Genomic DNA, 840,003 nt, shown 5'->3' with positions numbered 1-840,003 from the left:
ATTTATTTTAATCATTAATCATTAACACACAAGATGGGCAATGAAAATAGAACTCCTACTGAATGTTAATGTGTCAGTAATTCTATTGGATTTCATGTGTTTCCAAGTTTAAGTGTTATATGATTTCTGTTATAGGAGGTGCCTGCCTTTCAGTAATGAGAATATGATTATAAACCTGGGTGATGAGACTCAGCAAATGAGCAAGGAAAAAGAAAACATTCAGGCATTTCTCATATGAAACCCATCTGAATATATCTCTTTTTGCCTAGGACTAATTTGGACTGGCTGGGCTATTTCAGATTGGACAGAAAAACAATTTGCACTGAGAGAAATGCCACTTTATGTAAGTTGGTATGCTTATGGTTATAATCACTTTATTCATAAAATCAAAGAAAATATAAACTTTCTCTTCTCCCCTGACATCATATAGGAAAACCTCAATTAACTACAATTTGACTACCTGGCACTTTTAATTAAATGGACATTTTTTCTGCACTTCCTTTTTTAGGAATGGCAAAAGATAGAAACCAAATAATATAAGAGATCTTAGGCAAAAAGGCATGCTCTGGGGTCACTAAAGAGTCCACTAAAACTCATATTTTTTATGTATACAAAAATGTGGTGCACTGGACAGAGCATTGGTTCTAGTCAAAGGAACTGGGTTCAAATTTTGTCTAATATTTATAACATATGACCTTAGCAAGTCATTTAATATCCCTGCACCTCAATTTTCTTCATTTGTAAGGTGAAGGGCTTGAACTAAATGGCCACTGAGGTCTCTTTTAGCTCAAGACCTATCATTTAATCATTAATCATTAACACCAAGATGGGCAATGAAAATAGAACTCCTACTGAATGTTAATGTGATCCTAACCCTATAATGTATTTGTATATCAATGATAACCTTTAGGGACTGAGAAATCCCAAACCATAAAGTTTTAAGTGGCTGATAAATTTTAGAAAGCTCTTAAACAAGAGTTGAAATAACAAGAGGTTTTTGGCTTGACTCCTGATCCTAGTTGAATAGACCATTGCATTAACCTGACAACTACATTCCCCAAGTTTCATGGCTAAAACAAAGTTTAACTGTGGTTAAAAACATCTTTCAAAGGTTTTAAATCTATGGAAGCTATTGGGAGAAGTTTTCCTCCTTTGGGGGAAGAAGAATTGTCCTTTAATACTTTAAATTTTGTGTTTCTCCTTCTCCCCTTGTCCCATGTGTTTAAAGATACAATATAATAGGGTTCAACATGTATCTACTTTATGTGAAGATACAATGAGATTATTCGCACTGTGGATATTTAAAGGCAACTTCTGGAGAAGAATTGTCTTGGCTTTGCAAGAATATATCATATTTAAGGTAGTAGTAAATTGATAATAAGAATAGCTAGCAATTATTTGGTACTTTGAGTTTTTGTAAAAAAATACTTTACAAATATTGCCTCATTTGATTCTTGCAACAATTTTAGGAGAAGGGGCTATTGTCTCCACTTAACAGATAAGAAAATTGAAACAGATAACTTAAGTGACTTTCCCTGGGTCACATAGCTATTAAGTGGCTGAATGTAGATTTGAACTCAGGCCTTTCTGACTCTGGATCTAGCCCCCTGTCTACTCTGCCACCTAGAGAGAGAATAGCTAAAAGGTGGACTCAGAGTAATATTATATATTAGTAAGCTATACTCATGATGGAGAACCTTTGGGTCAATATTGACAGCAGGACATATAAGATCTAAGTGTCTTTGTGTGTGTGCATATAATGTAGACTACTTATACAAAAAGAGGAAACAGAAGTTCAGAAAGTAGATTTTAAATATGACAAAGAAACACGATGTAGTTGGGATGTGAATCTCTCTCTCTCTCTCTCTCTCTCTCTCTCTCTCTCTCTCTCTCTCTCTCTCAAGTACCTAATACATTTTTGGCTTGCCTTAATGATAAGCCACTTACAAAAGAAGGTGAAAGCAATGAAGGGCACCATCATTATGAACCCAATTCTGATCATCATGGAAGAATTGAAGAAGAAATTGAAGAAAAAATGCTGATGATGTTAGAGGAAAGTGACTAGTTTATTTTAGGGTTTGTGAATAGATGAGCAAAATTAAGCATAGTTTGAAGAAAATTCTAGATTCTGCAGGATGGGATTTCAAAGGATTAAAAAAAAAGTCTACACCCCAAACAGATAGATAGATAATAATCTACACCCAAAACTTCTGGTGGAGAAAGGAGACCAAGAGAAATGAAAAGCTTAAAAGGATGAAATTCTACAGATGCAATGATAAAAAATCTGAATGAATGAAAAAATTATCTAGGAGGTTAATGCAGATGTACAGGATACTCATCTGCCAATGAATGACCTTTTCTTCTTCTTTTTTAATGTGCTGAAGATTGAAGCAGGGAAGACAACAGGGAATAAAAGACAGGTAATAGAAGAATAGAATGGTCTTATAGGAATTATTTCAGGAGTCCTAAAACTCAGAAAGATCTCAGAAATTAATGATTTCTTAAAAAGGCATTCTTTAGGGACAGCTAGATTGCTCAGTGGATAGAGAACCAGGCCTAGAAATAGGAGGTCCTGAGTTCAAATTTGATTTTAAACACTTTCTAGTTGTGTGATTCTGGGCAAGTCATTTAATCTCCATTGCCTAGCCCTTAATACTCACTCTTTTGCCCTTAAACTACCCTTAACTGCCATCTTAGAATCAGTACTTACTGTGAGATTGGATCCAAACTCTGGGTGGCTTGCTTCATGTGCCCTGCTACCTTTTTCTCCCTTTAAACCCTAACCCTCTTAGAAGTGACTCAGTATGCTTCTATGGCAGAAGAGTAATAAGGGCTAGGCAACTGGGGTTAAGTGTCTTGCCCAGGGTCACACAACTAGGAAGTGTGAAGCCAAATTTGAACCCAGGATCTTCTGTCTCCAGGCCTGGCTCTCTGTTCACTGAGCCAATTCATTACTCCCCACACTGCTTTTTCATGTAAACCCAACAGAAAGGGAAGGTAGATTTCTTTAAAAACTTTACCCTTTTTTCCAGTTCATCAAATAAAATGATTTTTGGACTAAAAAAGACAGAATAAAAATGTTAATATTGGGAGGTGAACCACAATATAAGTAGGCAGGCAGTAAGAAAGCTCCTAGATGCTCTTGATAATCAGTCTGAATTGCCAGAGCAGACAAACTGTATCCGAAGCTAAAGAAATAGTGATTTGCTGTGATTGCTGGGCTGCTGACAGTGATTACTGAAAGACTATGGAGAACATGAAATATGGCAAAGAATTGATAATGGGGGAATATAGCCATTACATTCAAAACAGGGAGGAGAAGGGAATTCAAAAACTATAGTCCAGAGGAACCAAGGCTAGCAAAACCCTAGAACACAATTTAGAGATAATCTATGAGTATCTAAAAAGGGAAGCTGTGATCATGAAAAATAAGATGGCTTTGTCAAAAACAACTTATTCCATACGTGTACAAAAATATTCAAGGCTGCACTCTTTGTGGTGGCGAAAAATTGGGAAAATGAGGGGGTGTCCATCAATTGGGGAATGGCTGAACAAATTGTGGTATCCATGGTGATGGAATTGTGCAATAAGGGATGATGAACTGCTTAATTTCCATACAAGCTGGAAAGACCTCCACAAACTGATGCAGAGTGAAATGAGCAGAATCAGGAGAATATTGTACACCGAGATGAAACATTAGGGGATGATCAAATGTAATCGACTTTGCTACTAGCAGCAATATGATGATCTAGGACAATCCTGAGGGACTTATGAGAAAGAATGTTATCCACACTGAGAGAAAGAACTGTTGAGAGTTGAGATATAAAGGCAGAAGGAAAATGTTTGATTGATCGCTTGTTTATATGGGTATAGGATGGATGTGGGGTTGTGGTTTTTAAAAGATTACTTTATTACAAAAATGAATACTATGGAAGTAGGTTTACATGTATAACCACGACCCTCAGTGGAATTGCTTGTTGGCTCTGGGAGTGGGAAGGGGAAAAGAGAGGGGAGGAACATGAATCATGTAACCATAGAAAAATATTTAAATAAAAGTTCATTCCAGATTGACTGCATTTACATTTATAAGGATTATATTATTGATAGATCAAAGGAATAATGCAGATAGGGAATTTAGTAGAGATTTACTAACCTTTTATGCTATCCTTGGAACAAGATGAAGAAATGTGGGCCAGATGACAGGAAGGTGAGTGGAATCAGAACTGTTTGAAAAATAGGAGTTAAAGTGTAGCCACCTCGGAGAAAGGTGGAGCACTACATGGAGCTGTCCTTGGTCCTAGAATTTTAAGTGTTTTATTAATGATTCAGCAACAAACCCTCAAGGGGAAGCTAACACTTGCATAAGGAGTCATGGTCTAAGAAGATTTCACCAAGTCTATTTTTGTGATAGATCTAATCAGATTCGTTTGGATAGAGATGAAAAAAAGCTAGACTTGAATTTAAACACTCAACCTTATGGATACAAGATCAGTGAGGTATAGCCAAAACAATATTGGAAAAAATGATCTGGAGGATTTAGTTTCCTGCCACTCCATTGAGTCAACTATTCCATACAGCAGCCCCCCAACAATTATATCTGAGACTAATTTAGGAGATGTATAGCGTATAAAAATAAGCAAATGGAAGCCCTTCTGTACTACTGTCCCTGGTTAGACCACATTCCAAATATGGTGTTTAGTTCTTGGCATTTTTTAGGAAGGATTTCATTAAGCTAGGAATTATTCAAAGGAATGCATACAGAATGGTGAAGGGACTTAGTAGCATATCATATGCAGAATGGTTCAAAGGCCTGCAGATACTAAACCAAGTGAAGATTTAGGTGAGCAGGAGAGTCCTTTTCAAGTGTTTGAAGGGCTGCATATAGGAGGAGTAATTAGATGAGTTGTATTTGACCCCAGAGGGCAGAAATGAGGGCAAAGAGTGAAAGTCACAGAGGGAAAAAGGAAATGGGGCTAAGTGCTTCTGCAGATAATAAGATCCTTAATCACTAGAGTTCTGGATATCATTAGTGGCTGATAGAGAGGAAATTTTCAATCACATACAGTTTGAACTGGATAGTGTCTGAGATTCCTTCTAATTCTGAGATTTGGTATTTTTATAAAGAGTCAGGGTAGTTAATTGTCCTAGTTTGGAAGAAAGGAAGCCACTGGGTAAAGGCATACCTCTTCTATGTGGCAGCTAGAGCACACTAAAGGACAGCTTTTGTTTAATTTTATCTAGGCTAACAGTAGAGGCAGTGTGGCTCAATGACAAGAACACAACTTTGGAGTAGAAGACCTAATAGAATGTAAGTTCCTGAAGCACAGTGACTGTTTTATCCTCTTTGCATCTCAAGGTACTCTAGCACATTAAAAATGTTTCTTGTACTGAGTTGCCAAATTGACTGGGTTTTAAAAATCCTGTCTTTGTCACTAACGGTCTGATGTTGGGTAAATCTTTAGTCTTTTGCTTCTTCATTTATAAAATAAGCGAATTAGCCAAGATGTCCTCTAAGATCCCTTCCAACTCTAATGTGATGACTTTATGGAGTGACTAAACAACTAGCTGATTCAGTGGATTCAATGAATGATTAATATGGTAGAAAAGAAAAAAAACAAGCAGAATTGAGTGAATTCTTCTGGATGAATTAATCAGCTAATTCAATAGTCCCATTTAGTAAAAAATAAAGATTTATTTTAGACAAAGGGAAGGCAATATGATATAACTGAATGAATGTTGGATCTGGAATCAGAGAACCTAGGTGTGAATCTTGCCTCTGTGATCTTGGGTGCATCATTTCACTTTAATGGACCTAATTTTTCTTATTTATATTCAGTGCTTTGGATTAGATAACTTTTAAAGTCCCTCCCAGTTCTAAACCTATAATTTTTAAAAAAATTTTCTTTGGTCAATTTCAAACATTATTCCTTGGTTACAAAAATCATATTCTATTCCTCCCTCCCCCCAGAGTTGTTTTGATTTGTATCTCTCTAATTATAAGAAATTTAAAACACCTTTTCATGTGCTTATTAATGGTTTTGATTTCTTTAACTGAAAATTGCCCATTCATGTACCTTGCTCATTTATCAATTGGAGAATGGCTTGATTTTTTTGTACAATTGATTTAGCTCCTTGTAAATTTGAGTAATTAGACCTTTGTCAGAGGTTTTTCTTATGAAGATTTTTTCCCAATTTGTTGCTTCCCTTCTAATTTTGGTTACATTGGTTTTGTTTGTACAAAAACTTTTTAATTCGATGTAACCAAAATTATTTATTTTACTTTTTATGACTCTTTCTAGGTCTAGCTTGGTTTTAAAATCTTTCCCTTCTCAAAGGTCTGGCATGTATACTATTCTGTGTTTACATAATTTACTTACAGTTTCCTTCTTTATGTTCAAGTCATTCACTCATTCTGAGTTTATCTTGGTGTAGGGTGTGAGGTGTTGATCCAAGCCTAATCTCTCCCACATTGTCTTTCAATTTTCTCAGCAGTTTTTATCAAATAGTGGATTTTTGTCCCAAAAGTTGGGATCTTTGGGCTTATCATAAACTGACTTGCTGAGGTCACTTATCCCAAGTCTATTCCACTGATCCTCTTTTCTCTCTCTTAGCCAGTACCAAATTGTTTTGATGACCACTGCTTTATAGTATAGTTTGAGATCTGGTACTGCAAGGCCCCCTTCCTTTGCATATTTTTTTCATTATTTCCCTGGATATCCTTGATCTTTTATTCTTCCAAACGAACTTTGTTAAGGCTTTTTCTAATTCAGTAAAAAAGTTTTTTTGGAAGTTTGATGGGTATGGCACTAAATAAATAAATGTTTGGGTAGGATGGTCATTTTTATTATGTTAGCTCATCCTACCCATGAGCAGTTAATGTTTTTCCAATTGCTCAGATCCAGTTTTAGTTGTGTGGAAAGTGTTTTGTAGTTGTGTTCATATAGTTCCTGTGTTTGTCTTGGCAAATAGATTCCTAAGAATTTATATTGTGTAGGGTGATTTTAAATGGAATTTCTCTTTCTAATTCTTGCTGCTGAGATGTGTTGGAGATATATAGAAATGCTGATGACTTATGTGGGTTTATTTTGTATCCTGCAACTTTGCTAAAGTTGTTGATTATTTCCACTAGCTTTTTAGTTGATTCTCTAGGATTCTTTAAGTAGACCATCATATCATCTGCAAAGAGTGATAGCTTGGTCTCCTCATTGCCAATTTTAATAACTTCAATTACTTTTTCTTCTCTAATTGCTACTGCTAGTGTTTCTAGTACAATGTTAAATAATAAAGGTGATAATGGGCATCCTTGTTCCACTCCTGATCTTATTGGGAATGCATCTAGTTTATCCCCATTGCAGATGATGTTGGCTGATGGTTTTAGTTAGATACTGTTTATTATTTTAGGAAAGACCCTTCTATTCCTATACTTTCTAGTGTTTTTAATAGGAATGAGTGTTGTATTTTGTCAAAGGCTTTTTCTGCATCTATTGAGATAATTGTGTGATTTTTGTCAGTTTGCTTGTTAATATGGGGTGTTCAGGGAGGGGTAGTATCTCTGGTATGGAGGGCTTGTCATGTCCTCCTAGGGCAGCTCTCCAGCCTCTGACCCCCACCTGACACCCAGCTCTCACTTGTGGCTCCCAGTAGCTACTAGCATGCGGCAGTGGCCACATCCCGGGCAACAGCTTCGACAGGCCAGCTAAACCTTGTGAGGGTAGCCATCGGGTCATCGACCCCTGGTGAACCAGGGATTTGCTCACCCAGCATGTGAAGACTGTTTCGGCAGAACAGGCAGAAGAAACCAATAAGAAGGTTCAGCGGCTGAGATGGTGATGCAGCAAAGCATTGTGGAGTGCTTAGGGCGTGTTGCAGCACAAAAGACAACATGGCCATCCAATGCAACTGAGGAAGTCTCTAGGTGTAACAACTTTTCGTGCCACTGGACCCAGGCTTCCAACGCTGAGAGAGTGGGACTGTCTCTATGAATCGGCTTTTCCACTTAAATCTCCTTCACGCACAAGTATCATCTATCCTAATCCTGTCCACCCTCTTCAAGACCTGCGGCGATGGGGGAGTGGCGATGCAACAGGTGGAGGTGACCACTGGCAGTTGTAGTCACGATCCTGCACGTAGGCGGCCCACAGACCAGTGGTCACTCAGCCCTGTAGGGTAGCAGAGACGTTTGGCAGCATCCTGGGCGACTGAGAAGCCCTCTCTAGGACAGCACTGCTCACCCTAATCAAGGGAGGGGACTAGAAAAGGTGTCCCAAACATTGCCTGCCCTACAAACACCCGGTCAGCACACTGCAGCTGGCGGGTCATCCCTTTAAGCGGTCGAAATCAAAGAAAACAAAATACAAAGAAACTCCTACTAGGAGCATGGAACATCAAGGACATTACTTGGTAGAGAGAATACCCCAAGACCTGAGAGAACAGCTCTAATCGGTAAAGAACTGGTGCAATATAACATTGACATCGCAGCCTTAAGTGAAACACGCTTACCAGAAGAGGGATCACTCAGCGAACCCACTACTGGATACACCTTCTTCTGGAAAGGTAGAGCCACAAGTGAAGACAGAATCCACCGTGTTGGCCTGGCCATCAAGACCAGTTTTCTCAAACAGCTGCCAGACTTGCCTGTGGGCATCAGTGAGAGGCTCATGAAGATCCGTTTGCCTCTCAGCAAAGACCGGTATGCCACAATCATCAGCGCATATGCCCCTACACTGACCAGGAGAGAGGAGACCATTGAGCAGTTCTACTCTGACCTGAGTGCCGTCCTGCACTCAGTGCCCACAAATGACAAGCTGATACTACTGGGAGACTTCAACGCCCGCGTTGGCCAGGACCATGAAAGATGGAAAGGAGTGCTCGGCAAACACGGTGTGGGCAAAATGAACAACAACAGCCTACTGCTACTCAGCAAATGCTCAGAGTTCGACCTCACCATCACGAACACTGTGTTCAGAATGGCGAACAAACATAAAACAACGTAGATGCACCCATGATCAAAACAGTGGCATCTCATTGACTACATCATTGTACGCTGGCGAGATATTCAGGATGTACAGATTACCAGAGCATTGAGAGGAGCTGAATGCTGGACAGACCACTGATTGGTTAGAGTGACTCTTCAAATGAGCATTGCGCCTTGCCATCCAAAACGCACCTAGACAGTTTGTGCATTTTACAATGTGTCGTTGTAAAAGAGATCCATCTTATTTGCAAACATTCCAGTCCTGCCTGGATGACAAGCTGTCTGTCAAGTGACCACTCACTGGAAGCTCAACCAAGAAATGGAACCAGTTCAGAGATGCAGTGAAGGAAACATCAAAGGCAGTCCCAGGCCCCAAACAACGCAACCACCAGGACTGGTTCAATGAGAACAATACTGCTATTGAAGACCTATTGAGTAAAAAGAACAAAGCCTTTATGGAGTGGCTAAATAACTCAAACTCTGCTCCTAAAAAGAACAGATTCAAGTCTCTCCAAGCCACAGTGCAGTGTGAGATCAGGAAAATGAAAGACCGATGGTGGGAAAAAAAGGCAGAAGAAATCCAGCGCTTTGCTGATACGAAAAACTACAAACAATTTTTCAGTGCCCTCAAGACTGTCTATGGGCCATTAAAATCCACCACCACTCCCTTGCTCTCCTCTGATGGTGGCACTCTCATAAAAGATAAAAAAGGCATCAGCAACAGGTGGAAAGAACACTTCAGTCAGCTTCTCAACCGACCCTCTTCAGTCGACCAAAGCGCCCTTGACCAGATCCCCCAAAACCGCTCCATTGAACAACTTGATGTCCCTCCTTCAATAGAGGAAGTCCAAAAAGCCATTAAACAAATGAGTGCAGGCAAGGCACCCGGTAAAGACGGGATCCCAACCAAGGTGTACAAGGCCTTAAATGGAAAGATGCTCCAGGAATTCCACATAGTGCTGACAAGCATAGGGGAAGAGGAAGACATGCCCCCAGAACTCAGAGATGCCTCCATCGTAGCCCTATACAAGAACAAAGGTGCACGAGCAGCCTGTGACAACTACAGAGGAATCTCACTACTCTCCACTGCTGGAAAGATCCTCACCCGTGTTATACTCAACAGACTCCTGTCATCTGTTTCAGAGCAGAACCTGCCTGAATCACAATGTGGCTTCCAACCAGATCACAGCACCATCGACATGGTCTTCATGGTGAGGCAAATGCAGGAAAAATGCCTTGAGCAGAACCTGAGTCTCTACATTGTCTTCATAGACCTGACGAAGGCGTTCGACACAGTGAACAGGGACGCATTTTGGGTGATCTTCAGCAAGCTTGGTTGCCCAGCAAAATTCATCAAACTGATCCAGCTCTTTCATGTCGACATGACAGGGGAAGTCCTATCTGGTGGAGAGACTTCCGACCGCTTCAACATCTCCAATGGCGTGAAACAAGGCTGTGTCCTTGCTCCGGTACTATTCAACCTATACTTCACCCAAGTATTATGACATGCTGTGATGGATCTAGACCTGGGTGTCTACATCAAATACCAACTGGATGGCTCACTATTTGACCTTCACCGCCTGACTGCAAAAACAAAGACAACAGAGAGACTCATCCTGGAAGCTCTCTTTGCAGATGACTGTGCTCTCATGGCCCACCAAGAAAATCATCTTCAAACCATTGTGGACAGGTTCTCTACAGCAACAAAACTGTTTGGCCTGACTATCAGCCTCAGCAAAACAGAGGTGCTGTTCCAACCTGCACCAGGGAGGCCAACGAACCAGCCATGCATTATAATCGAAGGCATGCAGCTTTCTAACATCAACACTTTCAAGTACCTGGGCAGCACCATCGCCAATGACGGGTCCCTAGACCATGAGATCAATGCCAGGATCCAAAAGGCCAGCCAGGCACTCGGGCAGCTGCGCTGCAAAGTCCTCCAGCACAGAGGTGTAAGCACTGCAGCGAAGCTCAAAGTGTATAATGCAGTGGTCTTCAACTCGCTCCTATACTGTTGTGAGACATGGACACTGTACTGGAAGCACATGAAACAGCTGGAGCAATTCCACCAATGCTCTCTCCAGTCAATCATGAGGATCTGATGGCAGGACTGTATCACCAACCAGGAAGTCCTTGACAGAGTCAACTCCACCAGCATCGAAGTAATGGTCCTCAAAACCCAGCTACAATGATCTGGACACGTCATCCGCATGTACCCACAGCGAATACCAAGACAGGTATTCTATGGTGAACTGTCAGCTGGACTCAGAAAACAAGTCGACCAAAGAAAAGATTCAAGGATCAGCTAAAGTCAAACTTGAAGTGGGCTGGCATTACACCAAAGCAACTAGAACTTGCTGCCTTTGTCAGAAGCAGCTGGCAAACCCACATTCACCATGCCTCCACCACCTTTGAAGATGAATGATGTCGACGTCTTGCCACTGCGCATGAACGCCGACACCAGGCCACAACCGCACCTCCCGTAACAACTGGCGTCCCATGCCCCATGTGCCACAAACTTTGAGCCTCAGTCTTTGGACTTCAAAGCCATACATATGAGGGTACACTGTAGATGAAAACGCACAAAGACAATTGTCATTCTCGGTCACCGAGAGACTACTACTACTATCGTCAATTATGTGGATGGTTTTCCTAATATTGAACCATCCTTGCATTCCTGGTATATATACCATCTGATCATAATGAATAACCCTTGTGATGACTTGCTGGAGTCTTTTTGCTAGTATCCTATTTAAGATTTTTGCATCAATGTTCATTAAGGAGATTGGTATGTAGTTTTCTTTCTCCATTTTTGACTTGCCTGGCTTTAGAATCAGTACCATATTTGTTTCATAAAAGGAATTTGGTAGAACTCCCTCTTTGCTTACTATGTCAAATAGTTTGTATAGTATTGGGATTAGCTGTTCTTTGAATGTTTGATAGAATTCACTTGTGAACCCATCAGGCCCTGGGGAATTTTTCTTAGGGAGTTCTTTGATGGCCTATTCAATTTCTTTTTCTGATATGGGATTATTTAAGAATTCTATTTCTTCTTCTCTTAATCTAGGGAATTTATATTTTTGTAGATATTCATCCATATCACCCAGATTGGCATATTTATTGCCATATAACTGGGCAAAATAGTTTTTAATGATTGCCTTAATTTTCCTCTTTGTTGGAGGTGAGCTCTCCCTTTTCATCTATGATACTGTTAATTTGGTTTACTTCTTCCCTTTTTTTTATTAGATTGATCAGTACTTTGTCTATTTTGTTTGTTTTTTCAAAATACCATCTTCTGGTCTTATTGATTAGTGCAATAGCCCTTTCACTCTCGATTTTACTAATTTCTCCCTTAATATTTAGGATCTCTAATTTAGTTTTCTTCTGGGGGGTTTTAATTTGCTTGCTTTCAAGTTTTTTGATTTTCATGTTCAATTCATTGACCTCTGCCCTCCCTAATTTGTTAATATATGAAATCAAGGATATAAATTTTCCCCCTGAGTACTGCTTTGGCTGCATCCCATAGATTTTGAAAAGATGTCTCATCATTGTCATTTTCTTCAATGAAATTATTGTTTCTATGATTTGTTCTCTAACTAACCGAGTTTGGAGAATCATTTTATTTAATTCCCAATTAATTTTTGATTTGGCTCTCCATGTACCCTTACTGATCATTATTTTTATTGCATTGTGATCTGAAAAGGTTGCATTTATTATTTCTGCTTTTATGCACTTGTTTGCCATGTTTTTATGACCTAGTACATGGTCAATCTTTGTGAATGTACCATGTGCCACTGAAAAGAAGGTGCATTTATTTTTGTCCCTATTTATTTTTCTCCATATATCTATTAACTCTAATTTTTCTAAGATTTCATTTGCATCTTTTACCTCTTTCTTATTTATTTATTTATTTATTTATTTGGTTTATCTAAATTTGATAGTGGTATGTTCAGGTCTCTCACTAGTTTAGTTTTACTATCTATATCCTCCTTAAATTCCACTAGTTTCTCCTTTAGAAATTTGGATGCTATACCATTTGGTGCATACATATTGATTACTGGTATTTCTTCATTGTCTATACTCCCTTTTATCAGGATGTATTTACCTTCCCTATCCCTTTTGATCAGATCTATTTTTACTTTGGCTTTGTCAGATGTTAATTTGGAAATCTAGAAGTCCCCAGTTTATTTAGTAGGAAAGTAGAAACCCCAGGTTTTGACCTTGTCACAGGAGAGTTTTCCCCCTGAGGGAAGGTCCCACTTCACCAGTCAATGAAGTCAAGTGATTCTTTGGTGCAGTATGTAGCGCATCAGTCTTGCAAGCTGAAGGTCCCAAGTTCAATCCTCAGAAGGAGGGTGTGATATACTGGGAAAGGCTTCTGGAGACAAAGAGTCACTTGACTTCAGATTGGGTTTATCTCCCACCTCAAGTGGATTGTCTGTTGTCTGGTGAAGTGGGACCTTCCCTCGGAGAAAACTCTCCTGTGACAAGGTCAAAACCTGGGGTTTCTACATCCCTACTAAATAAACTGGGGACTTCTAGATTTCCATGTTGACATGGATATCATGATTGTGACTCCTGCCTTCTTTCTATCAGTTCAGGCCCAACAGATCTTGCTCCAAACTTTAATTCTAACCTTGTATCAACCTGCCTCAGGTGTGTTTCTTGTAGATAACATATGGTAATATTTTGGATTCTAATCCACTCTCCTATTTGTTCACATTTTGTGGGTGAGTTCATCCCATTCACGTTCAAAGTTATGATTGTCACTGGTGGACTTCCTGGCATTTTGATATCCTCTCCTTGTTCTGTCCTTTCTTATTTTTTTATATCCTTTTGAATCAGTGGTTTACTTTTAATCAATACTCCTAATCCCCTCCCTTAATATGCTTCCCTTCCTGGCCCCTCCCTTTTTGCTCCCTTCTTGTTTTTTTAGGATTAAGTTCCCTCCCCCCTCTCTTTCTCTCCCTTTTTGTACTCCCTCCCCCCTCCCCCTTAGTTTTCCCTTCTCACTTACCCTGTAGGATAAGATAGAATTCAAGACCCCAATGGATCTAGATGCTCTTCCCTCTAAGAACTGATTTCACTGAGAGGAAGGTTTAAGTATTACCTAGTAGCACTCTCTTCCTCTCCTTCTTATAAGAGTATTCTTCCCCTCCCCTTACATTGTATATCTTTGTGTGATAAAGATTATCCTATTTATTTTATTTCTTCAAGTATCTCTTGGTGCCATCTTTGATTATCCCCCACCCTTTTTCTTTTTTTGGCATATCGTCTTATAGCCTTTAATACCCCAATCTCTTCCTGTGAATGATTCTTCTAATTACTATAATAATGAATACAATTTTTGAGAGTTACAAATAACATTTCCCTCATATATATAATTTGATCTAATTGTAGCCCTTAAAGAAGAAAGTTTGAATAAAAAAGCATTCCCCCCCCCCTTTTCCCTCTCTTATTTACATTTTCACATTTCTCTTGATCTTTGTATTTGGTTATCAAACTTTCCACTTAGTTCTGGTCTTTTCTTTATCAATATTTGGAAATCTTCTATTTTGTTGAATGCCCATACTTTCGCCTAGAAGTATATAGTCAGTTTTGATGGATAGGTGATTCTTGGTTGAAGACCCAGTTCTCTTGCCTTTCTGAATATTATGTTCCAAGCCTTGCAGTACTTTAGTGTGGAAGCTGCCAGGTCTTGTGTGATCCTGATTGTCTGAATTGTCCCTTTTTGGCTTCTTGTAAAAATTTGTCCTTAGCTTGGAAGCTCTTGAATTTGGCAATTACATTCCTTGGAGTTGTCTTTTGAGGATTTAGTATAGAGGGTGCTCTATGAACTCTTTCAATGTCTATTTTGTCCCCTTGTTCAAAGAACATCAGGGCAGTTTTCTTGGATGATTTCTTGTAGTATAAGGTCAAGATTTATTTCTAGATTTTCAGGTAAACCAATGATTCTCAAATTGTCTCTCCTTCCTCTGTTTTCCTGATCTGTCATCTTGTCTGTGAGATATTTTACTTTTTCTTCTATTTTGTCAGTCTTTTGACTTTGCTTTATTAATTCTTGTTGTTTTGCAAGATCATTGGCTTCCAGTTGCCCAATTCTTCTCCTTAAAGCCTGGTTTTCTGCTTTAATTTTTTTTATTTTCTGGTATGGTATGGTATTTTCTGGTATTTAAAATTTTCTCTTTGAACTATTTCCCACTTTTCTTGCCAGAAGGTTTCCATCTTTTTTGATAAATTACAATTTAAATTCTTCCAGAGCTTGTGGACAATTTCCATTTTTGGGGGAAAGTTTTGGTTTTGTTTGAATTTCCTTCTCTACTTCCTCTCTGTAGCCTGGGTTTTTCCTCCATAAAAATTTTTTGGGGTCAATGCCTTTTTTTTTTGTTTTTCTTGGAGGATGTTTGTTGTTCCTGTGCACAATTTGCCATCACTGTGGAGGTTTTTCCTTCCTTTTTCAGTCAGAAATCTGAGTGATATGGGCAGGCTCTCTGTGTATGGCGTTAAGGAGCAAGGATTTTGCCTGGGGCAAGCTCTCAAATTTCCACATGTTCGCTGCCCTTCTCTGTGCTACCTTCTTGTGAGAGCCCACAGTCTGCATTCCCTAGCTTGCCGGCGTTTCAGGTGTAGCTGTTCTCAGGGGTAGGTCTTTGGTTGTCTTAGTCAACTCCCAAGGACCTAGAGGTACCCCTTGCTCATTTGCTCATTATGGCGTGCGCTGGCTCTGACTCTGGCTCCATAGGTGGGGTGAGGGAGGGTGGATCAGCTCATGTTTTGGTGGGAGCTTTTTCACCCCCTTATATTGTAGAAATGCCCAAATCCCACCTACCTTCAATGCTGTGCCCTACTCTAGAGTCCCTTTGTTCTTATGAATTTGGGTTTTTTTGGTCTTTTGAGGTAATCTGGTGGGTGCCGAGGAGAGGAAGCGTCCTGTGTCTAGAGTGCCACCATGCTTAACTGGAAGTTCCTATCTTAGTCTAAACCTATAATTTTGAAGGAATCAAAAATGCGGAACTAGTAAATTCAAAGCTAATTTCACTTTATAAGAGATTATGTTCCTGAAGTCTCTTAAAACTCATTAGCCTTTTCTACTTTGAATACAAATGCACACAATGTACTTATAGCTTACATTAAAAGTTTGAAAAAAATGCAAAGAATAAGTGTTCTAACTAATACAGTGAAATTTATTCATCTTTATGATTTACATGATAGAATTAAAGACATTAAGAACAAATACTGTCAGGATGGCCATACAAATTTTAGGAAAACACTTGGTCCCAATTCATTGCACAAATGCTCATTCTGCTTAGAAGTAATATTTTTGCTTGACTGTTTTAATATTTTTTTGCAGTCTTTGGGGTCTGCACAGTTGAGTATAAATTGTGTTTTTGTTCTGTTGTCATCAGGCACAGGATGCTTACCAAGTCCCCAGAAATGATGAATAACAACAACAAAATGTCCTTAGACAATGGACCATATTTTCACAATAAATGTCATGAGCTCACTGTAATGTGACATATTTCAGATTCCAAATATACAAATGGAACAATATTAACACAGTAAAGGTATGATTAGTTTTTCATTTTTAATATTTACTACATACTTATTTTTGTACAAGCTGTCCATTGATTTCTTTGGTTTTGAAATTCATGTCTTTTATAGCTTTACCTGACTCCAAAATATATGACTCTATTTGTACCAAATATCAAAATAAGTAAAAAATTCAAGCAAACATGAAAACTTAGTGACCACAAGGTAAAATGGGATTTTTCCATGTAAAAATAGAAGCTAGCCTAATTAGGCAGTCATAGCTTATGTATTAGAGCTATTACTGCTTCCTTAAAGCTCAAAAAGTCTTGGGAAACAAGAACTACTATGATTTTCAAGTGATTTGTACCACTTATCTCCCTGTTTAGTTATGGAGTAATTTAGTAGTAAATTATTAGCTGCTGATCATGCTCTACCCCCAACAAAAACATCCAATTTTCTCTTTGAAAACAAACAAAAGCAAAATGGCATAAATAAATAAGTTTACCTAAGGGGATATAATAAATAGGCTAGTAGATGGGAATAAGAAATATTGTAACATAAAGCTGGGCAACGTTGCACAAATGAACAATAGCTTTGGGTCTTTAAGTTCCCATGAGTATAATTTTAATTGTACAACAAAGATTTAGTACTGATATAACTGATGGGCTTTTAGAAAAATAATAATGAAAATTTCTGTTGCTTTCATTGTTCAAAAATAAAATTACTGTGCTTGCACTGGTAAATTTAAGCCCTCTATTGTAACTTCTGAATGGGGGCTCCTTCAGAATTTCAACATTGTTGGATTGTGAAGCACAAATCTCATGGATTAAAAATAACAGAAATAATCATAACACTATGATTCCTTCAACTGATAATGGTTTACTGGCATCTAAACTAACTACACATGCTGTCTGAGAAGATATTAAACTCAAAAGTTTTGTTGTCTTCGTTTTTTTGCATCCATTGCATCCAGGATTGGTTGTCTTTTTGCATTATAACTTTGACGAAGCTCTTCAATTTCTCTTTCCATCATTGGGTCCAGTGCCTTTAGACGCATTTGTAATTCTTCTAAACTTAGGTTTTTCAGCTGGCGGTAGAAAAAAATATTCAGAAATTAGTAAAAATACATGAAATCTTTAACACCACTATTTCAGTAAAAATGTTGATTTCAAAATATTTGAAATATTGTTTAAAGTCTAATCCAAAGGCATTTCATTAAAGGGATTTCATCACATAAAAAGGTCTTGAAAATATATTAAAACTCTATTAAAAATAAAGGAGTTCAGTCAAATGAAATTTGCTCTTTGCTGCTAGCCAATGCAAGAAATTAAGCTCATGTTGGGGATTTATTTTGAGGAAAAAAAAAACCCATCTTGGCTGTGTCTTGACTGAACAAATATTTAATTCAATATCTCTACAAGCTGAGTAGTTCCTTTCTTTCTTTTTTTCTCTTAAATTAAATTAATTTATTTTATAAATATTTTTCAATGGTTACATGATTCATGTTCTCTTCTTCCCCTTTACTCTCCCCAACTCCCAGAGCTGTCAAGCAATTCCACAGGGTTATACATGTGTTATCACTCAAAACCTTATTCCATATCATTCATATTTGTAATAGAGTGATCTTTAAAAACCTAAACCCCAAATCACATACCCATATAAACAAGTGATAACTCATATGTTTTCCCTCTGTTTCTACTCCCACAGTTCTTACTCTAGATGTGGAAAACATTCTTTCTCGTAAGTCCCTCAGGATTGTCCTGGATCACTACATTGCTGTTAGTAGCAAAGTCTGGTACATTACAATGATCATACCACAATGTTTCAGTTATTCTGTATAAGGTTCTCCCAGTTCTCATTTCACTCCGGATCAGTTCATGTGGTCTCTCCAGTACTTATAGAAATCGAGCAGTTCATCATTTCTTATAGCACAATAGTATTCTGTCACCCTCATATACCACAATTTTTTCAGTTCGTTTCTTTAAAAGGTAAAATTTCTCAACTCCTATTTTTTCCATCAATCACAATGTCTTTAAGAATGTAAAGAATAGAAGAAAAATAGTCAATTGGATTGGAATTGAATTGAAAACTAAGAAATAAAAATTGTCTCTGCCAGTTAACTGGCCTGGTTTAACTTCATCCCAATGAGTTGAAGAAACCTGTACATGTTGATTGCTATACTATGCCAGGGACACCTAAATACTGTTCCAGGAAAACTGAGGTGCTAGGGGTGAACTGAAGAGGGGCAATTTTGGTTCCAATCATCAGAGAGGGAAAGAATGTGCTTTTTTCAAATAATAGGTCAATGACCTGGATGATGAGTCTTGATAAGTTCTGTCATTGTCAGTACAAGAAATTAAACTGATAGAAGAGTCATCACTTCTAGACCACATAGTTTCATTAAGAAGAAATCATGTCAGACTAACCTCTTATTTTATGACAAGGACAATGTCTCAGGCCTCAGACCTCTTTCCATATATCATCTGAATAAGCTATAGTTCTCCAACTATACTAGGTTATGGTAGTTAGGTGACTTTCAAACTAGGAGACTGATTAGCTCCAAAGAGTGTTCATCCAGCAAAAGTGTTACAGAGCTCTGGTCATGGTGCTCTTACATTCTTTGTCAATTAACCGGCAAAGCAAATAAATTTTTAAATGAGAGAAAGCTAGGGAGTGAGGTATCCCAGTTTGGATCACAGAAATGGCATAATTTAAAAAAAAATTGATTCCAAGATGGAAGGTAAAGATTTTTTGGTTTGTTTTTTTTTTTTAATAAATAAATAAAATAAAATAATTTTTTTTAAATGTGGTATCCAGAACTGGACACATTATATAGCAAGTATGTTCTGACTAATCATTCTGGATATTGTTCTTTTATTAATGTATTTCAATATTTCATTCAACTTTGTTGGTATTCCTTATGAGCTTGCAGTCCACCAGAACCCCTAGATCTTTTTCCTAGGACTTGCCCTCTGGCCATATCTCACCTAACTTTTCTGTCTGTGGTTAATTTTTTTAAACCAAGTTTTTGTTTTTAATCTATCCTTAAATTTTATCTCATTCAGCCCCTTACCTTTGTAATGAAGGAAGAGAAGTGTCACAATGATAAAAGGGCCACTGACAACCCAAAGGGTAGATATAAGGTTGATACAGCATAAAAACAAACAATTATTAAAGATTTAACAACTCTGATAATCACATTTAACATCCACAATTCCAAAACATTTATGATGAAATGTGATATTTCCTGGCATTTCTGTTGATTGAGATGAGGACGTAGTCAAGATCAAAATTCACTTTGCTTGACTATAAATATTTGTTTTGAGATTTTGTTTTTTCAGTAGAGGGTGAGGTAGGTGGAAAGGAGAGAAGGTGAATTTGCATTATTTGAAAAAACAAAAATGAAATAAAAACACTGAAATTGCTTTTTTCAGAGTACTAGGTTAGGTGGTGGGCCTTTAAGTAGCTAATTTTGCAGACAATTATGCTAAGTTTAGGGCTTTAGGAGCTATAGGTGCTTAGGTATATTTAAATGGATTGGGTTACTGTTCATTCCTCTGAAGGCTCTACCAAGCCACAGAAGCCTCTTTACCCTGTAAATTCACTTTATCCCTGGACTTTATATAATGGAAGTACATTTTGTCCCCGAGGCCACTTCTTCTGATTATCTAGTTCCTTCCAGAACTTCCATTTTAAAAACAATGCCCAGGTCAACTATAACTTCATTCCTCTTCAGTCTTCTCTTGACTCTGGGATTTCTTTCCATGCCCTAAGATCAAGGCAGAATATATTCTCTCTGCTTCCTTTACAGTCTCTGTTCCTCCCACTCAGCTTCCTTTTATGTATCATCTCCCCTTAGAATGTAAGCTAATTGAAGACAGGAACTATATATCTGCTTATATTTTTATTCACAGCATTTATAACAATGCCTGGCACGCTTAACAAATGCTTGTTAAGAAGCACAAGCACCTAAAGGAGGCACCTTTACAGAGAGCTCTGGATCTAGAGTCAGGAAGATTCAAGTTCAAATCTAGCCACAGACAAGTACTAGCTATTTTAACCTAGAAAGGCACTTGACTCCATCCTTCTTAGTTTCCTCATCTGTAAAATGGGGATGGTAATAGCATTTACCTCCCATGTTCACTGGGAGGCTCAAATGAAATATTTGTGAAACTCTTTGCAAACCTAGAACCTTTAGAGAAATGCTGGCTATTGTTATTGTTGTATTGTATTATTGTGAGGCTCAAATAATGCAATGCAAAAAAATGCTTAATAAAATTCCAAGTGCTTCATAAATGCTCTATTAATATAATGCATTTAATTTAATGCATTATTAATAAAAATTTAGTTGAATATTCTACACTGACAGTAGTATACAGAGATAACTGATGTTCAGAATGTCTATCTTGAGGAGGCATAGTATTTTAACAAATGATATTATGGGTAATGGAAGCTAAGATTTTATTGCCATTAAAACAGAATTTTTATTCATAGGCTGTTGCTTTGATCAAAGAATTCACTACCTTGTTGCCAGTCTACTGGTAACAAGCCTTGCTGTGCTTAGCAAGGCTACCTTTTATTGCCAAATTCAATGGCCTTTTCCTAGTTCTCATTCTCTTAACCTCTCTTGGAGCATTGGACACTGTTGCAGGTTTTCCCTTCTTGGGCATTCTCTACTCACTAGCCTTTCATGGTATTTCTTGTTCCTGTTCTCTTTCAATTTGTCTGATTCCTCCTCCTGAGTCTCCTTCTCTGGATCTTCATTTATGTCACATCCACTAATTGTGGGTGTTCACAAACAACTTTCTTCTCTTCTCCCTCTATATAGGGATTCTTAAGACTTTTTTGTGTGCCCTACGTTCCCACTTAAAGTCTAATGAAATCAATGGACCCCCTTCTCAGTATATTCATTGGCTATATTCTTAACTGAAGGAAATGGTAATTTCAGTTAGAAGTTAATGAGGATAAAGGGGTCGATTTTTCCCATCTAAGTTCGCAGGCTCCCTGAAATCTCTCCAATGGTTCCTATAGCCCCTAGTAGGTTTGGGGATACTAGGTTAAAATCCCTTCCTCTATTCTTTCTCCTTTAATTTTTTTTGAAAATTTTATTTAATTAGATGATTTAGAATATTTTTCATAGCTGGCACACAATTCCACTGGGTTTAACTGTGTCATCAATGAAGATGTATTTCCATATTATTGATAATTGCACTAGGGTGATCTTTTAGAGTCTACATCCTCACTCATATCCTCAGCAACCTAAGTGATCAAGAAGTTGTTTTTCTTCTGTATTTCTACTCCCATAGGTCTTCCTCTGGAAATGGATAATGTTCTTTCTCATAAGTCCCTCAGAATTGTACTGGATCACTGCATTGCTACTAGTAGAGAAGTCCATTACATTCAATTTTAACACAGTGTATCCGTCTCTGCGTATAAGGTTCTCCTGGTTCTGCTCCTCTCATTCTGTATCAATTCCTAGAGGTCGTTCCAGTCTCCATGGAATTCCTCCACTTTATTATTCCTTTGAGCACAATAGTATTCCATCACCAACATGTACCACAATTTGTTCAAATATTCCCCAATTGGAGGGCATCCCCTCATTTTCTAATTTTTTGTCACCACAAACAGCGCAGCTATGAATATTCTTCTACAAGTCTTTTTTCTTATTATCTCTTTGAGGTACAAACCCAGGAGTGCTAAGGCTGGATCAAAGGGCAAACAGTCTTTTAGTGCCCTTTGGGCATAGTTTCAAATTGCCCTCCAGAATGGTTGGATCAATTCACAATCCACTAGCAATGCATTAATGTCCCAACTTTGCCACATCCCCTCCGGCATTCATTACTTTCCTTTACTGTCATGTTAGCCAATCTGCTGGGTGGGAAGTGATACCTTAAAGTTGTTTTGATTTGCATTTCTCTGATTATAAGAGATTTAGAACATTTTTTCATGTGCTTATTAATAGTTTTGATTTCTTTATGTGAAAACTGCCTATTCATGTCCCTTGTCCATTTATCAATTGGAGAATGGCTTGATTTTTTTTTGTACAATTGATTTAGCTCTTTGTAAATTTGAGTGATTAGACCTTTGTCAGAGGTTTTTGTTAAAAAGATTGTTTCCCAATTTGTTGCTTCCCTTCTAATTTAGATTGCATTGGTTTTGTACAAAAACTTTTAAATTTAATGTAATCAAAATTATTTATTTTGCATTTTGTAATTTTTTCTAACTCTTGCTTGGTCTTACAATCTTTCCCTTCCCAAAGATCTGACAAGTATACTATTTCTGTGTTTACCTAATTGACTTATAGTTTCCTTCTTTATGTTCAAGTCATTCACCCATTCTGAGTTTATCTTGATGTAGGGTGTGTGTGAGATGTTGATCTAAACCTAATCTCTCCCATACTGTTTTCCAATTTTCCCAGCAATTTTTGTCAAATGGTGGATTTCTGTCCCCAAAGCTGGGGTTTTTGGGGTTTATCATAGACTGTCTTGCTGAGGTCATTCTCCTTTAATGATGTCATAAGATTCCAAGGATTCAGTTATCATCTCTATACAGATGATTCCCAGATTTATGTATTCAGTACTGGTCTCTTTCCCAAGCTCCAGCTCCACAACATTAATTTCCTTCTGGACATTTTGAATCAGATGTACTGGGAGCATCTAGAACTCAAAATATCCCAAAATGAATTCATTGTCTCTTCACAAACCATCATTGCTTCCTGCCTTTTTATTATTGCTGAGGGCACCACCAGTCTCCAAGGCTCACAACCACAGTGTCATCCATTTTTGACTCTACTTATACTCACCTCACACATCCAAATCCATTGCCAAACCTTGCCATTTCTACCTTCGTATAATTTATTTTGTTTGTTTGAGAAAAACAAGGTTAACTTGTGTTCAGGGTCACATGGATAGTTAGGTGATTGAGGCTAGATTTGAACTGAGACTTCCTGACTCCTGAGATCTTCAGCATTTTATCCAGTGTGCTGCCAAGCTGCCTTCACCAATAACTTTTCTTTTAAGATCTTTTTCTCCATTTAAGAAGTGGCAATTTTAGTTCAGTCCCTCAACAACTCTCATCCAAACTATTTACATAAACAAAAGGCTTTGCAAACTCTAAGATTATATTTATGTGTACACATGTATATATATAAAATATGCATGCATATATATCTCTGTATCTCTATCTTGTATATACAGTTATTTCTCCCACTAGAATGTTGGCTACCTGAGAAGAGGGAAGTATTTTTGCCTTTTCTTGGTATCCCTAGCATTAAGCCCAGAGCTTGGTAGATAATAAGCACCTTGCTGATGGAATGACTGACTTTCTAATGATTGATAAATATTGCATTAAGCATTTAATAAGTATAAGTCACTACACTAAGAAGTGGTGGTATAAGGACAAAGATGAATAGGCCCCTGCCCTCAAGGACTTCACATTTTACTTGGGGAAACATGATGTTCATATCTGAATATATACAAAATATATACAATGTTACAGCATGAAGAACTGAACCCAGGTCCTCTGACCTCAGACTTCTGCTCTTTCCTACACACTAAGCTTCCTCTCTGACAAACTTATTCTTTACCTCTGTAATTTCAAATTTTTAATGGTCTAATGGGAAGTTTCTTTGGATACTTGACCTTGATGAAAATGTTAAAGTTCCCAAGTTAAGGAAATTCACATTCTTCATCTAACTCTGATGATTAAGAGTTCAAAATGTAGGTCATTCAAATAAGGTGACATGAGGTATTGCTTCTGAGAAATTCCCAGGCATCACCAATCTGAGGAGAGAAAAGTAGCTTTAAGCCTCTTGCCTAAGGCCACAGGAGACTGAACAACCTACAAATGACATTTTTATAGGGTTGGCTTTTTAAAATGGATAAACTGTGGAAACTCAAGAATCAAGACAGAAGACTGCAAGATCTCCCCTAAGCTTTAGGCCAGTAGATAGTCTAAGAAATGCCAGCTTTTTACATAGGGTTTAAATAAAAATTATTGGGAACAAGAAACAGACAAAAAAACCCTCAACCTCAAACTCCTTTTAATAGTAGATATATTATTCATGTGTTAGACATAAGGAAGTAAGGGCCAATTTCTAATAGGAGCCAAAATTTCTGATGAAAATTGGTGCAATGTGGTGTGTGAATGACAGCTGGAACAAGCACACTATTTTGTTAACGACAGCATTGATTTTCACATTAAACACAAGGGGTAAGGGAGTTCTATAACAAATTTCTCTAATATTGCTTATATATGCATCCTTTGTAAAAGTCATGCATGAATATAAGAGATATAAGAATTAATATTTTACCTTTCAAAAGTCTGAGCAACTGAGAGCATTCTATAAAATACTAAGCTCAAAGTGCTATTTTTCTGCTTTTTAAAAACCTCCTAAATGAGATTGAGCCATCTCTGATTATTTACCTTTTCAAACAGATTTTTAAAATGACTTTTACATCCATATTATTTCTGAATATGTATTCAAATGGAAATGAAAACCAATGTAATTTGAAGAACAAAGCAAAATTGTCAATTATATTCCAACTTTCCTTAAGATGATACATCAACATCTACAGTAATAACCTACACTATAATATTCAAATGACAAGAAGTAATTACTTGCATGACTTAGTTTTAAGGACATTCAGGGAAAAGAGGTATAGGGATGGATCTATGATTCCATTTGTATAGGGACTCCCAGGGGAAATTCCCTCTGCCAATAAAGGTTGACAGTTTCTCTACAATATGTGGTCTAGGGAGCTGACTACATACAGTACTAGGAGGTTAAATGACTTGTCTAGGGTCAAAAAGTCAAACTGTGCTAGAGATAGAACTTGAACACTAACATTCCTGAGTTTGAGATCAGAGGTCTAGCTACAACATTATGTTGTGGCATCGTAGAATGGATTTAATATTGGATTTGGTAGTCAAAAAGACATGGGTTCAAGGTGTTATAACCTCTCTCACCCTCGTTTCCTCATTTGTAAAATGGAGATAAAAGTAATAGTAAAATCAACCTTATAGGTTTGCTGTTAGGTGTAAATGAGATGATCTATGCAAAGGAAAAACAGATGTTATATATTTTCCCTTCATCAAAAGTAGTCTTGTTTTATTGGCAGGCCTTGAAAGACCTGAATTTTGCAAATTATAGAAAAAGATAAATAGAAGGTGTTAAAATGCCTAAATGTGGCATAATTTCAGGATTTAACAGGTCCCTAATAAATGCCAATATACTCATTTTTCCTATTAAAATAGATGGTGAGACATCAAGACAAGGAAAATTAATGGTTTTATATGTTAATGATAACATAACAATGTTATAGTAAAATATATTCAATCAAGAAAAGCTTGTACAGGATTTCTTTGTTTACTGGGAAAACAAATTCTTCCTAGCAACTGTTTAAATGAATCTTGCAGATGCTACAGACCTTATTAGTGGCCTGTGATTAAAAAAATATGGATTGCTAATACTGTATTCTGAGTCATCTATTTCCCCATCTGCTAGCAATTCTTACAATATGAACATTCTATCAACAGAATGGCTAACAACAATAATTTTCTCTTACATTTATGATGTTGAATTGCCTATAGCATTTCATAAGATTTTACTAGTGCACATCTCAGATTATTTGGTATTTTTTTTGTAGCCTCGAGTGACTCTCTTTCTCTCTCTCCTTAAACCCCAGTTTAGCTCAATCCTTCACTTTTGTTGAACAGGATGTAGTTTATTTAGGTTTACAAAATACTTTTTTCATGCTGTGTATCAAACTCGTTAATTAACAAGGAAAACAGGAAATGGAACAAAGTCCTAGAAGTACAAAATGAAACCCATTTATTTGTTCATAAAATAAGAATATAAAAGATTCTCTTCCTTCTTATACAAAAGCAAGAAAAAAAAAGAATACTGCCATTAGTGACCTCAGACTAGTTAAATATAACTAAGCAAGAATCCTTAAAGCATGTCTATGAAATGGCCATCCCATTTGAAGGGCTCTTAATGGGGAACTCACTCCCTACTGAGCTAATCTGTCCCACATTTGAAAGTTTATATGTGAACCTGCCTCACCTTCATGGATATATTCCTTGAGAAAGCCATTTATACTCAGCACCTCTTTGTCTCTTCCCTCTCTCTTCTAAATCCTTTGTAATCTTACTGGTAATCTCATCATTCAACTGAAATTGCCTTCCTTAAAGTTAACAATAATCTTTAAATTGCCAATCCAATGGCAATCTTACCAACCTGCATCCTTGACCTCTCTGTAATATTTAACACTGTTGATCACTATCTCCTGGATACCCTTTCCTCTTTAGGTTTTTGTGAATTGCTCTATTCTAGTTTTGCTCTTAACTCACTACTCTGTCTTAGTCTTCTTTGTTGGATCTTTATCTATGTCATGCCCACCAACTGTGAGTGTTTCCCACCCTGATGCCCCCAGGCTGTTCTGGGCTCCCTTCTCTTCTCACTATATATTACCTTGCTTGGTCATCTCATTCGTTTTTATGGGTTCAGTTATCATCTCTATGGAGATAATTTCTAGGTCTATATACCCAGTCCTAGTCTCTTGGGTTCTGGTCCCATATCATTAACTTCCTTTTAGACATTTCAAATTTGATATCCCATAGGATTTTCAAACTCATATCCAAAAGAGAACTCATTATCTTTTCCCCTGAACGATCTCATTTTCTGATTTTCCCAATGTATGTTAAATGCACTACTCTCCTTCCAGCCACCTCACTCATATTCATCTTACATATCCAAACTGTTATTAGGTCTTGGTGTTTCTACTTTTACAACATTTCTCACATACACCTTTCTCTCTACTCATACTGCCACATTTCTAATTTAGGACCTCATCATCTTATATCTGGTCTACTACAATGGCCCTTAATAGACCTCCATGCCTCAATTACCTTTCTTCTTTGACTCATCTTCCACTCAGTTGGCAAGATGATTTTTCTAAAATGTAGGCATGTCACACACCCCTCCTCAATGAGTTCCAGTGGCTCCATTACCATCAAGGCAAATGGATATTGACTTTAGCATTTAAAAGCCCCACCCCCTGGATTTTTCCATCCTTTCCAGGCTTCTTGTACTTTACTTTCTTTGCAACCTTTGTGAATGCAGCAGTATTAGCCTACTTACAGTTCCTCTATCACAATTTGCTCTGCTTATGAAAAATTAATCACTGTGTGGCGTATCTGGTAATGAGCCTCTTCAAGTCTGGCTGGATATACAATCCATCACCAGGTCTGTACACATACAAATGCAACTAGAGGCAAAAAATTGGAGTGAAAGAAATTTTACCATCTATACCCCTGAATTTCCCCCCATGGTTTGTTCTTATAAAAGTATACAAGGACAAGAGTCCATGTCCTCTCTCTTTGCACTGGTTATCACCTGAGCATAGAATGCTTGACCTTTCCTCATCACTTGATTGCCTAGGCTTCCTTCAAGACTCAACTGAGATCCCACCTTCTTCAGAAGGTCTTTCCTGGTCCCCAATCTGCTAATGCTTTTCCCTTTCAGATTACTTTCCATCTGCTCTGAATATATCCTCTATATAACTTAGTTATTTATAGGTTATTTCCCTCATTAGAATATAGATTTTTTTTGAAGGCAGAGATTATGCTTGCTTTTGTATTCATAGCACTCAGCACAATGTCTGACATTTAGTAATTCTTAATAAAGCTTTTTCACTAACTGGCTAACTTGACTTTCTTCACTGTTCTAGATCTGCTCAATAAGCAAGTATAATCTTTTCCTATATGAAAGGAACTTATGTTCCAGAAAATTATTGTGTTCTCATCAGATCTTCTCTTCTCCATGCTTAACATCCCCAGTTCCTTCAACCAGTTCTCATAAAGAAAATATAGTTTCAAGTTCATTAATCATCTTGGTCATCTTAGTCACCTTCTACACCTGAAACAACGTTCCTCCACACTGACTCCTTTCTTCCTTCACTGGGTTCCTCTTGAGGTCTCCATTCTGAGGAAGGGCCCAGGCTAGTCATCTTTTATTTCTCTCTTAGCTCTGCCTCTGATTTTTCAGAGTCTGATAGCATGCCTTAAAGAAATGTTGGCTCCTTTCCTCTTCTCACCCTGGAATATTCCTGTGCTCTACAGGCCCCCTTTTCCCATTGATGACTTCCTGGGCCCTCCATTTAAGAGCCACTCCTCATTCATCTCCCAGCTGTGCTTCTGATTTTCTGAACATGATTCTATCTGCTAAGTGCCTTCTTCCACCCTCCCTTGCACTCTCCACTTTTCACCTCCCTTTTGTTATGTTTTCCTTTTGCAATACAAGATTTGTGAGGGCAGGGGCCATTTCTTTTTTCTTGTATTTGAATCACTAATTCTTAGCACAATATACACCCTAAAGGGGTGTATGGGGTGTTCAGGGAGGGGTAGTATCTCTGGTATGGAGGGCTTGTCATGCCCTCTTAGGGCAGCTCTCCAGCCTCTGACCCCCACCTGACACCCAGCTCTCACTTGTGGCTCCTAGTAGCTGCTAGCATGCGGCAGCGGCCACACCCCGGGCAACGGCTTTGACAGGCTGGCTAAACCTTGTGAGGGTAGCCAGCGGGTCTTCGACCCCTGGTGAACCAGGGCTTTGCTCACCCAGCATGTGAAGATTGCTATGGCGGAACAGACGGAAGAAACCAATAAGAAGGTTCAACAGCTAAGAGGGCGACGCAGCAAAGCACTGTGGAGTGCTTAGGGCATGTTGGGGCACAAAAGACAACACGGCCATCCAATGCAGCTGAGGAAGTCTCCAGGTGTAACGACTTTTCGTGCCACTGGACCCAGGCTTCCAACGCCGAGAGAGTGGGACTGTCTCTGTGCATCGACTTTTCCACTTAAATCTCCTTCACACACACAAGTGTCTTTGTGCACACTCATCTATCATAGATGAAAATGCACAAAGACAATCGTCATTCTCGGTTACCGAGAGACTTACTACTATACACCCTAAATGCTTAATAAATGCTTGTGGCCTTGTCTTAGTTTCAAGTTCCCATATCATACAAGTCATCCTTCTCTCATACTACAGCTCATCAAATGTATCCTTTCAAAGGATATTTTTTGAAATATGCTTCTTTTTCAAAATAATTTTTGTTAAATCTTTTGCAAGAGTTGGAAGTTTTTGAACTTTCTACTGGCCTAAAGTTTGGGGAAGCTCTTGGAATCTTCTTTATTATTGTACTTACCACATAGTAACTCTAACTCTTAGGCTTATTGTGATGAACAAATGAGATAAACTTTTTTTTTTAAGTGATTAACACAGAGCCTGGCACATAGTAGGTGCTAAATAAATGCTTGTTACCTTCTGTAGCTTAATAAATTTTTCTTTTGTCTGAAAATCATAAGTGATATTTATGAATTTTAAAAGGTACTTTCCAGGTCTGAATAGTACTTTTACAGCAAATTATCATGACAACTGAAATCTTTCATCAAGAACAAGCAAGATCACATACCACTTTCTCTATTAATTTTTCTGATTTCTCCAGCTAAAAATGAGCTCTCCCTCTCTTCAGATTTCTCAGAGCAGCTTGTATAAAGTATTTTTCTTCACTTTTCAATTCTGCTTTATATAATACTTACTTGTCTACATGTTTTATTCCTTCTAGTAGAGTGTAAGCTTCCTGAATGGCAAGGACTGTGCTATTATTGGTACTTTCAAGTGCTTACTCCATTATTTTGCACATAGAAAGTGCTCATTAAATTTTTATTGAATTGAAATGCTGAATTGGCAATTGACATAAAAATTCAACTTCATAACTTCAACAACCTGTTTCTTCACTGTTGGTATATTCTCCACCAACATGGATAGTAACCCCTCTATGACTTAATATAAGGTCCCTGGAATCTTCTATATTTATGAAAATTAATCACTATGTGGCCAATCTGATGATGAACTCCTCCAAATTTGGCTGGATGTATAATCCTTCATCAATGGACAAATCCAACAAATATAAAACTGGAGCAAATGAAATTTTACTACCCTTGACTTTAAATTTCTTTCCCTTGTTTGTTCTTACAAACATATAGAGGACTACAAAATCCACTTAGAAACAAATTCTTTGGGCAAAATATCTTGACATTTTGATGTGCTATTCTTATTGTATGATTTACTTTGAGTGTGTTTTATCAAAAACTTATCATTTTCTCTTGTGATTTAAAAAAAATACCCTCACATTCTGTATTAGAATCAATACAAAATATTGGTTCTAAGGAGAAGAGTGGTAGGAGTAGGCAATGGGAATCAAATGATTTGCCCAGGGTCACACAGCTGGGATCTAGGACCTCCTGTCTATAGGCCTGGGTCTCTATCCACTGAACCACCTAAATACCCCATAATGTGTCATTTTTAATGGGTTTATTGTATTCTGAGGTTTTATTTTCACTAACTTAAGAGCAACCTTTTTTTCCTCTCCTCTTTCAATAGTCTAATGTTGCAATGTAAATCAATTAGAAAAACAAGATCCAATTTACAGGAATTTGCTTGACAGTCTATTTTTAGAAATATATCTAGTGTTCAGATGAAGTATACAACGTTAAAATTGCCTCATAATTCTGCTATTTATCTTCTAGCTTATTATTTCAAAACTCAAAAGAAAAAACTATGCAAAAAAGGTTATTTGAAGTCAGATGACAGAATATTTGAACATTTTCTTATTTGGTAGTCATATTTAACACTCAGTTGGTAAAATAAATATGACTAAGGGTATTGCTCTGGTTAATCTTCTCTCAAACAAAATAAACATTATATAACCCTTTGGAGATAAGGAAGTTACTTTTTCAATTAAAAAAAAAAAGGAATAATTGGATAGATATCAGAATGCTCTGAAGATGTGCCTTATAAAATAGAGGCCAGCGACCTTACTGGGACTGAATGTTCTTGCAAGCAATTCTTTGTCTCCTTGCTTTTGCCCAGACTCGTTCTGTGGCCTGTTTGGAGTTGTTGGTCATCCTGATTTAGCTCATAGTTGCAAGCTGATTCATCTTGTAATACAGACCACTATTTTGCCATGGAGAAACATGAGCTAAAAATTAGCCTCTTGGACATGTAGCTTGGGCAAGATCATAGAATTTTTGCCTCATGTTCCTTCACAATAGCTGGACACTTGTTTCTTTCATGCTTTTCAGATTCAATGAGAAAGCATTTTCATTATGCCTATAAGTTTTAAAACTGGGAGACCAAAATGGCTGCATTAACTGCAGGCTTCCCAGTTCATTCTGGGAAATCATTATAGCAAATAAAATAAAAGCACATCTATAGATATTTGTTAAGAAAAAAAGGAAGGGCTGTTCAAATATCTGCATGTATTTTTCCTCCTGGAATGTATCTCTTCCTCCTATCTCCAATGTCATAGGATTTTATTACTGAAGTTTTCAAGAAGGCAACAACTGCAACAAAAAATTGAATTTTTTTGATGGCAATTTGGTGCAGTTTTTAAAATGTAGATTTTGATTTGGAGCATTTGAGTTTCATATCCTATCTGTGCCATGCACACAGGGTTTTACCCTGTCTGACCTTTGGTACTTAAGCCTCCTACAGACCTCAGTTTCATTATCTGTAAAATAAGAAGCATGTTATATTACAGAGCTAAAACTGGTAGCAAAATCTTGGCCAACCTTTAAAATCTTGGCCCTTATCCTGTAGAACACAGCTCAGAATAATAATATGGCTTTAGACTACAATATAAGCAAATAATGTCAAAACATCAGTACTATCAGTGGGCTTGCTTCTTAGCAACTACTAGACAACTTTGCCTAGAGAATTAATTTGAACAATAATGCTATTCAACTGTGACTAGTCATGGCACTTTTGATGGTTGTTTATCTGACTCAATGCCCATCATCAACAATATGCTATATACTGGTATACCGAGTACATTGTGAGGGGCCTGAGAACTAGTGTCTTAAAATACTGCTTCTCCTTGTAGAATTTTTATGATTCAATAGTCTAGTGACAAAAATAACAAAAATTGTTTTTATAATAATGATCACAAAGCACGAGTACTTGAAGATACTGAGAAATTATAAGCTAATTGCCCAAATCAATGCAGTGCTATAATAGGGATGATGCTTGGGGAAGACAGAAGTGATGGACCAGCTTGGACTAGAGAAACTCTCTACAAAGCCAAAGATTTTTAATGGTAATACAGCTGTGAAAGCTTTTGCTAAATTCTGCTAATATGCTGACAAAATGATGTGCCAATGACTAAAAAAAATAAAATAGGGCAGCCAGCATGTTTCTTGGAAAACTTTTTGGAAGAATTTAACACCAACAAGGCATCAAGCTACAGACCAATTCTACACTGTGGCATTCTCATCAAATCTTTTATTTACTTGACAATAGCTGACAAAATTATAGATCTTACTATACTCAGTTTCTTTAGCAATTCCACTGGCTATATTATAGTTACAATATCTGAAGGATACCAATTTATTAATTAGTACATGACATTATTATCATTCATATTTATCGAGGAAAAAATATGTGGCTAGTTTTGCAGTACAAAGTGGTTCTTTGTGTATTTGATTAAATTATACAAAAATTTCCTTAAAATGAATTTAAAGACATGTAACATCTGTCCTTAATCACTGGTTAGGTAGTAAAAATACTTTCCACATGGTGTAGAATGTGCTACCAAGTGGCCCAGTTATTTATATTTAACTTATAAACAAATATTTATTAAGTGCTTACTCTGTGAAGACAATGTATTACTACATGAAAGAAAGCAATGACCAGGAGAGAACAGTGAAAAGCAGGGGATGTGTTGATAGTAGAGTTCTGGGATGATATTTGTAGGTCTGTACAATTCATGTTCTCATACTAAAATAAAAGCCATTTATGGGCTCACTGCTTAGTAGAGCTCCTGCAATTCTTCCTTGTGATGCACCTAATATTTGTGAGGTCTTTTGGCTACTCCCTTATAAATCTCCCCTAGGAAGGGGCAATGTGGTGTCATATTGGATCTAGAGACAGAGAATCTGGGTTTGACACTTGGTTCTGCTTACCAGTGTGATCTAATACAAGTCACTGGCTTTCACGGAGTCTCAATTTCTTCATCTATGAAATAATGGGGCTGAACTGATCATCTGATATAACAAACATTAAGCATCTACAATGTGCTAGGCACTGTTAAGCATTGAGGGATACAAATAAGAAACAACCTCTACCACCCTCAAGGTACTTAAAACCTAAGAGAGGATGACAATATACAAAAGAAGCTGAGAAGTAAAGTAAGAGGAAATATAAAGAAGTCACTTGATTTTATTGAGTGGGGAAGGGAGACATGATCAGACCAGAAAACTTTTAGGAAAATTACTGCAGTGAGTAAATGGAGGATGGACTGCAGTGGAGAGATACTTGAGTGACAAGAGAAAGGAGAGATATAGGACAAAAGGTAGTTGGATAAATGGATCACATGAGAAATTTTTGAGGATGGGGAAGACATGGGCATATTTATAAGCCACAGGGAAGCAGTCTGTACAGGGAGAGATTGCAGGAAAGTGAGGATGATGGAAAGGCCAACCTGTTGGAGAAGATGGAATGGAATGGGGTTACTTGTATATGTAAGGGGTTTCCATTGACAAGGAGAGAAGGGTCATCATTTCATTATATGGGACAGTGGTAAAGTAGGTGATAGTGGCAGATGGAATGCTGGAATAACTATAAATGTAAATGAAATATAAGATTTAGACTGGCAGACAGATAAACAATAATCACTAGCTTTTACATAGTGCTTTAACATTACAAGATGCTTTATATATACTATATCATTTGATCTGTACAACAACCCTGTAATCTAGGTGCTATTATTATCTGCATTTTACAGATGAGAAAAATGAGGGTTTTAAAGATTATGAAAATTTTAAATGGTGAAAAAACTTTTTTGTGGTTATTTAAAAAGGTATATCATTAGGGGAAAAGATTATTATATATTTTCAGATTTTTTTTGATGTATTGATTTGTTTTACTGATTAGTTTTTTTCTTTTTTTATTATTTAAAAATATTATTGTATGGGGGGCAGCTGGGTGGCTCACTGGATTGATGGCCAGGCCTAGAGACAAGAGTCCTAGGTTCAAATCTGGCCTCAGACACTTCCTAGGTGTGTGACCCTGGGCAAGTCACTTGACCTCCATTGCCTAGCCCTTACCACTCTTCTGCCTTAGAACCAAATACTCAGTATTGATTCTAAGATGGAAAGTAAAAGAGTTAAAAAAAAAAACAACAAACTATTATATGGAGTGGTTCTCTGGGAAGAGAGAAGAGGGGCTATAAGGAAAATTTTAAGTAATATACAAAGAAAAGGTAACAATACAAATACATTTTAAAAAATATGCTCCATTAACTTCTGGGGCAAAACACGAAACTGAATGTATTAAAGGGTACAGATCAGCATTTCACATGAAGCAAAGAGGGACATTTATAATTACATATTCTTTTTTATTTTTAAACTTAAATATTATCCATTGTTTCATTTTAAATTTGTTGTTCATGTCTATTGATACATTTATCTTGATTTCCTCTTATCCAGTTCTTAGAAAAAAACTATCTTTTGTCAGGGGCAGTCTTCAACTGATAATAAACATTACATTTTATCCTCATAATAGATACACATGCTGGGAATGAAATGTTGTGGGACAGCATTACCCTTAACAGAAAAACAGCACAACCATTCATATAATTTTCTACACCAGTGACATCTTAAGATATCTTCTGACACAGATTAAATTATGCCTGTCTTCACATCATTAAAATGTTATAATTTACTATGCCAAATCTATTCAAAAAATAGTTATAAAAGAAAACAATTAGTGGTCAGCTGAAAAACATAAATCATGAAAGTCCAGGCTGTAACAGTTAACTTTTTTTCTTTTTTAACTAGAATGTTTTTAAACAGTGAAGCAATACCTAGAAATAAACAGGATTACTATAAACTTGAGAGTGGGGGCACCCAATTTGTAATCTTTTTAAAACAACATGGAAATCCTAGGAAGAATCTCCATTTCTTGGATATTTTTAAACACACCCATTCAAAACATTATGGAAAACAACAAATACAAACTGTAACATCAAATCCAATATATTCTTAAAAGCAATCAATTCTCAAGAAAAGTTCTTCAGCCTGATTTACCAGATGAGCAATAGAAAATCAGTTTTATGAAAAAAAAAAGGAAACATTTTAACATACTTTTAAATGATATGATTTGGAGCTAAAATAGCTATTACTTTTAATTTTGTTCAGCTATTAATAGATAACAAATTTAACTTAAAATGCATGAAAAGTTTAAAAATTTGTTTTCACGAAAAGTTTTAAGTAAAAAGATGTCCTATGCAAATGATTAACCAAAAAGAATGGTACATCTCAAAAAAACCAATTTTGTATGCTGAGCAGAATGCCTTTTTTTTACCCCAAAGAAAACTGGGTATTACTGAGTTAACCAGATGCTGACATTGAAAAAAACATGCCTGGTTTTGAGGAAGACTGGTGTGAACTGATACAAAATGAAGAGAGCAAAACCAGGAGAACATTGTATATCATAAATAACAATATTGTAATGATGATCAATTGTCAAAGACAGATCTACTCTGATCAATATGGTGATCCAAGACAATTCCAAAGAGGCCATGATGAAAAATGTTATTCAACTCTAAAGAGAACTGATGAACCTGAGAGTAGATCAAAGCACACCTTTTCTACTTTATGTTTCTTGTTTATTATTATTTTCTTGCAAAATAGCTAGAATAAAAACATGTTTTGCATGACTTCACATGTGTAATACATATGTTGCTTACCTTCTCAATGGGTAGGTAAGGGGTGAAAGAGAATTTGTAACTCAAAATAAAAAAAAATGAATGTTAAGGAGTCTAGTTTTGAGTAAGGCCAATAATGCAGATTATACATTTTATTGTTGGCTATAATAAACAAATATTTCCTACTAAAAGACAATAATTTCAAATTTGATTCCAAAACACTATTTAAATAGTCACTAAGTTTATTAAGAATTAATGGCTTACATAAAAACATGGAAAGCAATCATTCATAGAATCATTGATTTTTTCTAGTATATATATATGTACTCCAACATACCCAAATATTCCTAATGTCATTTCTGCTTCAGTGCTAAATGCATATGCTAAGCTCTCCTCCTTATAAGCAGGATCTATTCCCTATTCAACTAGATTTCAACTTTTTGAGTAGGCCCGACCTATGTAGGCATAGCAGTGGAAGATGGAAATTTGCTGATGAACTTGTGGTTCTAGTTTGCTTCTGTTGGACAGCTAACAGAAGAGAGTTTCTGTTTTGGAGATTTTTTGTTTTTTTCAGTGGTAGAAACCTGGGGATCAGTTATTTGAGCTCTTGTTGAAATAATATACATGAATATGAAGTAGTTACTATGAAATCTTTACATATTTATTTTTCAGTATGAAATTTCATTTGCCTAAAATAGCCTATTTATATAAGGATCAAAGGAAAAATACATCTTTAATAACTGGCAAAATGAAAGACATATTGTTGGTTTATGTTTCATGGAACAAACAATGTGGCTGTCACATATAATATGCACTGCAGGCATTTTATGTAAGATACTGTTAGCAAGTGACTAAAATATGCCATGTATGTATAGTTTGGAAGCTGACATATTATTCTAAAAATACCTTAACCCCTAGAGAATCATTTTGGAATGGTCTAGTGTTAGCACTCCATATTACAATGAGATTCAAAATCCTGGACAAAAGATCTAAAACCCCCTAAAATTTTCTGAATAAAGCCAGATACCAGAATATCTCAAAAGAATAACTGAACCAGCAGGAAATTTCCATTTGCTTATTAGCTTTGGAGAAGAGGTGTATCACTAGAAAGGCCTATCCTCATGTTTGAAAAGTACTGCATCCAAAAGAATTATCTTCAAGCAGGTAACCTTGAAAACATTTCTGGATTCATTCATAAATCAAAAAAACATTTCTTTCAGCCTAATAAAAAAATTTTTTTGTCTACTTTCCTTTAATACCAATTTTAGCTTCTTCAGTCTCTAGGCTAATTACAACTCATACATGTAACCCTTGTTAAGTCAACTTTCTGCACTGCTCTTTAATCCCATTGACAGTGAAACAAGATAGAGCTTTAACTTCTTTTCTTGCTCTCATTCCCTCACTTTACAAGTTATCAAAATAAGTTCCTTTACCAATATGTCATATTTTCAGCAAAATCTTGCACTTTCTAAGTTAGAATAGCTGAAGGTACTTTTATAGAATCACTGGCCATCAGCATCTATAGTAAAAGAATGGTGTCAGAAGTCTTGACAGTTGCAGCAGCTGCAAGATTAATCACCTGACACTCAATTTTTCATTTTCAAAGTCTATTTTTTTCCCATTGGCCCCTGATGACTGTTAATCCATATTATATAGGTGCAAGAATCAAAACTGACTATAGAGCTAGAATATTTGCTACTAGGCAATGGTGTTAATCCTTTATTTATAAGTAAAAGTAGTGGTAGGTTCCTCTGTTCTCTATCAAATCTTTGTCAAGATGGAATTAAAAACATTCCTTATTTTAGCATCTGAATCTTAAAAGGCAGTGTTGACCCTGCTTGCAGAAAGTAAAACAATGCATAAACCTATAGAGAGGAATAAACGTCTCGAAGGAAGTATATCCTAGAATGGATAGGGATTGGTCAGATTGGGGAACTGAAATCTAAAACAGTCTCCAAAGATATCTAACACCTCCCTTGAAGGTTATTGTGAGGATCAAATGAAAAATTATTTATAAAGTACTTCGCAGTGTCTGGTACAAAGTAGGTGATTAAAGAATGCTTGTTTTCCCCCTTTGAAAGGAGGGACACTGACTTAAAAAAATTGGGCTGTGGTCTATGATATCTACCTGAACTACTGTATGGAAATTCCAGAGTTTCTGTTTCATCTGTTGGAGACCAATGGGTATAAATTAAAGTCTTATTGTTTTTAATCTACAACCAGTACCTTTCCATTATTCAACTATAAGATGTAGAGTTAGGTGATGAAATCCTTACCATGATTAAAAAAAAAAAAAGACAGCATAGTAGGGATATAGAAAGCTGGCAAGATAAATTGGGGTAGAAGTATCTTGTGCATTTTAAAGCTTAAAATGTAACTTAATTGAACTACTTTGAATTAAATGGTATCTCCATTATTCTGTATGTTCCCATTAATTTTATTTTTAGTACTAGTAAATCTTAGTTGGGGACTACTTAGTGAAATTTGTTGCATTGGAATAGAATAGGAATTTAACAAATTATCTTTGGGAAAATAGCAGCAGGAGCAAAACTGTGTGACAATGAAACTGAAGTAGGCTAGCTAATTAACAATCTAAATGAATGTGGATGTTTTTGCAGAAGGGGAAGAAAGTGGCAGGAAAGAAAGATGTAACCACTGTTGCCTAATCTTGGGGAACTCAAAGAGCAATTCACAGTTAGGGCGCTAGCTTCAATAAAGAGTAAGGTGGCCAACTCTTTCCCTACTCAAGACATTTTCCTTTGGGACTGTGGGAAAAAGATGCCAAAATCCAGTCACTTTTATAGTAGTTGAAGTTAACAAATAAAGTATGTTAGTTAGAGGTAGTTTCTTCATTCCTAACCAGGCCTCATTTGGACAAGGTCAAAAAAAGTGGTAAATCTAGCACCCCTTTTTTCATCTGAGGGGAAAAGCTTTTTCTTTAAGGAAGAGCTAGTTAACTATATAATGCCCTCTGGTGGTTTGAATTTGTCACTGCATTTTTTTTTTTTAAACAGCATTAGAGCAGAAAAACTTGCTCTTTCAGGACAAAAAAATAGTTGAAAAGTTTATGAGAAAACAGACAAGAATTGCACAGGGTCAGGGTCAGAAAAAATAGGACAGTTGTTATGTGTGTGTGGAAAGGGAAACTCAGACCAATGTCACCAATCCTCCTAAATTTAGTTCATAAGAAGGCCTTTCACAATCTCTCTTAATTCTATTGACAATGTCCTATTTATTCTGCATAAAGCATATTTGTACTAAGTTGTTTGCATGTTGTCTCCTCCTTCAGATTATGAGCCCCTTGAAGGCAGGGGCTGTATTTTGCCTTTCTTTCTATCTGCAACACTTAGTATAGCATAGTATAATACATAGTAAATTCTTAATAATTAATAATACTCAATATTAAGTAGGTACTTAATAAATATTTATTGACTGATTGAACTTACTTGTCAAAGCCCCAAACCTAGCAACCTGTACCACTGCACTGACTCAAAGTGGATAGGAAATTAATTCCTTGATTTAAATTGGGCACAACAGAGTACCTTAAAAAGTGGGGACATTTTTAATTCACTGACTAAATGAATTTCTTTTTATTGGAAAACATTGGCACATAGTTTCTTCTATTTTCTCCACACACCCTCATTCCTTATCCCTGTAATCAGACTTCCATCCCCATAACTCTATTGATGCTATTCTCTTTAAAGTCATCAGTGACCCTCTAATGACTCAATTCAATGCCTGCCTGGTTTTGGTTATCATTCTCCTTGTCAACTCTGTAGCCATTTGGCACCAGTGACCATTCCTTCCTTCTGATATTTTTCTTCTCTCTTAACTTCCATGAAAATGAGCAATTCATAGTTCTCTTCAATCTCTCTTACCTAGTTCCTGGCTATATTCTCTCTTCCTGCTTCCTGAAAGCAGGTATTCCCTAAGGTCCTATTTTTGGGCCTCTGAACTTTGCTTTCTCTCAGTGATCTTATTAACTACCAAAGCTATAACTATGATCCTTATGAAGACTATAGATTAATGGCACATTTTCCAAGGAATTTTCTCCAAATCCTTCTGGTCAGAATTGCTCTTTCCTTCCTGGAAAGGGCATTCTACTTTAAATGATGTGATTTCCTTTACATACATGATCTTATTGAAACTTTTTACAATAACAACAATTTTTTACAATAAAAATAATAATGAAGTAAGTGGTATGGGTACCATTATCTCCATTTTATAGCTGAGGAAACTAAAGCTCAGAAAATTTAAATGCCTTGCTTATACTTCCAAAGCTACAAAGTTTCAGAGGCAGTATTTTAGTCAGTAAAATCAGATCTTCCTGATTCCAAATCTTAGCATCTGATCCACTAATCTACTTTAACTACTTTCCGCTTGTTTGCATACAGTAATTTATTTGTACTTTTAATACCCTCAAACTAGAAATTTATCTTTCTTAGGTACTTTGAACACAGATTAGTGAATTGGAACAGAGGTTAGAGATCATCTAAGTTCATGTATCATGCTCTAGTTTGTATTTTTTGTACTTTTGATTATATCATTTGCCATATCAGAATGTAAGCCCTTTCATGACAGAAATAACATCTAATTTATCTTTCTCTCTCACTCTTGTCTACTCTAGTATTTTGTTAACTGGTAGGCACAAAGTTTGCTGAATTAAATCAGAAGAAAAAAGAAAGAAAAGCTATTTTCACCCATATGACCTGTCTTCTCTCCAGCTCCAGACTAGCATTCTGAATTGCCTACTTGAATACTGAATTTCTTGGTCATACCTAATATGTAATATGAATAAAACCTGAAAAGGTAGGGCAGAGCACTGGATTTGAAGTCAGAGGGCCTCTGTTCACTTAACCTGTCTGAGTCTCTGTTCACCTATAGAAGAGGACTTAGACTAGATGACTTTACTTATAGCACCAAATATTTGATTGTAAGATTCTATGGTCTCACTATTTTCTTCCCAGAATCTGCTCCTTCTTTCTGACTGCCTACTCTCTATAGCTATCACTATTCACTCAGTCATATAGATTCAAAAACTTGGTTATTTTGATACCTGTCTCTTTTTCTTTATCTTTCACACTGTATCAGACTGCTTCTCCACCATGTTTCTCAATTTTGGCCAAAATGGACCACTTGCCATTCTTCAAAAATACTTTATCCTTTTCCTGCCTCTGTGCTCATGATAATCACCCACTCTCTTGGCAGCTTTTTCTGATTCCTTCCTTTCCCTCTCCTCCCCTCTTGCCTTTGCCTTTAGGACTCACTTCTTCCTTTCAATTCCCAACCTTTCTTATGGCATTTGCCATTTTAGACCTTGTATTATTATTTTATTACTAACTTCTATGCCAGCTTCTCTCTGCTACTAGATTGTCTGCTCTTTATAACACTGTCTATGGGTAATGCACTTTTGTGTTTCCCAATAATATTTACCACTGGCTTTTCACATAGACACAGTTCAATAAAAGTTTACTGAATAAGTTCTAGAAAGCAAAAGAAGGGGCAGCTCCGTGGCTCAGTGGATGGAAAGCCAGTCCTAGAGACAGGAGGTCCTGGGTTCAAATGTGGCCTCAGGCACTTCTTATCTGTGTGATCCTGGCAAGTCACTTAACCCCCCCATTGCCTAACCCTTACCACTTTTCTGCCTTGAAACCAGTACATAGCACTGATTATAAGACAGAAGGTAAGGGTTTAAAAAAAAAAAGGCAAAGAGACTTTTTAGGTTATAATTACTAACTTATCTTTAGGAAGCTCTAGTTATTATTGCATTATATATTTGTAATATATAAAACAGAATCATGCCAATATATTTTTCTAGGGGCAGCTATATGGTGCTGTGGAAAGAGTGCTTGGGCCCTGAGTCAGGAAGACTTAAGTTCCAATTCAGCCTCAGACATTCACTAGTTGAATGATCCTAGAGAAGTCATTTAATTGTTTGCCTCAGTTTCCTCTTCTGTAGAATGAGCTGGAGAAGAAAATTGCAAACTACTTTAGTGTCCTTGCCAAGAAAACCCCAAATGGAATCATGAAGAATCAGGTACACCTGAAATGACTAAATGACAATATTATTTTTTCTAATTAAAGGAAACTGTGATCAGAACAAATCAGAAAATTAAAACTTTTCATGCCAGTTAAAATTTTACTTTCTAGACTTTTACTGCTGCATCATTCAGTTGGAGAAAAAATACTTAGCTATAACAAAACCTAACATTTATAGTACTTTGGAATTTTCAAAGCTCTTTATATAATACATTAACTCATTTGAGCCTTATAATGCCTCTGTTTGGTAGGTATTACAAATAATATTATTATCCTCATTTTATAGATGAGAAACTGAGGCTTAGAAAAGTTAGGTGACTTGTTCATGGTTCCAGAGCTGGCCATGATCAGATGAGGAATTTGAATTGAGATTCTAGTATACAATGCTGAACTGGAAATCCAAGGGAAATCTTCCATATTCAGACATAAAAACATCTGGATCAACATACACAACATTATAAGATCCCCTCAAATTCTAAAATGTTTTTAGGTGACAATAAAGATGACTGAAATAACTTGTATTTACATTAAGTTTCTTTTACTGTATAGATGATTAAATCATGAATTATCATGATAAATCAAAGAACAAGAGAATATCAGTTATATTTATACCAATTTCTTGTTTTTAACATTGTTTCTGTTTTAACCCCTTAAATAATTATTCCACATTTCTAGAATAAATAAAATAAAATTATTCCACAATTCTAGAATAATAACATAACCTGGAAATGTATATATTATAATGACTATGACTGCTATGGATATAAAAAAATCTACATAAATAGGAGTATAAAGTACTATTACTATTCTGTTTAAAAACAGAATCATGAGAGCAGATATAGCACTCTGAAGTATAAACCACTCTGAAAATTTAGGTCAAGCCAAATGATGGCATTGACAAACTTATTAGCATTTCCATAAAATTGTTAACATATAGAATACTTTTAATGATTAGTTATGTCATTACAAGTCCTAGGGGCTTTTTTATAAAATGTCATATAACTCCCTACTTTTTCAGAAGAGAAAGTAAGAAATCAAAAATTATTTTCATTTTGATCGTGAGCAAATACCAGAGGATGTTAAAATACAGGCTACATATTTTTGAAACATATTTTAAAAATATATACTAAAGCTAGTGTAATTAGTATTGGCAAAAAGTATGGTTACCAGTTTTTCACTACCTGTTGAAATTAAATAGTAAATACTTCAATCTAGCTATTGCATGGAAATATGGAAAAATTCAGCAGCATTTGATGATGCTTTAGGACAGTAATGTCCAACTCAAAAAGAAATGAGAGACACTAAATTGTACATTAGGATCCCTACATGTCAGAAAACTACATTTTAACTTATATATGATGTACTGCACTTTTATTTGTTTTGTTAAACATTTCCCAATTATATTTTAATCTTGTTCTGTCTACAGTTTTGTTGTCTGGAATTGGATACTTCTGCCTTAAAGAATCTAAGTTTGCATTAGCTAAAGCTGAAAACTTTCTCATTTTGTCATCCCTCCTAAAGAATTAACTGCAAAAATGTAAACAAATTCGTAATAGGTCTGCCTTTTACTACTAATAGGTTGAAAGTTAATGAATTTTTTAATAAAGGTTCTATATTATTTGAAACAAGAATTCTGAAGCTTCAGGCAAAAATATTGTCATTCATACTTATTCATTTATGGTAAAATTATAATTAGGGGACACATGCCAAGGAATAGATTTTTAGAATAATGTTTTTACTACTACTATTGCTAATATTAATTTCTCAAATTTATAAAACTATAGACCATAGTGTTATTTCCCCCTTAAATCATAAGAAAAAGGAAGTAGAGCCTCTTATTCAACTAAAGGTAACAAAGGGCACTTCAAAAACACAATTACTTAAGAATTAAAGGGGAGAAAAAACAAGTAAATATAACTCATTTTTTTCCCTATTAATAAACTGTAGAAATAGCACCAGCAGCAGCATGTGGTAAAAGGATAGCTAGAGAGCCAGTTTGGGGTCAGGAATAGGTGGATGTAGGTCCCACCTCTGACATACTTGCTTGGTTACCTCAGGTAAGTTACTTAACCTATCAGTGTCCCAGCCAATTCACCAAATTATAGAGGAATTGCTCTCATGCATAAATGGTTGATGGAGTATTCTTTCTCTTTTTAAAAACTATTATTTATTTTTAATATGATTTTTTTAAAAGTTTGAGTTCCAGATTCTCTCCTTCCCTCTTTGACCCCTTCTCTATCAAATGAGAAGACAGACAAAATATCAAATATACACATGAAATTATTCAAAACATTTCCATACTATCCATATCACAAAAAATAGAGAAAATTATACTCCAATTTGCACTCAAGAGTTCCTCATTTCTCGTATTTTTTTTTTAATCATGAGACCCTTGGAATTGTCTTGGATCATTGTATTAATTAACCAAACTTTTCACAGTTGATCATCATTAGAACATTGCTATTACTGTGCTTGGTGATCTTCCAGTTCTTCTTACTTCACTTTGCATCAGTTCATATAGTTCTTGCCATGTTTTTCTGAAACCACCTGCCTCTCCATCATTCCTCATAGTCCAGTAGTATTCTATCACATTCATATGCCACAACTTGTTCAGTCATTCCCCAGTTCCCTAAATGATGAGTATCCTCTGAATTTCCAATTCTTTGCACCACAAAATAAATATTTTTGCATAGAGATTCTTTTTCTTTCCTTTGATATCTTTATGGATTACAGACTTAGTAGTGGTATTGCCGGATCAAAGGGTATACACAATTTTAAAGGAATTTGGGAACAGTTTCAGATTGTATTATTTATGGAGTTTTCTCAATGGGAAATTAACACGTTTGATTTTTTTTTAAACTAGGTTGTAAACTTCTTTAGGATCATGACTATGTCACTTATCTTTATATCCTTCATAGCATACAGCATGGTGCATTACACATAATAGGTGCTGTCTCTCTCTCTGATATATATATATATATAGATAGATATAGATATATATAGATATATATATATAGATAGATAGATATAGATATATGTATATATAAAATAGAATTGTAGAATATTGAATCAGTAAAAAAGCATAGGTATACCTCTATTTTCTAAAAGTTGCTGCAGTTCCAGATATTTTTTAGAATGCTTTTTTCTGTCAACTAATGACACTTTGACTCATCTGGATTCAGTTTAAGCAAGCTAATTTTGAGCCAGGATTCTGTCTTGGCCAGACATTGGGACAGCACAAATTCTTAAAAATGAATGTTTGATTAAAAAGGGGTTTTCAGAGCAGGGAACAGGGGAGAAATGAGCATTTATATAGTTCTGATTATGTGCCAGGCACTGTGCTAAGTGTTTTACAAACATTATCTCATTTGATCCTCACTACAACCCTGGAGGTAGATTCTTTTATTATATCCAATCTTACTCATTTCCAGGCCCAGTATCCACTGTGCCACATTGTTGCCTCGATGGCAGAATAGTGACTACACACTATTAAGGAAAGATGGAAGTACCTAGGGTAAGTGAATTTATATTGCATAAGAAATCTTAAAATATTTCATCTTATGTGGTATAATTTGAATAAAAGGAACCTCACCCCCAAACAATTCTGTATTAAACATTCAAAGACTGAAATTATAGAAAAATCTCTTGGTTAAACTGGTTGAAATGAGTATTAAGCAATTTGTTTGCCAGTAGAGTACTTTTAGTGGTACAGTAATAAAACACCAGATCTAGAATCAGAAAAACCTGAACTGAAAAACAACTTAGACACTTAATAGCTGGGTGATCCTGGGAAAATCACTTAGCCTTTTTCTATCTGTTAACTATAAAATGGGGATAATAATAGCACTTACCTCACATTTATTGTGGAGATCAACTCAAAAATGTTTGTAAAGCACTGTACAAATGATACCTATTATTATTATTATAAATGAAGATCATTTGGTTGGGATTACACATTATGTGAATGACATAAGGTCCATGTTTCCCAGTTCCATGTAATTTTCCAGATTGTGAATAGATCTGGTAAACCAGTGGATTCCCCTTTTATTTCACTAGGAAATCTAGTTTTGACCATTTTCAATTAAGAATGGCTCTTTTTCTTATAAATTTGAATCTATTTATTCCCTATTCATCTTGAAATTAGACCTCTATTGGAGAAACTTGCTGCAAAGATTTTCGAATTGTTTGCCCATTGATCTTTGCTTTATTGTATTTGTGCAAGCACTTTTAGTGTTATATTACTAAAATTAATCATTTTATCTTCTATGATTCCTGCCATTCCTTGTTTGGTCATGAACTTTTCTTCTACCCATATAGCTGTAAAATAATTTTTTCCCATGTTTCTCTAATTTGTTTATGATGTAACCTTTCTTATCCAGGTCATGGTCCCATTTGGAGTTTATCTTTGTATAAGGTATGAGGTGCCAGTCTTAAGTCTAATTTCTTCCATACTGCTGCCCAATTTCCCCAGCAGTTTGTGTTTAATAGTGAGTCCTTATGCCAGGAGTTGAGTCCACTGTGTATCCTGAACACTAGGTTATTAGATATATTTGTTTCTGTATGAGATATAGAGGTCAACTGTCTGTTCCCATTATTAATTTAATTTTTTATCAGCAACAAATTGTTTTAATTATTACTGCTTTGTAATATAGTTTGAGATCTGACACTATCTGGCCCTTTCATTCTCATTTCTCTTCATTATTTCTTTCTGGATCTTTTACTTCCTCCATATAAAATGTATTATTTTTCTTTACCAGTTCTATAAAGTAATTCCTTGGTAGTTTGGTATATGAATAAGTAAACTAATCTGGATAGTACTATTATTTTTATTATATTGATTTATCTTCTCCATGAAGAATTAATATTATTCCAATTACTTAGGCTTCTTATCTCTTTCTACAAACAATTGCCTATCAGATTTTATTGATATTACATAGAAATGTGAATGACAAGTTATTTTATATCCTAAAAATTTGCTATAGTTATTTTTTAAATTAGTTTTTTAGTTTACTCTTTAGGTTTCTTTAAATTAACTCTGGCTTTAGATTTTTAGATCATTTCATCTCTGACTTTAGATTTTTAGCTGAGGCAAATTCAGATTGGTAATGCTTTGAGGCATGTTGGCACTTTTATAATCATTTGTATAACTCTTAAGATGCAGTGTGGGAGCCAAAGGATTGTAGAATACACTCACTCTCTCCGCTGCCTCTCTATTGATCAAATCTTCTTTAGGACTTCAAGTATGTTATATTCACTCCTCCATAGATTGTCTCAATAACCATGGGATTGCCAAAGTCCTATTTCCCTGGAAGAGAACTATCCTCATCTGTTCAGCCTCTGTAGGTTCCTTTCCTGAACTTTAGGCCAATGTGATAATTTAAATTAACAAGCATTTATTAAATATGTGCTAGGAAATTAAAACTGTTAGAAAATTCAAACACAAGAAAAAAGAAAGGTAATCAAGTCCTCAAGGAGATTACTTTCTAATGAGGGAAGATAACACATAAAAGGAAGCTGAAGGTGGGGAGGAGAAAAGAAGGTATCTGATACTGGGTCATGATGGAGAAGAATAGAGGAGTGTAGCCTGGTGGTAAATGAAGAGATGGTTGGCCTGGGGACCCTTAAATGTGGGTACTAGAGCAAACCTTGCAATCAGAGGGAGAGGATCCAGAAGCAGAAGGTACTGATGAGATGTGAATTCTAGGGCTGTGATGATTTCTGTCACTTAGTGGGAAAATGAAGAATAATCATGAAGAGGTAACTCTCAGGACTCTGACCTTAAAAGGTTTTCTTTTGCTCTTGACTAATTCTGTTTGTATTGATTAGTTGGCTGTAATCATATTTAAAAGCTAGTAGATACAGCTAGATTTGATATTTGTTGAAAAGTTGGTTTCAGTACTTCCTGTTATAACTAGCACCTGCACTCACTATTCTCTGAAGGTCCCAAGGCTTGGGATCATAAGACCAAGACAACAACGATATCCCTCCCAAAGGCATCCTCATGTTTTCAGCAACCCTCCTTTCAACATACCACTCCCTATCTCAGTTAAAATTGGCCTTCTCTTCAAAATCTATCCCCTTTAATGGGTCTATTAATTTCCTCTTTTTAGAATTCCCCTGGTTTTTAAAGTTTTCTTTCAGAACAAGGATCAGTTTTATTTTGCATATCTCTGGAGGAGAACTCAGACTTATAGATGGAAAGTAAAGGGAAACAGATTTCATTTCAACAGGGAGTAAAAAATTCCCAATAATTAGAGTGATCTAAAACTGGAATGGGCTAAATTGGGAAATAGTGAATTTCCATCATTGGTCATCAAGTAATGACAGAATAACTACTTACTGTGGAACACAATAAAGAGGATTCATTCTTCAAATAAGTGCTGGGCTTAGTAATACAGTATTTAATGCCAGGCAAGAACAATCTTTTCATTTTAAAGATAAGGGTCATGCATAGCTAGAATTGAACCCAGATCTTCTGATTCCAAATCTAGTGTTCTTTCCACTAAACCACAATAATAATAATACAGTGTACTTATATAGCAGTTTATAGTTTACAAAGTGTTTTATATATTTAATGATCTATGTAGTTAGGCAGTACAGTGGATGGAGCACTGGGCCTAAAGTTAGGCTAGAATTAAAATCCAGCCTCAGACACTGACTAGCTAGATGACCCTGGGCAAGTCACTTAACCCTGGTTTGTCTCAGTTTCCTCATCTGAAAAATGTGCTAGAGAAGGAAATGTCAAACCACTTCAGTATCTTTACCAAGAAAAACCCAAATGGATGGTCATACAAGTCAGACATGACTGAAATGACTGACAACAACAAAATGATCTTGAGAAGGAAATGGCAAACTATTCCCGAACCCTCAACAAGAAAACTCCAAATCTGGAGTTGGGAGACAGTAAGCAGTTGGAACAATGGAACAACATCAAATGTCCTTTCCAATTATAAGAGTCTATGATTTTATGATAACTGATACAATCCAAATTAAATGAACATTTTGTACATTTCCCCGATTTACCTACTTCCCTGAGTTTTTAGACAGTCAAAATTCAGCACCCTTTCTGCAACTTAAGTCTTAGTAACTTACTAGGATCTAACTGTGTCACCCTAGGCAAGTCAGTTAACCCTGTTTGCCTCAGTTTCTCTTTTGTAAAATGACCTACAGAAGGAAACAGCAGACCACTCCAGTATTTCTGCCAAGTAAATCTTAATTGGAGTCATGAAGAACTGGGCACTACTGAAATGACTGAACAACAAAAGTTTTACTACAAAGAAAAAAAATCTTGTACATATATAATAGGAGATAACTTCAACCAATAATAGTTATAACACTGTATCAGGTATCTAATATTAGCAATCAAAGGAACTATTAAAATGGGACAGGAAGATATAAAAGAATATTTATTAAACTTTTTAAACATTTGGAATTAAAAAATTTAAACATTTGGAATGTTCGATTAAAAAGTGGAACATTAGAAGCTGGGGATCTCTACTATAGACATCTTGCTTTTCTTTTTAATTTTTATGGCAAATTTAATATATCAATTTCCAGGCTATATTGCTTATCTGTGTTTCTTTCTAGTCATTCTTCTATTCTTATTTGTGCTTTTCAAAAAATGCTTAAGTGACACTTTCTTTTGGAGCAACTTTTATTAGAACATATCTTTTTTTTAATAGAGTCTAGGCAGAGGAGATGACCATGGCAGAGAAAAATTACTTCTCTCTGATGCAGGCACTCAAGAGGGTGCTTTCATCTTTTCAAGCTTGTTCTAAAATGTTTGAGACTTTTATACTGAAGTGTTTAATAGTCTTCTTGCCAGCTTGGTGTGGAAGACTGCTACATTTTAGAAAATAAAAAAAAAATTATGACAAAAGGCCTTAATTCAAGAGATTAAATTTAATTTGTAAAATAACATGCAAATATCATCTGAGAATACCAAAAAGTCTCAGATGAGATAGTTTGAATGACCACAAATCTTTCTAAACAGATTTCCATCTTTTAAGAAAGTGTTGGAAAGCATCATCTGAGATGTTACCATATGATAACTTAATTCAAAGATCTATATATGCACATACAGGATCTGGAAAACAGAATTAAGTGTTATTATTAAGTGTAAGGAAATCTATGTAAATAGGTTATTTAATAAAGACAACAATTATTGCTGAATTAAGAAAAATAAATATCCTACCACAGGAATTTATTTTAATATATTTTTGCTTGTGATGTACCTAGCTCAGTCTCAAGAGACACAATCTAAATGGCTGTGATTAATATACTGTATGTCAGTCCAGCTGCCTGAAATCAAACAATCTGTTTTGGTTAAAATATGGTAAACAGGTTTCACAATGTACTAGAGTACTGTCTAGTTCTATTTATTAGAAAAAGTTGTCTGGATTAAGCTTCACACTTAGACAGATGTTAGCCATGTTGTGTGGATAAAAATATCAGGATCTGATGATGTTTGAGGCAACCAAATCTTTAAAATGTTTATAGTTGTTATTCCAAATTTACTCATATAACAGTAGTTATTTTATTGCAAAAATTAGATCATGAGATCATAGATTAGGAGCTGGAAGAAATCTCAGACTCTATCTAGTACTTACCCCATATTTTTCAGATAAGGATATTGAAACCTAGGATGTGAGAGAATCTATTTTTAATACACTATATTGATTCTTATATCAGGACCCTGGAGTGGCAGGTCCCAATTTCTATATATAGTAGAGAGAATTACTGTGTATTCTTGTGTCTAGGATCTGGGTCAGGAATTCTACTGTTTTTTTCCCTTTTGTCCTTAGAAATCTATGTTCTTCTTTTTAAAAGAATTAGGTTAATGAAAAAGACAAGTATTCTTTTCCTTTACCTGTCCACCTGTCATTGTGGCTGAAGGCTGAGGGTTTGATAGACCATCACCTTATTAGATATTCACCAATTAGAAATGTCTTGGAATGTTCAAGGGAGGGACAGAATAATGAGCTCCTAAAAGTCTATTGAGCTATCTGAACAAGGTTCAAATTCTGGTCATTCAAGATGGCCAATGATCTATATGTCTATCAATTATGATGCTGGCCTAACCAATAAATGGATATAATTAATAAACTGATATTCTCCCCCCCCCCAAGATCAGTCTCTTAAGATAATTTTAACTGTAACAAGGGAAACTTGCCCAGTCATATTTAGGAGATTTAAGGTGTGAGGGGAAAATGAAGAATGGTATTACATCAACAGAAGTGAAATGACTATAATATGGTACCCAGAATAATGAAATAAATAAGGTTTTTTAGTATCCTAAACAAGACTAGAAGTCTGTTACACTTTTGTTAGGGAGCAAGCAGCAGTCTATATGGAATAAGTGAACGTTTTATAAGTTTAGATAATTGAACTTAAAATCCTGAGGGAAAGTTTAATTTTTTGTGTTTTTTCAAAATCAAAAAGGTTCTGTATACATACATGGTAGGGCTTTGCAAATACTCCTTAACTATGACCCTCTTAACTGTACAAGTATTACTTATGGGTCAAGTAATGTTAACCATATAAATGTAAAAGCAAAATTAAAAAAAAAAAAAACTTCCCTTGGAGATACATTGATATAAATATATCAGTACTGGTTAAAAAAAAAAAGGTAGCAGGTTAGTCATGGGGTGGAAGTGAGAGAAAACTGATGGGCAGTACTGCAATGACATTCAAAAAGCCATTGAAGGCTTCCAGTGAGCTGTGTAGATCTGCTAGGATGCAGTTAGGAAGAGTACAAACAGGACTGTGCAAGATGAGAAGATTTCTATGGGCTGCAATCTCCACTGATAGAAAGACCAACATTGAGGAAATAATGGACCCATTTGAAAAAGTGCAGTACTGAAGTTTTATTGCATACAATATAGCTAATTAAGGTGAGTCAATGGAAACTGTTAGAACTAATTAAAAAAAAAACAAGAACAAATGTAAGAATACCTTTTCTATTTTTCCAGTGTCACCTTAATCTTTTATATTCTACAGGTAAATTGCCTGTAGAGCTTTCTTATCTAACCAAGACTTGTATCAGACTGCAAAAAATTTTTTTAGATTTAATTTTCATTATTATAAGAAAAGGGAAAAATTATGCCAATTCTAAGAGGTAACAACCACTTTAAAATGCAATCTATAGGATGACTGAATATGGAATGTGATGGTAGATTTGTATAAAACTTACACCAAAATCAGTGACATAATATTGTACATATCAGCAATGAGGAGGTACAGTAGATAGAGCTGCAGGCTTAGAGTCAGGAAGCTCTGAATTTAAATCCAGTCTCAGATACTAGCTGTATGACCTTGGGCAAGTTTCCTTAGTGCAGTAACCAGCACATAACAAATGCTACATAAACGAGCATAAATAAGCAATATATTATTAGCTCTTAGCTAATTATTATTTTATGGGGGAGCGAACCAGGCCTTCTTAGTGAGGAACTTCTTCCAATTCTTAGTATCTTCTCTAAAACTTAAGAGTCTTAGCATTGTCTGAAGTCATTGAGAGGTTTTGTGACTTGCCCGGGGTATATGTTAGTCTTTCAGGAGCAGGACTTGAATTCAAATCTTTTTGATTCTGTAGTCTGCTGTCTATCCATTACATCACTATGCTCTTCCTGTAACAGCCAGAACAGAAAGACCTTAGATGCCTGTCATAATAACACTTACAGGTATGGGGGACCTTGAAGACAATTTAGTTTCTAATGCCCCTAACTCCATCCTTCTGCTTTCCAACTCCCTTTTACATGTTCTCTTTTCCCATTAGAGCATAAACTCCTTGAGAGACAGGATTGTTTTTTGGTTTGTACTTGTCTGCCAGTGCTTGACACAATGCCTTATACACTCAAATGGTATTGTTTATCTTTAATACAACTTGTAAATACATTGTTTTCCCTGGATTTACTGTTAAGAGTAAGACTGTAACAGTTTTTAAATGATGTAATAAAACTCTGATAAATAAGCTTCTCTCATAGCCTGTCACTTGGGAATAATCACACCACCAAAAGTTAAAAATGCTGGGGATGTGTTATTTATCTAATGCTAGTTCTACACATTTCTCTACAATTGTCTGAATGCAGAATTTAAAAAACTGCCTTAAAATGTTATGAAGAAATTCAGTTAAGGCTTTCTCCCCAGCTTGTTCATTACTGTACTGTATAATAAATGTAAACATGGAATACTATCACTTCATCTCTAACATTCACCTTTTCAAAGACCTTTAAGGAAAAACACTCTGCAGCTGGAATTTTGTTTGTAGGTTGATAAGCCAGCATTCTGACCTAGTAGCTAAATACCTTTAATATATTAATTTCTCCCTAAGTAAAAATAAATTCTGAATATTTAGATCTTAAAAGCTACTTAAGCTAAACTACATGTCTCCAGTAAAAGGTTAATACAGAATCCTTGTATCATTTTTTGTGACTTTTTCAAGACAGTATTGAATATTACCTAGGAATAAGACAAAGCTGAATATTTATCTAAGTCTTGTGAAAACAGAAGGATAAGGGCAAAGATACTAGGATAACCATGTGACAAGGAGTTCATGAATAAGAACAGGATTGGCATGAGTAGTACCCATGGCAAGAGGGATGGATTCCTATGCTAATCCTGGGCCCTAGCTCCCACAGAGGCATCTTTAATTAGAGCTCCCTCAAGGCCAGGCCCTGACTCAACACTCCCTCCGAGGGGTGTTCAAGAGTTTTAAAGTCTTTGTAGTTAACTCTTCCCATATGTTGAATAGAGAGGATGCAACAACCAGGACATAAGGAGCCAGAGTTCCTCAGTATGCAAATGATTACCAGTGTGGAAATCATGGACAGTAATTCTAACAATTAATGAAGGGCTAGGAAGACATTTCAGTGGTTATTTTCCATGATCAAAAAGACTGACTAGAATACCCTCAGGTATTTACACTATATTCTCAGAATAATTTACTCACTTGGTAATAGCTGATTTCATACTTTTAAGCTCTTTGAGATCAATTGGAAAGAAGGTGCTATGTAAATTTACACTTTTTCATTGTTTTTCTGCCTAATTCTAAGACTGAAAAACTGTGAGAAGAAAAGTAAATAAATATAAGATAATAGGATTCAGAGTTGGAAGTAAGATCATCTAGTCCAATCATCTCATTTTGCAGATGAGAAAATTAAGGCCTAAAAATTAAGGTGATTTGCTACAGGCTGCAAGAAGCAGATAAGGTATTTGAACCAAGCCCTTGTGATTCCAAACACAACACTCTTTCCATTAAGGGCATACAGGAAGACAATCTATTAAGTACCCATTGGGTAAGGGGGAAGGTAATTAACTAAATCCAGAACTGTTACAAATAGCATGGGTCATGACCTATATATTTTATGGAATTCAAGCCAGAGATTCTAACTTTATTCAGACTACCACAATTCTAGGTTCACCCAGGGCAAGGCCAGGATACTGCTTTATTAAGAAACAGATTTGCTGATGAAATAGGCTTTAGCTTGCATTAGAATGCAACCCATCATTCAGCTTATATAATTACAAAAAAAAAAGTACAATGACAAACATTTAAATTTAGATTATTAAAGTCAAAGACTCTTTAAATAGTCTACACAGGATGGTCATGCTCTCATAACATAAAATGGATAAAATTGATTTTTTACACTACATTAAGTGCACAGAATTAATCATATAAAATATTTCCCTTAAAGTCTTGGCACAAAAATAGACCAATGTGTTCTGGTGTGGATTTTTTTTCTTTGCCCAAAGTAAATTTGGAAGGGAAAAAAGAATAAACTTTAGAAAGTAATCAGAAATTTCTAAATCAATAAAATAGTTTTAGGACAGTAAATATGTAGACCTGCCAAAAGTGGCAGGAAATTTATTACTAATCTCTTTGGCATCTGTATAATTTGAAAAACCTTAAAAACTACTTTAAGTAATCCAGAACTGTTATAGCCTTACATTTTATTGCAACAAAATACAGTACCTCTGGTATACACTTACTTCAAGAATACAAGTCATTTCCTAGCTTACAAAAGCTAGGCAGAAAGTTGAGTTGAGAGAGGACATTTTAATGGTGTAGTTGATTCTCCAAGTTGTGTCAGTTTTTTTCTTTGAGCCTGGGTTCAGCAGAAGTGACTTATCTTTGCCATTAAGAATCTAAACTATATGCAAAAATAGGATTTAGAAAGCTTCATAGAAACCAACAAGGATACAGAGATGTCACTTCATGAGGTGAATGAGGAACCCACTTATTCAGGCCTGAATAAGTTAAAAAAACCCAACAACTCACATCCATTAATCAGGCATTAATGGAAGAAGTGGTAGAATGTATCTTCTTTGATGCTCAATTTAGGAGCTATCATTGGTTTATGAGACTTGTGAGCTTCAATTTGATTCTAGCTTTCATAATTTTCCATTATAGAGAAAGAAGTCATTTTAAAACATGGAAAAATCTTGCTCATATAAAAGACAAAAAAAAAGAAGAAAACTATTTACAATAGAACATATAGTTTCATGACTAAAATCTGGAACATAAATATTTTCAAGAAGTGAGTTAATACCACAAATTATGTTGGAATTTAATACATATATAGAACTTTTATAAAGGTAATCCATATAGTAGTCATATTCATTACAACTACATTACTTTGTTTTTGTTTTTATCAAAGTATATAGAAAATGGTACTTAAACTGCATCCAGATGAGGTAAGTTTGTCATAATGAGTAATGACTAAGTCCTAAAAAATGTTCTGGAAATGTTTTATCCTAATAACAAAACAATGAATCTACCAATGACTCAAGTATTTGAGGTCCTTTTCTGATGTGTATAAAACCAATTTTATGAACTTAATATAACTCTGGAAAGCATCCAGAAAAGGGCATCCATGTTGGTAAAGGGTCTCAAGTTCAAACCATATGAGAATCAGGATGTTTTGCCTAGAAAAGAGGAGACTTAGAGGAAATATGATAGATCTTCAAGTATTTGAAGGGCAGTCAAGTGGAAGAGTGATTAAACATGTTTACTGTTTGGCCCCAGGGCAGGACAAGGAGTAGAAGAAGATATAAAAAGGTAAATTTAGGTTTGATTTAAGGGTCAATTATGGCAGTGATTTCTTAATTTAGGGTTTGAGAGCTTGGCTTAAAATTTTTTTTTTAGTAACTTTATTTCAATATAATTGTTATCCTTTGCAATACTATGCATTTAGTTTTATGCATTTAAATACATTATTCTGAAAAGGGTTCATAGGCTTCACCAGACTGCCAAAGTGGTCTTCTAGGGAAAAAAAAAAGATTAAGAATCTTGAATGAGAGTTATCAAAAAATGTGGTGGATTGCTCTAGGAAAATGGGTTTATTTTCCTTCATTGGAATCATTCAAGCAAAGACTAGATATCCATTTATCTGGTCTGATGAAAAGAAATTCTTTTTAAGGCATAACCTGGATCAAAGGACCACTGAGGACCAAGTCCCAAATTCTGTTGACAAAGCATATATTTCAGGGTATAGAAGTCAATCTGGTTTCATAATAAATGAATGAATAAAGCATTTATTAAAGACTCTACTTTCAAAAAGCACACATTCTAATAAGGTAGACAGACCATACAGAAATTTTTAGCAATAGGTCAGACAGAAAGGTCCCATGTTCCTGAGGGTACGGTGGCAAAGCAGATGACAATACCAATTTTTTAACATCATTTCCACTGACAAAAATCACATCAGTTTCTTATACTGAACCATTTGATTTCTGTGATGAGAATTTTCTTTTCTGGTTTTTCAATAAATATAGCTTATAGCATTTATAGGAGCTACTGCTAGGCTGTACCACTTAGGGGATGAAAGGCTCTTGGGTTTAAGGTTCTGGGTTATCTCCATCAGAGTCTGAGGAAGATAATAGTCAGGGTGGTCACCCCAGGTTTCCCTGCCTGGTTCACTCTGCCTCCCATTTCTTTCTGATGATACCTTGCTGGCTCAGCCAGCTGGCTTGCCTGTTCTGTGGGTGACAGTTTTAGTTGGTGAGAGTGACTGGTCTTTTCTCCACAGTAGCTGCCTTCTCAGATGATGACAGTGAGGACTGGGTGGGGCTCGAAGCAGAACCATTGCTCTGGAGGTTGCTGCTACTCACAGGGCTCTTATGCCTACCAATTTGCTGGTAACAGTTGGTCAGCAATTATTGCTGGTAGTGATGAAGAAGCTAGGCTCCTTTTCTACAATAATTTATGATTGCTTCTAGGACTGAACTGGAAGCAAGTCTGGTGGCCTAAGGGTCACGAGTATTCTCTAGGCTATTGGGTTCAGGGTCCGGGGCTGTCTCCATTAAAGTCCAAATTGAGTTGATAATCATGGTAGTGGTGATAGTGATTTGACTTGCCTAGCAATATGTCAAAGGGGATTTTAGGGATTATCAAGTACCCAAACCCCCTTTTAATAAATTATGAAATAGGAGTCAGAAGAGATTAATTGACTTGTCCCAGGTCACATAGATAGCATGTACTAGAGCTGTAATCCTAAATCCAGTGCTATTTCAGCCAAATAAATTGGCTGTCTCTCTTAAATTTCTATATACAAATTCAGATTTTCACCTATATAAGGTAAATAAAGTGACCTTAATCTCTGAATATAACTCTTTAGCCTAAATTATTATCCTCTCCACATAATTCTATATTCTGGTGAAACAAGCCTATTCACCATTATTCTATGTATCTCCCACTTTGAATTTGTGTAGGTCCTTATGTACAATGGTCTTTATGCCTCATGCTCTCTTTTTCCTCTCATCTTCCTCCTGATGATGCCCATCTCTCTATCAGCATCTGTCTCTTCCAAGAAGTCTTCCTCAATCCCATTTGCCAGAAATAATCATCTATTCCTCAAAACTCACAAATTACTTTGTATTTCTATTTCTATTTATTTAGTTCTGTTTTGTACCTTATTTGTCTTTTTTATAGTATCTTCATATCTACTAGTAAATGGTAGGTACTTAATAAATGTTCATTAAAATTAACTGACTTGTCCTATCTTTGAAACAGGTGACTAACAGGCCTCTACATCAGAGATGTATTGAACACTTTTGAGACTAACTCAAACCAGGTTAAAATGTAATTGGGAAATATTTCATAAGATAAATAAAAATGCCATAGAATATAATGTCAATATGTGACTTTCTAAGTCAATATATGGCCTTCAGGTATCATCATGTATGATTTAGTGGCTGCTTTGGAAAGGCTTTAGAAGTCAGTATATCAGTGATATAACAAAACAAAATAAAAGCTTTAAGAAGATCTTCTAGAATACTAACATAAACTAATATTAAGAAAAAATTTCCCCACATTAAAAATGATTACTTAGAATCCTTAGGAAGATAGGCATGAAATCTACATTGCTAAGCCTAATGGCAATTGACTGTCTGTGAAATACAAGTTATAAAATTCGTAGAATAGCTGTTATATTTTGAAATTAATTTTACAAGACACTTTTTATGACATTTATGAAATTGGCCGGAACCTAACAAGCAAGAACCCAAGTATTTCTTGAAAAAACTGATTAAGATCTTACTACAACCATTTTCCTTAAAGGTAGAAATAGCTAAAATATAAGTAACCACTGAGATGACTTCTATCATTACCACATTGCAATGAGAGGAACAATTCCAGAGCTGACACTTCACTCCTAGAAGCCATAACTACTTTCCCAATGGTATCAACTGTCCAACTTATAATTGTATTAGATTGCTTTGAGGCCCAGTGTTCTGACAAGTGTTTCTGAAGAAAGCCTTCCCAACCGTCTCCTCAATTCTTCCTTTTGCCACAAGTAGACAAGTAAGGCAATCAATAATACATTAATAAACCTTTATTAAGTGCCCACAATGTTCCAGGTACAGTGCTAAGTGCTAGGTATGCAAAAAAGGCAAAAGACAGTACCTGCCCTGAAGGAGTTTCTACTACAAGGGGGAGAGATAACATGCAAACAAAGCAAGTTATATTATATACAGATTAAATAGGAAATAATTAACAGAGGGAAGGCACTAGAATTAGGAGTTCTCATTTGGACATACTGAATGTAGAACAGCTACAAGACATCCAGTTCAAGATATCTGCCTAAGAGGTAGTGGAAGATGAAAGATTAGAGGTCTTCAGAGAGGTTAGGCTACCATAGGTTTTTTTGAGAATCATCAGCAAAGAGATGGTAATTAAAACAGGAGCAGATAAAAATCACAAAGTGAGTAAGTATAGATGGGGAGAAAAGAGGGCCCAAGACAGAATGCTAAGGGCCACTTATGATTAGAGGTCATGGGAAGAAAGATATGGGTATGCATGGTTATATTTGGATATAATAGGGAGTCCATATTTATAAAATATAAAGTAACAAAGCCATTAATAACATTTCACATGATGTAATGAAGCTCTGATAAGCTTTTCCTAAAGTTTGATGCTCAGTAAAAATGCAAATCCATAAAATAGCTTAAACTACTTAAAGAGTATAAAAATTATTCAACACTAGTTCTACATATCTCTTTGTAGTTCCCTTGAGTTTGTGAATCTTAAAATTTCTTAGACTTGTGAATGTTAAAAATTCTCAGACTCTACCTTAGAACATTTGGTTAAGACCATTCCCCATTTTAAACAATGAAGGTACTTGATCAGGAATGTGAGAACTCTAACCTTACTCCACCCATATTTAGGCATACTTTAGGGGAAGATAAAGTTGTAAAACTCCTTACTGAACAATGAAAAGTACTTAACTCATACTTATAGTAAGGCAAAAGTCCTTAAGCTAGGTCTATTTTTAGATCTAATACAAAAGGGTGCTAAGTACCTATGAAGGTCAAATTAATCACTAAAAGGTCAAGCAACTTGTAAAATTGCAAGGGACAAGCTTAACAAAAGAGGTATGAAGTTTTAGTCTACTCAGGTGTGAACTTACTCAGAAGTTTTAGTCTACCCAGAGAAGTTGAGAACTAAAGGAGATGTGAATTAAGAATGGTCAGTCCTGTGAAAACGTCTACTGTGATTGGTAGATGTGAGAATTTAGGGGAGGTGACATAGGAGAAAATTCTCTTTAAAAGGAAGTCCGAAAGGCCTCTGAAGGAGTTCAGCTTGCCAAAGCTGAATTGAAGGGCTCGGTGGCTGAACTTAGTTGAGCTGAGGAGCTGAACTGATGGGTCTCTCTGAACACTAGAATCTTGCTTGGGACAAATCTTGTGGTGAGTGGATTAAAGACTGACTGATCTCTCTCTTAAGGCTTAAGCCTAGGCTGGCCTAGCCCTTTTCTCATTATTTCCTCTTACTCTCTCTCCCCCTTTCATTAATTCCTTAATTTGTATTAATTAAAATCTATAAAACCCAGCTGACTTGGGTATATTTAATATTTGGAAATTTTCCCATGGCGACCACTTTAATTTTTTATTTGAAACCAGATTTTCGCGGTCACAGTTTAAGGCAAACACTCTTTTGACTGTAACAAGTTAAAAATACCAATTGACTAGAAATATTCAGAAGGAATTAAAATAATACTTTTTTTCTTGCCTACTCCATTGATACATTATATAAGGAATGTAAAATCTTTTTATCTATCTATCTATCTATCTATCTATCTATCTATCTATCTATCTATCTATCTATCTATCTGTCACTCATGGTCATATACAGGCAGACAGCCAAGATTTTAATTCAGATGCCCTGATTCTAATCCAGTGCTTGTTTCAATGTACGACTCTTGCGAACCACCTTAACATATCATATAATCCTGAAAATACTAAACACAAAACACAAAAAAACTTTATTTTTCAAATGTAGTGCATTTAGACATTATGAATCAAAAAACTACTTAATAAATATGCCAATCAGCCATGTTTATATCATTATGGTGGTTACATAAAACATACTGGCAATTACTGAAATATTGGTTTAACTTAGAGCACTCAGACAATAGTTAACTTCCTTCAATTGCTGTACAATACACTAAGCAAAGCACAAACTGGCTTTTGTTCTCCCCCAGAGATCAGAACTACATGAACAGTTCACCTGAAACTATGCTGGAATTGTTATATTTTATAAGAACTAAAAAGATATTGCATAATTAAAAAACTGACAAGATGGTTCATAAAATAGTACAATTTATCCAATTTTAGAAAAAAGGAATGGAAAAATCAGAATGGTACAGGAAATAATACTCTTTAAAATTTTCCAACAGGTCAGAAGTCTTTGCTCAAGAATTTAAAATTTGTATAAAAGAAAAACATAGCCAGCCAAAATTTTTAAGGAAGATATTTGGGTGAAGAAAAGCAAGTTAAAGATAGGAAGTGGAGAAAAGTACAAAATCAAGAAGTAATAAAAGGGGAGAAAGCAACTTTTAATGATTAATAGAAAATCATAGACTTTGAGCCTTGAATCCTATTGGAATGATATACTAATTTAATAACTTTATGAGACAGAACAATGTGAGGCATTTTTATAAATTATTTTGGTTAAGAAAGAGTTTGAGTCTTAAAACATATTGACAGAACTCATAATAGGTAGACCGAACGATATAAGGGTATGGAATAATAACCTGAAAACAAAGAGGTAGTTTGAATAAAAATTTGAATGAAATTAAAATAAATTAAAATCATTTTAGTGATGAAAAATTAATATTATTTAGAAAGCATTTTCATGATCTTCTGGTGCTGCAGATTGGGTAATGGTTCAGGTCACACTACCCTTATGATAATTCTGAAAGGTGAGTGGATAGATCAGAATAGAAGGTAGTAAACATTGCTTAAGATTTTAATACCCTGAAAATTAGAATGGGCAAAACAAAAATAATTGACTCCACAAGAAAAGAAGTATTAAACAAAAAAATGGAAAAAGGAGAAAATATAAAGTATATATTATCAAAACAAGCAGCCAGAAAACTATATGAAGGAGAGTGAATCTAAGAATGATCAGACTATCTGAAAATAGTCTGAATCTTAAATGAAAACTACACAGCTCTGTAAGAACCATAGAAAAAGAAAAGAGAAATTATCTAACATTTACTTCGTTAAAGATAAAACAAAATGAAAGCTCTCAACAATATCATAGCCAAAATCCAGAATTTGGCGGCTAAAAGAAAAAAAAAGTCAGCAATGGAGAAGAACTGTGGTTCTAATTACATAGACCTTGGCAGCTACCACTTTAAAGAAAAGAAAATCTTATAATGCAATTTTCCAAGAGGCAAAAGATAAAGGCTTACAATAAAAAATAATTTACCCTGCAAAACTAAGTATGATCCTATGGGAAAAAATATACCTTTAATGGAACAGAGGATTTTCATTCCTGATTAAAATAGCAGAGTTAAGTAGAAGCTATGAAATGCAAACAGGAAATCTAGAGAAAACTAAAATATTTGAGCTTTTGAAAGGGGATCTACAATGAAGTACCTACATTCCAATGGAAGGGAATAAATGTCTTCAAGAGTTATAGATGGAGATAAAGAAGAACAAAATAGATCCTGAGGTAATTTTATTCTGTACTTAGGGTATTGAAAAGAAAGACAAGAAAAGGGAATATCTTAGGAAAGAAAGGGGGAAAAAGGGAAGAGAACTTATAGTCCCACATAAAAGGGAAATAAGAAATAAAGAATATGCAAATATGGGGAAAGGAGTAGGAGGAATAGTGGTAGTCTCTCCTGTGACGGAGAATAACAATTGTCTTTGTGCATTATCATCTATTGATGTACCCTCATGTGGCTTTGAAGTCCAAAGACTGAGGCGCAGAGTTTGTGGCACATGGGGCATGGGACACCAGTTGTTACGGGAGGTGCAGTTGTGGCCTGGTGTCGGCGTTCACGCGCAGTGGCAAGATATCGACGTCGCTCATCTTCCAAGGTGGTGGCAGCATGGTTAATGTGGGTTCGCCAGCTGCTTCTGACAGAGGCAGCAAGTTCTAGTTGCTTTGGTGTGATGCTAGCCCACTTCAAGTTTGACTTTAGCTGATCCTTGAATCTTTTCTTTGGTCGACTTGTTTCCTGAGTCCAGCTGACAGTTCACCATAGAATACCTGTCTTGGTCTTCGCTGTGGGTCCATGCGGATGACTTGTCCAGACCATCGTAGCTGGGTTTTGAGGACCATGACTTCGATGCTGGTGGAGTTGGCTCTGTCAAGGACTTCCTGGTTGGTGATTCGGTCCTGCCATCAAATCCTCATGATTGACCAGAGAGAGTGTAGGTGGAATTGCTCCAGCTGTTTCATGTGCTTCCAGTACAGTGTCCATGTCTCACAACCGTACAGGAGCGAGCTGAGGACCACTGCGTTGTATACTTTGAGCTTCGTCGCAGTGCTTACACCTCTGTGTTGGAGGACTTTTCAGCGCAGCTGCCCGAGTGCCTGGCTGGCCTTTTGGATCCTCCGTGGTCTAGGGACCCGTTGTTGGCGATGGTGCTGCCCAGGTACTTGAAAGTGTTGACGTTAGAAAGCTGTGTGCCATTGATTATAATGCATGGCTGGTTAGTTGGACTCCCTGGTGCAGGTTGGAACAGCACCTCTGTTTTGCTGAGGCTGATAGTCAGGCCAAACAGTTTTGTTGCTGTAGAGAACCTGTCCACAATGGTTTGGAGATGATTTTCTTGGTGGGCCATGAGAGCACAGTCATTTGCGAAGAGAGCTTCCAGGATGAGTCTCTCTGTTGTCTTTGTTTTTGCAGTCAGGCGGTGAAGGTCGAATAGTGAGCCATCCAGTTGGTATTTGATGTAGACGCCCAGGTCTAGATCCATCACCGCATGTCATAATACTTGGGTGAAGAATAGGTTGAAAGTACCAGAGTGAGGACACAGCCTTGTTTCACGCCATTATATAAACCTTACACTTTGCTTCCCACAGGTACTCTAAAGCTCACTTTCTACGAAAAGACTCAGTAACCTCTCCCCTTTGAGATTCACTCAATCTATATTCATTACCCAATTAAGATTTTGGTGACTTCTATCTTTCCAGACATTCTCTTTCCTTTCTCAATTTCAGTGTCTCCCTCACTGTCTTTCTTTCCTTCTCTCATTTCCTCATTCCTTCATATTAGGGGACTTCAGTAGATACATATAGATATATTTCAGAAAACACACACACACACACACACACACACACACATTGACTCTTTCAAACACCCTAACTTCCAGTTCCTTAGTAGGAGAAAGCATTTAAGTATTTGTGGAAAAGAAGAGAGAAGAGGGAGTTCTTTCTGAATGAGATCAATTTTTTTTTTCCAGTAAAATATGAGAAAAAGATTTTAGCTGAGAGGATGGGGAGAGGAGGAAGTGTGGAAGGTTTGAGAAGGGATAAAAAAGTTTATATAAAAACTTCTGAATTGGGTAGGATAGTGAAACATTGAAAGTGGAGTATAAAAGGATTGTCTTGTACAGTGAAGGCTCTGTCAAGATTATGTAACATTAATTTATAGTGAACAGGGTTAATGGATTTTATGATTTCTCCAGCTTTGTTCAGCAATACATAAATAGGGGCAAAGGAAGTAGTAGTAGGAGTAATTCAAAGGTATGGTTTTGCAGGGCAAAATCATTGGTAAGTAAGTAGGCAAGGGATTTGAGAGGGGCACAGTATAGAATAGTATTGGTTTACCAAGGAATCAAGCCTGAGAAGGACAGAGTAGCTAATGCCAGGGTAATGGCCTGAGGGTAAAGGACTAGATATTAGGATAAAGATGAAGACTGGTTGGAGATTGCAAGGCAGAGGGAGAGGTATGACATAACAACATATATGGAATTTCAGGATCTGTGAACATAGAAGTAGAACAATTGTGGGTGTCAAATCGAGGATATGAACATTTCTCTGTATAGATGAGATAGGCTAGAAATTCATTAGTTCTAATAACAGGGAAGTAGTTGTACTATTCGGGTTGGTGATCTTACCAGCTCCCACGAAATCAATTATTACCTCTATGTGAATGAATCTCTATTTATGAAGATTTAACTTCTCTCCTGACTTTCAGTTTTGCATCTGTCTATTGGACATTTTGAACTGGATTTCTTATATACATCTTGAACAAAATATGTCCAAAACTGAACTCATTATCTTTCCCTTCAAGTACTTCTTCCTTACCTTCTATTAAGGACATCATTATCTTTCCAATCAATACACTATGATCCAGTGACACTGGCATCTTTACACAAAATACTCCATCTCCTGCAGGTTTAACTTGGTTGTCACCTATACTTGGAATTTTTTCCCCTTGTATCTATCTCCTGGGTTTCCTACCTTCCTTTATATCCCAGCTAAAATCCTACCTTGATAAGAAGCCTAATTCTCCTTAATGCTAGTGCATATATATTTCTTCAGCTGATTATCTCCAACACACCCTATATATATATATATCTTGTTTATGCATAGTTATCTGCATGTTGTTTCACCCAGTAGACTGTAAGCTCTTTGAGAGCAAGGGCTATTTTTATGCCTTTTTTGAATGTCCAGTGCTTAGCACCCAGAAAGCAGTTAATGCTTGCTGATTTGACTCTCATTTGGAACAGGCAAATTAGGGTTGAATACACCTAAGATATACATTTAACATAGAAATATATATATATTTACATATACACACACAAAATGTAGTGTTAAAAATGCATTAAATTCAACAGGGAAATACATGGGGCAGGTAAAAGGAAGCAGAAGGGTAGGATCAATTAGGGATTAGGTATTAGTAAAACTTAACTCCAGTGGAGCATGAAGAAAGGATTAAAAGGAAAGAAACAAACAGTAAAAACATATTATTGCAAGAGGAAGAGAAGAAAGGCAAAAGAAGGTAAATAGAATGCTTCAATTATATATTACACATTCCTTTTATCTTCTTTGTAAAAAGGACAATGGGGTAAAGAGAATAAGGTATTAGGGAATAAGATGAACAAAAATCCACATTTACAAGCATAAATGATAGGTTAATGTGATCAATTCACACATAAAATGAGAAATGATAACAGAATTGGTTAGAAAGCAGAATCCAACAATATAAACAACAATTATAAAAAGGTTGAATCAAAATATATTAATCTTTCAGGTAAACTCAAAAATGCCAGGTTAGCAATCATTATCATAAAGCAACAATTAAAACATCCTTGATTAAAAGGAAAAACAGGGAAACTACATTACAGTTAAAATTACCACAGGTAATTAGTAACAAAATTTAATATATATGCATGGAATGGGAATATCTAAATTAAAGGAAAGTTAATTTATAGGAACAAGTAGACAATAAAATTACAATGAATGAGGATATCAATGCCTAATCAAAATATAAATGAAAAAGTTAAGGACCTGAAGAGAAACCAATAGCCAATGTTTTATGTAATGAAAAAATTTAGATTCTTTTCCAGTATGATCAGGGATAAAACAAGGATATCCACTATCATCACTATTATTTGGAATAATTCTAGAAATGCTAGAAAAATATTAGAAAAGAAAAAAGACAATGAGGTAATAAGTACAGATAAAGAAGAAACAAAACTATCACTTTTCACAGATAATATGATGGTCAATTTCTAAAACTAAAATATTAACCAATAATTAATTGAAATAATAATTTTAGCAAAGTTGAAAGACATAAAACTACCCACATTAGCTATATAAAAAAAAATCAAATCATTATTAATTTGAGGAAGCCAAATTAAAAATGGCTTAGATTTTACTTTACTCCCATCAGATTGGCAAAGCTGAAAAAAAGGGAACTGGGAACTGTTGGAGGGACAGTGGGAAAACAGGAATACTTCATTACTTCATTTCCTACATGTTTGAGATTTCTCCTGAATGTCATGATCTCTAGAAACTCATCATTCTGCAAGATAAAGTAAACTGGGCAAATTCATACTTCCTCAGCACCTTCTGTGCCTGGAGGGGGGGGGGGGTAATAGGGAGGAGTAGCAGAGTGAAAGGGAGGAGAGAGAGACACACACACACACACACAGAGACAGAGAGAGAGAGAGAGAGAGAGAGAGAGAGAGAGAGAGAGAGAGAGAGAGAGAGAGAGAGAGAGAGAGAGAGAGAGAAAGTGTGTTAACTCCTCCCAAATCCTCTACCATTTAAAGAGGGTGCTCAGGAAAAGAAATTCTCTCTTTTCCCAACTAGATAATCTCTTGGACTTGTGATTTCCAGAAACTCATCATTCTGCAAAATGAAATCAATTTAGGATTCATACCTCCACAGATTATTTCCCACCCTTGTTGCAGGGCTTTATCACACATACACACCCACTAGTTTGTGAGCTCTTTGGGGGAGAAATTTATGCCTTTCCTTGTATCCTCACTACAGTGCTGGCGCATGGTAAAGGATTAAAAATGCTTACTTACTCTGACTTTAACTATTGTACTAGAATAGAGCTGGGAATCAATCCAGTCATTTTGAAATTATGCCCTAAAAGTCATTAAACTATGCTTACTCTTTGACTAGAGTATCAGCCTCAAGCATTTTTTTAAGACAAAAAGGATTCATATGAACAAAAACACTTATAGATATTCCTTTGTAATAGCAAAGCATGGGAAAATAAGAGGATGCTCATCAATTTTGAAGTGACTGAACAAATTATGAATGCAATGGACTGTTATTACACTGCAAGAAATGACAAGAAGTCTAGTTTCTAAGAAACCTAAGAAGATTTGTATGAACTTATGCTGAGTAAAGGGAGTTAAAACAAGTAAATAATTTATGAAATAACAATAACACTGTAAAGAAAAAAAAAACCTTTGAAAGATTTAAGAACTCTAACAGTTACAAATAATAATTCCTAAAAAGGGATAATCCAAGGTACAATATATATGAACAAACATAATACAGAGTAAATAGGAAAAAAAGAGAAACAAATATTTTAATCCTAAAATCATACCAGATTGACATTTATTGTCAAAATGTTGTTTATAGCAAATTACTACTATTAAACAGAATGTATCATTCTTATGGAAAATAAAAGGGGGAAATAGTGACAATTACCCAGATAAACTACCTGACTGGTTCAAGAACAAGCATGTTTTGTGCCTGAATTAAGAGTTTGTGCTGGTGCCTTCCTTCTCTTAATTATCTCCAATTTATCTGTATAGATCTTATTTATACATAGTTGTTTTAATTTTGATTCCCTTACCAGATTGGAAACTCCTTAAGCAGACTTTTGCCTTTTTATGTAGTACTTAACACTTTCTATGGCACAGAGTAAGTATTTAATGTTTACTGATGGAATAATTTTTTTTAAACCTTGGCTATTTTATTATTACTTTTTTCTTTTTCTTTTCTTTTTTTTAACTTCTATTTTTTTATCTATCCCTTATTTAGTCAAAAATTATTAACATACATTAATGTGATGGAAAATTTCTTCCTTGTTCTCTTTTTTTAAAAACAATATTTTATTTGGTCATTTCAAAACATTATTCATTGGAGACAAAGATCATTTTCTTTTCCTCCGGGGTTTCACATGTGTTCTTGATCGAACCTATTTCCATGTTGTTGGTATTTGCATTAGAGTGTTTATTTAGAGTCTCTCCTCAGACATGTCCCCTTAACCCCTGTAGTCAAGCAGTTGCTTTTCCTTGGTGTTTTTACTCCCACAGTTTGTCGTCTGCTCATGGATAGTGTTTTTTCTCCTAGATCCCTACAGATTGTTCAGGGACATTGCATTGACACTAATGGAGAAGTCCATTATGTTCGGTTGTACCACAGTGTATCAGTCTCTGTGTACCATGTTTTCCTGGTTCTGCTCCTTTCGCTCTGCATCACTTCCTGGAGGTTGTTACTTTTTTCTTTTTAAAAGAATTATTTTTTACATTAAAGTTCCCAGGTATCTCCTTCCATACACTCCCCATACTAGAAAAGACATCATTCTCATTCTCTCTCTCTCTCTCTCTCTCTCTCTCTCTCTCTCTCTCTCTCTCTCTCTCTCTCTCTCTCTCTCTCTGTCTCTCTCTCTCTCTCTCCCTCCCTCCCTCCCCCCCTCCCTCTCTCACATACTCACACAATAAAACTATGTCATGGATACTTCTATTTATCAGTTCTTTTTCAAGAGGTGGACATTCACAGTTATTCTTCAAACAATATTTCTGTTGCTGTTTATAATGTTCTCATGGCTCTGCTCATTAAACTCTTCATGATTTTATTTAGGTCTTTCTATTTAAAAAAATTAACTTGCTGGTAATTTCTTATGGTATAGTTGTATTCCATCACAAACCTTTGCCACAACTTGTTCAGCCATTCCCTAACTGATGGGCATCTTCTCAGTTTACAGTTCTTTGCCACAAAAAGAGAGCTGCTAAAAATATTTTAGAATATAGAAGTTCTTTTCCTTTTTCCTGATCACCCTGGAAAATAGACTTAATAGTGATATTGCTGGGTAAAATTAATTATTATTAAATATTAATATATAATACCTAGATAATGTAGACATCCACTGAGGAGAAAGCCAATGAGACAGAGCCACAAGGAGAGTGGCACAGAGAAAATAGAACATAAGGAGATGAAAATAGAAACTGAGAGAAACAAAAAAAAAATTTTAGGTAATACCTTGGGAAACAATACTTGAAAGGCAGCCATATCAAATTTAGATTCTCAGTGTGACACAATGCAAAGGCAGCAATTCTAGATAAAAGGATATAATGAATTCCAAGCGGTTGCTTTATAAATTTCAGTAGGTGAAGCAGAATGGAGGTGGCCACTGTCAATGTCAATGCTGTCTGAACAATTTTTAATTTAACTTCAAGCATCAAGAGCAATGTTAAATATAAATACTTTTATTTAGACTGTTTAGATGTATTTTTCTACTACAGATAGGAGTCAAAGTTCTCTTTACAGGAATGAGATACAGGAGAGCACAATTTAATGCTCTTCCAACTTGCTCCTTCCTTTCCACAGATATCCTTGAAGTTTTCTCCAATGATTTATCCAATATTTATGTTCATTCACAAAGGAAGTTTGTTCCTTAAATGTGTTCAGTTCATTTACTGACCAAAGAGGAGAAATCAGCAGCTTATTTGTGATTCAATTTGATGTTATCTGGTCATTTTTCTGTTACCATCATTCAATCTCTCCTCTGATGAACTTCATGACATACATTGATATTATTTTCAAAATTGTTTAGTGACCCTCAGGACATTATCTATCACATTTTCTTCAATGACAAGCAATTGGCTTACAGTCTTCCTCTCCATATTACCTCTTGCCATTGACCTCAGCAACTTCAATATCCATGCTGATAAAATTTCCAGTACTCACTAATGCTTACCTTCCGTAACTCTAATGGTTTCCATCTCCATTCCAATTTAGCCACTTAGCCAAGAGATTATTACCTCATATGGAACTATTCTAAGTGAAAGATCTTGAGCTCTAAAATTCTCCGGTCCATTCCACAACCTTTTGCTCTTTGATAGACTATTTTTGCTAATACTTTAATTACATCACAAATCTTTCAAGGTGGAGATTCCCTCCAAAGAGGTAAGTCAAAATTCATCCATTGTAAGCCTTCAAGGTAAATGTGAATTATTTTTATTGAGAATGATCCTATAGTTTGGCATTAAAGCCTTTCATAAACCTCACACCCCCAAGCCCCTTCCATCTTTCTTATACCTTACTCTCCAACACTAACTCTTGGCCTCCTGGCTATGAGGATTTTCTCTTTGTTGTCTCCCAGGCCTAGAATGCTTTTCTTCCTCAATTCTGTCTACTAAAATACCTAGCTTCCTTTAAGTCCCAACTAAAATCCCATCTTTTACAGGAATCTTTTCCAAACCTCTCTTAATTCTAGTGCCTTCTTTCTCATAATTATTTCCTACTTATCCTGTATATTGTGAACTTTAGATTACTTCAATCTACTTAGTCTAACAAAAATCAGGAAATTGTGACTTTAGATTACTCCACCCTACTTAGTCTAACAAAATCAGGAATGTCTACACCCATACTTAAGGATTAAGTATCTAGGAGGATGGCCTATGAATAGACATGTGCTAGCAAATGACAAATCAGAAACAACTGACAGACCCCTGGGCTGTCCTAAGTCAAGCCTAAGATATCACTGGTACATGTGAGATGCAGGAAAGTGATGCAAAACTGTCTATATTTTTCCCATCAGTTTCTCTCTCGGGCTTTTGGACGGTGGAAAGGTGGCTGGCGGCAGCTTGCTAAGCATGTAGGCATCTTGGAGTGGCGGCTGCTATTGTCCGGGTTTAGCGGTGTGTTTTCCTTGATGCCATACTGGAGGAAGCCTAGTATCCTAGTTCGGGTGAGGTTCTTCTCTGAGATCTCTCGGTGTTTAGGCTGATTTTTCTCTCCTTTACCTTCCAAACACTATCCTCTTTGAGAAAGCCTCTAATCTTCAAAGACATCATGGTAGAGGACTTTGAACTCACTTGGCACAGACCGGGCAGGAGAAATCCTATACCTTTCCCTCTCTCTTCTCCTTGATTTCTTCCCTATAAATTGATTAAACCACCATATATTTCCAAACTGACTTGGGTATTTTATTTGGGATATCCCCTGGTGACCAAAAATCAAATTTAGATTAGGTCACAACCCTAAATTATCCTTACAATTTATCTTTTATTTCCATGTTAACTCTTCCATTAGATTGTAAGCTCCTTGAAATCAGGGTCTCTTTTGCTTCTTTTTTGTATACTCAGTTCTTAGGACAATGCCTAGTATATAGTGAGGGCTGAAAAAAAATTTAATGATTAATTATCTATAATCTTTTTATTCTTCTCTTGTAGATCCACTGCCATGATTTCCCAGGCAGCTATTCTAAACATTTTCCATTATTCTCAGGCCCTCTAGATCTGCCCCAGCCCCATACCTCATTTCTATCAGATGATAGAATAGAATAGAATAGAATAGTATAGAATAGAATAGAATAGAAGAGAACAGAAGAGAACAGAACAGAATAGAATAATAATGATCTAACATTTATATTGCACTTAAAGGTTTGTAAAGCACTTCAAATATATTCTCTCATTTGATTCTCAGAATCACCCTGAGAGACTGGTACTTTAATTAGTTCCATCTTACAGATGAGGAAACAGACTGAAAGATGTTAAGTGACTTGAATATGGGATATACACAGCTAATAAGCACATGAAGTAATATTTAAACTGAAGCCTTCTTGACATCATATCCAGCACTCTGTCCATTGCTCCTAGCTACCACATAGACAATCATTGTATATACATTTCTTCAGTTTATAATGAAAGTTTTATTGTCTATTTCTTCATGTAAATCTATCAATTCTTCCTTTATTTAGATGCTATAACATTCAGTACACATATAGTAAGTACTGAATTAAGTGCTGGGACACAAAGAGAGGCTAAACTAGTCCCTATCCTCAAGGAGCTTTGTCAAAATTGTACAAAAGAGAGCCAAATATATACATACAAGTACAAAAAGCATGGCATAGAAATACATTAAACTAAATAATAAAATATGTATAGAATAGAAGGAGGAGATTAAGAGGGAGGGTAAACTCGGAGAGAGATTAATCATAAGCAAAACAAATTCTATTTTGGGAGGGAAGAGCATGAAAAGTAGGAATAAAAGGAAAGAAAAAAAAGTAAGAATCTGTGATTGGGGAATGGGTGAGGGCAAGAAAGAAGGTTTATAATGTAGAACAGAAATAGACTGCAGAAAATATAGATCACTGGTACTAAGCACACTCTGTCATAAAGAAGGCTATATAGGACAAAGATTGGATAAAATTTAAAAGAATGGGTTGGAGAGAAATATACAATTGGCAATCATGTTTACCCTAGGAGATTACCTCCATTTATCATGTATATGTTTTTTTCCATTGTCTCTATTAGAATATAAGAGCCCTTGCCTTTCTTTTTACTGCCAACACTTAACACAGTACCTGGAAAACAGTAAATGCTTAATAATGCTTTTTTGGTAAGAGTCACAAAATAAAGGATAATAATTACAAAGTGGATATGAAAGAAGTATGCAACATTATACTGGTTACTAGAAACATACTTAAAGCAGAAAGATTCATACAGAGTTAAAAGAAAGGATTGGATCAAACTCTTATTACCTTACTGGTGAACTCAAAAAAGCAAGGGTAGCAAAGATGATCCCAGACAGAGCAAAAATAGAAATGGATGTAATTAAAAGAAATAAACATGGTAAATAAATCAATAATTTTACTTAATATTTTATATTTAGTAAACAAATCATATATATACACAAATATATACATATTAAGTAAAGTTATTGATTTGTTTACCATGTTTATCATGTTTAACATGTTTACCATGTTAGCTTTACTTTATATACATATATACATATATATATATATATACACTAAATGGCATATGATCACAATGCTTAATGAAAGAATTAATCAGTTTATAGGATGGAATTATTATTATTGTAAAACAAAAAGAGATGAGTATCTCAATGTACCCTTCTTAGACCTAGACAAAATTAAACAAAAAAACAACAAAGAAAACAGTTAAAGATGTGAACATAATTTTAGAAAAGTTATATTTTTGGTGATTACCAAATGGAAATAGAAGCTATATATGTTCCAGATCAATTTTGCACATTCAGAAAAAATATTCAGCAAAATTAACTATTAAGTCTTAAAGTTCAGAGCAAATGCAAAAGTAAAAAATGTTGAACACTTTTTTTTTTTAATCAACCATAACACGATAACATTATATTCAACATGGGGTCTTTGAAGGGGGGATTAAAACAAACTGGAGACTTAAGAAATTATTCCTGAAGAATTCACAGGTCATGATGCAATAGGAAATTGCATCAAAGGAAATGGCAACAATGTGATAATACACTAAAACTTTTGTAGTCAAAGCTGTCCTGAGGAAGAATTTTTGTATCTTTAAATATTTTCACCAATTAAAAAAAAATATTCCTTTTCTTTGATTATCTCCAGTATCTTCTCTCTTTTTCTTTCAGATGGGTTCTAACAGACTACTAAAATTAACTCTTCAAAGATCATCACATATTTATGGAACCTTTTTTTTTTAAGACTTTGTCTTCTTTAATCTATCTGCAGTATTTTGCAGTTTGATTAAAATTTGGAAACATTTATCAAGTAACTACTATATGCAAAGTACTGTGATTTTTTACTTCTTCATGTATTGAGTGATATTTATTTATTCATTAATGATATTACATTCAAATTAAAGGTATAAGGTGTATGTGGAAGGGGATGCTCTTAAAAGACTATGCTTATTTACTGAAAGGAGTTAGAATTTCAGAGGTACTTCTTCCCTGGAGCCTTCAGAATCAGGAGGCAGTGACTGTTTATAACTAAATTAGAAGAGATCTTCTGTACCCTCTTTTGGTCATGACCTAACAGATGAAGGCTCTGAAGGCACTCCATGGTTTGTTATCCATTTGACAGGGAAGCCAGTGGGAAAAAATCACTGGGATTTTAAAAATATTCTATGTGATATCCTTAGAACAAGAGTCTCTTATTAAATTTTATTCAGCCTTTGCCATGTTTTTCAAGAATTTGGCATTTCTCTACAAGGATTAAGCTGGCATACTGCTATTTGAGAAGAAATGTTATATAAGCTGAAAAAGGTGGCAAAAATATAAATTTCACTGGTACAAAACAATGAATATGATTGACACATCAAAAATGCTACAGAAAGCCAGGTAGCTGACATTTATTCAGCAGATAACCTACAGACAAGATCTTTGGCAGAATATAGCGGTAGTATTTTACAAGGATAAGGTGTTCTTGAAAAATTTCCAAACATATTAGGTACAAGTATGCTTTCATTTAAACATTAGAAGATTTTAATTCCCATCTCTAGTTTCTTAGGAAAATATTTACTTTTTCTGTTTTCCTTTAACTAACTAGAGTATAAGCTTCTCATGGGCAGAGACTATTTTATGCAACTCCATCTTGCAGTTTTTTGCACAAACTTACAAACAAGATTAAGACTACCTCTCTGTTCACATGTTCTTTCAAAAGCATGGAGTCAGACTGATTATATTTCATATTCTTTTTTGTATTTTGCTTTTGTATTTGGGGATGGCAAAGTTTATGTTGATGCTTTTCTTTTTTTTTAAACCCTTACCTTCCGTCTTGGAGTTCCAAGGCAGAAGAGTGGTAAGGGCTAGGCAATGGGGGTCAAGTGACTTGCCCAGGGTCACACAGCTGGGAAGTATCTGAGGCCAGATTTGAACCTAGGACCTCCTGTCTCTAGGCCTGGCTTTCAATCCACTGAGCTACCCAGCTGCCCCTTGATGCTTTTCTTGACTCAAAACTGTAACAGTATAAGTCAGTTGGTAATGTTTAGTAACCTAAACAACAGTTTGTCTATTGTAATATGGATTAAGATTTGTGTCAACTTTTTTGGCTGCTATATCATATTTGTAACTATTGAGTTTTGTAAACCTCAAAATTTCTCAGACTTATGAATGTTAGGGGTTTCCCCCTTTGGGGAATCTTCTACTTAAAAAAATTCCCTAGCAGATAGTGAGAATTCTACTTGAATGTGAGGGCTCCTTGCCTTGGGAATATCCCTACTCCACCCTACTTAGGACTGCTTAAGGACAGAGAGCTCCTTGAGAACAATGAAAAGTGCTTTGACCCATGCTTATGGAAAGGACAGGAAGTTCTTTGAGTCATGATTATTTTAGAATTGATACAATGGGATACTAAGTACCTATAAAGGTGGGGTAACTTGTAAACTACTTAAACCTAAAAGGGTGATAACTTATTCAGAGGTTTTTTCTTAATGAAATTTGTCGACACAGCAGCATTTTTTTCTTACTTACTAAAGAGATTAAAACTACTCAGCTGTGAATTAAAAATGGGCGGTCCTTTAGAAACATCTACAGTGATTGGTAGATGTAAGGACTTAGGGGAGGGAACATAGGCGATTTTGCCCTTAAAAATAAGAGCTCAGAGAAGAGCTGGAGCTGATTCTGAGGGAGTTCATTTTGAGAAGATTCATTCTGAGGATCTCGATTTCTGACTCTCATTCTGAAGGAGAGCTCCTTGAGGAGCTCCTCTGAGGGGCTCTGTCCCTCTGGGGTAGGAGCTCTGGAGGCTCTTGAGAGAGGCCCTTTGAAACAATCTCTGGCTAGAAGACTCTTGGAGGAAGGACGCTGGCCTGGTGTTACTAGAATGCTTGTTTAGTCAGACCTTGTGGTGAGTGTTAAAAAACTGACTGATTTCTCTTTTAAGACTCAGGTCTAGGCCATATTGGCTTGAGGCCCTTCATACTTATTCCTTTCTTACTCTCTCTCTCTTTCTTTGATTACTCATTGTATTGTTAATTAAAATCTCTATAAAACCCAATTGACTTGGGTATTTGAATAATTGGGAATATTTCCCTGGTGACCACCTTATATTTGATTTTAAAACCCAAGACACTGTAGTGAAACATATTTCTGCGGTCAAATTTACTCACCCTCCCTTATATCTATCACAATTTATATCTTCCACTATTTTAATCACTACAGTTTAAGACCACAACCATTTTAAATCTCACAGTTTGCAGTTCACTAAAGTCCACTAGATCATTTTTAGATGAAATTCTGTCCCTGATTCTATATTCAATTCAACAAACATATGTCAGTTGCTTATAAGACTTTAGATTTATTCTTATGAAATTTCATGTTATTAGATTTATCCCCTATCAAGATCTTTTTACATCCTGTCTTGGTTATCTAATATATATGTGCCCTTTTGTTTTGTATCATTTAAAAATACGATAAGCCATTTCTGCCTTTATTTAAACCATAGGTAAAAAAAAATTTAATCAGCACAGAAAAAAAGGACAAACCTTTGTGACAAGGAAATCACTTTAAAAGACTGATATATATTAATTTAAGGTCGCCAAGGAATTCAGCTATGTAATTCCTAAATGAAAACTCAAGTCAGCAGTCAACCTTTTATGGAGTTTTTAATTACAAACAGGAGGAAGAAAGGTATTAGAGAGAGAGAGACAGAGACAGAGAGAGAGAGAGACAGAGACAGAGAGAGACAGAGACAGAGACAAAGAGAGAGACAGAGAGAGAGAGAGAGAGAGAGATAGAGAGAGAGACAGAGAGAGAGAAAAGGGGAGAGAAGGGAATAGGGCTTAAATACACCCTCTGTTTTGGCTGGACCAAAAGGCCCAAGCCCTTAGATAGCTGAGGCAAAGAAAAGAGATCAGTCCCTATCACTCACGTGACCAAAATGGAGAAACAGTCTCAGCGGCCTCCACCTCCAGCCTCCTTCAGAGCAAAAACTTCTCAGAGCACAACCTCTCAGAGCAAAACCTCTTGAACTCCTCCTAGTCCTCAGACCCCCGCTATCTTTAAGGAAACCATCTAAGTTCCCTCCCCTCAGTTCTCACATCTACCAATCACTGTCGATGTCTCCCCTGTGCCAATGGTGGCTCTAGTTTAACCCAGGACCGCCCAGAGGTCTGCCCCTTTGCACATGTATGCTGAAGGTCATATTCTCAAATAATTAAATCTTGATCCTTGCTGCAGCCCTTCCTAAATCCTTTTACTCTGAGTAGGGTGGAGATTGTATTTCCCAAGACCTGGTTCTGTCATTCCAAATATCTCTATTGTATCAATTCTAAAATCAATCATGACTCAAAGAACTTCCTTAAGCATAGGTCAAAGCCCTTTGCATTGTTTAGCAAAAGGTTTCTGTCCTAAAGTAGTCTTAGGTAGGGAGGAGAAGGACCCTCCCATGCCAAGGGTTTTCACATTCCAATAGAGTTCTTACTATCAGTAGGAAATTTTTCAAGTATGAAATTTCCCAATGGGGAAATTTCCAACATTCATAAGTCTAAGAAATTTTAAGGTTTACACCTTTGAGGCACTTCATTAAAGTATTTCCACGTTGATAATGACCCATTAATGAAGATTCTTTGGGTCTCATCATTAAACTAGTTCCTAATTCAAGTAACTATATTATTGTCTATGCTACAGCTATCTCCAATTTAATTTAGCAATCAATTAGTCAATATGCATTAATTGAGTACTATATAACAAGTACTTTATTAGGCACCAATCCTTTCCCTACCCTGCTCCTCAAAAGCACCCAAACCATAGACCGTCCACACAAAGTTTATATATTCTTGAGAGTATACATGTACATGGATAAGTGAATGCTACTGATATGCCACTAACAACTGGGGGTGGGGCATAATTAGGAAAAGCCTTGTGAAGGAAGTGATACATGGGCAAGGCCTTTTTTTTTTTTAAATAAAACCCTTACCTTTCTTCTTAGAGTCAATACTGTGTACTGGCTCCAAGGCAGAAGAGTGGTAAGGGCTACACAATGAGGGTCAAGTGACTTTCCCAGGGTCACACAGCTGGGAAGTTTCTGAGGTCAAATTTGAACCTAGGACTCCCCCTCTTTAGACCTGATTCTCAATCCACTGAGCCACACAGCTGCCCCTATAAGGTCTTTTGAAGATAGATATGGATTAAAAAAGATGGTGGTAAGGAGAAGAGAATTCCAAGGAGAAGGTTAACTTGGATTACTATATACCAGGTATTAGGAATACAAAGATGAAAATTAAAACAGTTCCTGCTTTCCCAAACCTTATATTCTAAATGCTATTTTGCCCACAAGGACAGAATGAGAAACTTTGTCAAAGGCTCTGCTAAAATTTAAGTAAATATGCACATCATTATCTTGATATACCAGTTAAGGATCCCTATTAATAAGTAAATGAGATTAGTCTGACAATGTACAAATATTTTAGAGAAATTTAATAACTTTTAAAAACATGGGGGAGTTGTATGCTAAAGAATTCATATGTAAATTTTTAAAAAGCAAAGAAATATGATCATACCCTTCTACAGAAAGGTTGGTAATGATATACAAAGCTCTGTTTCCTAAAAAAATGATAAAAATTAGGTGCCATAAAAAGAAAACCTATTTTAGATGTTCTTTTACACATAGTTAGCTATTACTCATCTAGATCCATGCTATTTTTAATACTCAAGCAAAAGTAAAGGCTCGGCTAGACTTTATTTAGCTTACTTTAACATGATAAAAGTTGGAATTCATATGTATGCTTGGAATAAGTTTTCTAAAATAGAAATGTTAATAAAAGGAAAGAATGTGAATTATTTACTAAAACAAAATGACTGGGTAACAAAAAATTCTAATTCTATCCAAAGTTCTATAAATCATAAATTCAGTGAAATCACTTTGATTGATGATTTATTTATTAAATTTCAATAATGCTTTTACTTCAGAAAGAGAAAAATATTTGTACAAATAAAATATGATTAATTTTTTAAATCTAATGATGAAAATCACAAATAAAGACAAGTCTGATGACTAGGAGAATTGGATGAATGAGAACTAAAAAACAGAATCTAGAGCTGAAATACGATATAATTTTACTCATTAACAGGATGCAATACTTACAATAGGTAAATAAGAAGTTTTAAGAGAAGAAAGAAAGATGAATTAGTTGGTGAAAGAATTGCAGGTATATAAGATAATGGGAACAAAAATAAAGAGCTGGAGAGGAAAACAAACTTTATTTAAGAATGGGAGGAATTAGTGAAAAGCCTTGAAATTTGTTGTAAAGAAAGGAGCAATATGGAATAGTAGAAAGAATGCAGAATTTGGAGTACATACACTGGTATGTGTAACTGAATCCTGGTTTGGCCACTTATTCTGTGTGACCATAAGATACTAAGTGTCTCTGTGTCCAAATTTCCTTATCTCTAAAATGAAGGGAGGGGACTAAATGACCTCGAAGACTCATTTTTACCTCTAAATTTACTTTTAAATAAAGTGGACAGTTATCTTGTTTAGGGTTCTGAAAAAAGGAATGAATGTTTAGTCAATATCATAGTATGTAAGATGATTTTCACATCTACAAAAAGAAACTTTTATTGATTTGAAATAAAGATTACATTAGGTATAAATATTAGTGAGGTCTGAGATAATAGCTTTAAGGTAAAATTGCTAGGGACTTGGTCATGGAGAAAGATAAAGGAATATATATTTTAGATCATGCCATATTGGGATAGGACTGAAGTAATACAAAACACAATATTCCATGACAATTAACAGAGACGAAGCAGGAGACCTTAGAAATCAGAACTACGAATAGATTTAGCAAGTGAAGGTGAAAAAAGAGCTTTTTAACAATCAGAGGTGTCAAAAAAATGCAATAGGTTTTCCTGAAAGGCTAAAGCACAATCCTCTGTGAGGAAGTGAAAGAGACTTGGCTACTTATCAGGTGTGTTCTGGATAAGGCATAACCCTATTTTTATAACCAAGAATCAAAAGTAAAGATTTTCCAAAGGCAGTGAGACCAAGAGAAAGACAAAAGATGAGAGGTGATAATGGAAGAGAAAAGTGTACAGAAAGAGAGAAAAACAGTAATAAAGTGTAATGTGGTATTACCTTCTAGTCATTCATAAGCACTCTAGATACTTCAATGTAATCTATGTTAGTCTAGATGTAGTCTTCTAAAATAAGAATTTCCATGACACAAAAAACATAATTAGAGCGTATTTATCATTTGCATAAACAAATATACCATTTTCAAATAAAATTCAGAGTGATTAAGCTTCAACACATATTAATATATTTCAAAACTCTATATAGTGCTCTTAACTTATCAATACAAGTGAAACAATGACTGATAACAGTAATAAAAAATCATAAATTATAAACCACATTAAAAAACCTACAGTTATTGAACTATCACTTCATACATGAAAGTATCATTTAAAATGGACTTTCTGTAGTTATGAAATTTTCAAAATCTCAGGTAGTGATTACATAGTGGGAAAATTCAGTTCATCATAAATTGGAAAGATTTGTTTATGTAACAGCTATTTGTATAGCAACTTAGTTTGACGAGCTGAAATATCTGTCATTTTCTGGTTCATCCTTATAGGTAGGTGAGTGGTCAAGGCAGGCATTATCATCTTTATTTTACAGATGAAGGAATAGAAGCATACAGAGACTGTAATATGTGTCTAAGGCCATTTGATGAATCACTTGTGTAAAAAATTAAAGCCCATCTTCTTGCATATTCAAATTAGCTGGTGTCAATATGTCATACTATCTTCTCTGCTTAATAAGCCCAGCAAATGAACATGCATCCCACAAGAAAATTTTCAGTTCAATTTTAAGTTAGCTAAACATGAAAGGTCTGTAGTACAGAGACTCCCAAATCATTTTACCTACTTGAGAATCTCCATCTGTGAACTGTGTCAGAGAAACAGATTTCTTCTTTGGAGCAGCAAAAAGATTTTTAAAAAAATTCCTGAGGCCTCATACTATACTATAGATGAGTCCCTCAAAACAACAATAAAGTCTCTTTCCTTGGTTTCATAGAAGTAAAATCTATTAATTAACATATCTAGTGGGATCAAAAGGTAATATTCCAGTTGTCTACAAAGGTAAATTATTCAAAAATCTGACTCTAAACAAGGGTCATTTTAAGTCATTTAAAGAGATTACAGAAAAGACCTGGGTAGCTTCAGAAAAATTTGTGTTTCAGAAGGTTGTTATAGCTATCTATGTCAGTTTGAGCTGTAGATAACCTAGCTCCAACTTGGTATACCAAGAACACGCTATTTCAGCAAGGTGTGGTTTTCAACTCTGGAGCTAAGCAAAGAGTTAATGAGATAATAGGAATGCAGAAAGATCAAATGGAGCCTCCCAGATTCAAAATAAACAAGAAAATTCTTCCCATTAAATTACAGGGTGTGTAAAATTGAATGTGAACTGAAGTTTACAACTTATCAGTTTGAACTTAGCCTAGGTTAAGTAAGGACTTAACCATGAGAGAAAATGAGCCACATAAGGTATTAACTGGTCATATTTCAAAAAGGTGGGATATAGTCTTTTTCAATCCGGGATGTCAGATTAGATGCTAAATTCTTTTGGTTTTCTAATCAAACACAATACTAAGTTTAGAATCATACTTCTATGCTATAGGTACATTAAAAAAAAAGTCTGTGAATAGTTTAATTTAAAAGCCATGGATAGCAACCTAAAGGAGCTCTTGACCATGCAAAATATTTTATAAATAGTTCCATGTGCACTGTTCATCTGGAGTCTCACTAGTGATGGATAATGACCTTGTATTTTGTACTCATTTACTCTGACTTAGCCAAACCTTCTGTTTTTAATTATATACATAATTCACCTAGCATGGTCTAATTACTGAAAACAAAACATCATTTAAACAAAAGGTGACCTTGAACTTAATCTATCAAAACACCGGTTAGTTTTAAAGTTTTCAGTTCTTAACAAACTGCCAAAACATGCAATAGCAATTTTCCAAATGTGATCATATGCCTTTATAGAAACAGATTTACTACATTATCAAACATCTGTGTATACTTTTAAAAACTTTGTGGGATATCTTATTATTAATGAAAATCCTCTTCGATTTTAATTGAACTAAACATTTTAAAGGTAAAGTTCACCCTATACGAAAAATTACAGAATTCAAGAATACTTAAAAACTTTTTAAAAGGAGACAATTTATTCTAAATGTAGCTGATAATTAATAAATTGTTTCTAAGTTTGTATAAAAACAATGACCAGACTATTATATGACAGGTAATTCAATCCCAGGGAAACATGAAAACAATACAAAATAAGACTAAAAGGTAATATAATATTTTCACACACAGAAATTACCTTCTTGTTTCATGATAGCTAACAGCAGCATGACTAACCTGACTCCTTAGGTACCAAAGAATTCAATATCCCTAGGACGTAGGCTATTTTATTTTATCTGCTATAGGCCACAAGGGAGTTGGCAGGGTAGTTAAGAATGTGTCTGGGGTTATGGAAGCCTCATATGCCAAGTCCTGTCAATTATGACACAAGCAATAAAATTAGCAAATTGAAAAGCTTCCACACAAATAAAACCAAAATAGCTAGACAAGAAGAGAAAGCATCTACTGGGGAAAAGTTCTGCATTAAATATCTCTAAGAGTCTGATGTCCAAAGATAAATAGGGAAGTAAGAGAAATATAAAAAACCAAAAGTCATATTCCCAAGTGGATAAGGAAGTCAAAAGATATGAAACAAAAATTTTCTAAGAATTGCATACAATTAAAACCATATTAAATCTTGCTCCAAATCACTAAATAATAAGAGGAATTTAGATCAAAAGAATTCTGAAGTTTCAATTCACACACAGCAAACTGGCAAAATGACAAAAGATTAAAATACAACACACTGACATCACTCTTGGAAGAGCTATAAATTGGTTTAATTACTCTAGAAAGTAATTTGAAAATATAGTAATAATTTTAAAAATGACTATAAAACCCTTGACCAAGAAATCTTACTCTTAAAGCACATAATGCAAGGAATTTGAGAACTACTTTTGCTGATTCAAAAGACCCTGTACACATCAAAATAGGATTAGCCATTGAAGGTAGCAAAGAACTAGAAACAAATTGCATGCCTATCCAGTGGAGTACCTAAACAAACTATGGCACATAAAAGTAATTTAATATTATTATACTCTAAAAAATTATAATTACAAAAAATTCAGAGAATAATAGAAAGACATAGTACAAAATGGACAGAATACTGGCTTTGGAGTCAGCAGTCCTGGGTTCTAATCCTGCCTCTAATACAAGTCATATGACCATTAGCAAATCAAATAGCTTCCGTGAACTTCAGTTTCCTTATCTCTGAGATGAAAAGATTAGACTAGATGGTCTTCTAAACTTATTTTAATGATATTAAATACTTAAATGTACATTAATTAAAGCAAAACCAGTAAACACAATGAATATGATAATATGTTGTTTCAAAATCCTTGATCTTTCTGGACATCCCTTTAAAGAAAAAGAACAAAAGAATGTATTTGAATGCTGAAAAATTGCACTTATCAATCTTAGCTCTAGAGAAGGGTTAAGGAAATTTCCCCCATATTGTTTCTTCTGAGAGGTGAAAGATTATATGTGTGGAATATAACATACGCTTTATGATGGTATGCTGAACTGATTTATTTTCTTTTAAGAAAAACCTTTGTTACAAGATAGAGCTCACTGGATAGGAAAGGGAAAGATATATTTGGAAATTAAAGCAACAAACATAGAATATAGCAACAAAATAATATTGAACAGTTTAAAAACAGAAGTAGATAAAAAGAGCAGTAGCAAGTAGATAAAAAGGTGCAAAGAAAACCAAGACAATCAAATATTTAAAAACATCACATGGCAAAACGACAGATAGTATTTCAAAGAGGGAAGAATACTAAACTTCATATTAAAAGGACGTGAATTCAAGTCCCAGGTCTGCCACTTCCTAGCTTTGAGGTCTTAGGCTCTCTTAACCCCTCTCTGAACTTTAGCTTCCTTCTCTGTAAAATTGAAATACACGATTATTACGTATAAGGTTATAGGGAGGAGTCAATAAGATAATGCATTTAGATATACTTTGTAAACTAAAAAAATATCAAAAATGTAAATTAGCATAAGTACTTTGCCAATCAAACTTTGAATGGACACAACTGAAATGACTGAATGATAACATATAATATTTTAAAATGTGCAAATCATTTTGACCTCAGTAACTAGGCAATGTAGTTATTACTAAACGGATGAAAAAAATTGAGGCTATAAGAGGTTAGGGTACTTGCCCAAGGTCTATAATATCAGCTATACAACATGTTAATGTAAGAGCATATCAGTAATAAAAAGAAAAAAAAATGTGGTAAATCTACAGTAAAGATGAAAGTGTGACATTGTGGAAGCCTGAGATTTTCTGGGATATATATAGGTTATAAAGTGAAACACATGATTCAAGAGGAATTGGAAAATATTTACCTTGTAGAAAATCCATGAACCTGAAGGGTGAAATATAAATGGAGAATTTCTTTACCTGAGTAGTAGATCAAAAGAGAGGAGAAAAGCAATATAGAGGTGGAAGTAGATTATAGACTCCCTTATCAGAATGAAGAAATTGTTTTCTCTATGGGAACATTAAAAATCTCTCTCCTTGCTCTTCCTGTTCAATATTTTTTCCAATGACTTACCTGAAGGCATAAATAATAAGAGTGATAGAAACTCATATTTATATATGTGATTTTTAAATCTCCATCTTGCTTGGTCTAGCATCCAAAATTGTGCACACCCACACTACAAGGGCATGTGCTAGTCAATAGCAAATCAGAAATAACTAACTGCCCACCTGGGCTGTCCTAAGCCAAGCTTGAGCCACCATTGGCACATGTGAGGCGCAGGAAGTGAGGTAGAGAACAGCCTCTGGAGTTTGCTCACTTCCTGTGGACAGGGCTAGGCACAGGTTTGTTCTAGGAGCTCGAGCAGGCAGGCAGCTTTCCTTCAGATCAGTCACCAAAGGACACTTCTCTGCCTTGGCCTTCCAAGGCCTAAATTCCCTCTGGTTCTGCCAGAAGGTTGAGTTAACCTCTTTCCTTGTCCCCTTCTTTCCTTCTCTCTTCTTCTTTCTTACTCCCATTGTAATTAAACTGCCATAAAACTCCATTTTGACTTGAGTGTTTCATTTAGGAATTTCATAAGTGAATTCCTTGGCAACCTTAAATTAATATATATCAGTCTTTAAAAGTGATTTCACTATCACAGTTATGGTATCTAGTATAATAATATGCACATAAGTAGGCACCTTGTGTGTGTTTGTGTGTTTAAATAGGGTTATTTTATTATTGTTTCTACTGTGTAACATTTATAACCAAACATGCCTGAAGTTTGCACACTTTGAAACAAATATTTTTGAAACGAGATCAATATAAATAAGGCTATATATTTTGAAGAGGATTTCTAAAAAGTTTAACTTATGAAGAATACTAAAACCTCTTCCAAAAGTCAACTAAGTATAGAGTTGAAAACCCAAAGTCTTGAGTTTTAGACTCATTCTTGATAGAATATAAAAATAAAGGTGGTGAGGTAAAAAGACTATTGTTCCTTCAGACTATTTATTATTCTTGGAAGGGATAAAGAACAAAGCAAAAATGGGAATCTATTTTTCCTTCTTCTCTTCCCCATTTCAGCCCTTCCCTCTGCAACCCCCCAAATGCTACATCCTCTCCCCATCTCTTTCCTGAGCACATACACATACTCCCCTGAGGGGATCTCTAAGTTGAAGTCTCCACTTAGGAAACAGAACTGAAACATGTAGGAAGCAAAGAATTTCATTTTTTGTACTAGCACTGTCCATCTGGTCACTCCAAGAAAAAGCTAACATAGTTGCTAACTGGGAAGAGACACTAAGAAGTAGCTTCTTTTATTAATTCCATAGCAATATTATAATTTATCTGGGAAAGATATGTGGTCGAAGGTTCGAGAGGTGAAGCTCCACTGTACTTGAGGACATGGTCCTATGGTATAGGCTATTTAAAACAAAGTAAAAAAGAAATGCCTACTACTCCCCAGTACTTTATATTCAAAGATACTCAAAGATGGTCGAACATTTATTAAGGGTCCTCTCTTCAAGGAATCCTTGGCGGCATGGGATTTCCCTTGTTTTTTTTTTTAAACAGTCAAAAATTGTTTACTTGTTATTATCTGGAGCATTTGGTGAAGACCTGTTCTATTTAATAGTTTATGAATGGTGGTGATAGCTAATCCTCATGCAACACCATGGCTAAGTAGCTACATGTGTAAGAATGTGGCCTTCTCTGGAAATGTTCCATTTCTTAGATGCATTTACAACAATAATATATACCCAGCATTTTGAACTAATAAGTAATAAGATAAAGGTATTATTGATAGACAGCTGTCAGAGTAAACTCATTTACATATTTTATCTGCTTTATTTTAGATTCTGTCTGTCATTTGCTGACAATATAGGCTATATTTATGGGCATGCTCAAACAAATAATTCTTTTCACAGGACAATTCTACCCTTCAAATTGATGAGTACTGTTATCATATATAAATCTTTTCAAACTTTGAAAAATAAAATTAAGCACAAATTGAAGTACAGATTAAGGACTATAACTAACAGTAGAAATATCATAACTAATAATAACTTTATGATATAAACTCAAATTAATCTCCCTTGAGATTATAAAAGGAATATATATTCTTAAATAATTAGTGGCTTGTAATTAATTAAAATTAATATTTTTTCTATATATAATAACTATCTTAAATGAGAAGGTCAATAACAAAAATGGTATTCTCATAACTAGCACAACATATATCAGTATTCTAATATTTTATTTGTAAAATTAAATGACATGATATTTGTGAAGTGCTTAGTGCAATGCTTGGCACATAGTAGGCATTTAATAAATGTTTACTCCCTTTTCTTCCCCATCCCAAATAATTTCTTATATCTATTAAAATATGAGTCAAATCACTTAATCTTTAATGGCTTAAAATTTAAAATATAAAATCTGATGATAGTGTTGTAGCCTTTTACAAAGAATATGATATATGAATTCAAAGCAAAGATTGAAAATCGCCAAAAATTAGATGTTCTGGCCATATATAGTATTTTAAAATGGAGCAGAAACCAGCAAAATATAAAGCTTTTCTCAGAACTCATTATTCTATTACATGATGTATTTCTATTAAGAAAGACAGGCTTACCAGAGACATTAGAAGCTATTTTCTAGTGGTACTATTTATGCTTAGCAATTTAGTTTCAACTTAATGATACAAATTCGATTTCTAATTCAAGAGAGAACAATTTTCACTTTTCTTTCCCCCTTCTAATTTTTTAATGCACTTTTGTTCATAGTGGCAAAATTTCATCAGGTCAAAAATTTTTTCCCTCACAACCTCAATCTTTTAAATAGGTATTACAAAATCTATTATTTTCTATTGAAATCAATTATAATTATTTACAAGGCTGCTTTAATGACTGCTTTCAAAAATGCCTCATAATATGACAGAAATGCAGAAGCACAGAAACGGAAGGGACCTGAAGAATTATCTTGAATCCCTCTGAACAATAATCTCTTCTTTATTATTTGACAAGTAGTCAGTCAGTCATTCAACTCCTGCTTGAAGACCTTTGGTGAGGAAGAATCCACTACTTTCCAAAGCAATCATTTCCTCTAATGATTAGAGAAGTTTTCCCTTATAAATATAGTATGTCTCTTTGCCATACTCACCTATGGCTCCTAATTCTCTCCCCCCAAAAAACAAATCTGAACTCCCTTTCACATGATAGCTCTTCAAACATTTGAAGACAGTTGTTATATTACAACTAAATTTTTATATTTTCTTGGCTAAACATTCCTATTTCCTTCAAACAAAATCATAGAATTTCAGAAGTTTAGTGTCTATATGGTCCAATATACAATCCAAAGAAATCATCACTATAATATACCTGCCAATGGCCATGTGGCCTTTGATTGCAGGCCTTCAGCATCTCACAAGCTTCTGAGGCAGCTTCAGGATTTTTTTACTATCCTGGCTATTCTCTTTTGGGCACTCAAATTTAATAATACTCATCTTAAAATGTGGTTCCCACAATTAAACAAAATACTCTAGATGTGGCCTAAACACAGAATACAGTGGAGCTACTATTTTCTGGTCTTGACCCTATGTGCTTCTCTTAGAGCAGCTTAGTAATGTAGGAATGTAGTAGATCCCACATTATTTACATATTGAATTTGGAATCCATTAAAATCCCTGGATTTTTTTCAGGTACATTCTTAAGTCGTTATTCACATTTCTCTCATGTTGTAATTCTGAAGTTGACTTTTAAACTCCTGAGTCAGAATTTACATCCATTCCAGCTAGCTGGTACAGTAGATGGAACCCTGGGCCTAAAGTCAGAAAGATCTGAGTTCAAATCTGGGATTTAGATACTTGCTAGGTTGTGATTTTGAGCAAGTCACTTAATATTGTGTGCCTCAGTTTCCTCATTTTAAAAATAATCCAGAGACCAAAATGACAAATCACTCCATTATCTTGTGGAGAAAATCCCAAAAGAGGTTTGCAATGAGTGGGACATGACTGAAATGACTGAACAACAAAATGAACTACATCTCATTTTATTATATTCAACTTGAAGTTAAGAGTTCACATGACTCATCTATACCCTATTTTGATAGGGTAGCATTTAAACCTGAGACAACAAGTGGCCAAAAGATAACTGAAGGGGATTTACAGTTCTTTGTGGTTAAACTTTGCATGTCTAGTCATTTATAGACAAGTGAAAAAGAATACAGTAGGTGCTAAATATTTGTTAAATGAATGAGAACACAGAAGGTTTTGTTGGTTTATGTGTATTACAATGAGATAGAAAAAGTTAAGACTGGGATACTAAACACTAAAGTAAAAGACCAAGGAAATCTCACAAAGCAAATTGAACATATCTCTGGTCTTGATGTTAGTCTTATGAACATCTGCAATAAATAGAAGACTGAAATATTCTGGAAGCCTTAATCAAAACAAACAAAAAAAAACCATTCAGATTAAATAAATGGAATTTAGAGAGACAACTGATAATTTTTACTTGTTAAACAACTTCAAACTCAATATGCATTAATTCAACATTTACTTTTATTTGCATTAAACCTTTTTCTAAGTAAAAAGATTAAATCTCTATTGAAATGTAAGTTAACCAAGCAATAAATAACTATTGTCATGTAGTGCCAAAACTATCAGAGGACTATTGGTTAATAAAAATGACAACAGTATAATGGAAAGAGTACTGAATATGGGTTAGAGGATGTGAATTTGTTTTCATTTCTAACTCTTAGAATCTTTAGTTTCCTTCGGTTTTCAAAAAGTCTCATTCCAAAATAAGAGTTCACTGGGAAATTACTTTATTTGCTGCTCCAAAGAGACATTTTCTACCTTTTCCTTCTTTTTTCTGGCTGTGTTTACATAGCAACAGAGTCAAAACCGATAGGATTCAGTTACATCAGTTGTATTTCCAGTACATTTCCACTAGACAATTTCCTCATATTTTGTACAATATCAGCCAAATTAAAGTTTATATGCCATCTAGAAAACTGCGTGACTCCTAGCATTCTCTGAATCCATTTCTGTCATTTCCCCCTCTATCATTGCAGAAGCAGAAAAGAGTCAGGTGGCCAGAAATCCCTTTGAATTCTTCTTTGTTTCAAAGTTACTATGGCCAAAAGATCCATTACCAAGGGCCCAGCCTCCTGCTGGTGAACCTCTCTATATTTAGTGCCTGACTGGTCCTAAGAAAGTAGAATTGCTTTGATTATCCTAGAAACCAGCAGGGCATGTCTAAATTCTAGCAGTGTCTTCAGTGTTGGAATAGCCTTCAATAACCAAGGGTAATAACCAAGGGTCCCACATTGAGGTACCCGAAGAGAACTCTGGAAAAACTTAATCTCTATTGAGCTATTTTTGCCCACCAGATTTACATCTTTGTGCACGTTGCAGTTAGACTAAATTTCTCACAGGAAGGAACTCTCTTAAATTTAGAACCTTTGAGACAGAGCACTAACAACAGTCATTAGAATTTCAGTTGTATTTAAAAAGATCTTCCCTTCCTCCAAAATTACTTCCTTCTTTCCAGACACATCTTTTATAATCTCTACCTTCACTAGTGCTTCTAACATTGCTAGGAAAGTACTCTCTCTTCTCACTACTTCCTTATTAACTCCAACAATCACATTTTCCATATGAAATAGAGATATGGAGTCATAGTGTAAAGTCTCTGACTACTGGTATGCCCAATTGAAAGTGATAATTAAATTTTATATATTTAGTAGCCAACCTGGTTGCTGCCTAAGATTTATATAACTTTTTAATGCTCTGGAAAACAGCCATTTAGAAAGATATAGGCGGCATAAAGAATGAAAGTAAATTGCTTATGTCTTATTTTTCCTCATTTTCTGACATGAGCAATGCCAAATAATACCAGCTTGTTACAGGTCTGATCACTCCTTATCAATTTAATGATCAGAGCTCTTGAATTCCTTTATTATTCAAACTTTTCTAAAATATCATCTGCATGATTCTTTCTAATTCTAGATGAACTGAACAGGTTTCATATTTTTACTGAATTATCCATGCTCATTTTCTTATGGAACATACACTACAGAATGGTTACCACTAACCCATTTTTTCATCTTAATATAATAATGTTCAATGTTCTTCCCTTCTAAAGAAAAAAGCAATGGCTCTTCTTAATGCAAATTTATTTCAGAAGAGGGATGCATGTATGTGTTGAAAAAATATACAATTCAATGTAACTGCCAAAAAGTGCTCCTATTTGTTATATAATTACATATTCTGGGCTTTGCCATGAACAAAAATAATGGTCTTACAAATGATTCATGAGAGGCCAAAACACCAACACATAAAACCAAATTTCTTTAGAATAAAAACAACACAGGCATAGAAGGCAAAGATATCAGAAGAAAAAAACTATTTGAACACATTGGAAAAGTCAGGAATTCACTGAGTTATTTTCTTTGCCTTATAAGCACGTTTGTATGATTCCAGAATTATTTAAAACATTTTTCTGAAATACTTTTTTTTTTAAACCCTTCCCTTCCATCTTAGAATCAATACTATATATTGGTTACAAGGCAGAAGAGCAGTAAGGGCAAGGCATTGGGGGTTTAGTGACTTGTCCAGGGTCACATAGCTAGGAAGTATCTGAGGTCAGATTTGAAACTAGGACCTCCCATTTCTAGGCCTGGCTCTCAATCCACTGAGCCACCCAGTGCCCCCCCTAAAATACATTTTTAAGTAATTACAAAAATTTATGAATTAGGAGGAAGATTCACTCAAAATTTGAAATAACATGCATTAAATGGTTGATAATACCTACATGGAAATTTAAAGGTATTTTTCATATTTTGATTTTTCAAACTGACAAAATTAGAAAAAAATCATTCCTATTATCAAGGTTAGAAAAAAGTCTTCTTTAAAGCTTCAAAATAATACAGATTTTTCCCTTTTCAAAGTTCAGTAAATTCAAAATTGAGATGATGCAGTTTGATTTTAGGTTATAGGTCAAATATTTAGAGCTGGAAAAGATTTTCCAGATGATCCTGTCCTTACTTTCCCCCTACACTTTGCATAAGTAACAACCAAGGTGCCAGGAAACTATGTAATTTGTGTTTGCACAGATAGTAAATAGTAGCAAAGTCAAAATTTGAATCCAGGTCATCTGATTCACAATTTAGTGCTCTTCCTAATATGACATACTTTGGACTCAACATGTTTATTTCTTCATAGCCAAGCCTTTAGATGATTTTTTTTTTAAGTTGAGAGTAGGAAGAAGAATAACAGAAATGAGAAAGGACTGAAAAGAATAATTAAAAAAATAAACCTCAACATTCTGAGAAACATGGACTAGAGTTTAGCATTCAATAAATTAAAAAAAAAATCACAACAGAACCCATTTGGTTTGGTTGTACTAATTTAATAAAAGATAACACTACCACAAAAGCATCCAAAATAAACATTTATCAGTGAAATGTTGGAAAAGTATTTAAAATTTAAGTTAAATCTTCCTCCTGAAACACCTTATGACTGTATGACATACCTTATGAAGGGATAAATTTTGTTCATTCATACACTTACCACTTCATTTATTCATCAACCATTAAATGCTAACTATAAACTAAGCACTGAATAAGATGCTGAAAGAACTACAAAGATAGAAAGATATGATCGTTCTATTCATAGAACTCAAAATCTAGAAGCAATGATATGAAATAAATACAAATATTCAATATTATAATAACTATACAATAACTTAGAGGGCAGAATAAAACATAATGTAAACAATAAGACAGTGCTAGGGGAAACTGGGGGAAACAAAGAACATCTCCAACTTTGGGAGGGTCAGCAGAAGGACTTTTCAGACAGAAAAATGCATTATTAATTTTACTTTTAAATCTTGCATTTTTAAAAAGAGTAAAAAAGTTGTAGTAAACTATAAATGCTTGTAGTGTGAAAAAACCACATCAATAAAATTGAAATGAAAAACGAACTCAATGTTAAAGGATAAACATGGGACTTCAAAGGTAGAATTGGATAAAAGATTATTTTAGCAAAAGTGAGATCATTAGAACAACGGCATGGAAAGCAGGAAAACACTTCATAAATGACAAATAAATAGTGGCATTGTGGTAGTGGATCCAATGTCAGATATCTGCATTCAGATCTAGGTTCTGCCACCTGCCATCTGTATGACCTTGAAGATGTCACCCTAGGCCTTAATTTATAGTTCTCTAAAATGAGTGACTTGTACTACATGTTTTTCAAGGTTCCCTCCAGCTTTAAATCTCTGATCAAATGGCAACTGTGTAGCATACAAAGAGGGGGCCTGTGCAGGGCAAGACTGAAAGATTAGAGAAAGGCCAGATTATAAAGGGTCTTGAATGCCAGGCTAGGAAGTCTATTTTGACTTTACTCTGAGGACAATAGACATATATTATAAGGCTTTAAACAAATGGATGACATGATATCTGTGCACAAAGAAATTTATCTAATAGAGGTGTAAAGGATGAACCTGAGAGTGACAAATACTTGGGATACTAGTATATTACTGTAGTAGTAAAGGTAAGTCAATGCAGGTAGTGGATTCCAAGCCACATTTCAGAGATCGAATCAGTTTAATTTGGAAATCTAATTAGATGAAGGAACAAGAAGTCAAAGCTAACACCAAGGTAATAACCATAAATGACTGGGTGATAGTATTAATGGAAATAGGTACATACCTGCCCTTCCAAATTTGTTATATACTCTTCAATTCAGGCAAAATGGTCTTTTTACCATTTCTCATATAGAACATTCTCTCTCCTGTCGATGACTTTGCAAAGGCTATCCCTCACATCTGGAATGTACTTACTCAGAGTACCATTCACTTCTTAAAACTACATTTAGCTTTATTCAAAGCTCACATCAAGTGCTCAGATTACCACCTCCTACCTCCCATCCCCATCAGCTACAAATGCTATCCTCCAGGAATGGCTTTGTCTTTTGTATACATTTTGAATATACTTTAATGTACATGTTTTCCTTCATAAATGAAATCTCTAACCCTTTCTATGAATATCTGAAATATGTTAGGCCCTTTGTTGACTGATACATTCTTATGGAGTCTTTTTAATTTGAGGTGCTGAAGGCCATTCAGATTCAGAATTTTGGTAGCAAGTTTAAAATTTGTGTCTGAAATTTGGAAAAGAGGTCCAGTTGGGAGTATACAGAGTCATCTGGATAGGGAAGGTAGTTATAGTGGCAGTATTAGATGATATCACCAAGTGAGAAAGAGAAGAGAAGAGAAGAGGATCGAGTACAAAACCTTGGGTTACATTCAACTCAATTTAATAAACATTTATTCAATGTCTCTTGTGCTATTTTGAAAAACAAATAAGAAAAATTAAAGACATCAAAGACCTCAAATCTTAAGGGAAAGAATGGTGAAAAAGTAGGAATAAAAGAAGCATACCACTTCCAGATCATAACTTATGCTGTAAATATGTTATACCATATGTATATAAAATTGATTTGTGATTTTATTTTTAATTACCAAAATATGACTTATAGTATGAAATACTATAAAAGTAGGAATGAAAGGAGCATAGAGAGCTGTCAGATATCAAGTATACTATAATTTGTTATATAATATACAGAATACAATTTATATAATTTTTTATCAGTTCTCTAAAATTATTTTGTACTAGTTAAAAAAGTAGAATAGTGAATAAGAGGTATAAATTTGATATGAAAGAATTAGAAACAAATGACCTCAATAGAACTGTATTTATTAAACCTGAGAAGGTCAATTACTTGTTGAATAATTTTCAATTTGTAAAGCTACCTTAAAAATTTTAAAGCAAAATCAAGAAATCTAAGCTATCAATAGTCTGATGAAAAAATATCTAAATGATTAACAACTAGAGAAATGAAACTTAAAGAAACTCTGATGTTCCACTTCATTCCCATAAGATTGACAAAGTTGATAAAAATACCAAAATAATAAATGTTGGAAGGGTAGCAGGAAAACAGGCATATTAATGCACTACGGGTAAGCTGTGAATTAGTCTAGACATTTTGGGAAAAAATTTAAAACAATGTCCCAAAAGATACTAAATCAGGCATATCGTTTGATACAGAAATATTATTACTAGACTTATACTCCAAAGATAGTAAAAGAAAAAGGGAAAAATATAATGCCAAACATATTTATAACAGCTTTCTTTGTAGTGGCAAAAACTGAACAATAAAAGAGTGCTCATTGATTGAAGAATATTTTAACAAACTGTGGCATATGAATGTAATGAACACTGTTATGCCATATGAAATGATAAAAAGGATCATTTCAGAGAAACCTGGGAAGGCCTGTATGAATCAGTGCAGAGTGAAGCAAATAGAATTAAAAGAACAATTTATACAATAAAAACACTGAAAAGAAAAATAATTTGCAAGAGCTTAAAAACTTTGATAAATCCAATGACCAACCATGATGAAAAATGTCATATATTTGACAGAAAGGTGATGAACCCAAAGATTCAGAATGAGACATTTAGTTTTTGGACATAGCCAAAGAAGGAATTTGTTTTGCTTGAATGTATATTTATTATAAGAGTTTTGTTTTTTCTTTTTTTCACTGATGGAAAAGGGAGGAGAGAAAATGGATGCTTATTAATTTGGTAAAATAATCTAAAAAAAGAATTGAAAAGCATTTGGGTGAAATTGGGTTTAACCTACCAAGTCACAATCTCCATTTGCTTGAGTTTCCTTAACTGTAAAATGGAGATAATAATAGCACCTACTTCACAGGACTGTTGTGAGGAATCAAATGAGATAATATTTATAAAGTACTTAGTGCAAGGCTTAGCACACAGTAGAAATTTAATAATTGCTTGGTTTACCCTCATGTATACTGTATACTTCAAAACCCCATCAAAATAGATATATAACTTGATTATTAAAGATCATAATAAAAAAATTAGAAGAGAAACAGATTTGACACTACCTACAGTTCAAGGTCAGGTAGAGAGGAAGAATTCTTAATCAAAGGATAAAGTTTATCACAAAAGATAAAAGAAGTAATTTTTATTCCATGAATATAAAAAGCTATTGAATAGATCAAATTAATGCAACTAGGATATAATGATTGGGGGCAGGGAGCTTTGAACCAAATATCTTTGTTAAGTGTCTAAGAGCTTAGACATACCGAAAACTAATAGAAATAAATGAAAATTAGAACTTTACCCCAGCAAACAAATATTCCTTAGAAATGAACAAATAGTTCTCAAATAAAGAACAAAAAAGTATTATATTAGTAAGTTTTATTTCATCTTTACTTAATTTATTTTAACTTATATTTTGTGTAGAATTTATAATATATGTAATTGTTAACATAGTAGTGTTCATATATGTAACTAACTTGTAGGGATAGGGATGAGATAAGTCCTAGATCTGTGATTTCACAGGTATAGGAAATTATTTGATAAGAAAACTTTCTCTATTAATGTAAGTCAGCACCTTCTTGATCACATGGATTTTTTGTGTCCATTAGAACTTGAATCCATGTGTGCCTGTCTTAACAGCTATAGTTCTTTTCATTATATCATGTTACTTCTCTTACACCATGCAGTATACATTTATTAGGGGTACATGCTCAAAATTCTTCTTTACTGATTGGGAATGATCACAAATATTTGGAGATCAATGATCTAGGGACAACAGGATGCAATAAAATAGGGGGCTAGCTTTGAAATCAGGAAGTCCTGGTCAAACTCCTCTCTGACACTTCTTATTTGTATACTCCTGGGCAAGTCAAATATTCATTGAATCAGTAAATTCTCTAAGACTTGCAAAGTTAAGTTGCAAAGGACTTGGTTGTAATTGTTGTTTATCTTTCATTTTTTAAGCAGACCAATGACATCACAGAGTGATGCCTTGACTTGTGCATGAATTGGATTTAAGTGAAACAGAGTTGTGCAAAAGTCATCAATTCCACTGTCTCCTTCAGAGTTTGGTGGCAAGACAAAAGTCAGGATAACTAGTGGTGGCCTGGAATAGAGTGGATGAACTTGGCATTTTCAAGCTCCATGCACTCCACAGCACCTGTTTCAGTCACTTTCATGGCTATCAGAATAAATTGTTTTCATCCACTCATTCCACCAGTGAAGTCTTCATAGATTTGAGGTAGATTCTCCCTAACTCACAGATGGATTTGTAGTCCATCAGTTACCCGTAACCTGATTTAGTCTGTCTGCCAAAATGGTTTGCTAGACTATGGTCACTGCATATGCTATAGCATCTTGGAGTAATAGGTGAGGATACCAAAGGTGAATGGACAACCCTGAAAAAAGCTCAGCAAATCCTCACACCAGAAGTGCTAGCCTTCCTTGCAAACCCTTAAAAAGCAGTTGGTAGAGGCACTGGTAGTGGTCATTTCCTTGCATGAAGTTCTTTATAACAATTAAATCACAGGTCTAATTAAAAAAAGTGATTCCTGACATCATGGATCTTACAGTCTAATAAAAAAAAAAGATAGAAACAAGAGATAATTATAATATATAACTTTAAATGTTAGTTGCATTAGAAAGGAATAGAAAGAATGCTATGTGAATTTCAAGAGGTAGGGTTATTACCAACAAAGAAGATTAGAGAAGACTTTCTGTGGATAATGACATTTGAATTGCATTTTAAAGGATAAATAGAAGAGATCAGGAAGAATAAAGGCTAACAAAGGACTCAGGAGCACTCTGAGAAGTAGGAGAATGAGAAGAGGAAGGTCAAGTGAGAAAAGATTGCCAAGAAAGAGGGATGTTGAACAGTGTTATGTCCTGAAGAGAGTCAAGGAGAATGAAGACTTAAAACCCCACTGGATTTGGTGATAAGGTCATTAATGTTACTTGAGAGAATGGTTTTATAGATCAGTCAGAGCAGAAGTTAAATTTCAAGGAATTTAGATAAGTAGATGGTAAGAAAATGGAGGTGAGTAAAAGGTCAAAGGAAGGAAAGATTTGAACATATTGGAAGTCAGGTAGAAAGGAATCAGTGGAGACTGATGTATGCAAGGCAGGGGATGACTGATTAAAAGCAGTGTCTTAGAGGAAACAACAACTGTAGAGGAAATAAGAATTGAGGACATAAATATAGTGGTTAGTCATTCTATTAAAAAAGAAAATAAAGAAAATAAGTGAACAAAATGAGATATTTTGATGTGTGGAGGCAGGAAGTTAAGGGAGGTCACAATGAATAGTCTGGATTTTTTTAGGTGAGGCCATCTGCTGTGAAGAGTCAGAGAGAAGCTGGATACTTTTGGAGAGAGGAAAAATTTGGATGTCACAGTGGGAAATGAGATAGAGAATCTATCAATCATTGAAGAAAAAAGAAATGACAAGCATATGTGAGGTTTTAGTTGAGGCTATACAGAATACATTTATAGTCAATAAACTTAAGTTTGATTATGAGATTTTCTCCAGCAACATTCAATAACCATGAAGCAAAGTCTGAGAAATCAAATAGGTATTTACCAAAGTTGAGTGTTAGCAGAGCTGAAACAATGGACACCTAAGGAGAATGAGGGATTCTAGGTTAATGAATCACTTTAGTTTCTGGAATTTAGAATCAAGATTTGGTAGAGGCAAGATGTTGCCAGAATGAGTAAATGGAAGAACAGAGAAAGGAGAAAGTAATGGAAGACGAGAGGAGAGGGAAGAGAAGGTTTATTGTGAGTGAGGGAATGGAAAATATAGGATATTATAATGGCCTAAGCTAATATACATAAAGTTGCTAGTATTTTATAACATTTGATGGCACAGATTCTAAATACCCATTTTTAGATAAAAACTCATACTGAGGTTCATTATCTTTTTATATTACCATTCTGATGCTGTACAGTTCTGCTATTAACTGTGTGGAAAGGAAATAAGTTTGTGGGGAAAGGGGCCAGCTGGTAGTGGCAATTGGGTCTTGTGACTAGCACTTCCTTCCTGCTGTGTGGATCTTGCTGCCTAGTGTTGGAGGAGAGAGGAGCTTGGTCAGCCCAGTCTGGAGTGGCATGCTCTTCTTGGTTCAGCCGGAAGACACAGGCTTCTGAAGGTCAGATTTGTTCTTGTTTGCTTTCTGTGTACTGCTAAGATTCTGAATTAGAACAATGAGAGTAGACGGGAGTGGGACAAACTCTCCGCCAGCCTCTAGGGCCTGGACCTATACTCTGAAGCTAAGGAAAAACTCCAATTCCAACTGGATTATTAAACTTTATATTATTTGAATTCACAGTCAGATAAGTGGACTATCTTTTCTGATCACAGAGGGAGCTGAAAATCAGTTCAGTCATCAAGGTAATAAAAGACCTTGTCAGACCCCTGCTGTTTCCTCTCAGCAGGGGGCATCTCCCTCCCTTGCCTCACCTAGCACTATTCCCTCTCTCTCCTTACCCCTATACAAACCTCCCATTATCCCCTTGTTTTCCAAATCCAATTTCCTTTCCCAAATAAATGTTACAACTGAATCTTTAGGCTGTACTGTGAGGTATATATTTATAGAAATTTCTTAGGTATGTGTAGATACACACATGCACACACACACACACATATATTCATCAGCACACATATGTAATATTCCATTATATGCAATGTTTAATATAGTCCATTAGTTCTTTGATATAGGTTCATGTACACAACTGTGACATTCACCAAAATCAGTGATATATCATTTGAAAGATGAATTCTTTTTTCTCATGTTGAGAATAGGGGGATCTATTCCCCCAAAGGGAGTTATAAAATTTTGCTAGTGGCAAATTCTAAAACAACAACTGCAACTTTTCTAGCCCAACATTTTTTTTTTGGTTACTTGAATTTTCTGAATTTTTATACCTACTTGTAACTGACTTGGTTAAAAGTTTACCTCCATACTTCTAAACAAGTCTATGCAAGAAAGTTTCACAATTATTAGATAATAATCTGAGAAATGAATTCCCCAAAGGTATTTAATCAATTTCAATCTCCCTCCTGACTAGACCCTTAATCTTTACCCAAAATGTTTTCTGTACCTTTTATAAGTTAGCCAAGAATTTTTCCAGCATGCTGTCATTACTCAATGTTTTTTATCTTTCATCCAGTTATTGTTGATAATTTTATCTTTCAGAAGATAAAGGAAGCAATAAGGCAAAGAAAGCAAAAAGCTAATTCTAGATGTAATTATGATAAAAGAAGATGGTTAATTAGAGAAAATGATTACTAGAAGATTGGGAGGTCCTTATCATGCTATTTCAGAATCTATGATCATAAGTAAGTAAACCATTGTAGTGTTAAGATTATAAGCTTAAAGGCTGAGAGGCCTGGGTTTTGCTAATTGCTAACAGTGAGACCCTGGGAAAATAATTTAGCCTCAGTTTCCTCAAGCATTTTATAAATTTTAAATTTTATATAAATGTGAGCTGTTCTTATTCAAATCTTGGTGCTATCACTAACTAGCAGTGAGACCATGGGCAAAGTCCTTATTTTCTCTGACCCTTTGTTTCTTCTGCTACAAAGTGATGATAACAGTTGTATCAATTTTCCCACAATGCTGTTGCAAGGAACACATGGTATATTGTAAACCACAAATGATAATAGTATTTTTAATTATTATGACTAGATCTCATATACTTGATCTCTACTTGATCTCACATGTAGTCTATACTTGAGTAGACTGAGAATGACTTCAAGTCTTCAGAGATATTCTAGTAGGACATCCCAAGGGATACCAAAATTCAGGAAGGATTGGAGATGAGAGATTCTCAGGAATAAAATTCTGTTGCTTTAGTCACAATTAATTCTGAGGAAGTAAAGGAAATATCTAAAAAGATTAATGTAATTGCAAGAGGTTATGAAGCAACTTAAAAATGTTTAAATCTGTACCTTATATTTATTAATACCTTTTGTTTTTATATCACATTCACTTCTGAATAATTCTGTCTTCAGCCCTATACCAATGAACCAGCTTTACTTAAAAGGGAAAAAAAAAGTAGCTCAGCAAAATTTACCAACACATCAAACTAATCTGGTAGAACATACCATATTTCATGCCTATAATCCCTCACATTCATAACCTTTTCTCCATGGTATTATCTTGGGTTTCAGACAAATTGGACTCTTTATTACCTATGCTGAAATAGTTTTCTTCTTCCTATCTCTGGCATCTATTTTTTCAAGGCCCAGATCTCTATAAACTTTCCTAATTCCTTCAGATGAAAATTATTTACTCCTCTTTAAATTTCTGAAAACACTTTGGACATCTCCTTTGTTTGCAATTATGACATTTTGCCTTATTACATAAATTTTTGTATACATTTCTTATTTCTCAGATGCCCATCACCTGGGGAAACAATTCCTTTGGAGAAGGGATTAATCATCCCCACCAACTTCTTACCCATAGGGCAGGTAAGTCGGTCTTGTTTACCAGTGGTACATTCCTGAGACAGAGATGAGAGGTAGCAGAATGTACCAGACAAGTCAAGCCACCATTACCATACTGACCACTGTTTCCTCTTCAATCCCAATGGACCCTGAAACCAAGAGTTTTGGGAATAGCAATATCTCCATCCCAATACCCACAGACATCCTTCTTGGAAGCAACCCTGTGAAGACACAGCCAGACAACTGTTCCTGCAGGTGCTACAGTTACAACTACTGAAGAATCAGAATAGAAAATTCTTGCCACCACAGTCCTTGGCACTTTCAAATGCTTCAATATCAGAAACTGTTATCGTTTTATTAGTGGAAATGACATTAAAGAGGAGGCATTAACATCTGTTTTGCTGTTGTACCCTAATGACTACGGGACCTTTCTATCTGACTTGTAGCTAAAACTTTCCATATATGTCGTCTCCCTCATTAGAATGTGATATCATGATTCATTCATTCAGTTATAAGTTCATTGAGGGCAGTGTCTATTTCTATTTCAAGTATGTTGAACTCAGTCTGCCCACATTTTGATTTTCTGAGAAAAAATGTTTTTACTGTTGCTGGAATGAATAAAATAAGTAACATTGATTTGTTTTAAATTTAAAAAAAGCCATTATTTTTTAGAAAGAATATAGTCCTTCAAAGTTAAGAAATCTGAACTCAAGAAGAGTTTCTAAGTACTTTAAATGATTAGGAAGTTCTAGGGAACAAAAGCTGTTCAGAACAAGAGAAGATGCCAATATCACTTTTGTCTAGAACAGAGATTATTAAACTGGAGTTCATGAATTTGATTTTTAAAAAATACTTTAGAGGACAGTAGGTGGCTCATAGGACTGAGAGCAAGGCCTGGAGATGGGGATCCTGGGTTCAAATCTAGTTTGAAACATTGCCTACTGTGACAGAGACTGGCACTAGAGGAAAAGTGCCAAGCTGAAGAGTATGTGAAATTGATCACCTTGGAATCTGGAGAGGTGGAGAAGACTCTGGTGAGGAGAGCAGTGAGGGTCTCTCAGTCTTGAGAAGCCAAAGAAAGAAGTTGGGAAAAAGACTTTCTCCTGAGGGTTACCCACTTTTCCTAATGGTGACTGGAAATCTTTCCCCCCAACACTTTCCAATTGAAGGGACTTTCTGAAGAGAAACCTGAGCAGACTTTACCTCAGCTCCTGTTGCCCAGGGGTGAGTCAACCTGACTTTCTCTCAGGGCTCAGAATGCCAAGGCCTGAGTTCCCCCCAAACTAGAGAAGGGAGAGGAAAGGCTTTAGAGACAGGGACCCCTTCTCCCCACTTTCCTTTTCCCAGTCTTCCCTGCCTGATATTCCTTGTGTATTACCTGATTGAGTTAACATTAAAAGTTATCTGTTCCCCAAGCTGAGTGTGATTGAATGGATCAAGGGGAGAACTTTTGGTCTTGAGTAGTGGTGGGGGGACAAGAGGGACAAGAGCGAATTGAGGAGAGCAGCTTTAGCTAAGGAGGGAAGGTAGAAGGGGGAAAATCTTCAAACCCCCTTTCCTCTCTCTGCTTTTTCAAAACTTTGCATTTCTAGGACCCTCCAATAAGCAGTGTCTTTGAAATCAGAAAGGACACAAAGACCAAGAAAAGGTCCACACGGTGCTCTAATGTGCAAGAAAGCAGCAGTAGTGGCTGTTTTTCACCTTGGACTAAAAAAAAAAGGAAAAAAGGAAAATGAAAACCGTTCACTGGACAGCAGGTTAGCAGTGATGTTCCTCATGAATTGGTATGAGTGCCTGATGCGGAATATCTAATAGCAAATGCTGACTTGGGGCTGGATATTTCCGATTTTTGTTTAATGGAGATTAAGCTTCTTGCTGTGCTGGTCTTTTCAAATCCCTGATCTGTTTAACTAAATAGGTCTTCTCATCATTAAATTGTTCATCCTCTGTCCTGTCACTCTAAAACCTGCTGAGAAACTCAATCAGTTTTGTTTGGTTCTTGAGAAGGATGTCTAGGATTAGCTGTGTTTTGCTAGGATTGGCTACAAACACTTTAAAGACACAAAAGGCCTCAAACTGGATGTTGTGGCTCTTGTCTCTCAGAAGATTCATCATCAGCTTGAGGTTCTTGGGTTTGATGATCATGATCAAGCACTTAAACCCCTATTGCCTAGACCAGTAATGGCAGTATTGCCATTTTTGCCTAGACCAGTAATTAGAGATAGAGAGCTATGTTCTCCCTCACCTTACTCCACACAGGGGAGGGAGGAAGCACTCCCATGGGGCTGCTGGGCATGGGGGGGGGGGGAAGTGAGGAATGTCCTCAGGCACAGTGGAGAGGGGGAGGGGAGCAGCTCCACCCAGAGTCCCTCTGCCTTTCTAGTAAGGAACTCTGGGAGTGGGGTGGGTCTGGGAGGGAGGATGGCTGAGTGTCCACAAAGAGCTCTCTACATTTCATCTTTGGCACCCATGCTATAGATTCACCATCACTGGCCTAGACCATACCAATCTATGGTATTGATTCTAAGATGAAAGGAAAGGGTTTAAAAAATACTTTAACAATTTTATTATATATTTTATATGACATATATTTATTACGTATTATATATATCCTATAATTTTAATATAATTAGTATTTTTAATTTGACATATTTTATTTTATTCATTTTATTCTGAGACAGGTCCATAGGCTTCACCAGCTTGCCAAAGAAGTCTATAACACAAAAAAGTCCAAGAAACTATTCTTTAGACCAACAATTTAAAACTCTTCAAAACCATAAGTGAAAGACTTCAAAATATGTTAGTTGTACAAGGAGTTTAATAGAAACTATCACAATCTCAGGTAACACTGCTTCCAGACTAGTTCTCATGGACATCATTTTAGGAAGTAAATCCTGTTGAGTACCAGCCTGGCAAATGCTCCAGCTTCAGTTCCAGACAACCTAGAGTTGTCACCAAAGTTCTTGTCACAAAGTCTAAAAGGTTTTGGAAATGAAATATTAGTTTAATTTAAAAAATATGAAAATAATTTCAAGAAGTCATCTAAGTAAGTCTAACCTAAGTAAGTCTAACCTATAAACTAAGTGAATAATTATTTCATTAGCAAAATATGGGATATGCTATATAAAATGAAAATTTTTCATTTTAACAAATTTTTATTCATCTGAGAGCTGAGTATTCACCTAACAAATAAACTGCTTAACATACTAGCTCTAAAAGAAAAGAATTATAAAGCACATTATAAAATTATGCTTGTCTTTACTTTTTTATTCATAAGTCTTTTTGATTTCTTTTTTTAATCTTTTGATATAATCAGCTCCACAATGTTATTCTGAGCAATCACCTTTAATAAACTATAATATTTATTGACTAAAAATCAAAAATAATGTGAAGAAAAGGCCTACCAGGACCAACTATCTTATGCTTATAGTAGAATATCTTTGCTTTAAAATGTGGTGCTGTCAATTTTCAATAAGAATCATCATATTAAATGAAAATGTCTTATTGAGGGAAGTTTATGAATTTTGTCATAGATTTGGAAAGGACTTCAGTGGTCATTTAGTCCCACTATTCAATATAATAAGTCCTGCTACAACAAACCCTACAAGGTAATCATTCTGCTTTTAAGTTACAGCTTTGAGTATGGAAGAAACCATCTCCTCCAAAGGTAGCTCAAACAGATAAAGATTTTGGATAAAAAAACTACTTCTTATATCAATTTAAAACTATCTCTTAAAAACTTCTATCCAACAGCTTTGGCTTTTAGGTGAAGCAGGACAAGTCTCATTTCTTTTTCTACATGGTAGCCCTTCAAATCCTGAAGATAGCTATAATGTTCCCCCTATCTTCTATTATCCAGACCAAGGATCTCCAATTAATTTAACTTATCCTCATATGGCATGAGTTAAAGATTCCCTACCATCCTGATTAGTTTCTTTGTAAGGTCTCAAACTGATCAATGTCCTTCCTAAAATGTGGGTCCCAAAACTGAACCAGTTTTCTTCTTATTTGGTATTTAAATATTAGAAAATTACAACAAAATGACAAATAACTCTACTTTGTATCCTAATAAGCTTAATCATAGAAGGCTGCTAATTCTAAATTGCAAAAGAAATGGTAACATTGTAAGCCTAGCTATTAATTATGGGACCATAATTAGCAACATTAAATTTATTCATTCACTGAACCATCAACCATTTATTAAATATCAATTATAACATGTAATGATCTGAAATAGGTTTAAGTGCTGGATTGATAGTTGATGTGAATGCATCATCATTAAATAGTAAATATCCTTTCTAAGGTTTTATATGATCCTACTGCTTTCAAAAGAAGCAGCTAAGTGGATCAGCGGATAGAGCATTGGATCTGGAGTCAGAAAGATCTGAATTCAAATATGACCTTAGACACTTATTAACTGTGTGACCCCAGGCAAGTCACTTCATTTCTGTTTGCCTTAAATTTCTGGAGAAGGAAATGGCAAACTGGTCCAACAACTTTGCAAAGAAGATCTCACAGACAACATTAGTGTGCTACAGTTCATGAGTTCATGAATTGAACCCAACTGAATGATTAAACAATTGTTCCTAAAAAAACAGATGGATTGGAAATGTCTAAAATGGCTATATCTGTAACTCTTACAAGAAAAAAAAATTTTTTTAGTAGTTCCTGAAAATGAAATCAACCTACATCCGGGACAATAACACACGGACTCAACTATTATCCATAAAACAGTTTTTAGTTGTATAATATGATCACTTTGGGGGTTTTTTAAAAAAACTTTCATGACAATTCAAGGTGCAATTACCGATATTACATAATAAGAACTATAAGTTTTAATTCTCTTTGAGCAAGACGGGTAGTCTTCTCATAAAAATTCATTGTGGACAAAGACATACATATCACATAAATGTGTTCATGCCATACCATCTGGGGTCTTCAGTTGCCAATATGAATTTTGTGAGCTGCCTGAGGACTGAAATAGTCAAAAATCCTGCATGGGACTATTTCATAGGGCAGGGTCTTTGTTCATTTTAATTTACAACTAGATTATGAGGAAATGTACTTTATACAATCAAATTCATGCCATGCGCACACCTGTGATTACAACAAACTAAAATTCAGAGTTGCCTCACTGGTAGATTTGAAATATCTTCCTTTTACTGTTATCCAGAAGAAAGAAATCTGAAATATACAAACTTTAATATTCTTGCTGCAAGCATCTGGAAATACTTGATAATAATCATTCTACTGATGCAAAGTAAATCCACAGCAACATGCTCATATGCTTCCCTACAGTAAAATACTTCCTTCCAGGCCATACAGCTATGGACAGAAGAGAATGAAAAGTTCCTTGTTGTTGAACCTCTACAGTTCCAATGTGGAAAAATCTTCAACTACCTTTCTTTTTAGCAGCTAAGTGGAGTGCTTCTTTTGAAATGACAAAGAGAAATGTACTATAATGCAGTAGTAGCAGGTATACATCTGAAAAACTCTCTCAGTCTGTCTCTCTCTTCCCCCTCTTCCTCTAGTCAGTGCTATCTCAATTGTACCAGGTCACTCTGATGTTGGTCATTCTAATCCTTCTCTGATCACTACCTTCTGAAACTTTTGCTAAGCTTTTAAAGCTAACTTTTGTATAGTGCTTTATGGTTTACAAAGCATGGTAAAAATATTATGTCAGTTGATCTTCATAATAACCTTGAGATCAAGATGTTTCCCTATTTCACAGATGAGGAAATAAAGTAGGTCCCCTTCTTTCCAGATACTACCACCACTTTAGTGCAGGTCCTTATCATCTCAGGTCTTAACTGCTGATATATCCTGCTTGTGGGTCTGCCTTAAGTCTCCCCCAACTCCAATGCATTCTCCATTCAGCCACTAAAATGACTTTCCTAAAATGCAGGTCTGATCATGTCACCTCATTACTCAATAAACTCCAGTGGCTTCTTATTGCCTATAGGAACAAATAGAAAATTCTGTTGGCATTCAAAGCCCTTTATAACCTAGTCCCCTCCTACTTTTCCAGTTTTTTATATCTTACTCCCTAATACGTACTCTTTGATCCAGTGGCACTGGACTCTTAAATGCTCCATAAATAAGATATTCCATCTCTTGGCTCTGGGTATTTTCTCTTAATGCCTGTCCCCTATACCCAGAACACTCTTTCTCCTCTGCTCCAATTATTGACTTTCATTGTTTCCTTTAAGTCTGAATTTAAAACCCATCTTCTACAGGAAACCTTAACTAACCCCCATTTATTTTTGGTGATTCCCTTTTAAAAATTATTTCCTTTTTATACTGTACCTTGCTTGCTTTGCATAGTTGTTGGCATGTTATCTCATCTGTTAGAGTGTAAGCTCCTTGAGGGCAGGCCCTCTTTTGCCCCTTTTTGCATTACCAGGACTTACCATAGTGTCTGGCACATAGTAAATGTCTGGTGCTTAATAAATGTTTATTGAGTGATTAGAAGATATTAAGTGACTTAGCAAAAAAAAAAATCCCACTTCTGAATATCTTTAAATGCCAGAAATTTTCCTTTATATCTAATAAGTATATGAGGTAGGATTTGAATTCAGGCTTTTGTGACTCTAAGACCAGTGTTTTATCCTCAGGGTCACATGGCTGCCCACTCTCCTAAGGGGAACCTGGGGAAGATCATAATGACCTACAGTGGTAATGGTAGCTTTAGAAGGAAGAAACTTAAATCCTCCCATCTTACTGTTACTTACTATCTGAAAAATTACCTATTATGGGTAAAAGTGAACTCTTAAAAAACTCTAAAATTGTACTGATTCTCCAGTCCTACAACTAGATAGAAGTCTGATGCCCACTGAGGAAGCTTTATAGAAAATAAGGGACAAGAGTAGAAAAATCTTCCTCTTCTGCAGAGCTAAAGCAGGGAGAAGCCATTTTCCTTTACAGAACTATTTAGTTCTAGTACTTTTTAGAACTAGAAAGTGACAAAAGTACAGGTTGCATAAATAATTAGTAATCAGTTTTTAAAAATGATAATGGTAGAAATTTGGGCTTAAGAAAAAAAGGTAGATTTATCCATTCCTTTTGTCATTACCTCATAACAATCATGAATCAAAAAAAAATTATTTGACTTGGAACCAGCTGATGGTGGATTAACAGATGGTTCTTTAAAATTCTGTTCTTATTCCAAAACCTTTAAGTTGCTGAAAATGTATCTACTTAAATATAATACTACAGTGGCAGCAAAACATGATCTACATGTTCTTTATTTAACACTAAACAATCTGGATACCAGAGCTGTTTGGAAATAATTCTATCAAAGATTGAAACACTTCACTAGTGCTATAATAAACAAATTTGCCTTTTACATTTTTACTTTCAAAATGTATCTTCACAGATATTACTTACATAGACCTTTTAAAATGTAATCAAATAAAAGCAAATTGATTAAATCTGTCTACAACAAATTTTATCAACTGTCTTTATAATACCTAATAATTTTGTAGAATTAAAGATTAGATTAATTTATCAACTCATTATATCCAAGGTAGAGCCATTTGTCTTTTTGTAGAAGGAAAAATAAGTTTTTCCACAATCCTTTTAACATGAAACAGTTCACAGCAAAACCAAAAGGCAAATGTTAAAGATTGAGAAAATATACAAATTGTTAGGTAGAATATCATGATGATGAATGCCTCCTACCCTGGACATCTGTTCAACAGGTGCCAAAGAAATCTCTGGACATGTTTTGTGCTTGGGGATCTGCTTTGGCTGCTACAAAAGACAATGAAGTGTTCCCTTTCATTTTTCATTCTTGAAAGTTACCTTCCTCCAGGCAGGGGCTCATTCCTTTCATACTGAGAGAAGGCAGAGAAAACCCTAGGTTTCCTTTTTTAGCAAGTTTTGCTGGCAGACACAGGCCTACCACTGTCCATTTCTGAATCTTAACATCTCCAATTGTCCATAAAAATAGGCATATATGAATTTGGATTTCTTCAATATTTCTATGAAACAATTTTGGATAATTTATCTTCAATTTACATAGTATAAAATTAGCAACCTTGTTTTCGCTTATCATTGTCAGCTGTTGCCAAAAGCAGAAATTTTTACTTCTGCATTGGGTAGAAATGACTACAATTGTTACTTTCTTTGATTTCTCCCATTTTAATTAAATCATTTGAGGTATTAAGACCAAAGAGGACTCTGAATTATAATACTATAAAGAATAAGGTCTTACTTGTTAATCCAAATACTATAATCTATACTTGATTACTCTGGTTTAAAAAAATGGCAAGAAATCAGCATAATGAAAATACTGTTTCTCAGTTTTAGAAGCAATTAACTGTAGAAAAACATTAACCACTAGAAGGACATATTGCATTTTCAAACTAACTAAAAACATGAGCCCCTTTCTTTTTTTAAAAAATACATTTTTTTAAATTATGAAGAATAATGCTACAGACTTGGGTTCAAATGTGGCATCAGACACTCTTCAAAGCTTTGTAACCCTGGTCAAGTCACTTAACCTTGATTGCCTAGCTCTTGTAGCTCTTCTGTCTTAGAATGGATACTAAGTCAGAAGGTAAGGGTTTAAAGAAAACAATAATGATTTGGGTGTAAAATAAGATCAGTTTAAGAAAGGATATAATCAAAGAAAGTCAGTTTTTATGTTGGTATCTTTTATCTCACTTTCTAACTTGGGATAAGTGAAAGATTCTTTGCCATACCATCCATACCCCCTTTCTTGCTTAGTTACTTTACCACTTTCATTTGTTCCTCTTTCTTCTGTTTTCTTCCCACTTCTAAAATCTTCTAAAGCCCAAAAGAATGGCTTTAGAAGTTGAGGCTAAGTGAGGAGAAACCAGTTGAGTTATTTTCTCTCCCATTTCATATTCTGAATAAATTAGATCTTTATGTGATAAATACTTATTTCTGGGAACCAACCTGAATTGATAACATATACAGTGTATAATTAGATGGTGCTATGGATCCCCTAGTCTATTGTAAAAAGCAAAGAAAATTCTATCTCTTTGACAAATACTTTCTAGAGTTGATTAAAACCTGTCCTTTTAGATTCTATTCTTTCAATGAAACCCTCTGCAATAGAAGCAGTTGTTTCCTGGACTGTTTCTACTCATTCAATTCAGCAAATTTCTCATGTACCTAATCTGAGCAAAGTACTGCTTAAGTGCTTGGGGATATAAAAAGAACAAAAATACAGTCCCTGCTCCCGAGATTATAATCTACCAAATAATGACAAGCAAACAAATAATAGTGAGATGTAGAGGGAGAGAAATGTGGAAATGAGGCAACCAAGCAAAGTGCTATCAGAAACTGGAGAAAGGAAAGAGACAATTGCCACCTAAGGAGGCTGAATAAGAGCACATCATACTTCTTGTTCCCCACAAGCACAAAAATGATCTAGACATCAATCTTTCCTCCTCAGAAGATTATTTGCAACAAAGCCTTCCCATTCTAGGTGGCAAAGACTTTCTTTCTGAGTTTAAATCTGGCCTCAGATACTTACTAGTTGTGTTACTGTTTGCCTTAGTTTCCTCATCTATAAAATGAACTGGAGAAGGAAATGTCAAACCCCAAATGAGGTCATGAAGAGTCAGAATTGACTGAAAATTGACTAAACAACTTCCCATTCTAAGCACTATTTATTTACTGTCCTTCAGTATGACATTCATCTTTCTTGGTGACTTAGCACTAGGCTCACAATTTTTCCTGTTCCCTGTTATCTTTAGTGATGGTAACAGCAACACTGATTTCAACTTTCCAATACCCTGATGTCACAATTTCTTTGCACTCTCCATTCCACTGATCTTATTTCGGGTAACCTTCATGATTACTAGGTAAATACTTTTCTCCAAAATCTAAAACTGATATTCCCTATGATCCTTTCCTTTTAATATACGTCCACACTTCTTTATTCCTTTCAGTTCTAGTCAACTTTTCTTTAATCTTAAAGTGAACTCCAGTCCTTAAATGCTCCTCTCCTTCTATTCTCCATTCTCCCACTTCACAGTCTCCAGCTGCTTTCACTTGTTTTCCAAATGTATTTCAGTGATGTTTTTACTGGAGTCCTTCAATTTTTTAACTTTCTACCATACTAAGTAAGGCAATTCACAATCCTAATTGATGGTTTTTTTCCTATTCTTCCTTTAAGAAGATCAACCAGAACATACATTGATGGGATAATGTACTACAGGTATACAGATAAAAATCTCATAGTGAATAAATGTAGGAGTTAGATGCTAATAGGTTTAATGATTCTGATAGTGACAGAAAATGGACAATAATGGAATCTATGCATATTTGTTACAAAGGATGTGTTTTTCTTTTCTCGTTTTTTTCCCCAATGAGGTGGGCAGTGGGAAACAGAAGAAAAAAAGATTTCTGATAAACTTTTTTTTTTTAATGGCCAGGTACTATGGATATGGAATAATGCATGCACTTCCAGATGAGGTCAATATACAGTTAATTTTACTTATTTTTTTTTAAATACCTCTCTGAGTGTAGGGGAATTGTAAATGTTTGTAACATAGAAAAAAAAATCACATCAATAAAACAAAAAATTAATAGAAGAATTGGATATACTAATTTGAAATGATGACATACAGAAATCAATGATGATCCTAGGATTCGATGCCAGTAAGTTTTCCTGGAAGTTGGTGAGTTTAGTGTTCGATATATTGGGTTTGAAATGAAAATTTCCATAGGAAATGGAAAATGAATAGGCAAAGGATAAAGAAAAGGAGTAGTCATAGATAAAGTACAATCATAATAGTACTGTTTAAGAAAAACCACAAGTATTTTTTCTTACCATATAAAAACAATTCCAATCATATTTATTCATGAATTTAAGGTATTTAATAAATGCTTTTAAAAATTGATTTCTAGTTCTTCACAAGCTTTCAAAGACCACTGAAAATGGCTCAGCAACTACATCCCTTAAGGGAAAATATCCCAAATCTGTGTACCTTGGGCAAATACTTTGACAAAGAACAAATGGTGTTTTCAGATTCCTAGAGTCACCTATGGTATTTTTTTTTATAATAGGTAAGAAAAGAGCTATAAGTACAGGCTTTCTAAGATGTCAAGAAAATTACTAGCCTTTGTAAGGCAACCGTATGATTAGTAAACTCAGCAGCCTACTTTCCAAATTGGATTTCAGTTAAGCAAGGAAATAAACTTGAAAACAATACCGTGAAATATTAAAAAAAATTTTTTTTCTAATTACCAGTAAATATTCAGTAATGCATGTGCATCAAGCTTAAGTTAGATCTTGCCTACTCATTCAAAACTGTAAAGGAAATGTGCAATTCCAGGCTTAGAGGAACTACTTTTATTGAAGGAGCTAAACAATGTTTGAGCAGCCCAGAAGAGACGGATCTGAGTATAGTCACCATAAGTGAATGGGCTGTCAAACAAGAGAATAGAGATGCCCTGAAGAAGAGCCTCTCTTTACATAAGTCTCTTATGGTACACATTTTTCCTGATGGAACCAAGATCATCAATGAATGTTTATGATTCATAGTAATGTAATCAGCTGATACAGAATGAAATACACAGAACCAGAACAATATAGATGATATTATTAACAACACAAAATTTTAAAAATCACTATAGCAGCAGTATGGTGTAGACAGAGAAAGAACAACAGACCTGGGCTCAAATCTCACATCTTATGTATAATGGCTATGTGACTCAAAGCACATTTCTGGGCTCTCAGTTCCTTTCTATCAGTTCCACTTTCTAAGACTATAAATGTAAACAATCTGCACTGGAATAAAAATTTCTCTGTACTGACAAAAGCACAAATCTGATCCAGTTAAAAAAATAACTTCATGATGGAAGCCAAACTCTGAAAAACTGAAATATAATAGTCCCATTGAATAGAAAATGAAGTAAGGGAATAAGAAGGCAGAATCTTTTATATACTGTCAAAGTCACTGAATCATTTGTTTTCCTTGTTATAAAAGGAGGTTCAATCCTGGGGACAGAACAGAGTAGATATATCCAGAAATAAAATCTATTTAAAAAATAAAATAAAGTTATGATTTGACTAAATACTTTTAGCATTTGGATGTTTAACTCAAAGACTCAGGAGAACTCAAAGGTCATCTACACTAGGGATAGGCCATCTACTCTGCATCTTGTTGCTACTCCACCTACAGAGATGGGGAACCTGCTATATTTGGAGGTGGTCTATCTAAGTTTTGAACAGCTCTAATTACCAAGAAATTTTTCTTTATATTGATTTGTGTTTCCGCATAGACATTTGTGGATGACTATAAAAAGAGAAAGGAAATTTACTAATGAAAATTAAAATGTACTTACGAAATCAAAGTTTCCATCTTGAGGAACTTTCCAGTTGTCAGGAAAAATGTTTTTTGACACAGGAACCTGCTGTTCATGTATGTTTTTATCAGAGTTTTCTTGACTCTTATTTTTGAAATCTTGTTTGTCGAAATAATCCATAAAAGATGGTCTCTGTGCTTGTGATGAAGTTGTATTTCCTAAATTAAAAAGAACATAGAGAAGGTTTAACTATTGACTATTATTAAAATAATCTCTCATATTTGCATTATACTTTCTGCTTTATGAAACATTTTTCTTATATCATCATTGTGAAATAGGAATCTCAAGTATTATTATTTCTCTTCCACTGCTAAGAAAAGTGAAGAAGCTGAGACAATGATTATTGTGGGATCATGCAGTATTCTAGTTATCAAGTGGCATAGCCAACATTTGACCCTAAGGTATCTTGAATCCAAATCTTGTTGTTTTCTAACAACTCTATACAAAAATATGAATTCTTTAACTATGGAATAAATCTGAGTGGATCAGAAATAACAGTCAAAATATTCAATCTAACAGAGAGAAAAACCACCTAATTAAAATTCAGTTAATGTTACAGATAAGAGTTTTAAAACTACATAATGTTTTAAGCTGTGGAAATATTTCAGAGGTTAAGTGGTGCTCATTTCTACATTTTTTAATTGGAAAGTTGTTTTGAATACTTTGGAAATGAGTCAACATAAAACTGAAAGTATTAGAAACAAATGGCAAATTACCTGTAAATACTAGGCAATTACCCCAATATTAAATTTTTTTTTTTTGCCAAGCATATTAGTTTCAAAATGTCATATTGAATCAGATGTTCCTAAAAGTTCTTAAAAGTTCTGAATACCCTCAACAAAATTTAGTTGTAAGGACTAGATAATGATAAGCACAGAGGAAACAAAGATACTTTAATTTAACCAAACTCCTTGAGTAAAAAAAAAAATATTATAATAATAGCAGTAAAAGAATAATCTAATCTAAAAAAAAAACAGAGTACAACTTATTGTTTGTGAATGCCAAGAAAAAAGCCAGACAATCAATGTAACACACTGGATTATCAAAAATAGAAGAATCTGATATCTTAGGTAATAGGGAATCAATAATCCTCATGTCTGGGTAATGCACATTCACAAAGGGTATACTAGTAAAGATGAATGAGAAGTTGCATAGCAACTGAACAGTTGGAATAGTCTTCAAGGCACATTAATAACTTGCAGTGTTGATAATCTGTGTACAGCTAGTCAAAAAATAATATATGCTACTCTCTCTAACAAGCAAGCCAGGGATTGAGCTAAGAACTAGAAATGCAAAGAAAGGCAAAAACGGTCCCTAATCTCAAAGAGCCCACACTCTAATATAGAGAGGAAGGAGGGGAGCCAATATACAAACAACTATGTACAAATAAAATACATATGGAATAAAATGGAGGTAATCTCAGAGGGAAATCAATAGTATTAAGAAGGACTGGGGAAACTTCTTGAAGAAGATAGGATTTTAGCTAAGAGCTGAAGGAAGTCAGAGACGTTAAGTGGAGGAAATGAGGAGGGAGAGAATGTCAGGAATGGGATACAGACAATAAACATGCATATAGTCAGGAGATGAAGAGTTTTTGTCAAGAATAGGAAAGAAAGCCAATGCCACTGGCTTTTCTAGTACTTGGAAAAGAGTACGGTAAAAGTAGCCTGGAAAGGTAAGAAGAGGGTGGCTTATAAAGGATTTTAAATGTCAAAGAGTGGATTTTTCTATTTCATCCTGGAGACAACTGGGTACCACTATAGTTTCTGACATGGTCAGACCTGAATTTTAGGATGATCTCTGTGATAGCTGAGTGGAGGATGGAATGGAGTGGAGAGAAATTTGAAAAAGGGAGATCAACCTGAAAATCATTGCTGTGATTTAGATGTGATGTAACGAAGGGCTGCACCATGGTCACATCAGTGTCAGAGAAGAGAAAGAGACTTAAAAGAGTTGTTGTGAAAGTATAATTGAAAAAGAAATGGCAAGGCCAGATGGGTGGCTCAGTGGATAGAGAGCCAGGCCTGGAGATGAGAAGCGCTAAGTTCAAATCTGGTCATTCTAGCTGTATGACCCTGGGCAAGTCACAACCTCAACTGCCTAGTTGTTATTCTGCTCTTTTGCCTTGGAACTGATATCTAGTATTAATTCTAAGACAAAGGTAAGGGTTTAAAAAGAAAGATCAACAGATTGACTATCGAGGCAAGAAAGAGTCAGGAATTAGGAATGACACTTAGTTTTTGAGCCTAAGTGACTGGGAATATGGCAGAACCTTCAACTATAATAGGGAAGCCAGTAAGACGAGAAGAGTTGTTTGGGGGGGAGTAGTATAGGGGAAGATAAACAGTTCAAGTTTTGAACATTTTGAGTTTAAGAAGTCTATAGGACATCCAATTCAAGATACCTAAGGTAGTTAAAGATTGTTACTGGAGGTCAGAAAGAGGTTGAAGCTAGATAAAGTAGATCTGAGAATCACCTAATAGAAGTGATAAATTAACCCATGAGAGTTGATGATATAAAGGGGAGAAGATAAATTCCAGAATAGAGCTTTGGGGGATACCTATAGTTAGTGGGAGTGACCTGAACAAAGATTCAGCAAAGGAGACAGAGAAAGAGCAGTCAGACAAGTAGGAAAACCAGGAAAGAGAGCAATATCAAGACAATCTAAAGAGGAAAAAAGTATCAAGAAGAAGAGGATCATGGTGTCAAAAACTATAGAGGTTAAAAATAAGAGGATTAAGAAAAGAAATTTAGTAATTAAGAAATCCTTGATACATTAATGCACTGTTGGTGGAGTTGTGAATTGATCTAACCATTCTGGAAGGCAATTTTGAACTATGCCCAAAGGGTGCTAAAAGACTGTCTTCTCTTTGATCCAGTCATAGCACTGCTGGGTTTGTACCCCAAAGAGATCATAAGGAAAAATATATATACAAAAATATTCATAGCTGTGCTCTTTGTGGTGGCAAAAAATTGGCAAATGAGGGGATGCCCTTCAATTGGGGAATGACTGAACAAATTGTGGTATATGATGGTGATGGAATACTACTGTGCTCAAAGGAATAATAAAGTGAAGGAATTCTATGGGAACTGGAATGACCTCCAGGAATTGATGCAGAGTGAAAGAAGCAGAACCAGGAGAACATTATACACGGAGACTGATACACTGTGGTATAATCGAATGTAATGGACTTCTGGGGTGTATGGGATGCTCAGGGAGGAGTAATATCTCTGGTATGGAGGACTTGTTGTGCCCTTCTTGAGCATCTCTCCAGCCTCTGACCCCCACCTGACACCCAGCTCTCACTTGTGGCTCCCAGTAGCTGCTAGCATGCGGCAGCAGCCACACCCTGGGCAGGCTTCAACAGGCCGGCTAAACCTTGTGAGGGTAGCCATCGGGTTGTCGACCCCTGGTGAACCAGGGCTTTGCTCACCCAGCATGTGAAGACTGCTTCAGCTGAACAGACGGAAGAAACCAATAAGAAGGTTCAACGGCTGAGAGGGCGACGCAGCAAAGCACTGTGGAGTGCTTAGGGCGTGTTGGAGCACAAAGGACAACACGGCCACCCAATGCAGCTGAGGAAGTCTCCAGGTGTAACGACTTTTCGTGCCACTGGACCCAGGCCAACGTTGAGAGAGTGGGGCTATCTCTGTGCATCGACTTTTCCACTTAAATCTCCTTCACACACAAGTGTCTTTGTGCACACTCATCTATCATAGATGAAAACGCACAAAGACAATCGTCATCCTCAGTTACCGAGAGACTACTACTATTATTAATGGACTTCTCCATTAGTGGCAATGCAGTGATCCTGAACAACTTGGAAGGATCTACGAGGAAGAACACTATTCACATCCAGAGGAAAAACTGTGGGAGCAGAAACACTGAAGAAAAACAACTGCTTGATTACATGGGTTGAGAGGGATAAGATTGGGGATGTAGACTCTAAATGATCAATCCTAGTGCAAACATCAACAACATGGAAATAGGTTCTGATCAAGGACACATGCAAAACCCAGTGGAATTGCATGTTGACTACAGGAAGGGGGGGGGGGAAAGGAGGGAGGGAAAGAATATGATTCTTGTAACCAAAGAATAATGTTCTAAGTTGACTAAATAAAATTAAAAAAAAAAAAAGAAAACCCTGATAACTGGAAAGAACAGTGTGATTTGAATGATGAGTTCTGAAGCCAGGCTTCAGAGTTAAAAAGTCCTTAGTCTTACTGTGCCATCCCCCTACCCCAATCATTTCCCTTCGCCTGCATTGCTTTGTTTCTCTGGGATGGATGAATCAAGTAAGGTTTTTTTTGTTTTGTTTTAAGTAATGAGAAAGACATGGATATAGTTGTAGGGTGGTAGAGATTAAAGATAAGTGAGAGAATGGGGATGATAGAAGGAATAATTTGCCTGAGTACACAGGATGGAATGGCATCACTTGAGCTTATAGAGAGGTTTAATATAAATAGATTGCATTGCTACAGTTAGGGCCCTATTGAGATTTAGGTAAATATAAATAACTTATGGACCCAGTCAGATTTTGGTTTTCTTCAACTTCCTTCCATAGGACTCTTCTTTTTCTTAGTATCATGAGATACAAATGAGAAGGGTGTCAATGGCTAGGCAATTGGGGTTAAGGATTGAAAGGACAAGGGGAAGTTAGGCACTAATTTGTTAAGATCTCAAAATAACTATAAGAGCTGAATTCACCAGAACCAGTACTGAGATGTACTGTTTTAAAAAAAATATTTCATTGTTTTATTTTTTTACTGCTTTTGCTGAAATAAAGGTACTTTTAGTAACATAGTTTGAATCTAATAAAAAGGTTTAGATTTTGTTGTTGAATTTTATATAATAATTTCTTTTTATATACTCTGAACTATTTTTTTGTTCAAGAGCCATTTCATCATTTGGAATTTGCATTTTAACACAAGTTTCATCTTGATGTGGAGGTGACCTTGACTTTTCAAAAACTATCCCAGTGCAAAAAGATCTCATAGTTTCTAATAAGCATAGGCTGAAGAAATATATGGCCAACAATGCACAAACTGTATTTGTTGTCAGAAGATCAATTAAGCTATGAATGAAAAAGTTCATTACCAGAAGATTGGTCAGTAAGTGGTGAATTATTTTTTGAACCTATGAAATGGATGAAAATATCCCACCCAAAGGAGGCTTTAATGACTTAAAAAAAAAATCCTTACATTCCATCTTATCCATCAATACCATGCACTGGTTCTAATGCAGAAGAGCAGTAAGGGCTAGGTCTAAGTTGGTGAACCTATGGTACGCATGCTGGAGGGGGTTGCTCCTTTCCCCATCTCCACCTAAAGACATTTCTAAATGCCTAAAGACATTTCTCCCATCACCCATCCTTCTGCCCAGCAGCCCAATGGGAGTGCTTCTTCCCTCTCCTATCTGGGGAAGGGTGTGAATTTTAAAACTATTCCACTCTAATCAGACTGTACTTTAGAAGATCTGATTTAGCTATTTCCTGATCAGTAACAATGGAGATACTTGGAATAACAGAATCAGGTCTTGGAAACTCTACATTTCTCCACCTTTCTTAGTTTAACAAGATTAGGAAGGTCTGCTTCAAACTCAAGATTTAATTATCTGAAGAAATAGCCTTCAACAGACATGTGCAGAAAAACGGACAGACCCCTGGGCTGTCCTAAGTCAAGCTAAGCAATCACTGGTACAGATGAGATGCAGGAAAGTGATGTAAAACCGTCCACATAAGGCACGTCACTTCCTCTTTCCCTGGAGAGGCGACTCTGGATGAGAATGTGCTAGGTGTTTCGACATCTTGGAGTGCTGGTGGTGAGTTTGCCTTGAGCTGATTCAGGTTCGGGCATCAGAGTTTAGCCCTTCTTTTTCTGGAATTCCGGCTGACTCCTTCCTCCTTCATACTCCAAACCCTTACTTCCTTATCTCCTGATCTCCCCACCCCATACTAGTCAGGTGGGGGGAGAGGGAGAGAAAAAACCTACTCCTTCTCCTTCCTTCTTCTTAATCTCCTCCACTATCAATTAAATCACCATAAAAAATTCCAGCTGACTTGGGTATTTTATTATTTGGGATTTCCCCTGGTGACCACTTAAATTTAGACTTTTCAGTCTCAACCATAATTTTAACCTTTACAAGGGGGAGGGGCTCACATGTAGTATGAGGGTTGCAGTTTGGGCACTCAGTCTGTAACAGGTTCTCCAGCACTGGACTAGGCAACGAGGGTTAAGTGACTTGCCCAGAGTCACACAGCTAGGAAGTGTCCAAGGCCACATTTAAACTAAAGAACTTCTGTCTCCAGATTTGGCTCTCTTTCCACAAAGACAACTAATTGCCCCGCTTTGAGAGTTTTATTTTTTTTTATCTTACTTTCTGCCTTAGTATCAATTCTAAGAGAGAAGGGAGCCAAGGGCTAGGCAAATGGAATTAAGTGATGTGCCCAGGGTCACATAGCTAGGAATTATTTAAGGCGAGAATTGAATTCAGGTCTTCTTAATTCCAGACTTGGTGTTCTTTCCACTGTACTACCTAGCTGCCCTCTTTAGTGACTTAAAATTAACGACAGTGGCAAAATCAATCAACTGAACACATATATTAAATATTTATTATATGCCAAGTACTGTCAAGGAAAAAGTAAAGTACTCTCTACTGTTAAGAACCATACAAGGTGAAAGGAGGAAGGAAAAGGGGCAAAATAGAAAATGTTTATAATATGCAATGCAAACAGGCACTCACAAAAGATATATGGAAAGTTGGAGGTACTAACTGCTGGGATCAAGGAGGCCTGATTAAGTGATGCTTGATTGGAGCTTTGAAGGAAATGAAGTATTAATTCTAGAAGGCAGAGGTGAGAACAGAATGAATTATAGGCATGCCAGCAACCCATTCAAAACTAGAGAAACTGGAGGATACAGTGTTTTCCATATGTGAGAAACAGTAAGAAGGTAAGAACAATGGGGCAAGCAGAGAGAAAATGCTAATAATTAAACAATTATAAGAGGGTCAACAGACATTATTTAACATTAATAATTTTATATTAATTATCTATTAAACAATCAACTTATTTGCACACAATTGTTTGAATGTTATCTCCCTCTTTAGACTATGAGTTTCTTGAGCGATGGGAATGTCTTTTGCTTTTCTGTATAACTCCACTGCTCAGCACAGTACCTGGCACACAGTAGATACTTAACACATGTCTACTGATTAACTCATCAATGAGATGGATACTGGAATACTATAACATTACTAGAAATTAAACTATAAAATGCAGAGAAGTTGCAACTATACAAAAGGACAGTTCATAAATTTTTCTTGGAAATCTAAATGAGATATTTGTAGTGCTGAACTAATATCATCTCAGGCTATATTAATAATAGCATAATCACCATTGTAAGAACAAGATGAAAAAAACAGATGTCTAGCACAAAAGAAGTGAAGACTTCAGGTGGGGACAAGAAATCCATTTTCAAGTATTTAAAAGAAGCATTTACAGTTAGCCTTAGTTTTATCTCAGTGGACAGAATGAAATGCAATAGGTAGAAGCTGCAAAGGTAGATTTGGCTTGATATAAAGAAAAACTTTCAACAATAAGAGCTGTGCAAAAATAGAATGAGTGAATTAAGTTCCATTATTGGGAGACTTCCTACTCTCTTCCAGATTTTCAGGGATTCTTGCTTGTGTAGAAGTGGTATTAGATTTAGGTATCAGAAGACTAGATCTTTTGGATTCCTTCCTACTGTAAGATTCTGCGTAAACTATGCCATAAACTATGCCATTGGGCAACCTAAGGCACTATATGACACTTTATTATCTTGGCCTCATGCAAAGCAAGGGACCACAAGGAAGATAACTGCAGCTTCTGTGTTAATACACATTTATAAAGGATGAAGAAGTCGAGAAATGTCATGTGTTCCCTAGATGTGTACCTTTCATGTATGATTATTTATACATGGGATGTGTGAGTTTGTGAAAGTATGTGCTTTAGGTTTATAGGGATAGAGGGTAATAATCTTGTGAGACATTTTTCTATACTCTTATTAAATTCCTTTACTTGGAATTGTATTCTTTAGCTGACTAAAACAAAAACAAAAACTATCAGTGGGGGGCTATGAGCTATAGTTTTAAAAGGATGTGGACCCCGAGTGTCCTCCCAACGTGTTTAAATAGCTCTTTTGAGGGTCTTATTGGGGGAAAAATGGATGCCCCAGGTACTAGATGAGTAATGCCCTCAGTCTATTAAAAGTATTTTTTTAATCTACATTAAGTATTTTTAGAATTCTTTTGTTTTCTCTAATAGTTATTTTTTATTAGCAGCTTTAAACACATCTGATTGAGGTTTTAAACATGTTGTCCTATGCCTCTGAGTAAAGAATAATGCTATAGACTTATAGTCTAAGTTATTATAATATAGGAACAAACATTAGGGCAACTATAATACAACAAACAAAATTCAGTCTTTAGTCAAAGAATCATAAAATCTTAGACCTTTCTAGAGGTATTTCCTGTTTACTTGCATGTTGTGAATGGCTAAACTTACCAGAAGTTTGATCTCTAAAAAAGTATAGTATTGTGAGGAAATTTAAACCATTTGCAGTTCTTTTCATATTTATATTTTTATATTGGACTTGCTTCTGTCACCTGAATATGAATTTTTCTTCTTTTTTGAATTAAACTGAATATTCCTTAAAGGCAGGGTCAAGACTCATAGAATTTTAAGAGTTAGAATGAATCTTAAATAGACATCAAGTTCAAACTAAACTGAAAAAGGAATCTTTGGTACAACACAATTGATATATCATTACCCACATTCATCTTGAAGACTCTTAATGAGAAGGAATCTTATACTTCCTTAAGTATTCTATCATTCTTACATTTTGTACTTTTGCACATTTGGGTTTGTGTTCTGTGTATGTTAAAACAGCTTTACTCTTGAACTTCAAGGCTTCCTTTTACCATAAGAAATATTGTAGGTGGTCAATGTGCATTGTTCCAAAGTTAAGTGGCGGAGATGGGACAGGGAAATTGACTACTTAGGAAGTATAGCTTAGTAAAGGTATTTTTCAAAAGAAAAGGAGACATTTTCCCCTGCTTCCAACCCTGGCCAAAGTGTCAGACTTAAAATAGGAATGAAATAAATGCATTTTGTCTGAGACAAAGGAGTCTTAGGACTTAGTATTTATTTGCCCTGCCCTAATATCCTCTAGTTCCCCGACAATATCATTTTAATTATACTAATGACAAGGATCTGTGGGCCTTGCCTTCTAATCCCCACTGCAACACCTTTAGGACTTCCATGCCTTTCCATCTTCCCTGTGTCTGAACTTTCTTTAATGTGTTATCTCACCCAATGAGAATCAGAGATTCTTGAAAGCAGGGACTATTTTGCTTTTTCTATTTATATCCATGGGATTTGTCACAGTGGAAACAAAATAAAGGCTAAATAATTTTTTCCCTTTCATTTTTTTGCTCATTCATTCATAGTATAGGTCAAAGAACCTGTGATCAAATATTTCTCAGATCTCTAGTCTCCCATTAAAAGTTGCTCAAAATCAGGAAACAGTCCATATTATATTACACCTTCTTGCTAAGGTAAAGAAACCAGCAGTTTGTGAGCCTGCCTGACAAACTAAAATCTTCTTGTCTGGTTAGTGGATAATTTTATGCAAAAGCAAAACAACAAATGGGTTCCCATAGCAAGGGGTGTAAAAAGTGAATTACAGGGGCAGCTTGGTTCACAGTGGATAGAGAGCCATGCTTGGAGTAGGGAATTCCAGGGTTCAAATCTGAACTCAGATACTTTTAAATTATGTGACTAGGAAAGTCACTTAATGTCAGTTGCCTAGCCCTTACCATTTTTCTTCCTTGGTTCTAATACTTAGTATTGATTCTAGGTAGAAGGTAAGGTTTGTGGTTTTTTTTTTAAGTGAATTAAAAACCATCTGAAAGTGGTTGCCAAAATACCAAAATCAACTTTATTCTGTCAGCATGTAGCCAGTTGTTTTGGGATTTGTTTTGTTGGGGGAAGTATTAAGAAGTACAGTTTCAAACCAAGGAATAAAAGTTCCCAGTTCTACTGGGTGATATGTTTCCCCTCCTATTCTGAAAGAATAGCTGGTTTTGTGCCTTACTATTTTAGCTTGTCTGGCTTTATGATTGTCCCTGCCCCTGTTCTTTGCTCCAACTGTTTTGGGGTATTAAAAAGCTCCCTACAGGCTTCTTTTCTCAAGCTGCTCCAGTTTTTAAAGGAAATTTTGCTTGTTACCTTTGTCTATGAATTAACCTGGGAACTTCCTTGAGCATATTGGTTCTGCTTACTTTGCACAAATTTATAGAAGCCTTTTCATATTTTCTGAATTCTTCAAATTCCATGTATTGTATAATACAATAATACTTAGTTTGGTTCACATACTATAATTGGTTCAGTCATTCTTCAAACTATATATATTTAATTTATATAATAAATATATAATTAATTTTATATATATATATATAAATATAATTTAATAATATGGCCATATCAAAGGGCCATAAATTTAGGATAGGGGACCTTAAAGTTCAATCAGTCCAACTGAAAAATTTATAACTTTTAGGCCCTGCACAGTCCAGATTACACAGTGTTTCTTCCTTTACATTTAGCAGCAGAGCATATAAAATAGAAAATGTGCTAGATCTGGTCTATATAGCCTTTGTCATTAACTCTGCTTTGAGCTACCTATCCAATTCTAGATATTCCCAGTCATGAGTATACCACTTATACCTCTATACCACAGAGTAATACTATGAAAATATGTAACATGTGTGACAATTGATCTTTCATACACAATTTTAATTTTTATATAAGGGTAGTGGAATATTGAGAGAATTCCTGTGTCTCAGTCATGGATCAGAGACTCCAATCATTCTGTGGCTTTTTGTATTTTCTTTGTCCTTAGGAATTCCAATAAATGTTTTCCTTTTAACAAAATTTGGTTAGTAGATGAATGAGACAATGATTCTCTTCCTGCCTAAAGGATCTCCATTCCCAATGGTGTGGGGAAGGGTGAGAGTTTGATTGACTGTTCTTAATTAGCTATTTGCCAATTAAAGATATCTTGGGATGTTCAAAGGAGGGGCTGACTAATGAGCTTCTAAAACTATAGATCTTCCTGGAGGACTTTTGGGGTCATTGGTCAAGTGACGGGGGCAATGACCTATCAATCTATTGGTTATAATGCTAGCCTAATCAATAAATTGATATTCTTACCCAAAACCAGTCTCTTAAAAAATTTTAATTATAACAAGTATGTAAACAAATATACATATATAATATAACTATATCTGTATACACACATACAAAAGGGTATTGTTGTTCTGAGTCCTTTGGAAATACTTCTTTCAATAATTTTTCAAGTATCTTAAATTTGTTTCTACTGTCTCCCCAAAACCTCTTTTCTGTACTATTTTCTATATTACAATGTAATCCAAAAATACTAAAAAACACAATGCAACATGTCTTGGCTCTGGCCTGATGCTTTTCAGAAGGCCTAACTACAACGTGATATCATCATAAACAAAATGTCATTTTTGCAATGTACTGATTATTACTTTGTACTTGCTCTTGTACCTTTTCTAACCATAAAATGTGTTCATTTATAAATGTTCTTTCTTTAGTTCCCACTAAAATAAATTGCAATGGTCTCAGTTTTCTCATTTTTGTTTGAAAAGAATTCATTGTTTACCTTGAGAATTTTTCATGCTACAAAGAATTACACGGAAAGATAAAGTAGATAATTTTTAATGTCATAAATTAACTTTGGAATTCTCTTCTTAGCTTATGAGTACTGTACCTAAACCTATTATCATTTTTGGAGTAATATAGGAACATGTTAGAATTATCTAATATTTGTTAAAAAAATCTAGTAGTGTGTGGTGCTAGAATAATTTAGGGTCTTTTTTTTTTTTACATGTAATAGTTGATCCAATGCCTTTGACACAAAGGAAAGCCTTGCCTGAAGAATTTTAGAGCTCTAATTTTGTAGGAAGCTGAGGGAGAACAGAGAGAATGCAAATGCATAATAGGGAATTGATTGGAATGTAGCTTCCTCCCTTGAGGATTCCTTCCTGTAATGGTAAATAAAAACAGAATCTTTAGGGCAGTCACATAGTTGATAGAATGATGGGAGAATGATGGTAGTGGTAGGAGTTATAGTGGGGGAAAGAAAGTTCAGACTCATAATGACCCACAGAAAAGAAAAAGCACAAATAGCTCTCCATACTTTTTGCTGCTCTACTACTATTTTAAATACCATGGAAAATAGGAGAGATAACATGAGATTAGAGAAGAGCAAATATTCCTATTTTCATAAAAAGGGATGAGAACTATGTTTTAAAATTATAGGTTCATAAGCCAGACTTCAATTCCTGGGAAAATTATATAATGGATTATTAAAAAGAGTTGGCAACCATCTAGATAGGGAAACAGTGATTACAGAAAGCCAACATGACTTCATCAAGAACTGGTCGTGGTTTCCTAGCCACATTTCCTTTTTTACGGGATTATTAAATACTATGAATTTAGTTTGCCTACATTATAGCAAAGCTTTTGATTAAGTATATTATTTTGATAGAAACAATAATAAAAAGAAATAGATTGCATGATAATACAATAAGAAAAATTCAAAATGGATTGGTTTCGATGACAGCTCTCAAAGAGTAGTGTCAATTCTCTACTCTTTTATTCCAGGATTTGTACTTGGCCCTGTGTTGTTTAACATTTTGATAAATGATTTAGATTAAATCATAGATTATATACCCATCAAATCTGCAAATTACACAAATCTGGAAGATATGGCAAACATACTAGATGACACTCAATCTAAATGGTTTAGAATATTTGGTTCAATCTATCAAGATGAATTCAATTGGGATAAAATGTAAAGTCTTCTTTCTTCTAAGATACAAAAAAAAATCAACTTTATAAGGAAAACATTCAGGATAACAGTTATTCTAAAAAAAGAAGATAAAGGGATTCTGGTTGCTTGTGATGTTTCATTATAACTGAATTGCATATGATATTTCTTTGCAGCTAAGCTTTTGTCAATTGCAATAAATATCTTGCAAAATCCATGTCGATTTATTATTTTGCAAAAAAGATTTTTAATGAAAATATTTGCTTGGTTTTGGAATGGCAATTTGTTATATGTTAAAAAGAACAATTAAGAGAAATTCTAAGCCCCAAAAGTTAGTTTAATTGGACATTTAGCCATTTAAAAAAGAAGAAGTATATCACTGTTTAAGTTTATGCTAGTAAAAATGCCACAGGGATAATTTAGGAACAAGGGTCAAGAAGAAAAAATAGACTTTACTTTTGGTGTCACTTGACAGTGTGAACACGTGTGTATGTGTGTGTCTAAGTCTCCCCTTCCACTCTGTTGCTAGTATCTTTGTCTAGCTGCTTCTGTATTCTTTCCTTTTATTCCTCAGAATTTTGTGCAAGATTTTTTTTTTGAGAATTTTATTTAATTACTTTAGAATATTTTTCTATGGTTACAAGATTCATGTTTTTCCCCTCACCTTCCCCAACCCCCATCCCATAGCTGAAGTGTAATTCCACTGAATTTTACATGCATCACTGATCAAGACCTATTTCCATATGATTAATATTTGCACTAGGGTTATCTCTTGGAGTCTACGTCTCCAATCATATCCCCATCTACCCATGTGATCCAGCAGTTGTTTTTCTTCTGTGTTTCTATCCCCACAGTTCTTCCTCTGAATGTGGATAGCATCCCTTCTCATAAATTCCTCAGAATTTTCCTGGATTATTGCATTGCTGCTAGTAGAAAAGTCCATTACATTTGATTGTGCCACAACGTATCAGTCTCTGTGTACAATGTTCTCCTGGTTCTGCTCCTTTCACTCTGCATCAATTCCTGGAGGACTTTCCAGTACACATGGAATTATTCCAGTTCATTATTCCTTTGAGCACAATAGTATTTCATCATCATCAGATACCATAATTCATTCAGCCATTCCCCAATCAGAGAGCATCCCCTCATTTTCCAATTTTTTGCCACCACAAAGAGCTCAGCTATGAATATTCTTGTACAAGTCTTTTTTCCTTATTATCTCTTTGGAGTACAAACCCATCAGTGCTATGGCTGGATCAAAGGGCAGACAGTCTTTTAGTGCCCTTTTTGGGCACAGTTCCAAATTGCCATACAGAATGGCTGGATCAATTCACAACTCTATCAGTAATGTAGTAATGTCTCAATTTTGCCACATCCCCTTCAACAGTTATTATTTTCCTTTGCTGTCATGTTAGACAATCTGCTAGGTGTGAGGTGGTACCTCAGAGTTGTTTTGATTTGCATTTCTCTGATCATAAGAGATTTAGAACACTTTTTCATGTATTTATTAATAGTTTTGATTTCTTTATCTGAAAATTGCCTGTTCATGTCCCTTGCCCATTTATCAATTGGGGAATGGCTTAATTTTTGTAAAACTAATTTAGCTCTTTATAAATTTGAGTAATTAGACCTTTGTCAGAGTTTTTTGTTATAAAGATCCCCCCCCCCCAATTTGTTGCTTCCCTTCTAGTTTTGGTTGCATTGGTTTTGTTTGTGCAAAAACTTTAATTTTGTGCAAGATATTCTTAATTTTAAAAGGCAGGCAAATTTTATCTTTTAAATATTCTCCACATATAAACATTGTTTTCCCTCCCTTTAATCCTGCTACACTTAATAAGAAACATAGAGTAGGAAAGAAATTTCAAAAGCCACCTCCCCTTCCCCCCCTGATTTTTCACATGGTGCCACATTACGTTGTGGTAGCCTATTTAACTTTATATCTTGCTTGGTTGTTAAGTTTATTTTGGATTAAAAGGAATAACTTTTGGGGTTCATATTTTCCTAAAACTACATGACACTCAATTAAGATGATAATTTCTAGAAGAAAATGTTCTGCAGGATTAGAAAATAAGATTGAAAGAGGGGAAACAACATACTTTTCATGGTTCCATCGACTTCTTCTTCATCCTCACTATTTATGACCATGGTTCCCAAATCATTTTCTAATATGGTGGTATTATGTTCAATCATGGTCTGAGCTCCTTCACTCATCGTGCTGGCAGCTCTCATGGTGTTCACACTTTCCAAAGCATTCTTCACCATGGTATGGGAATCCAATTCATCTTCATCCTAGAAATAAACACTAAAAATTAAAACTCAAAATCTATATCCAGAACACCTTGAGAAGGATGCAGTTTCTAAGAGATGGGTTTTTTGTTAAGTGTTAGTGTGATATTATTAAAAAGATTTAAATGAATTGCATAATACAACACAAGTTTTATTAAGATTAGATTATCTTTACATGTGATATCTATAGTAATTCATATAGAAAATGGGGGTTACTTGAGGGCAAGGATTATCTCATTTTTATACCTTTGTGCCCAGGACTGACCATACTTCTTGACATAAAGAAAGTACTTACTTAATAAATGATTACTGACTGATTTTAGTATGTTCAACAGAAACACAAAAGAGTAAAAAGGGAAGAGAGTAGAGATTACAAAATATAGGCCTGTGATCTTGACTGGGACCCCTTTATCCTCAGAGGTTCTTTAAGAGGTCAATAAATTTATAGTGTAATCAAGGAATGTTATTTGGGGAACTCCTATTACCTACTCTTTCATCCCTATCTAACTCAAGGCTAGTTCCCTACCTCTATGTCCCATGCCATATCTGCCCACCACTTTCATTGTGATCTTTGAAGCTCTTGCTCTATAGTTAATGAGTTTTTCTTCATTCCCAATTTCTTCCTCCTGTGTTCTTTTCATCTTTTGGCTCTGATATTTGTTGATTTCAAGATGATACTCAATTTTAAACTCACCTTTCCAGCACTTGCTGTACCTTCTTCCAAAGCACCTCATTCACTATTACCAGTAAAAATACTTGTTCCTACTGAAATTCAAGACTTTCATTCTATTGCTATCACTATAATGAGGAAAAGGAAAGAAAAGCTTTGCAAATGGAGCACAGATGCAAGAGTTTGCAAAGAGGACTTGCAGCATGCCACGGAACTGTAAGGACCTTATTCTAGAGTGTGGGGAAGATTTAAGAGAGACCCACTGGGACAGTTGAGGGCTGTTGATTCCTGTCCTTGGAAGAGCTTGGAGAGGCAACTTTCTGTGGCTTGTTCCCGTCTGAGCCAAGTGAGGGTTTGCCTAACTGTTCCCAATAGAGCCTAAGCTACCATTCTTGCTATCCTAGTTTCCTGTGATTGAGATCCTAACAAATCAGTATCCTAATTTGTCATCCTCCTGTGGTCCTGAGTCCTGAGCATGTTTCCTGACATCTGTGAAGAGAACTTCCAGCAAGCCAGTCAACCTGTCTGTGAGAAAGGTCTGAAGCGATCTTGGGCCCGGGCCAAAGAGGATGAACTCACCAAGAGTTCAAAGCTGCTACTCTGACGAACTATAAACTTATCCAAACATTATTTGTGAGGACTAGGTAGATCAAGTGGGTTGTATAGACATATACATAGTTATATATACATAGATATAGTGGGTTGTATAGACAGAAAGTGTAAACAAAGGCATCCAGGAGACTTGGAAGATGGTTCTAAGTAGACCCTTTAGAAAAGGTGGAGGAGTACCCAGAATTCCTAGTTAGGGATTCCTTTGTTCCTAGTCCTCCAGTACATCGTCATTTGAATAATAATAAACCCTATCTTTGATGTTTTAAATCTTTGTCTAAGAGTCAGATAGTGTTCTGGGTACCTAGAGGGCCTGCTGGCCCTATTCCCTGGTTAGGTGTATCAGGTAACCATCTAACCTGGATATACTAAGTCTACAAACTTAACATCAATATTACCCACATATTTCATCACACAGCTACTACTTGAGGTTCACTTTATCCAAATTTAATACTTTATACAAATCTTAGTATCTATCATCCACCAGAACCTAAGACATTGACCTTCCTTTTTCTTTTAACATTAATTTTTAAATTCTGCACTTGACAAATCACAAGAGAAAAAAAATCCATAAACACAGTATAATGTTCCACTCCAAAAGAGAAGACTGCATATGGAACTGTAAGCCTCTATTATGTGGAGCTTGCATTAAAGAAGGTATATAATAAATTCAATATCTTATTTTCAAAGCTATCCTATTTGTCTGTTTCCTTCTGAACTTCCTTGGTTTTCTTGCATATATTTATCTTTTACATGCTTCAATGACCAGAACTCTGAAATTTCTTTATCTAGTTCAACGACTCTGTCTCTATGCTTTATTCCTCAAAAAATCTTTTAATTCTCACAGTGACCTTCAATCAATCTTGATTCCTTACTAAACTAATTTAATTCTATCCTCTACTTTCAAATCCTTGGCACACTGTTCTATCATTATTCATTTCTTGCCAATCCTCACCCTTATATTTCACTATCCATCTCCTACATGCTACTGAATGAAGCTGGAGGAAGTCACACAACTATGCCAACTGGATCTACTGAAAATTTATGCTATATACTATTGAATGAACTATTGACATGGCCACTGTACCCCCAGAAACCCAGGCAAACTATTATCAGGGAAACTTCCTTGCTCCCTTACATCCTCCTGACTCTGAGCCTAAAAACACCCAATGATTCCTGTAGGGTCCTGAGATGACTATCTTCCTTTGATCCTCCTCTAGATTTAAGATGGACAGAAAGATGCACCTCGAGGCCATACCTCGATCCAATCAGACATCTGATTTGTTCCCTAAAACTAAGGAGACTTTATGTCCCCAGGCAGATGATCACCTGATCACCGCACCTTGCCAAATGCCTAGGTGACTAACACTCTCTGTTGTAAAAAGTATAAAATCTCCAGAACTGGGGGAACAGCTTTTCCATTCATGCTGTCCTCCCAAGGAATTGATCCCCATCTTGCTGTTCCACCTTGCTATCCTCCTGGCCATTCTCAACATTACCTCCTAAATGAATAAATTTCTCTTTTTGTTTTTAAGCTAAGTTTTGGAATCTTGCATTCTTGCAAAAGGTATCCTTCCTGAACCCCAGGGGTACACATCTGTACCCCCATAACACTATAACTGTAGTAAAGCAATTCTTTTACTCCTCTCTAATTGATTTGCTATTTACTCTCTACAATGGCTCTAGGACATTTGCTTTTCTCCTCAAGCTTTCTACAGCACCAGCTCTCCCCATCCTCTCAGCAGTTAATCACTTCATACTTTACAGATCAACGAGAGGCTCATGAAGATCCGTTTGCCTCTCAGCAAAAACCGGTATGCCACAATCATCAGTGCATATGCCCCAACACTGACCAGCATAGAGGAGATCATCGAGCAGTTCTACTCTGACCTGAGTGCCGTCCTGCACTCAGTGCCCACAAATGACATGCTGATACTACTGGGAGACTTCAACGCCCGCACTGGCCAGGACCATGAAAGATGGGAAGGAGTGCTCGGCAAACATGGCGTGGGCAAAATGAACAACAACAGCCTACTGCTACTCAGCAAATGCTCAGAGTTCGAACTCACCATCATGAACACTGTGTTCAGAATGGTGAACAAATATAAAACAACGTGGATGGACCCACGATCAAAACAGTGGCATCTCATTGACTACATCATTGTACGCCAGCGAGACATCCAGGATGTAAAGATCACCAGAGCCATGAGAGGAGCTGAATGCTGAACAGACCACCGATTGGTTAGAGCGACTCTTCAAATGCGCATCGCGCCTCACCATCCAAAACGCACCTAGACAGTTCGTGCATTTTACAAAGTGAGTCGTCTTAGAGATCCATCTTATTTGCAAACATTCCAGTCCTGCCTGGACGACAAGCTGTCTGCCAAGGGACCACTCACTGGAAGCTCAACTGAGAAATGGAACCAGTTCAGAGATGCAGTGAAGGAAACATCAAAGGCAGTCCTAGGCCCCAAACAACGCAACCACCAGGACTGGTTCAATGAGAACAACACTGCTATTGAAGACCTATTGAGCAAAAAGAACAAAGCCTTTATGGAGTGGCAAAATAACCCAAACTCTGCTCCTAAAAAGAGACAGATTCAAGTCTCTCCAAGCCACGGCACAGTGTGAGATCAGGAAGATGCAAGACCGATGGTGGGAAAAAAAGGCAGAAGAAATCCAGTGCTTTGCTGATACAAAAAAAACTACAAACAATTTTTCAGTGCCCTCAAGACTGTCTATGGGCCATTAAAACCCACCACCACTCCCTTGCTATCCTCTGACGGTGACACTCTCATAAAAGATAAAAAAGGCATCAGCAACAGTTGGAAAGAACACTTCAGTCAGCTTCTCAACTGACCCTCTTCAGTCGACCAAAGTGCCCTTGACCAGATCCCCCAAAACTGCACCACTGAACAACTTGACGTCTCTCCTTCAATAGAGGAAGTCCAAAAAGCCATTAAACAAATGAGTGCAGGCAAGGGACCCGGTAAAGATGGGATCCCAACCGAGGTGTACAAGGCCTTAAATGGAAAGGCGCTCCAGGCATTCCACATAGTGCTGACCAGCATATGGGAAGAGGAAGACATGTCCCCAGAACTCAGAGATGCCTCCATCATAGCCCTGTACAAGAACAAAGGTGCACGAGCAGCCTGTGACAACTACAGAGGCATCTCACTACTCTCCACTGCTGGAAAGATCCTCGCCCGTGTTATACTCAACAGACTCCTGTCATCTGTTTCAGAGCAGAACCTGCCTGAATCACAATGTGGCTTCCGACCAGATCGTAGTACCATCGACATGGTCTTCACGGTGAGGCAAATGCAGGAAAAATGCCTTGAGCAGAACCTGAGTCTCTACATTGTCTTCATAGACCTGACAAAGGCATTCGACACAGTGAACAGGGACGCATTGTGGGTGATCCTTAGCAAGCTCGGTTGCCCAGCAAAATTCATCAAACTGATCCAGCTCTTCCATGTTGACATGACAGGGGAAGTCCTATCTGATGGAGAGACTTCTGATAGCTTCAACATCTCCAATGGCGTGAAACAAGGCTGTGTCCTCGCTCCGGTACTATTCAACCTATACTTCACCCAAGCATTATGACATGCTGTGATGGATCTAGACCTGGGCATCTACATCAAATACCGACTGGATGGCTCACTATTTGACCTTTGCCGCCTGACTGCAAAAACAAAGACAACAGAGAGACTCATCCTGGAAGCTCTCTTTGCAGATGACTGTGCTCTCATGGCCCACCAAGAAAATCATCTCCAAACCATTGTGGACAGGTTCTCCACCGCAACAAAACTGTTTGGCCTGACTATCAGCCTCAGCAAAACAGAGGTGCTGTTCCAACCTGCACCAGGGAGGCCAACTAACCAGCCATGCATTATAATCAATGGCACGCAGCTTTCTAACGTCAACACTTTCAAGTACCTGGGCAGCACCATCGCCAACGACGGGTCCCTAGACCACGAGATTAATGCCAGGATCCAAAAGGTCAGCCAGGCACTCGGGCGGCTGCGCTCTAAAGTCCTCCAACACAGAGGTGTAAGCACTGCGACGAAGCTCAAAGTGTACAACGCAGTGGTCCTCAGCTCGCTCCTGTACGGTTGTGAGACATGGACACTGTACCGGAAGCACATGAAACAGCTGGAGCAATTCCACCAACGCTCTCTCCGGTCAATCATGAGGATCTGATGGCAGGACTGAATCACCAACCAGGAAGTCCTCGACAGAGCCAACTCCACCAGCATCGAAGTCCTGGTCCTCCAAACCCAGCTACGATGGTCTGGACACGTCATTCACATGGACCCACAGTGAATACCAAGACAGGTATTCTATGGTGAACTGTCAGCTGGACTCAGGAAACAAGGCCAACCAAAGAAGAGATTCAAGGATCAGCTAAAGTCAAACCTGAAGTGGGCTGGCATTATACCAAAGCAACTAGAACTTGCTGCCTCTGTCAGAAGCAGCTGGTGAATCCACATTAACCATGCCGCCGCCACCTTTGAAGATGAGCGATGTCGATGTCTTGCCACTGCACGTAAACGCCGACACCAGGCCACAACCGCACCTCCCGTAACAACTGGCGTCCCATGCCCCATGTGCCACAAACTCTGTGCCTCAGCCTTTGGACTCCAAAGCCACATGAGGGTACATCAATAGATGAAAATGCACAAAGACAATTGTCATTCTCGGTCACCGAGAGACTACCACTACTTTACAGAAAAAAAGGACATTTACCAAAAGTTTTCTCTTCTATACATCTTTATCTCACAACTCCTTGCCATCATTCCCCAAACCATTTCCTCCTTTTTTCTAGTCTCTGAAAAAAATAAAGTTCTCTTCACTAAAACTTATCCCTTCTTTATGTATCTTGTCCCTTCTCAGCCTTCTCTAGTAGACTGCCCCGATTATTATGCTCTCTTTAATCTTTACTCTCTCCCTATCTTCTGCTACTTTCTTTGATACCCACAAACATCCCCAAGTTTCCCTAGTTCATTAAAAAAAACCTCTCACTAGATTCTATTATCCCTGTTAAGTACTGACCCATAGTCTTTCTTTCTTTCTCACTTAAATTTCCTTAAGAAGTTTATAGTCATTGATTATCTAAAATTGCATGCAACATTCCACATCAATAGCATCTTCTCTACCTCTTTATTTTTTTAAATTAACAAATCTTTTGTAATTTCTCTCCAACCCCAAGGGGTGAAAAAGAGGAAAAATTCATACTACCAAATATTTACAGTCAAACAAAACAAATTACTTCATTGGCTGTATGCAAAAAGATATAATTCATTCTGTACCCTAAATCTTTCAACTGTCTATTAGAAAGGAGGTGGTATATTTCATCATCTGTTCTCTGAAATCACATACGGTTATTATATAGATCATAGTTATTATAGATTTCAAAGCTATTTGTCCTCATAGTATTGTTATTGTATAAATTGTTCTCCTGGTCTTGCTCATTGTGGTCTTCATCAGTCTACAAATAAAAATTGTTCATTTATGTGATATTCACATTACAGTACAAATTATTCTGTTTCTGCTTACTTCACATCAGTTCTTATAAGTCTTTGAACTATTTCCTCATTTCTCACAGAATAAAAATATTATATCATATTTACATACCACGATTTCTTCAGTCTTTCCTCAAATGACAGGCATTCCTAGAGTTTCTAGTATTTTGTCACCACAATAAAGGCCTTTTACAAGGATTTTTGTAGATATTTAAAATTTTTCTTTGGACAACTCTGAGGTATCACCTCACACCTAGCAGATTGGCCAACATGACAGCAAAGGAAAGTAATAAATGTTCGAGGGGATGTGGCAAAATCGGTACATTATTGCACTGCTGGTGGAGATGAGAACTGATCCATTTGTACCCCAAAGAGATAATAAGGAAAAAGACTTGTATAAGAATATTTAAAGCTGTGCTCTTTGTGCTGGCAAAAAAAATGGAAGATAATGGGGTGACCATCACTTGGGGTATGGCTTAACAAATTGTGGTATGTGTTGGTGATGGAATACTATTGTGTTCAAAGGAATAATAAAGAGGAGGAATTCCATGTGAACTGTAACAACCTCCAGGAACTGATGCAGAGCGAAAGGAGCAGAACCAGGAGAACATTGTACACAGAGACTAAAACACTGTGGCACCATGGAATGTAATAGACTTCTCTACTAGTAGCAATGTAATGATCCAGAACAATTCTGAGGGACTTATGAGAAAGAATGCTATCCACATCCAGAGGAAGAATTGTGGGAATAGAAACACAGAAGAAAAACAACTGCTTGATCATATGGGTTGATGAAGATATATGATTGGGGATATCGAATATAAATGATCACCCTAGTGGAAATAGCAATAATATGGAAATAGGTCTTGATCAATGACACAAGTAAACCCAATGAAACTGCATGTCTAGGGGAGGGGGTGGGGCAAGGGAGGAAAAGAACGTGATTCTTGTAACCATGAGAACATATTCTAAATTAACTAATTAAATAAAAATTTCAAAAAATTTTTTTTCTTTGGGAACAGATCTAGTAGGGACATAACTGGATTACAGGGTGTCAACAGGGAATCTAGAAGACCCCAAATTTGTAGCCTAGAAAGATTTAATGAACCCTAGTTTACTTAGCTTAAAGGTGAAAGCCCCAGGTTAGACCTTGTCACATGAGAGTTCCTCCCTGAGGGAAAGTTCAACTTCACAGATCACAGACTAACAACAGACTTTAAGGTAGTTTAGGTGGGAATAGCTAATCCCATCAGATGTTAAGTATCTCTTTTGTCCCAATGGTTTTTCCCCTTAGGACAAAGTACTTTACCAAGGTGGCCCAGCCCTTGGTACATTGTAAAGCATCAGCCCCTCACTGTTATTCTTGTCTGGAAGTCCTCATTTTCCTTTGTTACCACTGTAAAGTCAATCAACTGTCCCTCTTATCTTCAGTCCCCATGTTTCCCTAGAAAGACATTTAAGTTTCTCAACTTTAAGGGCTCCTCAGAATTGTCCAATCTAGCATCACTGCCTTTCCCAGGGGGTCAGTGTCCAGAGTGACCAGAATTCAATCCTAGGACTCTGGGTAGGCATGTGGCCCACAGCTCTGTGTAGAGGCCTACTATCACACGGAACCCCTTTCCTCAATTAAAGAGTGGTTTTTCTGACTATTTAATAGTTCTGTGTTTTTTCTAAGTCAACAAATGTATGTTACAAAATGCTTCCCAGGATGCTAGTACCTGTTCTTCACCAAAATTGTACAAATATGCCTATTTTTCCACAACCCTTCCAAAATTTGTTATTTTCATTTCCTGTTATTTTTGTCATTCTAATGGATGTGAGATGGAATCTTAGAATTGCTTTAATTTACATTTCACTAAGTAGAAGTAATTTAGAACTTTTTTTTTCATATTGCTAGAGATAACTTGAGTGAATTCTCAGGCTATCTTGAGAATTTACAGTTTATATCCTTAGATTATTTAACAAATGGAGAATGGTTCTTTATCTTGTAAATTTAAATCAGTTCATTGTATGTCTTAGAAATGAGACTTTTATCAGAGAAATATACTACAAAGATTTTGCCAATTATTTCCCTTTTAATCAACTTTATTGGTTTTCTTAATGAAAACCTTTTTTATTTTATATAATTAAAATGATCCATTTTTATCTTCTATCCCTGTTTTATCAAACTTTTTCTACTATTCATAGATTGGATAGGTAATTTTTCCATGTTCCTCTAATTTGTTTATGGTGTTACCATTTATATATATGTCACATCTATTTGGAGCTTATCTTGGTATAATGTGTTGGATTAAGTTTAATTTCTCTATACTTACTGCTAACTAATTTTCCCAATAGTTTTTTTGTCAAAAAGTGGATCCTTATCAAAGTAGCTAGGGTCTTTGTGTTTACACGAATTTAGAGAATGAAATACTTTTGTTGCTTTAAAATATTGTGTGCCTAGCCTGTTCCAGTGACCATTTTTTAACCAGTACCAAAATTGTTTAGAAAACAGCTGCTTTGTAGTATATAGTTTTGATTTCCAGTATGGCTAAGTCTGCTATATTGCTACTTCCTTTCATTATTCTCCTTGAGATTCTTGACCTTTTTTTTTGCTGTAATATAAATTTCATTATTATTTTTTTCAGTTCTATCTTCTGGTATTTTGATTTATATTACAGTGAACAAGTCAATTAAATTATGTAGTATTGTCATTTTTATTATATTATATTAATATTATATTTATTATACTACAAAAATACATTATTATAGTATGATTTATCCTGCTCATAAGTAATTAATATGTTTCAAATTATTTAGGTTTGTACTTCTGTAAACCATGGCATATAGTCGTATTTATAAAATTTTTGTACAGCTCTTGGTAGGCAGACTCTCAAGTATTTTATATATTCTGCTGTAATTTTAAATAGAATTTCTCCATCTTTTCCTATTAGATTTTATAGTAGATTATAGCAATGCAGATGGTTTATGTGGATTTCATTTTTGTATGCTACAATTTGCTTAGGTTATCATTTCGATTAATGTTTCATTAACTCTTTAGGGTTTTTTTTAAAGTATACCATCTTATCATTTGCAAAAAAGTAATAGTTTTAATTCTTTATGTTTTTCCTTAAAGTTCTTTTTCTAATATTATTGCTATAGCCAGCATATTGTCTGATATCAAATAAAAATGGTGACAATAGATATCCTTGTTTCAACCCTGATTTTATGGAAAGGATTCTAGTTTATTTCCGGTACAAATAGAGATTGTTTTGCTCTCTTTAAAAAATTGTTGGGAAGAAAAATCTCAGAAATCCTAAAATGCTAAACCTGTAAATTATTATTAGTGAGTGAACTTAAAAATCATTTCCATCTCAAACTTTAGTAATATGTTAGTATTTATAAAATCTTTTCTTTAGTATACTTTATATTTCAGTTAGTAATTTTAAAATTATTTCAGAATTAAATTCTGATATTAATTTGATATGTTGATGCCTTTTTCAAACAAAGTGGAGCTTTTTGAAATATTTTATTTAAAGTCCTGCCTCACTTATATATAGACCATTGCTTTTTTTCTTCTCAAAAGAGGAAAACATGTTGATGCTTTATAGAATGAGATCTGCTAAGCAGATGCTTCACCACTGTAAAAGACAGCTAATTCCAGTAAGGGATACAATAGCATTTTCAATAAGTGGTAGTAATGTGCCAGGAATGCAAAACAGAGAACTGATGATAATCCAGCTTATGAATCATAAAATCCACATGGAATAAAAATATTTGAAAACATTATTAGGAAATCCTATCCCTTTCTTAAGTCACATTGTGACTAGCAATTTGAAGTATAATCAGGGTACACTTTGCATTAAGTTTCTTTATATTTTCAAAACTTATGATTTAAAGGATTTTAAACAGTAAAATAGCCTTTGGCTTGATTTTAAACAAATTCAAACCAACACATATCATAGCAGAGATAGAGCTAAATGGTATTTATGCTAAAACATTCATGTCATTTGTGAAATAAAAACATATGAAACTTAATAAAACCAAAATGAACACACTTTAATCATGATGACCAGATCTGCCCCTGCAGAAGAGCTGGGGAAATGTACCTACTTTCCTTCAACACTATGGAAAACTTATATTTTGTCAAGTGCAGCCATTGGGCTGGTTTTGCTTAAAAGATTTTTAAAAATCTATTTTTTTTAACTAGAGAAGGCTCACTAGTTAAGAGAAAGGCAAAGTGTGTGTGTGTGTTTAAAATCATATATATATATGTTAAAATTCAACATGATGGTAAAAAATCAACAATAAATTTTAAAAGATTTTTTTAAAGTAAAAAAATTAAAAGTAATGAAAAAAAGAATTTGCCTTAAGAAAGCTTTGATAAGATTCTTCTGTTCCAGCTCATTCCCCTTTCAAACCTATACTACTTATTTTTTAATCAGTCTCAATTTTTGACCAGCTTACTTAGTAAGCCATAAACACTTGTTTAATTCCCAAATGCCCTTTGTGGATGCCTTTATAAGTTAAAGAGACTGTTTATTCCTTTGTGCATAATGCTTTGCATACTGTTTATTTGTTGTACAATATATCCATCTGTGTATTTCTATGACCATGCATCTACATTTAAACATACATGTCAATGATGATCTTTTGTGAATGAGACATTGTACAGAGGTCAAGTGCTTTGACAACATGATGATGTGGGATGAGCACGAGATTCAGAGTTGTATCACCATATATTAGCTAAGTGGCACTGAGTATGCCATTTTGACCTTTATAAAATAGCTGTGAGAAATTATACTGCTGACCTCACAAGTGTGTTGTGAGGACTAAATTAAGTAGTATTCTTCACTGTGGCCATAAATTACTATATCAATGTATTCTATTATTATTATGATTAGGTCAACATAACATACATACCAGAGAGTTAAAGGTTCCATAGTGCTATGAGAGAAGCTGCAAGGGTTATAATAAAAAGTTGAAAACAGAGTCCCTTTCATAATTTAGTCAGTGAAACAAAACATACACTTCAGACAATTAACAAACATAAGCAAGTACATGGGAATGAAATTTAAGTTGTATATAAAGCAATTCAGATTAAGAAATTCAAATCAGTTGGGAAGGGTTTTTGGAAGAGGTTTTAGCTGAGAGGGGCAGGGCAAAGTAGATTGAGGGAAGCCTCAAAGTCATAATGACTTGGATTCACAACTGCAAAAATACTGGCTGACTGGGCAAATGGCATAACCTCTCAGTACCTTAATATTTTCTAATACTATAAATCACAGCGCAGTTACTCATTGCATTGGTAGAAAGAGTTTTCTCACCACATAATCCCTATACAGATGAAACCACAGGTTCAGACCCTATCCCTCAAATGTTTTAGCTGGTTCATGAAAGGCAGAAATTGTAAAAGAGAAGCAGGAGAACTCTCTGGAAAGAGAAAAATGTCTTACAGTTAAATATGTCCTATTTGGAGAAATGTAAGATAAGTTTGAATAAATATTTATAAAGTATTTGCATATAATATACATGTACAAAGTATTTGTAAAAGATATAAAACATAAATCAAGAATGTTTAGATGGAATCCACACAGCTATAGGAACTTGAGTTGGGGAAAGGACAGGGAGTGCTGATATAAAGAAAATAGTACTAGAAATAGCCCATCTTCACAGCTGTATGTAGTGTGAGCTAGAGTAGGAGGCTGGAATGAAGAGAGACTCAGGAACAGGAGACCAGCCAGGGAGTTGTTGCAGTAATCCAGATGTGAGGTGAGAACCTGGACAATATCAGTGAATATGGAAACAGAGAAGAGCATAATATAAAAAATATTGTGGAAGAAGAAGACATAGCAAGACTTGGTGACTGATTAAACTAGGTGAGGGGCTGGTGGGAGAGAAGGGAGGAAAAAGGGAAGACAAAGTCGAATATAAGTCCAAGGTTTCAAAAGGGGGAGAATACTAAACAAATGACAATGATGAGAAATTTGTAAAAGAATGTGATTTTGAGTGGAGTACTGTTTATATTTGTGTCTGCATTCTGTCACTAACTTGTGACTGATTATAGATTTTGTTCCTTTACCATTAAAGAAAACAAAAACCTTATTTATATCATATAATGGGGAGCAGAAGAATGAGAGAATGGCAATGAATGGCTTGTTCACAGGATATAGGCTTTGGAGAGTAAACATCTTATCATCACCTACCCCTCTGTAGGGTAATAAAGTTCTGATATTGGTGACTGCACCTCTCCTTGCCCTAGAGCCAAGGAAAAAGAAAGAAAACTTTGACATAATGCAATGAATATATATACATAAAATGTTAGTTATGAAATATTTATCAAGAAACTATTATATGTTTCTCTCCTGACTAGCAAGAAAACTGACTAATGGATATTTCAGATTAGGTACCCAAAGATACCTTAAATTCAACATGACCAAAAGTGAATTTATTATCTTTCTTATCAAACTCCTCCCTCTTCCACATTTCAAGGGTACAATTATATTTCCAAACAGATTTGTGATCTGTCATCCTAGATACCTCACTTACATTCACTCCACATATCCAAACAGTTGCCAAATCTCATTGCTTCTTCTTCCTCAACATTTCTCGGATCTGTCCCCTTCTCTTCATTCAAACAGTTCACCACTATAGTTTAGGCCCTGGACACCTCTCATTTGAAATACTGTGATAGCTTTTCAGTTGGTCTGCTTGCCCCAAGTTTCTCCTCACTTCAATCTAATCTCCTCATAGGTATCAAACTGATTTTCTTTTTTTTTTTTTTAAATATATTTTATTTGATCATTTCCAAGCATTATTCGTTAAAGACATAGATCATTTTCTTTTCCTCCCCCCCACCCCTGATTTTCTTAAAGGGCAAGTTAAGTCGCATTCTTTTCTTGCTCAACATATCTCACTGATTCCCTATTAATTTCAGAATCAAATACAAACTTCTCTGCTGTTTTAAGCTCTTCTCAACCTTGCCCTAATCATTCTTATTAGCCTTATTGAATGTTACTGCCCTTCTACATACTGCATTCCAACCAAACTGGTTTTCTTACCATTCTTCATATAAGACACTCCATTACCCACATCTGTTCTTGGTACTAGTCAGAATTCACAACCCTCATCAACTTCATCTCTCTCAAAATATCCAGTTTCCTTCATGGCTCAATTCAAAACACCACTTTCTTTGTAAAGTCTTTCCTAATCCACTCAGTGGCTAGTCCCTTCTCTCCCAAATCACCATATATATATATATATATTTTTTTTTTTTAAAGTATATTTATACATATACAGGTTGTCTCCCTCAGGTAGATGTACCCTCCTCAAAGACAGAAACTGTTTCAGTTTTTTTCTTTGATTCTACAACAATTAATATAGTAGCTATATATATCACAGAACAAGTGCTTACTAAATATTTGCTAAATGATAGATGTTTTGGAAGATATTGACAAGTTAGCTTGGTACAACTCTATGGCTTACTATAGTAGAATGGCACAGTGTTTTCTGTATAATAAATAACTATAGAAGAATTTGAATCTATTTTAATGGCTCTCAATGTTCCACAAGTTTTCATTTTATCTTCTCTCTTCTCAATGACTGAATATATATTCAAGAATGCTGGCCCTTGGGTTGCTTTGGTGGTTTTTCTTTTTTCTTTTTCTATTTAAGACTGAATGGGTCAGAGGGATCAAATGGGAATCCTGGCCTCCTAAGCACTATGTTCTATACAAATATTTTAACAAAGCAGATCAGATTCAGAGGATCAATTTGTTTGCTTTTGGGATTGACTGATAAAGGAACAAATATATATTACTAGATTTGAATGAAGTTTGAAGTATCTGGAAATTTGTACAAAGAATGAACTTTTGTGCTATTTCAGTAAGTAGGTGGTCCTTCCATTTTACTGCTGACTTTGTCATACCTGCCTTTAACAAACACAAACTTCAATCTTGGATTATAATTTTTACAAATTCAAAGGTATGTTTTAAAGATGAACCAAAGGTTTTAGAATCACAAAGTTAAAAAAAAAAGACTTGTTTATCAATGAATGAAAACTAAAATTGTAACAAGGGGCATGAGCAATACTTCAGGGAATCAGAGAGGCCATGATGCAAGCCTGAACAAGTTCTTGGCATTATATTAAAAGTTTTTCCAAACAACAGATTATTTTACATTCTCCTTGTATAGAATTGGTGCGCAATAGTGAGTTAAAAAGTAAAAACAACATTAACCACTAATTTTCTTTCTTTCTCTCACAACTAAAACTATGTTAAGGGATTAACAAAGATAAAAATGCTTACAAAGAATAAAATATTTTTGAAGCATCCTAACTTTCTGGCTACAGTAAGTTCATTAAAAAAGCCACAAGAGGGCACCAAAGACAGAAGACTAGAATAAATTACATTACACAACAGTGAATATAAATGTTTCATAACACTATGACATTTACTATTGGGCCATATACAACTTTCAGAAACATAACAGTGGTCATTACTAATTGAAAAAAAAGAACTAAACCATTTTAGATACAATAAGCCTTGACATATACTGTCAGCCAACTTTTTTATGACCCAAAGTAAACTGTCATGTGCTGGAAGTTAAGGACCATACTTTAAAGTCCTTTCTATGCCCTACAGTGCCTATTATAAAACTGTATAACAACAAATAAAAATACAATAAAAACACTTAAAAATTATAAATGTTTCATAATGAGTTGTTTGATCTTCTCAACAATAGTATGACGTGATACAAGTGTTGTTATCCTCATTTTCTGTTGAGAAAGTTGAGGCTGAGAAAAATACCAAGCATCAGTCATATTCTCACTGCTAACTAGAAGTGGATTCAGAATCCAAGGTAATGTGGCTCTAAACCTAGAGATATTGCAACACAGCTAACTCGGTTCTCCTCTTTTCTTTCATTCAAAGACCTTGCCAGCATACAGGGATTTAATGATATCTGTGCAGATGACTCTCACATCTGAACATTCAAAGCCCTCAGTCCATACCATCAACTACTATAAAACATTTCCAACTAGATGCACCCTACAATCTCAAACACAACATATCCAAAGCTGAACTTCTTATCATTTCCTCCCCAAACACTACTCTTTCAAACTTTCCTATTTCTGTTAAGGGCACCATCATCCTTCCCAGTCAGCCATGTTTAAAACTTCAGAGTCACCCTATACTTCTCATTTATACCTATTCCTTATATCATATCAGTTGTCAAATTTTGACCTCCCTTTCTCTCTTTCACTTTCATCCCTTTCCCTCATAGCCACATAACTGCAACTCTAGTTCAGAATGTCATCATTCTGAACTAGAGCACTTCAATAGATCTCTATGTCTTAAACTCTTTTCTCCAATCTATCTTCCACACAACCAATATAGAAATTTTCCTAATAAACAAGTCTGACCATGTCACTCCCCCCTTCAAATAAGAGGAAAGAGCAAGGGATGATAGTAGAGGGTAAGTTATTTACCACCCACTTGGCTACTATAAGAAATATGTACAATTTATATTTCTTCATTAATTTTTATTTCCATATTTGAAGTCTAGTGAAGAAAAATTAGAGGTACAACTAAAGGGCTCAGAGAGCCAGACCTGGAGATGGAGATCCTGCATTCAAATCTGCTCTCAGACAATTCCTAGTTGTGTGACCCCTTTTCATTAACTCATTACATTAATTATATACGTAACATATTATGTATGATATGTAATATAATATAAAAATATTGCCACTCTTCTGCCTTGGAATCTATACTTAGTATTGATTTTAAGACAGAAGGTATGGGTTTTAAGAAAGAAAAAGAAAACCTGGAGCATAAATAATCTAAATTGAACAGTTATGCATTCATTCTATAATAGTCATTCATAAAACTGTGCTCTTCATTCTATTGAAAATTAATTGTACATCCTTTAAATAAATTTTTGTAGCTATTTGTGAGTTAACTTTATATTCTGTAATTGGTATTTGATAAATTCTTTTAAAAATTACTTAGTGAATGCTATATAAAAAAACCTTTTAACTCTTCTAGCCAATGAATTACACTAGGGCAGTGACAGTGAACCAATGGCATAGGTTCCAAAGATGGCATGTAGAATGCATTCTTGAGCACTCAACCACCCATCCTCCCCATCTCCCACCCCCAGAGTTTGTTACTAGAAAAGGAGAGAAACTTGGGTGGTGCTGCTCCCCTCCCCTTTTCACCACACCTGACATTTTTTTCACATCACCCATCTCTCTGCCCAGCAGCCCAATGGGAGCACACAGCAGGGGTAAGGTGAGCATCTCACAGGTAGCAGAGCTGGAGGGGAGTGGAGTGTTCAGGCCACTCCTTTCTACCTCTCCACATGGGCTGAGGACATTCCTCACTTTACCCACCCATCTGCCTAGCAGCCCAATTGGAGCACTTTCTCCCTCTCCTGTGAAAGGTAAGAGGGGGCAGGGCAGGGCACACTCAACATGCAGTTGGAGGAAGGGCATGGCAGGTAGTCTCTGGGAGGGTGGACATGGTACTCAGTCCTAGGGGGTGAAACAAAAACATTGAGAACACTTATATGAACTAATGCAAAACCAAAAGAGCAACATATGTAATGACTAAAATAATGCTAGAGAAGTACAACCAAAATGAAAAAATCCTGAGTGCTATAAAATTATAATAACCAAATATAGGCCCAAAGGAGAGATGAGAAAATGTACTTCCCTTTCTTTTTTTTTTAGAAATGGAGGGCTACTGGCATAGAACACTACACATATTGTCAGATTCAGCTGATGTGTTGGATACTTTTGTTTAATACCTTTTCATTTTCTCTTTTTTCTCCTTTACTACAAGGGACAGTTCTCTGGATAAGGAAAGGGGGATAGATACATTTGGAAATAGGTGATACAAAATGAAAAAAAAATTAAAAACTAAAGAAAAAAAAAGCAAAAGACCTAGGGTAACTGACTTTGCAGCACAGATGGCACCCAACTTGGGGCTTTCCTGGAACAACATTGGGGAGTTGAAGGTAAGGCAAATCCCACCTCCTCAGATAGAGAAATCAGGTAGCATGCACAGGAAGGAAAACCATGTAAGAAGGACCCCCCCTCCCCCATGGCAGGAGAATTAAGTAGAGGACAGGGAGGATACATCAGATAAAAAAAAAAATCAGTTATTCTATGGCCCTCAGGTTTGCCTCCCACAATTATGAGGATAAAATAAGATAATATTTATAAAGAACAAACATAAATGGGCTACATATATATTAGTTATAATAATAGTAGTTATTATTATCATTGTTGCCTCTTCTCCCATCTGTTCTCCAAGTGGCAGTGACTACAGTGATAAAAAAGACAAAAGACTCCTGGAACTCTCAATATTTATGGGAACCTCCAGAAAAAGGCCCTTTACTAGACACTCTCACATCTGTTGCTAACCTTAAGTCCCAAACCCACTCATTCCAAAGTAATTCAACTAAATTTCCTAACTAAATTTCCTTAAGGGTTTATTCAGATGAGAGGAATGGAATGCTTATCTAAGTTAAGGGAAGGAAAGGTTTTTTTAAAGGGAGAGATGAGAGATTTGGGGAAGATGGCCAAGTAGGGCATGAGACTGTCTTGCTCTCCAAATTTCCCCACAATTAGAAATAACTCTATGGAATCAATGCTAAAAAGAAGAAAAATGGAAAAAGAATCTAGAGGAAGCAGAACCACCAAGGACGATTAGAAAGAGGGGTCTCTGACATCTCTGACCTTGGCATTGCCTGGTGGTATAAACACCAAGGAGCAAATACCAAGGAATTAATAAACCATAAACCCTGAGGGCAGGGTGGCCAGCTTTACTTTGTCTGCCTAATCAGGGAGTCTATATTCCACTGGTGGATACCAGTAGAATTGGCAGGTGGTGAGCACCTGTATGAACCAAAGCACAGCTAAATTGACTACTGAACCAGGAAGGACTTGAGGGGACAAGGCACACTGTCAGACACCAGGTCTATACTAGGCTGTAGCTTCAGGAGAGAATAAGTAAAGAGGGAGTTCATACTGGTGAATGAAGTGGGTAAGGGGCTGAGGACACAAGAGAGAGGAGTCTCTGGCTGCTATCCCAGGGGAGAGGTAAGCTGTATGCCTACAGTGGTGGAACTAGGGGTGGTATTCTAATTGGAACACCAGAAATCAATTACAGACTGAAGTTTATTGGGTAAGGGAATACACCTGCTCCTGGATTATAGGAATTAGAACAGCTGTTCTCAACCTCTCAATTTGTAGCAATGAGAATACATAATGCGTATTAGGTATTTACATTCAGAATCATAACTGTAGCAAAATTACAGTTTTGAAGTAGCCACCAAAATAATTTTTTGGTTTGGGGTCACTGCAACATGAAGAACCATATTGCCGGGTCACGGAATTAGAAAGATTGAGAACCACTGAATTAGAAGAACTAAGTAGGGTCCAGGAAATAGCAAACACAAAAAATACTGAAATCTGAGGCATCACCCCCTAGACCTGTGTTGGTGAACCTGTGGCACTCAAGCCTAAGGGGGCTGCTCCCCATCCTCTCTCCACATGTGTCTAAGGACATTTCTCACATCACCCACCCCTCTGCACAGCAGCCCAAAGAGAGTACTCCCTCCCACTCCTGTCTGGGGTGAGGCATGAGGGTTGCAGTTTGGGCACTCCATCTCTAAAAGGTTTGCCATCACTGCCCTAGACTGTGGGAACAGAGTTCAATTCAAATATAAAACTAATGGTTAAGCTTATTGGTTTGGCTGCTAAAAATTGGGGGGAGGAAAAAGCCAAAGAGAAAGAACTCAATTACAGAAAGCTATTAGAGGACAGAAAAGATCTGGGTTCAAATTAAAGGTAAGCAGAGTTAAAACATTCATTTCTAAAATAGTAAAGAAAAACCAAAAGGTCACAAGCCAAAAAGAAGTTTTTGGAAGATTTTTTAAAAAATTACAAATACCAAATGAAAGAGTTAAGGGAAAAATTAGTGAAAAAATAAGAACAATAAAGAAAATCCAGAAAATGATAAAAGAAAAGATCACCCAAATAGGCAAAAAGAGTTTCAAGAACTCATGGAAGAAAATCATTAAGAATTAGAATTGGATGAGGGGAAGCCAATGACTTCCTAAGGCAAAAAGAAATAATAAAATATCATCAACAGAATGAAAGAATAAAAGAAAATGTGAAACATCTAAATACAAACACAACTGACATGAAAAATTGATGGAGAAACAATATAAGAATTGTCAGACTGCCAGGAAGTTGTGATTAAAAAAAAATTTGATACCATACTCTAAGAAATCATTAAGCAAAATTGTCCAGAATTTCTAGAACTAGAGGATAAAAAGGAAACTAAAAGATATTGATAACCATCACAAAGAGACCCCAAGGTGAAAAGGAACATAATTGCTAAGTTCTGTAACTCCCATGTTAAGGAGAAAATACTAGAAGCATCAAGATAAAAACAATGTAAATACTGTGTGGCTTAAGTCAGAACAACACAAGACTTAGTAGCTATAATATTAAAAGAGTGAAGGGTATGCAACACAATATTTCAAAGAACAAAAGAGCTGAGTTTACAACCAAGAATAGCATACCTAGCAAAGCTGAGCATAATTACATAAGAGAAAAACAAACATTTAACAAACAAAAGGAATTTCAACTCTTCTTGGGGAAAAAAAACAAAACTCGGTAGAAAATCTATCTACAAGAATCATAAGAAGGTAAATATGAAAGACGAATTATAAGTTTTCTTCTTATATGAGGAAATGTTATATATAAAATTTAAGAATGACATTGTTACTTGGGCAATTTGAAAGAGCACATATAGAAAGAAGACTTGAGATCAAGTTGAATATAATGGAAGGAGGTAAAAATAACAATAAAATAGGGTAGGAAGAGGTAAAATGGAACATCTATCTCACAGAAAAGAGAAATAAGTGGAACTATCTCAGAGAAAAGGAGGAAGGTTGAATGTTGGTAGTAAGAAAACTTTATCCTCATCAGATTCAGGTTAAAAAAGGAACAACACATACAACTAGAAGGGCAAAAATTAACACAGAAAGTAACAGTTAGGTGAGGGAATTGGGTAAGGGAGAAACTGAGTCCTCCTAAGCACCTAAGAGAAGATTGTGTAGAATAAGAGAAAAGAAGGCAAGGGATAAGAAAAGGGAGGGATTCCTAGAAAAGTATTTATATTAGAGAAATAGGAGGGCAAGATGAGGGGAATAAAAGAGAGTCTCTCAAGGCAAGATGAGGGAAAGATTATTAAAAGGGAATTCACATCAAGAAGCAAAAGGGTAGGATATGGAAATAAGGGAGGAACTTATGGAAGGGGAGATAGAAGAAGAATCAGGAAATAAAGGAGAAGGGACAAAGGGTTGTCCTTTCTTAGGAGGGTTGGTTGATTTAGAACTAGGAGGGCAAGGGGAGAGGATAAGGGAGGGGGTTTAAGAAGGCTAAAAAATTTGAAATGTAGTAGACAGAAGAAACTAGCAGTCTGAGTAGGGAAATAACAAAAGGAGAGAAGAGGACAGTGAGAAAAAATAGAATAAAGGGAAATACACAAGTAGAAATTATAACGTTGAACATAAATAGGATGAATTCACCCTTAAAACAGAAACAGAAAGCAGAATGGATCAAAACCCCAAACCCAGTAACATTCTATTTACAAGAAACATTTAAAAATGAGCCACATAGACTAAAAATAAAGGGCTGGAGCAGAATATATTTTGTCTCAGCTGATACAAAAAAAGCAGGTATAGCAATAATGATCTCTAACAAAATTAAAATGAAAGAGATATTATCAAGAGATACTATATAATATTAAAACTATATTAATTTAATATATGCAAGGGAAACTATTGTTTAAAAGGTATAATAGATAATGAAACATAAATATTAAACCTATATGCAACAAAATTTTTAAAGGAAAAACTAAATAAGCTACATATAGAAGCAGATAAAATAATAATAGGGGGAACTTTAATATTCCCCTCTTAGAGCTAAATAAATCTAAATAAATAAGAAATCAAGGAGATGAATAGAATATCTCAGATAAGTTAAATATGATAGATATATGGAGAAAACTAAAGTGGAATAAAAAAGAAACCTTGTCAGTGGTAGATGGTACTTTTACAAAAACTGACCATATGTTAGAGCACAAAAACATTATACTTAAATATAGAAAAGCAGAACTATTAAATACATTTTTCTGTCCCTTAAGGCAACAAAAGTGCATATAATAGAGGATTATGGAAACACAAAGTAAAAATTAGATATTGAATTATAAGTTAGAGAAACAATAACTTCATTAAAGACCTGTGGGATACAAAAAAGCAGTAATTTGGATTTATGCCTCTAAATACTTATATTAATAAAACAGAAAGAACAGATCAATGAATTGGGAATGCAATTTTAAAAACTAACAAAAGAACAAATTAAAAATCCCCAACTAAGTATCGAATTAGAAATCCTAAAAAGTTAAAAATGAAATCAATAAAATTGCAAATGAGAAAACCACTCAATAACTAAAATAGGAGTTGGCTTTATGAAAAAAATCGACAAAATAGATAAACTGTTGGTTAATACAATTTTTAAAAGAGAAGAAAACAAAATTATTACCACTAAAGATAAAAAGGTGAATATGTCACTAATGAAGATTTTACTCAATTATATGCCAACAAATTTAACAGTGTAAATGAAATGGAAGAAACTTACAAAAATACAAACTGCTTGAACTATCAGAAGAGGAAATAGAATATCTAAATAAATAAATAAATAAAACTTTTAAAGGTCAACTAATTCTAATATTAAATAAATTATTTGAAATAACAGGTAAAGAAGGAGTTTACTGATTCTTAAATCAGGAAGACAAAAAAAAGAATGAAAATTATATACCAATTTCATTAATGAAAACAAATGTAAAGTTCCTAACTAAAACACTAGCTATGAAACTATAATAATATGTCCCAAAGATCATATGTTGTGACCAAACAAGACTTATTGCTAGAAATTCATGGATGGTTTAACATAAAGAAAACTATCAACATAATTGATAATATCAATAAAAAACATAATAAAACCCTATGATTTTATCAATTAATACATAAAAAGCCTTCGACAAAATATAACATTCATTCCTGTTAAAAACACCAGAAAGCATAGGTATAAATGGATGTTTTCTTAAAATGGCATGAACCATCTACCTAAATCCATCAGCAATTATTTGTAATGGGGAGACGCTAGAAATCTTTCCACTAAAATCAAGAGTGAAACAAGGATGACTATTATCACCACTATTATTTAGCACAGTATTAGAAATGCTATAAATAGCAATAAGAGAAGAAAAAGAAATTGAAGGAATCAAAATTAGCAAAAAGGTTATAAAACAGTCTCTTTTTGTTGGGAATTTTAAAATCTCCATTTTGCTTGGTCTAGCACCCAAAATTGTGCACACCCACACTACAAGGGCATGTGCTAGTCAATTACAAGGGCATGTGGTAGTCAATGACAAATCAGAAATAACTAACTGCCCACCTGGGTTGCCCTAAACCAAGCTTAAGCCACCATTGGCACTTATGAGGCACAGGAAGTGAGGTAGGGAACAGCCTCTGGAATTTGCTCACTTCCTGTAGACAGAGCGAGATGGGAGTTCGTGCTTGGAGCAGAGAGGAGGCCTGCAGTCAGCTTTCCTTCAGATCGGTCATGTGAGTCAAGGACTGATTTTCCTTTCTACCTTGGCCTTAAGGCCTAATCTCCCTCTGGCTCGGCTAGAAGGTTGAGTTAACCCTTTTCCCTTTCCTCCTCTCTCCTTTACTCCCTGTCCTGTTTTCTTACTCCCATTGTGATTAAACCACCATAAACTCCATTCTGACTTGAGTGTTTCATTTTAGGAATTTCATAAGTAAATTCCTTGGTGACCATAACTTAATATTACAACAATCTTTAAAAGTGATTTTTCACCACAACATTGTAGATGTTATGTTTCTAAAATCCTAGAGATTCTAATAAAAAGTTCACTGAAAGTATCAATAATTTTAGTAAAGAAGCAGGATATAAAATAAAGCTATATAAATCATTAGCCTTTTCTTATATTAGTAACAAAGTCTTGCAAGAAGAGATAGCAGGAAATAACCCATTTAAGGTAAGCATAGATAGAATAACATACTTGTGAATATACTTCCCAAAACAAACCCAGGAACTACACTAACATGATTATAAAACATTTTTTATGCAAATAAAGTCAAATTCAAACAAATGGAGAAATAGTAATTGTGTGAATGGGCAGAGCTAGTATAATTAAAATTAAAATTCTACCTAAATTAATTTACTTATTCAATGCCATTTCAATCAAATTACAAAAAAAAATATCTTATTGAGCTAGAAAAAATAATAACAAAATTCATTTGGAAGAATTCAAAATCCAAAAATAGCAAAATAATTAATTAAAAAAATGTAAAAAGTCTAGCAGTAACAGATTTTAAACTATGTAATAAAGCAGTAATTATCAAAACTCTTATAAAACTATTTATTGAAATTATGTGGTTCTGCCTAAGAAATAGAGAGTAGATCATTAGAATAGAACAGACATACAACAAACAGTAATAAAAGACTATAATAACCTTATATTTGACAAAAGTATTGCTCCAGTCTACTGGAATAAGAAATCACTATTGAGTAAAAATTGCTAGGATAATTAGAAAGTAGTTTGGCAGAAACTAGGAATAGACTAATATCTTACCCCATTCATGAAGATAAGATCAAAATGGATACATGATCTAGACATAAAAGGAGATATAAGCAAATTAGAAGAACAAGAAACATATATAACCTATCAGATTTATGGATAGGTGAAGAACTTATGAATAAATAAGAGCAGAGCATTTTGAAATATAAAATGGATAATTTTGAGCACATTAAATTAAAAAGGTTTTGTATAAATAACACAAATGTTGCCAAGAATAGAAGGAAAATGGAAAATTGAGGCAATATTTTTCAGTTTCTCAGATAGAGGTCTCATATTGAAAATATATAGTCAAATTGATAGGAATAAGATCAACTTGACAATTAATAAATTGGCAATAGACCAGAACAGGTAGTTTTGGGATGAAGAAATCAAAGCTATATATAAATATGGTGATCCCTCATGTATCACGGGAGTTACATTTCAGAGACCCCTGTGAGAGATGAAAATATGCAAAGTAGTGGTATAATATTTATTTTATTATTTATACATATTTTAAAGTTTTATAAACTGTTCCCACTCTCTTATAAACCTTTTCCACCCTCTTATTAACCTTTCCCACACTTTCATAAACACTTCAGATGCTCTTAAACACTTCCTGAATTATGGGCACAGTGTGGAAGAGAAAATAGATAGATGCTACAGTCACAGAGCCAATCTGAGCCCAGGATACAGAACACAGCGCTGTGACAGCCAACAGTGTGCAGTGTACAATCTCAAGTTGGCAAACCTGGGCAAGTGGTAGTGAGTGATGTACCTTATTTTACAAACTCACAATACAGTGAAGCTGCAATAAGTGAACGGTGATATAGTGAGGGATGACTGTACATGAAAAAAATACTCTAAATTACTCCTGATTAGGGAGATACAAATCAAAACAATTTTGAGGTATTCATCTCATAGTGGTCAGATTGGCTAAAATGATAAAAGGGCAAAATGACAAATATTGGAGGGGATGTGAAAAAATGGAAGCACCAATAATAAAACTGTGAAGTGAACCAACTATTTTGGAGTGTAATTTGGAATAATACCTAGAAAGCTATAAAACTGTGAATCCCCTTAGATCCAGCAGGTCTCTTTCCCAAGGAGATCAGGGAAAAGGAAAAGAACCTGTATCAGTGATGGTTAACATTTTAGAAATGGAGTACTGCCCCTAACCCTCCCCCCCCCCTCCGACTGAGTGCTGTGCACACCTCACCCCTGAGACCACTTGTTGTACCCCTCACAACCACTACAAGCTGGGTATGCCCCACCCCTTTACCCTACACAGGGAATGGAGAAAGTACTCTCATTGGACTGCTGGACAGAGGGTTGGGTGATATGAAAAAATGTCATCAGATATGGTAGAGAAGTTCCTTTCTAGTAACAAACACCATCACTGACCTATTTGTTCCAAAATACTTATAGCATTTCTCTTTGTGGTGGCAACTGAAAATAGAGGGGGATGTCCTAAATTGGGAATGGCTAAATAATTCACATACTATTGTACCAAAGAAATGATGAAATTATTTTTTTTAATTTCATAAGAACTACATAAGATAATGAAGAATGAAATAATTAGAGCCAAGAGAGCATTATATATAGCTACAGATTTAATATTTGAATAACTTGTGAATGTTTATTTCCAGAGAATGAACTGAGAAGCTAAAACATAAAAGACATTATCTATCTATCTATCTATCTATCTATCTATCTATCTATCTATCTATCTTCTATCTGTCTATCTATCTATCTGTCTGTCTATCTATCTATCTATCTATCTATCTATCTATCTATCTATCTATCTATCTGTCTGTCTGTCTGTATGTCTGTCTGTCTGTCTGTCTGTCTGTCTGTCTGTCTGTCTGTCTGTCTGTCTGTCTATCTATCTATCTATCTATCTATCTATCTATCTATCTATCTATCTATCGACATATAGAAATCTGTTTGCCAGACAATGTTTTCTTTGTTTTTTGGAGGAGAGGAAGGGGCTGAGATACTGTAAAATAAATTCTATTAATAAAAAGTTTAAAAAAAATTAAAGGAAGAGATTATAGTAGCAGAAGTGTATTAAAGTAAAAAGAGCAATAAAGTATCAGGGGTATGGATGCAATTATATAAAGTTAGGCTGAAAGGAAAAAAGAAGGAAGGAAGGAGATTAAGACTGAATGGTTCTAAGCAATATAAACTATAAGTACCTAGTTTGTCTTATTTCCTATTTTCAAAGATAATGGGAAATATAACAGGATCTGATAGAGAATAAAACAACCTTAACAAATATAATCCAGAATATTGATGAGACAAATTCATCAAAAAACTAGACCAGCATGGCAGAATAGTTTAGAGACAAAACTTCCTGAATACAAGAAATACAGAACACAAAGATTCATAAAGAACTAAAAAGAAAGAATTAGAATAGAATTCCTCAGCAATATCTAAAAAAGCAGGAGTGCTAAACTTCATCTTGGGTGAAGAAAGAATAAAAGATAAAGTTAAGAAAGACAAACGGAAACTATTTTTTGATGGTTCTTCAGTTGTTCAGTCATGTCTGATTCTATGTGACCTCATGGACATAATCAGCTGAGTTTCCTTGGCATCATGGTTTGCCATTTCCTTCTCCAGTGTGTACCCATTTTATAGATGAAGAACTGAGACAAATAAGGGTAAAGTGACTTGCTCGGGGTTACACAGCTAGTATTTGAAGCAGAATTTGAATTCAGATTTTCCCGACTTTAGGTCTAGCACTCTCAACTGTACCACTGTAGATGCCTAGGGAAATTATATCATGGTTTAGTCCACCAGAGATAATGGAAACAATATCAGAATTAAGTATACATGCATTGAATCGGATAGTATCTAAGTACTGAAAGGGAAATTATGAGAAGCTAGACAACAATAGAGAATTAATGTGCCTCCTTCAGATTTAAAGAAATAAAACAAAATTTTATTTTAAAAAATAAATTAAGATCCTAAGTAGATTATCATAAATCCTAGATATGAAATGTACAATATAAGCTCTGTGAGGGCAAGGACTCTTTTTTCACTGTCTTTATGTTCCCCAAGTTATTAGCAATTACTACCTAAGAGTCTATAATACTATTATTGAGTGGGGGCAGTGAAGTGGCTCAGCGGATTGAGAGCCAGGTCTAGAGATGGGAGATCTTGGGTTCAAATATGGCCTCAGATGCTTTCTAGATGTGTGGCTCTGAGCAAATCAATTAACCCTCCATTGCCTAGTCCTTGTTACTCTTCTACCTTAGAACCAGATTATTATCAAGCACTGCAGAGTAAATTAACAAATATTTCCAGCTAGAGTTTAAAGGAATATTAAAGAGATGGAAAGGTGGATCAATGGAATAGACTTGTGGTAAACAACCTCAGCAAAATAGTGTACAATAAACCCAAAGATCCCAGCTTTTGGTACAAGAACCCACTATTTGAAAAAAAAAGTGCTGGGAAAGTTAGAAAACAGTATGGGAGAGATTAGGTTTAGATCAACACCTCACACTCAATTCAGAATGAGTAAATGGCTTAAATATAAAGAGGGAAAATATACCTGTCAGATCTGTGGAAAAAATTTTAAGACCAAGCAAGAAATAAAGAATATTACAAAATGTAAAATGAATAATTTTGATTGCATTAAATTAAAAAGGTTTTGTACAAACAAAACAAATGCAACCAAAATTAGAAGGAAGCAACAAATTGGGAAAAAAATATTTATAACAAAAACCATTTTTTTGACAAAGGTCTAATTTCTCAAATTTATAAGGAGATAAGTCCATTGTACAAAAAAATCAAGCCATTCCCCAATTGATAAATGGTCAAGGGACATGAATAGGCAGTTTTCAGATAAAGAGAGCAAAACTATTAATAAACACATGAAAAATGTTCTAAATTTCTCATAATTAGAGAAGTGCAAATCAAAACACCTCTGAGGCACTACCTCACACCTAGCAGATTGGCCAATATGACAGTAAAGGAAAATAATAAATGTTGGAGGGGTTGTAACAAAATTGGGATACTAATACACAGCTGGTAGAGTTGTGAATTGATCCAACCATTCTGGAGGGCAATTTAGAACTATACCTAAAGGGCACTAAAAGACTGCCTGCCCTTTGATCCAGTCATAACACTGTTAGGTTTGTACCCAAAAGAGATAAGGAAAAATATATGTACAAAAATATTTATAGCTGCATTCTTTGTAGTGGCAAAAAATTGGAAAATGAGGGGGTGTTCATGGATTGGGGAATGCCTGAACAAATTATGATATCTGATATTGATGGAATAGTATTATGCTGAAAGGAATGATGAACTGGAGGAATTCCATGTGAACTGGAAAGACCTCCAGGAATTGACACAGAGCAAAAGGAAGAAAACCAGGAAAACACTGTACACAGAGATTGATGTATTATGGCATAATCAAATGTAAAAGACTTTTCTACTAGTAGCAATGCAATGATCCAGGACAATCCAGAGAGACTTATGAGAAAGAATGCTATCCACATTCAGAGAAAGAACTGTGGGAATAGAAATGCAGAAGAAAAAAATATGATTGATCACATGGTTCGATGGGGATACAATTGGGAATTTTGACTTTAATTAATAATATGGAAATATGTTTTGAACAATGGTACACGTATAACCCAGTGGAATTGCTCATCAGCTCAGGGAGGGAGGAAGAAATAGGGGAAGGAAAGCACATAAATCATGTAATCATGGAAAAGTATTCTAAATAACTTAATTTTAAAAATTAAATGAAAATTTATTTATTCATTACATTAAAAAATAAAGGAATATTAAACACTGCCTGACAGATCAAATGAAATGTTTCTAACCAGAAAGGGGAAAAAACAAAAATATAAACTGAATTATAAAAATACTTTCCATTTTTACGGCAATTGCATTTATCAAAAATATATTTCTAAATTCTGTAAGACAAAGGGCTATTTTCCATTGTGTCTTTGTATCCTTAGTTCCTCAATAATAAATTTTGTCTGGTAAACTGGATCAGAAGTCTCTTTCCTAGATATCCTTAAAATAGAACACTAGACTTCTAGGTCACAAGATGGAGGACTAGATATTTTCACTAACCCATTCAACATTTCAAATTTCTTTAAGACAGAAATTATATACCAAATAAAAAGAAACTTCTGGTATCACCATAGTTTAGAATCTAGGCTCAAAATAAGAATGTGAAAAAACAAACCAATGAACTAACTTCTTCACTGAGCTCATTAAGGACCTCTTCTTCACCCAACAAGGAACCACCTTTGAGACTACTAGTGGGCCCACACAGTGAGTGTTATAACAAAACCCAACTCCAGACTCTGATCTACTCTTTCACTTTCCAGTGCTATGGAAATCCTAGCTCCACACTACAGAACTGACTTGGGCTAGGACAGCAAGCCAACATTCTTTTGCAGTGTTCCAAACTATAGAGGTTCACTGGAGTCACAGAGCCAGTGTCTGGGCAGGCAAAATTCTGTGCTGCAAAAGGTCTTTGCAGAAGATATGAGAACAGAAGGAAAGGTAAAGAACATGGGTTTGAGCTTTAAACACAGTGGAGCATTGTATCCCATTTCAATCTTCAAAAAAGCCTAGAGACTTAAAACTACAAAAATCAGTGTTGTAGCTGTAGCATGGCAATTCTCTAAAATGTCAGTGTCAGTTTAGAGAAGAAACAAAAAGAATGGAGGGCACAGGACAGGAGGCAGGGAAAAGACACAGTGTGAGTGGGGGCTGTGAAGTACTTCACTAAGCCTAGGGATTAGTACTCTGTTTCTAGCTAGGAACCTTTCTGTCTACCCAAAAGTCACTTGGTGAAGAAACCTAGGCTGCTATACCATGAACTGAACTGAGTGGGCTGAAATGCTTTGAGGAAATCACCATGAGAGGGGAGGGAATCAGAGAATCAGAAAGTGAGCAATAGTAGAAAACAGGACAAATGACAGAAATCACCAAAGATTTCATTAAGAAAATTTAAAAAAATGTTTAAATAAGCAGATACTTTTTGTGGTGTAAAAGAATTGAAAATTGAAGGGAAATCGCATCAATTGGGGAATGGCTGTACAAGTTATGATTTTGATGGACTGTTGTTATTCAGCTGTTTCAATCATATCCAAGACTTCATTTACCCATTTCGAGTTTTCTTGTCAAAGATACTGTAGTGGTTTGGCAATTCCTTTTCCAGTTCACTTTTACAGATGAGGAAACTGAGGCAAAAAAGTTTAAGTGATTTGCCCAGGGTTACATAGTAAATGTCTGAGGTCAGATTTGAATTCAAGAAGATGAGTCTTTCTGACTCTAGGCACAGCACTCTATCCACAGAGCCAAACAGCTGCCCTCTCCAATGGCAAGGAGACTTGTTTCAGAAAAGCATGGCAAGAGCTATATGATCTGAAGCAAAGTGAAATGAGGAAAACAGGAAATCACTGTGCCCAGGAATAGCAATGCTATAATAATGATTAAGTATAAAAGACTTGGCTACTCTGATTAATACAATGATCCAAGATAATTTAAAAGGACAACTCATGATGAAAAAATGGCTATTCATTCCCAGAGAAAGAAATGATGAACTCTAACTGAATACTGAAATAGAATTTTCTTGCTTTTTGTAACAACGTTAATATGGAAATATATTTTGCATGGTTTCATATGTATAATTGATATTATATTGTTTGCCTTCTGAATGGGAATAGGAAAGGTAAGAAGGAGGGAGAGAATCTAGAATACAAAATTTTAAAAAGATACTATAGATAAATAATTTAAAAAAGAAAATAAGCAGATGAATGAATATGCAATACAACAGAAAAAAATGGCTTCCAGACATAGTAAACAAGTTTAACCATCTGAATAAATAATGAAAAACAAAGTGAAAGGATCCAGCACTTGATGAGACAGACAACTCTGTGGGATAAATGAACTTGAAACAACAACATATTGCTCCTTGTAGTTTACCTATTTTTTTTTTAACCCTTACCTTCTTTCTTGGAGCCAATACTGTGTATTGGCTCCAAGGCAGAAGAGTGGTAAGGGCTAGGCAATGGGGGTCATGTGACTTGCCCAGGGTCACACAGCTGGGATGTGTCTGAGGCCAGATTTGAACCTAGGACCTCCAGTCTCTAGGCCTGGCTCTCACTCCACTGAGCTATCTAGCTGCCCCCGTGGTTTACCTATTTTTATCAACTCAATCATTTTATTATTTTTTTCAATTACATGTATAAACAAACACTCACTTTCTGGCATTTTGAGATTCAAATTCTCTCTCTCCTTCCTTACCGTCTTCCATTCCCCCTCCCTTGACACATGGTAGCAGACAATGTGATATAGGTTATTCCAGTGTTGCCATGCAATATAAATGTCCAGATTCCTTATGATGTGAAAGACATAGATTGTACATATAAGAAAACATGCATGAAGGAAATAAGGCAAGAAATGGCATGGTTAGATCTGCATTCATAAACAGGTCCTTCTATAGCTGTAGATAGCACTTTTATCATGAATTTCTAGAGTTGTCTTGGTTCCTTGCCTAAGCATAATAGTTTTAGTCCTTCATCCCACAGTTGATCATCAAATAATATTTCTATCACTTTATTCACAATGCTCTGCTAGTTCTCCTCACTTCACTTTGCACCACTTGATATAAGTCTTTCCAAGTTTTTCTGAAATCATCCCATCCATCATTTCTTATGGCACAATAGTACTCCATTAGAACCAAATACTATAACTTGTTCATCCATTCCCCAATTGATGGATACCTCCTCAGTTTCTAGTTCTTTGCCACTAAAAACAGAGCTGCTAAAAATGTTCTGAATGTAGGTCCTTTTCCCTTACCTCTGATCTCTTTGTGATACAGACCCAATAGTATGCATAGTTTTTATGGACCTTTGGATGTGCCTCCAGGTTGCTCTCCAGAATGTTATATCAGTTCTATAAAAATGGAGATTTGAACCCCAGACTTCAATCCCCAGAAGTCCTTGGCACTTCCCAGAATGCCCTATAATCTCACCTGAGTCCTCACCTGAGTGCGAGATCAGCATTTTTATTTAAACTGACTGTAATGCCTACTTGGGTCTCTCTGCTTCCGCTTCTAAGCACACGCCTCTCTCAAGATGTAGTAAGTGAAATTGAATGGGCTTACCAGCCCTGGGTTTTTTTCTATTTTTGTATTTCTTTATCCTTGATTTCTAATAATATTTAATAAACCTCTAAAAATATAATACTTTTAGTAGAGAAACTAATTTAACTGTTACAATTCTTAGTACTACACTATATACACTGGTGTATTAGCGTACCAATTTTCTGATATCCCCCCTTCAATGTTTGCAATTTTCCTTTTTTGTCATATTAGTCAATATGACAGGTGTGAGGTAGTATCTCAGAGTTATTTTAAATTGCATTTCTCTGATCAATAGTGATTTAGAACACCTTTTTCATATATGCCTTCATCTGAGAGCTATCTATTCATATCTTTTGTCCATTTATCAATTGGGGAATGATTTATATTCTTATAAGTTTTTTGAGAATATTTTAAGAATATTTGAGAAATGAAGCCTTTGTCGGAGATATTTGGTATAAATTTTTATTTCCAGTTATTTGTTTCCCTTCTAATTCTGGTTGCATTGATACAGTTTGAACAAACTCTTTTTAATTTAATTTAATCAAAATTATCCATTTTACTTCTTGTAATGTTCTCTATGTCTTATTTGGTTATAAATTCTTTCCTTATCCAAAACTGTGACAGGTAAATTTCTGTGATCTCCTAATTTGTTTCTCATATCACCTTTTATTTCAAGATCATAAATTCATTTTCATTTTAACTTGGTATATGGTATGAAATGTTGGTCTATGCCTCATTTCTGTCATACTGTTTTCCAGATTTCCCAGCAATTTTTTTTCAAATAGTAAATTCTTTTCCCCAAAACTTGGATTTTTGGATATACTAAATTCTAGGTAATCATGGTCATTTTCTTTCTTTCTTTTTTAAATAATTACCTTCCATCTTGGAGTCAATACTGTGTATTGACAATACTGTGTGGGTCACACAGCTAGGAAGTGTCCGAGACCAGATTTGAACATAGGACCTCCTGTCTCTAAGCCTGGCTCTCAATTCACTAAGCCACCAAGCTGCCCCCTCATTTTCTGATAGATAATGGGACCAAAGCCCCTCTTTCCCCCAATTCCTACCAAGCCCAATAGCTGCTCCCTACTCCTTCCCCTTCTCCTGCTAGAACTCCATAACTTGCATTATGTTTGGCTATTTTAAGTATAATTTCTCTTTTTATCTCTAGCTGTCAGAGGTATATAGAAATGCTGATAATTAATGAGGGATTACTTTATATCTTGCAACTTTGCTAAAGTTGTTGTTATAATTAGTTTTTTAGTTGATTCTCTAAGTATACCATCATATCATCCGCATAGACCAATAACTTTGCTTCTTCACTATTTTAATACCCTCAATTTCTTTTTCTTCTCTCATTGGTATAGCAAGGATTTCTAGTATAATATTAAATAGTATTAGTGATAAAGGGCATCCTTGCTTCACTCTTGATCTTACTGGTTTCCAATTTATTTCCATAACAGATAATGCTTGCTGAGAGTTTAAGATAGTTGCTGTTTATCATTTTATGGAAAGCTCCGTTTAGTCCATTGTTCTCTAAGGTTTTTATTAGAATGGGTGCTATATTTTGTCAAAAGTTTTTTCATCTATAATATATAATCATATGGTTTCTGTTGTTGTTTTGATATGGTCAATTATGCTAATCATTTCCCTAATATTGAACCATCCTTGGATTCCTGGTATAAAACTCACCTGGTCACAGTGTATGATCTTTGGTAAATGCTGCTGTTATCTCCTTGCTAGTAGTTTATTTAAGATCTTTACATTAATATTCATTAGGGAGATTAATCTATAGTTTTTTTCCCTCTTTTTTTCCCCCTCTTCTTGTTTTAGGTATCAGCATCTGAGTTTGTATTTTGATTTTCTCTCTCACTAAATTAACTCTCTAAGGCCAGATTTTTCCTTTGTCTTTTGCTCATCTTGTCAGTTTTCCTTTTTCACTTTTTTTTGGTACCTTATCTATATGTTGAAATTCTGCTTTGTCCTGGGTAGAGAACAACTACTGTTCCAAGATAGCCTAGTAGCTTCCTCTAGGGTTCTGTAGCAAAGGATTGATTGACAGTCCTCAAGCCAAGGATTTTAGAAGAGCTAGCTGGGTCAGAATTTTAAGGGGTTAGAGAAAGCAGTTTTTCAAGTATGGAGTCTGGAGTTTAATCCTGAAGGTGTAGATCTGGACTCTCCCTGGACAAACTCATCTATCAAGCTGCCTGACTTATGAAGCAAAGGTGAAGAGGAAGTTCCCCATTTCATTCTGGTGGACAAAGGGATTTGGAAGAGGATTTCTTTCTCTCTGGAGCTTCCAAGGACTTTGCAACTGGATCTCTGCTGTGTGACCCACTAAGGACTCTTTGAAAATCTGGGCTTTTTGTGCAGACTTATCCTTAGCTAGTTTTAATTTAGTTTAGTTTAGATTACTTAAAAATAACTATAGTGGGTTAAATATCTGGGATTAATTAGTAAGCTAGCCTATTATCCTCTTTCATTCATCATTATTCCCTCTTTGTTATTTTTACTTGTGTGTTTTCCTTTTCCTACACCCTTTCCCCTTCTTCAAATTCCCCATAACAGTTCTCAATCCTACTGTATTCCTCTCCCCACTTGGCTATACTAGGTGGACCTGTCCCACTTGCATCCTATCCTGGACTGCACCTGGCGGGCTGATCACAATGGTACCCTTTTTTGGCTTTGCTAGGGAAGCTGGTTCCACTTCTACCTTTTCCTGGACACTAATGCTGGAATGGTACCTCCTCTGCCAGTTTCCCAGTGTTGCAAGGGCTAGTCGACTCTCTCTTCTCATTCTTGTTTTTCTTCATTTAGAGGTGTTACTCTGAGTGTGTGTGCGTGTGTGTGCGCGTGTGTGTGTGTGTGTGTGTGTGTGTGTGTATGTGTGTGTGTGTGTGTGTATAGATAGGTTTGGGTGGGTGGAGAGTATTCCTTACTCTACCATCTTAGTTCCCATAACTGTTCCTTATAGTTTAAAAGAGAAATAATAATTATCACAGCAGAATTTATGGCCTCGTACAGAAAAAATAATAGGTTGAAAAGAAAAACTGGAATTGCAATGACAAGTCACACTAAAGAAGCAAAATAGAGAACAAGAATTGGGAATTAAAAATACAAAGAAGTTAAAGGACCTAGACGTGGTGAAGCAAAGATAATAACATTAAGAGAACACATACTTACTAAATAAGCAAAACATACCGATCTTGAAGACAAGATGCAACAATCTAAGGACCATAGGTCTACCAGAATATGAAGGATTAAAAAAAAAACCTTAATATGGAAAATAATACAAGAAAACTATCTAGAACTTCTGAACATAATTGAAATACAAATTGAAAGAATTCAAAGTGCCTCCAAAAAAAATTGAATTAAGGTTGTAAAACTTCACAAAACATAGTACAGGTATCTCTACATCACTGGAGGTGGTGGAAAGGAAAACTGAAGCAAGTTTTGGACCTTCTGTCACTCAGGTGGAACAAACGGCAGTTGGAATATTAGAGAGAAGATATTGACAAGAATGACAGTTGGTGAGGGAGGGGAACTTAGTGACAGTTGGTTTCATGACTCTCTCTTGGCCCCTGGACTGGAAGGAGCCTCTCTCCCTGTCTTGGGATAGAAGTACCTCCATTCCTGGACTGCCCCAACTGTGTGCTCTACCTGGATTCCTGTGATCATTTCAGCAAACAAAATGATTGAAGGGGAGCGATTTGAACTTTAGGGGTACCAGCCCAAAGAGCTGGTACCAACCAGCTCTGAAGGTCAGAAACTTTTCTCCCTCTTGCTGTCTACTGCTAAAGACTTTGAACTTAAGAAAGCTAGCACAGATTAACATAGACAGGAATAAAAGAAACCCTCCACCAGCCTACAATGCCTGGCCTCAGCTCGAAAGCTGAGAGAGACTCAAACCCAATCTAGAGAAATCCTGATTCCCTCTTCCCTGATATCTCCCAATCCAAACTTGCTATTAAAATGCAGTCAGATAAGAGGACTATCATTTCAGGGCAACATAAAGGGAGCTGAACCCAAGGTCAGCCATTCAACCATAAACTGTCCTCATTGGATCCCTGCTGGGCGACCTTGATCTGGGGGGAGGCTTGTCCTTCAGGAAGGTCCGTGCTTACCTGCTATGGGGTATCTTCAACATCAATTAATAGAGAAGACACCCCCTCAGGCTATCATAGGTGGCCCATTTCTCAGGGAACCCCAATTTTCAAAGATAGCCTCTCAGAAGGGGGTATCTCCTTTTGCCTCACCAGCAGCTATATTCTCTCTCCCTTCAACCCCTCCATTCCCTGTTGGAAACCTTCCTAATTCTCTGTACCTTATTCAATCTCTTTAAATATTATAGGCAGGGTTAGGGGAATGGTGCTTCTGTAGTCCAAAAAATCCAAAAATATTTTTTGATCCTCCCTTCATACCAGAAAAGAAGACTAGAATTTGTTTATGTAGGTTAATGTTGAAAAAAACTATAGGGAAAAAATTTGAAATTTGAAATAAATATTAAAAAATTAAAATGAGGAGAGGAGAGGAGGGGAGGAGAGAGAAGAGAAGGAGAAGAAAGGAGAGGAAAAGAAAAGAAGACCGTAATAATTTGAAATATTTCAAGCATTCTTAGCGAAAACTAGAAAAGATAGTTACGTATTTGGGTGGACAGAGAGCTAGACCTGGAGGTGCCTGGTTCAAATCTGATCTCAGATATTTTCTAGCAATGTTACCCTAGTAATGTCATTAAACCCCAATTTCCTAACCCTTTCATCTCTTCTATCTTGGAACTGACTCTTAGCATTGATTTTAAGACAGAAGGTAAGGATTTAAAAACGAAAGAAAACTAGACCTGAAGTGTTTATTTGTTTCTCAATTGCCCAATGCAACAGAAATGTAAAAGGGATGGACAAATGCAGAAGCCAAGGACAGTAACAGCAACAGAGTAACAACAGAGAGACCAATTGGAGATTTCTTCCTAAGTGTACACAAATAAATAACAATGAGGGCAGAAGGCAGAAGAAGGTAAAGAGGCAGACCTAGGGCATTATGGGCATAACCTGGTGACTTTCTACCTAGACATGAATCAAGATTTTTGTGGGATTGCTTTATAAAATGGGAGGGCTAAGAAAAGGGGAACAAGAAAAAATAAGGAGAAAGAGCGGATGTATGCAAGTGAAATTAAGGGTTAGAAACGAGGGCAAAGATACCCTGGTGGTACCAGGAAGAGACAAACCTGCAATGGAGAGGATGAAAAGGTGGGAAGAGGATTGAAAGGGGGAAAAGAAAAGAGGGAGACCTTGTTATAGAAGTGGGATTGTAGGAGTCCACTAATGATGGGTCCTTTGGGTGAAGAGAAAGATATTCTGTGAAAGGAGATGGGAACTTCATGGTCTTGGGTATTTGCATCTTGAAAAGAACATTTGGTCTCCCTGAAGAGGAAGAGGATTTTATATTGTGAGGGCAACTACCACTTGAGAGAATGAGGGGGCATGTATCTAGGGAGGAAACTTTGAGGAAAAGGGAGGAAAAGTTGGTAATGGGGGGGAGGATATAGATATTGGCTGCATAATAAAAAATGCAGAAGGGATGGGAAAGTTCTAAAGTTCTAAAATGAGGCAGTGTTTTCTTGTCACCTGTAGAAATTATTCTGAAATGGAAAAAAAGGTTATCCTCAGGGCACAGTCTAAATGGCAATGGCAGAAAATTTCATGAGAGGGGAGTCTAAAATGTATGACTTTGAATTTATTATTCCTTGAGGAACAGAGAGGGGAGAATATATAAGAGACAGAAACTAGAGAATGAGGATATAGAGAAGATAGTTAATAGAATTAAACTCTATTTGGAAAGAAGCAAAAAAATGAAAATTTAAAAACTAATGAACAAGATTAATTAAAAAAGAGAAGAGAAAAAGTGAATCTATTTGACAGATAAAAAATGAAGGGAAGAATTAAATAATCAGATAAAAATAGGAAAGAATAAAGAACTAATAAGCAAAGCCACCAAAAGAAAGGTAATGGAGAGGAAAGAATTGGAGGGGAAAAGAGCAACTGGGTATAAAGTTTCCTTTAAAAAAGATGAAGCTAAAGTAATTGAAGGAAAATAGTATTGAGTTTTTTTAGGAACATTATTGATTAATAATTGATTCTGATAAGTTGAATGACAGAAGAGAGAAATTTCTGTCAAAAGGGCTCAAACCAGTTCCGAATGCAAAACAAGAGTTCTGTTGGAATTTCCATCTGTGGGTTTCCCTCTCCCTCTCCTGTCCCTTTCCCTCTTCCTCTCCCTTTCCCTCTGCTGTCCCTGTCCCTGTCCCTGTCCCTCTCCTCTCCTCAGAAACCAGAAGATCTTTCTTTTCTCTGGGCTCTGTGGGAAACCCAGAATCATGGCAGAGCTTCAGGTAGGCCTCAATCAAACTTGCTCTGACTGGTCTTTTTTATAATTTTGGAGGAAGAAATATAAGATAAATATATCATTTATAAGTTATTGGAAATAGGTTATCTAGATAGGAAATTCTGGGATTTATTTAGTAATAAGGAGAAATAGAGTACCCTGGTTTCCTGGAGAAGAAAACCCCATGAGGGGGAATCAGTTGGGAGCAGGTAAAAGCTTAGGATCCCCTTAGTTTTTTAGGGTTTCCTGTTTACCTATCACCTTCTTAAATCCTTATACCTTTTATTAAATTAAAATTAATGTTTTTTCTGACTGTTATCCCTTGCGCTAGCCTAGAAACAAGGCCTAATACTATTACCTTGGCCCTTTATCTAGAGTATCTGACCAACAACGATAAGAAGATATTAAGTCTAGAAATTATTTTAACAGTTTCCAATAGAAGAGAGGAAAAAAATCAAAACCTGAAAAATTCAGGAAGAGACCAATAAAAGAAAATATAAATATAACTTTAAATGTGAATAGATAAAGCAATCCAATAAAATGAAAAAGTGAGATTGGAGAAGAAAATAAAACCCTACAAATATTTTGCTTATAAGAAATATATATTTAAAACAAAGACATAAAATAGAAAGATGGGAAAAATTAATCATGTATCAAGTGAATCCAAAAAATATGAATTATAATCATACTCTCAGACAGAGCAAAAAAAATCCTCAAATTAAAAAAGGATAAACAAGGAAGCCACATTATTTTGAAAGGAATAATAAACAAACCACTATCAGTAATAAATTTACATGTTCCAAATGCCTTGTCATTGAAATTTATATGGGTAACACTAAGCTACAAGAAGACAGAAGGTAACACAACAGTGACAGGAGACTTTGGTATCTTAATTTTCGATAAGTCTAACACAGAAAAGATGAAAAAAGAGAAAATATGAAACTTGAACAAATTGCTAGAAAAACTAAAATTAAAAGAATAATGGTTTCTTCTAAATAAGCCTGCAAAAGTATTACATATTTATTATTATCCTATGGAATTTTTACAAAAATTAAAAACATCAGGGCATAGAGATATTGCAAACATTTAAAATGTTGACCACAGTGCAATAAAAAATAATCAATGGTTTGGGAACCACAACCAAAGATAAAGAGACAAATGGAGCCTTAATAATAAAATTCTAAATTATTGTTGTCCATTTTTGATTTTCAAAGAGAACCAATGACATCACAATGAAAACATGAATTGGACATAAATCACAATTAAATGAAGCAGAGTTGCACAAATTCATCAACCTCACTCTCTTTGTGTATTCCAAATCCAGTAGCAAGACAAAAGTCAGGATGACTGGCAATGGCCCAGGATGCTGTGGATGTCCTTGGCCTTTTCAATATCTGACCAAATTCTAGGTGCTCCATAGCACCTGCTTGAGGCACTTTCATGGTCATTGGAACAGATTGTTCTCACCTATTCATTTTACGAAGGAAATCTTCATGAAAATGCCTACATTAGACAACCTTCTAATTCACCTATGGGTTTGAGGCCCTGACCCTGGTTGAAGCTACCTGTCAAGGAAGTTTTGTTGGGGTGTTCATGCTATGGCTTCTTGAAGCCACAGGTGAGAATTGTGGAAAAGATAGATGACCCTAAAGGTGGATGAGCAGCTCTGAAAAGGGCTTGGCAACGAACATGCCAGAGGTGTTAATTTCTTTGAACATCCCATAAAACACGTACACCTTGCATCTAGTTAGTATGCTAACATGAACTTTCCTAATATTCAATCACTTCTATCAGTACAACTTGTTGAACATTGATGATTAAGTAACAAATAATTTTTTAAAAAGAAATGAAGAACAAGAAGAAAAAAATCATCAAATATGATCAATAGATTAGGAAAAAAATCCGTTAATGTTTCACAACTTCCATATCTTTTAATAAAAGAAATCATTTAAAAAAGTCAACACTAACAGTAGATAAGGAATTTGTCAGAATTCTCATATTTAAAAAAATTTTGCACTAATTCCCTAATATAATTATTGATCAGTATACTAAGCAAACTTTTGCTAACAAAATATATCACTACCAGGTATACCACAAAGTTTTGCATACCAAAAACAATCCTAAAAAATTATGTACAAATACAATTTTTAGAATTAAATAAAGATTGAAAAGCATTAAGGAATTTCAGTATTTAAGGCACTCTTATGAACTGAACAATCCTTTTGTCATATAAGCAATCACTTCTTATTTTCAAATTACTTATTTGCTTTCTAAATATTAATTTGAATAAGCTAGTTCTATTAAAGCAAGAGGCAACGATCTACTGGTCTCCCTTCAGTCTGTTATTTAATCTCATATATATGTGCAAATAATAACGAATATGGTATTTTGGAAAATAATAAACAGCAATCCTTTGAATATCCATGTATCCATCTTTTTTTCAATTTCCCCTTTAAAATACCGATCTTTAAAAAGAAAATTTATTTTTTCTGAAGCTAAAACTTAAATAGAATTGCAAGATGCATTTGCTTGTTTAATAGTACACAAAGGAAAAATATACTCTATTCACACTCAATAAAATAGATATAAAATAACTCTAGTTCCAAATTTAAATAAATAAGGACAAATAAATGGGGGAAATTTGTGACATTTCTTTTAAAGTTACAGAAGTAATTCATTGCATATTTTCTCCTCTCCAAAAGAAACAATACCTTATTTCTAAATAATGAGTAGACCAAAGAACAAATCATAGAAACAATAATTATGTGAATGAAATTACAATGTTGAAAAAACATACCAAAGTTTCTGGAATGCAGCTAAAGCAGTCCTCAGAGGAAAGATCATAGTTCTATAAATATATATTAACAAAATAGAAAAAAAAAGAGGATTAATGAAATGAAAATGCAATTAAAAAATTAGAAAAGCCAACAAAAGGTTTTTGAAAATTTGTGTTACATTAAAGTCATAGGAGATTTCTATTAAAAGTTTAAGAACAATTAGTACGAAATACTTTACAAATTATTCTCAGAAATTGAGTAAGATGGAATACTACTAGAATTCATTCATGAGACATAGTACTAATACCAAAACCATGGAAGGTTAGACCACAGAAGGAAAACTATAGGCCAATATCATTAATGTGCATTAACATTAATGACTCAAAAAATTTAAACAAAATCCTGTCAAACAGACTACAGTGATTTATTCAAGGAATCATTAATTATGATCAAATAGGATTTATACTATGGTTGTAAAGATGGTTCAGCATTAGGAAAATAATCAACATAAATCATATTAAAAGCCAAATCATCCAAATTCTCATGATCATATAAAAATGCAGGAAAAGTCTTTCAGCACTCTTTTATGCTAAAAACCCTACAAAATATAGGCATAGAGGAATTTTTTAACATCATAAAAATCATCTCTCTGAAGTCAAAAGTAAGGACCATATGCAAAAAGGCAATACACTAGAACCTTTCCCAACAAATTCAGGATTTATAGGACTAGGAAAAAAAAAAAGAAGCAAAAATTCATCTGGATGATCAAAAGGCTAAGAATAGCAAGAGAATTAATTTTAAAAATTAAGGAACGAGGTCTAGCTATACTGAATCTCAAATGACACTATAAAATGATAGTCAAAACAATCTGGTACTGACTAAGAAATGAGGGATTAATGGAAAAGATTAGGAAATCAACACACAACAGTTAATATCTATAGCAGTTTAGTATTTGATAAACCCCAAGACCCTTAAATTTAAGAGTGAAGTAAGGATACCCACTCTTCCCCTACTGAATATAGTTCTGGAAATGCCAAAAACAGGAAGAAGACAAGAAAGAAATTAAAGGAATAAAGACAGGTAAAGAGGAAATCAAATTATCCCTATTTGCCAATAATAATCTGATGATATACTTGAAAAATCCCAGGGAATCAGCAGACACCGAGACAATTAATAGCTTCAGCAAAACTGAAGGCTAAAAAAAACTGTTTTATTAAAGGTTTATAAAAACTAAAAAAACCCAAAAAACGTATATTTATATGATGATAACAAAACCAAAGAAGCAGTAATAGAAAGGGAAATCTCATTCTATATAAATAAAAAAATGCATAAAATATCTGGAGTTTAATCTATCAAAGTACACCAAAGACTTGTATAGATTCAATTTCAAAGTGTTCCTTAAAAAAAATTAAAGAACAATTTAAATAGCTGGAGGAATATTCAGTAATAGCTAGACCTTGCCAACATAATACAATGTTTCCAAGTTCATTTACATTTTAAGTCCCATAAAAATCAAATAAGCAAGGAGATACTTTGTAAAACTTGATAAAAGAAAAATATTTTACTCAGGAAAAACAAAATATCTAGAACATTAAAGAAAATTAAAAGAAATTGGAATAAAGAGAAAACAGCGCTCATATAATATTATAAAAGAATAGTTGTCAAAGGTTCTGGTATTCTTTAAAAAATAGAAATATAGATCAATGGAACAGACTAGATAAGGAAGAATTGAAAACAATAGAACACAATAGTCCAGTGTTTGAAAAAGTGCAAAAAATAAATTACCTAGGAAAAGTTTTTATAAAAACTTCTAGGAAAACTAGAAAGTTGCCTGGTAAAACTTATGTTTAGACCAATACTTTAAATTGTGTTCTACAATATTCTACTAAATTTATACACCACCTTAATCAGACTATTTTTAAAAATTAGCAGAGAAGCAGACCATATACTTCTTCCAGCTATGAGTAAGATATGTATTCTTAATCAGACAGGAAGAGAGATTGTATAATAATTTTGTAGTGATTGTAATAGATAAAATAGATGAACTTTAATTACAGAAAACTGAAACTGGTAACATTGATACAACTAGGTTGAGAAGGGAAATGATCGAATGGGAAATTTTTATATTAAATAACTTTGACAAGCGTTTCATATCCAATAAACAGTAAAAATATATAATGTGTGCATATATACATATATAGAAACATGTGTATATATGTGTATGCAGTATGTATATGTTACATATACATATGACTAAAACCTGTTCCCCAATAGGTAAGTGTTCAAAGAATATGAACAGTTTTCAAAAGAATTGCAAAGTATTTTATAACCATATAAAAGAATGCTTCATATCACTAATAATAAGAAAAGAAAATTAAAATAACTTGAAGTTTTTACTAACAAACTGCAAACTGGGAAAGAAGATAAAAGATAGTATAATATGATCTATTTCCCCCTGTCAAGAGCAAAAGGAAAATTATAGGAAGAAAGTAAGTATATGGGTTAACCAGCACAGAAAAAAGAGAATAAGAGTGATATCACAGTAGTAGTAAACAAAAGGAAAAGGAAGATTTTCTTGATAATTTACATCATTTATCAGATAAGTAGTTGGGCCAAAGCCTCATAGGCCAAAGCCTCAAAGCCCCATATAAAATGAGCTAGAAATGGCAAACTATGCCAGTATCTTTGCCAATAAAATCTCAAATGGAGCCAGGAAGAGTCAGACAAGACTGAAACAACTAAGTGATCCCTGGAAGGAACACATGAATGGGAAGGGGAAAGAGCCATGTAGAGGAATATTACAGCATACGCAGGTCACAAAGTTAAGGAGGCCTAGGCACTGAGGGAAGTTCTAAGATAAGTCCACAGTAAAGAAAGCATTATTTTAAAGTCTAGAAAAGTCAGAAACAGGGCTGGGAGAAAGAAGGTGGGTCAGCCCGAGCTCTTCTACAAAATGGAGAATCCAGGAAGAACTTGCCAATATGAAGAAAATGATATTATATTAATTATACATGTGAAATATGTAAAACATATTTCCATATTAGCCATGCCGAAAAATAATCCCCAAAATAATAAAAAGCAAAAAATGTATACTTCAATCTGTACTCAGAATTCATGAGTTCTCCTTTTGGAGACAGTATTTTTCATCATAATTCCTTTGGAATTGCCTTGGATCACTGTATTGATCAGAAGCTAAGTCATAATTGATTATGTACAATGCTCTACTGGTTTTGTTCATTTCATTTAGCATCAGTTCACGTAAGTCTTCCCAGGTTTTTCTGAAACCATCTTGTTTGTCATTTGTTATAAAACAACAGTATCCCATCAGTCATACACCAAAATTGTTTAGTCATTTCTCAATTGATAGGCAACTCCTCAATTTCTAATTCTTTGTCCCCACAAAAAGAGCCACTATAAATATTTTTGTGTATACATAGGCCCTTTTCCTTTTCTTTGATCTCTTTGGGATACAGACCAAATAGTGGTATTGCTAGGTCAAAGGATATGTATGTTATACAAAGGATATGTATGTTAAATTTTATAGACCTTTGGTCATAGTCCCAAATTGTTTTCTAGAATGATTGGATCAGTTCACAATTCCACCAATAGTACATTAGTGTGCCTATTTTTTTCTACAACCCCTTCAGCATTTATTGTTTTCCTTTTCTTTGATTTCAGTCAATCTAACAGGTGTGAAATGGTATCCCAGAGTTATTTTAATTTACACTTCTTTGATCAACAGTGATTTAGAATACATTTAATGTGACCATGGATAATTCTGATTTCTTTTGAAAACTTCCTGTTCATATCTTCTGACTATTTATTAACTGGAAAATGGATTTTTTTTTTATAAAATTGACTCAGTTCTCTATATATTTGAGAAATGAAGGCTTTGTGAGAGAAATTTACTGTAAAGAGTATTCCCTAGTTTCCTGTTTTCTTTCTAATTTTGGCTGTATTGCTTTTGTTTGGACAAAAATCTTAATTTCATGTAACCCAAATGATATATTTTACTTTGTGAGAGAAAGATTATGAAAGACTTTGAATGTCAAAGAGAAGATTTTAAATTTGATTATAGACATAATAGGGGTACACTGAAACTTAATGAATAGTAGGGCACCTGGTGACACAGTCAAGGCTTTAGGAAGATCACTAACAATTAAGTGAAAGATGGATTGAGAGGCAGGGAGATCAGTTTATGCCTTAAAGAGAAATGGGGGATGGAGGAGCAGCTAAGAGATCTTGTATTTGCCAAAATGTCTAGATATTACATTAAAAGCTTCACAAGTACTAAGCAAATACAAGTGAGGTATAACTTTACACATAGCAAATGATAAATCTCATAGTTCTAATATCTACTCCCAAAGCCTGCTTCTTCCTTATAAAAGAAAATATCTAGCACATGTTTAATATCCAAATATTATATTTCACGGTTTAGATAATTTTTAAAATTATAAAATCATAGAAGGGCATCTGGTAATTTTAAGCTCATGTAGAGTATGAATAACAATTTAACCTATTTTGAGTATTTCTTCAAACATATATGAGAACCTAGATTCTCTTTAATGATGAAAAGTAGCATTTTAAAAGTGTCAAAGAATTATAATTCCTATTTTCCTCCAAAAATGAATTAATTTTTCATAAATTATTTAGCCATTTAAAGTCAATGAAAACTAAAACATATTAATGCTATTTTATTAACTCATTCAACTGAATATTTGGGCATAATTTCCATAAACTGTAAATAAAATTAGTTCCATTTCATTTTAGAGCTGCCCATCTCAGAATCCAGTTTATATCTCATCAAAAAAATGTCAAAAAGAAGATCCTGGCTATACTTAGTAATTCTTAATCCTAAACTTTTATATAAAGATTAACCTTCTCTAGCATATTCTGTTTGAAATTCTTGGTTAATTTGAAAAATCTGTACAATTACCTCAGCACCTATCAAAACATGTCAGTTTGTCAAAATGCATTTTCATCAGATAAGCTATTCCCATAATATGTATAAAAATCAATTCAGAGTGTATTATTTCTAATAATATTCCATGCTTTTATCAAAAACAAATTTTAAATATTTGTTATAAATGACACAGGTGAAGAAGTTTTCAGAAAAATATTGAACATATCTTGAAATAATCAACATATATCAATTAATTTTAATTTTAAAGTCTTAGTTATAGCTGACTGAAAAATAAACTTATTTTAGGTTATTTACTGTACTTTACTTATAGTAAGCTAAACTCTAAAAATAAAGTAAATTTATGAATTTGGCTTTATGTAACACATGGGTCTATAATTTTTTTATTCAAAACAAGGGATGTTAAAAATTAAATTCACAGAATTTAGACAAACTATAACCAAATATTTTTTAAGTACAGTCGTCCCTTCAGAAACAATCACTCAATAAACAGAATTTCTGCTATGGAATTTTAAAATTAAAGAAAGAATGTGATATGTTATCTGACAATCTGAACTCTGGCTCAGGACCAGCAAAGGTCAAGCTAAAAATAGCCATCAAAAAGACAACCAAAGAACATTACTCCAGAGCACTGAAAATAAATATGGGCACATATATTAGGGCAAACAATTTCCCCTACAATTCTGATGAGACCTTTTATGTTTCTTTCAAAGATGATGAAAAAAGGAGTAAAGAAAGTATTTGCTTTGGGATGTTTAAGGTTAAAAAACACAAATTAAGGGCACTCAGCCCTAACTTTGAACATAGAAGACTATCACTAGAAACATTACCAGAAGGGAGGGAAATTAGATGGGAGTCCTACCCAGGTACAAATTTTCCCAAGTGAATTCAGAATTATATTACAGATGTAAATTGTTGGTTTTTAAAAAAAATTATTGAAGTATACCTACAACTCCAAGAAACCATGACAGTTCCTGCTAGCCAATCTTTGAGCAAGAATTACATATTTTAGTGCTCAGATTTACTATTTTCAATACCAAGATTCTACAATTTTGTCTACATGGATATTCTCCCTACCAAACCAGTTTTCAATACCTCTCTATATAATCTATGGGTTGTTGTTGATACAAAAGTCATAACTCTGCGGACAACTCATTAACAAGTCTCTCAAACTTATAGTCTTCAGATGAAAGACATACCCTTTAGTCTATTACCTGTTCTGTTCTTCAAATCCTTCAGGATTGGCAGAACCTGTCTGAAAATGTATCTTGCTGTGATATCCCTTGAAAAATCAGGGTTATCTCCATGCAAAAAGAAGGTCCAAGAAAATGTTTTTAGTGGAGGTTCCAAAATATCGTAACAAAAATTAATCACCAAGCATTTATGTACCTTCTATGTGCCCGAAGTACTTTGCCTGGCACATCCTCTCTTCACATTTTCACCTACTAAAATCCTTCTCTTCATTCAAGGCCTTGGTCAGCTGCTTTCTCCTCTATACACTTCCTGGTATCCCACAAGTGAAAGTGATATTTTCTTGCTCAAAATTTTTACAATTCTCTCTCTAGTCATATTCTTTGCCCTTGTCACATTTCTGTTGTTCCAACTCTTTGTGACCCTCCATGGACCATAATTATCCATAGGGTTTTTTTTAGCAAGGATACTGGAGTTGTTTGCCATTTCTTTCTCCAGTGTATCCTTTTGTCAGGTCCACACATTTAAGAAGCGTCTGGGGTTGGAAGACTCAGGTCTTCCTGATTCCAAGTTCAGAACTCTTTAACCAGTGAGCCACAGTTGCCTTGTGTCACATTTTACTAAGAGCATTACTTATTTGTTCATTGCATTACTAATTTGTCCACATAATGGATTTATGCAAGTAGATAAGCTCCAGGAGGGAAGGGACTGTGTTATTTTCATCTTTGTAAACCCATTGCTTTATAATTCTAATGACAAGAGAGTATTGAATAAATGTTGTCTAAAATCCAGTTAGCCACAAGGTGATGAACTGTTTAGCTACTATTTCTCAAAGGCTGTCTTCTACTAAATCAGAGTGTAGGGAGGGACCCTGTCAATGAAACCAAACACCTTTAACGTACTCAAATATCTCTAATGCTGAGCACCATGCCTTGTATACAACAGAAAATCAAATAAATATTGGGTAAATTGAATTGTAGTTGAGAGGTTTAATCTACTTAAAATATTGTTGCTTGGGTTTAAATGCTTAAAACAGTATTAAAAACAAACACTCGCCTTTATACATCAGCTCTGACATAAACACCCGCAATTGATAATGCTATTCTACCACCCATTTTCTCAAGTTGTTTTGTTGTTTCACTTGGAAATAAGGGCCAATTCTTTCCCTGTATAAGTATCCACTTATGAATTCAAGTGCTATATATTATTTTAATGTCTTATTTGCTGACTCAAACTATCCTACTAAAATTTGTTTAATCAATACCAGGAGTAATATATGTACACTACTTAAATTCTATAATGAATAAGTAAACAAAACAAATGTTAGAATCTTTGCTATTTATAAATCAATGTGATGTAACAAAATGAAAAGTTTTAAATGACTAACTCACAGCCTCAAGTTGTATAAGATCTCAATTTAAAGTATTTTGCTTGTATATGAATGTAAATTATATATAAGCATAGAAGTAGAATTTGATTAAAAAATCCTGTTATGAAAATCATTCATGAATCTAGTTTTAAGTTCATATTCTAGGCAATAAAATGGGATATTACAATGCAACATCACTGTGAGGTTTCATGTAAAATAAAATTCTTGAAGTTAAGTCTCTCTCAACACATCTTAGGTTCTAATAAAGAGGGGAATCAAAGTTCAGACTTAATAATATATGATAATTCATTCTTAGGCATACTGAAAATTCTGTGAAAATTTTGTGAACCCAAAATTCTAATCAGCAATAAAGAGGACACCGAGGCAGATCCTGAGCAGTTTTGATTTATTAGGGAAACTGATGATCCCTAAGAAATTAGATTCAAGACTCACATCTGCAGTCAAAGACCCCTTCTCATTGATGGTTACAAATATTTATACAGAATGAGAAAACACTAGAAATAGAATGAAGCAGTAGGATTCATGACTGGTTAATTCCAGAGTGGGAGAAGATCCTAAGATTGACTAAGGGACATGTACATTAATCACAAATGTTTAGTCAATGTTTAGGTACCAAGGCTTGAGCGATCATGAGACCTTCCAAAAGTCATGTGACCCTGTCAGCAAGGTCTTAGACCTTCTGCAAGGCCATCCAGCCATCTCAGGAGAGATTTGGTCAACATTTTGGGATTAAAGAGCACAATGGCAGGACCTTTAGAAAGTTGCAGCTTTAAAGCAGCAGTGATGCTTTTAAAGGAGTAGTGATAATAATACATAGGAATAAGAAGTATTTCTAAAGCACATGAGTTTTATTTCAAGGACTGCATAGTTATGGGTGTGTGTGTGTATGGGACAGGGGGAGAGGGGTTCAGTGCTAATATAGAACCAGAAGTCAAGATAAATTGCTATAACAGGACAAACTAATATAAATCTATCTAATAAGTCAAATATAATTAATATAGTCATTGATACATAAAAATTGACACCAACATATAGTGGGTTAATTAATTCTAACCTACATACCTCTTATTCCTATAGTATTAACTAGACATAATGAACTCAAGTAATTCTATTTTAGTATATTTACTAGTACAATCACTGATACGCATTAAATCACAATGACCTGGGTAAATAGTTACTAAATTGAATAGGTATATCAAAATTATCTTCAGAGTCCCCAACGTTAAATTAACAAATATTGATATACTTTAAAAAAAAGCTACCAAGGAGGTTTTTTTTAAAAACATTTATCCTTCGATCTGGATTTCTATAAGAATAAAACAGATCAAACAATAAGCTGAAAATAGTAATGAAAGGACATATACAAACTGTATTACAAAAGGATTGATTATATGATGAAAAATCAATTAGCAAGCATTTATTAAGTGCAATTATGTGCCAAGCACTGTCATAAGTAGTGGGCCTACAAAGAAGGAAAGACAACATATTTTAATTATATAACTGACTCTATCTCATTGAAATCTGGTTTTCCTTTGTATAAAAATGTGGTAGGATTGAATGAAGAAGGAAGTTTAGAGAAGCTGACTTCTACAGTCCCTTTCAGCTTAAATTCCTATGACTCTAACTGTTAACCTGTCCATCACTCTTACAAAGAGTGTATGCAGACTTTTTTATATTTGGACCAACAAAAGACAGAATTATCTTAAGATGGAAGCTACTGACTGAGAACACAAACTAAAGAAAAAAGAAAAGCATGTGTTGAGAGAGCTCTAGTGTGATTCTGCCAAAGACTTTTAATGCTTTTCTTATTGTTGCAGTTTACAAAACCAAAAACAAAACATATCTTAGTTCTCGTCAGCAGCAGCAGTTCCTCTCTGGAGACAAAAGGATTATATAAAAGAATCATGAAAACTTGAACATATTTCTGTTCCAGTTTTTTCCCCTGAAGCAATCTGGCTTCTGTGGAGTGCCTTAAGAGAAGCAGGAGATGGAAATGTGATTTAGTTCAATAAATATATATCAAGCACCTACTTTTGGCAAATCACTAGGGGAATAAAAATTAAAAACAAAATAGTTTCTAAGCTCAAGGTACTTCAATCCACTGGAAGAGTGGAGAGGGGTAGAAAAAAATACTTCAAGTACGCATATAAGTATATAAAGGTAAATATAAAGTAATTTCCAAGTGGAGAAAACAAAAACAACACTTCCCATAGGAAGTAGCACTCAAGTTAAGTCGTGAAGGAAGATATAGACTCTGCACAACAGTGCTATGTAATCCAGGCATTGACAATGGAGGAAGTGTGTGACAGCTATTTTGGGAATAGCTAACAAATCTAACTAGAACTTAGAATGAATTAGTGGAAGTAATATGAAATAATCCTGTAAAGATAGTTATGTGCCATGTTGTTAAGGGCTTTAAATGTTAAGCTGAAGAATTACTAGTTTATCTTAAAGGCTATGAATATCCACTAAAATTTTTTGAATAAAGGTGTTATGTGGTTAGATCTGTGTTTTTGGAATAATGACCTGATAGCTATGTGAAGAATGGGATAGAAAAAGGGATAAAGGAGGCTACTCAAATAGTCTAAAAGTGATGAGGGCCACAGCTAAGGTAATGGCTATGGAAAAGACCATATCATACAATGGAAAATCTACTGGATGTGGGGGTCAAAGCACCTGGGTTCAAATTCTGGTTCTTCCCATTAACACCTATGTGACTTTAAGCAAGTCGTTTAACCACTATAGACCTCATTTTTCTCAACTGCAAAATGGAAGAACTTTGTTAGATGACATTGAAGATCCCTTCCAGCTCCAAATCTATGATTTCATGATTCTGTAGGTAGATAGATGCGAAAGGACCTGGAGATAGATTCTGGAGGACTTGACAACTGATTAGATACAGAGAGTGATATTCAATGAATTGTCTCCAAGGTTGTGAACCTGAATGAATATCCACTATAAAAGAGGGAAATATATTAAGTTCAGTTTTTGATATGCTGACTTTGAGATGCCAATAGGTAAAACAGATTCTATGTGAAAAGATTTTCAGAAAATGGTTGATGATATGAGATGGGTTTGCAGGGGGGGAAAAGAAGTCGATTTACAGATATGAGTTATTTACATAGAGATGATGATAATAAGAGTCTTATGAAGTTGATGAGATCACCCAAGAGAGAAGAGAAAGAGAAAGAAGTGGACCTAGGATAGAGCCAAATGGATGTGAGATGGAAGGTGATCCAGCAAAGGAAACTGAGGAATTCTCAGCCAGGTGGAAAGAAGAAGGAAGAAAGTCAAAAAGAAAACAATGTCAGAGAAGTCTAGAGAAGAGAAGAGAGTACCTAGAAGGAAGAAGAGGATGACAGTATTAAATGTTTAAAAACGTCAAGTAAAACAAGATTAAGAAGAGGTCTTTGAGTTTAGCAGTTAAGAGATTGTTGAAAATATTTACCGAAAACTTTAAGGAAATATATAACAACCTTGCTTATTCCGAGTATAAGAATCTCTGGTATTCATGGGATAATTATGCTACATTAGCTATCTTTTTTAGTCTTTCTACCACCAATTAACATTTAGAATTAATGTTATCCTAAAAATTGTGTCAAGTGAATTGGGTTTTCATAAATGAAAAATTGTAGATATATATTTGCTTCTCCAACTAAATATTTTAACAATGCTACTCAACATTAAAATATTAATGTTTCAGTTTTTTTGAAGCATATTCAGGTAAGAATGCCAATAGGGAATGACTAAGACAAAGACATACTACAGAGACAAAACCACCAAAAATAACTGCAGTACCCCTAATTATATTATTAACAATTGGTTCTATGGATCTTTTAATTCTAATAACTAACTATAAAAGTAAGAGATCCAAAAATACTATGATAAATCATAGGATAAAATAATCTTGAAAACTGGAAAAGGCTTCTTAGGATATATAATCTAACCCATAATTGTCCAATAATCCCTTCTAACATTTTAGTGTTTTGGTGGGTTTTAAGACCATTTTCTAAAACAAGTAAATAAATTAATAATGTAACACCTTCCAGTGAATTTGAAAGATTAATCAATTGGCAATAAGAATATGGGCATTTACTAATACAATTTTGACAAAAATCTGTGCATAGTCAGTGGATAGGATTGAAAAATGGCATCAAGATATAATAAGTATAACTAATAATCCATTTCTCTAATTTGGATTTATCAATCTTTGGAAGATCTTTTTTTTCTTCATATCATTCTTTAAAAATTTATATTGTTTTATAAGGTTTATATAGTCCATGAATTAGTACCTTAGTACATTAATTTATAAATGTGCATTGACTTAGGGTCTATGCACACAATATTTTTTATTAATAGGGAGTGCAAGCAAAAAACTTTAGAGACCATTATTTTACCAAACTTAGCATAGTGTAATATTTCACAGAATCACAGACATTGAGCCAGTAAGTGCACTCAAAGGTCACTTAGTCCAATTTGTACTTAAACAGAAATGTCCTCTTCAACATCCCTGACAGTTATTTTTCCTAAGATAGCTCTTTTGACTTTTGCATTCCCCTAAATTCTTTTTGTTGTTGCAATTTTCACCACGTTGTTTCTAGATTAAAAATTTATAAGGAAAATAACAAGAAAAAGAAGAGAGGAAGTACGACATACCAGACAAGACAGCTGGCCTCAGAATCAAGAAGATTTGGACACAATCTTACTTGTGGAACCCTCAGGAAGTCATCTATACTCTGATTGTCTTAAAACTGTAAGTTATACTTGTAGTTGAGTTTTCTCATCCAAGAATTCCTTATAATAATAAAATACAGATCTAGTGTCCATCTCCCATCTTGAAAAAGAAAGTGTAAATTTTAATGATTAATTGGACAAGGTCCAGAAAGAAATGGGAGAAGAAAGAAAAGGTATAATGGTTAATCTTTTCAATGAAGGAATACCTCATCCTCAGAGACCAGCGGAAAAGAAAAGTACACACCTGAAAAAACAGAGGCATTGAGGTATTATGGAAATGAGATAATAGGGCTCATAATGGCTAGTCAGTATTTTCTCAGTAAAGCAAAATTCTTTTTGGAGTTGAGAGTGCCTGAGGAATAGGGTGAATAAAGTTAACAGTATCTAAGGAGAGTCAATAAGACATGAATAAAAGAACTTCCACATAGCAATGAAAGCCCAGTTATGCTTATGAAGTATATATCAGTTATACATCTAATAGTATAGTTCCTTGTCTATACGAGTCTATACCCCTCCTTGACAGTAAGCATAGAGATGGTAGAAATTTCCCAGTGATAGAGATTGGTAGTTTGGAAGAAGAATAAGAGGACAAGGGACCCAATTTTGAGAAGAGAAATTACCAACCATGGCATCAAGATGGAGTGGGAAGTAGGATCAGAAAACAGATAATGGGCTGGTAAAACAGAGAAGGATCAAGGAACCTTAGAACCTAACTTGTGCTAAAGAACAAGGTCAGGAGGAATGACTTTGTGGGCCAAATGAAGATAAAGAGGGTGATGACCAATGAGGAGAAATTAATAATCCAGAATACTAAAGGCTAGATAGTTCTGAGGGACAGGATAGTCCTTAAAGCAGGGGTCCCCAAACTGTGCCCCCCTGAGGCCATTTATCTGGCCCCCACCGCACTTCTGGAAGGGTTACCTCTTTCATTAGTGGTCAGTGAGAGGAGTATATGTATATTGTATATTGGGGCACCACAAAGCACAGCATCAGAAACGTACAGTACTACTTCTGGTAACATAATCCTTTGCATGGCTCCTTGTTCTGAGAGTAACTGAATGAGAATGAGGCGCCATGCAAAGAATTATGTGGCTGTACAATGCAGGATGTCAGCATGATGAGCGGCGATCTAGGTTGGAGATTCTGCACTCTGTATACTGCTGCCCAGCATAGTGGTGGCAGTGATGGGCCTGTGTAATGTGTGACAGGCCCATCCCAGCCAGTGCTGCTGTCTCCACTATCCCAGACAGTGGTATACAGATTTGTTCATAGTTTTTTTTATAGTCTGGCCTTTAATGGTCTGAGGGACAGTGAACTGGCCCCTTGTGTAAAAAGTTTGGGGACCCCTGCTAAAGAATAAGTCTTGTGGGAAATGGATGCAAAGTGAAAGGGAAGGTAACAGCAATAAAGGATATGAAGAATTGAGAGGTCAGGAATTTATATGGGTCACTGATCTAAATATTCAAACCACAAGGAAAGCTGCAAGAAACAAAGCTTCATATTTCTGCCACTTGAATAGGTTTTATTCAGGGTCTTAAATAAATTCTGCAAATAGAACATAAATAGAAAAGAAATGAAACTCACAATTGTTCTGTTTTCTTTCTAATAGGTTATCCTTTCACAAAGGTGCTGATGAGTAGCAAAATGGGCAATAATCAGTAGGAACCAAAAGGTTATAAAGAAATAAGACTATCAATCCTTGATTAAGATAGATATGACTATAAACTAGCAACCAATAAGTTTCTCTATGTGAGAGCAAATATTTCTGCATAAGCGTTGGGGGAGAGGGTGGACAAAAACAGTTAATATGATAATTCCCTGCTGATTTTCTCATGTCTAGCAGAACACTATCTAAAAATAAATGGATTTAATTATATACAGTCACCATAGTGCAATATCTCTAAAAAGCAAATGTCTTAATGCTAGATAACAATTATTTTCTTTGACTAAATGAGCCATTTAAAATAGAAAAAAAAATCTCGGTTCCAAAATATATAACAAGCCGTTTTTTTCTAAAGATTTGGCATTGCAAAATTACCCTAATCCTTGCCTTCATTCTCAAAGACTCCTATATATATATATATATATATATATATATATATATATATATGTAGATTTCATCAGTCTCAAATACTATAATATATCTCATTCTATCTCAAACTCCAAGAGGGAAGGTAAAAACTATAATTTCACCATCAACTATAACTGTGTTACCTCCATAATCCGGGACTATTGTTGGTCTTTTCCAGTTCATCCACCCTTCGTTTCTGGTCTCTAAGTCCATCATCTCTGCTTCCGCATCCTTTTCTACTCTTCACAGGCCTGACATTACAGTTGACAAGTTGAATATATGCTATTTTCTATCATTTTATAATTCACTCTACCCTATGTTACTAGCACCATGTACCTTTTCTGCTTCTGCTCATGTGTCATTGAACACTTTGAGGAAGTTACATAACTGAACAACTGTGTCCAATACAAATTTAGGTTATTTTGAAAATTATTATTTTTTAACATTCTTTTTAAAAATTTTGAGTACCAAATTCTGTCCCTCTCTCCTACCCTTCTCCAATATACTGAGAAAGTAAGCAAACAGTATATCAATTATACAAGTGAAATCATGCAAAACATATTTCATATTAGCCATGTTACAAAAAATAGCAAGAAAAATAAAGTAAAAAATAATACTTCAATTTTCACTGAGTTAATCAGTTCTCACTCTGTAGGTGGAGAGCATTTTTTATTATGAGTTCTTTGGAATTGTCTTGGATCATTATATTGATCAGAGTAGCTAATATTTTTTAGTTAATCACTACTAAAATCTGCTGTCAACTGTGTGTATAATGATCTCCTGGTTCTGTTTTCTACCTTCTGTAGCAAAAATCTGAGTTGTTTAATTTCAAGCAAATCTTAACTCCTGTATAGCAATCCTTTCAATCTTTACTAATGGATTTTATATAGTAATATCCAAAGTATCTTTTATAAATTTTATTTTTTTCCCCTCAAGCTACCTTAGCAGAAGATCTTGACTCCTACTTTACTATAGGTAGGCAGATATATAGATAGATCAATAGGGACCACTATTAGTTTTCTACTTTCTTCTACTAAGCACCTCAAACTCTTATCACACACGTTCCCCCATCTTGCTATCTGCTTTTTTTTTAAAGCCCTTACCTTCCATCTTGGAGTTATGTAGCATACCAGGTATGTTAGCATCTTAGAAGTATGACTGATGTATTGATATTGTATCCTATATATTCATTTACCAGACTCATGGTCAGTTCATTCAATGACCATTGTATGGAAAGCGACAGTCCAAAGGACAGGTGAATTCCTAAGCAAGGCATTGCCGGCCAGTGTCCTAGCTCGTGCCTTGTCTGACCACATTCCTTTACAAAGCGCATGTTGTATTAATCTCCTCTTTGATTTCGTGATTGTCAAATCAACCAATGTTAAAACCTATGTCATGTCACGTATTCATTAATCGCCTCCCACTTCACATTCCTAAAATCTCCAATAAAAGTTGGGGAACATGTGCGAGCCTCTCTCTTACGTCTCTTGTCTTGCCTCCCTTGCCCTTGCTCTTTCCCTCTTGCCTCTTACACTCTTGATCTTGGTCTTGCCTATATTGCTGCTCATGTCTGACTGATTTGTACAATGCAGTTGCCCTGCATATCTCCCATTAATCTTTTGGCCATCTGGTCCATGGGAGATATCCCAGAGTTCTCAGCTCCCCACATGTTCTCTTGTTTCTCATATTTATAATTTCTCCACTTGTTATCTTCTTCTAGAGAGGTATTAATGGAGCTCACAACTCCCCTTTAACTTGTTGTCTCTGAGTCTTTATTCCTGCACCTCTCCCTCTAACTGCATTATCTATTCATCCATATTCTTCTAGCCTCCAGTCTCCTTCTCAGGTCACCACCCACAGGTTCATTATATAGAAACTGCTGGTGGATCCTATAAGTCAATACTGTGTATTGGCTCCATGGCAGAAGAGTGGTAAGGGCTAGGCAATGGGGGTCAAGTGACTTTCCCAGGGTCACACAGCTGGGAAGTGTCTGAGGCCAGATTTGAACCTAGGACCTCCCATCTCTAGGCCTGACTCTCAATCCACTGAGCCACCTGGCTTCCCCCCATCTGCTTTTTTGCTAAGTAAAGTCTGAGGAAAAGGTGATTCATTTCATTACCAAGGCCAATTCTTTTCCTTATGCTTTCACTCCTTATCCATCACTTCACCTCTGCTCCAAAAGTTTGCCCCATCAATCATTCCCTACTTTCTCTCAGATTCAAACTCTTTGTACAGTGGCTCCCTATCTGATCCAAATAAATATACACATATCTTCTGTTAAAAAGCTTCACTTGACTTCTAACTATTACCCTATGTGACAGAGGCTGGCACTAAAGAAAAAGTGCCAGACTGAAGAGTATGTGAAATTGATCACCTCATTGGGGGAGGGGCCCCAGGAGTTTGGAATCTGGAAAGGTGGCGAAGACTCTGGCGAGGACAGCAGTGAGGGTCTCTCAGTCTTGAGAAGCCAAAGAAAGAAGTTGGGAAAAAGACTTTCTCCTGAGGGTTACCCACTTTTCCTAATGGTGACTGGAAATCTATCCCCCCCAACACTTCCCAATTGAAGGGACTTCTGAAGAGAAACCTGAGCAGACTTTACCTCAGCTCCTCTTGCCCAGGCATGAGTCAACCTGACTTTCTCTCAAGGGCCTCAGGCTGCCACGGTCTGAGTTCCCCCCAAACTCAAGGAGGGAGGGAAAAGGATTTAGATAGAGACAGGGACCCCCTTTTCCCCACTTTCCTTTTCTCATTCTTCCCTGCCTGTTATCCCTTTTGTATTACCTGATTGAGTTAACATTAAAAGTTATCTGTTCCCCAAGCTGAGTGTGAGTGAATGGATCAAGGGGCGACCTTTTGGTCTCAAGTAGTGGAGGGGGTACAAGAGGGATAAGAGCGAATTGGGGAGAGCAGCTTTAGGTAAGGAGGGAAGGCAGAAGGGGGAAAATCTTCAAACCCCCTCTCCTCTCTCTGAGCCAACCTCTTACATCTGTTGTCTCCCCTGAACCCCACTTTGTGGAAGGATGTTTTTTTTCTTTCCCCCCTCCATACTGAAAGTCCAAGCTTCCATTCGGGGCACAAAACTTCCTTTAAATTTTTTTTTAAACAGATGGCACCCCGGATTTGAAAGGACCCCATTAAAAAAAACCCTTTAGTGACTGTCACCAACTGTCAACTGTCAGTTGTGAAGTTTGTTAATTATAACTCCTGAGACTAGTAGCCTTTGTCACTGACTCTGTCTAGCAGTTTCCACACAGGATCAAAATATCTTGATTCCTGGGGGGGGGGGGGGGAAGGGGAACAAGTCAGTTACCAACTGCCACTCTGGTCAGTTATGATACTGAGGGAGAGAGTCTATTGTAAAAGGGAGGCTGTGGTAGGGCTGTCAGCAATAGGATCTAGCCATCTTGAATCCTATCTAGCAGGAAGCAAAGCTTGTTGGGACTACAACCATTTTCTAACTGTTAATTCCTAGAAGTTAGAGCCTAGAAAAGATCTAACGGGAAACATGTTACAACTAATACTGTGGTCGACTGTGCTAGGAATAATTGCTATTTATTATGTAGTTACTGTTGCTAACTGTTGTCCTATAGTCATCATAGTAAAGTGGAAACCAAATTAGCTTTAAAGGATTTGAAAATTCTGCCTCTGACAATTAATACCTGGTAAGATTTAGGATAAACCACTTAACTTCTCTGGGTCTTAGTATGCTTTTCTGGAAAATAGGGAATGTCCTTTAAAGTTCTTCCCAGCTCTAAATCTATTATATTGCTTCCTTTCACAGATAAAATACCTAGGAAAAGTTTTCTATATTCATTGCCTTCCTTTTCTAATGTCCCTCTCATTTTTTTTGCTCTTAAAAAAATTTTTTTTTAAACCCAATACTGGTTCTAAGACAGAAGAGTGGTAAAGGCTAGGCAATAGGGGTTAAGTGACTTCCCTGGGGTCACACAGCTAGGAAGTGTCTGAGGCCAGATTTGAACTCAGAACCTCCTATTTCTGAGTCTGGCTCTCAATTCACTGAGCTATCCAGGAGCCCCCTCTTTAATTTTTTTAAAAAAATTTTAATGTTAGTAATTTCCCAATATATCCCTAACACACACACTAACTACTCCCTCAAAACAATTAAGATAACCGAAAAGCAACCATACACAACAGTGTATTTAATAATCCACAGAGATCATCCCCACCAACAGAAAACAAGATGCTTTTTGAATTACTGACTGATTTAGTAATATACATTTCAGTCTTAGTTTTCCCTTGCAGTCTGGTTTCCAACTTATTATTCAATTGAAATTATTACCTAACAAGGTGGCCAAAATCTCCAAAATGCTAAAAGTGACAGCCTTTTCTTGATCCTCTGCAACTTCTGACACTGTTGTTGATGCTTTACTACTACTGTGTGACCTCTAGCAAATCACTTCCCTTCTCTGGGCCTGTTTCCTCATAAGTAAAATTAAAGGGTAGGATTAAATGAGCTCTGAGATCTCTTCCAATTCGATGTCAATGATTCTATGCTATCCTCCTATTCACTCTTTAGGTTAATGTGTTATTGGCTCTCCTATCTCCCTGACAGCTCCCCTTAAGTTTCCTCTAATAGTTCATCTCCCATCTCTCACCTACTAAGCATGGATGTTCACCTAAACTCAGTCCTAGGTTCTCTTCTCTCTCCTCTTTCACTTAGAGATTCCATAGCTCCCATTGGTTTATCATTTCTATGCAGATGACTTCCAGATCAATACATTCAGCCCTACACACTCTCCCAAATTCCAGCCAGTACTTCACTGCCACCTGTCTGCTGGATATTTCCACATGAATTTGAATTGACACTGATATCTCAAACTCAATGAGTTTAAAATGGAACTCATTTTCTTCCAAGTCGTCTTATTTATTTCTGGGGAGGACACAACTATCCTTCCAGTCATTCAGATTTGCAACTTTTTGCAGTCATCCTCAATTCTTTATTTTCTCCCACATTTTATATTTAATCATTACTAGGTCTTATTGATTCTAAAACTCTGTTTTGATTCACTTCTGTCTCCTCTCCTGATTCAAACAAGTTCTATATAAATTTAAATTCTTATCACCTCTCACCCAACCTGTTATAACCTCTTATCTGATCTCTCTCTTTCTGGAATCATTCCTTCTTCAATCCATCCTCCACTTAGGTGCTCTGTTGACATTATTAAAACACAGATATCTCCATTTCAATCTCCTACTTCAAATTCTCTGTTAGTTCCCTACTGACACTAGCAACTAAATACAACCTCTTCAGTCTGGCATTCAAAACCTTGTACTCTGGCTTCCACTTACCTTTCTTATTTCATTCTACCTATCTTTAGGCACTGTATTTTCTAGCCAAATTAGCAAACTAATTGTTGCTTGAATGGAATATGTCATTCCTCATCTTTTTGTGACTATATGAGACTGTTCTTCATGTGTGCAAAGAACTCCCTCTTCTCCTCCGCCCCTTAGAATCACCAGCCTTGCCAACCTCATCTTAGGTACCATCCCTCCCTGAGGTATTTCATGATCTTTACCTTGCCCTTCACCAAGTGGTTAGTATATTTTTCTCCTAAAATTCCTTGTGATTAATTTATCTTCAAATTTATCCTTGGAATTTACTTGATATGCTATATTCCCTTCCTTCTCACCACTCCCCTTGAAAATACATAGTATCTTATTTTTGTCCTTATATCCCTAATCTCTAGCACCATACATTACTAACATTAGATATTTAATATATGCTAAATTGAATTGAAAATTATTTTTTAAGCTAAGTTATTTAAAATTACTTTTTGCCCTATATTCATCCATAATAGTTGGCTGTTGTCCTTTGCATTTAAAGAGGCCCCAAAATGCCATCATTATTTGGGGCTCAATGTATAGTGTGTTGAACTGTGGCTCATCAGACCAATATAAGCTTGGAAGCTTCTACCACAGGTCAGGTACAAGGATCTTGAATGAACATTTGGAAGGGAGATGTCTAAAATTTTTCATCTCGTTTCTCTTGAGCTACTTCCATTCTGTTTTGCTCACAAAGAACAGCACCTTCTTTCATGTGGGCATGGTCCTGTGCCAGTCTCTCCCATGTCTCACAATTGATACCAAAATTCTTCAGAGTCCTTTGCATTAATTATTGCATCACTTCTCATGATGTTTTAGTGAGTGTTTGCCTTGTGTGGGTGCTCCATAAAAGTCTGTTAAGCATATGTGCCTTTGGTATTTGAACAACATGACCAATCCATTAGAGTTGCACTCTTCACAGAAGAGTTTGAATGCTTGGCAATTCTGATCAAGAAAGGACCTCAGTGTCTGGTACCTTATCTTGCCAAGTGATCTTCAGAATCTTCCTAAGACAACTCAAATAGAAGTGGTTCAGTTTCCTGGCATGGCACTAATAAGATTGTCCAGGTTTCCTATAGGCGTATTTTAGAAGGCAGCCCAATATCTCTTCCCTCCCAGTTTCCTCCAAAGTCTCCTAAATGCTAAGCTAGTTCTGGCAAAGCATGTATCAACCTCTTAAATCTCATCTATGTGTACATCCTTGCAAAGTATATTGCCAAGGTAAATGATCTTATTTACAGCATTCAAAATTTCTCTATTGATTTCAAGTACAGATGGTGGTGTGCTGGTTGCTGGAGAACATGTTTTCTTGGTGTTTTCTTTCACATTAAAATTAGCACAAGTAGCAGAGAATCAATCTGCATTCTGTCACATAGCCTCAGAGGTTGCATTAATAGCATAATCATGGGTGAACAAAAAGTTACTAAACAACTGTCCCTCCACTTTAGTCTTGGCCTTTTCAAGTTAAAATACTTTACCATCAGTGTGATAGCTGACCTTGATGTCATTTTTGTCCTCGTTGAAGGCATCAAACAGCATTACTGAGAGCATCGTGCTAAAAGCAAATAGCCCTACTTCACACTACAGGTAATTGGGAAAGCTCAAGAGCATCCTCCATTATCTATGCAAATATACCATCATGGAACTGGCTGATGAATTTCTCTGGGTAACCATATTTTGCCTGTTCTTCCACAAGCTCTCATGACTGACAGTATCAAAGATCTTAGTCAGATTGATGAACATTGTATAACTGTTCTACTCCTGGCATTTATCCTGGAGTTGTCAAGCAACAAACACCATATCATCTGTTCCTTAGCCCTTTCTGAAGTCTACTATCTCTCAAGTAGATGACCATATTTCAGGTGAAGGGGCAGCCATTTAAAAAAGTCTCTGGCAAGAAAATTGCTAGCAATGACTAAGAGATAGACCCTCGTGGTGATAATTCCTTAATTGCTATTTCCTGTAGTTTACTCCAATACTATTCTATCTTTCCCCCTATATAAGGTGGAAGTGGTTTATTATTTGTTTAAAATAAGATGTCTTTTTATTACTCTAATATTTTCCTACTTTAATCTCAGATACTCTCACTAAAGTAAAATATCTTGATAATTAAAGAATTGACTCTTTTTTTTTTAAAGCAACATGTGTTCCTTGTTATTTCAATAATTAACAAGAATTACTGGCTAGAAGTACAAGAGTAGTAGGCAAGCCAAAGATTATATTAACTTATTTCTCACATGTAAGTTAAGATTATAAAACTGTATTGAAATTTGTTTGGATTATATGCAAAAGCGAATGAAAGTTTTGTTTTTTTTAAAGTTCTGTAAGAAAGATTACCTCTTCTAATATACATATATTTTTAAGAAGCAAGAAAACATGTTTTTCCTCAGTGAATTTTGTACTTAAAAGAAAATAGAAATATGATACTATCAGGGAATTTAAAGGAATACATGTCTAACTGTTGTGTGATATAAAGGAATTTGGAGTCAGAGTCCCTAGTTTTGAATCCTGGCTCAGGTACTTCCTACTTGATGTGACCTTAGGCAATACAAAACACTTAACCTCTCTGGGTCTCAGTTTTCTCATGTGTAAAATGATGGAGGCTAAATTTGATTACCTCTAAGGTCTCTTCTAGTTATAAATTTATGAATCTAGTAAGAAATTTGTTTGTAATAATAGTTTCTGAGCCAAAAAATCATCATTAAATAAAGGTGAAATCCAGTCACAGAAAACCACAGAAATCCAGTCACAGAAAACAAATTGTTTTACTCTCATGGAATTTTGTTAAATTGTATACATTATTAAAATCTCATTCTCACTCTGTATGATTCAGAGATAAAAAAGGCTGATGCCAAGACTGTCTATAGTAAGTGTAATTCTCTATAGTAAATATGATGTCCTTTATATTACCAGATCTTTAGATGTGTGGTTTAGGTAGAAAATTTTAATAGTTTTTATTTGGGTTGTTAGACCATGAGAGGTGAAGAGGGATAGAGGAATTGTTATCCAATGAAGGACCAAAACAAATGTCAAGTGTTTATATTCAGTTCAGTTTTCCTCTCCTTGCTTACAATACAATTAGTTAATCAACACATTTCTTATATTACAAAGTCCTTTTTGAATATCTCACTGGAGTAAGAGGTGATGCTAGGTTCCTAAAGGCTAAGTACCAAAGGAATGTTATCTCTGGCAATTCAATACAATCCCACAATTATTATGTACCTTCTATGTACAAGGCATTGGGGGCACAAGGTCAAAACAAAAATCCTTTCCTTGAAGAATACTATATTTTACTGAACATATACACAAGTCACAGAGGCACAAAAAAAGGCAAATGGAAAATTTAGCAGAGATAAAGAACTAACAATTGGGGGGAGACTGCTTACAGAAGAAATTAAGCTGAGCCCTTCTTTAGAAGATTCTGAGAGGTAGAGATGAAAATGGAGTATACATTTTGGTCATTGGACAGGCTTAGTAAAAAACATGGAGGCAAAAAAGAGAGTATCATGCCTGGAGAAATGCTACTAGTCCAATTTGGCTGGAACACAGAATTTGTTAAGGAGTGTGGTATAAAATAAAGTTTAGTAGAGGCCAGACTGGAAAGGCTTGGAGTATATAGGCCTGGCAACAGACTGTATTTCCATCATTCAAAGTTCAGAAGTCTGGACATTAAATGATTAATATTTTTGGCCATAACAATTTATGAAGACTCTTTACTAGGGAATAAGGATTTATAATCTGCATCATCATAGGGAGTATATTGACAAGATATTATTCAGTACTTTGAAATAACTAGGGACTAATACATGGGATGAAACCAAAGATCTGCTGTAGTTAGGTCAAGAAAAACATTTTTTCCTGTAGCATATCTCCCAGAATATAGAATTAGTTTTATCTTAAAAACTTCTGTTTTTCAAAGGAATTTTATCTATTACCTGATTTTATCTGAAAGTATAATCTAATTCTATGTGCTATGAATGACTACTTTCAGAACCTCATTTCCCCACAGGTAAAAAACTGGAATTGGAATAGATGGTCTTTAAAGCTACTTCTATTTCTAAATGAAAATCTTAAAGTGTTATATAAATGTGAATTACTATTACTATCATTGCTATTATTGTATCTATGAGGTATAAAAGAAGCAACATGAGGATAGTGGAAACCTGGGTTCCGTCCTGCCTCTGGCACCAGCTAGGTGACTTTGCTTTGTGGTCATTCCAGCCTTTTGTGCCTTCTAACTTATCTACTGTCACAGAAGGGCTGAGTTTGTACTGGTGGAGGATGTTTTCCCCTTCTAATTCTGCACACTCATGAAATTACAGACACTTCACCTATGAGGCATGAAAGGAAACATTAAAAAGTTCCTTGAGGAAAAATAAATACAAAGCACATGAGGAAATGACATGTGGAAATGTGGACAGATACTAAGGAGATGATGCCGAGTGAAATCAGCTGACCTGAAGTGTATATACCCTGGCCAGGAAGAGAAAGAAAGCAAAGGTGGGAGAAGAATATCATGTAGAACTGCAAAAAAAAAAAACTGAACACTGTTTTTTCATTTGTTGTTTATTTTGTTTAGTTCGGCCTGTCAAGATACTGAAGGAAGATTTTGTCCCTTGTGTATATTTCTCTGACTTACTGTTTTAGTTGAACATTATAGAATTTATATATTTTTTAAAGTTTAAAGAAGCTCTATTAGCAGTGTGGTGTGATGGAAACAGCTGGCCTTGAACCAGGGTTCACATTTGCCACATTGATGGCTGTGTTCTCACTTGGCCTCTTTGTATCAGACAACTCTCTACAGCTGTTTAGGAGAAAATGCCAACCTGCATCAGTGGAGGGATTTCCTCATTCAGGAATTCTCCCTACTAGAGAAAGCAAGACCCATGTCCCAGCATTCTCCTCCTCCTCCAAGACTCTCAAGTATACTAGATCTTAACCAAGAGTTCTCAAACGTTTTTGGTTGTTGTTGCTCAAATACAGTATTTTTTTTGTTTGTTTTAAAAAACGTTATCTTTAGTGATGGTGTTGTTATTGCATGTTCAGTAGTTTTAGTCACAGCCAACTCTGTGACTGTATTTGGGGTTTTCTTGACACAAAGTTACTAAAGTGGTTTGCCATTTGCTTACCCAGCTCATTTTACAGATGAAGAAACTGAGGCAAATAGGGTGAAGTGACTTGTCCAAGGTCATATAATTAGTGTGTGAGATCAAATTTGAACTCAGATCTTTCTGACTCCAGGTTTAGCAATCTACTGTGCTACCAACTGCCCTTTAGTCTTTTATATCATCATAATTTCTGCCAGTGTCCTTCCTTCTTCCCAGAAAATCACTCCATATAACAATATTTTAAAATAGAAAATGCAGGGGGAAAAATCAGCAAAACTAATTAATACATCAAAAAGAATAAAACAAATGAAATGTTGCATATTCATGAATCTTCCACTCCTCTGCAAGGGAATAGATAGGGATGTCTCAACTCTTTCTTTGGGGTCATCATATTTGTTTTTTGTCATTTTGCAACATTTGTGTTTGTCTTGTGGTGGTTCTGTCTACATTAGTCATATCTATTATTATCTTGGTTCAGCTTACTTCATTCTGCATCAAATCATATAACTCTTCATTCTTCTCCATATTTATCATATTCATTGATTTTTTTACAACACAGTAATATTCCACTGTGTTCATATAGTACAATTTGGATAGTCATTCCTCAATAATGGGCATTTACTTTGTTTCTGATTCTCTGTTTCTACAAAAAAGTACTGTTATTCTATCTAGTACTCAAGATGGCTTTATTACCAATGCTGTTTTGTAGTCAAAGCGTAAGGACATTTTAGTTAGTTTATTTACATAGTTCCAAATTGCACTCCAAGATGGTCAGTCTAATTCACAGTTCCATCAACAATGCACTAATGTGCCTATCTTCCTTTAACTTCTCTAACAATGACTATCCTATTTTCTGCCATCTTTGCCAATAGCATTGCAATCTATACCAGAAGAAATGAGGCATATTGAATATTTATATTGATACAAAGAAGAGTTTACAGGTAGTCATTACTCCAGATTCATTATCTAGGCCTTGTGATTCCTCCCCTCTCTTTTGTTCTCCTATTTCTCACATTCTCCTTTCTTTACTTTCCTGGGACAGCTAGCTGAGTAGATAGCTTTGTGTCTCCTTAGCAAAAAGTAAATTTTGTCACTTTCCCCATGACAAACCTTCATTCCTTCCTTCCTTCCTCTGGCACTCCCTCCCTTTCTTTTTTCCTTATTACATAATAACTCCACCCAGTGGGGTAGTATATATATTTAACATGTCCTGACCAAGCACCAAGCATATAATCCTTCCCAACCTCCATCCCCATTCCACCTAAAATAACTCTGATTCTCTTTCTCTATTCACTATTTTTATCATTGACATCAACATTCACTCAGTCTTTCATGTCTCAGCTTTGGTGTTATCTTTGACTCACCTCTTCTTTACTTTATATTAGAATTACTTTATGATACATAACACTTTGGCATCTCTGTAAACAGCATCACTATTCCCCCAAGCACTTGGGCTTACAACCTTAACTATCTTCTTTATCCCCATATTGCATCAATTACCAAAAATTTTGCTGATTGTACCTCTTAAATATCTCCCAAGTTCAAATCCCTTTATTCACCATAGAAGCTAGAACCACCTTAGTTCAGAGCTTTTTATCTTCTTGTCTTGTCTACTGTAATAACTTAATGGGTCTTTCTGCTTCCAAACCCAATTGGATCGTTGATCCCATTATTATTCAATTTATTTCCATCTCAAATTCATTTTATACTTCTTTTCTACAATTTTAATTTAATTTCCCCCCAATTGCATATAAAAAGTTTCCAACATTTTTCAAAGAATATTTATTTTTGAATTCTCTTCTTCCCTCCAACCCCCCTTAAGATAGTAAGCAGTCTCATAGATTTTATATGTGCAATCGTGTAAAACATTTTCCTATATTAATCCTTTTGTGGAAAGAAACTCAAATAGAAAAAAAATCAAGAAAGTAAAAATAGCTTGCTTGGATTTAGACTCAATTCTTTTTCTCTGGAAGCAGATGGATTTTTTTTTTATCATGAGTTCTTTGGGATAGTTTTGGACCACTGTATTTCTGAGAAGGGCTGTTATGTACAGTTATTTATTGTAAAGTATTCCTGTCATTGTTGTACAATGTTCTAATTCTGATTATTTCACTCTGCTTCAGTTTGTGAGCTTCAGGTTTTCTGAGCTCTTCTTGCTTGTCATTTCTTATAGTATAATAGTATTCCATTGCATATCCTATAACTTATTCAGCCATTGACCAATTGATTAGTATCCCTTCGCTTTCTAAGTCTTTGCTCCTCTAAATATTTTGGTACATATAGGTCCTCCCCTTCCCCTGCCTTTTTTCTTTATCTCTTTGGGATAGTAATGGTATTGATGAGTCAAAGGATATGTACTCTTTGGAATGGTGGAATCAGTTCACAACACCACTAACAGTATATTAGTGTTCTAGCTTTCCCAAATCCCTACAAGTTTTGTAATTTTCCTTTTCTGTCATAATCTGCCAATCTTATAGGTGCAAGGTAGTATCTCAAAGTTGTTTTAATTCACTTTTCTCTAAACAATAGTGATTTAGAGCATTTTTTACATGAATACAGAGACTTTTAATTACTTTGAGAACTGTCTGTTCATATTCTTTTATTAATTGTGAAATGACTTGTATTCTAATATATTCAACTCATTTCTCTATGTATTTGAAAATTTGAAAAATGAAGCCTTTAAGAGAAACTTGTAATTTTCTTTGCACCATTATAATTACTGTGTATTACTTTCAATCCCATTTAGTTTTTGACCTCCACTTTCCCCAATTTGCCATCTTTTCCTTACCATACCCCTCCTTTTCTTATACCCATCTGCTCCTGTTTTACTGAAGGGTAAAATAGCTTTCCATACCCAAATGATTATGTGTGTTCTTCCACCACTGAGCCAATTCTGTTGATAGTAAATTCACATTTTCTCTTCCCCACCTCCACCATCTTCCTCTCCACTGTCAATGCTCTTTCTTGCTTCTCTTATGTAATAATTCACCTCATTCTATTTTTCCTTTCTCCTTTCTCCTAGAGCATTCCTCTTTCTCATGCCTTAATTTTAAAAACATTTTATATCATCCCATCATATTCAAGTCACACCCTTACCCACTATGTATATTCCTTCTAATTGGCCTAATAATGACAAAGTTATTTGATGTCACAAGAATCATTTCCCCATGTAGAGATATACACAGTTTAATTTCATTGAATGTCTTTTGATTTCTCTTTCCTGTTTACCTTTTTATGATTCTCCTGAGTCTTTTTTAAGAGTCAAATTTTCCATTCAGCTCTGATCTTTTTATCAGGAATGTTCGAAATTCCCTATTACATTGAATACCCATTTCTTCTAAAAGATTATGCTCAAGTAAATAAAAAGGATTTTTGGGTTGAAGTCCTAGCTCCTGTCCCTTGCAATAGTATACTCCAGGCACTCCTATCCTTTAATGTAGAATCTACAAAGTCTTGTTTTAGCCTGACTATGTCTTCTCATATCTGAATTATTTATTTTTGTCTACTTGCGATATTTTCCCCTTAACCTGGGAGTTTGGGAATTTGGCCATAATATTCCTGGAAGTTATCCTTTGGGGATTTTTTTTTCAGGAGGTGAATCAGTGGATTCTTTACCTGTGGTTCTAAGATGTCAGGGCAATTTTTCTTGACAGATAATGACTAAGCTATTTTTTTAATAATGGCTTCAGGCAGTCCAATAATTCCTAAATTATCTCTCCTGAATTTATTTTCTAGGTCAATTGTTTTTTCCATGAGATATTTCACATTTTCTTCTATTTTTTCATTCTTTTGGTTTTGTTTTGTCTTTGATGTCTTAGAGTCATTAGCTTCCTCTTGCCCAATTCTAATTTTTAATACATGATTTTCTTGAGCCAGCTTTTGTGTCTCCTTTTCCATTTGGTCAATTCTACTTTGTAAAAAGTTCTTTTGCTCGGTGAATTTTTGTACCTTTTTCCCCTCAGAGGCCAATTCTGTCTTTCAAGAAGTTTTTCCTCCTCGGTGCATTTTTATGTATTGTTTTCCATTTGGCCAATTCTGCTGTCTTTTTTTCGGATTTTTGAGCCTCTTTTACCAAGTGGACTATTTTGTTTTTCAAGATATTAATTTTTCCAGTATTTTTTTTTGTGCCTCATTTACCAAACTTTTGACTCTTTTTCCCATTATTTTCCTGGATCATTTTCATTTCTTTTCCCAATTTTTCTTCAACCTCTCTTATTTGATTTCCTTTTTGAGCTCTTCCATTTTTTGACTTGAGAGTAGTTCATATACTTCTAGGAGGCTATGGAGACAACAGCATTGACTTTGTTGTCTTCTTCTGAGTTTCAGTCTATGCTATAACCAAAATAACCTTCTTTATAGAGTTTCTTTCTTTCTTTCTTTCTTTCTTTCTTTCTTTCTTTCTTTCTTTCTTTCTTTCTTTCTTTCTTTCTTTCTTCTTTTTTGTTTGCTCATTTTCCTGCTTTTTCTTTTCCTTTCTTTTCATTTAACAAACTGTTAGAGTTAAGCTCTATAAGTATGGTGAAGGGAGCACTGTTTGAAATTTCAGGTTCATCTTGCAGTTGCCTTCAGAGTTGGTACTGAGAATCTATTTGCTTTCAGTTCTTCTAAGATAGTATGATATAGGGAGAGGTGTGTTTAATAATACTCTTCTTGCCTAGGCAGTTTGTGAGTAACTCCAACCACTCTTTTACCTCTTAGGACTGTGAGGAGCGTCCCCTGCTCTCCTGTAGCTGCATTTGTGCTGGTGTATGCTTCTGTTCCTCCTGTGACTGAGCCCCAGGGCTGCAACCTAGTTCTATATATATGGGCAATGAGACAACAGTCTTGCATCCAGAGCAGCAAAGGGAAAGGAGAAAAATTGCCTCCTGAGCAGTTGACTAATACCCCATAATATCTGTGGTTGAGTGTTCTGGAAGCCTCTGATACTGCTTCAGCTGTGCCCAAAACTTTGGTAGGGCCTGCCTGGTGTGCTACACTCCACCTCCACTCAGGGCATTAGATCCATTGTGCCTTCTAAATTGTTTTGAGCTGAAAAATTAGTTCACCATGTGCCTTTTTGTCGATTATACTGCTCCAGAATTCATTTTGAAGTATTATGTCACTGCTTTTTGGATGGCAATTTGGTGGAAATCAGATGGGTCCCTGTACTTTCTCTGCCATCTTGACTTCACCCCCACTCCCCATTTTATGCTTTGATGTCAAAGAAAACTGACTAATGCAATGCCATTATCAAGTTCCTCCATTATTCTAGGATCTTCACTGAGTCCAAATTTCTCAAGACATAAAGGTTAAATTCCTAGCTCTGATATTTAAGGCCTGCCACAATCTGGCTCCTGGGTAAACCTAGTTCCCTCCGTTTCTCCTCTGTCCCCAAAGGTAAAAGTAGCAGCAAACAATGGAAATTGCCAAAAAGCAAATTTGGGATGGATATAAGAAAAGCTTATTAATAATTAATAATGTCTATAAATGGAGTGTGTTGCCTCAAATTGCAAAGGCTTCCCCCAACAATAAAGGTCTTAAGGGAAAAACTGGATTGCCATGTGTTAAAAATAAATAAGACTCTATGACTGCTGTTCCATGGAAACTGAAGAGGAAGGGGTGAATAGAATGCATAGGGTGGTCAACCAAAATGAAATAGGCCAAAAATAGAACAAATCCTGTACAAAATAGTCTATTAGACAAAAAGAAGCTAGGTAGAACACTGGATAGAGTGCTAGGCCTGGAGTCAGGAAAGTTCATCTAAGTTCAACTCCAACCTCAGATATTGGAACTACTAGCTAAGTGATTCTGGGGAAGTCACTTAACCCTGACTCAGTTTCTTCATCTGTAAATTGAGCTGGAAAAGGAAATGCAAACTACTCTAAAATCTTTACCAAGAAAACCCCATGTTGGACACAACTGAAATGAGTGAACAGCAGTACAGCTGTTCTGTACTGTACAGCATCTGTACAGCAGTACAGATGGATGAGTGATTAATGAAATTTAAAAATGGTGAATACTAGAGGCACTCCAAATAAAAGTGACTGGCACTGATAACCCAGCTCATTAATGCAATCTGAATTGTTGACCATTATGTTATAAAGTCATACTTCTACTTCTGAAAACAGTGCTATCTTCATGCATTAGCACCATTAGCAACTAACATATGTGGTATAATTTATAATATTATGGTCATGGAACAATGCTAAATTTCAGTACTGAGAGTGATTATGATAGTGAATGAGATTTATTAATATTTCCAAATTTAATCATAGCAACATATATATACATTTATACATGTCTTTGTTAATTGACATTAACAAACCCTGTTAAGTAACTATTTGAAGACAGGTGGTAATTGTTTTAAGCAGTTCCCAAAAAATTGTGCTTAAATCCATTCTGGTAAACTGATTCATATTTTGAATAGTAAAGGGCACTGTTTGGTAAAATCAATATTTATAAGAAAAATAAAATAATGGATAATTACGAACCGAATTTTCTTCCACTTCTTCCAGTTCTCTCTGTTGTTCTTCATGTCTTTTAGCCTTTATTTCCATAGCATCTGTAATCAGGTCTCTTAAAATCGATACTGCTTTGGCATTCTTGATAAAAGGATGCTAGGAAGGTAAAATTGTATAGCGTAAATACAACAGATTTCTCTTAATTCTATCTTAAAGATGTTAAAAACAACATGCAAATGTCAATCAGGATCATATGCCTCAACTATAAACATTTGTTGGTATTTCTTGAGGAAAAATAATTAAAAGTGTAGGTTAACAGAACAGATAATTTTTCAGTTGCTCTAGAAGTAAAGATTTTGCTTTTGTTTGTATATATATACATATATATATTTTAAAATAACATCAAAATATAGGAAAATGCAACCATGTAACTAACAATTGCATTATACTTAAGGGTATAATTGTCCAAAGGAAGTGGGCATTAGGTAGTAAATAAAACAGACTAGTGATTGTATGACATATAAAAATAAACCTACTCTTATATTCAGTTACAGTATTTAATTAATCTTAACAAGCTGACAGTACAAATTAGTGGCCTAAAGAAGAGCAACCATTTTTGCTGCCTCTTTCAGCAGATTTGTGTTTTAATATGTCTTGAGTAATTTAATCATCTCCCACAGTGAAATGTGAAACAGTCAAAAAAGAAACAACTATTTCTTATAACAAACAAATACTGCCCTCATTTCTAAACTATGTAAAACAATTTTATTTCTTTTCATAGAACGCATAAACAGGATATCTGCTATATGTGTACCTTACCATGGTAAAACCCACTAAACTGGCAATATAGAAGTTAAGGCATATGTGTATTTCCTATGCTTCTAGGAAACAGTAAAAGTCTAGGAGAAGGAAACATATAGTTCTAGTGGTGGTATGGGAAAGTAATAGTGTTTTAAAAGAGAGGTGAATAATCTATCTTGAAATTTTATTTATATGCCTACATGTGAAGAAACATTTGCTAATAATATATGTCAGCAAAACTTTTAAGATAATGCTTAAAGAATCAGTTACTATATTAAAATCCTCTCAAAGATGAAAATATTTCCAAAGGGTATAAAAAGAATATAAATATTTGAATGAAGTCTTACAAAAAATTGCTTATCAAATAGGAAAATACTACATGTAAAAATATTCCTGTACTACAAATATATCAATGTTAATTATGAAATTCCAAAGGAATCCCTTACAACATATATCCAAATCTGTGACATCATGAATCAAAATAATTACACACACCTAAAAATCTTTAAAGGCTAACTTTCAAAGGAGAAAGTAGTGTTGGCAAAAGGGGCATTAAAAAAATCACAAGAAGCAGTGTAATAAGTGAACAAAAAGGAAATATTCATCACTGTACTGTCATGGCAGATGAAGCCTAAGAAAAGGACACCATTCCAATAAAATGGTAGACTAATGAGAGGGACTACATTTTGTGCATGGTAGAATTATTAGTCATAGGATTAAAAAATCATAGATCTAAAATTAAAAGACATTTAATCCCACTCTCTCATAACACAGATGAGGAAAATAAAGTCCAGAAAGGTAAAGTAATTTGCCCCAAACCACATAAGAAATGTGTCAGAATTGGTATTTGAATTCAGATCTCAGACTTCAAATCTAGTGTTCTTCTCATTGGACTAAAATACAAGTTTTTTGAGGGCATGAACTGGTCCAATTTTGTCCCTGTATCTCTAGTGCCTAGAATAATACCTGGTACAAAGTGAGTGCTTGACTATTGAATTGATTAGATGATACTATGCTTCCTCCCAAAAGAATCAATTCACTGGTTTTAAGAGAAAGGCTATACATTCAGGATATCAATCAGTTAAAATGATATTTGTACAATATGCACAATGATGAAAACAATGTAAAGAAAGTAATACAAACTAGTTAACACAAACTAGTTAAACAAATTAGTAAACACAGTAAAGAGGAAGCAAAACTCTGGTCAAATACAACAATGAATGTTAGTACAATATTGTCAAAGGACACATTCATCTGTTAACAATCAATAAACTCCTAGGAATGTCCTCTAAAAGTGGAGGTTTTTTCCAGTATCTGCTAGGTCAGAACAAAGTATATCTACCATAAATGAAACAAAATAAATGCTTGTATATGAACTTTTAAAAACTATGTGACTCAGTCATCTCTGCTCTGCCAATATCTTCATAGAAACAATCCATGGCCATTTTACATTTTTTAATGTTTCATTAGTCAAAATGATCACAAAGATTGTTGACCTGGTGATCAACATTCTGGTGATACGTCTTTCTGTACTTAAAGCAGCAGACACCGTCTTTGTCACTGGTTTGCACTTTAGGCTCTTCTAGATTTGTAAATCTATTAGAGCTTGATCTGCACTGTTGAAGTCCTCAAGAACCAAATTCATTCTCTGATAAAGTGGTTCCACTGGATACAGGATGATATAGAATGTAAAGAGCTCTTCTCTATAGTCAACAAATATCATTTAGTAAGCTGAGTTCATTGTCTAAAAGGTACCATATCTGATTCTTTGGAGGACACACACACACACACACATACATACATACATACATACATACATTACATACATACACACATGCAGCAAAACAGTATAAAACATTTCTTTTCCTTCAGAAATTTATAAATGAGCTGGAAAAACAAAATACAGATATAAAGGAAATATGACAAGTACAGAATTTTGAATTCAGGTGAGACTCTGAGATGTCTAGCTGGGTGACCATTAACTCTTTCTGAGCTACAATTCCTGAGCTTTTAAAACAAAGATAATAATAGTACTTAGGTCACAGGGTTGCAATAACAATTATATGAGATAACATATAAAGCACTTGACAGACGTTTAAAGCACTATCAGTATCAATTATTATCGTAGTCTATACAATCAAGAGATTCAGGAATGTAAAACGAAGAAGAAAATCTAGTGATTTTGGTCAGAAAGGCAAGTGTTGAACCATGCTGGTTCAACTGGTAGACTGGTGGACATAAATTTATGGAGAGGCAGAAGAAAGAAAGAAAATTCAGGAGAGCATGGGGAAAATCAGAAGCACAGAATACATGCCTGAGAATACTGTACAGACCAGCCTGGCAGGGGCAGAGGGACTATTGTTATCTTTATAATATTATGCACTTAAATGGAAATAAGTTTGTTACTACTAGAAAAAGTAGTAACAACGATAATAGTCCATATTTATATAGGTGGTTTACATTTTACATAAAATACTCAAAATAATGCTGTTAACTGGCTAACCCATTTTACAATTGAGAAAAATGAGGCTCAAAGAGGGGGAAGTTATCTGCTCATAATCATATGAACATATGTCAGGGATATAATTCAAACTATGGCTAAGCCCAGTACTTTTTCCATAGTAGCACACGAATAGCAAAGGAAGACCCCTGAATGCCAGGCTGAATTTCTTCAATTCATCTACAAAGGAATGACTGAAGTTCCTTCAACAAAGAAGTGATACAATGCAATTCAACTCCACAATTATTAAACGTCTTCTGTGTGCAAGTGTATAAATGGAGATTTTGAGCCTTTGGACTTCATCCCCCAGAAGTCCCTTAGTATTTCCCAAAATTCCCTTTTCCTGTGTCCCCACATTTTGTGTGATTGTATTTAAGTGGCTATAACTCCTCCCTCTTCCTCTCTTGGACCTGTGAGAGGGCTGAAGTCAGGCAGTTCTTTTGTTTTAGTTATTATTAATAAAACATTATAAAATATAATATTTAGTTATTGATTATTAATTTAAAAACCCACATTTTTGGCTTACCACAAAATGATTATGAATTCTCATAAATTTTTGAGCAGATAGCCTTACAGTAAAGATAGTATGCCCAGTTGCTGCCCACCATGAGGGTCCGGTGGCATGGTGTGCCTGTGCTCCTGCACTGCCCTGCTACCTACCGCTGCCTACAGTTTCTCTTGTCCATCTGCTTGGCCAGCATTCCTCACCACTCTCCACCCAGCTTGGAGCCTCCTCTTGCTGAGACCAGATCCACCACAAGACCCTGCTACTCCTAGACATTTTTTTCCCACAGAAGGTGACGTATAAAAATCTTTCCACCCCAATTCCTTTCCACATTCCACGTGTGTATTTCTAGCCTGCCATAGCCATCTTTCAGTGTGGAGAAAAGAACCCCACACCTTCTAATTTTCAAGTAGATTTTTTAAAAGTTAATACTGGACTCCTCGTTTATTTATTTATTTTTCCATTTGAATAAGTGTATTTAGTCAATTTAGAACATATTCCCTGGTTACAATAATCACATTATTTCCCTTCCTCCCCTCTATCCACTCTTCCTGCAGCCAACACACAATTTCATTGGGTATTACTTGTGTCCTTGATCAGAACCTATTTCCATGTTGTTGTTTACACTAGGATATTCATTTAGAGTCTACATCCCCAACCATATCCCTTGACCCATGTATTCAAGCAGTTGTTTTTCTTCATGTTTTTACTCCCACTGTGTTTCCTCTGGATGTGGATAGTGGTTTTTCTCGTAGGTTCCTCCGAGTTGTTCAGGGTCATTGCATAGCCACTAATGGAGAAGTCTGTTATATTTGATTGTACCACAGTGTATCAGTCTCTGTGTACAATGTTTTCCTGGTTCTGCTCCTTTTGCTCTGCATCAATTCCTGGAGGTTGTTCCAGTCCTCATGGATTTCTTCCACTTTATTATTCCTTTGAGCACAATAGTATTCCATCACCAACACATTGGACTCCTAGGTTAGAAGGCTATTGCTAAAGGTTTTTCACAGGGAGGGCAGTTAGTTTCAAATCAGTAGATTTAAAGTCGGTTTTGGGGAATAAGCCTGATTTTTTCCCCCTTCTTTCTCTTGACCCAAAACACCAGGGAGAAGTATTTTTTTCCTCTCATATACTGTTGTTTTCCCTCAAAAGTTTTGTTTTTACCTGTTTACTCTTTAAACAAACCTCATTCAACATCTTTCAGGAAAAATGCTATTGCAAAGCATGCTAGAAACTCTGAAACAACTGTTTGAGTTGGTAGAGCTAAAAAGTGCAGTTTGGAACTGCTTAATTCTTTTCCTGAGACTTTTTATTTTCACTGGAGATTTCCCACTTCATTTCCTTCTCCTCAAGAATATGCCACAAGTTAGGCTGCTTAAACTACAAACCAACTTGAAAAATTTTGACAAAGTTCTAAAAGTCCTAACTGCTCTCAACATGCAGAGTGGAGATTCTGCCCTGTGCTTCTATGAGGAAATTCAGACCTCTGACAAATGAAATCTAAATGGATAATAAATATGAGTGGAAGGGAAGGAAACTTTACAAGAGATCTGGGAGCTTATTGCTAACTATTTTGAGTTTATTCTCCTCCTATAATATAGAACAAGTCTATTGGGATTGGTGAAAAGGATTTTGACTGCACTGCCTGTTTGCACCCTCTCATTGGTTTATATTATTTTATTTACTGATTGCTTTAAGGTTTAATTTTTAAAAGTTTATCTGTTTTAATTTAATCGATATCTTTCTGTTATAATGAATCATTTTAAGCTACTATATTTTGCCTATATTGATCTTTAATTTGTACCTTTACCTCTGCTGAAGAAGAAAATGTCACTGTATAAGCCCATGAACATCTTGTCCAAAACCCTTGTCACTAGATCCACTGAAGATCACATGTTGCCTTTGTTAATTGTCACATAGATGATGATGGATGAATTTCAACAAAACTGGTTAAATTGTGTGCAACCTTTGGAGAACTAAATGATCTAAGATGTTAAATGGTAATTCTAAGGGGTCTTCAAAAAATAATTTTAGTAACTAGTAGTTTCTGAATGGATGATTAAAAAATATATATATATTATAAAGAATGTTGTATTAAAGGTAGAGAAACAAAGAAATGTTCCTACCAAGATGTTTCTTTGAATCAGGAAGCCAAAAAAAAAAAGAGCCCCTGCAAAACTCTTCATTTTAATTTGCTTCCAGCATAACAATCTAGATTTCTTGATGATGTTCTAGACCCAAATAAGTTTTACTTTGTTTAAATATGTTTGCCAAGGTTGGAAGATTTGCTACATCTGTAAAAATTGTGATAAATATCCATCAGTTCATAGGCTTTTTTATGTCATACAGCAACTTATATGAAATATGACAGTGGGTTTGTTTGCTATTGTAATTAACTGGGCTATTGTCAAATTTGGGGACATTGGTACTTTCTTGAATGTGCATTATCTACTGTATTACTGTTTTATTGAGAAAACCATTTTGTACTCACACATGGTTGACAGTGTGTCACTGATTTTAAACTATATTTTTTACTTTTCAAACTTTTTTTATTATTTTTTCTTGCATGTGCAATGTAGTATCTGACATGGGCACTGTACCCCAGAAACCCATTGTTTCTATTGTCAAGGGAACTCCCTTGTTGTTTTCTAACTATGAGCCTAAAAACACCCAATGACCCCACCTAGGGTCCTGAGATGACTATCTTCCTTTGATAACTCTAGATGGTCAGAAAGATGCACCTTCAGACCACACCTCAATCCTATCAGACATCTGCTTGTCCCCTAAAACTAAGGAATCTTTATGTCCCCAGGCAGATCCCAGTACGATCACCCCACCTCATGCCTGAGTGACTAACTGTTGTGAAGAATGTATAAAATCCCCAGAACTGATGTCGTCTGGGGGAACAGCCTCCATCCATGCTGTCCCCATAGGGGAACAGCCTTTCCTTTCATGCTGTCCTCCCAGGGAACTGCCCCCCATCTTGCTGTTCTACCTTGCTATCCTCCTGGCCACTCTCAACATTACTTTCTAAATTAATAAATCTCTTTTTGTTTTTAAGCTAAGTTTTGGAGTCATTGCATGCTTGCAAAAGGCATCCTTCCCAAACACCAGAGGGTATCCTTTCCATGCCCATAATAGTATCTGAGTTTTATTTTTTTCTCTCCTTTTTGTATTTGAAGCACATGGCAAAAGTATTGAGAAGATTTTTCTTTAAACTCTTTTATTTTGCAGTAATATAAATTTTAAATACATTTGTTCTAATATTAATGCATGCCCAAAAAGCTTTAGACTATAAAATGATGCCATTGATTGTTTAAAAAAAATTATGGGACTTTGCTAAATGATTCTGTCTGATTCCAGGACAAGAGAATATAAAAAGAGCCATTGCATAGTGCTAAAGAAGCACAGAGCATTTGCATAGTGCCTATGGAGCACAAGATGCAAGAGACCAGATCCCAGTGGGATTGATGTAATTTTGAGCCAAGACAAGAGAATTTGAATAGGTTTGGGGTTTGAGGTTGTCACTGTTTTAATATATGTCAGAGGTTGGACTTCCTCTGAGCCACATTCTATCAAGCACCTACTTTTCACTGCCATCCTGGCTCCCATTTTCTTCTGAAATCTAGTCCCTTTTCTTTCTTTCATGGTGTGGCAAACTTTCTATAGTCCTGGCTAATGATTGGGTAAATGCATAATTGCTTAAATCATTTTAATTGGGCCCTGATTCAAGGACCTGTTATGGATTTGTTTTTCCTTAAGATTTTTTTAGACATGAGACTTTTACATTTTGTATTTCATCCACAAGTTAATTTTTCTATTATTTGGATTTTTTTCATGTTTTTGGTTTTCTTTTGCAAATTGATTCATATACCTCATAACTCAGCCATGCATCCCTGAGTGATCCCTGTATTTGTTATTATTCACCTCAGGGGGGAGGGCAAGTTATTGTTGTGAACTTTGATTTAAATTTGAGCAATTTTAGGATAAGAAACTTGCTACCTCCCAGAATCGAGAATGTGCCATGAAGAGAGATGCCTGCAGAGACCACATGCTGTACCAGAAGATCCAGAGTGAACTTTGGGATGTGAATTGAATTATGGGGGGTTGAAATGCCTTTGTTTTCAATGTATATTCTTATGCCAAAGAAGACTGCCTCAAATTGGCTTTTTGTCAACCTAGTAATTATTGGTTTTGTCCTCTTTTCCCTTTTATCCACAAATTATTGCAATTTTTAAGTTGATTATGTTTCATGATCCTTTTGGGGAAACTGGTTTCCCAATAGGATCACAGGATATGTATAAATGGAGGTTTTTGAGCCTTTGGACTTCATTCCCCAAAAGTCCCTTAGTATTTCCCAAACTTCCCTTTTCTTGTGTCCCCACATTTTGTGTGATTATATTTAAGTGGCTGTAACTCCTCCCTCTTCCTCTCTTGGATCTGCGAGAGGGCTGAAGTCAGGCTTTGTTTTAGTTATTATTAGTAAAACTTTATAAAATATAATATTTAGTTATTGATTATTAATTTTAAAATCCACACAAGTGATGCAAGATCTCATGAGAGTTAATGAAATCCCTATGGGAAAGAGGTAAAGAGAAGTGGATTGAATTCAGATGCCCACAATTGTCATGGGGAAGAAGTCACTGGATGCAGCACTTAAGAGACCAGCAGTGATGCTGGAAAGAACAATTTCAGTAGAACAAAGATAGGACAAGAAACTAGGCAGCAGGAGTTTAATAAGTAAATAGGAAAAGTGAAAAACTGAAGCAGCAAGGATGCAATATCCTCTTAAGTTTCTTCATATTTCATTAAGATGGACCTCTGAAGATTCAGAGCTTGGTTCCATCATATCAGGCACAAACAGAAATATTTGGAGAACTTTTACATCTAGATAGTGCAAAACATTCTCTGTGACACTAATAAGTATCTGGGATGAATCAATAGCACAATGCCTGGCACATGGCAAGAACTTAATGTTTGTTGACTGACTGCTGCTGATCCTTGGTGGACTGTTGAGCAGTAATGGGGATGGTCATAGCTGTCAAAAATCTTGTATGATTTAACATATGTATTTCTGCTGATTTAAATACTCATTTGTATTCAAATAAACAGTGGGGTGTTATAGTCTCTATATCTCTCAGTTGTGTAATAGTGAAGATGTTACTTTCAGTAGGAAATTGCCTTCAAAAGCTTATCTGACCACTTTTCATATTTTTATCAAGGACACCTTATATCCATGCATGAGTATTTTATAATATTTGAACAAAAGAATATACTTTCCCTAATCACTACTCAACTCTTAAGCCCCCATTCAATGTCTTCTATCTAAACAACCAGTCATTCAGAATAATATGCTTTTTAACCTTAAACATAACCACTTATTTGATAAGGAAAAATAATATTTTACAAGAAAATGTATAATAAAATAAATCACAATTCATATATAAGCCCATATCACTCTTCCACCAAATGCACTCAACAATTATGGCAATAAATGGGCATACAATTATAGTAAGTTAGCAGGGAAACACAAGAAAGAGTTTGAAAACTCATGTGCTTAGGGTAACTTACAATTCTAGTTTGCAAATTTTAATGTTACTGATCCATTCAACTATATCTACTTTAGACAGAATTGCTCTTCTGCTCACTGCCTGATGATCCTTACAACTCTTCAGATCAGAAAATCCTCTCTTCTGCTTAGGCATAGCCTTTTAAAGGTCTTTCAATTAATCATCCTTCTCAGCATCCTAAAGAATTTCAAATTCTAGGCTCCCGAACTAATCAACCTTCAAGCCTTCCACCTTAAACCATTAGCAACATTATTCTATCACATTTATCTCAGTCCTAAAAATCTTCTCAGTACTGGATCCTGTGAAATGGAAGTACTTCTCTAGATTATTCTACTGACTAACCAGACTTTCTCTACAATGCCACAGAAACCTCTTCATCTTGAAAGCTTACTATATAAATATTGGGATAGGAGAAATTTGGGGAAATGTGACTTTTTAGGTAGAATATAAGTCATAGACGATCAAGTGGCCATTTAAGCCATTGAGAAGAAGGGAAAAAGGCATCATAGTAGCAGCATCAGCAGGCAGTGAAGACATACTAGAAGTCCTTTTTCAATCATATCTCAATCTCCAAATATTTATATGATTTCTCATTTTCTTATGTAATCCAGTTATAAAATCAGTTAGATACAAATTTGTTGACATACCATCAGACTGCAGCTCTTAAGTTCTCAACATGGTAGTCACTCTCTGGTATCCTAGAAATTGTGTTTCTTCACACTCATCTAAAATATTTTTAATAAGTAAAAAATTTCTCTTCTTCTTTACAATACTGAATTGTTCTCACAAAAATTGGGCATCCCTTTACATTGTTAATAAAGAATTCCAAGTCCCCATATCTATATCACAGTTAATTTTCTCTTCAAAACTGTCTAAAATCTCATCTGAAAGCAATTTCTTCATACAGACATGTTAGCAATATTATAATTGCAAAAAGTTTATGGTAGTACTTAATGAAACATTAAAAGCATTAGGCCCTAAAATCATAGCAAAGTTGGGAAGCAAGAAAAGCTAGGTCGGGAAGATGAACTGAGAGAATAAAGCAGTTAAGAAGTGTGAAGATTAAATTGTAATCCCCTGATTGTAAAAATGAAGGTATTTAGCTCTTCCTTTATTGGGAAGATTGAATTGTAATCCACAATCTATTTTTAGATTTTAATCTACAAAAGGTGGTAAAACTCAGTATTTGAAGTAGATCTACCTATGTGAACCACAAAAAAGGCACGAACTAACTACAAAAGGTGTGATCTAACCAAAAAATGTATAATTTAACCAAAGAAAGTGTGAACTAAAGAGTGGGCAGTCCTGGAGAGGAGCTTCTGATGTAATTTGTAGAGGTGAAATTTAGGGGAGGTGACACAAGAGAAAAAGATCTTTAAAAAGAGGACCACAGAGGCCAAAAGGATTCATTCAAAGAAATTTGAGATTCAAGAGATTAGAGCATTCAAGATTCATGATAGAGGGCAGTACAGTCATTCGGAGAAGAGACTGGAAGACAGACACTCAGATTTGGCCGTAGAACTGGACCCCTGGAGAAGCTCGTGCAGGAGACCTCAGACTGCTTTCCTTTTAGATGGTGTGAATTTTAAAAATCTCCATCTTGGTCTAGCACCCAAAAATTGTGCACACCCACACTACACAGGCATGTGCTAGTCAATGACAAATCAGAAATAACTAACTGCCCACTTGGGCTGTCCTAAGCCAAGCTTGAGCCACCATTAGCACTTGTGAGGCACAGGAAGTGACGGAGAAAGCAGCCTCTGGAATTCGCTCACTTCCTGTGGAGAGAGCTAGACGCCAGTTTGTGTGAGGAGCTTGGACAGGGAGGAAGCCTGCAGACAGCTTCCCTTCAGATCGGTCACGTGAGTCAAGGACTGATTCTTTCCACCTTGGCCTTTGGGCCTAAACTCCCTCTGCCTTGGTCAGAGGTTGAGTAACCCCCTTTCCCTTTTCTCTTCTCTCCTCTCCCTCTCCTTTCCCTACTCCCATTGTGATTAAACCTCCATAAACTCCATTCTGACTTGAGTGTTTCATTTTAGGAATTTCATAAGTAAATTCCTTGGCGGCCATTGTTCAATATTATAACAATCTTAAAAAGGTGAAATTTTCACTACAACAATGGTCACTGTTGGTGAGTGAAAGGCTGACTTAGTGACCCTGCCTTTCTGGAGCTATAAACCTCTGAGAAAGGCCCATCATCTTGAGACTCCTTTTCCCTGATTAGGGCCTTAGAATTTCTACCTGAATCTAAGGAAATCAGAGCTCTCTCTCCCTCTCTACCCTTTTCTCACTTCCTTAATATCTTAGACTCTATTGTAAACAAACTACCATAAATTACATTTACTTTGGTAATTCATTTTGGGATTTGGAAATTAAATCCCTGGTGACCACAAATTAAATATAGTTCAGTCCAAAACATAAAAAAAAAATTTAACAGAAGCAAATAATAGATGGTGTATGAAGGAAAGGTGGGGAGGCTTTAGCTAGAGAGTGGAATTTCAATGTTTTAGATCATATTGGTCAGGGATGGTGAAGCTTTTCCCAGTTCGAGTTCCCAGAGAGCAAATTCAAACAGTCTGCAAATTCCAGATTACTAGAGATAGTTGAGGAAGAGAGTGCTTACTTTGGGCCCTCAGACAGAGGGATGGGGCATACAAAAAAAGGTCCTCGGGCTCTGGGAAGAGGAGGAATAGAGCAGCTCCCCAAGTGTGAGCTGTGCACATGTACCACAACTTCAAAAATGAGGAGGTAGGCAGTTTAACTCAGAGAAGTATCAACATCTAAGTATGTACTGTATTGTACTGGCGAATACCTACAATGGAGTACTGACTAATGTCAATGGAATTTTAAGGAATTGTGTGGTTAAATGCTAAAAAAGATTTCTAACACTAAAGTCTCTGAGTATACATATAAGAGGTAGAATAAAAAAGCAAGACCATGAATCATTTTAATGTTAAGTGGCACTTTTTGTTGTTATATGATTGAAGATGAAAATTATTATTTTTATGTTTAGCTTACTTTCTGAAGAGCAAAGGCTAAAAAATATATTTTTAATCCATCTACAAACAATGAATATTTGCTAGATGATTGGGTAGATCAAGCCAATTTAATGAAAGATATATTCTAGTAGATATTTTACAAAATGGAAAAAAGTTGTGCATAAATTTAATTTTCATAAATCAATAAAATTTAAAAACATTTAATAAATCTGTGGTTTAAGAGGAACCTTATAGTGAATTTTTCTGTAAAAAGAAAACATTTTATGAAGAAAATAATTCTTAATTTAAACACTATATAAGTTATAAGTTATAAACAAGCATTTATTAAGTGCCTGTCATATTTTAACCACTGTATTAGAGCTAAGGACACAAAGAGAACAGAAAATGTCTGCCATCAAAAAGCTTACATTTTACAGTTACATTTACAAATAAGCAAATAAATGATATATACAAAATACACAATAATCAGAAGGAGGACATAGAAAGGAGGGATAAGACTTGGGGAATAAGAAAAGATCTATTGAAGGATGTGAAACTTGAAGGGAGCTTGAGGTTTAAAAAAATAGAAATAGCAATGGCTAGAATGAATGAGGAGGGCTAATGTGTAATAACCTTGGAAGATAGTCTGGGATCAGTTTATAAAGAACTTTAAATGTTAAAAAGAAAAGTTCTTATTTATACAGGTTACATACATCTTCTTAAAGCAAGAAATTTCTGTACTCTGGATATAAATGTTTCTGAATACTAAAGAAAAAAGTTTCTAACTAATTATCATGTAACAAACCAAAAACAAGAAACTGAAGGTCAATATATTATTCCAATAGTTAATGTTAAATAATAAAATTTTATCAAATGCAAATAGCAATATCAACATTGTGTCAAGGATGTTTATCCCCTCCCCCTCCTGAGCTTTACCTGTCTATCAAACATTCCTGACTTAGCATAGTTGCACCAGGTTGCATTGGTGTACACTCTGTACGTCAATAAAAGTTAAAAATCAAGGAGAACCGGGGGAGAATTGAAAGAGAGAACAGGGAAGAAAGTCAGGAGGCAAAGAAGGCAGGTGAGGAGGGAAGAAATGAGGAAGAGGCTGGCAGGCTAGGCACCATGCGGTCAGGTTACTTAGAAACAGTTGTCTACCGTTCCAATAAACTTTATAAAATATATATCTGGGTAGAAATATTTCAAGTCTTACAATATATCATCACAATAATCAAACATTTCATTATTTACTCATTTAATTAATTCACTAATTTTAAAGTATTTTCCCATGATTATGTGATTCATGTTTTTCCCTTCCCTTTTCTCTCCCCCATCCTGGAGCCAACTAGCAATTCCACTGGATTATACATGTATTATCACTCAATATGTATTTCCATGTTATTCATTTTTGTAATGAGAGTAATCTTTTCAAAACCAAAACCCCGGATCCTATATTCATTCCAATCATACTTTCTCTAGATGTGGAGAGCATTCTTTCTCATAAATCTCTAGGGATTATTCTGTATCATTGCATTGCTAATAGTAGCAAAGTCGATTACATTTGATCATTGCACAATGTTTCACTTTCTGTATATAATGTTCTTCTGGTTCTGTTCATTCCTCTCTGCAACAGTTCATGGAGGTCTTTCCAGTTCATACAGAAATCAAGCAGTTCATCACTCCTTACAGCACAATAGTATTCTATCACCATCAGATACCACAATTTGTCTAGCCATTCCCCAACTGAGGGACAACCCTTCATCTTCAAAATTTTTTGCCACTACAAAGAGTGTTCTATGAATATTATTATACAAGATTTTTCATTATTTTCTCTTTGGGGTACAAACCCAGTAGTGGTATTGCTGGATCAAAAGGTATGTATTCTTTTAACGTCTTTTGGGCATAATTCCAAATTGCCTTCCAAAATGGTTGGATCAATTCACAACTTCACCAGCAATGAACAAAACATTTTAAAAACAAAAAGGAGTATCATACTAATTTGGGGTTTAAGGAAAAAAATATCTTCAGACTTCTAACATATTTTTGCCAGGAAACACTTAAGTGGAGACACATACATTTATCAACACTCTCTCTCTACCACTAATACAGCGCACAAGCTGCAATCAATGAATCTGTCCACATTTTTGCCCTAATCCCAGTCAGATGCTTGTATGTAAATACAGTCTAAATCAAGTTAAATTTTATTAGCCTGAAAATGTCAATGTGTAAACTAAGTAGTTACTTATAGCCTTAGTTGATCCTCTGAGTTAGTGATATCTTTCCCTTCTCAAATTTTCCTAGAACATTTTGTCTACTTTCCTTTGACTCTTTTACTCCCTTTCTTGTATTATGCTTACATGCCTCCTTCTTATTGCACAAGTGGCCCAAGTGGCCCCTTGACTCCAGCATTCATCTTTTTAGTCCAAGTTCTTCTGACAATGTTCCTTAATTTGCATCCACCTAACACTACAAAGAAAGAATATTACAGATGCCCCACTGGGCAGTAAAAAGGTACATAGTAGAAATAACTAGGCTGAAATATATTATCAGCAGTGACATATGCAAGAAGTGTCATAAAAGATATCAATCAGGAAATGGATCATTAGGACAAAAAAAAAAGATGTTCTGGTCAAGTAACATTAGCAAAGGATAACAAAATGCCTGAGTAAAACACAGGTACCCCAAATAAGGCACCCTTGGTGATAATGACCATAACAGGATGGTCTATTTCTGATGTTTATTATTATTTCTGTTGGTACTTCCAAAGAAAATTCTTATTTTATGACCATAATACATTCATGGGAGACACTCTTGGAGAAGAGCATTAAAGGATATATCCTGTTCTACCAAACCAATTTTTAAAACATTATCAGCAAATAAATATAACAATCCTCTATTTTCCACATGCTTCAGTGAGCTTCATGACCATGAAAATGTGATCTGCAGAAAATCATTTGTGAAAACCTACAAATTCCTTCTTATGTTTTCAGCAATGCTTAACTTTGATATATATATATATATATATAGATAGATATAGATATAGATATAGATAGATATATTTCATTCATTCTCATAAAGATTTTATAGCTATCTTTCCACTGCTCTTTTTAGCCACTCTTAATTGCTTTGTCCAGAGGAGGAAAATCACAGTTCACTCACAGCATGGTTAGCATGAAGTGATATAGTAAGAGGGGAAAGTCATTCTTCCCTTGCTATTATTCTTTTTTAACATGGCTCTGAGAAATGGTCCTGGTGGTGTTTGTTTCTGTTCTGTGTGGTTTGTCCTCCACAGTTTCAGGTGGCAGACCTGATACCCAAAGTGTGAATCATGATGACCTTGGAGTAAGGAGGAAAAGCAAACCTAGTCAGTCTAGCATAGAAGCCTTAGGAAGCCAGGGTGCCTAGAATTTGAGGTCAAGAGAAGTTTTGGACTTAGAATTGTGACTGTACTTTATAATATGGTTATGGTATGACTTTGGCCTCTCCAGAGACTATGGTGGTACAGGGAGAAAGGAGGTTATGTCTTTCATGTGTTGGGAGGATAAATTTATACATTTGTGATTTGCATGAAAAAGTAAATATTTCTATGAAAAAGCAAAAAAAATACTTTATTGATATCAGTGTGTATGTATAATAATTTCTGACATCCATAATTACCTTCTTCAGTGTAATATCATCTGTGATTATTTCTAATTAAGTATCTTCACTTTTCAGACATCTTGAGAATTTATTATTAAATTAAATTAAATATTATTATATTTAAAGTTTTGAAACTTTTGAAACTGCGTGTCTCCAACTTAGCTTTCTTTTCGGTATCCATCAGTTTTTTCTTTTCCTTGTCATTTATACTTCCATATGTAAGGGAGAATGAATGCAAGATTATATCTATGGCTGGATAAAACACTGGAGTAAGACTGTAGATTTCACAAACTAATAAAAATTAAATTGTGAAATTGTGGGAGTACTTATATCAAATATTTGAATGAAGAGAAATGGGAATGATTTATAATCAGTTATCAATTGTTTTATGTTACTTGGTCTTTGAAGTTTGCTTTCAATTATTTCAAAATTAATGGCTGGAGTCTTTTTTTTGCATTATTAATTATTTTAAATATGAAATCCATAAAATTTAAGTTCTTTGTAAATTTATGATGTGCTTAAAAAAGTGCATTGATTGTAATAGCTGGCATTACTCAGTAAGCCTTAGAAATAGATCAAAGAAGTTGGAATATCACTTCTTTCTGGATAGGAGAAATAAGACATTAAAATTAAGTCTTTAAAAGAACTTTAATTAATTGGAAAGACAGCTAAAAAAAGATAATCAAGTCCATTAAATTCTTCCAATTATGATTCCTCATTGATTTTCTGAGGAATTGGCTAGTGGAAAAATAAAATTATACACAATGCCATATATATGGTTGCTTGATGAACTTCCCCCTTAGAGTGCTAGCTCTTTGAGAGCATGGACTCCCTTCTTCATATTCTAGCATTTAACATAGTACCTGGCATGTTGTAATCATTTAATAAAAGCTTATTGATTAATTTTTTTAAATGGACAATTCTAGAAGGCATTTGTTAAAATCCAAAGATACTCTGTGATTACAACATGACAATAAAACAGTCAATAGCATGCTGAGCTTAAAATCAGGAAAATCTAGGTTCAAATTCTCCCCTTGACACTTAATTTGCTCTGTCCATAAAAAAGTCACTCTCACCTTATTTCAGTCTACAAATAAGGATAAACACATCTGTACTCTGCTTCCTAAGGATGCTATGAAGAGCAAATAAAATAATGTATATAAAATGCTTTGAAAATAATAGATACATAGCATAAGCATTATAACTAGAAAAGACACTTCTTAACAGATCTAAATTCTTTCAAGAAAGTTCATAAGTACCATGACTGAGGCTCAGAAAAATGAAATAATGTATCTTACATTACATATCCAGTAAGTAATGGACCTAGGATATAAATTCAGGTCTTCTAACTCTTACTCTGCATATTACAGAACCTCTAACAACAAAACAAATTCTACCAACTCATTGATTTTCTGTGCAAGGAAGATGGCTGAGCTATCCTATTCAGTTGCAGCTCCTTTAAATCATATTATTTCTTGTAAAATGAAAATGTCAATATTGATGTAATTAACTTCTTCCAGGAGAATATGTCCAACACTGGAGAGATAGAGACCTCAAAGAGTTAATTTGATATTTCCTTCTGCCCCCTTTGCTGCACAGTCATTTGTTGACATGGAGGAGTGTGAATCTTAAAACTGCTCACTCTACCTTAGAACATTTGGTTAAGGCTATTCCCTTATTGTAACAAATGGAGGTATTTGATCAGGAATGTGTGTGCGAACTTTTAAAATTACTCCACCCTGCTCAGACAAGTGCCTTAGGGGAAGATAAAGTTGTAAACTCCTTAGTGAACAATGAAAAGTCCCCAACTCATACTTAGAGTGAAGCAAAAACCCTTAAGCTAGTTCTGTTTTTAGATCTAATACAAAAGGGTGCTAAGTACCTATAAAGGTTAAATTAATCACTAAAATGTCAAGCAACTTACAAAGGGCAAGCTCAGCAAGAGGTGTGAAGTTTTAGTTTACTCAGGGAAGGTGATAACAAAGGAAGATGTGAATTAAGAATGGACAGTCCTATGGAAAGTCTACTGTGATTGGTAGATGTGAAAATTTAGGGGAGGTGACATAAGAGAAATTTCTCTTTAAAAGTAGCTGGTCTCTCTGAACAGTTAGTTGAGTTTGGAAGCTGAATTGGAGAGTCTCTCTGAACACTTGAGTTTTGCTTTGAACAACCTTGTGGTGAGTGATTAAAGACTGACTAGTCTCTCTTAAAGCTCAGGCGTAGGCCCTTTCCTACTATTTCCTCATACTCTGTCTCTCTCCCTTTCCTTAATTCCTTCATTTGTATTAATTAAAATCTCCATAAAACCCAGCTGACTTGGGTATTTTCATATTTGGGAATTTTCCCATGGCGACCACTTATTTTTGATTTAAATCAAGACACTAAAAATTATCTTTACAGTTTTGGCAATTCACTGTCTTGAAAACCATATTTTTGCGGTCACAGGAGGGTTGTACAGGACTAAGAACAACTTTCTACCTTGGGCTGTTACATGGCCAAAGGATTAACTACCCTGTTCCTATTTTATGCATAATGAGCTTCTCTTCTGTCTTCCATTGGGCTGGTCCTAAAAGAGATTACACAGTCTGTCACCAAAGATGTGACAGATACCCTTTCAGCTTCAAACGTAATATATCAGATCTTGAACTATTCTGGAACAGCTTTCATAACTCAGGCACCTTTCTATAAGAGGCATCAGGACAGGACTTTGCAATGATTATACTTCCATGTCATAATGCTATTCAATTCAACTAGCATTTTTCTTTTAATCCTTGCCTTCCGCCTTGGAATCAATATTGTGTATTGGTTCTAAGGCAAAAGAGTGGTAAGGGCTAGGCAATGGGGGTCAAGTGACTTGCCCAAAGTCACACAGCTAGAAAGTGTCTGAGTCCAGATTTGAACCCAGGACCTGCTGTCTCTGGGCCTGGCTCTCAATCCAATGAGCTACCCAACTGCCCCCATTAACCAGCATTTATTAAGTATCTATTAAGTGCCAAATACTATATGAGGTAATGGGGGCATAAAGACAAAACCCTCAAAATATACTTGCCCTCAAAGAGTTTTTATTCTTTTGAAGGAAACAATATGTTTACCCACATATTGTATACATATACATGTGATATATGTATATAAATTAAGTAAAAGATATATGCAAAGTAATTTCCAGAAGGAAATCACATGTCTAATATGAAGAATGTTTCATTCTATTTGTCAACAATGGAATGTGAATTAAAGTGGACATAGTAGAAGGTAGAGTAGGAATGTAAGAGGAATGAGTATAAAGGAACAGAGAGTCTTATGCAGAAAAAGAAACTACCCTATGAACCAGAATTCCTAGGATACTGACTACAAATAAGTTGTAGGTTGTTATGTGCTTCACCATAGACCTTGAAAATACAGGACAATTACAAAAGACAAAATAGTCCAGCATGACTGGAACACAATGCAAGCAGAAGGAAGTAATTTGAAATAAGACTGAAATGTTGGGTCCCATTAGGCCATCTCAGTATCTGAATGCCAAGCAAAGAAGCATGAACTTTACTTGACATAAAATTGGAAGCCACTAAAGATTTCTGGGAAGTAGAATGACAGGATCATATCTGCATGTATAAAAATTTACTCAGACATCAAGGATAAAATGAACATAAAATATCAAGGAGAGAGTGAATTAAAAGAATGAATGAAAGATGGGAAGATTCATAAAGCAGCTAAAAAGTGACAAATAAGTTTTAAAATTGAATTTATTGACCTAGAGAAAAATAAAATCCTTGGTTTTTTTGTTTTTTAATTTTAATGGGACACATTTATCGTAAGCTCAATGGTTCTTGTCATGTCTGTTGGGAAAATAAAGTAGAAATAAAAAATATGTATGTCCATTGTGACTAAGATGGCCTGAAAGATTCAGGTGAAATTCAAGTACTTTTCAGCAAAAAAATCTTGTTACCCTAAATGCAAAGTTTCTTGCTATCTTCTTTAGGTAATCTTAAGACTACATTTTTGCATCACCTCACATTCTTTTCAAAGAGTTCAAAATATCTTCTCTACATATTATATATTCTAATAAAAAACTGAAGAGGAGAGGGTAACAGAGTATACTTGCAGAAAAATGTTAGGAACAGTAACAATGTGGGCAATATGTGGACAAAGCAAAAGGGCTCAGTTTCTGAATAGAAAATCCGTTGAAAAATTTGTTTCAAAAGAACATTGAAGTAGTTAACTGAATATTAAAGTAGGTAGCTAACTTTTTGTGATTGTAAAAGCTGGGATGGAAAAGAAAATTGGAATAAAAAGACAAAATACAGAAGAGCAGAAAATACTTAAGGATAAGCTGCTATAATCTATTCATTTTGGGTGATTTAACTCGTACTAATAATGTCTCTTGAATTGTGAAACTCACAGCAGCCTTGGCTAAAAGCCAAGAAACTGAAAGGCAAGAACAAAGTGACCTCCATGAGCAGTATAAGTACTGACCTGCAAAAGCTGTGTTGCTGTGGCTCTCTGCTCAGGATTCTTCACTAAGCACTTCTTGACAAAATCATTGAACTCATCAGTCCAAAATTCTGGCTTCCGGAATGTTGGTGGTGGATTTGTGGGAATCATAAAAATAGCCTAGTAAAAAAATAAAAAACCCAAATCAACAGGTGAAAAAAATCTGCCCCCAAATCAGAAGAGCACAGTCAAATAAACAAATCTTATCCACCTTAGTTATCAGACTCTCAATCTGAAGAACACATTTTAACTGGTCTAAGATTTCCAGTAAGATTTAGATACAGGAAACAAGTCCATCTGCTACCAATGTAGCCACTTCCCATTAAATTTCCTCTATTTAAACTGTACCTCATTGAGCACATCATTCTTTATTTTACCTATTACTATTGATCAGTTTCTAGAGAAGATTTTTCATTTCTGAGCCTCAATAAACTAAGAGTACTTCTTGGTTAAACATATGCTTTTTAAATTCTGCTGTCAAAATCCAGATCTACTTCCCACCTCTTAATTATATGTATATTCATCAGTTATGTAAATGCATAGCAGCCCAAAAGGCCAACAGCAATCTAATTTTCTTCAATGATCACAAACATTGTAGGAGATTAAGATTTATTTACCATTTTTTTTACCATTTTACCATATTTACCATTATGATTTAAAATAAAATTTGACCAGAAAGTCTTTTTAATATTCTAAAATATTTTCATTTTCCTCCATGTTTAGATTCTTCCCAATGCAGCAAGAAGAACCTCCCTTAAGCAGAACCTCTTGTATTAGGGGCTCCTTACTTAAATTCAAATTTTTCTGCCTGGCATCATACTCTTCCAACCATATTTTACTTTATTTTATTTTTTTAAATAAACCTTTACTGTCTTTCTTGGAACCAATACATAGTATTGTATTGTAAGTAAGTAAGTAAGGCAGAAGAGTGGTAAGGGCTAGGCAATAGGGGCTAAGTGACTTGCCCAGGGTCACACAGCTGGGAAGTGTCTGAAGCCAGATTTGAACCTAGGACCTCCCGTCTCTAGGTCTGGCTCTCAATCCACTGAGCTTTCCAGCTGCCCCCACCAACCATATTTTAGAATAGCTCCCTCCCCATCTTTTCTATTCTTGGCCAAATGGGGCTGCTCTCTGACATAAAACATCACCTATGCTTACCTTCCTATGTATCTTTTTTCTCTATTTCTGGAAACGTCTTTCTTTTCTTCCTCATTGAATTTCTACTGTTTAAAATACAACTTAAAGGTCGTTTTTTCTACAAATACTTTCTTGGATTGGCTCCCACCCCTGACTAATAATGTATCTCTTTGCATCTCATCTAGATCTTTCCTCTGTAGAATGTAATATATATGTATATATATACATATTTATATATACACATATATATATATATCAGATAATTTTGTATATTATGGTGATCTGTGTGACATTTCTCCTGTTAGTCTATAAGCTCCACAGTGGCTAATATTTAAATTTTTTTCTCTTCCCCTGGAGCCTAACATAGTTTTATATAGTAGGTACTTAACAAATATCTATTATTATTCTGTTAAAAATCATAATTAGCTAGGGGGCAGCTGGGTGGCTGAGTTGATTGAGAGCCAGCCTAGAGACAGGAGATCCTTGGTTCAAATCTGGCCTCAGACACTTCCGTGTGGCCCTGGACAAATCACTTAACCCCCATTGCTGAGTCTTTACCATTCTTCTGCCTTGGAACCAACATATAATATTGACTCCAAGACAGAAGGTAAGAGTTTAAAAAAATCACAATTAGCATTTTAACAAATTATAAAACTTCAATATTTTACTAAACACATCTTAGAATAATGGAAAAAATGGACAAAAAGATTAACTCAATGAAGCAAAAGGAAGAGGCAAAAGAAAGCACCTTGTAACCATTCTGGTTCATAGCTCAAATTCCAGCAATAATTTTTAACATAATTTTTCTAAGAATCAGGAGAAGTTGCCAGATCAATAATTTCACATAGAAATTTTCCATTTTTCAATTACTTTTTTCTAGAAGCAGCAGCATTAAATGTAAAAAGCCATTTCGTAGGGACCCATCTAGTCATACATAGAGCATTTGTGAGTCTCATTTTTCTTATCAGCAAATTAAAAGGTTATATTGGATTATTTCTTATATCCCTTTCTCCAGATTTCTAATATTTTATTCAACTTTCTGGGTTGATAGAGCCAGTTATTATTCTTATTAAAAATAATACCTCTTCTGAAGAAATGAGTATAAAAATACAGTACATGGATCTTTCTCATAACATAAAATCTGTGATTACAAGTTGAACCTTGAAGATAATTGTATAATTTGTTGCATATAATTGATGTATTATTGAAAAAATTTTGGCTAACAGTTTTTAAATACAAATAAGATTTTTAAAGGCATAAAAGATCATAAATGATTTGGTGGGGGATACTTTTGTAAAAAAAAATATATTTTGTAAGTCAAAATTTTCAATTAAAGTAAGGCTTACTGGTAATATAGTGACCTCAATCTTAATGGAAAGGAGGAGTTTATTTCAACACAAAGACTAATGAACATAGGCTGTTTCTCACAGGTCTAAAGATAATCTATTTTAACTAATGGGTAAGAATGATCAATAATCAATTTAATAAGTGACATTAATAGGGAATTTAAGAGTTTTTAAAGTCTGTTCTCTTGATAGTTTATATGCCATCTTGTAATTTTATTTATTCTAATGATTTACTTATCAAATCTTTTCTTTATACATAGTGTTTCTAAACATATAAGAGGTCAAATGCCTATGATACATAAGCTAGCCTTTGAAGTTTTATTTGATGACATGACATTTTTAACTCAGTGGTCATAATTAGGTCTGAATGGATGGAATGACAAGAGTTTTAGATTTATATGGATGTGTACATACAGATACCAGCTAACTGAGAATCAGGTGGAATGCAAACAAAGGCTTCTTGAAGACTGAGGTTGAGTAACAGAATTGTATGTTGCGTGACCTCTTCTACAGCAACTGTGGCTAGACTAGGAATTTCTAACAGCTCTCCAGCAGGGGGAGAAGCTGGCTGCTCCTTTTTCTACTTGGCCTTTCACCAAGTTCTTTGTGTCCTTTACTCCTTTAATATACAAACATATATGATACAGAAGATTCGATTTAATGACAGAAAGTAGATTCCAAGCAACAGAAATGGGGAAATCAGTAAATGATAAATTTAAGAAAGAGACTATTAAGGGAACTTGCCTGAGAACATACAACATAGTTTCATTAGGCATGGGTAGGTTACAGAAAAATTTAAGGTAAATGAATTTGTTTGCCTATTATCATATAGATGACAAAAATAATACCATAAAAATACTAGGTTACAAACTGTGCATTATATATCTGAAGAGCATGAATAGCCCAACAATTAAAGAAACTTTCAGTTTATGTATGGAAAAAATCCAAATGAGGTCAGAAAATAGTGAATTGTTATAGATATTATCTACCATATATCACATGATCATTCCTAAATAATGCTTGTGCACTATAAATCTAGAAATATTTTCTCTTACAATTCTGAAAAAAAATTGGAGATACATTCTATAAGAATAATAGTTCCCATTTTTCTTTACTGGTAATAAAATTTACTTTGTACCCCAACACTTGGCAAGTTCAATAAATGTTTGTTGACTCAACTTTCCCTTATTACCTTATAAGTCTTATCCACATTTACTAAATAAGGAAACCACAGCTCGGAAGGAAGAAATAATTTATCAATGGTCACACACATAATAAAGTAGCAGAGCCAGGATAAATATCTAGATCTTCCACCTCTTTCAACTCTTACCACATTGCCTTCCATTTGTTGAAATCAACAAATAAAACCTGATGACTGACTACCCTTCATAAGAAAAATAAAAACAGACACATTTAGCACTGTCACTTGAAATAGAGAATGACAACCCCTCCATCTGTTCAGTCATTTCACAAGTATCAGAAAACTATTTGAGCCTATGAATGTTAAATAAAACCTTAGAGATCAGAGAGGGTAGGAATGATGGTTCCTCCCTAGTTCCCTGTCTACTTTCAAGATAGAGGGTGAAGTGAAGTAAGGCAAAATTTAAACTCTTAAAGCAATTCCAATAATGGGAATGGTTGGTGAAAAAAAATCAAGATCATATCATTGGAGCATGGATGACAGCTTGAATCACAGAAATTAATAGGAAAGGAGTAAATTAACAAATTCAACTTAATACTGATTTGACTTAAGTGAGAAAGATGACAGTGAAATATGATTCTAAGTTAAAAGATATTAGATGAGATGAGAGACAATACTTATCTTCTAACTCATTATGAGCATTTTTGAATGGGCTCATAGATTACAATGACATCATTCTGTTAGCTATGAAAATAACAACTAAAGTTGTGTTTTTTTTCCTTTAAAGGAAAATGAATGCAAACATAACACAAGACTTGTAGAATAAAAAAACCTTCTCATGAATGAAACATCTTCTTTCAGCAAACAGCACTACTCCTTGAACACAAGGGAACTTTATCCAAATATAATAAAAAATAATAAGAGTATCCTAAAAAACACATCCTTCATGGAGCAGCTGGGTGGCTCAGAGCCAGGCCTAGAGATGCTAAGTTCAAATCTGGCCTCAGACACTTCCTGTGTGACCCTGGGCAAGTCACTTAACCTCTACAGCCTAGCCCTCACTACTCTTCTGCCTTGCAACCAATACACAGTATTGATTCTAAGATGGAAGGTAAGAGTTTTAGGGGGGGGGTGATCCTTCTAAATCAAACAGGCATATAAATCATTCCAATAATAATGAACATATATGTACTTTGTAGTATTCTATAAGAAGTGAAGAAATATAAAAGATACAGTTTCAAATATAGTTATAACTGTGGCTTAGGAAGTTTCCAGCCTAGATTAGAAATAAAAATTAAAGTTTCTAAAATATTTAGAGAATAATCAAGTGCCAATAATCATTAAAATCAAACTCTAAAACTTCACCAGAACATATAGAAAAACCTAGGTAGCTGTACAATCTCTAGTAAATTTAAATCTTCAGTATTGTCCATAACAAGTAGCTATATCATCAGGAGCACAAGCTCTAGTAAATTAAAAATCTTTTAAAATTATCCAATTAAATCCATGTTTTAATGACCAACCTAGTTAAATACAGGAAGACTCATGACCAGAAGGTTGTCTCATTATTACTATTATTATTATTATTTTACTACAGAAATTCTTAAGAACCTTCATAGAATCCACAGTTTGAATCATGGATTTTATGAAATATTGAAGGGACAAGTTACATGCATGGTATATTAGAAGTCTGTGTTATAGCATAAAGAATACCAGATTTGGAATAAAAAGGCCTGCATTTGTATCCCAGGTTTCACATCCAAATAGCTTGGTTAAGACACCTAAACTCCCTGAATGTGTTAGTTTCTTAATCTGTAATAAGGAAATACTTTTTGCATTATCTATTTCATTGGGTCATTCTAATGATCAAATGAAATAATAGACATAAAGCACTCAATATACCTTAAAATGTGCATAAACAAATATAATTATTATTACTGAACATAAGTAATTGAAAGTCAGAGAAGTGATAGATCAGTATACGGTGGAAGTCTAAAGAATTATCATGAAGCAGACTACAGCCAGAAGGCCTTGAAGAATATGTAGGACTAGCCTTTCTTCAGTCCTCATCATTCTTGATCTCTCTGCAGTAGCTAGCACTTGCCTAATCCTCTCTCAGACATTCTCTCCTTTCGTTGGGTTTCTGTAACAGTTCTCTCTCCTGGTTCTACTAGTTTGGGGCTCTTTTTAGGTCTCCTTTATTGAATCATCAACCATACCACTAACTTTTGTGCAAGTACATCTTAGAGCTCTGTCTTAGTTCCTCATTTCCTCTTTCTACACTTTTCCCCTAGGAATTTCATTAGCTCCCATCAGTTCAACTATCATCTCTATGCAGATAATACCCATATCTATATATCCAGCCCTAGTTTCTCTCCTGAACTCTAGGTTTATATTACCAGCTATTAATTGATCATCTCCAATTGGATGCTCTATAAGTATCTTAATATTTGAAATGGAACTCACATATACAAAATGGAATATTCCAAACTGGATCACATTCAAGATGAAACTCATCTTTGCCATCTCGATTATCCCCCAAACAAAATTTCTTTTCCTAACATCTCTATTCCTGTTGAAGTCACTTCCACCCTTCTAATCATCCAAGTTTTTAATCAAAGAATTATATTTAATTCATCATTTTCACATATCCTTCATGTCAAATCAGTTACCAAGTCTAATTGATTCACACTTAACAGTTAGAATATACGTTCACAACTTTATACCCCCTCACATAGATAATATATAGTTCAGGCTCTCCTCAGTTCTACCTGAACTACTGCAATAATTTCCTAATTGAAATCCTTTCCTTGTCTAGCCTTTCCAAAACATCTTCCACACAGGCATAAAAGTGACATTGCTAAAGTGTGAATTTGACCATGTCACTCCATTGCTTAAGGAGTTCTAGTGGCTTCGAATGCTTCTCATTCAAACTTCTCTGGTTAGCTTTTAAAGTTTTTACAACCTTGTTCCAGTGTACTATTTCTGGCTTATTGTATATTCCTTCTGCTTCATACATTTTATATTCTATTTGCTCTACTCAATACCTAGAATACACTGTCTTTGCCTCTATTTCAAAGAATTCCCTAGGTTCCTTCAAGCTCAGTTTAAATACAATCTCTGGCAGGAAGCCTAGCATGATTCACTCTGTAGTTAGTGTTTCTTATACCTTCCTCTGACAAATTATTTCATACATACTTCATATCTACTTTGCATCTTCTTTTTTATGTACTGTTGTTACCTCTCTCATTTGAATGTAAGCTCTTTGAAGGCTTTGTATCTGTAGCTTCAGTGCTTAGGATATAGTAAATACTTAATAAATGCTAATTGAATGAATGATAAAGAAGTCTAGCGAAAAGCCACCATGACAACATAAAACTATCATGTTTTAAAAGCAAAAACCTTTTGTCAGGTTACTACTAAGTGAAAGAGTGAATATTCTAAATTCTGCATTCTACAAAACACTATACTACTAGCTATAAGCTTCTAGAATTACTTCTAATTGCTGAAAAGTGATATATTACATTGTCTATATAAATACTGTTCATCTGAACTTCTGTTATATATTGATGGATAACAACTCAGTTATTTCTGTCCTTGAAACTAATGATCTCCTCTGAACTTTGAACTGCCTAGTCGCAAACTTATCTATAGATAATCTTAACATATCAGGCTTGCCTCTCCAGTAGCTATTAGAAACATAAGGATAAAAAGACTAACTCTAATGATTGTTGACATAGTGTTGCCATAAAGTGAGTCTAAAATGTCTATCCCCAATGCACTAACAAACACTGAACCTCCAAGTATGTGGTTCAAATAAGTCTTGATAAGAGTATCAAAATGACACATTAAAACACGTTCCCAGGAAACTTATTTGCCTTCCTATTACTTTCACCTAAAACTAATCACAAAAAATAATTTCAAATAATTTATCACAAAAATAAAGAAATAATGTCTAAGAGAAAAAAAGAGTTCAGGAATAAGAAGTAATATACTTATCAGAGAAAATGGATAAGAAATTTATTTTTATAAAGTATGTTCCTATATTATAAAAATTCCAATTTTATATTATTTTTATATTACTAGAGCATTCATTTGGCTCGTAGGAATCTAGTAAATGTTAATAAATTGGAGAAAATGTTAATTTAATACATTTTATTAACAAATGATATATGAACCTGGGATAATGAGGAGAGGATGTTTAAATTCTAACCAAAAGCAAAATTTTGCAAAAAGGTATCTCCACATCCATTACTAGCATACTCAGAAACACTCTCGCTTTTCAGGCAGAAGGGCCCTTTACTTTAATAGACCACGTACTGAAAGGCAGGTTAAATAGACAATATCTTGGCAAATAAAAGAATCAGAAGCTTAGACAAATCTTCTACCTCAACAAGGAAAAAAATAAAACCACATGAAAAAGCATTACTCATATAACTTTATCTTATCTCAAACACCATTTTGATTGAAGAATGTTATTACTTAGAAAGATAAGTTCCTCATTTTATTTGTTTTTCTACTTTGTGTTCCTTAACTACTTTAAACCTTTAAGTAGGTTTTAAAAATAGGAAAAAAGGAAAAAAAGGAACGTTATGGATACTCCCTAACCTCTCATTTAGACTACCTTTTAACTTACCTACAACTTCCAAGGCTAAGCAACCAGAGATACCTTTGAAATTAGGAAAGAGATCTACCAAAGAAGCTATCATGCTTATAGTAGTATACAACTACTACTGAGTGAGGCAATAACAGGGAAGGAGGAGGAGGGGAGAGATTCCTATGTGCCAGGCACTATGCCAAATACTTTACAAATATTATCTCATTTGATCCAATACAACATAAGAAGTCTGCCTTTAAGATATACAGAAGTTGTAGGAGTAAATGGACCACCATAAATTTTATTCCAGTATTTAGGCACATTAAGTTCAAAGACAATTGGTTATTTCCAGTTGTTTCCAATCATTAAAACAACGTTACCCTATATCTGGCATCACATAGGAAGTACCATTTTGCCAAAAGGTCATATTCCAAAAGTTTATTTCTATGGGTGATGCTGGGAACTAAAATCATATTTCTCCATAAAAATAACATTAGGTTTTCAAACCAAACCCAAAGGCCAATTTAGCCAACAATACAGGGCATCCCAAAGGCTTAATAATTTAAACTGTGCTAAGTTTTCTGGGACACATTGTACAGCTTAAGCATAGTTGTGTACATTACTACAGTGGTATGAGCTTTAGATTACTCCACCCTACTTAGTCTAACAAAAATCAGGAAATTGTGACTTTAGATTACTCCACCCTACTCATTGTAACTAAATCAGGAATGTCTACATCCATACTTAAGGATTGAGTATTTAGGAGGATGGCCTATGAAATTGACATAGCTAGGAAATGATAAATCAGAAACAACAGACAGACAGACGCCTGGGCTGTCCTAAGTCAAGTCTAAGATATCATTGGTACATGTGAGATGCAGGAAAGTGATGTAAAACCGTCTATGTATTTGGCATCACTTCCTCTATTGGGTCTCTTCCCCCAGAGAGGTGGCTCTGGCTGGCAGCATGCTAAGCATTCTGGCATTTTGGGTGGCAGCAGCTATTGTCCAATTTGGTGGTGAGTTTTCCTTGATTCTATACTGGGAGAAGCTGAGTAGCTAGTTCAGATTCAGGCATCTTAGCTGAGCTCTCTTGGAGTTTAGGCTGATTCTTTCTCCTTTACCTTCCAAACACTATCCTCTTAGAGAAAGCCTCTAATCTCCCCCCCTGGCACAGGCCAGGTGGGAGAAATCCTAAACCTTTTCCCTCTCCCTTCTCCTTGAATTCTTCCCTATATATTGATTAAACCACCATATAGTTCCAAATTGACTTGAGTATTTTTATTTGGGATATCCTTAGGTGACCAAAAATTAAATTTAGATTAGGTCACGACCCTAAATTATTCTTACAGTCATCACCCAGCATATTCAATAAAGGCCTAGACTTAAAGTCAAGATTTGTGTTCCAGACTCTCCTGTAACATTTACTAACTGTGTGACTCCTTCAGGATCTTTTTATTTGATCTTAACCAGGAGCTTGGCACATAAGAGGCACATAACAAATGTGGTTTTTGTTCATTCATAGAATCTAACAACTGTGAAGCTTAGATTTGGCTATCTCCTTATTATAACAATGAAGATATTTAGCTCTTCCTTTATTGTGAAGATTAAATTGTAATCCCCTGTCTATTTTTAGATTTTAATCCCCAAAGTTTTATTTAAAGATCTACCCATTTTAACTACAAAAAGGTGTTAACTAACTACAAACGGTGCTGACTAAACAAAAAGGTGTTAACTAACCACAAAAAGGTGTTAAAACTAACTACAAAAGGTATGAACATGCATTTCATAAATTGAGTGGGCAGTTCTGGAGAGGAGCATATGCTATGATTGGTAGACGTAAAAATTTAGGGGAGGTGACACAAGAGAAAAAGGTCTTTAAATAGAGGAAACAGAGGCACACAAGGATCAATTAAGAATTGAGTTACTCGGAGTTGGACTGGATAAAAGTCACTCGGGCTTAGAGTCACTTGGGATTGGTGTGAAGAAGAGTCACTCAGAGGAGAGACTGGAAGAAGAATCAGTCACTCAGAGGAGAGAATGGAAGACAGACACTCAGACTTGGAATTAAGACACCTGCCTGTGGAACTGGACCCCTGGAGGAGCTTGTGCAGGAGACCTCAGACTGCTTTCCTTTTAGACAGTCACCATGGTGAGTGAAAGGCTGACTTAGTTTCCTTGCCTTTCTGGAGGTGGGAACCTCCCAGAAAGGCCCATTGTCTTGAGACTCTTCTCCCCTGGCTAGGGCTTAGAATTTCTACCTGGTTCAGAGGAAGCCAGAGCACTCTCGCACTCTCGTACTCTCGCACTCTCTCTCTCTCTCTCTCTCTCTCTCTCTCTCTCTCTCTCTCTCTCTCTCTCTCTCTCTCTCTCTCTCTCTCTCCTTTCTCCTTCTCTCCTCCCTCTCTCTCTCTTCCTTAATATCTTCCCTTTATTGTAAATAAACTACTATAAATTGATTTTACTTGAGTAATTCATTTTGGGATTTAGAAATAAAATCCCTGGTGACCACCAATAATATATTAAGTCCAGAAATAAATTTAACACAACTAATACATGGATAATTATCACACCACAAGTTGATCCCCAATGACAAAATCATAGATCCTTCCATATTCATGTAATGTGACTATAGAAACTCACCAGTTATATAACCTGAGAGAGCTAAAAGGAAGCATTCTAGTACAATGAAAAAAGTTCTAGCTCTTAAATCAAAAGAAGCAGATTCAAATCCCACCTTGAAATCCCACACTATGACATGCAGCAAGTGTCTTAAAGTCTCTGGGCCTCAGTTTCCTCATTCATAAAATATGGAGTTTGGATTAATAGCCTTTGAGGTCTCTTCCAGGTCTAGATCTATAATCCTATAACTACCCTCTTATGCAAATCATCTAATCTCTACTATTGTTATATCAATCACTCCTCTAATCATCTCATTTTCAGTCTTTTCTTCTCCATTGGCTTCTTCCCTACTGCCTATAAACATGCTCAGATTTCCCTTAACATTTAAAAAAAAAGTTGTTTTGTCTTTTTTTTGGGGGGGGGGGGTTGGGTTGTTGAAGAACAACAATGAAAACCTTCCTTTGACCCTATGTGAATCTTAAAACTGCTCATACTCTACCTTAGACGCTTGATGCGTCATCAGGATGTGCCAGCTGGGGTCACAGTGTTGCGTTTAGGTCCTGGCTCGAGAAGATGGCTGCTCCCAGCCATGAGTGCTGGGCAGCACTGTGGTCTTTGGCTCGGGGTTCAGTATGGGATTTCATCTGCTCTTACTGCCAGCATCGGGATATTCCAGTGGATTACTTCTATGTGAAGTGTAATGGACAGCTAACTAATACTGAAGATATGGTTCAATATGGAGTGGTTTATAGTCTGGAGCTCAGACTTTGTGGAGGAAAAGGAGGTTTTAGATCTATGCTTTGAGCACTTGGTGCTCAGATAAAAAAAAAACAACTAATCAAGAAGCATGTTATGATCTCAGTGGAAGGAGACTTCGCGATGTCAACCATGAAAAGGCAATGGCTGAATGGGTAAAACAGCAAGCTGATTGAGAAGCAGAAAAAGAACAAAGACTCCTGGAGAGGCTGCAGTGGAAGCTGGTGGAACCAAAGCACCACTTTACCAGTCCTGACTATCAGCAGCAGTGTCATGAGATGGCTGAGCGCTTGGAGGACTCAGTCCTCAAAGGTATGCAGAATGCCTCCAGCAAGATGGTGTCACCTGAAATTAGTGATAATAGAAAGTAACCTAGTGAACCTGAGATAAGTGGTGGAAACAAATCAAGGAAAAGGAAATGCTTTTGGATGGGTATAGAAGAACTAGAGGACGCTGCTGGAAGTTCAGATGATGGGGACAGTGAAGAAGTCCCCAGCACTTCAGGAATGAGCTTCCACTCACCAAATGACTGTCACAGTAATGCTGACAAGTCAGCAGAATCCATGAGTTGTAAGAATTCTGTAGGAATGAGTCCTGGCATCAGTGTATCAGAAAAACTACAGGTGTCCACGGTTAATTCTGAGACCATTGCCACAACAGAAATGTGTGGTGAGCTGGGTGAGAAGCCCACACAGAAGCAGGAGAAATCAGAAGAGATGGATATAGAGAGAAAAATCAGCATGGAGCAGGAAGCATATATGACAGAAATTACAGCACAAACTACATGAACTTCATGAATCTGGATCTGCGTTACAAGCCGGACCACTAGATTTTCTCTTCATGACCTGAACCCAGGAGACAAAGTGTATATTAAGAATTTCAAGCATATTGGAGAAACTCAGCCTTCGTGGGAAGGACCATTCCAAATATTGTTATTAGAGAAAAGGACTCTTGGATTCATTGCTCACATGTGAAGAAAGCATCTTCTGTTGAGACTGATTGACTGTACCCTATCACATGCATTGTAAATAATAATACATTGACAAGTGGATGCTGTTTTTCGAGAACACATTGAATTCCTGATTTTTCCCCTTTTTTCTCATTTATTGTACTAAAGGTACATATAATTAATATTATTTTTTCTGTAGTAATATAAGTTTATATATATATATATATATATATATATATTTATATACTTGCTATAATATCAATGCATACCCAAAAACTTTAAACTATGGGAACCTGCCATTTATTGATAAAATATAATGGGACTGTGATTAATGTTTGTGTATGATTCTAGAAAATGGGATAAAAAACAAAGACCACAGATTTAACCTGAATAGTGCCAAAAGAGCAGGAAATACTAATGTGGACTCAAGATTGTGACGCTTGACATATGTTAAGTCGTAGGACTTCCTTGTATCAACACTTTTTGCAAAGTACTCATACAAGTACAAAATTTGACGATCATGATATCCCTGAAAATGTTAAAAATCAGACGAGGAAATGACACCTCCCAATCAAAAATAGAATTCTAGTTTGTTTTTTTTTCTTCTTATATTATGGCAACTTCCTGTAGTCTTGGCTGCAAATGGGTAAGTGAAATATTATTGCATTCTGTCCTACATCCTGAACTGAACTGGATGTTTTTTAACACCTACTTCAGGGGGGATTGTATTTTAATTTAAAATCCAAGATTTTTGATTTTTTGTTTGAGATTGTATTTTTATAAAAATCCAAGATTTTTATTTTGTTCGAGAAAAGATCTTCAAGGAAGATGCTTGCTAACTCCTAAATCCAGAGAATGAACTATTATAGAAAGAAACCAGAAAACCCACACTACATCAAGAAGATCAAGAATGAACTTTGAGTGTGGTTAATTGAACTGAAGTTTGATTGAACATTTATTGTAAATGTACACTTTTATGCGAATGGGACTGCCCCTAATTTGGCTTTTTTTCAATGCGCCTAGCAAAACATTGGTTTTGCTTTCTTTCTTTTCTATTCCTCCCTCACTACTGTAATTTCTTCTTAGAAAATTGAATATTATTTAAATCTGTAGTTAGAAGTGTGTTTAGGACTACAAGATGATTATGTTAAATGATCAATGGGGAGACTAGTCTCCCAATAATCATCAGAGAGGGTTGTGAATCTTAAAACTGCTCAGACTCTACCTTAGAACATTTGGTTAAGGCTATTTCCTTATTGTAACAAATGAAGGTACTTGATCAGGAATGTATTGGGAATTTTAAAATTACTACACCCTGCTCAGACAGTGCCTTAGGGGAAGATAAAGTTGTAAACTACTTACTGAACAATGAAAAGTCCCCAACTCATACTTATAGTGAATCAAAAACCCTAAGCTAGTTGGTCTATTTTTAGATCTAATACAAAAGGGTGCTAAGTACCTATAAAGGTTAAATTAATCACTAAAAGGTCAAGTAACTTACAAAAGGCAAGCTTAACAAAAGAGGTATGAAGTTTTAGTCTACCCAGAGAAGGTGAGAACTAAATAGTGGTGAGAACTAAGAATGGGCAGTCCTGGGAAAAAAACGTCTACTGTGATTGGTAGATGTGAAAATTTAGGGGAGGTGACATAAGAGAAAATTTCTTTAAAAGGAAGGGACTTATTGAATTTGAAGAGTTGGAGTTTGGACTAGTTGGAGTTCGGAGTTCAGTTTGAGAGTTCGCTGTGGAGGTTGTAGTTTGGAGTTAGTTGGAGGAGCTGGGTCTCTGAACTCAGTTCAGGAGTTGAGGATTTCAGTGAAGGACTGGAGTTTTGCTTTAGGACGATCTTGTGGTGAGTGATTAAAGACTGAATAGTCTCTCTTAAGGCTCAGGCCTAGGCCCTTCATACTATTTACTCTATTCTCTCTCCCTTTCCTTAATTCCTTCATTTGTATTAATTAAAATCTCCATAAAACCCAGTTGACTTGGGTATTTTCATATTTGGGAATTTTTCCCATGGTGACCACTTATTTTTGATTTTAAATCAAGACACTAAAAATTATCTTTACAGTTTGGCAATTCACAGTCTTGAAACCCACATTTTAGTGGTCACACCTACCACACTGTTCGAGGTCTTGGTCTCTACCCATTTACTGCTAAACTTTTACAAACAAGACTATATTTCATATACTCGGTCCTCAACTACCTATAAACTGAATTTTTTAAAAGTACTCTCTCCTCCTGGGTTCAAATCTGGCCTCAGATACTTTCTAGCTATATGACCCTAGGCAAATCACTTAACCATCATTGCCTAGTCCTTACCACTTTTCTGTCATGGATTCAAGACAGAAGGCAAGAATTGTTTGTTTTTGTTTTTTTTAATTACTCTCTCCAGTCTCTTGGCAGAAATGGGGGAAAGCCCAAGAACTCTTTACTAACAGATCCAGTGCCCTATTAATAAATGATATCTTGCTCAGAAAAAAAAAATACTCTCCTCAAGGTTAAAAAATTTAAATTAAAAATTTAAACTAAACTTCCCAATTAAAAGGCTTTTATTCTTCTTAATTTGTCTGTTGTATTTAATACTATTTGATTATGCCTTCTTAAACAGAGAATGAGAACACTTACAAGGTGCCAGGCACTATCATAAAGGCTCAGGATACAAACATTAGAGAGTTCCTGACCTTAAGAAGCTTATGTTCTATTGTGGAAACATAATACTTAAAGGATAGTTCATAAAGGGGTAACAAATATGGTGGTGGCATGTTTAGGTATATCAGGGAGTTCCTTGGAGGCCTGCAAACTGGGAAATCAGGTCCAAGGAAGACTCTCAAATACCAGAGAGGTTGAAGGGGTACAATCCAATTTCCTGGTATGGGAGTTGAGGTGACAGTCTCCTAAATGGATACAGAATGGCTAGAGATGACCTCAGAAATGCTTTGCAGTCCTAGAACTGAGGAAAATATGGATAAAGTTTTATTTCTCTCTTCCCTTGCTCTCCCAACTTAGTTCTCTTAATGGCTGATCCTTCTATGGCAGCATTCCTTAATAATCTATTCTGGACCCTATTCACTTCTTTCTTTATTTCCCCCCTCCTTGGACTCCAATTTCAATTTTGTGCAAAATAATTGCAAATTCTGGATTTTCTGATTTCTTCATGGGAAGAAAATCAAAGAATCAATCTAAGGCTTCCTTGTTATTGTTGTTCACTTGTCTCACTTGTGTCCCTTTCTTCCTAACCCCATTTAGGATTTCCTTGACAGAAATACTGGAGTAATTTGCCATTTTTTCTCCAGCTCATTTTACAAATGAAGAAACAGAAGCAGACCAGGTTAAGTGACTTTTCGAGGGTCACAGTAAATGTTTAAAGCCAAATTTGAACTTGGCTGTAACTCCAGGCCTGGCACTTTATTCATGGTATCACCTAGCGGCCCCAACTTAAAGCTAGAACTGAAATGAAACCTGAATATTGTGTAATTAGAATTTGGTACCCCAGGACTCTGTTTCTCAGCACCCCACTCTCCTCCTATCATTACGTGCTGATGTAAGCAGAATATAAATCCTGTGTAGTTCTCATACTCTTCTCTTTCTGATGTGTTTGGTGGGGCAGTTCTTTTAAACAAGCAAGGAGAGCTTGGGCACATGGCTTTATTTTGTTGTTAGACAATTACCTTTTTATTCCTTTACTTCAAGTGATTATTAATAAATCTTATAAAATATAATACTTAGAGTTATTGGATATTAAATTTAGTCTTACATTTCCAATTGAATATCAAAGATCACACCAAAAAATTAAGAGAATAAGATACAGATAATTTAGATATTTTTCACATCTATTGTTTAAGAGAAGAATTCTTAACCAAATAAAAATACTAGAGATGAGATAAATAGAAAATTTCAATTCCATGACCATGAAGAACCTTTGAATTAACAAAATCATAGCAGCTTAGATAAAAGGGCAAATGGCAAATTAGAAGAAAAAAATTTTACATTAAAGATGTCTCATCAAAATCAGATATCTAAGATATATAGTGAATTGGCCTAGACATGGGAAGTCTTGGGTTCAAGTGTGACCTCAGACACTTCCTACTTGTATGACCTTGGGCAAGTCACTTAACCCCCACTGCCTAGTCCTTACTGTTCTTCTGTCTTGGAAACAATTTTTGATTCTGTATGTGCTGATTCTAAGATGGAAGGTAAGGGTTTTAAAAATTAAAAAAAGAATAATTTGTGAAATGCGTATCTATAGAGAATGGAAATGGAAACATAAAAGATATAACCTACATATTTTGCCAGGTGCTATCTTCTATTATGTAGGGAGGGGAAAGAGGGGCTGAATTAAAAAAAATTCTAAAATAAAGTGGAAGAGTAAAACTGAACATTTCTGACATTATTTTCATAGGCACTTCATTATCATTGATCAGTATTACAGAGATGCAGCTAAAATTAATCTAGACCAGTTTTCTTTTTTCTTTTTTGTACACTCTCTATTAAAGCTATTATCCTACTAATGCTCATGACTAAGGCAATATTTTTAATACTTCCTTAAAATCTAGGTCTATATTTCGTGCTCTTAATAAACAGTTCCTACTCTGTACCTAATTTTCTTTTATCAAGATTCATTTCTTGGTTAATCAATCCAGATCACCTTTATAAATTGTGACACTTGGTACTATAGTATGATAACTCCACAAAACCATACAATCATCTAAAAAGAACAAATATATTCAACATTTACCCCAAAATGTTAAAAAAAAGTGATTTTTAAAAACTGGCAAATAAATTTTGGGAGATATGTTAGGCATTTTGAAAGGGAATAATGCAAACAAGATCAAACAATGAATATAAAGTTTTGAGTGAACAACTTAAAACAAAGAATCAATTTAGAACTCCCTAGAGCAGTGATGGTAAATCTTTTAGAGATGGAGTACCAGATCCTACCCACACCCACACCCTGACCAAGTGCCATGTCCCCTGCCCAGACCAAGTGCCATGCCACTCCCCACCCAGAGATTGAGTGTCATGCCATGCCCCCTACCTTGCCCCCTGCCTCACCGCTCCCCAAACTCCAGACAGGGGAGGGAAGAAGTTCTCCCATTGGGCTCCTGAGTAGAGGGTTGGATGATGAGAAGTGCATGAAAACTAATTGGACTCTGAGATATCATTTAAAAATCAACCATACATATAAAACATAGATCACTGCTCCTGCTTTATCTCTCATTTTGGATGTTGAGAAAATATCTGAGCATTCAACGGATGCACTATTCTAAGTGGGGAGAAAGGGAAAAAAGTAAGAAAAACAATAGCTTAGGACAAAGATTCTAAAACTGGTATCAAAGGGGATCATAGATAGATCTCAGAAGGGGTTGGGAAATCCGAATGGAAGATAGATAGATAGATAGATAGATAGATAGATAGATAGATAGATAGATAGATAGATATCCTTAATTTCACTAACCTCTAACTGAAATTTAGTGTTTCCTGCCATTATGAATTTTTTAGATTTATTTTTAATTTTTTCAATTATTTCAAAATTTTGAGTTTCAAATTCTCTCTTCTCACACTCCATAAGAAAACAAGCAATTTGATAAAGATTATATATTACAGTCATACAAAACATTTCCATATTAGCAATGATGCAAAAGAAAACAAAACCCCACACTGCAAAGATACACTTCAATCCACATTCAGACACCATCAGTTCTTTCTCTGGAGATAGATAGCATTTTCATCATAAGTCCTTTGGATCTGTTTTGCATAATTATATTGTTGGAAATAGCTAAGTCATTCATAAATTATAATCATACAATATTGCCGTTACTGTGTATAATATTCTTCTTGTTCTGATCATTTTACTTTGCATCAGTTCATGTAGTCTTCCCAGGTTTTTCTGGAAGTATTCTGCTCATCATTTCTCATACCATGATATTATTCCATCACAATCATACCACAACTTGTTGAGCCATTCCCCAACTGGTAAGTATCACCTCACTTTCCACTTCTTTGCCACCACAAAAGAAGCAGCTATAAATATATCTGTGCAGATAAGTCCTTTTCCTGTTTACTTGATCTCTTCAGTATAAAGACTTAAAGGTGGTATTGTTAGGTCAAAGGATATGAATAGTTTTATGGCTCTTTGGGCATAGTTTCAAATTGTTCTCCAGAATGGTTGGATCAGATTACATCTCTACCAATAGTAAATTAGTGTCCTAATTTTTCCCACATCCACTCCAACATTTGTCATTTTCCTTTTTTTATCATATTAGCCATTCTGATATATATGAGGTAAAATTATGAAAAAACATTATCAGAGGATGAGTTCCCAAGACACATCAGTGAGACCATATAGCCACTGGAATACGTAAATGCTCCAAACTTGAAATTTGAACAAAAATAAGAAGTCTCATCTCACATTTCCAACTAATTACTGGAAATAATATATTTCCCATAGACATCTTCAACATGGTAAAAACTAAATTTTTTATCTTTCCTCTTAACCTCTCCCATCTTCTTAACTTCTTTTGCAGCTAATGGAACCATAATCTTCCTAGGAATCCATGTTGAAAACCTAGGTTTCATTCTTAACTCCTCATTCTCTCTCATCACCCATATCCAATCAGTTGTCAAGTCCTGTCATTTTTACCTTTGTAGCAACTCTCACATACAGTGCCCCTTTCTCTTCTTTGGCATACCTACTACCTTCATACAGATTCTCCTTACCTTATATCTGGACTACTATAATACTCTGCTGGCTGTTCTCCCCACCTTAAGTGTCTTCCCACTCTAATCAATCCTGCATTCAAATGTCAAATTAATTTTCCTAAATCATAGGTATTGTTATAGGAAACATTAAGTAAGATGTGTGAGTTTGCAGATAGACAGTAGAGTGACAAATTCTGGAATTCTGGGGTAGAGCAGCTGCTGTTGGAGAGAGGCAGTTGAGCCATGGGGCTGTGGCTTTTCTCTCTCTGGGTGGACCTGAGGAGATTAGCTTTTTCCCTGTGCCATTTGACTGCTTCTTCTTCACATCCTACCTGCTGTTTGGATTATCCTGTACCCTGATGGCTATTTGACATCTGCTGAATTCCTGTACTGCTCTTGTGACAATTGACAGCTGATCTTGAGACCATCTTTGGATCCTGTAAGACTTGCACCCTGACCCTTTTCCTTAGATTATCAAAAAGGGATTTTAGTATTAGCTTAGCTGAGTATAACAATTTGGGGTTATATAGAGAATATAGGACTAGAGCAGGGAAACACTCAGAAGCAATCTCTATGAAGAGATTTGTAGATCTGGGGAGGTATAGTTATTATTAGAGAAAGTTATATTACATCCCTTCTAACCTATCCCTATTTTATTAAACAACTGTTATTTTATAACACAGGGTTCTCTACGTGTCTCATCTCAGGGTCTGGTTCTGTTTGTTCTCTGTTTGGGTGGCCTTCCCAAAACCAGGTAACTCTTCTGATACTGGCTTAAATTAACCCTCAAACCCCCTCTATTTATTTCAGTATATATGACCATGCCATTCCTCCTTTCTTATATTCAATTGCAACCAGTAGGTATTTATTACCTCAATGTTTAAATATAAAATCATCAGCTTCACTTTTAAAGTCTTTCATGTGGGGCAGCTAGATAGCACAGTGGATAGATAGTGTCAGTCCTAGAATTTGGAGGGCCCGGGTTCAAATATGGACTCAGAAACATCTTGAGTGTGTGACCCTATGAAAGTCACTTAACCCCAATTGCCAACCATTACTGCTCTCCTGCTCTAGAATTGATATTAAGACAGAAGGTAAGGGTTATTTAAAAATGAATAAAAATAAAGCTTTTCATAATATGCCCCCTTCCTACCTTTCCATTCTCCTTATACCTTATTCCTTTCTACACACAGCATGACTTGGTGACCCTGGCTTCTTCCCTGTTCCTCGAACAAGACATTCCATCTTCCTACTCTGGGCATTTTAACTGGCTATTCCCCATGTCTGAAATGTACTACATTCTCATCTACCTCTCCTGGATTAAAGTCCCAGGAAAAATCCCACCTTTTCCAAGAACTCTTTCTTGATCTTTACCCTCTTGATGCTAGTGCATTCCCTCTGTTGATTATCTCCAATTTATCACATATATGTGTGTGTGTGTGTGTGTGTGTGAGAGAGAGAGATATCTTATATGTAAATAGTTTTTGCATGTTGCCCACCTCCTTTTGACTGAGCTCCTTGAGAACAGTGAATGTTTCTCCTTCCCTCCTCCTTTTTATCACAGTGCTTGGTACGTAGTATGTGTTTGTTGTTGTTAACATCTATTACAAAACAGTTTTGTTAATCCCTTGCTAAAAATAAAATATGTATATTCTTAAAAAACAAACTATACAGAATAAAAGTCCATAGCTTCTTATAAAAGTATATTTCTTGTTCTTAACATGTTGAATGTTTGTGCTTGATAATTTCAAGTTCACAACCAAAATAAGAATCTTTATATTCTGTCTTATTAACAGTTCTAAAACAGAAGGACATGGCCTAGGCAAATGGGTTTAAGTGACTTCCCCAGGGTCACAAAGTTAGGAAGTGTCTGAGGTGACATTTGAATCCAGGTCCTCCCAACTGCAGGTCTGGCACTCTATGTACTATGCCATCTAGCTGCTCCAACTTTTTTTGTCTATAAGTCACAACATAACTTTTCTCTAAACTCTAAGCTAAGAAATTTGTTTTGAAGAGATGGGCGTTTGATCAGGAAAAGCAGATATTCATAGAATACAGGTGAACTCAAGGATAGGGGTGTTAAACTGGGAGTTTAGTTAAACCTAACCTCATAGGCCATCTAGGTATAAGAACAACATAATATTGGGGAAGGATGCAAAAGGGGAGATGGGAAATTGACAAACAGAAAATCGGGTACTTCAATTTTTTCATAGAACTGGTGTTAACCCAGCAAAAGCAAAGAAAACTTTCTACTTAGCTTTTCCTTTCTCCATTGCTTAGTTTTCTGGCTTTCAGACTCAGAACTCAGGTCTGTACTACTAACATTCATTAATATAGTTAAGCTATATTATAAACATGATTTCTGAATTAAGGAAATTAAATGGTCTAGGAAGCTAGGAATCTAATGAGTGCCACAATAGAAAGAATACTACCAATATATACTCTAAATTCTAGTCAAACAATCCTATTTTCACTTTTCTTTGTATCCTTAAAGCTTACCACAGTATCTGGGGCACATAGTAGACTTAACTACCAGACCTAGCTTTATGTTCCCTGTCTTCATACTATTGCACTTTCTTTTCTTGTTCACTAAAACAATGGATTAAGAATGTAATATACTTCATTCTCTTAGAATTTTTAACTTCCTTAAAGGCTGAGATCAGAAGCTATCTCTTATAGAAAGCTTTTTCTGATGTCTCTACTCTTCTTTCACGTTGCCTTTTAATTATGCTTTTACATGTTGTATCTATTCTGATTATAATACTATTTTTCTTTGTATTGAGAAGTCACTGTATCCCTGGATCTTTATAATATTGCTTTGTACATAGCCCTCATTGTAGCAGGTCTGAGTCAGAAAATATTTTCTCTTTAAATGTTTTTCTCTTGCCTTAGTTTCCTCATTTATAAAATGGGGATGATAATATGACCAACCTTGAGAACCAAATCAAGTAGGAATATTATTTGGTAAAGTATATAGTATCATATAAATGTCATCTATTATTAAAATACTGCTGATAAGGGAGAAGCTTTATAAGTTTCAGGCTAAATTTCAGCACATCCACAATCTTTTAGAACATAATTTATTCAGAAATTGGCTATTACCTATACTTCTCAGATATGATATGAAGAACAAGAAACTAGAAATCCTACCTGAATTCTAATCTTCAATATAGTACATACAAACTGTGAGATATAGTCTTAACCTCTCTGAACTTCAGTTTCCTTATACAATTAAAAGTGAAAATAAAATGACAATATATAAATAACTTTGCAAAGAGAAAATTATGTATAAATTCCATATATGGTTATGATTATCAAAGCCCCAACTTTTTAATTTATACAAATAAAGATCATAATAATAATTATTGCCTACTTCACAGGATTGTAGTGAGGATTAATTAAGGCACTGTATTGTAAAAGTCCTTTGTAAACTATAAAAGACTGACAATATAATTCTATATCCTTGCAGGGCAATAATACAAAGGGGAATATATTGTCAAAAGTTAAGCAAGTGCTTTATTGCTAAACAAAACTATCACTATAAAGTAAAATAACTGTCATTCAAATGTAAACACTGGTCCCTCATAACTTGAGTTGGTATAGGTCTTACTTTGGTACAACCTAGTCAGCCATATTACATTTAACCAGCTTCTAGCTAGAAACGTACACAAATAAATAATGACATAAGTTATATGTTTGTTTTTGTTTTTTTTTTTTTAGGCAATGGGGGTCAAGTGACTTGCCCAGGGTCACACAGCTAGGAAGTGGCTGAGGCCAGATTTGAACCTAGGACCTCCCATCTCTAGGACTGGCTCTCAATCCACTGAGCTACCCAGCTGCCCCCGACATAAGTTATATGTTAAGCAAATTCATTAAAGCCATTCTGGTTTTGCTTGAAATCTAATTCATTGAAACATAAATGTAAAGAGCATCTACCATAGCTTTAAATTAAAAACCTGAAGATGTGTATTATGTTATCTATTCATTCTACATGGACGATTTGAAGTCATTGATCAATTCTGAAACAACACTTCATTAACCTACTGAAAATTAATAGTAACATTAATGACATGAAACAAATGGGAGTTTGGTATGGCAAAAATAAAAGCAGGTCATTATGAATAGTGAAGAGACAAGAGTGCATAAAAAAAAGAATAAGGAATGCAAAGGTACTCAAAATTATACCTTCTAAGGATCACCTGAAAGAAGTGGGCAGGTTTAGCTTAGGAAAAATTAAACATAGAATGAACAAGATGACTGCCTTCAGAGGTTGAATGAATTTTCAGAAGAGGAAACAGAATTGTTCTGGTTGGCATTAGAGAACGCATAGTGGATTCAATAGGAAGAAATTAGAGACGTAGAGTTCAGCTAACCATAAGGAAAATCTTCCATAAATTGTTACCTGTCAAAAATATATAAAAGTAATATCTTAGGGAACAGGGCATTCCCTATCACTAATGAGCTTTAAGTAGAGGCTAGATAATTGTTGAACAAGACTCTGTAGGGAATATTAATGCTTTAGGTGGGACTTGGGTTAGCTGGACTAGATCTGTGCTGGCAAACCTATGGCACAAATGCTGGAGTGGGCTGTCCCTTTCCCCCCTCTCCACATGTGCCTGAGGACATTTCTCACATGACTGCCCCCCTTATGCCCAGCAGCCCAATAGCACCATTTCCTCCCTCCCCTGTCTGGGATAAGGCGAGGGGCTCACATGCAGTGAGGGTTGCAGTTTGGGCACCTTGTATCTAAAAGGTTCTCTCCATCACTGAACTAGATGACCACTAAAGTCATCTTCTGATGTCACTTAAACCTCTCAGTGCTCATAGGCAACTAAGAATACTATATAAAGAAGTGCCAAAATTGAATTTGTGAAGTTTCCTCATTTGGTAGTTACCTAATGTTTGTGAGATCACAGATCCAGTCCCTGCTAGAGAAAATCAGTAACTATCAACACATATGACTACTTTTTCATCTATATAAATTGTCAAAGAATAATTTACATATCCACTAAGAGCATCTTTGATGAAACCATTAGAAAAGAATAACAGGCAGAGTTTTGCAAGTGATCTTACAATAAACCACTATACTACCATCCAGAGGATAGGTACAGGTACTTAAAGTAATAGTATGTGTAAGTAAGTATGGGACACGTTTATTTCACTATATAGAAAATATAGAAGATTCAAAGAACTCACAGGAAATCATATACAATCACAGAAAACAACAAAAGTTCTCAAATAGTCCATCATCTCTTCTTTAAAAGGATTTTGGGGAGCTGGTACTAACATACCAAGGACTTTGTAATAACATTCCAATGAGTTCTTTACCACAGAATCTGGCATATCCTGGCTCCTTCCAACCCAATCCAAGTCTCATAGAAACACGATATAGTTTAGATTTCCTTTAAGGTAAATACAAACTGGGGCTAGTGATTTATAATAAGAATTATTATTATAAAATATTATAATAAAAATTATGATTATTATAACAACTAATTATTATAATTATAGATAACACATATATCACTTCAAAAATATTCATGTGATACTGACAACAACACTCAAAGAGGGGCTTTATTATCTCTGCTTTATATCTGAGCACACCAAGACAAATGGAGGTTAAGTGACTTGTCCAGGGACACATAGCTAGTAAGTGTCTGATCTCGAATTTGAGTTTAGGTTTTCTTGACTCTAAGTCCCAGCACTTTGAATCATCCACAGCTGTCTCTATTAAGCAAGTAGCAAATCTGCACTAGTTAGAGGAAATTCATGGTTAAGAGTATAGGTATTCTAAACCTCCTGAAAGGTATTCTAAACCTCCTGAACACCTGCCAATTGTAGAATACTACAGAATGGAAAATGTCAGAATCTTAGTATTATATATATAATAAATTAAGAGTTTGAATGATTCCACTAAATGATATCCAATGTGCATGAAATGTCCATTTTCCATGAAAAGGGTCTTTTTATTTTTTTAATGAGTATAAATACAAAAGGATAGTGAGGTGATACAAAGGATAGAGCACAAGGCCTGGAAACAGTAAGACCTAAGTTCAAATCCAATCTCAGATACTTCCTAGTTATATGACCATAGGCAAGTCACTTAACTTTGTTTGCCTCAGTTTCCTCATCTAGTAAAATGAGCTGGAGAAGGAAATGGCAAACTACTCTAGCAATTCTTAAAAAAAAAAAAAAACACTTTATCTTCTGTCTTGGAATCAATACTGTGTATTGGCTTCAAGGCAGAAGAGTGGTAAGGGCTAGGCAATGGGGGTCAAGTGACTTGCCCAGGGTCACTCAACTAGGAAGTACCTGAGGCCAGATTTGAACCTAGGACCTCTGGTTTCTAGGCCTGGCTCTCAATCCACTGAGCCACCCAAATGCCCCCCAGAAATTCTTGACAAGAAAACCTCAAATGGGATCAGGAATTGTCAACTACTAAATAACATGAATACAAAGGAAACTCTATTGTGATATAGTCACCTTCTGCAATAAGCAGTAGATAAAGTACAGGGCCTAGTGTCAAGAAGACTCATCTTCACAGGCCTCAGACCCTTACTAGCGATATGACTCTGGACAAGTCCCTTAATCCTATTTGCTTTGTTTTTTTCAACTAAAAATGAGCTGGGGAAGGAAAACACAAGTCACTTCATTATCTTTGCCAACAGAACCCCAAATGGGGTCACAGAGCTAGACACAATTGAAAATAATACCATCACTTTAAGGTTACTGAGTTAATCTGTTCAGAGTCCTAGCAAAAAGTAATTGAAAGACAACTGCTGGAGGTTGAGTAGGTATAATTAGAAATCTGTTACCCTAAAAACCACATTTCCCAGGAGCCCACTGACTTCCTGTCATCCCATATTTCCTGTAGACAGAGAGATAAATTCAGTGGGTGTTCCTGGTCTGGGACTCTTTGCCTTCTTGTCAGGGACAGTGGTGGTGGGCTGGGATTTTGAACAGGCTAATTAATTAGCCTTGGGCACATGGATTTTATTTTGTTACCTTTTTATTCCTTTACTTCTAATGATCATTAATCTCTTAAAAATAAGTATTTTAATTATTGAGAGTAATTTTTACAATTCTGACTTAGAGAAAGTACTCAGTTGAGTTTTGAATGTAAAAAACTATTATATACTGGAAAGAGGACACCAAAATTATAAGACAGAAGATTAGAATCTCATTGCTGATCACAAGCTAAGTTATTCACAAAGAGAATTCAAAATTTGAATACCGAAGATAAGAAAGATGAGACATCATTCAAAACTATAGCAGATAAGTTTAAAGTGAAAGTGATGACATACTACAGTTGTTGGTGATAAATTCATCTAGTTGAGCAGATAAATACTGTTGTAGCACAGAATTTAAGTCTTCAAACAATGGACACTGATTTATCCGAGTATCATAGTTGTCAAGTAGGGTGAACTCAGATTAACAGTAGAAGCATCTGATCAACATAGTAACTACATTCATTAAGGGATTTTTATAGACCATTTCTGAGAAAGAAAAAGGAAAACTAATATCTATAATTCCAATGTTGCAAGTTATGCTGAGTTTTTTTTTATGAGTTTTCCTCACTTCTGTGTCTGTCAGATTTTTCTGTGTGTGCCCACTCCCTCTCAAAAGGTAGAGATACTGACCAAGACTCATGCAAAGATCGTGATGTTTATTATCTATGCATTTCCTTTTGTATAAGTGCTTATAACAATATTTCTTCAACCTTGCTGCTACATAAATTGTTATTCTTAGCATCTAAAAGTGTCAACATTTGTGAATGGTTAATGGTGTAAATATAAACATATCTGTGGGGGGCTCTAAATTTGGAGTGGTAAGTAGGAGTAAATGTATTCCTTCACAATAGGATTAATCTTAGAACTCAGAAAGATTCTGAATAATATAACCACTAACTGTGAGATTAGTTTGAGTCAGTCAAGAAAGTAAATATCTACAAACATAGGAGAGAAATGTGAAGAGCTACACTATACATATGCCATACCTATGAATAATTATACATAATTTTTTTAAACCCTTAACTTCCATCTTGGAATCAATACTGTGTATTGGTTCCAAGGCTGAAGAGTGGTAAGGGCTAGGCAATAGGGGTCAAATGACTTGCCCAGGGTCACATACCTGGGAAGTGTCTGAGGTCACATTTGAACCCAGGACCTCCAGTCTCTAGGTCTGACTCTCAATCCACTGAGCTACCCAGGTGCTCCCTACATAAAATTTTAAAAGGGAAATTTTAAACTTTAATCTTGTAAGGCTGTTACTCACCTATTAAGATAATAATATAGTAGAAAAAGTGCTAGATTTGGAAGCTAAAGAAATGGGACTCATATCCCACTGAGTGAGATAAAAATGACAAGTTCCTCATTCAAATGTGTGAGATAAAAAGGAGAATACATGCTCACTCAAATAAACAAAATCTGGAATTAGAAGGCAGGAGTAAAAAGAGGCAATTGTTTATTCCCTTCATGAAAGAGTATACTTCAATGATGGACTAAGAAGTGCGGACTGACTAAGCAGAAAACAAGAAATGTACACAAGTTCCCAACATAAGGCTCCTCCCCTCCTGTCAGTTACCTGTAAGGGCCCTGACCCACAATCCAAAACATCTATGCCTCCAGTCCAGCTCAGGTGAGGTAAGGAGAGCAACTGAGTTGTTCATTGCCCTTTCTGTCTTTCACCACTCTCCCTCTCAAACTTGTCTAGGAGTCCTTAATCAACAAAAGGTAATAAACTAGCCTTTGTAAGCTGAATGTTCATTCTAAGAACAGCACACTCAATTATGTCTCACATGCCACCTAGAATATTTATTGTTTGTATGTAAGGAAAATTAATAGTGGATTATATTTTTTAATAACCAACATTGCTATGTGATCCTTTCTTTTCCTTCATTTTGATAGATGCTACTTCTGAAGGTCAGGCATTTTCTGAGGGGTATAATTGAGAACAGTGATTATTTCCAGCAACCAAGGCATCTGCCTAGGCCAGAACCCTAGCTTTTGTTTTGCCCCTAAACAGAAGCAAGCTAGAGCTAAATACCCCACCCCCAAATCCCCACCATGCCACTGGATCACTCTTATGTTGTTACCTCTCATAAACAAAATCTGGAATAAGTAATCTAAAAAAAAATTGGAGACCAAGCCACTAAACAACTGTTTTTCTAACATTGCTAGAGGTAACTAGGTCTTATGTCTCAGGTAGTATTCCTTGTGTATTAAAAAGGAGCATAATCAGCCACATCTAAAAGTCAGCCCATTTTCCCTAGCTACAGATTAATCCCTCTGATTAGTCTTGCTCCATAACTATGAAATAATATGGAGGAGCTCAGAGCTATTAGTGCAACTCCCCATCTCCATTAAAATGTCCATCAATCAGGATTTTCCATGTGAGGTTCAAAGGATATACTGTCAAGCCAATGAGGAGGAATATACACCTAGGTTTAAAAGGTACTACCAGGCTGAAGAATACAGAGTCTGGGCACAGAGACAATACAGAAGAGGGCTGTCTACAACAGACACAACAGAGACTGGGAAAATAGCCTCAGGGCAAAATGCTTTATAGCTCACTACACAAAGAGCTGCCTGCTCTCTACACTCAGACTTCTGGATGAGAAGGGAAGATAATACAGAGAAAAAACGAACAGAACAATGGCCACAAACATGTAAGAACCACAATCCACAAGTATCAAAAGAAATAAGCTGCAACAGAATAAGCCTTTGACCTTGAATAATTTCTATGGAGAAAAAGAGCAAAATACAGAAGCCACAGCAGAGAGTTACAAACAAATAAATACATCCAAACATTCCCCCCAAAATGGGAATTAGTTACAAGCTCTCAAGGAATTAAAAAAGGAGTTCAAGAACCAAGTAAGAAAGATAGAAGAAAAATGGGAAGAAAAGTGGGAAAAAGAAAGGAAAGTAATTCAAAAAGAAAATAACAGTTTAAAAGACAAAATTTCCCACTTGGAAAAAGAAGCACAGAAATGACCTGCTGGAAGCTATGAAAAGTAGGATAGACCAAACCTAAAAGGAAAATCAAAAGATCATAGCTGAAAACCAGTCTTTAAAGACTAGAATTAGGCAAGTAGAGGCTAATGATCTCACAAGACAGCATGAATAAAGCAGTCAAAAGATTGACAAAATAGAAGGAAACATGAAGTATCTCATTGAAAAGACAAATGACCTAGAAAACAGATCTAGGAGAGACAATTTAAGAATCATTGTTCTACCTAAAAGCCTGGAAAAAATAGAAGCCTTGACATCACATTACAAGAAATTATCCAAGAAAACTGCCCTGATATTCTTGAACAAGAGGGCAAAATTGACATTGAAAGAGTCTACAGATCACCCTCTACATTAAATCCTCAAAAGACAGTCCCCAGGAATGTAATCGCCAAATTCATGAGCTTCCAAGCAAAGGAGAAAATATTGCAAACAGTCAAAAAGAGACAATTCAGTTATCAAGGGAGCACCAATCAGGATTACACAGAATCTGGAAAGGACTGAAAGGCTTGGAATATGATATTCAGGAAGGCAAGAGAATTGGGTCTACAACTGAGAATCAGCTATCCATCAAAACTGACTATATACTTTCAGGGGAAAGTAAGGACATTTAACAAAAAATAGAAGATTTCCAAGCATTTCTAAAGAAAAGACCAGAAATAAATGGAAAATTTGATGTCAAAATATAAAATTCATGAGAAACATGAAAAGGTAAACAAGAAAGAAGGGGAAAAATCTTAAGGGCTTCAGTAAGGTCAAATTGTTTATATTCCCATATGGAAAAATGATATTTGTAACTCTCAAAAATTGTTTTCATTATCATAGTAAATAGAAGAATTACTCATAGGCAGAGATTGGGGTACTAAGTTACTTTCAGCTCTAGCTCCCAGTTTTTTGGCACAAATGAAGGCAAGCCATAACATCCACTTGATAACAGATTTGGTGCTCTATTAACAAATAATACCTTACTCCAGGGAATTGACTCAGCTGTCCCTTGGCTAAATTCTACTCACAATGCATAAATATTGGCAAATCACTTAATTCCAAGTCTCAGTTTACCCATGTATAAAGGAATGGGTTATAATATCTGATTTTACTTTCCTCATCAGATCATTGTAAGGATCAAATGAAATACAGAAGAGCTTTCATATCTGTATGGGATATGTTCTAAGATCTACCTTAGATGATGGAAACCTCAAAAGTACCAGTTGACCCCATATATTTATGCTTTCTCCCTGCTCCTACCCCTACCTAGGCTAAGCTCTCCTCTTTATCTTTCTTCCCAACAAAAATCTTTTTAAAAGAATGTAAAAGGGACAAAAATTGAAAGTGAAAGTAGAAGAAGCCCCACCTCCTTGCTGGAGTTCACCTCCAGGGCAAACTTCTTGTGCTACCTCTGTCTAGGTAACTGAAACCAAGGAGGTGGTGCTTCCCTTCAATCCTAAGATGTTAACCTTGAGGTGGGTCTTACCATAATATATGTAAAGTACTTTGAAAAGTACTTGTAAATGTCAGCTATTGTTATTGATAATCAGATATGCTTAGTCTATAATCTATGAAAACTAAACACAATTATTCATTCATTTAATAGGCATGATCTTAGATAAAGAGCTTCCTTCTCAGGGCCTCATCTAAAAAATGAATCAACTGTACTATACCATACTGAAGTTTCTTTCCATCTATAATTCTGGGATTCCAAATATTTGGTTGAAGTCAACTACAGAGATAAAACTAAGACAATTGCTTAAAGGGTTACAAAAATATAAAACCTGGCCTTAAGCAATACTGATAAAAATATTTGAGCATTTGATAAACTGTCAAACAAAAGAAAATTTCAGAGCAAGTCCAATAATGAAGGGTAAGTGAACACACTTTAAAAAGGGTAATGAGTACCTACATAGTGCACATAAAGTTTTATAATTAAGCGCAGGAAAGAAGGTTACTTTGCCAAGAACTGCTATCATTGGCCAACCTCCATATTAAATGCAATTTCCCAATTCCAGAATACAAAGAAAATTCTGAATTTGGCAAGTCTTTGGAGAAAAAGGATAAGGAACAATCTGGCTCCACATTAAAGTTACCTCATCTTCTTCAGCTGAGGTCTAACCCAAAGGAAAATTCTGAACAGATTCTATTGGACAAATGCCATGTTATATTCATCAGAATTCATTATTAAATTTTGGATGGTGCACTAAAGTATCTATATATGTTTTCTCTAAAACTAACCTTGACTAAGAATAAAAGACATTGTGTTAAGAATATAATATAGATAATAATATTGACCAGAAAAAGAAAATTATATAATCAATCATTTCCTTGAGGGAGAAGACCATCTCATACTTTTGTTCCTCATTTCACTTTGAATTTAAGCAGGATGACTAATAAATAGTGTTAAATTTGGATTCAGAAAAACCTAGAGTAAAACCCAATTTTTTGATACTTATTAACTGTGGTCTGAACAAGTCACTTCCTTGGCTTTAGAGCACAGATACCAACCTCCCCTCCCCCTTAGGATTTGCCTGCTAAGGTCTTTTTTATTTACAGAATGAAAAAGAGGCAAAAAAATAAAACCTCTCTTTAGATCTTTCCAAAGCAATACTCTTTTTAGCACTGCAGGTAATCATAAGAGGAATTTGAACTGAGAGGAATGTGTTGTTGTAGCTGAAATGACTGGTTTTTCTTAGCACATTTTTCTAAATGTTATTAATATTCTTAAAAATGCTGTGGCATTTAAAAGAGTAGGAGCCATAAACTGTAAGAGTTAAAATGGTTGCGGTTGTAAACTGTAGTGAGTAAAATAGTGGAAGATATAAATTGTGATAGATATAAGAGTGGGTGAGTAAATTGTGACCACAGAAAATATGTTTTCACTACACAGTGTCTTGTTTTAAATCAATATTTAAGGTGGTCGCCAGGGAAATATTCCCAATTATGAATATACCCAAGTCAGCTGGGTTTTATAGAGAATTTAATTAATAATACAATGAGGAATCAAAGAAAGAGAGAGAGAGAGAGAGAGAGAGAGAGAGAGAGAGAGAGAGAGAGAGAGAGAGAGAGAGAGAGAGAGAGAGAGAGAGAGAGAGAGGAAATAAATGAGAAAAGAATAGGCTGGCCCAGGCAGCCCTGGCCAACCCAGGCCTAAGCCCTAAAAGAAAAGATCAGTCAGTCAGTTATCACTCACCATAAAATCTGTTCAATCAAGGATTCTAGTGACAGAGTCTCCCCAGAGGGAGTTCCAGCCAGAGTCAGCCTCCCTTGAGAGACCTCCTTAGATATTGTCCTTTCTCTCAACAACCTTCTTAGAGGCTGTCTCTCAAGAGACTCTCTATATCTCAAGAGCTCTTTTCTCAACAGTCTGTCCTTTTTCTTATATAGCGGGTTTTCTCCTATGTTACCTCCCCTAAGTTCTTCCATCTACCAATCACAGTAGACGTTTTCCAAAGGACAGCCCATTCTGAATTCACACCTGAGTAAATTAATCCTTTTAGTAATCCACACCTGAGTAGGTTAGAATCTCTGTGTAAGTTTTTTCCTCTTTGCTTCTTTTAAGTTCACAAGTTGCCTGACCTTTATAGGTATTTAGCATCCCTTTGTAATTAATTCTAAAAATAGGCATGGCTTAAGTATGGGTTTAAGTATTTTTCATTGTTCAGCAAGGAGTTTTCTCCCCTAAAGAAGTCTTAAGTATGGGTGGAGTAGAGGTCTTCCCATTTCTGATCTAAGTAGAGTTCTCACTTTCCAAATGGGGAATGGTCCCAGTAGGGAATTGTTCCAATGGAGAATTCCCCAAAGGGGAATTTTTTAACATTCACAAGTCTGAGAAATTTCAAGATTCACAATGCCAGATATGATCTTGTTATTTTTCTGTTTTTAATCTTTTCTCTAATTTTTGAATTGTATTTATCTAAGTGTATTCACTATATTTATTAATAATTTAGTTTGGGAAATCCCTAGTTCTCTTGACCATTTAAAACAGCAAACTCTTATGAAACTTTCACCTAAAAACTGTTTTAAATATTTCCCTCTTGTAAAATATCATTTATGAACTAAAATATTATTAAGCATTAAAGCATTAAGAAATCTCTGAATCATTAAAAAAAACAACAGAATTTAACCTTACTTGATCTATTACAAACATAATCTCCAAAAACTGATAATGACACTTGTTCAAAACACTTTTACCAAAGTTACTTGAAAAACAGATCATATTTTCAATATCTAATAATGTTCCCAAATGAGGCTCTAACCAATTGCTTTCAAAACCAAAAGCCATATACCTTCCTCATCAAGGCAAGTTTTCTCCAGTTATCCATATTTTATATTAATTGTAAAAATGGCCTGTCAATTCTGACCACTTCCTTTAAGCCTTTCCTGACTGCTCCAGTCAGATAGTCAATAAGGATTTCTCATCCATTCTATTCTATTCCAGTTGCTAAGCACAGGGAACACAAAAGAGGCAAAAGATAGTCTTAGTCCTTGAGAAACTCATACTCTCAATAGGGGAGACAAGCAAACAACTGGTTACAAACAAGCTACATTTAAGGAAATAGGATGACCAACAGAATTCAGAGGGAAAGACTTCCTGTAGGTCAATCAGTCACTAAGTATTTTTATTAGGCATGTCAGAGCAGTGTGAAGCACTGGGAAGACAAAAGGAACAAGACAATCAGTACCTGCTCTCAAGGAGTTCATAATATTGGGGAAGAAAACAAGCAAACAAATTTGTAAAAAAAAAAACCAACTATTTATATGATAAATAGGAAATAACTGACAAAGGGAAGTCACTAGAATTGAGAAGTGTTGGGAGAAGTTTCCTATAAAAGGTAAAATTTTAACTGGGACTTGAAGGAAGCCAAGGAAGCAATTCAGAGAAAATGAGAAGGAAGAATATTTCACACATGGAGAATAGTCAAAGAAAATGCTTGGAGCTAAGATGAATTGTCTCATTCATATCTCACTGGATTAAATATTATATTGGGGCAGGGTTTATAAAAAGGCTGGAAAGGGGGAAGTCTAGGTGTGAAGAGCTTTGAAAACCAAATAGTACACACTGTATTTGATCCTGAAGGTGATAAGAAGCCACTTGTGTTTACTAAGTAGGAGAGTAACATGGTCAGACCTTTCTTTTAGTTAAATCACTTTGGTAACTGAATGGAGGATGGACCGGAACAGTGAAAGATTCGTAGCAGGTAGATCAATCAGCATTCTAATACAATAATCCAAGTGTAATGAGATGAAAATTTGCCATTAGTATACACCAGTGTGTATACTCCTCTGAAATTCAATAGTTTGTGGCATTATATATTACAGTTATCTGTATTGGTAGCATTCTTCACCACTTTTAAGGTTGCAGAAGGTAGGTAACACATATCATTTGTAAAGATAATTTAAGGGTTGTGATTTAAAATCTAAATTAATTGGTCACCAGGGAAAAAATTCCCAAAATAAAATACCCAAGTCAGTCTGGAAATTTATTGAAGTTTTTAATTAATATAGAGGGAAGGATTTAAGGAGAAAGGGGGAAGAGGGTATAGGATTTTTCCCTCCTGGCCTGTGACAGGGAGAGTTCAAGATCTCCACCGCTAGGTCTGTGGAGGAGATTAGAGGCTTCTAAGAGGATAAAGTTTGTAAAGTAAAGGAGGGAAAACTCGGCCAGAAACTCAACACTGAACCAGACAATAGCTGTAGCCACGCCAAGATGCCAGAAAGGTCCAGCACTCTGCCACCAACCACCTCTCTACCACCAAAGTTACTGGAGAGAGAAAGTGACGTAAAATATATAGACCTTTTATCCTTGTGTCCCCTCCTCTAAATTTTCACGTTTACCGATCATATCAGAGGCTTTTCTCCAGGACTGCCCATTCTTTAGTTCTCATCTTCTTTGATTAGATTATATCTTTTTAGTTACTTAACATTTCTTTGTTAATTTCACCTTTTGTTAGTTACTTAACCTTTTTGTGATTAATTTAACCTTTATAATTACTTAACCCCTTTTTGTATTAAGATCTAAAATAGACTTAGCTTAAAGTTCTAGCTTCACTATAAAGTAAGAACTAAGTACCTTTATTGTTCAATCAGGTGATTACAATTTCATCTTCTCCATAAAGTAAGATCTAAGTAGGGTGGGGTAATCTAAATTTCACACATTTTAGCTTTATATTTCCCCAATAGCAAGAACTCCCCAGGAGGGTTATTGTAAAAAATTAAAAGACCCAACATCAACAGTACAAAGGTTTGTTTTTTTCTAGACTCCTCTGCCATATTTGTGTAATGATGGCAGTAATAGAGGTTTTTAAATATCTTAGTCAAGGTTGTAAGATTGCTATACCTGAAAAACCTATGACAAGTATCCATTATCTTTAAATGTCATACAGCAGACTCATGTGAATCCTAATGATAATGGGTTTGCTTGCTATTGTGTGTTGGTTCCAAGGCAGAAGAGTGGTAAGGGCTAGGCAATGGGAGTCAAGTGACTTGCCCAGTGTCACTCAGCTAGGAAGTATCTGAGGGAAGATTTGAACCCAGGACCTCCCATCTCTAGATCTGACTCTCAATCCACTGAGCTGCCCAGCTGCCCCCATAAGCTATATATTTTTTATTTTTAAAACTTTTATTATTGTTTTTCCTTGCATGTGCAATATACTATTTCAGTTTTATTTTTCTCTCCCTTTTGTACATGTCAACAGTATTGAGAAAAATTTTCCTTAACTTTTTTAAATTTTTCAGTAATATAAGTTTAAAATACATCTGTTCTAATAGTAATGCATACCCAAAAGCTTTAGACTATGAAAATGATGCCATTGGTTGTTTAAAAAATTATGAAACTTTGCTTAATGATACTGTCTGATTCCAGGAAAAGGTAATACAAAAAAGAGCCATTGCATAGTGCCAAAGAAGCACAAAGCTAAACTGCATAGTGCCAAAAGAGCACAAGGTCAAAGAGACCAGCCAATCCCAATGGTATTGATAAGAGCCAAGACAAGAGAACTTGAACATGTTTGGGGTTCGAGGTAGCATCTGTTTTTTCATATGTCAAAGTCAGGTCTTCCTTGTCCCATATTCTACCAAGTATCTCAAATTTGACTCCTACCTGGCTAGGCCCTATTCTGTCTTTCATAGTGTGGCAATCTTTCTATAGTCCAGGCCACTGATTGGGCAAGTGCATAATTGCTTAAATCACTTTAATTGGGCCCTGATTCAAGGATCTGATATAGTTTTATTTTTCCTTTACTTAAAATTTTTATACATAAGACTTTGATAGTCCGTATTTTTTGATGGTTTTGATTTTTCTTGCCAGTTGATTGATATACCTCATAACTCAGCCATGTATCCCTCAGTGACCCCTGTATATTTCAACACCCGCTTCAGGGGGGGGAATGTATAATTATTCTAAAATGCAAAGTTTAAATTCTTTTGGGGAGTAATTTTAGGATAAGAAACATGCTATTCTCTGAATCCAGAAAGTGAACTGTTTGTAGAAGGCACCAAGAAGATGCCTCCATAGACCACACACTGCACCAGAAGATCCAGAGTGAACTTTGGGATGTGGCAGTCTGAACTGTGTGGGGTTGAATGCAGTTGTTTTGTATGTATACTCTTATGACAAAGGAGAATGCCCCCTTAACTGGCTTTTTGTCAATGTACCTAGAAATCATTGGTTTTGTGCTCTATTCCTCTTATCCTCAAATTATTGTAATTTAAAAAGTTGGTTATGTTTACAGGATCCATCGGAGTGACTAGTCTTCCATGGATCTCAGGGGGGGGGCATGTATAATTGAACATCTATTACCCTAAAAAAAGAACTATATTTCTCAGGAGCCAACTGACTTCCTGTTGTTACGTACTTCCTATTGACAGGGAATATTAGGCAAGGACATGAAGGGTCCTGCGTTTTTTTGGCCCTGTAGGTGAGCATGGTGGTGATGAGTGGGGATTTTGAAATGGCTAACCAGCCATGGGCTTGTGGTCTTTATTACTTGATTTCTAATGAACATTAATAAATCTAACATATCATTAATTATTGATCTAATTTTAATTTTTACATTATAAATGTAGACAGACATAGATTGAATTAAGTATGAATTAGTTTTGCCCTTTTCCCAGGATTGGGTTTACAGAAGTCAACCTAAAACTTAAATATCCTAGCCAGAATTTACCTAAAGATAACCAAAACCCTAAGTATTTTTTTAAGTACCCTAGCTTAACTCAAATAACCTGGATGTTGCCCTCTCCCCTTTTAAAAAAATCTATATAAGTCCCTCACCCTTTCTTTAGTTAAGGGGAAACCCCAATGCTTAGTACTGTGTCTCTCCACAAGTCTATAATCCAAGGGTGACAGCTCTGTGGGTTTTTCTCAATTATAATCTTCTTCCCTGATTAAAGACCCAAGGTTATAACTACTTTCATAGTTCTATATTTTTTCCAGGTTGACAATGGTGATAGGATCTGGCAAAAGAGAGTAACTTTTCAATAATTACCATTTCAGGAGCTATGTTGACAATGATGAATGATTACACTGTATGTGTGGATAAAATTGACATGGGCACTGTACCCCAGAAACCCAGGCGAACTATTGTCAGGGGAACTCCCTTGTTGTTGTTCCTGACTCTGAGACTAAAAACATCCAATGACCCCTCTAGGGTCCTGAGATGACTATCTTCCTTTGATCGTCCTCTAGTTGGACAGAAAGATACACCTTCAGACCACACCTCAATCCTATCAGCCATCTGTTTGTCCCCTAAAACTAAGGAATCTTTATGTCCCCAGGTAGACCCCAGTATGATCGCCCCACCTCATGCCTGAGTGACTGTTGTGAAGAATGTATAAAATCCCCAGAACTGATGTCGTCTGGGGGACAGCCTCCATCCATGCTGTCCCCATAGGGGAATAGCCTTTCCTTTCATGCTGTCCTCCCAGGGAACTGCTCCCCATCTTGCTGTTCTACCTTGCTATCCTCTGGCCACTCTCAACATTACTTTCTAAATTAATAAATCTCTTTTGTTTTTAAGCTAAGTTTTGGAGTCATTTGCATGCTTGCAAAAGGCATCCTTCCCGAACCCCAAAGGGTATCCTTCCATAACAAAATGACAGACTCTAAGGTTTCTAATAGGATCACAGATTGATAGACAGAAGAGATTTTAAAAGGCCCTCTAGTCCAACTCCTTTCATAGAGGAAGAAAAAGTAAGGAAATTAATTAGTGGCAAACCCAGACGAAATCAGTCTTATGACTTCTAAGATCTAAATAGTCATTACAACAAACTATGCTGCCCTCTAAGTTAGCTAAAGTAAAAAGGCAAATAAATCTTGGAATTATAAGGTCTCACAATACTGAGGGTAAAGGAGAATGCTTTGGTACACCACAACTTAGAAAAACCATTAGTTTTGTCAGAAATCTATGCACACTATGGGGGTATTCATCACTTAAAAAAATTCATTTAATTGAAATTCTAACTGAAGAAATGAAGAAATTTACTTACAAATTAACTGAAGTGAGCAATGTATTTGAATTTTGAGAATGTGGGAGCCCCTGGCCATCAGTGCCTTTCAGGATATCATAGACTTAGAAGTAAAAGAGATCTAGAAGTCTTGCAATTAAATCCTTTCACATTACAGAGGAAGAAGGAAGAGGTGTTAATCAACTTGTCCAGTCACTCAGGTCTTTGTCTTTAGGACCTCAATCAGCCAAGCAGTCCCAAGCAAATGTAACAAAACAATGATATGGATTTTTAAGGATTTTGTCCATTTCAACAAATGTTCCTTAGAAATACTAAGGGCCATTGGCAAAAAACACTGGACCAAAGTGAAGTTCACAATTTTGGAATTTTATGATTCTCAAATTGATTCTCAAAAGAAATGTTATTTGGAATTTCAGAGCCATTAAGTATTTTATTAATCACATAGCCCAACCTTCTCATTTTACAGAAGAAAAAAAAAGAAATTGAAGATTAGAGGGATTAGGGGTTTAACAAATGGTTATCAACAGAGCTAGGGTTAAAATTTGAGTCTCTTAACTTCAGTACAGCAAGTCAGTCAACAATATTTATTATATGTTACCTTAAAGGCACTGTGTTAAATGCTGAAAGTTTATTTAAAAATAGCTAAAATAGAATCCCTGCATTCAAAGAACTCATAGTCTAATAAGGGAGACAACAAGGAAACAAACCAGTTCAAGAAAACTATGTAAAGAATAAAAAGAAAACAATTAAGAAAGCGAAAGCATTAGAATTAGATAAGATCAGAAGAGGCTTGGGGTAGAAGGTAGGATTTTAGTTAGGACTTGAAGGAAGCCAGGAGACAGAAGTGAATAGGGGAAGAGCATTACAAGCCCTGGAGATAGTCAATGAAAACGCCTGGGGTTAAGAGGTGGAGTTTCTTGTTTAGAACAGCAAGAAGCCCACAAAATCAAATATAGGAGTGGGAATAAGACATAGGACAACTGGGGGATCAGGTGGAGATAACAGGAGACCAATGGAATTTATTGAATAGGGGAATTATATGATTGAACCTACAGTTTAGGATAATCCCTTTTGCAGCTGAATGGAGGATGCACTGGGAGGGGAGAGAGTTGAGGCAGGCAGAACCAACAGCAAGCTACTGAACTAGTCTAAGTATGTGTGATAAAGATTTGGCCAAGAGTGATGGTAGTATTAGAGGACAGAAGGGGCACATTTAATATATGTTCCAAAGATGAAATCAACAAACCCTGGCAACAGATTAGGTATAGAGAAGTATAGGATGGTGAGAAGTCAAAGATAATATCTCAGTTTCATGCTGGGTTGGAGAGAGAGGGCAGCAGAGTGGCTAGAAGCATGGTAGTAATCTCAATAATTAATACATAAGAAGTTTGGAAGGGAGGAGGATTTATGGGGAAAGAGAATGAGTTCAGTTTTGTACATGTTAAGTGATTAGCTTCAAGAAAATATCGAGAAGGACTACATATGTTATATAAACTGTGCTAAATAAAAACATAAAATAAAAAAGATAAGATATTATTCAGCACCAATAAAAGGCGCTGCAATAAACTTTCCTTTATGGGATTTCTTTATCTTCTATCAGGTATAATATGACTAGGTTCTATACAGAGCAATGGACTCTAATTATTACAGGTACAAGGAAGTATAAAATAGTTTGTTCAGGGCTTTCCTTTATACTTTGTGTGAAGACCTCCAAAAAAAGAGAAGTCCACTACATCTCTAGGCAAGCTATTCAACTTTTGGACAATGCAAATTACTGGGAAGGTTCTTCCTGAATCAAGCCTAAATTGGCTTCTTTGGGCTGTTTAGCCATAACTCATTCTTCCTTCTGGGCCAAATCAAACACATATAACCTCTCCTCAACATGACATGACAGTCCTCAGTTATATGAACACAGATATGGGGAAGGTGGCCACATTCTATCCCATAACTGGAAATTTCTCAAGGTTGTGCCCTGAGCTCTCCTCTATTCTGTCTCCACATCTTGAAGAGCTAACTAGCTCCCACAAATATCTTAACTTTGAGAGAGAAGGAGAAAGAGTCCTTAGAACAGTGTGGGGCTTTTTTCTTTGAATAAGCATATGCTCCAGGGCAGTAAGAAATTGCAAATGTTCCTTCAGACACTTGGAGCCTCTGATAGTATAAGCAACTTGCCTTGAAAATGATTCTAGTCTTATCTTTCACCCAGCTTGAGAAGTCAACTACTTATTTGGTGTTCAGAAATGGTAATCTATTGTAATTCTGGAGAAAGATCTAGCTATGTTGGATTTTGGGGAATCTATGTTTGTCTCAATTGTAGCATATAAAAAATACATTTCTGCATACATATCACTAACCTTTATCCCAAAGTTACAGATCAAACTTACCAATTAGCAAACCTTCCTTATTTACCTTGTTTCAATATGCCAGAGGCTATTCATTTTGGAGACCTGATCTGGATATGACTACAAATCACAGAAATTTACACCTTCTCCTTTGAAAATGAGCTCACAAGAAGTGGCTGTGGATACTTTCCAAGGAAGGATTCATTTTTTCAAGGCAAACCAATCCTAGGCAGGCCTTGCCAGTAAAGGAGAGAAGGGGAAGGAGATGAGGGGAAGGAAGGGAAAAGAGAAAGGATAAAGGAAAAGAAAAGAAATGAAAGGACCCTCCCCATTCCCAATAACTTCTCCAAAATCACTTGTTTCATACCATACATCAGAAGTCTCATGGTGCTCATCTCCAACACTCCTTTATTAAAGGATCTGAATCCCACACTCTTTGGATCAGACACTTTATGGGCAACTAAGGAACTGAAGAAAGAGAATTCTGACTTAAGTGCTGAATCTAATTCCTGTGTAAAATCTCCTGAATTGTGAAACTCAAAAGTCAATTAATTTATTCACTGAGTATTTGCTAAGTTTCCACTCCATGCAAATAAATCCATTTTCTTTATTTTTCTTTCTTTCTTTAATTATTAAGTGCATACTGTGTGCAGAAAGAGTCGAGGAAGGTGGGAATTAGGAGGTTATTGCAATAATCTAGAAAAGAAGTGATGAAAAGCCTGATCTAGGATTATGAGCAGAGAAAAGGGGATAGGTGAGTAGAGAAAAGATGTTTTAAAGGAAGAGATATTATGGAGGAGAAAAGGCAAGATCTGACCACCTACTGGATAATTGGGGTAATGAAGTAAGGAGTTAAGGATAATGTCAAAGATGTGAAACCAGGAGACTGGGGAAATGATAGTGTCTTTAAAAGAAACAAGGGAGTTTGGAGGGAAAGAAAATAAGTCTTATTCAGGATATTTTGAATTTAGGATGTCTCCTGGAGATCCAGTTTGAAATGTCCAAAAGACTCTGTGAATTGAAACTATAGAGATAGACCAGGGAGACATATATATATATGTGTGTGTGTGTGTGTGTGTGTGTGTGTGTGTGTGTGTGTGTGTGTGTGTGTATGAGAGTCATTAACATATAGATGATAATTAAAAACATGAGAACTAATGTGGCCACAGAGAGAATGTAGAGAAAGAAGGGCTAAGGTCCTAAGACATAATCTAGATGATGAATGAGCAAAAGAGGCTGAGAAGGAGCAATCAGGTAGGTGAGAGAAGCAAAGGAGAATAATGTCATGAAGGACCAGTTAAAAATGTGTATTCAAAAGAAGAGGATAATCAACCATGTCAAATTCTGAAGAAAGATCTAGAAGAAAGAAGCCTAAAGAAATACTATCAGATTTGGCAATTAATGAATTAGTGGTCATATTTGAAGACAATGGCTTTAATTGAGTAATGAAGTCAGCATAAAGCTCAATACAGGCATAATAACTTATATATGAAATAACATCATTATTACATAATAACTAATGTCCATCATAAAAACATAAATCTTCTCTGAGTCCTTACGCTCACTGCCTATTTGCTACATTTATTTCTAAAGGGGGAAAAACTAGGCCCTATAATATTGGTTATGGTATTTTGTATATTACATTGTACATTACATATGCATTTTGGGGGAATGTGTTAATAACTGGACTAACATAACACAAACATAACATAAACAGTTTTCGCCCATTAGTCAAATGGATAGGTCCAATGGTCCTAAGGGTATATAGTACCAGGGCAGATGATAATGCATTTTGTTTTATTTCATTTCTACTGATCATCATATCCATTTCTGATCTTGAATCATATAACACTGCCCAAAGACTGTGGGTGTTCAATTCCAGGCTAAGAAGTTAAGAGTTAGATGCACAAAGGAATAGTACAAAGCATGGTGACACAGGTATACTCGTAGAGGGTAAGGCTCCTTTGGGAGTTCAGAGCTGGGTGTCTGTAATAATTACCAATATCAATATAGTGTGCCCTGGGAGCAAAAGGGCCTCCAGACTGCCTAATGAGAGATGAAGAGGCCCAGGTCAGAAAAACAGATCAGGTTAAAGCTTCCGTGTTAATCAGTGCTGGGAATGGGGCCATAAGTGGTCTTGCAGTTTTAGCCTGGCAAGATAAGGAGGCCTAATTAAAAAAAAAAGTAATAGCAACCCACTTCAAATACTTGAGTAGGAACACCGCAGTAAAAAAATAATATTCAAGAAACTTTATCCTAGTAGTCATTTATAGGATTTAAAACTAGTACCAAGTTTAGTTACTAAGTTCAGTTAAGAGGTAGTTCAAATCATTTCCTGATAATAAAGACAGTTACTGCACTTTAAATGACCTAATAAGAAGGATATAAATTGAAGAAAGTATGACTTACATATACAATGGCAAATAAAATCTCCATTTTAAAACAACCCTCTTTAAAATCAAATCAGATGATCTAATTACAAGATCAAAGTCCTAGAGTTTGAATTCAAACATATTATTGGAACTGACACTTAAATTCTTCAAACTCTTTGTTCTTTTGGCAAACATAGTTATTACCTCTCTGCAACAGAATGTAATAAATATAAACCATCCAAAACTAATATAATGGCCTTTTAAAAAATGTCCTTGCAAAATTAGAGTCATGATAAAGGTAAAATAATATGCCAAGTTCCTGACAGCCTTAGTATTGCAGGAAAGTACTTCCGTTTTGGACAATGAAAACTTTCTTATGATTAAAGAGGAATTAGAACTATGATTTAGTATACCTCATTTGTTAGATAAAGAAGCTTCCTTCATAATATATTTCTAAGCAAAACCATTTTTTAGATGAAAATATCTAAATATCCAAGTGCTGATTTTTTTAAGACATAAAAGGTAAAATGAAGTATGAACCAGGTCTGGATCTCCAAATCTTCAGTTTCTATTTATCAAACAGAAAAATCTTTCCAACTTTCTCCTTTCCTGTATAAGACCAAAACTATGTGATGTTATGTTTGTATTACAATTATACTAATTCAATGCAGGTCACTTGCTTTTTACTGAGTCCAGATGACATTTAGTAAACTAAACATGGGCCAATTAGTTAAAAAAAAAAGGCAGGGGGACTGATTGCCTTTGGGTAGGTCATACAGTGGCTACAGGACATCATAGCCTGAACTTCATTTTGGTTAACACCAACCATAAGGCTGAAGGTAACAACTAGTACTGTTGCATTCCTTTTAGGTTTCTCACATTTGGAAATTGCAATTTCAATGCCTTTTTTTCTGATAGTAGGTGAGGATAGCACTTCTGTAAAGTACTATGCTATCCGTGGTTCAACTCAAACACATCATTTGAAGCTACCAAGATTGACTAAATCAATCTCTCTCTCTCTCTCTCTCTCTCTCTCTCTCTCTCTCTCTCTCTCTCTCTCTCTCTCTCTCTCTCTCTCTCCCCCTCTCTCCTCCCTCCCTCGTGGCTAACTAGCCTTCTAAAATCTGTTCATTTGAACTTGCTGCTGCACAAAAGAAAAACACAACACTGGTGATTTAGTGAACACTAAAAATAATAATGATCTAAACCTCTACAATTTCTACAATAACATTTGTATTCTTAAATCAACCTGAACTACCATGTAATTAAGCATACAATAAGCTTTACTGATAACATACAATTGACTGGATGCATAATGAAAAAATAAAGATAATTAAAGAAACAATGCTTTTATCAACTTCCAATCATCAAAAGAAGATATAGTCATTTCAAGTCACATAAGAATCAGTGTTTGGGTTATTGCTATTTTTAAAACACATTCAGCACATTTGTCTTTGGATAAAACTACAAAGCATAGCATCAAATTATAAAAGAACCATATATTAAAATGAATATATGTTATTTTAAAATTAACAGTTTGATTAGGAAACTACTACTTTTTAAAAACTAAGAAGGAGGATGTATGAAATCTAAGAAAAATCCAGAGTGATTTTTTTTTAAGTATGTAAAGACATATATATTCTTGGCCACTGCAAAAATAACAGTCACCAAATGTTTAGACTAGTTTGATAATTAAAACAACCACCAAAAAATCTTCCCATAATTTACCCACAGTAAAATTGCTAAGAGAAGTATTTATGAATAAAAAATACAGTAATGAAAATGGAAATAACTTATTCAGGGAATTATGATTGCATCATTGTTAAATCATTTGTATACTGTTCAATGATCTGTATACCAAGGAAGCAGGAAGGTTTTGAAATTATGTACTATTCACTTTAAATTACTACACAGGTGACATCAGATCACCACTCAGACAGTAGAACAAGAAAGCATTCAGTCAACAGAAGTGATTTCTTATCAAACAAAAAAGAGACTATCAACAACTTGTTATTAAAAATGATGTGATTAAAATGGAAAATGTATCCCTACCTTCTAATTTGCCATTCTTTAATGTTACTTTAATTTTATATCAGCATTCAATTCCTCATACACACAAACTTTGACACAGGTTACTGAAATATAGAGTATTATATTTAAAGAAATAAAATATTTTGAGTATAAAGTTTTTTTAAACAAAATTAATTTAGTCACAGAAGAAGAAGTAGAAAAGGAGTCAATAGGCACTGTCAAAGGTAGAGGCCTAGCATAGCTAGGCCAAGGTAGGCCAAGGTTCAAGTTTGACTAGGAGAAGGTTCTCATTCTGATGACTAGTAGTAGGTAGAGGAAATCAACTGAGTACGCCAGAAGATCAATTTGTCTCACAACCTCCCCATTACTAGGCAGTGATTTTCCTTATAAAGACCAGAAACCCATGAAGGAGAAAAGGGTCAAGAAAGTAAGGAAAGCAAGGAGGAATGGAGAAGGAAAAGGGAGGAAAGAAGAATTCTGAAGTAACATTATTTTTAACTCTAGTAACAAAGTTTCTGACAATAAGGTTGGTCATTGATACACATTCTCAGTAACATGGGTATTAATGTATTTTAAAGAAATACAATTTTAATACTCTGAAGTCCATATTAAAACTGAAAATATTCTATTCGAACTTCTGACTAATGAATGTATTTTAATGACGAGATAAGATTCTGCATGGCACCAAAGGGAAAAAACTAGGCTCAAAAGACAGAAGTTATGAACAGTCTGATTTCAATTCAGTATAAAGAATAAAATTTCTTAACAATAAAAAATTGAAGATTGCCTGATAAAACAGTGAGATTCATATCATTGCAAGTAATCAAAAAATGACTAAATGACTATATTTTAGTAATGTGGTAGAAGAATTTCACCAAGTCTTTTAGACATTAGAATTCTAGTAGTCTCTTGTTAGTAATATGAACATAAATCAATCAGTGCTTGCTGACTAATGCTTATAACAGACTCTAGAATGCTAAAATCAAAAAGATGCTAAAGTCTATCTTGTCTTATTGCTTATAGGCAAAGAGACACATCTAAAATGTTGACTTTTTGTTCAAACTTCTAGAGGACTATATTCTCTCATTAATCTGTAATGGGGGAAGTATGTGACAGTGACTTTATTTGACCTTTTAAATTTTGCAAAGTAATTTACTAATATTATTCCATTTGAGTCACTAAACAACTCTAGGAGGCAGGCATTATGATCCCTTAATAGACAAAGAAACAGAGCCAAAGGGAAAATTAAGTGATTTTTCCATAATCAAAGAACTAGCAATCTAGATTTCAATTCAGGTTTCTTTGACAGCATCCAGTATACTCTCTACTCTTCTATCAAGCTGCATTGAGTTTCTACTGCAGAGATTAAAGAATCTAGTTGAACCCCACTGTTTGAAAGAAGAGAAAACATAGATCTATAAAAAAAGAAAGTTGGCCAAGGTTGTATTAGGCATTCACAAAGGAAATTAGGGCTCTTTATAATATGAAAAGACAAAATATGAAAGTGTATATAATATAAAATATTTAGTCACAAAAGCAAAGACTAGACTGTAGAGATATATTGAACAGTTTTAGGAATATGATACACCGTTCTTAAACATGCAAAATTACTTCTAGAGCAGGGTTACCTAACCCTTTTTGTTTGTTGTCCAGTGAAGCCTATGGGCCTCTTCTGTCTTTCCCTGGAATATGCTTTGTACATTCCTATCTCCTTTACTGATAACAAGTCCTTCTCCCCATAACCTTAAAAGTTACCTTCATTTGACAGTCTTCTCTTTCCAACTCACCTACCCTAAAATGTCTAGCTCAAAGTCCATCTTTTCTTTAACAATTCCAGTTCATAGTAATCATATCTTACTCTGAACACTTAAAGCACTAATCATTTATTTTATATATTTTTACTCTCTCTCTCTCTCTCTCTCTCTCTCTCTCTAGGACTGAGACTCCTTCATCTTTGTATCCCCTATGATTACTAAACTGCCTTATACAAGCTCAATAAATGTTAACATGAAAAAAAGCTAGCCATGGTTTGAGGGTATATTTCTAAGCTTCTACAGTCACTGGAGACAAATATAGTATTCCTTTCATAAACAGTACAATAGTATCACTATCAAAGAGAGGGTGCTAAGCTGAATGGGGAAAGGGTCTGGCATTTCTTATATTATTATTGCTTTCAACTCTTCTCACCTTCACACTAATCTGAGTAGAGTATAAATTTATATCCTGAAACATAAGATTAACAACTACATGAAAAGAGGTTTTTCTCAAAGGCTCATATTTACACTAAAAATTATGAACCCAATATTATGCTAAAAGAATAAGAATTGTTGAGGGAAAAGTGAAATTTGAACTTGAAATTCAGCAAATATAGTTATGTATACTATATTTAATATATGCCATATAGTTCAAGAAGTATTTATTGAGTATGTACCATCTGTTTAATGTTCTGCTAGGTTTTGTGACAGAAACGGGAACTCTCTCCACAATATCTTCTGTAAGAACTGAATACCAGTTGCACCCCTTTTCTTGGTAGCCTAAAATCAGTCTCAGGTTTTTTCTCAAGTGAAATGGGTTTCCATTCAGCATTTTGATTGGGTTAAGAACAAGACCAGAGCATTATCTGTGTAAAGAGATGCCTTGTGACTCCTTCGCCACCTGGAAGATGTTAGCCCCTTGGTCCACATGACTCTAAGGAACCAGAAGACTGACCTTTGACTCAGATTGAGATCAAATCTGTCCAACCAAGGAGATACAGAAAAAGTGATGTCCCAGGAGTAGAAGTTATAGATCGAAGAAGAAGCACTCTCTTCTGACCAAGCATCTCTCTCTAACAAGAGGTATGAATGGGGACAGCTGGATAGCAGGGAGCTAGGGTTAACTAGGTAACCAGCCATATGAGTATGTGCTTTTCTTTCTCTGACCCACTTTTCACTATTTAATAAATAATTATAAATTAATATACAGCCTCCAGAGAATTTTAATCTTAACACTTCTCTGGGTGCGTTTATAATCCTACAAGAGGGACTAGATTTGTCAAGGAAAAATTAAGAGTTAAAATTTGAGCTTGTAGTGAAAAATTTAAATTATATGTTATAACAAACACAAATGCTATGAAAATTTAGAAATAGAAAAGATTAAAATGGAATGAATTAACTGGTGAAAGATTCAGAAAAAAAGGAAGGAATTGAGATATTTCTGAAAGGATAGGTAGCATTTGTCTAAGCAGAAATAAAGAGCAAAGCATACTAGACAGGTGAGGAAAGGATACTATCAAAAATAAAAGTATAGTAGGGACTGTGTACCATAAAGAGGCTTCAGAAAGGGATTCATTTCAGGAATAATAAGAAATAAAATTGGATGAATAAGGTGATACCAGATGTCAAAAAGCCTAGAAAGTTCAGTTAAAAAGTCTATAGGGAACAGCACTATGGAATGGGTTAAAAAACAGTTACACTAAAGTATCTGTGGTAGAAAGTTCTTGACTGAATAGATCAAAAACAGTGTAATGGGAGAGATCAGTAGAACCTGAAAACATTACTCTCAAGTTTATCATTAAAATACTATTTTTTTTTCTTATATAAAAAGATGATTTTGGTTTTGGAAAACAAATTTTAAAATATTTAGCATAAGGTGGGAAATGAATAAGAAAAAACAGGCTGCATCAAATTTGTTAATATACATTAGGAAAGTTATTGTTCACCACAATATTTATGCTTGTAACTTCAAAAATACAACGCAAAAATTATGTTCTATAAGAGCAAAATGATAAAACATACAGAGTGATCATTCTTCTCTATGAAAGCAAATTATCTTATTGTCAGAATGAGATATCTTTAGTGTCTCAAAAATAGTTTCTCATTGACCTTCTATACACTAAAATGAAGAGCACACATAAAATTATAAATATCTGTGGTTATAAACCACAGACAAAATACTGAAACTAGAATTTAAAAAAAATTCCAACCACAGCCACACTTTTTGGAGCATAGATTTTTAACTTGGGTAATACAAGGATAGATTTCAGGGGCTCTCTGCACATAGATGTGAAGGGGGAAAATTCATCTTTATTTTGATTTAATTGGTTTCCATTATAAATGTGAGCATTCTATTTTAATGCATTGAAACCATTATTCTGAAGAGTCCAATAGCTTCAACAGCCTGCCAAAGGCAAGCCCCTCTTTCTGAGGGTTTCTAACTTCAAGGAAAGAGACTTTGTTTTATCTTTTTATCACAAACACATAGCACACTAAATACATGTTTATTGAACTGAAATATGGTTTCTAAAAAAAAAGGTTAGGCATCTAATGCACTGGGCTATTGGGCTATTTGTATATTCAAAATCATAGGCAAGTGAATGTTTATCAGGCTTCTATGAGGAAATTTGTATTTGGGTTTAACCATAATTTTTGATGTTTTCCAGAGTTTTGGGGGTTTTTTTGAGACTAGAATATATAGATGAAGGACCCAAGTTGATTTGGCATAATTTAGTTTCTTAACTTTCAAGAAAGAATGTAAATTAATTTCCCCCAAGTAAATTGCATTTAAATGTACCATCTACCTGAATGCTTTTGAGTCACATAAAATCGAAGACAAAAATTTTCTTGTTTGCTTTTGGTTTCGGAATATCCATGTGGCCTTGATATTAGAAACTAGAACCGGTTATGAGACTCCATTACAAACATACACACCCAGAGAAAAAACACAAAGACTTAGTAGACTTGATAGAATTTCTAATGGGCATCAATTTAAAGGCTATCAAATTCATATTTCTAGTCTTTGTCACTTTTGTAAGGGTTAACTCTTTGACTAACTTAAAGAACCTCTTAAAAATGTGAAATTATAAACTTCATCACTTACATTAAGAAGTCTGTACCAGTCAAAGAACATTAATAAAGGAGACAAGATGTAAACAGCTACATAGGAAACAGGTCATATACAAAACAAATAAGAAATATCAAGAGAAGAAAAAGCATTAGAATTAGAATTAAAGAGATTGAGAAAGGTTTTGCTGATTGGCCACGGCATCAGAGTAGATATAGGAAGCAAGACATAGCAAGGAGTCAATCCTGACAACTAGGTTAATAATCTGGGGTATTAGGAAGAAGGTAGTACCCTAGACATTAATAAGGAGGCAGAGAATTCAAGAAAAGAGCTGGGCAGATTCAGTGTAGAGTAGAATAAGTCCACCAATGGTAAAGATAAGCAAAGGAAAAGAGTGTGGTTAGTGTAGGGATGCTAGTCTGGGAAAGAAATAAGGGGTGAAAGGATTAGAAGCCATGGTGTGGATAAAGAACAGGATTTGGTATTGGAAGGGAGAGGTAGAAATCCAAAAGATGTGATTAAGTAAGAAAAATTTAAAGTTCATGAAGATAAACAAAGGTCATTTATAGAAGATGGCAAGATCAAAACTATGACCATTTCTATCTGTGGATAAGATGGAGTGGAAGAGTTTGTCATAGGAACTAAGTCTGTTGAAGAAATAAGTTCGTGTGTTTGAGAAAGTATCAATATGTATGCAGAAGTTCCTTTATATGAGGGCAAGAGTTGAGGAGGAAAGAAAATTTAAGTTAGATAAATTAATCAAAGTATTTGCATTTAGGATCTGAGTTCTAAAATGAATTTATTAATTCACAGAAGATATACTAAGTCAAAACTTCAATGTTACATTATGTAAGTATTCATTTAATATAAGACTGATAGAATTTTATTCAAAGGTATAGATCTACATTAAGGAACTTACCCAAGGTAAAATAACGAATGATAGACTAACACTAATATCTAGATTCCTCATCCAGTGTTTTTTCTTTTACTCCATACCAGCTCTCCATTAAGAACCTGATTTTTTTTTTTCATAATTTACACTCATGGTACCTTGCACATGGATGCCACAGTAAACATTTGTTTCAATACAATCACCTCTTTGAAAGAGATATAATATCATTTTCACTATTTTAACCTATAACTCAGTTGTATTTCCCTCTCCATTAATATGAATATAGCAACTAAAATTCATCTACCAGTTCCAATTACTCTACATAGAATGAAAAAGTATTGTAGCACACAATGAAATGCCATCATAAAATTTATATTGTCAAAACTTCTTACAAATATAAAACACAAAATTACACCTTTCCAAAAAGACATTATTCTCTTCACTACTTAAGTGAGAAGTTTTCTCCACTTATTAAAGACTTTTCAAGGCTTTTATTATCTATTTCGGTACTTAAATCTTCAACCTAATTTTTTTCTCCAGACTGGACTTTTTGAAAACAAGTAATGATTCTTATTTGTAGTTACTCAAGTCTTTTATCTATTTTACATATATGTTAAACTTTTATTTTACCCTAATGCTATTTTAATTTGTTCATTTATAGGCAAATTAATTGAGTGTATCCACTTCCTCTCCTTTGACTCACTTTTCAACCTTTTGGAATCTGGCTTCCATTCTCATAATTCAGCTTAACTTGCTCTCCCTCAAAGTAACAAATGCTCTTTTAATTACTTAAGAACTGGTGTCCAGGCCTCAAGTATGTCCCTGCTCCAGTCTATTCTTCACAGACACTGCAAAAATTATCTCACTAAAAAGTAGGTTTTAATCATGTAACCCTCCTGCTCAGGCTCCAGGGGCTCCTTATTACCATTATGAATTTAAAACAAACTCCTCTATTTAATATTTCGATCGCCTTTACAACTTGGTCTCATCCTACTTTTCTGGTCACTGTTTCTTAGTATTGCATTCAAAAAATCAAATTGTCTCTGCTTTTTCTAACACAATGCTCATCTCTACAATCTCTGAGTTTTTAGACTAGTTATCCCCTCATCCCTGGAATGCCCTCCCTCTTCATGTCATCCTAAAATTCCCAGTTATCATCAAGGTACATATGAAGTGCAACCTTTAGCCAGATGTCTTTTCTTACCACTCCCCATGACCCTCAGATGTCTAAAGGCTATCATATTTGCTTGGGGCATATTTTATATTTATATATGGAAACATGTCCACACACATTTGTCAACTTTTGTCTTTGTATGCCCAGTGCCTAGCACAGTGACTTCAAGAAAGCAAGTGCTTAAAAAATGCCTACAGTTTGATGGAAAGTAGTTTAGTTGGCTCTGGAAAGAATTGCCACCAGGTTAATTTAAGCCTTGTTTTTTCCAACCTTCATATAACAGCCTTACCTGATATTGTACGTTATGCATTATCCTCTTCAACAAAGATGACCCACAGGGATCTTTGAGCAATGGCTCAAAGAAGCAAGGCCTAATACAAGTGACCGAAAGTTAAACTGTGATCTATAGTAGACACAAACACAGAAGCCACTTGTGAAATACTCTGTTTGATTTAAAGTCCCAAAGGTTTTTCATTTTTGTTGTTATGTTTCTAATACAGAGCACAGTGCCATCTAACACATATTCCATGTTTAATACATACTAAGTGAATGGATAAATGAATTTTTCAAAATCCTTAAAAATAACTTATCAAGAAACCATTGGGCAATCAATAAAACTAGGGACATTATATTAAACAGTCTGCATCTGGTTGTAATATATATTTTCTAAAACATTCACAACAGTGATAGTTATAACATTAAACATTAGCTTTAACATTAAATTAAAAATGTACATAATATTGGTTTCTTTTTTGTATTAATAAAATTAATATAATAACAAAAATAAAATTTTAACAATTAGAGACCCTCTTCTATAAAAGTCTGCCACTTAAGTTAGACAACAAAGGAAGGCACGTATTCCCTGATTATATGACTTATTATTTCAGTTAAACAATTAGCTGATACCGGTTTCTTTTAATAACATCTCCACACATTTAAAGTAAATAACCTAAAGATCAAAATATACAGTAATGCTAAAGGAACAGCAGTTTTTCATTGCCAGATTTCTATCTATAAACACTTGTAAGCAATTCTGTATAATATAGTTCAACACATTAAGATGAACAATATGTCTATTTATTTGTCTCTTTTCTATTCAATATTATTATGGAACCTCTTTGTATGTTTGTGGTTAAGACTGACTGCAGGTATACATAACTCCTATTTCAAAAAGTTAAATACACAACCACAGACATCAGTTTGAGTACACCATTATGAGCTTGGCCCTGGTACGTTAAAAGATTTATGGGTTCGTAAAATTTAAAGATAATTGTTTATGGACAATTAGAGTACTGAAATTACTGAAACATTTTGATTTCTTTTTTTTTTTGTCTTGTTAAGCTGAACAAAATATTTTTATGTAGGTACAAATGTTGAAGTCCATAAGAACTCTGCAAGCTATAAAAATATAATGGAAGTCACTGGTATTGAGTCATAGTACAGGTGCTGTACAATTACTCAATTTGTAATTTATTGTGTGTGTGGGTGGAAATCCACAAAGCAAAGATACTAAGCCCTGTAAATTTGTTTTCATCTGTACATCTATCTTCATCCTCTGTAGCACAGATAGAGCACTAAATTAAGTCTCGTATTTCTGACTTCTAGATAGCTCTACTTGAATGTCCTACTAAGCATCTTAAAGTAATAAATGTGTGTGTAGATGTAAATATATATACATGTTTATATGCACATCTGTATGTATACATTCATGTTTAAACATACACAAAACAGAATTCCTAATTTTTCCAAACTATCTGTTCTACTTCCATAATATCTCTCTAATTTAATCACTTTGAGGTCAAATTATTATCACTGATTCCTAACTGGTCTCCTCTTTCTCTCATTTAGCCTTCATATAAATTTAATTTTCCTAGTATCTTGCACAGAGCACAATGCTCTTCTATTTGAAAACATTCTGTGCCTACTCAATTACTAACAGATAAATTTATCCTGACTTCAGGGCCTGCTACAATTTGGAATTCCAATATTCCAAACTGGGAGAGAGTAAGAGAGGAAGAATGGAAGGAAAGAAATGAGAAAAGGAGGGTGGAAGAAAGTATAAGAATATATCCCAGCCTTAAAGGAGAGCCAATGTAAGGAATAAGGATTGGAGATTGGAGACGGAGAGTAGGATGCTCAGAATATCAAGTAGGCCAATAAAGCTAAATCACAGAATAAGGCAGTAAAGTGTAAAAATAGTGGAAAAGTTAAGAGAACAAGAAGTAAAAGACAATAAATGCCAAGTGAATTGATATTAAACCTTAGAAGTATTAGAAAACCACTATTTTGGATGAATACGGTTTTGGGGTAGGGGTAGAAGTATAGTAACAGATATGCTCTTTAGGAAAAGGACTTCAATAACTTCCTCCAGGTCAGATCAGTTAATAATGGGTATCTCGCAAAATGATCTGGAGTAGGAAAAGGATTGATGCGGGCAGATCAAATAAAAAATTATTGCAATACTCTCGGTAAGAAGTGATAAAAAGTATGAACTAGGATTGTAGTTTTTTGAAGGGAAAGAAATGGCAATTGAATACATGAGTGTTACAAGGTCACCAAGAGAGAAAAAGAAATTGAACAAACCATCAAAGAATTCCCTAAGAAAAAGGCTCCAGGGCCAGATGGATTCACAAGTGAATACTAGTAAACACTGAAAGAACAACTAATTCCAATACTACATAAACTATTTGGGAAAAGAGGTGAAAAAGAAATTCTTTCAAATTCCTTTTATGACACAAATATGATACTGATACCTAAACCAAGAAGAGCTAAAACAGAAAGAAAACTATAGAGCAATCTACCTAATGATTATTGATGGAAAATTTTTAAATAAAATATTACCAAGGAGATTAAAGCATTTCATCGCAAGGATTATATATATCATGATCAAAGGGTTTTATTACAGGAATACAGGGATGGTTCAATCAATATTAGCAAAACTATGCACATAATTGATTATAACATTAACAAAACCAACAAAAACCATATGAATTTATCAACAAGTGCAGAAAAAGCCTTTGACAAAATCCTTTTCCTTATAAAAAATTAGAAAATACTAGAATAAACAGAGTTTTAAATGAAAATGCATATCTAAACCCATCACCAAGCGTTATCTGTAATGGGACAAACTAGAATCCTCAATAAGATTAGAAGTGAAGAAAGGATGGCAATTATCATTATTACTCTTAATATTATACCAGAAATGCTAGTGATAGCAATAAGAGTAGAAAAAGAAATTGAAGGTATTAGAATAGGCAACGAGGAAACAAAACTATTATTCTCTATAGATGATATGATGGTATACCAAAGGAAACCCTGGAGAATTCATAAAAAAAAAAAACTAATAGAAATAACTAACAACTTCGGCAAAGTTGAAAGATACAAAATAAACCCAGATAAATCATCAGTATTTTAATTTACCATCAAAAAAGTTCTACAGCAAGAGATATTCCATTTAAAATAACTGAAGACAATATAAAATACTTAGAGGTACATTTACCAAAACAAACCCAGCACCTTTGTAAACACAATTACAAAACATTTTTCACACAAAAAAATGTCAGATCTGAACAACTGGAAAAATATTTATTGCTCATGGATAAACCAAGCCAATATAATAAAAATGATAATTCTACCCAGATTAAATGTCATGCCAATCAAAGTAACCAAAATTATTTCTAAGAACTAGAATAGGTTACAAAATCAACACAGAGCAGGTAATGACCACAGTAATCTAGTATTTAATAAACCCAAAGATGCACAGCTATAAGGAGGAAAACTTATTATAATAACAGCTGGGAAAATTGCAAAATAATATGACAGAAAGTAGGCATGGACCAACATCTCACACCATACACCACAATAGAATTAAAATAGATACTTGCTCTAAAAATAAAGGGTGATATCATAAACAAATATGAGGAATATAGAAAAGTTCCTGTCAGACTTATGGGTAAGAAAAGAATTTATGATCAAATAAAACATAGAGAATGTAACAAAAAATGAAATTAATAACCGTGATTACATGAAATGAAAACTGTTTTGCACAAATAAAATCCATGAAATCAAAATTAGATGGGAAATAACAAATTAGTTCTAATTTCTCAGACAAAGACCTCATTTCTCAAGGGCATAGAGAATGGAATCAAATATTTAAAAATTCAAAGCATTCTACAATTTAAAAATGGTCAAAGAATATGAACAGGAAATTCTCAAATGAAGAAATTAAAATTATCTATAGTCATATGAAAAGAATGCTCCAAATCGCTATAATTAGAACTGCAAATTAAAACAACTCTGAAATACTACCTCAGACCTATCAAATTGGCTAATATGACAAAAAAAGAAAATGATAAATGTTGGAGGGGATGTGAGCAAATAGGGCCTCAATTCATTGTTGCTGGAACTGTGAAATGAGGCAACCATTCTGAAGAGCAATCTGGAACAATGTTCAAAGGGTAATAAAACTATACATATCCTTTAATCCAGCAATATCACTACTAGGTCTATATCCCAAAGAGATCAGAGATAGTGGAAAAGAACCTACTTTCACAAAAATGTTTTTAGCACCTCTCTTTGTAGTGGCAAAGAACTGGAAACTATGGGAGTGTCCGTTAAATGGGGAATGGATAAAAAAGTTGTGGTACATAGTTGTAATGGAATAATACTTCATCATAAGAAATGGCAAAGAGGATGAGTTAAAAAAAAACTTGGAAAGACATATTGATCCAAAGTGAAGTAAACAGAAACAGAACAACAGTATATACAGTAACAGAAACATACGATTACTGGTGAAGGATTAAACTATTATCAGCAAAACAAGGTACCAAGATAATCCTAAGGGATTCATGATAAAAAATGTTATCCAGAGCCAAAAATGTTGGAATCTAACTGCAGATCAAAGCATTCCACCTTTCACTTTTTTCTTTGATGAGTTTTTTTTTTATTGTATGCATGATATGTGGCTTTTGTCATGGCATGAGGAATAAGGAAATATGTATTGCACAGAAGCACTGATATATACTATAACATACCATTTTACTGCTTTGTGAAGGAGTAGGGGAAGAGAGGGAAGAATCTGAATTTTAAAAAAATGCCAGAAAACAATTATAAAAATTGTTTTTACATGTAATTGAAAAAAATAAAGTTATAAAAATTAATAGTGAATTTCAGAAATGTAAAGTCTTTTTAGGATGCATTAATACAAGTATTATGGTTGATAAAGTAGGAGGCAATAATGCTGTCATAGTGTACATTGTTAATCAGTTCACAGAAATGAAATCAAAGTACTAAGTGCCTGAACCACACACATAAGAATAAGCTAAAGGAATAAATGCCTTAAACTATGAGAAGGAAGCCTTGGGAGGAAGGTGAAGGAGATATCAGGATCACTATTTCCAAATATATGGAGTGTTAATTATTTATGAAACATATTCAAACTTCTGGGGGGTGGAGCCAAGATAGAGGAGTAACTTAGAAGAGCAGCACTGTTTCACCATGAAAATCCTCTCTGACCAAGAGTAAAATATTACCACAAAACAAATAAACGGGTAAAAGAACCAACAAGGAGACATAGTGAAACAACCTACAAAAAAAGAAAAACCTAAAAGGTAGGCAGAACTGCCATGACATAGGGGTTGGTTTATTTTGTAGGTTCAGTAAGTATATACTTTCTTGGCACACAATCATTTTTCAACATACATATTTCCATAGAACCTAACAACAGACACAAAACCTAAGGAGATAGTCAATGAAACATTGTTGCTACAACAGAAATAGAAGAATGACATGAGCAGGGTGATCTGGAAGTTAGTTCTCCCTGACCTATGGGATGACCAGTTAGGAAAATCATTGTTACTTTTGGTCAGCTTTCACAATCAATCACAATTACTTAGGAGATGGGTAACAAAACATTTTGTAGCTAGGTACTAGATTAGAGGGTAATTTAATGACAGATCAGATTTGGGGTTTTCCTCAACTTACAAGTTCCATTTTTCTTGTGTTATTTTAAAGCACCTGGCAATGTTGCCTGGTTCCTGTCTACAAACAGATTCAGTGGAGTGTGTCTTATAGACCTGGGCTTGAAGGTGATTAATGTTCTTCGTTTACTTGGCTTGTAATGGGAGTGAATGTAACTCTGTGGAAAGGGAAAGGAGGGGGGTAATGGGTAATGATCTTTAGGTTTTAATTCTGTGAATATAATCTTTGAGGGCAATAATTTGGGGGGATCAAGGTGGGATATATGTTTGTTAACCTAAAGGTTCCTCAGAGGGGAGAGAAGCTTTAAGGTAGGAAGATAGAGACAGGATAGAAGTTTTAGATATCACGAGGGGGGATGACGGAGTCAAATTAGAGATATGAGGTGGCAGGAATGAGTCTTTATTAATTTTCCATAAGCCACAGCCAAGCTTTGATCAAAGGACCCTTCCGAAGGCTTTTACCAGTTCAGAGATCCACATTTAATACCACACAGGTCGGAGAGATAAAAGAGAGATAGAGAAGATTTAAAGATGGAGCTTGGCCAGAGGCCAAGCTCCTGCCAGGACAGCCATCAGCTAGCCTGAAAGAGAGAGAGAGAGAGCTAGAGGCGGAACTTGCTGGGCTAAATATAATCTTTGATATGCAAATATACACAGTACATAGGGATGATTCTCATTGGTTAATGACAAGGTATAGGTGTGGTTTCTCTCAACCAGGTGAGCACAAAGAAATCTGTGTTCCCGCCTAACCTGGGGGAAGCTGGGGTCAAGGTTCAGAGGCTTTCCCAGCCATGTGCAATACTGAGCATGCTCAAGACTAAGCATGCTCTCTTCTAAGGCAATCTGTACATACCAACCGTTCCCCTTGACCATAGCTAGGGGTGGACTGCTATAAACCCTATAAGTATTTGCTCTCATATTATTTCTCCAGTATTGGGGATAGAAAAATAACCATAACAATTCCATTACTAAGGGAAGTTAGAGAAAGAAGTCGGACAGAGGGGGTTCCATGGGTGTCTTATTTTTTCAGAAAGTCGCATTGCAACTCTAGAACTCATGCATGACACCATGTCAGACAGTGTGGGCTTGATGGCTTCCCACAGGGAACTAAGGTGTCAGGGAAGCAGAGCTATCAGGAAGCATAACAGCAAGTGAAAAGCAATCCAAGAGCAAACCACACCCCCCACATCTGTTCTCACAGATTTCAAACTTAAGCCCTACCTAACAGGCAGACCTTGAGATCCTGCAAGGGCAAATAGTAGTCCAAGCCAAGTCACACTCTTGAAATTTCAAATCTGTGGAAAAGTCTGGAGTCCCAGGCAGAGAAATATGGACTGAAGAGGGCTGATTTACTTGGGCCCAGAGTGAAGTCAGGAATCCCAGTCTGGGTTTGGGATGATAACATAATCCATGATTTGGGGTGAGGACACAGTTGTCAGGGGGAGCCTCCCAAGATCTTTTTGCCTAAAACTAAGGGTGAAGCTCCAAGACAGGGCAATCAAGGATGTGCCTGATTGAAATAAGAACACCTTGAGATCAAAAACTTGACCTAAGCCTACAGGTGGTATTTGATCAGCCCCTGACCTATCAAGTTCAGACTGAGATCTTATACCCAAGCTTGAGGAAAGTCTTTAAGCTATCTGCATTTCAAGGGTCAATTGAATCAGCACTGGGAGGGGGCTATCAAAGCTCTCAGCCCTCAGACCATCTGGTAAACTACTAACAACCCAGAAAATAAGTCAAAAATAGCATCAAGGAAGGAATGAAGTTTAAGAGGGTACCCCAACTTCACAGAAAACAGAGTCTACCTATAATTAGATAGGAAAAATAAGCAAACAACAAGAAGAGCTCCTAACTCTAAAGAATTTTGATGTAGACAAAGAGCAAGGTGCGGACATAGAAGGGGGCAGAGAAAGCAAAGGAAACACACGCAAAATTCAAAAGAAAAATATCGATTGGATACAGAGTCTGGAAGAGCTCAAAAAAGACTTCAAAAACCAATTAAGAGAAGTAGAGGAAAAGTGGGGAAGAAAAAAATGAAAGTGATGCAAAAAAAAGAAAGTAATGCAAGAAGAAACAAAAGTGATGCAAGAAGAAATGGACCAAATTGATAAAGGAGAACCAAAAACTGACAGAGGAAAACTAAGTCTTAAAAGTTAGAACTGAACATGTAAAAACTAATGATTTCATTAGAAATCAAGAAAAAATAAAGCAGAATCAAAGGAATGAAAAAAACATAAAAACATGAAATATCTTATTGAAAAATAACTGAATTAGAAAATAGATCTAGGAGACACAATCTGAGAATTATTGGACTCCCTGAAGAGATAGCATATTACAAGAAATTATCAAAGATAACTGCCCAAAGATCCTTGAACAAAAAAATAAAATTGAAATCGAAAGAATTCACAGATCACCCCCAGAAAGAAATCTTCAACTGACAACTTCCAGGAATGTAATAGCTAAATTCAAGAGGCACCAAGCCAAGGAAAAAATACTTCAAACAGCCAGAAAGAAACCATATAAATACCATGGAGCTACAATCAGGATCACTCAGGATGTAGCAGCTTCTACATTAAAGGATTGTAAGGCATGGAATATAATATTCAGGATGTCAAAAGATTTAGGTTTACAACCCAGAGTCAGGGGGGAAATGGTCATTCAATAAGATAGAAGACTTCCAAGCATTCCTGAGGAAAAAGCCAAACATAAACAAAAAATTTGAAGGTCAAATATAAGACATAAGAGAAGCCCAGAAAGGTAAATAAGAAAGAGAAAAAATTTAAAAACTCATTAAGGTCAAAATGTTTATATGTCAGATCTGTGGGAAAGAAAGGAATTTAAGGCCAAGCAAGAGATAAAGAATATTGTACAATATAAAATGTATGACTTTGATTATATCAAATTAAAAAGGTTTTGTACAAACAAAACCCATGTAACCAAAATTAGAAGGAAAGCAACAAACTGGGAGAATATTTTTATAACAAAACTCTCTGAAAAAGGTTTAATTTCCCAAATATGTAAGGAACTAACTCAAATTTGCAAAAAATCAAGCCATTCCCTAACCAACAAATGGTCAAGGGACATGAATAGGCAGTTTTCACACAATGAAATCAAAATTATCAATAAGCACATGAAAAAAGTGTTCTAAATCACTCCTGATTAGAGAAATGCAAGTTAAAACAACTCTGAGATACCACTTTACACCTAGCAGACTGGCCAATATGTCGCAAAAGAAAGTGATAAATGTTGGAGGGGATGTAGCAAAACTGGGACACTAATACACTGCTGGTGGAGTTGTGAATTGGTCCAACTATTCCAGAGGGGAACTTGGAACTATGCACAAAGGGATTTAAAAGAATGCCTACCCTTTGACCCAGCCATACCACTGTTCGGTTTGTATCCCAAAGTGATAATAAGGGAAAAAACTTGTACAAAAATATTTATAGCCTTGCTCTTTGTGGTAGCAAAAAACTGGAAAATGGGGAGGGGGGGGTTGTAAACTTTAGATTACTCCACCCTACTTAGTCTAACAAAATCAGGAATGTCTACACCCATACTTAAGGATTAAGTATTTAGGAGGATGGCCTATGACAGACATGTGCTAGCAAATGACAAATCAGAAACAACTGACAGACCCCTGGGGTGTCCTAAGTCAAGCCTAAGATATCATTGGCACATGTGAGACGCAGGAAAATTATGTAAAACTATCTATATTAAACGTCATTTCCTCTTTTTTTTTTTTTTTGGACAGTGGAGAGGTGGCTAGCAGAGCTTGCTGAGCATGTCGGCATCTTGGCTTGGTGGCTGCTATTGTCCGGGTTTAGTGGTGAGTTTTCCTTGATATCATACTGGAGGGAGCCTAGTAACCTAGTTCAGTGAGGCTCTTCTCTGAGATCTCTCAGGGTTTATACTGATTTTTCTCTCCTTTACCTTCCAAACACTATCCTCTTAGAGAAAGCCTCTAATCTTCAAGGACCTTATGGCTCACCTGGCACAGGCCAGGTGGAATAAATCCTATACCTTTTCCCTCTCTCTTCTCCTTGATTTCTTCCCTATATATTGATTAAAGCACCATATATTTTCAAACTGACTTGGGTATTTTATTTGGGATATCCCCTGGCAACCAAAAATTAAATTTAGATTAGGTCACAACCCTAAATTATCCTTACAGTCTCCATCAATTGGGGAATGGCTCAATAAATTATGGTATATATTGGTGATGGAATATTATTATGCTTAAGGAAATAAAGAACTGGAGGAATTCCATGTGAACTGGAACAACCTCCAGGAATTGATGCAGAGAGAAAGGAGCAGAACCAGAACATTGTATACAAAGACTGATACATTGTGGCACAATTGAATTTAATAGACTTTTCTACTAGCAACAATGCAATGATCCAAGACAATCCAAAGGAATTTAGGAGAAAGAATGCTATCCACAACCAGAGAAAGAACTGATGGAAATGGAAATGCATTAGAAAAATATGTGATCAATCACATAATATGATAGGGATATGATTACAGTTTTGATGTTAAAAGATCGTCCTACTACAGATAGCTTTAACATTAAATTTAAAATGTACATAAAGAGTTCAGATACAAACATACACACAAGCAGGTATACACCTCCTTAAATCCAAAATATTTTGATTTAGTGAAATAGGAAGTCTGCCTCTATTAGGTAAATTGGCTGTACCCTAATGAACTTGTATAAAACCAAGAAAGTTAGCTTTTAAGACTATCTTCTTAGTCTTAGGAGACATCAAGAGCTGAGCCAGAAAGAATTGAAAGAAAATAGGTAACATTAAAAAGAAGAAATAGGACTGAACTGATATAGAGAAGGGAGAGATAGAAGGGTGTTACTGATCCCACAAGCATTTCAGAGGGAAAGTCTTAGGCTGATGCCACCATTTGTAACCACATCTTCAAAGGCTGAGGAAAGTTCCATAAAAAGGACCGTGCTTTCGCCAACTGATCCTGTCAGTACCTATTAACAGAAACTGAAATGTATTCTGCTGCTTCATTACCCAAACATTCTGGTAACCTAAATTTTATCTCAGCCACAAAGAAAGCAGGGGTTCTTTAGCTAGTGATGAATAAAAGTATAAATCTCTGCCTAAAAGTTAGCAATTTTCCCAAATGGAGGTTAAGAGTGATTGTGATTGTATTTCTAAGTTTTTATTTAATGTAAACTATTAAAACAGCAGAGGAGATAATCAAATGAACATTAATTTTCCCTTAGCTAAAAATGAGATAATTATTATAACATGATGTTAGATATTTATTATTGTTGACTCTAACTCCTATTATGCTAATTTGTCTAATTTTATTTTTTGGACAATATGCTTCTTAAGGTTTGGTATCATATTACTGCTTTTTGTAACCACAAAAGTGTCTAGTATATTATCTTATCCCCTGAAGCTTCTCAAAAGTCCCAAGAGACCTATGCTACTTACAGCATTGGAAGCCTTTGGTAATAATCACTTAAAATACATGAAAACAAAAGATAACACCAAAAACAAGAGACAAGTAGAAATTACCAACATAACAGGGGCTTTTCTGACCTTAATATATGCAAATACATTAAGTAATAAGGAAAATATTATTTTCTTTCAATAGCTCATATTGTCTGTTAGGAATATTGAAAGGCTCTTAAATCTTGGAATGTTGTGGATCCTTACCTATCAAATGTCATTTCCTAGTAACTCTGGTGCTCTTTGCACATAAGAAGTATTCAAGGGGGCAGCTGGGTAGCTCAGTGGATTGAGAACCAGGCCTAGAGACGGGAGGTCCTAGGTTCAAATCTGGCCTCAGATACTTCCTAGCTGTGTGACCCTGGGCAAGTCACTTGACCCCCATTGCCTAGCCCTTAGCACTCTTCTGCCTTGGAGCCAATACACAGTATTGACTCCAAGATGGAAGGTAAGGGTTTTTTATTTAAAAAAAAAAAAGAAGTATTCAATCAATATTTGATAAATATGTGAATGTATTAAAAATCTGTCATTCCAGTTTAATATAAGTACATCCAATATCCAATAAGTTCTCTCAGGAAAGGAACTATGCCATATATTTCTACTGAGTACTGATCACACAATAAACAGTAAATAAATACACATTGGTTGAATACCTTCAGAGACGCCAAGCATAGCTGTTTTTTGCCTATAGCACAAGTGAGATTGTTATTGAATAATATGGTATGAGAGAGAAAAGAAGCAGCAAAAGAAGTACTGGTGAACTCTCACAGAAGTACATCCCAAAAGATTTAAAGAAGAAATGAACAAAAGATAATTTAATTGAATTTTTAAAGACCAACAATAAAACAATTGCAGAGCTCAAAGAACTCGCATTCTATTACAGAGAAATAACATGACCAAAAACAAGTACTTATATGAAAATTTAGAGGGAGAAAAAGTACTAAGGGAATCAGGAAAATTTTCAAAAAGGAAAAAATACAAGCAAAATAAAAAGCTCAGAAACAAAATTAATTTTTTAAAAAAACATAAAGCATTAAAAACAAAGAATTACAAAAGGAAACAAGTCAGAAAAAATGAAAAAATAAGAAAAAGTAGACAAGTGGGAAACATGACAGATAGAAAAAAATTTTTTGTAAAGCTGCAATTGTAGGCATAGGCTACAGCTGAACAGATTTAAAGGTTGGCACTTCAGAACAAATGGAGTTCACAACTATGTCAAGAAACTTCTTTGAAAAAAACTTAAAAATGATTCTGGAAAAATGAATAACTTTGTCTTAAAAACTTTTATTATACTCTTAAAAATCTTTGGGGAACTTGATGAATTTCCTTTGTGGTTAGATGAAGAGAGATAGAATCATTTTACAACAAGACCAACAAGTTGGTGAGTGCAAAACATGTCTTGGTTTTGACAATCATATTCCCAATGGAGTCTTAATCTACAAAATTTAATGTGTCAAAGAAAGGCTCTTTGTGAAGAAATTAAAACCTAAGTGAGATTTACTACTGTATCAAGGACCTGTCAACATACTTAGTAGCCATCAATAATAATTTATAATCCACTAAGGATTTCAGTAGCTAAAAAAGTCTATCTTTGGCAATCATTGATATAGTTTAAGATGCATATATCTGAGGGTTTCACAGTCTTCCAGTTTCTAGATGAAATTTGGAATGGCAATAAATTTGGAAATAAGACTATTTCTCCAATTAAATCCTTTTTATAACAGACAATATACATGACATCAGTGAATCTCAAGAATTATTTAAGAAACAGGAAAGGAGGTTAGAATACCAGCAATTTGAATTTATATCATAAAATAAAGAAAAACATCTTTATTACAGATCCTACCTCTACCTGATTTATTCATGCCATGTAAAAACATATTCATTCTACACTTGGACAAATGAAAACTGATGGATCCAAAGTCAAAGTAGAAGCTAAAATCCTTCACAAGAGCTCTAAAAGGTAAAAGCAGTTTTCCTTCACTCAAACATTACTGACTCAAAATGCAACAGAAGAATACAAGCTACATGGGAACATGGGGACAAAATTTAGCTAAAGTACTGATGAATGTTTAATACAACAGTAGCTTGTTAGAAAAAAAATAATTAATTTTCCAGATAGTAAAAAATAAATTCTTTCCATTTAAATTAAAATAAATTACCCAGTGTCTCCCAAAGTTGTATTAGGAATACAGGATTTCTACCAGTATTTTTAACTACCCCACAGCTTTTATTGACAGCACTATAATATTACAAAATACACATACACACACACAGCTCCCTTTGCAGAAAAACATAATTATATCACTTGCTTCCTGTGATGCTTTTCTTCACCTTGACCTAACTATAGACTGAGTTCTTAATTCCAAGAATACTGTCCCTCTCTACTATAATCCTCTTCAATAGGTGGCCCCAAATTGTCTTTCCTAGTGCATTATTCAGGGATTAACAAGATAAAAGGCTGGATTATTTTAAAATACTCTTGACTTTTTTCATGTACTACCTCTGTGTAGCTTTCCAACTTTATATTGGTTTAATATTTTTGCTATAACACCTCATTCATAATTATTATCTGATAAAGCTGGCTATTTAATAGTACCTTCTAGGTCCTAAAAACTATATTTATATGGTTCTCATACTTTTTAAGGTGCCCCACCCACATAGCAAAACATATACATAATCATTGCTTGGTGATTGATAATTGTGATTTCTAGTTTTGTGCCAATACAAGAATTTAATTTCATAAATGTTTATTAATATCGAAGACAATATTTACTAGCGTTATGACCTTTAGCAACTCATTTAACATGAAAAACACAATTTCCTCGGTTCTAAAATGAGGATGATAATAGTTTCAATACCTATCTAACATAATTGTTGTCAGGAAAGGTCTTTGTAAAGTCTGAAAATATAATATGAATGTGAGTTACAACTATTATTTACTGTGTGCAAAATACTGATAAATACTTAGGATGATGCAAAACTAAGGTTAGATGGACTTTCTAGCCTTATGGAACTCACACTCTATATAAGGGATATAGGACCTATGTAAATATTGATGATACAAAACAATTTTGTTAACTATATAAAAGATGCAAAAAAGATTTCTTTGGTCTGCAGGAAAATATTAAGCCTTGAGAGGTATGGGAAAGTTTCAAAAGAAGGCAACATTTTGAATGTTTTTAAAGGAGGAATATAAAGTAATTGGTGGGGTAGGAAGAAGGAGGATGTTCTTGGTACAGAAAAAAGTTCAAACAAGGGCCCTGGGACTAAGAAAGCAAATATGGAGAACAAAAAGTAGACTAGTTTTGCTGGAATATAGACTGTGGGAAGAGAGAAAAGGATGGAGAAAAAAACATTTATTGTCTACAATGTGCCAAGAACTATGTGAAGCACTTTTAAAATATCTTATTTGATCCTAACAATTCTATGAAATAGATGCTATTGTAACCTCCATTTTCCAAGAGAAAATTGAAGCAGACAGAGGTTAAGTGACTTATTCAGGATCACAAAGCTAGAAAATAAATGAGGCCATATTTTTTTAATATTTTATTTGATCATTTCCAAGCATTATTCATTAAAGACATAGATCATTTTCTTTTCCTCCCCTCCACCCCCCATAGCCGACACGTAAATGCACTGGGCATGACATGTTTTCTTGATTTGAACCCATTGCTATGTTGATAATATTTGCATTAGAGTGTTCATTTAGAGTTTCTCCTCTGTCATGTCCCCTCAACGCAGTTGCTTTTCCTTGGTGTTTCTACTCCCACAGTTTATCCTCTGCTTATGAATGGTGTTTTTTTCTCCTAGATCCCTGCAAATTGCTCAGGGAACATTACACCGCCACTAATGGAGAAGTCCATTACATTTGATTATACCACAGTGTATTAGTCTCTGTGTACAATGTTCTCCTGGTTCTGCTCCTCTCGCTCTGCATCACTTCCTGGAGGACGTTCCAGTCTCCATGAAATTCCTCCACTTTATTATTCTTTTTAGCACAATAGTATTCCATCACCAACATATACCACAATTTGCTCAGCCATTCCCCAATTGATGGGCATCCCCTCGTTTTCCAGTTTTTGGCCACCACAAAGAGCGCAGCTATGAATATTTTTGTACAAGTCTTTTTGTCCATTATCTCTTTGGGGTACAGACCCAGCAGTGCTATGGCTGGGTCAAAGGGTAGATATTCTTTTGTCGCCCTTTGGGCATAGTTCCAAATTGCCATCCAGAATGGTTGGATCAGTTCACAACTCCACCAGCAATGAATTAATGTCCCTACTTTGCCACATCCCCTCCAGCATTCATTATTTTCCTTTGCTGTTATGTTAGCCCATCTGCTAGGTGTGAGGTGATACCTCAGAGTTGTTTTTATTTGCATCTCTCTGATTATAAGATATTTAGAACACTTCTTCATGTGCTTATTAATAGTTTTGATTTATCTGAGAACTGCCTATCCATGTTCCTTGCCCATTTATCAATTGAAGAATGGCTTGATTTTTTGTACAGTTGATTTAGCTCTTTATAAATTTGAGTAATTAAACCTTTGTCAGAGGTTTCTATGAAGATTTTTTCCCAGTTTGTTGTTTCCCTTCTGATTTTAGTTACATTGGTTTTGTTTGTGCAAAAGCTTTTTAATTTGATGTAGTCAAAATTATTTATTTTACATTTTGTGATTCTTTCTATGTCTTCCTTGGTTTTAAAGTCTTTCCCCTCCCAAAGGTCTGACATGTATACTATTTTGCGTTTACCCAATTTACTTATGGTTTCCTTCTTTATGTTTAAGTCACTCACCCATTTTGAATTTATCTTGGTGTAGGGTGTGAGGTGTTGATCTATTCCTAGTCTCTCCCACACTGTCTTCCAATTTTCCCAGCAGTTTTTATCGAATAGTGGATTTTTGTCCCAAAAGCTGGGATCTTTGGGTTTATCGTATACTGTCTTGCTGAGGTCGCTTTCCCCCAGTCTATTCCACTGATCTTCCTTTCTGTTTCTTAGCCAGTACCAAATTGTTTTGATGACTGATGCTTTGTAATATACTTTAAGGTCAGGGACTGCAAGGCCCCCATCATATGTGTTTTTTTTTTCATTATTTCCCTGGATATCCTTGATCTTTTGTTGTTCCAAATGAATTTTGTTATGGTTTTTTCTAAATCAGTGAAGAAGTATTTTGGTAGTTCAATGGGTATGGCACTAAATAGATGAATAAGTTTGGGTAGGATGGTCATTTTTATTATATTGGCTCGTCCTATCCATGAGCAGTTAATGTTTTTCCAATTGCTCAAGTCTAGTTTTAGTTGTGTGGAGAGTGTTTTGTAGTTGTGTTCATATAGTTCCTGTGTTTGTCTCGGGAGGTAGATTCCTAGGTATTTTATTTTGTCTAAGATGATTTTGAATGGGATTTCTCTTTCTAGTTTTTGCTGCTTAGCTGTGTTGAAGATATATAGAAAAGCTGATGATTTATGTGGGTTTATTTTGTATCCTGCAACTTTGCTAAAGTTGTTGATTATTTCGATTAGCTTTTTGGTTGAATCTCTAGGATTCTTTAAGTAGACCATCATGTCATCTGCAGAGTGATAACTTGGTCTCCTCCTTGCCTATTTTAATGCCTTCAATTTCTTTCTCTTCTCTAATTGCTACTGCTAGTGTTTCTAGTACAATGTCAAATAGTAGAGGTGATAATGGGCATCCTTCTTTCACTCCTGATCTTATTGGGAATGTGTCTAGTTTATCCCCATTGCAGATGATATTAGCTGATGGTTTTAGATATATACTGTTTATTATTTTTAGGAATGACCCTTCTATTCCTATGCTTTCTAGTGTTTTTAATAGGAATGGGTGTTGTATTTTATCAAATGCTTTTTCTGCATCTATTGAGATAATCATGTGATTCTTGCTGGTTTGCTTGTTGATGTGGTCAATTATGTGGATGGTTTTCCTAATATCGAACCAGCCCTGCATCCCTGGTATAAATCCTACGTGATCATGGTGGATGATCCTTCTGATCACTTGCTGGAGTCTTTTTGCTAGTATCCTATTTAAGATTTTTGCATCTATATTCATTAGGGAGATTGGTCTATAGTTTTCTTTCTCTGTTTTTGACCTGCCTGGTTTTGGAATCAGTACCATGTTTGTGTCGTAAAAGGAGTTTGGTAGAACTCCCTCTTTGCTTATTATGTCAAATAGTTTGTATAGTATTGGGATTAACTGTTCTCTGAATGTTTGATAGAATTCACTGGTCAATTCATCAGGCCCTGGGGATTTTTTCTTAGGAAGTTCTTTGATGGCTTGTTGGATTTCATTTTCTGATATGGGATTATTTAAGAATTCTATTTCTTCTTCTGTTAGTCTAGGCAGTTTGTATTTTTGTATATATTCATCCATGTCACCTAAATTGGTGTATTTATTGCCATATAATTAGGCAAAGTAATTTTTAATAATTGCCTTAATTTCCTCTTCATCGGAGGTGTTGTCCCCCTTTTCATCTTTGATGCTGTTAATTTGCTTTTCTTCCTTCCTTTTTTTAATTAGATTGACCAGTACTTTGTCTATTTTGTTTGTTTTCTCAAAGTACCAGCTTCTTGTCTTATTTATTAAATCAATAGTTCTATCACTTTCGATTTTATTAATTTCTCCCTTAATGTTTAGGATTTCTAGTTTGGTTTTCTGCTGGGGGGGTTTTAATTTGATCGCTTTTGAGTTTTTTCATTTGCATTTCCAATTGATTGATCTCTGATCTCCCTAGTTTGTTAATATAAGCATTCAGATATATGAATTTACCTCTGATTACCGCTTTGGCTGCATCCCAAAAGGTTTGAAAGGATATCTCGCCATTGTCATTTTCCTCGATGAAATTATTGTTTCTATGATTTCTTCTTTAACTAAACAATTTTGGAGTATCATATTGTTTAATTTCCAATTAGTTTTTGATTTGGTTTTCCATGTATCATTACTAATCATTATTTTTGTTGCCTTGTGATCTGAGAAGGCTGCATTCATTATTTCTGCTTTTCTGCATTTGTATGCTATGTTTCTGTGACCTAATGTATGGTCAATTTTTGTGAATGTGCCATGTGGTGCTGAGAAGGTGTATTCCTTTTTATCCCTATTTATTTTTCTCCATATGTCTATTAATTCTAATTTTTCTAACATTTCATTCACTTCTTTTACCTCTTTCTTATTAATTTTTGATTTGATTTATCTAAATTTGATAATGGTTGGTTTAAGTCTCCCACTAATATGGTTTTACTGTCTATTTCTTCCTTCAATTCTCCTAGTTTCTCCATTAGAAATCTGGGTGCTACATTATTTGGTGCATACATGTTGATTAATGATATTTCCTCATTGTCTAAAGTCCCTTTTAACAAAATATAATTACCTTCCCTGTCCCTTTTGATCAGGTCTATTTTTGCTTTGGCTTTATCAGATATCATGATTACCATTCCTGCCTTCTTTCTGTCAGTTGAGGCCCAGAAGGTCTTACTCCATCCTTTAATTCTGACCTTGTGGGTGTCAACCCGCCTCATGTGTGTTTCTTGAAGACAACATATGGTAGGGTTTTGGATTCTAATCCATTCTGGTATTCGTCTACGTTTTATGGGTGAGTTCATCCCATTCACGCTCAAAGTTATGATTGTCATTTGTGGACTCCCTGGCATTTTGATATCCTTCCCTAATTCTAACCTTTTCTTCTTCGGCTCTACCTTTTAGTCCAGTGATTTACTTTGAATCAGTCCCCCTTGTCCCCTCCCCTTGATGTTTCCCTTTTTAGTCTCTCTCTTTTTGTTCCCTCCCCCCCCCTCTCTTTCCCTCCCTTTTTGTTTCCCCTCTCCCCCTCCCCCCCCCCTGGTTTTCCCTTCTCCCTACCCTTGTTGGGTAAGATAGAATTCAAGATCCTAATGGATCTGGATGTTTTTCCCTCTCAGAGTTGATTTCCCTGAGATTAAGGTTTAAGTAAAAAACCCCTCTCTTCCTATCCTTCTTATAGGAGTTTTCTTCCCCTCCCCTTCCCATGTGAATCTTTGTGTGAGAAAGATTATTCTATTTGGTCTTTCTTTACCCCCTATTTATACATTACATTTTCCCCACATGTTAGTATACATAGATTGATAGAAATGTAGTCCTTATAGAAGTGAGTTTGAATAAAAGAAGATAACATTTCTCTCCTTTCCCCTTTCCTTAATATTTACTTTTTCAGGTATTCCTTGCTCTTTGTTTTTCGGTATCAAACTTTCCACAGAGCTCTGGTCTTTTCTTTGCAAAAAGTTGGAAATCTTCTATTTTCTTGAATGCCCATACTTTCCCTTGGAAGTATATAGTCAGTTTTGCTGGGTAGCTGATTCTTGGTTGAAGACCCAGCTCTCTTGCCTTTCTGAAGACCATGTTCCATGCCTTACGATCATTCAGAGTAGAACTTGCAAGGTCTTGTGTGACCCTGATTGGCATTCCTTTATATCTAAATTGTCTTTTTCTGGCTTCCTGTAGGATTTTTTCTTTTGTTTGAGAGCTTTGGAATTTGGCAATTACATTCCTGGGAGTTGTCTTTTGGGAGTTTAGTGTAGAAGGTGTTCTGTGAGCTCTGTCAGTGGCTGTATTGCCCCCTTGTTCTAGAATCTCTGGGCAATTTTCTTTGATTATATCTTGTATCACGATGTCGAGTTTGGTGTTTATTTCTGGCTTTTCTGGAAGTCCAATTATTCTTAAATTATCTCTTCTCCTTCTATTTTCCAGATCTGTCACCTTGTCGGTGAGATATTTTATGTTCTCTTCTAATTTCTTGGTATTTTGGCTTTGCTTTATTAATTCTTGCTCTTTTACACGATCGTTGTCTTCCAGGTTGCCTGATTCTGACCTTTAAAGCCTGGTTTTCCTTTTCAGTTTGGTCACACCGGTTTTGTACATGCGTGAATTTCTTTTGCATTATTTCCCACTTTTCCTCCCAGAAGGCTTCCATCTTTTTGATCATTTCTGATTCAAATTCTTCATGGGTTTGTGGAGAGTTTCCATTTCCTTTGGAAGATTTCGGAGCATTTTCTTGTGTATCGTCTTCTATCTCCTTTGTATTTTGTATTTTGGCTCCATAGAATGTGTCCAAAGTCACCCCTTTCTTCTTATTTTTCTTGGGATTTTGGGGCTTCTGTGCTTCTGTGGAGTTTGCCATCTCTGAATGGGGAGGATTAGGTTTTCTTATCTCTATCTGGTGTTCAGAGGTTTTAGTCCTGGGCAGATTGTCCATTCTATGAGCTTTCCCTGAGTTGAACTGAGTATGCCTTAAGGCAGTGACTTTCACTGGAACTGGAATGGAAGGATCCGGCCAGGGAGTTACACTCGCCTCTGGCTCTCTGTTTCCCTGCTGTTTGGGTGCCCCCTCGACTGGGTCGGGTTGCTTTCCGGAAGTTGCCTTCAGGATAGCTGGCCGTGAGGCTGTCTTGTTGGCCCTGAGGGTTACTGTTGTTTCAGAGGACCCTGCTCTCTGAGGGGGGAGGGGCCGCGGCTTCCCAGAGCACCGAGGTCAGTGACTTTCACTGAGACTCGGATAGAAGGCCCTGAGGGTTACTGTTGTTTCAGACGACCAGGCTATCTAGGCCGGGTGGGGCCACGGCTTCCCGGAGCCTTGGAATCTGCGCTCCTACCCCTTAGGTCCGAGTGATCTCGGGTTCTGGCTTTTGAGGGGGGCCGTACCTTTTGATCCAAGTCCAGGTCCAGGAGGAGGATTCCCAGGGTCTATGCTGTTGATCGTTTTGAATTTCGGCGCCCTAGGAGCATATAGTTTGAGATCGGTAGGGAAGGGTTTCCTGAGATCTGAACTTTAGCTTTCTCTAAGCTGCCATCTTGACTGGAAGTCTGAGGCCATATTTTAACTAAAGTCTTTCCAGCTCAAGAACCAGCACTTGATCTTCTATACCACCTGGCTGCCTTTAAAAAAGTTGAGGAGAGCTGAATGTGTTTATAGACAAATAAGAATGAATCTATAAAGAACCAGAAACTAAAATTGCAAGAGAGAAGGAAACAAAAACACAAAAGAGTATAGGGGATATATAATCTTCCAACTCCAGTCAAGAAATAAGGGTATCTAATGGCAGAGAAAGAGTCAAAATTATTAGTCAAGTATTCTTCATACTATACCATAACTGTAAATTAATGTAAGTTTCCCCAAAGCCATTAAAAAAGTAGACGTAAGCCTTACCACTTGACAAGAACAAAACCAAACAAAAAACCTCGATGAATTTAATGACAATTAGAAGAAAGAATTTAACCAACTGATTTCATCTAATGTGGATGACTGTTGGTCTTATAGATTTCTTCTAATCCCCCATATTTCTTGGATATCAGACCATTAACAGAGATAATAAATCAATAGTTTCCCTCGTTATCCTAGTGGTGAACCTTTTAGAGACCAAGTCCCTAGACTGCAAACTGCATGGAGAAGGGGAGGGGAACAGCTCTTTCTAGTAACCAAGTCTGGTAAACTCTGTGTTGGGGCAACAGCACATATGCCCACAGAGAGGGCTCTGAGTGCCCCCTGTACCTAACACTTGCCACAGGTTCACCAACACGATCCTAGATAGTTAATTGTGTATGTACAAAAGCTTTTCCGTTTTATAGAATCAGAATTATTTATCTTTTTTTGCGACAGTCTCTCACCTTTTCACTGCTTAAGAATTCTCCCCTAACTGAAGCTGTAAAAGGTATCTGGATCATATTCTCTTCTAATTTTTTTATAATATGCCCCTTAATATTCAGATTGCACATCCATTTTGAGTTTATTCTGGCATATATTGTCAAATGTTGACCTAAATCAAATTTCTGACAAACTCCCTTCCAGTTTTCCTAACAATTCATGGATTTATGTTTTTCACTTTATTGAACAGGTTATTGAATTCAGGTATTTCTGATGCATTGCTATCGAGCTTCTCCACTGATCTACTTTTCTCCATTCTAACTAGATTTTTTTTAACAAGTACTACCTATAGATTTTGATGATTATTACTTTATGATATAAAACAAAGTGCTATTATCCCTTTGTTCCTACATGTTTTATCATCATTTCTTTTGAGAATATGGATCTTTTGTTCCTATAACTGAAGTTTGTTGTTTCTAGTTCTATAAAGAATACTTTGATAGTTCTATTGGTATAGTACTAATGTTCAAGTTAATTTAAGAAGTAGCAACTGAAAATCACTCCAATAATTTAATAAATTTTTAATTCAAAGATATTTTATTTTTCCTATTACATGTAATAATAATTTTCAACATGCATTTTTTTCTAAAATTCTAAGATCCAAAGTATCTCCCTTCCTCTCTTCCTCCCCCTCCCCCCAAGAGATGGTAAGCAATTTGATCTGGGTCATACAAGTGTTATCATGAAAAACATACTTTCATATTGGTCATTATTGTAAGAGTATATTCATAACAAAACCAAAACCCCAAAATAAAACTGTAAACATACTGAAATGAAAGACAGTATCCTTTGGTCTGCATCCAACTTCAGCAATTCCTTCTCTGGAGGTGGATGGCATTATTAGTAATGTCTTTCAGAATTGTCGAAGATCATTGCATTGCTGAGTAGTCAAGTTTTCACAGTTGATCACTGTATAATATTGCGGTTACTGTGTACAATGTTCTCCAAGTTCTGCTTATTTTGCTCTGCATCAGTTCATGTAGATCTTTCCAGCTTTTTCGGAAATTATCCTGCTTACCATTCTTATAGCACAATAGTATTCTATTACCAGCATATACCACAATTTGTTCAGCCATTTCCCAACTGATGGACATCCACATCCTCTCAATTCCAAATTCTTTGCCACCACAAAAATAGCTGCTATAAATATTTTTTTGTATAAGCAGGTCCTTTCCCCCTTTTTTATTATCTCTTTGAGAAATAGACACAGTAGTAGTATTACAAGATCAAAGGGTATAAACAGTTTTATAGCCCTTTGGGCACAGTTCCAAACTGCACCCAAGAATGATTGAATCAGTTCACAACTCTACCAACAATGTATCAGTGTTCCAGTTTTGCCACATAGCCTTCAACATTTATCACTTTCCTTTACTGTCATATTGGCCAATTTGACTGGGGTAAGTTGGTACAACAGAGTTGTTTAATTTGTATTTCTCTAATCAAAGAATAATACAGGACATGTTTTCATGATTATTTATAGCTTTGATTTCTTCATGTGAAAATGCTTGTGCAGATCCTTTGACCATTTATCAATTGTGGAATAGTTTATATTCTTGTAAATCCGACTTAGTTCTCTATAGCTTTAAGAAATTAGACTTCTATCACAAAAAATCTGGTATAAAAATTCCCCCAATTTGTTGTTTCCCTTCTAATCTTGTTGCATTGGTTTTGTTTGTATAAAAGCTTTTTAGTTTAATATAACCAAAATAATTCATTTTGTACCTTATAATGTTCTCTATCTCTTATTTTGTCATAAATTCTTCCCTTCTCCAAAGATCTGCTAATTTCTTTATGGGATTACTCTTTATATCTAAATCATATATCCATTTTGACCTTATGTTGGTATAGAGTATAAAGATGCTGGTCCATACCTATTTTCTATCATGCTGTTTTCCAATTTTTCCCAGCAGTTTTTGTTAAATTGTGAGTTCTTATTCCAAAAAGTGGGGTCTTTGGGTTTATTTAACACTAGGTTGTTAATGTCATATAACCCCATTCTTTATTTATATAAAGAGTATTTAGAAGTCATATTTATAAAGGCCTTGACAATGCCCTGATTAATATTTGATAGACTGTTTTATATTTTTTGTAGTTATTTGAAAGGAAGTTCTTTTTTTAGTTTCAGTTTAGATTGTCCTCTGAAACTTTATAATTACAATATATAAATGTTGATTTTTTGTGAGTTTATGATGCTTTCTGTTGATTTACAAGTTATTAATTATCATGATTTCTCTGCTGATACTCTAGGGTTTTCTGTATAAATCACATCACCAAGAAAGAGGGTTGTTTTTTTTTTTCTTATCTTTGCTTATGTTCATATTTTTAATTTAAAAAAAGCAATTCTAATACTAGGTCTATATTCCAAAAATATTTTAAAAGTAAGGGGAGTTGGAAGATAAGCCTATTTGTTAAAAAAAATATTTACAGCAGTGGGCAGCTGGGTGCCTCAATGGATTGAGAGCTAGGCCCCAGGCCCAGAGACAGGAGGTCCTGGGTTCAAATTCTGACCTCAGACACTTCCTAGCTGTGTGATCCTGGGCAAGTCACTTAATCCCCATTGTCTAGCCCTTACCACTCTTCTGGCTTGAAACCAATATACAGTACTGATTCTAAGATGGAAGGCAAGGGTTTTTTAAAAATATATTTATAGCAGCTCTTTTTGTGGTTCTGAAGACTTGGAAATTGAGTGTATGTCCATCAATTGGGGAATGGCTAAATAAATTGTGGAATATGATAGTAATGGAATTAATATTGTACAATAAGAAATGATGAGCAGGAAGATTCCAGAAAAACCTGGAAAGTCTAACATGAACTGATATACAGTGAAGTGACCAACTAGGAGAACTATTAATATGAGATAAATCATAAATCATAATTCTATGATTTAATGATTGATTGTTAATCCTATTTCTAATTCTGAACCATCTTTAAATTCAACCTGATTATAGTGAATAAATTGCTATAGTCCTTTTTTCCAGGAATTAAAAAAATTTAACCAATATTTAATAATGATATTAGTGTACTTTTTCCTTACTTTTACTTGCCTTTCCTTGGTTTGGGTATCAACTATATTTTATATTTCTCTGATTAAAAAAAGTGCTTTGTGTAATTTTCCCCCTTTTCAATTTTTGGGAACAATTTGAATGATTTATTTTTTGTTTGTTTGTTTATTCTTAGGAACTTGATAGGATTCACTTATCAATCCATTTGAAGCAGATTTTTAAAAAAATTCTAGATAAATTCCTTTGTCTGAAATTGAATGTAAGGTCCCTAAGCTAATGAATTCTTATTTTAGGTTTTGTTTACTGTTGTAGTGATAAATCCATTTCTTTTAAATACTCAATTTTCCTGGCATGTTCTTTTTATAAATTATAATATCTCTTATTTAACTGTTATGATTTAATCTTCTTTGATTTTAATTGTGGTAATTTGATTTTGCTCCTCTTTTTAATTGAGTTAGCTATGCATTTATTAGTTATTCTAGGCTTCTTAAAAAACAGGCTTTAAGTTTTGTTCCTTATTTCTATGGTCTTTTTGGTTGCCAGTGTATCTCTTTGCTTTTTTTCATAATTTCCTTTTCCTATGCTTATTTTGACTGTTTATTAATAGATTTTTCTAAATCTTCATTGACTATTAAAGTCAGTAATCACCACTCTTCCTATTTTGTTCAGGTATGTTCTCAGAGAAGAGTTTTCCTCTGAGAATGGCATCATTTGCATCCTAGAAATTTTGTTAAATAATCTCATTATTTTTCTCTTTCACAGTTATTAACTTTTATATGATTTGCTCTTTAATTCACTATTCCGGATATTATTATTTTCTTTAAACCCTTACCTTCCATCTTGGAGTCAATACTGTGTATTGGCTCCAAGGCAAGAGTGGTAAGGGCTAGGCAATGGGGGTCAAGTGACTTGCCCAAGGTCACACAGCGGGGGAAGTGTCGGAGGCCAGATTTGAACCTAGGACCTCCCATCTCTAGGCCTGGCTCTCAATCCACTGAGCCACCCAGCTTCCCCCTCCCAGATGTCATTATTAAATCTCTAAATCTGCATCATTTTTTATGTGTCCCATATAAATTACAAAGGCAATAAATAGAATACTGGGTTTAGAACATGGAAGATTTGAATTCAGCTCTTGTCTTAGACACCTAACAGATGTATAACTCTAGGCAAGTACATCATTATAAAAATGAATTAACTGAGGTTCATAGAAATTTTAGTGGTTTGCCTAAATTCAAACATTTAGTAAAGATTAGAGCCACAATTTGAAGTTAGATTTTCTTATTCCAAAGTAAGTACAATTTCCATTAAATCACACTGAAAAGAGGATATTATTTGAAAGTTCACCTGATCTTAATCATTCTCTTATTCATTTGCCGACTGAGTTAGACACTTTCAAAAGTGTGCAAAACATTTTTCAAATAGTTATTAATTTACATGTAATTAGATGCCTTTTTAAAAATTTCCTCAGCTTTTTTACACTTTTTCAAATTCTTATATTAGATTAATTACATATTTAGATACTTAAAATTTTCAAAACAACCTTGGCATTTATCTGTTGAGGTTAAAGGTGATCAAAAAAATTGAGAATAATGAATTAATATCTCAAAATATTTGATTTGTGCCCTTGATGGTTTAAATTATAACACCCTACAACTTTGCCTGAAGGCTTGTGACGTTATAACTTTTATCAGATGCATCAACTAAGCAATTCTTAATTTGTTATGAAAGTAAAAGAAAAGTTCAATAATTCTAAAAAAATTTTGCTGCTGACATCTGTTTCTCATGAAATTTTAGTAATATGATAAGAATTTGAAAGAACTGTGTGATTACAGGTTTCAAATAACCATTCCAATGATAGTTAACCATAGCTTTTTCTTCCTTTGAGTGATATTTATATATAGGGTGATATTAGGGCCAAGTGGTAAGGAAATATAATGCTAAAGGACACGCTAAAGTAGTAAATGAGTTTCTTTTAGACATTAATCTGATAAACTTGTAAAAATGAATTAGGTTTTATCAGCTCAGTTTATAATTTGCTTTATAGAAGAATTTTAAAATTTGCAATCGTGCTCAAAGATGCCTATCTTTTCTTGAGGTCAATTTAATTCAACAAATAATAAATTAAACACCTGATATGTATAAAATATGCACTATTCAAAGCCAAAACAATTGTGTAACCCTATATTAAAGGAACTCACAATATAGTAGCTGGGATAAGAAAAATATAATTAATCCATAAGCATATCTATAAGTAATAAGTGCTTGAGATACAAAAATGGTCCCTCTGTCAAGGAGCTCACATTCTTATGAAGGATACAGCATACAAATAACCATGTGCATAACAGGTATGTGTGTATGTATTATAAACAATATAATTTAGGGGAAAGCAACTAGCAGTGGTGACATGGGAAGACGTCCTGCATGCTCAAAATAATATGAGCTTACATTTACATAATGCTTCACATAATATTTTACTTGTGGGATAGATATTATAAGAACTTTTACTTCCATTATTAAATTGTAGAAACTGACACTCATCAAATTACTATGTAACAGAACCATGACTTATAGCAAGATCATCACACTCTGATTCCAACTGGTCCAAATGAATCCATCATCCTTTCAGTTCTAAAGGTCCCAAAATGACCATTAATTGCTTTGGTGCCTTGAAAATTTATTTGTACTCATATTTCTCTAGTTTATAACATTGCTTTTTTTCAGCAAGTTAGACTTTATTATTTATTATTCATCAAGAAACATAAAGATCTAAATCTTTATGTTTTACACAACTTTATCCCTCCAAAATTGTCCAAATCCCAGTTGAAAACTGTTTTTTTCATATATATCTATTAGTAGTATATATTTTTTACAAATTCTTTTCTTACTCCTTTTAGATATGAAAATGTTCATTCATAACAATGGTCATTTGACAAGTAACATAAACATCTTTTGACAATTAACAGAAATCTCCTTTTAAACAAAACCTTATTCTCTTCTTTGCATTCCTAGACATCACTCATCTTAAATGGTCAGAGCACTTCACATAAGCATATACACCAAAGGGTTCAATGAAAAAAAAGGGGATCCATATACACCAAAATATTTATAGTGGCACTTTTTGTGATAGCAAAAAAAAAATGGAAATGAAATACATATCCATGTACTGGGACATGAGATTGTGAACATAACTGGATAGTACTATGCTATTACAAAGAAACAACCATGAGAAAGCACACAGAGAAGCAAGGAAAGATTAATAGCAATCAATGCAAAATTGAAGCAAGGAAAATGACATGCAAATTGACTACAATTTACTTATCTTTATTTCCCCACTAACTAATAGCTCTATGAGGTAAGTCTATTGGTCTGTATGTAGTTGTGTGGGGAAAGGAAGGATTTGATTTTAGATCCAAAACAAGCTAAATCAATCAAGGGGTAATCAGTATGGGAAATTTCCACAGCCTAATCCAAGCACTAGTTCTAAGGTCCCATTCCCATCCAACAGGAGACTGAATTACCATGAAAGCAGTACTCTCACAGATAAAAAGATGTTTAAGATAGGCTCTCATCTCTATAATCTAGAAGAGGAGATAAAACAAGTCTGCAAATAGCAACTCAAGACACTGCAAGATAAAGTGCCATACCACATAAATTTCTTGGAAGAACAAAGCATGGTCACTTAGAACATGAAGAAGGAAGGATTCATGGAAGTGATAACATTTGATAGGGCCCTTGAATGATGTGTGTACATGAGGGAAAGGCATTTAAGTCAGAAGAAATTAGAAGAACAAAGGTGCAGTCAGGAAAGTGAGAAGTTCATACTCCAAGAGTTTGTGTTAAAGGAATAGAGAGAACAGAGCTAGAAAAGTATATAGTGGCAAAATTTCAGGATATTTGAATGCCAAGCTAAGATGTCTGAACCTTATTCCATAGGCAGGTGAGAGAAATTTAAAGGTTTTAAATAGGGCAGTAATATATCAAAATAAAGCAATAAGAAAATTAACGTAGTTAGAATGAATAGAATAGGCTGGCATTATCAGACTAATGCAATAAGTCCCTTTCAAATGTTACTTCAAATCCAAAATAAAGACATGAAATAAATGACAAGAAACTACTCAGTGAAATAAAACTCCTTAAAGAATAACAAAGTAGTACCATCCTAGCTGATGGAATTGTACTTGAAAAAGAATGATTCTTTTGGCCTTATGCATTTATCATAATACTGTATTCAATCATTATACCATCACAAATCAAGTAACCTTTTTCAGATTCAGATCTGAAATCTGAATTTTTCAGATTCAGATCATACACTTACTTTAAAATAACGTAAAATTTTCAGTTGTAAATAAATTATTTACAATAAGTTTGGTTTCTCAGCCAGGAAATTTAACATTAAATTATAACAAACAATTAACAAAAGGCACAAACATCACTACTAAATTGTGTTAAATATTATAAAAGGAGAAAAATGTTTTCAATCTTAAACAATTTTAAGTAAGGAGTATAAAATCTGATGAGAATCTATAAATCTGATGGGAATCTCAAAAAGTAACTTCCAAAAGAGAAGTAAAATTCAAAAATGGAATCCTGATGCTTATTAGACAAAATGGCAAATGCTTTCAAAACATCTCTATAGCTACTGATAAAAGAGAATATCAACACCAATGCACAAACATCAAAATACTTGGCACTTCTAATAGCTACAAGTGGAGTAAATCACTTCCAATACTTTACCATATGTATACATATATATTTTGCTTTTCAAGCATTTAACTGCTTAAGTATTTTCATAAGCAGCAAGTTGTTTATATGTTGGCTGGAAAAGATCATATAAGGTATTAAATTTTCAGATGTTCTACCATAAACATAAAGCTAAAGATAATAGCTATTTGACATAAGCAACCAGTAATATCAAGTAAAAAATTAAAATGAGTTAATGGATTAGAAAAAAGCTATTGTAGTGCCACAGAAAGAATACTGAATTTAGAGTGAAGGGGATCTGGGTTCATATTTTGCCACTACTTCTAGTGAGCAAATTATTTATGTCTTTGGAAATCTTTCCATATCTGTTAAATTGGGGTCTTGAATTAGATGGCTTTTAAAATCTATTTCAGTTAAAAATAATTAGATAGCTAATGTTAATATACAACTGTAGAATTTAATGAAAATCTCATTAAAATGCTCAAAAAGTTTTTACTATTTTTACATGGAAGAAAAGATATTAGGTTCAAAGTCAATTGCCAGCACACAATATTTCTCTCCTCCCTAACTCCTAGCCTCATTGTAGGGGGTTTCAACACATATATTGACTCTTAAATATCCTAAGCACTCAGATTCTCAACCTACTTATTTACCATGAGCTGGTCCTCCACTTCATATCAACTACACACAAAATTGGTCATACTTATGGATCCTATTACCCATAAATATACCCCCCCTCATATGTAAAAAAAAACAAGCTCCAAAATCTACTTATCTGACTATAATATATTGGTCTACTACCACTCCCTCTGTCTTTCCTTAATAAATCCTCTTTGCCTCTCCCACCCTAATCATACTGATTGAGCCGTGCCAAATATCAGCCATGGCTCACTCTCACCCACCACCTTTGCTCCTACACATATGCTCCCTTTCAGCCTCCTTTGCTGGATCTTCATCCAGTTCATGTCCTTTAAACATAGGTGTCTCTCAGGGCTTTGTCCTGCACCCTCTTTTCTTCTACTTTTATACTACTTCACTTGGTAACTCATTTGCTCCTATGGATTTTATTACTCTCTATATACTAATGATTCTTAATTCTACCCATCCTGCCCTAACTTTTCTGCTGTTATATTTAAAAATAGTGGGGGCCATAAACTGTGGCATTTAAAATAGTGGATGCCATAAACTGTAAGAGTTAAAATGGTGGAAGATATAAATTGTGATAGATATAAGAGTGGGTGAGTAAATTTGACTGCAGAAAATAAGCTCAATCCTCAATCTGAATGTTTCAGACTGTCTCTGAGAGAGACAGAGTCTCCTCAGAGGGAGTTCCAGCCAGAGACTCTCCTTCAAGAGACCGTTCTCAAGAGCCTGTTCTCCAGAGCCTCTTCTCAAGAGAGATTTTTTTCTCAAGAGAATCTCTTTCTTATATAGGGGTTTTTTTCCTATGTCACCTCCCATAAGTTCTTCCATCTACCAATCACTGTAGACGTTTTCCAAAGGACAGCCCATTCTGAATTCACAGCTGAGTAGATTAATCCTTTTAGTAATCCACCCTGAGTAGGTTAGAATCTCTGAGTAAGTTTCTCACCTTTTTGTCCTGGCAAGTTTACAAGTTGCCTGACCTTTAATAGGTACTTAGCACCCCTTTCTAAAAATAGGCATGGCTTAAGTATGGGTTTAAGTACTTTCCATTGTTCAGCAAGAAGTTTTCTCCCCTAAAGCAGTCTTAAGTACGGGTGGAGTAGAGGTCCTCCCATTTCTGATCCAAGTAGAGTTCTCACATTTTAGATGGGGAATGGTTCCTAATAGGGAAATGTCCCAATGAAAGATTTCCCAATGGGGAATTTTTTAACATTCACAAGTCTGAGAAATTTCAAGATTCACACTGCCAGTCTCTGATCTCACATCTGCAAATGCCTTTCAGACACTTCAAACCAATAAACATCTTAAACTCAGTATGTCCAAAACTGAACTCACCTTTTCTTCCAACATAACTCTTCCTTCCAAATTTCCCTATTTCTATCAAGGGCAATGCCACCTCTTTCATAGTTTCACAAACTAGGCATCATTCTCTATTCCTCACTATTTTCTTTCTCCTATAATCTGATCTGCTGCCACAGCCCCTTCAATTTCATCTTTGCAATATCTCTCAAATATGTTCTCTTCTCTCCACTGATGCTACCACCACTTTGGTGTAGGCCCTAATTACTTCATGATTAGAATATAAAAGATCCTGTTAATGGGTCTACTGCAACAAGACTCTTTCCATTCCAGTCCATCTTTCATTTAGGCATTAAAGGGATTTTCCTTTAAAGCATAGATCTGATCATGTCACTTCCTTACTCAATAAACTCCAGTGACTCCCTATAGCCTCTAAAATAATATATAAAATCCTCTGGAATTTAAAGCCTTTTATAACCTAGGCCCTAACTCCTACCTTTCCAGTCGTTTTATTTCTTATTCCTAATCTTGTACTCTTCGATCCAATGACATTGACCTCCTTGGGCTATTCCTCTAACAAGACGCTCCATGTCTCAGTTCCAGGCATTTCCACTGGTTGTCCCCCATGCCTGGAATGCTCTTCCTCCTCATTTCTCCCTCTTAACTTCCCTGACTTCATTCAAGTCCAAATTAAAAATCCTATCTTTTACAGAGAGTCTTTCCTTCTTAATACTTCCCTCACTTGATTACTTCCTATTTTACCTATACTCACTCAGCTTATTTGTGCATAGTTGTGGGGGTTTGGAGGGAGGGGGTTGCCCATTAAACTATTAGATTATTTTTCCCCATTAGATTGTGAGCTCCTGGATTACCTTTCTTTGTATCCCCAGTAATTAGCTCAGTGTCTGGTATATAGCAATAACTTATTAAATGTTTACTGACTAATTGGCAATCACATAGTAGGTGATTAATAAATGTTTTTTGAATGATTCACTAAGCAATGGGGCAGGAGCTTAGGTAGGAGGATGAGAGCAAAACAAAGGTGTCTTGAAGACATGAAGCCTATGTAACTAAGACAATGGTAATACCATGAAAAGAAATTAGAAATTTGGAAGAACAGATTCAAGGAAAAAGATATTACAACCATTTTTTACTGAAAATCCATATTCTATACACTTTACACATATTCTTTAAAATATTGTTTAACTCACTTACTTATGTTTATCTTAGAATCACAAAATTTTAGAACTAGAAGTATCTCCTCTTATAAATCATGTAATCTAGTCACATCATTTTGCAAATGAGATTCACTGGAACTAAGTAATATACTCAAGATGCCAAAGCTTGTAAAAGACAATCAGGATTAGAATCTAAATTTCCCAAATCCCAGACCAGTGCTCTTTCCATCATCCCACACTCCATCCATTCACTCCCCTATAAATTTGGAAACTCCATTCTTATCATTAAGGGACAGTGACCCTGAATAACAAGATTTCACCAATGTTTATCTATCATTGTTCTCTCTAACCAAAAGACCTTCTTTCACCAATAAAAGCCAGAAGATATATTTTTCTCATGCAGGCACATTCCAAAATAACATCATTCTAATTTCTATTTAAAACAATGATAAATATTAACTCAGCAAATTCTCTCACACCAATCTACTTCTCCAGATTTGAGTACTATTGAATGATTACCTTCCTTAAGAGTTGTCCATCTATGCCCATGATGGTGAACCTTTGGCACGTGTGCCAAAAAGGGCACACATAGTCCTTTCTGTGGGGACACTTGAAGTCACCTGCCAGAGTTCCTTACTAAAAAGCCAGATGGACTTGGGGTAGAGACATTCCCTTCCTGCCTACAAAAGCCTGAGGATATTCCTCACTTTCCCCGCCCCTCTGCCCAGCCAGCCCAATGGGAGCGCTTCCTCTCTCCCATGTCTGGGATAGGGCACTGTGTGGGGCAGGGTGTTGAAAGGAAAAGACTCATAGGCCCTGTGAAGGTATGGTGCAGATGGCAACCTATTGAATTTGTGGTGAAGGTGATTCCTGTGGTGGGGTTGAAGAAGAGCTAGTTTTGAGGGTAGCATACCTCACTGTGTGGCAGAAGAGAGAAGTAGAGTTGGAGGGGAGCTGAGTATTCAGGCCACTCTCCTACACCTCTCCACATGGGCCTCTCATCACCCGCTCCTCTGCCCAGTAGCCAAGTGGGAGCACTTCCTCCCTCTCCTATCTAGGGTAAGGTGGGGTGGGGTCTGGGGGTGAGGTGGAGCATGGCACTTGGTCTCTGGGGGGGGGGGCAGGCATGGCACCCAGTCTGGACAGTGGGGTGGGAACAGGACCTGACACTCCATCTCTAAAAAGTTCACCATCACTGATCTATGCTATCTCCTCTCAAAATCTAATTCTTATATTAATAGGTATTTCTATACTGACTCCTATAGTAACTATTCCACACCAAGCCCACTCTGTCCCAATTCACCTGTCTCCTAGGGAATTCTACTAAATCCATAAAGTTCCCACTCTATTTCAAGTAAACTTCCTGACATCTTCAAATTTGTCAAACAATATTGCTTCCAATTTAAATGAAATCTACTCTTCTCCTGAGGATACTATATCCTTTTCAAACCTCTTCATTAGACGACATTCCTCTTCAGACCACCCCTAACATAGCACTATGAAGGGCATTTAAAATACCTGTTTAACTATTATGCCCCCAGCCCCTTCTTTAAGTCTTCAATTTTTTTCAAAATTACAATTTTCAATAATAGTTTTTCTGACATTTTGTGTTCTCTCCTTTCCTCCCACTCTTTTGCCTTCCCCAAGACAGTAGGTAATATGATATAAGTTATACATGTGTTATTTATACAGCACATATTTTCATGTTCATTATATCATGAAAGAAGATATCACAATAGAGAAAAAACCACGGAGTAATTAAAGCAAAAAACAATATGCTTCAATCTATATTCAGACTTCATCAGTTCCTTTGATAGCAACACGTAGCCTTTTTTGTCATGTGTCCCTTGGAATTGCCCTGGATACTTGCAAAATAGTTAAGTCATTCACAGTTGATCACTGTACTTTACTTCTGTTACTATATACAATGTTCTCCTGTTCACTTTCCATTACTTCATATAAGTCTTTCAGGGTTGTTGGGTTTTTTTTGTGGGTGTGATCATCTTGTTTGTATCCCATTACAATCAGTCTGAGATCATAATTGCTACCCCTTTTTTAAAAATTTTTCTGACGCATAGTAGATTCTGTTCTAGTCCTTTACCTTTACTCTGTGGGTGTCTGCATGCTTTAAATGTGTTTCTTATAGACAGCAAGCATACAGTGGGAATCTGACTTTTAACTCATTCTGTGATTCTCTTCCATTTTACTGATGACTTTTGTGAATTTTAAAAGTCTCCATCTTGGTCTAGCACCCAAAAAATTGTGCACACCCACACTACAGGGGCATGTGCTAGTCAATGACAAATCAGAAATAACTAACTGCCCACCTGGGCTGTCCTAAGCCAAGCTAGAGCCACCATTGGCACTTGTGAGGCACAGGAAGTGAGGTAGGGAACAGCCTCTGGAATTTGTGCACTTCCTGTGGAGAGAGCTAGACGGCAGTTCGTGTTAGAAGCTTGAACAGAGAGTGTAAACCTTAAAATTTCTTAGACTTATAAATGTTGGAAATTTTAAATTTCCAACATTTATAAGTCTAAGAAATTTTAAGGTTTACAAGAGGAGGCCCGCAGACAGCTTCCCTTCAGATCGGTCACGTGAGTCAAGGACTGATTCCTTCCACCTTGGCCTTTGGGCCTAAACTCCCTCTGCCTTGGTCAGAGGTTGAGTAACCCCCTTTCCCTTTTCTCTTCTCTCCTTCTCTCCCTCTCCTTTCCCTACTCCCATTGTGATTAAACCTCCATAAACTCCATTCTGACTTGAGTGTTTCATTTTAGGAATTTCATAAGTAAATTCCTTGGCGGCCATTGTTCAATATTATAACAATCTTAAAAGGTGAAATTTTCACCACAACACTTTCAGCCCATTCCTTTGTCAATATCAAAATGATGCTTTCACAATTGAACTCTATAAATTTATCTATACCAAGGTCTCCCCATTTTTCTTAGTATCAAGTAATGACTTTCCTCAACTCTGAAAATGTTTAGTACATTATTATTTTTTTTAAACCTTTACCTTCCGTCTTGGAGTCAATACTGTGTATTGGCTCCAAGGGAAAAGAGTGGTAAGAGCTGGGCAATGGAGGTCAAGTGATTTTCCCAGGGTCACACAACTGGGAAGTGTGTGAGACCAGATTTGAACCTAGGATCTCCCGTCTCTAGGCCTGACTCTCTCAATCCACTGAGCTACCCAGCTGCCCCCTTAGCACATTATTAATATCATCCTTTCCCCCTAATAATCCTTAGAGACTTCACAATTCATGTAGGAAACCTTTCTAAAAAATTGATCACACAACTCTTCAATATCTTTAATGTTTTCCATCCTTCACTTCAGTATGAATTTATTATATCCTTCACTGTCCCTCAGAAGTATATGACTGGGAGCAGCTGGATGGCTCAGGGGATTGAAAGCCAGGCCCAGAGATAGGAGGTCCTGGGTTCAAATCTGGCCTCAGACACTTCCTAGCTGTGTGACACTGAGCAAGTCACTTAACCCCCATTGCCTATCCCTTACCGCTCTTCTGCCTTAGAACTAATACATAGTAGTGATTCTAAGATGGAAGGGAAGGGTTTAAAAAAAATGTATATGACTGCCAACATCTAGAACTCTTAAATTCCATTCTCCAATCACAACTTCCAGATTTTACATGAGTCTCACTCACATTTAACTACCAATCATCCATATCCTGATCTACCCGCCCAGGCCCTTAACTAGTCTTCCAAATATCTTCCTTGTATCTACAACCACACCTAGACCTGAACTAATGTTAAATATGAACTACCATGACAATCAGGTAAAGAAGTCCATCAGATAATTGAAGATTCTGGCCTAGAGTTAAAATCTATTCATCAATAAGGACTCATTTGATAAAAATAAAACTGTAGGCATGTCAGTTAATATAGTCTAAACTAATAAGTATTAATATAATATATGTTATATATATATTATATAATAATAATTAATATAAATATAATAATATAATAACTAATAACACAGTCCTACTACAAGAGCCTATTTATATTCAATTAACAAATTATACAATCTTTAGTAAGAAATATTTTAAGAAATACTGTGTTTTTTCTATGCCACTTCAAAAATATTGAAAAGTTTTTTCATTTGAAAGAATTTCTGCTTCATTTCTACAACAAAGTGATTTGTATATCTGTCATATTAAAAGTTTATTATAGTAATCCTGGATATTGCAGGGTCACATTAATTTTACAAAGCATGATGTACAACTCCCATCAAAGATTTCACACATGAATCACAATGTAAATTGTCATTGTTGAATCAACATTAAAGTTAGACATGCTAGGATTTTTAAAAAATCATTATATAAAATTAAAATGTCCCTTTCAACTATATTAACCCAAATGGCCTAGGAATCTGAGAGCACACAGGCAAAAAATGGCTACTGGTTTCTATATTTTGAGTCAAATTCAGGAAATATGATGTTGTCATTATTCACTTAAATATCAGAAGGCACATTACAAAGACAATCTCTGTTAGTAAATAAAAGTTACACATTCAATAGCTACTAGTAGTTTTATCAGTAAATACATGCTCCTCTCTGTTGCATAGGATTCCCATTCTCCTTCCAGCATGGATATATTTTAACAATAAAATAAATTCACATAAATATCTATATACATGAAATGACATATATGATTATAGTATTGGTCTGGAAATTAAAGGAACTGAGTTCTATACATCAAAGTGAGTTCTGGGGCTCTCTGAGCTTCTCTATTTCTTACTAGAGATTTTCTAAGATTCTTTCCATTTCTGAAATTCTCAGACTCTATTACTGATAGAGAAGATAATTGCTCAATTGAAGAAAATATTTTATTTCATATCACTAGGATTTCTCACAGCAGGGAAGAACAGGATTTAGAGTAGAAAGAAACCTTCAAAATTGACTCTACCACTCCATTACATAGGTAAGGAAACAAACTGAAAGAGGTGAGGTTACTATTCCCAGTTTACATAAAGGCTAAACAGTATATGAATTCATCTTTTGACTACAAATTCTTATCTAGTATCCTAAATTATATTCTAAAAGATTGAAAAAAATAGCATACCATATTGTTCCTCAGGTCTACTCATTTTTGAATAAATTTTTAAGAACAGAATTCTGATTTAATTACTGTTATTGAGAAACTTCTAACAAAGCTTATCAGCACTTTCTATGCACCTGAGAAATAAAGTAATTTCCCCAGAATCACTCTGGTAGTATGTATAAGAGAAGGATATTAAATCCCAAATTATCATCTATCTAGGCACCATACCATGCTGTCTTTCTAATTGTCTACTTTAAAATATGAGGACATAACATTAACTTTCCTTAAAATTATACATTAAAAAATATGATGAACTGGGTCTAAAAATACAGATCCTCAAAACTGGTAACATGTCTATCTTTTCTCTTTTAATTCTTTATGTTATCTTTTCTATTTAATCTTTTTTGATATTCAAAACTAAAAACCCTATCAACTGACTAAAAACATACACAGACAATCTTACTTTCACAAATCAAAACAATTTCTTTAATACAAAGATTAGCTGAGCAGTGGGATAAAAGACTACATCTATATGAATTACTTATGAAAAATGAGACTCAGAAGTCCTTTAAAAGGTCAAAAATTGGGGTGGGGGGAGAGAGAGAAAGCGACAGAGACAGAGATAGAGATAGAGACAGAGACAGAGATAGAGACAGAGATAGAGACAGACAGAGACAGAGATTTTGCCAACTGAACACTTTAATCCAAACGTCAAATAGAATTTAAAAGCATTTTCTAAAAGCAATGGAACAACTTGAAATTAACTGAAGTTGATTATATGTGGAATCAGAGATAAGAAAGAAATGTGAATATATATTAAAAATTTTAACTTAAATTTAACAGCAGTCAATGTTCTACCAATAAGATAAACCTCTTAAAGGGGCAGATGGGGCAAAGCAGATCAAGAGATGGTCTTGGAAGCTAAAAAAAACAAAACTCAGTTCAAGTTCTCCCTTTTGATACATACTTTACCATGTGATCCAGGGCAAGTCATTTAATCTCTCAGATCCTCAGGCAACAATAAGATTACAAATTTAAAAAAGGTACAGACTTTCATTGATTGATGGATTTTCCTCATCTGATAGTTTCTTTTATCAATGAAATCACAAATTAAATATCTATCCCCATTCCTGAACACCATCAGCTTTCATAATATTCTTTCTTAATTGTTGCCTTTCCAGATTCTTTTCTAGTGTTATATCTTTCATTTAATTAGAAATTGAGAGATATGTCTATTAAAATGAAAACTCTGCAACTCATACTTATGAAAACTTCTTAAATTATGTATAACTATTATTTTTCTTAGCTCTTGATTTCAAGGGAATGTGATCTAGTGAAAAATCAAAAGCCCTTAAGGTCTAGTAGTCAAAAGATGAGGTATCTTTACATTTCTGGTTCAGAATCCCTAAGTGAACTTAAGTAAAAATATTCTGTCTGTGCTTCATTTTCTTGAATGTATTGAATAAGAATAATAAAATTTACTTTACCTCTGGTATCAGTTATCATTTACCTACTTCACAAGCTAAGAGAGAAAATCTTAAATAAAATATAAAAGAGAAAAGTTAAAAGAACTGAGGTTACTTAGCCTGAAAAAGCAAAGGCTCAGACATCATTTAATCTTCAACAGACTGGCAAAGATGTTAAAAAATCATTTGGAACCACAAAATTTCCAATATACCTACAAAACTGATGCTGGCCCTATCCACTGGTTTTTTCCTCCCCTTAAGGAAAAATAGGATGGGGCAGCAGTTTGGTGGCTCAGTGGATTAGAGACAGTCCTAGAGATGGGAGGTCCTAGGTTCAAATCTGGCCTCAAACATTTCCTAGCTGTGTGACCCTGAGCAAGTCCCCACTGGCTAGCCCTTACCACTCTTCTGCTTTAGAACCAAAACACATTGATTCTAAAGAAAAAAAGTAAGTTTTTTTTTGTAACATGAGAGGAGAATTTTTTAGTACCCTTTTCCTTCTTTACCCCATCTACTGCCCCCTATTAGGACTTCAACTAGATTCTGAAAATGTCCAAGTCCAAAAAACTGCCAGTATCCTCTAAATAGCATTCATGAGAAGTCATCTAATCTACTAAATATATATAGCTACTTTTTTTCTGACTTTTCATATATATCACAAGGCCAAGATTATGCTCCTTATCTTTCCCCTATACACACACCTTAAATTTCCCTGAAAACTCTACAAAAATGATATTCCTTATCTCTTTTAGACAATGTCTGAATTTAAGGAGTTGGGCAAATACATTTGAACAGGTTTTATATGATATAATTATCCATTAAGAAGATTCATTCTTACTCCACTGAAAAAAAGAGGGAAATATGTATTTGAAATACAGGCATAAATTAATAAGGGAGAATAAACAAAAGTAATTTCCAAGTCAGGGAACTCCTAAGACTACTATCAGTGCAGTCCTAACACCAAGGACCAAAACTCCATCATTAAAATTTGTGGAGATCTAGAACAACTTACAATTACCTTTTAATCTGCTTCTCTTTACTACTCCCCCCTTTCTTAGTTTGAAATTACAGAGGCTAGAAAAAAGGATTCATGGAGTAAAGTCAATGTTGAATCCAAGAAGATAAAATAGCTAGAAAGGGAAAATAAAAAATCAGAACTACAAATCATAACTAACATTTTTAACACTAGTTTCACCATAAAGTCTGTCAGTTCACAAAAAATATCTACATCTGTGGGATAGCAAAATCAGTTCCAACCACAAGGAATTTTTTCCACTTCCATGAAAAAAGGAAGAGGACAAAGGAGAGAAGCAAACATCCTCTCATTCTTATGATTCATATAGTGCCTGAGAGAATAATAGCCTAAGAAGAAGGAATATGAAAAAATTACACCTTACTTTTTAAAAAATAGAAGTGGAGTCTACAATTTCCTTGTTTTAGGGGATTCCCTGTGTGAAGTTTAAATAACACTCTATTAAGAGTACTATACTCATTATTTACATAAGTATTTACCTGTCCTATCAAACAATTATAAATTCTAATTCAGTCTAGGATTTTATTTCTGTGATCTTGAAATATTAAAAAAATAAAGTTATAGGAAAGAAAAATTCATTTAGGAGAAAGTCAACCCATATGCTGCTCAAAAAGGAAATTATATAAATTATCAACTACCACAAAACTTCATGTTAGTAAAGAATAAATGATCAACAGATTTAAAATATGGCCAGTGTTTATTGCTATCTATAAAGTGTTTGCATGCATTCAAATCTAGTTAAGGATATCTCCTCTCTATCTTAGAAAAAGGATATAAACCTAAGTAATAGCACAAAGTATTAGATACAAATTAAAAAAAAAAAGATTTTCATGTCTACAACCCCAAATCTCCCAACATAAAACAAAATTCTATGATCTGAATTTTCTTTGGGAAAAGACTGGAATAAATCTCTCCTTATGAAAGTGATTACCCCCAAAATATTTGTTAATCTATCATGGCTGACTCAGCTTGCATATTGGGACATACTAAAAAGAAGAGTTATTTTGGTTTCTGGATATGAACAACTAATATTTTCCAGATATTTATCCTACACCTTCTAATCCTTAACTACCCACACTCCAAAAATACATAGAATCATGATGCTTTAGCATGTTTCAGGCTCCCAAACACAGCAACCAACATGCAGGCAGTGAAAACGTGCAGACCCTATTAGAAGGGCATACATCAGAAGGTAACATTTGTGTTGGCTTTACCCTTTTCCCACAGGAGCCCCGACAGTGTAAACTTTAATTCACATCTGGAACTAACCTTGCCTTCTCAGACCTTAAAAAATAGATCATGCTGTCTTTTTTAAAAAAGAAAGGGGAAAAAAAGTCACTTTCAACTGAACTTGTCAGTAAGTGAACTAAGAGAAACCAAAAGCTTTCCAAACCACAGTTTTCAAGGCCCAGATTTTTTTATTTCTTGTCACCATTGGTAATTTTTCTATTCTACTTTTAAATAAAATTTTAGCATAAGTAAACAAGACAAACTAAAATTAGTCAAGGATTTTTTTTATGCAAAACTTGAAATTGTATGTCCTAAACTCTTTTACTCTAGAGAGAGTTCACAAGCTCTGACAGATGTTTTATAACTCTGTTTAAATATTTAGTCAGTAAAAGGATGAAATGTAAAAGCCAGAATGATTTCATTCTTCTCAAAAATCAGGGTGGTCTATGGGCAATTTTGGTACCAGTGGTGTTGCCGGGGGAACAAAATGAAAACAGGTGCCATCAAATTCAAATTAAAGATTTAGTTCTATTTTAAACCACCTTAAACAATGTTTCCATAAACTTTCTAACTGATACTACTACAAATTTGACAATATTTTATAACAAGAAAAGGATTATAAATTGTCTGTAGACCATCAAATTTTAAGTGTAACAAATTTAGACTGATTGGCAATACTTCCTTTTAAAATAAATTTCTAGCATTATATATGCAGCATATCTTTAAAAATGGAATGAGAGTATATTAAAAGGTAATTGAAAGAAAACTAAGTACATACAGAAAGACTTTCTGTAAAGATTTTACCTTCCTTTTAAGCTTATGAAATTTTAAAATTACAAACCAAGAATATGAGTATGAACTAACAGATATAGTATAATAATGAAAGTTGAACTTTTCCTCATGAATCTCATTGTGGGTCTTTTATCACAAAAAAAAAATGAATAATGCTCCCTCTAAAATCTACCAAGTTTATCCAATTTTCTTAAGTTACCTTAGGAAAATTTGGCAAAAACAATTATGATTTTCCCAAGTCAATAATTTAAGTGGAAGAAAAATTATTAAAGAGTAATGATTTTTGTAAGAAGTATTGAAATATGTCACCATGTAAGAAACAAAGCTTCTTTTTCGGCATCCGTGACAAAAGATCACGAGACTTCTGCTTAAAGATCTCCAAAGATGAAAAACTTTATACTATACTACATATAAAATCATATTCTGCATAATATGAATAAAAGGAATCTCATGCATTCTCAATCTTTTTTGAAAGGTTATATAATTGATATCCATGGAGGATTTAATTATGCAGATTTAAAGGTGGACATTTTATAAGCATTTTGTTTACTTTCTTGTTTCTGGCACTTCGAAGATTTTTTAAATTGTAGAGGCACTCAGATTTGCACTTCCATTTAATCTATATTTCTTTTATTTTCATCATGAATAATCAAATTCTATTGCCATTTTGATTCTTTGAGGCAGTACAAAGTTGTATTTTTCACATTTCTCTTGTGAAAGGCAGTCTAGTTCATTAGTATGGAATCATAACTTGCAGAAAGTTACATTTATTGAATGCTTTCCAATTTTTAACAACGATGATGGTTTCATTAGCAAATGTTCAACAATGCTTAAAGATTTTAAATATATATGTGTATATGTGCATGTGTGTGTATATATACATATATATGAAGGGAGGGAGTGGGAGAAAAGGAAGGGGGAGAGAGAGAGAGAGAAATAGAGAGAGAGAGAGAGAGAGAGAGAGAGAGAGAAATAGAGAGAGAGAGAGAGAGAGAGAGAGAGAGAGAGAGAGAGAGAGAGAGAGAGAGAGAGAGAGAGAGAGAGAGAGAGAGAGAAGATTCCACCAAAAAAACCTAAGAGTGTCATGAAACAGGTAGGGTTTTTTTTTTCAGATTAGCACTTCTAAGTATTTGAATTGTACAAAAAAAAATATATATACAGCGTTATATGAAGCAGACCAATGTAAAACCTCCTTTACCTAAAATAACTGTAAAGTTTCAAGTTAACTCACTTGTGAGTAATTATGAAATTACTGTACTGATCCTCTGCTTACTTTGAAAGTGATTAATCAAAGTCAGAGAAAGCCAACCATCAACTAAAGTGTGTTTCAAATTTCCTACTCAGGGATAAGAAAAAAAAGATGAGCTAATTTTATTTTAATTAAAACCTCATTTATAAGTATGAAGTAAATGTTTTCTATTTAATTCCAATTACATTTCAATTGTGTCCAGCTTTCAAATTTCAAGTATCCACTGCTTCTGCTACTTGATTACACATACTACATGAAGCTTTCTTTCTGATTCACATAAATAGACCTAAAAGCAAATGCTTGCCTACTCTAGTATTCTAGTACAAATATTTTGCTTTGTACACTAATAATCTAATGAAACAGTGATCTTATCAATGTGGGTACTTCTTCCAACAATGCAGGTCACAACCCATGTACACCTATCTATTTTATATAAAAAGGAATAGAGGGAAATAAGGAAGAGAGAGAAGGGAGAAGAGGGGGGAAAGGAAAGCAGGAGGGGAAGAAGGGAAAGAGAGAATAAGCATTTATATAGTGTCTAATATATGCCAGGCCCTGTGCTAAGTATGTTTACAAAAATTATTTCATTTGATTTTCAAAACAACCTTGCAAGACAAGTGCTATTACCTCCATTTTATAGATGAGGAAACTGGAGTAAAAAGGAGAAGTGACTGGTTCAGGGTTATATACTCAGAAAGCATCTGAGACCAGATTTGAACTCAGGTCCTCCTGGTTGGCACTCTATTCACCATACTACCAGCTGCCTCATATGTAGGACTTTCATTCATGTTCTCCTTAAAATTCAACAGAGCGGTACATCCAGTGTGCTACATACAGCCTTCTTCACATCATGTGGACTATCCATTGGTAGTCCCTCACTTTAACTACATACCCAAACAGTCATTTTCCCCACTTATACATTTCTCTAGCTTCTCCCTTTACAACACTTTTCTTGAATAACTCACTGGTAGTGGCACAATCTGCTTGCAAGCATCTCTTCACTGTCCTTTGTGTATTACTCAACTTCAATTCTTCAAGAAAATTAAATATTTTGCATTTTGTCTAAATTATAAATCATTTATAGTTTATGAATTAAATTATAAAATTAATTGATTTCAATTCTTAGTAGCTTACTTTTTATGAGGATGGTGAGAAAAGTACAATTCCATCAGACAATTTAATTTTGGGGTATATTCTTTAAATCCTGAGGCCCTTCAGAAAACTTCTTATGATCTTCTTGCTTCACAAAATCTCATATTTGAAAAGGACCTTAGAGGTTATCTATCTAGATTTTTTTTAAAACTACCTGTATAGGAATCCCAACTAAAATATCTTCAGTAAATATTCATCCAGCCTAAACCACTATTTCTTATACCTGCCTATTCTGCTACCCTTACTCTCTGTCTTAGAACCAATACTGTGTTCTAAGGCAGAAGAGTGGTAAGAGTTAGACAATGAGAGTTAAGTGACTTGCTCAGGGTTACACTGCTAGGAATTATCTACGGCCATGTTTGAACCCAGGATCCTCCCTCTCTGGGCCTGGATCTCAATCCACTGAGCCACCCAGCTGCCCCTCTCCATTCTGCTTTTGAATAGGCCTTAACAATTAAAAGTTTTTTCTTACATTGGGCCTATATATGATTCCCTACAACTTCTACCCATTTCTTCCAGTTCTGCCCTTAAATATCAAATCTATTAAATGACAATCATTGAGATACTTGAAGATAGCTATCATATCCCTGAGTGTTCTCTTCTCCAGGATAAATTCTTCCATTTCCATCAGTCAGTCATCATTGAGCCCAATCCTGAGAATTCCAAACATTTTACTCACCTTCCTCCAGACATTCACCAACTTGTTATTATCCTCCCTAAAATGTTCAACCAGAACTGAATTCAAAATACCAGATCTAACAAGGATAGGGTACAATGCCCATTATGGGCTCATGCTCTGAATACCAAACCTCTTGTGGTAGCCTAAGTGGGCTCTCATATTTACATTGTTAATTGAGATATATTAAGTTTTCAGTCCACTAAAATTTACTAATTTTTTTCACATGAAATATTGCTTAATCATACCTTTCTCATTTTAGTAGTGAAGCTGCTTTTTAAAAACTGAAGTGTAGGGTTCAACATTAAGCACTCTTAAAATTTAGGGTAGTAGATATGGATCATCATTCTGGATGGCTATTTCTAAAAATCCTGATAATATGATCTGGTGTATTTAACTATTTCTTCAAATAATACCAAGTTAATTCCTAATACTGATGTTAAATGGTGATAAACCAGGGAACAGTATAATGTCCAAAGAGTCAACATTACTGAAGAAACAAAGAACAAGGAAAAACTCCATGACAGTGTAAGTATGCTTCAATATATTAACAATAATGACTTGAACATAAGAGGTAGTATGAGAGGTCATCAAAGAAATGTATGATCAGAAGAGGAGGTAGGGTTTATTTATTTCAACTAAAAGAGGTAGAACTACAAATTATCCGCCTTAGTAATTATCAGTGTGCTGGCCATCTGGTAAAGGCTATTCAAGAATAAGAAAGACCAAAATGGTAATGGCCAACCAAGATTTAAAAACTCAGAGAGATTAGGATTTATAATTAGAGATTTTAATTTTAATAATGTTTGTCATTTCTTTCCCCACCCAAAAAAAGTCTGTCAGAAAAAATGCAGATATAATTTTATACAAGGGCACTTCATTCAACTTCTCTATATAAACTATATAGTATACCTTTTGTTCATTGTATTTACATAATTGATATATTTATTTTAAAATAACTTTTTAGGAAACTGCCTATGTCTTTTCAGATTTCACATTTAGTTAACATTATAAATATTCTTCAAAACAGACACAGATCCTTAAACATCTTTATGTCCTAGTCACTTTTGTTGTCAGCTAAATCTTTGCTGGATTAAATTAAATTTATCATTATTATTAATCATTAAATCAAAGCAGTTATTGAAAGAAGGGTTAATTCATCTCACTGGCTGAAATCATGTCTCAAAAAGCATCAACATGTAACTCTTGAAGCAATTAAATTCTATTAAAATAACTGAAATGATGAGATAGTCAATATAACTCCTTAACCATCAAAATGTGATAAATCAAGTGAAGATTCCTTGTGAGATGAGAATCATAAGTATTACATGGTTACAATTTTCTGTTTTTTTTTTAATGAATGCACAAAATTCACAGGAACTGATTATCTAGCTGATTAGTTTCTTTCAGATCATACATAGCACAGAAAAATTAAATGCACATAACACATTGACAAAATCAAAGCAGTCCTAAAAGGTAATGTTGGAATTCTAAAACGTTATTTTTAAAAATAACTTTTGAGGACAATTTCATTTTTTCTATTAGAGCATATCAATGAAATTATAAATGAAATTAAAGGAATATATTCAAATATTTGCTTTATAGAAATTCAAGAACATATCTATAGTAAGATAAAGCTTTAGATGAGAGTAAAATATATTCTATTAAATGTTACTGAATATCAGCCTAGCCAGAGTTAGAAAGAAAAGAGTTTGAGGGTACCTCCCTACACTTATGCTTTGTTAATGGCCTTTTAAACTCTTAATTGGCTCCTGAAATGTTCTCAGTAATTTCAAAGTAAAATCAATATTTATGTTTTTTTTTTAAATAGGATGTTTTCTACATTAACTAAATCATATAATTTGAGATAAAAAAAACCTCTAAAAATATTTAACTCTTTTCTAAGAATGTGCCTTTGCATTTGCTGTCCTCCATGCCTAGAACAGACTGTCTCCCTCTTTACCCCCAATTCTTGGTATCCCTGGATTCTTTCAAAACTCTACAGGAAGTCCTACACATCCTCCTCCTCACCCATCTCATCCATTTAAGTCTGGCCCTCTAAGGTTACTTTCCTTCTATATTGTTTATATAAGGTAGGTTTCTATTTGTTTATATATTTTCTTTCCCTTTATGATGTAATCTCCTTGAACAAAGGAAGTATTTTTGTGTTTTTTTGGGTGTGTTTTTGCTTTGTTTTGTTTTTTTGTTGTATCCCCCAGGGATTAGCACAATGCCTGACAAGTAGTAATAAGCACTTAAATGTTTATTGATTGTCTTCACGGAAAGCAAAAGAAGAGGCTTCTCAGAACCTTGAGGGATTGCCAATTTTTTACATATCAGATTACCAAGATCTTGCCATATCTGTACTTAAGAGTCCTGTCCATTTCTCCATTTCATTCAGGATTCTCCTTTTATGAGCATCATATTTGGCAGACACTCATGCCTTCAATACACACCCCTTTTGATGTCCACCTATTAAAATTCTGCTCTTCTTTCAAAGCCCAGTGAAGGTACTTACTGCCTCTTCCATAAAGCTTCTCCTGATCTTCCTTAATTGAAAGTGAACTCTCCCTACTCAAATTTCCTTATAGCACTTTGTACTGAATCCTCCTTTGCTTACTGTCACATTCTACTCTTATGCCATACCATAAAAGCAGGAACTATTTTGTTTGTCTTTCCATGTGCCTACCACTGAGCTTTATGCATAGAATGTCCTTTTTAGGTATATGTTGAATTGTGTTATTAAGTCTCTTAACAAAGACTAACTTTGAAGATCATTACAGTATTTTTTTTAAAAAAACACCTTATTTTTCTTGTCTTAGAATTGATATTAAGCATCAGTTCCAAGGCAGAAGAACAGTACGGACTAAATAAATATGTGACTTGCCATGGGGGATGTATTAGGAAGTATTGCCACCTAACTACCTCACACTAGTATTTTACAATAAAATACAAAATTTTATATTATTAAAAAGTTTTAGAGAGCCAAAATGCCTACATCTGCAATTTATTGTGTTTCTAAAAAACCAACAAATTTCAAAACATGTTGCATTCTTACTACATATATCATCTCACACTCAATTGATCCTCTAATATTTGCTACAAGGGATTTGATCTTTATTACTTTAAGGAAGAAGAGGAACTCCACTCTTCTCATCCTGCTCCCTAAATATTTTGAACTGGAGAAATTAATAGAGAACAGAAAAGTGACTGAACCTGTGACTTCTTTAGAACAGGGAACTCTGTATGAAGAAATGTCCTCTACCATTGCATAGCTGAACTTTCTCTATAAACTATAGTCCAAACTTGCCTATAGCACCAAGAATTCAAGTGATTTGGCCAGGATTGCACAGCCAATATGTATCAGATGCAGGGTTTTAATCCAAGTCTTCCTGATTCTGAGACCAGTTCTCTATCCACTACTCCATTCTGACACATCTTCAATCTCTAAATATACTTAGATTATCAAGGAAGATCCTCTCCTCCCTCCCTCTCCTCAGTAGCTTGATCTGTCCATCAAACATTCCTGACATACTACAGTTGTGCCAGGTTGTGCGTTGGTCAATGTGCTGTGCGTCAATATAGGTCAAGGTTTTGGGCTTCTGAGGGGGAGAATCAAGAGAGAATTAGGGGAGAACCGAGAGGAGAACAGAGCAGGCAGGCTAGGGATCACACGGTCAGGTTACTTAGGAATGATTGTCTACCCTTCCTAATAAACTTTATAAAATATATATCTGGGTAGAAATATTATTCCAATTCTTATACTTACTAGAAAAATGAAATAAATATAAGCATCAATATTATGTTATGGCTTCATATAACATGTAGTTGGGTATAATTTAATACAAACCAGTGTAAGGCGGCAGCTGACTAGCTCAGTGGATTGACAGCCAGACCTAGAGATGAGAGGTCCCAGGTTCAAATATGGCCTCAGACACTTCCTAGCAAGTCACTTGACCCCCATTGCCTAGCCCTTACCACTCTTCTGCCTTGGAACCAACACACAGTATTGATTCCAAGATGGAAGGTAAGGGCTTATTTGAAAAAAAAAAACAGTATAAAATTGCAAAACTTTATATATAATTTATCCATGTGTGAGGAACTAAAGATAGCAAAATATTTACAAAAAATGAAGAATAACAATTTTGAGAATTTACCAACATAATGTGTACAATGGACCCAAGAAACTCAATAAATCGTAGGATCATAGACCTCAAATGAGAAGAAACGCCAAAAGTTTTTCAGTTCAAATCTCATTTGACCAATGAAGAAACTGAGATGTAGAGTGGTGAAGTAAGTGGCTTCAAGACCTACAACTACTAAGTATTTGGACTAGGATAAAAACACATGTACTCTAACTCTAATTATAGAACTTTTCTTACTAAAACACACTGTTATGCATCTTGAGGCAAGAGACTGACTGTCCCTTTCATTTTTCTAGCCTTAAAAACTAGCATGGCATATGTAGAAAGCTTAACTTCAACAAATAAAAAGGATACCAATAACCTTGATACAGGAAGACAGTTAAAAAAAAAAGAATGGGTAACAATCCTAAAAGAAATGTTAAGAGGAAGAAGAGAGCTGAAAGAGTTCTCATCGAATAGCCTTGATCAAGGGGTTATGGTTTTACAAAAAAAAATATGAGTTAAAAATATAATGAAGATCTGAGATGAGTTTAAAACTTTCAGTAGTCTCTCTGTGGATATTGAGAAAAGCAGTCAGTAAGAGCAGAACTAAAAGCAATATGGTTCCAGTTGAGGTTAAGCACAAAAAATTAATGGTGAATTAAATTACCTGAATGTTACAAATATCCCCAGACTGATTGATCAAACTCACAAGCAGAAATTCAGGAATAAAATGATGAAACTTACCCAAGATTGAAGATTGAAAGTTGAATGAATGGAAGACCACAAATTCAAGGCTGAGAACAGAAGTGAATGAAGCCAGAGAGGTAAATATAAACAAGAAAAAATATTGAGGGCTCAAAGTCACAATGAGAAAAAGTAGTCATTTTTTGGATAAGCAAGTAGAATAGGTAAAAGGATAGGTTTTGGTCAAAAAGTGAAACAATGACATTCAACAGCTTAGAGGTGGTATGTGAGGCACTGAGATCTAAGGTGGACAGAGGACAGGGTATAAGGAACAGGAGAACGAGATAGATAGCTAAAGTTAAAAAGCTTAAGAAATTGTGTGATCAAAAGTTAGAGGAATGAATGTCAATGTAAGTCCTTAAGAATACAGCTAGAATGGGGCAGCTGGGTAGCTCAGTGGATTGAGATCCAGGCCTAGAGAAGGGAGGTCCTAAGTTCAAATCTGGCCTCAGACACTTCCCAGCTGTGTGACTCTGGGTGAGTCACTTAACCTCCATTGTCTAGCCCTTACCACTCTTCTGCCTTGGAAACAATACACAGTATTGATTCCAAGATGGAAGGTAAGGGTTTAAAAAAAAAAAAGAATACAGCTAGATCCCAATGAATTCCAGGAAGTAGTCTCATTTTGAAAATTCAACTTATTTCAGGTTTTGTAACTGGTTCCAGAACAATAGAAATAGGTAAGACAGTTTTTCAAATAAGCTTTAATCCATTTAATAACAGTAAAGAATAAGAAGTATGTATTTCTGATTCAAATTTATTACAAAGTAATAGAATAGATTGCAAAATGTTTTAAATTAGAAAACTGACTGAATGCCAAAGCTAAGGATAAGCCTACACTGACTGACATGGCAAAAATGTCTTTATTGTATTTTGAAATATTGTAACAGTATAAATTGTCTTCTCTTTCATTAAATATCTACAGATACAATGAAGTGCAGTTTATCCATATCTCAGCAAATTTGCATGTTCACATTCTCACACAATAAACCAAGTATACTTGGATGACCTAGACATGATCTAAAATCAATAATGCTTTCAATGTCATAATGTTGTCTTTGTGATACTTTTCAATAGCTGGGCTAACATAACTTGAAAACTAGTGTTCGTGACTAATTTTAGTCACCTAGGCTTTCTTTTTTTACAAAAAAGTAGAAGGGATCAATGGTTGTAGTCTCTCAGAGCTTGAAGATTTCAAGACTAAGAAGTGACCACTGATTTTAATTTAAAATTCCTTTCTGTACTACTCACCAAGACACTTTAAATCCATGTCTAATTTTTCTTTCTTAAAAAAGTAATTCTTGAAAGGTAGCCTTTTGAGAATAAACCAGTTTCATTTACTTTAAAAAATGCTTAGTGGATATATATTGTTCAATTATTTTCTTCAACACATTATCATATTGCCTTCCATATCTTAATTTGCACTGGTCACCGCTATGGTGATTTTATAATTATGCAAATGAACTTGAAGATCAAACCAATCAAATGTTGAGAGTAAAAGTTTTTTCACTATCTATTTCCTTTTCATTTTTATTTTTGTCACCTTAAACTAGAGGTTTTTGTCTGGCTGCTCTTAGAAGATTATGTGTTGGGTTTTTTTATTGCAATCTTCAAACTATACAGCTAAAAAAATCCTCCATTTCTTTCACTATAAGATTTCTATTCTTAGAAGTTATTTGAAAACTATAAAAAGTTAACACAACTGTCTTTTTCCTTTCATCTGCATGTTTTATAATATTCTGCACCATAGATATAGGTAATCTGACATCTCAATCTGTTTTAGTTATTATGACCAAGTTTGTGCTATTCAATTTCATCAAATTTTCATTCTAATATAATAACAAGGCACTGGTAGTGTTTTCCTTTGAAGTATTCTTTCTTTTGCATACTTTTCTAATTCCTTTTTTTTATTTTACACAACTGTTGATAATATGGTATGTAGCAGCAAATGGCATCCACATATGACAAAAGGCAAGTACAGCCTCATGATACAGCAGCATGTTAAATCCCCTGACTAGCTCGTATACGCCACATTAATTTAACTTTCATTTGAGTTAAACGTGACCTGGTATCATTTATAATATACATGAAATTCAATTATAATTATTCATGCACATTAATTAATTTTGCATTAATCACGACCTATTTGTAAGTCTCTATTCTGAATGGACTCCTATTTCTTTGCAGGTCCCAGGGAATTTTTGTTCCTAACAAAAATGAGGAACTAGATGGAAGTGAAAATAACAAGCAAAGAGAAATTATACTTTTGAAGATTCTCACAATGGCTATCCTGGCAGTAAGCCAGAAAGTAAATGTAAAGAGCTGGGTGGCACAGTGGATAGCGAGCCAGGCCTAGAGTCAGGACAACTTAACTTCCTGCATTCAAATCTAGCCTCAGATATTTATTAGTTGTGTGACCCTGAGCAAGTCACCTTAACCCTGTTTGCCCAAGTTTTTTCATCTGTAAAATGAGCTGAAGAAGGAAATGGCAAATCACTCCAGTATCTTTGCCAAGAAAAGCTCAAATGGGGTCATAGTCTAAAACAAATGAACAACAAAAAATGGAGACAGGCTCAGATCTTTCTCTAGGTTCCACAGTCCTACTCTGCATCTAACTATTCATGAGCTTTCTTTCCACTTCCTTGCAAAAGCCTAGACTCAATTGCTTCCAAACAGTTCAGAATTTGAGAGACATTGGGCCCATCCTCTTTTAGTTTGTCCAGAGGTCCCCAGCTGACCAAAGAAAGCCTATAGAGTTAGTTTTTATTAAAGACTGATTCCCCTTCCAAGCTGTGCTTCTGACATTCCGACTTTCCAAATATCAATATAATATATATGCCCCAAATAATTTCATCCTCTCCTCATGTGTTGTCTTCCCTCATTTGAGGGATCATCATCTTTGCCAAAATGATGAATTTCAATTTCAGAATTGTTTTAATGTGCATTTCTCTCATTAGAAGTGATTTGGAACATTTTTTCATATGGTTATGGATAGCCCAAGTTTCTTGAGAACTGCCTATTTATATCCATAGACCATTTAAGAACTGGAGACATGGCTCAAAAAATTTGGCATAGAAAACCAATGTCTTGAAAGAAAGAAATAGATGATTTTAAAGAGATATGGAATGATTCATATGAACTTTTGCTGATTGAAGTAAAACCAGGAGAACAATTTATACTCTAGCACAATTATAAAAATGAACAATTCTAAAGACTAATAAATCAATGAATGAAAATGAGCAGAAACAACAGAACAATTTTTACAATAACAATGATGCTATAAAGACAAACAACTTTGAAAGCCATTAAAAATGGGATCAATAAAATGACCACCCATAATTCCAGAAGAATTATGAAATGTACTATCAACCTCCTGACAGAGGGAGAGTTAGATTTAGGGTACAGAATGAAACATATACTTTATATACAGACAAAGAGGAAATTTGTTTTGTGTAACTAAGCATGTTTGTTAAAAAGAATGTTTTTCTTTTATCATTTTTCCCCAAAGGCATTAAGGGTGAAAGGAAAAGAAAGTAGATTTCTATAAAATGCAGAGGCAGAGGATGCCACAGAATAATAGACATATAACCATATGTACTTTCAGATAAGGCCACTATTTTGGTAGTTTTGCTTAATTTGTTTATTTTGCTACAGGATATGTCTCATGAAGAAGTCATAAACTATAACTATTTGTAATCTAAAAACAAAACACATTAAGAAAACTTTTAACAAATAAAAACCTTTCTGAGAAAGCAGAGGCAATTAAGTGGTACAGTGGAGAGAAGGTGAGACCTAGAATCAGAAAGATATAAATTCAAATCCAACATAAGACTATCTCTGTGTGACCCTAGGCAAGGTAAAAAATTATATATTACATATATAATAATTGTAAACCTTTTAACACAGAGCCTCACACATAGTAGGTACCATATCAAAGTAAGCTATTATTATTATATTTTTATTATCATCATAATTTAGGTACAATTTCCTGCTGAGGTAAAAACTTAAACTTCAGGTCCCAATTGTCCCATGATTTTTATGATGCCATAAATGGTAATATTATGGTTCACACTTAAATAATTTGAATTTGAATTTCACAAAGTGATTTCCTCACAACTGTCCTGGGTGGTAAATAAAAGGATTATTTCCATTTGATGTAAAAACTGAGGTTCATAATCAAAAACTTTAGCAAAGTTGCAGGATACAAAATAAACCCACATTAAGTCATCAGCATTTCTACATATTTCTAACACAGCTCAGCAGCAAGAACTATAAAGAGAAATCCCATTCAAAATCACCTTAGACAAAATAAAATACTTAGGAATCTATCTTCCGAGACAAACACAGGAACTATATGAACACAACTACAAAACACTCTCCACACAATTAAAACTAGACTTGAACAATTGGAAGAACATTAACTGCTCATGGGTAGGACGAGCCAATATAATAAAAATGACCATCCTACCCAAACTCATCTATCTATTTAGTGCCATACCCATTGAATTTCCAAATTTTTTTTTTACTGATTTAGAAAAAACCATAACAAAGTTCATTTGGAAGAACAAAGATCAAGGATATCCAGGGAAACAATGGGAAAAAAAATACAAAGGAAGGGGGCCTTGCAGTCCCAGATCTCAGACTATATTATAAAGCAGAGGTCATCAAAACAATTTGGTACTGGCTAAGAGACAGAAAGGAGTATCAGTGGAATAGACTCAGGGTAAGTGACCTCACCAGGACAGTATACGACAAACCCAGAGAACCCAGCTTTTGGGATAAAAATACACTATTTCATAAAAATGGCTGGGAAAATTGGAGGACAGTGTGGGAAAGATTAGGTTTAGTTCAACACCTCACACCCTACACCATGATAAATTCAAAATGGGTGATTGGCTTGAACATAAAGAAGGAAACTATAAGAAAATTAGGCGAACACAGAATAGTATACATGTCAGACCTTTGGGAAGGGAAAGATTTTAAAACCAAGCAAGACTTAGAAAGAGTCACAAAATGCAAAATAAACAATTTGGAATACATTAAATTAAAAAGTTATTGTACAAACAAAACCAATGTAACTAAAATCAGAAGGAAAGCAACAAATTGGGAAGCAATCTTCATAAAAACCTCTGACAAAGGTTTAATTACTCAAATTTACAAAGAGCTAAATCAATTTTACAAAAAATCAAGCCATTCTCCAATTGATAAATGGGCAAGGGACATGAACAGGCAGTTCTCATCCAAAGAAATCAAAACTATTAATAAGCACATGAAAAAGTGCTCTACGTCTCTTATAATCAGAGAGATTCAAATCAAAGCAACTCTGAGGTATCACCTCACACCTAGCAGATTGGCTAACATGACAGCTATGGAAAGTAATGAATGCTGGAGGGGATGTGGCAAAGTAGGGACACTAATTCATTGCTGGTGGAGTTGTGAATTGATCCAACCATTCTGGAGGGCAATTTGGAACTATGCCCAAAGGGTGATAAAAGACTGTCTGCCCTTTGATCCAGCCATAGCACTGCTGGGTTTGTACCCCAAAGAGATAATAAGGAAAAAAACTTGTACAAGAATATTCATAGCTGCACTCTTTGTGGTGGCCAAAAATTGGAAAATGAGGGGATGCCCTTCAATTGGAGAATGGCTGAACAAATTGTAGTATATGTTGGTGATGGAATATTATTGTGCTAAAAGGAATAATAAAGTGGAGGAATTCCATGGAGTCTGGAACAACCTCCAGGAAGTGATGCAGAGCGAAAGGAGCAGAACCAGGAAATCATTATACACAGAGACAGACACTGTGGTACAATCGAAGGTAATGGACTTCTCCATTAGGGATAATGCAATGTCCCTGAACCATCTGCAGGGATCTAAAAAACACTATCCACAAGCAGAGGATAAACTGTGGGAGTAAAAACACCGATGAAAAGCAACTGCTTGAATACAGGGTTGGAGGGGATATGACTAAGGAGAGACTCTAAATGAACACTTTAGAGCAAATACCAACAACATGGAAATGGGTTTGAGTCAAGAACACATGTGATACCCAGTGGAATCATGTGCTGGCTATGGGAGGGGGAGGGGGGAGAAAATGATTTTTGTTTCCAATGAATAATGTTTGGAAATGACCAAATAAAATAATGTTTAAAAAAAACTGAGGTTCAAAAAGCATTAAGTAAATTGCTATTATCTTTTCTATATAATAATATTTCTGTCCTATGTCATTTCACTCATTTAATTCATTATTTTCCAGAAAAATTAAGTTATAATTCCCATTCATAAGATTGATCCAGTTTTCATATAAGCTGACCATCACTTCCTAACCAAGTACCAATCTGGCCAGATAAGAGTGTCATAGTTTCTCCATCTATTGATACTGTGAAAACACATCTAACTACCTTGATTTTACCATGTTGTTCCCATCCCTATGTTATTTAGACTCTTCATTATAATCCTTCACATTTAGTTTATGAACATATTAAGTAAGAACAGTATAGATTTTCAAGTCATGCTACAGTTAATTTCACACCACTGTCATAAAATCTGCCAAAGACCATAAACTGATTTTCCCCCGCAAGAAATTTAACTGACAACTACATCTGACTCTATATCATCTCCCAATTTATATAAAGAATTTGAAATAATATACTTTGTATTTAATTTGTAAAGTCATGTGTGCTGAAACCTTAACCCTCAATAAGACTGTAAACCCCAGAAGAATACTAACACTTTGCTCTTACTTCCTACAAGCACCTAGCACACACAAGAAGAGTTCAATAAATAGAGGCAACTGATTTACTCATTTACATATATCTTTATCTCACAGATCCTCCTAAACATACTTTGCATAAAAACTATTTAAGTGTTTGGGTATATGGCATTTCTAATATATTCATTTTGAAAGAAGATAAAAATGAGAAAGAAGATCCAATTATCACAAACATAAATTTCATCATTAAGAAAAGAGTCATAAATAGATCCCCAAGGATTACAACTGTGAACCAGCAGGCAAAACACCTTTTTTCTATTTTTGCTTCTATTATTAATGCTGTCATTTTACAAAGGCCTATTGTATGGATTTTCATTTTAGAAATATTTACTATGCATTTGTCTCATTAGTTGTAACAACTTTTAAAACACTACCATTCCCACTGGAAAACGTTCTATATTAATTTTATATTATTAAACAAGAAGGCCTTCTAAGCAACTTTTTTGAAGCTTTTATAAATGAGTAGTTATGAACACAAATAGCACAACTATGTATCATCTCACTTCTCTAAAGGCAATTCTACTTCTCTAAATAACTAAGTAGCATACAGTCAGCCAGAGAAGTCCTCTACTTGCAAATGCATAGATCAGTGCTCAAGGTTAAAAAAACCACATTTGTGTATTTTGGGAGGTGAAATGCATTTTAAGTGAAAAAACATTTGGAATGTTTTCTTTTTTAAATGATTGTACTGCTAGAAGGAAGTATCTAACAATCTGTTCATTATTAATTGTATGTTTTCTGATATGGCTAATTATTCAACTTTTGATACAATCTTTCGGCTGCTTAGGCTGCTTGCTGATACAAACTTATAGCTAAAGTATGTAAATTACAATATAAAGCCTCAGAAAAATTCCATCATTTCCTCAAAAAGAGAACTAAGCAACTACATGTGTAGAAAACTTTTGTACCAAATAACATTTAAAATTTTTACAGAGAATAAATACTACGTTAGTTTAAAATTTTACCAGAAATCCTTTTTAAAAAACTAATACAATATTTCTCCTCATAGTTATATGGATGATAACTAGCCAGTTTAAGAAAAATGGAAATTGCATTAACATTAAGTAGTAACTCTTTCCTCCTATTGTGTTCCTAGCTACAAACAAATAAGTTACTTTTATGTATGCATTTATCATTTTTAATGACTTTTTTGGTTAGGAAGCAGATTAGAATTATTGAAAGTGATATAGTTATCCAAATGTATTGTGTCAAAAGACTTTTAAGGTTTGAAAAATGCTTTCTCTCCAACAATTCTATAAGGCAGATAGTGAAAAATATTATCCCATTTTAGAGATTAAAAAAACCAAATCTCAGAAGAATGAGATCACTGATCTTTGGGTCACAAGACAAATAAATGCAGAGCAAGATCTCCTGAGTCTAAGTTCAACATGTTTCTACCACTACAAAAAATCTTTCATGTACAACTATATTTTTTATACAGTAGAAAGTATTACAGAAGTACTTCAGTACAATGACATTTTTCCACTTATAAATTTCACATTATAACATACAAGACTAAAATCCAAAATCTTCTTATACAAATTTTGGGCAAGTTACATTTTTAGCAATCTATTTGAAGAGCAAAAATGTGACAATGAACACATGTTTTTAGAAGTCTTTAGTTTTTAAAAAACGGTGTTAAAATCTACCTTTGTATTACATAATAGAAAATAAAAGGAATGTTTCCCCCCAAAATTATTTTTATATTTGGATATCTTAACTGATGATTGTGCATATGGAAAGAGAGCTTTATTTTACATCAAATAATGATACTTTTAGTTTCTCACATATTATTGGTAATTGGGGCTAGAAAGTGGGGTCAGAAGAAAGTATATATTTGAAACTAAAGTTAAAGTAATTTAAAGCTAAGATAGCAATATATATCAAAAATTTAAAACTTGAATAGGACCTAACATTCATTTTTAGCTAGATAATGAATGAAGCTTACTGATATGAAAAGAAACTATTCATAATTTCAAATATTCACTAGTTATTATAACTTGATTATAAAAGTATTCTCATTTTGTAGAGCTAGAAATATGTTTTAAAATAAATTAGATAAACAATAGGTCAAGAATCTTAAGGGAGATCATAAAAAATTAAGGAAACATAATAGTACAGGATCTCACATTATTCTTAAAAATTAATGATCATCAAAAAACATTTGAGACCACTTACAAAAAGAAAAATTAATTAGTGGAACAGAATGGATACACACTATACAGAAACAAATGAGCAAAACAATACAGTGTTTGATAAATCCTAAAATCAAAAAATGTGGTAAAACAGGAAAGCAATATGGCTAAAATTAAATTTAGACCATCATTTCATGGAATATATCGAGATAGGAACATAAATAATGGATACATAACTAAAATGTAAATGGTCATATCATAGACATTTGGGAAGCAAGTAAGGAAGGAAATACCCTTTATAGAGAGTCTGTAATCAAAAGGAATGGAGAAGATGACAGAACAAAAAATGGACAATTTTTGACTATATAAAATTTTAAATTTTTTCTCACCAATTAAAACAATGAAGTAAAAAGGGAGGGACAGTCTAATGAAAAATGTGGTAAATCTTTAAACAAATTATATAAGAGGCTGATTCAATATATAAAAGTAAGAGCCATTCCCCAATAGATAAATGGTCAAAGAATATGAATGGGCAGTTATCAAAGGGGAAAAAAACAAAGTATCAATAACTATATAGAAAAATTTACCAGCTAACTAAAAATTTAACAAAAGAGAAATGAAAATAACTACAAGGAGCCACCTTACACATATTTCATAGGGAGAGATGGCCAAAAAGAAAGCAAGTATTTAAGAAACAGCAGATAAAAAAGGCAACTTAATGCACTGTTGGTGGAGCTGTGATTGGATTAGTCCAACCATTCTGGAATGTAATTTGATACTATGTCCCCCCCAAATCACTAAATTAGGGGCAGCTAGGTGGCTTAGTGGTTTGAAAGGCCCTAGATTCAAATCTGAAATTAAATACATCCTAGCTGTGTAAACACTGGGTAAGTCACATAATCTCAATTGCCCAGTCCTTACCACTCCTCTGCTGTGGAACCAATGCTAAGCATTGATTATAAGGCATAAGGTAAGGTTTGTTTTTTTAATCACTAAATTATTTATACCCTTTAATTTAGCAATGCCACTAATATGCATATACTCCAAGAACAAGGAAAAGAAGGGGAAGGGACTCATGCACATAAGGATGCTTTTATAGTAGGTCTTTTTTATTACAACAAAGAATTGGAAACAAAAGGCATGTCCATCAGTTGGGGGATGGCTAATGTTGAATATAATGGAATATTATTGCATAATATGAAAAACAAAAAGGAGAGTTTCACTAATGACAAACTTGGAGAGATTTGTATGAATTGATACTGAGTTGAGAGCAAAAACCTAGGGGCAATTTATACAATAACAATGACTATTAAAAACTATTTTTAAAAGTTATTAACTTTGTTCAGCGCAATTAACTGCTAAGATTCTAGAATACTGATTATGAAGCACTCTACCCACCTCCTTACAAAGAAATGATGGCCTCAAGGTTGATAATGATACATACATTATGGGGATTTTGGGGGTTTGATTTTACAAATTCATTGCAATGCTTTGTTTTTCTATTTCCTTTTTTTCCAACTAGGATGTGGGAGTCATAAGGGAAGCAATCAGGAAGGGGAAGGGAGCAGAAGGAAAGGAAGGGAGGGAAGAAAGGGGACAGAAGAGGACAGAAGAGGAGAGATAATAGCAATTTAGCAACTGCTAATCAAAATTTTTTTCCTTTTTACCAGTTTCTTTTTTTTTTTAATTTAAATTTATTTGTAACATTAAAATACTCAGGTAATTCTCTCCCTCCCCTTCCCATATTAGAGAAAGCATCATTTGACAAAAAGCTAATTAAATATTTTCAAATTGAATCTATTTAACAAATATATAAATTAGCTATAACAAGTAAACCATTTCCATATAATTAATTTTGTTTGCACTATTCATGTTTCACAAATCCTTCATGATAGCATGAGCAAAAGCTAACTTCAGCCCAAGCTGGCTATGGTGCTAATATTTCCCAAATTGGTAATATGTAAATTAATGAGATTTCATTGTAATTATAAATACAACAAGGTTTATAATTTAGGGGTACAGCCCCTTCTTAACAGGAGAAACTTGAGTCCCCTCTGAAATTCTATATAACCAGAGGAAAAATAAAAAATTTTTGGAAAAAGAGATCTTAAAGTTTATATAATCCAAACTTCTCATTTTGCTGGTGAAGAAATGATGATCCAAAAATACTAAGTGACTTATTAAAGTCATACAGATAATTACTGATTAAAAAAAAAAAGGAATTTGAACCTTATCCTGAATCACAATCCAGTGTTCTAAGGCAGGTTCAAATTCTTGACAAAGACTTATCTTCCTTAAAAGACAAAGACACATATTGTACTGCCTTTTAGGTCCACTATTTACTTTGTGGTAGGAAAAGATTATCTCTTTAATCCATGTTCATTAATGATTCTTTGCACAGCTATTGTTTTCAGACATTTCCAGATTACCAAGTTGTCAGAAATAACAAGAGGCTAAAAAGTAACAAAAGATTCATATTCAATAAGCATATTTCAACATGTTGAGGTGACTAACCTCAGCTGTTTAAAAAAAAAAAAAAGCAAAGACATGGCTAGGACAATAGCTAATCAATTCTCTAGCACTCCTGCTAAAAGAATTTGAGCTTTAAGTGGAAGGTTTTTGTCTTGTTTTATTTTTTAATTTTTATATTTTATTTCTGCCAATTGCTTGTAAAAACAATTTTTAATATTTGTTTTTTTTAAGTTCCAAATTCTCTCCTTCCCTTTCCTTATCCCTCCTTGAGAAGGCAAGTAATTTGATATGGAGTATACATGTACAATCATGCATATTTCTATATTTGCCATGATGTGAAAGAAAACAGATTTAAAAAAGAAAAAGAAAGTTTTAAAAAATACACCTCAATCTGCATTCAGACGCCATCAGTTCTTTCTCTGGAGTCAGATAACATTTTTCATTATAAATCCTTCTGAATAATGCATTATTTCAGCTGAATATAGATAGCATTTTATTTCTTTATCTGAAAACTGTTCCCATCCTTTTATTTATCAATTGAGGATTAATTTATATTCTTGTAGATTTGACAGTTCTCTACATATTTGAGAAATGAGGCCTTCATCACAGAAACTTACTATAAAACTTTCCCCCCATTTTCTGCTTTCCTTCTAATCTTAGTTGCATTGGTTTTGTTTGTGAAAAACCTTTTTAATTTGACAATCAAAATTATCCTTTTTACTTCTTGTAATATGCTCCCTCTCTCTCATTTGGTGATAAATTCTCCCCTTATTTCATGATATTTCATGCTTCCCTAGTTTGCTTGTGATAGCATCAGTTTTTAATCCCCAAAGCATGAGTCTTTGCATTTATCAAATAGTAGATTACTATGGTCATTTAATTCTGTGTATTGCATTCCAATGGTTCACTATTCTCTTTCTTAGCCAGGACTAGATTATTTTGATGATTACTACTTTGCAATACAATGTGAAAGACTGCTTCGACGGAACAGGCGGAAGAAACCAACAAGAAGTTTCAACGGCTGAGATGGCGATGCAGCAAGGCACTGTGGAGTGCTTAGGGCATGATGGAGCACAAAAGACAACATGGCCATCCAATGCAGCTGAGGAAGTCTCCAGGTGTAACGACTTTTCGTGCCAATGGACCCAGGCTTCTAACGCCGAGAGAGTGGGACTGTCTCTGTGCATCAACTTTTCCACTTAAATCTTCATGCACAGGTGTCTGTGCACAAAAACGCACAAAGACAATTGTCATCCTCGGTTCAAGAGACAACCAACAATACAATTTGAGACCTAGTATTATTAAACTGTAAAGTAGTAGGTTTTAATTAAGGTTTGATTAATTTAAATGACTTAATCTAAAGCCTTTTAAATTAAGGTTTAATATTTTAATGACTATTTTGATATACTCCCTTCTTATCCAGTTAAGACTTCATACAGCATGAAAGGATCTAAGTGAATTTATCACTCTTGCATGTTCCTGCAATGATTGAAAGAGGCCACCAAGTTAAAAAAATTATCAAGAAATCCAAAGAAACACATTAGGAAATTCTTTCATCTAGCCAAGGCCAGTGCAAATGATAGCTTGAAGCCTCAACCCTAGAAAAGAGGTCCTGTTGGAAAAACCAAAATAAGCTCAGGTGAACCAGACTGCAGCAGTCTTCCAATCAAGAAAGTTCGTGGAGGAAGAAATAGGGATAAAAATAGAAAGACCACAAAAGCATCCAAGGAAGTTCTAAAAAGTAACTAACATAAGACCACAGCAGCACCCCAAATGGAGAGAGGCAACAGCAAAATTCTGATGACAGGCATCTGAAGCTTTCTAGTTCTCTGCTGAGACACAGTATAGAAAGAAAACAAAACCTTGTCAAGAATCCAGGAAGTCAAGATAAGGCCCAAGTAAGATCTAACTAGTCCATCAGTGTACAGAATGGAACCTAACCTTAGGACAAAAATTTTATATCAAGTACTGAAGCTAGAGTTCTGAGTAAATATAAGAAGATAATGAATGAAATGAAAAAAATATTAAAGATTAAGAAAAACCCAAAAGGAAAACCAAAACAAAAATGTAATTTAACAACTATACTTCCAGAGATTCCAAGGGGAAGGAGTGTTGAGTTTGGGAATCACTAAAACACAAAGACTATCAGAAAACCTGAACAAAATTAAGGAAATTAATTTACTTATTCAACATGATACCAATTAAACTACCAAAAATTATTTTAGAAAGCTAGAGAAAAAAAAACAATAAATTCATCAGGAAGAATAAAAGGTCAAGAATGTCAAGGGAATCAGTGGGGGAAAAAGTGAAGGAAGATGGTCAAAGAGTACCAGATTTAAAATTAAACCATGGAATGCTAATCACCAAAACAATCTGGTAATGGCTAAAGAAAAAAAGAAGTGGACCAGTGTAATATAATAGGTACATAATACACAGAAGTAAATGACCATTGTATTCTAGAATTTTATAAATGCAAGATTTTAGGACAAGAACTCATTATTCAAAAAAAATTGCTAGTATAAAGGAAGAGTTTATGACCAAACAAGAGAGAGAAAAAATCATGGCAGGTAAAATGAATAATTTTGATGACATTATAAGGCTTTTGCACAAACAAAACCAATATAGACAAAATTAGAGGGAAAGTAAGAAACTGGGGAGGAAATTAAAAGGTGTCATTTCTCTAAAATATAGAGAAATGAGTAAAAAATAAAAGTCATCCTCCAATTGATAAACAGTCAAAGGATATGAACAGGCAGTTTTCACAAGAAGAAATAAAAGCCATCAATAGTCTGTAAGAAAGAATGCTTTAACTCAATGATAATTAGATGAATGTACAATAAAACAACTCTGAGGTATCACCTCATACCTATCAAAATTGGCTAACATGATAGAAAAGGAAAATGGCAAATGCTGGAAGGAAGGTAGAAATAAAAGTACAATAGTACACTGTTGGTAGAGTAGTGAATTGGTCCAACCATTCTGTAGAGCAATTTTGAATGACTCACAAAAAGGTAGCTAGGTGGCACAGTGGATAGAGTTCTGGACCTAGAGTTAGGAAGACATCTTTCTGAGTTCAAATCTGGCCTTAGACACTTATTAGTTGTGTGTCCCTCATCAAGTCTCTTAACCCTATTTACCTCAGTTTCCTAATTTTTAAAAAGAGTGGAGGAAGGAAATGGCAAACTACAGTATCTTTGCCAAGAAAACTCCAAATGGGGTCATGAACAGTAGAACTATAACAACTCAACAACCACCACCACCACCAAGGATCTATAAAACTGTGATTCCTCTTCAACGTAGCAAGACCTCTAAGTTCATATCCCATAGAGATCAATTAAAAAGATAAAGGACCCACATGTACAAAAATGTTTATAACAGCTATTTTTGTGGAGGCAAAGAACTGGACATAAATAGGATGTCCATTATTGAGAGAATGACCAAAAAAGTTATAATATATGATTGGGATGGGATGCTATTTTGCTATAAGAAATAATGAAGGGAATGGTTTCAGGAAAACCTGGAAAGACATATATATATATATATATATATATATACACACACATACACACACACACACACACACACACACACACATGAACTGATGCAAAGTGAAGTGAGCAGAACCAAAAGTATATTGTACACAGTAATAGCAATTATCGTAGGAAGAACAACTTTGAATGATTCAGCTATTATGCTTAATTCAATGATCCACAGTTCCAAAAGACTCATAATTAAAATGCAATCAATATCCAGAGAGAGAATTGATAAACTTAGAATATAGAAAAATCTGTTAGATATATATGCTATACATAGTACTTCATGCTACATGCAAACGATAGCATATAGTCCTGTAAGATAAACATGAAATTGTTCCTATATCATATATATAGAGAGAAAATATATGGTATATATACCACATATATACCATAAGGAATATTATACATAAGAAGTAAAATAAAATGAAAAAAGAAACTAATTTTAGCCTTGCTTTTTTGGTTTCTAAAGAAAACTTTAACCAATCATACTAAAAAATTACCTCCCACAGGTAATTAAGTCCCAAACTACACTGTCACTTTTCTAACATTGACAAAAATAATTTCCACATGAATTCTCAATAACTTGCCTTACATACAAACAGTATATAAATATACTGTTTATGAGTACTTGCTATCTAAAGAACTCATGGCACTTTATAAATATTAATTTACATATGTAATTTATATTTTTATATATAACTAAGAGGGAAAGCAATTACCAAGATACTGTGAAAAAGAAAGGGCAATCAGAAGAAGTTCAGATGATGGTGGCAGTGACAAAAGTAGAGCAGGAGGTATGGATAATCTGGGTAAGTGCCATGGAAAAATAAATATCATGATTGGACTTGAGGCAAATGGAAACAGTTCAAATTGGCTTCATACAGTACTTTGTGGAGCATATGATGTCCATATGTCCATTACCAACAAACTACAACATGGAAAATAACAAAAGTCATTGCTGTGTTAGCTGCAAGAGCACACCCCATGCCAGTCTCTGCCACATCACAGGAGTACAACTCAGTATAGATTCCAGGTAAGTGAGTTAAGATGCCAGAGATAATAAGGGGAAAAGAAGTAAAGTCTAACTATAAAATATTTTATTTCCTTGGTAAAGAGTAAGTTTGGACACATACTGGTGAATATAACCTAGACAAAATACAGGGTAAAAAGTCCATTTAATGATAGGCCCATATTTTTCTATAGCTGATACTTAATATTCCCAAGTTTAGAAAAGATTGAAGAGGAACAACTAAGAAAGTTTTAGGACCACATGAGATTATTTAAATAAAAACTTATTTCAAAGAAGGTTGGATAAATACCCCAAAGTGAGTTGAGTGGTAGTTCAAATTTAGTATGTCATAACCTTTGTCTCAAGCAGTTTGACCATAACAATGTAATAGATGTCTTGAATGCTTTATGTTACTAATAAAAAACTTACCAAATTTCCTTTCCATGAATTCTTCAACCTGAATGTGGTTCATTTTGGAGGCACTATATCTTGGCTAAAAAAAAAGAGTGAACAGTTCTCTCTAAGGAAAAATGTTTTTGTACAAGTAAATTGTCTTCATCAAATGGAAGGAAACACAAAAAGGTATGATAACTCTGAATATCATATTCCTTTATAAAACAATACCATAAGTCTTCTTGAATTTACCTGGTGGGTATGGACATTTTCAGTCAAGGAGAGGCAAACATTACCAAATGGATGTATTAGTTGTATCAAATCAAGTCTATCCACTACAGAAGTAGGTGAAATGTCATTCACTACAGCTACATAGGACTAAAAATTAGTGGTTAAGAACTTCTAAGCATTGTATAAGAAATTTTGATGCCATTCATGTTTCAACCTGCCTTTCCCATTTCACCCTCTTAACCTCCTGAAACTGAAACTAAGCACAATCCTGAGAGTAGCTGGAGTGCGGTGAAGGACAGGAAGCTATGCTTGTTTGTATGGAATCTGCCATTTCCTCCCTGCCAAAACACTTGTTTAAAAAGTCATGTAATATTTCTATTAAATTGTAAATGCAGCCGACAAGGAAATGGCCTACTGGCAGCCTATTACCTTTGTGGCAGTGCCAACCGGCCTACAGCAAAACAGTGCACATGATAATTTCAACATGCATTCCCAAGTAACAAAATTGTGCTTTACATAAATACCACAGAACCTGAGCAAGATCCAGAAAAAGCAATGAAAATTTGCCCAAGCTTTCATGCTTGCCTATATCAATTGTATGTCATAACTAAAACAAAATAGAAAAGCATCTACATATGTCCAAGAACCTTGTGAAGTTAGATCATATAACGCTGGGAAAACGATTGCAACTTAAATCTGTGTATTTCTTGTTAACCACTGTAACAACTCACTAATAAAAATTAAGAAAAACTGTAGGTATCAAATGTACAAAAATTTACTAACTACATACAAGTCCTTAAAGACCATAATGCAACATAGTAACAAGAACATATGTTCAATGTAATCCAGAATTGTTATGTTAAATTACTTTTTCCTTTGATATCATTCATTTGATTACAAGAATTAAAAAGATTCACAAGCCTTCAAATTAAAACTGTGACCTTTGGTTTATAAGCAGTTACTGCAATGCTTATAAAGTCATTTCTGATCATTTATCCCTTACCTTTAATTACCTAGTACAACTATATATAATTATACTATTTAAATGATCCCAGATGTAATGAAGATGATTCCACTGATGTTGGAAAAAAATTATATAGAAAACTAAGTCAACACAATCAAATGTAATTAATCTCTAATCAATATGGTCTTTCAGAACAGCTGCACAAATTAAACTACTTTTCACAGGGGGATGGGGGATTTTGTCTTGTCTATTTTCATTTCTTTTAATATTTATGCTTCACATTAACTTTTAAAGTGCAAAGGTAGTATCTTTCTCAAAAAAAATTTAAATCTTTTAATGTTATAATACTTGAAATTACAGGTGCTATCTACAAAATAATGTTATCCTGAAATTAATTACATACTGTTTTTAGAGTTCTAATTTTGAAGCAATGGGTAATAAAAAAAATACTATAATCAATAGTTAATCCTTGTATTTGTTTTAAAGAAATAAATCTCGACAACAGTAATCTTAAAATATGTCTGATATCCACTAGCAAATAGTCTGAAGCTACTACTCAGAGGTCAAAACTAAGGATTCTTGACCACTAAATTAGAGAATAGATTCTGGGGGCAATACAGAAGAAATTATATGCCTCAATTTAAGTAAACATTATGCTAACTAGAAGACAGGGCTGTAAGCAATAATAGATGTTGTAAGTAATAATTATATTCATTATCTAAACACCATACACTATTAGCACTGAATTACTTTTAACTTTTTAGTCCATTTCATTGAATCCCACCGAAAATCATGATCCCCAACTTTCACCATTTATTTTATAAGGGAAAAATAAGCATTAGTAGCTGACCACCCATTGCTCCTCTTCTGCCACTTACTTTTTTCAATCAAGAAACCAAGAACTGCCAGGGTTTAGTATTGAGAACAAAAGAGTGTGTTTTTGGAAAAAGCAAGTATAAAAGATAAAGAATTTCCAAAAATAATGCAATTTACCAGTATCAAAATAAGGACTACATCAGAGATGTCAAGTACACATGTACAATGACTAGATACAGATTCAAGCAAGGGACAATTATGGATTCTGACAGTCAAAAACAGAAAATGTAATGAAGTGCAGAGCAAACCTACATCTATGAAAGCCAAAAGCAGCCCTAGAGAGAGAACAATTTTAATATTTTTTATCATGGTTTCTACTATGGCACTAAAGTAGATGCAAACATTGAAATTCCCTCCAATGATACAGATGAGGCAAAGGTTTAAAATTAACTATATATGAACAACAAACTATCCACTTTCCACTCTATCCATTTTGACTAAAATATTTGCTTTTCTCATATCAAAAGTAGAAAAAAAATTAAAAAGGAATGTTGTCTGAAGCTCATAAGCCATCCTTCTCCAAACAAATGGTTTCCCTATTATATACCTTTAAATAATTCATTCTACTCTAGCTTTTGTAGCCTTTAAAGTTCAATCTTTATATCAAACTACTCATAACATCAGATATTTTTATTGGCTTCTTCCTTTTAAATTTTCTTCTGAAAGTAGCTAAGCCTTTTTCAGAATCATCATTTGGAAAACAGTACAGAAACAGAAGAAATAAAAAAGATGTAAGCCAATTATCTTGTAAATGCCATCACAGATCCATCAGATTTCTCAGAAGTTGTGAGGTTCATACTAGCATTGCATCAAAAGCCCTTTGGAGGGAATAACTGCTACTATTTATGGGCTTCTTGGAAAAACTCTTAAAACCAAGGCTCTCTTCTACAAAGTTTCTAGGTACTCTCACAAACATATTTTGATCATTCATGAAACAAAGATTGTTTCAAAGATTGTCACTTGCCCTGCCAATCTGACAAGATAGTGGGAGGATCTGGCATACAAAAGCACTTTAGAAATTGTATACAGACCTTCACAAATATAAAGTATCTTTACTATCATTCATATTAAAATATTAGCTAGTTGTGTATTTATAAGAAATGTAATGAAGCACTTCTAAAACTTTACAGTCTACTTCTAGAAGAACTCTTTTCAGAATTAATTCCTATGAATTTTTTAAAAATTAAATATATGGTAATGATGGTGTATTTTGTTATAGAAATTTTTTATTTTAAAGATTTTAAAACAATTGTAAAGCTTTAAAACAGACCATCCCTATGAAACTTATCTCATATATTATTTTATTATTATTTTTATTTAAAACCCTTACCTTCCATCTTGGAGTCAATACTGTGTATTGGCTCCAAGGCAGAAGAGTGGTAAGGGCTAGGCAATGGGGGTCAAGTGACTTGCCCAGGGTCACACAGCTGGGAAGTGGCTAAGGCCAGATTTGAACCTAGGATCTCCTGTCTCTAGGCCTGGTTCTCAATCCACTGAGCTACCCAGCTGCCCCCTTATCTCATATATTATTGGTTACCATTCATTTTGGTAATCACGAAATGCCTTTACTTCCTTGTCACTTATCTTCTAATGTTATTTAAATTTTCTATTATTTACAATGATAAGATTGCATACATGGTTTTCCATCAAACATAAAAGTTTGAAATAGAGATAAATGTAAAAGCTCTTCTCATTTTTCAAAATCAACATCTTGTATAACTAGGTTTAAACATAAATTTTTCCTTCCCCAAATCCTACTCTGATGCTTTATCATGATATAAAGGCAACCCAGGGTTCTGAAAAGACTTTGCCAATAGGACACATCCCCTAGCAGTTCTAGTATGGAAAAAGCTGTGGTTGTGATGGTCCCAACAACAGACACGTATCTACCAGTCTCGAAAATCAGAGAGGTCACTTGATGAATTCTGGGTCGATAGAAACCCAAAGTCAGATTTCATCCACAGAAACAAAGAAATAAAATAACCAAAGAAAATTACAAAACAACCCATAACAATGTACAGCCTCCTCCTTTAGAGAAGTTTGTAGAGTGGGAGGATAGAGTATATAAAGACTGTTTCTAAATATTAATTTATTTGGTGGTATTCTACATGTGAGATACCTCTTTAGGAACCAATAAGATGTCATACTACCAAAGAAAACTGAATTATAGCAGTTTTGATATTTTTGTTATAAATGAAGCCATATGAGTTTCTACTTTGTGAAGATTACAGAAAAACAAGGTGGTAATTGTTGATAAGTGGGGTAAGTTCTGGGAAAATATATTCTCTTATATATACTTTTGCAGATGGTGTGAACAATTCCAAAAATTCTGGGAAGTAATGTTTAAGTCACTAAACTGGTTGGCCCAACAATACTACTCTTAAGGCACAATACTCAATGAGATCAAAGATAGAGGAAATGGATTCATAAGTACAAAAATATCTATACCAGCATTTTTTTTACTATGATGAAGAACTAGAAACAAAACAGATGCCCATAAATTGAAGAATGGCGAAACAAGTTATAATAATGAATGTAATGGGATATTATTATACCATAAGACAAAAGGAACAAATGTAGAGAAAGCTGGGAATATTTGTAAAAATTGAAGCAGCATGAAGAGAGTGAAACAAGGAGAATTTACCTAATGACTACAATAATGTAAAAAAAAAAATAACACAACTTTAAAGGACAAGAACTCTCATCAATGTAACCGCCAATCATGACTTCAAGAGACTGATGATGAAGCATGTTTGGTAGAGTGATTTATGGACTATAGACAGAGAAGATATGAATGTACTGATTTTCTTTTGCCTGGCTATACTTATTTATTTAAAAGGAAAGTTTCTATTTGGCCAGAGTAAGCTGTGATAAAGAAAAGTTGGTGGACAGTGAGTGGTACAATAACAAAGAAAGAGAATTAAAAACAATGTCAATGAAATATTTTTAAAATACATAAAAGAGAAGATAAGGAAATATTTTTAAAAGATACAGAAATGCAGATTGTTCAGGGACATTACACCACCACTAATGGAGAAGTCCATTACGTTCGATTATACCACAGTGTATTAGTCTCTGTGTATAATGTTTTCCTGGTTCTGCTCCTCTCGCTCTGCATCACTTCCTGGAGGTCGTTCCAGTCTCCATGGAATTCCTCCACTTTATTATTCCTTTTAGCACAATACTATTCCATCACCAACATATACCACAATTTGCTCAGCCATTCCCCAATTGATGAGCATCCCCTCATTTTCCAGTTTTTGGCCACCACAAAGAGCGCAGCTATGAATATTTTTGTACAAGTCTTTTTGTCCATTATCTCTTTGGGGTACAAACCCAGCAGTGCTATGGCTGGATCAAAGGGTAGATATTCTTTTGTCGCCCTTTGGGCATAGTTCCAAATTGCCCTCCAGAATGGTTGGATCAGTTCACAACTCCACCAGCAATGAATTAATGTCCCAACTTTGCCACATCCTCTCCAGCATTCATTACTTTCCTTTGCTGTTATGTTAGCCAATCTGCTAGGTGTGAGGTGATACCTCAGAGTTGTTTTTATTTGCATCTCTCTGATTATAAGAGATTTCGAACACTTCTTCATGTGCTTATTAATAGTTTGATTTCTTTATCTGAGAACTGCCTATCCATGTCCCTTGCCCATTTATCAATTGGAGAATGGCTTGATTTTTTGTACAGTTGATTTAGCTCTTTATAAATTTGAGTAATTAAACCTTTGTCAGAGGTTTCTATGAAGATTTTTTCCCAGTTTGTTGTTTCCCTTCTGATTTTAGTTACATTGGTTTTGTTTGTGCAAAAGCATTTTAATTTGATGTAGTCAAAATTATTTATTTTACATTTTGTGATTATTTCTATGTCTTGCTTGGTTTTAAAGTCTAAAAGGGAAGTTTCTAAGGATAATATTCTGAAAACAAAAATGTAAGTCATTCCAACGAGAAAGAAAAAGCAGTAGACAGATTGTGGTTCCATAAGAAATTGCCCAAAAAATGAACTTAAATTATAAAGTCAATTATGGAAAATAAAAGCAAAATAAGGCAAGTAAGTAAGGACAAATACAAAAGAATGGCATGATCTTATAAAATTAACCATACTGAAGCTTAGAACAAGCTGAGGCTGGCCAACGATGATTTTTTTAAAAAGGGAGGGGAAGAGGGTTGCAAAGAGAGGTGTTGGCAATTTAAAAAACAGTAAATTTTTTTTAAAGGTAGACTACTACTCATTGTGGATAATACAATAATAAGAACTGAATGAGAAAAGGCACAACTAATAATCAACTATTATACTTGTTTCTGGTTCTTTTAAAAAGAATAAACTGGAAATGATTTAACAAAATTACATAATGAATGAATCAGAAGAAAGCATTTGGTTGCCATTCGAAATACTATGACTTAGTAAACTACATACTGAGGTACTGGGGAAAAGCATATCAAAGTTGGTTGCAGAGCCCTTAGTATGCAAAATGATTGAGAAAAGAAGAGGTGCTATCAGACTAGAGAAGGGCAACTGCCTCTACTTTTTTAAAAGAGAAAAAGAGTATACTCAAAAAACGTTAAGCCAGGGAAACTAACTTTGCTTAGCAAAGTACATGGCAAATAGTAAGTACTCAATACATGTTTTCTGGCTGATTCCTATAAAAGTTCAAGAACATATAATTAAAGGAATGATGTATAAGCAATTTAAAAGGCAAGTGGCATTCACTAAAAGTCATAATGGCTAGTCTTGCCATAATAATTTCATTTTCTTTTTTTTGTTTGTTTGTTTTGATAAATAACAAAATGTCATTTAATTTTATTTAACCTGAACATAACACAATACACATTTAAAAAATCTATTGTATCACTCTACATCTAAAAACAATCTCTATCATTTTATTAGAATGAAGAGGAAAAATGGTCAATGCAATTATAAAGAGACCGTATCCATACTATGCTTGTGAATAAACTGCCCTTCCTAAATATTAAACCTATGAATTTTCATTTTTTGTTTTGCTCATCCTCGTGTATAATTTGGCTCGAAGTACTATGACCAAGGAGCAATTTTTTACTGAAGTGGAGACATTTTACAAGATGTCTTCCTCAACAACATTCTGGAGTGCTTCTAACACATGTAAACCTTTCAGAAACATCGGTGTTGCTTGACTGGTACCCTCTGATATGACTCAACTAGCCATTCTCATTTCATCCCAGCTAATTTCATTGTTCTATACTAATTTGTCATATCAATTTGATATAGGTAAGTATATAGAGAAAAATTGGGGAAGTCCTTTATTGGGATTGGCATGACCCAGAATAATTTCATTTTCTTTTTTGACAGAGTTAATAGGCAGGTAAAACAATAGAAATGCTGTACTACTGGCAAATATTCATTTGGCAAAGTATCTGATAAAGTACTTCATGCCATCCTTGTGTGTAAGAATAATATACGCTAAATGAGACCAGTTATGTGGATTCAGGATTTGTTAAAGACCAGCCCCATAGAGTAATAATTAGTAGATCGATGTCACCTTGGAAAGAAGTTTCTAGTAAACTGTCCCAGGGATCTGTCCTTGTGCATGTAGTGTTCAAAACTATTACTGAAATAAGGCGCCTATTTTTTAGGAAAAGAAAAACAAATTGGAGCACATCCAGAGGAAGAAAACTTGAAAAAGGAAGAGACTAAGATAATGTCATACAAAGATTTATAAAAGGAACTAAAGATGTTTATTTTAAAGATGGGAAGAATGTGTAACAGAGGCGCTTCTAAAATTACCTTACATTTATACATAGTTATTTGAATTTTTTCTCCTCTGTTAGAATGGAAATTCCTTCAGAGAAGAAACTGATTTTTGTCTTTCTTTTTGCCCAACTAACAGCACAAAGTAGGTGCTTAATAAATGCTTATTGACTGTAATCTGTTGGTTGATTTCAAGTAATTAAAGGGCTGCCATAGTGATCCTCCTTCAAGTAATCAACCTCTATCTCTCCTCTTCCTTTCACAGAAGTCAATCTCTTGGAAAGACTTATTTAAACTCATTGCCTCCATTTTTTCAACTCCCACTGAATTCTCAAACTCTTTAAAGCCTTCCTTCCCACTTCTTTCAACCAACATTACTCTTTCCAAGGCTACCATTGATCTCAAAAGTTAAAACTAAATGGCTTTTTTTCCCCAGCCTTTTCCCAATGTTCCTCTCTAAAGCTTCTGATACTAATGACCATCTTATCTCTAGGCTCCCATAGTAACCTCCTTTGTTGGACCCTTCATCTCCTGGTCACAAAGAACATTATCTAAAACTGTCCTGGGACCTTTTCTCTTCTCTCCTTTGGCTGTTCTTATCAATTCCCTTGGTTTCAATTATCATCTTCAGGCAATTTATCCAACAAGCATTTACTGATTATTTATTATGTATTACATAGCCATGCTAAATATTAGGGGTAAAAAGAAAAAGAAAAAAGTAATATCCTCTGCCTAAAGTGATTTAACATTCTATTTCAGAAGAAACAATGTGTATACAGAAATTAGTTAAAATATATAAGGTAAAAGTATGAAATTATACACAAAATTAAATACAAAATTATGTAATATTGAATATATATTGTATATAGTCAAAAGTTTGTTGAAATGCATTGAAAGATTCTTGGTACTTCCAAAATATCTTTAAGATAAAATAACAAAACCAAAAATATACCATTATTCACATTAGAGAAGACAGATTGGGGCAGACTCCAGTTCAATTCAATTTAATATAGATTTTTTAAGTATCTATTATGTGCCAGGTAATGGGGATATAAAGACATAAATGAAATAGTTCTCAACCTCAAAGGCTGTAACATTCTATTTGGGAGAAACAATATGGGTATATAAAATTAAATACAGAATATATACAAAATAATTTCTAGAGGGAGGGCATAGGTCCCATACAAAGGTAATTTGTTAAGAGAAGAATAGGGCTTAATGAGACAATAGTGAAAGGACAGATATGATATAGTGATAGAATAATAGGATAGAGCTGACATGCATAAGAAGGAATGAGGAATAGTAGCCAGGGTAAAGAGTTTTCTTCTTAGGCAGTCAGACTTAAAATAATGGTTCAATGGCTTCAACATGCCGGCTAAACCTTGTGAGGGTAGCCATCGGGTCGATGTCGACCCCTGGTGAACTAGGGCTTTGCTCACCCAGCATGTGAAGACTGCTTCAGCGGAACAGGCGGAAGAAACCAACAAGAAGTTTCAACGGCTGAGATGGCGATGCAGCAAGGCACTGTGGAGTGCTTAGGGTGTGATGGAGCACAAAAGACAACACGGCCATCCAATGCAGCTGAGGAAGTCTCCAGGTGTAACGACTTTTCATGCCAATGGACCCAGGCTTCCAACGCCGAGAGAGTGGGACTGTCTCTGTGCATCAACTTTTCCACTTAAATCTTCATGCACAGGTGTCTTTGTGCACAAAAACGCACAAAGACAATCGTCATCCTCGGTTCGAGAGACAACCAATAACAATGTTCAGGTACTCTGAGTAGAATTACTCAACAATAAGAAACATAACTTTTAGAGTGTCAATGATAATATTGATGTGATTATCAATTCCTAAAGGAAATATGAAAGAAAAGGTGGGACAGGAGGTAACACATACATGGCACCAGGCAGGATGAAGAATACCTGGTTATGTCTGATGGTCAAGACAGAGAGATTGGGGGACTAGATGCTTATAGGAGAGGAAAATGTGTTTAAGATTCTCACCCATCCAATCCCCATCTAAGTCAGTTCTATGCCAAGACTCATTCCAAAATGGAAAAGATGATCTCTCTTAGGGTCAAGGCCAGTGACCATCTTTCCAAAAGCCACTTTTTGACAATGTTATATTGTCTACATAGTTTTCTATGTTCCCATCTTTTAAACTATTCTATTCTCAAACTCATATCCAAAATGAGGTACAATCTGGCTCCAACCTCCAATTTCCAGCTTCATTTCACATTACTCCCCCAAACCCATTTTTCTTCCAAACTTAACTATTTGGAGGCATAAGCATCCTTTCATTTAACAGATTTGCATTCTTGGTTATCCCCACCTCTTCTTGTTTCCCCTACTACAACCTCACCTAACCAGTGTCCAAAGCTGATTGATCCTCCCTTCACAAAAATCCCCCACTTAAACAGTTTCTATTCACTCCAAAGCAACCACATAGTTCCACCTAGTTGAGGCTTTCATTACCTCTTATATGAACTATTACAAAAAAACTCCTAATAAGTCACCCTGTTCTTATTCTCTTATCTCCCATATTTCCTTCACATAGCTACCAAATTAATACCATTAAGGTATAAGTCAGATCTTGTTAGTACCCTGCTCAAAAATCTTTAGTGTCCCCAAACTTCTAGAATAAATAGGAATTCCTCAGGCAAGTATCTAAAGGTCTACAATCTACCATTCCAGATTTATTTCCATACCTATCTTTGTTTTAACCTTTCCTTCACTTATTCTACATTCTAGTCAAACTGATCTTTTACTCATTGATCACATTTGTCAGGATAGCTACCATATGAGGCAGCCTGGCCTAACGGATAGAGCACAGAAATGGTGCAGTGGCTAAAAGCCCTGGATTTGGGAGACAGGAAGGCCTGAGTTTAAATCCCACCTCAGACATTTCCTAGTTGTATAACCTAAGGTAAATCTCTTAACCTCTCAAAAAGTCAGTTCATCTCCTGCAAAATGGAGGTAATGTGAGCCTTTATCTCACAGCATTGCTGTGAAAATCAATGGGATAAAGCACTTTTCAAAACTGAAAATCACATTTAAATACTAGCTATAATTAATATATACAAAGGGCTTTGCAAACCTTCAAGTTTGGTAGATGATGATGATGATGATGATGATGATGATTAACAACACTCCCCCAACCCTGCCTTTCCATAGGCTATTCCCCTGGTCTGGAATATACATTCTCCTCACTTCCATCTCTTAGAAGTCCCCTAGCTTCAGGTGAGTTTAGGTACCACATACTAATCAAAGTCTTTCCAGATATTCCATTTTAAAAAAATTTTTTTGTTCAAAACCTTTTTCCATAGTATTACTATTTGCAATAGAGTGAACATTTAAAATTGATATTCCCAATCATATCCCTATCGAACCATGTGATCAATCATATGTTTTTCATCTGTGCTTCTACTCCCACAGTTCTTTCTCTGAATGTGGATAGTATTCTTTCTCATAAGCCCCACAGAATTGTCCTGGATCATTTCATTGCTGCTAGTAGAGAAGTCCATTACATTAAATTGTGCCATAATGTATCTATCTCTGTGTACAATGTTCTCCTGGTTCTGCTTCTTTCACTCTGCATCAGTTCCTGGAGGTCGTTCCAGTTCACAGGAATTCCTCCAGTTTATCATTCCTTTCAGCACAATAGTATTCCATCACTATTAGATACCATAATTTGTTCAGTTATTCCCCAATTGATGGATACACACCCCCATTTTCCATTTTTTTTTTTTGCTACTACAAAGACGGTAGCTATAAATGTTTTTGTAAAAGTATTTTCCCTATTATCTCTTTGGGGACCAAACCCAACAGTGGTATGGCTGGATATAAGGGATGTAAGAGCAGGCAGTCTTTTAAAGCCCTTTGCACATAAATCCAAATTGCCTTCCTGAAAGGTTGGATCAATTCACAAGTACACCAGCAATGCATTAGTGTCCCAATTTTGCCATATTCCTTCCAACATTTATTACTTTCTTTTGCTGTCATACTGGCTAATCTGCTAGGTGTGAGGTGATACCTCAGCATTGTTTTGATTTGCATTTCTCTAATTATGAGAGATTTAGAACACCTTTTCATGTATTTATTGATTATTTCTTTATCTGAAAACTGCCTATTCATGCCCTTTGCGCACTTATTAATTGGGGAATGGTTTGATTTTTTGTACAATTGATTTAGCTCCTTATAGATTTGAGATATTCAACCTCTGTCAGAGGTTTTTGTTATAAAGGTTTTTCCCCAATTTGTTGCTTCCCTTCTAATTTTGATTGCATTGGTTTTGTTTGTAAAAAAAAAAAAACTTTTTAATTTAATGTAATCAAAATTATTCATTTTCCATTTTGTAATATTCTCTATCTCTTGGTTGGTTTTGAATTCTTTCCTTTTCAATAGACCTGACAGGTATAGTATTATATGTTCACTTAATTTAATGATAGTTTCCTTTCATTCACCCATTCTGAATTTATCTTGGTGTAGGGTGTGAGATGTTGATCTAAACCTAATATCTCCCAAACTGTTTTCCAATTTTCCCAGCAGTTTTTGTTAAATAGTGGATTTTTCCCCCAAAGCTGAGATCTTTGGATTTATTGTACACTACCTTTCTGAGGACATTTGCATCAAGTCTATTCTATAGAGCCTCTCTTCTGTCTCTTAGCCAGTACCATATTGTTTTGATGACCACTACTTTAAAGTACAGTTTAAAATCCAGTACTGGTTGGCCCCTATCCTTCACTTTTCCCTTGATATTCTTGATCTTCTGTTCTTCCCAATGAACTTTGTTATAATTTTTTCTAATTCCGTAAAAATTTTTCTTGGTAGTTTGATAGGTATGGCTAGATATTCTATCATTAATGCTCTCTCTCCTTCAAATGGCCTTGTATTTATTTATCTGAGTACATATTGCACTACCCTTCCCCAAAAAAATACTCTGTCCTGGAGGACAAAAACTACTTTGTTATTACTTTTTTATCTCCAACATCTAGCAGAGTGCCCTTACATTTATGTTGAACTGAAGACTTCAGTTTGGTCTCAAAAGGCAGAACTAAAAGCAATGGATGAAGGCTGCAAAGAAGCAAATTTCTGCTTGGAAGAAACAATTTTCTAACAATTAGAACTACTCAAAAGCAGAATATGTTACCTTGAAGATTTTTAAATTGTCAAGTAGAGACTAAATGTCCACTTCTAGAAGGTTTTTAATTAAGATATTTGTTGGACCTTAAGTATTACAGCACAGCAGACAAAAAGGTGGTCTTAGAGTCAGGATGACCTGAATGCAAGTTTCACCTTTAATACATACTGGCTAAATGATCCTGGACAAATAGCTAAGTTTCTACTGCCCCAGGCAATTCCCAAAGACTATTAAATTATAGAGAGTGACAATCTACATTGATGAATGGAGTTTCCATACAAGTAATAACAGGGAATTTCCTACACTAATGAAATCACAGGTTTAGGCTCCTCTTCACTCCCGTCTCTTTCCCCCAACCCCCAGTTGGACTAGATAGCTTCTAAAGTTGTTTCCAATTCTAAGTTTCTAAAAATATCTTACAGTGATTGCCAAACAGGAAAGACCTCAAGTACAATTGAATTGGGAAGTAGGTAGAGAGAGGATACAATCTCTACCTTCCATCGTTATGTCACACATAAATACTCTATTTTCTGAAGGTTCTTCCCCCCCCCCCCAATCCCCCTTAAGTCTTATATGGTTGGGGGAAGAGGTGGAGGAAGCTTCTTAATTAGTCCTAGAAAATTTATAGAAATGAATTTCCTAATAAAATGATGAACCAAGCCATATATTATGAGGTTGGAAACATTCGCATTATATTGTTTTCTTGGCTATAGTCAATGAAATCTAACTTACAACAGAAATTTAACATCACATAAAATTATTTCTTGATTAGTCAGTCCTTGTCATATCTATTTTTCTACAATTCTGTCCTTCTCTATTCTTACAATCTGTTTTATGAATCCACATGGTTTCTTTCCAATCCATCCTGTCTACTATAACCCTCTTAACTAATGCCACCCTTGCAACCCCCACTGCCCACTGACAATATAGACTTTCTTTTTTCCTATTTACTCTTTTGGTAGTTTTTTTAATGCAACTAGAGCCACTAGAGGGCAACAAGCTCACAAGGATAAATATCCTCATTTAATAAAAATTAAGATATCCAGATACATGAAAAATATTTCAGCACTTATGCTTTATATTTTAGTAACACTCATCATACTTAAAAATACAAGATATACAAACAACAATTAATCTCAGAAAACAGATTACACAATTTTACTATGGATTAAAGAAAGTGATTCTTATTTTCTTGATAAGCAGTAGCCATAGAAATAAGCTTAATTATTATATGAAATAAATTTTATTATTTGCAGGGATGAAAAAGAAACTCTTAAGAATGTTTTTTTAATATCTTACATAATTTCTCCTCTTCTCACTTTAAATTGTCACCTTTCTTTGGAAGTATCTCTTAGAACACTGGGGAACTGGACCCACTCATAATAAACTTCTACCTATCTTTGAGAATCTCACCTCCTCCTCCTTTACTCTCTGGTCTCCCCCTCTCTGACTAAAGAACAGTCACCCAAATTTATATATATTAGAGGGTTTAATTAACAAGAATCTAGATTTCCTAAAAATTCTTCCACAAGAAGTACATGTTGTTAGATAGCGATGGTGTAAAAAATTTACACTAGTTTGTGCTCAAAAAAAAAAAAGGAAATCTATGTAACAATAAAACCTTGAATGAAATTATTTTACCTGAATTAGATTTTATCTGAAAGTAGATAGAATTAATTTTTGCTATGCTGTAACTTGTTGTATATTCTGGTATTTGAGGTGAGATGGCTGCTCTTTTATTCATGGGACATGGGTTATGTCTCAACAGAAACTAAATGAACATTTTAGAATAAATTATTACTATATGTAAAAAAAAAAAAAGAAGTACATGTTGTTCAAAAACTTTAAAGCAAGGAATTGTAATCTGGTGTTCATAAGTAAAAGGTAACTCCTGAATTGAGTGAAGAAATGAGGCCAGAAAAAGTTAAGAGACTTTCCCAAAATCTTATAGCAAAGTAAATAACTGTGTACACATATCTATGGGAGACATAGAGCAAGAAAAAAAGTTTTGCAAAGCACAAGATAAAGTATATTTACAGTAAGAATTTCCTTTCAATTTTCAGGGTTAAAAAAGGTAGTGGAAAGTGCTGCATTCCCAAAGTTTGGCTCTAAAATCTCCACAAAAGGCTTGGCAAAATACTACAGCCTGAAATAAATCTTAAAACATACAGCATTGTTTTATCCTCTATTCACTGACAGTTATGATAACGCCCTTTCAGAACTAAGAGGCCAGAGGAGACTAAAATAGGAAGCATACTGAAAGAAGTTGGAGCTACAAAAGTGAATGCTTGTGACTCTCTAATTTTTCCATCCTTATATTCATCTATAAAGGAATGAAATGCAACATGGCACAGTGGAAAGAATACTAGACTGAAAGGTCAGGAGAACTAGGTTTTTAGGTGCCAAACTTTCACTAAGTAGCTATTTCATGCTCAGTATATTACAATCTTAATTTCTTCATACATTAAAAAATATAAATTGGGCTTGCTAATCTTTTAAAGTCCTAAGATTTAACTCTATCTCTGTCATTCTTTGATAAGCCCTTCTTGCTTGATGTTTAAAAGTAAAGGGAATAAGTATTTCAGTTCCCATGGCTTGTTAAAGGACAGCTACAAGAAGGAAGTCATTAAACTATTAACCTTGACTGTTCTCCAAATTGGGAGCTGAGAGGGGAAGAAACATAGCCAGGGAAATATATTACTAATAGTTCATAAAAAGAATATTAAAGTATTCTCTATTTTTTCAAAAGATTTCTAATTGAGTAATTTATACCTTTTTAAAAATGTATTTATAGAGACATTACAATACTATAACACCAACATTTTACTAAATATGTAATTATCATACCCTCATTGGATGTATATCAGCATAAGGTGGCTTTCCTTCAGCCATTTCTATAGATGTGATACCAAGGGACCAGATGTCTGCCACACAGTTATAACCAATTTCTTGTATTACTTCAGGAGCCATCCAAAATGGAGTTCCAATAACCGTATTGCGTTTTGCCATTGTATCCTATAATAACATTACAATAAATTATTAGAATCTATACAGCATAGAAAAATAATATGTATCTAAATACATTCATATAAACGCTTTAACATGCCATTCATCATATTGATATTTACAACTACCTCATAGAATAAGATTTAAAGCTAAAAGGGACTTTTAAGGTAACCTACTACACATCCTTCATTTTACAGATGAAGAAACCAAGGCCCATGGAGGTAAAGTCACTTGCCCAAGGGCCTGCAAACAGTACAAATAGTCAAAATTCAAACCCTGACTCTAAAACCAACACTTTTTCCACATCTTCTTCTAAAATGATTAATCCTGAAATAAAGCCCTTCTCCACACATGTAATTATTGAAGAAGAAGCTAATCTACACTGTAAAAGGTTACAGTACAATAGTAACAAAGGCCAGGGAAATTACAGTAATATGTGCCTCTTTTCTAGAAAATTTAAGCATCCAAATGACAAAAATGTCATCATATCCCATCAGATGTAGATTTCCTAATCCAGGGGAAAAAAGAAAAAAAGCAAATAAGAGAGGTAGCAACATCAGAATTATAGCCTTTTCTCCTAAAAAAATTACTCTCTTCATTTGTTTCAGACAAGGTTGTGATATATATTGTTCAATATTTGTTTGCTTAAGGCTGATGGATACTTTTAGTTCCCAGGTCATATAAACATCATTTTAGAGATATTTAAAACAAAACACAATGTAAAAAATTCTAAAACCACATAACAATAGTAATAAAGAATAACAGACTTGTAAATAGACTTAGAAGTTATTTTACCTAATCCACAACCTTATTTATGAATCATGTCTTAAGTAGCCTCAAAAACCATTCAGGAAAGGCTGTCCATCACTTCTAATGACAGAAAATATAGATTTCACTATATACTTCACTATATAATTCAGATGGCAATATGTTCCATTTTGAAACAGTTCAAATTAAGTTTTATCAATTAAGATGAAAAATGTTTCTATATAATTTCTTCCTTAAAAGTAAAAATGCTTCATGATATCTCAAAAAATCAAGTCTAATTACTCTTTAACATGGTAGCCTTTAGAATACTTGAAAATAATTACCATGTCCTTCCAAAAACTTGCTTTCTTTTATCCTTCCAGAAGAAGCAAGGAGTAAATGATACAGTGAAAACAAACCAAAAAAAAAAATTTAAGGTCAACAAAGCTCGGTTTAAATATCAGCTCTGATACTTAATATTAGCTTGACCAGGATTTAGCCATTCCCTCCGAGCCTCAGTTTCTTTATTCATAAAATGGAGCTAAGAATATTTATACTTCCTACATCAAAAAGTTACTGTAAGGAGGCGACATTGAAAATTTGAAAACACTACAGAAATCTGAGTTACTGTCATATCAGTATGAAAGGTCTTACCCCAACCATTTACACAGATACCATGCTCATACAGAAAATAGTAGTTGTGTGGCAATCATCTATTTTACAAAGTCTCTATTATACTTACAGTTAATTGCCCAGCCACTCCAAAATCTGCTAATTTTGCATGTCCTTCTGTATTGAGGAGAATGTTTCCTGCCTTTATATCTCGATGTATTTTTCTCATGAAATGTAAATATTCAAGACCTTTCAAAGTAGATTTAAGAATAGTTGCAATTTCTTCTTCAGTTAACTGAAAACCAATAAAGAAAAATATTTTAACATCCCCCAAATTAGAAAAATTCTTATTAGAAAACTTCATTTATATTGACTTTTTTAAAAATTATAGGTCACAGGAAGAAGCAAATTATCCCCATGTCTTTCTTTTCTCCTCCCTATTATTTTATTCCTTACCATTCTCATTCCATATTAATTTGCTTTACTTTAAAAACCAGGTACAGAAAAAACACGTCTTATTAATTTTACTAATCAACCTATGAAATTACTCTCTAGTATACTGTTGATCCACCATTATCTAATACAAAAGGTGACCATAATGTAATTTTTCTCAGCTTATAATACAACTTTGAATGAACTTATATTTATTTATTTCATTTGATGCCTGTCATCTTCCTTATCTGTAAATAGAGGGCCATAATGGAATGGCAAGACAATAGGTTTTTATAAAAAGAAGCAAAACAGTATCATAAGTCTACTGAGGGCTTAAAAGAAGCATGAAGATTTTATCCAGAAGCTGTTGATCCTGCTTTGAGTAGGGATCATGGGAGAGAGAGAGAGAGAGAGATGCTTATAATACATTAATAAAAGAGCAACGCAATTATTGTATAACAATGTAAAGATTTGAGTTTTTTATGTTTTAGTTTGGGTGCTAAGTTTTTAACACATCTATTTTCAGTTCCACAACCTCAAATCATTTTTTTCCCCTCTTTATAACAGGAAAACTAGCTAATGAGAACCTAGTCCTTACAGGATGCTAGAATTTGATCTTTCATGTGCACATATTTCCCAACCTACTTCCCATTTAACACACAGAGGTTTGATGAAACTATGAGCAAGAGTGACTAGGAAGCTGATGTTTTGTGGTGTTAAAGAGTCATCTGGTAGGCTGTGGGCCCAGAGAAGTCCATGATTAAGAGATAAGCACTACTGAGTTTTCATACAAAGGCATCAATATGCTCCTCTTCTAATCCATTTATGTCCTAGCTTACTGTCAATTTTTATACAAGTATTGGGCTATCTTTTTTTGTGCAGTCTTAGACTGAATGATGGACTTTACTACTGATTGTCTCAGGATTTCTTGACTACTATTAAATTTGATGCCCTTTTTAGATTTTTCCTAGAGTACATGTGGGTGAAATGGCTCTTCCTCTCAACACTAGTACCTTAATTATTTCTTCTCTCTAGATTTCAATTCTAATTGCTTAAATCACTGTACTTGTCAATTATTCCCTGACTTTGCCTTTTACCTGCCTAAACTGAAGTCTCTTCAACTGTGGTAAAGTGAAAATATGGAGTCACTCTGGAGTCACAGGACTTGGTTCAAATCCTAACTCTGTTACTAGATAACTGTGTGACCTCGGGCAAATCACAGAATTCTTCTATGCTTTAGTTCTTCATGTGTAAAAAGAGAGGTGAGACTAGTTCATCTCTAAGATCTCTTTTAGCTGTAAATCTATGATTATATAATTCCTTTTCTTCTCTGGATTCTTGTACTTTCCCTGCCTTCTATTACAATCAAGTCAATATTCTCAATGCATAAAACATAGTCATTTTGCTCTTGGGGGATAAAACAGGGGGAAATCATGCAAATCTTTATGATAGAAGTAAAGGTATATTTTTTTTTATTTTAAGAAAATGATAAGCTAAACATTCAAAGAATTTTCTGAATTGAGATTTTAAGGAGACCTATTTCAATTCCCTTTCAGAGGATCACAGAAGTTAGGTAACATCATTGAAAGTCACCTTTCACTAGCAGCACTGTGACTAAAGAGATAAGGACTTAATTCTTCATACCGTGTTCTTTCTACTAATTACAAAATGTATATTAAAAAATTGTGGAAATATTACAGTACTACATAAACATCAGCTATTATTATATAACATTTTTATTCATTTGTAACTCTAAGTCTAAAACATGATATAGTAGAATAATCACAGATATTATATCTAAAATTAATATATCTCAGTTATTATTTTTTTTATTGTGGAAAGGAAATAAATAAAACAGGAAAAATGTTTGTATTAGTTTAACTTAGCAAGAGTAAGTAATGTTAGCACTAAGATTCAAATTTCTTTGGAATAGTTTTATTCAAACATTTATGTACTGAATTTATTGTAAAATCCTGAAACTACCCTTACCCAAAACTTTCCTGCAAAGAATTCCTTAGAGTAGATAAAGTTAGCATAGAATAGTGATAGAGTAATTGAGGGAAATTTATTATTTTGGGGAGAGTAGTAATTAGATTTAGTATATTGGTAACAATAATAAAAGTAACTGACCTTGGGAAGGTCACAACAAAAAAAGGGGATGATTGTGGAAAGGAAAACTGAAGCAAGTTCTGGGCTGTCTGCCACTGAGGCAAAACAAATAGAGGTTGGAATTTTAGAGAGAAGATATTGACAAGAATAATAGTTGGTAAGGGGAGGGGTACTTGGAGTGATAGTTGGTCTCCAGGCTCTCTCTTCCTGGCCCTTAGACTGGAAGGAGCCTCTATTTCTGTCTCTGGATAGAAGTTCCTCTGTTCCTGGATCTTTTCTAACTGTATGCTCTACCTGGATTCCTGTGATTGTGTCATCGCACAAAAGGATTTAAGGGGAGCAGTTTGAACTGTAAGGCCGGTCTTTAGGGCATCAGCCCGAAGAGACAGGCCCAACCAGCTCCAAAAGTCAGAACCTTTTCTTCCTCTTGCTGTCTACTGCTAAAGACTTTGAACTTAAGAAAGCTAGCATAGATTAGCTTAGACAGGAATAAAAGAAACCCTCCACCAGCCTTCGAGGCCTAGCCTCAGCTCAAAAGATGAGAGAGACTCAAATCCAATCTAGGGAAATCCTGATTCCCTCTTCCCTGATACCTCCCAAATCCAAACTTGTTATTAAATCCATCTTTATTTAAATAACCACAGTCTGATAAGAGGACTATCATTTCAAAGGGACATAGAGGGAGCTGAAACCAAGGACTGCCATTCAACCATAAATGGTCCTCACTGGCCCCCTGCTGGGCAACCTTGGTCTGGGAGGAGGCTTGTCCCTCAGGGGGGTCTGTGCTTACCTGCTCTGGGGTATTTTCAACATTCAATCAATAGAGAAGACATCCCCTCAGGCTATCATTGGTGGCCCATTTCTTGGTAACCTCAGTTTTCAAAGATAGCCTCTCAGCAGGGGTATCTCTCTCCTTTTACCTCATTGGCAGCCATATTCCCTCTCTCCCTTCAACTCCTCATTTCCCTGTCATAAAACCTTACCTCTTCAATCTTCAACATTCCCTATAATTGTTATATTATAAAGTTTATTAATAGAAAAGGTAGATAAGCATAAAGTTAAATCTCGCTGCCTTTCTCTAAGATCTCAAACCCCATGTGCCTAGCCTCTAAGTATCTTCTCCCATTACCTGTCTCTCTCCAGTCATTCATGCAAAAAGCCCCAGTCAGTTCCTGCCCCTTTTCTTTTATGGACTTACCAGAATGTAACTTTGGTATTTAGAGAATCTGGATCAACCAGCTGGCCCTCCAAGAGCGGGAGGAAATGTACTTCCCTTGACCCAATCCCCCTGTAATCCTTTAGGAGACCAGCTTCTAAATACCTTCTAGTCAAAAGTATACATAATATTGCATTTTCTAAGAGGACGTTACAATAGATTGAGATAAGAGGGAAATAAGAAAAAAATATAAAAAGTGATTGATAATCACACTGACAAAATGCCAATTGGGGGAAGTCTCCTTTGGCATAAGAGTTTACATTCAGAATCAGTATTTTCAACCCCCTTCAAGTCAGTTCATTATATCCCAAAGTTCATTCTGGATCTTTTGATGCAGTGTGTGGCTTCTACAGGCATCTTTTCAGCACCTTCTCCAAAAGGATCCACTTTCTTGATTCAGGAGGTTGGCAAGTTCCTTTTCCTGAAATTTCTCCAAAAATTTTTAAATCTTGTATTTTAGGATAATTACACAATCCTCCCTGTAGAGGGTGTTGACCAACACCAGAATAACCAGGGGATACATGGCTGAGTTATGAAGTGTATGAAACAATTGGCAAAAGAAAAACAACAAAAAACAAACCACCCCATAAAAATCCCAAATAAAAGAATAAAAATTAAATTCTATATAAAAATAATAAGTACAGAAATGATAAAAAAATTAAAATCCTATGTGTATATAATTCTGAGTAAAAAATAAACCTATAACAGGTTCTTAAATCACAGGCAAGGTCCAATTAAAGTGACTTATGACCCACAATCCTGTAGGACAATAACAGCAACACAACACTTTACCCAATTACAGTCAGGACAACAGAAAATTGCCACACTATAAGAGAGAAAGTACTATGTTTCAGCAGCAAATGGGAAAAATGATTCCCTGGTCTGATTTATTGTACATTCACTGTCAGGGATAGGGGGAGCCAGGATGATAGCCAAACTGAGGTAGCTGACTCAGAATATTGCACAAGGAGTGTGTTGGGTGGTACAAGGTGTCCTACATCTTAACATATGTCAAGCTTTGCAACCTCAAGTCTCACACGAGGTTCAAGTCCTTTTGTATTGTCTTAGAAGTTCAACAATCCTCCTGAGATTGGTTTGGTCCTTTTTGACCTCATGCTACTTGGCAATGTATACTGGTTCTGTTGTTCCCTTCTCCTGGAATCAGACACAATCATTAAACAAAGTCCAATAGCATTTATCAATAAATGGCAGGTTTCCATAGTCTAAAGCTTTTGGGGATGCATAGTTACTAGGGCTAATAGATATTGTAAACTTATACTGTAAAGTTTATCCTTCAAGTAAAAAACATTAATACTGATTTCATGTACTTCAAGTTTTACTAAGGATAGGAAAAAAAGAAGGAAAAAAATCAAATATTCCATTGTAAATATAAAGAAAAAAATAATAAAAAATCATTAATTCCATAGGGTACATTCAATGTGACAATGTGTTAGCCAAGGAGGGGCACAACACAAAGCTTGCTCACTAAAAAACAAGATTTATATCCCTCTTAACTTGGCCAGGATACACAGTGTGAGTGTACATAATTTTTTCACCAGGTAAAAAGCCTTTTAAAAACAGTAGTACAACAACTAATACAGATTCTAAGAAGTACCAAAATCCCCAAAATTATAAGAGCCCATTAATGACAATGGCAAACAAACCCACTATCATTAGGATTCACATGAGTTGCTGTGTGACATTCAAAAAACCTATGAACACATGAATACTAGTCACAAGTGCTACACAGGATTTAGAAGATTAGGGGTTCAAATCCTATTTCTAAAACTTTTTAGATACGTAACTATGGTGATTTTTAAATTTACTCCATCTTGCTTGGTCTAGCACCCAAGAATGTGCACACCCACACTACATGGGCACGTGCTAACTAATGACAAATCGGAAACAACTAACTGCCCCCCGGGCTGTCCTAGGCCAAGCTTGAGCCACCATTGGCACGTGTGAGATGCAGGAAGTGAGGTAGAGAACTGCCTCGGGAGTTCGCTCACTTCTTGTGGAGAGAGCTAGATGCCAGTTCAATCCTGGAGCTCGAGCGAGCTGAGAGGAGACCCGCAGACAGCTTTCCTTCAGATCGGTCACACGAGTGATAAGGACTGACTCCCTTCTCTGCCTTAGCTCTCCAAGGCCTCAATTCCCACTTTGGCTCAATCTGAGCCAGGGTGGTCCTGAGTTGAACTTTTTTCACTTTTTTCCTTCTCTCCTCTCTCTCTCTCTCTCTCTCTCTCTCTCTCTACCCCCCTAATATTCTCTCTCCTGTTGTAATTAAATTACCATAAAACTCCATAAATCATAATCATAGAACATCACTGAAAAAAAGTAATTTTTAAAAGATAGACCCTTGTTGCAGGAAACAATAGAAACATTTTATATAACTGAAAAAGCAATTCCATCTTCTTTCCTCCCCCAGATCAAGTCTAGGTCTAACAGCTCTGTCCCCATATAGATTGTCTGTCCAATAAGCATTCTTTGTGCACTTGATTTCCCTGTGAAGACAGGCAAAGCTTCTGATTGATAAAAGATCTAATTTAGGATATTCTGCAGTGTTACAAGACTTAACCAATCAGCACAATGTCATCCACAATCAGAGGTGTTTGGGGGAACTAACCACAATAGGGAATCCCCTTTTAATTTGGACTGCACTGGACATTCTCCATTACTATGGAGAATATGTTTGAAAATTAATGTCTGACTCATTAATGCTTTACTTAAGGTTCAAAGTTCTCTCTACTGTTCTATTTTTAAAGACTATTGCATGATTTTAACATATATATATATATATATTATATATATATATATATATATATATATATATATCTGAAAGGCAACTTTCTGAGTAAGAGTATTTTAAGGAAGTATTAACAAAAGGCTATCAATACATTCAGTGGAATCTAGTATGTTCTCTATCCTTCAGTTAATTGTATAACTAACTATACAAATGTTGTCTGAGGTAGAATATTAACTATTCCCTTTTCAAATTTTTATCAATACACTACAGAGACTTTGCAGAGCTAGGATAGTGAGAATATGGTTTCAGGAGTTACTTATATTTTCTTAGTTTTCTTTGGCAATGACATATCCCATGATTTTTTCCCAAGTATTCATTACCCTATTGTTTTTCATGTTTCAAAATTGATTTCTCAATGCCTTTAAGTTTCACTGACTCTAGAATGGACCTTCTCAGAGTATCCTTGATATGATGTAGCTGTTCTTCCCATCTTGATTTTTTAGTGCTATTTCTACTTTCTGTTGCAGCTAATCTAGGACTGTGATGCCAAGAGTCCAGCTATAGTGAGTGGCCCTGCTGCATCTTATAGAGAAATGAGTTTATTAGAGATCTTTATAATTCTTTCCCCTTTTTTTGGTCTGTTCAATGCCTTCTTAGTAAATCTGGCACAAAAATTCAGATATTATTTGAATTTACTTTACACTTACATTTGACCAATGCAATAAGAAAAGATTATTTTTTGGGGGGGGAAGGAAGACCAAAGAAGGGATAGGACCTGTTGGGTAGATAAGATAGCGACAACATAGAGAAGGCAGAGTCACTTATTTTTTATTTAACATCTACTTTTTTTGCCAGAGAATTTTCCCCTAGAAACTACAGAACCAAAATGATGGACAGGCAATAGATATCCAAGATAAATAAAGAACTAATAAGAAAGCACTTAACTGCCCTGGATGATCTCAAGACACCTAACCCAGATGAACTACACCTTCAGGTACTGATAGATGTTAATTGCCAAGCAATGACAATAATATTTGAAAGCCCATGGAAAATATGAACACAAGTCTGGAAAAAGGAAAATATACCAATTTTCCAAAAAGAGGAAAGAACAAAGTTTGTAACTCTAGGCCACTGAGTATGACTTAAGTAAGTAGGAAAATTGTGTAATAGATAAGATAAACATCTAAAAGAGGGAAGCAATGATTACAGATTCAGCATGGCTTCATCAAGAATAAACCAGAGTGGGAGTGGCTAGAAGTCTCAGTAGATTGAGAATCAGGTCTATAGACAGGAGGTCCTGGGGTCAATTCCGGCCTCAGACGGTTCCTAGCTATGTGACCCTGGACAAATCACTTAACCACCATTGCCTAGCCCTCACCACTCTTCTGCCTTGAAACCAATACACAATATTGATTCTAAGATAGAAGGCAAGGTTAAAAAAAATAGATTGGGTTGGTATATGAAAGTTATATAGTTTACCTAGGTTTTAACAAAGGTTTTGGAAAAGTATCTTGTAGATATAAATTTGAGGACGTGGTCAAAAAAGAAATTTGTTTTGCCTGACTACATGTTACGAGGACTTGGTTTTTCTTTTTTTCCAAGGGGGAGGGGAGAATTAGAAGGCTGAAAAAAATACTTATTTTTTTTAAGTTTAAATTAAGTTTTAAAAACACACAAGATCTCTGATTTGTCCTGTGCTATATAAAATTCTTAATAATGATTTCAACAGATGCAAGGGGTATGCTCACCAAATATGCAAATGACACAAAGCTGGGATGGACAACTCACCTGTTAGATGAAAGAGTTAAGGAATCAAAAAGGATTTTAGTAGGGGTCAGCAAACTAAAGCCTGTAGCCAATGTGGGAAAGCTGGCTTTCATACAGGATACTGGCAAAAAGCTAAGACCATTATTTGCATTTTTTTTTAATTTTCTAGTATTTTAAAATGTAAAAAACAATTTTATCTCTGGGCCAGCCCCCAGGCCAGTAGTTTGCTTAGGCTAGGGCATAATGCTTAATATCATAAGATGAAATTCAATCACAATAAATTTAAAGGATTCTACTTGGCTACAAAAAAAATCAACTACAAAAGCATGAGATATTCTCAGTACAATGGAGAGGTGCATAGATTGAATAGGCTGCAACCTATTACAAAGAGTAGCACAAGAGAAGTGACAAATATATGTAATTGGAGTGTTGTATGACCAGAGAAAGGAAATAGGTCTGTCCTATATGAAGGAAGAGTATTGGTCAGCCCATGTTCTTGATCAGTATTCATTTACGGTGAAAAGATCAAGGACAAAGCCTTGAGAAAGATTTACAGATCACAGACAAAAGTCCCACAGAGTGAGAAGGCAGTGTTCATATCAATAAGATCAATTGAAATAACAAAGTTGGTAACTTTGTTTTAGATTTGACTGTACTCCCAACCTCTGTTTTTTTTAGGGGTTTTGAGAGACATTATGCTTTTTGATCATCATTTGATAGCACTATATCATATCTTCTTAACTCTTTAACAACTGCTACATGTGGGTTATGACCTACCCCAGATTCTAGGGCAGAACTAGAATCTAAAACCTAAAGTTTAAGGCTTTTTCCTCTTCACTACGACTGAGAGGGCGACGCAGCAAAGCACTGTGGAGTGCTCAGGGCGTGTTGAAGCACAAAGGACAACACGGCCATCCAATGCAGCTGAAGAAGTCTCCAGGTGTGACGATTTTTCGTGCCACTGGACCCAGGCTTCCAACGCCGAGAGAGTGGGACTGTCTCTGTGCATCAGCTTTTCCACTTAAATCTCCTTCACGCACAAGTGTCTTTGTGCACATTCATCTAGCATAGATGAAAACGCACAAAGACAATCGTCATCCTTGGTTACCGAGAGACTACTACTATACTATACTATAAAACTCCATTCTGACTTGAGTGTTTCACTTAGGATTTAAGAAATTAAGTTGGCGACCAAATAATTAATTATAATCAGTCTTTAACCTTAAATTTGAATCTAACACTATGAATAGCTCATTTTGTCTGTATGAGCTTCAACTTCCTCATTTTTTTAATTGGAGAAATTGAAACAATATTTCAAATACCTAACCAATTGGGTTGTTCTGCGGAATATTTTTATAAACCTTAAAAGTATTTTATAATGTAAGGTATTACTAATGTTATTTGATATCTTCCTTTACTTTTCATTTCTGTGATTCAACCACATGAGTGCACTCTCAGTCAACAAAAAGAAGAGCCCTTTCACAACTAAGAAGATTTTTCTCTGAGAGATTTTGTAGCCCAACAATTAATCACTCTGAAGCCATCTTAATGATGAGCCTCTTTCATCTTGGATTAGTCTAATTCTCTTTAGATGACAAATAATGAATCTCCTGATAGCACCAAGGGTGGAAGGGAAGGAAGGGAGGGACAGGAGGTGGGAGTGATAAGTTCTATGATATAACTTAAGAAAACATTTGTGGGAATTTATTACAGGTAATTGGTAAAAAATAAAAATTTAGATGACAAATAATTTGCCATTGAATCTATACTGAAGTCTCTACAGATCTTTGGTAGGTCCTACAAGTCACCTGGGATCATCATGTTAATAATATAAATAATAATAACTGTATGATAACACTAATATATGTTGAAAAGACTTTTGACAAAATCCAACACATTTCTTAAAAATTTCAGAAATCATATGACTAAAGAGGCCTTTACTTATTATAGAAAATAGCATTTGTTCTAAATCCTAGAGCAAACATTATATATGATGGAGATGTGTTAGAGATCTTTCCAATAAGATCAGGGGTAAAGCAAGGATACCCACTATTACTACTATTATTTAACACAATGCTATAAATGCTAGGCATAACAATATAAGAAACAGAAACTGAAGAAATAAAGAAAGGGAAACAAAATTATCATTTTTACAGATTGGTACAGATAGAAAACTCTGGAAAATAAACTAAAAATTAACTGAAATCATTGATAACTTTTACAAAGTTGTAATATATGAGATAAATTTATGTAAACTCTCATTATTCACATATAACCAATGAAACCCAGCAAGAAGAGGTAAAAAGAGAAATTCCATTCCAAACTCTGTTGGAGCTATAAAATACTGGGGAATCTATCTACCAAAATTCAATTTATAAAAACATTCCTTGCAGAAATAAAAGAAAAATCTAAATAATGCAGAATATGAGGTAAGTTGAAACAAAATAACAAAAATAACAATATCACCTAAATAAATTTACTTATTAAATATTGTAGAGCCATATTTTATATAACTAGAAAATATAATAATAATACTCATAGAAAAGAACAAAAGCTCAAGAATCACAAGATAAAAATGAGGGGAAGGGGTATGGGAAATGTAGGAAGGAAAAGGATCTATTAACAACAGATTTCAAATAGTATTTCAAAGCAATCATTAAATTAAAATAAATTAAATTAAAAAATAAGTTTAAAATAAATTAAAAATTAAAATGAAATTTAAAAATAAATTAAAATGAAAGAGGAGACAGAGATTATTGAAACAAATTAAATACACCACATAGAGAAGTATACAAACACAGAGTTTAATGAGTCCAAAGACTGGAATAGGTCACCACAAGAAGATCCCAGTATATGACAAAAACTGCTAAAAAAAAAAAGAATAACAGTCTGGCAGAAATTAGATTTATACTACATGTCACAAACTACCAAGATAAGCCCCAACTGGATATATATACTAGATATAAAAAGTCACACCATAAACAAAATAGTGGCAGGTACCACTTCAGAGTACAAGTATCATCAGGAAAATGTCCCTCCCTGTGTCTGCCTTCTGTCCCCCACATTATCTTATGCCTACAGCAAGTTTCCCTCATAGGCTTAACTAACTCCAGGGCAGGAAGAAAGACATTTTATGGATAGGAGAAGAAATAATAATTATAGAAATGATAAAAAAGTATCAAGAGATAAAATGCAAAATTTTGATTTAAAAGCTTTTGTACAAACAAATCTAATGTAGTAAAAATTAGAAGAGAAATAGGTAAGGAAAAATCCTATTAAGTCATAAATTAATATTAAATCTTCTCAAAAGCCTTCAGCAACTCTCTATTGCCAATTTAGTAAAATTCAATCTCTTGGCTGGTATTCAAAGCCCTCCATATATAGTGCCATATAGAGCTGCTTTAATAGACCTATACTTTAGAAAATTCATTTTGGAAGCTGTGGGGAGAAAAGTCTAGAAGGGAAAGACTTGAGGCAAGAAGGACAATGAGGAGTTTATTTCAACAGTCCAGGCAAGAAATCATGAGGACCTGAAATGGTACTATAGCTATGCTAGTCGAAAGAAGGAGCCAGATTTAAGAATTATGGAGGCAAAAACATTACAATTGATCAGATATGTTTAGTAAAAGTGAGACAGAATGAGTACTTAAAAGATGCTAACAAGATTGCCCCAAAGGTAACAACCTGGGTGACTTGAAGGATAATGATACCCTTGACAAAAATGGAGTTCATAAAATAGATCATTTTGTAATGAAAGATAATGTAATGAGAACTATGATATATATTGTTGTCCATTCATTTCTGCTTATCCACCAAGACTCATTCAGTCCCACTCAGAAGGAAAAGGGATTAGAAAAGGGTTCTTATTCACAAACCAACCTGGTGGCATAGTATGGTTTAAGAGGGGCAACCAATGCAGCCATACAATGAGTTGGAGGATAGAAGATGAACATGCAGGAAAGACATTTTCCAAATGACATATGCACAGCTGTTGCTGTGGGTATTCAAATAGGAATTAAGTTATAAATGTCCTGAGGGAACAACTTGAGGCAAAAGTGGGTTAAGTGGGGAGTTGCACAGTAGAAGCAGAAAGGTTGAGGAGAATAATGATATCTGGGGTTGTGCTGGGGATTAAGTGCTATGCCTGGCAATCATAGGAATGGGCAGGATTTAAGGATTTATTTTATCTTCCCCTATTCTAACTAGTTGATCACACTTCCTTGGCATCAGGTCATGGCCTCATTCAAGGCATACCATATCATCCCCTTTGGAGAGCACTCTCCTAGAGCACTTATCTATATCATTTGTTATTTACATAATAGTAAATTATTTTTAATTATATTTTTCCCAATTACACACAGATATAATTTTTAACAATAGTTTTCTGACACTTTGCAATACATGTTCTCTCTCTCCCTCCCCTCACTACTGCTCCTCAAGATGGCAAGTAATGTGATTTAGGTTGTACCTGTGCTAGCTATCATGTAATACATATTTGCATGTTTGTCATGTTTTGAAAGATACATATCACTAACATAAGAAAAAAACTCACAAAGAAAATACAGTGAAAAACAGTTTGCTTCAATCTGCATTCAAAACTCCATAAATTTCCTTTATGGTGGTGGACAGCCTTCTTCATGAGTCTCTTGGAGTTGTCTTGGATCCTCACATTGTTGATAATAGTTAAGTCATTCATAGTTGATCATACACATTATTGCTATTACTGTGTGCAGTGTTCTCCTGGTTCTGCTCACTCTATGCATCACTTCATACAAGTCTTCCCAGATTTTTCTGAAATTGTCCTGTTTGTCGTTTCTTATGGCACAACAGTATTCTGTTACAATCACATACCATAACTTGTTCAGCCATTCCCCAATTGATGGGCATTAGTTTCTAGTTCTTTACCACCACAAAAAAGAGCTGCTAGAAATATTTTTATACTAGTAGGTCCTTTCCCCCATCTTTGATTTCTTTGGGATCCAAACCTGTAGTGATATTGTTGGGTCAGAAGATATGCACACGTTTATGGTCTTCTGGACATGATTCCAAATTGATCACCAGAATGGTTGTAACAGTTAAATCTCTCCTAGTGGATTTGGGTCCCAATTTTCCTACATTCCCTCCAAAATTTATCATGTTCCTTTTTTGCAACATTAGTCTGCTGATAAATTTTAGTGGTACCTCAGAATTGTTTTAATTTCAATTCCTTTAATTAATAGTGAAGTGGAGCCGTTTTTCATATAACTAAAGAAAGTTTTCAATTCTCCATCTGAAAAATGACTGTTTATATCCATTGGCAATTTATCAATTGGGGAATTACTTGTAATCTTATCAATTTGCCTCTGTTTTCCATATACTTGAGAAATGAGGCCTTTGTAATAGATACTTGCTCAACAAGGGATCAACTCCTTATAAATAACCTTGTTTCCATATGCTTATCAATTACAGTGGCATAACTAGACTTCCTAAATTCTGGATTTTACCCTGTTTTGACTACCCTTGAGAATTCATTATGCCTTTTACTTTGCTGACCCAGCCTCTTGGACTCCTGGTTTGTTCCTTTACCCAGTAAAATACTGACTCTCTGCCCTTAACATATTGGCTTTCACATCTGCCTTGTCCCTGTCCTGTGGACTCAATGTAACCATTATGCTCAGCTCACTGATCTTGGACACTGACCCCTGCCTGTCCATCTCTATTGGTCCTAGATCCTTGCTGCCAAGTTGCCCTTGTTCAATAGTTGCCAGTCCCTTATCATTATAATATCTTTCTGTGCCTCTGCACATTTTCCTCTCATCTTCATAGCTGAGTACATGATAATTAGGGAGAAAACAGGCAACCTCAAAACGATTAGACAGTGTAGAAGGTAGTCCAGAAGAAATTAGGCAGGAAATTGCAACTCCCAAGGAAACTGATAAAGGTTATCTGAGATTATAATAGGCAAGAAAAAGAAGTCTTCTTAGAGCCAGATAGCTGAAAAAAGGATGGAGACAAAATAACAAGAATAAAGGGAAACAAAGGTTACAGACACTTACAAGTTTGGCACTGATCTGATCAAAATAAGTGTACAATGCACAAAATCATCTTCCCTGAGAAAGCAATGCATAGAATGCTCTCTAACAAAAAATTCACATCAGCCCAGTCAAGAAGCATTTATTAAGGGCCAACTATGTTCCAGGCACTGTACTAAGTTCTACAAATACAAAGAAAAGTAAAAAGAGTCCATACCCACCATGAGCTCACATACTAATGCAAGAGACAACTATGTCCATATAAGATAATATAGAGTAGATGAAAGGTAATTTTTTGAGAGATGCACTTTTAAAAATTTAGAATATTTTTCCATGATTACATGATTTGTGATCCCCAACCCTCCCCAACACCCCCCCCCCAAGGATGCACTTCTAAAAGAAAGTCAAGAAGTAAATAGGCAGGGGCTGAGGAGGGAGAATATTCCAGGTGTAGAGACAACCATGGAAAAGTTAGGAAATATAGTATCATGTGCAAAGGTAACAAAAAGGGAGATGTTGCAAAATTATAAAGTATATGCAAGAGAATAAAGGATTAAAAGGCTGGAAATGTAGGAAAGGGTCATTTTGCAAACAGCCAGGTTGCAAAAGGCCAGGATGCCAAAAATTTAAGCTGAGAGCAAGGGTAACATTGGCAGACTTGTGGTTTAGGAAAATCACTTTGGTAATGGAATGTAAAATTAATTTGCATTTAGAGACAACTGAAGGAAGGAGATCAACCAGTAGGCTTTGCAAGTACAAATTTGAGGTTATGATGTCTTATACCAGATAAACAGTGGGCTTTCATCATCTTTAATACAGAACAATTTTATAAAAGTTATTTTAAAAGTCACAGGGATGTTTTTTTACTACATTTTCTCAAATAAATATGTTAATATTTTTTAGAAAATAAAATGCACAATGCATTCCTAAATCATGTTATTTCTTAGTTTAAAACTCAGTGGCCATCTAATTCATATCTTATCTCAAAGAATATCCTCTGTAAAGCCCTCAAGACATACAATCATCCAGCACTTTATTGAAGATCTCTAATAAATGGAACTCATTAACTCCAAAGAGACCTCATTTTACTTCTGGATAACTGTTAAGGAGATTTTATTTTAAAAAAAAATAGTTACAAGGCAGCTATGTGGCTCCACATATAGAAAACCAGGTATGGAGATGAGAAAAATAGTGCAACTACAGCATATGGATTAAAATATGACCTCAGATTCTTCTTAGCTATGTGATCCTGGACAAGTCACTTAATCATAATTGCCCATCTCTTACCACTCTTCTGCCTTGGAACTAATTATTTTTATTGATTCAAAGACAGAAGGTAAAAGTTAAAAAAAAAAAAAACTATTGAAGGGAAAGGGTCAACATGCAGAACAAGTCTAATCCTTTTTTTCACATGACAAGTCTTCCAAGTGGCAAGATGCCTATCATATTGCTCTCCTCCAGTACCACCACTATAAGAAGTCTTTTTTGCAGACTAAACTTCCTAGTTCTTTAAATCATTCAACATAAGGCATGGAGTAGACAAGACTCTATATGGCTAAATTACAATAGCAATAACAGCAACAAAATTGGACTTTAGCTGGCATTTGCCTTATGATATTTGATTATATGAAAATAGAATTTGATTAAAATAATACTTTAAAAGACTCCCTTCAGTAATATTTTACCTAAGAAAATGGAGAGACAAGCTAAAATGGCAGAGTAAGAAGATGCCTTGTAGCTCGGTTCCTCCAGCCTCACTTCACAATAGCTTCAAGGATGATATTACAAAAGTTTCCTACCAAAGAACAATTAGAAATCAAAGGAGAAACCACAGTAAATCATCTTTTAATCACAAGATTGCAAAAATTCAACCAAGTGACCAAGGTAGGAACCACAGAACAAGGGTAAATCATAATCTCTGAGCCAGTGCCTCAGGAGAGGAAAAGGTCCACAAGGTTTCTAAACAATGAAAGAGGATCTTGAAAATAACAGCAGTATGCAAGTAGAAGTGTACACAAACAAGGAAGGTGCTAAGGGAACAAAGGAAAGGGTTCACTTTTATCAGTATTGGTCAAAGGAGAATAGAACACTTACAGAGTTTGGTACAGAAACTCAACAGAGAAAGAGGAGTGAACAGTAAAAGGAAAAAAAAAAACATCAGCCTTGGAATCAAATGGATTTACAAGTGAATTGTATCAAGCAATCACAGAAAAATCAAGCACTTAGTAAAATAGCTTGCAAAAATAGAAAAGGCATCCTATTAAGTTCCTTCAATAACTGACGAATGTGATTTTTTTAAAAACACTTACCTTTTGTCTTAGAATCTACATCAGTTCCAAGGCAGAATTGCATTAGAGTTAGTCAACTGGGATTAAATGACTAGGCCAGGATCACAAAAGTAGGAAATATCTAGGCCACATTTCAACCCAAAACTTCCTGTCTCTAAACCTAGCTCCTCTGTCCACTGAGCCACCTAATTGTTCCCCAAATAATATGGATCCTTAAACCTAGAAGAGCCAAATTGGAGAAATAAAACTGCATATTAATATCCCCCCAAAAAAACAATGATATAAAGAATTTTAAGCAAAATATTAGTAAAGAGCAACATATTACAAAGATCATACGCAATGATCCACTTTCTGCCAGTGAGGTAGTTGACTAACAAGGACAATGAAACATCTATTTTTGGATATGGACAATGTGGGAATTTGACTGTTTACTTGTTGCAAGGGTTTTTTTTTTCTCCCCTTTCCCATCCAGTGGGGAGGGAGCAAGTAGGAAGGATAAAAATGTTTTAAAATTGAAGGTAAATAACTTTCAAAACCCAAATCATATGCAAAAGGGGAAAAAATCATTTTAAGCCCTTTTAAAACTATTTTAACATCACCCAATTGAATGGAATTACAGAAAACAAAGTGCTGTAGTTTGGGCTTTGAAAGTTAAGAAGACCCTAATTTGAATCCTGCCTCAGAAAATGAGTAGCCTCCTAACCCTGGGAAAGTCAGTCACTCTCTACTTCAGTTTCCTTAACTGTAAACTGGGGAAAATAACTGCATCTATTCAAGTTTGTTTTGAAGATCAAATGAATTAACACCAGACACCTAAAGTGTTTAGAGTTCTGTTTACTTTTGTTTTACTTCTATCATAGGGACTTTGCACTAATTCACATTGGCTTTCCCTCCCAAATCTTTTGAAACTGTTCTATCTTTACTACAATGATTTTAAGAAGGAAAATGTAGGAAAGAAGTTATTTGATTTACTCAGAATCAAGCAGAAATTCAAAAATGACTTGGGATCTAAAAAGCAGATTCTTGGTTCTTTTCTCAAACCACAACAACTTCACTTTTAGGGATATTAACAAAGAACTTAACAGTTCCTTCAAATGAAAATTGTAATTACTATGTTCATACTATTTTTACAGATTTAGTTCAGGCTCTTGTCATTGTAATAGGCTCAATTTTATTTCTATAATTATATATGGAGGGCAATGTCTTTTAAAAATCATTTGAATCACATTTAATAATCTGTAAAAAGGAGAATGAACTATGAATGAAATACTACAGCAATCAGGAACAGAAATAAGACTTTTATAGCTAAGCATGATACATTAAAAGACGGAAGTCTACATCTGGTTTCAATATTGGTATGAAGGCACTGGCAAATTTAAAAAGGATCTCATTGTTCAAAAACAAAAAGATGGTTTTGATAGGATTTGGTCTTTCGGTTACTTTTGTTTCTAGAGTCATATGATTACTGTAATAATATGATACATTTAATATGTGACTGCATGTATGGTTTTGATAAAAATGCACCCACCAACTTGTCTCAGGGGCACATGTATAAAATGTTTTTTTTTAATACATATACTTCTTTAAAGTTTTTGTTACTTAAATGTCAGAGTAAATGAGTTCAAATGCAGTTCTTCTCATTCATGCAATATTGAAAATTTTAATGTTCTATTAATGAATGTTTTATCAGTTTAAGTAAACCATACCAATTTGATATAATCAAAAATAGTTGATTAATATTTCAATTTATCAGACACGTTGCTTTATTTACCAAAATAATACATAGCTTCAAACTTCTAAATTACTCCTATTTGCTTCACTGATTTATATGAAAATGATTTTAAACTTTTTCATCTAAAGATCTATTTTTTAAAAATTAAACAAGAAAATCTCTAAGCATTTTAATTGTCAAATATAAATTTTTTTAAAAACACATCCTAATGCATAACAATGGAAAAAACCCAAAAAAGAGGGAGTAGATCTGAGTTCAACCCCTACTTCTGCCATAGTTTCATCCTATACAAAATGAAGGAATGGACTAGATTTTCTCTGTTGAATCACAAATACATGGAGATGGACCCAGGCACTGAGTGGCTTTAAAGGAATCAAAAAGGTCTAAAGAAAACTATATAGCTAACCTAACTAAAATAACCACTACTGGTAAGAATAGAACTGAACTGAACTGAACTGAACTAGAATAGAACTGAATAGAAATGAACAGAATTGACCCTTCAGAAGGCAGCTAGGTTATACAATAGATGGAATGCTGTGCCTGAAGTCAGGAAGACTCTTCTTCTCAAGTTCAAATCTGCCTCAGACACTTCCTAGCTATGTGACCCTCAGTAAGTCACTTTACCATGATTAATTACCTCAGTTTCCTCATATGTAAAAAGGAAATGGCAAACATTCACTTGGGATCATTATTTTCTAACTGTCAAAGGTTTTCAAATATTAATTATGTTTTTCATAAACCTTAACTGTTTATATCAATGGGTTTGTACATTCATATGGAAGTGTTTTTTTATTGTAAATGTCTGAATTATCCACACTGCCATCAAGCCAGAATTCATAACCACATACCCTGTGCAGTCTGGCAATAAACCAGCAAAGTTATCACAAAGCACATCAAATACTCTTGATTAAGGTAAGACATTTAACAGCATGATTCATATTCAACCTAAGTCATCTTAGATTAATTGTTTTTTTTCCTCCAAATATGTGGTTTATTATTCTGTACAACATTCTGAACTTAACAGATTGAGCAGCAGTGGGATTGTTGATCCGATTTGGGGGAAAACCAAAATATTCAAGAAAAAGAAAACTCAATTTTTCTTCTCTCCAGCTTCTTCTCCAGTTACATCTTTCTTTTCTTCCTCCTCTTCAGCTTCCTCTTCAGCTTCACCACATTCTTCTTCCTCACCTTCTTTGTCTTCAGGTGTCTCCTTGGCACATTCTTTCTCTTCACCTCCTTTTACTCTCTCCTCTTTTTCCCCTTTCCTCTGCCTCTCCTACTTCAGAGGGGGCTCATATTTGGCTTTTTCTACCTTGGTTGCCTCCACCTCAATCTGTTCCTCTTAAACCAGTGGTTCTCAACTTCTCAATTTGTAGCAATGAGAATACATAATGCATATCAGGTATTTACATTCTGAATCATAACTGTAGCAAAATTATAGTTTTGAAGTAGCCACCAAAATAATTTTTTGGTTTGGGGTCACTGCAACATGAGGAACTGCAGGGTCACAGCATTAGAAAGGTTGAGAACCACTGTCTTAGACACAACTGGTGTAAGTAAGAGGGGCAGATGAGACAGAAATGAAGTAGGAGCTGGTCTGGAGACCACTTAAGGCAAAGAGGCCAAAGACTTGGGAGCTCTGGGAGTAGCAGTTAGGCTCCAAGCCCATACAGGTCTCTTAACCTTCCAAGAATTTCCTGTAGGCTGCAATTTCAATATCCAAAGCCATCTTCACATGGAGCAAGCAGGTGTTCATATTCTTTCAAATATGTAGCCACCATTCTCTTGGTGGTTCTCAATTTATTTCTGAGTGTGTTAATTGTGCCCCGCAAGGTGCTGATATTGGTATTTTGCTAGTCCTCTAGCTCCAGCAGCTTCTTCTCCTGGGCCTATTTCATGCTTTGCATACCTCAAGCTCCAGTGTCTTGGCTTGAGCAAGTGGAAGTTCTCAGATACTTCGTTCTTGGTTTTGCCCTTGGTCTTGGTATTCTTGGCAAAGCTCTTGGTGAGCTCAGACTCTTGAACCACTTCTCTGTGTTCTGAATGTTCTTAGCCAACAGCTTCTCATATTGAGAAAGAGTGATTTGACAAACATGGCCTTCTCCATAGATATCTGTGTGTACTAAATCTGCTCCCACAGTTCAGTGATCTGCTTGCTTTTTTTAGATCTCTTCAAACAGAGAATGGATGCATTTCTCAAGTTCCTCATGGGCAGTCCAGGACTACTTCATCAGCACCCTTACATGCCTCCATCAGGAGACCTTCGGCATGACTCAGTATCTCCTCCTCATATCATGCCTACAGAGTGCAAAGGGTCTCCTCTAGTTCATCTTGCTCATCCCATAGTTCCTGTTTCTCAGTGTTCTTGTCCATGAGCTACAGGTTGCAGATATCCTGCTCAAAGAGGACTTGGAAGCAGGATAGCTTTTGCTCAGCATGATTTACCAGCAACTCAGCCTCAAGTAGCTTGTTCTGCAGTTCTGGCACATGGATGTACTCAATGAAGCTGTCTAAACAGACCTGTAGCTAAGCTTTTTCTGTAAGAGGATGAACTTGAAGTCTTTGCTGATGGTCAAATCTTGGCTCAGGTTTAGACCTTCCAGGCTGGGCAGAAGCTATGGGAAACTGGAAGAGTAGCTGCAGTGAATAGAGAGCAACATGGAGGAACCAGGCACAAAGTAGCTAGAGTATACCAAGCTCGGTCATGGAGGAGAGATGCACCCATTGACTCTCACTCTGGCAGCAGTGATATACCTCCACTTCTATGTCATGGCATAGTAGAAGTCACAGCTGAAAGATCTCATTTTCTTATTGCCTGGAGTCAGTGGGCCTGCAGCCCTGTTAACCACTTGCCTGCTGCCTGCCCAGCAAGACAGGAAAGAAAGAGATGAGGAAGACGAAAAAAGATGGAGGAGGATGAGTGGCTATGTGCTTACCATTCTTCTGCCTTGGAACAAATACTAAATATTGAATCTAAAACAGAAAGTAACAGTTTTTTAAAATATATTACTTTCCTGCACATATACCATAATCCAACCAAACTGGCTTTCTTGTTCCCTATACATAACCCTCCATCTCCTAACTCCAAGCCCCTGCATTGCTTGGAATGTCCTTTCTTGTCTTCTCCACCACTTGGAATCCCTGGTTCATTTAAGACTTAGTTTGAACATCATATTCTTCATGAAGTTTTTTTCTGACCCAACTGCTAGTATCTTCTCTCAAAACTACTTCATACAATTAGTATATGGCTATAAGTTTGAATATTATCCATATTTTGAGGGAACAACTACATCAATAAGATCATGGATCCATGGAAGAAAGTATACTGAATTGCAAGTAGCACACATAACCCTCCTTTGAGTATGCTCATCTACTTTTGGTATCTACCTTTCATTCAACTCTCATCTGTGGCTCCAAGAAGCTGAAATGTGTGCAATAGCCATATATTGGTAAAACTGTCTTGGCAGATGGGTTAAACCAGACTGAGGGTAACTGATAGCCCTCAAACCCACCAATTAGTTGGTGGTAACCTGTTGAAGGCAAAACCTTCCCGGTTTTTTCTGTCTATCTCTAATATGTGTGTATGAGTATCTGACAGAGATAAAGAAAAATGAATCATATGCAGATAGATGAGTTAAATCCATGGGAAATGATGAGACTACCAAGAGAGTATAATGTGAAAACAGAAGAGATCCTACGTAAAAGTTTTGGGTTGAAATGTGGCCTTAGATATTTCCTAGTTTTGTGATCCTAGCCTAGTCTTTAATTCCAGTTGACTAGCTCTAATGCATTTCTGCCTTGGAACTGATATGGATTCTAATACAAAAGGTAAGGGTTTTAAATTTTTTTTTATTTGTCAGTCATTGAAGGAACTTGATAGGAAGCCTTTTCTATTTTTACTTAGGTAAAGGGTATGAAGAGCCACATGGGTACAAGAAGCAGCAGGAGAGAGAAGTCACAAAAACATAACAGAGGAGAGAGGAGGAAAAGATAATTAACTTTCAAAAGTAGAAGATAGATTAAAAAGGGAAAAGACTAAGAAAAAACCATCACATTTTGCAATTAAGAAATCAGGAGACTGGGGTGTGAATTTCAAAACTACTCAACGCTGTTCAAACCATTCTTTAGAGGATGGGATTTGGCTATTTCCTGATCAATAACAATAGATACTTGGAATGACAGAATCAGGTCTTGAAAACTACAATCTCCACCCTACTCAGGGTAACAGGATTTAGGAAGGGCTGCAGCAAAGCTCAAGATTTAATTATTTGAGAATATGACATTCAACATACATGCAAAGGGGCAGACCTCTGGGCGGTCCTGAGTTAAGCTAGAGCCACCACTGGCACAGGGGATACACAGGAAGTGAGGTAGAGGACAGCTGAGGAGTCTGGGGACTTCCTGTGTGGAGGAAAGGAGGTTGTTGGAGCCTGGTGCTTGAGGTGGAGGCCCTGATACTGTTTCTCCATTTTGGTCACGTGAGTGATAGGGAATGATCTCTTTTCTTTGCCTCGGCTATCTAAGGCCTTGGACCTTTGGCCCAGCCTAAGCAGAGAGGGTATTTAAGCCCTATTCCCTTCTCTCCCCTTTCTCTTACTTACTCTCTCTCTCTCTTTCTCTCTCTCTTTCTCTCATACCTTTCTTCCTCCTGTTAGTAATTAAAAAACTCCATAAAAGGTTGACTGCTGACTTGAGTTTTCATTTAGGAATTACATAGCTGAATTCCATGGCGACCTTAAATTAATATATGTAAGTCTTTTAATGTGATTTCCAGATCACATTGTGGCGACCACAAAGGGATTCTAAAGAATTCTCTCAATAAACTTCTGAATCTTCTTGCCATTTTACTCTACCTTCTCACCACTTAGTCCCTTTTAACAGCTAACTTGGCTTAAAGACACAGCTGCTAGAATAAGTGAGCATAAAAAACTTCTCTCTTCTCTTTTCTCCTGAAGTTAAATTGGAATCAGCAGTTTTTCTTTTTCTTCCCTTTAATCTTAAGGGGCAGTAGGGTAGCTCAGTGGATTGAGAGCCAGGCCTAGAGACAGAAGGTCCTAGATTCAAATCAGACCTCAGATACTTCCCAGCTATGTGACTCTGATAGTTAGATAGAAAACAGCTGTTTTAAATCTCAGCATCAGGACCCTAAAGTCCTGGCTGGGAGAGCTGTTTCTAAATATCCTTTCCCTTAAGGAACAATTTCCTAGATTAGGAAAAAAAAAACCCTGTGGAAAGTTTTTTGCTTTGCCCTGCTTCCCTCATGTTTTGTGAAGACTGTTAGAGAAATAATTACAAAATATATATATATATGTACATATATATATATATATATATATAATTGAGTACTACATTCTTTGACAGTTATATGGCAGCTGAAGAATTAGGGGCATTGAGGAATGCAGGATACCTCCAATTTTCAGTCATTTTTGTACTCCTCAATACTGTATTTAGAGATGCTAAAATGAAAAAAATTGAGGATAAAATGCAAGCCCAATTAAAAGATCTAAAATGTTTCTTACAGGAGCAATTGGCAAACACCCACTCTACCAGAAACAGACCTCTTTCTGAACCTTTGAATGAGGAAATTTCCTTCCCTGAAATAGAGATGGAAAAAACCTTCCCTATAGCTCAGTTAACAGACTTCTTCTCTCGTATAGTCCAAATCTTGACTGAATTTAATCCCCAAAACCCTTCCCCTGCAATCCCAGTTTCTCATGTTCCCTCTCCTACAGAAAACCAAATTCCAACGCAAAGGAGATCTCATTCTCCTAGAGAAACCTGTCCTTGTCAAACTGACCCACAGGTACAAAATTCAACTAGAGACCTGTTTCCTCTAAGAGAAGTACCTGAAATAGGAAGGAATGGGGATGTGGTGACTTTAAGACATAGGATACCATTTACTCCCCAAGAAATAAATGAATTTACACAAAATATCCCCACATATGAACAAGATCCCTTTCTTGTAACAAAAAAAGATGAGAGACATATTTTTTTCAGTATAATCCGTCTTACAAGGACGTTGAGAACTTGCCAAAGGCTTGTTTAACTGAACATGAAAAAAAATAAAATAATTGCTCATATCAACAAAACCCAGGGGCATAATGCAGCACATTGGCCATCTCAGGATCCCGAATGGGACTATAACAATCCTGAGGATTATCTACAACTATACTGTTGTAGAGAGGCCATCCTTACAGCAATGAAGGAATGTGCAGACAATACAGATAAGTGGATGGAACTTGAAAAACATAAGCAAAAGGAGGAAGAAACACCCTCCAGATTCATGGATAGAATAATCGAGTTTGGGGACAGATACCTGGATTGAGACCTAACTAAAGAAACTAGCTTAAGAGAAGTTAGAAGGATCTTTGTCAATAACTCTTGCAAAGCAATTAAGAATTATTTTAGAACACAATGTCCAAAATGGTCAGAGATGGACCTTGAAGAATTGCGAAAAACAGCTATATATGTTTTAAAGGGAAACAAAGAAAAGGAAGAAGAAAATAATGATGACATGGAAGAAATGAAGAAAAAATGAGATCTGTAATAGATAGGATAACTAAATTAGAAAGTGGGCATGATAATGAACCAACAACAATTGCCCCTCTCCAGAAGTCTAATTATCAATCCATTACCTGCCACTTCTGTGGGAAGAAGGACCACAATATGGTACAGTGTAGAGCTTTTCTCAAGATTATAGGAAGGAATACTCAGTTTAGTAACAACTACAGAAGTGATAATTATAGAAATAAATATAATGACAATGAAAACCACAACTTTAGGAATGATGACTATAGGAATGGATATTAGGAAAATGATAACTCAAATGAAATAACTCCACAAAAAAATATAAAAAATGGTGCTCGTCCAAAAAATACTTGAGGCGCGAATGCCTCTCAGGGGAGTGCCCTTCAGGGGGACGCTTTTCAGGGGGGTGCCCAAGGAACCTCCCAAACACAATGAAGGTGTCTGGGGGGGGGGGGCTGGGGCACAGGAATCAGAGGATACAACCTTTGATTTTCTGGACCCTGATGTCCTACTACGTGTTGTCCCTATCCACTACCCCCCCATACTAATGAACCCCATGTTACATTAAAGATGGGTAACACCTATTATGATTGTCTATTAGACACCGGAGCTTCCTGGTCTGTATTAAAGAGAACACCTGATTTACAATGTTATTCTGTTGGCTCAGAGAATGTAATGGGAGTATCAGGAATAACCCAAAGAGTTAAAAGACTTCCTTCTAGAATGGTGTCTGTAGGACCCCTAGAGGTACAACATTCCTTCCTTTTGATGCCTGACTCCCCTTTAAATTTGCTGGGGAGGGACCTTCTATGCAAACTCAGAGCCACAATAATCTGCTCCCCAGATGGTTCCTTATCATTGGAAGTACCGGAAGAATCTTTAAATTTACTCCCTGTAATTCTCTCAGAGAGTCAGGAGAAAAAAGAGCATCCCACCTTTGCAATACCTGAAGATATACCGGAGTCTCTTTGGGCCACAACTTCTTCCAATGTAGGCTTACTTAAGTCTGCTGTTCCTGTGCAGATAAAAACTAAATCTAGCCCACCTCATTCCATTCCTCAGTATCCCCTCTCAAAAGAGGCAATTGAGGGAATTACTCCAGTAATTAACTCATTAATTGCACAGGGAATAATAATCCCTTGTAAATCTGAATACAACACACCCATCCTGCCTGTTAAAAAAACAAAAAGAGGGCCCGATGGCAAACACCTCTATAGATTCGTACAGGATTTGAGGGCTGTGAACAATCACGTTATAAAAAGACACTCCGTAGTTTCCAATATCAATACTATTATTTCTTCTATTCCTAGCACAGCTACATACTTTAAAGTAGTAGACTTGTGCTCAGCCTTCTTTTCTATACCCATACATGAGAACTCGAGGCATATCTTTGTTTTCACCTGGCAGGGCTGTCAATACTGCTGGAGTCATCTGCCACAAGGTTTCGTAGACAGCCCGAGCTTATTTGAGCAAATTTTGAGCCAAGATACAGATAATATAAAATTTAAAAATAGCAAATTAATCAAGTATGTAGATGACCTACTCTTGGCCTCAACAGATGCAGAAACATGTCAGGAAGATAGCAAGCACCTTCTTTTGGAATTGCACAAAAGAGGTCATAAGATCTTGAAGGATAAGGTTCAGTGGTGCCTCCCTAAAGTAGAATATTTGGGGTTCATCCTGTCTGCAGGTGCCCGCTTGATTTCTCCCAAACAAATTGAGAATATTCAAAATTTAAGTGTTCCTACCACTAAGAAACAGTTAAGAGCAATTTTGGGAGCAACAGGGTTTTGTAGACAATGGATTCCTTGCTATGGGGAAATTATTAAACCCTTTATAGCACTAACAAGGGATTCGGTCCCTGAACCCCTCAAATTAGAACCAGAACACCTGTCAGCTCTATGAGATCTAAAAAAGGCTATTCTGTCTGGCCCCGCTCTAGGCATCCCAGATTACAACAAGCCATTTACTTTGTATGTACATGAGCGAAGAGGGATAGCTTCAGGTGTTTTAACTCAGACTTTGGGACCTTCTCAGCGCCGAATTGCCTATTATTCTTCCCAACTGGACCCAGTAGCATCAGGAGCACCACCATGTCTTAGAGGAGTAGCTGCTACAGCCTTACTAGTGACAAAAACTGTTGATCTAGTATTGGGATGCCCATTGACAATTATGTGCCCACATGAGGTAGAAGTGTTGTTGTTAAGACATAGAACACAGGCATTTTCTGATCAGTGAATTACAAGGTATGAAATAACCTTGTCAAACAATGAAAACATTACCTTGAAGCGCTGTTCAACTCTTAACCCTGCCACCTTGCTTCCAGATTTACCAACATCAGTAGAACCATTACATAATTGTGAAACACTAGTGTCCATGACAGAAAAGCTTCGAGATGATCTCTTGGACACTCCCTTAAACAACTCAGATCTGGTCTTATTTACTGATGGTTCTTCTTTTATGAGAGATGGCATACGCTACACTGGAGCTGCTATAGTCACATAATTTGACACTGAGTGGTCAGCTTCACGGCCCTCTAATATTAGAGCTCAGGGGGCAGAACTCATAGCTCTGAAACATGCCTGTATAATTGCCAAAGGAAAAAAGGCAACAATTTATATGGATTCTAGATATGCTTTTGGCATTTGTCACTCAGTTGGGATGCTATGGCTCCAGAGAAGATTTTTAACCTTAGCTGGAAAATCCATAGCTAATGCAGAAATTATTAATGAAGTTCTTTCTGCTCTCAAACTGCCTGAAGCCCGAGCTGTAGTTCATTGCTCTGCTCATACAGGTGGCTCTGACCCTGTCTCTAGAGGAAATGACCGAGCAGATGCCGCTGCAAAGATAGCAGCCATAGAAGGACCTGGATTAATTTTAACATTAACAACCACTCATAATTTAAATTTATCACTTTCCTATAATGAAAAGGAAGTGGAAAAATGGAAACAAAAATTTAAAGCAAAACAGATTAATGGAGTGTGGGTATCGTCTGAAGGGAAACCCCTGCTCCCTAGCAGTTTCTATCACCAAATTTGCCAATCTGTTCATAAAAATGGTCACTTTGGTACCCAGGGCATCGTGGACTCGGTTAAGAGAGTATGGATAGCCCCCGGTATAACTACCATAGCCTCTAAAGTGTGTTCAGCCTGCTCTACCTGCCAAGCATATAACCAACACACCTTTCGTGGCAAAGCTTTCGGCGGGCGTCCTCTAGCTTACACACCTTTGAGCACCTACAAATAGATTTCATAACAATGCCAAAGGCCGGACATTATAAATATTGTCTAGTCATAGTAGATCAACTGACCAGATGGCCTGAAGCATTTCCTGCGACCCGAGCCATGGTGGCTTTTGTTGCTAAGGTGCTTTTAAAAGAAATTATTCCTCATTTTGGCCTGCCAGCACGTATTGATTCCAATAGAGGAAGTCATTTTACTGATTCTGTCTTAAACCAAATATATTCTTGCTTGGGGATAACTCCCAAATTCCATGTTCCATATTATCCCCAGAGCTGAGGCCAAGTTGAAAGGATGAATAAAGAACTTAAAACTATGATTGGCAAATTATGCACTGAGACCCATTTAAAATGGCCTGAAATTCTCCCTTTGGCCCTATTTTATCTTAGAAGCAGGCTTAGAGGAGACTTACATATTTCACCATTTGTGATACTTTTTGGACATCCGCCTATACAGGCTAAGCCTTTCTCCCCGGCATATACTTCACTATTAGGGGGAGATACTACTATTGCTTCCTATATACAGGAATTACAGCATAAACTGCGTGAACTTCATGAATCTGGAGCTACAGCACAAGCCGGACCACTAGACTTTTCACTTCACGACCTGAACCCAGGAGACAAGGTGTAGATAAAAAATTTTCAGCATACTGGAGCAACTCAGCCTTCATGGGAAGGACCATTCCAAATATTGTTAACTACTCCAACATCTATAAAGATTGGAGAAAAGGACTCTTGGATTCATTGCTCACATGTAAAGAGAGCATTTTCTGCTAAGACTGATTGACTGTATCCTATCACATGCATTGAAGATAATAACCCATTGACAAGTGGATGCTGTTTTTTTCAAAAACACATTGAATTCCTGATATTTTTCTTCTCTTTCCCTTATTTTTTTTATTATTGCTTTTCTTTTGAATATTTGAATTTTTTCCCTTTGCTCATTTCTTGTACAAAAGGTACACACAATTTCTCTCTCTCTCTCTCTCTCTCTCTCTCTCTCTCTCTCTCTCTCTCTCTCTCTCTCTCTCTCTCTCTCTCTCTCTCTCTCTCTGCAGTAATATAAGTTTAAATATACATACCCATAAAATGTTATGGGACTGTGATTAATGTTTGTGTCTGAATCCAGGAAATGGGATAAAAACAAGGAGCACAGACTTTACCTGAAGAGTGCCAAAAGAGCATACAGGAAATACTAATGTGGACTCGAGGTTGCAACGCTTGACATACTTTAAGTCGTAGGACTTCCTTGTATCTACACTCTTTATGAAGTACTCATACAAGTACAAAAATTTCACTATCATGCTGGCTCCCTATATCCTTGAGACTGAAAAAAGTCAGACCAGGGAATGACTCTTCCCTATCAAAATAAAATTCTAGTTCCTTTCCTTCTTATAATATGACAACTTCCTGTAGTCTTGGCTGCAAGTGGGTAAATGAAATATTACTGCATCCTGTCTTACAGACCTTGTGGGATAGAAATTACTGTAAATTGGACCTTTACAAGGGCCCATTATGAAGTTATTCTGGTTTATTCAACATTTTATACATAGATTTTGGTATTTTGATTCTGATTTTGAATTTTTTTTCTTCCCTTTCTCCCAAAAGGTTACCTTTCTTCCATATTTTTCCCTTTATATATTTTTGTTTTTTGTTTGTTTTGTTTTTATTGTTTTTGAATTCTTTTAATAACTGACTCATATACCCCCATAACTCAACTCATCCTGAGCTGAACTGGATTTTTTTAACACCCTATTCAGAGGGGATTGTATTTTAATAAAATTCCAAGATTTTGAAAAGTTATTTTTTTGTTTGAGAAACATCTTCAAGGAAGAAGCTTGCTAACTCCTAAATCCAGAGAATGAACTGTTGCAGAAAGATGCCAGAAAACCTACATTACATCAAGATCAAGAATGAACCTTGGCGTGTGGTTGCTTGAACTGAAGGTTGATTGAATTTATTTTGAATGTACTCTTCTGCCAAAGGGGACTGCCCCCTAATTGGTTTTTGTCAATGTGCACAGCAAAACACTGGTTTTGCTGTCTCTCTCTATCTCTCCTATTTTTCCTTTATCTCTAACTATTGTAATTTCATAACTAGTATGTTTACAAGACCCATTGGAGAGGTTAGCCTTCCTTGGGCCTCAGGGGGATTTGTGAATTTCAAAACTACTCAACCCTGTTCAAACCATTCTTTAGAGGATGGGATTTGGCTATTTCCTGATCAATAACAATAGATACTTGGAATGACAGAATCAGGTCTTGAAAACTACAATTTCCACCCTACTCAGGGTAACAGGATTTAGGAAGGGCTGCAGCAAAGCTCAAGATTTAATTATTTGAAAATATGACATTCAACATACATGTGCAAAGGGGACAGACCTCTGGGCGGTCCTGGGTTAAGCTAGAGCCACCATTGGCACAGGGGAGACACAGGAAGTGAGGTAGAGGACAGCTGAGGAGTCTGGGGACTTCCTGTGTAGAGGAAAGGAGGTTGTTGGAGCCTGGTGCTTGAGGTGGAGTCCCTGATACTGTTTCTCCATTTTGGTCACGTGAGTGATAGGGAATGATCTCTTTTCTTTGCCTCGGCTATCTAAGGCCTTGGGCCTTTGGCCCAGCCTAAGCAGAGGGGGTATTTAAGCCCTATTCCCTTCTCTCCCCTTTCTCTTACCCTCTCTCTCTCTCTCTCTCTCTCTCTAATACCTTTCTTCCTCCTGTTAGTAATTAAAAAACTCCATAAAAGGTTGACTGCTGACTTGAGTTTTCATTTAGGAATTACATAGCTGAATTCCTTGGCGACCTTAAATTAATATATATGTCTTTTAATGTGATTTCCATATCACAGGGGCAGAAGCAAAGGAAACAAGTCAGGAGAACACAGACAACCCAGCTGAACTCTTTCAATAACCCCTTACAAATTACATTAAAATAAAGCCTCAAATAAAATTTTAGAATAGAAGACCCAATAAAAAGTCATAGTGAAACATTTTTCTAGCCTAAAAAAACTTAGAAAGTTAAGTAAAAGAAGCTGTTGGGGTGGAGGCCTGTCTGACGTCCACACACATAGTGACACAACAGCAGAAACAACTTTGGAAACTCTCAGCCCAGGGACAGAAGGTGGTCAGACAACTAGTGAAAAAAAGATTACAAGGGAACCTAAGGTGGCATTGATTGACAATTCTATTGCCCATGTGCATTTCAGGGTCACAATTCCATAGTGGAGAGGAGCACTAAGGACTGGTCACAAAGGAGCACTAGTCCTTGGAGCTGCTAGGGTCCAAGAGTCCTTCCTGGGTACAGACCAGAGCACAGACAAGAAGAGCAAGTGACCATACCTCTCCCCACATTGCCATCTGCAAGGAAGCACAGAAAATTTTAAATCCTTTCAGAACTAACTCTGAAAACAGTAGCATAAAAAAAGCCTGAAGCTTGAGACAGTTCCATTCCAACCCAGATGGGCAGAGCGCAACTTTAACATTAAGTTCAAAGTCAAGAAATTGGTTGGAAAAAATGAAAAGCAATAATAATTTGATCATAAAATGCTAATATAGTAGCAGGGAAGACCAAGGCATGAAATAATAAGATAATAATGTGAAAACAGCTACAAACACTCAAAGAAAAAATGCTAATTGGTCAAAAGCCCAAAAAGAATTTCTAGAAAAATTAAAGACAGAGATAAGAGTGGTAGAGGAAAAATTAGGAAAAAATAAGAATGATGCAAGAAAAGTATGAAAAGAGAACTGACAATTTGGTAAAAGAGGCAAACAAAAAAATAATGAAGAAAATATTACACCTTAAAAAACAGAATTGGCTTAATGGTAAGAGACAAAAAAAAATTCACTGAATAAAAGAATGCCTTAAAACATAGAACAGAAAAATAAAAAGCAGGTACATGAATCCAATGAAGAAAAGCACTCAACATCTGGATAAACATGGTGGCAGTCTAGATACAGGACTCTTCTTCTCCTCACCACTTACTGATACAGACTACCTCAAAAAGTGGAAAAAAAAAACACAAATTCATATGAACAAAGAAACTCTACAGTAGGGCATAGCATTAAAGATACATGGGATTTGGGCATTTCCACACCATAAGGGGGTGAAAAAGCTTCCACCAAAACATGAGCTGATCCACCCTCCCCCATTCCACCTACGGAGCCAGAGCCAGAGCCAATGCATACTGGAATCAGTGAATGAGTTAGGGGCATCTCTGGAGTGAGGGGCACCTCTGGATCCTTGGCAGCTGACTGAGACCCCCAAGGACCTACCCCTGAGAGCAGCTAGACCTCAGGCCCCAGCAGGCTGAGGAGTGCAGACCGTGGACACCGGCAGGGAGATAGCACAAAGAGGGGCAGCAAACAGTGGAAGCTGCAGAGAATCAAGAACGGACCTCAGGCAAATCCTTGCTCCTTAGCTCCATACACAGAGAGCCTGCCAATCTCACTCAGATTTCTAACTGGAAAGGGAATGGAAGACTACCACAGTAATGGCAAACAGTGCCCAGGAACAACAACTTCCCAACACCAAGAAAAACAAGAAGGGGTTAACCCAGGATAATTTTTACAGAGGAAAAACCCAGGCTATAGAGGAAAAAGAGGAAATACAAATAAATGCACCAAAACCTTCCAAAAAACGGAAATTGTCCACAAGCTCTTAAAGAATATAAATTGGAGCTTATCAAAAAGATGGAAGCCTTCTGGCAAGAAAAGTGGGAAATAGTTCAAAAAGAAAATAACAGTTTAAAGGACAAGAACTCCCAATTGGAGAAACAGCTAGAAGCCACGAAAAGCAGGACAGACAAAACTGAAAAGAAAAACGAGTCCTTAAAGACCAGAATTAGGCAATTGGAATCCAATGATCTTGCAAGACAGCAAGAATTAATAAATCAAAGTCAAAAGAATGACAAAATAAAAGAAAACATAAAAAATCTCACTTAAAAGATTACTGATCATGAAAATTGGTCTAGAAGAGACAATTGGTCTCTGCGAATCATTGCTCTACCTGAAAACCCAGAGATAAACAGAAATCTTGACATCATACGGCACGAAATTATCCAAGATGTTCTTGAACAAGGGGGCAAAATAGACATTGAAAGAGGTCGTAGAACACCCTCTACACTAAATCCTCAAAAGACAACTCCAAGGAATATAATTTCCAAATTCAAGAGCTTCCAAGCTAAGGACAAACTTTTACAAGAAGCCAAAAAGAGACAATTCAGATATCAAGGAGCACCAATCAATATTACACAAGATCTGGCAGCTTCCACACTAAAGGACCACAAGACTTTGAATATGATATTCAGAAAGGCAAGAGAATTAGGTCTTTAACCAAGGATCACCTATCTATCAAAACTGAATATATACTTCCATGGGAAAGTATGGGCATTCAACAAAATAGAAGATTTCTAAGTATTTGTAAAGAAAAGACCAGAAACAAGTGGAAAGTTTGATATCCAGACACAAAGATCAAAAGAAATATGAAAAGGTAAATAAAGAGAGGGAAAAGGGGAAAATTTTTTTATTCAAACTTTCTTCTTTAGGGGCTTCAATGAGATCAAATTATTTATATTAGTACATAGGGAAAATATTTGTAACTCTCAAAAATTATATTCACTATTATAGTATATATAGAGGAATCATTCACAAGAAGAGATTGGGTAATAAGTGCTATAAGATGATATGCAAAAAAAAGAAAAAGGGAGGGGGGAATCGAAGATGGCACCAAGATATACTTAAAGAAATAAAATAAATAGGATAACATTTATCAAACAAAGATACACGTGGGAAGGGGAGGGGAAGAATACTCTTATAAGAAGGAAAGGAAGAGAGTGCTAATAGGTAATAATTAAACCTTACTCTCAGTGAAATCAATTCTGAGAGGGAAGAGCATCTAGATCCATTGGGGTACTGAATTCTATCTCACCCTACAAGGAAAGAAAGATGGGAAAACTAAGTGGGGTAGGGGGGTACATAGTACAAAAAGGGAGGGAAAGAGAGGGGGAAGGGAACTTAACAGACCCTAAAAAAAAGGGAACAAAAAGGGAGGAGGAAGAAAGGGAAGATTATTAAGGATGGGGATTAGGAGGACTGATTAAAAGCAAACCACTGGTTTAAAAGGACATAGCAAAAGAAGAAAGGACAGAACTAGGAGAGGATATCAAAATGCTGGGGAATAAACAAATGGCAATCATAACTTTGAACATGAATGGGATGAATTTGCCCATAAAACAAAAACAAATAAGAGAGTGGATTAGAAATAAAAATCCTACCATATGTTGTCTGCAAGAAAAACACATGAGGTGGGTAGACACTCACAAGGTTAAAATTAAAGGCTTGAGCAAAATCTATTGGTTCTCAGCTGATAGAAAGAAGGCAGGAGTTACAATCATGATATCTGACAAAGCCAAACTAAATATAGATCTAATTAAAAGGGATAGGGAAGGTAAATATATTCTGCTAAAAGGGAGTATAGACAATGAGGAAATGTTAGTAATCAACATGTATGCACCAAATGGTATAGCATCCAAATTTCTAAAGGAGAAACTAGTGGAGTTGAAGGAGGAAATAAATAGTAAAACTATACTAGTGGGAGACCTGAACTTACCACTATGAAATTTAGATAAATCAAATCAAAAAATAAATAAGAAAGAGGTAATAGATGTGAATCAAATCTTAGAAAAATTAGAGTTAATAGATATATGGAGAAAAATAAATAGTGACAAAAAGGAATACATCTTCTTTTCAGCAGCACATGGTACATTCACAAAGATTCACCATGTACTAGGCCATAAAAACATAGCAAACAAATGCAGAAAAGCAGAAATAATAAATGCAACCTTTTTCAGATCATTATGTAATAAAAATAATACTCAGTAAGGGTACATGGAGAGGAAAATAAAAAATTAATTGGAAATTAAATAACATGATTCTCCAAAATTGGTTAGAGAACAAATCATAGAAACAATAATTTCCTTGAAGAAAATGACAATGATGAGACATTCTTTCAAATTCTATGGGATGCAGCCAAAGCAGTACTCAGTAAGAAATTTATATCCTTGAGTTCATATATTAACAAATTAGGGAGGGCAGAGGTTAATGAATTGGACATGCAAATCAAAAAAATTGAAAGCAAACAAATCAAAAATTCCCAGATGGAAACTAAATTAGAGATCTTAAAAATTAAGAGAGAAATTAATAAAATCAAAAGTGAAAGAACTATTGAATTAATAAATAAGACTAGAAGCTGGTATTTTGAAAAAAAATAGACAAAGTACTGGTGAATCTAATTTAAAAAAGGAAAGAAGGAAACCAAATTAACAGTATCATAGATGAAAAGGGAGACCTCACCTCCAATGAAGAGGAAATTAAGGCAATCATTAAAAACTACTTTGCCCAAATATATGACAATAAATATACCAACCTAGGTGATATGGATGAATATTTACAAAAATATAAATTGCCTAGACTAACAGAATAAATAGACTACCTAAACAACCCCATATCAGAAAAAGAAATTGAACAAGCCATCAAAGAACTCCCTAAGAAAAAAATCACCAGAGCCTGATGGATTCACAAGTGAATTGTATCAAACATTCAAAGAACAACTAATCCCAATATTATACAAACTATTTGACAGAATAAGCAAAGAGGGATTTCTACCAAATTCCTTTTATGACACAAATATGGTACTGTTTCCAAAGCCAGGCAGGTCAAAACAGAGAAAAAAAAAACTATAGACCAATCTCCTTAATGAACATAGATGCAAAAATCTTAAATAGAATACTAGCAAAAAGACTCCAGAAAGTCATCACGAGGGTTATTCATTATGATCAGATGGAATTTATACCAGGAATGCAAGGAAGGTTCAATATTAGGAAAATCATCCACATAATTGACTGTACCAACAAGTAAACCAACAAAAATCACATGATTATCTCAATAGATGCAGAAAAAGCCTTTGACAAAATACAACACTCATTCCTATTGAAAACATTAGAAAGTTTAGGACTAGAAGGACCTTTCCTAAAAATAATAAACAGTATTTATCTAAAACCATCAGCAAAAATCATGTATAATGGGGATAAACTAGATGCATTCCCAATGAGATCAGGAGTGAAATAAGGATGCCCATTATCACCTCTATTATTTAACATTATACTAGAAACACTAGCAGTAGCAATTAGAGAAGAAAAAGAAATTGAAGGTATTAAAATTGGCAATGAGGAGACCAAACTATCACGCTTTGCAGACAATATGTCTGCTTATTTAAGTAGACAACAAGTCTACTTAAAAAATCCTAGAGAATCAACTAAAAAGGTAGTGGAAATAATCAACAACTTTAGCAAAGTTGCAGGATACAAAATAAACACGCATTAAGTCATCAGCATTTCTATATATCTCCAAAACATCTCAGCAGCAAGAATTAGAAAGAGAAATTTCATTTAAAATCACCCTAGATAATATAAAATACTTGGGAATCTATCTGCTGAGACAAACAGGAACTATGTGAACACAACCACAAAACACTTTCCACCACCATTAAAAATAGATCTAAACAATTTGAAAAACATTAACTGCTCATGGGTAGGACAAGCTAACAATAAAAATGACCATCCTACTTAAACTTATTTACTTATTTAGTGCCATACCCATCAAACTACCAAAAAACTTTTTTACTGAATTAGAAAAAATGATTAAAAAAAAGTTCTTTTGGAAGAATAAAAGATCAAGGATATCCAGGGAAATAATGAAAAAAATGTGAAGGGGGCCTAGCAGTCCCAGATTTCAATCTATACTATAGAGCAGTGGTCATCAAAACAATATGGTACTGGCTAAGAGACAGAAAGGAGGATCAGTGGAAGACTTGGAGTAAATGGCCTCAGCAAGACAGTCTATGATAAGCCCAAAGATCCCAGCTTTGGGGACCAAAATCCACTATTTGACAAAGACTGCTGGGAAAATTGGAAGATAGTATGGGAGAGATTAGGCTTGGATCAACATCTCACACCCTACACCAAGATAAACTCAGAATTGGTGAATGACTTGAACATAAAGAAGGAAACTATAATTAAATTAGGTGAGCACAGAATAGTATAGATGTCAGATCTTTGGGAAAGGAAAGATTTTAAAAACAAGCAAGAGTTAGAAAAAAAATCAGAAAATGTAAAATAAATCATTCTGATTACGTCAAATTAAAAAGGTTTTGTACAAACAAAATCAATGAAACCAAAATTAGAAGAGAGTAACAAATTGGGAAACAATCTTCATAACAAAAATGTCTGACAAAGGTCTAATTACTCAAATTTACAAAGAGCTAAATCAATCGTACAAAAAAATCAAGCCATTCTCCAATTGATAAATGGGCAAGGGACATGAATAGGCAGTTTTCAGTTAGAGAAATCAAAACTATTAATAAGCACATGAAAAAGTGTTCTAAATCTCTTATAATCAGAGAGATGCAAATAAAAACAATTCTGAAATACCACCTTACACCTAGCAGATTGGCTAACATGACAGCAATGGAAAGTAATGAATGCTGGAGGAGATGTGGCCAAGTTGGGACATTAATGCATTGCTGGTGGAGTTGGGAATTGATCCAATCATTCTGGAGGGCAATTTGGAACTATGCCCAAAGGGCACTAAAAGACTGTGTGCCATTTGACCCAGCCATAGCACTGCTGGGTTTGTACCCCAAAGATATAATAAGGAAAAAAACTTGTACAGGAATATTCATAGCTGCGCTCTCTGTGGTGGCAAAAAATTGAAAAATGAGGGAGTGCCCTTCAATTGTTGAATGGCTGAACAAATTGTGGTATCTGTTGGTGATGGAATACCACTGTGCTCAAAGGAATAATAGACTGGAAGAATTCCATGGGAACTGGAAGCAACTCCAGGAAGTGATGCAGAGTGAGAGGAGCAGAACCAGGAGAACATTGTACACAGAGAATGACACACTGTGGTACAATAGAATGTAATGGATTTCTCCATTAGTTGCGATGCAGTGATCCTGATTAACCCAGAGGGATCTATGAGAAAGAACACTATCCACATTCAGAGGAAAAACTGTGGGAGTAGAAACACCGAAGAAAAACTTGCTTTTTCTTTCAAGTCAACTGCTTGACTACATGGGTTGACGGGCATATGTTTGGGAATATAGACTCTAAATGAACATCCTAGTGCAAACATCAACAATATGGAAATAGGTTCTGATCAAGGACACATGTAATACCCAGTGGAATTGTGCGTGAGCTACGGGAGGGGTGGGGGTAGGGGAGGAAAGGATAGAATATGATTCTTGTAACCAAGGAATTATGTTCTAAATTGACTAAAAATTTTTTTAATAAACAGAAAGAAGTTTAGAAGACTTCCCCTCAGCCTCCCAATCCCCCCCCCCCCTGCAAAAAAAGAACTCCTTAAAAAACAGCTGGCAGGCCAACTAAGTGGCTCAATGGATTGAGATCCCGACCTAGAGACAGGAGGTATTAGATTTAAATCTGTCCTCAGACACTTCTGAGCTGTGTTGTGACCCCTGGCAAGTTACTTTATACTCATTGTCTAGCCCTCACCAGTCTTTGGCCTTGGAATCAATACAAAGTATTGGTTTGTAGAGTTTCAGGTATAACGAATCATGAATGTATTAAAAATGTATTCAAAAGCTGACTCTAATGAGCAAAGTGCTCTTGGACCAGACTTATGGATATATTTCTAATATTTCACATGATTGATTTCTGAATCCTTAAATTGAATTGGGGCTCAAATTTTATAGAACTCAATCCTCTCCCATTGTCTCCAGTCTGGAAGGTTGGCAAGCAATTTCAATAGCTTCTTTGTAATGTTAAAGACTACACTCAGCATCTGAATTAGATGGTAACAGTGTGCAAAAGGAAGAAGGACTTTCAAATGAGCTTCTGGTCTAGACAAATTCTGGTCTAGACAGCTATATGACTGTCTTGGGATCCATCTCTTTTATCTTGTTGGTAATTGTCAATATGATGCTAATATTTCTGCCAAGACACCTGTTGGATTGAAATCCTGCAACCCCCATTCCTATTTTCCTTAATAAAGACTGTTCAGTTCAGCCACACTCACCCTCCCTCTCTGACCAACTGAGAAGCTGACAGAGTGACCTGATGACACCATGCTCTGTCTTGTCTGTTTTTCTAATTTCTCTGATTTTTCTATGTCTTATTCTTTCTGGATAAGCTTAATCTTTTGCTTTCCAGCATCCAACTTCCCTCCACAGGTGCTTCAAACCCATGCAAGAAGTTTATGTATGAGCTGGACTCTACATGGTTCTAAAGGGTTAAAAAAAAAAAAGGCAGAATTGGCCAAATAGAAAAAGAGGACCAAAATTTCACTGAAAAAATAATTATTTAAAACTTAAAATTGGACAAGTGGAAGCAAATGACTTCATGAGACATCAAGAATATTAAAATAAAGAACAAAGAATGAAAAATAAAAAATATATTAAATAACTCAGCAGACAAATAACTGACCTGGAAAACTGATCATAAAAAATAATTTGAGAATTATTGGACTATCTTAAATCCACAATCAAAAAAAGTGTCTAGAAATTATATTTCAAGAAGTCATGAAGGAAAATAGTCTCAGTATTTTAGATCCAGAAAGTAGAATAGAAATGGAAAGTACCAATCACCATCTGAAAGAGATCCCAAAATGAAAACTCCCAAGGATATTATAGCCAAATTCCAGATCTCCCAAGACAAAGATAAAATATTTCAAACAGCCCAAAAGAAAATAACTCAAATATTGGAGAGCCACAAGTCACATAAGATTTAGCTCTTTCTTTCCAGTGAGGAAACCTTTTATGTAATATGTTATCCCCCCAAAAAAGCAAAGGAACTACAATTAAAGCCCAAAATAATCTGCCCATCAACAGTGAGCATAATCCACTTGAGGGAAAATGGATTTATATAGAAATAGAAGGCTTTTGAGCATTCCTAATGAAAATACCAAAGCTGAATAGAAAATAAGACATTTAAAAACAAGACTTAAGAAAAGCATAAAAAACTAAACAAGAAAAAGTAATGATAAAAATCTCAGTGAAGTTAAATTATTCACATTCCTGTATGAAAAAATGATACCTATTAAAGCCTAAGAACTTTAGTAGTACAGTTTATAAAGTGTTTACATAGACAGAGGACATAGGTGTGCATTGATTATTTTTGAATGAGCTCCCCTCCCAAAAATTAGAAGACAAGAAGGAAGAATGCTTGGGGAGAAAGGAGAAAGAATGGGGAAAATTTTCTCACATAAAAGAGGCCCATGAAGAAAAACTTTTATAGCAGAGGGGGAAATGGCGGGGTGGTCACAATGCTTGAACCTCATTCTCATCAGAATTGATTCAAAGAGGGAAGAATATACATACTCAGTTGAATATAGCAATATAAATTGAATGATATGAAAAAAGATAACAGAAAGGGTAGGAGGGTGATAAAAGGGAGGACAGACTTTTGAGAGACAGGATAAAAAGAAAGGAGAAGAAACAGAAGAAAGGGAGATGGAGGGGAAAACACAGTTGGTAGTCATAAGTGTGAATGTGAATGGGATCACCTCACCCATAAAACAGAAGCAGATAGCAAAATGGACTGGAAACCAATATCCAACAATATTTTGTTTACAAGAGGCACACTTAAAAGAAAAGACAGAGTTTTTAAAAAGGTCTGGAGCAGAATCTAGTATGCTTCTACTAAACTAAAAAAAAGCAGGCATAGCAATGAGATAGGTTTTGGACAAAGTAAAAGCAAAAACAGACTTAAATAAAAGAGATAATCAGGAATTATTATATTTTGCTAAAAGACACCATAAACAATGAAGTAATATCAAAAAGTTAACAGTCAATTTCTCTGATAAAGTCCTTATTTCTCAAATAAATGAGTATAGACCTGAATGAAATTTATTTAAAAAAAAAAACTAAGAGCCACTCCCAACTGAGAGATAAATGACCAAAGGACACAAAGAGTTTTTAGAAAAGAAATCAAAACCGTCCATAGTCATATGAAAAACTCACTAAATAACTCTTGATTAGAGAAAGGTAAATTAAAATAACTCTTAAGTACCACCTCACACCTATCAGAAATGACAAATGTTGTAGAGATGAAGGAAAAATGGGAACCCTAATTAACTACTAGTGGAGTAATGAAATGACCACCATTTTGTAGAACAATTCGGAACTAGGCATAAAGGGCTATAAAACTGTGCAAAACTTTTGATCCAGCAATACTGGTATTAGATCTATAATGCAAAATGATCAAAGGAAAAGGACTATATAAACAAAAATACTTATAGCAACTCTTTTTGTGGTGGCCAAGAATTGGAAATTGAGGAGATGCTCACCAATTGGGGAATGGCTGAACAAGCTGTAGCATGATTGTGATGAAATATTATTGTGCTGTGGAAAATGATGAGGGGCTTGGTTTCAGAAAAACCTGGCATGAACTGATGTAAAGTGAAGTGAGAAGAACCGGGAAATCACTGTGCATAGTAACACAGTAACAGCCATGTTGTCATGGTGATCAACTATAAAAGACTTGGCTACTCTGATCAATACAATGATCCAAGACAATTCCAAAGGACTCATGATGAAAAAATGCTATCCACCTCCAGAGAGAAAATTTATGAATTCTAAGTGCAATCTTAAGTATAATTTTCTCTCTTTATTTTTCTTGATTTTAAAAAATGGCTAATATGGAAATGTTTTGCATGATTTCACATGTATAACTGATATATTGCTTGCCTTCTCAGTCAGTGGGGAGAAGAGATGGGAGGGATAGAGAAAATTTGGAACTCAAAATTTTAAAAGAATGTTAAAAATAAATAATTTTTTTTAAAGAAGAAAAAACTCATGGGTAACTTGGCTCCTACAAAGCAGATTCAGTTGTGTGAAATATATTCCATGGTGACTGAAAGTCTCAGTTGTGAATCCCTGGCCTAGAGAACCTAACCCAAAGAGTAAGATTAAGAAATGCTAAATATGTGAAAGCTCTGCTTCCATTTATTGAATAAAAACATCAGTTAAATATCCAACAGCCATCTTTTTCCATTTTTCTAATGTTAAAGTACTGTAGGTTTTTTAGTTTCATTGCTTCTTTTTCTGTTTATTAACTGTCACTCCAGGAAAAGTAAATTCACATAATTAACTGGAGTATTGAGAAGTTAAATAGTTACATGTTCTCTAAAGGGAAAAAAATGATCACCTCTCCCTCATAAAACTAAAAGAATTAGAAAATATTCAAACTTCCAAACAATTTTTTAAAAATCACAATCTTAAGGGAGCCTTACATAAAAATGCAAATCCTATTTTCAACAGAAAGTACATACATTAGGAAACTTGACCAGAGTAGTCTAACCACCATAATATGAAAAAAGTCAGAAGAAGGTTTTGTTTCGTGAAATCTGGATTGCACATGTCTGACTAAAAAAAATAAGATTAATAATCTATCACACAAATCCTTCCACTCAGTGATTTAAAATGAAAGCTTCCACTGCTTAAACCATATGTAAATATACATATATAGGGATATATACACATGCTAACTATAATCCCTTGATCTGAAAAGAAGGGAACTGATACTATGCTATGAAAATGGTCAATGGATCGACATCTAAAATCTTTTCCCACATTAAAAGATTTCTAAGAAAGATCAGAAGGCAACACAAAAAAACACTCAATATATATATGGAGTCATAAAATCTGTATGAACCAGTATCCATTACACAAAGGAAAAACATGCAATGCAGTGATTGGAAAAGTCAAATGTGAATTAGTCCAAAAATGTAGAAGAATATTCAGACCCTGAAAATTCCTATATCCAAATAAGAGTTATGAATTTACTCATATCAAAAAAGTAGCATAATACCAAAGAAATAATAAATACATATTTAACTTAAAAACCCCACAGGACTTTTCAGATAAAGCACATTAAGAATGGTATACCTTTACAGTAAAGGATAATTACCATAAGGATATCAGGAGAAAGACCACTAGACTGGAGTCAAGAGACTTAGGTTATTTGTTTCTATTTTGCAAGCAACTTAACCTCGGTTGCAAAATGATGCTCAAATTATGCATGCCTCAGGTTCTATATTGTTTTTAAAGTACAATGCAATTTTTCAAAAGGAGACACCTTTCAGAAATTTAAAGCACATGTAACATAATTTATATGAGTTAAATTAAAATCTGGGTCAACAATTGCTTCTAGAATAGGATTACATAAATGCTTCTACAAATGCTTCTGTATCTGTTACACATAAATTACTAATAAATGGGTATTAATATGAACAAAATAAGCAGTGATTACCCATGAGTAAGTACCCAAAGGAAATAGCTTCTAGCAAACAATACACAGTGAAATTTCATTATGATATCTAAATTATTTTCTCATCTTAAAGAGGCAGAAGAGAATATAAAACTACATTAAAAAGCAAGTCATCAGCATATGTAAGAGCCCCGCATTTGGGACGTTGACAGAGCAATGAATCACATGATAATCTAAAAGTGAAAGGAACTTAAGATCATCTTTCCAATGTATGAATCATCTCAACAACATTCCCAACAAATGGCTTGAATGCCTCCAAGGGCAGGGAACTAACTACCTTACAAGACAAGCATTTTTGATAACTAATTGTTAGGAAGTTCTTCCTTATACTGAGTAAAAATCTGTTTCTCTATAACTTCAGTCCCATAGCTCTTGGCCTCAGGATTCACACAGAATAAATCTAATCTTTTTCTTTTTGGCATAACAGCCCTTCAAATATTCAAAGATAGCTCTCATGTCTTCATGTACTGACTAAATCTTATTATTTCTTGCCCTTGCTGGCTCTATATCAGCAAAGAGGTTTTTCTTCCATCATTTCTACAGATTTTTTTCATTGGTAACAAATCCAATATGAGCCCACACTGTGATGTGGCTGCCAAAAAGGTAATTGAATCTTAAACTGCATTTAGATAAGTATACTATCTAGAATAAGGAAGTAATAGTCCCAGGGTGCTATGGGCTGGTCAGACCACATCTGGAGTACTTTGTTCATGTCAAGACACCACATTTTAAAAGGGTTAATGGCAAGCTGGATCATATCCAGGGGAGTGACGAGGATAGAGAGAAGACTTGTAACCTTGTCAAATGAAGTAGGGCTATAGGAATTGGGTCATTTAACCTGATGAAGGAAAGACTGGGAAAGGGGGATGAAAGAGTAAAGGATGTTTTATAGGTTAAGCAGCAAAGTTCATCTTAACAGAAAGTTGTATTCCGGGCTCTCTCCTCAGTTATTTTCTATTATGAATTAATGTGCACCTCCTCTACTGTTTTCTTTTTAGTAAACTCCTTAATATCCAGATTTCAAATTCTAGATATAAATAGATATTTTTCTCCTCTGTTTTAAGTTAAAATCTCTCTTGATCAAACTGATACTTCTCTGGAGAAATGTTTGTCAGTATTCATGAGATCTACATCATTCTTGGGCAGAAGCTCATAGACTTGCCACAGACTAGAAAAACAAATCCCTTTTGTTGATACCATGAACATTTCAACAAATATCTATTTTGGAAACAAGCACTGCTCTAAAGCAAGGTTCTCAAACTTTTTAGTCTCAGGGTCTCCCTACACGTAAAAATTATTGAGGGACATATTAAGTCATGTGACCAAGAAGAAAGAGGACTAGACATTTTACTTGATCCTAATGACTTCTTAAACCCCATCAAAATAGGAACTGTGAACAAGAGATAAGGCCATTTATAACCTAGGGCTCCAAAACCCAAACAAGGCAAAAAACCAATGAACTAACAGTGAAGGTGGATCATCCCTAATCCTTAATGCATTCACTCAGTACTTTCTTTCTCCATTGCCCACAATGATCCTGCAGATCTTCACAAGCAAGCACACAAGACTGAAAAAGAATTTAACTCTACACATTCAATACAAATGCTATAGAAATTGAAATGGCTGGGAAAATTAGAAGACAGTGTGGGAGAGATTAGGTTTGGATCAATACCTCACACCCTACACCAAGATAAACTCAGAATGGATGAATGACTTGAATATAAAGAAGGAAACTATAAGAAAATTAGGTGAACACAGAATAGTATACATGTCAGAACTTTGGGAAGGGAAAGATTTTAAAACCAAGCAAGACTTAGAAAGAGTCACAGAATGCAAAATAAATAATTTTGACTACATCAAATTAAAAAGTTTTTGTACAAACAAAACCAATGTAACTAAAATTAGAAGGAAAGCAACAAATTGGGAAACAATCTTCATAACAAAAACCTCTGACAAAGGTCTAATTACTCAAATTTATAAAGAGCTAAACCAGTTGTACAGAAAATCAAGCCATTCTCCAATTGAAAAATGGGCAAGGGACATGAATAGGCAATTTTCAGTTAAAGAAATCAAGACTATTAATAAGCACATGAAAAAGTGTTCTAGATCTCTTATAATCAGAGAGATGCAAATCAAAACAACCTTGAGGTATCACCTCACACCTAGCAGACTGTTCAACATGACAGCAAAGGAAAGTAATGAATGCTGGAGGGGATTTGGCAAAGTAGGGACATTAATGCATTGCTGGTGGAGTTGTGAATTCATACAACCATTCTGGAGGGCAATTTGGAACTATGCCCAAAGGGCGATAAAAGACTGTCTGCCCTTTGATCCAGCCATAGCACTGCTGGGTTTGTACCCCAAAGAGATAATAAGGAAAAAGACTTGTGCAAGAATATTCATAGCTGCGCTCTTTGTGGTAGCCAAAAATTGGAAAATGAGGGGATGCCCTTCAATTGGAGAATGGCTGAACAAATTGTGGTATATGTTGGTGATGGAATACTATTGTGCTAAAAGGAATAATAAAGTGGAGGAATTCCATGGAGACTGGAACAATCTCCAGGAAGTGATGCAGAGTGAGAGGAGCAGAACCAGGAGAACATTGTACACAGAGACAGATACACTGTGGTACAAGAGAACGTAATGGACTTCTCCAGTAATGACTTTACAATGTACCTGAACAACCAAGAGAAAAAAAAAAAACTATCCTCAAGCAGAGGACAAACTGAGGGAGTAAAAACACCAAGTAAAAGCAACTGCTTGACTACAGAGGTTGAGGGGACATGATCGAGGAGAGACGCTAAATGAGCGCCCTAATGAAAATACCAACAACAAGGAAATGGGTTCAGAGCAAGGACACATGAGATACCCAGATGAATCCCATGTTGGCTAGGGAAGGGGGGGGGGGAGTTAGGGGGGTGAGGAAAAGAAAATTATCTGTTTCCAATGAACAATGTATGAAAATGACCAAATAAAATAATGTTTTAAAAAAAAGAAATAGAAATGGCAGAAACTTGCTTTAGCTCTGACAGTAATTTACCACAGCTCTTTGATACAAAAGAAAGCTTATCAGAGAACTGCAAAATAAAGGGAACTGGGGCAGTAACTCATGTGGTATTTAACTAAAATTGAGAGTCAAGCATCTAGCTAGAACCAATTCTGCCCCTACAAAAGTCACCTAGGGCACTAAGTCTAGTAAATCATTAATTGAGAAAGCTGAGAAGACTTTGAGATACAACTTTCAGAGAAACCACCACCAAAGGAGAGGGAGTAAGAAAGTGGAAAGAGAAAAATAAAGGAGGGGAAAAGACTGAACTTACCAAAGATATAAACAAGAAAAAGAAACTCAGTTAAAGACCATGACCACAGGCAGATAAACCATCATTTCTTATTAATAACAAAGGAAGAATATGGCTTCCAAATCAGTTAAAATAGTGTAGATCTCTATGAATAAATACTGAAAACAAATGAAAATAGGCCAACACCTAATGAGATAGTAAACCCTGCATATCCCCAGAAGAGTATGGAACCACAATAGGATGTTCCTAAATTCTTTAAAAGAGACGTAAGAACTCTAGTTAAGGGCTTGTATAGCAAAAATAACTGGCAAAATAAATTTAAAAAACATGAATCCATGCTGTCAACTCTCACCATCACCAAAGATACAAAAGAAAAATAACTGATTGGGTATGTTAATATATACAAGTAGAGGCCAGTTTGGAAGAAATGAAGCAATAAAGCAATAACATTATAAGACTATTGATCTTGAAGAAAGAAAAAAGAGGAATAATTTAAGGATTATAGATCTCCCAGAAAAACAAAACAAGACCAAAAATAAAAATGATCACTATATGAACACAGAAATCAAAATGCCAAAAGAATCCACAGATCACCTTCAGAGAAAAAAAATTCTATGCTTCAAATTCCAACACACATAGTATTTAAATTTAACAAATAGAAATTATTCAGGACCTTGAAAAGCTTTTGTTTATGTGAGATATAACTGTCTATATTTATAATATCAAAAGTAAAAACAAAATTTAAATAATTATTCCTTGAAAATAAATTCATTACATGTTAATGTGTTTTTGTTTTTAAAAAACTAGGTTTTCTTAGGGAAAAAGTTTACTGAGAAGTGGCACTCTTTTATATATTTATCCATATCTATTCAATAACTTATGCATATTTAAGTAAATATGACAATAGAAGGTAGCCAAATATTCATTTCTGCTTATTCAATGTATTGTGATATAGCGTTTAGTTGAATTTTACTATGAAAATCTGGCCTTATACAGATATGTAGTTAGAAAAGGGAGGAATATTTAATAGCAAATAACATTATGAAAAAATAGCTTTGACCTTGCAAATTCCCAGAACAGGTCTGAGAGATGCCCCCAGGAATCCAGAGACAATACTTTGAAAAGTGACCCTTTAGGGAAATCCAAGTGATAAAAATTTTTGATCAGACAATTTCCAGAACTTAAAGTCAAACACAAACACACATGAGACACCAGCATAAGTAGCTATAATATAGAAGTTCATTAATATTAATGAAAAAATATTATGGGGTCTAAGGGAGATCACAAATAATTAAAAGGTGCATTTGAGAAAGGCTTCCTAGAAGGAGTTGCATTAACAATTAAAAGACCAATAAGAGTTCATAGGCTAAACATGAAGGAAAGGGAGCATTTTAGGTGAGGAAACCACCAGATTACTGACACCGCCACATTACATTACAGTGCATGGTCACAGGACAAAGAGACATGGCTCAAGTATCAAGTACATGAAAGGAAATAATATTAGGCAGGTTTGGAGAAAGGAAATAATATTAGGCAGGTTTGGAAAAATAAGATGGTGTCAGAATGTGAAAATCTCTGCAATCTAGAAAAAGGAGCTTAATAAGCCTTACTAAAAGAACATAAGGAGGCTACAGAAAATTTTCACACATTAGACTAAGAAAACTAGTTCTGTATACACCCAAAAAAAAAGAGATTATTTTTCCTAGTGACATGAAAGGTGAAATGGAAGAAAGTGGGAAGAGTAGTAGGAAGCTCTATAAAAATACAATTATAGTAGTCTAGCAAAGTAGTAATTAAAGTATGAACTAGAGTGAGAGCAGTGTGAATAGAAAGAATACAAGAGATATTGCTGTGATAGAATTGACAAGATCTGGTAACTAGAAGGGAACAATAAAGAAAAAGGAAGGGCAAATGATCAATATCATCTAGAACCTCTGGTCTCTTCCAATCTCTTCCACTTACTTGTGGTATGGTCTTAGTTGGTCACTCTACACTTTGATCCTTAGATCTCATGTCTAAAATAAGAACTGGATTAGAGGACCTCTCAAGTTCCTTTCATCTAAAATGTTCTACTGTGACAGAGGCTGGCACTAAGGAAAAAGTGCCAGGCTGAAGAGTGTGTGAAATTGATCACCTTGATGGGGGAGGGGCCCCAAGGGATTGGAATCTGGAGGAGAAGACTCCGGCTTGTAGAGGAGTTGGTCGCTCAGTCTTAAGAAGCCAAAGAGAGAGGGTGAAAACAAAAGACTTACTCTTGAGGGTTACCCACTTTTCCTGCTGGTGACTGGAAATTCTTCCCCCCAACATTTCCCAAATGAAGGGACTTTCTGAAGAGAAACCTGAGCAGACTTTACCTCAGCTCCTGTTGCTCAGGGGTGAGTCAACCTGACTTTCTCTCAGAGGGCTCAAGCTGCCAAGGCCTGAGTTCCCCCCAAACTCGAGGAGGGAGGAAAAGGGTTTTAGATAGAGACAGGGACCCCCTTTTCCCCACTTCCCTTTCCCTTCCTTCCATGTTAATTATTCCTTTGTATTACCATGATTGAGTTGACATTAAAATAGTTATCTTTTCCCTAAGCTGAATGTGAGTGAACAGATCAAGGGGAGAGACCCTTTGAGACAGGAGGCCCTGGTTTCAAATCTGGCTTCAAACAATCTCTAACTGTGTTATCTTGAACAAGTCACTTAAACTTCATTGCATGGCCCTTACTGCTCTTTTTCCTTGGAACCAATAAACAGTATTGATTCTAAAATGGAAGACAAAAGGGTTTTTAAAAATATGTTCTAGTTTTTAATTAGAAGAAATAAACCCCCAAATCTTCGCTTCCTAACAGACTTAATCCCAAAGGATCACAACTGAGACTTTTTATACTTCTTCTGGAAATCAAGGAATTGAAGCAATAGCTGACATAGGAAAATAGAAAAAAAAAACAACTAATTCTAGATATTCCAGATCCAGTTTGCCTTAAGATACATTCAACATATATTTGATGAAAATAATAGGAAATGGCAGCTCTAAATCTATGATCCTATAATCCTGAATAGGCTTTAAGAGAGAATTTCATTCTACTGACAACTTTTTTATAACATCTATTTTCTATGTCAAGGAATTCTTTAATACCTACCTCAAGCACTGATGATATAAAGTACACTTCACCAATGAAGATAACTTCAGTTGATTGTTTCCATCAGTTGTGGTGGTCAAAAAAAAACGAAAAGAAAAGAATACCTGGTGGCTTATGTTTTACAGAGAGAAGCCACTCCAAAAATGGCTGGGATCATTCTCAACAATCCAGACAACACATTCCAGGGCAGGTAGATGACACAGTAGATAGGATAGAGTGACTGGGCCTGGAGTCATAAAGACCACGGCTCAAATATTGCTTCAGACACTTACTAGTTGTGTGACCCATAGCAAATCATTTCACCTCTCTGGGCTTCAATTTCTTCACCTGTAAAATGGGGGTAATAATAGCATCCACCACCAAGGATTGTTCTGAAGATCAAATGAGATATTAGTAAAGTATTTACTATAGTGCCTGGCACAAAATAGGTGCTCTATAAACCTTACTTATTGTAGCAGTCCAGCCCATAGGTATTGTGGAGAGACAAGGATTGAGTGAGCACATGGCCATTCTGCGCACGGCAATGAACTCTATTCCCAGCGTGGCTGAAGTTAGGGCGCAAAACCTTGCTTCCCTTTGTCTCACTCACCTGAGGATAATAACCCCACCTTCACCTTGTCATAATTTGCAATTATCCAATGGCAATACACTATGTAACTCATCTATATGTATTGAGGCTTCATGTAACTTATCAATATGTATTGAGTTAATTTGCATATCAAAGAGAATAAAAGGTAGGAACACAGCCAGCTCCGCCTACTTCGAGGACATCGACAGGTTTGCCCAACAAACTAACTTCTCCCCTTTCTCTCTCCTCTTTTCTTTCCTGAGGCCTGGCCCTTCGGTCAGGTCTCTCTCTCTGTCTCTCTCTTTTCCTATGCTAATACCTAGCATTGTCTAATTCTTTCAGTCTCTAATCTCTCTCCCTACTGAGCTAATATTATCCTCTGACCAGTGCAGTGTTGAATTGGGATCACTGGATGGGAATAGCCTTAAAAGTAACGTCCAGTGGTTGGAGCATGGCTGTGGCTCCCGAATATTAATAATAATTGATTACTGACTCATTACTCATATCTCAAAGGTCGGCTCTTTCACGCCCTTCGTGGGATTTAAAAACTTCTATCCCTTTTCTATTTTCCTACCATAAAGCTTCACGCTGGCTGGGAGGCTTTACTTATTATTAGTATTATAATTCTCTATTGCCAGACCCATACTTGAAACCTTTTTAGCTTGGTAGGAATTCACAGCCTTCAAGAATCCATACCATCTTCATCAATTGACCAGGTGAGAATGCCTGTAAATCATGTGTATATTTAAAGGATCTATTATTTCAATGGTGTGGGTCTTTCATCCACCTGCCATGGGTTTGGAGCCTGCCCTGTTCATGGCTTCAGCAATCCTCAACTAGGTGTGGTGGCAAAAACATGAATGAATAATGGGAAGATAATTGAGGGTGTCAACCTGTAGTCAGGCTTTGCACAGAACTGCTCCAGGAGGCCCAGGGTTGGCTTTATTTTTATACCCCAGTGATTACATATTTCCTTGGCACACAGCTTCACTACTCAACATACAAGTTCTCTTCTATGTTGATACATATGTTGATAAGTATGTTGATAAGTGGATAAGTGATATATTAACTTTTAACAAATTGTTTGATTAACATTCTGTGATCATTCTACATACTAAATTGTTACAGATTCTAACAACACACACAAAGATTTTGCAAATAATAAATGTTTTCTCATCACAGAGAGGATAGCTAGAGGTCAGTTCTCATTAACCTGTGAGGTGCTTGGACTTGCATACAATGTAAGAAAAATCATTTGTTACTTTTAATAAAAATAGATAATCAATCAGGAGTTCTTAGAAGGCAATCAACAAAACACTGTTGCCAAGTTAAGGGATCAAAGAGTAACAGAAACAATCCAGTTTTAGATATTCTATAATACCAGGCTAATCATTTTTCTAATGTTACAATGGGGGTTTCCAAGAGAGACTGCCTAAATTTTAGTTGGTAAAACAAGTCACTAAGGCATGGTGTACCAGTCTCTCCCTGAAGGGTGATAATGAATATACTAGCTCAGGAGAACTTGTTCCTGGCCTGTACATGGGGGTGGGGAATTTTGAGTGCAGCTTTGTTACAAGTTAACCCATAAGAGTCTTTTAGGTTTGATTTTGTAAGTATGATCTTTTGGTGATATTCTGGGGGGATAATGTGGAACATTAGTACTAATCCTACAAGTATTTTGCTCTCATATTATTTTTCCTGAAGCTAGGGAGAAAACAATAATCATAACAATTCCAATAATAAGGGATGTTAGTGAAAGAAGTCTCACAGAGGGGGGGCTAAGTGGATGTCTCCATCCTTCCTAGGAGTCGCTTTGCAGCCTTTGGCTTCCACGAGTGACCCTGTCAAACATCATGGCTTGATGGCCCCCTGGCATCCACCAACACAGATCACTATCTTTCAGTAAATAATCTCTGTGTAAGACCAAATGGAAAATTTTATCAACCTGTTGAACAAACCCAGTAATGAATTTTCCAAACTTGGCTAGAAGGGTCCTCTTGATAATCAAACCCATTCTCAAAACTTTCCAGGTTGGTCAAACCTGCCAGAGCGTATGTTCTACTGGCACAGGCTTCAAAAACCTAAGGTCATCTCTGTAAGGAATATAGTAGTCTTCCTAATAAGATAAACAAAGAAGCCCTCATGGGAAGCTTAAAAAATGACATATAACAAAACTAAACCTCAGTCACAGTCACAGCAAAAGAGTTTGACTATCAATTAAACACCAGTTTCTACCTGTAATCCCCCCCTAAAATGAGTCAGCACCAATGCTGAACCTTGACCTCCTCCCTAAATAAAAGTTCCCTTGGCCCCTGCTCCTAATCTGGGTCCTGTTTGATCCAGGTAAAGAACCCTTTAAAAGCCCACTTTGTTTTCCCCACAACAGACCTCCCCCTCTTAAGAATAAGTGGGATGTATATGCTTTTGGTGATTAAATGCCCATAATAGGCAGGGGAGAATTAATCCCATCTTCACAATCTCCCAGGGGATCATTCGGGAGACTAGGCTCTTCAATTGATCATTTGACATAATCATCTTGTACCTCTAAAAATCTTCTAACTACAGGTGTATACAATATTATATTGTACCTTCTAAGAGGAAACTACAATAGTTAGAGATAAGAGGGAAATAGGAGAGAGAAAGCAAAAGTAATGTTTGCTAGGAGCATTGACAAAAACCCAATTAGGGGGGAGTCCCCTTTGGCATAAGAGTGTATGTTAAAGTTAATGTGTTCAACTCCTTTCAGTTCAATCAATTGAACCCCAAAGTTCATTCTGGATCTTCTTGATGCAGTGCAGGTTTTTGCAGGCATCTTTCTCCAAATAATTTATTTTCTATATTCAAGGAGTTTTGCAAACTTCTTTCCTTAAAGTTATTCTCAAACAAAATTTTAAATCTTGGATTTTTTTGAAAATATATACAGATCCCAGATACTGCCCTGTGTGTGCCCATCCTCTATGGCCACCAATGTACTGTGTATCTCCCCTCCATAAAACTTTCTGTCCATCCCTTTCATATTTTGAGTTTGACCTATAATGCTAAGCCAGTTCTCTTAGAAGTATAAGCTGTCCACAAGACTGTGACTAGTAATTCAGTCTCACCTAACCTTCAAATCTGACTCAGTAAATAGACAGAGTAAAGAATGATTCTTGCTTCTCTACATCGGGACTATGACTAGAAGCTCTTCCCCAAACCTGACATCCCTCTGGTTTTCCCCCCAGGCAATATAAGGGGCAGATAAAGAAGATAATATCTTTCCCTATTACCAAACTTTAGTATTCTAAACCTTCTGAAGTCTGTACTGAGATAATCTACAAACTACAAAGAGAAATCAAAGTAAGACTTCAGTGGATAGTGTTTAAAATATACTAATAGCTCACATTTAAATAAAAATTCACACTAAAAAAGGGCTTAGCACGTCTTACTTCGGTGAATCTGCCCAAAAACTTTATGAGGAAGGTAGTACCTTAAAAGTACCTTTAATCCTAATTTTGTAGATGAGAAAAATGAAGACCACAGAGATTTTGTACATAAAAAAAAAAAAAAACTTGTACAAAATTACTCAGTTAGCAAATAGGGGAAGTAAAATAGATCTCATTCAAAATACAATTACTAATCTATAGTCCTCATTCTCTCAACCTATAGGTACTTATTAGTTATAGCAGAAATGAAGGTTTAAGGAAGTTGACAAGCAATGATCACCATAACCTGTGTCTGTGGAGGTTAGGCAATCTATTCCATTAGGATAGCATTTATAAAGTTTGATTTAATCAACTTTACTTAAAGGATGAAAAAAGGAGTGGGGGAGGGGGTAATTCAGAGTTCCTGCCCTCAAGGGGCTCAGAATGATAAAGTTGATAATATTGTGGGTCCTTCATTAACAGTACGACACCCTCAGTGATTTGTCTAGTGTAATTAATGCTTTCTCTACAGAAAAAATGCATTTGTTATAATCCTCATACTGATAAGTGAATATTTACTCTAATATTTTAAAAATCCAGTATCTCCCACTTTTACCCTTTTAGGAATTAAAGAAAAGCACAAGATAACATTTAGTATACTTAAAAGTACTATATCCTTGAACACGTATCTAGAACTGTGGTATTTTTTAGAATGGCACATTTGAAATTATAGAAAATCTTATGCTATCACCTAGAAAATCAAAGAAAGGAATGTTATGGGAAAGATGATTGAACAACATAACAGCAGTTGGCAACATTTTCAAAAAGGAAGAGATTCTCCTCTGAGGCTCCCAGGCTATTGAGAAAACTGTTGCTTTCCTAATTTTCTAATACAGTCCTTTCCTTTAAGATATATGACTAGCTTAAAATACTCATTGTCCCCTCTCTTAAGTGAATCACAATGTTTCTTCTTTTAAAAATGGATGAATTTCCTTACTGAGTAAAATACCTTCAATATATAATCGACATAAAGTCTGCCAAGATCCCTAAAAAGTGTTTATAATTAAATAATTCTGATTTGTCCAGTCCATTATCTACTCATAAAAAGGAATGAATGCAGATGTGTAGATAAATATTAATTTTTTTATATTTTTTAAAACAAGTGAAATACTTTTCCAAGTCTTATGGAGCTACTACTGGAAGATCATTCTGAAAGGATCACAGAGTTAGAAGTTGAAGGAATGTAAGAAATTACTAACCAAGACTCTCACTTTAAAAATGAAAAGATTTAGTTCCTTAGAAAATGCCTTGCTCAGGTGCAGCTGGGTAGTTCAGTGGATTGAGAGCCAGGCCTAGAGAGGGGAGGTCCTAGGTTCAAATCTGGTCTCAGACACTTCCCAGCTGTGTGACCCTGGGCAAGTCACTTAACCCCCATTGCCTAGCCCTTACCACTCTGCCTTGGAACCAATACACAGTATTGATTCAAAGACGGAAGGTAAGGGTAAAAAAAAAATGCCTTGCTCAAAATCCCAAAGCAGCAGACAAAGTACTTGAATCCAGGTCCATAGGCTTCAAAACCAAGGTTGATTCTACACTTAGCAAAGTTTTTTTTTTTTTAATTTTATAGTATTTTATTTGGTCATTTCCATGCATTTTTCATTAAAGACAAAGATCATCTTCTTTTCCTCCCTCCCACCCCCCGTGGCCGATGCGTGATTCCACTGGTATCATATGTGTTCTTGACTTGAACCCATTGCCATGTTGTTAGTATTTGCATCAGAGTGTTCGCTCAGAGTCTTTCCTCTGTCATGTCCCCTCAGCCATTGTAGTCAGGCAGTTCTTAGCAAAGTTTTTTAACCCAGTTTAAATATTCTGTATTCATGATCAAAATAAATATAATCTTAAGGAAAAGGCTTTTATTGATTATTTTTACAGTATTACATTGGTTTACCACAGCTTATGTGCTTATGCTTATATGCTTAACAAAACTCTATGTCCACAAACCACATTTTTATGTGGTTCCTGGATTTATTTCAGGTAAACCTAGAAATCTCTGAAACTGCCAAAATTGGAACCTGGTCAAAGAGATCAACTGAAACACAGGGATCAGGTCATAAGGAAGCCCTGGAGGAAAATGGGGAAGACATTTTTGTTTTACACACACACACACACACACACACACACACGCATGTATATATGTACGTATGTTTTTTTAAACTCTTACCTTGTCTTAGAACTAATACTGTGTATTGGTTCCAAAGCAGAACAATGGTATGGGCTAGGCAACAGGGATCTGACCAGGGTCACACAACTGGGAAGTGTCTGAAGTCAGATTAGAGCCCAGTGCCTCCAGTCTCTAGGCCTGGATCTCAATCCACTGGACCACCCAGCTACTCCATTGACTATACTTTAAAGAAATCATCTTTGCAATTGAGAGAACAGTGATGAAGCTATAGCAGTAGCCCAAGTGAGAACTCAAGTATACCAAGACAAAGTAATTGCTAAAAGCTGTTATCTGCTATAATCATCATAAAACCAAAGCTTTCTCCTACAATAGCTGACCAAAAGTACAAAAACAGTTCATGATCTATAATCAGAAGTAGATGTAGTGGTCAGTACCATGAGAAGAACCACAGAAGGAAAGGTGGGGTTATCAATAAATAACCCTAAAGACAAAAATCAAACATCATTAAGGCAGTTACCACTTGAGAAAAATATTTAAAATCTCCAGAAAGGAACTAGAGTAAATAGTGTGCCTTCATAGTAGAAAACTAGAACCCAGTTTGCCCAATTAAAAGTATTTTTTTAAAGCACAAAAGCAAATCAAGAAAATAATTTCAAAAATTCTGGATTCCCTTAAATAGTGATTAAAAGCCAAAGTCAAGTGATTAAGGCTATATATATATATATATATATATATATATATATATGGAATCAAAGGAGCACCAAAACCAAAATAATTCAGCATCAACCAAAAACAACTATAGTCACTTGCAAAGTAAAATTCAAAAAGGATATAAATAAAATAAAAATAATAAAATATAAATAAAAGGATATGAAAAAGTTCTGGTTGTCTAAAAATTTAACTATAAAAATGTAAGTTGGATTAAAAAACTCAAACACTGTTAATATAATGAATAATAGCATTGTTATATTAAGAAACTGTACAACTATTGAATCAAAAGCTTCACAATCATATGTGAATTTCTAGCAGAAGACCTTATCAATTATCTCTCCTATCTAAGCATGATTAATCCCATCTTTTTTAACATCACAAACCATTACCAAAAGATTAGAATACTACTGCCCTCTCCCAATATAGTTCAAATGCAGGTGTATGTACTATAAACAAAGCATTCATAAGCTCTAAAAAGAACCTGTAAGAAAACATACAGCTTGAGGGGCAAAAAGGATGAACCAGAAAAATCCCAGATTTAAAGAGCAACTTATTGTCAATTAGAAAACCACTGAAATGCTCGCATAAAGTGTGGTGACATTTATATTGAGATTGTTGATTATAGCAAAGCCTTTGGTTCAGTTCCATATACATGGTTTGTTCATGCACTACAAATATATAAAATGAACCCACAGAATGACTAGAAAACTAGAGTACTCATGGAAAACTGTCTCTGAAACACAGTGCCAACACAATAATGTCATTAGAGAAACAGTTTATATACATTATATTTCTGCCTAGACTTAAATCCATTATCAACTTTCACAAAACAAATTAAGAATAATATCAAAATTAAAGGGGTAAAATAAAAACATTGTGGTGGATCACATGATAAATGAACATAGATTTTTACCATGCTATTTGACAACACTGAAAAAATTCTAACTCCTTACAGAATCTTCTCCAATGGTATTGAGATGTCATTTGGAATTTAGAAATGTAAAATTCTTAATGTAGACAAAGAAAGAGACTGTATGCCATTTACAAATACCTTGGTTTCCTTCAGGCAAAAAACATAGCAAAAATTTATCAGGGACAGAGCTATACTATAGCTGAGTACATAGTTTAAAATAGCCCAAAACCAAACTGAATAGTAAGAATACATTTAAAGCAACTAATACCTATACAATATCTTAATGTATAGTCACTACTAGAAAATGAACCATAGCAGATTTTAAAGGCATTCTAACAAAAACCTATACAATATTAACAAAAGGCAGGGTCCTATTGGCCCAAGGCAGCTATAGAAAGATGAATACTTTTTCACCAAAAAGGAAGAACATTGGTCAACATTCTTAGAGCACTTGCTAAACAGATTGAAATCTTTACAGAAGTACTTACAGAAAAAAAGAACCTCTCACTTCAAAAGCAGCTAAGTAGAACAGTGGATAGAATGCCGAGTTTAGAATCTGGAAGGCACAAGCTCAAATACAGGCCCAGTCTTACTAGCTCCATGACCTTGTACAAATCACTTAATCCCTGCCAAAGTTTCTTCAACTGTAAAGAATGGGGATAATAGCACCAACCTCCCAACATTGTGAGAATCAAATAAGATACTACTTATAGCATAGATTAGGCAATATATAAATGTTAGGTATTATGATTATCAAAAAGCAAAGTAAAGGATGATGGCACTTATATGTCACAGGATGAGACAAACGTAACCATAACTGTTTAATAGTCTATGAAATAGCTGAAATCCAAGAATTAAATCCAAAAAGTCCTGCCATGAGCTATATCTGCATACACTAAGTCAATAATACATAGACAATGAAGCAAATCAGTAGGTGGGTAATTAGGATATGTTTAAAGAAATGTAAAGTTTTGTCAAATAAATCTAAGTGACTGCTATGAGAAATAACATAAAGGTCATTTTTAAGGAGCTCAAAGTCATTAATTGATGCAAATTTCAGAAGGAAACAGCAGAAATCATGCAAGTTGGTAAAAAAATCTGCACTAATCAAATACTTAGAAAAGACTTGATCAAGTAGCCAAAAATAAGAAGCCCACTACTCCATAATAGATATGATGAAGTATGCTTCCCACATCTTATCAAAGAGATTATGGAGTATGAAGGAAGAAAAATACAAATCTACAGACAGAGCCAATGTGTTGATTTCTTTTTGTAGGAGTACATTTATAGAGAAGGCTCAGATTTGCTCTTTGGGAAAAGGGGATTGGTGAATAATGAAAATGATCACCCCTCCCCCCTGAAAAAATAAAAGGAAAAATTAAATGAAATATTTTTAAAATACACAGAATAAAAATGGAAAGATGTTCAGAAGGGAATAAAAAAGCAGGGCAATTTTGATAGATCATGTTAAATTTAAAGTACCTTTTTAAAACTATATGATGAAAGTTCAGAATTTCATATATAATTCTCTTTTCTATCTTTCATGGGAAGAGAAAAGAAAAGAGAGTGAGGAATGAAACAAACACTTATTAAATATCTAGCATGTCAGGCACTGTGCTAATTGCTTTACAAATGTTATCTCATTTGAGCTTCACAACAATCCAGAAAAGTAGGTTATTATAATCTCCATCTTACAACTGAAGAAACTTGAGGCAAGGAGGAAATGACTTGCCCAGGGTCATACTGCTAGTAAATATCTAAGGCCAGATTTGAACTAAAGTCTTCTTGCCTCTAGACCCAGCACTCAACCCACACTAAGTTACCTAGCTATCTTTTTTATATCAAAATGCTCATGTTTAAGTTCATAATAAAAAAGAAAACTTTTAAAATAAATTAACAATCAACAAATTTGCAAACTATAAATACAAATCCCCAAATATCCTTGAGAATCCAACAATAGTTCTGAGTCATCTGACCAGCAAGGCAGAGAACTAGACATTTTCTCCGATCCTCACAACCTCTCAAACCTTTCCTAAGAATTATGTGAAAAAGATAAAGAAATATCAGCTGTCTCAACAGGCACCAAGAACCCTAAACAAGGTTAAAAAAAAAAACACCAACAACTTCATGAATTAACAGCATAGAGGGATAATCCCTAATTTTTTTTTTTTAATAAAAACCCTTACCTTCCGTCTTGGAGTCAATACTGTGCATTGGCTCCAAGGCAGAAGAGTGGCAAGGGCTAGGCAATGGGGGTCAAGTGACTTGCCCAGGGTCACACAGCTAGGAAGTGGCCGAGGCCAGACCTGAACCTAGGACCTCCCGTCTCTAGGGCTGACTCTCAATCCACTGAGCTACCCAGCTGCCCCTGATAATCCCTAATTTTTAAAGAATTTACACAGCACCCTTCTTACCACCCACTACACTCCAGTAGGGCGAAGCAAATCTACCACAGACTTGCAACAATCTAACTCTACACCCCTTCTCTTCCAGTGCCAGGAAAAACCAAAATGCAGAAAGCTGCTCCAGCTGGGATAAAAGTATAGTAATATTTTGTGCTGTACCAGAACTCAGGCAGAAACCCAATGCATGAAGGGACTTGGAGTGGGACACCTGGGCACAGGGCTTTGAAGAAAGAGCCTACTATCCAGCTAGGGGCAGTTATGCGCCCAAAGATGTCTCTTAAGGCACAGGCCAAAACCAGTAAAATGTGAATTGGCCAGCCTAGGAGAAGTCTGAGATAGCTTAGAAGTCTAATCCCAGGGAAATCATAATCAAAGAGAAAGGAATCAAAAAGTGAGCAATCAAGGAATATAAAGAGAACTTGACAAATAATTTACACTAGAAAGAGATCATCATCACAAATTCAATTGTTGCTCACAATGTACCTGGACACAACACTGATTAGTAAAACTTTTCTTTTTAAACCCTTGCCTTCCCTTAGAATCAATATTAAGTATTGGTTCTAAGGCAGAAGCAGTAAGGGCTAGGCAATGGGTATTAAATGTCTAGCCCAGGATCACACAGGTAGGAAGTGTCTGAGGCCATATTTGAACCCAGGACCTCCCTTCTCTAAGCCTGGTTCTCAATCCACTGAGCCACCTAACTGCCCCCTGATTTGTAAACTTTTAATAAAACTTAATAACATTGTACCAAATACATAAAACCCAAGGTGTACTGGTTATGGTATGCTTAACAATCAATTCTATGGAAAAGTAGAACATCCTTTTAAATTTAATCTGTATTATCTTTTTCTTCATTCCTTTAAGTGTAGAGTAATCAACAAAACACTAAATCAAACCATAATGAATAGTATTTGCCAATTTCCCAGGTACAAATGTTCATGCTGAAAATTTAACAAATGATCCAAGTATAAGGTAGTTCCAGTACACTCCTGCTTATAACCTCTAAACTTTATAGAATGAAATCAATAACACAAACATAACTCATTATCTTTCTACAAAAACCTACTATTCTTTCATACTTTCCTCTTACTGACAAGGAACTAGCACCTCTAGATGAAGGCATACAAAGACCTTTTCAGGGCTGCTCATTCACCTTTAGAATCGACCTTTTACCCAACTGTCACCTATGGCTACAAGAAGAAGAAGAAGTCACATTCTAGTAAAAAGTCTCAACTAAATCAACAGTCCTCAAACTCATCAATGAGTTAGAGGAATGTCTACCCCAAGCATGTGAAGACTTTCTCCACTGGAATGGACAAATAAGAACAATTGGTTCCAACAGTCATGAAGGTTGCAGAAGCAGGATCTGTAGAGCACTTAGAATATAGTCAGCCATTGAAGATGCCAAGATTATCCACCTCATCTGGGATCAGTGTCAGCTATTCTCCTGACTTCTGTCTTGCTACTGGACTTCAATGACTCTGGAAGAAAGAGTGAGGCTGACAACTCTGCAACTCTGCCTCACTTAAATCCAATTTATAGGTAAAGCAAGACATCACCCTGTAATATCATTGGTCCTCTTCAAAAAAGAAAGACCAACCATGACAACATTACTAACAAGGGTATCACCAGCCTTCCTAGATTTCCCAACTCAATGTTTTCCTCATTTCTTTACTCCCTCCTCACCCTATATATTCACTCAGTTGCCAAATCTTGTCAATTCTATCACTACAAAATCTCTTATATATGGCCTTTCCTACTTACAAAGTAATTCAGGCCTTCAGGAACTGTTCACTAGTTCAAGTCTTAACTCTTGCCTGGACTACTGAAATAGCTTCCTATTTGATCTCTCTACCGTTAGCCTCTTTCTACTCCATTCTATCCTTCACAGAAGTACCAAAATCATCTTTTTTTTGTCCGGATTTGGTCAGATTACTCTTTTTACCAAATAAGCCTAAGTGGCTCCCTATTACTTCTAGAATCAAATATACATTCCTCTGACTTATAAATTTCTTCAGTCAAGGTCATTCTGACCTTTACAATCTTCTTACACATTACATCCCTGTGGATGCCCTGCAATCAAGCTGTATTAGTTTCCTTCCTATTCCAAAGGCAAGATACTCCATCTCCCATCTTTGCTCTGGCTCTCCCCCTTGCCTAGAATATACTTCTCTTCCACCTCTTGAAATCTCTGGTTTCCTTTAAGATTTGGTTAAAACAATATCTTAAACTTTAAACATTTTGTGATTCCTCCAGCTGCCAACAAACTCCTTCCCAAAACTATTCTATACTTATTTCATATATAGGGAATATGTTTATATATGTAAATATAGATAGCTTAGATATATATTCAGTAGGTATAAATACACATCATCATTATCACCAATTATCATTATCATCAATTCTTTTAGGATATAAGCTCACTGAAGGCAGGCTGTGTTTCCCTTTTGCTTCTGTATCTCCCAACTTGTTTACTGATCAATAAGCTCTCTAATTAAAGACAATGAAAGAAATCAAAAACATATGAGAACAGGATGAAGAATATACTCTATCCTTCCATCCTGTTTGCTACTGGTGTTATCCCAAAGATGATGTTAGTGTATCTAAAGAAGATAAGCTTATGTTCCAACACTTTTTACTCAATTACAAAAAGCAGTCATTTCATATACTTATTCAATAATAAAGGAAACATTAAACATAAACAAAAGTTGTCCCAGCACTACTTCTATGTGAACTTCAAATATAAGAAAAATGATAAAGATACAATATTAATAAAAAACCTCTTTTAAAGTTTTGTAAACCATTTTATTCATACTTCACTGACCCAATTATCCCCATTTTATAAATGAGGAAATTGTAACAGAGAGGTTTAGTCAGTTGCCTAGGGTTACACTGACTCTGAGTAAATTCTGAGATGGGACTTAAGCCCAAGACTTTCTGACTCCAGATGGAGCACTCTATGCACTGGACCATTCTGTCTGTAAATGGTGAGTCATTAAGCTACTAAATGAGGCAAAAGGATGATCTCAGGATCTGAGATAGGACTAAAATTTCAGGTGGGTGTTAAGTGGAATCAGAAAAGAAAGTTAGAAGGATTCGAGAGAGATAATTTCAAAAACTAACACATTAGTTACTCGTGAAACTTATTTTTTAAGCAGAATTACAATTACTCTATATACCAATGTCAAACTCTACTTAGAAAAATTAAAACAAGAAGTCCCATCAGCCCCAAAACTTACTTCAAAAGAACTGCTGGAAATAAAATACAGACCATATGTGGACTGAAGCCATTTGGGAGCTTTAAATGTAAAAATGGCAACATGGAGTTTACATTAAACTGTACTCAAAAAAGTATGTACACACTAACAATATAATGCTGAGATTATATAGACTTCCACAAACAAACCGGTATGCTTCTACCTCCCTCCAAGTTACAAACATTTGTAAAATTAAAACTATGATAGGAAAGACATCTGTATTTATCTAAACAGTTATTGATAATATGTTTATAAAAATGCAAAAGCAGAATCCATAATTGGCCAGGGTAAATTTCAACAGAAATATTTCATAAAGATTTCCTCATTGAAAACAGAGGCAACAAAACTAAAGAGTTAGAATTTTTCTCAAGACATTTTTTTTTAGGTTGTGAACGAGCCTCCTTCATGCATTTCTTTTAGAAAAAGAATCTTAAAAAGTGCTTAAGTATAGAACTGTTTTTTAAATTCCTTATGGAAGGGGTTTATATATTAAAGTTTGTTCATCATACTTGTTGAGTAACTGTCAGGTGGAAGACACTCACACTCTAGAGCAGCATTGGTGAGCCTTTTAGAGATCACGTGCCCAAACTGCACTCTCAAGTCACCTGTGAGCCATCCCCACCCCCACATTACCCCAGACAGCAGAGGGAGGAAGTACTCACATTTGGGCTGCTGGGTAGAAGGGCAGGACATGTGAATATTGTCCTCAGGCAAGGTGAAGAGGGGGAATGGGGCAGCTCCCTCCAGCATGCCCAAGCACATGTGCCAGGCCTTTGCCAAATGACTCTAGAGGACTCAGATGCAGTTTCTGTCCTCCAAGGACTTATAATATGTTAAAAATTATATATATAATCTTCATATATATATATATGTATATATATATATACTATGTATATATAAATAAATATAAGTTGTCACATGAAAAGTTTCTTAAGAATATATTACATAAGTTGCAAGACAAAACCAAATAGGCTTCTTAGGCACAGCCTACACCCCATCCTAAGTAGAGATTTCAAACTGCTGTTTATATGATGCAATCAATATATACCATATGTTAACATGCCCTTTAGTAGAGGTGTAAGGATCTCAGCCTCCAAAATTCTCTGCTGAGGCCAAAACCAGAATAACAGGAAAATGTTTATTTAACAAAATAAATATTCAATACAACATGTTAATTTGTAGTCTTCTAAGTCACTATGTTTGAGTTTGATACCACCAAATCTTGATCCAAAAGCAAATCTCATGTTGGTACCTCAAATGCAAAAACCCAACATAACAGTTCTATGACACAAATAGACCTAGATAAATATAAACCTGGTAAATTATGAAAACCACGTATTGCCATTCCTGATTCCCCACCACTTAACTGTTAATACTTCCCCCCCAAAAAAAAATTACCTTGTACTTATTTTTATGTACACCCATAAACTGACTCTTCAATAGAACATAAAGTCTTTAAGAGGACATGATTTCCTTCTGTCTATATATTTAGCACTTATCAGAGTGCCTAGCACAGAAGATGCACTTAAATGCTGGCTAATCTACTGCCCAGTGTAGTCCATTCTTCCTCTTGTTTGTTTACTCCACTATTAACAGATCTGGAATCAATATAATAACTTTTTTTATAACCCTTAAGCTGATACTGGATTTGTTTCCAAAAGTTTCTAAATAAATACCTTAATTAAACTTTATCTTACCTTGTTGGCACATACATATGCATGAAGAGTAAATAATTATTTTGACCATGATTATAGGTTAATGATCCTACGGGATCTGGATTTATACTTCATCTGAGACACTTAAAGAGGTTTTAATCCAAAAAATTAAAAAGGTAATATCTGTAGAATTAAATAAGCTTTTCTGTGGGTTTGTTACACAGAAAACATAAATAGTATTTAGATGAATCATTATTTTCTAGGACGCTCTATTTGCAACAGTTACCAGTTAAGTGATATATCAACTGGGTCAAATGAGCTATGATATACACTGTTTTGAACTACATAAAGTATTTCCTTTTTAAGTTTACATATCAGGTTCTAAAAAAGCAAAACAGCAGTATTAATGGCTTAAGATTTCAATCTTAAATTATAAATAATAATGCTTAGGGGACATAGAGTCATATTCTTTTATAGAGAGAAAGTACTTCTGTCTGAGGTGGTAGAAGAGGGCTTCATGCAGGAAATATATTCCGAAATACAACTTCCATCACGACTGGCTGTACCCTATGCCCAGAATGTTCTCCCTTCTTACTTCTGTCTTAGAATCTCTGACTTCTTTCAGTGCTCAATCATCTAACAACTTCAACAGAAACCCTTTCCCAGTCCCTCCAGCTACTACAGCCGTTTCCTTTAAGTTTGCCTTCCATCTACTCTGTATGCTTCCTGTATGTACCTATATATTTAATACTTTCTCCTCTCTTAAGATGTAAGCTCTTTGAAAATAGGTGGTGTTTTTTGCCTTTCTTTGGATGTCCAGCAGTTAGGATTCTTACTGGAACAGAGTGAACACTTAATTAATTCTTGTTGACTAGATGTGATTTCTTCAGATGGGAAGGTGAAGATCCTGAATGACATGAGCAAAAGTAGAAATACAAAAAAATACAAGGTCTATAAAGTCAAAGGGGGTAACTATGTAGCTCAGTGGATTGACAGCCAGGTCTAGAGACTGGAGGTCGTGGGTTCAAAAATGGCCTCAGATACTACTTCTCTATGTGACCCTGAACAAGTCACTCAATCCCCTTTACCTAGACCTAACTGCTCTTCTGCCTTGGAACCAAAACACAGTATTTATTCTAAGACAGAAGGTATGGATTTAAAAAAATAAAGTAAAAGAAAGGATTTTAAAAGCTATGATCTCAAAGGACATTTTATTTTTTAAATTGTTTTTACTGATATTTTCTATTTCTTCAATCACTATATTCCATATATCTCTTCCCCTTCTAAGGTCATATGACAATTTTTTTTAGGGAGGGAATAAAGTCAACACAACTGATCAAAATACTAAAAAAAGTCCAGAAATGAGTACAATGTCAAATCTCCGCATTTGAGTCTCACTTGATCTTTATAACTGTTATGTTTACTTTTGATTTTTTAGTGTGTAGTCATTTTTGCCATTTACATTATTGTAGTCACTGTGTATATTTTTGCTTCTCTTGGCTTACTTCACTTGTATCAGTTGATGCAGTTCTTTTTCATAATACATATTTTGTACAACACAATAGTGCTCTCATTCTCACATTCATGTATCACACCTTGTTTAGCCATTCTCCAACTGATGGGCATTTATTTTGTTTCCAGTTCTTAACTATCACAAAAAGTGCTTTTAATCACATGTTAAAGCACATGAAGTCATCTTTCTTATTGACGACTTTCTAGAGATATAAGTCTAGTAATCATCTGTGGTTCAAAGGGTATGGTCAATTTAGTCATTAATTTGAATAATTCCAAATTGCCTTCCAAAATGGTTGTACTATTTCATAGCTCTCCTAATAATGTATTAGTGTGTCTATCTTCCAACCCCCACCCAAAGTTGATTATGATCATGTTTTGTCATTTTTGCCCATTTCCAGATTGTGGTCTTTCAAAAACTCAGACTTATTTTAATTTGCATTTCTCTTATTCGCAGTAATTTGGAGCATTTTTTTCAATGTGGTTGTGAATACTTAACAACTCTTTTGAAATGTTTTCTAATTACTGGAAAGATTATCTACATGATGAATGATTCAGATCCTGCTTTTCAGAATTAATGTTCTTTATAACTTCAAACATTTGACTTCAAAAAAGTTATAAATTCTCTATAATGTGCAGGGAAATTATGCTTCCCTCTGATACTTTTATGAATCTAAAAACTGATAACCAACCCTTTGCAATGTTTATGCATCCAAGAAAAATTTAGTTCACCATTATTTATTTATTTCATGTGTTCATTCAAAGTTTTTCTTAAAATCATGAAATTCTAGGACCAATAGGTTTGTTGAAGATCACTTAGCACCCCCAACCTCTTAATTTATCAATGAAAAAATAAGTCCCTACAGGATTAAATAAGAGAAATGATCATGATCCCAGAGCTGGAAGGTAGCAGAGTTAGGAATAGAACCTACATCTCTTAACTTCCTATCAAGTAATCTTTTCACTATCCCATACTGAATCCCATCAATGTTTTCTCAGCAGCCCAGAAGGTTTATTATTACCCTAAAAAAAACAAAAGACTCCTTGGAGGTAAGATTTCATTAAGGTATTACTCTGCCTACCCAACACTGTTATCAAACCATTAGTACTACCACAACCATTAAGGAAGAGAGACACCCTGGCACATTACACCAGTGTTCCACTTTAATTCTCTATTGGTAGAGATACAAATTGATACAGTCATTCCAGAAAGCAACTTATAACTAAGTTTCAAAAGTTACAGAACTATATTATTCTGACCCAGGGAAACCATAATAATGCCTTTATCTGAAAGAGATCAAAGAAAGAGGGAAAGGGTACTAAATGTACAAAAATATTTACTGTTGCTCTTTTGGTGGTAACAAAGAATTGGAAACAAAGGAGGTATTCCTCGACTGAGGAATATCTGAACATACTATGGTACATTCATGTAATAGAATACTATTACACCATAAGGAAAGACAAAAAGTAGAGTTTGAAAGAAAGATGGGAAGACCCATATGCAAAAAGAAGTGAACAGAACCAGAAGAATATACTATATTATAACATCAAAATTATAAAAATGAATAATTGCAAAAGACAATCAACACAATGATCAATTACAATGCCAAGGGATTGATGATAAAGAATGCTATCCATTCCCTAGCAGAGAGTTGGACTAAATCTGTAAATTTGTAGACTAAAATACATTAGACATAACCCAGATGAGAATTTGTTTTCCTTAACTATGCATATTGCTTAGAAAGGCTTTGGTTTTCTTTTTTTCTTTCTTTTCTGAAGTCATGGGGACTTGGGATGAAGTAAGAGGGAGAGAAAATAAATACTAAATGTTAAGTAATTTTTAAGTAATTAAAAAAACAACAAGAAGTGTTCCAAATTCTATTTCAAACACTGAGATAGATTAAATCCCCAAAGGCCTTTATCATTTAAATTGTCATATGAATCTACCTTCCATTACATTGGTTCCCCAATTCTATTAATCCTTCCTCACCGATTTAGGGGCAAGCATAATACCTCCTCCTTCACTTTTAATCCTATTCTGATTAGCACTATTCCAAATAAGTCTGGCTCTGAAATTATGACTGTACTCTTTGGAGCACCCACTCCATTCTAAACAAATTCTATTACATCCTCAAATTTTTGAACCAACATTCCTTCCACCTCCTCACTTTAACTGATTCCTGGCTTTCCCCAGAGGAGACCACATTCTTTGCAATCCTCTTCTTTGGAGGCTGCTATTCCCCTTGACCTTCAATACTAGAAAAAGGAATATTCCTTGCTCTAAATAGCTTCAAGGCTACTGATTCTCAAACTATAGTCCAGGTACTCCTGAGATTCCCAAAAACCCTTTCATGAGTTTCAAAATATAAACTAAAATTTTAATTAAAATTTTCATTTCTAATACATGCTGGAGAAATAACCCATATAAATAAACATCCTTTGAGATCCTCAATAAATTATAAGAGCCTAAAGAGTTCTTGGGACCAAAAAGTTTGATAACTCCTGTTCTACACCTGCACCTTCATTTTAACTTCACTAACTCTTTCTGTGTCACCACCTAATTTCCCATGTTTGAAACCTGGGTTTATCATTATTTCTTCTCTCTTACTACTCATATCTAATCAATTACCAAGTTCTACAAATTCTTCCTCCACAGTATCTCATATCTATCCCCTCTTCTTTATCCCCATTTCTACCACCCTCATTTTAAAGTCCTCATAAATACCTGTTTCGATTACTGTAGATGCACCAACTCTCTCCACCCTACTCTATTTCATCATTCATATTGCTACTATTTTAATCTTTCCTATTATGTCAATCCAAGATTCAAAAATGTTCAATGACTTTTTATTTCCTATTAAGGCAAGTAGAAATATAATTCCTGACATTCAAAGCTATCCAAAACCTAGACCCACTCTTTCTGGTCTTAATTCACATTTTCCCTTCCCTACCCTCTACTCAAACAGTAAATTGTGCTGACCAGAAATTTCCTACCTCTGAGGTTTTTCTTATACAGTTCTTTATGCCTGAAGTGTTATCTCTTCTCTTATTGCTTAATGAATTCCTACTCATCCTTTAAAGTACTTTCCAAATAATATTTCTTCTATGAAGTCTTCCCAGGCTATTGTTAACACTCTTCTTCCTTAGACCTGTTGTTTTGCAACTATGTTTATCTTATAATAGTCATAGTCAGTTTTCTGTCTTATTCTCTACTAGACTATAAGTTCCAGAAAAGAAAATATGATGTCTTATCTAAATTTTGTATCTCCATTAACACATAACAATACTTTAGATAAATAGATATTTAATAAATATATGTTGAATGAATATCAGTGTTTTATGTTTAAGAAGAATATAAGGCAGTGATATTTTTTCAAAGGAAAAAAATTGATCTTGTAATAACATAGCACCACAACCCTGAGAAGTACTTAATAAATATTTTCTAATGATTTTATGTTTAATTGTTTTCAAGTTTGTGTCTTTTGATGACACAGTGTTAAGAGAGTTTTTCTTAATTTCTCCCTTTTTCTCTTTAAGAGGCAAGGGAACAAAAATATTTCTGAATAAGAGCCCCCCTGCTGTGCAGGTGGCAGTTGATGACAGTTAGGAGGCTGTGGATGACTGTTGGTAGGTGAGCTGCAGGTAGTAGGAAAGGGCTTTTGTCTCTGGGTTCCCTGAAGAGCAGAAGTGTCTATCTGTGGCTCTGAGACAAACTGGCATTTGAAAAAATAATTGACAGTGGGTAAAGAGAAACAGAGTTAAGGAGGTGAAAGGTGATAAATACTGATTGATTAATGCTTATTGATTAACTTAGAAAGGTAGTAAGATAGTGGGTATATTCTTAAATAGACAGAGTAGGTAGATAGGCCAGGCTTTGCCTGGCAAAAAACACTGTCCTTCAAGGCTGATAGATTTAGGGTGTTTTTTAGAAATTTTATTTATATTTGGGATCTCAAGTATAGGTATAAAAGTTCTCTCATTTTCCTCCTTTCTATATCCTATTCGAACTTTCCTCAAAATAAACTAAGTGTTTTGTTTTACCAAACTGCTTTTCTGACTTTTGTTTAAACTCCTACCCCAAAATTTAATCCTTCACAACAGGACAGCCCAGAAAACTTAAAACTGCACTAAGATTTTTGAGACACACTTTTTGTACATTTTTTCCCATTATGACAGGAAGTAAATGTTTTAAAAGTTTGCCAAATACCTCTAAGTTCAGGTCCTCAGTATATTCCACCTAGATCATCACCAAAGCCCCATAATAGTTCCACCTGCCTCATCTTCCCTCTCTTTAATTCAGCCTTCACACAGCTGCCAAACTGATATTCCTAAAGCACAGATCAAACCACTGTCATTCCCTTGCTCAAGATGATCCTCCTATAGAAAACTTGTTGAAGGATACGGAAGATACAGTATGCATAAGTTGCAATCTGCACCATTGGAGGGAACTCCCAAATCAATGAATTCATACATCCAGTTGAATATTGGCTGAAAATTCACAATACCTACTATATAATGGCTCGCACAGAGTAGCCATTTAATAAATGCTTATTGAATGAATAAACTACAAATTTTAAATCATGTCTATTTAAGATAATTTCCCTATGCTCTTATGTATGGAGAAAAATGAAATGAGAACTCTTCTAGAATATTATAAATTTTCAAATATTTTCTCAAATAAAGTAAATTGAAATATCTTTTAAAGTCTATTTTGTTTCTTTTTTTTTTTAAACCTTACCTTCCGTCTTGGAGTCAATACTGTGTATTGGCTCCAAGGAAGAAGAGTGGTAAGGGCTAGGCAATGGGGCTCAAGTGACTTGCCTAGGGTCACACAACTGGAAATGTTTTTTGTTTCTTAATGGTAACAAATAAACTATGCCACATTCATAATACAAAAGGTGTCATTAAAATATAAAAACAAGAATAAGGAGGAAATTTACTTTTGCCAGCTTCACATGATCTGGCTTCATATCACCATTATAAATTTTAAATTAAGTATAAGATCTGAGTTTAACCAAAATGATTTTTATAACAATTTATAAAGATTTCATCTTTGATATGGATTAAATCCACTTTCTAGCTTATCTGTGAGAAAGCACTATTTCTCTAACCATGCCAGGATTATCTGATTTACATAAAATCTAATAAGGAACTAGGAAATTTTTTAAATACATAATTAAAATGTCACAGATCACCTAACCTTTTCTGTCAAAACAGGGAACATTTAACTCCTGCTTCACTTCCTTTAAAAGAAATTCTATTTACTTCATTTTTCCCAACAGGAAAAAAAATCAGTACAGTAAACTTTCAAGTTACTTCCCCTAATCAAACTTTAAAATGATTTTGGTTAACCACAAATTGACTCAAGTATTGAAGCATTTTTTGACTGTATTTTACTGGAACACTTCTGAAAATATATAATGTCATATAGTAATTATGTAACTGTTCTACTGAATTATAAATTATCCCACTGATTAGTCTTTATAGTTATTTCACAGGTAAATGGGGCAGCTCTTCCACCTATAAATTATTTCTAAAACTAACTTGATGCATTTCTATTTTAAAATAGCTATTTTGTATAAATAGCTCTCTTATTTAGGGTTAAAACATAACCATAAAAAGATTTTAATTACATTTTACTAAATTGCATCACAAAAATCCATAAAGTTACAATCTGCCAACATTACTTTCAAACATCCTGGAATGATTAGCAAAAAATATACCTTTCAATAGACTCTGAAAATTCAGAAGCATATTATATTTAACTGTGGTTTTAAATATTTTAATTTTTTTTTACTATTCACTTGGATAACCAGAGTATTTAGAATATCCCAATTACAAAATAAACTTATCCTGTCTTCGAACCTACTCAGATATGAAATGTCACTAAATTATTGAATAAAATATAAACCAAGTTTATTATATGCATTTTTATAACCAGGCATTATGTATTTTCTAATTTCAAAGATTTTTTTCCAGAGGACTCATTAACCCACATAATACTTATATGCAACATTAAGGGAATAAATGTTATGAGGTAATAAGGCAAAAAAATATGCTATATTAATAAATTAGGCTGCAAATATTCCATGAACTAAAGAGATTTTAGACTGATTCTCTTAAAAGAGAATTCCTGCTCAGTACTTCCTAGAATCTTATGTCTGCATATTGACTCTGGTCATGTTTCTTATGCCTTTCCCTCCCTTCCCTTACAACCTTCACTTCACGCCATACCACCTCAACTTCTATCTTTTTTCTGATAGGTAAAATCAAATCACCATCATTGTAACTTCCTGGACCAATATTCCCTTTCTTGTCCATTATTCCTCTATATGTGTTGTTTCCTTCCCTTAAACTGTAAGTTCCTTCATGGCAAGGGCTGTCTATCTAGTTTGTATTTGTCTCTCTAGTGCTTGATACACAGTAAGCACTTCAAAGGGTCAAAGGATCATACATTTAGAATTTTAAAAGGCCATAGAGGCCATGGAGTCCAACAGTCTCATTTTAATAATGAGAAAATTGAGGTCCAGAGAAGTAAATTACTTAGGAACACCAGATGACTAAGGCAAGATTTGAACCTGTGTCTTCCTGACTCCAAGTCCAGTGACCTATCCACTACACCATGCTTACCTTCCTTCATTCATCTATTAAGTAGTTTATTCATTTGTTTATTTATTCAGTACAGTTTTTTCCCCAAACAGTTCCTTCCCTAGCAATATTCTGAATATAGATCCTTTAGAATTTTTAAGTCTGGACCTGCAATATCATTAGAGTAGGGAACTTCCTCCACCACTGTTTGTGGCTCTGAGACTTGGCAAGTAGGTGGTATATGAATTCAAATCCAGTGTTAGAAATGAACAAATTTTTTAATCCTCAGTTTCCTCATTTTCTTTAAAAATAAGGATAACACCAGCAATGAAGTATCTTGCAAACCTCAGTGATAAATAAATGCTATCTATTAAATGACCTGCCCATCATCATAGAGATAGCATCTGAACCCAGATTTTCTTGACTTCAAAGATAATCTATCCACTATGCCATGTTCTATCTCTAGAGAAAACATGAGAGGAAATTAATTTCAAAATAAAATTCAGTATTGAAAAGTCACTTACTGTCTTATTCCGTAATCGAATTATGTCTGAAACAGAGCCAGCTCCGCAGTATTCCATAACAATCCAAAGGTCAGTATTCTTAAAGTAACTTCCATAGTACTTTACAACATAGGGGCTAAAGAGAAACAAAAAATGATTAAAACTTTATAAATTCCAGAAGTAGAGACTTCCCCCAATAAATGGTATTTTAAACACATCATGATGTTACAAGTGAATGTCATTATCTGAATTACATCAATTCTGCACAGTTAGGCTTTAATCCATAAATGGAATTAAATAAGATCATAAACAATAGGAACAAATTTCCAGTTGTTTACGTCATTCCTAAGATAATATAGACCTAATTTATATAAATTCTATATTCTACTAATCAAACACACATTATGACAATAGCATTCCATATAATATTTAATATAATTTAAAATAAAGCACCTAAAGACACATCTTGTAACCACTACCTCTGGAGTGTAGGCCCTGTACAGACATATGGTTTCAATGAAATATTAACATTCAAATAAAAAAAGATGCTATTTCAGGATTGCTACCAATAAAAAAAAATACTCTCTCCTGGTTTATCCTTTGAAAATTCTGGTTTTTAATGCATTTTGAAAAATTACCCAGCACTTTCAACTATTTTCAATAATCCTGAACTGGGAAAAAATCCATCTCTAACATCAGTATCTTCCTAATGGTGCCACATGAATGAGAGTCATAAAATATAATAATTTCCAAAGAATTAAGTCACAAACAATTCACAGAACAACAGAAAGGCACATGGTACTCAACAGTGATCTGCCCATCAATGAAACAAGTGCCTCCCATGAAATGAGTAAATATATGTGGTACGAAGAAAAAAAAAAGAGGGGAGATATACATCAAAAATGAGGCTCAGCAAGATATGGACAATGCCCTGGCATCCTGGAGTTGGGAAAGAACAAAAGGACTAAAAACTCCAGTGAACTGCTACATAGAATTTTTACAGTAGAATATGAATGCCAATAGTACAGGATGAGAAAGTATAGAATGATTTTGATCTGCATCACTGAAAACAGACTGTTATCAAGTCCAAAAAAGAGTACTCTCTTTCCAAATAAAATTCAAAAGCAGAAACCGATCCTAAATGTTTTTGAAGTTAGTGCATTCTGTACTCAAAAGTCAATATAAATAGCAGTGATTAAGAACCTACAAAGGACCAGACAATGTACAATGTGATGAAGATACAAAGAAAGGCAAAAAATAAAAAAAAGGCCCTGCTTTCAAGAAGTTTACTTAATAGGAGAAAAGAGACATAAAAAATTATGTAGAAAGAAGATATATAGAGAACAAATTGAGAGTTGTCTCAAAAGTGAGATTTAGGACAAAACATTTCTTGGAAGTGAGATTTTAACTAAGACTTAAAGGATTCCAGAGAAGCTAGAAGGTAGAGATGAAGTGGGAGAGAATTCCAAGGATGGGGGACAGCCAATGGCAATGCCTGGAGTCAGAAGATAGAATATTTTATGCAAAGATTAAGTAACAAGGCCAGGGACAATGAATCAAAAGAGTACAAGGTAGAGAATAAGCTTTAAGAAGACTGGAAAGGTAGGATAGAACCGAGTAATGGAGTACTTTAGAAATCACACAAAGAATTTTACATTTGGTGCAGGTGGTAATAGGGAGTCATTGGAGTTGATTAAATATTGGGGAAGGGTGAGGTGTTATATTCTTAGATCTGCATTTTAGGAAGATCTCTGAAATTTCTTCCAGTTCTACCTTTCTGTTACTTTAGATCTATGTATAAGATTGCAGATCTGATCAAAGATTTTCTCAACCCTAAATATGGCAGCAATTCAGGGTAATGACAGTTTTTGCAAAAGTACATTTGCTAGGAAAATACATGTGCCTACTTGGCCCAAAATAACAGTTCTTGGGCAATATTCATGAAGCCCAGGTCCTGTACGGAGGGGCAGAGCATTGAATTTCCTAGTTAATATGAATCTGGAATATATGGTTTTTGCCAGGAAATGAAGAAATTTTGGTTACTACCTTTGTCCCAGTTAAACTCTTAGGGATGGAGGTAGTTGGGTAGCTCACTAAATTGATAGCCAGGCCTAGAGATAGGAGATCCTAGGTTCAAATCTGGCCTCAGACACTTCCTAGCTGTGTGACCCTGACAAATCACTTAATCCCCATTGTCTTAGCCCTTACTGCTCTTCTGCCTCGGGACCAATACACAGTATTGATTCTAAGGTGGAAAGTAAGGGTTTAAAAAAAACTCTTAGGGATAAGATCTTCTAAAGAGAGAATGGGATTCCCTGATGCAGTATAATCTTTACAGAAAAGAGGATTATTTACATAGTTCCACATAGCATTATTCTTTAAGATCCAAGTTAGTACTGTGCCCAAAGGGCAATAAAAGACTGTCTGCCCTTTGATCCAGCCATAGCACTGCTGGGTTTGTACCCCAAAGAGATAATAAGGGAAAAGACTTGTACAAGAATATTCATAGCTGTGCTCTTTGTGGTAGCCAAAAATTGGAAAATGAGGGGATGCCCTTCAATTGGAGAATGGCTGAACAAATTGTGGTATATGTTGGTGATGGAATACTATTGTGCTAAAAGGAATAATAAAGTGGAGGAATTCCATGGAGACTGGAACAACCTCCAGGAAGTGATGCAGAGTGAGAGGAGCAGAACCAGGAGAACATTCTACACAGAGACTCATACACTGTGGTACAATCGAACGTAATGGAATTCTCCATTAGTGTCAATGCAATGTCCCTGAACAATCTGCAGGGATCTAGGAGAAAAAACACTATCCACAAGCAGAGGACAAGCTGTGGGAGTAAAAACACCGAGGAAAAGCAACTGCTTGACTACAGGGGTTGAGGGGACATGATTGAGGAGAGACTCTAAATGAACACTCTAATGCAAATACCAACAACATGGAAATGGGTTCGAATCAAGAACACATGTGATACCCAGTGGAAGTCGGCTATGGGAGAGGTAGTGGGAGGGGGGAGAGGGAAGAAAAGAAAATGATCTTTGTCTCCAATGAATAATGTTTGGAAATGACCAAATAAAATAATGTCAAAAAAAAATCCAAGTTAGTAAGTAACTCAGAAAGTATTGGTCTGATGAAAAGGGGACTGCTTATTCAGCAATCCTCAGGGAGATGGGAATTGAGATCTCTAAATCACAAGGATAGTACTATGAGTTGGGGTAAAAGGTAGAAGATCAAAGAGGCAAAAGCTATGAAAAAGAGGGATTCACTGGAATATCAAAAAGTTATTTTAACAACAACCTTAAGTACCTTTTCAGGCCCTGGAAGGCATTTTATTGCCTTCTTTGCTTTTTGACTTTGGGCTTTTTTTATGAGTCTGTTATGACTTCTGATTTTTCCACAGTAGAATAAAAGGTTGTCCCATATCTGATATGTTTTTAGCACCCTGAATGCTTTTTAAGAGCTCAAGACCTTCTTACCTAGATTTTAAAGATCTACACCTGAACTATGTCATAAGTATATTAGAAACAGCCTGGGTATTGACATCAAGCCAAAGAGGAAAAAGTGCTCCTTTTGGAGTAAGCACCCAGAACTATATCTAGTTCATGTGAGCCTAAAATCTTAGGGAGCCCTGGGCCATTGGTTACATATATATGTATATATATACACACACATATATATATATATGCATACACATTGTATACCTAAAAAAATCAGTAATAACATAAGGAAGATGATGTTGAGTGGCATATCCAGTAAATGATATAGACTAGTTCAAGAAAGCAAAAGACCTTAATGAGGTAGTCTATGAGGACTTCTTGGAGCAGGGGAGACTATAACTAGACCTTTAAGAAAGGGCTACATTTCTAGATGTGGAGAGTTAGGAAGCATTTCAGACAAGGAAAAACATCAGGAGTGTTAAAATGTAATATACAAAATATCTCTGAGGGACAAGAAGTAAACAAGGTTAGTTGAAATAGGTGTAATGGGACATGATGTAGGATAAACACACAAGTCCAGCCTATTGAATGGCTTAGGAATGTGGATTTTATTCTATAAACAAATATGTACTGCTGGATTTTTTAGCAAAGGGTAGATATGTACAAAATGGTATTTCCAAAAGAATAATCTCCACCCAACAGGAAAAGAAAAAAGAAAACTTCTATAATCCATAAGAAAGAATGACTATAAGGGATTCAGGGAAACCTGGGAAGACTTTTCTGACCTGGTACAGATAAAAAAAAGTTAACTACAATATACCCAAAATGACCATAATAATGTAAATGAAAATGTAGTAAAGATGCTCTGGACTCATTTATCTCAGAACTGGGCAGCCATTTTCCTTCAAGGTTCTAGGAGTATCCCTGAGGCATTAGGGTATTTTTCTCTTCCCTAATGCCATTGGCTCAAGATCCCAAAATTTGTGTTCTTCCTAGTGTTAGGTATCAATGACTAGTACTCCCATTTCATTTTTATCAACTAAAATAGCCTTTAGGGGGAAGCTGGGTAGCTCAATGGATGGAGAGTCAGGCCTAGAGACAGGAGGTCCTAGGTTCAAATCTGGCCTCAGACACTTCCCAGCTGTGTGACCCTGGGCAAGTCACTTGACCCCCATTGCCTAGCCCTTACCACTACTCTGCCTTGGAACCAATACACAGTATTAATTCCAAGAAGAAAGGTACGGGTTTGGTTTGGTTTTTTTTTTAAATAAGTCGGAAGTACAAACATTTCTTCCTAATACTCTCTGCTATATCACCTTGATCTCTTGAGGGACTCTGCCTTAATGGAATTTCTAGATAGTACTGAGTCCCACCAAATTCATGATATCATTGCTGAAGAGTACTCATTTCATGGAATGAATACTGCAAGTTGTTAACCAGAGTATCAGTGTGAACCTGGCAAAGATTTTATTCCAAAGTTTCAGTGGGAAAAAAGACAAGGTCCAAAATTGTCAGTACTTTTCTACCTTAAAGGAAGGAAGTCCAAGTCCTCTCCACTTATAATATTGTCTCTCCCTAGATGCCATTCAGCAAAGGAGTCAAACCAAAAGCAGGTGTCCAACCAAGAGAAATGGGGAAAGGCTGATTAAGGCCTTTGGAAGGCACCTCCAATTATGGAACTGCAACTACAACTAAGTAAAAACACTTCTATTTAATACATTGTTAACAGATGAGAATCAGTTACAGAATGTCTCTACATGCTCCATAGTCTCTCCAAGGCACTTCCATTATATAACATCCTAACTCTCTTGGAACTAGGCTTCCCAGATTCTTCTCTGTAGGGAACTTCATCAACCAAACAGGCTAATCCACCAGCTAATAAGAATTGGGTATTTTCATATCAAATATCAAAACTCTGATTAAATGCAATATTCACTTTTGATTCAAGAATAATAAAGTCTGAAACATATTTCGCTCCTCTCACTAGAGAGTTAATGGACTAAATGTAAAGAATATTACATTAATTTTCAGATGTAGTCAGATACAGTCAACTCTAATTTATTTTTAACGGGTTTTCTTTGTTATAAAGCAAAATTATGTAAGAGAGCAGTTATTAGGCAGTGACAATAATAAAAAAGCAAAAAAATTCAATAAAAAAATTCAGGGGGAAAATAATTTAGGGCCATCTCCACATCCTAACACAGTAAATTAGGGCTTTAGTGGAGGTTTCTTAAAAGTTTTTGAAGATCAAATAAGTTTACAGAACTAGCCCAGAACCCACCATGGGATTTTCTTTAGAAATTAATGTCTTGGAGACAGTTAGAAAGCACAATGGGTAGAGTGCCAAATCTGGAGTTAGGAGGACCTGGGTCCAAATATAAGCTCTGACACATGCAAGGTGTGTGACTTTAGGCAAGTCATTTAATCATGATTGTCTAGTCCTTGCTACTATAAGACCAAAGGTCAGGGTTTAAAATTAAACTTAAAAAGAAAGAAATTAGACCTCTCACATAATAAGTATTTCTATCAGCATAATTAAATGGATTGCCTGAAAACTTCAAAAAGAAAAAAGATTATAGCAAATATCCAAGCATAAAGTTTTGAATCCAAGAAGTAAGAATAGAAAGGAAAAGAAGAAGTAAGAATAGAAAGGAAAAGATGGATACATAGGGTATTTCAGCTGAAGAACCCACAACACTGATGACTAATGATGTGGGGAAAAGAAAGCAGAATCAATGTTGATTTCAAAGTTTTGAGCTTGAGTTTTTAGAAGAATGATTTCACTGATAGGCATTAAATATGAGAAATAAAATATCAACTTGAAGAGAGTGACAACTTCACTTTCAAACATGTTTAGTACTTTGTGAAAGCAAGTTGAAATGCTAGAGTTGTCCATTCAATCTGAAATGTCCAGAAAGAAGTCAGAAAAATATGAGAAGTCAAGACAGGAAAAACAGCTTTAACACTCACCTGAATAGAAGCAACAACAGTCAAAGCCATGAGGGCACATAAGATATCCTAGATAAGTAGAAAGGGAGAGAAAGCAGGGGCAAAGAATAAGCCTTCAAATACATCCACATTACACAGGAAGGGAGGAAAAACTACTCACAACCCCAAAAGTACTATGTATCCCGTTTAAAACAAGAATGCTATTCTCTCCATAGATAAAGACATTTTATCTGGCTTTTCCTCCCAGCCATTATAAGAAAAGATCTTTCCCCTTTGGACACTGCATAGCAAACATCCCTCAGATCATCCCCATAGTTTTTATGATTCTGTTCTCTTCTAGTTGTCCTCTTTCATGTCTTATAGTTCTTTATCTCTTTTGCTGCTTTTATATCCATTCCCACCCCTGAACTACAGATGGCCCCCAAGCCTCTGTCCTAGGCTCTCTTTATTTCCTCTTTCTCCATTCTCTTCTTGAGCTTTTCAGGTCTCCTGGGTTCACATTTATGCTGAAAAATCTCATATCTATATATCCAGCCTTCCTTTCTCTCCTGATCTTTTTAGTCTAGCATTAAAAATCTTTCAATCTGGATTCAGTCTTTCTTTTAAGGCTTCATTTCATGCACACCAACAGCCTAACTAGCTTGTAAACCTGTCTTTCCATTCCCCAACTTTCATGCGTTTGCAAAAGCTGTCTCCCAGACTTGAAATATCCCTTCTTCCTTCTCCCTTTTAGTATCTATAGCTTACTTTAAGGTTTGCTCATCTGTCATCTAAAGGAAGCTTTCCCCCTGATCTCATAGAGTCCTTCTCCAATGAAAAGTATCAAAGAATCACAGATTCAGAGATGGAAAGGACTTCAAAAGCCATCTATAGCCCAATCATCTCATTAAAAAAAGAAAGAAAAGACCCTTTGCTTCTCTCTTAGAACTGATACTAAGCTGGGTTAACATGGCTGCAGTTTAGACACATGACTCTTTCTCTCCTCATCACCTACTGATATAGACTACTTCAAAAGGCCAAAAAAAAAATTGAGATGAACGAAGGGACTCCACAGTAGGGCGCAGAACTAAAGGTACATGGGATTTGGGCATTTCCACACTATAAGGGGGGAGTAATAGCTCCCATCAAAATGTAAGCTGATCAACCCTACCCACCCCATCTACAGAACCAGAGTCAGAGGCAGCGTGCTACAATCAGTGGTCAAGCAAGGGGCACCTCTAGATCCTTGGCAGCTGATTAAGACCACCAGGGAACTACCCTGGGAGCACCTAGACCTCTGACCCCAGGAGGTCGAAGAGTGCAGACCTTAGGTGCAGAGATAGTACAGAGAGGGGTGGCACATAGTAGAAGCCGTGGAAACGCAAGAGGTGACCTCATGCAAAAAAAATTCTCCTTAGCTCCATACACAGAGACTTCCCTCCTCACTCAGATTCTTGACTGGAAATGGAAGGAAAAACCAGCTCAGCAATGGAAAACAATACCCAGAAAATACAACTTCGAACCACCAATAAGATCAAGAAGAAGGTTTTGACCCTGGATAAATTTTATGGAGAAAAAATCCAGACTCCAGAAGAAACAGCAGAGGACAACGAACAATGAAATGCATCCAAACCTTCATCCCCCCCAAAAATGGAAATTGGCCACAAACTCTTGAAGAATTTAAATCTGAAATTTTGAGAAAAATGGAGGGATTTTGGCAAGAAAAATTGGAAATACTTCAAAAACAAAATAACAGTCTAGAAGACAGGAACTCCCAATTGGAGAAAGAAGCCCAGAAATCAAATGAAATGTTGAATAAATTGTAGAACTCAATTAAATAGCTGGAAGCCATGAAAAGCATGACAGACCAAGCTGGAAAGGAAAACCAAAAGATTATAGAGGAAAATCAAAAGATTATAGCAGAAAACCAGTCTTTAAAGACCAGAATTGGGCAGTTGGAAGCCAATGATCTTGCAAAACAGCAAGAATTAATGAAGAAAAGTTAAAAGACTGGCAAAATAGAAGGAAACATGAAATATCTCACTGAGAAGATAATGGATCATGAAAATTGGTCTAGAAGAGACAATTGAGAATCATTGGTATACCTGAAAACCCAGAAATAAACAGAAATCTTGACATCAAACTAGAAGAAATTATCTAAGATAACTGAACTGATATTCTTGAACAAGAGGGAAAAATAAAATTGAAAGAGTTCATGGAATACCATCTACACTAAATCCTCAAAAAAACAAAATCCAGGAATGTAATTGCCAAATTTAAGAGCTTCCAAGCTAAAAAAAAATTTACAAGAAGCCAAAAAGAGACAATTCAGATATCAAGGAGGACCAAGCAGGATCACACAAGATCTGGCAGATTCCACACTAAAGGACCGCAAGGCTTGGAATATGGTATTCAGAAAGGCAAGAGAATTGGGTCTTCAACCAAGGATCACCTAACAATCAAAACTGACTATATACTTCCAGGGGAAAGTTTGGGCATTCAACAAAATAGAAGATTTCCAAATATTTGTAAAGAAAAGGCTGGAGCTAAGTGGAAAGTTTGATAACCAAACACAAAGATCAAGAGAAACATAAAAAGGTAAATAAGAAAGAGAAAAGGGGGAAAATGTTTTTCTTTATTTAAATTTTCTTCTTTAAGGGTTTCAACAAGATCAAATTATTTATATTAATATATGGGAAAATGTTATTTAAAACTCTCAAAAATTATATTCATTATTTTAGTAATTAGAAGAATCATTCATAGGTAAAGATTGGGGTAATTAAGTGGTCTAAGATGATATGCAAATAAAAGGGAGGGAGGAATAAAAGATGGCAGCAAGAGAAACTTGAAGGAATAAGATAAATAGGATAATCTATGTCACACAAAGAGGTGCATGGGAAGGGAAGGGGAAGAATACTATTATAAGAAAGAGAGGAAGAGAGTGCTAATAGGAAATACTTAAATGTTACTCTCAGTGAAATCGATTCTGAGAGGGAAGAGCTTCTAGATCCACTGGGGTATAGAATTCTATCTTACCCTACAGGGAAAGAGAGAAGGGAAAAACTAAGGGGGGAGTAGGGCTGGGAGTACAAAAAAGTAGGGAAAGAAAGGGGGAAGGAAACTTAACAGACCCTAAAAAAAAAGAAGGGAAGAAAAAGGGAGGGGGCAGAAAGGGAAATATAATAATGGTGGGGCTTAGGGGGACTACTTAAAAGCAAACCATTGGGTTAAAAAGATATCATGAAAGACGAAAGGGCAAAACCAGGAGAGGTTAGCAAAATGTTGGGGAATACAGTGGTGGTTATCATAACTCTGAATGTGAATGAAATGAATTCATCCATAAAATAAAAGTATATAGCAGAATGGATAAGAAACCAAAATCCTACCATATGTTGTCTACAAGAAACACACATGAGGAACGTAGACACTCACAGAATAAAGATCAAAGGCTAGAGGAAGATCTATTGGGCCTCAACTGAGAAAAAGAAGCAGGAGTCACAATCATGGTATCTGACAAAGCCAATGTAAAAGTAGATCTAATTAAAAGAGATAGGGAAGGTACTTACATCCTGATAAAAGGCAGTATAGATAATGAGGAAATATCAGTACTCAACATGTATGCACCAAATGGTATAGCATTCAAATTTCTAAAGGAGAAACTAGTGGAGTTGAAGGGGGAAATAAATAGTAAAACTGTATTACTGGGAGACCTGAACCTTCCTCTATCAAATCTAGATGAATCAAACCAAAAAAATAAATAAGAGGTAAGAGAAGTGAATGAAACCTTAGAAAAATTAAAGTTAGTAGATATGTGGAGAAAAATAAGTAGGGACAAAAAGGAATACACCTTCTTTTCAGCTGCACATGGCACATTGATTGACCATGTACTAGGGCATAAAAACATGGCAAACAAGGGTAAAAAGCAGAATTAATAAATGCAACCTTTTCAGATCACAATCAAATAAAAATAATAATTAATAAGAGTACATGGAGAGTCAAATCAAAAATTAATTGGAAATTAAACAATATGATTCTCCAAAACCAGTTAATGAACAAATCACAGAAAAAAAAAATAATAATTTAATTGAAGAAAATGACAATGATGCGATATCCTTTCAAAATCTATGGGATGCAGCCAAAGCAGTACTCAGGAAGAAATTTATATCCTTGAATTCATATATTAACAAATTAGGGAGGGCAGATGTAAAAGAAATGGGCATTCAAACCAAAAAAACTTGAAAGGAAACAAATTAAAAATCCCCAGATGAAAACTAAATTAGGGATGCCAAAAATTAAAGGAGAAATTAATAAAATTGAAAGCAAAAGAACTATTAAATTAATAAATAAGATTAGAAGCTGGTATTTTGAAAAAACAAATAAAATAGACAAAGAACTGGTCAATCTAATTTATAAAAGGAAAGAAGAAAAAACCAAATTAACAGTCTCCAAGATGAAAAAAGAGACCTCACCACCAATGAAGAGGAAATTAAGGCAATCATTAAAAACTATTTTGCCCAATTACATGTCAATCTAGGTGATATGGATGAATATTTACAAAAATATAAATTGAACATGGTACTGATTCCAAAACCAGGCAGGTCAAAAACAGAGAAAGAAAACTATAGGCCAATCTCCCTAATGAATATAGATGCAAAAATCTTAAATAGGATACTAGCAAAAAGACTCCAGCAAGTGATCAGAAGGATCATTCACCATGATCAAGTAGGATTCATACCAGGGATGCAGGGCTGGTTCAACATTAGGAAAACCATCCACATAATTGACCACATCAACAAGCAAACTAGCAAGAACCACATGATTATCTCAATAGATGCAGAAAAAGCCTTTGATAAAATACAACACCCATTCCTATTAAAAACACTAGAAAGCATAGGAATAGAAGGGTCATTCCTAAAAATAATAAACAGTATATATCTAAAACCAACAGCTAATATCATCTGCAATGGGGATAAACTAGATGCATTCCCAATAAGATCAGAAGTGAAATAAGGATGCCCATTATCACCCCTACTATTTGACATTGTACTAGAAACACTAGCAGTAGCAATTAGAGAAGATAAAGAAATTGAAGGCATCAAAATAGGCAAGGAGGAGACCAAGTTATCACTCTTTGCGGATGACATGATGGTCTACTTAAAGAATCCTAGAGATTCAACCAAAAAGCTAATTGAAATAATCAACAACTTTAGCAAAGTTGCAGGATACAAAATAAACCCACATAAATCATCAGCTTTTCTATATATCTCCAACACAGCTCAGCAGCAAGAACTAGAAAGAGAAATCCCATTCAAAATCACCTTAGACAAAATAAAATACCTAGGAATCTATCTCCCAAGACAAACACAGGAACTATATGAACACAACTACAAAACACTCGCCACACAACTAAAACTAGACCTGAACAAATGGAAAAACATTAACTGCTCATGGATAGGACGAGCCAATATAATAAAAATGACCATCCTACCCAAACTTATTTATCTATTTAGTGCCATACCCATTGAACTACCAAAATACTTCTTCACTGATTTAGAAAAAACCATAACAAAGTTCATTTGGAAGAACAAAAGATCAAGGATATCCAGGGAAATAATGAAAAAAAACACATACGATGGGGGCCTTGCAGTCCCTGACCTAAAACTATATTACAAAGCAGCAGTCATCAAAACAATTTGGTACTGGCTAAGAAACAGAAAGGAAGATCAGTGGAATAGACTGGGGGAAAGCGACCTCAGCAAGACAGTATACAATAAACCCAAAGATCCCAGCTTTTGGGACAAAAATCCACTATTCGATAAAAACTGCTGGGAAAATTGGAAGACAGTGTGGGAGAGACTACGAATAGATCAACACCTCACACCCTACACCAAGATAAATTCAAAATGGGTGAGTGACTTAAACATAAAGAAGGAAACCATAAGTAAATTGGGTAAACACAGAATAGTATACATGTCAGACCTTTGGGAGGGGAAAGGCTTTAAAACCAAGCAAGATATAGAAAGAATCACAAAATGTAAAATAAATAATTTTGACTACATCAAACTAAAAAGCTTTTGTACAAACAAAACCAATATAACTAAAATCAGAAGGGAAACAACAAATTGGGAAAAAATCTTCATAGAAACCTCTGACAAAGGTTTAATTACTCATATTTATAATGAGCTAAATCAATTGTACAAAAAATCAAGCCATTCTCCAATTGATAAATGGGCAAGGGACATGGATAGGCAGTTCTCAGATAAAGAAATCAGAACTATTAACAAGCACATGAAGAAGTGCTCTACATCTCTTATAATCAGAGAGATGCAAATCAAAACAACTCTGAGGTATCACCTCACACCTAGCAGATTGGCTAACATTACAGCAAAGGAAAGTAATGAATGCTGGAGGGGATGTGGCAAAGCGGGGACACTAATTCATTGCTGGTGGAGTTGTGAATTGATCCAACCATTCTGGAGGGCAATTTGGAACTATGCCCAAAGGGCGACAAAAGAATATCTACCCTTTGACCCAGCCATAGCACTGCTGGGTCTGTACCCCAAAGAGATAATGGACAAAAAGACTTGTACAAAAATATTCATAGCTGCGCTCTTTGTGGTGGCCCAAAACTGGAAAACGAGGGGATGCCCATCAATTGGGGAATGGCTGAACAAACTGTGGTATATGTTGGTGATGGAGTACTATTGTGCTAAAAGGAATAATAAAGTGGAGAAATTCCATGGAGACTGGAACAACCTCCAGGAAGTGATGCAGAGCGAGAGGAGCAGAACCAGGAGAACATTGTACACAGAGACTAATACACTGTGGTATAATCGAACGTAATGGACTTCTCCATTAGTGGCGGTGTAATGTCCCTGAACAACTTGCAGGGATCCAGGAGAAAAAAACACCATTCATAAGCAAAGGATAAACTATGGGAGTGGAAACACCGAGGAAAAGCAACTGCCTGAATACAGAGGTTGAGGGGACATGACAGAGGACAGACTCTAAATGAACACTCTAGTGCAAATACTATCAACAAAGCAATGGGTTCAAATCAAGAAAACATCTAATGCCCAGTGGACTTACGCGTCGGCTATGGGGGGTGGGGGGGGGGGGGAGGAAAAGAAAATGATCTTTAACGAATAATGCTTGGAAATGATCAAATAAAATATATTAAAAATATATATATAAATTGCCTAGATTAACAAAAAAAGAAATAGAATACTTAAATAATTCCATATCAGAAAAAGAAATTGAACAAGCCATCAAAGAACTCCCTAGGAAAAAATCCCCAGGACCTGATCGGTTCACAAATGAATTGTAACAAACATTCAAAACACAACTAATCCCAATAATATGCAAACTATTTGACAAAATAAGCCAAGAAGGAGTTGAACCAAATTCCTTTTCTGGCACAAATATGGTACTGATTCCAAAGCCAGGCAGGTCAAAAACAGAGAAAGAAAACTAGACAATCTCCTTAATTAACACAGATGCAAAAACCTTAAATAGAATAGTAGCAAAAAGACTCCAGCAAGTGATCATAAGGGTGGATTATGATCATTATGATCAGGTGGAATTTATACCATGAATGCAAGGATAGCTCAATATTAGGAAAACCATCCACATAATTGATCATATCAATAAGCAAACCAACAAAAACCACATAATTATCTCAACAGATACAGAAAAAGCCTTTGACAAAATACAAACTCATTCCTATTAAAAACACTAGAAAGTATAGGAATAGAAGGGCCTTTCCTAAAAATAATAAACAGTATTTATCTAAAACCACCAGCAAATATCATCTACAATGATGATAAACCAGAAGCCTTCCCAATAAGATCAGGTGTGAAACAAGGATGCCCATTATCACTTCTATTATTTAACATTGTACTTGAAACACTAGTAGTAGCAATTAGAGAAGAAAAGGAAATTGAAGGTATTAACATTGGCAATGAGGAAATCAAGCTATCACTCTTTGCAGACGATATGACGGTCTACTTTAAGAATCCTAGAGAATCAACTAAAAAGGTAGTGGAAATAATCAACAACTTTAGCAAAGTTGCTGGATACAAAATAAACGCACATAAATCACCAGCATTTCTATATATTTCCAACACATCTCAACAGCAAGAGTTAGAAAAGAGAAATTCCATTCAAAACCACGATATAAAATACTTAGGAATCTACCCAAACAAAGGAACTATATGAACACAACTACAAAATACTTTCCACACAATTAAAACAAGATCTAAATAAAAGGATAAACATTAATTGCTCATGGGTAGGATGAGCTAACATAATAAAAAGACAATCCTACCCAAACTAATTTACTTAATTCATGCCATACCCCTCAAACTACCAAGAAACTTTTTTGCTTAATTAGAAAAAAATATAACAAAGTTCATTTGGAAGAACAAAGGATCAAGGATATCAAGGGAAATGATGAAAAAAATGTGAAGGAAGGTGGTCTAGCAGTACCAGATCTCAAAATGTACTATAAAGCACTGATCATCAAAACAATTTGGTACTGGCTAAGAGATAGAAAGGAGGATCAGTGGAATAGACTTGGTATAAGTGACCTCAGCAAGATAGTCTATGATAAGCCCAAAGATCCCAGCTTTTGGGACCAAAATCCACTATTTGATAAAAACTGCTGGGAAAATTGGAAGACAATATGGGAAAGATTAGGTTTAGATCAACATCTCACACCCTACACCAAGATAAACTCAGAATGGGTGAATGACTCGAATATAAAGAAGGAAACTATAAGAAAATTAGGTCAACACAGAATAGTATACTTGTCAGATCTTTGGGAAAGGAAAGATTTTAAGACCAAGCAAGAGTTAGAAAAAAATTACAAAATGTAAAATAAATAATTTTGATTATATTAAATTTAAAAGTTTCTGTAAAAACAAAACCAATGCAACCAAAATTAAAAGTGAAGCAACAAAAAGGGGGGGAAATCTTTATAACAAAAACCTCTGACAGAGGTCTAATCACTCAAATTTATAAGGAACTAAATAAATTGTACAAAAAAATCAAGCCATTTCCCAGTTGATAAATGGGCAAGGGACATGAACAGGAAATTTTCAGATTAAAGAAATCAAAACTATTAATAAACACATGAAAAAGTGCTCTAAGTCTCTTATAATCAGAGAAATACAAATAAAAAAAACTCTATCACCTCACACCTAGCAGATTGGCTAACATGATAGCAAAGGAGAATAATAAATTTTGGAGGGAATGTGTTAAAATTGGGACATTAATGCATTGCTGGTGGAGTTGTGAATTGATCTAACCATTCCAGAAGGCAATTTGCAACTATGCCCAAAGGGCACTAAAAGACTGTCTACCCTTTGATACAGCCATAGCACTGCTGGGTTTGTACCCCAAAGAGATAATAAGGGAAAAGACTTGTACAGAATATTCATAGCTGTGCTCTTTGTGGTGGCAAAAAAATTGGAAAATGAGGGGATGTCCTCTAATTGGGGAATGGCTGAACAAACTGTGGCATATGTTGGTGATGGAATACTATTGTGCTCAAAGAAATTATGAACTGGAGGAATTCCATGTGAACTGGAAAGACCTCCAGGAACTGATGCAGAGTGAAAGGAGCACATTGTACACAGAGACTGATACATTGTGGCACAATCGAATGTAATGAACTTCTCTACCAATAGCAATGCAATGATCCAGAACAATTCTGAGGGACTTAAGAGAAAGAACACTATCCACATTCAGAGGAAGAACTATGAGAGTAGAAAAATAACTGCTTGATCACATGGTTCAATGGGGATATTATTGTGGTTATAGACTCCAAATAATCACCCTAGGTCAAATATCAATAACATGGAAATAGGTCTTGATCAATGACACATGTAAAACCCAGTGGAATTGTGTGTCAGCTACAGTAGGAGATTGGTGGGAGGGGAAGGAAAGAGCATGAATCTTGTAACCATGGAAAAACATTCTAAATTAATTAATTAAATAAAATTTAAAAAAAAAAGATTTGATACTGAGATTGGTTCCAAGACAGAAGAGCTGTAAGGGATAGGTAACTAGGGTTAGTAACTTGTCCAGGGTCACATGAGCTAGGAAGGATCTGTAGCCAGATTTGGAGCTATGACCTCCCATCTGCAAGCCTGACTCCCTAACCACTGAGCAACCTAAGTGCCCCTACCTCCTTATTTTAAGGATAAACTGTAATCATTTTCTTTATTCCTCACAGAAGAAACTCTGTTCAAATGTTATAATATTTATTTGTAAAAGACTTAGCAAAATACCTGGTACATAGCAAGGGATTTAATAAATACTCCTGCCTCAGGGAAATTATAGAACTTGCTCAGAATCACATAAGTAGTGAGCATGAGAGGTAGAACTTGAACTCGAGTCTTCTGACTCTAAAACCAGTGTTCTTTACTTTGTACCATGCTATCCCTCCCATAGGTACTCATCTGTTTACACAATGTAACCTCTCTTCCCCAGCAAAACAGAAACTCTGTTAAGTACAGGGATTCTTCTCATTTTGCCTTTATGTCCCCAAAGTCTAGTACACTGTACTATATGTATTCAAAACTTAATAAATGCTTGTTGGGTTGGGCTTTGAACATTGCTGATGCATTAGGCATTTTTTAAACCCTTATTTTCCATTTTAGAATCAATACTGTGTATTGGTTCCAAAGCAGAAGAGTGGTAAGGGCTAGGCAATGGGGGTTAAGTGACTTGCCCAGGGTCACACAGCTAGTAAGTATCTGAGGCCAAATATGAACCTAGGATCTCCCACTTCTAGCTCTGGCTCTCAATCCACTGAGCTACCAGCTTCCCCCAGGTATTTTTTATTATACTTCTTGTGGTAATGAACTAGGAAAACAGACCTCCTTCTGTGAGCCTCAATTCCCTCAACTATAAAATGATATAACTAAACTGGATGATTCCTAAGGTCTCTTTCAGGTGTAAAATGTATGAATCCATAAATTCTTATACAGTATAAAAGGATCAGGGCTAGTAGCACCAAGGAGACAATATTTAATTATGTCAAATACATGAAGGATATGTGATTACATGTGGGAACTCCCACTACCTACTCAGATCATAAACTGTCTAGAATATAATCTCAGTTAGTCATAGAAATCTACCTGAAGATCCGAGAGGTTTAAACAACCTCTCAAGATTTACATAGCTAGTCTATATCCAAGTGTAAAAATAGTCTCGAATCCAGGACTTCAATCCCCACAATTCCTTGCTCCACTTCCCCAAAATTCTTTGTAATCTCACTGAATTCTCACTTGGGCCGAGATCGAGAAGGTATTTAACCTGATTGCAAAGGCTTTTGTCTCTCTTTTGGACTTCCGTTTTGGAGCAGAAGTGTCTCTTTCATGATGTGAGGTTATCTTGTCTAGGCCTCTGGCCTAGGCACATGTTTTTCTTATTCTGTATTTTCTTTAATCCTTAACCTTTAATAAACCTCTAAAAAATATAATACTCCTTGCAGAGAGAAACTAATTTCTACCTGCCTCAGTATCCCCTAAAATTTCAATCTTTACACAAGGGAGGTCTTAAATCCAAGTCTTCCTGACTTTGAGGATAGTTTTCTACCCACCACAACATAAGGATCTCTATAGTGAATTATAATATACTGGTGCAATATTTTCTTTTAAATTTCAAACTGTTTTCACAAGGCACCATGGATCCCCCCCTCATCATACAAAGAAATCTGAGGCTCAAAGAATAAATGATTTCCTCAAGGAATAAGCAATAAGTAGCAAGGTCCTCTCAATCAAAATCTAGTGACCTTTCTATGATCTTATATTTTCCTCAGAATACATTTGATGGAGTAGAAAGTTTGGAGTAGGAAGTACTTTTAACCCCATCTGGCAGATGAGGGAACTCAGGCCCACACTCAAACCCTGACCTTGAGTTTTTTCTCTAAATGTTTTTAATGAAGCATTATGTCCTCATTCCCCTCAAGTTGCACACAGACATCACTTCTGGTCTGACTCCACACCCAAAAGTTGAACAAATACTTATTTAGCATCATAAGTGCAATAGGAATAAAAAGAAGGAATACTTTTTGAGAGAGATTGTACATGAACTGTCTTAAAGGAACACTAGAATAGCAATAGAAAGAGAAGTAAGCATTTCAAACAAGAGGGTGTCACGGAAGGCTTTTGATAATAGAAAGGACACAATAAAGTGATATTTTAGGTAAAGTATTGGGCACTGGCATACATATGGATCAAAGCAATCAAGCCATTTTTTTCTTCAAATCAAAAGTAAATATCTTTTAAAATTCTTCAGTTATCCTGTTTCTTCTCATCAGAACTTCAAATATCTTTTTAAAATTCTTCAGAGCTGGGAGCTCTTTTGTCTAGTATGCACTTGCCTCCCCCCTGCCTCCAGGTGCAGTACCACCTCGTCTCTCTTAAGGGTTTAAATTTGCCACTTCAAAGTTCGCCATGGATGATGACGTTGCTGCACTTGTTGATAATGACTCTGGAGCTCCCTGATGGTCAGGTTATCACCACTGGCAATGAGAGATTCTGGTGCCCAAAGGTTCTCTTCCAGCCATTTTTCTTAGGTATGGAGTCCTGTGGAATCCATGAAATTACCTTCAATTGAGTCATGAAGGGTGATGTTCACATCCATAAAGATTTGTATGCCAATACCACATTGTCCGGTGGTACCACCATGTACCCAGGCATTGTGATAGGAAGCAGAAGGAGATTACAGCTCTAGTCTTCAGCAAAATGAAAATCAAGATCATTGTGCCACCTGAGCTTAAAGACTTGTCTGGATAGGAGGCTCCATCCTGGCCTCCCTCTCCATCATCCAACAGACGTGGATCAGTAACCAAGAGTACAACGAATCTGGGCCTTCCGTTGTCCACCACAAATATTTCTAAATGGACTGTGGTCATTTGTTTTTTTCTTGTTTTTTTTTGTCAAAGGTTATGACATGATAATTGCCCCTCAAAAAAGAGATGAGATCGGCATGGTGCTTTATTTGTTTTTTTGGAATCTGGGTGGGGCTTGAATCAGGATTTGAAAACTGAAATGGTGAAGGTGATGAGCAGTCTAAAGCATGTTGGAAGCAAACATCCCCAAAGTTCTACAGTGTGTCTTCAGAACTGTACATTTTTTTAATAAGTCATTCAAAATATTGTATAATATTGTTACAGAGTTACTTGCCTCTATGAAGGCTGTTTTGCTCTATCTCTCTACACAGGAACAGAGAGACTTAACATAAATCCAAACCAGGGGGAGAAGATTGGGGCCATGGCAGTAGTATTGCTTTACATGTAAATTATGTAATCCTTAAAAAAACTATCTTCCACATTAATACTTGTTCCTTTTTTAAAAATTATCAGTCATAACAAATGGCTCACTAAATTCTCTCCCTGACCCCAACATAGATATGAATGAAGACTTTTAACAGTCTCCCCAGGAGTTTAATGAGATTGGTGCCAGTACTTGAGGGAAGGAAATATCTTTAACTGTACACCGACTTAAGATCAGTTCAAATAAAAAGTACACCCATTAAAAAATAAAAAAAATAAAAAATAATTCTTCAGTTATCCTATTATTTGCTTTCTACTCTTAAAAAAAAGATAAATTCCTACAAGTGGTAACCCTGGTTTATTTATATCATGTCAAGCATCTGCACAAAAATGCTGCTTGTTGATTGCCCACAGTTCCTAAGAATTTTGACATTCCATGGTCATACGGCCCATGAAACAGTTGCTTTCATTTCTGTTGCATATTTTTTCCTAAAGGCAGAGATGGCAACTTTGAAAATCCCCATTGCATAGAGGGGTGGGTGAAAAAAGACACCAACAAATGGAGGGAAGCAACTGGTGTGAGTCCTAATGCCCTGTCTCCTACAATATGAATGTTCTTAATTAATCGGGTTAAGAAAGCAGGTAGACAAGAGTAGCAACTACAAATGCTTTCCTTATGAAAACAGTCACCACAATCATCCTTAAGGTTCAGGGTAAAATTAGATGCCATTCATTTTTCCTCCTCTCTCCCACTATATACCCTCCTGTTATTTTATCCCACTGTCTTTTGCCATCTACTTCCCTTCCTTTTCCTTCCATCATCCTTTTCCCTTCTGATTCCTTTAACCTGTGGAACACCTTTAATCCAAAGGACACACACATTATCCACACCTCCACCTCCCATTTAATTCTACCTATCACCCTAAAGCCTACTGTCATGACTTCTCATTCTCCAGTCCCCACTCACTGGACAGCTCCCTGGCATTTCTCCTTTACACTAACTCTATCTTCATTGCCCCCAAATCAAAATCAGAACACACACACAAAAAAAAAAGGATGTAGGGAAACTGGAAGAGGTACAAATGAACAGGAAAATGTCTCTGAATTCTTTTCACTCTAGAGACAAAAAAAATTTAGTTTAACTTACATATTTTATTCGTAAGACTAATTCTAACTATTCTAATCAATACAAAAGGTATTCCCCATGTTAAACTTAAAATTATCTTCTCAAAAGAAAAGCAAACATTATTAAAGTCATTTCTGTATGAAATTAGTTGCTTGCAATCAGAGCACTAAAAAGAATAAAGATATTTTTGATTTCCTAATTTTACTAATATCTTTGCAAGATTTCGAAATATAATATCATTTAATCATATGATGAATGTTTGCGAAGTATAATTGAAACCAAGGAGAGCAGATGATGGAGAATTTAGTTAGCTGGAAAATTCTGGACCCTCCATAAAGAGAGGGTTCTGAAGATTCTGAGGAGATGATTAATACTAACAATGAATCAGCTGATGTGAAATATAGTTATACCTTTCTATATACAGTCTTCATAGTACCTTCCACAAAACAAGCATTCAATGTATAGTCACTGATTGATGAAATCAATCAGGAGAAAGAAAACTGTAGACCAATCTCCCTAATGAATATAGATGCAAAAATCTTAAATAGGATACTAGCAAAAAGACTCCAGCAAGTGATCAGAAGGATCATTCACCATGATCAAGTAGGATTCATACCAGGGATGCAGGGCTGGTTCAACATTAGGAAAACCATCCACATAATTGACCACATCAACAAGCAAACTAGCAAGAACCACATGATTATCTCAATAGATGCAGAAAAAGCCTTTGATAAAATACAACACCCATTCCTATTAAAAACACTAGAAAGCATAGGAATAGAAGGGTCATTCCTAAAAATAATAAACAGTATATATCTAAAACCAACAGCTAATATCATCTGCAATTGGGATAAACTAGATGCATTCCCAATAAGATCAGGAGTGAAAGAAGGATGCCCATTATCACCTCTACTATTTGACATTGTACTAGAAACACTAGCAGTAGCAATTAGAGAAGAGAAAGAAATTGAAGGCATTAAAATAGGCAAGGAGGAGACCAAATTATCGCTCTTTACAGATGACATGATGGTCTACTTAAAGAATTCTAGAGAATCAACCAAAAAGCTAGTTGAAATAATCAACAACTTTAGCAAAGTTGCAGGATACAAAATTAACCCACATAAGTCATCAGCATTTCTATATATTTCCAACACAGCTCAGTAGCAAGAACTAGAAAGAGAAATCCCATTGAAAATCACCTTAGACAAAATAAAATACTTAGGAATCTACCTCCCGAGACAAACACAGGAACGATATGAACATAACTACAAAACACTCTCCACACAACTAAAACTAGATTTGAGAAATTGGAAAAACATTAAAAACATTAAGGACGAGCCAATATAATAAAAATGACCATCCTACCCAAACTTATTTATCTATTTAGTGCTATACCCATTGAACTTCCAAAAAAAATTTTTACTGACTTAGAAAAAACCATAACAAAGTTCATTTGGAGGAACAAAGGATCAAGGATAGCCAGGGAAATAATGGAAAAAAAAATACAAAGGAAGGTGGCCTTGCATTCCCAGATCTCAAACTCTATTATAAAACAGTGGTCATCAAAACAAGTTGGTACTGGCTAAGAGACAGAAAGGAGGATCAGTGGAATAATCAGCAAGACAGTCTATGACAAACCCAAAGACCCCAGCTTCTGGGACAAAAACCCACTATTTGACAAAAACTGCTGGGAAAACTGGAAGACAGTGTGGAAGAGATTATGTTTGGATCAACACCTCACACCCTACACCAAGATAAACTCAGAATGGGTGAATGATTTGAACATAAAGAAGGAAACTATAAGTAAATCAGGTGAACACAGAATAGTATACATGTCAGACTGTGGGAAGGGAAAGACTTTAAAACCAAGCAAGACATAGAAAGAGTCACAAAATGTAAAATAAACAATTTTGATTACATCAAATTAAAAAGTTTTTGTACAAACAAAACTAATGTAACCAAAATGAGAAGGGAAGTAACAGATTGGGAAACAATTTTCATAACAAAAACCTCTGACAAAGGTCTAATTACTCAAATTTATAAAGAGCTAAATCAATTGTACAAAAAATCAAGCCATTCTCCAATTGATAAATGGGCAAAGGACATGAACAGGCAGTTTTCAGCCAAAGAAATCAAAACTATTAATAAGCACATGAAAAAGTGCTCTAAATCTCTGATAATCAGAGAGATGCAAATCAAAACAACTCTGAGGTATCACCTCACACCTAGCAGATTGGCTAACATGACAGCAAAGGAAAGTAATGAATGTTGGAGGGGATGTGGCAAAGTCGGGACATTAATTCATTGCTGGTGGAGTTGTGAATTGATCCAACCATTCTGGAGGGCAATTTGGAACTATGCCCAAAGGGCAATAAAAGACTGTCAGCCCTTTGATCCAGCCATAGCACTGCTGGGTTTGTACCCCAAAGAGATAATAAGGAAAAAGACCTGTACGAGAATATTCGTAGCTGTGCTCTTTGTGGTGGCCAAAAATTGGAAAATGAGGGGATGCCCTTCAATTGGGGAATGGCTGAACAAATTATGGTATATGTTGGTGATGGAATACTATTGTGCTAAAAGGAATAATAAAGTGGAGAAATTCCATGGAGACTGGAACAACCTCCAGGAAGTGATGCAGAGTGAAAGGAGCAGAACCAGGAAAACATTGTACACAGAGACTGATACATTGTGGTACAATCGAATGTAATGGACTTCTCCATTAGTGTCAATGGTTTGTCCCTGAACAATCTGCAGGGACCTAGGAGAAAAAACACCATCCACAAGCAGAGGACAAATTGTGGGAGTAAAAACACCAAGGAAAAGCAACTGCTTGACTACAGGGGTTAAGGGGACATGACTGAGGAGAGACACTAAATGAACACCCTAATGCAATGACCAACAACATGGAAATGGGTTCGAATCAAGGACACATGTGATACCCAGTGAAATCGCGCGTTGGCTATGGGAGGGGTGGCAGAAGGGGGGGGAGGAAAAGAAAATGATCTTTGTTTCCAAGGAATAATGTTTAAAAATGAGCAAATAAAATAATGTTTAAAAGTAAAAAAAAAATGCCATTCCTTTATTTTCTATCTTAATTTATGCAGCACAGTGTAGTGGCTGTGACATGTAGACAGAAAAGGAATTCAATTCCTATGCTAGACACTATATAACTGTATTAACTATAATTAAGCCTCTTAACCACTCTCAGCTTCAGTTTCCTCATCTATCGAATAGCAATCTCATGTAGATCAACTGAGATAATGAATTTAAAACACTTTGTAAAACCTTAAAATGTCACTAAAACTTCAGTTTAATAACTGAGTAAAAATTAATCTTGAAAACTTTATTGCTAAATTTATAAGTATTTTTTAGTAAAGAAAAAGAAAGAAAAAAATAAGGTTTCCAGCTTAACTCAAAGTCTCTAGTCACAGATGCAAGTCTTAGTTCCTGGATTCCCAACCTGAGAGGTCCCCACTTGTAGAAGCCTGCCTGCTGTCCCATTTGCCAGATATGATTTACATAAATAAGCATCAGTTCACCAACAAAAGAGTTCCTTTCACAAGCCTAAAAATTGCAGAGAGATATACCCACTATTATCCAGGTTCTTATCTTACCCATGGCATTACATCTACTCAACTCTGTATTGGACAGTCTGGGTCATGTGTTCTGGTTTTCAGGCACATAATCACACCAGGTCAGAGGCCACACAAAGGGGTTTTCACCCACCCACTCATGAAGTCAGAAACTGCAACGTCACTCTGCATCATACCTTAATGGGCATGTGCCAACTATGAGTTATATTTCTATGTTAATATCACAGTTATTAGTATTCAATTTTCATCATACCGCCAAATTAATTACTATTGAAGAATATAAAAGTAAGTGAGCAGTTTTCCAACTCTGCTGATAAAAACTCACTGAATAGCAGCTAGATGGTATAGTAGATAGAGTGGCAAGCCTGGAGTCAGGAAGACTTATCTGCATGAGTTCAAATGTGGCCTCAGATACTTAATAAATATGTGACACTGGGTCAAGTCCCTTAACCCTGTTTGCCTCATATTCCTCACCTATAAAATGACCTGGAGAAAGAAATAGAAAACCACTCTGGTATCTTGGCCAAGAAACCCCAAATGGGATCACTAAGGGGTGGACATGCATGACTGAAACATCTAAACAACAAGATGTTACTTCATTTCTAAGTTTTCTTTTTTTATTGTGAATTTAAATAGCAAATATTAATATTTCAATATATAGGGGAGAAAAGGGCTTGAAATTTGATATAGTCTTTAAAGTATAAGTAACTATTTTAAAACAGAAGAATTTTGGGATAAAAACAACACCTAAAGACAAGCTCAAGTTAGACAAAACCAAGAATCAAGGTTCTTTAGTAGCTTAAAGATCTATTCAGTCAATCTACTGGCCAATGCTTGGAACATATGGGCCTAATATAAAAGGCCTAAGAATAAACAGATTTTTACTATCTCAGCAGAACAGAAGCACATTCCAGAACAAAAGACTTTCCTTTTGAGAACAGTCTGCCCACAGTCCCTTGAGATTAAATCTCTGAAACTGTCAGCAAAAGCTGATCATTGAATTTCGACTGCTGTGGTAGGCATTCCCTCAAAGAAGACTAGAACCCAAACCACAAAAGAACTTCGCAGATTAAAGTCAAAATTTTAAATTGTACCTAGAAATATGCAGCCTTCACATTGCAGGTGCAAACAAATTTTAATCATCATGATTAAACAAAAAGGCAACTGCAGCTTTGAAGTGGTTAGTCAAAAGATAATAAGCAAATCATTTTAAACAACAGAAATTTAGAGCTGATTTCTCATAAAATCTTACTATTGAATAGCTGTATAGAACTGTTATTTAATCAATGTAGGGAAATATACAAAATATATCTTTAATCAACTTTATGCCTTATTTTTCTAAATATATCTTAAATTCCATGATGACAGATGATGTCATATTTCTATCTGTCCTTTCCCTCTCTTACATACAATAAGTAATAAATATTTGTTTGTTTTGAAGGAGGAGGAAGGAGATGTGAATGGAGAATTTGTATCCTTACAGCAATGTGAGAATGAGACTTCTCTAAGATTCTACATTAAAATTCTAAAATGTAATTCATTAAGAATTTCCTAGGAAAATTCAAGTGACAGGGACCTAGAGGGCAAACAAGTCCATTCTAATATTTCCAGGGCATAGGCAAGTAGGCAGAAGAATCTAATCAATTTTGTAAACATTAATTAAGCACTTATTATGTACAAAGCACAGTGCTGGGTTCTGTGAATAGAAATAATAAGATAAAATAGTCCTAAAGGGAATGTGTGACATATACAAAGATAAGTATAACACAAAATAAAGAGAGATCAGATCAAAGGAAAGATCCACAGTGTTCTTGGAGTAAGAGAACTATTTGAGCTGAGGGGAAGAATCAAGCAAGGATTTATAAAGAAGATAAACAGAGACCAATAAAAAAATAGAATTCTTTGAGAATCTGACTGCCAAGACCAAAAAAGTTTCTCCAGGGAAAAGTTTTGAAACTTTACCTAATGTAGAAAAACCATTGAGTTCATTTTTTTTAAAAGAGACTCATATTCAAATGTTGGTCAGAAGAAGGATAGAAGAGGAAAGAGAGAAGTAGAAGGCGAATTTTAAAAACTAATTTGTGTCAGAGGTTTGGGAATATAACCAGGGTGTAAAGTCGACAGTACAAAAAGAAAATACACTTAATTTTAGTATTGGCTATGTAATATTGGTGACATATAAACTAGGAGTCAAAGGAAGCTATGATTAGAAGAGTCACAGGTTTGCAGATCTGATCTCCCTTTTTGATGGATTTTTTTTGCCTGCCATATCAAAGGGGGGGAGAGACATATAAGAAAGAAATATAACATTCAGCAGGTGACATGGTCTTGATTTGAAAGAGTGATAAAAAGATGCCAAAACCTGCTGTTAATAGGCAGACAAAATAACTAAACTGCTTGTGAATATTGGTAATGATGGCAGCAGAAGAGATTTGCTTTAAATTACTAGACATTAGAAGAGGTATACAAAATCAGAAGTCTTATGGCATCAAAGATAATGTCTTTTTCATTTTTTCTCTTCTTCTAAGAATGTTAGCCTGAGTAAGCAAAGAATACCAGAAGTTTACTGCCAACTGTTTTATGAGAACTAGGGACTTGTCAAAAATTTGCATCTATTTAACCACACAGTACTGTGCTCTCTCTATCCTTTAAGTGTTAAATAAATGTTAGTTGAATGAATAAAAACTTTAGTAAAAAAGGTACACATTTATGGTAAAACAAGCTATTATACCTTCCTTTAAAAAATAAATACAGATGCTATAAGCTAAGATGATGGGGTAAAGTATGCTCCACTCCCCCAGTTCCTACATACACACACAAGCAAAGGAAATAAATCACCCCAAAAGAAAGGAAAACAGGAGGAATAGGTCTCACTGGGGTAAGAAGAGAGAGTAATCCTGGTAACATGTCATCTATGGGAACCAGCTTGAACTCCAACCACTACAATAAGCTGCAACTCCACCAGAGGCAATGAAACTACAGAACGAGCCACTCAACACATGCAAAAAAGGCAGCAGGGGTAGGGTAGACCAGTCTAAGCCACTCAACATGGGCAGAAAACTTACAAATTCTCACTGGGCAGAAGAGCACCTGAGGCAATAAGGGAGCAAAGTGAGGAACCAGCAAACACACACTCCTTTGTAGCAATTCTAGAGTGCTTGAAGCAGCAGAACCCAGAGCAGTGAAGTGGTAGTGGGGCTTATTAGAAGGAAAAAGAAGAAATGGGTTGAAATAAATAAAGAGAAAGAGTTTTGCAAGAGGAGAACTAGCCGCATGCCAGGAACCAAAGGGTTCTGGATTCTGGAACTCAGAATGTCTCTTGAGCTGAATGGAGGTTTTGGTTTCCTGTCCCCTGGATCTTAAGGGAGTTAAGATACTGTATCTCAGTTCCTGCTTGAAGAAAATTTACTTTGAAGTAAAATTAACAGTTCCTGTCTGCTGTGAAGTACTATCTGATTTGGATATTAACCCAAAGAAGATCAGTGAACATCTAGCCTGAACTAAGCTCATATAGTGTTGGTGAGGGCCGGATCCCAACTCCGGCCTGACAAAGCTAGGCTGAATGCAGCCATCAAGAGTTCAATACTGACTATATTTTGGAGATCTGTTTCAACCTATAACCAACCAGGGAGGATTAATTAGAGTCATTTGTAACTAGTGAGTTTTGGGGAATCTAGCCAGAGGTAGGCCAGGGCTTAAAGAGCATCAAGATAACAGAAGAAATTCCTGTGAGGGAGTGTAGAAGGGGGAGGCTAGTGAGAATTTCATTAGATCTAGGGAATCCTTTGTAAAGGATAATTTTAAGTGTTGTGACTTAAAATCTAAATTTAATTGGTTGCCAAGGAAAATCCCAAATAATAGCATACCCAAATCAGCTGGAAATTTTATGGTGATTTAATTGATATAGTGGAGGAGATTAAGAAGAAGGAAGGAGGAAAGGGAGTAGGATTTCTCCCGCTTGGCTAGTACCAGGCAGGGAATATTAGGAGATATAGAAAATAGGGTTTTAGAGTGTGAAGGAGGAAGGAATCGGCCTGAACTCCAAAAGGGCTCAGCCAAGATGCCTGAACCTGAATCAGCTTAAGGGCAAATTCACTGCCAAACCCAGACAAATAACTGCCACCATGCCAAGATGTCAGAATGCTTACCATGCTGCCAGCCAGTCACCTCTCCTGGGAAAGAGTGCGAAGAGAGCTAGTGACATGCCTTATATAGACAGTTTTACATCACTTTCCTGCGTCTCATTTGTACCAATGATAGCTTAGCTTGACTTAGGACAGCCCAGGGGTCTGTCCGCTGTTTCTGCACATGTCTGTTAAAGGCCATTTCCTCAGATAATTCAATCTTTGAGTATGGTGTAGGCATCTGACCTTGTTAAACTGAGCAGGGTGGATAAATGTAGAGTTCCCATTCTGTTAAACCAAGTATCTCCATTGTTACTGATCAGGAAATAACTAAATCAGATCTTCTAAAGTATGGTCTGATTAGGGTGGAGTAGTTTTAAAACTCACACCTTTTTCCTTAATCCTCCCTTCCTACTCCTTGGTTATTCTAAAATAAATCTCTGTTCCTGTTTTTACCAACCTGTCTTGGAGACTTAAAGTCCACTGGTCCCAGTGAAGGAGGCTCATAGTCTAACTTCATGGAGGATTACTGAGGAATCAAATAAACTTCAGTATTATCTCGATATCCCAACACTGTCATCCTTATTAGGATCAATTATTTCAGGCTACATGAGGCAGGTAGGGAAGGACCAGCCCAGCCCAGCCTAAATCATTTTATAGGGACACTGAAGGCAAAGGACAGGAACCTACATACTCCCAAGTGGTAACACAGTGCCTGAGGAAGCAAAGCAATAGAGTGGAGACCTAGCTGAACTTCAGGAAAATATGCACTCCCACATGGCAGCAGAGTGTCTGAGGCAGAAGATGACTTACAAGCCACTTGGCAGAGGCCAGGAAGCAACAGGCAGGGACCAGACCAGCCCACAAAAGAAGAATGTTAACACAGGGTGCTGAATCTAGATGGAAAAAACAACTGCAAACTTCCCCAGAGCAAGTTAGCAGGGATACCCCCTTGACAGACACACGTGAGAAACAAAGGCATCCAGGTCTACCCCAAGTACCAAAGAAAAATATACTTCAAGCTCAGAACAGTGTTCTCTCTACCACCCCGGAAACAGAAAAGAGCTTCAACAGATAAGAGAATGGGGGGAAATAACTAGAAAAATGAGCAAAAGATTAAAAAGCAAAACCCTCACCTTAGAGAGTTATTTTAGTGACAGAAAAGATAAAAATATGAAATCAGAAGAGACAATATGTCAAAAAGGAAACAAGTAAAGTCTCAAAGGAAAGTGTGAAATGTCAGTCCCCTAGCTAACAAAAACCCTGAAAGAACTTGAAAAGAAGTTAAAAAAAATAATAAATAGGATAATTGAAAATTATCTCTGAAAAACTCACTGAAGAAATCAACTCCTTTAAAACTAGAATAGGACAAAAGGAAATGGAGGCACAAAAGTTACAATCAAAGAAAATAATTCCATAAGAAATAGAATGAATCAAATAGAAATGGAGGTCAAAAAAAGACACTGAAGAAAATAACTCTTTATAGAGTAGGATTGGCCAAACAGGAAAGGAAACACAAAAACTCAAGGAAGAAAATAACATACTAAATATTAGAATTGGATAAAAAGAAGCTAATGAAAGAAACAATTCAAATATCATGGAGCTACAGTCAGGATTATACAGGATCCATTAAAAGGAACAGAAGGCATAGAATACAATATTCTAAAAGGCAATGGATTTAATATTACAACCAAGAATTACATGCCCAACAAAATTGAGCATAATCTTCCCAAAAAAACTGACATTTAATGAAATAGAGAAATCTCAGATTTTCCTGACCAAAAAACAACAGTAAAAAAATCTTTTGAGCAAATTCAACAATGAAGAGAAGAATAAAAAGGTAAAGTGAAAACATAAGGGTTTTGATAAGGTTGAACTGAGTATATTCATTCCAGGAAAGTGATAATTGAAATAATTAAGCTATCTAAGACAATTGAGATTCTTAAGGTACTTTGTAAACCTCAAAATTTCTCAGACTTATGAATGTTAGGGGTTTCCCCCATTGGGGAATCTTCTACTTAAAAAAAAATTCCCTAGCAGATGGTGAGAACTCTACTTGAGTGTGGGGGCTCCTAGCTATGGGAGTGTCCCTGCTCCACCCTACTTAAGACTGCTTTAGGACAGAAAACTTCTTGCTAAACAATGAAAGTACTTTGATCCATGCTTATGGAAGGGACAGGAAGTTCTTTGAGTCATGATGGTTTTAGAATTGATACAATGGGATACTAAGTACCTATAAAGGTGGGGCAACTTGTAAACTACTTAAACTTAAAAGGGTGATAACTTATTCAGAGGTTTTTTCTAATGAAATTTGTCGACACAGCAGCATTTTTTCCTGACTTACTAAAGAGATTAAAACTACTCAGCTGTGAATTCAAAATGGGCGGTCCTTTAGAAACATCTACAGTGATTGGTAGATGTAAGGACTTAGGGGAAGTGACAGAGGAAATTTTGCCCTCAAAAATAAGAGCTTGGATCTCATTCAGGGATCTCGATTTCTGACTCTCATTCTGAAGGAGAGCTCCTTGAGGAGCTCCTCTGAGGGGCTCTGTCCCTCTGGGGTAGGAGCTCTGGAGGCTCTTGAGAGAGGCCCTTTGAAACAATCTCTGGCTGGAAGACTCTTGGAGGAAGGACGCTGGCCTGGTGTCACTAGTATCCTTGTTTAGTCAGACCTTGTGGTGAGTGTTAAAAAACTGACTGATTTCTCTTTTAAGACTCAAGTCTAGGCCATATTGGCTTGATACTTATTCCTTTCTTACTCTCTCTTTCTTTGATTACTCATTGTATTGTTAATTAAAATCTCTATAAAACCCAATTGACTTGGGTATTTGAATAATTGGGAATATTTCCCTGGCGACCACCTTATATTTGATTTTAAACCCAAGACACTGTAATGAAACATATTTCTGTGGTCAAATTTACTCACCCTCTCTTATATCTATCACAATTTATATATTTCACTATTTTAATCACTACAGTTTAAGACCTCAACCATTTTAAATCTCACAACTTAAAGTATTAAAGGTCTTTAGAATACTTAAGATAATTAAGAATTTTATCACTATTAGAGTAATGAAAAAGAATATACATAGAAAGAAGGAAGGGAGCTAAATAAGATGGGCTAATAGCAAAAAAAAAAGAAGTGTGAAAGAAAAATACATGAGGAAAAGAGAAAAGGAAAGACAGAGGGGGTAAACTATCTCTCATTAAGAGGCACCTAAGAAGTAAAAACAGTAGTGGAAAAGATGGGTGGAAGAGGTAGGCTATGCTTGAGTGGGAATAAACCCATAGTCAATCAACTACAGAAACCTACCTTACCTCATAGGGAAATAAAAGGGTAAAGGGAATAAGTGAAAGGGAAATGGACAAAAAGGAGGGTGAATTGAAGAGGGGGGAGGCAATTGTTATAAAGTGTGAAGCCAGAAAGGCTAAAAGGAGAGAGAGTAAACAGGGAAAATAAGATACAAGAAAACACACAATTAGTAATTGTAACTATTAATGTGAATGGGATGAGCCAATTCATAAAATGGAAAAGGATAGCAGAATGTATTAAAAACCAGAATACCACAATATACTGTCTATAAGAAACACATTTAAAGCAAAAGTAAGAGGTTGGAATAGAAGCTACCATGTCTCAGCTAAAGAAGCAGGAAGAGCAATCATGACTTCAGAAAAATCAAAAATAAAAATCAATCTAATCAAAAGAGATAAGGAATAAAATTACATCATGAAAAAAGGCACCACAGACAATGAAACTATATCAGTATTAAACATATATGTGCCAAATAGCATAGCATTTAGATTGCTAATGGAAAAGTTATAGGAGTTACAAGAAGAAATAATAAAATGTTACGAGTGGGGGATCTTGACTTTCTCCTCTCAGTAGTAGATAAATCCAACCAAAAAGTAAACAAGAAAGAAGTTAAGAGATAAAGAGAACTTTAAAAAAGTTTCACAGGATAGACTTATGGAGAAAAACTGAATGGGTATAGAATATTCTTACAGTGGCACCCTTTTCTCTGTAGTACATGGCATCTTCAGAAAAATTGACTATATAATAAGGCATGAAAAACCTCACAATCAAATGTAGAAAAGCAGAAATATTAAATGTATACTTTTCAGACCTTAATGCAATAAAAATTAACTCTAAAATTGACTAAGATAATAAAAGCCAGAATCTGAGATAAACAATACAAGAGAAAATAATCACTAGCCCTCAAGAAGCCCAACATTTTTGTCAAGAGTAGGAAATCAAGTCATTCAACAAAGGACAGCAAGAAGCCTAAAAACTAATTAAAAATTAAATAATCTTATCCTAAAGAACAAATGGGTCAAAGAAAAAATCACAGAAATAATCAACAACCACCAATATTCTACCTTCTCCCCACATCAAGAAGCAATGATACCATTGGGCTGGCTAGAATATTTAGATTCTAGGAACACAAACAAGTCAGACTACCTTGCTAGGAGTAATTTTCCTTATCTGTAACATGAAGAAATATGATTAAGTTTAACAACAAATTCTTCTACAAATGTAAAAATTATAAAAGAAATTCACAAAGTTCAACAAAGACTAATTTCCAATACAATAACTAGAGATTTACATAAGATACAGAAGCATAATGTATTTCTACATTAAGTCCTAGTAATATAATGTAATGTCATCATAATTCTTATCCATGATTCCTTCAGTAAGTCCTCTGTAGAAGATCTATCCAATGAAGTGACCAAAGGAAAACCTCCAGCTCACTTAAAATCTTTGAGGTGTAACACTTGGATCATTCATATCATTTCCTATTCTTACATCTGCCTCTTTTTGTTCTTGATGTCCTTAATGGCAATTTTATTCACAGATTATCACTACTGTAAGGATGATATTAGAAAATAATATAGTTTTATTAGTTTTGGGATAAGAAGTAAAGTGGCTGCTTGAGAAAAGAACTGGAGTTTGAAGTGGAGCTGAGAGAGTGTGTTAATTGCAGATTTGATAGTTATAATCGTTTTTCTATGTCAATTACTCTCTCTGGCAGTTGGGAGTTGGGCTCTGGCAGTTGGCAGACACACTCTCAGAGACTCTCTGTCAGGGCTGGAGGAGATAACATCTTTGCCTCTCTCTCTGTCTGAGGGAAAGATCTGAAGGAGTTCAGTGTTTTCCTTTCCAAACTTGGGAAACACTTGAATATCTATTGCAGTTTTTATACATTGTTTAACTCTGAGAAAACCAAAGAAAAACCTAGTCTTTGGTTTGGACTATGAGTCTCTTAAGATTCAGAGACCTAACTGGATTCTTGTTTAGACTCAACCAGCTAGCCTTTGCTATTTTATAATTTAAAGGCAAAGTTAAGATTTATAAGGATAATAGCAGTAGTTTTTCACTTACATAGTATAAATTTCGGTTAGTCAGAATGTAAAAAAATATCATTATTTAAATTGCAAAGTTTAAATTCCTTTTGAGAAGAATTTTAGGTAAAGAAGATGCTACCCCTCTGAATCCAGAACTGAACTGTTGGAGAAGCCACCATGAAGAAGCCTCCAGACCACAAGTTGCACAAAATTGAACTTTGGGTGTGGTTGATTGAACATTTATTTGTATGTATACTTTTATGCCAAAGGGGACTGCCCCCTAACGGCTTTTTGTCAATGTGTTCAGCAATTATTGGTTTTATTCTTTTTTCTCTTATCCTCACACTATTGTAATCTTTTAAATTTATTATGTTTTTATGATCCTTTTGGGGAAAAATTAATTTTTCCAAAAATGATCACATGAGGGAATGTAAAAAATAGACTCGAATACAGGACTACAATCCCCACGAGCCTTTGCTCCACTTCCCCAGAATACCTTGTAATCTCACCTGGGCCAAGATCGAGAAGGTATTTAAGCTGATTCAAAGGCTTTTGAGAGGGCTCTCTCTTGGCTCTTTTTGGACTTCCGTTTTGGAGCAGGAGCGTCTCTTGCGTGATGTGAGGTTATTTTGTCTAGGCCTCTGGCCTAGGCACATGTTTCTTACTTGTATATTCTTTCATCTTTAACCTTTAATAAACCTCTAAAAAATATAATACTTCTTGCAGAGAGAAACTAATTTCTACCTGCCTCAGTCTCCCCTAAATTTTAACTGTTACAAGATCAGGGAGGATTAGTGTAGCCTGTGAAACACAGGAAAAATGGTTCCTTGCAGAACCAGGGAGTTCATTTGGGTGGATTTAGAATCCCTTAGAATTAGAAATCCTTTATTTATCCTTATATATTTCAATAAATATTTTATATTTATAAGAGTCTCTTTAGCATCCTTGTGCCTGGCCCTAAAGGGAAGTTCACATTTGAGCTTCACTTCATCACTTAGGATACTTTTGATTGATTACATCTATCAAAAATATCTGAACAGTTTGAACCTGATTGGTGAGTTAAACAGTTTTGAAAAAGTTTTGAACCTATATTGGAACAGTTTTTCTATCTATTTTGTTTAGCTCACTGTTATCATTTTTTAAATTGTTTTTACACTACAGCGCCTATAACATGTCCTCTTCACTTCCCTTTTGGATTAATTTTAATTCTTCCAATAACATATTCTTCCATAATTTATAGCCTTTTAATATCACCCGGAGCAAGGATAGAACCTTTGTCACATCACCTCTGTTATGGGGCAGAACCTTTGTCGCATTAAGCAGTTTGACATCATTAGAAGAATTGTAAACATTCCCAAAAAGCAATGTAACCCAATCTGACTTTCTGGGTAGGGCATGGTTTTGTTGATGTTGTTTGAAGTGTTTTTTTGCATACCTATTATTTAGCACTGTATCTGTAACATAGCATGTAATAAATGCTAGCTGACTGACTGAACTTACCCTCTACAGCTCCTGTCCAAAAAATGTATAATGATGTTCTAACTGAATAGGATATCTGACTATTGACATATCATAATTTAAACAATATGCATTTTCATCCCCTTTATTTTTTCTGGGGGGGTTAATTAAACAAATTTATTTCACATGGCTGTACATTTCACTGAGAAAACTTTATAGTATTATCAGTGCCCAAATAAGAAGATAACTATTTGACACTGATCAAATGGTCCAATACATTTCAATCAACAATTATTCATTAAGCATCTACTATATGTTACAGGTAGCAAGATATAAGAGGTAAGCCTAAAGGACAAGAAGATCTGGATTCAAATCCCACCTTTGACACATCACAGCTATGTACAAAAGGCAAATTAGAGAGCCTCTAAGTATTCTATGCAATTCTAAAACTAGATGTTGCAGAGAAAGGGGGGGGGGGGGAGGAATCTCTGCATTATAGAGGGAGTTTCCTCACCTGGAAGTTCCCAATATTAGTAGATATCCATTTCCTATCACTATGCCACATCACTATATCAGAGAGAATTAAGGATTCTGAACCCCACTTCTGGTCACCATAAATGCAGGATTTAAATTAATGTCCAATACCTCAAGTATTAACTTTTATAAAGTTTATTATCTAACAAATTAGAACCATGTGACTAAATTTTTCTACCTGCTCAAAAAGTCCATTCCACCAAAGCTGAGACAGGAAGGAAAAAAAAAGAGAGGTGTGGCTACACCAAATTTATATCCTGTCTACTTAGCATGTAATGACAGGAAGTAAGTAGGATGCTGGGAATCATAGTTCTGCTGGGAATCATAGTTTTTTGGGTAACAGATTCTAATTACACAGTACCTTCTCTGAAATTTAGAATTTTTGAGGGGTACCTAAAGAATTGAGAGATTTAAGTGACTTGCCCAGAGTCACCCAATAAATGGCAAGAATTGAACTCAGATAGTACTGATTCAAAAAAGAAGTTCTCTACACATTGCTTCTCAGCAAAGAAAGAAGCAAAGTAATCATGGGATACCGTTGCCTCCTAGCTATTGTCCTTTACTGAGATCCTAGCCAATCCAAACAATAGCCCAAATCTTTCATTTCATTTTCCTCTTACCATAACATAGCTCTTAAAAGCCCTTTGCAACCTTTACCATTCAACACCTGTTTCAGTATATAATGAGTTTTATTCTTTCAGAATGATTCACATAAGATTTTCCAACTTAATTGCATTCATTTTAGTTGTCCTTACTTCCAACTCCTATACATCTTTTTAACATTAGTTGTATAGAATATTTTCTTAAATTTTTTTCTTCACTAGAATCACTAATCACATTTTGTGGTTTTTTCTAGCTCTTGCTTGGTTTTAAAGTCTTCCCTTTTCCAAAGATCTGACAAATATACTATTCTGTGTTCACCTAATTTGCTTATAGTTTCCTTTGTTATATTCAGGTCATTCACCCATTCTGAGTTTATATTGGTGTAGGGTGTGAGATGTTGATCCAAACCTAATCTCTCCCATACTGTCTTCCAATTTTCCCAGCTTTATCAAAAAGTGGGTTTTGGTCCCCAAAACTGGGATCTTTGGGTTTATCATAGACTGTCCTGCTGAGGTCACTTACCCCAAGTCTATTCCACTGATCCTCCTTTCTATCTCTTAGCCAGTACCAAATTGTTTTGATGACCACTGCTTTATAGTATAGTTTGAGACCTGGGACTGCAAGTCCTCCTTCCTTTGCATTTTTTTCATTATTTCCCTGGATATCTTTAACCTTTTGTTCTTCCAAATGAACTTAATTATGTTTTTTTTCTATGTCAGTAAAGAAGTTTTTTGATAGTTCAATGGGTATGGCACTAAATAAGTAAATTAATTTGGATAGGATTGTCATTTTTATTATGATAGCTCATCCCACCCTTGAGGAATCAATGTTTTTCCAATTGTTTAGCTCTAGTTTTAATTGTGTGAAGAGTGTTTTGTAGTTGTGTTCATATAGTACCTGTGTTTGTCTTGACAGATAGATTCCTAAGTATTTTATATTGTATAGGGTGATTTTAAATGGAATTTCTCTTTCTAATTCTTGCTGCTGAAATGGGTTAGAGATATATAGAAATGCTGATGACTTATGCAGGTTTATTTTGTATCCTGCAACTTTGCTAAAGTTGTTGATTATTTTGACAAGCTTTTTGGTTGATTCTCTAGGATTCTTTAAGTAAATCATCATATTATCTGCAAAGAGTGATAGCTTAGTCTCCTTATTGCCAATTTTAATACCTTCAATTTCTTTTTCTTCTCTAATTGCTACTGCTAGTGTTTCTAGTACAATGTTAAATAATAGAGGTGATAATGGGTTTCCTTGTTTTACTACTGATCTTACTGGGAAAGCTTCTAGTTTATCCCATTGCAGATGATGTTTGCTGATGGTTTTAGATATATACTGTTTATTATTTTTAGGAAAGGTCCTTCTATTCCTATACTTTCTAGTGTTTTCAATAGGAATGGGTGTTGGATTTTATCAAAGGCTCTTTCTGCATCTATTGAGATAATCATGTGATTTTTGTTGGTTTGCTTGTTAATATGATCAATTATGTGGATGGTTTTCCTAATATTGAGCCATCCTTGGATTCCTGATATGAATCCTATCTGGTCATAGTGGATAACCCTTGGGATGACTTGCTGGAGTCTTTTTGCTAGTATCCTATTTAAGATTTTTGCATCTATATTCATTAGGGAGATTGGTCTATAGTTTTTTTTCTCTGTTTTTGACCTGCCTGGCTTTGGGATCAGTACCATGTTTGTGTCATAAAAAGAATTTGGTAGAACTCCTTCTTAACTTATTCTGTCAAACAGTTTGTATAATATTGGAATTAGGTGTTCTTTGAATGTTTGATAGAATTCATTTGTGAATCCATCTGGACCTGGGGATTTTTTCTTAGGGAGTTCTTTGATGGCTTGTTCAATTTCTTTTTCTGATATGGGGTTGTTTAGGTAATTTATTTCTTCCTAGGCAATTTATATTTTTGTAAGTATTCATCCATATCACCTAGATTGCCATATTTGTTGCCATATAATTGTGCATAGTAGTTTTTAAATAATTGTCTTAATTTCCTCTTCATTAGAGGTGAGGTCTCCCTTTTCATCTTGGATACTGTCAATTTGGGTTTTTTCTTTCCTTTTTTTAATTAGACTGAGTAGTACTTTGTCTATTTTATTTGTTTTTTCAAAGTACCAGCTTCTAGCCTTATTTATTAAATCAATAGTTCTTTGACTTTCAATTTTATTGATTTCTCCTTTGATTTTTAGGATCTTTAATTTAGTCTTCATCTGAGGATTTTTAATTTGTTTGCTTTCTAGTTTTTTAATTTGCATTCCCAATTCATTGACCTCTGCCCTTCTTAATTGGTTAATATATGAACAAGGATATAAATTTCCCCCTGAGTACTGCTTTGGCTGCATCCCATAGGTTTTGAAAGGATGTCTCACCATTGTCATTTCCTCTTTTGACTTTTAAAGTAACAGGTTCCTAATTATCCTTTCTCTGAATTCACTGAAATCTGCTTTCTTATAATCAGTACACAGATTCCCCTGCTTAATTATCATTATACCATCTAATATCATGAACTTCAAGATAGAATCATCACTTCCTCCAAAAATTCCCAGCATTTCTGATTTAGCAACAAATTATTTATTTATTTGGTCCCTTCTATCCTCCCCACATCAAAGAAGACAACATCTGGCAAATATATAGATTATGTATTTCATGTCTCCATTTCTCTATTTTCTAGAGGTAAACATTCACAAGTTATTCTTCAAATAATAAATCTGGAGTTGTATATAATGTTCTCTTTGTTCTACTCATTTCACTCTTTATCTCAAAACTTCTTTCCAAGTTTTTTAATTAATCTGCTCATCATTTCCTATGGTACAATAGTATTCCATCACAATCATATTATATCATATATCTTTATTTGGTCCATTCCCAAGTTGATGGAAATCAATTTCCAGTTCTTTGTTACCACAAAGTGAGCTGCTATAAATATTTTGGAATATATAGGTTGTTTTCCTCTTTCTCTAATGGCTCTTCAAAATGGTTGCATCAGTTCATACTTTCACTAACACTGTAGTCCCCACTTTTCAACATCCTCTCCAATATTTGTCATTTTGCGCTTTTGTTATTTTAGCCAATCTAATGGGTACAAGATGATACCTGATAATTGTTTTGGTTTCCATTTTCCTAATCAATAGTGATTTTGAACATATTTTCATGTACCAGCAATGAATTTTTTTCATAAAATTCAGAATCAAGTCCAAAATTAATTTCTCTCATTATTTCCTTCAGATTAAGTCTGCAATAAATTCCTTCTTCTCCACTCCTCTTCATCTCAAAAGGTCTTAAATTTTCTTACTCTCTTCTAGTTTTCCCCAGTGTTTAATAACAAAGTAGCCTTTCTCCTTGTCAAGGCCAAATCCTTTACAGAGCCTCAATTCCAATCTTTCTTTCCTATCTTCTCCAATATTTCATCCTTTAAACTATTCCCAGTCTCTCTAATCTTCAACTTTGCCCTCTCTTCTGGTTCTTTCTATACTACCTTCAAACATGCCCATTCTCCCCCATTCTGAAAAAAAAAAAAAACTTTCATCTACCATCCCCTCAAACCATTTCCCTCCCTTATATCTCTCCTCCCTTTCTCCAGCAAAGTCATTGGGAAAAGTTTTCTATGTTCTTTATCTCCACTTCCTCTCCTCTCAATTACTTCTCAGTCCTTTGTAATCTGGAAATGAACATCATCAATCAACTGAAATTGCTGTTTTCCTGGTAACTAATGTCATAATTGTCCAGTCAAATAGTCTTACCTCAGTCTTCATCCTACTTGATCTCTCTTCTACATCTGACACTACTGACTCAACTCTCCTACTAAATGCACAAAAATGCACTCTTCCTTTCTGGATTTTTCTCTCCTTGTTCTCCTACTTGCCTGACCCCTCCTTCTCAGTTTCCTTTGATAGCTCATCATCAGTATCACACCGGCTAAACTGTCATTTTTTTCCCTAAAGTTCCATCCTGGGGGCCTCTATCTCTATGTAAGCAACTCACAGAGTTCCATTAAAGCACAGAGGAGAGATTAGGATTGAATAGATTAAAAGAATACATCCAATATTCCCTCTGAGTTTCAGCACCACCACCTGCCTACTGGGCATTTCAAACTATATATCCCAAAGATATCTCAAATCTGACATGTTCAAAACTGAACAAATTATCCTTCCCCCCCAAACCTATCCCTTTTCTAAACTTTCCTATTTCTGTCAAAGGCAATACCATTCTTCCAGTCAGTCTCCCATGTTCATCACCTTACAAAGTTAATGTCAAATGTATATGCCAAAAATAAATTAGTTTAGCAAGCAAGAAAAAGCATGACCCTTAAGGATGAGCAGTTTTTGTCACCAAAGATCCTAGTGCATTATATACTATATCCATTTATAAAAGAAGTACAGTGTTCTAAAACCAACTTCAAACAACTATCCCATCTTCTTTGATGATTTTTAATTCATGTTTCCACAGAATAAATAAAGCAAGTAATCTAGAACAATATATACATACATGTTTATATGTACAATAATGCAATTGTCAGTTATATATATGTGCATGTGTCAGTCACGAGGATAAAAATATAAATATAATTGTATTCATACCTGTCACATTGCTGCATGATAGAAATTTCTTTGATGATTTCCTGAAGATCTGACTCAACAGGAACTTGCTTAATTGCCACCACTTGACCAGATTCCTTATGTATGGCTTTAAATACACTTCCATAAGATCTAAAAAGAAAAGAAATTTTTTCTAGGTTATATTTCCTTCTTTATAATAGTTATAACTATCAGAAATAAAATTTCTATCATCTCTAACTATGTTCTTTTGGAATTTTTAATTTTTTAAAACAACATATAAACATTCTTTGAAAAACAAATAACTAGGTTTATAAAAATGAGAATTTATAAGATTATGAATTATGCCTTCTAGGTGATACTGTTTTAAATATTTTAAGTTGAACTAAATAAACAAATTATTATGATACTTTCTCATACATTTTTCTAAAGCATAAGAAAATCTATACATAGACTTCAGTTCAAACATATATGTATCCAAAGCAGTTCCACGGGAAATTCCTGTTACATAAAGAATCAAATGTTTTCTCTCCTTATCCCCAATTTTCATTCTCTCTCTCTCTCTTTCTCTCTCTCTTTCCTTTCTCACCCCTCTCTCTCTCCTTCCCTCACTACCTTCCCTTCTCTTTCCTATCCTCCACCCCTCACTACTTCCTTCTCCATGTCATCTGAGTTTTCATTCTTTATGTTGGTTTACATGTTTTTTTAAAAACAAACATTTTATTATTTATTCAATACCATGTCTCTTCCTCTGGCCTCGCTTTGTACTCACTTAGTATTCACTTTGATCAGATGACAGCAAAAAAGCATCCCATCATCCCCTCTCACTGGTAAAAATCAGACATGGTCCATGTAGCAATACAGAAAAGAATTTACCCTCTAAGAACTTTTTATCATCAGAGTTTCAGCTCATATAGTTCCTTGAACTATCTCTGCTTCTACTCCCACATCTTGTTTATGCCCACATAAATTCAGGCCAACTACTCCTTCCTTTTAAAAATTAAACAAACTCCCTAAAATCCAGCAAGAACATAGACATGGAAGGAGTGACTCTATTCTTACTATCCTGCACCTATCAATTGGGTGGCTTTTTTAGAAATTTCTTTTCTTTTTAGCCCAAACACCATGAAACAACAATCTGAGTTAATTTTTTTAAAACTACAAACCAGTAACAATAAATAAGAAGTGAAGAATAGGAAGCATGACATGGAAAAAGACCCAGTCTTGAAATCAGGAAAACTTGGGTTCAAACTTCCTGCTTCTGACCCATCCTACTTGTGTGATTGTGGGCAAATCACTTTACTTCTCAGCATCCCTAGGTAACCCTAGGAACCTAAGTTTCAAATTTGTTGACATGGGTAGAGGGAGTTTCCACACCAGAAATTCTTAAACTGATAAAAGCATGGATCTGGGATCTCAAAAATGAAGGAAAAAAAAAGGAATGAAAATGAAACAAATGAAACCTAAATTTAATAAACAATGACTAGATACTAGAAACCCTCTTCTCTAGCTCCTAATATTGCAAGGATACCAGTAAAGTACTCAGAATATCTGTTATTTCTCATTTTTACTAGGTGACCAGTCTACCTTCTTACGCTTTACACATAGGTGGCCCTGAATAAGTATTTTTCATTTATACTTTCTGGATCATAGATTTCCTTGGTGACATCCATTACTCTAGTTCTTCTTTGATGTTCCTTATTTATGATATATTGCAACCTGCTCAAATCCACCCTGTGTCTATTGCTCTCTGCAAGTCACTTATTTTTGGTCCTTTAGAGAATTTCATGATTTGAAAATCTATTTTCAAATATTCTAATTATTCAATATTAAAAATATTAAAAAGAGAGCCCTTTTGAAATTTTGAGATTATCAAAGGATCTCTTCAATTCCCTCAAGACAAATTGGCATTCTTTGTCTCCCAGCTTAATTCCAATTCACTATCCATTTGTATTGTTCATCTAATAACTATACTGATGGACAAATACTATAAGTAAAAATGTGAGCAACAAACATTCTTGATCTACTTGGTTTTTCTGGTAGGAATGATTAAACTCCTGAATAGTCTTGGATCTCTTCATGGGGATCTTAGAGTTAGAATGAGCCTTAGAAGTCATCAATTATTTCCTCTTTACTGAAGAAACTGAGAACCAGAGAGGTAATTTATATAGAGCCACAGAACTAGTAAATGTCCAAAGTGTGTTCTGGACTAAGGCCTTCCTGACTCCAAATCTAATGCTCTATCAACTAAACTATCTTCCAGAAGCTGATGAAATGTTTAGGAATTCAAGACAACCAGAATAAGATCTTCTTCAACCAGGAACAACTAAAGGATCTCATCATGCACAAGGAATTCCTCTACACTGTGAACTCTACCCTAGATCTCCACTTTGGTGGCAAATACCTTGTGTATTCTTATACCTTTATAAGAATACCTTTATCTTTCAGAGAATCTTCAAAAATTGTGATGGGATGGGAGATATGTTTTTTAAAAAAAACCACCGAGGTAGAGTTTTTTTCTCCTCACAAATATTTTTTTTTTTACAATCAACAATAAACACAGTGGAACCTTTGCCTTCTCTACATCTTGTAGTAAGGATAAAGAAATATCATCTATGGGTTATGATTTCTGAAAATCGGCCTTTTCTTATTGTAATAATTAAAATGGGTTTGACAAATATAAGAATTTTTAAAAATTGTTGTGGTCACTGTTTATAAAAATTAACTCAAGTCATGAGGCTATAGTACTTTTAGTAGCTTTATTACAGCAAGATAGAGATAGTAAAGGGGAAAATGTAGGAAGAAAGCAGAAAATATTGCCTAGCTAAATACCCTATAATTGCCTATCTGAAGAAATCCAGCTCAAACTCTGACAAAGGTTCCCTCAGGTCCTGCTCTCCAACCAGAAGAGCGGGAGAGTCTCAGCCTCCATGTTCCAATCTCTAGATGAAGTCTATGAGAGTCTCTTCATTCCAAGTCACCAAACCAGAAGTCCAAAGCAGAAGAATCCCTCCAATGCAGAAATAGTCCAGCAAGAGACATCAATGCAGCAGAAATCCAATGCAGAAACACCAATGCAGAAGTCTTCCCTCAGCAAGAGCCACCAAGGCAGTAGAATCAATCAGAATTCCCTTGGCTGGCTTTTATAAGCAGTTTTCTCCAAGTTACTTCCCATCTCTCTGGTTTCTAGTTCTTTTCAATGCGGGCTGGTCTATCACATCTCAATAACTAATCATAGTCTCCCAAATGGCCTAGCACTGTAGGGGGTGAAGGGGAGGACTTGTGGTCTTTTAGAACGAACTGTTAGTGACTAAGTAAGTGTGAAAGGCAAGGGGACTCCAAGTTCTTGATTAAGTTAAAATAAACAAAAAGAATTTAAATTCTCTTTCATACTACTAATACCCTTGATGGATGTATAGATAATTCTCATAAAAATTTATAGAAATGAAACAGTATCCAATTCAAAGGTTGTTGATGTTCTCTCAGTCATTTATTCTAATATTATTAAACTCTGAAGATTTTTCCAAACCTTTGGTGTCTTCACTTCCTTTAGATAATGTGTGAATCAGTACCCTTTCATCCTTAGAATTAAGTCACATACATCATATATCTCCTCTTTGAACATTTGGTCTAATCCAGCTGCTTTTCCTGCATTCATTCTCCTTATCTGCATACTACATTCCTCTATCTTTTAATTTTTTAATATTTTTATTGATATCTTTTCAAAAACTGATGTTCAAGTACAAATGTGATGGCTTCAATGTCCTTGATAATGAAAATGACTAGGCAGAAAAATTTCCATCCTTTTCCTTTTTTCTTGTTTGTTGTTATCCTTCCATATTTATCCTAAAGGATCTTTGGAATGACTTTCCTTAGTTCAGTCTCTTTGCCATACTTTCTTTAAACTTCTATTGCTTCACTGTTTTATAAAATGATACTATTCAATCTTCCATTATCCTTGTCTATACAATTTTACAAATGAGTTTATATTCTAAAGAGGGGATGTCTTTGGCTACTATTTCTCACTTACTGGTAAGCTTTTTAGGTTGTTATTATATGAACTAAATTTCTATATGAAATTATTACAGTTGGCATCAATGTCCTTTATGTCATTACCCACTTTTCATTATCAATTTGCCATTTGTCCAGGGTAGAAATCTACCTGGAATAAGACAGCTGATTCAAGAATAATCTTATCCATTCAAATAAAATTAATTTCCTTTTTTGGTCAGATTTTTGGTGTTCACTATGTCCAGGACTTTTCAATTATTTTCTTGAAAGTACTCACAAGGTATAGGTATGAGGCTTCTTCAGAGTCTATAGGTCTCTGGTCTCTTTCATTCCTCATCCCCAATTCATGTTTTTCTATTTTATTTCTTATCATTTTCACATTTATTGCTGACAATCTTATTTGAAAAAAAAACCCTAGATTGACCCTTGTCCCAGATCAAACACTAAAATCCTTGAGTATCTGTCAATCACTCAAGTCAGAATTGAGCTGAAGACAATCAAAACTTTAAGTACATTTTAATCAGACAAGCTCCAATAAATTTAATTAACCAGATCAATGCCTTCATGTTGTGTAATTCATTGGAAGTTCCAGGACTATGGTCCTCTGTTGCTTCCCATATTAAGATTCTTGTTATAACTACTATAGTAGTTCTGATTTATTTACAAGTTGTCATTTTTGGAAGCCCCAATGAGATTTGAAGTTTGAAGCTGCCTGCTGAAATTGACCCTTGGATGGACAGATAATCAGAAATGATGGCATTCCAGTCCACATTGAACTCAGCAGATCAGTTTAGATGATGGAACTCAACATCTGAATGCAAAGAAGTGTGTTTGGCTGGAGTTCTTATTAATTCTTTAATTAAAGGTTTGTTAAGGACCCATTGGTAATTTGGGGTCTTTCCAGAGAGTTCCCTCTTAGGGGACTGCTGCCAGGTATTAATCTTTAGTGGCATCCTCAGGCTCCTTGTGATGCATAACATATTGAGTTTGTGTTCGAGTTGTCATTTTTTTTTTGTAGTAAGCGTGTATGTTTGTATGTCCATGAGTAAAGCAAGCTATTTGCTTCTCATTGCCTTTCCCTTTTGAGAAGTAGGAAAGGGAATGGTGTGATACAAATAATGAGAGATACAAATGAGAAAGAATCAGTTTGGGTGGTTGGCTGAAGCCCTGACTAAAAGTTGATCTTGAGTGTTAAGAATTCAGATTAAACTGAATTGCAACATTAACAATCTAAAATTATGCTTAAGCCTGGATAACTGCTGTGGATCAATTAAAATAAGTTGAGAAAAGCCCATGAAAATATGAAATGGTATAAACTGATGGAGTGTGTCACTCTACTGAGTGAATAAACTGCAGTTTTCCTGTGTCTGTATCTTGGTTGGCTTATTTATTGGCAGCAACTAGTCAAGACAAAGAAAATGCAGGCAATCCTATATGAAACTGAGAAGAGATGAGAAAAAAAATGCTTTCCTCCTCTCTTTGTAGACTTGGAAGGCAAAAGTATATGGAAATGCTGCATATTTATTTAAATTGCATATTTACTTGTTTTTTATGTACTTCTTTTTTAATATAGGCTTTGTTACAAATGATGGCTGCTATAGAGCAAAAAGAGGATATGTTCAGAAATGATGATATAAAAACAAAAGGCCAGCAAAGGATTTAATAGACAAAGAGGGAGAAGAAAGGTTATTTCAGAAATAGGTAACAGCATGAGCATAGACAAAGGGTCAAGAAAGCATAAACCATTATCAGGGAGCTAAAATCAGATCAGTTGGCAAAACCACAGAGCATGTAAAAAATAAAATGTAGCATGGCACCAATCTCTAGAAGAACTTGAATCATGGACAAAGGAGTTTTGGGTTTTATTCTGTCAACAAAAGGAAATCACTGTCAAATGATTAGCTTTCTCTTAGTTTACAATCAAGTCTCTTTGATCATGTTCTAGAAAATTCTTTAATATGGAAGATCACTTTAGTGCTGGAATTCACACCTCAGAAGCACCCTCAGCCCCTGTTTGATTGAATAGTGCCAGAACTTCAATTTAAGGAACGTACTGTGAATTTTAGTTTTATTCCACCCTGCTTAGCCTTTAGAATTCTAGCAACCAAGAATGTATACACCCCCACTTAAGGATTAACTGTAGGGGAGAATGGTCTGTGACCTGCGTGTGCTAGCAAGTGACAAATCAGAAACAACTGACTGACCCCCTGGGCTGTCCTAAGCCAAGTTTAAGCCACCATTTGTACATGTGAGACACAGGAAGTGATTTAAAGAGTTGCCTTTATATTTCACATCACTTCCTATGAGGGGGGCTTTGGATTTTACGGGTTTGCAAACTTGGAGGAGCTGGTGGTGTATGGGTCCTGAGACTGCTTCCCTTAGTCAACCACTTAGTAAGTGTTAAGGCTGAATCCGCTTTTCCTGGCTTTCTGAAGGCACCAGCCTCCAAGGAAGCTCCTTATCTTGGAGGAGGCCTCGTGGCTGGAAGCTGAGCTAGATTTAATCTTCTGGGAAGGCCCCTTGGCTGATGCCTCTGAACTCCCCCTGGCTCAGGCCAGGTCAGAGCAGATCTTCTACCCTTTTCCCTCTTTCTCCCCCATTCTTAATTTCTTCCTTCTATTGTAAATAAACCACCATAAAATTCTATTCTGAAATGAGTATTTCATTGGGATTTAGAATTCAAATCCCTGGTGACCCCTAAATAATATATTCAGTCTCAACCCTAAAATTTTTACCCATAACAGTACCCAGGAAAGTCATCTCTTCATTTCTTACTAGGCTACAAATCTGACTGCTCCATCATATGCCTGAGCCAGGTACTTTTCTTACCTCTTCCTACCTCCTTTTCAGTTTCCTTTTATGAGCAGATATTAGAAGGTAAATTCCTTAAGGGTAGGTTCTTACTAAATGCCATTATCATTCCCATTTTCATATGAGAAAATTGACTTTCGCAAAGCTTAGCTAGTAAATTCTAAGAGCCACAGCATGAAACCAGGTCTTCTAACACAAAGTCCAATACTCTTTCCAATGCATCATCAAAGTGCTTTCTCCAAGGAAATTTAATCTTCTTTTAAAATTTATCTAATCATCTCATTCCTTTATTCAAAACTTTCATAAGTTGCCTTTTATCTACTAATGAAGCAAATAAATTTATTACCCTAAAATTCAAGATAAGGGAGAGAAATCTTAGGTATTCAAGAAGCCAGTGAAAATGTCTATAAGTCAGGACATCAGACATCTTACATAAAAACCAGCAAAGGAGACCAGTGTCACTTGACTGAAAAGGACATGGGAGTAAATAAGGTGAAAAAAAAAGATTTGAAAGGTAAGAAAGGACCAGGTTGTGAAGGACTTTGAATGTCAAAAAGAGGATTTTATATTTAGTCCTAAAGATGATAGGAGTTTTTTGAATGGGGTGTTGGCATGGTCATATCTACACTTTTAGGAAAATTAATTTGACAGCTGAATAAGGGATGGATTGGGTTAGGGAAAGACTTGAGATGTTTCAAGGCTAAATCAACAAGACAGCAATAAATTAAGACATGGGTGGGGAGAGCAATGAGAGATTGAGGAGTCAAGAATGACACCTAAGTTCTGAGTAACTGAGTAACTGAGAGGACAGTAGTACCCTCATCTTCAATAGGGAAACTCAGAAGAGTGAAAAATTTGGGATAAAATATAATGAGTCCAGTTTGGACATATTGAGCTTGATGGGGCATTCAATTGAAGATATTGAAAAAGTGTTGAAGATATAACTTTGAAAGTTAGGAGAGAGATTGGTATGAAGACCATGTCTAAATCTAGTCTCATATAGCTACTAATTATGTGACCCCTAGGCAAGTCACTTAACCTATATGTGCCCAGGTAAGAGGTTGGAATAAAGACCTGAGTTTGAATCTAGTCCCAAACATCTGCTAGCTATGTGTTGCTAGATAAGTCATCTAACCTACATATGCCTCAGTGTCCTTATTTGTAAAATAAGGATCACAACAGCACTTACCCCATAAAGTTATTGTAAGCATTAAGTGAGTGAAAATATATAAACCATTTTACAAACTTTAAATGTTATATAATGCTATAATAATTATTATCAAAATTAATGTTTCAGAAACTAGAGAGAAGTATCTGGGCAAAAAGGGTGATCAACAGTGTGAAAGTCTGTAAAAGGGTCAAGAAAAACAGACTTGGCAACTAAAAGATCACTCTAGTAACATAAAGGAGCAGTTTCAATTTAATGATGAGGCAGAAGCCAGACTGGAAAGAGTTAAGAGAGTCAGAAGGAAGGATTATGGATGATCCATTCAAGTTTAGCCACAAAAGGGAGGAGAAATAGTTAGTGGGGATTGGATGGATCAAATGAAGATTGTTTTGATGGGGTAATACGAGCATGTTTATAAGCAACAAGTAAACAGGAAGAGTGTGAAGATAAGTAAGAGAGTAGGATGATAGAGATAATCTGATACAGAAGTGTGATTGAATGGATCACTTGCACATGTAAAACTCAGCCTTGCCAAAAAGAAGGGACACCTCTTCACCTGAGACTGTAGTGAAAGAGGATATAGTAGAAGAAAGCATTTGGGTGATAAGGGATGAAGAGAAGAAAATAGTGAATTCAGCAAACAATTTATATTTTCAATGAAATATGAGTGCAAGTTTTCAGTTGAAAGAGTAGGTGATAAGAGAACTTTGGGAGGCTTGAAAAGGGATGAAACAGTTAGTTTGGAAAGTTGTTTATATGGGTACCTTATTTGTTTATATTTCTCAACATCTCCTAGTACAATATCTTGCAAAAATAGAAGGCAAAGAAAAATACTTTTTCCTATTTTTTTCATGTTTCATCCTTTAGGATATCCAAAATAGCTCAACTTCTCAGGAGTCATTCCAAGATTTTATTAACCTAATAGTCAATTTGTTCCTTCTTTATGTATAATCAAAATCCTTATCACTTTAAGTCAATTTCCACTTATTTTCCAGACATGTTAAATACCTGATCAGCATTTCTATTGTTAAAAAAAAACAACTCATATACTTTTAATTAGATACATCTTAACTTGCCCTTCCCTAGACTAAAAAATATCAATTTCTTTAAACTGTACTCCATTTTAATTATCCTTGTTATTATTCTCATATCCTGTATTAGTTTCTCCACATGCTATATAAAGTATATTTATAAATATTTTAACAAGGATGTTATAAACTCAGAATATAGTGGAAGGATTATTTTGGTTGGCATTTTTCACAACAGCAGGACACTGCTGACTCATATTCAATTTATAGTAAAATTTAACCTCACCCCTCTCCCTGCACAGGCTTTCCCCCCCCATCTTTTGCCTTTTTTTAATCATTCCCCATCCTCTTTTTCCACGGGTGTTATATAATATCTTAACTTTAATACATTTTCAATTCAAGCAATGTACAACTGTGTAAATATTAATATTGGATGACTATTTCTCAATACTCATCTTGTCCTTTTCCTGAAAATAATTTTTACTGTTGTGTGTACTTACCCCTCACCAAGCTTCTCCAAGACATCAAAGACTTCTTCAGGTTGCTTAGTCAAACTGTCTTCACTCAGCTTTTTTAGTTTGCTAATAAAACAAGAAACAATATTTTACTTAAGATCACTTTTTAAATTTATAGTATTTTAAATGCCAAATGAAAAGTAATTTAGTGAATAAAAAAGCAAAAGCCCTGAACTCCAAAAAGTAAGACTATATACTCTATAAAGTGCTCTGTAGTTAGAGAATGAGGAAAGAATTTTTTAAAATTTAATTCTAACTTGAATTTAATTTTTTAATTCTAAGTTTATTTGTGTTTTCCTTTATATTCAAATAAACCATATACACAAAGTTATATGCCATCTACTATTTTTAAGCTGTGAGCAGACAATCAAGATTCATAAGCAACAAGGAGATCCCAAACTTGGGCATGGGTTGGAATAGATTTCCTCAGAATTCTCTTTCAATTCTGCAACTCTAAGACTATATACATGGTTAACAATTCTAATCAAGAAAAACTTATGACAAAGTTAATCACAAATTCTTTATGATATTCAAAACAAATATGTTGCACAAATTCAGCATAAATAGTAAGCAATTCCCAAAAGTAATTAATGCTACTTTAAATAGAGCCCAAACAATTTTAAAGATTTGTTAGCAATATCAGATTTTGAACTATATTATAAAGCAATAGTTATCAAAAAAAAATTCTAGTACTGGCTAAAAAATAGAAAAGTAGAGCAGCGGAACAAGATACAACAAATATTTGTAGAAGATTATAGTAACCTTGTGTTTGACAAAAGTAAAGATTCACATTTTGGGGATAAGAATTCACTCTTTCGTAAAAATTGTTGCAAAAACTGGAAAGCAATCTGGCAGAAATTTTATATAGATCAATATCATACACCATTTACCAAAATAAGATCAAAATGAGTAAAGGACTTTTTAATTTCTTTTTTTCTTAATTCTCCCATCTCCCAAAAAGATGCTAACATCTTTTTCTGATCTAAAATATTCAAGGGTCACTTGAATAATAAAAGATGATGCTGATCTGCAGGTGGCAGTGGCAGCGATGGTGATAAAAGTAATAGATAATATTTTATAGCACTTTAAGTTAATGCGTTTTATATATCTCATCCCATCTGAATTTCATAATAATCTGATCAGGCAGGTGTTGTTGTTATCTTCATTTTACAGATGATGAAATTGAGTCTGAGAGTAAAAATGACTCACTCAGTTAACACAGCTACCAAGGAAAGAACTTCAGATCTAGTGCTTTAACTACACAGGAGTTGAAACCAACTCCTTTATTTGCATTTCCTAGAAGAGCCAGAGAACTCTTCCTCCACTCAGCTGCAACTTCTTTATGTTTGGGTTTCACTTAAAGTAAGAATGTCAATATGAATGTACTGTTCTTCCAGAAGTGTCAACATATTTGACCTAGATAAAGACTGCATATTAAAAGTGCCAACAATTAAATTAATGTTTATATGATGTACATGACTGCAAAATTTTAAATTAAGTTTACATGGAAAGACAACAAGACACTGATCTACAATGGTCAAAGTTAGTGTTATACTGTCAAAGTTAAAGGACACATTCTCTTTCAGTTAACAAACTGGTTTTCAGAGAAGGTTAATCTGTAATGGGATTTGAATGCATGATTATTGGGAAATATCTATATAATAAAATACCAACAAAAAGACAAAATAAAATTTCTCAATAAATTTAAAAACTGGTGAAAGTAAACATTTGAACACTGATCATTCATAAGGAAGAGGAAAAGGGGAGAAAAATCATTAAATGCCTAGTATGTGCTAGGCACAATATTAAGGGCTTTACAAATATTATCTTATTTGATCCTCACAACCTTGAAACGTAGATATGATTATCTCCATTTTATAATTGAAGAAACTGAGGCAGACAGATATCAAGTGATTTTTCCACAATCACACAGCTAGTAAAGACAAATATCTTAGAGCACATTTGAACTCAGATTTTCTGAGTCCAGACCCAAACACTAGCCACTGAACCATCTGGTTGCTTCTCATCTTAACTCCTCTTTCCATCACCACAACTATTACTACAGAAGTAGTAGTTACAGAGAACCCATAGCCCTTTGACATTTTTGTATGTTTCATTAATTACAGGTCTAATGAAATTTACTCTAAGTACCTATTCATAATTTATAAATATGTACAAACCTATGCTTTTATTTCTGTCCTTTTTGTTGTTTTAAATAATTGGTTTTACATATGGTTCTGCAAACAGCCAATCAAATGAATATAGTCAAAAAATTCTCTAGTAATTGTTGATAATTTTTCATATTTCAAAATAAGTTTCCTTTTTAAATCCTTTAGCATTAGTAGAAGGTTGTATATATGGTCAGCTATACTAAAAGTTTTGCTTAACTGTTGTTTGTTATAAGAGAAGGTGGAGATTGTTTTTCCAGAAATGATTATATTCAAGTACAAAAGTCATCCAAAAAAACCAGTTTTCAATGTGTTAAGCTTCACAATGACAGTAAGTGAAAATATTTTGGGAATATATTATACCATTTCATACCTTAGGAACAAAGAAACTGAAAAGCAAGCTGCTGTAATAAGGTAAGTAACACTGAAAAAATGCTTCCATGTAGCTCTTCATTATGGTCACAAATTCTCCAACCATTTGGATATCATTAAAATATTACTTTGACATTAATGATCATTGTTTGGCATGGGAAAAGGAGAGCTTAACTCTGAGTGCTATTAATGGTGTGTGCTTAGAACAGTCCAACATGTAAAGAAAGTTAACATTACAGTTTGAATGACTGAGGAGGAACACAAAGTGAATGGAAGCTAGAATGGCAATTATAAGTATGTAAACTACCAATGAATAGTGGCATGAACAGGTGTGAATGGGCAGAGTTCAGATGTAATCTACTTTGGGGAGCCTGGAAAATGTAAGGATTAAGTTGCCACTAGTAAGACTGGGTATCTACAACATCCTGATTACCTCCCCACAAAGCAATTCTACCCTTCTGGGACACTAATGTCAGATGTAATATATCTAGATAGCACAGTTCTAAGGCCCTGGTAATTTGCGCAAGGAAAGCCCATGGGAATGGATACAAGTGGATCAAGAGCATGAGAGAAATCAGAATCTAAATGTATGTGAGAACATAGTATAAAAAACTAGAACTTTTCAATAATGAAAAAAAAAACCAAATGGTAATGAAAGGGAGAAAGCCCAATAATGGCCCCCTCCAAAAAACAAAGGAGATTGTTTTTCCTCCCAACTACTGTTAGTTCCTTAAAGTACTACCAAAGAGTCTTGAGACCTTTGGGACAGAGAAGTTCTTGACTTTAAATTGACACTAGTAGGAGGAAATTGAGAACCCCACAATTAGATATCGTTCCTAGGGATGCAGAAGGAATTTCAAGTTAAAAGTTTCCTTCCAAGCAAATAATAGGTAGATGCAATTACTAGAGTAGTTATCCTTTTGCAAAGGAGCCATCCTCAAATTCACAACTTCTCTTTCCTTTAATCTCCCCAAGCAAAACACAAAATGGAGATCAGAAGAGACATTTCAATCAAACAATAAACACTGATTTATTAAGCATCTACTATATACAGGGCACTGTGTTACCCTATTAGGATACAAATACAAAGAATAAAATAATCCTTTGAGTTTAAATTCTAATGAGGGAGATAAGGATGGGGAAAGGGGTAAATTTTTATATAATATGTACATATATATATATAAATATTAAGTTAATAAATACACAGAAAGCACTTTAATATAAAACACTTTGATAGGGAGGACAGCACTAGTAGTAGAAGAATCAGGAAGTGCTTCCAGCAAGACAGTTAATTGCATCCTAAAGAAAGAGAGGGATTCTATAAGGTTGAAGAAATGAGGTAGTGCATTCCAGGCATGTCAGATAGCCAGTACAATGGCACAGAGAAGGAGGATAGTGAATAAAGAACAGAAAGATCACAGAGTACAACATTATAAATAACAATTATAAATTACATATGTCATAATTATATAAAATAATAAGAAAGAGTATCTAATTTAATATGCCACCATGGAAAACTTAATGCAATTGTTAGGATAAGTTTCATAACTTGAGTGAGATCTCCTTTGGTATGCTTACAGGAGACATTAAGACCCCATAAACTTTTCAACCAATCAACTAATAAAACTACAAGCACAAGTAGATACATTAACAAATCACATGCATAATGATAGACTTCTAAAGAAAGATACATAATACAGTAATGGAAATCAAATTCAAATTATTTATATCTTAAATAACTGACATTTTATAGGTGGTAAAATTTACTAAGTGATTTATATACAGTTTCTCCTTTGAGAAGGTATGATAATTATAATGCTCTGCCTTTTGATTCCCATTGCATATATTTGTATGTGTGTGTGTGCACACAAATGCCTATATATACTCATATATACACATACTTTATAACTGTAAATCTGTATAAAAGACATGGTATTGTACTTCTACTAATATTACTATCATACATTTGTGTATACACTATATAATGTCTTTTTATTCCCACTGAGCATGTGTGTACATGTATATGTACATACATATATATACACATACATATTAATATATTTTGTCTTTTTATTCTCATTTTATAGATAAAGAGACTGAGGTTCACAGAAATTAAATGAGTTTCAAAAGAAGACAAAGTAAATAGCATAGCTAGAACTCCAAAGCAGGATTTTTTGTCTCCAGATCTACTAAGTGCTCTTTCCACCCTATCACACTGACTTATTACACACACACACACACACACACATTCTCCCCACATCCATTCATGACCTACACACACCAATTACTCAATAAGAAATATCTGCTGGCTGATCTTATAATATTCACTATCCAGAAGCATCCTCATCCTCACAAAGAAAAATATTAGGGTAATCCTGCATCATAGAATAACCCAATTTCAGATTTTAAAAGATTCTTAGCAATCATCTAACCTTTTCTATAGTAACCAAAGAATACCCCATACAATGAACCTGACAGGTGAACACCCCATTTCTACTTGAAAACCTCAGTGAAGGATAACCCACCATTCCCCAAAGCAGCCCAATCTACAACTTTCACATGGTATCCCCATGACAGCTGATGCAAAAAAAAAAAAAAAGTCTAATCCTACATTAGTCCTTCAAACACCTAAGAAACTATAATAGCCCATATTTCTCCTCTCTGCCCCAAATCTTCTCATCTTCGTTTCCACTTCCTTCAACTGATCCCCATATGGCATGAACTATTTCTGGTAGCCATCCCTCTCGATGCTTTCTGGCTTTTCAAAGTCTCTCCTAAAATGTTTTGCCCATAACCAAATACAATTTTGCAGATGTAGTAAGACCAAATTAGAGTACTGTGGGACTATCATTTCTGGAAGCTATGCCTTTCTTAATACAGTCAAAGATCACATTAACTATCTCAGCTTCTACATCACACTACTGATTCCATATTGAACATGTAGTCAACTAAAACCCTAGTATTTTTCAAAAGGTTGCCTAGTCATGCCACCCCCATCTTGTACTTGTGAAGCTAATTTTTTTAAAATAATACACTTTCTTCTATTAAAATTAAGTTTTATTAGCCAAATATTCAGTCCAATATTCTACCTTGCCAAGATTCTGAATCCTCATTATGTCATTCAATAAATTAACTGCTCCTCCCAGCTTTGTGCCATCTACAAAGTTGAGAAGACTGACATCTATGCATTTATGCTTTATTTTTTATTTATGCTTATACTTTTTAAAAGAAGAGTCAAATCCACATCCCTGTGGCACTTCACTAAAGATGACTGCCAAATTGATATCTAAGTCCAACCAATAAACCTTTCTAATTGTGTTATTGCCTACCCCGAAGCTTTCTATCTTTTCCACAAGACTACAATGACAGTTTATCAAATGCTTTGCTAAAATCTAGGCAAACATTCTCCAATTGATAAGTGGTCAAAAGATAAAAAGGCAGTTTTCAGAGGAAGAAATCCAACCTATCAATAATAATATTTTTTTTTTAATTTCAAATCACTAGGTGATGAAGTAGATAGAGAATCTGGTCTGGAGTCAGGAAGACCAAGTTGAAGTCCAGACCCAAACACTAGTTGTGTGACCCTGAACAAGTCATTTAACACTGTTTGTCTCAGGTTCCTCATCTGTAAAATAAGCTGGAAAAAATGGAAATTGCAAATCATTACAGTATCTGCCAAGAAAACCCAGTCACAAAGAGTCAGATGCAACTGAAATGTTTGCAACAACAAAAAAAAAACAGTAATTAGAAGAAGGCAAATTAAAACAAATCTGACCAGTATTCTACCTGGCACTCATCAGCTTGACAAAAATCACCCCAAAAATGACAAATGCTAGAACTGTGGGGGAAAAGTTACATTAAAACACTGTCAATGGATCTACGAACTTGTCCAACTATTTTAAAAAGCAATTTAGAACTATGGTCAAAAAGGAAAGGAAGAAGGGAACAAACACTAAGTGTCTATTAAGTGCCAGGCACTATGTAAATATTATCTCATTTGATGTTCACAACAACCCTGGGAAAGAGGTCCAATTATGATCTCCATTTTACAGCTGAGAAAACTGAGGTAGAAAATGGTTTAGTGCCTTGCTAGGGTTACAGAGCTAGTACGTCTCAGGCAGAATTTAAACCTGAGACTTCTTTATTCTAAACTCAGAATTCTATTCACTGTATCATGTGGGTGTCTCTTTAAAAAAAGAAAGCTATTAAACCTTTAACCCTGCAATACTGATACTATGTCTACACCCCTAAAGAGATTCAAATAAAGGAAAATGATCTATATACAAATATTTACAGCACAATTTTATTTATTTATTTATGTAAATTTATTTAATAAGTTTATTTATTAAATATATATATATGTATATATTTATACAGCAGAGTACTGAGGAGAGATCCATCAATTGGGTAATGGCTGAACAAGTAACAGTATATGAATGATGAAATACTATTTATTATGCTATAAGAAATGATGAAGGTGGCAACTGGGTGACTCAGTGGATTGAGAGCCAGGCCTAGAGATGGGAGATCCCAGGTTCAAATCTGACCTCAGACACTTCCTAGATGTGTAACCCTGGGCAAGTCACTTAACCCCCATTGTCTAGTCCTTACCCATCTTCTGCCTTGGAACAATATTGATTCTAAGATGAAAGGTAATTAAGGGGGAAAAAAAGAAATGATGAAAAGGGGCAACTAAGATATCTCCGTGGATAGAGAGTCAGGCCCGAGGACAGGAGATTCTAGATTCAGATTTGGTCCCTGATTCTTTCAAGCTGTGTGACCCTAGGCAAGTTACTTGATGCCAAATGCTTATCCCTTACCACTTTTCTGCCTAAAAACCAATCCTTAGTATTGATTTTTGAATCAGAAGGTAAGGATATAAAAAATGATGAAAGGAATGGTCTTACAAAAACATGGAAAGATTTGGATGAGTGAGACTCACAGAGTTAGGTAAACAGAACCAAGATAATAATTTATACAATGACAGCAATATTGTTAACAATAACGACAACTTTGAGAAGTTTAGGGACTTTGATCACCTCAATGATCAATCATAATTCCAGAGGACACCAAGATGAAACATGCTACCCACACTTCCTGATAAAGAGAGATAATGTACTCAATGATTTTTTTTAAGTCAGTCAATATGGACATTTATTTTGCTTGACTATATTTGTTTGTAGCTAGGGTTGTTTTGAACTGAGGGTTTATGGAGGAGGAATCCAAGAAAAGACTACAGATCTGGAAATAAAATAAAATAAGATTTAACTTTTTTTAAATCTTGGCAAACTATATCTGCAGCATTTCCTCAATCTCAAAAAAAAAAGGCAACTAAGAATAGCTTGCTTGTAATGGAACCATATTACCTTTGAAGTCAATCTATTACTTCCCTTCCAGGGATCTCAATAACCTTTAACTGGGAGACATGGTTTGGTACATGCCAAAGTCAGATGACCTGAGAGGTAGTTCCTGGGTAGCTGCATAATCTTCAGGTAAGTCACAGTCAACAATCTCTCTGCATTTCAGTTTCTCTAACTGCAAGATGAGAATTCTACTAACTATAGTGTCCCAGGTAATAGAAAAGTGATAGCAGTGAAACTCAGAACATGCATTCTTGGGAATGTACTTTTACAATAGTTTTAACTAGAATGGAAGTGGTAACCTTTCTGAGCATATAGCTTGAGATAAGGAATAATGTGTGTCCCTGACATGATTAAGGTAAATTAGAAAATAATTAGGGTGGCCAGGTAGCAACTGGGCAGTTATGTTATTTCTTAATAAAGTTTAACCACATGTAAGGGATGTTGAAAATACACTAGAACCTGAGTAAAACCTTCATCTCTTCACTTCAGTGTTATATGATATATCCAATATATAACACTAGATACCATTCTCTAGAAAAGGGAAACCTACCTTGGGGAAAAGAACATAATCTACATTAATAATTTAAACTTAATCTAAAATGAAGCCTTATCATCATTTAATCCCCAGTTCTGTTGCATGCAATGTGTGTGGGCTCAGAAGCAGTATGAATCACAACCATGGACCACCCAGACCAACAAATCTCCATACACCATAATAATGACACATAGTCAGGAGGCTCAATTTTCTATCCCCAGAACCTAGAAGAGTATCTTATACAAAACAGGTATTTAATCAGTGTTTTCTAACATTTGGCTTCCTTAAATATTAAGGCAGAAATACTGATGGCATGAATTACTATTAAAATAGGCTATTTAATAGACTATTAAAATAGAGTATATCAGAGAAAGCTACACCACACAATACAAAGTCCAACTGTGCCTTCTTGAGTGTCTTCATCGGATAGTTCCCTAATCTTCACATTATGCTGACAAGGAAGGGCAAAACAAAAATTAGCACACATCCTCACCCTGCTAGCAGGCTCCACATGGTAAATGGAGTTTCAGAAGAGAGGTGTTTTAACTATTTTTTAAAAAGAGAGAGATTTAACAGATCTATAAGTAACAGATCTGAAACTGGGTAGCCTCAGGAAGAACAAACCAGTAGTTTGATAACTTTACTCAACAGAAGCATTTCTATAGATCCAGAGCTTCTTCTCAGCACCAATTCTTTTTCTTAATTCATTTCTATACCCTTTCTTTCAGAAGAGGGCCTCAATGTGCTTCACAATCTGGCAGATCCTTTAAGTCCTTTTATCTTTACCTCAACATATTATCTCTTTTTTCCTCCCTTTTTTTCATCTCCTCTGATCCATTCAGCTTTGAACCAACCTACTCCTCTAATCTCTAATCAATCCCCAACAGTCTCTCTCTTTGTGTGTGTGTGTGTGTGTGTGTGTGTGTGTGTGTATGTGACTGTATCTGTCTGTCTGTCTGTCTCTCTCTCAACAGACCTAAGGACCATTAAAATGTAACTCTATTGGAACTGGACAAATAAAAGAACTGTGTGAAGAAGAGAGCTGTAAGGCCAGTTGAAGCTGGTGCCAAGGGAAACCTTATATCATTTGTGTCCCACTTCATGTGTGGGTATACCCTAGGGCTAAATCCTGAACAACCTTCTTCCCTGCTCTCTATACCTTAACACAGTGATCTCATTAGCTCCCACTCTCATTCTAAGTTGACAACTACCTAAATATCTAGCTCTAGTCACTCCTCTGAACTTTAATGTTGTATCATTATTGTCACACTGACATTTCCATCAGGATTTCATATAGACACCTGAAACTCCAAAATTCAGTATTTTTTCCTCCTAAATCTCGCCTCTTCCTTAAAATTTATTTCTATCGACAGTATCATCCTTCCAAATATCTCAGTTCACCACTCACCTTTTACCTCTCATATCTCAAGTTGTCAAATCTTGTTGATTCTACCTCCACTTCTCTTGCAAATGTCTTTTTTTTTCCTCCAGTCACCAAGACATATCCTAGTTTGGGTAGGTCACACCTCACACCTGGATTAATGGAAAAAACTCTCACCTTGAGAAGCAGCTAAGTAGTACAGTGGTACTACACCTGAAGTCAGAAAGACCTGAGTTCAAATCTGATCTCAGATACATACTAGCTGTGTAACTCTGCTCAAGTAATGGAACTTTTGTCGGCCTAAGTTTTCGCAACTGTAATATGGAGATCATAATAGTACCTGTCTCCAAACAAAATCCAACAAGATAAAGTTTGTAAAGCTGCTTGGCACACAGTAGAATAGGAAGCACTTAATAAATGCTTGTTTTCTTCTTTCCCAATACGAATCTCCCTACAGTCAGTCTCCCCATCTCCAATGCATCCTCCCCATAGTTGCCAAATTACTATTCCTAAAGCATAGGTCTGACCATGCCATTCTCCAGCTCAAAAAGCTCCAGTGACCTTAGGCTCCAAGGATCTTTTTTTGTCTCTAAGTTAACAACTCCCTTGTTTGGCAAAGCTCTTCAAAATTTGACTCCAATTAACTTTTCCATACTATAATTCTCTCATATTATTTAATTTGCCAACAATCTTCTTTCTATTCCTTACAGAATACATTTTAAACTCCAGCTTCTCTGCCTGAAATGTATTCCCTCAACTACATCTTTTACTATCCCTAGCTTCCTTCAAAACTCAGCTCAAATACCACCTCCCACCTCCTTCAGAAAGCTTAGTATTCCACTCCCCTCACATTAGTGCCTCCAGTCCCCCCCTTTACTTTGTATTGACTTTGCATATATTCATATTTAATTTTCTACATGACTATTGTCTACCCACCTTTTCCAGAATAGGACATAAGCTACTTCAGAGAAGGGATTGTTTCATTTTGTCATCTTATCTCCAGTTCCTAGCCCAATATCTGGAAAAGAATAGGCTCTTAAAGCATATATTATGCTTTCCGAATGAAAGAGGAAAGAATGCTCATTTGTTTCATACCTGCCTTACTAAGAGTCTAAAATCAAATACTGTCCACCTAACTCATAAGACTAACTTCCTGTCTGATACTTGGTATCCATCATACTTACAAAAGAAAAGGTTCTAGACTTTGCAAAAACAAAGGCAAGGGAAATTCTGAATTTGAAATTAAGAGGCCCTGCATTCCAAACCTGGCTCTGGGTAATCTTGAAAAAATTTGCCACCCTTTATTTAGGCCTCAATTGTTGCTATTCTAGTTGTTTTTGGTCAAATGAATTCCTTTCCTTCTCTTAATCTTATGATTCTATGAAATTCCTGGGTTTGTAAATGGAAATTCAAGCCAGTATAAGTATGACAACAAATTGGTCCTTTCTGCCCCCTATACAACAGATTATTGGTGAATAAATTAATAAATAAAAGAACAAAATTAATTACCTAACTCATTCACCCTAGTGATTAAAAACTTGGAAAAAGAAAAGGAAATTTTTATTCTGAATAGTGCAAGATAAAAGAAAATGGATAAATGTCTTTAAACCCACTCTTTATCCAATCCTTTTAGCAAATTGTCTCCTTGAACCACATCTTGTATTACTTTCTTTGTCCTTCTGCTATTTTTAGCCCCTGTCAAAGCTTAAGTGGTAAAAGAGAAATAACTTGACGACCTTATCCTTCATTTACTATTATGAGTTAACTTCAAAATCTGATGGATCCATTTAATTATTAGTACAGTAATATGTAGAGAACCCATCTAAGAAAACAAACACTTGTGCTGCAGATAAGGGCTCTTTCAGAAATAATGAAAGTTTTGACTTTTCCATTCTGTCATAACCCTTTTTTTTTTTTAAGGGTGGGCCTTTTGCCCAGAAATTCACTAAGATTGTAAGTTCCTGGCAAAATGCCTTCACAGAAAGGAAACTGGGATTTTCCTCATCTTTCCTCATACTTAAAATCTTTCATTATTTTTTCCCAATTTCTTCTCCTTTGGACCAAATAAAATATGAAATGATTATGTTTCCTTTTTTTTAACTATTAAAAATTTACAAAGAAAATAGATACTGCAATCTATACTAAAGCCCAGATATTTATAGCACTCACTTTTTGAAAAAAGAACTTTTTAAGAAAACTATTACAATATTTCATCCAAAATACATCTGAGTGCATTCTAAAATAAATTTAACTCATCACTCTATGGTCATCTGGAATAAGTACTATAAAGAAACTTTTTGTTTCTTTATTTTAGAAAATAGAATTATTTTAGTGTTGAGAAATTGATCTCTTAAATCAGTTGTTTTTAAGTATGTAAGACAGGTCAGGCTGGAAGTAAAAACTTAGGAGAAAAAAAACCCTGAAATCTGATAACTCAAAAACTTGTCTCTAGTAGTGTTATCTATCCCAGATTCTTTCCTTTCTTATATCTTTCTGGTTTATGGAAAGCAGAAACTAGACCAGTTAAGAAATTTAAAGTGAAGGAAGAGAATGGCAATACACTTGTAGGTCAAAGGACACCCAGAATAGTTTCCTAAGAGAATGGAAACAAAAGCCATTCCACTGAATGCTTAACTGATTTCTATTACCTAATTCATACTTATCCATGCTCAAATTCTGGCCCAAACCTGGAAATAGACTGTGAGAGAGGAGCATGAGATAGGAAACAGGGAAAGTTTATTAAAAGGAAAAATAAAGTTACTATAAGAAGTTCAGAACTTTGAAGTAGTTACCCTTCTTTGTATTGTGTTCTCTATGAAGTCACACAAACTCAAGGACTTTGTTGATTTCTCCATTTATAAAGATTGAAAATAATAAAGCATCTGTCTACATAACTCCACCGACAACTTCTGAAACCATTTCCTGCAGATGTGTAAACTGGTTCATCTTGCCTTCATCTTCCTTTGCCTACCACCCCCTACCAACCTGCTGCTGAATAAGATGGAAAATAAGCCCCCAAATCATTTTAGCTTCTGCATACCTATGAGCCTTCTCCACTAGGCAAATTCATCTTACATTTGGAAACTATAACCCAATGTCACTTGACCTCCCTCAAGACTGGAAGACTATTTAAAGATTATTACCTGAGAACCTTCATACCAGAGGCCCAAAAGACAAATTTGTAAAATTTACTTGGAAGGCACAAATAAAGTATATTTTAAAACACACAGCACTGTAAATCAGTAATTACTCTTCACTCCCCTTTACAGTAAGAAAATAGGCAGAGAATGATGTCTATTCTCCTTTCTCACCTACTCCCTTCCCCAAGATGAAGTACAAAATAAACAACAAGCACTACTACAGCACAGAACCCAAGCTTCCCAAATAGAATTTTGCAAATGAAAGCAAGTATGCCTTCCCTGACAAATGAAAAGGGAGACAGAGCAAAATACTTTCTAACAATATTTACTATTATAAATTATTTTAGGTGTCAAATTAACAATATAAATTATTTGTGGACATCAAAATATCCCCAATTCTACTCCCTAACTTCCTGGCTGTTATCTTGTCAATTCATTTCTTTTCAGATGATGACTTCCAAAGAACACAAATGCTGAAATTTCATAACATAAAGATCATCTCAAAGAATATTAGTTTAGGAGCACAGATTAGAACTAAAAAGGCATTTAAGATTATCTAATCCAAGGATTCTAACGTTTTTTTGAGTCATAGTGATCATCTCAAAAAATACTAGTTTAGGAGTACAGATTAAACTAAAAGGACCTTAAAAATTATCTAGTCCAAGGATTCTAATGTTTTTTGTGCCACAGACCCTTTGGCATTCTGACACTCTATGGACTAGATTTTTGTGTAAAAAGGGAAGTGTCATTTCCTGGTCTGATATTTCATCATTTCTCAGGGATAGGGGAGCCAGACTAGCCAATTGTTAGGTACTTTCATAGAAAGTATTTTACAAAGAGTGTAGTTCAAGGAGTCCTGCATCTTAACATATCTCAAGCACCTCAACTTCAAGTTCAAGTCCTTTCATATAGGCGTAGAAGTTCATCAATCCCACATGGATTGGTTTCTTTTTGAGCTGTGTGCTCTTTTGGCACTTTTCAGGTTAAATCTGCACTTCTATGGCATTATGTAGATAAGTCTGTGCTCCTTTTTTGATCCCTAGAATCAGACACAATCATAAATCATAGTCCCATAACATTTATCAATAAGTGACAGGTTTCCAGATTCTAAAGCTTTTGGTTATGTATTTTTCTGCTAAGTGAATGGATATCTTAGCTTATTGCAAAAAATCAAAAATACTTAAAAGAAAATCTTTTCAATACAATTACATGTGCTTCAAATGCAAAAAATGAGAGAAAAAAGCAAATACTGTATGGCACAAATAAAGTGCAACAAAACAGTACAGATCCATCAATAGAGAAGTCTTATCATAATCAATAGTTAAATATAATCAATATAGTCAATTATTTATTATCAACAGAAGTATTCATTTTACATGGCTACAATGAATCCATGTGTCCCTTTCCCCAATTTTAATAGAGGTTGGTGTAGTTAATAAGACTTGAAGTGGTCCATCATAAGCAGGTTCAGTCAATCCAGTACATTTGAAATTCTTTATATACACACTATCACCAGGATTTAAATCATGAAGTGAGAAGTCTATGGGGCCTGCTTGAACAACAGCACCAGAGTCATAGAGTTCTCACAATTCAGTTTGTAATTTTCTGATATATGTAGCAATGGTTGTATCCCCTCCTAACAGTGAGGTATAGGCAGAGGTAAATGGTTATGCCTGAATAGGTGGATGTCCAAATAGCATCTCAAATAGTGAAATGTGTAAATCGCTTCTGGGTTTGCTTCTGAGATAAAATAGGGCCAGAGGTAGAATTTCAGGCTGAAGATTTTAAATGAGCCTCCATGCAAAATTTTTAAATCATAGTTTTAAGTTCTTTATTCATTCGTTCAACTTGGCTGGAGCTCTGGGGATAATATGGTGTATAAAATTTAGGAGTTATCCTCAAACATGAATAATTTTGTGATAAGACTGAATCGGTAAAATGAGTTCCTCTATCCAAGTCAATACATGTTAATAGGTCAAAATGGGGAATAATTTCTTTTAAAAGTACTGGCAACAAAAGAATATGTGGCCCAAGCAGTAGGGAATGATTCAGTCCACCTGGTCAGCTGATCAACTATGACTAGACAAAATTTATACTGTTCCAGCTTTCAGCATAGAGATAAAATCAATTTTAAAATGTTCAAATGGTGTGTAAGCAAGAGGATGTCCACCAAAGGCTTTGCCATGAAAGGCATGTTGATTAAAGGCCTGGCAGGTAGGGCAGGCTATATATACTTTAGAGGCTATAGTAGTTATACCAGGGGCTATCCATACTTTTAACAAAGTCCACAATTGCCCTGGGTACCGAAATGACTATTTATACAAATAGATTGGAAAATTTGTTGATAAAAACTTCTAGGGAGCAAGGGTTTTCCGTCAGATGACTCCATTAATCTATTTTGCTTTAAATTTTTGTTTCCATTTTTCCACTTCCTTTTCATTATAGAAAAGTGATAAATTTAAGTCATCAGTGATTGTTAATGTAAAAATTAATTCAGGCACTTCTATAGCCGCTAGTTTTGCAATGGAATCTGCTTGGCCATTTCCCCTATAGACAGGGTCATTGCCACCAGTATGTGCAGAGCAATGAACTACAGCTATGGCTTCGGGCAGCTGAAGAGCAAAAAGAGCTTAATTAATAATTTCTGCATTAGCTATAGATTTTCCAGCTGAGGTTAAAAATCCTTTCTGGAGCAATAGTATCCCAACAGCATAACATATGCCATAGGCATAGTGGGAGTCTATATAGATTGTGGCTCTTTTATCCTTTACAATGATACAGGCATGTTTCAATGCAGTGATTTCTGCACCTTGTGAGCTTACATTTGAGAGTAAGGAAGCTGACCACAGAGTTTCAAATTCATTAACTACTGCAGCTCCTGTATAGTGCTTGCCATCTCTCATAAATGAAGAACCATCTGTATATAATATTAAATCCGAATTATCCAATGAGGTGTCCAATAAATCATTACAAGGTTTATCAATAATAAACACTAAAGATGGACAATCGTGTAAAGGTTCTCCAGAAGTTGGCAAATCAGGAAGTAAGGTTGCAGGATTAAGTGCATTTTAGTGTGATATGTTCATTGTTTAGTAGTGTTATTTCATACCTAGTAATCCTTTGGTCAGTAAATGCTTGTGTCTTATGTCTTAATAACATTGCCTCAACTTCATGTGGGTGCATTATGGTCAGAGGACATCCCAATACCAGATTGCCTGATTTAGTTACTATTAAAGCCATGGCAGCTACTCCTCTAAGGCATGGTCATGCTCTGGCAGCTACTGGATCTAGCTTGGCTGAATAATAGGCTGAGTGTTGAGCAGGTCCCAAAAGTTGAGTTAAGCTCAACCTGAAGCTACCCCTTTTTGTTCATATATATATAGGGTAAATGGTTTATCATAATTTGGGATGCCTAAAACAGGGGCAGACAAGATTGCCTGTTTTAAATTTGAAAGAGCTGTTAGGTGTTTCTTTTCTAATTTAAGTGGTTCACGGAACTGAGTTTTTTGTAAGTGATACAAAGGGCTTAGTGATTTCCCCATAAAAAGGGATCCACTGCTGACAAAATCCTATTGCTTGAAGAATCTCCCTTAATTGTTTTTTAATGGTAAGAGCACTTAATTTTTGGATGTTTTCTATGCGCTTAGGAGAAATTGCGTGGGCACCAGCAGTTAGAATAAATCCCAAGTATTCTGCTTTTGGGATACACCACTGAATCTTTTCCTTTGAAATCTTGTGTCCTATTTTATGTAGTTCTAAGAGGAGGTGCTTACTATCCTCTTGGCATGCTTCAGCATTTGTTGAAGCCAAGAGTAGATGATCTACATAGTTTATTAATTTGCTGTCAGTACCTTGACTTAAAATTAATGCAAAAAGTCCTGGACTTACCATGTAACCTTGAGGCAGATGAGTCCAAGTTCCCTGAGAGCCCTTCCATGTGAAGGCAAAAATATGCCTGGAATTTTTATGTACAGGTATGGAAAAGAAAGCAGAGCACAAGTCTACTACTGTAAAGTATGTAGCTGTGCTAGGAATGGAAGAAATAATAGTATTTACATTAGAAACTACAGGGAGTCTCTTTATAACATGATTGTTCACTGCTCTCAGGTCTTGTACAAATCTATAGAGGTGCTTGCTATTGAGCCCCAATTTTGGTTTTTTAACAGACAGGATGGGTATATTGTATTCAGATTTACAGGGAATTGTGATTCCCTGGTCAATTAATGAGTTATTACTGCAATAATACCCTCAATTGCCTCTTTTGAGAGGGGGTACTGAGGAATGGAAGGAAGTGGACTAAATTTAGTTTTAATTTGGACAGGGATAGCAGATTTAAGTAAGCCTACATCAGAAGAAGACGTGGCCCAAACAGACTCCAACATATCTGCAGGTACTGTAAAGGTGGGAGGCTCTTTTACCTCCTGGCTCTCTGAGAGAAGTAGAGTGAGTAAATTTAAATATTCCTCAGGTACTTCCAATAATAAAGAGCTGTCTGGAGCACAAATTATTGTGGCCTGTAATTTGCATAGTAAATCCCTCCCCAGCAAGTTTGTGGGGTATCCAGGCATTAAAAGAAAAGAGTGTTCAATGGTTAGGGGTCCCCCGCATACCATGTGAGGAGAAAGTTTTGGGACTTTTTGAGGTGTTTCTGATACACCTACTGCATTTATAGAGCCAATAGAGTCACATTTTGCATCTGGTTTGCTTACCAAGACCAACCTATAAGCTCCAGTGTCCACAAGACAATTGTAGTATGAATTCCCCACTTTTAAGGTAACATAAGGTTCCTTACTATGTGGGGGGGGGGGTGCAGGGATAATTGGCATTAAAATATCAGGGTCTGGAAAATCAAAGGTTTTCATTCTTTGATTCCAAGGCCCTTTCCCCCCATCACACCATCATGCTTGGGCAGTTTTTTAGGATTCTCCATGCTGATGGGGATTTTCACCCTGGGTATAGCGTGGGCAAGCTCCATTTTTTATATATTGTTTGGTTGTTTGTTGTGTATGTTCTTTTGTCTCAGTTTGAACTTTCATTTTCCCAATTTCTATTTCTATAATTTTGATTTCTAAAATTTTGAATCCTATAGTCATTATAATTATTTCTATCACTTCTAATGTTGTGATTTCTATGATCATTATCATAGTCATTTCTATAGTTATTATTTCTAAAGTTGTTATTATTTCTTTTTTCCCATAGCCAGTTCTTACAGACTCATTACATGGCCTCTTTTTCCACAGTAAAGGCATGTTATTGATTTATCTGTGGATTCCTGTAAAGGGGTTATGGTCTCTTCATGATTTTTCAGTTTTCTTTCAACATTTCAATTTCTTTCTGTAAGTCTTCCACTGATTTACTGTTTTCTTCACATCTTTTTGTATGGCCCTTTAAAACGTAGACTGTTACTCTTCGCAATTCTTCAAGGTCCATAGAGTCCCAGTTCGGGCCGCTAGTTTTAAAGTAGTCTTTTACCACTGAACAACAATTCTTAACAAACTGTCTACGTATTTGTTTAATGTCTTTTTCTCTGGATAGATCAAAGTCTACATATATATGTATATATATATGTATATATGTTCCCCACATCAATAAGTCTGTCCATAAACAGAGATGGAATCTCATCTACATGTACTCTATCATCCATGGACTATCTGAAGTGGAAGACTTGCTCCTTCTGGGTTTCTGCACATCTATAGAATAGGCTCTTTGTCTCTGACTGACCAGTTTTCTTTTTTCGACTTGTCTTCTATTCTTGGCTCATAATATTGACTCATGAATCTGTTGTTCTGAAGCAGAAGCACATACATTATGTGTTTTCTGGCTCCCAGTATCTGTCTGTTTTTCCTCCCAGCCATAAAGAGCAAATGGATGTTTGACTTCTTTTGTTTTACTTGGTCTTTGAGGACTTTTAACTGTTTTCTTATCAGCTCCAGAAAGCAAGGCATGTTGTCGAGGATCATCCATCTGTGTAGATATTAAGGAATAAGAGAGGGAAGAAACTTTGGCTTCCTTTGAGCCAAGTAGAAGAGTCTCAAGACAATGGGCCTTTCTTGGATGTTTACACCTCAGAGAAAAGGCAGGGTCACTAAGTCAGCCTTTCACTCACCAACGGTGATCATCTAAAATGGAAAAGCAGTCTGAGGTCTCCTGCACAAGTTCCTCCAGGGGTCCAAGTTCCTCTAGTTCAACTCCTGAGTCAGAAAATCCTCCATCCAACTCAAATTTTGAATTGAATATCTCTTCTTCTGGCCTCTGGTCCTCTTTGAAAGATCTTTTTCTCTTGTGTCACCTCCCCTAAATTTCACAAACCCAGCAGACCCTCCTCTCCAGGACTACTCCCTCTTTAGTTCACACCTTCTTTGGTTAGATTATACCCTTTGGGTTACTTAACACCTTTTTTGGTTAGTTCATCTTTTGTAGTTACTTAACACTTTTTTGGAGTTAAAATGGGTAGATCTACTTAAAATACTGAGTTACCACCTTTTTTGTAGATTAAAATCTAAAAATAGATTGTGGATTACAATTCAATCTTCTCAGTAAAAGAAGAGCTAAGTACCTTCATTGTTACAATCAGGGGATTACAATTTAATCTTCACAATAAAGGAAGAGCTAAATATCTTCATTGTTACAATCAGCAGATAGCTAAATCCAATCTTCACACCTCCAATAAAATGCAAGCTCCTTAAAGGCAAAATAGTTTGACTTTTGTCTTTGTATCCCCAGTGCATAACAAGTAGTAGGCATTTGATTAATGTTTATTTAATTGAATTGTATTAGAAGTGAATAGTATCACAAATGGCTTTAAAAGAGTGCTTGCCCTTTGATCCAGCCATAGCACTGTAGGGTTTGTAACCCAAAGAGATAAGGAAAAAGACTTGTACAAAAATATTCATAGCCACACTTTTTGTGGTAGCAAAAAATTGGAAAATAAGGGAGTGTTCATCAATTGGGGAATGGTTGAATAAATTATGGTTTATGTTAGTGATGGAATGCTATTGTGCTGAAGGGAATAAAGAAATGAAGGAATTCCATGTGAACTGGAAAGACCTCCAGGAATTGATGCAGAGCAAAAGAAGCAGAACCAGGAAAACATTATTCACAGAGATAGTATGGCAATATCAAATGTAATGGGCTTTTCTACTGGCAACAATTCAATGACCCAGGACAATCCAGAGGAATTTAGGAGAAAACACTATCCACATCCAGAGAAAGAACTGTGGAACCAGAAATGCATTAGGAAAATATATGCTCAACCATATAGTGCAATAGGGATGTGATTAGGGTTTTGACGTTAAAAGATCACTCTACTACAAATATGAATAACATGGAAATAGGTTTTGAACAATGATATATATATATAACTCAGTGGAACTGCTTGTCAGCTTTGGGAGGGGGAGAACTCATGGGGGGGGAGGGTCCATGCATCATATAACCATGGAAAAATATTCTAAATTTAAAAAAAAAATGTAAATGAATAGCATTATAGAATGTTAGAACTAGAAAGGCCTTTAATGATCATCTAATCTGACTCATTCTATCTTAAAGATAAGAAAATTGTGATCAAGAGAATGGAAAAGAATTGCCCAACTTCACATTACTGACAAGAGCTATAACCTGGGATGCAACCTGTTTTCTAACTCTAAGTTTGGTATACGTGTAAGGAAAGCTACTGCAGTAATCTAGTTACAGATCATTAGGACTGGATTAGGATGGCCAAGATGGAAAGGAAAAAATAAATTTCAATTCCTTGAAGGAAAAAAAATACTGCCACCTGTGCGAAGGAAATTTACCCTCCCCCCTTTTTCTGGGTCACAGGTGACCTAATCTCCAGTTACAGAAAAAGGCCACAATAGAGACAAGTAATCATAAGACAGGGGGAAGAGCAATGTTCCCTGCACTGCCTCCTGGACTGCCCACCCTGGGTAGCCCAGAAAAAATAGAAAGCCACAATTGGCTCCTGAGACATGACGGGTGAGAGTTAGTGGGCAGAGAAAAAGTTAGATAAACTGAGGCAAGAGTAGATTTCCCTCTCTTCTCTTCTGATTTGGTTGTTGGCAGGGCTTCCCTGTCCATGTGGCTAGGTGCCCTATTGGCAGCCACAGAATAGCAAGCTAAATAGAGCAAAAAGGGAAGTAAACTATATATCTCTCTTATTTTTTCATCTTTTTCCCCTACTATTTTTATTAATAAAATTATTAAGTTATGGCTAGTCTCATAATTTCCCCTCTTACACATTTTGTGCTCGGTAGATTTTTAAGAAGAAATGACAAGACTTGGTGATGATTTGGTCATAAGAGAATTTTAAAAAATCAAAATACACAGGTCCAGGAAATACCAAAAGAAGAGAATGAAATTAGACATAGATTTGGAAATCATTAATAAATCATTTACTGTGTATGATGAGATGAGTGCAAAAGGAATGTCCCAAAAAATAGAGAGCCTGGGTCAAATTAGAGCACTATTGGGAATCTGTAAGAAGAGAATTCAAAGGATCTGGAAAAGCAGTATTAAGGTAGAAGAACCAGAAACCACAGAAACTAAAATAAATCCAAGAGAGACAAGAATTTCAATGAAGTGAACAACAATGTCAAATGTATCAAAGATATCATAAACATTGAAAAACAAAAAATTTCAAAACCTACCTAGTAAAATCCATCATCATCACTCTCCTTTGCCAACAGTTTTGGACTTTCTGTTCCTAATTCTATGAACTTGCTTACTTTACAACTTTTTAATAGTTTTCCCAAGATTTCAAATACTATCTATGTTTAGCTTTCATTTATGGGCCTCAGTTTCCTTTTTTTTAAATGCCAAATAATTTATTCTTAGTATTGAGGAAGAGTTTTATGGACATTGTACATGATCTTTGCCTAAGGATCCAGTGCCTTAAGGTCTCAATGTGAGATTCTGCAGCTTTGTCTTAGGGCAGTGATGGAGAACCTTTTAAAGATGAAGTGCCAGGCCCTACTCCCCAGACCATAAGCTGTGTATGCCCAGCCCCAACCCCTTATCACACATAGGGGAGGGAGAAAGCACCCCCATTGGGCTGCTGGGCAGAGGGGCAGGTGATGTGAAAAAATGTCATCAGACATGGTGGAGAGGGGGAAGGGAGTAGCTCCACCCAGAGTCTCTCTGCCTTTCTATTGACAAACTCTGGGGGTGGGGTGGGGGTGGGGTTGAGGAGGGTGGCCCCATGCCCTCAGAGAGTGCTCTGCATTCTATCTTTGGCACCCATGCCATAAGTTTGCCATTACTGTCTTGGGGTGTGCTTGTCAAACATGTACTGTCCAGTCTCAGAAGATGGCAATCCCAGGTACTTTAAGTTAGTGATAACACGAGACAGCTGATAATGGTCACTTCTGTTGTCTATTAGAGTCCACAAAAAACAACAGATTCTGATTTCTTTACTGTCACTCAATCTCAGTAAAATGAAGATATCAGACTAGATGACTTTTAAAGTTCCCTTCCAGCTCTACATCTTGACCTCTTTCTATATAATTTTATTCATCCTAACCTGAAATCCCATATATGCCTTGTCACATTCAACATGAAGACTCCATCTCTGTCCACCATACTATCTCTTCAGCATCCTCTTTAATTTACTCCCCAAAATCACCATCATTCAAAAACAACATTGGGAGAAACTAAAGTCTTATTCAGGTACTTCATATTCTGGAATGAAAGTGACACTGGGTTCTCTAAGGTTACATCAGTGCAAAGTAAACTTTAGAAAGTTCTTACCAAGCTGAAAAAGTTTCAGAAATACAGTCATCCCTCGCTATATCATTGTTCACTTATAACAGCTTCACTGTATGACAGGTTTTTTGAAAATATATATCTAATTCTATATCATAGAGTTACATGGCTGGTAGAATGAAAGGCAACCAACTACAACTCTGTGTTCTGTATCCTTAGAGCTAATTGACTCAGTGACTGTGGATTAATAAGAGTGTGGAAAAATGTATAGGAAAGTGAGAAGGTTTTATAAAGTTTTAAAATACACACAAATAATAAAATAAATATAATGCCACTACTTCATGGATTTTCACCTATGGCGGGGTCTCTGGAACATAACTCCCTCAAGAGGTGAGGGATCACTGTATAGGCCTTTTTAGACAGATTAGTTAAATTCAGAGTTTATCCCCAAAATGTTGAATGCCAGGTGATGAAGATTTTTGATTCAGAGGGAATGAGCTCTGTCTTTCACTTAATCTTTAGACCAATACTTTTTTCACAATATTTTCATTCCTTCACATTCACTGATACTTAGAGTCAATTTTTTTTAATTACTTTTTTAAACCCTTACTTTCCATCTTAGAATCAATACTAAGTATTTGTTCTAAGGCAGAAGATCAGGAAGGGCTAGGCAATAGGAGTTAAGTGACTTGCCCAGAGTCACACAGCTAGTTCTGAGGTCACATTTGAACCTAGGACCTCCTGTCTCTAGGCCTGGCTCTCAATCCACTGAGTCTCCTAGCAGCCCCACGTTTGGTTGCCTTAGAACTTACCTTCAAAATATTCATAGTTATTTTGTTCTTCTAAAATCAACTTTAAATCAACTATATTCTTGCTCTAATCATTTCTCTGACTTCTTTCATCTTCACTTGCCTTTCATTCTAAACATTTGTTTCTTTCTGTTCCAATTTATGTGAGAGAATGTACATTTGTTTCTTTATTAGTTACAGTCTGCCCCTATACACCTGCCATCATGAAATATAAGAATTGGAAAGGGACCTAAGAGGTCATTCTGCCCAACCCATAGATGCACTATGGGTTTTTGTATATAACTATGGGTTATAGTGCAGGAATTTCCTGCACTATATCCAGACAGTGTTGTCAAAACTAAAAGAAATTTTAAATTAAGTCTGAAGACATAGGTTCTAATCTCACCTCTACCACTAATTAGCTACATAGGCCTAGCAAATTACAGTCTCTCTGATCCTCAGTTTCTTAATATGTCAAATGGAAATTATACCATTTATCTTCCTTTCCTTAAAAGACTTAAATGACAACCAAATGAAATAATTAATGTGAGCTTTAAAGAAGTATACAATGATGGGGAAAACATGCAATATTTATTATCATTTTTTTCCTAAAGAAGTCCTTCCAGACCAATTTGTCTCAAAGTGAAAAAAGACTGCATTCAAATATAAAGACCACTGTGAAAAGTACAAACCATCATAAAAAAATATCTCCTTTATACCCTCTCACCCGCCTCAGAATCCCTTTCCCCAGTATAAAGAGTTTTCTACTAAGGCTATTTCTATAATTTAGCCAATAAAGCCAATGGACAGGGGCTTCATCTTTCTCCCTACTTATTAACAACCATGCACCTCTGATAACTTTTCTCCTTTTATCTGGGATAATAGCCTTTATTTAAGAAAGGGAACACAGAATTAGAAAAGCTTTTCTCCAATTCATTGTTTCTGGATGAGCTAATCAGATTATTTCAGCAGTGCTGTCTTATTCTTTATTCTAAAAGAGAAAAAAATATAACTTCAGCTTTCTCCAGTTAATGCTAAAATTCGTTCCCCACTGCATGCAATAGTACTAGAAAGTTTGTGCTTTTCAAAAAACTAGAAGGAAACCTATCTAATGGCTTTCTGTTTCAAGGGAATTGATAGGTAATCCCTTTTGGGGACCACTTTTTTTTTAACCTGAACAGATGGTTTCCAGGCCTTCAGACTCACATGTCTAATGAATACAAGTCATAACAGCTCCCAAAACTCCAACCATTTTAATTAGTCCATGCTCTTGAATAAAAACACCTTTTTATCTCAAAAATCTCTAAGTATATACAAAAATGAACTCTTTGATCTTGAAATCTTTTTTTGTTCTCAAAATTAAGACCCTGGTAACAAGTTTTATCCAACACCAAGTAGCAAATTTCTTCAATCTCCCTTGAAATAGAAGCTTATAATGAGTGGATCTGCTTTAATTATATACCCATTCAAAACCACCTACAATACACATTGCTATATTTGTAATACGAATACCAGAGTATACACCAAGTGCTGACCATAAATAAAAGGCAGTAGTAAGGCAAAATGGCTTGACGTGCCCCCCACTCAAAAAAAAAAAAAACCTAGAGATAGATTTTTTTTTAAGTCTTGATTCTAATTTTGGACTTTCTGTCCAAGAGTCAGAAGTGCCAAGAGTTCATCGAGAACACCTGTCAATGAAGCATTTCCACAGAAGGGTTTTAGGAGGTCTGGGTCTATTAATATTTAATTCCTTAAACTGGGTACTAACAATCCAGTTTAAGCGTCACTTTACTACCGAGGGGGTGAAGGGAGTGAGGCTGACCAAGACTTTTCAAATAGCCAGGGCCATCGGCCCTACATAAGTTCTTGCTACTGCTGCTGCTGCTGCAGTTGCTGCTTCCCAAACTCGGGATTTGGAAGCCCACAGGCTGTGTGTGCACCCACCCCGTGCTTTGGAGAAGGGGTAGGGGGAGATGCAGCTTACGAGGAAGCAGAGCGGGTTTCAGACGGTAAACTGAGTCACACACAAATCCCGCCTCCAGGTCCTAAGCGGCCCCCGGGACCACCGCCCCCCACCACACACACACACCCCGGAACTGACACAGCTCTAGCCAAGCTCGACGGGCTGGGCCTAGTCGCCCCCGGTCCTCCCCCGCGCCGGCCCCAGTCCCCAGGCTGGCGCCTCGGCCCCAGCCCGCGCCTCCCGGCCCGGCAATGGGCGCGCACGCGCGGCTCCTCACCTCTTGGGCGCCGGCGGCTGCTCCATGGCCCGGGGCGCAAGAGAGGGAGACGGGAGGCCGAGCCACCGACCGTCCCGGGCAACGGGGAACCTCTGCGGGGAAACTCCGAGAAACTCGGACCAACTTTGCCGTCACTCCCAAGCGGATCCTCCGCCTCCTGCTGCCCCGCCGGCGGCTCTCGCGTCCTGCCCCTCCCCCGGCCCCGCCCCCGGGGCCGCCCCCTCCGGGGCCCGGGACGCCGCGGATTGCTGCCGCCGCCCAGGCCGGCCTGACCAGGCCCAGGGGGCGCCTATCCTCAGCTGGGGGGCAAGGGAGAGAACAAGGAATGCGGAGCTCCCGGGTCTGGAACTGCCCGAGGCATCACGAGGAGCTCCCCTAAGCTGCTTCTGCCGGGCCGGAAAACCCGTGGAGAGCCACACGTGCCGGGCCCCACGCTCCCCGCCCACAAAGGCGCTCCCCCAAGGTGGCGCACTCCCCCCCCCCACTACGAAGGCTCCCCCCCAAACCCCCCATACACAGGCACCGCACTCCCTCCAGGGAGAAGCGGGAGGGAAACGTCGGGGACAGAGCACTGGGCCGGGAGTCTGAAAGAGTTCAAATATTGGCCGAGATACTGACGAACTGTATGACCCTGAGCCAGTCCCGTAAAAAGAAATGACACGGCCTCAGTTTCCCCATGAGGAAAATGGATACGACGTGACTTTGGGAAAGTCACTTCTTAAAAACTCAGCCCCAGTTTCCCCATCTATAAGATGGAAACAATACTAGTACCTATCTGGCAGGATTACTGTGAGAATCAAATGAGATAATAGATGTGGTCAGTCCAATAGCATTTATTAAGTGCCTACAGTATACCAGACGCTGTAATAAGCGCTGCTATGGAGTTATTATTAGGGGATTTCATTGGTGGAGCCAGAGGCCCTTTGTGTGCGGGAAGATGGCTGGTGTGGAAACAGTAACTGGAAATTCTTGATTTTACTCTCTTGTACTTTCCAATAGGATGGTGGTGGTGTAGAAAGAACACCTAATTTGAGTCCAAATAGTTCTGCCATTTACTGCCTGCATGTACTTGGGCAAACTTTAACTCTCAAGGCTTCAGTTTCTCCATGCGCAAAATGGGGCGATTTAGGCTAGTTAATCTCTTGGGTCCCAGAGGCTCTGGGTCCTGTGGTTCTATGACAACAGTCTAGCAAGCATCAGGGTTTTTTCTACTTTTTAAAGAATCATTAATGTAGTTTTGGGAGAATGTCAGTGCCTAGCACTAAAATAAGGAACTTCAAACTCATGAGTTCCCAACGTCAACTTTAATTTGACCCTTCTGGTTCCTTGTATATGTTCTATGATTCTATGTACAAACAATGTTTAACATCAAATTCTCAACGTATAGCTATTATTCATGTTACCAGGTTACAGTTACCTTGGGAAATGTAAGGAAGATTCCGGATTTGTGTTACAATAAGGAGACCACACCTGTGATTTCATTGGTATAGGGACCTCTGGTGTGGGTTTGGACCTTTTCTCTTCAATTTCTAGTCTTACATCCATGCATTGCCCCATAGTCAGAAGCTGAATGACTTGAATTCAAATCTTCCTTGGCTATCTATCCACAGCAGCATAATCCCTCTTATGGAACTAAGCTTCCTGATCTGTGTTGGGTATGAAGTACATATATTTAAATAGATTTGGTATAAGGTTGAATATAAAGAAATTATGAATTAAATAGGCTCAGCCAAAAGAAAATTAACCCAAATCCATATGTAATCGATTTCTTCTACTCCATTTCCAATCTTGCTCTTCTGTGTTGATTAAGAACTTATTTAATAAGCATATACAATACATAATTTGTTTCCTGGCAATCACTTTCTCCTTTAACTTAGTGGTTTTAAACTTTCTACTTGTGCAACCTATAACTATTTTATGTTATAACCTATGTTATTTGCACAGCTAGGTGGGGCAGTGGATAAAATACTGGACCTGGTGTCAAGAAGACCAGAGTTCAAATCCAGACCATGATACCAGCTGGATAACCCTGGGGAAGTCACTTAACCACCCTCTGCCTCAGTTTCCTCATCAGTAAAATTGGATATAACAATTATCTTCCAAAATTGTTTCATTGAGAGCATCAAGTGAAATGATATTTGTGAAACACATTGCAGAATTTAAAGTGCTACATAAATATTATTTATTTTTCAGTTATATGAAGATGGGGCTAGTGAACATGAAATTTGAAAAGTCTTTAAGTTGTATATGAATAGCCTAGTTTCTAGAAAACATATTGTTTCTTAATCTAATATTTCAGAAATGACACAAAAGACATAGAATACCCTAGAAATTTTCTAGAACTAAGTAAGAATTCTAGACATTGAATAAGATGAAACCTTTCTAGAGCCAATAACATTTTATCCAACCCGCTTAGGTTTTTAAATATTAGAACAAATCCAAAACAATTATTTTCTAGATTTAGAATACTTCCATATGACTTTTCAGAATAACTATCTATCCAGCCATAGCTCTTCACATATATAGTGTGGAGCTTCCATTTGCAAACCATATTTTATTGTCTTTACTCGTTTAAACCACTTAATTTAGAACTCCTTTCTTTGAAAATCTATAGGCTAAAGGACAGCCAGGTTGTTCAGTGGATGGAGAGCCAGGCCTAGAAACAGGAGGTCCTGGGTCCAAATCTAGCTTCAGACACTTCCTAACTGTGTGACTCGGCAAAATCATTTAACTACCCATTGCCTAGCCCTTACTCCTCTTCTACCTTGGAACCAATACTTAGTCATTGATTTTAAGATGGAAGGTGCAGATATAGAAAAGAAAATCTATGGATTCAACAAGTAAGTAGTAATTTCCAGGGAAATAGCACTAGCAATTGGGAGAATCAAGAGAGACTTTCCATGTAGGACCTTTGAAGGAAGCTAAGCTAAGGTTTGGAATTTAAGAGGAGTGTATTCCAGGAATGGGGGATGGCCAGTGCCAAGGCACAAAAGTGGGAGATGGAATCATGGGTAATGAGAAACAGCAAGGAGACCAATTTGGCTAAGTAGACTGTAGAGTGTGTATAGAAGGACAGTAATGTCCAATAGGCCTGGCTAAGTACAAAGATAATTACCAATAGGTTAGCCACTAAGAGATTAATTCTTTAGTCCTGGCACCTCATATTTTAAAGTTGGTGCTAGCTTAAAAGCTCACTGAATTGTACACAGAGAGAAAGTTCACTTTTAAAACTCTGAAATATTTTTACTAATTTTATTGTGGTTTTTTAAACTCAACTCAAAATGACCTTTTGAACTCAGTGTTCTTGAATGAAAGTAGTTTTATGTTTCTTATCCACTTCATTTTTGAAACTCTGGGACTTTTATCAGCAATTGGACAAGTCCATTTGTAAATGGACTTCTTTCTGAACATGAACTTTGACCTGGATATACTCAGAATTCTTGGAAGCCTTGGAATTGTATTTGGGAATAAACAAAGAGCCATCTCTCAGTTAAAACAAAAGCATAGGATTTTTGTTTTGCTTTGTGTCTGTATGATTATGCCAAAATTTTTTAAAATACCTGAACTCTCCTGTGGAAAAACTAGACTAAAAGTAGTTCTACAATGCTGAACATGGAAATTTAGCTTGACCTGCAACTAAGAAGCAACAGCATTGATGCATAGATGAAACCTATAGAAAAGTATGAAACTGAGTTAGGGTTCATTCATTTTCATTTATGCATGTAAGCAGCAAGACAATAATCTGCTTCCAATTGTTCCATTTGGGGTTAAGGTTAAACTTGTACTTCAGTTATGCTGACAGTCAGCTGACTAGCATTCCCAACTCAACCATAGCTTAAAATAGACTCCCAGAAATATGAAGGAATCTTGTAATTTGGAGCCTATTTCCTTAGGTAACAAAAATGGATGGTTTGTTTGCCTCTGTCAGAAATTACTATTGTTTGACTATGAGGAGAAAAAAGAAATACATACTTGCTACTATGTTCTTGATTAAAATACCTAGCATTTAAGGTTATTTTTATATTTGTTTTATATTTTTTTCCAACAGGTGTTAGTTAATCTTTGCTGTCTACTGTTTCCAAGCAGAGCTTTTGGCAGATGGCAAACTATGATCAAACACTCTGCCTAACAGAGAAAATATGGTGTTTTCTTCTTAAGATGTGGCTTTTTAAAGTTTCCCTTTTTCACTTTCTCTGTCCCCATATAATAGTTTACATAAAGTATCTAACCTATAATCTTTTGCAATTTTTAGCATGTAACAGTTGAATTTCTTATCCTTTAGATATTATGATCCATGTGAAGAAAATTCAAAAAGAACAGTAAGATGCTAAATCCATATTACATATTAAAGCTGTAATCCTGGCTCCCATCCAAGCAGGTTGTGGGGTGAAGAGGAGGCAGTTCTATATTGGGTGCTGAATGTGGAAGCAGATGCTCTTCTGTATGGGCAAGGAGAAATACCAAGTTTTATGAGCCTACATAAAGGGCAGAATTGGTGCAGAGCTATATGGGGGAGAAACATTCATAGTTCCAGATACTCTAAGGAAAAAAAAAAACATGGAAAGACTGGAAACTGCAGAAATGTAGAGAAAGCTGGCTCCTCAGTATATCCCTGATACTGAGCTTGCCTTGGGTAGGATTGGGCTTCTCTCCTGATTAAAATGAAGATCTCATCTCTCTACTATTTTTTTAAAAGCTCAGTCTCTTATGTATTTTCTGATATAGTCTAATTTATAACTTTTCCAATTTCTGTTTGCTGTTTGCTTAGATAAATGGATTTACTCACTATTCGCTATTTGTGATGGTATTTTACATAACCAACCTTTGGTAGGAAGGGGCCAAGACTGTAAATAAAAGCTTAGAGTTACTTTTCCCCATAAAAGCAATTAGGGAAACATTTTTATTTTGAATTCTTAAAAGTCATGCCTCTAAACCAGAGAGATTTAAGAGGGACAAATTTTCATAATTCAAGTCTGATTAATCAGAAACTTGGGAGTGGGGGGGGGGGGGGAGAGTGCCTACACTAACAGTTTTCCTTGAGGGCTGTCTGTCATGTTACAAGAGTTGTTCGGGGATCTCTTGTCTGCAGAAGCAAGTCATTCCACAGACAATATCTATCCATGTTGCCCTCAAGTTGAGTCTATATATCTAGACAACTCATAGGCACATTTATATTGGCATAAATACGTTTTACAAAGTTCAATGGAAAGTGGCAAAGAAAATCATTCCTCTCAATAAATTCAGAAAACAAGACTAATATGGAGGCAAATACAATTTTTAGTAAAATTCAATTTGTATTTATACTATATGAATATAAATAATTATTAATGAGTTCCTTATTTTATCTTTTGATTAATAAAATTATAAAGAGATTCTTCTAAGTCTTCTTTTGAAACACATTAGATCTTATTGTAGAAAGGACATAGGAGGTTTTAGACCTGCTTGACAAACTAAATGTTAATAAATCACAGAAATTCAGTGGCAACCACCCAAGAGTTCTGAAAGAATTCAAGGGTGAAATTGTGGAACAGCTAGCCAATTATATAATCACTTATTATAAATGACTACTGCCAAAGGGAATAGTGGATGATCAATCTGATTACTCTACCCAGAGGTGTGCTTCTTCTACCCAGCACAAACCAGCTGAGGAGAATTGAAGGTTATAGTTTCAAAAACAGCATTTACACTTTGGAAATCACTGTAAGATATAAATCTTTTAAAATAGATTTTTAATGATGATAATAATAATATATAAAATAACAGCTTTCTATGTAACCCCAGGAATGTTTCTGTTCATTTTAATTAGATAAAACTAGCAATGAGATTAAGGTAAAAGGCAAAATTAAAAATATTTAGATGGTAAATGGAATTTACAAAAGTGAATTGAACAATGAGGTACAATAGAGATTTAAATAGAAATACAGAAACATATGAACATACCTCTGAAATCATACAACCTAAGTCAGTATTTAAGACCAAAACACTTAGGTCCCCATGTTAGAAAAGAAGACTCCTACCATCTACCCATATATTACTGAAATGTTGGAGAACATTTTCCACATACTCTTTTCCCCTCATTCTTTCCAGTTGCCAGTAATCCAGCAGTGAATATTATTCTGACATTGCCCAAATAAGATCCATTTTAAAGCTCTCCTTTCCTGTCTCTGAATTTGCAAGCTACTTACAAGTGCTTGATTTATTATTTTGATGATTGTTCAGATATGAGAAAGTGATGAAGAAATGTTAATCATGAAGATTCAATTTGTTTATGCAACATGTAATACTTCCTAGAGAGCCAGATATTAAACAATTACCAGTATCCTACTGCTTCTATCCATAAAAAAGAATATCCTCCTAATAGAAGTCTGGTGAATATCAAAAACAAGTTCTACAAACCAGTAAAGGCTCAATTTCATGCCAGAGAAGGAAAATGTGGTAAAAAATCTATAATAGTCAATTCAACAAGCATTTATTAAGCAGCTGCTAGGCCCTAGGTATTGAGCTACACCCACAGAAGACAAAAAAGGATATAGACAGTTCCTTCCATTAAGGAGCTAGAAATATTAAATATATCCAGATATAATTATATGCTAAAAAATTTCCCCTACTGAAAAGTTATTAACAACTATAGGAATATAGAAAGCTTCTTGTAGAATCTGGTACCTGGGCTAAACCTTGCAGGAAGCAAGAAGAGTCCAGGAGGCAGAGGCAGAGGAACAACAGATATAGAGAATAAACCAGTCAAAAATATACAAATGGGCAATAGGATATTGTCACATATGGGAAAGAGCAAGTAAGCTGATGAGTCAGGAAAGCATAATGGAGGGGGACTAATGTGAACAAAGTCTGGAAAGGAAGAGTAGAGGTAGGTTTATAAGGTCTTAAAGGCAAAGAACAGGAATTTATATGTTATCCAGGAGAAAACAAGGAGCTACTGATCCTTTGTGTGAAGGTGAGTGACTTGATCTAACCTATGCTTTTAACATAGTTTGGCAGCTATGCAGAGGATGGATTGGAGAGGGAAAAAATGAATCAGACTACTGCAATAGTCCAGAAAATTGGTTATTGAATTACAAACTAAGGTAGTGTTCCTGTGAGCAGAGAAGGGGATAGGAGTAAAATGTTATGGAGATTAAGTCAACAAGAGGGCCATTGGTTTTATGTGGAGGGAGAGGAAAATTGAAAAGTAGAAGATGATTATTGGATTATAAACCTAAGTAACTGAAAAAATAATACGAATCCTTCAACAGAAATAGAGTTAGGAGGAGGGGAGATGGGATTGGTAGGAATTATAGTTCTGTTCTGAACCCACTGTGTTAGATATAGCCAAGTAAAAATGTCTATCAGGCAACTAATGATGCAGGAATAGCATTCAAGAGAGAGATGAGAACCAAATATCTGTATACGGAAACTGTCTGCATAGAGATGATATTTGTAATAGAAATAATATACAGAGAAAAGAAAAGAGGAACCAAGACAAACTATCCTGGTTATAATCATGCACAGAGAGAGGGACATGGATGACAATACAGGAAAGGAAACTGGGAAAGATAGAACCAGAAGAAAGCAGGGTCCCCACAATCCCCCAAAACAACAACAATGTAAAAGGGTTGGTCAAGACTGTCAAAAGACATAGAGAGGTCAAGTTGGCAATAATTAACATTCATATTGCACTTTAGGGTTCATATATGACTTCATATATATCTCATTTGATCCTCATAACTGATTATTTGAAGTTTATTATTTTGGAATTATTAGAATTAATCAGATTAGTTTGCTAAATTTAACAGCTCATTTAATAGTAAGAGATAGTCTGAGATATTAGGTCATTGAATAGCTGAGGAAAGTAAACCATAGAATATAAGAATAATGATGATGTAATCATTTAGTAGCAGAGAAATTAAAGTAAAACTATATCTTTGTAGGAATAAGGATAGAGATTAGATTAAGTTAGAGTTCATAGGTTTTAATTCTCCTTTCTCATAGATGGCTGCTAAAGGGAGACTTCCCTTTTTCAACATTAGCAGCATCAAGCTCCTGAAACTATGAAATTCCCCTGACAAGGCCATACTCTGAAAGTTTGCTGTATTGGGAAAATGGAATTTAAGAAGCCCCAGAAATGTAAGAAGTCCCAGGAAGCACCCTGGACAATGTGACCTGTCCTGTCCAAAAGGGTCTTATGATTTGTTTTCCATTATTAATAAGTCCCTATTATGTATATCAAGAATAAGCCCTATAAATCATCCCCCTGGTATACCCAACTAAGCTCTTCTTTTGCCTTTAAAAAAATCTGTCAATGATGACGATCAGTGTCTCAGACTATATTGAAAATTTCTGCAGATTCGCTGACTCTGTGTGACTCTCCAGCATATTACTGTCAATGTACCTGGCTTCAGATTCTTGGTTACTATCAAAATAAAGCCAAATGTCTCAGATTTGTCCCCAGGCATTTTTCTTTACAGTTTTGGCATCTCAGATGGATCTGAGGATTTAGACTCCAGGTTCTAGTCGCCCTTCCAACAGAACTGGTCCAGAGTGCTCCTTGGACCCTTCCCCTCAAAGCACTTCTGAGGTTGTACCCCAACCCTATCGAAAGACCTGACACTTCCTAACATGGGTAAGCTTCTGCATTTAGAAAGAAATCACTTTTTTTTCTTTATAGATAATTTATTTGTTTTAAAGTCCTCATACTTAGGTTTTCCTGTTAAAGTAATTCTATTTTTGACTGAAACATCTTGTCCCATATGGGCTGAAACCTTCCCATATATCAAGAAATGAAACCCATCTTAGAAGAAGCCCAAACTTATTGGTTTAAGAGAGAAACAGATTTAGTTTGTGTAAAAATGGAGATTTGAACCCCAGACTTCAATCCCCAGAAGTCCTTGGTACTTCCCAGAATTCCCTATAATCTCACCTGAGTCTCCACCTGGGCGAGATCACAATTTAGTATTTAATGGGCTCTCTGCCTCCCAAGAGCTCTCTTCCTCTACTGGGACATTGCAACGTGTAGTAAGTAGGCTGTGAATGGGCTAATCAGCCCTAGGCATGTGGTTTATTATTTTGTATCCTTCATTTCTAATAATCTTTAATAAACCTCATAAAATATACTTTTATTACTAGAGACTAAATTTAATTTTACATTTGCTTCTATTACAAAAAAGAATGAATATGAAGTGAAACATTGTTTAATTTTGTTTAAAGGGATCATAGACAAAATAGGAAGAACAAGTTTGGACGCAGTCCCATACCCCCACCACTTTATGAGCCCAATCTCAGAGAAAGAAGTATTTACACCACTCCCATTCTCTAGTACAACAGTGGTTGAAAATATACAAAAAGAGAAGCAGGACAAGTCTGGTCACTCTGGAAACCTGTTGCCCACCAGGAAGGACAAAAGGGACCAGAAAAAAGTAATGGTAACAGAAGAGTCTAGAAATAACAAGGACAGTGACAGTAGTAAGAGTTTAGAAACTAAAGGGAAAGAGAAGGAAGACATGAATGGCAGGCACAATGGCTTTGTGCAAGTCTGTCTTATCTTTGCTATCTGGGCTTTGTACCAATTCATGTAAGCGAGTGCTTTCAGGCATTAGTGTTAATTTATACTTCTGTCTTGAGCTGATCAACCAAAGGAGAAGGATTATAAAAAGTAAAATTCCTAAATATTGGCAAAAATATATATATGTCCCTCTTTTTCTCTAAATCCCTGTGATGGCCACATTGAGAAGGACAGAGGCAAAAAGACAGATGTGAAATTAATTAGAAACTGATATCATGATAATGAAATATTTATTTTCTCTAGTGGAAATTTCTAAATTTAATAAATTTATAGACATTGGAAAGTTTGATATGCCCAAGTTAAAAGATTGGGATTGATTTTGAACTTTGATATGTTGATTGAATTTGAACTTTGAGGACTGTTTTAATAATGATGAAATTTTAAGGAGATTCAGAAAGCTTCACAGAAATATTAAAACAAGGAACTTGGACTTTAAAGCCATACAAGAAAAATCTTTTGATATTTGTCATTTACTTTATTATTTAACAAATGAGTAATAATTTAAAGAATAAGGAATTCAGATTATAATAAGGACTAAACTAATTGCTCAGTTCTATACTTCTATAATTCTTTATATTAGAAAATGCCAAAATATATCCCTTGTCATTTCATCACTCAGGCTGGTTATCCCAAGATAACTCTGATTGGTAAAGAGGATGACTTAGATACCCCAACTTCTCCCTCATTACTTCATCAAAGGAAGAGGCAGGGTTGTTTTTGTTTTGTTTTGTTTTTTTTTACTAAAACCCTTAGCTTCCGTCTTGGAGTCAATACTGTGTATTGGTTCCAAGGCAGAAGAGTGGTAAGGGCTAGGCAATGGGGGTCAAGTGACTTGCCCCAGGTCACACAGCTGGGAAGTGTCTGAAGCCAAATTTGAACCTAAGACCTCCCTTCTCTAGGGCTAACTCTCAATCCACTCACAATCCACCCAGCTGCCCCCGAGGCAGGTTTTAAGGACATCAACAGGTCATTTTTCTCTTCAACTTGTGACTGAGTCACTGTAGTTTAAAATGGCTGCTAAAACTTACTGACTTCACCTACTCAAGAGAGTTCTTTTTTACAGATAAATAAAAAGCAGGTCTCTACCCTGCTTGTAATAAAAGCTAGTCCAATGGCCTTGAGGCCTAGAAGTAAATTACTTTGAAGCTAGCTGACCTTTAAAACTCAAGGTTTCAGGAAGGTTTCATATAAAAATGATCATAGTTCAATATTAATTTTACACAATTTTACACAATAAATAGTTTCAATCTTCCCAATGTAAAGGAGATTTGTGGAATCTTGCACAGAATTGCCCTAATGATACATAGATAAGATTAAATATGAATAAGTAAGTTAATTACTTTAATTGAAATTTAAGAACAGATCTATTAGAAATTCAACTGAACAAGATATTCACCCATTTAATTATTATTTTTCTAATTGGTATTAATTGATAGCCAATTTCCTAATATATTTCAGAAATTCAAATTAAAGCTTTAAATATAAACTAAAATCCTTTCAAGTACTACAAAAAGCTTCGCTCTGAATACACTGTGGCACAATAGAATGTAATAGACTTCTCTACTAGCACTAATGCAATGAACCAGGACAATACTGAGGAACTTATGAGAAAGAATGCTATCCACATCCAGAGAAAGAACTGTGGGAATAGAAACACAGAAGAAAAACATATGATTGATCCCATGGTTCGATAGGGATATTACTGGGGATGTTGGCTTTACATGATCACTCTATTGCAAATATTAATAATATGGAAATAGGTTTTGAACAATAATACATGTAAAACCCAGTGGAATTGCTCATCAGCTAGGGTGGGGGGGGAAGAGAGGAGGGAAAGAACATGAATCATGTAACCATGAAAAAGTATTCTAAATTAATTAAATAAAAATGAAAAAAAAATCAAGGATTAAAATTAATTATATAACCAAAAAAAAGAAAAAGAAAAGAAGCTTTGTTCTGAAATTTCCTCATAAGCCACATTTTGGGATGATCCTATGAATGTCATATATACATTTCACATTTTTCTTTTCTTACCCACAACCTGTTAAATAAAAAAATATTAACTGAAGAATTATTGTTGTCCCTGGGGCTCCTGGTAAGACTAAACTGTGAAATTTTCCCATCCCTTCTTATAAATTATAAAATTCTATAGTAATGCATTTTGAATAACTAATTCCTCCTCCCAGACACAGTAGAAATAGATATATGAGTTAAGTTTTAAGGTTTGGTTTGAGATCATTCAGAAAATTGTGGAATTATAATTTTTATAATGATTAAGTCTTTTATTACATTTTAAAATTTCCTTTTTTTCCATATATTGAATCCTACAAGATATATAAAATCCATTTGGTAATGCCTATGCTTTCTGCCTCTTATTTCTTCATTAAATCCTTTTTTCTTAGACATGTATGAGAATTTTTACATTTTAATATAAGGGCTCACAGTTAATTTCACCTCTAACAAGTATATTAGAAAAGTGAGAATTTTGCCTAACCCTATCATATGCTCAATGAAACCAAATTTGGACTTTTAAATTGAATTCTGAGGTGATTAACGAAATTTTGCTATTTGAGACAATGTTGTAGGACTTTAATTTGAGATACATCTAAAGTATGATTTTAAGAATAAATGTTTAACCTCGCCTAAGTACTGCAGACACCAGCTCAGTACAAGGTTTACTCCTACCAGTGGATGTCTGTCCCTAGGGGGAAGTGAATTTAGGAAAATTAAGGTTGGACTCTCTTGACTTAATTCCCCTTACAAGACTCTTTCCCACTTGGTTAATTCTGAACCCATATGAAACATCTTGTCATTCATTTGCATGTTTTTGACATGACTGAAATCAAAGATGACTTGTGGACACTGTTGTGTCCTCATTTAGCAAATTCAATTTTAGTGATTATATTAAATGGTATTAAGATTTGTTTTATAAGAAATTTTAGCAGAAAAGATGTCTCCAGTAACCTGCAACCAGGGGAAGTGAATTGGCCAGAAAAAACAACTCTTTGAGCTTACTAGATTCAGAAAGACCTAAGAAGGGATCAGCTTGAACATGCAGAAAAGTCCAAACTTCACATCTGACCTAGCTTTCTCACAAACTGAGATAGCTTAAAATCCAAGTGGATGGATTCTCAGATCTTTGGGTTTTCTCGTATCCAAGGATTTATTCACTTGCTGCCCATAAGTACCCTATGGTACCCCAATTAATATATCTTCTTTGGCATCCCTTTCTAAATAATATTTAGCATCTATCATTGAAAAATAATTATTTGTACAAGTTGTGCCCTTCCCTTCTTCTCAAATGCCTTTCTTGCACCTCAGTAGGGGACTACCTCCTATGGTTTTGCTTTGATCAAAGAGGAGTGCCTTCTGTGCATTTAGATTATATCATCCCATTGATTGATTTGTCTATCATGGATCAAAGGGGAACTGATAAAGTTCAATATTGATTTGGAACTATTATCATTAATCAGATTAATGTGTTAAGTTATAATTGCTAATTTAATATTCCCAGGTAGTAAGTGATTGAATAGCTGAGTGAAATAAACTATAGCATATAAAAATAATGATAAGGTAATCATTTAGTAATAGATAAAGAAAGCTATATCTTTGTAGGAATAAGAAAAGATATTAGTTTAGGTTAGAGTTCATGAGGGGGTTTTTTCCTTTTTTATTTAGAATATTTTTCCATGGTTACACTGCTCTTTCCTCCCCTCCCCCCCCAAAGCTGACAAGCAGTTACACTGGGTTATACATGTATCATGGTCCAAAACCTATTTCCAAGTTATTCATATCTGCAGTAGAGAGATCCTTTAACATCAAAACCCCAATCATATTCCTATCATACTATGTGATCAATCACATGTTTTTTTAATGCATCTCCATTTCCACAGTTCTTTCTCTGGATGTGGATAGTGTTCTTTCTCCTAAGTTCCTCTTGATTGTCCTGGGTCATTGCATTGTTGCCAATAGAAAAATCTATTACATTTGATTGTGCCACAGTGTACCAGTCTCTGTGTATAATGTTCTGTTCTCTTGGTTCTGCTCCTTTTGCTCTGCATCAATTCCTGGAGATTGTTCCAGTTCCATGGAATTCCTCCAGTTAATTATTCCTTTCAGCACAATAATATTCCATCACTAACATATACCACATTTTATTAAGTCATTCCCCAATTGATGGACACTCCCTCATTTTCCAATTTTTTGCTACCACAAAGAGTGTGCCTATAAATATTTTTGAACAAGTCTTTTTCTCTACTATCTCTTTGGGGTACAAACCCAGCAGTAGTATGTCTGGGTCAAAGGGTAAGCATTCTTTTAAAGTCCTTTGTGCATAGTTCCAAATTGCCCTCCAGAATGGTTGGACTAATTCACAACTCCACCAGCAGTGTTTTAGTATCCCAATTTTGCCACATCCTTTCCAACATTTATCACTTTCCTTTGCTCCTATATTGACCAGTCTGCTAGGTGTAAAGTGGTATCTCAGAGTTGTTTTAATTTGCATTTCTCTAATCAGGACTGATTGAGAACACTTTTCCCTGTGCTTATTGATAGTTTTGATTTCATCCTGTAAAAACTGCCTATTCGTGTCCCTTGACCATTTGTCGATTAGGGAATGGCTTGATTTTTTGTAAATTTGGCTTAGTTCCTTATATATTTTGGAAATTAAACCTTTGTCAGCAAGTTTTGTTATAAAAATATTCTCCCAGTTTGTTGCTTTCTAATTTTGGTTGCATTGGGTTTGTTTGTACAAAAACTTTTTAATATGATATAATCAAAGTCATTCACTTTACATTTTGCAATATTCTCTATCCCTTACTTGGTCTTAAATTCCTTCCTTTCTATTCTATGAGTTCATGAGTTTTAATTCTCTTTTTTGATAGCTGACTGCTAAAGGGAGACTTCCCTTTTCAGCAACACCAGTAGTGTAAAGCTCCTGAAACTTCAAAAATCCCCTGATAAGGCCACAATCTGAAAGCTGGCAATGGAAAGTGGCAGTGCAAAAATGGAATATATGGAGCCCCAGGAATACAATAAGTACCAGGAAGCACCCTGGTCAATGTTAGCTGTCGTGTCCAAAAGAGTTTCTTATAATTTTTTTTTCATGACTTCTAAGTCCCTGTTACTTAAATCAAGAATGACCCCTGTAAGTCTTTTCTCCCTACCCCTTACTCTTTAAGTTCTTCATTTTGCCTTTAAAAATCTGTCAATGATTATGATCAGGGTCTCAAACTCTACTGGAAAGGTCTCCATACTCATTGATTCTGTATACCTACCAAGCATATTCTCATCAAAGTATGTGGCTTTAGATACTTGGTTACTATCATAATAAAGTCAAGTGATTCAGATTTGTTTCCAGACTTTTTTCTTTACACAACTAATGACTGAGGTATTACAGTATTAATTAATTAATTACAGTATTAATACTGTCCCTCATTTTTTATCAGGAAACAGGACTGAGTGGTTAAGTGATGTCCCAAGGTCACATATCTTTTAAGTTTCTGAGGCAAGATTCAACATCTCATCTTCCTGACTTCTATATTCTAGTACACTGTGCCACCTGGTTGCCTCTTTTAATTCAAAAAAATATTTTTAAATGCCTACTATGTGCCAGAGAGGGATCTATATGGCTCAGTGGATAGAGTGCTGGACCTGCAGTCGGGAAGACCTGAGTTCCCATCCAACCTCAGACTCATATTATTATATGACCCTGGGCAAGTCACTTAACCTGTTTGCCTTAATCCCCTGGAGAAAAAAAATGGCTAGCCACTCCAAATATATTTACCAAGAAAACCTCATGGACAGTATTGACAAGGTATGGTCCATGGGGTTCCAAAGAATCAGACAAAACTGAACAAGAACACCACTACCTGCCAGGCCCTGTGCTAAAATTTGGGGATCCAAAAATAAAAATGAAATCTCATAACATCAAGGAGCTTACTGTCTACAGAAACATTAAAATAGATAAGGACATGCTAAACAAATACAAAATCATTTTGATTGGTAGAGCTATAATAACCAGAAGAATCAGAAAGGGTAAAGACCAAGCAAAGACGTTGGGATTTAGCAAGAGATCAGCAATAACACTTAGGGAAAGCAGCTTCAGTGCAGGGGTGGAGAAAGATGCTAGTTTATTATGATGTGCAAATAGGGGGCATAGACTGATTTTTCTAGGAATCTAGCTGTGAAGTCAGTCTTTCCAAAAGCATTTGGGTATACAAAGGCAAGGCAAAAGATTTTAAGTGCTTCCCATCTGCCAAGCATTGTGCAAAGAGCTGGAGATATAAATTCAAGAGAAGAGACAGTTTCTGCCCTTCAGGAGCTGGTATTCTAATGGTAGAAAACAATGCATGAAAGGGAGAGGGAAGCTAGGCACTTGGGGGCATGATACTGAAATCGGCAATCAGAGCCAGTAGCAGAAGGAAGGAAGGAAAGCAGACATGGGCCCCTCCCCAAAACTGAAGCCCTTGGAGAAACTCACTTTTGAAAGATGGCTTTCGCTAAGTTTGCTTTTCCCAGGTTGAAGAGGGCCCAGGCCTGGAGGGAGTCCTCTCCATTGTCGAAATTAAAGTGAGCTGAGGAGTTTGATCCAAAGTGGAATTTAAAGCGAGGGAGAGAGTCGGTATCGCTGTTGAAAGTAAATCGTCGTAGGGAGTCTGTATCACTGTTGTAATTAAATTGATGTACGGAGTCTGTATCACTATTGAAATGAAGGCGAGGAAGAGAGTCTGTATCGCTGTTATATTTAAATTTAGGTAAGGAATCCGTATCACTGCTGTATTTAAGTTTAGGTAGAGAATCCGTGTCACTGCTGTTAAATTTGAAGTGAGGCATGGTGGCAATAATCAAGAAAGTCAGAGGAACCAGGAGGGGAAAGTCCAAAACCACAGGGTCCTTTCAGCAAGCATCTTGCATTCTTTAGGGGAAGAAACAACACACATGTAAGTGAATACATTTTACATTTATCCAAAGATTATTTTATTTTCCCAGTTACATGTAATAATTTTCAAAATATGAGTTCTAAAATTATATGGTACAAATTATTTTCTTTTCTCCCTTCCCTCCCTCTTCTAGGAGATGAAAAGCAATTTGATCTGGGTTATACATGTATTAACATGCAAAACAAAGTTCCATATTGGTCATTGTTGTAAGAGAATACTTACATAAAACCAAAACCCCAAAATAAAACTATATATAAACCATACTTTTTTTTTTAAGCCTGGTCCTGTGGTTTCATTGTTGTAAGGCATTCCCATTGAGGAATCTTCTCATACCAATGCAGATCAACAACTGTTCTATAATTTATAATCTTAGTGTGTCTTTCAGGCAATGACATTAAGTGATTCGTCCAGAACCAAACAATAAAAATCAGAGACAAGAATTTAAGCCAGACTTTCCCAACTCCAAAGCCAACTCTCTTCCTACAAAGCACTATCTAAATATAAGGTACACCTAGGGTAGTGCCCAGCACATTGGATGCAAATTTAAGTGAACAAAACCAAGAGAATATTATACAGTATAATAGCAATATTGTAATCATGATCAACACTGAAACACAGCTTCTCTGATCAATACAATTATCCATGACAATTCTGAAGGACTTATAATGAAAAATGCTATCCACTTCCAGAGAGAAAGAGAGAATTGATGAACTCTGAGTGTATGGGGTAGAATTTTTTTCACTTTACTTTTCTTGTTTTTTGCATTATAACTAATATGGAAGTGTATTTTTGTGTGATTTCATGTATATGATGGGCATTGTATTGTTTGCTTTCTCAATGTGTAGGGAAAAGGATGAAGAAAGGGAGAGAATTTGGAAAAAAATAAATGTTTAAAAAAACTTTAAGGGAGGCAGAGTCAAGATGGCAGGTTAGAGACAGCAGCAGTTCAGAACTCTGTAAACCCTTCCTCACTGGTCAAAAATATAATGCTTTGAGGGGACCAAAAACCAAATCTAAGAACAGGACAGAGCTAGGGAACCCTCCTCCTGGACCCAACTTAAAAGGTATGCCCCAAAAAAGCCTGAATTCTAGAACACGCAGGTTTAAGGGGAAGGAAGAAGGAAGGTCCCAGGACCCCTCCCCCATCTACAGTGCTGAGCCTCCAGTGGTGGCTAGAATCTCTGGGTGGGCAAGGGCTCTAGTCTAGAGGGAGTACCTTGCCAGCAAAGCTGTGCCAGGCTCAGGATGTAGAACAAAGGTGGCGTAGAGGTAGCTGAAGGAGAAGTGCAGAGTAGGCAGCCTAGTTGTAGCCACAATGCTCCATCTTGCCTCCCCCCTTTCTAGAAGTTTTGGCCTCAGGGGACATCCAGGTTTGCAGATCAACTCCTCCACCCTGGCTCAATCTCATCAATGGGACAGATAAGAAGCCTTCAGAGCACAGGAAAGCTCAAGCTCTAACACCCCTCCCCCACAGACTGATCTGAGAGACTTGCTGACTAAGCTCCAAGGGCAAAAGCTGCAACAAATTACAGGCACCTTGACAACAGGGAGGAAATTCCAGGTCCTCTTCAGCTTCTGCTGTCAGCCAGGGAAGATCTGACTAACCTGATCTATCAGCAGAATAGAGAAGAAGTCCCTTCATGACAGAACAGCCCAAACCCAAAGATCCAGCACATAATGAGAGGAGAAAGACTACAGGCAACTACAGGGGGGAAAGGAGGGGGTATGAGTAAATAACAGAAAAAGAAAAAAAGAAATTATAATCAACAGTTTCTATTCAGACAATGAACAAAGAGCAAATGGAACAGAGGAGGATCAAGGAACACCAAGCAAAAACACAGAAACTCCAACAAATTGGACACAGGCTTTGGAAGGACTCAAAATATAATTCAAAAAACAATTAAGAGAGACTGAAGACAAGTGGGGAAAGAATCCTCTGGAAACAGAAAATAGTGTCTTGAAAGCCAAAATTAATCAGCTTGAAAATGAGGCAAAGGAGATAAAAGATCAGAAGGAGAAGGATGACCAAAAAGCCAGGGATGAGTCTTTAAAAACTAGAATCCAACAATTAGAAGAAAACAACTTCACAAGGCAGCAAGAAACAATGAAATCAAAAGGGGACAGCTGTGTATCTCAGTGGATTGAGAGCCAGGCCTAGAGATGAGAGGTCCTAGGTTCAACTCTGGCCTCAAACACTTCCCAGCTGTGTGACCCTGGGAAAGTCACTTAACCCCCATTGCCTAGCCCCTACCACTCATCTGCCTTGGAGCCAATACACTGTATTGACTCCAAAATGGAAGGTAAGGGTTTAAAAGAAAATCAAAAGGATGAAAAAATTGAGGAAAATATGAAACACCTCATCCACAAAATGAAAGATGTAGAAAACAGGTCCAGGAGAGACAACTTAAGAATCATTGGATTACCAGAAGATCATGACAAAAGAAAAGGCCTGGCCATCATTCTACAGGAAATTATCCAAGAAAACTGCCCCAACATTCTAGAGCAAGAGGGAAAAGTGGAGATTGAAAGAATCCACAGATCACCTCCTGTACTTAATCCCTAACTGACAACACCCAGGAATGTTATAGCCAAATTCAAGAACTATCAGACCAAGGAAAAAATATTACAAGCTGCTAAGAAGAAGTCATTCAGATACCATGGAACCACAGTTAGAATGACACAGAATCTGGCTACATCTTCACTGAAGAACCAAAAGGCATGGGATATGATATTCTGCAAAGCAAAGGAACTAGGTCTACAACCAAGAATCAAATACCCAGCAAAACTGACTATGTTTTTGCAGGGGAAAGTATGGTCATTTAGTAAAATAGAAGACTTCCAAACATTCATAAAGAAAAGACCAGACTTGAACAGAAAATCTGATGGCCAAACACAGAATTCAATAAGATCACCAAACGGTAATTAAGAAAGGGGAAAAAACAAAACAAAAAAAAAACAACCCAACAAACATTTTTTAAGGAACTCAATAAGTTAAAATTATTTGTATCCCTACAAGAAAATATAATATTGATAACTCTTAAAAATTATTATTATCACCTGGATAGCTAGAAGAATTATACTTAGAGGGAATAGTGACAAACTGTATAAGATGAAATGCCAAGACATATATATATATATATATATATATAATATATGTGTGTGTGTGTATATATATATATATATATATATATATATATATATATATATAACTAGAGGTAAAAAAATGAGGTTAATACTAAGAGAAATGGGAAAAGAAACAAAATGGGGTAAATTTATATGCCATAAAGAAGTACATGGTGGGAGTGGGGGAGAACACCAATACACTGAGTGGGTAAAGAGGTTGGAGACAGGAAATACTTAATTCTTATGTGCATTGAAATTGACTCAAAGAGGGAAGAACCATCTGATCCATTGGGGAAGAGAATTGATTCACACCCTATAGAGAAGTAGAAGAGTAACAAACTAACTAGTAGGGAAGGAAGTAATACAAGGGAGGGAGAGGGTGGGGGAGTAGTTTAAAAAGACTGTAAAGAAAATAAGACAGAAATAAGAAGGGAGTGGGAGATAGAAAGGGAAGTAAAATAAGGGTGGGAATTAGGGGGACTGATTAAAAACTAAACACTGGTGTAGAAGGAAATAGTGAAAGAAGAAAGGGCAGAACTAGGAGTGGAAATCAAAATGTTGGGAAATACACAACTAATAATCATAACTCTGAATGTAAATGGAATGGACTTACCCATAAAACAGAAGCAAATAGCAGAATGGATTAAAAACCAAAATCCTACCATATATTGTCTACAAGAAACACACATTAGAATGGTAGACATATATATACGGTAAAGGTAAGTGGATGGAACAAAATCTATTCGGCATCAACTGAGAAAAAAAAGGCAGGGGTTGCAATCATGATATCTGACAAAGCCAAAGTGAAAATAGATCTAGTTAAAAGAGCTAGGGAAGGTAATTACACCCTGACAAAAGGCAGTATAGACAATGAGGAAACATTAATATTCAACATGTTATGCACCAAATGGCATAGCATCTAAATTTTTAAAGGAGAAATTAGTGGAGCTCAAGGATGCAATAGGTAGAAAAACTATACTAGTGGGAGGCCTGAACCTTCCTCTATCAGAACTAGATAAATCAAACCAAAAATAATAATAATACCAAAAATACCAAAAAAATAATACCAAAAAAAATAATAAATAAGAAAGAGGTAAGAGAAATGAATGAAATCTTAGAAAAATTAGTTACTAGATACGTGGAGAAAAATAAATAGGGATGAAAAGGAATACACCTTTTCAGCAGCACATGGTACATTGATGAGACATCCTTTCAAAATGTATAGGATGCAGCCAAAGCAGAACTTATGGGGAAATTTCTAGCCTTGAGTTCATATATTAACAAATTAGGAAGGGCAGAGGTCAATGAATTGGGTATGCAAATTAAAACACTAGAAAGTGAACAAATTAAAAATCCTCAGATGAAAACTAAATTAGAGATCCTAAAAAGTAAAGGAGAAATTCATAAAATCAAAAGTCAAAGGACTATTGATTTAATAAATGAGACTAGAAGCTGGTACTTTGAAAAATCAAATAGAACAGACAAAGTAATGGTCAATCTAATTTAAAAAAGGAAAAAAGAAAACCAAATTAACAGCATCCTAGATGAAAAGGGAGACCTCATCTCTAATTAAGAGGAAATTAAGGCAATCATTAAAAACTATTATGCCCAATTATATGGCAATAAATATGGCAATCTAGGTGATATGGATAACTATTTACAAAAATATAAATTGCCTAGATTATCAGAAGAATACCTAAATAACCCCATACCAGAAAAAGAAATTGAACAAGGCATCAAAGAATTCCCTAAGAAAAAAATTGCCAGGGCCTGATGGATTCACAAGTGATTTGTATCAAACATTCAAAGAACAACTAATCCCAATATTATACAAACTATTTGACAGAATAAGCAGAGAAGGAGTTCTACCAAATTCATTTTATGACACAAATATAGTACTGATTCCAAAGCCAGGCATATCAATCTCCTTCATGAACATAGATGCAAAAATCTTAAATAGAATACTAGCAAAAAGGCTCCAGCAAGTGATCATGAGGGTGATTCATTATAATCAGGTGGGATTTATACTAGGAATGCAAAGATGGTTCAATATTAGGAAAACCATCCACATTATTCACCATATCAACAAGCAAACCAACAAACACCACATGATTATCTCAATAGATGCAGGAAAAGCCTTTGACAAAATACAACACTCATTCCTTTTGAAAACACTAGAAAGTATAAGAATAGAAGGGCCTTTCCTAAAAATAATAAACAGTATATATCTAAAACCATCAACAAACATCATCTGCAATAGGGATAAACTAGAAGCCTTCCCAATAAGATCAGATGTGAAACAAGGATGCCCATTATCACCTCTATTATATAACATTGTACTAGAAACACTAGTAGTAGCAATTAGAGAAGAAAAAGAAATTGAAGGTATTAAAACAGGCAATGAGGAGACCAAGCTATCACTCTTTGCAGATGGTCTGTTTAAAGATATGAGGGTCTATTTAAAGAACCCCAGAGAATCATCCAAAAAGCTAGGCAAAATAATCAACAACTTTAGCGAAGTTACAGGATACAAAATAAATCCACATAAGTCATCAGCATTTCTATATACTTCCAACTCATCCCAGCAGCAAGAGTTAGAAAGAGAAATTCCCTTTTAAATCACCCCAGATGATATAAAATACTTAGGAATCTATCTGCCAAGACAAACAAAGGAACTATGTGAACACAACTATAAAACACTCTCCACACCATTAAAACTAGATCTAAATAATTGGTAAAAACATTAATTGCTCATGAGTAGGACAAGATAAAATAATAAAAATGACAATCCTACCCAAACTAATTTACTTATTTAGTGCCATACCCATCAAACCACCAAAAAGCTTTTTTATTGCATTAGAGAAAACCATAACATAATTCATTTGGAAGAACAAAAGATAAAGGATATCTAGGGAAATAATAAAAAAAAAATGTAAAGAAAGGTGACCTCGCAAGTACCAGCTCTCAAACTATACTACAGAGCAGTGGTCATCAAAACAATATGGTATTGGCTAAGAGACAGAAAGGAGATCAGTGGAATAGATTTGGGGTAAGTGACCTCAGCAAGACAGTCTATGATAAGCCAAAGATCCCAGCTTTTGGGACCAAAATCCACTAGTTGATAAAAAATGCTGGGAAAATTGGAAGACAGTAAGGGAAAGATTGGGTTTGGATCAACATCTCATGCCCTACACCAAGATAAACTCAGAATGGGTGAATGACTTGAATATAAAGAAGGAAACTTTAAGTAAATTAGGTGAACACAGAATATTATACATGTCAGAAAGGAAATATTTTAAGACCAAACAAGAGTTAGAAAAAAATTACAATATGTAAAATAAATAATTTTGGTTCCATTAAATTAAAAAGCTTTTGTATGAACAAAACCAATGCAATCAAAATTAGAAGGGAAGCAACAAATTGGGGGGGAAATCCTCATAACAAAAACTTCTGACAATAGTCTATATACTCAAATTTATAAAGAGCTAAATCAATTGTACAAAAAATTCAAGTCATTCCCCAATTGACAAATGGGCAAGGTACACAAATAGGCAATTTTCAGATAAAGAAATCAAAACTATTAATAAGCATATGAAAAAGTGTTCTAAATCTCTTATAATCAGAGAGATGCAAATCAAAACAATTCTGAGGTATCACCTCACACCTAGCAGATTGGCTAACATGGCAGCAAAGGAAAGTAATGAATGTTGGAGGGGATGTGGCAAAGTTGGGACATTAATGCATTGCTGGTGGAGTTGTGAATTAATCCAACCATTCTGGAGGACAATTTGGAACTATGCCTAAAGGATGTTTCTAAAATACTGTCCACTCTTTGATCCAGCCATAGAGCAGCTTGGTTTGTACCCCGAAGAGATAATAAGGAAAAAAGATTTGTACAAGAATATTCATAGTTCTGCTCTTTGTGGTGGCAAAATTTTGGAAAATGAGGGGATGCCCTCTAATTGGGGAATAGCTGAACACATTGTGGTATATGTTGGTGATTCAATACTATTATGCTCAAAGAAATAATGAATTGGAGGAATTCCATGTGAACTGAAATGACCTCCTGGAACTGATGCAGAGTGAGAGGAGCTGAACCAGGAAAACATTATATACTGAGACTGATACATTGTGGTACAATCAAATGTAATGGACTTCTCCATTAGTGGCAATGCAATGATCCAGAACAATTCAGAGGGATTCATGAGAAAGAACACCATCCACATTCAGAGGAAAAACTGTGGGAGTAGACACAGAAGAAAAACAGCTGCTTGATTGCATCGGTCAATGGTGATATGATAGGGGATATAGACTTTAAATGATCACCCTAATGCAAATATCAACAACATGTAAATAGATTTTGATCAAAGACATATGTAAAACCCAGTGGAATTGCGTGTTGGCTACGGGAAGGGGTGGGGAGAGGGGAAGGAAAGAATATGATTATTGTAACCAAGGGAAAATGTTCTAAATTGACTAATTAAATAAAATTTGCAAATAAAACAAGACAAAAATATAGTATAGATCTGACCATTGCAAAAAAACCCCAAACAAACTTTAAGGCATTATTCTGATAAAATATGCTCCCTAATATTTACAAGAAAAAAGAATTGTAAAATATTCAGGAAATCTCAAACCATATCACATTATCAACCATTAATCTTCAGTCTCTCCTCATATGTCTACTAGCTGCTTCCTTACTTCCCACAAACATTCCCATATTTTTCCCAGCCTTAAAAAAATCCTTATTTGGATAATCACCCCCCCCATTTCACTATAGTTTATCTCTCCTCCCCTTCTCAGCTTAATTTCTTGAGAAAACCATCTCTGTGAGGTGTCTCCATTTCCTCTAATCTCACTTCCTTCTAAATTCTCTACAATTTGGCTTTCATCCTCATCATTCAACTGGAACGTCACTCTCCAAAATTACTTCTTAATTGCCACATCTAAACAACTTTTCTAAATTCTTATCCTTCTTGATCCCTTTTAACCTTTGATATTGTCAATCATTCTCTTCTCCAAGCTATGTTCTTCTCTCTAGGTTTTTGTGACAATGTTTTTTCCTGATTCTCTTTATATCTGTCTAACTGTTTCTTCTCAGCTTCCTTTTCTGGATCTTCTTCAAGGTTATGCTCCCTAATCATGGATATCCCCTAAGGTTCTGTCTTTGGCCTCTCCCCTTTCCTCCATCTATATAATCTTACTTGATGATCTCATTAGCTCACATAGGTTCAACTATAATTTTTACACACACACACTTTCCTCCACTCTTTCCAACTTTCCTCTTACTATTAAGGACAACACCATTCTTCCAATCACCCAAACTCAAAACCTTAGTGTCATCCTTGACACTTAGTTGTGCTCACCCCACATATCCAATCTGTTGTCAAATCTTGTCATTTCTACTCTCACATTATTTCTCATGCAACTGCTCCTTTTCTCCTCTGACACTACCATCATTGTAGTATAGGCCCTTGTCACCTCATACTTGGACTTTTGCAATAGGCTTCTGATTGGTCTCCTAGCCTCAAATTTCTGCCCTCTCCAGTCTATCTTTCATTAATCATAAAACTGATTTTCCTAAATTATAAATCTGAAGGCAATCCCCTTTCAACTTCCCATACACACATATATAGTCAATAAATTCTAGTGGCTCTCTATTACTTCCAGGATCAATTATATGTCATTTGTCATTTAAAGTCCTTCATCATCTAACCCCTTCCTGGCTTTCCAGTCTTTCTTATATGTTACTTCACTCCATGTACCTTCTAACCTAGCTATCATGGTCCATTTATTGTTCATTCCACACTAACCATTTCCATTTCCCAACTCTGTACATTATCATTGGTGACCTCGTCTCTCATGCCTGGAATGCTCTTATTCCTCATTCTTTATCCCAGCTTCTTTGGCCTTCTTTGAACCTCAGCCTAAATCCCACCTGTAGGAGGCCTTTCCTCATACTTCTCCCCACCCAACGCCAATCCCAGTCCCTTCTCTCTGAAATTACCTTCCATTGACATTGTCTATGTCTTCTTGTATTTGTCTATGTCTATATTGTCTATATACATGTTATTTGCATGTTGTCTTTGTCATCAAGAATACTTAGAATGGGGGCCAAATCTGGCCAAAGAAATTTCTTGGATTATGTGACCCTGGACAAGTCACTTAACCCCAGTTGCCTAGCCCTGATTACTCTTTGACTTAGAAACAAAGCCTAGTATCAATGCTAAGACTATGTTAATGCTAATGTTAAGGATTAAAAAAAACAATAATAGGAATGTAATTAAAGTTTCTACAAAACTAAAGAGACCATCTAATTGTTTTACGTAGCTTTGGATACACCTGGAGAGTGTGCCTAAGTGTATACCTGGAGAGTAGCAATGAAGTAGAAAAATATCTCCTTAAAAAAAAAAAGATGATGCTAGGTAAACAAGTGAGTGAGATATACCCAGAGGACCAATTAATATCTTTTTTTGTGTGATAAATACAGTAAATTCCATGTAACTAGAGACTTCACCTTATTCTTAGTGTTAAAGTTCACTTCTGAAACAGTTTTCTATGTACAATCAAACCAAGGACTTGTTAAAGTAAAGGTTATAGTTAATACAAAGTTAGGAAAAGATTTTTAATTAAAAAATATAGCATGTGACTGACACAACTCAGCTGTGACCTGTTCTAACAAGTTACATCATGGATATTGTTTAATGGATAGAGGAAAGGTCACTACTGGTTATAATAATCTCAAAATCAAAGTTTAACCAATAGATACCAATTACCATATCCAAAAGATCAAACGAGTCTAAAATGGATTTCAGAAATTTCAAAATGGGGGCTTCCTTCTTAAATTAACTTCTTTTGCAGGATTTTACATTATTGGATCTTACTTTTCTTATCTCCAAATCGTCTGTAATCTGCTTTTCAACAATCTAGGGTATATGTTAAACTATATCTACATTTTTCCGTCTCTGTCACAAACTCTAAAATAAACTAGACACTTGCTCCTAGTGTTCCCAGAAATTCTAATTGAAGTAACCATTTCTCCTTGTCAATACAAGAACTTACCAGTCTTATAGGCTAATCTGTAGCCCAAAAATCCATTTCTTATAGTTAGCTACTCTCTCTTTAACAAGTTTATTTCCAAGGGCAGAGCCAAGATGGTGGAGAAAGTACACAGGCTTGCCTGATCTCTACCAAATTACCCTCTAAACAAATATGATATACCTCCACCAAATGAATTCTGGAGTGAGTGGCAAAATCCACAAAAGGACTGGGTGAAATAATTTTTTAGCCCAGAATAACTTAAAAGTTTGGCATAAAAGGCCTATCACCAAAGGACTAGAGTAGAACACAGACCAGCATACCAGAAGTTCACACAGGTCTAGGGGCTGGCTGAATCAGCAGCAATTGCTTCCAGAGCTCTCAGCAACAAATGGCAACAGGATTGGGCAACTAGTTAGAAGGAGATTTTAGAGGTCTCTTTACTATCTCTGGGTGCAGGACTATGTTGCATTACCTATAAACAGATTCGGGTCTAAGTCTCAGATTCCAGTCCAAAGATGAGGAGAAGTACTAGCACACATAAGCACTTGAGGCTGTAGGGACCCTGGTGACAGTTCCAGGGTGGAAAAGAATGCTTGTAGTCACTCAAAGACCAGAGCACAGACTGGAAGAGTTTTGAACATACATTTCCTTAGATCATACCGCCTTGGCAAAACGAAAAACTTATAGATTCCCAGGGCTAAGTAGGAAGGTATTTGCACAAAGAAACTGAAGCTTGGAAAAGTGCTACTTTCATCATAGGAATGGAGCTCACCTATAACAGTATTTTAAATTAAAAACAAATAAACAAGAACAAGTCTGGAAAATGAGGAAACAACAACAACAATAGCCCTCAACATTGAAAGTTATTTTGATGACAGGGAAGAACAACACATAAATTAAGAAGAAATCAAAGTCAACACTGCTATATCCAAAACCTTCAAAAAATATGGTCTTAATTCCAAAAAGAATTACTAAAGGAGTTAAAATATATTAAATATTAAATAAGAGAGATAGATGAAAAAATTGGAAAAGATATGAGTGAGAATGATGGAGGAAAACCATGAAAAAAAGAGTCAATAGCTTGGTAAAGAAGCCACAAAAATAATGAAGAAAATAATATCTTAAGAAACATAATAGGTCATTTGGTAAAAGAGACACAAAAATCCACTGAAGAGAAGAACTTAAAAAAGCAGAATTGGCCAAATGGAAAAGGAGGTACTCACTGAAGAAAACAATTTCTTAAAAATTAGAATGGAAAATAATGACTCCATGAGCCATCAAGAAACACTAAAACAAGATCAAAAGAATGAAAAAAAATGGAGTAAAAAATGAGATATATTTTTGGAAAAACAACTGACCCAGAAAATAAATCTTGGAGAGATAATCTAAAAATTATTGGACTATCTGAAAAGTATGATTACAAAAAGAGAGCCCAGTCATTATCTTTCAAGAAATTATCAAGGAAAAACTGACTTGATATTCTAGGACCAGTGGATAAATAAGAAATTGAAAGAATTCATCAAGCATCTCCTAAAAGAAATTCCAAAATGAAAATTCCCAGGATTATAGACAAATATCACAACTCCCAAGTCAAGGTGAAATCTTACCTTATATGAAAACAGGAGGGAAAGGAAGAAAGCAGAAGGGAAGCAAATCAGGGGAAGTAAATGTTAGAAGCAAAACACTTCTGAGTATACACAGGTTGAAAGGAGAGAGAATAGGATAAATGGGGAGAAATAGGATGGAGGATAACCTACTAATAATGATAATGGTGAAAAGAATTTTACCAATCTAATAAAGGCCTAATTTCTCAAATACATAGAAAAATGATTCAAATGTTTAAGAATACAAGTCATTCCCTAGTTGATAAGTGGTCAAAACAAATAAACAGGCATTATCTTGAAATAATTAGTTTTCTAGTCATATGAGAAAATTGCTCCAAAATCATTATTAATTAGAGAAATGTAAATTAAAACAACTCTGAGATGATATCCCACACATATCAGATTGGTTATTTTGACAGAAAAGGAAAATGACAAAAGTTGGAAGGTATGTAGGAAAATTGAGAATCTAATGTATTATTGGAGGAATAGTGAACTGATTCAGCCATTCTGGAGAGTAATTTGAATCTATGCCCATAGGGCTATAAAACCATACATATCCTTTGACCCAGGATTATCATTACTAAGTCTGTATCCCAAAGAGATAAAAAACAAAAAGGAAAAGGTACCTATGTACAAAAATATTTATAGCAGCTCTTTTTGTGGTAGCAAAGAAGTGGGAAGTGAGGGGATACCCATAAATTAGGGAATGGTTGAGAAAATTGTGGTATGTGATTGAAATGAAGTACTTGTGCTATAAGAAATGGATAAGCAGGAGGATTTCAGAAAAACCTGGACTTATATAAACTGATGCAGAGTGAAGAAAGCGGAATGAGCAGAACACTGTACACAATAACAATGTGTTATACAATGAACAATCGTGAATAATTTAATTATTCTCAGCAATACAGTGACCTAAGAGAGTCTCAAAGGACTCATGATAAAAATACCCTCTGTTTACAGAGAAAGAACTGATGGAGTCTGAATTCAGACCAAAGCATGCTGCATTTCACTTTCTTCATTTTTCTGTTCATGCTTTCTTCTGAAAAAGCATTAATATGGGAAAATGTTTTATATGACTGCCCATGTAACATCTATATCAGATTGCTTATTGTCTCAGTGAGGTGAGGAGGGAGGGAGAGAATTCAGGGCTCAAAATTGAAAAACACAAATGTTGAAAATTGTTTTTACGTGTAATTGGGGAAAAAATAAAATATTTTAAAGTTCAGTTCCTGAATCTATCTTTTCCCTCATAATCTGTACAAATACTTTCTAAATTCTTTCTAGCAGTATCATTGGTTCTTACACAAATCATCAGAATATCTACTGGTTGAAGCTGGACAAGTCTCAGGAGGTTCTTTTTGAGGAGCCAGGTATGTGTCATAGGAAGAGGAAAGGTTTTTCTATTGTTTTTATTAAGTCAACAAAAAGGCAGAGGCAGAGGGAATCACCCCCTCACAACTCTATGTATCTTTTTCCTTGAGCTATTACTAAAAGACTCCTCATCAACTGATTCCTGAGGATATCAGCATTTCTTGGTGTAGAAGAAGCTGCTTCCCTCTAATATGGTCCAGTTCTCCCTACCCTTCACCCCATATGAGAACAGTTTTATAACCTTGGTTCCAAATATTCCCTTCTTTTTCTGCAACATATTCTTCTCTCCTCCAACCTCCTGACATAGGCTGGGATCCTCCTCTACCTCTTCCTATCTTTTTTCTTCCTTGAAGTACTTCTTATTTAAAAAAACAAACTCATTTTCCTTGGAGAGTAGAGATGGCCTCTTTCCTAAAGCATTTTCAATTTTTGTTCTAAGAGGGGGGGGAAATCAAATCAAACTTTGTGCCCATAAAGGTGTTTCTTGGTACTGATGAAAACACAAACATTGAATGCCCTCTGCAGGTCACTGAAAAATTCTCTTTACCCTTCATACTAGCTCGAAGATTATTATGAGACTTGTTCTGACTAAGCCTGGAAGGAAGGATTTGGTCTTGTGGGTGAAAGTTGCAGGGATGTGATTCAGTACAAAAAAAATGTTTAAATAACAACACAGCCTCACGGTAAATGCAGTCCAACTTCTACCTGGACAGAATACTTCAAACTCAAGATTTTCAAATGGAAGCCTGATGACCATGTGTTAAAGATATTGTAGAAGAGATTTTGGTTTAAGTACAGTGGATGAACTTAAGAGTACACAGAGAATGATTGCTGAGGTTCTTCCAATCTTGAGATTCTGTGATTCTAATAAAATACAGATTACCGGACCATGGAAGTGAAAGGTCATCTAGTCCAACCCTTTCATTTTACAGATGAGGAAACTGAGGTCTGGACTGTTAAGAGACTTGCCCAATATCACATAGCTAATATCAGAGATAAAATTAAACCCATATCCTCTGACTCCAAGGTCACTACTAAACAGAAATTTTATTTTAACCCAAAGAGGCAAATGTTCCTAAATAATACATATGAACAGAGATTCTACTTTTTTAATACTAACCCCTAAAAATTTAGCCAGGTATTAATTCATGTAAAGAGGAAAAGATTGAATAATAATTCATCAGAATTGGTACTCTCAGGTAATAGACTTCTAGAACCCAGAAGTTATGAAATTATGGTAGACCTTGAGAAAGATTCATAGAACCTTAGCTGACTCATGCATGAATAATTAAAAAATTATTACCATCCCAAAGTGAAATGGAATACTTAAATGGAAAAATATGGTTCCACGTCATTATATGGCTGCAATTAGGAACTAGATGTTTATGCTGGAGTTATTTGTTGTTTTAACCTGAACCTTTTGTCTTAGTATCAGTTCTAAGACAGAAGAATGGAAAGAGCTAGCCATTCAGGGTTAAGTGACTTGCCTAGGGTCACATAGCTAGCAAAGTGTCTGACACCATATTTGAAACCAGGTCCTCCCAACTCCAGGCCTGGCACTCCACTATACATCAGGGGTATTGTAAAGGAGATTTTTATTCAGGAACAGAATGGATTAGATCTGAGGACCAAAGTTCCAATCTGAGCTTTGCAATTTACTACCAAGGTGATCTTGAGCTAAATAGTCTCTGAGGTCCCTTACAACCTAAATCTATAATCATATGATTTCTAAGATCTCTTCCACCCCAAAGTATGCTAATTTGTGATTGTGAATTGCCATAGATCAGAGGTTCTTAAACATTTTTGTGCCATGGGACCCCTTTGACTGGTTGGTGAAGGTTATGAACTCCTCAGAACCATATTTTTAAATGATACATAAAATAAAACACATAAGAGTACAAAGAAAACTATTGCAACACTGTAATATGTTATTCAAATACTTTTTTAAACATGTTTACTGACCCTAATTTGACAACCCTTGCCCTAGAGACCCTAAACTATTCCCAAAATATCTCTCTAACTTTCAGGTTTGTAGTAATAAAAATTCCACCAGTGGTTCGTCCTTTTGGGCTTTAAAGGCCACAGTCTTTAAGAGGCCCCTATTAGAGTCACCTTAAAAAATATTAAGCTAAAGTAACTAGAGGAATACTATCAAACTTATAAAGAAGTTAGTACCTGTACCTCACAAATTATTTTCAAAACTTAAAAAGAATCCATCTAAAACCCCAAACAAGTATCATATGTATTGGAAATGCTCTAGAACCTTTCCCAATAAATATGGGAATGAAGCAAAAGTACTCATTCTCTCTATTATTATTTGATATATTTCTGGAAACATTAGCAGGAATAATAAGACAAGAGTAAAATATTAAAGGCATTAGTATAGGTAAAACTATCCCTGTTTGTTGATATATCAGTATGCTTGAAAAAAAACCTTACCGGCAAAGATGCTAATTGAGACTATTAATAGCTTCAGCAAAGTTGCAGGCTACAAAATAATTCCTAAAAAATCAACAGCATTTCTATATAATAACAAAAACCCAAGAGGCAATAATAGACAGAGAAACTCCATTCCCAATAACTACAAAATGCATAAAATATCTAGGGATTGACCTACTACGCATACAAAAGACATATTCAAAGTACTTCTTAAGGAAGAAAAAAACTTAAATAGCTTGAAGAAATATCCAGTTCTCATGATTGGCTATGCCAATGTAATAAATGTGACAATAATATGAAAATGAATTTACATATTTAATGCTATTTTGATCAGTTAACAAGAAGATTCTTTATAGAACTTGATAAAATAATAAAAAATCCACTTGGAAAAACAAAAGATCTAGAACATCAAGAGAAATGATGAAAAGAAGTAGGGATGAAGGGGAACTAGCACTTCCAAACCTCAAATTACATTATAAAGTGACATTTATTAAAATTATTTCTTTTGGTCAAAGAATAGAGTTCAAGGGAACAGACTAGACAAAGGAAAATAAGAAAGAAGAGAACTCAACTCAGTATTTGATGAAGTGGAGATCATAAATTAATTAGGGAAAAACTTATTTAGTAAAAAAAAAACTGCTAGAAAAACTGGAAAACAGACTAGCAAAAACTGGGTTTAGATCAGCACACCTTATGGCATATTCCACAATACAGTCTAAATGGCTTTATGTCCTTAACATTAAAGATCATATTTATAGCAAAATTAGAAGAAAAACAGATCATATACCTCTCACAGTTAGGTAAACAAATCCTTAATCAAGCAAAAGATAGAAATAACTATAGAAGATAAAAATAAATAATTCTACCTGAAACTGAAAAGTTTAGGCAGACAAAATTAATACATCTAAAATAAGAAAAAAAATGGTCAAATGGAAAAAAAATTGTATCAGATTCCTCTAACAAAAAAAATGATATTCAAAATGTACGGGCAGTTAGGGGGCACAATGGATATAGTGCTGGGCCTGGAGTCAAGAAGACTTATCTTCCTGAGATAAAAATGTGATCTCAGACACTTACTATCTGTGTGACTCTGGGTAAGTCATTCACCTTGTTTGTTTCATTGTCCTCATCTGTAAAATGAACTAAAGAAGGAAATGGCAAATCATTCCAATATCTCTGCTAAGAAAACTCAAAGTGGGTCATGAAGAGTGGAACATGACTCAAAATGACTGAACAACAACAAATCCAAGATGTATGAACAATTAATAAATACAATTATCAATATCCATGCATTTCATTTGCCTGACTTCAAGCATTTCTATGACTTTATCAGTATCTCATTTTCACTTTCACGTTGACAACTGATCCCATTTTCACAGTAAAGAAAAAAAAGAGCACACATTTATATCCACAAAAGAGTGGAAAGTATTCCTAAATGTGTTCATGATTCCACTCCAAAAGTGCTAAAGTTACCTCTCAAGTGCATCATGAGTAAACTGAAAAAGTGGGAAAATGGCTAAGTGTATGGGTAAATGAGTCTATGGTCAACCCCACTATATCATGGTAGTTCTGAGATCTGACTATCCTGCCTTCTTGGTTCTTGCTGTTCATTTTGTTCATTAGAACCCCTGCCCAAGCTCAGATCTGGGGGGATGAAAGAGTTTGGAGTAGGAAAGGACTCACTCTGAGACATGGTGCTTTTCATATGGGAACAGTTCAACCATCAAGCTAAAAGGGCATTCGAAATGGCAAGTTCTAACTTTTCCTTTTTTTATCTTGGGGTTCTTCAGACATTGCTATCCCTAACCCATCCTATGCCATCCTATATTGCCTCTTTTATTCCCTGTATTTTCTGGGTTATTTCATGGTGATTATGTTAGGAAAAGTGAATATTATCAGAATTAATGTTTTGTTTTAAAGAAATGCTTGATACAAAGCTCCAAAATAATTCCAAAAGGCTTATGATGACAAATGCTATCCACCTCCATAGAAAGAAGTGATGGAGTCTGCATGCATACTATTTTTTTTTCTCTTTCCACCATTTTTTCTTTCACAACATAACTAACATGGAAATATATTTTGCATGACTGCACATATATAACCTATGTCAAATTGCTTGCCTTCTCAGTGATAATGAAAGAAGAGAATTTGGAGCTCAACATTTTAAAGAAAGAATGTTCAAAATTGTTTTACATGTAATTGAAAAAATATAACATTAAAATTTTTTTTAAAGGATTGCATGCAGAAGTGTATTTTCAGTGATCTCAAGCAAAAGATTAGTTTTTGGTGGTCACAGGAATCTAACCCTCAATTTCCCATAGGTTTAATGCATCAAGCTTTTGACTTTCACACCACTTTCTAAGAATTTTACCCCTATGGAAGTTGAGAATTGACTGTATATATAAGACTAATTAATAGTCATTCCCCAGTAAATAAGTGGTCAGAGGAAATAAACAGTTCTCAAAAGAAGAATTGCAAAGTATTCATAATCACATGAAATAATGCTTAAATCACTAATACTAAGGGAAATGGAAGTCAAAACAGGACTAAAGTTTTACCTCTCCCCCTGAAAGTTGGCAAAAATGATCCCCAAAATAGCAAGTCAATATTGGAGCAGTTGTGGAATGGTAGGCATACTAATTCATTGTTGGGGGAGTTATGAAATGGTATAACTAGTTTGGAAAGCAATTTGGATTTATACATATAAAGTGACTAAAATTTCCACATCCTATGAGCCAGAGACTCCATTACTAGGCTTTTACCTCCAAGGAAACCATTGTTAAGAGGTCCTCAAATATACCAAAATATTTATAGCATCACTGTTTATGATAGCAAAGAATTAGAAACAAAGCAGATGCCCATCAATCGAGGAATGACTAAATGAATACTGTAATGAAATAATACTGTACTGTAAGAAATGATGTATGTGATGAATACAGAAAATTGAAACCAGATAGCACCATGCCTCCAAAGCAGGTGCTGAGTGTTTATTGACTGATATAAACTAATGCAGAGTGGAGTGAGTAGACCCAGGAAAACAACATATACAATATCCAAAACTAATGTAAATGAAAAGAATAATTGTACACCAAACATTTTGAAGTGAGTGTAACAAAATTGTGTAGATCAAGCAGGACTCGAATGAAGATATAAGAGAAGATGGCACCAACTACTCTTTGTGGAGATGGGTGATTCACAGGTGTTTTCAGGTATATGTTTTCAGAATTTTTCACGTATCAATCAGTTATGCTGATTTCCCCCCTCCCTTCTTTTAAAAATACTATCTTGGGGGCAGTTAGGTGGCTCAATGGATTGAAAGTCAAACCTAGAGTTGGGAGGTCCTGGGTTCAAATATGGCTTTAGACACTTCCTAGCTGTGTGACCCTGGGCAAGTCACTTAACCCCCATTGCCTAGCCCTTACCACCCTTTTGCCTTGGAACCAATACACAGTATTGATTCTAAAATGGAAGATAAAGGTTTTTTTTAAAAATACTATCTTTTATGAGATGGCTTTCTGGGATAAGGGATTAAGAAAGAGGGATAGTTGATAAAACTATAATGACATTAAGAAACAGAAAACATCAATTAAAACAAATTTTTAAAAATAATATACTGTGGTTAAAATGTTATTCCCCAATTGTGCTGATTATTATTTTGTCAATATCAAGGATTTCCTGCCTATTCAATGTAATGATGAAATGATTTTACCAACAAAACATTTGATATTAATTTAATGGATAATTATTTATACATCCATGTGTGTGTACATATATATTACACACACCTCATCCCACATGAGTCTTTTCTTTTAACAAAAATTTTAAAAAGAGAAGTAGGAAAGGAGTTCAGCAAAACTAACCAATACATCAACCAAGTCTTATAGTGTATGCAGTGTTCCATACCCACAGTCCCCCATCTCTGCAAAGAAGCAAGAGTAGCACATTTTATCATGTCTTACCAAATTCAGGTTTGATCATTATTAGTACAGACTTTAGCTTCTATGGGTTATTTTTTCTTTTCTTTTTAAATAATATTTACATTTTCACTAATTACACAAAAAATTTTTTTAACTTTTATTTTTAAAAATGTTGCGTTCCAAATTCTCTCCGTCCTTCTCATTCCCCTCCCTGAGATGGTAAGCAGTCCAACATAGGAAAATAAAACATTTTTTTAAAGTTCCTTATTAAAATACAAAAACCCTTTGGAGGAGTAATGGCTTACGGCACTATTGACTAACTCCCAAAGGGTTATATTAGTTTATAGATAGTATCAAGACCTTTAAGGAAAGGACTCTGAAGAGGGACATGGGGAGTTTGATGAAGGAAAAAAAAGGAGAGGTGAGAGCCAGTAACACACTATACTCTTTAATTTTGCCAGGACAAACCTAGTACCCCTTTTAGCTCCTGAAGAGAGCCCAAGATATAGGAAAAATTGTATTTTAGAGCCTAATGTCACTTTAGTTTAGATGTCTATGCATTTAACATTTAAATATTTAATGAATAATAATTTAAAATTTCCATTTAAATACTTTGGAGTATAGCATAGCCCCTTTTGTCATTTTGCCAATCTGATGCTATAAAGGCAAGGCAATAAGGAATACAGTGGATAGAATGTTGACCTTGAGTCAGGAAGACTCAAATACCTCAGTTCAAATCCTGATTCAGACAGTTATTAGCTGTGTAATCCTAGACAAGTCACTTAATCCTGTTTGCCTCAGTTTCCTCATTTGTCAAATGAGCTGGAAAAGGAAATGGCAAACCACTTCAGTATCTTTCTCAAGAAAAGCCCAAATGGCATCATAAAGAATTAGACACAATTGAAAAACAATGAATCCTGTTATTACGGGGAAAGCAGCCTAATAGCAATAGAGTATTCTTCTTGGAGCCAGGAGAATTTGGGGGAATTCTTGGCCTAAACATTTAAATGATGTGATCCCCCCCCAACCAACAAGTTTTTTTAACTCTAGTTTCCTGGTCTGAACAAAAGGAATAATTATTGTCACACTACTACTTCTGAGTTGCTGTAAGGAAAGCATTTTACAAACCTTTAAGTGTTATAATAATATTGGCATGAAGGAATCTGGACCTATTAATTCATCTGTGAAGAGAACTTCTTCTGGCTTGGAAGTTGCAGGTCACTAAAGATTAATCATGTGCATTTAGTCTTAGAGAGCTTCTTTGGTCACTGAACCCTGGATTTGACTTGCCCACGGTCATACAGCTATTAGGAGGACTTGAACCCAGATCTTCCTGAGTTCAAGATTTAAATCAAGAATATAGCATATAACTGAATGACAACAATGGTCTTAGAGAAAATTTCAAAGTAAGCGAAGTTTACATTTTTCTCTTCTGTTAGTTCTCCATCTTCTCCAGATGAACAGGATACTTGCGTGTCTACAGGTCCTCAATATTGAAGAGGAGATGACCTAGAAATGAACCCATAAAGTATTCATACTTTAAAGGTATGAGTTTATATCAAGCAACAGCATGGACTACTGGGTAGAGAGCTGGTCTTGAAATCTGGAAGCCCTGAATTTAAGTCCTAGCTTGGCCACATACTGCATGTGTGACCCTGAGCAAGTCATAACCCCTCAATGCTCTAGGAAAATCTCTAAGACTCTAAGTTGCCCCTGCATTGGTAGGGGGAGCTCCCTTATGCAACTGGAATCCCAAGTCTAGGTCCTGTCCTTGGTATTTATAGATGTGTCCCCTTCCAGAGAAATTTGAATTCTCAAAATTGGGCACAGTGATACCAATGCTGAATTTCAAAGAATGGATCAAATGTTGACATTTCAGATATCTCAGCAGCTAGTGGGGAGATATTTTGCAACTACCAGGCTGCCCTTCTGCCCCTCCAATCACACCCTGAAAGATAAGCCACCAAAACTCTACAGACCCAGTGGCACTAAGTGTCCATCATGCTGGACCTTGGAGGATGTTGCTGCTATTCAATTTGGCTTCTTTTTTTTTTTTTGGGTCTTGTGAACCTTGGGATGTACACTAAAGATTACAGGTTTAAAGCCAGATGAGAGCCCAGAGACCCTTTGGTTCAACTCCTTCAATTTACAGATAAGCCAAGGTCATGCAGGTAAGTAAGCAGAACAGTCAGAACTGTTGGGTACCATATTCAGAAAAGCAAAAAGGATATTCCTGGACATTTGAAGAACAGCATTTTGCTGTCTTCTGTTATGCTATGTGTACTCAGAGGATATGGTGAGAACGGGAGGGTGGTAATAGAAACGAATTTACCAAACAAAGTTAGTGAAAGTCATGGGGACTACTCTGGTTGCCCAGTTAATAAAAACTCAGATAATCTCTTCCCAGTACTTCTGCTAATAGGTCTCTTTCTTAAAGGAAATGGTTTATAAAATGAGTTCACTTGCCTAACTTCCTTATCTTTTTCTATTTCCTTTGGCTCTTTTTCCTCCTTTTTTTCTCTTGCATGTTTAAAGATTCAGAAAAACAATTAAAAAAAACACTATTAGTAGTGCTTTTCAATTAGAGTTTATTTTTGTTATTTTGCTTAAATTTCCTTACATTTTTATGCTAGATACTACTGTGGATTGCTTATTATCCTCAGAATCTTAAAAGGGATTATTAACATACTTGTGGCTTTTTCCCTTTAAAATAAATCCCATCTTACTTGGAATTTATATTTCCTCAAGGAAAGCTTTTTCCAGATATGCATAATGGTATTTTGCATAATAAATATTTTAATCAAATATGTGATCAAAATATTTTCCATTTCAGTTCTTTTATTTATTTAATGGATTCATGTTACACAGACTTTTTGGGAAGGAGACAAATTTGAAATAAAAGCAATGAAAAATGAGACAATAATTTCTTGGTCTTTTGGCTTATGAAATTTTAATCTATTTATATAGGGCATGGCATAGCATTGTAGCTTAAGAACTAATTCTTAATAGCATATGATTGTTTTTAAAGTATACTTAAAGTGAAATCTCCTCACAAATCCTTTTGAAGGGTTAAAGTCATATTCTGCAGATGTGATTTAGTTTCTAATAGGCTCAGAGGCAGAGCTATAAGAGACCCTAAAGGCCATCTAGTCTAGCTTTTTCCTTTTCCAGATGAGGAAATGGAGGAACAGAGAGCTTAAACCACTTGCTGAAAGTCCCACAGAAAGTAAGCTTCAGAGATGGGATGTGAACCCAAGTCCTTTGTCTCTAAAGCCAGTGTTCTTTCTACTGACCACAAATTACCTGCTTATCTTTCTACACACTTCCCTTCTGAAGCCAAGTGTTCTTACTTATCTCTATTTGCAAACCCAAGTCAAATAAAATTTAGAGGAAAGCTCCTGCCTTTATTAGGAAAATATAAAAATATGGGACTAAGCAAAAAAGTTGCCTCAAAGTTAAGTTCTTTTTTTTTCTTCCCTTTTCCCCTTTTTCTTCCTTTCCCTCCTTCCTTTCTCTCCTCCATCAGTTGCTATCTCTTCTAGGCTAGGAGTGCCATTCATAGTCCCAATCTCCCTGTTGATCAATATGAAATCCTTTATATGCTCCATTTCTAACCTGGATTGGGTCACCAAACTTTGGGCAATCTGATGGCCCTCTGCTCCCAGATTCTCAACAAATATGATGCCAGATTTAGGGCTACCATCCAGTTGGCTTTGACCAACTGCAGCTCACAACTCTCAAGAAATTCTCCCAGCTTTAGTCTTCTCCATTATTAGTAATTACAGGAGTGTACCACCACACCCAGTGTCAAGCTCTTTTCTTAGGACAAGTACTCCCATACCTCTTGTTCAAATTTCTTGAATGGCTGTTAGCTCAGTTATTCAGATTCTACCTAAATTCCTGAACTTTCTTGCCCAAATTTTTTGACTGAGTCCTTGGTCCCATGTTGATCCTTCTTAATCTGTTCCTGTTCACCCTATCTTCTGGATTATAACTACTCATCTGATCAATCACCAATATAAAGTTGTTCCTCTTTCCTGATTAACACTAGCACATTTCTTCCCCATCCTCATTATTTTGGCAACTGGCTAAACTGTGCATCTTGCAAGATGAGTAGGACATTTTGGAAATGCATATGGTCTTGTCTTCATAGCTACCTCCACTAGTAGCAGATTTTCCTCATGTATAGTAGCTGCAATCTGGGTTCCTACTTCTCCAATGTCTTTGTAGTTGCATTGAGGATGGGGCTTCTGTGCATTGCTGATATAATTTTCTTTGTTAAGACTTCTTTTTCTCTTAAATTCTCATGGCTTATTCTTTATACTTCTATCCTTTATTTCCATATCTTCTTCCTTTTTATTTTTTTTGGAGGGGATTTATCTCATCCCTCTAACTTGTAAACTCATCAATATATCTTCAATATATCCTTGAGATATTGAAGACATGTTAATAGTAATGTGGCAATAATATAATGCTAACTATTTAATGAGGTATATTAGGTTCGGTCTTCAGAATGAAAAATCATAGAAGAAATATATTTGAGGATTAGGAAGAATGATTTTCAGTACAAAATGAAGATGCCTATTGGGAAAGCAGAGTCTCTTCCTGTCCCCTTCCCCCAAATTTTGATTAGAAAGGGTAGCTTGGAATGTGGAATGAGTTTCATTCACCAAAGTGTAAGGAGAGGCAAACTAAAGCACAGGCCACTATTTACTAAAGAGAAGACAGAACTGCTCAGCTGTTCTTTTTGATTGTTTTCTCTACCAAAGATCATTATCTTTGTCTTAGAAAGGACAGAACAAAAGTGACTAAGCATGGAACTGATAATAAAACTAAGTAGTGTGATAGGAAAACAGTAATTGACTGCCCCTATGAGTTCATGTCCTGGCCCCAGAAGCTTAGGGTACTAAGGGACATAGCAGTTATCATTTTAAAGCCAGTGTCAGTAATCTTCAAAAGATCCTGGAGAATTAGAGAAGTTCTAAATGTTTTTTTTTTAAAGAGTAGGGGGACATAATGGATTCTGCAATGCACAATCCCATGAACTTAACTTCAGTTCTTAGAAAAACTAAAATGTGATGGACTGTAAACATTTAGAATAGGAAGCATAGATCACAAAGAACCAGGATGGTTTCATCAAGAACACAGACATACCAGGCTAAATTGACTTCCTTTTTTTGATGGGATTACTAAACCGATAGAAGACTGTTGTAGATATAGTCTTTCTTCTTATTGCTGTTCAGTTGTTTTACTCATGTACAAAAATAATTTTTCATTCTGTACTTAGACAGCAATAAAATATTTCAGCAAACAGCAAAATAAAAAGAGATTTATATGTAAAATTGTGAATTTCCATATTATCTTGATTTTTTGAGGCAAGAACTTTTCCACAACTTATATCCTATTGAGGAGGTGCCTGCCCCTCCCAGTCATCAACCATATTGAACACAGCCTCTAGTCATACAAAGGGATGTTTAGCAGGTTGAGTAATGAGTTGAGAATATAACAAAGGGCCAGAGAAACAGGTCCATCTTTATTGGCACAGGCTGCCCTGCTAAAGTTGTCTTAAATTCTCATTTTCAAATCTAACCAGGATGTGCTCCTCTATCTCAAAATGTATCTTAACCAATAGAATTCATGAATGTACTCAAGGGATAGCTCAGCCCACAACTAACTAATAATCATTAAGAAACTGCAGTATCCACACAGATTCAAGGTAAAAGGCTGGAGAAGAATTTATGCATCATCTAAAGTAAAAAAAGGAAGAAGTAGCAATCATGATACCAGACAAAGCTAAAGTAGAAATTGATTTGATTAAAAGAGAAAAGGGAGGAAATTACATTTTGCTAAAGGGTACTATAAATAATGAAGTAATATCATTACTAAACATTTATGCACCAAATGGCATAACATCTAGATTTCTAAAGGAAAAATTAAAGGAGCTCAAGGAGGATATAGATAGTAATGCCATATTAGTGGGGGATCTCAACCTTCCACTTTCAGAACTAGATAAATTGAATTTAAAATGAATAAGAAAGAACTAAAGGAAGTAAAAATTAGAGTTAACAGATATCTGGAGGAAACTGAGCAGGGATAAAAAGGAATATACCTTCTTCTCATCAGTACACGGTGCATATACAAAGATGGACCATGTACTAGGGCATAGAAATATTGCAAAAAAAGGCAGAAAAGCAGAAATAATAAATGCAACTTTTCCAGATCATAATGCAATAAAAATTATAATAAAGGCCCATGGAAATGCAAATTTAAAACTAATCAGAAATTAAATAATCTAATTCTTCAAAACTGGTGGGCCAACAAAGAAATCATAGCAATAATTACAGACTTCATTAAAGAGGATGACAATGAAGAGACAACATATCACAACCTTTGGGATATAGCCAAAGCAGAACTCAGGGAAATTTATATCTCTGAGTACCTAAAGCAACAAAAACAATGAATTGGGTTTGCAAATTTAAAAATTAGAAAAAGAACAAATTTAAACGCCCCAGATAAAAACTAAATTGAAAATCCAAAAAAATTAAAGGAGAACTTAATTAAATTGAAAGTAAAAGGACTATTGAATTAATAAAGAAGACTAGGAGCTGGTACAAATTTTTACAAATAAAATAGATAAAGTACTGGTTAATATAATAAAAAAGAAAGAGAAGCAAATTAAAAGTATCAAAGATGAAAAGGGTGATCTCACCTCAAATGAAAAGGAAATTAAGGTAATTATTAAGAACTATTTTGTTCAATTATATGGCAATAAATATGACAGTCTAGGTAAAGTGGGAAAATATTTACAAAAATATAAATTGCCTAAACTAACAAAAGAGGAAATAAAATACTTAAATAATTCCATCTCAGAAAAATAAATTGGACAAGTCATCAAGGAACTTTCTAAGAAAAAATCTCCAGTGCTAGATGGCTTCACAAGTGAATTATATCAAACATTGAAAGAACAACTAATCCTAATATTATACAAATTATTTGATGAAATAAGCAAAGAAGGAGTCTTATCAAATTCTTTTTATGATACAAATATGGTATTGATTCCAAAACCAGGCAGACCAAAAACAGAGAAAGAAAACTATAGACCAATCTTCTTAATGAATATATATGCAAAAAATCTTAAATAAAATACTAGCAAAAAGACTACAGCAAGTTATCACAAGGATTATTCCCTATGATCAGGTGGGATTTATACCAGGAATGCAAGGATGGTTTAATATTAGGAAAATCATCCACATAATTGACCATATCAATAATCATGCCAACAGAAATCACATGATTATCTCAATAGATGCAGAAAAAGCCTTTGACAAAATACAATACCCATTCCTTTTTAAAACACTAGAAAGTATAGTAATAGATGGGCCATTCTTCAAATTAATAAACTGTATATATTTAATAATATATAATATATTAATATATTTCATATGTGTAATATATATAATATAATAAACAGTATATATCTAAAACCATCAGCAAACATCATCTGCAATGGGAATAAGCTAGAAGCCTTCTGAATAAGATCAGGAGTGAAGCAAGGATGCCCATTATCACCTCTATTATTTAATATTGTACTAGAAACACTAGCAGTAGCAACTAGAGAAGAAAAAGAAATTGAAGGGATTAAAGTAAGCAATGAAGAAATTAAACAATCACTCTTTGCAGATGATGTAATGGTATACTTAAAAAATGCAAGAAAATCAACTAAAAGGTAGTAGAAATAATTAATAACTTTAGCAAAGTTGCAGGGTACAAGAGAAACCCACATAAATCATCAGCATTTCTGTATATTTCCAACAAAACTCAGCAACAAAGTTGGAAAGAGAAACCCCATTTAAAATCACTCAAGACAATATAAAATATTTGGGAATCTATTTACCAAGACAAACACAGGAATTATATGAACACAACCACAAAACACATTTCAAACAATTAAAACTATATCTAAATAATTGGAAAAACATTAATTATTCATGGATAGGAAGAGCTAACATAAGAAAAATTATAATCCTACCCAAATTAATCTACTTATTCAGTGGCATACCTATCAAACTACCAAAAAACTTTTTTATAGAATTGGGAAAAATTATAACAAAGTTCATCTGTTAGAACAAAAGATCAAGAATATCATGGGAACTAATGAAAAAAAAAGTAAAGGATGGAGGCCTAGCAGTATCAGATCTTGAACTGTAGTATAAGGCAGTGGTCATCAAAACAATATGGTACTGGCTAAATGACAGAAGGGAGGATCAGTGGAATAGACTTGGGGTAAATGACCTCAGCAAGCTAGTATTTGATAAACTCAAAGATCCCAGCTTCTGGGACAATAACTCTAATTGACAAAAACTGCTGAGAAAATTGGAAAACAGTATGGGAAAATTATATTTATATTCTTACACCCTATACCAAGATAAATTCAAAATGGGTAAACGACTTAAATATAAAAAGTAAAACCATAAATAAGTTAGGTGAACATAGAGAATAGTATACCTGTCAGATATGTGGGAAAGGAAGGAATTGTAAAAACAAGCAAGAGATAGAGAACATTACAAAATATAAAATGAATGACTTTGATGATGTAAAAGTAAACAATTTTTGTACCAACAAAACCAACACAATCAAAATTAGAAGGAGCAACAAATTGGGAGAATATTTTTATAACAAAACTCTCTGACAAAGGTTTAATTTCCCAAATATATAAGGAACTAAGTCAAATTTACAAAAAAAAATCAAGCCATTCCCCAACTGACAAATGGTCAAGGGGCATGAAGAGGCAGTTTTCACATGAAGAAATCAAAATTATCAATAAGCACATGAAAAAGTGTTCTAAATTCATCTTGATTAGAAAAATGCATGTTAAAACAACTCTTAGATACCATTTTATACCTAGCAGATTGGCCAATATGGCAGCAAAGAAAAGTGATAAATGTTGGAGGGGATGTGGCAAAATTGGGACACTAATGCACTGCTGGTAGAGTAGTGAATTGGTCTAACCTTTCTGGAGGGCAATTTGGAATTTTGCACAAAGGGCTTTAAAAGAATGCCTGACTTTTGATCCAGCCATACCACTTCTGGATTTGATCCCCAAACAGTAATAGGGAAAAACACTTATACAAAAATATTCATAGCTGCACTCCATGTGGTGTCAAAAAATTAGAAAATGAGGGAGTATTCATCGATTGGGGAATGGCTGAACCAATTGTGGTATCTGATGGTGATAGAAAACTATTGTGCTGAAAGGAATAATAAACTGTAGGAATTCCATGTGAACTGGAAAGACTTCCAGGAACTGATGCAGAGCAAAAGGAGCAGAACCAGGAGAAAACTGTACACAGAGACTGATACACTGTGGCACAATTGAATGTAGTAGACTTTTCTACTAGCAGTAATGCAATGATCCAGGACAATTCTGAGGGACTTATGAGAAAGAATGCTATCCACATCCAGAGAAAAAACTGTGAGAGTAGAAACACAGAAGAAAAAGATATTAGAGTGATTTGCCATTTCCTTCTCTAGCTCATTTTACAGATATGGAACTGAGGAAACAGGATAAAGTGACTTGTTCAGGGTCATATAGGTAGTAAGTATCTAAGGCTTGACTTGAACACATCTTCCCTACAACAGGCTCAATACTCTATCCATTGCACCACCTAACTGCTATAACCTTTAGTCATAACTGAGGCTATGAGCCATCATACCCGGCTAAAAGACCAGGAATAAAAGATAGTCATAATATCTGAAAGCTAAGATTAAGTCCATTCTTTGAACTATGTATGTATGGCTCTGAATTATGCCAGACAATTAAATGATTCAAGGTAAGAAACTCCCTACACCTCTCACTTAATTCCTTTATGTGGATCTTGTGCTCCAGTAGGGTCTGCCCAAGAAATCCCAAGAGGAGTTGCATGGGTCTGAAACACCTTCATTTTCCTTTGCCCCTTAAATCTTCTGCTCTGGGTCTTCCATGGAACACAATTTGAACCAATTTCATTACCTGCATGCTAAACCTCATTATACATGTCTGTCAGTAATAAAAATAGGAACATTGTATAAAATGGAGGAGTCACAAATAAACAGAAGTTCTTCTGAAAAAAAAAAAAAACATCTGTAGATTTTAGTTGGCTGATACTAAATAAGAATCAGGAGTCTGATGTAGCAGCCAGAAAAGGCTGGTGCTATCCTGAGATGCACTAAGAGGAGCCTAGCTTCCAGGATTAGGGAGGCAAGAGTACCACTGTCTTTGGCCTTGGTCAGACCCCATTCTGAGTATTATATTAAGTTCTAGACATAAAAGTTTTAAAAGGACATTGTTAAGTGGGAGAGAGTCCAATGGAGGGCAACCAGGATAACAAAAGACTTTTAAATCCACAAGAGGATTGATTTAAGTTACTTAGAAAGTTTAGTCAGGGGAAAAGAAGACATAATAGCTAACTTCTGGTATTTGAAGAGCTATCACACAGGGATTAGACTTGTTCTATTTGTCTCCAGAAAGTGGAATCAGGAGCAAAGATGCAAAGATGCAAAGTTAGGTTTGAATTAAAGGAATCCAAAAATGGAATGGGATCTCTTGAGGGGCGGTGGGTTCTCCATTATTAGAGGTCTTCAAGTCAGGATGACTTTTATTAGTTGTTTGCAGTCATGTCTGATTCTTTATGACACAACTTGGGGTTTTCTTGGCAAAGATGATGGAGTGATTTGACATTTGCTTCTATAGCTCCTTTTATAGATGAAGAAACTGAGGCAAAAAAGGGTTATGTGACTTGCCCAGGACCACATAGCTGGTAATGTCTGAGACTAAATTTGAACTCAGGAAGGTGAGTTTTCCTGATTCCAAGCTAGGCATTCTATCTACTGACCCACCTAGCTGACCATTTGTTAGGTATGTTATAATGTGGATTCCTTTTCTGTGTGGATTGGACTAGATGGCTACTGAGGTTCCTTCAACTGTTCAATTCTGCAATTGACTGAACAGGTGAATAATTCTTTGAAAAATCCTTGTCTTGGTGTTGTATGTTGACTAGGGAAAAACCTTGCTGTCTTCCTACATTAGGAATGTTTGCCTTGAAATATTGATGATCTATTACTGTGCTGTTAAGATTATTCCCTTCACTGGCTCTGATTACAAACTCTCTATAAATTACTAGTTTTTTAGTATTCTTGGGGTTAAAAAAAACTACATCATTCTGCAGGCAAACTGCTGATAAGTCTCTCAGAACGTAGTTATACTAGCCCTTGGACAACAGATAAATGTCTAGTCATTGGACCACTATGAAAAAGTATTATTTTGATACTTTATCATAATGTTGGAATAGCCTTGGGTTGAAGGCTTGGCTGAAACAATTCAGCTCTGGCATATCCTGCCAAATATTTCCAAAATTGAAATGTTTCTTTTTTAAAGTAAGGAAATTATTTTATTAATGAGTTCTTAAAAATGCTTCTTTTAAAATAATTGTACTTTATTTATTTTAACAGTAATTTTAGTTCCTAATTGTATTTCTCCCTCCAACCCATCTCCTACCCATTGAGAAGGCAAGCAATATGATATCAATTATGTGAAGTCACGCAAAACATATTTCCATTTTAGCCATGTTGCAAAAAAAAAAAAAGAATAGAAAAAAGAACAAGTAGAAAAAGCATGCTTCAATTAGTATATAGGGCTCATCAGTTCTCTCTCTAGATGTGGATAGCATTTTTCCTCATGAGTCCTTTGGAATTATCTTGGATCATTGCATTGATTAGAGTAACCAAATCTTTCATAATTGATCATTATAATATTGCTGTTGTTGTGTACAGCGTTCTGTTTCCACACACTTCATTTTGTATCAGTTCAAATAAATTCAGATTTTCCTAAAACATCTCCTTTGTCATTTCTCACAATACTGTTTCATCACAATTATATAATCACAATTTGTTTAACCTTTCAACTGGAGGGTATCCCCTCAATTTCCAATTCTTTGCCACCACAAAAAAAAAAAAACAACCTGCTGTTTATTTTTGTATATACAGGTTCTTTCCCTTTTTCTTGGATCTCTTTGGAAATCAGACCTAGTAGAATTATTGTTGAGTCAAAAGCTATGCTTAGTTTTATAGTCCTTTGGGCCTAGTTCCAAATTTGTCCTCCACAATGATTGAACCAGTTCACAATTCCACCAATAGTGCATTACTGTACCTATTTTTCCACATCTCCAGCATTTGTCATTTCCCTTTTCTGTCTAATGTTAACCAGTCTGATAGGTGTGAGGGGATACCTCAGGGTTGTTTTAATTTGCATTTTTCTAATCAATAGTGAGTTAGAGCATTTTTTTAACATTACTAATGATGACTTTGACTTTTTTGAAATCTGCCTGTTCATATCATTTGAGTATTTATCAATTGGAGAATGGGTTATTTTTATAAATTTGGCTTAAGAAATGAAACCTTATCAAAGAAACTTGTTATACAATTTCCCTCCTAGTTTCTTGCTTTCCTTCTAATTTTGGCTGCATTGCTTTTGTTTCTATAAACCTTTTAAATTTGTGTAATCAAAATATTCTAATATTTTCCTATAACATTATCTATCCTTGTTTGGTCATAAATTCTTTCCTTACCCGACAGGTAAGTTTTTTCACACTCCTCTAATTTGTTTAGATATCACCCTTTATATCTAAATCATGTCCCCATTTTGACCTTATCTTGGTATATATGGTGTGAGATGTTGGTCTATGCCTCCATTCTGCCAAACTGCTTTCCCCAACCAGATGTTTCAAGCATGGAGCCCTACAATGATTAGAAGGAGCATCTGATGTAAAAATCTAGAATCCAGGGGGTTTGGAGACCCTTTCAAAGTAATTAACTCCTTCCTACCTCAGAGCAGGTGTCAAATTGAGTGGTTCCACTCAGACAGATGGTTTCTCTTAGCTTTAAAGCACTCCAGGGAGTGAGACTCCATGGTCTCCCTTAGCAACCTATTCCCATTGCTTCACAATCAAGTACAATTCAAGTCAGTATGTGACAGTATTGTTAGAATGGTGGAAAAAGACAAGTGGTGGAAGTCTATGTGCTCTATTAGCAAAAGGAATTGTAGAAAAAGGGAGAAGGAAAGTGTAGAACCAAGGGAAGATGATGGGACAATCTACTTGATCCTAATATAGACCTTTGGGGCCATCAAGTAAAGATATCTAGGTCATTTTCCATTCTCCCCAATAAGTTCATTGGTCTTTACAGTTTTCTATACCCTACTCTTGTTCCCCCAAACATGCTAGCCTCTCACTTATTTAAGCACAACTCCCCTCATTTGGCTCTTCTGTTTCATTTATATATAGGAAAAAATGTATTATTGTTGTTCAGTCATATTCTAGTCTTCATGACCCCACAGACCATAGCTATACATGGGGTTTTCTTTACAAGGATACTTAAGTAGTTTACCATTTCCATTTCTAGTGGATTCTTTATGTTAGGCATTCAGAAGTTAAGTAACTTGCCCAGGATCACACAACTAAGAAACATCTGAGGCTAGATTTGAACTTAGGTCTTAATTCCAATGAGGCACAGCTGACTTTAGGAAAAATCATACCATAAACTATCTAGACTACTGTCCCCTTCTTCATGCAACTGAATTTGTCTTAGATGTCAAAATTTTCTAGTGACAGTTTTCACAATGCCATTATAAGGAGAGGAGACTCAGAACACAATATTAGGGTCACCATTGTGCTGCAAGTCCCAGACTAAATTGGGCTCTCAGAAGCCTTTCTCTAAAATTAAAGTCACACTATCTATTCTAATTAGTCAGTCGGTCAATACAATTATTAAGTGCCAACTATGTGCCAGGCATTGGTGCTAAATACTGGGGATACAAGTAGGAAAAAAAAAAGAGTCCCTGCCTTCAAGGTGCTTACAATCTAATGGAGAAAGACAACACACACAAAATCAGAAGTGGGGTTTGCCTGTATCCTGTGTGGGTGCATAGTAGAAGAGTCTGAGAAGTCCCAAAGTAATGCAGTCATGTGAGAGAAAAAAAAGGTATTCCAAGCTGAGTTCCTTCCTTAAATGGAAATCTTGGAATTCATGGAATCACTCTCTAAATTATGGGGGTAAAAGGTTAAGGTAGAATATTAAGGCTGATGGGATCTTGCAAGGTGATGAGATTTTCCTAAAGGTGAGCTTCTTGCAGCATAGGAGAGAAGTCAGAGAAATCCCAAAAGAAAGCCTTCAGTTGTGAACAAACAGGTTCTGCTACATCCAAACTATACTATCAAATAACAGTGTTTGGGACCCCCAAATAACCTCTATACCAGACTTCTCATATCTGTTATCTCTAAACCCAAGGTTTACCCAAGGTTAACAGCCCCCAGATCTCATACAACCCATAATAATCCTGAGTGTGGCCCAAACCAGATTAATATGGAGTTCTTATGTGATTTTAATATGTGTCTGAATATATATGTGGCTGTGTGTGTGTCCATTTCCAAGCTAATATGTGGCCCTTGGGGATCCTTAGGTATGATTTAGTGGCCCCCATTTCTATTTGAGTCCACAGTTCTCCCAGTCTCCCATGCCCCAGGAAGCTCATGAGTCAGGCACAGTAGCATTTGTGTCCTCTCCCACCTCCCATCTGGCAGTGCTCCAACCTCCTCACAACTGTGTCCATCCTAAATGTACACAAAATATTTGTTTAACAATTCTTTTTAACCTTTGGTAATCGTGTTCTTCCCAGTGCTTTCCTTTCAAGGAAAATGGGGGATAGGCTTAGGTGTAGCTACCATGCAAAGATCTCTTACAAGATTTGGGGAAATTCAAGAAACCAACCAGATTGTTAATAACTTTCTACCTACTTCATGGTTCATTCATCCAAAGAGGTTGTAGCTTAATTGGTGTAATAGATAGAGTGCCCAGCCTAGAATTAGGAAGATTGATCTTTCCGAGTTCAAATCCAGCCTCAGATACTTGCTGGGTGACAATGGGCAAGTCACATCACCTTGTTTGCCTCAGCTTAGCTGGAGAAGCAAATGGCAAAGCACTCCAGCATCTTTGCCAAGAAAACCCTAAATGGGGTCAGGAAGCAGCTGAACAAAAACAAAAAAATGAAGGTCAGTGTTTCAGCTTATTGAGGAGTTAACTCAATCTCTCTCTCATCTGCATGAGGAACATGCAAAAGGTGATGGATAGACAGTAAACTAGAGCCAAGCAAGTATGCCAGCCCCTACTAATTGTTTCCTTTTTCTCTCTCCTTAGCTGTAAGCCACCTCTCCGCCACCCCCCATATTGAAAGGAGCTAAGGATATGTTTATTTTGCAATTAACAAAGAATAAAGGAGCACTTTCTGAAGTTTTGGCCCAGAATTTCTAACTATGCCTCTGGGAACAGAGTAGAGCTTCCACCCCTTCTTTTAAGGTAGGATTGATTTACACTATTAGCAAATCAAGAGGGGTGAGTTTCTAACAGGGAGGGCAAGGGTGAAAGGAATTCTAAACAAGAAAGTAAAAAAAATTAAATACTTTATTTGATCAGACTGTTTGCTTAAGTATACTAATGGATAATAGAATGAACCCAAGCTTTTTGAAAGGTTATGAATATCTAACGTTCTTTAGAAAAGGAATCATGAGTGTTTTAATCCGAGTTCTAATTTATAGGAATGACATTACAATGACTGTACTTGAAGCAGAGCCTGAGTAAGTTTTTAAAGTTTAAGATGAATGACCAGGAGTTAAAATTTAATGTTATAGCATCTAGTAATTAAGATAGGGAGAAGAATAAAAGAAAAATAATAGGAACTACAAAGACTAAAGAAGAGCCTATAAATATTGTAAGAAGGAAAACTGAGGCCAAGATTGATCAAGAGGGGGAAGAAAATTCCTCCAAATTGGAGGAGGAAGAAAAGAAATAAGAATATAGAAAATATTTATAGGGGCACTGGAAATTGTAGTCAGGGTAACTGGAAACTTTTTTGCCTCTTTTAAAAAAATTTCTACTACCTGAAGGTAAGTACAATTTTATTGTGGCATTTTGGATCATCTATTGCAAGGTAATATGATAAATTATAGGGTTACCAAAAAAAACCCCAAACAAAAAGGAGACCCTAGCCTCAAAGTCTTCTAGGACATACTTGTATAGTAGGATAACTATCATGAAAGAAGGCCAAGGAGGTAGGGATGGCTTTATGGAGGAGCTGTCACCAGAGCTGAGCCTTGACTGAAGAGAAATAGAGTCTCTAATAAAACTCAGACATGCAGGAGTTAGCATATTGAATTCAGTTCAACAAGCAGTAAATGATTATTATGTGCCAGGCCCTGGGCTGAAAATAGAAGTGTGAAGCTGTTACTGCCCTCAAGGAGCTTACATTCTTAAGAAGGAAAGAGTGTGTAATATAATAGAATAAATACTATGGCATTACAGCCAATAAATAATTATTTGTGGATTATTTATTCCCTAATCTAATTGGGGAGACTACCTACAAACAATTATAAATAAGCTATATTTTGGATAAATTGGAGATAACCAATGGTGGGAGGAGACTGGAACTGAGGATCAGGAAAGGCTACTTGTAGAAAATATTATTTTATCCAGGATTTGAAGGAAGCCAGGGAAGCTAGAAGTGGAGATGAAGATGGAGAACATTCCAGGCATGGGGGACAGCTAGATAAATGTCCATAGTCTGGAGATGGAATATGTTTAAGGAACTGTAAGGAGAGCAATATCACTGGATCTCAGTGAGGGTTGGAAAGACCAGAGAGATGTGATAGGGCAGGTTATGAAGGAATTTGACACTAAGCAGAGGATTCTGGAGGTGATAGGGAGCCAGGGGAGTTTATTGAGGGGAGCAGGAGAGAAGAGGCAGGGCTTAAGGAAGATCACTTTAGCCACCAAGAAGAGAAGGGATTGGAGTGGGGAAAGACCTATGACAGAGGGAACAACCAGCAATAATAATCCAGTTGTGATATTCCTGAAAGATATCTTGACTCTGATCTATTGTTTCCAGTCTTGCTGGTCAATCAGTGTTGGGGGGTGGGGGTGGGGAGGCATCATTTAGTTTATCCTGTAGGCAAGTCACTTACCCACCTGCATGGGAATTGTCACATAACCCTACTGGCACAAAATGCCACATAATTGGGAAGGAACTAAGCCTCAAGGGCCCAACTGCTTGCTGATGTGAAATCTACCAGAAATTGTCTATCTTAATACAAGAGTTTTATTATAAAAAACATGTTCAAGGGCATGGTGCCTAGAGTCCCAGGCCTGCAGTTAGGAGGACCTGGGTTCAAATATGGCCTTAGACACTTCCTAGAAGTGTAACTCTGGCCAAGTCACTTACGCTCACGTGCCTAGCCCTTGCCCTTCTGTTTTTAGAGTTGTTCCTAAGACAGAAAATAAGGATTAAAAAAAAAAAGCAGACTCATCCCTAAAATTTTACCGGTCTTCAGCAATCAGCCCATCAGTGTGTTGCTACATTGATGTATTTTTAATAAACTCCTTTTCATTTTCTTGTCCTGAATTTTGTCTTATTAATTAAGGTAATAGCCCAAAAAGAAAGAATTTTTCTTTCATCCGTATGACAAAGGCCTGCATTAGAGAGGTGGCACTGGCAATTTTGGAAGCACAGTTCTAATGAATGCCAACAATTTCTTAATTCCAATTTTGGGATGAAATGAGGTACTCACAAGACACTAAACATTTATTTAACCAAGACAGTTTACTTTGCCCTAACAGCAAGAATATGCAACAAGGATACAATGATACTTGGCTTCTCTGGATGTGGCTCCCTTTGTCTCTGTCTGGAAAGAAATCTGGTCAGTAAATCATTGCATGGTCTCAGGCTCCTACCAAGTCTGAGAGGCCCAGACTACATACAGCTGGGATTTTTTATGACTCTCAACTAGGAAACTGCTGGGGCCAATTAAATGACATGGAGGGTAGAAGCTGGGATAGTCAACATTTTGTTTTGTTTTGTTTTGGCTTTTTAATAAATTTTATTTTTAAAAAAGGAAATAAAATTTAGTAAGATTATACTTTTTTTAGAAAAAAAATTTAAGAAATACTAGTGGTAGTTTACTAAAAGAGGAAAAAACAAATACAAGAAAGCTACATATTAAAGTCTTGGAAGGCAATGCCTCAAATTTATAACATCCCTATGTTGTTTGCTTTTCTCATGCATTTATGTGTAATAGGGGTTGACTGGACTCTTGGAGAAGAGGCAGCCCTTTGGAGAGATATTCCCCAGCTGGTCCAAAGAGTCCAACCAACCATGTGGAAATTTGTGGGCAGCTGGTGACAGGAAGAAGCATTGATGACTCAGGGTTGCTGTGCCTGGATTGTGAGTACACAAATAGAGTGACCCACCCCTGCCGTCTCTTTCTTTCCTTTGTGGCTGGATAGAGGTAGCATTGCTTTGAGATGCTCCCAAGAGCCAGGAGATCCCACCTGGCCATGGCAGCAACTGAGAGCATATGGCTACCTTGGCCTCTTATGTTTGTTCTTTCCTGTTCATAGGCAAACAAGATGGAAGTATGCAGGCAATCTTGTGAGTTCAGGAGAAGCAGAGGTTTCACTAGCAGAGAGAAATGAATTGTAGTAATAGCAATGACCACCAGTAATAGTGTTTTTGGCAGCTACTGCATTGGGAATAGGAACACACCAAGGACAAACTGACAAGAAATAAGTCATCAGAAAAAAGCAAATCTCGGGGAATATGACTCCTCAAGGTAGAGAGAAATACAGTACTGACTGAAGACTTTGTATAAAAATAGCAGTCAGTCCATTAAGTGATGAACCAGTCTAGAAATGCAGGTCTTCAACTTCTGGAGCTAAGAATTCCAATTCCAGAGTTTGGAATCCTCCACCCATAGATTGGTCCACCACCTGAATGAGCTCACAGAAGAACTTGGATGGGCCCAGATATGTGTCTGATTCTTTTAGCCAATCATAAGCTGTTTCCTGTATCTTGGTCATATGTCTCTATCTGATAATGACCATAGATAATCAAATGATTATAATCCTCTCTAAGAGATTAAGGATTTATTCACATTTTCTGGTAGGGTATAAGAAAATTTCTCAAGACAAGTATTTTCTAACACCTAGACTAAACTGTTGATTGACGGATGCAATTTGAGTTATCTGGGTCTTCTGATTACATTAATTGGGGTGAGAGTACTTTATACATTATTTTTATAGTAGATAACTAATTTCATTTTCTTTAAATTTGCTAAACCAGGAGAGGCCAAAACAATGCAAAGACCACAGAACTTACATTCTACTGGTTATTCATATATGTATCATATTTCTCTTCTAAATTATAAGCTCAGGAAAGCAAGAAGTCATCTATAAAGTTAGTAGCCCTCTCACAACCTAGCATAGCATTCCATATATAATAGGCACTTCTTATTGAATTTAATTATGGAATTCTATGGGGACTATAAATAACTTACATGTCTACTACTTGGATCAAACAGGTTAAGGTTATTCAACTTCTTTGGCTCAATTTCCCCATGCTTTAACTTAATCAGAGGAAAAACAAAACTTGAAGCACTCACTTTAGACACTAGCTTGTATAATAGAATATTAAAAAGTTATGCCTCTGAAAGGAAAAGACATGGCAGTTTGATACAAACAACTCATGGTAGATTTGAGGGACCCTTTGCATATGCTTAATTTGAATAATGAGAAGAAATTTGAATAATTTATGGGATTGAACTAAGGACAGAGCAGAGATGCTTTGGAAGACCTTGGAGACACATGTTGTAGTCCTTTGAGAAAGTAAGCATCTATTTTTTTTAAAGGACACAACCAAAATGGAGTGATGCATAGTTATAATGTCATATAGGAACCATGACCTCCATCTGCCTCTCCCCTGAACAAGATAGATATAAACTTTAAAGGGGAGATAGTCTAGAGATAGAATTTAAAATGAGGCCAGATGTGTTAAGAAATAAACCCTTGACAGAAAGAAGAGAAGCCAGACTCAATCCTACCTAAGAGATATCTTTTTTATAGTCTCTGCTTTGCTCTACCTTTCCTGATCTGTATCCTAAAGCTGATGGAGTGGTAGTCCTTTATGCATTTCACTATTACTGCTGCCAACACATGTCAAGTTCCCTGCAATATTCTTTTTTTTCTAGATTTTCCTACATTGAGAATGGAAAGTCCCTTTCTTTCCCTTAGCTTACTGGAGAGAGAAGCTGGGTTTTTCCAAAAAGCTTCACTAGCACTTAAGGTAAAGAAGTAAAATCACAATGCTATCTTCTGTAATTTGTTTTAAGTAATGGAGTTTTATGAATACCCCTAAACTAACCATAAAGGTTGGTATAAGCTTCCAAGGGGGAATTAATCCCATTCCTATCTACATTACACAGATCACTGAAAAAGCAAAATGAGAACATCTATGTCAAAAGAAACTGGAGGGAAATGGATCTATGCAGCATCCAAAGAGGCAAGGGGAGAAAAGGAGGAAGAACTGAAATGACTGTAAATTAATTGGGTGCATCATTCACCCTAAGCATGCCACCTTGGCCTGCCACCATGCCACCCCAGAAGCTAACCCCAGGCATCTTCTTCCTGGTGTAGCCAAAACCAACTTGAAGTTCCTTTTCCATTTCCAAGATGGCACTCCTTCAAGACCCTGTCAAGCCCTTAGATTCAAACTCAGTCTATGGCTTACATTCTTCACAAGGGAAGTATTTAACTCTTCTAATTTGTAACCCCATATATGTTACATATATCCATAGCAGCATACAATTCTCACCAAAAGAAAAAAGGAAAGTATAATATCTTCACAGACTTTTCTCTGTTCCATTATATAGACCCTGTTCTTTGTAAGTAACTTAAAGACCAGGGGTCTACGGGGGGTGGGGGTGGGGGAATAGGAAATAAAATGCAAAAAGAGAAAATGACTGGTTTTGGCCCCTTTCTGTTAGACCTACAACCACCAGTCTGACTAGAAGAAGAATTTTAGGCTTCAATTTCTAGTATCTTTAGTGCACCCAAAGAGCTATGGTACCCTGAACAGCCTATAGAGGACATTGGAAGTAAGGCACCAACTGAAGCCTGTATAGCAGTCACACACTTAGACTATCTGATAACAGATGGTGAAATATCCACATATCTGTATTATGAGAATAATCTCTATGTTAGGGCTATAAGTAACACTGAGAAATATGCCTTGTGAAATCTGAGGGGCTTTTGATTACCGTAAGTTTAATTGTTATAAAATAGACTTCCATTTCTTTCAAAAAAGCCCTTTCTCTTGGGTATCAAGTAGGTCCCAATTTTGGTAGTTGTCCAGTGGAAATATTTTCTAAGATCTCTAACCAAGTTGACATACCTTTTTGAAGACTTAGCTCTGGTACTTTATCTCATAGATATCTTTGCAATAAAGATTATAATAACGAAGAGTAGGGTCTTTGAATCTATAAGCAAACATAACCTCTGAGATAAAAGACAACATGATTTATGGGAAAGCAAAGCTACTATATTCTTTGAAAGGTAAATAACTACATGGATAAAAGCAACCTGATTGATGCCTGAAATGCCAAGATTAGACCTTTGCTCCTCTAACTTAATGTTTTGTCTTTATTAAAATGCCAATATCTGTGACAGTCATAATCCATTAGTATTGGATTGCAAAAGATGAAAGTCCTTTCATTATAGACATATAACAGGTCACCAGCAAGTAGTGACAGTCACATCAGGCTTGGAAAATTCAATAGGACATAGAGTTGCCACAAAGGCAGATAAGTAACAGAACTCTAGTATTCTAGTCACACACAATGGTAGTCAAGCCTGCCTCAGAAGCACAAATAGAAAATCCATTTGCTAAGGATGTTGGAGTGAAGAGCTCAGATACACAGACATATTGTGGAAAAGGAGTAACAGCTGTAGTCTTCCCTAGATGATACTCCTTTCCACTTGTAAGGAAAGTATTTCCACTACCATCCCTCCTCCAACTGATGCAGTCAGAGAATGTAATTACTCATTGTGAGGTTGTAACATGCAAACAATTTGCCTCTATTCCTTGATTGCTTTATGAGGTTTAGACACTTCTCTTATTGAGTGAAGAAGGGAATAGTGGAATTTTCTCAGTGAGTAGGTTACCCATATCTCTGTGAGCTTGAAACTTCTGAGACCTGAATGATTTTTAGAGCTTGAGAACTGAAGTCAGTTGTGGAGGACACTTTTGTGCCAATACCAAAGTATAAGAGAGAAAGGCCAAAAGAAAAAAAAATTTTTTCTCTTTTCTCTCCTCCACCAGCAGCGTCACTGGAATTTCTGGATGAATAGGAAATATTTCATCCACTGGAGACCAGAGACATACTCCAAATGGAAAAAAAAAATACAAAGAAATAGTCCTTCAAGGGAGGAAGAACTGTGGAAAAGAACCCAACATGAAAATAGAAAGGACTTCCAGGTCATGAATAACAGGAGTTGGGAGTTGCTTTAGTCATTTTTGCATCCTACATGGGTACCTCACCACAATTGCACTCTACATTTGATACTCTTCCCACGGATGCTATGTGTATTTGTAGGAGAAGATGCCCCAGGTTGGGGGGGGGGTCTTTTGTAATAACTAGTCTTGCCATACCGTTTGAATAAATGCCTTTAATAAGAGCTGATTTTATTTACTTTCTGGCTGGTAATGGGAAATCTACTGGTGTAAACCTTAAAATTTCTTAGACTTATGAATGTTGGAAATTTCAGCATTGGGAAATTTCATACTTGGAAAAAAATTCCTACTGATAGTAAGAACTCTATTGGAATGTGAAACCCCTTGGCATGGGAGGATCCTTCTCCTCCCTACTTAAGACTACTTTAGGACAGAAACCTTTTGCTAAACAATGGAAAGGGTTTTGACCTATGCTTAAGCATAGAACAAGAAGTTCTTTGAGTCATGATTGATTTTAGAATTGATACAATAGAGATACTTGGAATGACAGAACCAGGTCTTGGAACTTACAATCTCCACCCTACTCAGTCTAACAGGATTTAGGAAGGGCTGTAGCATAGATCAAGATTTAATTATTTGAGAATATGACCTACAACATACATGTGCAAAGGAAACAGACCTCTGGGCGGTTCTGGGTTAAGCTAGAGCCACCATTGGCACAGGGGAGACATCGACAGTGATTGGTAGATGTGAGAACTGAGGGGAGGGAACTTAGATGGTTTCCTTAAAGATAGCGGGGTCTGAGGACAGAGAGGGTTCCAGAGGTTTGGTCTGGGAGGTTTTGCTCTGAGCGAGGTGGCTCTGAAGGAGGACTGAGGAGGTTGCTCTGTGGGAGGACCAGGAGAGAAGGCTGGCTCTGAAGGAGGAGAATTCTCTGGAAACATTTCTTGAAAGGAGGCTCTCTTGAAGGTGGAGCCTGAGGTTGGCATGAGAAGCCTTACCTAGAGAGATCTTGGGTGAGTGATAAAACCAACTGACTGATTTATTCATTCTTATTCCTTTCTTACTTTCTCTCTTTTTCTATTGATTAATCAGTGTATTATAAATTAAATTTCTCTATAAAACCCAGTTGGCTTGGGCATATTCATAAATTGGGAATATATTCCCTGGCGACCATCTTATATTTATATAAAACCAAGACACCATAGAAAACATATTTCAGTGGTCATAATTGATATATATATTTCCCTTGCTCCCAAACATTTTAATTATCACACTGGGGGGGGGGGGCTTCTAAACTATCATGTATAGAATACATCTATATAGGGCAGCTCCACAACATGAAGTAATATTCACCCAAAGGAATTCCAATTCATGAGGGCAAGTACAAAGTAGAGATAGTATATAGAGGGTGAAGCACACTGAAGGCAGAAAGCCTAGGTTATAAAGTTCACATAGCAATGTATTCTTGCTGGTGGTTCCATCTAGATGAGACCTGGCACCTTACTCAAGCAGCATTTATGATGACCCTCAGGGATGTCCCTGCCTGCAGCTGTTTGGGAACTCTATCTTCTTTACTTTTTGTCCCTTTCCTGAGGTTTGCTCCAGTGGTTTTGATCTCATATAAAATTTAAGACTCTGAGGTAGACAGTCACTATGAGAAAGGTGAGTAGCTTCAGTAAGAGATTTCCATTAAGCACAGTGTCTCTGGGACTAAGGGCATTTATTTTATTCTATTTGGGTTGATATCTGATTCCTTAAATCCCCAAGTTCCTTAAAACAAACCATATTCCAGCAATCTAGTGAAAGAAATGCACTAGACAATTTCTTACCACCAAACATAGCTTCTCTAAGAGAGGCATTGCAGCACACTGATTGCTAGTGGCATTCATTGTTGTTCTTAAGTACTTGAAGAAGACCAAAATGGCATCAAGTGATGTCTTTTGACTCTCATATGAATTGGATTTAAGTGAGACAGAGTTGTCCAAGTCATCAGCCTGACTCTCTCTTCCAGAATCATCCAAGGCAAGATGATTAGTGCAATGGAAGACCTTGGCTTCTTTGCTGTCTAACCAAGCTCTAAGGGCTCCACAATAGCTGCTCCCACCCTTTTTGTGGCCAGTGAAATAAAATGTATTCATCTACTCCTTCTGCTGGGTGAAGTCTTCACATGCCTGGGGTAGACACCTCCCTAACTCACCAATGGATTTGAGGCCTATTGGTTACCCTCAACTTGGTTTAGCCCACCTGCCAAGATAATCTGTCAGTTGCGTGCTACAGGTTCTTGGAGCTACAGGTGAGATCTAGGTGGCAGATAGACTCAAAACAAGGAAAGTAGATCTGAAAAGGACTTGACAAGCCCTAACACCAGAGATAGTCTTCTCTGATCAACCCACATATTCTAAAACAAAGTAAAAATAAAATACATCAAAGAAAAGGAACCCAGGATTTCAGGACTCCTGTAGCAATGAGAGGTCCTTGTATAGGACACGTCATCACAAAATTATATTATCCCTCACCTTAAGGCTATAGAATTATGGTATTGAATTTTAAATAATGTAGCTTTTTGTTGCTTTAGCCCTTTCTTAAATGCCTTAGTTAATTATGTTGCCATAAATGTAAAATAACTTGGTGGCATTTCCAGCAGTGATTTTTACTCCCCCAACCACTAACATTCCAAGGTAGAGTTCCATGGAGGTGACCGACACCAAGAACTGGTGTTCTGGTATGTGCTCCTAGAAGAGTAGTAAATTCTAATGGGACCTCTTGGCTATAATAGGAAGAAGCTACTCTCTGCCATAAATTATGTTGTTTAAGAAGGAAGACATAAATATAATGTTTAAGAAGAGAGGTGAGAATGAATTGAAGCACCAAATTAAGATAATTAAAATTGTATTTTCATATGTCAAGGAGACTCTTTGTTTCTGCTTTCATGTAGATACGTAAATAGATACATTTGGGGAAAACCAAGGTAACTTAACAATTAGTCTATCAGTCCTTTATATCATGAATATCTTTATCAGATCTTTTGTTGAGGGCAGTTTGGACATGAGAGTAGGAGAAGATCATGAAGAACTAAATGATATGTACCCTCTAGCTTGGTGATATCACTACTAAGCATATAGTCCAAAGAGGTCAAAGATAGGAGGAAGGGTCCATATACATATAAAAATTTATAGGAACACTTTTTTTGGTAGCAAAGAACTAGAAAAAATGGGTGCCTATTGATTGGTTGGGGGAAGGTTGATCAAATTATAAGATATATGAATGTAATAAAAATTATTGCACTATAAGAAATAAAACATAATTTAGAGAAATATGAGGCTCTTCTGAACGAATGCTGAGTAAAATGAGCAGAACCAAAAGAGAATTGTACATGACTATAATAATGAAAAGGAAAATAGTTTTGAAAAATGTCAGAACTCTGATCATTGCAGTGGCAAGATCATGACTTTAGAAAAATGATGAAACAAGCTTCCACCTCTTGGCAGAAAAGTGATAGACTAGAGGTGAAGGATGAGCTATACATTTTTTTAATCCTTACCTTCCATCTTAGAATCAATACTGTGTATTGATTCCAAGGCAGAAGAGTAGTTATGCATTGGGGGCTAAGTGACTTGCCCAGGATCACACTGCTAAGGAAGTATCTGAGGTCAAATTTGAATCCAGAACCTCCCATCTCTGGGCCAGCTACCTAACTGTTCCTTTGACATACATTCTGTTGCGGTTTTTTAGGACATGGATTTTTTATTGTCATGTAAAAACCACTTCCCTATTGGTCATTGTTGTAAGAATACCCTCATACATAACCCAAACCCCAAAATAGAACCATAAATACACTAATGTGAAAGATGGCTCCAAAAATTTTCTCTAGAGGTGGATAGTATTCCCCATCATGTCTTTCAGGATTGTCCCAGATCATTACTGGGAGTAGCCAAGTTTTTTCATTACTGTTACTGGGTACAGAGTTCTCCTATTTCTGCTTATTTCTCTCTGTATCCGTTCCTGACATATATTCTTTAGATACAATCAAGATATTTCTTTGTTTTGCTTGACTCTATTTGTTATAAAAGAGGGCTTCTATTTAGGGCAATAGTTCATAATAAGTAGTTATAAAGATTGGGAAAAAGAAAGATCACTAGAAACAAAAATTTAAAAATAAACACAGGGAAGACAAACAAAGACAATTAAGGCCATTTTGTCACTACCTTGATAAATTTAATATTGTTTTAGGCTGAACCTAACAGGTTCATCTCCTGGTCGTTTAGCTCCAGGATTAGAATGAAATGAGCCAAGTGACAATCCATTTTGCCAATGTACTCATTCCCCAGTCTCTGCTGTTCTTGTAATGGCTTCAGTGAACTCAACAAGTTAGCAGCACTCAGCTTTGGTAGATACAGCATAACCCCTCATCCCCTGCCTTGCTTGTATATGGAAATGTACCTGGTCAGCAGGGCATCATGCAGTAATTTGCAAAAACTTAGGATATCTATGAAGCCTAAAGGGTTCTGATTCCATGTAAATGGCTCTTTTTATGCCCATAGGTATCTAGAAAGCTACATTATCACAGTCTGAGGCCCCCTCAGGAAGCTACATCAATTGCTTGGTGACTTGAGCCTTAATCTCCTGGACCAAAAAAAAATCTTGGAAGGAAAAAAAAACCAAGGGAAGAACTAGATATACTAAATGGCAGGGAGGGAACTTTATAATGATCTTTTCATATCCCACATTAACTCAGATAAAGGTTGCCAAAGGGGATCCTACAGATACCTAGTCCCAAGAACTCATGATTCCTCTTCCTTTGTCATCTGCTTTTGGTGACACATTCATAAATGTATTCTAGAGACCATCTGTCATTTAAATATTTTAAGGCTATTATTTGATAATTCTAATCTTAAGAGTAAGAAGTCTGGCAGTCTTAGAGGCAGGAAGAAAAACAAACTTAGAAAGTTAGAAAAAATAAAACAAAAATATATTGTATCTACCTAGAGGAGAATTAATATGAAAGAGAACTAAGACCAGAAATTCTAGTCTATTGGACATCAATTTTTGTTGGAATCAATCTAGGATCTCAAAGGAGAACTCAAAGTCCATGTGATGAATGATGTCAAATCTTTTCAGTTCATGGTAGGCTTTCTGATGTGAGGTGGTAACACTAAATAGGAATAGTACCAGAAATATCAGGTATATAGCACAGATGATGACACCTCCGGCCCATTCAATACATCTACTTTGCAAATCAGGTTCATATATTGTAAGGTAACTAAGACATTATTCTTCTTTTTAATGCAGTCTGACCCCATGCTAAAAGCCAATATCAATTTTTCCTGTACCATCATTCCTGCAGTGTTTTCTAGTCTGACAGCCAAAATATCTTCCTTCCTGGGAGGAATTTGGGAAATAATAGCAAATATTTGTCCCTTTGGAAGCCTCAAGTAAGAGGATACCTCCCTTTTTTCATACAAATTGAATAAAGATTTTCTGTCTTCATCCAGAACCTTAATATTAACAAAATCAGTTAAGGGATCCCTTTTCATTCAGGCAAATACCCATTCATCTTCATCCAGAGAAACTAAATGTTTCTGTATCCTTATAGTATTTCCTTGCAATGTTAGGGCAAAATAAACTTTCTTTCGTAAATGTTCTATGACTTGTGAGTGCTTTATTTCATCCCCAAATTGAACCTAAACAAAGAGAATTCTGGCTTTAGAGATGTACCACCAAGACCAAAAACAAACAGCTCTTGACTAATCTCAGCCACAGAAATAGAGAAAAAAAAGAGTTAATGAGGTTGATAATATTACACTCACACTAGGTCAGGGCCACTGGTCCACTATACTGATCAGGTCCCCAATGGCTATTTAGTTTAGCTTCCTGTAGTTTCCTGTAAACTTCCAGGAGCCACCCATCCTCCCTAATGGATTACACAAGGTTCTTGCTAAGGGGTATTGGTAAGATAAAGCATTTCAGTTTCTTTTATCACCATCACTAGAGAAGTAATATTGTTTGGTGTTAATTGATGGTTTGGGAAACTCTAAGGGTTTCCTTTTGGCCCTATCCATATTAACTCAGATAAAGGTCGATGAAAAGCATCCCATAGATACCTATTATCAAGAGCTCATGATACCTCTTCCCTCTATAAAGACCCCACCTCCATGGAAGCTAGAGTGTCCCATGAGCCTCTTGAGAGTCCCAATCCATAGCCCAGCCAAAAAAGGGGAAAAAAAAAGAAATTCATCACATACAATGACAGCTGGCTGCCAATGTCTAGCAATCCCTTATATCTGAATGGAGCAAGTCCTTTAGGGAATGCCTTGTGTTTAAGTAGGATGATAAGGTCCCTAATATTCTGTGCAGGAGGATTTCACTGTTCAGTTTTCTCAGTTTTTTTTTAATAGGCTAGCCCTCAGTTGAGTTTCAGAAGTCATGCCCAAACCACTCCCAGACAGGGCATCATCCTGAAATACTTACTTCTTCCATTTTCAGAGCACCAGTACACACTGACAGCAGCATTTGCCCCAGCCACTCTCCCAATCTCTCATTCAAATTTTATTAACCACTTGCTTATACATGTAGTTTTTTGTTTTGATTTGATTTGATTGAGGTGGGGAAAGTGGGAAAGGAGATCCATAACTGAAATTAGAAGCCATTTAGGAAGGGTTCCATCTACAAGGCTGATCATTGGGGGACTCCCCCCTCTCCATGAATAAATCCAATTTATCAAACCCATTGCTTCCTTTGCAGATTCCCACTAGGAACAAAATATAATAAGAATTCATCTCTCTGTGGGGCCGGGTAAACATAGATCACCGGCTTAGCCATCTAAAAAGAAGAAAAGAGAAGGATCCATGGGAATGTCTAATTCATTTGGGTTTGTGAAAGTGAGGGTCATGAGAGGAACCCAAGAGGACAATCTCTTTTGTGTTGAACATATGCAATGACTCCATCACTCCAGGTCCTCAGTAGCCCTCACTCTAGTGTCTCATCAGGTTGTTGCTGTTTAGACTTGTTTTACAAATTTCCCCAGTTCCTTGGAAGTGAAAGCCAGCCCACCCTCTGCTCCCCTAGTGAAAGAAATCCCCCAAGGGGAGGAGGGGAGCAGTAACAGGATAAGCCTAGGATTTTTTTACCACCCATTACCAAGTTTCATCCTTACCTCTGCCCTCCATCTCATGTTTTATGGCCCTGATCATAATGGGATGCAGCACATTTACTAGCAGAACTTCTGGGTCAGAGACAGTTTCTGCCTGAAGCTTAGAAGTTCCCACCTCCCATCATTGCCCTTTTTGGTTGTATTGTCACCAGTGCCAACAGCTGGACCTTTACTTAAAATCCCAGAACCCTGTTTCTAGCTGCTGAATATTCTGGGGTATGTGGTATGCTAAATTATATAGTAATAGGAGAGAGGAGAACCCTAGTAGATATTAATCCTATTGCAAATGATACATTTTAATTAATTAATTAAGTTTAAAATATTTTTCCATGGTTACATGACTCATGTTCTCTCCCTCCCCTCTTCCACCCTCCCTCCAGGAGCTGACAAGCAATTCCTCTGTGTTAAACATGTATAAATATGATACAGTTTTAAAACAAAATATATGTTAAAATAGTTCATAGTTTCAAATTAAAACAATAACAAAAAATAAGAAGGCAACTTGGACTATGGAAGAAGTCCTGAGCAAAACAGATAAAAAAGATATTGATATGAGAATAAGATATTAAACATATACTACCTACTTCACCATTTTGCTTAAGGACAGCCAGGAAATCCTATTATTAGAATTTCCTATCTTGGGGTTAAACCCCTTTAAGAGTTTTTTAAAAATAACATAACAATCTATTTGTACTAAGATTATATATATGATATATATGTGTATATATATATATGTATATATATATACATATATATATATATATATATATATAAAACCCTTACCTTCTGTTTTGGAACTAATACTCTGTATTGATTCCAAGGTCAGTAAGGGCTAGGTAATGGAGGTTAAGTGACTTGCCTAGTGTCACACAGCTAGAAAGTATCTGAGGTCTCATTTGAACCCAGGACCCCTGTTTCTAGGTCAGTTTCTCAATCCACTGAGCCACCCAGCTTCCCCCTACTTAACCTTATATTGGCCATTAGCACTTTGGAATTAATCAGGATACCAGAATGCTTTCTAAAACAATTGAGCAACTCTTAAGACTGGTAGGGAAAATATGGAGAACTAGATTCAGAATAAGAAGCATAAATGAGTATTCATGGAGTTAGAGCTTGGATGGGGGGACTCTAGTGAGGTCCATGGAAAATGGAGGTCAGCATTTTGGGGTTACCAGACAGTAGGAAAGTCCTAAAAGAGAAGGCAGGAGGGCGTCACACTGAAGACCCTTTAGAAGTAAGGCTTTAACTTGGGTGTTGAATGAAGGAAAAATTAGTTAAAAAAATAAAATTTTTTCTTCTGCTTGAGGGGGTTCTGGTTATAAAAACTGGAACTGCTGGCTTAACACCCATTTCTCTTCCCTAACCCTGGAAGCTAATATAGACATTGGTTTTAAGGGTGTTAAAGCATGAGAGAATTTTAAATCATTTATTGCGGGGATTTTGGTAACAAAATCCAAACAAAAGAACCACCGGCCCCATTTGCCAGAGTTGAAACTGAGTTAACCTCAGGCGAATCCACAACCCAGCCAAAAAAGAAAAAAAAAAGAAACTCACCCAGTTTTTATGCAGCCTGGCTTCAGATTATAGCAAACATTCTTCAGCTGTACAAATTCAGAGGCCTCTTTAATGTCTCTGTCTAGGCTCACACTCATCATTTCTTGCCAGGAAAATAGGCTTTAACATGGGTCCCCATTTGGGGATGGAGTAATGCCAAACAGAGCTGGGCTCTTGGGGGGAATTGGAACCAACAAATGTAGCTAGTCACAGACAATGTCGTTTGGGTTCAATCACTTTTTATGGATATTAAAGATTTAAAGAAAGTAGAAGGCAAAAATGAGAATGCTCATGTCATGAAGATTGTAATCTAGTAAGTAAAATCATTCTCACAGAGGCCAGTGTTGAGAGCTTGCTTCTATTAATAGCTGAAGGCAGATTTTGAGTAAAATCTTAGAATTTCAGGTATACTTACTTTTTAAATTGATACAGGGCTAGACTGGTGAGCCTTCGGGTTTTGCCCAGTTGACAGTTTGAAGAGGGAACCATTTCTCATAGCCCAGACAAACTGGAAGTAAATTTTATATTGCTGATGCCCTTCACACTGATGATTCTCAAGCAACATTTTCTAAAAATGGAATTTGTTTCATCAAAAATTATAAAACGTCTCTTCTATGCTAAATGCTGTGTTAGACCCTGGGAATATCGAGACAAAAAGGAGACAGTGCCTGCCCTCAAGGAGCTTCTATCCTACTGGGAGGACAGTACTTAAGTCTAAATAAGTAAATTCGAAGTTCAGACACAGTAAATGGAAATGTGGAATAATGGAAAGAATACTGGCTCTAGAGTCAGGCTAAGTCATTTAACTTTCCTAGTACCATTTTCCTCATTTATAAAATATGGGGATTGGATTAGATGGCCTCTATGGTCTCTTCTAGCTTTAGGCCTATGATTCTGACATCCTAAAACAAAGTAGTTTCAAGGGAGATGGAATGTTAATAACAGATCAGGAAAGGGCTGCTGTCTATCATACCTGAATTATGCTTTGAAGGAAGCCAGGGAGGTAAGGGAGAATGCCTTTTTAGACATGGAGTATGACTTATGTGAAAGTACAGAGGGAACTTCTCCACTTTATTATTCCTTTTAGCACAATAGTACTCCATCACCAACATATACCACAGTTTGTTCAGCCATTCCCCAATTGATGGGCATCCCCTCGTTTTCCAGTTTTGGGCCACCACAAAGAGCGCAGCTATGAATATTCTTGTACAAGTCTTTGTGTCCATTATCTCTTTGGGGTACAGACCCAGCAGTGCTATGGCTGGGTCAAAGGGTAGATATTCTTTTAGCACCCTTTGGGCATAGTTCCAAATTGCCCTCCAGAATGGTTGGATCAGTTCACAGCTCCACCAGCAATGAATTAATGTCCCTATTTTGCCACACCCCCTCCAGCATTCATTACTTTCCTTTGCTGTAATGTTAGCCAATCTGCTAGGTGTGAGGTGATACCTCAGAGTTGTTTTGATTTGCATCTCTCTGATTATAAGAGATGTAGAACACTTCTTCATGTGCTTGTTAATAGTTTTGATTTCTTTATCTGAGAACTGCCTATCCATTTCCCTTGCCCATTTATCAATTGGAGAATGGCTTGATTTTTTGTACAATTGATTTAGCTCATTATAAATATGAGTAATTAAACCTTTTTCAGAGGTTTCTATGAAGATTTTTTCCCAATTTGTTGTTTCCCTTCTGATTTTAGTTATATTGGTTTTGTTTGTACAAAAGCTTTTTAGTTTGATGTAGTCAAAATTATTTATTTTACATTTTGTGATTCTTTCTATATCTTGCTTGGTTTTAAAGCCTTTCCCCTCCCAAAGGTCTGACATGTATACTATTCTGTGTTTACCCAATTTACTTATGGTTTCCTTCTTTATGTTTAAGTCACTCACCCATTTTGAATTTATCTTGGTGTAGGGTGTGAGGTGTTGATCTATTCCTAGTCTCTCCCACACTGTCTTCCAATTTTCCCTGCAGTTTTTATCGAATAGTGGATTTTTGTCCCAAAAGCTGGGATCTTTGGGTTTATCGTATACTGTCTTGCTGAGGTCGCTTTCCCCCAGTCTATTCCACTGATCTTCCTTTCTGTTTCTTAGCCAGTACCAAATTGTTTTGATGACTGCTGCTTTGTAATATAGTTTTAGGTCAGGGACTGCAAGGCCCCCATCATATGTGTTTTTTTTCATTATTTCCCTGGATATCCTTGATCTTTTGTTCTTCCAAATGAACTTTGTTATGGTTTTTTCTAAATCAGTGAAGAAGTATTTTGGTAGTTCAATGGGTATGGCACTAAATAGATAAATAAGTTTGGGTAGGATGGTCATTTTTATTATATTGGCTCGTCCTATCCATGAGCAGTTAATGTTTTTCCATTTGTTCAAGTCTAGTTTTAGTTGTGTGGCGAGTGTTTTGTAGTTGTGTTCATATAGTTCCTGTGTTTGTCTTGGGAGGTAGATTCCTAGGTATTTTATTTTGTCTAAGGTGATTTTGAATGGGATTTCTCTTTCTAGTTCTTGCTGCTGAGCTGTGTTGGAGATATATAGAAAAGCTGATGATTTATGTGGGTTTATTTTGTATCCTGCAACTTTGCTAAAGTTGTTGATTATTTCAATTAGCTTTTTGGTTGAATCTCTAGGATTCTTTAAGTAGACCATCATGTCATCCGCAAAGAGTGATAACTTGGTCTCCTCCTTGCCTATTTTGATGCCTTCAATTCCTTTATCTTCTCTAATTGCTACTGCTAGTGTTTCTAGTACAATGTCAAATAGTAGAGGTGATAATGGGCATCCTTGTTTCACTCCTGATCTTATTGGGAATGCATCTAGTTTATCCCCATTGCAGATGATATTAGCTGTTGGTTTTAGATATATACTGTTTATCATTTTTAGGAATGACCCTTCTATTCCTATGCTTTCTAGTGTTTTTAATAGGAATGGGTGTTGTATTTTATCAGAGGCTTTTTCTGCATCTATTGAAATAATCATGTGATTCTTGCTAGTTTGCTTGTTGATGTGGTCAATTATGTGGATGGTTTTCCTAATGTTGAACCAGCCCTGCATCCCTGGTATGAATCCTACTTGATCATGGTGAATGATCCTTCTGATCACTTGCTGGAGTCTTTTTGCTAGTATCCTATTTAAGATTTTTGCATCTATATTCATTAGGGAGATTGGCCTATAGTTTTCTTTCTCTGTTTTTGACCTGCCTGGTTTTGGAATCAGTACCATGTTTGTGTCGTAAAAGGAGTTTGGTAGAACTCCCTCTTTGCTTGTTATGTCAAATAGTTTGTATAGTATTGGGATTAACTGTTCTCTGAATGTTTGATAGAATTCACAGGTGAATCCATCAGGCCCTGGGGACTTTTTCTTAGGAAGTTCTTTGATGGCTTGTTGGATTTCAATTTCTGATATGGGATTATTTAGGAATTCTATTTCCTCTTCTGTTAGTCTAGGCAGTTTGTATTTTTGTATATATTCATCCATTTCTCCTAAATTGGTGTATTTATTGCCATATAATTGGGCAAAGTAATTTCTAATGATTGCCTTAATTTCCTCCTCATTGGAGGTGCTGTCCCCCTTTTCATCTTTAATGCTGTGAATTTGCTTTTCTTCCTTCCTTTTTTTAACTAGATTGACCAGTACCTTGTCTATTTTGTTTGTTTTTTTCAAAGTACCAGCTTCTTGTCTCATTTATTAAATCAATAGTTCTATCACTTTCGATTTTATTAATTTCTCCCTTAATTTTTAGGATTTCTAATTTGGTTTTCTGCTGGGGGTTTTTAATTTGATCGCTTTCCAGTTTTTTCATTTGCATTTCCAATTGATTGATCTCTGCTCTCCCTTGTTTGTTAATATAAGCATTCAGGGATATGAATTTACCTCTGATTACCGCTTTGGCTGCATCCCAAAAGGTTTGAAAGGATGTTTCGCCATTGTCATTTTCCTCGATGAAATTATTAATTGTTTCTATGATTTCTTCTTTAACTAAACGGTTTTGGAGTATCATATTGTTTAATTTCCAATTGGTTTTAGATTTGTGGTATATGTTGTGGTATAGATGTGGTATATGTTGGTGATGGAGTACTATTGTGCTAAAAGGAATAATAAAGTGGAGAAGTTCCATGGAGACTGGAACAACCTCCAGGAAGTGATGCAGAGCGAGAGGAGCAGAACCAGGAGAACATTGTACACAGAGACTAATACACTGTGGTATAATCGAACGTAATGGACTTCTCCATTAGTGGCGGTGTAATGTCCCTGAAAAATTTGCAGGGATCTAGGAGAAAAAACACCATTCATAAGCAAAGGATAAACTATGGGAGTGGAAACACCGAGAAAAAGCAACTGCCTGAATACAGAGGTTGAGGGGACATGACAGAGGATAGACTCTAAATGAACACTCTAGTGCAAATACTATCAACAAAGCAATGGGTTCAAATCAAGAAAACATCTAATGCCCAGTGGACTTACGCGTCGGCTATGGGGGGTGGGGGGGGAGGAAAAGAAAATGATCTATGTCTTTAACGAATAATGCTTGGAAATGATCAAATAAAATATATTTTAAAAAAAAAAGAAAGTACAGAGGGAGAGGATTGAATGCTGATTTGGGAGAATAGCTGACAGGACATTGTTTTGGAACATTTAGATAGAGTGCCTGAAAGGGAATAGTAGCTCAAAATCAATGTTCCAGTAGAAAGTTAGGCTGGATTCAGATTGGGCAGCACTTTAAATGTCAGCCCAGGAGGTTGTGTTTTATCTGACAGGCAACAAAGAATCAATAAAGATTCCTGAGCAGGGAAATGATGGGGTGAGATATGCATGATATGAAGATTATTTTGGTAGAGGAGGAAGGAGACCCAATAGGTAGAAGGACCAGTTAGAAGGATATTGCAATAGTCCAGGCTACAGATAATTAGGATTTTGAAATCAGTGGTCATATGAGTTGAGAGGAGAAGATGGATGCAAGTGGATGTGAAGGTAGAATTGAGGAGACTTGGCAATAGTTATGGAGAATAATTTAAAGGAAAGAGTTAGGAATGACTCCAAAGTTTCCAACCTAGGTGACCAGAAGGGGAGAGGTAGCCCTAAAAGAAATGGAAAACTCTGGAGGAGGGAAAGGTTTAGGAAAGGAGATAATGAGTTCTCTTTTAGATATTGCAAGTTTGAGGTGCCTGGGATAAAGATGTCCAGCAGGCAGTTGGAAATGAAAGACTAGAATTTAGGAGACAGCCTATGTTTGGTATATACATCTAAGAATCATTTAATAGATTACTGGACACATATCTCTGTAAAATTCCATTAGAGACAATGATGATGATGATGATGATGATGATGATGATGATGAATAACAAACTTTACATAGCACCTTAAGGTTTATAAAGCACTTTACAAATGTTAAATCATTTAATCCTTACAACATCTCTGTGAAGTGTTATTAACCCCATATTAGAAATGACGAAGTTGAAACTGCAAGAAGAGAGAGGCAATGGGGAACAAGCATTTATTAAGCACCTACTAGGTACCAAGAACCAAGAACTCTGTTAAGTGCTTTACAAATATTCCTTCACCTGATTATCACAATAACCCTGGTGGAAGCTATAATTATCTATATTTTATAGTGGAGGGGTATATGGGGTGTTCAGGGAGGGGTAGTATCTCTGGTATGGAGGGCTTGTCGTGCCCTCTTAGGGCAGCTCTCCAGCCTCTGACCCCCACCTGACACCCAGCTCTCACTTGTGGCTCCCAGTAGCTGCTAGCATGCGGCAGCAGCCACACCCCAGGCAACGGCTTTGACAGGCCGGCTAAACCTTGTGAGGGTAACCATCGGGTCATCGACCCCTGGTGAACCAGGGCTTTGCTCACCCAGCATGTGAAGACTGCTTCGGCTGAACAGAAGGAAGAAACCAATAAGAAGGTTCAACGGCTGAGAGGGCGACGCAGCAAAGCACTGTGGAGTGCTTAGAGTGAGTTGGAGCACAAAAGACAACACGGCCATTCAATGCAGCTGAGGAAATCTCCAGGTGTAACGACTTTTCGTGCCACTGGACCCAGGCTTCCAACGCCGAGAGAGTGGGACTGTCTCTGTGCATCGACTTTTCCACTTAAATCTCCTTCTCACACAAGTATCATCTATCCTAATCCCATCCACCCTCTTCAAGACCTGCGGCGATGGGGGAGTGGTGATGCAACAGGTGGAGGTGACCACTGGCAGTTGTAGTCACGATCCTGCACGTAGGAGGCCCAGACCAGTGGTCGCTCGGCCCTGTGGACAGCAGGGAAGTTCGGCAGCATCCTGGGCGACTAAGCAGCCCTCTCTAGGACAGCACTGCTCACCCTAATCAAGGGAGGGGACTAGAAAAGGTGTCCCAAACATTGCCTGCCCTACAAACACCCGGTCAGCACACTGTGGCTGGCGAGTCATCCCTTTAAGCAGTAGAAATCAAAGAAAAAATCTGGCATTACACTAAAGCAACTAGAACTTGCTGCCTCTGTCAGAAGCAGCTGGCGAACCCACATTCACCATGCCGCCACCACCTTTGAAGATGAACAACATCGACGTCTTGCCGCTGCGCGTGAACGCCGACACCAGGCCACAACCGCACCTCCCGTAACAACTGGCGTCCCAGGCCCCATGTGCCACAGACTCTGCGCCTCTGCCTTTGGACTCCAAAGCCACATGAGGGTACACCGTAGATGAAACTGTACAAAGACAATCGTCATTCTCGATCACCGAGAGACTACCACTAAACTACAGTTGAGGAAACTGAGACAGTTATCCAGTATGTTATTTATCCAGGGTCACAGAGCTAGTAAGTGTCTGGGGCTGAATTTGAATTAATGTCTTCCTAACTCCAGGCCCAGGGCATCTATCAGTGAGAAAGGCTAAAGCAACTTGCCAAAGGTCACCACTAATATCCAAGACAGGATTTCAGACTCAGATATTCCTGACTCCCCATCTAGCATCCTATCCATTACATCATCTTGTTGCAAATCAAAGAGAAATGACCCTGATTTTCCCAAGTGACAGCAGACCATCAGTGACTACTTTGGAGATCTGTCTATCCAACTAGTCCTTAAACCACTTAATCAAAATAGCTGTCCACTCCATTTGGTCTATAAGAATAGTATGAGAGGTGATGCCAAATGCTTTGCTAAAATATATATCTACTGGATTAATAATTTTGTCAAAGATACAAATGAGGCTACTTCAGCAAGATCTGTACATGAAGAAGACATAATGGCTCTTTTTGATCATTGCTCTCTTTTCTAGCTATTCACTTACCCTTCAGTTACAGAATTTTGACAAGAATAAAAGTCAAGATCATTGTGCCTAGATAGGTTACAGAATATACTTTTGCCTTTTTTGAAAACAGGGAAAAATTTTGTCCTTCTCCATTCCTGTAGGACTTCTTCCTTTTGACCCTATCTTCAAAAGATTATCTATATTTTTTCAGCAAATATATCATAGGATTATCAATTTAGAAGGAACCATAGAGGTTAACCAGTCCAACCCCTTCATTTTACAAATGAGAAAACTAAGTCCCAGAGAGGTAAAACCATATAGTAATTTGTCCAGCTCATGTATGCCTGGTGAACTCATCAAGGGCAACTCTGTGCTCTCTTATTAGCTGTCTAATTGGATAGCAACTCCTTTTTAGCCTCTCATTTTATTCATAGAGTGGTTGTGAGAAAGGAATTTTGCAAATTTCAAAATACTTCATATGCACAAAAGGGAGCATAGTGTTGTGAATAAAGAGCTGGCTTCGGACCCCAAAAGACTTAGGATGGCCATGAGAGTCTGGCAAGTCACTTAATCTCTCGGTGCCCTAGGCAATTCCTTAAAACTGTCATAGAGGAATGATCAGAGACTTTGAAGGACAGAGCCTGGAAGAAAGGCAAAGGTTCATCCACAGCAGAGGATGGTTGAGAAGGTTTGGAATCTTGAGGGAAGAGGAGATTCCAAGAAGAGGCAATTGATCTCTCTATCTTGAGACAGCTAAGGTGCAGGTCTGATCAGAGACTGTATCCTGAGTGATACAAAATTCCTTATTGAATTTAACTACCATTTCCCAAAAAAATTCCCCCCCAAAAAATACCAAGAATAAAGTTGTCATTTATCCTAAATTGACTTCCTTGTCATATTGGAAGTGGGAGAGAGCTGATTTCTCTCTCTTTCCCCAAGGGAAAAGGTTCACCTATTAAATCAGTTATTAGAGGGGAGTAAAGGCAGGGTTAGTGGGGAGACATATTTGAAGAACACTGAAGGGGGGAATCCATCTCACCCTCCTTCTACCTTCTGGGCATTTATCATCAACTCTTTCTCCATTATACCCAAACCAGCCCTCTAATACAAAACTATAAATTGCAAGAGAAGGTGTTGACTTGCATTGATTGAAGGATTTTCCTTTTCTAGGAGTTCTCTGTACCAGTAAAAGCATATGCCCAGTCCCATTATAATCATGAAAGGATTATTATTGCTGTTATGGAAGTGCCTGAATCTCTACATAACCTACTGTAAAATCTGGAACAGGAAGTGATAGGATGGAAATAACATTTGAGGAAATTATCCTGGCAACTGTCAGTGGGTTAGGTTGGATTGAAGCAGAGGGAGACTGGAACCAGGAAAATGCTGTAGTAAAACAGGTGTGAAATAATGAGGGTCTGGATTAAAATGAGGGAGAGGAAATGGAAAGTGGCAAATTACAAAGTCATTACAAAAATAGAGTTGGCACAGTTTAGTAAATGATTCATTCATTCATTCATTCAGTGAAGGTATATGGAGGTAGTTACTAACAGGGACAGATGATGAAGAAACAGAACTTTCAATCTACTGGGACATGTACACAGATCAAAATAAACCTAATAATAGTAGTAGTAAGTTATGGTTGTAATGGGCCATAAGATATGATCAACAGGTTAATTTTTTTAATTTTTTAAAAAGTGTGGAAAGAGCTATATGAAATTATAATGAGCAAAGCAAGCAGAACCAAGAGAACATTATATACAGCAATAGCAACATTGTTTGAAGAATGACTTGTGGGGAAAGAATGCTTTCCACATCAAGAGAAAGAACTGTGGGAGAAGAAACACAGAAGAAAAACAACTGCCTGATCATATGGGTTGATGAGGATATGATTGGGGATGTAGACTCTAAACAATCACCTTGGTACAATTATCAATAATAGGGAAATAGATCTTGCTATATACATGTAAAACCCAGTGGAACTGCTCATTGGCTATGGGAGGGAGTGTGAGGAGAGGACGGAAAGAACATGAATCATGTAACCATGGAAAAAATATTCTAAATCAATTAATGAAATAAAAATTTTCAAATAAAAAAAGAATGACTTGTGGGGCAGCTAAGAGGCTCAATGAATTGAGAGCCAAGTCTAGAGGTGGGAGGTCAAGGGTTCAAATCTGAGCTCAGACATTTCCTAGCTGTATGGCACTGGACAAGTCATTTATCTACCATTGCTTAGCCCTGATCACTCTTCTGCTTTAGAACCAATACATAGTATTGATTCTAAGATATAAGGTAAGGTTTTTTTAAAAAAAGAATGACTTGAATATGTCCATTTCCAGAAAAAGAACTGATATTATAGAAACAATTAGGATATAGTTTTAAATATAAATATATCTTTTTTTCAGATGATGCCTTCTCTAAGATGGGGAGGGAAGAAAGGGAGGGAGGTACCTGGGAATTTTAATGTAACAAACAAATAAATAAATTATTTTTAAAAGAAAAAATAATAGCAAACATTCATCTTGTTCCTTAAAGTTTGCAAAGAACTTTACATACATGGTCTCATTTTGAGCCTCATGATCACTCTGTGAAGTAAGTGCTATCCCTATTATTATCCCCATTCTTCATACAAAAATGAAAGCCCCTTTTGAATAGGAATTGGGGTTTTTTATACTGCTATCTCCAGCTCCTCTAACCATGTCTGGCGTATAACCATCATTAACCATTTGCTTGTTGATTGATGGATGAGGAAATTGAGTCTTAAGGGGGGTAAATGATTTGTTCAGGGTCACCCAGTTTATAAAAATCTAAGGACCAGATTTGGGCCTTCCTCATTGTAAGACTGGCATTCGAGCTCTTACACTATCTTGCTGCTATAAAACAATATATGAGAAATACAGAAGTGAGTCAGGAGGCTGTGCTCTGATAGTACACTCAAAGGGTCTCTAAGGGCACTCCTAGCTCTAAATATGTGGTCCTATGGTCCTTTGGAGAATTCAAAGGGATGGTCTGGGTGAGAGACAGTGTTCAAGGGGATGGTAACAGTTCCTCTGTTGGTGATTCCTAAGCCTCAGCCTAATTTCAATCCATAAAACATCCTTCTATCCTCTCCAGCAGAGAGAGAGAGGGAGAGAGAGAGAGAGAAGAGAGAGAGAGAGAGAGAGAGAGAGAGAGAGAGAGAGAGAGAGAGAGAGAGAGAGAGAGAGAGAGAGAGAGAGAAAGCTCCTTTTCATCAATCTTCTGGAATTATGTTTGATTATTAATTGAACAGTGTGGGATACCAGAAAGTACACTGAATTGATCAATATCATACAAATGAATGATTCATTGTACTATTCCAAATTGCTTCCCATGAAAAAAATGCCACAAAACTTCATTTCTTTAAAAATATTCAATCATTCAGACTTTTCATTAGTTCAAATACACCTTTTCCCTACCTATTGGAGGCCAGAAGGTTTTGCCACCTAATTCTTCTACTTTTATCAAGACAAATTATTGATAGAGAAGACAGATTATGTTGCTTAAGGATGTTTCCAATAAAAGTATGCCTTGTGTATTTTTCAAAGTGCTAGGAACTTGTTTATTTGGGTATATGTTTGGGGGCCTTGGTTTTATAAAATTACTGGAATGCAAAAATGAATAATATGGAAATATATTTTGTGTGATAATATACGTGTAACCCAGATTGAATTGCTTGTCAGCTCTGAGAGGAAAGAAGGAAGAAGGAAGGAAGACAATATGGATCATATAATTTTGGAAAACTTATGTGGAAATTTGTTATTAAAATAAAAAAAATTAATTAAGTGCCAGATGCTTTACTAAGTCACATTCTATATGCCTATGTACCTAATCACAGGGAGAAAGGTAGATAAGCATAAAACATCAAAAATCATATCCATAGACTCGATACAATCACCCTAGTGCACTTATTATCAATAATATGGAAATGGGTCTTGATCAATGACACATGTAAAACCCAGTGGAATTGTGTATCAGCTACAGGAGGGGGATGGGGAAGGGGAAGGAAAAGGCATGAATTTTGTAACCATAGAAAAATATTCTAAATTTATAATTAAATAAAATTAAATATTAAATTTTTTTTAATTATAGCCAACATGCAGCTTAGTGATACAGAGAAAAGAGACCTGATTTCAAGTCCAGATTCAGATACGTAAAATGGACTCACATATAGCTACATTTAACTTACAGGATCTTCAGGCACATCGAGTATGGTCTGAGACCATGAATGTTATTATAGCTTACAAATATTTATAGCATAAATAGAAGCATAGGCAGTGATGAAATAAGCAAACTCAAGAGATCTTGAGCCAATCCTTCTGAGTTAGGGATGGCCACTGTGGGGGCTTCTTTTTGGGGTGCCAAAAGGTCAGGGACTGAGTTTCAAAATCTGGGGTGAGTGGTCAAGTAGCCCAAATCTGAGTACGCTGCTCAGGGTCAAAAGTGAGCAGAGAACTGATATTACTTTAATTAACACAGCACACTTTAGTTATGATTATTTCTAGATTATTCTTACTGATTATTATCTTTTATACACTGTTATTCAATCTACTAATAACTGGGATGATCTCTGACTATAAATCATAGTTATAATTAAATGTATTAACAAAATGTTTATAAATTAATTAAATTTCTCCTTATAATCTAAAATGGGGATAACAATAGCACTTGCCTCACAGGATGATTATAAGTATCAAATGAACTAATATAAATTGATATCTGAAAAGTTTTATGCAAACTTTTAAATGTCATATAAATATTAGCTATTATCAACATCAGGTTTATAGGGCTAATGAGCCAGTTGGCATTCCCAGCATTTCTGGTGAGCCATAAGGTCCCTGTTATGTTCCTTTTAACTTCTTTCTGTTCTTTCTTGGTGGAAAAGCTAGACAAAAGAAATAGCTAAATTTGACTTGAATAGAATCTAATAGAATCACTTCTTTGTGTTTAATTCCTTAATTATCAATTTTCCTGCCCATTAAATCATGTTTTTGCTTTCTTTTCCATTTCCCTCCTTTCCTCTGACTAAAAGATGAGCTAGGTAATATGAAAAATTTAGATTAAATTATTTTCATAGCAACTATCTTCAATCCATCTGCTTTCTGATGCAAATTGTCCTTTTCTTTTAGAGACCTTTGTCCCTCTTAAAGATACTATACTGTACTTTGTGGGCAATTTAAAAGACATTCTTTTTACTTTTTCTTTTTTCATGTAAATATTTCTTTGTTTCTTTGAGAAATGTTATATTTATTTATTTAATTCATTCATCCCTCTCCATCCTCTCTCTACACCAAAGAAGGCAGCATCAGGCAAAATATATAGACTATGCCTTTTTTCCCCATTTCTCAGTTCATTCTCTGGAGATGAACATTCACAAGTTATTTTTAAACATTAAATCTGTAGCTGGATATAATTTTCTCTTGGTCCAACTTGTTTCACTCTTCATTTCATGCAGTTCTTTCCAAGTTTTAAAAATTGATTTGTTCACTATTCCTTATGGTATAGTAGGATTCCATAACAGTTCTATACCATGATTTATTTAGCCATTCCCCAATTTATGGACATTCCCTTGATTTCTAATTCTTTGCTACCACAAAGAGAGCTGCAATAAATATTTTGGAACTTATAGGTTATTTTCCTTTTACTCTGATCTCCTTGAGAAACAGACACAGTAATAATAGTATTTCTGGGTCCAAGTTATACATGACTTTATAGCTCTCTGGGTATAATTCCAAATTGCTCTCTGAAATGATCAGTTCACAGTTCTACCAACAGTGTATTAGTGTCCTCACTTTTCCACACCCCTGCACTTGTCATTTTATCTTTTTTTTTGTCATTTTAATCAGCCTGATGGTTTTGAAATGATACTTCAGAGGTGTTTTGGTTTGATTTCCCTAAACAATGGTGATTTAGAGCATTTTTTAAATCTGCCTTTGATTTCTTCATCTAAAAACTGCCTATTCAGATCTTTTGCCCATTTATCAATTGGAGAATGACTCTTTTTCACAAAAAATTTACAATGTTCTTTATATATTTTCAATGATACCGATATCTGAGAGATATGAAAAATTTCCCCCAGTTTTCTGCTTTTCTAGACTAGAGTCTTGGCAGCATTTGTTTTATTTGTAGAAAAATTTTTCAATTTAATGTACCCAAAATTATTCATTTTACATTTCACAATACTCTGTACCTCACAAATTTCTTCTTCTATCCACTATTTGATTGGTAATATTTTTCATATTCTAATTTGGTTTCTCTTTTTTTATCTAGATCATGTCTACATTTTGATTTTATCTTAGTGAATGGTGTTAGATATTGGACTATACCTAGTTTCTGCCAAACTACTTTCCAGTTGTGTTGGCAATTTTTACTAAAAGTGATTATTTTTCCAAATAGACTAGATCTACATTTCTGTCTGATACCAAGTTACAATAATCTTTTACTACTGTTTGTTGTATATATGTTATCTTCCTCTGGTCTACTTTCTATTTCTTAGTACCAGATAGTTCTGTTAATTATTGCTTTATAATGTAGTTTAAAATTTGTTAGATACCCTTCCTTTATATTTTAAAAAATTGTTTGCTATTCTTGATCTTTTGTTCTTCTAAATGAATTTTGTTATTATTTTTTCTAGTTCAATAAAATAATGTTTTGGTAATTTGATTGGGACAGCATTGAATAAGTAGATTAGTAGATAGGATTGCCATTTAATTATATTGGCTCTGCCCATCCACAAACAATATTTTTCCAATTGTTGGATCTGACTTTATTGGTGTAAAAAGCATTTTATAATTATGTTTGTGTACTTCCTTTGATGGGCATACTTGCAGGCATTTTATTCTATCTGTAGTTATTTTAAATTATGTATCTCTTTCTCTACTTGCAGTACTTTGTTAGTAATATGTAAAAATGCTGATGATTTATGTGTGTTTATTTTATATACTGCTACTTTACTAAAATTATTGATAGTTCCAACTAACTTTTTAGTTGAATCTCCAGGATTTTCCATGCGCACCCAATATGCCATATATATTTCCTTGTCTATAACTTTTGCAAAAAGAGATGGTTTAATTCTTTGCCCATTCTGACTCCTATAATTTCTTTTTCTTCTCTTATTGTTATTACTGACATTTCTAATACTATGTTAAATAATATTGGCAATAATAGGTATCCTTGTTTTTGCTCCTGATTTTATTGGGAAGGTTTCTAGCTTATCTCCATTACAAATAATACTTGCTGGTGGTTTTAAGTAGATGATTCATATCATTTTAAGAGAAACTCCATTTGGAGGTCAGATAGGAGGCTCCATTGATTGTAAAGCTTCCTCAGAGGGGAGAGAAGCTTTAAGGTAGGAAGATAGAAACAGGATAGAAGTTTTAGATACCACGAGGGGGATGATAGAGTCAAATTAGAGATATGAGGTGGCAGGAATGAGTCTTTATTAATTATCCATAAGCCACAGCCAAGCTTTGATCAAAGGACCACTCCAAAGGCTTATACCAGTCCAGAGATCCACATTTAATACCACACAGGTCGGAGAGAAGAGAGATAGAGAAGGTTTAAAGATGGAGCTTGGCCTCTGGCCAAGCTCCTGCCAGAACAGCCATCAGCTAGCCTGAAAGAGAGAGAGAGAGAGAGAGAGAGAGAGAGAGAGAGAGAGAGAGAGAGAGAGTGAGAGAGAGAGAGAGAGGCGGAGCTTGCTGGGCTATATATAATCTTTGATATGCAAATATACACAGTACATAGGATGATTCTCATTGGTTAATGACAAGGTATAGGTGTGGTTTCTCTTAACCAGGTGAGCACAAAGAAACCTGTGTTCCCGCCTAACCTGGGGGAAGCTGGGGTCAAGGGTCAGAGGCTTTCCCAGCCATGTGCAATACTGAGCATGCTCAAGACTGAGCATGCTCTCTTCTAAGGCAATCTGTACATACCAACTGTTCCCCTTGCCCATAGCTAGGGGTGGACTGCTACAGATTGAGAGCCAGCTCTTGGGAAGTCTTGGGTTCATGTCTGGCCTTAGATACTTTCTGGCTGGTGTCCCTGGACCAGTCACTTCACTTCCCCTGACTAGCTCTTACCATTATTTTTCCTTAGTATTATTTATTGGTTCTTAGATGGAAGAAAGATTTAAAAAAAACTCCATTTATACGTAGGCTTTCCAGTGTTTTTGATATAAATAAGTATTGTATTTTATCAAAGGCTTTTTCTTCATTTGTTGATAAAATCATATGATTTTTATTACATTTGTCATTAATATGATCATTTATATTGATAGTTTACCTTATATTAAACTAGTCCTGCCTTCTGGGTATAAATCCTGTTTGATCACAATGTATTATCTGTAAACCTTAAAATTTCTTAGACTTATAAATGTTGGAAATTTCACCATTGGGAAATTTCATACTTGAAAAATTTCCTACTGATAGTCTATTGGAATGTGAACCCCATTGGCATGGGAGGGTCATTCTCCTCCCTGCTTAAGATTACTTTAGGACAGAAACCTTTTTGCTGAACAATGGAAAGGGCTTTGACCTATGCTTAAGCATAGAACAGGAAGTTCTTTGAGTCATGATTGATTTTAGAATTGATACAATAGAGATACTTGGAATGACAGAACCAGGTCTTGGAAAATACAATTTCCACCCTACTCAGTCCTAACAGGATTTAGGAAGGGCTGCAGCATAGATCAAGATTTAATTATTTGAGAATATGACCTTCAACAGACATGTGCAAAGCCACAGACCTCTGGGTGGTCCTGGGTTAAGGTAGAGCCACCATTGGCACAGGGAAGACATGGACAGTGATTGGTAGATGTGAGAACTGAGGGGAGGGAACTTGGATGGTTTCCTTAAAGATAGCAGGGTCTGAGGACTGGGAGGTGGTTGGAGAGGTTTTGCTCTGAGAGGTGGTGCTCTGAGAAGGCTGGCTCTGAAGGAAGCTGGAGGTGGAGGCCCCTGTGACTGTTTCTCCATTTTGGTCACGTGAGTGATAGGGACTGATCTCTTTTCTTTGCCTCAGCTATCTAAGGGCTTGGGCCTTTTGGCCCAGCCTAAACAGAGGGGGTATTTAAGCCCTATTCCCTTCTCTCCCCTTTCTCTCTCTCTCTCTCTCACTCTCTCTCTCTCACTCTCTCTCTCTCTAATACCTTTCTTCCTCCTGTTTGTAATTAAACTCCATAAAAAGTTGACTGCTGACTTGAGTTTTCATTTAGGAATTTCATAGCTGAATTCCTTGGCGACTTTAAATTAATATTTATCAGTCTTTTAAGTGATTTCCTTCCCACATATCTTTGTGATGTATTCTTGTAGTCCCTGAGCTAGTATTTTATTTAGGATTTTTGCATCTATATTCATTAATGAAATTGATCTATAATTTTTTTTCTCTTATGTTTGCTCTTCCTGGTTTAGTCATTACCATATTTGTTTCATAAAAGAGTTTGTTAAAACTCCTTCTTTACCTATTATTTCTGATAATTTATTCCATATTATAATTAGTTGATTTAAAAGTTTTGGTAGAATTCACTTGCAAATTCATATGATCTTGACTCTTTTTTTCTGAAAGTTCATTTATGACATGTGTTCAATTTCTTCTTTTAAGATAGTTTATTTAGAAATTCTATTTCCTCCTCTGATAGTATAGGCAGTTTATATTTTGTGAATATTCTTCCATTTCATTTCACTTACATTGTCAAATTGGTTGACATATAACTGAGCAAAATAACTCCTAATAATTACTTTAATTTCATATTCATTGGTGATATATTCAACCCTTTCATCTTTAATGCTAGTGATTGTTTTTCTTTTTTCAAAAATCATATTGTCCAATGGTTTATCTATTTTGTTAATTTTTCCCATAAAACAAATTCCTAGATTTACTTATTAGTGCAGTGATTTCCTTACATTCAGTTATATTGTTCTCACCTTTAGTTTTTAGGAGTACTAATTTGGTATTTGGTTGAGGATTTTTAATTTTCTCTTTTTTCTAGATTCCTAATTCATTGACCTGTACTTTCTCTATTTTGTTAATATAAACATTTAGAAACATAAATTTCCCTCTTATTGCTGCTTTTTCTATATCCCATGGGTTTTGATATATTTTCACTTTTTTTTATCATTCTCCTTAATAAATTATTTATTGTTTCTAAGACATGTTCTTTAATCCACTCATTTTAAGGTTAAGTTATTTAGAGTTTATTTACTTTGTGTTTCCATGGTGCTTTATTATATATAATTTTTATACCATTATAATCTAAAAAGGATGCATTTAATGTTTTTGCCTTTCTAAACTTAAATCTAATGGTTTTGTGACATGATATATGGTCAATTTTTGTAAAAGTACCATGTACTACAGAGAAGTTATATTTATTTCTACTCCTATTCAGTTGTCTTCAGATATCTATCATATTTAACTTATCTAAAAATCTATTCATCTCATTGACTTCCTTCTTATTTATTTTTGTTAGATTTATCTAGTTCTGAGAGAAAACATGAAGCTCCCCTCTCCTATTGTTTTGTTATCTATTTCCATCTGTTATTCTTTTAGCTTTTCCTTCAAAAATTTGGATGCTATAACATTTGGTGCATATAGGCTTAATATCAATGATGCTTCTTATCTATGGTACCTTTTAGCATAATATAGTTTCCTTGTTTATATCTTTTTTTTTCTCTCAGGGACTGTTCATTTTAATTGTGGATAGAACATTGAATTATTTGGATGCATAAAAAATTAGATACAGTGTATATGAAAGTAAAATGAAAAAGGAAGAAAATAGCAGCAAAGGGGACCAGCAAAGGCTTTCTGCCAAAGGTAGTACTTGAGCTAAATACTGAAAGAAGGCAGAGAAATTAAGAGGCAGAGATGAGGAGAATGCACATTACAGGTGTGGGAACAGCCAGTTCAAAGGTACAATGATGGGCAGAGCACAAGGGCTCCATAACTATGAATTAAGGAAAAGAACAAGACAGATGTGACCAGATTTGAAGAATAGCTTTCTTGGTTGGAAACCAGATAACATGAAAGAAAAACATTCACATTTGCAATAGCTCCATGAATGTTAACCCAAGTGTTCCTTCAGGCAAAATGCCCAGAATCCACTGTTTTCTACCCCCCACAACTGGTTCTTACAGCCATTTGGCACCTTGTACCGATTGAAAGATGAGGCCAATTTCTACATTTCTCTCTTAATGTAGGAGAATGAAATTACTGAGTTTCCAGATTCTCGCTTAGTTACAACTACTGAAATTATTTCAAAAATCAAAACTCAAAAAGTGTGTAACAAAGAGTGGCTTGGCATTTCTGAGTGGCATCTTGTATTTGCAGATAAGGGCATGTCATTTGCAAATCTTTCTCCAGATAAACATATATGATCTTTCAAGGACTCTCTGTATCTTGTACCTATTGTTTCCTTTGTTTATCTCTTTTGATATTACCTTTATTCATTTTAACTTTGTCAGAGATCATGATTGTTTACTCTTGCTTTTTTGGTATTAGCTGAGGCAAAATATAGTCTTTTCCAGCCCCTTATTTTTACTCTGTACATTTCTCTCATTTTTAAGTGTGTTTCTTAAAAAAAAAGCATATTGTCAGCTTTGGAGTTTTGAGTCATTCTTCTCTTTTTATGGGTGAATTCCTCCCATTCACATTCAATGTTATAATTATTAATAGTTATGTATTTCCCTCCATTCTATTTTTCCTCTCCTTTTGCTGTCCAAATTCTTTGGTATACTACCTTTCCAATTTATGCCCCTTCTTAGAAGCCCTCCCATATCATCTCCTCTTGCCCTCTTAGTTCTAAATCAACTCACCTTACTAAGGTTCCCTCCCTTGTCCCTTTTCCCTTATCTCCTAGTTTTTATTCTATCCCCCTTTCAAAAAGTCCCTCCCTGTGTCTCCACTCTGCCCTTTATTTCTTGATATCAATTCCCTTCTAAAAATCTCCCTTATCTTGTCCTCAGCAGCTCTCCCTTATCCTCTCATCTTGCCCTTTCTTGATATGTACTTCCTTCTAGGAATCTATTCCTTTCTCATTCCCTTTCCCCCTTTCTCTTAATCTATACTCCTTTCTCTTAATCCCTTAAAGGGTCTCTTAATCCCTCCCTTATTCTATCCCCTCATCCTCCCATTTCTCTGTATGTTAAGAAGATTTTTACCATTGTGGTTGTATATGCTGTTCCCTCTTTAACTCAAATCTGATGATGTTAGAGTTCTAGTATTACCCAGCCCTTTACCCCTTCCTCCCCTTCTTTGTGACAATTATTCTACTTATGCCTCTTTTATATGAGATAATTGTTCCATTTTACCTCTTCTTACCCTGTTTTATTATTTTAACTCATTCCATTATATTCAACCTGACTTCAAAAATTCTATCTATATATGCTCTTTCAAACTATGTAAGTAATGATGCCATTATTAAGAGTTATAGACATTCTCCCATATAAGTAAGTAATTTGACTTTGTTGGGTCTCTTATAATTTGTCTTTCATTTTTGCCTTCTTTTTTTTAAACCCTTACCTTCCATCTTAAAATCAATACTATGTATTGGTTCTAAGGTAGAAGGGTGGTAAGGACTAGGTAATGGGAGGTAAGTGACTTACCCAGTGTCACACAGCTACAGAAAGTGTCTGATGCCAGATTTGAATCCAAGACCTCTGATCTCTGGGTCTGGCTCTCAATCTCCTGAGCCACCCAGCTACTCCCATTTTTACTTTCTTATGATTTTTGAAAATTGAATTTTCTACTGAGTTCTGTTTTTTTTTCCCCAAGCATTGTTGAGTTTCCTTTAGTCTGTTTATATATCCATTTCCCCTCCCCTCTCCCCTTTTATAATGGGTATTCTTGGTTGTAAACTTGGTTCCTTTGCTCTTTGAAATCTTGTGTTCCATGACATTCATTCTTTTTAATATTGAAGCTGTTAAATCTTGTGTTATTCCAACTGAAGCTCTTTAATATTTAAATTTTTTGTTGTTGTTTGTAGAATTTTCTCCTTAACCTGGGAGTTATGAATCTTAGCATTGATGTATATTCATCTTGGGGTCTCTTTTAGGTGGTGATCAATGGATTCTTTCAATTCTATTTCACCTGGTTGTTCTAGAACTTCCAGGCAATTTTCCTTAATGATTTCTTGAAGTATGATATCTAAATTCTTTTTTTATCATAACTTTCTGGGAATTTGACAATTCATATATTCTCTCCTTGATCTAATTTCCAGGTCAGTTGTTTTTATAATGTTTCACATTCTCTTCTGTTATTTCATTCTTTTGATTTTGCTTTGTTGTTTCTTATTGTCTTAGGAAGTCATTAGCTTCCCCTTGTCTAATTTTAATTATTTTTGTTTCTTTTTGTATTTTTTTCCTAATTCTAATTCTTAATGAACTATTTTCTTCTGTGAGTTCTTGGGTCCCTTTTTTCTAATTCAGTAATCTGTTTTTTATAATTCTTTTGACTTTCTGGCATTAATGTCATTTCCCCCCTAGTTTTTTCTCAACATTTCTAATATGGTTTTTGAAATCTTTTTAAAGCTCTTTCAGAAGTTTGTTTTGGACACGTGACTATTTGATATTTTTCTTTGCTGTTTTAGACATAGTTGTTTTAACTTTGTTGTCCTCCAAATTTGGATCCAAGTTTTCTCTGTCCCTGTAATTGTTCTCTATAGTTGAGTTCTAACATGTTGCTTTACTCATTTTTCTTTTCAAAGTTTAGTTGCCAAACCTGTAGACTTAACTATTTGTTTTATGTTTGAGTCTGGCTCTGTTCCCAGCATGTGTGTGGTGATGCATCAGGTTTCAGGATTTTTTGTGTTTGTTGTTTCCTGGGCCCTACTTAGTTCTCCCAATTTCTATAATCCAGGAGTAGGTATTGTTCCTGGACCATCCCCATCCCTCCTCAAACTCCAGTCCAAGACTGACCTCAGGTGCTCCCACTAGAACAGTTCCCCCCAACCCCACCCAGTAGTTCTGCCACTGCAAGCAGAAGCTCACTTTCCCCTTGTGATAGCAGCCAGGGATTCCACTGTCCAATGAGTGACCATACTCAGCAGAGGACCACAGCTCGCAGGGTCTTAATCCTTCAGCAATTGCACTCACAAGTCTGTGTTTCCTCTTTGCTCTTCTTTTTTAAATAAAAAAAAACCTTACCTTCCATCTTGGAATCAATACTGTGTATTGGTTCCAAGGCAGAAGAGTGGTAAGGGATAGGCAATAGGGGTTAAGTGACTTGCCCAGGGTCTTTACTCTTCTTCTGAAACCACATCCTGAGACAGAATCAGTGTCTGATCAGTACACCTGAGCCTTCTCTATTCAGTGTTCAGTGTTCAGTGTTCAACCTAAAGCTTTGGGTGATAGGGTACCCCTAAGGTCAAGACCACTAGTCCACCCAGGTGCTCCCAGCATTCCTTTTTGCTAAATCCTGGTGCCTACATCAACAGGTGATGCCATGGCCAGAGATGTCAGAAACCTCTCTTCTAAGTTATCCTGGATTTCTCTGCTTTACTCTTGACTCTTCCATTTTTGCTACTTTTAGCATTGAACCTGTGGAATTATTTCTCTTTTATTTTGGTGGGGGAATTTGGAGGCTATGGCAGTCTCACACCATACTCCACCATCTTCCCAACCCCTCCACCCCAACCTCCATCCATAAGACCAAGATTGTGAATCTAGGTGACTGGTTTAAAGGATTCTCAAAGGTAATTTTGACTATAAAAGATTTATGGTTTTTGCTTTCTGATTTTTAGAATATAATAGTTTAATATTCAACTCCATTATATCAGCTGTGTGGCAAAAGGTGAATTCTTTAGTTTCTCAGGGTACCCATGCAACTCTCTAAGACTGTAAATTATGGTGAAATGCAATTGTTATTATTAGATGGAATTTCCACAGTGGAAATTTCTTGTACACATGAGGACATTCCCAACAAATGAGTATGCACATACACACATACATGCAGAAATTATTATCCTAGTGTGACAGACACATATTAATTTCCCTCCCATATTGGTACAAGTAACAATGTGGAACATTTGTTTATCTTTTCTGAAGTTAATATCATTGGAAATAAATCATATTTCATTTTGAACTTCAACTCAGCATCCCTGTAACTCTTCAAAATGATTCTCCCTTACCCCTTTTCCAAAATGACTAAACGTACATATAGAATATATGTTCATTTTGATATCAGAGTGCAATGGATGACAACTTCTAACTATTCTTTAACACATTAAAATATACACAGTCCAGGCAATTTGGCGATCTAGTGTATTCTATAAGTCAGAATCATTTTCACATTAGTTTGCAGTCATGGAAAGGACCATAATTTGCTCTTGAGATGCTGGTGGAGGTGGGGAGGAAGTGTAAAGGACTCCTGACCAATCAGAATCTCCCCTTCAACATAGTAGACAAATAATTATTCAGTCCTTGCTCTAAGACCTCCAGGCTCTCTGAACAACAGCATCAAATAGTAAGTAGGAGCTACTTTTCATGCTCAAATTCAGCAGCCTATGTGGTTTTATTTGTGTGATATCCTCTGACACAAAAGATTTAAGATGAGATGAAGAGGGACCAAACAACCTGACACAGTGTCTAAAATTCCCAGAATTAGAACAATGTTCCTTAAGGGCTTTGTTTGGATTCTGCTACTAAAATCCCTGCAATAAATAGTTTTAAGTATTCTCATGTTTTAAAAACCTTAAAGCTAGTGTCTACACTGGCTTTCAGTTCAGGAGTTCCTGGAAACATTTTATCATTCTGATTCTCATGTTATGTTATCTATTTAGAGTTAGTGACTCCTAGCACTTATCTCCCCAGTCCTGTAAGTAAGAGTGAGCTCTAGAAGTACCCAAGAACAGTAAATAAGGTGCTTGGAATGGTATATCATTCCCTGGAATTGTTAGATACGTAGATGATTTATAATAACAACCAACATTCATAGAACATTTTAAGCTTTGCAAAATAGTTTCTGTGTATCTTTTCATTTGATCCTTACAACTCTGGAAGGTAGATGCTATTAGTCGGTCAACAAGTATTTATTAATCAATTACTCTGTGACAGGAATTGTGCAAAGCATATGAAGATTGGAACTGGACCTACGCTTTCACTGATAGAAGGAACTGTCCCTCTACCAACAAAAGCCTGCATCTTCAAAAGTTGTCTAGGACAGTGAGAGGTTAAATGGCTTTCCTGGGATCATTGAGTGAGGATATCTCAGGGAAACCTGAACTCAGATCTTTCTGGTTTGGGGATTCATTCTCTATTTATTAGGACATTCTGCTTCTCTCAAGCTCTGTTTTCATCTTTGCCCTTTAACCATCTTAGACACAGAGAAAGAACAAGCAGAGCTTTAAATTGATCTTTTTTTCTGCCAAATAAAATACCTTTAGTTGAAATCAGTTCCTTAGAAATATTGGCCGACTGGTTGGCGGAACCTCGTGCAAGCCTCCAAGAGGCTTCATTTCAGTCCTGGCATCCAAACCCTGTGGCCTAGGTAGACAGATAATTAGCTAAATTCCTGCAATCCTACCACTACTTCCTCTGAATGGCTCATGGAGTGAAACACCCTGTGTATGGCTCCGGCTCTGGGCCAGTTTCTTATTGCTCCAGTCTCCTCTGGAGCCTCCCAGAGACTTCAAAGGCTGAACCCTGCAGGGCATGAATAAAAGGCCCTTCAAAACTTCCCTGATGATTCACTCAGTTTTATCATTAACATTTTGTTACCCAAGCTCTGCAGACCCAGGATTAATGACATCTTACCTTTATATACCACTTCACAATTGGCAAAGTGCTTTGCATATATATCTCATTTGCTCCTGACAATAGTCCAGTGGGTGAGGTGGCATTATTACTCCCATTTAACAGATGGAGAAATCTAGGTACAAAGAAGTTAAATGACTTGCCCAGGGTCACATAGCTAATAAAATGTCTAAAGAATGATTCACTAGGATTTCATCACTCCAAATCCAATGCTGGAGTCCCCATGCTGTGATTCTTCCCCCAAAAGTACAGTTCCTCATAATTGGACCCTTCAGCTTTTCCTTCCCCAGTTCCCTCAGTATTTAGAATTGGTACCAAGCATCAAGTGATTTGTTTTTTTTTTTCAAACATTTTAAGGCAATAACAATCACATAACTAACATAAAATTGCTTAGCACGGTGCTTGAATTTACAATCTCTTTGCCCTTGACCACCACCAGCACAGATCAGTTAGGCAAAGTAAAGAATGAGGAAGCCAGCAGGAGACCTAAGACATGAACTATGGAGAGAGAAGGTGAAATGGGGGAGGATCATGGCAAACATCATGGAATCAAAGTCCCACCAGTAACCCACCATCTCTTGAGTACTCAGTGCCTGTCAGATCATAGGTTTCCCAAATGGAAAAGTCAAATGGAAAGAGGAGTGGGTTCAAAAAAGTTGTGTCTTACATCTAAGAGGTACTTAATAATAACTTGCCACCAGGATCTCCTACTGAGAAGCTATATAATCATGAATAAGTGACTTTACTTCCCTGTTTTGTATGTGCATACTATGTTCTAATTTCTATTAGAATTACTTCTATATGAACATGCCCTTCTACTAGACTATTAACTCCATGAGCTCAGTCACAGTGTCTGACCTGAACTTTATATCCTCCCAGATTCTAGCACAATGTTCTGTACACAATAGCTAGATATAACAAATGATGTACAAATTTAATACAATTTCCTCTGTTGCAAGCCAGCATAAATTATAACTGTTCTCTGTATCTCAAAAGAAAGGCAACTTAGTATCTTTAACCCTAATTTTTCTTTTTGGCTTTCAAACATAACCCCCTCCATATCTTTCCAGTCTTCTTAAGCCTTAAACCAACTCTTGCTCCATATAACTTTTTTTTTTAACCATTCCTTCTGTCTTAGGACTGATACTAAATATTGGTTCTGTGATAGAGGCTGGCACATAAGAAAAGTGCCAGGCTGAAGAGTGTGTGGATATGATCACCTTGATGGGGGAGGGGCCCCAGGAGGTCTGGAATGTTGAGAGAAACCAGAAGATTCTGGTTGGGATTTCAGTTGGTCTCTGAGACTGGAGAAACTGAAGAGAGAGGGCTGGTTAAGATTTTCTCCTGAGGGTTACCCATATTTTCCTGCTTGTGACTGGAAATCCTTCCCCCCAACATTTCCCATTTGAAAATACTACTGAAGAGGAACCTGAGAAAGAAATTGCTGAATTTCTGTCAGACTTTACCTCAGCTCCTGTTGCCCTGGGTCTGAATTGTGGTCAAGGGGCCAAACCCAGGATCAGTCAATGACTATCTTTCAGGGGGCACAGGTTGCCAAAGCCTGAGTCCCCCCCCAACTCGAGGAGGGAGGGAAAGGGGGTTAGAGAAAGGGACTCCCTTTCCCCCACTTTCCTTTCCCATTCTTTCCCTGTCAGTTATTCCTTTGTATTACCCTGATAGAGTTAATTTACATTAAAGTTGATTATCCTTTCCCAAAATTTGAATCAAATGTGAGTGAACAGCTTCAAGGGGAGAGACATCTTCCTAAGAAGCAATCCTTTAGTCTATCGTAGTGGAGGGGGACAAGAGGGACAAGAACAATTCTGGGAGAGCAGCCATAGCTAAAGAGGGAAGGCTGAAGGGGGAAAATCTTCAAGCCCCCTCTCCTCTCTCTGAGCCAACCTTAAACATCAGCTGTCTCTCCTAGATCCTGTTTCCTTCTACCACCTACAAACCTTCTCCATTACAGTTCCAAGGCAGAAGAGTCCTAAGTACTCAGGGTCACACAACTAGGAAGTATCTAAATTCAAATTTGAACCCAGGACTTCCTGTCTCCAGAGCTGTTGGTCAATCCATTAAACCAACTAGCTGTCCCTCCACATATTCTTCAATCCAGTGCAGCTGGCTTCCTGGATGTTCCATGAAGGCTCTCCACCTCTTAGTTCCAGGCATTTTTACTGGCTGTCCTTATGCCTGGAATATTCTTCCTGATCTCTGCCTACTGCCTTCTCTGGTTTCCTTCAAGTCCTACCTTCTGGGAAGCCATTCCGCATCACTCTCAATTCTTACACCTTCTCTCTATTGATTATTTCCAAGGCATCTTTTTTGTACATAGCTGCTTGCACGTTGTTTCCCCTCTGAGATTTTAAGCTCCTCCAGGACTGAGATTGTCTTTTGCATTTTTTTTTGTATGCCCAGTGCCTGGCACATGTTGGACACTAAATAATGTTAATAATTTTTTTAACCCTTATCTTCTGTCTTAGATATTAAGCATCAGTTCCAAGGCAGAATAGCAGTAAAGGCTAGGTAACAGGGGGTTAAATGACTTGCCCAGAGTCACACAGCTTGGAAATATCTGCAGCCAGATTTAAACCCAGGAACTCCCATCTCTGGGCCTAGTTTTCAATCTGCTGAGCTAGCTCTTATCACTCTTTTTGTCTTAGAACCAATGCACAGTATTGATTCCATGGCAGAAGGGATAGGTTTAAAAACAAAACCAAAAAAATGAATGAAATCACAGGTCCCCTAGGAAACTAAACATTTCATAAAATTGTTGTGAGGATCCAATAAGAACATTAATGCTTTAAAACAAAAGATGCAAATGATGCTCTTAATTGCACCCAAGAATTCTGGAAATTCAGAAATGTCCTTGAGTAAATAGACAGATGTTTACCAAAAAAAGAAAGAAAGAAATTGTCCTTCTGGGTGTCCTTTATTTACTGCCCAGAACAAAAGATCCCCACTATCTTATTTAAACCATGTAGCCTTGTAGTGTTATCTCTTTGGCTTGTTACACATTTCCCTAACCTTGCCAGAGGAAATAAATCTTTCTAGATGATCTCTAAGGTCCCTTTCTGCTCTAGTGTATGGGCTTAGTGACTGTGATGAACAACAATGGGGTGTTTATTTTAATATATTACTGAAATAATGTGCTATCATTGCTACATGCTAGATTGGGATCTGGGCAAATAACTTTATATAATCAATAAAATGAAAAGGTAAGTAGGCCAGGCAGCGGTTTTGTTTACTGCCTGGTCATTTGGAGGGAGACTAAAGATGGCCTTTGCAAGGCACACTGAGTTGAGCCTTTTGAGTTAGAGCCAGACTGACACTTTGCATAGCCTTAATGACCCAAATTGGAGGCAAGATGATGTGCTTTTAAAATCACTAGGTGGTAATGACAAAACCTAAGAAAATGAAATAGCTTAGAGAATAAGGCAAAACAATTCTTTCAACCCAATCAGAGGCATGTTTTCCTCAAGTATTTATTTTCTTTGTAAAGTTGCATTTCTTTTTAAAAAGGGGGGGGACATAGTTGGAGAATTTGAAAATGTGAGAAGACTCAAACTTGGAAAAGAAGAGCATTTTGTTATAGGTGAAACTAAGGAACGATGCTCTGGCTTCATGTAGTCTTTTAAAATGTTTTCCAAAGAGCTGCAAAATATGATGATGATGATGATGACGTTGATGAAACTTGCTGCACTCTGGTATAGGCATCTCTAAAATCTTTCCATTTCAACAATATCTGCAGATCAGTTATTAGCCAGGTCTTGCCTGAGTGGCAGAGAAAAGAGCCAGGACAGGCCCTTTGTCTTTGTCAGTTCTGAGTTCTGATCCTTTCACATGCAAATTATCCAATACAGTTATGAAAGGAATACTCCCTTACAACCTGAAAGTTCAACTCTACTTAGTCAGAAGGAGATTCTCCCGTCTTATTGTGTCTATACTGTTGTTGAATTCTTTTAATCAAGCCCAAACTCTTCGCAAATTCATTTGGAGTTTTCTTGGGAAAGATACCGGAGTGATTTGCCATCTACTTTGCCATCTACAACTACTACATCCAGCTCACTTTATAGATTAGGAACTAAGGTAAACAAGGTTAAGGAACTTACACAGGGTCACACAGCTAGTAAGTGTGTCTCAGGTCACACTTGAATTCCTGTAGATGAGTCTTCCTGACTCCAAGTCCACTGTTCTTTCCACTGTGTCACCTAGCTGCCCATTGTGTCTGTACATCCTATAATTGTGGACTGAGGAGTTAAAAGCTTTACACTTTCCTGCTCTGAAAATGTTGCTTTTTACTATTACTTCTAGCCTTTGTTTACTTAAGAATTTTCTCCCTATTCATATATATGAAAGGTAACACCCCTAGTTTTTGTTTTTATGCAACAGATCAGTAGTACTGAGATCAGTTATCCATTTCAACTTGATTGTGGCATCATTTTAACATATTTTCTGCCAACTTCTTTTCCTTTTGTCCCATTAGTTCTTGTCAAATAGAAAGTTGCTCATAAAGTACTTTATGTTCTTATGTTCACTAAACATTGGACTGTGGAGCTCAGTTGTTTCTAAAGTATCCTTATCTGGGCTGTTCCACTGTTCTACTTTTCTATTTTTTGATTAGTAATAATTAGTTTTAATGATGACCGATTTATAGTAAATATAAGGCTTTAAAGTACTGTTCCCCCTTTACTCCTACATTTACTCCTACATTTTATTATTTCCCTTGACATTCTAGACTTTTTGTTCCTCCAAATGAATTTTTAATTATTTCATCTAGTTCTGTAAAGAATCTCCCTGCCCTTGGCAGTTTGATTTGTGTAACACCATCTGTAAATTAATTTTAATAACATCACCACTTTTATTATATTGGTAGAGCCTTTACATAAGTGCTAAATATCCTTCCAATTATTTGTAATTTCTTTATTTCTTTTTTTTTAACCCTTACCTTCTGTCTTGGAGTCAATATTGTGTATTGAGTGGTAAGGGCTAGGCAATGGGGGTCAAATGACTTGCCCAGGATCACACAGCTGGGAAGTGTATGAAGCCAAATTTGAACCCAAGACCTCCTGTCTCTAGGCCTGACTCTCAATCCACTGAGCCACTCAGCTGCCCCCCCCCCTTATTTCTTTTAAAAGTGTTTTGAATTTGCATTCATTGAGTAAATTTTGATTGACTTTCCAAATATTTTGTGAATTTTGTAGTTATTTCAAATGAATCCGTTCCTTGCATTTTTTCTTACTTTTTTTTAAGTCTAAACAGCAATGCCATTGATTTTTGTGGCTTTATTTTTTTACTGAAGTCATTAATTATCTCAATTAGTTTCTTCACTGACTCGTTGGGGGGGGTTTGATGTAAAACATCTTGTCAGTCAATAAGGAGTATTTTGTTTACTCTTGGCAAATTGATGTCTTTTGACATTTGGATTGTTTCCTACTGGTTGCTTGCAAGATGTTCTCTTTGATGAGAAGTTCTGGAATTGGCAATTACATTTCTGAGGAACTTCCTTCATGTTGGTACCCTGTCAATTATTTTGATTCAAGCCCATTTCCAAAACTTCTAGTGAATGTATTTATATGATTTTCTGAAGTGTGTTATTTTCATTCTTTGTCTCTCTGTATTTTTCTAGTAGACCAATAATTCTCTGATTGTCTCAGGAAGCTCTATGTTCAAAAATCTATTCTCTTCCTTGGTAGTCACATAATGATAAATCTCAGATATAAGACATTCTAGACTGAAGCAAAGATATTTTCCCACCCCCTTCCCCCATTCAGATCCAAACCTTCCCCTAAATCTTCACCTTTGCTCATACTAATAATGCAAAGAGGAGTTGTGGAAGGATTTGCTTTTATATAAAAGGAAATCAAATAATAGTCATGAAAGAACAGTGAGCAAAGAGGAGGAAAACAATTCCTTTGCATAAGAAGCAACTGGCACTGGCACTCAACTACAGAATGGAAATCAGTCTCTCATTTTAATTCCTTCCACTCTTGGATCAGTCAGGCAATAAATGCTTATTAAACACCTACTATGTTCTAAGTCCTGTATTATGTACTGATGATACAAGGAATGACAAAAGTCAGTTCCTGCCCTTGAGGAGCTCACAGTCTAATGGAGTAAGACAACATGCAAACAATTATGTACAAACAAACCATTTTTAGAATAATTAGAAAATAATCCATGAATGGAAGGGAAGAAAAAGATTCAATGGAGTAAGTCAGTTAATGGTATTTTCTCCCCCCCCCCCCCCAAGGCAGAGGCAAGGGAAAAGGAAGATTTTGCTTCATTTCACCAGTCATCACTCTCATGCTCTGCCCTGCTTCCACACAGCAACATCAACAATGGTAGCCTACCAAAGTCTCAGAAGGAAAAGGTAATTGACATGCATCCAGACATGGCTCCAAGATATGATAGGTTTTCTAACTCTCTCTCCCCTTCTAGCTTCTCTCTCCCAGAAATCTCCATTGTTCCCCCAAATAAAACACAAATCCACAAGTAAAAGTTAAAAAAAATCACAAATCATTGAGTTCTAAGACAGTGCCCACTGTTACGTCTCAGCTCCACAGGAAAGGAGGCAATACCCATATAAAGCATTTTTAAAACCTTAAAACAAATATCCATTATTATTATATTCTGGGTATAGAGTGGGTGCTAAATAAATGTAAAATTTAATGTTTTTTGTTTCATTTTGCTCTGAATTTACTTTAGTCAAGGAACAAGCAGTTAAAAAAACATATAAGCTACTCTAGTCTCCCTTGTTTTACTCACATTATATTTTATTTTAGATAATTTATAATAACAGAATTTGAGAGTTGCAAGGGACCTAAATGACCATGTAGCCCAACCAAGACTTGAAATGAATCCTCACTATAGCATATCTAGCTAGTGGTCATCATGCCTCTCCTAGAAGACCTCTAATGCCTTTTGAGGCAGCCTATTCCACTTCTGGATGGCTCTAATAATTAGACTCTAATGTAATACCTCAGTTTACCCTGGCTATAAAATGAAATTGAAATGGTCTTATGAAACAAGTCAGAAGTTCAAATGCTGCATTTCTTTTTTTTTTTTTAATTAATTAATTTATTTAATTTAGACTATTTTTCCATGGTTACATTATTCATGTTCTTTCCCTCACCTCCTCCCTTCCCCCTGCCATAGCTAATGAGCAATTCCACTGGGTTTTGAATCATTTATCAAGACCTATTTCCATATTATTAATATTTGCAACAGAGCAATTGTTTAGAGTCTACATCCCTGTGGAACCATGTGATCAAGCACTTGTTTTTCTTCTGTGTTTCTACTCCCACAGTTCTTTCTCTGGATGTGGATCAAATGCTGCATTTCTAAGGAAGATTTTACAAAGAATTCTTTCCAGTCCACCGACCTCTATTGATATCCTTATTAAGCACCTTCATGGCTCCTACTCCATTAGTCAGTCAGCAAATACAACCCTAACACAGCATACTGTAGAGAACAGAGTTCGAGAACATGATTCCAAATCTTTACTCCACTACTTACATTGTCTAAGTTCTTAAACTGTTTGAGCAAGTCACCTCTCCCTATGGACTCCAACTTCTTCACCTCCAAAATGAGAAGCCTTGGCTAGATAATCTTTAAAGTTTATCTCTAAACCCTGGCAGGGGTGTACAGGGTGTTCTAGGAGGACTAGCACCTCTCATCCGAGGGCTTGGCCAGTCCTTTTCAGAACTATTCATCCTCCTTTGGTGTCCACCTGCCATTCATTTCTTATCTGTGACTTTAATAAGCTGTAGCATTTGCAATGGCTACACTGAAACCATTTGGGCAGAGAGACTAAACCAGGTTGAGGGTAACCAAAAGGCCTCAAATCCAACAGTAAGAGAGGAGTGTCTTCCCCAGGGATGTGAAGACTTCTCCTAGTAGAATGGTCAGATGAGAATAATTTGTTCCAAGGCCCATGGAGGAAGCTGAAGTGAATGCTGTGAATTGCCTAGAGCCGTGATGGTGAACCTATGACACGTGTATCAGTGCTGACATGTGTAGCCATTTTCGATGACACGTGGCCACATGTGGCAACATACAGAGAAGTATGGGACCTGCATGCCAAGAAGGACCTTTTTTTTTTCCTCAAAGTGACACACCACCCAAGTTATGCTTGATTTTTTGATGAATTTTGATACATCAAGCGCAAAAGGTTGCCCATCACTTTCCTAGAGCCAGGTTAGACATCAAAGACATCAAGGTCATTCACTTCATCCCAGGCTATGACAAGTCATCTTGACTTTTGTCTTGCTACTGGACTTCGATGATAAAGAACAAGTGAGCCTGATGACTTTTTAAAAATCTGCACAAATTCAATTCAATTCAGGAGCAAATCAAGACATCATCTTGTGATATCTCTAATCTTTGAAAAACAAAGGAGGAACAATAACAAACCTTACATTCTCTTGAGAGTCTTCTGACTAGAGCAGAATGCAAATATAGTGATTAATTTACTAATAAAAAGAAACCCTTTGGAGGCAGCTAGGTGGTTCAGTGGATAAAGAGTTAGACCTGGAGACAGTTCAAATCAGGCCTCATACATTTCCTGCCTGTGAGACCCTGGGCAAGTCACTTAAACCCCATTGCCTAGCCCTTACTTTTCTTCTGCCTTAGAACCAAATCACAATATTGGTTCTAAGATGGAAGGTAAGAAAAGAAAGGAAGGAGGGAAAGAGGGAAGGAAGGAAGGAGGGAAGGAAGGAAGGAAGGAAGGAAGGAAGGAAGGAAGGAAGGAAGGAAGGAAGGAAGGAAGGAAGGAAGGAAGGAAGGAAGGAAGGAAGGAAGGAAGGAAGGAAGGAAGGAAGGAAGGAAGGAAGGAAGGAAGGAAGGAAGGAAGGAAGCTTATAACTTTTCTATACGTGCTAGAATTTCTGAAACATTCATTATACAGAGTACAGAAGAGAGAATTTCTCATTAACACACTTAAAAATGTTTAAATGTAAGCTCCATACCGAGCCTTTTGGGCCAACATATCCCTAATGCCACTGGTTAAACCTTTTCCCTAGGCAGGACAGGAAAACTTGGGCCAGGTGGGTTTAACCACGTAAACCATCTCAGAGTTTTCCTGCCTGGAGAAGAGAAGAATGATCTGCCAGTATCTTCTGCTCATCCACACATGGTTCCCAGGGGCAGAATCAGCCTGTCTTTGCCCCTACCCTGAGAAAGAGCAGCCCCTCATATAACTGAAAACAGAGCAGAGTGTGTCGGTACTCTCAGATGCATTCACCCAAACAGGACATGAGCCCGGCATAATATGTCACAGTTACATAAAGGGATTGATTGCCTGGGAATGGCTCCTTTTCAGGTCTAATTATAAAGTCAGTCTTGAATTAGAGAACAAGAGCCTTTGAAAGCCAGGGCTCAGCAAGTAGAACAAACAAACAAACGGAGATAAAAAGCAGAAGCAACAACAGCAGCAGCAGCCTTCAGCTGTTCTTGCAGGGCCCCAGCTCCTGGCTAGGGCACGAACAGCTCCCTTTTAGCAGTCATGCCAAGACCCAGGGAGCCCTGGAAAACTTCAGGCCCCTCTGGGGAGACAGTTCCCAGAATGCCTTCCTCTTCCAAAGTGGTTTTTTATAAGAAAACAAAAAAACTACATTTCCCAGAATGCTCTTGGCTCAATTTTTAAATGAGATCAAGTCAATGAAAGTAGAAGTTTTACACTATTGAAAAATGAATTTTAGTAAATAAATCTCTCAATGAGTATTTATTAAATGCCTACAATATCAGAGGCTGTGATCTAGGTACTGGATATACAAATGAAGAGTACCACCACTGCCATCACTATGCACCATCCCTCCTATATACATCCCTACCCTTGGAATTTCAAATTCCTAAATCTGCTTCTGTCCTCAGTGCCTTTGGGATTTCCTTTGATGGCTGTACCAAACTCTTGAGCTGAGACTACATATGTCAGGAGTGAGGATACTGAATCATTGATTTTCAAGATTTTTCCTTCTTACTTTATATTAACAAACTCTTTGGCCCATGATGAAACTAGGAAGAAGGAAGCAAATATAGTTACTTGTTTGTACCTGTAACCATTCTGATCTGTTTCCTGACTCTAGCACTCTGGACTCAGAGAGATCAGGTTCCATCTCAAGGAACCCCAAGAGAAAGTATATTTCTCTTTTTACCTCATTACTTCCATCTCAGATCATAAATTTCCAAACTAAAATTTAGATATAGCTGATATCTAGATTTGTTCAGATGTGTGTAACATAGTCCCCAGTTCCTGAATCTCAGTGTATAATATAGGTATTAGGTATGGGCAATCTTTATTTTACTTCCACAGAAAGTTCATAAGGTGCAAAAGACTCATAAGATTTCATGATCAGATTCAGTAAAATATAAACCTTCAGTCCATTAGACTGCTCTAACAAATAAGGATAAGGGAAAGGAACCACCATGTAAGCATTTACTAAATTTCAGGTATCCCAGAATTTTAACCAATAAATGATATGAATAATACACAGGTGATGGAGCTGTGATCTGATCCAACCATTTTGGAGAGCAATTTGGAATTACATCCAGAGAGCTATTAAATTTTGTATACCCTTGGACCCAGCGATACCATTACTGGGTCTATTTCCCAAGGAGATGAGGGGGGGAAGGGAAATGAACTTATGTGTTCCAAAATATTTATAGCAGTTCTCCTCGTGGTGGCAAAGAACTAGAAATTGTGGAGCTGTCTATCAATTGGGGAATGAATGAACAAATTATGGCATATGATTGTGATGGAATGCTAGTGTGCTATAAGAAATGACAAACAGGCTATTTTTTTTTAACTTGGAAAGAACTTCACAGGATAATGAACTGCAAAATGAATAGGACAAAGGAAACATTATACATAGCTACAGATTTAATATGTGGAGGATAAATTGTGAATGCTACTTCCAAAGAATGAACTGAAAAATGGAAACATGAACGACATAATTAACATACAGATATATCTTTCAGATGATACCTTCTCTGATAAGGGAAGGGGAAAGTGGAACTGAGACTTGTAAGTAAATACTACTAATAAAAAAGGATGAGGTCATTTCCTCCAAGAAATATCATTTATTAATGGAGTATGCAATCCATTAACTAAGGATGAATCCTTGCATCTGCCTTTCATGCAAAAGACCATCAGTGACTCCTGCCTCTCTCTTTTATAGAGAGGTGTGTCCTCTTTCTGACTGGCCTGACAATTCATTCCTTGGACCACCCCTGGTAATCCTCAATGGTGGATATTTAGAAAGAAGAGATAGACTTAGTGATCTCAATTCCTCCCTCATTACTTCATCACAGTAGTGATGGATCTTTAACAAATGTAGATATGAGAGAGAAAGAAAGAGACAGAGATGGAGATGGATACAGAGACAGAGAAAGAGTTCTTATTTTCAGCTAAATTCTTTCAAAGCCTTAACAAAAGACAAAAGGTACCAACCTTAAATGACTTGAGACCAGGGAGTAAATTACTTTAGCTTGGAAACAGGCTGACTTTCAAAACTTACGTTTAAGAAAGATTTCATATAGAAATATTACTAATAGGTAATGCAATTCAATATTAATTTTCCTCAAGGACTGATGACATCACAAGGTAATCTCTTGACTTGTTTGTGAATTGGATTTAAGTGAGACAGCCATTAGCCTCATTCTGTCTTCCAGAGTCATCCAAATCCAGTGGCAAGACATTGGAAGAAATTGTTCTCATATGACCATTCTACCAAGAGAAGTCTTTACATACTTAGAGTAGACACCCTGCTAATTCACCCATGGGTTTGAGGTCTTTTGGTTGCCATCAATCTAGTTTAGCCCATTAGACTAGGTTTTCCTGAGGTATGCTAACCACTCTATAAATATTATCTCATTTGGGAGGAGGGAGTATTATTGGACAAATAGTTCCCTTCTCCTGGGCTTTAGTGACTAAGTAACTCAGCAATAGCAAAGAGGGTTGACACGGTCCAGGTATTTTATCTCCACCCACCCTCCCTACCATAATTCTCATTCTCCAGCTACATAGACTACATTACTGATTACTTCTTTATCCATGAAAAAAGTTGTTGAGGAAATCTCTCCCTAGGATTCCAGTTATAAGACTTTACCCTTGGGGAACTCAAGAATTCAGGAATACCCACATAGTTATGCCCAAGGCTGAGAAAGTCTGCACTCAGAATTTCTCCTCTTAGTTGCCTCAAAGCATGTTTGTTTCTATCCTTGGCTCAGCCACCAATCATCTTGGTAACAGACCCAATATCTGGGAACCAATTATAGATACTCTACAATTTGTAACTTCTTCAAGTTGAGAAACTCAATGAATTCCTCATTGGAATCTGGGCTCTCAAGATCAACCCCCCCTTATATACTTTTTGAGAGCCTGCCAGATCAGCAAAAACTACTAGCAAGATCAGCAGTTTTAATGGTTTCTACTTCCATAAGATTTCTCTAATCTGTCCTCTCCTTTCCACGAATATAGTTGGTCTAAACCCTTATCACTAGTTGCCTGGGCTATTGCAATATCCTCCTAATTGAGCTCCCTGCCCCAAGTCTCTTTCTGCTCCCAAACATCCTTCACACAACTACTAAAGTGATTTTCCTCAAGCACAAGTCTACTCAGTAAACCCCAGAGGTCCTGATTACCTCTAAATTCAAATATAAACTCCTTTCTTTGTCAAGTCAAATAAAGCTTTTCACAACTTGGTCCCATATATTGCCTTTCCTTCACATTATCCATTGCTGCCCTATTATTATTCTTCACAGCTAAAGATTCTCTCCTCTCTGTGCATCTTCACTGACTGTTTCCCCACACTGCAAATTCTCTCCCTCTTCACCTGTGCTCTTGGAATCCCTGGTTTCCTTTCATCTCAAGGGATATTCTTTGTATGAGGTCTTTCCTGGCTTCTTTGACCTGCTAATGTTTTCCCACTAAAGTTAATTTGTAGCTACTTCACTGGTCTTTTGTATTGATCTATAAAAATGCATGTTCTTTGCCCCCTTAAGAATTCAAACTTTTCTAGATAATTTAAGAAAAACCTGGGGAAATGTACATGAATTGATATAAGGTGAAATGAGAAGAACCAGGAGAACATTGTGAGTAGTAACAGCAATATTATATGATGCACTATTCTGAGTGACTTAGTTATTCTCAGCAATACAGTGCTCTAAGACAGCCCCCAAGGACACATGGTAGAAAATGCCATCATCTTCAAGAGAACTGATAGAGTCTAAAGGCAGACCAAAACTTGCTATATTTCACTTTATTAATTTTTTTCTGTTCCACAAAATGACTAATATAGGAAAATGTATTACATTATTACACATGTAAAATATATATTGAATTATTTGTGGTCTCAGGGTGAGAGGAGAGTAGAGAGAGAGAATTTGACTAAATTAAAAAAAACTAATTTTAAGAACTGCTAATTAGTGAAAAAATATTTTAAAAATTTTAAAGGAGGAAATAACAACAAAAAAAGGAATGTAAGCTCTTGAAGGATCATTATTGTTTCACTTTTGCCATTGTATACTTAGTACCTGACATTTAGTAGGTGCTTCACAAATGTTTACAGCCTTGATCAATTCATTTTCTAAGCCTCATTTCCTCTGTAAATTTGGAGATTTACAGATTGGATATTCACTCTACCTACTCAAGTTGGTTGTGGGGAAAGTAATCCTTAAATACTATGTTTACAGCTCCTTTCCAGTACATATTCCTACCTTTCTAAATACTGATTTCTTCTTATAACCTTGGTTTTTCCCAATATAGTACCTAAATAAGTAGATAAAATCATGGAGAAGGGGGAACACAGCAAGTGCTTTTTTTCAGCACCTTGGTGAACATGTGTTATATGTCAATGTCTTTCCATCTTAAGTCAGATCCACATTTAGTTGTATTGAAACCCAAGAATTATCTAACTTTATGGCCTTAGCCTTGAGTTTGAATTATTGACTTTAGTAGTTTGCTTACCCCGCTGCCTTCAGCTTAGTTTGTAAATGATTTCACCCAGGTTCTTTCATCTTATCAAATGATCATATGTAAAGTGTTTGCAAACCTTAAAGCACCATATAAATGCTTATTATTATTATTGTCATCTCATCCTCTTACTTAAATATAAAGCTAAGAAGACAGCACTGAGACTCGGACTTTGACCAAATGTCATATAAGCAGAATGTTCCCTACAGGTCTTAAAGGAGTCATATTCAAATGACTACTGAGTATTGTCCAAAGCTGGGAAAGCCACCACACACATGTGCTGTCTGGCTCTTTGCAACTCATCACCACATGGTGCAGCTGTTGTCTAGGCCAGAGAATGTGCAGCCCCCAGGAGAAATAGAGATTGCCTTTCCTTCAGAATTCCCCAAAAAAGGAAAAGAAAAAGGAGGAAAAAAGATTTAAGAAAAACCAGGTGTCTTTGGTTGTTGTCTTTTGAATCTTATGGCACTAACTTGTAGTGCCATAAAAATCAAATTTAAAAATCAAATAAATAGGATATAAATAGTCTACATCCATAATATTCCCTATGTACCACAATAATCATCTTGTGTCCCTCCGTATTACTCATGGATTAACTCTTGATGGGGTTTGATAGTTTCTGAAGATCATGTTAGTACACTCTGGCCAGAGCATGGTAGTGTGCCTCTTCTCTCTGTTATTTTATTTGCTTGGCTTTTTATGAAAGGTTGTGATACATACTGTGAAGATTGAAGTTAGCTCTCCCCTGATTGTAACAGTGAAGGTACTTAGCTCTTCCTCGATTGTGAAGATTGAATTGTAATCCTCTATTTGTTGATTTAATCCCCAGAAATGTAAGCACAATACTTGAAGTTAAGTGGGAAGATCTTCCCATGTTAGATCTGACCACCAAGGGTGTAAATCTCCCACTTAATCATGAGGTGGGAGGTCTGTGATCCATGTGTGAGATAGTGGGTAACGAATTAGAATCGACTTATTGCCTTCTGGGCAGTCTTAGAGCAGAGTGTCTGCTGTGATTGGTAGACGTGAATTTTAGGGGAGGTGGCACAAGAGAAAAAGATCTTTAAAAAGAGGACCACAGAAGGGATTTGAGATGGAAGAACTCTGACTCAGAGTTTGGACTGGAGGACAGACACTTGAAGAGGGACTGGAAGAGGAACTCGACCCTGGAGGAGCTCATGCAGGAGACCTCAGATTGCTTTCCTTTTAGATGGTCACTGTTGGTGAGTAAAAGGATGACTTAGTGACCCTGCCTTTCTGGAGGTGTGAAGCCTCCAGGAAAGGCCCATCTTCTTGAGACTCTTTTCCCCTGGCTGGGGCTTAGAATTTCTAACTGGTATCAGTGGAAGTCAGAGCTCCATCTCTCTCTCTCTCTCTCTGTCTCTCTCTCTGTCTCTCTCTCTCTCTTGTCTCTCTCTCTTCACTTTTCCCTTTTTTCTCTTCCTTAATATCTTCCCTCTATTGTAAATAAACTACCATAAATTCCATTTACTTTAGTAATTCATTTTGGGATTTAGAAATTAAATCCCTGGCGACCACCTATATAAATATTCAGAGTCCAGCCACAATTAAATTTAACAATACATATATTATAATATATATGCATATATGATGATTTTCCTACCCCCCCAAAACTTCTAAGCACAAATAGTAAAAATAAACAGGGACAGGATGGAATTATATGCTATTAAAAGATTTCTATTTGGCAGAACGTGCCACCCTACCCAGAGAAGAAAGATGGAACCCAAGGGAAGGGCCAGACCCCAGTGCATCAGTCAAACATTACATTGACCTTCACTGATTGGGAAAGATAGGGAACTTCCCATTTGACCCTTCCCTATCTGCTCTGAAAAGCTCAAGAAACAAAACCCTCTAGGCAGAGAAGGAAGAATCATTTCTTTCTATCCACAACCCAGGTAGGATGCCTCAAATTAGCCTTATAGAAGTATATAGGTAATCATCTGCATACACTTGTGATTTAAGAAACAATGGAAGCATCCCAAATATCTCTCTTACCAAACTTTCACTGCAACCTGAAATTCCAACCTCAGCTTGACTTTTCTTGTTAAAATACAAATAACCTATTAAACAGGTATCAGTATTTCTTACTTTAGTAAGAATTGATTTAGCAACTCCTTTAAAGAAGTTCAACAGCTTGCTGAGTGCAGATTTTGATTGGGTAGATGGTAGAAGTGAAGATAATTTCAGAGTATGGGGTCCAGAACTCCCTTGGTAAAGCAGCCAGGTTGACTCTGATGGGTATACAATGCAGGTATGGGAAGAGAGCTAATATATAGGGAGAGAAAAAAGAAGACAAACATATTTTGAAATTTTAGCTAGTGCTCACCCTTATGGTTGCTATCTACCTACTGGAAACTGAAAGTTAAGTTAGTGTCTCTTGGTTTAATTGGTCATAGAAGTCAAAATTCAATTCCATGCAATTTGCCTCAAGCTGTCATAGTGGCTAAGAACAGAACTGACATTTCCAAATGTATACTCCCATTGAGACACTTACCTATGCAAGCTACAACCTATCATAGAGATGGACTATTTTGGCCCTGTCCAATTTGGCTGAACTTGTATAGACACAGCCTAAGAATGAGGGGTGTGACTAATTTGCTGCTGATCAGATCCCCAGCCTAAAAATCTTACCAACCTTGATTTTCTTTATTCTTCCCATAACATGCTACATGCTATACTTTCTTTATAGGCAGGCAGAACAGAGAAAGGAAAAGAAATACAATCTCATTTTTTACCATTTTATTATACCAGTTTTGCAACATCATTTTGCTGGCTCCCCTTTCTCTTCCTGTCTCCATTTGTATTACCTAAGACTCAGTGCTTGGCCCTCTGCTCCATTGTCTGAATTCTCTTTTACTCCATGAACTAACATTGTCTCATGGCTTCAATTATCAAATCTGCACAGGAGTGTGCTGGTAAATGTTTAACAACTAGCTTGGGGGGGGGGGGGGAGTACACAGAACACACTTTTAAGTTTAATTTGCATTATTAACATTTTCCCATCACTTTCTTAAGCATAGACAATCAACAAAACAATCAACCAAGCCCAAATTTATAACATTTACTGGATTTATTAGATGTAAAGGAATAAACTGAAAGTTTAACAATCTTTCCTGAGCAGGTTAATCTGGCTCCAGCATACCCATCTCTGTTTGTCAATGGCTCCCAAATCTACATCTGACCTCTCACATAGGCTTTAGTCTGATCAACTCTTATTTCCCATTGCCATCTGAAACGCAAAATGCCTATTTATTACAAACTCTATGAGTTCAGAGACAGTGACTCATTCACTTATTTGACAAATATTTTTAAATGCCTGCCTTATGCTAGGCTCCATGGACCATAGCCATAATGTGATTGCTATCCACATAGGGATGCTTACAGCTTAGTGTAGAGATACGACACAGACACAGGCAATGATACTATATAACAATACAGCATGATTATATTGAAGAATTATATAGCAGAGAGCTATCTAGAAGGAAGGATCTTTATTGGCTAGTCACTAGTATTGATTAGGAAGGCTTCCTGAGGAAGGGGTGCCTTCAATTAGACTTTAAAGAATGAACAAGAAACCTATTAGCAAAAGCAGGGAAACAGGAGGGTACAAAGCATGTTCATGGGTCAAAATCACCCAGTTAACCAAAAGAATAACATGTTTGGAGCATGGTAAAATGAGAAGGCTGGAAAGATAGAATGATACCAGACTGTGAAGGATCTTGAATCCCAGACAAAAGAGTTCTTCTCAAGAGATGATAGGAAACCCTGAAAATTATTGAGCAGAGGAATGATATGACTATATTTGTGCATAAGGATGATGAGTCTAGTAGTGTATGAAAGATATATTAGAGTAGAAGGTATAGAAAAAAGAGGGAGGGAGAAAGAGAGAGAAAAGGTATTACTAAGAACCTACTATGTGCTAAGCAGTAAGCTAACCATACTGTGATAGGAAGGTATTATAATATTGTTCACACAAAACAATGAAGGAGCTGTACTGGATAGAAGAGGATGCAAGGAGGTAGAAATTAGGAGTTCATAAAAGACCGGGTTTTAGAGATAAAGGAGAAAGAAGAATCAATGATAACCCCAAATTTTCTAGCAGGAGAGATTGTGTAAATGCTACCCATAGAAATAGTAAGGCAAAAAAAAGCAGATCTACAGTTGTGATTTCAAACTCAAATAGAAAAGGATGGGAGGCACTAAACCTTACAAACCTATAAACCACATATTGTTTTAGAAAACTACATATTAACATTCTCTATGTTTTATTGTATCTTTATTTTGTTAAATATCTCCTGATTATATTTAAAACTAGTTCTAATCTGTATTCTTGAAATGTTACTGGATGCAATTGTAGCTAGCCCACCAAGCGCTTGATACCTCTGGACTACTGTAAATCTTGAAATTTCTCAGACTTGTGAATGTTAAAAATGTCCACATTGAGGAATCCTCCATTGGAACAAATTCCCTACTGGGAAACATTCCCCATTTTGATGTGAGAACTCGCCAGGATCAGAAATGGGAGGACCTCTATTCCACCCGTTCTTAAGACTGCTTTAGGGGAGAAAAATCCTTGCTATGGGAGGACCTCTACTTCACCTGTACTTAAGACTGCTTTAGGGAAAAAACTCCTTGCTAACAAATGAAAGTACTTGGACCCATGCTTATAATAAGGCAAGGAGTTCTTTGAGCCATGCCTGTTTTTTAGAATTGATGCAATGAGATGCTAGGTACCTAAAAGGGTTGGGCAAGTTTTCTCTTAAAGAGATTAGTTGACTCAGCTGTGTTTTCACTGGTTCAAATTTACTGAGGAGATTAGTCAACTTAGCAGGAATTCAGATGGGTAGTCCTTTGGAAAACATCTACAGTGATTGGTAGATGTAAGGACTTAGGGGAGGTGACATAGGAGAAAAACCCCTATATAAGAAAAAGCAGAATCTCTTGAAAAAAAATCCTTTTGGAGGATCTCTGATGAGGATCGCTTGGGAAGAATCTCTTGAGAGAGGCTCTGGAGAAGGTAAGCTCTTGAAGGACAATCTCTAAGGAGGTCTCGCTGGAGCTCCTCTGAGGGGACTCTGTCCCTCTGGAGGCTCTGGAGAGAGGCCCTTTGGAACAGTCTCTGGCTGGAAGGCTCTTTAAGGAGGACTCTGGCTGGAACTCTCTCTGGTGAAGTCAGCTGAGATGGAGCTGGCCTGGTGTCACTAGAATCCTTGCTTAGATAGACCTTGTGGTGAGTGTTAAAAGACTGACTGACTGATCTCTCTCTCTTAAGACTCAGGTCTAGGCCATGTTGGTTTAATGCCCTTCATACTTATTTCCTTTTTCTCTCTTTCTCTCTTTTCTTTAATTCCACATTTGTATTAATTAAAATCTCTGTAAAACCCAGTTGACTTGGGTATTTGAATAATTGGGAATATTTCCCTGGCGACCACCTTATATTTGATTTAAAAACCAAGACACTATAGTGAAACATATTTTCTGTGGTGAAATTTACTCACCCTCTCTTATATCTATCACAATTTATATCTTCCACAATTTTAACTCACTACAGTTTACAACATCACTCTTTTAACTGTTTTTTAACTGTTTTTAACAGTTTAAGGCCTTCAACCATTTTAAATCTAACACTACAAAGAAAGATAATTAAGTCATTATGTGTTTGAGGTACTGGCAGAACCCCCAGGAAGAGATCTCCAGAAGGCAGCAGGAGATGGGGGTCTGATACTTAAAAGAGAAATCAGAGCTAGACACAGAGATTTGAGAGTTGTTTGCACTGAGTTAGTATTCCTAAGCCATGGTAGTGAACAAGATTGCTAAGGGAGAGAACAATAGAAGAAATGAAAATGAATGAAAAACCTTTGGGAGACACTCACATTATGAGATCAAGAAGAGAATGAAGAAACCAAAAAAGTGAGAAGGATCCTTTAGAGAAGAAGCATGAGATTATGCTGTTTCTAAAACCAAATGGAAGAAAAAATATCCTAGAGCCAGCAATGGGAAATTGTGTCAAATGTAGTGATTGGTTATTGTCCTTTGTACTTGAAAAGGAGCATCATTAGTAGTAGTCTCTCAGTGACCGAGAATGACTATTGTCTTTGTGCATTATCATCTATTGATGCACCCTCATGTGGCTTTGAAGTCCAAAGGATGAGGCACAAAGTTTGTGGCACATGGGGCATGGGATGTCAGTTGTTATGGGAGGTGCAGTTGTGGCCTGGTGTCGGCGTTCACGTGCAGCAGCAAGACGTCAACGTAACTCATCTTCAAAGGTGGTGGCGGCATGGTTAATGTGGGTTCGCCAGCTGCTTCTGTCAGAGGCAGCGAGTTCTAGTTGCTTTGGTGTAATGACAGCCCACTTCAACTTTGACTTTAGCTGATCCTTGAATCTTTTCTTTGGTAGGCCTTGTTTCCTGAGTTCAGCTGAAAGTTCACCATAGAACACCTGCCTTGGTATTCGCTGTGGATCCCTGCGGATGACGTGTCCAGACCATGGTAGCTGGGTTTTGAGGACCATGACTTCTATGCTGGTAGAGTTGGCTCTGTCGAGGACTTCCTGGTTGGTGATTCTGTCCTGCCATTGGATCCTCATGATTGATCCGAGGGAGTGTTGGTGGAATTGCTCCAGCTGCTTCATGTGCTTCCGATACAGTGTCCATGTCTCGCAACCGTACAGGAGCGAGCTGAGGACCACCGCGTTATACACTTTGAGCTTCGTCTCAGTGCTTACACCACTGTGTTGGAGGACTTTGCAGTGCAGCCTCTCGAGTGCCTGGCTGGCCTTTTGGATCCTGGCATTGATCTCATGGTCTAGGGACCTGTCGTTGGCGATGGTGCTGCCCAGGTACTTGAAAGTGTTGACATTAGAAAGCTGCGTGCCGTCGATTGTAATGCATGGCTGGTTAGTTGTCCTCCCTGGTGCAGGTTGGAACAGCACCTCTGTTTTGCTGAGGCTGATAATCAGGCCAAACAGTTTTGTTGTGGTGGAGAACCTGTCCACAATGTTTTGAAGATGATTTTCTTGGTGGGCCATGAGAGCACAGTCATCTGCAAAGAGAGCTTCCAGGATGAGTCTCTCTGTTGTCTTTGTTTTTTCAGTCAGGCGGCGAAGGTCGAATAGTGAGCCATCCAATCGGTATTTGATGTAGACACCCAGATTTAGATCCATCACAGCATGTCGTAATACCTGGGTGAAGTATAGGTTGAATAGCACCAGAGCAAGGATGGAGCCTTGTTTCACACCATTGGAGATGTTGAAGCAATCGGAAGTCTCTCCACCAGATAGGACTTCCCCTGTCATGTCGACATGAAAGAGCTGGATCAGTTTGATGAATTTTGTTGGGCAACCGAGCTTGCTGAGGATCACCCACAATGCATCCCTGTTCACTGTGTCGAATGCCTTTGTCAGGTCTATGAAGACAATGTAGAGACTCAGGTTCTGCTCAAGGCATTTTTCCTGCATTTGCCTCAGTGTGAAGACCATGTCGATGGTGCTGCGATCTGGTCGGAAGCCACATTGCGATTCAGGCAGGTTCTGCTCTGAAACAGATGACAGGAGTCTGTTGGGTATAACACAGGCGAGGATCTTTCCAGCAGTGGAGAGTAGTGAGATGCCTCTGTAGTTGTCACAGGTTGCTCGTGAGCCTTTGTTCTTGTATAGGGCTACAATGGAGGCAGCTCTGAGTTCTGGGGGCATGTCTTCCTCTTCCCATATGCTGGTCAGCACTATGTGGAATGCTTGGAGCACCTTTCCATTTAAGGCCTTGTACACCTCGGTTGGGATCCCGTCTTTACCGGGTGCCTTGCCTGCACTCATTTGTTTAATGGCTTTTTGGACTTCCTCTATTGAAGGAGGGACGTCAAATTGTTCAGTTGAGAGGTTTGGGGGGATCTGGTCAAGGGCGCTTTGGTCGACTGAAGAGGGTCGGTTGAGAAGCTGACTGAGGTGTTCTTTCCACCTGTTGCTAATGCCTTTTTTTATCTTTTATGAGAGTGTCACCATCAGAGGATAGCAAGGGAGTGGTGGTGGGTTTTAATGGCCCATAGACAATCTTGAGGGCACTGAAAAATTGTTTGTAGTTTTTCATATCAGCAAACCGCTGGATTTCTTCTGCCTTTTTTTCCCACCATCGGTCTTGCATTTTCCTGATCTCACACTGAGCCGTGGTTTGGAGAGACTTGAATCTGTTCCTTTTAGTAGCAGAGTTTGGGTTATTTTGCCACTTCATAAAGGCTTTGTTCTTTTTGCTCAATAGGTCTTCAATCGCAGTGTTGTTCTGGTCGAACCAGTCCTGGTGGTTGCGTTGTTTGGGGCCTAGGACTGCCTTTGATGTTTCCTTCATTGCGTCTCTGAACTGGTTCCATCTCTCGGTTGAGCTTCCAGTGAGTGGTACCTTGACAGACAGCTTGTCATCCAAGCAGGACTGGAATGTTTGCAAATAAGATGGATCTCTAAGACGACTCATATTGTAAAGTGCGTGAACTGTCTGGGCGCGTTTTGGATGGCGAGGCGCAATGTGCATTTGAAGAGTCACTCTAACAAATTGGTGGTCTGTCCAGCATTCAGCTCCTCTCATGGCTCTGGTGATCTGTACATCCTGGATGTCTCGCCGGTGTACAATGATGTAGTCAATGAGATGCCACTGTTTTGATCTTGGGTGCATCCACGTTGTTTTATATTTGTTTGCCATTCTAAACACAGTGTTTGTGATGGTGAGTTCAAACTCTGAGCATTTTCTGAGTAGCAGTAGGCCGTTGTTGTTCATTTTGCCCACACTGTGTTTGCTGAGCACTCCTTTCCATCTTTCATGGTCCTGGCCAACGCAGGCGTTGAAGTCTCCCAGTAGTATCAGCTTGTCATTTGTGGGCACTGAGTGCAGGAAGGCACTCAGGTCAGAGTAGAACTGCTCGATGGTCTCCTCTATGCTGGTCAGTGTTGGGGCATATAAGCTGATGATTGTGGCATACCGGTCTTTGCTGAGAGGCAAACGGATCTTCATGAGCCTCTCGCTGATGCCCACAGGCAAGTCTGACAGCTGTTTGAGCAAACTGGTCTTGATAGCCAGGCCAACACCATGGATTCTGTCTTCATTTGTAGCTCTACCTTTCCAGAAGATGTATCCAGTGGTGGGTTCACCGAGTGATCCCTCTTCTGGTAAGTGTGTTTCACTTAATGCTGCGATGTCGATGTTATATTGCTCCAGTTCTTTACCAATTAGAGCTGTTCTTCTCTCAGGTCTTGGGGTATTCTCTCTACCAAGTAATGTCCTTGATGTTCCATGCTCCTAGTAGGAGTTTCTTTGTGTTTTGTTTTCTTTGATTTCGACCACTTAAAGGGATTACCCGCCAGCCATAGTGTGATGACTGGGTGTTTGTAGGACAGGCAATGTTTGGGATACCTTTTCTAGTCCCCTCCCTTGATTAGGGTGAGCAGTGCTATCCTAGAGAGGGCTGCTCAGTCGCCCAGGATGCTGCCGAATGTCTCTGCTGCCCTACAGGGCCAAGCGACCACTGGTCCGTGGGCCACCTACATGCAGGATCGTGACTACAATTGCCAGTGGTCACCTCCACCTGTTGCTTCGCCACTCCCCCATTGCCGCAGGTCTTGAAGAGGGTGGACAGGATTAGGATAGATGATACTTGTACATGAAGGAGATTTAAGTGGAAAAGTCGATGCACAGAGACAGTCCCACTCTCTCGGCGTTGGAAGCCTGGGTCCAGTGGGGTGTATGGGGGACCATCATTATCTCTGGGACAATGTACAGTGTGTCCGACTATGACTGATTAGACCAATACAAGCTCAGAAAGCTCTATCATAGGTCTGCCACAAATAGCCTATGTAAACATTTTGGGTAGAGATGTCTATAAATTTGTGTATCTCACATTTCTTTTGAACTACTATAATTCTGCTTTTTTCACAGAATACAGCACTTTCTTTGATGCAGGCATACCATTCTGGATAGTCCTGTGCCAGTGTCTTCCATGTCTTTAAATCAATAAAGAGGATACAGAAGAGGGCAACTAGGTTGGGAAAGAACCTCATGAGGATGCCATATAAGGATCAGTTAAAAGGATATTTTTCTGGAGAATGGTAATTCTAGGACTGACATGACACCTGTCTTCAAGTATTTGAAAGACTCTCACATCAAAGAGGGATTAAATTTTTTCTGCTTTGTCTCAAAGGGTGAAGTAGGAACAATGGGTGAAATTTGAAAAGAGACAAATTTAGGCTTGTAAGGGAAATTCCCTGACATTTAGCTGACATTAGTCCAAAAGTAGAATAGGCTGTCTCAGAAAATAGTGTATTCCTCTTCAGTGAAGGTCTTCAAGTAAAATTGTGTGAAAGGGAATTTTTTTATCTTAACTTAATCAAGTACTTGGAGTGTTCCACCCTTTTAACTTAATCATTCAGGAACCTGTGAATCCTTTTGATAAGAGGTCATACCCTCAGAGGATGGGAGGTGGATCCCACAGACACTGACCCCTGGGCAGTGCTAGGCAAATTGAGAGACTTTGATTGGTTCCTGAGGTGTGATAGACCAGCCCACAGTGAAAGGAACCTTTCTATCCTTGATCTATTTTCAGAATTACCCAAGTTAAAGATCTCCAAGTCATACCTCTCTTTCCTTCATCCTCCAAAGCCAATCAGGCATCAATTCTATTTCTTGAAGTATATTCTGATCATGTCCCTTTCTGGTCAAATTCATTGTTGAGAATTACAACAGCTTTCTAAAGGCTTTCTTCAAGTAATCCTATATGCTGATGCTAAATTTATTTTCCAAAATTTATCATCTGCTCAGGAGATTCCAATAGCAAAGATTGCCACTATATAACATTCAAACTACTTAGCTGCATTTAAGAACTTCTGAAATCTGACTCCGCCATATCTGTCCAACCATCTCAATCAGTTTTCTCTGAGACACACTGCATTCTAGCCAGTTTAGCATTCTTACTTGCCTCTAAATGCAGACACTTGTTCTATTGTTTGTATCTGAAATGCTCTTCCCTCTCCTCTCTGCTTAGTCAAGTACTATCCTTCCTCCAAGAGCCAATTTTATTCCTATTTATTCTATGAAGCTGCTTTGTTGTCTCACTCAGTGGAACTTTAAGTACATGTCACTGGGGATCCTTTTCTAGGCTACTTCCTAACCTGGAACTTGAACAAGATCAACCAGCTTTTAATAAGCAGGAAGGATGGGACAGCTAAGATGGCAGATAGTGAGCCAGGCTTAGAGAGGGGAGGTTCTTTGTTGAAATCTGGCTTCAGACACTTCCTAGCTGTGTGACCCTGGGCAAGTCACTTATCCCCCCTTGCCAAGTCTTTACTGCTCTTCTGCCTTAGAACCAATACCTAATATTCATTCTAAGATGGAAGGTAAGGGTTTTTAAAAAATAAAACAGTAGGGGCTTATAGAGCTTGAGTGTCATTTCTTTCAGGAGACATCAATCAATCAATCATTAAACATTGATTAAGTGCCTACTATGTTCAGGGCACTGTGCTAAGTGCTGGAGATTCAAGAAGAGGCAAAAGGCAGTTCCTGCCCTCAAGGAATTTAAAATCAAATGGAGGAAACAACATGTAAACATTTATATACAAACAAGCTACATGCAGAATAAATAAGAAACAACAGTCAAAATCTTAATCTCAGAACAAGAGCGGTTGGGGAAGGCTTTTTTTAGAAGGTGGGATTTTAGTGGAGACTTATTTTTTTTTTAATTTTAATATTATTTTATTTGGTCGTTTTCATACATTATTCACTGGAAACAAAGCTCGTTTTCTTTTCCTCCCCTCCCCTCCCCCCCCCCCTCCCCGCCTTTCCCTCTCCCATAGCCGACGCATGATTCCACTGGTTATCACATGTGTTCTTGACTCGAACCCATTTCCCTGTTGTTGGAGTTTGCATTATAGTGTTCATTTAGAGTCTCTCCTCAGTCTTATCTCCTCCAACCCTGTAGTCAAGCAGTTGCTTTTCAGCGGTGTTTTTACTCCCACAGTTTATCCTCTGCTTGTGGGTAGTATTTTTTTTTTAGATCCCTGCAGATTGTTCAGGGATTGCATTGATACTAATGGAGAAGTCCATCACCTTCGATTGTACCACAATGTATCAGTCTCTGTGTACAATGTTTTCCTGGTTCTGCTCCTCTCGCTCTGCATTACTTCCTGGAGGTTGTTCCAGTCTCCATGGAACTTCTCCACTTTATTATTCCTTTTAGCACAATAGTATTCCATCACCAACATATACCACAATTTGTTCAGCCATTCCCCAATTGAGGGGCATCCCCTCATTTTCCAATTTTTAGCCACCACAAAGAGCGCAGCTATGAATATTTTTGTACAAGTCTTTTTGTCCATTATCTCTTTGGGGTACAAGCCCAGCAGTGCTATGGCTGGATCAAAGGGCAGACAGTCTTTTATCGCCCTTTGGACATAGTTCCAAATTGCCCTCCAGAATGGTTGGATCAATTCACAACTCCACCAGCAATGAATTAATGTCCCCACTTTGCCACATCCCCTCCAGCATTCATTACTTTGCATAGCTGTCATGTTAGCCAATCTGCTAGGTGTGAGATGATACCTCAGAGTTGTTTTGATTTGCATCTCTCTGATTATAAGAGATGTAGAGCACTTTTTCATGTGCTTATTAATAGTTTTGATTTCTTTGGCTGAGAATTGCCTGTTCATGTCCCTTGCCCATTTGTCAATTGGAGAATGGCTTGATTTTTTGTACAATTGATTTAGTTCTTTATAAATTTTAGTAATTAAACCCTTGTCAGAGGTTTTTATGAAGATTGTAGTGGAGACTTATGGGAAACCAACAACTACCATTTCCTTGAAGGTGAGCATCATCTCTAAAATTATCTTCCATGAACTCTGTATTTCTCTTGCATGTTCTAACTTATATAAATTTTGTCCCCCATTAGAATCTTGTTTCTCTAAGAAGAAGAATCTTCTTTAAGGCAAGGATAGTTTTTGTTTTTTATTTTTATTTCCTAGTGCTTTATACAATAACTGGCATATCATAAACACAATAAATGCTTATTGATTGATTTTATGACTTTGGGTAAGTAACTTCTCTCTGGGCATCAGCTAGCTCAAGTGAAGAATGAGAGGAGTGGAACCAGAGTATCAATCTAACAAACATTTATTAAGCACCTAATATAAGTCAGGCAAAGTTCCAAATACTGGGGATGCAAAAGCCAAAACTAAAATTTTTCTTGTCTTCTAATAGCTTACATTCCATAGGGGAAAGCGACATGCACACATATCATCTAACCCAAATGGATTGGAAAGTTTGCCCTGAAGACCTTTGCTGAAGTGGTATGGAGGGGCTGGGAGATGGGGAAGCAGAGGAATATGACTCCTGATTGACTAAGGGAATGATGAGCCCAGCTGCTGCATGAGGAGGAGATAAGGGACTTCTTCCCATGAGTGAAGGACTTTGGAGGAAAGCAGTTGAGAAAGGTAAGTGCAGACTTTTGAATATCCAAGAGGAGTGCTCAGAATAGCAGAGATGCCCCAATAAACTGTTCTGCCCTTCAGGACACATTGCTCAATCTTGATCGACAGAGGGGTTATGAGTGAATAACAAATAGAATTCTGAACTTCAATCCTCTAATTCTAGATCCAATGCCCTTTTTACTGCTCTTTCTTGTCTCCTCAAATTCTAAACTTCTGAAGTGGGGTGGGGGAGATGTCTCAGTGAACAGAAAGCCAGGAGTGGAGATGAGAGATCTTGGACTCAAAGCTGGCCTCAGACACAATTCCTAGCTGTGATACCCTGGGAAAGTCACTTAACCCCCTTTGCCTAGCCCATACCACTCTTCAGCCTTAAAACCAATGCTCAGTATTGATTCCAAGATGGAAGGTAAGAGTTAAAAAAAAAAACAACTTCTGAAGGATAGGGTTATGTCTCCTACTTCTTTTGGGTAATACACTTTTTCAAAACATGTTCATATACTGATGCCAACTCATTAGAACATACTATGTCATTTGTTTAATACTGAGAAAAAGTGTTTCTCCCCCCAATTATCATTGTTGCTTTTAATAAGCATTATAAATTAAATGATTATATCAGATACACTATAGTAATTTAATCTCTGCACTGTAAAAGAGGATTCAAGCAGCAGACCTGGAATAGACTCAGACTATAGAGATATATAAAATTAGCTTTCCAAGTTTAGATCACACGCATAATGCAGTATTCATTCAGTACATAAAAGAACAAAATCGTTAAGGAGGCAACAGAAGATGAAAGTATTTCAGCATATTTTGACATAGTAGCATGTAATTCAAACATGGCCTGCAGGGTTGTGCTCAACAGCAGCCAGAGACAGCAAGGACAAAAAGCTTCCATGCAGCTCAGTTCCCAGCAGCAACCTGAAACCCTTCCCCTCCAGCCAGCCCCTCCAAACTACCCAGTGTCTGCAGACACATTTGGATATTTCAGCCAATAAATCCTCCGCTCTTATGCATACAGTGCTTCCAAAAGGGTTTGTGTGTGTGTACCCATGAATCTATAGTTACACATGGAGATAAACATATGAATATATACAAAATACTTGTTTGTTGCCCGTATGCCTAAGGCCCTTGGCAATGGGCACTGTTTTATAAATAGAAAAAATTAAAACATATAACTTTTCAACTCTAATTTCAAAAATAGAGGCAATAACACTATATTCATAAAATATTCCACAGGAATATCTCCAATATTCAAATTCTGATTATTTGAAATTTCAGTTTTACAGAATTTTTAGCCAAAGAATATTTTAGATAGAGTTCCTGAGGAAAACAAAAGGCAGAGGGAAGTAATCATAATAATAACTATTGATATTTCATCTAGTAGTTTAAAGTTTTATAAAGAAATTTATATAGATTTTCTCATTTTAATCTCATAACTACTTTGTCAGATATGAATGACAAATAAAGGAAACAACCATGGTATAATGGAAATGAATATTGGATTTGAAGAATGTATATGAACTTGGTAAATCATTTAACCTCTGGGCTTTTCACTAATATAAAGAAGGTTTGTCTAGAACAGTGATGGCAAACCTTTTAGAGACTTAAGAGACTGACTACCCAAACTGCAACCTTCCCACCATATGTGAGCCAAGCACTTTACCCCAGACAGGGGAGGGAGGAAGTGCTCCAATTGGGCTGCTGGACAGAGGGGAGGATGATGGGAAAAATGTCCTCAGGTGCATGTGAAGAGGGGAAAGCCCCTACAGCATGTGTGACATAGGTTCACCAACACGGGGTCTAGAATCTTAATTTATGGCCTATGAACTGCTTTTATATATTTATATATGTGTGTATGTGTGTGAGAGTGTGTGCTTAAGGGTGTATATATTTGTGTGTGTATATATATATACATATATAGGTATATGTTATATATATATGTTTAGGGGTATATATATTTTGAAACTTCTGCTTCTGTATAGTTAGTTTCCTTGCTAATCCTATGTATTTTATTTTGTTAATTTAAAAGCATTATTCTGAGAAGTCCATAGACTTCACCAGGCTGCCAACAGGAATGATAACACAAAAAAGGTCTAACACTAAATTTTTTTACTCCCTGTATAGATAAGTAAAATAAGTTTCACAGAGTTGAAGTGACACACAGTTGACAATTGTCAGGAATGAAATTGAGCCTAAATCTTCCTAACTCCAAGTGCAGCACCCTACTCATTACTCCAAGCTACTTCTTAATATATAGGTGGTGTGTGTGTCTTGTGTTGTGTTTGTGTAATCATTTGCCTGTCCATGATCCTGATATGCTATTGCAGGCCATTCCTGGTTCAGTATATCTCAAGAAACGTACAGGTATAATTGTAGCCAACACTCCCAGGTGTGAATTCTATTAGGCAGAATTGGTCACAGATGAATGTATCCACCTGGTCAATTATGCCCCTTAATACTAGTTTCTTCCCTCTATTGATTATCTCATATATATATATATATATATATATATATATATATATATATATATATATATTGATTATCTCACACACACACACACACACACACACACACACACACATAGAGAGAGAGAGACAGAGAGAGAGACAGAGAGAGAGAGTGAATATCTGATTATTCATGACTGTGTGGACCATAGTGCTGTCCTTGGAATTTTCTTTGTAAAGACACTGGAATAGTTTGTCATTTCCTTTCTCCAGTGGATTAAAGCAAACAAAGGTTAAGTGAATTGCCCAGGGCCACACAGTTAGTAAGCATATCAGGTCACATTTGAATTCAGGTCTTCCTGATTCCAGGCCCAGTACTCCATCTAACTACCTGGCACTTATTAGGTACTTAATTAATGCTTAGTGATTGGCTTATGGGATATCTTACTAAACACAACTTCCTATCAGGGTCAACAAATGACTGGCTTCTCCTTAGATTTCTGGCACTGAGAAAGACGATGTCTGGGATAGGTTAATGTATTTAGAGGGCTTTTAAAATTGTCTCTAATTCTACCAAATATTCAGTTATTCAGACTTAATCTGATCCCAAGTTCCCCTGGGTGACCTTATCTATCCATGAAATACATAAATACTTCAATAGATATGTGCTCTCCCCAGTGTGGATTCTCCACAGCACTCATTCTCATTCCTACCACTTTTTAACTTGCAGTATTCCTATCTATGTTTTCCCATTAGTCTTAAAGGATCAACCCGAAGAAGCCTCAGATGCCTTCTTTTGGTTCTTTCCATATCTCCCTGTTACACTCAGGTTGTCCATCAGTTGGGCTCTCATCCTTGCCTCATAACTGATACAATCTACCTCTTTTTCTAGTCACACTGATCTTGATGTTATCTTTCATACTACATTTTATGCAATATATCCCTTTTGGTGTCTCAACCTACTTTTATCCTCCTAGATCTTTCTGATGACCTTTGTTTCACTTGCAAATTGGATTCTTCCACAGGCATGGTGATCCTTGATTCACAACTAGAACACATGGATGATAAAGAGATGGACAGAAGCCAATTCGGGATAATGAAAGCCCTGAACAATTTCCCAAATATCCTAATCCAAACTCTTCCTATTCATTTTGAGCTTATTACACTGTCAATCCTGGAAGACCATATAAACTCTAAAATTTCCATAGTCAATACCATGTACCTTAGGGCTCCTCCTTCCTCTAACTGGAGAGGATGGAACTAGAGAGTAGAGAGCTTCTCCTAGATCCATGTTGGCAAGCCTATGGCATGTATACTGGAGCTCTTCAGAGAGGGTTGCTCTCTTCTCCCTCTCCACGTGCACCTGAGGACATTTCTCACATGACCTGCCCCTCTGCTCAGCAGCCCAATGGGAGGGCTTCCTCCCCCTGTCTGGGATAAGGTGGAGGGCTCACATGCAGAATAAGGATTGCAGTTCAGGCACTTGGTCTCTAAAAGGTTCACCATCACAGTCCTACATCTTTCCTTTAAGGAAGATGCCCATGGCAACCATTTCTCACCCATCCAACTTTACTCCTTTGGTCTTTACTCTCCCACTGAATTCACTGAATTTGTTGGCATCCTATAGATGAATCCTAAAATAACGTGAATGACATAAAATTATGAAAATGAGAACAAATTTCTATTTTGACAAAAAAGATATAGAGCTTAATGTTTCTCTTCATCCTAATATTTTACCCTCACTTTGTCCTTATTGTATTTTCTCTTACAAAAGAAGATCATGAGAAAATTATTCATGGTCACAGAATTAATGCTGGAAGAATAAAATATGAATGTTAGCTGAATTAATTTATATGTACATGTTGACCATCTTAATGATATATTTTGTGATGTAGAGAAGATGGGGAGGGGCTGCAATGTTTGTGGACAGGATTTATTACATAGATATGAAGAAAAGTAAGCTAAACATTTAGGAGATTTATGATTCTACTTGTATACTATCTTTTCCTTTGAATATAGAAATGCTTATTTGTTTGGTTTTGTAAAATTTTGAGGGAAAAAAATCATCCTTGTAATTTCAACCTAAAATTTATTTTTAAAGTCTAATAAAAGTAAGATTTTAGCTCCTTGAGGTCAGGGACTATTTTAAGGGTTTTCTCTTTGTATTCACAATGCCTAGTTCAGTGTTCCTCTTCTTAAATACCATCAGAATGACCCAAAGGAATTAAACCTTTTCTTTAAGTGAAGACATATTTGTTGGTGTTTCTTGGTGTTGTTGTGTCTAAGCTTGTGTTAAGCTAATCCTATACACATTATTGGTAATGAAAACCCAGGCCCTTGAAGAGAATTTCATAGTCTTCATTAGGGATTCAAAACCAGAAATGTTGACTCAACACCAACTGCTTGCTTAAAGGAAGCTCTTGGCTGCAGACCAACCTCCTTGGAGATGGTGGCCAAATCTATGTGTGCTTCTCAGACATGATGCCAGGTAAGGAACACTTTAAATAAGCACTTCAGGAATGGAAAGTTCAAGAAACTTTATGGCCAGTCTCTTCACTCAGACATTAAACTAATTCTCTTTGGGGGTGGGAGTAGTATACCCCACCTGAACCTACAGGGAAATAACTCTATCTGAAGGTTCAAACTCTGATCTCAGACAAAACCAAAGTAAAAATAATATGATTAAAAGAGATAAGGTAGATAATTATATCTTGATAAAAGGCAGTTTAGATAATGAAGAAATATCAGTATTCAACATATATGCACCAAATGGTATAGCATGCAGATTTTTAAAGAAGCTTAGGTAGGAAATAGATAATAAAACTATATTAGTGAGAAACCTCAACCTTCCCCTGTCAGAATTGAACAAAAAAATAAATAAGAAGGAAGTAATTGATGTGAATAAAATGTTAGAAAATTAGTTACTAGATATCTGGAAAAAATGGAATAGAGATAAAAAGGAATATACATTCTTTTCAGTAGCACATGGTACACATACAAAGACTGACCATGTATTAGGGCACAAAGTCATAGCTAACAAATAAAGGTTCAAACCAAAGTCTCTGCTTTAGGATGAGAGAGAATTTCACCAAAGTAAGGATAACACATTTTTGGCCTTCATTCTCTAATGCAATGAGATTAATGACAGGAACACCGTGGTCAAGAGACCAAAGGAGGTGACCTAGAACAAATCATTTCCCTATCTTGATATCAGTTTCCTAATGTATAAAGGAGAGGCTGACCTCTGGGCTCTCTCCCAGCTCTGACATTCATGATATCATGCTTGCTTTTATTTTGTCCTGTTCTGTTTTCCTACCCACCCACTGTCTGTCTCTGGCTCTAACTCAATCCAATTCAATAAATATTTATTAAATATCTATTATGCCCAGGTCCTGGGATGGGTAGTGGGAATACAAATACAAAAATAAAGATATCCAGGTCCTTAAGAGGTTTTTGTTCTCTTGAGGAGAAATAGTAAGCATTACTCAATGAATTGATTGATTAGTGAGAAAGTATTTGTTAAACAAATTCTATTAAATTATGGCTATTATAAGAGTTAAATTGGGATTTTGATTAAATTCAATGTTGTGGTAACTGAATTCAAAATATTATTCCTAAGCCAGAAAAAAAACTGTTAGCAGCTTTTATTCCTAATAAGGAAGAGAAAGAGTTGAAGTATGAAATGTAGGAGGGAAAGAGGTAAGGAACTGCCAGCCTACCCTGTGTTGGTCTGATGAAATTCAGCTTGCTCCCCAACAAAGTTTCAATCTCCATGTGGAAGTCCAAGTCAGTCAATAGCAAGCCCATGCAGGATCCAAGGAAAAGAGTCTCTCCACGGAACTCATGCTAGGACACTCAAGAGAGTGTCCTACTGAAGAGCAAATGAGCAGAGAGGGTCTCCTCACAGAACCACCAAGACAGGAATCTCTCCAAGTCAGAAGTCCCAAAGGAGAAGTCCTCCAAAGAAGAAGTCCAAAGGAGAAGACACGAGGACAGGAAGTTCTGGACTTTTTATGCTCTTTTTTCCCCACATCACTTCCTGTCCCTTCCCCTCTTCACAGGGGTCAGTTACAGCTTCCAAATTGCCTATCACTGCCTGGGGGGGGGGGGGCAGAGATACAGTGTATGTGGGATCCACCTCTCATCCTCTAAGGGTGTAAACTCTTATCAAAGGATTCACAAGTTTCTGATTGATTGAGTTAAAAGGGTGGAGCTTTCCAAGTAAGTAAGTGACTTGTGAATTCTCTTACTTGATGGATAACAAAGTGTTAAGTAAGGGTTTCTTGATTGATTAACTCAAAATAGACAAAGAGAATAAAGAATTCTCTTTCACAAAACTGTTATGTCTCATATTATTATGTTATACTGTGTTTTTATCTATATCATGTTGTCATATTATATTATATTATTTATATATGTGATTAAATTATTTACCAAGCACAGAGATACAAATAGAAAAGTAGAAGTTCATGATCTCAAGGAGCTCTAGTGCCAGTTAAGTAGATACAAAAAACACACACAAAGTCCAACATAAATTTGAGAAATGGGAGAATATTTCTTGCCAGTGAAGTAAGAAATGGGTACATTTATACAGAAAATTTTTTTAAGTTTTTCAGTCACAGATTGCCCAATTTTTCACTGCCCTTTACTAGTATTGGCATAAACTACCTATACCTTTCTTTTCAATTCTTTCTCATCTTTAAGACAATAGATTTCTATTTTTCATTCTTTTGATTTTGTTTTATTGTTTCTTAATGTTTTGTGAAGTTGTTAGCTTCCATTTGCCCAATTGTAATTTTTAAAGACTGAATTTCTTCCATGACCTTTTGATCCTCCTTTTCCATTTGGTCCATTATACTTTTTATGGAACTCTTTTCTTCACTTTTTTTTTGCCTCTTTTTCCAGTAGATCAATTCTGATTTTTAGAAAACTTTTTTTCTTCATTGGCTTTTTCTGCCCCTTTTTCCAGTTGACCAATTTGGCTTTTTAAGCTCTTATTTTCTTTCTCCATTACTTTTATTTCTTTTTCTCATTTTTCTTCAACAAGTCTTATTTGATTTTTGAATTCTTCTAGTGCTTAAGACCAATTTCCAATTTTCTTTGAAGTTTTGCATGTGGTTGTTTGGCTCTCACTGCCCCCTGTTGATTGGGTTTGCTCTTTGTTGCCATAGAAATTTGCTAGCATTAAGAGTTTCTTTTGCTATTTGCTCATTTCTCCAACCTTTTTTTTGCCTGTGGTTTAGGAATTCTGAAAGCTGATTATTCTGTCTCTTCTTCTTCTGGCTTACAAGGTTTGGCACTGTGAGATGTTTTGCCTTGGAGCTAGGTCTTCACCACAGTGAAAGCTTGAAAGGGCCTCGCACTATGGACTTTCAGGTCTCACTGCTGGTTAGTGCTAGGGCCTGGAACTTCAAGGGGTGAGTCTGGGGTGCTCTTTTATTGGTGCAGCCAAGGTGGTGGTCAGTTAGCATTTCTCTGTTTGTAGTTTTGCTTCCAGTTAACCCTTATCCTGTGAAAATCAACTCTCTCTGCCTACCTTTCAAGTTGTGTTCAATGGGAGAGCCCTCTCACTCCATCTTTTTGTCAATTTTTGACTCCTGTCATTTCGAAGAGATTTTTAAAGATTGTTTTGGAAGAATTGTCAGAGCAGTTTTAGCTTTCACTCCTACTAAGCCACTATCTTGGCTCTGTCCACCAGTAGGTTTCTAAATATGGGAATTTCTTTGGAACCAAATCAGCCAGTGAATATAAATACATAACAATATAATAAATATAAAGAGATATGGAAATATGTGGTAATTTGAAGGAGACAGCATTAACAACAGGAGGAGGGATAAGGAAAGGGTACACAGGAGAGGTGATGCTTGACTTGAACCTTGCAGAAGAATAAAAGTTCTGAGAGCCAAAGATGGAGGAGGGATGCATTGCAGACATGGTAAGAGCTCTCTCAAATACACAGAGGTAGAGAATGGAAACAGTTCATAGTTCAATCTGGCTAGGCCTTAGGGGTCACAAAAGGGAAATGTGAAATAAAGCTGAAAAGGTAGGTTGGAGCCAGAATGTGGAGAGATTTAAATGATAGGAATTTGTATTTTATTCTAGACACTTGTTCAAGACAAGTATGATTCAACTTTTCTAAAGCCTTCCAAAGGATGAACTCACATTCCAATGTCAAGGAAAAGGTGAAGAAATTAGCATTTACATATCACAATACTTTGTGCTAAGCACTAATGCCTAAAAATCTGTGCAATTAGTAGACTCTATCTAAGTTTCTAATACAAGTGATTTTATCTGATTCTTTGAATTTCATAAGATATAAGACAAACTTGTCGACAGCAGAAAATGTTTTCTTAAACACTGAGTAAGAATGGCAGCCAGTATAGTGTGCTCATGCATCAGAATCAGAAGCAATAATATGATCTTCTTAGGAAAAAAAATAATTCAATCCTGAAACACATTTTCAAAGTGCTACCTAAATGATCACATTTCTAAGAACTCACTTCATAGTCTTACATATAATAAGTGAATTGTGGTACAAAGGGCACTGGACTCAGAGTCAGGAGTTCTGGGTTACAACACAGATTCTACCACTTCTACCATCTTGGGTAAGTCACATCACTTCATCAAGCTTCAATTTCTGCATCTGAAAAATGGAGATAATTTTTCAACTACCTATGTCAGGGGGATATTATGAGGGAAATATTTTAGAAATACAAATAGATATGACTAGAAAATCAACAGAGTATCTACTCTCAAGGAACTCTTGAACACAATGGATTAGTAAATATAAAATACATGTAAAGTATATAAATAGATAGTAAATTTTTCTTAGAATGGAGGAGAGCATCTTATGCTAGCCAATAAAGTAGGAAATTGTAATATTCATGCAGAGTTTTACATTTTTTGGTTATTAGCTATTGACTTCTATTATAAGGAAATGAGGAATGCTGCAAAGGAAGAAGCAGGAAGATTCCAGAATTCTGGAGAAGTGACTGAACTGTTGCTTCTCCTAGCAGAAAGTTTGGCTGGAGGTTGAGTTTTTGTCTAGTCTCAAAGGGTAGACCTGGTGAACTAGCTAGTCTCTCTCCTGTGGCTTTCCTGTTGATCCATCATAATTACCTGTACCCATGTATCCTGTGGACTGACTGAGAGATATTCCTACAGAGCTGCTTGAGACACCTAAAGCCATCTGTCAGTGAGACCATCCCTTTGAGCCCTGTTCCTGCTTACCTTCCAACCTACTACCTTTATCACCATCTAAGAGGGGATTTGGGTTGGTGAAGTGTATTGTATTGTAGGAACTGGGACTTTTAGGTAGAGAGGTAACTGACAGTACAGATACCATCTTTCTGAGGTTATCAACTTGTTTTGGGGGGAGGTTTATTTATACTCTTTAGCTTAGATATCCCAAACCCTTTTCACCTTTCCCTTAGTTATTAAACCAAACTGTCTGTTATTATACAGTGTCTATGTTTATTAGCTCAGGGTCTGGCTCTGCCTGCCCCAAGCTGGTATACCCTTCCCCAACCAGATTATTGGCCCTATAATAGCACCCTTGAACCGACAAATATCCCATATATTTATGTAAATGTCAAATTAGTTATTTCTTCACTTCCTAATGATTTAAAACTTCCTAAACTTTTTGGCTCATTAGCACCATGAGCAACTTTTTAAAAGTGCAAAGCAAGATACATTACAGAGTCCATTTTCATGGAAGGTGCTACTCTTTCCTACCCATATTACTAGCTAACACTTTCAGAGTTTTAAAAAATTTCCTCCCTTCCAATCTGCCCTCCTTAACAATCATTCAGCCATCTCAAGGACTGAACCACACACCTTTCAACAACAAAAAAAGATGTTATATTTTTACATATTCACAATCTCCCCCCAAAACACAATCCCCCCAAACAGTTCAGTAAAGCAGTTGCAAAGAGGGATTATGACTGGTTGTATGATCCATACGTGTTAAAGCTTAAATACTTTACTAACAATAGTATACATTGTTTTTAACCTGAGGTGCTTTTTTGTTATGCCACTTAACAAAGTCTTTATATATGAAGCCATATTTGGGGCACATAATTTTCTTTTGATTTTGCTCCCTTTATTTTGCATCACTTTATACAAGGCCTCCCATATTTCTTTGCATTCTTCCTACATGTCCTTTACTGAGCAAGAATGTCCCATTGCATTCATTTATCACAATTTGTTCAGCCATTCACCAATCCCTGGGACACACGAATTGTCTTCAGTGTTTTGCAATTATAAATAATGCTGTTATGAAATTTTTCATAATGATAAGCCTTATCTTGCCGTCAATTAAACTGTCATCCTGACTCCTTAAGCTATAAATTCATCAGTGAGAAAACTGGGTCAAAAGCAATGAACAATTTTGTAACATTTCTTACATAAGCTCAAGGTTTTATTTTCCAAAATAACTGGACCAATTCAGTGGCATTGGATAAGTATGCCATTTTCCCCACATCCCTGATAATAATGTATTTAGGGGGGGGGTTACCACCTTTGCCAATTTGGTAATGTAATAAAGGATGGAAAGGTTTGCAATTTGCAAAACTGTGCAAAAACTGAAAAGTGCGATTGACAGTCACATGGGAGCCCGAGCTGCAGGATCTGGGAAGATTCAATCTTGCCCAACGGACTTTTCTTCTGGTCTCCTGAGGAAGTCAAGAGGAAGGTCTGAAGAGGATTTCCCTGTGTTGAACTGAGGAAGGATTCTTGTATCAAGCTGCTGACAGCATTCAGTCTCACTTGGATATCAGGACTTACTTGGACATCTAACAACAACAGATCATGGCTCTAACAGTTTTTTTGGACCTCTGCTGAGTAAGATTTGGGAACTTGGTTAAATTTTAGTTTAGTAACCTAGTTAGCATAGTTAGTTAGTTTTTTAAATAAGAATAAGCATAAGTAAATCCCTAAGCCCTTATTCCTTTCCCTTCCAAAACAATAAAGTAGATTTGTATATGTTTTTTCCTCTTGTGTTTCCCTTATCCAAAATCTTGTCCTAACAGTTTGGTGAGCCAGGTAGGTTAAGAATCTGTATATTGTATTTATTTCTTGTATGATTGTATATTTCTCTGTGTACTTAGTGTAAATCTTGAAATCTCTTAGACTTGTGAATGTTAAAAATTTCCCCATCAGGGAATTCTTAATTGGAACAAATTCCCTACTGAGAAACATTTCCCATTTTGATTTGAGAACTTGCCAGGATCAGAAATGGGAGGACCTCTACTCCAACCGTACTTAAGACTGCTTTAGGGGGAAAAAAAACTCCTTGCTAAACAAAGAAAGTACTTGGATCCATGCTTATGATGGGGCAAGGAGTTCTTTGAGCCAGGCCTGTTTTTAGAATTGATACAATGAGATGCTAGGTACCTAAAAGGGTCGGGCAAGTTTTCTCTTGATGAGATTAGTTGACTCAGCTGTGTTTTCTCTCGTTCAGACTTACAGAGGAGATTGGTCGACACAGCAGCATTTTTTCTGATTCAGACTTACTGAGGAGATTGGTCGACTTAGCAGGAATTTAGATGGGCAGTCCTTTGGAAAGCATCTACAGTGATTGGTAGATGTAGGGACTTAGAGGGAGGTGACATGGGAGAAAAAACCGCTATATAAGAAAAAGCAGAATCTCTTGAGGATATAGATCCTTTTGGAGGAATTCCTTTTGGAGGATCTCTGATGAGGACCCCTTGGGAAGGATCTCTTGAAAGAGGCTCTGGAGAAAGCCCTTTGGAACAGTCTCTGGCCAGAAGGCTCTCTGGTGAAGTCAGCTGAAATGGAGCTGGCCTGATGTCACTAGAATCCTTGTTTAGTCAGACCTTGTGGTGAGTGTTAAAAAACTGACTGATTTCTCTCTTAAGGCTCAGGTCTAGGCCATATTGGCTTGAGGCCCTTCATACTTATTCCTTTCTTACTCTCTCTCTCTTTCTTTGATTACTCATTGTATTGTTAATTAAAATCTCTATAAAACTCAATTGACTTGGGTATTTGAATAATTGGGAATATTTCCCTGGCGACCACCTTATATTTGATTTAAAAACCAAGACACTATAGTGAAACATATTTCTGCGGTCAAATTTACTCACCCTCTCTTATATCTATCACAATTTATATCTTCCACCATTTTAACTCGCTACAGTTTAAGACCTCAACCATTTTAAATCTCACATTAGCTAGCTAGGAGCTTAGGGAGTTACATAGAATTCTGAGTGTTGGCTTCCTGAAGCTGTACCACAGACCCCGGCAGCCATCTTGGGGCAGCCATATTAAGAGATAAAAACTGTTTTGATTGTTTGAAATTTATTTGTGTTGTCTTTAGTTTATGTACAATATACATTGTAGCAATAATCTTACAATGGAAGCTGGCATGTCTGTAGACATGTTTTGCAATGTACTGTTTCTGTTCTTCAATTTTTTTCTGCATATACCATATTTTGTATTTGTAATGTTCCCTAATTATTGTCATTATGTGTTTGCTATAGACTGTCTGAAACCCCTAATGGATGTTAAGCTATGTGACATTATGGCTTATGTACCCCTGGCTATAATCCGTGCCTATATGGTCTATAAGTCTCGTGCCTCTGTGTGCCTATGTGTTAAGCATCTAAAATTATCAGGTGACCTGGTTTAGAAGGGATGACATGAAGATGATGGTTATGCAAATGAAATACCAACTTGATTCCCTCAAGCATTTAATAAACCTAAATATGACTCAAGGCTTTGCATAAGATACCAACAAAGTAAACAATGACCATACTTTTCCCTTTAAGAATATAGTCAGTTTTGCTGGGTAGTTGATTCTTGTTTGTAGACCTAGTTCCCTTGCTTTCTGGAATATTATATTCCATGCCTTTTGGTCCTTCAATGTGGATGCAGCCAGATCCTGTGTTATCCTCACTGTGGTTCCGTGGTATCTCAATGACTTCTTCTTGGCAGCTTATAATATCTTTTATTTGGTCTGATAGTTCTTGAATTTGTCTATAACATTCCTGGGTGTTGTCAGTTAGGGATTAAGTACAGGAGGTGATCTGTGGATTCTTTCAATCTCCATTTTTCTCTCTTGTTCTAGAATATTGGGGCAGTTTTCTTGGATAATTTCCTGTAGTATTATGTCCAGGCTTTTTCTTTTGTCATGTCTTCTGGTAGACCAATGATTCTTAAGTTGTCTCTCCTAGAATGATTTTCTAAATCTTCTGCTTTGTGAATGATATGCTTCATATTTTCCTCAATTTTTTTCATTCTTTTGGTTTTATTTTATAGTGTCCTGCTGCCTTGTGAGGTCCCTTAATTCTAGTTGTTGTATTCTGGTTCTTAAAGACTGGATTTCATCCCTGGCTTTTTGGTCATCCTTTTACTTCTGGTCTGATTTTCTTTGGAGGTCATCTTTAATTCTCTTTACCTCATCTTTCATCTCCTTTGCCTCATATTTCATCTTCTTTGCCTCATCTTTCATCTCCTTTGCCTCATTTTCAAGCTGGTTGATTTTGGCTTTCAAGACACTTTTCTGTTTCCAGATGACTTATCTTAGTTTTTAAATTCTTTTCCCAATTGTCTTCAGCCTCTCTTAATTGTGTTTTGAATTGCATTTTGAGTTCTTCCAAAGCCTGAATCCAATTTGCTGGGATTTCTGTTTTAATGTTTAATGATCCCTCCTCCTCTGTTCCATTTGCTCTTTGTCCATTGCCTGTATAGAAGCAGTTGATTGTAATTTCTTTTTTCTTTTTTTGTTATTTGCTCATATTTACCCCTTCTTTATACCCCACAGTTGTCAGTATTCTTGCTCCTCTCATTTTGGGGGAGAGGATTTCTGTCAGTCTCCCCTCTTGGAGCTTTATCAGCAAATCTCTCAGTGCAGTCTGTGGGGGAAGGGTGTTGGAGCTTGAGCTTCCCTGTCCTCTGGAAGCTTTTGATTGGATTAAAGTCCAGTAGTCTGTGGAGGAGGTGTTGGAACTTGAGCTTCCCTGACCTCTGAAGACTTTTGATGGGATTAAGTTCAGCTGGGTTGGGCTGGATGTGCTCTGAGGCCAAAACCTCCTGGAAGGCTGGAGCAATATGGAGGATCTCTGCCACTGTGACCAGACTGCCCGCTCTGCTCTCCCTGTCCAGCTCCTTCCCCACCACCTGTGCTCAACACTCTGAGCCTGGCACAGCCCTGCCCTCAAGGTACACCCTCCAGACCAGTGCCTTTGCCTGCCCAGAGGTTCCCGTGGCCACTGGAGGCATAGCACTTTGGGGGGAGGGGGAGAGAGGTCCTGGGACCTTCCTTCCTCCTTCCCCTTAAACCCGAGTGTTCTCGAATTCCAGCTTTTTGGGGGGCATACCTTTTAAGTTGAGTCCAGCAGGAGAGTTCTTTGGCTCTGTCTTGTTGTTAGGTTTGATTTTCAGTCCCCGAGAAGCATTTAGTTTGTGATTGGTAAGGCAGGGTATTCAGAGGTCTGAACTTTTGCTGCCTCAATGCCGCCATCTTGACTCCGCCTCACCCAGAATAAACAATAATGGGAAAAACTTAAATAGATTAGATAAGGAGGAAGCAGCAGGATTAATTTCTTTGCTCCCACTTAGAGATATGCCAGTGGTAAAACAAAATGAAGTCCATAAAGTGAAAATACATAAGAGATTTTCCCCAAAAGACCTTGAGTCCATCTGGAAGAGAACATCACTTTTTAATGACGAACCTAGTAATATAAGTTTAATGTCAATAAATATCAAAAAAGCTTTAGACTATAAAAATGATGCCATTGATTGTTTAAAAAAAATTATGGGACTTTACTTAATGATTCTGTCTGATTCCAGAAGAAGAGAATACAAAAAGAGTCATTGCATTGTACCTATCAAGCACAAATTCAAAGAGACCAAATCCCAGTAGGATTGATAAAATTTTGAGCCAAGATGAGGACTTGAACTTGTTTGGGGTTTGAGGTTGCAGCTGTTTTGACATGTTTTAGAGGCAGGAATTCCTCTGAGCCCTAACAAGCACCTCATTTTGGCTAACATTCTGGTTCCTATAATCTAGTCCCTTTTCTGTCTTTCATAGTGTGGCAAAGTTTCTATAGTTCTGGCTACTGATTGGGTAACTACATAATAAGACAAATCATTTTAATTGGGCCCTGATTCAAGGACCTGTTATAAGTTTATTTTTCCTTTTTCTTATTTTTCCTTAGAATTTTTTTAGACATAAGATTTTGATATTTCATATTTCATCCACAAGTCATTTTTTCTCTTTTATTTGGATTTTTTATGTTTTTTTCATTTTCTTTTGCCAATTGATTCATATACCTCATAACTCAGCCATGCATCCCTGAGTGAGCTCTGTGTTTGTTATTTTTCTCCTCAGAGGGGACTGTTATTGTTACAAACTTTGGTTTGAATTTGAGCCTAATTTAGAACAAGAGACTATCTCCCAGAATCCAGAAAGTGAACTGTTTGGAGAAGGCGCCATAAAGATGCCCGAAGAGTCCATATGCTGTACCAAAAGATCCAGAATAAACTTTGGGATGTGCTAAATTGAACTATGAGAAATTGAATGCATTTGTTCTGACTGTACCCTCTTATGCCAAAGAAAATTGTCCCCAAATTGACATTTTGTCAACCTAGTAATAATTGGTTTAGCTCTTTTTCTCTGTTATTTCCTTTTATCCAAAAATTATTGCAATTTGTAAGTTAGTTATGTTTCCACGATCTTTTTGGGGAGACTGGTCTCCAAATAGGATCACAGATAGGGAAGTATAGTTGGAAATTCTTGAACCCCATAAACTATATTACCCAAAATTCCTTTCTGTATTACCTAGAAAGATTTTCCCTTTTCCTGAGCCTCCATGTTTGCATGGTCATATTATTGTTTTATAACTTCTGTAGCTATACTCTCTTGCTCTCTTCTTTTGTCAGTAGGCTGGTGGTTTAGGTTGCTTTTACTCTAGTTGTTATGAATAAACTTTGTAAAATATAATACTTTAGTTATTTGTATATTGCTACCCTCACAAGGTTTGGCAGGCCTGTCGAAGCCATTGCCCGGGGTTTGGCCACTGCTGCATGCTAGCAGCTATTGGGAGCCACAAGTGAGAGCTGGGTGTCAGGTAAGGGTCAGAGATTGGAGAGCTGCCCTAAGAGGGCACAACAAGCCCTTCATAGCAAAGATATTACTCCTCCCTGAGCACCCCATACACCTGGGTCGTCGACCCATGGTGAACCAGGGCTTTGTTCACCCAGCATGTGAAGACTGCTTCGGCTGAACAGATGGAATAAACCAATAAGAAGGTTTAATGGCTGAGAGGGCGATGCAGCAAAGCACTGTGGAGTGCTTAGGGCGCATTGGAGCACAAAGGACAACACAGCCATCCAATGCAGCTGAGGAAGTCTCCAGGTGTAACGACTTTTCGTGCCACTGGACCGAGGCTTCCAACGTCAAGAGAGTGGGACTGTCACTGTGCATCAGCTTTTCCACTTAAATCTCTTTCACGCACAAGTGTCTTTGTGCACATTCATCTATCCTAATCCCATCCACCCTCTTCAAGACCTGCGGCGATGGAGAAGTGACAACGCAACAGGTGGAGGTGACCACTGGCAGTTGTAGTCACGATCCTGCACGTAGGCGGCCCATTGACCAGTGGTTGCTCGGCCCTGTGGGCAGCAGGGACGTTTGGCAGCATCCTGGGCGACTGAGCAGCCCTCTCTAGGACAGCACTGCTCACCCTAATCAAGGGAGGGGACTAGAAAAGGTGTCCCAAACATTGCCTGGCCTACAAACACCCGGTCAGCACACCGTGGCTGGCGGGTAATCCCTTTAAGTGGTCGAAATCAAAGAAAAAACAAAAAGAAACTCCTACTAGGAGCATGGAACATCAGGACATTACTTGATAGAGAGAATACCCCAAGACATGAGAGAAGAACAGCTCTAATCAGTAAAGAACTGGTGCGATGTAACATCGACATCGCAGCCTTAAGCGAAACACGCTTACCAGAAGAGGGATCACTCAGTGAACCCACCACTGGATACATCTTCTTCTGGAAAGGTAGAGCTACAAATGAAGACAGAATCCACGGTGTTGGCCTGGCCATCAAGACCAGTTTGCTCAAACAGCTGCCAGACTTGCCTGTGGGCATCAGCGAGAGGCTTATGAAGATCCGTTTGCCTCTCAGCAAAGACCAGTATGCCACAATCATCAGCGCATATACCCCAACACTGACCAGCACAGAGGAGATCATCGAGCAGTTCTACTCTGACCTGAGTGCCGTCCTGCACTCAGTGCCCACAAATGACAAGCTGATACTACTGGGAGACTTCGACGCCCACTTTGGCCAGAACCATGAAAGATGGAAAGGAGTGCTCAGCAAACACGGCGTGGGCAAAATGAACAACAACGGCCTACTGCTACTCAGAAAATGCTCAGAGTTTGAACTCACCATCACGAACACTGTGTTCAGAATGGCGAACAAATATAAAATAATGTGGATGCACCCAAGATCAAAACAGTGGCATCTCATTGACTACATCATTGTACGTCGGTGAGACATCCAGGATGTAAAGATCAGCAGAGCCATGAGAGGAGCTAAATGCTGGACAGACCACAAATTGGTTAGAGCGACTCTTCAAATGCGCATTGTGCCTCACCATCCAAAAAGCGCCCAGACAGTTCACGCACTTTACAATATGAGTCGTCTTAGAGATCCATCTTATTTGCAAACATTCCAGTCCTGCCTGGATGACAAGCTGTCTGTCAAGGTACCACTCACTGGAAGCTCAACCAAGAAATGGAACCAGTTCAGAGACGCAGTGAAGGAAACATCAAAGGCAGTCCTAGGCCCAAAACAACACAACCACCAGGACTGGTTTGACAAGAACAACACTGCTATTGAAGACCTATTGAGCAAGAAGAACAAAGCCTTTATGGAGTGGCAAAATAACCCAAACTCTGCTCCTAAAAAGGATAGATTCAAGTCTCTCCAAGCCACGGCGCAGTGTGAGATCAGGAAGATGCAAGACTGATGGTAGGAAAAAAAGGCAGAAGAAATCCAGCAGTTTGCTGATATGAAAAACTACAAACAATTTTTCAGTGCCCTCAAGATTGTCTATGGGCCATTAAAACCCACCACCACTCCCTTGCTATCCTCTGAAGGTGACACTCTCATAAAAGATAAAAAAGGCATCAGCAACAGGTGGAAAGAACACTTCAGTCAGCTTCTCAACCAACCCTCTTCAGTCGACCAAAGCGCCCTTGACCAGATCCCCCCAAACCTCTCAACTGAACAATTTGACGTCCCTCCTTCAATAGAGGAAGTCCAAAAAGCCATTAAACAAATGAGTGCAGGCAAGGCACCCGGTAAAGACGGGATCCCAACCGAGGTGTACAAGGCCTTAAATGGAAAGGTGCTCCAAGCATTCCACATAGTGCTGACCAGCATATGGGAAGAGGAAGACATGCCCCCAGAACTCAGAGCTGCCTCCATTGTAGCCCTATACAAGAACAAAGGCTCACGAGCAACCTGTGACAACTACAGAGGCATCTCACTACTCTCCACTGCTGGAAAGATCCTCGCCTGTGTTATACTCAACAGACTCCTGTCATCTATTTCAGAGCAGAACCTGCCTGAATCACAATGTGGCTTCCGACCAGATGGCAGCACCATCGACATGGTCTTCACACTGAGGCAAATGCAGGAAAAATGCCTTGAGCAGAACCTGAGTCTCTACATTGTCTTCATAGACCTAACAAAGGTGTTCGACACAGTGAACAGGGACGCATTGTGAGTGATCCTCAGCAAGCTCAGCTGCCCAGCAAAATTCGTCAAACTGATCCAGCTCTTTCATGTCGACATGACAGGGGAAGTCCTATCTGGTGGAGAGACTTCCAATCGCTTCAACATCTCCAATGGCGTGAAACAAGGCTGTGTCCTCGCTCCGGTACTATTCAACCTATTTTTCACCCAGGTATTACGACATGCTGTGATGGATCTAGACCTGGGTGTCTACATCAAATACCGATTGGATGGCTCACTATTCGACCTTCGCCGCCTGACTGAAAAAACAAAGACAACAGAGAGACTCATCCTGGAAGCTCTCTTTGCAGATGACTGTGCTCTCATGGCCCACCAAGAAAATCATCTTCAAACCATTGTGGACAGGTTCTTTACCGCAACAAAACTGTTTGGCCTGATTATCAGCCTCAGCAAAACAGAGGTGCTGTTCCAACCTGCACCAGGGAGGACAACTAACCAGCCATGCATTACAATCAACGGCACACAGCTTTCTAATGTCAACACTTTCAAGTACCTGGGCAGCACCATCGCCAACAACAGGTCCCTAGACCACGAGATTAATGCCAGGATCCAAAAGGCCAGCCAGGCACTTGGGCGGCTGCGCTGCAGAGTCCTCCAACACAGCAGTGTAAGCACTGTGACAAAGCTCAAAGTGGACAACGCAGTGTTCCTCAGCTCACTCCTGTACGGTTGTGAGACATGGACACTGTACCAAAAGCACATGAAACAGCTGGAGCAATTCCACCAACACTCTCTCTGGTCAATCATGAGGATCCGATGGCAGGACCGAATCACCAACCAGGAAGTCCTTGACAGAGCCAACTCCACCAGCATAGAAGTAATGGTCCTCCAAACCCAGCTACAATGGTCTGGACACGTCATCCGCATGGACCCACAGTGAATACCAAGACAGGTATTCTATGGTGAACTGTCAGCTGGACTCAGGAAACAAGGCCTACCAAAGAAAAGATTCAACGATCAGCTAAAGTCCAACTTGAAGTGGGCTGGCATTACACCTCTGATAGAAGCAGCTGGGGAACCCACATTCACCGTGCTGCCACCACCTTTGAAGATGAGCGATGTCAATGTCTTGCCGCTGCGCGAGAACGCTGACACCAGGCCACAACCGCACCTCCCATAACAACTGGCGTCCCATGCCCCATGTGCCACAAACTCTGCACCTCAGCCTTTGGACTTCAAAGCCACATGAGGGTACATCAATAGATGATAATGCACAAAGATAATAGTCATTCTTGATCACCGAGAGACTACCACTATATTAATTTAAAAACCCAAATAAAACCAAAGATCCCAGCTTTTGGGGTAAGATCTCACTATTTGACAAAAACTGCTAGAAAAATTGAAAAACACTAGGGTTAGGTTTAGATCAATATCTCATATCCTATACCAAGACAAGATCAAAATGGGTATGTGATTTAAACATAAAAAGTGATATATTATAAGTAAATTAGAGGAACATAAAATAACTTACCTGTCAGATCTTTGGAGAAGGGAAGAATTTATGACCAAATAAGAGATAGAGAACAAGATATAAAATGAATAATTTTGATTATATTAAATTAAAAAGGAGTTTTACAAATAAAACCAATGCAACCAAGATTAGAGGAGAGCAACCTGGGGAAAAATTTTTATATAACAAATTTCTCTAATATTCTCATTTCTCATATATATAAAGAATTAAGTCAAATTTATAGGAATTCAAGTCTTTCCCCAATTGATAAATGGTCAAAGGATATGATTAGGTAGTTTTCAGATGAAGAAACCAAAACTATCAATAATCATATGAAAAAAATGTTCTAAATCCCTCTTGATAAGAGAAATGCAAATTAAAACAACTTCAAAGTTCCGCCTCATACTATCAGTTTGGCTAATATGACAATAAAGGAAAATTATAAATGTTGGAGGGGAGGTGGCAAAATTGGGACATTAATGCATTGCTGGTGGAGTTGTGAACTGATATAACCATTCTGGAGAGCAATTTGGAATTATACCCAAAGGGCTAAAAAAGAATGCATACCCTTTGATCTAGTAATTCTGCTACTAGGTTTGTATCCAAAAGAGATTTTTTAAAATGAGAAAAGACTTGTATGTACAAAAATATTTATAACCGTGCTCTTTGTGGTGACAAAGAATTGGAAACTAAAGGGATATCCCTCAATTGGGGAACAAATTATGGTATATTATGGTGATGTAATACTCTTTTAATGTAAGAAATGATAAAAAGGATTATTTCAGAAAAAACTTCAAAGATCTACATGAACTGGTGCAAAGTGAAATAAGCAGAACAAGGAAAATATTGTACACAGTAACAACAATATTGTGGAACAATCAAATGTAATAGATTTTGCTACTAATAGCAATAAAAAGATCCAAAACAATTCTAAAGCACTTATGAAAAAGGATTCTATCCACCTCTAGAAAAAGAATTGTTGGAGTAAGAATGCAGATGAAAGTATATGATTTATCATTTGTTTATTTGATTATATGTTTTAGGGGTTTGATATTATAAGATTATTCACTTACAGAAATGAATAATATGGAAACCTGTTTTGTTTGATAATACATTACATTTATAGCCTCTAATTGCTTGTCTGCTCTGGGAGGGGGAGAGAAGAAGGGAGGAAGACAATTTTGATTATATAACTTCAGAAAACTCATGTGGAAATTTGTTATTAAGTTAAAAAAAAATTTTTAACAACTCTGGTAGGTAGTTGCTATTATTATCTTCATTTTACAGATGAGGAACTGAGGCAAATAAAAGTTAAATGACTTATTCAAGATCATATAGCTAGTAAGTATCCAGAGGCTGGATTTGAACTCAGATCTTGTTATTGTCAAAAGGAATTATAGAAGTACAGGGGATAAGACAGGTTTTGTAACAGGGAATGGAGGAGTTGAAGAGATAGAGGGAATATGGATGCTGGTGAGGTAAAAGGAGAGAGATATCACCTGCTAGGAGGCTATCTTTGAAAAATGAGGTTCCAGAGAAATGAGTCAACTATAGTAGCCTGAGGGGGCATCTTCTCTATTGATTGATGTTGAAGATATCCCAGAGCAGGTAATCATGGACCCCCCAAGGGACAAGCCTCCCCCCAGACCAAGGTCACCCAGCAAGGTTCCAATAAAAACCATTTATGTTTGAATGGCTGTCCTTAGGTTCAGCTCCCTCTATGTCCCCTGAAATTGTAGTCCTCTTATCTGACTGTGGGTTACTTAACTCAAAATGAATTTAATAACAAGTTTGGATTGGGGAGGTATCAAGGAAGAGGGAATTGGGATTTCCCTAGATTGGGTTTGAGTCTCTCTCAGCTTTCAAGCTGAGGTCAGGCCTCACAGGCTGGTGGAGGGTTTCTTTTATTCCTTTCTATGCTAATCTGTGCTAGTTTTCTTAAGGTTCAAAGTCTTTAGCAGTAGACAGCAAAAAGAAGAAAAGGTTCTGACCTTCAGAGCTGGTTGGGCCTGTCTCTCTGAGCTGACACCCCTAAAGACCGGCCTTACCGTTCAAACCACTCCCCTTCAATCCTTTTGTTGGATGACACAATCACAGGAATCCAGGTATAGCACACAGTTGGAAAAGTCCAGGAATAGAGGTACTTCTATCCCCAGACAGGGAGAGAACACTCCTTCCAGTCCAAGGGCCAGGAAAGAGAGAGTCCTCGAGATCAACTGTCACTCCAAGTTCCCCTCCCCCCACCAACTGTCATCATTGTCAATATCTTCCCTCCAACATTTCAACTGCTGTCTGTTCCACCTGAGTGGCAGAAAGTCCAGAGCTTGATTCAGTTTTCCTTTCCACAATCTTCAAGTGCTCTGTCCATTGCATTTTGTAGCTGCCCCTAGCTTTGCAAAATGCTTAGCTAAAATCTAATTAAAGTATATCATTCTCATTCCCCTAATCTACCAGTTTAATTAGCTGTCCAAAGAAATAATATCAGCCTGAAATAACTTGTTCTGATGAAATCATGCTAGTTTATTATGATTGTTGCTTACTTTCTTAAAATTCACTAATATCCCTTGGTAACACCCCAACTTTTGTTAAGAATTAAAATCAAGTTCAACAATCTACAATCTGTAGACCCTATTGAAAACCATCACATTTACCCTTAATTACCCTTAATATAAATACCCATGATTACATTCCCATTTTCCACAATCTTCCCAAAATTGCTCACAATATGCAGATCCTTCCAGTGTTGACAGGACATTGGTCATCTGGGCCAAGTGACTAATTCCCAAAAGGGCATCTAGGTGCTTTCTTGTTCTTTTCTTTTTCTAATTTTTTACATGTCAATACAATTTTTAATAATCTTTTTCTAACATTTTTGCATCTCTCTTCTCTCTAACCCTCTCCCCAAGAAGGCAAGTAATATGACATAAGTTATACATGTGCTATTGTGCAATACATATTTCCATGTTCATCATGTGAGAGAAGACATGCCATTTATAAAAGAAAAAATCATGAAGGAGACAAAGTAAAGAATGGTATACTTCAATCTGCATTCATATTCCACTAGTTCCTCCAATGTGGCTAACCTTTTTTTCATGAGTCCCTTGGAGTTGTCTTGGATTCTTGTGTTGCTGATAAGAGTTAAATCATTCAGAGACAGCTAGGTAGCACAATGAATAGAGCCCCAGGCATGGAGTTGGGAAATTCAAATCTGGCCTCAGACACTTCCTAGCTGTGTGACCTTGGGCAAGTCCCTTAACCCCAATTGTTTAGCCCTTGCTGTTCTTTATTAAGAAACAGGGTATGAATTTTTTAAAAATAGTTGTCATTCACTGTTGATCATCATTCATACCTGCTGTTACTGTATACAATGTTCTCCTGGGGCTGCTCACTTTATTTTGCATCACTGCATATAAATCTTTCCAGGTTTTTGTTTTAATGATCTCCCTGTTCATCATTTCTTATGGTATAATAGTATTCCATTACAATTTTTTTCCATTATAATTCTTATTTTCTGAAATTATTTTTGGTATTAACTTCCTATTCATCCACAACACAGTAAAGGAATATTTAAGACATGGGACACAAACAGAGGAAAGTAGGACTGGGTAGGACATTAAAATTGTATCTCATCCAACTTTTCCCATTTAACAGAAGAAGAAACTGAGGGCCAGAGACATGAATTGACTTGCGTGAGGTCACATAAATAATAAGGAGCAAAGCCTGGTCTTTTGCCTCCAGATTCAGTGCCTCATTGCTGCCAAGTCCACAGAGGAGATGGCAGGAGAAGGAGGCAATTGGCATGAAAACGAAACATGAGGGGAAGGCACTAGGTTATTTAGATGAATGCCAAAGCCAAAAGCAGAGGAAGGGCACTAAAAGTAAACATCTTCTGCTTAACGATTTTGTCCAGAGCCAGCCCTGCTCTTGGTAAGATGAAATACTTCACAGTAACTTCACAGAATCAAGCCAACATCATTTAAAAGAGTTCCATGTAAACTTTTGTATTTCCAGAAAGAAACAAACTTGTGGATCAAAAATGGACAAAAAAGAAGAAAAGTCTTCACTTGCCTTTAGACTGACATCCATTGGGGAGATGAGTTGATAGAATTAGTCCTCTAAACTCATGGAAATAAGCAGTAATGATACATAAACAGTGAACCCTCAAAATAACATCCTTGGCCTTTAGCATCAACACTGCCCTCCTGTCAGACAGCACCTGGCCCTGACTGCTGTCACAGGCAGTCACTGGGGGTTTGGGGTGCTTTCAACGTCTGCCAATAAAATATTACTCACAGCCAAAAGGTTCTCCTTTTATGTTGCCACAAGCATCCGGGGCGTTGTTTTGGAGTGCTGCTGAGTCCAATGACAGTTTCTCAGTGACCTCCAGCTCCCCAGGGTATTTTTCTAGCATTTAACAGACCCGTATATTAACATCAGGCAAGACCAAAGAGCTTGAGGGTCCATGATGTACAAAGCAGTCAAGAAAGCAGTAACAGGGCATCAAACCAAAGCAGCAAGGACAAGACACCATGTAAAATAAAGACAGGTGTTGGCTGCCTCAGACCTTCCCAGAGAATTAGAGCAATGCCCTTTTCTCCTCATTAGCAGAATATGTATTTTATCAAATTTCTGACCTTATTTTATTTATTAAGCATTTATTGTATGTAGAGCATTGTACTGGGTGCTGGAAAAAGGCATGGTTCGATGAGACATAATCACTGCCCTCACCTAGCTTGTAGTCTAATAAGGGTATAAGATTCATGTGAAAAAAACTATATTGCCTGGGTGAATATGGCTGAGTCACTTCCCTTCTCTCACTTCAGTTTGTAAAATGAAGGGGTTGGATAGGACACCACTGAAGGTTTCTTCCACTTCTATAGTGACTACATTACTCAGCTGTGTGAAGTCAGAAGAGGAAAGCTTCCAAGAGAAGAGGACATCTGAGCTGGTCTTAAAAGGAATTTAACAGTTGAAGAGTAGGAGGGAGGGCATTCTAGCCAAACCATGCCATCAACCTGGCCATTTTCTGACTTACAAGCACACATCCTTACCCTTGTCCCTGCTACTTCTTGTACTGGGAACTGTAATTCAATCAATACTTCCTTTTCTGGAGAGTTTCTGGAGAGTATCTGGGGTACCCTAAGAGAACTGAAGTCAACATACCGGTGGAAACCACAGCAGATGAGAGAGCCAACTTAGCAATCAGGTATATATGCTGGGAGAGTTTCTAGGAGAAATTAAATCAGCATCATTTCAGATATCCTGTCAAGGCCATAGCCAAGGGAGGAACTAACTCCCAAATGAGAATTATGAAAAGAGAAAGAGGAAGATATGAGACCAAGACCAGCACTAAAGTTGGGGTACTAGGACACAAAGGTAGAAGCTACATTTTGTGGGAAAGAATGGAGTCTAGGACCATCCATGCCATTCACCATAACAATAGAAGTATTCTCCAGACCACAGAAGAGATAGAACCACAGCAGGCTTGCCAGCTCCATCCAAGAATGTGAGAATTGGTGGGATCTTGCCTAAAAACAAAATACTAATCAAAGAAGTAAGGTTGAAGATATGAATATCAAGGTTGCAGATAGGAGTAAACAGAAGAAAATCAAATAAAATTATGAAATACTAAAGGTTTCATGTATTCAAAATTATCCATTTCTATCTCAAATACTTTCTATCTCTTGTTATTCATAAAATTTTCTCCTATCCATAAATCTGATAAGTAATATATTTTCTGTTCTTTCAATTTGCTTATGATATCTCCCTTCCCTTTATTAGTAGGACCTGTATCCAATTTGATCTTCTCCTGGTTAAGGATGTAAGATATTGGTCCATATCTAATTTCTGCCAGATTTCTTTCCAGTTTTCTCAAAAAATGTTAACAAATTGCAAATTCTTTTCCCCAAAACTTGTATCTTTAAATTAAAATGGTTTTATACAAATAAAACTAATGTAGTCAATATTAGAAGAAAAGCAATAAGTTGGGGTGGGGGAAATTTATGGACAGTTTTGTAAAAGTTAAAATAATTTATAAGGAGATACTGGTAAGGTTAGCTGGTAAAGGGACACTTGCCAATTGTAATATAGTAAATAAAAACTATTTTATATATTAGGCTGGCTGGTCAAATGTAATAATCAATATTAAACTAGTTTGGACCAAGATGTTAATAGTGTAATCAATCTGACTGCACTGGATTATTGGTGTTGCTATTGCTAATTAATCTATTTGATTGAAGGTCCAAGGCAGCTTACTACAACCTAAATTTATTTTCTTAGTAGAAATAGAGAGAGGAAGGAGGAATAGGATTTAGGATATCTCTTATGTAATTCCTAGCACTAATAAATTCTAACTAAAACCCAGAACCCAGTCTGTCTCTCATGGGACATCTTCATGCCTGATAAGATCAGACCTAACTTAACTCCTTTACTATCTAAAGATATAACTCTAACTTACTAAGCTAAGCTAATTTATAATCTTCTTATCTCCTTAAATAGATATATAGAGATATAGAGATATATAGATATATGTATATACACTTCACAGCTGCTCTCTCTCTTCAAAGATCCCCCTACCTGTCAGTTCTCATACACATTGCTCTCTGCTCCTCCCTATGGTGCTTCAGGTGCTTAAATTACTATTTAAGTAATTAAGATCCACTTCTTCAACTTTTAAGTAAATTCTTCTTAACTTTCTTATATAGAAATCATCTTATCTTCAACTGCCACAACAACTCTCAGACCCAGAGCTCAGACCAGCCACTTCTCTCTTCTCAGACTCCCAGACAAGTGGCCCCCAACTGACTTTTTCTCTAGGGTTTCTGGGATTTTTTTCCCCAAGAGTCCATGGTAAATTGTTCTGTCTCCTGTCTTGTAGGGGACCAAGTAAAAATACAGAACCTTCTCTCTGCTCTACAATCCTGCTCTAAATGCAGCTAAATAAATTCTTATCCTAACAGTTTCTTGAATAGGGGTCATATCTAAAATATAGAGGCAATTTTGTCATATTTATAAGAATATGGTTTATTCACCAATTGATCAATGGTCAAATGATATGAATAGACAGTTTTTGGATAAAGACATCAAAGCTATATATAAGTATATATATATATATATATATATAAATAAATAAAATAAATCTTTATTAATTAGGGACAATGCACATCAAAACAACTTTGAGAAATCATCTCAAAACTATCAGATTAGCTAAAATGATAAAAGGGTAAAATGACAAATGTTAGAAGGGTTGCAGAAAAATTGGAACCCTAATACACTGTTGGTGGGACTGTGAACTGATCCAACCATTTTGGAGGGCAATCTGGGATGATGCCCAAAGAGTTATAAAACTGTGTATACCTTTTAATCCAGCAATACCACTAATAGGCTTATTTCCTAAGGTGATCATGGAATAAGGAAAAGAACCTATATGCTCCAGAGTATTAGAGTGGCTCTCTTTGTGGTGGCAAACAACTAGAAATTGAAGGGATGGCCATCACTTAGAGAGTAGCTAAACAAGCTGTGGCATATGGTTGCAACTTAAAAGAAATGAGAAGCAAGTTAACTTTTTTAAAACATGGAAAGACCTACATGAAATTATGAAACTTGAAACATTAGAAGCAAAAGAACATTATATATATCAACAGACATATTGTTCGAAGAATGAACTATGTGTGTCCACTTCCAGAGAAATAACTGATAAACATAAATAAACCATAATTTTATATAATACAGATATCTTTTTGTCAAATGATGCCTTATCTAATGAGGGGAATGGAAGGAGAGTATTTTTATGTAACAAATGTGTATTTTTATGTAACAAACAAACAAATTTAATATAATTTTTTAATTTAAGGGATACTCAAAAGGTAAGCCCAGAAGAGAATAAACCCATGACAAGTACAAATAGAGCCTCAGAGAAAATAATGGCTCTTCCAAAAGGACTCCACAGGGTGCTAGAAGAAATGAAACAACAGGTAAAAAATAAAATTGGAACTCTTAAAGAAAAACATTGGGAGTATAAACAAATTGAAAAATGTTACTCAAGTAGTGAAAAATAGAATGGAGCAAAGAGAATTCAGTAATAATCAAGAGGCATTTCCTAAGCATCTACCAGGTGCTAGGCACTGTACTAAGATAAAGGATAGTTTCTGCTCTCAAGAATTTCACAATTATTGAGGCTGTTTCTTTCTTATTGAAGAAAGAAAACATGCAAATAACCATGAGTCAAGAAGTATTATAATAGTCAAAAGACTGAAAATTGAGAACACATAAACTATTATCAAAAACAACTGACTTGGAAAACATGTCTAGGAAAGATAATCCAAGAATCAAAAGGCTTCCTGGAAATTATGACCACATAAAAGCCCTAGACATCATATTTCAAAAAAATCATAAAAGAAAGTTGCCTGGCTCTATTATAACCAGAGGTCCAAAAAAGGGAGGAGGAGGGGAGGAAGAAAAAAAGAATCTACAGGTCACCTCCTGAAAGAAATCCCATACTGAAAATTTGGAAAACAGGAATGTCATGGCCAAAATGAAAATTTTGAAAAAAAATGAAAAAAATGAAAAAATATGGAAAGTATCCATAAAAGAAGACGACAATTACCTAGGGACTACAATAAAAAATCACACAACATTATCCTCCAATTACTAAAACAATAATCCAAATAATAAAAGAAAAAGGTCTACAATTAAGAATAAATTATCCTATAGAATTTAGTCCATGACTAAAGGGGGAAAATGTGTATTTAATAGAATAGAGGACTTTCAATCATTACTAATGAAAAGAGCAAAGGTAGGCAGAACCTTTGAAATGTAAATGCAGAAGAAAAGTAAAACACAGAAAGGTATAAATGCATTTGAGTAACTGAAAGGGTCTAAAGGATAATCAAGTAATTTCTTTGAAATGGGGAGAGTAGAGAAAAATATTACTTCAGGATCTGTGTCCCTGAAGATCATAGGAAGAGTAAAGAAAATCAAAATGGGATTTAAGAGTGTGTTTTGGTGTATTTTTGGTTTTCAAAGAGGAAAGAAAAAGGAGTGGGAAAGAAAGACACTGGTAGAAAAATGAGTAAGAAAGAGAACTTGATATTTTTCATAATTGAGCAGCATGAAGACTATATAGATATGGAAAAGTCTGCTGGAGGAATATTAATTCATTACTCACTCTTACCTAAATCAGACAAGGAGTTAAATGTATACATGTGTAAACACACACATGTTAAATGAAATTCAAAGGGAGGGCAAGTAGATGGGCAAGGAGAGGAACATTAAGAGGAAAGATGGATTAGGAAGGGAAGAGTCATCAACAAAATAAATCTCAACTTTATATTGATCCTTGTGAGTTCCTGTCAGGGAGAACATGAAAGAAAGGAAGTTGTGTGTTGAAATTAACTTGTATGACCTTGTCCTAAGAAGAACACTAGATTTTGGAGTAACGGGGTGTTTTTCAGTTGTATTTGACTCTCTGTGGCTCCATTCTGGAGTTTTCTTGGCAAAGATACTGGAAATTATTTGACATTTTTTCTCCAGCTCCTCTTACAGATGAGGAAACTGAGGAAAACAGGATTAAGTGACTTGCCCAGGGTCATACAGCTACTAAGTATCTGAGGCCAGATTGGAACTCAGATCCTCCTGACTCCAGGTCAGCTCTATTCATTGTACTCCTACTACTTAGCTGCCCTTCCAAATAAGTACATGATCTAAATATAAAAGGTCATATCATAAGGAAATTAGAGGGGGCAGCTAGGTAGCTCAGTGGATAGAGAACCAGGTTCACAGATAAGAAGTCTTGAGTTCAAATATGACCTCAGATAGTTCCTAGTTATGTGACCCTGGGCAAGTACTTAACCCCTTTTGCTTAGCCCTTATCACTCTTGTCCTTTGGAAAAAATATACAATATTGATGGATGTTAGGATGGAAGGTAAAGGTTTTTAAAAATAAATAAATAAATGAATTCAAGAAACTTGGGGAAATTTTACTTAACAGTTTTATGGACAGGAGAAAAATATCACAGAAATAAAAATTGATAATTTTAACTACATAAAGTTAAAATGAGTTTATACAAATAAATATAATAATGATTTTGCTATCAAAATAATTTTAATTATTAAAAGAGAAATAATAAGAAAAAATTTGTGGCATGTTTCTTTGATAACATTTTAATTTCCAAAATATATATAAAACTGATTCAAATTTAAAATAAAAAGAGCCATTGTCCACTTGATAAATGGTCTAAGGACTGTAAGGAGTAAATTTTATGATTGGACTGAATATATATTTTAGGTGGTCCCCAGGGATTTAAATTCTAAATCCCAATGAAATACTCAAGTCAGGATGGAATTTTATAGTGGTTTATTTACAATAGAAGGAAGAAATTAAGAATGAGAGAGAGAGAGGGAAAAGGGAAGAAGATCTGCTCCGACCTGATCTGAGCCAAGCAGGAGTTTAGAGGCCTCAGCCAAGGGGTCTCTCCAGAAAAAAAGCCAAGGAAAAGGGAGTCCCAAGAGATGGGCCTTTCCAGAGGCTGTTGCCTCCAGAAAAGCCAAGGAAAGGGGAGTCAGCCTTATCACTCACCACTTGATCATCTAAGGGAAGCAGTCTGAGGTCTCACACTCGAGCTCCTCCATGGTCAAGTTCCAGGCCAAGTCCCCCTCACAGGAAGTGACGTGAAAGTTCTTTACATCGCTTCCTGTGTCTTACATGTACCAATGGTAGCTTAAACTTGGCTTTGGACAGCCCAGGGGTTTCTGATTTGTCACTTGCTAGCAGATGTGGGTCATAGACCTTCCTCCCTGATACTTAATCCTTAAGTGGGAGTATATACATTCCTTGTTGCTAGAATTCTAAAGACTAAGCAGAGTGGAGTAAAATTAAAATTCATACAATATGAATATATGGTCCTCAAGAATTTCAGGCTATCTGTAGCCATATTAAAAAAAAAATCCCTCTTCAAATCAATACTAATTGGAGAAACACAAGTTAAAACAATTCTGAGATTCTACCTCAATTCAATCATTATTAAAAAGATGACAAAAAATGGAAAATAATAAATGTTAGAATGGCTGTGAGACTAGGTTCAAATCCGGCCTCAGCCACTTCCTAGCTGTGTGACCCTGGGCAAGTCACTTGACCCCCATTGCCTAGCCCTTACCACTCTTCTGCCTTGGAGCCAATACATAGTATTGACTCCAAGACGGAAGGTAAGGGTTAAAAAAAAAAAGAATGGCTGTGAGAAAACAGGTACACTGATGTCATATGAATTAGCACTTCTGTATAATATCAATACCAATAATACCCAATGAGAAGAGACAAAAAGAAATTCCAGTTAAAGTTACCACAGAATGTATAATATACTAAGCATATACCCCAGAACTATCAAAGACACAGAGAAAGGACAGACATATGTATATACTCAATATATACATACATATATACAAATGTATGTATATATGTCTGTATGGACATGCATGTGTACATACCCTTTCCCTATTCTATAGTAACTTTAAGTGGAATTTCTCTTTTTACTTCTTCTTGTTGGATTTTATGGGTATATATATATATATATATATATATATATATATATATATATATATATATACATATATATAGTTGTGCTTATACATATATACATGTGTATACACATGAATACATTCATACTAGCATTTCATATTATAGTAGAAACTGGAAAAAATGGGTGCTGACCCATAAATGGGGAAATGGCTTAAATTATATTATGTGAAAATAATGCAATTATAATAGTTCTGTAAAAAATGATTAGCAATAGATTCAGAAAAACCTGGGGAAACATGCAATAACTGATGCAGAGTGAAGTGAGCAAAACCAGGAAAAGAAGGTATACAATGACTATAATAATATAAAGGAAAACAACTGAGAGACTTAAGGACTTTTATCAAAGACTAATTATGACTTCAAAAGACTGATGATATTTCCCACATCTTGGCAGAGTTCTGATGGACTGGAGGTTCAGCATGAGATATACATTATCTGACACAATCTGTGGATTTGTTTTGCTTTACTATACCTGTTTGTTATAAGAGAAGGCTTTTATTTTAAAGTGGAGAATTGGGGTGGAGTTATGGGGGCCGTGATGAAAAAGAAAGAAAAGCTAAACAAGAAAACATGTTTTAAGAAACCTAGATGAGAACAGAAAGACAAAAGGATAAAATGGGCAATATTGGGAATGTTGTATTGTTATTTTTTCCATTTGAATTATTTATTTAGTCAATTTAGAACATTATTCCTTGGTTACAATAATCACATTGTTTCCCTCCCTCCCCTCCACCCAACCTTCCCACAGCCAATGCACAATTTCATTGGGTATTACTTGTGTCCTTGATCAGAACCTATTTCCATGTTGTTGTTTGCACCAGGATGTTCATTTAGAGTCTACATCCTCAACCACATCCCTTCGACCCATGTATTCAAGCAGTTGTTTTTCTTTGGTGTTTCTACTCCCACAGTGTTTCCTCTGGATGTGGATAGTGTTTTTTCTCGTAGATTCCTCCAAGTTATTCAGGCTCACTGCATTGCCACTAATGGAGGAGTCCATTACCTTCGATTGTACCACAATATGTCAGTCTCTGTGTACAATGTTCTCCTGGTTCTGCTCCTCTCCCTCTGCATCACTTCCTGAAAGTTGTTCCAGTCCCCATGGAATTCCTCCACTTTATTATTCCTTTGAGAACAATAGTATTCCATCACCAACAGGGGAATGTTGTATTAAATTACACTTAAAGATTCATGTATATATACACTTATATGCAAAGTATACTTATATACAAAGTATACACCAAAGCAACTAGAACTCGCTGCCTCTGACAGAAGCAGCTGGCGAACCCACATTAACCATGCCGCCGCCACCTTTGAAGATGAGCTACGTCGATGTCTTGCCACTGCACGTGAACGCCAACACCAGGCCACAACTGCACCTCCCATAACAACTGGCGTCCCAGGCCCCATGTGCCACAAACTCTGCGCCTCAGCCTTTGGACTCCAAAGCCACATGAGGGTACATCAATAGATGATAATGCACAAAGACAATTGTCATTCTCGGCTTCCAAGAGACTACTACTACTACAAAGTAAATGCTGTGACCACGAAAAATATGGCTTTCAAGACTGTGAATTGCTAAAACTGTAAAGATAATTTTAGTGTCTTGATTTTTACCAAAAATAAGTGGTCACCATGGGAAAAATTCCCAAATATGAAATTCCCAAGTCAGCTGGGTTTTATGGAGATTTTAATTAATACGAATGAAGGAATTAAGGGAAGGGAGAGAGACAGAGTAAGAGGAAATAGTAGGTAACGGTCTAGGCCAAATGGCCTAGGCCTAAGTCTTAAGAGAGACTAGTCAGCCTTTTATCCACTCATCACAAGATTTTGTCCCAAGCAAAACTCCAACTAAGTTCAGAGAGCCAGCTCCTCCACACTAACTCCAAAACTCCAACCAGTCCAAATTCTCCCTACGTTCAGAGAACCATCTCCTTTTAAAGAGAAATTTCTCTCATGTCACCTCCCCTAAATTTTCACATCTACCAATCACAGTAGATGTTTTCCTCAGTACTGACCATTCTTACTTCACATCTTCTTTTGGGTAGACTAAAACTTCACACTTCTTTTGTTAAGCTTGCCTTTTGTAAGTTGTTTGACCTTTTAATGATTAATTTAACCTTTATAGGTACTTAGTACCCTTTTGTATTAGATCTAAAAATAGACCTAGCTTAAGGGTTTTTGCTTCACTATAATATGAGTTGGGGACTTTTCATTATTCAGTAAGGAGTTTACAACTTTATCTTCCCCTAAGGCACTATCTAAGTATGGGTGGAGTGATGTTAAAATTCCCAATACATTCCTGATCAAGTACCTTCATTTGTTACAATAAGGGAATAACCTTAACCAAATGTTATAAGGTAGAGTCTGAGCAGTTTTAAGATTCACAATGCCTATATGCTTCTAGAGAATGACTATTTAATTGTTGCACATGAATGCAATAGAATATTCTTGTGCTGTAAGAAATGATGAAAATGATAAATATAGAGAAGCATAGAAACTTGAACTGACTACAAAGTGAGTAAAAAAACCAATATATTTGACTACAACACTTGTGTTAATCAATGAAAGGAAAGGGGATACATATTTATTCCCTTCATACACATATAGCAACTATTATATTTTAGGTACTTTACAAATATTCGCTCATTTAATTTTCACAACAAACCTGGAGGTTGGTGCTATAATTATTCCCATTTTGCAGTCAAGGAAATCAAGGTAATCAGAGATTAAGTGACTTGCACAAGGTCACATAGCTAATATATGTCTGAAACTGAATTTAACTCACGTCTTCATGATTCCAGGTCCAATACTATATTACACTGTATATAGTTTTGGTATATATATTCTCCTATATATGCTTTCTCTGATTTCTATTTGCTATTTGGAAAAATGATTTTTTATTTGCTATGTGTGTCATTGTGGAGCTAGCTACTAAGAAAGGAGTCAAGCTTAAAGTCCTCCTTTCTTGTTAAGAGATAATAATCAAGAGTACATCTTGAACCTAAAAATTACTTCCTCTAGACTAATGATATTTAAAGGAATTAATAAATATAATTCTAGTCTGCTACCTCCTCTCCCTGAGGAGAGAAGAGGAGCCAACCTATGGCCCCAATCTTCTACTTCCTCTGCTAGCAGGAATCAAAGTCTCCTTTGGAAAAGGCTTAGAGAGGGAACCCTAAAGTTATCTATTCTTATATCCCTAAGAGCTACATCTAGGCTGAGCCAAATAGGCACCTTAACCTATTTTGGCACAACAGAACAACCACACACATTATACACCATTCTAATAATAAGAAAGGAAAGAAAGAAAAGAAAGAAGAAAGGGTATAATAGTTAAATAGTTGCCTTATTATTCTACTTATGATTCCTGTGACTTCCAAAACCAAAATATTGTTCCCTGGCTATCCTCCCATATATATTGTCTTTTCCTTCTATTATGTAAATTCCTGGAGAGCAGAAATTAAATCAATTATGTTGTATCACCAGTGCTCAGTATAATACCTGGCACATACTAAGTGCTTAATGAATGTCCTTCCTTCCATTCTTCCTTTTTCTTTATTTCCTTCTTTTTCTTTTTTTAGTCTAGGCAGAGGAAACAAACTGGACAAAGGCCCCCAAGGACATATTCAAGGGATTGAGAATAGATCAGAATTACAGAAACACACAGTGCTTGAAGATAATAGTGCTAAATACGGCTAGAAAGTACTGACTCTAGTAACTAGAAGAGATGAATTATGTAGTGTATGAGAACTTGGGAATCTAGGCAAAAATTTATGTTCCATACCATCCACAAAGTTCAGGTCAAGTAGAAAGAATAAATAGAGAAATAAAAATTATGACAGGGAAACTTTGTACTGAGATGCATCTAAAATGGTCAGACATCTCACCCCTAGTGTTATTCTATATCCTTTCAAGACCAAGGGCTGATATCCATGTGTCACCATTTGAAATGTTGTATGGTCATCTACCTTTACAAACCAACAGTTGTAAAACTGCCTATGCTTAGATGTTAGGGGCAACATCCAGATAGCATCTTATATAAGTGCCTTACAAGATAGATTAAGAGAACTTCAGGAACAGAATCAGGAACAGAATTCATGTCCATTTCCTCATAATATTCCAATCATGGGGTCAAAGGTGGATTATTCCTTATCTCATCAATAAATTCAATTCTCTCTCTTTTAGTAAGCAATTTCTCCATCATCAACAACAACAAAAAAGTCAGTGTAGTTGGGGTCAAAAATTTTAATCACCCTCTGGAATTCTTTTATGACATTATTTGGATCATCAAAAAAGTAAGTAGTTCTATACTTAATTGTTTCCAGGTCTTCTGAAGTGAATAGCTTATGGTTCTTAATTTGAAATACACCATCCTGAGAAATGACTGGTACTCAGAGGTAACAGATTAACTTGGGTCTTATTTAATTCTGCATTCTCTTTTTCTAATTTAGATTGTTTTTTAACATTCACATCATTTACATCATCAACCATATCATTTTCCTGTAAATCATATCAAACATCATTATTTTGTATCATTCCATCCTGAATAGTTTGTTCCATAGCTTCAGATTTTGTTTGCATTAACAATAGCATTTGTTTCATTTCTGAATCTCTGGTCAACCCTTGTACTATTGCCCTTATTTTATTCACAATTACAAAAAAAAAAACAGGTTTCTAGATTCATATAGCACCAACAAACACAAACCCACAAAAGGCAAATAGGAACAAACAGTTCTGATTGTGAAACACATAATTGGTTCCTTTCACTTATAGCCTAACAGCATGTAACACAATTTTGGAAATAATGTAAAAATCCCATAGGGGATGTACAGGAAACAATTGTACAAAAATAGGAAAATCACATTTATCATGTCTCCTGTCATGATGCTGCATCTATGTAATGTAGTATAGGATGTATACAGTATAGGATAGGTGTTATTATTGTCCACTTTGAGTACCACAAGAATGACCAAGAGAACAGAAAAAGAAAAAAAAATTTTTTTTCTCCTTAACACATGTGCTTTTTTTTGTCCCTTTAAATTGTCCCATTAAATTTTAAATCCCCCTCTAGTGTCAATCAGCTGAAAACTCTATGTTGCAGAACCTTGGACAGCTGTAGTCACTCCCAAGAGAAAAATGGAATCTTGCAGGTTTTCAACTGTCACTGCCTATATAGTCCCTATAGTCTAACTCAAATTTGTCTAGCTTGCCCTATTTAGTTTACCAACTAAAATAGGTAACTAAATCTGACTACTTTATTTAGCTATAAATGTAAGTTTAAGAGTGGTATATAGGGCCAGTAATTTTGTTGGGAAGGGTATACCAACCCAGGGTAGGCAGAGTCAGATATTAGTTAATAAGCACAGACATTATATACTAACAGGACAGTTAAGTTAAATATCTAAGTGATAGGTGAAAAGGGTTTAGGACATCTGAGCTAAAAAACAAAACAAACCTCTCCCAAAACAAATTGATAACTCCAGAGAGATGGTATCTACACTCTCAACTATTCTCTACCTAGAGATCCCAGTTCCTACAATACACTACACTTCTCTAACCTAAATTCCCTTCTTGGATGGTGGTGGAGGTAGCAGGATAGGAAGATAATCAGGAACAGGGTTCAAAAGGGAGATCTCACTGACAGATGGCTTCAGCAGCTATTGCAGGACTATCTCAGCATACACAGGTTTCACAGGACCAGGTTGGATCAAAAGAAAGCCACAGGAGAGAATATAACTATCCCACTAGGTCCACCCTAAAAGATTAGAAAATTCTCAACCTTCTGCTTCCCTGACTGTTAGAAAAAGCAGCAGCCTGTCACTCACCAACATTCTAGAACCTTTCTGCTCTGAATGACCTCCTACTCCTGCCTTGTAGGACTTCCTTCTCCTGCTTTGCAGCAAAGAGCTAATCCTATATCCTTACAACAATGCCCAATTGATTTTGCTCTAGCCCTTTTTCTTCACCCTGTGTGTGTCTACCTGCCTCATGTGTGTTTCTTGTAGACAACATATGGTAGGATTTTGGTTTCTAATCCACTCTTCTATTTGCTTCTGTTTTATGGATGTGTTTGTCCCATTCATATTGTTATGATTACCACCTGTGTATTCCCCAACATTTTGATTTCCTATTAGTCCTGTCCTTTCTTCTTTCATTATTTCCTTCTACACCAGTGTTTTGCTTTTAATCAGTCCCCCTAATCCCCATTCTTATTTTACTTCTTTTTCTCCCCCTTCCCTTTTTACTCCCCTCTTATTTTTCTTCAGGGTTCTTTTAAACTACCCCCACACTCTCCCTCCCTTGTATTGTTTCCCTCCTCACCAGTCTGCTTGTTACCCTTCTACTTCTCTATAGGGCACAAATCAATTCTCTGCCCCAATGGATCTGATTGTTCTTCCCTCTTTGAGTCAATTTCAATGCATGTAAGAATTAAGTATTTCCTGTCTCCAACCTCTTTCACCCTTCCATTGTATTGGTCTTCTCGCCAATTCCTGCCATATACTTCTTTATGAAATATAAATTTACCCAATTTTGTCTCTTTTCCCATTTCTCTTAGTATTATCCTTTTTACCTTGAGCTTTTTATATATGTTTATATACATATATAGAGACATTTCATCATTTACAGTTTGTCACTGTTCCCTCTAAGTATATTTCTTCTAGCTATCCTGATGATAATAACAATTTTAAGAGTTACCAATATCATCTCTTCTTATAGGAATACAAATCATTTGGACTTATTGGGTCCCTTAAAAAAGTTTTGGGGTTTTATCCCCCTTTCTTAATTATCTCTTGGTGATTCTCTTGAGTTCTATGTTTGGGCATCAAAATTTCTGTTAAAATCCAGTCTTTTCTTTATTAAAGCTTGAAAGTTTTTTATTTTATTAAATGACCATACTTCCCCCTACAAGAAAAAACTACCAAGTTTTGCTGGATTGTTGATTTTTGTTTGTAGACCCAATTCCCTTGCTTTCTGGAATATTATATTCCATGCCTTCTGGTCCTTCAGTGTAGATGCAGCCAGATCCTGTGTTATTCTAACTGTTGCTCCATGGTATCTGAATGACTTCTTCTTAGCAGCTTGTAATATTTTTTCCTTGGTCTGGTAGTTCTTGAATTTGGCTATAGCATTCCTGGGTATTGTCATTTGGGGATTAAGTACAGGAGGCGATCTGTGGATTCTTTCAATCTCCAATTTTCCCTCTTGCTCTAGAATGTTGGGGCAGTTTTCTTGGATAATTTCCTGTAGAATGATGGCCAGGCTTTTTCTTTTGTCATGATCTTCCAGTAGTCCAATAATTTCTAAATTGTCTCTCCTGGGTCTTTTTTCAAGGTCTGTGGTTTTGTCAATGAGGTGTTTCATATTTTCCTCAATTTTTTTCATTCTTTTGATTTTATTTTATAGATTCATGCTGTGTTGTGAAATTATTTACTTCTAGTTGTTGGATTCTAATTTTTAAAGACTGAATTTCATCCCTGGATTTTTGGACATCCTTCTCCTTCTGCTCTGATTTTCTTTGTAGGCCATCTTTCACTTTCTTTGCCTCATTTTCAAGCAGGTTAATTTTGGCTTTCGGAATACTATTTTCTTGTTTTAGTTCATGTGCCTCTGTTTCCAGTTGACTTATTTTGCTTTTTAAGTTCTTTTCCCAGTTGTCTCCAGGCTCTCTTAATTGTTTTATGAATTGTATTTTGAGTTCCTCCAAAGCCTGTGTCCAATTAACTGGAGTTTCTGTGTTTTTGCTTGTTATTCCTCGGTCTTCCTCTGTTCCATTCGGTCTTTGTTCATTACCTGGATAGAAGCTGTCAATTGTAATTTCTTTTTCTATTGTTTACTCATATTTTTTCCTTCCCCTCCTCTAATTGGCTGTAATCTTGCTCCTCTGCTTATTTACTGGATCTGTGGGTTTGGGCTATTCTGTCCTAAAGGGGCTTCTTCTCTGCTCTGCTGATTGACTAGATTAGGCTGATGGTAACAATGAGCCTTGAGGTCAGATCTTCCCCAGCTGGCATCAGAAGCTGAAGGTGTAGGTGAAGGAAGCTGTGCTTCCCACCCTGTTGTCAAGGTATTCTGTAGTGGTTACAGCCTTTTCCCTGGGATTGGAGTCAACTGGATTCTTACAGCTACTCTCAGGATGTTGGATATTGAACTTCCCTACCCTCTGAAGACTTACCTTCCCTATTGATGAGATTAAGCCAGGGAGGAGTTGATCTGCATAGCTGGATGTGCCCTGAGGCCTAAACTTTGAGAAACAGGGTGGGAAGCAAGATGGAGTGTTTTGGCTGTGACTAGGCTGTCCTCTCTGCACTTCTCCAGTTGCCTCCCTGATGCCTATGTTCAATGCCCTGAGCCTGGCACAGCTATGCTAGCAAGGCACTCCCTCTGGACTAGTGACCTTGCCTGCCTAGAGATTCCAGTAACCACTGGAGACTCAGCACTATAGGTGGTGGAGAGGTCCTGGGTCCTTCTTCCTTTCTCTTCAACCCATTAGTTCAAGAAATCAGGCTTTTTTGGCATACCTTTTTTTTATTTATCCAGCAGGATAAATCAGGAGGGTACCCCCAGCTCTGTCCTGTTGTTAGATTTGGTTTTCTGTCCCCTCAAAGCAATTTGTTTTTGATTGGTGTAGAAGGGTTTTAGAGAGGTCTGAACTTTTGCTGAGTCTAAACCACCATCTTGACTCCACCCCTTCTTAATAATTTCAAGGGTTGTGCTTTACTGGCCCTGGGGAGGTCCCTAGGTAGGGTTTTATCATCTCCCATCCATCTAGGAAAGATTTTTATTTCAGTAGTGAAATAAATCTGTGGTTTAGAAGCTAGACCATAGGATCTAGAGTCAGAGGACCAGACTGTGTAATTATTAGTAGTTATTTATTAGTTTGTTCATTATAACATTCAGGACCTCAAGCCACTCACTTAACCTCTCCTGACCTTAGTTTTATCATCTCTGAAATAAGGGGTTTGAACTAGATGATCTTTAAGATCCCTTCTAGCTCCATGAATAGGAGTCACAAGAGTGAATGATATGAAAGAATTTGACCTCCAAGATATGTTTGTAAAATGTACTTCAACAAACATTTACTAAGTACCTGCTATGTGCAAGAAATACCTTTCTCTTTTACTTTAGTTGACTGATTTTCACTGAGTAAGCAGAGATACCTTTAACACTATTCAATTTTCCCAGAGCAACCAAGTTGCAAGAATGACATTCCAGCCCTCCTGCCTTGAAGGAGATAGATATATGTAAAATCAGCCACTGATTACACTGATTGATTGATCCCCATGTTTTAACCTGGATTGACTTGGGATATGCAGTCAGCCTACAGGAGAGAGCAGTCCCCATGCACACTAATCACATCTCCTTTGTGCTAATCTCATCTTCTATGATCCTGTAATGGGAAAGGAGCTGAGGTGGCACTAACTAATCTCCTCATGCTTTGATGTGCCAATCAAAATAGTTTTAGCAGCTAAGTGGCACAGTGGATAGAGTGTCAGGCTTGGAGTCAGGAAGACTCATTGTCCTGTGTTCAAGTCTGACCTCAGACACTTATTAGCTGTGGGACCCTGGGTAAGTCATTTAACCCCTGTTTGCCTCAGTTTCCTCATTTATAAAATGAGCTGGAGAAAGAAATGCAAAACCACTCCAATGTCTTTGCCAAAAAAAACACCAAATAGAGTAACAAAGAGTCAGAAAACTGTAAACAATTCAATAACAAAAACAAAAATCAAAATTCTTTTGTCTTTGTATGAAAGTTCTTTACTCTTGTGTATAAAAAGCAGTGCTCAGTTTTAAGTGGGCAGGTCACATTCCATCTGCTAGCTGCCTTGGTGTGCATAATAAAATCCTTTTACTTTCTTTTCCAAAGATTTCTTTTAACAAATTCAGTTCCTATTCAGATTCCTCTGAACTTGAGTGGTCAGGATCTAAGGTACAAAGTAATCAACAAAACATTTACTAAGTACTGACTATTAAAGGCTAGGGTTACAAATACAAAAACAATACAATCCCTGTCCACCAAAAGTTTAAGTTCTGTTTGGGGGCTATACCATTTAAAGGAACTTTAAAGAAGTCATCTAATCTAACACTCACTTTTTCAGATAAAGACACTGAGGTCCAGTTGTGCATACATATGTAAATATGAAATATATGCAAGTGATACAATAGGTGCGTTAGTTTGGAACATGGAGTAAAATAAAACTAATGAAAAATAAGGAAAGAGTCAGATTTTGGAGCGTCTTCAATACCAGGCTCAGGACTTTGTATTATATCCTATAGAGTCTATTATGAACCTCTGAAAATTTTTGAGTAAAGAGAGTGACTTTGTCAGACTTGTATTTTATGAATATCATTTTGCTAGCTGGGTGGAGTATAGATTGGAGAGAGAGAGGAAAGCCTATATGCAGAGAGATGCATCAAGGGGCTATTAAAATATTCTGGGTAAGAGGTGAAGAGGATCAGAACTAGAGCAGATGTTGTGTGAGTGGTGAAGAGGTGAAAGATGGCTAACAAAGATATAATCAACAAGATTTGGAAACCCATTATATGTTGTGGGCAAGAGAGTTAAGATTCAAATGATTTCAAGGACTCAAACCTCTGCCTTCGACATAAATCAAGTAGTTTTGAAGGGATTGTTTTTAAATTAAGTATATAAAATTCTGTTTTAGAGGTAGTGAAAATATATTGATGAGACATCCAAAAGTAGATGTCAAGTAGAGAAATATTAAGAGATAACTGGTTCATTCAGGATGATTAGATAGACTTGGAAGTCAAATATGAAAGATTAATTCATGGGAGTTGAAGAGATTATGAAAGAACAAAGAGAAAAAAAGAAGACCTAAGCCAGATGCATGGGGAGGGGAGTGATGCTCATCGTTAGTGTAAGAATTTAAAAATATAAGTTTTATGCTAATTATGAGAATTCTAAAGTAATATTGTGATCACTGAATTAAAAATATTATAGCTTAAGTCAAAATGACTTCTAGAAGCCTTATTTACAAAGAGGTGGAAAGAGTAAAAGTGGAAAAATGTAACTAAAGAGACAGATTTTTAAAAGCCTAACAGCCCTTCTCTGGTGAATTGAGGCTGAGTCCCTCAGGGGCTTCCCCAAGTCACTTGCCCCCACGTGGATTTCCCAGTAATCTCTTAAGCCAGGAGTCTGATGGTATCTTCAGCTAGAGTTCTACCAACACAGCCTCTTCCAGGAAAGGAAGGCCTCTCTAGGACCAATCTCTCTAGAAGCAAGGAAAAGAAGGCCACCTACTCACCCATCTCATCTATGCAGAAGCTCATAAGACAAAGTTGTCCTCCTAAGAAGAAATCCAAAGAGAAGGTCCCAGGTGCAGTCCTCCAAAGAACAAGTCCCAAACAGAAGATTCCTAGATAGGAAGTTGAGGACTTTTTATAGTCCTTTTTTTCACATCACTTCCTGTCCCTTCCTCCACTTTATGGGAACCAATTGCAGTCTTTCAATTTGCCTAGCACTGCCCAGGGGCACAGCAGTGGCATCTGGAGTTATCACCCACTTTAGCAAATGACTTGTGAATTCTCTTACTAAGTAAGGGTGCTTTGAGTTCTTGTTTGATTAATTTAAAAGTTGCTGATTGATAGACAAAGAAAGCTTGATTCACTCTTCACAATCCCCCCCAATTCTTTGGGAGACTGGCCTCCCCAATAAATCATTTAACATAACTAGCTTATACTTCTAAAGATGTTCTAGCTAAAGGTGCATACAATATTGCATTTTAAGAGGAAATTACAATAGTTAAAGATAAGAAGGAAATAAGAGAGAGAAAGCAAAACCAATGTTTGCTAGGCATATTGACAAAAAGTCAATTGGGGGCAGTCCACTTTGGCATTACATTCAGAATAAATGTGTTCAACCTCTTTCAGTTCAATCAATTGCATCCCAAAATTCATTCTGGATTTTCTGATGCAGTGTAGGTTTCTTTATGGCACTTCCTCCGAACAATTTGTTTTCTTGATTTGAGGAGTTAGCAAGCTTCTTTTCCTGAAATTTTTCTCAAAAAAAATTTTTGTCTTGTTTTTTATGAAAATTATGCAATCCCCCTGAGGAGGGTGTTGACCAATACCCAGATTAACTCAGGATACATGATTGACTTATGGGGTATTTGAGTCAAGTGTTGAAATAAAAAAAATAAAGAAAAAACAAATAGAAGGGAAAAAAAACTTTGGGAGAAAAGAAATCAAAACCAAAATCAAAATATCAAAATCTATTTATATAAAAATTTCTGAGTAAAAAAAAAGAATAAATCCATAATAGGTTCTTAAATCAGAGTCCAATTAAAGTGATTTCTGTCTCACAAGTTTGTAGAACAAATGCAGTAATACTGCACTTACCCATTGGCAGTCAGAACTACAGAAAGTTGCCATGCTATAAGAGAGGAAAAAAGGACTACATTTTGAAGTAAAATGGAAGTATGTTTCCCTGGTCTGATTTTACCTTTACTCTCAGGGATAGGGGAGTCAAAATGGCAGCCAAACTTAGGTACTTGTCAGAATGTGGCATGGGGAAGACATATGTCAAACAGCCGCTACCTCAAACCTCAAACAAGTCCTCTGTCTTGGTGCAGAATCTAATCAGTCCCACCAGGATTGGTTGGTCTCCTTGACCTTGTGCTTGTAGGAACTATGTAGATTAACTTTGTGCTCCTTGGTACCATGCAGTGGCTTTTTTGTGATCCCTTCTCCTGGAATCAGACACAATTGTTAATCAAAGTCCCATAATATTTATCAATCAATGATATGTTTCAATAGTCTAAATCTTTTGGGTATGCATTAATATTAGAGCAGATGGATATTTTAAACTTATTCTATTGCATTGATTATATGTACTTTAATTACAAGAAATAGAAAGGGGAGAAAGCAATATTCTATTGAAAATAAAAAGAAAAGCAACGATAAAAAAAATTCAAGAATTCAATGTGTTCCCAAAACAGTGTCCACTTGTCTATGGACTTTTAAAATGATATTATATCCAGTCCAATCATACTTCTATGATTGGTAAAAATAAAAAAAAAACAATTGCATTACAGAGGTTTCTTTAGTATTGGGAGGAGAATAATCTGAAAAGGCTTAAAATTCATCTCCAGACTCTTTGAGGTTCCTTCCCCTCCTAAGTACCATCATTTATCTAGATTCCTTTGGTCACACCTCTGGAGTTCCCCATGTTGAGGGAAATTTCCACTCTGAGTATAGTGTGGACAAGCCCCATCTTGGATATATTGTGAGTCTTGATTTGACTCATTTAGATTATTATCTCTGTTGTTGTTTTTATTATGCTTTTGATTACTTTATATCTATAATTACTGTTATTTCTGAAATTACCATTATTCCTAGAATTGATGTTATTGAATACCTGATTCCAATTTCTGCAATTTAACATTAAGTCACCTTTTTTCCACATTAGAGACCAGAAGAATGATGATCCATCGAAGGAGAATGAGAACTGGGTTGGAGGAGAAATAAGAAAATAGTGTTACAAAAGCCAAGAGAAGGTAGAATATTCCAGTGGAAGCAGTGGTCAACAATATCTTAAACTATAGAAAGTTCAATTAGAATTAGAACTGAGAAAAGAACATTGATTATTTCAGTTAAGGGATCATTAGTAATCTTGGAGAGCATATTTTCAGATGAGTAATGGGTTCTGAAGTCAGATTAAAAATGACTGAAAAACAAGCATGAATGACACTTGAGAATACCTTGAGAAAAGACAGTCTTGCAGATACTAGGAGAAGAAAAAGACTTTTGTGAGGATCTGAGTGAAAGCATTTATTCAAAGGATAAGTATGATCTTTTACATGACTGTTTTCAGAGGTTTGAAAATTATATATAACTGAGAAAGTATAAGTCAAAGAACTATTTTGGGATTATTTATAGTAATCACTTGTCTTATATATGGTAGAAATGTGGATGTAGGGTTTCCTACTAGAAATCAGAAATGAGACATTAAAAGAACACAGCAGAAGCCTGGAGACAGAGGAGACAAGAAGAGGAAAGGCCACTTGAAGCTGAAGGAGACAAATGGAGACTAGAGATCATCCCCTGTTGCTTAAAAGAACTGTAACAAGGTAGAATCAGAAAATACGTTTGAGCTTCTGGTTGCTTCATCTGTGAGAGTTTATTGAAACCAGACATGCTTAGTTGCCATTGGGAGTTGATTTGAGGAGAGCTCTGTAGTTACTGGGAGCTGATTGGAGAAAGCAGAATCCTACTATGTGAAGAGCTGATCTACAGTTTGAGAGCTAGCTAAGGTCAGATCAGTCCTGAAGCTAATCTGAAGTAATTCTGATGGATGCTGGGAGTTCACTGGAGTAGCCAAAATTCTCCTTTTATGTGAAGAGTTGACTGGGATTATCTATATTGCTCTTTGGTGCCATCTGCAGCTTGAAAGGGGGAAAACTTCAGTTTCCAGAAGGAAAAAAAATCATGTGAGAAGCTTTGTAGTTCTCCAGTTTGTCAGCCACCAGCCAAGGGGAAAGACCTGGAAACTGCAGACCCAGATTTGAGGCTCTTGCTTTATATATAATATTACTGCTGTACTCAAGGAACTTAATCTACTTCAGCACCTTAGAAAAGCAAAGAAGCAGGAGATTGAATAGGGCCAGAAGGGAAGTGGTCTTGTTAACTGTTTCCTGGAATGACCAAGGGCATCATGGTCTACAGTCCAGAGTGTTGGGTTTCCCTAACTCTTTGTTTCATTGCTAGATTTCTGTTGGTCCATACCCACTCTTTTTCATTAGTGTGCATTAATGGGAGAGTGTGACTTTGGTTTATAAGTAGACTATGTTTTGAGTATTACCTTTCTTTTCTACCTTCTACTGAGTATGTTATATTATGTTAATAAGTTGTTATTATATATTACATATAAGTTATATTGTTATTATACTTTTCCTTCTCTTTAAATGTTTTATTCTTTAGAGTCAATGGTATCATTGTGACTGACCTTGGGAATGAGAAATACACCATTGGGGACTTAGTAGCTACAAAGTATAAGTAGTTAGAGTGTTGTTATTAAGGATGTTTAAGGGGAAGAGACAAGAGGTAAACATCTAAAAATTCTGATTTTATTAATGGGAAATGGGATAGGAATGAGGGTAACAAAGGAGAAGGGAAATTCCTTAATCTTATCCCCAATCCCCCTAATTCCCCTTAATAACTATTCTATTGACGAACTTCCCAAGATAAGTAAGTTAAGTCCCCTCCCCAAACAGAACCTCACAGAGTCCAGATATGGGTCAAGATCCCAGTGGTAAAGTCCAAATCCAGTCACAGTAGAGATTGATGGTCCTTTTCTTGTTCTTTACTCTAGCTGCCAGCAGCCTGTTCAAGCAGTCTCTCTCATCAAGCTGGTATCTCACAAGGGCCAGATATCTTGTAGAGAGGTGAAAATTTCAGATACCACCAAATCTTCAGCAAGAAGACTGTTTTCAGTTAGGACCCCACCCCCCTTGGAATCTTGACTCAGGCTCTCATGTGATTCTGTGTCACATTTCTGTTAATCAAAATGCAGTCTTTTCTCTGCTTCCTACAGTGTATACCTCCATACTTGAGTTATCCATAGGACTTTGAAAATTATTGGTGGCAGTGTGGTCTTGGATGTGACTGACCATCTTTCCCATGATCATGAACAAATCAATTAATCTCTCTCTGCCCTAAGCAATCTTTTTTTTTAAACCCTTCCCTTCTGTCTTGGAATTAATACTGAATATTGGTTCCAAGGCAGAAGAGGGGTAAAGGCTTGGCAATGGGACTTAAGTCACTTTCCCAAGGTCACACAACTAGGAAGTGTCTGCAATTTGAACTCAAATTTGAACCCAGGACCTCCTATCTCTGGTCCTCTCTCAAGCTCTGAGGCACCTACCTTCCCCCTCCAAGCAATCATTTAAGATTACAATACAGTTGCCAGGCTTCCCTGGTGAAGGGTTTCCTCACCAGGAGTAACCTACATCAGTGAAATCATGGGTCAAGACAAGAAATATATGGCATGGAAACTCAAGAACGTATGTTTGTGTGTGCTTGTGTATATGTGTATATACTAGATGTTACAATGGAGAGTGATTGTCTATATATACCTCACTTCTCTCCTCAACCAGACAGGTATATAGCTAATAGGTTGCCAGCTTAGCAGAGTGGGGCAAACTCTGGGAACGATCTTTATTTGGAGTCACCTAGTATGTCTTCTCCCTTCTGTCCCCTTGATGACTGAAGAGAGTTTAGTCTTAGGACCCATGCCACCCTACCATTTCTCCTAGTGATCTCTACTTTTAGTCATAATGATAATGGAAGTTTACATTTCTCCAGTCATAAGAATAAATGATCTCATATTTTAATGGAATCCTCTTTTCTTTTAGGGAGTTTAAAGGGTTATAAAAGTTATTATCAAATTAGTTCCCAGGCATTCTCTTGTCTGCCAGACCAAAAGAGAAGGGTTCTAGTTGTTTAATTCTATGAGATAGGAACCTACCCGAGTGCTGCCTCTCCCCACCCCCACATAGGCTTAGAAAATTAGACATATTCTGTAAAGGGAAGGGAGGGGCATTGGGGAACTATTTTATCTAAAAATGAATCAGTCTTAAAAATACCATTTCAACAGTAAAAGGTCAGCATAAAGAGTATCAGATTAAATCTCCATCTGGAAGAACAGAGGGGAGAAAAAGACTCCTCCACTGTATGACTTCCTAGAAAAGTCTACTACCACTTGTTGGAAGGAGGCAGATTGTGCATGACCTGGGCAAACAGTTTTCTGCCCTGTTTCACATGTCTCTCTATTGCCTCAGCTGCTACTATGAATACTGCTTCTTTCCTCAGGCTGTAAGAGTATTAGAGAAGAGAGGCTCAATCCCACAGGGGTGTCCCTAGAACCCTGAAGGGGAAATATAGCAGACTTCACTACAGGAGAATGAGGCTAGAATGCTAGTTACATATAATTCCTGAAATGTATTCATGTATGCAGTTTTCTCACTGGTGGTACACCATGATTGTCTAGACTCAAGAAAGTGAAGGAGAAAAAGTTAATAATTCAGATAAAACCTGATTGTGTGTTGTGAGAATGTTTCCCCCCTCCTCTCCCACAACTGGTTATTAAAACATTTAAAAGCATAATTCTGCCTACACCAACAAAATCACAGTTCTACCTCCATACATATATACAAGCATTTTTGCAAATAAAACACCCTATATATAATATATGAGAATGTTTACATATGTTCTCAAGTCTCTACTATTTAAAATTTGAAGGAGGATATATGCATTGCATCCCCTTCTTAGGGATGGAATCTGTTTTACATATATATATACACATATAACTATGTAGGCATGCATATCATATGATTTTGCATCCCCAATAAATAAATATTTGGGGGATTCAAAAATGAATGTAAATCAGCCAGTCAATAAGCATTTCTTAAGCACTATATGAATATACTCATTACTTTAACTGTTAGAAGTCTAAACAAGAATTAATGAAACAAGGCAATCAAATCTATAACTTATTATTATTATTGATATTATTCCCTGTCTGGTGCTTTTCCCACTGCATAGGTATTAATAGCTTAAAACTTGACACTCTGCTTCTCATAAATTTTTTTCTTTGATTTGTATGAAACATTTCCTACATGAATAGAAATAATTTTTCACATTCATTATAATAAATGGCTAGCAACAAACTCTCATGTCCTTTGATCCCTAAAGAACAAGCTGTAACAATTTTATTTCTTAATGGAGTATTTTCTATTCAATAGAGAGAACTTTTATTTACAATTGCTAAAGTGAGTTACACTGTAGAATTGTTGTTGTTTGGTTATTTCAGTTGTGCCCAGATCTTTTGACTCCATTTGGGGTTTTCTTGGCAAAGATATTGCATGATTTGCCTTTGCCTTTTCCAGCTCATTTCACAGGTGAAGACTTAAGATGGTGAAAAGGGAATTAACACTTCCTTTGTTTTTCAGGAAATCCATCATTTTCTTCCCCCTTTCTTCTCTTTCGGTGTTTCTTGTGTTTGTTTCCCTTTCCATCTCCTGGTGGATTTTCACGGTCCTTCTCTTTTGACTTGGCACTGTCCTTCATGGTGTGACCATCTCTTGCTGAAAGCTTTTCTGGGTAATTGCCACTTCTGTTGCAACTGCGGTGACCTGTTTCTCCTTGAGGTATATTTTGTTTATTAGGAGACTGTCCCCTAAAAACTGGAGGGGATCTTGATCGTGAATGACATCGCCGATATGGGTGCGACCTTGATCTGGAGCGGTGATTTCCATGAGACCTGGATCTTGAATGATAATTTCGACTTTTCCCCCTGCTTCTTCTGGAATGTGAATGACTAAAGGATCGAGAATAGGAAGGGGAACGTGAGGAACTAGATCTCGATTTAGAATAGGTATATGAACTTCTTGAAGGAGAGGAGCCACTATTTGGCGATTTAGACCTTGAAAATGAGCGTCTACGCTCCTTTTGAATCTTTTTGTTAGCAAAATTTCGTTTGGACTTTTTCTTTTCCTCCTCTTTAAGTCGTCTTTGCTCTCTGTAGAACTCTTCCTTGGATAAGGGTGGAGCTTGTATTGTTCCGATAGTATTTGAAGGAGCTGTTCCTACTGCTATTGATAACCAAGATGTTGATAAATTCGTAGGTGCTGGAGGGAAGCCTGGAGGAGGGACTCTGTAGCCAGCAGGTGGTGGTCGCCCAGGTGGAAACTGAGGAGGGAACTGAGGTGGTGGAACACCTGGAGGAAAAGGAAGCGTGGGTGGACGTGGTGGATACAAAAGAGGTGGTGGTACAAGTGTTGCTGGTAGTGATGGCCTTTGAGTCCTCTGTGAATGTTCACCAAGATGTTGCCCTCGATTTTTGCTTAGTTCCCAACCAGATCTACCAGCAGCAGCAGAATGAGCAGCATTTATTCTTACTGGATCAGTTGTACGTATCAATTGTCCATGCAACAGGGACTGCCCAAGCGAAGGAGTTCCAAGTGCAGGTATCCGATAGCCCTTTTCTTCCATTAGTGCATTAGTTGCTGTTGATGAAGAAGCTTTAGGATGATCTGATACCAAAGCTGCAGCAGGTATAATTTTATCATCAGGATCACAGAAAGATCCATCTGGTTTTTCTGAATGGACAGATATGGACACCGTGGCAGTTACATCAGGAACTGAAGCTGGAGTAGAAGGTTGATTTATTGGTATAGCAGAGGATAGGGAAGACTGATTAGGAGTCATGGATGATGATATAGAAGTTGCTGCATGAGTAGATGTCGATGTCACTGGAATCATCAAAGGATCCTGTTGTCTTGACATTGGAGGTCTCATCACTGTTTGTAGGTTCAGCTGAATCAGTGGTCTTGGAGGTGGGGGTGGGCATATTTGCTTTTGAAGCCTTTTAGTATAACCAATTTCATTTTTGAAGTTATTAACAGCCTGGCGCAAACATTTGTTGGCAATTAAAGCATCAGGAGATACATCATTCTTATGACAAGTTGGACATGTATGTTCATCTGATTCTAGCAATGCTGTTCTTATACATTCATCACAATAACTGTTTCCACAGCAAGGTATTACAGCTGCATCAGTCACTATATCTTTGCAGATTAGACATAACAGTTCATTTGGGATAGGGTTATCCTCTTCTGATGAAGAGGATGGTTCCTCTGGTAGGAAAGGTGGCTTTTCTTTCTTCCCTGTGACATATGCCTCTGCATCTATAGTTGGAATTACATATTTTCCACTACTGGTAAGCATGACACCTCTCATGTTAGGATCTTTCACCTCCATCATAAAACTTCTAGGAATTCCAGTACTCTTTTTAATTCTGGGAACTGGCTCAACATTTTTATTCCCTTTTGTTGAGTAATTCTTTATGTAATATCCAGGTTTACCACCCCTGAAACAGGTATAAGATGGTGGAGGTGGACCCAGAGGTGTCTTCATGTAATTGAGCGGATCATATTCATGGACAGACTGTACCATCATTGCTTTAATTTTGTCTTCTTCAGAAGCATCGGCCTCATCCAGATTGGCATTCTTTATAAGCTGGGCCACAGAAACAGATGCAGAAGAGTCAATGTTCATTTTAGTCTCCTTTTTAGCTTCCCATTGAAAATTACTAGGCATATCAAACTGTCTTCTCAATGAATTAGATAGCTTTGCTTTTGAGGTTCTACTCACTTGTTTAGTTAGATCTAAAACATATGTCCTGCTGGTAGATACAACACCTCCAACAGGAATCCTTCTTACAATAACGGATAAATTCTTGTGAATCAGGGCATTGTCATCTGAGTATTCTTCTTTTGTTTCTGCATTGCTGATCTGTAGATCACAGTTAGTAGCCTTGAGTTTCTCTTTCTTCATGATTTGCTTCTTCAAATCAGACAGGGAGATGTGGAGTCCATCAAAGATAACAGTATCATAGCTGAGTTCGGAGAAAAATTTGTAATGTACACAGGACATGGTGCCAAAAGTTCCCTAAGGCTCAGTGATGAGACGTGACACTCTGAATTATATGTATATTTATAAAAGTAAGAGATATGTACACACACAAAAACACTCAGAAACTGAGGGAACCTTAGGCCTTATTGCCCCCACCCCATAAATGGGATTCTTAACCAAGAACCCCCCCCATACTCAAATCACTTCAAGGGTAGATGGAAGTAGGAGGGTATGGGGGAAGGGAATTTGGAGGTAGGGAGCAATTTAGCTAAATACCCTAAGTGCTACTCTGAAGAAATCCAACTCATCTCCAACAAAGTTCCCATCTCCAGTCAGAAGAACACAAGAGTCCCTTCAGCTAGAATCCCCAGAGTTAGCTTCCCTCTTCAGCCCGAGTCACCAACTCAGGAATTCAACTCAGAGTCTGAGAGTCCCTTCAGCAAGGACCACCAACATAGACTCTTCCTTCAGCCAGAGTCACCAACCCAGAACTCAATTCTAGCCCTCTGCTCTGGCTTTATAAACCCATTTCTCCACCCACTAGTTCTCCCATTTCACACCTCAGGAATCAATTGAGTTCCCTAATTTGTCTGGTACTACCCTGGGGGGTAACTTCCTTTCTCTGAGGGTGTGAACTTCCTTGCAATCAATGCTAAAGGGTCTTCAAGTTTCTGACTGATTACATTAAAGAAAACAAAGGGAGTGTTAACACCCTTTTCACAATCACCTCTGTGATTCTATTGGGAGACTAGCATGTTGAAATCTCCCCAATTGAGTGTTTGGGGAGATTAACATGTCTAGTCTCCCCAATGAATCATTGAGGTGATTCTCAGACTCTGAGTTGAATTCCTGAGTTGGTGACTTGGGCTGAAGGGAGATGCTAACTCTGGGGATTCTAGCTGAAAAGACTTGTGTTCTTCTGACTGGAGATTGGAACTTTGAAGGAAGCCAGCTGGATTTCTTCCGAGCAGACTCTAGAGTGGTAGGTAGGCAATTTTCTAACTCCTTCCTACATTTCCCTCTTTGTACTATCTCTATTTTAATTAGACTAAATTGTTAAAACTACTAACAGCCTCATAATTTAATTTTTAATTATTACAATTGGTGACCACCTTTTTAACTCTTACAAGATAAACAGGTTTAAGTGACTTGCCCAAGGGCACATAGCTTGTAAGTGCCTGAGGATGGATTTGTACTCAGGAAAAAGTCTTCCCAACTCTAAGCTCAGTGCTCTATCCATTGTTTCATAGAAATGCCCATACTGTGGAATTATTACACATTAATTTTTTCAGGTCATCAAGGTGCCATTTATTATATTACCCAAATAATACACCAGATTCGGGGCTTCCAAACTCTTTTTAAATCATGAGATCTGGTTGGTTGGTTGGTTTTTAAAGAAAAAAGTGAAAACTTATTTAAAGCAGCAAAATTTGTTCCAAAAACATTTAAATTAACAAAATGTTTTCTCCATCAAAAATATTAGAACTATCACACTTTGACACTACTGCCAATGCCAAGCTCCTCTTGAAATTCAATCTATGAAACTTTCCTACGTGTTGGGAGGCTGTGATTGATTCCCATGAAGTGGGAGAGAGACATGGATCTTCAGTGAATCTCTCTCTCTGTATATATATATATTCTGAACCAAGAACCACCCCCCCAATACTCAAATTACTTCAAGGGTAGATGGGAGTAGGAGGGTATGAAGGAAGGGAATTTGGAGGTAGGGAGCAATTTAGCTATATATATACATACATAATACATATATATAGAGAGAGAGGCTGATATTAACATATGTGAAGAGACATATCTACATATCTACAGAGAGATATTTCCAAGTAGAGAAACTAATATCACAATATATAATAAATATATATTTGCAGAGCTATTAATATCTCTATATAAAGATATATTTCTATTTAATATCTATAAAGATAAATTAATACATATAGTTATAGATATATTATTTTATATAGATATCTATAAATATTTTTCTATATCAAGAACTAAGTATATAGAAAAAGAGTTATTCATAACTCTATATGATATTCATAACTTGTATGTGTGAGAGAGAGAGACAGAGATAGGGATGGGTTACTGCAGTCTCACTCTTCTACTGTAAAAAAATAATTGGGAAGGCCCTGAAAGATGGATGTAATGGGTGGTCAAGGTTTAAGGTGACTTGGCCTGCCAGGATGCCTTCCCTCAAGACATAGATTAAAGATGGATGTTCTCCATTTAAGGCCAGTGATTCAGGCTGTTATGGTACAGCAGCTGTGTCAAGAAGGATGAAACACCTCAGGGAGAGAAGATTGGTGTTTTGCTAGGAATTTGGCTTTACCTAGCACCCTGAGGTGAATATCCTCTGACACAGACTTGCTTAGGGCGAAAGGGTGATTGAGACTTGACTTGGCTCAATCAGAGTAGACCCTCTCTCCCCAAGCCCCTCCAACTGTCCTCCTTTGTGTGCCCTAATTGTCTGATCTGACTGCCATGACTTCGTTATAATTGGGTTATTAAAGTGAAAGGAGAGTAATTTGGATCAGGAAAGAAGATAATAAGAATCCCTATCTATTCCCCAATGGCTGACAGTCTTCTGCCCTCAGCCCAGTGGAGGGCAACCATAAAACTCCTCTCTAAATTAGTTGGTATCTATTTATTGGCCAACCCTAGGCTGATAAATCAATAAAGTCTCTAGAATGTTAGCAGTTCAAGGTTGAGAGATTCACTGCTGGATCAGAGCAGCCCCCCTCAAGGCAAACCCCTCAGGCAGAATTCTATTTCACTGAGTCCACACAGTTGTAGATGTTCAGGAATTCAGGAAAAGATCACTTTGCTCAAGATAATGCTGGAAAAGTCCAGGAGGAAAGGTTCAGAGCTCCCTCTCCTCAAAGAGTTCAAAACCAACCCCCTCCCTCTCTCTCCAAGGATCCCTTCCAGAGTTCTGGTGGCTTTTAGAATCCTCCTCTCATTCAACATTCCATGTTTTTTCTCCTGCTTTGCCCTGTTCCTATTCATTTCTTGAATCTCTATCAAATCAGTCTTCTCACTACCATGACAGATCTCTAGCTCTCATCTACCTAAATAGATCTCTACTTTCCTTGGAGTCATCTTTCCTTTTTGCTGGAAGTTCAGTGAGAGTTCTCACCCTATTCCTTTCCTACTTCTTTGTTGTTTTAGTTGATTAGTTGTGTCCAACTCTTCATTACTTCATTAGGGTTTTCTTGGCAAAGATATTGGAGTAGTTTCCTCCTCCAGATCATTTTACATCTAAGGAAGCTGAACAGGGTGAAGTGACTTGCCCAGGGTGATAAAACTCTTAAGTATCTGAGGCTGGATTTGAAGTCAGAGAAGATGAATCTTTGTAACTCCAGGCCCAGCATTCTATCCACTGGGCTTCCTTCACTGCCTTGTTTCTTTTTCTTGACCCTTAAAGTCATGTCCTACCTACCACGCAAAACTAGCATTCAGAAGAAAGACAAGAAAGGGTACGAATTCAATCAATCAATCAACATTCATTAAGTACCTCCAATATAGCAGGCACTGCTAATCACTGGGGATATAAAAAGAGGCAAAGCATAGTCCCTGCCCTGAAGGAGTTTACAATCTAATGGAAGAGACTACATGTAAGCTATATACAGGATAAATAGGAAAAATATTAAAGACAGAAGGACTAGGATTAAGAGGGATTGGAGAAAGTTTCCTGTAGAAAGCAGGATTTTATTTGGGACTTGAAGAAAACCAGCAGTTGGAATGGAAGAGAAGTTGAATTCCAGGCATGAGGAACAGCCAGACAGAATGTCCCAAGCCCAAAGATGGAGTGTCTTGTTTGAGTAACAGACAGGAGGCAACATCCTTGGATTGAAGGGTGCATGCCAGGAAATAAGGTGTAAAAAGACTGGAAGGCTAGCTTATGAAAGTCTTTGAATGTCAAAAAAGAGCATTTTGTATTAAAAGCACTTTTGGTGGCAATAGGAAGCCATTGGAGTTTATTGAGTAGCTGAGAAGTGATTAGAACTGAGCTTTAGGAAAATCACTTCAGTGGCTGAACTAAAGATGAATTACAGTGAAAAGAGACAGGAGACCTACCAGCAGGCTGTTGCTATATTAATATATTCACATTCACATTAATTATTATTTCCATTGTGACATAAATAATAATAAATGTATCATATTTGTATGGTTATAACATTCATATTTTAATATAGCAATTACTAATGTTTTGTTACAGTACTAAAATGAGGGTAATAACACCTCGTTTACAGAGTTGTTGTGAAGTTCATGAATTAACTGAATTAATATATGTAAGACACTTGTCAAATCTTAAAGCACTATATAGTTATAATTATCATTACTGTTATTGTTGGCTTTAAAAGGTTTTCTTGGACTAATCGAGGATCCTAACCACTATTTATAGCCTTGATTCTAAGTTTTAAAAAAATGCATTCACAGTTCCAAAAAACCAATTTACAAATGAACTTTGGTGAATTTATGCATTAATAAGTTGAGAAAGGTCTGTAATTTCCCTCCAAATTCTACATTCTAATTCCACTTTTCAAAGTTTTAGGAGTATATGTAGAATGTATCAAAATATACCACTTCCCCAAAGAAGAAAGTTCTGATATTCTTATAGAAGTCCAGTAAGCCTCCACTCACCCAGTGATTCTTGTGGAAGATCATTTGAAAAACCTTGAGAAGAATAACACACTGACTTAAGCCCCTCCAATCCCCACCACTGGAAAGAATCCAGGTCTTGGCAATCTGAGGATAGGGTGACCCATCTCAGATGGCGGCGGGCGGGTGGTGGAGAACAAATAGCCTCTAGTCCCTGGAAGCTTTTCAGAGATAGGCTGACCCTTCCAGCGAGTACCTCTAAGGCTTTATGATTCAATTAGCTCGGTACTTTAGAGAAACTGAGAAGCCTGACTGTGTTTATTAATTTTGTGAACAAAGATTGATGGTTTTCCTTGTTGATAAACATGAACTGCTCCTGTTCCTCTGGTACGTTGTTTTCACTGACCACAGCTGAGGTTTAAAGGATCAACATGGTATTTAGTGCACACAGAACCAGCCCAGGGCAAAATTGTGACATGAAGTAAACTTGCCTTCCAGATCCTTCACATCCTCTTTACTAATAATAACTGGCATTTATAGAGGCTTTCAGGTTTGCTCTGCTCTTTGGTTCCATTATATCATTTGATTTGCATTACAAACCAATGAGGTAAGTACTTCTAGGTATTATCATCCTTTTACAGAGGAGAAAACCAAGGCTCAGAGAGGTGCACTTACAGTGTTAATCCTCTTCAGTTCTTCCTCTGCCAGAATCCAGAGTTCTTTCAAAGCTCAGATTTTCCCACATACTTAAGAAAGTAATTGACAAATTTATCCACAAAACCATATTAAGGAAGGACTACTCCTTTCTGTTAAAAAAAATAATAGGAAGGACAGCTAGATGGCTCGATGAATTGAAAGCCAGGCTTAGAGACTCCAGGGAGGTCCTGGGTTCACATCTGGCTGCAGACACTTCCTAGCTGTGTGACCCTGAGCAAGTCACTTAACCCCCATTGTCTAGCCTTTATTACTCTTCCACCTTAGAACCAATACACACAGTATTGATTCTGAGAAAGAAGGTAAGGGTTTAATAATAATAATAGGGACAGGCAGGTGACTCAGTAGATGGAGGTGGATAGAGTCAGGCTTGAAGATGGAAGGTCCTAGGTTCAAATCTGACCTCAGACATTTTTAGCTATATGACCCTAGGTAAGTCACTTAACCCCAATTGCCTATCCCTTACTACTCTTCTGACTTGGAACTGGTACTTGGTATCAATTCTAAGACAAGGTAAGGTTTGCAAATGATAATAATAATTAATAATAAAAATTTCCAGTATTACCAGATGTCCCACTCAGTCATCACATAACTCCCACAAACTCCTCCTAGATGCCTCCTTGTCTTCTATCTCCTATGTCAGTAGCATCCAGGATCTCCAGGAAAGCTCACTTAATGCATTCCCCACCTGCCATGGTTCAGAAAGAATTATAGGATTTAGAATTAGAAGGGTCATTAGAAATCATATTATCCAATCCTTTATTTTACAAATAAGAATATTGAGGACCTTGGAGGTTAAGTGACTTGCCCAAAGATTACATAAGTAAACCAATTAAGTTATAATTTTAACTAGTAGAGTCAAGATTTAAATTTTCAGAACCTGACTCCAGATTCCATACTTTGCCTAGAGTACTGGGCTTGGAGTCAAGATGTTCTGAGTTCAAAACTAGCCTCAGACACTCACTAACTATGTGATCTTAGGTAAGTCACTGAACTACTCACTATCTGCCTCAGTCTTCAACTGCAAAATGGAAATAATCATAGCATCTATCTTTCAGGTTTTGTTATGAGGATCAAATGAAATATTTATCTAGTGCTAAGTGCTGTATTGCAGTACCTGGTACAAAGTAATTGTCTAACAAATGTTATTTCCTTCTTCTTATTCATGGTTACTTTTCTTGCTCAAGCTCAGAACTCCCTAGGAAAAGGCTTAACACCAATGAACTAATCACAACAAATTTCAGGCATTGGTATATAGGAAATATATCAAAATATATTCCTTCCCCAACTCCCTCAAGCAGGTAAAATTGGGCTTCATCAACAATTTTCTAAATGCAAGCTAAATGTACTATGTGTGAACCATGTTTTCTGACTCATAAGTCAGATTCCATGTCTTATAGAGACATCGGGCATATAGGGCAGGAAAGTGGCTCAGTAAATAGTCAGGTTTATAGGCCAGGCTTAAATCTGACCTCAGACACTTTTTGGCTATATGACCTTGGGCAAGTTACTTAACTCCAATTGCCTAGTCCTTACCACTCTTCTGACTTGGAGCCAATATTTATTACCCATTCTAAGACAGAAGGTAAGGGTTGTTGTTGTTTCTTAATTGCATTTATGAATAGAATGGAATGAATTCACAATGAATCTAAAAATAAAATTTAAAAATGTACCAAGTGGCAAAAGAAATAGTACTGAGCTATTGAATCTAAAGACCTGAGTTTTAAATCTGTGCTCTCTCACCAGCTAGCTGAATGACTTTACACCATTCACTTAACTTCTCTGGGCTTCAGTTTTTTCAATCTCTAATAAAAAACTGAACTCAGAGATCTTTAAGTTTCCTTCCCCATTACCTTGCTTTCAACTTTCCCCAAACCTTGGGGCCCCCAGACTCCATAAGTCCAAATGGGGAAGTGTGAAAGGGAATTCTTTCTCTTTGTCTATTTTGAGTTAACACTTGGTTAACACCAATTTAAATACCCCTACTTAGTACCTCATCAGACTGTGAAGTGTGAACCAGACTTTCTTTTAGTACCCCTACTTAGTACCTCACCAGACACTAAGTAAAAGTGTTCACAAGTCATTTGCTAAAGTGGGAAACAATTCAATGTCAGGAAATTGTGAATCCTTTTGATAAGAGTTTACACCTCCAGAGAGTAAGAATTGGATCCCACAAGACACTACCCCCCTGGGCAGTGCTAGACAATTGGAAATTGGCCTCTGTGAAGAAGGGAAGGGACAAGAAGTCACTATAAAATCCCTGAATTTCTGGGGCTAGAGGGCAGCTTCAGGAGTTGTCCTCAACTGTATAATTGCTGATAAAGGACTATGAAATAAGAGCACGTGAGAAAAAAATTGTAAAAACAAAAACAAAAGCCTTAATTTATCAATTATAAGGCAGAAAAGGACTAGGAAACTGGACTTGCCCAGATTTACAGAGCTAAGAAGTATCTGAGGCCAAATTTGAATCCAGAACCTCCAGCCTCATGCTCTATCCATTGTGCTACCTAGCTGTCCCAAAATAATTGTAATTTAAGTAATCTTCAGCCTAGGAAGGACCTTCATCTTCATCAAGACTATAAAAATTAAAATATTACATTTTAGGAGATTTATTGATGATCATTAGAAATCAAGGAATAAAAAAAGGATACAAAATAAAGACCACATGCCCATGGCTAATCAAGCCATTTAAAATCCCCATGCTTAGCTTATCACTGTCACCAAACTCGATGTTATCATGCCAAAAAGGCCCAAGAGGACCACCCACTCACTAATATCCTCTGTCTACAGAAAGTACATCATGATAGAAAGTCAGTGGGCTCCTGGGAAATGTAGTTCTTTTTTAGGGTAACAATTTCCAATTATACAAGACATTAGTAATTTGTAGAGAAGACGTTTTAGGAGGCAGTTAGGTGGCTCCATGGATTGAGAGCCAGATCTAAAAAAGGGAGGTCTTGGTTTCAAATCTAGCCTCAGATACTTCTTGGCTATGTGAACCTGGGCAAGTCACTTACACCCATCACCTAGCCCTTGACAATCTTCTGCCTTGGAACCAATATACTATAAAGTAGTCTAGTAACAACAGGCTCATGCTTCATCCACTATCATATATAGTGATCAATTATAGAAGCAAAGTCTTCAGTCTAGAAAACCAATAGCATAATTCTCTAGATAAGGAAACTGAGGCACAAAAAGTTAAGTGACTTATCCAAGGTCATACTACTGAGAAGCAGAATAGGGGTTTGAACTCGGGTTCTTAGAAGAACCTAGATACTAAAAAGAAGGGATAGGGAATGGGTCTATGATTTCATTGGTTTAGGTATATAATAAATACTTTTCAATTGATAGGGAACTAGATGAAGAACCTCCCCCTAATAATGCCCATTGGCACTATTTTTTTTAAAGCACTCATTCTTATAGAGTTAACTATTGTACCAAAAAGGCTCAGAAACTTCACCAAAGTCCTTTAGCCAGTATGATAGGAGAATTTGAACCCAGGCTCTGAGTTCAGCTCTTAATCTACTAATGACATCCTTCCTCTCACTTCTTCCTCTTTAAAATTGTAGCCATTCACAGGGTAGGAAGTAGCCGGGACAATTCTGTTGAAAAGCTGAACCCTTTTGAAAATCTCAACTTTTCCCCGTTTTTTTCAGCATAATCTCTACATCTTCCGTTTGTATTATTGTTGGCTCAGCCACCAGTCTCTGGGCTGTGTGGGGCTCACTACTTGCTGAGAATGCAATCTCCAAAGTGCTCTGAGTGTTTAATCTTTGAATCAACTCAAGAAGATGGAGTTACCCCGGCTGGAAAACGCCGGGCTGATTTCAAGGGAGCTGCAGCTGCAACAATAAGATGGAAATTCAGCTAGTTTGGAGGAGGCAAGGATGAAAGGTAAGGGGCTCGAGAAGGCTTGTTTGCGCCTGGGATAGAATGCACCACATAAATCAGTGGCTAACCTTGGCACGGCGCTGCTGTGTCAGGCTCTGTCCTGGCCCAATGTCACGGCTATCGGGATTTGTCATCTTGGGAACCGGTATGGGGAAGCTGGGCCAAAGAGGGGCCTGGAGGGGGGGAAAAAAGGAGGCGGGGGAGGGGGAACGAGAACGAGAAGGAAATTAATAGCTTTGGTGACCGTGACTACTATTTTGATACAAAGCAGAACTTCTGCAATATTTCAAGGGACATGCATAAGGATGAGAGCTGTTGGAAGGATGCCTTTGACTTCAGAATGTGCTTGATTACAAAGAATGCTGATAAGAGCTAAGTGGGGAGCAGCTGGGACTCGGGTTTGCTGCGTGAGCTCCTGCTAGATGTTTATTCCTAGATCACATTTGCAGCTGCTTTTATCTCTCTTCTAGAAGTTCCTGGGGATTGTTGGGGGAGTTGGGGGGGAAGGGAAGTGGAGAGGTGAATCATTAAATGTAAAATAAATACCTACTTGCTGACAAGAAAAGTCATTCATTAGCCTATTGCTAAACCAGATGTCTGTTAAGGTGCAGGTCCTGATTTGGGAACAATTCAGGGTCCCCTCTCCCCAAGGATGACAGTAACACTCTTTTAATTCAGGGGTCCACAGACTTATTGCCTCAATCCTACCCCCACAAAAGCAACAACATAGGAATAACATCTTCTCCTAGAAAAGGGAGCAAAGTTTTTTATTCTTTTCCTCCTATCTTTGGCACAATTTTAGCTCCCTCTAATTGATGTATGTACATGTGTCCTCTGATTGAATCTGACCTCTTTACAGGCAGGAACTTTTCTTTTTGTCTTTGTATCTCTAGTGCCTGGCACATAGTAGGTGATAAAAATACATACTGATGGGGCAGTGAGGTGGCTCAGTGGATTGAGAGCCAGGCCTAGAGACAAGGAGATCCTGGGTTCAAATCTGTGACTACTTAGCCCTTTCTGCTCTTCTGCCTTGGAACCAATATAATTTATATTGATTCTAAGATGGAAGGTAAGGGTTTTAAAAAATGTATCAGTAGATTAATTCTTTGTCTGTTCTCTGTACCATGCTGTTTGCACTTCAGCTAACATCTTTATTCCCTTCCTCTGGAACCTTGAACTCTGACCCTAGGATTCTAAACTCTGATATGCCAGTGACCTTTTGCCTGATCTTGCCCAGAACTGGGCTTCCACCACCATCTCCACACAATATCACTGGGCAATCCAGAGTCCCTTTTCTCCTTTCTCTTTATGTGTAGTTTTCCACCTGTAGAAGGTAAGCTCCTTAAAGACACTGACTATGCGGTTTTATTGTACTTGTATCCCTAGGATTTAGCTCAGTGTCTAGTGATCCATCTGTCTGATTATCTATCTGCCTTTCTAACTGGCTTTCTCTCTGTTTATCTAGCTTTCTTTGTTGGTCTATTGATCTTTCTGTCAATCTTTCTTTGTCAGTCTTTTTCTCTATATGTTCTGATTATCTTTCTTTCTCTTTTGGTCTGTCTAGGACTCTAGCTGCCTCATTACCTGTACATACTTATCCCTTAATATATTTTCTCTACTCTTCCTGTCCCATCTTCCCCCTCTACCCACCCCCACACTCAGTAAGCTCCTCAAGGACAGTCTGTTTTCACTCTAAATCTAACATCTATCTTTCTCTTTTGGTCTATCAATCTTTTTCTATATATGCATGTTAGTCTATCTATCATTTATCCTTCTATATTTCTCCATAGGTCTGTCTATATTATCTATAAGTATATCATCTATCTATCTATTGGTCTATCTATCTATTTTTCTCTGTGTCTCTCTAGCTATGTATCTCCATCAAAAATCAGAGAAGGGTCAATGGAAGGGTTCACCAGAGCTCTCTTCAAGGATACACAGAGGCAAAGAACATAAACGTAAATGAAAGAGTGTTTCACTGGGACTTGGATATTGTTAAGGAAAGACAAGACAAACCATGGCATGGGGGTCCTTCAGTGGGTCACCTGTTGGCATTGGGTTCTATGTTCTCCACAGAAATTCTCCCAAGGAAATATATTTTCTCTTTCTCTTTTCTTTCTTGCTTTTCCATCCTCCTTTTTACATTCTTCTTCCTCTCTCTTTTGTCTTTCAGTAATGTCCACACTTTAGGCTTGTCAGTGTTGCCACAAGGATTTCTTAACCTTGGAATACAAGGATTAAAGTTTGTTGTCTACTGCCTTAGAAGGAGCCTTCTAGTTATCTCGAGCAGTGGTTCTCAGTCAGAGTTGTGGAGGGAAGTTACAGATTAGATTGATTTATAAGCCAGTAAACTTTATTTTATATCAGCTTGAAATTTTTTTATCAATATCTTTGTTTTTATATCACCTTTATTCTGTGAAGATTGGATTTGGCTCTCCCCGATTGTAACAATAAAGGAAGAGCCTTCATTGTTACAATCAGGGAGAGCCAAATCCAATCTTCACAATTCTCCCTGATGATCATTGGGAGACTAGTCTCCGCATTGGTCGTTTAACAGAATCATCTTGTAGCCCTAAAAACTCCTAACTACAGATAAATACAATATTTCACTTTCTAAGAGGAAATTATAATAGAGAGAAAAAGAAGAGAGAAAGCAAAACCAATATTTTGCTAGGTGCATTGACAAAAAGCCAAATTAGGGGGCAGTCCCCTTTGCCATAAAAGTATACATGTACAATAAATGTTCAATCCCCTTTTGTAGAAAAATGCCTACCAATCACAGCAGACGCTTTTCTCCAGTCTGCCCACTCTTCACACGTGGGTCACAGACCTCCCACTCAATGTAGGAAATGGGTGTTCATACCTTTTTGTAGTTAGTTCACACCTTTTTTGTGGTTAAAATAGGTAGATCTACTTTAAGTACTGGGTTTACACTTTGGGGATTAAAATCTAACAATACACAGGGGGTTACAATTTAATCTTCACAATAAAGGAAGAGCTAAGTACCTTCATTGTTACAATCAAGGGAGAACCAAATCCAATTTTCACAATTCCCAAATATATCCCTCCCTATTCACTCCTTGCTCTTGCTTGGTGAGTCTTCTCTTATAACAAAGAGAACTGGGAGAGAGGCAGGGAGGTAAAAAGTTCAGCAAAACTAACCAAAATATCAACTGAGTCTATGTTCCACATCCAACTATGCTCCATATTTAACTCTTTAAAGAGAAAGCAGTACATTTTCTTTTCTCTTCTTGTGGACCATTAAACTTTCCTTTTTAATTTATTAAACTTTCAATGAGCAACAAACCTAACAAAATAGATCTAGTTCCCCAAAGGAAAGAGGAAGGATGCAAAAGGAATAATTTTAACACACAGGCACAGGAAGAGTTTCTACTCTATAGATCTTCCTCTCACCATTATTCACCTCCTCCTTCCCCACAATCTCTTTTAGTGAAAGCATTTCCATGCTTTAAACGCCCTGGGAAGGAAGTTCACAATAACTCCTGTCAGAAAGAAAAACAATACCTAAAAAGCAGAATTATCCAATAATTGAACGGACTGCCTCAGAAAGTAGCAAGTTGCTCATCATTCGTGGTCTTCATGCTTGAGCTGTTACCAGGTATTGTAGGGGAAATTCAAGTTTAGGTACAAGTTGGACTAGATGGCCTTTGAGATCCCTTATGACTCTGAGATCCTGGGATACCATGGAAAGTTGACTGTGATCAGGCATCATCTCCCTCTAAGAGGAGAGGTTAAAACATCCACCAAAACCAATGTTGATTTAATCTTTTCTGAATCACTCCCTTCTCTACCCTTTTTTGATGATGGGAATGAAGTGTATTATTCAGCCATTCCATTTAATTCTCTTTCTTTGTGTCTACCCTTATGCTCAGTGAGTAGTAATACCTTAAACTTTCAAGTCTCCTATCCTACTTGGAAGAAGGGGGGAGCTTGTTTCTGTCCTTTGAGATTTAGTCTTTTGAATTACTTTTGTAATTTTTATGAATCTAAAAAGGTTTTAGCCTGGCGATATAGCTGTTTTAGCTAAAGTGGGAAGAGTCTAGCTAAATTCATCACCAGTTGGCCACTGGAGAATAATTTTTCTGAAATAAGTAACTGTAGTGTCACAACCTAGTAGCTGGGTGGCACAGTGGATAGCACACAGGGACAGGAGTCAGGAAGACTGATTTTCATGAGTATAGATACAGCTTCAATCAATTACTAACTGTGTGCCCTTGGACAAGTCACTTAACTCTGCCTTAGTTTTCCGATCTGTAAAACAAACTGGTGAAGTGAAATAGCCAATCACTTCAGTATCTTTGCCAAGAAAATCCCAAAATGAGGTGATAAAGTGTCAGACACAACTGAATAGCACCAACAAAAAAGATGGTGTGGGAGGCCAAGTACTATAGTTGAATTCAGAAAAACTTGAGGGTAAATCCTGCTTAAGATACTTTATTATCTATGTGACTCTCTCAGCCTATTCTCTAAAGTGTAAAATAGGAATAATACTAGTGCCTATTTCACAGAGTTTTTGTGAGGATCAAATAAGATAACATATATGAAGCCCTTTGATGGTTTTTCCTCCTTTATTCATCAATTTAAGCCTGAATTTTGTAGAAATAAGTTCATGATCTGAGCCACAGTCAACCTTAGGTCTTGTTTTCCTGACTGTATAGACCTTCTCCACCTTTGGCTGCAAAGTATGTAATAAATCTAATTTTAATATTGACCATGTGGTGATGTCCATGTGTAGAGTCGCCTTCTGAGTTGTTGAAAAACAGTGTTTGCTATGACTAGAGAATTATCTTGACAAAATACTATTAGTCTCTGCCCTGCTTCATTTTTTACTTCAAGGTCAAACTGCCTGTTTTTCCAATTATCTTCTGATTTCCTACTTTAGCATTCCAGTCCCCTGTGATGAATGTGACATCTTTTTTTGGTGTTATTTCTAGAAGATGTAGGTCATAGAACCAATCAACTTTGCCCTCTTCTGCATCAATATCTGGAGGTAGGCTTATATTACTGTGATGATGAAAGTTTTGCTTTGGATTCAAACAAATATCATTCTATTATTTTTGAGATTATACCCCACTACTACATTTCTCACCCTTTTATTGACTATGAGGAAGCTTCTCCATTTCTTCTAAGGGAGTCTTGCCCACAGTAGGATATGTAGTGATCACATGAATTAAATTCACTCATTCCCTTTTGAGAGTCCCTTGGACATCAAGGAGATCAAATCAGTTAATATTTAAAGAAATTAGTTCAGACCACTCACTGGAAGACTGAAAACTGAAGTTGAAGCTTAAATGCTTTGGCGACATAATGAGAAGATAGAACTCTGGAAAAGACCCTGATGTTGGGAAAGATTAAAGGCAAAAAGGAAAAGGGATCAGTGCAGGATTCGATGGGTAGATAGTGTCGTGGAAGCAGCAAACATGAACTAAGACAGATTTCAAGAGATAGTGAAGTATAAAAGGTCTTGGTGTGCTATATGGTTCATAGGATCTTGAAGAGTTGGACTCAACTGAACAACAAGGACAATAATATGAAACCCTTTACATAACTTGAATTTCTAAAGCAATGCTAGCTCTTAAAAATATTTGCAGTATATGCCAAGCACACTACTGCATGGACACAAATTTCAGCTCAGGGTCCCTGGCCAGTATTGAAGCTTTCAAAGCTTTCCTTATTCCAGGTGTCTTATACCTACTTATCCTCTGGAAGGAAACTACTACCTCATCCACCTAGGATCAGCCTGCCCTTTACAGCTCCCTGAAAGCACACTATGAGGCCACCTCTAGAAGTTCTAGCCAGGGCTCCCAAGTCATTAAACTTTATGCCCTTAGCTGCAACTTCACCCTTTTTTTCTCTAGTTATAACTATAATTTGTACAATTCAGATATTTACTTTCCTAGATTAGTGCAGGGGTAAGTTACTAAATATCATAGTACACCAAGTAATCCCAACATTTCTGTGGCACATCTGAATTGAAAAGATTACAGCCCTTTATCACTCCAGTTCAGAAGGAAACCACTACTTATATGATTACAAGTTGGAACAATGATCCTCTGTCTTTTGGAGACTCAGATGGAACTGTGGAGTTAAGGTCTTTATGTGGATTCAGTCAATTCTGACTTTACTAAATTTTCCCTTAAAAGGGGACAAACCAAATGGCCAGGTTTCTAGAACTTCCAAAAAGAAAATTGGCCTACAAGAGCTGATCAATGGATGGACTTTTGAGTGCAAAAAGTCAGAAAGACCATAAGTGATCAAGTGTGGATTTTCCCTGTTTACTTGGAGATAAACTTTAAAGCTTAATTGTCTGAGACAGTGACCTCCATACTCACCCACTGCCAAGGAATGAAGAAGCCAGACTGCCCAAGTGGAATTTGAATTTCATACTAGGGAGAATATGCTCAGATAGTGCCTGGAGGAACAAGTCTAGCCCATGGAGAATGGAACCGATGAGCACATGTCTTTACTTTCTTCCTCAACACCCAGATCAGATTCCTAACCCACAGCTGTGTCCCACTGGGCTTCTGCTCTACCCATGTTTCTGCTGTTTATTAGATCCCTGAATGCCTCCCAGCCTTTCCCTTTGGACCTGCCTTGCTCCAGAGGGAAAAGGAATTCTCAAAGAAAGCCCAGCCAAGGCCTGAGATGTTCCCATTTGGCTCCTGAGAGGTCCTTCATTTGCCCTTGGAGAAATCATCAACATCAGAGAAGTTCCACTGGCCAACAAGGTCCTTGGGCAGGATTTTGTCTGGAAGTTTTCTTTCAATTTGGCAGAAGAGTCAGGTTGGAACAAATGTTTGGATGAAGCCATGGGTAGTCAAATAAATAGAACACTAAGAGGCTAGGAAATGACAGAAAGCAAAGATGCACGCTCATAGTTCTTTTTCCATCGTCTACTGTCCTTTATGGAAGAGCAAGTTGTATAATGCTGGATAAGCATATGCAATTTCTCCTCTTTTAGGCAGATACAATACTAATAAACAAGAAGGAATGCCAAATAATAGGAATATTGGTAATTTTAGTAATATTAACATTTTAGTAAAATTAATAGTACATAGCACTTTAAGGTTTGCGAAGTCTTTTATGTAGCAATGATGTCCTAAAAATCTTAATGCAATATAGCTTTAAATATATTATATCTAGTTTGGTCCTCTCACAGATCCTGTGAAGTAGGTACCATTATTATCTCCATTTTTATAGATGAGAAAACTAAGGCTGAACAAGGTTAAGCTGACTTGCACAGGGGAAAACAGTTAGTCAGTGTCAAGTACAGTGTTCAGCTACAGACGAAGGTATGCCTAGTTACTCAGTCTTCAGTAGGAACTCCGTAGACATTTTTAAGAGGAGTTAAATAGTGATTTAGTGCTGTTCCTATGAATGTGTGATATGGGCAACTGAAGAGTCACTAGATAGGTCGAAGAACGATAGCAGGAAGAAGTATATTAAGCTCCCTCCCCAACTTTCTGACATAAAAGGGGAAAACCCCTTCCAGAGGTAAAAAAAACACACCAAACTGAATTCTGATTGAGAAATCCAAGAAAAAGTCACAGTGAATCATTTCTCCTGCCCAAGCCTACATAAAGAGATAGAGAAATCTGTGGACCTTAGGGATGAGGTCTGGTGAGTAGTGTACCTTCTAGAACCCGGAGACTTTAAAAGAGGTTCTAGGCTTAGCACTCCAACAAGAAGAATGTAGACATTCAGTATCTCTTTTGTCTGAAGTTCCATCTAAAAAATTACTAACAGAATTAGGAGCTGAAAGTAAATAAAATTTAATTTTAAAATATTTTTAAATGACTAATTAGAAAAGAGACCAATAATAATTCTTTGCTGAGTTAGAAATAAGTCATAGTCATCCTGACCATGATTCTGGTTTTTATAAAGAGGGAGGGGGAAGGGAATAAGCATTTTAAAGTACCTACTGTGTGCCAGACATTGTGCTAAGTGATTTATAAATATCTCATTTGATCCTCACAACGATCCTGGGAAAGAAGCACTTCATTTGGAGTTGAGACAGCTGAGGCAGACAGAGGTTAAGTGACTTTACCAGGGTCACACAGCTAGTAAGTATCTGAAGCTGGCTTTGTACACAGGTCTTCCTTACTTCAGGCATAGAGCTCTAGGTTTCTTGGAATTTATTGAAATTACTGGGAAGAGGACAGAGGACCTATCTTCCCCACTGAAGGTTCCCTTCAGATCTAAGATGCCATTTTCCCCACTGGGTCAGCAGTTCTGTCCTGAAAGAGCATTCTGGGACCAATATGATTGTTATCAGGCAGATTACTGTAGTAGACAGAGTGCTGGACTAGGAGTTAAGAGATAGGTCCTATTCTCAGCTCTGCTACTAATTAAGTTGCAGTCATTTAACTTCTCTAGACTTCCATTTTCCCTCCTTTCCAATAAAAGGACCAGGCTAGGATGCCTGTAAATACACTTCACAATTTCACATGCTAGAAGTCCAAGTGTTGGCACACTGGGGAGAAGCAAGTTTATTCATTGAAAAAAAAACCCATTAGCACTTAAATAGTGCTTTATGACTCTTATCTCACTTGATGTCTTTCCCTCCTTCATCAGCATGAACCTTTTCACTACATAACTGATGTGCAGACTGAATACATTAATATCTACACATGTAATTGTACTCTAAGAGAGACCGTGGGGGGTTGATAAAGGAAATGGAGTTGTATACATATTGAAAAAGAATATCTGATTTTTAAGATATCATAGGAGCTGATATAAACAAATCACAGCTTATCATATGTGAATTATAATCAAATCATAGTGTGTGAAATCTGTAAGTATTCTGCACATTTACTATTTGGATAGAAGACTTGGATGATATGTGGGTTCTTTTTATTGTTTGGACTATCTGTTCTTTTCATTTTTTATAGGGTAGGGAGCCAAAGGAATTGAGTTACATGGGAGAATATACAAGAGCTCCTTTAGGAAACAAACTTGTAAGAGGAACCATAGGCCCTCCGTTTCTTAGGCAACAGAATCAGTCTTGGTTGTAGAATTCACAGAGCCTGTATCTTTGTCATTCAGGTTTATACAAGAAAGAAACTCACTCTTCCCATGCATCTCAGCTATTACCACAGTGGACACCTTCCAGAGAGTTTGGGCTTGGTGAGAATAGTGAAGAAACAAGCTGGGAAGCTGGGATTTTGCATCCTAAGAAAGATACATTGCCAGAGCCCTGCTAGGATCATAGATTAGAACTGGAGGAAACTCTGGAGATCATTGGAGATCACTGGAGCCAGTGGTGCTCAAATGGCTTTTTTTTTTTTGCTGTTAGAAATATCAGTAAACTATGAGAAGAATTCAAAGCTTTGGGTGTGTAATTGCAAGAATAGATGCCACATAGTTCCCACTAGTCCTGGTGAGAACTTAGGCACATCCATGTACTGGGGAATAGCTTTCAACAACCACTGATTTTTGCCAACTTCATCATATGGATGAAGAAAATTAGGTCATTAGATGACTTATCTAAAGTCTTATCTGATAACCACTACTCCATGTCAACTTCTTCATGTTGATGAAGAAAATGAAGTCATTAGATGACTTAACCAAGGTCTCACAACTATTAAGTGACAGAGCCTCACTCCAGCCTGAGGTCCTCTCCAAAATTTAATGCTGTTTTCATCATACCTAGTTAACACTCCTATAGCATTTAGTCAACATTTATGAAACAGTTCTTGCATATCTTGCATGTTCTAAAGACTAGAGATACAAAGAAAGGCAAACTCCCATAGTTTCTGCCTTCGGGGGCGGAGGGGGAGGATGAGTGTTCCCACCTAAAGTGGGAATAAAATGAAAATAACTAGATATGTACAAAATGTCTAGAGGTTAGATAGGTGATAATTTGAGAAGAGAAGGCACTAGCAGCTGGAGGAACTAGGAAAGGGCTCTTGAAGAAGATGAACTGTGAGCTGAGGCTTGAAGTTACCTATGAAGCAGAGGTAAGAAGAGAAAGCAAAGGTGTGGATAAGAGAGATGAAGAATTGTGTTTAAGGAATAGTCAGTTGACCAGTGTTATTGGATCTGAAAGGAAATTCTTGGTTTTCATTGTCTATTCTGAGTTTACACTTGTAAAAAGGGAATCCTTTATTCTCTTTGCCTAGTTGGAGTTAACACCTTGATTAGCAATCTTAAGTACCCCTACTTAGTACCTCTCTAGATTGTGAAGACAGGATTAACTCTCCTTTGTCTACCTTTTGATTGAATCAATGCAAGTTTGAACTTAGTGGAGGAGTTCATAAACCACTTAGAGAATTCACACCCTCAGAAACTCAATCAGCCAGGAAAGTGTGAACCCTTTTGATGAGAATGTATACTTCCAGAAAGTGAGAAGTGGATCCCATAGACATGGCCGATTTGGAAGCTGTAATTGGCTCTTGTGAAGAAGGAAAGGAACAAGAAGCCACTATAAAAGGCCCTGAATTTCTGGGGCTGGGGAGTTTGACTTCAAAAAGAAAGTCAGCTTCAAGAAGAAGGTTGGCTCAAGGAAGAAAGTCGACCTCTGGAGTCATCTTCACCTCAAGGGACATTGTCTTGACCTGCCTCTTGGAGGGAACTTGGGTGAATAGATAGCTGTCTTTCCCTTTCTATCTTCTGGAGAAAGTTTAATTCAGGTTGAAGGTCAACAAGTCCTGGCTGAGTCAAGCACCAGAGCAATATTTAATTGGAGAGGCTAATGTCTTCTCTACCTTTTTTGTATTTCTCTGTTTTCATTCTTTTGTAAATAAAAGCTATTAAAGTAATTTTGACTTTGAGCAATGATACTTTGAATCAGCGACCACCATTATTTTTTACAATTTTCATATATTTTAGTCAAATCATTAATTTTTAATTCCTAAAGATCATATAGTTCATATTATAGCATATTAAGATTTCGAAGGTGCTTTTTTCCTTAGAAAATTTTTATCATGCAAAACACTTTTCTATACTGGTCACTGTTGTAAGAACACACTCATACAAAACCCAAACCCCCAAATAAAGCCATAAATACACTGATATGAAAGAGAGGATGCTTTGATCTACATCCCTCCAACTCCAAAAGTGGATAGCTTTCCCCACCAAGACACTTTTCTAAACAATGAGGTTTGTAAGTATTATTTCCACTCCCATGTCACAGAAAAGGAAACTGAGTCTCAGAGAGGTTGTGTCTTGTCTAATCTCACACAGCTAATAAATGTCAGTACGAGGCTTCAAATCCAAGTCCCCTTGTTCTCAGCCTCGCTCATTTTCCTCCACAGCTCCTTCTTGTACATCAACAAGGGTCAAGGAACATCTCTCCACTCAGTCCTTCTAGACTCTATTCTAGACTCTTTCAGTCTTGGAAAGCCTGGACCAGTGGCAATTCTGACAGAAAAGATGGCAGTCTTTTCCATGCTATGAATGCTTGAAGACAGTCCTCTGGCTTCTAGTCATGGGCAGCTAGGTGGTGCAGTGGATGGAGAATAGGACCTCGAGTCAAGAAGACCCAACTTTAAATTCAGCTTCAGGTGTTTACTGGCTGTGTGACCTATGTCAACTCAATATCTGTTTTGCTTCAGCTTGATCACCTGTAAAATGGAGCCAATAATAGTACCTATTCCCAGCATTGTTGTGAGGATTAATGAGAAAATATCTGTGAAGCACTTATCACAGTGTCTCACATAAGTAGAGTATATTAATGCTAGTTATTATTATTATCATTGTAATTATTTTTTTAGTCTTTGCAATCATCCTCTGAGTTTGCCTGTGACTTTGTGTTCTCCCCCAAACCTGACTACAGACCTGGGGCTCTATCCACTGTGCTCTCTATCTGCCCTCCATCCCAGTCCTTTCAAGTAATTTACATTCTATTATATAGATCCAATATGTTGAAAGATATAAGAAAGTAAATACAAGATGTTTGCAAAATAAATACACAGAGACTTGGGAGGAGGACTAACAACTAGGGAGAATTAGGCTTTAAAGACTTTTTTTTAAGAAAGTGACCTTTGAGTTAAGCCTTGAAGGAGCTAAGAATTCCAAAAGTTCAAGATAAAAAGAAAAAGCATGCCAGGAATATGTAGCAGCCTTTGTCTAAAAAGGCAAAGAGGCAAGAGATGGCATATTGGTATATAAGGCTTATAGGGTCATCAGACAGAATGAGAAGGGATCTGATAGGTCATCATGTTCAGTTAAGAAACTGAGGTCCAGAAAGGTTTTGATTTCTCCAAGGTCACCAAGATAGAAAGTGGTCATCAGAATTTATACGCTTGTCCTCTGACTCTATATCTAGTAGTCTTTATCCTCCCCTTAGCATCCTTCCAAAAAACAAGCCTGCCAGTTTGGCCAGAGTGTAGTGAACACAGAGAATAATGTACGATCAGCCTGGAAGTGCAAAATAGAAGCTTTCTTCTATATAATTTCACATTTTCACTCTTATTTTTCATTCTAGTGGCAGGAGATGGAATTAGAGACAAATAGACAGACAGATACATAGATATGTAGATATAAAACAGACAGACAGGTAGGTGGACAGACAGACAGATAGATAGATAATGCATTAAGTAGACACTCTGCTATGTGCTGGGGATACAAGTTTTCATTCTTTCTACTCTAGTTGAAGGAGTTGAAGTTGGAGTCAGAGAGGCAGATAGACAAATATGTAGATTCGTGGGTGTTAGATAGAAAGACAGGCAGACAGAAGGACAGAAGGACAGATGGATGAAGAAATAGATGACAGATAGATAGATAGGTGAATGGATGCTGGATGAATAGAAAGATAGATAGGTAGGCAGATACACAGAAGATAGATAGATAGAGCATGTATTTAGGCACTTATGTGCCAGGCACGGTACTATATGCTAGAGATGCAAATACAAATTACCTAAATCCGTGCTGGTAAACTTATGGCATGTGTACTAGAGGGGGATGCTCCCTTCCCCCTCTCTATTGCATCTGAGGACATTTTTTCACATCACCCACCCTTCTTCCCAGCAGCCCTATGGGAGCACTTCCTCCCTCCCCTGTCTGGGGTGAGAGGACAGCTCACATGTGGAATGAAGGTGCAGTTTGGGCACTCGGTCTCTAAAAGGTTCACCATCACTGTTAGACAGTCCCTTTCATTCACAGAGTTTTCATTATAAGGGAGGAAAGCAACAAATTAAAGGGGGATGCAGGGAGAGGGAAAAGTACTCATGAAAAGTCTTGATAAGGAGAAAACAGGAAATTGCATAGAGGACTGAGCCCCAGCTAGCTGAGGCAAAAAGCTTATCTATCAGGGTGAAGAGTGAAGAAACTGAAGAGTAGAGTCCATGCTTCCAAGGAGGAAGTTTGAGTCTACAGCAAGAAGATAGCAAGAAAGAGCAATGATTTGAGAAATCAGAGGACATAGACTAGAATCCCAGCTCTGCCACTTAATGGCCAGGTGACCTTGGACAAGTAATTTTCACTGCTCTAGGCCTCAGTTTCAAGTTCTTCAACATCAAAATCTAAATTTTTACTCTGACACTTTACATTGATGAGGAGGCAACTCTGGACTCCCAAAGACCATGATAACAGAGTATATATAATCTCTGGCCTATCCTACCACATTGTAAAAGCTTCAAGTGTGGTCCTAGAAATGGACTGAAATTTCTATCATCTTGGGGACCAGCCTAGTTAAGTTTGAAGAGACACCATCAGATTGAATGCAGTGTGATGAATCTGTCAGCCACAATTCACCCCAAAATATCACCTGGGGAAGTTGTCATATAACCAAGTGGAGAAACATCACATGCTGGCAAAACCACAGACCTACAGACCTTTGAAATAAAAGGTAGGTGGGGAAAATGTTATTATTCCTGTTTTGTCATTAAAGAAATAGAGGCTTATAAAGGGAAAATGACTTAACCAAGGTCACCCAGTAGATATAGAGCTAGAAATTATCTGTCTTTACACCTAAGACTAGGCATCTAGGTGGTGCAATAGAACCAATGCTGGTCCTAGAGAAAGGAAGACCGGAGTTCAAATCCAGCCTCGGACATTTGTTAGTTGTATGACCCTGGGAAAGTCACTTAACTTCTGTCTCAATTATAAAATGAGGATCATACTAGTGCTTACTCCCCAGGGTTGTTGTGAGGATTAACTGAGATGATATTTGTAAAATGCTCAGCACAGCAAGCTTGTTCCCTTTCCCTAAGCCTGGGGCCTCTTATCATTGAACTATGCCTGTTTTCTTCTCTTTTTTTCTTCTCCTCATACATCAATATTTCTCAAGCCCAGAATTGCCTCTTCCATTTCCCTCCACATCCCTATGGGCAACTTCAGAACACGTCACCCAAGGAGAGGTAGCATGGTGTATAGCTAGCCTAGGCTTGAAGGGAGAGCCCCTCACTGGGGACTCCCACTCCCACTTCTCTCCTGACAATCAAGTATCTCTTTAGCCTGCTGCAGACCCTGTGCAAGGAAGCTACAGAAACAGCAGCAAGCAATTCAGGATGATAGCTCCTCGGAGAAGGAGAATAAAGGGTAGAAAGGCAGATTGCCCTCTGCCTGCCTGGAAGGGCCCATTTTTCCCAGAAGCAAAGGGCTCATTATCCCTTTACTTTAAAAATAGTTCCCTTTCTAGTAACAGCCAGGTTCCAAGTTGCAAGCCCAATCCTGCCACCCTGTGCGATACTTAACTCCCACTGAGAACTGCAGTGAGGCCACTTAAAACCTGCAGGAGCCAAACCCCTGTGAGGAGAGGCACTGCCCACCCTGAAGCTTCCTCCACCAGCTCTAGTCCTCTCGTGAATATTAACTGAGCAGCTGACATATGGACACCATTCATCATCTTTGTGAGAGAGTGACACCCAAAGTAAACACTTGGGAGGGTAATTGGCTGTTACAACATCCATGCATTACAGGATCATTGTATGCCTTTCCCTGATTCTAATAAAATGGGAAAGGAAAGAAGCCTGCTTTTTTTTACTGAGTACAATTAAATCTAATGCACAACACAAGTTCCCTCCTTTTCAGCAAACAATGACAATAGAAACAGTTTGTCTTTTTCTTCTTCCCTTCCCTCCCCCCCCAAAAAAAGGAAAGATGAGGGGAGAGGAGAAGAAAGAAAAGAAAGGAAGAGAGGAGAAGAGAAGAGAGAGGAGAGAAAAGGAGGAGGAAAGGGCAAAGAGAAAGAGAGTAGCAGAGAGAAGAGGAAAGGAGGTGAGGGAAGGAGAGAGAAGACAGAAGAAGAAAGGAAGGTAGAGAAAAGGAAAGGAGAGGAGGGAAAGGGAGAAGAAAGGAAGTGACAAAGGAGAGAAGAGAGAGGAGAGTTTTTACTGTTAAGGCAGTTCCCTAATGAGAGGTAAGGAGTGCTATGAGCCTTCTTCCATAGAGATATTTGTAGAGGTTATTTAGTCTGTCAAAGTTACAATTGTGGCCCTTCACATAATTATATGTTCATCACTAAGACCCAATTTCTAACTCCACCAATTCTTGACACCCAGAATCCCACTACCACAGTTTGGTGTGATATATATCATGGTGGCATGATATATAGTAATGCCATGACACTATATCCCTTACTTATGTTTCCCTGGTCATTGAACAGTCAGGGATTTCTCAGGTGTCTTGTAGGATGATCTGTACTTTTTATATATTTCTAAGGAGTAAAAAGAACAAGATTACCCATCCTATTAACAGTTTTCCCAGACTACTTTCTGGTGATAATCTGATTGGCCAAATAAGTGACACTTTTCAGGGCTGCACTTGTGTTTATATGTAAATTTAAGCTCTAAGATGGGGAACATGACTGAAAGTGGTTGAGCCATCTTCTGACATAGCCAGACATCAGTTCAGTCACACTAGAGAACAGAGGTAAAAATAAAGACCATGAGGCCTCATTCCTTCTTTGTGAAATAATTCAGTGTCATCAAGGATGTGTTAGTAAGAATTTAACATCTAGCTCTCTAAAAACACAAGATGTGCTTTTAAGTTTAATCTGCATCATTAACATTATCACTTCTTTAAATCTAGGAATTAACAAAACAATAAATCAAGGCTTGATTTGTAGGGTTTGCTGATTCTGAAGAGCTGGTATGAGCTAACTCCAGCAAGCCCCTATGTCTAATCTTCTGACCTCACATGTGAGAGAGGATTGCTCTAAACCCATGTTGGCAAACCTATGGCACATGTGCCGGAGTGTGCTGGAGAGGGCTGCTCCCTTCCCCCTCTCCACATGTGCTTGAGGACATTTCTTACTTTACCCACCCCTCTACCCAGCAGCCCAATGGGAGTACTTCTTCCCTCCTCTGTCTGGGGTAAGGTATGAGGGTTGCAGTTTGGGCACTTTGGCTCTAAAAGGTTCATCATCACTGCCCTAAATCATGTGAGGAAGCCCTTAAAGACCTTTATTTCAGATTGGGTGAATCCTGTTACTATCTACTCCCTACCTTGGCTCTTTACCGTAACTCTGACACAATGCCAGGAGAAATTTCTTTCCTCTCTGACTCCAAGGAGCATCTTTTTTTTTCCCCTTCCTACAGCCAAAAAATGAGAAGTAGGTTGAGTGAGGGATAATTTCATGATGGCACCAACACTACAAGTCATCAGGAAATGAGACTCTATTTATAAATTATGACTTGGTTTGATAGGTTTGATTTGTGTAAAATGTGGCCATCATAATAGTATATTACAAGTGGAAAGTGAACATATAAGTTCTACAGCACCAGGAGAACATTGTACCAGGAGATATTGTAAGAAAATTAAATAGGAATGGATTAACTATTATCAGCAATGCAAAGATCCAAGGCAATTCCAAGGGTCTCATGAAAGAAAAATGCTATTTACCACCATAGAAGGAACTGATGGAGTCTGAATGCACATCAAAGTGTACCATTTTTCACCTTATTTCCTTCATGATTTTTTTTCTTGCATGTTTGATATGTGTTTTCAACAACATGAACAATATGGAAATATATTTTACATGATAGTACATGTCTAACCTATATCAGATTACTTGCAGTTCAGGGAGTGGGGTAGAGAGGCATGGAAGGAGAATTTGCATCAAAAATTGTCAGAAAACAATACATAAATATTATTTCTGCTTGTAATTGGAAAATAAAATAATTACTGGGGCAAAAATGTAAGCTCTATCCTGGTATTTACTTCTGAATAAATGAACTAGTTCAAAAAGCAATTTACTCTCTTCTGCTTATTAAAAAAAAGTCTTTAAAAAATTTTAGAGACTTCAGTAAATAATTACCATTATGTACAAAAATCAGCTCAGGTTTTTAAAAAATTGTTATTACTAGTCCATAGACAATAAACATTTATTAAGCACCAGTTATTTAACCAGGCACTGTGTTAGACACTGGAGGAACAGTTATAAATGAATCATGAGGCATATAAATGAGAGTTTTTGCCTTCAAAAGAACTTATATTCTAGTAGGAGGAGATTATATATGCAAATAAGTAATTACAAAAATATACAAAACAATTTCTCAAGGCAAAGTAGGGAGGGTACTTCAACACATGTTTATATACTTCTTTAAGGGACTGGGAGAGGGAGAGGGGGTGAGGAGGAGCCACACTAGCCATAGGTCTTCCATACACCAGGAGTTTCTCTTCCCTCTTGCCATGTGACCCAACACAGCTAGCTGACTGACTTTACTACCTAAGAGAATCCTCATTTACAAAGAAACAAGGAGTAGGTCTCCACCCTACCTGCCCTTAAACAAAAACCAAATATCCAAATTAAAAAAAGAAGACCTCTCTGCCTGGCCTCAGAGAGAAAAAGTTTGAGCTTCAGCCCTAAAATTAAATGGAGCTTTAAAATATAAAGGCTGTTTAGGGGGCCGAAAAAGGGTACAAATTTATATAAACTTTCCACAATGTATTACCTAGATCTGATTTTCATAAGGGATATGCATTTTTCACAGGAGAAATGGAATCTCAGAAAGATTAAGTGAATTGCATAAAGTCACACAGATAGAGTTTGAAGAGCCATCTGAGCCCAGGTTTTGATCCAAGTTACACCAATGACATTAGGCCAGACTTCAGAGTCTTCTCATACCCAGTTGTTTACATTAATGGGAATTCTGTATTCCCTACCAGAATAAAAAAAAAATAAATATGTGCAGATGTTTTAATATCTTTCAAAAGAAAGAATGCCCTTTGGAAGATATTAAATGAACACTGAAGTTATATATAGTAGATGGTCAATAGATATTTGTTAAGTGAATGAATGACATTTTTAGAAGCTCATTGATGTGGATTGGGTTCAGGAATAGAGCATTCACCCCCTATAGAATATTCACAAGTGAACAAGGCTTGCACATTTTCCTTTATTGAATCCTGTGACTAAATTTTGGAGTCTGTCTTTTAAATAATCCACTGCCTAACTTGAATACCACTGTCAAATTAATTATTTGTACTGGAAAGATAAAGATTTGAATTATAGGTCATAAAATACTAGAACTGTAAGTGACCTCAAAGATCATCCTGTTCAGCTTCCCCCTTTCAGAGATGAAAGAAAATGAACCTCAGAAAAGTGAAGCAACTTGCCCAAAGTCATAGAGTAAATGTCATAGCCAAGAGCAGAATCCACTTCTCTTGAAACGTCATCCAGTGTCCTTTCTATCATGCCAGACTGGCCAGCATGTTCAGAAGTATAATTGTTCATAAAGAACTAGGATCTATTGGGTATGGAACATTTTGAGCATCTCCATAGGAAAAGGTCCGTGGAAAATAGTTAAAGTTTTTACCTTTGCACAAAAATGAGTTTCCGGCGCTTAGAAAAAAAAGCCAACTTTACAACTGATATAAGAGCTTGATATATATGTGCAGAGGCATGCCAGAAGGTTGACTACTAAATACTTACTTTTTTTGTCCCTAGCAATTTATGAAATTCCTTGGTTGAGTTGCTATGCTATTGTCATTGATGAATAATGAATGAATAGCTGACTAAATGAGTTAAATGGGAAAAAGCATGTAATTTCTATGTGCAAAGAACTGGTGATAGAAATAGAAAAATTAAAGTCCTTGCTCTCAAGGCGTTCATATTCTAGTGGGGAAGGGGAAGGAAAGAGGGGGACAGCACACACACAAAAACAAGGTTTTAGCTACAAGTCTTAGGGAAAGGTCTTGTGGTCTTTAAGGTGCAGAATCAAAGCAAATGGTAATATATCTTCTTTAATGCCATTACCACTGATAAAGTCATGTCAGTAAGTATTGAACCATTTGACCATGCCAAAGACTTGGGTGACAACATTCTTTTCTTGAGCTCTTGGGCTCACCTGCCAATTGGTAGCAGTTGGTCATCATTTGGTGATGCAATATTGAAGAAAGTGAATCCCTTCTCCACAGTGTTGGGTCCCCTCAGTGCTAGCCATGGTCTAAGGGGCACTGCTATTCTCAAGACTATTGAATTCAGGGTCCTGAACTTTGTTCATCTAGCAAGGTATGAAGGATCAAAGTGATGGTGTTGGTTTGACTTGCTAAGCACCTCCTTGTTCCAGTCACTTCCCCAGGGTATGTTGCTGCTTCAGCTTGGCTGGCTTGCCGGTTCCATTGATGGAGAGAGTAGTCAATTACTAGACTTTCAACTTCCTGAAAACAGTGGTATTCTCTAAACAATAGATATCCTCCACAGCCTAGCACACAGTGCCCTACCAAAATAGGCAGCTAGGTGGTGCAATAGATATGATGTTGGGCTTGGAGTCAGGAAGAGCTGAGTTCAAATATGGTCTCAGTCACTGAGCTGTGTGACTCAGGGCAAATCACTTTACCTAGCTCACCCTCAGTTTCTTTATCTGCAAAATGGAAAGAAGAACAGCAGGTACCTTACAGGGTTATGATGAGGATCAAAGGAGACAACATATGAAAATCACTTTGCATACCATAAATGGCCATATAGATTTTGCTTTTAGTAAAGGTTTTCTGAATGAAGAATGAATTAATCGTTAGAAGGTATATAGGTGAGTGCATAACACCCACTTTTAGTGGTTTTCCTTATACTAAGTGCATTCTAAATGGAATTATTTCCATTTCAATAAAATTAAAGGTTTTTTAATGTTCTATTGATGGTTTCAAAACAAACAGAACGTGGCTATCACTTGCCAACAGCTGATCCCTGCCCCTAAAACCCTCACTTTTAATGAAGAAATGATGGTTAAGCAAAAGGATCTGCTACATAGGCTAGGTCTGACAATATATGCCTGGCTACTTAATACATATTGATTGATTCATTAATATGTCTCATCCTACACCAGTAGGACACCTCTCTACTCAAAAGAGTATATACTTCAACCTCTGAGTTCCAGAATCAAGATTGGTTATTTCATCACCCCGAATTCTGACGTCTTTTAGTATTTTCCTTTTATCTTATTGTGGTCGTTGTTATGCTCATTCATTCCGAACCAGTGTCAAATATGTCTAACCAAGAACAAGCGTGTATTAAGGCTCTACTATCTACAAGGCACTGTTAACACTAGGTCAGCCGCCACATGCTACTGGGGTGTGCCCAACCAAAAGGAATTGAGAACATATATCACCTCCTCCGCTCTCCTTCCGGGAGACCTCCGGCTCAAAGCCCCCACCCCCTACTGCCAGTTCTATCCCAGGTCTTAAAGCGAAAACATGTGTAAAAGGGAAACCGAAATCCCTTTCTATTTTGGTGGGAGTGATTAGCTCCCGATAGTTCTTTAGCCTCAGGGCTAAAGACTAAGGAGAAGGCACTTTGTCTCGAGTTTATTTTCAAGGCAAACAAGATGTAATTTGGGGATGGAAAGTGAACATCATGGATAAACTAGAAGGGAATAAAGCCTCACGGCAGGGCAGAATTAAGGGGAACTTCTGCTCAGAGACTGGGGGAGAACTAGAAGTGAGATGTGACCTTCCTTCCCACCTGGAGCCCCGCAGGAAACAATTCCAGTCTGGAAGAGCAGAGGTGGCTCAGTGCAGCAGCAGTTATCAGAACCTAGGTCGACCATATAGCGGACCAAAAGACCCCGGGGCTTAGTGAGCTACTCCAGGAGGCTTGAAGACTTGGAAGGGGAACAGGCTTCTACTAGGAAGAGCCAAGGCTTGTCGTTCTCAAGGTCAGCTTAAGCCAGGTCAGTCTTTCCCTGCCGAGGACACCCGTATTCACCAGAGCAACCTAAAAGCCTGGGCACTAGAGGTGAAACGAATGAGATTGGAGACCGGGGAGCCTGGGAGGAGGCGAGGCGGGAAGTCTCAGCTCCTAGCATGGGAATTTCGCTAAATCAAATCCAGAGCTGAAATAATTTTAAAGCAAAATCTCCCTTTTCCAAAATGACAGAAGATTCCCTGAGACTTGGCTCTGGAGATTGAGAGGGAGAGAAGGCAAGCGAAACCGCACTTAGCACTTGTACCCAGGAGGAGGATCCTTCTTCCTTCTTATCTCCTCCCTCCCAATGCCAGCGTAGTTGAGCAAAAAGGGTTAATAAAGGTGGGGGAGGGGGAAGCAGAAGGAGGAGAGGGGCAGAATGGAGGCGAGAAAGAGAGACCCTGGGTTCTATATTTTTTTTGAGCTGGGGGTGGATTGGAGTGTGCATGCACACTCAGACGGCTGTGCACAGGAAAGGAAGAGCAAGTGAAAGGGTGAATGAGAGCTTTCAGGGGATTCATCAGAAATTTGGAGACCCAAATTCAACCACAGTCTTGAGGAATGTAGAGAGAAAATGAGACAAGAGATCGTGGTGATCTTAAATCTATACAATATATACGACCTCATAAATCTAACAGATGATAAAGTGATAATGATCTTGTCCCCCTCCCCTCCCCCAGAACTTTGCTTGGGTTCTTAGTAAGTGCAGGTTTGTCTTATCGATGTATGTCTTATCTCCCTTACTAGGAAACTAAACCTTCCAATGCAGACATTATGCCTAATTTATCCTTTTCTTCTAACATCCTCCCCTTATCCCAGCACCTAGTCCCAAATCTTGCACACAGTAGGTATTGAATAAAAACTTGTCTAACACCAATATTTCTTCCTCTGTTTGGGAGAACCTTAGTTGGTGCCATTGTTTTAGAATATTATTATCGGGGTTCTCATATGTCTATATACACAAGGAAAAGGATCTTCACAATCCCTCTCCACACCTGGTGCTCATGTGTCATTTCTTTTCCTAATTGTGTTTCCTGAGTTCTTTGTTCCCTTTTGTCCCTATCTGGGGTGCTCTCTTCCAGAGTCAGGCTACAAGAAAGAAAAAGAAGGAAGTCACCAAGAAGTCAAAGCTGTTTCTCTCTTGGTGAACATATGAGGCTGCTCTCCTCTTGGTTTTGATTGAGAGAAAGTTTTCCTCGGGGCTTACTTGGGGGCATGTGTGTGCAAACTGTGCACATATGTGTTGGTGCATGGATGTGTGTCTGGGTGTATCTGAGGACAGAGGCTTGCTGCCTACGTATGCAGGCATCCCACACCCTCACATGGGGTGCTGGGCTCTGAGCAGATGAAAATAAGCTCGAGGAACTGCTTGGGGCCTGTCCTCAGCTCAGCACTCCACCCTCAACCCACTTGACACCTCTCCCCACCCTTGGAGCCCATTCATTCTGTTCCCTGGGCAGCTGCCGCTGCTGCTGACCTGCAGTGCCGGGGTCGCAGGGCTACTCCCAAGTCAAGAGGACACAAGCAGTGGCCTGGGTGACCGCCAAGCCCCCCAAGTTCTCTGACAAGTAAATAGGGAGGCCCCTGAGTTTGTTGACCAGGACGCTCCCTCCAGCCAATTTCTAGCTGCTCCCAAAGGCCGGAGCTCTTAATCTCGAAGTTACTTTTAGGTCACTTTGGGCTTCTACTGCTGCCGAACACCAGTATCCTCAGAAAATCTGAATCTCACAAGCAATTACCTACTTTGAGTAGGGTCAGCCCTACCTGCCGAATGAATCTTCTATTTAAGACCTTTTATTGCCTTGGGACAGCTAATGCTCACATAGGACACGCTGACTGGTCTTCCCACCTTAACCCTTTCCCCAACAATTAGTTCTTCCCACAAAAGTCTTCTCTCTCTGCTCTTTGCAGCGAAGTTTACTAGATAGGGTAGAAGATAAAGGTGGGATTAAGGGATGGGCATAGAGGTAGGAAAACAAGGAAGAAGTAGCCGAGGTGATGAAAGTGGGGAACGGATAAGAAATCTCCCAAACATTCCTTTTACCATCCTTCAGTTTCCCAGAGAAACTGAACTGGAAGAAACGGATCTAGGCTTGACTGGGGTAAAAATGAATTTTTCCTCGGGAATGAGGGAAGATTGAGGTGACTGAGACTGGAGAGAACTTTGGAAGGAAGGGTGTTTTAGCTTCTGTACTTTTGGGGGCCCAAGCTAGGGGTTGGAAATCACCAAGAGGTCGGGAGGCCCGAAGGAGAGTGGTCCGAGGGAAAATACAAGTCTTTAGACAGCCAGCACTCGGTGCACTCTCACGCCAGCGCGAAACTAGTGTAGCCATGTACCCTCTACCCTGGGCACTGGATGGGGTCAAGACCCGAAGGCTAGTTCTGATTCGTCGACTTCCAAGTGGTCACAACTGCGTGCTAACCAGGGTACCTAAATGAGTCTGTCTTCAACAGGAGTGAAGAGCGGGAAAGAGCTAGGCAGAGCAGAATATCTGGTCTGATTTCTAACTGACCTCGGGTCCTGCTACACAGGTGTCTGTTGGTGTGGGAGTCATCCTCCCGCACTTCTGAGGCTATCGCTTAACAATCCGAGCTCAGCGCCAAAGGATCTCTGGGGTCGGTCCAGAGAGCTTAAGCCTTCGAGCACCTTTGGCTTTGGCGGCCAACTACAAGAAGGCGCATCTTTCCCCCCAGAAAATCTGCCCCGAAGTGGAGGAAGGAAAAGCCTTTTAGCTCAGAGTTTTGTAGGCTGTGGTCTCGGGCTGCGGAGAGAGTTCGTGAAAACAGGACACACTGAAGAGAGGGAGAGATGCGCCTCGGGACATCCCCAGGTTCTACTGATTGGGATGGGCTAGGGAAGGGGAAAGAGGGCTGGGAGAGGGGATGAAAACGCTCACACTTCGCAAATACGCACTTTCCGCCACCCCCGCATACGCGCATACACGGAGCGTCTGTGTATACTGTTCCACGAACTCGCGAACGCCAACCCAAGCTCATTTGAGGATGGTTTCGCAGCCGGGAGCAGAGAGCCAGGAATACAAGCCAAGCCGCATGCCGTGCCGGGCCGGGGCCTCCAGGGGGAGCTGCAGCTCTTCCACCCGCCAGCCCGCCCGCTGCGTCTTGGGGTCGAACTGCTCTACTTTTCCCTAACTGTGGTTCGAGGGAATACTCCTTCGCTCCATCTTCTGACAGATCTGAGGCGCTTTCTTTGCTTCCCGTTCTCCTCCCCCCGCTAGTCCCTCTTGGAAATCGAGTCTCATCCGGATCCTAGGTTCCTTCTACTTTATATATCAAATCTTCGCATCTTTCCTCGTCCTCTACAGCTCCCCAAACTGAGTTAGCTCAAGTGGGAAGAGAAGACGGCTGGAGGAGTTAAGGGGAGCCCCCACTAACCCCAAACTTGAAGCTCATAAGTAAAGCCCTAGACACAAGCGTGATGTTTCCAGAAAACGCAAAGCCGAAGCTAGGGCTGGAAAGGGACTGGAAACAAGAGGGTCAAGGTTAGAAGGCGATAAAGAGAAATCCCTGAATCCCCGGAGACAGGTGGAATTTTCATGATTTATTTGGGTGGTAATATTCAAGGAAAAAAATCTGCACTGGAGAGGGGAGGCCCCGCAGCCTGACACCGGATCAGTGCTTAGACCTGCAGAAGCAGCAGCCTGGGTGGGCCCCAGGGAAGGGGCCTGCAACTGGTCCCTTCCACCAAGGCTGCTTTCTCTTCTTACTCCTTCCCCATTTCCTCCTTCTTCCCTCACCTTGATGGAGCTTTGAGTGATTAAAGCCGCAACCGTCCCCTTCTTCTTCTTCTTTTTTGGTGTTCGTAATTTCGTTGCAAGTGTTCTTGGTGTCGAAAACCTAAAGCTGGCGAGGACAGCAGATAAACCCCCTCGGCGGAAGTGTCAGGCTGAATTGTACTTCGATGTTCCCCAAGGACCAGGAGTAGTGAAAAGGAAACGAGGGAGGGAAGGGTTTCTGTTCCCAGCTGCCTGAGCTAGAGGACCATTAAGGGTCTCTGAGCCCTGTCTGCCAGACCTCCCTCTCTCTGCACCCCCAGGGCTCCCTGCCACCCACCCAGAGGTTCCAGCTGCTTTTCTACACCATGCTGACAGTCTCATGCACCATACATCCCTGAGTGTGCCTCGGGAGGGGAGGATTGGGTGGACTTGAGTGCTGAGTGTGTGGTGCGCGCGCGCTCGTATGTGTGCCCCCCCCCCCAAGCCCCCAAGTACCTAAAATCAATATCCCGCAGCAACTCAGATGGTGAGGCTAAGCTGTAGATTCAAGGGAAAGCCCAAAGAAGGTTTGGGAAAGAGTAGCGACCCCTGCACAGTGGTTGTTGGTTCAGAGCGCTTCCCAGCTCTTCCCACACTTTCTAGCTGATCTCAAACACCTGCACACTTTGATTCCTAAAGTCTCCAAGGAATGGACAAATGACTTCGGGCCTCCCGCCTCCTCCAAAATATGAAATTTATTCGGGTGAAGCCTTTTCTTCCTACCTTTCGAGCCCTAGCAATGAAGGAGGACGCGTGATAGGTAGGGGTGCGCCTTAATTTCTAACAAGGTTTAATTAGGTTAAATAAGGAAATCTTTTTCAGTTTGCTTGCAGAGAGAAGGCTCGTTTTCTGGGAGGGTTCTCAATCTTGTCACTACAGTGGGAAAAACACGCGAGGGGACAAACACACACTCACACACTCCTAGAAAAACCTAAAATAACAAGGTGAAAGAATTCCTCCTGCTGCGGAAAGAAATGAGTAGATGTTCTAGACATATTCTTAGGGATGGATTATTGCGGGTCAGGCGATGGGCAGGAGCAGTGGGCATTGGGATAGTTGCCTTCCCGCGTCTGAAAGAAGTTGCTGTAAAAAAGAAGGCAAATGAAGTGAGGGCATAATGATCTCCGAGCACTCTGTGCAGCACTAGAAAGAAAGCATCTTATTTAACTCAACATTTGGAAGTATTTTTCCCCCGAAAACCCTCAGCCTACAAGCATCCTTCCTCTTCCAAGTTGCTCCAGCAAGATTGTATGGTAGCAATTCAATACGTCTTTTATATGTAGCACTAAGTGCAGAATTAGCAAAAGCTCTGTTCTCTGTTCCAAGATAATTTATTATCATACCGAATATAATATGGAAAAGGGCAAATGATCTACTATCCCTTCCAAAAGAAACGAAAACTTTATCTCCCTCTCAGCCAAAGGGAGAGACAGTTTATCTTATACAAATCTGAAGAAAAGAAAAAAAAAAGAAGAAAAGCTTTTGCCTGACCCTCCAACCAGAGTCCTGACCTTCCCAAGAATCTTTTCCTGCCTGTCCTGCTTGCATTTCCACGGCCAGTAGCATGATACGGATTATTTTCAATGTTGCTTTGGATAGTTCATTTAAAAGCAACTTTTTAAGTACTTTGGGGGGACCATTTAGCTTTTAGCCGAAGGAACTGACTCGGCCAAAAGGCAACTCCTCATTGGGGTCGTTTCAGACTGAGTGTTTTTCTTCATTATCTTCTCACTGATGCTGTCAGCCCAAAAAGATTGGCACAAAAACATTGTCACTAGCTTCTTCACTGTCAAGCCAGGCGCCGAAGCCGTCGAAATTATACGCAGTAGTTATAATAAAACAGCCAAAAATCTCTGGAGAGGAGGAAAAAGAAAAGCCTTCAAATTTATCACTACATCTTGAATTCGATTCATTTTCTGGCGACAGTAGCGGGCAAATGAAATCCATGCCTGGCTGGGTAAGGAGGTGAGGGTATTTGCGAAGTAAAACATTCTAAGTAGCGTTTCTCTCCAAATTATGGGGTTACTAATATGAGGTGGTTTGTAGTTTGAGGGGGCGATTGCAAATTCTTGTACCTTTGACCGACTGAGAAATCTCCTCCGAGGGTGAAAAGTGTAGCTGTAAATGTGGGAAAGAAAACATTTAATGCTCTGTTCTAAACATAATTTCGTAATAATCATAGAACTGTCTACAAGGTCACCACTGTAGCATAAGCAAGTAATGTTTGGAAGGAAATAGTAGCCGAAAACAAAACACACATTTAGCTACAGACATTTATAGAATTGGCTAAATTAATGTACAGTGTTGTATTTTAAATGGGGGGGGGGTAGCGGAGGACAAGAAAGTCATTGTTGGTGGGTTAGATTATATATCATTTAGATGACCAGAATCAGTAGTTTCCACCATCTGTATGTCAGAGCCATTCAAAGGAGAGGCTTCTGTTGACTGTATTAAGAACTGAAAATAAAGCAGACTTAAGCCCTAGGTTGGAACTACTGCCCCATGCCCTTTTTAGTGCTTTGTGGGGTCATTGGCGTGGTACGGAAGCAGTTATTGAATTTCTTACAATCAAAGGAGTCCGTGGCACCAAAGAGGAGGGGGGGGGGGGGGGAGTGGGAAGGAAGGAAGGTTGTGTTGTTGGTTTTTTGTTTTTTTTTAACCGAGTCACCTTAGGTAAAATAACAAGGAAAACGTCAAGAAGACCTGTGCCTTTAAGATGCAGTTGCTATCCAAACACAAGTAAACAGAGCGGACCATTAGCGAGAAAAGGGAGGAGGAGGAGGAGCTGGAGGCGGACTCCGAACTTGACAACCCCAGAACGTTCCGGGGGTAGGCGGGGCGGAACGCTCAGGCAGCGAACATTCGAATGTGTGCAGCTCTGGGTGGGACAGCGGGCGGGGACTGCGAGTTCTACGCCACTTAACTGCTGAAATGTGATGGACCGGGGAGGGGAAGGCTCAGACTTTATCCAACTTCGAAAGAGTTGAAGGCGCAAAAGCTCCGAAGAAGAGCGTGATTGAAGCAAGATCTCCTCCGAGTGACCACAGCCAACCAGCACTTTTTTCTTTCTTTCTTTTACGCTTTCGCTTCGGGAGATTCAAGACAAGAATCCTCCTTGCTCCGCCATCCCTGAACGGCTCCTTTTCCTCCATATAATGTCCAAGGCTCCCGGGACTCAGCTGGGAAAGAACTTGCAGAACTTCTGACGGACGGACTGCTCCGCCAGTCCGGTGTGGATCTAATGACAACGCAAGGATACGCGCGGCTCTCGGCTAGAACTTTGCATTAGGAAGGGCGGCTCTTTCTGCTGGAGACCCTTTCGGCTGGAGGTAAGTCAGGCCAGCCCAAGAATAGGCTGCAACTGCCGCCTTCATAAAGTAGTCTCAATTAAAGAGAGGGTCTGCGGAGGTGGTGATTAAAAGTACTGATTCTCTGTCCAGCGTGCCAATGTTTCACATGTTGTATTGTCCTAAGAGCCACTTACCCCTTTGAAAGGAAATGAAAATCGATGAGTTGTAGGTACACTTAATGACCAGACGGTGTTTCTTGCATTCTCTGCTCCCCAGGACACCCCCTTCCCAAGCCCCTAGCTATCATAAACATAAACACAAACACACAGTCTCATACACACTTTGGAATGTTTTTGCAATGTTTCCAGTCATTTTATCTAAACCATGAGGTACCCAAAATCTCAGCATTGTAGTTTCTTAATGTAAGCAGCAGTGATACGTTCTCTTGCGTTCTTCAGTGTTTCCCTTCCTCCTTTTTGTCTTTCCCTCTTTCCGTTTCTCTCCTTGTCTTTTTTCTTTTTCCTCTATTTTTCTCTATCCTTCCTCTCTTCCCTTTCTCTGATTCTCTCTGGCGCTCTCCTTTCTCTGTCTCCCACTCTTTCCCCCTTCTTCTTTCTTCTCTCGCTTCCTCGCTCCCTTTCCTGTTCTTTACTTCCCACTGTCAGTTTCCCTCTTTCTTCTAAATCCCCAAATACTTTTTGCCCCAGGGCTAGAAATCCTAAATCACCTTTCACTTTCAGAGCAGGTAGTGGAGCGTGGAGCAGAGATTTAAATCCAGAGTATCCACCCTTTTAAACTACAGGAAGGGAATGTTTTCAGGATGAAATAATGATGTTAACCAAGCCTTGACTAAATCTACAACCATGTGCATGATGCCTGCAGTGCCCGTTGTGGGGGTGGGGGAAAGGAGGAAAGAAACCCCGTGTTGTAAGTGTCTGGATAAGTAATAAATAGCCACGGTGGAGGACTTGAAGTGAATTTCTAGACGGATGGGGGTGGGGGGAGGAGGAGTGTCGGTGCATGGAGTCCGAGGCAGAGGGTATCTGCCTACCTGTTTCTCGGAGAACAGAAGACTCCTGGCACTTCCCCATGTGGAAGATCACAGGCAGTAGCTAGCTCTCTTCACCACTACCACCACCCTTCTCCCCTCCGCCTCAGTTAAAGTAACTGCCACCCGAAACTGGAACAAGAAAGTTACTCTTCTAGCCCAGGAACAGGGCCAGCGAGTGAGAGCAAAGAGTAACAGAACACGGAGTATGCGGAAAGCATCTTAATTTAATTAACTCCTCGGGAAGGAGAGGCGGTTAGGAGTGGCAGCGGGAACTACAGCGTGGCTGGCGGTGGTTCCCACCTGCTTGCGAGGAGACTTTTAAAACAAAAATCAGACTTTCATCTGATTTATTTTGTCTTTTATCGAGTCTGCTCTGGCTGTTTTTAATTTCAAACAAAACAGCCGCATCAGGTGCAATTCGACAACAGCCAGCTGATTTATGGGAAACCCTGTTAGGTTGAATTTCAAGTCTACAATGGAAATGCAGCCGTTGTGGTGTATCATTTTAAAGATTATCGATGCTAGCGTACACAAGCTCCTCATCAAGATCACCTCTGATCACTTTAGATTTTTTTTTTTGCTTTGCTTTGTTTTGTTGAGATGTTTGTTGTGGTTGGGGAAGGGGGTTTGCTCAAAAGTTGCGAAAGCTTCACTGAAACTGCAATTAATAAGTCAACATTTCACTTGTTGACAGACACAGAACGAAGTTTTAAAAACTCCTAGACATAACTGGAAATTCCTGTAAAGTAGGCTGGTGAGAAAGGACGGATCCCCGTGCCACTGAGGTGGTCAGAACTTTTTTTTCTTTCTCTTCCATAAGTTTCCACTTCAACTGTAAAATTAAAAGTAGCAGTTTATCCACAGATGAACGGAGATGTGAGGGTGGCGTGGATAAGCTGGTGTTCTTGACCAAGTCGAAAATGCCGTGAAAGAGACTAGACAAAACGAAACTACCTTCAGATCTGGACATTGAGCAAAAAATATCTTTTGACATATATATCCAGCAGCTCAGCTGGTCAGTGGCAGCCCAAACTCCCCAGCTATTTATGGGGACAGTGTTTGGGAGATATTTGGGGGGTTGTTTTGTTTTGTGTTTTCAAAAGATTTTCCTTAAGGGATCGATTGTGGCTTTTTCTCTGCAAAGAAAGAAAGCGGCTCTTCAATGTACTTGAGAACACACACATATTCGAAAAAGGCAAGTCCTTTTGTATGACTGTTAGGTTTAACTGTAATACACAGTCGGAAATTTCTGCATTCTAAGCCCTTAGGAGAGACGGGAGGAACCGAGCACTTAGCTTTTTGACTGGAGAATTAACATTTAACCTTTAAGGCAGACGTTAGTTTCACGCTTTAGGAAACGAGATCCTAGGTCCTGGATTTCCCTTCCTCGCCCTTCGCCCCCAATCCTGGGATATGGTGGTGGTTGTACTTTGCCTCCTGTGTTTATTTCTAAGAAAAGAAGCTAGGAAATAAATTGAAATGCCCAATTTCTTTTCCCTCTCTTTGGATAAAATGTCAGTGGTTTAGTAATAAGAGAGAGAAAATCACTTTAATTAATCTACAATCAGTGAAATCCTTAGTTATTAAAGGGGTTGAAGTGTAAAATTTTAGATGATCCAAAGGCAAAAAAAATAAATAAGCCATGTACACCGACCTCCATAAGGAATAGATTTCCAGACTGTTTGCAGGAAAAATACTATTAGAACTATGGGGGTGGGCTCAAGGATTGTCCCTGATCAAAAATGGAGAGTGATTAGTGGTGGGAAAGTTTATTATAAAGGGAGGTTTATAGTTTCGGTTGAATGGTCTGAGTGAAATCCTCTGACTGTCACACACCTCTCATTAACTCCCTGCCTGCACTCCCAGCTCACATACCACTAGGCAGACGCTGGTTCATTAATAAATCCCTGTCTCAAGGAAAGGAAAGGGGGCAGAGAAAGTGTGGGCCTAGATGAGGGAGCCAAATCCTCCTCCCCAGAGAGGATTTTATTTTTATGTTTTAACTCTCCCCCATCCCCCCCCCCCATGCACACTTTGCACTCAGATACATGCCAAAGGGTAACTGTTCACAGATTGGATGAATGAAAAATCAGACCCCTATTAGAAGGGAGAAAGAAAAGGCAACAGAATGGAAGAGTACCCCCAGCTTCTTGGGAGGAGTAGAAACAAACCGTGGAAAGTATTAGGGGTGGGAACTGCTTTTTTTTTTTTAAAGGCCTGTTTCTTTGGCAGAAACCTCCTAGCTGCTTGTGACATCTCTCTCTCTCTCTCTCTCTCTCTCTCTCTCTCTCTCTCTCTCTCTCTCTCTCTCTCTCTCTCTCTCTCTCTCTCTCTCTCTCTCTCTCTCTCTCTCTCTCTCTCTCTCTCCCCCCCCCCTCTCTCCCACACACACACCACCCTGATTCTGATTCTAACACAGACGATTTAATTATAGGAACTAGAAAACCCTTGCTGGACCCATACAAATGGTATAGAACATACTAATTGCAAGAGAGTAAGTCTGAAAGGCCATTCGACCTTCACTAATCTTTTTGAAAAACTAAACAGAAACTGAGAGGGGTGAGGGAGAAGTGTGGCACTCGGGAGAAATGAAGGGATATTCTCTGAGCTCCCATCAGACCTGGACAGCTGATAGACCTTTATTGTTCTAGTCTTAACAGCAGACAGGCTTAGAACAAATAAATACATTTTAACACCCCCCCCCCCAACCTGTTCAAAACACCCTCTATTCTTTTGGATTATCTCCTACAAGTGTCTTCTCCTTTTTTCCCCTGGAGAACAGACCTCTAGCCTTGTTGGGGTTAGAAAAGGAGGCTGAACTTGAAAGGAAAGACATGGGGGGAAAAGTGTTCCACAAAGGGTCGAGTTCTAGGCCACCTAGAATGAAGTCCCTTTCAAAGGAGTGGGAAGAAAAGGTGTTAGCTGAGGAATCCTTCAAAGTTTAGGAAAATCTGGGAGGTTGGCTGTCCCATCTGGGGGGAAGGTGGAAGGCTCTTAGAGTACTCTCTCCTCTTCTCTTCCTGGCTACTACCCGACCATCTGGAAGGGATCTTAGGTGGGGGAGGGAGAAATGAGTAGTGGAGGACGGCCTCAGGAGAGGGGGAAGTTGGGGGCCAAACTCAGAAGCTTGGGGCAGAGGTGTCATTCTTCCTTCCTTCAGTCCCTCACCCCTGAAGAATGAGGTTAAAGTGGAAGGGAAAGAGAATTAAGGCTCTGAGATCAGAGGGGAGGTGGTGCCTTAAGCCTCTAGTCCCTGTGGAAGGAGAAAAGACCCTACCAACCACCCGAAAAACATGAATAGTTACTCCTGCATTTGCCACACTTCACTCCAGCTGCCACATACACTCCCAGCAGTGCTCTCTGGAATTGGCAAGAAAGCTGTGGTGGCCTCCTCCTGGGGCTAAGGAATTAGCTGAGGTGGGTACAGGTTTAGGAAAGGAGAGAGGAAGACCCTAAGGCACTATCTGACCAGCAGCCTGGTCTGCTGAGCCCGTCTTGACCTGACCATCCAGAGGTCCACAGGGAGACAGCAATAGTGGCAGAGTCTTCACTCACCTCACGCTCCGATGGACCCGGGTCTAGAACTTAGAGGGCAACCACCTTGGTTCAGAAAGAATGGTGGGTTTTGTGTGCTGGAAAATTATCGCTTGATCTGCAGGTCTTTGCTAGTGTAAGGGAGCCTGTCCTGAAGAGGGTGCATGAGGGCTCCTTTCTTTCTCTTGGCTAGTGCGCCTTTGCCTGGAGTCGGGAGGGCCGACGTTTTTTTCTAGTTCTCTGGATTTATAACCTCGGCGTCCCTATCACTCCTCTTCCTCATTTCCCGGGGATGGTGTTTTTGGGTTTTCCCCAGACGAGGCAGTTTGGGAATATGGCTCTGAACTCAGTAACCGAGCCAGAGTTATACACATTTCCCCATGGGAAGAATTAGCAGGGAACAATGAACTGAGGAAAGGGTCTAGAGCCAGCGACGATCCTAATGTGCACCCCCAAACCCGTCTGGATGAACATTCATGCGTTCTCTCTGCTCTTCCTTCTCTCCTCCCTTCTCTTTGTAGGGTCTTAACTTCTTGGTGTCCGACTCTTTGGGTTTGCCTCCGAGTGTGCGCTGTGAGCCCCTAGTCCTGGAAGAAAGGGGCAGAACCCTCTGCACCCACCGAGCCCGGAAGATGGGGAGCAAGGCTCTGCCGGCGCCAATCCCTCTCCACCCCTCACTGCAGCTCACCAATTACTCCTTCCTCCAGGCCGTGAACACCTTTCCGGCTGCTGTGGACCACTTGCAGGGCCTGTACGGGCTCAGTGCAGTGCAGACCATGCACATGAACCACTGGACGCTGGGTTACCCCAATATGCACGAGATCACCCGTTCCACCATCACCGAGATGGCTGCAGCGCAGGGCCTAGTGGATGCCCGTTTCCCCTTCCCAGCCCTGCCCTTTGCCACCCACCTCTTCCACCCCAAACAGGGGGCCATCGCCCACGTCCTCCCTGCCCTGCACAAGGACCGGCCCCGGTTTGACTTTGCCAACCTGGCAGTGGCTGCCACGCAGGAGGACCCCCCCAAGATGGACCTGACCAAGCTGAGCCCAGGCCTAGGTAGTCCCATCTCGGGCATCAGCAAATTGACTCCGGACAGAAAACCCTCGCGGGGGAGGTTGCCTTCCAAAACGAAAAAAGAATTTATCTGCAAGTTCTGTGGCAGGCACTTTACCAAATCTTACAACTTGCTCATTCACGAGAGAACCCACACAGACGAGAGACCTTACACTTGCGACATCTGCCACAAGGCCTTCCGGAGGCAAGATCACCTGAGGGATCACAGGTGAGCTTCCCAACCCGCCAGGGGTAGGGTAGGGGCTGAGGAGAAAAGTGACCTAGAGGAGGACAGAATAAGTGCCTGGAACCCAAGTGCCCCCTTCACCAACTCAGACTGTATTCCCCGCCCCATTTGCTGCAGGAGAACCTGTGACTGTAGGCTTGCCCCCAGCCAAAGAAGCCTAAAGAAATGGCAAAGAACTTTCTCAGATTACCTCTCCTGCCTAAAGAAGTATAGCATTATTTGGGGGGAAGTGACAACGCAAGTCTTCCACTCCAATCCACGGAGAGCCAGGTGTTCTGAAGTTATCCTCTGGGCTCTAGTTTGCGACGGCCTCCTGGCCAGGTGGAGAGACTCAGACATCTTTCCTGAGTCCGTCTTTCCAGAGTTGCCTTGCCCTTGCCTTAGACTCCCAAACCGGGCTTCCAGGGCATCTCTGCTTGCCAGTCCCAGGATCCCTAAATTCCTTACTCCTCCCACTCACCACTCATTCCCGAGCCAAAGAAGATTTTGTGCCGGGGCCCCAAAACCTCCCTGGCTGCTGCAAAAGCGCTGTTTACTTGAATCTTTGTTTCCTCGGACCTTTCTTCCTTGAATGAGGCCAGTGAGTCGGTCACCTCTGCTCCCAGAATCACGGACCGCATTACTACTATTTTTGTTATACAGGGTTCTTCCTCTCCTTCCTCAACCCGCCCCCCCCCCCCCATGCCCCCTCCAGAATAGAGATCAGAATTCCTTGAGGATTCTCCCAAACCCACAGCTGGGAGGTTGCAAAACCTCTTCTCCCCGACTGTTAATAGATTTGTCGAAGTGGGTTCCCGGCTAACTCAGCCTTGCTATTACGTCCTGATTTGACCAGTTTAAGTACCGGGTAAAAACCTAGTCGTAGAGACCAGAGAAGTGCTTACTCCACTCTTTTTTGCGAGATCTCGGACCTAAACACCACCAGAGAGGGCGATCAAGTGTAGATAAGCGGGCTCAGTGCCTGGTTTGAAGAGTCTGTTGTTACATGAGGTTAACCATAAACAGAATTGTACAGGGAAGGGGGGGGGGGGGGGGGAGAATCTAAAGAAAAAAAGAAAAAAGAGCCAATTTCCTCTTGTCCTCCCGCGTTCTTTAAGTTATTATCCATGAATACTTCTGGGAGGTGATAACGTTCATCCACGCCATTTAACTAAATCCTTATATCAATTTTCAGGTATATCCATTCCAAAGAAAAACCCTTCAAATGTCAGGAATGTGGGAAAGGATTTTGTCAGTCTAGAACTCTGGCGGTTCACAAAACTTTACACATGCAGGTAAGCTCGTTTCCTTATCTAAAAAACTTTTATTTCAATTTCTCATAGCTGTTTAAAGTCTGAATTCATATTTGCTCCGACTGAAGAGGTGCTTTTTTTGTCTCTACTGGTTTTCTAGGAGGAGAATGATTGTTCTTCCTCCTCTTTATTTTCCAAGTATTTCTAGTTCTAAGAAAGAGCTATAAAAGTCCCATTCCGAATTTAATTCCTCCTAATTAGCAGCAGTAGACGCCACTATTTGTTCTCCTTATCCTTTTTCCTATCCCATGTCCCATTTTGAATGGAAGGATTTTGTGCTTGTGGCGCAACCCGAAGTAGTTTTAGAAAAAGCAGGCAGCAGAGAAGTCTTGTCTACACAGGCGATTCTAGACTCTTTTTTCCCTTGTAGGAGAATCTCTTGCATTGATCACCAATAGTGGTTGATCTGTCTAGCACAGAGGGTCTCTGCTAACCTGAAGAAAGGAATACCTTAAATCGAAGATTAGAACTCCCCCAGCCCCATCCTTTCAGCCCCTTTTCTTGCTGTGTCTGACTCTGTGATGACATGTAAGGAGCTGAAAATCACAGATTCGAACTTTCAGGGATGTACCCGTGCAGTTATTAGCGCTGACAGTATGTCAGGCATGTACCGGGAGGGCGCCTGTGTGTGTTCCCGGCTGGAGCATTGAATAGGGCAGATCTGTTTATGCGGACTCCCCCCTCTCCCCAAAAAATTCATTCCAGTTGCCTCAGGGTGGGAGGTAGAAGGGGGAGGGGAGGGGAGAACGTTGTTGTTATGTGTGGTTGTGTAATGTTAGTACTGCAGATAAGAGAAGGGCACAGTGGTGGTGTGAAGGATTAATCCTTTGCTTGCTTCACATCTGAACAGGAATCTCCACACAAATGCCCCACATGTGGAAGAACCTTTAATCAGAGAAGTAATCTGAAAACTCACCTTCTCACCCATACAGACATCAAGCCCTACAACTGCGAGCAGTGCGGCAAAGTGTTCAGGCGAAACTGTGATCTGCGGCGGCACAGCCTGACCCACACCCCGCGGCAGGACTTCTAGAGAAGCCAAGCATCTGGTCCCTCTCCCCATTCCTGCTTGGTTCCCCCTGCCAGGCCCTCCTCGGGCCGACCTGTCCCCGACCGACCCTAATTCGCCCCCTGCAGCTGCACCTGCAGCTCCAAGGAGCTAATAACTCTTCTGGCGGACTCAAACGATAGAAAGCCATACAGACACAGACACACAGACACACAGACACACACACACACACACACACAGACACACAGACACACACACACACCTACACACAAAGAGCGTATGCTAGCCTCTTGTAGATATTCACAGCTCATTTTAGAGCTCTGTACATAAATGTCGTGAGGGGGGGTTGTTCCGTGGTTTCGTGGGGTTTTTGTTTGTGCAGTTGTGTTTTTTTTTGGGGGGGGGATATCTTGTCAAATGCACCTGGACAAGGAAAATAGAAGTCAAATTTATCTTTAAGAACTGTATTTCAAAATAAAACATTTTTTTTCCAACTCTTCTGCAGTATGCCTTGTTACTTCTCTTGTGCTTCCCCTTGCAGGCTGGGGGTGTTGTTGGTGCTAGTGGTGGTCATTATCAGAATATTTCCATACTAAAGAAAATGAACCCATCCCCTCTCAGTCTTTTGGATGGATTAACCCTCTCCCTCCCCTAGTAGGAGATCTTCTCTTTTTCATATAGTACTGTGGCTTTTGGAAATTACATGAATGTATTATATTTTTTATTTGTTTTCCTAAAGATACTAAAAGAAAAATAGCAGTGGGTCTCACTTCCAAACACACACACACACACACACACACACACACTCTTCAGTTCTGTCTTTGCCTAGTATGTTGTTTCTTCCATAGCAATATTGTTATTTTTGTTAGTGATGACAGACAGTGACTCTAAGGCAAGGAAACATTTTTCAGCTGAGGCTCTCTCAAGAAGAACCAACTCTTCTGACTTCTCCAGCAAGTCTGTTGTTTTGAGACTGAGGTGGGGCAGGAAGGAGGGGTGGAGGGAGAAAAAGATGGGAAGTGAGTACCAAGCTCTTCCAAAAGTCCTTGGCCTGAAGTCAAAGCTTCTGATGGGGCAGCTTCTCTGAACAACTAGACTTTGACCGTTTGTTGTCATTTATCACCTCAGACAGGGACTTTATTCTGCCCCTAATGGAAAAGCCCTTCCCCTCAAGACAACTGCCAAAGAAAGGAGAAATGGTGTACAGCTTCCAGAAAAGTGAAGAAGGTCATGGGGGACAGGAAGCAGTGTATGTGTGTGTGTGTGTGTGTGTGTGTGTGTATGTGTTTAAGTTTTTAACAATCCCTACCAAGGTTGTACGCAACCTTCTCTCTAATACAGTTTTGGCCTATCTCCACCAAGAAGATTGGGTATATTTCCAAGATGCCAAGTCACTAGACAGAGACTCTAGGAGTGGCAAGCTGCTCTTGTTTCCTCCCAGGCAACTGGGAAAATCCAGAAAGTACTGGTTGCCCCATATAAGGCACAGGGCAAATTTCTTGATTACCTTTGGAGATAATTCATTTCTTCCTCCAGGGTTGGGGGGGGGGAGGGGAATACTAGTACAATGTCAACTCTGAAGTACAAGGTATGAATTTGGGTGGAAAACATTTTGTTTGGGAATAATGTGTCGTAGGAATACTACAGGAAATTGAAAGGAAACATATAAGAAAGATGCCTGATGGCCACCAAAGATTGAGTCCTGGGCTCAGGAGCTAGATTTTGGTGTAGCTCCTAAAACTAAGAAATGAGTAGCTTCTTAATTAGAGAGATGGGATAGATATGTTCCCTGCTCCCTTCCTTTTCTTTCTGATGGTGTCTTCCCCTCCATTCAGGGCAATACCAGGCCTTATGTATAGCAATCCAGGAGTCCAGGAAGTTGAAACTAGAATGTAAATTTCTCACAGACAGAACTCAATATATTTTCTTTCATTCCTTTAGTAATCCTAGGCTACCTTTAGGATCAGATGTTTACATAGGAACTGTGCACAGTAGGTGAGATAAATGCTAGATGACTATTTCATCTTGTTTTGAGAGATTCAAGGAGTGTGTCTTTCTTCTCCAGGAAAGCCTTGCTATTTATTGAACATCATTTCTGCCCACAAAGCCTTCATTCCACAGAATGTACAGATGCACTTACAAGATACACAAACTCCAGCATGGGAAATGCATAAAAGACTCCATTATTTAAATAAATAAATGGTCTCTGTGTTTGCCATTTTGTGTGTGATAACATTTAGTAGAATGGAACAGGTGTTTAGCTGGTTTTGTTTGCACTGACTTCACTTAGGAAGCTCTCCTGAATGCAGAAACTGCTCTCTCTTGGTGAACAAAGTTTGAGGACTTCTAGGAGAGGACTGCCCCTCCAACCCCCTTCATTCTCCACCCAGAGCCCACTGCCCCACCCATCCCTGACTCTGGCCCTGTGTGCACAGTTCCACTGCTCAGGGTCCAGACTAATTATCAGAGAATGCCCCTTGACCTTTACCAACAACAAGCAGATCCTCTAAGTCTCTATCCCAGCTCAAGGATATCTAGATAGCCAGAGGAGCCCTTCCTTTCCATTCTGCATAACAGTAGTGACAGGAAGTGGGAGTGAAAGAGGAAGGGCAACCAGGGGAAAAGTTAAGGAAATATATAGTCTTGTAACTCTTACCTTAAAGGTGATCATTTCCAGCAGAAACTGATTTCCATGTCCATGACCTTTTCTGCCTTTCTAGGTCCAAAGATACTTTCCTGGGGATTTGGAGTATTCAGTGATCCAGAAATATTTAAAGATTCCTGAGACAGATTGAATCCCTCAGACACAATCACAATTCCCAGTCTCTGAAGCTCCAGCTACTCTTTAGCATTTCAAAGGATTTCTCTCCAAAAATTACATTTCAAAATTAAACTTTTTTTATATTGCCCAATATTTGTTTCCACATTTGCTGCACCCTCTGCATGATCTCAGTATCCTAAGGGTACCTTAATATTCCATGGCCTTTGTATCATAGGATCCCTCCCAAATTCTAGTTCAGTGTTCTTCCCTAGTCATCAAGAGTGTAGAAAAATAATGCTGCATTAGACCCTTGCATAATATGGTGCAAGGAGGCAATGTGTTATGGAACAAATCACATTGAATTGGGAGATAAGAACCTCAGTTTCTAGTTCCAATTCTCTTACTATCTCCCTGGCCTTGAGAAAAATTAAAAAAAAAAAAAAAGAATATCTCTGGCCCCCAGTTTCTTTTGTTGAATAAGGAGTTTGAAATAAATGTACTCTGAAGTCTTCCTAGATATTTCACCTTTGGAAAATTAAATCGTTGCTTTTTTTGTTTCAATGCAGAATAAAAGCTTTCTGTCTTTTCCCAGATTTCCTTCACCAAAACTGAAGAAGAAAAAAAGTCATTTGACTTAGATATAGCTGAATTCAGTTCAATTCAATGAACAACTCAGTAAATATTTATTAAGCATTTACTATGTGGAAGACATGATACTAGGTGCTAGAGATACAATGACAAAACTGAAACAATCCTTAACCTTAAAGAATTTATCTTCTACAGGGTGGGAGATTTGTATGCACAGAAAGTACTTTATGGGGAAAATTGAAGAGGGGGGGAATACTAATTGGTGGAGGTGAGGAGGGGATTTGGGGAAGATTTCATGGAACAGATGGTACCTAACTTGACCCTTGAAAGAAGACAAGACTTCTGGGTGGCATTTCAGAGGATGAAAACTCAAGTTTGGGGAAACAGCCAGTAGTCATGTTTGACTGGAATATAGAGCTGGTGAAATATGATATAAAGGTGGGAGCCAGATTTGGATGGCCTTGTAGGGAGATATTTACAATTTTTATCTTCTAGGCAATAATAAACTCTGAAAGTTTTTTTGAGCTCCTGTGCCTTGGGAAGATTACTTTGTCAACTGGGTAGAATATCAGAGAATAGTGAGTTTAGAAGCAAGGAGACCGATTAAGAGGTTTTTACAATAGCCTAAGCAAGAATTTATGAAGGTTTGAACTAAAGTGAATGGAGAGTAGAGAACTAATGAGAAAGTTGCTGTGGAAACAGAATCGATAAAATTAGATAATTGATAGGACATGGTGGAAAGGGAAGAGTCACAGATGAGTCCAAGTTTTGAAATTTGTTGACTGCATTATTTTCTTGACACTCCCTCCTATAATCCACTCCTGAATCATTGTACTAGCTACATATATGTGAGAAATGTCACTGGGCCCTATTCCATATTTGTCACAATTTTCAAGAGATTTGTTAGCATTCCTGACCTGTGAATTCAAATTTCATTTGGTGTAACTGCAAATGATGTCATTTCAAATGATCAGTAACTGGCCTCAAACACTTCCTAGCTCTGTGACCCTGGAAAAATCATTTAACACCCTCCCTTCTGCCTTAGAATCAATATACTTTCTGTTCTAGAATCAATATATACAGTATTGATTCTAGGACAGAAAGTAAGAGGTTTGTTTTTGTCTTTTTTAAGGTCAGAACCCTTCTTGATTATACAAATGCTGCTAAGAGGTATTTTTCAATGCACTTCAATGCATTTTTAGTTATCACTCTAAAAAGATGAGTCAATATGGTTCCACTCAGGACTTTTAGTCCATACTTATAATTTCTTTGGTGTAGAGACTTCTAAATAAAAAACTTCCTTTACCAAGATAAATTGTCACCTTCTTTCTAATTTATAGTCTTAAAACACTTACCTGGTGATGCAAGGTAAATAATTAGTCTAAGGTCACACTACCAGAATGTATCAGAAGCAGTCCTTAAGCCCATATCTTTCTGATTCCAAGGCTAGTTTTCTGTCCAATGTGTCATTATGCCTCCTTGTGGTAATAATAATAACAATGATTTCTATTCTAAATTATCCAGTCAAAATGGCTTTCTCTCTATTTGTCACATAAGACACTACATTCCCCATCTGTATCATTTCATTGATTATCCCTCATACTTAGAACTTCCTCCTCAACCCCACCTCAGAGAATTCCCCTCTTTTTTCCAGATGCAGTTCAAACACCACTTTTTATATGAAACCTTTCTTGCTTCCTCAACCACTAACACCCTTCCCCCAAACTACCTTGTGTTTATTGCTTTAGTAATTACTCTCTTTCTATTTATTCTCTATATACTTATATATGTATTTTGTTTCTCCCATTAGAATGTAAAGCACTTGCAGGAAGGTCCATTCCTTGCATTTGTATCCCCAGTGCCTGGTACATAGTAAACACTTAATTTATGTTTGCTGATTGGTTGATTTGCAAAAGCTTTTAGCCAAATCTAATGCCCTGGAAAGGTAAGGAGAATTAATGGTTAAAAGAGCATTAAATTAAAAGTAATACATATTTCACTCAAGAAAAACAGAAACTGCCAACCAGCCAGCAGATCAACCACTCTACCTAACCCAAAACCTAATACAAATTGATGGACTGGCCAAAATCTCATCATGGATAAAATCCAGAGCACTTACTCAGAGTGCCTTCTGTAATTCCATAGATGAATGTTATCATAGACTTGTGGGAGATATCTTCCTTTCTTGCTGACATACAGCTAATGTTGTTCTGATCTTAGAGCTGCAGAATACTCCTCAAATTTCCTTTGGAGGTGCTGGTTGCTAAACAAAATAAACTCTCTAAGCATTTAGCTGATCCCCTTTATAGATCAAATATCTACAAACTTTTTAAAAATACTAAGTTACTAGGCTAGGAATAGAAGCTAGTTTTTAACATTGGCTTAAATAAAGAATACTTGGGAAAGAGGAGATGAATTGACAAAATTATGAAACGCTATCTAAATATGATGCTTTTATTAACTCCTATTTAGCATCATTATACCACCACATGTTTTTTATTGGTCAGTATGATGGAGAGCTTAGTGCATTTTCCAACTTTTCTTTCAGAAATGTTCCTTGTTACTTATTGTCACATTTGCAAATAATGATAACTAATGAAGGTTGTGGAGGACCAGAGTGATGAAACGTTGACAATCTGACATCTTTCTAGTTGTTCTCTACTTCTTTTCCTTATTGATCATCTTGTCATTTATCTTTTACCCCCTAGTCTTATTTTCCTATGCCAATTTTTAAAAATTTTAGAATATTCAATACCCATGTTTGATTTAGTAAATATTTTTGTTTCCTAATATTCTGTCCCTTGTCTTCTACTAATCTGTTTATTCTCCTTTTTCCTTTGCATATAAGTTCTTTAGTTTCACCTTAATTTTCTAGTTTTCCATTTTGGCTTATTCTTCATTTAAATTCTTCCCCTCCCTGGGTCCTGTTTTCCTATCTTTTCTAAATTTGAACTCTTAGTATTTATTCTGATTCTGTTTTTTCCTCTTTCAGTGTTCCAGTAACTCTCTACCCTTTGCCATTTTTCTATTCATTTATCCATCATTTACTGTGTACCAATGTGTATATGTACAAAAGAAGTCTAGATCTACTTTACCTCAATCTGTATATACTCACTCTTCTTGAAGCCTGTGAAATTGCCTTCTATTTTATTCTTAATCCCCCTTTCTTTACCTCTCTGGTGTAGACCTTTCTAATAGTAACACTGTCCCAAATTTTAATTTTTCTCCAACTAATTCAAAGATCTTTATCCCTCTTTCTTTGTTCCTTTGTCCTCTTGACCTCTTACCATCCACCAATTTACAGTAGCAAGAAAAGAAGAGGAATGTGAAGGTTTAAAGTGAGAAAATCACCAAAAGTATCAAAGAATCTCATTGCTGTTTGTTCATTGAAGTGAATGTCACCAAATGGCTCTTGACTAGAATTCTTTGTCAAGAGCATTCAGATGGCATGAATAAGAATATATGTAAATTTTATTTTGTCCTTAAGAGCTTAAGCATACTACAAGTTCTAAAATAAGAAATTTCTATTATGATGTACTTCTAATTTTCTTGTGACTATAACAAAGAATGTGGCAATTTATGTTTTTCCTTTGGTATCATATTTATTCCTTGAATAATATCTGATGTATTGGATAAATCAAAAGCCATGTACCTCCTTTTCTGCCTCTTACAAAATAAAGGTATGTTAACTTAATATGAATTAATACCATTTAGAAGGTGATGTCTACATTGTATTATCACATAGTCTGTGGTTCAAAGACAATTTATATGTTAAGGAACCCCTAGGAGAATATTAGTTAACTATGACTTTCTTCATAAAAGATCAATATGTTTACATCTTTCACCCACCCCTAGCCTCACTCACCATCATGGGAGTTATTGACATAAAAAGAAAAAGAAATTTAATGACTAAGGATTAATTGATGAGAAAATAGGGAAGTAATTCTGTTTTTGAAATTGTTTACAAAACGCTCTCATTGTCAACTGACAACCTTTAGTCTCCTAACCATCTGTCTGAAGACTGCCTCAAGGGTTTGGAGGATGCTTCAAGGTGTGTCATACTCTAGTTCACATCATTGCACACTGATATACCTCTCTGGCATGAACTGAAAGATACAGTTCTTAAATCCCCCAGTGACCCATTATCCATGGATCACTGACATGATAGAATGCAATCATGCCTGTCTTTTTTTTTTTTAACCACAGTAAGCTGGCCCATAAAATCCTTCTATTCCCTCCAACATTTCTTTTTTTGCCTGAACAAAAATATCAATCTATGAAAAAGAAATTATATTGAATGGGTAACCAAAAGTTATTTCATTTAGTTATCCTTTTATCATTTATTTAAGCATGAAATAATCCTTTGGAACGCGGTGCTTGAGTTTCCATTAAGATTGAAAAACTTTTTCCTTAATTTAGCTTTCCAAATAGATCACTCCAGATATGAGAACAAATGAATTGCTCAAGGTTGTGAACAATGAGTCCCTAATCCTACAAGCTTTGTGTGATGCCCAAATACTGACTGAATTAATAAGCATTTTGCCTCTACCCAGAGCTCTGTGAAACAGTAGTTCAGTTGAGATTACTGCTAAGAATTGTACATTTCTCATTCTTTCACTGTGACCTAGAGGTCAGTAGTCCTCAATCTTGAAAGCTCATTCATTAGTAGATGGAGTCACAAAGAGTCATAAGATCACAGAAGGACATTCTCACATGCCTCTGTGATATTTGCCATGTGGCACTGTTTTTGTAACATCCCATACTGATACAATGGAATGATGAAAATACAAAACTGCCATACTTTATGGTAGTCTTTTAGGGAGCCATGCAAAACTTCTCAAATTCTATTTTTGCTAGCATGTAAGTAAAAGGAAATTTAGGCTGTTTCTCTATCCCTGCCCCATTTTTCTCGACTTAGAAGTGGGAATTTAACTACATGGGTAGTGGAAAGAAGACTAAAATTTGAAACCTACCTCTGTTACTACCTATGTGGCCTTGGGAGTGTTCTAAACTCTCTTGATCTCCATCTCCTTATTTGTGGAATGGGGTGGGGAGGGTTGGGTAAAGGGTCTCTAAGGTTCCTTGAGATCTTCTGAGCCTATGACCTTCATATTCAGCATCTCCTTTTCTATCCAGAAAGGGGGAAATGAATTTTACCCTGTTAGCTGGATTACTATGAGTCTAGGTAAATGAGCTCAAGGACTTATACAATGTTAGAACTGGAAGGAACTTTTTAATCCAGCCCTTCATTTTAGAGACTAGGAGATGGAGAGGTTAAGTGACATGAGATTGCACATCTAGTTCATGTAATAAAACTTATGTTTGGACTATAATCTACATCTAGGTTCACACATACATATACAAACTAGTTCAATGAGTCTCTTATGATCCATGTTACTGGTCTGATTGTGAGGGGCAAATTCATTTAAAAAATGAACAAATATGTATTTTTGAGTACTGGAGACACTTTCTAAATACGATTTATCTAATCCTCATAACCCCCTTGTGAGGGAGGTCAATATTATTTTACTTTTATAAGGGAAGAAAGAGATATATAGATAAAACAAACTGCCTAGGGCAACTTTAGGAACAAGAGTGACAGCACTCAGGTCAGAATTTAAAACTTCTGACTAATCTAATACAGAATCTTGATTGCCTTCTCACAGATCTTCCCTCTGAGGGTAGTGTACTCCTCTTCTGCACATTCCTGGAATCCAACACCCCCTTTTTCCTTGAAAATTATGGCAGAGGGGGCCTCTGGGCATTGATATCCTGTCAAGCAAGCCCAGTATGATTTGAGCTTCAAAGTTGTAAATACATTGATAAATGTTTGATGTAGGCAGATGTGCCCATTTAAGTATGCAGACAAAGGATGCCCGAGTGAAATTAAGTATTACTGCAGGTTAGTGGGAGGTTATATTCTTTCCCAGATGGATCAAAAAAGTTTACACAAAGATAGTTCCCCAGCCTAAATATAGCTTGAAGGTAACTTTTAAGTTCTAAACAGAATTCATTGCAATAGAATGCAAAGAAGCATTTATTAAGCACCACCTGTTCCCAAGTTACTGATCTAGGCATTAGGGAGGAAAAGACAAAATCCTCTCTCCCCTAAAGAATTCTATAATTTAATATTTATAATACAACAAATCTGATTACGATTAGAATAAATTGAAAGAATGGTCCAAAATGCTTAGAAATAAGAGGAAGGGGAGGTTAATTCTAGCTAGAGCAATCAGAGAAGCAATCAGAGTTGGGGGTGTAAAGGAAAGATGTCAATTGAAAGAAACTAGAGAGTGAAAGTCTAGCAAAATTAGAATCCAGTTTTATCTGAGGAAGAGGGAGAATAAATATTTTCAAGTGACCAAATACACCCAGAAGGTGCCTATGTAGAGCCTCTATTGAAGTTACTCATTTTTTGACCCACTGCTTGACAACATGCCAATTGAAGGGGTTCATTCTCCCTTGTGCCATCAAGATAAAAGAAAACCTGAATCTCAAAAGTTAAAAGATACAGGAAAAAAGTACGGAGGGTGTGGGGTGGTGTTGGTGGTGTGTGTGTGTGTGTGTGTGTGTGTGTGTGTGTGTGTGTGTGTGTGTGTGTGTAGAATGATATTCTGAACAGAAAAATAACAACAAAGAAAAACAGACTTAGCATGGGTGCTATCTAGGGCAAAAGAAGAAATTAATACCTTCCCTTGTGTTTAAGTAAGCTCAATTACAAGTCCTTGTTATGGGAGCTCAAAAGATTTTACTGGTCACCCTTAAACCTAATCCTAGAATCACAGGATTATATAGTTAGGGTAAAGACACTGAAAGATTTTTGTTTTTGTTGCTACCTTCCAGTAGAGTTTTTTCCTCCCTCATTCAGTTGATATGTGGAGGTAGACTTCCAGCTCCTTCTTCCCTACCCTTATTAAGAACACCTGGAAAGAGCCATCAAGTTGGACTGTGGAATTTCATCCAGTTGGATTTCATTAAAGTGTCCATCACTATCAAGCATAAAAAGACAGAACACCAAAATTTGGGAGTTTGACCCAAAGGAAATTGATGTTACATCAGGGTCTTCATTTCAGGAGGAGCACCTGAGCCAAGATCTTTTAGGAGATACACCCAAGAAGAATGAACTTAAATACTAGAAATTTCAAATGACAGGTATGATTTTTTCATATAGTCAACTGGGGGAAAAAACAACATTTGAGTTCAATTTCTTATTTGCTCAGGTATCCCAACAAAATTGCCAAGCATATTGAATTTTTAAAAAATATGACTTTTTAAAAAGTGGAAATATAATTTAAAATAGTTACATAGACTATGCATTTAATGGGAACAAACTGAGTTGTCAGACACTCAAAAAGTCAATAATTCAAAAAGGAAAAAACCATCTAACTAGTCAGTTGTTCCATATAGATTAAAAAAAAAAGTTGTCTTGTTGGAAAATAAAAATGTGTAACTTTAGAGTTAAAATAAAATTGGGCCCTGGGAGATGGAAAGGAGAGAAGTGTTGGTAATTTTGTAATGTATTTATGCTAACAATGGGAAATACTATAGTCATTCAGTCATATAATTATGTTTTAACTATGGCACACTAGCATGAATTAGTTTTAGTCATTCATATTCACCATGATTTGAATACAGTTTCATTTGAAAAGGAGGAGACATAAAATGGAAAGCGTGGGGAAGAGACACTAACAGTTTAAAATATTTGCTTTACATAATTTAAATAACAATGAAATAATTCAAGGTGTTGATAATGATATTAAATGTAATTATAGGCAACTATGTGGTGCAATGGATAAAGAGCTGGCCCTGGACTCTGGAATTTGTTGTTGTTGGATCATTTCAATCATGCCTGACTCTTCGTATCCCATTTGGGATTTTCTCAGCAGAGATACTCAAGTGGCTTGCCATTTCCTTCTCCATCTCATTTTACATATGGGGAAACTAAGGCAAATAGAGTTAAATGACTTGTCCAGCTAGTAAGTGTCTGAGGTCAGATTTTAACTAGGAAGATTCCAAATCCAGTGTTCTCTATACTGTGCCGCTTGGCTGCCCAGAATCCAAAAGACCTGACTTCAAATTTGGCTTCAGACTCACTGTGTGACTCTAGGCAAGTCACTGTTGTTTGTCTCAGTTTTCTCAATTGAATTATGGGGATAACAGCACCTACTTTACAGGCTTGCTATGAGGATCAAATGTGATAATATTACAGTGCCTGGCACATAATAAGGACTATTTAAATGTTTATTCACTTTCATTCCCCATCTTGCATTAGGACCATTTTGTAAAACTTAAAATGTCATATTTCAAATAGGAAAAAGCTACCGAAAATAGCACTTTACTTGTTCCAAGTGACGAAAAGTGAGCTTTTAAAGAGGAAAATTCTTTCATTGAGTTAAAAAAGATTAATTTTTCTATATGTTGAATAACTACATTTTTTTCATTGCGGTTTTCTGGTGAATCATCAACTCAAGATTAGCATCAAAACATAAAATGCAGAAACCTCCATGAATCTTCCATTAATAGGCTTATCTGCCATTCACCTTTGTTTTATATCCCAGCAATATGTTCGGATTATTCTTTGGGTTAAACTTCAAACTTTAATTTGGCCTCGCTTTTTTTCATCCTCCTCCTCAAGTTGCTTTTGCTTGCAGGCAGCTCCTCAGCTCTTTTGCCTGTGCTCTTGACTCTTATCCATCGAATCTTGGCTCTTTTCCCAGTCTTCCTTCTCTGCTTCTAGATCTCCCGAACTTCTCTCTTGATGTTCACCAAATTTGAACAGATAATTCCCTCTTTGTTTTACTGCCCTCTGACATATCACCAATCTCTCTCTCTTTGTTTTTTTTTTTCATATACTTTACAGTCTATCCTCTTTTCAAACTCCTTTGGCATTTAGGCTTCTCCATAATTCTCTCACTAACTGATTTCTTCTTTTTTTTTTCCCCAAACTAACTCTCAAAAGTTTACTCAAAGGAATATACTAGGAATATGCTGCGGTAGGGAATTTGTTCAAGGCCCCATTATCTCCCAGGCATCAAACAAATCTTTCTCACAGACTTGCCTCTGACATTTACTATCTGTTGACCTTGAGCAAGTCAACTTAACCTCTCTCCAATTCAGTTTTCCCATTTGTAAAATGGGGATAATGACATCTGTAGGAAGGCTTTTCAAGGTTCAAATGTGAATTTATATAGAGAGTTGAGCTACGAACTTTAAAGCTGATATAAATAAATGACAGTTACTGTTTTCATTTTTATCCTGTTGAAACAAGATTGCTTTGGAAGAGCAACTAAAAAATGTGTAAAATGGTTTTATATATATGAATAGATAATATATGTGCATATATATTTGTATATATTTAAAATCTCATATAAATAAAATAGGTAAATATGTATGTATAATGTATACATATATTTATTATAAATTATATATAAATGTATTATATATACATTATATATTTATGTATAAATGTATGTGCATATATACATACATTTGTATATAGTTAAAACCTCACATATATTTAAATGTCTGTATATATAGGCTTTTATTATATATTTATATGTGTATATATAGTGTGTCAATATATACATGCACACATGTGGGAAATGTATGTGTGTGTGTAATGTATGTATATAGATTTTTATTATATAATTATATAGTATATATTTAAAATCTCACAATATATACAATATCTATGTATATGTATATATATAGGTTTTTATTATATATTTATGTGTATATATCTAATAATGTATACATATATGCATATACATGTATATAAAGGGTCTATATAGATTTTTATTATATATTTATATAGTATATATACATTTCTATATATTTAAAATATCACAATATATACAATATCTATGTATGTATATATATAAGTTTTTATTATATATTTATGTGTATATATCTAATAATGTGTGTATATGCATATACACGTATATAAAGGGTCTATATAGATTTTTATTATATATTTATATAGTATATATGTACATTTATATATTTAAAACCTCACACATGCATACAATATCTGTGTATACATGTAATGTGTATATAGGGTTTATTGTATATTTATATGTATGTATAATGTACATATGTTTTAAAATAAGTATATAATAGTATATTATATATCATTAACATATATACATACACATTTTATTTCTACATGGGAATGGATATAAAATATAGTATTCTACAAGTATTCGATATTTATTAATACTTGCTGGGTGGATCCTCCTGCCTTAAAGATCGAGGCTCATGATTTAATCTCAGCTAGCCCTACTGTAATAAAACTTTTTATGGAATGCATGACTAAGTCCTAATATAAGTGGCTTCAAATGAGGACTCACATGAATTAGAATGGACCCAGATGTCTCAAAGAGAATAGTCTAGGTCCAAAATAAATGGACACAGGCTAAGTAAGATCTTGAAATGTGCAGGGTGTTGGTACCGTATGCACTCTTTGATATCACATGTAATAATGTTTTGGCATTGGTAAATGGGAGAAGGCAGGTGAAAACTTTTCAGGAAGGAAACTGATCAGATTGAGGAGGAAAAAAACCCTCTTTCTTTGTAGCTATTCTAAGGGGGACTTTAAAGAGAGGAATGTATTGTGCTTACACAGATTCATTACCAACGCCTGCCATCATGCAGTCTTGATGAGCAATCCATGATATGTTACAGGGAAATGTTCTAGTGCATTTTCCTCCTAAGAAAAGAGATAGCTGTCTGCTTCTGATAAAAACAAGCACGAGTAAAAATGTGGCTGTAATTCTGGGAGATGAATCTCCAAGATATGTTTCTGTTTCTGAAGACGTTTCATTTCAGCATAAGCTTGTTTTTTGTTTTTTGTTGGGTTTTTTTTCCCTGCCCCTCAACCTTCCCTCCCTGGAGAGCACAGGGCCAATGAGCCTTGGAATGTTATGTATTAAAGAAGGTGAGGCCCAGAGTGGATAGCTGATAAGATTGATAGAGCACTGAATTGATTACTAGACAAGAGATCTAGGTTTTATTTCTGGCTCTGCCCTAGGTGTTCAGCTGTGAACAAGCTGCTTCTTCATTTGACTGCTACAATTATAGAATCACGGAGTTTGCAGAGATCACAGAGGGTATCTAGCTCAACCTCCAACCCAGTGCAGTCTCCCATTTAGAGCTTTCCAAATGGTCATATAGTCTCTGCTCTAGCACTGAAAGCACATAATACATAGCTTGTGAGGCTTAGGATCAGAAGAGGAAGATTTCAGATCAAATCCCACTTCATGTATTTATTTTGTGTGTGACCCTGAGCAAGTCACTTAAGCTCTTAACCATAGTTACTTACCTTGTAAAATGAAGATAATAATGGTGCTTACTTGACAGGGTAGTTATGAGAATTAAATGAAAAAAATTCATGAATAGTGCTTTGTAAACCTTAAAATGTCAGTAATCATTATCATTATCATCATCATTACTACTACTGCTACCACAGTAGTTAGGTGGCACAACAGAAGAGCACCAAGCTTAGAATCAAGTTCAAATCCAGCTTCAGAAACTTCCTGATTGGTTGACCCTGGACAAATCATTTAAGGAGTTTCCTCTCCTGTAAAAACGAGCTAGAGAAGGAAATGGCAAACCACTCCAGCACTTTGGGCAAGAAAACCCCCCAAAATGAGGTCTGAAAATTAGACACCAATGAAAATGAATGGACAATGCCCACTGGGCACCAGTCGTTAGAAAGTTATCTATTTGACTGAGCCAAAATTTTCCCTCCTATAATTTCCATTGATTCTATCCTCTTCTTTTTCTGTCTTTAAATGGGAGAGGGGGAGAGAGGAACTTTCTCCAGTTATATACTGCAAAATAAATTCAGTTATAGCTCTTTAAATTAAGTATTCCCTTTAGTGGTGGAGTCCGACCCTCTTAGAGAAATAGAAATACACCTCCTGCTCTTTAAGTCATTCAGATTTCCAAGAAGGTTTTGCGTCCTGTGTAATTTGCCAGTGAATTTAGCTTAAGTTCAGTATTCTCAGGGATTTTGCCAAGAACTACCAATGAATCATTGATCACACACCTTCAAGAAGTAATTAAAAACCTGAGCTTTAACAGTTCTATTTCCTGATCTGGTGGTGTGGTAACAGGGAGGATTTGTTGGTTAGAGATGACAGTTTTGTTGCCTACCAAAGCCTTGCATCTTTAGCCAGATTAATTGACTAAATCTAGTTCTGTGCCCACAAAGTATAGGTATCAAACTCTTTGCATAATAACAAGGTAATGTGATTGCAACCACCTCCACCTTTCATATGGAAAGAGGACCAGAGTTCTCTTCCCTCAGGTCCCAGCATGCAATGCTGCCATCTTGATTAGAAAGCTTTGTGTCACATTCCAGGACCTTGAGCTCCCACAGAATAAAACTTCCTTATGTAATGGGTGTAATTTAAAAGAAAAAAAGAAATAAAAATGGTCCTCTTGGTCATAGGTCATATAGGAAGACTATCTGTATATGTTTATCCCTTGACCTAGCAAATGAACTCTTTCTGCATCCCTTCATTTAGACTTTCTCATCTACATATTAACTCCTCCAAATAATCATGACAAAAATAAATTGTGTTTAAAATGTAAAAATTAATCATTTTTATGGCACACCCCAGGTAGCAAATATAAGCTTTGAACAAATGCAAGGAAATCTGGAAATTTTAGTTTTTATGCCATTAATTGTCATCTTTAATTCTTCCCTGGAAACACTTTACTAAAATGCTGCTTTTGATCATGATTTAAAGATGTGATTAAGTATTCCTTTTTGAGCTAAAACTTTATTGAAACAATCCAAACGAATTACACAGCTACTATTCCATTCACTAAAGATCTTTGAAATTATGAGGATTGGCTGGACATTGTCTAGGAAAATAATTTGACCAGATTTCTTTTCTTTCTCCACTACAAACTGGTAATTTCCATTCAACATTATCCTATGTTATTGGTGGGAGGTTGGGGAGGTGGATTGATAGGGAATGATGGTATAGGGATAGAAGAGAAGATATATTACCTCAATGGTGACCAAATTGTCATGGTATATGTCATTAAATTTCTTCAACTTAGAAATGTATTTCTCAATTTTTGAAAGATTTAAATACTTAAAATAATTCAATGACCATCTATAATTCCAGAGGACTAATGATGGAACATCTAATTCCTGACAGAGAAGTAATAGACTCAGACTACAGAATGAACATCTATTTTGGACATGGAAAATGCTGGAATTCATTTTAGTTGACTTTAATTAATTGTTACAAGGGTCCCCCACCAACACACAAGCCATGATGAGGGGGGTGAGAGGAAGAGAAAAAAATTGTAAAGTAACAAAAATTAAATTAGAAAAAAAGAAATAGATTTGCTTCCAGAATTGATTATATTTTATATACCTCCTCATAATATATTTTAATTTCCAATAGGATTCATTTTGATTTTTCTATGTTTTACTTACTACCCCATATATAATAACTACAAATAGTAAGTAGAAATGGTCAGCTAAATGGTTTAGTAGAGAGAACACTGAAGCTTGAGTCACAAAGAATTATAATCTAGCCTCAGATACTAGGTGTGTAACCTTGTATAAATAACCTGTCTGCCTCAGTTCCCTCAACTATAAAATGAGGATAATAATAGCACCTACCTCTCAGGGTTGTAAAGATCATATAAGATAATATTTGTAAATCACTTGGCATACTTGCTTATTTCCTTCCTACCTTCATTATTCATTCATAGGAATAGGGACTAGACCTATGATATCATTAATACAAAGATCTCTTGGATGATGAGACTACTGATTTGGGTTAACAACTTCTTTGGAACTTATAGTCTTAGAGATTATAATTTAGGGAGCTTCAAGGAGATGGTTGGATGATGTAAGGAGTTAAGTGCCTTGCTCAGAGTTATTTGACAAGGTGTCAGACAGCTCTTGAACTCAGATCTTCCTAATTCTGAGACCAGCTCTATGCTGTGTTGCCTCTCACCATTCAATGAGCATTAACAGGCAAGGTACTATACTAAGCACTTAGGGGAATACAAAGATATTCCCTTCTCAAAAGGAATTTTAGTCCTACAAAGGGAGATGAGATGTTAACACAAATAATATGATATAGAATAAGATTTAATGACTACATAAGAGTTTCAAACAAAGTGCTTTGAGAGTTTGGAAGAGGCAGACATTTTTTGGATAATAATAATAGTTTATATTTATGTAAACATTTATATAGTATACCTATTATGTGTCTTTTCATCACTAAACATATCTAACAGAAAGATAAAAAGAATTAAGACCTGAATAGAATTTTAGAAAAATTAGATATGCTAAATCATTGGCAGTTATTGAATGGAAAGCATAAAGGACATATACATTTTTTAGCTTTGCAAGTCAACTTTATAAAAGTGGATCAATAGTAAGGATATGAAGAAATCACAAATAGGTGAAGTCATAAATATTAATATCCTTTTTAGGCAATATAATAGAAATTATAATCAAGAAGATAAATTTGAAGAGATTCACATAAATAGACTTTGAATAATATACGGCTAAAGAATGAATGGGTCACAACGATAACATTGCTAGGTCTCTTTCCCAAGGAAATCAGGGGAAAAGAAAAACAACCCATATATTCCAAGATATTTATGTCAGCTGTCTTTCTGGTGGTGAAGAACTGGAAATCGAGAGGATCTCCATCAGTTGGGGAATGCCTGGAAAATTTGTGGTATATGGTTGTGATGGAATACTGCTGTGCCATAAGAATCAGTGAGTAGGTTAATTTGAAATGAAATAATGAAAACTGAAGTAAATAGAATGAAGAGATCATTCTATAAAGCTCTACGACTGATATTGGAAGAATAACTAATGAGTGAATGCCCACTACTAGAGAATGAACTCAAAAACAGAAACACAAAAGACAAAATTTGTTTATGTTTATCTTGTTGTTGGGTGATACCTTCTATGGGGCAGGGAAGGGAAAGCAGGACTGAAATACTTGGGAATAAATTCTCTTAAATTAAGAACAAAATGAGTGGGTCAAAGAACATATAGTAGGGAAAATATAAATTATAATAAATTATCACAATTGAATAACATAAACAAACCTAGGAGAAATACCAAAGGAATCAGGAAGTATAGGTTGTCATCAGGAGTTCCGTGTTGCTGTGTTCTTGCGCCTATGTCTTTAGAGAGTATCTTAATGAATCTTTATCAGAAAGAATTTAGTAAATGTCTGCTATGTTCCAGCCACTGTGCTAGGTGCTGAAGATATTGTGAGACAGTCTCTGCTTTCAAAGAACTTATAGCTATATTATACTTCAAAGGTGCCTAATCTATGATCAGTCAATAAGCATTTATTTGGCACCTACTACATGCCAGACACTTTGCTAAACACTGGACATAGGTCTTGAGCACTTTATGTGTGTCCCTTAAATTAACTGTGAACAAAAATATTACTATTATTAATTGCATTGTTACCTCAATAATATTTCAAGACTTTACAATTTTGTTACATAGACACCCTCTCTACCAATGAAGATCATAAATTCATTATAATTATATAGAAGGTATTAAACTATTTTACTGTGGTCAGACTTGTATAAGATTCTCTGGAAAAACCAAGGATGATCCTTGGACCACAGACATATGTAACATTTCTGGATCCCTAAATGAAGCCTTTCTATTTGGTCAGGTTATCCAGAGCCTCTATTAGTTTATTCATTTCTTCTCTCCCCTTATCCCCTCACTTAGCTTCTTATTTCCTACTTCTATAATAATGTAAAATAACTTCATACTCTTTGAAATACACAAATAAGTTAATATTTCAAAGAAACTTATTTTCACACCTACAAACACAGGCAAGACTGAAAGAATAGAAAAGGGCACCGAAAATATCAAGGACAGCTATCACTGACCTTGTGACACAGATTCATCACTATTAAATCCACACTTTGGTGATATCTGTGCCCAAGACCTTCAGATAGCCTGTGGCTCAGTCCAGCACATATGACTTCCCCTGAAACATGCTTAATACCAAGAACATAAATATAATCACACTCCCAGGAACATTAAAATTCTGCAACGATATTACTCAACCACAAAGTGATTACCTGGCATATACCCTCCCTCCTTCAATGGCATCCAGCCTGGCCACAGCAACGCAATTGTCTGACCATTAAATCAGAACAAAGAAGTCTTCCTTCTTCCAAATTTTATGTGCTTGCTTGAAAGCCATTCCAGCATCATAGAGAAGTTGGTGTTGTAGTCAGGGTTATTTGCAGCAACTGCCTTCTCATCCCTACAGCTCAACTGCTCTGCATTCCTGAGGCTGGTAACAGTCACAGATAGAATTCAAAGAATCCTCATCTCTGTGTTTTCTATCCATATCAGTCAACTAGCATCTATTAAGCTCCTACTACGTGCCAGACACTATGCTAAGAGCTGGAAAAATGAGGGAGTGGGAAAGTTGGCTTATAGGTTAATCTCAGAGGATCACACACTAGTCCGCCTATCTATAAATGGAAGTGATAAACTACAGTGCAGGGAGGAGTTTTGCCAAAGGGGCCATAGTACATTGCTAGGGGTTGGAAGTTTCCTTAAACCTCAGTTCTCTCTTACCCACTCCCTCCTTTCACAGTTCTATTGCTAAGTTACAACACCCTGGAAGTATTAAGATAGAAGAGCTTTGAGACACACCCAGAAGAATAAGCAAATAAGACAAGAAATAAGTCCCATTTTGATCCAGCCATAGCACTGCTAGGTTTGTACCCCAAAGAGATAATAAGGGAAAAGACTTGTACAAGAATACTCATAGCTGCGCTCTTTGTGGTGGCAAAAAACTGGAAAATGAGGGGATGCCCTTCAATTGGGGAATGACTGAACAAATTGTGGTATATATTGGTGATGGAATACTATTGTGCTCAAAGGAATAATATGCTGGAGGAATTCCATGGGAACTGGAACAACCTCCAGGAATTGATGCAGAGTGAAAGGAACAGAACCAGGAGAACATTCTACACAGAGATGAATACACTGTGGTACAATCGAATGTAATGGACTTCTCCATTAGTGGCAATGCAGTGATCCTGAACAACTTGGAGGGATCTATAAGAAAAAACACTATCCACATTCAGAGGAAAAACTGTGGGAGTAGAAACACAGAAGAAAAGCAGCTGCTTGAATACATGGGTCATGGGGATATGTCTGGGGATGTAGACTCTAAATGAACATCCTAATGCAAACACCAACAACATGGAAATAGGTTCTGATCAAGGACACATGTAATACCCAATGAAATTGTACATCTGCTACGGGAAGGGTGGGGGGAGGAGAGGGATAGAAATAATATGATTCTTGTAACCAAGGAATAATGTTCTAAATTGACTAAATAAATAAAAAAATTTTAAAAAGAAAGAAGTCCCATCTGGCAGCAGAAGGAGATGAATTGGGGTGATTGAGACTTATATCAAGGATATCTATTCCATTCTTTTAAAATTTTGAGGACAAGGTTTTAGGTAGATTTGGACCATTGATAGTAGTATGTTTAAAGCATCACTTGGTTCAAATTAAATTTCTCTAGAGGAATCTATTTTTTTTTGTTTTATTTGTCTCTTCTCTCCCCTCCCTCCCTCCCTTCATTGATTACTACTTTTCCACAAAACATAACCTTAGCTAAGTCCTTTCTGTTGGATAGCCATCCTTCTGATCTTTTCTTTTTTGGAAATCTATCTCACTTCTCACTACAACTTCCAGAACTTTTCTGCTATCACCTCCCTCATCTGCTCACACAGAAGATTAATTAGCCTCAAACTTTACTGAGAAGTTTGAAGTTATTCAGTATAAGTGTCTTCAAGGCTCCATTTCTAAAGAATTGTCATTGTCATTCCCTGTTTTCTTCCTTCCTCTCACAAAAAGGAGATAATGCTATTAATCACCTGTACTCAAACTCTTGATTTAATTCTCTCTTATCTTCTGAGCATTTGCTCTAATAATTATATAATCAGTTCCAGTTATCTTCATTCTTTCCTTCTCCACAAGATCTTTCCTTATATGTATGCTCAGCTCCTAAGAAAGTGTTCCCTCAATTTTCTATCCAATTGAGCTATGACTTCACCTCCCATTTCACTACTAAACTTCTTAAAGTAGTTGGCTACACTGAACATCTTCATTTCCTTACCTTCACCTTGACTTAGCCTCATATAACCAAACTTCTCCTTACCACTTTACTAAAACTATTATCCCAAATACCACCAATGACCTGTTAACCTATCTAATGGCTTTTGTTTCAGTTCTCATCCTCTTTAGTGTTTTTATGATATTTGATTTTTAAAAAATTGTTCATACTATCAGATATCCTCTCTTCTTTTGTTTGGTTTTAGACCTTATTCTCCTGGTTCTCCTAATTCTTCAACCAGTCTTCCTTTCTCCTCTACTAGCTCCTTATCCTCTTCTTGATCTCTTAAAATGGGTGTTCCCCAAGGTCCTACCCTTGGCTCTTTTCTAATCTCTGCTCATAGTATCTTCTTTGCTTCACCATCATTCTTATTCCAGACCACTCTGACACTGTAACCTCTCCACCCTCTAGCTCCTACTGCAGGACAATAATGTCCTTATTGGTGGAAATTCACCATATCTAGCTGGACCAGCCACTGACCATACCTCCTTGGCATCTTCTAGACATAATACTCATATCCCCTGCCTTCAGCTTGCCAATACTGCTCTGGACAAAGTAATCAAGTAAAAATTACCATTGCTTCATGAAAAATTATGTCAATTGATTGCTCTGTGGATCAGCTCCATATCTTTATGACTCCTCAGACTAAAACTTTCTTCTCTGGCCACTATTCCTCTGTCTATGTAATCTTCTCCTATTTGGATATAAACTGCTAGAGAGCAGGAACTAAACTCTCTTATATTGGGGCTCCCTGCGCTTAGTGCAGAACCTGATACATAGGAAGCTGTTTATAAATGCTGGGAGTGATTAAACAATCCCCAATCTGTTCATGACCCCAAATTGCAATCCCCAATTTCACCACTCTTCAGAGCTCCAGACCTGAATCTCCAACTGCCCATGGACAGAGCTACTCAGATGTCTCTTTGGCATCTCAGCCTTGACATGTCAAAGCCTGAGTCTGTTATCTTTCTCCTTAAATCTACTCCTCCCTCTGACTTCATTCTTTCTGTCAATGGTACCACTATTTATCCAGCCTCCCATGTTAGAAATCTTGTGTTATCTATTACTCTTCCCTCTGCCTTGCTGCTCACATCCAATAAGTTATTAAATTATGTTTATTCCACCTCTGCATCTCCTTCTCTATTTCCCACATCTGCCACCCTAGCACAGGCCTTGATTACTATTCACCTGCACTATTGAAATAGGCTCTTAACAAGTCTTCCTACCTCACTTGCTCCACCCTTTAATATAGCCTTCACACCCTTGTCAAAACAAATCTTCCTTATCCATAGATCTGGTCATATTGTTGTTCCTCTGCTCAAAAATCTTCAGTGGCTAACTGCTGCCTACCCAGCAAAGGTCAAATTCCTTTGGCTATCATCCAAGGCTTTCTACAATCTGATACCCCATTGCCTTTCTAACCTCATTTATTGCATATCATTCCTCTACATGTACTTTATGCTCCATTCAAACTGGATTACTTTTTGTCCCCATATTTCTCCTGTGCTTTCCTGTTTCTATGCCTTTGTTTAAACTGTTCCTTGTGCTTAGACTGTCTTTTCCCTTTCTCTTAGTCATTGAATTTTGGGTCTGAAATTCCTTAAAAGTCCAATTTAAAAGCCATTTAATGAAGTTTTTCATGTCCTCCACCCACCCCCATTCCAGAATTCTTTCCTTTGGTTGTTAACAATCTCAGCCCTCAGCTGTCACAATAACAATCGATTTTACACTTCTCTGGTTGGTTTCCAATGTAAAACCAAATATCATAATTATTTATATTAAGGGATTATTTGCCTGCTATAAACTCCTTGGGTCCAGGAACTGTCAATCTAAACTTTGTATCTTCTCCATGGGGCTAGCACAGTGCCTTGAACACAGTAGGCACTGAAATCAGGGTATGCTCAATTGAACTTCAGAATTCCCATTGTCCTTCCTGTTTCTCCACTTTCTCTCACCTTCAGGGGAGGGGAGGAGAGGGGATGGGGCTCAACAATAAAATAACTGAATTTCCTAACAGTATCTTCTTTCTTTTTGTTTGTAAAGGAAAAAGAAACAGGTGTCTGAATCAAGATACTTCATTTCTGAGACTTCATGTCTTCATTTAATTTTGCTTTACTGTTAATATAATTATACTACTCCAAGCACAAGGACTCAATGATAAATGTTACAAAATTGAGAAAGAAGAATCGTCATCATTCGCTAATCACAATTTATTCTAAACCACTCTGATGTCGTGATTGGGTGAGGATATTGGTTGAAGATAATTCTACAAACATTTATCAAGCTCCTATAGTGTGGAAGGTCTTGCACTAGGCACTGGGACTATATATATATATATATATTTGTTTCATTTATATATACATATATATACATATAAATGAAACAAATTCCCATTCTCAGGAGCCTTTAGGCAGAAAAAAAAACTTGGGGGAAGATGCAATGTTTTGCATTTAATATGATATTGTTCTCTTCTCCAATCCTCAAGGAAGTTATAGAATATAATATTATTGTATTTTATCAACACCTCAGTCCAATTTGACCTGAGCATATAGAGCATGGAAGATTACTAACTACTTAGACTAGTAAAGCAAGCTGAAATGGAATTGAGGAATTTGTATTTGAGTCAGAACTATACTTTGAGATCAGGACAAGATCTGGAACAGCAAAAAAGGTATAAGTACCCTGGTGGCATAGATGCTTCTTCTTAGGAGGTCCTCTGGGCCTTCTTGATCCTGTTTCTGGCTAATTCTTTCCCCTCTTATTCCATGGAGGCGAGTGAATGTAAGGGAAAGTCCTGCTTAAGTGCTCTGCCCTGAGGGTGTTACAAACCTTCTACTCTGAAATATGGTAACTAACAAGTAGTGAGGGTTTAAAAGTCACATAACTGAAACAGGACTTATTAAGAGGACCTAGATTCTAGTCTCAGCTCTGACCCTTAACAAACTGTGACCACAAAGGCAAGTCAATTAATTTTGGGGGGATTCAGCTGCCCTATCTGCAAAATTGAGGTACTACCTTCTTCACAGGGGTGTTGTGGGAAAAGTGCTTTGTAAAACTTAACTTGCTATGTGAATATGAAATTAAAATGATTTATGATTTTATAAATGCATTACATGCAATATCTCTTTTTATCCTTACAGCAATTCCATGAAGTAGCCACTGGAAATATTATTTCCCACATTTTTCAGATGAAACTGAGTCTTAGAGAAATTGTGATCTAAGATCACTTAGTTCCTGTGATATCATTAGTCCACCAATTAAATTCAAACCAGGAAAGAATAGAAGAGAGGTGAGGGTGGGGCTCAACAACAAAAGCAATGTATTTTTTTAATACCTTTTTTCTTTTTGTTTGTAAAGGAAAAAGAAATAGGCATCTGAATCAAGGTTTGCTTTACTTCTGAGAAAGGTGATACAAAGATGATACAAAGAAGGGGATACAAAGGCAGAAAAAACCAACAACTTGGTCCTTGTCTTTAAGGAATTCACAATCTAATGGGAGCAGGGGTGCAGCGGGAAGCAGAGAATATCATATATTTTCAAGAAGCACAATATAGGGGAGGATCTGATATGGTGAAAGAAGAGCCAGGCAAAGTCCTATGAGAACTCTGAGGAAAGAATGACTTTTAACTAAAGTTGGTAGGATTTTGGAGAAGGGAGGAGGGCAAGGAAAGGCTTCCTGGAAGATGTGGCATCAGAGATAGACCTTAAAGGTAGGAAAGGACTTCAACAGAGATGGGGGAAGGAGGAAACGGAGTCTATTCTAAGTATAAAGGATGAAATGAGCAAAAGAATAATGATGAGAAATCAGGATAAAAAGGAAATTGGAGAGCAACACATTTGAACTGGGAAAGAGTAATGCCATTATTGGGTAACCTGATTGTGAAGGGCTTTGAAGGGAGTAAGCATTTTAGAGGATGGTTTAGTGGTCATGTGCTGTCAGATACAAATGCAGAGTTCATATCTTGGGGACAACTTTGGCATGAGAAAGAGATTCAGATGGGAGAGAAGGTAGTGAAGTCTTTACGTATAATCCCCAAGAGTTTGACTTTCCCCAAAGTGTGAAGAAGTTGTACATGGAACTTGCAAAACTGTTCTCATCCTCTCCGCAACAGATGACTCGGTAGTGGCAGGGTTATGGGCCAATGCAACAAAGGAATAACTCATACATACATACACACACATAAGTTAGGTGCATGTGTGCATACACACATGAATACATATAAACACAACTTCTGCAGGTTCTAATCAAAGATCACAAGAAGCTTTTGTCAGGGCAAAGGCTGTTGGGCTATAATAAGACCAAGGCCTTGTAAAAATGTGTGTTTTAAGGTATTCCCTATCCTTTGGTCACCTCTAACCTTCTGGGTATATGCTTTGTGTTCCTTTGTTCCTCTTATGTATCATCCCTAGTAAATGATTGTTAGATTATAGATTTCAAGTCAGAAGGAACTCTAGAGCCATCTAATCGGAGCTTCTGATTTTATAGATGAGGAAGCAGAGGCTTAGAAAGGTTAAATAATTGGCCCAAGGTCATACTGGCTCTAAGAGACAGAGATCTAAAATTCCAATACAGGACTCTTGTCTCTAAATCCAGAATTCTTCCCACTGTGCCATGAAGAGTGATTAATCACCTTTATTAAATGGAGACAGGGAAGTCTATTAGTTCTGGAAAGTCTCTATTTTCTTTTCTTTCAAGGTCTTCAAAAAATTTCCCATCTTTCTTCTCCAAACCCTAATTTGTGACAGCCAAGTTTTCATCACCTCCGTCAGCTTCATCAGACTCGTCACTAGACAGTTTTCTCTTAATGAAAACAAAACAAAACAAAAAAACATACACTCCCTTCCCATTTCCCTGTGTTGACTTGTAAGGCTAATTCTTTCTGGTGTCTGAGCATTGTGTGCTCTCACTTTTCATAGAACACTGACCCAACCCTTCTGTTCCCAGACACTATGGTTGTTTGGATTGGGGGGAGGTACTTTGGTCTTGCTGAGCATCTTCTTGAATGTTAAATGCTCAGGCCACCCCCATACTCCACAAAAATAACTACAACCTGAATACCACACCATTCTTCTCCCTTCTTTCCCCATCTTTTCCTAATAACTCATAGAATTTCAAGTTAGACAGGCTCTTATAGTCTATCCAATTCAATATTTTCATTTTTCAATTGAGGAAATTGTGTTCCATAGAGAAGAAAAGATTTTCTCACAATAGGAAGAAATATGGGGTTCTTGTATTTATGTATGCATTGTCTTCCCTAGTAGAATATAAATTTCATGAGGGCAAGGATAGCTTCATCTTTGTTTTTGTATTCTCAGCACATAGCACAGTGCCTAGCATATGTTATTTCCTGCTTTGAACTTAGATTTGAATTCTGGCTCTTACAACTTATGCAATTTTGAGCAAGTCACTTAATTGTTCTGTGCCATAGCTTTCTCATTTATAAAGTTGAACTAATACCACCACTAAGCCTATACCCCAGAGGAATGGAAGAAAGATTAAAGGGTTCTATATAAATATTTATGCCAGCTCTTTTTGTGGTGACAAAGAACTTGAAACTAAGGGAGTGCCCACCAATTAAGTAATAGATAAACAAATTATGATATAGGAATAAAATGGAATACTATTGTGCTGCAAGAAATGATGAAGACAATGGCTTCAGAGAAATTTGGGAAGACTTATATGAATTCCTGTAAACAGAACCAGGAGAACAATTCATTCAACAACTCAATTGTAAATAAAATTTTTTTGAAAAACTTAAGAACTCTAATCAATTCTGATTTCAGAAGACCATTGATGAAACATATTACTCGCCTCCAGATAGAGAGGTGATGGACTACATTTGCAGAATGAGATACATTTTGCAACATGTTACTATGGGGATTTCTTTTTCTTGACTATTCCTATTTTTTTAAGCTATTCCCCATCCCTCATTCATCCAACCAGTAGAAAGATTAAAGGTATAAGAGAAAATACATGTTTGTTAAATGAAAAAAATTTAATAAAAAAATAAAATGGAGGTAATAATATTTACAAAAGGAATGTAAACCTGAATGGGTTCTACAACTATGACAAGAATTTGAATATAGGATGGCAATTAATTATATGTCCATAGTCTGAGATCAGTCTAACTAAATTCTTAGAGACTTACCAGTTTTGCAAGAGAGTATGCAGCCAGATGGTGCAGTGGATTGACTGTTAGGCCTGGAGTCAGGTGTGTCTCATTATATAGCCACTTTTGAGTTTGTCCTAGAAGGTAGCAATGGAGGGAGATGAAGATTTAGCTCAGAATATTACTTTTTCTTCCTCTGCCCCATTGATCATGGAAGTCTCTTTTTGATCATGCCTGATTTCAGGTAGTCCAGTTCTTAAACTGTCTCTCCTAGATCTATTTTCCATGTCAGTTATTTTTTTCAATAAGATACTTCATATTTTCTTTTATGTTTTTTCTTCTTTTGATTTTGTTTCTTTGTGTCTCATGAAGCCATTAGCTTCTTTTTGATCAATTCTAATTTTTAAGAAATTATTTTCTTCCATGAGCTTTTATATATCCTTTTCCATTTGACCGATTCTACTTTTTTGGAAACTCTTTTCTTTGTTGGATTTTTGTGCCTCTTTTTCTATTTGACCAATTTTATTTTCTTAGCTGTTATTTTCTTCTTGCATTGCTTTCATGTCTCTGTCTTCATTTTTCTTCTGCCTCTCTTGTTTGATTTTTTAATTTCCTTTTTTTTTTTGAGTTCTTCCAAAGCCTGAAACCAATTCCCATTTGTCTTTGAAGTTTTGGGTGTAGTTGCTTGGATCTCATTTTCCCCTTCTGAATCTGTGCCTTTCTCTTCTTTGTCTCCATAATCATTTTCTATGGTTGGGAGTGGGTTGTTTGCTTTTTGCTGTTTGCTCATTTTCCTAGCCTTTTAAAAACACTTTTACTTTTATCTTAAAGGTAAATTCTGTTCTCAAGTAGAGGGGTACTCTCAAACTTCAATTTTTCCTTATTTTTACCCTTAGCTCTAGTTCTGGGTTTTTATAAATTTCCATTCATCCAAGGACATATGATGGCCTTTGGGTTGGGAGCTCTGAAAGCTACCCCCCCCCCCCATTGCTGAAGCAGTCTTTGTGAAGGGCTCTTTTACAGGAGGGTCTAAACCAGTAGCAGAAAATATATCTAGCTGGGAGTGGAGAAAAGCATAATAAGGACAAACACAGATAGAGAGAAGTACAGAAATAACTCTACTGAGAGAAGGAGCTTCAATGAGTATGACTCCTTACACCAGAAAACTGCCAGTGGGGACTCTAGAGGCAAGCTTTGGGGACTACCAGAGAACTCCATTTAAGGGAAACCAATAGACTCTCTGAAGGGATAAAAGGATTTCCAGATCCAGAAGCTCTAAAGTGCCTTTTGGCCACCTGATTTCTTTATAATATACCTCAATGTCATCATACTTTAAGTTTTCTCTCACTTCTACCAGAAACCTTGTGTATACAAGAAGAGCGTGCCCCTCTTCCCAGTATGAGGGAATGTTTTTATAATTTATGTACAAGTTATAATGTATTAGTAAGTACCTTTGCTAAAAAGTTTCATGAGAATACTGGTTGATATTCAATGGGAATAACCCTGGTAATGGTTCCTGAGAAGTAGTACTAGAAACCACAGACCCTGGGCTACATCTAGAACTCTGGAGGGAGTAGAATTCAGTTACTTTCTGGGGAACAAGCCCAATCAAGCATTCAGGATTTGAGAACATAACCCAGAGGCCTTTCTGCATTTATTTGTATACATGTCTCCTCTCAAAGAATGTCAACTCCTTGAATACAGGGTCTGTTTTATCTTTGTCTTTAATCTTCCACACATGTAGCCCTCCCTTCAGAAATTACTTATTTGGTTTGCCTATATCTTATATTTACTTGTCTGAATATGTATAGGTGTCCCAAAAATCTTAGATCAGTTTTAAGCTTTAATAGCTTAATAAATAAAGTTTTGAGCTTTAATAGTTTAAATCAGCACCATAACTTTTGGGATATACTGTACTGTTTCTCACTTCTAAACTACAAATTCTTAGAGTTCAATTTTATTTTTATTTTTCTATCTCCAGTACTTTAGCATGATGCCTGGGAAATAGTTGGTGCTTAATAAATGCCATTTGAATGAATGAATTTGGTAGATTCATCAGTATACAGCCACACTCTCTGCTGCTAGACATCCAATTTGAGATATCTGAAAGGCAGTTGGAGATGCAAGATTGGAGGGCCGGAGAAAGATTGGGGCAGATAAGGTAGATTTGAGAATTTTCACTATAGGGCAAGAAAATGCTTCTGGACTCCTTCAATATCTCAATTCCATTAACTTCCTATTGACAAACCTACTTCTTACTCACTTTTGCTAGATCCTTATCCAGATCATACCCTCTAATCATAGGTGATCTTCAGAGTTCTGTACTAGGTACTCTACTCTTCTTCAATGCTACTTCATTTGGTGATCTCATCAGTTCCTATGGGTTTAATTGCCATCTCTATACTGAAAATGCTCAAATCTCTCTTACCTGCCCCAATCTTTCTGCTTCCCTCTAATCCTGCATCTCCAACTGTCTTTCAGATATCTCAATTGTAAGTTCAACAGACATCTGAAACTAAACATATCCAAAATTAAACTTATTACCTTTCCCTCTAAACTCTTCTCCAAACTTCCCTATTACTATTGAAAGTAACACCATCCTCTCAATTCCCCAGGATCTCAACCTAGGTATCTGTCATCTTGGATTCCTCACTATCTCTTAACTTTCATATCCAATCTGTTGCATATGTCTGTCCATTTAACTTTTGCAAAAATCTCTTAAATATGCACCCTTCTTTCCTTCAGTACTGCCCCAACCCTGCTGCAGGGTCTCATCATCTTGTGCATGGACTATTGCAATAGCCTCCAAAGGGACTGGCTCCCTCAAGTCTCTACTACTCCAATCCATCCTCCATTGAGATGTTGAAGAAATTCTCCCAAGATGCAGATCCAACTATGTCATATACACCTCTACTCAATAAGTTCCAGTGGTTCCCTATTGCCTCTAGGATCAAATACCTAATCTTTTGTCATTCAAAACCCTTCATCGGCTAGGTCTATCCCACCACATCTTTCCACTCTTCTTACATCTTACACCCTACCACCCTACTACAGTCTTTGATATAGTGGGTCTGGCCTTTTTGATGTTTCTCAAACAAGACACTCTACTTCTAGGTTTCTGGCATTTTCTCTGGCTGTCTCCCAAACCTGGAATGCTCTCCCTCCTCAACTCCATCTCTTTGCTTCCCTGGCTTCCTTGAAGTCTCAACTAAATGTCCAACTTCTACAGGAAACTTTCCCCTACCCCTCTTAATTCTAGTGGCTTATTTCTTTTCATTGTTTTATTATTTTGCTGTATTTTTCTTATTTGCTTATTGTCTCCCCCCTTAAATTGAGAGTTCCTTGAGGGCAGGGAATGTATTTTGACTTTTTTTCCATTTCCAGTGCTTAGCACAATGCCTGGCACATAATAAGCACTTAAAAATGCTTCTTGACTTATTGTCAGGTCCATAGAGAAGAATCAAGATAAAGATGGAGGAGCTGTATATAAAGTGGAAAATAGCTACAGGTTTAAATGATTGGGCCTGGGCCTGGGACTAAACAGTAACACCCTCTCATTGTCACTCATTCATTAGGGTGGCTTCCCAATGCAAGTCTCAGATGGTGTTTCCCAAACTGAGGAGCCCTCCTTCCTTTCTCTTGGATCTGAGAAGAATGTCCACATAAGTGAGCAGAAGGAGCTGTCTTCTTTGCTTCCATGTCAAAGGTTTCTGGTTTTCTTAGATGAAAATTAATCATAGAATTACAGAATCTTAGAGGTGGAAGGGACCCTATGGGTCATCTAGTCTAATCCAATTCAATTCAACAAATATATTTTTTTTAAGTTTTAAAGTTTAAAGTTTATTCTGTGCTCCAGGAGAGATGGCCTGACTTAGAGACTTCCCCTCTTAATTTTCTTTAGGGTCTCTTAAATTCCCTCCCTCCCCTTTCTTTCCCCCCATTTTGGTACACCCCCGCACCATGGTTTTTCCCTCTCAACTTTCCTGTAGGGTAAGATAGAATCCAATACCCCAATGGATCTAGATGCTCTTCCCTCTCAGAGTTGATTCCACTGAGAGTAAGGTTTAAGTATTACCTATTAGCACTCTCTTCCTCTCCTTCTTTTGATAGTATTCTCCCTCTCCCCCTCCAATCCTTTCAGATAATATTGGAATTGTCTCTTTTTGGCTTCTTGCAATATTTTCTCCTTGGCTTGGAAGCTTTTGAATCTGGCAATAACATTCCTGAGCATTGTAGAGGATGATCTATGGACTCTTTCAATATCTATTTTTCCCTCTTGTTCAAGAATATCAGGGCAGTTTTCTTGGATAAATTCTTGTAGTATGATGTCAATATTTCTGTTTATTTCCAGGTTTTTAGGTAGGCCTATGATTCTCAAATTGTCTCTCCTGGACCTGTTTTCCAAGTCAGTCATCCTCTCAATGAGATATTTCATGTTTCCTTCTAATTTGTCATTCTTTAGACTTTACTTTATTAATTCTTGCTGCCTTGTGAGACAATTAGCCTCTACTTGCCCAATTCTAGTCTTTAAAGACTGTATTTCAGCTATGATCTTTTGATTTTCCTTTTCGGTTTGGTCTATCCTGCTTTTCATGGCTTCCAGCAGCTCAATTCTGATCTCCAATCTGCTTATCATTTCGTTTGATTTCTAGGCTTCTTTTTCCAAGTAGGAGATTCTGTCTTTTAAACTGTTATTTTCTTTCTGAACTATTTCCCATTTTTCTTGCCAAGTTTCTTCTATCTTTTTCACTTGGTTCATAATCTCAAATCTGAGCTCCTCAAGAGCTTGTGACCAATTTCCATTTTGGGGGGAAGATTTGGATGTTTGCTTGTTTGTCATCCTCTGCTGTCTCATCGGTAGTCTGGAGTTTTCCTCCATAGAAATTATCCAGGGTCAAGGTTTTTTTCTTATTCTTTGGTAGTTGTAGATTGTAGTTCTTGGGTGTTGGTGGCCATTGCTGTGTTAGTTTTTTCTTTCCTTCCCAGTCAGAAGTCTGAGTGAGGAGGGTAGGTAGGTCTTTGTATCAAGTTACACAGTGGTTTTTGCCCTGAGGCTATTTTTCAGTCCCCACTGCATCTGCTGTGTGCAGCCCCTCTCTGCCCTATATCTGAGCCCAATATATATATTTCTCAGCCTCCTGGGGTCCCAAGTCTCACTGCTTTCTGGGGTAAGTTTGTGGTGTCCTCAGCCAGCCCCCCAAGAAACTAGCAATTACCCTGTGCTCGCTCTAACTCTGGAGCTGTAGGTGGTGTGGGGGAGGGGTGATCAGTTCGCACTTGGGCAGGAGTAATTTTTTTCCCCTTATAGTGTGGAAATGCCCAAATCCTGCCTACCTTCAAGGCTATGCCCTACGAAAGAACCCCTTCACTTGTCTGATTTTGGTTTTTGCCCTTTTGAGGCTCTTTATATTGGTAGGTGGGAGGGAGAGGAAGACCCTTGCTTCTACTCTGTGGACATCTTAGCCCAGAATTCCCAGGCTGTGTGACCCTGAGCAAGTCATTTAACCCCCATTATCTAGCCCTTACCACTCTTCTGCCTTGGAACCAACACATAGTAAAACAAAAGGGAAGGGTTTAAAAAGATAATTAAATAAAATAATTAAAAGTGTTTGAAGATTAAATTTAACTCTCCCTTGATTGTGAAAATGAAATTAATTAACTCTCCCCTCATTGTGAAAATTAAATTAACTCCCCTGCCCAGTTTTAGATTTAATCACCAATGGTGTAAACACCCCATTCACATTTGAGTGGGGGACATCTGTGACTCACATGTGCAATAGTTGGTGACAAGTCAGAATTAAACTGACTGCTCCTGTGTAGTCCTAAAGCAAAGCTTCAATTGTGATTGGTAGACATAAAATTAAGGGAAAGCACAGGAAGTGATGCAAAAGAAAGTGTCTTTATTTTTTTGTTTGTTTTTTTAATTTAAGTTAATTTATTTAGTCAATTTATAACATTATTCCTTGGTTACAAGAATTATATTATTTCCCTCCCTCCTCTCCCCCACCCTTCCCACAGCCAATGCGCAATTTCATTGGGTATTACATGTGTCCTTGATCAGAACCTATTTCCATGTTGTTGGTGTTTGCATTAGGATGTTCATTTAGAGTCTATATCACCAGCCATATCCCTCGACCCATGTATTGAAGCAGTTGTTTTAAAAAAAAAATGGTCTTTAAAGGGGAGAGACAACTTCCTGAGTGTAGTTACTCACTTGGAGTTCTACTTGGAGTTGAACTTCCTGTGAGAGGCAGTTCTTCATTCTTTGGAGTTGAGACTAGAGAAGAATCTGCTGATTGGACTTGAGACCCTGTTCCTGGTGAGGCTGTTCTTAAATCTCTTCCTTTGGACTGACATGTGGTGAGTGAAAAGGCTGACTCCTTTCCTGGATTTTCTGAAAAAACTAGCCTCAGGAAAGACCTACCTCTTCAGAGAGACTTCCCCAGGCCTGCTAAGGACAAACTGGGATTGAGCCAGGACCAGGAGTAAATTACTTAGTACTTAGACTAGATATCTTATCCTATCCTCTCTCTGATTTTCTTACTTCATTCTTTCTATATTTTGTAAATAAATTGTAAATAAATCTCTTTGGAATAAATTAAATTCCTGGTGACCCTACTTTAAGAATAATACAGTAGTCCAACCTTTTAAATAAATTAACCCCTTTTCCTCCTTAAAAGTGTTAGGTACTAGGGATACCTAGTATCCCTAGTACCTAGTACCTAGTACCTAGTATAGGTACCAGAATAAGAATCACTGACCAAGTCAGTTTTGATTCTCCATGGGAGAAACAGTATGGTGAAGGAGAAAGATCATTAGATTTAGAATCAGAACATTAGTCTTCTAGTTTCAGCTGTGCAATTTATTCTCTGTCTAACTCAAAGAAATCGCCTCTCCTTTTTTAAACCTCAATTTCCTAATCTGTAAAAAGAAGTCGTTAAACTAGATAAAAAAGGAATAAAAAATCTTATATTGTACCAAACGCAACATGATCACTTTCTAATTTTTATCATATCTGATACAATAATCCCAGGAGGTAGGTGCTATTATTAGACTCATTTATAGATGAGGAAACTGAGGCAAACAGAGGTTAAGTGATTTCTCTAGGGTCACACAGCTAAGACCAGATTTGAACTCAAGTCTTCCTGACTTTAAATCATGGCACTCTTTCCACTACATTACCTAGCTTCTAGATCTAGATGATGAGTAGGTCCCTTCTCTCCCTGGATCCCATCAAACTGCCCTTTTAACTAAATGTAGTACAATCCTCTGGTCCTCAAAGAGATCTTTGAATCATTTTAACTAGTTACATTTTCATGGCTAGTAGGGAATTCAGCTAATAATATTTCAGGAAGTTCATCATCTCATCAGTGTGAGTACTTCTTAGTGCTATGGAATGCAAACCACCTCCTCATCTTGTATGATTCTTGTCTATTCTTATCTCTAAATCCTTTGCATATGAGATATCCAATGTTGAAGGCAATTAGTGAAACAATAATAACAACAGCTCACATTTATATAATGTTTTATTAGGATGTATGTGGTTAAATACCAGGTAGATTAAGAGCACTGGACTTGGAGGCAGGATCATCTGAATTTAAATCTAGACTCGGGCATTTATTTGCTATGTGATCCTTGGCAAGTTGCTTAAATTCTGTTTGTCTCAGTTTCCTCATCTTGAAAATAGTAGTTCCTTTCTCCCAAGTTGTAAGGATCAGATGATATAATAATTGTAAAGCCCTTTGTGCAGTACTTGGCCCATATTAAAAGCTATATAAATTGGTTATTATTGTTATTTTTAATTATAGTGCTTTGCAAACCTTAAAGCTCTCTATAAAAATAGTTGTTAAATGTTTTTTAGCAATTATCAACAAACATTTCAATATACAAAGCAGGACAAAAAAAGAGGATTGCTTGTGAAAAACAAGACCTTCTGTTACATATAGTTTGCTTTTTTAAAATACCGATTAAATTTAATAAGATAGTAACAAACTTGTCCTTTTTGATTCATCTCCTGAACTTCTTTTCATTTTATTTCTGAGTTTTAATACTTTATTGATACTCATTTCTTTCTTCTTCTGTTTTTTGAATTTCTAACATTATTCATTAACGTATGACTTCCCCATCGAAACGTTTCCTTGTAACAAATAAGCAGTGAAAATCAATTATATTTTCATAAAGGTGCCTCTCCTTGAGTTTGAAGGCATAGGGCAGAAATTCTGACTCTTCAGTATGTGATAAGGAATTTAAAGAAAGAAAATCAAGTTGACAGCAAAGGGGAATGGAATTGAATGCTGCCAACCTGCTTTTCTTCCTTTAAATTCCTTATTACAAGTATTAATCACTTCTCACTGTCAATTGTTAAAAATCCTATGCCCCTCTCTCTTCCCCTCCCCCCTCACTTCACATGACCAACATAAAGCATCATTCTCAGGATTTGGGGTGCAGATTCCCTTATGGAAAAGTCTCTGTAGTGCTACTTCTGCTTTATATCATCTTGGTGAAGATTACGTGCCAGTGACAGTCCGAGGGTAAAGTGATTCCAATATGTGTTGTGATTCTAGGATAGAATAAGGATAATATTGCTTTCATGACAGTTTTATCAGACTACCTCATTGTGCTTAGTAGGGAGAAAATCATCCTATAATTTGTGAATCTGTGGCAGCCTACAAATCACTAGAAGATCTACTGGGACTAAAGAGGCCATGCAAAAATGAAAAGTATCATTTACAGTACTTTCATGCTTAAGTGGGTACTAAATCATACCATTGAGGAGCCTGCCGAAAATACTGATCAGAAATCCTGGGAAATCTCTGAGTTGGGCTGAACCCACTCTACAGCTGGCCAATGTATCTTCTGAGTCTGGCATCAGTGACTGTGGTTCTGAGGAATTAGATAGATCTGAACTCTATCTGTGGTCTGTCAGCCACCAATCACCAGCCTCAGAGATTGGGGTTGTGGTAAAGGTTGGCATTCTTGGGTTTGGGGTGATTTTTTTTCTTCCAAAAGAACTACACACCACTTTGGAAAATTTCTTCAAGAACTTATTATAAATGTAGAATGGACAATGTAATATGGAACATTTTCATTTCTTAAAGAAATATTTTGTGTTATGCTAGCATTCAGCCTAAAAATAGTATAGAATAAATATTTTTAAAAACAACATAAGCTTGCATTTCAAAGAAAACTTTTTCTTCAGCCTATGGAGAGCCTGCAGTGTTGCCATTTTCCATGTATCCAACAGCTCGATTTCAGGGTAGTCAGTGATTGTTTCCCAGACTTGGATGGACTGAAAATAATGGGGAGTTTGTGATTGGCTATGCTCTGGATTGGACATTCCTTCTCAATTGTTTTCATGTACAAAGCTTCAGTATGACATGTTTCTGCGGGGCTAGAAGTTTCTGACAGCTTTAGACTGCCCTTTCTTTGAAAAGCATTGAACTCTAAATGCAGGTGTGTGTTATATCCTGGTCAAGCACAGACATTCTTTCAAATATAATACATTCGCTTAAGTAGGAGTTTTAGCCAGTAAGGATCAGGTTAGAAGGCAGGATATTTTTTTTTCTCATGGGTAAACTACTGTTTTCCTGAACAGAGCTATAGGTAAAATGACAGGTGTCGATGGAGTCTCAATTTCTACCTTTGTCTTTAAATAGTGATTATCTTGGACTTAATAAATTTTTAAATTTCCTCATCAGATTTTCTCTTTTAATGTAGATTATTGGATCATTTACCATTTTCTCCACCAAACACAACGCAGACTGAGAAGCACTGAATCTGAGGAGCTTTGTATGAAAAATTCAATGTCCTTTTTTTAAAAAGATATGTACAGAACTTAGGTTCTTAACCTTTTTTTTGGTCATAGACACCCAATCTGATGAAACCTCAGCATCCTTCTCAGGATGTTTTAAATGCACAAAAACAATGCATATGATTACAAAGGAAACATGATGTTGAAATAAAGATATAATTTTTCCCATCCAAGTTCAGAAGCCCCCTAGAAATCATAGGACCCAAGTTAAGAATACTTTACATAGTGAAACAATAAAGCTGTCATTTGTTCTCCCCATGCGATTTCCTGCTGTCCCCTCTGCTCCATCTTCTAAACTGTAAGCCGCTAGACTCTGCATTCTGGAGAGACATAACTCATCTTCACTTTGGCTGTTTTCAGCCAGCTTCCACAAGCTCTCTTCTCTTCAATTTCCTTCTTTTTGAAATAATCAAATCAATACAGCCACTGCCTCCCTGGAAAGGTCCATCAATGCATGGAATACCCTATTGTTTCATTCATTATCTCAATGACTTTGTCACTTCCTTCTTTGGCACAAATCCAATTCAATCCCATAAATATTTATGTGTCATTATGTGTCAGGGACTATACTAAGCACAGGGATACCAAAAGAGGCCAAGGCCAGTCCCTGCTCTCAGAGAACTTACAATCAAATGGGGGAGATAGCATGCAAACAATTATACACAAAGCAAACGATACATCCAATAAATAGGAAATAATCAAAAGAGAAAAAACACTGGCATTAAGAGGGATTAGGGAAGACTTCCTATAGAAAGTAAGATTTTCATTGAGATTAAAGGAAGCCAGAGAAGTTCAGTAGTGAGAGCAGAGGAGGGAGAGCATTCTAGATGTGAGGGGCTACCATTTCCCATTATATGTTGTCTCCCTCCCATTAAAATGGAAGTTCCTTAAGGGTACAGACTGTCCTGATTTTGCATTTGTGTCCCAAAGCCTAGATCATTCTTGAGACACAGTAAATACTTAAAACATTGTTTTCTTTCATTTGTTCATTCAAAGGAGCCTTAGATCAAATGTATCTAGTTTTGAACTGATACTCCATATACTTCTCTCATTGATTTCTAGAGGTTTTTGACCCAGTGTAACTAAGAAAGACATATATTCCCTAATATATAAAATATACTATCCATTCTTGGAGGCTCTGCTGAAATTCTGTTTTTTTCAGGAAGCCTACCCTGATCTTCCCTGCTGGAAGTTATAGAGTCATAATTGAGAGCTGGTAAGAGATCTTAGAGGTCAACTAATAGAAACCTCTCTTATTTATTTTAAAAATCTTTACCTTTTATCTTAGAATCAAGTTCCCAAGCTCCCAAGGCAGAAGAGAAGTAAGGGCTAGGCAATTGGGGATGACTTGCCCAGAATCTCCCAGGTAGGAAATATCTGAGGCCAGATTTTAACCTGAGACTTCCAATCTCTGGGCCTGGCACTCTATCCACTGAGCCATCTTGCTGCCCCTTCTTTATTTTTAATTTTAAAAATCGGAACTTTATAAACATCAAGTAAAATTAACATTTTATGTGCAGCTTGCTTTACTTCTTAAGTATGTAATGAATTCACTATGTAATTTTCAAAACTGTCATACTTGTCTGTGGTTCCTTCTGACCCTATTTCTGCTCTTTTCTGTACATTAAAAAAATGCTACAAAGATTCTGTTTTATTTTTCTTTCAAACCTTATTGCTAGTCCTTCTTCCTGTTGCTATAAATATTTTTATAGAACTCCAAACCCACTGTTTTGTGGAGGTGGGAGACCACTAGAGTGGAAGATTGTACATGTTTTTGGACTTTCTCAATGTACTGATCAATTGTGCTAATTTTTCCTCTTTTTTTTCCTTTAAAAAACAGTTATACCCAGTGGAATTGCTTGTCAGCTCTGGGAATGGGAAGGGAAGAGGGGAGGGAGAGAATATGAATCATGTAACTATGGAAAAAAATTCTAAATAAATAAAAAAATTTAAAATACTTATATAAAATGACTTTCTAGGAGGGAGAGGAATAAGGATATTGGAAGAAATCTTGATGATATGAAAAACAAGGTAAAAACTTATTTGAAAAGCTTTTTGTACACACATACAAAAGTTTTTTGGTACATATATTTCCTCTTTATTTTATCACTTTGGAGTCAAACATGGATCAAAAGGTATGCATAGTTCAGTGATTTTTTTTTTTTTAATTTTCAAAGGGCTTTCATAATGACTGGATCAATTCAGGGTTTTCTACCAAGAAAGTAATAGCTTTCCTGTTTTCCTATAACCCCTTGAACAACTGTTATTTTTTTCCTTGCCATCTTTGACAATCTTACACATGGGAAGTGGAACTTCAGGGTTATTTTAATTTTTATTTCTCTAATTATTAGTTATTTGAAGCACTTTTATTAAATTGGTGATTGACATTCTTTTTTATAACAATTTGTCTATATCCTTTGTTCATTTATCTTTTAGGGAATGGCTTTTGTTTTTATATTTTTGAATAATTTCTTTATATCGTGGATATATTAAAGAAACTTGCTATATAGCCCCCTTCCCAAATTAACTTGTTGCTTTCTGATTTTAACTCCATTAATTTTGTTTTAGCAATAACTTTTAAATTTTAGGTATAAAGTTTTCCATTTTATCTTGTAATTCTCCCTCCCCCTTATTTGGGCATTAACTCTTCCCTATTCCATAGTTTGAAAGGTAGGGTTTTTTTTTTCTTGCTTCTCTGATTTGTTTATGATATAACTTTTGATTTCAGGCATGTATTCGTTTGGAGCTCACCTTAGTATATGGTATGGGATGTTGATCCATACCCAATTTCTGCCAGATTGCTTTCCAGTTTGCCCAGTAGTTTTTGCTGAATAAGTACTTACTGAAGTAGCTGTGTCTTTGAGTGTATAGACCATTAAGCATTATTTCTATATGTTATATGCATAATCTGTTTTGCTGATTGACTTTTCTACTGTTTTCTTAACCAGTGCCAAATAGTTTGGATGATTACTGCTTTGAAGTATACTTTGAAATCTGGTATTGCTAGGACATGTTCTTTCCCACTTTAAAGTAAAAATATTATTTCCTTTTAGATTCTTGACTTTTTTTTCCTCCAAATTAATTTTGTTATTGTCCCTTCTATAAGTATAAAGCAACCATTGGGTAGTTTTATTAGGACAGCATTTAGTAAGTCAATTAATTTCAGTAGTATTGTTTTTTTTTGTTATGCTGGAATGGACTAAGCATGGATGATTAATGTTTTTCCAATAATTTGGCTCTGTCTTTATTTCTGTAAAGAGTGTCTTATAGTTGTATTCATATAGTGCCTGTGTGGCTTAGTGGATAGACTCCTAAATATTTTATATATTCTGTAGTTCCTTTGAATGGACCTCTTTCCACTTTTTCCTACTGGGTTTTGTGGCTAATAAAAGAAATGCTGATGATTTAGGTAGGTTTTTTTCTGTAGTTTGGAAGTTTAATGAAGTTATGTTTCAATTGTTTTTGGTTATCTCTTTATTTATCCCTCATTTAAAAGAAAGAAAGAAAAAGAAAGAAAAGAAAAAAGCCTACTGAGGTCAGAGAGGTTGTGACTTGCCCAAAGGCACATGGGTAGGAAGTGGCATTATTAGGTTTTGAACTTAGGTCCTCTGAGGGTAAAGTAAGTACCCTAATCGTCCTGGGGCTTTTCTTCATCTCCTCTGAGTTGCTATAGTTCTTTGTTTACATTTATTTTATGGTACCTAACATGTTCTACCTTGTTTATTTTTGTACACAAATCATTTCCTTTTGCTGGATTGAGAAGCAGCATGTTATGGTGAAAAGAATCAGAGGGGGCAGCTAGGTAGCACAGTGGATTGAGTGCCAGATCTGGTATGTGTAGTGGGGGAAGGATTGGGACCTGGGTTCAAATTTGACCTTTGACACTTCCCAGCTGTGTGACCCTGAGCAAGTCACTTAACCTAATTACCTAATCCTTGCCACTCTTCTGTCTTAGAACTGAACTACTAAGACAGAAGATAAGGGGTTTGAAAGGAAAAAGAATCAAAGGACAAATTTGCCTTTGATCCTCACAAAAGTTCCAAGAGGTTGGTGCAGTTATTTCCATTTTACAGGCAAGAAAATTGAGGTCAACAGAAGTGAAGTGATTTGTGCAGTGTCACAGAGCTAGTGACTGACTGAGGCTGAATTTGAACTCAGTTATTTCTGACTCCATGCTCAGTGCTCTATCCACATTGCCACCTAGCTGCCTCAGTTAAGGCAGTCAAATAGAAAGAATATAAAGAAATCTGGGAAGTTATTTATAAGGTAATGCTAAATTTAAAAACCAAAGCAGAAAAACAGAATACAGTAACCATAACCACATTAAATTAAAAATGGATAAGCAGTAATAGACAAAGATCTTTGATAGAGACTTATAGCGATGGAAAAGTTATGATATCTTATGCATTGAAATTAGTTAATTTGGAGGCAGCTAGGTGGTTCAGATCCTGGATTCAAATCTGACCTCAGACACTACCTAGCTGTGTGACTCTGAGCAAGTCACTTAACACATATTGCCTTGCCCTTACCACTCTTCTGACCTGGTACAGTATTGATTCTAAAATGGAAGTTAAGGGTTTAAAAAATTAAGAGAAATGAGTTAATGTTCATATAATACTTACTTAGCTTAAAAAGTTGCATTGCTGCTCAGCATGTAGTCGATAATATACCAGGCTAATTTTTATTTAATTAAGAAATCCCATACTACCTAGCAGCAACAGCAAGTCGGTAACGGTGTAATGGTTGGACTAGGAAAATTAGCAATCATCTTAAGGAATTTATTTTCTAACATTCCTACTTATACCCTAGAATGGCAAGAAAGTTTTATAGATTATTCATTTTTTTCAGTTCAAAAGAAAAGACATCTTTGATTATGGGGGTATGGGAGTATGTGTATGAATACACACATATAAATAAATTACTTTTTATTTCATTCAATATTACATTTTCTGGTATGTGGTGCAAAGACAAAAACTATGCTAAAAACTGATTACGTTATCTGTGAATTGCAACTTATCACATTATGGTCTTGTGTAAAGGATAGAATGCCTTGAAAAAATAAATGTTCATCTTTTTCTTAGAAGAACTGATTAATTTTCAAAACACTGTTAAGTTGGTGAGATTATGCCCATTTTATAGATGGAGAAATAGAAAAGAAAAGATCAATAACTTGCTCAAGGGCAAAGTAGATTGATGATGCTAGTGGGGAAAATGAGTAATCATGATGAGGTTTTCTAACCTTCTATCTAATTTCATAAACATTTATTAAGCTCCTATTATGATCCAGTTATCGTTTCAGGTGCTGGTTGGTTGTTTTCCTTCTAGAAAAGGTTCTACTAGGTAGGACCTACGTAGTTGTTCTACTAGAAGAGGACCAAAAATAACATCACTGGTGATGTTTTTTGACTCAAGCATAAATTGTATTTAAGCAAGGCAGAATAGCCCAAAGTTTTTGGCCTCATTCTCTCTACCAGAGTCATCTAAGTCCAATGACAAGACAAAAATCAAGGCAACTTATGATGATCCACAGAATACAGTGGATGACTTTGCCTTCTTCAATGTCTAAACAAGCTCTAGGCAATCTTACTAGCTTACTAAGCTTACTTAGCAAGCCTACTTCCTTCATGACCATTGGAACAAATTGTTTTCATTCATTCCTTCTTCAAAGAAAAGTCTTCACATACCCCTATAACTCACCAACAGGTTGGAGACCTGCCAGTTACTCTCAACCTGCCTTAGCCCATCTGCTGAGATGGTTAGCTAGAGTGTTGCCACTGCACATGTTATAGCTTCTTGAAGTCACAGGAGAGTGTCAAGTGCCAGGCAGATACCAAACATGGATGAACAATCCTGAAAAGGGTTCAGCAAGCCCTCACATTAGAGCTGGTCTTCTTTTATGTCCTATAGGAGCTAGTAAAAAAATACAAAAGTGGTAGATGGTTCTTTCCCTCAGGAAGTTTACATTCTACTGTGAAGCTGATAGAGTGCTGGATCTAAAGTCAGGAAGACTTCTCTATGAGTTCAAATCTGGATTTTGATCTAGTGACTAGTAAGGCAAAGTTCTAATTGGTTCTACAGGTTTAGGAGAAGGGCAGGGAATGGGAAGGTGGTATGGTCCAGGTACAATTTAAGTGAAAGGTTTTATATCATAAGGAACAAAACATGGTTCCTTAAAAAGCATCGCAATAATTGATATGTAGCTCAAACAATACTGCTTGCATATTATATGCAGTTAACTCCAGTGACTCCCTATCACCTCCAAGATCAAATATAAAATGCTCTATTTGACATTTAAAACTGTTCACAGACTTGTTCCTTCTGATCTTTCCAGTATTTCTACACTTTACTTCCTTCTACATACATTAAGATCTAGAAACACTTGTTTTCCTGCCATGCAACTCTCCATTTCCCCACTTTATGCCTTTTCAATGCCTATCCCCCAACAATAGAATGATCTCCCTTCTAACCTCAGCCTCTTGGTTTCCTTGGTTTCCTTGACCACTCAGCTCAAAGCCCTCCTTCTGTAGGCAATCTTTCCCCAGATCTTCATCCTCTATAGCAGTAACTTTCCTTTAAGATTGCCTTCTATCGATTCTGTATATATGCATACACACACACACACACACACACACACACATATATAAATATTACACACAAATGGTTTATTTATATGCCACATTAGAATGTTCATTTCTGGAGGAAGGGAATGGTTTTGCCTTCCCTTGGATATCAACACTTAGCACAGAGCCTGAACATAGTGGGTGCTTAATAAATATTCTACACTAACATAATGACTTTATCCAATTCAAGGATATTAATTTTTTGAAACTGATTTTTCTGATTTTTGGAAAGCTTAATAATTTAGTCAGGTAAGAAAGAAGAAAAGGAGAAGAGACAGAAAAAGTGGTTTCTTTAGTCTGAATTATACAAAGTCGACTTTTCTTTCTTTCTTATTGTCTCCTGGAACCAGCTGCTTATGTTTAACCTTCATTTGGTAATTTAAGAGTGATACTTACATTTCTCTAGGCTCTCTTCTTCCATATGCTCTTTAGGCAATAATACATTATGTAAGGCTCCTTCAGCACAATTTCCTCATCCTCTTATTAAGAAAACTTCACACATTGCAGACCATACTTGTCAAATCACCCTGGAATAGACATCATCTGATATCACTTACATGCTTCCTTTCATCTCTTACAATAATAGTCTTTGCCAGGTTATTCTTCCCCTTTGGACAGCTGTGGTGTTCCCCTCCTCCTTTCTAAAATAACTCAACTGATTAAAAAAGTCTTCTATTTCTGATATAAGGTAATAAAATAATTCTTCTGACAATGCTTGTCAACCCACAGTACATCTGTGGTTATATCTGCAGCCTCTTCAGAGGCATCATGTTGCAAAGATCATTTGCAGAAGCATAATCAAAGATCTTGTCAAAACTAGTGATAATTTTTTAGTCAATGAAATCAGGAGAGAAACTTAATGCTTAGGATTACAAGGCAAAGAAAACCAGAATGGATTTTACCTTCTGCTTTGTAACCTAAAATCACTTTTTTTTAATACTTTTAGTTCCTGTTGCAAGGGATTTAAGAACTTGCAAGCAAAATTGTAGTAGACTCTTCATGCCTAAAACAAAGAGGCAGCTCTGAGAATTGAATGCTGGACCTAGAGTCAGGAAGTTCTGAATTAAAATCCTGCTTCAGACACTCATTAGCTGTGTGATTCTGAGAAAGTAACGTAACCTTTCTATGTCTCAGTTTCCTCACTATTAAAATGGGGATAATAATAGCATATACCTCACAGAGTTGTTGTGAAGATCAAATAAGTTAACATATGCAAAGTGCTTTGAAAAACTTAAAGATCTATAAAAATTCTACCATTATTATTAAGCACAAATCAGGTTTGTTTGTTTTTTTTTTAATTCATTTGCCTGCTCAAAGGCAAAAAAGCCTAAATCACTTAATAGAAGCAACAATAGTGATTGCGGGTGGGGTGGAATGGATCATGTCAAGTGGAATATATTTGGAAAAGGAAGAGGAGAGATAAAGAAGTTGAAATGGGGAATGAAATAGAAGTAAGAGAGGAGATAGAATAAAGAGGTAACTGAGTTCAGTATCTGGGAATTTGGGGATGTTTCTGATGGTGAAACAAGCTGCAGGAGTATAGGGTCAGAAGCTGTGGGACTTCCATTGATTACTAAACCCAGGAGACCCCATGAAATACTAAGAAATGTAGAGGTAATATAAGAGGCTTCAGTAGGTTCCAGTATGACACTCTCCCCCCTCCCCCCCAAAAAAATTAACAGAACTCTATTCTGGTCACTGAGATTGTGATTAGAGGAGATGGAAGGATGACTGGAAGCTTTCTCACCCTTTTCAGCCATGAATAGATAGTTTATCTATCTCCCTGCCAGTTTTCCCCAGAAGGTTTGTATCCTACCTCCCACCTAGACATTTAGATGATTGCATTCATTTGTGTGTATGTGTGGGGGAAGGTAGGTGAGAAAAGGCAATGTGTGATTTTATTGGTGGAGTCCTTTTTTACATGGCTTTTATGTTTTAATACTTTTACTATTGGATTAGTATCTTATACCTGATCTTTTAATAGAGTGTTGTGTTGGTTGGAAACCTGGGCTAGATAAATGATTACCTTCAGAAGTCATATTAAAACTGGTTTAAAAAAATTGGCCCCAGAACTGGAACTCTCAGAACCTTCATGGACTCAGTTTTTACATCTGGAAAGTTATATATTAGAGCCAGCAAAAGGAATTATCAAAGCTGTGCAATGTATTTGGTTAGGTTAGTCTAAATTAGTCTAAGTACCAAATTATCACTAGTTCTTATCAAATTTACATACTACTATGCTGCAGTTTTCACATTTATATTGATAGCTCTATATGACTTCCTTTTGCACTTGTTGGCCTCACTTGTTTTGTCATTTAATCATAATTTTCATCATTGTATAACTTTTAAGTGATTAAATTTTGTCCATAAGGACAAGAGGAATTATTCCAGTTTATTGGAAAGAATGAAAAGTTCTTGCACTGGATGGAAGAAATCATCTAAGAAAAAATCTAAGAAGAAAAATATTCTGAGGAGGTGAAGGAAAATCAAAAACCATATCAACAGGTTGACAAGTATAAAAATGTGGCATATAGCACAAGAAAAAGTGGAGCAACATAGTACATATAAGCATTAGGTCTGGACCTTCTCACAAACAGACAGCATCCCATCCTCAAAGGAACGATGAAAAGGGTCCAAAGATGGCAAATGGTATGAAGAAAAGCATATTGGCCTAGGAGGAAAAGATATGTCATAATAATCAGTAATTTTTTGCTAAGGGGGCACAGATACAGTTATATGTAGACCTGACATGAAAAGTGTTTCTAGGATGCAATGGAGAGAGACTCATCAGACCTGTTCATCTCTACCAACCATTTCAAAACCATGTGGGAATAATACTACTATCAAAACACCTGGAAAATATCTCTAGTTCAGAATGAGAAACTGTTGGAATTGAGCCACAGGTGATGTTTTTAATCTCTTCTTCCAACTGAAATTTGAGACTTTGGAAAAGAAAGAAAACTATAAGGAGAGAACAGCTGTCTATAATGATGGTGTTACAGACAGGTTTTTTTTTTTTAATGGAACATAGCTTGTTGTAATGAAATGAAGGGGTCCTACCTAGGAATGGAGTATGTCTCCCCAGTTCTAGAAACATCTCTTACAAAATTCATCATTTGAGTTGAATCTTATAGGAAGCCATAGATTATAAGAGGTGGGAAGGAAGTGCATTTCTGCCATGAAGCTCAGCTCGTGCAAAGGCACAGAGATGGGAGATGAGCATTTAGTCTAGACCTTTGTAGTCTCATATGTAAGAAACATCAAATGGGCCAGTGTAGCTGTAGAGGCAGACTAATTGGTTCAGTAGATAGGGTGCTACACCTGGAGTCAGATCTAAGTTCCCATACAGTTTCAGGTACTTATTAATTGTATAATCCTGGGCAAGTCACTTAATCTCATTTTTCTATCTATAAAATGGGGATGATAATAATAACACGTACTTCCCAAGATTATTGTGGAGATCAAATGTTGCCTGGAGCATCATAAGTGCTATATAAATGAGTTATTATTGCTAATTGTGGTTGAGAGAGAGTAGAAGAGTAAAGTATAAGAAGAATGGAAAGACTGACTGAGACCATGTATCAAAGAGATTTAGATGTCAGAGGACTTTATTTTTGATTCTGGTGGTGACAGAGTACATTTGTCTATTTGGCTTAGAAAGTTATGGAGATAGAGATGCATTGTGGGAAGATAGTTGGGTAGGTCACGAAATTTCATTATCCTCCTAATACACTCCACAAACAACCAAAAACGACTACAGAATCAGTGCTAAAAATGTCAAAAACAGATGGTAGTTGAGAGTAAAACTGAATAGCCAAGGACTACTTGGGAAGAAGGCTTCTGACTTCCCTGGCCTCAATCCCACCACCACAAGCCCTGGGAGCAGGAACAAAACAAATGATGTGGAAGCAACAAGACAGACCCTGAGGGCAGAACCAGAAACCTCACCTTATTGATGAGTCTCAGAGCTCATACCCAGATGAATAGAGCTAGAATCAGTAAGCAGTGGACTCTGGGAGCAGCTGTGTTGGGGGCAGCCTTAGGTTGGAAAACCTCTGCTGGATACCCCAGAGTTCATGAGCACCAGACCCTAAAGGCAGGACTTAAAGCCTCACTGCTTACAGGTGAGGTACTTTGGAGACTCAAAGAATGGGGACTAAATGCTAGCTCTATTCCAGGAGAGGAAGAGTGAGGAAGGAACAAATAATTTTTAAAGGAAAAATTAAATGAATTTCAGATGGAAATAAATAACAAAATAATAATAGTGGGGGACTTTAATCTTCCCCTCTTGGAACTAGATAAATCTAACCAAAAAAAAAAATAAATAAAAAGGAAGTCAAGGATATGAATAGAATCTTAGATAAGCTAAATCTGATAGATATCTGGAGAGAATTGACTGGGAACAGAAAAGAGTATACCTTTTTGATCAGTGGCACATGGCACTGACACAAACATTAACCATATATTAGGGCACAAAAATATTATAGATAAATGTAAAAAACAGAAATATTAAATGCAACCTTCTCAGGCCATAATGCAATAAAAATGGCATATAATAAGGGATCATGGAAACAAAAAGTAAAATCTAATTGGAGACCAAAAACTTAATCTTAAAGAATGAATGGGTTGAAGAATAAATTATTGAAACAATAAATAATTTCATTTAATAGGACAACATATCAAAACCTATGGGATAAATGAACAGCAGTAATTAGAGGAAGTTTTATATCTCTAGATGTTTATGCTAATAAAATAGAGAAAGATCAATGAATTGCAAATGCAATTTAAAAAACTAGAAAAAGAACAAACTAAAAGCAACAACTAAGCACCAAGTTAGAAATTCTAAGAATTAAAGGTGAGATCAATAAAATTGTCTGTAAGAAAACCATTGAATTAAAAAAAAATCTAGGAATTAGTTTTATGGAAAAAATCAATGAAATTGTTAAACCATTGGCTAATCTAATTAAAAAAAGAAAAAATTAAAAAATTAAAAATAAAAAGGATTAATATAATACCAAATGATGATGAAAATAAAGCAATTATTAGGAGTTATTTTACTCAGTTATATGAAAACAAATTTAACAATGAAAGAAAAATAGAATAATTAGAAAAATATAAATTGCTTAGACTATCAGAGAAAGAAATAGCTAACTAACTAGACCTATTTTAGAAAAATAAATTGATAGAGCCATAAATGAACTTCCTAAGAAAAAAGGCATCAGGACTAGATGGATTTACAAGTGAATTTTACTAAATGTTTAAGGAGCAACTAATTCCAATATTAAGTTATTTGAAATAGCAAGTAAAGATGAAGTTTTACCAAGCTTCTTTTATGAAATAAATATGGTGCTGTTACCTAAACCAGAAAGAGCAAAATCAGAGAAAGAAAATTATAGAACAATCTCATTAAAGAATGTGGATGCAAAAATCCTAAATAAAATACTAGCAAGGAGACTACAACAATATATCACAAAGATAATACATTGTGATCATACAAAATTTATACCTAGAATTCAAGGATGGTTTAATGTAAGGAAAACTATCAACATAATCAATAATATCAGTAACAAAATATAAAAACCAATATGATTATATCAATAGTTGCAGAAAAAGCCATTGACAAAATGCAACATTCATTCTTTTTTTTTTTAAACCTTTACCTTCCATCTTAGAATCAAGACAGAAGAATGGTAAGGGCTAGGCAATGGGGATTAAGTGACTTGCCCAGGGTCACATAGCTAGGAAATGTCTGAGGCTAGATTTGAACCCAGAACCTCCCATCTGGGTTTGACTCAATCCACTGAGCCACCCAGCTGCCCCCTATTCATTCCTTTTAAAAATCACTGCAAAGCATGAGTCTAAATGATTTTTTTCTTTAAATGGTATATAGAGCATCTACCTAAAACCATCAGCAAGTATTATCTGTAGCACTCTCTTTATGGTGGCAAAGAACTAGAAACTGAAGGGATAACCATCAATTGAGGAATGGCTGAACAAATTGTAGTATATGATTATGATGGAATGCTACTGCTCTATAAGGAACAAAGGACACACTGATTTTAAAAAGAACTAGGAATAAACTACATAAGATGAATAGTGAAATGAGTAGAACCAAGAGAACATTATACACAGCCACAGAATTAATGCTGTAAGAATAAACTGTGAATGTTACCTCCAGAAAGTGAAAAGAAAGGTGAAATATAAAAAACTTAATTTACTTGTATATGTTGGCCACCTTGATGATATCTTTTGTGATACAGGGAAGGTGAGGATGATCTGGGACACTTGTGGATGGAAATGATTATATAGACATTTGTGTACTACTTTCTTTTTCTTTGTAAATGGAAATTCTTGTTTCATTTGGTTTTGTAAAATTTAGAAAAGAAAAAAGAAAAGAAAGTTACAGGGATGAGCGATTGGAACCATAGGGTAATAGAATTGATACATCACTTTTAATAGTTTAGTGGGGGACTGGCAAATGGAGGCTCTATTCATAAATAAATGTTCAATGTGCTCTGTTTCATATCCCCTCAGATCAAGGCTCAGTGAACTTGCTTTCAAGCATGTTAGTGGAAAATCCTTCCTGTGATTCAGAATATTCAAAATACCATTTCCTGTCCCTTACTAATTGGTGATGAAAAGTTTAATTGGCTTTGAAGACTGAGCTGAACGTGCATACAAAAGACTCAGCCAAAATCTCTCTGGAGGCTTTTGAGTTACAGAGGTCATAAACTTCTCTATATATTATCAATCTTAAATTTTCTCAGACTCTACCTTGGAACATTATCTTAAGGTTATGGTTAAGGTTATTCCCCATTTAAACAATGGAGGTACTTGGTCAGGAATGTATTGGGAATTCTAACATTACTCCACCCATACTTAGGCATACTTTAGGGGAAGATAAAGTTGTAAACTCCTGATGGAACAATGAAAAAGTCCCTAACTCATACTTATAGTGAGGCCAAAACCTTAAGCTATGTCTATTTTTAGATCTAATACAAAAAGGTGCTAAGTACCTATGAAGGTCAAATTAATCACTAAATGGTCAGGCAACTTGCAAGGGGCAAGCTTAACAAAGAGTTGTGAAGTACTCAGAAGATATAATCTACCCAGAGAAGGTGAGAACTAAAAACTAAGAATGGGCTGTCCTAGGAAAAGCGTCTACTGTGATTGGTAGACGTGAAAATTTAGGGGAGGTGACACAAGAGAAATTTCTCTTTAAAAGGAGCTGTCTGAACCAGTTCAAGGTAATTCGATTTAATTCAGCTTTGGAAGCTGAATTGGATTTCAGGAGTCAGAGGAGGCTGCTGGATCTCTGAACACTAGAGTTTTGCTTGGAAAGATCTTGTGGTGAGTAATTAAACTCTGACTTAGTTTCTCTCTTAAAGAGAAAGGCCTAGGCTATTTTGGCCTAGGTCCTAGCCTTTTCCTATTATTTCCTCTTACTCTGTCTCTTTCTCTTCCCTTAATTCCTTCATTTATATTAATTAAAATCTCCATAAAACCCAGCTGACTTGGGTATTTCATATTTGGGAATTTTTCCCATGGCGACCACTTATTTTTTATATAAAATCAAGATGCTAAAAATTATCTTTACAGTTTGGGCAATTCACAGTCTTGAAACCCACATTTTCATGGTCACAATATAGACCAGATTATAATCTGTGAGTTTTAATAGGTTGGAAGAGCCTAGCAAAGGGAGTCCATAGTAGAATTTGTGGGCAACCACACCTTACAAAGAGCCAGCTTTGAGGAACAATCTGCTTGACATAGTCCAGCAGAGAATTGACTCAAGAGCATAGGCTACATAGCCTCCATCAGCTGTGCCACACCCAGAAGTGAACTTTTATGGGAGGATACTCAAATAATTACTACTTTACATTTGAATCCATTATCGCCAAGGATTCAATGGTATTAGGAGAGAGTATGCTACCAGTTTGGGAGGTTTCTGTGCTTTTGTTCTTACTATAATCATATCTGACTCCTCTGTATTCACAACTCATACCCTCTCATCTGGACTATTGTAATAGCTTCCTAATTGGCCTCCATGCCCCCATTTCTCCCCTTTCCAAGCCCTCTTCCATATGGCTGTCAAAATTATTTTCCTTAAACTCAGATCTCAACATGTCAATACCCTATTCACTACTCTCCAGTGATACCCATTGACTCTAGGACCAAATATGATTTCATCTTTCTCTGATCCTTTAAAAAAATTATCTGAGTCTCCCCCCAACCCAGGCTAGAAATGGAGGTCCAATATTGACACAGAACCTTTGATGTGCTCCATCTCTGAGCATCCCCACCCCTTTCCCCACTTAGGCAATTTGATTTCCCAAATTCCCAGGGCTCTTCATGCTAATACCAAACTTAGAGCAAATATCCTCGCAAAGAAGCTTAGAATTCCCAAACTCAAGAGATTCACCAGCCTCAGGCTTCCAGATACTGGTGATATAGAATTCATTATCGTGTCTAGACTCTCCTTCTTTTTTCATTTCTATTTTTTGTGTAAGATTTGTAATGTACATCATTATTAGCATTGTAGCATATTTGTATAATTTGTACATCAAAAGATGTTCAAATATTGGGTTACAAGCTCAAAAAAATTTTTGTGATAGAGAAGCATGATTAAAAAAAAAGTAAAATAGACCATTGAAACAGATGATTCCATAGCCTTTTCTTATTCTATAATTCTAACTCTGTATATGGCTATGTGTAATTTCAGTGACTGATTTTTAAGGGATAGGTGGCACATTCTATTCTAATTCCATTTCATCATATATATGCATATGTAAATATATAACTAAAGCAATATATATATAAATATGTAAATAAATGAATATATATTCATTTACATTTATGTATACATATGTATTTCAATGACATAAGCATGTCTTCACCATATTTATATTTTTTAAATCTTGAAAGAGTTAAAATGATAAACAAGTAAATATAACCAACGAGCTTCAGAAAGCTCAGTTATGTTTTACTGGCATGAATCAGCTTCTAAAAGCGTGGTATGACTGGCTATTCAACCTCTTGTTGGGGCAGCTAAATCTCTTAGTGTTTCATAATATAAACATTTCTAACATTTCATACTTCCCAGCTAGTCTGAAAGGGATCCATCATGATGGGAGGGGACCTGGAACCTTCCAGAACAGATCTGGGGACAATTGGATGGTATTTCCCAGGCCAACCCTTATCCCTCACCTCTAGTCCCTCTCCACCTTAGACCAGAAGTATGCCAACGGTCTCACATCTAATTTGTGTCATCTTGACTAATGGTGAAAGTATTTGGTTGGAACAACACAGCATTGTGATTGACTGGTGAACATTCTAATAAAGGAGATCCAAATAGAGATAACATTTTTTTAAAAGAAGGATGTTGCTGGTGCTTGATTACCTGTTCTGTGAGGCATTTATTTAGACTTGTCATTTACCTTAGAAGGGAGCATTTGAAGTTGCTAAAATTTGTCCCTCACTCTAAGATGAGCCAGTTGGTGAAAATCCCTTCTTTGTTAGAGCTTACTTACCTTAACCTTTTCTTTGAAGTCATGGTCTTTTGACTGCCCCTAATCCAGTCTCAGAGATTCTACTGCATCAATGAGGTTTCTTTAGAAAGACTAGGAGAACAGTAGAGAAATAATGGGAGAAAGTTCTTAGGAACCAACTAATTGGCCCTCCCTCTGGGAGCTGCCAAAATAATCTTCTTAAAGCCCTGGTGTGACCACATTACTATCATCCAAACCAAAACAAAATACAACCCCCCCCCCCATTTAACCCCCTCAGTGACTCCCTTCTGTCTCTAGCATAAAAATGCAAACTTTTCAGCTTTGCATTTACAGTCTTTCATACTGTTTCTCCACATAGCTCCAACATTATTTCATGTTAGCACCTTCCAGATATGCTACATTCCTACCAAAGTATGAGAATACTAGATTTGGAATCAAAGAGATCTAGGTTCAAATTCTACCTTTCTTTCATATTAACTAGTTTATGTAAAGGATCTTTACAAGTATTGGTTGTTGTTTTTCATATATATTAATACAATATTATTATATGAAAAAGAACAATAATATATGTATGTATATACACACATATATTGATATGTTGTCATTCAGTTGTTTTTTATGATCCCATTTGGGGTTTTCTTGGCAAAGATACTGGAGTGGTTTGCCATTTCCTTCTCCAGCTCATTTTACAAATGAGGAACTGAGGCAAACAGGGTTAAAAGACTTGACAGGGTCACATAACTAGTAAGCGTTTGAGGCCATTTTTCAATTCATGAAAAGATATCCATAAGTATAAAAATATTTATAGAAGCTCTCTTTGGAGCATGGTATACATGTGTAATATAATATTGTTATGCCATAAGAAATGACAAAATGAGTGGCTTCAGAGAAAACTGAAAAGACTTGTATGAACTGATTCAGTGTGAGGTGAGCAGAACCAGAAAAACGATTTGTACAATGTTGTTAATAGAGAAAAATAGCTTTGAAAGATTTGAGCACTCTGATCATTGACAAGGCAAACTGCAATTTTAGGAGACAAAGTGTATGTATTTGCTATCCGTCTCCAGACAGAGAATTGATAGACTCAAAATGCAGAATGATTCATATAGTTTTAGACATGGCTAACTGAAGAAGTTGCTTTTAAAAAAATATGCATGTATTTTTTAACAAGGGATTTTTCCCCTTTTATTAAATAATTGTGTAAGTAGGAGGGAGAGAAAATAAATGCTTAGCAACAGAAAAAATATTTGTCAGCTAAGTGGCACAGCACATTCCACTCAGCTTGGAATCAAGAAGACTTTCCAAGTTCAAACCTGGCTGCAGACACTTACCAGCTTTGTGATTCTAGGCAAGTCATTTAACCCTGTTTGCTTCAGTTTCCTCATCTGTGAAATAAGCTAGAGAGGGAAATGGCAAACCATTGCAATATCTTTTCCAAGAAAACCCCAAATGGAGTCACAAAGAGTAAGACATAATTACAACACCTGAACATCAAAACAAAATAAATTAAAGTTAAAAAACATATAGAATTGATTTTTTGTTCCATTTCCTCAAAGAACAAGATTGACCATGATTTTGTTATAATATAATCCTAGAATTTTATAATGAGAAGAATCTTTGGGGGGTTATCTAGCTATTTTAAATGAAGAAAATGAAACCCAGAGAACTAAAATTAACCTTTGATCTAGTATAATCTTGAAAAAAAAACTGACTTACTTTAATTTCCATCTTATTTATTAACATAATTTTGTCTTTGATAAATCCAGGATATTTTTAGAAATTTGATTCATATCAGATACTAATAAAGCAAACTTATCTGTATAATAAAAATATTTCCAAGCAAGTCATACTTGATGGTCTTTTGAGCAATACAGGATAACTTCAAAAGAGCAAAAGAACTTGTGCAGTCCCTTCAAGTTCATTGTCATAGGATTTGATTTGCCCAAAGAAGTATGAAAAAACTTGGAAAAAATAACCATTAGCTGTTACCATCAGACTAAAAAAGGGCTAAATTTCCTTTGCTTGGAAGAACACTGAGAAATAGAAGTTGTTGGGGAAAGGATGTTCTGGGATAAAAAAAAATCACAAGGCAAAGGTGGAAGCATAATACTGTGGCCAATGCCCCCAGATCTCTGAAAAGTTTATGCTACCCCAGAAGCACTTGGGTAAAAGTTCAAATGCCTCTGGAGTCATCAAACCCTAGAACCTAGAACAGTTTATTAATTATAATTTATGATCAATACATTAGTAAGACAAATACATAACTGGATATAGAATTGTATTATGGTCCTTTTTTGAATAATACATGGGCCATCCCTTTCCACATGTCAATTTGAACTTTTTAACTTTGCACTTCTTGACTTATCAGTTGACAATTGTTTTAAAACAGAGGAAATTTGTAAAAAAGACAACATAATTTAGCAGGTTTTGAAAGACTAGTACGAAAGATCTGAAATAAAGAAAATGTCAAAGGTATAAATAAAGTTTTGGACTTTAATATTAAGACCAACAAATGATGATTTAGAGAACATCAGTAACTACCAACCCATATGCCTATCTTCTCATCTATGAGAATATATGAAAATATCTACCAAGACATAGAAACTTCTTTGATGAGTCAATTCATAGATGATATTCCACAGTAGGACACACCTTTGGCTCTAAGAATCCACCAAAAGATATGTAATGCACAAAAGATATTTTTCTGTCTATTGTTTGTTGACTATGAAAAAAGCATCTGATTCAGTAGAGCAGAAATCCATTTTCAAGGTTCTCCTTCAATAAGATTTTTTCAATGCATTTGTCATGTATGACATATATCATATACGGATTAGAATTCCCATGAAATTGCTAATGCTTGCTAACTCCATGGAGAAAGATGTACACTCTATCTAGCCTTTTGCTGAAAGACAGATATAACTAGAGGCTTCTTGTTCTCATACCCTGTTATCACAGGAAAAAGGAAAGACTAAGAATTGGCTACTGGGCCAGGAAAAGCTCCAGACGTACTCTAGGGACCATAAGAAGCACAATTAAAAGGCTTCTACCCTCTTTCAAGACAACCTCTATGTTGGAACACAATTAATGCCAATTTCCCCTTGTGTGAAATTAACATGAATTTGTGCCCCTCTTTCCTTTAAAAAAAAATGTTTGAAAATCCATTTTGCTCTCACCCCTCCATCCCCTACCCTTTGATTGGGTTGGGAACTTGAGGCATGAGGCTTATCTATATAAGGAGAAGCATCTGGCTCCCTGGCATCTCAGACCATGCTTGCTACTGGTCCCACATGACTTCTGACAGGAGGACTGAGATCAGGTCTGACCCACCAGGGAGACGCAGAGGGAGTAATGCCACTGGGGTTAAAAACTGAGGATGGAGGAAACAGCACACTCTCTTGGCTAGCAAAGAGACAGGAGGTGAGCAGCAAACCCAGATCGAGTAGGTGACTGGCCATGTGATTAGGTGCCTTTTCTCTCTCCAACCCACTTTCACTCTCTAATAAATAATTATAAATTAATATATAATCTCTAGAGAATTGAATTGTAATCCTAATACCTCTAGATGTCCAGTGAGGGACAGGGAGAATTTCACCCACCCTCTTACAGCAATGGCAACGGCACCAATAGCAGCAAGTATTTTTGCTTGTTTCAACAAGTGTTTAACTGGATATTAAGTCCTTGAATGCCTCTTCTGCTTTGTGGTACTCTTTTTGAGCAGAGATCACAGATAATGATTTTCAGATGTTTCTAACCTTTGTAGTTACCTCATGAATTCTATAGATCTGCAGTCTGACGTATGGAGAAAATAATTCCTACAGCTACCTCACTTCTAGGAAGAGAAGAGCACTGCATCCAGTGGGTTCCAATATCCTAAAGGCTAAAACCCAAGCCATGACCTAGCTTGACAGGAAGTCCATATTTTGTGATTTGCTCAAATAGTACAGGTCTAGGATGAATGTGAAATATTTGTTCCCATAAGTCTCCTGGGAGTCTTTACCTCCTGAGATAGCATAATAGTAGTGATGGATATCATGTTTTAAGCATTTTTCAATGTGTGCTCATGAGTATTTTATATTTTAGGCATTTATTTTGTGGTGAATGTAAAAATAGCTATCCTATACCTTATATCTACTATTTTGTCCATTAAATAATTTTTCTAGAAGGGAACTTCGTTCTTCGAAAGATCCTATAAATAAGTTATATTCAGGCTGTACTTGAGATTTTTCCTAAGGGCTCTTGAGTGGATTTTTAATAAGCTAGAGAGTGTGAGAAAAGTCTGAGCCTCCTTGCTTTAGGTCAGATTCCTCCAAGACTGAACCTGATCTTCCTAAGCCCAGAGCAGGAGCCCCTTTATGGGAAGCCCGCCCCCTCCATCATCTAGGTTGCAGATAACATATACAAGTTTTCTTTAAAATATAACAAAAGAGAAACACTTGTTTGATGAGTTCACCAAATGTGTTCCCTTCTCTCTGGGGAGGAAATCCAGGACAAATCTCAGATAAGGAGTAATTCTCTATGGATGGAAGTTTTCTCAGGTGCTTCTCTTTTAGTATGAAATTGTTATGATTGTATTGTAAGTTAAAGTCAATGGTTTGGCTAAATATATGAAAATTAGAAACCTTTTATTTACAAAAGGGGTGGAAAGAGTGAAAGCAGAGGAATACAAAAAGGTAGAGAAGACATTAGCCTATCTAAATATCATCCCAGTGCTTGGCTCAGTCAGGACTTGTTAACCTTCAACTAGAATTAAACTATCTCAAACTACAAATGAACAATGAGTTATGTCCAGAACTATATAATGGGAGATTGTCTTTGAAAAATCTCAGAGTTTTTTTTTTAATGGATCCAAAATTCTCTCTGAAACAAAGGCTCATCTTTTTAATATTCTTCCTGTATTATTGTATGGATCTGAGTCATAAAGCACTACAGTCTCCAAAGAACTGAAATCAATTAATGGGTAATACAGAGGTTCGTGGTGGGTGTAAGCAGGCTGCAAAATACTGCAAATAAGGAATTATGAAGAAGTGGTGTAAAAGACATCTTCAAAGAAATTTTAAGAACAAAAGAAATGGCTTGGCTTTTGTTAAGATAGAGTGGTAAGGGGATACACTGTGTTGCATGTGTGAAAGAGAATTCTTTATTCCCTTTGTCTATTTTGAGTTAATCAAGAACTTAAAGTACCCCTACTTAACACTAAGTAAGAGGGTTCACAAGCCACTTACTAGAATAAAAAAATTCACAGCCTCCCAATTTGCCTAGTACTACCCACCAGTGAACTTTTTTTTTTCCTAGTGACTTGTGAACTCTCATACTTAGTGAATTACTAAGTGTTAAGTAGGGGTACTTTTAGTTCTTGATTGATTAACTCAAAATAGACAATGGGAATTTTTAAAAAGTCCTTTCATAGTCCCCCACCCCGTGATTCTGTTGGGAGATGAGCATGTTGAAATCTCCCGGATTTACATGCCTACTAGTCTCCCTAATGAATCATTTCCCTACTAGTCTCCCTAATGAATCATTTCACATAACTAGCTCATATCGCTAAAGATTCTTCTAGCTAGAGGTGCACACAATATTGCACTTTCTAAGAGGAAGTTACAATAATCAGAGATTACAGAGAAATAAAAGAGGAAGAGAGCAGAACCAATGATTGGTAGGTGCATTGATAAAAAGCCAATTAGGGTCAGTCCCCTTTGGCATAAGAGTTTACATTCAAAATAAATGTGTTCAACCCCCTTCAGTCCAATTAATTACATTCAAAGTTCATTCTAGATCTTCTGATGCAGTGTATGGTTTCCACAGACTTCTTTATGATGCCTTCTCCAAACAGTTCACTTTCTTGATTTTGGGAGTTAGCCAGCTTCTTTTCCTGAAATTTCTCTCAAAAAAATTTTAAATCTTAGATTTTATGAAAATTATACAGTTCAAATCTGGCTTCAGATGTTTCCCAACTGTGTGACCTTGGGCAAGTCTCTTGAGCCCCATTGTCTTGCACTTACTGTTCTTCTGCATTGGAACTAGAACTTACTGATTTTAAGATAGAAGTTGAGTTTTTTTTTTTTTTAAAGAGTCAAGATTTGTAGATTATATAGATGCTTCATGCTTATACATCATGAATATTTTCCTCAAAAAGAGTCAGAAGGTGCTGGATATGGCAAACACTGACCAATATAACAACAACAAAAAGAATTTGGTTATGTTTTACCTAGGTTACCTAGGTTACCACTCTGGAAGTCATTTTTGAATCAGCTATCTCTTTATAGTTGTACCATCACTTGCTAGCGCTAAAATAAAAATCAACAGCAAATTACATAGAAGAATAAAGACAAAAAGATATGGTATGTAATTAAAATAATGCTCTAGTCAAGAAATCTATCCATGGCAAAAGCAGTGTAGTGTAAAAGGGTAAGAGACATTGACTCACATTATCACCGTTTCTTACAAATGTTGAACAACTGGTAAAGCAATTGACATAATGAGTGGTAAAAGGAGTTTAGAAACTATCATAGTTGGCAAATATTTGATCTCCTTGTCAAGCAGAAAGACATGAAAGGAAAGGTCAACACTAGCTTAGAATATACATTTATTTGCAAATTATTTTGGACAATGATGGAAGATTATGAGGAGTAATAACTCGTGAAACGGTAGAATAATAAAAGGGAAACTTGCGTGCAGAAATCTTGATATCAGTGCCAATAAATCCAGATTTTGCCCAAGAGAACTGAAGAATGAAACTGGAAGGACAACAAACAAAGGAAAGATGGGAAAGATCTGTCAAGATTACACTAAGAAACAATTTTTTCATTAATAACAGTGGAGCTGTCATATTTGGACTCTAACAGAATAGTCCCTGAGGAACATAGGATGTGGAAATGGTCCTAAAGAAAATAAAGTTGTGAAACCTAGCTGGACTAGTCCAACTATACACAGTCTCATGCTAAAGCCAACACAATTTTCAGAACATCAAGGGAATGATTCTGAAGATAAGTGAAAGAGCGGGAAAATAGCAAATAATAGGAAAAAGTCAGAAAAAGTATTACTACTGGAAAATCAAACAATACTAAAAAATGTTAGTTGATCAACTGACCTGTAGATTTTCAAAAGGCAGCTAAAAAGACATTGGTAACTATTGACTTGTATGCCTCCTTCCTCATCTCTACAAAGTATTTATTAGTATGAGAATGATCTGCATGTGTTTTGAGGGCATCCTAATGAAAATATAAGAAGTGAATAAGTAGACATTCATAAATGATATTGTAGAGCATGTCACATTTCTAAAAATACAACCGACTAAAAGTTATAAATGATGTTTATTAATTCAGTAGTATAAAATGCACTCTTAAAAGCTTTATTCCAACAAGTTATCTTCCACTCATATGGTGGTATCATACAAGAATCTATAAAAGATCATCTAATAAAACAACTTCAGTTTGTATTCATGAATTTATACCTCTGCATAACTGTATATCATCTGCTTATAACCTCACTAGATAACCATATTTTAGTGAAAAGTTGTAAAAAATAATCAAAATTACTAATTACTTGAATAATTATGTATGAGAATCAATGATCATATTGTGAGTAAAATAATAAAGAAGATCCTCTGAAATGCTTTGGCAAGATATCCCTGCCAAGGGAAACCGTGTGCATGCTTCCATCTTCCTGGAATGTGTCCAGACATTATGATATCTCAGTTGGCTTTGAAGACAAGAGTGACCTTGGCTTCTTCCATACATGGAATAGACAATTAATGACTTCATAAAACAGAGATAAGAAAAAGACCTGACCATTCTTGAAGAAGGGGACTTTCTCTGGTTGTCCCTTCCTAGAAGAAATATTCAGAAGTCCATTCCCCCTTTAAGGTGGTAGGGGAGATCCTGTGCAGTCTCACTCTATATATACCAGCTGACCCATAAGCTCTGAATCTTTGGCTGAGGTGACTGGGATGGCCTGGACCCTGACATTTTGTAGTTTACAACTTTCTACAGTAAAATGTCTGTATGGCTCTCATAATTGCTTCCCAGTATTTGTTTTTTTGTTTTTACAATTCCTTGTTAGAAGAAACAACAAAGATAACTTTAACAGCCTTCTGATTATTACTATTAGATGAAATGTAAAACCAGAAAACATATACTCTCCAAAGGTGTTTGCCACTGTCATATAGGATGTTGAGCACAGAGTCCAAATGGATGATTGATTCCTTATATAGGTGATGAGGTCCTTCAAATGTTCTTTTCTGTGGAAGACACTGCTGATTGCATTAAGATCAAAGCATTACAGAGCCTCCTAAATGAGATTAGCAGATAATTTTAAGAGTTCAGCTTCCATCATTGTCCTCTACAAAACTAATCAAGTGAATGAAAATGCCTATGTCCAAGCTATGGTATGTGATTAAATGGACAGATAGCTCATCAAACTGGTTCATTAGTACATTGATTTCATAGAGGCACTGGGGAGAGTCACTGAACTGGACCAAGACATGAATAGAAGGAAGAAAGTAGATCACTTTTAGATTTTAGAACTTGTGAAGTATTTCAAATGACTCCATCTTTCTGAATTATTTCCCCCCAACATTAATAAGAACAAGACAGTATCTGAAAACTCAAAATAGTAAGTCATCAAGAGAGCAATGTAGAGATGTGTGGTAGGCATAGTTTTCAACATACAACTAATAGCAACTTATTTACAAGCACTGTTGTAAAATTTATAAAAGATGACAAAAGATGAGAACAGTCAAACTGAATCCCTTCCCATATTCAATAAACTCCAATTTACCTCTGGGATCGAATATCAAATCCTCTGGGATTCCAAGCCCTTCACAACTTTCCCTTCCCACATTTTCAACCTTTTTACACCTTCCCCCCCCCCCCCCGCCCACCCATCTCAGAAATCACAGAAGTTTCCATCTTCTGATTCAAGGTATTTTTTCACTGGTTTTTCTCCATGTCTCAAAGACTCTCTCTCCTTATCTCTACCTCCTGACTTCCCTGACTTCCTTTAAGTCCTAGCTAAAATTCCACCTCTTACAGAAAGTATTTCCTCATTCCACTTAACTCTAGTGCTTTCATCTTTATTCAGTATCTTCACTTTATCCTGTATATTACTTATCTGTACATATTTGTTTGCATGTTGTCTCCTCTGTTGGACTGTGAACCCCTTGAAAGCAGGGATTGTCTTTTGTCCTTTTTTGCGTGTCCTTAGCCCTTAGTATGGTGTCTGGCATATAGCAGGTGCTTAATAAATGGTTCTTCAGTGACAAAGAGTACGGTCCCATATACACCAAATATTTAAAGTAATACTTTTATGTTAGCAAAGGATTGGAAACAAAGTAGATGTTCATCAGCAGAAGAATGACTAAACAAATCTGGCACATTAGAATGATGGAATATTACTGTGCTACAAGAAACAATAGATAAGGTAGAGAGAGGCATGGAAATACAGGAATTGATGCAAAATGAAGTTTGCAGAAACAAAAAAACAATATGCAGGATTACTATAACAGTATAAATGGAAAAAAAATAACCATAAAAGAATTGAAAATGAGTATAATAAAATTGCAAACCAGTTTAGCTCCAAAGATGACAATTTTGAGTAGGTAGTATTTCCTGGTGTGGAATATCACATATAATATCAGATTTTTTTCAGTATATTGATAGGTTTTGCTGAATTTCTGTTCTCTTCTTCTTTATTTAAACCTTTACTGACTGTCTTAGAATTGATACTAAATATTGGTCCCAAGGCAGAAATAATGTAAAGGCTAGGCAATTTGGGTTAAGTGTCTTGACCAGGATCATAACAGGTAGGGAATGTATGAGGTCACGTTTGAACCCAGGGACTCCTGTCTCTAGACCTAGATCTCTATCTACTGTCATCCAGCTGCCCTTCTTTTCTTCTTCTTAAAAAAAAACAACAAAAAAAACAGTTATTTATTATAAGAGACTAGAAAGTGGAGAGAAAAGAAGGGATGAAGGGGAAATATGTAGGTAATGTAAAACAAAGGATATCAATAAAAATAAATATCTTCAAGTTTGGGTATAGTACTGATAGCCCCATAAAGTTAAAAGACTTAAAGGAACCCCCACACACACACACACACAAATTCAGCACCCCCTCCAGAAAATTTGTTAGAGAATATGAACAAGAGTTTCATGGGATGAGAAGATGTGAGTGAGCTATTATCCACGTCACTGGAAGGAGTATCTTGAATGATGATATACCATATCTATTGAAGTATTGTCTTCCCTATTCTGAAGGACTCATGATGGAAAATGCTATCCACCTTCAAAGAAATAACTGATAGAGTCTGAATGCATATTGAAGCATACACACTTTTTTTTAAAACTTTATTTTTCTTGGGGATTTTTTTTGTTTTTTTTTTCACAACATGACTAATATGGAAATATATTTTGCATGACTATACATGCATAACCCATATCAAATTGCTTGTCTTCTCAATGAGGGTTTGGGGAAGTAAAGAGAGAGAGAACTTGGAGCTCAAAATTTTAAAAAATGAATGTAATTCATGTAATTACATTGTAAATGTAATTTATATTACATTTACAATGTAAAAAATTATATGTAATTGGAAAAATAAGATATTTTAAAAATTGGGACACAAAAAAGAAAAAGAAATTTTGTCTTCCTAGTTGTTAATTCTTTGAGGATGACTGAATCTTCTATTTCTTTCATAACTCCTATAAGGCTGCTACTGATCTCTGCACACAATAAATACCCATTAAATTAAATGCTTTTAAAACTAATTCTAATTAAAATTATTTCTTAAACACTTTAGAATCATTTAGATTAATTCATTTTCACATAAGGTCCAGCAGATAATTCCTGGTACTAGATGTCAGAATGAACTGAATTATGTCAATAGCTAACAGTGTGATCTTGGGGCCATCACTTAATTTCACTGTGCCTCAGTTTGTTCATCCATGGTGTGGGAACAACAGACAATCTCTCCTACCAAGTCTTGTTCTTACCTCCACAAATCTCTTGCACTTGTCCTCTTTTCTCCACCCACATATCCTGTACTTCAGTTCAGGTTCTCATCACCTCTCACCTAGTCTATTGAAATCAAGTCCTAATTGATCTCCCTGTCTTTCTAATCCAACCTCCACAACCATCAAAATGACAACTTAACACAGTTCTAACTGTCACCTTCCAGCTCAGAAATTTTCAACATGCCCAGAAGGAAACCCATGATCTTGCTTTCTTAACTCATCCTTCTTCCAAACTTCCTTATTTCTGTTGAGTAAGCAACATCCAGCAAAGATTTATTAAATTTATCTGCTAAGTGCCAGGCACTGTGCTACGCATTTGAGATAGGAAAGCAGAAATGAGACAACCCTTGCCCTTAATCAGCTTATGCTTTACTAAGGGAGACAAATGTGTACAAATACAGGTACATACCAACTACATACATTTAATGAAGGGACAAGCCAATAAGGGCCCAGTCCTTAAAAGTATGCTCAGATTTTCTTCTCCTGGAAGATTATCCCATGTATGTATAATGTGCTTGAATAGACACTTTCTGTCAATGAGTGATTGAAGAATTAATACTATGGGTTGTCAAATGTCTTTTTAGTTGCTTGAAGAGCTGGAAGATCAGACAATAATCTGATATTGTCAGTATATTAGATATTGCCAATATATCATACAATTGTCAAAATATGCTGAGCTGGACCTGAGTTTCCATACATAAGAACTAACAAGCCCCTTCCCCAACCCTGATGACTTTTCAGGAAGAGGATTGCTTAAAACATCAAGAAAGGGAGCAGGTCAGTGGTTCAGTGGATTCAGCCACATCTACATAGAAGGCCCTGGGTTCAAATGTGACCTCAGATACTTCCTACCCATGTGACCCTAGATAGTCACTTAACTATTGACTAGCCCATACCACTCTTCTTCCTTGGAACCAATACACAGCATTGATTCTAAAACAGTATTCATTCTAAAAGAGAAGGTATGGATTTAAAAAAAATATCAAAGAGAGGGTTCCCTCTCAGCTTATGGAGCCCCCTCTTTGGGGGGACTTATTCTTTTCTGGTCTAAAGTGAATCAGGATTTTGATATGAGAATGTCCTGGAGACTAGAGAGAAAATCCAGACTAGAAGAAATCCATCAAGGCCATTAGGGGTCCTGCTGATAATCAGAGCCAGTAGCTGTAGTGACTGAATCCAGTAAGAAGCCAGAACAGCCAGACAATGTTTGACCCAGCTCACCAAAGTAGTGGCCCATCAATAGAGGAGCCACACCTTGCAAGAAGCCAATCCAGTTTAGCAGGGAAGTAATTCTTTCTTCACTAGGCAATTTGGTGTGGAATCTATAAAGGGAGAAAAGGATTCCTAGAGCCAGGATTTTCAAGGTACCCCTCAACCTCATGTGTTATCTAGATGTATATCTCACTACCTTTGCCCTCTAAACTCTAGCTCACTCTTCCCTGGGGACTTACATGTATATAGAGGAAAGAAAACTCCTCTAAGATTGAGGGAATATTTTGTACCCAATATCCCTCTTATGGAGATAGTGTAAAAGAAGTGGATATAGTTCTGGACTTGGAGTCAGGAAGACCTGAGTTCAAATATCATTTGAAATATTTACCAGCTATGTGACCTGGAAAAGTTACTTAACTTTTTGTGATTCTGTTTTCTTACATGTATAAGGAGGATAGTAGATTTAATGACTTCTCACATCCCTTCCAGCTCTAAATTGATGCTCTTATGATCATATATCCTTAGAGATCTTATGTATGTGCAAGAAGAGGGTATATTTCCAGTTTGGGAGATGTTGTTATAACTTCTGTCCCTGCTATAACTTCTTAGTAAATGTCCTTTTGTAAAAATTAATTGATGCCAAATGACTGAAGAGCACACCAAATAGGGGCTTGGGAATGACAGTACCAAAAATCTCAGCATCTTATTCCTAGAACTCTGATGGGAATGAAGTTATTTTCCCTCCAGGCTCTTTTGAGAGTTTAGAAATTGAGCCCAAAGGCCATACTTTTCACAATATAAACAAAGGCAATATGCAATACACATTGGATAAAAGATGTTTTTGGGGGGATTGGGCACTAGTAGCTGGAGGGATCTGGAAATGAATCATGTAAAATGTGCTATTTCAGTTGACTCTTGAAGAAAGCCTGGGATCATAAAAATAGTGGACAGCCAGTGAAAAGACATGAAGTCATGAAATGGAAGTGTCATGTAGGAAGAAATTAAGAAGGTCAGTTTGACTGAACACTTGGCAGTGTTCTTGGAGGGAACATGCAGTAAGACTGGAAAGATAATGTGGGACTGGTGGAGAAGAGCTTTTATATTTGATCCTGGAGATAATAAGGAGTCACTGGATTTACTGAGTGGAAGAATAGGATGATCAGATTTGTTTTTTAAGAAAATCACTTTGATAATAGTGTGGAAGATGGATTGGAATGGGAAGAAAGGAAATAGGGAGACCAATTAGGAATCTCTTGTAAATAGTATATACAGGCAAGAAGTGGTGAGGACCTAAATTGGGGTGGGGATGGAGTACTTATCTGGGTAGAGAAAAGGAGGCAGATGTGAAAGATTCATTACAGATAGAAACAACTAGTTTTGGCAACTAACTGAATATGTGGGGTGAGGGAGACTGAGGGGGACTAGAATGGCATTGAGTTTGGGAGATGTTGTTATAACTTCTGTCCCTGCTATAACTTCTTAGTAAATGTCCTTTTGTAAAAACTAATTGATGCCAAATGACTGATATTGAAGAGGACACCAGATGGGTGACTGGAAGAATGGTGGGACTCTAAATATTTAGAGTAAAGTTTAGAGGATGTGTAGGTTTGGGGGGAGAGGGGAGAAAATAGCAAGTTCTACTTTGGGCTTTCTGAGTTTAAAGTGCCTACAGGATATCCAGACTATTACTTTTGGAACCATCCATAGTAATTTCTTCTCCCCCTTTCCCCATTATGTCCATTCAGCTGCCATGTCTTGCTAATTCTACCTCTATTTCTCCAGAGGGCAACTGAATGGCACAGTGGATAGAACACTGGGCATGGAATCAGAAACCAGAGCTCAATCCTGACCTCAGACACTTACCAGCTCAATGACCCTGGGCAAATCACATAACTCAATTTGCCTCAGTTCCTCATCTAGAAAATGAGCTAGAGAAGGAAATGGTAAACCACTCTAGTGTCTTTGCCAAGAGAACACCAAATGGGGTCATGGAGAATCAGATCTGAATGAAAACAACTGAACAACAAACCTCTCCAGAATCCATCCCCTTTTCCTTACTCAGCCATCACCCTAGATCAGGCTCTCATCACCTCTTACCTGGACTATTGCAAGAGCCTCTTAATTAATCTGTTTGTACTCAGTCTTTCTCCAATCCATTCATCACAGAGTTGCCAAAATAATCTTAAAGTATTAGTCTGAGTACACTGCTCTCCTACTTAGCAATCTTTAGTGGCCCCCTTACTTTTGGATAAAATAAATACTCAACCTGACATTTAAATTCCTACACATTCTGGCTCCAATAGACCTTAGCACTTTCCATTCAGGTCAAACTGAATGGCTAGTTATTCCCTGTGGACCACATTCCATCTTCTGTCTCTGTTTTTGCACAAATATTCCATGTCTGGAATGCACTCCCTCCTCAATTCTGCCTGGTAGAATCCCCTGGTTCTTTACCACAGATCTGGTGCCAGGTCCAAATTTAAACCCTTTCCTGAATCCCCCAGTTATTGGCCCCATCATGAAATTATTTTATGTTCCTTTATATGTACCATGCTTTATATTTTATGACTTGTATGCGTGAAGTTCCTCCCTCCCAATGGGATATAAGTTCTTTGAAGGCAGGGATCATTTACCTTCCCTCTTTGTAATCCCAGTATTTAGCCAGTGCATAGAACATGGCAGATATTTCAAAATTTGTTAAGCAAGCAAGCAAAAAATTTATGAAGGTATCTACTATGTATCAGGTACTATGTACATACACATGGATTAAAAAAAAATGAAACAAATCCTACTTGCAAGGAGCCTACATTCTAACAGGGAAGATGACAAATACATATATAAGGATATGCCAAATAAATATAAAGAGAATGCATACAAAACACATATGATATTGTTAAATGCAAGCTAGTTTGGCAGGAAGGATACCATCAATTGTAGGAATTAGGAAAGGTTTCATAAAGAAGGGATTGTTTAAGCTGAGGCTTGAAGGAAGAAGGGAATTGTATAAGGCAGAAATAAAAAGTGAGACTTTTCAGATATGGGAATGATCAACTCAAAGGCATATGGACAAGAGATGGAGGCCATTTTGACTGGACTATAGAGTATAGGAGAGTTAGTAATGTATAATAGGGCTGGAAAGATTCGGAGGGGGAAGGATAAAGGGGATGGGGGGATCATGAATCATGTTACCCTGGGAAAATATTCTAAATTTAAAAAAAAAGGAAAAAATAAATTAAAAAAAGAATGTAATGCCCTTAAAAGCAAGATATAATATGTATATATATGATATATATACAGATAAAAATATGACCTATCTAAATAGCATGTAAGCTTCTTGAGAGTAAATACCCATTGGGAAAAAAAAATCTTTGTACCTCCACAGCCTAGCAGAGTGCACTGTACATAATAAGGCACCATAATGAATGTTTGTGGAATTAAATTATATTATGGTTTTAGAGACTATCTCTCATTCAAGTGTATATTTCTAATCAGCCCTGTTGGTTCATTTTGTATTTATCAACTGGGAAATAATAGTTGCTTTGATGGCTAATGAAATTTATTTTTACATACATTAAATAAAATGGATATATTATATTTTTAAAGATTAAAGACAGAGGTCATCTGAGTGGTTCTGTAGATTGAGAACAAAGCCTATAGATGGGAAGTCCTGGGTTCAAATCTGATCTTAGACACTTCCTAGCTGTGTGAACAAGTCCCTTAACTTTCATTGCCTAACCCATACCTTTCTTCTTCCTTGGAACCAATACACAGTATTGATTCTAAAATGGAAGTTGAGTTTAAAAAAATAATTAAAGGCAAAAATATTTTTACTATTATTATTTTTCTTTTGTAGAAAAAATATAGATCCTAGTATAAATTTTGTTAAGTAGAAGATAATAATCACATCATAACAATAGCACACTAAATTTTAACAGCTAAATCCAATTTAGATAATTATACTTGACTTGCCTAAATTCCCCCAACCATTCCAGTGGGATACAGTAATTTTTTTAAATTTTATCTTATGCTGTTATTTAGTGTTGTCACATTTGAGTTTAAAAAAGTCAACTATCACTTAGGACAATTCCATTCCTAGGACTGGATTCCAATTTCCTTCAACAGTAAATAGAATTTGTTCTTCTAAAGATGAAAGTTATGAATACTGAAAATAGGATTGACATTTTATGTTTAGTAACAAGGAAACAATACATTCTGCCCTTCTCTGTGATTTAATTAGGATACTTTTTTTAGGGGCAAATTATTAGGAAAAGGGTAGACAAACATTTGTACTTTTTTGTTGGACTTGATGAGTGATTCAGGAATTGTTTGTGCAAAACAATCCAACAACAACTTGAGCTTTCTTGGCTATGCATTTGCAGGAGTGGGAAAACATTTCAGCTTCCAAGCCTTAACTCATTACTTTTTATTGGTTGGTTGGATTTCCCATTCAACACCACTTCCCTTTCATTCTTTTGGTCATTAATCTGTTCATTTTGGATGGATAAGTAACTGATTAGAACAGTTCTTACAAGTTTAATTTGTGATATTTCACTGGAGTGCATACAAAACCAATAATGATGTCTGTCCAAGCCAATGATGAAGAAGGCGTTATGTATGTTTTGAAGTCCAGAAAATAAAACAGTCATTACTTTAAGAAACTTATTTTTAAAAGAAGCCAAATTAGCTCTACCCCCCCCCCCATAGGAACTTGTCAAAATGAAAAGAATGTAAGACCAAATATATCTATTATATACCTGCATAATGATTATACTTTTATAAATTATGACAACTTAATGAAAAAGCAAATTCAGATTGAAAATAATGGACAACATTAGCACACAAATATTAAAGGTAAAACACATACCTATCTCCTCTTTTTAACAAGTGATCAGCTACTAAAATGTAAGATTGTATACATCATTGGACAAGATTCCTTTTACACAACCCTAATCACAAGGTTATGTAAGGGATTTAACTGTGTAGTTGGTTGTGATCTGTGGGATATTTAAACAAACCTGATCAATTTTTAATAAAGGGAAATACCTGATGAGCAACAAACTTTCAATGAAAATTAATATTTTATCATTTGGTGGATCTGAGGCAGGAAAATATTTCTTAGCCTGATAGAAGATTTTATATTATTGCAAATGCAGACCTCTAGCACAGCCTGGAGTTTGAGACTACAAAGATGCCCCTCTCTTTCCTAATCTTCTAAAGAACGTATTTATTTTTTCATCCTATCTTCTAGTACTTTGTACTTCTCCTGTGCCCTTATCTTATTCTAATTTGTATTATGCTAATCTGTGCACGGGTCTTATCATCCCCTACTAGATTCCACTTGCACTCTCTATCTCCTAGACCAAATGGGTTCCTGGGAAGAAAACCTCATCTCCTTTATCTTTGCAGGTCCCCCAGTGCCCAGCTTAGTGTATTGCATCTAGTACACCCTTAAGAAATGTTTGTGGAGTGAATGAATGAGTTGATTTGCTTTTCTACTTCCTTATATTGTGCTGCTCAGCTAGGAAAATTTGATGACAGCTCTTGGCTCTATATCACCAAAGATGATCTTTGACAGTATGTAGGGTTCCCCTGGTACAGGTTGGTACATGATCCCTAGATTGTTCAAGCTGACTGTGAAGACTATATTCCAGGATTTTTTTGCCTCACATTTTCTTTTCTAAGTTTTCTTCAGTTTGTGACTATATATCCTTTCTCTGGACATTTTTACTTACATAGATAGAATTTTTAAAACAATATTACTGTCTTCTGATATCTTTGAACTTTCTATTGAGATCTTTCCTCCAACTCTTTTTTTTACTAAGTTATTGCTATTGTAAATGACTTCTGGGCTGAAAGTTTCCTCAACTAACATTTATTTGCTTACTATCAACTCACCCAGCATGTGAAGACTGCTTCGGCGGAATAGGCGGAAGAAACCAACAAGAAGGTTCAACAGCTGAGATGGCGATGCAGCAAGGCACTGTGGAGTGCTTAGGGTGTGCTAGAGCACAAAAGACAACACGGCCATCCAATGCAGCTGAGGAAGTCTCCAGGTGTAACGACTTTTCCTTCCAATGGACCCAGGCTTCCAACACCGAGAGAGAGTGGGACTGTCTCTGTGCATCGACTTTTCCACTTAAATCTTCATGCACAGGTGTCTTTGTGCACAAAAACGCACAAAGACAATCGTCATCCTTGGTTCAAGAGACAACCAACAACAATCAACTCTGTTCTTCAGGAATCTTTCCTATTTTTCCCCCCTCACTCACTATCCCCACCAGTCCTTTTAAGGCTAAATCTTTATAGGACAAATGAAAATGGAGAATTGGCAGTTATCTGAATTGGAACTGTGTTGACAGCGAGGCCAGATAATTCAAATGAAAAACACTATCAACACATCTTTGGGGAAGTGAATTGCTATATATTGTTTGATGTTTATACACACCTAAGCTCTCCCACTCTTGGTTTTTCAAGTAAACTCTGCTTTACTTTGTTTAGCCCTGGTTTAGGATTAATTTTCTTACCAGACTTATCTGGTAGAGCAATTATTCCTATTTCCCTCATTAGCTTTTGGAAAATTTCCCCAGATGAAAGGCAATCACGTTCATCTGTATGAATAAGTGGAGATGAATGAATATTAATCCAGTTTTATGAATAAATGGACAGCTAGGTAGTACAGTGGATAGAGTGCCAGGTCTAAAGAAAGGAAGACTCATTTTCCTAGGTTCAAATCTGATCTCAGACACTTACTAGCTATGTTACCTTGGCAAGTCACTTTACCTTGTTTATCTATCTCAGTTTCCTCATCTGAAAAACTAGTTCCAGAAGAAAATGGCAAACCACTCTAATATCTGTGCCAAGAAGACCCCAAATGGGGTCATGAAGAGTTAGGCATGACTGAAAAACAGTTAAACAACAACAATATGAATAAGACTCACTTTTGCCTCTATGAAGAGATTTGGTGTGAATGTTGTCTTGGTCAATATGTATTTCTTCTGGGAGGGAGTTGTTTCCATTACATTGGTCCAGGGATTCTGTGATCTACCTAAGTGCATTTTGGGCTTCCCAATCCCAATGTGAGGACCTGCCCTAGGGCAGGGTGGAGATAGCAACCTCATCCAATGGTAGTTTAGCTATGTCATTCCTTTGTACCCCCTCAGGAGTCATTTGTGCATAGCTGAGGACTTTTCTCAGCAAAGAATAATGCAGCTGCTAGTATGACCAAGCCATTTTTTGGATCAGTTAAGGGAAAAGTCCAGAAGCTTCAGACAATCAAGAGGCAGGATGGAGCAAAGGGGAGACTAAAGCCAAATACAAGTGTGCCAAAAGTCTTAGGGTAGTTTTAAGCTTAAAACTACCCTAAGAATTTTGGTACTTCAGTACCTATTAATAGTTTTAGACCCAGAAGATTGAATAATATCTTTTTATAGATTGGACTGCTACAGAGGACATCCAGGTATTTGCCTGATAGAGCTTCCCCCTCCCCCCCCCCCCCCCATATTTCTCCATTTGGTACATCCATGATAAAAGAATCAGCAGCCAAAACCATTAGCACTGGACCACTAGCAAAATCCCAGTAAGCCTAGATCCAGGAGGGAAATCCTGATTTGTCCTCCAGCAGTTTCAGGATGGAATCTACAGGGCTTACAGAAGACATGGAAGAAGTGTACTCTTCTCCCAGCCCTTGGCACCCAAGAAAGAGAAGTATGCCTCCCCTCCTACTTATGACCCCAGGTACCTATCAATGAAAGTATCAATCAACAAATATTTATTAAGTACCTGCTATGTGCCAGATACTGTGCAGTACAAGGGGGAAAGATACAATGCTAGAGATACAAAAATAAAGATGAAACAGTTCCTGCCCTCAAAGGATTTATATGCTGTTGGGGGAAACAAAATATACGTCTATGAGCAAATGCAAAGTCATTTCAAGGCAGGAGATCAGGAACGACTTGTTCTGAGATGTGAAGAAAAATAGGTATTCTAAAATTAGCAAAGGTAAGGAGGGCATGTGTTGTAGGCACAGTATAGACAGTGATAGGTGCTGGTGGAACAGAGCTAGGACCCCTTATGGTCTCAGTGCTGTTGTGCCGTCTTCCAAAAACAACTTTCTCCATCTGATTAAAGTGAATTGATGGCAAGCCCTTCAACTTGTGCCATGCAACAGAGATCACCAGGGATGGCTATACATGATGGCCCAAGTTTGTCTTGTAGTTGAGTTTCTGTTCCCCCTACCCCAAATTATCTTGCCCCAAGTGCTATTATGGCTCTGGCAACTGTCTCACTCTCCTGAAATCCTTGCCTAATTACTTTGCATAAAGGAAATTTGGTTTGCTTTGTAGACATAATTCAACCCTGGTATCCATGTATGTATATGTATGTATATTGACAACTATGTATATATATGCTTAGGCATCTAGACATTCTAGATATATCCATATATATAAATATACATCTATCTCTATCTCCTGTATGTATGTATGTAGCAGTATATAAACTACAAACTGACAGGTTATTTTAGAAATGGTCAGTGCTATATCTCAGATATTGCTCTCAAAATTTTCTAGTGACATAAAGAGAAGTATGGCCAGTGGCCTGCTCTCTTGTAGGCTCAGACCCCAGTGCTCTCTCCAAAAGATTTTGGCAAAGAGTAGATTAGAATGTACTGACTGTCCACAGATTTTGAAAAGGAAGGAAACTGTAGGAGAAAAAGTTGTTCCCACCAAAACAGCTTTTTACATTTCTGGGACATGGATTTTTAACCTCCCACTGAATTCAGAGGATAATAATAAAATCAAAAAACACTTTAGACAAGTACATGAACATTCAATATCCACTCCCACTCACTCTCCTACTCCTCACGTAATTCTAGGGAAGAATTTCTCTAAAACAATGGTGGAGGGTAAATTATTTAATCAGTAATCAGGCCCAGATGGGCTCTGAGGAACCCAGATGTAGTTGTCAATTTTTTTTTAAGAGCAAGGGTGAAAGTGAGGAATGTTTTATAGTATATGTGAATTTCAAAAGCATTTTATGAACTGGATTTTATAGATATTAGGCATATGAAACCAAATGCCTCAGATTGTTCTTTTTATTTTATTTTAATTTTGCTAAATTATTTTCCTCACCCTACCTCTTCAGCTATTTCTTTGAAAGTGTAAAAAGCATGTGTTTATTAGTACTTCATCACAGAGCGAGGGTATGTTATTACCTTTCAGTTATCATTCAAATGGATTACTAGCTGGTTAATTATTATATTGATTATTGTTGAATTGAGTTAAATGTTTGTTGAATCTTAATTCAGACTAAGACCAAGTAGGTCTATAGGTATCATCAGGATCATCAAATCTGTTTTAATGAATTACCTAATACATACAAGAGAAGCAGTATACAAGGTTTAGGCAGTTAATACATAATGGGCACCATTGTCCTTGTTGCCTTCATTAAGTCAGACTTACTCTCTCACACCAAATAGTCCCCTAATAGCCTGAGTCAATACAATCAGTGGCTAACTTACTACCAGAGGATATCTTGGGCTTCTTAAAAAGATATGACCCTTGTTCTCCAAGGAGTCTACAATTCAGTGTAAGAAGGAGATAGTATATGGTATTTGCCCTGTATTATGATTTTATTACAGACAATCTGGCACTGTCTAGAAGTGCTCAGATTTTTATCTTGCCAATATTATTATCAAGAATTTCTAGGACCTGTTTGTAAGCTTTGAAAAATTGAGAAGTAGATGATCCATTGAAATATTAAATACAAATAAAAAAAGAGTATATTCCTTTTGTACTGACCAAACAAATTAACATCTGCAAAGTGCTTTGAAAACCTTATGAATCTCTATAAATACATTGTTATTGTTTCTGACTCCCTCTGACCCCATTTGGGGGTTTTCTTGGAAAAGATACCAAAGCAGTTCGCCATTTCCTTCTCCAATTCATATATAGAGGAGGAAACTGAGGCTAACAAGGTTAAGTGGTTTGCCCAGGATCACAGAGGTAGTGTTTGAGGCCAGATTTGAACTCTGGAAGATGAGTTTTTCTGACTCCAGCACTAGTGCTCTATCCGTTGTGCCTCCTACCTGACTGTCTTATTGCTACCAACGATTATTCAACTTTTCAAATAAAAATTGTGCACCTTTGTTAAATACAAGTGCATGTTTGTGGGTTAGGAGTAGATGAAAGGGAATAAATGGAAGATGTATGAGAGCAGCACAGGATAGGTTGAAGAAGAAAAAGAGAATTCAAGTTATGAAATGTGGAGCTAAAGAGAATTTGTGCTGAATCTTTTCCAACTTCTATTGTGATCCCACTGACTCAGAGTTCAAAGAAGATGGGCACCTGGGTGGTGAAGAGAAGGATGAAGAAGGATTGCCTGGAAGCCCATGTTACATGAGATTAATGGGCACCTTGAGGAATCCGGGATAAATCAGGAGTGTGGTCTAACCCCATATAGAGGTTCTGTCAGAATGAAATAAAAAAAAAAAACCCTTCCAAGCACCACCTGCTTTCTATTTTAACTATTTCTTCGTCATCTGGTTGTGCAAAACTTTTCTATTTCCTGCTAAAGTGCACAGCACAAAGTTTGTAATTCAGTATTTTTTCCATCTCTTCATTGGATCCCCCCAAACCTCGGCTTATGGGACAAGCTATTGTCAGCCCTCTCTTAGGCACCTTCCAAAAGTTTAGAGGAATCAAAAAAAATAAGGAATCTAATCAGAGTAAATTTTCTTCTGTCCTTAGAGATGACAGCCCCAACAAACTTAGACTTTTAAAAAAGTGGTTAGAACAACAACAAAAAAAAAAAGCCAGTAGGAACATACAAATTATCTAAAAACAAATAAAAACTGACCCAAGTCTTCACCCTAAATTCACATCAAATCCATTTAAGATTTGATTAACTTTTTCCCTTAATCATGTTAGGTTTGCAGTAATGTGCACCTCTGGGCATGCAGGTTCTGTTTGGAATTGCAAGTAGAAATGCCAAATAAAACACTGAGAGCTAGGTTGTTCTCAAGACATTCTTGGCAGAGCTGGGGGCGTAAAATGCCAAAAATCTTCATGAGAAAAAGAAAACCTGTTTTCTCAAGGTTTCTGGTCCAGCTATGGAAATTCAAGAAAGTTAGAGAAGAATCAAACTCTTGCTATTGTCCTTATTACTTAGAGGCAAAACCGAAGGCCAGAGGTTAAGTGAGTTACTGAAAGCCAAGCAGTAACCAGGATGATGTCACCTCTGTCTTTGCTTGAAAAACTTTTAAAAAGGAGAGAAAGAGAAAGGACGAGAGAGAAGGGGCTTCAGGAGAGCCTTCAGCGGCTTCAGGACGGACTGTTAAAACTATAAGTGTTCTATATTATGTCGTTTTAATTTGCTCAATGTCTTAAATTACCCCTCTCTCTCAAAAAGTTTAAATAGAAAATAAATAAAGCTACCTAGCTATAGTTACAGCCTTCTCTTTCTACTTAGCAGTCGGTGAGGGAGCATCTCTCTTGTTCCTTCTGTCTACAAACTTCAAGGATTTGGTCAAGCAGAAATACTGAATCAAAAAAGAAATCCTAAACAAATATTTAGACTGACATTCTCAACACCCTCTATTTAGGACCAGGCTCCTCTTTGTCTCCACACCTTAGCTTCTCCTAATCTACCTTTCTCCTCCCATGACCTGAATTTCATCTGCCTGACAAGAAACACGGTTGCATCTCAGACTTGTGTAAGGTTGTTTTCTCTCCTCAATCCTGTTCCTACACCTTCCTTTGGGTTACATCAGACCTTCATTCAGTAAAATCAGTCTACGAATTCTTTTTTCCCCCAAGTCACATGGTAAATTCTGCTGTCTCATGTCTATAACTTGATTTTTTTAAAATCACTGCTTTATGTATCCTGTTCGTAGCTTCTTATTTCATTGCTCTGTTTCTGTTCCTAGCTCTAATTCCATTCCTTTTGATTACTTCATTCTCTACTTTTCCTTAAAATAATCTGGTGATATTAGAGCTGAAAGAGACCTTGTATCTGATTAACTCCTTCTCTTTACAGATGAGGAAACTGAGATTCTGAAAGGCAAAGTGAAAGGGGCAGTTAGTTTGGTGGTACACTGGATAAAGATCTAAGTCTGGGAGTCAGGAGGACCTGGGTTCAAATATGGTCTCAAATACTTTCTAGCTGTGTGACCCTGGGCTTTAATCCTTAACTCTAACCTCAATGGCCTAGCCTTTGCTGCCCTTCTGTCTTAGTACAGAAGGAAAGTGTTTAAAAGACACATACACGTAAAACAAGTCAGGAGGAGAGCCAAGATTTTTAATAGGCCCCCCTGACTCCTATGCCAGGTGTTCTTTGTATTATATTACACCATCTATCCTCTCTCCTTTCCTATTCTAAGCACCAATCTCTTTTCTGCATGTGTGCCTTTCATTCTCCATTTTATTCCATTTATACATTTTTTTTTAATTCTGGGAAAAAAAGAATACCACAGGGTAATATTTTTTAAAAGGAAAAGGCATAGATATGGAACTTTAAGAGATATTTCTCCCTCCTAGCTAGGGGGTGTAATGGATAGAATGCTAGTCTTGGAGTCAAATTTGGCCTCAGGCAAGATCCTGGACAAGTCACTTAACTGTTTGCCTCAGTTTATTCATCTGTACAATGAACTGAAGGAGATGGTAAATCGCTCCATTATCATTGCCAAGAAACCTCAAATGTGGTCACAAAGAGTCAGTTAGGACTAATTAACAAAATAACTCCTTTCGGATCATCAAGACCATCATCAGAGTTTGGCAGGATGCTGAGTTTGCCTACAATTTACCACCAAACACTTATTGCCTGAAATGTCTCCTAATAATATTATTCAATAGGTTTTTACTGAGCATCTGTTATATTCAAAGCTCTGTGCTAGGAAGGATCTAGGAAGAACAATAAGATCCAGTCTCTGACCTCTAGGAACTTCCAGTCTAGCTGGAGGAAAGGTGATAAGACACATGACAAAGGTAACGAATATTTCTAGGGAGTAAATAAGTGCCAAGGCAAGACATTGAAGTCTCTTCAGAGTTCAGCAGAGGGATAAATCCCATCCTGCTTAGATGATGTAGAAGAAACATGAACTAAAATGGAGCTAGAAGGACAGGAAGAAGTTAGAGAAATAGAGAGAGGAGAGAGGTCATTGCAAAGCTAGAGATGGGAAAAATAAAAGGAATACAAGAGGTCAATGGGTAGACCAGTCTTGGTCAACAAATATTTCTTTTATTCTGTGTTTACTATGTGCCTGGTACTGTGTTAAACACTGGAGATACAAAGGCAAGATAGCTCCTGTTACCAAGGAGGTTATCATGCAATGGAGTAAAACAATATATTAAAAAATGTACATAAGAGATATATATGATATAGGTACATATAGACTAGTATATATGGCATACTAGTATAGACTATAAAGACATAGTAAGGAATAGAGATGGTGGGGAGGGAAAAGGAGAAATTGAGAAAAGTCTCCCTCTGTTCTAATATGGAACAAAGGATTTTTGTAGGAGAAACTTATATAAAGGCTAGAAAGATAGACCAGAGTTAAATGGCTGCCAAGTTTGTGCTCCTGAGAATTTTTTTAACCCTTAGAATGAATACTATATATGGGTTCTAAGGCAGAAGAATGGTAAGATCTAGGTAATTGAGGTTAAGTGAATTTACCCAGGGTCCCACAGGGAGGAAGACCATATTTGAACCCAGAACCTCATATCTTGCAGGTCTGGCTCTCTATCCAATGAGCTACCAACAGCTCTGTGAGATTTATTTTTGATATTCCTACATCTGACCATTCTTGTTGAAGCCCCATTTCTATATTTAGCAAGTGATGAGAGTAAAACCTATTGAGGAGAAAGTTTATATCTAAGTCCAGGGCAATACTTTGTGGATGCTCAGTCCACCATTATGATCCTCAACTGGGCAACAAAAGAAGTAAGGAATGGCACTTCCATAGATACTATCTGCCTCAACGGGGGTCAGAAAGTGCCAGAAGGATGTGCTGAACATCTGTTGGAATTCCTTTGGTAGAGGTATGTGGGGGAATATCACAGGGTTGTTCATTTTGCCCAAAATTCCTTTCTTTCAGGTTGAAAGGTTCTTTCCCCCTGACAACCTTAAAATAACTGTTCTCTTTGCCAGTCTTGAAAGCATCCAAAGTCATGGACTAGACTGGCCTTTCTGCCCACCCTAGTATTTCCATATTGTACTCATCTTCTTGGCTTGGATCCCCTTGGCTCTTCTGTTTCTCCTCTCAGATCTTTCCATAGGCTTTTTTTATTCTCTTGTGTCTCAATTCTTGGGACATAAAGGAGGAAAAGAAATCAGAAGATCACCCTGACATTAATACAAGTACTGAATACACCTTCTCACACCCTCATACATATTGCCTAAATAAATATATGAAAAAGGAGTGTGTAAATAAGGAACCTGTCTCTCAGCACCACCTGCAGGGGAGGAAGAAGTCTGCACAAAGATTCAGGGCCATTTTTATCTTTGGGCCAACATGTCTATACGCCTTCCTGTGGTTCTTCTCATACAGCAGTCCATCTCATCTCTCCATGCCTCAGCGCAGATTGTCTCCCTCATATCTGGAACTCAGGTCTTCCTTGCCTCTCAGAATCCCAAGCTTTGTTCAAATCTCAACTCAAATGGCACCCCCTATCCTAGTCACTGCCTTATCCCCAAGGCAATAGTGCTTCTTCATCCTCAAAAAACAAAACAAAACAAAAAAAACTTTTTCTTTATTGTGTGAGCATTTATATTTGAATACAATCATTTAAATATTGAAAGATGTGGACATGCTAGTCTCTCCCTATATAATCTGCCTGAGAGAAGGCTATGTTTTATTTTGTTTTTGAATCCCCCACCATTCAGGATGATTCTTGAAGCATGTTGTTGCTTAGTCCAGTTCAACTTTTCATGACTCTTCTCCCCTTCATTTATTAACCAAATTCCATTAAAAAGGGAGCAATTCCTTGGGATTCCCAAGGACAAAGAAAATGCAAAAATCAGGAGACTAGTCAGTATCCCTGAACCAGATCCTAGACACAGGAATACACTGTAATTACTAGAATCTATGAAAAATAAATTCTCATGTCAGGAAGGAGGCAGCCACTTGATTCAATGGAAAGAGTGCAAATCAGTAAGATTTGAGTTAAAAATCCAGTCTCATACACTCACTAGATATGCAATCCTGGGCAAGTCACTTAACCTCTGTTTCCCTTAATCCACTGGAGAAGAAAAAGACAAATTACTCCAGGATTTTTGCCCAAAAAAACCAAATTAATTTTTGGACCAATGGGTCATGAAAAGTTGGATGAGACTGAGCAACAACATGCTTCAAGAATCATCCCGGACAACACTACTGATATAAGAAAAATAAAATACTGACATTAGTAATATCATCCTATCAAAAAGAATGTGATTTCAACGAATTATCAAGGATTTTTTAAGTGACCATTTTTGCCACACATTGCATTAGGTGCTGAAGATATAGAAAAAAGTGAAACAGTCTCTGCTCTTAAGGAATTTACATTCATTTGGGTGGGGGAGATAAAAAATTAGTAAATATATTTTAAAAATTGAGGCAGCTAAGTGACATAGTGAATAGAGTCCCAGATCTACAATCAGGGAGACTCATCTTTCTGAGTTCAAGTCTGGCCTCCGACACTTACTGTCTGTGTGATCCTGGATAAATTATTTAACCTCTGTTTGCCTTAATTCACTAGAGAAGGAAATGGCAAACCATTCTAGTATCTCTGCCAAGAAAACCCCAAATGAAGAGTTGGATATGACTGAAACAACTGAATAGCAACAACAATACACAAAATAAGAACATAGCAATTTTTTGGAAGGGAGGAGTGGAAAGGAATGACTTTGTGTAGAAGTTGTCATTTGAACAAATTTTTGAAAGATAAAAATCTAAAAGATGGAGACGAAGTAGGGGTGCATTTCATGGATGAAGGTTCAGAGACAGGAGATAGAGAGTCCTACACGAGGAACAGAAAAGACCAAGGACAGAGTCTTGGGTGGGATATAGATAGTGAACCATCCAAAAAAAAGACAGAGCAGTCAGACAGTTAGGCAAAGAGCCAAGGGAGAGCAGTATCACAAAAATCTAGGGGAGAGAAAATATCAAAGGTGATCAATTATGCTAGATGCTGCAGAGAGATCTGGAAGGTTAAAAACTGAGCCATGACCCTAGAGGTCTAGAAGAATTTGGGGCCAGACATATGTCTATTTTCTCCAAATCAGTCCTTTCTCCTCAAGATTTCCCAGTTGTTAGTGGCATCACTTTTCTTTGTCACCAGTTTAGAACACTTAGTCATTTTCAAGTCTTCCTTCTCTTTTGCTTCTACAAAGTCAATAGGTTTCCAAGAGTCTAGTTAATGCTATGTTCCAAATTTCTCTTACATCCATTCTCTCTTTTCCAGTTCCATTGCCAGCACTCTAATTCAGACTTCTAGGTTTTTTTTTTTCATATGGGCTATAAAAATAACCAGTTAACTAGCATGTCAACCATCAATCTTTTCCCCTTTTGATGCGTGCTACACACTACTGCTGGAGTAATTTCCCCAAAGAACTTATTTGATCTTGCTCCTGCCCTACTCAAAAATCTTTAATGACCTACAAAATAAATTGCTTTTAAAAGCCCACTGATATCTGGTCCAAGTTTACCTTTTCAATCTCATTATTTACTACCCCCCTTTAGAATAACTGAAAATCATATAGTATTTTTCTATAATTATCTATTTATCTACCTATATATATATGTCTATGATATGCCTACATCCTATAATTATCTTTTTGACTCTTATAAGAAGAAAGAAGTACAGGTCTTACTCTCCCCATTTTATAGTCGGGGAACAGAAGATTAGGTTAGTTGATACTTTCTGACAGTGACATAATAAGTAAATGTTAGAAGGAGGATTAAAACCTAGGTCTTTTTCACTTTATTTCCTTCACTAGTTTCTTCTTTTGGTGCAATATGCATCTTCTTTCACAACATGCTGAAAATGGAAATATGTATTGCATGAAAGCACATGTATATCATATCAGTTTACTTGATACCTAAGAGAGAAGGAAGGAGATAATTTGGATCACAAAATGTTAGAAAACAAATGTTAAAAACTGAAAACTTTTTCTTAAAAAACTCTGAGTTCAAAACAAATGACTTCAAATCTAGCTTTCTATCCACTGCACCAGGGTCCTTACAGTATATTGTTTAGCTCTTTTAGCCCATAATGACTTATTTGTCATTCCTCAAGCATACCACATCACTTCCACCTTGTCTTTGCTCAAGCTATTCCTTATGTCTAGAATGCCCTTTCCTCCTATAAGGAAGAAAAGGCTCTGAAAATCCAGTACTTATTCTTAAAGGCTCAGCTCAAATTCTATTACCACTTTCCTTAAGGCTTATCTAATTCTCATAGACAGAAGCCATCTTTTACCTTCCCTAGGCTCCTATGGTACTTTGTGTTATCTATAGGTGTGGCAAAGTGGATAAGCTGGTAGATAGAAAAAGGAAGACTTGAACAGGAAATCTACTCCTAGATATTTAAATGTATGACCTCTCTGGCACTCAGTTTGCTCATTTGTAAAATGGAATTAACTAATAATGCCCCTCAAACTTCTCTTGCAGGATTTCTGTGAAACTCAAGACAAGGTAGTGCAGTAAAGAGCTTTGTAGACCTTAAACTGATATATGGGTCAGCTAATATAACTGCCTCTTGCATGGCATTGACCACAGTTTACTTTGCATTATGTTTCTTTGTATATATATATATATATCTTTATCTCTTCTCCTATTAGATTCTTGAAGTTGAGGAGGCTTGTCCATCTTGGAATCCTAAGTTGCACCTAGCTCTTAATATCACTCTTGCTTTTCTCTCTCTCTAAGGCTACAAATGGCTACTTTCCTTTGAACCTACCTCAAAGGATTGTAGTGAGAATCAGATGAGATAATATTTGTAAACAAGTACTTAGATTAGTAGTTGGCACACAGTAGGTAATACATAAATGCTTATTCCCTTCCTTACCTGTATCCCTACACCCCATATGTTGTTGGTTAGTAAATAGTATTCATCAGTAAAAGCATAGTAGAATTTAATTAAAGAATTTTTTTAATAAATAAAAGAATTTTTTTTTTTGAGTTCTGTATTCTCCATTATTCCCTGATAGGACAAAAACAGTTATTTACAATTTTTTAAGCTCTCGAAAAAAATTACATTCAATACTGTTTTCAGTTTTGGTCCTTTTGAAATGTAGGCAACATCAACTCCGGACAAGTGTTCACAAAAGGAAACCTGCCATGGCACCTTCTCCTCAGTAAGTGAACTCAACTGCAATGAGATGCTTTGTTAATAGGAACAGCACACCAGGCTCTTCTCAAATCAGAAAACAGAGAAAACAATAAAAAAGAAACTGGACAAGGCTTTGCTACTAGTGTTAAACACAACTGTCTCACCTTCTCTAACAGCACGCCAGATGGTACTTCCCTACCTTGTTCAGGATTTCACCTCAAAATTTATTGCTCGGCTTCCTGACAGCAAGCTGTGCAAGTCAAAATGGAATCTGACTGAGGTGAGTTAATTAATGTGGTGGCCGCCTGGAATGTTGTCCGTCTGCCAGGGAGAATTATGTTTGTTTGCCTTTGGCACAAGTGTGAAATGATTGGCTGCTGATTTCAGAAGTGTGAGTGTACATTTTTATATCTCACACAAATGAATACATTTTTTTTTGTTTGGTATCCTACACATTTGGGAAAATGCTAAAATGTATTGGGCAATGTTATTTACCACTTCTGTGGCAGAAAGAGAAACGTGGAATTTTGCACCAGAGGTTGAATTTGTGTTCTAAAAGAAAAAAAAACAAACAAACAAATGCAGGTGGCATATTAAATCTAGGAGCAGGTAAAGAAGCCATTTTAAACTAGCCAGATTGGTCTGATGTTTCAAGGTAAAACAAAAAAGGGAAGTGAGGCTACTGAACTTTGATAGGGAAATTTTTATAATAATGGAAGGGTTATGAAGGCTGACAACATCATTTGGAAAGCAAAACTTCCTTCAAAAGATGCAGCTTTCAACTTTGCTATTGCTTTGGATTTGGTATTTTTATTTTCCTTCCATAAGCCAAAGCCTCTGTTGAAGGACATCATCTCTTCATATAATCTCCTCTCCCATCATCAGACCATGATAGCCTTCTTGGCACGGTTTTTTATGTTAAGGTACTCTTGAGTTCTGAGCTATTGTGACTGAGAGAGTCAGAGTTCTCTCTAGCTTAGCTGTCAGTAACTGAGACTAAACCAACAAAGTACAAAGTACATTTTCAGGGTATCAAATCCTGTTGATCTACAACTATTTTTTCTAGGTAAACCTGCATTTTTAGATAACTGTCATTTCCTTAAATAGATTAAGGCAATGGATACTTTAAAATTTAGTATACATAGATTTATTTATTTTTCTCCCTCCCTCCCTTGCTTCCTTCTTCCCTCCTTCCCTCCCTCTCTCCCTTCTTTCCTTTCTCCCTTCTTCTCTTCTTTCCTCTCTTCCTTCTTCCCTTTTACCTTCCCTCCCTCCTTCTCTGCCTCCCTCCTTCCCTTCTTCCCTTACTCTCTCTCTTTTTATTAAAAGTGAAAAATAACTTAAACATGATATAACTAAAAGAATTGTTTTCCTTTTTGGTTTGGTCCTATGATTTCAACAGTATAGAGATCTCCCAGCGAGGAAACTCATTCTTCCCAATGGGCACCTACTCTGCAATTTAAGTCTTAAAGAGCATCCTGGATCCCTAAGAGGTTAGATGATTTGTCCTGGTTCACATGCCAGGCAAGACTTGAACCCTATGCCTTATAGCTGCCTTTTCCTAGCACTTCACAAATATAATCTCATTTGATCCCAGGAATAACCCTGGGGAGTTGATACTATTATTCTCCCCATTTTACAGATGAGAAACAGGCTCAGAAGCTAGTGTCTGAGACAGTATTTATTTATTTATTTTAAAACCCTTACCTTCCATCTTAGAACTGATACTACGTATTGGTTTCAAAGCAGAAGAGGGGTAGGGCTAGGCATTTGAGATTAAGTGACACGCCTAGGGTTGCACAGCTAGGAAGGGTTTGAGGCTACATTCGAATTCAGGACCTTCCATTTTTAGGCCTGGCTCTGGGCTGAGGTGCTTAGCTGCACCTCTGAAACAGAATCCCAAGTCCTGCCTAGGAGTTCCGTGATTCAGTCCACCATATTACATAATCTCCGGGGATCAAAACTAGCTAACATTTGCATAGGCAAAAGTGTGGAAAAGTCTGCAAGATTTAATAACAGAAAATAATCCTCAGAATCTTTTTTCATCACTAAAATATTGATGATTGCATGAACATTCATCATTATTAAATGAAATATTGATCATTTAATTCATTTGTAATTCAAGATTTATTTACTAAGCAGCTTTGGCGGTCACTTTGAGTATGTAAAAACTAAAACTAAAACTAAAACTAAAACCAGGCTTCGCCTCTAAGCCTCTGTTCTACTTGGTTTGGGAGGACAAGGATGACATAGGCATGAAAATCTGGTGAAAGACAAGTTAATAAATTACTACCCATTATTTGCATGCTAATATTGGTTTGAATTTTTAGAAAATTATTTAGTGACAACAGTGATAAATATTTATTGAACTCTTTCAGAAATATAATGGATGCACAGAATAAATACAATGGAGAAATGTACTTTTTAAGAAATGAAAGACACTATTTAATTTCCTTTTGAAGAGATGAGAATAAATTCGGGCTTTCTGATTCACTTTATTAGAAGCTAGGGAAAGCTAAGTGTTTGTATTCCTTGTGTCAATTAAATGTACTAGCACATTTTTGCTTCCCCCTCCCCCCCCCCGGGGTGGGGGTGGGTAGTTGATATTAGAGGCACTGGAATCAGAAAGATATGAACTCAAATTCTGCCTCAGATATTTATTAGCTGCATGACATGGGAAAATTATTTAGCCTCTCAGCCTCAGTTTCCTCATCTATAAAAAAGAAATCTAGAGAAAGAAATGGCAAACCACTCCAGAATCTTTGCCAAAAAACCTCAATAGGGGTCACAAACAGTCAGACATGTCTGAAACAACTGATAATAACAACAAAAAAGTTGGAAATAATAATAGCTCCTGCCTTATAGAGTTGTGAGGAAAAATGAAATGACATAAGGAAAGTTCTTTGCTTACTTATGTAAACAACGTTCTTATTTATATAAATGCTAGCTGTTATTATTTGGAGAAAGAAATGGCAAACCACTCTAGTATCTTTGATAAGAAAACTCCAAAAGGGGTCATGAAGAGTTGGATACCACTGAAACTACTGAACGACAACAGTTATTACTACTACGCTGTTATCTTATTTGCCTGGAATCCACCATGTTTAGAAGCTGATTAAAAGAAGAAATTATTATGATTGTGTATGTAGGCTTTACAAAAGTTTGATTATGTTACTGTGTCTGTTAAATAGCTATAAAGATTTTGTGTACCTAGTAACCAGCTAAAACTTGAAAGAAAAGTTAGTGAGGCTTACTCTCACATCAAATGACCAACAAGCTGGTGAATACTCTTATACAATTCAGATTGTAAGGTTATCATAACCTTGACCTTTCAGGCAAAAATAGACTTGAGGGAGTTGTTCTAGAGCCTATTAACACCAGAAATGAAAAAGAAAACAAACATTTTTATCTAATGTACACTATCCACCCTAAGTCTAAAGGCAGGCGGCAGGTAAGATGTTGGGAAAGAAGAGGGAAAAGAGGAGATGAAACAGATCTAGACTTTAAACACACACACACACACACACACACACACACACACACACACACACACACACACACACCACCTCCACCACAAAAGAACCACTGGAATTTATTTCCCAAGTTCCCACAGAGAAAGAGCTCCCAAGTTCCTAGTCTCTTGCCCCAGGAAGCTGCATGCTTATCTAGGCTATAGTATTAACCCTTAGGGCAGCACTTCCAGGTTTCAGAAGAAAGTAGTAGTCTGTAGAAAGAGCTATTGAAGAATACTTGTTTTTACCAAGCAGCTGCCAAACTAATTGATAAAGATCCTGCAGGTTAAGGTGTTTATTTTAAGTGTTTAAGTGTGTTTCTGGGTCCATTTAACTTACTCTGCCTTGAAGAATCCTAGAGTTTCATCCATGTAAGGAAGCTCAGTGGGTAGTTCAACAGGAATTCCCAGACAACATATAAAATAAAGGACACTAGCATTAAAAAAAAAAAAAGACTTCTAATAAGATGGAATATACCACATTCTCAAAGCAGCTTATCCCACTATGGAATAATAATTCAAGTTGTTAATCAGGTTTTTGTGACCTCGAGTTTCAATTTGCTTCTTTGAAATTTCAACCCATTACTCCTAATTCCTGGTTCAAACAGAATAAGTCTAAATGCCTTTTCTGTAAAAGAGATTCTCAAGTACTTGAAGACAGTTATCATGTTCCCTCAGGGTTTTCTTTCTCAAGAGGAAGTATCCCTAGCTCCTTTAACTTGATTCTTATATAGTGTGGCTCCAAGATCCTCCAATCCATTTTCAACACCACTGCCTACCAAACTGTTATTAGCATATTATTCTTCTATTCAAAATCCTTCAGTGGCTTTTTATTGCTTTCTGAATAAAATATAAACTCCAGATTCTGGCCATCAAAGGCTTTATCAGTCTGGCTCTAATTTACCTGACCAGCTTTATTTTATACTGCTCCACTTTATACATTCTATGTTCTAGCCAAACTGGACTGCTTCCCAGACTCTGTTCTGGTCTTTCCTTTTCCCTTTCTTATACTTTTGTCCACATCATTCTTCATGCTTTAAGTGGACATGTTTCACATCTTCATCTTCTTAAGTCCCTTCAAGGAGTTACCTTCTCTTTGAAGACTTCTCTTGATTCCCCTATGATATCTTGTCCCTCTCTACTAATTTTTTTTTTTAGCATTTCTCTTTTGCACTTATCTCTTCTTAAAAGGGACAGCTAGGTGGTAAAATAGATAGAGCACTGGTCCTGGAGTCAGGAAGACTCATCTTCCTCAGTTCAAATCTAGCCTCACACATTTACCACTTATATGACCCTGGGCAAGTCACTTAACCCTATTTGCCTCAGTTCCTCATCTATAAAATGGACAGGAAAAAGGAAATGTCTATTTCAGTATTTTTGCCAAGAAAATTCCAAATAGGACCTCAAAAATTGTATATACCTGAAACAACTGGGCAATAACTACAACTTCGTAGTGTCAATTATTTGAGCTATTATTATTATTGAGCCTTTTCCCTCCATTAGATTGTAAGAGCATTTGGGGATCCTGTTGTAAGGGTGATAGTTAATCGACTCAATTACCCTTAATCCACTTAAAGTAACTAATAAGAGATTGATACCCTGATACCTTTATGAGATGAGAAATACTTCTGTTTTATCAACCAGTCAATCAAAGGCATTAAACTAGGTGCAAAGAAATTCTTAATCAATTTAGTTTTATTTTTTAAATGTTATTTTTTTTAAATTTGAGTTTCAAATTCTCTCCCTTCCACCAGCTCATGCTTCTAGGAGCAACCCTAACTGATGAAGGGTGTTTTTCTAATGCTAATGCTCAGAGTTGGGGTTGCTGCTAGAAGCATGAGGGGGTAAAGTAGCCAGCTGCTCTCTGGGCAAGGCTGACAGGTAAAAGTTAGGATTGAGAAAAACTGTGTGCTTCCTTTGGTGGTTCATTCAAGGTAAATATTGGGGCCTTCACATTTGCAGTGACCCCCTGGAGAGATATTCAGCCTGGAACCTAGTTACTGGATACCAAAAACGAGGGTTTCCAAAAGCAAAAATTAGCATTTTTTTCCTGGCTTATTTAGGTTGAAACTGTACGATCAGTTTTATGGTGTGTCCCTTGGAAATCAGACGAGCTTCTCTGTAGAAACATTTATTTGTTTGAATGCTAATATACTGACATTTGTTCTAGTACTATAACCTGGTATGAATATTATGGCTAATAAGTGACATATGAATTTTGTATTTCTAAAATATTGTACCCATCCCACAAATGCTCTTTCTTTTTTCTTTTGAACTTGACCTAAGTTGCTTGATATGAAATGAGTCGAGACAGCTTGTCTGAGTTCTTTATGGGTAGCAGGGCTACAGGTTTTGTCTGCTGGCTTAGAATCTTTGAGGAATCAATTCTAAGTGCCTAATCTCCTTGGGGAGCATCATACATGCTTTAGGCTTAACTTATCTTGTTTTCTATCTTATAAGACTATTATAGACACTACTCCTTTGGGTAAATATTAATGCATTCAGGACTCCTCTTGTTTAGCTGAAAGAGAGTCCCGACATAGGTAAGGTAATTATAAAATCTTTTAAAGTCTTACCCTGCCCCCCTCCCCCCATTTATCTTTCTCTTCTCTCCTTTCGATCTTTCCCAGTTCTCAAATGTTTTTGTTTCTGTTTATTGGCCTCCCTGAGTTCTCCCTCCTTTTTGTCTGCCCCTCCCCTTTTTCCTCTTCCCCCTCCCTTTCTGACTTCCTATTGGGTGAGGTAGGTTTCTATACCTAAATGTGGATCTTATTCCCACTTTGTGCCAATTCAGATGAAAACAAGGTTAAGCATTACCTGCCACCACCACCCTCCATCTTCCCTTCTAATGTATTGATTTTTATATGCCTCCTTATGTGAAATAATTTACCCCCAACTTTTTTTGCTTTTCTCTTTTCCCATTGTATTCTTATTTCTTATCCCTTAATTAAGTCTTTTAAGTCTCATGGAACGTGTAGTGTACTTAGAAATTACTTTTGAAATTCTAGCTCTTACTAAATCTTATGAATACTTTTTTAGTCCAGAATTGTAATTTTCATCAGTTTTCCTCTACCAAGGTAGAACCATAGCCCCTCTGTACCTTCTTGCTTTAGAGCATTGCCTGAAGGTGCTGAGATGTTAAGCCAATTACCCTTAGGGTCCCACAGTAAACTAGTGTCCAGGGCAGGATTGGAATCCAGCTCTTGTCCCAAGACTGATATTTTGTTATGCTAGGTTGCCTTGTGGATGAATGTATTGTCTAGAAAATAGAGCACACAGATGAACAATTTATAGAAGAATAAAAGCAAGCTAATAGGAAGTAAGAAATAAGGAAATGTCCCTGGTAAGAAAGTTGGAGGAGTTGTTGATTTTCTTAGTTTAAATTGTTCTCCCTTATGTGACTTTAATAGAGAATTCTGTCCTTGGAGTCTGGAAGGCTGGAGTTTAAACTCCACCTCTGCCATTTACTAGCTGTGTAACTCTAAGCAAGTCACTTATCTCTATATGCTTTCTGTAATTCCCTAGAATTTACCTAATAAGTAACTGACCAATGCAATCTGCCTCTATGTGGACAGCAGGAGTTTGCCAGGTAGATGAAATCACAGGTAGGGGGCATTAGCAAACTTGAGTTTGAAAACAGTGAAGATTCTCTTCTTTATGAATTACTTACGAGTTTTTGCCCTTTTATTGGAATTTCCGAAGGACAGAAGACTTCCACTTAAAAATTTCTAAGTACACTTATCAAAATGGAAACACCCAAACATTCTTCTAATTGGTTACAAAATAGTGGTCATTTAACAACTATTTAATGAAACACTGTGTTTAGCTATCTTGTAATGTCTCAATTTGAGGGACTCTGAGTCATTTTATTTTTCCATATGAATTTTGTTTTCAATTCCAAAACTATTAGTTAAACTATTTTCAGCTATTTAACCTCTTGGTTATTTTTTAAAAAAATAATCTTGCCAATTTACTCAGATACAAATATTTGAATTAAGCCTGGGTTTCAAGTTGTTATGGGTAGGGACCTGACATCTCTTATCTTGTAAAAGTAGTCATAACTTGATGGTTGATGAATGATAGTTTTGTTATATGGATTCATATCCAGCTCAACAATTGTGTGTAAAAAGTTCTGATTGGTATTTTAGTGGGAACCTGAAGTATATCTCTATTGGAATGCTCCAGTGGGATGTCTATGATACTGTCCTGTTCAACATCAGGAAACCAGAGGAAGATGCAGAAATCATGCTTATTATATCTTCATATGACATAAACCTGGCAGGGATAGCTGATGTAAAAAATGACAGAATCAAGACTGAAAATGATCTTGACAGCCTGGAATGCTGGAATTAAACCAAAAACAAGAAATTTCCTGGGAATAAATGGAAAGTATTGCATTTGGGTTCAAAATATTAATTGTTTAAGTACAATATGGAGAAGCCCTGCTGATGCAGAAGTTTTTGCTGGGCAAAAAAATCCTCAATACACTAGGGATTTGAGTTGATCATAAGTGCAATATATGAGCCTGCAGTATCACTGGTCAATTCAAAAAAGAGCAAATGCAACCCTAAGCTGTATTGATAGAATGAAATTTGAATTAATTAAATTTAGATGCTCAAGGCACTATGCCAAGATCCTAGGGATGCAAAGTCAAAAAGAGAGAGAGAGAAAGGAACTTACATTTGAGGAGGTTTGGGGTGGGGTATAGACAAAGGACTTAAATACAAAGTAATTTGTGCATTGAGAAGGGAATAACAGAACAGATGAGGAAGTTTTGCTTAGGAGCTCACCAAGGACCTGAACTTAGTCTTAAAGTAAGTTAAGTTTGTTGAAAGGATGAAAAAAGGAGACAATACATTATAAACATGAGGATTGATTCATGCAAATGCACAGGCCAGGAGATGGAGGAATTTTGGAAGTAGCTATTAACCTAGTTTGGCTGGGATGTAGAGCACAGAAAGACAAGATGATATAAAATGACTGAAAAGAAAAGCTGATGTCATACTGGGGAGGGTCTTAAATGCTAAACTGGGAAATGTGCATTTGAACATTGAATAGATAGTGGGCTATTGAAGATTTTGAGTATAGGAGAGACATAGATCTGTGCCTTTGGAAGATTCTTTTGGCAGCTCTCTAGAGTATGGATTAGAGAGAGGAGAGACTGGGAGCAGGGAAAATTATTAGGAAGTGAAGATGGTCATTGAATGAGTGTAGGAAAGGAATACATGCAAGAAAGGTTTTCATAGTAGGATCAACAAAATCTGACTGCTGGATGGACATCAAAAGTGAAGGAAAAGGAAGAGCCAAGAATAACTCTGAGATTGTAAACTTTGATTACTGGGGGAATGATGATATCATTAATAGAAATAGGGAACTGTGGAAGAAAAGGGTGGTAAGGAGTTAATGAATTTCATGTTAGATATGGTGTATTTAGAGTTGATAGTAAGACACATAGAGGAAGATGTTTGGTGGGCATTTCATGAGGTATGAATGAAGTTTGAAAAAGAAGTTGAGTCTAAATGTATTAATAGCTGCATTGAGATGATAAATGCATCAATGGTAATGGATGGAATGATCAAGGGAGAGAGTATAAAGAAAAAAGAAAAGAGTGGGTCCTTGGAGGCCACTTGTAAAGAGACTGGGCAAGGAGTAATGAAAAGATACTGACCTGGTCAGACAAGTAAGATAACATCAATAAAGGTGAATTTATTCCTTCAAGAGAAGGAAATGTTCAGTGATGTCAAAAGCACATTCCACAATAAATCCAAAATGGATACGTGACCTTAATATAAAAGATCATATCATAAAACAGTTAGAATGGAAACAGACCATATATCTTTCTCAGGTAGGTAGAAGATCTACTCTTAACTAAACAAGAGAGAGAGAGTTATTATAAAAGATCATTTAATTATATTAAATTGGAAACTCTTACATAAACAAAGTTAATGCAATTAGATTAAGAAGAAAAGTAAGAAAATAGAAAAATATCTTCATATCAAATTTCTCAGGTTAAATTTAGTATTTAAGATATATAGACAACTAACATATATGTACACTTATGAATATAGAACAGTTGAAAAGAATAGCTGTATGTTTTTTGATAAGGAAAAAAATTGAAAAGGACAAATTGTTAAAAATTAAACAGGACAGGAAAAGAAAGGCATCTATCTTGGCTCCCATTTTAACATCTGCAGTTGAAGAACTTTAAAAGAAGTCTATAAGACTCTGATCCAAGTAACAGATAACACCCCCAAAATCTAGAGGGTCAATACATTGTTGTTGTTTTTTGTGGCAGGCCAGGCCATGTAGCAATTTATGTAGGAGGAAGAATCAGGAGTTTAAAAATAGAAAATGGAATAATAATAGAGACTCACACTGGGCTCACAATTTTCAAGATGCAGACTATGGTGCCCCTTGAAGGAACTGTAGTCTTTGTTGGGGATGTCAGAGGAATAATGAGAGAATTCATTATTTATGACTGTGTGAAGTAGGGAAGGAAGGAGCTTTAAAATCTAAATGTGGTGATTTTTCCTTTCCAGTTCATGATGATCTGTTCTTCATTATTCTGCTCCCCTCCCCCTAAGTAAAGAGCCTCATTTGACCTTTAAGGTTTGGGACACATGATTATCTCCTTGACATTGGGGCTCCCAGATTGGTCTGAATGTGCTTCCATTAGTTCTTTAAATTTGGTTGGAGAGTCAGGGAAGCCACAAAATGTTTATAAATTTGCTCCTTGTCTTCTTTCCAGGGGGCCTCTATCAATAGAATATCCATTCCTCATATCTATCAGTTTGTACACGATCTACATGCAGTTAATTCACATATTATTCCTAGACATCCAGTAGTTTCAAATCCTGTAACAATTATCTCAATCCCAAATAAAGTGACATATTTTATTGTGGTAGCCCTCTGTTCTGCCTCTTTTTAAAAACCAATTCCTATCCCTATAAATTCTAGAAAAAGATTCACTTCTACCTGGAAAGGTTCCCATGGACATGGGCTTATTTGCCTCATAGATAGAGAGCCCAACCTTATTTTCTCAAATTTTAAAGCAGTACTTAGCTACTATCATTTTTTAAGGGTTCTACTTTAGTTCAATATATTGATGAATTGTTTTTAGTGGCACCAGATGCAGGGACGTGCCAGGAAGACAATAGGCATCTCGTCTTAGAACTCCACCAGAAAAGTCATCAGTTTCCAAGTCAAAGATTCAGTGATGTCTTCTAAAAGTGGAATATTTAGGTTTTATTTTAGCTACTGGAACTTGCTCCATTTCCTCCAAGCTCATTGAAGTTAGTTTTTCTTTATCTTTTTATTCCAAATTTTATAAAACCAAATAAAACAAGCATTTCCATGTACAAAGAAAAAAATTTTCATTAATGAAATCACAAATCTCATATATCTTTAACTATTTTTCTTAATATCTATATAATAAATCCAAGCCATCAGTGACCCAGTATCTCCCCACCCTCTTTGCTTAACAGAAGATATTGTCACATAGACCATGCTCATACAAATTAAATCTTTCATGTTTTCATCTTTCCTTTCACAATCTAGAGGTAACATTCCTAATCTATTCTTCTAGTATTAGTTGTGTATAATGCTCTTTTGATTCTACTCATTTGACTACACATTTCATTATCCCATTTGGCTCTTTACACATTATAAAGAAATATCCTGCTTACTGCTTCTTATGACATAAGAGCATTCCATCACAATTATATACCACAATGTCATTAGCCATTTCCGAATTGATGGGCATCCCCCACAATTTCCAATTGTTTACCACCACAAAGAGAGCTGCTATAAATATTTGCTATAAATATTTTTCTCCCTATCTCCTTGGGTCTAAGGATACACATAGTTTTATAACTTTCTGGATATTGTTTCAAATTGTTCTCCAAAATGGCTGGATCAGTTCACAGCTCCACCAACAGCATATTAGTGTTCCCATTTTTCTACATCACCTCTAACATTTGTTATTTTGCCCTTTTATCATTTTAGCCAATCTGATGGGTATGAGATATCTCAGAATTGTTTTGGTTTGCATTTCTCTAATCAGTCTGTGAAATTCTCTCCATTCTGTACTACCACCACCCCTCCTGTAAACCTTAAAATTTCTTAGACTTATGAATGTTGGAAATTTCACCATTGGGAAATTTCATACTTGAAAAATTTCCTACTGATAGTAAGAACTCTATTGGAATGTGAAACTCCTTGACATGGGAGGGTCCTTCTCCTCCCTACTTAAGACTACTTTAGTACAGAAATCTTTTGCTAAACAATGGAAAGGGCTTTGACCTATGCTTAAGCATAGAACAGGAAGTTCTTTGAGTCATGATTAATTTTAGAATTGATACAATAGAGATACTTGGAATGACAGAACCAGGTCTTGGAAAATACAGTCTCCACCCTACTTAGAGTAACAGGATTTAGGAAGGGCTGCAGCAAAGGTCAAGATTTAATTATTTGAGAATATGACCTTCAACAGACATGTGCAAAGCCACAGACCTCTGGGCGGTCCTGGGTTAAACTAGAGCCACCATTGGCACAAGGGAGACATGGACAGTGATTGGTAGATGTGAGAACTGAGGGGAGGGAACTTAGATGGTTTCCTTAAAGATAGCGGGGTCTGAGGACAGAGGGAGGAGAGTTTTTTGCTCTGAGAGGTTTTGCTCTAAGGAGGTTTTGCTCTGAGCGAGGTAGCTCTGAAGGAGGACTGAGGAGGTTGCTCTGTGGGAGGGCCAGGAGAGAAGGCTGGCTCTGAAGGAGAAGAATTCTTTGGAAACATTTCTTGAAAGGAGGCTTTCTTGAAGGTGGAGCCTGAGGTTGGCATGAGAAGCCTTACCAACAGAGATCTTGGGTGAGTGATAAAACCAACTGACTGATTTATTCATTCTTATTCCTTTCTTACTTTCTCTCTTTTTCTATTGATTAATCAGTGTATTATAAATTAAATTTCTCTATAAAACCCAGTTGGCTTGGGCATATTCATAAATTGGTAATATATTCCCTGGAGACCATCTTATAATTATATAAAACCAAGACACAGTAGAAAACATATTTCAGTGGTCATAATTGATATATATATTTCCCTTGCTCCCAAACATTTTAATTATCACACTCCCCACCCATTTTCTGCTTTCATTCTAATTTTGGCAATATTATTTATTAACAAAACCTTTTCAATTTAATGTATTCAAAATTGCCTATTTTTCATTTCATAATGCTCTGCATCTCTTGTTGACTCATAAATTCCTCTCTTATCCTAAATCTAATTGGTAATATGTTCCCTGCCCTTCTAATTTGATCTCCATTTTTATATAGATCATGTGTCCATTTTGATCTGATCTTAGTGAATGGTGTAAGATATTGGTTCTATACCTAGTTTCTGCCACACTGCTTTCCAGTGGCTCTAGCATTGAAGCTATATAGCAACTGTCTGCTCCCTCTTCTAAGAGGCAGCTAAGAGCAGTCTTGGGGGCCACAGGGTTCTATAGACAATGGATCCTGTTATGGGGAAATTACTAAAACCCATTTAGCTCTGACTAAAAATTCAGTTCTTGAGCCATTTCAGATAGATTCCCAATGCCTGTCAGCTCTAAAAGAATTAAAACAAGCCATTCTGTCTGCCTCTGCTCTAGGAATTTCAGACTATAACAATCTGTTTATGTTGTATGCACATGAACAGAGCAGGGCTGCTTCTGGAGTCTTGGCATAAAACTTGGGACCCACACAGAATCCAATATCTAGCTTACTATTCTGCACAGCTAGATGTAATGACAGTTGGAGCATCCTCATGCCTCTGGCTGTTGCTGCCACAGTACTTCTGGTGGAAAAGGTCTCAGACACAATCCTGAGTTCCGATTTAACTGTTCTCTGCTCCCATGAGGTTGAGGCATTACTGCTCCAACAAAGAACAAAGGCATTTTCAAACCAAAGACTTCCTAGATAAGAGATAATTTTGTTTGGAATGAAAATATCACCCTTAAGTGCTATATGATTCTTAATCCTGCAACATTGCTTCCTGATTTGCCAGTTTCCAGGGAACACTACCTGATTGTGCATCTGTAGTGGACATGGCTAAGAAACCTCATAGTGATCTCTCTGGCACACCTTTAGAAAACTCTAATTTAATCCTCTACACTGATGGTTCTTTTATAAGGGATGGCACACACCACACTGGCACTGCAGTTGTTTCTGATCATAATACAATTTGGTCAGCTTCATTACCTTCATATTTTAGTGTTTAAAAAGTAGAATTCTTTACCTTGAGAGAAGGTTGTATAAGAGGTAAGGGAAAGAAAGTAATATTTTACACAGACACAGCACTTTAGGGTCTGTTATGCTGTTGGGATGCTCTGGATACAGAGGGGTTTTCTAACTTCTGCTAAGTAAACTATTGAAAATCTAGAGATCATTAAAGAATTCTTCTCTGCTCTTCAGCTACCCACCGTGTTGGCTACTGTTCATTGTTCTGCCTATATAGGAACTGATCTTGTCTGTAGGGGAAATCAGTGGGCAGACACTGCACCTAAGCTTGTTGCTTTAGAAGAATCTAAATTAATTTTGACTGACATCTAATAATGAACTAAATTTCTCTTTTATAACAAACAGGAAGTGGAGAAGTGGAAGCACAGTTTTAAAGCAAGGCATATTAATGAGGTTTAGGTGTCTCTGGAAGGAAAACCTCTGCTTTCCAGGAGCTTCTATCATCAAATATGCTTATCTGTTCATAGAAGTGGTCTCTTTGGTACTTGGGGAATTGTGGACTCCATTAAAAGAATTTGGGTGTCCCTAGGTTTATATATGTAGCTTCCTGTGTATGAAATTCTTACCCTACCTGCCAGGGTTTTTGTTGGATGCACTCTGGCTTACACACTTTTTGAAAATTTGCAAATTGATTTCATCAGTATGCCTAAAGCTGGACATTATAAAGTCTCTCTTTGCATAAAGTAGACCAGCTCACTAGAGGGATAAAAGCCTTCCCTGGTACTTGTGCCACAACAGCCTTTGTTGCTAAAATAATATTGAGGGAGATTGTTCCCAGATTTGGGCCACCTGCACACATTGATTCAGAGAAGGGAACTCTTTTTACTGATTTTGTTTTATCACAGGTTTATTCTTGTTTGGGAATTACTCCCAAATTCCATACACCCTATCAGTCCCAAAGCTCAGATCAAGCGTAAAGTATGAATAGAGAACTTTAAAACATGATTGGCAAACTATGCACTGAGACTCACTTGAAGTGGTCTAAGATTCTCTTTTCACTTCTATTTTCCCTGTGTAGCAGACCTAGGAGAGATTTTCTGATCTTATCATTTGAAATGGTTTTTAGGCATTTCTCTCTACAGGCCATACCTTTTCCCACTGCATACAAATCATTACTAGGGAGGGACATTTCTGTTGCTTCTTATAGACAGGAATTACAGGTCAAATTATGTGAACTTTAAGACTCTGGGACAGCAGTACAGGCAGGACCATTGGACTTCTCAATTCGTAATCTATACCCAGGAAGAGAAGGCATATATAAAGAACTTTCAGCAAACAAGAGGGACTCAGCCTGCTTGGGAAGGCCTCTTCCATGTGTTGCTAATTACTCTGTCATCAAAATTGAAGGAAAAAAACTCTTGGATCTATTGCTTTCATGTAAAACCAGTACTATCTATTGACACTGATTAACTGTACTGAATCATTTTCACTCTATGTTGTCTATTTGTCTTTGATTTTGATTTTGGTTTTATTTTTATTATTATCTTTTTGCGATCGGGGATCTTATCGGTAAACATATTTAGCTTACTCTGTTTAAAAAAAAAAAAACTTTCCCTCATTTGGTACTATTTTGTTTTCAGCATTAAGCCATATTGCATTTTCCTCTTTTGATGACTGGTCTAAGGATAATGCTATTATTAAGGTTCATAGTCAAATAGTGCATACTCTATATCAAGGCAAGGCCATTGGACCTTACAGATGCTTGGTCTGTCACTTCATCAGAGTTCTATTTTATCATGGGCAACAATTCTAGTCCATATAAATGAAACTTTGCCACAACTTGCACCTCATATGGGTCATTTTTGCCAAATAAGCCTTTTGCCCCTTTTGCTTTTCTTATATAGCATATTAATAGTGACAGGTGGAGCCCATCTACCTAGCCACAAGCACTATTATTGAGACATTCACAGATTTTCAAATCTCGGTTGATTTTAATGTGTTCTAAGGCAATTTTCAGATATATAGAGCCCCACTTCAACTGACTATCCATTTACTCACCTTTGACTTGAGTGTTAAAAGAGGTAAGAGACCACTGAGTAGCAGATATAGAAATGACAATATGAAATACAATCTCACTATTTCAATTCCTACCATGATATTTATCTGTGCTCTGACACAGTTTAATAGGATAAAAGGATAGGTCACATAAATATGCATTCTTTGCAACTGTTACTACCTCATCACTGATGAAGAGAAATTTCCCATGGGGTTTGGTGACCTGTGGGCAATTCTATGTTTGCATCTCCTCAGTTTACTCTTCTCTTCCACAAGAGTGGTATGGGGTGTGCGTTTTGGCCTATGTAATCCCGCTAGTATTGGTGCATAATCATTTTATTGATTGGGTAGACAAGTCTACAGCTGCGAATATGGGCACTTGGTGACATGAATGGAGGAAGGGATCGAGGTCTAATTCAGTAGTTACTTCCTCTGCAGCATAGAGATTTTTTCTGGGCTGCTATTCCCACTTTTGGGATGGTGGTAATAACAAACTCTTTAAGGAATATTTCTGCTAAAAATGAGACTGAGGATATAGTTCAAGTGATTTCCTGAACTTATAAATCTATTTCCTTCCTCCAGGAGCAGAATGATTCCTTGGCAAAGATATTCATACAAAATTTGGTAGCCCTTGAAATGCTTATGGCCACTTCTGGGGGTGCTTGTGTTCTTCTTGATCAATTTTGGTGTTTTAACATAAATGTCAGGTGAAATTATTATAAATTTCCATGAGCTTCAGAGAATTTTGAATGACACTCAGAAATCACATTAGAGACCCATGGGACAAGCTCTCATGGATACAAGGCATGGGTTTATTAGCAACGATGGCCAAATAAGCCTTTTTAATCCTAGGAATTTGTGTCCTTTTCAGACTTTGCCCTAGTTGTTGTATTAAAGTCTATGCCAAGCTTTTAACAGGAGAAAAATTTATGTGTATGAATCATAACCATGCTAGAGATATAATAGATTTAACTTTTAAGTAATCAATCTATATTTTTATACACATATATTTAACTATTATATTGTTTATGGGGTTTGAGAAATTATCTTTTTCATATAATTTTTCTTCTCTTGTTTTGTTAGTTTTAAATATGATTTTTAAAACTTGAGTTTATGGAATTATACCTGATATTTGGTATTGAAGAATAAGTTTATAATATCTAATAGCCCTGACAACATTGCATACCTCAAAGTTTAGACTATTGGAACTTGCCATTGCTGATTAAATCTTATGGGATTATAACTGATATCTGAATCTGATTCCAGGAAAATTACAAAAGGATGCTAACAAGCCATTGATCAGTGCTGATAAGCCAACAATCACAGATGTCAACAATTCCTGTAGCAGTGATATATGTCAATAATGTCAATGATGATATTTTGTTTCAAGTAATTCACAAATGATGCTGCCAGAAGGAACCTAGAATTATCAAAGTTTATGAAAGTTTGGGCAAGACATTGAAGAATTTATGGATCCAGGTGGTATTTTTTCATTGCTGTTACCTACAAATAATGTAGCTGTGTGGCATAGTGCAAAGGGCCTGAAGTCAGAAAGACTGATTTTCTTGGGCTCACATCTGACCTCAGAAACTTACTTAGCTTTGTAACTCTGGGCAAATCATTTAACTTTGTTTGCATCAGTTTCCTCAACTGTAAAATGAATTAGAAGAGGAAATGGCAAGCCACTCTAATATCTTTGCCAAGAAACCCCCAAATAGTGTCACACTGAGTCAGACACAACTCAATAATGACAAAGAAGCCAATAGGAACTTATAATTTAACTCAGTTTTTCAAGAAAAGTGAAGTCAGGTAAGTGACAGGAATGAATACAGACAATAGTGGAATCATTGTGTAATATGGAGTGAGAGTGCTAAAGTTCAGAAGTTGGGCTGGCAAGCAAGGATAAGAAAAACAAAAAGTGGGGTTTATTTTAGCTTTACAAGGAAATGAGAACAATTAAAGAAGGAATAGGATTGCTGTTCAGTGTGGATGTGTTCATAACTGATAGTGAAAAGAAGGTGATGTGCTAACTCATTCCAATTCTGTTTTCTCTGTCAAGAAGAATAATCTTTGGTCTGTAAAGAATAGGACCTTACTTTCTGATAGAGAGCTGATATCCAAGGTAAGTTGGGAGATAGCAAGAAAGTACACATTTTTCTTAATGAGTTCAGATTACTTGGCACAGATGGACTGCATCCTCAGGTACTGAAAAGAACTGACAGACCTAATTGTTGAGTAATTCTTACTGATCTTTAAAAGAATGTGGAAAATGAGAAAGTTATCACAGAACTGGGAAAGGGACAGTGTTGCCCAAATCTTCAAAGAAAGAGAAGAAAATGGAGTTGTAAACTACTGATTGGTGGGCTTAATGTCAGTTTCTGGCAAAATCCTTGAATTTATAGCAAAGTGCCTATGAATAGGGAGCTGATGGTACCAATGTATTCTGTTTTAGCCAGTGTATATATGAATCATTGGGCTTAATTTTGTGAGTTAGAATTTAAGAAAGCTAGTGATAGAAAGAATCTGCCCTCTGTAAGAGGGAATTCTGGATAGTGAAGGTCCTTAAGTTTTTGCCATAAGAGAAACAGTTGAAGAAACTGGGGATAGTTATCCTGGGTTAAAAAAAAAAAAGGATAGAGGACAATAACCACCTTCAAGTATTTCAAGGGCTCTCACAAAGAAGAAATTAGATTTTTTTTCTGGTTTTCCCCACAGGGCCAAATTAGCAATGGACAGACGTGGCTTGATGTAAGGTAAATATTTCCTTACAATTTGAGCTAACCATGGAATGGGCTGCTTCATAAGGTACTAAGCTTCCCTTCACTGAAAGTCTTCAAATAGAGAAGTCAAGATGATGGAGGGAGAGTAAACATGCTTGCCCAGCTCATCCAGTATATCTCCAGCACAACAACCTAGAAAACATGACACACCAAATTCTGATTTGGAAAGACAATAAAAAGACACAATGAGAAAAAAATTTCTAAGTCAGGGAATTTTGGAAGACAGACAGATCTTAGGTACTGTGACAAAGGCTGGCACTAAAGAAAAAGTGCCAGGCTGAAAAGCATGTGAAACTGATCACCTCAACAGGAGATAGGCCCCAAGGAATTGGAATCTTGAGGAGAAGAAGACTGCCTGGGAGAGGAGTTGGTCTCTCAGACTTGAGAAGCCAAAAACAGAAGGTGGGAAAAGACTTTCTCCTGAGGGTTACCCACTTTTCCTGCTGGTGACTGGAAATCTTTCTCCCCAACACTTCCCAATTGAAGGGACTTTCTGAAGAGAAATCTGAGCAGACTTTACCTCAGCTCCTGTTGCCCCGAGTCTGAACTGTGGCCAAGGGGGCCAAAACCAGAGTAAGTCAGCCTGACTTTCTCTCAGGGGGCTCAGGCTGCCAAAGTCTGAGTTCCCCCAAACTTGAGGAGGGAGGAAAAGGGTTTACATAGAGACAGGGACCTCTTTCCCCCACATTCCTTTCCCGTTCTTCCCTGCCCATTATTCCTTTTGTATTACCGGTTTGAGTTGACATTAAAAGATATCTGTTCCCCAGGCTCAGTGTGAGTGAACAGATGAAGGGGAGACCCTTTGGTCTTGAGTAGTGGAGGGGGAACAAGAGGGACAAGAGGGAATTGGGGAGAGCAGCTTTAGCTAAGGAGGGAAGGCAGAAACAGGAAAATCTTCAAACCCCCTCTCCTCTCTCTGAGCCAACCCTAAATATCAGCTATCTCCCCTGTAGCTCACTTTGAGAAGGGGGTGTTCTCCTCTCTTCCCCATCTCTATACTGAAAGTCTTAACCCTTTGAATTACAACTTTCCTCTCCCTTTATAATACAGAACAGGTGGGGACTAGCCAGGGATACATGTGGTGTCAAGGATGGGTACATTCCAGAGCCAAGATACAGAAAAAGGATCAAGATAGAGCACCAAGGCACAAACCCTAAAGAACCCCTTAACTGGCACTGGAGAAGGGAACAGGTGCCATCTGTCAGTTCTGTTATCCATTGCTTAGTTCTTTGTCATAGAAACAGAGCAGAGAAGAGTCATTGGGAGAGAGCACAGGGCCTAGCTGAGCAAACACATTCCAAGACCAGAGCTATAACTCAGTTCTAAACTTTAGCCCAAACATAAGTAAGGGTAGGAGACCAAGGTGAAAACTGACCCAGTAGTTCAGTTACTCCAAACTTGTAGTACCTCCCAGCAAGTTAACTGTGATTGAATATATCATAAATCTACTGAAACTTAACCATAAGCAAGTCAAAAGATGTAACTTGCAGATGGCAGTGAGTAGACCTCCCCTGGATCACATTATTTTGGAAATATGAAAAAAATTGAAGCATCCCACTCTTAGCTATGAAAATAGTAAGGTATAAAAGACAAAAGCTCAGACCAGACATACCTTCCAGAAGTGAGCAGAGTCTAACACTAACATAAAGTCCAAAGTCATTGAGTATCTAGAAAAATGAGCAAATTTAAAAAAAGAACTTAACTATAAAGAATTATTATGGTCACAGGAAAGCTCAAGACACAAACATAGAAGATAATGCCTTGAAACATCTGTAAGCAAAACCTCAAAGAAAAATGCAGGTTGGAGACTGGGCCAATTAGAACTCCTAAAGAAGGAACTTAAAAATGATTAAAAACAAGCAAACAAATGAAAGCTATGGAAGAAAGCTACAAAAACAGAACTGATTGGTAAAAGTTGTAAAAGAGGTGGTGTTAGGTAGAGTAATAGACAGAATATTGGGCCTGAAGTCAGGAAGATTCGTCTTCCTGAGTTCGAATGTAGCCTCTTCCTTCAAACCTGACACTTCCTAGCTGTGTGACCCTGGGCAAATTACTTAACCTTGTTTGCTCAGGAAGAAGGAAATGGCAAATCACTCCAGTATCTTGACAAAATAACCTCAAATGGGGTCACAAAGAGTCAGACACAAATGAAACCACTAAAAAACAGCAACAACTAAAGAGGTATAAAACCTTTCTGAAGAAAACAATTTTTTGAAAATTAAAATTGGCTGAGGGGAAGCTAATAATTTCATTAGACATCGAAAAATAATAAACCAGGGGCAGCTAGAAAGCATGAGTACCAGGCTTGGAGTCTGGAGGATCTGGGTTCAGATCTGGTCTCAGATACTGACAACCTGTGTAAGTAAGTCACTTAACCCAAATTTCCAAGCCCTTACCACTCTCTTGTCTTAGGACTGATACTAAGACAGAAGGTAAGTGTTTAAAAGAAAAAAATAAAGCAAAGTAAAAAGACTGACAAAATAGAAGAAAACATGAAATACCTCATAGGAAAAACTGACCTAGAAATAGACTGAGTAGAAATAAGTTAAGAATCATTATACTACCTGAAAGCCATGATCAAAAAAAGTGCCTGAACATCATATTTCAAAAAGTTTATAAAGGAAATCTGCCCAGATATCTTAGCTCCCAAGGACAAAGGAGAAATTGAAAAGTCACCTCTTTAAAGAAACCCTAAAATGAAAACTCCAAGGAATGTTATTTTAACCTAAATTCAAAGCTCTCAGGTAAAAAACAAACAAACAAACAAACCCCAAACCAACAAATATTGCAAGCTGCCAGAAATAAAGAATTCAGTACCTTGAAGTCATAGTGTAATTCAAGATTTTGCAGCCCCTACATAACAGAAGGTTTGGAATATGATATTCCAGAAGGCAAAGGAGCTAGGATTATAACCAAGAATAACATATCTGGCAAAACTGAGTATAATCCTAAATAAAAAATGAATATTCAATGAAATAGATTTTCAAGCATTCCTAATGAAAAGACTACAGTGGAATAGAAAACACGACATGCACACACAAGATTTAAGAGAAGTATATAAAGGTAAACATGCATGAGAAATCACAAGGTTAAACTGTTTATGTTTTTACATGGATGACATAAGTAACTATCATCACCAGAGATCTTAGAGGTAATCTAATTAAGAAAAAGGTCCATCTATGAGTGTATTATATTTGGATGATCTCAAAAGAAGAAATGGGAAGGTGTATAAGAAAGAGGAGGAAGGGAAAGGAAGAATGGGTGGAATCATTTCATATAAATGAGGTAAACTAAGAAGAGTTTATATAATGGAAGGTGCATTAGAGAGAAGAGAGCAACATTTGAAATTCATTTTCATCTGAACTGGTTCAAGGAGGGAGGAATAAACATACACATCCCATTGGATACTGTTAAATTTATATGGTTGGATTGAATATATTTACTTGGTGGTCACCAGGGATTTAATTTCTAAATCCCAAAATGAATTACTAAAGTAAAATGGAATTTAGGGTAGTTTATTTTTACAATAGAACAAAGATATTAAGGAAGATTAAGGAAGAGAGAAAAGGTAGGGGGGGGGGAGAGAGAGAGAGAGAGAGAGAGAGAGAGAGAGAGAGAGAGAGAGAGAGAGAGAGAGAGAGAGAGAGAGAGAGAGAGAGAGAGGGAGGGAGGGAGGGAGGGAACGAGGGAGAAAGCTCCAGGTTCCTTTGAACCAGTTAGAAATTCTCAGGCACCAGTCAGAGGAAAGGAGTCTCAAGATGATGGGCCTTTCTTGGAGGTTCACACCTCCAGAAAGGGCAAGGAACTAAGTCAATCTTTCTACTCACCACAGTGACTGTCTAAAAGGAAAGTAGTCTGAGGTCTCCTGCACAAGCTCCTCCAGGGGTCCAGTTCCACAGCCTTCACTCCAAGTATGAGTGTCTATCTTCCAGTCTCTCCTCAAGTGTCTGTCTTCCAGACCAACTCTGAGTAACTGTCTTCACAATCCAAGCCCGAGTGACTGATGATCCCTGTGTGTCTCTGTTTCCACTATTTGAAGACCTTTTTCTCTTGTCACCTTCCCTTAATTTTACGTCTACCAATCACAGTCAATGCTCCCTCCAGGACTGCCCACTCTTTCACACCTGAGTCACAGACCTCCCACTCATTGTATGAAATGGGTGTCCATACCTTTTTGTGGTTAGATCACACCTTTTTGTGGTTAAAATGGGTAGATCTACTTTAAATACCTGGTTTACACTTTGGGGATTGAAATCTAACAATACACAAGGGATTACAATTTAATCTTCACTATAAAGGAAGAGCTAAGTACCTTCATTGTTACAATCAGGGGAGAGCCAAATCCAATCTTCACAATATAGAAACTCTCCTCACCCAATAGAGAAGTAAGAAGCAAAGGAGTTAAGAGAAATGGGAGGAGGGAGAATATGGGGACAAGAAAGGAGGGTAGATTAAGGAAGAAGGGAGGCAGTAGTAAGAAGCAAAACTCTCACAGAGGGGACACAGTAAAGAAAGAAAAGGATAAGCATTAGAGAGCAGGATAAAGAGAAATACATAGTTAGTTATTATAATTGTGAATATGAGTAGAATGAAGTCATCCATAAAATAGAAAAGGAAAGCAGAATGTATTATTCTAATAATATGACCATTTACAGGAAAGACACAAAACAAAGACATGCAGAGAGTTAAAATAAAGGGTGGGAGCAGAATCTATTATACTTCAATAGAAATGTAAAAAAGGCAGGGGGGTAGAAATCTTGATCTCCTATAAAGCAAAAGCCCCCCCCCCAAATATTTAATGATAAAAGATAAATAGGGAACTATTTTTTGCTAAAAAGATTCATAGACAATGAATCAATATCAACAATGACTATATATGAACCAAACAGATGTCTCCAAATTCTTAAAAATTAAATGAGTTATGGGAGGAAATAAAAACATCATAACAGTGTGTGTATGTGTGGGACACCTTAATTTACCCCTCTCAGACCTAGATAAATATAACCATAAATTAAACAAAAAAGAACTTAAGGAGATGAATAGAATTTTATAAAAGGTAGATATGATAGACCTCTGGAGAATGTTCAATAGGAACATTTCTCAGTTTTACTTGAAACCTTCACAAAAGCTGATCATGTATTACATGAATAAATGCAGAAAAACATAAAAATTAAGTGGATCTTTTAAGTCTGTAATGCAAAAAAATTACATTTAATAAAGAGCCTTTGAAGCATAGATTAAAGTTAATTTGAAACTAAATAAATTAATCCTAAAGAACAAGTAGGTGAAAGAATAAACATCATAAAATAATAAATAATTTGATTAAAGATAATGACAACAATATGGAAAGTAGCCAAAGAAGTATTTGGAAGAAAATTTGAATCTCTGGATGCTTAGAGCAATAACAACAACAACAACAAAAAAAACAGATCAAAGAATTGGGCAAGCAATTAAAAAATCTGGAAAACTAACAAATCTAACCCCACCAATCAAACAACAAATCTTAAAATAAAAGGAACAAAATTGAAAGTAACAAAAACATTGAACTAATAAATAAAACCATGTTGGGGAAGAATAGATAAACCACTGACTAATTTGATTAAAGAAATAAAATAAAATTATTAGTATCAAAAATAAAAAAATGAATTTGCAATTAATGAAGATAAAATAAAGGCAGTAATGAGGAGATATTTAGCCCAACAATATGCCAATAAAACTTACAATCTAAATAAAATGGATGAATGTTTATGAAAAATCTCAAAGGCTGGATAACCTCCTTTGGTATGTTGTAGTGAGGATACGTATTCAAGAGCAGGTTAGTGGGGCAGCTAGATAGTATAGTGGATAGGGTACCATATCTTGAATTTGAAGTACTTGGGTTCAAACCTGGCCTCAGGCACTTCCTAACTGTGTGACTCTGGACAAGTCACTTAACCCCTATTACCTATCCTTTATGCTCTTCTTAGAATTGGTACTAAGACAGAAAATAAGAGTTTAAAAGAAAAAGAGGTTGGTCTAAATGACCAGAGGTCTCTTCTAACTATAAGATCCTATGAAAAGATAGCACAGTAGTATTGAGGATGCAGTTGTAGTATAATATTCTTCTAATCTATTAACAAGAATTTATTAAATGCCTAAAGGCACTATACAAAGTAATGGGGCATTAAAGAAAAAATGAAAGTCTCTGCTCTGAGAGTTTACATCCTAAAAGGAAAGATACCATGGACATATAAAGGTGTATACAAAACACATACAAAGCAGATAGAACCTTGGAGGTATAACCAGTCACTGGGGAAATTAGGAAAGACCACATATAGTAGATAATGCTTGGGTTCAATCTTAAAAGAAGTCAGGGATTCCAAGAGATAGATGTGAAGAGGGAGAGCAGACAGCCAGGTAAAGGCATGGTCAGAAGATGGAATGTCGTGTATGAGCAACAGCAAAGTCAGTATGGCTGGGGAGGGACATAATGTGCAATAAGGCTGGAAAGGCAATTTGGGGCCAGGTTGTGAAGGGCTTTAAATATTAGGCTGTAGAGCTTATTTTAATCTGAGAGATAATAGGGAACATTGAAGTTTATCTAAGTAGAAGGGGTGACAGTGCTTTAGAAAAAACACTTTGACAGTTCTGTGAAGGACAGATTGGAATGAGAAGAAGTGTGTGGTGATCATCTGAGAAGTTACTATACTAGATCAAGTCATGAGAATATGAATTAGAGTGATAGCTATGTAGGTAGAAAAAAAGAGTATGGGCATAAGAGATATTGTGGAAGTAGAAATACCATATCAAGATTTGGAAACCCATTGGACATCTGTGGTGAATGAGAAGGAAGAGTCAAGGATGGTGGTGAGAAGGTAGTGCTCACACAAATCTGAATGTTTTAAAGGGGGGAAGTTGGACTGGGACAAAGACAGTAAGTTTTCTTTTGGAATTCAAAGTTTGAGATGCCTCCTGGATATCCTGTTGGAACTGTCCAGTAGACTGTGATATGGGACTGAAACTCAGGGGAAAGACTTGGTTTGAATACACCTGGGGGTCTCCTGCAGAAAGAAGGCAACAATGGCAGCAGGGGGTTAAGAGTAGAGAGAAAGGCTCTTTGTTTCAGTCTTAGTCCTAGCAGAAGATAGAACTGGCATTACTGTCTCTACTGAAACCTTTGTATTTATCATTAGCTGACCCCTTTCTCTGAGGTGTTTCAAAGGCTCTTTTGAACTCCATATTAAATACTGGTATTGGCTAAGTAAATGACACTTGCCATTATTGCTATAGATCCACGTCTATTGAAGCTTATCTCAAATCACTCTCCAAACTCCCATTCCACTTGTATTTCTTTTGAGCATTGTTTCCATCCATACACTATAGGGTATTTTGTTGTTGTTCAGTCATTTCAGTCATGTCCAATTCTTCATGACTCCATTTGGTGTTTTCTTGGCAAAGAAATTTGGAATGGCTTGCCATTTCCTTCTCCATTTCATTTTATAGATGAGGAACTGAGGCAAAGAGGGTTAAGTGACATGTGCAGTGTCATAGCTTGTGAGTGTCTGAGGCCAAATTTGAGCTCAGGAAGATGAGTCTTCTTGACCCTAGACCTGGCACTTTATCCACTGTATCATCTAATTGCCCTTATTGGGACTTAGAATTATACTATTGAGATATAACAAATTAAACTTGTGATTGTTCCCCCAATACTGAAGTTGCTGTAAGGGGAGACACAAAAACTCAAAGCATCAACTGGGAATGCCAAAACTCCTCATTGTCCCATTGACCACTCTTTCCATCACTGTAAATCAAGGTTTTGTCACAAGATGTTAGGATTCCAATGCCTGAATCCTGTCCCAAACCCCACTTCTCCATTTTTACTTATCTCAGATTAGTCACCTCCAGGATTCTTTAACCAAACACACCCTCATTGACTTGCATTGAGTGCCACTATTCTCTTTCACCTCTTGCACATACCACTGATTTCTTGTAGATTGCTTGTGTTCACTTCCACCATACACCTTTCACACCAATGGGTTTGGTTTCTGATTGTCAGCCTAAACAATGTTCAGCAAGCACATTTCGATACTTTTATATGGCTTAAGGAGTAATTATCATTCATGGGGAGTAGCAATCATCTTTCAATTTCTTTACATAGCTATCTGCCTTTTAAGTTTCTTGTGCCTAGATTTTAATAGTATATTCATTGGTGGTCTGTGAATAAGCTTATATACAGATAGGAATAACTTAGGAATAACTCCAATTTTGGAAGAAACCTGGGCAAGGCTTCTGTGACTACTTTAAACTTTCAATTTAATGGCGAGAGTGGGAGAAGAGAAGGGAATGTGTGTGAGGGTAAAATGAGAAAGTAGCATAGGAGGCATCGAATTCAGAGCTCCCAGTGGGGTTTCCAGGAATCAAGGAGGCCTGGTTCAAAGCTGCTGGTTGCTAAGTGATGAAAGGTCCTCATTCTCATATTTTTCTTTTTGTGAGGATAGAGTGGGCATGTACTATTAAATAGGGGACAATCGTTCAGTTATTTTGGTTGTGCCTGACTTTTTGTGACCCCATTTGGGGTTTACCTGGCAAAGATAAGGGCATATTTTGCATTTTCTTCTCTAGATAATTTTATTTTATTTTTTATTTTTTATATTTATTTATTTATTTGTTTAGAATATTTTCCCATGGTTACATGATTTCTGTTTTTTCTCTTCCCTCCTCCCTCCCCTCTCATGGAGCTGACAAGCAATTCCACTGGGTTTTACATGTATCATTGTTCAAAATCTATTTCCATATTATTAATATTTGCAATAGAGTGATCAATTAAAGTCAACATCCCCAGTCATATACCCATCAAACCACATGATCGATCACATGTTTTTCTTCTGCATTTCTGTTTCCACAGTTCTTTCTCTGGATGTGGATAGCGTTCTTTCTCATAAGTACCTAAGAATTGTCTTAGGTCTTAGGGTCATTACATTGCTTCTAGTAGAAAAGTCTATTACATTCAATTGTGCCACAGTGTATCTGTCTCTGTGTATAATGTTCTCCTGGTTCTGCTCCTCCCAATCTGCATCAGTTCCTGGAGGTTGTTCCAATTCACATGGAATTCCTCCAGTTCATTCATTATTCCTTGAAAGGAACACAACAGTATTCTATCACCATCAGACACCACAATTTGTTCAGCCATGACCAAATCGATGGGCACTTCCTTGTTTTCCAGTTTTTTGTCACTTTGAAGAACACAGTATCTAGCTCAATTTAGAGATAAAGAACTGAGGCAAAGAGGGTGAAGTGGCTTGCTCAGGATCATGCAACTAGTGAGTCTCTGAGTTAGATTCAAACTCAGGAAAATTAATCTTCCTGACTTCAGATCAGGCACTTAGCCATCTAGCTTCCCAAGGCAACAATGGCAGGGCCCAAAAGAGAAAACCCCAGTGGAGAAGAATAATATAGTCAAAATTGTGACATGAGAGGGCAGGATATTGTTCTGGGTCAACCCAAAGTTCACAGGCAAACAAATAGAAAGGATTGAGGAGGAGTTAGGGAAGACACAGTCCAAAGCTAGTTATGGGGGTTGAGAGATCAAACATAAGTGACGGAAAATGCTACAAAGGAAACAATATTAGGCATTGTTGAAATGATGACAGATTTCTTAAAACTTCTTTATATTGTATTGGTGGCAAACTAGCCAGCACCTTTTACTAAATGCTAGACTTAGAACCACAGAGTGATAATTTCTTTTCACTACTTACTTAGGTAGTTTCTTCCTCTATATCTCATAATTATGTGGATCATCTAAGCAACATGCTCTTTCTGATCATCTGTCTCAAGGACAGAAAGTGTTACTATGTGGCACAGGTGGCATTGTGCGGAAAACGGCCACTGGGGGGCAGCTGAGAGACTGGCAGGTGCTTCAGAGATGGTTGTGGATTTGTACCAGTTGCTAGTTGGATAAGATTGAAGAGAGAACTCCCAGAAGATGAAAGGGAATTCAAATTAGAAATAATTTGTTAAAATTAAAAGCAATTGAATTTAACCTAGCCAACCTGGATAATACTGTCAGAAACACATTACTCATGAACCTAGAAGCCTAAAGTCAGTTGTAGACAAATATGAAGCTTGTCATGGGAGAGGGGTTCAGGTAAATTCTCAAAACAGTATCTATAAAAAAGTAAATGAAAGGTATATATAGAATGACTTACTGATCCATAATGTTATGTTTTTTTTTTCTTTTTAAACCCATACCTTCTGTCTTCAAGTAATTCCTAAGTATTGGTTCCAAGGCAGAAGAGCATCATGGGCTGGGCAGTTGAGGTTAAATGACTTGACCAAGGTCACATAGCTAGGCAGTGTCTGAGGCCATATTTGAACACAAGACTTCCTGTTCCCAGGCCTGCTGCTTCTTCTACTGAGCTACCTTGCTGCCCCTTTGATTTTCTTAAAGCAGGCATATCAAAAGACAACTGCTATTTGCCTGTAGGCTTTTTTTTAAAGGAAAAAGCAGTTGAGGATATAATTAGATTTATATAATTTGACAGCTAATTATTCTAGCTGTTCAAAAGATTACATAGATGTCCAGGGAAACTGGTATGAGAAGGGAAAATGATCTTTAATGTCCACATAGGACCAGGGATATACCAATTTGATGTAAATTAGAAAAGGCTAGTTAAAACTGGAGTAGGTCAGATTTTTGAGAGTTTAGTTGCAAGATTTGCCTTAAAGTATATTATAAAATTTTATTTTTATGGCTTATTAGTAGTAGCTTTCTTTCTCTTGGCAATCCAAAAGGATTTAGATAACACTAAAATATAGCAAAATAAATTCCAGTGTTAGTTTTCTTTCTTTTTTAAAAAATCCTTTACCGTCATAGAGTTATTACTAAAAATTGGTTCAAAGGTCAAATTGGTTCAGAAGATCAGTAAGAACTAGGCATTTGGCCTAATTTATTTGCCCAGGGTTACTCAGCTACAGAGAGTCTAAGGTCACATTTGAACTTATGGTCGCCTGTCTCTAAGCCTGGCTCTCAATCCATTGAGTCACCTAGCTTCCCTGTTGCATTTTATTTCAAACATTTTGTTTACTTCAAATTTATTTAAAGTATTTTGTTTAAGAGAGGCAGTGTGGCATGATTTTAAAAAAGCTGGCCTTGAAGTCAGAAGGACTTGGGTTCACATTCAGATTCTTATAAAGACATAATGGCTATGACTATGGCTAGCAAGTCCCGTAACCTCTCAGTGTCCTAAGTACTTCTCTTTGAAAATAAGTTAAGAAAGTTTGCTGATGTACATCAATTTGGATCAAATAATGAGTAAATATACAGATTAAGTGTTCAGGATCCCATCCAAAATTAGGTAAAACTATGCATTAAAAAAATAAATATAGGAATAAGAGAGAAAAATACACACTGTAAGAAATGGTAGTATTTTTTATAATTCCAAGTGTATTCTGACATTTATTTAACTATCAAGTCTCTTATAAAATACAGTCTAGTTTTTAAATCTTTAAAAAAGCCAGTTAAATCTTTTAAAACTTCACCTGACTGCTGAACCTTTATTCATTTAATATTTATATCCCAAATAGCCATTTAGGATATTAAAAAAAAATTAACAGTGTTGAGGGGGAAAACCATACAATTTTAAAAATATTTAAAATGGGAAATTTGGGCAAGGTCACTCATCTGACATTTTGGAGGTGATTTCAAAAATATGTTCAATGAAATATACATGGCTAAAGGAATTAAAGGTGTTCAAAAAGTAAAACCTGACATTACCACTTTTTTTCCATGTAACCTTGGTCACTGCCTGTAGAACTCCAGGGTGTCATGGAACACAGGTTGAAAACCACTGATTTATGATCCTTTTTTTTTTCCCCCTAGAGCAGCGTGAACAGAAATTTTCCCAAAGCAAGATATTTGGCAAGGTCTTGCTAGGTCTG

At 36.3% G+C, this 840,003-nt stretch overlaps 3 protein-coding genes and 3 long non-coding RNA genes across 13 annotated transcripts; 4 read left to right on the top strand and 2 right to left on the bottom strand.

Annotated features, from left to right (window-relative positions):
• Positions 1-17,363: 17,363 nt before the first annotated feature.
• STK3 (serine/threonine kinase 3) lies at positions 17,364-557,622 on the bottom strand. 7 transcript variants are annotated; one of them, XR_008917553.1, is made up of 15 exons: positions 557,529-557,614; positions 546,092-546,179; positions 524,716-525,150; positions 482,981-483,061; positions 473,487-473,615; positions 432,482-432,596; positions 359,069-359,233; positions 357,421-357,588; positions 222,472-222,609; positions 202,036-202,161; positions 170,828-170,878; positions 128,841-129,033; positions 113,827-114,005; positions 24,145-24,285; positions 17,364-17,591 (listed from the first exon to the last, which is right to left on the bottom strand). XR_008917553.1 is itself a non-coding variant. In XM_056823275.1 (14 exons), exons 3-14 carry the CDS (start codon positions 525,066-525,068, stop codon positions 17,433-17,435), a joined length of 1,857 nt encoding a protein of 618 aa, XP_056679253.1. In that variant the 5' UTR covers positions 525,069-525,150; positions 546,092-546,179; positions 557,529-557,614; the 3' UTR covers positions 17,364-17,432. The 7 variants fall into 7 exon arrangements, 6 of the variants coding, with proteins under 6 accessions (XP_056679253.1, XP_056679255.1, XP_056679256.1 ...); XM_056823275.1 differs by lacking the exon at positions 24,145-24,285; XM_056823279.1 differs by lacking the exons at positions 17,364-17,591; positions 24,145-24,285 and adding an exon at positions 104,303-104,477.
• On the top strand, positions 70,586-74,314 carry LOC130458349 (uncharacterized). Its single transcript, XR_008917554.1, has 3 exons — positions 70,586-70,711; positions 71,346-71,495; positions 74,174-74,314. It is a non-coding gene; the product is annotated as an uncharacterized LOC130458349 (long non-coding RNA).
• LOC103105752 (uncharacterized) lies at positions 509,646-513,466 on the top strand. Its single transcript, XR_465261.3, has 2 exons — positions 509,646-510,333; positions 512,961-513,466. It is a non-coding gene; the product is annotated as an uncharacterized LOC103105752 (long non-coding RNA).
• Positions 557,623-563,056: 5,434 nt separating the features above from the next.
• LOC107651876 (uncharacterized) lies at positions 563,057-565,468 on the top strand. The gene is made up of 3 exons (XR_001629092.2): positions 563,057-563,798; positions 564,773-564,867; positions 565,007-565,468. It is a non-coding gene; the product is annotated as an uncharacterized LOC107651876 (long non-coding RNA).
• A 111,926-nt stretch (positions 565,469-677,394) lies between these two features.
• Positions 677,395-680,006, bottom strand: LOC100030434 (E3 ubiquitin-protein ligase RBBP6-like). Its single transcript, XM_056821042.1, has 2 exons — positions 679,603-680,006; positions 677,395-679,530 (listed from the first exon to the last, which is right to left on the bottom strand). Exons 1-2 carry the CDS (start codon positions 679,900-679,902, stop codon positions 677,395-677,397), a joined length of 2,436 nt encoding a protein of 811 aa, XP_056677020.1. The 5' UTR covers positions 679,903-680,006.
• A 36,629-nt stretch (positions 680,007-716,635) lies between these two features.
• On the top strand, positions 716,636-725,928 carry OSR2 (odd-skipped related transciption factor 2). 2 transcript variants are annotated; one of them, XM_056823273.1, is made up of 4 exons: positions 716,636-717,284; positions 722,352-723,115; positions 724,308-724,407; positions 725,276-725,928. In XM_056823273.1, exons 2-4 carry the CDS (start codon positions 722,463-722,465, stop codon positions 725,456-725,458), a joined length of 936 nt encoding a protein of 311 aa, XP_056679251.1. In that variant the 5' UTR covers positions 716,636-717,284; positions 722,352-722,462; the 3' UTR covers positions 725,459-725,928. The 2 variants fall into 2 exon arrangements, with proteins under 2 accessions (XP_056679251.1, XP_056679252.1); XM_056823274.1 differs by having other exon boundaries at positions 716,642-717,284; positions 725,358-725,928.
• Positions 725,929-840,003: the final 114,075 nt, after the last annotated feature.

The sequence above is a fragment of the Monodelphis domestica genome, chromosome 3 (genome assembly GCF_027887165.1).
Source record: "Monodelphis domestica isolate mMonDom1 chromosome 3, mMonDom1.pri, whole genome shotgun sequence".
Classification (NCBI taxonomy): Eukaryota; Metazoa; Chordata; class Mammalia; order Didelphimorphia; family Didelphidae; genus Monodelphis; species Monodelphis domestica.
Note: the sequence above shows the minus strand (reverse complement) of the source record. Positions and strands in the feature narration are given on the sequence as shown.

What these genes read in the sequence shown, in the direction of transcription:
- STK3 (XM_056823277.1), bottom strand. Translation starts at nt 525,068, where the DNA reads ATGCCTCACTTCAAATTTAACAGCAGTGACACGGATTCTCTACCTAAA. An exon ending in GAGTGGCTGGGCAATTAACT is followed by an intron (nt 357,589 to 359,068) that starts GTAAGTATAATA and finishes ATGTTATTATAG; the next exon opens with GATACAATGGCAAAACGCAA. An exon ending in GCTGCATTCCAGAAACTTTG is followed by an intron (nt 129,034 to 170,827) that starts GTATGTTTTTTC and finishes GTTTATTTCTAG; the next exon opens with GATGAAGATGAATTGGATTC.
- LOC100030434 (XM_056821042.1), bottom strand. Translation starts at nt 679,902, where the DNA reads ATGTCCTGTGTACATTACAAATTTTTCTCCGAACTCAGCTATGATACT. An exon ending in AAGTGAGTAGAACCTCAAAA is followed by an intron (nt 679,531 to 679,602) that starts GCAAAGCTATCT and finishes GCTAAAAAGGAG; the next exon opens with ACTAAAATGAACATTGACTC.
- OSR2 (XM_056823273.1), top strand. Translation starts at nt 722,463, where the DNA reads ATGGGGAGCAAGGCTCTGCCGGCGCCAATCCCTCTCCACCCCTCACTG. An exon ending in GATCACCTGAGGGATCACAG is followed by an intron (nt 723,116 to 724,307) that starts GTGAGCTTCCCA and finishes ATCAATTTTCAG; the next exon opens with GTATATCCATTCCAAAGAAA. An exon ending in ACAAAACTTTACACATGCAG is followed by an intron (nt 724,408 to 725,275) that starts GTAAGCTCGTTT and finishes ACATCTGAACAG; the next exon opens with GAATCTCCACACAAATGCCC.